We start from the raw sequence: 1,026,960 nt of genomic DNA on the forward strand, positions 1-1,026,960 counted from the left end.
TTTTGAGGATTATCCATGTTGTAGCATGTATCAATAGTTTATTCCTTTTTACTGCTGAATAATATTCAATTAAATTAATATACCACGTTTTTTTTTCCAATTTACCGGTTGATGGACATTTTGATTATTTTCACTTTTTGGTTGTTGTGAATAATACTGCTGTGAACATTCAAGTACAAGTCTTTATGTGTATATATATATGTTTCATTACTTCGGAGGAGATACCTAGGTGTAGAATTGCTGAGTTGTAAGGTAAACTTATATTTGACATTCTAAGAAACTGCTGAACTGTTTCCAAAGTGGCTATACCATTTCACATTCCCACTAGCAATGTAAAAGTGTTCTAATTTCCCCACATCTTTCCCAACATTTGCTGTTTTTCATTTTTTTTTTAATTATGGTGGGTGTGAAATGATACCTCATTGTGGTTTTAATTTTCACTTTCCTAGTAAATGATGAGTATCTCTTCACATGTTTATTGGTCATACCTACCTTGCATTGCATAATTTCTTTGGTGAAATGGCTACTTCAATCTTTTGCCCATTTGTAAAATGGGTTGTTTGTCTTCTAATTCCTTCATCTGTTCTGTATATGAGTCCTTTATAGGAAATTTGATTTTGGGGTTTTTTTGGGTTTTTTTTAAAGATTTATTATTTATTTGAGAGAGAGAGAGAGAGCGAGCACAAGCAGTGGGAAGAGGCAGAGGGAGAAGCAGGTCCCCCGCTGAGCAGGGAGCCCGATGCGGGGCTCCATCCCAGGACCCTGGGATCATGATCTGAGCCAAAGGCAGACGCTTAACGACTGAGCCACCCAGGCACCCCAGGAAATTTGATTTTGAAGTATTTTCTCTGAAGTCTGTGGCTTTTCTTTTCATTTTCTTTATAGCATATTTTGAAGGTTAAGTGTTGTTAATTTTTATGAAGTTTAATTAATCATTTTTCCCTTTTCTTGATTGTGCTTCTAGTGTCCTATCTTAGAATATTTTCCCTAACTCAGGCTTTGAAGATTTTCTCTTAAGTTTTTCTTAAAATTTTATAATTTTATCTCTTACTTTTAGTCAACAATCCACTGTGAGTTATTTTTAGCTGAGTGTGTACTTTATGAAGTTGGGTCTAAATTCATCTTTGTGTACGAATATCTAATTGTCCCAAGACTCTTTATTGAAAAGGCCATCTTCTTTTCATTAAATTCCCTTTGTTTCTTCATCAAAAATCAACTGATTATAAATGTAAAATTCTATATAGACAAGTCTATTCTATAGATTGAAATGCTTATGTTGATGGTAATACCACACTGTTTTGATCACTGTAGCTTTATAAATAAATTTTGAAACCAGGAAGTGTAAGTACTCTTTGTTCATTCTTTTCTTTAAAAAACTATTGTGGCTATACTGGGTCATTTCCCTTTCCATATAAATTTTAGGATTAACATGTCAGTTTCTGAAAAGTGTCTGTTGGAATTTTTATGGAGATCAGCATTCTCATCAATATTAAATCTTCCAATCCATGAACTTGTCTCAATTTATTTAAATCTTTAATGTCTCTCAGGGCACCTGGGTGGCTCAGTTGGTTAAGTGTCTGACTCATGATTTTGGCTCAGGTCATGATCCCAGGCTTGTGAGATCCAGCCCCATGTCAGGCTCTACACCAGGAATGGAGCCTGCTTAAAATTCTCTTTCTCCCTCTTCCTCTGCCCCCCCAATCAATCAATCAATCAATCTTTAATGTCTCTCAATGTTACATAGTTTTCAGTGTACAAATCTTGCACATATTTGTTAAATTTATTTCTATGCGTTTTACTTTTGATGCCAATATGTATTGAATTTTGAATGTCATTCTAATAATGTTCATTGCTAGTATATAGAAATGTAATTGATTTTTGTACATTGTTCTTATTGCCTATGAACTTGCTAAACTTGTTTATTAGCTCTAAAAGTGAATTTTTGGATTCCTTAGGACTTTCTACATATATAATCATGTCATCTATAAATAAAGACAGATTCGTTTTTCCCTTTGCAATATAGATGCCTTTAGTTTCTTTTTGTTCCCTTGTTGCACAGGTAGAACCCCAGTTCAAGGTTGAATAGGAGCGATAAGGTTAAATATATTTCCCTTGTTCCCAAACTTGAGGGGAAAGCATTCACTCTCTCCATAAGTATAATTTTAGCTATAGTTTTTTTCATAGATGCCCACTATCAGATTGAAAGGACTCACTTTTATTCCTAGTTTATTGATAGTTTTTATCAAAAATAGATTTCAAATATTGTCATTTTTTTTTATTTTTACTGAGATGATCATGTAGTTTTGTCCTTTATTCTACTAATATGGTGTACTCCATTAATTAATGTTCTGATGAAAAATCAATCTTGAATTACTGGGATAAATTCTAGGTGGTCATAGTATAGAACCTTTTTTATATGTTGCTGGATTTGGTTTACTGATATTTGGTTAAGAAATTTGAATCTATAGGCATGAGTGATGTTGGCTTCTAATTTTTTTATGATATCTTTGTCTGGCTTTGGCATTACTGGTTTCATAAAATAAGTTAAGAAGTGGTTTCTCTATTTTCTGGAAGATTTTATGAGGTACTGGTATTATATCTTCCTTAAGTATTTGATAGAATTGTTTTTCTTTTAATTCCTTTCAATATTGATGTTCCTCAGGGATTTGCTCCAATTCTGTTCTAGTATTGTTTCATCTCTCCTCCTTCAATTATCTAATCCACACCCATACTATCAGCCTGCAGTTTGTAGGCTAAGGACTTCCCAGTGTTTTCTCAATTCAAATTTCCCTCTTGAATTCTATATTTCTCTTTTCAACTGCGTATTGGCTATTTGTATCTAAATGTTGACTGGCAATTTAAATACCCAAATTGTCCTATCTGTGCTAATGGAGTAAAAGCCACCTATTTGCACTCAGAGTCACAGACTTACCCACACCTACTTTTTACCACTACGTATTTAATGAACACCAAATCTTGTAACACTACTTCCAAAATATCTCTTGAACTTTTCTTCTATTATTCTTCTCTGATAGAGTCATTATTTCTCACTTGGATTAAACTATTTACTAAACTGCTTTCTTTGTTCTTATTTTGGGGCCACTTTTGATTATGTGTTTCAACTGGAAGGCATCATTTGAATATGAGAGGTGAAAGCAAGATTGCCCATCAACTCCCAAGTGAAATCTCCAACAATAGAAAGGCAGATATCTGCCAAAGCAGCCTGGCTTTCATAGCCCCCAGCATCATAGTCATAAAGAAGAGTAGCATGTACCCTATTGGTATTTACTCTTTTTTTTTTTTCTTATGCCTTGATAATGTAAAAGCTCTGCCTAAGGTTAATACTATCCTTTTCTCCATTAAGAATGAATCCTCTCCTTAATTATTTCCTGCAATGATGGTGTAAAATTTAAGGCTTTTCATCCAAAGGCTTAGATCCACAAGGAAAATTATCAGGTGAATATTAACACCAGAAACATAAACTCTTAATAATCTTATTGTAACATATTTTTCTTCAATTTGTTCTTTTTAATGTCTGCTCATACCATATCCCTAAAATCTATAGTCTGCAAAAATAATTTTTTAAAAAAATGAAAAGCCAAGCACAAGTATATATGTGCAAAAGATAGATGATAGATAGATAGACAATAGATAGATAGATAGATAGATAGATAGATAGATAGATAGATAGATAGATGATAGATAGATAATAAAACTTGCTAGGGGTAGGCAAACATGACAAATAAGAAAAAGAAATTATTTTCATACCCCAACCCTTAGAAAGTTAAATGCAATACATTTGCTTGATAAATGGATATTGTAGTTAAAAATAATAAAAAGCAATTACAGTGACATTTTCAGCCATCTGCATGTACAATGCCAATTATGTTGAGATGTCCACAATTATATATTTAAACTAACTGCTGTTAATAAAAGTGCCTATTTAAAAAATCAGTTCACTTTACAAATGAAACAACAGTTAATACCAATTATGAGTTGTCAAGGTAACAGCTGAATACTAAAAGGTGGGTATTTTGCTCCTTTAGCTTATGCAGTCTGCTTCCTAGATGGGTGTGTAGGGTATAAAGTCAAACATCTATGAGATTACAATGTTTAGGTCAGACATTCTTCCTTTGACATTTAAACACTACCATTAAAGTTTTATTGAAACACTATTAATTATGCTTGATTGTATCCTTGTCTAGGCTTTAAAGCAAATAATTACAGAGTATTTATATCCCAAAACATTTCTATATTACTAGTTAGAAAAATATGCTTTAGAATATTGTGAGATTTTTCCTCCTTTTAAAAGAATCACTTTATGTAAAATTAAAAAGGTTTGTACATCCATTTCACTTTCACATAAATCATATACAAAAAAATTACATATGAGACTTTAAAAGAATCATTGATCATAATTTTTTCTGATTTACATTTTCTAAACTTTAAAAATATATTTCTAAGAGAATTTTTGTGCAATCTGCTTTTCATTGTCTGGTGTTATTTCTTCTGTAGAGTCTTAATTTTTAATTGTGTAAAGATTGCATAATTTGTAGCACTTGTAGATAAAAAAAGTAATATTTAACCTCAAATTTTCTCATATTAATTACAAGTTGAATACATTATATAAATTAGCTTTTAAAGTTTTGATGTTTAAAATGATATATCTTTTAAGGAATTAATATCCAAAATATATGACATACAACTCAACACCAATAATAATAATAATAATAACATTTCAATTAAATATGGGCAGAGGACGTGAATAGGCATTTTTCAAAAGAAGACATACAGATGGCTAACAGACACATGAAAAGATGCTCAACATCACTCATCATCAGAGAAATGCAAACTAAAACCACAATGAGATATAACTTACATCTGTCAGAATGGCTAAAATCAAAAACACAAGAAATAACAAATGGTGAGGATGTGGAGAAAAAGGAAGCGCTGTACACTGTTGGTGGGAATGCAAACTGGTGCAGCCACTGTGGAAAACAGTATGAAGTTTCCTCAAAAAGTTAAAAATAGAATTACCATATAATCCAGTAATCCACTACTGGATATTTACCCAAAGAAAATGAAAATACTAGTTCAAAAAGATTATGCACCTCTATATTTATTACAGTATTATTTATAATATACAAGATATGGAAGCAACCCAACTGTTCATTGATGGATAAATGAATAAAGATGTATGTGTATGTATACATATGTGTATATATGTGTGTATATACATAGGTATGTAATACACACACACACATATATATGTAACACATAATGGATATTGCTCAGACATTAAAAGGAATGAAATCTTGTCATTTAGAACAACATGGATAGGTCTAGAGGCTATAATACTAAGTGAAATAAGTAAGTCAGAAAAAGACAAATACCATATGATTTCATCATATATGGAATTTAAGAAACAAAACAAAAGAACAAACAAAAAAAAGAAACAAGCAAACAAAAAACCCAGACTTCTAAATACAGAGACCAAACTGGTGGTTGCCAGAGGAAAGATGGGTGGGCAGATGGGTGAAATAGGTAAAGGGAATTAAGAGTACACCTATCCTGATGAGCTGAAAATGTATAGAATTGTTGAATCATTATATTGTACATCTGAAACTAATGTAACACTGTATGTTAATTATACTTCAATAAAATTTTGATGTTTAGGGGCGCCTGGGTGGCTCAGTCATTAAGCGGCTGCCTTCGGCTCAGGTCATGATCCCAGGGTCCTAGAATCGAGCTCCTCATCAGGCTCCCTGCTGAGCAGGAAGCCTGCTTCTCCCTCTCCCACTTCCCCTGCTTGTGTTCCCTCTCTCATTGTGTCTCTCTCTGTCAAATAAATAAATAAAATCTTTAAAAAATGTTTTTGATATTTAAAATCTTTGGTAGGTGGAAAATATATATTTAGTCATAACAATTTCTTCTATGTCTCTGATTTGCTCATGATTAGTTATAAAAGAATCAGCACAATCATAAAAGTTAGCATACTGAGGATATTACAAATTATCAGGACCTGTGGTTTTGGAAGTGTAGTCCCTGGATAAGTAACATCAGCATCACCAGAGGACATATCAGACGTGAAAATTATCAGGCCTCAATCCAGCACTATGGAATCAAAGATTTTGTGGGTGGCCCCAGCAATCAATTCCATCTTGTCCTGCTGGTTATGCTGATGCATGCACAAGTTTGAGAACCACTGGACTAGACTACTGCTTCCCAAACACTTGTCCATAAACTGATGTTGATTAATGACAAAATCATACCACTTGGCATCAGGGAGAAAATTACAGCCAGCAGAAATTTCTTAGAAAAATGTTAAATTTTACTCTAAGATGACATCTTATTAGAGTATTTGCTGGTATTAAGCTGTATTTGCCTTAATAAAATGATGGTGATAATCTCTTTTAAAGGTTCTTTTCAGTAAAATTAAAAATTGGAAACTCTGTATCCATTCTTAATATTTTTCTTTTCTGATGTGGAGGAGGGGTGGCTATTGGGGTTTGTAATGAGTAAATTACTAATCAATGTCCACTCCCTTTATTCATCAATGTGAAAGTGACCCAGCAAAATTAAAACTTCTCTAAGTCAACTAATGAACTCTATGTAGAGCTAGACAAAACTCCAAATCTGTGACAATAAATTTTTTAAATAGCACATCATTCCTATGTGTTGTTAATCATTGCCTTTCCCAAATACTCCCACTAAAAATTCAATTTGGGGGTGGCCGGTTACCTCAGTTGGTTAGAGCGTGGTGCTGATAAAAATTCAATTTGTCCTAGATCTTAACCTATCACTATAGTAAGACTGTTCTTGATAGGTTACCTGTTGTCTTCCAACATCACCCAGATCAGCACAAGAGCACAATGATTCTGAATGTAGAAAAGGTGGAGTTTACTGAAGAAATACTGTTTGCTACAATATGGTCAGGGCTTGCCTTCTAGACATCTTTCTTGAGTTTTATGGAATTTGCTATCAACATCAAACCTTATGGGTTATAAATCCACCAAAATCAGGCTTCGCTTTTTCAACTTACAGAAAGTGCTTTTATTGAGGTCATTAATTACCTCTATCAAAATCCAATGGTAAGACACTGATCCTTTTTGTAGACCTATCCACAGCATTTAAGTAAGAAAAAATAATCTGATCATTTGTTTCAAACACTTCTTCACTTGATTTCCTAATTTTACTCCTACTCACTGATTACTTTTTTCCCTTTTCCCAGCCCTCTTAAATCTATTTGTATCAAGTCTCAATCTTTAAATATCTACTCCATACTAGAGCCCTTGATGAATGCATCAAGTTTTATGGTTGTAAATAAGATCTATACGCTGAGGTTTCCCAATACATATCTCCAATCTTGACCTTACATCAGAAACCAGCCGAGTTAATACAACACATTACTTCACCTCTACATTAAGGTCTAGCAGGATCTAACTCAATATATCAAAAAAAAAAAAAAAAAAAAAAATTGCAGCACTCATTCCCAAAATCAGCTCTCTCTATTTTTCCCGTATCAATTATTAGAAGTTAAATCCATCTCATCTTTTTTTCTCACATCTTAAATTTATCAGGAAATCAAGTTGGCTCTACCTTCAAATTCTAAATATCTCTCACTGTATTCATGCTATTTCCCTGGCTTATAGTATGACTGTTTTAACATTTTAGCATCCTGAGTACTCTACTTGCTTGCTCCCTTACCCTCTTTGGTCTATCATCAACCCAGTAATCAGTTATCCAGTCAGATCATGTCACCTCTCAGGCCAAAACCTCCATTGTCTTCTGATCCCTCCTCAAACAATAGCCAAAGGTCCTATTCTTGCCTACGAGTCCCTAGATGGGTTCACCAATCGTGTCCCCTTTCTATCTTATTACCTGCTACTTTTCCCTGTCTCCTCATCTGCATAAACACTAGCCTCCTATTTTTTTTTTTTTTCTTAAACTGCCAGGGACAGGGATGCCTGGGTGGCTCATTCAGCTAAGCGTCCGCCTTTGGCTCAGGTCATGATCCTGGGGCCCTAGGATGGAGCCCCATATTAGGCTCTCTGCTCAGCAGGGAGCCTGCTTCTCCCTCTCCCTCTGCTGCTCCCCCTGCTTGTGCTCTCTCTCTCTTTCTCTCTGTCAAATAAATAGATAAAAAATCTTAAAAAAAAAAATGCCAGCGACATTTTAAGTTTGGAAACTTTATGTTATTTTATTTATTTTTTTTTAAGTTTGGAAAATTTGACTTTATTCTTTCCTAAGGCTAAAACACATTTCTCTTAAATATCTTCATGGTATGGTCCTTCACCTTCTATAAGTCTTTGCCCAAAAGCCATTTTCTCTCCGTGAACCTAGTTTACCATGGCACTCCCTGTTTCCCTTCCCTACTGTTTATGCTGCTTATAGCATCTAACATTCTTTATATTTTAAAATTTATTTTATTGTTACTCTTCCTCTTTTGTATTTAACTTTGTCATAGTAGTGAGGTAGTGATTTTTGTCTGTTTTATTCACAGCTATAACCTTAGCACTCATAGCAAAGCCTGGCACAGAGGAAATAGCCAACAAATACTTTTCAATTAATTTTTTAGTAAATTATCAGGATGTTTTTGTAAAAGAATACTCTTCAGGCAGTTTGCCTTAGAAAGAACAGAGGAGGGAAAGTCCCTCTGCAGCTAGACTCAAAGGGTTAGAGTAAGGTCACATGTCTATGGTTTTCCTCTCACCCTATCACTCTATACTTCTTACTGTTTCGGCAATAAAAATATTTTGAAAAACACTATCAATAATTTCTTATCCTATGCAAAATTCATTTAAAATCTATCATATCTGGAATATCATTTTAGTTTTTTTCCAATAATAAGCAGTCTATAACATTATGTCCACTGCTTGCTTGATATATGCTGTATATAATATACACTCAACACTTTTTATCCCCCCAACTCTCCTCCATTTCCCCTTTTCTCTTTCTCTCACCTTATTGCATTTTTCTTTCCTTAGGGGTTCCTGCAACTTTGCAACAAGGTTAAACACACATACATATTAATTTATCTTTTCACTGATCCTTCTATTATGCAACAGTGTCTCACTTATCCTGAACTGCTTTTACTCAAGATTACATTGTGGTGATTCTTGCTTTGAGGACTCCTGCTGTATTTTAACTTAAAGCGTCTGAAATCTGTGACAGAATTATATCCCCATGTATAATTACTCCCAGCAGTCTCAAACAGCATCAGGCTTTCAGATGTCTGTGAGTGGGAATTCCTGAAGTTTCACCCTCATTTACTACTATCGCTTTGATTTGTAAGTGTAAACAATTCAAGATGAGTCATTTCTAGCAGGTGTCAAGATTTAGAGCTTTGAGTTGTATTTAATTTTCAATTGATTCTTCATGGACTGGTTTTGAAATAAAATGAACAGCTTTTTGTGGAGTTTGCAGAAGGATTTCTGTATTAGTCTGCTAAGAGCTATCATAACAAAATACCTCAGACTGGGTAACTTAACAGAAATTTATTTTCTCACGGGCGTGGAAACTAGAAGTCCAAGACCAAGGTAGCAGCAGGTTTTGTATCTTTTGAGGTCTCTCTCCTTGGTTTGCAGATGGCCTCTTGCTGCGTCCTCACATGACCTTTTTTCTGTGCATGCATTGTGGTATCTCTCTGTGTGTCCCAATCTCTTCATCTTATAATGACACCAGGCATATTGGATTAGGGTCCATCTAATGGTCTCAATTTAATCATCACTTTAAAGGCCCTATCTCCAAATACAGTCATATTCTGAGGTACTGGAGATTAGGATTTCAACATATGATTTTTGTAGAGACTGAATTCAGTCCACAACAATCCTTCAGAAGTCAGTGTCCTTGGTTTGAACTAATCTTTTACTCCACTTCCTCTATTCTGTCTCATACTTTCTCTCATATATGTAGTAAGAAATAATCTTTGCTTCAAATTAGAATTATGCTAATTCATTAACATAAACATAGAATTCACTACTTAGATTTTGAAATAGTACCACATATGCTGAGGAATCAAAGAATCACATACCAAAAATTAAATTAACTTATATCACATTTACATATTCATTCACTTGAAAATATGTATTCATTAATATGAGAATATCTATGGAACGTCTATTATTGCTCTAAAGATTATAAAACATATATGCTAAAGTTTATAAAATGTATGAAAATCCAGTGAGCAAAAATTATGATAAAACCTAAACTTATCCAAAGAGAAATCTGGATTTGTCTCAACTCCAGGGAGGTGGTCTTTATGCCTTTGGAATGTCCTGCCCAAGAGAGTATGTGGAGGCCTTGGACACTGAACAACCTATCAGTGTGATTTATGATAAGAGCTTTGTGCCATACAGTATATGCTGTTCCTCTGGAAGGGTTGGAGTCTAAATATCAGCTACACAACATCTGTTCTACCTTTGGAGGGGCTGGAGTCTGAAGATTAGCCACAGAATCTCTGTTCTATCTCAGGAGGGGCTGGAGATTGAAGGTCAGTTTTGCAGACAGTCCACAATAGATCTCTAATAAAATTTCTAGATAGCAAGGCTCAGGTGAGCTTTTCTGGTTAGCAATATTCCATGTGTATCAATACACACCAATAGCAGAAAATTAAGGCTGTCCATGACTCCACGGGGAAAGGACAACTGGAAGCTCCACATTTAGATCTTTCCTGTACTCTGCCCCATGCACCTTTTCCCTTGGCTGGTTTCAATATGTATCCTTTAGCTCTAATAAACCATACCTGTGAGTATAACAGCTTTCAGTGAATTTTGTGAGTCCTCCCAGCAAATTATCAAAACTGAAACTAATCTTGTGGACTATATTCTCTCTAACTTCACAATGGTGTGTATAGTAATTAAAGGAATATAAATGGTATTTACAAAAAATATAAAATATAACAGGTAAACACAGGGTGAGGATGTGTTATTTACCTAAGAGAATCAAAGTAGAGTTTCCCAGAAGAGATGAAAGCTAATTAGAAATTTGGTGAACAGGGCGCCTGGGTGGCTCAGTTGGTTGAGCGACTGCCTTCGGCTCAGGTCATGATCCTGGAGTCCCTGGATCGAGTCCCACATCGGGCTCCCTGCTTGGCGGGGAGCCTGCTTCTCCCTCTAACCCTCCCCCCTCTCATGTACTTTCTCGCTCTCTCAAATAAATAAATAAATCTTAAAAAAAAAAAAAAAGAATCTCTTTAAAAAAAAAAAGAAAGAAAGAAATTTGGTGAACAATGGAAAGGTCATTTCAAGCATATGGAATAGTATGCTAAAAGACAATGGCAAGAAGGTGAGAAACAGTGTGTTTTGAAGAATGGACAGTAGTATGTTGCACATGCTAAGAATCTGCTCATTTTTAGATGAATATAATTATAAGTGGCCACATGTCTTCAGTCTAGTGATATTAATTTTAGACTTCTAGCTTCCAAAACTGTGAGGGAATAAATTTTTGTTGTTTTAAGCCATCAAGTCTGTAGTAATTGTTACAGTCATAGGAAACTGAAGAGTCTAAGAAACGTATACAAGTTTCTTCTTAAGTCTTTGTCTGAAAACTGAACTGCACCGCATAGGATGAAAATCCACAAGATCAAGCAAAGAAAAGCGTACACAAGCTATCAGCTGAAAAATTCCTAGAGGTCAGACCCGGATAAGAGATGACCAATTTCCAACCTGCAAAGTAGAGAGATCTGGGTGAATATCTGGGTTATTTAGTAGATTCCTAATAGACTTACTCCCAAGATTGTTAAATTTGGAAAATAAAAATACAGGATACCTAGTCAATTTGAGTTTCAGATAAACAACATTTTTTATATAAATATGTCTCAAATATTGCAATTGAAGGTTCAGTTTTGAAGGTTCAGTTTATTTTATTTATAGTATTGCAGGGACATACTTATCCTGAAAAAAATGATTTGTTGATTATCTGGATTTCAAATTGACTGGGTTTCCTATACCTTAATCTGACAATTCTTCAGACCCATCCTAATAGGCTTAAGAAAAAGTCAGAAACAAACAGTTAAAATGCCTGCCAAATCAGGCCCAAAATTCTACAGAGAAAAAGAAAATATAGATATTCAACAAAATAAGGGGCGCCTGGGTGGCTCAGTTGGTTAAGCGACTGCCTTCGGCTCAGGTCATGATCCTGGAGTCCCGGGATCGAGTCCCGCATCGGGCTCCCTGCTCAGCGGGGAGTCTGCTTCTCCCTCTCCCGCTCCTCCCTCTTGTGCTCTCTCTCTCTCTCTGACTCTCTCTCAAATAAATAAATAAAATCTTAAAAAAAAAAAAAAGAAAAGTTTGATAAAATGTTGGGAATATTTTGAAGACTGGAGATTAAAGTATGATCAAAAGCAACTAATGGGGGCGCCTGGGTGGCTCAGTTGGTTGAGTGACTGCCTTCGGCTCGGGTCATGATCCTGGAGTCCCGGGATCGAGTCCCGCATCGGGCTCCCTGCTCAGCGGGGGGTCTGCTTCTCCCTCTGACCCTCCCCCCTCTCATGTACTCGCTCTCTCTCATTCTCTCTGTCTCAAATAAATAAATAAAATCTTAAAAAAAAAAAAAGATATTCAACAAAATAATACATACAATGCCAGTATCTAATGAAAAACTGTCATGCAATCTCTCTTGTCCCCCCAAAAAATGTACAAACAAAATGTGACCTATAAACTGGATAAAAATCAGTTAATAAAAACAGACCAAAAAATGATAGAAATATTAGAATTAGCCGTCAACTTCCTTAAAACAGTTATTGCAAAAATATCCAGGAAACTGAAACTAGTAATAAAAAGGAAAAAGGTAGGGGAAAAATACAAAACATATATATACAAACATACAGAAAAACAAACATGAAGATTATGAAATAAAAAACTCGCTGTTTGAGATGAAAAGCAAATTAAAGAAAGATCAGCGCACTTGAGGATATGCTAATAACTATACAAATTGAAGCACACAAAGAAACTATGGCAATTAACAAATAAAGTCTGAGTAGTTTATAGGATATCAACCTAGCAGACATGTAATTGAAGTTCCAGAAAGGAGGAGGAAAAAGTCAAGAACTAGAAAAAATATTTGAAGAAAAGTGGCAAACATTTTTCCAAATAACGTAAAAATTATTCAAAAATTTCAACAAACCCCGAGCAAAATAAATACAAAGAAAACATCAGGCATCATCAAGTTGTTGTGTCAGTAATAGTATATTACACAAAAACATTGCAAATACAATATTTACTATATATTTAAATATTTCAGACCTATGACAGTTAAAAAAATGAGACAAATCTGAAAGTCTCTCTACAAGAAAAATTAAATAAAAATTATGTATGAAGGGGCGCCTGGGTGGCTCAGTTGGTTAAGCGACTGCCTTCAGCTCGGGTCATGATCCTGGAGTCCCGGGATCGAGTCCCGCATCGGGCTCCCTGCTCGGCAGGGAGTCTGCTTCTCCCTCTGACCCTCCCCCCTCTCATGTGCTCTCTCTCATTCTCTCTGTCTCAAATAAATAAATAAAATCTTTAAAAAAAAAATTATGTATGAAGAAAATTTTTCCCTTCTGATGAAAGCATACCATGAATCAAGTGCTATTCTTCATTATTTGTCCTTTTCTATTTATTTTAGAATAGGTAGTGATCAAAAAAAAAAAAAAAAGAATAGGTAGTGATCAATAAACAAGAATGTCTTTTCCAGTTTGCAAAGTCAATCAATAGCAATTGCAAATCATCAATTTATAATATCACAACAATATCACAAATTTCAGCTTGGGAAATATTCAACATTCAGAGTAATTCAGGAGCAACATAAGAGATTTTCATGCAGAGTGTGTGTAGAAAAAATATACTGGATTTTTATCAAAATTGCATTCTTGTTTTATTGGTGTGTCCATTTAATTTCAACCAAATTAGTAGATGGTGAACGCCTGATATGTTTTCAACATTTTCTTCAAAGTTCTGAATTTAATGTGATTAAGAGGACCATTTTTACATTTTAAGTCTGTATTTTAATAAATGAAGATGATTTAATAAATGATGAGGGTATAAATTAATATGTATTAATTGTATTAAATGTATTAAATTGTATTAAATGTATACTTAAATAATAGAAATTCATGTTCCTAAGGACTTCCCAGAACAAAGGGTAAACCAAGGAGTAAATTAATAAGCAAAAAGTCAATTCAGGTTGATTACAATTCAAAGTAGCAGTCACATTATTTTCATGCAGAGAAAGATTGGTATTTTATTTCTTCCCTCAAGTCAATAGAATCCAAATTACACAACAGCCTCTTTCACTTCCTTAAAAATGGCTACGCTTTATTTAACAGTGATAATAATTTTAAAACCCATGAGTTTATCTTTAGCACAACCACATAGAGTAACTACGACAAGGCAGCTACCAGCATGAAGTTGGCCCTGTGTTTACATCAGTGCAATTTTCATACACATGCCTCTCAGTTTAACATAATTTTGCTCCATGGCCCAATGAAGAAAAACACATGGGAAAATGCTTTGCAAATAATAAGGTGCTATATGAAAACACATGTGGTAATAAAAAATATTATATTGAAATCTGGAAAGTTTATATTCTAAATCGGCTCTACAATTTATGACAGACTAAATAATGCTATATGATTATTTAAATAAAACTAAAGAGCCCACAATAAATAAATCAGCTAGATTGGTATTCAGTAATACATCATAAAAAGTTAGATAACTAAATTGAGAGATGTTATATTACTTGGACTAAAATGTGTCACCAGTAAGTGACTGGAATCATATAGGCCTCAGTGACAGGACTTTGATGAATAATAGTCTTGCTATTGATCACATCAAAGCCCTTCAGGAAATGGCTGGGATGTCTGGGTGAAACTGCAAATCATATGAGTAATGTAAACCTCTTGTGATCCATTTGCCCCCTTTTTCACAGGTCTTGGTTTGAGAGCCAAGGCAACTTTGTGAAAGCATAGCCAATTTCAAGCCTTCACTCTATTTTTCTCCTTTTCAGTTTTATTAAGGCATAATTGACATATAAAATTATAAGATACTGAAAGTGTATATTGTGGTGATTTGATATTTCTATACATTGTGAAAGGATATCCCCCCATTTAGTTAATTAACACACCCATCACCTCAGATATTTATCTTTGTGTGTGTGTGTGAGAATATTTAAATTCTACTCTTTGCAAATTTCAGTGATATAATACAGTGTTATAAACTAAAGTCACCATGTTATACATTAGATCCTCAGACTTTATTCATCTTATAGCTGAAAGTTTGTACCTTTTGCAAACCTCTATTTTCCCTTACTCCCAGGCCCTAGCAACCACTTTTCTCTGTTTCTGTGAGTTTGACTTATTTATTTATCTTTTTAATCTTTTCCACATAGAAGTGATACCATGGAGTATTTGTCTTTCTCTGTCTGGCTTATTTCACTTAGCATAATGTCTACAAGGTTCATCCATGTTGTCTCAAATGGAAGGATTTTCTTCTTTCTCATGACTGAATAATATTCCATTGTTTATATACAACACATCCTTATTCATTTATCCATTGGCAGACCCTTAGATTGTTTCCATATCTTGTCTATTTTCAGTAATGCTGCAATGAACATGTGAGTGCAGATTATCTCTTTGAGATCTTGTTTTCAGAATTGTCTCTGGATATATACACAGAAGTGAAATTGCTGAATCATATGATATTTCTATTTTTCATTTTTTGGGAAACCCTTATACTGTTTTCCATAGTGGCTGAACCTATTGACGTTCCCCAAACAGTGCACAAGGATTCTCTTTTCTCCACATCTTCACCACATTTGTTATTCTTCACTCTTAGTTTATAATATTACACCTACCCCTCTTCACTCATCCCAAAACAAATTTGTCTTTGGCCTAACCTCTAGTTCTCAAAGCCATAACACAATTTTTGTACCACCCTGTAATGGCCAAGTTAAGGATGAGAAGAAGGCTATGAGGAAAGATTCAACATCTGGAGAATAGTAGAAATTGGAAACAATGAGCAGATTCACTTGAATTATATAAATCCTACTCCTTCACAATTTATGGGAAGAACAATCATCCTTTAAAGCTGTGGTTCTCGGGGCACCTGGGTGGCTCAGTCATTAAGCGTCTGCCTTAGGCTCAGGTCATGATCCCAGGGTCCTGGGATGGAGCCCCGCATCGGGCTCCCTGCTCAGCGGGAAGCCTGCTTCTCCCTCTCCCACTCCCACTGCTTGTGTTCCCTCTCTCACGGTGTCTCTCTCTGTCAAATAAATAAATAAAATCTTTAAAAAAAAATAAAGCTGTGGTTCTCAAACTAGTATTTATCAGAATCATTTGCTTAAAACAATGATTGTAGGTTTCTTCCTCAGAACTTCTGATTCAGTAGGTCTGGGGTAGGACCAAAAAATTTGCATTTTTTACAGTTTTCTAAGAGAAATATCCCTGCTGGTCTAATAACCACTTTGGGGGAACCATTGCTTTAAGGTAATATTTACTTGTTAGTAATTTGTGTGCCTGTGATGCATTTTTAACAGAATTTAAATGTGCACTGGGCTAGACATAAATGCATTATTCTTACCTTTGCATGGCTGCTGTACATTTTCTATATTTTCTTGTGAAGATAGCTTCTAATAGACTTAGAAATTATTGAGGAAAAAGACTTGACCATATATTCATATTAATAAAAGTATTAATATTGTCCCTGTTGATCTACTTTAGGATAGCTTAATATCTTGACATCATTGGCCTTGTTTTATTTTTTTTATTTTTTGTAAAAGATTTTATTTATTTGATAGAGAGAGAGAGCACAAGCAAGGGGAGGGGCAGGCAGAAGCTTAACCAACTGAGCCATCCAGGAGCCCCTCATTGGCCTTGTTTTAAAAACATAAAGAACAGTGGGGTGCTTAGTGCTTAGTGGCTCAGTGGGTTAAACATCTGACTGATGGTTTTGGCTCAGGTCATGATCTCAGGGTCATGAGATCAAGCCCCATGTCAGGCTCTTTGCTGGGTGTGGGGCCTTCGCTCTCTGCCCCTCCACCCCCACTCCCTGCTTGCAGTCTCTTTTTCTAAAAAAAAAAAAAAAAGGAAGGAAGGAAGCAAGGAAGGAAAGAAGGAAGAAAGAAAAAAAAGAAAAGAAAGAAAGAAAGAAAAAGAGAGAAGAAAGAAGAAAGAAAGAGAAAGAAAAAGGAAGGAAGGAAGGAAGGAAGGAAGGAAGAACATTGCATTAAGCTAAACTTGCATAATAATGGATATAGCCTCAAGAAGTTAATCAAATTATAACAATTAACAATCATACATTTATAGCTCATCATATTAAAATAAATACATGAGAAAGTAATAATTTTATTGAGGAATAGAAGACAAAAACACCACTTTTTTATTTTAACAATTTACATAAACTTGGAGTTAGTTACTGGACTATGTCTATACACAAGTGAAAGTAGAAAATTAAGTAGTTAATAGGAAAGCTTTACATAGAATAAAAAACATGCCTAAAACTGAAAAATAATTGAGGTCTGGCTTACTGGGAGACTTGAACTGTCTGAGCCACTTTTCTTGTGAATCCTTTTGAAGTACAGACAGCTACTTGCTGTTTCTGATGTACTGCACCTGCAAGCAGCTGCAGGTAATAGTTCTAAGTGATCTACTTCAAGTAGCAGGTAGCTTCACTGTGTCCTGTGCTGAGATTAACCCATAAATCTGGTGAAAAGTTAAACAACAGCACAGATCAATGGAGCTTTGCAAGACCCCACATCTTCCTTACTCTCCTCTCCTGTGAGTTCATTGAAAGTTGAAATCCCAATTCAGTGTTTTAGAGTCTGCATACAATATTAAACCTCATTAATACACTTTTAATAATTCAATAATCATATAGAGCAATTCAGTTGTTTACTAGTAGCTGTTGGTTTTCGTGACTTTTGTCTTCTGACACTCTAAATGACTCTATAGTAGTTACAAAATACTACAGAAATGCTTCCAAGGACTTAGGGCTTAGTGTAGGCTTGCTGAGCCAGGATACTTGAGTTCAAATTCTTGTTTTATCCCCTATTAACTGAGTAAACTTTGGCCAGGCCTGGGTAAAAGAATTATTTTACAGCTGAAAAAAAGAACCTCTATGCTTATCTCTGGGGTCAACTGGAAGTCTGGAACTGACTCTTGATCAAAATAAGGGAAGTAAGTGTTATAATTAATAACATAATGTATTATTTAAAGTTCAAAAACTTCTCCCTGGTGGCACCAAACTGGTGAAGTTATTTATGGCTTACACTGGTATTTCCAGTTAGATGCCTTGATTAATTAAGTGATTAGGGGCATTAAAATTCCCACTGGAAACTTTTAGGGATGTCTCTCAAAACTAAGGTTTATCACACATATCATGATGGTTCAATCTGGACATGAAGTGTGTTGTGTGCAAATGAGAAACACTTTGAGAAGTTGCACCTGGAAATCTCTTCTGGATCTTGGCTCTTCCCCACAGTCTTTCTACTGCTCCACTGTCTTTATTAAAATCTTTCAGGTGTATGTTCTATGGATTCCTTGGAGTCCTTTCAATTATGTGACCCATTGCAATCTGTGCAGATGGCATAGTTTATAATTTAAGTAATAGTGAAAGCTCTATTTGGGAGAATAAAAAAATAAAGGGAAGGACGGTCAGGAACCATTGTTACCAGATGACTTCCCACCCACTCCTGGCATTAAATTGCACAAATGTTGCAATAATTTTTATAAGGAATATCTGCCAATGGATGTTGGAGAGATGGATCCCTGGCTAGGGCAAAGAGCTAAATAAATTTACAGAAGAAATTCAAAAAGAGGGCAAGTCAACCAAGCATATTGTACCTTGGTTGCTTTTGGCTTTTCTAGAGAAAAGTACAGTTAACAGAAACAGCTGGTGGCTTCTAGGGCCACAGACTTGCCACATGTGATTCAGCCAATAATGCCCAATGAGAATTTGGAAGGTGACTATTTTTGTCAAAATATAGTCCCTATATGAACAAAAATCACTAAAAGTTTACAAAGGTGGGAGAAAATCAAGAGACTACAGAAACACAAACATATTCAGTTCAATCATTAAGCTAACTTTACAGATTATCCCAAACTCATTTCTGAACTTCTACTGAAATCAACCATTGTCCTTCCAAAATCAAAGAGCTATCTCCCTTGTATCAGATACTGTTAAACGGACAAGCATGTTAGTTCTTACTCAGGACCCTCACTTACTGAAGCTTTTGCAGAAATATAGATGGAGGGGCAAACACTTAATTTGCTAAGCTCTATGAAGGTCAAAGTAAATAACACACATCTAAAAAGAATTGTCCAAATCTATCCTTAAATATTAAAGCATACTTCTTCTGAGGCCACTGAGATGTAGAGAGCATAAGTAACATTGATTAGCTGTAATAATTCTAAAATTTCTCCTAACTCTGCACTATTGGTCAAGATATGGTTGATGCTTTGATAGAAGATGCTCCAGCTGTTGAACTCCTGATATGACTAAATTGATGTAGGGGCAAGATGAAATGAGGGGAACTATGGGGGAACTCCTTGCCCAGTTACTGCAAATGGAAACTAATGATGGAAAAATAATTATAATTATTCAAAAGAAAGAAAATAAGCATAAAAGGACTTTAAAAAACTCAAAAAGTTTAAACTGAATGTTAAGTATTCAGAAGACTGATTTAATATAGCACTAAAAAGGAGACAATAGATGGTATAACTAAAATTTTAATGAATCACTATATAAAGATTAGGTGATCTGACTGCCTCACCAACTCTTCAAACTATGAAAAGACTGTGTCAGATTTACTCAATTTGCCCTAGCCTTAATAATTTTTGAAAACTCTGATTACTATAAAACAAGGAATTTATAATCCTTGAGTCAATGGCAGTTAAAATTGAGTGGAAAAAAAGTGAAGATTATGACTCTGGGTGACAGGAGGGCCAAAGTCACTTAGTTCAACCACCTAGCAAGTGATGTAAAGCTGTTAACATTAATATGAGTAAAATGTCCTGAGGGTGGTGAAGAAGCTTTACATTGCTGGACACTGGTGCCCAATATAATGTCATACTAAAACCTGGTAAGGAAATGTTAACAGGCAATATAAATACATCTGGGGAGATGTAATAAGCAACTGTAGAGGATACAGGTAAAATTGTGGCTTAAAATATAGGAATTTATTAACAAATTTTTATATGGTTGTCTTACCCTGCCAGAACGTATTATGGGAACAGATGTAATGTTCAAATGGAAGACTCTTACCTTACCCAAATTACTGGGAGGAAAAGTTGTCTTAAAAATATGTATTTCATTCTCTTCTAGTGGCACATGGTAGATGGAAACATTTAAAATTATCTAAGCCCAGTCAAGTAGCTAATTTAAAACAATTAGGATAGACTAGGGTTGGATATCTGAGGTGCATAAAGAAATTCTAATTTTAATTAAAGTTCTTTTAGAAGCAGATGTATCAATACCCACAATTCCTTATTTAATGACCTGTGAAAAGCTGATAAATCCTGGAGAGAGTCACTGTAGATTATAGAAATCTTAATAAATAACACCCCCCCATGCCACTAGTAGTACACAATATGATATTACATTCTCAAACTGTGCAATAAGGTAAGGGCAACTCTAATTTTGTGATCAGTTTAGCTAGTGCTTTCTTTTCTATTTCTACTCATAAATAAATTCAAGGCCAGGCGCCTGGGTGGCTCAATCGTTAAGCATCTGCCTTCGACTCAGGTCATGGTCCCAGGGTCCTGGGATCAAGTCCCGCATCAGGCTCCCTGCTCTGCGGGAAGCCTGCTTCTCCCTCTCCCACTCCCCCTGCTTGTGTTCCTTCTCTTGCTGTGTCTCTCTCTGTCAAATAAATAAAATCTTTTTTTTTAAAGATTTTATTTATTTATTTGAGACAGAGAGAATGAGAGAGAGAGAGCACATGAGAGGGGGGAGGGTCAGAGGCAGAAGCAGGCTCCCTGCCGAGCAGGGAGCCCAATGCGGGACTCGATCCAGGGACTCCAGAATCATGACCTGAGCGGAAGGCAGTCACTTAACCAACTGAGCCACCCAGGCGCCCCAAATAAATAAAATCTTAAAAAAAAAAAAAATTCAAGGCCAATTTGCATTCACGTGACATGGATGGAAAATATGCTTTTCCTGTGTTTTCAGAAACATATTTAAATTCTTCTGCTATTCCTATACCTAATGAAATACTTTTTTTTTTACTGTACATTAAATCCCCAAAACTTATTCATCATACCAGAAATATAAACCTTTTGACCAACAACTTCCCATTTCCCCTACCGTACCCCAGCCCCAGTAATCACCATCCTACTGTCTGTTCCTGTGACTTCAGCACAGAAGTCATATAAGTGAGATGATACAGGACAGTGTATTTGTTTTCTTCTGACTTATTTCACTTAGCATAATGTCCTCAAGGGCCATCCATATTGCCACAAATGGCAGAATTGCCTTTTTTCTCATGGCTGAAAAATATTTCATAGTATATATAAAACACATCTTCTATATCCATTCATACACTGACAAATACTTAGGTTGTTTCCATACTTTGGCTATTGTGAATAATGCTACAGTGAATATGGGAGGGCAGATAGCTCTTCAATATCTTGTTTTCATTTCCTTTAGATATATACCTGGAAGTGGAATTGTTAGGTAATATAGTAGTTCCATTTTTAATTTTTTGAGGAAACTCCATATCGTTTTCTATACTGGCTGCCTCAATCTACATTCCCACCAACAGTGAAGAATTCCCTTTCTCCACACCCTTGCCAAAACTTGTTATCTCCTGTTTTTTCGATGATAGCCATTCCAACAGGTTAGGTGATATCTCATGGATTTGGTTTGCATTTCCCTGATGAAGAGTGATACTGAGTACCTTTTCATGTACCTTGTGGCCATTTGTATAATAAGTTTTCTTTGGAAAAATGTCTATTCAGTTCCAATCCCCTTTTTTAATTGGATTGTTTTATTTGCTATTGAGTTGTATGTGTTCTTTATATATTGTGGGTATTAGAGATAAACTTGGACTTGATTCAATTGGAAAGTGCAGTTACTTATTATAATAATGATATATTATTTATGTATCAATTTGAACCCTAAGTTAAAACTTAATCATAAAAGCTTGTTAGTCATATGACCCCAGAGGATTAACTAAAGTACAGGGCTCAACAAAAATGGTAAACTGCCTAGAAATCTCTTGGACAGGAGTGACTAGGGCATTCCTCAGACAATGAAAAATAAGTTATTTTTCCTGTCAATTCCAAAAATCAAAGCAAAAGGTATTAAAATTGAATTAGTTGTTCAGTTTCTATAGAAATCGAATATCATATCTGAGAAATTTATTAGCCCCTATTCATAAAATTATAAGAAAGAAAGAAAGAAAGAAAGAAAGAAAGAAAGAAAGAAAGAAAGAAAGAAAGAAAGAAAGAGAAAAAGAAAAGAAAAGAAAAGAAAGCCCTAAATTTGAGTGGGGTTTTGAGAAAGAGTAGGGTTTATGCTAATGGACCCCAAAAGAAAGCTGGGGTGGCAATCCTTTATCAGACAAATTATATTTTAAACCAAAGACTGTAATAAGAGATGAGGAAGGACACTATATCATACTTAAAGGGTCTATCCAACAAGATCTAACAATTGTAAATACCTATGCCCCTAATATGGGAGCAGCCAATTATATAAGCCAATTAATAACAAAAGCAAAGAAACACATCAACAACAATACAATAATACTGGGGGATTTAAACCCCCCCCCCCCACTGAAATGGACAGATCATCTAAGCAAAAGATCAACAAGGAAATAAAGACTTTAAATGACACACTGGACCAAACGGACTTCACAAATATATTCAGAACATTCCATCCCAAAACAACAGAATACACATTCTTCTCCAGTGCCCATGGAACATTCTCCAGAATAGATCACATCCTAGGTCACAAATCAGGTCTCAACTGGTACCAAAAGATTGCAATCATTCCCTGCATATTTCCAGACCACAATGCTTTGAAACTAGAATTCAATCACAAGAGGAAAGTCAGAAAGAACTCAAATACATGGAGGCTAAAGAGCATCCCACTAAAGAATGAATGGGTCAACCCGGAAATTAAAGAAGAATTTAAAAATTCATGGAAACAAATGAAAATGAAAACACAACTGTTCAAAATCTTTGGGATACAGCAAAGTCAGTCCTAAGAGGAAAGTACATAGCAATACAAGCCTTTTTCAAGAAACAAGAAAGTTCTCAAATACACAACCTAACCCTACACCTAAAGGAGCTGGAGAAAGAACAGCAAATAAAGCCTAAACCCAGCAGAAGAGGAGAAATCATAAAGATCAGAGCAGAAATCAGTGAAATAGAAACCAAAAGAACAGTAGAACAGATCAACAAAGCTAGGAGCTGGTTCTTTGAAAGAATTAACAAGAATGATAAACCCCTGGCCAGACTTATCAAAAAGAAAAGAGAAAGGACCCAAATAAATAAAATCATGAATGAAAGAGGAGAGATCACAACCAACACCAAAGAAATACAAACAATTATAAGAACATATTATGAGCAACTCTATGCCAGCAAATTAGATAATCTGGAAGAAATGGATGTATTCCTAGAGATGTATCAACTACCAAAACTGAACCAGGAAGAAATAGAAAGCCTGAACAGACCTATAACCACTAAGGAAAATGAAGCAGTCATCAAAAATCTCCCAAAAAACAAGAGCCCAGGGCCAGATGGCTTCCCAGGGGAATTCTATCAAACATTTAAAGAATTAATACCTATTCTTCTGAAACTGTTCCAAAAAATAGAAATGGAAGGGAAACTTCCAAACTCGTTTTATGAGCCATCATTACCTTGATCCCAAAACCAGACAAAGACTCCATTAAAATGGAGAATTACTGACCAATATCCTTGATGAACATGGATGCAAAACTTCTCACCAATATACTAGCCAATAGGATCCAACAGTCCACTAAAAGGATTATTCACCACAACCAAGCAGGATTTATTCCTGGGCTGCAAGGTTGGTTCAACATCTGCAAATCAATCAATGTGATACAATACATTAATAAAAGAAAGAACAAGAACCATATGATCCTCTCAATGCAGAAAAAGCATTTGACAAAGTACAGCATCCTTTCTTGATCAAAACTCTTCAGGCTATAGGGATAGAGGGGACATACCTCAATATCATAAAAGCCATCTATGAAAAACCCACAGCAAATATCATTCTCAATGGGGAAAAACTGAGAGCTTTCCCTCTAAGGTCAGGAACACAGCAAGGATGTCCACTATCACCACTACACATTTAATGCAATCCCTTTCAAAATTATCCACTTTTTTCAAAGAAATAAAACAAATAATCCTAAAATTTGTATGGAACCAGAAAAGACCCTGAATAGCCAGACGAATGTTGAAAAAGAAAAGCAAAGCTGGTGGCATCACAATTCCAGACTTCAAGCTCTATTACAAAGCTGTCATCATCAAGACAGTATGGTACTGGCACAAAAACAGACACATAGATCAATGGAACAGAATAGAGAGCCCAGAAATAGACCCTCAACTCTATGGTCAACTCATCTTTGACAAAGCCGGAAAGAATGTCTACTGAAAAAAAGACAGTCTCTTCAACAAATGGTGTTGGGAAAATTAGACAGCCACATGCAGAAGAATGAAACTGGACCATTTCCTGACACCACACACAAAAATAGACTCCAAATGGTTGAAAGACCTCAATGTGAGACAGGAGTCCATCAAAATCCTAAAGGAGAACACAGGCAGCAACCTCTTCAACCTCAGCTGTAGCAACTTCTTCCTAGAAACATTGCCAAAGGCAAGGGAAGCAAGGGCAAAAATGAACTATTGGGATTTCATCAAGATAAAAAGCTTCTGCACAACAAAAGAAACAGTCAACAAAACCAAAAGACAACCGACAGAATGGGAGAAGATATTTGCAAATGACATATCAGATAAAGGGCTAGTATCCAAAATCTATAAGGAACTTATCAAACTCAACACCCAAATAACTACTAATCCAATCAAGAAATCGACAGAAGACATGAACAGACATTTTTCCAAAGAAGATATCTAAATGGCCAACAGACACATAAAAAAGTGCTCAACGTCGCTCGGCATCAGGGAAATCCAAATCAAAACCTCAATGAGATATCACCTCACACCAGTCAGAATGGATAGAATTAAGAAGTCAGGAAATGACAGATGTTGGCGGGGATGCAGAGAAAGGGGAACCCTCCTACACTGTTGGTGGGAAGGCAAGCTGGTGCAGCCACTCTGGAAAACAGTATGGAGGTTCCTCAAACAGTTGAAAATAGAGCTACCATATGATCCAGCCATTGCACTACTGGGTATTTACCCGAAAGATACAAATGTAGGGATCTGAAGGGGTACATGGACCCCAATGTTTATAGCAGCAACGTCCACAATAGCCAAACTGTGGAAAGAGCCAAGATGTCCATCGACAGATCAATGGATAAGGAAGAAGTGGTATATATATACAATGAAATATTATGCAGCCATCAAAAGGAATGGAATCTTGCCATTTGCAACAATGTGGGTGGAACTGGAGAGAATTATGTTGAGCGAAATAAGTCAATCAGAGAAAGACATGTATCATATGACCTCACTAATGTGAGGAACTCTTAATCTCAGGAAACACACTGAGGGTTGCTGGAGTGGTGGGGGGTGGGAGGGATGGGGTGGCTGGGTGATACACATTGGGGAGGGTATGTGCTATGGTGAGCACTGTGAATTGTGTAAGACTGTTGAATCACAGACCTGTACCTCTGAAACAAACAATACATTATATGTTAAAAAAAAAAAGAAGAAGAAGAAGAAGATAGCAGGAGGGGAAGAATGAAGGGGGGGAAATCGGAGGGGGAGACGAACCATGAGAGACTATGGACTCTAAAAAACAAACTGAGGGTTCTAGAGGGGAGGGCGGTGGGGGGATGGGTTAGCGTTGTGATAGGTATTAAAGAGGGCACGTATTGAATGGAGCACTGGGTGTTATACGCAAACAATGAATCATGAAACACTACATCAAAACCTAATGATGTAATGTATGGTGATTAACATAACATCATAATAAAAAAATATATATATATCTTAATATCCTAAAAAAAAAAAAGAATGAAAGAGTAGATTTTATTTCTTCTTTTGAGGGTCTAAAAAACATAGTAAAATCAATCCCTTTATAACGTTATTATCCCACACTTATCTTAAAACAACCCTCTCTCCCCCCATACTCACTTTATGCTGAAGGACATTAAAGATCCCACAAGAAACTTTCAGCAGGCTCTTACAAAGCAAGATACATTGCACAAATGATGGCTCAATCTGGAGATTAATTATAACCTTGCAAACAAGAAGGACCTTGATAAGCAGGCTCCTACTGTTTGCCTGAACTCCCTTTTTCCTGCCATATTATGCCCCTACCTTTATTAAAAACCTATACAAAGATGCCATGTGGCATTATCTGAATCTAATTTTCAATCTATTCTATCCTCATCTAGATTATGGAGCAATAATGCCTACTTCATAAGATTGTTTTGAGGAATAAATGAAATCACTTAAAGTGTTTACCACAAAGCTGTAACAGTAGTTGCTTAAAAATATTTTTATCACTGGAACAATGGCATCCTTAGCTTGGTCAAATGTATAATCTCCCAAGATAAAGGGGCATACATACTTGGATACATGAATTCTAATGTTTATTTTTTAATTACCTCATAGTCACACATCATAACAGAATCTGTTATTTTACCAAAAACATATTTATTTCAATGGAAAAGATTAGCATATGTATATGTTGGAAACAGAGTATTTTCATACTATGATATGAACTTTATTTTCTATTTCAAGAAAAGTTAAATCAAATTTAAGGCTCTACTTTTGCCACATTTGCTCTATAAGAACACGTTTCTCCCTATTACCAGGTTAAACATGTCAAAGATGAATAAGATGCATCATATCTTTTATTTCAAAACAAAAGAAAAAGCATTTATAAACCAAAAGTTAAATATGATCCAGAATATTTGATACTGCTTTTTAATATACTTTGCTTTTAATAATAATTTCAGACAAGACCAATTTAGCAGCACAAATATTTCTTCTTCATTAATGATAATGATTCTCTGACTTCTAATCTCTGTGAAATATATAAGAATTATTATTCCAGGAATATTAACTTTGTTTCAAATTAATATACATGACTAATGTGCTAGAATCTAATTTTCAAAGTGATGAAAATAATTTTATAGTATGTTACTTTTTTCCTCGACTTTAATTAAATTTCTTCTATAAGGATTTGGAGATCTGATTTGAAAAATAATTAAAAATGGGTTATTTTTATTCATGAATTCTATTGCTACAAAATGGAAAGGGTCAGTGCAAATTTCCAATTAGAGTGAAATTTAAATGGACTTTAGAATATCAGTATGTCCAAACTGCAGAGATAAAGATTATTTTTAAAATCACATTTTGTTCATTTATCCATGACATGGATATATGTTATTAATTATATGTGAATTTGTTTAAAAATTGCTTTAAATTTCAACATCAATTACCTTCATCAATTTATAAAAATTGACATGGCATTTTGAGTAGGACATGTGTGTATACTAAATAAAAATCTATTGTTATAAGTGATAAGCAATATAATTCAAGAAAGATAATTTTTGCTATTTTGCATCAGGAAGAACTTTGAAGTAAACAAAAAGTGAGATTATAGAGATTGCTAGCTAGGATGACCAATAATCATATTTTTAAAGTTCTAGGATGAGAAATTTTTTAAAAAAATAGTACATGGATTTGGATGACACATAATTTTGGTATTTAAACTAAAAGATAATTTGTATGTGCATTAGAGACTAAGAGAATTGTCATAGAGGATGGCCACCAGGGAAAGTCTAATGGCCCCACCAACATGATTAATGATCTTGCCCTCAGCTTTAAACTTTGAGAAAATCAAATTCATTAATTCAAAAAATATATTTAGGGTACTTTTTATATTTTATACACTTTTTTATGTACTTTGAGTACAGTAGTAAGACCAAGAAATTGTCCTCATAGAGCTTAATTAGTGGTAGAGACATATTTTTTTAATAAAGGAAAAAATATCATTTTCATTACAGAGGAGATGAAGGAAAAAAACAAAGGTAGAAATAGTGTTGTAAGTGGAAGGATCTATTAAAAACAGGTCAAGTAAGATATTTCTAAGGAGGCAATATTTAAGCAAAAGTCTAGAAAAGAGAAAGAGCCACCCTTGCCAAAACATGGAGATAGGGATCTACATAAATGAAAAGCAAGTTAAATGTAAATTGCTAAGGTTTTGAGTATGAGGCAAGCTTGGTGTCTACAAGACATCAAGAAGATGGCATTCAGTCTGTAGTAGATTGAGCCATCGGAGAAGTGGTTGGAGAAGAAGGCAAAAATACAGTCAGGGTTAGATCATGGAAGATCTTGTATGACTTGGGAAGAAGTATGGATTTTATTTGAAGGATTTTCAGAAGTCACTGAAGGATTTTGAAAAGATGAGTAACATATCTAATTTACTCTGTTTCCTGTGTGAAGAATGGACTCTATATAGTAAAGCAAGTTGTCAAAGAAGCTCTGTGAGGAGGATTTTGCAGTAGTCTCAGCTTGGATTAAGACAGTTGTGGTGGAAGGGATGAAAGTGAGTGATCATATTCAGGATATATGATAAAGATAGCATCAATAGGACTTGCTGATGCTTCAGGGTAGATAAAGGTAGTAAAAGATAAGACCTAGATTTTTGGCTAAAGCAACTCAGTGGATTGTAGTGGCATTGACATGGAAGAGCAAATTTGTGGTGTAAAGCAAAAATGTGAGCTTCTTTTAATATAGTTTTAGACATTTAAATGAAGGTGTTGAATCAATATTTTGGAGCTCAGAGACAAGACATGAAATTGAGATTCATAAATATATGGATAGTTTTAAAGCTCAGGGATTAAGTTTGATAATAAAGGGCAAGTGTTTACATAAAAACAGAAAAATATCAAAGACCAATCCCTGGAAATTTTCTAAATATGGAAATTCAGAAGAGGAATTTACAGTAAAGGAGATTGAGAAGTTGCAACCAATGAAGTCAAAGTAAAACCAGAAGAGAGTGGTGTTCCAAAAGCCAAGTGAACAACATGTATCAAAAAGGAGAGATAAGACAACTCTTCCAAATAAGATGAAAACAGAATAAGCCACTAGATTTACAAAGACTACCATCATTCATGACAAAAGCAGTTTCAGAGTAGTGAGGAAAACTTGACTGAAATGATCTGAAGCATGAATAGTTAAAGTAGAGAGAGGGAGTATAGGCAACTGTGTGAAGGACCTTTCCCTATGTAGAGGAAAAGAAAAATGGAGTTTTAGCTGGTGGAGAATGTAGAGTCAAGGGAATTTGGTCTCTGGTTATTTGGTTGCTTGCTTTTTAAAATGACAATTGCTATGACATATTTTGGGGCTAGTGGAAATATCAAAAGAATAAAATGATGATGAGAAGAAATGCGATGATTTCAAGATTAAAAATCTTATATAAGTTAAGAGAGAATGCATAAGTCAAGTGCTTGGACACAGATAGGAAAAGAGCCTAAGTTAGGAGGAATGACCATTATTACAGGGTTTGAGAAAGAATATAATTGTACAGATGTACATGACGGATGAAAACCTCATGATTTATATTAATGCATATTTCCTCAGTGAAACAATAAAAGAGGCATCTGCTATAAGTTAGAAGTGTGGAAGAGTGTGGGGGTTTGAGGTTCGCTGAAAATCAATATGTGAAATAGACCTTCAAGAGAATAGAAAAGATGAGCAGGATTTTCAGACCCAATTATCACATGCTTGATGTTTTCTGTCATATATTTAAATTGTACTCAATCTAATGTTTTTATTGTGTATATGTGTTCCTTATTCATTGTGATGTGACCATATATATTTCTCTTCTTCCATAAACATTTTGACTGCATACTTAGATTTAGATCAACCAACATAACACAAACATGTGCATTTTATAGTAAACAACTGACTTAGCAAGAATTATTAGTGTAATTTGTAAGCCCTGCACTTTTTAATGGTCCAATAGTTACTCACTTCATTAGTGTTAATGTTTGCAAAGTACACAAATCTACATTCTAAAAAGAACATCAACTTAACTATGGATATAGGACAAAATATCCTTCACTCCAGTCTGGAACAAGGGACTTTGGAAAACCATCATCATTTAAAATAAGAGTAATTACTTTTTCTCAGATATTTATTGCTGTTCTAACTCTGTCAAAGTCAAAATAATAGACTTAATTATTTTCAGACATGATATGAAATTATTAATATATCTTCTGTACATTTGACAAGTCTTTTCAAGGGACTTAAAGATAATTAAAAAATAAGAAAGAAAATTAAACATTAGCATAACTATATAGGTCTTTGTTACCAGGTAACAGAAAGTTTGACCAAAAATTTTCCTATTTATAGAGTTGCTTTTCCCCAGTTATGTTTAATTTTAACTATGACAACAAGCTGTATCTAAGAAAAGAATAAGAGCAAAACCAATAGTCATTTAAGAGGTCTTACTTTTCGGTGTATTTACTGGAAATTGAAATGAATGATTATTATGACTGAATAGCAAATCCTTCTGAACCAAATATGTTTGTCAACTAATAAACTGATATTTTGATAATAAATTACAACGTTCAAATCACTCAGAGCTTTACAGAATTGAGTTACATTATTTTTCTAAAGATTTATTTATTTATTTTAGAGAGACACAGAGAGAGCACACAGAGAGGGAGAAGCAGAGAGAGAGGAAGAGAGAGAATCTCAAGCAGACTACCCACTGAGCACAGAGCCCAATGTGGGGCTGGATCTTACAACCTTGAGATCATGACCTGAACCAAAAAATCAAGAGTTGGACACCTAACAAACTGAGCCACCCAGGTGCCCTGAGTTACATTCTTTTTTTTTTTTTTTTAATGTAGTATTCAATGATTCATTAGTGGTGTATAATACCCAGTGCTCATCACATCACGTGCTCTCCTAATGCCCATCACCCAGTTACCCCATCCCCCGACCCACCTGCTCTTCCACTACCCTCAGTTTGTTTCCCAGAGTCAAGAGTCTGTCATGGGTTGTCGCCCTCTCTGATTTCTTCCCATTCAGTTTTCCCTCCCTTCCCCTATGATCCTCTGTGCTATTTCTTATGTTCCACACATGAGTGAAACCATATGATAATTGTCTTTCTCTGATTGATTTATTTCACTTAACATAATACTCTCCAGTTCCATCCATGTCAATGGTAGATATTCCAAGTTACATTCTTGTAACAAAGTATTTACCAAAGTATTTATCTGAATACACTTTTCAGAGTTTACACCTATTAAAAAGGTAAAACTAGAATGTGTGTTATACTCTCTCTCATTCTGGCTGTAACATTCATCCCTGGATACATGTACTCATTGAGAAAGTAATTTATCTATTTCATTTATTACAATATATTTTAAAGACATTTATGGTTTTGGCAAAATGTGCACCATTACTCCAAGGAAATCTATCAAGAAGAAACAATTTTAACAATTAGAGGCTTATGTTTACAGGATTTTTTTAAGATTTATTTATTTTAGAGAGAAAGAGAGAGAGCACATAAGCAGGAGGGGGGAGGCAGAAGGAGAGGGAGAGAATCCTAACCAGGCACTGACCCTCTACTAAGTGCCAAGCGTGGTTCAGGGCTTGATCTCACCACCTGAGATCATCACATGAGCCAAAATCAAGAGTTGGCCACTTAACCAACTAAGCCACCCAGGTGCCCCAAATGTGCACAGGATTTTTTTTAAATTAAATTTCAATGTATAAAGTGAGAACTTCCAGTAATGGTGTCCAAGTGAAGTAGTTGTGTAAATTCAACCACTTTAGATAGATAATAATTATAATAGATGACAGTTTTAACAAATACATAAAATAAAAAGTCAACTATGTAAAGATACTAGAAGTGTTCAAAATCGGCCAGAAGCCATAGGAAATTTTACTCTCAAAAATCAGCTCTTAAAACAATAAGAAGTTTAAGTTTGAGAATTTGGGGCCTGAGTTTGTGGCTTTTGGATAACCAGTCCTCTCAAACCCGACAGCTACAATGATGCAAACAGGCAGGAAAAAACTATAATCTTAAATGGTTAGAGTACCAGAAGTGAGTTTAGGATTGGAAGAGGAGCTGACAATTTAAAACAAAAATATTAGACATTCAAAGAAATGGCCAAGTGTGACACGTATCTAGATTTTCAGCAGAAACTAATTCTAAGTGAGCTCACACATGGATTTAGAAGACCTCAAAGCCCCTATCATAAACATTTGGACATAAGAAGAAATGGAAACCTGAGTAGCTATTAACATTAAATCCATAATAGGAATAAACTTTACCAAGAAGAACTCTAGACAAGTTTGGCTTCACTAGTGAAATCACTCAAATACACAGAAAGAAATAATATTAATATTACACAAATTCCTTTAAAACTAGATGAAAAAGAAATATTTCATAACGAATTTTATGATGCCATGAGTCCCCTGATAACAAAGCTAGACAAATCTACCAATATCATATCCTTTGTGAAAATTAGATGTAATTTTTTTTAAAGATTTTATTTATTTATTTGAGACAGAGAGAATGAGAGAGAGAGAGCACATGAGAGGGGGGAGGGTCAGAGGGAGAAGCAGGCTCCCTGCCGAGCAGGGAGCCCAATGAGGGACTCGATCCAGGGACTCCAGGATCATGACCAGAGCCGAAGGCAGTCGCTTAACCAACTGAGCCACCCAGGCGCCCTAGATGTAATTTTTAAAGAAAATATTAGCAAACCAAATTCAACAATATATTAAAAATATAACACATAATGGCCAAGCAGTTTTTTCCAGGAATACAGGTTAACATTCAAAATAAATTAATATAACTCAACATATTGATAGAATAAAGGAAATAGGTCATTTAATTATCTTTTTAGTTCCAGAAAAAGAAGCTTTAAAAATCCACTAATCATTCATGATGAAAAAAAGAACCTCCTAGTAAAGTATGAATAGAAGATGTCCTCAAACTGAAAATATATCTTTTAAGGACCCATAGCTAATAATGTAATAATTTAAGAATGAAAAATTGAATACTCCCCTCTAGGATTCATAAAAGGCTAGGATGCCTGCATTCTCCCATTTATTCAAAACTCCCACTAAATTCCTAGCTAAGAAAATAAAGAAAAATAAATTTTAAAAAATACAGATTGGAAAGTAATGGGTAAAACTATCTTTTTTCTTCAAACTGGCCTATTTATGTGGAATATCCTAAAGATTTACAAAAGAGCTGCAAAAACTAACAAGTTAACCTAGCAAGGTCACAGAATACAATGCAAATATATACAAATCCATGGCATACCCATTTATTAGTACTAAATAACTATAAAATAAAACAGCAAATACAATATGATTTTTGGTAGAATCAGAAAATGTGAGGTATTTCAGATAAAATTAAAATTAATTCACTGAAAACAAAATATTCATGAAAAAGTAGACTTCAATGAATTGAGAAATACACTATGTTCATGAATCACAAGATAAATATTATAGAGAAGTCATCTCTCCTAAAAATGAACCTATGAACTCAGTACAATCCCAATTAAAAGAAACTGGCCAATTGTTTTAAAACTCAAAAAATAATAGAAATAACTCACAGGAGCCAAAGAAATTAAAAAAGGAGGAGACAGAGAAAGAGGAGGAATAGGAGGAAGAGAACATCACGTTTGAAAATTCACCTTACTTGATTTTCACACTTACTATAAAGCTACAGTTAGTAACTAAGACAGTGTAATACTGGTAAAAAGAAAGACATTTGGATCAAGGAAGAATAATTTAGAGTCCACTAATAGACCCATACATATATGATACAATAATTTTTGACTCAAGTGCCAGGGTAAGTTAATGGAGAAAAGAAAGTCTTTTAAACAAATGGTACTGTAAAACTGAGTTTTCCTGTGGGAAAAAAGTAAAACTGAGTTTTCCTATGGGGAAAAAAAGTCAAGCATGATTCTTACTTTATACCACACAAAATATGAGTATTGACCATATATCTTGTAAAAGAAACACTGACACTGGAGTAGGCAAAAATGTTTTAAAATACAAAGAACAGGAAGCTAAAAATTATTAAGTGGACTTTGTCCAATTATGAACTAAAAATAAACAAAAAAAAAGTTTCCCAATCATAGGACATCGTTTCAAAAATGAAAAGACAAGGCACACATCGAAAGATGGATTTGTAAATCAAAGATGATAAAGAATATGTGTCTAGAATGTACAAAGATCTCTTATAAATCAGTAATAAAACCATCAACTCAGTTGGAAAATGGATAAAAGATTTGAACAATTAACATAAGATGTAAAAATGGCCACTTAGTATATGAAAAGATACTCTGTATTCTTAGTCATAAGGAACTTGCAAATTAGAAGCATAATGTGAGAGGAAGGAGCAAGATGGCGGAGGAGCAGGAGAACTAACTTTCATTTAGTCCCAGGAATTCAGCTAGATAGGGATCAAACCATTCTGAACAACTACGAACTCAACAGGAGATCGAAGAAAAGAAGAGCAGCAACTCTCTGAACAGAAAAGTGACCATTTCTAGAAGGTAGGATGTGCGGAGAAGTGAATCCAAGGCTATATTCAGGAAGATAGATGGCGGGGGAGAGTGCTCCATCAGCCGCTACTGGTAAGTGATAGAGCCGCAGAGCACAAAGTGGAAACTTCTAGAAGTCAGCTCCACTGAGGGACGTTGCTCCAGTGGCTAAGTGGGGGGTGGAACCCTCACCGGACAGTGTGGTCTCAGGACCCTTGGGGTCACAGAAAGACTGGGGGTTCCTAAGTGCGGCAGAGCTCCCAGGTATCGGAGCGGGGAAGCCGGCTGCAGAGACGGTGCCAAGGCAAGGGCTCTCAGCTCGGGGTTGCCATAAACTGTGATCCAAGCCACACTCGGGCCCCTGCTCTTCCAGCAGGGATCTAACAAGCGGCAGATCCAGGGAAACTCCCCTTCCTCCCCCGGAAGGAGTGGCACGGAGCACACTGCAGGGATCTGCTGGGTTTGGAGACTCCACACAGGGTCATGTGCCAGAGATAGAAATGCTTGGTCACAGGCCAGGTGAGCATGGAGTGTGGGCTGGAGACCGGGGAGACGGGAGTGACTGACTGCTTTTCTCGGGGGCTCACTGAGGAGTGGGGCCCTGAGTTCTTGGCTCCTCCAGGGTGGAGATTGGGAGGCTGCCACTTTCACTCTTGGCCTCCAAAGCTGTACAGAAACCTTGCAGGGAAAAAAAGCTCCTGAGAGCAAACCCAAGCAGATTACTCAGCCCAGATCAGCAAGGGCGGGGCAATTCCACCTCCGGCAAAGACATTTGAGAACCACTGTGACAGGCCCTTCCCCCAGAAGATCAGCAAGGACAGCCAGCGAAGACCAAGTTTACTGATCAAAGAGAATGGCACAACTCCAGCATTAGGGGAATACTGCACATAGAATTCTTGGCTTTTTTCCCATGATTCTTTAGTCTTTCAAAGCTAATTTTTTTAACTGTCTTTTCCTTTTTTTTTTTTTTAAATTTTTCTTTTTCCCTTTTTCAACCAACATCTTATCAATCCCTTTTTTAAAAATATATTTTTTATTTTTAGAGCCATATCTATCCCTTCATAGTAGTCACCCTTATTTTTGGTATATATATATATATATATATATGTATATATATATATATGTTGTTCTCTCTTTAAAATTTTGGGATAAAGTTTCTTCTAACAGACCAAAATATACCCTAAATCTCTAGTGCATGGCTTTGTTCTAGTCTCCTGCCTGATCACATTCTCTCCCTTTTTGTTTTTTAAACCCTCTTCTTTCTTTTTTCAACCAACTTCTTATCAATTCCTTTTATAAAATGTTTTATAATTTTCATCTTTACAGTCATATTCTATCCCTTCATCATATTTACCCTTATTTTTGTATATAAGTTTTTATTTCTTTTAAAATTTTGGGAGGCACGTTCTTCTAACAGACCAAAACACGCTAAAAATCTAGTGTGTGGCACTGATCTTCGCACCAGCCTGCTCATATTTTCTCATATTCTAGGGTTTTTTTGTTTGTTTGTTTGTTTGATCTTTTTCTTTTTCTTTTTTCTTTCTTTCCCTTTCTTTTACCCCAGATTCAGGTCTATTCTGATATGTTTTGTGTATATTTTCCTGGGGTCATTGTTACCCTGTTAGCATTTTGTTCTCTCATTCATCTATTCTCCTCTGGACAAAATGACAAGATGGAAAAAATCACCTCAAAAAAAAGAACAAGAGGCAGTACCAACTGCCCAGGACCTAATCAATACAGACATTAATAAGATGTCAGAACTAGAGTTCAGAATGACGATTTTAAAGATACTAGCTGGGCTTGAAAAAAGCATGGAAGATACTAGAGAAACCCTTTATGGAGAAATGAAAGAACTGAAATCTAACCAAGTCAAAATCAAAAAGGCTATTAATGAGGTGCAATCAAAAAATGGAGGCTCTAACTGCTAGGATAAATGAGGCAGAAGAGAGAATTAGTGATATAGAAGACCAAATGATGGAAAATAAAGAAGCTGAGAAAAAGAGAGATAAACAACTACTGGATCACGAGGGCAGAATTCGAGAGATAAGTGATACCATAAGAACAAACAATATTAGAATAATTGGGATCCCAGAAGAAGAAGAAAGAGAGAGGGGGGTAGAAGATATATAGGAGCAAATTATAGCAGACAACTTCCCTAATCTGGGGAAGGAGACAGGCATGAAAATCCAGGAGGCACAGAGAACCCCCCTCAAAGTGAATAAAAATAGGTCAACACCCCAACATCTAATAGTAAAACTTATGAGTCTCAGAGACAAAGAGAAAATCCTGAAAGCAGCTTGGGACAAGAGATCTGTAACCTACAATGATAGAAACATTAGATTGGCAACAGACCTATCCATAGAGACCTGGCATGCCAGAAAGGACTGGCAGGATATATTCAGAGCACTAAATGAGAAAAATATGCAGCCAAGAATACTATATCCAGCTAGGCTGTCATTGAAAATAGGAGAGATAAAAAGCTTCCAGAACAAACAAAAACTAAAAGGAATTTGCAAACATGAAACCAACCCTACAAGAAATATTGAAAGGGGTCCTTTAAGCAAAGAGAGAGCCTAGAAGTAACATAGACCAGAAAGGAACACAGACAATATACAGTAACAGTCACCTTACAGGCAATACAATAGCACTAAATTCATACCTTTCCATAGTTACCCTGAATGTAAATGGGCTAAATGCCCCAATCAAAAGACACAGGGTATCAGATTGGATGAAAAAACAAGACCCATTGATATGCTGTCTGCAAGAGACTCATTTTAGACCCAAAGAAACCGGCAGATTGAAGGTGAGGGGGTGGAAAACCATTTACCATGCTAATGGACACCAAAAGAAAGCTGGGGTGGCAATCCTTATATCAGACAAATTAGATTTTAAACCAAAGACTATAATAAGAGATGAGGAAGGACACTATATCCTACTTAAAGGGTCTATCCAACAAGAAGATCTAACAATTGTAAATATCAATTCCCCTAACATGGGAGCAGCCAATTATATAAACCAATTAATAACAAAAGCAAAAAAACACATCAACAACAATACAATAATACTGGGAGACTTAAACCCCCCCCCCCATTGAAATGGACAGAACATCTAAGCAAAAGATCAACAAGGAAATAAAGACTTTAAATGACACACTGGACCAAATGGACTTCACAGATATATTCAGAACATTCCATCCCAAAGCGATGGAATACACATTCTTCTCCAGTGCCCATGGAACATTCTCCAGAATAGATCACATCCTAGGTCACAAATCAGGTCTCAACCAGTACCAAAAGATTGCGATCATTCCCTGCATATTTTCAGACCACAATGCTTTGAAACTAGAACTCAATCATAAGAGGAAAGTCAGAAAAAACTCAAATACATGGAGGCCAAAGAGCATCCTACTAAAGAATGAATGGGTCAACCAGGAAATTAAAAAAGAATTTTAAAAATTCATGGAAACCAGTGAAAATGAAAACACAACTGTTCAAAATCTTTGGGATGCAGCAAAGGTAGTCCTAAGAGGAAAGTATATAGCAATACAAGCCTTTCTCAAGAAACAAGAAAGGTCTCAAATACACAACCTAACCCTACACCTAAAGGAGCTGGAGAAAGAACAGCAAATAAAGCCTAAACCCAGCAGGAGAAGAGAAATCATAAAGATCAGAGCAGAAATCAATGAAATAGACACCAAAAGAACAGTAGAACAGATCAACAAAACTAGGAGCTGGTTCTTTGAAAGAATTAACAAGATTGATAAATCCCTGGCCAGACTTATCAAAAAGAAAAGAGAAATGACTCAAATAAATAAAATCATGAATGAAAGAGGAGAGATCACAACCAACACAAAGAAATACAAACAATTATAAAAACATATTATGATCAACTATACACCAGCAAATTAGATAATCTGGAAGAAATGGATGCATTCCTAGAGATGCATAAACTACCAAAACTGAACCAGAAGGAAATAGAAAACCTGAACAGACCTATAACCACTAAGGAAATTGAAGCAGTCATCAAAAATCTCCCAACAAACAAGGGCCCAGGGCCAGATGGCTTCCCAGGGGAATTCTACCAAACATTTAAAGAAGAATTAATTCCTATTCTTCTGAAACTCTTCCAAAAAATAGAAATGGAAGGGAAACTTCCAAACTCGTTTTATGAGCCATCATTACCTTGATCCCAAAACCAGACAAAGACCCCATCAAAAAGGAGAATTACAGACCAATATCCTTGATGAACATGGATGCAAAAATTCTCACCAAAATACTAGCCAATAGGATCCAACAGTACATTAAAAGGATTATTCACCATGATCAAGTGGGATTTATCCCTGGCTGCAAGGTTGGTTCAACATCTGCAAATCAATCAATGTGATACAATACATTAATAAAAGAAAAAACAAGAACCATATGATCCTCTCAATGCAGAAAAAGCATTTGACAAAGTACAGCATCCTTTCTTGATCAAAACTCTTCAGGCTATAGGGATAGAAGGGACATACCTCAATATCATAAAAGCCATCTATGAAAAACCCACAGCAAATATCATTCTCAATGGGGAAAAACTGAGAGCTTTCCCCCTAAGGTCAGGAACACGGCAGGGATGTCCACTATCACCACTGCTATTCAACATAGTACTAGAAGTCCTAGCCACAGCAATCAGACAACAAAAAGAAATCAAAGGCATCCAAATTGGCAAAGAAGAAGTCAAACTTTCACTCTTTGCAGATGATATGATACTTTATGTGGAAAACCCAAAAGACTCCACCCAAAAACTGCTAGAACTCATACAGGAATTCAGTCAAGTGGCAGGATATAAAATCAATGCACAGAAATCAGTGGCATTCCTATACACCAACAACAAGACAAAAGAAAGAGAAATTAAGGAGTCAATCCCACTTACAATTGTACCCAAAACCATAAGATACCTAGGACCAAAGAGGCAAAGAATCTGTACTCAGAAAACTATAAAATACTAAGGAACAAAATTGAGGAAGACACAAAGAAATGGAAAAACGTTCCATGCTCATGGATTGGAAGAACAAATATTGTGAAGATGTCAATGCTACCTAGAACAATCTACGCATTCAATGCAATCCCTATCCAAATACCATCCACTTTTTTCAAAGAAATGGAACAAATAATCCTAAAATTTGTATGGAACCAGAAAAGACCCTGAATAGCCAGACGAATGTTGAAAAAGAAAAGCAAAGCTAGTGGCATCACAATTCCAGACTTCAAGCTCTATTACAAATATATTCTGCAACTTGCTTATAGTACTTATCATTTCCCATCTTGTGTTCTATGAATTTTACCTATCTACCAAATATAAATACCTTTGAATCAAGAAATATGCTTTTAAATTTTGTTCTATGTATTTGTTGTCTTCTCTTACTTCTTAACAGAATACCTGCATAGCACAGAGATTGAGGTTGTAGGTTCTGATGCTGGACTACCTAGGCTCAAATTTCCACTGAAGCACTGCTTAGGGTATGATTTTAGGCAAGTTTCCTGACTACATAAGTACCTCAATATTCCCCTCATGGAAATATGGGTAATAGTACCTAGCCCATAGAGTTATTGTAAGAATTAAATTCACTTATATGGGTAAATTTGCTTGAAATAGTGCCTAATATAGAGTAAAAACTCAACTATTGTTAGCATTTCTTACTTTCCATATATTAGATACTCAAATCGTATTTAAATGAGTAAATAAGTTAAACTCAAACTTTAAAAAATTATTATGAAAATTTTCAAATATAAACAAAATTAGAATTATCTAATGGACTACCATCTCTTCAACAACTTCCAAGATTTTGCCATACTGGACTAATATGTACCACATCTTTTTTGCATGAAGTGTTATAAAGCAAATCCCAGACATCATAGTCTTAATTGAGTTTATTTTTTAAAAAGCTAAGTCATAAAGTAATGATGAGTAAAAATAATCATTGTCTGGAAGGAAATTAGGAAATATTACCGAATCTCTTTTCTCTCAATTATCTGATACTATTAGAGAAAATATGTTGGCCTCAAATATTTTGAAAATTTTCATTTCACATTAACACACTTAGTCTATAATTAGAGCCACAAATCACACAACTTTTGAAAATAATCATAAGAAATAAAATGGGAGAACCTGGGTGGATCAGTCAGTTAAGTGGCTGACTCTGGATTTTAGCTCAGGTCATGATCCCATATGGTCCTGGGATTGAGCCTCGTGTCAGGCTGCATGCTCAGCACAGAGTCTGCTTGAAGAGTCTCTCCCTCTCCCTGTGCCCCACCCCCTGCTAGTGCTCTCTCTCTCTCTAAAATAAATAATCTTTTTATTTTTTTAAAGATTTTATTTATTTTTTGACAGAGACACAGTGAGAGAGGGAACACAAGCAGGGAGAGTGGAAGAGGAAGAAGCAGGCTTCCCGCCGAGCAGGGAGCTCGATGTGGGGCTCGATCCCAGGACCCTGGGATCATGACCTGAGCCGAAGGCAGACGCTTAATGACTGAGCCACCCAGTCACCCTAAATAAATCTTTTTTAAAAAGAAAGAAAATGATACTTTTAGTTGAAAAACTCATTTTCCTTTGCTTTTAATTTTGAATCCTATACATACAAGTATAAAGTTATTTAGTAATTACTATATGCTTTTTAAATATACACAGAGAAAACATAAGACAAATACAGACACAGGCACAGATATACATACATACATGTGTATGCACACGTTTTGTAGAATGATTTATTAGATTATAACTTCTTCAAAAGCAGGCATAATGCTTCTTTACATGTTACATGGTACCAAGTATATTATTAATTTATTAATCAGAGTCTTATGAATTGATGCTGCAGGCATCAGATATTTTACATTACATTACACATTTACATTACATTTTATATTACACATTATATTAAGATATCCTGCTTAATGATTTTTATCCATATTTTAACATCAGATTGATTTTGGACAAAGTAGTTATGGATGCTGATCCACTGATACATATTGTAATTTTATGTTCTTTCAACCAAAAGTTATTTATCTGTAATTCACTTTCAAAATCTTTAAAAATTTTTTATAGACTAAATGAACACTGTGTTGTTCACTAAATGGCAGTAAAATGATATAATACACATTTATTTTGTGGTATCTGGAATAATGTATGAAACTTATGGGGATAGATATTTCCTAAAAATGTATTAGAATTTGAAGGTATTTTTTAAATTGTTTCCTTAAAATGTAATAAAACTAAATATTAAAATGAAAATATATATGAAGGGTGAAAATGATAGTGAATATATATGGTTTCTCCAAAGACTTATTGCTGGGTATTCAATTCTGACCTTGAATTAATAATGTAAAATATATGTAAAAAATAATGTAAAAAATACGTTATTTTTAAATTTATGACCAGATACACAGTAGTTAAAAATGCTACTGAATCAAGTATAGATGCACAAAGAACTTAGCAATTTGAAACATGAAGCTAGGGGCCAGAATACCTGAAAGAGTATCTAAAAATGATAGAGCAGAAAATAAATCATTAACTTTGTGGTTAATCAACTCTACCTTTCCATAAGTCATCTACTTTTTCTTAAGATTACACTTCTTTCATTGGTTGGCTAATGTATGTTTCTTAAATCAACACAGGACCAGTGTTTCTATTTATTTTATGCAACAATTCTACCTACGCACCTATGACTGATAGCTCAGTGTAAATACTGTATCTTGAGACATGCTGTATCCAGAATTGACCCTACCTTTTCCTTCCTGAGAAACTGAGGTGAACGGTAGACATATAAATTTGATTGAACAGTGAACTTCAATTCTTTCTAGCTACATAGGAAAACAAGCCTATGCAATTGAGCACTTACTAAAACTCTCTTGTTCTACTCTGAAGTTAACCACTATCATCAAAATGTTCTGTGGAGACTATGTAAGTATAATGACTATTTCTATAAAACTTTTCCAGTCTTTGGAGATTTGAACCTTATTTATAAAATTTCATGTGTGGTGCTTGACATTTTCATCAGGAAATATTGATGTTTTAATTTATTTTCATTAAATTTTTAATTAGTAGATGTTCAATATAACTATTAAGCAAAGTTATATTATTAAATCTCAAACCTATGCTAATTTTGAAGTAATTTATTATTCCAAAAAGGCAATTTAGACGCCATTACTTTCATAAGTAAACTGACTTCGAATTTTCACTAAAGTTATAAGATTTTTCCCCATATGTATTTCTGTAAGAAACCAAAAATAGGGGCACCTAGGTGGCTCAGTCAGTTGGACGTCTGCCTTCAGCTCAGGTCGTGATCCCAAGTCCTGGGATGGGAGCCCCGCATTAGGCTCTCTGCGCAGCAGGAAGCCTGCTTCTCCCTCTCCCTCTGCCTGCCACTTTGCCTACTTGTGGCTCTCTCTGTCAAATAAATAAAATCTTTTAAAAAAAAGAAACTAAAAATAAATGTGATTGTTAATTTTTATTTTAAATCTATGATCTCTTCAGAAAATAGTTTATTTTTGAATGATTATCTGTTGATTTTAAGCAATGTATAACTCAGTTTAGTATTTTTTCTTATCTGAATCATTTTGATCCAACTGCTCTAATAGTCCACAAACTTTCGAAGAGCTGACATATACACTGAGTTATCCAAATGTACATTTCAAAAAAGATAGCCATTTCACATGGTCTTAGAAATTATATGTAATTGTGTTCTGTGTTGATGACAATTTTTTGAATCTATATAATAAAAAATACTTCCAGGAAGCTTTTTATTTTTACTGCAATTTTTTATGCAGAAAAATCACAACAATTATTTGGTTAAACTTTGGCACAAAAATAATATTATTTACTCATTTAAAAAAGTATTAATTTCCAAGAAAATTTTATTTATTTTGTCTTTCAAATTAAATATCAAATGAGGATCAAAAAAAGGGCCAATTTTCATCACTGTTGCCTTAAGAAGCTTAATTTCATCTTGAGATTCTAGGATCTCATAGGCAGTTGAAACTTATCATTACTGTTTTTTTTTTTTTAATTTTTTATTTATTTGCGAGAGAGAGAATGAGAGACAGAGAGCATGAGAGGGAGGAGGGCCAGAGGGAGAAGCAGACTCCCCGCCGAGCAGGGAGCCCGATGCGGGACTCGATCCCGGGACTCCAGGATCATGACCTGAGCCGAAGGCAGTCGCCCAACCAACTGAGCCACCCAGGCGCCCCTCATTACTGTTTTATTAATTGTGCAGCAGTTACATTTCATCAAAGAGAAATGTGTCATGAGGTAATTCAGACCAGCATGGTAAATGATTTAATTTGTAAAAAGTTACTGTTTTCTCCCTTTCTATTCATTCAAGTATAATTATTTGGAAATAATATTATATCCTGTATGCTGTATATGCCAATTTATGAAAGGAACATTTAGAGAATATTTAAGTTATATTCCAAGGAATATTAAAAGTTATGACAATGACAAGATTTTTTAAAAATGCAATGATTGGCTATAGTTCTGGAGCTGATAAAGAATATGAGAGACTAAAGAGTTGGATTTGAACAAGCTTAAATATTCATTTTAAGTATTTTTGATCATTTAAGAGATAAATGTTAGGTTTTATGTATTACCTAAATACATAGATACTGATCTATGTATTTCAGATATCTATCGGATATCTATCCATATCTATCCAAAAGCACATTTTGATGATAAAATTGTTTTACATAATCAATGTTATTATATTTTAAGGCAATTATTTATTATCTTGAAATATATGGCCCAGGTGATTAGAATTTGGTATTAAAGAGACCAACAGTTGAGGTTAAGTTCATCTGTTTAATCTCCATTTTGAGTCTGGTGTTCTCAAGCAAAAGACAAACTCTTCCATAGGCAATACAGCAGAAGTTCTCATATCTATCTATCTATCTATCTATCTATCTATCTATCTATCATCTATCTATCTATCTATCTATCATCTATCTATCTATCTATCTATCTATCTATCTATCTATCTATCTATCTCTTTGATCCCCAAAGAGCACCAAAGCCAAACAACAGCAATTTAGGCAATGTCTAGTGTGGGCAATATAATGGTCTGCATTTTAGCCCAACTAATATGGAGTAAATGCATTGGTACTCATATTTTGGTGTGGATGATTACTGACTAGGTTGCTTCTTAAAAATATACTCGTAGGTCCTCTACTGAGAAGTTTCTATTCAATTATGACATCTGAACTTATATGCTTGATATAAATATGTGACCATTTTTGAAAGCCACTGAGGTAATTCATTAGAATCAATTAAAAATATAGAAAATTTAAATATAAGTCAAGCAAGAGGCAAAAGTGATAGAAAAGTAGTTGCATTTCTGAAAGAAATAATTATATGTAATCCTTTCAAATTACTTCCTATAATTATGGAGGTAGATAACCCTTAATGATTAAAGTAGTTTAAGTGGGTTAGTTACATTAAGAAGGTAAATTTACCTTTAATGCAATAAGTGTATTTTACCTATGTGCTTGACCATAAGACTGTCTATTGAAAGCAAGATTTAATTAAATGATTATGGCAAGCCTGGAATTGTTTTATTAATTAGTCAGATATAAATCACCTTTCAGGAAGATGCTATTACAATATGCCTCCTACATTGAGGGAAATTGCACTGTAGAATGTTAATTATATATAAATATATATTTTATATAATATATAAATTATTAAATTTATTAATATTATTATTCATTATATTTATAATTATTTAATCATATTTATATAATTATCAATTATAATAATAAGTGTACTTCTTTAATTATTAAATATTTAAATTATATATATAACTTATATATATATATATATATATATATATATAATGTGCCTCCATGTGCTTGAATCCCAAATATATATATATACATTTGCCAAAGCCAGGATCCAAACCCAGTCATCCCTATATCATTATAATTTGAGCTCTTAACCACTATAATATACTGCCTCATCCAAATATATTGGCCTGATTCTTCTAGTGAAATTGTTGGCTGTTTATGTCCTGTTTCATCATTAACCGATCCCCTTTTTTATATAGTAGCATTTTATTTACTATGGCTTGATTTATTTGATTATACTCTTCCTTTTTGACTCAAAGTAAACTTTAATCGTCTTCTTTTTCCAATCTTTTCAACAACTTTCCTATTTCTACCATATTTATTGATTGATAGAAAAATATTAATTGTAGGAGTATTACAAGCAATAAAACATACTGATATCATAGTCCATATCTGAATTAACATTATGCATTATACCTAAAGTAGAGAAACAATTATTAAAATTATCTGAATCTCTACTAGACATCAGGAGCTTTGCACACTTTGTCTAATTTAACTGTCACAGCAAATCTTTTCACAAAAATACCATTTAACATGCAAAAGTTTTAAAACTCCTTTTGGAAACACCAGATATTCTGTTTAGTGGTTTTATAATATAGTATTTTTAGTGTTCACAACCTTCAAGGAAAGTATTCCCATTTTCCACGTGAATATACTGAGGTTTAGAGAAGGTCATTACTTTCCTCCAAATGAAAAACCTCCAAGTGAAAAAGTAGTGATGCAGGATCCTGTCTAACGCCAAAACCATTTCTAACACACAAAAAAAGGGGAAAATGCCTAAGTGTGATTATCCTACATAATTACTGACTTTATGTTACAAAGCAAAAAGTAGGTCCTTTGGGAACCCAATTAAGAGGCAGAAAATTAACAGCAGTAACTTAACAAAGATGCTCTTACTCATAAATTTGTCCCTAGAATGGCTCCCCAAAGAGCACCAAAGCCAAACAACAGCAATTTAGGCAATGTCTAGTGTGGGCAACATAATGGTCTGCATTTTAGCCCAACTAATATGGAGTAAATGCATTGGTACTTAGCAGTGAAGGAAGAGCACTCAGTAAATCAGAAACAAATTCAGGGCATTCTATCCAAGAGTGATTGCAAGCTGAGAGGACCTCCCATGGGAGCAGAAGCTGTTGATTAGGCAAGATTATTTTTAAAGCAGCCTTTTCCTATTGAAGGGTATTCCTGAGAGAAAAACTTCCATCCAAGAAATCTGACTTTGATTATTTATCTGCAATATGACTTACTGAACAAATATTAATAAAAGGTTATTCATACTTTAGATTGCTTTCTACTATCACAAGACTACATTGTCTGAACTTTACACACTTTGATTCAACAAAAGTTATGAATCATGCTGGTTATGCTTCAACTTTTACTGAAGCCTCTGTTGAATTGGACTGGAAAAATTAAATGTAGTAACTTTTTCCTTAAAGTGATATATAATCACGCTGTTAATTATTTTAAGCCCTCTTATAATAGCTATAGATTGCTTTTAAATGTAAAGGCTGAGCAAATACAACTGTAGAATAGTAATGAAACCTAAAGTCTGAGCCAGCTTTACCCCATAGGATCTATATGACTGAGAACAATTTACTTAATCTTTCTGCATCTCGGTTTTCCTGTGAAATGGATGTGATAATAGCACCTATATTATAAGAACTTCTTGAGAATTAAGTGGTAGATAAAGCACTAAGGAGACTTGAAGCATAAACAGTACTCCAAAAAGGTATGCTGGTATTAGTGTTTATTTAGTAGCAGTTCCCACGCTTTAACCCTACTCTAACTCAAAAGCCCTGGCCTTTAGCAACCCAATGCACTACTTCTAGAAATGAAGTTAAGTTTGTTATTTAAGTTTACATATACACACATATATGTGGTCAATCATTCACACACACATATACACACAAACACACATATATGTATGCAACTATTCATAAAATTTATTAATAAATTTGAATAACATCAGAAGTTTCATTAATGGAAATATAGTTTCTTAAACTCAGCATAATCTTTATTTGTAAATAGCTTCTACCATGCTAAAATTTTCATAATCCCACTTTCCTCCCTCACCAGTTACTACCAGAATCGCCTTTTTATGGCAAAATTCCTCAAAAGTGCAATGCATTCATTGTATTCAATTCCTCTCCTCCAATTCTCTGAATCCACTTTAACTCGTTTTCACCCAAACCCACTTCACCTAAACTGTCCTTATGAACATAAGCAGTGACCTCCATGTGCCTGAACCCCATGCCCAGGTCTCATTTTTCATCTTATATGTGAGTGTTGTTTGACACAGTCTCCTTTGCCAAGAATGTTCCAGGTTTCAATTCTTGAAACTTTTCTTTTTCCTATTTATAGCCTCTCCTTTTGTCATTATATCCAATATAATGGTTTAACTGCAACGTATACACACAGTCTTCCTTGAATTTGTATCTCAACTCAGCATAAGTTATCTCTGATTCCTCTCTTTCTCTCGTATCTTAAAAACAGACTATTTATCAAAATCTTTTGGCTCTACATTCACAATATATTCATTATCTGACCACCTCTCACCACAACTACCCTGGTCCAAGCTACCATTATCATCACTTACCACTTTATGAAACAGCTTCCTACCTGGTCTCCCTACTTCCATCTCTGCACTCAATTCTAGGTACTAGGGATACAACAGTGAATATGATTGTCAAAACCTCTGCATTATTGAAATCTGTATTCCACTGATATGTAGGAACCATCATTATTCCAGGATTAAACAAAGTCATGAAATAGGAAGTAAAAACATTAAAGAGGCGATTGTGAGAAAGATTTTGGTCCTGGTTTACAAATTCTTAGAGCATTCACCATAATAACAAGAACAATAATAAAACTTAAATTTGTAGAATCATTTCCATTTTCAAAAGTGCTTACAGTATACAGAACATAGGGCCTGTGGAAGATATGATACCACTTTTTCCTCTCTAGATCTGTTGACTTCTCTTACATGCCAGAGTGTCCAGATGATTTAAAGTTATTCAGAAAGTTATTTTGGCATTATATTTCTACTATTAACATACTACTGTACACCCATTTAAATAAACATTAGGTTAAATCCAAACCCTCTTCAAGTTTAAACAACTTTGGAAGCTGTAAAAGCCACAACAGAAAAAATATGACTAACCGTATTTTTATTTTTTCTAAGTAATCAACCTATTTAACAAATGGCACAGGAAAAAAGTCATCGGATTATCACAAATCACTTTTAAAAACTATACTTCTTTTGTTAAATCACAAGATTAAAGTCAAGAAATTATGTTTGAGCAATAAGACTCATAGTTATTTTAATGAGTCATATATTTCTGGGACTAGGTGGAATGGAGAAAGCAAATAGAAAGACACTATTTAGAGGGCATTACTTACTGATTTTTCCTTTTGTATTACCACCTCTCAGACCAACACCCAGCCCACTATCCACCATAGATTTCTTCTATCAGCAGAAAGTCCCTGTAATCAGGAAAAGCCTAGCTTGATTCACCAAAAAAGAATGGATTGCAGGGTTTTTTTTAGAAAGTATTTCAGAGTTGATGCCATCAATCTCCCTGACTCAGCCTCTTTTGAATTGTCTCCAAAGATTCTTAAAACTCTGCTTATAGGGGCATCTCTGTGGCTCAGTCAGTTAAACGTCTGCCTTCGGCTCAGGTCATAATCCCAGAATCCTGGGATCAAGCCCCACATCAGGCCCCCTTCTCAGTGGGTAGTCTGCTTCTCCCTCTCCCTCTGCTGCTCCCCCTGCTTGTGCCCTCATTCTCTGTCAAATAAATAAAATCTTAAAAAAAAAAAAAACCTCTGCTTATAATTTGTGGGCATGTTTTTCTCATTCAGGCATTTAAAAAACTGCTTCTTAAGACCCATTTTTCTTTGTCAACATCCCACCTTATCACAACACATAATTATGAATATATTCTTTCTAAATTACTCTTCTATTTAGGTTCTTCAGAAATTCTGGTTATTATGCTAGAAAAAAAACAGGAAAAAAATGTTAAGGGCGCCTGGGTGGCTCAGTTGGTTAAGCGACTGCCTTCGGCTCAGGTCATGATCCTGGAGTCCCTGGATCAAGTCCCGCATCGGGCTCCCTGCTCAGCAGGGAGTCTGCTTCTCCCTCTGGCCTTCCTCCCTCTCATGCTCTCTGTCTCTCATTCTCTCTCTCTCAAATAAATAAATAAAATTAAAAAAAAATGTTAAGAGTATGATAAGTATCAAGTATAAAACATAAAAGTAATTATAGGCTATTTATACGTAAGATATGTTTCATGTACTATAAATATTATAGATAAAATGGGAATCAACTTTACTCAGAGGTTGCTTTGGATGGATTTTCCTCTTCATTTTGAGGCAATTTATAATAAAGCAACAAGATGGGGGCGCCTGGGTGGCTCAGTCGTTGAGCGTCTGCCTTCTGCTCAATTCATGATCCCAGGGTCCTGGGATTGAGCCCCGCATCGGGCTCCCTGCTCCGCGGGGAGCCTGCTTCTCCCTCTCCCACTCCCCCTGCTTGTGTTCCCTCTCTCACTGTGTCTCACTCTGTCAAAAAATAAAATCTTAAAAAAAAAAAAAAGCAACAAGATGTCTTAATGTATTTTATCATCGTATTTCTTAATTGCAACATTTGTGCTATTTTATTTTTAAATAAGCCAGAATTGAAAGCACTGTAGAAATATTTATTAAGTTAAAATAAAAGACACTTTAACCCCAGTAGACACATTGTTCTAAGTAATGTGTATTAGTAATGGTTTAAAAATATATATGAACCATTATATTTTATAGTTGAATGATTCTTATGTTGATGCCATCATTACAACAGTAATCTTCTTGAATTATTGTTCAATTCTTTAGAGATGTTGAATATATATACATATTCTTCTAGGCTGTCATTTAGCCGTCAATCTCAAAATGTCAGTGTTTTAAAGGATAAGTAAGAAAACAGACAGATGTCCTGTACGATAGAGGCATTGGTACCTGGAGGTACACACACCCTGTGTACTTTTCATCACCTGCTGTGTTTAATCATATAGCTTGTATATAGAAAAGTAAATATTCATAGTACAGTAGTCCCTTCAAAGCAAAAAAAAAAAAAAAAGGTCAGATTTATGAACCCTCAAGATAGGCGAATTATTGGCTTTGAAATGAGAATTTTTTTGTGCAACCAAGTTCACCACTGAACCTTCACAACTTAGTGTCCACTAGAAACTCTTCGAGATCTCACTTCCCTACAGTCCTTCTTTTGTTTCATCCCAGATATTGTGAATAGTAGGATGACAGTGTATGGATATGATACTCCTTCCTTCAAGATACTAAATGTCTTCTAATTTTACAATTTGGTGGACTTGGTCTTTTTCTTATGTAAAATACTGATTGGGACTAATTCGAACGCTTAAGAGATGGAAATGGTTTTAGAAAATGTTATTTAACTTATTTAGCAGAGGGAAGTAAATATTAAATAACACCTCTTCTCAGAATCACAGGGTTATCTATAACTTGTCTGCCAATAACAAGAAACAGGTGAGTCAGCTTCCCTTTCAAATATTATGCTTCATCCCCTCTCCTAAAAAAGACGCAAGAGTGCAGCTTTATGATCTAGGTTTATTTCCTTTTATTTCCTATTTAATTATCTTTGTATATTTAGAAAGTATTCAAAAGCAAATCCATGTAATCTAAAATCTGATGTAGGAACTAATTGCTAGAATAGATAAAATGTACACTAGTGTGCTAAATGGCCTACTGTACTTTTCCCTGCCCCAGTCCTGGAATTAATCACTCCTCCAAGGAGCCCTGATTCCCTTAGTTGAATAATAATATTTAAAAACTGAGATCTGGATGCTAGGTGTGCTCATTTCTACAGTGGAATCACTGTTTATAAGCTCTTTAACATGACAGAGCAGTGAAATAGGTGAAGATACTAACCCATATATCTGTACACATCTATATTTATGTCTGTACATATGTATATGTTTAGCTCCATCTACCTATCCACCTATCTATCCATCTATCCACTACCTACCTTTCTGTCTGTGTGTGTGTGTCTCTCTCTGGCTATTATCTATCTTCATATTGATAACTTCAGTCTAACCCTGCACCAAAATTTTATCCTCCTCTATTATTTATAACTTCTCAAGCAGTAAAAATCATGACTATCAATACCTAAAATGTGCTTATTTGTTGAACACTAGCATACATACGGTTTAAAATGTGCTAAGCCACAGCCCTGTGAGAAACAATTTTGCCAAAAACAGGACATTGTTTGGGTTCTTTTCATCTTTAGCTTTCCAGTATCCAGTTAAACCCTATTTGCCAAAGTTAAGACATGTCTCTTCTCCCAACCCACTTTACTGTGGTTAGAAGATTCATTTGTAATTTAGATTTGTTTGCTACGATCTGCATTCCTTGTTGGATTCCCTCTACATTATAGTTGATCTTGTTAAATTTAAATTTATGTGTGGCAGAATATGTTCTTTGTGGTATACAGTTGTATGAGTTTTGAATCATGTATCCAATACTACATTTCCTTATAGAAGACCTTCATCAACCAAAAATCCCTCCACAGTTTCCATTTATAGTCAACCACGTCCCCAAACCCTCAAATCCGGGCAAATATTCATCTGTTTTTCCATTCCTCTAGTTCCACCTTTTCCAGATTGTCATATAAATAGAATCAAAGACTATGAAATCTTATGAATATAGCTTCTTTGACTTAGTAGAATGCATTTAACACGTATCCAAATTTTGCTTGAATCAGTAGTTCTATCTTTCTATTGCTGAGTAGCAGTCTGTTGTATGAATGTACCACAATTTGTTTATTCATTCAGTTTGAAGGACATCTGCGTTGTTTCCAACCCTTACCAATTACAAAGAAAGCTTCTATGAAAACTCAAGTTAAGGTTTCTGTGTGAAGATAAGTTTCCATTTCTCTTAGAGAATTATCTAGGAGTGGGATTGCCAGGTTATATGGTAAGAGTATGTTTAACATTATAAGAAACTGACAAACTGTTTCTCCAAAATGGCTGTACAGTTTTGCATTGCAGTAACAATGTATTATAGCAGTATCTCATTGTAGTTTTACTTTGCATTTCTTTATGTATAATGGTATTAGTAGTTTTTCATATGCTTATTTACCATACCTTCACTGGGAGTATGTCTGTTTATAATGCTTACCTATTTTTTTAATTCAGTATTTTTTATTTCTTTTTTTTTAAGCTTTTATTTATTGATTTGACAGGGAGAGAGACAGCGAGAGAGGGAACACAAGCAGGGGGAGCGGGAGAGGGAGAAGCAGGCTTCCTGCCAAGCAGGGAGCCCGATGCGGGGCTCGATCCCAGGACCCTGGGATCATGACCTGAGCCGAAGGCAGACGCTTAACAACTGAGCCACTCAGGCGCCCCAGTATTTTTATTTCTTATTGTCCTTTATATATTTTGAATAAAAGGTCTTCATGAGAAATGTGATTTACAAATATTTTCTCTGATTCTGTGACTTTTTTCACAGATTGAAAGTTTTCAATTTTAACAAAGCCCAATTCATTTTTTCTTTACATATTATATTTTTATTATCATGTTTAAAAATTCTTTTACTAACCCAAAGTCATGCAAATTTTCTCCTACATTTTCTTCCAGATATTTTATACAATTACATTTCTCTTTAGGTCTATGATCAATTTGGGGTTAATTTTTGTGTAAGGTGTGAGTGTAGTTCAAGTTTAATTTTTTTTCATATGGACATCCAGCTTTTATAGCACTGTTTCTTGGGAAAACTGTTCTTTCTCCATTGAATTGCTTTACAACTTTGTCAAAAGCTATTAGTTTATATTTATGCAGCTCTATTGCCAGATTCCCTATTCGATTCCACTGATCTATTTTTTCTAGAACATTAATCAATAGCATACTATTCATTCATTCATTCATTCATTCATTCATTCATTCATTCATTCATTATTGTGGCTTCAAAACAATTCTTAAAATCAGTTAGCATTATTCTTCCAATTTTTTTTTTCCCAAATCTATTTCAGTTGTTCCAGGTCCATTGCATTTCCATGGGTATTTTAGAATCAGATTTTTCAAAGCTACATAAAATGCTGCTGGGGTTGTGATTGGGATTGAGTTAAATCCACAGATCAACTTGGGGAGAATTGACATCTTAACAATATTAAGTTTTTCAGCCATGAAAATGCTATATATATCCCCATTAAATTATGTCTTCTTTAACTATTGTCAAGAGTGCTTTGTTTCTTCTCTTCCAATATATATGCTTTTTAAAAAAATATTTTTATTCCATGGGGTTCCTGGGTGGCTCAGTCAAGCATCTGACTTGATTTTGGTTCAGGTTGTGATCTCAGGGTCCTGAGATTGAGCCCGTGATGGTCTCCCCACTCAATGGAGAGTCTGCTTTCCCTCTCTCTCCTTCTGCCCTCCCCCACCCCACTCATGCATTTTTTCTCTCTCTCTCTAAAATAAATAAATCTTTAAAAAATATTTTGATTCCTGTGTACTTAACATACAGTGTTATATTAGTTCCAGGTGTACAGTATGGTGATTTAGCAATTCCATATACTACTCAGTGTTCATCAAGATACGTGTACACTTAATCCCTTTATCTATTTCACCAGTCCCTTCACCCACCTCCCCACTGGTAACCATCAGTTTGTTCTCTATATTTAAGAGTCTGTTTTTTGGTTTGTCTCTTTTTCTTTCCTGTGTTCATTTCTTTTGTTTCTTAAATTCCACATATGAATGAAACCATATTGTATTTGTCTTTCTCTGACTGGCTTATTTTGCTTAGCATTATATTCTCTAGAGCCAACCATGTTGTTGCAAATAGCAAAATTTCGTTCTTTTTTTGGCTGAATAATATTCATATACCACATCTTCTTTATTCATTCATCTATTGATGGATACTTGGGCTGTTTCCATAATTTGGCTGTTGCATATAATGCTGCAATAAATATAGGGTGTGCATATGTCCCTTTGAATTAGTGTTTTTGTATTATTTGGGTAAATACCAATAGTCTGATGGCTGGATCATAGGGTAGTTCTATTTTTAATTTTTTAAGGAAACTTCATACTGTCTTCCACAGTGGCTGCACCAGTTTGCATCCCCACCAACATTGCATGAGGGTTCCTTTTTCTCCACATCCTGACCAACACTTGTTGTTTCTTGTGTTGATGATTTTAGCAGTTCTGACAGGTATGAGGTGATATCTCATATGGTTTTTTTATTTTCGGATGATGCGTGTTAAGTATCTTTTCATGTGACTGTTGGTCATCTGGACTTGTTCTTTGGAGAAATGTCTGTTCATGTCTTCTGCCCATTTTTTTAACTGGATTATTTGTGGGGTTTTTTTTTTTTTTTTTGGTGTTGACTTGTATAAGTTCTTTATATATTTTGGATACTAACCCTTTAGTGGATACGTATTTGCAAATTTCTTCTTCCATTCAGTAGGTTGTCTTTTAGTTTTGTTAGTTGTTTCCTTTCCTATGCAGAAGCTTTTTATTTTGATGTAGTCCCAATAATATATTTTTGCCTTTGTTTCCCTTGTTTCAGGAGTCATATATAAAAAGATACTGTTACAGCTGATGTCAGAGAAATTACTGCCTGTGCTCTCTTCTGGAATTTTTATGGTTTCAGGTCTCACATTTAGGTGTTTAAACCATTTTAAGTTTATTTTTGTGTATGGTTTCAGGAAGTGGTCCAGTATCATTCTTTTGCATGTAGTTGTCCAGTTTTCCCAACACAATTTGTTAAAGAGACTTTTTCTCATTGCATATTCTTGCTTCCTTTGTCAAAGATTAATTTACTATAAAATCCTGGGTTTATATCTGGGCTTTCTATTCTGTTCTATTGATCTATGTCTCTGTTTTTATGCCAGTACCAAACTGTTTTGATTATTATAGCTTTGCAATACAACTTGAAATCTGATATTATGATACCTCCAGCTTTGTTTCTTTTTCTTAAGATTGCTTTGGCTATTTGGGGTCTTTTGTGGTTCCATACAAATTTTAGAATTGTTTGTTCTATTTCTGTGAAATATGATCTTCGTATTTTGATAGGGATTGCATTAAATGTATAGATTGCTTTAGGTAGTATGGACATTTTAATATTTGTTCCTCTAATCTATGAGCATGGAATATCTTTCCATTTATTTGTGTTGTCTTCAATTTCTTTGATCAGTGTTTTATAGTTTTCACAGCTAACAACATAGTCAATGGTGAAAAACTGAGAGCTTTTCCCCTAAGGTCAGGAATAAGACAAGAATGTCCACTCTCACCATTTTTATTCAACGTATTACTGGAAGTCCTAGCCACAGCAATCAGACAAGATAAAGGAAAGAAGGCATCCAAATTGGTAAGGAAGAAGTAAAACTTTTACTATTTGCAGATGGCATGATAATATATATAGAAAACTCTAAAGAGTCTACCAAAAAATCACTAGAATATGTGAAATCAGTAAGGTTGCAGAATGCAAAATCAGTGTACAGAAATCCAATGCATTTCTATACACTAATAATGAAGCAGCAAAATGATAAATTAAGATAATAATTTAAATAATAATAATACCCAGGAATAAATTCAACCAAAAGGGTGAAAGACCTGTATAATATATATGCCTTTTTTTTTTTTAATTTTCTTATTGCACTATGATTTTGAGTAGGATGTTGAAGAAGTAATGAGAAAAGACATCCTTGCTTTGTTTCCAATATGGGCAGGGCCAAAAGGGTGAAGTATATCCATATTTCACAATTAAGTATAATGTTAGTTTGAAAAGTTTTTGTATATGTCATTAATCAGATTAAAGAAGTTGTCTTCTAAAAAATAATAATAAAATAAATAAAAATAACCCTAAATTTAAAAAAATAAGTTGCCTTCTCTTTCAAATCTGCTGAGATTTTTAAACATGAATGAATGCTATACTTGAGTTTTTTATATCATATTTTGATGATCATATGAGTTTTCTTCTTAATTAATATGACAAAATAAGTTGATTAATTTTTTAATGTAAAATCAGCTTTGCATACTTGGAATAAACCTCAGTCATGCTACATTATTCTTTTTATATATTTTTGCATTGGATTTTTTTATATTAGGTTGTGTGTGTTTGCATCTTTGTCCATAAGGATTACTGTTCTGTAAGTTTTGTTTCTTCTAATCTTGGTTTTGTTTTTGGTATTAGTGTAATTATGGCTCCATAAAATGAGTTAGAAAGTATTATCTTCTATTTTATTATTTTATTTTATTTTTTATGGTATTTTATTATTTTATTATTTATTCATTTTATTATTTTATTTTATTATGTTATGTTTTTGATGTAGTGTTCCATGATTCATTGTTTTTGTATAACACCCAGTGCTCCATGCAATACATGCCCTCTTTAATACTCATCACCGAGCTAACCCATCCCCCCACCCCCCTTCCCTCTAAAACCCTCAGTTTGTTTCTCAGAGTCCGTAGTCTCTCATGGTTCATCTCCCACTCCAATTTCACCCCCTTCATTTTTTCCTTCTCCTAATGTCCTCCATGCTATTCCTTATGTCCCACAAATAAGTGAAACCATAAGATAATTGACTTTCTCTGCTTGACTTATTTCACTTAGCATAATCTCCTCCAGTCCCATCCATGTTGGGTAAAAATTGGGTATTCATCCTTTCTGATGGCTGAGTAATATTCCATTGTATATATGGACCACATCTTCTTTATCCATTCGTCTGTTGAAGGGCATCTCAGCTCTTTCCAGTTTGGCTATTGTGGACATTGCTGCTATGAACATTGGGGTGCATATGGCCCTTCTTTTCAGTACATCTGTGTCTTTGGGGTAAATACACAGTAGTGCAATTGATGGGTCATAGGGTAGCTCTATTTTTAAATTTTTGAGGAACCGCCACACTGTTTTCCAAAGTGGCTGTACCAACTTGCATTCCCACCAACAGTGTAAGAGGTTTCCCCATTATCCACAGCCTCTCCAACATTTGTTGTTCCTTGCCTTGTCAAAGTTTGCCATTCTAACTGATGTAAGGTGGTATCTCAAAGTAGTTTTGATTTGAATTTCCCTGATGGCTAATGATGATGAACATTTTTTCATGTGTCTGTTAGCCATTTGTACATCTCCTTTTGAGAAATGTCTGTTCATGTCTTCTGCCCATTTTTTGACTTGATTATTATTTTTTGGGTGTTCAGTTTGAGAAGTTCTTTATAGATCTTGGATATCAGCCCTTTATCTGTAGTGTCATTTGCAAATATCTTCTCCCATTCTGTGGGTTGCCTCTTTGTTTTGTTGACTGTTTCATTTGCTGTGCAGAAACTATTTATCTTGATGAAGTCCCAAAAGCTCATTTTTGCTTTTGTTTCACTTGCCTTTGGAGAAGTATCTTGAAAGAAGTTGCTGTGGCCAATGTCAAAGAGATTACTGCCTATGTTCTCCTCTAGGATTTTGATGGATTACTGTCTCACAATGAGGTCTTTCATCCATTTTGAGTTTATCTTTGTGTATGGTGTTATAGAATGGTCGGGTTTCATTCTTCTGTATATAGCTGTCCAATTTTCCCACACCATTTATTGAAGAGACTGTCTTTTTTCCATTGGGCATTCTTTCTTGCTTTAGTGAAGATTATTTGACCATAGAGTTGAGGGTCCATATCTGGGTTATCTATTCTGTTCCATTGTTCTATATGTCTGTTTTTGTGCCAATACCATGTTGTCTTGATGATCATGGCTTTGTAATATAGCTTGAAATCAGGCAATGTGATGCCCCCAGCTTTGTTTTCCTTTTTCAACATTTCCTTGGTGATTCGGGGTCTTTTCTGATTCCATACAAATTTTAGGATTGTTTGTTCCAGCACTTTGAAAAATGTCATTGGAATTTTGATCGGGATGGCACTGAAGGTATAGATTGCTCTGGGCACTCTCGCCACTATTGTTTAACATAGTACTAGAAGTCCTAGCAACAGCAATCAGACAAGAAAAAGAAATAAAAGGTATTCAAATTGGTAAAGAAGAAGTCAAACTTTCTCTCTTTGCAGACGACATGATACTTCATGTGGAAAATCCAAAAGACTCCACCCTCAAATTACTAGAACTCATATAGCAATTCAGTAATGTGGCAGGATACAAAATCAATGCACAGAAATAAGTTGCTTTCTTATACACTAACAATGCAACTGTAGAAAGAGAAATTAGAGAATCAATTCCATTTACAATAGCACCAAAAACCATAAGATACCTTGGAATAAACCTAACCCAAGAGGTAAAGGATCTATACTCTAGGAACTATAGAACACTCATGAAAGAAATTGAAGAAGACACAAAAGATGGAAAAACATTCCATGCTCATGGATCGGAAGAATAAACATTGTTAAAATGTCTTTGCTTTGAGTATAATTTTCTATTATTTTTCTAATTTATTATGATAAAAGCTTAAATTTTTTATTTGGAAACTTTCTTTTGTTTTAACATATGCATTTATGCTATAAATTTTCCTTTAAGTACTGTAGACACCAAACTTGCATGATGAATGTAGATGGTTGATTTTGTTTCTCTTGTCTATTTTTTTTAAGATTTTATTTATTTATTTGAGAGAGAGAATGAGATAGAGAGAGAAAGCATGAGAGGGGGCAGGGTCAGAGGGAGAAGCAGACTCCCTGCTGAGCAGGGAGTCCAATGCGGGACTCGATCCAGGGACTCCAGGATCATGACCTGAGCCGAAGGCAGTCGCTTAACCAACTGAGCCACCCAGGTGCCCCACTCTTGTCTATTTTTGATCACAAAAAGTCCATTTGGTCTTGAAAGCTGCTAGGATCTGTGATCAAGTTCTTAATGTTGCACAGTATAAACAATTTTAGATCAATAATATTTTAGAGCATTTATTATGAATTTACAAATTTCTAAGGTACCTAAGAAATGGGAAAATACTATAAATATATATGTGGTATCTAAAAGACTGCAAGTTTTAATTTTACAACTCAATTATTATTTCTAATTTTGTATCTAAATGATTTTTGAAAATGATATTGTCCCATGGAACTCTCATAAGAACAATTAAAACCTAAGTGGGATTATAAATTGAAGCTAATGATAATTAGGAAGAGGAAGAGGAGGAATAGGATTAATAAAAACTATTACTGACTTGAATATATATCCCATTAGCCTCTAAACAACTCAAGTGTACAAAGTATCTATGACTGTAACTCCACAAAAGGTGAATCAGGAGAGTTTAGATAATGTGCTACATTGTCCAACAAGGGATAATGATTATTTGAAATCAAGCCAGCCTTATTCTAGTGAGATATATGTGTTCATCAACAAGGGAAATGGAGAGAAGGCCCTAAGTTTTACTGGCTACCCTTTATTTTTTTTATAATATCCAGAAAAGGTAATTATCAGATGTTTCCTAGCTATATGCTACATGATATTTGCTTCACTTTTTCACTTATTTGATAGATATATGTTTCTCTTTGCCCCACCTCCTCTACTCAGGAATATGATAAACCATAGAAAATAAAGATGCATTAGATATAGAGACAGAGGTATTTAAATTAGTGGCATAAAGCATTGACAACTTCATGCAGTTCTTAGTATAGTTAACACTCCACGTTAGGTGGGGGACCTCATAACTTTTCTCTGGAGAGTCATCTAAAGACCAAAATACACCATGAAATCATTGCCATATCAGTATTCTTTTCACATGGACCCCATTAGCAATGGTATCAGCAGACCAATTAAAAAGAGAGTGTGGATTTACTTGATAACAAACCAAAGATTGAATAATTCCATTTAAAAAAAAAACAGGACGGACAAAACTTTGTAATTTGTAGTCAAAATGGCTATTAATTGGTTTCACTTCTCACTGTTAAATATTTCTTTAGGAATGAAATAAATATAGACTGAAAGTCAATTAAGGGGGGTAATGGAGTGAAGCAGAACAAAGAATTTCAGTGAAAGATACAAAGCAAATTAAGCTTTAGAGTTTTTTAAAATGAGTATCTCTGACACATTGTTAATTTAATCTTCTGATGATATAAACTAATGCACTATTACATTATTTATCTTTTTTAACAGGTATTTTTGGAAAACAGCAAAATAATTTTTCAGGTAGTTAAGTTTGGGCTATTAATTAAAAACAAAAATATATGTGGCTTTTTTTTAATCCTACACTATCCATTTAAACTCTATAGGGCTAGTTTCCCAGAGGTCCTGTCTTAGCTCAGGTTGCTATAAGAAAATATAATAAATTTGGTAGCTTAACCAACAGACATTTATTTCTCACAGTTTAAAGCCTAGGAAGTTCAAGATGAAGGTGACAGTAGATTCTGTTTCTGGTGAGAGCCGTTTTTCCTGGTTTGCAGAAGGGTTTCTTCTCACTAGGTCTTCACATGACAGAGAGAGACTCTGTTCCGGTCTCTTCTTCTTCTTACAAGGATATGAATCCTGTCATGGGGGCCCCACACTTATTACCTTATCTAAATCTAATTACCTTTAAAGCCTTCACCTCCTAGTACCATTACATTGAGAATTAGGGCTTCATCATATGAATTTGGGAGACACAAACATTCAGTTAATTGGAGATACCATGACTTGATGACGCTCACCTAATTAAATATTAGTAAGTCACTTCTACTCACAAAAATTTATAGAAATTAAAAAATGTCTATGTTTGTGGAGTTAACATTCTGAACATTTCTTTTTAGTTAAATCTTCTTTCTCTCACCTGTTCCTGCCAGCTTCAAGCCAAACTCCTACATTAGAAAAGAGGGCAAGATTGACTTTGTTATCCTTCTTTGGGTCAGTCTTTCACACCTGAGAGCAGTCTGACAGGCTTTCAATGCCTCCAGGACTAGGGAAGCATGAGTATGTGGGAAAATGTTCAGGAATGTCTTTGGTCTTATTTAACAGGTATTTTAGTCCCATAGCACTGATGCTCTCTGGTCAAAGAAGATGTTTCTTTGGAACCACAGTAGGTTTTTGGGATACCTCTCATTGCCAGGAATCTTCTCCTCAAGTTTATCATTGTGCTCCTAACGTTCTTATCAGTCCTTCCGAAAGAAGATTTGGAGCCAGATCCTTCAAAATGACTTATGACTAACTCTTCCTATCTTGTGACTCTCAATTGGCCTATGATAAACATTCAAGAAATCCTATGTCCCAACAAACTCTGGGAATGTGACAAACTCTGGATGTACATAAATTCTTGGGAGTTCAGGCATTCATTGTGAAGCCACCCTTCTTCACGTAAAGCAGCTAGTTATCCATGCAGTCTCACCTTTAGCCTTTCCCATTGTGAGTCCACTGTGCTCCCCAAATTCCATGAACATGTATCGGGTTCTCTATGTGGTCTCCTTGATGATATTACCATCCTTCAGCTCACCTCACTTGCCATGGCACAGCAGAAAGGTCTCACAGAACACTATCATTTCTACCACAATAAATCCCACCTATAATTTTAAATAGACCGTCTTCAATCCTCTAGGTTGGGGAGCGGCTAAGAGTTAGAAAACTGGTTTCTAGAATTTTCTTTGCAAGTCCCACCCAGATGGTTTATCCTTCACTTTGGAATATGGGTGCACTTGGCAGCAGGTTAGAGCCTCAATGAAAACTGAATTTAAAGGGAGCAAAGTTAAAATACTGTTATAGTATTATATAAACATGTTGACTTTTTGCCCCTTCTTTTCTGGTATTTGTCTATCAAATGATATTTCCATCAACCCTCACTTTCCAAAAAGGAGATTAATATATGTCTTGTGTGGAGCAACCCATAACTGATTCGTATTCAACACACCATATTTATTTGGCAGAGATTTTCCCTTAAGATACCATACGAACATTGATGAATTTTAGCATATGCTCTCAATTTTTGTAAATTATCTAAATACTAGTACTGCTTTAGCTCTTACATTTAGCTATTACATTTTTTAAATGAAGAAAGGAATGTAAAAACATTCCAAATGCAATTTAGAACAGAAAAAGGGATTGTACTTGAGTACATATTACAAAAATTTTAGGTGCATTACCAATGCTTTTAAGTATAAAAATAACCAATTATTATTTTTAAAAATAAAATAACAAGATTGGATTCCCCCTTTATGTGGATGACTATCATTTCCTGAATCGATCCTGGTATCATTGTGTGGTTTGACAAATGGTTGACAGATTTCTTCAAAAATTAAAAAAACAGTTGGGGGGCACCTTACCATATAATTTAGTGATCATCAATATTTTCTGAATCATCTTTTACTTCCTAAACATTTGATGACTTCGGAGATGTATATTTCACAATGAAATCACTTATTGCTATTTATCAGAATATTGATGAACTTTTACAAGGAAAAGCATAATAAAATTTAAGTCCAATGTCCTTATAAAACCAGATACTTTTAAGAAATTCAAAATTACATTCAAATACTTTTAAAAGCCTTTAGCTATTAATAAAATTATGATATCTCACTTAGATTCTTTACTATAATGCCATCAAAGCATTTCATTAAAGTAGAAAGCTATGAACCAATTGACATAAAACCAATCAAGATATAATGTGTAATGTGCTCCTTTTGGTCTCTTTCATCCCTAGAGCAAATTATGGCTAGATGTACAACTAATGTCTATAAAGAAAACTTCTAGTAATGAATGCTTTCCCCCTTTATTATGATACCCTTTTTCTTCATTTTTTCTTTTTTCTTTTTCTCTTTTCTTTCTTTCTTTTTTTTTTTTTTTTTTGATATTTGTACATCTTCACTCACCAAACATAATAAAATGCCATGTAGGACATTTATTTTTAAAAGTTCAAAGCAAATAAGTCCAGCAGAGAAAGACAATTATCATATGGTTTCACTTATATGTGGAACATAAGGAATAGCACAGAGGACCATAGGAGAAGGAAAGGAAAACTGAAGGGGGAGAAATCAGAGCGGGAGATGAACCATGAGAGACTATGGACTCCAGGAAAAAAACAGAGTTTCAGAGCGGGGCAGGGTGGGGGGATGGGTTAGCTGGGTGATGGGTATTAAGGAGGGCACATGTTGTGATGAGCACTGGGTGTTATATGCAGCTAATGAATCATTGAACACTACATCAAAAACTAATGATGTACTATACAGTGGCTAACTGAACATAATAAAAAAATAATAATAAATAAAATAAGCAAATATTACCCTAAACAAACTGACCATTACTTTAATTCTGCAATATATATTAGTCATATGTGTATCAAGATTAATTTCAAAGTTCTAAAACTTGTTTGGGTTAAATTTCCTTTAATACAGAAATATAAAATTTCCTTATTATATAAAAGTTCCTTATTATATAGGTGACCACCTTATTTATGAATTACCCAGCCAAGATTTTATTTAGCTGCAAACTGGCTTTTCCTTAAAATCATATTCTCTTGCTTTAGTTAATACTAACTCAGAGAAAGGAAAAAATGTAAAACCGGCTAATACCAAGAATTATTATAAGGGTAAAATTGGGTGGAAACAGAACACCATATATTCCATAATTGTCTTACAGTGTCCTAAGAGTAAGTAAAATGGTAGGCAAAAGAGGCTATTTTTTTCTCATTACCATTTCAAAAACACACAGTTCACTAGAAAACATTATCTTTGATTTCTGTATTAAAAGCTAAACAAATTTTCATTACTAGGAGGCTGATTCTATTTTTGAAATAGATTACTGTGCTTTGAGAATACAGGTTAATAACGTCTCCAAAAATATCAAATTAGAGGAAAGTTGCTGAAATTTTAGAATCACTATTCATCTAATAATTGTAACAGCATTTTATAGAAATTGTTTTAATAAATCCATGAAATTCAATTCTTCACCCATTAAATAGCAGCATAAGTAGGAAATCCACCACTGCATATGTTCCATGAGTATGAGCAATCACTTAGAACCTCTACTGAATGCACTTCTCATTTAACCTTCCCAAAATTTTAAGTTATTATGTTTTACACCCTCTAGATTACATTATATGCATTAGAAAATTTTAACCACTTTATGAGACATAAGCAAATATGAAAGTAGCATTAATGTTTTGAAATATGAGAATAATAATCAACAAAGAATAAAGAATGAATAGAATTGAAAGGTAAGATATACTGGAAAAGCACTGGGTTTAAAGTCAGAACTCTATTATTCTGAGTTGCCAATTATGAAACCAATGGGTTTGCATAAATACTGAGTCATCTTTATATGTAATACAGAAATAAGAACACTTATCTTGCCAGATCCAACCTTGTTGATAACTTCAAATTAAATAAAAAAAATAAAAGTACTATTTCAATTACAAAGTAGCTATACAAATAGTAAGAAGCAAAATGTCTCCTTCACCTCTAGAATGCTATGGTTTGCAAAATACATTTACACATCATTTTATTTTGGGGCATGGATATGTTCATTAGACATAAATGTTATTTTAGTTCTTTTTAAATAATATATTATTAATGAAATTAAAAGAGTGTTATAAGAACTAATTATTAGACCATTCATAAGAGGTTAAGTAGTATTTTTAGATCTGCTCCATGATATTTTTATCTCCAAAGATAAGAAAAGAGCAGAATAGACTTTAATACCTGTGGAGTGTTACAAAATGAAAAGAAAAGACAGATTACCACATGATATGTAATATATGATCCCATTTGGCAAAATGTAGCTATAGGTAAAGATATGAAAAGCATAAGAAGAGTACTTGGCAGATGTTTCTGTTTATTACAACAATTAAAATAGTTAACAGTAATTTGTAGACAATAAGATGACAAATTATTTTTTAACCTTTTTCTGTCAGAGATTTCCTTATTTGCCAAATTGATTATATTGAGTGTATGTTAATTATTTAATGATAAAAATTTTCCATTTGTATTTCTTCTATATATGGAGTATAAGTCTAGCAATCAGACAGATCTGGGTCTGAATCTGAGAACAATTATTTACTAACCATGTAACCTAGAAACAGAAATTAACCTCTCAAAATCTCAGTTTCCCTATCTGTGGTAATAGTATCAACCTCACTTCTTGCATATTTGTTTGTTTAATTCCTAGGAGTTAAATAAGGTAACATAAATTATTTTACCACAATTCTTGGTATATACTGAAAATTCAATGAGGGTTGATAATTTTTGAATTGTGGTATTAATAGTATTAAACTACTTCTTTTGTTCACTTACTATGTTACACTGATTCAGATTTCACTGGGTTGTAATCATTCTTGAGTATTATAAGGACATTTAGGACATTTATGGTTTACCCAGGTAATCCAGGATAATCTCTCCATCTCAAAATCCTTAACTAAATTACACCCTCAAAATCTTTGTTGCCTAATAAGGTAACATTCACAAGCACCAGGGATTAGGAATTAGCTATCTTGAGCCTTAAAGAGTAAGTAGTCATTCAGTGCTATCGATTTTACTTTAATTAGGTTAACTGTAGTAGTCTTCTATTATCTATTATTAGGATAAAGTTAAAACTGTTATTCAGATAAGTTATTTTCAATCATACCTTCCTAGGAAATTGTTTTATAAAAAAGTGAAGTAATGTTAATGAAGAAACTCTCAGATCTTAGTTATAAGGGGCTGTGTGGGTGAATTCAATTCTCTCTTTCTTAAACCACTTGACATCTATTCACTAAGTTGTTAAGACTTTACAATGACTAATTTAGTAATTAGTTCATATTTATAAATACTTATGCATCAATTTGAAAAAATAGTGTAACTAGGACTATATTAATATCATTATCTGTATTAATCATCTGATCAAGTTTTGATTATATAATACATACAAATTCTTTGCAAGCATAACCCAGATATAAACTGAAGTCATACTGTCCTTTAAGATTCAAACTAAGTCCACAAAAATATTATCTCTGTGACTCTGTCTCCCTAAAGATGCTTGTCTGAGGCTAGAGGAACACAGGGAATAAAGATTTACAGGTCTCTCACTTCAAACTAGGTCTCTATTTTTTTTAATCTAGCCCATGCATTCTATCCCCTCTCCATGGTTGGTAACCCTATCACGGACACAACCCTAATTTTCACTTTTTCAAAATACCATCAACAAAAAGCCATCCCAACCAACCTTTATTGAAGATTCATGATTACAGATGTGTTATAATTGGGGTTCCACAAATACCTTGAATTTAAATATTAGGAATTCTGTTCTTAAATGCATTTTGGTGATCCAGCCAATGGAAATCTATTTTTGGATATCTTTTTCATATTCTCTCAATCCCTCCTTCTAACATATGCATGCACACACACACACACACACACACACACCTTTCTTTTTCTCTTAGGACTGACTTAAGAGTAAGAGCTTATGCTTTTAGAGTTTTGTTTTTACCTGCAAGATCCTTTGCAAATAGAATATTTTCTTGCAAAGATGAAAAAAAGGCCTTAATAGTACATGCTATTTTATTTTACATCAATTACAGCTATAATGGAAAGGGCAGCAGCCATGAAGTTAAATTTGGATTTGAGTGTTGGCTTCATGACACACTACTTCCATGGCTTTAAACAACTTACTCAGCCTCATAGTCTCATCATCTGTGAAAGAAGATTAGTATTATCAGTCTCACAAGACTGCTGAGGTGATTACCAAGGAAGTGAAAGTGAAAATACATAGAGCATAGCCTGCTTATATGAATAATGAATTTTAAAAACTACTGGGTAGGGGCGCCTGGGTGGCTCAGTCGTTAAGCGTCTGCCTTCGGCTCAGGTCATGATCCCAGGGTCCTGGGATCGAGCCCCACATCGGGCTCCCTGCTCCGCGGGAAGCCTGCTTCTCCCTCTCCCACTCCCCCTGCTTGTGTTCCCTCTCTCGCTGTGTCTCTCTCTGTCAAATAAATAAATACAATCTTAAAAAAAAAAAAAAAACTACTGGGTAAACTAAAGATGTCACTATGGTACGTGTATTTTTATACTTTGTAAACATTCCAAGAGCCTATATTATATCTAAGGCACTAGCTTAAATGCTTTGAAAAGCAAGAAAAAAAAAATGTACCTGCCCTCCAGAAGATTAAAATTTAGAGGAAAAGACAAATGCAAAAACTGCAAGGCCAAGTATAATAGAGATGTAAAGTAAATGATAAATAATACTTGATACAATCTGAAAAGACTTCACATAATCGGCAGAATTTGAGGTGACTCTAGCATTTGGGTGGGACATAATCCATGTAGATGGAGCAAGTGGAGAATTTTGTTTTTTAAATCTAAGTCTAAGAAGTATGTGGTCAATGAATATTAAACAGTCTACTGACAAGTATGAATGAAACCTAAAGACTGAGATTAGAGGTTGACTAGCTTGGAGATTTTGCACAAAATCATTTATTACAGCTTATTTTCCCTGCATCTATCCCTCTGAGTACAAATTATATTTTCAGTTTCCCTCCAAGCCAATTATATTACACATCATAAAAGGTCAGTGACCATTTACTTTCACAGAAGTGAAGGTGTGATGACAAAAAAAGAATTAGTACCTTCAACTATCCCAAAATAAAAGAAATAAAATAAATAAATTTCTGTGACTTAGCTACTAGATCAGATATGTCTGAGAGTAACTATAAGTTAACAAAGGGAACTATTTTTACATTTCATATGTTTATTATAAAGAGAGAAACTTTTTTGATTTGCAACTACAGAATATTCTAATAACTAAGAAAAGATTCTATTATGATAAAATGGTAGTGTTAGAAATTTGGGTCATTCCTCCTAGAGGATGACTACTGACCAGGACTCAGTAAGACAAATATTTTTCCAGAAGTTGGGATAGGTTTAAGCCAAATCCAGTCACATTTTTTAATCCATTATTTTTGTGACCTATCAGCTAAGTGAAGTTGTGTTTATTGAAGCATAGGGTAATGAAACACCATGCAACTTATTATCAAAATTTTATTTTTAACTTTAGTAATTGCCTCCAGGTTCACTAATTTCACAGTATATTTTTCACCAAAGGAAAAAAATGGGGAATTATCCAGCTATATTACTTTTCATATCATTAGTCCTGCCTTCAGCTAATTAGAAATATCAAATCCATCATTAACTGATAAATATTCAAATAGCTCTAAAAGCAATACTGAAATAGTTGCCCCCATAAGGATATTTGAACAACTGGAATAATAGTGTGTACTCCAAAATAACTTCTTTTAAAAATGTACCAGACTATTAATAAACACATGTTGTATTCTTTCAGTTTTAGCAGGAATAAATCCTATCACTTCAGGTTTCGTATAATCTTTGTCTTACCAACTAAGTACTAAGCTTCTGGTGAACAAGGGACCCACCTACATGTAGCTCTGCCGTTGTATTAAGGGTTGGGGAGTGTTGTGAAACTATAAAAGAAAAGGGGAAAGTACACATTTAGCCTTATTAGCATGGGACATTAAACAATAGAGCTTTCAAAAAGATCATATAAAAACACAAGTTCCTCTCTTTCAGCTGAAATAGTTACGTAGAGTACCATGTGATGATCAGTCTCACAGTGGTCCCAGCCATGTGTTTCTATCTGGTGGAGGAAGCTATTGTAACCCTGCAGGTTCTTCTTGTTCACTTTGATTTAATGCTGTGCTCTCAGGTCCTGAAAAATCCTTTAGACCAAACTGAGGGTAAAGTGATTGTAATGTAATTGCTCTCTCAGAGCAGGAGGGATTGCATGATGGTACCCATATTCTAGCTTTTCTAATAAGTCTTAATAATAAGTGGGGAGTTGTTGCCTAAATTATTCAGAATCCTTCCGGTGTTTCACTCAGAGAAAGATACTAAGCCTTATAGGTTATATTCTGCTCTACAGAGAATTTCTCCCTCAAAACCATTTCATGATGTGGAAGGAGGTTTTCAGAGATCTGCTTAAAAGAAAGAAAGAAAATATATATTAGGTGAGAAGAAAACAGTTCTGAAGATATTGTTGAAATGCATAATGATACCTTTATGGTATATTCTATTAACTTATGAGGTTTTTTTTTTAATTCTTTAAATTTCATACTATTAATTCTAAACTATCTGGCTAATACAGAATATTTGTGCAAATGATCAAAGATAATGAAAACTCTACTAGTTGAATACACTTAGTATCTATAATGCTTGTTTTATATTTAATTATGAATAGCTTCATTTTTATCTAACATTTTCCCTAGAAACATTATATATAATATAAATGTATGGTAAGATGTATATTTTTTCCATGATGTGTAAGAATATTTCATACGTCTTTTGTTCTGTTTCAAGCATTTAATATTGTTTATAATTGTGATGAGAAAATTAGGCTAGAAATAATATGAAATAGCAAAAAATGAATAATGTCAGCCCATAAAACTATCTAAGGAAATGAGATAGAACCTCATGAAAAAACATGAGACTTCCAAACAACACATTTCCACTTGTCAAAATCTAATCAAACATGAGATTTTTGCCTCAAAACTTCTTCAAGAAAACTTCCCTTATACTCTTTCCTATTTTCACAGATTATCTCTTCCTCCAAATTCTGTGGTATTTTATGAGATTTTTATAATATAAGTTATCATCTGCTTTGAATCAGTTGTGTATATGCATTTCATTTACAGTAGTAAACTAATGATAATATGTAATATGTAGCACAATCTATTACACATATTGTTGTTTAACTTTCCTCAAAGAATAACTGAACAAATTGACAGGGGATATGATAAGTTATCATATGTAAAGCTAAATAAATTAGTATTTAAAGTACCTTTAATTATGTAGTAAATAGCTACATAAAAATAAATTATTTTACCTATGAACACAAAATGATTTATCTAATTATTCAATATAAGACCTAGAACATTTAAATTCTGTAAGACTACAATAAGTATGAGCTACAATTATGTATATCAATATACACATTTCTTCAAGCTAATTGTCTCATTCTATCTTATGATAATATCAAAGTTAACTCCAAAATTTCATTAAAAACACATTACTGATATACTAAATACTTAGAGTTAAAAGTTGAGAACATTTGCTGTGCTACTCAACTAAACTCCAAGTTTAAATCTTTTAAGATATTAAAGATCACAGTCTTATATTCTAGAGTATACACTAAAAATATTTTTATTTCCCATATAATCTCAATTTTTCCCCTTGAATGTGTTTTTTATACAGATTCATTCTCTTTTAGTTGCTCAACTTTTTTATCCTCCATTTTCACCCTCTACTAATAAGACCCATTCTCTAAAGTCCATGTCAATTACAGTCTCTTGGATCAGTGACATCTTAACTTTGTTTCCAAACCTCCTAATCTCATTAGAAATATAAGGGTAAAGAGGAGGGAGAGGGTGATTCTGACTGAGAGAAGGTGATTAGGAAATAATTACCATTGGATTGGATTGCCAAGTAAGTAATTTTTTTTCAAGATTTATTTATTATTTTAGAGAGAGTGGGAGGGGGCAGAGGGAGAGGGAGGGAGAGAATCTCAAGCGGACTGCCCACTGAGCACAAAGCCCAATGTGGGGCTCAGTCTCACAACCCTGAGATCATGACCTGAGCCAAAATCAAGAGTCAGATGCTTAACCCCCTGAGCCACCCAGGACCCCTGCCTAGTAAACAATTTAACTGGGAATTTGCACATAAACTTGAAGTCCAGTCCATTACATTACATAGTGTAGAACTAAATTCCAATTGTGAATTTTAAATTCTGAGAGGCAATACTTAGAACTGATGGGAGTTATATCATATTTAGCTAAATTTTAAGTCAATTTGGTGAAATCAAAATTCTTACAGTCTATTGAGAACTTTGAAAAGGCTAAATCAGCAATGATGTCAAATCATATATAGTACCTCTAATAAAATAACACCCCACAATCTATGTTTTGGGGGACTTAAAAGTCTTGAAGGAGCAGGAAGACACATAAGCCAGAGTCTGTGTGGAGGGTGTACACATGAGACTGCCTTAAATACCCTGATTATGTGATGTAAAGTCTAAAGCCTTCTCTAGGCTTCAAATTTTTAGCATCTTATGTCGTCAAGATCTTTTTCCAGGGTGTCTGGGTGGCTCAGATGGTTAAGTGTTTGCCTTCGGCTCAGGTCATGATCCTGGAGTCCCGGGATCGAGTCCCACATCAGGATCGAGTCCCACATTGGGCTCCCTGCTCCCTGGGAGCCTGCTTCTCCCTCTGACTCTCTCTCTCTCTCTGTGTCTCTCATGAATAAATAAATAAAGTCTTTAAAAAAAACAAAGATCTTTTTCCATATGAACCTGTACAGCAACACATTATTTTTTTTCACCTGGACTGAACCCAAATAACTCATCCTTTTCCCTAGTCTGAAAAAAAATCCATATACAATACCTTTTAACAAATATTAATGAAAAATTGTATCAGGGAGAAATCACAGAAAGTAATTCTCCCTCACTGTCCATTCTTGTTACTCATCACAGCTCTTCCCAAATTGTTTCCTGGAAATCCAAATATTCTTCCTTTATTCATGAGAACAGTTCAATCTCCAAATTTGCACAACCACTCACATTAAGTTTCATTCTCAACAAAACAAAGGAAGGTAATTTGACTCATTATTCTTAGAAACCTGGTAAAATTAGAAATGAATATTTTCTGCCAATATACTACCAGTGCTCTAACAGGATATACTACAGCTCTGGTATAGGATAAATTGTAGGCACCAGGGTAGGAGCAGGCAACTCTACGAGAAGCATCAGGAAGGGCTCCCCATGAAGGATGACACTGGAGCCAAAGCTTGAAAGTTAAATCTTGAATAGATGTTTACCAGAATCATAAGATGGAGTCAGGAGATGAGTATGTGTGTTGTGGGAGGAAGGGGGGATATTCCACACATATAGAACAGAACAAATAATGATACAGATGTCCCTTTTAGCTGGAGTGTGTAGCTATGTGTGTATGGCATATGAGTTGAGAGGTTCAGGAGAGAGAAAATAAAACAGAAACCCACACAGTGAAGGACCAGGTCATAAAGAACATTGTTTATTGTTAAAATATTTGAATTGAATCCCACAAGTCATCTATTCTCAGCCATAGGAACGAGTTGCAGTAAGCACTGAAAATAAATATTGCCATTAATACTAATAAGCCAAAGTATGAATGTATTTTTCTATTCCTTACAATTCATGTTTTGCCCTATAATATGAGAGTCTCATTCAGCATTACAATATACCCTCTGTTGAGTAGGCAAAAATAAACTCTCATTAAGGCTAGCATACTGCTATGTGTTCATAACCCTAGATGTTCCTTTCATGTGAAAATCATCCATTCTGTGCACCACAGTAGAAAACAAATATTGAGAAGCTATGTTTTGCATATTAAGAATTTTAGGCATGGAAAGACAAATGATGTGTTAGATCTTTTAGAAGGATCATTCTATCAGTGAAAGGAAATTGGACCTACTTAGCAGCATATTGAAATAAACCCAAAAGAAAAGTGGTAAAGACTAAGGTAGTAGGAACAGAAATTTTAAAAAGGGGAAATACATGAAAGCTTTTGTGAGGATAGGGCTGACAGGACTGGACTGAAGGGCAGATTGGTTGTGGAAGGGTAAGAGAGAGGAACAATATGTTTGTTAACCCATCTTTTGGTGTTGTGTTTAAAGCCACTGAAACCCCATCAGCACAACTCTTGTCAGATAGAGTCAGAGATTAGGTGGCTGAAGACCTTCAGGAGAGTTTAAGGCATTTGGGACTGAGCCAATGGAGATCCAAGGACCAATGCCCCAAAGGTGAATAAATGTCTGGTTCAAGGAAGTGCTCTATAGAAAGGGAATCCTAAGATTCCTGTAGATTTTCCTTTCACGGCTCCAAAAATCCTAAATATCACTAGAGATCTAGTCATCTCAACAATACCAGAACCAAGGTATTTCAATGATGCTGAATTATTCATTGAAACCTGTACTCTGGGGCACTTGCATGGCTCAATCTGTGAAGCGTGTGCTTTGGCTCAGGCCATGATCCCAGGATCCTGATATCCAGTCCCCATAGGGCTCCCTGCTCAGCGAGGAGCCTGCTTCTCCCTCTCCCTGCTGCTCCCCCTGCTTGTACTCTCTCTGCCTCTGACAAATAAATAAATAAAATCTCAAAAAAAAGAAAAAAGAAAAAAACCTGTACTTTAACAAGCATCCAGTCAGTAAAACTGTCAACCTGCATGGCTAATAGTTCAAAGTCAAAAGTCTTGAGGCATTCAGATTCTCAATATGAGTGTAACTGAAAAGCCACATGAGAAAAAGGATTAAAATGTGGGTAGCTTATCAGTGTTGACTTTGGAGGGATATGGTTTTATGGACTCTAGCCCCTGGATTAGATGTGAATAAATGAAATATGATCTACTTTTTGATGTACCTATTGATATGAGATGATGCAAATAATTTTATCAACTTCATGAGCAAAATATATGTGAATTTTTTTTCAGTCTGTATTCAGTTCCAGATAATAATTTTAAAATTTTTCTGTCAGTTAAAGAAATCTATTCATTATTTATTCAGGGTAGATTCTAGAACCAACTTCAAATCTACAAATTACTCATGCTCTTCTGCTTAGTGAGTTTATGAAGCAGTTTATTCTGTCTTTCAGAAAGGGAGTATTTTGTATTCCTCTGTCAAAACCTAAATTCACAAATGACTAGAAGCAAAGATTATATTTTGATTACCTTGTGGTAAGAATTTAAATTGAAATGACAGGCATTAGAATTTATTTTGCCTTAGACAAGTGATACTATTTCTAAATCTGTCAATTTTCAGAGCAAGAAAAATAAAATAATTTTACCATATGCACATTATTTTTTGTGTCACAGCGGAAAGTGTCCAATTTTTCAAAATTTCCAATTTGCTCTAAGATATGAACAATTAGGAACATGTATATAAAAAATAACATTGCTTTAAAAGGCATATATGCTCAAAAACACCTGAAACAAAAGTCTCTGACTCTTTCAAAAGATTTAACTACTGCTACTGTGTTAAGTTAAAATAAATCTTAAAAATTAGTAAATTAAATTACATTCAGTTAACTAAGCAATCTATATTTATTAAGAACATGCTATTTGTCTCAGTTCAGGGGTGCACTGAATTTCAACTGGGTTTCCAAATTAGCTACCTCTGCCACCTGTATAACTTCTTTTTGTTTCATCCTTCACATTGCTATAGATTATAACAATATATTATAATAATACAGATTATTTTACTCTCACAAGAGAGTCTTGAGACACTGTGCTCCCATTTCCCAGATCACTTCAGTTCATACATATGGCTGGAAAAAATTGTGCCCTATCAAACTAGGAACATCTCTCTCCCCTGTACCCTCTTCTCCAGGGTAATTTTTGTTTGTCTGTCTCATTTATTTGTCTCTGTTCAGTTTTCCTAATACAAAGCAACAAATAGCAGGAGGGGAAGAATGAAGGGGGGGAAATCAGAGGGGTGGACGAACCATGAGAGACGATGGACTCTGAGAAACAAACTGAGGGTTCTAGAGGGGAGGGGGGTGGGAGGATGGGTTAGCCTGGTGGTGGGTATGGAGGAGGGCACATTCTGCATGGAGCACTGGGTGTTATGTACAAACAATGAATCATGGAACACTATATCTAAAACTAATGATGTAATGGATTAACATAACAATTAAAAAAATAAAGTAGGCATAATCTTGAAAAAAAAAGATCTCATTTTTTTTAAGAAATCATTTAACTTAAGTGACATCACCAGTAGATGAAAATATTTTATTTTTTTTTAAGATTTTATTTATTTGACAGACAGAGACACAGAGAGAGAGGGAACACAAGCAGGGGGAGTGGGAGAGGGAGAAGCAGGTTTCCCACCAAGCAGGGAGCCCAATGTAGAGCTCAATCCCAGGACCCTGGGATCATGATCTGAGCTGAAGGCAGACGCTTAACGACTGAGCCACCCAGGTGCCCCTAGATGAAAACATTTTAAAAAGAAGTCTCACTACATAGAAAATCATGGTATAGATTTGATATACTGTAATCAAGAGACATAAAATATAATTAGAGGGACAAGAAATGTAGCCAAAGAATAACTACTTGGTACAGCACTATGTTATAAAATAACATGTACTATGTATTACATAGCGAAATTCCCAGTTTTAAGAATAGGTAGCAAATGGGAAAACATAAGATACTGATTTTAAATACAAATGCAGTAAGTTCTAGGGAGTTAGTAAAAGAAGTGGTCAGAATAGATTCATTTCATCAGAGACTGACGTTGGCTATTAAGGAATGCATAGACTATGGTTGAGCACAAATTTTAGAAAAAAATATCCAAAGGAAAGATCAAATTACCTTAAAATAGATGAATATATATCTATAGGTATATCGTAGTCATTTGAAAAAGTTTTATGGCCCAAAACAATCTTTTTTTTTCAAATAACTGCTTAATTCAGGGAACAAAATTAAAACTGATAATTGACTGTTTCAATAGACTTAACTGGTCACTTTAGTCAAAATGATCATTAAAAGACTGGTGATAGCCAGGGGCTGCCTGGAGTGTCTGTGGGCAGGGGGGGGATTGGGAGATGTTGGTCACAGAGTACAAACCTCCAGTTATAAGGAAAATAAGTTTGAGGATCTAATGTACAGCATGGTGATTTTAGTTAACAATACTATATTGTATACTTGAAAGTTTCTAAGAGTAGCTCTTAAATGTTCTCATCAGAAAAAGAAAAGGCAACTGTGAGGTGATAAATATGTTAATCAATCTTATTGTGGTAATCATTTCATAACATATACATATATTAAATCATGTTATACAAATTAAATTTACACAATGTTATATATCAATGACCTCTTAATAAAGCTGGAAAAATATTGTCATTAAAAGACAAAATCAGTATTCCAATGACAAAATAAGTAAAAAGAACATTAAGTATGTACCTTATATGGAATAATGTTGCTGACCTGAGCTTAAATGAAACATAATAAATGGCATAAAAATAAATATAATGGTTTACTATATTTGAATAGTAAATATATTCAAATGGTTTACTATTATATTAAAAATAAATATAAAGGTTTACGATATAAGTGGGCATAAATGACAAATACTTACTAGAAAAATTGTGTTTTGTGAATTACTAAGCATTTATAATTTTCTTTACTTTGTCTTGAATTTTTTTCCAAAACATTTTTAGTGTATTATTTTAATGCCAGTTGACAAGGAAATAAGGATTTGAAATGACAAAGAAGATGAGAACTGTAATGAAAAAAGTAATTTTTACATTATATTGTAAAAATATGTTGCACTAGTAATCTGTACAAGGATTAACAACAAAAACTCCAAAGGAAAAAACTGTGGACTTTTTCTTTCACCTACAGATTGCATCTAACAAATCACTATTAACATTTACTACCTCTTTTATCTATAAATTTTAGAGGTTTTTTCTTCTTCCCTATAAAGGTATATGCTTTTATTTTATAACACTCCAATAGAAATTCTGGAAAATCCTAGTCTAGCCAGGAATAAAATGATTTGTAAACCTCTGCATACTCTGTGCTTTAAAACTGCCTAGATAACTTACACATATTTAACAATATGTCTTACTATTTTCAAAAACATTTTCTTTTATAGTTCATTTTTTTAGATTTTATTTTTTTATCTGAGAGAGAGACAGAGAGTACAGAGCGAGAGCGAGAGGGAGAAGCAGACTCCCTGCTGAGCAGGGAGCCCAGTATGGGGCTCCATCCCAGGACCCTGAGATCATGACCTGAGCCAAAGGCAAATGCTTAACTGACTGAGCCGCCCAGGCACCCCTCTTCTACAGTTTAAAACAGCCCTTTGGCTGATTAGCAGTCAGCAAAATTAAGGTCGCCAGGCAAAAAATGGTATTATCCACACAAAATTTGTCCAAACAAGTCTTCCAAGTCCTAAAATAGGGGAAATAAAGTATCTCTTTTTCCATGCCTCAAAAAAAACTTTATTTTCCCAACAGGGGAAAGAACTGAGAAAGAGATATATAGACAAAAAGTCAGTGACAAATAGCAGAAAATTTTCACATTCAATAGATTACTGTTCTTTCAAAAGTTTAAAGCATTCATTTTTTCTAGGATAAAAAGATTCAAAGGAAAATGCTTCAGGTGAGGAGACCTCAACCTAGGAATTTACACTAGAACCTGCTATCTAAACTTAATTTAATAAATAAAAGAAGAACCAAAGTCTATCTTCTTAATAGAGTCCCAGTGGAAAAGGTTAGTGGATAAAGGAGGTAACACTCATACTGTCTAATACATAGCTCGCAGAAGTGAGGATTGGCTCAAGAGAATTTAGTCTCTAGATCATCTCCAATAAACTTGAATATCCAAAGCAAACTGCATGCACTTTAGCAAGATGCTAACCCTACTCTGCAGACCATGCTCTTATTTTAATTACATATATCTATGTGTAGATGCAGACCATACTCTTATTTTAATTACATATATCTATCCATACAAGCATTTAAAAAGAATGTTTTATTAACATGGCTGTACTTAAGAAAACATGGATATATCACAATTATTATATGGTTTCCAGTCTACTTCAAATAGACAACTTCATCATCATTAATATTAATGAAATGAAATCCAAACTGAATTTTTTTTTTTAGTTTTAACTCAAGTGAACAATGTCCTTAGTCCCCCAAAATCTTTTCATAAATATTTTGGTATTAGCATACGTATATTTCTTGGACTAGACATTATGGTGCCATCTTCTTCTCATTAACTAATGTTCTACTGTAAGAAAATAGGCACTAGAAAACTTCATCTTCCGCTAAGAGACTATTCTTGTAGAAGAGCTTGGTGAATGCCTGAGTTCTCAAGGCCTAGTAGACCCATTTGCTATGGGAAGGCATTTTTTCCCAATGTTTCTGGGCACACTGACAACAAACAGGGGAGAGAGACCATTCTTTTTTTTTTTTTTAAAGATTTTTTTTTTTTCGAGAGAGAGAGAGAATGAGAGACAGAGAGCAGGAGAGGGAGGAGGGTCAGAGGGAGAAGCAGACTCCCTGCCGAGCAGGGAGCCCGATGCGGGACTCGATCCAGGGACTCCAGGATCATGACCTGAGCCGAAGGCAGTCGCTTAACCGACTGAGCCACCCAGGCGCCCGGGAGAGGGACCATTCTTAATAAATTTTGATTGATAGTTCTCTTGTGGTGAGTATGATGATATGGTGCCTAGTCCTGGCTGGCTCTGTGAAATAACAGACCACGTGAATTCAAAGTCTAACATAAATGTTCTGCTATTTTATTATTAGCAACAAAGAAAATTTAAATGGAATGTCAGTCAGGTTTTTATGTTTTCCTCTGCAGCTGCAAGCTTCAGCTAAAAAAATCTCTGCCCTATCTATATCGCCTAAATTTTTATGAATCTCACAACCCAAATTCAAATATTTCGATTTTTTTTTAGTATGATTTTAGGGCCCCAGGTGGGTGAAAAAGCTATGGTGGCAAGTGCCACTTCTAATCCATATAAATGTCATGAATTCCTGCAATAGATTTCTCCTTTCAGTTTCTTTAAATAGCCACAAATTCCTAAGAAAATGTTTACAGTTTATTACCAAGATTTGTATTTATTTGATTCTCACATTTTCTACTATTGGTTCTAGTATCTCAAATTCCTAGATGAACAATAGAGGCCACTGGATTAAAAGAAATTCAACCAAATTTGCTCCATACAATTAACACACAATTAACGCACTTGTTTAATAAATTTGTATGTATGTCTTAGAGTAATTTAAACACATAGAATGTTTTTGTTTTCATTTATCTGCAAAAAAATGTTGAAATCTTTCTTATAAAATACTACAGTCTCTTTCTCATTGACTATTCCCACCAGGTGCAAGGAACCATTTTCCCAGCTCCCAATTTCAATCCCATAATGGATGCCCAAATGCTAGGGGGAGCACTCCAAGGATTTGGTAAGCCTGATTATTTCTATTATTTTTTGTTATAATTTTTTTTTCACTTTACCTTGTTTTAAGATTGTAATATGGGTGTAAATAGCTGATGTCTAACAGAAGGCAAACATGGATTAAAACAAAAAGCTGGGCAAAGAAATAGAATAAGAAGAAAAATAATAGAAAAGGACAATAATGGTAAACCAATTTGCTCTCTCAATTGCAACTGTGATCTTGACACGTTTTTGCCTTAAATCCTTAAATGTCTCATCACTAACTACATTAAATGAAATCCCAAACCAAAAATCATCCTAGGAAAAAACATCCTTCTTTGACCTTGTTTGTTTACTAGCCTTTTTTTTTTTTTTTTTTGCTACTTCCATTTCCAGCCAAATCAAACATTCTGCTATTCCCCAAATTGGATCTGTTTTTCCACATCTCTATAAACTAGTCCAATAATCCCCTGCGTGGAATGCTATTTTCTTCTCCTGTTATTTTGCATCCAAATTCTTTTCAAGATTCTCGTCAAATAATTCTTCCTCTTTGAATCATACTTTGGGCACTCCAAACTCAACCAGCCATGCCAACCCCCAGGGCACCCTCTTCTGCACTCTTGTGTCACTGATCTCATATTCATTGTACTTGTCCTTTTGTGTCACCAGAGCTCCCAGAGTGTGGTGTCTGGTGTGCAGGTGCTTAATAAATGGATGTTCAATGAATGAAACTAGAGTTTAGAAAAGGACTGTAGAGATAAGGGAGGAAAACTGTTGAGTTCTTTAAAAAAAAGATTTAATCTTTAAGAAATGAAATGGAGCTGGTAAACATCCATATATTTTCCTTAACTAAAACCTGTTTTAAGACTTGTGATGAGCATGAAGATAAACATTGAAATTTTGCATAAAACATGCAAAGCCTTTCATAAGAAACAAGCTCTTAACTTTAAAGACAAAGTCGCCTTTATGATAACTATGTTCTGTGTGTGTGTGCGTGTGTATGTGTACGTGAGCATGAACACATGCATGCATGCTCATTTTTGTGTTTTATTCACCAGCAGAATCTCACAGGAAAACAATAAAGGACTTTAAATATGCTCTCTAAAGCTGACTTGAGGAGTTTGCAATGCTTTCATGCCTTTTAAAATATCAGTCATCACTAGAAAAATAGAGACAAGTTAACAAAAAGTTATGGATTAACTTTGTCTTCAGGAAAGTAATTTTTGCTTTAAAACTATACATCAATATATTCATTGAAAAAATTTTTCTTTGCTCCAGTTTCAATTCTCCTGTCATAGCAACTTTAGGGTCAGAATGCAGGTTCAATTTGACCATTGTAATTTTTTGCTTGTCAGTGTTTTAGACTGAAGAATTCCAGGAGGTTTAGGATTTGATCGCATACTGTCCACTCCAGCATGCCACAGCAAGAATGCACCTCAAAATGCTTTAAAGTCTATCCAACCTGATGGCCCTGGCAAAGTGTAATATAAAGATAATTGTTCATGTTTTCCTTGGCTACTGTGGGGTTTTTTTTCCAGTTTTACAGAGATATAATTGATATCTAACATTGTATAAGTTTAAGATGTACAATGTGATGATCTGACAGGTATATATATATATTGTGAAATTATTACACAATAAGGCTAGTAACCTCTCTTTACCTGACAAAATGATAATTGTTGTTGTTGTTGTTGTTGTTATGGTGAGAACATTTAAGATTTACTCTCTTAGGAACTTTCAAGTATACAACACAGTATTGTTAACTATAGTCACCACACTGTATATTAGATTCCCAGAACTTATTCCTCTTATAATTGAAAGCTTGTACCCTTTGACCAGCATCTCCCCATTTCCCCACCCTTCAACCCCAGCTGTTTCTGAGTTCAGCTGTTTTAAATACTGCATAAAAGTGATATCATACAGTATTTGTCTTTCTCTGACTCATTTCACTTAGCATAATACCCTTGGGATTTATCCATGTTTTCTCAAACAGCAGGATTTTCTTCTTTTTATGACTAAATAATATTCCACTATATATATATGTGTGTGTGTGTGAGAGAGAGAGAGACAGAGAGAATCACATTTTCTTTATCCTTTCATCTGTTGATGGAACTTCAGTAGTTTGCACTACAGTGAATATGGAGGTGCAGATATCTTTATGAGATAATGATTTCATTTACTTTAGATAAACACCCAGAAGCAGGATTGCTGTATCATTGTTTTTAATTTTTTGAGGAACTTCCACACTGTTTTCCATTGTGGCTATACCAATTTACATTCCTACCAATGGGAATTCCCTTTTCTCCACATTTCTTCTTGTCTTTTTGATAATAGTCATTCTAACAGGTGTGAAGTGATATTTCATTATAGTTTTGATTTGCATTTCCTTGATGATTAGTGATATTGAGTAGCTTTTCATATACTTATGGGCCATTTTTATGTCTTCTTTAGAAAAATATCTATTCAGGTTCTTTGCCCATTTTTAATTAGATTATTTGGTTTTTGCTATTGAGTTGTATGAGATTCTTATGTATTTTAGATATTAATCCCTTATCAGGTATATGGTTTGTAAATATTTTCTCCCTTTCTGTAGATTGCTTTTTCATTCTGTTGTTTCTTTTGCTCTTCAGAAGCTTTCTAGTTTGATGATGTAGTTCCACTTGATTTTTGACTTGGCTACTGTGTTTTACTTAGAAAAATCAGAAAGCAAAAAAATACTCTAAAGCAAATGAAAATGAGTAGTTTTAACAAAAATTGTCTTAAATTGTATAAAAATTCACTAATCACACTAAAAAGGAATAACTCTCAGTTAATATTCCTTAATAGTGCAGTCCAGTATCCTTTCCATTAGAAGCTACTTTCCCAAGCTGTGCAGTCTTAGAATAACTGTGTTCATTTTGTCTCAATTAACATATGTAATTCCCAAATCATCCCTATGAGATGCTAGACAACTGGAACTATTTTTAACTTACATGCCTAATTCTTGACAAAGCTACATCAAGTCAAAATCTTTTTTGAAACAGTCAGTGCTATTTAGAGTGGACGTTCTTGCTTTGTTCCTTATCTTTGTCCCCATTAAGTATGTGTTCCCTATAGGTTCTGCTGAGAGTTTTCATCTTAAACAGGTGTTAGATTTTGTCAAAGGCTTTTTCTTCATTTGTGATACAGTCAACAGTTTCTATTCTTTATTCTATTGATGTAATAAATTATGTTAATTGATTTTCAAATGTTGAGATAAGACTTGCATACCTGAAAGAAACACCACTTGGTCATAATGCACAATTCTTTTTGTACAATATTGAATTCAATTTGCCAATTTTTTTTGAAGAATTTTTACATCTGTGTTCATGACAGATATTGGTCTGTAGTTTTCCTCTCTTGTAATGCTTTCTCTGGTTTTGGTAGTAGGGTAATGCTGACCTCATAGGATGATTTAGGAAGTATTCCCTCTGCTTATATCTTCCGGAAGAGACCATAAACAAACAAAAGAATCATATAATTTTATTCTTTAAAAGTTTGGTAGAGTTCACCAGTGAACCCATCAGGGCCAGGTGCTTTCTGTCTTGACAAGTTATTTAATATGTGTTTAACTTCTTTAATAGATATAGGCCTATTCATACCATCTACTTCTCTTTGTGTAAGTTTGGGTAGATCGTGTCTTTGAAGAAATTGATGCATTTCATCTACAGTATCAAATTTATGCGCACAGAGTTGTTCTTAGTATTCCTTTCTTATCCTTTTCATATCCATAGTATCTGTAGTAATGTACCCTCTTTCATTTCTGATATCAGTAATTGTATCTTCTCTCTCTTTTTTCTTAGTTAACCTGGCTAGGGGCTTATCAATTTTATTGATTTTTTCAAAGAATGAGCTTTCAGGTTAATTGATTTTCTCTAGCAATTTCCCGTTTTCAATTGAATTTATTTCTACTCTAATTTTCATTGTTTATTTGCTTTGGCTTACTTTAGACTTAATTCATTCTTTTATTCAATTTCCTAAGGTGGAAGTTTATATTCGTGATTTTAGGTATTTATTTCCCACATATTTATTCAAGGCCATAAATTTTCCTCTAAGCATTTCATTTCCTGCATCTCACAAATTTTAATAGTTTATATTTTCATTTTCATTTAGTTTGAATTTTTTAAATTCTCTTGAGTCTTTTTTGTGTTATTTGCAAGTGTGTTGTTTAATCTCCAAGAATTTTAGGTTTTCCATCTATCTTTCTGTTATTGATTTCTGGTTTAATGCCACTGTGGTCTGAGAGCTTATTTTGTATGGTTTCTATTATTTTAAACTGATTAAGGTATATTTTATGTAGTCTATCTTAGTATTACGTGTGAGCTTGAGAACAACAACAATCTGTTGTTGTTGGATGAAGTATTCTATAGATATCAATTATATCAAATTGATTGATGATGTTATTGATTTCAAACATGTGCTTTTAAGTTTTCTGCCTGCTGGATCTGTCCATTTATGATAAAGAGGTCCTAAACTACTGATAAAATAGTGGATTCATCTGTTTCTTCTAGCAGTTCTATCAGTTTTTGCCTCATGTATTTTGATGCTCTTTTATTGGGCTCACACATATGAAGATTTATAATATCATCTTGGAGAAGTGGCCCCTTTATCATTATGTAATGGTTCTTTTTATCCCTGATAATTTTCCTTCTTCTGAAGTTTTTTGTGTTAAAATTAATATAGCTACTCCAGCTTTTTTTTTCCAATATGTTAGCATAGTATATCTTCCTCTACTCCATTATAATCTATCTCTTGTGGACCACTCAGTGCTATTTAGATATAATTTGAAATTTTAGTAATAATTATTTTCTTGCTTAGTAGACCACTTTTACCTATTTGACCATATAATCAATGTTTATTATTCACAGATTCCACATATGCTAATTTGTCTACTCGTAAAATTCATTCATAACACCAAAATCAACATTTGCAGTACTTTCATGGTCATTAACAGGCATATGCAGAGAGGTGTAAACTTTGAGTCATCAGAGTGCATATTCCAGCTGAGATTAGACAAGATGATGCTTTCCCTTCTTGTTTCAGCTCTTACACTATTAACAAGTGTCCTTTTTGTGGCTTATTTAATGCTACAATTTTTTTGTATCTTTATGCTTTTTGTTGGTGATTGTGTTCTTTAAAATGCCCCGCAAATGTTGTGATGAATGTTCCCAAGCACAAGAAGAAATATTACAGAGAAAATATCTGCATCAATAAGCTTCATTCAGACATGAGTTCTAATGCTGCTGGCCATGAGATTAATGTTAATAAATCACTAATATAGCGCATCCAGAAAAAAAAGATAAAATTCACTGTCTATGCATGAAGCTGCCCAGAAAAATGTTAAAGTAAAATCTGTTCTAAGTTATAAAGCTATGGAAAAGCAGCTAAATTTGTGAGTTCATGAGAAAAAAGCTAATAATATAAAAAGTGTAGTGATCAGCTTTCTCTTGAAAGTAGTGAGAGATGCCTTGCATGTTTCAAAAGGTGATACGGGGGGGGAGGAGCAAGATGATGGGGGAGTAGGAGACCTAAATTTCATCTGGTCCCAGGAATTCAGCTAGATAGTTATCAAACCATTCAGAACACCTACGAACACAACAGGAGATCGTAGAAAAGAATAGCAGCAACCCTCTGAACAGAAAAGCGACCACTTTCTGGAAGGTAGGACGTGCGGAGAAGTGAATCTGAGGCAATATTCGGGAAGATAGACGGCGGGGGAGGGGGCCTCCGTCAGCCGCTACGGACAAGTGATAGAGCAGTGGAGCACAAAATCAGAACTTTTAGAAGTCTGCTCCGCTGAGGGACGTCGCTCCAATGGCTAAGCGGGGGGTGGAACCCTCACTGGGACAGTGTGGTCTCAGGACCCTCGGGGTCACAGAAAGACCAGGGGTGCCTGAGTGCGACAGAGCTCCCAGGTATTGGGGCAAGGAAGCTGGCTGCAAAGACAGAGCAGAGGAGTGGGCTCTCAGCTTGGGGTTATCATAAACAGTGATCCACGGCACAGTCAGGCCACTGCTCTTCCAGCAGAGACCCAAGAAGCTGCAGATCCAGGGAGATTCCCCTTCCTCCCCCGGGAAGAGCGGTGCAAGAGTGCACCGCAGGAATCTGCTGGTTTTGGAGACTCCACACAGGGTCATGAGCCAGAGATAGGAACGCTCGGTCACAATCCAGGTGAACACGGAGTGTGGCCGTGGACCGGGGAGACAGGAGTGATTGACTGCTTTTTTCTGGGGGCACACTGAGGAGCAGGGCCCTGAGTTCTCGGCTCCTCCAGAGTGGAGATTGGGAGGTGGCCATTTTCACTCTCATCCCCAAAGATGTACGGAAAGCTTGCAGGAAACAAAAGCTCCGGAGAGCAAACCCGAGCAGATTACTTAGCCCGGACCGGCAAGAGCGGGGCAATTCCCCCTCTGGCAAAGACATTTGAGAACCACAGCGACAGGCCCCTCCACCAGAAGATCAGCAAGCATAGCCAGCCAAGACCAAGTTTGCCGATCAATGAGAATGACAAAACTCCAGGACTAGGGGAATATAGCACATAGAATTCATGGCTTCTTTCCCCCCCTGATTCTTTAGTCTTTCAAAGTTAATATTTTTAATTTTCTTTTTTTTCTTTTTCTATTTCTTTTTTAAATTTTTCTTTTCCCTTTTTCAACCAACATCTTATCACTCCCTTTTTTAAAAATCTTTTTTATTTTTCGTTTTTAGAGTCATATTCTATCCCTTCATAGTAGTTAACCTTATTTTTGGTATATATATAAGTTGCTCTCTCTTTAAAATATGGGATACATTTTCTTCAAACAGACCAAAATATACCCTAAATCTCTAGTGTATGGCTTTGTTCTAGTCTCCTGCCTGATCACATTCTCTCCCTTTTTTTTTTCTCTTCTTTCTTTTTTCAACCAACTTCTTATCTTATCAATTCCTTTTATAAAATCTTTTATAAATTTCATCTTTACAGTCACATTCCATCCCTTCATCATATTTACCCTTATTTTTGTATATATATAAGTTTTTCTTTCTTTAAAATTTTGGGAGACACTTTCTTCTAACAGACCAAAATACAATCAAAATCTAGTGTGTGGCACTGATCTATTCACCAGCCTGATCATATTTGATCATATTCTTTATTTTTTTATCTTTTTCTTTTTCATTTTTTTCTTTCTTTTTTCTTTCTTTCCCTTTCTTTTCCCCCATTTCAAGTCTCTTCTGATTTGTTTAGTGTATATTTTTCTGGGGTCCTTTATACCCTGTTAGCATTTTGTTCTCTCATTCATCTATTCTCCTCTGGACAAAATGACAAGATGGAGAAAATTACCTCAAAAAAAAAAGAACAAGAGGCAATATCGACTGCCACGGAACTAACCAATACACCTTAGTAAGATGTCGGAACTAGAGTTCAGAATGACGATTATAAAGATACAAGCTGGGTTTGAAAAAAGCATGGAAGACACTAGAGAAACCCTTTCTGGAAAATAAATGAAATAAAATCTAACCAAGTCAAAATCAAAAAGGCTATTAATGAGGTGCAATCAAAAATGGAGGCTCTAACTGCTAGGATAAATGAAGTAGGAAAGAATTAGTGATATAGAAGACCAAATGATGGAAAATAACAAGCTGAGAAAAAGAGAGATAAACAACTCCTGGATCATGAAGGCAGAATTCAGGAGATAAGTGATACCATAAGATGAAACAATATTAGAATAATTGGGATCCCAGAAGAAGAAGAAAGAGAGAGAGGGGAAGAAGGTATATTAGAGCAAATTATAGCAGAGAACTTCCCTAATTTGGAGAAGGAAACAGGCATCAAAATCCAAGAGGCACAGAGAAGCCCCCTCAAAATCAATAACATCTACCCTGACATCTATGGGTAAAACTTACCAGTCTCAGAGACTAAGAGAAAATCCTGAAAGCAATCGGGACAAGAGATCTGTAACCTACAATGGTAGAAACATTAAATTGGCAACAGACCTATCCACAGAGACCTGGCAGGCCAGAAAGGACTAGCATGATATATTCAGAGCACTAAATGAGAAAAATATGCAGCCAAAAATACTATATCCAGCTAGGCTGTCATTGAAAAAGTTTCCAGGACAAACAAAAACTAAAGGAATTTGCAAACACGAAAACAGCTCTACAAGAAATATTGAAAGGGGTACTCTAAGCAAAGAGAGAGCCTATAAGTAATATAGACCAGAAAGGAACAGACAATATACAGTAACAGTCACCTTACAGGCAATATAATGGCACTAAATTCATATCTTTCAATAGGTACCCTGAATGTAAATGGGCTAAGTGCCCCAATCAAAAGACACAAGGTATCAGATTGGATGAAAAACAAGACCCATCAATACGCTGTCTGCAAGAGACTCATTTTAGACCCAAAGACACCTCCAGATTGAAAGTGAGGGGGTGGAAAACTATTTACCATGCTAATTGACACCAAAAGAAAGCTGGGGTGGCAATCCCTATATCAGACAAATTAGATTTTAAACCAAAGACTATAATAAAAGATGAGGAAGGACACTATATCCTACTTAAAGGATCTATCCAACAAGAAGATTTAACAATTGTAAATATCGATTCCCCTAACACGGGAGCAGCCAATTATATAAGGCAATTAATAACAAAAGCAAAGAAACATATTGACAACAATACAATAATAGTAGGGGACTTTAACACCCCCTCACTGAAATGGGCAGATCATCTAAGCAAAAGATCAACAAGGAAATAAAGGCTTTAAATGACACACTGGATCAAACAGACTTCACAGATATATTCAGAACAGTTCATCCCAAAGCAACAGAATACACATTCTTCTCTAGTGCCCATGGAACATTCTCCAGAATAGATCACATCCTAGGTCACAAATCAGGTCTCAACCAGTACCAAAAGATTGGGATCATTCCCTGCTTATTTTCAGACCACAATGCTTTGAAACTAGAACTCAATCACAGGAAGAAAGTTGGAAAGAACTCAAATACATGGAGGCCAAAGAGCATCCTATTAAAGAATGAATTGGTCAACCAGGAAATTAAAGAAGAATTTAAAAAATTCACGGAAACTAATGAAAATGAAAACACAACTGTTCAAAATCTTTGGGATGCAGCAAAGGTAGTCCTAAGAGGAAAGTGTATAGCAATACAAGGCTTTCCCAAGAAATAAGAAAGGTCTCAAATACACAACCTAACCCTACACCTAAAGGAGCTGGAGAAAGAACAGCAAATAAAGCCTAAACCCAGCAGGAGAAGAGAACTAATAAAGATCAGAGCAGAAATCAATGAAATAGAAACCAAAAGAACAGTAGAACAGATCAACAAAGCTAGGAGCTGGTTCTTTGAAAGAATTAATAAGATTGATAAACCCCTGGCCAGACTTATCAAAAAGAAAAAAAACCCAAATAAATAAAATCATGAATGAAAGAGGAGAGATCACAACCAACACCAAAGAAATACAAACAATTATAAAAACATATTACGAACAACTATATGCAGGCAAATTAGATAATCTAGAAGAAACGGATGCATTCCTAGAGATGTATAAACTACCAAGACTGAAACTGGAAGAAATAGAAAATATGAGCAGACCCATACCACTAAGGAAATTGAAGCAGTCATCAAAAATCTCCCAAAAAACAAAAGCCCAGGGCCAGATGGCTTCCCAGGGGAATTCTACCAAACATTTAAAGAAGAATTAATACCTATACTTCTGAAACTGTTCCAAAAAATAGAAATGGAAGGAAAATTTCCGAACTCATTTTATGAGGCCACCATTACCTTGATCCCAAAACCAGACAAAGACCCCATCAAAAAGGAGAATTACAGACCAATATCCCTGATGAACATGGATGCAAAAATTCTCACAAAACTACTAGCCAATAGGATCCAACAGTACATTAAAAGGATTATTCACCATGACCAAGTGGGATTTATCACTGGGCTGCAAGCTTGGTTCAACATCCACAAATCAATCAATGTGATACAATATATTAATAAAAGAACAAGAATCATATGATCCTCTCAATAGATGCAGAAAAAGCACTTGACAAAGTACAGCATCCCTTCTTGATCAAAACTCTACAGAGTATAGGGATAGAGGGGACATACCTCAATCTCATAAAAGCCATCTATGAAAAATCCACAGCGAATATCATTCTCAATGGGGAAAAACTGAGAGCTTTCCCCCTAAGGTCAGGAACACGGCAGGGATGTCCACTATCACCACTGCTATTCAACATAGTATTAGAAGTCCTAGCCACAGCAATCAGACAACAAAAAGAAATCAAAGGCATCCGAATCAGCAAAGAAGAAGTCAAACTCACTCTTTGCAGACGATATGACACTTTATGTGGAAAATCCAAAAGACTCCACCCCAAAACTGCTAAAACTCATACAGGAATTCAGTAAAGTGGCAGGATATAAAAATAATGCACAGAAATCAGTGGCATTTCTATACACCAACAACGAAACAGAAGAAAGAGAAATTAAGGAGTTGATCCCATTTACAATTGCACCCAAAACCATAAGATATCTAGGAATAAATCTAACCAAAAAGGCAAAGGATCTGTATTCAGAAAACTATAAAATACTCATGAAAGAAATTGAGGAAGACACAAAGAAATGGAAAAGCTTTTCATGCTCATGGATTGGAGGAACAAACACTGTGAGGATGTCTATGCTACCTAGAGAAATCTACACATTTAATGCAATCCCTATCCAAATACCATCCACTTTTTTTCAAAGAAATGGAACAAATAATACTAAAATTTATATGGAACCAGAAAAGACCCCAAATAGCCACAGGAATGTTGAAAAAGAAAAGCAAAGCTGGTGGCATCACAATTCCAGACTTCAAGCTCTATTACAAAGCTGTCATCATCAAGACAGCATGGTACTGGCACAAAAACAGACACATAGATCAGTGGAACAGAATAGAGAGCCCAGAAATGGACCCTCAACTCTATGGTCAACTAATCTTTGACAAAGCCGGAAAGAATGTCCACTGAAAAAAAGACAGTCTCTTCAACAAATGGTGTTGGGAAAATTAGACAGCCACATGCAGAAGAATGAAACTGGACCATTTCCTGACACCACACACAAAAATAGACTCAAAATGGTTGAAAGACCTCAATGTGAGACAGGAGTCCATCAAAATCCTAGAGGAGAACACAGTCAGCAACCTCTTTGACCTCAGCCGCAGCAACTTCTTCCTAGAAATATCGCCAAAGGCAAGGGAAGCAAGGGCAAAAATGAACTATTGGTACTTCATCCAGATAAAAAGCTTTTGCACAGCAAAAGAAACAGTCAACAAAACCAAAAGGCAATCGACAGAATGGGAGAAGATATTTGCAAATGACATATCAGATAAAGGGCTAGTATCCAAAATCTATAAAGAACTCATCAAACTCAACACCCAAAGAACTACTAATCTAATCAAGAAATGGGCAGAAGACATGAACAGACATTTTTCCAAAGAAGACATCCAAATGGCCAACAGACACATGAAAAAATGCTCAACATCGCTTGGCATCAGAGAAATCCAAATCAAAACCTCCATGGGATACCACCTCACACCAGTCAGAATGGCTAGAATTAACCAGTCAGGAATGACAGATGTTGGCGGGGATGCGGAGAAAGGGGAACCCTCCTACACTGTTGGTGGGAATGCAAGTTGGTACAGCCACTTTGGAAAACAGTATGGAGGTTCCTCAAAAAGTTGAAAATGGAGCTACCATACAACCCAGCAATTGCACTACTGGGTATTTACCCCGAAGATACAAATATAGTGACCCAAAAGGGTACGTGCACCCCAATGTTTATAGCGGCAATGTTTACAATAGCCAAACTATGGAAAGAGCCAAGGTGTCCAGCAACAGATGAATAGATAAAGAAGATGTGGTATATATACACAATGGAATATTATGCAGCCATCAAAAAAAAAAAAACACACGAAATCTTGCCATTTGGAAAGACATAGATGGAACTAGAGGGTATTATGCTAAGTGAAATAAATCAATCAGAGAAAAACATGTATCATATGATCTCATTGATATGAGGAATTCTTAATCTCAGGAAACAAACTGAGGGTTGCTGGAGTGGTGCGGGGTGGGAGGCATGGGGTAACTGGGTGATAGACATTGGGCAGGGTATGGGCTATGGTGAGCTCTGTGAATTGTGTAAGACTGTTGAATCACAGATCTGTACCTCTGAAACAAATAATACGTTATATGTTTAAAAAAAAAAGATAGGAAGGGAAAAATGAAGGGGGGTTTCAGAGGGCGAGACAAACCATGAGAGACTACAGACTCTGAGAAACAAACTGAGGGTTCTAGAGGGGAAGGGGGTGGGGGGATGGGTTAGCCTGGTGATGGGTATTAAAGAGGGCACATATTGAATGGAGCACTGGGTGTTATACGCAAACAATGAATCATGGAACACTACATCAAAAACTAATGATGTAATGTATGGTGATTAACATAAAATAAAATAAAATTTTTTTTAAAAAGTGATACAGCCTAAAAACTGTTAAACTTTCAGGTGAACAAGTTCTGTAGATCAGTAGGCTATAGAAGAATACCTCCTTAAGATATTCTTTAAAATCACCTCCTAAATTTTATACAGGAAAGCATATGAGAAAAAAAGGATTTCAATGCTGATGAGACAGGCTTATTTTTTTAAGGACATTGGCAAACAAACATATATGTTGTAAATGGCATTTCTGTTGACAAAAATATTGTGATCAGAGGTTGTAGAAATCTGTATTTCCCCTCAGAGCAATAGTTCAGCATCTATTAATTCAGTGTTCATAACAACTTTGTAGAAAACTACCACAAATAACAAGAATCACTGTGTATCATAGAAGCCTATAAAATTGCCATGGTTTGTTATGCCAGGCTTTTAGTTAAGCCAGAAATAAAAGAATTACCTAGAAATTCTTGTCAGAATGCAATAGAATAAGAAAAACTTAAAATGACCGTAAAGGAGAAATCAAACATTTTATTATGCGCAGAGTATATTGTTTGTATCTCAAAATCTAAGCTAATCAATGAAAAAGTTATTAAAAATAATGAGAGTTCAGTAATTTTTTTGAATACAAGGTAATTTTATGTTTATAAAATTCAATGTCACTTATTTAATTAAGCAATTATGTGTTAGGAAACAAAATAAAAATAAAGTAACTTTAATGTCAATATAAATGCAAATATGAGTATTTTTTAACAAAATAAAGTCTCTTGCCATTTATAAAAACTCCACAAACCTTTACTAAATCTTTTAGAAAAGAAAAACTGAAATAATTCAGCAGATATAGTGACAAAAAGACAACTTTTCAAAATGGATTCCTAAATTTACAGTTATTTAATTAAAAACTTTTAATAAAGTTTGGAGATTCATATAAAATTAATCTGAAATATCCTGGTAGAATAAATGAGCAAGAATTGCTATGAACACTTTGAAAAATGGAGATTCAGTCAGAGAGGTAGGTTGTAGATAATCTCAACAGAACAACACAAAAAAACAGAAGAGTATAATAATAATATAAATATGAAGACAGTAAAAATAGCAATAGATATAACTGAAAAAATCTTCTCTTTATTATTAAAAATTTGTCCCCTTTGGAATTCCCATCATGCAGTTAACAGACTCCTACAGAACTCCTTAGTGTCCTTTGAGTCCAGGGCATTAACAAGCCAGCCCCAGGGCGATATGTTGCTCTATGCCTCTCACAAACCAGAAATTTCAGTGTTTGGAGCTGATTCTATGCCTCCCTCCTTCCGTTTTACACATCCTATCATTTCTCTCACCTGCATAAAACACCCTGCTCTTTCTTTTGTTTCACAGGGCATAGTTAATCTATGTAAATCCTAGTCACTAGCCCTCATTCACTAGATATTTCAGCACCTGACAGCTTTCCTAAGAACCAAGGGCATCCAGGATGACTTTAATTTCCAAAAAGATGATCTGCTTAACATCCTAGCCTTTCAATTCCTTTTTCTCCTTTTCTCCATTAAATATCTACTTTTGTCAAAGAAAATTTGTAACACAGAATTAAAGAGGCAAGGAAGACTTTATTCAAGACTATTGCAACAGAAATCAAGACTTTAGCAACAGAGGAAAGAACTCAATTCCTCTGAAACAAAGGGCAAGAGAGTTTTTAAGCACACAGGGGGAGGTGAGAGACTAGTTGAAAAGTACTGGAAACACTGGGAGTTGGGGGTGTTTGTCAATGCAATTAGGTCATCTGTTTTTGCTAATCAGTTCTTAAGAAAGTTAGGTTCCTATCTACCCACAGAGACTAGGAGATAGGGATTCTATCTTTCTTGATGATTATATTTCAAAGAGATGGCTCCCAATATTTTGGGAAAGACATTTCTGGACTGTAAAACTGGCAAGTGATTGGCAGATTTATATCTCAAAGGAGTAAAGAAGAATTTATAATACAAGTTTTCCAAAGTAAGTGCTCTCAGAAAAGGGGGATCAAGGCACACAGTCACAAAGAAACCTATCTAAATTTTAGTCAAGCTGAGGGAAATGTTCAGGCCTTTTTGGTCACTCTACTATGACTATAGTTAGAGCTAAATTTGTCTAAACTAGTTGTGCATTCAGGTGTTACAGCAGTGCAGTGAGTTGGCATATAAGGAAACAAAGGCCTCATACAGCCCAGAAACAACCTCAGTTCCAGGAGAAAGAGGCCATATTCCATGCCAACCATAAGAGGTTCACACAGTCCCTCAGAAGGTTACACAGCCCTTGCTCGTACTTTCATACTTTCCTTGTCCATTACTCTTCCTTCTTCTGGAGGTTTTGAACTGTAGCTGTTATTTTTGTCTTAATGTATGTTCATTATAAATTCTATCTCCTTAACTGTAAAATGAGAAAGATGTTGTACCCGTTTAAATACTAATCAGCTTGAAGGTCAAGGAAGCCTTTTTTGGTGGGTAGGAAAGGTGACTGAAGAAAGACCATATTTTTATTCTTCTGTATTTTTTCATTGGATCTTTTTAAAGGAAAATCTGTAGGCATACAGGCACCAAAATGAGAGATAGGAAGAACCTAGCCTTCATCAAGTGTTGCTCTGTGATTTCCAATTTTAGTTAAAATTGCAAACTGCTTTAAAGTACCATCAGGTACTTTATGCCTGCACCATAGTTTTTGATCCTTAGATAATGGCTTCTTCCAAACTACAGAATAGCAACTTTACTAATCTTCCAATATTATTCTTTTCCAGGCTGTGACAAAGACATGCTGATCAACATTCTAACTCAACGTTGTAATGCACAAAGGCTGATGATTGCGGAGGCATACCAGAGTGTGTATGGCCGGGTAGGGTCTCTTCATCTTGACCTGTTTCTAGGGCAAACTCCTGGGAAATCACAACCCTTTCAGAAAACAGATACTGTTATTCTTTTCAGTCTCACAGATTACAAAGATCTCAGACTCTACTGTATGTCAGAAACAGTTCCTATGCCTCTACCATGTTTCAAGGAATGTAAGAAAGATGTATCTATGTGTGAGGTATGTTCACACTTACAGTGACTCCATCAGTCCTCTCTCAAAAATCATTCAGCTCCATAAAATGAAAGTTCTGATAGTCTTACACTGCTAGTTGGTCCAATTAGGCTAAAATGTTACGCTGGAAACACCCCTGTGTCAAGCTTTAGGGAAGGCATAGAAAGGGCTAATGATCACTGGGTCAAAAAAATAAGATCTTTCCTGCAATTCTCCACAGGTCTTCACCTAACTCTCAACCAAAGTGAATTCTGACTAGCTTTTCTTCTCACAGCATGCAGTTGTAGAGACCATTAAAAAAGAATGGCAGTTAAAAATAGTTTAAGGCAATAAAACTATCCACAGTGCTTTAAAGTAATCACATTCTAATTTCAAAGCAAGTACCATTAAAGATTCCTTTCTTTTGTTATGCATTTAAACCACAGATTCAGAACAAAAACTCTTCAGGCCAAAGGGCCTGAAATGCAATTACTTTGTCAACTGAGCATTACTGATGAAACACTATCATAAAACTTTCTCTATAGAGTTAGCTCTTATAAATTCACTCCATCTCTAAACCTCAGTCTTTGAACAGCTATAATACATAAAATGAAGGATAGCTCTCTGTTGTAAAATAAATTAATAATCGAAGAAGCTACCACTACTAGTTATATTAGTTGAATTTAGCCATAAAAGGAAACCAGTTACGCTTTTTTTTTTCCAGGTAAAACTGCTATCGTAGCTTATATTCCTATGATACCAGTGCTAGTTTTCTTTTGAAAGAGAACATAAAAACTATAAAAGTTCTAGCATCACTAATCTAATATTGTTTTAATAGGCATATGTCATAAGAATGGTCATTTTTCAGTGTTTTTTTAACCCAAAGGTTTGCATACATCTTTGCATTTTATACATCAAGTTAATTTAGGTTGAAGGCATTACTTTACTATATTCTACAAAATTACACTAAAACAGATTAAAACATTAAGAAATGAGATACTCAAGGAATGTAAAATACATTGAACAATTTATACTCTCAAAGGTCTCAAAGTTTGTTAAACTCTACCTTCTGTTGAACAATCTGTATTGCATGGAAATCTTGGCTAACAACACAATCTCACCAGTGGAAGACAATGAGTCATGCTGGCCCCTTTCCTCCAAAATATCCTTGTCATACAGTCAGTTATCAAGCCTTGAAAATTATTTTTCCTCTCACATTTCTCTCTTCTTCTCTCACTTACGCAGTCTTGATTCATTTGGTACCCAGACTAATGTGAAACTTATAACTGGTACCTGCTACCTTCGTGCCTCCAACTCTGGTCTAGCCTCCACAGTGAAGCCAGAATGTTTCCAAATCTAGATTTCTGCCTCCCTCATTCCATCCCTGAATGTTTATCTTATTTCTGCCTCACAAATATCCACAGGTCCATGGAATAAACCAATACCTACCCAGGGCATACAAAGCCTTGCTTACCTTGTTTCTGTTCTCCGTTTTATTCCCTCTCCCCCTTCACACACCACTGACTGCAGCGAAACTGAACTAGTTGTACTTCTACAAATTAACTGTGCCTGCTCCCTTACCTGTAATCAGGGTGTTTTATCTATTTCAATGGCCTGACTCCCCCCCTCCACAAGCTGCACACCTGCCCATCGTCCCAGACACCGCACACTTCCTCACACCACTAACCCTAAACAGAGTGGAATGGACTCGTGCTGCTACTGCATTCTTTACAAAATTTCCCCCCGCCCCCGCCCCAGTACCTAATGACACATTAGTGAGCTTGTTTATATGTGTTTCCCTTTACCCAAGTCTAAATCCTCAAAAGTTGGAATGCATTTCATCCAGAAAGTTTAGCACAAGTGTCTATTTAACATGCCAAGATTGCTTAATTATGTTTATTGAAAGAGTGGGAAGGCATAGTTTTGGCTGCTCTTATAAACCTTTTCTGCCTGTCACACTCACCCTCTGCCCTGGGCTAGGTGCTTCCTGCTGGGGTCCCAGAATTCCCTGGACATACTGCTACCATGGCCTTGACACACTGGGTTGTGTTGGTTTACTTTTTTCTCTTGATGACTAGACTGTAATCCCCTAGAAAATCAGGGACCAGGTTATTTGCTACTATCCCTCCAGAGCTCAGCCCAGGCTCTAACATAGAAGATGAATTTCATTTACAGAATAAGGGAATCTAAGAAATTATATTTTGCTTATTTACATTTTTGTTTAAAAAAAAGGAGGGGCTATCCCTGTGTTATCCACTTTATACTTTTGTTATCTTCTGCTATCTTTCCCTTGCTGTGGTGAGAGTTTATAGATTTCCTGTATGTTAGTCTTTGATATTTTTATTTTTTATTAATATGGATAATTAAGATTTGACAGAATTATTTTTTTAGCTGCTGAGCAAAGTGCAAGTCTAAGCATGCTTCATAAATACTTATTACTTGATATTTTACATTAGTGAAGAGCCGCTGAATTTCATCAACCACTTTTCTTCACCCAAAGCACACTAATCCCTACTCTCAAATGAAAAGCCTTTTGGAATGCCTCTGACAGACATATTTATCAACATAATTTTTTTAAAGATTTTATTTATTTATTTGACGGAGAGACATAGTGAGAGCAGAAACACAAGCAGGGGGAGTGGGAGAGGGAGAAGCAGGCTTCCCACTGAGCAGGGAGCCCGATGCGGGGCTCGATCGCAGGACCCTGGGATCATGACCTGAGTCGAAGGCAGACGCTTAACGACTGAGCCACCCAGGCGCCCTTTTTTATTTACTTATTTATCAACATAATTAATGAGGTCACTCCTATCTTCCACACCAAAGTAAGTACTAGGCTATAGCCAGGCAGTGAAACCAAGGGAACAATAAAACACCTCTGGGGCTAGGCAGAGAAACTATACATAGCTGATAAGTTTAGCAATTAGACAGGGATTCCTGAATGGGGTTCAAATTCAACCTTGCAGTAATTTATTCTCTCAATGTTCATCTGAAACAGGGATAATCAGCTCTGAAATATCCTGGCATCTGGAATTCATTAAAATTGTGGTGTTGGTTATATAATTTAGTGCAGAGGCTAAGTTGCCCTGAGTCACACAAAGTTAGAACTTAAACCAAGGTTATCTGGCTCTAAATCGTGTCTTTCAAAGTTTCTCAATAACACCTGCTGTTTTCAACTGAATAAATACCAGATTTAACAAGAGCAGATATCTATACCGTTAACTCCCTCATATTCTTCAAGGCTTTGCTCAATGTCCACTACTCAAGAGGGCCTAATCTGATTGCCCTTTTTAAAACTGGCACCTACCCCAAAGCCTATGCCAGCACCCCAGATCCCTTCCACCTGTTGTTTTGGGTTTTTTTCTATAACACTCACTGCCTTCTAATATTCTACATAATTTATTTACATATAATTATTATTTATTGTTTGCCACCTCTCCCTAATATAAGCCCCACAAGGAGAGGAATCTTTGTTTGGTTCACTAATGTGTCCAAAGCACTTATGACAGTGGCACATAGCTGGTATTGCAGACTCAACAGCAGCCCCTCAAAATTTAAATGCTGAAGCCCTAATCTCCCAAAGTAACTGTGTTTAAAGATAGGGCATTTTGGGTGCCTGGGTGGCTCAGTTGGTTAAGCGACGGCCTTCGGCTCAGGTCATGATCCTGGAGTCCCTGGATCGAGTCCCACATCGGGCTCCCTGCTCGGCAGGGAGTCTGCTTCTCCCTCTGACCCTCCCGACCCTCCCCCCTTTCATGCTCTCTCTCTCTCTCAGTCTCTCTCTCAAATAAATAAATAAAATCTTTAAAAAAAACATAAATAAAAATAAAAATAAATAAATAAATAAAATAAAATAAAATAAAATAAAATAAAAATATAGGGCATTTAAGGAGATGATTAAGGTTAAATGAGGTCATAAGGGGGGGGTGGCTAATTCTATAGGACTGCTGTTCTTAAAAGAAGAGACAGAGATACCAGCAGTGCATGCACAAAGGAAAGATCATGTGAGGACACGACAAGAAGGCAGTCATATGTAAGCCAAAAAAAGATGCCTCACTAGAAACCAGCCCTACCAGTACGTTGATCTGGGACTCCCAGACTTCAGACTGTAAGAAAATAAATTTCTTTGGTTTAAACCACCCACTTATGGTTAGCTGTTAGGGCAACCTGAGCAGACTAATGCAATTGATACTCAATAGAGTGATGTGGGGAGAAGTTTAGATGACAGAAGAGTAGGGGTATTCTAAGCTTGCCTCATCCCTCAAACACAGCTAGTTAAATATCAAATCATCTTGAACACCCAAGAAATTTATCTGAGGACTGAGAGATCAAAACTGCACAACTAGAGATAGAAAATCAGCCACATTGTGGAAGACAGGAGCTGTGGAGAGTTGATTTGGGGAGGAAAGAATCACAGGTGCTATGAAGGGGAAGGAACCCTGATCACAGAGAAGCGAGAGAGAGAGAGAGAGAAAGAGAGAGAGAAAGCACACACACGGGATTGCACAAGAAAAATTCTTCCCCAAAACCACTGACCGGAAAAAGGAGAGGGACTGTCTACCACAAGATTTTATAAAGAGTGGAGCACAAAGTCTGAAGTTTTGGTGGTCCACACCATCGCCAGGGTCATGCCTGATGGGCTTGGCAATGCTCCGGTGGGAGAGGAAGGTGGAAATCTGGGAGTGGGCAGCATGGTCAGAGGATACCCTGGGCCACACAGGGAGAAACATTTCCCCTGCTTGGAGTGCATTTGGGAATGGTAGCACAGCCTCTCTAGGGACAAAAATACTGGTGGTGCCAACATGCTGCCCTGTTCCCTAGCATAGGAACAAAAAGACCGGCTGGGGACAGCAAACCTTGGTGCCGGCTTTTTGGCCGCACTTTACCATAAACTTAGAATGGTTGAGGGGCGCCTGGGTGGCTCAGTTGGTTAAGCATCTGCCTTTGGCTCAGGTCATGATCCCAGGGTCCCGGGATTGAGCCCCACTTCAGGCTCACTGCTCACTGGGGAGTCTGTTTCTCCCTCTGCCCCTCCCACTCCCACTGGTGTTCTCTCTCTCTCTCTCAAATAAATAAATAAAATATTAAAAAAAAAAAAACTTTGAACAGTTGCATGGTCACACAACCAATTTCTGGGACAAACCAGCACCAGCTACAGTGCAGCAAGACCCTCCCCTATAGGATCAGCATGGATCCTTACCCCACAGATCTCTAAAATTTGGAGTTGTGAAACTCACTGTGTGCCTAAGATAAAACACAGAAGTATTGTGCCACTTGGCAAGTGGACAGCTCCGATGCAGGCAGGGATCTGACAGAAGCCAGGGACACAAGAGAGGTGCTTGTTTGTTCTTCTTGGAGGGCTTCCTGAAGAGCAGCAGATGCGAACTCCCTGCTCTGTGGACAAGAGAGAAAGAGACAGGCAACTTCATTTCCCACTATCTCCCCAGCACTGACTGACTTCAGTGAGCAAAACAGCATCACCCAATGGATGCTGGAGCCACTTACATCAGCCCCGCCCCCTCTGTGCCCTTCAGGTGTATCTCCATAGGGCAAGTCCACCTGAGAATCAGCACAACAGGCCCCAACCCCAAAAGAGTAGCACAAACCCCTTGTAAGCACCAAGTCTACTGATCATAGAGTGCTGCAAAACTTCAGCTTTAGGGGAAACAGGATCTAGCTTCCTTTTTTTTTTTTTTTTTTTTTTGATATAGCTTTTTAACAAGCAGACCAAAACACACCTAGGATCTAGCTTTTTTTTGGACCTCTTTATATAGCCATTACTCTCAGGAGCAGGTATACAACAGGCTTTCCTAACAATCACACACACACCCACACACACACACAGACAAAGTGACCCAGACAGAATGACAAGATGGAGGAATTCACCCCAAAAGAAAGAACAGGAAGTCATGGCCGGGGATTTAATCAATACAGATACAAGTAAGATGTCTGAACCAGAAATTAAAACAATAATTATAAGGATACTACCTGGGCTTGAAAAAAGCAAAAGAGACCCTAGATAATCCCTTATTGAAAAGATAAGAGAACTAAAAACTAGTCAGGCCAAAATAAAAAATGTTATAACCGAGGGGGTGCCTGAGTGGCTCAGTCGTTAAGCGTCTACCTTTGGCTCAGGTCATGATCCCAGGGTCCTGGGATTGAGCCCCGTGTCGGGCTCCCTGCTCTATGGGAAGCCTGCTTCTCCCTCTCCCACTCCCTCTGCTTGTGTTCCTTCTTTTGCTGTGTCTCTCTCTGTCAAATAAATAAATAAAATCTTCAAAAAAAAAATGTTATAACCGAGATGCAAAACTGAATGGATGTAATTATAAGGATGGACGAATCAGAGGAATGAATCAGTGATGAAGATTAAATTATGAAAAATAATGAAGCTGAAAAAAAGAGGAAAGAAAGGTAGTGGGTCACAAATCTAGACTTAGGGAACTCAGTGACTCTTTAAAGCACATTAACATTTATATTATAGGAGTCCCAGAAGAAGAAGAGAAAGAAAAAGGAGCATAAGGTTTATTTAAGCAAATTATAGCTGAAAATTTCCCTAATCTTGGGAAGGAAACAGACATTGAAATCCAAGAAGCATGGAGAACTCCCATTAAATTCAACAAAAGCCAGCCATCACCAAGACATATTACAGTCAAATTCACAAAATTCACAGACAAGGAAAGAATCCTGAAAGCAGCAAGGGAAAAAAAGCCCTTAACCTATAACAGAAGACAGACTAGGTTTGCAGCAGATCTGTCCACAGAAACTTAGCAGGCCAGAAGAGAGAGTATCATGATATATTCAATGTGCTGAATGGGAAAACTACACAGCCAAGAATACTTTATGCAGAAAGGCTATCATTCAGAATAGAGGGAGAGATAAAGAGTCTCCTAGACAAACAGAAACTAAAAGAGTTCATGACCACTAAACGAATCCTGCAAGAAATATTAAAGGAGACTCTTTGAGTGGGGGCGGAAAAAAGACCAAAGGAACAAAGACTAGAAAGGAACAGAGAACATCACCAGAAACACCAACTTTACAGTTAACACAATGGCACTACATTCATATCTTCCAATAATCACTCTGAATGTAAATGGACTAAATGCTCCAATCAAAAACATAGGGTATCAGAATGGATAAAAAAACATGACCCGGGGCGCCTGGGTGGCTCAGTCGTTAAGCGTCTGCCTTCGGCTCAGGTCATGATCCCAGGGTCCTGGGATCGAGCCCTGCATCGGGCTCCCTGCTCCGTGGGAGGCCTGCTTCTCCCTTTCCCACACCCCCTGCTTGTGTTCCCTCTCTCACTGTGTCTCTCTCTGTCAAATAAATAAAATCTTTAAGAAAAAAAAAAAAAAACACGACCCATCTATATGCTACCTAGAAGAGATTCATTTTAGCTTAAAGACATCTGCAGATTGAAAACGAGGGGATGGAGAACCATCTATCATGCTAATGGACAACAAAAGAAAGCCAGAGTAGCCATACTTATTTTGGACAAACTAGATTTTAAACCAAAGACTATAACAAGAGATGAAGAAGGACATTACATCATAATTAAGGGGTCTATCTATCAAGGAAATCTAACAATTGTGAATATTTATGCCCCCAACTTGGGAGCATCCAAATATATAAATCAATTTAATAACAAATATAAAGAAACTCATTGAAAACACTACGATAACATTAGCGGACTTTAACACCCCACTTACAGCAATGGACAGATCATCTAAGCAGAAAATCAACAAAGAAATATGGCTTTGGATAACATAGTGGACCAGATGAATTTAACAGATCTATTCAGAACATTTCATCCTAAAGCAGCAGAATACCCTTTTTTTTTTTTTTTTGAGTGCACATGGAACATTCTCCAGAACAGATCACATACTGGGTCACCAATCAGTCCTCAACAAGCCCTCAAAAAGATTGAGATCATACCATGCATATTTTCAGACCACAATGCTATGAAACTTGAAGTCAATCACAAGAAAAAATTTGAAAGGACCAGAAATACATGGAAATTAAAGAATATCCTACTGAAGAATGAATGGCCTAACCAGGAAATGAAAAAAGAAATTTAAAAATACATTGAAGCAAATGAAAATGAAAACACAACAGTCCAAAACCTTTGAGATACAGCAAAGGCAGTCTTAAGAGGGAAGTATATTGTAATACAGGCCTACTTCAATAAGCAAGAAAAGTCTCAAATATACAACCTGACCTTATCCCTTAAGGAGCTAGAAAAGGAACAGCAAATAAAGCCTAAAGCCAGCAGAAGAAAGGAAATAATAAAGATTAGAGAAGAAATAAATATATAGAAACAAACAAACAAACAAAAAAAAACAGAACAGATCAATGAAACTAAGAGCTGGTTCTTTGAAAGAATTAATAAAATTGATGACCCCTAGCCAGACTTATCAAAAGGAAGAGAGAAAGGAGGCAAATAAAATCATGAATGAAAGAGGAGAGATCACAACCAACACCAAAAAAACACAAACAATTACAAGAGAATATTATGAAAAATTATACGCCAACAAACTAGGCAATCTGGAAGAAATAGACAAATTCCTAGAAACATACAAACTACCAAAACTGAAACAGGAAGAAATAGAAAACCTGAACAGACCCATAATCAGCAGAGAAATTGAATCAGTAATCAAAAATCTACCAACAAACAAAATTCCAAGGCCAGATGGTTTCCCAGGGGGATTCTACCAAACATTTAAAAAAAGAGCTAATATCTATTCTTCTCAAACTGTTCCAAAAAAATTGAAATGGAAGGAAAACTTCCAAACTCATTCTATGAGACCAGCATTACCTTGATTCCAAAACCAGATAAAGACCCCACTAAAAAGGAGAATTACAGACCAATATCCCTGATGAAAATGGATGCAAAAATTCTCAATAAGATACTAGCAAGTCAAATCCCACAGTATATTAAAAGGATTACTCACCATGACCAAATGGGATTGATTCCTGGGCTGAAGGGGTAGTTCAATATTCACAAGTCAATCAATGTGATACATCACATTAATAAAAGAAAGGTAAGAACCATATGGTCCTTCAATAGATGAAGAAAAAGTATTTGCCCAAATACAGTATCCTTTCTTTTTTTTTTTTTTAAGATTTTATTTATTTATTTGAGAGAGAGAGAGAAACAGCATGAGAGGGGAGAGTTTCAGAGGGAGAAGAAGGCTCCCCGCCGAGCCGGGAGCCTGATGTGGGCCTCGATCCCAGGACTCTGGGATCATGACCTAAGCCGAAACCAGTCGCTTAATCAGTTGAGCCACCCAGGTGTCCCTACAGTATCCTTTCTTGATAAAAACCCTCAAGTAGATATAGATGGAACACACCTCAACATCATAAAAGCCATATCAAAAGACCCATAGCTAATATCATCTTCAATGGGTAAAAACTGAAGGCTTTTCCTCTATGGTCAGGAACAAAACAGGGATATCCATTCTCACCATTACTATTTAACATAATACTGGAAGTCCTAGCCTCAGCAATCAGAAAACACAAAGAAATAAAAGGCATTCAAATCAGCACGGAAGAAGTCAAACTTTTGCTATTTACAGATGACATGATACTCTATGTAGAAAACCCAGAAGACTCCACCAAAAAATCGCTAGAACTAAAACATGAATTTGGCAAATTCACAGGATAAAATCAATGTACAGATATTTGTTGCATTTCTACACACCAATAATGAAGCAGCAGAAAAAGAAATCAAGGAATCAATCCCATTTACAATTGCACCAAAAACAATATACCTAGAAATAAACCTAACTAAAGAGGTAAAAGATCTCTACTCTGAAACCATAAAACACTTATGAAAGAAATTGAGGAAGACACAAAGAAATGGGAAAACATTCCATGCTCATGGATTGGAAGAACAAACATTGTAAAATGTCTATATTACCCAAAGCAATCTATACATTTAAAGCAATCCCCATCAAAATACCAACGGTATTTTTCACAGAGCTAGAACAAACAATCCTAAAATTTGTGTGGAACCACAAAAGACCCTAAATAGTCAAAACAGTCCTGAAAAAGAAAAGCAAAGCTGGAGGCATCAGAATTCCCAGACTTCAAGGTACAGACTACAGAGCTGTAGTGATCAAGACAGGTATGGTACTGGCACAAAAACGGACACATAGATCAGTGGAACAGAACAGAAAACCCAGAAATGGACACACAACTATATGGTCAACTAATCTTTGACAAAGCAGGAAAGAATATCCAATGGAAAAAAACAGACTTGTGAATGTGTGCAGAGTTCAAGTTCACTCTTCAGACCCATCTTGTTCTCATAACACTTTTTTCTTTTCCTATTACGTCTTAGCTTCATGGTTAAAAATATAGATCTTGAGGGCGCCTGGGTGGCTCAGTTGGTTAAGCGACTGCCTTCGGCTCAGGTCATGAGACTGGAGTCCCTGGATCGAGTCCCGCATTGGGCTCCCTGCTTGGCAGGGAGTCTGCTTCTCCCTCTGCCCTCTTCCCTCTCGTGCTGTCTCTAATTCTCTCTCTCTCTCAAATAAATAAATAAAATCTTTAAAAAATATATATAGATAGATAGATAGATAGATCTTGAACTATCAACATACCTAGGAAGTAGCTGGCTAGAAAATTACCTTAGCTACTTTAGAGGTAGTATTATCATGTCACTAGCACAAGTAACAGGTGTGGCATCTTTTCCTCTATCCTCACTTTTACTTTAGAAGTGAGGGGTAGATGTAGTTTTAGCCTCAAAAGCTTAAATTCATTACACAATTTATCACAGATCAATTATATAAGCATGAATTAAGTAATTTAAAATGGTCCAACTACCTTATCTTCCAAATATATAATGGATTAGATATACTCCTTTTGGTGAAACTTAACTACCAGGAAAATAATTTATAATTTCAAGATAATTTTCTATAAAAGCAATCAAAATTTTGTAAGTTTAGAAAAACCTCTATATATGCTTGTTACAGCCTGAGCAATTGTTTGCCTTTAAAATAACATACAATCTGCCAGGGAGGAATGGAGGAACAGAGAGCTGGAGGGAGGAAAGAAGAGAAGAAAGGAGGGAAAGAGGGAGGACAGGAAGTAAAAAGAAAGGAGACAGAAAATTAGATACTCCTAAAGCCAGGCCTAATTAGGCTTCAAAACACTCTCTAAAACAGTTCTGTAAATTTGCACTCCCACCTACAATAAATATATAATGGTTCTCATTTCCCTTAAATCTTCATAAAACTTCTGAAGTTGTGACCAATTTTATGGATATAAATGGGATCTCATTATGGTTTTAACTTGCCTTTTTCCCTGATAAAATGTAATGTTGAGATCTTTTCATATTTTTTAACCTCCTGTTTTCTTCCTCTTTTAAATTAACTCTAGATTCTCTTATTTTTCTTTCAGTAGCTTGTCATTTATTGATTTGTAGTTATTTATATAATTTGGACATCAGTTATTTCTTGTGTATGTAGACTATAAATATTTTCTCCAAGTATATGGATTAATTTCAAATTATGTTGTACAAACTTCTGTCAAAAACGTGAAAGGTAATGAGACTCTGACATACAAGATAGCAAGCTAACGAGCCAAGATAACATAGATACTGGTAGAAGACAGGAGACTCTGAGTCAAAGACAAAATACAGTTCATCACTCATGGTCATAGTAGTTGCCAAAGCGTCAGAATTTTTGCAAGAGTTCCCTGAGCCTCAATCCCAAAAGTCAAGGCAAAGATGACCAAGTAACACCTGCACATGCAGTGGGTTGCACTGCAGAAGAGAAACCATAAGATAAGAAACTTAAATCAGAATGCATGGCTGCCCATTGCTCGTAAGGGAAACACTATATCTTATGATACTATTCGCTATATAAACATCTTTGGAAAGCTAGTCTAGAACAAAGGGCTGTCAGTGCTTCACTCTGTGTAATATTCAGAAACATGAGATCTACAGAAAATGGTCTTCCAACAACATCACAACTCATTTCATTTCACTACATGCCATTTTCACTACTGGCTTTTTTTCCTACGAGCACACCAATCCCCGAGCCATTCCTATCATTCTGGCTAACAAAGGCTGAGACTAAATCCATCAATTTGTCTTATACGGCATTTAATTATCAAAGGATTCCAAGCAGCAGGGGGAGGTCAATTGGCAGTATTGATTCCAACCATGCCCCCATAGGGGGTCTAGACCCAATGAACTCAACAAATTCCATAAATCATCAAGGCCTATCTTAAAAAGCTGAGTGGCTTGTTCTTAAGTTTTAGTAATGACCTTTCTACTTGGTTTGAAGTTTTCATTTAGATACAGCAAGAGGTATTTACTGATGGCAAGGACTTCACCTTTGCCCACAAGGAAGAAGTCTAGAACAAGTCTATCATCCATAACAACGTTGGCCAGTGAGTTGAGGTCGTCCTAAATACCTTCTAGAGCCAAAGTGGTGTGATTAGGTATTCCTTCCCCAGGTGCCAAGATTGTTGTTCTTACTCCACCATTATAAAATTGTCACTTTTCTAGTAGTTATAACTTCATCATTTTTCTTATTTTTTCTAACTCACACCCAAAACTTTCTTTTGGAAGGGTCAGATGCAGGAGGGACACTTTTTCTTAGACTGCCACCCACAGAGTAGACCAACCAGTACACCCTGAGGTTGACAATGTTGGAGAAAGAAAAGGATCATCATGCCCAGGAATGGTCAGGATAGAATCCCAATTTTTCAAAATAGATCTACATAATTATAAGAAAACTCCTGTTTCTCTCTGCACTATTCAACACTTCATTTCTGACACCAAATGTGTGGATTATTTTCCTCAAGCTAAACAATTCTCATACTAACTACCCAGAGTTACCACAGATCCTACAGGTTAAAGGCTGTCTCACGAAATTATCTCCCACTTCAGACATCCTAGATTGTCACCTGTATTTCTGACTGACTGGCTGTAAATTGGAGGTTCCCAGATCTTCTTCCTTGAGTTCGATAATTTGCTAGAATGGCTCACAGAACTCAAGAAAGTGCTATGCTTATGATTATTAGTTTATTATAAAGGATACAACTCAAGAACAGCAAAATAGCAGGGATGTACAGGGCAACGTATGTGGGACAGGATGAGGGATTTCCATGCCCTCTCTGGGCATGGCACTTTCCCAGAACTTTGATGTGTTCACCAACCTGAAAGCTTCAACTTTAAACCTGTATAGTTAGAGTTCTTATAGAGGCTTCATTGTATAAGCACAATGGATTGAATCACTGGTTACTGGTGAATAAGTCAGTCTCCAGCCCTTCTCTCTTCCCTAGAGATCAGTAGGGCTGAGGATTCCAACCCAATCCTCTGGCAATCAGCTCCCTTCCTCTAAGATCACCTTATTGGCATAAACTCAGATATGACTGAAAGGGGGTTATAATGAATAACAAAAGATTATCCTCTCACTCCTATCAGAAAAGGACAAGGTTTTAGGAGCTCTGTGCCAGGCATGGGGGTTGAAGACCAAATATATATATATATATATATATATACTTCATTATGATTATTATCCAGGAGTGAAAACTGCATTCAGTGACCAACTGCCCTGCTAAGCTGTGTACATCAGAAGGAGGTAAAGAAGACAAAGTCAGAAATTTTACTGAGTCAATCAATTATCACCAATACCAGAAGCCTATGGATGGTGGAGACTATGGAAGATCCATCAGATAGCTTAACTATCAGTCTATTGTTGAGTGATTTTTGTAATAAACACTGAACCATGGTGAGACTGCAAATAGTCTGGAAAGTCAAACACATGACACAGATTAGGTTCAAGGACCATATTTGTATCCAGAGTCAGCTGACTGAACAGGAACAGCAGTGCTATAGTTTGAAAAAGTGTTAACAATTCCCATGGCTTCTAGTAACCTCAAGAGGGGACCAAGTCTGATGCATTCCATCTGCCAAGGCTGTGCAGGAGCAATGCCCTCTGAATGATGATTTCCCTCACAACGAGTGAGGCAGGTCAAGTTCTGACTAGACTCACAAAGCTGGCAAGAAATGCTAACCTTGGCATCAGACACATAAGATACTTTACTACATGTCCAGTTTATGATGGCATATGTGTTATGATGTCCAGTATGATAATGGATCCAGGTAGCAACAGTATAATCTGGGCAATGCAGGCTTGATCAGGGTCTCATCAGGAAATAAGCCTTTAGTATGGACATCTGTGAGAGTGACACCAAAGTTCCTATCAGCAGCCACAGTTTGTTTCGACAGACTACTGCCCCAGAGAAACTCCTTTTTCATATGGAATCTGTACTTTTCTAAGTGTTAAACCAAAGAGAAAGGTCTAACAGTCCAAGAGTGAATAAAAAAATGAAAAAGTTTATCAAGGGGGATACTGGCCAGAACTATGAAAACAGCCTTGATCTCTGCCCATTGAACAAAAATGGCCCATTTTCGGTTTTTCACAGCTATCACTGAGTTGAACAACCACAGCAGCCCAGTGGACATCATTTGGTTTTAGCATATCTGAACCATCAATAAACCAAGTCAAGGCATTTAGGGCAACTGACTGAAGTCTCCATTGATTCAGCAGCTTGTTTCAAGAAGCAGAATGGGGTTAAAGTTTCCCCAAATGAAGAGCTGCCACTTTTTCATGTAAAATCATGATATTTCTGGGGCCAGGCCAGCTGTTTTCTTCGGTGTGCCATTTCCATTTGATGAGACTTGTTGATTTCTTCCCACCTTGCTGGTCATTGAGTCCCAGTTGACCCACCAAAATGAGACTATCAGGCATTCAATTTCTGAGTCCAGCAGCAAGCCGATAGCTGCTTTTCAAAAGTGGCGTACCAGAAGTTGTATCAGGAAGGCAATTAAGTTTAAGACACCAAGAGGCACCTCCGAGATGCTGCCTCTTCTTGCCAGAGGTTCCAATCAACAAACCCGTCTGTCACAGAGATGGGTAGCAGATAGTAATCACTGCAGTTATGGGACCTTCCCCATTTGTGCTATAGGCAGAAGCACTTCCCTATATGTGTCTCATTTCTTATCAAGAGCATCTCCTTTGGTACTTATAAGCATTCTCAGGAGAGACAAACATAAGTTCATCACTGCTGATGAACTTGGTGCACTCTTTTTTTTTTTTAAGATTTTATTTATTTATTTCACAGAGAGACACAGCGAGAGAGGGAACACAAGCAGGGGAGTGGGAGAGGGAGAAGCAGGCTTCCCGCGGAGCAGGGAGCCCCATGTGGGGCTCGATCCCAGGACCCTGGGATCATGACCTGAGCCAAAGGCAGATGCTTAACGACTGAGCCACCCAGGTGCCCCAACTTGGTGCACTCTTGACTCAGTAGCCAGAGCCGCATTTTGTTCTGGCCACAGGCACAGGGTTTGGTCCTTTTGACTGATTTGGAGTTGGCTAACATTTGAAAAGGTTTTTAGTGAGTCCATCTTTGAAATGGATTCTGTAGCAGTGCGGCTGTTGTCTCTGTGATGACACCTTGTGTTTGACTGGTATTAACATAAGAGCTAGGAGACTTTTCCAGGCAGGATACTATTATTGTTGAGTATTTTTATTCTACCTTGTTTTATACTCCCCCAAATTAATCCTTATTATGCTTTTGATAAGTTAATGCTTATTAACTTTTATTCATAATTTTCTATTTCTTTGTTCATTTTTCTTCTAATATCCAACTCCATGTCTCTGATCTCAATGTCATTTTTCCAAAGGACATTTCTTAGCATTTTTTTTCCAGAAATAACAAATGATTGTTAAATTACTCCAGTCTTCTCCTTAAGAATACCTTTATCCTTTTTTTTTTCAGTGTTGAATATTAGTTTAGATGGCTATAGCATTCTTGGCTGAATTCCAGTTACTTATCCTTAGGTCTTTGCAGATATAATTTTAATTTTTTTTCCTGGCCTTCACTGGTAACTTTTGAGAAATCCCTTCTCTCATTAAGAGTTTTCCTTTGTAGATTACCTTTTATTCTCTGTTTGCTTTTAAGTTTTTTTTTTTTATCTTTGGTATTCTGCAGTTTTACATTATTAGTCAATAGGTTCATGTACTTTTATCTACATAACTGAGGATTCACATATTATATGACAGTTGAAATAATGTCTCCCTGGTATTGTCCACATTCTCTCCTGCTGTAAATCCTATCCAACAAAAGTTTGTTCTTGCCATTCAGTCTCCCAAGTCTCTTAACCTTATATTCATATAATCTATTTCTTGTCTGTTTCTGTGGGATTTTTAATAATTTTTTTCAGGTAGTTTTCCAATTTACTAATTCCAGTGCAGTTGTTTATTAGCTACTCTTTAAAGAATATATTGTGTTTTTAAATTCTAAAAGTTTTTCATTTCTAGAATTTAATTTGTCTTTTTTTTTTTTTTAAGATTTTATTTATTTTTTAGAGAGCGAGCGAGAGAGAAACAGCATGAGAAGGGAGAGGGTCAGAGGGAGAAGCAGGCTCCCCGCTGAGCCGGGAGCCCGATGTGGGACTCAATCCCAGGACCCCGGGATCATGACCTGAGCCGAAGGCAGACACTTAACCATCTGAGCCACCCAGGCGCCCAATTTGTCTTCTTTTTAAGTGTCTTTTTTTTTCATAGTGTTCTTTCCTATTGTTATCAATTGTCTCAAATTGAGGTTTTAATTCAGTTGTTTGTAGAGTCCACGGTCTATCCACTAGAAAAATTGATTCTAAGTGCATACCATATTTTTATTGTGAGAACTTTTAAAGTGATGCTCATTTTTTTCAGTGAGAATTTTTTTTTTCCTGGAGAGTCAGAGAATCTCTCTAGATTTGTTTGGCATTTGCTTCTTCCTGGTGTCCCAGGAGAATCACCAGCCCTGGATCAATTTTCATGATGATTTCTCCTCATAGAGGTCTCAGTTCATATGGGTACAGTAGAATAAATTTAAAAGTTAAGTCCAAGGGAGATACAGCTGCATTATTCTGAATTCTCAGGGAAAATATCCTTCTACTTAAAACCCAGACAATGAAAGGTTAGCTTTCTGCTCATCTTCCAATGCTGAATGGTATTTTTTTTTCCTAGTTCATACTTTTACTGAGGGTATAATTCTTTGAGGTTCCCAACCTCATAGAGGTTTCAGACTTAGTTCCTTGTATTACACTAGCCCCATAAATGCTCTCTTGTCCTCATATAATGCCCCACACTGGGCACTAAAACCCAAAACAAATAGTTCTCAAAACCAACCCCTACTCTCCCCAGTCACCTGCAAGGTCATCTCCAAGATCAGCTCCTTTGCTTATCCTCTGATTTTCATTTATCCCTTGGTTTTTACACCCAGACGTTTCTCTTTATTCTGAAATCAAGCATACTTTTAAAAGAATGTTATTGTTATTATGGTGTTTACAGGGGAGGACTTCAGTTTTAATATACTATGTCTCTCCAGGAGACCAAAGTATTATCATCATTACCAGACAAAAATTAGCTCAAATTTCCACTGAAAACTGAATCATTAAGTAAACTGTGAAAACATCTACAAAGTGGAGCTGTTCAAAAGAATATTCACTTACCACTGTGAGATGACAATGCAGCTTGCACGAGTGTTTTTATGATAGAATAAATAAAATCATGTGAGTATTTATACAATGAATATTGGGGAAGGTAGAATTAAGAGAAATTCTAAGGCACACTTTATATGGGCCTACATCACCGAGTGTTTAAAGAGCAAATATCATTTTTTACGGTAATAGAAAAAGGCATATAAGTTAAAAGCATATAAAAATGTTCCCCTGAGCATATTCAGACAAGCAAAATGTTAGTCATATGTCTACTTCTTGCCCCTGATTACACATAATTATATAAAGGTAAGAGGAACAAGGAAGAAGAAACTACCATTTTACTTTTAGTTTAAATGGAGTGGTCAGAAGAGCTGCACCATGGGTAATCTACAGTTTCATCAGCAGCATAGAGCAGCTCAATTTGAAGAGCAAGTACTCATTAGCTTAATGCAAGGCCAAGCTGTGATTCCTACAGAGTTCCTTTAGGGCAAATTTTTGGCGAACAAGAAAGTAGAGGCAGTCAGGCTGGGGAAAGTAACACTCCAAAGGTTGTATCTGCAAAGTTATTTATATAAATTTTCACTCCCAGTGAAAATTTAAGGCTTTAATTAGAGCACCTATTTGAAGGCTCCTCTTTGAACATGCAGAGATTAGCTATTTAAACATATTATTCAATATTTATCTTCCCCACAGAAAGTAATATCTCCTTCCAGATGTCCTGATAATATCATACTATTTCTACTACGATAGCGCTTAGCACATTTTGCATTGCAAGGTAATTATAATTCCTGTGTTTCTGCCCCCTCCACTAAATAAAACTGCTTGGGGATAGGGACCTTCACTTGTTCATCTTTGAATAGCCAAGAATGACTCCAAATAAATAACTGTTGAACTATAAGTAGTCTTCATTCATTTATTTATCGTATACCAATTTTGTAAGTGCTTACTATGTAGCAGGCACAGTGCTATGGGCTGGTGAAATAGCCATGAATAAAACAGACCAAAAGCCCTGCCATGATGGAACTTATATTCCACCTGGGTGAGACAGATAAAAAAAAAAAAAAAATTAGTAAAATGTGTCTTGTTAGAAAGTAACAGTGCTATGGAAAAAAGATAAAGGCTGGTAAGTTCCTAGCAAGTACTAGGGAACCAGGTATAATTTAAAATAGTGTGACAAAGGCAAGCTTTATTAAAAAGACAGGGAGGGGGCGATCCCTGTGAATATCTAGAGAAAGAACACTCAAGGAAGAGTGAAAGGCAAAAGCAAAGGCCCTGAGGTGGAAATAGGTCTGCTATTCCAGGATCAGTAAGAAGCCGGCTTAAGTGGGAGAGGAATCAGGAGCATGGAGAAGAGGAGTAGGAGATGAGGGCAGAGAAGTGACCAAGAACATACTGTGTACCTTGTGAGTCACTGTAAAGACATTGGCATTTGCATGGAATAAAATACCTGGCTCATTTGCTTAATGTGAGCTCAACTACATGAAAACAGTTGTAGTTTATCCTGAAGTGTAGAGTGAGAAAGGACATTTCGAGCAGAGGAGTGACTGATCTGATTTGTATTTTTACAGGATCGCACTGTCAGGGTGTGTTGAGGGGAGACTGTAAGGTGCAAAGACAGAAGGGAAACTCATTTGGAGGCTATTACCTTAACATAGGGGAGTGACGGTAGTGGCCTGGATGAGGGTTGTAGCAGTGAAAGTGGTAAGAAATCCTCAGTTTCTGGATATATTTCTAAGTTAGAGACAACAGAATTTACTGACAATTGAATAATACAAAAGTTGTGAGAAATACAATATAATAGATACAATTCTGATGTGGAGAGCAAAGAGAGATAGAGAGGAGAGCAAGGGAGACAGTCCGGTATCAGCCATTTTTGATCTGTAGCAAATTATTTAGGAGTTTTTGAAGAAAATAAAAAGACATTTTTGAGTACCTAATATGTGCCAGAAAATATTTTAAGACTTTCACTTGAATTAAATATTTTTATACTTACATCAACCCGCGAAGTAGACGCTGTTGTTATGTTCACTCTGCAGATAGGGAAGCAGATACAAAGAGATTAAGCAACCTGCCTGCAATCTCATAGCTGCCACTTCACACACCCAGGATACAAACCTAAATACTTTACCTCCACAACCTGTACACTCTAATGGCATTAGCCGATATCTGATACTGCTTCTTTCCCAGAAATCACATAATTTCATTGACATCTTTTATAAAATCGGTTTACCATAGCCGTGCACAGGCGCACGCACGCACACCTGAGTTACAAAACAAAGATATACCAGCGCCATCTAGTGGCATTACTAATCTCGGTCTGCGGTGGAATACACAGATCCGTGTTCAGCGTTACGACGCATAGGATGACATAATATGCAGAGTAACTGAAGATGTTGTTACAAATATTTGGGAGGAATGGTCATCACAGATACTGTAGACAAGTAAATGACTTGCAATGCCCAAGTGACTGTCAGCTTGAACACTGACTTTATCCTTTACATATAATCAGTAAAATAGGGTTTTTTCTCTGAATGAATGAACATTCATTCATTTATTCTTACATTTGTTTATATATTCACTTATAAATTATATATATATATATATATATATATATATATATATATATATCCTCTGCACATTCTATACTCAGCACTGTGCTAGAGATCGATGGTGAATTTAGTAAAATTTACGTGAAAGTCTGTGTCCTGATAGACTTTGGGGGGAAATAAATGCATATAATATAGTCAGGAAAATCTAGTGTAATAAATGCAAAGATAGAGCAATGGTGGCAAAGAAATAATCAACTTCGGTTAGAGTTAGAGGAAAGCTCATAAGAAATGATAATTCTAATATTTCTACCTTTCCATCAGCTGCCAGCTACCATTATCTTCTAAAAGTATATTACATTGGTCTGTCTGCATTTAAATCTTCAATGCACTGCCACTAGATTTAAAAGTTCATAAACACTACATTCACCACCTATATGTTTTGTTATTAACTTGCTTATATATCACTCGTGGCTTTCTATGGCATATATAACATGAAAAAAGAGACCAGAAGGCCAGAATCCCGGCTCTGTCACTTACTTGTTTAGTTATACGGAACTTGCTACTTAAGCTCTATGTGCCACAATTTTCTCACCTATATCATGGGATGTTTATAGTTCCGTGTTGTAAAGAACTATTACTGTTATTCTAACATGCAGAATCCTGTCTAACAGATAGTAAACATTAAATCTTAGTGGTTAATATAATCAGCACATTCCTCTGCTTAAATCTCCACTATTAGGACCTTTTCTCTCTGAACTAGAAGGGACACTGGAATAACTGGCATCCAAGTCTCTTTCAAAACATTCAGATTTCCAAATCAATTCAATGTTCATTTAGAGCTAGAGTTAACTGCATATGTCCTGTTTTTCTCCATTTCAGTAATGTTCAGTTGGAATGAAAGAACAAGCATCCTACCTCCAAACAGGATATTATATTACTCATCTGAATAAATTTACAAACTCTTCCTCTCACCTAAGATTCTCATATGGCCCCCACCCCAGCCTAATTAAAGAATCATTGCTTTATCACACCAGTGTTATGATGGGTGTATAATTCTAGTGTGGAAAAAAAATGCTAAAAACTACTAAATTAGATGATACTTTGAAACTAGGTATTAACTAGTACAGCATATAAATAAAGTAACTCTATTTGAAAGAGTTAAATAAATTGAAGACCTAGAAAATATTCACTTTGTAGATACCAAAATAACATGTTAAAATAAAATTTAAAATCCACAATATTGAGGTACAATTTATATAAAACATTCATTTCAGTACAACCTGATGAGTTTTCACAAATATGATAGTTCCAGATGATCCACATCCTTGCTAATGCCTGATATGATCAGTCTTTGTAATTTTAGCCATTCAAAAGAATGTGTAGTGCTACCTCATTGTGGCTTTACTTCCTATTATTTTAATGACTAATGGTAAGTATCATTTTGTGGGCTTATTTCCCATTTGCTTATTTTCTCAGGTTAACTATCAGTTCAAATCCTTTGTATTTTTAATCAGGTTGTTGTCTTATTACTGAGTTTTAAGAAATTTTTATACCTTCCGGGCAAAGTCTATTGTCAGACATGTGAAACAACACCCGTGGTTTCCTTAGAAGAACTGAAGTTTTTATTTTGATGAAGTCAAAGTCATCATTTATTTTTTCATTTATGGATGTTACTTTTATGTACTATCCAAGAATTCTTTGCTACACCAAGACTCAAAGATTTGTTCCTATGCTTTCTTCTACAAGATTTACAGTTTTAGCTTTGCTTTTTAGGTGTATACCTCTCACATAATGTTAAATACAAACAGTAGGAGCAGATATCTTTGCCTTGTTCCCAATCTTAGGGCATGAGTATTCAATTTTCACTCCTAGGTATCATCTCAACTCTAAAGTTTTTATAAATGCCCTCCATCAACATGAAGGAAATTCCTTCTATTCATTCTTTCCTAAGAGTTTTTACTATGTTTATGTGTTAAACTTTTTTCAAATGCTTTTGCTATATCTACTGATATCATGCAGCTTTTCTCCTTTATTGCTAAAATGAGGAATTGTATTTATTGATTTTCAAGTGTAAATTGACCCTGCATTCCTCATCATTACATGTCATTCTTTTGACATATTTTATATATTGATGGTTTTGATTTATAAATATTTGGGCACACATTGTTTTTTTGCATCTGCATTCATAAGGAATATCAATGTGCAATTTTCTTTGCATGGAAGTTTTTTTGATTTTGTTATTAGGGCAATACTGGCCACATAAAATAGATTGAGAAGTCATCTTTCATCTATAGTTTTTTTTTTTTTAAGATTTTATTTATTTATTTGACAGAGAGAGACACCGCGAGAGAGGGAACACAAGCAGGGGCAGTGGAAGAGGGAGAAGCAGGCTTCCCACAGAGCAGGGAGCCTGATGCGGGGCTTGATCCCAGGACCCTGGGATCATGACCTGAGCCGAAGGCAGACGCCTAATGACTGAGCCACCCAGGCGCCCCTTTCATCTACAGTTTTCTAGAAGATTTTGTATAGAGTTGACTTTATTTCTACCTTAAATGTTTGATGGATTTTATCAGTGATTGCACCGGGGTCTAGAGATGGGTAAGGTGGGGTTAATTATGAATTCAATTTCTTTAATATAAGGATATTCAGATTGAGTGTAAAATTCTGCTTGAGTTTTCTTTGATAATTTCTATCTTTCAAGAAATTGGCCCATTTCAACTAAATTTTAAAACTTAGTGGCATTAATGTGTTCATAATATTTCTTCTTCCTTTAATGTCTGTAGTATTTGTACATGCCACTCTTACATTCCCAATATTGATATTTTGTATTTTCTCTCTTTTTTCTTGATCAATCTAATTAGAATTTTATTAACATTACCAATTTTAGAGAACTAGATTTTTACTTTATTGACAGTTTCTAGTATTTATCAATTTTCTATTTTATTGGTTTCTGATCCTGTTATTTTCTTCCTTCTTATTCTGAATTTAATTTTCTTTCTAGTTTTTTTGATGTGGAACCTTAGGTAATTTATTTCATATGTTTTTCTTATAATATAAATATTTTAAAGCTAAAAATTTATCTTCAAACACTGTCTTAGCTGCATCCCACAAATTTTAACATGTTGCATTTTCACCTTCAGTAAATTGAAAGTACTTTCTAACTTCCTTGTGATTTATAATTTTATCCTTGGATCATGCAGAAATACATTTTTTAACTTCCAAATATTTGGGATTCTCCAGATACATTTTTATCATTAGTTTTGAAGTTAATTGTGTTGTAGTGAGAGAACAAATTCACAAAGAGGCACATTACAAGCCATATTGAAGGAAACATCTCAAGGAGCTACAGGTGGGCATGGGAAAGAGTGAATGGGCAGAGGATTGAGAAAGCAAAGAAAGCCCAGTCAGGACAGCATAGCTGGGGAGTTAATCTTCTATTTTCATGTCTAAGACAGAAAGCATGATCCTAAGGACAAAGTTGAAGTTTGAGTGTAGGTTGTCAAGAGCCAAGTACCACACCTACTCGACTTCACCCTCAAAACACCTATGCAAGGTAGAATTGACTTAGAGATGAGGAAGAGTAAGGGAGATTAAAATTACTTTGTAATTTTTTAATAAAAGGTAGTATTAGGTCAATTGCAGACTTTGATAGAGTCCCTACATGAATTTGTGAGTCCATTTAAAAAAGTATTTTCTTAAAATTTTATCTGAGAGAGACCATTAAGAAAAAAAGTAAGCATTGTATCCTAGATGTTTAAAACAACTAAATAATGGGAAATTATTCGTGGAAATAATTCCAAGGGCACAGGTTTGGTATTTTGTTGTTTTGGGGGGTTTTTTTGTTGTTGTTTTTTTTACATAAAAGATACTATGTTGAAAATTTTTAAGGAGTAGAAATTAAAGTTAAAATAGTAATATTAATCAAGATTTATATCTCTTGATAATGCATACTGAGAAAAAAAAATCATCACTTTTGGGGCACCTCTGTGGCTCAGTCAGTTAAGCCTCTGCCTTCACCTTAGGTCATGACCTCAGGGGCTGGAACCGCACATTGGGCTCTCTGCTCAACAGGGAGCCTGCTTCTCCCTCTCCCTCTGTCCCTCCCCCTGCTCATGAGTTCTCTCTCTCTCTCAAATAAATAAATAAAATCTTTTTTCAAAAAATCATCATTTTAAGAAGCATAATTATTTGGTGAATTAAAGGAACATAAGCTTAGAGTTCCTTTGTCACCAAAAGCTGCCCCGCTTCCTGAGTTCCCACAGGAGCAAAGATCCAGTCATCACATAATTCTGTGCTATAAGTCTAATTTAATACTCATCTTCTCCTCAAGTGGATCTTTCAGTCCCTTCAGATTGACTTATTCACAACCACATACGAAAACACACATACGCAGACACAAGGACTACCCACCAGCTGCGCACTGCTCTTTTACTGACTTACCTTTTCGAATGTGGATTAGTCAGGGTTCTCCAGAGAAACAGAACCAACATAATATGAATATATGTGCACATCTGCTTGATAGGTGGCGTGGGCCAGACTCCTTACGGACGAGCCTGGGAAAGGGGTCTCTGGCACCTGCGCCACGCAGGTGTTTCTCATCACAGGAATCCCCTGCCGGCGCTGGGCTCAGGTGGAGGAGCTCCGAGATCCCGCGAGATGGGGCTCCCTCTGGGGAGAGTTGTTCACCTGCGCAGTCCTCAGGCCTGGTTCAGCCGTCCTCTGAGCCACCTCTGATGCTCAGCACATCCCAGCCCATCCTGGCCCTGCCCTGCCGTCCAGACCCACACCTACTCCTACATATCAAATTAAAGGGAAAAAAAATCTCTCTCTCTCTCTCTCTCTCTCTCTCTCTCTCTCTCTCCCCCCCCCTCAATCCCTCTCCCTCACTCGCTCTCTCCCTTTCCAAGTCATGTAAGACCTTATAGCAAGGATATAATAAGGAGCTCAAAATTTCCTGTAAGAGCAATGGAAAACAGTTCAAGGAGAGTGACATGATCTATCTCTGTCTAGCTAGAGAGAGAGAGAGAGAGATTTTCAGGAATTAGCTCATGTGGTCATGGTGACTGGCAAACTCAGAAATCCATAGGTAGGCCTGCAAGCTGGAGTCTCAGGGAAGAGCGGCAATTGAATTCCAAGGGTGATCTCTTGGCAGACTTCTCTCTTCTTCAAGGGAGGTTAGCCTTTTTCTATTAAAGATGTTAACTGACTGGATGAGGACCACCCATATTTTGGAGAATAATGCTTTACTCAAAGCCTACTGATGTAAAAATCTCATCTACAAAATACCTTCACAAAAACATCTAGAATCATGTGTGATCTGATATCTGGGTACTGTGACCCAACAAGGCTGACACATAAAATTAACCATACAAATGGCTTCTGCAACTCCTGTCACAGTGTTACTTGTCCCTTCTGGTCTAAAAGTGACCTAGTTCCCTAATCCTATAAATCTATTCTGATCTTTTATCTGAATTCTTCTGTTTTGTACTACTACTTTAGGATCTTATGCTGTGAAAAATGACATTTGAAAGCCTTAGAAAGTGTATTAGCTCACATTTTTACTTGTTATCTCTGGGTTTGTGGAATGTGAATCTCCTTGAAAACAGAGACTCTGTTGCATTTCTCCAGCACCTAACACTATGTCTTGGAAACAGTATTAAATCAAACAGTATTGAATAACTGTGATCTTTCATTCAAAAAAATTTTTATGCTCCTGCATGAGAATGCATAAGAATATGTTTCACAGGCTCATATGTATATATATGATATATATGTTTTATTCATTGATATAGCCCCAGTACCTAGAAGAGTGCCTGGCTCATATCACCTTAACAACCATTTGGTAAAGAAATTAGAAATAGTCAATGGTGCATAAGGAGGGAATTAAATACAATATAAGTTCTATGGAAGAGGGGATCTTGTGCTTCTGGTATATACTCCAAGCACCTGACACAACTCTAGACATGTATTAATTGCTCATTAAATGAACTGTACTGACCCTAGCAAAAATTCAACAGATTCTCCGTATTACCAGTTACCACCTTATGGATAAGTGCTTTTATTTGCTAAAAAGAAAATCCACAATATAGGAATGGTGTTGTCAGATTATAGTAAATAAAATGAAAATAATGACTATTTCATTTTTTTATTCCAATAGAGCTTATTATGCCTCATTGGCATCTTTAACTTGAATTCTATTATTGAATCACCTCCAAACTAAAATATTGCATATTTTTAAAGTAAAACTGAATATACTCTATATATTTTAGCAAGAAATGTTAAGTTTTAAACATCTTTCAGATATCTTTGTAACCTTACAAAAAATACAACTAACATATATATTTTTTAAGATTTTATTTATTTGAGAGAAAGAGCATGAGCAGGGAGGGGGAAGAGGGAGAAGGAGAGGGGTGGAGGGAGAGGGAGAAGTAGCTTCCCTGATGAGCAGGGAGCCTGAATTGAGGTTCCAACCCAGGTTCCATTCCAGGACCCCAAGACTATGACCTGAGCCGAAGGCAGAAGCTTAACCGACTGAGCCACTTAGGCACCCATAACATATGTTTTTTAAATATCCATTCTACGCTAGTAAAATAAAAGTCAAAATTAAAATGATCAATTTCATACTTTTATAATATGTATTCCAAGAACAAACATTCAGCATGCTTCTTTTTCTCCTTAAGTGTTTAACTTTCAATATTTAAAAAATGTATGTATTAATGTGGCTATTTGATGAAAGTTCTTAGATTACTTAATTCATTTACACAAGCTTTTTGGCAATAGGATAACCAGAAACTCCTGCTAAAAGACACTGCTGCAATGATAAGATAAAATGTATATTTTATTTAAGGTCTAATGTTTCATTAATTCCACACAAGAAAACTAAGAACTAAAAACACAATGTTTTTAGGTTTCAATTTTTACTTATTTTCATAATGAGATCAACAGAGAAGTTGGTGTTAGAATTGGGGAAAGAAGATCATTTTATATTTACATGACTAAAATGTCCATGTAGATGACCTCTCATGCAGAGATGTGATTACATCAGTCATCTCCAAACCCTCAAGTCCATCGTTCCTATAATCCCTGTATGTGCATATTTTTATGTGCATGTGTGTGCATATATGTGCATCAAAACCAGGCTTTTTACTACATGAAATGAACATAGAAAAGGAAGTCCGAGTAGATTACTTTCTGTAATTATCTCATTTCTCTTGTAAAATTGGTAACTAATGTAATAAAAGTATTTACTTTTCCATCCATAGGACCTAATTGGTGACCTGAAGGAGAAGCTTTCAGATCACTTCAAAGATGTCATGGTTGGCCTCATGTACCCACCGCCATCTTACGATGCTCATGAACTCTGGCATGCCATGAAGGTAGTGGTCTGACACAAAAATATACCTATAATAGGGGTGCCTGGGTGGCTCAGTCCTTAAGCATCTGCCTTCGGCTCAGGTCATGATCCCAGGGTCCTGGGATGGAGCCCCACATCGGGCTCCCTGCTCAGCGGGAAGCCTGCTTCTCCCTCTCCCACTTCTCCTGCTTATGTTCCCTCTCTCACTGTGTCTCTTTCTGTCAAATAAATAAAATCTTTAAATATATATATATATATATATATATATATATATATATATATATATATATATATATCTGTAATAAGTACAAGGCAGTATTTCAGTAGAGAGGAAACTACCCTGTGATGTTGCTGTATGTGATCAGGGGTTGGGGAGGGAATATCTGAGCAAAAATAAAACAACGAAAATGTTGTGCTCAGGAGAAGTGACCCTATTAAGAAGAGGGGCTTCTATACCTTAGTAGCTGGGATCAGCCTGTTCTTTTGCTGTACAAACTCAGATCCACTGACCCAGCTCTATGCCAAACTACCAAAAGAAAAAACTAAATAAGCTTCCAGGGTTGTTCATATTCATCTCTTCCTAGTATGTATTCATAAATTAAGCAAAAATGTTCTAAGTCATGTGAACCTCTTTAAATTATTTGTAAAAATTGGACTCACTAAGTAAAAATGGGAAACTGAGTCAGAGACAAAATATAAATGACATCTTTATTTTTGTGACCCTAAGAGTCCTTTACAAAAACCATTGCTCAAGTGTATAAAAATTTTACTTCTGAAGAATTAAAAATAATGTCCTTACAGGAAAGTCATTTCCATGAAATAAATTGACTACAGATTTGTTAGAGACTTTGTTGGCTATGGATGGGGTACAAAAGGCTTTTTACATCTTTCCAAATACTGATATTAAACACCTGTAGAACTGTTGCAATCATTCCAATACCATGCCTGCCAATGACCAGATTACTCAATCTGTGAACAATGTGTGACAGGAAAGAGGAAAGGGGAACAAATTAAGGGAACCTGGATTTTGGCCATCATATTTGCAGATGAGAATAGACATTGTATAAAATTCATATGCATTTCAACCAATCGCTTTTTTATAAGTTGCATATGGCAATTCCTACCTCTTGCAAAATGATGTGACTACAAACTATAAGAAGGAAGTCTCAGGTTACTGTTTAGATAAACTGTTATATTTTATCAGTATCACATGGAATGGTAAGGATTTATGAAACTTCCTGGAAGAGGTGTTGTCTTTATGATCACTAGCACAGAAAAATAGATGCATATAGCTATAAGAGACCGTAGAAAGTACCCAGTCCAATGCTTAGACAGATGGTACAAAAATCCACATTTAGGGAGAGGCAGGGAGCCAGACCTGAAACATCTTTAGGAAACTAGGAGACCCTGGTTCTAATTTCAGCTTTCCAAAGACTGATATTCTAGTAGCAAAAAAAATCAGTGTCATGAGCCTTGTTCAAACATCTTTTTCCACATCATTTAGAAATGCCTATGTTGTTTTATTCTAAATGAAGGAACAGGGTTTCAGAAAATAGTATCCTCCCAGGGTCAAGTGGCTAGTAAATAGCAGAGCCAGAACTGAATTGGGCCTATCTTTATCCCAAACATGCTTTCTTTCTCCTCCGCCACCTCTCAGAATACCAGGAATGTTGTAAATCCTTATTATACATAAGATGCACTATTATTCCCAATACAAATGCCTTTATATTTCTCCCTTTCTCTGTATTACAGGGAGCAGGCACTGAAGAAAATTGCCTCATTGATATTTTAGCTTCAAGAACAGATGGAGAAATTTTCCAGATGCGAGAAGCCTACTGTTTGCGTAAGGAAGTATACATATGTACATATATTTTACACACATATAAGCTTTATATTTTTCAAATAGCACACAAAATATTCCAGTTTATGTGTTTTTAAAAATTTTCTAAGACACCCTTATATTTGAAATATCACTCACTCAAGACCAATTAACTCACTAAGTAAAATTGATGATTAGGTTCTCAAAACTGAACCAATTCTCTAGACAATCAAGTTAAGCAAAGTTTCCAGGAAAATAATTGCAAGTTTCTATGAGGTGAGTGTTTACATTAATTCAGGCAAGTGCCCAGCACCATGTGTAAGGACCATTTTATTTCTTACCCAGGAGAAACCAGGTATCTAGACAAAATAGAGCAAAGAACAATAACTGCTTAGCAAATTTGACAAATATGGTTAACTACTTCACTTCATGTAAATCTCGTAATCACTGTGATCTATCTCAAAATCAGATTTTTACACATTTTAAAAGTAGAAAAGTTAACTATTTTCATTTTCAAAAAGTTTAATGCCTTAAGTTGCATCGCATCATGTATTACCTCTCACTGAATGTCAAGAAACTATTCTAGACAGTTACCTCTGCTGCATTTGAGCAAGAACAAGGGGAATTTCCCAAAGGGAATGAAGTAAGAACCTTTATTTAAAATATTAAAGGAAACAAAGCACTTGGGGCAAGTGCTGGGCTGCGTAGCAGTCTATGGAAATAGAATGCAGAATTCCGAATTTTGAGAATTAGAGAATGTGCGATGACTCTCGTGTTGTTTTTCAATTTTGGAATAAAGATAATAGCTTTTTAAGAAAACAGACTTGTGCCTATGTTACTGTTAGGTGTCCACATTTCCTTGGTGGACTCTTTAGGAGATTGACTTCATCTGAGTAGAAGGCAGTAAAAGACAAAGAAATGTCAACGGATTGATTGTATTTCCTGTACTTTCCCCTCACAACTGAGGAAATAATATTAACTTACTCAAAGTATGTTGATATGTGGTTCTATAATAAATCACACCTTTAACATGGAAGTTTTTTCCTAGAATATAGCAGCAACCTTCAAGAAGACATTTACTCAGAGACCTCAGGACACTTCAGAGATACGCTCATGAACCTGGTCCAGGTATGAAATTCAAAAATTCACACCATTTTGCACTAGTAAAAAATATGTATGTTTCATTTTCAAAAACTAGGACAGAAAACTCCAGTTTAAAAGTAAATTCTGTATAATAATATTTACTGAATACCAGCTAAATTCAAAGCACTATAATAGAAACTTGGCTTGGATATAGAAACAAATGAATATGAATAATACACCACTTCTATTCTAAAAAAATCTACTATATATAAGACAATTATGATTATAGACACATACATAAATAATTAGGTTCTAGCTCTCTGTCTAAAGAGCTAATAAGTAGAAATCCAGAATTTGAATTGAATCCTTTAGACTCCCAAGTGCCAGCATAAGATCCTCAGCACTGCCTCTGAAAATTCTGTGCTACCATTCATCACCACAAAAGAACACTACTTCAAATTAAAATTAAAATTTGACACTTATTTTGTTTTTCTGCATTGACAAGATGGTACGTAATTATTTCATTCAATTAGTATTTCTTGAAAACATCCCACATACTAACATTGTAATAATATTTTTAGATATAATTAATCTTTGTTTTATGCATATTCTTAAATATGCCTGTCATCCAATTCAGCAAAGACATTCAGGAATGTAAAAAGAATCAATGTGCAGTTCTTTACTATCAAAAAAAAAATCTACTATCTTTTTTTTAACATATAATGTATTATTTGTTTCAGAGGTACAGGTCTGTGATTCATCAGTCTTACACAATTCACAGCAAACAATCAATCATGGAACACTACATCAAAAACTAATGATGTAATGTATGGTGATTAACATAACATAATAAAATAAAATTTTAAAAAAAAAGAAAGAAAATCTAAAAGTTCATAGCTGGGAAAAATGTCTCAAGAACCAGTATTTTGGTTTGGTTTATGTTGTATGAGTGTGTGTGTGTGTGTGTAATGAAAGAAGCACTTCTAAATCCCCCAAACTTGGGATGCTTGGGTGGCTCTGTTGGTTAAGTGTCTGCCTTCCGGTCAGGTCATGATCCCAGGGTCCTGGGATCAAGTCCTGCATCGGGCTCCCTGCTCCGCGGGGAGCCTGCTACTCCCTCGACCTGCTCTTCCCCCCTGCTTGTGTATTCTTTCTCTCTCTCTCTCTCTGACAAATAAATAAATAAAATTTAAAAAAATAAATCCCCCAAACTTTTCTCTTTATGTCAAGAACATAACCAAGTAGTTGGTAGTTAGCACAAAATTTCACTCAGAAACATTAAGTAGATAGAATTTTATACATGGGGATGTAAAATTAAGAAAAGACTTCATTGCCTTTAAAGAAAAAAGAATAAATGATAGCCCTTTTAGGGAATAAAGGTGGAAGAGCAATACCTAGAAAGAGAGCAAAAGACCAAGAAGGAGGAGACTAGGGTGAGAATGCTGCCAGAGGACCTGGGAAACCAGGGCCCCACACGTTCAGGAGGGGAGTCCAAATCACCAGATGAAAACATGGGATAGAACATGGAATGTTCTTTCTTCCTTTTCCCTGAGCCACTCCTGTACCAACTGCCTCTATGAGTCGCTAGATTTTTTTTAACCTAAACATTTCTATGGCCACTATTGCCAAACTCTATATATTCTTGCTTGTCCTGTATCCTCTTCTGGTTTATCTGAAGTGGTACTGTGCACTCTGTGAGGGTTGTATCTCTTTCACAGCTCGATTGTGGCAAATTTAGAGATCTAGCAGTTTGTTTGCAGCTTGAGTAGCCCACTTTCCTTTAATCTGGATTCATGATGTCCTTGAAAATGTAAATATCTAAGAAACTTAGAAGAATTCTAAGGTAATTGCTTCCAGGGAATACTGTATACCACTTAGCCATACCCAAACTTCTCTCCTAGACATATTTCTCTGCATCCTTTCACTCTCCCTGACCATATTTCTTGTTTTTCACGACTTAAAGCCAGTTCCTTGAAAGTCCTCTCAGATAATAAATTTAGTCAGATACTTGCTGCAGGGGTGAGTCTTAAAAGATGTTTGCTTTTCAAATCTTCGTCAAGATTGCTTAGAGTCAGTGGTTTCCCCTTTGAACTGTTAGAGACACCAAATACCTGGACTTTCTCTCTACTCTCTTTTATTTCTGCTTGCAAACCGGCCAATTATTTACTGAGCTCATCTCTTTCTGGTAATACATGGCCCAAAACATAAAGTAAATGCCATTTCTCAAGCTCACATGGAGACCAGAACAGGTGCTACTGATCAGAATACGGCACTCCTCCAAGAAGTGATTCAGAGACTCAGTCTCTTTCCATCTAGTGGCTAATCTAGCTTTCCACCTTCCCTCTAATTTCATCATGCCTGTCCTCAATCTACAAAAACAGAAAGACACTGGAGGATTGTTCCTGGGAATTTTTATGGGCCTCGCTGTGATGTCTATCACTTTTGCTCACATTTCATTGGCTAGACCTCCATCAGATAACTCCCCTTAATATCAAGGGTCGCTATGGGGTGCCTGGGTGGCTCAGTTGGTTAAGCGACTGCCTTCGGCTCAGGTCATGATCCTGGAGTCCTGGGATCGAGTCCCGCGTCGGGCTCCCTGCTCAGCGGGGAGTCTGCTTCTCCCTCTGACCCTCCTTCCTCTCATGCTCTCTGTCTCTCATTGTCTCTCTCTCAAATAAATAAAATCTTTAAAAAAAAAATATCAAGGGTCGCTGTAAAATATATCCAGTTGTTTGTCCTCAAAGATGAAACAAGTTTGGAGATCAGCTATCAATGTGAAAATGAGAATTAAAAAGCTGCAACCAAAACAGGCCAGTGAGCAACAGAAGATGGAAGAATGAAAATATTTATGGCAATAAACAGGAAATCTATGAGGATGACTATTTTGGGCACAAAAATAGAGAATGTCCCAAGGGATAGCAATGAATTAAAAAAGGAACAAATAAAATGTCCTGCATTATTTCTTAAAAGTACTTTAAAGGGCAAATGTCTTTGCATTTTTATTCATGCTTTAAGTTTTTTGACATAACCTTATTGTGTCACCATTTTTGATCTTTAAAAGATGACTGTTTGAAAGTTTCTTGGTCCTACTTCTAATCTTACCTGTAGAATGATGATGTTCATCATACTATATACTATGTAATAGTATACAATTTTAATCTGAATATATTAGCTATATTTTAAATTTCTATATAACTAATCCTATCATGGATAATTAATTCATATGAGATGAAAAAAACCAACTCCATTTTAATCTTTTATTCCTTCTGTTTTGTTTTCAGCCTTGATAAACTATGTATGTGTAAAAAAATATCAGTCCAACATTTACCTGTATTTGATTGATTCCTGAGTTATTCCAACAAGCAAATTTCAGAAAAGCTAATACGAAAGCTAGTATGGGAGTAATCAGTTCCCATCAAGCTTCTGATTGACCCTGCTCTTCAAAGCCTCCTTCTGCTCCATGGGAATTGCTCTCCTCCGAGCCTGTTTTATGTATTTCTAGTCTATCTTACCATATAATGTGGGATGTGTATACATACCCACCTATCCCAGTAGCTTCAGTTTCCCAATCATGAGAACTATGTCCTATTCAACTTTATAGTCTTAGAACAAGGGTCTGTGTATGATACGTGGAAAGCAAGTCAGATTTTTTGGGAATAAATGCTGCAAAGAACAAATTCTTTAAAAAGTCTGAGTGAATAAAGAATAACAAGGAAACAAGGAAGCATTCAGTATGGGAAAGAAAATACAGAATATTCCCCAGCTATTCAGGAAAACACACCCATAGCCATATGCTGATTTTTTCCCGAAATTACAAATTCAAATATTTACCTTACAGAGATTTCTATTTTTTTAATTCTACAAAGCTTAGTTTTTTAAAAAACAAAGTTTTTTAAAACTTTTCTGAAGTTAAAGTATTGTATTACTGTACACAAGAAAGATAAATATTAAGAATTATTTCTACCTTGTCTAAAACTAGTCTGTATACAAAAATAGTTAAAGTGAGAGCATGACTATTATTAATGAATTTTTCTTCTAAGATATCAATGGCAGTGAATTACTACTTCATTTTCCTTCTTTTCTTACTTATGTTATTTTGCTGTCTTCTTCATTTGGGGTGGATTAACATGTCCAATCAAACACAGGTGGTATGGTTTCCCTTAATATATGTTTGTTATGATTAAAAACTTCATGTTGGGGCACCTGAGTGGCTCAGTCATTGAGCGTCTGCCTTCGGCTCAGGTCATGATCCCAGGGTCCTGGGATCAAGCCCCGCATCGGGCTCCCTGCTCCGTGGGAGGCCTGCTTCTCCCTCTCCCACTCCCTCTGCTTGTGTTCCCTCTTTCTCTGTGTCTTTCTCTGTCAAATAAATAAAGAAAATCTTTTTTAAAAAAAAACTTCATGTTGTACTTCACACATATTTTGTATGATTGAATTCAAGAATTAATAAATATATTAGATTGGAGCACTAACTCTCCATTCATTACCAGACAACATGGATTTTACTTCTTTTTTATCCTTTTTATGCGGTATGGGTGTGTGTGCCCAAGTTATTCTCAGTTTTGAATTAGGAATAAAAATTCCTAAGGAAAACATTGTTGAGGAAGCCAAGTATTAACTGCACCAGATCAAGGAGAGATTGGTAATTTGGACTGACTGGATTTCTTCAAATTGTTCACTTGAAAAAGGTGATATAGTACTAAGCAAATCCACTGACTTTCAGTTAAATTAAAAATTTTCAGGAGCTCCTGGAGGGCTCACTCGGTTAAGTGTCTGCCTTCAGCTTCTGTCATGGTCCCAGAGTCCTTGTGATGAGCACCCAATGTCTTATGGAAGTGTTGTGTACCTGAAACTAATATTATACTGTATATTAACTAACTGGAATTTAAACAAAAACTTTAAAAAAATTCTCTCAATTTAAAAAGGTCATAATTTGTTAATTTTCAACTAATGATGCTACAAAATATAAATTAAAACAACAGTTTCCCAGTCAGAAATTCATATCGGCATAGACATTGCCCCTAATAAAGGAAAGCCAATGGTCCCATTGTAAATCTATGAGTTGCATCCTAGTATCAAACAAGTTTTTATTTTCTTAATATCCAAATAGAAATTTATTTCAATTTATTGATGAAAAATATACATTCTCTGGTAGGAAACAAAATGTATTTTATTAGGATAACTTTGCATTCCATTAAAGCTATGTCACAGTCCAGCTTCTGCTCCCGAATCCTGCTTCCTTCCTCTCCCTTCCGTAAGTGTTTCTCCCAAGCCCACTCCATAATAAATAAGACACATGCTGACCTCCATCTCGGAGTCAGCTTTCCAAGGAACCCAAAGGCTATATCCCCTCCTTGTAGAGACAAGGATACCCAGACTTAGAGGGATTACCATTACACATCTACTGAATGAGAGGGCCGATATGAAAAGACGCCTAAGTACACTATCACCCCATTGTTTAAATCTAATTTCTCCTGTCTTCAACCCCATTTGACTCCACTCCAGTTCTACTTCTATTTTGTAAAATGTCAATGACCAGTATGCAAATAACCTCTTAATATCTCTGTGCCTCTTAAATGGTTGAGCTATAAACCACTTAAAAGTACTGACATCTCAGAATCAAGATTGCAGTGGATTTTTTTAAAGCAAAGATTCTTATATTCCAGAAGAAAAAAAAAAAAAACCACACAGTTCTGAAAATTATGCATGACAGAAAATAAGTCAGGGGGGAAATAATCAGTGAACAATGTTTTCTCAGTGTAATAGGGCAATCAATCGTATTCCTAATTGTAGTTCCTTTTCTGTGAAATTAAACAATAATGCTTTATTATTGATAAAGTCTATATGTGAGCATGTGCATTTGTATATAAAGTAATATTATCTATATAGATATACATATTTTAAAACAACGCACTAATTTACGTCATCATGGGGTTTTATCTAATTTGGATTATGATTTTATAGTATAAATTATTATTTATTAATTTCAATTTCTAGGGTTGGAACATTAAATTGTGTTTGTGTGTTTAACTTAGAAATAGCTTTTCAATGTAGTAAAGTTTTCCTTCCAATAGAGGATATCAAAAAATGAGGGTGAACAGAGACCTAGATTTTATAAGAAGCCAAGGAAAATTAATAAAGTTTACTTAAAAATTAAAAACTTATAAGGTTTCACACTTTTTTTTCTTTTAAGATTTTATTTATTTGATAGAGAGAGACACAGAGAGAGAGGGAACACAAGCAGGGGGAGTGGGAGAGGGAGAAGCAGGCTTCCCGCTGAGCGGGGAGCCCGATGCAGTGCTCGACTCCAGGACCCTGGGATCATGAACTGAGCCGAAGGCAGGCACTTAACAATTGAGCCACCCAGGCGCCCACAGTACGTTTCTCTTAAAATGTAAAACACACTCTACAAGTATAAAATAATATGCATTTCATAGAAAATACTTAAATTATAATAGAAAATGGAAGTAAAAAGAGGTATCTCAGTATAATCTCCTTTAATAGTCTTTTTGAAGATCAGAAGTCTCATGGTAATTCATAATGCTTATGTATAAATAATTATATATATAATTAAATGTATAATTTCTTTCAGATTTTTTTAATATTTTGAAGATTTCCCATTGACTCCCAACTTCTACATTAGTGGCTCTTCAGTTTTGAGCCTCTGATTTAACCTTTGGATTAGTAAATCTAGAAAGTTGGGAAAAGATAAAAAGTGAATTAGGGAACTGAAAAAGTTTATCACTTCCCCTGACCACTGTCTGTGGTATACACCACTTGAGAGAGAATCTGTCTAGACATTTTACAAAAAGGAAATGGAATTCCTTCCTAAAGGTTGTGCAATTTAGACTGATGAGTTCCAACCAGATAACTGAGGGCTACTTCAGTGTAAACAAGTCTCTTCTACCCTATAGTTGGGATCATTATTCTCTCTCTCAATCTCTGTCTCTTTCTCTCTCTATTTCTGTCTGTCTCTGTCTTTCTCTTTCTCAATGTCCCATATATATATACACACACACAGATGATAGATATTCTCTGTGTAAAACAAGGTATATATCTACATATCTTTTCCTCTTAACCATATTATAAGTCAGTTGTATGTTCTTTATTATTTTACCTTCTTGAGATTCAGATTAGGGAGATTTACTTTGTAAATTAAGGAATATGAACCCATTATTCTCTCAATTCCCTCTCAATACAAATATCCTAAAATTCTTCAATTATTGTAATTACATCCACTACTTCCCTCTGCATTTTATTTGATTTTCAGAATCAAAGTAAAGACTGTCTTTGGCTTTCATCTTTTTAAGATCATAAAAATCAGGCACACCTCTTTTGTGAATTAATAGAGATTAAGGGAATTGGAGCATAGGAGCCTTAAGATATTCATGAAATGGAAAGTGTTGAAAATTATTGTCATATTTTCTGGGAGAGAAGATTTTTTACTTAATCTTTAAAGTATTTTCCAAAAAGGATATTTCTAATAAGGAAACAACTCAGCCAGAACACCTTCTTGAAAACTAATGCCAATCATTAAACGTGCTTACAACACTTCGTGCATGCTTTTATTAACTAGATTTACACTAGATCTAATTATCTGTCAAATAATAAAAAATTAATCATTTGGAGACTAATTAATCAGTATGTGCAAATCACACTGGAGATGATAAATGTTTTCACAGAAGGAGAGGAAACGACCCAATTGGATGCTTACTCTTCATCTTAGCTGTTAGGATTTTCCTTACAATGGTTTCTCAAACTTGTACAGTGAGATTTCTGGGGATGTTATTACCATCAGATTTCAGTGATCATCTGTAGTCAACTTACCTGTTTCAAATATTTTCAGCTGGATTTTCATTCCCTTAATTTCTTCTTTCCACAGTTTTATTTTGCCCCAACCCAAATTCTGTACTCATTTATGCTATTTCTCTAGTATTTACATCAGCTGCACACACCATGCTGCTCTCTTAGGCTTTTTACATGACAAACCAGCTTGACTCTGCCTCGGTGGAAAAAGCTAAATCACAATTTACTTATTCACATTTTTTAATCCACCAGTCTGCTTAAAGTGCTTCTGGTAATTAACTGCACAAAGAAATGAACAGACAAGCACCATTTCAAGTTCAATGTCAAAACTTTTGTTTCAAAAAATATTTCAGATACAGAGAACTTCAGAAAATTCTTAAATATTTCTCACAAACTTTGTAAGGGTAGGTGTTTACTTAGCTATGTAGTTTAATTGGAAATCACTCAAAATTTCAATGATCCATAAAATTTTCCTACATCTACTAACTGATTTTTTTTTATTATTTATTTTAATTCCAGTGTAGTTAACATATGGTGGTATATTAGTTTCAGCTCTCAATATAGTGATTCAACAATTTCATATATTGACTCAATACTCCTCAAGATAAGTGTATTCCTTGTTGGCTAACTGAACATAATAATAAAAAAAAAATAAGTGTACTCTTAATCCCCTTCACCTATTTCACCCATCCCCCACCCCCACATCTCCTCTGGTAACCATCCATTAGTTCTCTATAGTTAAGAGTCTGGTTTTTTTTATTTGTCCCTTTTTTTTTTTTTGCCTTTGTTCATTTGTTTTGTTTCTTAAATTCCATGTGTGGGTGCAATCATGTGGTATTTGTCTTTCTCTGTCTGGCTTAGCATTATACTCTCTAGCTCCATTCATGTCATTGCAAACAGTAAGATCTCATTCTTTTTTATGCCTGAGTTAATATTCCATTGTGTATATACACCACATCTTCTTTATCCATTCATCTATTGATGGATACTTGGACTGCTTCCATAGTTTGGCTGTTGCAAATAATGTTGCAATAAACATAAGAGTGCACATATCCCTCGAAATTAGTGTTTTCATATCCTTTAGCTAAATACCCAGTAGTGTGATTAATGGATTGTAGGGTAGCTCTATTTTTAATTTCTTGAGGAACCACTATGCTATTACACAGTGGCTGCACCAGTTGGCATTCCTACCAACAGTGCATCAGGGTTCCTTTTTCTCCACGTCCATTCCAACACTTGTTTATTGAGGTTTTTATTTTAGCCATTCTGACAGGTGTGAAGTGATATGTAATTATGGTTTTGATTTGCATTTCCCTGATGATGAGTGATGTTGAGCATCTTTTCATGCATCTATTGGTCATGTGGATGTCTTCTTGGGAAAAGTGTCTGTTCAGGTCTTCTGCCCATTTTTTAATTAGATTACTTGGGTTTTTTGGTGTTGGGTTGTATAAGTTCTTTATGTCTTGGACACTAACCCTTTATTGGATATGTCATTTGGAAATATCTTCTCCCATTCAGTAGGTTGTCTTTTAGTTTAGTTGGTTGTTTCCTTTGGTGTGCAGAAGCATTTTATTTTGATGTAGTCCCAATACTTTATTTTTTGCTTTTGTTTCCCTTGCCTCAGGAGACATATCTGGAAGGATGTTGTTATGGCCAATATCAGAGAAATTACTGCCTGTGCTCTCTTCTGGAATGTTTATGGTTTCATGTCTCACATTTATGTCCTTAACTCATTGAGTTTATTTTTGTATATGGTGCAAGAAAGTGGTCCAGTTTCATTCTTTCACATGCAGCTGTCCAGTTTTCCCAATACCATTTGTTGAAGAGACTGTCTTTTTTCCACTGGATATTCTTTCCTGCTTTGTTGAAGTTTAATTGACCAAATAATTGTGGATTTATTTCTGGGCTTTCTATTCTGTTCCTTTGATCTACAGAAATCTGTTGCATTTCTATTACACAGCAGAGAGAGCAGCAGAAAGAGAAATTAAGAAAACAATGACATTCACAATTGCACAAAAAATAATAAGATACCTAGGAATAAACTTAACCAAGGAAGTGAAAGACCTATACTCTGAAAAATGTGAAACGTTGATGAAAGAAATTGAAGAAAACACAAAGAAATGGAAAGACATTCCATGCTTATGGATTGCAAATATTGTTAAAATATCTATACTACCCAAAGCAATCTACAGATTTAATGCAATCCCTATCAAAATACCAACCACATTTTTTCATAGAACTAGAACAAACAATCTTAAAATTTATATGGAACCACAAAGGACCCCAAATAGTGAAAACACTCTTGAAAAAGAAAAACAAAAGTGGAAGTATCATAATTCTAGACTTCAAGTTATATTACAAAGCTGGAGTAATACAACTGATCTTTGAATTCCGCTATCTAAAAGTCATTTCTTTAGCTTTCCTACATTTATTTAGTATTGATTCAATTAGTATTTGTCAAGTGCCTGCAATGTGCCAACCATGATTCTAGGCAATAGGGAATTGTGAATGAACAAAAGAGACAAGGACCTCATCAGTGTTTAAGAAGCTTACAATCTAATGGGGGAATAGGAACAATTCAAGAGAAATCTAATGAACAGTTACATTATATAGAATGTTAGAAGGCAGTGAAAGATATGGCAGAGCAGGATAATGGGGATAGAAATTGTTGGACTGGGCATAGTAGGTAGATTGCAATATTACATAGGTTGGTCAGGGAAATCTCATTGAGTAGATGAGATATGAGCAAACATTTGGAAAGAATGTGTCAGCAAATGAATGGTAATGATAGGGCATTCCAGGCAAAGGGAAAGTTAGGGGAAAGTTCTAAGGCAAGGGAGTGGCTGACAGTTGTGAAGAATAGCAAGAAGGCCAGCTGGTGCCTTCTGAGCAAGCCAAGAAAATGTTCTATAGTAGTGGTGAGTAATGTCAGAAAGTTCAAATCTGTGCCTTGTAAGGACTTTTGCTTCTGTTCTGAATGAAATGGAGAGAGGAGAATCATTACTGGATTTTGAGAAAAGGAATGATATGATTTTTTTTAATATGTACAGTTTGTTGCAAGGCATTTATACCTCAATAAACCTGTTCATTAAGAAAACCAAACTTAATAACAAACCAAAGACTCTAATAACAAGAAAAAAGATATTTGAACATACATTTCACCAAAGATAAATGGATGACTAGTATGTGAAAAGATGTTCAACATCATTGGTCTTTAAAACTATTGGTCTACTTTGAGAAAAGACATACACACAGAGACAACTCATTTAAATAAAAAAAATATTCATACTAGATGCAATGTTGAGGGAAAAGTAGGGAGACAGGATAGAAACAAGCCTGTAAGGATGCTATTTCAGCAAAAAAAAAAAAAGTCAAAATACAATATTAATTTGGACCTATAGGAAAGCTCTGGTAGTGATGAAAAATGCCCAGATTCTGCATGTATTTTGAAGGTAGTGTCTATATTATTTCCTGAGGAACTGGATGTAGGATATAAAGTAAAAAAGAAGAAATAAAATGTTACTCAGTTTTTTAGTCTGAGCAGTAGGAACAGTGGAGTTGTCATAAACTGAAATGTGGAGAGTTATGGATATAAGAGGTTTTTAAGTTGGAGGGAGATCAGGAGATAGATTTTGAACATGTTGTGTCTAATATGTATATTAGAAATCCAAGTGAGAGTGTTTGGTTGGCAATTGGAATATATGCCCCTGACATTCAGATGGTAGATCTAAGCTAGTGATGTAAAATTGGGTATCATTACAACATAGATGGAATGTAAAGCTACATGAACAGTAAAGATTAACAAGGGAAGGATTGTACATGCAGACAAGAGCAGTACTAAAAACTGAGTACTACAACTTTCCAGTATTAAGAGATTGAAAAGTAAAAGGGGGACCAGTACACAAGATGGAGAATGAGTAACCAGGGAAGTAGAAAGAAGGAAAATGAGAGTGCAGAATCCTGGAAGCCCAGTGATGAAGGCATAGCAAGGAGGAGAGAGTGAGCAATTGCATCAAATCCTACTGATATAGGTCAAATAAGATGAAGAGTATGAATTGCCATACTAATGTTTTTGATACTAATATTCAGAAGAGTTCAAAGGAGAAGAAAAATGCCACGCCTTTAAGTTTTAAGGTTGGAATAGGCAAAGTCATCAGAAGATGGGATGAACTCTTGACTATGAGTAAAAGAGAAAAGGCTCAACTAGAGATGGAATGAGAGTGGGCCTATGGAACTAAAGGACAGCCTGATGTCAAAATTTCACCAAAGCAAAACCATTTCTGAAGTGGAATTATGGCTATTGATTGAAATAGCAATGCTTCAGACATAAAGAAATCAGCAACAGTAAAACATGGCCTTGAAGAAACTTATGTAACTAATTAGAACTGGTTACTGTTGTAAAGGAAGAGTCAACAGGAAAATTCAAGAAGTTGGATATTGTTTATTCAATCCCCAACTTTTAAGACACGTAATCCATTATGATTCCCTAAAATTTGAAATATTTTACTACATTTGTGTAAAATATTGGTTAAGGAGAACTGGCTTTCCTTTTACCTCATGTTTTAAACTAAAAGGTTCAATAAAAATGTATCCAGTGTCTTGAAAAAAAAAATTGTATCAACTTTTTCTTAGGGGGACACCTCTAAGTGATACACAACTTCTAATTTATAATTAAAACATATTAAATTTTCCAGGGGTACAAATTTACTCACAAAAGTATGTAGTTTATTTATTTCTCTATGAATAAATTGATCTTTCTCATATGCTTCCAGCTTTGGGTTAGCAAGGAAGAAAGCCTAATATTTAATTTAATAAACAAATTTAATCCATACAATACTTTGAATAGTCAATGTGAGTACCTGTTCAATATCATTTACACAGTTATTGAGTTAAATACTCAACTCTCAGATTTCTGGCCCTGTTGGTGGAGAGGCATTTGTGTGTGGTTTAGGAGATATCTTTATGAGAGTGATAGTGCCTCAGATCGTGAAGATATTTTCGGCATCCTTGCTCATCTTGACTATGGAATGGTAGTTCTGAACAACTCTGGACATGCAGCTGATGAAATATAGATGTCCAGGGTATGAACATTTCTCATTATCAGCTTCTAAACCATGCAGCTTGTTAACTTATGATCCTTTTTCTGTCTCAATTTGGTCAGAGCCGAGTAACCTTCTATGATGGTTTAGCCTCATCTTTACTCTCACTGGAGCTGAAGAATCCCCTAAGTTCTAGGTCCCACACAGTCTACCAATGTGGTCTACTTTATAGCTCTTGGCTACTGGAACAGTCTCTCCCTGCCATGGTCATAAACGACTCCATCTGTCAAGCTCCCCAGCCAGGTTCTCAGCTAGCATGCAAGTTCCTCCATCAGGAGCAGATAAGGAATTTGGGACCCATTAATGCTACTTAGGGATTGAGGTCAATTCAAAAAAGTTGTATTTAGGACTTTCCTCAGCCTGATCTTGCTATATCACTGAGTTCCTTGCAATGTGGGGCTATTTCCGAGTCCAAAATGATGATGGGAGCAGAAGCCACTGTATTCTCAGTGTTCTCTCAGCATAGAAAAGAAAGAAGAAAGAAAAAGAAGAAAGAAGAAAAGAAAGAAAGAAAGAAAGAAAGAAAGAAAGAAAGAAAGAAAGAAAGAAAGAAAGAAAGAAAGAAAGAAAGAAAGGAGGAAAGAAAGAAAAGGGAAGGGGAGAGGAGAGGAGAAGGGAAGAGAAGAGAACAGAAGAGAAAGAAGAGGAGAGGACAGGAGAGGAGAGGGGAAGAGAAAGGAGAAGAGAAGAGAAACAAAGAAGAAAAGAGAAGAGAACAGAAGAGAAGAGAAGAGAAAGAAGAGAAGAGAAAGAAGAGAGAGAGAGAAGAGAAGAGAAGAGAGAGAGAGAAGAGAGAGAAGAGAAGAGAAGAGAAGAGAAGAGAAGAGAAGAGAAGAGAAGAGAAGAAGAGAAAAAAACATTCCCTCCAGATCTCAACCCAAAGGAACATTAAATGAACTGTCTGATCACATATCTCTCCTAACTCTTCCCTCCACCCCTTATAGTCATAATCCTTGGAGACCAGAAGCTCCTGCACTGGCTAGCCCTCCTTCCATCCTGTTTGCAATGGACATCTCTGATCAACTTGACCATGTCTGTTCTTTATATGATAAATGGGTGGGAGCAGTGGGCATGATACAAATTTGTAAAATATTCTTACTCCACAAAATCTGGATTTCATTATTATTTTACTGTTGCATGTATCCTATTTGACAAGTCAGAAACTAAATATTAACTCATTCTTTCTCTCTGAATTTTCACTCTAAAATGTTAAATCCATTTGTACTACCCACTGCCAGGCCTTGGATGCTCAGTTTGATGGGAAGAAGAAACTGCACAGAAGAGTGAAAAACATTTCAACATCTTTGAAAGATGACCACTGGTGCAAAGAAAGATAAAACCCACATTTTTAAAAAAGTCCTATGTTTCATATAGTATTCAACAAATATAAACTCCAAATAATGATAGAATTCTCTTAGGAATTACCAAGGTATTTGGTGGTTCAAAGATTTTTGTCCCAATAATCCTATATGGGTTGTTAATTAAGAAAATTTATAAAGGAAAACCTGTGCTTATTTTACAGGGAACCAGAGAGGAAGGATATACAGACCCTGCTCTGGCTGCTCAGGATGCAATGGTAACAAGAACCAGATCTCAAAGTGACTATGAAAACCCTTTGTTAAAATGGTCTGGGGTGGTTATGGGGCTACTTCCTAGCGGTATGATGTTTCAGGTCCTGTGGGAAGCCTGTCAGCAGAAGACAGGGGAACACAAAACCATGCTGCAAATGATCCTGTGCAACAAAAGTTATCAACAACTGTGGCTGGGTAATTATTAATCAGGTTTCTTTTCAGCTACTTAACTGATAGTATAATAGGAAGCAGGTAGTTAATTAGAAGGGAGAAAAAGGGAAATATTACATATAGAGGAAAGCCAGTCATCACAAAGGTACTTATTTTGAATTACATTTATACAGACGTGTCTCATCTAATGACATTACTAAGGAATAAAATTTTCTTATAATTTTATTTTTTCCAAAAACTGAATTATATAAACTTTAAATACTGAGTCTTTTAAAATCATCTCTGTTTCTGATGGAGAACTTACTCAAAAAAATTAGCTATTTTCTATTAGGCATATTGTATGTTTTCTTGAAGAGAATATAGTAAACATGGATTAATTAGTCCATTACAAGTCAAGGAGATTATTATTAATGTCATGATTTGTGTAAAGCTGCCATATTTGTCTTAGAGGTGCACTCATATTAGTTTGCCCATTGTTTGACCTCTATACTTTTCTGTTTCTTTTAGTTAAAAAAATTGTTTTGTTTTTTTTCTACATAAATAAAACGCTATAAAAAATTGTAAAAGACAGCCTACTCCAACTCAACCTGTACCCCTATATTTTATTTACTTTCACTATTTGTAGCAATCTAATCAATATTTATATTTTAAATTTATAATATTTATATTTTAAATTTATAATATGTACAAAATCTCCTTTGAATTATATCAATTTGTTGAAGTTTTCCAGGAATTTCAAAATATTTCTGGGCAAGACATGGTAGATGCCATTAATGAATGCTATGATGGATACTTCCAAGAGTTGCTAGTTGCAATTGGTAAGTAATAATTTACTTGGTGCACAGCAGACCTTTGCTGTATAGCAGACCTTTCATTCCACAATAAATGCCGATTAGCTTGATTGAATTAAAGATGCATGACTTTGCTCTTGATTGAGTCACTTTCCCCTGAAGTTAATTATTTAGTAAGGATGTTAACTCTATAGAGGAAAGTACATTAACTCCTAATACAATGCACTAAACTGGCAACTTGATAACTTTAATGAACAAATACCCTTCTCTAATAGCTGGTTCAACTTTCATACTGGGAAACTGAATTCTCAGATATTCTCTCAGGTAACTGGGATCTCATACCTTTAAATTCATTTTATATGTACTGATTTCCATTCTCTTGTTAAAGAGCAGATAAATGCTAGAAATATGGCTCCCTTTTCTCCAAGAGGAAGAGTTGGGTTTTTTTTTTCATCATCTTTAATATTTTGCCTTTAGGGGTAAGTTCTACCATAAAAATTTACCAAGTTGTTACTCGGTAGTGATTTCTGCAGGCTACTGTGAGAGAGACATACCTCCATCTCTTTCCTAAGGAAAGATATCTTCCCATAGAGAGGAAAACAGTGGGAGCTATCCATAATGACTACTATTAAACTACCCATGCTGTACCTTGTGCTGTGCTGGGACTTGACAGCATACATTGTAGGAACTACAAATGAAGGGTCTTTATGAAATATCCCCAGAGAGAACACACATCAAGTAATCACTTACATTTGTTGGATAAATGTACGTTATGATTTTCCATTTCTAGAATGGCACAAACATACATGGGCATTGGAGATAGTAGGGAACAGAATTTTTATAGCTTAGTTTGTAAAGGAGTTTTAAGCGAGGGTTCCATTAAAAAGGCTTGGTGGGTTCTATGAAATCCTTAAAACAGTATACAATATATGAATATGTGTGTGTGTTTCTGAGAATATGGTGCATTTATTGTGGCTAATTCTCAACATAATTTAATAACCACGTATCACATCACAACTCATTTAACAACAAAGACCCAAGGAGGTTAATTGACTACTTCAAAGTCTATCAACTAATGAACAATAAAGTTATGAAAAGAACTCATGTCATCTGAATTTCAAGATAGCTCTTTCCGCTATAGACCATACCACAAACAAAGCAGTGGGTGAGAGGAAATAAGGAAATGAGAAATACCAGAAAACAATTTAACTGATTCATTCATTTATTCCATAAACATTTATTGAGTCATCTACTATTCTCTCTATTGATTCAGGCCCTGAAAATGGAACAGTAAAACAACAAAAACAACAAAACTCCTTCTCCTCAAAGTGCGCCACATTCTAGCAGTGACTCAAGAGTGCTATGAGGTTCACAGTTACAAATAAAAGTAAAAGATGAAGGCATGGTCTTACAATCTAAAATTATCATTTGAACTATAGAGAAAGCACTGTTGTGATGACTTTATTTTGCCCAAAAGTTATAGCCCCACATATGTTACTCGTTTATTTATTAACTTATTTACTTATTCAAATAAGCATTATTGAATGTCAATAATCATCAACTGACCTCCATCAAGGACAACAGTTCACTAGGCTGTAAGTGGTTCTAATGCCATAATGCTTTTGATAAGATGACTCCTAACACTGGTCCAGGCCTCTTATCGCCCATCCATTCTTCTTTTTTTTAAGAGACCTCAGATTTGGGGTGCCTGGGTTGCTCAACTGGTTGAGCATCCAACACTTGGTTTCGGCTCAGGTCATGATCTCAGGGTCGTGAGATCCAGCCCCATGCAGCAGGCTCCACATTCAGTGGGGAATCTGCTTGAGATTCTCTCCCTCTGTCCCTTCCCCCACCCACTCTCTGTCTCTGTCTCTCTTTCTCTCTTTCAAATAAATTTAAAAATCTTTAAAAAGAAGAGAGAAAGACGTCAGATCTATTCATAAGTCTACAAGGGATTAAAAATAGTGTTTGCACACTCTGGTTTCTCTTCAGATCGCATAAATCTTTCGCCTTTTAAAAATAGCGTTTGGGAAAATGAATCAATTGCATATTGAATTCTATAATAATAAAAATCTATAATAGTGGTGATAACCTGGGTCTCTTTGAAGCTTTATTTAACTTTCAGATAAAAGGGAAACATTTTTCTTCATTAGACACTGTGAAGGAACTAAGAGATCTCTAAGAGATAGAGATAGACTAAATGAAAATCTGAATGAGTCATTATAATATTGTTACTTTACATTTTTCTATAGGTTATGGTTTTACCACCATTCTAAATATTGAAATTTTACTACAATGTACAATGAGGGATCCCACATAGGACTCAAAAAGTTTCACTTTCCAGGATTTTAACAGAAAAAAAGAAGTGTTTTCATTGTTTCCCAAATTCTAAAGAAAATATATATCGTCACTCACAAACGTTCTTTTTTTTCTCTGATTTTTCCTAGTTCTCTGCGTTCGAGACAAACCAGCCTATTTTGCTTATAGACTGTATAGTGCAATCCATGTAAGTATGACCCACATATTTTTTAAATTTCCCCAGAAAATCATGTCTACTTTCTCAAAGCACTAGGTTTACTTTTATTATTTAAACATTTTTGAACTTGTATGCAAATATATTCATTTCAAACAAAATATGCTCAAGTGGAAAAAAAATGTATTATACACCAAACGAGAACCACCAAATAAATAATGTTCTGCTTTCTGCATCAAATTGAGTTACCTGAGAAGTATGACTCTGTGGGGCCTATCTCCCCCATGTCCTTTAGCTCTTCTTAGCATATGAAGAAACTGGCAAATCCAAAAGCTTTTGTATTGCACCAAAGGCCCTACTTCATACTTAATTAAGTACAAAACATAAACTATCAAGCAGGAAATGTCAAAACATTATAAACCCTTAGTAAGAAATTACTACATTTCTGAAATTTAAAAATATGAAATAATGGCAGTGGTTATTTTTAAACCTAAAGTGTTATTTTAAAAAGTACTTTAAAAAGAGATGGCTGACAACAACAAACTCTAAATCTATTTTGTAATTAAATGAGAATGTTGTTCATAGTTTAGTGTGATAGGCAATCACACATCCTTTGGTACATTTATTTTTAAAGAAACAAACACTTAAATGCATGAAACAATGCACATTTTATCCATAATGTGCATAACACATTTTTAGAAAAAGGTCTGATACAAATCATTATACATATATCATACCTTCAAAAACTCAGTGAAAATTATTTTTTTAAAAAGTCAGTAATACAGTAGTTTTAAGAGTCAGTGTTTTATCCTCAAAGTAATTTTTCCAGACCAACTTATTAAAAGTAGCTAGCATGCTGGGATAATATGATAATAGTCGAGAATATTTCTATTACATATCTTGTGTAAAGAGTATTTTTTATTTATGTACAAGAACCAACTTATGTATCCTCAAAACACATGTATCCTATGCTCACAGACTTCACTTCTATTTTTTTCTATTTCCAGGCAGAAAAAGCTGACTTGATTTAAAAATTTTTTAAATAATATATTGGACAATGTTATGGAATGATTTTAACAGTGTCCTTCTCCAAAAATAAAATGAAGTTTCACTTGTGAATGACCATGGAGAAATAAGCATAATTAGTCTGATTCTAAATCTGTCCAAATTGAGGGCTACTTATTCTAATAATAAATAAAAATTCTATTCCTTCTGTGTGTGTTTCAATGCAAAAATGAATATACATGTGCTCACAAGAGGAGGATTGTATATTTAAATAGTTGAATTTTTGATATATGATGACCTCAAATGTAAAATATTGCTCAAAGCTGTTTATATTACCCTTAACCAAAGAAAACTACAGGTATTTTTCTCTAGTGCACTTTAAGTGAATGATATACAACTTAAATATGGAAACTTGGGTAAATCATTTAATTTAATCACATCAAATTGTGAAAAGATTGCTTAGAGGTCTATATCCAAAACATTCAGACATCAAAAATTTTATTATCTTCAAAAATATATATATATACATATATTTATATTATGCTCACCGGCCACTGGATGTCCCCATTACTCCATTTGAAAAGACAAATTGAAATTGGTTTATAAAGCAATATTCTTTTGGGGAGCTAGTATACAAAAATTGATTTTTGGGGCGCCTGGGTGGCTCAGTTGGTTAAGCGACTGCCTTCGGCTCAGGTCATGATCCTGGAGTCCCTGGATCGAGTCCCGCATCGGGCTCCCTGCTCGGCGGGGAGTCTGCTTCTCCCTCTCCCACTCCCCGTTTGTGTTCCCTCTCTCGCTGTGTCTTTCTCTGTCAAATAAATAAATAAAATCTTTAAAAAAAAAAAAAAAAAAACAGAAATTTTAAAAAAAATTGATTTTTGTATTTTTCAGTATTTGAGTTTAAATCCAAAAATATTTCAAATACCTGGAATTTTTATTTTTACAATTTTTAGTAATAGACTGTAAAATAAAAATGTAATTGCTGTCTCACTCAGACATATCAAAGTTCATCTAACATAATTCAAAACCCACCTCCCTCCCCGGCCTAGAATTTTTACTAGAAAGAGCACATGATCAGATTTGTATTTTATAATGCAGTGTGAGGGACACTAGGCTAAAAGGAAGGAACTGTTGCAGAATCAGGAAGGAGAGAGTGTGAGGGTTGGCCAGGTAGTAAAAGGAAGGAACTGTTACAGAATCAGGGTGAAAGGATAAGGGCCAGCATCAAGGCAGTGACACTGGAAATAGATATGGGACATTTAAGAAGTAACATCGAAAGGGGGTGTAGGAAGACCCTGAACTCACCTCCTCCCACCGACACACCAAATCTACACCTACATATAGAGCAATTCCGCCTGAAGAACTGAAAGCTGAACAGCTTCTGCACAACAAATAATGAAGGGTCCACATAGAGAAGGATAAGAGCTGGAGACGTAGTAACCTCTACACAAAGACCTATAGTAGGGAGGGATATCACTGAGGTGCCCATGCACAGACTCACCTGCCCTGGGCACAGTGAAGACACAGCAGTTTAAAGGGCAACTAGACTATAAGTAAAGGAAATCCATTCATTAACCTTAAAACATCCACCAAATGGGTGAGGAACTGTGGGAAGCCTCCCTAGGGCCATAGGTGTGAATGAGCACCAATTTTCACATTCCCCCTCCACCTTGATAGCAGAGACAGAAACAGGGTCCAGATGCTCTACCCGGCTTGCTAGGGTGGCCCCAGCATGCCCTGGGCCCCTGACCCACACCAGCTTCAGCAGCCCCACCACAGGCAACATACAGATGGCCAACTGGCCAACAGGCCCATGAAAAGATGCTCAACATCACTCATCATCAGGGCCATGCAAATCAAAACCACAGTGAGATATCACACCTGCCAGACTGGCTATTATCAAAAAGACAAAAAATAACATGTGTTGGCAAGAATGTGGAGAAAAGAGAATCCTCATACACTGTTGGTGTGAATGTAAATTGGTGCAGTCAATATGAAAACCAGTATTGAGTTTCCTGAAAAACTTAAAAATAGAACCACCATACAATCCAGCAATTGCACTTCTAAGTATTTACTCAAAGAAAACAAAAACCAGTTTGAAGAGAGATAAGTGCCTCTATGTTCATTGTAGTATTATGTACAATAGCCAAGAAATAACCTATGTGTCCATCAATAAAGACTGTGTCTCACACACACACACACACACAGAGAGACACTGGAATATTACTCAGCCATTAAAAAGAATGAAATCGTGCCATTTGCAACAACATGGATGGACCTAGAAGGTATTATGCTAAGTGAAATAAGTCAGAGAAAGACAAATACCATATTATTTCATTTATGCGTAGAATCGAAAAAACAAAACAAATGAATAAACAAAGTGGAAACAGACTTACAGATACAGGAAACAAACTATTGGTCACTGAGGGAGAGGGGTGGAGAAACAGGCAAAACAGCTAAAGGGGATTAAGAGGTACAAACTTCCAGTTATAAGATAAATAAATCATGGTGATATAACATACAGCATAGGGAATGTAGTCAATAATATTGTAATAAATGTTTGGTGAAAAACTGTATGGTAAGAAATTAGATCGATGGGGATCATTTTGTAATGTATAAAAATACTGCATCACTATGAGGTACATCTGGAACTAAGAGGCAATCGTATGTCAATTATACTTGAACAAAATACATAAGCAAAGCAAGGGAAAGAAGTCAAATAGATAGAATACTTCACCGTATGTACCCCGTATGAGAGAAGGAGAAGTCATGCCCGTGTTTGAGGAGTACAGGATGAATAAGTGGCCACAGAAAAGAGGATGAGTCTGTATTAGATAGATTAACTTTAAACCACAGTTTTCTAATTTTTTTCTCTCCTATTCTGTGTCTTTCAGGACTTCGGTTTCCATAACAAAACCGTAATCAGGATTCTAATCGCCAGAAGTGAAATAGATCTGATGACCATCAGGAAACGATACAAAGAAAGATACGGAAAATCCCTGTTTCATGACATCAAAGTAAGTCTCCTACACGTGATTTATTTTGTCCCAGATTCTATCCTTTTTGAAACTGAAATAAGAGCTTTAATTTAAGTAACTTCGTGTTGGAATCTAAAAAGCGAACTGTTCTGACAAAGGTGATGCACTTTGGTACATCAGACAGACTTTAGTGCGTCAACCGGGGGCTACGTTAGGGAGCCCCTTCACCTCAGTAACAGAATTTGTTTCTCTTTGATGTGTTTCAAACAAAAATTGTTGATGGAGTCGTGTAAAACATTCCTCCCCTAATTGTGTAATTGTGCTTCGTGAGTTAAGCTTTGAAGCGTGATCAGTATCAGGAAAAATCACGTTGGGCACCAGTCGTGAAGGGGCTTCTTAGGTCAGTTCAGCTCTCGTACTGTCGCAGAACGCAGGGAAGCAGGTCGCATCCCATAAACTGGTAACTTGGAGGGATCTAACCCTGATAGTTATGTAAAATTCTATGCACCCCTATCCCTTTAGCCCTTGAAGGGCAAAGCAGCAATGATTCAGAAGTAAACAAACCAACTTACTCATTCTGATATGTCTACATTTTATTCTGGATTTTGGTAAAACCTGGCAAAGCATTGGGGCTACATATGTAATTTTTGGCACCCAATCTAAAATTAAAATATCTGACCTCTCGTTCAAAAATTTATAAAGAATTTAGGGATGGCATCAGCAGAGCATTAAACCAAGCACAGGGCCCTGAGAATAAATCTTGCCTTATAATTTGCACATAGCTAAGTGCTGTTACCTGTTCACATGGCTTTACACTGAAATTTTCAATCGCATAAAATAGCTTTTTAGTTTATTAAAAGTGATCCAGAAGCAACTTGACAACCTAAGGACAAAAGGACCATAAAAAAACAGAAGACCCTATAAGCCTTTGCATAGCCAAAGTGTTTTCTAAAAAGAGGCATTGCAGCAGTTAGGAGAAATTTTATTCCTTTGTTTTGATAAAACTCTCCTTGCACCTACCTTCAAAACCCTAAACTTTTAGTGGCAATAAACATTTCTCATTGAGAAATACATGTCATAGCTCATTTTCTAAATAAATAAACTAATTCTAACATATACACTGCAATTAACCAAGCCACTTCAAAGTCTACATGCAATTAATGTAACTTTACGATATGGATTTAAAACAGTGAATTGTAAATTGCATGACTTTGTGTGAGAGAACATTAATATGATAGTTGATTTTTAACATAGGTTTTATAATTCCATTTATTTCTTACTATTATTGTTTTGAAAAACTTAGAAACTACAGAAGACCATAAAAAGAAGATAAAAATTGCCCTTTTTCTCCACCATAGACAATCAGTAATGAAATGTTATTGTAGGTGCTTTTTAAAAATATATGTAAACATTAGTATGTTTTACTACATAAAGGAATACTTTTATTGAATCATGGTATTCCACTGCATAAGTTATAAAATACATGAACTACCCCACATTATTAAATACTGCTTTTTACTTTTTCACTATTATATATAATGGTGTCTGTATTTTTGAGTGTAAATTTTTGTGCTCTTCAATAATTGATCATTATCTCCTTAGGATATATTTCTTGAAGTAGAATTACTGCACTAGGAAGTATAAACATTTTTAAATCTTTGGAGGCATATTGTCAATTTGCCCTCCAGATTTATAACAATAAACTCAACTGATTTATAACAATAATATTAAGACACTGCTTTTAAAGTGGAGGAGATTTAATTCTACTGTGAGTTATTCTTCTCATAAATACACATTAGGGTTCAATCAACTTTATATAAACCCTATTCTATTGACTATAACCACGGTATTATTTTTCAATAACTTCCCCTAGGAATAGTTCTCCGAACATATTAAATCTTAGATGAAAAGAGTCAACAATTTCAGAAACGCTAATGGCCCATGGATCTTTCTCATTATAATTCAGAGGAATCAGGCTTCTTTTTAGAAATACTATGACATTTTATTTCAAAGACATTGTTTGTTTGTTTCAGAATTTTGCTTCAGGGCATTATGAGAAAGCTCTGCTTGCCATCTGTGCCGGGGATGCTGAAGACTACTAAGTCAAAAGAAGGATGTGGAGGACACAGCACTCCTATTTACAGACATGTCAAAATACAGAGTTTGTGATACGTTTGCCTTGTTAGATGCATTATAGCAAAATGACAGAATCATATTTTCTCTTCTATCTTTAAAATCATTCTAAGCCAAAAAAAAAATCTATTGATAAAAGTATGTGAGACTGGATTTGTACTTATCATTCAAATCAACAATTTACTAAATGGAATAATGAAACAATGGAATAATAAAAACAATTTCATTGAAATATATTTTATTTAAATGTGTATTGTCAATTCCCCACAACAAGAAAATCTGCTTACAGCTGTCCTTAGCATGCTTGGGAAGAGGAAAACATGGTGTGTGACCAACCCCCTTAGAGAAATTTTCAAGATTTTTGTACAAATGCAATAAAGCTAAAGTGAACATCTAAAGCTGCCTTTATTTAAAAGAAAATGAAGATATAAAACAGCAAAGTGCAGCCATATAGATGCTTGTCAGGCTTCGATATGTAAGAGACCTGGATGTAAAAATAGGTGTATGGATCTGTGTGTGAGTGCAGACATGTGTTTGAGGTGGGGCTGTGTGTATTTGACAACCATTCTGGTAAAGGCAGTTTATCCCTAGCTATTTTTTTTTAATGTGAGTGCCTAACCAACCCAATATTTGTCCATGCAGTGTCAGAAAAGTCATTGCTCCTTGTTTTTGTCTTCCCTTCTTAACATCAGCATCAAAGCCATTTGGAAGTTATTATGTGCTTTGTACCATCCAGAAAGCCTGGCCTGGAGATTCAGAAAATTAGGAAGAGCAAAGGAAAAATGCTGAGGTCAGATTTGGAAGAGAATCTAGATTGATGCCACAAACTAGCCAAGAATAAAGGCAGACACAGAGATGGGTGAGTCCACAACAGAGGGCTCCCAATATATGCAAGGGAAAACACAAAACCCAAGATCACAGAAAGCAGCAGTTAATGAAGTCAAGCTAGGAAAATGAGGACATATGCAATAAATCTAGATGACCTGGTGAAGTTGAGAGGAGTGCTCTGTTCCACGTGGAATGTTTTTTTTTTTTTTTTTTCAATAGCCTGTAGCCCAGTCCCTGTAGATCTGTCTTCACCAGTCTCAGGAGAAGTGAAAACTGTATTCAGAACCTGTTTTCTTACAGGTGAAATGATTCAGGACATTTAGAACACAGTGATTGGACACAATATGAAACATTTAAGAATAATTAGACTTCTCAAATCACTTTCAAGATTTCAACTTACTGCTATGATGTATGATGTCATATCATTTTTAATTGACTTTAATTTTTATCTTTAAAAAAATCTTTAACATTTCAGTCAAAGATAGTAATTATTTGAGATATTTAACATAGCTATTCTTCCAGATAATTTTTTTAAGATAAGAGTTTTAATACAAGAAAATTATTAGAATTCCTACTGAGAATTTAGGTATTTAAATAAAAATTTTCCTTGCTAGGACATTTTTGTGTAAATAGTTCAATAAATTGTGAAATTTATACTTTTGCTAGGTAATACCTTTTATTTCTTTGGTAAGGCATGCTGTTGTCAAATCAAAAACAAATCTGGACTTATATAAGAAGGGATTTTATTCAAAAAGTCTATTGCAATAAGTGGGGATAGGGGCTGCAATAGGTAAAGAAGGGCTACTGCAACAAAGAGAATGTGGGTTTACAGGATCTCAAGGGTCAGCCAGAAAAGGATTTTTAATTTATAGGGATGAATAAATAAGGCTAGGAAGAATCAGGTGTGGGGGAATGGGATGAATTTCTGGTATGATTGGACAATTCTTCTGGGAATGTCTTGGTTAACATTGCCAGTCATTGATCTGAGATTGGACAGTTGATCGGGGACAGTTGATCTGGAAATGCCTCTAGTTAGTTTCAGCAGGAGCAAAAAGGGTGGATTAAAGTCCAGGGACCTGTGGTGAAGGAAGAAACCTGAGTAAAGTTTAGTCAAGTTAGCATGCATTTTGTCCAGATTGGTCAGTAGGGGAAAACAGTTCAACTAATCATTTATGAGGCAAAGAACAGGAATTTGAAAGGTGTGTTGAGGACTGCTATTGGTAACAGGGGGTCATCTGCAAGTCTTATCTGAGTCATATAAGAAAGAATGGTTCTGTGTTATAAGCCATTTTCTGAAACACAAATGGGTGGAAAAATTTCTTGATCATCTCTATTTTCCAGGATCACAGTACTTGGGTAAAGATCAACATTGTCAATGTCTTTTTTTCCAAAGTTTTTTCTTGAATGCTTCACTTAGTTGTTTAAATGTCAATACAACATTATCATCTTCACCATTACATAATTCACTTAGTGAAGTCCTGTAAAAAATTAAGTGTCTAAATTATTATCATTGTTATTTGTGTTTAATGTTATTTAGCTGTTTATATCATCTTCAAATGTTTACTATACCTGATGGACTGAATAACAAGTGAAATATCTCTGATTAAATTAAAAAACATCTCCCATATTTAACCTATAGGGAAAAAAAAACAGTTAAAGGAATAAATTTGCTTTTGGTGTGTTACCAATCTACAGTAAAGGAAAGTAAATTACCAATGAATTGCTGGCCATTCCAGAGACAAAATAAAATCAGATATGGAAAGGCTGCAGAGAGGTGTTTATGTCCATTGTATTCAGTATTTTACTATGCTCAGTTTAGCCCTAAATAGGTTAAATTTGTAAAAAGGCTAATAATTTAGCTAAGAAAATATGACTTTTAGTGTTCTTATATAATAGCATATTATTAACACCAAAGTTAAACATTTCACATATGTTAACAACAGTGCCAAATATGTGATGTCGCTGAAAATGGCAGAGTAGGTTGCTGTAAGGGCCCATCCCTCCACAGAAGCATCAAAAATAATCACTAAATGGAATAATGAAACAATGGAATAATAAGGTGGACCTCTGGTTCCTTGTTCTAGAAGGAGCAGATCTGGCTTATTAACAAAGAATATGTTTATCTGTCTGTTCTGTCTGGGAGCTCCTTAAAGGACCAAGTTGAGGCACTTGTCTTTGTTTTGTCCAACTCAGAATTCACTCAAGGAGGAAAAATCATAAGATAAATGAACCACTTGCAGCTGTCTAGGGCAAAAGATTACAGTTGAAGGAGTAATTAAGTAATTAAGTAATGAAAACCTGTGAAGAAAATTTGGGAAATCTATACATGCCCCATACATAAGGGGATTTAGAAAGCCATGCACATGCCTAAGACAGGACACATGGCTAAAAACACTTGAGAAGATCCTAAGCTTTCAATTGACTGGTCTCTAGGATTAGTCCAAGCAGAAAGTTAAGGGCAAGGCAGAATTGTAAATTATCTAAATATTGAAAGGGTATCCCAGCACAAAGCCAAGCTACAAAATGTGGGAGAAATATTTTTCTTAATTCCTCCTTCTCCCCCTCTTCTTCTCTCATTCTTGTTCATTCCTGTGTTCAAAGAAATCTGTCAAAACAGTGGCAGAATACAAGCTAAAGAAACAAGGACTTCAGAGACCACACATGATGAAGAATATAGACATTAAAAAATTGTTTAGAAAAGTCACTAAACTACAGCTACAGTGAACAGCTAGAAACAAAAACAAATGTTAAGAAGAAAAAAAAATTCTAGAATTACTGCATCATAATATTCAAAACATACAATTCTCAAAAATATGTATGAAGCATGAAAAAACATAGAAGTATACTCATTAACAGATGAAATTACTGGAAACTATCCCTAAGAAACAAACAAGACAAAGGCATAAAACTTATAAAAAGCAAATATTAAAACAACAAAAGTAAGTTCTTCATTATCAGTAATTATTTTATATATAAAATAGATTAAATGTAAATAGATCAAAAGATAAAGATTGCAGAATAGATTAAAAAAAAACATGATTTAACTATATACTGACTGTAAGAGACTCACTTCAGATCCAAAGACACAAAGATGTTAAAAGTGAAATGATGGAAAAACATATTCCATACGAATAGCAAATAAAAGAGAACTGAGTAGCTTACACTAGTATCAGACAAAATAGATTTTAAGTCAAAAACTGTTACAAGAGGGGGTGCCTAGGTGGCTCAGTCAGTTAAGCGTCCAATTCTTGATTTTGGCTCAGGTCATGATTGTGAGATCAAGCCCCACGTTGGGCTCTACAGTCAGCAGGGAGTCTGTTTGGGACTCTCTCTGTCCCTCTCCCTCTGTTTTTTGCCCCCGTCCCACTCTCTCTCTCTCTGGAATAAATAAATAAATCTTTAAAAAAACTGTTACAAGAGATTTTAAAAAGACATTATATACTGATAAAAGGTTTAATTCAGCTAGAAGATATAACAATTAAAAATATATAAACCCCCCAAAAAAGAAACCTCAGATATATGAAGTAAACATTAACAGAATGGAAGGAAGAAACTGACAGTTCTAAAATAATAAAGACTTCAATACCCTACTTCCAATAATAGATAGAATGTTTAGATAGAATATCAGTAAGGAAATAACTAACTTAAACAACACCGTAACCAACTAGACCCAATGGACAACATACCCAACAACAGCAGAACATGTACAAACATTATCCAGAAGACACCATATGTTAGCCCACAAAACAAGTTTCAATATATTTAAAAATACTTAAGTCATAGAAAGTATCTTTTCAGGCCATAAAGGAGTGGAGCTAAAAATCATTAACAGAAGGGGCATTGGAGAATTGACAAATATATGGAAATTAAACAGCACACAAACAATGGATCAGAGAAAAAATCCCAGGAAAATTAGAAAACACTCAGAAATAAATGACATTAAAGCACAACATACCAAAACTTATCTGACACAGAGAAAACAGTGCTCAGAGGAAATTTATGCCAGTTAATGCCTTTTTCATTGAAAAGGATGAAAGATCTCAACAACCTAATTTTATACCCTAAAAAACTAGAAAAAGGAGAGTAATCTAAAATCTAAGCTATCAGAAAGAAGGACATAAAAAAGATTAGTTGGTGATAAAACAGAGAACAGGAAAACAATAGAGAGCTCAATAAAACAAAATTTGGATCTCAGAAAAAAATCAACAAAATTGACAAACATAGCTAGATTGACAGAGAAAATAAAAGAGATGTAAATAAATAAAATCAGAAATGAACATGGGGACATTACTACTGATGCTGCAGGAATACAAAGGATTATACGGAGTACTATGAACAACTAACAGTACACCAAAAAAAATTATATAATCCAGGATAAATGGATAAATTCCTAGAAATACATAAATTATCAAAGCCAACTCGAAATAGAAAATCTAATAAAACTTATAATAAGTAAAGAAATTGAATCAGTTATCAAAAACCTCCCAACAGAGAAAAATCCAGACCAGCTGGCTTCACTGGCAAATTCTACTAAACATTTAAAGAAGAATTAGTACCAATCTTTTTCAAATTCTTCCAAAAAACATAAGAGTAATAAATATGTCCTAACTCATTATTCTATGAGCCCTGTATTGCCTGATACTAAATTCAGACTGAGACATCACAAGAAAAGTACACACCAATATCCCTTATAAATATAGATGCAAAATCCTCAACAAAATACCAGCAAAGAGTCCAACAGCATGTTTAAAAGATTATACACTATAACTCAGTGGGATTTATCCAAGAATGCATGAGTGATTCAACATAAGACAATCCATCAATGTAATATACTACATAATAAATGAAGGTAAAAAAAAAAAAAAGCTACATGATCACCTGAGTAATACAGGATAACATTGGAAAAAAGTCTTTTTCACGATAAAAACACTCAGCATACTAGGAAAACAAGAGGACTTCCTCAACACAAGAAAGAACATTTATGAAGAACTCACAGCTAACATAGTGATAAAAGACTGAAAGCTTTTTCCTAAAATCAGCAACAAAACAAGAATGTCTACTTTCACCATTGCTATTCAACATTTTACAGGTAGTACTAGCCAGAGCAATTAGGTAAGAAGAATAAAAAAAAAGGCATCCAAATTGGAAAGGAGAAAGCTAAACATCTTACAGATGACATGATCCCTTATATAGAAAACCCTGAAGAATCCACAAAATAAGCATTAGAGCTAATAAATTTTGTAGTTGTAGAGTTCAATAATAACACTCAAAACTCAGTTGTGTTTCTATACACAAGCAAGGTATTTCCTGAAAAGTATATTAAAGAAAAAAATCCCATTACAATAGCATCAAAAAAAAAAAAAAAACTTAAATTTATCCAAGGCTAAATAAAGACTTGTACACTGAAAACTACAACATTGCTGAAAGAAATTAAAGAAGAGTTAAAAAATGGAAGTACACATTTTGTTTATGATTTGGGAGAGTTAATATTGATAAAATGACAATGCTACCCAAAGTGATCTATAGATTCATTGCAATCCCTATCAGAATTCCCATAGCCCCTTTTGTAGAAGTAGAAAAGACAATCCTTGAATTAAATGGAACCGCAAAGGACATTGAATACCCAAAACAATATTGAATACAAAGAACAAATTTGTAAGAGACACTTCCCTGGTTTAAGAGCCATATATAGGGGTGCCTGGGTGGCTCAGTTGTTAAGTGTCTGCCTTCAGCTCAGGTCATGATCCCAGGGTCCTGGGATCGAGCCCTGCATTGGGCTCCCTGATAGCAGGAAGCCTGCTTCTCCCTCTCCCACTCCCCCTGCTTGTGTTCCTGCTCTTGCTAACTCTCTCTCTCTGTCAAATAAATAAATAAATTTTTTTAAAAGCCATATATATATGGCTAACAGTGCTAACAGGTGTATATATATATACACCAAAATTTATTCAAAATGTATCAGTGATATATATCAAAACTTATTCAAATGGATTCGACAGCTAAACCTTAACATTCCTATAAGAAAACATAGGTGGAGGGGTGTCTGGGTGGCTCAGTTGGTTAAGGGTCCAACTCTTGATTTCAGCTCAGGTCATGATCTCAGGGTCGTGAGATTGAGCCCTGTTTCAGGCTTTGTACTCTGCAGGGAATCTGCTTGAGATTCTCCCTCTCTGTCTCTTCCCCCATCTGCCGCTCCCCCCCCCACTATCCCTCTCTTTCTCTCTTTCTCTCAAAATAAATAAATCTTAAAAAAAAAAAAAAGGAAAGAAAACATAGGGATAAATCTTCATTAATTTGGATTTGTAAATGAATTCTTAGATATAACACCAAAAGCATGAACAACAAAAGAAAAAATAGACTGGGCTTCATCAAAATTAAAAACTTTTGTGTACCAAAGAACATTATCAAGAAAAGGAAAAGATACCTTATAGGAGAAAATATTTGCAAATCATGTATCTGGTAAGGGTTTATATCTAAAATATACAAAGAATATCTACAAATCAAGAACAAAAAGAACAACATAATTAGAATTGGGTAAAGGACTTCAGTAGGCACTTTTCCAAAGAGCATATATACATTGTGTCATAACATGAAAAGGTGCTCAACATCATTAGTTTTTAGATAAATGCAAACCAAAACCACAATGAGATATATATCACTTCATACCACCTAGAATGGCTATAATTTTTTTTAAAAAAAGGAAAATTACAGATGTGAGATTTCTCAAAAAGTTAAACATATGGTTACTATGTGACCCAGCCATTCTAGTCCTAGGCATATACCCAAGGAATTGAAAGCAGGTACTCAAATAAATATATGTACATGTATGTTCATAGAAGTACTATTCACTATAACCCAAAATTGAAACAACCCAAATATCCATCAACTAGGTAAGCAAATTGTATATAACATACAAAAGAATAGTATTCAGGTATAAAAAGAAGTGCAGTACTGTTAATGCTATAACAGGTATGAACCTTGAAATACTATAGTGAAAGAAGTCAGACACAAAAGGTTACCTATATTGTGTGATTCCATTCATATTAAATATCCAGAGTAAGTCAATCCATACAGACAGAACAGATTGGTAGTTGCCAGAGGTTGCGGGAATGAAGGAATGAATGAGAGATTGGGAGTTATCACTTAATGGGCACAAAATTTCCCTTTGGGTTAATGAAAATGTTTAGTAACTAGATAGAGTTAATTGTTGCACAACTATGAAGGTACCAAATGTTGTTAAATAATTCTCTTCAGAGTGGTTTATTTTATTTAATGTTATGTAAACTTCACCACAATAATAACAATGGTAAATCGTATTTTAAAAATAGTCTAAAATAATTTGGATCTTAATGACCTCTAAAATTATTGCATCTTAAAATTATTCTCATGTCATAATGTCACACCACATTAAACATTAAGCAAATATGTCTATAAAGAGTGTTAAAATAGAAAAGGTCATAAAAATTAACCTCAGTCAGTGCTAACAGGGAACCATGTTTGTAGAAGTCCAGTATGTAAGCATTCAGTGGACACATTGTTTACATTCACATCAACTGTTTGTAATATGGCCTGTGGATATGCAGAAATTTTAGCTTGGTTAGCATTTTTCTTTGCTTACATGTAGCAAACTAAAGCAATAAGCCAATACATTTTAATGAAATATTGTCAAATGTTCAGTATATTAAGATGCTCCAAACTTTAAATGACCAAATAAAATCAGTAAAAATGCCAGTACTTAAAATACTAAAACTATTTTTGAAATCAGAGAAAATATGTCTCTAATTTATTCAAAATTTGAAGCTACATAGTTATTTTTATAGCCTCAGAAATATACTGCATTTTTAATCCATTTTTCCTGAAAAAATATTTGTGAGCCCACAAACTTATATTGGTATCAGATACACATAACAGTAATAGTGCTTGTTCTTCCCCTTTCCATACACCCCTATTTTTTCTTAAACTGTTTTTCAGGATGTAATTGTCTGATTTGGGCAAATGATATAAGTAGTCATTAGAATTTATTTCCTATCAGAGTGCTATGGATATGCTGTCAGGAGTCCAGCGAGGGCTGGCTGTGTCATTGTTCTCAATCACGTGGGGCAGTAAACAAAGTGGTTCTTACATTAGTTTAAAAAATTAAAGTATTTTATATATGTTTATTGAGTTTCTACTCTGTACCATACACCATTTTTAGGTGCAAGGATCATAAAAATAAACAAACACAAACTGCCCTCAAAAGACTTATAGCAGGTCATGACTGCCTCGAGAGACTAGTACGAGTTAGCACCTGTGGTGGGAAGGGTCCAAAGCCCACACCCGGGAACCTAGCGAGTCACCATTACTTTAAGTACTGCAAAATCTCAGCATTGGCTCTACTGAAATGATGATGCATGCCAGATCAGGAGGCAACTTGGAAGTGATGGGCTTAATGCTGGGAAAGGTGGATGGTGAGACCATGATCATTATGGACAGTTTTGCTTTGCCTATAGAGGGCACTGAACCCCGAGTCAACGCTCAGGCTGCTGCATATGAGTACATGGCTGCGTATATAGAAAATGCTAAACAGGTTGGCCGCCTTGAAAATGCAATTGGCTGGTATCACAGCCATCCTGGCTACGGCTGCTGGCTTTCTGGGATTGATGTTAGTACCCAGATGCTCAATCAGCAGATCCAGGCACCATTCGTAGCAGTAGTAATTGACCCAACAAGAACAATATCTGAAGGAAAAGTGAATCCTGAAGCCTTTAGGACATATCCAAAGGGCTACAAACCCCCTGATAAAGGACCTTCTGAGTACCAGACTATCCCACTTAATAAAATAGAAGACTTTGGTGTACATTGCAAATAATACTATGCCTTAGAAGTCTCATATTTCAAATCCTCATTGGACAGCAAATTGCTTGAGCTTTTGTGGAATAAATACTGATTGAATATACTGAGTTCCTCTAGTTTGCTTACTAATGCAGACTATACCACTGGTCAGGTCTTTGAGTTGTCTGAAAAATTAGAACAGTCAGAAGCCCAGCTGGGACAAGGGAGTTTCATGTTGGGTTTAGAAACACATGACAGAAAGTCAGAAGACAAACTTGCCAAAGCTACAAGAGACAGCTATAAAACTACCACAGAAGCTATCCATGGATTGATGTCTCAGGTTATTAAGGATAAACTGTTTAATCAAATTAACATCTCTTAAACAATCACTAAGTAGTATTTTTGACTGAAAGCCAGTATGAGAAAAATACTCAAGTAACACTTTAAAATCAGTTACCAAATATCTGATTAGAAGTATAAGGTGCTCTGAAGTGTCCTGAATATTAACATCGTGTAATAAAACTCTTTAAAATGGAAAAAAAAAAGACTTATAGCAGGGCTTCTCAAACGTTTGTGTATTTTGGACTCACTAGGTTTGAGGTGGCTTCCAAGATTCATCATTTCTAGCAGGGGACACGGACGTTGTTGGTCTTTGGTTCACACCTGGAGAGGCAAGGGCTTACGGTACAGTGATTCACATAGTAAGACATAATTCATACATGATGATTAATTGAGAAACTAACATTCTTTTCTTTATCTATATCAATTCCTTTTTTTTAAAGATTTTATCTATTTACTTGACAGAGAAAGAGAGAGCACAAGCTGGTGGAGCAGCAGCAGAGGGAGAAGCAGGCTCCCCACTGAGCAGAGAACCCGACATGGGAATCAATCCCAGGACCCTGGGATCATGACCTGAGCTGAAGGCAGATGCTTAACCAACTGAGCCACCCAGGTGTCCCTATATCAATTATTTTTATTCTAAAACTACTCAAGTAGTTTATTTGTTTATTTTTTTTAAAGATTTTATTTATTTGAGAGAGAGAGAACACCTGAGAGGGGATAGGGTCAGAGGACGAAGCAGACCCCCTGCCGAGCAGGAAGCCCCATGCGGGACTCAATCCAGGGACTCCAGGATCATGACCTGAGCCGAAGGCAGTCGCTTAACCAACTGAGCCACCCAGGCGCCCCTACTCAAGTAGTTTAAAAAAAAAATTTTTTTTTCCACTTCAGTACAAAGTACTACTATTCTGGAATAAGAGTAAGATGGCTTTGTTTTACTAGACACTTTGCTAATATTACCATGACATAAAAATTATTTCCCTTAAATGAATAAACAGGATAAAATAAAGTTACACACCAAAATTCATATACATCATTTATCACATTCATATCAAATAAATCTTGATCAGTTATATTGGACAGGCAAACAAATGGGAAGACAATCATTCTATTTTCAGTCCCAGGCAGCAAATAAGAAACGAGTTCAGAGTCTTTACATTCTTTACCTAAAAAGTCTAATAAGAAATTAATTAGAAAATCAAATAAATGAATTGAAAACAGTTCTATTAAACACATTATTTAAAACAAGTTATACTTTTGGGCGCCTGGGTGGCTCAGTTGGTTAAGCAACTGCCTTCGACTCAGGTCATGATCCTGGAGTCCCTGGATCGAGTCCCACATCGGGCTCCCTGCTCGGCAGGGAGTCTGCTTCTCCCTCTCATGCTCTCTGTCTCTCATTCTCTCTGTCTCAAATAAATAAATAAAATCTTTAAAAAAAAAAAAAACAAGTTATACTTTTTTATGCCACTATTACTAGGTGAATTATTGACTTTTTTTTTAAAAAAGGAAAATAATTAAGATGAAAATTTAAGAATTATATTTCTGGATTATCGCTGGGAAAACTTTTTTCCCTACACTATACTCATTCTGGCAAGTGCTAGTGGCATTATTATTTATAGTCATCAGTGGTCCAGTTGGATAATTCCATGTCTATCCACTCAGAAATTAGATAGACACCATTTGTAATATAAGAAACATGCTTCATTGGACACTAGTGGATCTCAGGATCTCAGGTCAAGAACCAGCACCATCCACTTGTCCTCTAAAATATGATTCATTGTCAGCTAATTCTTCTCAAGATGCTATGAAGCTACAAAAACTGCAAATTTTCTCATAATAGAGTTAAAACTGACATCATCACCCACTTTCTTATGTTAAGTCTCATATTGTAACAGAAAGGAAGAAATTCCTGCTAGTCACCAGGAGGCAAAAACAATAGAGGAATATTTCTAGCCCTTGTCAAACTCACTCCTGTCACCCCAGGCCTGAGTGGTGAGTTTGGGAGAAGAAGCTATTGTCTTTTGACTCAAATCCTTCTCTATGTCTTCCCCCTCTCTTCCTCCCTCCAGTTCCTCCTTCCTTTCTCTTCTCTGACTTCTTTCTCTGACAATAACACACTTGGCTCTGTGTGTTTCATTGTTTCTCTTTGAATGACCTGCCACCTCTCTTCTGTTGCCCTCTCTGCCTCTTGGTCATGGTTGTTCCTCTTTACTCCTCTCCTTTGTACTGTGTCTCTCTTTTTTCTGTCTCATTGTCTTTATCTTTTTCTGTTAATCTCTATGTCTGTCTCACTCAGTCTGTCTTTTTTGCCCATATGTTCCTCTCTATTTCTATTTCTGTCCATCTCTGTCTTTCTGTGTTTGTGTCTCATTTCTTTTTTTTTTTTAATATTTTATTTATTTATTTGTCAGAGTGGGGAAGGCACAAGCAGGGGGAGTGGCAGGCAGAGGGAGAAGCAGGCTCTGTGCTGAGCAAGGAGCCACATGAAGGACTTGATCCCAGGACCCTGGGATCCATGACCTGAGCAAAAGGCAGAAGCTTAACCGACGGAGCCACCCAGGCATCCCACTGTGTCTCATTTCTTTATCTCTCCCTACTTCTTTCTCCGATTGTCTGTCTCTATATCTGTCTTTGTTTCTCTCTCCTTATGTGGCTCTGCCTTTCCTACACAGACTTCTTTGTGTCTTCCTCTGCCAGTCTTTCTGTCTGTCCCTTTCTCTTTGTCTTTCTCTCTATTTCAGACCCCCCTCCTACTAAGAAGATACACCTTTGTATTCTCCCTATTATGTAGGGAAATACATAATGTAGTATTATGTAGTAACGTAGAAGACAGAATCTAAGGAGGGGGATATTGCTGTTTTATTTAGGGGACAGGTAATTGCAGTTTCACTTGGGACTATGTTTTATAAACCACATTTGACTGAGAATGCGACTCATGCTAATTCAGTTTCATCCATATCACTTCCACATTAATTGTTCTGTTAATCCCAACTTTAGAGGAAAAACACAAGGGTTTAATGCTTGACCCTTAAGCCCCCAAAATTAAATGCATGACTTGGATTTATTAATAGAAACTCTAAATAGTTTCTATTTAACAGTTACAATCATCTGATCCTGTTAACCAGCTGGAATTAAAAGAAAAACTAAAAAAAAGAAAACCTAATTGTCTGATTGTATTTTTTTAATTAGATAGAAGTGGTGGTCACACAACATTTTTACCATACCAAATGCCCACAGGACTATATACTTTAAAATGATTAATTGTATGTTATATGAATTTTACCTCAATTAACAGAAACTTAAGAAAAAATATCGCTTATTATTTGTCATTCTTTTTTATGTACTTGTCCACTTTCTCAGAAGCTGTATTAGTTTCCTAATGCTGATGTAACAAATTACCACAAACTTTTGGCTTAACACAACCTAAGTTGGTTATGAAAGTTCTGGACCAAAGTGTAGTCAGAGCTGTGTTGGTTCCTTCCTTGCCTTTCCCAGCTTCTACAGGCTGCTGCACAGTCCTTTGCTCACAGTCCTTGAGCCCTTCCACATTCAAAGCAGGCAAGGATCAGTTAAATCTCTCTCATATCACATCTCTCTGACTCTCCTGCCCCTCTCCTTCACTTACAAGGACCCTTGTGATTACGTTGGATCAATCCAGAAAATCCAGTCTGCAATGTTAGTTCTCCCAATGACAAGGAAAAATCTGTGTCCTAAAATGGCCGACCGAGCCAACGAGGGAGTCCCAGCACCTGTCCCGGGGTTCTTCTGGGTTCTTCTCTCTCTGCTCTGCTTCCCACGCATGGCCAATCCGGGTTCCTCTCCCTGCCCCACTTCATGCACACACCAAGAGTGCCCAGTATGTAGAAGTGTATAAATTACCCCCTTTGTTTGTGCTCGGGGCTCAGACCTTTGGAGATCACTCTCCTCTGAGCTCACCAGCGTTAAATAAACCTCCTATTCAAGATCTCTGAGTGCCGTTTGGTTCTTCCGTCGGGCAATCCAGTCCAGGTTCTGTAACTTTTGGTTCCCTGACCAGGAAACCCAACCATGCTGGCCCATTGTTGCCACCGGTTTGGGGGCAACAGCGGGGCAGTGACAGAATGAGAGATCATAAGGCAGAAGGCACACCCTGCCTAATTTTCGGCAGCCTCCTACCCTGGTCACCTCAGGCCAGCCCCGCTCCGCTGTTCCCACTGGACTCCAGGAGACTTGGCAGGTGAGGACCTGGTCCTGACGTCAGATTACAGTAAGACCTGGGGCCCCAGGACCCAGATAGGCCCACCCATGGGAGTGAAAGGGAGCCTGATCACCTCCCAGAGACCTTAGAGGTCTCACAAGTAGGGATTCCCAGAGAGGGAATGTAATAACTTCTGGAGTGAATGTGTGAGTGAATGTGCACTCTGACCTGGCTTGCTCAAGCAGACTGATTCTGTGACTCCACGGGTGGGCACCCTTAAGGTCCCCAGAAGCCTACAGAGTCTGAGTGGGCCCATCTGCAATTCCGTGGTGAATGGCATGCAGTCTATGGCAGCATCAGAATTGTTTCAGATCATCAGTCACAACACTGAGACCGCTATGGCTAAGCCTCACCTAAGCTCCTTTGGGACATGGCCAGATGGGCATCTGACTGGTCTCCTCACCTCAGGAGGCACCCCCACCTTTGTCTCTGCACCACCACACACAGGGACATCACCATGGGGTCAGGGCAGAGAAAACCTATGGTTCTAGAGACTATGGGAATTTTGGGGAGACTATGGAGTCAGGATGAACCCTGGCAAGTTGAGAACCCTATGTGAATTGGAATGGCCCACCTTTGATGTCGCATGGCCTTCAGAAGGGACACTGGATGTCCCAATGATTTGTCGAGTATGGTGAGTCTTAACAGAAGAACCAGGACACCCTGACCAGTTTTTGTACATTGACTCCTGGCTAGGAATTGCCTAGACCTTCCCCCCCTGGGTGCGATTCGCTTGCAATAGGCAGGGACAGGCCAGGGTCTTAATCACCTCATCCAAGTGACCTAAAGAAAATCAGCAAAAGCCCCAGTCTCCACAAATCCTAGCCGGAGATCCCAAGTGGGAACCGATCCCACCCCCACCATACATACCTCCAAGACCATCTACACCTGGCCCTTCAGTTCCAGACACTCTGCAGCCTTCAGTCTCACCTGCGCCCCCAGGCCCAGAGGATCCACTGGTGCCCCCAGGCCGAGGATCCCCACCACCCCCAGACCCAGAGGCCAACCTGGGAAGACTGTCAACAGTTACTCTGCACCCTATTTAACACAGAGGAAAGGAGGAGAATAATAAAAGGTGCACGGCAGTACCAGGAAGACCAGTGGGAGTAATTGACCCTGCTGCCTGGGCTAATACGGCCTCACCCAAAGAGCACCCAGCATGGGACTTCACCACAACCGAGGGATAAGCCCACATCCACCGGCACAGGAAGGCCCTCCTCTGGGGAATCCGGGCAGGAGCTAAGAAACCCATGAACATGACTAAGGTATCCTCAGTCACTCAACAACCAGGGAAGTCCCCCAGGGACTACTACGAAAGACTACGTGAAGCCTACAGGATATACACTCCATTTGACCCCAAGGCACAGGAAAGCCAACAGATGGTAAACACCTGCTTCGTGGCTCAGGCCACCCAGACATCAGAAAAAAACTTCAGAAACTAGAGGGTTTCGCCAGGATGAATATCACCCAGCTAATAGAGACTGCCAATAAGGTCTACATGAACAAGGAGGTCACAGCCGAACGGGAAGCCAACAAAAAGATGAAAAAGAAAGTCAGCCTCCTCGCCGCCACCCTGAAAGAAAAGGACAACACAAAGGTGGGGAGACCCCGACCACCAAAAGGGGGGAGACCCAGGACCCCCTTGGCAAGGGATCAATGTGCCTACTGTAAGGTGAAAGGTCACTGGAAAAATGAATGTCCCAACCGGGGAAAGGCTCAGAAGCCCAGCCACTACAATGAAGAACCCCGAGAGGAGGACCTCACCTTCAATGAGACCCCACCGACTGATGGACACCGGCTCACCATGGTCCCTGGCTCTCATCGGTGTGATTTCCTTCATCTTGGGAGTCAAACTCTACACTGTTGCCCCTCCTGATGGACTTTCCCCCAGAGGCTTACTATTGTCATTGCTTATTGGGTGACCCTAGGGTGTATTACTGCACTCACTTGTCCAGGTTTCATCTGCTGCCAGGTTAGGCACGATGGCTCCCTCTACCTAAGGTTGTAGACCCCACTTTTACTGGCCCTCTGTGGTCTACCCTTGAGCACATTTCACCATGGTCTTCCTGGCCCCAGTCAGTCCTGGTCTTCTGCTACCTGGTGTGCTGTTCCTCCTCACTGCCTCTAGTTTGCCCGGCCTGGCAAGGGGGGCAAACTCTCGTATCACCATTACTAGCAAAGGGACTCTCCAGCTTATCCCCCTCAACCCCGCACCAGCACCCCCACTGACTTCTTCCAACTGGGATGGGCACACACCAAAGTTTGACCTCCATTTTGATGGATGCCAGCTTCTTGATACCGCCTGGGAACCTCATAGACTCTGTTGCTACCATGGCCCTCACAGAGGTTACTGGCTGGTAGATATCTACATCTGTGGGGGCCCTATGCAACAGCCAAACACCTGCCCCCAGTTCTGCCCACAAGCCTGGGGATGCAAGTCCTGGGTGGCAACTTGGCCGGGAATGGAACAATGGTCCAAGGGGTGGTGGATCCTCATACAGCACAGTGACATCCAGATTTCCTTGTCACACAACATCTTCTTGCCCTAACAATCACTGTATACCACTCACTTTCTCAGTCCTAGAACCCAGTGCCACATCATGGGCCACAAGAATCACTCTCCTGTTGGGCCAATATCACTCTATAGGGACCGACCCCATGACCAAGTTTATGATTAAGTCCATGTTCACCCCAAGCCTTGCAGTCAACCCTCAGAGTCAGACAGAAAATAACTCACCCTGTCATATGCCTGGGTCCCCCATCCACACACAGCAAGCATCTATACTGCAACTGTTAGGTATGATTAACACCTCCCACCAAGCACTTAACCACTCAAAACCACCCCCAGCATCTGACTGCTGGATCTGTATGAAACCCAGTCCCGTCCAATACCTAAGTGTCATCCTCAACCAGTCCACCATGTCACCTCCCACCTTGGCACCGGAGACCTCAGATTATCCCTTTCTGGTTCTGGTACCACTGTACGGAAACCTTCCTCTCCTGTCATAGGTCACAGTCGGGTCTGTGTGCCTAACAACAATTTTCTGTCTTGTGATCAAGGTGTATATATTTGCATCACCCCACGCGATCAATCATGCACACTTGTCAGTCTCTTACCTGATCTTTCAGTCCTCCCCGGGAGCGATGCCCCACTTATATGGAGACCTCCTAGCTGCGTTCCCCCGCAGCCATCCCTCTTATTGTGAGCGTGCTGGCCACGTCAGGTGTTGCCCTCAGCACCACCAGCATTGGGATGCCTCAAGTTCAGTACCAGGGGCTAACTCAACAACTCATGGCAGATTTTTCCACCCTCATTCAATCAGCCCTGGCCCTGCAGTGCCAACTCGATTCACTGGCCTCAGTGGTCCTCCAAAACAGGCATGGGCTCAACTTGCTCATGACCATGCAAGGGGGACTCTGCCTCTTCTTACAGGAGAAATGTTGTTTCTATGCTAATGAGTTGGGGGTGGTCCAAGAAACTCTGAACCAATTACAGGAATGAGTGAATCACTGGTGGGAAGCACTCCAGCAGACGACTTGGTAGGATTCCCTCTCACAATGGTTCCCTTGGTTTGCCCCCCTCATCGGCCCCCTCCTAATGCTCCTCCTCACAGCAGCATTTGGTCCTTGTGAGCCCTTACTAGGTTTATCACTGCTCAAATTGCTAAGATCAGACTACATTTGCTCCTTACTCACTATCGCCCCTTAGAGAATGAAAATGATGCCCTCTAAACTAGGTGTTTAAAGGGGCATCAAAGCGGGGGGAATAATAAGGAAAAATCTGTGTCCTAAGATGGCCAACCGAGCCAACAAGGGAGTCCCAGCCCCTGCCCCAGGGCTCTTCTGGGTTCTTCTCTCTCCGCTCTGCTTCCCACACGCGCCAATCCAGGTTCCTCTCCCCGCCCTGCTTTGCGCACGCACCAAGATTGCCCAGTGTGTGGAAGTAGAAGTGTATAAATTACCCCCTTTGTTTGTGCTTGGGTCTCAGACCTTTGGAGATCACTCTCCTCTGAGCCCACTGGCATTAAATAAACCTCCTATCCTCCAAGATCTCTGAATGCCGCTTGGTTCTTCCATCGGGCGATCCAGTCCAGGTTCTGTAACACCTTGGCTACATAACATATTCACAGGTTCCCAAGATTAGCATCCAGGCATTTTTTTTTTTTTTTTAGGGGAGGGGCATTATTTCGCCTACCACAGAAATCATCCCAGAGGAAAACAGAGAGGAAAAATAAATGTACTCACCCCTCTAAGTCCCAAATGCAGGTAATTGCCCTGAAACACTTAAGTTCTTTTCTGTGAAGTTGATTAGTTAACTTCTTATTCCATGATTGAATAAACTGACCATTTTCTCTTGTCCTTCACAAGCCTCTACATTCCAACCTAATAGTCTATCCAGAAATACGAATAAACCAAAGCAACCCTTACTGCTCCATTTTTTTCTCCTTGCTTATGGAAATGAAGGAAGGGAAATTCTGCCACCTTTCATTTTCCTCTGAGTGCCCTCTCCTTCTCTCCTTTTCATCTTGGGGTGCTAAGTATATCCTCTACTTCTAACGCCTTTACTCTACCTGGCATACATTACAGAATTTTCCCTATATTTTTGTTATTTTCTTTTTCTTTTATTCTATCCTTTCCTCAAAGACATGGGAAACACCTTCTTTGCTGCCCCCCATAGTACTCAAGGAAATATAAGACACTTATGACCCTTAATAAATATGCCAAAATTTCTTTTCGTATATTTTCAACATTATCCAGATTTGAAAGTTTAACTAGTTAAGAATGCCAGTATCTACTAAAAGGCAAACAGCATCAATAGGAGAGGAGATATTCTAGAATAAATTTAGCCCATGCAATGGTCTGTTAGTTTATAATGACACTAGAAAAATATAGACATATTTTACACATTTAGTGTCAAGTCAAATCCAGGGTGGTTTAACTAATCCCAAATAATATGAGACCTTTCTGGTATAAAATTCTAGAGCATAGATCTGAAAGATTGTTTCTGGTATATTTTATTTGCAATAATTTTGTCCTCATTTTCTAAAGTTTAGCTTTATCTCAAAATATTTACATTCATTTTCTTTTATTGACTTTGCGTTATGTTCATGTACATTCCACAATCTTACCAATTTTTGACAGAGGTAGTTGGTATGCTTTTTTCATGTCATCCAACTTAGAAATCATTAAGAGGGAGAAACCAAAATTCTTTTGAATTTTGTCATTGTGTTTCTCAACCACTGTAGCAAAGTCCTTGAGAAGATCATCTAGAATTACCTGGGAACAATGAAATGGATGAATGTAAATATCCAAAATAAAGACAGAGGATTACCAAAGTCTGTGAGACACAGAGTCAAAATATTTTTTAAAGTCTGGATGGAAATATATTTCTAAGTATGAATTCTATTATTTATAGGGAAGTATAAATATAAAAATTAAAGGGATAGAGGGCCATGGAGATTTTGGTATATAGTATTCCCTTCCAGTCTTGTATATACAAATTTATGATGTAGTATTCAGTTTTACAGTCTAATATTAATGCTTAACATTATATCTGGAGCATTTGCTGTGTTACAGAATATTATTTGCGAACATGAATTTTAGTGGCTGTATAATATAGCCACATTTAGGCATGTTAAAATTTATCTAACCTTTCCTTTATTGTTGGATATATAGGTAGCACCAATTTTTATTTATATGTAAGTATGATATGTTATGGACTGAAATGTGCTCCTCAAAAAATCATGTTGAAATCCTAAGCTCCAGTATCTCAGAATGTAACCTTATTAGGAAATAGGGCATTGCAGTTATAGTCAAGATGAGGTCATATTAGAGTAGGATGGACCCCTAATCTGATAGACTTGGACACAGAGACATGCACACAGGGAGAACACCATGAATATGAAGGCAGATATTGGGCTGATTTGACTACAAGCCAAGGAATTGCCAGCAAACCATCAGCAGCTAGGAGAGAGGCAAGGAATATTATCCCTCAGTCTTCAGAGGGAACCAATGCTGCCTGAACTTTTGGCCTCCAGTACTGAGAGCTTACAAATTTTTGTTGTTTAAGCCACCCGGTCTGTGGTGCTTTGTTACAGCAGCCTTGGGAAACTAATAAAATAAATTTTTACATCATTTTTCTATCTTTGATTATATAATTATTATAAATTCTAAGAAGTAGAATTACTATATTAAAGAATATTTTTGTCATAAAACTATTTATAGCCCTGTCAACATAACTAGTAATTGCAATCTTTGCCAAATTAACAAATGAACTATAGTATCTTGATAATTTCCATTTTTTGCTGTTAGATTATTTTACATTTTATTTTCTCTGTAACTTTAGAATGTGGGAAAACTATACATTTTATTAAACCTCTTTTGCATTTGAAGACTTATTAAACTGTCATTAATTGCAATCATTTTTTTCTGTTGATTCTTTTGGCTTTTCCAGTGGCCAGTCATTTCATCTGAAAATAACACTAGCTATGAAATTAAGAGCTAACAGTGCCAATTACATATATTAATTATTTTAATCTTCATAGCAATCCTTTGAAGTAGATACTATTATGATTCCCAATTTACAGATAAGAAACAGCCCTGGATACTACATGCTAAGTGGCAGAGCTGGAGTCCATGAATCTGGCTTTTTTTTTTACTTTTTCTTTCAGCTTCTCCTTTTTTTTTTTTTTTAATTTAAATTCATGTTAGTTAACATATAGTGTATTACCAGTTCAGGGGTAGAATTTAGTGATTCATCAGTTGCATATAACACCCAGTGCTCATTACATCATGTGCCCTTCTTAACGCCCATCACCCAATTTCCCCATCCCCCCACCTCCCTCCTCTCCAGCACCCTTAGTTTGTTTCTAGTGAGGAGTCTTTTATGGTTTGCCTCTCTCTGTGTTTTATGTTATGTTATTTTTCCTTCCCTTTCCCTATGCTCAGTTTTGTTTCTTGAATTCCACATATGAGTGAAATCATATGGTATTTGTCTCTCTGACTGACTTATTTCACTTAGTATAATATATTCTAGTTCTAGTTATCCACGTCATTGTAAATGGCAAGATTTCATTCTTTTTGATGGTTGAGTAATATTCCATTATATAAAAATGATTAAAATAATATTATATCACATTCCTTAGTAACTACTAGATCACACCATAAAGCTTTTAATCTATATGAGTCTATATTTTTCCATCAAAGGATCATAGAAAGTAATCATCATTGAATTATACTTATTTCATAAATATTGTGTGTATTGTACTACAACATTAAAGGAATAGAAAACTGAAAACAGTTTGCTATAATTCTATCGGTGTAAGCACACTATCTAATGAGTGGAAGTTTGAGAAAGGAAAACTTGTTTACCATCTATGTTTCAGAATACACAACCTGTGAAAAAACCTTGACTAGCAAGCTTACTAAAACAAAATTCACAGGTTCATGGTAGTGCAAATGGGACACAAGTCTAGAATATCCAATGGGAATACATTCCTGATGCACATACTCCTAGAAATCAATTTTAACATGTTAACCTTAGTCTCTTGATCTCAGAAATATCAAACAAATAAGAACTATCAAACACACTAACAAGGGAGATGTTAGAACAGTAGAGGTACATACATGTACTAACACCTTGACTTAGTGAAAAACAGGTTTAAATCTTACCTCTGTGACCCAGAATTGCAAAGAATATATAAAATAAAATTTTACCATGCACTTGATCTTCAGTTGCTTGGAGAATATCAATGACTGTTGGAGAACTGATAATGTCTATAGAGACATATATCAAAATATCAAGTTAGATATTAAGCAAATTTTGTAGTAGGTCCTCCAAAGGTAATACCCAAAAGGACAATTAAACATTTCTATCATGGAACATGTTACTATATATATTTATGTACTATATACAATGTATGGTACATTTTTACATTTTAAATTAGGCATTGCATATTGCTTTATTATATTATTTATTATATTATTATAATACTTATTATAATTAGGTATTTCATAATGTTTTATACTAAATACATGTATGTATAAACAGAAAATGGTAAAAAATTCAGAGGGAGAGAGGAATAATCACAATTGCATGACAGGTGAGAAGTAAACATAAAAATTTAGAACCAAGAATTATGAACATTTCAGGATTTTGTACATTTTTTGAACCATTAATTATTTCTTTGAAATTTGACTTTTAAAATGTTTTAGCCCATATATATTTACAGAAAAAAGTTTCTATTTTAACATATGCAGAGCCCAGGGATAATTATAACAGAAAAAGCATGGGCTTAATTCTCCATATGTTTGAAAGCATGAAAGTTAAAAACATGCTTTTGTGTTAAATAAGGGTAATGTAAAATAGAAGCAAATGTTACAGTGAGTTTATTTACAGCACATTGTCATTTTATTCCCTTCATGTTTTGTAACTTATTATAAAGTTGAGCTGAAATAATTAAATTCATTAAAGTAATTTAAATAATATGAAACAGTTTACCTTTGCTTTGGCATCCTCTTTGTCGTTTGCTTTAGCAACTAATAAGTCAGAGAACCAAAGATATTCTTAGAGGAAATTGACCCTTCTGTATGGATGGACACATTAGACTTTAAGTGCCTGTCATAGGTAATGGAATATCATAGAAGAACCCATTTCCTAAAAGATCTTTTCCACATCTTCCTGCACGACCAGACATCTAAAGAGATGATCACATAACTTTTAAAATAATTTCATGTTTTGTCTCTGTAATCGGTTAATGTCTAACTTACCTATATCATGTGAAATACTAAACTTTCAAAAACCTTGAAAGAGTTCTTTGTTGGTTGGTATGTTAATTTCAGAGAAGTTTAAAATATTTTATTTTACAAATATATTCCTAAAATGTGGTTGCTTTTTTAGTAATCACTGTTCGAAGATCATGATTTTTAAGCAAGACAATTTTCATCTTATTTACCAATGTATTTCTAGAAATTAGTCTGAACTGAGAACATTGTAGACAGCCCATTTATAATCACTGGTGCCTGGAACCAATCGGGTACTCCAGAGATGTGGTTACCTCTCCTTCATACTATTTTTGTTCAAGTTCAATAATATTTACCAAAGCAAGAATATTATCAAGAAAACTAATCTGTTTAGCCAGTCAATGATTGCTTAAAACATCTCTAAATATAATCATATTCATGTCATATATCTAGAACCGATTTTCAAGTATTTTATGTAATCTCTAAATGTTTCACAATAAATGTGATTTATCTTGGCTTACTGAATGGATGTTCCAGATCCCTGTGTATACAAATGTAACAAAAGGCATGTAGCATAAATAGCTGTCAAAAGTTCAAGGCATCCAGATAAACAGAATCTTTTTTAAAAACAACAGGTTTACATGGCATATTAATTCCCAAAGCAAGGGTTGAGGTAGCTGTTATTACCTATGGGTGGAAGGTAGAAAAAAATCAGAAAAACAAATTTAACATACAAATACATAGGTGTATACATAGGCACTAAATATTGACTTAATTAGACCCCCTGAAATTATGAGTAAAATCCAATGGGAAGCCAGTGTCACCAAAAAGGCAAACTACATTTTCATTTGGAATAAATAATTGTGAGTCTCCTAGAGATCTGCATTCACTTTAATGTTTTTCCTTAATATTACATTTCCAGATTACAAAATAATGTGAAATCCAGATTACAAAATAATGTGAATTCAGTAAGCATTCTTTTTTTGTATTAATAAAAGCAATAGGTTATAAAAGGAGTATTACTTTTATATTAAAATATTTCTAAGAGAAAAGAATAGGGAATAAAATCGGAGGCAAAGCAAGAACCCCAATGCGTTTAATATAATTGATATATTTGATGATGTAGCTACCATTTTATATGTGCTTTCTATTTGTGTTTTAAATCTTTTTGTCTGCTTTCTTGATTACTTTTTGATTTATTTAGATGTTTCTCATGCTATTTATTTTTCCTCTGCAGTTGGGATATTATACACTCAAATTCTGTTCTCTCGGTGAGTACTGACAAATTTACATAATCTGTATTTATCCTATAAAAGTCCAAAACTGGGGTGCCTGCATGACTCAGTCAGTTAAGCTCAGGTCCTGATCTCATGGGTCCTGGCAGTGATCTCATGGGTCATGGCACTGATCCCCGAGTCAGGCTCTGTGCTCAGCATGGAGTCTGCTTGAGTTTTTCTCTCCCTCTTCCTCTATTCCTTCCCGCCGCTCTCTCTCTCCGAAATAAATAAATAAATCTTTTAAAAAAAAAGTCCAAAATTTATCAATAATTTTATCCTCCTTTTGAAATATTACCTCAAACAACTCCCATTTTTGAAACAAATTTTATCTCTTTATTTATTTTAAGATGTTATTTAAAATTTTTTTATTTAGGGCACCTGCCTTCGGCTCAGGTCATGATCCCAGGGTCCTGAGATGAGTCCCGCATTGGGCTCCCTGCTCTGTGGGAAGCCTGCTTCTCCTCTCCCACTCCACCTGCTTGTGCTCTCTCTCTCTGCTCTCTGTCAAATAAATAAATAAAATCTTTTAAAAAATAAAAATAAAATAATTTTTTATTTAGATAATAATAGTTTTAATTTACTCCCACTTACCATTTTCTAGAATCTTTTGTGTATGTTTGACCATCTTTTATTTTCCTGAAATCATCTTTATTTTGCCTGAATTGTTTAGTTTCATTTTGGTGATCAGGTGAGATGATAAACTTTCTCAGTTTTTATTAGTCCAAAATTTTCCACTTGCCCTCATTCTTGAAGGATAGCTTTGCTTTGTATAAACATCTAATTGGATGATTATTTTCTTCCAGTTTTTATAGGTAAATTTTTACTTATCTGGATTTAATTTTTCCTTTCAGGAAGTCAGTTACAGTAATCTCTCTATTTTCCTCAGGGAGCTTTCTGTGTGTTTTGTCCTTAAGGCTATATCTTTATACAATATAGTTTATGTTAAAACATATGAACTAAAACTTGCAGAACTACAAAAAGAAATAAAAAATTTTACAGTAAGAGTGAGAGATTTTAACACTTTCTACTCTCAATAATTCCACTCTCAGTAATTGATAGAAGACAAAAAAAATTATAACTAATACAGATTTAAATTAAGAACCCTTACAGGACACTACAGCCATACCTGTAGAATACATCTTTTAATTCATGTATGAAACATATTTTCAAATAAACTCTATTTTTAGAACCTTTTTAGATTTACAAAGATAGCACAGAGTTCCTAAATTCTCTGCATCCAGTTTCCCCTATTACTAACATTTTAAATTTGTACTCACATTTGTTACAATTAATGAAAAAATATTGGATTATTAACAAAAGTTCATACTTTTTCAGATTTTCTTAGTTTTTACCTAGTGTCCTTTTCCTGGATCCATCCAGGGCATCACTTTATATTTAGTAGACATGTGTAACTAGGCTCTTCTCAATTGTAATAGTTTCTCAGACTTGCACCACCCCCCCCAAAAAATTAGGTCTCTTTGGAGAAATGACTGATTCTAAGACTGGGACAAGAAATATACAAGGTGAGCTTGCAACATCTTATTTTGCTGGAAAGTAAGAAAGTGTTCAACAACAATGACAACAACAACACACAATATGGAAGCATGCCGAAGGAATGCAAGTAGGTGAAAGAGCTCTCAATGGTCAAAACTGGAACAATTTGAGCAATAAAAAAAATAAAGTAGCACTGAACTATAATCCAAAGCATAAAATAAATGCCCATGTGTCCATACTGATATAAATAAATGTTGGATACATAAGTAAATGGAGGAGAAATAGCATATCACCTGTGTAAAAGAATTTCAAATAATTTATGTAGATACTCCAACTATAAAGAAGTGGGACTACCTATTCCTTAACTGTTGGCCACACAGAGTGACTTCCTTTCAAAGAAAACAGTATGGAAAGCAGGAAGAAAAGGTAACTTTATAGTGGAAAAATATAACTAATACTATCTTTGCCAGGTGCCCCAAATTAACATCAATAGTGGTAAGTCATGTCAGTAGTCTTATCCTTGATTTGATATTGTAAGAGTGGGAAATTACCTCTGTGGTCTTCCTTCAAGAAATACATAACCCTAGTCTAATGATGAGAAAAACACCAGAGAAATTCCAATGGAGGCATGTTCTACAAAACACCTAGCCAGTAATCCATAAAACCACCAAGATCTTCAAGAACAAGGCAAATCTGAGAAAGTGTCACAGCTAAGAGGCACTCAGGGGATCCAACAACTAAATGTAAAGTGGTCTCCTGGATGGGATCTTGGAACTTTTAGACAAAAGACATTAGGGGGAATAACAGGAAATCGGAATAAAGAATGGACTTTAAGTTAAAACATAATTTACCTGTATTAATTCATTAATTGTAATGAATATACCCATACTAATGTAAGATATTTATAATATGGGAAATTGGGTGTGTGGTATATAGGATACTCCCTGTACTATATATACAACTCCACTTTCTAACCATAATACTCAAAATTTGTCAAGGTGAAGCAAACAGAGTCATTCTGGAAAGAAATTTGACAATATATTCTCAGAGACTTAAAATCACTTTTGCCCTCTGAACTGTTACTTCACTTTTCAGAATCAATTGATTTCCAAGTCAAAAATCAGAAATGCTGATACATGTTTATAGGCAAAAAGTTTCAACAATTAGCAGAATATTTAAGTAAATTATATATGTGTATATCCTGATGCAGTCATAAAATGTTTATTATGTAATGCCAATTAATATTCTTAATTATTTACTATTAGGCAACTAGACAGAATACCAAATTGTGTACACATTATATATTAACCATGTACAAATGTATTTAAAAGAATGGAATAAAATATGCTAAAACCTTAGCAGAGCATCCCTCTAAGTGGATTATGGAGAAGGTAGATAGGGTGACTTTCTTATAAGCTGTCAGGGTACATTTCTTTCCCCTACTTAGTCTAAAGGAATGAAGGCAGTGTTTTTAGGAAAATGATCAACAAACTTTACCAACCTTGATGTGCCTCAGTCTGAAAAGCATCTCTACAATTTTTGTTTCTACTCCATTGATCTGTGATGATATCCAATGCCCCACTGTAACAGACAATGTAGTTTATAGCATTGTCTTGTTCCTCTCAGTCTGTGTAAGATCTTCCTTAAAGTCTGAAATACCCAAAGAGTACACAGTATCAAATTAAAGCATTTATTCTTCAACTTCACAATTGTGTCATATGTTAGGGATGGGCTAATTGAGTGATGGGCATTAAAGAGGACACTTGAAGTAATGAGCACTGGGTGTTGTATGCAACTGATGAATCACTAAATTCTACCTCAGAAACTAATAATACAGTATATGTTAATTAAACTGAATTTAAATAAAATTTTTTTTAAATGTTTAGAAATCAGTGCAGAGTTAAACACACTTCTAAAAAGAGTGATTGTGTTTTAGTCTAGAACCCAAAGCCTATTTAACCTATAAAATATCTGATACCTGGTATTTAAGCAGAATAGTTCCACAGTACCCAACATTCAAACTTGAAATCTGATACCAATGAAGAGACACAAACACAAAACGGGGACATGATGTGAAGATAGAGAAAAAAGACAGCTATCTACAAGCCAGAAAAGAGACTTGGAATAGATTCTTCTTTCACGACTCTCAGAAAGCACCAACCCTGCTGACCCCTCCATCTCAGAATTCTACCCTCCAGAACTATGAGAAAATAAATTTCTATTGTTGAAGCCTTCAGTCTGTGGTACTTTGTTACAACAGTGTTAGCAAACTAAATGTATCCCCATTTTTTTTCTCTTACCTGATTATCCACAACTGCAGTCAGTATAAGTACAGGCCAGAGAAATTTCATAATGCTTCTTAAGGTTTTTCTTCATTTTTTTTTATTTCAGCCAGCCACAAAATTATTCTTTGAACTCAAGCAGTTGAAACTAATTTTAAAAACTGAATATAAAGTTATGTTCAGAAAAATTAGTAAATATATTGATTACAATGTGTTCCTTTATTTTTTAACTTTAAGGTTATGTCTATGCAACCCAGGTCAAAAGAATGCCAGGTAATTCAAGCCCAAAACATAACTGCCCCTATTAGAGGATATTCATCAGGCATTAACTATGTTGTCTGTTTATCAGCTTACCATTTAATTAATTTTCATGAATTTGTATTAATATATATTTAACAAGAAATTTAAAAACTCTGTACCTCTCTCACTTTTCATACCCACCAAATTTTTATTTATTTTCTATATCCAGTGGAATTGCATTTTTAACATTAAATTTGATGAAAAAAATTTAATTATCCTAACAATTGCGTACAAATTCAAGTACTTTATAGCTGGATAAGTAGAGAAAAATTTTATCTGTCAGAATCTTTTTCTAACACACACTGTAATTGACTTTCTATTGGTGCCAAAATTAGCCTTGAGATATGTTGGGGTATTCCTCAATTAATAATTCATTGTTTGGGTGGAATGATGTAGAGAAGAAGGGAGAAGAGGCTCCTTGGTCATTAGAACAGGCCTGTATCAGCCATCCTGTAAGATACCAACTGGCCTCTGCGCCACTAAAACCTGGGTCACAGATGTGTGCAATCTCACTCTTTCCAGACCCAAGTCTATTCTGTACGAACATCCCCATCTCAGAAATACACCCAAAACAGTCAGAAGAGAATAATTTATTTATGGTCATTTCTTTCAACAGTAGGTAAGGACAAATACCAGGAAAGAATCATGAATGAGGGTGGGTATTTGTAACTATTATCATAAATAATTTTATTTCCCAGGTAAATTTAAACATTAGAATGAAACAAAGAGGAATTTCTTTACACATTTGTGTGTTTTACATTAAGACATTACAATAAAAACCTAAAAATATATTTCTTGAAAGTTATACTAAAAGGTAAATATGTTAGATAGCTTGCTCTAATTAGATGTTTGGTATTTTAATGGCTATCCTTTATAAGTGAAACTTGCAAATTAAAAAGATAAAAGAAAATCTTGAAAGCAACTAGGGACAAGAGTTCCTTAACTTATAAGGATAGACAAATAAGGCTGGCAGCAGATCTGTCCAGAGAACTGGCAGACCAGAAAGGACTGCCATGATATGTTCAACATGCTAAATGGGAAAAATATGCAGCCAAGAATACATTATCCAGCAAGGTTATCATTCAGAGTAGAAGGAGAGATAAAGAGTTTCCAAGAAAAACAAAAATTCAAGGAATTCATGAACACTAAACCAACCCTGCAAGAGATATTAAGGGGACCCTTTGAGAGTAAATAGAGACCAAAAGTAACAAAGACCAGAAAGGAATGGAGACAATCTACAGGAACGATGGTACCTTACAGGTAATACAATGGCACTAAATTCGTATCTTTTAAAAATTACTCTGAATGTAAATGGACTAAATGCTCCCATCAAAAGATTTAGGGTATCAGAATGGATTAAAAAAAAAAAAAAAAACTAGGTCCATTGATATGCTGCTTACAAGAAACTCATTCTAGACCCAAAGACACCTCCAGATTGAAACTGAGGGAATGGAGGACCATTTATCATTCTACTGGGCATCAAAACAAAGCTGGAGTAGCCATCCTTTTATCAGACAAACTAGATTTTAAACTAAAGTCTATAATAAAAGATGAAGAAGGACACTATATCATAATAAAGGGGTCTATCCAACAAGAAGATCTAACAATTGTAAATATTTATACTCCTAACTTAGGAACAGCCAAATATATAAATCAATTAAAAACAAACTTAAAGAAACTCATGTATAATAATAAAATAATAGAAGGGGACTCTAATACCCAATCACAGCAATGGTCAGATCATCTAAACAGAAGATCAACAAGGAAACAAGGGCTTTGAATGACACACTGGACCAGATGGACTTAACATATATATTCAGAGCATTTCATCCTAAAGCAGCAGAATACACATTCTTTTCGAGTGCACATGGAACATTTTCCAGAATAGATCATGTACTTGGTCACAAATCAGCCCTCAACAAGTACAAAAAGATTGAGATCATACCATGCCTATTTTCAGACCACAATGCTATGAAATTTGAAGTCAACCACAAGAAAAAATTTGGAAGGACCAAAAATACACGGAGGTTAAAGAACATCCTACTAAAGAATGAATGGGTGAACTAGGAAATTAAAGAAGAATTTTAAAAATACATGGAAACAAATGAAAATTAAAATATGACAGTTCAAAACCTTTGGGGTACAATAAAGGCACTCCTAGGAGGAAAGTATATAGGCCTTCCTCAAAAAACAAGAAAAGGCTCAAATATGCAACCTAACCTTACACCTAAAGGAGCTGGAAAAAAAACAGCAAATAAAGCCTAAATCCAGCAGAAGAAAGGAAATAATAAAGATGAGAGCAGAGGGATGCCTGGGTGGCTCAGCGTCTGCCTTCGGCTCAGGTCATGATCTCAGGGTCCTGGGATTGAGTCCCACATCAGGCTCCTTGCTCAGCAGGAAGCCTGCTTCTCCCTCTGCCTCTCTCCTTCTCTCCCCCCACCCTTGCAAATAAATAAATAAAATCTTAAAAAAAAAGATGAGAGCAGAAATAAATGACATAGAAATTAAGCACACACACACACACACACAGTAGAACAGATCAACAAAACTAGAAGATGGTTTTTTGAAGGAATTGAAAAGTTTGATAAACCCCTAGCCAGACTTATCCAAATGAAAAAAGAAAGGACCCAAATAAATAAAATCATGAATAAAAGAGGAGGGATCACAACCAATGATTTCCTCAAGCCCAGCTAGTCTCTTTAAAATCATCATTCTGAACTCTAGTTCCAACATCGTACTAATGTCCATATTGATTAGGTCCCTGGCAGTCATTAGTGCCTCTTGTTCTTTCTTTTGAGGTGATTTTTTCCATCTTGTCATTTTGTCCAGAGGAGAATAGATGAATGAGAGAACAAAATGCTAACAAGGTAACAACGTCCCCAGAAAATATACAGTAAACAAATCAGAAAAGACTGAAACCGGGGGAAAAGAAAGGGAAAGAAAGAAAAAAGAAAAAAAGAGAAAAAGAGAAAAACAAACAAACAAAAACAAAACAAAACAAAAAAAAACAGAATATGATCAAATATGATCAGGCTGGTGCAAAGATCAGTGCCACACACTAGATTTTAGACGTCTGTTAGAGGAAAGTGCCTCCCAGAATTTTAAAGAAAGAAAAACTTATAATGTACAAAAGTAAGGGTTAATATGATGAAGGGATGGAATATGACTGTAAAGATGAAAATTATAAAAGATTTTATAAAAGGAATTGATAAGATAAGAAGTTGGTTGAAAAAAGAAAGAAGAGGATTAAAAAAAAAGGGGGGGGGAGAGAATGTGATCAGGCAGGAGACTAGAACAAAGCCATACAGTAGAGATCTAGGGTATATTTTGATGTGTTAGAAGAAACTGTGTCCCAAAATTTCAAGGGAGAACAACATATATATATATATATATATATATATATATATATATATATATATATATATATATATATATATATATATATCTCCCCAAAAAAGGTTAACTACTATGAAGGGATAGAATATGACTCTAAAAATGAAAAATCAAGAAGATTTTTTTTTAAAGATTTTATTTATTTATTTGAGAGAGAGAGAATGAGAGAGAGAAAGCACATGAGAGGGGGGAGGGTCAGAGGGAGAAGCAGACTCCCCGCCGAGCAGGGAGCCCGATGCGGGACTCGATCCCGGGACTCCAGGATCATGACCTGAGCCGAAGGCAGTTGCTTAACCAACTGAGCCACCCAGGCGCCCTCAAAAAGATTTTTTTTAAAAGGGATTGATAAGATGTTGGTTGAAAAGGGGAAAAAGAGAAATTCAAAAGAAAAAAAAAAGTTAAAAAAAATTAACTTTGAAAGACTAAAGAATCAGGGGGAAAAAGCCATGGATACTATGTGCAGTATTCCCCTAGAGCTGGAGTTCTGCCAGTCTCATTGATCAGTAAACTTGGTCCTGGCTGGCTGTTCTTGCTGATCTCCTGGGGGAGGGGCCTGTTGCCGTGGTGCCCAAATGTCTTTGCCGGAGGCGGAATTGCCCCACCCTTGCCTGTCCGGGCTAAGTAATTGGCTCCGGTTTGCTCCCGGAAGCTTTTGTTCCCTGCAAGCTTTCCGTACAGCTTTGGAGGATGAGAGTGAAATGGCAGCCTCCCAATACCCCCCACCCTGGAGGAGCGGAGAACTCCGGGCCCCACTCCTCAGTGAGCCCCCAGTGAAAAGCAGTCAATCACTCCCGTCTCCCCCATCTCTGGCCACACTCCGTGCTCACCCAGCCTGTGACCGAGCATTTCTATCTCCAGCACCCGACCGCATGTGGAGTCTCCAAACCCAGCAGATCCCTGCAGTGTGCTCCCATGCCACTCCTCCCAGGGGAGGAAGGGGAGTCTCCCTGGATCTGCCGCTTGTTGGGTCCCTGCTGGAAGAGCAGTGGCCCGACTGTGCTGCGGATCATGGTTTACGGCAACCTTGAGCTGAGAGCCCGCTCCTCGGCTCCGTCTCTGCAGCTGGCTTCCATGTTGTGATACCTGGGAGCTCTGCTGCTCTCAGGCACCCCCAGTCTTTCTGTGAGGGTCTTGAGACCACATTGTCCCGTGAGGGTTCCATCCCCCACTTAGCCACTGGAGCAACATCCCTCAGCGGAGCCAATTTTGTGGTCCGCTGCTCTATCACTTGCCAGAAGCAGTGGGCGGAGGCCCGCTCCTCTGCCATCTATCCTCCCGAATATCACCTCAGATTCACTTCTCTGCACATCCTACCTTCCAGAAAGTGGTCGCTTTTCTCTTCAGAGAGTTGTTGCTATTCTTTTCTTCAATCTCCTGTTGAATTTGTAGGTATTTAGAATGGTTTGATCCCTAACTAGCTGAATTCCTGGAACCTGATGAAATTTAGGTCTCCTACGTCTCTGCCATCTTTCTCTTCCCCCTTATCATTAACAGTTTCTTATGGTTTGCTTGCCTCTGTCTCTCTCTCTTTTTTTCCCTCTGTTCCCCCTCCCATATGTTTATCTGTTTTGTTTCTTAAATTCTACATGAGTGAAATCGTATGGTGTTTGTCTTTTAAATTCATTAATTTTAATTGGAAGTTTGGTTATAAACATTACCTTTTCCCAAACATTTTACTAGATAATCCTGCAATCATTTTGCTTTTTAGTTACTTCATTTCTTTGTGGTTTGATATGGCTTTGACTTATGTTACAATTTTACATGATCAGGATGTCAACACACTTTCCAATTATGAATTAGGTACCTCTCAGCAAATATTTAACTAGTTCAAGTTGACATACTTTAGTATTAGGGTTACTAACCTTTTTTCATGCATCGGCATCTATAATGATCCTTTGTTTTTCTGTGGTTCATGGAAGGCAATTCCTTCTGAAAGTCTAGTTTTACTATGTTCAAGAAGAATTTGCATTGTAAGTCCCTTTTTTCAAACTTTCTTTTCTTTTTCTTTTTTCTTTTTTGGAATTTTTTCCCCTCACTTTTCTAGTTCATTTTCTTACCCATATCCCTCCTCATTCTCTTCCTTTGGCACTGAATCTACTTATTTATATTTTCCAAGGGTTCTTATTCTGGGATTATTGTTCTGCTTCTAAATCCTCATCAGATTTTTCCAAACATTGTACTGGATCTGTGTTTATTTTCTTCTTGAGAAGGGGTAATATTTATAGGTTAGTTATTTTGGGGTTGTCTTCTGAGCAGTGTGAATGTTCTGTTGTGGGAATTCTGTATTCTGTTATAGTCCTCTGAAGAGTACTATTTTATTATATTTTATTATTTTATTATTTTATTTCATGAGGCAGTTAAACTCAAATTAAAAACCCTCTCTTCTGAGGAACAGCTAAAATCTACATCCTTTCATCCTTAGTTGGGATGCTTAGAGTTTCCTTTGCAGGTGTGTGGGTCAGTAATTAGATAAATTTGAGCCTACATTATTCACAGATTTTAGGGATTTCCTTTTTTATTTCTTTCCTTTCTGGGATTCTCCCCTCACTTCTTAATGGCTACTCTTGTTCTGAGCTCTGTTTTCTCTTTCTTCAGACAAAAAGATTCTGGGATGTACGGGAGGGAGAGTTTATCAACACTTTGGCTTCTCTACATGTCCCCAGGCTAAAAGCCATGGAACTGGGGTTTTCCACTTCTGTTGTCCTCTTTTCCTGTTCCTCCTCCAGAACTTCTCTGCTTTTGTTCACTCTTCAGTGACTTCAGGTTACTGTTTTTTATTTTTCTCAGAGGTTACAGTTGTACCTGCAGGAGGGTAGGGTACATAGGAACTTATTCAGCTGTAACAAAAGCAGAACCAATTTTCTTTTTGTTTTTAGAGAATTTCTGTCATACCCCTGAAGGGTCAGATATATATTCTAAAGGATTGCCATAATTTTCAGGAAATTCTGCTTTATTTTTCACATATGCTGGCATTTTTCACATATATCTTTCTGTTCTGTTTACCTATAAAATAAACTGACCACTGATAAATGCACATCTATTTTTTTTCTCAAAATATTGAGCAATAGTATCACAAAACCCCCCTCATTTAAAGGCAAAGCAACATTCACACAGCAATTTTTCTTTAACTTTCTGTCTCCCCTATTAAAGCTAGAGATATTGGAGGCTTGGTGGGGTCATTTCAAAGGCCCACACCAGGAAAGGGTGAGTCACCAGTTTCTTGTGGACTGGACTAACCGCTACTTTATAATCTCTGCAGATAGCTCTGAGAAGTGCTTCTTCAGGATGAGTTAGCTAATGAAGTACAAGTAATGAGAAGATGGAACACAGCTTGTTTGAAATTTTTATGATGTACTTCTTTATTATGTATACATTGAATTATTAAAAAGGTAAGGAAACAGGGTACATATAGTTTGGAATACAGGAACAGTTCCCCTAGTGTCCCATTCCTCCTTGAGCTTATATTGAGCTGCACACTGCTCTAATTCTAACATTTGTAGATTATCTAGATCAATAACTGATTTGTTGTGTCTCTCAGGACTGGGTTCCTAAATATTTGGAAAATTAGCTGAGTTCTGCTTTAACATAATTCCATTTGTTCAAGTTTCCTAATTTTGCAGGACAAACCAGGTTTGTATCTGTTGTTTTAACTTAATTGATAGTATCTTCCTCAATCTTTACTCTCCATATTGTTTAGGGTGATAAATTGGAAGAATAATCTCTGATTTGTCCTTGGAGAGTTTTGAACAATTTTAACTCTATTTATGTTAAAATTATACATATTGTATCCTGTATTTACCCTGTTAATAACCAACATTAATTTGTGACAGTCTTTATCCTCTTCCATAATCATAGTGCCATAGAATTACCTACACTTGATTACAATATTGTAGAAATACATAATTCAAGTTTTCTGAGATTTTAGTTTTATTTTTAAATATTTAGTGCTTGATTTAGATATAATTCCTGATTCCTCCATAAAAATTCACTGTCTTGCAAATTTGATTTTCAATCTCAAATGCCAGCTGATTTTATTAGTTTTTCTTCACAAACACAAATATTTTATGATCTTTTTACTTATAATTTTGTTCAGGTGAATCAGTTACTGAAATACCTCAAACCTCAAACTTTTGACAATGCAGATATTGAAAAGTAAAGAATATTTCCCTGTTTTGTGGAAAAATGTGAAATTGATAGGCTGCCTGCAGGAGGGTTGGGCAATATTGTATGAATTTGGAGGAGAAGCAAGTTGGTGGAGGAGTAGGAGACCTAAATTTTGTCTGGTCCCAGGAATTCAGCTAGATAGGGATCAAACCATTCTGAACACCTATGAACTCAACAGGAGATCAAAGAAAAGAATAGCAACAACTCTCTGAACAGAAAAGCGACCACTTTCTGGAAGGTAGGATGTGTGGAGAAGTGAATCCGAGGTGATATTTGGGAGGATAGACAGTGGGGGAAGGGGCCTCCATTGCCACTTCTGGCAAGTGATAGCGCCTCCGAGCACAAAATCAGAACTTTTAGAAGTAGGCTCTGCTGAGGGACGTTGCTCCGGTGACTAAGTGGGGAGTGGAACCCTCCCTGGGACAGTGTGGTCTCAAGACCCTCGGGGTCACAGAAAGACTGGGGGTGCCTGAGTGTGGCAGAGCTCCCAGGTATCAGAGTGGGAAGCTGGCTACAGAGATGGAGCCGAGGAGCGGGGTCTCAGCTCGGGGTTGCCATAAACTGTGATCCACGGCACAGTTGGGCCACTGCTCCTCCAGCAGGGACCCAACAAGCAGCAGATCTGGGGAGAATCCCCTCCCTCCCCCAGGAGGAGTGGCACGGGAGTGCACTGCAGGGATCTGCTGGGTTTGGAGACTGTGTACAGGGTCATGTGCCAGAGATAGAAATGCTCGGTCACAGGCCGGGTGAGCACGGAGTGCAGCCAGAGACCAGGGAGACGGGGGTGATTGCTTTTCTCTGGGGGCTCACTGAGGAGTGGGGCCCCAGGTTCTTGGCTCCTCTGGGGCAGAGATTGGGAGGTCGCCATTTTCACTCTTGTGCTTCAAAGCTGTACGGAAAGCTTTCAGAGAACAAAAGCTTCCGAGAGCAAACCCGAGCTGATTACTTAGCCCTGACCCAGCAAAGGTGGGGCATTTCCCCCTCTGGCAAAGACATTTGGGCACCACAGCAACAGGCCCCTCCCCCAGAAGATCAGCAAGAACAGCCAGCCAAGACCAAGTTTACCGATCAATGAGAACAGCAGAATTCCAGTGCTAGGGGAATACAACACAAAGAATTCATGGCTTTTTCCCCCTGATTCTTTTGTCTTTCAAAGTTAATTTTTTTAATTTTTTTTCTTTTTCTATTTTTTTTTAAATTTTTCTTTTTTCCTTTTTCAACCAACATTTTATCAATCCCTTTTTTAAAAAATCTTTTTCATTTTTCATTTTTAGAGTCATATTCTATCCCTTCATTGTAGTTAATCTTGTTTTTGGTATATATATATAGTTCTCTCATTAAAATTTTGGGATACAGTTTCTTCTAACAGACAAAAATATACCCTAAATCTCTAGTGTATGGCTTTGTTCTAGTCTCCTGCCTGATCACATTCTCTCCTTTTTTTTTAACCATCTTCTCAACTTATCAATTCCTTTTATAAAATCTTTTATAATTTTCATATTTACAGTCATATTCCATCCCTTCATCGTATTTACCCTTATTTTTGTACATATATAAGTATTCTGTCTTTAAAATTTTGCAGTTTCTTCTAACAAACCAAAATATGCCCAAAATCTAGTATATGGCACTGATCTATTCATCAGCCTGATCATATTTGATCATATTTGATCATATTCTTTTTTTTAATCTTTTTAATCTTTGTCTTTTTCTTTTTCTTTCTTTTTTCATTCTTCTTTCTTTCTTTTCCTGGGGTTTCAGGTCTCTTCTGATTTGTTTAGTGTATATTTTTCTGGGGTCGTTTTTATCCTGTTATCATTTTGTTCTCTCATTCATCTATTCTCCTCTGGACAACATGACAAGATGGAAAAAATCACCTCAAAAAAAAAGGAATAAGAGGCAATATCGACTGCCAGGGACCTAATCAATACAGACCTTAGTAAGATGTCGGAACTAGAGTTCAGAATGACGATTATAAAGAGACTAGTTGGGGTTGAAAAAAACATGGAAGATACTAGAGAAACCTTTTCTGGAGAAATAAAAGAACTAAAATCTAACCAAGTTGAAATAAAAAAGGGTATTAATGAGGTGCAATAAAAAATGGAGGCTCTACTGCTAGGATAAATGAGGCAGAAGAGAGAATTAGTGATATAGAAGACCAAATGATGGAAAATAAAGAAGCTGAGAAAAAGAGAGATAACCAACTACTGAATCACGACGGCACAATTCGAGAGAGAAGTGATACCATAAGAAGAAACTTTAGAATAATTGGGATCCCAGAAGAAGAAGAAGAGAGAGAGGGGCAGAAGGTATATTGGAGCAAATTATAACAGAGAACTTCCCTAATTTGGGGAAGGAAACAGGCATCAAATCCAGGAGGCACAGAGAACCCCCCTCAAAATCAATAAAAATAGGTCACACCTGAACATCTAATAGTAAAACTTATGAGTCTCAGAGACAAAGAGAAAATCCTGAAAGCAGCTCGGGAGAAGAGATCTGTAACCTACAATGGTAGAAACATTAGACTGGCAACAGACCTATCCACAGAGACCTGGCAGGCCAGAAAGGACTGGCATGATATACTCAGAGCACTAAATGAGAAAAATATGCAGCCAATAACACTATATCCAGCTAGGCTGTCACTGAAAATAGAATGAGAGATCAAAAGCTTCAAGGACAAACAAAAACTAAAGGAATTTGCAAACACGAAACCAGCCTTACCAGAAATATTGAAAGGGGTCCTCTAAGCAAAGAGAGAGCCTAAAAGTAACATAGACCAGAAAGGAACACAGACAATATACAGTAACAGTCACCTTACAGGCAATAAAATGACACTAAATTCATATATTTCCATAGTTACCCTGAATGTAAATGGCTAAATGCCCCAATCAAAAGACACAGGCTACCAGATTAGATAAAAAAACAAGATCCATTGATATGCTGTCTGCAAGATATTCATTTTAGACCCAAAGACACCCCTAAATTTAAAGGGAAGGGGTAGAAAACCATTTACCATGCTAATGGACACCAAAAGAAAGCTGGGGTGGCAATCCTTATATCAGACAAATTAGATTTTAAACCAAAGACTGTAGTAAGAGATGAGGAAGAACATTATATCCTACTTAAAGGGTCTATCCAACAAGACGATCTCACAATTGTAAATATCTATGCCCCTAACATGGAAGCAGCCAAATATATAAGCCAATTAATAACAAAAGCAAAGAAACACATCAACAACAATACAAGAATAGTAGGGGACTTTAACAGCCCCCTCACTGAAATGGACAGATCATCTAAGCAAAAGATCAACAAGGAAATAAAGACTTTAAATGACACTATGGACCAAATGGATTTCACAGACATATTCAGAACATTCCATCCCAAAGCAACAGAATACACATTCTTCTCTAGTGCCCATGGAACATTTTCTGGAATCGATCACATCCTAGGTCACAAATCAGGTCTAAACCCATACCAAAAGATTGGGATCATTCCCTGCATATTTTCAGACCACAGTGCTTTGAAACTAGAACTCAATCACAAGAGGAGAGTCAGAAAGAACTCAAATACATGGAGGCTAAAAAGCATCCTACTAAGAATGAATGGGTCAACCAGCAAATTAAAGAAGAATTTTAAAAATTCATGGAAACAAATGAAAATGAAAACACAACTGTTCAAAATCTTTGGGATGCAGCAAAGGCTCCTAAGAGGAAAGTATAGCAATACAAGCCTTTCTCAAGAAACAAGAAAGGTCTCAAGTATACCACCTAACCCTACACCTAAAGGAGCTGGAGAAAGAACAGCAAATAAAGCCTAAACCCAGAAGGAGAAGAGAAATCATAAAGATCAGAGCAGAAATAAATAAAATAGAAACCAAAAGAACAGTAGAACAAGTCAAGGAAACTAGAAGCTAGTTATTTGAAAAGAATTAAGATTGATCATCCCCTCGCCAGATGTATCAAAAAAAAAAAAGAGGGAAAGGACCCAAATAAGTAAAATCATGAATGAAAGAGAAGAGATCACAACCAACACCAAAGAAATACAAACAATTATGAGAACTATTATGAGCAACTATATGACCGCAAATTAGATAATCTGGAAGAAATGGATGTATTCCTAGAGATGTGTCAACTACCAAAACTGAACCAGAAAAAATAGAAAACCTGAACAGACCTATAACCACTAAGGAAATTGAAGCAGTCATCAAAAATCTCCCAACAAAAGCCCAGGGTCAGATGGCTTCCCAGGGGAATTCTGCCAAATATTTAAAGAAAAATTAATACCTATTCTTCTGAAACTGTTCCAAAAAATAGAAATGGAAGGAAAACTTCCAAACTTATTCTATGAGGCCAGCATTACCTTGATCCCAAAATCAGACAAAGACCCCATCAAAAAATAGAATTACAGACCAATATCCTTGATGAACATGGATGCAAAAAATCTCATCAAAATACTAGCCAATAGGATCCAACAATCCATTTAAAGGATTATTCACCACGACCAAGTGGGATTTATCCCTGGGCTGCAAGCTTGGTTCAATATCCACAAATCAATCAATGTGATACAATACATTAATAAAAGAAAGAACAAGAACTGTAGGATGCTCTCAATACATGCAGAAAAAGCATTTGACAAAGTACAGCATCCTCTCTTGATCAAAACTCTTCAGAGTATAGGGATAGAGGGTATATACCTCAATGTCATAAAAGCCATCTATGAAAAACCCACAGCAAATATCATTCTCAATGGGGAAAAACTGAGAGCTTTCCCCCTAAGGTCAGGAACACGGCAGGGATGTCCACTATCACCACTGCTATTCAACATAGTATTAGAAGTCCTAGCTACACAAGCAGACAACAAAAAGAAATAAAAAGCATCCAAATTGGCAAAGAAGAAGTCAAACTCTCACTCTTTGCAGATGATATGATACTTTATGTGGAAAACCCCAAAGATTCCACCCAAAACTGCTAGAACTCAGACAGGAATTCAGTAAAGTGGCAGGATGTAAAATCAATGCACAGAAATCAGTGGCATTCCTATACACCAACAATAAAACAGAAGAAAGAGAAATTAAGGAGTTGATCCCATTACAATTGCACCCAAAACCATAAATTACCTAGGAATAAATCTAACCAAAAAGGCAAAGAATCTGTACTCAGAAAATTATAAAATACTCATGAAAGAAATTGAGGAAGACACAAAGGAATGGAAAAACATTTCATGCTCATGGATTGGAAGAACAAATATTGTGAAGATGTCAATGCTACCTAGAGCAATCTACACATTCAATGCAATCCCCATCAAAATACCATCCACTTTTTTCAAAGAAATGGAACAAATAATCTTAAAATTTGTATGGAACCAGAAAAGATCCTGAATAGCCAGGGGAATGTTGAAAAAGAAAAGCAAAGCATCACAGTTCCAGACTTCAGTCTCTATTACAAAGCTCTCATCATCAAGACAGTATGGTGCTGGCACAAAAACAGACACATAGATCAATGGAACAGAATAGAGAGCCCAGAAATGGGCCCTCAACTCTATGGTCAACCAATCTTTGACAAAGCAGGAAAGAATGTCCAATGGAAAAAAGTCTCTTCAACAAATGGTGTCAGGAAAATTGGACAGCCACATGCAGAAGAATGAAAATGGACCATTTCCTTACACCACACACAAAAATAGACTCCAAATGGTGGAAAGACCTAAATGTGAGACAGGAGTCCATCAAAATCCTAAATGAGAACACATGCAGCAACCTCTTTGACCTCAGCTGCAGCAACTTCTTCCTAGAGACATCGCCAAAGGCAAGGGAAGCAAGGGCAAAAATGAACTATTGGGACTTCATCAAGATAAAAAGCTTTTGCACAGCAAAAGAAACAGTCAACAAAACCAAAAGGCAATCGACAGAATGGGAGAAGATATTTGCAAATGACATATCAGATAAAGGGCTAGTATCCAAAATCTATAAAGAATTTATCAAACTCAACACCCAAAGAACAAATGATCCAATCAAGAAATGGGCAGAAGACATGTACAGACATTTTTCCAAAGAAGACATCCAAATGGCCAACAGACACATCAAAAAGTGCTCAACGTCGCTTGGCACCAGGGAAATCCAAATCAAAACCTCCATGAGATATCACCTCACACCAGTCAGAATGGCTAAAATTAACAAGTCTGAAAGGAAAGATGTCAGCGGGGATGCGGAGAAAGGGGAACCCTCCTACACTGTTGGTGGGAAGGCAAGCTGGTGCAGCCACTCTGAAAAACAGTATGGAGGTTTCTCAAAAAGTTGAAAATAGAACTACCCTACGACCCAGCCATTGCACTACTGGGTATTTACCCCAAAGATACAAATGTAGGGATCCGAAGAGATACGAGCACCCCGATGTTTATAGCAGCAATGTCCACAATAGCCAAACTATGGAAAGAGCCAAGATGTCCATGGACAGATAATGGATGAAGAAGTGGTATATATATACAATGGAATATTATGCAGCCATCAAAAGGAATGAAATCTTGCCATTTGCAATGACGTGGATAGAACTGGAGGGTATTATGCTGAACGAAATAAGTCAATCAGAGAAAAACATGTATCATATGACCTCACTGATATGAGGAATTCTTAATCTCAGGAAACAACCTGAGGGTTGCTAGAGTGGTGGGGGGTGGGAGGGATGGGGTGGCTGGGTGATAGACATTGGAGAGGGTATGTGCTATGGTGAGCACTGTGAATTGTGCAAGACTATTGTATCACAGATCTGTACCTCTTAAACAAATAATACATTATATGTTAAAAAAAAAAAAAAGAAGAAGAAGATAGCAGGAGCGGAAGAATGAAGGGGGGGAATCGGAGGGGGAGACGAACCATGAGAGATGATGGACTCTGAAAAACAAACTGAGGGTTCTAGAGGGGAGGGGCTGGGAGGATGGGTTAGCCTGGGGATGGGTATTAAAGAGGGCACGTTCTGCATGGAGCACTGGGTGTTATATGCGAACAATGAATCATGGAACACTACATCAAAAACTAATATTGTAATGTATGGTGATTAACATAACATAATAAAATAAAGAAAAAAAACAGATATTATAAAAAAACTAATGATGTAATGTATGGTGATTAACATAACATAATAAAGAAAAAAAACAGATATTATAAAAAAACTAATAATGTAATGTATGGTGATTAACATAACATAATAAAATTTAAAAAAAAGACACCACGATATAGATCAAAGCAAATATATATACTTAATATATTATATAAATAATAGTGTCTACTTAAATGTATATATTTTAAATGTCTAGCATTTTTCCAAGAAAATATAGCATATAAAAATGCTTATAATAGGCAGTACAAAATGTCATAATGTAGGGCATACTATGGCACTTGAACTGAGAGAATCAAGGTAGTATTTGAGCTGTGCCTGTAGACAATATTTTTTAAATAATGAATAATTAGGATTTGCTCAAGTGTGGAGGAAAAGTCATTCCAGATAAAGGAATTGAAAGGCAATGCAAGATTTAGAGAAACATGAATAATCCAGATATCAAGAAAATACATGAAAAATGAGATTCCTATGGTGTGAAACAGGAATGACAGCATAGCACTAGACCACAAGTGAAATAAAGTATTTCAAAGCAATTATTTTTCTGTAAGCCCAAACTGCCCTCCATATATGTTTTTTACTTTGATTTTGTTCTTATAAAATAAGGTGTAAAACACCCTAGCTACATTATGCTTAGTCACACTAAAATTTGCAGTAAATCACATTATTTCAAAATAGATAATCTTTGGGAAAGAGCTTCATCTTCAAGTTTAACAGGTTTACCATTAGCTATGTGGACTTCATCATGTTACTTAATCTCTTAGAACTAAGTTTCTTTTTTATTTCCTCTGTAAATTAAAATAAAATAAAATAAGAGTTACATAAGGACCAATTATTTTAAATGTATAAGAGACCCTAATCTGTCACAAGCACATAGAGTATGCTCAATAATTCTGAGCTCCCCCACCTCGGTTGACATAGTCATACCTAGTCTAACTCTGTACAATGGCTTTTCTATTCTTTTTCATTGTTGTTTCTTTTAGCTTTTTTGTGATGAGCCAGAATTTTCCATTGTGCTCCCAAGACGTTGCCAGTATCTTTTAGTTAACACCAACCATCTAGTTTTAACAAAAAAAAAAGAAAGAAAGAAAGAAGAAAGAAGAAAGAAAGAAAGAAAGAAAGAAAGAAAGAAAGAAAGAAAGAAAGAAAGAAAGAAAGAAAGAAAGAAAGAAAGAAAGAAAGAAAGAAAGAAAGAAAGAAGAAAGTCAGAAGAAAGAAAGAAAGCTGTTATTGTCACAGAAAAACAATTCTATAGTATCATTTGTTTTCTAATAAAAATCATTAAAAAGTTATTTTTAATAGTTTTTTTTTTAAGTAGGCTCTACACACAATATGGGGCTTGAACTCATGACCCCAAGATCAAGAACATCATACTCTACTGACTGAGCCAGCCAGGTGCCCCTAAAAAGTGATTTTTAAGAGAATAAAAATCTTCTCTAATTTTGAACACATTAAAAACTATATTTATGTTCACATAGTTTAGTCAGTTGTTACTTTTTATACCAAGAACTAATACTTTGAATTTCCTCAAGAAATGCATTGACTAAATATATTGGTAATATCCATTTGCACTGTACATGTCCCATTTTGAAAACATTTTTTTGGTGTTTTGCATAAGAAAGTAGTAAAAAAGTGTACTGGAAGGATCATTCTAAATTAACTGCCTTTGCCTGTTCTCTGAGAATCTAAATATCAAACTACAAACAGGAAAATTAAATCACTCTCATACAAAGTTCTTAAGGGATCAGGTGAGTATGTAAATCACATCTAGTCAAAGGATGAGAGAAAATGCTTTCTAGTTAAATGCAACCAAATTCAAAGAAAATAAGTTTTGAAGAGAGGTTTGGTTTGGTTTGGTTTGGTTTGGTTTGGTTTGGTTTGGTTTTGTCTTAGAGGTTATTTTAAATAACCTATGACCAGATAGAATTAGCTATCTATTAATTGTGACAATAATGAATGTAAAACTCAGGCTTACTCAGTGAGATGTTCAGGATTACTTACGCTAGCAGAAAGTGCAGGAAGGGACACCAAATCATAACAAGATGTTTCCAAACTTCTGCTCCAATTTCTGCCCCCAGACAGTAAACCTGGCAGTGTGGTTAAATAGACACAACATAAAAATCAGTTACAATTTTTTTCCAAAATGCTAATTATTATGCTACCAGAACTTATTATTCCCTTCTCGCTCCACATTCAGTAATTCATTCACCAACTGACAAAGTTAGTCAAAGAATCCAACATTATTTTGAGAAGAATAAAAGTGGATTTGAGACTTTAACAATATATATTAAAAAATAAATTGCTCTACCATGCATTATGATAGCTAAACTATAATAAAGATTTCTACATGCCATGGTAATAATTCATAAATAAGAACAAATGAACAACCCTCCCCACCACACACACACACAAATTTTGTAACTTTTATTTACAAATGAAATTTTGGTTAAAATATAGATTGTCATGAAAAGAAAATATATGAAAAAACTACAAAATAAAACATTTATTTACGTGCCACAATCCCACCACTGAAATACAGACAAAAATGTCTATAAAATAAATTAATTTATAACTCCAGTCCTTAGCCTGTAAATGTACATAGAGCATTTATTTTATACCAATTGGAAATCTAAAGAAAACTTGAGTCCTGTGACTGTAAATGGAGGCAAGATAAATGAAGGATTTGTTATAACTTTGCCACAGTGATACGTGCAAGTAGAGAGGGAGACAAACCATGAAAGACTCTGGATTCTGGGAAATAAACTGAGGGTTGCAGAAAGGCAGGTGGGTTGTGGGATGGGGTAAGTGGGTGATGGGCATCTGGAGGAGGGCATGTGATGTGATAAGCCCTGGGTGTTATATGCAACTAATGAATCATTGAACACTACATCAAAAACTAATGATGTACTCTATGTTGGCTAACTGAAAAATAAATATATAAAATAGTGCAATTAATAATAATATGTGAAAGTAGGAACAACTTTATGACACTTGATTTTTTTTAAAAAATTTTTTTAACTTTATTTATTTATTTGACAGAGAGAGAGCACAAGCAAGGAGAGCAGCAGGCAGAGGGAGATGGAGAAGCAGGCTCCCCGCTGAGCAAGTAACCCAATACAGGGCTCGATCCTAGGAACCTGGGATCATGACCTGAGCTGAAGGCAGCTGCTTAACTGACTGAGCCATCCAGGAATTCCTTAAAAATTTTCTATAAAATTCTCAACTAATAATAAAATTTTATTTAGTAAAATTAGATCCATATATATATTATGCCTTATATCTAATAGAATAAGAAAATGAGAAGGAAAAAACAAACAAATAATTCCGTTTCAAAAGTCCTATGTGTATGCTTTATTTCTGATTTTTACTAAAACAGTTATCCTTTAAAGGTCGCTATGTAACAGGAACTGTGAAGAAGTAAAGAAGTAAAGAGAAGGTTTCAAAGGACTTTTCTTCAAAATAGGAAGAAAAAAGGAAAAGAAAAGCATGTAAAGGACATCAAAAATACAATATTGTTTGCAATGTCACTCCTTCCTTAAATAAATTATCTATATGAGGTTCTGTTTCTGGGTTCTCTGGCACATTTTGCTACTGTGTTTATCCCTAAATGGACACTGTCTTGATTATCATAGGTCTAATAAACTCTGACTCCTGATAGAGCAAGTTTGCTCACCTTGATCTTTTTCAAGTGTATCTTGGCTACTTTTGTCCTTTTGCATCTTCATGTAAATTTCAGAATCAGATAATCAATTGCTCATTCCTCCTATCAAGCATACCCACTCCCACCCCAAAATGGAAACACAAGGAAAAAAAATCTGGAAGATTTGTTGTCATTATACTGAATTTACAGAACAATTTAGGGACCTAATAATATGTGTGTCTAAACTGATCTACAGATTCAGGCAATTATAATCATAATATTGAATATTCCAATACAAAAACATGGACTATTTCTCTATGTATCTCTATTTAAATAGTTTTATTCTTTTTTAAAAAATTCTATTTAAATATCACTTGGTAAAGTTTAAAGATGTCTTTATAAAACTCTTGCACATCTTTTTAAAGATTTATTCCAAAGTACTTCATATGTTTTGTGCTATTATAAATGCTACTAAGATTTTTGCTTATCTCATTTCCCCAACATATGTTGCCACCATGAAAATTACTTACTTCAAAGGATGAAAAATATAATATAGAATATGATAATAAAATATAGTATTATATATTATATATAATATAATACAGAATATAATAATAAAATATATTCTTGACCTAAATGTAACTATGCTAGAAATATGAAACAAAAAGATAGTTTAAAAAATAGTAATTTTGGAAATTAAGAAATACAGTTCTAAATACTCAGTGGACCAAAAAATAAATCATAATGAAAATTAAAAGACACTTTAAACTGAATGATTGAAAAATTAAATATTTCAAGTGTGGCTAAAACAGTACTTTAAGATTAATATATAACCTTCAAATGCCTGTATTACAAAAGACCTGAGAAGTAATGTTCAAAGTACATTTCATCTTCCTAAATTTATAACTTGCTTGTTCTGTTTGTTTGTTTTAGTCTGTTTACCTTTTTTGTTTGCTTGTTTCTATTTTGTTTTTTAATTAATTCCTAGTAAAATTCATTGAACTAATGCTAGCTAGAAGTACAAAGCATTTTTAAGATTTATTTATTTATTTATTAGAGAGAGAGAGCATGAGAGGGGGGAAGGGCAGAGGGAGAAGCAGACTCCCCGCCGAGCAAGGAGCCCGATGTGGGACTCGATCCCGGGACTCCAGGATCACGACCTGAGCCAAAGGCAGGCGCTTAACCAACTGAGCCACCCAGGCGCCCCAAAGCATTTTTAAACTGGCAATAGAGAAAACATGTCTAATTTTAGCCATCAATGTACCTGGTACTAAGTAAATAGGAAGTAACCCTTAAAAGATAGTTGGTTCAAAGGAGAGTTCAAGATGACGGAGGAGTAGGAGACCTAAATTTCATCTGGTCCCAGGAATTCAGCTATATAGCTATCAAACCATTCTTTTTTTTTTTTTTTTAGATTTTATTTATTTATTTGAGACAGAGAGAATGAGAGACAGAGAGCATGAGAGGGAAGAGGGTCAGAGGGAGAAGCAGACTCCCTGCCGAGCAGGGAGCCCGATGCGGGACTCGATCCCGGGACTCCAGGATCATGACCTGAGGCGAAGGCAGTCGCTTAACCAACTGAGCCACACAGGCGCCCGCTATCAAACCATTCTTAACACCTATGAATTCAACTGTAGATAAAAGAAAAGAATAGCTGAAATTCTATAAACAGAAAAGTGACCAATTTCTGCAAGAATGACAAGACGGAAAAATTCACCTCAAAAAAGAGGACAAGAGGCAATACCGACTGCCAGGGACCTAATCAATATGGACATTACTAAGATGTTGGAACTAGAGTTCAGAATGATGATTTTAAAGATACTAGCTGGGCTTGAAAAAAACAAGGAAGTTATTAGAGAAACCCTTTCTGGAGAAATAAAAGAACTAAAATCTAACCAAGTCGAAATCAAAAAGGGTATTAATGAGGTGCAATCAAAAATGGAGGCTCTAACTGCTAGGATAATGAGGCAGAAGAGAGAATCAATGATATAGAAGACCAAATGATGGAAAATAAAGAAGCTGAGAAAAAGAGAGATAACCAACTACTGGATCACGATGGCACAATTCGAGACATAAGTGATACCATAAGATGAAACAACATTAGAATAATTGGGATCCCAGAAGAAGAAGAAGAGAGAGAGGGGCAGAAGGTATATTGGAGCAAATTATACCATAGAACTTCTCTAATTTGAGGAAGGAAACAGGCATCAAAATCTAGGAGGTACAGAGAGCCCCTCTCAAAATCAATAAAAATAGGTCAACACCCTGACATCTAATAGTAAAACTTACAAATCTCAGAGACAAAGAGAAAATCCTGAAAGCATCTTGGGACAAGAGGTCTGTAACCTACAATGGTAGAAACATTAGATTGGCAGCAGACCTATCCAAGAGACCTGGTAGGACAGAAAGGACTGGCAGGATATAGTCAGGGTACTAAATGAGAAAAATATGCAGCCAAGAATACTACATCTAGCTAGGCTGTCATTGAAAATAGGAGAGATCAAAAGCTTCCAGGACAAACAAAAACTAAAAGAATTTGCAATCACCAAATCAGCCCTACAAGAAATATTGAAAGGTGTCCTCTAAGGAAAGAGAGAGCCTGGAAGTAACATAGACCAGAAAGGAACACAGACAATATGCAGTAACAGTCACCTTACAAGCAATACAATGACACTAAATTCATATCTTTCCATAGTTACCCTGAATGTAAATGGGCTAAATGCCCCAATCAAAAGACACAGGCTACCAGATTAGATAAAAAAACAAGACCCATCGATATGCTGCCTGCAAAATATTCATTTTAGACCCAAAGACACCCCCAGATTAAAAGTGAGGGGCTGGAAAACCATTTACCATGCTAATGGACACCAAAAGAAAGCTGGGGTGGCAATCCTTATATCAGACAAATTACATTTTAAACCAAAGACTGTAGTAAGAGATGAGGAAGGACACTATATCCTACTTAAAGGGTCTATCCAACAAGAAGATCTCACAATTGTAAATATCTATGCCCCTAACATGGAAGCAGCCAATTATATAAGCCAATTAATAACAAAATCAAACAAACACATGGACAATAATACAATAATAGTAGAGGACTTTAACATCCCCCTCATTGAAATGGACAGATCATCTAAGCAAAAGATCAACAAGGAAATAAAGACTTTAAATGACACACTGGACCAAATGGACTTCACAGATCTCTTCAGAACATTCCACCCCAAAGCAACAGAATACACATTCTTCTCTAGGGCCCATGGAACATTCTCCAGAATAGATAAATCTTGGGTCACAAATCAGGTCTCAACCCATACCAAAAGATTGGGATCATTCCCTGCATATTTTCAGACCACAGTGCTTTGAAACTGGAACTCAGTCACAAGATGAAAGTTGGAAAGAACTCAAGTACATGGAGGCTAAAGAGCATCCTACTAAAGAATGAATGGGTCAACCAGGAAATTAAAGAAGAATTAAAAAAATACATGGAAACCAATGAAAAGGAAAACACAACTGTTCAAAACCTTTGGGATGCAGCAAAGGCAGTCCTAAGAGGAAAGTATAAACTAATACAAGCCTTTCTCAAGAAACAAGAAAGGTCTTAAATACACAACCTAACCCTACACCTAAAGGAGGTGGAGAAAGAACAGCAAATAAAGCCTAAACCCAGTGGGAGAAGAGAAGTAATAAAGATCAGAGCAGAAATAAATAAAATAGAAACCAAAAGAACAGTAGAACAGATCAACAAAACTAGGAGCAGGTTCTTTGAAAGAATTAATAAGATTGATAAACCCCTGGCCAGACTTATCAAAAAGAAAAGAGAAATAACTCAAATAAATAAAATCATGAATGAAAGAGAAGAGATCACAACCAACACCAAAGAAATACAAACAACTATAAGAACATATTATGAGCAACTACATGCCAGCAAATTAGACAATCTGGAAGAAATGAATGCATTGCTAGAGACATATAAACTATCAAAACTGAGCCAGAAAGAAATAGAATACCTGAACAGACCCATAACCAGCAAGGAAATTGAAGAAGTAATCAAAAATCTCCCAACAAGCAAGAGCCCAGGGTCAGATGGCTTCCCAGGGGAATTCTACCAAACATTTAAAGAAGAATTAATACCTATTCTTCTGAAACTGTTCCAAAAATAGAAATGGAAGGAAAACTTCCAAACTTATACTATGAGGCCAGCCTTACCTTGATCCCAAAACCAGACGAAGACCCCATCAAGACAGAGAATTACAGACCAATATCCTTGATGAACATGGATTCAAAAATCCTCATGAAAATACTAGCCAATAGGATCCAACAGTACATTAAAAGGATTATTCACCACGACCAAGTGGGATTTATTCCTGGGCTGCAAGGTTGGTTCAACATCCACAAATCAATCAGTGTGATACACTACATAAATAAAAGCAAGGACAAGAACTATACGATCCTCTCAATAGATGCAGAAAATGCATTTGACAAAGTACAGCATCCTTTCTTGATCAAAACTCTTCAGAGTATAAGGATAGAGGGTACATACCTCAATCTCATAAAAGCCATCTATGTAAAACCCACAGTGAATATCATTCTCAATGGGGAAAAACTGAGAGCTTTCCCCCTAAGGTCAGGAACATGGCAGGGATGTCTACTATCACCACTGCTATTCAACATAGTATTAGAAGTCCAAGCCACAGCAATCAGACAACACAAAGAAATAAAAGGCATCCAAACTGTCAAAGAAGAAGTCAAACTCTCACTCTGCAGATGATATGATAGTTTATGTGGAAAACCCAAAAGACTCCACCCCAAAACTGCTAGAACTCATACAGGAATTCAGTAAAGTGGCAGGATAGAAAACCAATACACAGGGTGCCTGGGTGGCTCAGTCATTAAGCGTCTGCCTTCGGCTCAGGTCATGATCCCAGGGTCCTGGGATCGAGTCCCACATCGGGCTTCCTGCTCAGTGGGAAGCCTGCTTCTCCCTCTCCCACTCCCCCTGCTTGTGTTCCTGCTCTCGCTGTCTCTCTCTCTGTCAAATAAATAAATAAAATCTTAAAAAAAAAAAAAAAGAAAGAAAGAAAACCAATACACATAGATCAGTTGCATTTCTATACACCAATAATGAGACAGAAGAAAGACAAATTAAGGAGTCAATCCCATTTACAATTGCACCACAAACAACAGGATACCTAGGAATAAATCTAAGCAAAGAGGCAAAGGATCTGTACTCAGGAAACTATAGAATACTCATGAAAAAAATTGAGGAAGACACAAAGAAATGGAAAACATCCCCTGCTCATGGATTGGAAGAAAAAATACTGTGAAAATGTCTACGTTACCTAGAGCAATCTACACATTTATAGCAAGCCCTATCAAAATGCCATCAACTTTTTTTCAAAGAAATGGAACAAATAATCCTAAAATTTGTATGGAACCAAAAAAGACCCCGAATAGCTAGAGGAATATTGAAAAAGAAAAGCAAAGCTGGTGGCATCACAATTCCGGACTTCAAGCTGTATTACAAAGTTGTAATCATCAAGACAGTATGGTACTGGCACAAAAACAGACACATAGATCAATGAAACAGAATAGAGAGCCCAGAAATGGACCCTCAACTCTATGGTCAACTAGTCTTGGACAAAGCAGGAAAGAATGTCCAATGGAAACAAGACAGTCTCTTCAACAAATGGTGTTGGGAAAACTGAACAACAACATGCAGAAGAATGAAACTGGGACACTTTCTTACACCATACACAAAAGGAAATTCAAAATGGATGAAAGACCTAAATGGGAGACAGGAATCCATCAAAATCCTAGAGGAGAACACAGGCAGCAACCTCTCTGACCTCGGCCATAGTAGCTTCTTACTAAACACATTGCCAGAGGCAAGGGAAACAAAAGCAAAATGAACTATTGGGATTTCATCAAGATAAAACTTCTGCACAGCAAAGGAAATAATCAAAACAACTCCCCATGGACTGGGAGAAGATATTTGCAAATGACATAACTGATAAAGGGTTAGTATCCAAAATCTATAAAGAACTTGTCAAACTCAACACCCAAAAAACAAATAATCAAGTCAAGAAATGGGCAGAAGACATGAACAGACATTTCTGCAAAGAATCCATACAAATGGTTAACAGACACATGAAAAAATGCTCAACATCACCCAGCTTCAGGGAAATATAAATGAAAATCACAATGAGATACTAGCTCACACCTGTCAGAATGGCTAAAATTAACAACACAGGAAACAACATATATTGGCAAGGATGCAGAAAAAGGGGAAACCTCTTTCACTGTTGGTGGGAATGCAAACTGGTGCAGCCACTCTGGAAAACAGTGTGGAGGTTCCTCAAAAAGTTAAAAAATAGAGCTACCCTACAGCCTAGCAATTGCACTACTAGGTATTTACCCAAAGGATACAAAAATAGATTCAAAAGAGTATGTGCATCCTGATGTTCATAGCAGCATTATCAACAATAGCCAAACTACGGAAACAGACCAAACGTCCATCAACTGAAGAACATATAAAAAAGATGTGGTATATATATCCTATGGAATATTAGTCATCAAAAAGAATGGAATCTTGCCATTCACAACTACATGGGTAGAACTAGAGTGTATTACGCTAAGCAAAATAAGTCAGTCAGAGAAAGACAAATACCATACGATTTCACTCATATATGGAATTGAAGAAACAATACAGATGAACATATGGGAGGAGGACAAAAAAAAAAGAGAGAGAGAGGGAAACAAACCATAAGAGACTCTTAAAGATAGAGAAAAAAAACTGAGGCTTAATGAAGGGAGGTGGGTAGGGAATGGGCTAGATGGTTGATGGGTGTTAAGAAGGGCACTTGTGATGAGCACTGGGTGTTATAAGTGATGAATCACTGGATTCTCCTCCTGCAACCAATATTGCACTGCATTTTAACTAACTAGAATTTAAATAAAAATTTGAAGAAATTTTTTTAATTAAATTTAAAAAATAGAGAAACATTGACTTGATGCTTAAAAAAAGTTCAAGCTTTAGGGCGCCTGGGTGGCTCAGTTGGTTAAGCGACTGCCTTCGGCTCAGGTCATGATCCTGGAGTCATGGGATCGAGTCCCGCATCGGGCTCCCTGCTCGGCAGGGAGTCTGCTTCTCCCTCTGACCCTCCTCCCTCTCCTGCTCTCTGTCTCTCATTCTCTCTCTCTCAAAAAATAAATAAATAAAATCTTAAAAAAAAAAAAAAAAAAGTTCAAGCTTTAACTTTTAAACATTAGCACATCCAGGTGAACAAAGCCCCCAAGATGCGACGTAGAACGTACAGGGCTCATGGTCAGATTAACCAATACATGAGCTCTCCCTGCCACATTGAGATGATCCTTACTGAAAAAGAGCAGATTGTTCCTAAACCAGAAGAAGAGGTTGCACAGAAGAAAAAGATATCCCAGAAGAAACTGAAGAAACAAAAACAAAAACAAAAATTTATTCTGCAGAATAAATGCAAATAAAAATAAAAAGAGAAAAAAAACCTTAATAACATATTTTAGATGGCACAGTGTGTGCACATTGACATTTCCATTAAAACAACAATCTCATTTGGGGAAAAATGAAATGAATTTGTGTAACAGATGTATGTTGTGGTTGATGCATTCAAAAGGACTTAAGCTTATTTCATTAAAAAACACTCTCTCACATAATACATTGGGAATATGAAATCATTACAGTTTGAAACCATCACCACTAAAGGAAGCTACTTACTCATGTTAAAATGTCAGATAAGGAAAGCATTCTACTTTGTATAGAAAATATAATTCTTTGAACATTGACCAAACTATTAAATAAGAAAAATCACATAAATAATCCATTCAAATGTATTTGTCAAGGTAATTGTGAATTTAATTTATCCTCACATTAAAACCTTCAACTGCATAATGGAGTGCCATAATATGTGTTAATATCCATTACATGTGTAGATCTTCGAAGTACCTGATCATTCAAGGTGTCATGACAGTAATCTCTTGTAAAAACTCTACACATCACTAGTCCTTTTGGCAGTGCTTTGGTGAATAAATTGCGGAGAGTTCCTACCATTTGACTAACAAGAACCTTAAATCGTAAAAGACATAATCTGCTATTCAGTAATTATTGACTAGACTGCAAAAAATTATTTAAAGTAAACCAATGTCTGGAACAATTTACGTGCAAAAAAGTGCAGTACCAATTTTATATAACTCTTTCTTAATAAAAGAATTACAGGTGACCTTTGAACAACATAGGTTTGAACTGTGCAGGTTCACTTCTATGCAGATTTTTTTCAATAAATAAAGTACAATACTGTGAATGTATTATCTCTTCCTTATGATTTTCTTAATAACATTTTTTCTCCAGCTTACTTTATTATGAGAATACATTTTTTAGTAAATTTAACATACAAAATATGTTAATGAATTGTTTATGTTATCAGGAAGGCTTCCGGTCAATGGTAGGCTATTAGCAGTTAAGGTTTGGGGGAGTCAAAATTTATATTCAGATTTTTGACTGTGACAGTGCCCCAACCCTGGGTTCAAGAGTCAACTGTACTTTATATCTAAATGGTTCCCACTGGTCCATTTTAAAGTTTTTCCTAATGTATAATATATCACACAATGTTTATTGATGTGACAGCTAGAAACTATAAACAACAATCTATGCCACATAAATGTGATCTACATCTGTACAGGTGAAATCAGATGATTTTTTATTAAAAAATTGAGTTAGCTATCCAATGATAGATGCATTACTTAATTTCACCAAACCTCAGTTTCCCCATCTCTAAAGTGAGAGGACTGGGTCATACAATACAGATGATCCTTCGCAACATAAACATTCTGAATCTCTTCTCTCAGTGCAACTTTAAGGCTTGCAATTAAGGTTTCTCCTAGGGAAAGAGAGAGGAAGGAACACCCTGAGTCCCTTCTGGGTGAAGAGAAAAGTTCTGATTTAGCCAAGAGCTTCTTGACTGCTTTATACAGTTGCGGGGAAGGAAGAAGCCTGCAGTCATCAGTGGCTATTCCACGGAGCATTTATCCGACCACAGCACAATTGAGAATAGCTGCCTCTCCCTCTCCCTCCCTCTCTCTCGTGAACTTGTCCATGCTCTCTCTCTCTCTGTTTTTTTTTTTTTTTAATATTTTATTTATTTGAGAAAGAGATAGCGAGAGAGAGCATGAGCAGGGACGGGGGAGAGGGAGAAGCAGGCTCCCAGTTGAGCAGGCACCATCCCAGGACCCTGAGATCATGTCCTGAGCTGAAGGCAGACACTTAACCAACTGAGCCACTCAAAAGTGTCAAATCTTGTCTTAATAACTGCTGGACCTAGAGAGTTTTAAGCAATAAAATGAATAAAAATCAAGTGTGGACAGTACCAATTATTGATCATTGTTTACATCCAGACAATATATTAGATGCTTTACATACATCATTTCACTTAATGCTTAGAACAGTAGCAGTTAAGGTGGGCTCTTAAGTTAAAGGAGTAATACCCGCTTTTGCAAATAAAAATATAGAAGACCCAGTTTGGGATAAATATTATTGCATGACACAAACTTATATTTTAAAAATTAATTGTTTATCTGAACTTCAAATTTAACTTGCCTGTGCTTGATTTAGGAAGTTGGAAAGTTACATCTCCAACCCTATTTTCTTTATATGTATAATGAGGATACTAATAAGTCTCACCTCATGTGGCTATTATACGATTTAAGCAAATTAATCCACATAAAATGATACCATAATGGCAGGAGTTATTATTAATTATAAGGATTAATATAGAGTATGGGCTGCACTGACATTTTTTAAGAAGAGGGTCTTTCCATGTTTTACGCTTTTAATATTTACTTTCCCGTGACCATAATTAAGAGATAAATGTCTTTCATCTTCCCTCCAATCAAAAATGTTCATTTTCTGGCCCTAATTCACAACATGGTTGTGCCCCAATTTGCCGATTATTTAATTTGTGCATATTCCTTGGATAAAGAGTATTATATTAAAATCCTTGCTCTTCCACTGACATTTGGGTATAATTTGTTTTCCTGGAAACTTGATTTCTTACATGTAATATCAGGGTATTGGAACCTACCTCAAAGAATTGTGAGAAATAAATAAGAATTTATACATATATAATATATTAATATAATATATATTATTTTATATTATAATAAATGATAATTTATAAAAATAAATCATATTGACTAAAACTCTTTATAATTTACATATAAATTATTATGATGATTCCATAAATGTGTAAAAATTATATAAATATATATATATATGGTTGTGGTTACTGCATTTTGTTGCAGTTAGCTCAGCATGTGCCTGAGTCCCTTGAGATACTGATTATTAACCACCTTCAGAGCACAGCAAGTGCTATTCTCTTCAGAAGCCCCGTGGGTACTTAACAAGATACTTAGCTCATGATTGATCTTGAAGAACTGTTTCCTGAATTGAAATTCAAACTGAATCCATCCACCAAGACCTATCACATACACAAATAGTCATGATGTTATTACTGGATTAAACAAGAGAAAATCTTATTCTTTAGACATCAAAAAGTTTCCCAAAGTCATACAGGACAGAAGAATAAGAATTATGTGGCCAATACCAATTCTTTTGACCTTTTATTTCAAAAACACTTCTAAAATTAACATACTTATATACCTGGTTTTGAACAGTATTCTATCCATAATTTGAAGCAGGCATCTAATCCTACTATTTCTGCAGTAAATTTTGTAGCTTTAACAAAGCATGTTTGGAGAAAATCTTCTAGTCTTTTTATTCCAGAACTGTGATTTTCTTTAATTTCCTTTTCAATATACAGGGACAAATTATTCCATCTTTCTTCTTCTCTTTTCTCTAGTTTAGCTGTCTCCTTTGATTTTCTTCAATAAGTCCTTCTGCATTTGCCTTCTAAGAGACAAAGAAATAGAACAAAAATTGACAATAAAACAAATGTTTTTAGGATAATACATTTGATATTTTTGAAAGAAATCTTGAAAATCTCAGGCCATTAGTTTACCATTTAGGACATTCAAGTAGCACATCAAATTGGATCTTGAAGTTCCTAAATAAAGTGCAAATGTCTATACTTTATACAAGTATGATACTTTGTCATTCCCTTGTCTGTCTCTTCAGCTATTATTTCCTTAATCCCTTATGCTGAAAATCAGTGTTCTGGCATTCCAAGTCTGTGCGGTTGAGTTTAAGAAAAAGTCTATTTCAAACTAATATTCAATTGAGATAGATATCATTTATAAGACTAGACAAATTGTGGTATAATCACAAAAACTGCCCAGGCCTGTTGCATGCTGCACTTCATAGAAGAAGAAATAAAGCCTTTGCCCAGTGATTCCCAGAAGAAATCTAATCAGTCTGAATGGGGTACAGTAGAAGCAATTGTATGGTCTAATATCTTAATATCTAGATTACCATATGCAATAGAGAATGCTGCCATAGACAATCTGTGACAAACTTTTCTTTCCAGAACTCAGGGCATGTCCTTCTTCAGATCTCCTTCACCCTCTACCTCCTCTATATGGAAACAATAGGATCAAGGACTCCTGAGTACCAGTGAAGTAATGTTAGCTCCTGAGGAGGAGCACATACCTAACCAGGGGTAAAAGGATATCTTTGGAGAGTGTGGTAGCACCCAGAAACATGATCTTCCTTAAGCACAAAAGAGAATGGAGACTAAGGAAATATTTTCATCCTATACGACAAGGAATATTATTTTTTAAATATGTGTAGCTGCAAGGGCGCCTGGGTGGCTCAGTCCTTAAGCATCTGCCTTTGGCTCAGGTCATGATCCCAGGGTCCTGGGATCGAGCCCCGCATCGGGCTCCCTGCTCTGCGGGAAGCCTGCTTCTCCCTCTCCCACTCCACTTGCTTGTTTTCCCTCTCTCACTATGTCTCTCTCTGTCAAATAAATAAATAAAAATCTTAAAAATATATATATGTGTAGCTGCAAGCAATGAATAAGCAAAAAGAAAATACTATAGCGATAGTACATAAAGGACATGGAAGAAAAATTAATAAGGAAGAGACACAAAAGAACTCCAAATTTTGAAAAGATACTCATGTCACTGGTGTTCAAAGAATTGAGATTAAAATCCCTGAGAGGATTCCGGGAAGAAAAAGCAGGGACTCTCATATACTCATGATGCTAATTATAGCTGAATGGTCAAAAGGGCAGGTTCTCGAGTCCAACCTGGGTCAGTGACTCACTGTGTAACTTAGCACACTGTTTTTCACATAAGAGTTTGATAAATTGATAACACTATTATTATTACATGTATTAGTATTAAAATAAGCATAAAAATTTTTATAGTTTTTTAAATAAGAATGTATCAGTATATATGAGAAATCTTAAAATTTTTCATAGTCTTTGATCCAACAATTACTTCTTTAAGTAATTAGAAACAGGTAGAAAGATTCATAGCACAGGCTATCACAGTAATGAAAATATAATGAACAATAATATAAATAAATACATTATAGAAAATAATGCAAATACTAAAAGGAAAATTTTATTTCTAGCTCATTGAAACAGAAGGCTCTCCAAAATACACTGTGTAAGGGAGAAAATAATAAAACCACATGTACATTTTAAAATTTTGTGTATATTTTTAAATATGTACAGATTGAAATATTTGGAAGGGCAGTCACCCGAAAGTTGATAGATGTAACTTTGAGAGGGTTAAAATTTTAATGATTTCTCACTCTTTTGATACTTTTCCAGATAACCTAAATTTACTAGCTGTGTTTGGCCTGTATAATCATTTTTTTTAAAGCTATTTAAAATTTGGGAGACAATGTGCTATTATGGAAGTATAGTTAATAACACAGAAAAATGTCCATTATATGTTGATAGGTGGGGAAATATGTTAAAAATATAGAAAGGGGTTTTTCTTGTAAATAAATACACTACATGAACAAAAATGACTGAAAGGTTATATGTCAAAATGATAATAGTGGTTATCTGTGAGATAACTTTTTTTTTCTTATCTATTTTTCCATATTTCAAAAGGAAATAAGCAAATAATAGCATGGCCATATTACAAAGTATACAGCTACAAAATTGTGTTTCAAAAAATTTTTAAAAATATGAAAGGGAAAATGACTACAAAGAAATGCACATGCGAACAGCACTTAACTCTGTATGAAGATCCTATTAGGATGTTTTTCTTCATTACACGTTTCTTCATTTTACAATTATTCCAAAAGGAGAATAAATTATTTTATCTTTTGTAATTCATGGTTAGTATTTAGAGTATACTTGATTTGCAGCTATTTCTTTTTTTTAGAAAAATGAGTTTTTTCTTCTCTAATAACACAAGATTATCAATCTGTACAATGCTGGATATTGTTAATGAGGATCTCACATGGAAAGAGTAGAGCCTTAGGACCCCCACATGACAAAGTCCTACTAGTCAAGAATGTACTTGGTATTTTCTTTCCTTCTGCACAGAAGAATTTTCTGGAGGTGACAGAGATATTTCTCTTAAAATCCTTACTGATTTGTTACATCCTACCAAAGTTTCCAAAGATGTGATAAAAATTATGTAATTTCTGTATTTTTCTTCTTTCTTTGGCATGTTTGGATTTAGCAGTAGGAAATAAATTATTAAAATATGCTGACAATGTTATTTATGAGTCTCATTAATGAAAAAGACTTTGACAGATACCCTTACAACTCACATTAAACTAATGATAAACATGTTAGAGATGGAGATATGGGAACTCAAATTATTTGAGCCATATTTAAATATCTTGGAGGGATCTAAATCAGCATCTGGTATTTGCATTTTCACTTTATTACAATCTACTAGGCATTATGGGTATATCCCATAGAATAAGTTGATGGTGAGCTTATGCCCTTCTTTTCTTCTGGGCCATCAAAACCACAGGAGAAAACACCAGCTCTTTGGCATTGTTGTGCAATAGCGCAAGCTCAAGAACAAAGCATGCGAACACTCCATAAGAGCATTGGATTTGGAAACAGAGTCTCCGAGAACTACCCCAGAATTAAGTCAGAAATAACTGGCTAAAACCATTTAATCAAATTCCAGGTGATATCACAGAGTAGACTTGAAAACAAGATATTATCAATTTTCAGACTACTCTTAGTCTGCAGCAGTATTACATACAACTAAAAGGAGTGTATCCTGGGTGCCTGGGTGGCTCAGTTGGTTAAGCGACTGCCTTCAGCTCAGGTCATGATCCCAGGGTCCTGGGATCGAGTCCCGCATCGGGCTCCCTGCTCTGCAGGGAGCCTGCTTCTCCCTCTCCCACTCCCCCTGCTTGTGTTCCCTCTCTCGCTGTGTCTCTCTCTGTCAAATAAATAAATAAAATCTTTTAAAAAATAAATAAATAAAAAATAAAAAAATAAAAGGAGTGTATCCTTTTTCCATACTGAAGCCAAAGCAAATCTTCTAAAATGTAAACCTGATCATGTCTCTCATGTGGTTTGAACATTTCAATGCCTTCCTGTGGCTCTTCTATTATTCAATATCTCCATTAAGGCTTACAGAAGTCTGCGTGATCCAGACTCATCTCACATCACTCTCTGTACTTCCAGCTCATTAGCCACTTCCTGTCATGGCGTCCCTCTACTGACTATGTCCTCCCTCGCCCCCACTACCACACACCCAGCTAATCACCTTCATCTTTCAGATTTGGCTTGAAAATTCCCCAATCCTTGTAGCCTACCCTCTTCATACCCTTTACCTAGTTGTAGTATTCATAGTTTTAAAGAAGTATCTCTGTAATGGTTTGTCCAATATCTGCCTTGCTAGACTGTGAAGCATTACAAGAGCAGAAATATCTTTCACGTTCCCTGTTGTATTCCCAGAACCTGACACAAAGCTGTGCACATAGTAGGTCTCAATTCATAGGATAGATGTTGAATGAATGTGTCAGAGATCTGCAGTACCAATCTGGCTGCCACTTTCCAAGCTATAAGAAATCCTAATTGTGTGCAACTGATTTTTAATTTTTCCTACACTGATTTTCTTGTACCAGTTTGAAATCCAAGAAGAGAACAAGATTACAAAACTATACTGGCCCGTGATATCTTATTGCCCAAATAATTATTAGGTTATTTGAACATTTAAACCTTATTTCACTTAATAAATACAATTACCAAACAATATTTTAGAGCAAATAACTAATGTAGTTAGTAATTTTGGAAACAATGACCATATAACCTGATTAATGAAGGCATTGGGCCTTACAAGATAATACAACAGGAATTTTTGGGCGCTTGGGTGGCTCAGTTGGTTAAGCGACTGCCTTCGGCTCAGGTCATGATCCTGGAGTCCCGGGATCGAGTCCCGCATCAGGCTCCCTGCTCGGCAGGGAGTCTGCTTCTCCCTCTGACCCTCCTCCCTCTGATTCTCTCTGTCTCAAATAAATAAAATAAAATAAAAATCTTAAAAAAAAAAACAAAACAGGAATTTTTAACAAAGAGGAACAAAGAACTAAAGAAACTTTAATAATAATATGTAAATATGTTGTTGCAACCTAAGAAAAATAAAAAGCTAAAGATCCTGTCTAGACAAAACAGCTTTTTACCCCAATAGATCAATTGAAATATCATTTTTCATACTATAGAAACTAGCTTCTTTCCAGTTCTGCTGCAAAAGGTTGGGAGTTTGTATGGTGGCAAAGAGAGTAAAGAGGAGTATAAATTCATTCATCTCAGATGAGTCTTTTATTTTTCTGATATATATGATATAATTCTTTAATAAATAAGAATGTTGAAAATGTTTACTAGATACTAGTTATATTTACCATTACTGTTGCACCCAGTCCTTTCAAAATTATCACTGAGGGGTCTAAAAGAATGCCAGTGTGTGAGTTCATCACATTCTCCCCTCTTTTTTTTTTTTTTTTTACATTTTAGCAGTTTCTTTTTTAAAGATTTTTATTTATTCATTTGAGACACAGAGATACAGAGAGAGAGAGAGAGAAAGCATGAGCAGGGAGAGAGGCAGAGGGAGAAGCAGGCTCCTCGCTGAGCCAGGAGCCCGATGTGGGGCTCGATCCCAGGACTCTGGGATCATGACCTGAGCCAAAGGCAGACACTTACTTGACTGAGCCACCCAGGTGCCCCTACATTCTCTCCTCTTAAAAAGAGATAAAATAGCTGGATCATCACTGGGGGGAAAAAAAATGAAAAGCATACAGTATAATATGCATGATTTTGGTTTATTTTCTACTTTAAAAAGTTCTAGCTATGAACTTATTTAATGGGTCTCCATCTTTAATTTTATAACTATGAATAAGCAAAATAGGTTTTAAAAAACTTAATGTATTTCTTGAAGAAATAGTTAAGAAGGGGGCAGGAATTCTGTAAAATTGTCTCTATGGTGATAAAAAGAACATGTTAAGAATTTATTTGTATGTGGGATTGAATTAAGTAACAAATAATGTTGAAGGAGATGTGGCCTCACTGATAAAACATGATATTTCTGAAATGGAAAGACCCTTCTGGATTATTTTAGCTTGTTTATTTGTGGGGGTATGTGTGAATTTGTAAAATATTTCAAACATGGAGAAAAGATTAGAGAAAAAAGACACCTGTGAACGTATTATTCATTCCTTCCAAACTATTTGCTGAATGCCTGCTATGTGCCAGGTAGTCTTCCAGATTCTGAGACTACATCAGTGAATAACACAGACTTTAAAAAGTCAAAAAAACATCTCTATGAGTTTATATACTAATAGAAGTCTACAGAAAATAAAGAAATATAAAGACAGAATATATACTATGCCAGATGATTAAAAAAAGCATGAAGGAAAAAAATAAAGCAGGGAGACAGAATAGTGAGTTCTGGGAGGAAGAGATGGTGTGATTCTAAGCAAGATGGTCAGGAAAAGCCTTGCTGAGAAGGTATTTGAGCAATGGGTTAAAGGTTGTTTGAGTCAGAAAAATTTGACCAAATAGAACAAACAGCAAGAAGGTTGAGAGGTGGGAGAGCAACTGTTGCTTTCAAGAAACACAGTGGCCAAGACATGGAAACAACTTAGATGTCCATCAATAGATGAATGAATAAAGAAAATGTGGTGCACATATACAGAATATTACTCAGTCATAAAAAAGAAGGAAATCCTGCTATTTATGACAACATAGTTAGACCTTGAGGGTATTATGCTAAGTGAAAAGAGCCAGACCAAGAAAAAAAAAAAAAAAACTAAACAAAAAGCAAGCTTATAGAAACAGAGTAGTTTGGTGGTAGCCAGGGGCTAAGGGATGGAGAAAATGGAAAGATGTTGGTCAAAGGATACAAACTTCCAGTTTTAAGATGAATAAGTCCTGAAGATCTAATATATGTCATTCTAAGTACAGTTAATAATACTGTTTTATATACTTGAAAGTTGCTAAAAGTGTAGGTCTTTTTTTTTTTAAGATTTTATTTATTTGAGAGAGAGAGAATGAGAGAGAGAGAGAGCATGGGAAGGGAGGGTCAGAGGGAGAAGCAGAGTCCCCACTGAGCAGGGAGCCCGATGAGGGACTCAATCCGGGGACTCCCAGAATAATGACCTAAGCCAAAGGCAGCCGCTCAACCAACTGAGCCACCCAGGCACCCCAAGAGAGTAGGTCTTAAATGTTCTTACAACAAAAGGCAATTATGTAAGGTGATGGATGTGTTAATCTAACCTAATTATAGTGACCATTTTGCAATATATACATGTATCACAACATCATACTTTATACCTAAAACTTACACAATGTTATATGTCAATTATATCTTAAGAAGCCGGGCGGGGGGATGGGGTGAGTAGGAGGGGTTGTGAGTAGAAACAGAAAGGAGGCCAACATGGACAGGGCCAGAGATCTTGGGAGAGATTAGTAGGAAATTAGGTCAAAGAGATAAGAAAGAGGGACTCCTGGATGGCTCAGTCGGTTGAACGTCTGCCTTTGGATCAGGTCATGATCCTCGGGTCCTGAGATCGAGTCCCACATGAGGCTCCTTGCTCAGCAGGGAACCTGCTTCTCCCTCTGCCTACCACTCCCCCCTGCTTGTGCTCGCTCTCTCTCTCTGACAAATAAGTAAAATCTTAAAAAAAAAAAGAAGTGAGGGAGTAGTTTTTGGAGGATAGAGAGCAGTAGATCCCAGTCCTTTTAATCTGAGTGAGTTGAAACTCCTTGGAAGGCTTTGAGCAAAGGAGAGAAATAATCTGATTTTCCCCCCATAACATCACTCTGGCTGCTGTGTTGAGAGCATAGTGAAAGAGGCAAAGGCAGAAGCAAGAGACCAGTAAGGGGCTATTGCAATAATCAGGAGATGATGGTAGATTGTATAGGATATGCAGGATAGGCAGAAGCAAGAAAAGGAAATACTCTCCATGGATTTTGAAGGAGGAGAAATGAGGTTGACTGATAGACTGGATGGGATATGAGAAATACAAAAAGAAGTCAAGGATGATTCCAAGAATTCCAGCCTGAGAAACTGGAAAAAAAGAGAAGGTGGAGATAGAAAACACTGAGGGAAGACCAGGTTCCCATGAGATCAGGAGTTGGCATTTCCACAGAGTTTGGGATGTCTATGAGACATCCAATTAGAATCAGGAGTTTAGAGACTTGAATCAAGGTACAATTTTGGGAATTTATAGCAAAAATGCTGGAGATATGAATTCAAGATTTGCTGATATTATAGCAAAAAAAAAAAAATGGTATTTAAAACCATGACACTAGGTGACCAAAGGAATGATCACTTACTTAGTCAAATGTTAATGGTTTTCTAGGTTGGCTTCAGATCTTATTTGTTTTTTAAAAAAAAGCATTGCAGATATATTTTAAACCTCCTAGTTACCTCTGAGAAACCCTTCATCTCTCTCCCAAAAGTAACTGCTACCTTGTATTCATCATGCCCAGGCATATTTACATACCATTGCTAAACAGACTGCACATAAATCAAATCATAACAGGTATATCATTCTCTAACTTTCTGTGTTGCATTAACAATATGCTTTTGAGGGGCGCCTGGGTGGCTCAGTTGTTGGGCGTCTGCCTTCGGCTCAGGTCAGGATCCCAGGGTCCTGGGATCGAGACCCGCATCGGGCTTCCTGCTCTGCGGGAAGCCTGCTTCTCCCTCTCCCACTCCCCCTGCTTGTGTTGTCTTTCTCTCTGTCAAATAAAATCTTTAAAAAACAACAACAACAACAACAACAACAATACGCTTTTGAGATTCATGCATGTTGATATGTGTGTGTTTGTGTGCAGTTATTTCTTTTTATTGTGAAGTGTTGCATTATATTAATTTCCCAAAATTTACTTCTCATTATCCTACTGCTGGATATTTAGCTTACTGCAACAAACAATGCTACAGTGATAATTAAAGCAATTTTTCCTTATGCAAATATACAAGAGTTCCTCTCATTAAACTGCAGTTTGTAGAGAATGTACATCTTGAATTTCACTAGGTTTTACCAACTTCTATTTCTAGGTCAATGTTTAAACAATGTTTCCAGGGGCGCCTGGGTGGCTCAGTTGGTTAAGCAACTGCCTTCCACTCAGGTCATGATCCCGGAGTCCCGGGATCGAGTCCCGCATCGGACTCCCGGCTCAGCAGGGAGCCTGCTTCTCCCTCTGACCCTCACCCCTCTCATGCTGTTTCTCTTTCTCCCGCTCTCTAATAAATATATAAATAAAATCTTTAAAAAATAATAAAAAATAAAATAAATAAACAATGTTTCCAGTGCTTCCCTAGATTGTTTCCATTGCCACACATCTTCGGCATCTCTCTGTCTTGTAAATCTTACCAAAACGAAGGGTGTTGAATAACGGCCAATTGTAGTTTTAATTCTTTTTTTTTTTTAAGATTTTTTTTAATTTTTTTTTTTAGAGAGCGAGCGAGAGGGAAACAGCATGAGAGGGGAGAGGGTCAGAGGGAGAAGCAGGCTCCCCGCTGAGCCGGGAGCCCGATGTGGGACTCGATCCCAGGACCCTGGGATCATGACCTGAGCCGAAGGCAGACGCTTAACCATCTGAGCCACCCAGGCGCCCTGTAGTTTTAATTCTAATTAAATCTTCATTTCCTTGATTAACAGTGAAGTTAAACATCTTTTCACAGTTTTATTGGCTATTATCACACTTGCTCTTCTATTAAATAACTGCTTCTCTTCTTTTGTTCTTTTTCTTCTTCCTCATTCATCATTTTCTTATGAATTTTAGGAATTCTTTATACTAAATCCTTTATATTAATTCTATGCTGGTTATATACATTTTAAATATCTCCACAATTTTTGTCTTACAGTATTTAATTTCAATATTGTCAAATGTATCGCATGTTTCTTAATGATGTAAGTTTTATATAGCATTTGAATGCTCTGAATACCTCTACCCTCAGGTCATAAAAATATTTTCCTATATTTTCTTCTACAAGTGCAACTGTTGTCTTTCACATTTAGATTTCTACCAACTTAAAACTTATTTTGTTGCATAGTGTCATCTAGGGATAGACTTTCATTTTTTAAAAAAACATAATATTTACAGAATAATTTGTTATTTTCACCATGATTTGTTTTGTCATACCTGCCATATATGCAATAGGTCAGATCACCTTTGCTTCCAAATGCACCAATCTTCTTGTGAGACCACTAATGTTCACATTCTCCCCACCATACACATTTCAGCATTCCTTGTCTCATCACCATTAACTGCCTAAAAGACCCATCCCTAGAATGATGGTTAATATTTGGACTACCTAAACCACATTTAAAACTAGTTTCTATAACCTCAACAAACCTTTTCACTGTATCTTCTAGACCTTAGGGACTGTGATCAATAATTCCCTATATCCATAAACTCTGAATATTCCTTTTACCCAACTGTTCCTGACTAACACCTGACTCTTTCCTGAGGATTTTTCTGCTTCCTTTGCTTCTTCTTCAAGTCTGGCTAATTTTTCTTCATTTTCTTCATCCCTTACTATTGGGCCCAGAGGCAATTTAATACAGTCCTTGTTCTTCTTTGCTGTTTCAAGACCTCTTTTTCCCTTTCTACTCCATTGAAATACATGTTTCTGATAAAAGACCGATAGATTTGGCAAATAAAAATGTAGGACAAATTTGAATTTCAGATAAAAAATGGATACATTTCAGCATTAATATCCCTCATGCAGCCTTACTTCAGTGTCAATTTCAAAAACCCTTCCCTGATCAGTTATCCTCCTTGCTATGCCCTTTCTTTCACTGAAGATATAAAAATGTCTTTCCCTTAATTATCTTCTTCTCTCATTTGTTCCTGATGATTTCAAAATCCACACTGATGATTCATTTCACATCTGGCCTTTAAATTCTGTATCTTGGCTACCACAACACCTCAGCCACTCACTCCCTTTAATTATACCCTTAACTTATCATGCCCATTATAGAGAATAAAGGTAAAAGAGGTATCTTTACATGCAAAGGATGAAGGAAAGTTGTTTGAAGAAATTTTTTAATGTTTTTAAAATCATAATCAATTTTGTATAAAGAAAATTCACTAAAATTCTCATTAAAATTTATTTCCCAGTATGAATTTTAATCATGTATGTACAGCATATACAACAGTAAATCCAGCTCATTATACCTAGTAACACAGAAAATAAATACCACAAACAAGGCAAAGTTTTTCTATAAGTACTTTCTTAGAAAAGGTAGTTCTGACAAAATATCTCCAGCATAATCTTCTATAATCTCAATTTTCAGGGGAATGAGTCCTGATTTATAATTTTCTTGATTTGATTCTGGTAGTATTTAGGAATACACTTAATATTTGAACACAGAACTCTAAAGAATTTACCATTGTGATGCAAGTGTTTCTAAAAGAACAAAGCTAAACATTTTCAGTATTTATTGCAAAATAAATAATACTTCAATAGAATTGTTGCAAATCAGGATGTTTAAATAAAATTTATATTACACCTATTAAATCACAATGTAAAAATATATTGAGTGGGCAGAGCAAGATGGCAGAGGAGTAGGAGACCTAGATTTTGTCTCCTCTCAGGAATTCAGCTGGATAGGGGTCAAACCATTCTGAACATCTACGAACTCAACAGGAGATCAAAGAAAAGAAGAGCAACAACTCTCTGAACAGAAAAGTGACCACTTTCTGGAAGGTAGGACGTGCGGAGAAGTGAATCCGAGGCGATATTCAGGAGGATAGACGGCGGGGGAGGGGCCCTCCATCGGCCGCTTCTGGCAAGTGATAGAACCACGGAGCACAAAATCGGAACTTTTAGAGTCTGCTCGGCTGAGGGACGTCACTCCAGTGGCTAAGCGGGGGGTGGAACCCTCCGGGACAGTGTGGTCTCAGGACTCTCGGGGTCACAGAAAGACCGGGGGTGCCTGAGTGCGGCAGAGCTCCCAGGTACCGGAGCAGGGAAGCCGGCTGCAGAGACGGAGCCGAGGCGTGGGCTCTCAGCTCGGGGTTGTCATAAACCATGATCCACAGCACAGTCAGGCCTCTGCTCCTCCAGCAGGGACCCAACAAGTGGCAGATCCGGGGAGACTCACCTTCCTCCCCTGGGAGGAGCCGCGCGGGAGTGCACCGCAGGGATCTGCTGGATTTGGAGACTCCACATGGGGTCAAGTGCCAGAGATAGAAACGCGCAGTCACAGGCCGGGTGAGCATGGAGTGCGGCTGGAGACGGGGGGAGACGGGAGTGACTGACAGCTTCTCTCTGGGGGCTCACTGAGGAGCGGGGCCGAGTTCTCGGCTCCTCCGAGGCGGAGATTGGAAGGCCACCATTTTCACTCTCTGCCTCCAAAGCTGTACGGAAAGCTTGCAGGGAACAAAAGCTCCTGAGAGCAAACCCGAGCAGATTACTTAGCCAGGACCGGCAAGGGCGGGGCAATTCCGCCTCCGGCAAAGACATTTGGGAACCACGGCACAGGCCCCTCCCCCAGAAGGTCAGCGAGAACAGCCAGCCAAGACCAAGTTTACCGATCAATGAGAACGGCAGAACTCCAGCGCTAGGGGAATACTGCACATAGAATTCATGGCTTTTTTACAATGATTCTTTAGTCTTTCAAAGTTAATTTTTTTTAACTGTCTTTTTCTTTTTTTGAATTTTTCTTTTCCCTTTTTCAACCAACATCTTACCAATCCCTTTTTAAAAAAAAAAATTTTATTTTTCACTTTTATTTTTCATTTTTAGAGTCATATTCTATCCCTTCAGAGTAGTTACCCGTATTTTTGGCATATATATAAGTTTTTTTCTCTTTAAAATTTTAAGATAGTTTCTTCTAACAGATCAAAATATACCCTAAATCTCTAGTGTATGGTTTTCTTTCTACTCCACTGCCTGATCATATTCTCTCCCTTTTTTTTCCTTTTTTTTTAAATCCTCTTCTTTCTTTTTTCAAACAACTTCCTATCAATTCCTTTTATAAAATTTTTTATAATTTCCATCTTTACAGTCATATTCCATCCCTTCATCATATCAACCCTTATTTTTGTACATATATAAGTTTTTCTTCCTTTATAATTTTGGGAGGCACTTTCTTCTAACAGACAAAAATACACCCAAAATCTAGTGTGTGGTACTGATCTATATACCAGCCTGATCATATTTGATCACCTTCTATTTTTTTTTGTTTTGTTCTGTTTTTGTTTGTTTTTATCTTTATCTTTTTCTTTTTCTTTTTCTTTTTTCTCTCTTTCCCTTTCTTTTCCCACTGCTTCAGGTCTTTTCTGATTTGTTTAGAGTATATTTTCTGGGAACATTGTTACCCTGTTAGCTTTTTGTTCTCTCAATAATCTATTCTCCTCTGGATAAAATGACAAGACAGAAAAAAATCACCTCAACAAAAAGAACAAGAGGCAATCCCGTCTGCCAGGGACCTAATCAATACGGACATTAGTACGATGTCAGATCTAGAGTTCAGAATCATCACTTTAAAGATACTAGCTGGGCTTGAAAAAAGCATGGAAGTTATTAGAGAAACCCTTTCTGTAGAAGTAAAAGAACTAAAATCTAACCAAGTAGAAATCAAAAAGGCTTTTAATGAGGTGCAATCAAATATGGGGGCACTAACTGCTAGGTTAAATGAGGCAGAAGAGAGAATCAGTGATATAGAAGACCAAATGATGGAAAATAAAGAAACTGAAAAAAAGAGAGATAAACAACTACTGGATCACGAGGGCAGAATTCGAGAGATAAGCGATACCATAAGACAAAACAACATTAGAATAACTGGGATCCCAGAAGAAGAAGAAAGAGAGAGATGGGCAGAAGGTATAATGGAGTAAATTATAGCAGAGAACTTCCCTAATTTGGGGAAGGAAACAGGCATCAAATCCAGGAGGCACAGAGAACCCCTCTCAAAATCAATAAAAATAGGTCAACACCCCGACATCTAATAGTAAAACTTACAAATCTCAGAGACAAAGAGAAAATCCTGAAAGCAGCTCGAGAGAAGAAATATGTAACCTACAATGGTAGAAACATTAGATTGGCAACAGACCTATCCACAGAGACCTGGCAGGCCAGAAAGGACTGGCAGGATATATTCAGAGCACTAAATGAGAAAAATATGCAGCCAAGAATACTATATCTAGCTAGGCTGCTATTGAAAATTGAAGGAGAGATAAAAAGCTTCCAGGACAAACAAAAACTAAAGGAATTTGCAAACACGAAGCCAGCCCTACAAGAAATATTGAAAGGTGTCCTCTAAGGAAAGAGAGAGCCTGGAAGTAACATAGACCAGAAAGGAACACAGACAATATGCAGTAACAGTCACCTTACAAGCAATACAATGACACTAAATTCATATCTTTCCATAGTTACCCTGAATGTAAATGGGCTAAATGCCCCAATCAAAAGACACAGGCTATCAGATTGGATTAAAAAACAAGACCCATTGGTATGCTGTCTGCAAGAGACTCATTTTAACCCAAAGACACCCCAGATTAAAAGTGAGGGGCTGGAAAACCATTTACCATGCTAATGGACACCAAAAGAAAGCTAGGGTGGCAATCCTTATATCAGACAAATTAGATTTTAAACCAAAGACTGTAGTAAGAGATGAGGAAGGACACTATATCCTACTTAAAGGGTCTATCCAACAAGAAGATCTCACAATTGTAAATATCTATGCCCCTAACATGGAAGCAGCCAATTATATAAGCCAATTAATAACAAAAGCAAAGAAACACATTGACAACAATACAATAATAGTGGGGGACTTTAACACCCCCCTCACTGAAATGGACAGATCATCTAAGCAAAAGATCAACAAGGAAATAAAGACTTTAAATGACACACTGGACCAAATGGACTTCACAGATCTCTTCAGAACATTCCATCCCAAAGCAATGGAATACACATTCTTCTCTAGTGCCCATGGAACATTCTCCAGAATCGATCACATCCTAGGTCATAAATCAGGTCTCAACCAGTACCAAAAGACTGGGATCATTCCCTGCCTATTTTCAGACCACAATGCTTTGAAACTAGAACTCAATCACAAGAGGAAAGTCAGAAAGAACTCATATACATGGAGGCTAAAGAGCATCCTACTAAAGAATGAATGGGTCAACCAGGAGGTTAAAGAAAAATTTAAAAAATTCATGGAAACCAATGAAAAGGAAAACACAACTGTTCAAAATCTTTGGGATGCAGCAAAGGCAGTCCTAGGAGGAAAGTATATAGCATTACAAGCCTTTTCAAGAAACAAGAAAGGTATCAAGTACACAACCTAACCCTACACCTAAAGGAGGTGGAGAAAGAACAGCAAATAAAGCCTAAACCCAGCAGGAGAAGAGAAATAATAAAGATCAGAGCAGAAATCAATGAAATAGAAACTAAAAGAACAGTAGAACAGATCAACGAAACTAGGAACTGGTTCTTTGAAAGAATTAACAAGATTGTAAACCCCTGGCCAGACTTATCAAAAAGAAAAGAGAAATGACTCAAATCAACAAAATCATGAATGAAAGAGGAGAGATCACAACCAACACCAAAGAAATACAAACAATTATAAGAACATAGTATGAGCAACTCTATGCCAGCAAATTAGATAATCTGGAAGAAATGGAGGCATTCCTAGAGATGTATCAACTACCAAAACTGAACCAGGAAGAAATAGAAAACCTGAACAGACCTATAACCACGAAGGAAATTGAAGCAGTCGTCAAAAATCTCCCAAAAAACAAAAGCCTAGGGCCAGATGGCTTCCCAGGGGAATTCTACCAAACATGTAAAGAAGAATTAATACCTATTCTTCTGAAACTGTTCCAAAAAATAGAAATGGAAGGAAAACTTCCAAACTCGTTTTATGAGGCCATCATTATCTTGAACCCAAAACCAGACAAAGACCCCATTAAAAAGGAGAACTACAGACCAATATCCCTGATGAACATGGATGCAAAAATTCTCACCACAATACTAGCCAATAGGATCCAACAGTCCATTAAAAGGATTATTCACCATGACCAAGTGGGATTTATCCCTGGGCTGCAAAGTTGGTTCAACATCCGCAAATCAATCAACGTGATACAATACATTAACAAAAGAAAGAACAAGAATCATAGGATCCTCTCAATAGATGCAGAAAAAGCTTTTGACAAAGTACAGCATCCTTTCTTGATCAAAACTCTTCAGAGTATAGGGATAGAGGGTACATACCTCAATCTCATAAAAGCCATCTATGAAAAACCCACAGCAAATATCATTCTCAATGGGGAAAAACTGATAGCTTTCCCCCTAAGGTCAGGAACACGGCAGGGATGTCCGCTATCACCACTGCTATTCAACATAGTATTAGAAGTAGTAGCCACAGCAATCAGACAACAAAAAGAAATCAAAGGCATCCAAACTGGCAAAGAAGAAGTCAAACTCTCACTCTTTGCAGATTATATGATACTTTATGTGGAAAACCCCAAAGACTCCACCCCCAAACTGCTAGAACTCATACAGGAATTCAGTAAAGTGGCAGGATGTAAAATCAATGCACAGAACTCAGTGGCATTGCTATACACCAACAACAAGTCAGAAAAAAGAGAAATGAAGGAGTCGATCCCATTTACAATTGCACTCAAAACCATAAGATACCTAGGAATAAATCTAACGAGAGTCAAAAGATCTTTACTCAGAAAACTATAAAATACTCATGAAAGAAATTGAGGAAGACACAAAGAAATGAAAAAACGTTCCATGCTCATGGATTGGAAGAACAAATATTGTGAAAATGTCAATGCTACCTAGAGCAATCTACACATTCAATGCAATCCCCATCAAAATACCATCCACTTTTTTCAAAGAAATGGAACAAATAATCCTAAAATTTGTATGGAACCAGAAAAGATGCCAAATAGCCAGACGAATGTTGAAAAAGAAAAGCAAAGCTGGCGGCATCACAATTCCGTACTTCCAGCTCTATTACAAAGCTGTCATCATCAAAACAGTATGGTACTGGCACAAAAACAGACACATAGATCAATGGAACAGAATAGAGAGCCCAGAAATGGGCCCTCAACTCTATGGTCAACTCATCTTTGACAAAGCAGGAAAGAATGTCCAATGGAAAAAAGACAGTCTCTTCAACAAATGGTGTTGGGAAAATTGGACAGCCACATGCAGCAGAATGAAACTGGACAATTTCCTTATACCACACACAAAAATAGACTCCAAATTGTTGAAAGACCTCAATGTGAGACAGGAGCCCATCAAAATCCTAAAGGAGAACACAGGCCGCAACCTCTTCGACCTCAGCTGCAGCAACTTCTTCCTAGAAACATCACCAAAGGCAAGGGAAGCAAGGGCAAAAATGAACTATTGGGACTTCATCAAGATTAAAAGCTTTTGCACAGCAAAGAAAACAGTCAACAAAACCAAAAGACAACCGACAGAATGGGAGAAGGTATTTGCAAATGACATATCAGATAAAGGGCTAGTATCCAAAATCTATAAAGAACTCATCAAACTCAACACCCAAAGAACAAAGGATCCAATCAAGAAATGGGCAGAAGACATGAACAGACATTTCTGCAAAGAAGACATCCAAATGGCCAACAGACACATGAAAAAGTGCTCAATATCGCTCGGCATCAGGGAAATCCAAATCAAAACCTCAATGAGATACCACCTCACACCAGTCAGAATGGCCAAAATTAACAAGTCAGAAAGGACAGATGTTGGCGGGATGCGGAGAAAGGGGAACCCTCCTCCACTGTTGGTGGGAAGGCGAGCTGGTGCAGCCACTCTGGAAAACAGTATGGAGGTTCCTCAAACAGTTGAAAATAGAGCTACCATATGACCCAGCAATTGTACTACTGGGTATTTACCCCATAGATACAAAAGTAGGGATCCGAAAGGGTACGTGCACCCCGGTGTTTATAGCAGCAATGTCCACAATAGCCAAACTGTGGAAAGAGCCAAGATGTCCATTGACAGATGAATGGATAAAGAAGAAGTGGTATATATATACAATGGAATATTATGCAGCCATCAAAAGGAATGAGATCTTGCCATTTGCAACGATGTGGATGGAACTGGAGGGTATTATGCTGAGCGAAATAAGTCAAACAGAGAAAGACATGTATCATATGACCTCACTGATATGAGGAATTCCTAATCTCAGGAAACAAACTGAGGGTTGCTGGAGTGGTGGGGGGTGGGAGGGATGGGGTGGCTGGGTGATAGACACTGGGGAGGGTATGTGCTGTGGTAAGCGCTTTGAATTGTGCAAGACTGTTGAATCTCAGATCTGTACCTCTGAAACAAATAATGCAATAACAATAAAAAATTTAAAAAAAAAAAAGAAAAGTAAAAAATGGAAAATATATTGAGTGAACTGATGTAGAATTTCCTTTCAACTGCAGTTGAACACATTTGAGAAATGTCAAAAGATCACCATGCAAGCTGGAAAAGTCAAGTATTTATTCTGAGCCACAGTAAGAAATATACCTATTTTTTCCATAGACCAAAGGAAGCAAGTTGTAAAGTTTATAAAAATTTTCTAAATTTAATCATCAGTATTAATAAGATGAAAAGTAATAAAGTTAATTCTGTATCTCTGAATAGTTGAAACTTAAAGAACCTTTATATATTTCATTTAAATCCCAAATACAGTTTTTCTACATAAACAGCCTGGTCTAATCTCTCAATCACAATCCCCTGAGATCTATTTAAATACAAGCTGGTTTCTGCAAATATGCTTTAGCAAAACTATTACTTTTTATAGAAAATACACAAAAGATAGTACTACAAGATATCTTCCTTGTCTGGCTGTGGAGACAGACAGACTTGCATCCAAATCTTCTCTCTACCATGAATTTGCTCTGTGATTTAAGACAACTTCCCAAAATCTTATCTGTTAAATGAGAATGAGACTAATATGAGTGGGGCTGTTTTGAAAACCAAATTCAAATATCATGTGAAGGGCAAAGCACAATACCTGACAGAATGGGTGCTTAATAAATATTAGCTCCCTTTCTCATGTTCTCACTCAAATAAACAAAGAAAACAAGAGGAAGACAAAGAAGGTGCTATAGGTATGGCAGCTAATCAGCAGGACCAATGCTGCAAAAAGAAAAAACTTTAATGGGCAAGATTTATTTTCTATACAAGGATTATACAGCTAATCTTTTTCTGTCCTGAATGAGATCAACTTGAAAACATTGTCAGCACTTCTTGGTGACATGGGTCTTCCTGTGTAAGAAATGGTCTGGATGTTGTCCTCAAGGGCATGAGTCTCCCAAAGTTATCACCCCCTGATAGTGTTAAGACTGCGTTCCACAGCTTCTGATATTCCTGCATCAAATTGTCACTCAATCCTAAATTTAGCCCTGTGTGGAAAAAGAAAATATATTCAAACTATAATTAAAGTCTGAGTGATAGTCACCATGTTTTTTGTTTTATGAGTATATAAATTATTTCATAAGTTTATGTCTGTATCTCATTTGGGATGCTTAAAAGAAAATAGAATAGGTCCTGGCATATTTTTCATGTTGGAACTAATGTTATAAGACAGTAAAGTATCTTTGAACTTGTTACTGGTGTTGCTATATTTTTCTCTCACTCAGAAAACAAAACCAGATAGGTCAATGAGAAGGCAGCCCATGGCTCCAATATGGTAAGTGAAGGAGTCAGGAATCAATATCATGCTGAAGGTCATGCTGGGTGAAGTGGGACAGGGCTCTTGAACTGTGCATCCTCCTCCTTCAGATACTACTACTCTAATCTGACACTCCTCTTCAGTTTTCATAGAAACAACACCTTTTTTAAAAATGATCAACAGCAAATTTTATTATGTATGCAAAATATCTGATTTAGGAAAGATAACACAATGAACGGTAACAACTGTCTAGTATTCTAGGGGTAGCTCCTATAGTTTCCTTCAATTTAACCTCCTTTTTCTTTTTTCTCAAATAGCTCACATTATCTCATAGTTAGTTACTAGACCTTCAATAGAACCACTAACCCCTTGTGAAAATACAGATTTTCCACAGAAAATATCTGTGAAGAAAGCTTCCCACCCAATTGTAGTTAAGTGATGAATAGTCAACTGTAATTATTTGTCAAATACAATTCTGACCCATTCACCAAAAAAATGAATAAAAGACTTAATTATACAGTTATTTAAAACATACCTCTACTGTATTAAATATGATAATAATAAGCAATATTCTTCCACAAAATATTACCAGTTAAGTCAGGCAGGCCAGTGAAATTCACATTCCAATTATGTCTAGCCTCTAATTGTTTTAGGATGAAAAATTCACATTTCTTTAACTGAGAAAAATAAAACAAAATGGTAACCTGCTAAATGGGAGAAGATATTTGGAAATGATATATCAGGTAAGAGGTTAATACCCAAAATATATAAAGAACTTATTCAACTCAACACCAAAGAAACAAATCTGCTTTAAAAATGGGAAGTGAACAGGGGCGCCTGGGTGGCTCAGTTGGTTGAGCGACTGCCTTCGGCTCAGGTCATGATCCTGGAGTCCCGGGATCGAGTCCCACATCAGGCTCCCTGCTGAGCAGGGAGTCTGCTTCTCCCTCTGACCCTCCCCCCTCTCATGTGCTCTCTCTCTCTCATTCTCTCTCTCAAATAAATAAATAAATAAAATCTTTAAAAAAAAATGGGAAGTGAACCTGAATAGACATTTATCCAAAGAAGATATACATTCCAACAGACAGGTGAAAAGACACTCAACATCACTAATCACCAGGGAAATGCATATCAAAACCAAAATGAGATATCACCTCATATCAGTCAGCATTACTAGTATCAAAAAGACAAGAAATAACAAGTGTTGGTGAGGATAAAGAGAAAAAGGAACAGTCAATGCACTGTTGGTGGGAATGTAAAGTGGTGCAGCCACTATGGAAAACAACATGGAGGTTCCTCAAAAAATTAAAAATAGAAATACCATATGATTCAGTAATTCCATTGCTGAGTATTTACCCCAAGAAAATCAAAACACTAACTCAAAAAGGTATATAGATCCCTATGTTTATTTCAGCATTATTTGCAACAGCCAAGATATAGAAGCAGCCCAAGCATTCATCAGTTGATGAACGGATAAAGAAGATGTGGTATATATCTACAACAAAGTACTACAAAGCCATAAAAAAAAATAAAATCTTGCCATTTGCGATGATGTGAATGGAGTTAGAGAGTATTGTGCTAAGCGAAATAAGTCAGTCAGAGAAAGACAAATACCATGTGATTTCACTCATATGTGGAATTTAAGAAACAAAATAAATGAATATTGGAAGGGGGAGAAAGGAAAACCAAGAAACAGACTCTTAATATTGGAGAATAAACATGGTTATGGGAGAGGAGGTGGGTGAGGAATGGGTTAAACAGGTGATGGGGATAAAGGAGGGCACTTGTTGTATGTAAGTGATGAATTACTAAATTCTACCCCTGTAACTAAAATCGCACTGTATATTAACTAACTGGAATTTAAATAAAATTGGAAAGAAAAAAAAAGAAGTCAGACAGACAAAGACAAATACCATATGATTTCACTTATTTGTGAAATCTAAAAAACAAAACAAAAAAACAAAAACAGACATAAATACAGAGAACAAACTGGTGATTGCTGGAATGGGGCAAGAGAATAGGTGAAATAGGTGAAGGGAAATAAGAGGTACAAACTTCCAGCTATAAAGTGAACAAGTCATGGGGATGAAAAGTACAGCATAGGGAATATAGCCAATAGTATTGTAATAGCATCATATGATGACGGATGGTAACTACACTTATCATAATGAGCACTGAGTAATGTACAAAACTGTTGATTCACTATGGCATACACCTAAAACTAACATAACATTGTATGTCAACTATATATCAAGAAAGAAATAATAAAATTTTAAAAATAAATGAATTATTTTAAAAATGTTTATGGCATCATTTCATTGGTTAGACCTAAATAAAACACAAGTACATACCAGACGGGATTTCTTAAGTATACAATGGAATGTCATCTGCATGCACAGTGATACTGTGCTGACAGCAACTAGATAATAAAATCAACAATGTAGTTTTACAACTACACAGCCATGCTTTAATGTATTGTATTATATGGGTTTCTCAATATTTCACAAAGACATTGCTTTAGCTTCATGTAACTTAGTATCCCTTTATCTTATACTGTGCTAAGGCAATGGGAATAATTCTCTTAGTAGGCTTAAGTTATTATAACAACATATTACATGATGTTTGAATAAGGGACAGGCAGGGACTAGGTAGGGAGAGATAGGTATGGGGCTATGGGATCAGGCTTACAAAAATCCCAAAAATGTGGATGTGTAAGGAAACCAGAGATAAGGAAACAAACCAGACCATCCTGTCCTAGGTGTCAGAGGTGGGGTCTTGTTATAACAGCTACTTGTGACCAACAGAGAATTACTGGACCTTAAAAAGGAAGTAAGCCATTGAAGGTGTTATCACTAGTCCTTACTCCAAGGTGCTATCAATAGAGATGTTAAAATGATTTAAGTTCCCTGGTTAGCTTTCTATAAAAGACCAACCTTAAAAGCCCTCAGTGGCAACCCTCTCGGGACCCCTCTCACTCCTGAGAGCTTTTTCTGTATCTTCACTTAATAAAATTCTATCGATTTACTCACTCTCCTTTGTCTGTGAGATTCATTCTTCAACTCCATGAGACAACAACCTCATGTTCTTTGGTTAAAATCCACTCCAAAATGTATCCTTTTTCTTGAGCTAAAGTGTCAATCCAAAATGAGATTGCAATAAACTATACAAAAATAATATCAACCTGGGAAACACTATGCTAAATATGGAAACCAAGATTCTTTAGTTTCACAATAGCTGACAAATGACTTTTACATTCCTTTTTCTCTGTTTTAATTAACAAAGTATAAGCACACAATTTATGTAAATTATTACCTTAATGTAAATGTATATCAATAGTATTGTTTCTTCAAAAAAATTATACTATTATCTGGAATTCTTAGGAATATGTATCATTTTATATGTGGCTGAAATACTTTCTCTGTTGAGTACTTTTATATATGATGGAACTATTTTTCCTAGAAACATTCATTGTTTGCTGGTAGCAATTTTTAAGATGCATATTAAAAAAAAACAGTATCTAGAAAAGCAAAGTATTATGCCTTTAAACTTTTGCTTTATTGAATTTAAAATGTTTGTGAATTTCCATGTAGTTGACTTACCATTTTTAGAAATGGTATAAGTGTTCTGTCCCAAATAGAAGTAATAATTTTATTCTTAGCTCTTTGAAACAGAGGTAAGTATTGAAGGAAAATCTCACTAAGGCAGTTCATTCTGCAAAGATCTGCTGCTTTATTTAGTGTTGGTGATTCCTCGAGTCCTAGAAAAACATGAATTTAGAAAGTATCAACCTACAGATAGACAATGTAAAAATTCAGATATGCAATAACAGTATCTTAAATTATCTTATCCATAGCTTTCCCATATGATAGATTTATTTTTTCAGAATCATTTTAAGAAAAAATTTAATAAGCATATAATTTATTTTTCTAAGCAGTATAACTAGTCATTTTGCCTGAGTGAAGATTTTTTAAAATAAATAGAGCCTAGCATTCACTGTATCTAATACTTGCATTTTTTTAAATTAATTAATTTATTTATTTGACAGAGAGAGACACAGTGAGAGAAGGAACACAAGCAGGGGGAGTGGGAGAGGGAGAAGCGGGCTTCCCGCTGAGCAGGGAGCCCAATGCGGGGCTCCATCCCAGGACTCTGGGATCATGACCTGGGCCAAAGGCAGATGCCTAATGACTGGCCACCCAGGTGCCCCTAATACTTGCATTTTTTAAAATGGTGGAGGATGGTCACCCATTAGAGGTATGTCTACTATGTATTTATTTACAATCTCAAAGCAGCAATACAAGAAAAGTGATAAGCTTTATATTGTCATACATGTTCCTATGTGGAAGACCAGGGCTGAGTAGGAGATAAGATCTCTATACCAGCAGAAACAAACAAAAAAAACTTGGGTTTGTATCCCAACTCTGCCCATCAATTAGCTGTTTCACTCTTATTCACCTATAAAGCAGGATAACAAGAATATCTAATGTGCCAAATGGCTGTAAAAATTAATGATACTGTGAATAATGAACCTGGTATGAGCATATAATAAAGACTCAATAAAAGTTAACTGCTATTAATAGTAATATCACCATTATTATTGGTCTTCCTAACAGAAAATGTGCCTTCTAAGCAACAGAGTAGATGGCTAGATATCTTGATCACCACCATAATCATTGCCACCAGTAACACCTTTCCTAAGAGCTTTTATAAAAGCTAAATCTCCTGTGTGATATTACCACCTATGCCTTGAAATTGGCCTATGAAATTTGAGCAGCAGTGAGGATCAGCCGAGTCAAGAATAAATAGATATTTATTCTTTGGTCAGGGAAGAAAGAGGTGACAAGCTCACCATAAGGGAATAAAATCTTAACTTGTTTTGAAAAGAGTCCTATATGCTTTCATAAAAATATGATCAATACACTTATACCAATGTTTATTAAGCAAACACATAACAAACACATATTTTCTGTTTGATGAGGTGTTTACACCTTTGGCTACTACTCATAAGCACTGTCACATCTTTAAAAGTAAAATTAAATATTAATTTTTGAAGGAATCTCACCTGTGTGTTATGATTTTTGGTGCATGTATTTAGGCTTTCACAGTCTTGTGCATCATGTAACTTTTTTTACAGAGTTTTAGTATCACAGAGCCTGAAACAGAGCAAAGGACACTTCAGCTGTCAGCTCCTTCCAGCCACAGATTCTGAAGCAAGGACAAGGTTTGATGCACCTACAATAAAATTTGTTTTTAAAGCCTAGTGATTACAAGAGACAATATTCAAAGCCTAGGTGATATTTAACCCTAGAAAAAGGAGTTTCTTTTTTTTTCCATTAATAATATCAATATTAAAATTTAATCTTTAAAAAAATTAAAGAAAAATTATCAAAGAAATGCCTAAGAAGTGAAAAGAACAGTTGGAATATGTCTAATGGAAAATGAGAATGCACTGTATCTCACTAGGTTCTAAGCGCCATTTTAATATTAACAACTATTTCTCCTCTGGATCTGTATACTTACTAATAAGTCTACATAAGCCATGACTAATTTGCAAGTCTCTGAATAATTAATCTGTAAATTCCTTAGTGCTGTCAGGTCAGACATTTTTCAGTGGCCACAAATGAGATAAATACTGTGTATTTATCTGATGTTCAACAGCTATCTTCTCATAGGTTAGTAATTATGAACTACTACTACTAAACAATATTATCACTACAATGTCTGTATTTGGGAAAGGTTGGAAAAGTGCAAAAAATTGAAAAGTTCAGCAAGATAAATAAATAAGAGCAGGAGGTAGCTATACAGATTTAAGAAATCTTGCTCTTTGGCAGGGTATCATGGTCTCAAAAAACTTAGCTTCTCCTAAAAACTTACAATGTTAATTAGACAAGTCACTGAACCTCATTCATTCATTTCAAGATGTTTGTTTAGTGTCTACATATTATGTAGGGTTTATAGGAATTTTATTCTAAGATTGATTAACACACTTCCACAGAGTTATGAGTACAGTGATAACATGACATCATATTTATATTTTTAAAAGATCACTCTGATTACTGTGTAGAAAGTAAATCATATGAGATCAAGAACAGAAGGAGAAATATAAGTAGGTTAATGTATGCTAGCCCACTGCATTTGTCCATGGAAGAGATGATAGTCTTAAATTAATGTCATAGTGATGGAGATGGTGAGAAATTGGTGAATAGTGACAGGATGACTGGTGAATGACATGTGGGGAATAAGGAAAAGAGTGAAGTCAAGGACACCTCCCAGGTTTTTGTCCTAAACAACTGTAAGAAGAGAGATGCCATTAACTGACATGGGGAATACTCCAATGGAGTGGGTTTGGGGTAAGGATCTGTTTAAGCCATGTTAAGTTTGCAGTGCCTATTAAAAATTAATGTGGAGATGCCTAATAAGTTGCTAGATACAGGAGAAACTAAATATCTTGCTTGTAAGCATATTTAATCCAGAGTCATAGGACCCTGATTACATCATCACATCATATCTACTCTTCCAAAAAGAATGATCTGTTGAAGGGAAAACAATGTCAGATGATGTGTTTCAAGAAACCAAAAGGGTAGAATAACCATTGACTTAGGTCATATTCTTCATGAGAGATTACCACAGAATCGATTACTTAGCTTCCATTGATTAGCTCTATAGATATCTTTCCTCTCCAAAATACTGAAAAATTCTTATCTTCTTAGAATAAAATTCCTCAGTGGTCCTTCGTATATTTTAAAAATAAAAATTTGATATCTTAAAATTAACACAGTAATTGTCTTCAATTTTAGTGTATATTTTATACAAAGTTGGGTTTTTGTTTTGTTTTGTTTTTTTCTTTTTAGAAAATGACTAGGGTTTGGGCTCCTGGCTCAGTGGGGAGCCTGCTTCTCCCTTTGCCTCTCCCCCTGCTCATGCTCTCTCTCTCTCAAATGAATAAATAAAATTTAAAAAGAAAGAAAAGAAAATGACTAGGGTTTTGTAATCAATAAATTTAGCAAGGCTCTTCCTGCTTCAGTGCTATGCATCTTGATGGAGAATACATCCTAAAGATGTAAGTCTATCTAATCAGTAAGAACATGGATGCTGTGAAAGGAAATGTTTGTCTTCCAGAAGCAACAAATCATTAAAACTATATTTCCTAGATGCTGAACTTTAGTTTCCAAATAAATGTGTTGTTACCTTTCTGCATGTCTCCCAAGTTTAGTTTCAAATAACCATATTTCTGTTTCCTGTGACTTCTGGTAATCAATTATGTAGGCAGGCAAGGCATGCCGTAAATGTTTTTCATTCTAAAAAACAAAACACACAAGTAAATATTCTGGATCAAATAAAAATGCATATTACAAACCTCTAATGAAATAAAATACAAGGTGGAAAATAATGTTCATGATCATTCAGCTACAGAAAAAAAATCAGTTCAAGAGAAATAAATTTTCACTCTTTTGGCTTGGACTGTTCATTGTTGGGTTATTCGAATATAAGAAGAAAATTTTAAATGCATTTATTTCTAATAAACCAGCCATTAAGAAATTACTGGTCTTAGTAGTAGTATAATTGGTTTGTATTTCCCCACACTGGTCTCTTATTAAGAGAAAGAAAGAGGGGCGCCTGGGTGGCTCAGTCATTAAGCATGCTCCCTGCTCTGCGGGAAGCCTGCTTCTCTCTCTCCCATTCCCCCTGCTTGTGTTCCCTCTCTCCCTGTGTCTCTCTCTGTCAAACAAATAAAATCTTTAAAAAAAAAAAAAAAGGAAGGAAGGAAGGAAGGAGAGAGGAAGGAAGAGAACCGAAGAAAGAAGAGGAAGGAAGAGAGAAAAAGGAAAGGAAGGAAGGAAGGAAGGAAGGAAGGAAGGAAGGAAGGAAGGAAGGAAGGAAGGAAGGAAGGAAGGAAGGGAGGAAGGAAGGAAGGGGAGAGAAAGGAGGAGGAAGAAATAAGTGATATTCTCAACCCTTAATATTCATAGCTATCTATTTTTAATGGACATAACCATTCAAAATAGCTACAAAAAAAGTACTAACAAATAAGATAATAAAATACTTTCCTTATCATGTTTCTTAATTTTTTAATTTTTATCTTTTTATCTTAATTTTAAAAGAATACAAAGATCACAGATCATAATATATATGCACTTATATATACAAAATATATACACAAAAAGTATACATATGTAATACATAGGAGTATATAAGTGAGTATGTGAATGTGTGTATGTGTATTTACACATTTATTTACAAGACACTGACTGAGAATTTCCCACTGTGATCCTCAGATGTCCTTGGCCTCTCTGAGTTTTTTCTCCCCATTGCCTCTTGTATGTGAACTTTGTGCATAGTTTTCCTCCCATCTCTCAAAATTGCTCATACAAAGGCTTAATCCACAAGAACTTCAACTAACCTCTGTTGCTAAAGCCATATAAAAATATCTTTGCCCTCCTTCCCTGTGTTAGAATGCTCCTTCGGAGTCTTTTTATGCTCAGAATTTTCAAATGAAGACTTATGCTATTGGTTCTCTAGTTAATTTTTCCCATATTATATCATTCATTTCTTCTGAGCAGTTTAACCTAACTTACCATTTCAAAAAACCATTTGTGAACATAGCAACTTGAGGCACAGTATCCACAAATTGCAAGGACATCTGACTATTCCCAAAGGCTGCCGAATATTGATTTTCTTCTAAAGAATATGAATGATAAAAATGTTTGAACATAAAAAAAAGTCTCTTTGATGAGGTGTTATTCCCCTTTCTGAGATAATTAGGAAATACGGTTAACATTCTGTAAGAAATACCTCCCATTCTGTTGACAGGCAATTGCAAAATTCTGTATGATAGTGACATCACATTGTGTCCTAAATGTTGAATCAATGTAATACAAAGTGCCAGAAGTTCAAGTAATTAAAATACATATTTTCTGTGTCCTGTAGAGAAAGGAAACCAGTATTAATATTCAAGATAAAAGTAGAGTAACTAGTGATTTTTCTAAAGATTGGAATTATGTACAAGTTATCATATTAAGACAATATGAAGTGTTAAGAATTTTAAGATGATTAAAATATATTTTTCTGTGATATATTTTTCTATAGAAATGTTAAATAAAGGGGCACCTGGGTGGCTCAGTCAGTTAAGCATCTGCCTTCAGCTCAGGTCATGATCCCAGAGTCCTGGGATGGAGACTGCATTGGGCTCCCTGCTCAGCAGAGAGTCTGCTTCTCCCTCTCCCTCTGCTCTCCCTGCTTGTACACGCTCTCTCTCTCTCTCTGTCAAATAAATAATAAAATCTTTTTAAAAAAAAAAGAAATGTTAAAAAAAATACTCATTAGCTATTTTCCTATTGATAATACTTCATATTATTCCTATTAGTAGAGATTTTAATTACAATCTAAAGAAGCAAAATATATAAAAAAGCAATGATTGATCAAATTTTAAAATTATTGAATATTTTTTCCCAGGCTCTATGAGATGAGAATTTCATAGGCTCTATAAAATAAATTTGTTACCTTAAAAAAAAAACTATTACAGGGGCGCCTGGGTGGCTCAGTCGTTAAGCGTCTGCCTTCGGCTCAGGTCATGATCCCAGGGTCCTGGGATCGAGCCCCGCATCGGGCTCCCTGCTCAGCGGGAAGCCTGCTTCTCCCTCTTCCACTCCCCCTGCTTGTATTCCCTCTCTCGCTGTGTCTCTCTCTGTCAAATAAATAAATAAAATCTTTAAAAAAAAAAAAACTATTACAAATTTGGCTTCCTTTTGAATGAAATCATGCCAAAATTGTTCTACAGTATAGAACTGGTCCTTTCCTGAAGTTCACATTGAAAGCACAAGTGATGAATAATGAATCATCAATCAAAAAACATTCAGACTCAACAGTTTTTAAGTTAAGCTTACCATGCTGAATAAAAATACAAAGTACATAACACAAAGATTATAAAAAATAATAGCAGCTTGAGAGAAAATTCCACAGTTCAACTGGTTACTCAAATTTTGCCCTTGCGCTGTTTCCAAAACTCATCTCCCTACCCTCCCCTCAGAGGTAACTGCTGCCTTGAATTTAGTTTTTATCATCCTCTTGCTTAATTTTTTTAAGTTTTTATGATACTATACATATGCCTAATTTTGAGTCTTTATTAAAAGGACAAAATCTTAATTGTGTTTTCTGGAATTTGTTTGGTAGACTTAATTGCCAATTACTGTTAAAATTCTGGCATAAGGTTACAGGAAGCTATACTTAAATAAATTTAATGCTACATAATATGCAATTATATATCTACATCACAATTCATTCTACATCCTCTTCTTTCTTTTTTTTTTTTTTTAAAGATTTTATTTATTTATTTGACAGAGACACAATGAGAGAGGGAACACAAGCAGGGGGAGTGGGAGAGGGAGAAGCAGGCTTCCCGCGGATCGGGGAGCCCGATGCAGGGCTCGATCCCAGGACCCTGCGATCATGACCTGAGCCGAAGGCAGTCGCTTAACGACTGAGCCACCCAGGCGCCCCCATCCTCTTCTTTCAAAAGGCATTCAGATGGGTTTTTTTGTTGTTGTTTTGTTCTGTTTTGGTTTTTGCTAGTACAAACTATGCTGCAATGATCATTCTTGTGGGTATTTCCTAACGTACAGATAAAACACCAAAATACATTCATAGACAATTACTAATCTGTACATTTTAAGGTAATAACAAATTGTTTTCCAAAGCAATTTTACAGAGTTATACCTGCATTAATAGACGTTAGAAATTCAATTCAATTTCTAATACCTGGTATTATATAAAACATGAACTATGTACTTTCTCTTGTTTCAAATTCTTTAATCTTCTAATTTTTAATTTTTTGGCTTTTTGGCTAGGATGTGGGAAACCACTACATGCTACTTTAAAAAAATTAAAACACTGCAGAAACATGTTAATTCTGCTGCATATTCTTTTAAAATTTACCCTTTGCATATTTTAACACATAATATAGTGGATCAGATTCTGCAGTCAGACTGCCTCGATTAGAATCCTGGATATATGACTTATAAGCTCTGAGACTTTATATTAGTTGCTTGCCTATTCTGTGCTTCAGTTTCTCGACTTGTGGGAATTAAAAGCAGCTAATCATGTGGTTGCAGTGAGGATTAGTAAAATGAGTATCTATAAAATGATTATAAGCAAACTATGCTTAGGTCATAATGTGTGCTTAAAATATAATTATAAATGATGTTTTGGGTATTTTATTTTGTAATTGTATATGGTTGATTTTACAGTATACTTATTCTAAATTATTTTAGAAAATTTGAATATGGAGATAAACACCGTAAGATTAGACTCAATCCATCACCCATGACAGGATATTTGAGATCTATCCACGTTGACACACATAGATAGCACATTCTTTTAGCAACTGATAATTCTCCACCATATGAGTATATCACTATAAATAGCCAAGTTCCATACCGATAGACACTTAAGTTGTTTTCTTGTCTTTGTCTCACAAATAATGGCACATTGTACATTTCAAATATTTTAATTTGAGAAGTGTGAAATGGTGTCTCGTAGTTCTAATTTATATTACTACCAAAGGTATCTTGTAGAATATATATCTCTCTATTTTTTTCTAACATTCAAATTTCCCTTTTGTGATTTACTTATTGGTAACTTTTGTCCATTTTTCTTTTAGATTCTTTCTCCTGTTAATTTGTACAGGCTCTAGTTTTCCTAGATAAATAATTCTTATACTTACATGTGGATTTATTGTCTTGTTCCAATCTGTCCCTTATACTTTAACTTTGGTTGGAAATTTTGTTACACAGAAATTTCTTTTTTTATTATTATTATGGCAAAATTTACCAGACTTTTTATTTACTTGAATTTTACCTTTTTTTATTTAAAAAATTCAGCCCTACCCCAGGATTCTTCAGATATTCTACTGCACTTTTTTTTTTTGTAGAGGAAAGATGAAAGAATAGAATGAGATTAAATATATATTGAATTTGAACATCAGTTTGGGGAGAATTTATGTATTTATGATATTAAGTGAAAACAAGCAAAAACCTAGTATATTTCTACATTTATTAAGTATAATTAAGTTCTGTAATCTCTCATAATTATTTTCTCCTTAGCATGTTTTGTTAGATTTATTCCTGAGTATATTTTAGTTTGTACTGCTACTTTGATACTTTCCTTTATTTTGTTTTTTGGGTTTTTTTTTTAATTTTTTAAATTTATTTATTTTATTTTATTATGTTATGTTAATCACCATACATGACATCATTAGTTTTTGATATAGTGTTCCATGATTCATTGTTTGCATATAACACCCAGTGCTCCATTCAGTACATGCCCTCTTTAATACCCATCACCAGGCTAACCCATCCCCCCACAGCTCCAGAACCCTCAGTTTGTTTCACAGAGTCCATAGTTTCTCATGGTTCATCTCCCCCTCCGATTTCCCGCCCTTCATTTTTCCCTTCCTACTGTCTTCTTTTCTTTAAACATATAATGTATTATTTGTTTCAGAGGTACAGTGATTCAACAGTCTTACACAGTTCACAGCACTCAGCAATGCACATACTTCCCCCAATGTCTATGACCCAGGCACCCCTACCTTCCCAACCCCCACCACTCCAGCAACCCTCAGTTTGTTTCCTGAGATTAAGAATTCCTCATTATCAGTGAGCTCATATGATACATGTCTTTCTCTGATTGACTTATTTAGCTCAGCATAATACCATCCAGTTCCACCCACGTCATTGCAAATGGCAAGATTTCATTCCTTTTGATGGCTGCATAATATTCCTGTGTGTGTGTGTGTGTGTGTGTGTGTGTGTGTGTGTGTGTGTACCACATCTTCATTATCCATTCATCTGTGAATGGACATTTTGGTTCTTCCCATAGTTTGGCTATTGTGGACATTGCTGCTATAAACATCGGGGTACACATACCCCTTCGGATCCTACATTTGTATCTTTGGGGTAAATACCCAGTAGTGCAATTGCTGGGTCATAGGATAGCTCTATTTTCAACTTTTTGAGGAACCTCCATACTGTTTTCCAGAGTGGCTGCACCAGCTTGCATTCCCACCAACAGTGGAGGAGGGTTCCCCTTTCTCCACATCCCCGCCAACATCTGTCGTTTCCTGACTTGTTAATTTTAGCCATTCTGACTGGTGTGAGGTGGTATCTCATGGAGGTTTTGATTTGGATTTCCCTGATGCTGAGCAATGTTGAGCACTTTTTCATGTGTCTGTTGGCCATTTGGATGTCTTCTTTGGAAAAATGTCCATTCATGTCTTCTGCCCATTTCTTGATTGGATCATTTGTTCTTTGGGTGTTGAATTTGGTAAGTTATTTATAGATTTTGGATACTGATACTTTATGTGGAAAACCCAAAAGACTCCACCCCCAAACTGCTAGAACTCATACAGGAATTCACTAAAGTGGCAGGATATAAAATCAATGCACAGAAATCAGTGGCATTCCTATACATGAACAACAAGACAGAAGAAAGAGAAATTAAGGAGTCGATTCCATTTACAATTGCACCCAAAACCATAAGATACCTAGGGATAAATCTAACCAAAGAGGCAAAGAATCTCAGAAAACTATAAAATACTCATGAAAGAAAATTGAGGAAGACACAAAGAAATGGAAAAACGTTCCATGCTCATGGATTGGAAGAACAAATATTGTGAAGATGTCAATGCTACCTAGAGCAATCTACACATTTAAAGCAATCCCTTTCAAAATACCATCCACTTTTTTCAAAGAAATAGAACAAATAATCCTAAAATTTGTATGGAACCAGAAAAGACCCCGAATAGCCAGAGGAATGTTGAAAAAGAAAAGCAAAGCTGGCGGCATCACAATTCCAGACTTCAAGCTCTATTACCAAGTTGTAATCATCAAGACAGTATGGTACTGGCACAAAAACAGACACATAGATCAATGGAACAGAATAGAGAGCCCAGAAATGGACCCTTCAACAAAGCAGGAAAGAATGTCCAATGGAAAAAAGACAGTCTTTTCAACAAATGGTGTTGGCAAAATTGGACAGCCACATGCAGAAGAATGAAACTGGACCATTTCCTTACACCACACACAAAAATAGACTCCAAATGGTTGAAAGACCTCAATGTGAGACAGAAGTCCATCAAAATCCTAAAGGAGAACACAGGCCGCAACCTCTTCGACCTCAGCTGCAGCAACTTCTCCCTAGAAACATCGCCAAAGGCAAGGGAAGCAAGGGCAAAAATGAACTATTGGGACTTCATCAAGATAAAAAGCTTTTGCACAGCAAAAGAAACAGTCAACAAAACCAAAAGACAACTGACAGACTGGGAGATGATATTTGCAAATGACATATCAGATAAAAGGCTAGTATCCAAAATCTATAAAGAACTTTCCTTTATTTTGATACATTTTCCAATTAGTCACTTTTGGTACTTAGAATTGGTATTAGATTTCATCCCTATGGACATTTCCATACTGATGGTGATTAGAATAAGTATTTTTTTAAATATCAGTATTATATTCCAGAAGAGATTTCTCTTATTTATCAGTTGTGTTTAGATTCTCTTGAACATTTTAGGTAGATTTTCTTGGTTGTTTGGGGTAGAGTATAATAACAATTATTTTCTCTCTTTTTTCCCTATCCTCACATTTTTTACTTATTTTTCTGGTGTTATTTCATTTACTAGAACTTTCAATATACTCCTAAGTAGTGGTGATGATAGCAAATATTTTTCCTTATTCCTCATTTTAGTGGCAAAGAAGATAAGGTTTTATCATTACTTCAATGTTTGATGTAGATTTTTAGCAGGCTATTTTAATAGTTTAGGAAATTATATTTCTTTCCTAGTTGGTGAAAATGTCTGATCATTAGTGAGTACTGAACTTTATTAAATGTTTCCATGGATCTATTGAAATAATAGTATTTTCCTTTTGTCTGTTAAAATACAGAATTTTATTTTTTAAAAAATTACATTGAGACTTACACTAAAACTCAACAAGATCTTATTTTTTGGGGACACCTGGGTGGCTCAGTCACTTAAGCATCTGCCTTGGGCTTAAGCCATTATCTCAGTGTCCTGGGATTGAGCCCCCTGTTGGGCTCCGTGCTCAGAAGGGAGTCTGTTTATGCTTCTCCCTCACCCGCACTTGTGCTCTCTCTCTCCTGCTCTTTCTCTCTCAAATAAATAATATCTTTTTTAAAGAGTTTCTTTTAATTTTAAGTATAATTATATTTTATGTGCAATATTGAATTTAAGAATTTGTGATTAACAGACTACTTTTCAACCTCTTGAGTAAAGCAGAATCATTTGGACCTGCTTTCAAATTTATTGTCCTATGATCAGAATCATGTGTGAACCTTCTTAAATTTTTGATTCCCAGTCCCTATCCTGAAAGAATTGTTGATTCTATAGGACTGATGAAAAGTCTAATAATCTATGCTAGAATGGAATATAACAGATCCATATTTAGCTTAAATAAAATCAACTACCTACTCTCATAAAATTTCCAAATCCACATTTTTGTTTTTGTTTTTTAAACAATATAGGTTCCAGTAAAAGCAAACTCTTCAAACCAGGTGGTCAAATAAAGAATAACAACAAGAGGGGAGGAGCAAGATGGTGGAGGAATAGGAGACCTAAATTTCATCTGGTCCCAGGAATTCAGCTAGATAGTTACCAAACCATTCAGAACACTTACAAACTCAACAGGAGATCAAAGAAAAGAATAGCAGCAATTCTATGAATAGAAAAGCGACCACTTTCTGAAAGGTAGGATGTGTGGAGAAGTGAATCTGAGGTGATATTTGGGAAGATAGACCGCATGAGGGGGAAGGGAGCCTCCGTCAGCCAGCTACCAGCAAGTGATAGAGCAGCGGAGCACAAAATCAGAACTTTTAGAAGTCTGCTCCGCTGAGGAACGTCACTCCAGTGGCCAAGCAGGGGGTGGAAACTTCGCTGGGACAGTGTGGTCACAGGACCCTCGGGGTCCCAGAAAGACCAGGGGTGCCTAAGCGTGGCAGAGCTCCCAGGTATCAGAGCAGGGAAGCTGGCTGCAAAGACAGAGACGAGGAGTGGGCCCTCAGCTCGGGGTTGCCATAAACTGTGATCTGTGGCACAGTTGGGCCACTGCTCTTTGAGGAGGGACCCAAAAAGAGGCAGATCCAGGGAGACTCCCCTTCCACCCCTGGGAGGAGTGGCGTGGGAGCACACCACAAGAATCTGCTGCGTTTGGAGACTCCGAACGGGGTCATGTGCCAGAGACTGATCACAGGCCGGGTGAACATGAAGTGCGGCTGGAGACCAGGGAGACAGGACTGATTGACTTCTTTTCTCTCGGGGCTCACTGAGAAGTGGGGCCCCGAGTTCTCAGCTCCTCCAGGGCCAGAGATTGGGAGGCCACCATTTGCATTCTTATCCTCCAAAGCTGTAAGGAAAGCTTTCAGGGATCAAAAACTCCTGAGAGCAAACCCAAGCAGATTACCTAGCCTGGCCCCTGGCAAGGACAGTGCAATTCCACCTCCAGCAAAGACATTTGAGAATCACTGCAACAGGTCCCTCCCCCCAGAAGGTCAGCAAGAACATCCAGCCAAGACCAAGTTTATAGTCAATGAAAACCACAAAACCCCAGCACTAAGAGAATACAGCACATTGAATTCATGTTTTTTTCCCACGATTCTTTAGTCTTTCAAAGTTAATTTTTTAGATTTTTTTCTTTTTCTTTTTCTTTTTTTGTTGTTGTTGATTATTCTTCTTTCCCTTTTCAAAGAACATCTTATCAATTCCTTTCTTAAAAACTTTTAACTTTCATTTTTACAGCCATATTCTATCCCTTCATTGTATTTCACCTTATTTTTGGTATATATAAGTTTTTCTTTCTTTAAAATTTTGAAATACAGTTTCTTCTAACAGACCAAAATATACCCTAAATCTAGTGTATGACCTTGTCCTAGTCTCCCGCCTGATAACAATCTCTCCTTTTTTTCCCCATTCTTTTTTCAACCAACTTCTTACCTTATCAATTCCTTTTCTAAAATCTTTTTTTAATTTCCATCTTTACAGTCATATCCCATCCCTTCATCATATTTACCTTTATTTTTGTGTATATATGTTTTTCTTTCTTTAAAATTTTGAGAGGCAATTTCTTTTAACAGACCAAAATACACCCAAAATCTAGTGTGTGGCTTTGTTCTATTTGCCAGCCTGATCATATTCTTTGTTTTGTTTTGTTTCCCTTTCTTTTCCCCCTGGTTTCAGGTTTCTTCTGATTGTTTAGTGTATATTTTTCTGGGGTCATTGTTACCCTGTTATCATTTTATTCTCTCATTCATCTATTCTCTGGACAAAATGACAACATGGTAAAACTCACCTTAAAAAAAAAAGAAAAAGAGGCAGTACCGACTGCCAGGGACCTAATCAATATGGACATTAGTAAGATGTCGGAACTAGAGTTCAGAAAGATGATTCTAAAGATACTATCTGGGCTTGAAAAAAGCATAGAAGATACTGGAGAATCCCTTTCAATAGATGTAAAAGAACTAAAATCTAACCAAGTTGAAATGAAAAAGGCTTTTAATGAGGTGCAATCCAAAAGGGAGGCTCTAACTGCTAGGATAAATGGGGCAGAAGAGAGAATTAGTGATATAGAAGACCAAATGATGGAAAATAAAGAAGCTGAGAAAAAGAGAGATAAACAACTACTGGATCATGAGGGCAGAATTTGAGAGATAAGTGATACCATAAGACAAAACAATATAATAATTGGGATCCCAGAAGAAGAAGAAAGAGAGAGAGGGGCAGAAGGTATATTGGAGCAAATTATAGCAGAGAACTTCCCTAATTTGGGGAAGGAAACAGGCATCAAAATCCAGGAGGTACAGAGAACACCCCTCAAATTCAATAAAAATAGGTCAACACTCCGACATCTAATAGTAAAATATTTAAGTCTAAGAGACAAAGAAAATCCTGAAAGCAGCTCGGGACAAGAAGTCTGTAACCTACAATGGTAGAAACATTAGATTGGCAGTAGACCTATCCACAGAGACCTGGCAGGCTAGAAAGGACTGGCATGATATATTCAGAGCACTGAATGAGAAAAATATGCAGCCAAGAATACTATATCCAGCTAGGCTGTCACTGGAAATAGAAGGAGAGATAAAAAAAACTTCCAGGACAAACAGAAACTAAAAGAATTTGCGAACACCAAACCAGCCTTACAAGAAATATTGAAAGGGGTCCTCTGAGCAAAGAGAGAGCCTAAAGGTAACATAGACTAGAAAGGAACACAGACAATATACAGTAACAGTCACCTTACAAGCAATACAATGACACTAAATTCGTATCTTTCCATAGTTACCCTGAATGTAAATGGGCTAAATGCACCAATCAAAAAACACAGGGTATTAGATTGGATAAAAAAACAAGACCTACCAATATGCTGTCTGCAAGAGACTTATTTTAGACCCAAAGACACCCCCAGATTGAAAGTGAGGGGGTGGAAAACCATTTCCCATGCTAATGGACATCAAAAGAAAGCTGGGGTGGCAATCCTTATGTCAGACGAATTAGATTTTAAACCAAAGACTGTAATAAGAGATGAAGAAGGACACTATATCCTAATTAAAGGGTCTATCCAACAAGAAGGTCTAACAATTTTAAATATCTATGCCCCTAACATGGGAACAGCCAATTATATAAGCCAATTAATAACAAAATCAAAGAAACTCATCGACAACAAGTAATAATAGTAGGGGACTTTAACATCCCATCACTGAAATGTACAGATCATCTAAGCAAAAGATCAACAAGGAAATAAAGGCTTTAAATTACACAGGAAAAAATGGACTTCACAGATATATTCAAAACATCCCATCCCAAAGCAACAGAATACACATTCTTCTCTAGTGCCCATGGAACATTCTCCAGAATAGATCACATCCTGAGTCACAAATCAGGTCTCAACCAGTACCAAAAGATTGGGATCATTCCCTGCATATTTTTGGACCATAATGCTTTGAAACTAGAACTTAATCACAAGATGAAAGTTGGAAAGAACTCAAGTACATGGAGGCTAAAGAGCATCCTACTAAAGAATAAATGGGTCAACATGGAAATTAAAGAAGAATTTTAAAAATTCATGGAAACAAATGAAAATGAAAACACAACTGTTCAAAATCTTTGGGATGCAGCAGAGTCAGTCCTAAGTATATAGCAATACAAGGCTTTCTCAAGAAACAAGAAAGGTCTCAAATACACAACCTAACCCTACACCTAAAGGAGCTGGAGAAAGAACAGCAAATAAAGCCTAAACCCAGCAGGAGAAGAGAAATGATAAAGATCAGAGCAGAAATCAATGAAATAGAAACTAAAAGAACAGTAGAACAGATCAACGAAACTAGGAGCTGGTTCTTTGAAAGAATTAATAAGATTGATAAACGCCTGGCCAGACTTATCAAAAAGAAAAGAGAAAGGACCCAAATAAATAAAATCATGAATGAAAGGAGAGATCACAACCAACCCCAAAGAAATACGAACAATTATAAGAACATATTATGAGCAACTACATGCCAGCAAATTAGACAATCTGGAAGAATTGGATGCATTCCTAGAGATGTATAAACTACCAAAACTGAACCAGAAAAAAAGAGAAAACCTGAACAGACCTATAACCACTAAGGAAATTGAAGCAGTAACAAAAATCTCCCAACAAACAAGAGCCCAGGGCCAGATGGCTTCCCAGGCGAATTCTACCAAACATTTAAAGAAAAATTAATACCTATTCTTCTGAAACTGTTCCAAAAAAATAGAAATGGAAGAAAAACTTCCAAACTCATTTTATGAGGCCAGCATTACCTTGATCCCAAAACCAGACAAAGACCCCATCAAAAAGGAGAATTAAAGACCAATATCCTTGATGAACATGGATGCAAAAATTCTCACCAAAATACTAGCCAATAGGATCCAACAGTACATTAAAAGGATTATTCACCATGACCAACTGGGTTTATTCCTGGGCTGCAACATTGGTTCAACATCCACAAATCAAACAATGTGACACACTACACATAAATAAAAGAAAGAGGAAGAACCATATGACCCTCTCAATAGATGCAGAAAAAGCATTTGACAAAGTACAGCATCCTTTCTTGATTAAAACTCTACAGAGTATAGGGATAGAGGGTGTACACCTCAATTTCACAAAAGCCATGTATGAAAAACCCACAGCAAATATGATTCTCAATGGGAAAAACTGAGAGCTTTCCCCCTAAGGTCAGGAACACGGCAGGGATGTTCACTATCACCACTGCTATTCAACATAGTACTAGAAGTCCTAGCCACAGCAATCAGACAACAAAAAGAAATCAAAGGCATCCAAATCGGCAAAGAAGTCAAACTCTCACTCTTTGCAGATGATATGATACTTTATGTGGAAAACCCCAAAGACTCCACCCAAAACTGCTAGAACTCAGACAGGAATTCAGTAAAGTGGCAGGATATAAAATCAATGCACAGAAATCAGTGGCATTTCTATACATCAACAAGTCAGAAGAAAGAGAAATTAAGGAGTCGATTCCATTTACAATTGCACCCCAAACCATAAGATACCTAGGAATAAATCTAACCAAAGAGGCAAAGGATCTGTACACAGAAAACTATAAAATACTCATGAAAGAAATGGAGGAAGACACAAAGAAATGGAAAAAAACATTCCATGCTCATGGATTGGAAAAACAAATATCATGAGGATGTCTATGCTACCTAGAGAAATCTACACATTCAATGCAATCCTTATCCAAATACCATCCAGTTTTTCAAAGAAATGGAACAAATAATCCTAAAATTTGTATGGAACCAGAAAAGACCTGAATAGCCTGAGGAAGGTTGAAAAAGAAAAGCAAAGCTGGAGGCATCACAATTCCGGACTTCAAGCTGTATTACAAAGTTGTAATCATCAAGACAGTATGGTACTGGCACAAAAACAGACACATAGATCAATGGAACAGAATAGAGAGCCCAGAAATGGACCCTCAATTCTATGGTCAACTCATCTTTGACAAAGCAGGAAAGAATGTCCAATGGAAAAAAGACAGTCTCTTCAACAAATGGTGTTGGCAAAATTGGACAGCCACATGCAGAAGAATGAAACTGGACCATTTCCTTACACCACACACAAAAATAGACTCCAAATGGTTGAAAGACCTCAGTGTGAGACAGGAGTCCATCAAAATCCTAAAGGAGAACACAGGCAGCAACCTCTTTGACTTCAGCTGCAGCAAATTCTTCCTAGACACTTTACCAAAGGCAAGGGAAACAAGGACAAAAATGAACTATTGGTACCTCATCAAGATAAAAAGCTTTTGCACAGCAAAAGAAACAGTCAACAAAACCAAAAGACAACCGACAGAATGGGAGAAGATATTTGCAAATGACATATCAGATAAAGGGCTAGTACCCAAAATCTATAAAGAACTTACCAAACTCAACATCCAAAGAACAAATAATCCAATCAAGAATTGGGCAGAAGACATGAACAGACATTCTGCAAAGAAGAAATCCAAATTGCCAACAGACATATGAAAAATTGTTCAACATCACTCAGCATCAGGGAAATCCAAATCAAAACCTCAATGAGATATCACCTCACACCAGTCAGAATGGCTAAAAATAACAAGTCAGGAAACAACAGATATTGGCAAGCATGTGGAGAAAGGGGAACCCTCCTACACTGTTGGTGAGAAGGCAAGCTGGTGCAGCCACTCTGGAAAACAGTATGGAGGTTCCTCAAACAGTTGAAAATAGAGCTACCCTATGACCCAGCAATTGAACTACTGGGCATTTACCCCAAAGATACAAATGTAGGGATCCAAAGGGGTACGTGCACCCCAATTTTATAGCAGCAATGTCCACAATAGCCAAACTATGGAAAGAGCCAAGATGTCCATCGACAGATGAATGGATAAAGAAGATGTGGAGTATATATACAATGGAATATTATGTAGCCATCAAAAAAAACAAACTAAATACTGCCATTTGCAATGACATAGATGGAACTAGAAGGTATTATGCTAAGCGAAATAAGTCCATCAGGAAAGACAAGTATCATATGATCTCCCTGATATGAGAAATTTAAGAGACAAGACAGAGGATCATAGGGGAAGGGAGGAAAAAATGAAACCAGTGAGGGCTACAAACCATAAGAGGCTCTTAATCTCAGGAAACAAACTGAGGGTCGCTGGAGTGGTGGGAGGCTGGGCGATGGACATTGGGGAGGGTATGTTCTATGTTCAGCTCTGTGAATTGTGTAAGACTGATGAATCACAGACCTGTACCTCTGAAGCAAATAACACATTATATGTTTAAAAAAACAAGAAGAAGAAGAAGATAGTAGGAGGGGAAAATGAAGGGGGTGAATCAGAGGGGGAGTCAAACCATGAGAGACTATGGACTCTGAGAAACAAACAGGGTTTTGGAGTGGGGGGATGTGTTAGCCCAGTGATAGGTATTAAGGAGGGCACGTAATGCATGGAGCACTGGGTATTATATGCAAACAATGAATCATGGAATACTACATCAAAAACTAATGATGTAATTTATGGTAATGTATAGTGACTACATAACATATAATAAAATTAATAAACTAATTTTAAAAAATAATTTTTTTAAAAAACTTGGATTAGAAGACACTGATGCTGATACCAAGATCAAGCTGATGTCAAAATTAAATTATAAGGATTTTAAAGTATCTGTCATTAAAATATTTCAACAAGCAAATACACATTCTCTTCTTTTTTAAGATTTATTTCTTTATTTTAGAGAGAGAGCACAAGTGGGAGCAGTAGAGGGAGAGGGAGAGAGAATCTCAAGCAGACTCTGAGCTGAGTGTGGATCCTGACAGGGGGCTGATCTCAGAACCCTGAGATCCCAACCTGAGCCAAAACCAAAAGTCAAATGCTTAACCAACTGCACCACCAGGTGTCCCACAAATGCACATTCTCTTGATAGAAAATCCCAGCAAAGACATAGAAGTTACAAAAATATGAAATGGGGATTATAGAATGGAAAAATACAATAACAGAAATTTTTTAAATTGCTGGATTAGGTCAATGGTAGAGTGGAGATAACATATGATGGAATCAGTGAACTTTACAATAAATCAATAGAATTTGCCAATCTAAGTAACAGAAAGTAGACTGAAAAAGAAATAACAGAGTTCTAGAGACGTGTGAGGCAAACAAAAAAGCCAGCATTCATATAGTTGGAGTCTCAGAGGAGAGGAAAACTGAGTGGGGCTGAATATATACTCAAAGAAATAATGGCTGAAAACTTCCCAAATTTAGAAAAAAAACTACACTTATAGAATGAAAAAGGTAAGTGGACCCCAAATTAAAAAAAAAAATACATGCAAAGCAAACATTATAATTAAATTTCTGGAAACTAAAGACAAAGAAAAGATCTTCAAAGTAGACAGAAAAACAACACACAACCAATAGCAGAATACTAATTCAATTAACATTGGGTTTCTCATCTGAAACCATGAAGGCCAGAAGTGGCACACTTTTCAAGAACTGAAATTTTTAAAAACCTGCCAATCATAAATTCTATAGCCATTGGAAATATTTTTTTAGAAATGAAGAGAAAACAAAAACTGTCCACTGAAAGAAAATGGAGATAATTTTCACTAGCGAACCTATCCTTCCAGAATAGGTAAAAGAAGTTCTTTAAACAGAGGGGAAGGATTACAAAAGAAAGCTTGCACCTTCAAGAAAGAAAAAAGAAAATGAGAATGGGTAAAAATAGGATTAAATATAATATTCTTCTCATGAACTTCTTAAATTATATTTGATGATTAAAATAAAAATTGTGAAGTTCTGATGTGATGTTCAATGTATGTAGAGAAATATTAAGATAATTATATTCAAAAAGGAGGGAGAGTAAAGGGATTTAAGTAAAAGTAAGGTAGTAAAATTCGATGCCAGTAGACTATGATAAGTCATACAGGTATATTGCAACCACTAAAAAAACTATACAAAGTGATATAGAAACACTATAAATAAATCAAGATGGAATCCAAAAAATTTTAGGTAATTCACAGGAAGGCAAGAAAAGAGAAACAGAATAAGAAACAATAGAAACATAAATATTAATAGCAGCTTTACTTGTAATAGCCAAAAGCTGGAAACAACCCAAATGTCCTTCAGTGGGTTGAATGTTTAAACAAACTGTGGTACAACCATACTACTATGGAATACTATTCAGCAATAAAAAGGGACACACTACTGATACATGTAACAACCTGGATTAATCTCAAGGGAATTATGCTGAGTGAAAAAAGAGAATCTCAAAAGGTTACGTACTGTATGACTCCATTTATATAGGTCTTGAAATAACAAAATTATAGAAATAGAGAACATCTAGATGTTGGTGGAGGTTAAAGTTGGGGGAAGGGGTGTGGAATCAGATGGGACTCAGAAAGGGAGAAGCAGGAGGGAGTGAGAGGGAAGTGGTTGTAATAATAAAAGGAGAAGGTTCTTTGTGGTAATGGAACTGTTCTGTATCTTGACTGTAATGGTGAAAACACAAAACTACACATGCAATAAAATATACACAAATGAGCATGTAAAATTGATGAAATCTGAATAATGGTTTATATTTATACCAATTTCCTGATTCTGATATTGTACTATACAATAATTATGCAAAATATTACCATTTGGGAAACTGTGTAAAGGCTGTATAGGATGTCTCTGTATTATTTCTTTTTTTGTTGAGAATAATTGATATAATATCATATTAGTTTTAGGTGTATAACATAATGTTTTGATATTTGTATATTTTGTGAAATGATCACCACAAACAGTCTAGTTAACATCCATCACCACACATAATTACAAATTTTTTTCTTGTGATAAGAACTCTTAAGACTTACTCTCTTAGCAACTTTCAAATATACAATACAGCATTATTAACTATAATCACCACGTTTTACATTACATCCTATGACTTACTTATTCTACAAGTGAAAGTTTGCTCCTTTTTACCCCTTTTACCCATTTTGCCCACCCCCACCTCCCGTCCTCTGGCAACCACCAATCTCTTTTCTGCTATGAGTTCAATTTTTGTTTTGTTTTATTTTATAGATTCCATATATAAGTGAGATCATATGATCTTTGTCTTTCTCTGTCTGATTTGACTTAGCATAATACCCTCAAGTTCCATTCATGTTGTGACCAATGACAAGATCTCATTCCTTTTTATAGCTAAATAATATTCATATATATATATCCTATTTTATTTATCCATTCAGCCATCAATAGACACAGGTTTATCCCATGTCTTGGTTATTGTAAACAATGCTTCGATGAATATGGGGGTGCATATATCTTTTTGAGTTAGTGTTTTCATTTCCTTCAGATAAATATTCAGAAGTGGGATTGATGGATCATATGGTAGTTCTATATTTTATTTTCTGATGGACTCCCATACTATTTTCCATAGTGGCTGCATGCTTCCCAAAATAGGGCTCAAGGGTTTCTTTTTTTCTCCACGTCTCTGTCCACACTTGAATAGTCATTCTTCTAAGAGATGTGAAGTGATACCTCATTGTGGTGTTGTTTGCATTTCCCTGATGATTAGTGAGCACGTTTTCTTGTGTCTGTTGACCATTTGTATGTGTTCTTTGAATAAATGTCTATTCAGGTCCTCTGTCCATTTTAATTGGGTTATTTGTGGGGTTTTTTTTTTTTTTTTTTTGGTGTTGACTTGTATGAATTCTTTATATATTTTGGATATTAACCCCTTATCTGATCTATCATTTGCAAATATTTTTCCCCATTTGGCGTTTTGCTTTTTTATTTTGTTGATGGTCTCCTTTGCTGTGCAGAAGCTTTTTAGTTTGATGTAGTCCACCCTGTTTCTTTTGCTTTTGTTGCCTTTGCTTTTGGTGTCAAATCCAAAATATCATTGCCAACATCGATGTCAGGGAACTTACCTAGTTTTCTTCAAGGATTTTTATGGATTCAGGTCTTATGTTCATGTCTTTAATCTATTTTGAATTAATTTTTGGGTATGGTGTAAGAGTGATCCAGTTTCATTCTTTTTCATATGACTGTCCATTTTTCCCAACACCATTTATTGAAGAGATGATCCCTTCACCATTGTATATTCTTGGCTCCTTTGTCATATATTAATTAACCATATATGCATGAGTATATTATTTCTCTTTTCTTTTTTAAATATGGAACATTCACAAATTTGCATGTCCTCCTTATACAGGGGCAATGTTAACCTTCTCTGTATCATTCCAATTTTAGTATATGCAGTGCTGAAGCAAGCACAGTATATTATTTCTTATGCCAGCATTTGCATCTATAATTTTCCCAAAATACAAATTTTTAATAAATGGCTCTTCCAGAAGACCATTTATAGGCCTAGTGCCAATATGATTTTCTCCTCTCGTAGGAAAAAGATAGGAATAAATTATGGTGGTAATAATGATTCTCCAGTAAATCTCACCAGGGTCTCTGTACATTTCTCAGAAAGAAAAATTTCACATTATTACAACAAATGGAACATAAAATGCTTTCAGAGTTTCTATATAAACTCTCTTTGCATAAGCTATTCCAAATTACTTTTTTTCTTACAAATTGAAGAGGTTTTAATTGTTATGTTAATCACCATACATTACATCATTAGTTTTTGATGTAGTGTTCCATGATTCATTGTTTGCATATAACACCCAGTACTCCATTCAATATGTGACCTCTTTAATACCCATCACCAGGCTAACCCATCCCTTCCTCTCCCCTCCCCTCTAGAACCCTTCAGTTTGTTTCTCAGAGTCCATAGTCTCTCATGGTTCATCTCCCCCTCCGACTTTCCCCCCTTCAAATTATTTTTTTTAAGTCGTTGCTAAAAGTCAAAAAGGAAGCAAAGGAAGCTGCCCATTAGACCCACCTCAAAGAGGTTAGGTATAACTCCCTATTTTAATAGAATACCAGATTATAGGAAATAATCTTATTCTACCTCTAAAAATTAGGAAACCAGATTGGCTCAGTCACACGGAAAAAAAAATTTTCATGTCTCCATGAGACAAGTAAGAGGTGAAAACCAACCTGACAATTTATAATATTGTGTATCAATGTTTTGAGTAGAGATTAAGAGGTCAGCAGAAACCACTTTGGTTTCTAAGTATTTTGGTGTCCAGAAATTGTTGCAGTGCATATTTTAAAATAATATAAATGGATTTAGTCTGAAGAAACTAGAGTCCCCTAACATGGCACATGCAATAATGGGTCAGTTCCAGGTAACAATATTCTTTTATCTCCAGACAAATTGAACCATGAGTGTTTTGTTTGTTTGTTTGTTTTAAAGATTTTATTTATTTATTTCACAGAGAGAGAGAGACAGCGAGAGAGGAAACACCAGCAGGGGCAGTGGGAGAGGGAGAAGCAGGCTTCCCTCGGAGCTGGGAGCCTGATGCGGGGCTCGATCCCAGGATCCTGGGATCATGACCTGAGTCGAAGGCAGACGCTTAATGACTGAGCCACCCAGGCACCCAAGAACCATGGGTGTTTTTCTAAGCCAATGTAATATATGTATAAATAATGTCATACAAAAGATCATCTTCAGTAAGGCAACCTGGATAGAAGGAGAGAGCAGTCCTTTTGCTCTGAGGATAAAATGTTCTGTTCAAGATTAGGGTCTAAAATGGATTCCAAAACTGTGATCTGAGACTTAAACTAGAGAGGGAGAGTGATTAGACATAAACTATTTATTATATATAAAATGCATATGTATGTGTAAATGGATTGAAAGATATATAGACTTTACACAAAGAGACCAATAGAAAATTGGTTAAACCCATTTTATTTCTTTGCGTTTTTTCAATCATTTATATACAATTAAAATCAAGTCAAATCACCAGCTATATTTTATCTTAAAGCATCACAGGATTTATGCCAAAACTCTCATTTATATTTTTTAAAAAATAATTCAAGTTTACTAGAAGTTGTCATTTTAAAAAACCATTTATCTAAGTCATATAATCACATTTAAGTTAATTAGAGAAAATATTTCTCTAAACTTCAGGGTACTGTAATAGTTTATTATAGCCTTGATAGAGCTTTATAAATTATAACATCCAGAAGAAAAATGCTGAGAATGTAATATTTGTTTAGGCTTCACAGAGTAAAAATTGTTCTTCAGTCACATACAAAATCTTTACATTTTCTCAATCAGTCCACAAACTAACTGAAACATAGGCATTATGATTCAACTATATACAGAAGCTAAGATTCCAAAGATATTAAATAACTTGTCCAAGAGTACTCATGAGAGAACATAGAAGTTACATGGATCACAATTGATCACAATTCTGACTCCAAAGTGTTTGCTCTTTCCACTTCATCATATATGTATTTCTGACAAAAAGTATGAGGATCATAAAATATGACTTTAAAAATGCCCATGGCAACATTTTAAGTGGTCTGGATAATCTTTATTTTTAAACTCCATTAAGTTTTTCAAAAAAGGTGTTACTCAATTGTTCAAATGCTAAGACCACGTTGTCGTCTTCATTTTCACATAGTTCACGCAAGGAAACACTGTAAATGGAAATACACACACACACACACACAGAGCACACATTTTAGTGAGAGTCAGCATTATAAGAAGGACTTTCCCCAGGAAGGAGGAACTAAGTAAATTCCACTAAATGATGAAATGATGAAATGTTAGCAAAATATGAAGAATACTGATAAGAAATATATTTATCTTAAAAAGAGTGTATAAAAAAAACAAAACAAAATAAAGATAACAAAAAAATTCCCATGCAGCTCCTCTTCACGTCAATTGCCAAGAGGATTTTAAAGGCCACCAAATTCCATGTAACTTTATCCCTTCTCCCTTCAATAGCAGCAACACAAAGTCCCTTCCTTCTTGCCACACATCTCTTTGGAGGCTATTTTGTGTTTTTTTGGCTATCGTGTCCAGTATATACTGAAATCCACAAGCAAGTACCTCTATGAAGAGCAATATATTGCTTCCTTTAACTAGATATGTGAGAAAATTTTTAAAAACAGGGTGTAAGAAACAGAATAGTGGCCTTTGTGTTCTAATCACCAGAAATCTAGGACTATGTTAGTTTATATAGCAAAGAGAATTAAGGTTGCAGATGGAATTGAAGTTGCTGATCAGCTGACTTTGTGATAGAAAAATTATCCTGGATTATCTGGGTGGACCCAATATAGTCTCAAAGACTTTTGTGAGAGAGGAGGCAGGAGAGAGTTCATCTCAGAGTAATGCAATATAAGACTTTCCCCACCATTGCTGGCCTTAAAGATGAAGGGGGATGATAATCAAAATAATGCCAGCAACATCTAGAAGCTGGACAAGAGAATAAAGCAGATTGTCCTAAAGTCTCCAGAAAGAAATGAGCTTTGCCAACATCTTGATTTTAACCCAGTTAGACCTGTTTGGGACTTCAGGCTTCCAGAACTGTAAGATAATAAATTTGTGTTGGTTTAAACCACTAAGTTTGTGGTAATTTGTTACAGCAGCAACAAGAATGAATATGCAAGTGAAAAGAAAGGAGAGAGGAAATTCAATAATGAACAGTGCGGCTGGGTTGATAAAGTACTGACCACAATCAGGATCTGACATTTTATCAGCCTTTTGTAATTCCTTATCTACCTTGGTTGCACTAGAGTTCCAGAATTTTTCCTAGTGTCTTCATTGACCTACCACAAAGAATGACTAGATCTGTATCTATAACACTGAATATACTCCTAGTCATAGACCTATAATTATGACACTGACCCTTTCCTCTTGAATTATTTCCCACAGATATTATGTGACATGTATAAATTCTAACTCACTATTTTTGGTTCTTAGTCCTCAAACTTCATCCTCACTTCTAATGTATCATTAACTAAAATAGAAACTTCATTATCATCACCAACCACATGAACTTTATTGACAATTTCTCTGAATTCTATCCCATAACTATTTCTTTAACCACTCTTTTCCACCATTACTTCTATTTCAGACTCACACTCACTCTCACCTGCATGGCTCTTATAACCTTTGAGTCTCTGTCACATATATAAACCATACACATGTCTGTCACACATATAAACCACAGACCCATATCATACTCATACCTATACACTGTCTACACATTATTCAGAACACTAAGCCTAACCTCCATAATATGAGAATTAAGACTCTTTCCAATACGTATCCAAATTGCTGTAAAGCTGCTTTAAGCAACTCAGTATCTTCCCCCATCCCTATCACAACTCCCATATTCCCCATGCCACTAGAGTAAGATTGAAGCCTATCCCTGACATACCAGACCCTTTCTCATTTCTGTACTTTGAAAACACTGTTTCCTCTGCCCCATCCCTTAAGATCCTTTAAGATTTAGTGATAAAATTACTTCATTTGAAAATCCTTCTCTAGTGCTCACTTTGGCAGCACATATACTGAAAATCCTTCTCTAAATCCAAGGCTGCCCCATTATCTGTCATCCTAGCACTTACTGCCTTTGTAATAGCTACAAGTCAGTTTCCTCACACTACACTGTGAGATTGTGTTTAAAGCAAGGATAGATTTACTGATTCTCTATATCTCAACTGCTTAGAAGTATGTCTCAAACCAGTAATATTTCAATACTTTTCAGATTAATGAATGATATTTCTAGGATCAGATTTTGAGATGGCTCCAAAGTCTCTGGGGTTTCCTGGTATACTCTTGAATAATTATGAGCCACTCAAGAAATACACTATCTAAAGATACTCAAGAAACTATATAGAGCAGTTCCCTCTGTTCTAGCATCCCCATAGTTTCATTCTCTGTGTAAAACATCCAAACAGGTCTGATTAATCTCAAATCAAAAAATTAAAAATCAATGACCTGATTAGCAAGAAATTCATGAAGAGATTCATGGCAATTGTATGCATGTATGTGAAGATATATAATTTTTAAAGTAAGTGTTAGAAAAGGGAAAACCCATAAAGTATTGAAGGGCATGCAGACTGGAATTTAACCAGGCAACACTAGATGTGCCTAAGGATGGACCATATAATAAAGCCTTAGGATGGGTTTATCTATATAAAGTTTAGAGTTGTTTGGGTCCCCACTGAATTCTGCTAAAGATGAAAACAGGAAGCCAATATGAGAGAACAGAGTCAGATAAACCCTGGGAAAAAAAAACATTATATAAAGCAAGAGAATCCAGATTATGTAAGTTGATATAAACCTGATGGAGCCCTAAGGGGCCTTCTGAAGTATCACGTATCTGACAAACACTGGTTGTGAAAACTGAGAATACTAGGATTTAGGAATTCTTGAGGCTTTGGAATATTATCCTGTTATTATGCAGTGCCTGAGGCTGAGGCTCTGGTCTGAATAAAACATTATGTCAAATGGGCTTTGGGATTAATTCTATTATAGAACCAGTGCAACAGGGTGTTGAAGAGAAGCTCTGCAAAGTGGGGAGTTAAAATGTGTGACACCTAAGAAGCTCAATGGCATTTTTAAGTATGAGGTCAACATTTTTCAAATTACCCTTGAATTTTTGGAAAATCTCAAATCAATACTTAAAATATATAACATACCTGATAGATCTAATGGTGAGTGCAAAATCTTTCAACAAGTAATAAGCAGTTCCTTCATTTATCCTAAACAAAATATCATTTTGAAAATTAATAGTATAAAAACATTAAAGAACTTACTTCATACTGAAATGCTGGACTTGTCAATAATAAATTACTTTTGTCTGTCAAGACATATTTACTAAAACCTTTCACCACAAATCCTAGATGATGATTCAATCAAGAGGAATAATGATTATGAATTCAAAAGTCACAATTATCACAACCACACATAATCAATACACACAGAAGACTGACCATCTCAGGAGAAAAACAAAATAGGAAAATTAAGCTCAGGAGAGTGAATGGGAGCTGGAGAATCAAAGAGGAAGAATCAAATGGATTATTTACTAATGTCACAACTTAATTCACAATAATGAGTCATATTTTAAAAAATGATCAGGAATACATCCAAGAGGGAAAATGATGGTGGAGTAGAAAGACCCTAGGCTTGCTTCATCCCATGAACACAACTAGATAACTATCAAAACATCCTAAATACCCCAGAAATCAACCTGAAGACTGACAGAACAAACTCCACAACTGAAGGTAGAAAAGCAATTACATTGAAGAAGGTAGGAAGTGCGGAGATGTGGTTTGGGAGAGAACCTGGATCATGCCCATTGCAGTGGGGTGGCAGCCATGGAGGTGGAGCAGGGCAAGAGTGGAGCATAAAGGGAAGATGATTCTCCATAGCAACCGGCTTGGAAAATCAGAGGGGCTGAATATCATGAGTTCTTGCAACCAATGAGGCTTAAAGCCTAGAATTTTAAAGGTCAGTGGGTTTGGCTCAGATATAGCCCAGGGGTATTGGGGCTGCTTTTGGAGAAAAGGCAGGGCAAACAATCCCTGGATGTAGAGTGTGGAAACAGCAATTGAAGAGTGCTTGTGGCATACAGTGGGGAGGTTATTTGCTCTTCTCAGAGCATGTCCCATAGAGGCAGTGTTCACAAGAGACCCCTCTGTGAGAAAAGAAACTGATCAGCACCACTTCCTTCCCCCACCCCTTGGAATAAGCACAGGGCTACCTGTAGGAACCAGTAGCATGCCAACACTCACTACCTAACTTGCTTCTGCCAAGCTCTGTACCTGCCATGCTCTGGTGGATCCACCCTCCCAAGTCATGCTTGGCTCAGTCCCAGCACTGTGGGCCCCTTTCCCCAGAAGACCAGCCCAAACCCCTGCCTACACTGCATCTCCTGACACAGAAGTTCTACATAAGGCCATTACCCTCAAAAACAGAAGTAGCTGACTTTCCTAACACATGGTAGCTGACACAGAGACAGACAAAATGAGAAGACAGAGGAATTTGTCCCAAATGAAATAACAGGTTAAGGCCATGGCCAGAGATCTATGTGAAAAAGAGAATTTAAAGTAATGATCATAAAGATATTCACTGGACTTAAGAATGGAAGACATGAGTGAGAACCTTAATACAGAGATAAGGAATAACATACCAGAAATAAGGGCTCAATAAATGAAGTGACAAACATGCTTGATGGAATGAACAGCAGGACGGAAAAGCAGAGGAACAAATTAATGACCTAGAAAACACAGTAACAGAAAGTAGTCAAGCTGAACAAAAGAGAAAAAGGAATGGTTGTCAAAAGAAAGCCAGACTAGCAATACTTATATCGGACAAACTAAACTTTAAAGCAGACTGTAACAAGAGACAGAGAAGGGCACTATGTAATCATAAAGAGGATAATCCAACAAGAAGATATAACAATTGTAAATATTTATGCACCCAACATGGGAGCACCTAAATACATAAAGCAGTTAATAACAATCATAAAGGAACTAACTGATAATAACACAATAATAGTAGGGGACTTTAACATCCCACTTACATCAATGGACAGATCATCTAAACAGAAAATCAACAAGGAAACAGTGGCTTTGAATGACACACTGGACCAGATGAACTTAACAGATATATTCAGAACATTCCACCTTAAAACAGCAGAAAACACATTCTTTTCAAGTGCAGATGAAACACTCTCCAGAATAGATCACATGTTAGGCCACAAAACAAGCCTCAAAAATTCAAAAGGATCAAAATCATACCATATATCCTTTCTAACCACAACCCTAAGAAACTAGAAGTCAATCACAAGAAAAAATCCGGAAGAACCACAAATACATGAAAGTTAAATAACATGGTACAACACAATGAATGGGTCACCTAGGAAATCAAAGAATAAATAAAAAAGATACATGGAAACAAATGAAAATGAAAACACAAGGGTCCAAAACCTTTGGGATGCAGCAAAAGTGGTTCTAAGAGGGACGTTTATAGCAATACAGTCCCACCTCAATAAGTAAGACAACTCTCAAATAAAAAACCTAACCTTACACCCAAAAATGTTAGAAAAAGAACAAACAAAACCTAAAACCAGCAGAAGGAAGGAAAGAATGAAGATTATAGCAGAAATAAATGATACAGAAACTAAAACAAACAAACAATAGGCTAGATTAATGTAACCAGAAGGTGGATCTTTGAAAAAATCAATAAAACTGATAAACCTCTAATCATAAATGAGAGGGAGAAATAGCTATCAACACCAACAGAAATACAAACAATTATAAGAGAATATTATGAAAAACTATATGCCAACAAATTAAACCTGGAAGAAATGATTAAATTCCTAGAAACATGAAACCTACCAAAACTTAAACAGGAAGAAATAGAAAATTTGAACAGACTGAACACCAGTAAAGAAATTGAATTAGTAATCAAAAAACTCCCCACAAACAAAAGTCCAAGACCAGATGGCTTCACAGGTAAATTGTACCAAACATTTACAAAAGAGTTAATTCCTATTCTTCTCAAACTATTCCAAAACATAGAAGAGGAAGGAAAACTTCCAAATTCATTCTGAGGCAAGCATTACCCTAATACCAAAACTAGATAAAGACACCACAAAAAAAGAGAACTACAGGCCAATATCTCTGACGAACATTGATGCAAATATCTTCAACAAAATATGAGCAAACCACATCCAACAAGACATTAAAAAAAAATCATTTACCATGATCAAGTGGGATTTATTCCTGAGTTGCAAGGGTGGTTCAATATTCACAAAGCAACCAACATGATACATCACATAAATAAAAGAAAGGGTAAGAACCATATGATCATTTTAATAAATGCAGAAAAAGGCATTTGATAAAGTACAACATCCATTCATGACAAAAACCCTCAACAAAGCAGGTTTAGAGGGAACAAACCTCAACATAATAAAGGCCATACATGAAAAACCCACAGCTAGTATCATCCTCAGTGGGGACAAACCGAGAGCTTTCCCCTAACATCAGGAACAAGATAAGGATGTCCATTCTCACCACTCTTCTTCAACATAGTACTGGAAGTCCTAGCCTCAGCAATCAGACAACAAAACAAATAAAAGGCATCTAAATTGGTAAGGAAGAGGTAAAACTCACTCTTTACAGATGATATGATACTATATAGAGAAAACCAGAAAGACTCCACTAAAAATCTGCTAGAACTGATAAATGAATTCAGTACAGTCACAGGATACAAAATCAATGTACAGAAATCTGCTGCATTTCTATACACCAATAATGAAGCAGCAGAAAGAGAAATTAAGGAATCAATCCCATTTACAATTGCACCAAAAACAAAAGATACCTAGGAATAAACCTAAACAAAGAGGTGAAAGACCTGTAACCTGAAAACTATAAAATGCTGATGAAAGAAATGAAAGATGACACAAAGAAATGGAGAGACATTCCATGCTCATAGATTAGAAGAACAAATATTGTTAAAATGTTTATACTACACAAAGCAATCTACAGATTCAATGCAATCCCTATCAAAATACCACCAGCATTTTTAACAGAACTACAACAATACGAAAATTTGTATGGAACCACAAGAGACCCCGAATAGCCAAAGCAACCTTGAAAAAGAAAAGCGAAGCTGGAGGCATCACAGTTCCAGACTTCAAGTTATATTACAAAGCTATAATGATCAAGACAGTATGGTACTGACATAAAATAAATACATAGGTCAATAGAACAGAATAGAAAACCCAGCAATAAACCCACAATTATATGATCAATTAATCTTTGACAAAGCAGGAAAGAATATCCAATAGAAAAAAGACAGTCTCTTCAACAAATGATGTTGAGAAAACTGAACAGCAACATGCAAAAGAATGAAACTGGAAGGGGCACCTGGGTGGCTCAGTCAGGTAAGTGTCTGCCTTCAGCTCAGGTCATGATCCCAGAGTCCTGGGATTGAGCCCCACATCAGGTTCCCTGCTCAGTGGGGAGTCTGCTTCACCCTCTTCCTTTGCCCCTCCCCCTCTTCTCTCTCTCTCTCTCTCTCTCTCACTCTCACTCTCTCTCAAAATAAATAAAATCTTTTAAAAAAAAAAAGAGTGAAACTGGAAAACTTTCTTACACCATATATAAAAGTAAATTAAAAATGGATTAAAGACCTAAATGTGAGACCTGAAACCATAAAAATGCTAGAAGAGAACACAGCAATGATTTATTTGACATTGAATATAGCAACTTTTTTCTAGATAGCTCCCCTGAGGCAAGGGAAACAAAAGCAAACAAACTATTAGGACTAGAAATAAGTAGCTTCAGGGGCACCTGGCTGGCTCAGCTGGTAGAATGTGGGACTCTTAATCTCAGGGTTGTGAGTTCAAGCTTCATGTTGGGCGTGGAGCCTACTTAAAAAAAAAAAGGTAGGGGCACCTGGGTGGCTGAATCATTAAGCATCTGCCTTTGGCTCAGGTCATGATCCCAGGGTCCTGGGATACAGCCCCGCATCAGGCTCCCTGCTTAGCAGGAAGCCTGCTTCTCCCTCTCCCACTCCCCCTGCTTGTGTTCCCTCTCTCGCTGTGTCTCTCTCTGTCAAATAAATAAATAAAATCTTAAAAAAAAAAAGGACCTTGGGCGCCTGGGTGGCTCAGTTGGTTAAGCGACTGCCTTCGGCTCAGGTCATGATCCTGGAGTCCCAGGATCGAGTCCCGCATCGGGCTCCCTGCTCAGCAGGGAGTCTGCTTCTCCCTCTCCCACTCCCCGTTTGTGTTCCCTCTCTCGCTGTGTCTTTCTCTGTCAAATAAATAAATAAAATCTTTAAAAAAAAAAAAAAAAAAGGACCTTCTGCAGTGAAGGAAACCATCAACAAAACTAAAAGACAACCTAGGGAATAGAAGAAGATATTTGCAAATGACATACCTGATAAAGGATTGTATCCACAATATATAAAGAATTTATAAAACTCAACATCCAAATACAGATAGTCCAATTAAAAAATGGCAGAAGACCCAAATGGACATTTCTCCAAGGAGGACATACAGATGGCCCACAGACACATGAGGAGATGCTCATCATTACTTGCCATCAGGGAAATGCAAATCAAAACTACAATGAGATATCACCTCACACCTGTCAGAATGGCTAAAATAAAAATAAAAAAAAAACCACAAGAACCAATAGGTTTTGGTGAGGACATGGATAAAGGGTAACCCTCTTGCAGTGTTGGTGGAGTGCAGACTGGATCAGCCACTATGAAAAACTGTACAGAGTTTCCTCAAAAAGTTAAAGTTAAAACTACCCTACTATCCATCAATCACACTATTGGGTATTTATCCAAAGAATACAAAAACACTAATTCAAAGGGATATATGCACCCTTATGTTATAGCAGTATTATTTACAAAAGCCAAGATATAGAAGCAGCCCATTATCAAGTGTCCATCAATTGACAGATGGAATATTATTCAGCCATTAAAAAGAATGAAATCTTGCCATTTGCAATGAAATGGATGGAGCAGGACAGTATAATGCTAAGTGAAATAAGTCAGCCAGAGAAAGACAAATACTAAAGGATTTCACTCATCTGCATAATTTAAGAACAAAACAAATAAGCAAAGAGAAAGAGAGAGAGGCGAACCAAGAACTGGGCTCTTACCTATAGAGAACAAGCAGGTGTTTACCAGATGGGAGGGGGGCCGAGGGATGGGTGAAATAGGTGATGGGGATTAAGGAGCACACTTGTCATAATGAACACAAGGTGATTAAAATTAAAATTTTTAAAAAGAATAAAACACATTTGCGTGAGTGAGCTATGAAATAAAAAAAAAAAAATCAACATTTCTCTAGTGTCCCAAGTTTTAAATCCTTTAATTCAATAAAGATTGTTCAAAATTTTATGTAAATTGTCTACTGAATTACTGATTAGTGTGACAGAATGCCCCTCCCACAACTATGTGCTCAGTGCCTGGGCCAATTTCTCTATTCCCAGGTAAATCCAAGAGGGTTTACCCTTCCTTACTGTTTTTGAAAATGATTTCCCTGCCAAAGAGCTAAAACAATTGTCCTATGCTCAGTCCTCAGATGTGTGAGTTATATACCTTTTTATATACTTCTCTCATAATGGTGGGTATGGCAATGTTACTGTTTTTCAGTTTTAAATATCTTATAATGAATAGATAGTATGGTAATAAATAAAAACATATCTGTGAGTGTACGTGAATATATCTGTAGGGTACACCTTTAGGTCAAGTGAGTCAGCCTAAGTCCCAAGATTTTGCCAGTAAACCACAAACAAAAATAACACAAAGTTTGTTATTCTCTCTCACCATTAATCTGCAGGAAAAAATTCCAGTATATTTAGCATGATTCACCTACACTTAAAATTGTAAAAAGCTTTGGGGCGCCTGGGTGGCTCAGTCGTTGGGCATCTGCCTTCAGCTCAGGTCATGATCCCAGGGTCCTGGGATCGAGCCCCGCATCGGGCTCCCTGCTCCATGGGGGACCTGCTTCTCCCTCTCCCACTCCCCCTGCTTGTGTTCCTGCTCTCGCTATCTCTCTGTCAAATAAATAAATAAACTCTTTAAAAAAAATTGTAAAAAGCTTTGCCCTAGAATTCATTAGGTTCATCCATTAGATACAGATGTATAGGTAGATACAGAAATAGGGCTAGAAGTAGAGGTAGAAATGAAAGAGAAAGATGGAGACACAGACAGGAATGCAGACATGGACACAGAAAGGTAGAAGTAGAAAGATTAGAGGGGGACAGATAGGTGAAGATGGATAAAACATACCTGTTGTCCTGGACTAGTCCTGTCAAGGAACCATGTTTATAGAAATCAAGTGCATAAGCATTAAGTGGCATTCTTCTTCCTTGGTCATCCAAGATCTCTGACCACAGCACAGGAGCCTGAGTGTGATTGATACCAATTGTGCGTAGAACGACCTGAAGAAACACAACTCTTTTCGTTATTTATGTGTAAAGAAAGTTTTTGGTTTCTTGCATTGTGCTTTGTGGTTCCTTTCTTTATTCAACTTTTCTGAAGCACACTCTTCGTGATGAAGGAAGAGGGTGTCTTTCATACACACTGGGTTGGTGCTGTCCTAAGAAAGTCTGGAGGATGACTTGGTACCACCTATGAGCATTATTGCCTCTTAGCATACTCTTGGCAATTTCAACCGTCCAGCCATGAGAAAAATAACAAGAGTCACTAGGAAAGAAAAGTTAACTTTAATTATTTTTCATTATCCTAATTGGTATAGGAGATACCTTGTAAACAGAGCATCAGAGAGCTTGTGCCTTGTACATCTCAAGAGAAGAGTTCAACTGAGCAACTCTAACCATTGCAAGAACCCAATCACCAGAATAAAAAGGGAAGGGAGAGAGATATAGGGGGAAAGAGAAGGAAAGTAAGAATAGGAAGTTAACAAGTCAATAGCTTTTGATGTCTGCTCATTTTATGAAAACTATACAGGGTCAATAGGAACTACTCTAACACACTAATTGGTACAACTACTTTCTCAAATGATTTGGTAGTAGTGTGGAAAGCTCTTTTATTACTATAAGTTCTTGGAATATTCTTATTCCGTTATGATCCAGAAAACTGTTTTGACCTCAAAAGTCCAGAAGATTTACATTCAAGGGAAACTGTTGCACATGTGCACTAGACATTTGTAGCAGGCCTGTTTGTAACAGTAAAGACTAAAAACAAACACAGTTTAAGAGGAAACTAGATCAATGGCTTGTTTTATATCCACATTCTGAAATAATATGAAGTAGTAAAAATAAAATACAGCTTCATGTGACAACATGAATGAATCTTGGGAGCAGAGTATTGAGTGCAAAAAGCAAAACAAAACAAAAGCAAAAAACAACACAAAAGCAAAAAACAACATCCAGGAGACTACAGTAAGTGTTCTTTTACTTTTTATAAAAATCAAAAGCAGCAAATATAAAAAGTGACTTTGGAATATGATGTTTTTTAAAGGTGAATTAAAAACACAAAATTCAGGGTAATTGATATCCTGGGGAAAGAGGAGAGACAAGGGAATAAAATAGAGGAGGGTCCTGAGTCCATGGGTGTTCATTTTAGTTTTATGCTTTATAGCTTATCTGTATGTTATTTAAAGATAATATGAATGCTTATTTAGCATTACATTAAAATGTAACAAATAATAAAAGCAAAATAAGTTTTGAGAGGTTATAACTTACACTAGTAACGTAAAATTGTATAAAGTGATTTGGGTAAGACAAAGGGCATATTGCCATCAAGGCATACTTTAGAAATACTCGTCAGTGCAGGATGCTACAAAATGAATGAAATAGAACCAGCCTCTTCTCTCTAGCACACCAGCAGGAACAATGAAAAGCCTGTATTAGGTCATGCCCTGTACCTAGAGATATCTTCTAATTGATGGTCACTGTGTGGCAATAAGACGCAGACATTATATCCTATTATAACTATATCAGTGTCCCTCGAAAACCCCATGGAAAATTTTGCATGTGGAAAGGAAACAAAAGTTAATGGTACCTACTAACCATAAGTTGAATTAATTGTAAAATAGAGAAAAATAAATTATAATACTTAATTAATATGTCTTGTCTTCAATGTGATTACCTACAAACTTCTTACATAAGTAATTAATTGCAATTATAGAAATAAAATACAGGAAAAAAAGCTTCATAAAATTATTGATCTTATAAGCTAAAGTTCAGTCCTCTATTATTTCTATGCCAGAATTTGACATTCTTCCACATTCTGTAAGACACCACTCACATGAGAGTAAAGAACTAGCCTTAGAGAGCTTCACATAAGACCTGGAGCAGTTATCTATAAGTAATTTTTAAGCCATGTACGTTATCAGTAAAAAAAAAAAAAAAAAAAATCCGTTCTCATTTCTTCTTTCATGAATGCTTTTCTCTCCTTTTATAAAACAAAAAGCTTCCTCAAACTTACTTGGGGTTTGAAAATGTACAAAGTAGCAACAAAAAGCCATACTGCTTTCCTATTAAGAAAGTGGATGACTTTAAAGATTATGTAAAAAAACAATTTTTTTCTTTTAAGTTAGGTTGTTTCCAATTACTTGAATTCAACAAAATTAAAGTGCATCTAATTAAGTTGCTAATTAAGAGAACATTAAAAATATATTTGTGATAATAGTCTGGTAGGTGATTTGGGGCAAACAGTTCAGAAGAAATTAGAAGAATTGTGTATCACTGTTAGAAAAGTTGTTCCGTTCTGAACTACTTATCTATTTGAATAAAGTTTCTCAACATTCAAATTAAAATTTAAAGTGGAACTCTGTCTCATTCTAAAAATAAGTAAATATTCATTCTTAGTTATATGAACTAATTTAAAAATAAATAGCTTCATCCATCCCATTAATGTATACATTTCTAATACAAAATTAATTTTATTTTAGTCATTACTTCTCAAAATTTGTATTATAAGGTTTTGTAATTAGCAGGAAATAACCTGTTGCATACTATTGAAATTGCATACTATTTAAATTGAAATTGCATACTATCTAAGCTAAGAAATGTGATAGATAGGGTGGCTTCATGTTTAAAAATATATTACATTGAGGTCAAATTATGTGGGGGAGTGTATAATCTAAATACAAGAGAAAAGAACAGTGCCAAATTTTAAATCATTGGAAATTTTATTCTTGACTGTTTTAACTTCATAATTATGGGTATTCAAGTGTTTCGGTATTCATATTCCATTTTATACATTAAAAATGATATGATGGCTTTATTTTAAAATATCAACATTTATCTGAAGCTGGAAATTATATCATCAGAAATTATTTGAATTTGTGATAAAAATGTATGTGTCCATTCAAAATGCACAAGGGTCTAATATTTAGTTTTTCAAAACTCTTTTAAGTGATACTGGACTATTTTATATAATAGAGGACTGTCTGATTTTGGACTAGAATAGAGTTGAAACTCTAGTGTCAAACCATAATATCAAATATAACAAAACTTATTTTCTTTCTCAAACTTTGTGTTAAAATATAAATTAAATTTCTATAAGTTTATTACAACATTCAGTGAATTATCCAGCATATTCCCAATGTGTCTAGGTCTTTGTACTCCATTTTGGACATCAGTGATCCAGAACATATATGGGATTTACAGCATTTATGGCAATACCAGGAAAGCCTGAAGATAGTTGTATGCTCTTTCCATAGCAAACTTGCATCAAACTACAAAGATGGAAGAAAAGTGGTGGTACTTGGGAATTCTGTGGAGCAGAATGGAGCAGGGTCCCTCAGGTCAACACTGAAAAACTGAAACCATACTGGCCTCAAGAGTACCATTTCCTGGATATTTCTGTTCATACACCTGGAATTTTGTTTTCAATTTGAGAAATTTGAAATCCTTTCTAAACAGCCTAGAAGCATAAATCCAATTCTTTCTTAAAGATCTTTTATTTATAAACCCCATTTCCACTTACATGGTTCGGAGTATTTGGTAGAAGCAAATCACCATCAGAGTTTCCGGAGAGACAAACAAATGGAGAAATAGCTGCTCTTCCTTCTTTGCAGTTCATCAAATGAGAAACCAGTTCAGAGCCCTCACATTCTTTTCCTGTGAAATCTGTCCATAATAGGTTGGGATAGATTAGTTTTTAAAAATCAGCCAAATTGTTACGCTTTATGCACAGACTCTAGACCATGCTACAAATGAAGTCATTCAAATTTCCAGGACCTATATCAGACCAGATGAGATATATCACATAAAGTGCATAGCATGGGGCGCCTGGGTGGCTCAGTTGGTTAGGTGACTGCCTTCGGCTCAGGTCATGATCCTGGAGTCCCGGGATCGAGTCCCGCATCAGGCTCCCTGCTCGGCAGGGAGTCTGCTTCTCCCTCTGACCCTCCCCCCTCTCATGTGCTCTCTCTCATTCTCTCTCTCAAATAAATAAATAAAATCTTAAAAAAAAAAAAAGTGCATAGCATGGGACACCTGGGTGGCTCAGTGGGTTAAGCATCTGCCTTCTGCTCAGGTCATGATCTCAGGGTCCTGGGATCAAGTCCCACGTCGGGCTCCCACTCAGCGGGGAGCCTGCTTCTCCCTCTGCCTGTAGCTCCCCCTGCTTGTACTCTCTCTCTCTCTCTGACAAATAAATAACTAAAATCTTTAAAAAAAAAAAAAGTGAGTAGCACATCTTGGCACAGAATACATTCAATAAATGTTAGCTATTAATATTATCAGTATTATAAAATTTTGTATGATGTTTTAGTTCCTTGATCAACAGGTAATAAAAGACTACATCTAGATTGCATGCTTTTAACATAGAATTATTGTTATTACCTTGGTGCTTTTCCCACTGACTTCAGATCTGGCCTCACAATCCTTCCAGACAGGGTATTCTAAGAGGCCACTATCAGTAGGTTTGGAAATGGCATACAAGAAGAAATATTTTTTTCCATTCCTACTTTTTTTTTAATATTTTATTTATTTGAGAGAGAGGGAGAGAGAGCACAAGCAGGGGGAGGGGCAGAGGGAGAAGCAGACTCCCACTGAGCAGGGAGCCCAACATGGGGCGCCATCCCTGGACTCCGGGATCATGATCTGAGCGAAAGGCAGACACTTAACCGACTGAGCCACCCAGGGGCCCCCTCCATTCCTACTCTTAAAAAGCACCAGATTGTGCATTCAAAGGTGGCTCTAATTTGTAATGAAGGCACTCCTATTTTGCCTCCTCTGGGATGCTCACAATGCTCTACTGTTACTGTTTGCTTTTGTTCATGCTGTTTCCCACTTTAATAGGGCCCAGGAAGTAAGAGGCTCTGCTTCCTTAACTTTTTCCAATTGAGGATGTTGGGGTATAATGAAATTAGGAAATTACTACCCATGGCTCAACCCTTTCCTTTTATCCCAGTCAGTTTTTCCTGTTTACTTTTCCCTAGAAGATTTCTATCCAATACCTTACGAAAAATAAGAGCAAAGTTAATGTGTTTACTATGTGCTAGGTACTGTTTTAAGATATTCACATATATTAACTGAATTATTTAAAGCTCACCCAAACTAGGTTTGTAATGCTATTCTCTTTTTTATACATCTTTTGAGAAAATTGAGGCATGAGTAAGGAATATTGCCCAAGGTCTCACTTCTAAGAATAGCAGAACCAGAGTTTGGGCCCCGGTAATCTTCCAAGAGTCTATACATATTTCCTCTCAAGAAAATGAGTGATAGAATGGTCTCTCATTTATCTTCACTCCATAAATGCCCTTCCTGCACTTGCCAGGCTTGCCCCAAAAGCAACCTTTAATCAAGATGGTTTATAAATGACTCTCTTTAGTTTTATTCTCCATTGCCCTTTTGACTTCTAAAAACCAAGAGTTTCTTTCTTTGAAAGCAGAAGGAATTCTCCTTTTTTAAGGCAGACTGATCTTTCCCAGGCTCTACTCTTCCTCTGGGAAAAATATTCTTAGATTATTTTTTCTTTAAATCGTTCCACAGTGGAGTTAAGATATACTTACTTATTTTTGACAATGGGAGTTGATATTCCTGTTTCATATCAGCCAATTTGGCAACATTTAGTAGGAAGGAGGCAAAGTCCTTTGTAACGTCCATGTTATACTCACGTAAAGCATCATTAAAATCCTTAGGGAGATCGTCAAGGAACACCTAAATCATCAGAGAGATCATTAAGAACTCCGGAAAGCCAAATATTTTTTTAGAGACATCTGTATACCTTCTTTGAAAACTGAAACTTTGGAAGAATGGCAAAGAACACTGCACTATAATTCTGTAGTTACCTATTTATTCAATAATGTAATTGTTTCATTCCTTCATCCGTGAAATTGAAGTAAAGTTCATTTTTTGTTTCTATGTGCATTTATAAAAAATAGTATCCTCACTCTTAAAAATTTGCTTTCAGGGCGCCTGGGTGGCTCAGTTGGTTAAGCGACTGCCTTCGGCTCAGGTCATGATCCTGGAGTCCCGGGATCGAGTCCCACATCGGGCTCCCTGCTCAGCGGGGAGTCTGCTTCTCCCTCTGGCCCTCCCCCCTCTCATGTGCTCTCTCTCTCTCATTCTCTCTGTCTCAAATAAATAAAATCTTAAAAAAAAAAGAGCCTTTTAAAAAAAAAAATTTGCTTTCACATTACTTAACCAACACCATCTTTTTTCTTTTTTAATGTTTTTATTTAAATTCCAGTATAGTTAACATCCTGTGTAATGTTAGTGTCAAGTGTACAGTATAGTGATTCAACACTTCCATACAACACTGAGTGCTCATCATAAGTGCACTTTTTCCTTTTTTGTGGGAAAGTTTTTAAAATAACTGACCACAATTCTTTAATAGATACCAGACACAGGACTTTTTATATCTTCCTTGGTTAGTTTGGAAGGTTGCATTTTCTAGGAATTTTCCCATTTTGTCCAAATAACCAAGTGTATTGGCATAAATCATTCATAATATCCTCTTTTGTTCTTTTCAATAGTCGTTAATTAACGACTGAGCCACCCAGGTGTCCCTTATGTTAGATTTTCTATTTGTTTTGTTTTCCTAGCTTCTTAGGCTGAAAAATTAAATCATTGATTTTTTTCAGCTTGTATTCTTTTCTAAGATATGATTATAAGGCTATAAATTTTGCTCTAATCATTGTATGAATTACATCTTGTATTTGTATATTTATTATTGTTTAATTAAAATATTTTATAATTCCATTTTATTTTCATCCTATATGTATTTTTCCTAATTTTTTAATTTTCTTTTTTAAGAATTCTATTTATATTCAAAAGGTATTTTATTACAGTGAGCACTACAAGTACAAATTTAAAAAAAAAATCAGTGTTACAAGGCTTACAACGACTAATCAGGGCTCTCTTACCACCCATGCCCTTAGTCCCAGAACCATGTTAAAGTCTTTTGCTATTTCTTCTGGTGACCTATATGTATTTAGAAATGAAGCTACCTAATTTTCAGGCAAGTATTTCCGGTAAGTATTTAGCTGGCATATCTCTTTTTCTATCATTTTACTTTCAACCTTTCTGGGACCTTATGGCTAAGATGTGATTTGTACAAACAGCATATAATTGTGGGTTTTTTCTTAATAATATCTAAAAATGTTAGTATTTTACCTGAAGTATTTAGTACATATATATTCAATGCAGTTACTTATACAGTTGAGTTTATATATACTATTTTAGTATTCAGTTTCTATCCCAACCATATATTATATATTATTTTCTATGTTCTTGTATTTTATCAGTTTTTCTTCTATTAACACTTATTTGTGCACTATTTTGCTAGTCTTTATCCCAGAGAATACAAAATACATCTTTAATTTTTACAACTCTTAATAGTGTAAGAACCTTAAAATATTCAAATATATTTACCCTTCCCAACACTTGCATTATGACCATCATGCATTTTAGTTATGTATATATATTATAGATTTCATAATACACTATAATTATTTTTAGATACAGTAGATATTTATTTATATCTACCCACATTATCCTTTCTAGTATACTTCTTGCCCTGTTACATTTTCAATTCTCCCAAGTTTAGAATTTTTTTGTCTGCCTACAATATATGATATTCCCTTTAGCACATACACAAGAAACTGTCAGAACAATATCAGCAAAGTTGGAGGATACAAAATCAACATAAAAAAATAGTTGGTTTCTATACATTAAATAAGTATCTGAAAAGAATATTAGGACAATCTCATTTGTAATAGCATCAAAAAGAATAGAATATTTAGCTATAACTTAACCAAGGAGGTGAAAGATCTCTATATTAAAAAGTATAAAACACTCATGAACGAAATTATAGCAGACACAAATAATGCAAAGGCATGCCATACTATTAAGATGTCAAAACTATCCAAATGGATCTACATGTTCTTTGCAATTCCTATCAAAATCTCATGGCATTTTTTACAGAAACATAAAAATCAATCCCAAAATTCATATGGAATCACAAAAGACCCTGAATAGTCAAAATAATCTTGAGGGGGGAAAAAGAAACAAATCCAGAGGCATTACATTTCTTAATTTTAAAATATATTACAAAGTTACACTAATTAAAACAGTATTGTACCAGTATCATGAAAGACATATAGACTAATGGAACAAAAGAGAGTCCAGAAATAAATCCAAGTATATATGGTCAAAAGATCTTTGACAAGGGTGCCAAGAACACACAGTGGGGAAAGGATAATCTCTTCAACAAATGGTGTTGGCAAAATTTGATATACACATGTAAAAGAATGATATTGACCCTTACCACACACTGCACATAAAAATAAACTCAAATGCATTAAAGACTTAAATGTAAGACCTGAAACTGTAAAATTCATAAAAGAAAATATAAAGACATTGATCTTGGAAATTATTTTTTTTTATATGACACCAGAAGCACAGGCAACAAAAATGAAAATAAACAAGTAGGACTAAATCAACCTAAAAAGCTTCTGCACAGCAAAGGAAATAATAAAGTGAAAAGGCATTTCCAGAATGAGAGAAAATATTTCTAAGCCACCTATCTGGTAAGGGGATAATATCCAAATATATATAAGAATCTTCTACAACTCAATAGCAAAAAATCAAAAAAATGGGCAAAGGACTTGATTAGACATTTCTCCAAAGAAGTCATGCAAATGGCCACCATGTGTATTAAAAGTTGCTCAACTGCACTAATCATTCGGGAAATGCAGATGAAGGCCACATGAGATATTGTCTCCTACCTGTTAGTATGGGTATTATCAAAAAATCAAAAAGGTAAGTGTTGAGGAGAATATAGAAAAATTAGAATCCCTATGCACTTTTGGTGGAAACGTACACTGGTGCAGCTACTATGGAAAACATGTGGAGTTTTTTCAAAAAATTAAAAATAGAACTACTATATGATGCAGCAATCCCATTCTGATGTATATATCCAAAAGAATTGAAATAAGGATCTTGAAGAGATATCTGTCCCCCCATGTTCACTGCAAAATTGTTCACAATAAGCAAGATATGGAAACAAACCAAATGTCCATCAACAGATGAACGGATAAGGTAATGTGGTATATACATACAACAGAATATTATTCCATCTTGAAAAGGAAGAAAATCTTTCCATTTGCAACAACATGGATGAACCTAGAGGATATTATGCTAAGTAAAATAAGCCAGTCACAGAAGGAGAAGTAATTCATGATTTCATGTAATGGAATTTATATCTTATAAATTCTACTTATATTCCACTCATATCTTAAATAGTCAAACTCATAGAAGCAGAGACTAGAATGATGACTGCCAGGGCCTGGGTGGAGGAAGAAATGGGGAATTGTTTTTCATTGGATATAAAGTTTCTGTTATGCAAGATAAATAAATTCTAGAGACCTACTGTACAACAAAGTACCTATAGTTAACAATACAATATTGTAAACTTTAAAATACATAAAGAGGATAAATCTCATGTTAAGTGTTCCGACCAAAAAAAAAAAAAAAAAAAGGAAAAAGCCACCTCACACACAAGGAATATGGGATGTGATAAATATGTTTAGTACCTTGGTTGTAGTGATGATATCATGGGTATATGCATATGTCCAAACTCATTAAGACATATACATTAAATGTGTGCAATTCCTTGTATATCAATTACACCTCAATAACAATAAAGCTAAAAAAGGTAGATATATGCATACCCTCCTGATATGTTATTAAATCAATCATAATATATTTATTCTATTTTAAATTATGTTTAAAACATATTCAAAATATACGTAACATATTTATGTACGAAAATAGAGTAGGATGAAATTATTGCCCATTTTTTTCTAGCTTCAGTTATTTTGGTTAAAAAGTCAGCTATCAATATTACTGCTTTTTTTTCAAGGAAATGCCTGTTTCAGCTCTAGCTGGTTTATGATTTTCTCTTTGTTTTTGACTTTCAGTAGTTTTAGTTTAATGTTCATATTTATCCATTTATTTATTTTATATTTGGGGGTTTTTTCACCATAAATTGTTTACAAAAGGACCTGATGAGCTTCAAATGATGTTATCTTCCACCAGAGTGAGTTCTCCCATTTTTTTGTTTGGTTACATGATTGAAGATGTGATCACTTCAGTCCAAGTAGAGACTAAAGTGGTACTGTTGGTATTGCTGGTATTGTTTTCCAGTTTTATTAAGTTCCAGTCTATACCTGATATAACTCTATTCCTGGGTCATGACCCTTTTGGACTTTGAGTATGAGACTGGTGGGTCTCGTTTTCTCAGTCCTAAAAGACTTCCAAAGATCTTCCTTTTTCCTACAGAGCTTTCTAAACCTTCTACATCTTCCAGCTCTAAAGCTTTCAAAAATGTCTTCAGGGGCATAAATAAATGCAGAACCTTCCTTCTAATGGCTTTTTACTTAATAATTGCCACAAGACTGCAAAAAATTTGGTGTGGTACTCCAACATTGCATGCAGATCTGGTACTCAGTAAACATCCTCAGTAAACTCATAGAAACACTATGCCTCCCAAGTTTCTGTCACTCTAGTCCCATGTGGTCACTAAAAGCTTTAATAATTTTTTTAATCTCATAGAAGAGGCTCTCTGTATATGCTAAGTACAATTTTCAAACCATGTCCAGAATCAACAAATTCTTTGTGAGGAAACCACGATTAAAGATTCCCATCACACCATTAGTAAGTTCTTGCCATTTTACAATTTTAGCCAGCCAAATCCCCATTGTTTCCACAGCTTTCTGTTGCAATACGAATGATAACCACTTACTATATCCATCTGGAAGCACACAAATTTCCAATAACCTTTAAAAAAGAGAGAGAGAAAGAAACTGACAGAGAGGGGCACCTGGGTGGCTCAGTTGGTTAAGCGACTGCCTTCGGCTCAGGTCATGATCCTGGAGTCCCGGGATCGAGTCCCGCATCGGGCTCCCTGCTCGGCAGGGAGCCTGCTTCTGCCTCTGACCCTCCCCCCTCTCATGTGCTCTCTCTCTCTCATTCTCTCTGTCTCAAATAAATAAATAAATAAATCTTTAAAAAAAAAAAAAAAGAAACTGACAGAGAGTAAGAAAGACAGGAGGCCCCCACACAAAACCTTCCTTTACTGTATATTTTTATGATGTCTTTCTTTGTGAGAATTTAGATACTGACTTTTCTAAGTTAAATATAAATTATTTAAAAAAACAAATAATACTTCAAGAATTTACATGTAATGAAAAAATGTGAAGATGATAGGTCAATGACTAAAGTTGTGTTCACTGGTCAAGAGAACATTCTGTGAGGGCTAAGATTTGTAATTTGACATTGTGGAGTTAACAATATAGATTAACTCATCTCTTTTTGTTCCTTGTCACATTTTACTAAGGTTATTTAGTATAACCTGCCTATCCCATTTTCTCAGATTCTAGTGGGGTATATTAGTAACAGTATTGATGTTGATTTAATAATAGCAAATCCTGATCAAAGAATATGTTGCAAATAAAATTGGAAAAGAGTTTTCCTGCTTTTATTCTATGTGGGTCAAGGAATTATTTCTTCAATGACTATTCTAATATTTTTTCAGTGAGGACATTATAGTTCACAACATATGCTTTTTGCCTGTAGCCCTACCTCAAGGTAAAAAGACCCTAAGGGAACTACATATTCAATGATAGGAACTATTAGTTCATTTATTGTATAAATATCTACATTTTTTTCTCTAGCCACTGAATACTATAATTTGATAGAGTCATACAATCAAATGGAAAACATGAGCAAAATTCTTATTTTTCCTCAAGAAATTTAATCTCTTGATATATTTATATGGAGAGGCTTATGAATTAGAGGTTAAATATAACAGCGATTACAGAAAGAACAAACTATTATTCTATAAAACAAATGAACCCTATATTGATAAAATCCTACTGCCACTGAATCATTTATGGTAGGATCTACTTAATTACATTGATTAATGTTATTAGAAGCATAAATTTTACCTTTGATTGATAAAACTTGACAGTAGTCTCCTGGAACTTTGCTGGAAGAGGTCTTCTTCCAAACAGATTTGCCAAGACTAACAACAGCTTTTCCATAACATCTTGAGAAAAATGTTTTGAGCCTATACAAAACAAAGTGCCTTGTTTAAATGTAAAAAAGTGTGTCAATCCCATTTTCAACATTTAAATTGAATGTTATACTGCATTTCATTTCATGGAAACTGAAAATATGTGACAAATACAGCAACCAAGGAATGACTATATCTGCTGACAGTTTACATCTGTGCCTTCTTTTTCATTCTTGCTACTCCCACGCTAGTTCGGACCAAAATCATTCCAACCACAAATTGCCTCATCTCCTTACTGGATTCTACCCCCCCCCCCACGCCCCTCCAACTTCAGGCTATGACCAGTTTTCCTAAAGCATTTTATGATCATATCTTTCACCCATTCAAAAATCTCTGATTGCATCTCAATGCCTCATAAACAAAATCCAATCTCCCCAGCCCAGCATTTAAGGCTTTCCAAAATTCAGCCCACAAATAACCTCCCAGCCTTATCTCCCTGTCTTACCTTCTTGTCACTCATATTAAGATACCATCAACTTGACTTATTTTCTGTCTTTCACAACACATGAGCATTACACTGCAGTGATTAAAAAGGTCACACCTTTTATAACTTGGGCTCTAGAGTCAGACTACTTATATTTGAATCTTGGCTCTGACACTTATTAAAATTGTGTGACCATGGCAATTTATTTAACTTCTCTGTGTCTGAGTTTCCTTACTTACAAAAGAGTGATAGTCCATATTATGTGCCTCATAAAGTTATCAAATTTTCTATATCCATGATTATAATAGCTTACACCCTCCCACCCCACCCACACCCATACAGCAATGAACATAACTGTACTTCCTGTTGCAGGAAATTATTTCTCCTCTTACAGAGTTTTTAGGGGGACAGAATTTCCTGAGTATTCTTGTTTCACAGAACAATGCATGTTCAGAGCATAGTGACTGGACCTATTGCACAAAGTAAAGTGTTGCTGCTATCAGTTCATGACAGAAGATAAAGAAATGCTGTGAAAGGCACTGTATTTGCCAGGCAGTAGGAAATATAACAAATTTAAGCACCAAAAGGAAAACATTTCTTATGGGGACACTGTTTAAGGGTCTATGGTTTAATTATAAAAATCAAAGTTTTTAATTTTAAAAATGTATTAAACGGAATATTAGGCAGGCATTTAAAAGGAATTCACAAAAAGTTTACATGATATTGGCAAAACTATATTTCAGGGAAAACAAGATTCTAGATTATGCAATTAATGTATCAGTTATTTAAAAATACTATATAGTTATATTCTAAGAAAATATGATTGGAAGAAAATACTCACAAATACTAATGGTGAACATTATATTTAACATAATGCCTTCCTATATCCCTTTTCTATGATGAGCACATATTACATATAATTAAGAAAAAATATTTATTAAAAAATCATATATTTTTTAATTATGTTCTGAGTCCTGGAGTCCATAGATCACTAAAGTTCATAAGAAACTGACATTTTAAAATAGGTGTCACAAAATACGGTTGTCTCCCATATGATCTATATTAATAGGTATACAAAACTTTATTTTATCCAATTTCGTATCTCTAAATTATCTAAATATTAACTTGTGTTTTCTTTGTAGAAAAAATTTTCCTAAGTGCTAGCTTCACTATAGTCTCTGTTACTCTTTTAAGATTATACACACAAACATCAAGCTTACCTTCCCTAGTTGGCTGACAGAGATTATGGAAAAGGCCTTTTACAAGAAAACTGACAAAAACAAGATTAGAAGGCTCATGATAATGCAAATGTGATACAAGTCCAGCAAACCCCATTGGTTTACCTTCTTGATCTAAATAGCCCTAAAAAACAAAAATAATTTATTAGTTTGACTCAATACATCCATTAATTAATAACTCACTTATTAAGAGCTAGTTTAAAACAGTATTTAATGCCAGTATAAGAGAGATTGGTAATCGTTACCTGGCCCAGTTGCGATAATTATATCAAGTAAAGAAATATTCATCATTGAATATAACCTTCTAAAGACCACAATTAATTCAGCATGATAAAAAATAAAGATAGTACCATTCCTATTTCACAAAAAGACAAAGGACAATCATACCTGTTTCACAAGGAATTGCAAAGAAAACAAGAAATAAAGTTTTAATATCTTCATGACTCTGGGTTTTTTGAAGGACAGCAATGAATGCTTTAGCACTGACAGCACCTTTAAAGAAGAATAATTCACATCATGTTAGTTTTATGAAATATATTTTTAAATAATAATATAGGTATATTATAATTTTAAATTTTTTCTTATGATGTTTTGACATCTTAAAAAAACCTTTTTGAGAAAAACAAACAAACAAAAAACTTTTCTGGTTGGGAAGAGACTGTCCCTTCCCAGGCTAGCTAAATCCTAAAGATAACAACAACTTGCCTAAAAGCATGCCTATCATATACAAACCAACCAATCCCAAGTTTATACCCCCAACTACTTCCTTCCCTAATTCTCACACATCTAGCCAATACTTCTTGTGTCCTAAATCATCCCAGAGCAAGGTCCCAGGCAACAAGAGGCCACCTGCACAGCCCAAAACCCAGCAGAATTATTCAAACTAGCCCGTCCGGGGCGCCTGGGTGGCTCAGTCATTAAGCATCTGCCTTTGGCTCAGGTCATGATCCCAGGATCCTGGGATCGAGCCCTGCATCAGGCTCCCTGCTCAGCGGGAAGCCTGCTTCTCCCTCTCCCGGTCCCCCTGCTTGTGTTCCCTCTCTCGCTGCGTCTCTCTCTGTCAAATAAATAAATAATCTTTAAAAAAAATAAAAAATAAATAAACAAACTAGCCCATTCTTAACTGCTTACTCTGCCCTGTCTTGCCTTTTCCATAGAAACTATAATAAAGGCAGGTCACCTAAACCTTCCTACAGCTCCTATCTTTCTCCTGCTGACCAGCCTGGTACCCTTCACATATAGTCCCACATAGTGTGCCCTGACTCCTGTCTCTGAGGCTTATACTTTATTCTCCTGAAATTTACCTCTGTCTCCTCCCGTCGCTGCACCTATCACATAAAAGAATATAAAACAATAGGATAGATATTACCCATATCTATTATACCACACAGATTCCTGCAATATATAAGATTCAGTTAAATTTCAAATTATTTGCTTTACCATCTTCTTACATGGCACAACCTTCCTTTAACAAATAGAACATATAAAACAGAATCATCAGAAATGAAACATATTGCCAAAAATTCTGATAATGAATGTGAACCCAGTTTAAGAGCTTACAGCTCTAGGTTTATTCTAGAGAAAAACAAGATATGCTATTGCATTCCCTGCAGTGTTGTGGCAAAAATAATAGAACTAGGTTGATTAAAACAAGAGTAATAAAAATATTGCTTGGTTGCGGCACCTGGGTGGCTCAGTCATTAAGCATCTGCCTTCGGCTCAGGTCATGATCTCAGGGTCCTGGGATCAATCCCTGTGTCAGGCTCCATGCTTAGTGGGGAGTCTGTTTGAGGATTTCTGTCCCTCTCCTTCCGCCCCTCCCCCGCTCATGCGCTCTCTCTCTCTCTCTCTCTCTCTCTCTAAAATAGATAAGTCTTTAAAAAGAGAAAAAGAGGGGCGCCTGGGTGGCTCAGTCGTTAAGCGTCTGCCTTCAGCTCAGGTCATGATCCCAGGGTCCTGGGATCGAGCCCCACATCGGGCTCCCTGCTCTGTGGGAAGCCTGCTTCTCCTTCTCTCACTCCCCCTGCTTGTGTTCCCTCTCTCGCTGTGTCTCTCTCTGTCAAATAAATAAGTAATCTTTTAAAAAAATATTGCTTGGTTTTTGGGGTAAAACAGCACTGAGATAGCAGTTCAGATAACCTTTTAGCTGCCCACTAAAACATCTATGAGGTTCTAATAAAAGGAAAATTTCCTGACATCACCAAATTTAAGCCTGGCTACCATTAGGCCTGAGAGTTTGTAGAACCTGGGAAGAGTCTGTACTCATTGTAAGGCCAATGGACAATGTAAAAAGAAGGTGGGAGGATACAGATGAGAAAAAGAAGGGAGATAGGAAGGGGGACATGGTGTACCTCACCTTTACTCTAGGATGATTCTTTTTGAGAGTGCCAAAAATGCCCTTTCCTACTACCTCTCTCTCTCTCTGTTGCTCTACATTTAGTCATAGATGGCAACAGCAAGAAAACAGCTGAGTAGTAAGAGGGTGAGCAACTCATGGTGGTTCACTGTAATCTTAGAGATGTAAACACATAACTAAAGTCATATTAAGATGGTAAGGACCCTGATAGCAATGCATACCATAGTTTTTAGTGATGAATGACATCCACATGATCAATGTGGCAGTGAGACTGGCAAAAGTGGATCAATAAACTTTCAGTCCAGAAAATCTACATAAGTTTAAAATCTACTAAACACTAACATTTGGGCCAAAAGCTATTCATCTAGCCTCACATTTAATAGGGTATTTGAATAGCACTTAGGTAGCCAGGGAGAAGCCAGAGTGAAATCATACATCCTATTCTTTGGCAATCCATCAGACTTAGAAAAATGTACCTATATTCAAAAGTGAGAAAATAGAAAAACCCACAATAGATCAACTCTTTATAAGAAAATTGATCACCTTCCTAAAATACTAAAATATGCTAAAAATATTTATTAAATGTCTATACCAGGAACTAAGACGACCATCTTTGGCCACAGAGTGCTTATATTCCAGTGGAAAATATAGAGAAAATAAATAAAAACATGATAGATAGATAGATGATAGATAGATAGATAGATAGATAGATAGATAGATAGATAGATAGATAAAAAGACAGATAGATGATAGATGATAGATATTTGATGTTATGTAAGGAGTGATACATGCTATATATAAATGAATACGGATCATAGTGCAGCAGACAGGATATACATTTACAATTTAGAAAGCATAGTGGACAGTAGGCTTCACTGAGAATAATGTTAGAGCAAAAACTGGAATGAGATAAAAGAGTGAGGTTATGTAATGTGCCTGAAATATCCATGGAGCAGGGAGTGGGCTCATGTGGGAGAGCAGGAACAGGTTAGTTCAACAAGATAATCAGGGATCAGGTTCTGCAGAACCACCATAAAAACATTGGCTTTTACTCTTAAACAAAAGAAAAGGGGGGGAGCTGACCTATAAAAATTATTTTCTTTATGCAGCAAAAAGTTTTTTGAAAAATTATTTGGCATCCTCAATGGATACCATAAGATATGACCTCTACAAGACAAGGCAAAACAGCATAAGGTAAATGGACAATTATAAATTGACATTAAAAATACTTTATTTCATCTAAAACTAATGATGTAATGTATGGGGATTAACATAACAATAAAAAATAATAATTTTTAAAAATACTTTATTAATATGTAAAAGAGTGATATAAGAAATAGTGAAGAATTTCAGGAAATTAAAATTCCACATGTGTATTACTAAAGAGCAGAACTGAAACTCTGGAGAGCAGCATCAGCAATGTGAAAGATAAACTTCACATGTTTTCTCATAATGAAGAAAAACATAGCATTGGAGTACAGAAAAAGAATTTTTGATTTAAAAATTATAACACTTCCTGAAAAGAAATTGAACAAATTAAAACAGAAGCAAATATCAAAGATTTAATTTAAGATATCTCTTCTTAGTTCCAAAACTACTTGAGCATTATTCAATGCAAATGTATTTAGCAGTACTGAATCGTACACTCAAAAATGGTTAAGATGGTAAATTTCATGTTATTTTTATTTTACCACAATTTTAAAAACTGAGCATGAAGCTTCCTATGAGCATGCTTCATGTAAGCATGGAAATTCAAAGTTCTTAGCATATAACTAAAACATCAATTTAAAAAATGACCCACAAAACAAGAAATCCTGAGGAAAAGAATTTTAAATATAAGGATTTTTTTTAAAAGATTCATATAAATACATAGGCAGAAAAAAATCAAATTAACTACAAGAAAGCAGGAATTACATAGTTCCACAGGGGAGACTAAAAGAGTCTACTCCACTGTAACAGTACATGCCGGAGGTAATGAAACTGTCTTAGTTTGATGTGATGAGTAAAGAGAATATTCTAAGAATTTTATGTCCATATTTGAGCCTTTTATGTGTGAAGATTGCAGATAGATCTTCTCAAACATGCCATCAAACATGCCAAGGCAAAGAAAATAAACCACTCCAATAAACTTTCTTTAAAAATCTTTAAACACTTGCTAAAAGATGTATTCTTCTCTCCAACACAGAAGTAAAAATTAAGTATGCAGAAATGGGGAAGTTTGGGTCTAAAATGATATGTGCCTGCTCTGTAGGACCATCAGCAACACAAGAGCCAACTCATCACGAAAGTCCTGAAAGAGTCCTCACATCAACAAACAGTATCTGATTTAATTGGGCATACTAATCAATATACAAAAACAATGCATCTTCATAAGGATGAAAACCAAATTGTTTCATTATGAATTTTAAATCTTTCATTGTGTGATTAGACACAAAATATTTATCTCAGGAAAAACTTCAGGAAAAGTTTACAGTCATACCAATCAATATCTAATCAAATATATCAGTGTTTGAAAACCAAATGTACACCTATGCCAAAATACCAAAATGATAATATGACTGTCTTTGGATGATGAAACCTGGTATGGTTTTTGCTTTCTTTCAACCTTTTGCACTATGGTGAATTTGGATTACTTTGTTTTTTACAAAAAATAAACTCTTTTCTTACAAAATGATCACAACAAATCGTGTTCCTTTTGAAAATGGAATCTAATCCAGATCTTTTAAAATCTATAGCCAGGGGTGCCTAGGTGGCTCAGTGGGTTGAACATCTGACTCTTGATTTCACCTCAAGTCATGATCTCAGGGTCATGATCTCCAGGATTATGAGATCAAGCCCCGCATCAGGCTCTGTGCTCATCAGGGAGTCTGCTTAAGACTTCCTTTCCCTCTCCCTCTGCCCCTTCTCTCACTCATGCTCTCGGTTTCTCTCTCTCTCTCTGAGTAAATAAATAAAATCTTTAAAATATAAAATAATATACAATCGATAGCCAGCACCCTTAACTACTATAGGACAATATCAATCACACATGAAAAAAGTAATCTTTAATTCCAAATGCCCATCCAGCACAAATTCTATGACTGATAGAGGAGACAAACAAAACTAATTATTATTCTCCCACTCTGCCCCAACCCTATACTATGCAAGACATTGCAAAGCATAAAAAACTGATGAAACTGAAGTTATTGCTACAGATTTCTAAAGAAGAGCAAACCTAACCACAGCCAAGCCAGTAGTGAAGACTCTACCTCAGAAAATGTCAAGCACAGTACCTTCGCTTTAGCATCCTCTGGGTCATCTCCTTTGGAAGCCAGCAGCATGAGTCGCAGGACCAGGGTAATGCCGAGAGGGAATTGTCCTCTCAGTTCAGGAACATTGGATTTAATGAGTTTTTCTATTTTGGGCAATGGAATATCAAAGAAATATACATCTCCCAGCAGGTCTTGACCTCGTCTTCCAGCACGTCCAGACATCTGGAAACAGAAGAGAATCACAAAGTAAAACTTCCCTAAATATTTTCTCCATCACAGTATAAGAATTGAGCCTTTTACATGGAGTTGTAGCAAGTAAATTGTGCATATGTCCAACCATTATATAAACTGAAACTAAAATCCAATGGTGTAGCACTTAGGAAATTTACCATGGCTAAGACAGAGCTGAGAATGAGGCATTTATCATTATTATACACTTATTTCATGCCAAAAATTGTGCTATATATTTATATCATAATATATAGATGAAACAAAGCACAAGAAGACTAGACCCTAATTACAAATTCACTTATCGCTGAACTAATTACACCAATTCTCTCCTTTCCCACTTCCTCTCCCTTGTTCCTTTCTCACACACCAGTGTGTTGCATTACAAATCACCATAAAAACTGTGCACAAATTGAGGAATACATGAGTAAGATAAAATTCTGAAATTCTACTTGTAGCAAACAAACTCTTTATAGAAGTTGTATTAGTTCTCATGTATTAAGTGCTTAGAAGGTGTTAAATTCTTTGAACTGTCTTTATACAGACCTCACAACAACAACCATATAAGGTAAATATAATCATTATCTCCATTTTATAATGTAGAAATAGGACCATGAGGGATAGAAGAAACTTGTTTGTAGTCAAACACCAGAAAATGGAGAATCCAACTCACACCCTGGCATTTTGACTCCCAAGTTTATCATCTGAAACATCATAACACATAGGGTTCTGGAGAACCCTACTATGGGATTCCCAAAGATGATATGGGAGAGGAGAGCTCATGCAGAACACAGCCCCAGGAAGAGAGATCAGAAGGACAGGGGTTGGTAAAGTGGTGGGAAATAAGAGGGGTGTTATATTGGATAGGAACAAGGCCTACAAGAATAAGAAGTAAGTGTTTAGAGAGAAAGAGAGGGGGGCATTTTGATAAAAACTTGAATATTGGCTGATACCTAAAAATGATGCTGCTAGCAGAAATATTCATCAAATATTCCTGAGCAGGGAAGCCATATGAAGACACACTGTACTGTGTATAGGACATAGCAAAGTAAGGAGAATTGAAAATCAAAAGAACCATTTTAATAATACAAGGCCAAGAATGTATGATGAGAGATAGTGAAGACAGAAATTGCAAGGCAAAATCAAATACATGTAAGAGAATAATGAAGTGGGCTTGGTAATAGATTGTGTATTGGGAGCAAAGAAGAGAGAAGTATTAACTCCAGAGTGCAAAATCATGTGCACAGGAAATGAATGAGTAAACATCCATCTAGCACCTTTGATATGTATCTTTCTTACAAATAACTTCATTTAATTCTTGCAAATGTTGTGGGGTAGTAACTGTCACCCCTATTCTGGAGATAGGAAAAAAAGGATCAGGCAGTTCAGTTGTCTCACCCAAAGTCACATATCTGGTTGGTGAGGGCCACATAATTCTGCGCTCATGTGCCTACCACTAGACTACAGCTAATCAAGAGAGTCAGGCACGAATGAATGCCAAGGTGTGCTAGCACATGAATTGCAATATATTCGTAAACTAACAGCTCACATTTTTTACCATTTTATGGCCGTACTTTCATAATGAAATAGTGAGTGTATGCATATTGCAATACCTGTCTGTAATTTAAAGCATCCAGATAGATTGAGTTTTGAGCAAAAACCACAGATTTACAAGGCATGTTGATTCCTAAAGCAAGTGTCCCAGTAGCTGTCACCACCTAGAAAGAGAATAAATCAATTCTTCATGAAAGAGCATTTCAGTAGAATGCCATATAGTTACTGAAACTCTCTGCACTTCCATTGAACCGCAGTGGGAAAGCCACAGATGCCCTATTTGATATTGGATCTCCACACTGACAAGAGTACCTGGCACATGACAGGTGTTCAGTAACTATTTCTTAATGAATGACTAAAAAAGGGAATTTCCTCATGGCAGGGTAATAATACTTTTACAAACCACCTTCTGGGATATTGCCTACTTCATCCACTACAATTTATTTGTGAAGGTTATTTCTATGGGGATAACATATCTTGTAATAAGGGCAAAACAAAGTTTCATTTTTCCCCCTTGAATTGCCTTGACAACTGACCAAAAATGGGAGTAGGGCAAACTTTAAGTTTCTTAAATGATCCAACTTTTGCTCATTCTCTCATATAATGTTGGGTATTTCCAATGGCCCTCTCTTTCTCTTTACATTGATTGTCATATATGCCATGGCTTAATGTTAATGTTTAAGTATATGGAATAATTCTCTCTAATTATTCTGTAACTGAGACCTATACATCTGTGAAAATGAAACACACCATTTATTAACTATTTTTCTAAAGTTCTTTAATAAAAACAAAAATGGGAAAAGTAAGAACATTAAATTTATACTATAAGTAGAATAAATACCTTTTTAAAAATGTGCTCTCTATAACAAAGCTATCACTATTTCCATATTGCCTTCTCTAGAGTGATCTAATTATTCATTCATTAAATCAATAGTAATTAAGCCACTACTATTTAACATATACTATTTTAGACACAAGATATGCCGATCAAAATAGGTGTGCCTCTTTTCCTCAATTTATAAGCATGTAGAAAATTTTGTCTCTAGTTATTGACCTTTTTTTTTAAAGACTGTATTTATTTATTTGAGAGATAGAGAGCTTGAGTGGAAAGGAGGGGCAGAAGGAGAGGGAGAAGCAGACTCCCTGTCAAGCAGGGAGCATGACTCAGGGCTCAATTCCAGGACCCTGGGATCAGGACCTGAGCTGAAGGCAAAATATTGAGGAAAGTTAAAAGATAATTTTTTAATCTGGATAAAAACCAAAATATATTATTAACAACTTTGCTTAGCTTTTCTCTTAACTAATAACAAGTTTTTTATTTACTTTAAAAGTCAATAATTAGAGGGGTGTCTGGGTGGCTCAGTCATTAAGCGTCTGTCTTCGGCTCAAGTCATGATCCCAGCGTCCTGGGATCAAGCCCCGCATCGGGCTCTCTTCTCAGTGAGAAGTCTGCTTCCCCCACTCCCTCTCCCTCTGTGCTCTCTCTCTCTCTCTCTCTCAAATAAATAAAATCTTTAAAAAATACTACCTAGTGTATTATCCTCTTACTCTCTCCTCTCTCCATCCCCCTGCTTTTGAGCTCTCTCTCTCTCTCTCACATACACAGATATAATATACATCATACAAAAAATTTTATATGGATAATTTAAAAAACTCAGAGGCTATTCTTAAATATTACTCAAGATCTAAACTAAGAAATTATGTTAATCCTCCATGTAGATTTATCGAGACTATCCCCATGCATCCTCATGTAAGATAATAAATAAAACATAATAAGGGTTGGTTTTCAAGCTATTTAAGGTAATCTTCCTCTTGTCCACTATGAGTGATGAGAGAGAGAGCATTTAGGAATGACTCATCTAAAAACTGCCAAAATACGCAGTGAGCCCTGAGGAAGTGATACATTCTTGCTCTTACTTCAGCTATTATACTGAGAACAGATTTGACCAAAACCTATTATAAGTGCCCTCTAAGCCCGTGAAAGAATGTTTGTAACCAAAATTATATGAACAGCTGACAAAATTCCCTAGATATTATAAATGAAAAAGAAATGGATTGTTGTTCCAAGATCATAATAGGTATACTTCATTACAGAAATATCTGTATCTGTTTAGGGAATATTTTAATTCTTGAAAAAGACATAAACTACATGATAAACTTCAAACCCCCTCCCTCAATTAAATGAGATGGAAGGATATGCAGTGATATCATGAGTTGTAAAAAAAAATAAATAAAAGATAAAATAATAAAATAATGAATAAAAATATAATTAGATGAGAAAAAAGTTACTATTTTCTCCTTTCACGGACATTCACTTTCATACAGACACAGCTTCAACTTTTAGAATGAAAAAATTTACCTACCCTAATAAAACCTTTCCTAAAAAGAATCTCAACTAACTGCTTTTCTTTGAAGTTTAAAGAGCTGTGATGATATCCAATACCCCTTCTTGCCAAAGCCTTCAGTTCTGCACCCTTTCTTGTGAATTTTACTCGATCAAACACCATCTGCAAAGTCTGAAAGAAACAACAGTATTAGGGATTTTGATCATTTTAAGTTTAATTTAAATCAGAATAAAATATTTAAAGAAAGTAGCAGTCATACTGTGTAATAGTTTGACTAAACAAAGCAACTACTTGAAATTGACTTTACATGAGTACAAAGAAAAATTTATGGCAGCAACAGTAACTATAGGAAATATTCCCAAATTTTTGAACAGACTGTCTCTCACTGTTTCACCCCACTTCAGGGGTGAATAGTACTGACAAAACAGTAGACAAAACACCCAGAGGAGGTGTGAGTGTATTACCTGCTCTTGCCTGAGGGAAGTCAGTTCTCTACTGGAGCCTTACAAGTTCTCCCTAGGGACAGAGACAGAGAGAGAGAGAGAGAGAGAGAGAGAGAGAGAGAGAGACTTCTCCAGGAAGGCAGAGTGGGCTCCTTACCCCATATCGTCTGGGAGTGCTTACTTCTCACTGTAAATCAGTCACAAATGGCCTAAAAAATAACCATTCCCTAGGGGGGAAATCCACTTGTGTAGAGAGTTATACGTACAAAAACAAACACTGCTTATGAGAGGGAGAAAAAAAAGAAAGAAAAAAAACCCCTAAGCATCCAAAAGCAAAAGACACTTCGGTTGTGTAGTCATCCACGCAATGGAATATTGAGGAGCCATTCAAATGATGATATAAATTCATAGTTATTAAAAAGGAAGAAACTATGAAGTTTACAAAAAAAAAAAAATACAATAGAACTGTGTGTGAGTGTGTGTGTGTGTGTGTGTAGTCACAAATGAAAAACATATAAAGGGTTCATCCAGAAGGGCAGTGTTTACTTCTGATTGATGACATTGTTTTTATTGTTACTAATTTGTATTTTCAAATTCATCTACCATAAGCATGAATTGTTTGCCTTAAAAAAAATTTACAGAAAAAATGGCATAGCGCTTTTATATTTCAATGTCTTTTGGTAGAATGTTTTAACTATAATATAGACAGCTTCTGATTTTGACAAATTCTGTGTACATTATTTAAGTGGTATTGAACCACATGTACCCAAATATTCAAATGAGGTGTATGGGATTTAAGTCTAGAATTCAGGCTGTGAAAAAGCCTTTCTGTGAAAGAAAAAATAATAAAAGGACAGACCCTCTCAGGAGTTAATTGTTAACAAGCAAGAGATAACCTATAAAACTTTTCCTGTCCTTTTTAGACATGCTCTGCAGAGCCCTCAAGACTTATGTGTAAGTAGAAGGTCACAGAGAGAGAATTCTATTCTATTAGAGATTGCATTTAGTTATTACATTCAGCACTGTCTATAACTGAGAAATAATGGTTGATGAGTGAAGTCATTTCCTGGAGGAGTATTTTATTCCAAGCACTGACCTCAGTGTCTATAGCTTTTTGATTAGCATATGTGCACTCCTGAGGGATTTCCAGGTTCTTCTCTAAAGTCTTGAGTAGATTATTATGTTCAGCTTCATGTATTAGGATTTGATCCATTTTTCTGGGATTTTTCTGGCTTTTTTCATCTCTGTTTGTAAAAATAAATTTTAAATAATGAATAGTCAGATTTGGCTATCATCATGAGCCCAAGACTTCCTAGATCCCCTCATCACCCAGACATTCACTCCTATATACATCTGTACTATTTTGACTCAGACTTCCTCTTCTAATGCTCTTCCTCATTAGCCTCTGGGACTTGGGGTCCTTCAGTAAACATTTCCCTATGTACCCATATCTTCCCTGAATGTTCCCTCCCCTCCTTGCTGCAAGTAGCCTTCTTACCAAATCCAGTTCTCCCGACATGACCTTGTTTCCCCTTGCTAAAGTGATAATCATTTTCTCTTTTTCAGCCTTTAGGACACCAGGCTTGGAGGTAAGGTAAGTGTCCCCCCCTTGTTCCACATTGCCAATTTCAGGCCATTGTCCTTTCCTTGTGGTAGAGGCTACAACAGCTCTGAGCTTGGTTGCTAAGGAAGGGCTCTCAGCTACACTGTTCCCTGGAGAATTGTCCTCAACCTACAAGAGCTTCCTAGAAATGCCTGTGAGGTTACAACCTCTCTTGGGAGAGAGGAAGAAGCCTAAGGCCAGTAACTAATATGAGGTACAAAAATCAGCCACCTGGACCCAAGCTGGGACAATTCGTGATGCTCCCAGATCTCTCTATTGGACGAGGCTTAGGCATGCACATCCATGCATATTTTCTTTACTTTCTCCCCCTCCCCTTTTATTTTTGCTTCCTTCACTTTCCCACAGGTCCCTCATAAGCACAACCTTTCAATAAATCACCAACACAGATATCCCCATCTCAGAGGGTGCTAGTAAGGAATCTTACCTCAGACATGGTTGCATAAACCCTGGCTATGTCATCAGACCATATTATCCATTATCCCTCAATGTAACGGCCTTTTATAGATACCCAGATCACTTACCCTTTCTTTAATTTTTTTCACTTTGTCTCTTAGCTGTGAATTTAAGACAACTCCAAATATGAGAAGTATCTCATCGCTAAGAGTTCCCACCTCCAACTACCATTACCCTTAATTCAAGGGAGAATGATATGACCATGGAAAGGCTTGGCCCTAATGTTTGCAAAGCAGGGGGCAGGGTACTAATGGAGGCCCACATATTGTTGTTTAACTATAAGTTTTGAATCAAGGTAACAAACTGCCAAATAAAATATATTCTCTCCTTCTACCTTAATAAATATAGCTCCATAATAATGTGGAATTTAAAAGGGTGAGAATGAGGGGCACCTGGGTGGCTCAGTCGTTAAGCGTCTGCCTTCAGCTCAGGTCATGATCCCAGGGTCCTGGGATAGAGCCCCGCATCGGGCTCCCTGCTCTGCAGGGAAGCCTGCTTCTCCCTCTCCTACTCCCCCTGCTTGTGTTCCCTCTCTCGCTGTCTCTCTCTCTGTTAAATAAATAAATAAAATATTTTATAAATAAATAAATAAATAAATAAAAGGGTGAGAATGAGCTCCGGGTGGCCACGCCTCTTAATATCCACTGACTCCTAACATTATAGGAACAGATGCAGATAGAAGAGGGTCAGAGTGGTACTCTCCAAAACACAGGGCCCCCTCTTACTCTCCATATAATGATGGTACTGAACAAGGTATTAAAACATCTTTTATATTTTTATAGTTTGAATTGTTGGTCACTAATCCAATTTGAAATGATGCCCTGAAGAAAAGTTGTCTAAAGATCAGTTACTGAAAAGGCTCATACTTCCTATGCTGTCCCTATCTGGGCTCTTCACCTCCCACTACTTCCAAGGAAACAGCACAACAGGCAGAGGGAAGATAAGACGAAAGGTCAGCAGCAAATTATACCTTGCTCTAAAATTTGAGAAATCTGAATCAGAGAAGCTCTGAAAACTGTGTCTACTTTGAAGAAATATCTGAGTTTTTTGATTGCTCAGATTCATTTAAAATATTTATGAAATGACTATTACCTACCAAACAATGTGCTGAGCACTGCAGATAAAAAGAGGAAAATACTAATAATGTAGAAAAAAGAAAGACAAATGAAAATAACAATAATGCATTATAATAACTGATCTACTAAATACTGAAAATGTAACAAGGACACAGGAAAAAAAAAAAGAGTACTAAATTTAACTGGGAATTACAGCAAGATTCAGAGAAGAGATAGCAAAATTACGAGTATAAGCTTTGGGGGCAATCAGAAAGGAGTGTACCTAAGGCAGATGGATCAGATCATGGAAAAACATAGAGGTAGAAGAACAGGTCATGTAAGGAGGACCATAAATGTTGATTATTATTAGAAGGGAGTGGTAGGAAGTAAAACTGGAAAAGTTAGGGCAAACCCCAAAACCTATTGACATACCAACAACATCCAAAAAATTTAGACTTTATCATCAAAGCAAGGAAGAAGGAAGAAAGAACATTGAACATTGGATAATTTAATTAATTTGAATGTTAGCAAGACCAATTGTTAGCTACACTGGAGAGTAGGGAACCCTAAGGTTCTGGAGTCTAAAAAAAGACCCTTGCAATCATTCAAGGAAGACATAATAAGCATCTACATCAGGCAGCAAATAAGATAGAATAATAGGGAAACAATAAACATCTTGAAGTAGAGTTGTCAGGATTAGACATGAGAACAAGGAAGAGGAGTCAAAAGCAAAGTTCTATCAAGCATAAAACTGGCATTTCAATCAATTCTCAAATTCATTCGATGTTCACGTATGTGACTGTGATGATAAATCAGTGACACCTCCATATTGTGACCCAAGACAACGTGTTTTGACTTTGTTCTGAGGACTGACAGAGAGTTGGAGTCACATATGCTTATTTTGAGGGATGATTATGTCAGGTACATAATCCACCAATACCGATAAGCTGTGGTCCTGCCTCTCTGAAGTCCTAAATGAGACTCATCTATGCAACTAAAGAATATGTATATAAATATTATGACCACTTATCTTTATCCCATTCTCCCACCCAAATTTACACAATTTGCAAATAAGTTCAAGCAATAACTAGAACTTCTTTGTAGCACATTCAATCTATGTTTCCGATTCAACTTGTGGAGTATTTTAATCCTTTAACCACTAATTTGTTTAATTAAATACTTACATTGTCTTTTGTTTCTCAATGGATTTTTTAACTTTTCGAAGTTTGTTAGTCATGTCATAGGCTTCTTTATCAGCTTTAGGAGGTCTTTGTCTCTTTTGCTTTTGCTCCAGGAAACTTCTCACACATATAGCTGTTTGTTCTACATCTCTTAAGTTGAATCTACAAGCAAATGAAAAGACCACTTGCCTTGAAAACAGTGTCATAAATAAAATTCAAATCATATTTCCATCTACTGTTAACATCCTGACATATACCTGTTGAGATTTTAATATCCATCTTTCTGAGTTTTATCCTGAATAGGCATACAAGGTATTCTGGGTCAGCAGATTCCTTATTAACTACATTATAGTAAACAGTAAGTTCCTCTCCTTGTTGAGACCTTACCCCTGAGGCAACAATGAGAGCCCATGAAAATTTTTCCTGTAAGAGTAGGTAAAATACTCCACAGGTAATGGACAGAGAACAATGGATTTTCTCTATTTATATACAGAAAAGGGATTGCCCCCCCAAAACAAGATGAGAAAAAAAAGTTTAAAAACAAAAAAGAATTATGCTCTTTTATTGGTATTGTTGATGTAGTTGCTCTTGTATTTAATTCCACTCAAATTTAGGCCTTTCTCCTAATAGAATCAAAGGCCCTTAGCATTATATAAATATGTGTAAGTTCAGATTACACAAATCTTTTGTGAATTTTAGAGACTCCTTTGGTTTTTTTCCATTTTTATTGAAATATAATTGACATGTAACATTGTGTAAGTTTAAGGTGTACAGCATGATGATATGATACATCTGCATATCACAAAGTGATTACCATAATAAGGTCAGTTAACACATCTATCACCTCTGGTGGCTGCCTTTTGTGTTAGTCTGAAAAGATTTAAGATCTACTCTTTTAGCAACATTGAAGTATACAATACAGTATTATTAGCTATAGTCAACATGCTATACATTATATCCCCAGAACTTATTCATCTTATAACAGGAAGTTTGTACCCTTTGACCAACATCTCTCCATTTCTCTCACTCCTACCCCCCTGAGAACCTGGCAACCACCAATCTACCCTCTGTTTCTATGAGTTCAGCTTTTTTAGATTCTATATATGTAAGTGAGATCATACAGTAAAATTTTGCTCTTAGGCAGGAATGGTATACTGATGAAGTAAGGATTAAATAAATGGCAGTCTATGACACATGGCAAGAAATTTTATATAGTAGACAATAAAAAAATAAAGTTAGTAAACACTTAAACATGCTATTTTTCAGACACTAAGTATCATAAATCTATTAATCCATTTTGTACTCACAATCACCCTATGAGGAAAGCACCATTATTTTCCCAATATCATAGATGAGAAAATGGATATATAAAGAGATTAAGTGATCTGTCCAGGATTCCACAGCTTGTATGTGGAGAGTCTGGCCTCCAAAGCCCATGTTCTTAGTCATGAAATCATGTTACTTCTTTTTTTATTTTAATGCAATTTACTTCATCTAGGTGTACATTCTGTATGAAATGGCATCATTTTCATCATAGAACCTCATGTTTTAAAATCTAGATCACTTGGGGGAGGGAGGAGCAAGATGGCGGAGGAGTAGGAGACCTAAATTTCCTCTGGTTCCAGGAATTCAGCTACATAGGGATCAAACCATTCTGAACACCTACGAACTCAACAGGAGATCGAAGAAAAGAAAAGTAACAACTCTCTGAACAGAAAAGCGACCACTCTCTGGAAGGTAGGACGAAAGGAGAAGTGAATCCAAAGTGATATTCAGGAAGATAGACGGCAGGGGAGGGGGCCTCAGTCAGCCACTACCAGCAAGTGATAGAGCCACGGAGCATAAAATCAGAACTTTTAGAAGTCGGCTTCGCTGAGGGACATGGCTCCAGTGGCTAAAGGGGGGATGGAACCCTCACTGAGACAGTGTGGTCTCAGGACCCTCAGGGTCACAGAAAGACCAGGGGTGCCTGAGTGCGGCAGAGCTCCCAGGTATCAGAGCGGGGAAGCAGCTGCAAAGAAAGAGCAGAGGAGTGGGCTCTCAGCTCGGGGCTGCCATAAACCGTGATCCGCGGCACAGTCAGGCCACTGCTCCTCCAGCAGGGACACAACAAGCTGCAGATCCGGGGAGACTCCCCTTCCTCCCCGGGGAACAGTGGTGTGGGAGTGCACCACAGGGATCTGCTGGGTTTGGAGACTCCACACGGGCGTCGGGTACCAAAAATAGAAACGCTTGGTAGCAGGCCGGGTGAGCATGGAGTTCAGCCAGAGACCAGGGAGATGGGAGTGATTGACTGCTTTTCTCTGGGGGCTCACTGAGGAGTGGGGCCCTGAGTTCTCAGCTCCTCCGGGGTGGAGATTAGGAAGCCTCCATTTCACTCTCATCCTCCAAAGCTGTATAGAAAGCTTACAGGGAACAAAAGCTAGGGAGAGCTAACCAAGCCGATTGCTTAGCTCAGACCCGCAAGGGCAGGGCAATTCCGCCTCCAGCAAAGACATTTGGGAACCATGGCAACAGGCCCCTCCCCCAGAAGATCGGCAAAAACAGCCAGCCAAGACCAAGTTTACCGATCATGAAAACGGCAGAACTCCAGCGCTAAGGAAATACTGCACATAGAATTCACGGCTTTTTTCCCATGATTCTTTAGTCTTTCAAAGTTTTTTTCTTTAACTTTCTTTTTCTTTTTCTTTTTTTTTGAATTTTTCTTTTTCCCTTTTTCAACCAACATCTTATCAGTCCCTTTTTTAAAAATCTTTTTTATTTTTCATTTTTAGAGTCATATTCTATCCCTTCATAGTAGTTAACCTTATTTTTGGTGTATATATATATATGGTTCTCTCTTTAAATTTTTGGGATACAGTTTCTTCTAACAGACCAAAATATACCTTAAATCTCTAATGTATGGCTTTGTTCTAGTCACCTGCCTGATCACATTCTCTTCCTTTTTCTTTTTTTAAATCCTCTTCTTTCTTTTTTCAACCAACTTCTTATCAATTCCTTTTATAAAGTCTTTTACAATTTTCATCTTTACAGTCATATTCCATCCCTTCATTGTATTTACCCTATTTTTCTACATATATAGGTTTTTCTTTCTTTAAAATTTTGGGAGGCACTTTCTTCTAACAATCCAAAATATGCCCAAAATCTAGTGTGTGGCACTGATCTATGCACCAAACTGAACATATTTGATCATATTCTGTTTTTTTTTGGGGGGGGGGGGTTGTTTGTTTGTTTTATCTTTTTCTTTTTCTTTTTTCTTTCTTTCCCTTTCCTTTCCCCCGGTTACAGGTCTCTTCCGATTTGTTTAGTGTATATTTTTCTGGGGCCATTGTTACCCTGTTAGCATTTTGTTCTCTCATTCATCTATTCTCCTCTGGACAAAATGACAAGATGGAAAAAATCACCTCAAAAGAAAGAACAAGAGGCACTAATGACTGCCAGGGACCTAATCAATATGGACATTAGTAAGATGTCGGAACTAGAGTTCAGAATGACAATTTTAAAGATACTAGCTGGGCTTGAAAAAAGCGTGGAAGATATTAAAGAAACTCTTTCTGGAGAAATAAAAGAACTAAAATCTACCAAGTTGAAATCAAAAAGGCTATTAATGAGGTGCAATCAAAAATGGAAGCTCTAACTGCTAGGATAAATGAGGCAGAAGAGAGAATTGGTGATATAGAAGACCAAATGATGGAAAATAAAGAAGCTGAGAAAAAGAGAGAGATAAACAACTACTGGATCATGAGGGCAGAATTCGAGAGATAAATGAAACCATAAGATGAAACAATATTAGAATAATTGGGATCCCAGAAGAAGAAGAAAGAGAGAGAGGGGCAGAAGGTATATTGGAGTAAATTATAGCAAAGAACTTCCCTAATTTGGGGAAGGAAACAGGCATCAAAATCCAGGAGGCACAGAGAATCCCCCCTCAAAATCAATAAAAATAGGTCAACACCCCAACATCTAATAGTAAAACTTACAAGTCTCAGAGACAAAGAGAAAAATCCTGAAAGCAGCTCGGGACAAAAAGTCTGTAACCTACAATGGTAGAAACATTAGATTGGCAACAGACCTATCCACAGAGACCTGGCAGGCCAGAAAGGACTGGCAGGATATATTCAGAGCACTAAATGAGAAAAATATGCAGCCAAGAATACTATATCTAGCTAGGCTGCTATTGAAAATTGAAGGAGAGATAAAAAGCTTCCAGGACAAACAAAAACTAAAGAAATTTGCAAACATGAAACCAGCCTTACAAGAAATCTTGAAAGGGGTCCTCTAAGCAAAGAGAGAGCCTAAAAGTAACATAGACCAGAAAGGAACAGAGACCATATACAGTAACAGTCACCTTACAGGCAATACAATGACACTAAATTCATATCTTTCCATAGTTACCCTGAATGTAAATGGGCTAAATGCCCCAATCAAAATACACAGGGTAACAGATTGGATAAAAAAACAAGACTCATCGATATGCTGTGTGCAAGAGATTCATTTTAGACCCAAAGACACCTCCAGATTGAAAGTGAGGGGGTGGAAAACCATTTCCCATGCTAATGGACACCAAAAGAAGGCTGGGGTGGCAATCCTTATATCAGACAAATTAGATTTGTCTAAAGACTATAAATGAGGAAGGACACTATATCCTAATTAAAGGGTCTATCCAACAAAAAGATCCAACAATTGTAAATATCTATGCCCCTAAATGGGAGCAGCCAATTATATAAGGCAATTAATAACAAAAGCAAAGAAACACATTGACAACAATACAATAATAGTGGGGGACTTTAACACCCCCCTCACTGAAATGGACAGATCATCTAAGCAAAAGATCAACAAGGAAATAAAGACTTTAAATGACACACTGGACCAAATGGACTTCACAGATCTCTTCAGAACATTCCATCCCAAAGCAACGGAATACACATTCTTCTCTAGTGCCCATGGAACATTCTCCAGAATAGATCACATCCTAGGTCACAAATCAGGTCTCAACCAGTATCAAAAGATTGAGATCATTCCCTGCGTATCTTCAGACCACAGTGCTTTGAAACTAGAACTCAATCACAAAAGGAAAGTCGGAAAGAACTCAAATACATGGAGGCTAAAGAGCACCCTACTAAAGAATGAATGGGTCAACCAGGAAATTAAAGAAGAATTAAAAAAATTCATGGAAACAAATGAAAATGAAAACACAACTGTTCAAAATCTTTGGGATGCAACAAAGGCAGTCCTAAGAGGAAAGTATATAGCAATACAAGCCTTTCTCAAGAAACAAGAAAGATCTCAAATACACAACCTAACCCTACACCTAAAGGAGCTGGAGAAAGAACAGCAAATAAAGCCTAAACCCAGCAGAAGAAGAGAAATCATAAAGATCAGAGCAGAAATCAAAATGAACTAGAAACCAAAAGAACAGTAGAACAGATCAATGAAACTGGGAGCTGATTCTTTGAAGGAATTAACAAGGTTGATAAACCCCTGGCCAGACTTATCAAAAAGAAAAGAGAAATGACCCAAATAAATAAAATCATGAATGAAAGAGGAGAGATCACAACCAACACCAAAGAAATACAAACAATTATAAGAACATAGTATGAGCAACTATATGCCAGCAAATTAGATAATCTGGAAGAAATGGATGATTCCTAGAGATGTATCAACTACCAAAACTGAACCAGGAAGAAATAGAAAACCTGAACAGACCTATAACCACAAAGGAAATTGAAGCAGTCATCAAAAATCTCCCAAAAAACAAAAGCCCAGGGCCAGATGGCTTCCCAGGGGAATTGTACCAAACATTTAAAGAAGAATTAATACCTATTCTTCTGAAACTGTTCCAAAAAATAGAAATGGAAGGAAAACTTCCAAACTCGTTTTATGAGGCCACCATTACCTTGATCCCAAAACCAGACAAAGATCCCATCAAAAAGAATTAAAGACCAATATCCTTGATGAACATGGATGCAAAAATTCTCACCAAAATACTAGCCAATAGGATCCAACAGTACATTAAAAGGATTATTCACCACAACCAAGTGGGATTTATCCCTGGGCTGCAAGGTTGGTTCAACATCCACAAATCAATCAATGTGATACAATACATTAACAAAAGAAAGAACAAGAACCATAGGATCCTCTCAATAGATGCAGAAAAAGCATTTGACAAAGTACAGCATCCTTTCTTGATCAAAACTCTTCGGAGTATAGGGATCGAGGGTATACCTCAATATCATAAAAGCCATCTATGAAAAACCTACAGTGAATATCACTCTCAATGGGGAAAAACTGAGAGCTTTCCCCCTAAGGTCAGGAAAACGGCAGGGATGTCCACTATCACCACTGCTATTCAACATAGTATTAGAAGTCCTAGCCACAGCAATCAGACAACAAAAAGAAATAAAAGGCATCCAAATTGGCAAAGAAGAGTCAAACTCTCACTCTTTGCAGATGATATGATACTTTATGTGGAAAACCCCAAAGACTCCACCCAAAACTGCTAGAACTCATACAGGAATTCAGTAAAGTGGCAGGATATAAAATCAATCCACAGAAATCAGTGGCATTTCTATACACCAACAACAAGTCAGAAGAAAGAGAAATTAAGGAGTCGATCCCATTTACAATTGCACTCAAAACCACAAGATACCTAGGAATAAATCTAACCAAAGAGGCAAAGAATCTGTACTCAGAAAACTATAGGATACTCATGAAAGAAATTGAGGAAGACACAAAGAAATGGAAAAACGTTTCATGCTCATGGATTGGAAGAACAAATATTATGAAGATGTCAATGCTACCTGGAGCAATCTATACATTTAATGCATCCCTATCAAAATACCATCCACTTTTTTCAAAGAAATGGAACAAATAATCCTAAAATTTGTATGGAACCAGAAAAGATGCCAAATAGCCAGACGAATGTTGAAAAAGAAAAGCAAAGCTGGCGGCATCACAATTCCGGACTTCCAGGTCTATTACAAAGCTGTCATCATCAAGACAGTATGGTACTGGCAAAAAAAATGGACACACAGATCAATGGAACAGAATAGAGAGCCCAGAAATGGACCCTCAGCTCTATGGTCAACTAATCTTCGACAAAGCAGGAAAGAATGTCCAACGGAAAAAAGACAGTCTCTTCAACAAATGGTGTTGGCAAAATTGGACAGCCACATGCAGAAGAATGAAACTGGACCATTTCCTTACACCACACACAAAAATAGACTCCAAATGGTTGAAAGACCTCAATGTGAGACAGGAGTCCATCAAAATCCTAATGGAGAACACAGGCAGCAACCTCTTCGACCTCAGCTGCAGCAACTTCTTCCTAGAAACATCTCCAAAGGCAAGGGAAGCAAGGGCAAAAATGAACTATTGGGACTTCATCAAGATAAAACTTTTGCACAGCAAAAGAAACAGGCAACAAAACCAAAAGACAACCGACAGAATGGGACACAATATTTGCAAATGACATATCAGATAAAGGGCTAGTATCCAAAATCTATAAAGAACTTATCAAACTCAACACCCAAAGAACAAATGATCCAATCAAGAAATGGGCAGAAGACATGAACAGACATTTTTCCAAAGAAGACATCCAAATGGCCAACAGACGCATGAAAAAGTGCTCAACATTGCTCGGCATCAGAGAAATCCAAATCAAAACCTCAATGAGATATCACTTCACACCAGTCAGAATGGCTAAAATTAACAAGTCAGGAAACGACAGACGTTGGCTGGTATGCGGAGAAAGGAGAACCCTCCTACACTGTTGGTGGGAAGGCAAGCTGGTGCAGCCACTCTGGAAAACAGTAAGGAGGTTCCTCAAAAAGTTGAAAATAGGGCACCTGGGTAGCTCAGTTGGTTAAGTGACTGCCTTCAGCTCAGGTATGATCCTGGAGTCCCAGGATCGAGTCCCGCATCGGGCTCCCTGCTCAGCGGGGAGTCTGCTTCTCCCTCTGACCCTCCCCTGTTTCATGCTCTCTCTATCTCATTCTCTCTCTCAAATAAATAAATAAAATCTTTAAAAAAAAAAGTTGAAAATAGAGCTACCATACGATCCAGCAATTGCACTACTGGGTATTTACCCCAAAGATACAAATGTAGGGATCCGAAGGGGTACGTGCACCCGATGTTTATAGCAGCAATGTCCACAATAGCCGAACTATGGAAAGAGCCAAGATGTCCATCGACAGATGAATGGATAAAGAAGATGTGGTGTATACACACACACACACACACACACACACACACACTGGAATATTATGCAGCCATCAAAAGGAATGAAATCTTGCCATTTGCAACAACATGGATGGAACTGGAGGGTATTATGCTGAGCAAAATAAGTCAATCAGAGAAAGACATGTATCATATGATCTCACGGATATGAGGAATTCTTAATCTCAGGAAACAAACTGAGAGTTGCTGGAGTGGTGGGGATGGGAGGGATGGGGTGGCTGGGTGATAGACATTGGGGAGGGTATGTGCTATGGTGAGTGCTGTGAATTGTGTAAGACTGTTGAATCACAGACCTGTACCTCTGAAACAATAATACATTAAATGTTAAAAAAAAAAAAAAAAGAAGATAGCAGGAAGGGAAAAATGAAAGGGGGGAAATCGGAGGGGGAGACGAACCATGAGAGACTATGGACTCTGAGAAACAAACTGAGGGTCTAGGGGCGAGAAGGGTGGGTGGCTGGGTTAGCCTGGTGATGGGTATTAAAGAGGGCATGTACTTCATGGAGCACTGGGTGTTATACGCAAACAATGAATCATGGAACACTACATCAAAAACTAATGATGTAATGTATGGTGATTAATATAACATAATAAAAAAATTGTGAAAAAAATCTAGATCACTTGTAAATAATTTTTTTTCTTAAATCCTCTGATAACCTATTTAGAATGAATGTGATCAAGATTGGGCTTCTGTCAATATCATTTATGCAATACTGCACCTAAGGGCTTTCATAATTTATTTGTATTTAATTCTCACCCAACCCTACGCATTACTATTTTTATCACCTCATTTTTCAAATAAGGAAACTAAGGCTCAAAGCCATTGATTAGCTGTCTAGAAGTGCCATACTAATTGAGAGCAGAGGTATGATCCAAACTTGGGCTTGACCATGAAATGTGTGTTCTTAAGCACACACTGATATTGTCACTAAACATTAAACATGCTCCTCACATTTTTTTCTAGAGACCAAACTGGAGAAGGTTGACAGGGACAACTATTATTTGATAAGCTCTCAGTTGTACAGATTGAACCCTAAAAAACCCTGATTTATTGATGATCTGGGGCTACTTAGGATTAAATCAAACTTCATAAGACCAAGGATTTTCACAGTATGTTTTGCACAGAGCCCAAAACTCCATAGACATGCCAAGATTCAATTCCTCAAACAAAATTAAATCTATGATGCTTTTGTGAAACATTTTCCTTTTTTGAGTGTTGATGAATTTTAATGCATCAAAATTAAACATAACTGTTTAACAAAAGATAGTGTAGACAAACTTAAAGGACAGGTGCTTGACTCAGAGAAGATAATTGCCAAATTAATAACTGACAAAGAATTAAAATTCCTGAAAAACAGCAAAAAAAAAAAGCTGTGAAATCCAAAAGAAATATTATTTGAATAGCACATGAGGAAAAAGTTAAAAGACTACTTACTTGAAAGAAATGCTCAACTGATCAGAGTAATGCAAATTACAACAGTTAGCGAGACATGATTTTACACAATCAGAATGACAACATTTAGAAAAACCAATCCCATAAGCTTGTGATGATAGGTCAAAATGGGAACCTCATGAACTACTGATGGGACATAAGTTAAGCCACGTTAGAAAAATTCATGTTCCATTTATCCCATTAGTTTGCCCATACTACAAAATATAGTGATTGTGCTCCTAGGTATAGTTTCCAAAGAAGCTTTTACAGGTGCACAAAACACTATGTATTCTATTGTACTCCACCCTTTATTTTTTTTAATTGCAGTACAATTAACAAACAACATTATATTAATTTTAGGCATACAACATAATGATTCAATATTTGCATATGTTGTGAAATGATCACAACAATCAGTCTAATGAACATCTGTTACCACACATAGTTACAGAATTTATTTTCTTGTGATAAGAACTTTTAAGAACTAATCTCTTAGCAACCTTCAAATATGCAATATAGTATTATTAACTATAGTAGCTATGCTGTACATTACATACCCATGACTTACTTATTTTTTACCTGGAAGTTTGTAACTCTTGACTTCCTTCAAACATTGGGTGAAAATATTTTACTTCTTAAATGTTTTAAGAATGTATGTGTGCATGAACAATAAATACAGTTATTTTTAGATTTCTATTTTGCAGTTAAGCTTTCACGAATATCTCAGATGCACAAAACTGTGTTTGTTTCTAACTAAAATCTGTACCATGTTCTAAAGTAAAGTAGGTGAGCTGTGTTACTTCTTGGTAGTTCAGAAATTTATTTTCCTTGTCCCAACAACACAGGTAAAAGGAACAATTGTATTGCAATCTCCAAAAGTTCCAAACACAACCATACATTTAATTATCATCATTATTTTAAATATATATCACCAATAATGATTCATTACTATATGTCTACTTATGTGTAAACAAATTTCATCAAACTCTGCCAGCTGAACAAGATTATGTAGCTTTGGGCGCCTGGGTGGCTCAGTTGGTTAAGCGACTGCCTTCGGCTCAGGTCATGATCCTGGAGTCCCGGGATCGAGTCCCGCATCGGGCTCCCTGCTCGGCAGGGAGCCTGCTTCTGCCTCTGACCCTCTCCCCTCTCATGTGCTCTCTCTCTCTCATTCTCTGTCTCAAATAAATAAATAAAATAAAATCTTTAAAAAAAAAAAAGATTATGTAGCTTTATTTATGTGTTTGTTTGTTTATATCTGTGCCCTACTTAAACTTCCATGGCTAAGTGTTGTTTGAAATTGTCTAAAGTAAAGAAAGCATTTTACTCTAATTCCAAACTATGTGATCAAAGTTAATCCAGATAAAGAGTATTATCCATTGAATGAATATATTTTGGTATAACTTATACCTCACCAAAACTGGATGATTATATTCAATTTTAAGCTATTTTCATTCTATAGTATATAAACTCTAGCAAGATGGCAGTGTCTCTAAGTTACAATTCTCATAACTGTAAATTAAAAACAATAAAACACCCCACCAATAAATATGCTAACATGTTGTAAGGATACTTTAATTTTATGTGGGATACTTGTGTGTGTAAGCATTCAATTTATTTTGCAAAGAACCTCGGTATTTACTGGAAATTTATAAGACCTAAATAAAAATATAATAGTTTACAGTAAAAAGATAACAAAAAATGGAGTAGGAAACTATTCAAAGATGGTAATTTGTAATAGCACAAGTAAAAATATTTTTTAAGAACTGATATTTTTAGAAACTAAATTTCTTTTAACTAGAAAGGTGTATTTTTTAAATATGTATTCTGATAATTAGCACCAAAAATAGTTATGAATACTTTATTACAACAGTGAAGTTTGTGTAATTTTCCACAATTTAAAAGAATAAGCCTGATACAAATTACAAACAAAAACTAATTAAATTAAATGACTTACAAAAAAAATAATGCCGGTAACTTTTCCATTTTCCTTAGCTTTTCAACGAGAAGTGGAAACATTCTTTTCATGTTTTCTGAACTAAAAACTGAATCAGGACTAAGATTCCTCAGAACCACTTTGGCCTGTAGCAATGAATAAAAAATTATTAGTTTTAAATTCTGCATAATAAAGGAAGGAATTAATACTTTTGGCTAAAATATTTTAATAGTTGTCTAATCTATATTTCTGTGCTTCTTTCAAATAAAATATAATAAAATAATTACGAAAATATAACATTGTGTAAAGAACCATCAAAGAAATATACAAATCAATGCACCAAAGAACAACGACAACAAAATGACTAATATATATACATGCATACATACATGCAATTTAACATGCAATTATGTAAGGCAACACAAATCAGTCAGAAAGAGGTTGTTCTGTAAATGATGCTGGTATCTCTATGGCAGAAGGTGGGGTAAATCAGTTCCTCTCCATATCATGGATAAAAAGCACTTTCAAATACCTTTTGAATGTTTTTAAATGACAAAATAAATGGAAGAAAATGTAAATTAATTGTGTTTCTGAATGGGAGGAGGTTACCTAAGTTAAAATGTAATGGAGAGGCACCTGGGTGGCTCACTCGTTAAGGGTCTGCCTTCCGCTCAGGTCATGATCCCGGGGTCCTGGAATCGAGCCCCGCATCGGACTCCCTGTTTGGCGGGAAGCCTGCTTCAGCCTGCTTCTCCCTCTCCCACTCCCCCTGCTTGTGTTCCCTCTCTCACTGTCTCTCTCTCTCTGTCAAATAAATAAATAAAATCTTTAAAAATTTAAAAAAAGTAATAATGTAATGGAAAAAACTCAAATGGGAAAAGTCTAATATATGTCACTCACCAAAAATGAGAAACCTCAATGTGTGACAATAAAACGAACTTCAAAATATAAAGACCATCATCAACTTATTTAATGTAAATATGCAAAACTTACATGACCCCAGGTGAAGGTTTTAATATATAAATAGTTCCTACAAACTGAAATAAAAATCATAAAAGAAAAAAATCCAAAGATAAAAATGATAAAGGAGTAAAGAATTCTTCTGAGCTACTGTTACTATGATTTCAATCTCTGCTGCCACGGAATCAAGAACACTGACTGTGGATAATGACAACTCTGTTCTTGTCTACTGTAACACTGAACAGGAACTGGTGGGCTTCTGGGATATGTTTTAGGAAGCACAAAGGATTAAAAAAAGAGCAATGTCCTTTTCCTCTTTCTATTCTATCTCAGAATCACTAGATTTCCAGGTTAGCCTAAAATCCTAAAATGAAAATTGAAGACTAAAATAATAAAGTAATAATAATGATGATGATGATGACAACAATGTAAGTCAAGAAAACAAGGAACATAGGGTTTTGCCAAAAACATGTGAAAATTACCTCCTCGGCATGGCCATTTTTGATCCAACTTGTTAGTTCTGCCTTTAAGCTCTCTTCATATTTTCTAGCATCCAACTTTTTAATGACTATTTTATTCTTAAAATGAATGAATTTCTCTGGATCGAACTCCTTGAAAAGAAATGTCACAAAATTAAATAAAATCATGCAAGAAAATCCAAAGATGTTTCTCAATTATGCATTTCATTTAACAGAATTACAAGCTTCTTGAGAGTACAGATTATTGACGTCTTTTTATCCCCCCAATGTTTCCAGTACATAAACCTAATAGGATGGATGAACTCTTCGAAAAAAGAATGCAGAGCAAAACCACATAGAAGATGAAAACAGACAGCAATTAGGGTGTAAGGAGAAAAGGAGAGTACAATGAGAAAATGAAGGAATATGAATCCAAGATGTAAAAGGAGACTAAAATATCCTAGCATCCCAGAAACTGAAAGAAGAAATATCTTCCGGAATTCAATGGCATTACACACCATTAAAGTAAAACACAATATGTTAGCAAGAAGAATGTCTTAGAAGGGGTGATTTTATTTTGGAAACAGTCTATAATTTTAAAAGATTAGATGCACATGATCAGAAAAGGTGAGACTTTGTCTTTCTGAACAGCAATGTTACCATCCACTATAATAAAATTAATTCAAGTTAAATGTGTAATTATTTCTTACCTGGGCCCTGGGCCATCTTTCCCAGATCTGAAACATGGTATCATAAAGCTGGATGGTTTCTCGAGGGGAAAGGGTAAGATCAGAAGGAAATCCATACTTTTCAATCTACATTTAAGATAAAATTAAAATTTTTAATATTCTTTCATTTTATCTATGGTCTGTCCTTTGCCCTGCAAACCTGTGTAAAATCTCTGAACATGAGACTGCATTATGTCAACAGAGTCCATGTCAACATAGTAACTGAATACGTTATTTTTGGAATGTAAGCATTGTGTGCTCTTATTAATACTACTTGAAAGTGGTAAATTATTTTGCCTCACTAAAAAACATATATGTAAGATAAATCCAAAAATTATCACAATTTTTAAGATATAAATCTTATTTCTGTCACTAGAATGCTTGTGATTTCTTAAGTCTCTTAGCCTTTTAGGGGAAGGCTGAGTTTCTTTGTTTCTAAAATGGACAATTCTGCCTGTGCCATAGATTTGTTGCAAGAATTAAGTTAGATAATGTATGTAATAAGTCTAGTGAAGTACCTGTCACGTGGTTGATGCCTCAACTGTCAATGATCAACTCACAAGTCTTAATTTTTTTTGTATTTTCTCTTAAGATTTTTTTTTTAAGATTTTATTTATTTATTTGAGAGAGAGACAGACAGAGATTGACACAGAGAACATGAGCGGGGAGGAGAGGGAAAAGCAGGCTCCCCGCTGAGCAGGGAGCCCAATGCGGGACTCAATCACAGGACCCTGGGATCATGACCTGAGCCAAAGGCAGACACTTAACCGGCTGAGTCACCCAGGCACCCCTTCTCTTATGATTTTTTTCTTTTTTTTTTTATTAACATATGATGTATTATTTGTTTCAGGGGTACGGGTCTATGATTCATCAGTCTTACACAGTTCACAGAGTTCACCATAGCACATACCCTCCCCAATGTCCATCACCCAGCCACCCCATCCCTCCCACCCCCCACCACTCCAGCAACCCTCAGTTTTTTTGTTTTTTTTGTTTTTTTTAATTAAATATTTTTTTATTCTTATGTTAATCCCCATACATTACATCATTAGTTTTAGATGAAGTGTTCCATGATTCATTGTTTGTGCATAACACCCAGTGCTCCATGCAGAATGCAGCAACCCTCAGTTTGTTTCTCAGAGCCCATAGTCTCTCATGGTTCATCTCCCCCTCCAATTTCCCCCCCTTTATTTTTCCCTTCCTACTATCTTATTTTTTTTTTAACATATAATGTATTATTTGTTTCAGAGGTACAGGTCTGTGATTCATCAGTCTTACACAATTCACAGTGCTCACCATAGCACATACCCTCCCCAGTGTCTATCACCCAGCCACCCCATCCCTCCCATCCCCACCACTCCAGACCCTCAGTTTGTTTCCTGCGATTAAGAGTCCCTTATGGTTTGTCTCCCTCTCGGGTTTCATCTTGTTTCATTGTTCCCTCCCTTCCCCTATAATCCTCTGTCTTGTTTCTCAAATTCCTCATACCAGCGAGATCATACGATAACTGTCTTTCTCTGATTGACAAGTCTTAATTTTTAAAATCAGTTTAATAACTCTGTGGCTAGAAGCTGGGAATTCAATTCAGTTGTTCTCCACTACACAGCAACTAATGAACTGGCATAACCTGAGCCAGCCTACGTAAAGAAGGAAGAGAAATAAAAGGTCATAAATGTGTACCATCCTTCATTTGTAAACACAACAGTATTATATTACGATGCTGTTTTGTGAACCACATTGTCCCTAATGCCCCAAGTGATGGTGAGAATTGATCTGTGCTTGAGCAGAAAGAGGCAACAGTTCTTTCAAGGACTTCCTGGGGCTGACAACTCCAGCAGTGAGCAGCTGCTCCTTTGTGGCATGGTAATTGGTCGCAAAGGCCAAGCTCGGCTTTTTTTTTTTGCCAGAAATAAGCCTCATATGGATTGAAGGGCAATCCTTCACCTCAGTTGGATGAAGGCCAGCTTACTCATCCTGTTCCACCCCTTCCCTTCTCAAACTATTTCTATGACGAAGCTGTAGGGACAATGATCAGGGAGGATGGTTCTTCTCTTTCGGTTGCCACAATTTATTATGCTTTTTCTTGCCACTGAGTTCTTTCATATTAATCTGAAGTATACTACACAACATCAGGAATAATTTACTCATTCAGAAAGGTCTGCTTGCTTTGTATTGCTGCTACGATAGGAAACACACTGTATCAACACATGTTACACACACAGCTATCAAAACACATTTAATAATGCCCAAGCCTTTGAGTTTATCCTCCATTCCTGATGCAAAAGTCCAGAAGTCTTTTTTTTTTTTAAAGATTTTATTTATTTATTTGAGAGAGAGAATGAGATAGAGAGAGAGCATGAGAGGGGGGAGGGTCAGAGAGAGAAGCAGACTCCCTGCTTCTGGACCCAAAGTCCAGAAGTCTTAAGAAGACTCATACAACAGTGTGACCTTTGCAGAAGTCATACCAGGTCAGAGCATACTGTAGCAGTTCTGTTGCTTTCCAGTTACTCCATTCATAGCTACTGAAAAGAGAGGAAAGGCACTTGGACCAAAATGCCAATCTTGCTAGGTACTCCAAACTGCACTCATTGCTACTTAAAGATAACCTGTCTGGAACCGTCCTACACAAAATAAGTAATTTTTTAAATACTATGCTGTTTTAAAAATGCCAGGTGACAATGGGGGGGAAAAAGCAGACAGAGAGAAAGACAGAGACAGAAAAAGAAGTCTATTAATTATTTGTGTGGGTTATCATCTATATTCTAAGTCTGGGGTGTGAGGTCACAGGAATTTTGTCCATATTTTAGTTTTATTTAGGGTTCAGATTAGGCCATTGCCACACAAAAGAGAAACTTCTGTGATAAAATCTTATTAGAAAATTACCATGATTAGGATTCATTCAGTTGCTTTTAGAAGCCATTGTATCATAGCTGAAAGGCTAAAAGTGATTCTCATTCATTCACTCACTCAGTATCTGTTCAATAGATCATTCAGAATACTGTGATGATAGGGCAAGCTCTGGAGTCTATCTTGGTTGCATCCTGGCCCCACCACTTATTTGCGGTGCAATAATGAGTTAGTTAAATGCTCTATGCCTCACCATCCTCATTTGTAAATTGGGAATATTAACAAGACATCCATCCTAAAACTGTTGTGATAGTTGAAAGGGACAAAATACATAAAATTCTTAGAACACAAAGTAAATGCTCAATTTAAGTTGGCCATCTTTACTTAACATACATTTATTAAGCATCTTTTATATACACAGTTTTTTAGGAACTCATAAGGACATAAAATTTGTCTTCAAGGAGTTATTCTAATAAGATAAAGGAGACATGCATATAAGCAACTTTAGTAGTAAGCTGATCATGACTGATGTCATACAAGAAGGTGCTATGGACCGAAGATTACATCCAGCTAAGGAAGTCACAGAAGGACTCTGAAGATGTTTCGCGTTAGAGGACTCATAAAAAATATAAAGGATCTGAACAACTGGCATTTGGCATCTGTGGTGAAATACTCCAGGAACAATATAAATCATGAGGACCTCCAGGTAAGATACATCAGATTTTGGGGCCAGGTCAGAGAAGACCTAGGAAGCCAAGCCAAGGAGTTGTGGATTTAATCACTTCCAAAGGAAAGCCATTAAAGCTTGGCAAGATCATAATTATGTTTTAGGGGTTTTACCTGACAACAGAATTTGGACTATAGTCTACTTGCTAGGTTTTGAAAGGAAGGCAAACTAATGACTAATTATCATTTTGAGAGGCACTAAGAGTTTGAATGGGCTGTTACTAAGAATAGGATAAGAAAGGAAGAGAATTGGGCGCCTGGGTGGCTCAGTTGGTTAAGCGACTGCCTTCGGCTCAGGTCATGATCCTGGAGTCCCTGGATCGAGTCCCGCATCGGGCTCCCTGCTCGGCAAGGAGCCTGCTTCTCCCTCTGACCCTCCCCCCTCTCATGTGCTCTCTCTCTCATTCTCTCTGTCTCAAATAAATAAAATCTTTAAAAAAAAAAAAGAAAAGGAAGAGAATTGTGCAAGGAAAATTAAGAAGTCTTCCTTCACAGACACCTCGATGTCCCAAATGATATCCTAAGACTTCCACTTTATTGATTCACCACCAAAAAATCATGTTATGACTGTTATGTTAGTGAAATGTCTTTTCCTTATTTAACCTAACTCGCAGTGATCAGTTGCTCACATGTTCTAGGAGCTGTCCACATATAGTTGTGCACTAAGGGTTAGTGTCACAAAGGTTGACAGAGAGACATGGGTACTGAGAAGAAGGAAGATGGGCAAAGATAATGTCCAAGAACAAATAAAATTAACCAAAAAAAACTTCAGGTTAATATTCTTAGTCATTTTCAAGCTTTGTGGATCCAGACACCACTGAGGGTTCATTGAAGACTACAAAGTTATTTTTGTTACTTTTAAAAAACTAATGTTAATAAATATTCTTCAACGCTGAGAAAGGAGGATATCCTGCCATTTGAAACACCATGAATGCACCTTGAGCACATTATGCTAAGTTATACAGAGGTAAGTCGGACAGAGAAAGAAAAGTAACAGCATAATATCACTTATATGTGGAATCTAAAAAAGTCAAACTCGTAAAAAACACAGTAAAATGATGGTTACCAGGGAATGTGAGGTGGGGGAGTAAAGATCAGTGTTCTTTAAGGGTACAAATTTGTGATGAGTAAATACGACATAGGGATTTAATGCACAGTATAATAAATATGGACAATAATATTATATTATAATCATATAACATGATAGAGGTGCTAAATATTGCTATCACAATTATTTTACAATATATAAATATACCAAATTAACATGTTATACACCTTAAATTTATATTATGTTACATGTCAAATATATTCAATAAACAAAAAATAAAACTAAGGTTAAATATCTGTTATAAAGTATCTATTCTACAATTCTAAGAATCAACTAGGCAGCTATTCAATTATAACATATATACAAGTAATTTATATTACTCAGAACAAATATGTCTAAAGTATTACTTACATGATCTGTTGTTAGTGCGGCACATGGGTGAAAATGATCAAAATAGATGTCATTATGTTTTATCGAACATATATGCTTCTCTAAATCATTGTATCTCTCTCCATAGAGCACTAACAATGAAGAGCAAGAATTTCCAAATCAGTGGCCAGCTAAGGACTGCAATGATTTTAAAGTAAAAGAAAAATGCCAAACGTACCAAGTCTAACTTTATACGATTCCTTTATTCGGAAGTAATCTTTGGGAGAAGTGGCACAACGGCCAGCATCTCTTTTAAAAGCAATATTTTTTCCCATTGTATGGTCTTCTTGTTTCCAGTAGTGTTTTACTGATTGTAGCCACCTTAAAAAATAAATTCACAAATAATTTTACTGTAGGCAGTAATAGAGTACTACTTCCTGTGACATTAAATAATTCAAATAAAAAAAATTTCGCATGCCTTAAAAATTGTAATTAAAAGAATAGGCCCTGGAGGCAGACTACCTGAGACTGAATCCCAGCCTCCTTACTGCTGTCTGTGGCTCTTGGTCAAATCACTTACATTCTTTGTGCCTCATTTTCCACATTCTACATTCCACAAAAATGGAAATAATAATAGTAGTAGTAGACATATGATTTAATAGTAGTAATTGAAATAGTAAATCATAAGGGTTGTTGGGTATTTAAAATAAATTAATATTTGCAAAACACTTAGAATAGTGCCTGGCACATAGTAGCCTTTGCTATAATTGTTATTAACAATGAGGCAAAAATCTAGCCCAATGACAAAATGATATGGGCCTTTCAATTAGTAAGGTTTTCCTATCTTTCTAAGCATCTACAAAGTGGGACAATAGAAGAAATCTCAAAGTCTGTGGCAGGGGATGTCATTATATTATTTCATTTTTTATTTCTTGCTAAAAGACAGGAAAAAAAAGGAACATAGATCTATCGCTGCTGGTGGACTTTTTTTGACATATGGAAGAAATTTTCTACTCAATAGCAGATCTGGCTGGGACAGTCCTTGATTTTCCTTTATTGAGTGTGGGCTTTCTCAGCACCTGCCAGGAGGTGCTCTAGATGCTCTGTTGCTTGAATAGCCAGAGATAAGTTAATAAACCCACCAGAAAGTTATGAAACGCTTCAGAACCTATAGAGAAAGTATAAAATTTAAAATAGAAAAGCATTTATCCAAACTGAACCGAACATAATGCCTACTCAGTGAGATGCTGAGGGTTACTTATGGTTGCTGAAAGAGCCAAAAAGGGACATCGGATCATGACAAGGAGATGCTCCCAGACTTCTGCTCCAATTTCTCCACCAAGACAATGGACCTATTAAAAGAAAAAAATTTCTCCTTTAAAAAGATGATTTAAAAATAGCAAATGAAAATAAGACACAGAAGCTCAAATCACTATACATAGTTTCATGTTACCTTTAATTGACCATGCCAAGTTTATATAAATATCCACAAATCAGGTAATAGAAAATCTTGACACAAATTTTCTTCAATTTCCATAACCAATCCATCAATAACTCCTCTTTCTCTTACTTTCAAAAATTTCTTTCAAATGTATGCATTTCTTTCCATGTCTAATGCCACCCGAGCCACAATCTCATCTCAGCTACACTGCTGCAATATCCTCCCGACTACCACCTAGCTTCCCTCGGTGCCCCCTATGTTCTTCCAATCACAGCCAAAATGATATATCTAAAAGACAAACTAGATCAGTCCATGTCCCTAATTAAATTCCTTCAATATCTTCCTTTGCACATGGAACAGAATGTTAACTCCTTAACAGGGTGTACATTATACCTGGCATAATTTGGCCCCCTCTTGTCTCTCTAGCTTTGTATCAAGCCATTCTGTCCCATACTGCTCCCCCTCTGCTTAAGACATACTGGACTTCTCTGTGTTACTTAAACACACCTTTCCTACCTCAGAGCTTTCACATGTATCATTCCCTCTGCTTAACATGCTTTTCAGCTTACAGAGTTCAGGCTAATGTCACTCCGTTAGAAGGACTTTGCTGACTGCCCACTCCAAAGTTTCCTCCTACCGCTTTCCTGCCATTTTCAGTCATGCCAGCCTGCTCTTTCTCTTTACAGTATGTACCAGTGTGGGCGGGCACAATCACATGTGTACTTGCTCGTGTGCTTACTTGTTTAATTCTCTGGTTTTCAATTACTCTGTGACCTTAGACCTGGGCATTCCTAGTACCAACAGTGCCTGGAATGGCAGAGGCACCCCTTAAATATTTGCTGAATTAATGAATGAATGTCTTTTAAATCAAATAAGGCAAACTGAACTCGATTTAGAGAAGATTCTCAAATGTAGTCTTCTTTAAACAGATTAAATTATGAAGCCTGGCAACTAGCTGGAAAGGACCATCTGAGTCAGAGGATTAAAATAATCTTTTCCACAGCCCATTTGGTTTTGGCCTGGTCAGGTAGTATACAACTCTCCTGAATGCTTCATAAAAGCAGATAGTTCTTTTCTCTGGCCCTGCCAGAATAGGCATTAGCCTTCAAAATCCTTCAGCTTTACTTTATATCAAAGTGGGGAAATTAAGGTACCCAATGTCATACCAGTCAGAGTTTTGAAATTAGAGTACAACTCCAGTTCTTGATTACAGAGAATTGTCGAATTTTTATTTTGAACAGGAATATTCAAGGCCTTCAAGATGTAATATATACAGAGTAACCAAAAATAAACACAAAAAATCAGTATCAAACAAATAAAATATATAGCCTGCTTAGTAGCTCCAAGTTTACAACAGGAATAATTAAGTTAAATACAAGCTTATCATCTTCTTCCACTTTAGGCTGAAAATTCTTTGGAGCAAAAGAATATATCCTTTTATAATACTTTAAATCTTTTTCAATAAATATCTTTGATAAAATATGATGATAAAATGTTATAAATATCATTTATAAATACTACAAAATAAAATATAATATATAAAATATGTATATTTTATATATCATACATAAAATTATATTATATATATATAACATACATAAATGAATATATAAATATACTAAATATTTCATAAATATATATTTTATATGCATTATATAAATATATAAATATAATATATATAATTAAGTATTATATAAATACATGCTATATATAAAGTACATATTATATAAATATATATTATATAAATAAACTATATAATATATAATATACTATATAATACAAAAATAAAATATATAAATATAATAAATGTTTAATAGATATACATATAACATTTAATAAATATATTTATATATTTAATATATAATATATTAAACACATATTTTATATTATAGAAGTATATTTTTAAGTATATATTAAAATATATTTATAGGGGCGCCTGGGTGGCTCAGTCATTAAGCTTCTGCCTTCAGCTCAGGTCATGGTCCCAGGGTCCTGGGATCGAGCCCGCATCAGGCTCCCTGCTCAGTGGGAAGCCTGCTTCTCCCTCTCCCACTCCCCCTGCTTGTGTTCCCTCTCTCCCTGTGTTTCTGTCAAATAAATAAATAAAATCTTTAAAAAATAAAAAATAAAATATATTTATAAAAATATAAAAGGATAAAATGTCATAACTATCATTTATAAATATTATAAAATTTTATAACATTTATAAGTATGACAAAAATGTTATAAATATCTTCCATTTGTCCCTATAAATCTCCATTATTTTCCATCCTGCTCTCTTTGGCCAGGGAAACGGACTTATAGAGATTACTTTAAAGGGACTCCAATGCTCTCTGGTTCCCCTGGACTTAGCCAATGGAGAGCCTTGTCAAGGGATCAGGAGAAGGGAGGAGAATGAGAATGAGGTCTTTATTTCACTGGATCCCCCTTCCTGAAAGGTTACCTTGAACTAGTTATGTCCCTTAACCAAGGTAAGTACTCACAATGTGGCTACCTTAATCAGAATCTTTTGCATCTCGGTAACTGCTTCTTTGCCTTGTCCCTTTAAGCATAAGGGTAAGTTACTAGCTCTGGATTACTGTACTAACCTTTATAGTTTCCCTCACACACACTTTTGGAAAACTCTCCTTTTTTTTTTTTTTTTTTAAGATTTTATTTATTTATTTATGTGAGAGAGAGCGCACATGAGAGGGGGTAGGATCAGAGGGAGAAGCAGACTCCCTGCCGAGCAGGGAGCCCGATGCGGGACTCGATCCCGGGACTCCAGGATCATGACCTGAGCCGAAGGCAGTCGCTTAACCAACTGAGCCACCCAGGCGTCCTGGAAAACTCTCTTCTTAAATTGTGTTTTGACTGTGCCATTTGTTTTCTATTGTGTCGATGACTGATAAAATAACCCACATAACTGCTACCATTGTGAGAGACCAAAAAGCTTTGCTTTAGAGGTCAAAGATTGGATTTTGAAATCTCTACCAGGAAAACTTAACGCCCTGGTGGTTAACTCTGCCTTGCTACGCAGACCTCTACAGCATATACCGACATCCCCTGTTGAGTCTCAACAGGAAAACGGAACCAAAAGACTGAGTATGATTCACTGAGGAAACCATTCAGAAGGAAGTACCCCCCACAACCTGAACTCTATACAAAGGGACAAATGTCTTGAAGCACCAAAAATCTTCATTATAGCACTTACGTACACTAGGAAATCAACCTAGAGAAATAATACCAAACCTACCTCATCAAATATAACATATCTGATCCTTTTCACCCATGTTTGGCGATGAGGAGCTAATAGCAGAATTTCAAAGCAGGCAGGCACTGTAATAAGTACCTAAAATAACATTGTATAAACAAAAAGTTTGAGTACTTTACTATGTACAGACTTTGTTATAAGAATATGAAAGAGTTATAACTCCTGAATGTACCTGCTAATAATTATGATATAATATCACTTCTGAGAATATTTCATTAAAATTGTGATATATTAGGTTAAACCTTATGAAACTGTAATTCTTATGAGTCAAAATGGTAAAATATCAGATTTGAAGTTTAAATTCTTATTTATAAACATCCAAAGTAATACAAATAGAAAGAGTTAATCATCACAGGTTTATTTCTTCAATCTGACCCTGAGATAGTTTTGCTTAAAAAATGTCTATTTAGGATCAACAACTATGGATGTGGGGAGAAGCAGAATTGTGTTGAGGGAGAAGCTATATTTCAAAAGAGGCCTGATGAAACCTTGGCCAACCTGGCTTAGAACTCTGGAGTGAATACTGGCTGTCAGAGCTATTCCACAGCAGGCATTTATACCCCTGTGTTTATGTCCCAGCGTTTATATCCCCGCCTAGCTCAGCCACAGGACATGGACTGTGGAACTGACAGCTGGCATTTGTCTTGACCCCTCTCCCCACATCTGGGCAGCAAGTCCATCCTTGAAAGGCAATCTGGGTAACACATCTTCATGTCTGCTCTGCAATGTTCTAGAATCATCATTTCACTTTTTGTTCAGTCTTAATTATGTATTTATGAATTTGTTAAGGAGGAAAACTATCCATGGCTTACTTAGCATCAGGTATTCTATCAATAATACATTTTTAAAATTGTGATGAGTATCCTACTCATCAAGAAAAGTGACAGTATCTTAATTATCAAGAAAAAGTCATTCTGATTAGAAATTGGTGTTTGTTAATTTTTTATAGCATTGGGTTCTTCAGATCATTTTGAATCCATTTATAAACCAAAAGGATGCAATAAACTATTAGTGAAACCTGAAGTCAAAACGTAAGTGTCCTTAGAGAAAGATGAGTGCTATTTCTCAACTCTTTGGAATATTAACAATATTAAACTTTCTGTAAAGCCATTTCATCTTGTAAATTCAAAAAAATTATTTCTGTGAGGCTTTGTGAAGATGTTGAATTTCTACTGAAAGAGACATATATTAGTGCTATTATATAATTTGGTAACAAATGCATTAATTAATATATCCTACCTGACAGTTTAGGGCATCGTGACGATAGTCCCTTGTAAAAACACCACATAGAGCTTCACCATTTGGCAGACTTTTGGTAAAACGGTTCTGAACAGTTGCTGCCACTTGATTAACAAGGGCCTGATTGACAAGGGAAGAAATTCAATAATCACATAATAAAACACAGATGAAACCTCAGAGAATGACAGAAACTGTCTAAAAATATGTACGGTTGTAAGTGCAGAAAGCTTAACAGCCCCTTTCTTATACCCATCTACTCTAAATACACTAACATGCTCTCTTTGAGATATTTGACCTAAGTATGTGAACCTCATTGATAAACCTCAACTTAAAGTAAAATGGGGGAAAAAATGGCTTAATCAGAAGGAAAAAAAAAAAAACAGGAAATGTTGCTCACATATCAGGAAAAAAATAGCTGAATACCTGGATGACCAAGGCTTAGAAAGAAGCTGTGAGTCTACTATAGAAGGAAGATCAAGTTAAGGATTATCAGATAGATTTGTGGTTCTTATATTTGGGGACTTCCTTCAGACATCTGGAGTTTGAATATATACATGAGTACTTTGGATCAGGTGGGTAGCCTGGCTAGTGGAATCTGAGTATAGGGAAATCTATGAACATCTATTTCACACTTTATGCACCCCCCCAAAAAAGATACATATAGATTAAAACATAAATTTTAAAACATAAGCATAAAGACACTAAAAAGTGAACACTTTCCCATTTCTGAGCACACACATGGAAACACTAAATGAAAATACTGATAGACCTGAGTACACAAAGATATGAACAAAATATTATCGTTAATATGACCCAATATAGTAGTAAAAAGATAAAGTGACAAATAAAGGTATATTTGTTATGATATATAAAGAGTAATGTACTTAGTATACAAAACTCTGACAAATCAATGAAAAGACAATGCCACTACCCCCAAAGTAAAAGACAAATGGGCAAATGCATCCACAAGTAGTTCATGAATAAAAAAATGTCAGTGCCCAAATTCACATAAAGATACCCAAATGACTAGTGATCACAGAAAAGCAAATTTAAATATGAGATAGAAGTTTTCTCCTATCAGTATGGCAAAAACATTTTAAGTGATAATAGAAATGTTAGAGAAGATAAGAGAATATACACTGCCATATCTTTTAAAAGAGTAATTTGGCAAAATCTACTGTGTTGTTACTAAAATTCCACTTCTGGCCAGGTTAATTTTTTTTATATATACTACTAATTTCCTGCAATGAGCACATATTAATGGCCATGAAAAACAAAAAAAAAGCTACAATAAAAAATAAAGTGCTCATTTCAATTAATCATACAGATCAATCTGGTTCTAAGGCTGACCACAAGTCACTAAACTTTTTCTAGAAGCTAAAATGGAGTCTGAATTCATTTTAATCTATAGAATTAAAGTTATCTCAACTAAATTTGCCTTTCCTAAGAGTAATCACATTACAAGCAAAGAGTTATGAGTGAGGATATGCAAACTTCTACTTTCTGTAAGTCAAACTTTCTCCTTAATGCAAAGATCATACTTTTTGTTTTTAAGTTCAACATTAAGCAGTAATAGACATAAAAGAAACATGGCAAAACAGCCTAGCTTGAGAAACAGGCCAGTCACGAATGCCCAGCAGCAGATCAGATAAACTCTGCAAAAGCAGTATTAGATTCCTAAGTGACCAACATGGCTCAGCAAAGTGTGAATGCTTCTCTCAATGTAAGCATAATGCTGAATGACAAAATCACAAGACCAGGCTTTTTCCTCACAATGGTTCTCAGAAAAGTGTTATGTTGGCCTCTGAAACTGGAAGGAGAAAATACAGGTCACAAAATAAAGTGAAAGCTATGGAAACAGAGAACAGATTGATGGGTGCCAGAGGTAGGGGTTGGAGACAGTGGGTGAAATAGGTGAAGGTGGACAAAAGGTACAAACTTCCAGTTATAATATAAATAAGTAGTAGATATGTAATGTACAGCATGGCAACTATAGTTAACAATACTGCACTGCGTATTTGAAAGTTGCTAAGAGTATAGATCTTAAAAGTTCTCATCATAAGAAAAAAAGTTTGTAGCTATATGAGGTGATGGATGTTAACTAAACTTATTATGGCAATAATTTCACAATATATACATATATCAAATTATGTGTGGTACACCTTAATTAATACAATGTTATATGCCAGTTATAGATCAATAAAACTGGAAAATAAATAAATAATAAAATAGATTCACTTGCATGACTACATGTATTATTTTAAAAGAGGAGGTTTAGGAATGAAAGAGAAAGTTTGAGTCACTTGAGGGCTACCTTTGTTGGTGCAACATACACAACCACCCCTTCACTGCTCTCCTTCAGCACCTTCTCCATGCAATAGTAGGAAGCATAGGTTTTGCCTGAGGACGTTGGGGCGACAATCACTGCTGACTCATTATTATCCACAACATCAAGGAGCTCTCGCTGCAGGGTTCAGAGCACCATATGAGTTAATAATATGAACAGCATGTTATCAAAACAAATCTATTAATACACTTCTAATATAATTTTCTGAACTTCAAGTGGAATGATGGGGAGTTAAAAACACTGATGAAACACATAGGAAAATCTGAAGAACTCATGGCATTCTCTCAGAAGACAGAATTGCTATGCTTTTGACTATCTGGAGGTGAGTTTGTGTGTGAAAAATGGAAAATAAGCCTGAATAAAATATCTTTTCATTGGGAAGATTTCTTTTTTCCTAAGTATTTGTCATTGATTAAGTCCAGCCCTTCTCCAAAATGGAAAGTGAGCCTGAATAAAATATCTTGTCATTGGGAAGATTTCTTTTTTTCTAAGTATTTGTCATTAAGTACAGTGCTTCTCCAAAGGCTTTGAGAAATTAAGTTCTAAGAAGCAGCCAATGGTGAAATGGTAGCTAAGGAGAAAAAAAATCAATCATTCATAATTTTACTACTTACCTTTTACTTTACATACGGAAGAATGTCAGGTACCTACTTTGAAGGGCATGAAAAACTTCATCCCTTCAGTTTATGCTTTTAATCATCAAAATGATGACTAATCAAAGAATCATAAATTTCTATGATGGGCAGAAGATGGAAAAACATCCCCAAACCTCAGTCTGCACACTCTTAATCTAGGTCCACTCTGAGCCACACCTCAAAATAAAGTGGACATTAGAAGAATTGAAATGTGTGTAGAACTAATAGAGAGCACTTGGCTGCTTTGTGTCCTGCACTTAAGTAAGGAACTGATCCTCCTGTTCCTGAAAAGGAGGCAGGAATTTTTAAAGATATTCCACTATCATCAATATAAGAAAGATAAAGGCATATTCTGAATTGGAAGTCTAGTAGATTGAACCTATGAAATTGTACTTTTGTAGGTAAACATATTCAATTTATCAGCGATTTTATATGGTTCAATCTATGCAGAAACACACCATTTTATTCCAAATTTTATATCCATCAATTTTACATTTATTTATAGAAGAATGGCTACGATGGTGACAGGTATAGCATGTAAATATCTAAACAATTGCTATCTTGTTTAGACTACCAAAATTGCTCTGGGCACATTTACATATAAAATCCTACTGACAGGGGCGCCTGGGTGACTCAGTTGGTTAAGCGACTGCCTTCGGCTCAGGTCATGATCCTGGAGTCCCGGGATCGAGTCCCACATCGGGCTCCCTGCTCAGCGGGGGGTCTGCTTTCCCCTCTGCCCTCTTCCCTCTCATGCTCTCTGTCTCTCATTCTCTCTCTCAAATAAATAAATAAAATCTTAAAAAAAAAAAAATCCTACTGACACAGGGAAAACATGGAGGTTGCTCCACAATGATACAACTGGATGACCCAAACATAACTTTAAAAATATGTATTTGTGAATTCATCAAAGTACCTCCAAGGAGATGGTCTATTTATAAATAATAAACAAAATGAAAATTTCACTTTCTTTAAATGGAAAAGAATTTCCATTTTGTCATTTCTAATGATAAAATAATTTTAAATGACATGACTCAATATTAAGTTCATGCCAAATATAATATGTAAAGCCACAATAATGAGAAGCTCCTGAGATCACATTTAATCATAAAATACAAATAAAATAAAATTTTTGTTTCATTCAATTATTACCTGCCATGTGTCAGGAATAAAATCCTGAACCCTGGGATCTGGATCTTTTCTCTCATCTCGTATCAAATAATGGCCCATGTATTGTAGTTGAAACCGAACTGGCCCAATGCCAATTGAGTATTTATCTGTTTTCTTCATGTCATCTCTTGCAACCTACATTATTTGAAAAGTCCATTTGGAAAGTGATTTTAAACTACATTATTTAAATAATTAAAATATATATTACTGAGTACTTTTTATGAGAAAAGGATTTCACCACCTTTTCAATTTTGTAATATTTATTGAAGAAGTTCTTTACCATTTAAATCATTATCTTAACTGTGAGTATATTGATAGACATCAAGATTTTCAAATATCCATTATGGTATCTGTAGCTACAATCTAATACATTTAAAAACAACTGAACAATCACAACATAGCTTTTAAATTGTTTGCTAGAATTAAACACAGTATTAATTTTAAGGGTCTGCAGAAATTATCCAGCATTTAACCTGTTTGTTCAGACAAGCATTTGTATCAGTTTTCTAATTTCAAGTTTGGGCAGCTGAATTACTAGTAATGACTTTGAACGTAGAAGTAAATATTGTCAGTTGAAAAAAAGAAAAAATCTAGAAGAGGTGACTGTATTTGCAAGACACTTTATGTACACCCCATAATTATTCTATTAAAATGGAGCTATTCTGAAAATTACCTGGGTTGGATATAAAGAACTTGCCAATTCATCAAATCCTAAATACTTCAGGCATCTGGCTATAAGTTGCTGATCTGCCTCCTGCAAAAGTTCTGGGTATTTTTCCATCAAGGAGTGGATCCTTTTCATCATTTGAACAGCTATATTTAAATCTTTTGTGGTTTCACCTTGGCAAATAATAAACAATATAATTTTTATAAAGACCATGAAAAATAATGTTAGATTACCCAAGATTAATCATCCAATCAATCTGACCTAATTAAATTCACTATCTTATTTAACATTAATAAAGGTTTTAGGATACAGAGGACTAGGTAAAATATAATTAAAGTGCAACTATACGCACTTCATCATTTCCATGGATAACTGGAAAGTAGCTGTGCAAATAATGGAGACAAAGAAAAGCCTTATAGTTCATGATAGAAATAAGATTGTTAGAGCTCAAGGTTGTATAAGTGTTCTGGGGAACAACAAATCTTTTCTCCACCTATTATTTTCATATCTCCTCTACTATGGTCAAAGAAAAATATTTAGATGACTTTAAATATCTGGTTAAAATCTTTGCAAAATTTATTGAGTCCTACTGTTGACAATAGATAACTATTTGGTGTAATCATTGGAGGTTGCCAATTCAATCAGTCTATTACAACTGCCAAATACAGACTTTGCTAATTATTCTTCATTTCTGTATAGTTATATACATTCTTTTTATTCCTCCTCACTGCTAATCTTTCCATACTTGCCATGTTAGGGCTGTTTTTAATTCCAACTTTCTTCCAATAAACCTGTATTTTAGCTATCTAAAAAATATTACCAAACACCCACTGAATGCTATAAGAGGCGACAAAAAAAATTTAATGTAGAATTCTTCCCCTCAGGAGAGTAAGCCACTTAATTCTGATCTTTCTTAGTAGCAGTCAACTGCAAATTCTGATACAACATCTTGTTTGGGGAGAAATATATAAGCCAAATCTTATGCTTCTCACTGTGACAGAATCCACAGTGAAAGGCTGACTGCTTTAGAGCAGACTGAAGTAAACAGAATGAGAGTGGGGAGGGGGGAGAAAAGAAGAACCTGGTGACCATGTGTTAAATGGATTTCAAGTGTGGGGATGCTCAAGACAGACAGATCAACTAGGTTTACTAGGAAGAACTGTCAGTTTGGAGCTCTTATGGCACATGATCATTTCACCTGTTATCAATTTACATATCTCTACCCAGGTTTATTTCCCCTTATCTTCCTCTTCCTGTCTCTTCTTTTTTATCCTACTATGTGTTATAGAAATTGCAAAGTAGAGCACACGGGAGCCACAGCAACATTTAGAAGAACTCAACATGGTCAGCGAACATAATCTTTAGTTTTACCCAGAAAGAAAATGTTTGCACTTCAGATCTCAAAAATGAGTGACAGATTCTCCCAGAGTGCCTCCCCGGCTTTGCTGGTTCCCTTGACTATGCCCACAGTTTTATAAGTAGTTATCCTTAAGCCTATCTTTGACTGATTTGATTTGAATTTGCTTAAGAATGTGCTGTATATTTGCTATTTTGAGATTTCATTGCTCACCAATAAATGAAGTAATCCTTAGAGGAATTTTGTAAGGATAAAATCACATAATGCATCTAAGGCTTCTAACACAAACTTCCAGTTAATAAATGACAGTTATCATCATTACATCCTTTTATTAAGTCTCCAATTCATCAAAACAAAAAATACAGAATCACACAACTTTACCTCTGCAATGTTCTTTCCATGCTTTCAAGCAGGCAGTTAAGGCTACCATTTCAACTCGAAATTTCACTGAGTTACTTTTACATGATTTCAAAAACTCTTCCAGGTTCTTTATTCCAGAGTTTAAGTTTTCTTTCATTTCCTCCTCAATAGAAAATGACAGAACACTCCATTTTTTCTCCTCTTTCTCTTCTTCCTTAGCAAATAACCTCTTTTTATTCTCTCTAGTAATTATTTCAGCCTTGGTCTCCTGCCCAAAAAGGGGGGGGGGAGCGAAAGCATATCATAAAACAAGTTGGAAATATTCCAAGATTAAATTTCATATATGAGACAATATTTTTAAGTGTATATTGGTTATTTTGACCATCATCCCATTCTTGAATAGGAACAATTTTTAGGTTCAGTATTTATTTCTTAAAATTAAAGCCTCTGTTAATTGAAAACTTATTACAATTAAATTTAATCACTATAAAGCCTCCGCAGATAATTCTGTAGATTTCTGAGTTGTATAGATTATAAATCAAAGAGTAAATTAATAAAATTGGAAACACCAGGCCACTGTTTTCTCATGTCTCCTGCATTGGTTCTTGCTGCTCTCTCTAGAATGGATTTTCCTCTTCCATTCTTCCATGGTCACCTCCCTGTCTCCTACTTATCCTTCAAGATATTTCTTCCATGAAGCCTTTCCTAACTCCCAAGCCTAACTCATATATTCCTTCTCTGCCAGGGCATCTCTCTATCAAAGTACTCACTACACATACTGTAGTTATGATTTTACTTGTCATACCTCCGATCTAGATTAACTTCCTTGAAACAGAAATATGCTATAGTTGTCTGTATGTCTTAAGCACAAAACATTTAGCTTGTAATATTTGATAAGTGAATCAGGAAAAGTGAAAGCAGATGAAGGAAAGGAGTGGATAGAAAGGAACAACATAAATACAACTGATTTGCTTTATCTAGATAAGCTTTTCCAATGGACTTAAACTCAATATGGACCCTCTTTACTATACTTTTACCAATCTGATTTATTAATCTGCAAAAACAAATTAAAGAATTGTATTCACAAGAGAATTCTATAAACCTTCCACTATTCTGGTTAGTCATGAAATTAATATATAAATTTTGTCTACAATGAAGTCAATATTAGTTGTCTGCACTTTCTCAGTACTTAATTCTAATCAACATTATTTGAGGTTTCCCAATGTTTTAATCTGCCAAATGTACTGTTCTATGTTAACTCAGCATGGTTCTTTCTCAATAAGACAAGGGTGACCTTGGCGCTTTGCCATGCACAATGCTTATTATATCCTGAATATGCAGACTTATTAAACGGTTGCTAGAAGAGCACATTTATGTAGTACTGAGAGTGTTTAACTCTAATGAGATAATTTATTTAATTTCTAATAATGTAAAAGAAAAAATGGGATTTTTTCAGTCTTCATACCTTATACTATGTAATGAGAATTTTTGCTGCAAACTTTCTATTTTATAACATCGCCCTAAAAAAAAAATAGAAACTTCTTTGTAGCCCTAAATGAAAATGGAAAAGTTGTAATTGGATGATTTCACCAACAATAAAATTGACTATGAAAATAAAAAGGAGGTTGTCACTACAAGGAGAAAAACAATGACCACCTACCTGGGCTCAGAAAGGCTGCTTTTTAGCTACTAAAGCAAAAGTGCCCATTTCTGCTTGGACTTTTTAAAAAATGTCAGCTTTACTGAGTTATTATGGAAAAATATAATTGTAAAATATTTAAAGTGCACATCATGGTGATTTGATATATGAATACATGTAGTTGAATTTCCCCCATTGGGTTAAGTAACCCACCCATTACCTCACACATTTATCTTCTTGGGGGAGAAAACATTTAAAATCTACTCTATTAGCAAATTTCAATGATGCATTAGAGTGTTATCAACTACAGTCACTATATTTTACATTAGCTTCTCAGACACTATTCATAGCTGAAAGTTTGTATCTTTTTACCAACCTCTACCTATTGCCCCACCCACCCAGTCTGTGGCAACCATTTTTCTACCCTCTGCTTCTATGAATTTGACTTTTTTTTAATTCCACATGTAAGTGATAACATGCAGTATTTATCTTTGTCTGGTTTACTTCACTCAGCATTGCCAGGTTATCCATGTTGTCACAAATGGCAGGAATTCCTTCTTATGGATAAATAATATTCCATTGTATATGTATATATCATATCATCTTTATTCATTCATCCATTGATAAATGTTTACACTGTTTCCCTATCTTGACTATTATAAATAATGCTGCCATGAACATGGGAGTGCAGATAATCTCTTCCATAGCCTATTTTCATTTCCTTTGATAAATCCCGAGAAGTGGATTGCTAGCTCCTATGGTAGTTCTATTTTTAATTTTTTGAGTAATCTCCATATTGTTTTCATAGTAGCTGCACATTTACATTTCCACACACAGTACATAAGGGTTCCCTTTTCTCCAAATCCTTGCCAACACTTGTTACATCCTGTCTTTTTCATGACAGCCATTCTGACAGGTCTGAGATAATATCTCATTGTGGTTTTGACTTGTATTTCCCTGATGACTGATGATGTTGAGTACCTTTCCATGTACCTGTTGGCCATTCATATATCTTCTTTGAAAAAAATTCTATTCAGTACTCAGTCCATTTTTAAAATCAGATTGTTTGGTTTTGGGGGTTTTTTTGCTATTAAGTAATATGACTTCTTTAAATATTTTAGATATTAATCCCTTATCAGGTGTATGATTTGCAAATATCTTCTCCCATAGAGTAGACTGCTTTTTCATTTCATTGATGGTTTCCTTTGCTGTATAGAAGCTTTTTAGTTTGACGTAGTCTCACTTATTTATTTTTGCTTTTGTTAGCTTTGCTTTTGATGTCAAATCCAAAAAAAAAAAAAAATTTCATAGCTAAGACCAATGCCAAGGTCCTTACCCCTGTTTTCTTCTAGGAGTTCTGTGGTTTCAGGTCTTTTATTCAAGTCTTTATTTTGAGTTGATTTTTGTGTATGCTGTAAGGTAGGGTCTAGTTTCATTCTTTTGCAGGTGGCTGTCCAATTTTCCCAACACCATTTATTAAACTGTCTTTCCCCCCCATTGCATATTCTTGCCTTTTTCTTGAATTAAGTGTATATGTGTGTTTCTGGGCTCTTTATTCTGTTCCATTGATCTGTATATCTGTTTTTGTGCCAGTACCATACTGTTTTGATTACTACAGCTTTGTAGCATATCTTGAAATCTGAGATTATGATACTTCCAGTTTTGTTCATCTTTTTCAAGATTGCTTTGGCTATTCAGGGTATTTTGTGGTTCCATACAAATTTTAGGATTATTTGTTCTAGTTCTGTGAAAAATGTTGTTGGTAGTTTGATAGGGATTGCATTAAGATTGTAGATTGCTTTGGGTAGCATGGACATTTTGAGCACAGAATATCTTTCCATTTTTTTGTGTCACCTTCAATTTTTTTGTGTCACCTCCAATCCATGAGCACAGAATATCTTTCCATTTTTTTGTGTCACCTTCACTTTCTTTCATTGATGTTTTATAGTTTTCACAGTACAGGTCTTTCACTTCATTGGTAAAATTTATTTCTAGGCATTTTGATGCAATTATAAATAGAATTGTTATCTTAATTTCTCTTTCTGCCAGTGTGTTATTTGTGGATAGAAGCACAACAGATTTCTGTACATTAATTTTATATCCTGCAACTTTACTGAATTCATTTATTAGTTCTAACATTTTTTTGGTGAAGTCTTTAGAGTTTTTTTTATATATAATGTCATGTCAACAGCGAATAGTGAAAGTTTTACTACTTCCTTACCAATTTGGAGGCCGTGTATTTCTTTTTCTTGCCTAATTGCTCTGACTAGGGCTTCCAGTACCATTTTGAATATCAGTGGTGAGAGTGGGCATCCTTTTCTTCCTGATCTTAGACAAAATGCTTTAAGATTCTCACCTTTATCATTATATAATAACTTTCCTTATCTCTTAATACAGTCTTTGCCCTAAACTCTATTTTCTCTAATATAAATATAGCTACCCCTGCATTTTTTGGCTTCCATTTGCATGGAATATCTTTTTCCATCCCTTTACTTTCAGTCAGTGTGTGTCCTTAAAGCTGAATAAAGCTGAAGTGAATCTCTTTTAGACAGCATATAGTAGGGTATTTTATTATTATTATTATTATTATTATTATTATTATTCACTCATCCCCTCTATGTCTTTTGATTGGAGAATTTAGTCCATTTACATTTAATGTAATTATTAATAGGTATTGACTTACTATGGCCATTAACTTTTTTCTGACTGATTTACAATTCCTTTGTTCTTCTCTTTTTCTCCTCCTTTGTGATTTGATAGCTTTCTGTAGTGGTACACTTAGATTCCTTTTGCTGCTTTTAGTGTATGCAGATCAGTCTCTTTTAGGGAAAGACTGGGAATAAGCATTTCAGTCTGCTGCCTCTGTGCCCTGGGGGGGATAGTCAGGATATAGTCTTGTGGGTCCTGTGGATGCAAGTTTTGTTGGCATTCAAAGCTAGATGTTATGAGGGGCCCTTTCTTCAGGTGGAACTCAAAAGTTGGGGTGCCAAACCAAAAATCTGGTCCCAATCCTTTCCTCCTGAGAGGAAAACTGAGGCTTGTGAGTTTTCTCCCAATTGTAGGTCTCTGCACCAGGGATGGGGTTTATAGGGAGTGTATGTCTCAGCCTCTTCTACCTGTTTCATTGTGGGATTTTTCTCATTTGTCCAATGTATAGGAGTTATTTCTCTAGTTTCTGGATTGCTTTCAGAGAGAATTTTTCTATATTTATCTGTAAATTCTGTATGTCTATGGGAGAAGATGAGTTCAGGAACCTCTTATATTGCCATCTTAAACCAGAATTCAAAAGAACTATATTTTTAATTTTATTTCAACATTTCTAAATCTAAGCCTTTAGTAACCTATTGTCTTATATTCTTTTTCAAATACATATACATTTTATTATGTATACAGGACCATATATAACCTTGTATATGCAGGTTAGACTTTCTTACCAAGTAAATAAAATAATCTAAGTGATCATATATAAAAAGAAAAAGCATAGCATGGAAAGAAACTACCAGAGGAACTGAACAAATAGCAACTTAAGAAAAGTCAATAAACAGTTTTAAAATTTGATAGAATTAATAGAACCTACATGTGCCTTTTTGTTCTTGGGTGCAATGACCTTATTCTTTGGCTTGACAGCTTGAGTTACAACAACTTTTGGAGAGACTGATTCTAATGATTTCCCATAAAATCGTTGAAAAACATGATACTTCTGCACAGACCTAAGACAATGAGGATCTCTAGATTTTTCTGAAAAAGAAAGACTTAAAATGTAAAACTACTATATTTTTTCAACAGCATTCTCATTAATTCTTCATACCATCCCACCCACACATGTACTTTTTAGTTTGAAATAGTAATTTAGTAATTTAGGTTTACCTTTGTTAAAGAGGGAATCAAGTCAGGCAAATTCTTGTCTATGGAGTAATTCCTTACCTTATTTAAAAGACGGAAGTGACAAAACACTCTTTCACTGCCTACCTCCTAAAGCAAATATCAGGATGCTACAAAGAATAACAGATTCTGCATATTACCTCTGTTATTTGCCCTATGAATGAGTTTAAGAAGATAGAGGCAAAATCAAGAAGATATCCATCTTGGATATCCTGGCTTCTGGCACTGCTTGACAGAAAAATCCTTACTCTAAACCATAACCACAGAGCCAAGAGCTTGGCAACTGAAAAACACTTTCACTATGGAAAAATCCAAAGACATAGGAAATCCCAACAATCAAGGTCTGATTTACTTCCATACCCAAAGAAAACTACAATTAAGGGGATAATTAAGCTGGTTGATTTTTCTATGTCTGTATCTACATATATCAAATTAAACCATTTTGAGGGATATTAATGGTTAATCTAAAAGATCCCCTCACATCTTGCAGGATCTTAGTAGCTGTTTATGTAAGCAGGCTGATAAGTATGAGCGAGCTTACTATGCACAGTCCTAGATTCTTCTGAAAGTAAGTTTTGTCAACTTGAAGAAGGGTGGAGGTGAGATAGGGGTAGACAAATATGGATGAAGACAAAGGATTAACTAAGGAGACAAGATCCCTAAATCAATCTCTGTTGATCTACTTTTAGTGGTTTCCTGGGCCTCCTTTTGCAGTTCCAACCATCCTGAGAATGAAGGTATATAAAATACTGGCACTCGTTACACGTAATCAACTGGGTAGTGCGAAAGTAGCTGAAATTACTTGAAAGACTATTGCCTCAGTATTATGAACTTCAAGGAATACACAAATATCTTAAACTACACACCATATTTATTTAAAACAGTTTCATATTTTGTGCTGACAAATGCAGTATTGCTGCACTTCCTAGGACATCAGCATTTGTGCTCCTACGACTCAGTAAACAGAGTGGGACTTTTTCATTACCATCTTTACTGACATACATCCAAATATCTTGTAGACTATTATTATTCAAGAAATATAACCTGCAGCTCATGATATGATGATTTTTTATTACAAAATAAAAAGAATGAAACTGATTTTAATTTATTTCACCAGAGTCACATAACTCACCATCAAATTGACACTTCGTCCTGTCATAATCATCACTAAGGGGTCTGTGAGAATGCCAATGCACAAGTTCATCAAATTCCTTTTGTTTAACTAGTGAAGTTACAATAGGATCATCACTATGAGACAAAAAGAAACATATGCATATTTTAAATTTCATGCCTCTAAATAGAACACAGCACAGATTTCATTTTTTTAATATTTTAAAAAATCATAGCCACCTTTCCTCTTTCTGTAATATGATGTGGGTGTTAGAATCCAAAAAGCAGTTTATTAGGTGCTTAAGAACCCAGAATCTACCCCACATCTCTAACAGTCCCATCAACACCAACAAATATTCATTCATTAAGCCACGAATTAACAACATCCAGCGGGAGTTATTTTACTCTAAGATTAAAACCATGTTGATTTTAACCTAGTTAAGATCAAAGACATTGATAAATTTGTTATTAAACTCATTATTTGTTACAAACACATATTGCATCTAATATACTCCATTTAATTTGTTGCATTTCATAGAATCTTTAATGAGTAAGTCATCCATTCCACCCATTTACTGAGACATTTTTGGTCTTATACCTCTTTAAGAAAGGCAAATCTGTCAAAAGGTCACCAACAAACTTATCAACCACTTCACATGACATTGAAATAAATCCCAAATTAGGAATGTTTTCCTTGGCGGTATCTGTAAACAAGTAAAAAAAAAATTAAGACAGTGTCAAATGTGAAACTTTCACATAGAAACATTACACATCATGTTCTAAAACCTTACATTAAAAAACATTTTTCATTGATTTTAATTACATTTATCAATTCCAGACCTTCCCATAAAGCTATTGCCCACATTAAAACATTTTGGAACATAGCAGAGTATGAAGAAATAGGCAGCATTTAGGGATGTTGATAGGTAGGTAGAAAAATAACTGTTTCCTATTTTTAAATGTTTATTTCCTTCATTGTCCCTTATTACAAGGAATTTGAATATGGAACTCTCACTCAGAGACCTCCTACATAAATACTTTTATGGAAATGAAATGTTAAAAAAGTAGGGGAAAATATATGGATAATAATGAAATAATTTGATATCATCACAGTATTTTCTTACATCCTCTTTGATATTATATGTATGTATATATATATGTATCTGCACATATACACATACATGTGATAGATACAATACATATCACACATATATCCTATATATAATAGTGGCTAATGAATGCCTTTTTATTTATATCTGGTTCATAATTCTAGGTAAGCTGCCATTGCTCTGCCCATTATCCCCTTGGTGTTCACTGTTCCTGTGTTTGCCTGACACCTTCTTACTACAGGTCTCTGCAACTCTCTGCCTGAGCACTTTTCTTCTTACAGCCATGTGAAGAAGGCCAGAAGTGCTAAGGATTTAATGCCCCAGAGATAGCCTCAGCCAAAAGTATGACAGGAGTTGCAGGTTAAATGCCCCATCTATCTTGCTCTTCAGGTAAGACATCTCTGAGGTGGTTTGTACAACATTCTAATATTCCCAGTAAAATCTACCTGTAGTTGCCCACAGTGGAAACCTACTCATTAACATGTCCTACATTGGTTTTATTCTCTTCCTGATCTTACCTAACCACTCCCTTATTTGATCTTCAAACCCCTTATTTGATCTTCCTCAAGAGTTTTTGTCTGGTAGAACTTATCTGGACATAAGAGTATATATATTCTTCCCCATATTCTGAAAAATATACTTATATTGATACATCCCAAATTCCCATTAGATTTCCTTCTCACGTTCCTTAGGGGGATATTTTATTCTTCCTGAAATTCATCAAATGGATGATACTATGATGATGGATAAATCAGTTTCTGTATTTCTTTTCTTAAGATTTTATTTTTATTTATTTATTTGTCAGAGAGAGAGAGCACAAGCAGCGGGGGGAGCAGCAGGCAGAGGGAGAAGCAGACTCCCTGCTGAGCAAGGAGCCTGATGTGGGACTCAATCCCTGGGATCATGACCTGAGCTGAAGGCAGACGCTTAACCAACTGAACCACCCAGGAGTCCCAGTTTTTGTATTTCTAAAAATGTTTATATTACTTCTTCATTCTTAAATATTTTAAGAAACATATAATTTCACTATATTGATTTCTATCATTGTTATAGAGGAAGTCTATTATAGACTAATTTTTGTTCCTTTCTAGGTAACTTGTTAAGATACTCATTTTCTATATTCTATAATTATACTATATTGTATCCAGTGTGTGTATTTATCTGTGAGTGTGTATGTTCATATGTTTCATTTATCCCACTTGGGATTCATCATATATCCTAAATGTGCAAATTCTTGTCTTTCCTCAATCCAGGCAAATACCCAGCCATGATCTCTTCAAATATTGTCTAACCCGCATTGGCTCATTCTTTCCTTCTGAATCTCCAAATGAATAAAAGGCATTATATCTTGTTTTTTGACATATCTTTTATATTGCTTCAGCTCTTATTTCTTTTGTTTGTTTTTTTAGGTTTTTTTTGCAGATTTATTGAGATGTAATTGACACATAAGCTTAGGGTGTATAACATGGTTATACACCTCATCTCTACTTTTAAGTATAATTCTTTTGATGAATTTCTAGTTCACACATTCTCTTTAGCAATATCCAATCAGCTTTTTAACCTATCCATTGGCAATATTTTCATTTCTACAACTTTGATTACTTTAAAATATGAATGGTGTTTTATAGAACTTTGTAATTTTCTCATGTTTCAAATTTCATATTTTATTTCTTTGAGCATTTTAAATACACATATAGTATATTCTACTTTTGATAATTACAAAATATGAAGTTCTAGCTCTATAGCTTACAGTTTCTCTTAGATTATTTCCTCTACTGCTTTATAAATTCATATTTGTACTCCTATTTGGCAGAATATGAGTAAAACCTGTATCTTGTAAAACCAGGGTTTATGATATTTTTAATTTTTATTTATTTATTTGTCAGAGAGAAAAAGAGAGAGCACAAGCAGGGGGAGTGGCAGGCAGGGGGAGAAGCAGGCTCCCTGCTGAGCAAGGAGCCCAATGTGGGACTCAATTCCAGGACCCAGGGATCATGACCTGAGCTGAAGGCAGACGCTTAACTGACTGAGCCACCCAGGCGTTCCCAGGGTTTATGATGTTTTTCCTCTACAAAGAATGTACTAGATTCTTCTGATCACTTTAAGCTAATTTTCTGGCTTAGAGTTGTCTTGACACTACTAAGAATAACTGAAACCCCAGATTCTTGGGAGGATGGGCCTATAATTGGAAATCATCAGAGTAATTCATTTTGTATTAGCCAGAGATCCATCTCTCCCTTTATTTTTGGCTCCTGGAATTGCACTTCTATTGTTTTGAGCTTAGCTATGATAATACAAAAAGATGTTTGGTGTGTCTTAGCAGCATTTCAATTGTTTCCCAAAAGAGATTTTTCCCCTAACCTATACTGCCATATTGATAGAAATTGATAGAAACAGAAGTCACATATATCTGGCTTTTTTTTTTTAATTGGCAACAACATTAGCTACAAGCAAAACATATAACTCTTCAAAATTATAGTCATAGCATATTCTCCCAATGATATAGCAAAAGGTAATCTTATTTTTATTTATTATTTATTTATTATTATTATTTAAATGCATAGTGCCAGAAAATTATTTAGATATACAGCATTTAATTAGTAGTGTTTTCAAAAAAATTTCCAGAGATCTGAACTTTATTTCAAATTAATTTAGAGATTTATTACCTTTGATTGGTGATGGATTCTTTTCAAGAAAAGAAAGTTTTGTTGTTCTCAGAGGAAATGGCTTTCCAACAGCAAACTTTCTGACCAACTTTGACACAGTATTCCAGAGATGTTCATAATCTTTCATAATGACATCTCCCAAATTCAAATGTAGGCCTATATAATAGTTAAATGTACTAAATATTAAAAGTCATTCCTATATATACAGAAGCATGCACTTTGACTAAATTCATAGAGTTCTGAAATATTTGTCAGAGTGAAATTTTCAGTGAGTTCCACTCTGCACCTAAAGGAATAAATTACAGCTATCATAACAGTATAATAGATTATGAATATCTATTTTATAAAGTAAAAAAAGGTTATGACACATATAATTTTACAACCAATAAAACTGAATATAACTTATTTTTCAGAGATAAGAAAATTTGTAGAGAGTTGCTAAATTTATATGTAGCTAACTCATTCCTATATTTGCAATGTGTAGGAACCAAATTCTAGAGGTCAAAGAAGCTTCAAGAATACTCAATGAGTTATAGCTCTCTTAAAACATGTGTTTTTTTTTCTTTGACTATTAAGAAACAGCAGAAAATTTATTCTAACAAAATAATTCAAAGAAAGAAAAACAAATTACATATAACATATAAATCAGCTTTGTCTTTGGAAAAAAATTAAAATTTCCTAAATATCTCATAGTAGTAGGATGATTACCTTGATTAGAGTAAATATTTTTAAAAATGTAATGCACATATTTTTTTTTTATATTTTTATTTATTTATTTGAGAGAGAGAATGAGAGAGAGAGAGCATGAGAGGGGGGAGGGTCAGAGGGAGAAGCAGACTCCCTGCCAAGCAGGGAGCCCAATGTGGGACTTGATCCCGGGACTCCAGGATCATGACCTGAGCCGAAGGCAGTTGCTTAACCAACTGAGCCACCCAGGAGTCCCAAGTAATGCATATATTTAAATGAAAATTTCAACTATTAAAATTATCTAGAAATGCCAAATACCCAAACACATATTTTTCGAGAATACTTGAGTATATTAAGTTAAAAATGTTTTAAAATATAACACTCACTCTGACTGCAACTAAATAAAACTTATATACATGTATAAACAAAGATTGAAAGGAAAATAATTGCTATGTTATATGTTGGACATAGAAAAATGATTTTGAAGTTTTAAAGACTGTATAATGTTTATCTCTGGATAAAAGTACAATTATTATAATATACTAAGGTGGTACCTTCAACATTTTCATTTTCATAGTAAAAAGCAATATTCTTCAACAAAAGTTCATCACTTAAGTCCGAAAGGTGAATTAAATTCAGATTCCAAAACTCACAAATGTTTATATTACTTAGGATGAAATATTCACACCACTTTTCCTGAAAATTAGATATAAAACCAAGTCATTGACAATTGTTATATTAACAATAAACTATAATACAACTTCAAATGCATCAATAAACCAATGAAAGACAAGGTGGCAAGGCTATTCCAATTCTTATTAATATAAGTCCTTTCAGGCTGGATAATGATGAATGCTTTATTTCGTAAAAGGTTAGATCATAAAATAAAACCAAACTGGCCAAAAAATTAATTCAGCATAATTCTTTATTCTGAATCATAGAAATCTGTGTTTGACTCAATACAATTTTTTTCTCACACAAATTCACAGATGTAGTCCCAATGCTACAGAAATACTATTGTTTTCTAATGTGCCTCTGTTCTTTACTGAGGTTTTAATGTTTTCCGAGTCTACTTTCAGGTCAAAAGAGGATTTAAGAAATAGCATTTGATTGTTTAGGGGTCTAGAAGATGCTGAATCCTTCAAACTCAAAGATTCCCTTCCATCTACATTGGTGTGCACCTTCTGAGTTTATAATAGTGAGGCTACGTTCATGCCTAACACAGAATGTCTTCATGCCTAACACAGACAGAATGTCTTCACTGGCCACACTTAGTTCAGAGTTGAGTAGACATGAGTAAACAACCTTAGTGAGTGAGAGCTTAGTCATCTTTTCCGTCAATGATAGTGTTTGGGGAATTAGGTTCAGTGGGGGAAAACCGAGGCTTCTCTGCTCCACACTCCCTCGATGATAAAACCAAATGCTTTCCAAATGTGAACAATTTATTTATCTATATTGATGTGGAAATAGAACCCAGAATTATCCAACACAAATATAACATGAGTAAGCTGCATATTTTATTCTAAACTTCCAGAAGTCACATTTTTTTAAAAACAAGCAAAATTTTATCTTATTTAACTCAACATATCCAAAGTATTATCATTTCAATGTGTAATCAATATAAAAATTTTAACAGAGTAGTTTACATGTTTTTCATACTAGTTTTTTTTTAAATCTGGTGTTTGTTTTAAGTTTAGAACATATCTCATTTCAGACTACTACATTCCACTTGTGGCTATGGGCTACTGCTTTGGACAACATAGCTCTAAACAGATGTTAGGGAGATTGCCCAAGGTTCATGAAAAGTCGTAAATATCAAGGTAGGATCCTCCTACCTACAGTGTAGTTTTAACTACAATAAAATACTAAAGAGCTCTCCACAGAGCCATAGAACAGTGGTTCTCCAACTTCAGCAGGAGCCTCACCTGGAAAGATTGTCAAATAAAACACAGATTGCTAGGTATCATCCCAAGATTGATTCAGTAGCTATGCGATGGAGCCTAAGAATTTGCATTTCTAACAAGCTCCCAGGTGATGCTGATGCTGTTGGTCAAGAGAACCATACTTGGAGAACCACTGCCATGTAAGGATCTCCCCACCCAATCCTTTCCCATAATACCACTGAGTAAACAAATGGTAATATGTGAATATAGTACAGCAAATATTCCTCATTTTATTAACTTCAATTAAGAAGTGCCTCCATATGGTCTCCAAGTGTCACTATTTGAGTAAACATGAAACTCTCCTTTCAAAGTTTGCTTAGTTGCTTTCTCCAGAGACCTCAGAATATGCCTTTTATTGTAAAAATTTCAGAGGCTACCTGAATTTACACTTCCAGCTACTGGGTGCTACCAAAATGAAGCATGGAGGATAGAAAAGACCAGAGGGGTGCTTGACTATGGGATAATCAGCTGTTTCCCCTTATCAAGGGAGCAGAGGATGGTGGGAAGGGCACAGATTTGGAAGCTGGACAGAAATGCAGTTATCTCCCACCTTGATCATTTATTAGTTGTGCTAATGGGCCACTTAGGCTTTCTGAACCCAAGTTTTTCAACTATAAAATGAAGACATAAGAGGAGTATTGTTATATCTTTATGAGGTAATATAGGTAAAGTACACACATAAAACTGGTGCAAAATAACTAGCAGCTATTTCTATCATGTCCGCAATCCATGCCATCCTAATTGAAGAATGATGTTTTCTATCAGCTAAAACCACAATGTCTTGCAGAACCATCTTAGAACACTCCATAATTTAGAAAAACTTTGTAATATCCTTTCACCTAACTACTACTGTCCATAAAAATTGTTTATAAAACTCTTTATAAATGAAAGTTTTCATTTATATGAAACTTACATACAGAGCATTCATCTAAAACTGTAAATCAATACCACATTACATTCATACCATTCAGTAACTGAGTATATGTAATTCAACCTACAAAAAGTTGACAAAAAATCAAATATTATCTGAGAAATAACTTTACAACAAAACTCGTAGCACAATAATATTGATGTTATAATGCATTATTTCAATATCTGACATGTCATATCAATAGGTTTAATGTATTAGTCTGACATGACTTTTATTGAAATGTCTAAAGTAAATTAGGGGTGCCTAGGTGGCTTAGTCCGTTAAGCATCTGCCTTTGGCTCAGGTCATGATCTCAGGGTCCTGGGATCAAGCCTTGTCTCCAGCTACCCTGCTCAGCAGGGAGTCTGTGTCTCCCTCTCCCCTCTCTCATTGTCCCTCTCCCCGCTCATGCATGCACTCTCTCTCTTTCTCTCTCAAATAAATAAATAAAATCTTCAAAATTAAATAAATAAAGTAAACTAAAAGGAGCTGGAAATACAGTCTTCCTATTCCTTTAATTAACCATAGTCAGCCTCTTCCTAACAGACTATCAAAATGCCTAGAGGAAAGTTCCCCAATGGGATTTGAGATATAGGAAAATATTTTCTCCCCCAAGCATCAGCAGAACCACATGGTATTTTGTATACCACATCATAAAACCTTTTACACTTCTGTTAGAGCAGTTGTAAATGCTCACAAATATAAACCTAGATACACAATCAATGTATTTTTCTGTTTCTGAACTTTGTTGATCCTATGTACACATTATGCTATTTCAGTAAATATAATGTAAGCACTACAAAGTAAAATCAGTCCAATTCAATTACTTCCTAGTCACACTCAGATCAAGTCTCTTCATGAGTCCCCCATGCCAGGCTTTGACAAGAGTGTTTATACACTTCTGGTAAAAAAAAAAAAAAAAAAAAGAAAAGAAAGAAAAAAGAAAAAAGTGTGTATAAAAAGATTTATACATTTTGGTAAAAAACGGTGCCCACCATTCAGTATGGCTGTCTCCATTTATACCTCACTCTTCAGTATTCTACACGGGCAATAAACCCAGGTCCCTTGAATAGAGATTAAATGGTCAGTGGCTGTGGAGTGGCTTCCATTTGGTTCCATGGAGCTCATAGTCTACTGAAATACAGTCCTCAGATTTAAAGGGGTCTTTTTCATGTAATTTCCCACTTATCCCCTCATCTGGCTTTTGAGAATTCTGTAAAGACTAGCAGCTTCCCCTTCCCTCTCAATCAACTAGCATGACTCCTTTAGAGCCTACAAGAACTTTCAGACCCTCATTCAGGAAGTACAGGGACCGTTTCCCACATTTTCATGGATAGACACAACATTGCATTTTCCAGTCCAATTCCCTGGCACATATAGCCACAGGTATCCTACATGAGACTAGCTATCTCCCAGTCTGTGTCCTGAAAACTAAATCACAGGTTCTCTCTATGCACAGACCTCTGAAACTTTAGGGGGATTCTATCATGCCCTTCCCACCCCACTCATGGTGACTTCATTTATTCTCCAATTCTCTCCCCTCCTCAATTCACGGACACTTTATGAGGAAGGTGCAATGTGGACAGAAAAAGGTGATTGTCTTTTTCAATAATGTTTGTTATATATAGATCAATATTATTCTTTCAAAGGGCAGGAAATTTGACTTTTTTCCCCAATCCTTAAAGTAAGGGCACATGCCAGTCCAACCAGAAGTTGGGGTTGTAAGGAGGGAGGTCATGCAGAAAAGATCTTATCACAGGAGTTTTTTACCTGATAGAATTTAGGGAGTTCATGAACTAGATCAGAAAATTATATTTTTATTTTTGCTAACTTGTAGCAAAAATGTATATTTTCAATAATAAACCCAGATGATATGTCATATTCCTATGCCATAGCTGGGATTTGGCACCAGTAGAAATAACATATTTTCACATTACATTGCAAGTGCTACAAACATCTAGAGATACTGTTTATACTTATCATACATTGAAAGTATGATAGTTATTTGATTGTCTAATGTAGTAATGAGGTAATACATATATTACCACATCACAAATGTATGTTTTAATATTTTAATAACTATTTCAATATAACTGATACCCTTGTAATCATAAGTATCTTATTTTATGCATTTATATTATCCTGAAGAAGGGAGAATTCCCTTCATAGAATTCATCAGACAGCCATAGGGGACCCTAGGGAAAAAAAGGGTAAGAAACCCTAAATGATTCTTCTCAGGTCATTCTGACACACTTGTTTGCTGAGAATGGGAAAGTGAGCAAATAGAGACTTGGATGCAATTTCTGATTCTGCCCCGATAACATTACTTCCCTTGCAATTTTAACAGCTAAAAGCTGTTCATCCTTCCACACAGTTTTACCTCAGGATTATGAAGTAGAGGTGGTAGCCTCATCAATCACCAACTCATCATTTCCAAACTATTTTTTACACTATTCTATAAAATTCAGCCTTCCATCTGTCTGTAGTATTCAAAAGTCCTCCCTATCATGTTCATTTAGCAAATTCCTTGCTCACTTCCCCTCACTTAATGATTTTTTTCACGCCTGGCTCACATTCTTCCTCTGCCTGTCTTAACAACACCATGTATAGCTTTAACCTCCAAGCAGACAATTATTGCAACATTTCTTGAATTTCTTATATCCAGTGACTCCCTCACCACTCTATCCATTTCACATTCTCATGGACACACCCATGACCTTGTCATCACCAAAACTTACCTTCCCTCTCTGTCCTGGTTTGCACTTCCCCTAGAAGCAGACCTTGAGACTCAACTTCAAGTAATAGAGTTTATTTGGGAATGATCACAAGAAACACCAGCCAGGGAATGCAGAAGTAAGACAGGAAAGAAAAGAAACCAATAAAGGATACATTATCCAATCCATGACCACTGGGGACAACTGGAACTTAATTCCACTGGGGAATTCTAGGAGACAGTGTAGAATACATTTCAGTATTTATTTCAACTTACATACAAGGAAGCTGGGGTCTTCATCCACCAATTCTGCATCTATCATTGGTGGGGGGCACGAGAATTAACACCCAGCATTTCAGATCAAGCAAATAAATCCTTCAGGTGGAGAGTTGCAGACATTTATAGTAAGATGGAAAAATAAGTGAATGGGAGACATAGACAAGGAAATAATAAGTGTATGCCACCCTCCCTGATGAATAATTCCTTACTCCCACCTGTTGACCCATCCCTCTAACTTTGTATAATGATCATTCACACCTCTTTATTGATCATATCAGGACCTCAGTTCTGGATAGGACCTATCCAGTAGAGTCTACTTGGTTTATCTCCATGAAACTTTGTTTTCTAGTCTATCATTTTTACCATCTTCTTGCAAGGATACTAAAATCTCTTTTCCTTTTTTCCTTTTTTCTTTTCCATAAAGCTATATAGATCCACTAATAGCTTTTCTGTGCCTAAATTATCTTGTCCCTTTTTTTATACCATCCAATCAGTTGCTTCCCTTGTGCTTATGGCCATGTTGCTGAGACTACTAGAAAAAGAAAATCATACAATAACACATATTGATGCCACTATAATTGTTTTGTCAAAAACTTCAAATTAGCTTTCAAAAGTGCTGGGCAGGACAGCATTATTGTTTCTCAATATAGTTTACTCCCCTAAGATCCCCAATAAATATTTCCAAAATATTTCATTGTTCTTAAACTTCTGGGCTTGTTTCCTCGCCACAACATTCAGCATGACTTTGTCTCCTACTTGACAAAGAAAATTAAACTAGCACATAGGAACAAAGTTATCTTACAACTTCCATAACAGCCAATGTTGCACTATTCTTTCCTTATTCTTTCCTGTAAGAATGGCAATATCACTCCCTCTATATAAGAACATACTCTAGACCCCAGCCCTCTCACCTTACCTTCCCTGTATTTTCATCCTATCCTCTCTCTTAATTTAAACATGCTCAGTCTTTGCCATTTTAAAAATATTCCTAATTGACCCACTTTCCTATCCCATTTTATCCTGAGTCACTTCCCTTATTCGCAACTCCTTACATATAAACTTCTCCTCACCTTTATTTTCTCTCTTCCACTCACTACTGAATCCACTCTACCATAGATTTTTGCTTCTAGCCTCTCCATTAATATTTTTCTTTTTTAAAAAATATTTTTTAAATATTTCTCTTAATTACAATCAACAGTGAGTCCTATGCCATTAAACCCAAAGTACTATTTTCAGTCCTCAGCTTCCTATAGTTCTCCATGGCATTTGGTACTATTAACCCACCTTTTGAAAAGCCCAGTTCCTTTGACCTTCACAATAATCCATTCTCTTAGCTTTACACTCTATTCATCTAAGTAGCTCCTTCTCAGTGTCCTTTGCCAGTGTCTCAATCTATTCCTAACCATTTAATATTGGAGGATCTCAGGTCTCTGTCCTTGGCCCTCTTGTCTTTCCCAAAATAATTTTATCCACTGCCATGGCATCAATTAACATCCATAGGCTAGTGATTCCCAAATCTTGATCCCCAATGCATTCTACTCTGCTAAGTTCCAAACCAGTATTTCAAATTGCTTAATAGATATCTCCATTTGGGTATCTCATTGGCATCTCAAACTCAGTATTTCCAAAACTGAACTTGTGATCTTCCTCTGCAATTACAGTTCATACAATGACATCAACCCTACAAATGCTCCAGCCAGAGACCTAGAGTCAGTTGACTCCTCCTTTTCCCTCATGCCCACACTTAACTTGTTAAATGATTGTTGAAATTGCCTATTGCCATGCATCCTTACTTACCATTTCCTTAGTCCCTAATATAACTAACACATGAACTGAGGTAACAGTCACCTAACTGGTTTCCCTAAATCCAGTTTTGTCTCTACAATGCACTCTCTGCATTGCAAGGCAAAGAAAAAAAAAATTTAATGAAAGTGCCATTCATCTGCCTGAAATCATTCAGTTGGTTCTCATTGTACTTATGATCAAGTTAAATCTCCATTCTCTTTACAGGATTTATATGGTCCTATATGATTTGTCTCTTATCCATCTCTTCAGCTTTATCACTTTCCCATATTCTTTCTATTCCAGTTACACAAGTTGTATTCCAGTTCCTTGATCATGTCATTCTCATGGTGACCCCACATGCTGTTTCATCTCCTAGCATCCAGTGTTCATCCTTTCTCCAACTTGCAAATCCTTCAAGATTTACATTACTTCACTTCTCTTCATCTCTTAAAAGAAGCCACCTTTTTCTAACTGAATTGGATCTTTTTATTAGCAGACTCTAAAGTATCCTGTAGTTCCTCCTTAATATTAATTTTAAAAATTCAACACCTATCTTCCTGCAAAATGTAGCTCTATGAATGTGGTGGGGTGAGATGGGTAAATATATTTTCTCACTGTATCCCCAGTGACTCATACAATGCATATACATTAGATAAATATTTGTGGACTAGCTTACTAATTGATTGGTTCTAAAATACTTTCCTTGAACATCTTGACTGCAAGTATCAAGATTTTTAAAATTTTTCCATTTAAATTGATCCACTAATCCCACTTCTGGGCATGAAGTCTAAGTCAATATCCCCAAATTAAAGGAAAAGGCTTCCTTTAAAAAAAAAAAAAAAGGAAAAGGCTTACACTCAAAGAACCTGGAAAATAACAGCATTTATAATACAATAATTAAAACCTCTTAATATCCTATAATAGAAGAATGGATGAGTAAACCATGGTACATCCATTAAAAAATAGTAGCCATTAAAAAATGAGGTTAACCACGAGTATGAAAGAAAATTTTAAAATACATGAAAAGAAAAATATTTATATATATTCATACACGAATATATATTCATTCCATTGTAATATATGAATTTATTTGAATAGTGTGGGTCGCTTGGTGTTTCTTTTGTTTTTGCTATTTTCCTAAAGTCTACAAATTTTCTCTAACTAACATCTATAATGGACAAAAATAACCATTACATTTATATCTTCAATTCCTCTCAAGAGCAGAACACAATGGTCACCAATCTCTTGTAATTAATGACAAAAAAACCTGATCTTGACAGAAATTAGAAGGAAAATAGAGAGGCTTTTTTTTTATCCTTAGATTGGGTATATATCATGCTGTTTGTTATTATTACCACAGTTGTTGAAATTAGGAAGAAATTGACTTAAGACATTAAATCTTTAAGGTTCCCAAAGGGCTGACAATATTCCCTTATAAATCTTTTTTTTTTTTAAATTAGGCTCCGTGCCAAGAGTGGAGCCCAACATGAGGCTTGAACTCACAACCTTGAGGTCATGACCTGAGCCGAAACCAAGAGTCAGACGCCTAACCAATTGAGCTACCCAGGCACACCCTTATAAATCTACTTTTGAAGGTGACTGTGGTTTCTTTATATCAAACAATGGAAACAAAAAAAATAAATAAACTAACAAAGATCATATTTACCATTTCTAAGAAAGTGTGAATGTTCTTAGTCCAGTGGGAAGTGATGAATCTAGTGCAGGCTCTTTGAGAAAGAGGTAAGTGGAGTAGGAAAACCACACTGAGACAATGCAGTTTACACAAATCTTCCATCTCTTGCAGGGCTAAGCACTTACTTTCCCCCTGAGTAAAATAAAGAAGGTAAAATAGAGATCAGCAGGCCATGAAATTGCGTGATACACATGCAGCACCACAAAGGTCGGCAGCCACATTCTGCTTTATTACACTCTTCATTGTATAGGTTTTTGAGTTTTTTTCTTCGTGCATAAATTTGGCTGCATATAAAATATAGATGTCAGGTAAGGGGGCAGGGAACTGCCAGCTCAATAACAGTTTACATAAAGCATTTTCTAAGTATTTTTAGTTAAGCTTAACTTCACATGAGCTGTCCCAGCAGCTAATGAAGTCATGATCCCACAGGACCTTGCAAGGATGGAGCCATCCTTTAAATGCCCTATTCTGTCCAAGGAATCATATTTTAAAAGTTACACTAAATAGTATCAGAGTGAAGAAACCAGGACACATCTAAAAAAAAACTTACCCAATTAGAAAAAGGGTAAAGAAATGGGCATATTTAACATGACGGGACAAGGACCTCTTCACCATCCTCAAATGTTTGCAGGGTTGTCACTGGAACAAAACTAAGACTTATTTTGGAGTGCCTCAAGTAGGGCCAAATTGGGTCTAATGACTAGAAATTCCAAAGAGATACACTTGGTTCGGTATCATTTTGTGATAATAATGTAAAATGGCACGCATAGTGACATAAAAGATATTTTACTTAGAATATATTTAAGTAGATATTGGAAAACCAAATATAAAGAATGCTAGGTAAAAGGTAGTAAGTTTTGTTCATTTCGGAGTGTGTACAAAAGTTACAGAAAGCTTCATTTACTTTAATAAAAATTCAGGCAAGAATCCCCAGCAGTCAGATTATATACAAAATGGTATGTGTACACATGTGTGTGTGTGAGTGTGTGTACGTGTGCATATGTACACATATCTATAGGGATGACTATTTAGCTGGACAACAAACGATACTGGCCAACAGATTCTTAATGAACTCTATCAACCATAAAGAAGGTTAACAGCGGGCGCCTGGGTGGCTCAGATGGTTAAGCGTCTGCCTTTGGCTCAGGTCATGATCTCAGGGTCCTGGGATCGAGTCCCACATCGGGTTCCCTGCTCAGTGCAGATCCTGCTTCTCCCTCTCCCTCTGCCACTCCCTCTGCTTGTGCTCTTCTATCTCTCTGTCAAATAAATAAATAAAATCTTTAAAAAAAAAAAAAAAAAGGTTAACAGCTTTAGTACTTTTCCAGCTAGGATGGCACTAAGACACTACAGCAAGAATGTACAATGGATCGTGGATCACCACATCAAAAACTAATGATGTATTGTATGGTGACTAACATAACATAATAAAATAAAATTTAAAAAAATATATATTAAAAAAAAAAGAATGTTCGGGGAAAATTGGAGGGGGAGATGAAGCATGAGAGACTATGGACTCTGAGAAACAAACTGAGGGTTCTAGAGGGGAGGGGGTGGGGGGATGGGTTAGCCTGGTGATGGGTATTAAAGAGGGCAGTACTGCATGGAGCACTGGGTCTTATATGCAAACAATGAATCATGGAACACTACATCAAAACTAATGATGTAATGTATGGTGATTAACATAAGAAAATAAAAAAATTTTTAAAAACTAATGATTTAATGTATGGTGATTAACATAACATAATAAAATTAAAAAAAAAAAAAAGAATGTTCCTCCTAAAGACAGTCTGGTATTATGGAATTTGAACAAGACAGATACAGGTTCATTCCTCATTCCACACTGCTATTTAATTAAGGAATGTTACCCGGACTATCTGAACCTCAGGGATTTGCATATGTGAAATGGGAATAAATACCTCCCTTAAAATGCTGTTGTGAGGATATAAAGACACAAGGCATATAAAGAACCCGCAATATTATAATGTAAGCTCTCACCAAGCACTAATTTCCTTTCTTATTACCCCTTCTTCTAGATAATTGGACAAATGTGATTAAATGTGTACTAAGGGGAAATGTCTGTATAGTAAAACACTAAATCATATAACAGCATCATAAATATTTCTGATAAACAAATTCCAGTTTTTCCCTCTTTTGGGAGAAATTTATATAATTAAATTGGGGAAATAAATAAAATACCAAATGGAAGAAAAGGTAGATGAAAATCAGTAAAATTTCAAAAGTGGAAAGCAATGATGTTTCACAGTAAAGTTATAACAATCACACCTCTTGGATGTTAGTTTTCTCAACAGAGGTAGTCTTCTTTCTATTTTCTAAAAAGTGATGGTACATTCTCAAAGACAATGAGCATGAAGTAACACAAAGAACACGCCGAATGTCAGATCCTTCTGGCCAGAGTTGCTTAAGCTGAGAAATAGTTTCACATGCCTGTCACAGAAGAAAACTGTAAATGTCATGATATTTAAAAAATATTTTTATTCATAAGTAATCTTACTAGAAGAAATCATACAAAGATATGACTATATAAAATTACAAATATTTCTGTTAAAAATGATAAAGAAAATTTTAAGATGGGAAAATACATATTTTTGTAAAATCATTAAAATTTAACTATGTAAAGAGCTCCTATAAATCAATAATAAAACATCTCAGCCTTTAATAAGACATGAGCAGATAATTCACAAAAGAAGTACAAATATTAACGAAATAGAAAAAATGTTCAACCTCTCTAGTAATAAATGAACAAATAGCATATTTTATTTATAATATATAATATACATATAAATAAAAATATAAATAAGTATAAATTAAAAATAAATATAAATTTAAAATACAAATATAAATAAAAAATATATAATAGTAGCATATTATTTACAAATTAACAAATATTAGAATATTCTAATGATAAAAGACAGCACTGTAAATCATGTGATGTGTCATTTCTCTTATGCTTTGCTAATAAGAGTACAGATAGGTACATAATTACTGCAAAGCTATTTAGCAATACATATGATTACCATTAAATATATTGATACTTTGTGACTGGCTATTCAAGTTCTAGGTATCCAGGCTAGGTAAATAACACAAAATGTGTACCAAGATTTATGCACCAAGATGTTCATACAGAATTATTTGTAGAAACCAATTCTCAAATAATTTAGGTGTTTAGCATTAGGGAAATATTATGCATCCAATAAAAATAAAATATGTGAAGAATTTTTAATAACTCAAATACATGTGGTATGCAAGAAACACAACTTAAATAAAGTGACTCAGAAGGACTAAAAATAAAGGGATGGATAAAAGTATATGAGGCAAATGGTGGGGAAAAAAAGGAGGGAAGAGAGGCTAGCAATTTTTACAGCAGTCTAGGGAGAATTCAAGCTCAAATGCATTAAATGTGAAAAAAAAGCATTAAGTGTGAAAAAGAAACGCACTCTTTTACTCTAAAAGCCACAATTTATAATGGAGATGTAACCTTTATGAATGATTCATCTCATATGAATAATTATGAATAATTATGCAACATATAATGTCACAACCAAATTTACGATGCAAAAATTACAGGAGATTAAAGCAACTATATTCAGAAACACACTAATAATAACAAAATTTAATATACTACTTTCAGTACAAGAGAAATCAAGTGGACAAAAAACAAGCAAGAAGATAGATGACTTAAACAGCATAATCAATAGTGTAGATCCTATGAATTAAACTCTGGTGATAGAGAATATGTATTCCTCTTAAGTGCCCCAGCACATCCATAAAAATTGGTCATATGTTAAGTCACAAAGAAAATATCAGTAACTTCCATAGTGTAGAAACACTACAAACTGCTCTCTGATCAAAACACACTACAGGTAGAATTTAGTTTTAAAAATAAAAAGGCACAAAGACCCTTCAATCTAAGCTTAAAAACATTTTCTATAAAGCTACTCCTGGTGAAAGGGAAATACAAACAGAATTTATAAAAATGATAATAAAAACACTACATATCATAATTTATGGGATAAATTTAAAGCAGTGGCCAAAGGAAAATTCATTGCATTAAACATATTTAACAATAAAAATGACAGAATAAAAAAATGGATTAAATTCTTAGCTCCAAAAAGAAAATCTAAAAAGGAACGACAAACTGAACTAAAGGAAAGCAAATGGAGGTGAAAAATAAAGATAAAAGTATGCAAAAATTAAGAGAAAATTGGTAGATAGATCTAATTAATAAATCAAAATTCTAGGGATTTTTGAAAAACTTTAAAAAACAGACAAGCCGGGCGCCTGGGTGGCTCAGTTGGTTAAGCGACTGCCTTCGGCTCAGGTCATGATCCTGGAGTCCCTGGATCGAGTCCCGCAATGGGCTCCCTGCTCGGCAGAGAGTCTGCTTCTCCCTCTGACCCTCCCCCCTCTCATGTGCTCTCTCTCATTCTCTCTCTCTCAAATAAATAAATAAAATCTTTAAAAAAAAAAAACAGACAAGCCACTAGCAAATTTGATCATTAATAAATGGGAGAAATAAAAAATGTACAGAATAAAAATGTAAAGATAAAATTACTGAAACAATTTTTAAAAAGTCATATAGCCTACTTTGCAAACTTCTATGCAAATAAATTTGAAATGTAAATGAATGGATAATTTCCTCATAAGGATTAATTATAAAAATTGACCCCATTGGAGTTACTAAGCTTAAATAAACCAATTTCCATAGGACAAATAGAGAAAACTAAGAAATTATCCCACAAAAAAGTACCAGTCCCATATGGCTTTATAGGGAAATTCTATTTTAATCTTCAAAAACCAGATAATCCCAGTGATCCATAAATTATTTTGGAATACTGAAAAGAAAAAGAAAATATTCTAATCTTTTTTTTACGAAGCATGCATGACACTGATACCCAACCAAATAATTACAGTGTACTGAAAGAAAACTACAGAAAAGTATCACTCATGCATACTGATGCAAAAATTCTAAATAACATATTAGCAAGCAGAACCCAACACCATATTAAGAAAATAATACCATGATCCAATAGGATTTATTCCAGAAATAGAGTTGCTTCAATATTTAAAAATCCATTTATATCGAAATACCATATTAATAAAACTAATTATTTAAATATCATAATTGTATCCACAATTTCAATACACATTCACGATAAAAACACTCAAAAAAATATAAGTTGAGGGATACAGTCTTAACATCAGAATGAATCTATATATACGTGTGTGTGTATAACGGGGAAACACTAGAGACATTTCTACTAAGATCAGGAACAAGGCTCACTATATCTGTTACTATCCACCACTGTACCAGGTTTGTTACCTAATGCATCTAGACAAGAAAAGGTAATTTCAGGCATAAGAATGGGTAAAGAAGATATAAAACTATCACTGCTCACAAATGATGTGATAGTATATATGGATAACCCCAAAGAATAATTAAACTAATTCAAAACTTAAAATGTCAATGAGACATCAGCACAAAGAATTGCAACAAAAATCAGGTTTCATATGTATAAACAACAAAGAGCCAAAGAACACAATGGTAGATAAAATCTTGGAATAACAGCAAAATTTACTTAATAACAACAAAACATTAAATACTTAGGAAAAAATTTAACAAGAAATATACAAAACATATATAAGGAATTTTTTTAACTCACAAAAATAGACTAGAACAGATGCACCCCCTCTTCTTGCATGGAATAATTCAACATTATAAAGACGCCAATTCTCTCCAGTTTAATTTATAAATTCAATATACTCCAACAAAAATAACAAGATTTTTTTTAACTTAGACAAGTTGATAACAAAATTTCATATGGAAAAATAAAAATGCAAAATGGCTGTAAGAGAAAAACTATACATGGAAAACCTAGCTAAACAATACATTAAAAATACTATTAAGTCTCTATAATCAAGAGTGTAAAATTTGCAAATAAACCAGAGGAACAGAGTAGAAAGTCCAGATTTATTTCCAAATACATATAGAAATTTAATAAATGATGTGGCATCTAAAATCACTGGGATAAAAGTGGACTTTTTAATAAATGCCACTGAACATCCCTTTGAAAAAATAAAAATTATATCCATATCTCACACTCTCTACAAGAATGAATTGCAAATAGATTAGGAATCTAAACTTTAAAAAATTGTAATATAAGAAGAAACCACAGGCAAATCTTCTTTTTAACCTTGATGTATGTAGGGAAAGGCTTTCTAACTGTGACTCAAAATCTAGAGGCAACAACACTTAACAAAAAGATTAATAAATTTGACAGTAAAAATTTTACATTGGGAGGGTATGTGCTATGGTGAGCTCTGTGAATTGTGTAAGACTGATGAATCACAGACCTGTACCCCTGAAACAAATAATACACTATATGTTAATTAATAAATAAATAAATAAAAAGAAGGAAAAAAATTTTTTTAAATGTACACAAAAAAATCATAAACAAAGTCAAAAGACAACTGACAAGTTGGAAGAAAATATTCATAAAATATATCACAAAGTGCTAATATCTGTAATATAGAGAAAACATTTAAAATTGAAAGAAAATAATGATATAATCCTTCTAGAAAGAAAATTGACAAAACCTAAGTAAGCAACATATACACTTATCTTTTGACTCGATTCCATTTTTAAAATCTACTCTGTGGCTATACCTCCAATAATACAAAATTGCATATACTACAGATGATTATTTATTATAGCATTGATTATAATTGCAAAATGTTGAAAACAAATATAAATTCTGTAGTAAGAAATTGGTTAAACAAGTTATAGTACATCTATATGAGGCAGTGCTATGCAGCTATATAACATAATGAGGAAGATATCTATAAATTGCTTTAAAATGATTTCTAAACATGCTGTTAAGTGTTAAAGGAAAGGTACTGAAAAATATCTATAATATGTGATCATTTATTTAAGAAAGATGATATAAGAAAATACACACATCTGCTTTTTTGTGCAAAAAATAGTAATAATAATGCAAGAAGGATAACTCTGAAACTAAAGAGAAAAATTACCTACAGAAAGTATTTGGGAAAGGGGTAACTGTAGAGGAGAATGGGATCAGAGTAGCAGGGATAAGAACAAAGCGTCACTTCTTTGAGCATATCTTTTTTTATATCTGATTCTTAGAATCCTAAGTATGCTTCCTATACATTTCATATACCCTCCAAAATAAACAGGTAATTAAAAACAACCTAGAAATGGGTTGCAGGAACCCAAAGTGAAATGCAAATACTAACCAATGAACCTAACTATATTAGTAATGAATAACAACCAAACTAAATGGGGTGTGCAAGAAAAGAACTAACCTAAATAACTTTGGAAAGCAGTGTTTTACATATTCTACGACTAAAGATAAAAAGAACTGCACATAAATCCTGTAATCCAGTTAGTAAATGTGTTTCTCACAAGATACGGTTAGCAATTCTAAAACCACTTCATGTATATACTAGAATTGAAAAAATAAGTAAATATATTGTATGTCATGAGAGCTGACTTTCTCATAATTGGAGAAAGAAATTACAAATAAAGAAAGGGGAGGTGTAAAATGAAGGATATGAAGTTGGATTGGAGTATAAGTTATTGGTATGAATGCATGATATTTGAGATAGATGATAGATTAAAAAATAGACAGGCGTATATGCATGGCTTAGCATACATACATGTATTTCCTAGCTGTGTCTGCTAAAAAGTCCTCATAGCAATGACACCCCAGTAGAAATGAACAAACATAATTCCCAGATCTTGGCTTCTAAATGCTGTTTTCCAACAACAGCAACCGGAACTCCTTGGAGAAGTGGTAAATTTCAAGGTTGAGGCAGAGAAAATACAAGATGAGAACGGAACATCTTGTGGTTTCAAAAAGCAAAACTGCTCAAAAAGATGGGGCCTGATGAATTTGAAGATAAATGTACATCTGTGTAACCATCACCACAAGGTATGTCATCAAACCTCAATAAAGGGTTTTAGAAGAGAAAAAAGATGGGGAGGGGGGTTGGGCATGCAAAAGAGTGCAAACCTGAATGAGTCTCTAATGTTCAAACCTAGAACAATTTGAGCACCAAAACAACTGTAATATTGGACTTTAATCTATAACATAAAATATCCACTAGTCCATGCTGATATAAATAAATAAACAAGTAAAGGTCAGAGATACAAGGGCTCTCCCTTACAGGAGAATTCCAAGTAAGAAAAGTAGAAGGAAAAAGTGAAATAGAAAACAACCATTAGGGGGCGCCTGGTGGCTCAGTTGGTTAAGCGACTGCCTTCGGCTCAGGTCATGATCCCAGGATCCTGGGATTGAGCCCCGCATCGGGCTCCCGGCTCAGCGGAAAGCCTGCTTCTCCCTCTCCCACTCCCCCTGCTTGTGTTCCTGCTCTCTCTGTCTCTGTCAAATAAATAAATAAATAAAATCTTTAAAAAAAAAAAAGAAAGAAAACAACCATTAGGCAAACAGATCTAGCAATAACTGTCGCAGACAAGATCCATTGATGGGTTCTAAAATTAATTGGCAAACGTCTGAGAAAAAACAGGATTTGCAGAGTCAGGAAAGATAGTAACTTTATGGTGGAGAAGGCCGGAAGGCACCAGCTTAATCAGTGTTAAGACATCAACATCATGAACCCTTTGATATATTGTAAACACCAACTCACTGGCATTCTTGCCAAAAATACATAATAACCTCATTCCAATCATTAGCAAACATGAGACAAGCCCAAAAAAATAAATAACTGATCATTACCTTTCAAAAACATCAAGGTCACAAAAGACAAGGAAACATTGAGAAACTACTACAGATTGGAGGAAACTAGAGAAAAATAACTAAATGGATGTGGGACCCTGGACAGAATCCTGGAACAGAAAAAGGACATTCGTGGAAAAGTAAGTGAAACTCAAATAATGTCTGAATCTTGGTTAATAGTATTATACTGATGTTCATTTCCTGGTTTTGAACAATGTACCGTGGTTACATCGGATGCTAATATTAGGGGAAACTGGGTGAGAAATCTATGGGAAATCAGTACTATTTTTGCAACTTTTTTATAATCAAAAAATTAGTTCAAATAAAAAGGTTTTCTTTTAAAGTTTCAGTACCTCTTCCATCATATTCTTCCATTTTAAATTTCCAAAAAGAGATTCTAGTGCTGAAATTCTACATTCTTCCAATTGTTTAATCAGGGTTTTATAAGCACTCTCAATCTTCTTTTTATTCTGTAAAAGGATGGCAAGTCACATAAATTGTCACAAATAAAATAACTAATCACTTTCCAGCTACAGAAAATCATATATTGAAGATATAATTGTTAAAATATATTTCCCAGTTAAAAAAATTACACTAATGTAATTACAGATCATCAACAATGCTTTTAAAGCCTGTCAAGCAGCACTATTTTGTTCTTGCTGAATTAATTTTTGTTTGGGAATTTAGTGCATTTTTTTTAACAACTTTATAAAAAGTATACTTAACATAATATAAAATTCACTCACTTTTTAAGGGGACAATTCAATGGTTTTTGGTAAAGTTACAGAGTTGTGCAGCCACCACTATAATTTAATTTTAGAACATTCCCAACATCTCAAAAAGAAAGAGTGTGTCATTTAATACATTATATTTTATTATGAAAAATTTCAAACACACACATAAATAAGGAATAGCATAATCTCCCCCCAGGTACCTATCATCCTGCAACAACCATTATCAACATATACTACATTTTTATTTTCATCTCATATAGTCCTCAAAGAGATAAATGAAATAACCTCTTTAAAATGAGTGTTCAATAAACTGGGAACTATATTAATATACTAGAAATAAAATCTAACACTTAAAAAAAATCTTCTTAAGGAGAGATTGAGAAAGATGTTTGTTTGTAAGGCACCCTTCAAACTCAGATTCAGAAATTGCTCTAACAGAATAAAATGAGATCAAGTGATTATAGTACCTCTTCCCAAATTAAAAATCAATCCCAGGGCTGTTCCTACTCACAGTAGGCAACTAGAGTTGGAAATAGTTTAATGACTGGAGTTCTAACTAAAGCAAAATAAATTATCTTATCAGATTTCATGACAACCATCTGGATGTCTCCAAATACCATGAGGGTATTACTATTCTCAGAGTAAAGAATGTTAACTGACTCAAAAATCATTTTGATGAAATACAGCATTATCTTGGGGCGCCTGGGTGGCTCAGTCGGTTAAGCAGCTGCCTTCGGCTCAGGTCATGATCCCAGGGTCCTAGGATCGAGCCCCGCATCGGGCTCCCTGCTCAGTGGAGAGTCTGCTTTTCCCTCTCCCTCTACCTGCCTCTCTGCCTATTTGTGCTCTCTCTCTATCTCTCTGTCAAATAAATAAATAAAATCTTTAAAAAAAATAAAAAAGAAATCAATAAAAAGAAATACAGCGTTATCTTCATATTTAGAATTCACTATAAATAGTGAAATTTGAACAGAAACTAGATTTATTTATAATATCAGTATGCATTTTTAACTCCCAAAAGTTCAATAGAGTAATTGACAAATATATCAATCCAGTAAGAGTAAGATCAAGCAAGGAATTAAATTCTAAATACTTCAAAAGTTCTATTAATGGTTTAATATTATGAAATAAACATTTCACTTATTTTCCTTCCTCATCACCCTTCTCCATTGTTTTATTAAAACTACCATATTAATGACCTCACTGATATGAGGAATTCTTAATCTCAGGAAACAAACTGAGGGTTGCTGGAGTGGGGGGTGGGGTGGGAAGGATGGGGTGGCTGGGTGAGAGACACTGGGGAGGGTATATGCTATGATGAGCACTGTGAATTGTGCAAGACTGTTGAATCACAGACCTGTACCTCTGAAACAAATAACACATTATATGTTAAAAAAAGATAGCAGGAAGGGAAAAATGAAGGGGGGGAATCAGAGGGGGAGATGAACCATGAGAGACTATGGACTCTGAGAAATAAACTGAGGGTTCTAGATGGGAGGGGGATGGGAGGGTGGGTTAGCTTGATGATGGGTATTAAAGAGGGCACGTTCTGCATGGAGCACTGGGTGTTATAGGCAAACAATGAATCATGGAACAGTACATCAAAACTAATGATGCTATGTATGGTGATTAACATAATAAAAAAAATTTTTAAAACTACCATATTAAAGATCATTTCAGTAGTATGTCTCAGCAGTAGAGGCATGAGTTTTTCCCTCCAATTTAATGCATTTCTGGCCTTCATTAACTTGGAGGCAGTATACCATATAGTAGTCAAGTAAGGGCTGGAGTCAGACTACTTTTCAAATCCATGCTCTATTATTCATTTAATGTTGATGATGAGCAAATTGCTTATTCAAGTATCTATTTCCTCACCTGCAAAACACAGGTGATACTAACACCTAACTTAAAGGGCTGTTGTAAAGTTTTTAAAAAATGACTCATGAGAAGTACCAATCACTGTTGTTATTACAAGTTCTGAACCTACGACTGCATTTGTATTATCCTTACCAATTTTCTAGATTTCTCTGTTAAGCTTATGATAATTTCCATAGAAGTGGCAGAAATAAAACTAAGTCAAGTAACATGGAAAATTTTGTAAAATTCTAAAAGAAATTTATCTTTAGATGTCAATTACCTCTTTGAAAAATTGTTGGTTTTTATACATGCTTGGCATAAGGTATGCATAAAGTCGAAGAATATCAGATGTTTGCCCTGAGGAAAGCACAATGTTGACCTTCATTGCCCAAGACTGAGTAATTAAAAAGTTGAAAAGGTATGTTTGTAGATGGTTCAGGCCTTCATCGGCAACTATCAGGTAATATGGGTAACTGTCTTCCAAGAAAATCTCCCACTCCTGTGACAGGCATCCAGAAAATTTTGTTCGAACATCAATGCTGGTATTATGCTGAAGATGAAGAATTAAAGCAGTTCTCAAAGGAAGAAGTTCAGGGAAGTTGAAATATGCATACTCAGCATCCTGTGGGGATGGGATAAAGTATATTCTTTTGAAATTATCATTTAATTGGTTTATATATATCATTAGTCATTAAAGGAATATGTTCCAACACAGTTTTGTTCTGCTTTATAGTCAGGGAATAGACCCTTAAGCCTTGACCGTCATTTCACAAATACATGCCATAAATCACAATTTGGATTTAAATACATACATCCCCTTTAAGCAGGCACATAATAGTCAAGATTTATCATACTTTTCCTTCCTATTCTTTTCCTCTCCAATATCACCTCAAAAAGAAAAAGGACAGAAAAATATGCAAAAGCAAATGGTGGATATAAATTATCCAGAACAGGAAACCAAGGTGAATCACTTTGAGAGGATTGTTCCAATTTAGTATGATCCTCCTGAATTGGCAGAGGTTTTTCTCAACAGATCAGAATTAGTGCAGCAAACTAGACTATAAACATTAGAATCATGGCTCTTTATTCAAAACATTGCTTGCAAGAAGTTAGCAATGTTTAAAAATCTAGCAATATTGTAGATTGCAAAGTGAACAGACACACGCCAAAATCCTTAAGAGTAACACACTGGTTACGTTCAGGACAGGATAAGGAAGAGGTGGTAGTGGTTATACCTATCTGTAGTTGAAACTGTTAATATTTTACTAATTATATTCATAATTGGAAAAGGAAGACAAAATATACTCCCTCAGAAGTATTTACTATAGAGCAAATAATAAACAAAGTAGTATTAATGAGTCTGACATTTTTCTGGGTTCAAATAAATTGACTGCTGAGTTCTGAAGACAGAAGCAGTTCTCAGAGTTGGAAAAGCAGAATCCAGAGATCAACTGAGCTTCCGTTGAGAGGATTTCTCATCCTCCTTCATGACCCTGTGTGTCCTTATATGAAGTTTAGTTATTGAGAATAAAATATGCTCTTTTTTTAAAGATTTTATTTATTTATTTGTCAGAGAGAAAGAGAGCAAAAGCAGGGGGAGCCACAGGCAGAGGGAGAGGGAGAAGCAGAAGCAGACTCCCCGCTGAGCAGGGAGCCTGATGCGGGATTTGATCTCAGGACCCTGGGATCATGACTGGAGCCGAAGGCAGATGCTTAACCAACTGAGCCACCCAGGCATCCCTAAAATATAATCTCAAATATGGTAATTTCTGAATACTCGGATTATGAGTATTTTTTTATCTGTTCTTCCCTTTAAATTTTCTGAATTCTTATAGATATATTTAACTTGGTAATAAGGAAAAAAATATAAAACAGTAAGGAATTTTAGTTTTAGTTCTTAAATCATAATAAAGAACTCTACTGTTACATGTTACCTTGAAGAAAACTATGGCAAATTGTCCTCCTTTACTGATAAGATCCGTAAGATAGCATTCAACCAGATAGAAGAAGTGGAGCTGCTGCCCTGGCTTTAATGATTTCTCACATATGCATGTAGCAAGTAATGAATCTCCATCAATCAGAAAAAATTCAGATTCAACAAAATCATTGAATAAACTGGAATATCTAAAATGAAAGCAGTTAAAACAAAAATTACATATCGACTCAATAAGGCCCAAAAAAGGCAGTAGCGTTGTTATTATTATCCATTATCACTATCACCAGCAAGTAATTTGTTGAGTAATTATTTTATGTCAGGCTCTATGATAAGACTTTTCAAGTATATCCATATGCATGACTGTCCTTCATAGGAAGATCATTCCTATTCTATAGATACAGAAACTGAGGCTCAAAGAGATAGAGCAAATTATGTAAGACCACGTGTCAGAATCTGGATTGGAATCAGGAATTTGACACCTCTATTCTGCATACAGAACTGTATTAAATGCTTCCCACTTAATCAATCTTATTTCTTTATAAAACAATAGGTTCATTGACAGCTGTGTACAAATAAAGCAAGAGAAAACTGTGTCCATTCACCATCAAACAGCTTGAAAAGTTCTGTGTTAAAAATCATACATATAAAGACTGTTGAATCTCAGATCTGTACCTCTGAAACAAATAATGCAATATATGTTAAGAAAAAAAAAAGAAGAAGAAGAAGGTAGCGGGAGGGGAAGAATGAAGCGGGGGAAATCGGAGGGGTAGACGAACCATGAGAGACGATGGACTCTGAAAAACAAACAGGGTTCTAGAGGGGAGGGGGGTGGGAGGATGGGTTAGCCTGGTGGTGGGTATTGAGGAGGGCACATTCTGCATGGAGCACTGGGTGTTATGCACAAACAATGAATCATGGAACACTACATCTAAAACTAATGATGTAATGTATGGGGATTAACATAAGAATAAAAAAAAGAAGAAGAAGAAGGTAGCGGGAGGGGAAGAATGAAGCGGGGTAAATCGGAGGGGTGGACGAACCATGAGAGACGATGGACTCTGGAAAACAAACTGAGGGTTCTAGAGGGGAGGGGGGTGGGAGGATGGGTTAGCCTGGTGGTGGGTATTGAGGGGGGCACATTCTGCATGGAGCACTGGGTGTTGTGCACAAACAATGAATCATGGAACACGTCATCTAAAACTAATGATGTAATGTATGGGGATTAACATAAGAATAAAAAAATTAATTTAAAAAAATCATACATGTATATATAATTATAGATATAATATACTATAATATATACTGAGATGATAGACTTCACTTTTTTTAGACAGACATTACTTTAATGTCAAACAGATATACAGGAGATATGATACTGAACTGTACATCTCTTCATTTCTTACTACAATACTCACTCAGCTTTTGGCACTGCACTCAAAATCAGCTGTGACATTCTCTCTAAAACCATCGCGTGTTCTTCTAAATCTGTAAAAAAAGATTGTTTACTTATTATTTGAAAAAGAAATAACAATAAAGTTATTTTAATTCTATTAAATTGTGTAGCTTAAAGAATCATTATTCTATAATTTATAAAAATTTTACATTGAAAATTACCCATTCTTGCTGCTCAACCTGGGCCTCGAACCTGAACTGGAAAATATTAAATATAGCAAATATCCTTTACTTTGGTACCTCTAAGCAGCAGTTATTAATGAAAATGACAGACCTACAAAGAAAGAAGAAAAATTAGAAATTCATTTATTCCATCAACAGATAGTATTGAATAACTACTGTATATTAAGCAAAACATCAGGCAGTGAGAATACAAGAATGAACAAAAGACAACATGCGGTCAGTTATGGAGCTTAACCTCCACCAGAAAGACAAATATTAATTGGATAATTATATAAACAATGGAAAATTACAAATGTGACAAAGTCAAAGGGAACAGAGGAAGCTTCCCTAATGAAGTAATGCTTGAGCTGATTTCTGAAGAATGAAACAAGAATTAATTAAACAAAGGAGTAGAGGAGAGTAGCATTCCAGGCAGAGGGAACATCAACATACCATGTACAAAAGTCTTATGGCATGAAGGAATGTGGGTGCTACTAGATCCAAAATGGAAGCCAGCAAGGCTGGAATGGAGAGAGTGAGGAAAGAGCTAGCTGTGCTAGAGAGTTCCAGAAATATAAGAGCATGCAGAGCCTTTGAGGGCATGTTTTCATCCTAGAAGCCATTGATGGATTTTAAGCAGGTAGTGCTATGAATGGCTTGACAATTTCAAAGATTACTCTGGCTATAGTAGAGAGAATAGATAGGATGGGAGCAAAGTTCTGTTACTGGAGCAGAGAGAAAAACCATTGTCCAGAAGGGTAATGATCACAGTTTGATGTAATATAGTTTGTTGATAGTTTGGGGAACTTACGGATATTATATACTTAGAAGGTAAGTTTGACATAATTTGGTAATGGATCTGATATGGATGGAGAAGAGGGGGTACTGAGTGAGGGTTGTCAAGGATGATTCTTAGGATTCTACCTGATGCAACAGGATGGAGGACGAGGCCATTCCCTGGGCAGGAAAACTTGGAACAAGCCCACATTTCAGGGAAAGATCATGAATGCAAATTTGTGGTCAGCCTGAGTTTGACTTGATTTCAAGATCTATCATAGGATATGTCACAGGAGTAATGAAATATACAGGTCAATGGGACACCTGGGTGGCTCAGTCGTTAAGTGTCTGCCTTCGGCTCAGGTCATGATCCCAGGGTCCTGGGATTGAGTCCCACATTGGGCTCCTTGCTCAGCAGGGAACCTGCTTCTCCCTCTGCCTGCTGTTCCCCCTGCTTGTGCTCTCTCTCTCTCTCTCTGACATAATAAATAAATAAAATCTTTCAAAAATATACAGGTCTAGAGGTCAAACACAAGGTCTGGGCTAGACCTGAATATGCAAGTAATGTTAATATTATTGCAAACAAAGCCATTGATATAAATGAGCTTGCTTGGACAGAGAGACACAGTATCATGGAAGAAGAAAAAAGGACTGAAAATCCAGTTTTGCAGATCACTAATATATAATAAATGTCAACAGAGAAGAGGAAGCATCTGCAAAGGTAACTGAGAAAGAACTGTCAAAGTGGCAGAAGAGAATGCACTTGAGCATTCTGTCAGAAAAAACAAATATTGAGACATTCCTCAAATATGCCATACAGTGTGTTAGGGCAGTGAAACTTGATAGATGGATAGATAGATAGATAGATAGATAGATAGATAGATAGATAGTCATATTATATGACATTAAGGAAAATATAATGGTGAGGCATACATTGATATTAAATATTAAAATAACAATGCAAGGAAGTTTATGACTGTAAAAATGAGTAAGCTTAAAGAAAGAAGAAATTACTGTGGGCTGAAATGGAATGTTTAGGAAACACTTAATGGAGACAAGGGTAAAAGCATGGTCTCTCACTTACTTAGTTATTCCTCCTTTTTTCAGATATATAGAACATCTACTCCTCACCAAGCACTGTACTTGCTGCAACATATGCAAATATGCATAAAACACGGCCCTTACAATCTGGTAATGGTTTAAAGAGAATTAAATCAAAAACTATAATGTGCTGAGTGATCCAGCAGAAATGGTACAGGAAACTATTAGAGAATTGAAAGAGTTCTTCAATCAACTGGAGAGGTTCTCTGTTCTGAGGTTTTAAGGACACATTGAAAAAATGTGGAAGAATTATGGAAGCATTTTGGAGAAGGTAAGAGATATAGAGGATCCCATTTCAGACAACAAAATAGCACTGGTTTAATGCACAGAGATATGAAACCACATAACAAGTTTGATGCCACAGACTGTTCCACATGGTATAAAACAGAATGACTTGGTTGGAAATGAGACAGGAAAAGTAGGTGTAGCCCAGGTTATAAGGGGCTTTTGCCCAGGCAAGTTTAGAGAATTTCCTGAAAACCCTCTGCCATCCAATTCATGCAATCCTCAACCTCACTAATTGCACATTAGCCATATTGTCTTCCTTCAGTTCTCCAAATTGTACCAAGCTCAAAGAGAAAAGATGAGTCAGTGAGAACTGAGTAAACAGGAGAAAATTAACCCCAAGTATCTTATAGAAGGAAGAGCTCCAGAAAAGGTAGGGTCAGACTGAATGAAATAAGATGAAACAAGGTAATTCATAGATTCCCAGATGTTCACAATGCCCTTAATGTCTCAGAAAATTTTTTATGGTACTCCTAGGACAAAATAAATACCTAATAGTTTATTTATTAAGTAGTTCGCTCCAAACAAATTAATAAGTCCTAACAAAATCATTTGAAAATAGAATACACATAAATTGAAAGAAAGAACACCATTTTTAAATTAAATAACAACAATTACTAATGAGGGCGCCTGGGTGGCTCAGTCGTTAATTGTCTACCTTCGACTCAGGTCATGATCCCAGGGTCCTGGGATTGAGCCCCGCATCGGGCTCTCTGTTGCGCAGGAAGCCTGCTTCTCCTTCTCCCACTCCCCCTGCTCGTGTTCCCTCTCTGGCTGTGTTTCTCTCTGTCAAATAAATAAATAAAATCTTTAAAAAAAAAAAACAATTACTAATGAGACATATGTGCCTATTATTGGACACTACAACTTTTCAACAAGAGCCATGGTGGCAGAATAAAACCCTTCTCAATTTGACAACTAAGGGATTCCACAGCCTGCCTGCCTATCTCCTCTCACATATCTTACAGGAAACTCCTTATGAAATTTCACCCTGAATTCATGCCTCATTTAACATTTACACAGAATTTATATCACTATGCCCAGTTCTTTCTTATTTAAGGGAGAGGCACATTAGAGAAAATAAAACCAACTACCCATCATAATAACCACTGAATAAATGTAAATGAAAAAATTAGAATCATTAGATATTGGGGGGGGGGGCTATTAAGAAGAAGCCAGATGAATAAACATGATTCAAGGACAGAATAGTCCTTTAAAAAGTTCAAATTAGCATCCCAATAATTACAATATTATCTAATACAACAATAACAGACTGCTACAGAAAAAAAAGTAAATGCTCATAAAAATTTTAAATATAATTTCAGGAAAAAATCATGTGCAGAATAATAAAATGGACATGCTGAAATCTTAAGTTGGAGATCTAAAATCCAGGAAGTTTCTTTTTTTTTTAAGATTTATTTATCTATTTATTTGAGAGACAGAGAGAGCACGAGTGGGGGGAGGGGCAGAGGGAGAGGGACAAGCAGACTCCCCTCTGATTGGGGAGCCCGATGCAGGGTTCAATCCCAGGACCCTGAGATCATGACCTAAGCCGAAGTCAGACACTTAACCAACTGAGTCTCCCAGGCAACCCCAGGAAATTTATAAGACAGAAGTAAAAAACAAAGAGATGGAAAACAGAAAACAATATTAAGAAATACAGAGGATAGATTTAAAAGTTTTAAATTCATCCCACAGTAATTCCAGAGGGAAAAAACTAAGATTCTAAAATGAGTGGAGATAAAAATAACCAAAGATATAATATTTAAAGTCATACAATAATATTGGAGCACAGTTAAAGTACACATTTTTAGACTGAAAAGTTATTCCAAGTACTATGAAGAAATAATGACAAAAAAGAAACACACACTTAGAAATAGCACCTTCAAATTGCAGAGCTCCAAGAGCAAAGAGAAAGATGAAGATATGCTGCAAAGAAATGTAAGTAAAGTGGTTAAAGGCATAAGCATTATTGGCAGAATGCCTAGGTTTTAATCCTAGTTCTGAAACATACTATAGTTTTATAATCTTAGGCAAGTTATTTCCTTTCTCTATATCTCAGTCTACTCCTCTATAAAACTGGGACAGACAATAATGTTATTTTCCTCTGGCTGTGTTTTCTAGCTTTTTAAATGTATGAGCTGATGTATACAAATTGATGAAAATAGTACCTGGCACACAGAACTGAATAAAATGAGGAGCATCTTTGGATGTTTTGATAAAAGAAAACAATGTTTGCAAATTTCCCAGGGGAAAATATTTTGAACTTAGAATTCCGTATCTAGTCATTCAATCCATTAAGAGGGCAGAAAGACAGTATCACCAGACATTAGAGAAGTCAGAAATGTCACCAACCACCTATCCTAAACGATAATTTTATTTAAAGAGATGATAACAGAAAATTAGCCGGGGCGGGGGGGTGGATTAAGCATATGACAGTCAAGAAACAGTGAAACTACATATGATCCAGAAAAATTAAAGGAAGCTATAAAGAAAAATAGGAGGATCCATGATACTTTGAATTTAGAAAAGTATCAATTTCAAACAGTATCTAAATGATAACTACATTTCCAAGCCAAACATATAGATTGCTTCTACAATGAATAACATAATAAATAATTTTATAACTTGTTTACTTGGCTTTCCATTTTTGATTCAGCTAGAAACAAATCACAAGAATTAAAGTTTTAAAATATTGTAAACTATGATAAACCTTGACAATATAAAAATAATGTAATAACCAAATTGGGAGATTCAGAAAGGGATGAATAGAAGAAAAAGAAGAGTGTATATTAAGTCCCTTGTTTTTCATAGAAGAAAGCCCAGAGATAGCATCTAAAGATAATACATCAAAAATTAAGGGTTTCTGCAATCAAGAAGTTAAATTGCCTTTCTTATATAGGTACTGAACCAATGGGGTACCAAATACTATAAATGGAGAAATTTTATTTATATTTCTATTACAATTTCTAATGAATTAATAGATATTGCTATTTTGAGATGATAGCACAACAAAAATACAGGCAAATATCTACTTCCATGTAGAACTACACCATTCTTGAAATACTCCAATCAAAAAAAATTTTTTAACTTTAATTTGATCAAAACTCTAGTAGCAACAAGTAATTAACAAGACATTTATAAGCTAGAGGAACCTGTTAAGTGATACCAGGAAGACTAAGAGAATCTCTACAAGATGGAAAAAGAGAAAGGGAAAGGGAAGGGAAAAGGAAGGGAAAGGACCCCAATTTATTAATAAATAAATTACAAGAGGAAAAAAGAGATTAAGACAAACTTAAAGACATATCACCCAATCATAGTAGTGCCAGAACTCTATTTGGATTCTGATTTAAACAATCTTTAAAAGGAAGAAGAGAAGGGTAAAAAAGAGAAATCATAGATTATTGGAGTAGATACAGTCCAATTCAGAGAATAAGGCCCAGGGAATGATGCAACCACTTGATAGAAAGACTCAAGTTCCTGAAACACTGTCTGGAGAAGAGCAGACCAGCAATGGACAGAATTCTAGACAGCCTTCAGAACTCCAGCCACCCAGGTGCATTGCCCTGTACAATATCCTCCCCTTGAGTGTGGTTAGGATCAGTGTATTGAATGGGATAGTCTCTCCCATGATTAGGTCTCATTATGTAAGACTCTAACATAGCAGAAGACAGATTCTCCTTCTAGCTTTGAAGACAAAAGCTGCCACAGCCAAGAGCCAATTTATTAAACAGGGAACCTCAGCAGGAGGGGAAGAATGAAGGGGGGGAAATCGGAGGGGTAGACGAACCATGAGAGACAATGGACTCTGAAAAACAAACTGAGGGTTCTAGAGGGGAGGGGGGTGGGAGGATGGGTTAGCCTGGTGATGGGTATTGAGGAGGGCACATACAGCATGGAGCACTGGGTGTTATGCACAAACAATGAATCATGGAACACTACATCTAAAACTAATGATGTAATGTATGGGGATTAACATAAGAATAAAAAATTAAAAAAAAAAAAAAGAAAACAGGGAACCTTCATTTCAGTAGGATGAGATGCTGAGTAAAAGGATTCCATTAATCGGTGCCTGGACTTCTGATTCGTGGAAACTTAAAAATAATAAATTTTTATTAACTTATGCCACTAAATTTGCAATAATAGGTTATGCAGCACTAGAAAACTAATGCATGCCCCTTCACCATGAATACATTCTTTTAACTGCTTTTAAGAAATAAATTATTGCATGAAGCCACTGAAATGTAGGGGTACGTAGGAATCTGCGAGATACTAAAATGCAGATTCCAGTTCTGCAAGTTTGTAGTTGGGCATAGGATTCTGCGTGGAGTAGGAAGCTGCTTGCTGCTGTCAACGTCTAGATTTTATTGTCCGTGCTCAGCTCTGACCTCTCTTAGTCTCTCCTCAAGGCCCCAGATCCCCAGCACCCTTTCTTTCAAGAGGACCCCTTAAATGCTGAACACTCGGCCCTCTCCAGACTTTAGACCCCGGCGCTCCTCACCAGCATCTCTTTCCTTGCCTCTCCCCAAGCCTTGCCTCCCGCGGCCAACGAAGAGATCCGTCCACCACCACCCTTTCCGGGGGGCGTGGTGGCGCCCGCAGCAACCCGCACCACCAGCCCCGCGCGCCCAGAAAGGCTCCCGGGCCGCCTCCCGCTCCGACCAGAGAGCTTGAACCCGCGCGGGACATCTCCACTCCAAGTCTCTCCCTTAGTTGTACCTGTCCTCTCGGAGCCCGCTCCGCACACCCAGCCCCCGCTCCCCGCTCCCCGCCCCCAGCTGGGGTCCTGCGTCCGAGCACCTCCCACTCCCCACCCCAGACCTCCCGCGGAGTCGGGCCCCGACCTGCTGCGCCTGAGGCGCCGCTGACGGGCGCCTGCCGCCCGCCGGGGAGAAGAGACCCAGAGGGGACGAACCTGGAGCGCGAGAGGAAGCTGGGCGGAGGGTCTGAACCCGGGCTTCTGACTAGCGGAGCCGCCGCAGCCAGTCTTTTATACCCTGGAAGGGAGTTTTGGTTTCATTTCTCCTCCCAGGGACGTCTCAGTTTCGTTTTCCTTCTGGAAGTAGGTAAGACAGTTTTCCAGAAAAGTGAGTTTTAGCCTCCTGCTCTTCAATCCGAACCTTAAGAGATAGCAAGAACAATAATAGCTTTGGAATTTGGACATAAGATAGAGGAAAGTGAGGCAGAGACATCTGGGACCTCTAAACATAAAATCAAGAAGAGCTGTTTAGAAATAGATGAAATGTAAGGGTGTGGAATCTGAAGTTCTGCCGTGAGAGGTGGAGTCTTGCAGTTCCATCTTAAGGCAAAAAGAAAAACAAAAACAGTATAGAAGAATACATGAACTCGGAGTTTCCATTATGAGAAGCTAATGATTACTGTTCTGTGTGAACTGTATTTGGAGCTTTCCTGGGTCAAGAAACACCATTAAAAATTAAATTGAAAATGCAACATGCTCACGTTTATTTCTGCCTGAATGTTATTTTCACTAAATATCTGCCTGTTGATATCTGCAGTTTGGGTTTTGACACTAGCCTCTCTTTCTTTTTAGTCTCTTAGTGTGCTTAATTTCATGTGCAAATATATTGGAATTCTAGGAGGAGGCAAGCAGAGGTGGCAGTGGATTTGGGTAATCTTAGCAACAGGAAGCCACAACTGCTTTGTCTTCAAGGAGAGTAAAGAACAGATGTGCAGACACTGTTCCACAGAGAAAACAGAACAGACAGAGCAGTGAATGACATATTTTCTGGTCATAAATTGGAGAGTCAAGATGTTAAAGAAAAAGGTAGGGATGGAGAGGGTGAGCATTTCTCACATCCATCAGGTGTCCATTCATTCATTCACTTAATTGCAAATTTGTGATGGTGTTTGTTGATGATGAAACTGAGAAAGAAAATTTAAAAGTTTGGAACTTGACACATGACTGGTCTAAAGTTATACTATATTCATATTTGTCCTTCACTAACATCTCTAATAATAGTAATATAATACTCTTCCTTCCTCCTGCCAAGAAGCCAGTGTTCTAATTCCTATAACCTGTGAACATGCTAAATTCTCTAGCAAAAGGTACTTTGCAAAATAAACTAAATAAAGGATTGTGAGTTGAGGAATTATGCAGAATAAACCTGGTGGGCTCAAAGGGTCCTTAAAAGAGGGAGTCAGGAGCAAAGTGTCAGAGAAGGCAAAGTGATAGCTCTACACTGCTGGCTTTGAAGATGGAAGAAGGGCCCACAGTTTAAGAAGTCAGGTGATCTCTAGAAGCTGGGTAAAGGCAAGGAAATAGATTCTCTTGTTGAGCCTCTAGAAGGAACCAGTGCTATCGACACCTTGACTTTAACTTCATGAGACTGATTCTGGACTCTGACCTTCAGAACTGTGAGACTAAATTGTGTTGTGTCAAGCCACTGAGTTTGTTCTAATCTGTTACAGCACCAATAGGAAACTGATACACTATTGTAAACTCATATAATAAGAAACTGATAGCAAAAAAAAAAGAAAGAGCAAGAGAGAGAGAAGAAGAAAGAAAGAAAGAGAGAAAGAGAAAAGAAAGAAGAAAGAAAAAAGACAGAAAAAGAAAAGAGAAAGAAAGAGAAAGAAGAAAGAAGAAAGAAAGAAAGAAAGAAAGAGAGAGAGAGAGAAAGAAAAAGAAAGAAAAAAGAAAAAGAAAGAAAACATATTTTGCTAGGAGCAGAAATAATGGATTTTGTTTTAAGAGGCAGCATTAACTGAGGAGGCTACTGTGTGCTAAGCAATATGCTAATATCTTTATATTTATTCTTACATTAATTCTCACAACAATTTCATGAGCTGTGTACTATTTTGTCATTTTATAGATGAAATAAATAATCCTTAGAGGGATAACACAGCTAGTAAATGGTGCCAAGATTTAAAATCTGGTCTAACCAAAAGGTCTACCTACAGTCTTCTCCATTACATGATCTCAGACAAATTCTTCACATTCTACAGCTGAAAGCCTTTCACTAATAGACAAATGATTTCATTTTGCTTTCTGTTTTGGTTAAATTATTGAGATAAGTTTTTTAGTGTACATAATATTTTATGATTGTTTTGATTTTTATTGACTTTAAATTTATCAAGTGAAAACTCAGTAAATCATGACCCAATCATTTTCAATTTTCCACCCCTCTGTATTTAGACAACACACAAAAACTCCAGTTTTTCTTTTCCACTTCAACAACCTACTGACACCTACTCCCATGCACACCCTGGATTTTGTCCAGAATCGTAATCATCACAGAATCACAAACTACATTTCTACTTTTCAGACCCCTCCCTTTTACTTCCTGCATTTAAGCTTTTGAGACTCCTGAACTTTTGTCTTATCAGGATGACCCTGTAAGTAAACATTTCAACCTTCCCCTGAGTAACATGTACAACCGCTTGAGCTTATTGATTTTCCTCTACACTTGTGCCTGCAATTGAATAATCTGGAATAATTCGAAAATTTGTTTGTTTCTGGATACTGAAGAAAATGACCAAGTTTGTACCCCATCAAACTGTTCACAAACACAGCTGATGTCTTTTACTTTTACCCCCAAGCCTTTTGCCTATTTTACAATGATGGTTACAATCATATAGCACTTTATATTCTCCTCAAGTTCTTTCTGATGACAGAGTATCTCTTTTTTTCGATTCTCTCTCAACCTTAGGATAATTCCATATACCATCCCAGCTTAGAGTCTGAGAAGAATACACCAGGCACCACCCATACCCAACATAACTAACCCTCTATGATCTGGATTTGGTTCCCTCCTCAAGCATCTCAGTCCATTTTTCTTCAGACTGATGTACCCACAACTTCACCCAATCAACTAAAATGTACTGTTCATTCCACTAATAGACTCAGGTCTATTTTAAAATAGTAACAAAAATGATCTCCTGCTCCATCTCATACCTTCCCTTTTTGGCACAGTACCCTTTAGTGATGTACACTTTAGTGGTCTATACTTCACCCTCTTCCAAATCCTCAGGCCCCTTTAGTCCAGATGTGCTCTGAAATTGCTGTCAAAGATCACCAATGATGATCCAATCATTGAGAAATCTAAAGCTAAACAATGCTTGCTTAATCCCATTTACTTCTCTCTCTCTCTCTGAAATACTTGAAAGATTTTTAACCAAGCTCTCTTTTCCATAGAGCCTCTTTTCTTTTAGTTTACAGTATTCTTCAAATCTCTTTCTCTTCCTACCTTCTCTATCAAAATTGGTGGAATTATCACCTAACAACTGTTCAAGTGAGAAGCCTGGGAATCATTGCTGCATCTTCACCTTCCTCAAATCTTAGTGAACTGGAACCCTGCTAACACTTACAGAATCTGAGATTTCTTCTCTCTCTCATTTTCCAAAGGCTAGAATAAGCAACACCATTTCTCATCTGGGTAACTGGAAGAGCCTATTTCCTTCCTGACTCTTGTCTGTCCCTCCGTTAAATAATTTTGCTGGCTGGGGCACCTGAGTGGCTCAGTCAGTTAAGCATCTGACTCGATTTTGGCTCAGGTCATGATCTCAGGGTCTTGAGATCAAGCCCCCACATCAGGTTCTGTGCTGAGCATAGAGTCTGCTTGAGGCTCTCTCTCTCCCTCTCCCTCTGCCCCCTGCCACACTCTCTCTCTCTCAAATAAATAAATCTTAAAAAGGGGATAAATAAATAAAATAATTTTGCTGGCTGACAAGGAAGTGAATCTGTTATGCAAGTGCAGCTATTCTGGCTGATAAAGGAACTATCCAAGTAGGGAACCCTTCTCACCAGATATGGCCACAAGAGAGGAGATACGTCCCAGGGGCAGAACTCATGGAGCCCGGGGAGGTACAAAGAAGTCAAGATAGTGATGAGGTTCAGGACATGATGCACAAAGATATGGCACCCTGGCATACTGAATATGTTAGCTGAAAGAGTTAAGAGCACAGTAGAAGCAAGCAGATCACTCTGACCTCCCCCACACCCCTCTTCCCTGAAAGCAGGAGATAAATCTCCTGTGAAAGGTACTTTCCCCCATCTCCCAGTACCAGGAAGAAAGAAGATATCCTTATTATCAGACACAAGAAATTTAGGGCCAGAAAGGCTGTATAACCAACTTTGTTATTTTTTCACCATTTATTACCCATAGCCCAAACACCTTTGACTTGTCAATTCTTGACATATTTATTGTTTGTTTGTCTAAAATGTATAAAAGCTTCCTGCTCTGGTCCCTTCTTTGGGTCTTTATACTCTTGTGAAGGTTTCCATGTACATGTAAAAATTCAGTAAGATTTGTATGCTTCCCTCCTGTTAATCTGTCTTATGTCAGTTTAATTCTTAGGCGCAGCCAGAGACCCAAAGAGGGTAGAAGAGAATTTTTCCTCCCTTACAACAACACATGAAAATTTAGGCCTTACAATAAAATGCCTTGACATCAATTGAAGCTGTGGTGATGACTGAGACTTTAAGGAAAAGGAGAAATGCATCCCTAGGAAGCAAAGTAGGTACCTGACCATGAGGGAGAAAACCAAACAGAGAGGTGATTGTTGAAAACATAAATTTTAGAGGTGCCCCTCTTTATGGCCAACAAAGGCAGCTGAGGAATCTGTGTGGCACTGATGGAGGGAGCGCATGTCCCCAGGAGGTATGAATTTAGTTTAATAAATGACTGTGGCAAAGGACCCCACTGGGAAATCCATTTGCTACTGTTTCATTAAATAAGAGCTCTTTGAAGAGTTCATTGGGCTTCTGAATTAAACCAATTAAATTGACTGCAAATGGCATATAAGGAAGGTAGAAGTTCCATTGAATGTTTTTTTAAAGAGCCCAGCACTATGCTTTCTAAGAAGTGAAATGAGTCTTCACTCACTATCAGTAATGTCTGGAACTCCAAATGTATAATGAATGTTCTATTGAGGTGTTGTATTGTGGCTTTAGTATATGCAGAGATACCTGTTACATTAATTTATATTTTGGGTATCTGTGAAGCAAGAGATTTCCGGAGTTCTCTACCAAAGGGAGAAACTCTTAGGTCACCACCCAAGAATATGTAAAAATGTATAGCTGGGGCCAGTTATTACTCTGAGCATCCATGATGAGATAACTGTCTAAAGTTTGGCCAATTATGCTGACTCTTGGGTCTTCTCCTTTAGCAGCGACAACTTGGTTAAGACATGGGAAAGCAGCAGCACTCCACTGAGCTCCATCACATACAGTAGGGGAGTCCCTCTATAAAACCTGCAAATTCCCAATTCTGTTCACTCAATTTTGTTCTCCAGGTAGCCAGCGTGTCTGGGATAGGGGCGACCTCCTCCAATACAATGGCATCTGGCAAGGGATTAAGAAAAAGAGATAAGGAGGACTTGTAAAAGGGGGATGTGCCAGAAAGCCCATGTTTGGCTCCATCCTATAGCAAGGAGGCCTTGGTTGCAATTGCAAGCTTGTGAGGTATTGCTTCCATGACCCAAAGCATAATGGGCAACTGAGTACACAAGGTCATATGCTCAGGGTCTATAAAAGTCTCTATTTCCAGAAGATCCCAGTGTGTAGCCAGTGAATGCCACTCTAATAGTATATAGTACAGAGCTAAGGAAGGGCAGTATTTTGTATCAGAAGTCCATGGGCAACTTATGGACATAGGTGGCCCAAAGACTCTGGGAGTCATAAGAGGAGATTGTTAAAGCATCTACAGTAGGGTTCTCTGAAGACACTTATGAGGGTGCCTCCTGATCTCAATTTAGACAGATTTCATAACATTCTGTTGGAGGGGACCCCATTTAAGGTGGACTGACTTGCAAGTTAAAGTATCGGTGAGATTTAAAAAATAAATAAATACAGAATATGCTGTCTCCAGACCCCCCAAAAAACTAAAAGTTGTTAGACTTGTATTAATATTGTAGGTGCAAAGAGGGACAATAGCTGGGTCATGACATTGCCTGAGATAGAGCTGCCCTCAAAGTTCACAAAATAATTTTCAAGAATTTCATCTGGGTAGCAGGACCTTGCACTATGTGTGGAGCAGTCGCCTATCCCCTTTTTTGTAAAGCACACTGTTAGTATTTGTATGTCCTGAATGAGCATTTCAAATGAATAAATTAATCTCCTCATAGCTGGACATAGTTAAGATCTTACCTTCAAAGATTGCGTGCAATGGCAAGGTTGCTGAGGCACCCCATGGGTAGCCTGGTAGAGGTGTATTGAGACTGAGAGGCTTTTGAAATAGGCACTGAACAGACCATAATTAACTATTTCTATAATGCCAAATTATTTAGTGGCTGCTGATTGGATGGAAGCAGTAATTTTAACAATACTGAGTATTGGGTATGAGGGCCTTAATGAGGTGGACCTTAATGCTGTGGACCTCACTAAAGCTGTAGTGACCCACCGTGAGGAGCCATTCCTTCTTTTCAGGATTAGGAACATGCCAAACTAGGCTGTTAAATGGAGAAGCAGTGAGGATGATCATTCCTTCATTCATTAGGTCACATATAATTATGTCTTATGCTTAAATTCCTGAGAATTATTTGTCAAGGGTATAGCAATTTAATACTATATTGTTTTGTTTTTAATTTTTTCTCTGATAATGATGTGATTGTTGTTTCTGAAGCTTACCTGACATGTGGCTTTGTAAGAAATTTCAATATTATTTTTCCAGATATAATAGATTTTTTTTTAAAGTCAAGATTGTTGCATGCTTTCTTAAAATCGTAATGCCAGCATCTTTCATTACAAAGAGAATTCATTCTCTACTATATTTGTTTAGGTTTGAATTGTGTGATCATACCCTCGATGTTAAATTTACAAATCATAAATAAACATATCGTATTAATAAATTCATATGTATACCTATGGAAAGACAGTCATGTCAACAATAATTTATTTGCCTCTTTATTCTACAGAAACAAAACATTCCAACAAAATCAGAGATGCAGGTATGAAATTAAAATGAGCTTACTGGGTCTGTGATATTTCTGCCATAGGCTTTTTCAACACCTGTTGATGAGTCGATGAGAGGAAACACGGGGCTGAAGATATGCCAGCTCTGTAGAAATTCTTTCCCAAAATAGTGGTGAGCAAATTGTTAGTTCAACAGAAGTAGACAATGAACATACCTCAGGATTTTGTGTGGTAGAGCAACTGTCTTCAATGATTGGAATTTTTTTAATATGGGATTCCTTCTTTGGTCCAACAGCTGATTTCCTCCTTTACCATATTTTTCCTTCCTTTCCGTTTTCCCAAGGATTGACAGCCACATCCTTCCACATTAGACTTTCTTTGGTAAACAGCTCCATAAATTGTTTTACAGCTGTCCCTAGTTGTCTGACAGTGACAACTCTACTTGCAAGTTTGATATTTCCTTGCTAAGTAACTCCATGAGGCACGTACAATGCAAATTTTAAGAGAAAATGAAGCCTATTAGTTTTTATTTAGATCAAATAAGTTTGAAAGCCATTTTTAAATAGTCAATTCCTTTGGTAGATTTGCCTTTCTCCTCTAGTGAAGAAAAAAAAATCAAAATGCTTCATCCAGTCAAGCCTTTGTTTCTCTTTATATCAACTCAATTTAAAACATTAAAATCAGCCATAAAAAAGTCTACGTTTTTAATAATGTGTTCATATTGTAAGTACATGTGATTTTCTTCTTCTTCTTTCCATTAGTATTCTATGAGTTCTTTCTATGCTATTATAAACATTTCATAAATATCACTTTCTATGACCACTTTAAAATTCCATGAGTTTATTTAACCATTCCATAAATGAGAGATTTAGGTTGTTACCCATTTTTGCTATTATAAATAATGTTGGGATAAACATGATATCATATAGGTCCTCAAAATAGAGTAGGGTGGGATGAATCAAAGGATATAAACTTTTAAAAGTGGGAACACTTAAAGTTTACAGAAGCTAATCTCTTTATAAAAGGATCTAGGGGCATCTGGGTGGCTCAGTTGGTTAAACGACTGCCTTTGGTTTGGGTCATGATCTTGGAGTCCCAAGATTGAGTCCCATATCAGGCTCCCTGCTCGGCGGGGAGTCTGCTTCTCCTTCTGACCTTCCCCCCTCTCATGCTCTCTCTCTCTCTCAAATAAATAAAATAAAATCTTTTTTAAAAAAGGATCTAAAGATTTGCAATTCCACAGACAAAAACTGGCATAGGGTAGAGGACATTTTCTTTCAGGGGTTTAAAATCAATGAGGGTCATTTTTAATGCTCTAGATAAAAACATACTAAGTTCATGTGAATTGCTTTAAGCCTCTAAGTTTTAGAGTAATTTGTTATCCAGCAAGACACAGATATACATTTTGATTTAGGATTTTAGACATGAAGCACAACCAAGTGTGGCTACAGAACCAAGGGGTTGAAGATAAATAGAGGTGAACATCAGCAGATATAAGCAGGCCAAACAATAAATATGAGGCAATATGCCAAAGGTGTGGAATAAATAGACAAATGGGTATTGATGTCACCCAAGATAATGCAGGTCTTAGTGTGAGGAAAAGAATTAAGAGCCCAACTGGATCCAAAATCTTAATTAAATAAGATAGAGTGGATGATGATCAACTCAAAAGACAAGAGCTTCAAAAAAGCAGGGCTTTAAAAAAAAAAAGATTTTATTTATTAGAGAGAGCATGGGGTTGAGGGGAGGAGGGCAGAGGGAGAGGAAAAGCAGACATCCCACTGAACAGGAAGCCCAGTGATGGTGAGCCATAGGCAGCCACTTAACCAACTGAGCCACCCAGGCACCCTCAAAGCAGGGCTTTTTATAAGAAGTAATCATTTGGAAACTGTACTGGGGCCCACCAAAAAGGCCACTGATCTCACTTCCCAACCTCAAATGCACATGGAAATGGGCTCTGGTGGTAAATGTGAAAGTGCATGGGAAACTTGCTTCAACCATAATACCTTCAGTGAGATATGATGAGACCAAATTCAGATCAAGAAAGAGAGACCAGAAAGAGTTTGATAGTTTTGCTATTCACAGATCCCTGAGTAAAGCATACTGTGCAGATCCCTGAGTAAAGCATACTGTGCATACTTCCACTCAAAGGAAGCACCAGTTAAGAGGTAGAAGAAGAGGGAGAACTGTGGGCAAGCATTTTTTTAATTTATTTTTTACTGAGGTATAACTACTTACACAACTTAATATCAAAAAAACAAACAATATGGTTTAAAAATGAGCAAAGGACTTGAATAGACATTTTTCCAAAGAAGATATAGAGATGGCCAAAAGACACATAAAAAGATGCCCAACATCACTAATCAGGGAAATGCAAATCAAAACCACCATGAGATATCATTTCACACCTGTCAGATTAGCTATTATAAAAAAGACAAAAAGTAACAAGTGTTGGCAAGGATGTGGAGAAAAGGGAACCCCCATACACTATTGGTGGGAATGTACATTGGCACAGCCACTATGGAAAACAGTATGGAGGTTCGTCAAAAAATTAAAAATAGAAATGCCATACAATCCAGCAATTCCACTTCTGGGTTTTTATCCAAAGAAGACAAAACTCCAATTCAAAGAGATATGCATCCCTATATTCATTGCAGCATTTTTTACAATAGCCAAGATATGGAAGCAACCCAAGTGTCCATCAATAGATGAAGGGATAAAAAAGATGTGACAAGCATATTTATTGTGCTTTCCCTGGGAAGGAATTGGTGAGGCAGGGTAAGCAGCCTTAGGATTGGTTGATTTGAATAATTTCAAATTAGTGGGCTCTGAGGCACAAGGACTATTTCTGGTTGTCTGGTACTGAGCTCTAGGGTGATTAGGGTGGGTATAGTGGCCTAGAGTGTGAAAGCCCTATATCAGAGGTGGTTGGGGGTGTAGACTTAAAGGACTGCTCAAGAAGGGGAACGAACCAGCTTCTAGTCAGGACCTCAAAACTGGGTCAAAAAAACATTTTAAAAACTTTATTACAAAACCTTATTACTTTCCATGCACTATTCCATCCTTAATAAATCAGTGGAACCTTATTATAATAACTTGAGTTTTCGCCAAACTACTTTGTGTAAATTTTCTAATTAAAGAAATTTTGCATTTCATGTTCTTATAATACTTTTATAACAAGTATGTTTTTCTTCATTATGGATAGACAAAAGAAATGTCATATATCTTTTTGAATGAAAGAATGTCCAGCTCTACGACCTCTCTCAGAAGCATAAGCTTTTTCTTCCTTTTCTCCTTCTCTCCTCCTTCTCTTCTTCCTTCCTCCCCTTCTCCTCCTTCTTCTGGATTTCTTCCTTCCATGGCATTACATCAGGATTTAGGAATTAGGTATTCTAAAGAAATGTGGGATAGGTCTCCCTCTGGTTAGTCCGGCATCCTCACCACTGAGATTCATTGTGAGATTTATTGCTCCAGCCCCCATGGCTGTTAAAAAGTAAAGTCATCCAACCTATCACTGCAGCCCCCAAGGCCATGATTCTTAATGCTCAGTGCCCAAGAGTCTTCACTCAGACTCTGCTATAAAAGGGTTCTTTTCCTACCATGTATGAGTACCATGGCCAATCACAGAGCCCACCATCATTCTGTCCTTCTAGGTTCTGAGAACCCAACTCTCTCCCAGGCTGGAACCAGCATCTTACCCTAGAAACACCAGCAGATTATCCAACATGTTTGTTCCAAATCAATGTCACTTTGGGGGGGTAAAGGTTATACCTGCATTTGCAACTTTTTTATTCTTATGATTCAGAAATACAAAAAGTTGTGAATTTCCCTCTGGGATTAAAAGAATTCTAAATTTAAAAGACTTGGCTAGACTTCCTGGGAGATAGAAGGGGGAACTTATACTTTTTTATACATCTTGGAGGAAGGGGAACTTTTACATTCATTTGCAAATAGTCCACAGCAACAAAAAGAAAAGAGCATTATTTTATTGAGGAAAATATTAAAATGGGCACACATATCCTCAGCACACATTGAGATGGGGTTGTAAAGTTTACATGGGATTTCCAAAAGTTATATCCTGATATAGTTTAGTCTGGGGAGAAAAAGTGGAGGGACTCTGAACAACGTACTATTAATTCAACAATAAAACATTTAAAAACATTGATATGATTTATTATGATATGATATGATTTATTTTGTTATAGTTCTGTTAAGAAAAAATTAGCAATTAATTTTATTTGAAAATAATACATTGTACATATGGTATTATTCACCATTTACCTAGTTAATCCCTAACACAACACCACCATGATTTTTCAAATGTTAACATTTTTATATATTTAAATCATATCTTGTTTGAAGAAATAAAATTACAGGTACGGTTGAAGCTCTTATTTCCCCCTCTATAAATAATCCAATTCCCCAGACATATTCTAGTGATTCATCTGCTGTCTTCTGGGTTTGTGTTCTTAGATGGAAGCCTTTCTGGTTTATTTTTTGTGAAAAAAGTGGGGATGGGAAGGTGTACTCTATGTGCCCCTTAGACATTCTTTCAACCCTGTTTTCAGCTCCTGTCTCATTCCCACATATATCCATAGTTTGCCAATTAAAGTACTTACAAAGAAGTGCCTGATGCCTTCAATTTCTGGATTTCTCTGGGGCTCTGTAGACAACTCATTTGCTTCTCATCAGCATCTCTTTCCACAGGGCTTTAGGATTTCCCTTCTCTGCTCTCTGATTGATTGATTGATCAGTTGACTGATTTTCTGCTCTCTAATTAGACCACTGCTTCATCTATTTATCATTTCCAACAATTTTGTTGATTTCTGGAATCTTCTACTATCTCTTACTCCCAACTTTATCCTTATAGGTTTGTATTACTATATGTGGGGGTTTAGGAGGGAAAATCATGTGTTCAACCAGCCAAGCTCACCAAGAAACTCCTTTACATAAAAAATTCAAATGTGAGTATGAAGTATCATTTAAATAAAGAAAACCTCTGTAATTCAATTCTAAGTTAACATAACACAGAGTTTTTTTTAACACACAAATACCTTGGAGACACTGCAGGTTTAGTTTCAGACCACTACAATAAAGCAAATATTGCAATAAAATGAGTCAAATAATTTTTTTGTTTTCCTAGTACATAAAAAAGTTATGTTTACACTATGTTGTAGTGTATTAAGTGTGCAAGAGCATTATGTCTTAAAAAAACAAAGTATATGCTTTATTTTAAAAATACCTTATTGCTAAAAAATTGCTAACCATCCTCTGAGCTTTCAGTGAGTTGTAATATTTTTGCTGGTGGAGGGTCTTGCCTAGCATTGATGGCTGCTGACTAATCAGAGTGGTGGTTGTTGAAGGCTGAGGTAGTTGCAGCAGTTTCTTTAAAAAGAAACAACAACAATGAAGTTTCCTGCATCAATTGATTCTTCCTTTCATGAATGATTTCTTCCAAAATTGGGGTCAATCCTCTCAAACCTTGCTGCTGCTTTATGAACTAAACTTATGAAATATTATAAATTCTTTGTTGTCATTTCAACAATCTTCATAGCATCTTCACCAGGAGTAGATTCCTTCTCAAGAAACTACCTTCTTTGTTCATACATAATAAGCAACTCCTCATCTCCTCAGGTTTTATTATGAGATTGCAACAATTTAGCCACATCTTAAGGCTCTACTTTTAATTCTAGTTCTCCTGCTTTTTCCACCACATCTGCAGTTACTTTCTCCACTGAAGTCTTGAAACCCTCAAAGTCATCCATAAGGGTTGGAATCTTCTTCCAAATTCCTGTGAATATTGACATTTTGACCTCTTTCCATTAATCATGAATATTCTTAATGGCATCTAAAATGGTGAATCATTTTCAAAAGGTTTTCAATTTACTTTGCCCAGATCTATCAGAGGAATCACTGTCTATGGCAGCTATCACCTTACCAAATGTACTTCTTAAGTAATAAGACTTGAGAGTCAAAAGGACTCCTTGATTCATAAACTGTAGAATGAATGTTGTGTTAGCAGGCATGAAAATAACATTAGTCTCACTGTCCATCTCCATCAGAGTTCTTAGGTGACCAGGTACATTATCAATGAGCAGTCATATTTTGAAAGCAATCTTTTTTCTGAATATTAGGTCTCAACAGTGGGATTAAAATATTCAGTGAGGGGCGCCTGGGTGGCTCAGTCGTTAAGCGTCTGCCTTCGGCTCAGGTCATGATCCCGGGGTCCTGGGATCGAGCCCCGCATCGGGCCCCCTGCTCAGCGGGGAGGCCTGCTTCTCCCTCTCCCACTCCCCCTGCTTGTGTTCCCTCTCTCGCTGTGTCTCTCTGTCAAATAAATAAAAAATAAAAATCTAAAAAAAAAAAAAAAATTCAGTGAACCATGCTGACAACAGATGTGCTATCATCCAGGCCTTATTATTCCATTTATAGAGCATAAGTAGAGTAGATTTAGTATAATTTAGTATAATTCTTAAGGGCCATTTTGAAATGGTTAATGAGCATTTGCTTCAACTTAACGTCACCAGCTGCATTAGCCCCTAACAACAGAATCAACCTGTGCTTTGAAGCTTTGCAGCCAGTGTTTATTTCTCCTCTCTAGCTAGGAAAGTCCTAGATGGCATCTTCTCCCAACAAAAGGCTATTTCATCTACATTGAAAATCTGTTTTTCAGTGTAGCCACCTTCATTATTTATCTGAGCTAGATCTTCTGGTTAACTAGCTGCAACTTCTACATCAGCATTTTGCTGCTTCACCTTGTGCTTTTATGTTATGGAGACAGCTTCTTTCCTTAAACCTCATGAACCAACCTCTGCTAGCTTCCAGCTTTTCTTCTACAGCCTCCTCACCTCTCCCAGCCTTCAGGGAATTGAAGAGTCAGGGTCTTGTTCAGGATTAAGTTTTGGCTTTAGTAAATAAATATTGTGGGACTCCTGGGTGGCTCAGTCGGTTAAGTGTCTGCCTTGGGCTCAGGTCATGATCCCAGAGTTCTGGGATCAGGTCCTGCATCAGGCTCCTTGCCCAGTGGGGTAGCCTGCTTCTCCCTTTGCCTGCCACTCTCCCTGCCTGTGTTTGCTCTCTCTCTCCCTCTCTCTCTCTCTCTGACAAATAAATAAATAAAATCTTTTTAAAAATAATATAAATAGGGCACCTGCGTGGCTCAGTCGTTAAGGGGCTGCCTTTGGCTCAGGTCATGATCCCAGGGTCCTGAGATCAAGTCCCACATTGGGCTCCCTGCTCAGCGGGAAGCCTGCTTCTCCCTCTCCCACTTCCCCTGCTTGTGTTCCTGCTCTCACCGTCTCTGTCTCTATCAAAGAAATAAATAAAATCTTAAAATAATAATAATAATAATATAAATAAATAAATACATACATACATACATACATACTGTGGCTGATTTGATCTTCTATCCAGACCACTAAAACTTCCTCCATGTCAACAATAAAGCTGTTTCACTTTCTTATCATTTGTATGTTCACTGAAGTAGTACCTTTAATTTCCTTCAAGAACTTTTTTCTTTGCATTCACAACTTGGATGTTCGGTTGAAGAGACCTAGCTTTGAGCCTATCTTGGCTTTGGACATGCCTTTCTCACTAAGCTTAATTGTTTCTAGGTTTTGTGGGGGTTTTTTCTTTATTTTTTTTTTATTTTATTATGTTATGTTAATCACCATACATTACATCATTAGTTTTTGATGTAGTGTTCCATGATTCATTGTTTGCATATAACACCCAGTGCTCCATTCAATACGTGCCCTCTTTAATACCCATCAGACACATGACTTTTCCTTTCATTTAAACACCTAAGGACCATTGTAGGGTTATTAATTTGCTTAATTTTGATATTGTTGTATCACAGAGAAAGGGAGAGCCAGAGAGAGAGAGAAAAAGAGAGATGGGGAATGGCTGATCAGTGAGACAGAACACACACACTTATTAAGTTTGCCATCTTATATGGGAAGGGTTCATGGTGCCCCAAAACAATTATAATAGTAACACCAAAGATCACTGGTCACAGATCACCATAACAAATATAATAATAATGAAAAAGTTTGAAATATTGCAAAGAATTACCAAAACGTGACACAGGGCGCTATCGGGAAAAATGGCACCAATAGACTGGCATGATCCAAGGTTGCTATAGCCCTTCAATTTGACCTTTTATATAGAATAATTTTTACATAGAATCTTAGAAAGCCAATTTAAAGGGTAAATAGTTTCCAAAAAAAATATGCAAGTTGGGTTTATCTACTCCTTCAATCATTGATTCTTTCAACAAACATTATTTGGATGCTGTTGATGTGCAGGCACTGAACTCAATGTAGCAAAATGGTTTCAGTTCCATGCCTCTATGATTCCTATTTCATCTTCTTGCTATAGACTATGTCCATAATATTCATTGTCATTGTATGATCATTTTTATGTAGATATGGGTAAAATGGGTAGCTATTTTTAAGTAGCTACTGAATTACCATTTTAAGATAATCTGCCACTTGAGTAAAATTTATATGCACATAGCAGTAGATTATAAGAGCATTCCTTGTAAGGGTCACTTTTTCTACTTGAAATTACCCATTGTACTTTTACTTGTTTAAGAACAGGTTAGAAGTTTAGAAGGGCAGCTGATGACTTACAGCTACAAGGTTATGAGGTATATGAGGCCAATAGAAATGATTTCAGGCTCATATTATTTTTTGACATTTGCTAAAATTGGCTAACTGCCTACTAGTATAATTTTACAAATTACTTATAAAAGACAAATTTCCACCAATATAAAACCATTAAAAATTTATTCAATCATTTTTTAAAAGAAATCAAAACCAATTATATGATAAATATCCTTTCCCATAATTTTATCTTTGTGGCTATGACTAAGAGTTTAAGAAAATAGCCCAAGAGGGCGCCTGGGTGGCTCAGTTGGTTAAGCGACTGCCTTCGGCTCAGGTCATGATCCTGGAGTCCCGGGATCGAGTCCCACATCGGGCTCCCTGCTCGGCAGGGAGTCTGCTTCTCCCTCTGACCTTCCCCCTCTCATGTGCTCTCTCTCTCACTCTCTCAAATAAATGAATAAATAAAATCTTTAAAAAAAAATAAAAAAAAGAAAAAAAAAAAAAAAAAAAAAAAAAAGAAAATAGCCCAAGAAATTAAAGAAAGAGCTCTACTGTTCAGCTGACTTATCCAGAATGATAAAATTAAGTACTACTCATCAAATTATTGGCAATTATAGACAAGAGCTGAGAGATTTATTTGGCCAACCAGCTAATATATTATTCATATTTTCTAGAAACTCAAAACAATCAAACAATTGTTTTTTGGAAAATTTGAAAAAGAAGAAATTTTCTCTGCAGAAAACTTTACTTAAAAATATTGTATCAAATACAAATTTAAATAACCACCTTATAAATTAAACAGGAATGCCTTGGTTGCAAATGACAGAAGCCCTGCTCAAAGTAGGTTAGACATAAAAGGAAAATTTATTAAGATTCTGCAGTGTCTCACAGAATCCAGGGACTGGAATTTATCTACGCTTCAAGAGCAAATAGTACCATTTTCCCACTAGCAAATATATCAGACTATCAGCATCAGTACCTAAGACACTGTTACAAAGAGTAAAATATTTTCATTCCTATTCGTACCTAAACTCTCTCAATGGCCAGGGACATTGCTCCTGGAATCATCCCCTCTCTCCTGTTGTGACAGATTGAATAATGAGCCCTAAATGTGTCCATGTCTTAATCCCTAGAAATTGTGAATATTGTCTTATATGGTAAAAGTGACTTCCCAGATGTAATTGCATTAAACTCTTAATACAAAGAAATTATCCTGGGTTATCTAGGTGAACCCTAAATACAATCAGAGTATCCTTATAAGAGGGAAACAGAGAAAGATTTGACTTCAGAAGAAGGTGATGTGACCACCTCTGCTTCAGAAGAAACAGAGAAAGATTTGAAGATGGTACACTGCTGGCTTTGAAGATGGAAACAGGGGCCATGAGCCAAGGAATGCAAGGAAAGCAACTAAAAAGCTGGAAAATGCAAGGAAACACTTGCCCTTAGAGTTCAGAGACAGCAGAGCTAGCTGGCACCTTGATTTGGACTCAGTGTTACTCATTTCAGACAACTGGCCTCCAGAATTATAAAACACATTCTGTTGTTTTAAGCCACCAAACTTGGGGTGAGTTGTTATAGCTGCCATAGTAAACTAATACCCTGTGCTTCATTGATTTCTCCCTCTAATCTAATAAGTAACTAATAAATTAACAGCATTCAAACATGTTGTTAATTTTGCCATTAAAAAAATATTCACTTAATCTCATAAATGACCCTATTATGGATCGAATGTGTCCCCCCAAATTCATATGTTGAAATCTTACCTCCCTCAATGTGATCTGGTGTTAGGAGGTAGGGCCTTTGGGAATTAATTAGAATCAAATGAGGTCATGAAGGGGGAGCCCTCATGAATAGGATTAGTGTTCTTATATAGAGAGAGCTTGCTTCTTCACTCTGCTCTCCGCTATTTGAGGATATAAGAAGTCAGCAGTCTGTAAACCAGAAGAGAGCTCTCACCAGAACCCAAGCATGCTGACGCCTAGCTCTAGGACTTCAAGCCTCCAGAACTGTGAGAAATAAATTTCTGTGGCTTATAAGCCACCCAATCTATGGTACTTTGTTATAGTATCCCAAACAGACTAAGACAGACGCCAAATATCACTCCATATCTCTGCTTCCTTTTATGTAGAAGCCGAAAGTTGTCTTTATTTGCCTTCTCTACTCCCTTGCTTCTAGTCTCTCCTTAACTTCATCACACTTCTTTCTTGATCATTCTCTTATTAAACTGTTTATCAAGGGAAACAACCTCCACTTGCTAAATCCATCCTCATCCTACTCAAAGGTCTACATGGTTGATTATTCCCTCCTTCTGAAACACTTTCTTCACTTGACAGAGGACATCACCCTCTCCTCATTTCTCTCCCACCTCACTGCCACCCCTTAGTCACTATTTCCAGGTCCTCCACTGATTTCTGACTTTACAGTGTTGGACTGAACCAAGTCTCATCTCTCTTCTATTCATACTCACTCATGGTGGTCTAACCCACTCCTGTGGCTTTATATATTATTTAATTACTCCCATATTTTTACCTCAAGCTCCAATCTCTGAGTTCAAGACATGTTCGTTTGAATACTTAATAGGCTTCTCAAACTAAATAGTTCCAAAACAGAACTCTTCATCCTTCCATATCCTCATATCTGCTCTTCTCTATCTTACTAAATAGTACCCACCTCAACACAAGGCAAAAATCCTACAGGTCACCTTTGTTTCCCCTCTTAATCTCATACCCCTTGTATGACCTATCAGCAAATTCTTTGCTTTACTTAAATTTGGCCAATTATCTGAAAATGCATCCATACTTAAGCTACATACTGATGGCTAAATACTGTACCCTTCCAATCGCATCCAACCTAATCTAAGCCCCATGACTATCACAGTAATATGCCTCCCTTCTTATCCCCACTTTTTGCCTATTTTCATAATCACCAGAACCATCTTTTATAAATGCAAATCAGATTATTTCTATATACTGGCCAAAATATTCCAATGGTTTTCTTTAATATTTAGATTCTACAACCTACAAGTCCTACATTCTGTGGTCTTCCTACCCCTCCACATTCATCTCTTACTATATTCTTTGTTTGCTATGCTGCAGCTATGCTGGCCTTCTTTCTGTATCTTGAATGCAAGTTAATATTTTCCTTAGGGCTACTGAACTCCTGTTACTTATGCCTGGAATTTTTTTTTCCCCAAATGATTGCATGACTTCTTTCTTCTCCCATGTTTGCTTGTTTATTATCTGCCTACCCCATTAGAATACAAACTCCTTAAAAGTAAGGAGTTTTTTCCTATATAAGTTACTTACTTATGCCCAGATTCTGGATCAATGTCTGATGCATAGGAGGTGCTCAATATATACTCATGAAAAAAGGAATGAACTAGGGACTCAAATGCTGTCAATACTCTCTCTATGAAGGATTTGTTTTACTATTTTTCTTCTTTGTGCCAACCAACCAACTCTACTTCTCTGATACAGAGCAGAGAGCCTTTCATTTCACAGCTTCTTCCATCAAAGAAATATTATCCAGTTTGGTATTTCTGTGTCCAAAAAATCCCAGAGAAGGATCTTAAGAGAGAACTTTCACATTATTAAAATATTTCACAATATTAAAATAAATGGAATATACAATGCTGTGAGTCCCCTGTGAAATTTCTGTGTTAGATTGCTCTTTAAAGTTCCTACTTCAAAACAAAACAAAACAGAAAGGAGCCTGCCTATTGAACTTATCTCAAATGAAGAAATGTAATTATGACTGGACACAATTACTGCCAATAATATCCTCCCAAGGAGAGGTCTGGAAAAAGGTTAGGAAGAGTCCCCCTCTGAAACAGATCCTGTACCTGCTATTATTCTTCCAAAAGAAAAGTCAACATTAGCTCAGGCATCTGAAAAAAAGGGCTTTGTCTCTCAAGCAAAGGCCAGAACTAAGAAGTTAAAAGCTACCATGGTAAAATATTGTTCATTTTGTGTACATGATTAAAAACACACACACACACACACAGAGAAACCCCTATGGTTTCCAGGTGTCTGTTTTTCTAAAACTGCTGTCTCTGTGCTAATTTTTTGTGGGGGTTTTTTTGCTTTAACTTTTAGGGCAGTTTTAGATTCGCAGAAAAACTGAGCAGAAGGGACAGAGATTTCTCATATAGTCTGGTCACTATATACACACACCCTCTCCAACTATCAAAATTTCCACACCAGAGTATATTTGTTACAATCAATGAGCTTACACTGACACACCATTATCACCCAAAGTCCATAATTTACATTAAGGTCCACTCTTAGTGTTAACGTGTTGCACGGATTTAAACAAATGTAAAATGATACTTATCTACCCCTATAGTATCATACAGAGTATTTCATTGCACTAAAAATCCCCTGTGCTCTGTCCATTCATCCTTTCCCCCTCTCTATCCTCTGGCAATCAATGATTCTTCCATTGTCTCCACAGTTTTGCCTTTTCCAGAATGTCATATAGTTGGGATCATACAGTTCGCTCCTACTCTGATTGGCTTCTTTCACTCAGTAATATGCATTTAAGTTTCCTCCTTGTCTTCATAGCTCATTTCTTTTTAGTGCTAAGAATATTCAATTGTCTAGCTATACCACAGATTATTTATCCATTCATCTACTGAAAGAAGAAACATCTTGGTTGTTTCCAAGTTTTGACAGTCATGAAAAAGCTGGGGCGCCCGGGTGGCTCAGTCATTAAGTGTCTGCCTTTGGTTCAGTTCATGATCCCAGGGTCCTGGGATCGAGCCCCGCATCGGGCTCCCTGTTCTGCAGGAAGCCTGCTTCTCCCTCTACCACTCCCCCTGCTTGTGTTCCCTCTCTCGCTGTGTCTCTCTCTGTCAAATAAATAAATAAAATCTTTAAAAAAAAAAAAGCTGCTATAAACATCCATGTGCAGGTTTTTATGTATGTATAAGTTTTCATCTCCTTTGGGTAAATACCAAGGAGTGTGATGGTGGGATCTTTTGCTAAGAGTATTTTTAGTTTTATAAGAAATTGCCAAACTGGGTGACTAAGTTGGCTAAGCATCAGATTCTTGATTTTGGCTCAGGTCATGATCCCGAGGTCATGAGATTGAGTCCCAGGTTGAGCTCCATGCTGAACGCTGAATGTGGAGTCTGCTTGTGATTCTCTCTCTTCCTCTCCCTTCACCCCTCCCCCTGCTCATGTTCACTCAATCTCTAAAAATAAATAAATAAATAAATAAATAAATAAATAAATAAATAAAATCTAAAAAAAAAAGGAAGTTGTCAAACTGTCTTCTAAAGTGGATATACCATTTTGCATTTCCACTAGAAAAAAATGAGAGTTCCTGTTGCTCTGCATATTTGTCAGCATTTGTCATTCTTAGCATTCAGGATTTGAGCCATTCCAATGTGTGTTTAGTTATATCTCATTATTGTTTTAATTTGCAATTCTTTCATGTCATATGATGTTTAGCATCTTTTCATATGCTTACTTACCATTTGGATATCTTTGTTAGTGTGTTTTCTGTTCAGATCTCTTCTTAATTTATTTTTTAAAGATTTATTTATCTGAGAGAGAGAGAGAGAAAGAGAGAGAGCATGTGTGTGGGAGGGACAGAGGGAGAAGGAGAGGCAGAGAATCCTCAAGCAGACTCCAAGCTGAGTGCAGAGCCCAAAGCAGGGCTTGATCCCAAGACCCTGAGACCATGAACTGAGCCAAAATCCAGAGTTGGGCACTCAACTGACTAAGCCATCCAGACACCCTTTTTCTTCATTTAAAGATTTTTATTTTGAAGAAACAAATCATCATTAAAATTACACTGGCTTTTTCATTTAAAAACTTACTACAAATACTGATTATAATATTATAAGCAACAGAAGAAAAACTAAAATCAATATGGATAATTGTCATTTAAACTCTTAAATTCAGAATTTGTCAATGTCAAAAATATTTTAGGCAATATATTAGGTCAGACTAAAGGTGGTGGAATTATTTATCTGATCATTAGCTTTAGCAAAGCTCCCATTACTTCATTCTATTTATTTCTTTTTAAAATTTATGTAGCATCTTTGTAGAAAAACAATTTATAGATATTTTAGAACTTTACTGAATATACCATGCCATTCATTTTAACACATTTTTGGGCTCTAATTCTTTAGAGAAATCAAATCTCAGAAGGAATGTATAAATCTGCTAACAGAACTAACATTATCACTACTCAACAAATTAATATTTGTTTAATCAAATATTTCTGTGTCTAGAATCACTAACATTTAATTTATATTTTACTACATGAAGTTGACAATTGATAAATGTGATAGAAATGCCATGAAATAAGGATCAAATTTTTCCATTAATGGACATTTCTGTAATGTATTTATTTCTATGATTTTTTTGTGGTAAAAACACAAGAGATATATACACTTAATAAATTTTACATGTGCAGTACAGTATGTTAACTATAAGCACAAAGTTGTACAGAAGATCTCTAGAACTCTTTCATCATTCATGACTGAAATTTAATTTCCATTTTCTATTGTTCTTTTGCCCATTTTTTAATTGGGTTATTTTCTTATTGTTGAGTTTTAAGAGGCTTTTTTTGGGGTGGGGGGCTATGGTTTAGCAGATGCATCTTTTTGCAAAATTTTTCTCCCAGGCTATGGTTTCTATGCCTTTTCATTCTCTTGATGGTGTCTTTCACAAAGCATAAGTTTTTAATTTTAATGAAGTCCCATTTACTAAGTATTTCTTTCACAGACTGTGCTGTTAATACCGTATCTTAAAAGTCATCACCAAAACCAAGGTTATCCAGATTTTCTGTTATGTTATTTTCTAGCAATTTTATAGTTTTGGGGTTTACATTTAGGTCTATAATCTATTTTGAGTTAATTTTGTGAAGGGCACAAGATTAATTTTTTACATGTGGATTCCAGCTGTTCCAGCACCACTTGTTGAAAAGACTTTCTTTGCTCATTGTATTTCCTTTGCTCCTTTGTCAAAAATCAGTAACTATATTTGTGGGTATTTTTTTATGGGCATGCTATTAGGTTCCAATAATCTATTTGTCTATTCTTTTGTCAATACCACATCTTAATTAGAATACCTATATAGTAAGTCTTGAAGATAAGTAGTGTCTGTCCTCCAATTTTATTTTTCTTCTTCAATATATTAATTGCTATTCTGGGTCTTTTACTCTCCTTATATAAACTTAAGAATCAGTTTGTCAAGATGAATGGATAAAGAAGATGTGGTATATATATACAATGGAATATTATGCAGCCATCAAAAGGAATGAGATCTTGCCATTTGCAACGACGTGGATGGAACTGGAGGGTATTATGTTGAGTGAAATAAGTCAAACAGAGAAAGACATGTATCATATGATCTCACTGATATGAGGAGTTCTTAATTGCAGGAAACAAACTGAGGGTTGCTGGAATGGGGGGGGAGGGGTGGGGTGACTGGGTGATAGACACTGGGGAGGGTATGTGCTCTGGTAAGCACTGTGAATTGTGCAAGACTGTTGAATCTCAGATCTGTACCTCTGAAACAAATAATGCAATATATGTTAAGAAAAAAAAAAAAGAAGAAGAAGAAGGTAGCGGGAGGGGAAGAATGAAGCGGGGGAAATCGGAGGGGTAGACGAACCATGAGAGACGATGGACTCTGAAAAACAAACAGGGTTCTAGAGGGGAGGGCGGTGGGAGGATGGGTTAGCCTGGTGGTGGGTATTGAGGAGGGCACATTCTGCATGGAGCACTGGGTGTTATGCACAAACAATGAATCATGGAACACTTCATCTAAAACTAATGATGTAATGTATGGGGATTAACATAAGAATAAAAAAAAAAAAGAAATAGAGGATGGCGATTAAAGAGTACACTTATCATGATTTAAAAATAATAAAAATGGGCGCCTGGGTGGCTCAGTTGGTTAAGCAACTGCCTTCGGCTCAGGTCATGATCCTGGAGTCCCGGGATCGAGTCCTGCATCGGGCTCCCTGCTCAGCAGGGAGTCTGCTTCTCCCTCTGACCCTCCCCCCACTCATGTGCTCTCTCTCATTCTCTCTCTCAAATAAATAAATAAAATCTTTAAAAAAAAAAGAATCAGTTTGTCAAAATCCACAAACTTGCTGGGATTTTGACTGGGATAGTGTTGAATCTATAGATCAAGTTGGGAAGAATTGACATCTTAATAATATTGAGTCTTCTTATCTATGACCATGGATTACCTCTCCATTTATTTATTCTTTCATTTCTTTCAATAGAGTGTTGTAGTTTTTTCACTGCAGATCTTGTGCATATTTTGTTAGATTTATACCTAAGCATTCAATTTTGAGGGGCACTGATGTAAATGGTATCATGGTTTTCATTTCAAATTCCACTTGTTTTTTGCAAGTATATAGGAATTAGATTGACTTTTTTTAGACTGACTTTTTATATTAACCTTATATCCTGCAAGCTTGTTATAATTGCTCATTAGTTCTAGGAGTTTTCAGTTGACTCATGTTTTCTATGTAGACAATCATGTCATCTTTGAACAGAAACTATTTTAGGTTTTCCTTCTCAATCAGTATACATTTTATTTTATTTTATTGTCTTATTTTATTGGATAGGACTTCCAGTATGATGTTGGAAAAGAGTGGTGAGACATACTTTCTCTGCACCTATTGAGATAATCAAGGGTTTGTCTTTTAAGCCTGCTGATGTGATGAAGTACATCAATTGATTTTCAAATGCTGAACCAGCCTTGTATAATGGGATAAAATCCATTTGATCATAGTATATAATTTTTTATACCTTGTTGAATTTCCTAATATTTTGTTGAAGATTCTGCCATCTATGTTCATGAGAGATATTAATCTGTAGTTTTCTTTTCTTATAATATTCTGGCCTGTTTGGTATTAGAGTAACATTGGCCTCACTGAAGGAGTCAGGAAGTATTCCCCCTTCTCTATCCTCTGACAAGGATTTTAAAAAAGAATTGGTATAGTTTTTAAGTGTTTGTTAGAATTCACCAGTGAACCCATCTGGATCTGGGGCTTGCTGTTTTGGAAAGTTATTAATTATAAATTCAATTTCTTTGATATAAGCCTGTTCAGGTATCTATTTCTTCTTGTGAAAATTTTGGAAGATGGTGTCTTTCAAGAGATTGGTCCATTTTATCTAGGTTATCAAATATATGGGATAGAACTGTTCATAGTAATCCTTTATTATCCTTTTAATGTTCATAAGATCTAGGGCAAGGTCCCCTCTTTCATTTTTTTAAGATTTATTTATTTATTTTATAAAGAAAGAGAGAGAGAGCAGGGCAAGGGGCAGAGGGAGAGGGAGAGAATCTCAAGCAGACTCCCCATTGAGCACAGAGCCTGATGAAGGGTTCGACCTCACGACCCTGACATCATGACCTGAGCCAAAATCAAGAGCTGAACAGCCAACCAACGGAGCCACCAAGGCGTCCCTCTTTCATTTCTAATTTTAGTAATTTTTCCTCTCTTCATTTTTACTTAGCCTGGCTAGCAGCTTATTGAATTCATTGAACTTTTGAGAGAACTAGCTTTTGATTTCATTGATTTTCTTCATTAATTTCCTGCTTTCAATTTCACTGGTTTCTGTTCTAATTTTTATTGTTTCTTTTCTACTGCTTTCTTTGGATTAAATTTGTTCTTGCTTTTTATAATTTCCTAAGGTAGAACCTTAGAAAATTGATTTTAGAAATTTATTTTGGAAAGTCTAGAGAGGTTAATTTCACTCACTTGACTGATGGTGTTGATGAGTTCACATATGTCCTTACTTATTTTCTGCCTGCTGGATCTATCCATTTCTAATAGAGGGGTGTTGAAGTCTCACTATGGAATGGATTTTCTATTTCTCCTTACAGTTCTATCAGTGTTTGCCTCACATGTTTTGATTATCTGTTGGTAGACACATACACATTATTTTTTTTTAAAGATTTTATTTATTTATTTGAGAGAGAGAGAATGAGAGACAGAGAGCATGAGAGGGAAGAGGGTCAGAGGGAGAAGCAGACCACCAGCTGAGCAGGGAGCCCGATGCAGGACTTGATCCTGGGACTCCAGGATCATGACCTGAGCTGAAGGCAGTCACTTAACCAATTGAGCCACCCAGGCGCCCGACACATACACATTAAAGATTGTTATATCTCCTTGAAAAATTGACGCCTTTATCATTATGTCATGCTCTTCCTTATCCCTGATGACTTTCCTTGCTTTAAAGTTCACTTTATATGAAATTAATATGGCTACTCTTGCTTTCTTTTAATTAATGTTAGCGAGGTACATATTTCTCCATCCCCTTACTTTTAATCTATGTGTCTTTATATTTAAATTAGTTTTTGCAGGGGAGGAGGAAGATGGCAGAAGAGTAGGAGACCTATATTTCATCTGGTCCCAGGAATTCAGCTAGATAGGGATCAAATCATTCTGAACACCCATGAACTCAACAGGAGATCGAAGAAAAGAATAGCAGCAACTCTCCGAACAGAAAAGTGACCACTTTCTGGAAGGTAGGATGTGCGGAGAAGTGATTCTGAGGCGATATACAGGAAGATAGACGGCAGGGAGAGGGAGCCTCCATCAGCTGCTACCAGCAAGTGATAGAGCAGTGGAACACAAAATCAGAACTTTTAGAAGTCAGCTCCGCTGAGAGACATCGCTCTGGTGGCTAAGCAGGGGGTGAAACCCTCGCTGGGACAGTGTGGTCTCAGGACCTTCAGGGTCACAGGAAGACCAGGGGTGCCTGCGTGTGGCAGAGCTCACAGGTATTGGAGCAGGGAAGCTGCTGCAAAGACGGAGCCAAGGAGTGGGCTCTCACTTCGGGGTTCCCATAAACCATGATCTGCAGCACAGTCGGGCCACTGCTCTTCCAGCAGGGACCCAACAAGTGGCAGATCCAGGGAGACTCCCTTCCTCCCCAGGGAGGAGCGGCGTGGGAGTGCACCGCAGGAATCTGCTAGGTTTGGAGACTCCAAATGGGGACGACTTCCAAAGCTGTACAGAAAGCTTGCAGGGAACAAAAGCTCCTGAGAGCAAATCTGAGCAGATTACTTAGCCTGGACCCAGCATGGGTGGGGCAATTCCCCCTCCGGCAAAGACATTTGAGAACCACAGTGACAGGCCTCTCCCCCAGAAGATCAGCAAGAACAGCCAGCCAAGACCAAGTTTACTGATCAATGAGAACAGCAGACTCCACCACTAGGGGAATACAGCACATAGAATTCATGGCTTTTTCCCCCCTGATTCTTTAGTCTTTCAAAGTTAATTTTTGTAATTTTCTTTTTTTTCTTTTTCTTTGAATTTTTCTTTCTCCCTTTTTCAACCAACATCTTATCAATCCCTTTTTTAAAAATCATTTTTATTTTTCATTTTTAGAGTCATATTCTATCCCATCATAGTACTTAACCTTATTTTTGGTATATATATAAGTTGTTCTCCCTTTAAAATTTTGGGATACAGTTCCTACGAACAGACCAAAATATACCCTAAATCTCTAGTGGATGGCTTTGTTCTAGTCTCCTGCCTGATCACATTCTCTCCCTTTTTTTTTTAATTTCTTTTCTTTCTTTTTTCAACCAACTCCTTCCAATTCCTTTTATAAAATCTTTTATAATTTTCATCTTTACAGTCATATTCCATCCCTTCATTGTATTTACCCTTATTTTTGTACATATATAAGCATGTCTTTCTTTAAAAATTTGGGAGGCAGTTTCTTCTAACAGAACAAAATACACCCAAAATCTAGTGTGTGGCACTGATCTAGTCACCAGCCTGATCATATTTGATCATATTCTTTCCTTTTTCTTTTTCTATTATTTTTTTCTTTTTTCTTTCTTTACCTTTCTTTCTCCCTGGTTTCAGATCTCTTCTGATTTGTTTAGTGTATATTTTTCTGGGGTCATTGTTACCCTGTTAGCATTTTGTTCTCTCATTCATCTATTCTCCTCTGGACAAAATGACAAGATGGAAAAAATGACCTCAAAAAAAAGAACAAGAGGCATTACTGACTGCCAGGGACCTAATCAATATGGACATTATTAGTAAGACGTTAGAACTGGAGTTCAGAATAACGATTATAAAGATACTAGCTGGGCATGTAAAAAGCATGAAGACACTAGAGAATCCCTTCTGGAGAAATAAAAGAACTAAAATCTACCAAGTAAAATAAAAAATGCCAATAATGAGGTGCAATCAAAAATGGAAGCTCTAACTGCTAGGATAAATGAGGCAGAAGAGAGAATTGGTGATATAGAAGACCAAATGATGGAAAATAAAGAAGCTGAGAAAAAGAGAGATAAACAACTACTGGATCACGAGGGCAGAATTCGAGAGATAAGCGATACCATAAGACAAAACAATATTAGAATAATTGGGATCCCAGAAGAAGAAGAAAGAGAGAGAGGGGCAGAAGGTATATTGGAGCAAATTATAGCAGAGAACTTCCCTAATTTGGGGAAGGAATCAGGCATCAAAATCCAGGAGGCACAGAGAACCCCCCCTCAAAATCAATAAAAATAGGTCAACACCCCGATATCTCATAGTAAACTTACGAGTCTCAGACTCAAAAATAAAATCCTGAAAGCAACTCGGGACAAGAAGTCTGTAACCTACAATGGTAGAAACATTAGACTGACAACAGACCTATCCACAGAGACCTGACAGGCCAGAAAGGACTGGCAGGATATATTCAGAGTACTAAATGAGAAAAATATGCAGCCAAGAATACTATATCCAGCTAGGCTGTCACTGAAAATAGAAGGAGAGATCAAAAGCTTCCAGGACAAACAAAAACTAAAGGAATTTGCAAACACGAAACTAGCCCTACAAGAAATATTGAAAAGAGTCCTCTAAGCAAAGAGAGAGCCTAAAAGTAACATAGACCAGAAAGGAACACAGACAATATGCAGTAACAATCACCTTACAGTCAATACAATGGCCCTAAATTCATCTCTCCATAGTTACCCTGAATGTAAATGGGCTAAATGCCCCAATCAAAAGACACAGGGTATGAGATTGGATTAAAAAACAAGACCCATTAATATACTGTCTGCAAGAGACACATTTTAGACCCAAAGACACCTCCAGATTGAAAGTGAGGGGGTGGAAAAGCATTTCCCATGCTAATGGACACCAAAAGAAAGCTGGGGTGGCAATCCTTATATCAGACAAATTAGATTTTAAACCAAAGACTATAATAGGAGATGAGGAAGGACACTATATCATACTTAAAGGGTCTATCCAACAAGAAGATCTAACAATTGTAAATATCTATGCCCATAACATGGGAGCAGCCAATTATATAAGGCAATTAATAACAAAAGCAAAGAAACACATCAACAGCAATACAATAATAGTAGGGGACTTTAACACCCCTCCTCACTGAAATGGACAGATCATCTAAGCAAAAGATCAACAAGAAAATAAAGACTTTAAATGACACACTGGACCAAATAGACTTCACAGATATACTCAGAACATTCCATCCCAAAGCAACAGAATACACATTCTTCTCTAGTGCCCATGGAACATTCTCCAGAATAGATCACACCCTAGGTCACAAATCAGGTCTCAACTGGTACCAAAAGTTTGGAATCATTCCCTGCATATTTTTGGACCACACTGCTGTGAAACTAGAACTCAATCACAAGGGGAAAGTCGGAAAGAACTCAAATAAATGGAGGCTAAAGAGCATCCTACTAAAGAATGAATGGGTCAACCAGGAAATTAAAGAAGAATTTAAAAAATTCATGGAAACCAATGAAAATGAAAACACAACTGTTCAAAATCTTTGGGATGCAGCAAAGGCAGTCTTAAGAGGAAAGTATATAGCAATACAAGCCTTTCTCAAGAAACAGAAAGGTCTCAAATACACAACCTAACCCTACACCTAAAGGAGCTGGAGAAACAACAGCAAATAAAGCCTAAACCCAGCAGGAGAAGAGAAATGATAAAGATCAGAGCAGAAATCAATGAAATACACACCAAAAGAACAGTAGAACAGATCAACAACACTGGGAGCTGTTCTTTGAAAGAATTAATAAGACTGATAAACCCCTGGCCAGACTTATCAAAAAGAAAAGAGAAATAACTCAAATAAATAAAATCATGAATGATAGAGGAGAGATCACAACCAACACCAAAGAAATACAAACAATTATAAGAACATATTATGAGCAACTATAGCCAGCAAATTCGATAACCTGGAAGAAATGGATGTATTCCTAGAGATGTATCAACTACCAAAACTGAACCAGGAAGAAATAGAAAACCTGAACAGACCTATAACCACTAAGGAAATTGAAGCAGTCATCAAAAATCTCCCAACAAACAAAAGTCCAGGGCCAGATGGCTTCCCAAGGGAATTCTACCAAACATTTAAAGAAGAATTAATACCTATTCTTCTGAAACTGTTCCAAAAAATAGAAATGGAAGGAAAACTTCCAAACTCATTACCTTGATCCCAAAACCAGACAAAGACCCCATCAAAAAGGAGAATTACAGACCAATATCCTTGATGAACATGGATGCAAAAATTCTCATCAAAATACTAGCCAATGGGATCCAACAGTACATTAAAAGGATTATTCACCATGACCAACTGGGATTTATCCCTGGGCTGCAAGCTTGGTTCAATATCGGCAAATCAATCAATGTGATACAATACATCAACAAAAGAAAGAACAAGAACCATAGGATCCTCTCAATAGATGCAGAAAAAGCTTTTGACAAAGTACAGCATCCTTTCTTGATCAAAACCCTTCAGAGTATAGGGATAGAGGGTACATACCTCAATATCATAAAAGCCATCTATGAAAAACCCAAGGCGAATATCATTCTCATTGGGGAAAAACTGAGAGGTTTCCCCCTAAGGTCAGGAACACGGCAGGGATGTCCACCATCACCACTGCTATTCAACATAGTATTAGAAGTCCTAGCCACAGCAATCAGACAACAAAAAGAAATAAAAAGCATCCAAATTGGCAAAGAAGAAGTCAAACTCTCACTCTTTGCAGATGATATGATACACTATGTGGAAAACCCCAAAGACTCCACCCCAAAACTGCTAGAACTCATACAGGAATTCAGTCAAGTGGCAGGATATAAAATCAATGCACAGAAGTCAGTGGCATTCCTATACACCAACAACAACACAGAAGAAAGAGAAATTAAGGAGTCAATCCCATTTACAATTGCATCCAAAACCATAAGATCCCTAGGAATAAATCTAACCAAAGAGGCAAAGGATCTGTACTCAGAAAACTATAAAATATTCATGAAAAAATTTGAGGAAGACACAAAGAAATGGAAAAACATTCCACGCTTATGGATTGGAAGAATAAATATTGTGAAGATGTCAATGCTACCCAGAGCAATCTACACATTCAGTGCAATCCCTATCAAAATACCACCAACTTTTTTCAAAGAAATGGAACAAATAATCCTAAAATTTGTATGGAACCTGAAAAGACCCCGAATAGCCAGAGGAATGTTGAAAAAGGTGGCATCACAATTCCAGACTTCCAGCTCTATTACAAAGCTGTCATCATCAAGTAAGTATGGTACTGGCACAAAAACAGACACATAGATCAATGAAACAGATTAGAGAGCCATGAAATGGACCCTCAACTCTAGGGTCAACTCGTCTTTGACAAAGCAGGAAAGAATGTCCAATGGAAAAAAGACAGTCTCTTCAACAAATGGTGTGGCAAAATTGGAGAGCCACATGCAGAAGAATGAAACTGGACCATTTCCTTACACCACACACAAAAATAGATTCCAAATGGTTGAAAGACCTCAATGTGAGACAGGAGTCCATCAAAATCCTAAAGGAGAACACAGGCAGCAACCTCATTGACCTCAGCTGCAGCAACTTCTTCCTAGAAACATTGCCAAAGGCAAGGGAAGCAAGGGCAAAAATGAACTATTGGGACTTCATCAAGATAAAAAGCTTTTGCACAGCATAAGAAACAGTCAACAAAATCAAAAGACAACCAACAGAATGGGAGAAGATATTTGCAAATGACATATCAAATAAAGGGCTAGTATCCAAAATCTATAAAGAACTTATCAAACTCAACACCCAAAGAACAAAGAATCTAATCAAGAAATGGGCAGAAGACATGAACAGACATTTTTCCAAAGAAGACATCCAAATGGCCAAGAGACACATGAAAAAGTGCTCAACATTGCTCGGCATCAGGGAAATCCAAATCAAAACCTCCATGAGATACCACCTCACACCAGTCAGAATGGCTAAAATTAACCAGTCAGGAAACGACAGACGTTGGCTGGTATGCAGAGAAAGGGGAACCCTCCTACACTGTTGGTGGGAATGCAAGCTGGTGAAGCCACTCTAGAAAACAGTATGGAGTGTCCTCAAAAAGTTGAAAATAGAGCTACCATACAACCCAGCAATTGCACTACTGGGTATTTACCCCAAAGATACAAATGTAGGGATATAGCAGCAATGTCCACAATAGCCAAACTGTGGAAAGAGCCAAGATGTCCATCGACAGATGAATGGATAAAGAAGATGTGGTATATATATACCATGGAATATTATGCAGCCATCAAAAGAATGAGATCTTGCCATTTGCAATGACGTGGATGGAACTGGTGGGTATTATACTGAGTAAAATAAGTCAATCAGAGAAAGACATGTATCATATGATCTCACAGATAATGAGGAATTCTTAATCTCAGGGAACAAATTGAGAGTGCTGGAGTGGTGGGGGGTTGGGAGGGATGGGGTTGCTGGGTGATAGACATTGTGGAGGGTATGTGCTATGGTGAGTGCTGTGAATTGTGTAAGACTGTTGAATCCCAGACCTGTACCTCTGAAACAAATAATACACTATATGTTAAAAAAAAAAAAAAAGATAGTAGGAAGGGAGAAATGAAGAGGGGGAATTCGGAGGAGGAGACGAACCATGAGAGACTATGGGCTCTGAGAAACAAACTGAGGTGTGGGGGAATGGGTTAGCCTGGTGATGGGTATTAAAGAGGGCATGTACTGAATGGAGCACTGGGTGTTATACACAAATAATGAATCATGGAACACTACATCAAAAACTAATGATGTAATGTATGGTGATTAACATAACATAATAAAAAAATTAGCATAGAGTATTGCTGTTGAGGGAAGTTTTATTCAGATCAAGTATATCTTTGATATTTGTAATTTAAGTCCTATTTAAGAGCATTTAGATTAATGAAACTGGAAAAGCTTATGCTCTACATTTTGCTTAGTCTTAATTGTTTACTTCTAAGTTCAGTAGGGAAAAAAACATGATTTACGTAACAACAGAAACACAATTATTTTTAATCAAGTTTATTATGAATATTCTTAAATATTATTTATGAGAACAAGAATTTTGAATGGAAAAAAGAACTTGGGTAGTCATTTTATAATGTTTCAGGTTTGTTAAATCTACTTGAATCCCTTTACAAATTAGAATGAGATATAATAACCTATCAGTTGAAATTTCATGTAAGTGTCCTTAGGGAATGATGATCCTAGTTCTCACTCTTTAGAGTAGAACAACCTTAACTTTTCCCTATAACAATTACATTTCTTATAAATTCAATGAAAGTATTTCCACAAGGATTTGTAACTCTGCAGATTCCCAATAAAAGAGATATATACAAGTACTGTTGTATAATTTAATTATAAATTCATTAATATGCCATACCTGACAGTTTAGGGTGTTATAATGGTAATCTCTTGTGAAAACACCACACAGAGCTCTGCTACATGGTTAACTTTTTGGTAAAATGATTCTCAACAGTGCTGCCAAGGGTCTGACTGACAAGAAAAAAGACCCACTAGTCACTTAAGAGAGAATAGACGTAAAAACCTCAAAGTACAATAGACTTTGTCTGCCAGTGTATTATTCGATGAGCCTAGAAAGCTTAATGCCTTTCCTATCCCTCAGTATTAAATAGCTATATTTGTGTTACTTGACTAAACAAATAGGATTAAGTGATAACATTTAGTTAACAGTAAAATGAAGATAAACATGGCTTCATCCAAAGGAAAATCCAGGAAAAGATCCCCACCCATCAGAAAAAACTTCCCACATGATCAAGCATAAAGAGAAGGTGTGAGTCAGTAAAGGCAGATGCTTCTCTGAATCTAAGCATAAAGCCTAATCTGAGAGCAGACCTCAAGATCTGAAGGCTTTTTCTTATCCCTAGTTCTAAGGAAAGTGATATTACAGCCTTTGAAACTGAAAGAGAAAATGCAACTTAAAAAATAAAGTGAACTAAATCTACCACGTGGCCATGTGCATTATTTTTAAAGGAGAGATTCAGGAATGAAAGAGAATTCAAGTCACTTGAGTGTTAACTTTGTTGGTGCAACATACACAACCACCCCTTCATTGCTCTCCTTCAGCACTTTCTCCATGCACTGGTAGGAAGCATTGGTTTTGCCAAGACTTGAGGCAACAATCACTGCTGCTGACTCATTATTACCCACATCAGGGAGCTCACTGCAGGATTCAGAGCACCATCTTTTGTCAAGAGAGTGAAGACCTGTTACCAAAACAAAGAGGATATTATTTGTATTCTTTCTCTTCTTCGCCTAGATTATGCTACACCCAGAACTTTGAATCTCTGAAGATTAGGTATGGTAAACATTCAGAGGAATGATTCGGGAGAATGCCTGATTACTGAAGTCATTACTTCAGAAAAGAAATTTTGTTTTATATTTTGGCTTGGAGGGAGGGTTTTCTTTCTGAAAAATGGAAAGTAAGGCTGAGTAAAACATCCTTTTTAGTTTTCTAATTATTTGGTATTTCATAAGTACAGAAAAAGTTTTGCATAACTGAATTCCAAGAAGTTAGTAACGCCGTGTCAGCCTACCTTCACATATAGATATTAATATATTTTTTCCTGACGATGAAAATAAAAAGGCCAAGAAGGAAAAAAGTCAATGATTCATCATTCTCTAGTTACATTCTTTGGACACAGGAGAAAACCATCTACTACCTTTGAGGACATGTGAGAATGTCTCACACACATTCATCGCTAGGACCCATGCTTATATCACATCAAAATGATGATGACTAGTCAAAGAATTTTAATACTATCTGCTTGCTATATGATAGGCAGGAGATAGGAAAACATACCTACCTATCCACCTTCTTTGCTCAGGTCCCCTTCCAGAGACATGCTAGAGTGAACTGATTAGAAGAATTATAACTTACGTAGGAATAATGAAGAATATGTGTGTCTTGTGATCCATAGTGAAGTGAGGAACTGCTCCTCCTGCTTTAGGAAAAACAGAAAATCAGGTTCTGACTTCCTACATGGATATATTTTATTCTCATTTGTTAAGCAATATTTTTCAATTTTAAATAAATTTGTTTAAGAACAACTAAGATAGTGGGAGTCCAGCACACAACTGTCTATGGATTCTGCACATCTTTCTCTTCGGTTTAAATGTTTTAGCCCATTTTCCCACAACTCTTCCATGTAAATCCAAGACAAAATTGACTGATCACTTTAGAAAAAGTTAACTTTCAAAAAATGCCTAAATTGGATGGTGACTGTATTACCAGCAATCAAAGAACAAAGAATGCACAATCAGTATTATCTTTCTTATCCAGTCATATCCACCTAGATATGAACTCCCAGTTTAGACCACCAAATTTCCCTGTACATATATACACCTACATACAAGTTTTTCTGTTATCATAGGCAATATCTGGAAGCTCCTCTAGGCTAATGCAACTCAAAGATGTCTATGTGACTCAATCAAAGTAACCACAGTTTTTTTTTTTCTTAAAGCCTTTACTTTGAGACATGATGGAAAAATCTTACATATACACATGGAAAAGACATGATCACAGTTAAAAGTGAAAACAATCTAGGGGCGCCTGGGTAGTTCAGTCAGTTAAGTGGCCAACTCTTGATTTTGGCTTGGTCATGATCTCAGGGTCCTGGGATCAAGCCCCACGTTGGGCTCCATACTCACCAGGGAGTCTGCCTGGGGATTCTCTCTAACCCTCTCCCTCTGCCCCTCTCCCCACTTATGCGTGATGAAGACAATCTAACCAGAAAGCTTCAATGCCTGTCAGCTAATGTTAAAGCTAAAGTTCTGAGTGTCACATGCTGCAAGGCTGAAAGGAATAGTAATTAGTATTCCTCTCCTTCTTCTACATGCTCTTCTTCAACAGAATCCACACCAACCTCTTCGTAGTCCTTCTCAAGGGTAGCCATGTCCTCCCAGGTCTCAGAAAACACTTCTTCCTCCATACACTCACCCACATACAAGTGAACAAAGGCACACCTGGCATATGCAGGTCAAACTTATGGTCCAGGTGAGCCCAGTCCCCAGCAGTGGCTGAGGTGGTGTTCAGCATGCACCCAGCTCACTGTACTTTGGCCAGGTCTCCACAAGATACCATAGTGGGAGGCTGGTAATTAGTGCCAACTTTGAAGCTAGTAGGGTACCAGTCCATAAACTGGATGCTGTACTTGGTTTTGATGGTAGCAATGGTGGCACTGACAGCTTTGAGAACAACATCGCCACAGTACAACAGGCAACAAGCCATGTATTTACCATGGCGAGAGTCACATTTCACCATCTGGTTGACTGGCTCAAAGCATGCGTTGGTGATCTCTGTTACAAAAAGCTGTTCATGGTAGGCTTTCTCAGCAGAGATGATGGGCATATATGAGCAGAGGGAAGTGAATGTGGGGATAGGACACCAGCTTGATCTGGAATTTTGTCAGGGCTCCATCAAATCTGAGGGAGGCAGTGATGGTTTATATGTTAGATAAAAAGTCACAGGGCACCTGGGTGGCTCAGTCAGTTAAGTGTCTGCCTTCAGCTCAGGTCATGATCCCAGGGTCTTGGGATCGAGCCCCACATCAGACTCTCTGCTCTAAGTGGGGAGTCTGCTTCTCCCTCTCCCTTTGCCCCTCCTTCCCCAGTTCATGCTCTGTCTCATTCACTTTCTCTCAAATAAATAAATAAAATCTTAAAAAAATAAAGAAAGAAAAAGAAAGGGCACATTCCACAAGCTTGTAGTTGACCTTTTTGATGAAACAGTTTCAAATGACATTATACAAAATCTAAAATTTTATGTAAATACAACATGTAAAGACACAGTAAAAAGAAGCTGCAAAATCACACTAATTTGAAAAATACAATGATTGTTGTCATTACTTGCCACGTGTCAGAAATAAAATCCTGGACCTTGGAATCTGGGTCTTTTCTCTCATCTCATATCAAGTAATGGCCCATGTATCATAGTGGAAACCAAGCTGGTCTGGTATCACTACAATATGTATTCTTTATCTTATCATCTCTTGTTATCTGCTATTATTTTAATATAGAGTTTTATCTGAAATCACCTCAAACACAAAACTGAATAAACATTTAATAAATATTTACTGAGCATATCCACGCCTAAGGCATTTTTACCATGTTGTTAAATAGTGTAATATTTAAGTAAGATGAGTTTTATCACCTAAAACATCATTTTGGGATAAATAAAAAGGTAGATATTAATGTTAAAAACAAAGTACATCCTGGAATTGGAAGTTAGTAGCCTATTAAAGACTATTCTTAGCTCTCACTACAATTTATAGATATGCATAGTACCAGAATCAAGTAGAGGATTAATTCTTGTTACTAAGAGGCTTCGAAGTGTCATCTGGAAATCATTTGATATTTAATCTCTGCTTCCAGAAAGTGTCCATACAAATTTTCTAATTCTAATATACTTCAAATTTTGGTAACAGGTTACCAATAACTAGTCTCAAATCTGTTATATTATAAATTAGAATCAGTAAATACGTTCAGTTGATAACTCTATATATGAGATACTTCATTAACACCAATTAATTTTTCTACTATATTAAAATTGATTAAAAGTAATGAGACATTACATTTACCCTCAGGGTTGGATCTAAAGAGTCTGCCAAAGCATTAAAACCTAAATTTTTGTTTTTAAAGATTTTATTTATTTATTTGACAGAGAGAGACACAGCGAGAGAGGGAACACAAGCAGGGGGAGTGGGAAAGAGAGAAGCAGGCTTCCCTCTGAGCAGGGAGCCTGATGTGGGGCTCAATCCCAGGACCCTGAGATCATGACCCGAGCTGAAGGCAGCCGCTTAACCAACTGAGCCACCCAGGCGCCCCTAAAACCTAAATTTTTAAGGTTTTGGCTATACATTGATTATCTTCCTCTTCTAAAATCTCTGGGTATTTCTCCAGGAGCTAACAGATCCTTTTTATCATTTAAACAGCTAGAGTTAATCTTTTGAAATTTTGCCTTGTTAAAGAAACAATAAAATTGTTACAGAGAGCATCAGAAATAATTGCTCTATCACTTATGTCAATAATCTAGTCCAATTAACTTAATCTGATTAAATTCAATTCTGCTTGCCTTTAGCAGAGGTTTGAGAGCATTAAAAAACAACAACAACAAACTTGGGGTGCTTAGGTGGCTCAGTCGGTTAGGCATCCAAATCTTGATCTCAGCTCAGGTCTTGATCTCAGGGTGGTGAGCTCAGGCCTACCATGGAGCCCATTAAAAAAAAAAAAAAAAGCTCATGATTAAATAAAATTAATATTCCATCTATCCACACTTCCCCATCATCTTAAATAACTCTGAAATAGCTGTGTAAATGTAGGCAAAAAAAATTTAAAAAGGAACAAATTTTGTAATTCATAGCAGAAGTAAGAATCACTTACACTCAGCTCTGAACAAGTTTCTACAGGAAAATAACATAATAACCTGCACATAATAGGCATACCTTCTTTTCTATATGCATAGAAAAAAAATTCTATGACTTTAGTTATCTGGTCAAAACAGAGCAACATTTTCCAAGGCCTATTCTTGGCCATATACGGTATTTGCATTTATGAAACAATCAGCAGAAATTCTGAATCATGGAAGGCTAAGATAGAAACTCACCACATCCCAATCATTCTATACAAACTCTCATGTTCCCATATAGCCTCTTAATATAAAGTCAGGGCTATTGTAATGCCCTCTTTCTTCAACAAGTGTTCCTGAACATCTGCTTATGCAGAAGGTGGATGTATGCTTTAAGAAGGTACAAAGGCATTTAACACAGTTCCTATGTCCAGGGACTTTCAGTCTGGTGGGTGAAACAAGGGTTTGCTCTTGACCTAGATAATTATGAAATAAATTTATAATTCAGACTCCAACAGGAGATAAAGGTAGAGTTACACAACTGAAGTAGTTGAGAAGCCTTCATGAAAAGATGGACCATAAACTGAATTTGGAGGACAGATAGAATTTAGGCAGATGAAGACAAGGAAGAAGGTATCTGTAGAGGAGACTGTTAATTGCCACCTCCATATCCATTAACTCATTCTTCCTTATCACTGCCTGTATTAAAGGACAGTGCAATGTGCCCAACTAAAAGCCTGTATTTTCTAACAACCCTGTGGGTAGGCATGGCTTTGTAACAAGTTTGGCCATTGAGAAATAAGCAGAAGTTGGTAGAATTTCTACGAAGGCTCCTTAGATGGAGGAAATACAACTGAAATGGTACATATTTGCCCTTTTTTCCTCTTCTTACTTTATTCCGGAATATGGCCATGATGGCTAGAGCCATTAGCAGCCAATGAAATAACTTTAAGAATGAAGGTTCATCCACTCTGGAAAACAGTATAGAGGTTCCTCAAAAAGTTGAAAATAGAGCTACCATATGATCCAGCAATTGCACTACTGGGTATTTACCCCAAAGATACAAATGTAGGGATCCGAAGGGATACGTGCACTCCGATGTTTATAGCAGCAATGTCCACAATAGCTAAACTGTGGAAAGAGCCAAGATGGCCATTGACAGATGAATGGATAAAGAAGATGTGGTATATATATACCATGGAATATTATGCAGCCATCAAAAGGAATGAGATCTTGCCATTTGCAATGACGTGGATGGAACTGGAAGCTGAGTGAAATAAGTCAATCAGAGAAAGACATGTATCATATGACCTCACTGATATGAGGAATTCTTAATCTCAGGAAACAAACTGAGGGTTGCTGGAGTGGGGGGTGGGGTGGGAGGGATGGGTGGCTGGGTGATAGACACTGGGGAGGGTAGGTGCTATGGTGAGCGCTGTGAATTGTGCAAGACTGTTGAATCACAGATCTGTACCTCTGAAACAAATAATGCAATATATGTTAAGAAAAAAAAAAAAGAAGATAGCAGGAGGGGATGAATGAAGGGGGGGAAATCGGAAGGGGAGACGAACCATGAGAGATGATGGACTTTGAAAAACAAACTGAGGGTTCTAGAGGGGAGGGGGTGGGAGGATGGGTTAGCCTGGTGATGGGTATTAAAGAGGGCACGTTCTGCATGGAGCACTGGGTGTTATGCACAAACAATGAATCATGGAACACTACATCCAAAACTAATGATGTAATGTATGGTGATTAACATAACAATAAAAATTTTAAAAAAAAAGAATGAAGTTTCATCTATGAAATAACCTTAAGAATATAAGCCACACACCAGCTATGGTGGAACATGATAGAGGGGTCTATGTCCCTCGTGACACAAAAGAGTAGCCACAGCAGGAATAAACTCCCTATCTCTGGACTTCCTTTACATAAGGGAGAAAAAAAATTTCTCTCTTTAAAGCCATTGTCAACTCTCTGTTAGTTGCAGTCAATGGCAATTTCTGATATAATATTATGGACAAGTAAAAATACATAAGTTAAGGCTTAGAGATGGAAATGAGCATGGTACACGTGGGCTAAGGGACTGGTTTTGTTGGATAACAAAATAATGAGATATGAAGGTGAATACCAAGAAGAGTCATATGCATCCTTGCCGAAGTATGAACTACTCAAGTAGGAACTACTCAAGACAGGATGATTAAGTAGAATTACTTGAAAAAGAATTGTCAGTTTGGAAATGTAATGACATGTGGTAGTTTCATCTAGGATCAAAATTACATCTCTATTCAGTCCCATTTTTCTCTAATTTTTCCCTTAGCTGTCACTTTCATGTTTCAATCTTCAGGAAAATAAAGAATAAAAACACAGACTATCTGAGTCACATGAGTAAATAATACCTGAAAATAGTACGCACACAACACTTCTCATATATATTTCACAAAGATGACTCTACTACCTGTTGAAGACATTGATAAATAAATGATCATGGGGAGCCACAGAAACTTTAGGGAGCACTTAGAACACTAAGCAGGCAGGACCCAATTCCTTCTCTGCTAGACCATAGTTTATAAGTAGTTGCTATTGGACATCTACTGCCCAGTAGCTACAGCTCTCAAAGTATTCTGAAAACCACTCTCTTTCCTTATTCCCATCAAGAACTATATTGAGATTTCATCCTATCTGCAAGCTAACCATTTACTCTGACTTAGCATCATGGATGCTAGAAAAAGACATGAGATGCTCAGGTTAGGAACAAAGAACTAACAATGAATCATGGATCACCACATCAAAAACTAATGATGTATGGTGACTAACATAACATAATAAAATAAAATTTAAAAAAAAGAAACAAAGAACTTTATTATTCACTCTATAACTAGCATAGCATAAACATCGTGTGTGTTAATTCCCTAGGTCCATGTTCCACAAGGGAGATACAGGGCCCAGGTACAAGCTATACATAGAGTGGGTTTATGTCACAACTAAGGAACCCTCAACTTAAAAAACACAAGTCTTTTATAATGGGCTGCAAGAAAACCTGCCCCTTTGCCCTGGAGAAAGACATTATCTTTATCACACTGGAGAGTAAACAAACCTGGTCTTTACTCTAGAAGACAAAATTTCTATTCCCCAAGGCTGCTCACTGTACAACATCCTTAAAATCATAATCTAAAACAAAAGCTGTCGGTGCTTTTGCTCTCAAGGCATGCATAACAGTAAGAAACACATGGAGAATCACCTCTCAACAGCAAATTTCACATCTCCCAGGTAGTAATGGCTTCCGTTCATTGATGCGACCTGTTGTCATTGTTGCACCTCACCTGTTTTGATGATCCCCTGAATTCTGTCCACAACCTTGGAAAGAGTCCTTTTTTTTTCACACTTACTTCAATTTCTTTTTTCCCTGTTGAGGCCCTCTGTGCAATTCTATTTCTCATCTGCAAAACAGGGATAATAATATCTTAGAGGTTAGTACTGAGAATAAAATCAGATAATGTATGTGAAGGTTTTAGCATAACCTTGCATTCAATAAATATACCAGAGTCATTTTTTAAAATTTTTTCCCTTTGAGTCAGACTCTGCATTTTGTTTTGTGATTTTATCTTTTTTTAATTTTAATTCCCATATAATTAACATATGTGTTATATTATTTTCAGGTGTACAATATAGTGATTCAACAATTCTCTACATTAGTCAGTACTCATCACAATAAGTGTGCTTTTAATCTCCTTCACCTGTTTAACGCACCCACCTACCTACCTACAGCCATCAGTGTGTTCTCTGTATTTAAGGGTCTGTTTTCCAGTTTGTCTGTTTTTCCTTTGTCCATTTCTTTTGTTTTGTAAATTCTACATGTGAGTGAAATCATATGGTATTTTTCTTTCTCTATTTCACTTAGCATTATACCCTCTATATCCAACCATGTTGTTGCAAATGGTAAGATCTCATTCTTTTTATGGCTGAGTAATATTCCACTGTATATATACCACATCTTCTTTATCCATTCACCTATGGATGGACACTTGGGTTGCTTCCATAATTTGGCTATTATAAATAATGCTGCAGTAAACATAGGGTGCACAGATCTTTTCAAATTAATGTTTTTGTTTTCTTTGAGTAAAAATCCACTAGTGGGATGCTTGAGTCATATGGTAATTTTAATTTTAATATTTTGAGAAACCTCCATACTGTTTTCCAGTGACTGCACCAATTCACACTCCCACCAGCAGTGCATGAGTGTTCCCTTTTCTCCACATTTTCACCAACACTTGTTTCTTGTGTTTTTGATTTTAGCCATTCTAACAGGTATGAGGTAATATCTCATTGTGGTTTTGATTTGCATTTCCCTGACAATGAGTGATGTTGAGTATCTTTTCATGTGTCTCTTGGTCTTCTGCATGTCTTCTTTGGAAAAATGTTCGGTCATGTCTTCTGCCCATTTTTCAATTGGATTATTTGGGATTTAGGGGTGTTGACTTTTATAAATTCCTTATATATTTTGGATACTAACCCTTTATCAGATATGCCATTTGCAAATACCTTACCCCATTCAGCAGCTTGTCTTTTAGTTTTGTTGATTACTTCCTTTGTTAAGCAGAAGCTTTTTATTTTGATGTAGTCACAATAGCTTATTTTTGCTTTTGTTTCCCTTGCCTCAGGAGACATATCTAGAAAAAAACTGCCAAAGTCAGAGAAATTACTGCCTATGCTCTCTTCTAGGATTTTTATAGATTCAAATCTTCCCTTAAGGTCTTTAATTATTTTGAGTTTATTTTTGTGTATGGTGTAAAAAAGTGGCACAATTTCATTCTTTTGCATGTAGCTGTCCAGTTTTCCCAACACCATTTGTTGAAGACACTGTCTTCTTCCCATTGCATAATCATTCCTACTCTGTCAAAGATTAACTGACCATATAATCATGGGATTATTTCTGGGCCCTCTATTCTGTTCCATTACTCTGTGTCTATTTTTGTGCCAATACCACACTGTTTTGATTACTACAACTTTGTAGTATAATTTGAAATATGAGATTGGGATACCTCCAGCTTTGTTCATTTTCAAGATTGCTTTGATTATTTGGGGTCTTTTGTGGTTCCATGCAAATTTGAGGACTGTTTGTTCTAGTTCTGTGAAAAATGCTGTTGGTATTTTGAGATTGCATTAAATCTGTAGAGTGCTTTGGGTAAGGATATTATAACAACATGTGTACTCCCGATCAAGAAGCATGCAAAACCTTTCCATTTGCTTATGTAATCTTCAATTTCTTTCATCACTGTTTTATAGTTTTCACATATCTAGTTTTCACATATGTCCCTTCATCTCCTTGATTAAGTTTATTCCTAAGTATTTTATTATTTTTGGTGCAAATGTAAATGGAACTGTTTTCTTAATTTCTCTTTCTGCTACTTCATTATTAGTGTATAGAAATGCAACATATTTCTGTACATTGATTTTGAATCCTATGACCTTACTGAATTCGTTCATCAGTTCTAGTATTTTTTTGGTGTAGTCTTTATGGTTTTCTATATATAGATCATGTCATCTGCAAATAGTGGAAGTTTTACTTCTTCCTTCCAATTTGGATGCATTTTTTTAAAGATTTTATTTATTTGACAGAGAGAAAGAACACAAGCAGGGGGAGCAGCAGGTAGAGGGAGAGGGAGAAGCAGGCTCCCTGTTGAGCAAGGATCCCCATGTAGGGCTCAATCCCAGAACCCTGGGATCATGACCTGAGCTGAAGGCAGATGCTTAACCGACTGAGCCACCCAGGTGCCCTGCACTTTCTTTTTCTTGTCTGATTGCTGTGGCTAAGATTTCCAGTTCTATGTTGAATAAAAGGGTGAGAGTGGACATCCTTGTCTTACTCCTGATATTAGGGAAAAAGTTCTCAGTTTTTCACCATTGAGTATGATGTTAGTTGGCTTTTTCATATTTGGTCTTTATTATGTCGAGGCATATTCCCTCTAAACTTACTTTGTTGAGGGTTTTTATCATGACTAGATGTTGTACTTTGTCAAATGCTTTTTCTCCATCTATTGAAGTGATCTTACAGTGTTTATCCTTTCTCTTGTTGATGTGATGTATCACGTTGATTGATCTGTGAATATTGAATACCCTTGCATCCCCGGAATAAACCCCACCTGTTCACAGTGAATGATTTTTTTTTTAATGTATTGTTGGATTCAGTTTGCTAGTATTCTGTTGAAGATCTTTGCATCTATATTCATCAGAGATACTGGCCTGTGGTTCCCTTTTTTTTTGAGTGTCTTTATCTGCTTTTGGTTTCAGGGTAATGCTGGCTTCATGGATTATATTTGGAGGCTTTCCTTCCCCTTCTAGTTTTTGGAAGAGTTTGAGAAGAACAGGTATTAATTTTTCTTTAAATGTTTGATAGAATTCACCTGTGAAGCCATCTGGTCCTGGACTTTTATTTGTTCTGAGTTTTTTTATTACTGATTCATATTCATTGATGGTAATTGGTCCGTTCAAATTTTCTATTTCTTCCTGATCAGTTTTGGGAAGTTATATGTTTCTAGGAATTTTTCCATTTCTTCTAGGTTGTCCAATTTGTTAGCATACAATTTTTCATAATATTCTCTCATATCCTTTGTATTTCTGTGGTCAGTTGTTATTTCTCCTCTTTCATTTCTTATTTTGTATTTGAGTCCTCTCTCTTTCTCTCTCCCCCTCTCCCTCTCTCTTCTCTCGTATGAATCTGGCTAAAGGTTTATCAATTTTGTTGATCTTTTCAGAGAAACAGCTCCTGTTTCCTTGATTTGTTCTAGCGGTTTGTTTTTTTTTTTAAGATTTTATTTATTTATTTGACAGAGACAGAGATAGCAAGAGCAGGAACACAAGCAGCGGGAGGGGGAGAGGGAGAAGCAGGCCTCCCCCCAAGGAGGGAGCCCGATGCGGGACTTGATCCCAGGATCCTGGGATCATGACCTGAGCCGAAGGCAGACGCTTAACGACTGAGCCACCCAGGTGCCCTGTTCTAGCGGTTTTGGTTTTTTTTTTTTAAGTTTCTCTTTCATTTACTTCCGCTCTAATCTTCATTATTTCCTTCCTTCTACTAGTTTTGTTTTTTGTTCTTTTTCTAGCTCCTTTAGGTGTAAGATTAGGTTGTTTATTAGAGATTTTTCTTGATTCTTAAGGTAGGCTTGTATTGCTATAAACTTTCCTCTTAGAACCACTTTTGCTATATCCCAAAGATTTTGGTCCATTGTGTTCTCATTTTCACTTGTCTCCACATATTTTTTTATTTCCTCTTTGATTTCTTGGTTAGCCCATTCATTGTTTAGTAGCACGTTATGTAACCTCCATGTGTTTGTGTTCTTTCCAGACTTTTTCTTGTGATTGATTTCTAGTTTCATAGCATTGTGATCAGAAAAAAATGCATGGTATGACATTGATCTTTTTTAATTTGTTGAGACTTGCTTTGTGGCCTAATATGTGATCTCTTTTGGAGAATATTCCACGTGTACTCAAAAAGAATGGCTTTTCTGCTGTTTTAGGATTGAATGTTCCAAACATATCTGTTAGATTCATGTGGTCCAATGTTTCATTCAAAGTCACTGTTTCCTTCTTGATTATCTGTTCAGATGATCTGTCCATTGATGTGAGATGTCAAAAGTCCCCTACTGTTCTTGAAATTCTTTCAATTACTTCCTTTGTTTGGTATTAGCTGCTTTATGTTTTTGGGTGCTCCCATAGTGGGTGCATAAATATTTACAATCATTATATCTCCTTGTTAGATCATTCCCTTTATGATTATATAATGCCCTTCTTTGTCTCTTTGTTTTATTTTCTCTAAGTATTGCTACCCCCACTTTCTATGCATTTCCTTTCTTCTCTTGCTCTCCTCTCTCAGTTTACTGGCTTTCTTTAATGATATACTTGGATTCTTTTCTATTTATTTTTTTGCATATCTATTACCAGTTTTTGATTTGTGGTTACTATTATGTTTATATATGACATTTTATGCATATAGAGGTCTATATTAAGTTGATGGCCACTTATGTTTGAATCCACTCTAAAAGCATTAAATTTTTACTATTCTCCTCCCGCCATGTTTTAGGTATATGGTGTCACACTTTACATCCTTTTATTTTATGAATTCCTTGACTGATTTTTATAGACATACTTACTGCTTTTGTGCTTCCTACTTTTCTTACTCCTCCTTATGGTATTTCCTTTCCACTCAAAGAGTCCCCTTGGTCAACATTTCTTGTAAGGCTGATCATGAACTCCTTTACCTTTCTCTCTCCTATTCTGAATAATAGCCTTGCTAAATAGAATATTCTTGGGTGCAGGTTTTTTTTTTCCTTTCAGCACTTTGAATATATCATGCCACTCCCTTCTGGCCTGTAAAGTTTCTGTTGAGAAATCCACTGATCACCTTATGGAGTTTCCCCCTTGTATGTAACTGTTTTCTTTTCTCTTTCTGTGTTTAAAATTCTCCCTTAATACCATCTTTTGCCATTTTAATTACTATGTGTCTTGGTGTAGACCTCCTTGGGGTTTTTTAGTGGGTGCTCTCTGTGCCTCCTGGATCTGGATTTGTTTTCTTCCTCAGATTCAGGAAATTTTCAGCTATTATATCTTCAAATACATTTTCGGACCCCTCCCCTTCTCTTCCCCTTCTGGGATCCTTATAATGTGAATGTTATTGCACTTGATGGTGTTATTGAGTTCCCTTAATCTACTTCCATTTTTAATTATTCCTTTTTTTTCTCTCTCCTTTTCAGCTCAATGCTTTCCAATACTCTGTCCTCACTGATCCATTTTTCTTCTTCTTCCTTTAGTCTACTATTTATTTCCTCTAGAGTATTTTTAATTTTAGTTATTCAGTTCTTCATCTCTAACTAGTTCTTTTTTATGTGTTCTCTTTGTGAAGTGTCTCACTGAAGTCTTCCACTCTTTTCTCAAGTCCAGTGAGTATCTTTATGACCATTACTGTAAATTCTCTACCAGGCATATTATTTATCTCCATTTCATTTAGCTCTCTTGCTGTGATTTGTCTTGTCTTTCATTTGGGACATAGTCTTCTGTCTTTTCATTTTGACTAGCTCTCTATGTCTGTTTCCATGTTAGGAAAGTTAGCTCATCTCCTGCTCTTGAAAGTAGTGGTCTTATGATCATAAGAGGTCTTGTAGTGTCCTACAGTGCAATGTTCTCTGTTCATCAGAACCTCATAAGCATCTCCTATGTGTGTTGTGTGCACTCTAGTGTTGTGACTGAGCCATATTTGCCTTCAGCCTAGTTGTCTGCAGTGGCTCTCTTTGCCTGTAGTGGCAGGGTTTGGTCCCTGTGCTGTTAGTGGGCCAGTATGGGGCTGCCCTGGGCTTGAGTTGAGTCAAACCAGGCATTTGCAAGAGCTGCAAGAGCACTGAACTGCAGGGTGCTCTCTCTGTGTTGTCCTCTTAGAAGCTTTCATTGGTGGGCAGGGCCTGTAGTCAGACCAGATGTCTGCCCCCAGCCCACTGTTGGGGCTGCAGTCAGACTGGTATGTGTGGTTATCTTACTGTCTCCCTGGGACAGGAGTTACTTTGGAGTGGTACTGGCCTATTGGGGCTGCTTATACACTGGTAGGCTTATGGTGCCACTTTGGATTGACTTCTGCTGAAGGCAGGTCTGCAAGAGAACACAGGGGCAGGCACACAGTGTTAGCAAGGTTTGCATTGGTCTGCTGCAGGCGGGGACTTGCAACAGCTTTAGAAAACTCCTGCCACTGGACTGGATGGGGTGCGTCTGGAGGAGAATATGGGGGCTAAGCACAAGGTGCCAACAAGGTCCACTGCGGGAGAGGAGCTGCAGCTGCCCAGGAAAACTGCCAAGGCCAGCTGGGTTGGAGGGGGCAGATCCACAGAAGTGTTCAGGGGTGGAGCATGCTGTTAACAAGCTAGATGGAGAGTGTTCCTGCAGTGCTGGTTCCCACAGGTGTCCATGCATACAGTCTGGGAAGAAGGGAAAGGACATGGTGCCTGCCAGCTCTTTTCTTATTGGGAAAGTCTCCCAAAGATCTCTGCCCCTCCAGCACATGCGCTCAGATTAGTAAACAAATCTCCATCCATATACCCCAGGTGTTTTTCAAACTGCTGCTTCTATGCTGTATCTCAGTGGGGCTGTTTGTTGTGCTATCTCTTCAAGGACAGAGACTCAGTTTCCTCTCTCCCTCCAGCTCTCCCAGAGCTGAGCCCTCTGAATTTTAAAATTCCAGTTGTTAAGCCCTGCTGATTTTAAGAACTTACAAAATTAGGGCCCTCTGGTTCCAAACCCAAATGTTATGGAGATTTGTCTTCCCAATGTAGGTTCCCCACGTCTGGGATGCCCGGTATGGGATCTGCTCCTCTCTTCTCTCTGTACACACGGTATCCCTCCCTTCTGCAGATAGTCCTGCAGATCAGTTTGTCTCCTGACCACATCTCCATCTTTCCCTATCCTCTTCAATGTGAACTATTTGCCAAATTTAGCTGTGGAAAGGCTGTTCTGCTAGTCTCCAGGTCATTTTCTGGGTTATTTACATTGATGTGGGTGTTTTCTAGTTGCATCCATGAAGCAAGATGAGCTTAGGGTCCTCCTACTTTGCCATCATCCCCAGAAGTCTTTTAATTTTTAATTGAAGCTTAGTTGACCTATATATAATATTATATTGGTTTCAGGTGTACAATATAGTGATTTGACATTTATATACATTATAAAATGCCCACCACAGTAAGTGTAGTTACCATCTGTCAGCATACAAAATTATTACAATATTATTGACTATATTCTCTATGCTGTACTGAGTCAATAATGTTTTTTATCATTACTCTTTACCCATAGAATATAGAATCACATATTTTTACCTCAACAATGTTCTTTCCATGCTTTAAAGGAGGCAATGAACCCTACCATTTCAACTTGGAATTTCACTGAGTTACTTTTACATGATTTTTTAAAAATCTTCCAGGTTCTTTATTCCAAAGTTTAAATTCCTCTTAACTGCTTCTCAATAGAAAATAGTAGATCATCCCATTGTTATTCTTTCTGATCTTCTTTGAAAACTGACCTTTTTCTTTTCCTTTCTAATAATTTTATCAGGTTCAGCATCCTGCTCAGTAAGAAAAGGAACATAACATGAAAGAAGTGGAAATATTCCAAGATGATATTTCATTAGTGAGAAAGTAGTTTTCATGTATTTACTGATGATTTTGACTATCATCCTATTCTTGAACTGGCATATTTCCAATGCACTTTTCTTAAAATTAAAGTCTTTGTGCTACTCAGACCTACTTAAACTTCATTATAAAAGTAAATAGTGGGGAAGCCTGGGTGGCTCAGTTGTTAAGCGGCTGCCTTTGGCTCAGGTCATGATCCCAGGGTTCTGGGTTCAAGCCCCACATCGGGCTCCCTGCTCAGTGGGGAGCCTGCTTCTCTCTCTCCCTCTGCCTGCTGCTCTCTCTGCTTGTGCTTTTTCTCTGTGTCAGATAAATAAATAAAATCTTTAAAAAAAAAAAAAGTAAAGAGTGCTCTCACAGAAAATTTTCTAGATTTCTGAGTGGTATAGATTATTAATAAAGGACTAAATGTAATAAAATGAAGAGAAAGAAATGTCATTGAACTTAACCATAGGAAAGTTTCTTATGGATTTATTTATTAATTTATTCACTCTCCCCCTCCCTCCAAAGCATTTTGAGCCCTTCATCCCCTGGTGATGGAGATGCAACACCAACAGTCTCTAAGCAGACATCAGACAAAGGGAGTGGGGGGATAAAATTTCCTATTTAAGAAACAGAAATCCCTCACTAGACGTGGAATTTAAGAAACAAAACAAACAAGCAAAGGAGAAAAAAAGAGAAAGAGGCAAAACAAGAAACACTCTTAACTACAGAGAACAAACTGATGGTTACTAGAAGGGAGGTGGGTGGGGAATGGGTTAAGTAGGTGATGGGGATTAAGGAGTGCACTTGTGATGAGCACCAGCTAATGTATGGAATGTTAAATCACTATATTATACACCTGGAACTGATACTGCATTGTAAGTTCACTAATTGGAATTTAAATACTTAAAAAAAAAATGGCCTCACTCAACATTCCAAAAAAGAAAAAGAGAAAGAGAGAGAGAGAGAGAGAGAGAGAAAAGAAAGAAAGGAAAGAAAGAAAGAAAGAAAGAAAGAAAGAAAGAAAGAAAGAAAGAAAGAAAGAAAAAGAAAGAAAGATCCCATTAGGCAATAGAGGACCCACATACTCTTGGAGGAGTTGTAATTTATCCCATCTCCCCAAAAGTTGGATCTAACATTTAATTCCCATTTTGCCTGAATTGCAGTGCACACAGCACTTCATGAGAAGGTGTGGAGGCATAGTGGCCTGGGCCCTCAAACCACGTGTCAGGAGCTAGCCTCAGGGGTAGGGGGAAGCTAAGCAAGGCCTGTTTTCCCTCTGGTCCTTGTGCTTAAAGCAAAGCCTGAACCTCCTCCCCAGAGTGCCCCATCTGGCCACCCTCAGCCAGGGGAAGAGGTGAAATCTGTGGGATGAGGTAGAGCCTCTACAGCCAAAAAAGCAGGTGTTCTGGGGAGACAGCTTGATGGACCTTTGAAAAAGTTCTAGGAGACAGACCTCATAGCAGTGCCAAGAACCTCTTAGGGTAATTGGTGGATGACTTACTAATGTTATCTGGAAAACCTTTTGCAAAACTCCTCTCTCTAAATGACATGCATTTCCTTGGAGTCTTTTTGCTTTCAGTCTAATCTGTTAGTTTCAGATCTGGTAAGGAAAAGGAAAAGTCTACTTCTCCATTAAGAATTTCCTGAAATTGAGGTGCCTGGGTGGCTCAGTCAGTTAAGCGTCTGCCTTTGGCTCAGGTCATGATCCCAGACATAATCCCAGTGTCCTGGAATCGAGTCCCACATTGGGCTCCCTGCTCAGCAGGGAGTCTGTTTCTCCCTCTACCATTCCCCCTGCTCGTGATCTCTCTCTCTCTCAAATAAATAAAATTTTTTTTTTAATTCCTGAAATTGGTGGGAAGGGGAAATATTTTCATATTTGGGGGGTTCTCCTCTGAAGACTTTATTTTTCATTCCCCAAAATATTTCCATACCCATTCAAATTTGGTAAGGCAGCTGTGATGAATGCCTTTAGTCATCCGTTTGGTATGTGCTCTCTCAAATATTTAGCACTGCCAACCTCAGAAGGGAGTTTTAATGAAACAAATGACTTTCTTTAGTTCCCAACCATGAGGCCAGGAAAGATGTACTGAAACCCAATGAAATCCTGTCAATGAATGATCACCAAGTGGTATTTTTGCAAGCAATGTAATATAATGATTTGTTCAGTTATAAACATAGTTACATTACCTGATCCTTTTCTGTATGATCTTTTACAAATTTTTTTTAAATTACAGGGATTTATGTATGTCCATAAGTATAGCCCTGGGTAGAGGACAGAAAGAATATTCCCTTAAAAAGGAAGAAAATAGGTATGGATGAGACCCACCCTTACAGAAAGGAGACTGTTCTTATCTTCAATCCAAAACAAATCCCCAATAGATTAATGGCATAAATAATTTATAAATGTTCAGACACTTTTCAAAATTCATGCAAAATAACAAAGCTGATGAGTTCATTAGACCAATTTTTACCAACTATATGTAAAAAGACTTTCATTGAGACGGCTTGCGTGCCCTTGTCAAGCGGTGCAGACCTACGGCAAAGCGGAGCCCTAGGAAATTTGTACCATTCTCACCCTCGTGGTACAGTGAAGGAAGCTTAGGCTAATAGAGCCCCTCCTCCGCAGGTGCAGGCCTGGTGTACTCTTCTGTCTGGTCAGAGTGAAAGAGAACAATGCAGAGGGACTCTGGCCCACTAGTACCTTTACATTGGATTGGCTTTGGCTATGCAGCTTCTGGTGGGATCATTGGCTATGCAAAAGCAGGTAGTGTCCCATCACTGGCTGCTGGGCTGCTTTTTGGTAGTTTAGCAGGCCTGGGTGCTTATCAGCTGTCTCAGGATCCGAGGAACATCTGGGTATTTCTAGCTACATCTGGAACGTTAGCTGGCATTATGGGAATGAGATGCTACCACTCTGGAAAATTTATGCCTGCAGGCTTAATCGCTGGTGCCAGTTTGCTGATGGTCGCCAAACTTGGAATTAGTGTGTTGAATAGACCCCATCAATAGTAGTCATGTCCCGCTTGGACTCATGAAGAATTTAAAAACTTCCACTATTTTTAGTGTATTAAGAGAAACAAGTGCAGCATTTTCACATATTCTGACATTTTACTTAACAAAACAGAACAAAAATAACATTGAACTTTCCAGAAGAAATCAGTCATTATCATTACAGCCTTAAAGAGGTGGGTGGTATGTAACCCATGAGCTTCTTATATATTTTCATACAGTTTGATTCTTGTACGTGATGTTCTCTCTTCTTTCTGTATCTATGGGTAAAGTCTCAAGGGGTAAAATGTTAGGTATCAACATTGAGGGCCTTGAAACCCCATGCCCTACTCAGAACAGTGTGAAAAAAGTCTCTTAGGAACTTTAGGATTTTTCTTTGGCTTATCCTAGAGCACAGACCTACTTTGAAATTATGTCAAATGAAATATATAAATAAAGTTTACTGTAAGTAAAAAAAAAAAAAGACTTTCATTGAAATAAATAAATGTTTCTTTTAACTTAAATTCAACATTTCTTACTAATTTTTTTAGATTATTTATTTACTTATTTGATAGAGGGAAAGAGAGAGCACAAGCAGGAGTGGCAGGCAGAGAGAGAGAGAGAAGCAGACTCTCTGCTGAGCAGGGAGGCTGATGCGGGGCTCGATCTCAGTCATGACCTGAGCCAAAGGCAGATGCTTAACCAACTGAGCCACCCAGGTGCCCCAAAATTCAACATTTCTATTTCTTTAAAGATTTTTATTTATTTATTTGCCGGGGGGGTGGACAGAGAGAGAGCACAAGCAGGGGGAGAGGCAGGCAGAGGGAGAAGTAGGCTCCGACTGAGAAAGGAGCCCGATGTGGGACTCATCCCAGGTCCCTGGGATCATGACCTGAGCAGAAGGCAGATGCTTAGCAGACTGAGCCACCCAGGTGTCCCTCAACATTTCTAAATCCACACTCCCAATCCTCTCATGCCTTAGATTCTTTACCAGATAAATCTATCTTCTATTATCAGAAAGAGGATAAAATACTAAATTCCATTTAATTTTCTTAGAATTTCTAATGTCAAATAAGTAAAATAAAAACTGATTTATAAGCAAACGTAAGAAAGAAAAGCAGGGAAAAAAATCTCCAAGGAGACAAACATGCATCAGGTTAAGGAAAGCAAAAGAATTTTTAAAAATTAGGTAAAATATACAGAAACTATAATATTTCAGTTAGCTCTACTGGAATCCTCTTTTCACTGGGTAGTTTGAGTTACAATGATTTTTGAAGAAATTGATTCTAATAATTTCCCATAAAATTGTTCACAAGTCTGATTCTTTTTCACAAAATCAAGAATGTGTGGGTCTCTAGATTTTTCTGAAATAGAAAGACTTAAAATATAAAAAGTACTTAAAATCATTACTATATGTGGATATAATGTCTTCACTACCCCACATCAAATCACCCATGCATTCTTTTTATTATTAATATCACCATCATTATTATAACTCCAAAACAGTAATTTAGTCTACCTTTGCTAATGAAGTCAGATTATAACATGCTAAAAAATAATTCTTTATCTAAGAAATGGAAAGGTCTGCTCTGCTAAAGTCTCACTCCAAGAATACAAGGACATGCAAGTTTGCTGAGCTGAAGGAAAAGACAGATCGTCATTCTGGAAAAAAGCTGGAAGATGGTCCCAAGTTCTTGAAATCTGGTGATGCTGCCATCATTGATATGGTTCCTGGCAAGCTTATGTGTGTTGACAGCTTCGCTGACTATCCTCTGGGCCGTTTTTGCTGTTCATGATATGAGACAGACGGTTGCTGTGGGTGTCATCAAAGCAGTAGACAAGAAGGCAGCTGGAACTGGCAAGTTCACCAAGTCTGCCCAGAAAGCTAAGAAGGCTAAATAAATATTATCCCCAGTCTTATCAGTGGTGGAAGAACAATCTCAGAACTGTTTGTGTCAATTGGCCATTTAAGTTAATAGTAAAAAATTGGTTAATGATAACAATACATCATAAAACCTTCAGAAGGAAAGGAGAATGTTTTGTGGACCATTTGGTTTTTGTATGTGTGTGGCAGTTTTATTAGTTTTTAAAATCAGCACTTTTTAATGGAAACGACCAAAAATCTGCCACAGAATTTTGAGATCCATTAAAACAAAAGTTTAATGAGAAAAAAAAAAGAATACCTGGTCATTACCTCTATCATTTGGCAGGAGAAGAAGCAGGTAGGGCAGAATCAAATAATTTACCCATTTAACAGAGATCAGTAAACTACGACCCACAGAGTCAGGATTTCAAAAACACTTATTGTGGGGGGTTTTTCCCCCTCTTTGGCTTCCCAGCTAAGCATGTTTTATACATTTTTAAATGGTTACATCTTAGATGGTTACATACGTACCTATATCATGGTCTCAATTCTGTCTCTTGGCCTGCAAAGCCTAAAATACTATAACTACCTTGCCCTTAGAAAAAGTTTGTCAACCCTTGATCTAGAATATTCTGATTATCAGCATTCCCAAAAAGAAAAACCACTACTCTGGACACAGCCAAAGGTTTAGGAGCTTACAGCTAAGAGAAGCTACTAGCAATTATCTTTCACCATGTAGAAATTCAAATGGCACAGAAAATTCCAGCAAGCAAGATTAAACTCACTCTAGACATAAGAAACACTTTTTACAAACAAAAGATACAAATGAGCTAGAGGTGTTTTTTTTTTTTTTTCTGTACCTATATGACCACAAGTCAAAACTGTTAGGAAACATATCATATAAAATCTTGATAACTAGTTATATAAGTAGGTATTTATATATTTAATTGGCATGCTTACTATATATATTTCTAGATTTTTCTGGAAAGAGGTTGTATCAGTCCTGAGAAAGGTGGGAATAAACATGGGGTTGGAGAAAGACACACTAAAGATAAAGAATAAACTAGAAAGAAAAGATTACCTAATCTATTTCTAAAGGCCTATTTTTAATGGCTTCATGGGCTTCTTTTTTGCAGTTTAAGTCCCTCCTCATTATTGAGTTTCTGCAGGCACAATTATGCTGGTATTTATCAGCACCCTATCAACTAGACAACTGTTAGCATGAAAAGAGCTAAAATGTCTAGGAAGGCTATGGTTGTATCAGCATATTTACTTCTGGAAATAGAGAGACTCCTAAAAGCATAAATTATCTTTCCTGCTTATAACAACATCTGATATCTTTAGTGGAAATACCATGTATGTGTACTTCCTAATAAGATGAATACCTCCCTATTTGAAATAATAGATAGATCTTCATGCAGACATACTTACACATACACACTAGGCAATACAGTGTGATTTTTTTCAGATCGTATACTTTCCGAAGTACTTCTATTATATATATACTAATCTCATTCAAAATATAATTTTTATTTGTAATATAATACTTTTTCATTGTTCAATGAAGAGCTGAAAAGGCAATTCATTTAAGCTCAATTTTAATATGGTCACAGAACTTACCATCAAAAAGACACAGTCATAGTCATTGTCATAGTCATCACTAAGGGGCCTGTGAGCAAGCCAGGTCAAAAGTCCATCACATTCCTTTTGTATAACCAGTGAAGTAAAAACTGGATCATCACAAAAGATGTATGTATGTAATACATATATATATTATTAACTCTATTAACTCTAACCTATTTCTCTAACAGTCCCATCAGTATTAAGTATTTATGAAACTATATATAGGTGGAGTATTTTTTTTTAAAGATTTTTTTTTTTTTATTTATTTGACAGAGAGAGAGAGAGCGAGAGCAGGAACACAAGCAGGGGGAGTGGGAGAGGGAGAAGCAGGCTTCCTGCAGAGCAAGGAGCCCGATGTGGGGCTCGATCCCAGGACCTTGGGAGCACGACCTGAGCCGAAGGCAGACGCTTAACGACTGAGCCACCCAGGCGCCCCTAGGTGGAGTATTTTTATTATAAGTTGGAAACTATACAGACTTTTACCTGGTAATGTTCAAATCATATTGATATATTAGATATTATATTCACTTCAATATATTATATATTATAGTCACATTATTCTATCTAATTTGTTCTATCCAGATATGATATAATACACAGACATTCTGATGAGACATTCATTCCACAAGTTTAGAGTTTACAGCACTGAATTCGGCACTTTGTTAACTCTATCTCTTAAGAAAAGGCAAATCCTTCATCATGTCTCCAATAAACTTAACTATAGCAGACATCATGGAATAAAACCCAAATCAGGCATCTTTTCCAAGAAGATTTCTGAAAACAAATATAAAATTAAATTGGGAGGAAATACACAACTATCCTATAAGAATTTTGAATGTTATTTTCAAATCTCACAAACAATATTTCACATGAATTTGATTCATGTTCACCAAGTTAGCTCTTCCCAATGATGTATTACTTACACCAAAAATTTTGGAGCAAGGCAGAATATAAAGAAATAGTATAAAGCCATACAGATAGGTATGTAGATGGTAGCAAATGGATCAACAGATAGACAGAAAAACACATGGGTTTTTCACTTCTAAATGCTTATTGTTTTTATTATTTCCTATGTCAAGTAAAGAAATAATAGCACTTGAAAAGAGTTGCTCAGAAGTGACCCATACACAGCCTCCAACAAAGTAAAATGACAAAATAAATAGTAAAAATTAATAATCAAATTGCTTCATCCATCATAGAATAATCTTCAGGGCCTCTTTGAATTTTTAGTTTCACATTTCCTATATATGGCTTACATGCTGAATATGATAATGGACTAATGGATTTTTTCTACATATCAAAATTACAAAGAAAAATTATAATCTTTCTCCTCCCTCATTCCTAAAATTCTGGACAATACCCTGTTCTATCAACACATCTAAAATTTCCACTTGCTTTTCTCTTACATCTCTGACATTCCTTTGGACCATTTACTTCCCTCTGAATTACAATCTATACAAATACGTTTAATGAGGGGGTGATGCTCATTAACTCAGTTATTGTGTGTCTGAAAATATCTATATTATCTCATCTTCTTAAATCGGACTTTTTCTGAGTACACTATCTGCCAATAACTGACTTTTGTTTCATTACTTAAAAAACATGACTTCATTATCTTCTTGCTTCTATTGTTGCTGTTAGGTCAACTAACAGTCTAACTTTTATTCCTTTATAGTAAATGTTTTCTGATTCTTTGAAGAACTTTATGTTTTGCTGCTGTTGCACAATGATGTGTCTTATTATATGTTTGTATGTTTGCATATTTAATGTGAGATTGACTAAGCATCTTGAATTCAAATATTCATGTCTTCCATTAATTCGAAAAAACTTTCAGTCATTATCTTTTTGAATATTGCTTACCCCAATACTGCCTCTATCTTCTGCTTCTGAAACTCCAATCAGACATGTGACTGACTCTAGGTATCCAAAGACTTAGGGATATTAGAATGTTAGAACTGATTTATCACATAAGATCTGCTCACCCTCCCATGAGGATGCAGAGGACACAACTTTCATCCCAACTGAGAAATAAAATTGTGAGGGGAGCCCCAGGTATTTTATAGCTACAGTTATTCTTGTCTGTAGGTCAGAAGTTACAATGGAAAATGCTTACTGGAGCTAGAATCCCTAAATGGAATGAGGATAATTGTATCCTGGATGGAAGGGGCTTATTGGCAGCATTTAATCCCCACAGACAAGGTAGTCATGGGTACCAAAACAGACAGTGGAGTCAAAGCAGTAATCTGAATAGTCTTATTCACAGAAACCTATGACATAGCTAGTTGATCATGGTGTTCCTGAAAAAGATGAGCAGTCTACTAAATTCTAAATTGATCTATGTAAGTTTCACCAGTTTCAGGATGCAACTTGGAACAGACTCAGCAACTGGCAGAATACCCCCCATTGGTTCCCTGACCTGTGGAATGAAGGCTATTATGAAGTCACTAAAAATGCCTATACTTAGAAAAACTGTAAACCAAAAACAATACCACATTCCGACAGAGATTGCAGAGATGAGTGCCACCATCAAAGACTTGAAAGATGCAGGGTGGTGATTTTCATCACATTCCCATTCAGCTTGACTATTTTGCCTATACAGAAAACAGATGGATTTTGAAGATTAATACTGCCTTATCATAAATTCATTCACGTGGTGACTTTGAATGCAGCTGCTGTTCCAGATGTGGCTTCACTACTTAAAGTAGTACATCCTTTGGTAACTTAATATGCACCTATTGAGCTGGCAAGTGATTTTTTTCTCAATCCTGTTAATAAAGACCACCAAAAGCAGTTTGCTTTCAGCTGGCAAAGCAGCAATACTCCTTCACTATCCTACCTCAGGGGTATATCAACCCTCCAGTTCTATGCCATAATTTACTCCCTAAGGAATTTGATCACTTCTCTTCTACAAGACTTCATACTGGTCCATTACATTGATGCTATTATGCAGACTGGACCTAAAGAGTAAGAGGTAGAAACTATATGACATATTGATAAGCTGTTTGCATGTCAAGAGTGGGAGATAAATCCAACAAAAATCTAGGGACTTTCCATCTCAGTGAAATTTCTATGTGTCCAGAGATGCAGGGGTTATCAAGATGTCCTTTCTAAGACGAAAGGTAAGTTGTTGCATCTAGCCTCTGCTACAACCCAAAAAGAGGCACAGTGCCTACTGAGCCTCTTTGGATTTGGGAGGCCACATATTTTTCATTTATGTGTGCTACAATGGTTCATTTATCAGGTGACCTGCAAAGCTGCTAGCTCTGATTGGGGTCCAGAATAAGAAAAGGCTCTGAAACATGTCCAAACTGCTATGCAAGCTGTTCTAACACTGAGACCATATGGTTCAATAGATCTGATGGCACGTGAAATATCAATGGGAGATACAGACGCTGTTTAAAGCCTTCAGCAGGTCTCTACAGGTAAATCACAGCACAGAACCTTAATATTTTGGAAGAAAGATTTGCTACTACACCTTACTAAAGATTAAGTACTTAACTATGGGCCACCAAGTTACCATGCAACTTGTGTTTCCCATCATGAACTAGCTGACCTGTGAAGCCACAAAATTGAGCATGCACAGCAGCACTTCATCAAACTGAAGAGGTATATACAAGATTAAGCTACAAAAGGACCTGAGGGTACAAGTAAAATACATTAAAAATTGGCTGAAATGGCCGCTACGAAAGCCCCTACTCCTGTTACATTGACTTCTCCCTGCCGGCCTGCAACAATGACCACATGGGACATTCCCTACAACCAGTTGGCTGAGGAAGACAGAAATCAGGTTTGGTTTAGAAATGGTCCTGCACAGTAAGCAGGCACTACCTGAAAGTGAACAGCTATAGCACCAAAGCCCCTTTCTGAAACATTCCTGAACGATAGTGGTGAAGGGGCATTCTCCCATCTGGCAAAACTCTGAGCAGTACACCTGGTTGTTCATTATGCTTAGAAAGAAAAATGGCTAAGAGGTACAAATCTATAATAAGATTTTGGCCAAATGGCCAGGGAATTTAAAAGGAATATGATTAGATAATTGAAGGTCTGTGGAAAAGGTATCTGGCCAGGCCTCTGCAAATGAACAAAAAACATGAAGATATTTGTGTCTCCTGTGAGTGTTCACCAACAGGTGACCTCAGCAGAGGAGGATTTTAAAAATCAGGTAGATAGAATGACCCATTTGTGGATCCCAGTCAGCCTCTTTCTTTTGCTACTTCTGTCATTGCCCGTTGAGCTCATTAACAACAGTGATGGCGGTTATATATAAACTCAGCAACACGGACTTCTACTAACCACAGCCACTTGGCTATAGCCACTGCTAAACGCCCTGTCTTCCAAAAGGAGAGACCAACACTGTGTCTCTGAAATGACATCGTTCCCTGATGGCAGGTAGCTGACTACACTGAACTGCTTCCATCATGGAAGTGGAAATTCTGTTCTCACTGGAATAGACACTTACTCTGGATATAGATTTACATTCCCTGCATATAAAGCTTTTTCCAAAACTACCATCCTTGGACCTACAAAATTTCTTATCCACCATTCTGGTATTTGACAGCATTGCTTCTGATCAAGGAACTCACTTTGCAGCAAATGAAGTGCAGCAATAAACCCATACTCATGGAATTCATTGGTCTTACTGTGTTCTCCATCATCCTGAGGCAGTTGGTTCAATAAAATGGTCAAATAGTCTTTTAAAACTCAGCTACAGCACCAGCTAGGTAACAATACCCTTCAAGTCTAGGGCAACGTTCTGCAGGAAGCTGTATATGCTCCAAATCAATGTCCAATATATGGTACTATTCTCCCATAAACAGGATTCACAAATTTAGAGTTGAAGGAGTGGAAAGAGAATAGCTCCACTAACTATTATCCCTAGTGATCCCCTAGCAAAACTTTTGCTTCCTATTTTGGCAGCCCTGTGCTCTGTTTGTCTAGAGGTTTTAGTTCCAAAGGGAGGAATACTTCTACCAGGAGAGACACAATGATTCCATTGACCTTGAAATTAAGACTGCTATCCTGCCACTTTGGGTTCCTTATACCTCTGAATTAACTGACAAAGGAGGAATTTATTTTGCTGGGTGCTGCAACTGATCCTTATTACAAAGGAAAAATTGGACTGCTACTACACAATAGAGGTAATAAAGAGTATGTCTGGAATATAAGAAATCCCTTAGAGTATCTCTTAATGCTACCATGCCATGTGATTAAAGTCAGTGGAAAACTCAAGACAGGTCTCTAATAATCCAAGCCCTTTGGGAATAAAGGTTTGGATTACCCCATGTTGTAGATTGACTTGTGTTCTCCAAAAAGACCTGTTAAGTCCTAACCCCCAGTACTTGTGAACATAATGTTATTTTGAAATAGGGTCTTTGCAGATATAATCAAGTTAAGATGAGGTCAATCTGGATTAGAGTGGCCCTAATCCAATGAGTATTGTCCTTTTAAGGAGTGAGAAGTTTGAACACAGACACACAGGAGTGATGCATCTATAGACCAAGAAAAGCCAAGGATGCTAGCAATAACCAGAAGCTAAGAGAAAGGTATAGAACAGTTTTTACTTTAGAGACTTCAGAAGGAACCAAACCTGCAGGTGCTTTGGTTTCAGACTTTTTCCTCCAGAACTGTAGAAAATAAACTCCTCTTGATTTAAGCCACCAAGTCTGTGGTATTTTGTTATAGTAGCCCTAGGAAACTAATACCTCCCACTGGGGCAAAGAATCTTAACCAGCTAAAGCACCTGCTGTGGCCAAAGGGAACATGGATTAGGTAGTGGAAGAAGGTAGTCATAAATATCAGCTATAATCATGTAACCAGTTACAGAAATGAGGAGTGTATAGTTATAAGTATTTCTTCCATATTTTGTTATGAATATGTATATATTAAGAAAATATATTTTTTTATTTTCTTATTGGTCTACATATGCTGTATTAATAATTATTAACTTTGTATCACAGTATTAAATTGTAGGATATCAAAGCAGAAGAGTAAAAATCCATTTACTACTATTAAATTTATTTCCATTTCTAAACCTACCTATAATAGGTTCCATAAAAAAAGATGGAAAATATTGAATGAAGTCACTTTGAGAATTAAAATTAAAAAACTAAGACAAAACAATAGGAATTATTAATGTTAATCAACTCCTTAAAAAACTTTTTGTTTCTGTCTATGCTTTGTATAATATATCCATAAAGTCTGAGAATATCAGATTCTTGCCCCAATGAAAGCATAAACTAGACTCCCATTCCCCAGGAACGTATGATTAAGAAGTTACAAAAGGACTGTTGATCATTCAGGCCTTCTTCTGAAACTATCAGAAAATATAGGTAATGCAAATAAAATCTATTAGCTAAAAAAAAAATATATATATATATAGGTAATGCTTTCCCAAGAATGATTTCCAGTCTAGTGATAAGCATCTAAAAAATCCTGAACACCAATGTTAGTATTGTGTTGAAGATGGAGAATTAAAGCAGTTCTCAATGAAAGTTCAGGAAAATCAAAATATGCACAGTCTCCTGTGGTGAGGAAAATAAGTACATTATTTTGAAATCATCATTTAGTGGTTAATTTTGTTAGTTGGAGAACAAGGGGATATAGGATCAAACCAAATGTGGCTCAATTGTTTTGCTCTGAATTCTAGATAAGGTCTAGGCTTCAATCCTTAAATATCAGTTCACAAGTTTATGTCATAGGTCAAAACTTGGACTTAAATCAAGTGTCTTCTATATTTAAGCAGGCACATACTACTTAGAGTACCCATCAATTTCACTTCTCACTTTCCAATTCTTTTACTCTCCAAATTCAAAAGATGATAAAAGTAGCAAGTGGATGAATATATTTTATTACAATTGGGAAGCTTTCTTTTCTGCATCAATGAGAACATTGCTTACACCTTCAAATAATGTTAAAACAAACCAATTGAAAAAAAAATCCTATAAATAAAAATTGAACAAATATACACCAGAATTTTTTTTTTTTTTAAGTAAGCTCTATGCCCAGTGTGGGACTTGAACTCACAACCCTGAGATCAAGAGTCGCATGCTTTCCCAACTGAGCCAACCAGGCGTCCCTACACCAGAATTCTTAAGAATAAAATAACAGTTGCTTCTGGGGAGTAGGATAGGAGAAATTCTGTATTTGGATTGAGATTTGCTAAAACTAGAATCCATTCAACTTGTAATTTTAAAAAGCTATATATATATTACCTGAATGGGGATATTTAACATAAAACAAATAACAAGAAGCCTCGTACCTCAGTTGAATTTTCCATTCTACTGAGCTGTAAATGAAACTCCTGCTGAGTTTTAAAGTCTAAAGTGCCTCCTAGAATTTAAGGGTAGGTGGCTAGAGAGCAAAAAGGCTATCGATAAAATTTCCCTCCTTTCTCATATTCCCGGAGGCTCTCAAAATAAACATCCATCATAACAAATAAAATTATATATGTTAATGTATATAATACATATGTATTATATACAATATATGTAAACACTGATGCATACCTATTATTTCCAAAATAACAAAACTAAAATACCACATTCTTTTTTAAGATTTTTTTTTTTTAAGTAATCTTTACACCCAACATGGGACTTGAACTTACAACCACAAGATCAAGTCACATGCTCTACTGACTGAGCTAGCCAGATGCCCCAAAATACCACATTCTAAATCTTTATAATGAAACCAAATATTAGCATATTCTTTAAAAAAAATAATTTTAGCTATCAACCACTTTGACTTAATGACACTTCCAGAACATGTTATCCAAGAACTGGAGAATACATAATCTTTTCAAGATTATATGGTACATGGGGCACCTGCATGGCTCAGTCAGACTCTTGATCTCAGCTCAAGTCTTAATCTCAGGGTCGTGAGTTCAAGCCCCACATTGGGCACCACACTCGGAATGGAGCTTACTTAAAAAAAAAAAAGATGGTACATTCACCAAAACATGCCATATATTGGGCCATTAAAAAATCCTAATATTTTTCCGAAGATTTTATTTATTTATTTATTTATTTATTTATTTATTTATTTATTTTAAAGAAAGAGAGTGTGTGTGCACAGAAGTGGGGGTGGGGACAGAGAGGGAGTGAGGGAGAGGGAAAGAATCTCAAGCAGACTCTGCTGAGCTCAGAGCCCAATGTGGGGCTCAATCCCATTACCCTGAGATCATGACCTGAGCTGAAACCAAGAGTCAGGCGTTTAACTGACAGAGCCACCCAGGCACCCCCATAAGTCCTAATATTTTTAAATAACTGAAATTTTACAGAAATATTTTTTCTGCCCACAATGGAATTACATTAGATATAATAACAATAAGATACCTAGAAAAAAAGTATAAATTAAAATAACACACTTCTAAATAATTCATTGTCAAAGAAAAATCACAAGAGATATCACAAAATATTTCTAATTAAATAGTAAAGAAAAAAACAATAGGTGCAAATTTGTGGTGTGCAGCTAAAGCAATGCTTAGAAAGAAATTTTAAATATTCATAATAGAAAAGAAGACAGGTTTTGACTTAAGTTTCCAATCTAATACGGTAGGGGGAAAAAAGAGTAAAGAAACTCCAACAGAAAGAAATAATAAAGGTAAGAGAGGAAATCAATAAAACTTTTCAAAAACCAGACAAACAATAGAGAAAATAACAAAGGCAAAGCTGGGTCTTTGAAGACATCAACAAAATTAACAAACCTCTAAGTAAATAAATCAATAAGAAAGAAGTCACAAATTAGTAATACAAAGAATGATGGGGCACCTGGGTGGCTCAGTCGGTTAAGCATCTGCCTTCAGCTCAGGTCATGATCCCAGGGTTCTGGGATTGAGCCCTGCATCGGGCTCCCTGCTCAGTGGGGAGCCTGCTTCTCCCTCTCCCTCTGTCCCCCCACCCCCGCTCATGCTCTCTCTCCCTCTCAAATAAGTAAACAAAATCTTAAAAAAAAAAAAAAAAGCTGAAAAAGGGAACATCACTAAAATCTTCAGACACTAAAAGGAAAGTATGACTATATTGTAGACCAATTCTGTGCCAAAATAATAGACAATTTAGATAAGATAAACAAATTTCTTGACATATGCAATTAGCAAAATGGACACAAGGTGAAAAAGAAAGTTTAAAGGGCCCTGAATCTATTAAAGAAATTGAATTTGTTATCAAAAATCTTCACACAAAGAAAATTCCAAACCCAGATGGATTCACAGGAAATTTTATCAAATTTATCTAAGGAGAAAATAATATCAATATTACAAAGACTCTTTAAGAAAACAGAAAAGGAGGAATGACTTCCCAATGTATTTTACTAGCTCAACATGATGCTGCTACCAAAACCAGACAAAGACACTTTAAAAAAAGAAAATTACAGATCAATGTCCCTCATGAATATATATATTAAAAAAATATTAGGGGGCACCTGGGTGGCTCAGTTGGTTAAGCGACCAACTCTTGATTTTGGCTCAGGTCATGATCTCAGGGTTGTAAGATCGGGCCCCACATGAGGTAGGCATGGAGCCTGCTTAAGACTCTCTCTCTCCCTCTCCCTCTGTCCCTCCTTCGCCTCTAAAAAATATATATATACTAACAAAATATTAGGAACCCTATTATTAACAAATTAGGAAATCAAATCTTAAACCATTATAAAAAATTCATGAACATATATACATATTAATATTAACAAAATATTAGGAATCCTAAAATTAACACAATATTAGGAAATCCAATTCAGCCACGTATTTAAAAAAAAAAAAGAATGTCATAACCAAGTAGGATTTTCTCAGGAATAAAAGGTTAAATCAATACTCAAAAATCAGTCAATGTAATTCACCAATTAAAAAAATAATAAAGGAAGAAAAACACAATAATTTCAGTACATGTAGAAAAATCATTTGAAAAAATTTAACACTTGTTTATGAAAAAACTCTCAGAAACCTAGCAATAGAAAAGGATTTCCTCGATCTGATAAATGATATCTACAAAATAACCACAGGTAACACAATACCTAATGGGGAAATAATGAATGCTTTCCCTTTAACGTCAAGAATAAAGGGGCGCCTGGGTGGCTCAGATGGTTGGGCGCCTGCCTTCGGCTCAGGTCACGATCCCGGTGTCCTGGGATCGAGCCCCACATCGGGCTCCCTGCTCCGCGGGGAGTCTGCTTCTTCTTCTCCCTCTAATGTTCCCCCTGCTTGTGTTCTCTCACCCTCTCTGTTAAATAAAATCATAAAAAAAAAAAAAAAAAAAAAAGAATGAAGCAAAGATGCCTACTCATTCTATATCAGCCTTTTGGAGGTGCCAGGCAGTGGAATAAGGTAAGAAAAAGGAATAAAAACATAAAATCAAAAAAGAAAAAATAAGAATATATTTGTTCACTGAAGACATGTAGAAAATCCTAAAGAATGTACAAATGAGTGACTAAAATTAATAAAGTGGATTAACAAAATTGCAGATGAGGCTAATAAACAAAAATCAACTATATTTCTATATATTAACAGCAAAAAAAGGAAAATTATTTTTAGAAATTTAACAGATAATAACATCAAGAACATTATTTATAATACATTTAACCAAAGATGTGCAAGACCTCCATCTCTCAAAACAATGAGGAAAATGAGAGATCTAATAAATGGAGATGTATAACTTGTTCATGAATTGAGAGGCTCTATATTGATCTAAGATTTAATGAATATCAATTATAATCCCATCAAACTTTCTTAAAAAGAGAAACTGGCATTTGATTCTAAAATTCATGTGAAAGTACACAGATATTAAAATAGCCACACCTGAACAAAGGAGTATAAAACTGATCTCAAAACTTAGTATAAAGTTACATTGATTAGGACATTGTAGTACTAGTAAAAATGTAATATCAAATCTTTTGTTGAAACAGAGTAGGGAGGCCAGAAATGTAGCTATTTGATTTTTGACAAAGAAACCAAAGAAATCCACTGAAGGGAGAACAGTGGTTCCAGTTGATGCTGGAATAGCTCAACCTCAATCTCTAACGAAACCACATTCAAAAAAAAAAAAATTAATTCGAAATATATCACAGATTCAAATGCAAAGCTAAAACTATATATTTCTAGAACCAAATATAAAAAATATCGTTATGATTAGGAAATAGGCAATGATTTCTTAAGCAGGATACAGGAGCAATAACTATTAAAGAATGCCAAATCAGATTTCATCAAAATAAAGATGTCTGATCATCTGAAGATAGCATTAATAAAATGAAGTGGCAAGCCACAGACTGGGCTATATGCACAACAAAAAAGGGACTGTATCCAGAATATATTAAGAACTACTCCTAAATTCCCAATAATAAAAATATAAGGTATTCAAAATGCATGAGCTTTACAGAGAAGCAAATCAACCACTATAGTACAATACATTGAACACTCTGACAGAATTAGTACAAAAAGTTACAGGAGCATCGAGCAGAAGTGTCATCATCACACTAGAAGCATGGGGTGGGGGCAGGTTTGGGATGCTAATTTTTAAAGGGAAAGTTGCAATGATGAGGGAAAGCTCCAAGAAAGTATTGGGAAGTTGGGGGAAGTTAGGGAATACCATAAAGGAGGAAGTTGTTGGTATTCTGTTGACCTAATTACCACTGAGGTTTTTTTACCATGGCATATCAAGTGACTATATGCAATGAGAGACACCCATCAAAGGCTGAATGTTATCAGATGTCCTAAATCACAGGCAGGCACTACAGTATCCACTGAATGATGGAAATGAAACATTAAAGATCATGGTCAGACATACCTAATGGGCATAAGTGGGTTACACAAACAGATACCACGTGTCACTTCTGTTGTTCTGATGCCTCTCTCTCAGCTCACACCTCTGGCCTCATATGGGGTCCCCTACTGCTAGTGGACAGAGGAGAAGGAAAAAAGCCTGAGCCTGCTTCTTGGTTTGTCAGCTCAGTATGATGTTGTAAACCAAAATGAACTGTTACTCCTCAAGTAGGAGTAACCATGACAGAAAGTGCTGAGGGGAAAGAATCCTGGTGGGCATGGCTCTGGCAGTATTTCTGGTCATCAATTGAGTATGTAAGGAAAAGTGGTTGGATATAAAGATATACACAAGCTTTTAAGCAGCAGCAAATAATTTGGCTGGTTGGTCAGGGCCCAGAGGAAGAAAGGTTAAAAAACTGGAGAAAAAACGATCTGGGAGAGAAGTTTGTGGCTCAAACTATGCAAGTGGATATAAACCATGCAGTTCTTTGTGTCTCAAGTCCACACCCATAAAAGATCATTCCCTAGTCAGGAGCCTAAACAACTGAGTAGACAGGATGATACATCCAGTAGATAGCAGCCAATCTCTGTCTTCTGCCTTCTAGATCTTGCACAATGGGCCATGAACAGAGTAGTTACAGTAGCAATGATGGAGGATATGCAGGTGCCCAACAGAATGGGTACCCTTCCACCACAGTGATTTGGTTACTCCTGTTGCTGAGTGTCAACCTCGCAGCAGCAGAGACCTAAGAGCCCTTGATAGCAGGGGAGTCTGCTCCTCCCTCTCCCTCTCCCTGCTCATGCTCTCTCTCTCACACAAATAAATAAAATCTTAAAAAAAAAAAATTAGATGGGATTATTAGGAAAGATACCTCCAAGAATATGACATTTCAGATGAGACCTGAAGAATGGAGCAGCCATGCAAAGGGCCAACGACAGAGCATTTCAGGAACTAAGTCAAAACAGCACCTAAGTAGGGAAAAGGCTTGGTACACTCTAGGAAATGACAGAAGTGGGCTGTGACTGGTGCAGAGGGAAACACATGAGCTGAAGTTGGAGAGTTAGGCCAGGGCTAACTCATCAGGACAAGACATGGAGTAGGAATTTCATTCTAAGTATAATCAGAGTTCAGTGTACAATGGAAGAAGTGACATGATCTGATTTACATCTTCAAAAGACGACTTTGGCTGTTCTTTGCAGGACAGTTATATGGAGGGCAAAACTGATAGTAAAAAAGAGAAGTTTTGAAGAGAAACAAGACAAAGATGGTAAACATAATCTACCTTTTCAAAAAGTTTGTTCCTTTTAGGAAAGTATAGAAATAGAAATGCAGGCAGAGGAGAGTACAAAATCCATGCTAGACTTTTTAACATGGAAAAGACTTGAGCGCATTTGAGGCTTGGGCAGACAGTGGAGAGAGGGAAGATCAAGGGGAGAACAGAAAACAGATGAAGACTTTCAGTTCAAGACAGTAGGATGAAGGACACTTCTGCCTCCCTTTCCTCCCACGATGTCACTGAAATTTCAGAAAATGTACTCATGTTAAATGTTGTGTATTCATAATTATATAGGAAATAAAGAATTCCTGGACTATAGAAATAAAATGGGATAAGACTGGTAGAGAAACAGAAGGAGAGAAAATTATAGCACCACAGTTCCCAAAAGTGGCAACACTCTACCAGGGACATTTTAGAAAATTCTGCAAGTGATACTGGCCTCTAATGCTAGGATACAGAAATACTAGATGTCCTACAAATCATAGATAGTTCCAATTGTGAAGAATATCCCTGTACCTTGTACAAATTTTGAATGCCATTCATGTAGACTACAAATACTTATAATTTTCTAAGCCTAGAATTAAAACCTATACTGCTTATAAATACAGTTTGCTTATACAATTTTGGTATAATGGAGTTTATACAACCCTGTGTACATCAAAGAAGAGTATCCTTTTTTAAGATTTATTTATTTATTCGCCAGACAGAGAAAGAGAGCATGAGGGACTGGGAGGGGCAGGGGAGAGAGAGGGAATCACAAGCAAATTCCCCTCTGAGCGTGGAGCCCAAAAGGGGGCTCTATCCCACGACCCGGACACCATGACCTGAGGCAAAACCAAGAGTCAAACACTTAAACAACTGAGCCACCCAGGCACCCCCATCCTTTGTTTTATTTGAAACAAGAGTTGTTCACCATTTCAAAATATTATGATGTCCGTATGAGTATGTACACAGTTATAATGTTATAGGTGTTTTTTACTGTTTTTTTAAGCTTTAGATTCAATATATAGGCAAATAACAATGAACTTATTCGGAGAATGCAATGTAAATATTTTAAACACTGACAATATAAAAAGACCAATATAACTAACCAATTTGGGAAACATAAAAAGAGAAGAATGGTGGGAAAAGAAGTAAGTATGCTATTTCTATCATTTTTTTTTTACAACAGGGAGTCCAGAAAGATGATGTGAAAGACTGAATGTTTATATCCCCCCAAATTCATATGTTGAAGCCCTAACCCCCACATGATGGTATTTGGAGATGGGGCTGATGGGAGAAAACAAAAGTTAGATGAGGTCATGAGGGTGGGGTCCTCATGATAGCATTAGTGGCCTTATAAGAAAGAGATAGCAGAAAGCTCTCCTCACCCCACAACCCCACCCCAACCCCACTCCCGTGAGGCACAGTAAGAAGGTGGCCATCTACAAGCCAGGAAAAGAACTTTCACCAGAAACTGAATCAGCTGGAGCCCTGATATAGACTTCTTAGACTTCTCAAGAGAAGTATATTTCTGTTGTTTAAGCCACATGGTCTATGGTATTTGTTACAGCAGCTCTAGTAGACTAAGACAAATGACAAATCAAAAAAATAAAGATTTAAAGAATCAAATATCTATCCCATATTTCCCATACAAATTGTACCTCTGATTAAGCAAATAGTATGAGGGGAAGTTTGTCTTTATAAAAATAACCCAGTTCAAAAAAAACCTATCAAGAAGGAATGAGGAATTTATATTATCCTCATTTTGAAATGCCTAGTGAATTAATAGACTTAGATATTGAGCACCAGCTACAATACCACAAAAATAGAGAAAGCACGACATCTGTCTCTGAATGGAACAAAACTCCATCTATAAGAATCATTGGGAAAAAAACTGATCAGACTTCTAATGACAAGAACAAGAGAAAGAGAGACAGAAAGGGAAAGAGAAGAGAGGAAACCTGCAGATTAAAAAACACTTAAGAGACCTATCCACTAATTGCAATGTGAGAACTTTATTTAGATTCTGATCGAAGTAAAAAGAAAAAATAGAAAAAAAAAAAATCTTTTGGGTAGTGAGTCCACCAAAATTCATGTTCCCCCTTCCACAGTTTAGAGCTGTCACTAAGAAGTAGCTGTCTGGCCAACAACTACATTTTCCAGACCCTTTTGCATCTGGAGGTGGCCATAAAATCAGTTCTTACTAATGGAATGTAAATTGAAATTATGGCAAGACTCCTGAAAAGTAGGTATGCCTTGTCTGTTGTCATTTCCCTTCTAAAAAGCTAACTGCAGAGAATATTAAGACTTAAGAGGATGGTGGAACCACAATATGGAAAGAGTGGAGTCAATGAATCACCATCATGGGCTGTCCACTAACTAGGAAACTCTGCTTTGAACTTTTAGAAGAACAAGATATAAATTTCTATTATGTTATGCCACTGAAATTTAGAGGTTCTAATTGTCACAGAAGTTAGTATTCCCTTAACTTATACAGAAATTGACACAGAAGTAGGGTGCTGCTATTATATAATTGCACAATACTATAGTTCTTCTAATCTAAGAAGCCATGAATTACAGGCACCTGGGTGGCTCAGTTGGTTAGGCGACTGCCTTCAGCTCGGGTCATGATCCTGGAGTCCCGGGATCGAGTCCCGCATCGGGCTCCCTGCTCGGCGGGGAGTCTGTTTTCCCTCTGACCCTCCCCCCCTCATGCTCTCTCTATCTCATTGTCTCTCTCAAATGAATAAATAAAATCTTAAAAAAAAAAAAAAGAAGCCATGAATTACAAGACATAGAATTATTTTATGTACCAGTAAATTGTAATACTGACAATTAAACTACAACATACCACAGAGTTGTATAGGCATCCTCATTTCAGAGATGTGTTAAAACAGATGAAGATGTGGATAACAAAAATCAATGAAACATGGTATATATCTTGGACCTCAGGGACAAATAACAGGCAGTGAGAAACCAGGCATCTCAGACTTTAAAGCTGAAACCCACATGATTCAAAGCAAAATACTTGGTAAAAGCTATCTCCTGTATAACTAGGAAAACAATCACATGCCAACTGAGCCTAACACTCTATAAAGAAAGAGATTGGGAAAGTTTGAGTATCCATTGCCTTTTATTTTCTGTTTTTAGAAAGCTAGCACCAAAGAAGAAAGGAAAAGAAAAATGTCTTAGGAAAGAACTGGCTAGTTGGAAAGCAGAATTAGAAGGAAGAGTTGAGAAATTTGGGATTTTTCAAGGCAACTATTTCTGTATCCCAAATAAATAGTGATAAGACTCAGGGGCTGGGGGGCCTTGCTCAACAAAGACCATAAACAGTGGGTTAAACCAAAGGACTTAGGCTTACTGCAGAGATCAATGAAGATGTTGTTTTCCCAGGCAAGCTATCATTTCAAATAAACTTAAGATAGACTCCACTAATTTGAGAGAGATGCATGGGAAATAAGAGCACAAATACAAGATCTCTGGATATAAAGAGAATTAACTACAGCAAATGAAATCAGAAGCCTGATACTTTTCTGAAAGAATTGTATTCCCAAATACAATGAAGATATATTTAGGAGATGACCTAAAAAGGGTTATGTCAGTAAAACAAACATCAGACCTCATACTCACAGGAGGGGGAAGTGAGCATGTGGCAGCCAGGAAGGTAGACTTCAACACCCTCATCAACGTAACTATGGAAGATAACTAACACACACATTGTTTAAAGTCATAAAGCTAACCATGGAAAGAATTTTTTAAATATAACTCATATTGGAAAACAGACTGGATAGCTGTTGTTTTTTTTTCACATCAGTAAGTCCATAGACTCTGCCCAAAGTCGATAAACCAAGAAACAGTTATAAGTACATAATTTTTAAGTAACCAAGCAATAGAGATATAAATATATCTTTATGGTGGTAGCCTTCAGGAGAATTAAACTGTGAGACTAAATATGGAGAGGCAAGTAGTAGAGAAGGGCATTTACTACTTGTTTTATGTCTTCTTCTGCTTGAAATAAAACTAATCAGGATACAGCATAAATGAGATATCATACAGCAACTACTAAATGAGACTAATATGTACCAATAAATCATTAAGTGAGAAAACCATGTGCACACCCGTATGACAGCCAAATATTTTTAAAAGTATACAGGTCTAGAAATGGACAGATGGAAGAAAACGAATGGATGGATGGATAGATAGATAAATAGATAGATAGATAAATAGATAGATAGATAGAAGCTGTAAACACATAAACTTGTTTCTGATAGAGTATTAGGAAGGATACACCCCATAATAGATAGATAGATAGATAAGATAGATAGATAGATAATAGATAGATAGATAGATAGATAGATAGATAGATAGATAGATAGGAGCTATAGACACATAAACTTGTTTCTGATAGAATATTAGGAAGGATACACCCCAAACGATTCCCAATAGCTTGGGATATAGGGGAGAGGCAGGGATCTTGAAGGCTGATAGAATTATTTTAGCAGGCTCAACTACCATCACCTATATTCTTTCACTAAACTTCAAACTGCAAACCTAAGATTCATTGAATGATATGCTACTGCTTTCAGGAAAACTACTCAAAACCATGAAGATCTGCGTTACCTCGATGTTATCTTTTGGACCTCTAATTCTGCCTTTGAAGGAACTGCTTCTGCCCGGTAATCTCCTTTGCCCTGTTCCTTCTAGAAGAGGTTGTCAGGATTCTCAAGGCCCCAACGCAGCTGATGTCACCTTCTTTGAGTATGGAAAACCTTGAGAAATTAAATATGAATTTATAAATGCAACTCGTAAACAAAAGAGAAGCGAGAGAGAGAACACAGGATAAAAGCTGATTTCCGCGATTAAAAGGGTCTACGTCCAGTACAGGAAGAGGAAGCTGCTTGCTGTGATCCAGGTCTAGATCTTACTGTTTGTGCTCAGATCCGGCCTCCCTTAGCTTCTCCTCAAGGCGCCAGATCCCCAGCACCCTTTCTTTGAAGAGGACCCCTTAAATGCCGGAACACTTGCCCCTCTCCTTCAGACTTCAGTCTGCCCCCACCCCCCCACCCCCGGCCCCAACTCCGGGCGCGCTCCTCACGGGTGTCCCTTTCCTCTGCCTCTCCCTATATCCCGCCTCCTGGGGCATTCAGTTGCCTACTGGGCGCCCCCAGCTCCCCACACCTCGCATCCTGAGGGCCCTGAGAGCAGCCCCAGGCACCTCCGTGTTCGACCTGTCCAGATGTCAAAAAAGACCTAGAACCCCCGCGGGACATCCCTGCTCCAGGCGCATCCCTAGGGACACCCTTCACCTTGACCTCCTCCCACCGCCCAGCTCACTGCGATCCCGGCAGCACCTCCCACTCCTCACCCACGATCCAGAGCCGAGCCTAACGTTGGGCGGCACCTGGAGAGCCGCTGCAGGGCGCCTTCCGGGGAGGAAGTGACGTAGGGGGGCCGGAAAGCCGAGCGCGAGCGGAGGCTCCAGGGAGAGCCTGAACCCGGGCTTCTGAGCCGCGGAGCCGCGCCGGCCAGTCTTTCGTACCTAGGAAAGGAGTTTCCGTTTTCTTTCTCCGTTCTGGAGCTTTTGGGGTTCCGTTTTCCTCAGGTTTCATGCCCAGAATATTGGTCCAGGGTCGATAGGTCAGCCCACCCTTCGGGTTACACTGAGAATTTCAAGGAGGTAATAGAGGCAATAGTGATCTTGGGGACATGGATGTAAACAGAAAAGGAATGTAGGCAGAAAAATCTGGAAATCTAAACAAGATTGGTCGAAGAAAATGAAGAGGCCGAGAAATTAAATGCTGGACACGGTGGACTGTGAAATCTCAAGGTAAGATGTGGCGTTTTCCTATTATGTGGGTGCTGGGCACTTAAAAAGGGGGTAAAAGAGGACACGGACTTTGAGTTTTTGTCGTAAGAATTTCATCTTTATGAAAAATTTCAAATTCTGTTACTGTCCACTGTGAACATTTGTAACGCCAGTAATACACCACAAAGAATTTAAATTGAGGGGGGAAATGCCCTTTATTTTTGTCAGGACACCTATCATGTTTGCATTTTGGGTTTCAACCCCAGCCTGGTTTTGCCTCGTAGTGCTCCAGACACTTAATTCCATGCTGCTGCGCACGTGCTGGGGTTCAAGGTGGTGGTGAGGGCCCCACTAGTAGAGTTGGGTAGTGAATGGAAAGAATTGGAAGCCAGCAATTTTATCTTCAAAGAAAAGGTAACTTGTCCACAATGGTAAGAGCCCAGAAAAACGTTTCTTCTCAGAAGCCTAAAGATCAAGTCATGTTTAAAGGAGGTGAGGCATTTGATCACTTCTGTTAGGTTTTGGGGTTTTTTTTTTATTGAAATAGTTATTTGTCAATGATGATGATATTGAGAAACAAAAGAATCTGGAATTTGACCAGTGATTTGACCAGGAGTTCATCTTATGTCAGTTCACTAGTATCTGATGCTTACTGGACTTATGGATCATATGAACACATTTGCTAGTAGAAAATTAGACTTTATTGTAAAAGCATTTACTGAACTCTTTTGAATACTAGACAATATGGTAAGCCCTTATTATGTGTTATTATCACATTTAATCATCACAAAAATAACCATGAGGTACACACTATTATTGTTTCCATTTAATGGATGAGGTAAATAAGGCTTAGAGAGGTTAAATTATAGATGCATGGTCCTAAAGCTGGTTAATGGTAGCCAAGATTTTGAAATTTGATCTAACTCTAAATATCTTTGCTTAAGCACAATATTCTCTGTTAAATTATCTCATAAAGTGCTTTAAATGCTACATTATTAGTGCTCCACCCCAAAGCACATAGGATTTAATTTTTCTTTTAATTTGATTTATTTTCTTCACTATTACTGAAATCAGCCCCACAAGTTCTTAATGTAAAAGATAGTCTCTTGTTTTGTCTTTTATGATACAAATTTATCAAGTGGGGATTCCATAAATGTTAGCTCCACTCTTTCTACTTTCCACCCCAAAATACATACACAAGACACATAAACATTGAGAATTTTGGCCTTATTTAAATTTTCTTATTATTGAAACTTTGAATGATTCATGTACATGTATTTCTTTTGCTCTGGATAAATTTTAAAGAAAAACCAAATGAAATTTAGTATAAAATGGTGTAACCAGGGTGGCTGGGTGGCTCAGTCAGTTAAGTGTCTGCCTTTGACTCAGGTCATGATCCCAGGGTGCTGGGATCGAGCCCCACATCCGGCTCCCTGCTGAGCAGGGAGCCTACTTCTCCCTCTCCTGCTCCTCGCGGCCCCCCCCCCCCCCCGCTCATGCTCTCTCTCTTTTGCTCTCTCTCTCTCAAATAAATAAATAAAATCTTAAAAAAAAGGTGTAACCAATTATATTCCTTAAGTGTTTGACAACATAGTACTTTATATATGCTTTTATTTTCTTTTTTTGTTGTTGTTTTTCCTGCTACGAATATGACCATTATTCTCATGGCTTTTCTGACAATTTGCTTGCAAGGCAAAATTAAGTCAAGATAGTTTAGTATTTTCTAGAATTATAATGTCTACAACATTTCTTTGAAAAGTTCATTGTAGGGGCACCTGAGTGGCTCAGTCGGTTAAGTGTCTGACTCTTGATTTCAGCTCAGGTCATGATATCAGTGTCGTAAGATGGAGCTATGCACTGGGCATGGAGCCTGCTTAAGATTCTGTCTCTCTCTGCCCCTCCCCCCCACCTTTCTTTCAGAAAAAAAAAAGAAAGAAAAGTTCATTCCTTATCATATTTATTTAGGTTTCAGTTGTATAATCATCAGTTCAATATTTAATTTATAAATTATAAATACATATGGTATTAACAAATGTATATGCTGTATCTATGGAAAAGCAATTACCTATAAATGTCATAAATAATTCGATTAGGTTTTCTCTTACAGGAAGGCTCCTTGATTATGAAATGATACTCAAGTAAAACTACAGTCACAGTTACAGAAGTCAAATGAGCACACTGGGTCTGTGATATTTCTGCCACAAGCTTTTTCAACACCTGTTGATCAGTCAATCAGAGGAAACCTCTGGGGCTGAAGATATGGCAGCTCAGTGGAAATTCCTTCCCAAAATAGCAATAGCTGAGCAAATTGCTAGGCCAACAGAAGTAGACCATGGACAGGCCTCAGGATTTTGTATGATAGAGCAACTGTCTTCAGTGGTTGGCATTTTTTCAATGTTTAAATCCTTCTTTGGGCTAACAGCTGATTTCCTCCTTTGTCATATTCTTCCTTCCTTTCTGTTTTCCCAGGGAATAATAGCCACACCCTTCCACATTAGACTTTCTTTGGTGAGCAGCCTCTGAAATTGTTATACAGCTGTCCCTAGTTGTCTGGCAGTGACCACTTTCAAGTTTAATATTCCCTCACTAAATATCTCCATGAGGCATTTAAAATGCAAACTTTAAGAGAAACAGAAGGCTGTCAGTTTTTATTTAGATCAAATGATCTCAAAGCCAGTTTTAAATAGCCAATTATTTTGGTAGCTTTGTCTTTCCCTTCTGATGGAGAAAAAAAACCAACATGACTTCATACAGTTTAGTGAAGTCTTCATTTTTTTTTTTTAAGATTTTATTTATTTGACAGAGGTAGAGAGTACAGGTAGGCAGAGCAGCAGGCAGAGGGAGAAGGAGAAGCAGACTCCTCGCTGAGCAGAGAGCTCGATGCAGGACTCGATCCCAGGACCCTGGGATCATGACCTGAGCTGAAGGCAGACGCTCAACCAACTGAGCCACCCAGGTGCCCCTTCATTTTTTTTTTAAATATCAAACCAACTCAATTTAAACCCTTAAAATTTTCAGCCATGCAAAGGTTCTTAAGTTTTTTTTAAGTTATGGTCAAACTATAAAAACTATTGGTTTTCTTTCTTTATCCCTTAGCATAATATAATGGGCATTTTCTATGTTAATATAAACACTTTAGAAAAATCTGTTTTTATGGCCACTTCAAAATTCCATGAGTTTACTAAGCTGTTCCATAAATTACATTTAAGTTGCTTCAGTCTTTTGCTATTATAAACAGTGCAAAGTTGACCGTGTTTTTACATAAAGCTTTTCCTGTAGTTAGAATTATGTTCTCAAAGCAGATCTAGGACAGAGTGGGTCAAAGGCTGTGACTTTTTTTTTTTAATTATGGTTGAAAGTCAATGTTACATTAGTTTGAGGTATACAATGTAGTGATTCAACAAGTTTATACTTTATGCTGTGCTCACCACAAGTATAGCTACCATCCAAAGGCTATGACATTTAAAGTTAGCCAGATGAAGATGAATGCTCATATATGCAGAATATGGCCCACTTAATAAGTGGATCTGTTGGTTTGCCAATCAGCAGGCAAAAGCTGACAAAGGTTAGAAGAAACCTTTTTATTTAAAATCAATGAAGTTTATTTTTAATTCCCTGAATTAAGACATACCGGATTCAAAACTTCTTTAGTTATGCTCTATTTTATGCAAAGGACTTCAAAAAATTTTACTCTGTAGTAGGTGCTCAGTCAAGAAAGGATTTTAAAACATTAAAATGACTTTAAGCTCATTATGTGGTTAATTTTTTTATCTTCATTTTTTTTAATGATACGTGTAATGCAAGCACATACAAATTTGAAATACTAAAGGAAAAAAGATAATTGAAAGTTTCCCTTAATTTTAAGTTCCAGATACAATAACTAATATGCAATATGCTTGTCTCACTTAATACTATGTTTAGGATATCTTTTCCATATCACTTCTTATTATACTGTATTAGAAAGTACATTTTAAAAATTATTATTAGTAGGGGCGCCTGGGTGGCTCAGTTGGTTAAGCGACTGCCTTTGGCTCAGGTCATGATCCTGGAGTCCTGTGATCGAGTCCCACATCGGGCTCCCTGCTCAGCAGGGAGTCTGCTCCTCCCTCTGACCCTCCACCCTCTCATGCTCTCTCTATCTCAGTCTCTCTCTCAAATAAATAAATAAAATCTTTAAAAAAAATAAAAATAAAAATTAGTAGTAGTAGTAAGGAAAAACATAAGGAGTAATACAGTAATGGTCAAGATTATCTGATGCCGTTTTTAAAAGTAGTAACACATGCACATTGGAGTAAAGTCTCCCCCAGAACCCCATTCACTATCCCAGTCAGAGTGCATTTACTCCTCCAGATTAAACACTGTTACCTTGCAGGAAAACTTTAAAATTGTTCATTCATATGCCAAGAAAGCAAGAGAGATTATAGACATAGATATAGATATATAGATATAATTATACATAGATTCATATGATGATGCTACACACAGATATGTATACTGTATTTATCCCAATTCTATCTCTAATATAGTCTCATAACTGCACACTTATTCATTCCACATTCTTTTTTTTCCAATTTGTGTGAGCCTGAACATTTGTTTTGCTGAATGAAGTGAAATAACAATCCAGTTTCTTAAGCTATAATGAGGAGCAGATCTATGGAATTGAACCAAGCCAAGAAATAGACATGTAGTTATTTAATATGCGCTATTTCAATGTAGTGTTCTTCCTATACAAGAATAAGATATGTCATTCCATTTAAACCATTGTCCCATTCCTTATTGTTCATCCATAAGGAATCTGTTAGTATTCCAGCAGTCTTGAAAGGTTCCTCCTCTAAAACTATTTCTTTTCTCACAATCATCCTGGATATTTCACCATGCTAATTCCTCTACATAAACTCTATATCTGTTTTTCTAGTTCGACACACACACAGACACACACACACAATGCTGTTTTAATTGAAATTATATGACATTTGTAGATTATTTTTATGGATTTTATTACAAAATCAATTCTTCCCATTCTTTTCCCATCCCACAGAGTTTTGTGGGGGTTTTTTTAATTGAGAGTGGATGTTAAATTTTGTCCAAAGACCCATTAGCAATCTATGGAGATGGTCATATAGTTTTTGTCTTTGATATAAAACCCAACTGGTCATGCTATATTCTTCTTTTAATATACTATTGACTTCTATTTACTAATAAGTTTTCCAGATTTTATATTGCTATTCAAAACATCAATCTGTATTTTTCCTTCTTTATTCATTTTGATATCCATGTTACTCTGTCTTTATAAAGAAATATTAAAATTATTTTGCTTAAGTTCAACAAAAGCTGCTTTTGAAATTAATGATACTGGCCTGCAAGCCCAGAAGAATAAAACTTTTATACTTAGACCCTATAAACCAAGTTGAAAATGAGATTATTTCAGATTAAGTGTCATATCTAACTGTGCCCAAATACCCATATATAAACATGGATTATGGAATCTATTCTTATACTTCAACTCTACTTTTATTACTGTTATGATAAAATTTATTTTTCTCTATTCATTTTTGTGCACACAGACAAATTGGCAAAATCTCCAGTAGCAGAAGCATGTGATCAAAAGACCACCCACAGGCTTGGGCCACACATGTGCAGCAGATTTAACCACAGTTTATAAAATAAAACTCATGAGAGGGCGCCTGGGTGGCTCAGTGGGTTAAGCGACTGCCTTCGGCTCAGGTCATGATCCTGGAGTCCCGGGATCGAGTCCCGCATCGGGCTCCCTGCTCGGCAGGGAGTCTGCTTCTCCCTCTCCCACTCCCCGTTTGTGTTCCCTCTCTCGCTGTGTCTTTCTCTGTCAAATAAATAAATAAAATCTTAAAAAAATAAAATAAAATAAAACTCATGAGGGACAAATCTGAAGTTTACTGCTGTAGAGGTGGAAATAATGTTTAATCAAACAAGTCTTTGGGGGCATACCTGATTCTGGGGCATGTATCCAAGCCAGATACGAAGTAAGAGAAGGAAGTAGGAAGACCCCACGGTTTGAAGCACCCTTGTTCCTAGGATCACCAGATAGGCCAACAAGTGGCTCATTAGGATAATTCCGTATTAAACTGAACATTTTCTGCCTCAATTTTTAGTTTTTTTTAAATATTTTTATTTATTTATTTGACAGAGAGCACAAGCAGGGAGAGCAGCAGCAGAGGGAAAGGGAGAAGCAGGCCCCCTGCAGAGCAGGGAGCCTGACGCGGGGCTCAATCCCAGGACCCTGGGATCATGACCTGAGCCGAAGGCAACCGCTTAACTGACTGAGCCACACAGGCGCCCCATAGTTTGTTTCTTGATCAGATTTCTCAGTTACTATTTTATTTGCTGCCCCGTGATCTCTGTTTGCTGGTAGAGAGTGCCAGGAATGAGGGGGAGTAAAATGTTCAGAAGTGGGGGTAAGTAGGCCAGCTCCTTGAAAGTTGAATTTTCAGAGCTTCTGGGGCCACCAGGAGAGAAAAGGTTAAGGAAGGATGCATAAGCAAGTCTGCACACTCCTTTTCACACCCCTTTCATCAAAGAAATTTTTTTATCTTCACCTATTGTTTGTCTGAACAACAAGGGTCTGCATCTTCTAAAAGGAAACTCGTAAACCAGTGTACGAAAATACACTATGTCCTTAATTAACCTGAAACTGTAAGGCAGACTGGTAGATAATATGAAAGTAGAGTGATCTATAGCCTGGAAGTCTCGGTAAAGAAGAAAAGTCAGTGTAGTCACTGAGTGAGAGATCTGGAGGATGGAAGTTTACAGTTTTGAAAATGGAGCATGTCCAAGGATAGCTAATGGAATAAAGGTGTGTTAGAGAGCCTCCCAAGATGACCCCCAGTGATCTCACCAGTTGGTATACCCCTGTGAAGTTCCTTCCATGTTGAATAGTGCTGACTTGTATAACCAAGGAATATTGCAGAAAAGATGGAATGTGATCTCCAAGGCTAGGTCATAAAAGACATTGTGCCTTATATCTTGCTCTTTGTTGAATCATTAACTCTAGAGGAATCTAGCTGTTAGGATATAAGGAAACTCCAGCTATGATATGGAGAAGTCCACAGGACTCCTGCCAACAACAGCATTAACTTTCTAGGCACATGAGTGAGCCACCTTGGAAGTAGATCTTCCAGGTCCAGTCACACTTTCAGACAAAAGTAGCTATGAGCAACATCTCGATTGCAATCTCTTGATACTCTGATCCAGAATCACCTAGCTAAGACCCTACTGGTTCCTGACGCACAGAAACTGTGTGAAACAAATATTTGTTGTTTTAGGACATGAATTTTTTCAACAATTTGTTATGAAACACTAGGTAACTAATACATGATTTTGGGAGATGGAGCAGGTCAATTTATGCCCTCTGTAAGTAGAAGAACAGAGCCAAAGATCTATGCCACTTGTGGAGTAAATAAACAAATAGATGCTAACATCATCCAGAATGATGGAAGCATTTGGAGTGAAGAGAATCAAGAGCCCAACTAGATCCAAAGTCTTAATTCAAAAAAAAAAAAAAAAAAAAAGTGGATGGAAAATACACTTCAAATCAAGCACTTCAAAAGAGTGGGAATTTTTATAAGAAAAAAAGGTAATCTTTGGAAAGCTGAACTGAGACCTACTAAAGGCACTGACCCCACTACCCCACCTTGGTACACATAGAAACAGGCTCTAGGGGTAAATAATAAAAGTGCATGAGAAACTGTATTACTGTTTATGCACTAATCTCGTCCATAATAATAATTAAACCTGTTATAATAACTTAAGAGCCTTTGCCAAGAGTCTTTCCTAAGGAAAAGAAGGGTTTGGTTTTCAGATTCTTACAATATGTTTAAAACAAGCATGGTTTGGGGCGCCTGGGTGGCTCAGTCGGTTAAGCGGCTGCCTTCGGCTCAGGTCATCATCCCAGGGTCCTGGGATCAAGCCCCACGTCAGGCTCCCTGCTTGGTGGAGAGCCTGCTTCTTCCTCTCCCTCTCCCTGCTGTTCTGCCTACTTATGCTCTCTCTCTCTCTGTCAAATAAATAAAATCTTTAAAAAAAAAAGCATGGTTTGCTACACTCCTCATGATATATAAGAAACACATTTCTGTACCTTTTTGAATAAAATCCTATCTAACTTGGAGGCCTCTCAGGACCACAAGCTACGTTTTTGTACTTTTTCCTTCTTATGACTTCATCACTTCTCTGGTGTTATAGCAGGATCTAAGAAACCAGGCAATCCAGCGACATGTGGGAGAGGCCTCCCTCTGGTCACTAGACCAACATGCTCACTGCTGAGATTCATCGTGAGATTTATTGTTCTAGCCTCCATTAGAAAGTAGAGACCTCTACCTATTTCATTGCAGCCCCCGAGGCCATGATTCTTTTTTTTTTATTTTTAAAATATTTTATTTGTCTGTTTATTTTTTTTTTTTCCGAGGCCATGATTCTTAATGCTCAGTGCCCATGTGTCTTCACTCGGTGCCTGCTATGAATGGGTGCTTGTCCCAACCAGCATGAGCATCATCACCGCCAATCAGAGCCCACCACCACTCTGCCCTTCTAGGTTCTGAAAAACCAACTCTCTTCCAGGCTGGAACCAGAATCTTTTCCTAGAAGCACCAGCCCCCATTTCCCTGCAGATAATCCAACAGGTTTTTTTTTTTAATAATACATGTAAATCAATATCACCTTGAGAGATTTTACACCTGCAAATTTTAACTTTTTATGTCTATAAAAAGTTTCCTGTGACAAAGGAACACTAAATATAATAAAATTTGGGTATACTTCCTTTAAAAAGGAAGGGGAAACTTACATTTTCTTTTATTTGTGAATGATTCCACAATAAAAAAGAATGAATCACTATTTATAACACATAATTTTTGTTCTGTGCACTGAACATTTAATGCATTGCATGCCCATCTCTTCTCTTTTTAGGAACTGCAAGAATGTTTATCTTTCTGGTATTATTTTTTTATTAAGATATAATTGACATATAACATTGTATTAGTTTTAAGGGTATAACCTAACAATTTGATGTATGTATATGTTGTGAAATGATCACCACAATAAATCTAGTTAACATTCATCATCACACACAATTCTAATTTTTTTCTTGTGATAAGAACTTTTAAAATCAACTTTCTTAGCAATTTTCAAATATACAGTCTTTCAATAAGAGAAAAATACTAGCATGAATGTGCCTGTCCTCAACATACACTTTAGGTGGGATTATAAAATTAACCTGGGATATATAAAAGTTATTGCTAGATACATCCTGGTGTAGAGAAAAAATATATGTGGTTGCTCCTGCATAGTTTACTATTAATACAACAATAAAATCTTTTAAAACACTGAGATGAAGGGTGAGTTATATGTCTAGCACCCATTTATCTTAAAATTAATAATAACATTATATATTCATTGTACATATGTCATTTTTAACAACTTGCCTAGTTAATTTCAGCAGTTCTTTCTATAACTAAGGTAACGTTGTAAGAGGTTACAAGATTTTGATTCCTATAATCTCTTTATATTCAGTTTGCCTTAGGACACAACAGAGATTTTTGTTTAATTTTTGATTAAACATAAAAAGTAGAGATATCAATGTAACTGACACCCACACCAAGATATATCAAATGTTACCATTTTTTCCTATTCCCATTGTTGCTATTTTTTAGAAATATACCACTAGATACAGTTGAAGCCTCTGTCCCTTCTCTAACCCAACCCCCAGAAATTTCTTCCAGTGCCTCATCCTTTTCATCTGTTTTGTGTTCCTGAGACTGGAGATGGTGTGTTTTAAATTTCCCAGAGAATATACCTCCAGGCATGGGCAAGGGTAGTCTCCTAGCTGCCTGAAGTGGAAATGAGACAATAGGGTCTAACTGCTTCTTGGGGATTCTTCGAACCAATTACCTGTTTTCAGCTCCTACCTCACTCCCAGAAATAGTCAAAATTGCCAATTAAAGTTCTTTTCAAGGAGGGGCCTGGTGCCTACAATTCCTGAGCCTTTCTGGGACTTTGTGGGGCTAATCATTGCTTCTCATAGGCATGTCCTTCTGCAGACATTTAAGTTTTCTAATGTAGTTAGATCATTCATTTTTATGTTAACCATCTGCCAACAATTTTGTCCATTTCCAGCATCTACTGTCTTCTCTACCAATTTCTGTCCTTTTGGATTTTTACTATTATCTTACGGGATTTTAGTAAAAAGAAGGCAAATTCATCAGAGGGTTTTTCCCCAGAAATATAAATTTTAAAAACACTTATTAATAAATATAATGGCTGAAACAGCCCACAAAAGTATACAGTTTCAAAAACCATTTATAAAGGACCAGTTTTGCCCATAAAGAAGAGTGTAAGAGCAGACCTTCATAAGTTTTCTGCCATCAGAAGAAAAAAAACTTATTTAGAAAAGAAACTGGATCAACTATGATGGTATTATTTAGACAAAGGAAGACTCAGAACTTCATTTCCAAATTAACTTAACTGGGAGGTTTGTGATTATTTTTCCCCTTAGATTTTGCTCTGCTACCTGACCTTGGAACAGAAACACATTCTGTTCTTCTTAGTCCTATTTGTTATTTGGAAGCTCAGAATATTAGAATATGTTACAATGAGATGCTATAGAATAAGTAATAAAGTGTGAAACATTTTATTAGAACTGTAAGAGGGTTCATATATGTGCTGAACGATATTCAACATTTATTTCTTCAACAAATATTTGTTGGATACTCATAATGTGCTAGGTATTGAGCTTAGAACTCAGTGTTGCAGTGTTTATAAGATTCAGTCCCTGCATGTTTATGCCTACTTAATCCTACTATGGACTATGTCTTTAATACACATGATAGTCCTATAGTAACTTTTAATTAACAACTTGAAGTAAGAGAATGGTGGGACTCTCCACTTAATTTGACAGATGGCTAAATTTTTAAATAGTTAACTGGATTTACTATGTTAGGATACTCTACCATATGACTAAAAGTTAAATGCACAGAGCAGAAGATTATAATTAAAAAAAGAGCATTTCTTATAAGTGTCCTTTTTCTCCTTGGAATCACATACTGTACTTTTAATTGATTAAGAATATGTTAAAAGGGCAGGTGGTGGTTTCCAGCCACAAGGTCAGAATGTAGAGGGATGTGTGTAAATCCTATGTTTATTAGATCTATAAATATAGTTCTTACTACACTAAGTGCATTTAATTTCTAAGAACCCAGCCCTCAGAACTAGGGTTGCTCTCCAGCCCACTGCTGGAATTCCTGATCGTGGCAGTCTGCTGAAACATGAGTTCAGTTACCAAATATAGTTGAGTGGAGTAAGAGGACAGATGCAAGTCCGAGGCCACAGTTGCCTCAAAGTGACCAAGGACCAAGCAGTCTTTAATGAACAGGCAAGACCAACCTCCGCTCTCCCAGAAAAGAAGAAATGCTCATCTGAAACCCATCATCTTTTCAGAGTCTTCAGAGTGACCAAGGATTGAAAAGGTTTGTAAGATATTTCTTAATATACTAACTACTAGGGCAACATTTTTTCAACTTTTTTTAAAGCTAAAAATAAAATAGTTTGCCTGAAATTATAATACTATTTAGAAGATGCCTTGATTTTTCTTTTGTTTGGAGAGAAAAACTAATGGGAATTTTGTAGTCTTTCCAGAAGCAGATAATACATAAGATTTACCTTTATTTCTACCTCTGCCGTCAAAGAACTGAATTTTCTCTTATAATCTTAATCATGCTAAATTGGTGCTATCTATTCCAAAAGGATTAAATGTAGTTATGGAAGGAACATTTGTCAAGATTGTATATGTGTTATGTTTTACAGAAAATATGAACGCAGTTAATTTGAACCTCACCCATACTTAGGCTAAATACTGATGGCTTAAAGTTATGTACTTAGGTTTTAGTAACATTTTAAGTTGTTAACTATACTTCCAAAGGATTTTTAAAATCAGTTGAGATAGTAATAGCAGATATTTTAAATTATATCTATACATAAAGATTGCATGCTTATTTATAAAAAATATAAAGCTTGCTAGGGGAAACTACAGTCAAATTTAAACATCACAGTATGATTTTATATCATGTTGTTTTAAGTTACACATGAAATTGTCTTGAATCCAGTATATGAGGTTGATACAGTATGATTTGAGGCTCATATTACTTTTTTAACATTTGCTAAAAATACAAATCACCTTCTAATATGAATAATGTGACCATATATCAAGTCCATTTACCTGACAGTACTATGAAAAATCTGTTTGATCATGTATGTATAGAAATTACATAATAAATATCCTTTCCAATATTTTTTTCTCAAAAGAGCATGAATGCGCACCTCGAATATTCAGATTTTAAAAATCAGAGTCGGGCACCTGGGTGTCTCAGATGGTTAAGCGTCTGCCTTCGGCTCAGGTCATGGTCCCAGGGTCCTGGGATCGAGGGCCGCATCGGGCTCCCTGCTCCTTGGGAGCCTGCCTCTCCCTCTGCCTCTCTCTCTCTCTGTCTCTCATGAATAAATAAATAAAATCTTTAAAAAAAAAAAATCAGAGTCTATTTGACAAATTATTGGTAACAATAAACAAGGTTTAAGAGATTTATCCAGCCAATAAATGCTCTGTAAATATGTGATTACACATTCCTAGAATACAAATTAGTCCTCTCACATTCTAGTGTCTAATATGGATTAGGGTCTGTATCTTAGGGGCCTTATGTCAGTTCTGTCTGAGCTTCTCTGTGTTACTGCTAAAACTGAACATTGAAGGGGTCCTATAGCATACTTCATAATAGAGTAAGTATTTAGATTATACTAGACAGTTACAGCCATTTTAATTTCTTTACTTCATTGAAAAAAATGTATAGGGAAAACATTAGTCATTTCAAAAAATATGATGTGTTCCTAAAGATATACCAACTGAAATATATAAGGACAAGACAAAAGACTCCACTTCATTATTAATATGTGTGTGGAGGATATCAAAGGGTATTGTGATAACTGAGTTCCAGTCAGGAATTTCAGCTATCTGGAGTTAATGGCTATGTCCCAGCTAAATTCTAGCAAAGAAAACAAATATTGAGCGAAGTAACCCTGACTATAATTTGTAACTGTTATATTAGAGAATAGAGAAACAAATTTGGTAAATAATATTTAACTTGCATACTTTTGATATTAAAACTCATTTATTTTTTTTTTAAGATTTATTTATTTGAGAGAGAGAGAGTGAGCAAGAGAGAGAGCATGAGCAGGGGGAGAAGCAGACTCCCCTGATGAGCAGGGAGCCCAACATAGGGCTCAATCCCAGGGTCCTGAGATCATGAGCCAAGCCAAAAGCAGTCACTCAACTGACTGAGCCCCCCAGGTGTCCATAAAACTCATTTTTTAAAAACTTAAGTAAATCCATTCCAACCTAAGCCAGCTTGACTACACAAAATTCCTTTCCCAAGATACCTTTCCACAAACCCACAACTTTTTATATTCATTCAGATTTTGTCCTTTTTTTCTTTCTTTCTTATTCTGAATCAGTTGTTTTACTTTAGGACAAAATTATTTTTTCCCTTTACAAAACAATCTGTATACATCATACCTTCTCTTACCAAATACACATCCTACTTTGCTTGCATAGAGATGGTTCCCTTAATATTTCTAGTGGCTTTAATGACATATGCTAATTAGAATTCTTAACCCTTAGAATCCTTAATTTCTAGTAAAAACTAAGAAGTAAGTAATTGTGGATTATCTATTACACTAGCATTCTGTGGGTTGGCAAATTTATAAATACATTTTATGATTTCTAGAAGTATATTCTTCGTCATAGTAAATTTTTCAGTGTGGCACAAAGCATGTTTACTAATAGACCCAAATATTTTTAGTTTCTCTGTAAAAGGAGGTCAAAAGTGGATAAACCTATGTTCAGTTATTAATGTTTCAGTATTTTATTTGGAAGTGATCTGATATTCAATGCATATTCATCATTTAATTTATCTCAGTGTAATTTTAAGGTTTTAAGTTACATTAAAAAGATTTTTTTTTAGAGAGGGGAGGGGAGGGAGAGGGAGAGAGAGAATCTTAAGCAGGCCCCACACCCAGCACTAGCCTAGTACACTGAGACAACCCTGAGATCATGACCTGAGCTGAAATCAAGAGCCAGATGCTTAACCAACTGAGCCACCCAGGCACCCCTTTGGAAACTATTTTTAAGTAGACATACCATAAAGCATAATTATTGTTTATATAAACTTTTATCTTATATATTATAATTATATAATACTAGTTATTGTTGACAATTATGATTCAACAAGTAAATTAAATTTTCTTTATTCTTATGTTAATCCCCATACATTACATCATTAGTTTTAGATGTAGTGTTCCATGATTCATTGTTTGTGCATAACACCCAGTGCTCCATGCAGAATGTGCCCTCCTCAATACCCATCACCAGGCTAACCCATCCTCCCACCCCCCTCCCCTCTAGAACCCTCAGTTTGTTTTTCAGAGTCCATCGTCTCTCATGGTTCATCTACCCCTCCAATATCCCCCCCTTCATTCTTCCCCTCCTACTACCTTCTTCTTCTTTTTTTTTCTTAACATATATTGCATTATTTGTTTCAGAGGTACAGATCTGAGATTCAACAGTCTTGCACAATTCACAGCGCTTACCAGAGCACATACCCTCCCCAGTGTCCACCACCCAGTCACCCCCTCCCTCCCACCCCACCCCCCACTCCAGCAACCCTCAGTTTCTTTCCTGAGATTAAGAATTCCTCATATCAGTGAGGTCATATGATACATGTCTTTCTCTGTTTGACTTATTTCATTAAGCATAACACCTTCCAGTTCCATCCACGTCGATGCAAAAGGCAAGATCTCATTCTTTTTGATGGCTGCATAATATTCCATTGTGTATATATACCACTTCTTCTTTATCCATTCATCTGTCGATGGACATCTTGGCTCTTTCCACAGTTTGGCTATTGTGGACATTGCTGCTATAAACATCGGGGTGCACATACCCTTTCAGATCCCTACTTTTGTATCTTTGGGGTAAATACCCAGTAGTGCAATTGCTGGGTCATATGGTAGCTCTATTTTCAACTTTTTGAGGAACCTTCATACTGTTTTCCAGAGTGGCTTCACCAGCTTGCATTCCCACCAACAGTGGAGGAGGGTTCCCCTTTCTCCGCGTCCCCACCAACATCTGTCTTTTCCTGACTTGTTAATTTTACCCATTCTGACTGGTGTGAGGTGGTATCTCATGGAGGTTTTGATTTGGATTTCCCTGACGCCGAGCGATATTGAGCACTTTTTCATGTGTCTGTTGGCCATATGGATGTCCTCTTTGCAGAAATGTCTGTTCATGTCTTCTGCCCATTTCTTGATTGGATCCTTTGTTCTTTGGGTGTTGAGTTTGATGAGTTCTTTATAGATTTTGGATACTAGCCCTTTATCTGATATGTCATTTGCAAATATCTTCTCCCATTCTGTCAGTTGTCTTTTGGTTTTGTTGACTGTTTCCTTTGCTGTGCAAAAGCTTTTTATCTTGATGAAATCCCAATAGTTCATTTTTGCCCTTGCTTCCCTGGCCTTTGGCGATGTTTCTAGGAAGCAGTTGCTGCGGCTGAGGTCGAAGAGGTTGCTGCCTGTGTTCTCCTTTAGGATTTGGATGGACTCCTGTCTCACATTGAGGTCTTTCAACCATTTGGAGTCTATTTTTGTGTGTGGTGTAAGGAAATGGTCCAGTTTCATTCTTCTGCATGTGGCTGTCCGATTTTCCCAACACCATTTGTTGAAGAGACTGTCTTTGTTCCATTGGACATTCTTTCCTGCTTTGTCAAAAATTAGTTGACCCTAGAGTTGAGAGTCCATTTCATGGCTCTCTATTCTGTTCCATTGATCTATGTGCCTGTTTTTGTGCCAGTACCATACTGTCTTGATGATGACAGCTTTGTAATAGAGCTGGAAGTCCAGAATTGTGATGCCACCAGCTTTGCTTTTCTTTTTCAACATCCCACTGGCTATGCGGGGTCTTTTCTGGTTCCAGACGAATTTTAGGATTATTTGTTCCATTTCTTTGAAAAAAGTGGATGGTATTTTGATGGGGATTGCATTGAATGTGTAGATTGCTCTGTAGCATTGACATCTTCACAATATTTGTTCTTCCAATCCATGAGCATGGAACATTTTTCCATTTCTTTGTGTCTTCCTCAATTTCTTTCATGAGTATTTTACAATTTTCTGAGTACAGATCCTTTGCCTCTTTGGTTAGATTTATTCCTAGGTATCTTATGGTTTTGGGTGCGATTGTAAATGGGATCGACTCCTTAATTTCTCTTTCTTCTGTCTTGTTGTTGGTGTATAGAAATGCCACTGATTTCTGTGGATTGATTTTATATCCTGCCACTTTACTGAATTCCTGTATGAGTTCTAGCAGTTTTGGGTGGAGTCTTTGGGGTTTTCCACATAAAGTATCATATCATCAGCAAAGAGTGAGAGTTTGACTTCTTCTTTGCCGATTTGGATGCCTTTGATTTCTTTTTGTTGTCTGGTTGCTGTGGCTAGGACTTCCAATACTATGTTGAATAGCAGTGGTGATAGTGGACATCCCTGCCGTGTTCCTGACCTTAGGGGGAATGCTCTCAGTTTTTCCCCATTGAGAATGATATTTGCTGTAGTTTTTTTATATATGGCTTTTATGATATTGAGGTATGTACCCTCTATGCCTATACCCTCAAGAGTTTTGATCAAGAAAGGTTGCTATACTTTGTCAAATGCTTTTTCTACATCTATGTACATATGATTCTTGTTCTTTCTTTTGTTAATGTATTGTATCACGTTCATTGATTTGCGGATGTTGAACCAACCTTGCAGCCCACGGATAAATCCCACTTGGTCGTGGTGAATAATCCTTTTAATGTACTGTTGGATCCTATTGGCTAGTATTTTGGTGAGAATTTTTGCATCCATGTTCATCAGGGATATTGGTCTGTAATTCTCCTTTTTGATGGGGTCTTTGGTTTTGGGATCAAGGTAATGGTGGCCTCATAAAATGACTTTGGAAGTTTTCCTTCCATTTCTATTTTTTGGAACAGTTTCAGAAGAATAGGTATTAATTCTTCTTTAAATGTTTGGTAGAATTCCCCTGGGAAGCCATCTGGCCCTGGGCTTTTGTTTTTTGGGAGATTTTTGATGACTGCTTCAATTTCCTTAGTGGTTATAGGTCTGTTCAGGTTTTCTATTTCTTCCTGGTTCAGTTTTGGTAGTTGATACATCTCTAGGAATGCATCCATTTCTTCCAGGTTATCTAATTTGCTGGCATAGAGTTGCTCGTACTATGTTCTTATAATTGTTTGTATTTCTTTGGTGTTGGTTGTGATCTCTCCTCTTTCATTCATGATTTTGTTGATTTGTGTCATTTCTCTTTTCTTTTTTTTTTTTTAAAGATTTTATTTATTTATTTGACAGAGAGAATGAGAGAGAGAGCACATGAGAGGGGGGAGGGTCAGAGGGAGAAGCAGACTCCCTGCCGAGCAGGGAGCCCGATGCGGGACTCGATCCAGGGACTCCAGGATCATGACCTGAGCCGAAGGCAGTCGCTTAACCAACTGAGCCACCCAGGCGCCCTCTCTTTTCTTCTTGATAAGTCTGGCCAGGGGTTTATCAATCTTGTTAATTCTTTCAAAGAACCAGCTCCTAGTTTCATTGATCTGTTCTATTGTTCTTTTGGTTTCTATTTCATTGATTTCTGCTCTGATCTTTATGATTTCTCTTCTCCTGCTGGGTTTAGGCTTTATTTGCTGTTCTTTCTCCAGCTCCTTTAGGTGTAGGGTTAGGTTGTGTACTTGAGACCTTTCCTGTTTCTTGAGAAAGGCTTGTATTGCTATATACTTTCCTCTTAGGACTGCCTTTGCTGCATCCCAAAGATTTTGAATAGTTGTGTTTTCATTATCATTGGTTTCCATGAATTTTTTTAATTCTTCTTTAATTTCCATGTTGACCCATTCATTCTTCAGTAGGATGCTCTTTAGCCTCCATGTATTTGAGTTCTTTCCAACTTTCCTCTTGTGATTGAGTTCTAGTTTCAAAGCATTGTGGTCTGAAAATAGGCAGGGAATAATCCCAATCTTTTGGTACCAGTTGAGACCTGATTTATGACCTAGGATGTGATCTATTCTGGAGAATGTTCCATGGGCACTAGAGAAGAATGTGTATTCCGTTGCTTTGGGATGGAATGTTCTGAATATGTCTGTGAAGTCCATTTGGTCCAGTGTGTCATTTAAAGTCTTTATTTCCTTGTTGATCTTTTGCCTAGACAATCTGTCCATTTTAGTGAGGGGGGTGTTAAAATCCCCCACTATTATTGTATTGTGGTCGATGTGTTTCTTTGCTTTTGTTATTAATTGCCTTATATAATTGGCTGCTCCCATGTTAGTGGCATAGATATTTATAATTGTTAGATCTTCTTGTTGGATAGACCTTTTAAGTAGGATATAGTGTCCTTCCTCATCTCTTATTACAGTCTTTGGTTTAAAATCTAATTTGTCTGATAGAAGGATTGCCACCCAAGCTTTCTTTTGGTGTCCATTAGCATGGTAAATCGTTTTCCATCCCCTCACTTTCAATCTGGGGGTGTCTTTGGTTCTAAAATGAGTCTCTTGCAGACAGCATATTGATAGGTCTTGTTTTTTAATCCAATCTGATAGCCTGTGTCTTTTGATTGGGGCATTTAGCCCATTTACATTCAGGGTAACTATTGAAAGATAGGAATTTAGTGCCATTGTATTGTCTGTAAGTTGACTGTTACTGTATATTGTCTGTGTTCCTTTCTGGTCTATGTTGCTTTTAGGCTCTCTCTTTGCTTAGAGGACCCCTTTTAAGATTTCCTGTAGGGCTGGTTTTGTGTTTGCAAATTCCTTTAGTTTTTGTTTGTCCTGGAAGCTTTTTATCTCTCCTTCAATTTTCAATGACAGCCTAGCTGGATATAGTATTCTTGGCTGCATATTTTTCTCATTTAGTGCTCTGAATATATCCTGCCAGTCCTTTTTGGCCTGCCAGGTCTCTGTGGATAGGTCTGTTGCCAATCTAATGTTTCTACCATTGTAGGTTACATATTTCTTCTCCCGAGCTGCTTTCAGGATTTTCTCTTTGTCTATGAGACTCGTAAGTTTTACTATTAGATGTCGGGGTGTTGACCTATTTTTATTGATTTTGAGAGGGGTTCTCTGTGCTTCCTGGATTTTGATGCCTGTTTCCTTCCCCAAATTAGGGAAGTTCTCTGCTATAATTTGCTCCAATATACCTTCTGCCTCTCTCTCTCTTTCTTCTTCTTCTGGGATCCCAATTATTCTAATGTTGTTTCGTCTTATGGTATCGCTTATCTCTTGAATTCTGCCCTCGTGATCCAGTAGTTGTTATCTCTCTGTTTCTCAGCTTCTTTATTTTCCATCATTTGGTCTTCTATATCACTGATTCTCTCTTCTGCCTCATTTATCCTAGCAGTTAGTGCCCCCATATTTGATTGCACCTCATTAATAGCCTTTTTGATTTCAACTTGGTTAGATTTTAGTTCTTTTACTTCTCCAGAAAGGGTTTCTCTAATAACTTCCATGCTTTTCTCAAGCCCAGCTAGTATCTTTAAAATGATGATTCTGAACTCTAGATCTGACATCGTACTAATGTCCATATTGAGTAGGTCCCTGGCAGTCTGTACTACCTCTTGTTCTTTTTGTTGAGGTGATTTTTTCTGTCTTGTCATTTTGTGCAGAGGAGAATAGATTAATGAGAGAACAAAATGCTAGCAGATAACAACGGCCCCAGAAAAGATACTCTAAACAAATCAGAAAAGGCCTGAAACAGTGGGAAAAGAAAAGGAATGAGAGAAAAAAGAAAAAGATAAAGATAAAGATAAAAACAAACAAAAACAGAGCAAAACGAAACAACAACAACAACAACAAAAAAACAGAATGTGATCAAATATGATCAGGCTGGTACATAGATCAGTGCCACACACTAGATTTTGGGTGTATTTTGGTCTGTTAGAAGAAAATGCCTTCCAAAATTTTAAAGGAAGAAAAACTTATATATGTACAAAAATAAGGGTTGATATGATGAAGGGATGGAATATGACTGTAAAGATGGAAATTATAAAAAATTTTATAAAAGAAATTGATAAGAAGTTGTTTGAAAAAAGAAAGAAGAGGATTTAAAAAAAGAAAAAAAGAAAAAAAAAGGGAGAGAATGTGATCAGGCAGGGGAGTAGGAAAAAACCATATACTAGAGATTTAGGGTATATTTTGATCTGTTAGAAGAAACTATCTCAAAATTTTAAAGAGAGAACAATTTCTATATATATGCCAAAAATATGGGTAACTACTATGAAGGGATAGAATATGACCCTAAAAATGAAAAATAAAAATGTTTTTTTAAAAAAGGGATTGATAAGATTTTGGTTGAAAAAGGGAAAAAGAAAAATTCAAAAAAAGAAAAAGAAAAAAAGACAGTTAAAAAAAAAATTAACTTTGAAAGACTAAAGAATCGTGGTAAAAAAGCCATGAATTCTATGTGTAGTATTCCCCTAGCGCTGGAGTTCTGCCGTTCTCATTGATTGGTAAACTTGGTCTTGGCTGGCTGTTCTCGCTGATCTTCTGGGGGAGGGGCCTGTTGCCGTGGTTCCCAAATGTCTTTGCCAGAGGTGGAATTGCCCCGCCCTTGCCCGGTCCGGGCTAAGTAATCTGCTGGGGTTGCTCTCCAGAGCTTTTGTTCCCTGTGAGCTTTCTGTACAGCTTTGGAGGCGGAGAGTAAAAATGGCGGCCTCCCAATCTCCGCCCCAGAGGAGCCGAGAACTTGGGGTCCCGCTCCTCAGTGAGCCCCCAGAGAAAAGCAGTCAGTCACTCCCGGCTCCCTGGTTTCCGGCTGCACCCCGTGCTCACCCAGCCTGTGACCGCGCATTTCTATCTCTGGCACCCGACCCTGATGGAGTCTCCAAACCCAGCAGATCCCTGCGGTGCACTACCGCGCCACTCCTCCCGGGGGAGGAAGGTGAGTCTGGAGGAGCAGTGGCCCAACTGTGCCGCGGATCACGGTTTATGACAACCCCGAGCTGAGAGCCGGCGCCTGGGCTCTGCCTCTGCAGCCGGCTTCCCTGCTCCATTACCTGGGAGCTCTGCCACACTCAGGCACCCCCAGTCTTTCTGTGACCCCGAGGGTCCTGAGAGCACACTGTTCCGCGAAGGTTTCACCCGCCGCTTAGCCACCGGAGTGACGTCCCTCAGCAGAGCCGACTTCTAAAAGTTCTGATTTTGTGCTCCGCGGCTCTATCACTTGCCAGAAGCGGCTGACGGAGGCCCCTCCCCGCCGTCTATCCTCCCGAATATCGCCTCTGATTCACTTCTCCGCACGTCCTACCTTCCAGAAAGTGGTCGCTTTTCTGTTCAGAGAGTTGTTGCTATTCTTTTCTTCGATCTCCTGTTGAGTTTGTAGGTGTTCAGAATGGTTTGATCCCTATCCAGCTGAATTCCTGATAGGAGATGAAATCCAGATCTCCTACTCCTCCGCCATCTTGCTCCATCCCCCACAAACTAACAAGTAAATTAAATTTATTTAGACTTAGATTATTCATGAAAATTCCATGAGACATTAAATAGCTAACCACGTTATCTTTCTTGCTTTCAAATTATGTAACAGATAACATGAGATTATTTGACTTTTTTGTAAATCTAGGTGAAATAAAAGTTGTATATCCCATTACATTTAATGCTGATAATCCTAAAGACATTCTTATTTTGATTAAACCAACAAACTTAAACTAGCTTTTTTTTTTCTGAAGATTATCCTCAATCATGTGAACTTGAAAAACATTTGGGTTAGTTTCTATATTTCTTAGAATTTACTTGATTTATATAAAAACTTAATTTTCTTTAAGCCAGTTAAATAGAGCTCTTTACAAATTAATTTTGGCAATACTACCTAGAGGTAAAAAAATTTCATTCATCTGCGAACATACATACAAGGACATACAGAAACACAGAGACATATGCAAACAGAGCTCTTAATAGCTTTTGTTTTAAAATTTTAGCTATGAGACGGGTACAGTAATGCAAAACTCACTAGTTTATAAAAGAACAATTTGGATCTAAATCCAAGATCAAATAAATTAAAGTTACCTGCTCAGGTGGCTGAAACTTTTTACTAATATTTGTGGAGAAAGCTCTTAAGATTTTTAATTTGCCTCCTTTCCAAATAGACGTTCCCTTTTTTGTTTGTTTGTTTGTTTGTTTTTCCCTTCTGATAAGAACTACCTCCCTGAATTTTGCATTTCACTGAGATGGCCTCAGTTCCGAGAGAAGATCAGAACATTTACATCTCAAAGGCACAGAGAAAGAATACAAGTTCCTCAAAGAAGGACTTTTGTTTCCTAAGGCCAGAATTTTTATAATATCTACAAGGCTTTTGAGATGAATAGGGGAGGTTTGGGATAAGTGGGCTTTTTTCTGTTCTTGTAAAGACTCAGTTGTAAGACCAGTTGTACAAGTTGCCCTCAATTGGTAGTACAGCTATTTTTAATTCCTCAAAGAATTGGGCTGCAATCTGAATATATCAAGGCACTGATTCACCCATCCAATTACATTGTCCTCAGTTTGCTTCTTTATATCAGGGAGATCTTTAAGATAAAAATCAGAAGTTTCTCATGTTCTGGATTTAGAGCTGTTTGTCTTTGGAATGTTTTTCTTTCCCTCTGGGTACATAGTTTTATTTATCTTAGGAGAAAAGGCCTTTGAAAAAGTTCTTGTCAGGCTCTGAGTATCAGCTTTCAATTTGGCCAACTTTTGACCTTAGAACTACTTAAAAAATCCTTCCAGATATCTTGTTGGGTTTCAGCTGGGACAAACAGTAAATATATCTGGCAGTATTGAACAACCTTATGGACCCAAGAGGTGTCCTCAAAGAGGATGCAAAAGATGTGATCATCCCAAGATCCACAGCCACTCCTAAAGATAGCCCAAAGAAATAAGACTTAGATGTTGGCTACAGTCATTAAGGCCCCTGCTGCAAAATGGAGTGCAACCCACATTTCTGTCTGACCATATTTTTGATGCCCCCAAATTGACAGTTGCGAAGCCAAATTCTCAGAAGACAAACAAGAAGACAATAGTTGTCCCTGGAAGAGAAAGGATCAATAACCAGTGGGTCTGGATTTGGAAATAAGAAACAGTGACATTTCACCTTCCTCTCTGACTGGCACTACAGAGATCCAGGGAAGCTGATTTTGGTAATATTTTCACCCTTCACCAGCTTCTGCCAGTTTTCTCAGAATCCTTTCTGTGAGCTCCAGAGTGAGTATGTTTACAGTGGAAAGTGTAGCCCGGTATCTACCAGAATTTTGCAAGATTTTCTATTAATTTTAGTTTTAGTTTCCCCTTGGCTGTTTAAAGGATAACTGGTGGCAGTTGACTGGAAAATCTCTTAGAGTCTATCAACTTTGGGGAGACCCATATGGAGGCCCTCTTTTGAGGGTAAACATGGGGGTGTTTGAGTTGGTGTCAAGAATTTGACAAAACCTTCAGGGACAGCATTTTTCCAGAGTGCTGGTTGATTGCAAGTGAGACACCAATTTCTAGACCAGAGTTTTGATTATGGTGAAAATGCAACAGGAAAGGCCCAAGTCTATTAGGTTTCTAGCTTTGGGGCTATTGCACTTATAAGGCCAATAATTTGGACTTTTGCTTATAGTCTTGTGGTCTCTTCAGAGACTGTGAGTACTCTGGTTAAGTAGGATAATTTTTCATTAGCCTTTTGCAATGAATCTTTCAATGAAACCGTTTGGAATCTTGAGCCATTTTGAAGACTTCTGCATGCCAATTAAAATAGGTATCTTATTCTGTTTGTTGATTTGGGGGCCCGTACACTCAAGGACACTTCTTAAACGAATGATCTTGTCTAATTGGAATGTTCCCCATAATGGCCATTGTAATTCTAAGTTGTTTTAGTAAGATTTTGCCTTTTTTTTTTTTTTTTAAGATATCTACAGTTTCCAGGACCGTAGTTCTTAGACATTAAATAAGCAGGTGTGCCAAAATGTGGTGTGCTCAATTCTTTGAATCTTGAGAATCCTGTTTCTTTAGCTAAGCCTTGGTTTCTCTCAGAGCCAAATTAAAACCTAAGAGGGATATGCCACTGGATTGGGGGTTTTGTGGTGTTTTCAAATTGCCTAATTTCACAAAATTTTCTTGAGGTTGGTGGGTGAACTAGTATCAATCTAACTCATTCCATGACCAACTTATCCTAGCCTGGGAGTCTTAGAATTGGGTGATAAGTGCTGATAACAGCTTTTAAGTGCTCTACCCCTGCCCACCACTTTTGTGGCTTTGGCTTCCAAGGTTCCCATTAGCAACAGATCTCTTATTCATTTCACAAGCTATCTTTATAATGGCAGATAACCTAATGGCTTTTACTTGTGCCTACTGAGATTTTGGTTTTGATGTTCTAAACAGTCTGAATTTCTTAACTTATTTTCTCAAGAACCTCAGTAATTTATGCTGTGGACTCACCTCCGGCTTTGTGAGTCTCCTAATGACTGCCACCCATTGCAGACTCCCAATATAACTGTAATAGAACCTTTACAGGATTCGCAGAAACTTTCTGGAACTTGTTTGTTTGTTTATATATACTTTTTCTGTGTGTGTGTGTGTGTGTGTGTAGACTTTTTTTAAATAAACTTTTAAAAAATAAAGTTTGCTTGGATCAGAGAGCTGACCACAAGGGAGTAGAGTTCAAATCTGACAGTGACTTACCACAGCCTTCAGTAACAATGAGAGGAACAGAGAATTCAAAGGGTTCAGAAGGCACCTTAACTATGCAGCATCTTTTTGTTCTATAGGCCATTACCTTCACATTCAGATTCCATCCTTGTCACAAAAACTGTTAAAAAATTATAAAGCTAGATAATTTAGGTGATAAAAATAAATTTTAACACTTCATTAAGTGGGCAGTTTCCTTTTGGAGAATGGGAAAATGGGTGGAAAACAGGAAACTTTTATAGGATAAAAAATGAAGAACAAGGAAGAGAAAAATAGAAAATATCTTGGCAGGGGCCACTTAGTCATACTTGTTTGAGTAAGAAAGAGCAAAGAAATACATATAGAGCTCAGAGTTGGTTTGGCATTTGGGGATTGACTGATTGTGTTTCTGGTCAAGTGGAGCTTTTACAAGTCTCAAAAGTTATCTAAGTTTCAATTTGCTACCGGGGAACCCCAGGCAGGAGTGACTCCATCTTGGGCCTAGAAAGTTATTTTAATAAAAGGAAGAAATTATCAATAATAACTTTGAATGCAAATGGATTAAATGCTCCAATCAAAAGACATAGGGTGACTAGATAGATAAAAGAGCAAGACCCAACTATATGCTGCCTATAAGAGACTCAATTCAGACCTAAAGACACACACAGATTGAAAGTGAGGCATGGAAAAATATTTATCATGCAAATGGAAGCAAAGAGAAAGCTGGGATGACAGCACTTAGACAAAATAGACTTTAAAACAAAGACTTGAACAAAACACAAAAAGGGACAGAAAATCAACAAAGAAACAGTGGTTTAGGTTTTGAATGACACTTTGAACCAGATGGATCTAACATATATATATTCAGAACATTCCACCCAAAAACAGGAATACAAATTCTTTTCAAGTGCATGTGGAAAATTCTCCAGAATAAATCACATACAGGCCACAAAGCACGTCTCAACAAATTCGGAAAAGACTAAAGTCATATCATGCATCTCTTCCAATCACAATGCTATGAAACTAGAAAACAAGTCCAAAAAGAAAAAATTTGGAAAGACCACAAATACAAGGAGGTTACATAATATGCTACTAAACAATGAATGGGGAATGGGCTAACCAGGAAATCAAAAAGTACAAGAAGACAAATGAAAATGAAAACACAATGGTCCAAAATCTTTGGGCTGCAGCAAAAGCTGTTCTAGGAGGGAGCATTATGGCAATATAAGCTTACCTCAAGAACCAAGAAAAATCTCAAATAAACAACCTAACCATACACCTAAAGTTAGTAAAAAAAAAGGAGAACAAACAAAACTCAAAGCCAGTAGAAGGAAGGAAATAATAAAGATTGGAGCAGAAATAAATGAAATAGAGACCGAAAAACATTAGAAAAGATCAATGAAACCAGGAGCTGTTTCTTTGAAAAGATCAACAAAATTGATAAACCTTTAGTCAGATTCATCAAAAAAGAAAAAAAGAGAAACAGACAGAAAGAGGACTCAAATAAATAAAATCAGAAATGAAAGGCGAAATAAAAACCAGCATCATAGAAATACAATCATAAGAGAATATTATGAAAAATTATATACCAACAAATTGGACAACCTAGAAAGAATGGAGAAATTCCTAGAAATATATAACCTCCCAAAACTGAACCAGGAAGAAATAGAAAATTTGAGCAGACCAATTACTAGCAATGAAATTGAATAAGTAATGAAAAAATTCCCAACAAACAAAAGTCCAGGACCAAATGACTTCACAAGTGAATTCTACCAAACACTTAAGAATAGTTATTGGGGCACCTGCGTGGCCAAGTCAGTTAAGCGTCTGGCTCTTGATTTTGACTCAGGTCATGATCTCAGGGTCATGAGCTTGAGCCCCGAGTCAGCCTCCATGCTCAGCAGGGAGTCTGCTTGAGGATTCTCTCTCCCTATCTTCCCCTGCCCCTACCCCCTGTTCATGTGCTCTCTCTCTCTCTCTCAAATAAATCTTAAAAAACAAAAAGAATAGTTAATACCTATTCTTCTCAAACTATTTCAAAAAATAGTAGAGGAAGGAAAGCTTCCAAATTCATTCTATGAGGCCAGCATTACCCTGATATCAAAAGCATATAAAGACACTACAAAAAAAAAGCTATAGGCCAATATTTCTAATGAACATAGATGCAAAAATCTTCAACAAAATATAAGCAAACTGCATTCAACAATACATTAAAAAAAAAATTATCACAGTCAAGTGGGATTTATTCCAGGGATGTAAGGATGGTTCAATATTCACAAATCAATCAACACGATACATCATATGAGCAAGAGAAAGAACAAAAACCATATGGTGCAAAAGAAATATTTTTAAAAGTACAACATCCATTCATGATAAAAACCCTCAACAAAGTAGATTTAGAGGGAATATACCTCAACTTAATAAAGGCCATATATAAAAAACCCACAGTTAACATCATACTCGATGGTGGAAAACTGAGAGCTTTTCCTCTAGGATCAGGACCAAGACAAGGATGTCCACTCTCACTACTTTTATTCAACATAGTTCTGGTAAGTCCTAGCCACAGCAATCACACAACAAAAAGAAATAAAAGGCACCCAAATTGATAAGGAAGAAGTAAAACTTTCACTATTTGCAGAGGACCTAATTATATAGAAAACCCAAAAATTGGACCAAAAAACTACTAGAACTGTTAAATGAATTCAGTAAGGCCATGGGATATAAAATCAATATACAGTAATCTGTTGGATTTCTATACACTAATAATGAAATAGCAAGAAGACAAATTAAGAAAACAATTCCATTTACAATTGCAACAAAAATAATAAAATACTTAGGAATAAACCTAACCAGGGAGGTGAAAGACCTGTACTCTGAGAACTATAAAACACTGATGAAAGAAATTGAAGATGACACAAACAAATGGTAAAATAGTCCATGCTCATGGATTGGAAGTACAAGTGTTGTTAAAATATACATGCTACCCACAGCAATCTACAGTTTTAATGCAATCCCTACCAAAATACCAACAGCAGTTTTCACAGAACTAGAACCAATAATCCTCAAATTTGTATAGAACCACAAGAGACCCCAAATAGTCAAAGCAATCTTGAAAAAGAACAAAACTGGAGGTATCTCAATCTCAGATTTTTAGTTGTACTACAAAGCTGTAGTAATCAAAACAGTATGATCTGGCACAAAAATAGACACATAGATGAAAAGAACAGAATAGAGAGCCCAAAAATAATCCCATGATTATATGGTCAATTATCTACAACAAAGGAGGCAGGAATATATAATGGGAGAAAGTCTCTTCAACAAATAGTTTTGAGAAAACTGGACAACTATATCCAAAACAGTGAAATGTGAGACATGAATCATAAAATTCCTAGGAGAAAACATAGGCAGTAATCTCTTTGATGTCAGCCATAGGAATATTTTTCTAGATATGTTTCCTTTGGCAAGGGAAACAAAAGCAAAATTAAACTATTGGGACTATATCAAATTAAAAGGCTTTTGCACAGTGAAGGAAATCATCAACAAAACAAAAAGATAATCCACCAAATGGGAGAAGATATTTGCAAATGATATATCTGATCAGTGGTTAATATCAAAATGTATAAAGAACTTCTATTAGTACCAAAAAACAGATTCAAAACAATTCAAAAATGATCCGAAGACATGAATGGACATTTTTCCAAAGAAGACCTACAGATAGCCAACAGACACATGAAAAGATGTTCAACATCACTAATCATCACAGAAATGCAAATTAAAACCATAGTATCACCTCACTCCTGTCAGAATACCTAAAATCAAAAGCACAGTAAACAAGAAGTGTTGGTGAGGATGTGGAGAAAAGGGAACCTTTATGCACTGTTGGTGGGATAGCAAATTGGTGCACCCACTGTGGAAAACATCACAAAGCGTTTCTCAAAGAATTACAAATAGAACTACCATATGATCCAGTAATTCCACTACTAGGTAGTTATCCAAAGAAAACAAAAATATTTCAAAAAGATATATTCCCCCCTATGTTTATTGCAGCATTATTTACAATAGCCAAATTATGGAAGCCACCCAAGTGTCCATCCATATATGAACAGATGAAGATGTGGTATATATATACAATGAACTACTCAACCATAAAAAAAGGAATGAAATCTTGCCATTTGCAACAACATGAATGGATCTAGACAGTATAATGCTAAGTGAAATAATTTAGTGAGAGAAAGACAAATATCATATGATTTAACTCATATGTGGAATTTAAGAAACAAAGAAAAAACCGAAAAAAACAGACTTTTATTGTTTGTTTGTTGGAGTTCTTTCTCTCTTTTTTAAAAATTTTTTTTGAGTCTGGCTAGAGGTTTATCAATTTTGTTATCTTTTCAAAGAAACAGCTCCTCATTTCACTGATCTGTTCTATTGTTTTTTTTAGTTTCTATATCATTTATTTCTGCTCTAACCTTTATTTCTTTATTTCTGCTGGTTTGGGGTGGGGTTTTGTTTTGTTTTGTTTTTTCTTTTCTAGCTCCTTTAGGGTAAGATTAGGTTGTTTATTTGAGATTTTTCTTGCTTCTTGGTAGACCAATGTTGCTATAAACTTCCCTCTTAGAACCACTTCTGCTGCATCCCAAAGATTTTGGACCATTGTGTTTTCATTTCTCTCCATGTATTTTTGATTTCTTTTGATTTCTTGCTTGGCCCATTCATTGTTTAGTAGCATGTTATGTAACCTCCATGTATTTGTGGTCTTTCCAGATTGTGTGTATATGTGTGTGTGTGTGTGTTTTGTGTGTGGTTGTTTTCTAGTTTCATAACATTGTGGTCAGAAAAGATGCATGTTATGACTTCAATCTTTTTGAATTTGTTGAGACTTGCTTTGTGGCCTAATATGTGATCTGTTCTGGAGAAGGGTCCATGTGCACTTGAAAAGAATGTGTATTCTGCTGTTTTAGGATGGAATGTTCTGAATATATCTGTTAAATCTATCTGTTCTAGTCCATCATTCAAAGTCACTGTTTCCTTGCTGGTTTTCTGTTTGGTGTTCTGTCCATCAGTGTAAGTGAGGGGTTAAAGTCCCCTACTATTTTACTACTATCAAGTAGTTCCTTTATGTTTGTTAGTAGTTTTATGTATTCGGGTGCTCCCATGTGGGTGCATAAATATTTACAATTGTTATATCTTTTTGTGGGATTGTCCTCTTCACTATTTAGTATTTACTAAATAATATTTCTTATTTAGTCTTTTTAGTCTTTGTTTTAAAGTCTGTTTTGTATGATACAATTGTTGCTTCTCTGGGCTTTCTTTTGACACCATTTGCATGATAAATGTTTCTCTATACCTTCACTTTCAATCTGCAGGTGTCTTTAGGTCTGAAATGAGTCTCTTGTAGGCAGCATATAAATGGATCTTGTTTTTTATCCATTATATCACCCTGTGTCTTTTGAGTGGAGCGTTTAGTCCATTTATATTCAAAGTAATATTCATAGATATTTATTTATTGCCATTTTCTTACTGGTTTTGTGGTTGTATATGTAGTTTTTCCAAAAAACCCAGACTCTTAACTATAGAGAACAAACTGATGGTTACCAGTGGGGAGGTGGTGAGGGGATGGGTGAAATAAGTGATGGGGATTAAGAGTACACTTACTGTGATGAGCACTGAGAAATGCTTAATGACTGACCCACCCAGGCGCCCCTCCTCAACCTTATTTCTGCCCAAGCCCTACCACAAGATAATCAACACTATCTGGTGCATGTTCTTCCAACCTTTTTCATGTATTTATTCCTAACTACATATGCATTTTTAACAGCTTTATTGAGGTATAATTGATATACAAAAACCTTCACCTATTTAATGTAAACAACTTCATGAGTTTGGACATATGCATGCACCTGTGAAACCATCACCACAATTAAGGTAACAGACATATCTATCACCTCTAAAGTTTCCTTATGCCTCTTTAATAGGGTCAGATATTAGCTGATTAATAATTTACTTTAACATAAAAATAAGGCAGAGCTAAATGCTTATGTCAAATTTCAAGGTCAAGCACAAAAATTTCCTCCACTAGGCAGCTGCTCTCCAAAACCCTTTATGATAAACTATAAATTCTTTAATATTACATTTATGTTTTTATTTTTTTAACTAACATATGTATTATTTGTTTCAGGTGTACAGGTCTGTGATTCATCAGTCTTACACAACACACAGCGCTCACCACCACACACCCTCCCCAATGTCCATCACTCAGCCACTCCATCCCCCCACCTCCCACCCCTCCAGCAACCCTCAGTTTGTTTCCTAAGATTAAGAGTCTTTTATGGTTTGTTTCCCTCTCTGGTTTTGTCTTATTTCATTTTTTCCTCTCTTCCCCTATGATCCTCTGCCTTGTTTCTCAAATTCTCCATATCAGTGAGATCATATGATACTTGCCTTTCTCTGACTGACTTATTTCACTTGGCATAATACCCTCTAGTTCCATCCCGTTGCAAATGGCAAAATTTCATTTTTTTAATGGCTGCGTAATATTCCTGTGTGTGTGTGTGTGTGTGTATACCACATCTTTTTCCGTTCATCTGTCAGTGAACATTGCTGCTATAAACATTGGGGTGCAGGTGCCCCTTCGGATCACTACATTTGTATTTTTGGGGTAATACATATACATTTTTAAATGCCTATTGAAATGTTACTACATCTAGGTGCCACAGTGGCTCAGTCAGTTAAGCACCTGACTCTTGATTTCAGTTCAGGTCATGATCTCAGGGTCGTGAGATCTAGCCCATCCCCCCCCCACCCCCATCAGGCTCCCCGCTGAGCATAGAGCCTGCTTAAGATTCTCTCTCTCCAAAAAAAAAAAAGATTCTCTCTCTCCCTCTGACCTTTTCTGCCTCCACCCCACACACACACTCTCTCCCTAAATAAATAAATAAATAAATAAATAAATAAATAAATAAATAAATAAAGTACCTGGCTCATGTGGTATGGGATACTCAGTGACCCTGGTGCCTGTCAGCCTTTTTCCAGCATCAAACACTTTTTCTTTCAAAATCATGGTAGCTTGTCAATGTCTCTACAAGGAATTGCATAAACAGATTGCAAAGGTTCTCCCCTTATCTAAATTCTTAAAGTAAATACCCATAATATCCCCAACGGAAAAAGAAAACTTCATGGTTAAATGCAGGTTTCAACCCTAAATCTGCCATTTCCTGACAGTTCATCTTTAGCCAAATAATTGAATGTTTTTATGCTGAAGTTTTGGGTACAAAAATAATAAAAATAATAAAAAGAAAAATAATGACGACCCCATCAATTACTGTCAGGATCAAATAGTTCGTTCTGTAAAAGCAGGCAATGTGCAACGCTCGGAAGCTGTTGTGTAGGAAATTCTCAGAGAGGACTGGCTTGTATTGTTTGTAATTGAATTGTTTCTACTAGACTCTGCTATTTCTCATGGATATGCCTTTTCTTCCTCCTCCGTAGTCAGGGAGATCTTTACTGTCAACAGCCTAGAGTGCCTTGCCTCACAGGCATTGTGCAGGGGGTGTCCCACAAGAATTGTTTTGCTGACAAAATAGAGGATTATCCTGGTTATCATAGATCTGGCTTTCACAGAAATATCCCCAAAAGTCAGCAACACAAAAAACAAATGTTATTCATAATTTCTAAACTTGTCTCTCTTTCTCTTTTCTAGTATTTATACATTCATGTATGTTGTAAATCATATATATTTATATTTATACTCAGGAACTCAACAATAAATATTTTCCCAAATAGTAGGATAGTAATTCCAAGACAATTTAAGATAATAAAATTGCTTATGTTAGAACATGTGACAGGCATACGAAATTTAAAAAGTTCAGTGAAAACTTACACACATGTTCTAAATTTCATAGTAGATCATGAATCCAACAGAATTCAAACTATATTAACTCAGGGAAAAGTTGTAAACCATAAAATTACATTTAGGGGCGCCTGGGTGGCTCAGTCAGTTAAGCGTCTGCCTTCAGCTCAGGTCATGATCTCAGGGTCCTGGGATCGAGTCCCGCATCGGGGTCCCTGCTCAGTGGGGAGCCTGCTTCTCCCTCTCCCTCTCCCTGCCACTCCCCCCGTTTGTACTCTCTCTCTGTCAAATAAATATATAGGGGCGCCTGGGTGGCTCAGTTGGTTAAGCGACTGCCTTCGGCTCAGGTCCTGATCCTGGAGTCCCTGGATCGAGTCCCGCATCGGGCTCCCTGCTCGGCGGGGAGTCTGCTTCTCCCTCTGATCCTCCCCCTCTCATGCTTTCTGTCTCCCATTCTCTCTCAGATAAATAAATAAAATCTTTTAAAAAATAAATAAATATATAAAAAATCTTTTTAAAAAATTACATTTAGAAATAATCTATAAATTAAGTGGCATCAAATTCCTTAGAATGAATGAAATACGCCAGGGGGTTTAACAAAATAGGTGACCTTGGAAGTTTACAATTGAAAGCAATATTTGCTTGGGAAAGTCAAGATGCTGATAAGCTGTCACTGAAGTTCAAGGTGGAAGGAAATCTATAATGCCTCATAGTATTTGCTGATCTTCCTAAACCTTGCTTCACCAAATATTTGCTTAAGTTTGGCATAAATGTCATGCATAAATGTCAGAGTTCACCTGGAAGAATTTGCCTTCAGAGCACCATGAGGATACCTGCAGCTGCCTGCATGGTACAAATTGAGAGAACCTAAAGCATCGCTAGCCTGAGAGTATCCTCCTACTGTGACTGTCACCACCCTCCCACCAACAGCATGCCTTCCAAAACAGCCATGGTCTGCAAACACCAATATTAACATACAACTATGCGTTTTATTGTATTTATTTGTTTTATTTTGTTTTGTTTCATTTGTAGCTTAACAACTTTTAAAGATAATTTGAGGCTGTATGCAATAAAAGCACAATGCAGTTGCCCAAAATCAATTAAAAGATTTAAGACCAAACCAAGTGTAAGAAATTCAGAACCTGACATTATCTCAATTTCCTACTTTTGCCTTTTCTCCTTTAGAATGTTAACTCCTGGGACGCCTGGGTGGCTCAGTTGGTTAAGCGACTGCCTTCGGCTCAGGTCATGATCCTGGAGTTCCGGGATGGAGTCCCGCATCGGGCTCCCTGCTCGGCAGGGAGTCTGCTGCTCCCTCTGACCCTCCCCCCTCTCATGCTCTCTCTCTATCTCATTCTCTCTCAAATAAACAAATAAAATCTTTAGAATGTTAACTCCTTAGGGCAGAGGATTCTGTCTTACAGCTATGTCTCCAGCCTGTAGAAGAGGAGCCTAATACAGTAGGCACTCAACAAAAATATGCTGACTGAATAAGTAAACAGAGAAAGTGAGCAAAAAAAAAAAAAAAAAAAAGAGGACTAAAAATATTCGTATTTCTATGATTCAAAATTTAACTCTGAGCTTGCTAGCATCCATGCCAAAGAGCAGCATCAAAGGTTACAGAACTGTGATTGTCTAGTAGTAGGAATGCCAAAAAAACAAATGTTTTTCTGGTTCTGAATTTTTTTCATGAGAAACTTTCTTGGCAGGTACCAAGAAACATAAAAATCAATGTCTTTATAGATAAGGTTTTTATTAATGCAGTGTCAGGCCTACTACTGTCTTGTGTTAGTGAAATGAGCATGTAATGTGTATTTTATATTTTCACATTAACAGCTACTAACATATAGCACTGATTACTTTATCAAGTTCTTACTAGAAAACAGAGCCCAGGGGATGAGTAACTATAGGCAAGACAGATGAAACAGCAGGGTAAAGAGCAGAACATTCACTGAGGACAGCAGGGCCCAGAGAAATGCTGCTGTGAGGTCTGGATGGCTGAGAGCAAGGGGGGAATGAAACATTTCTGCCTCGTGTCTTTGTTTGTATGGCTCTGTTTCCCATCAAATCCTAGTTAGGGTTCAATCCACATTTTAAGTACTAGGTATTTCTTAGTTTCTCTCCATCATCTGCCATGACCCAGACACTATGCCACGCATTAGCCATTCAAAGACTGTCAGTTACATCTCCTCTTTCAAGCTGTTCACAGTCTAATGGACGAAGAGTTCTCTAACTCATATTGGTAATTCAATAAGATGAATGTTATAATAAAATACTATGCAAAGGGTCATGTTTGGAAGAAAGAGAATTACACTGACTGAGGAATCAGAAAGCACCAAAAGGAAGTGAAATTAAGAAACGTTTTTAAGGATAAACCGGAATTTGAAACAGAAAAACAGAAAGGAAGGGCAAAAGGAACAGCAGGTGCAAAGCATGAAGACATGAGAGAACATGGAATGTTCGAGGAATGGAAAATAGGCCAGTGAGGCATGATTGCCACATGTGTCAGAGTGAAGATGGAGGAGGTTGAGGCTGGAGAGTTTTCCTCAGAGCATGCTGTCCAGAGGCACATAGATAATCTGCATATCATGTTTTAGACCTTCTCTTACCCACTGGAGGAGTACCATTGGAAAACAAATACCAAAAGAATGACATGGCCAAATTTGTAAATAGGTTCTCTCCCACCATCTTCGATCTCTTACTATAATATGTTTAAACTATTTTAATAGCAATTATCATGTTTCTCCTTGTATTTATTTTTTACTCTTGCCTTATCCCTTTAATCCCACCTATTAGATTATAGGATCGCTAAAGGAGAGAAACTATGCCTGGTTCATCTTTGCCCTCCTTGAAGCTTCCCTGGCGCATATTAAGTGATAAATAAACAGTCATTCGATTGATTTCATGTTCAACTTACCTTTCTAGGAAAGGGAAGTAGAAGAAAGGAAGAGTAACTATAAAACACACAGAGCCAACAAAGAGCCATTTCTCCCATGGGCTAGAAGCTAGACTTATACAAATTCCAAGAAATTAGAAAATGGCTATGGCTTATCAGAGTTTTAAGCTAAATTATTAATAATGGATGAAGAATGTATGAAAGGGAAAAAGATGAAGAGAAGAATTTCCAAGCAATTCAAATTCCTTAAGAGGACAGAGACAGGGGGCAGAGAAAATGTAAAGATGTAGGAAAATGCTTTATTCCTCAAAATTTCAAAAATCTTTCAATTCTACCTGCTAAATTGGAACTTGTTAATGTTTTTGGCATTTATCTCACTTCTTTACTCATTAAAGACAGTATAATTAGTTCTTTTCACTGTTTTTCATTTTCTGTGTCTATTATGCCAGCACAGAATTACCAAAAGCCCTGTTTGAAATAAAACATAAAATCTCAGGGAAATAATGGAGATGTTTGCAGTTTTATTTCTTTTGATTACAACCTTTTAACTGTGGGGTGTTGACTGACATGAAAATCTCTGAAGCATGATTTTCCTGTGAGTTTGGGCCACCTGGAAACCTCCCTTGTTCATCCACATTGAATGAGCATTTTCCCTAGACCATGTGCATGTTCTAGCAGCAATAACTGGGCTGCAAATTAAACCCAAACCATATATGCTATAGAGCTATTATTTTCTTTTTCACTGTGCAAGCAGTTTTTAAGCTACACCTAATCCTCACAACTGGTTCCTGTCAGAAGGCGCCTCTTTAAAACCAAAATATAAGTTAATAAGCAGGTGATTTAATCTGCCTCCAGCAAATACTCCCTATTTTAAAAAATGAACTAAAAAGTGTTTCATCATTCAGAAGTTTAAGCTTCCTCATATAATGTTTTTTATGAAGGTTTAAAGTTTATCCTATTATGTTCACTTTGCACTAAGTATAGTTAATAGCAGAACTCTGATATTAGCAGAAATAGCAGAAAACTGATCCTCAGTTTTATTAATCTGATACATTGCTCAGGATTCTTGGTTGTGGAAACTATAATATATGGGTAGTTAAGTGTATGGTTAAGGTAATAAGTTCTGAAGTCATTGGGTTTAAATCTTTGCTCTTCTATTCACATTTTCTGCCTCAGTTTCCTTCTTTGTAAACTGGGGCCTGTTGTGAGATTTTTAAATGAAATAATCTACATAATGGCACTTGACACAATGCCAACCTCATGGTGAGCAGTACATTGTTAGCCATTATCATTATCAGGATTATTATTAGTAGTAGATAATTACTATTAGTAGTAGTAACTTCATGCTAGGTGAAGTTATTAGGTAGCTGATGTTCTATAGCAGGGTTGGGAAATTTTCCTATAAAAGTCTGGATAAATATTTTAGGTTTTGTCAATCATAAAGCCTCTGTTGCAACTACTAAACTCTGGCATTGTTCTTCAAAGACAGTCAAAGACATTCACATGGCCACACTCTAAATGCATCAGGAGTCAAAAGGCTCTGCCTCTGAAATGATCAATTCAGACATTTCACTATCTCGATATATCCTTCCAGATCTCTCATTCAGTCATTCCCACTACACCCTCCCTTTACTTTCATTGGGCCTTCAGCCCCTAAGCTCTTTATGATCAAACTCCTACCCATGAATCCAAATCCAGCATAGATTTTAGAATCCACCCCCCATCTTGCTGATATTCTCAACAACTTGTCCATTTCCCTTTCATCTTACCTGTGTGTCAAAACCTGGAGCATCTTATCTCCACATCTTCACTTGGATTGCTGAGCTCTAGTGAAGAGAAGTGTGGGATCACACTGATTAATGACACTATAAATACATCACATTTAACTTCAGCTAAGTCCTCACCTCTGCCCATAAATCCTTTTTTTTTTTTTTTAAGATTTTACTTATTTGAGAGAGAGTGTGCGCGCACAAGTTGGAGGGGAGTGTGGCAGAAGGAGAGGGTGAAGCAGACTCCCCGCTGAGCAGGGAGCCCAATGTAGGGTTCGATCCCAGAACCCTGAGATGATAACCTGAGCTGAAGGCAGACGCTTAACCGACTAAGCCACCCAAGCGCCCCTGCCCGTAAATCGTTCTTAAGGAAATTTTTTCGTTTCTCTACATCAGCTATTTCAAATTGTCTCCTGTCCTCATAAATTTCCAGATCCTCAGAAATCTCAAGATAGGAGCTCCCCTTTCTTTCAATTACAAATTTATCCAGATTCCCCCTTGCCCCTTCTTTCACACACACACATACACACACACGCACGCATACTTAAGTTATTTCTTTCCTCTGACAATGGAAGAACTGTTCCCTTCCAACCTGAAGTCATTTGTACCATAATAACTCATTTCATCTCACATCCTGGAAGACCCAGTCTATTCATCATCATCACTTTCTTAACATGGATCTTCCGCTTCTCCCTCTCTACTGTCTAATTCCATTAGCCCTGAAACACATTCCTGAGCCACATCTTAAACAAATAAACCCACCAGATTTTCATACATTTGTCCACCTACTACCTCTGTCTGTCCGTCTCTTTATAAACTTCTCAAAATAGTCAACGGCACATACAATCTATATTTCCTTTCCTTCCATAATTTCTCAACATATTTGGAATCTGGCTTAAATCTCTGTCACATACACCAAAACTGCTGTTGCCAATGGTATTAAATGTTCCTAGTTGCTAAGTCAAAAGGATACTTCCTCCTTCATGGACATTTTCTTGCCCAGCTTCCATGACACCCCAGTCTCCTGGTTTTCCCCGAACTCTCTGGAGGATTGTTTTTTTTTTTTCTCTTTCTTTCTTGATGATCTTATCCACCCCCATGTCTTACATTGCCACCCATTGGCTAATAATTCCCAATCAAGTTTTGCTCTCTTTTCTCATGTACTCTGGACCAGTATCTCAAATTGCCTTCCAGACATCAATACCAGAGTTCCCAGTTGCAAAAGGTGCAAATCAAAATTAAGATTTTTTTTTTCTCAAAACTTGTCCCCCCATTTGTGTCATGTGAGTTAATGGCGCCATCCATCCCATTGTTTGAATAAGAAATCTATAATCCTGTCTCTGCATCATCTGTTCATTTAATCAATCACAGATTTCTGTCCTATCTTCTATCTGTTGTCCATCCCAATGTCACTTACTCAGGCCTCTGTCATGTTTTTTTATCTACTATCAGTTGTTCTCCTTAGTGGCAAGTGACAGAAATATTCTTTGGTCAACTTGAGTGCAAAGCGAATTATTGAAAGGAGTTGTGCCCATTCACAGAATGAGGCCCAGAGTGTATGCTGGAGGCAAGACCAAAAGGCCAGGAAAAAGCTCGTGTGTGGCTACCACACTGTGGCAGCTCAACAGTCCACACCACAGCTTCCAGCTCTCACCTCTGCACAGTCACTACTTCTGCCTCTCATACCCCATGTTGCTGCATCTGCTGCTACAACCAGAAACCAGAATCCTTCCTCCATGGAACCTGCCTCAAAGTCCAAGATGGATGCATATAACTGCCATGTGCCAAGACTTGTGCCCAGGCTCCAAGGGGCTGGGAAAGCAAATATTTGGAGATTCCATATTCCATTATGATGAGTGAGCTTAGCTTCTCACCGAGGCTTATAACATGAGGAATTATCCAAAACTAATAAGGAGGCTCAGATGATGGACAACCAAAGATAAAGCAATGATAAATATACACAACCCCAAGAATAGGACACAAGCCTTCCCACTGACTTTCTTCTTCCCCTCAGTCCCTGAGCTAAGCTACAATCAGTTATCTTTCTAAAATGCAACTCTTGGGGTGCCTGGGTGGCTCAGTTGGTTAAGCATCTGCCTTCGGCTCAGGTCGTCATCTCAGGGTCCTGGGATCGAGCCCCGTGTCGGGCTCCCTGCTCAGTGAATAGTCTGTTTGTCCCTCTCCCTCTGCCCCTCCCCCTGCTTGTGCGGGCTCTTTCTCTCACTCTCTCTCTCAAATAAATAAATAAAATCTTTTAAAAAAAGGTAAAAATAAAATGCAACTCTATTGATGTTTCTCACATACTTAACAGTCTTCTTTGTCCTCTAGCTCACCTAAGATAAAATTCAAGTTCTTCACACAGATTTCTGTTTCAGTGAACCTCTCTGAGTTACCTGAATCTGCCATACTTTCCCTGGGATCCAAGACTTTGTCTATGCTTCTGCCAGTGTCCTCTTTACCTGCCTAACTCTTCCTCCTCCTTCACATACCATCCTATAGGCTTCATCTTCCATAAAGCTTTTCTTGATCCTAATCCTGTTATCCCTTCTAGGTGCTAACATAGCTCTTTGTTCTCTCATCATGGCACTTGACACACTAAATTATATATGCTTATTACTTATTTATATCCCTGATAGACTAAGTTCCATGAGGACAGAAACCTGTCTTTTTCAAAACTATATTTCCCAGGCGCCTGGGTGGCTCAGTCAGTTAAGCATCTGCCTTCGGCTCAGGTCATGATTCCAGGATTCTGGAATTGAGCCCCACATTGGGCTCCCTGCTCAGTCTGCTTCTCCCTCTGCTCCTCCCCTCCTCCCCCCACTTTTGTGCTCTCTCTCACTTGCTCCCTCTCTCTCTCACAAAAATAAATAAATAAAATCTTTTTTAAAATTATATTTTCCAATCTCTCTCTCTCACATTGAGTTCAATACAAAAAATTAATTTCTCTAAGGCCAAAAATAAACAGACCAATAGCTTCTCTTCCAAAAAATACATTTTGCAAGAAATGGAAATATGGTCTGTTTTGCCTTCAGTATATAAACATACTTTTGGCCTAAGCATCTTTCTCTTCCAATTTTCATGTCTTCTGGGTTAATGTTGCCTGGTGACTTATATCCTCACACATTTTAAGAGTTGACCTTGACCTTGACTTCTCCTAAACCACTACCATATTTGCTGACTGAAGGGCCAAATGTAGTTAAGGGCTCTCTTCTGGGAGAAACCCATCTGCCTTCTCAGGACAAAGTATGAAAGGCTTTGAAATAAGCAATAGGAAACTGGTGTCTTTTCAGTGGAATACTGGGTGGGGTCTGGTAGACCTTCCAGGGTCATCTGATTCTATTGTGGTGTATGCCTTTTCTGCCTTTAAGTAGGCAATTCTATAACTTTGTAAACTGTAGAAATCTAATAGCAATGCAAATTATACTTGAACATGAATATACAAATAAATTTTTTCCAGTAGAAATACTATTAGTTTGTACTCCATAGAAATGACTCCAAACATTACATTTTACTGCTCTCTCTATATTAACCAGTTTCAAATTTATTAGTAAATTCATTTCAGCATTCTTGATTGTCTGCATATATACTTATATATGTACACATATACTTATGTACATATATATTCATATACTTTAGAGTCTGCTTTGAAATAGTTGTATATCTTACCAGTTTCCTCATTAATTAGTTAAATAAAACCTTGCATAAATGTTTATTATGATACTTGTTATATTTGCCATGATTTTGCTGGGTTTTTTTTCCTTTTTGTGGCCAGAAACAAGCTCCAAGCTTTTGACTACCGGTCCCCAGATTTGGCTTCCCACTGAGAACCACAACTACTAGAACACTAGTATGTGGTCTCTCCTTCCACCTTCATAAACTTCCAAGCTCCCACCCACATTTCTGGATTTTGAGCCTCAGTGAGCCTTGACCTTGAGGGAAAGTGGCACACAAACTGAAACAGAATTTTCTACTTCCTGATACTTAAGTTTTGGGAGAAGGCTATGTCGGAAGGTAAAAGCTAATGGGTACTTAGATGAAGGGTATGCGAAAAAACTGAAAATCAGGCTATATATTTTCATATTTAATTTTGCATTTTCTGTATTATATATTCTATACATAATAGTTTCTGTGTTTGATTGTGCCTTTTCAAAATCATGTGCTAACTGCCTGTTTCTCATGAACAAAACATACTAAAATATACAAAATACACTGAATACAACTTTTCTCCATATATGGGCTAATTTAAAGAATCGGTGAGGAATCAGAATGATTCCATTCTGGAGTACAGACAGGACAAAGGAATTAGAATGTTATAAAGAGGGAGACGGTGACAATACCACTCCAATGGATTTGTAAGATTTACTAGGAGAATACAGGGTAATATGGCTTAGTAGGTAGGAAAAGACTAGAATGTGGAGAATCTCATAATTCAGGTATAACAGAGTAATCTTTCTAAGAGGACATCTAAGACTCAAGTACAACTTTCAACTAAAGAAGACACAGTAGGTTAATATTGAGCTTTAGGATCTGATTACATATCTTCTGTTGAATTGACAGGTTCTATGAATCACTGCATCCTATGTGGTAGTAAGTCCTCGAGGTAGATTTCTGGAACCCCTCTACATAATACTCTTTGAGATTGGAGACTTGCCGGAGTCAAAAATGCAAGCTGGCTCTTTTTTGGTCATAGAGAAAATGACATTTCACTTAATAGAACAAAATCTCATCACTCTAAGCAGAATCTCTAGATGGGAAACTGATTCTGGACAAGCAGCCCAATTCTATCCTCATGAGGAACACTGACCTTATGGAGAATGAATTTCTCACTAAGTTTACTCCTGACCCAGCCTATAAAGTTGAGTTCCACCACATCCAACAAGGTTCCTTTATTGACTTTTAGACTCAATCTTAAGGCAAGTTTCCCTTCTGAAGTTTTCTAGATCTTCCCTCTATCATTCTATGAACAATATATAGAAAAAGAATAGCATACTTAGAGTAACAGAAAAGTCATTGCCTCATAATATTTGCAGTGGAAATTTCAGCTCCTGCCCAATTGTTTTGCAGGTCATGAAACTGGTGGTGGTATTTCTATATAATGAACATGGAAATACTGATGGTATTTCCATATAAATGTCCTGTGCAAGGCACAGAGTTCTCTCACATGTCCTTAAAAGATTTAAGTTAGGTTCTCACAGCAACAAAGCTCTTTTCATTTTCCTTTGACACTCTATCCAAATTTCATATTAATTGTTTAATGTCTTTTCCACCTCCCCCCTTTATAACCCCACATGATTTTTAATTCCTTGAACATAGGGACTATGTCCTCAGTCTAGATCAAGAGTCAGCAAACTTTAGCCCCTGGGCCAAATCCATCCCACCACCTGTTTCTGTATGGCCTGCAAACTAACTCTTAGTGCCTACTACAGATATTTTCTGTTTGAATTATTCAGTGCTTGTTAGTAAGATACTTAATATTCACTCACAGGGAAAACAGTAAATTAAAATGATAAATATTAAACACAAGTATACTTGATGTTTCTTCCAACTTGAAGAATAGAGAAAAACAATTTTTACAAAAGTTCATTTGTTCACTTTAATGTTTCTCCCAACTTGTAAATTAGTAATTTTATGATAACCACACACAAACACACCCACACTACTAATGGCAATTCTCTCTATGTTGTCTTTCAGAACACAAGAGGTAAACTGGTTTCCAGTGCCTCTGGCCTTCCTGTTGAGAGCAAACAAAAAGTGTGTGAAGACTACTGAAATATGTCAGAGACTTCCTCCCATGACTCGTTCTATGATTCCCTATCAGACATGCACGAAGAAAGCAAGAATGCTGACTTCTTCCCTGAGCTATCTGCTTTTCTCAGCCAGGAAGAGATAAACAAGAGTCTTGACCTGGCCCGGAGAGCTATAGCCAACTCTGAAACAGAAGATTTTGACTCAGAAAAGGAGATCTCACAGATTTTCAACGCTTCTCCTGTAGGTGTCTGTGAAAATCCTTCCCATAAGGAGACCAAATTTGGTGAGCCAACCTCCTCAGGAAGACCTCATGATAACAAGCCAACACCTGTCCAATCTCCGTCAGAACAAACTGACCGTATCTCTTCACCTGCTTCAAAGAGGAAACCTGCCAAATCACCCCTGCTTGCCAGCCCCAGCTATATCCGGAGCCTCCGAAAGGCTGAAAAACGGGGTGCAAAAACTCCCAACACAAGTGTAAAGCCCAAACCAGCATATCAAGGTAAGACTGGCCCCCAGAGCCAGCTATGTGACAAGGCGGCTAATTTCATCGAGGAGCTGACATCCATATTTAGAGAAGCAGCAAAGCCAAGAAATAGAAGCCCAAACGGGGAGTCCTCATCCCCAGACAGTGGGTACTTGTCTCCTAAAAATCCACGGTCAGCCCTGATGAGTGCCTCAGCCAGCCAAAGCCCCACTGGAGACCAACAGGAGATGGAAGCTGAGGTCAAGTTACCCGAAGCCAGGCATTGCTACCAGGCAGACCAGGACAAGGCAGTGCCATGCAATAACATCTCTCACCCACAGACCCAGAATGCACTCCACTTCCCCTCAGCTCCGCGATTCATCCAGAAGCTTCGGAGCCAAGAAGTGGCAGAAGGAAGTAGAGTTTACTTGGAGTGTAGAGTCACTGGAAACCCAATTCCTCGAGTCAGGTAAGAACTTTTTATTATGAATAGCAAATGATTTGTGTTGACTTTTGGTTTTACTTTAATGTGGGATGAGAAGAGATTTCCTGTAGAGTTAGCCCTCTGGAGCCTGAAGTGGTGTTTTCAAATACCTGCAAGGCAAAAGCGTCCCAGAATTGCAAATACTAGTTGTTCTAGTTAACCCTGGTGGGATGTGTCTGTTACCATGAACCATGTGCTACTAAGGGGAAGGCAAAGGACCAGACAGTCATAGAGGGGTACAAATAGGTACCTATTTAATAATAGGACTCTGGGATTAACAGCATCCAAGGAAACTTAAAATGGGCAACTGATTCATTCAAAGTACTGTGAAAGTGTGTGCATCATTTGAATAAGAGGTGCTGAAGACAGTTGAAAGTGTGGCTAAACCTGGAAGTCGTCTGGCAGTACAGAGATGAAAGGCACGGGTATGCAGAGGCCAACCACAAGATTAACCCCCAAATATATATTCTGATCTAAGGCCTGGGCTAAGTGGCCACATAGTCACTTAAAAAAGCACACCCACACACCTTGAATGTGATGCAACCAAGGAAACACAGAAAGATAAACCAAACTGAAAGAAATACAGGTCTGGGGTGCCTGGGTGGCTCGGTTGGTTAAGCGACTGCCTTCGGCTCAGGTCATGATCCTGGAGTCCCGGGATCGAGTCCCGCATCGGGCTCCCTGCTCGGCGGGGGGTCTGCTTCTCCCTCTGCCCTCTTCCCTCTCGTGCTCTCTGTCTCTCATTCTCTCTCTCTCAAATAAATAAATAAAATCTTTAAAAAAAAAAAAAAAGAAATACAGGTCTGTTGCTTATACACAGGCTCTGGCCACTACAGCATGGGTATAGCAAAAAATGATGAAAATAATAATAATTACATGAGTGCATGGTTAGTTGGAGTCAATATGCTCCTACACCACCACGACCAGTCTAATTTCTGGAGTTCTTCCTCAACTGCAGAGTTCATACTTTCTGTGCGAAAAGGTTAAGAGGAGGGACTCAGGAGTCAGACTGCAGGGTTTCCAATCGTGGCTCCACCTTTTACCAATTGTGTCACGGAGGCAAGTTGCTTTGTGACTTAGTTTCTTCATCTGTGAAATGGGAATTAAAATAAAGCCTACTTCATTCTATTTTATGATGACTATGTAAAATAATATGTGAAAAAATAAAACCGTGCCTTGCACCTCGTGACTGCAGCACTAGTATTACCTATTACTTTTATTATTTCTCATTTCTTAATTTTATATGCCAAAATGAAAATAACATTGCAAGCTGGATTATACTATAAAAATAAGCCATACATTCATTCATTTTCAAAGTTTTGCTTTTATTAATGAAGGATGTTTTACCTGGGTTATATAAATATTAAAAAGTAAATTCAAAATTGTGAAATTTGGCAAAATGGTAAAGTAGACATCATTGTCTAAAAATTGTAACACTGGTACATTCTTATTAGTATAGCATTTCACAAACCATGAACTTGACCTCTCACCCTACATCCACTAATACACACTTTGCTAGAGTTGGTCTCTTAGTTTGACAGATTATTGCTCACAAACATGGAGTAAGCATTAGCATTACTGGCTAAAAAGTGGTGTAATTAAAGGCAGGGAATTTTTGTTCAAGGCAGCGCCTTAATTCCTCTTGAGTCAGTTTTTACAGTTATTTTGCTATATTTCTTTTAGAAACTGACAGCAGGGGGCAGTAAAAAACTTCTTAATGGGTTCATTTCATTAGAGATGTCCTAAATTCTGCATTTATGTATCTTTTCCATAAAGAATTTTTCCTGTTATTTTGCCTATGATGGAAATGAAATTATTTGATTCTTTTGGATTCTATTTAGATTGTTTTTAACCTACTAATCTTGGGAACAAATAATCATCTATGAGTAATACTTTCACATGTTATTCAAAACAGTTCCACAGATTCTCATACAACATCTGACTCCACTTACATTTACCTTCAAAATAATACCCTTTCAAATGTATTACCATGGCAAGTAAATATATCATATCCCTTCAAAAATGACAAAAACAATCCATTTAACATCAAAGGATTAATTTAGGTGAGCAGACCATAATTACTACATTAAGTTTCACTTAAACATTTAGTAATTTGGGGTACATCAAATTCATGCTTCTGCCTCCTTTCTTTTTACTGGGGTTGGAGGAGCATTATTAATTTAGTTAGTAACTACAGAATTAGTAACTAGTTTTCTCTTGTCATCTCCTGGTCTACCAAAGTCCATGACCAATGTCCATCAGACATTACAAATTATGCCCTTCTAGAGTAATTAAGTCTTTGATGAAATGTTCCATTGTTTAAAGTTAGCTGGTCATTTTTTTATCCTTTTGGAGTTTTTGTCTGTTTTTTATTTTGTATTTTGAGAGGGGAGTGTGCTGGATTTTCTTAATTTCTGTTCCAAAGATCTTGGTACTCTTTTTCATGCATTTGTAGGTATAACAAATGCCTAAGAACACTGAGTTCCTTTTCCACATGAGACATGAGAGTCTAAAGAGATCATCTTCTTTGAAGAAAATTTCATATGAAGAAGAATGCCTTTAGTAAAATGTACCCTGCACTGGGGCATTTTAGAAACTGGCTTGACTCAGTCAGTACAGGAGACTCTAAACCCAGAGACTGCACAGACCTATTGATTACTAGGCTACCTCCTAAGATCCCAGAAGCAGATCTCTAGCAGAATCCATAGAGAGCAAGGAGATGTCAGAGGAACCTGAAGCAAGCAATAAGCAGAGGCCCCAAAGAGCTGACTGATAAGCATAGAGACATTCAGTTATTGAGAAGTCAGCAGCTATAGGGCAGATGAGTGAGATGTGGTGCAATTGCCAATGGTAAGGTCCAGACTTACTTAAATGGCATACATCACAGGAAAATATGGCAGCAGGTATCAGCATCCAGATACAGGGTCTGGAGCACAGGGAGAAAGTTCTACCCTTCAGGAGTTTAGTTAAGGAAAAGACAAGGCTACTGCTCCAAAGGACAATAGAACAGGGACAGTTCAGGAAATAGAGACTCAGGTATGATTAAATGAGGTGGGACTTTAGTGCTGGGTCCAGATTAGGGAAACAAATTGTTAGACTGACAAGGCTGGGCTACTAAGTTGCTGGCCTGGAGCTTCTTAAATTTGGCCTAAATAGAAACCATTTGGTCTGAGAACCTGGACATAGTGAAACTTAGATAAAATGGCCCTTGCTAAAGGCAGGGCTGGTGGAAACAGTATGATCGAAGCCAGGCCAGTCATTTCAAGGCTCTTCTACTTCATCCTCCCACAAATATAACTGGCACAAATACCAGTTACAACCACAAAGAAGACTGAAAAAAAAAAATCTGTTTTCTTTCGTTATTCTTACATAGTTCCAACAAAAGAGAGAAATGCTGATGGAAGAAAGCTTATGTATAGTAATTGAGGTCATATATAATTTAGATACTACTCAAATTACGCACAAATTATTTGTTAACAATTTGAATTATTACATTAAATAAAATCAAGTCAGAATTCACAAATTTTTCTGATTATGTCCCAGTGTTTCATATTTCACATGCACTACTTTATAACAGTATAAAAACATGTTCCCTTACATCACTCACCTTGCCTGTTCCCTCAACTCTCAACTTCTGTGAGTTGGAGAAAAATTCATGAAGGATTTTAGTTCAAATGTACCTCCAGTACTATAAAAATGAGACCTCACATTTTCACTTTATATTTTTAAAAATATTATGGCAACCATATATTTCAAACCATTTAAATATTAGGAAACTAAGACAACTAGGAAATTATTTGCCAAGGAACAGAAAAATAATTAATTAACCATAGAGACTAGAATATAACTCAGGTCTTCTGATTCCTGATCAGGTACTGAGTGACTCACGAGAAGATTTAGCCACCATCACTGCTGTTTTGCTTGTTGTGCATGGCTTACTGACAAGCTCCAGAAATGGAAATGAGCAGAACTACCATCTGGAATTCATATTCCAAATATCTTTTAAAAAAATGGTATTCTGATAATTTCCACAATATTTTTCTATGTTAAACACACACACACACACAGCCATTCACGGTTGTTCTCTCTCTTTTTTTTTTTTTTTGCAGTAAGTTAATACTGCAAAGTAAGTCAATCAACATAAGCCAAAAAATGTTTGGCCATGGGGAAAGCAGATAGTCTACATCAAGTAACTACAAACAAAATAAATTATTCCCACTTTATGAGAAGAAGTCTAAACCATCCTCATATTCAAGCTGTATTGTAAGGTAAATCTGTACATACTCTTAAGGAGGAAAAACACTTTTTTTTTTTTTATAGGTTTTTATTTATTTGACAGAGAGATAGAGAGCACAAGTAGGCAGAGTGGCAGTCAGAGGGAGAGAGAGAAGCAGGCTTCCCGCTGAGCGGGGAGCCCGATGTAGGGCTCGATCCCAGGACCCTGGGATCATGACCTGAGCTGAAGGCAGCTGCTTAACCAACTGAGCCACCCAGGCGCCCCTAGGAAAAACACTTTTAAACATATTGCAATAAAAGTGAACCCAGCAATAGTCCAAGCATAGTTAATATTCTAAGTACAACTACTCACATCTGATCATAAGATGCCTATTAGGTCATCACTATTAGCCTAATAAAGTTTCAATCAATATATGTAATTAAAAGTAATTAAATTATTTCTTTTTAAAATCAAAACCCAGTATCTCCAATGCTTCCAATTAGTTTGCATCAGTGAGACTTTGATCATCATCAAAAGCCAAAACAAGAGAATTATACATATCAAATCTATGCAATGCGGTCTGTAAATTTTCCATCTCCTCAAAAGAAAATAGAAACAAACCACTGATTCACTTTTCTTACAAAGGGTATCAGTATATCCCGATTATTGACTACTTTGGTTTGGGAAAATGTGGCAACAGCACCATTAGCCAGTAGGTTATGAACATGTGGTGCTTGTTAGGATCCAGATGGCTTGGGGCACCTGGGTGTTTCAGTCTGTTAAAGTGTCTGCCTTCAGCTCAGGTCATGATCCCAGGATCCAAGGATGGATCCCCACATCATTGGGCTCCTGCTCAGTGGGGAGTCTGCTTCTCTGGCTCCCTTTGCCCCTCCCCCCGCTTGTGCATTCTCTCTTTCTCTCTCTCTCTCAAATTAAAAAAAAAAAAAAATCCAGATGGCTTAGTTCCAGAGTATTATTTGTTTTTGTTAAAGAATATTGTCACAATACAACACCAGATAATACCATTAGATTATCAGTATGAAAAATCGACCATACAGGTATTGTTACAGCAACATGAAATGTAATTAGGTACAAATAATTTGGGGAACAATTTTGTGATACACAGTAAAGTTGAAGGTGTACATACCCTAAACTTTTATGTAATAACCAATTGCCTACTGGACATCTCTACTTGGATATCTAATAGGTTTATCAAATTTAATATATCCAGACTGAACTTCTGGTTCTCCTCTCCTCCAAAAACCTTCTCTTTCTAAATCTTTTCCATATCAACAAGTGACAGTCCTCCTTCCAGCTGTTCAAGGGAAAAACCTTGAAGTCATCCTTGGCTCCTCTTTTTCTAACATCTCACATCATCCAATCCATCCAGCAAATCCAGTTGGCTCAACCTTTAATATATCTAGAATCTGACCACTTCATACCACCTCCACTAATCAGGCTCTCATCATTGGCTGGGCCAAGCTACCATCATCTTCCCCTGGGATATTTGCATTACCTTCCTAATCTGTCTCCTAGTGTCCATCCTTGCTCATTACACTCTATATTGCACCTAGCATGATTCTTTTTAATGAAATTGTGATCAAACACAACACAAAGCTCTCCAGTACCTTCTATCTCATTCAGAGTAAAATCTGTAGGCCCTATAAACATTAATAAGGCACCATCTCTCTGATGCTCTACTATGCTCCTGTTTGGTCCATTCCAGCCATAATGGTGTTCTTGCTGCACTCTAACATGCCAGGTGTGTTCCTGTCTCAGGCCTGTATACATGCTGTTCCCCCTATGTAAAGTACTCTTCCCCCAGATATAGGCAGGATTAGATCCTTCATCTCCTTAATATCTCTCCTTAAATGTCACCTTCAGAGTATGGCCTTCCATAACTACTCGATGTAAAAGAACAGGTCCTCCCCACCTTACTCTCTACTCCAGTCATTTTGTTTTTCTCCACAGAACTTATCCGATATACTCTGCATTTTACTTGTTTAATTTTTCTCATTGTCTGTCTTCCTAAGTAGAATATAAAACCCTTGAATATAGGGGCTGCCATCTGATTCTTGTTGTGTCCCTAGAGCCTAGAATGGTGCCTGGTACATAAAAGGTATTCAATAAATATGAATTAAATAAATAAATGAATGAATTTCACTCCTAGCTATATATCTGGAAAGAACTTTTGCTCCTGTGTACAAGGATACATATATAAGAACGTTCATAGCAGCATTGTTTCAAAATATTGTAAAGAACCTAAATATTTGTCAAAAAGAAAATGGGGGGTGCCTGGGTGGCTCAGTCATTGAGTGTCTGCCTTCAGCTCAGGTCATGATCCTGGGGTCCAGGGATCGACCCCGCATCGAGCTCCCTGCTCAGTGGGGAGCCTGCTTCTCCCTCTCCCGCTCCCCCTGCTTGTGTTCCCTCTCTCGCTGTCTCTCTCTCTCTGTCAAATAAATAAATAAAATCTTGAAAAAAAAAGAAAAGAAAATGGATACCTCTTCAACATAATGATTTTATTGCCTTAGGATATATATCCAGAGTGGGATTGCTGGATCCTAGGGTAGTTCTATTTTTAATTTTTTGAGGAACCTCTATACTATTTTCCATAGTGGTTGTACCAACTTACATTCCCACCAACATGTACAAGGGTTCCCTTTCTGTACATCCTCACCAGTGCTCATTATCTCTTGTCTTTTTGATAATAGCTATTTTAAAACAACCTATGTGTCCATTGTTTACATATGAATAAAGAGTATGTGGCATGTATATACAAGGGAATATTGTTCAACCATAAAAAAGAAGGAAATCCTGCCACTTACAACATGGATGGACGTTGAGGGCATTTTCCTAAGTGAAATAAGCCAGAGAAAGACAAACATTGTATGATCTCATTTATATGTTGAATCTTAAAAAAGGCAAACTCACAGAAACAGAGCATAAAATGGTAGTTGCCAGGGGCTTGGGGGGTTGGGGAAATGGGGAGATGTTGGTCAAAGGATACAAACTTCCAGTTACAAGTGAATAAGTTCTAGGGAACTGATGTATATCATGGTAATTACAGTGAGCAATACTGTATTATATACTTCAAAATTGCTAAGAGAATAGATCTTAAATGTTCTTACTGTACACAAAAAAAACTTGTAATCATGTGAGATGATGGATATGTTAACTAATTTTATTGTGTTAATCATTTCACAATATATAGATGTATCAAATCATCACATTGCACGCTTCAAACTTACACAGTGTTATATGTCAGTTATGTCTCAATAAGGCTGAAAAAAAGGAAAGAAAATGGATAAGTTGTGATTTATATTCATACAGGGAATGAACTAGAGTTTCCTGAATCAGTATGTCTGAAACTCACAAACATAACAGCAATCTAAAAAAAAGTTGCAAAAACATGCATACAGATTGCATTAATAAATTTATCCATATGAAGTTAAAATTGCAGAACAGTCCTATTTCAGGCTTAAGGATATGATAAAAGTATAGAAAAATGCAGGGGAATGACAAATACTAAATCCCAGACAGCAATCACTGTAGAGATAAAGAAGAATGTGATTAGTAAGGGGTACACAGAGGGCATCCACTGTGCTTGCAACATTTCATATCTTAAGATGGGTAGTAGAGACACAGATGTAAAATAACACTAATTTTATACTCATTGAAAAGTAATGACTTTTTATTTTACTCTACTATCCCAGTTATGTATTTGGTATATTCCGCAGCAGTGTTTCCAATGAATGGCATGATTTATTCTATAAACACCATCTAGAAAATGGGTGTAAGCAATGCAAATTGGATAAATTGGCTCTTAGGTATTTGCCCTCATGAGTTGTAAGTTAATTTTCTGAGTTGTCTTAGTTATGTTTTAGAGCTTTAAAAAAATTTCTCATTTTAAATTTATGGTGTTCTTAATAGAATGGTATATGTACTCAGTCTTCTACCAAAGATTTTTTATGGTGTAGTCTACCCAATTTATTGACTGCAGAGGATAGAAAAATGTGTTTATGAGTCTCTCATTCCTAGGACAAAATGCCTGCATTTAGACACACACACACGCACACACACGTGGCACCTTTTTAGAAGTAGTGAAAATCTGAAGATTAGTAAGAGTTGCATATTGTCATTTCACCAACCCAAATACCTCCCCCATATCATCATATTTGGTAAATAGGAGCAAGCAAAATGGGGCAGAATCCAAAGGAAACAATACCAATTAACGTTATAAGTTTCTGTTTTTCTTATTCTTTTATCACTTCCTTTGATTTATTTCCTTTTTTATTATTATGTTCAATTAGCCAGCATATAGTACTTTTTTTCTTTTTCTGTACATTTGCATTGACTTGAAAAACTAAGTCTGTTGTATTTTACAGAGGATAATAAGTGTTCCCTAGAACATCAAATTACCATTGAACTAGAAACCGAAGGAGATTAAACAACAGAGTAGTACCTTTATTTTCACTGAAATGAAGAAATAACCTTACGTCTGATTCCCCCTCACAGGTGCTTTCTGTGAGTTAATAAATTAAGGTGGTATGACCTATCAGGCTATTTTTGTCCTCTTTCCTATCCTTTCCATTCTTTCTCAACCCCTGTTTCCATCCAGTATCTACCCACTTACAATCCCCACATGAAAAATGACCTCTACCTCTACAATGCTTTAACTGCCAAAGGACCATCATTAATGCGAACGTTGAATCTGTTTCTGTAGACCAGTGAGTGAAATGGGATAACTCCGTATCAGTGAACCCTGGAAATAATGCCTCTGTTTGGTGGAGTTGTTGCTTACTGAATTGAACATTACAGAGTGACAGCAACTGCCCTATCATCTGTTCTTGGTCAACCCATGACACCGTGATGCTGCGCTAGGCCAGTTCCACTGTACATAATGCTGCTCAGATGGATAGCTCAATGAATCAAGAAGCAAACTGAGGGGCGCCTGGGTGGCTCAGTTGGTTAAGCAACTGCCTTCAGCTCAGGTCATGATCCTGGAGTCCCGGGATCGAGTCCCGCATTGGGCTCCCTGCTCAACAGGGGGGTCTGCTTCTCCCCCTGACCCTCCTCCCTCTCATGCTCTCTGTCTCTTATTCTCTCTCTCAAATAAATAAATAAAATCTTTTTAAAAAAAAGAAAGCAAACAGATATTCAAGGCAAACGTGGAGTATTACTAGAGTTAGGAATTTGAATCGGTCCTAACAGTCATTGGTATATAGCCACGAAGCAGCAGCCGCCAAATCAGACAGTAGCATTTGTTCTGAAGAACTGATTCCATCATTTCAGTTTACACTTCCATGGCCAAGTTTCGGGATTTAACAAGAAAACCAATCAATAAACAAACTTCAGCATAAATTTTCCTAGGAAATAAAGGTGGTCAGAGAATCCCTTTAGAATTAAAAAATATGCTTGTGTATTACGGGAAAAAAAAAAAAAAGATGCTTATAGAACAAACAGCAAAAGGGTTTAGTGACTGACCATACAGATTCTGAAGCAAGAGTGTGAATCTTGCCTCCATCACATATCAGTCCAGCCACTTTGACAAGTTATTTCACCTTTCTATGCCTCAGTTTCCTTGTCGGTAAAATGAGAATAATAAAACTACCTACCTCTACTGTTGTTATGAGTGTTAAGTCAATTAACACAAGGAAAGAGTTTAGAACTCTGCTAGCACATAGTAATAACTTAATAAATATTAAGGTATTATTTTAAAGTTACTTATTATTATTATAAATTGTTCACCTTTGGGGCGCCTGGGTGGCTCAGTTGGTTAAGTGACTGCCTTCAGCTCAGGTCATCTGGAGTCCCGGGATCGAGTCCCACATCGGGCTCCCTGCTTGGCAGGGAGTCTGCTTCTCCCTCTGACCCTCCTCCCTCTCATGCTCTCTCTCTCTCATTCTCTCTCTCTCAAATAAATAAATAAAATCTTTAAAAATAAATAAATAAATAAAAACATAAGAAACAATGCTATATATTTTTTTTAAAAAAATTGTTCACCTTTATTGTTTATTGTCATTGATTTGGTATAGGCTCCCTATACTCTACCTTCTCAAAAATCTTTGAATCTGTTCCTTTTCTTTAAAATCTTCATGCTACAACTCTCTTTTTGTACTGCTAAGTATTCCCAATGGTATAGGGTCTATAGAGAGGGAACCGTTGAGCTTTATAGGCTAAACATAATTTATAAGGAATACAAAATACCTCTAAAGGTGTTTCTGATCCTGTTTGGATAGTTAGTCTTAGACTTGTATCTCAAGGTCAGAATCAATACCCAGGCTGCCATGGAGTGTTGGGGATATTGTCCTCTGGTCTCTGTCTATTGTCATTGTCTAGTAACTTTTACCTCACTCGGCCTTCTGTTCCTTCGCTGCCTCAGGGGATGGGATCTAAGTCAAAATTTTCTTTCTATTTCTACCCCCCTCCTACAACTAATTATCTCCCCATCCTCTCTTCCTAAACCTTAAAGCTGTGAAGGTCAGCCTTATTGTGGACTACTGACTACTTGCAAAGCCTTCTAAAAATCAAGCCTCTGACTATTGTTTTCTTGCTGCTTTTTAAATTGTTTAGCAATTTTCCTGAGTTAACTTCATGGCTCCTTGTTAAATATTTGCTAAAGCCAATTGAAAGTGTTTCCCCAACACTTTAACCACTCCCTGTTTTTGTATTCCAATAATTTCAGCAGGAAGAAAACTCTAAAAATAATTGGAGTAACAAATGCAGGCTTTTCCCCCAGCTAGATAAATTGGCTTTGATTTTGTATTTTCTTCCTACTAAGTATTATACCATACAGCAAAGCTCTCAAAAGGAAAAGAATGTGCTTTTTGGAAGTTTAATTTACTATTATGCAAACTACTGTGAAACAGTTGTTTTGAAAGAATTTGACTCTGAAGTTTGGGATGGATGCTTTCACAGTCAAAACTACTCAATGTCTCAAGTCTTTTCTGTATAGTTGCTTAAAGAACTTCTTGACATGTTTCTTCATTTGCCTTGGGGCAGTGCTGCATCATGGATCACTGAACCTGTTTAGGCATAATTACAACAATTCAAGAACTCCACTTTGATGGTGCATTCTTTTGAGGGTTAAAAGGAGTTACTTTATAAATACAACTGTAGCAAATACAATTATAAGTCTGAAACTTGATGCAGCTTACTATGCTGACCCAGATGCAATATTTTCTACCAGTTGATGTGTCCACGTGATGTGTAGCAATTGAACTGATTCTTTCCTCTTTAATTTTAATTTCTTTGAGCCAAGAAATAGGGTCATATTTAATATCTGCTGGAATAGGAGTAAAGTGCTAGTCACGTGAGCACTGATAGTGAAACCCAATCAAAAGCCTGTCCTGGCAGAAACATTACTAACTCCAAGTGGAAACTTTGTGCTCTTGATCATGAGTTCTAACAGTGAAGTCTAGCTCTATATAATAGCATAGGGGAAATTAGTCCACAGAAGCAAGTTTCCAATCAGTGGTTATATAGTCCACATGTAGGCTAGAAAACTTAAATAAAAATACCCTAGGGAATAGGATTTTTTTTCCTAAGGTGGCAGCTCTTAGCCTTGGTTGCTGGAATTGAGTAAGTATTTTCTAATGGAAAAACAGAAAACAAGTCTGGTGAAAAGGATTTCCAAGTATTGGAGGAGAATCTTTGAAGAAGGAGGAGGAGGAGAGTAAGGAGAGGGGGGAGGAAGAGAAAGATGAAAATGGGAAGAAGGAAGGAAGGAAGAGAAGGAGGGAGGGAGGGAGGAAGTAGGGATGGAGAGAAAGAAAATTTACATTTGAAGTTAATTGGTTCTTTCTTTAAAAGCCAGAGAGATCTTCAAAATCACTTTTGCGATCATATTCTACATCCAGGTTTAAGATTACACACACACACACACACACACACACTTTTTTTTTTTTTTTTTAAGTAGGCTTCACACCCAGTGTGGAGCCCATTGCAGGGCTTGGACACATGACCCTGAGATCAAGATCTGAGCTGAGATCAAGAGTCAGACGCCTAACAAACTGAGCCACCCAGATGCCCGAGCAAACATTTATATCTTAATGAAAAAAGATATTACTTGAAACCTTGAAAGATGGTCGATACACAGTGTAGTCAATGAGTTAAGCATAGGACTTTTCCCATATACTTCTACATATAAGTTTACAAACATTTATATATTAATGAAACAAGATGTTACTTGAAAGACTCATTATATACAGTGTAGTAAAAAAATCATTCTTACCATCACAGAAGTTATCACAGGCCAATTTCATTAGCAGAGAATATTCCAGTTGTGCTTATGCATATAGAGGGCAATAGATATATAGTTGATGAACGCTAGGGAGAGGAGATAGAAAATATTTGTTTCAGTTCTGGATTTTGAACCACCACAGACAAAGATTAAGAATTTTCTACATCATTGGAGCACCTGGGTAGCTCAGTTGGTTAAGTGTCTAACTCTTGATTTCAGCTCAGATCATGATCTCAGGGTCATGAGTTCAAGCCCCACATTGGGCTCCCTGCTGGGCATGGAGCCTACTTAAAAAAAAAAAAAAAGATGCAAGAATTTTCTGCATTGTTATATGAATTCGATTACAATGAAGGAAACACCATGGACCAATAAGCTTTCTTTAATAATAATACTGAAAATGTATTACTCACAAATAAGAGGATTTGGTCAAGGGTAAGGACTTAGTGAGGCCTAGTCACTCCTATTTAGAGACTTTGTCATGCCCTCATGAGGAGACTTTTAAAGTTAACACCAGAAACTTACTATAGCATTCAATTACATCAGACATGTCTGTGCAGTCATTGTGCAAAATTACATATGCCAGTAGATTGTAGAAAGCTTATGTTGTAATGTCATTTCCATTCTTCTCAAACTCTTTGTTAATCATTCTAAAGTCACAATAATTTCTCTTTTCCTTAGAGCTAAAGAAATTGAAACCTCATTACTGTTGTTGTCATTCTCCTAGTAATGATAATAGATATTGGGGTGCCTGGGTGGCTCAGTCACTTGAGCGTCTGACTCCTGATTTTGGCTCAGGTCATAATCTCAGGGTGGTGAGATCAGGCCGTGTGGGGCTCCATGCTGGGCAGGGAGCCTACTTGGGATTCTCTCTCTCACTCTCCCTCTGCCCCTCCCACCGCCCCCCCCCCACTTACTCAATCTCTGTCTCTCTCAAAAATAATAATAATAGTAATAATAATAATAATAGATATAATAATATTGATAGCCAACATTTCTTGAGTACTTAGCACATGCCAGACATTCTTTTCATATATAAACTCACTATTCCTACAAGGTAGATCCTACCATATTTCTTGGGTACTAAGACATATATTTTGTCACATTTTAACATGTCTATAATCAGAATGCATCTTGCAAAAGAGAGTATTTTACAATCACTTTCAGACTGTAGTCATGATATGTTTGCCTGTACACACACAAATTTGGTCAGAACTGTTTATTTTGTCACTTTAATTGAAGTCATTGCCTTTTGGCATGCTGGTTTTTTTCTTTCTTAATGGCTCATAAAATAATGGTGTCTTATAATGAGTGGCATATTAAGTTCAGTGAGCTATAATATTATTATCTCCATTTTAAAAACAAGAAACAAAAGTCTAAATAGCTTATGAAAATTGTCCAATTGCCCAGAGTCTTTACTTTTTTACCATTACACTACACTGTCCAAAAAATGAGAGTGGAACACACAGTCCTTCTTACAGAATGGTGCCCCAACAAAGTTTGGGTGAGCCCCAGCTTACCATTAGAAAAACCTAACACAGTAATCATTATTTCTTGAAAAGTGAAATATCCATGAATTGCTTCCTTCCATTGCTCCAGATGGAAAACTTGGAAAAGAAAGGAGGCATGACCAATGATTTCCTGGTCCTCATGAGAAAACCTTCCTTAGCCACTCTGTAGTGTCGCTGTGAGGGAGACTCAGCATCCTGATTAGTAGGAACAGTCTCCATTGCTGCAGCTTGTGAGGCCATGGGTTATAACTTCTATCAAAGCCAGTTAGCCAAGGCCTCTCTCTTTCTCTCGTGAACAGAGCAGTAACCCCGAACAGAACAGAACAGATATGACTTGTAATCCGGTGTGGTACTCTTTAATTCGTAAGGGTAGTGGCTAGCATTTTAATTAAGAATGTGTTGGCATATGTTGGCCAGAATCCTGATACATGGAGTCATTCTGTGCTCCGAGAACAAGGACAAATTATCACTGCCTGAAATAAAGAAGGAACGGGCCCCAACAACCCCAACAACATGTAAGCTCAACTGGTTTCTGATAGACCTTTTCTACAAAAGGCCATTGTAAAATACAATACCATAAGGTAATTTTTTTACAGAATAAATAGCTTCAACTTTGAACAGGCAGCAATTAAGAGGGAAGTATCAGTATTGAAGAAATCAAATGGACATTTAGACCATATATAGGATGAGTGTTGTTACAGCATTAAAAGTCAGTGTGCACATCAAAATGACAGATATTCCTCAGCTCACTATAAAATTCCTCAGGGGCCATGTGGTGTGGTGATTATAGAGGGGTGGTTGTTATGTGTGTTATCAGGGGAGTTCTCTAGGAAAGCACCATCTTACCTCCGGGGGGGTCAGTTCCACTTATAGGAAATATGTGTACTCACTCAGTTCTGCAAATATCTTGACCAATTCATTTCTATCCTAGGTCCTAATATTTGGGAAAAAATTTTTAATTGGAGGGAGTATGTTTTAAGTACCCATTTGTTTAACTATTGGTTAATGGAACTTGCCAATGTGCTCCCTCAAATTAGAGATGCCATCACTCTCTGCTAAATAGCAGATAGTCCACAGAAAAACAACAAGTAAAGTCACTCTAGTATGAGACTTGTGTTTGGATTGTATTTTTTTTTTCCAATTCCTAACAGGCCAATGCAGGTAGAATGATGAATCCATTAACAAGGTGTGTCTATCCTACTCCAAATTAAAGTAACTTTACTACCACTGTATAATAGATAATGTATACCTGTAACTTACATTGCCAATTAAAAACTTTCATACTTACCTAGTCCCTTTCATCTGTAAATCTTAAAATCTTAACAGTTATTCATCTAGGATACTATGTAAAATGGCTTTAGCTCTTTGGAATTTAAAGGTGTGTCTTCTAACAAGACCTAGAAACAGCCCGTTGCCTTCCAGCACAGAGTTCAGCTTCCCACACATACCTCAAGAGCTCACAAAGCCATATTTTTCTCAGGACCCAAGACTAGCTCTTAGCCTCCTCCAATTCAGAATGCATGATGTGGTCTTAGCAGTTTCTTGAGTCCATGGGGTCATCCTCAAGTCCTCAACTGCCCATATGTGTTTCTTCTCTTCTTTTGATGGTTTTCTGGCTTTTGCATTTTGACAACTCAGAGAAAGATCAAACCCAGCCAAAACCTGTCTTTCATTACAGTTTGCTCTAGTTAAAATGTTAAATTTTCTCACTTCCATGGAATTAAAGGAAATTTTATCCAAACTTAAAGATGAGTTGGGTTCATCTTCTCTCTCACTCCTCTACACAATTGCAAATAACTCCTTTTTCACTTTCCTCACCTAATGTATCTTTGGCCCTGTTGCCTCACCTTCGTCTAGGTGGACTGCTCACCCCTCAGGTGGATTTATAGAAACACAACTTAGTTTGCCTTCCAGCATTCACAAAAAATGCCATACTTGCACTAATCACCTCTACTTAATGTCCATGGGATAATGGGTGACAACTATTAGAAATTACCTAAAGCTGTTGGCATGTATTTCTCAAACCCTCACCTGCATGGCTATGTTTGATCAGCCAAACACAGTAAGCAGATCTTAGACTATCAAAGCAGTCAGCAAGCTTGAAGTTAGGGGTTACAACATTAGAGAGAGGCAAATGAAGGTTCAACAGAGAGAATTGGAGAAAGAGGAAAGGTTGAAGGATTTTAAGCAGATGATGTCCGAGAAACTGTTCCAAGAAGAAATGAGAAAAGGCAAAGCTGGAGGTGGTTGAGTGCTAGAGACCATAAAGACAGCCATATATGAAACATTTCTAGATCAAACCTCCAAGAAAAATAAATTAATAAGCAAGAGTCCCCTGCTTTGCTGGCCAGTTGTGGCATTCATCTCAGTTGTTTGTGAACAAATAGCTGTTTGCTCACTTAGCTGACAGCAATCCTGAAGTGACATGAGTCATTGCTGAAAAGAGTAACACTCACAGATTGCTTCCTAATGACTTAGAGTGTTAGGTATAGAAGGAAATGAAGACAATACTTCCTTTGGGTTCCTTAGGTCTTCTTAATGGATCAGAAGAAAAATTCGAAAATATTCCTTTGGTCCAAGCTGCCACAAAATTTTATTAAGGTTATGAAAATACAAGTATTTAAATGTGAGGATTCATTAGTCTGCTCTTGCCACTTTATCCCCCAGTATCCTCTGACAGGTTATCTTTCATAAGCCCCTACAGATTCTCTTTCCACTCTCCTCCACCCCACTCTTGCCCAGGAAGCTGACCTGGGTGGACTACAACAGATTCCTGCAGGCTCTGTTTGGGTTCAGCCCTAGGGAGCCAAGGCAGGTCAGAGGAATTCAAGGTACTTAGTCCCCTGGCTTCCTCCCTGTGGACTTATGTTGGCTCTCCCCATCCAAAGAAGGTCTTCATTCAAAATGATGCTCTCTTCTATGTTCAGGAATCTTCTGCCTCCCTTCTGCCTCTAATTCTGCAGGATCAAGAGTGGAAACACGGCTTTATAGCTCCAGGGTGATGCACTATACTTTGTGGTTTCTTATACCTTGACACCTTTGGATCTAGTCCTTTCATGAAACCTTCCTTGAGTCATCTGGGATTTAGTTATCTTCTCTTCCTATTTGGCACCATGACTGATAACTTCTCCTGATTTGCCCATAGCTTCGTTATAAGATGACCCATAATCCTTATAATCTAGATAAAGGAACATGACCAATTCCTGAAATGTTTTACCCTGAAATTGCTAAGGTAAATTCTAGATTACTCACTGGCAAATTATCTGGCTGGGAAGTTATTTTTCCAGCTCTATCTTCCCTTTTACTCCTCATTGTTTTAGGATTTTTAAGTGAGCCAGTTCCTAGTCTGTAAATTTCATAAAAGAATCACATCGATGGGAAGGTACAAAAACACATTTCATGTCATCAGTAGAATTTCCTTATTTATGTATTATCTGTCAGTGAGAAAAGTAATGACTGACACTTCATAGAGTGTTCTATATGCCTGGCATTTTTCTATGGGTTTTGTTTTTTTTTTTAAAGATTTTATTTATTTATTTGAGAGAGAGAGAATGAGAGACAGAGAGCATGAGAGGAAGGAGGGTCAGAGGGAGAAGCAGACTCCCTGCCGAGCAGGGAGCCCGATGTGGGATTCGATCCCGGGACACCAGGATCATGACCTGAGCCGAAGGCAGTTGCTTAACCAACTGAGCCACCCAGGCGCCCCTTTCTATGGGTTTTATATCCATTCTCTCATCCAATCCTTGCAAGAGCTCTAAAGGGTAGGGCTCTATTATTATTGTATCACCATTTACATGTGAGAAACTGAGGCTCATGGAGGTAAGTCAAATACCCAAGGACATACCACTGGTTAGTTGTGTATATAGGATTACTAACTGCAGAAGTTGGCTATTTGGCAGACTTCCTAATTGTTCATGGTTTGTGTATTTGAAGTGGTGCTTTATGTATTTAATGGTGCATAACAAACCACTCCAAAACTTCGTGACTTAAAACAACAATCTATTATTTCCTTCCACTCACTAGTCTATCTGAAAAGTGGCTACCACAGGTGTACTCTCAGGCATTTTTTTGTGTGTCTATTATCCTGAACTGAGTAAACTATAATGAGAGTACAGAACATAGCATACTGTGGGGGAAGGGTGAGGAGGGTGGTTGGTACAACAGGGTTACAGTTTGAATTAGGACTCAAGATTGGAGGTAGAAAGAGGAGTCCAGATTTGGTAAGGAGGAAGTGCCCAGCATAAGAATCAGGATGCCATTAAGAATTGTTCTCTGCCCTTGGAGCCCAGACTGCCTTCTTCCGTCATGCAGTCTGCAGCACAGTATGAACACAAGTGTGCGACCCAGAGGAAGAAGGAGAGCAGAACATCACGCAGTTAAAAAAGACATGGCCTCCTCAGACTCTCACTGGACTCCTTACCTAGATATAGATGGAAAAGCCATAGGTAGTTTTCCCCTCCAAAAAATTAAACTTCTAAATTTCTGTGGTGAAGTTGTATCTGCTTTATGAAAACTTGAGAATGATCATTTAATATAAAAAAAATATTTTGAGATGTTTCATTTTCAAAAATCATCTAAGATCCAGTTCAACCACAGCTTCTCTAGTGGGAGGTCTTAGGCGACAGTAGAAGACACAAAATCAAATAATGGAGGTGCAATTTTAAATCAAATAATTACATACAAAATTATTGAGTGTTGATATTTTTGTTTTTCAAAATAAAAACCAGATTAAATAAGTGAAAATAATGTTTAGAGAAATATGTACTTTCTTCACCTAAAATATTGCCTTAAATGTTTATTTTGGTTTTAATGAAAACTTCAAGCCGATTTTGTGTTTTTCAATCAGGTTTCCCACCTGTCTAGATGGCATGCATTTTAACAATATTTTATTTCATCAATTTGCTGTGGTCCTCAGGTTCTGTGTAAGAATAATTATACTGCCAAGAATTGGGAAAAATCCTTGATGACAATTTATTCTCTGGAATAGTGAATGTATATAATTTGACAGAAACAGAGTAGCAATAGCTAACTCTAGTTTATTCACTGTAATTGGCAACAAAAGAAGATAGTTAATTAAGATCTCAAAGACTAGAAGTCCAGTATTTTAATCAATAATCTCAACCTTCTCACTAAACAAAATATTTCATTGGAAGTAGGTCCTCTGCCCTTTTATTCCCTGTTGTCATTGAATATCTATTGCATGAATTTGAAATATATTGTTTATGTGATGAACATTTATGGAATACTCCCTGAGGGCAAAGCTCTGTCAGGTGTCAGGGTACCACAGTTTGGTCTATCACTTCAGTAAACCCAGAATTTGGGGAGGAAGACAGACAATGCAGAGATGTAAATGGAAGTTTCTGCCTCTCAAGATACAGATATAATTGTCTTCTGCTCTTGCCAAGCTTATGGTCTGTGAAAGTGTAAAATGTACTCTAGATTTCTTCCATTTCCTTCCTCACCAACTGGGCTCCTGTTTCTGCACATGTTGCTTCTGTGATGCACTGAGTGGACTCAGATGTGAAAATTCAGCATCTCTTTAAGTCCCACGTTTAAAATGTTTTCATTCACATTCATTAGCCTAATAAAACTTCACAGAAAATGGCATGAAAGGAGACAGGTGAGCAATCACAGGAATGTCCACAATATATATATAAGGGAGCTAAGAGGGTAGATCATCTGGCAAGCTTACTGTCATCTTAAGACATTCATGTTCACCAGTAACCATCAGTGACCACCAGGCCTAGTCCCTCTCCCCATCTTGCTCTCACCTCTCTCCCTAGTCATCTCCACTTCTCAACCTTCCCTTATCTTCTGCATTGCAATAGAAGCTCCAAATTATTTTTCCTCTACTAGACAGGGCATTGTTCCCCTCCTCTGAAGTCTTGGCATCATCTGGCACCTAGATATTTTCAACAGAGAATTTTCTCCCTGGAAATTCTTGTGCGAACTATAAATCAGATTTTTAAATTTTTCTCTCTCTTATCACATATTCTAATTTAATGCAAAGGAAAATAATACGTTATATTATTAGTGATTGCTTATAGAAGTGAAATTTATATATCTATATATAGATATATAGAAATGAATATGTATAGTTGTGGGACTATATGATGATTTTTTTTCTTTTTCTACCATTTGTCAGAATATTGGGTAATAAGACTGCTTTGAAGTAACAAAAAACATCACTTAAAAAGACTAGATTTAGGGGCACCTGGGTGGCTCAGTCATTAAGCGTCTGCCTTCGGCTCAGGTCATGATCCCAGGGTTCTGGGATGGAGTCCTACATCAGGCTCCCTGCTCCACGGGAAGCCTGCTTCTCCCTCTTCTACTCCCCCTGCTTGTGTTCTTTCTCTCGCTGTCTCTCTTTCTCTGTCAAAAAAATAAACTAAATCTTTTTTAAAAAAAAATTAAAAGACTAGATATAGGGGCTCCTGGGTGGCTTAGTCTGTTAAGCATCTGACTCTTGACTTCAGCTCAGGTCATGATCTCAGAGTCATGAGATCGCTCCCCATATCAGGCTCCCCGCTCAGCAGGGAGTCTGCTTGAGATTCTTGGATTCTCTCTCTCCCTCTCCCTCTGCCCCTCCCCACGGCACATTCTCTCTCCCTCAAATAAATAAATCGATCTTAAAAAAAAGACTAGATATAATTTTTAAGCTGATGATTATAAATCTGAAATCAGTGATCAGAACCTTATTATTATATTGCTTGAACAAATTACAGGGACTAAAGTCTGTCTCCAAATCTCTGGAGAAAATGACCCAGGTATGGATGCAATTCATCTTAAAGTAGAGGAATGATAAAGTGCCAAGGTTCTGATCTGGAGCAGAGCTGCAAGTTCAGAAGGAGTGAATGACTTGATGTGACAATGGATGATGCCACATATCACTTATCTTCTGTCTCGGTTCCAATGAACTTGACCTAAGAAACTTAGGATATGAAGCTTATAAGTGAACCAAAAATCCAGGCCACACTTAGGAAACACCTACCAAAAAAATTATAAATGCTGATAGAAATCCTAATACAATGCAAATACAAGGCAGATAGGAACACTGGTGCTGGCCATCAGGTCAACAGAAACAGCTGCCCTACTGAAGCATGTGTAACAGAAAAGCACTCCATCACTGGAGTAAATCTTTTCCTGACTTGACAATTTGGGCATAGGGGTTAGGTGTCTTACAGGGGAATCTTCCCATTCATAAGCCATACTCTTATTACAAAGAACCCACAAGGCAATAAGATCTTTACTACTCAGAAGAAACATAGCACATTACTTATACCAGTCATCCTAAGTCTTTATTCATAAATAGTATCTAACCACCAAGAATCACCAGGTGTTACAGGAAAATAAATAGCATGAAAGAACGTTCCTTCTCTCTTTTCATCAAGATGAACAAATAGGACTAACCCCAAGAAGAAGCCAAGGTATTTAAAGAAAAATCTAAAGACAGATTTTTTTTACTTCTAATTAACAGTGGGGAATATAGTACTGATAAAATAAAAATGTGTTATTTTGGAAAAAGAAAAAAGAATAAGACAGTGAAATTTAAAATAGAATGGCAAAGGAGTGCCTAGCTGGCTCAGTTGGTACAGCATGGGACTCTTGATCTTGGGGTTATGAATTTGAACCCACATTTGATGTAGAGATTACTTAAAAATAAAATCTTTAGATAGATAGATAAAGATAAAACAAAATAAAATAAATAAAAACTTCAGTGGATACCCTGAAAAATCAAAATATAGGACTAATTATATAGAAGGAAAAGTTACAAAGTTTCTTAGAATTCAGATCACACACACAAAAAAAGAGATTATAAATATGAGAAAAAGGGTAGAGACTGGAGGGAGACTCACGAGGCCAATGTCTCCCCAGTAGAATTCCCATCAAGAGAAAGAGATAATGGAGGGGAAGGAAATTATTAAAGGAAATAAGAGGGAAAAATTAGTCTTAGCTGAAGAAATACAGGCATCTTTATGTTGGGAGACACATCAAGGAAGCATTGGGTAGAATATATGTTAAAAGACTTACAGAACTCTTGATGAAATCTCGAGATGAAAGAGAAAATTCTAAAAGCTTCTAAAGAATCAAAATAGATTACCCACAGTGAAGAATCTGACCAACACCTGACATTTCACCAGAGGCACTGAACCCTTGAGGTCAATAACATAAATCCTATTAGTGTGCATATGTTTTAGAATGATGTCTGGAAGAATATACATCAAACCTTTGGGAGTTGAGGGAAGTAGAGAGGAAAGACTCACTTTTTCCTTTCTACCCCGCTGTTGTTTTAATTTTTAGAATTATCTTTTCTTACTTTCATAATTAAATTAATTTAAAAGAAAATATTAACTCTGTATCAGGGAATAAAATTGTTAGGGAAAGAGACTAGAGGCTATTAATTCAATTAGATGGTTGTTATGATAGTTGCCAGCAAGAAACTGAGGGAGAAAAAAGCTACAACAATAGAAACCAGAGGCCAGATTCAAGGAGCATTTTGAAGATATTTCTAATGATTTGGTCAGTTATTGAAATTAAGAAGAAAGAAGAAAGAACCGATGAAGATGATTCTTAAAATTCTTAGCTCGAATGACTAAATGAATGACGATTCAGTTAGGAAAGACAAAGGAGGAAGGGATTTATATTGGATATTAAGGAAAAGTTGATCATATGTTTGAGTTTGAGCTATATAAAAGGTCTTGCCTGTAGTCTGAAATGGAGGCTAAAGCTAGGGAGGAATGTCAGGTGTGGAGATAGCTGGGCCATGGGATATATAGACAAGAGAGACAAAGACTGATGATAGAGCCTTGTGGGAAGCCTTGCACTTAGGGTAGCTGAGGGAAAAAAGCCAGTGCCACCTGAGAAGGAGCATTCAGAAAGAAAGAAGAATCTGGAGACTTTAATGTCACAGGTAAAGAAGGACATTTTCAACAAAGAGGGGAAGGGTTTGCCACATCAAAGAATAAAGAAGGAAGAGTAGAAATGCAAGTTTTGGCAATTGACAATGTCATTTGAGAAATTTCAGGTTAATAAGTATTTGAATAGTCAAATAATCTCGTAAATTAAATGCTTCATCAGGTTGTCCCAATATGGGTAACTCTTTACCCATTTTAACATCTTAGCAAGACAAGGGTGCATATTAACTAGATTTCAAGAGGACACCTGAAGTCAAAGAGTCAACCCCTCAGAGATGGGTTTCCAGGATTCCAAGCTAAAGTCAAACAACATATCTAGGAATGCCAAGTCCAAGGAGAAGGCTGGGACTGATTCCAGGGCAGAGATCAAAGCCAAAGCAAGACTAGAGCCACAGGAAGGACAGAGAATACAAGGACACCAAGAGCAACAAGATGGTCTAAAAGTCAGTCAGATGGCATTTTATCTGTTGCCCTATGTGTTTAAGACTAACATATTTCCTCTCTTCAGCCATTCCTGCTCTGTTTTATTAAAGTTGACAGGCAAATTAGTTATCTAGTAGTATTTCCCTTAGAAGAAAGTTTTAATCATTTATATCCTCAAGATCTACAACCTATACAAATATCCATATGGAGAATATGGATACTTTCCTAATGTATATTATGATGAAAGAGATCATACATCTCCATTGTTTTAATAGGGAAGGTAGTTCCTTCACAATTTTCAGCTTTTTACATCTTTCACTGAACATGTTTTGTCCTAAACTTCTCTAGTACATTTTGCTAAACATATGTCTGGCTCTACCTTTGTATTATCATCTTTTTAACCATATACATTCTATCTTCCCCCTTGGTAGTGTAAGAGATACACACATGACATATGCTTTATTCTCTTTTAATTCTGTACATTCCCAGAGCAATGTCTAAAACAATGTCTAAAACATTATATGTTAATTATGTAAGTTTATTACCCAAAGATAATGACTGCTGAGGATTATTCAGATATTTCCCTATATAGATTTTTATACTTTTAAAAGTGTTTTAATGTACATAAGATCTCTTGCTTTTTACAAGAATTTGTTAAAATAGGAAAGTTCATTACCATTTAAGAGATAGACAAACTGAGGTTCAAGGAATTCAATGATTTTCCAAAAGATTCAGTATTAAAACTAGAATCCAGATTTCTTGATTTTTAATTGGGTTTTCCTCTACTATCAGAGCTGATATTAATTGTCTATAATAATTGAGATTAGAAGAATTAAACCTATCCTATGCCAGTGGTTTTTACGTGGTGGTGGCAGGAAGATTGGGGTGGGGGGAGCAGGTGCTGGAGTGTGTATGCATATATTACTCTTCAAGAACAGTTGGAAATGTATGGTGTCATCATACTGCACATTATCACAATGGGTGGAAAATGTGGCATTTAATGAGATGGGATGTTAAGCATCTTGCAATACTGGCTAGCACAATGAGAATTAACCCATCTGAATACCAATTGCTCTCCTATTGAGAAACTCAGCAAGTTTAGGCAAACAAAGTGAATTATAGTCACCTCTTCAAATTATAATCTTCCCTTATGATAACCATATCAAAAATCTACAAAATAAAGGTCAAAACTTTTAGACATTATTCTTTTTTTTTTTTTTTTAAGATTTTATTTATTTGAGAGAGAGAGAATGAGAGACAGAGAGCACGAGATGGAAGAGGGTCAGAGGGAGAAGCAGACCCCCTGCTGAGCAGAGAGCCCGATGCGGGACTCGATCCCGGGACTCCAGGATCATGACCGGAGCCGAAGGCAGTCGTTTAACCAACTGAGCCACCCAGGCGCCCTCTTCTTTTTTTTTTTTTTTTAATGTTTTATTTATTTATTCATGAAAGTCAGAGAGAGAGAGAGAGAGAGGCAGAGGCAGAGGGAGAAGCAGGCTCCCCGCCTAGCAGGGAGCCCAATGCGGGACTCGATCCCAGAATCCTGGGATCATGACCTGAGCCGAAGGCAGACGCTTAACCATCTGAGCCACCCAGGCGCCCCTTAGACATTATTCTTAAAACAAAAGAAGGTGAACAAACATAGGAATGTCAAATGTCCAAAAATTAGTCTTTCAGGAGGTAACTAAGTAAAAGCAGGAATTCAGTACACTATCCAGGCTCATATTCTTTCTACATAAAAATACAACTACTACAGGGGCTCCTGGGTGGCTCAGTCATTAAGCATCTGCCTTGGGCTCAGGTCATGGTCCCAGGGTCCTGGGATGGAGCCCCGCATCAGGCTCCCTGCTCTGCGGGGAGCCTGCTTCTCCCTCTCCCACTGCCCCTGCTTTGTTCCCTCTCTCGTTGTGTCTCTCTCTGTCAAATAAATAAATAAAATCTTTAAAAAAAAAAAAAATACAACTACTACATCATCGCATAAATAATCACATAAGCAGCATGGTGTGTAATTTACAGCAAGATTTAAAGAACTCTTAATCACCAACATGCCAGTTAGAGGCTTCACTGAAATTGTAACTTGTCGATCACCGTTTACTTGTCTTAATAGAAAAGAGAGTTAAGTAGAACTGTCCTGAACCTTTTCTTAAAGTTAGAAGCTTTCTGCTCCTCTTCCTTTGAGCATTAGCTTTAATAATTGAATTACCTCAGACTTAAGACTCTCTCCAGCTCGGGGCTTTCACAGAAGGCACCTGATTTCTGATGCTTCACAGAACATTTTCCCCCTCCCCCGCTCATGTGCAGGCTCTCTCTCCCTCTCTAAAATAAATAATAAATCTTTAAAAAAATATATTTAGTATTGAAAAAAGTTTCCTATACTTTAACATTTACAGACACATTTCTTAAAAGGATATGCCTTTGGGATGTTTGTTATGGTGTTTAGGGGGAGATTGTAGGTCTGAAGGAACATTTTAGGTACAAAAATAAATGGCCTCACTTATAGCCCTTTAAAGTGTAAATTGTGACAACAAACAAATGTTTTAGTCAATCAATACATAATAAAATCTTTCCAAAGATTGGAGTGGTGTTATTACTGTACATAATTGTCGCTTAGTTCTAAGAAACGTGTTAATTTGTTTTCTGTTCATCTGGTATACTGGAGCAAATTGTTTCACTGTGATGCTTTATAAACTAACATGTATCACTTTGTATTTCTAATTAAATTTCAATTAAGAAACCCTATAATTATCTTATATCAACGAGCCAAGAACAGAAATACCTCATATTGGATCATACTTACACTAATAATGAGACCTTCAAGGTTTGGCATTTATGTTTACCTCAGATAGGCATCCAAAAATTGTGATGATTATCCAAACTCTCCAAACATCTTGAGTCTGCAAATTTTGGCTGGCAATCTTGTGGGAACAAGCTTTTTCGCAAGAGCCCAGTATGTCTACTTCAAGTTCTGGCTCAAAGTCAGACTAAAAAGGCAGATGAAAATGAGAGAGAAAAGTTTATCTAAATATTTCAAAGCTTCAAATGGGTGAAGGTTCACGGGAAGGAACAGTTTATTTTCTCTAAAACCAGTTTAACATAATTTATACCTATTGCCACATTCTTGTTTAACTTGTTACTATAGTCATAAATTGGACTTCTGTTCCTTAAAGTGAGAATGGGAGAGAATAACCATTCAAGAAACTTTATGTAAGATATTTTATATTCTTGGATCCTTTTCCTGTTTTAACGCACAAGAGTGACAATACCCAAATAAGATGTTTTTATTTGAACTGTCCTAACATATAGACATAGTAAGTATTTTTTGAAGTATTTACTTAAGCAAGTAGGGTATTAAGTATGATAAAGAAAAAAACTATGAGTCGAAAAAAATGGGAGTGAATATATTGATACTGTGTATAATTATAAAATGTGCCTCATAACTGAAGGTATAGAACCAGTCAATTATTCTAAGGTAACAATCCACTCCCTTTTTTCTATCGGGAATATGGTAAGATGTTTTAAAGCCCTACCTTTCAAATGAAAAGGTAAGCATAAACAGAGAATCTAAAAGAATGAGAAACTGCTAAAATCATGACATTTCAAGTTCAGGCCAAATTTGTTCTAAATTTAAATAAAATTATGAAATGAAATGAAATTTAAAAAAAAAAAAGAAATGAAATGAAATTTAGCCTTTGACACTGTTTTTCAAATTACTTTGTTTCAGTTCTACTTGTACTCATTCTGCTACAGCTCATTCTCATTCTCCAGAACAGAGGCAATTGCATAGAGTTGAACATAAAATAAAACTTGGTTTCCTGTTGAATTTCAAATTACACGGGAAATACTTTTGGAATAATTCCAGACCTTTGGGGAAGATCTTCCCAGCTCTGAAGTCTCTCCTCTGTCTTCACAACAATCTCCCAAGTTTGGGATGCTATGATTTCATGCTCACATTGTTCAGAATTTAGCCCTCCCTCCGCCCCCTCCAAAAAGACTCATCTTATGGACTGTTAAAAAAAAAAAAAGACATTTCACAAATACAGATAAATCTATAATGTGCAATAATGCTAGCTTCCAGAATTGTAATTTGGGATTTGTCTTTTTAAAATCTTGAGTACCAAGGTGCCTGGGTGTCTCAGTCGTTAAGTGTCTGCCTTCAGCTCAGGTCATGATCCCAGGGTCCTGGGATCGAGCCCTGTGTGGGGCTGCCTGCTCCGCGGGAAGTCTGCTTCTCCGTCTCCCACTCCCCCTGCTTGTGTTCCCTCTCTCGCTGTGTCTCTCTCTGTCAAATAAATAAATAAAATCTTTTTTAAAAATAAAAAAATAAACATCTTGAGTACCTACTACATGGAGGATGGGTTTTAATACTTTATTTCATTTAATTCTCACAACTGTGCTATCCCATTTTACAGATGAGGAAAACTGAAGCTTAGAGAAATAAGGTAACTTTTCCACAGTTTGTCAGCTAGAAAATAAGAAAATCTGAGTTCAAATGTAAGTCTTCAGACCCCGAGTCAAGTTGTTTCACTGTTCCAGTTTAAATTAGGAATCACTGGGGTGCACCTGGCTGGCTCAGTTGGTAGAACATGTGACTTTTTTTTTTTTTAAGATTTTATTGGTTTATTTGACAGACAGGAGAGAGGGAACACAAGCAGGGGAAGTGGGAGAGGGAGAAGCAGGCTTCCTGCTGAGCAGGGAGCCCGATGTGGGGCTCGATCCCGGGACCCTGGGGTCATGACCCGAGCTGAAGGCAGACGCTTAATGACTGAGCCACCCAGTCACCCCGAACATTTGACTCTTGATCTCAGGGTTGTACGTTCGAGTTCCATGTTGGGTGTAGAGATTCCTTTTAAAAATCAATCAATCGATAATTAATTAAAATTTTAAAAATCAGGATTCATTGAGAAAACTAAAGGTTCCACCAAGGTCACCATTTCTTTTCACAGCTAATTTATGTGACATGCAGCACTCAGTCTCATCAACTAAGGGCTCGAAATTACCTTTGTCATTCTTGTTGATTCCCTGTTGATTCTTCTGAACTAAAACACAGCTGCATATATTCAGATCTGGCAGACTTTTTATGAAGGAAACCATGTTGTACTCCAAGAACCTTAAAGGCTTAACCTGAAGCTTAAAAAGAACATTAATTGTGACACTGTATTAGGACCAGGTCGTTCGAGTCTTTGTGCAGGAACATGAGCCCTTATGCTTTTCTCTTTAGCAGACGCTTTCGCTGGTTTCCATGAAGCCTTTCCGCAGTTACTGACCTTAATAGGCTGCTGCTATCAGGTTCCTTCTCAACTTTTCACTTTCATAGACAGAGACTCCAAGGATAAATTACAGGCGAGCTTAAAAGATCAGAAAGGCTTTCACATTATATGAGTGGGTGATTAAGTTTGATTTGTGTCTGTTACAGTAATTTTGCCCTTCTCCAGGCTTCCTCCTCTGCTTCTGAAACACAAAACTGCAGAAAGCACCCCACACTCTTCATATGCTTAAAGATGGCCCTAATGATGTTCTCACCCTGAAACAGGCTGTAAGAGTGAAGGGCCATGTCAAATGATGACAATTTTACTTCAGTTAGCCAAGAGCCTGAGTTCTGGCTAAAGTGAAGATGCATTTCAGTTTTTACTTAGGGTATGCATTTTTGACAAAAAAAAAAAAAACAGTACAAGGTATGTTTGTGTTTGTTTTTGTAGTCTTCAATCTCTTTTTGTCTTCTTGTGCGACCTTGTTATGACTCAGTAACATTGAAAGATGATAAATTCCTTCCTGGCCAAGAAACACTGTGGGTATCACACATTCTCCTATATCTCTAATGCCTCTCCCTGAACGGAAAGTTTCCAGCAGGTTGGAAGAGAAAATCACTTGCTGCTGAAATGATAAAGGGTCATTTTGTACCATAATATTATTGGATTAACCACTAGGAGCTGGAGTTTTTCTTTGGCATTTCTCCCCCAACCCCCCAACCCCCGCCCCCACCTCAGCTTCATGTCCCAGTAGTTTTTGTGAAAGGTCGATAGATGTACTCTAAATTGTCTACTGATCTGGAGACTGTAGTTTGTCTCAGAATTCCCTAGGGACAAAGTTGATTGCACAGTCTCCGCTAATGAGTACAGTTCATTTCAATGAAATTTATACTTGAAAGAAAACAATGGAAAATGTGGTACAAACACACTGCAGTGTTTATGCAAATACGTTGACTCACTGTTACTTAGGAGTCAATGACCTGAGCACTTCAGTCCTGAATGCAGCAGGACTTAAGATGGGGATAAATAGTCAGGAAGGCAAATGCATTCCTTCTTCATCCATTTGTCTGTTACTTAGGTTTTTACTCTTTTTCTTTATTTTTGCTTTTCTCTCATATATATGTGAATTGTTCAGATGACAGCATTTCCAGCAACAAAATCCAGACTCCTATTGTAGAAAAATGTCCTCTCTTCATTGTCTTATTAGTTGTGATATAAATTTTCTTGTAAATTAAAAATATCTAGGAATTGGATTTTTATTTTACTCTTTTTCTCACGTTTTATGGTAAGATACAGTTTTTGGAAAACTATAAACTGTTTGATTACCCAATTCATTTGCTGCAAAAATGTTGAAAAGTGACCCTTCTAATCAACAGATATTTACTGAGCAACTACTATGTGTAGACACTGTGCAAGGGGCCTAGAATACAGCAGTGAACAAAAGAGACAAAAATTTCTGCCCCTGGATCTGACATTTTAGTTGCAGGGGTAGGGGGGAGATGGTGGTAGATAGAACACTTAACACATCTGTGTCATTACTGTATGCTCAAACTCTTCAGCTCATTGAATCATTCTGCACACACATGCACACACATACACACCGTTAAAATTATACTATAATTATCCACATTTTACAAATGAGAAAACTGAGGCACAGAGAGGGGAAGTAATGTGTCCAACATCACACAGGTAGTGAGTGACAAGGCCAGGATTCCAGCCCAACAGTTTAACTCCGTAGCCTGTGTTCTTACATTAAATAAAACTGCCCGTCCCCCAATTAATCACTACTGCGGCAGATTTTTAGTGGCATAGAATTCTGAGGCAGTTTGTTAAGTGCTATCACCTGGGAAACCAGTCTTTTACCTACCTGGACACCTAACATCAAACACAATCCAGTAGTTTCTATAAATAAAGGAATTAAACCCGTGACTATGTAAAGCTAATTCTTTTTACTTATATAAGAAAAACTTAAGCAGACACCAACTTTGGGTGAGAATCTCTCACATTCTTAGAAAAGTCAGGACCTATATAACAGCTTCCCAAACTTGCATCATTGCCCACCCCCCACCCCCGCCTCAGGACATGACCTGACCCAGACTCAGGCCACAACCTTGGTACTTCTGGAAACAAAGGGAAGCCTTTTTTTTTTTTTTTCTCATCTGGAAAACACAGAGATAATACCTCTTGGAGTTCTTTTGCATATCAAATGACATTTCAAATTTTTATTTGCATGAAAATTTTACTTTAATGAAATGATAAAGCAGAGGCACTCTGTACTCCGCATAAGGGGAGGTAAATGCCTTCGATGCATCCAGAACACATTCCCCAAATCAGGTGGCCAAAATGCAGCTTTACCCTTCCTTCTTCAGGACGGAGAGCAAGGACCAGTTCCATGAAGCTTCTTCACCAGCCCACCTTCCTTCACCAGTCTCCTCAGACCTCTTGCTTCTTTCTGTCCCACATAATTATATGCTGTCTTTTGTTATGCTAAGACTTTGTGCCACTTCTACTGAAATAAACCTTAAATCCTTATGAGCCGGCCCTATGTCAACTCCTTCTAAAAGAAAGAATAACAGCAGTTAAAAGCACAGCCTCTGAAACCTGTCAGCTAGGACTCATTTCCCAGCTCCAGCATTTACTAGCCCTGTGACACTGGAAAATCACTTGTCCTGTCTGTGCCTCATTTTCCTCATTTGCAAATTGGATATGATGTGGGGCGACCTGCTTGGGTGGAGGTCGGGGGTGCAGTGTGGCCATGAAAGAATTCCCCCGAGGCAGAACAAAGGAGTTGGAAGTGCAAGGGAACAGCGGGTAGGACAGCAGAGGAGAGACTGTCTGGGGGGAGGCAAAAGGGAGGGGCTGTAGTTAAGGGGGGAAGGTGAGGAAGTACGGGAACGAATGGAATTTTCGTTTTCTGGTGCCTGTGCCAGTTCTAAGTAGCCCGTTGGTCAGTTAGGGTTTATGGATATTCTGAGGTGGGTGGCCTGATCAGCATGTTTGCATTCAACCCGGTGGGCTGGGTGCTGTGGGCCCTCCTACTTTACTGCTTCCAGTGCTCAAGTTGGTTGCCTACAAGCAGCCTCTACAGATGATGATATTGTTGAGAGGAATAAATGGGTTAATAGATGAAAGCTTTTTAGGATGAAACCTAATTCACAGTATGTGCTATGTAAATCATCTTCATTCTTCTCCTTTTTTAGGTCTTCCTTCTCCATATAGTCTTGCCTCCACTGTCCAGGGGCTGTGGTTGGACTGGGCAAGATGTGCTACCAAGTGGAACATCTAGTTTAATGTAGAAAAAAATGATTTCAGGAACTTTCCTTATTCTGCCTCTGCTGCGGTTATAAGGAACAAGCATTACCACCAACATAATGAGGTAGATGAGGTGAGCTAAAGCATTAATTGTATTAGTCATTGTATATGGTACTTATTATACTCCGTCCCAAGAGACTGAGTCATTATTTGAAGGGTGTCTTCCCACACCCAGCTGAGCTGGGGAAAGTTGCCCTGCCTTACAGACACCACTGATCTCCTCTAATCTTTCAAGTAGTCTCAACAAATACTAAATCTGCAGATCATATTTCATTGCTAAAGTCTCACAAACATGTAGTTCTCATCAGGTATGTTAGCATCTTTGGAAAAAAATCCACCATCTTTAGAGAGAAAGCAAGGTCCATGAAGGACCTTCATGTTTACTCATTAAAAATGTGGTAAATAAATGAATGAATTTGGTATATACATGTATTTAAATAGAGATATATTCAGGTATAGACATATATTTGGAATTTTAACAATATTTTAGCGATAATTGCTTTATATATATAACCTTTCTAGTTTTACTGCTTGAATATTGGAAACAAGTCCTTGATTTATTTCTATAACAAGACAAAGACCACATAACCTGCTATTCCAAATGTCATTGACAGATATGTCCTCCATCTGTACAACTACTGCACTATTATTTTCCCAACCTAAAGTTGATATTGTCCTAACTACCAGTATTCATTTATAATGACAAAACAACTGAGTTTACATAATATGTATTTTCTATGGTCAAAAAGAAGAATAGTTTCTAATCATATATGATTATGATGGGGAAGGTGGAATAATCCCTCAAACAGCAATTTTAAATGAGTTAATTATTTTAAATTAGTTAAAATAAGTGCTAGGAAGCTACTATTTTCATACCCTTCATTTTCTTGATTTAACAGAGGAATAAAATGCTACTTAACTGCACAATTCTATTTTAGATAGAATGGCTTCTGTTAGGGAAGAAATCTTGGAGTGGCCCTTTTATTTGAGCATCATAGTAGTCTTTGTATATGCCCAGGTTGGCTGGAACTTAATTTAAGAGTAAGAAATGGAGAAAGGTGAATTGGTGCATGTAGTAATCTGAGAAACATATGCAATTCCTGCAGGAAATCTGAGAGGAAGTGAATGAAGGACAAAAATGAAAGGGAGTGAAAACAGCCAGTAAGATCAGAGTACTAAGAACATATCAGCAGATAGTAAGAAATTTCCAGAAGCAGGATGACAACGGAGGGAGGGAAGGAAGGAAGGAAGGAAGGAAGGAAGGAAGGAAGGAAGGAAGGAAGGAAGGAAGGAAGGACTTTTAACAAAGGGAATGTTTGCTTTTCAATCTAGAATTTTTATTGTTCCTGCTCCATACACCTTCCTTGTCTCCCCAAATTACCAGTAAATCTCTTAGCACCCAAAAACCTTGCGTGAGTGGGGTTCTGTGGAAATGAAAAAAAGAAGCTGAGTTAGCTGGGTCCACAAGGAAGAGAGTAGGGGTAGTCCAGGCAAAATAATGTCATTTATATTTCAAGAATCGGGAACTTAGAACCAGAAGTTACCAAGAAAAGTTAAGCCCTTGTGAATTCATAGACATTTCTTTTCTTTGTTTTTTTCTTTTTTCTTTTAAGAGTTTAATTTATTTGTCAGAGAGAGAGAGAGAGAGCACAAGCAGGGGGATCGGCAGGCAGAGGGAGAAGGAGAAGCAGGCTCCCCGCTGAGCAGGGAGCCCGATGTGGGACTCAATCCCAGGACCCTGAGATCATGACCTTAGCCGAAGGCAGACGCTTAACCAACTGAGTCACCGGGGTGCCCCCTCATAGACGTTTCTTAAGGTCATTACTGCCCAAAATCCTGGAATGGAAGGGGGTGGTCCTGTATGATCTATATGTTGAGGATGCCAGCTGATGTGTGGGTGGCAGTGGTCACCTTTCTCCAAATAAACATCAGTTTGTCACTGTTTTACTTAAAATGTGGTGGCTAAAACAAGTACAAAATTCTAAATGGTTTATTTCCAGCACAGAGAGGAACATGGGACCCGTCTCATTTCGTGGAATATACTATACTTCTGATGTGCTATAAAAGCAACCTAACTTTGTATTATGCATTTCAGTCCACCACGGGCTTATCTCATAATCATAGTTTTTTTTCCACATGAACAAGCTAGGGCCCCCACTCTTCTCCCAAATCTGCACAATTTCCTTTTATAATCTAAACTTAAGACCTTATATTTTTCCCTATTAAATTTCATCTTTTGGGTTTTCTTGGCCTGCAGTCTAACCTGTTGAAGTATTTTAGAGTTCTGATTCTATCATCCTTGGGCCAGCTACAGATTTGATCCATATGCCTTCACCCTGCAAGGGGTTGTAAGGTGTTATGGGGAAAGAAAAGGAATAGTAATCTCAATCCCTTAATTGTCAACCTGTTTATTATTTACCACTAGCTGGGTGTTGCTTGCACTGGGCTAGTTACTTAACCTTTCAGAACCTCAGTTTCCCCACTTATAAAACAGAAAAGCCAATCTCTGGCAAATTTGCCTCAGATTATTATGAAAATCAAGTGATATGTGCGGGTGTGCATAAAAATATACACACATACTTGCAAAATCAGCTTTTTCAATTAATTGTCATGTAAATGTATGTATTTTTAACATGTTTATCATCCCTGTATTCTGTTAAGACAACACTGTCAAAGTCTAGGAAGAATTTAGAGCCCTCTGGGATACCTATAAATGTCTCCTTTCGTGGCACCTGGCTGGCTCAGTCAGAAGAGCATGTGACTCTTGATCTTGGGATCTAGAGTTTGAGCCCCACATTGGGTGTAGAGATTACTTAAAATAAATAAATAATTTTTTTAAAAAATCTTCTTCCAGGTGAATGCTTGATACACATAATTATCCAGCATTTGCTTGTTAGGTATCTACTATATACCAAACTAAATGCACCACCAGCTGCTTGACATGCAAAAAGTAGCAAGACACAAGTGCTTAGCTAAAACCAGTGATAAGAAATTCTAAAAGATTGGGGCACCTGGGTGGCTCAGTCGGTTAAGCATCTGTCTCTTGGTTTAAGCTCAGGTCATGATCTCCCAGTTGTGGAATCAAACCACATGTTGGGCTCCGTGCTCAGTGTGGAGTCGGCTTCAGATTCTCTCTCCATCTCCTTCTCCATGCACTCTCTCTCTCTCAAAATAGATAAATGAAATCTTTAAAAAAAAAAAAAAAAAAATTCTAAAAGATGAAAGAGGAGGGGAGAATTCAGCCACGAAGAGCTAATGTTTACTATTATTGCTCATTAAAGAGGGGAAAGGTTGTTTCTCTGCTCTTACCAGATAAAAAAGGAAAAAGGGATCATTTCCTTCAGACTCAGGAAAAAAAAAAAAAAAAACGGAAAAACTCTAATGCTCTGAGTAGATCTTATAACTTCTAAACTATCTTTACACTTCTTTGGGTTTTTTTGATGTATACCAAAAAAAAATGATCACTTGAGATGATTTTTGAAGACTAAGCTCTTCCTACCCAGTGATTAGTTTGATCTAAAGAGTTTCCCTGAGGCTGAGTCTCAGAAGAGGCAAATAAAATACTGATGCAGGATTCCCACCCCCCGGATACTCTGAATGAAACAACCTGGTGTGGGGCCTGGGCATCAGCAGGGAAATCTAATGTGAGGTCCCAGCTGAGAATCACTGCAGAAGAGATAAAGCCCTAGCAAAAGTTTAAGTTGGAAGCTCTATGGAGGTGAGTCCTATGATGTGAGCTAATAAAGATATAATAAAATTCTTACAAAACATGGTCTTACATGTTGGTTTCTTTTATAGGTTCTTTAAAATTATTACCTTGAATATTTTTATTATTGGAGTTAACTGTTTAAATACAATTTGGGGAAGGTGGTAAGTAAAATGAAAGTTACTGTTAAAGCTTGAGAAAATATCCCACAAAAAACACCCACCTGATGATTTAAACCACATGAATATTTCCTACTCTGTTTAATTAAACTGCCATGTAGTAAACTTCTTGAGTCATGAATTTTCCTCTTTCACAAAGATATTACTATAATAATTAAAATTGTCAAGTGATTGCAATGTCACACCTCTTTAAAAAAAAAAAAGTCAGTGTTACAGCATCTAAACCAAAAGCATAAGGGCAGTTAATGGAAAACAGATGTTCATCCTGGTGGGTGTTCAAAACAATTTTTTTAAGTCAGATGTCTGCGTAAGTGTTTGTACAGTCTCAAAACACAGACTCTAACTAACAGTTTATATATTTAAATGCTCACTTGTTTGATATGAGAATGTTAATTAGGTAAGCAACATATTGTTAAAATCAACTACTTGATGATCTTTTCCACCCTTTGTTCCTATGGATTTTTCAAAAATCTAGTACCACAGAATCTTGATGTTTTTAGCCGGACCAGCCAATCCCTCCCTCTTATTAAGACTTCACCCAACTATTTTCGAAAAAAAGGGAGTATCCTGTTTCTAGGGAAAAATATATCCCACAATTTATTCCAATATTCTGGTGAGAGATGTAAAACCAAGATATCCATCAAATGGTTATTCAGTTTTAGAGAAGGTAACTATTAGACATTTGTGGCCATTCGTTCAAGGAAAAAAATGAGACTTGGAATTTAAAAAACAACTCTCTAATCCACAGAAAACCAAGAGATTTTTAAATATCTTATTTTATAGTGGCACTTGGCAAAAGACAATGAAATTCTATCCCCTAAATGAAGTTGATGATGCTGATAATAATCCATTTATGTAGAATTATATTATTTACAAAACACTTTCATACATTTATTCTTCCCAACATCCTTGTGTAATCATTTCATGGATAGAGAAATAAACCTGAGTAATTAAATAACATATCCATTAGCCACAGAGAATATAAAACATTGGAGATTAAAATTCAAGTTCCTTTCTCTCAAAACACAGTACCATTTCTCTGGTATCAAGACATATTATTAAATGCCTAGGATGGGGCGCCTGGGTAGCTCAGTCATTAAGCAACTGCCTTTGGCTCCCGTCATGGTCCCAGGGTCCTGGGATGGAGTCCCACATCAGGCTCCCTGCTCCACGGGAAGCCTGCTTCCCCCTCTCCCACATCCCCTGCTTGTGTTCCCTCTCACTGTGTCTCTCTGTGTCAAATAAATAAATAAAATCTTTTTTAAAAATAAATAAATAAATAAATAAATGCCTAGGATGAATGAGGGCCTAGGATTCCAGAAAGATTGAGAAAAGGGTTTAGATGATAAAAGGGAAAGAAGAGGTCCTCAGAGATAATCTTAATTTTAAAAGAATGACTTTCCTTTGTGTGAGACAGTATGAAATCACAGTATCTTCATCAGAATAGAAAATGAAAACAAAGAAAAACATTAAGTACTTCAATCACACCATCCGATGGGGAGAATTACCATAACCAAGTCATCTGAACTCCCAAAAGCCTACAAATATTTCAGTTATTGTAGTTCTCTGTTCCTCTGGGATGAAATAGAATAAAACCTTGCAAGATTCCCAGGGAAAAACCAAATGTGGAACTGAAGCAAAACTGGCTTCTTTGGCAAAATGACAAAACACAGTAAGTCCCTAGAATCAATATGGACTTCAAGCTAGAGATTATTTATGAGTTTCTGTAGAGCCGCTAGAAGAGTCTCTCTGGGTCAGACACTCACTTGGACTTCTGAGTTTACATTCATCATTTACTATGTGGGTATATACTCTTTTGTAACTTTACTAATCACGCTGGACTCTCAGAATCAAATTTTGCTCTGCAAACAAATTATTCTCATTTATAGCAAGAGGGCAGTATTTAGTTAGCTTAAGGGCACATGGCATGAATTCTTCAATTATTAATTTAGTTTTGTTTTTCAGTTGGATATTCTGTTTCCAGTTCATGTTCTTTCACTGAACTGTAATGTTACACCTACATGCCACCATTATTTTGTGGGGAAGAAATGGCTTCTAACTATATATCTTGCTACTAGCGTTAATGTGCAATTTTAAATTAATGGAGCATTCGCCAACACTGGTATGGAGCTCTTATAAAGTCCCTAAATGCTTCAGGAAATTTTACGTTTTGTAAGTCCAGTGACAAAGGTGTGGAGTTACCTCTGCACTGTAACTTGTGTCTTTGTAACATATTACAAATGTTCGTAACTATTGCAAACATCGTCTTCCAAAAGGTTATTCAAATGTGTTCTTACACAGCCTTAGTAAGAGAAAGTATAGTCGGTGCATTAAGAGAAAGTGTAATCATTGCATTTTTGCCTGAATTGAATGATCTATTTTTTTCAATCTCTATTAATTTGACAGATAAAACACAAATCTATTTTTATTTTCATTCTTTGAATATTAATTATATTTTAAATTTGTATCAATCTTTTGATTATTCTCTACTGTGAATTGCCTGTTCACATATTCTGCCCATCACTTCAGTAATTTAAAGAAACTCAAGGCCAAAATTAGGAAGCTGTTAATCACATTTTTTTAACTTGCTTAAGAACTGGCAATGTGACCTCATTCCTAAGAAGGATTCCAAGAGTATACCTCATAACGACAAACTCGGGAGTCACAATGTTTTATGTGCATGTAGTAAAATTCTTGAGTACTTCATATATTAGTTATTAAGAGAAATACAGTAAAATTTCAAAAATAGGAACTATGACTAATTTATTACCTACTCTTTGCGGGAGGAGATATGCATGCGGATGAAAGTAAAACTGAAGATAAATTTATTAAGACTTTCAAAGCCTTTGACAACAGTTCAGAATAGAAATGATTTGGTTTTGTTTTTTATTGCCTTGTTTTCTTTTCTTTTAATTGGATCAGGCAGTTGTGAGCTACACTGTGTAACTTGCTGAGAAAGAGGCAACATGAATCACGGATTTCAAGCAGCCTTTCCACAGATAGTGAACTGATTAAAGGTAGGAAGCCAAGGACAAATGAAGTAGTGTTTTTATGACCACTGCTAGAAACATAGGATTTAATATTGTAATAATGATTTGGAAGAAGAAGTACGCAGTGACATTTCCAATTTACAGCTGACATTAAGGTCCCATGAGCTTTCTTTTCGAGTGGGGGAGATATGAGAAGTTTGGTTTGTTTGGTTTTTTGAGCTGGCAGAACAGAGGCAGGTGGATATAAATGTGGCCAAGTATAAGATTACATGTTTAAGGAAGGTTAATACTGCAAAACAATAACTCCCTTATACCTACGAGCTATCTCAAACCACCCAGTAGGTGCATGAGCTCTGAATACCAACTGGCCAGCAAAAATCTGTGCAGTTTATTAGCTAAGTTTTCCTTTTGGAAACCCAATGGCACATAATATCCTAGCCAATACAAAATTACAACACATCTGTAGTAAGAGAGCCGTGGAAATCCTAAGGGAAATTTTTTAAGCTAATAATCATTAGGTATTTAATATGTATTAGAAATCATGCTAACAATCTTGCATTTGTGTGGAATTATTAAAGCCATACAACATCCTTCTGAGGTAAGTCTCTAGTATCATTGATCCATTTTAAAGATGGGAAAACTGAGGCTCAGAGATATCAGGTAAGCCACCAAGCTTACCCAGACAGTAAGTGAGGAGTTTGGAATCGAAACCAGACTGAGTCTATCCTTTACTGTGCTCGTATGTGATAAAAGGAAGAACCACATTCATGAAGGGACTTGAAGGGACTATGATGAAGAGGGCAAGTCAGTCTGGAAAGAGAAAGCCTCACCAGGGCTCTTGTAAAAAACTACAAAAGGTAGAGATGGATAAAGCTAGGCAAATAAAGTGCACTAACTCCAGAAGAAGGTGATGCCTTTATGAGAGTCATTAATACAGGTGATACAACAATTAAAAATATTTAAAATGTAAAATGTTCAGATAAATTAATAAGTGACATACTTGAAGTCAAGGGATTAAGGAAAACCAGATTACTTGAGAGAATATTTTGTTTGGGCTGGCAGTAAAGAAAGGTAACTATGTCTGCCCACAACAGAACCCTTGGTGTTGCTGTCAGGAAGAGGACTAGGGTGAATAAAACTAAGTTTCTGTATGATGATTCTTAATCTATACTTAAAAAAATATATCACTGGGTATGTTTACCCAACTTTTTCCACCTGGCTTTATTTCTCAGGTTTGCTTCCCCCACCCCTTATATTTAACTTAAATTTCTATATACACAAAACTAGCTCCCCAGCTGGATGCCTTGGAATATGCATTTCCATCTGCCCAGAACGCCCTCCCCTCTTCCTCCTCCTCCCCCACCCCCACTATCATTCAATGGAGAGGTCTTCTGGGTAGGGTAGGGCGTCCTATATTTTCATTTGTGAAATCAGGCAACCCTAAATTCTGGGAAGAATCTCTCTTGAGTGTATTTCTCCTTCTGGTTATTTATGACAATGGTGATTTTTAAAAACTATTCATTTCACGTGACTCTGCATATGAGTCCTCATGACAACACAGCCCATGCTTAGCACAGCACCTGGGACACAGTGTGCTGTCATTAAAACCTTGCTAAGTGCAAGAAACCCTCCAGCTTGCAGAAGAAGGCCATCAGCTCATTTTATGAGGATGGGTAACATTAAGTCAGGATCCTTCATAAAATATCTGATACTTGAAAACCCGTTTTGAGGTCATTCCTTGTTCTTTGCTTTATTTTTGTGACTTCCTTCTCTATATTAAGAAAATGTTGCTTCTTGTAACTCCTTATTGGCAAGGAAAGCTGGCTCACTTTTTCCGTTTTCCAGTACCTTTTCAGTGTCTCTTATTCTGCAAGTCACTAACAATTAGTGAGGAAATCCACCAACATTGCAACCAAGACCTTCTTCCCAAGTCCATGTGGAGAAATCTGTATTATAAAGCCCACAGCAAAAGACTTAAAGACCTCTGTGTCTCCCACTCCATTGTCAGCACAGATACTCATGGCCTCATAGTAATGAGTGTTACCTATGAGATATCTTTAGAATTTAAAAAAAATAAAAGTAACCAGAGGTGCCTGGGTGGCTCAGTCAGTTAAGCGTCTGCCTTCGGCTCAGGTCATGATCTCAGCATTCTGTGATGGAGCCCCGAATCAGGCTCCCTGCTCAGAGGGGAGTCTGTTTCTCCCTCTGCCTGCCGCTCCCCCTGCTTGTGCGCACTCTCTCTCTCTCTCTCTCCCTGTCAAGTAAATAAAAAATCTTTACAATAAAATAAAAGTAACCATTATCATTTAACAAATCATAATACAGACTCAATGATCTATTATTACATCTCTGTTGCAAAATATTTTCTAACTTTGTCAGGAGGTGGGGAGTGTATAAGTAGATTTAAATCTTTAAGCCTAAGTAAGCCCTTAATAAATTTTTTTTAAAAGATTGGTATTATGTAGCAATTTGAGAGTCCTCAATATTCTATATGTAAGGAAATTTTTTTTATTTCGCTTTTATATCTTTTTAATAATATCCTGATTCCAGAAAGTACCAGAATTTAATCCTTGAGCTTCTCAAAATAAATCATCAGCTTTCAGATTATCTCAAGAGCTTCAGTGTGATTTAAAGGACAAGCATCAACCCATCTCCTTTTTATGCAGTATGATTTCTATTAAGTAAGATATAAATGGTAAACACTGGAAGAAAATACATCAAAATGAAAACAATGTTTGCCCCTAGGTAGCATGATTTTCAGTGATTTTTCTGCAAATGTGTTTTGTTTCTTTGTTTTTAAGCAAGCTTTATGCCCAATGTGGGGCTTGAACTCACCGACCCTGAGATCAAAAGTGACATGCTCTCCCAACTGAGCCAACCAGGCACCCCTCTGCATATGTTTTTATATTTTTTAACTACATGCAATAAGATACATTTATCATGAAAAACACATATAAAAATATTTATTTTATTTTACTGGGGTCCAGCCTTCTTCTAATCAGGTGCAAAAGATAAGGGAGAAAATATAGATCTCCCATTATTAAGGATTTCACCCATATTTTTTCCCAATGAATCGAACTTGTTGATAAGCTCTAAATACCTGCAGTAATTGCTATTTGGAGACATGTTAGGGCCTGGAGACTGACACCCGTCCAGAGGTCTGAGGCCTGAGAAAAACCCTCACCGGTGTGCAGCCTTTCCCTAACTGCGAAGGAAGAAGATGCTATTATCTGCCTAGTGGGCAGGGGGATCTCCTGCCGGGTTTGGAGCCCCTTTCTTCAGGCTGGTGCACTGCAACCAGCCTTCTGTTGACTATGCTTGCTGCGAAATCTTGCTGCTCTCTGGGTTTCTTCAGAGCAGACGCAAGGCTATGTTCAAAGTGTTTTTAGATGTCTGGGTATGAGTATTAGAAGGAAGGACTCGATATTAACAGATCAATCATCTCTTTCTCTGCTTTCTGTTATACAATTAAACCAGGGGGTGAGGCAGGTCACCACAAGAGTAAGTAGGACATCTGTTCCATTTCTGGTACTCTTGCCAAGTATAACAGATTTGGAAACAAAATGCAGCTCATTCCAAGGCAGTTGATTTAATCCCTCATTATCCATCTATGTATTCAGCATCATGGCCTGTCTTGACACCTTATTAATAATTTATTCAAAAGCTTAGCTCTGTATAACATACAGAGCTGTTAAGAGCTGGGAATCCAGTCAAAAAGACAGGATCAATTCCAGGCTCAGATGCAAACAAGTCCTGTGACTGAGGACACATGGTTTAACCTTCTTAAACCTCCATTTCCTCCTTTGTAAAATGTAGCCAGAACAACCTTAAAGATCCCATCAGAGAGGAAGTGCTTAAAACCCCTTAGCACAGTTCCTAACACATATTATGTGCTTATAGATGGTAGCTCATATTAATACTTCTCAAAATAGGGAATTTCTAAGAAGGCGAAGTACTTTCCCTCTCCTATGTACACATAGTTTCCATTTCTTAAAAGTGGGCTTTCTGAAAGTAAAATTCCTGAGAGTGAGCAGAGCACAGCAGGATGCTTTCAAGGTGTGCAAATTAACCTCTTGGTAGCCTGAATTTAAAAAGCCAAAAATATCCAGTACCCTCCACCTGCCAAACAAGCCTGAAACTTTTACCCTGTATAACAGGGTCATGTAAGTCATATCTAAGAGGAACATCACCGTTAATATCTGTCTTCACATCCTAATCCAAAGTACTAAAAAAAAAAAAAAAAAAAGACTAAGAAAATAGAGAAGTACAGAAATTCATGCTGGAGAAAAAGGTGTGAGGAAAAGTTTCAAAGCTTGAGGCACTCTTGCTCTTAAAGTTTAGGGTGTCCATACTCTTTTGTGACTGAGGTGTAAAGTCTAGAGAAATGAGCCACTCCTGCCTATAATTTATAGCCCTGTTCTATTCTAAAGGCACCTACCATATGCACACATTAGAAGGCAGCAGGGCAGGTATTTCTGCAACCATCCTCTCTAGGAAGCATCAATATTCAGTGGGCTCTCAACTCACAGTTGCACTTGCTATCTGTTTAATAAATGTTGCCCTAAAGTGTTCCATGCATCTGATGATGTTTCAATAGATCTGAGTCCATTCCAAACAGAATCTCTATTGAACTCTCTCTTTTATGTTTCTCTATGTGCGTGCTAACTTTGAAACCATAGCCATTCAATTATATCCATATTCATTCTAGACACAACCAATATGTTGAGCTAGCACAACAGAGGACATAAGCTTATCACAGTTTATTCTTCTCTTACACTGTCCCTTTAAGTTATTCCATTGTACTGAAGTAATCTTCCCTTGTCCCTGGATGAAAACTCCAAAGACACTATCCACTCTTAGGTAAGACCCCTCACATTTGCTTGAAGTCACAAGCACAGTTGCCATTGGTAACAAGAAGACCTAATCTGATGTAATTATCAAACCTCTGAGCTTGACACAGTGTGACATTGTCTCCCCTCCCCCATTTAGGAGCTAGTCCAGGCCATAAACAGGCAGTGGGGAAGGAGACTCCCACCTGCTCTTTAACCTCTTCCCTCCTGCAGATCATATTTCCCACCAGGGCGGAAGTGGGAAAGGCAGGAGTGGTGAGGGGACGGGATAGTCCTTACTTGGCTGGGTTTCTTTGCTCTCCCTGGACCTGCAGATGGAAAAGTCAGTTGTTTTCTCACTGGGGAGTTGTGTGAACTCCAGAGTTTTCCTGATGAACGTCTCTCCTCCAGTTTCAACAGCCAGGCAGATGCAGTCTCATGCCCAGTGGCCATATGTGACTCCTTCCTTATCTCCTGCAAACCAGTTCCTCATCTCCAGCCCCTTTCTGATGAGGTTTCCTCTCACCCCTCCAGGCAAAGGCGGGACCTACCACAGCTCCATTCTATGTGTCCCACAAGCACACGCCCTGCATCCCTAAGCCCACAGACTGGGAGTGAAGACCTTAGCAGCTCTTCCCTGGCTCCTCCGTAAACAGAAACTTGGACCTCCTCTCTCCATTAACATTTTCCAGGACACAATAGGCCCCCGTCCACAGTATACTTCAGCTTCCTCAGGCGGAAGTCAGGCAGCAGTCCTCTGTGTATCCCAAATGTAAGGAGACATTTCAGACTTCTAGAGGTGGCACTTTCCCCCATCCCTAGGTTCAAACCCTGACCATTGTTTATATTTTTCATTACTTGAAGGGTCTAAGAGTCTTGAAACTAGTTCTTGGGGCACCTAGGTGGCTCAGTTGGTTAAGCGTCTGCTTTCGGCTCAGGTCATGATCCCGGGGTCCTGGGATCAAGCCCCACATGGGGCTCTCTGCTCAGTGGGAAGCCTGCTTCTCCCTCTGCCTCTGCCCCTCTCCTTGCTTGTGCTTCTCTCTCACTCCCTCTCTCAAAATCTTCTTAAAAAAAAAACTAGTTCTCAATTATTTTAAATAATAATTTAAGTAAATATAAATGCTTACTATTTTAAATATATATTAATTTAAATATAATTTATTATAAATGTATTTTAATTATTATTTTAAAATATTTACATATGTAGGTTTATCTCATATACACATGGGTATCTGATATCTACCACATTTGTGCTTAAGTTGAGGTAGAGGCCGGAAGAGCCCCATTCTGACATCCTATTACATAAGTGAACATGGAATTTCTTTGGAATGGCATTTATTGTCACGTTGCCAAAAGTTCATCATAATCAGCGTTACAAAGGAAATAGCAAAGGAAGCAATAATGATCTGCCATTTATTGTAAAACATGACCTAGGTGTGCCTTCTCTCTGTGTTTATAAAACCAGGTTCACGTTGTAATGTAACTTTCCACATCGCAATCGAAATCACAGGCTAAGAGGTTACTACAGGACTAGGTTAGAGTGGATGGACTCTCTATGCGACTGATTTACTCTAAAATAGCTCCTTAGAGTTCTGACATGATGCCAGAAATTCCCCCTTTAACTCACTCTCAATCACAAATGTCTTTGACAACAAATGCAGAAGTATTTTCTCCGGAAGAATGCAGTCAAGGACAAAAGGAACCCTGGATGTTTAGCTATAACAAGTTTTTCACAGCACTTTCTAGTTGCCCATAGAGTATCTGCCTTAAGGTTCTTTTCATACTGAGTTTTAAATCTCTAAACCTCAAATTAGTTTGACAAGTTAACCAGCCAATACCATACATAGCAAGACTACAAGAAAATGGAGATGTTCAGGAGAGTTTTGCTGAAAAGAAGGGTCATTAAGGGAACAGAGCATGGGGTATTGGCCCAACCCTTCTGATGAATGACGCAAAAACTATTTGCTTTCCAACTGGGTAAACTATGGCCCTATCTTGACACTGGGTTTTGATCACGAGAAAATAGAATTATATCAAATTTCAAACATAGCTGAAATATTTTAAGATAGCGTGTTTAAATATGCATGTTTCTAACAGGGGAACATTACCGCAATGGTAATATAAGAGCTAGTTGTAGAGAACTAATAAGAGTCTTGAAGAAAGTGATCTATAAACCAGTGACTTTTATCTGACACTTACTAAAATTATATTTGAGTTCATATTAAATTTAAATAGCATCTTTTACAAACTTCAACATACATTTCACGTATAAAAGTTGTCCTCAAAATACAGTGTCAAGTGGAATATGGAGGAGTGTGACTAGTAACTAGACATGCAGTAACTTCATGATAGGCATGAACTGAAACAGGTTACAGAGTGTTCCTTCTGAAGACCAATAACTAGATTTGTAGCTTGCTTTGTTAGGTATCCTAAAAGAAATACCTGATCTCTAAAAACTTCCCCTCTCATTCTATAAAGCCATGCACTTGCTCTCCACAATGACACCCATCACCTTACATAATCCTTTAAGAATGAAGTCCTTCTCATCAAGTAAAACTACAGCTGGAAAGCAGGCAGACAGTAGAAAGTACTAGAGCTGTACACAGTGTTGACAGTGTAATCTGAAACTACTCAGCGGTTTCTAGTATCGGGTTCACACATAATTTGTAACAGATTTCTTTTGAAACTTTCTCTAAAGGGTTTTACTTGAACTGGAAGACAAAGAGTGCAATTATCAGGAAAGAAATTATTCTTCTTAATCAAAATGAATTAAATGATACTAAAATGAGTTAAGGGATTCATAGTACCTCCCCAAGTTGTGTCTGTCCCCAAGTACCTGCTTCTGTGATCAAGGCATCAGGGGATCGGAGAAAGAAGCTCATTAAACCATTTAGACATCCATTCAATCACCATTTATTGAGTTCCTAATAAGGGCCAGGTACTTTGTGAAGAACCAGGCATATTAGCACTGTGGAAGGCAGACCCAAACTATCCTAATGGAACTTTAATGCTTGAGTGCATTTCCACAGAAAGCTGATTTGCCATTTGGATATCCATCTAGAAATAGACAAAGATTTTATTCTATTGAAAAAAAGTGTATATACACACAAAAATATTGTAACATAACTAGGCTGTTGGATAATATGATGATTAATTGTGTCAGCTTGACTAGGCTAAGGGATACCCATTTAGCTGGTAAAACTTTGCTTCTGGCTGTGTCTCCTGAAGGTGTTGCCAGAAGAGACTAGCATTTGAATCAGGAGACTGAATAAAGAGGACCTGCCCTCACCAATGTGGGCTAGAATCATCCAATCCATTAAATCTCCTCTTATATATCTATATCTCTCTCTATCTATATATCCTATTCGCTCTGTTTCTCTGGAGAACCCTGACGGATACATACAGAATGCTATGGTCTGAACGTTTGTGTCCCCCCAAAATTCAGATGCTGAAAACCAAATGCCCAAGATGATGGTATTAGAAAGTGGGGCCTTTAGGAGGTGATAGGGTCATAAGGGTGGAACCCTGATGAATGGGATTAGTGCACTTGTAAGAGAGACCCCAGAGAGATCCCTTGCCCTTCCACCATGTGAAGACAGCAAGAAATCTGCAACCTGGAAGAAGGCTTTCACCAGAACCTGACCACAAGTGGCACACTGATCTTGGACTTCCAGCTTCTGGAACTGTAAGAAATAAATGTGTTTATAAGCTACCCAGTGTAGAGTAACTTGTTATAGCAGCCCAAACTGACTAAGACACTTATGATTCATTTGCTTTGGAAAGCAGATCTACCTACAATGACAGAGGAAGCACATCTACCTTCTAGAAGGAAGTATTTCAAGTACTTGCTATTCCGTCCAGGAGCCAGGAAGATGACAGTGAGACCCATGCAGGCCCTGTTGTGCAACCTGTCCTTCAGAGTCCTGTGCACCCTAGGTCTCCCTGGATGTAATCAAGGATGAGCCAGTGAAGCCCAAATCACCTCCAGGACCCCTTTTCCCAAAGTTGCCACAGACAGGTGCTGACTACTCATAAATAAGCAGACCACCCACTATGGGCTGATAAGCAAATGACAAATTTCAAAAATCTTTTTTAAGTTAGAAAAAGGAAGTTCAAAACACATTCATAAACTTTTTCTTAACTTACTCAAACCTTTCATTCATGCTACAACTCACAGATCACTCAAACTTTTATTATTTTTCCAGCCCCTTAAAGGGGATTACCAAAACTTCCCTTTATTTGAATTAGACAAGATTCCATCCATTGGTTTTTGGATGGACTAGTTCATCAGAAATGGGATCAGTTTTGAGATTCAACATAGACACACTTACTTATTTCAAGAGAAATGTCATTGGAAAGAATAAAGGCTACTACAACTCCTTCCTTCCATTAATCTATAGATATTTCCCCATAATAATACTTAAATTGCATGTCTTTACTCAACTCTTTACAGTTTATAAACCACTTTTATAGGTGCTGCTTAAGCACTTATCCTCATTACAACTAGGTTATTATTTCACAGATGAAAAGAATGAGACTTGGAAAAGTTAACAGATTGGCTCAAAGGTCACATAGACAATAAAATAAAATAAAATAAACAGGAATTTAAACCTAATACTTCCTCCAAGTACATTTAAAAATTTTTATTTAAATTCAGTTTAATTAACATATAGTGTACTATTAGTTTCAGAGGTAGAATTTAGAGATTTATCAGTTGCACATAATACCCAGTGTTCATTCCATCAAGTGCCCTCCTTAATGCCCATCACCTAGTTGCCCCATCTTCTCACCCACTTCCCCTCCAGCAATCCTCAGTTTGTTTTTTGGGGGTTTTTTGTTTTGTTTTGTTTATTTGTTTTTTAAGAGAGAAAGCAGAGCTGAGGGAGAGAGAGAATCTCAAGCAGACTCCCTGCTGAGCACAGAGCCTGACGCGGGGCTCCATCTCATGACCCTGAGATCATGACCTGAGCTAAAGTCAAGAGTTGGACACTTAACTGACTTACTACGCAGGCACCCCCTCAGTTTGTTTCCTATAGTTAAGAGCCTCTTATGGTTGTCTCCTTCTCTGTTGCCATCTTATTTATTTTTCCTTCCCTTCCCCTACGTTCATCAGTTTTGTTTCTTAAATTACACATATGAGTGAAATCATATGGTATTTGTCTTTCTCTGACTGACTTACTTCACTTAGCATAATACCCTCTAGTTCCACATCTTCTTTATCTATTCATCTGTTGGTGGACATCTGGGCTCTTTCCATAGTTTGGCTATTGTGGACATTGCTGCTATAAACATTGGGGTGCAGGTGCCCCTTCAGATCACTACATTTGTATCTTGGGGTAAATATCTAGTAGTGCAGTTGCTGGGTCCTAGGGTAGTTTGATTTTTAACTTTTTGAGGAACCTCCATACTGTTTTCCAGAGTGGCTACACCAGTTTGCATTTCCACCAACAGTGTAAGATGATTCCCCTTTCTCCGCCTCCTCACCAACATCTGTTGTTTCCTGACTTGTTAATTTTAGCCTTTCTGACTGGTGTGAGGTGGTAGCTCATTGTGGATTTGATTTGTATTTCCCTGATGCCGAATGATGTTGAACATTTTTTCATGCGTCTGTTGGCCATTTGGATGTCTCTTTGCAGAAATGTCTGTTCGTGTCTTCTGCTCTTTCCTTTCTTTTTCTTTCTTTCTTTCTTTCTTTCTTTCTTTCTTTCTTTCTTTCTTTCTTTCTTTCTTTCTTTCTTTCTTTCTTTTCTTTCTTTCTTTCTTTCTTTTCTTTCTTTCTTTGACAGAGACAGAGATAGCAAGAACAGGAGCACAAGCAGCGGGAGTGGGAGAGGGAGAAGCAGGCTTTCCACGGAGCAGGGAGCCCGATGCGGGACTCGATCCTAGGACTCTGGGATCATGACCTGAGCCGAAGGCAGATGCTTAATGACTGAGCCATCCAGGCGCCCTCTTCTGCCCTTTTCTTGACTGGATTTTTTTTGTGGAAGGTGTTGAATTTGATAAGTTCTTTATAGATTTTGGATACCAGCCCTTTATCTGATAAGACATTTGCAAATATCTTCTACCATTCCATAGGTTGCCTTTTAGTTTTGTCAACTATTTCCTTTGCTGTGAAAAAGCTTTTTATCTTGATGAAGTCCCAATAGGTCCTTTTTTTTTTCTTTTGTTTCTCTTGCCTTTGAAGACCTGTCTAGTAAGAAGTTGCTGCAGCCAAGGTCAGAGAGCATGCTGCCTGTGTTCTCCTCAAGGATTTTGATGGATTCCTGTCTCACATTTAGGTCTTTCATCCATTTTGAGTCTATTTTTGTGTGTGGTGTAAGAAGGTGGTCCAGTGTCATTTTTCTGCATCTGGCTGTCCAATTTTCCCAACACCATTTGTTGAAGAGACTGTCTTTTTCCTATTGGACATTCTTTCCTGCTTTGTCAAAGATTAGTTGACCATAGAGTTGAGGGTCCATTTCTGGGTTTTCTGTTCTGTTCCATTGATCTATGTGTCTGTTTTTGTGCCAGAACCATACTGTCTTGATGATTACAGCTTTGTAATATAGCTTGAAGTCCGGAATTGTGATGCCACCAGCTTTGCTTTTCCTTTTCAACATTCTTCTGGCTATTCGGGGTCTTTCCTGGTTCCATACAAATTTTAGGATTACTTGTTCCAGCTCTGTGAAACATGTTGATGGTATTTTTTTTTTTCTAAGATTTTATTTATGGGCGCCTGGGTGGCTCAGTCATTAAGCATCTGCCTTCAGCTCAGGTCATGATCCCAGGTTCCTGGGAGGGAGTCCCCCATCGGGCTCCCTGCTCAGTGGGAAGCCTGCTTCTCCCTCTCCCACTCCCCCTGCTTGTGTGCCCTCTCTCACTGTCTCTCTCTCTGTTGAAAAATAAATAAAATCTTAAAAAAAAAAGATTTTATTTATTTGAGGGAGTGCATGCAAGGGAGCACAAGCAGGGGATCGGCAGATGGAGAGGGAGAAGCAGACTCCCCACTGAGCAGGGAACCCGATTTGGGGCTCAATCCCAGGACCCCAGGATCATGACCCAAGCTGAAGGCAGATGCTTAAACGACTGAGCCACCCAGGCACCCCAAAAAATGTTGATGGTGTTTTGATAGGGATTGCTTTGAATGTGTAGATTGCTTTGGGTAGCATAGACATTTTAACAATATTTGTTCTTCCAATCCATGAGCATGGAATGTTTTTCCATTTATTTGTGTCTTCCTCAATTTCTTTCAAAAGTGTTCTATATTTTTCAGAGTACAGATCCTTTACCTCTTTGGTTAGGTGTATTCCTAGGTTATCATCTTATGGGTTTCTTCTGCCTCATTGTTAGTGTATGGAAATGAAACTGACTTCTTTTTGTTGTTGTTGTTGATTTTATATCCTGTGACTTTGCTGAATGCTTATATCAGTTCTAGAATTTTTGGGTGGAGTCTTTGGGCCTTCTACATAGAGTATCATGTCATCTGCAAAGAGTGAGAGTTTGACTTCTTCTTTGCCAATTTGGATGCCTTTTATTTCTTTGTGCTGTCTGATTGCTGAGGGTAGGACTTCTAGTACTATGTTGAACAACAGTGGTGAGAGTGGACATCCCTGCTGTGTTCCTGACCTTAGGAGAAAAGCTCTCAGTTTTACCCCATTGAGGATGATATTTGCTGTGGGTTTTTTGTATATGGCTTTTATGATACTGAAGTATGTTCCTTCTAGCCCTACACTGCAGAGAGTTTTGATCAAGAAAGGATGCTGTATTTTGTCAAATGCCTTTTCTGCATCTATTGAGAGGATCATATGGTTCTTGTCCTTTCTTTTATTATTGTGGTGTATCCCATTGATTGATTTGCAGATGTTGAACCACCGTCCAAGTGTCTCTTTCACCTGCCAACTTACCTCCCAGTATGTGCTAAGTATTACGGGAAAAGCACTCTTTACTATAGTCACCAAATATCTGTTCAGGGTCTTTTATGTTCCTGGCACTGTACTAGGTGATTTATAGACATTATTTCTAAAATTTACAATACTTAAAGTAGGAAACAGATGCACAGAGGACACAAGTAATGCCTGAGATTCATCCATTCATTATTAAAGGAGGTTTAGGAATGGGCACTGGGGATATCGTTACTAACAAGATGGGTGAAGCTCCTGCCTTCAAGGAGCTTATGCTCTGGCAAGAAAAAGAAGGTAGCAAATAAATAAATACGTAAATTATATCATTTTAAATGGTATTAAGTGCTTGAGGAAGATAAAAGTGTACACTGGAGAGTAACGAGGGATGCAGGGTTACTTTAGATGGTGTGGTCAGGAGAGATCTCCTGAGAACAATTTAGCAGAAGAAAGCTTTATGGAAGAGGAAGCCAGGGGAGAAAGGTCCTGAGGTGGGAATGAGAGTTGCATGTTTGAAGAGAGGAAAGGCCAGTGGCACTAGAGCATGGAGTGAACCAAACCATGTGGGGCCCTAAACCATGGAAAAGGAGTGGGACTCTTATCTTAATAGCAACAGGAAGCCATTAGATGATTCTGAGAAGAAAGTGATCTGAGTTTTGCTTCCAGAAGATGCCTGTTGTTCCATACTCCGTGTATGGACTATATAGAGGAGAGTAGGTGAAGGAAGAGAGCTGAGTGAGTTCAAAGGGAAAATAGAATGGCCTGTTGTAGCTGTGGAGATGGTGAACAGAAGTGGAATTTACAACATATTTTTGGAGGTACAGCTGGAAGAACTTTCTGCCAGGTTGATTGACAGATGAAAGAATAAAAGAGAATTTGGGGCCTGCACAATTGAGTGAATAGTGGACCTACTAACTGAAATGGGAACAACTGGTGGGTGGGTAGGCATCACAAGTGAATGACCAAGAAGAGAGTTGGCATCAAGATTTCTGCTTCAGATACGTTAAATCGGAGATACAGATCATTTTTCTGACCAGTGATCTCAGAGCAGTTGAACATAAGAATCTGGAGCTCAGTGGAAAGAATAAAGCCAGAAATAAAAGATTGGGAGGTGGCATATAAAGGCATTTAAAGTCATAGCATCCCATGAATCCGATCTGCTAGAAAATTAAATTAGAGCTTTGAGGGTCTCTATCATTTAGGGGCACAGAGAAAAAATCTGAGGCATCATGAAATTATTCATGTATCTTCCACCACCCACCTCAAGGATTAAAGCCAAATCTCAATGTAACTGAGCATATTGAGAAACTCGCAAAGTATTACAAAAAATGATTAATTTTCCCCCTCAGCTTTTCTTTATGTTAGTAGTTTTAATACATGTATCTTTTAAATGAATGGAGATTTTGCGGTGTGACATTTTAGCAAGAAAAACTATTGTATATGTGTACAATGGTACATATACTGTGAGGCAGTGGAAGTGTTCCCTATTTATAGATACAATACATTAAAAAAAATATTGCCTAGTGTGATGTGGATTACAAACTAAGATCGTCCAGAAACTGGGCAGCTCCCCTCATGGCATCTCTTTCATTCTGTGTTCCATGGAGGCAAAAGAATTGTGAAGCAATTCTAGAAGCACTGTGAAAGAAAATTTATCTGAGCTTCACCAAAGTGGAGAGGATGAAAGCTCCATTCTAAGCCTAGCTGTCCTTACTAGGACATTATCATAGTTCACGCTATTCAAATGTGACTCACAGGGAATTCACTCAAGGTTTACTGAGATACCTGAATTAGCATTTCCAGGTCTCTTGTTCAAATGTTAATAGAGCCAGTGTTTCTTATGCAGGTGAGATTAGATAAAGCCATGTAGATTCCAATATAACCAGCGTCCCAGGTGAGGTGACCTACTCCCCCTCGGTCTACTGTGAGTTTCAGCATTTCACCTCTTTATATCTAGACAAATATAACTGCTTACTGTGCATTCATTTGTCTATTTAGCAAGAATCTGCGGAATATCTATAGAATAACACTGTGTTAGGCACACATAGAAATGCAAATGAAACACACCGCTCTTCAAGAGCTTATTTGAAAAGATGAAAGAATCTAAAATTATGGGTAAACACAACGAGATATTAGGCCAAGGAGGGAATATACCTTGCCTATTAAAATCCATGACTGAGATTAATGACAGAAATCCATGGAGGAATTCGAAGTTTGGGGGGCTGACCCTAGAAATGGAAATAAATGAAAACAGTAGCCTAGATAATGATATATGTATTCCATGTACAAAATTAATCTCCCCAAGATCCCAAGGGGACTTGCATAATTATTAACTTTAGGTCTGTATCTTAATGTTTTTAGAGAAAATCACTGCAGATTAAGATTAAGTCATAGATATCCAGATGGATCAAAAGCAGATCCACCCTCATCATCTTTGCTCCCAATAAGAAGCCATGCATTTTTCTAAAGTCAATATAATATTACCCTTGAGAAAACTTTAGTCCTTTACTTTTTTCCCTGCCCAGTGCTACCAAAATAAGCATCCATTCCTGTTCAAACTCATGGTCATTAAACAAATATTTATTGAGTGTTTACTGTATACTAGTAGGCATTATAGTAGGCTCTGAGAATATGGAAGGGGATGTTTAGAGCCAATTCCTTTGTGCACAAGTAATTACTACACATGAGCTGTGCTACAAAAAGGAAAACCTGAGTGCCATGGCAATATAGAACAAGGGAAAAATACATCACCCAAACTCAGATCTTGGGAAGCTTAGAGATAAGTCAAGAAAAAAGCAGGGAAGGAAGATGTTTCAGGTCAAGAGAATCTAGGTGTGAAAGCTGGAGGTGAGGAAGTATGCCACATGTTTGTTCATCCAAAACCATTTCAGCTTGACTGAAGCAGGGTGAGCTCCATAGAAAAGGATAGAATAAGACTTGGAAAAATAGGGTGGCCAATTCGAATGTCATCTGGAGGGCTAGGGAAAGCCATGAGGGCCTCAAGAAAAAAGCTCACAGTCAGACTTATGCTCTGAAAAGACCTTTCCTATATGCAAAATGCCATTGTTTCACATCATTTCTTATTTGTTATTGAATAATATATATTTACCTTGTCACCATCAGCCCACCTTATGGAAGAAAAAACAAAAGCTCATAGAAGAAAACCTGTTTTGAATTGAAAGGAAAAGCTCTCATAATCAAGAAGCTGATTCCTCGGGCGCCTGGGTGGCTCAGACAGTTAAGCGTCTGCCTTCGGCTCAGGTCATGATCCTAGGGTCCTGGGATCGAGTCCCGCATCGGGCTCCCTGCTCCTTGGGAGCCTGCTTCTCCCTCTGCTTCTCTCTCTCTCTCTCTCTCTGTCTCTCATGAATAAATAAATATATAAAATCTTTAAAAAAAAAAAAAAGAAGCTGATTCCTCTTTATATATTTTTTATGTTCCATGAAACCTTATAGCCTTGAGAAAATTTTGTCTTCTAAACTAGCCAAATAATGCTGGTGTCTGTTGCAGAATTAGTGTGCTTTGTGTTGTATGGTGCTTTTTTTTTCTTCTTCCTCAAAATACCCATAGAACTTTTGACCTATCCTGTGACCAAATTCTGGACACAAAGGGAGTATTTTGATTATAATAGTGTGAAATAGATCAGAGATAATGTAAGAGAAAGGATATGGTCTCTTAGCTTTTAGCTAATCTCTTTGGCCATCATCCAACAGAAAATTTTCTCTGGGAGTACTAGAGTATCAGTTACTAAAAACTAATATATTTTTAAAGACACCAGCTTCAGTTTACCCTCTTCTCTAGATTTAGACCTTACTATAAAGAATAAAATTCTTCGTTTTTAGAGGAAGACTCTTACCTATAATTACCAATTCTAGGTACCTATATTTTAGAAATTGTATTGATTTATGAGTCCATGAAGATATAAACATGTTCTGGTTCATAAACATATTGCTTCTTACTATGTTTCTTCCCACAGTGACATGAGGATTATCAATCTCAGTCTTTTCTTCTAGCTTTAGTCTTCACCAGATATTGCAGTAAAGTGCTAAGCAAAAGAAATTGATATATTAATATAAACATTGGGATCATTTACGTATGTGTTTTTCATGCACACAAAATGAAGGGTCTCCACATAGAGACCGTATGGATTGGCCAGGCTCAGCAGAGACCAGCAAATGCACTGAGCCCAGGGATTCACCAGATTGTTCCTTCGGAACATCTTGTCTTCATTGGGGAGGCAACTCAGGAAAACAACTGGAACACGCTTTCTAGCTATGAGCATATCCTCTCACTGCCTTGTCAGTTGTCCCTGGAGCTCCATCTTAGAAATGAATTTTAGTAGTATCACATGATCTTCGTATGTTGAGTTCAAGAAACTATTTTTTTTAGATGCCAGAAACCTGTTGAATTGTCCTTGAGGTTATTTTCAGTTATCTAGATTTTTTTATTTTAATTTTGAAAAATACTCAAGATGAAAGTTGAAATTCCTCAGTATCGTAATGCAGAATTTAAAGTACCATGGTCCCTTCTTGTTCTATGAAAAATTTTGTTAATCTGTTATTATGAATCTATTATTTTATTTGTTTTTATTTCTGTTAATAATAAGCAAATATATAGCAAAAAATCCATTGTGCCTTACTTAATGATAAAGAGCAAATTAGAGGGACATAGAGAATTTCCATCATAGTTAATAATATTCTTGAGAAATTCTACAACAGAACACTAGAAAACATCTTGTTTGTTTTTGTTTGGTTTTTTAAGGGTTTTATTTTTTTAAGTAATCGCTCCAACCGACGTGGGGCTTGAACTCACAACCCTGAGATCAAGAGTTGCATGCTCTACCGGCTGAACCCACCAGGTGCCCCAAATATCTTACCTGCTAAGATAAATTATTTATTCCATTTTTCTCTTAGTATTTGGCACACTAAAATCATTACTAAAAATTATTTCTTAAAGGGGTATCTAGTATGCTTGTTTTCATGAACTTCTGTTCATTACATGAAGTTAAATTCAGAGTCTAAATGGTCTTGACACAATCTCACAAAAAATGCACTTACACTCAATATATATTAAAAAAATAATAGGGTATTTCTTTAAAATCAAAAAGAAAATCCTCTGCCTTGGAATTTTTATCTAAACCCTACCTAAATTGGCATGTGCTCTACCTTAGTCCTGTGCTGTTCAAACTCGCATACATATTATGTATGCTCACAGTTCAGTGATGGGGGGTGTGTGCATATCTGCCAAATCCAAACTGCTTCACCTGAAATTTGGGGAAATTTACCTAATGTAAACCTCCACTAAAAATAATAATTATTATATATATATATACACACACACACACACATATACACAAAGGCAACATGGAATACTTTATATTTTAATGGGTTCTTAGAGTTGGAGTGGGTGAGTTATTCTCATATATTTCAGGTATAGTGACCTTTTAAAGAAAATATTTAAATGTGATCTTTTTAGATGTACGTTCCTGAAAGGGGCAAGTCTAATTTAAAAAAAAACAAAACACATAAATCATCTCTGCTGATTTGCTTTTTGCAACAGCTGTTAGAATTCAGAGAGTAGCGGAGAAATGTCTGTAGTAGTTCTGCAGTTTGCCACAAAGAAAAATATCTCTTTTACCTTCATTGGTGAGCATCTTATCAGCAAACACATCAACTCAAACAATAACCACTCTTATCTGAAAAGGCCAGGTTCAGGCTTATTAGTGAAGTGAATTGGCAGCCGCCCCTCTCTACATAGCAACTGGGCAAATATTGTTCCAGGCCACTGAGTGACCAATGAGAACCAAGACGGTGCCGTCGAATCTTTTCAATACAAGTAGTGTTAGTGTGAACAACCTCTCTTTCACTCTCGTTCTCCTCTCATTTAATCTTTACCGTTGCGAGAGTATGATCTCATCTACAGACTGTAAATACTTGGGGAGTTTTATGAAGGGAAAATATTACAGAGTGCTGAAGTTTGCTTCAAGAACAACTTAGGTAGGCACTTCAGTTTGATTACTAGCAATTTGTGTATGTTGTGGTATCCGAAAAGTATTGTAGTGTTAGTATATTCATTCTGAATACAACTGTTAGTGTATGAATCAGTAAGAATGATGATTTTTATTATCCTAGAAAGATCTAGAATAACTGAAATTAAGCAGACTGCATGTTTTCTAATCACTTAATGAATGAGCCAGGCACAGTACATATTCTGGAGCAGGTTAGAGGGTTAGAGTGCCATATGGTGAATCATGATCAGACTTGATCACCCCTGTAATTGTAATTGAAATTTTGTATAAATTGACCACACCCTTCATTAACTCTTCTGCTGCCAAGCCTTTATATTACAGAAGAGAAAAATTAATAGCGATTATGAAGTGAGAGTCACTGCAGAGATGAGCTTTTAAAAAACACAGCTGGGAGCTGGTTTTTCTTTGCAATCCTAGAGGCAATGTCACTGGATTTAAGTCCATGCAGTGTAATATTGACCATATTTCCTGTGTCTTTCCTACTGCTTGTGCTTTTTGCTTTGTTTTTATGACACTGGCAAGCGTTGGAAGCTTCTACCTCCTGTGTAAATGAATATTGTTAGACCTCAGCAGGGAATCAGGGCTTCAAATTACCTCCTCGGGGTGCAATAACCTTGGTTATTTACTGAGTGCAAAGTAAACAATTTGCTTTAATGTTAAAGGTTTTAATGCAACATGTCGCAGTGTTTCCTAGTAGGAAAAAAATTCAGTAATTGTCTCTCTATTCAACTGATGAGTTTTATTTCAACCAAATTGATACTATCTTTGTAAATGCTGAGATGTTTGGGTTTTTAGTCCAGCAGAAACTTCCCACAAATGCAAACTCATTCTGGCCACCTAAGAATTTTGTCATAGAAGTAGCATGCTTTCTTTCCCTTGTGGGTTTTGAAACTTGGCCACATGGTATTTTTGAGTTGGCAGGGTAATACCTTTTAGACAGGGCTTTAGGATTCTGCTTAATTGAGTACAGCAGGTTAACAAAAGTGCCAATGTTTCTTAAAAACAAAAACCAAAATGCTCTGTGGACCTAAAGCTAATGCTAAATATTAGAGTAAATTGCCAATTGCATTTTTCCATGTTTATCTTCTGAGATAGGAATAAAATTAAAGTGTGTTACCATAGCAGCATCTGTAACATTTTATGAGACAAAAGATCCTTTTTTCCACACAAAGATCCAAGCCAGAAGCATTATCCATTAAGGAAAGCAAATAAGGCTGGAGGGACATATTTTTTACAGTCATATTATGGAAATACTAAAGGTCCAATGTCCTGAGGTCAGATTGTGGAACACAGCTGTTCACATTCATTTTTGTCCTGGATTGACACTCTCAGTTAATTCCTGAATATTGATCAGTTCTTACTCTCCAACATACCTAAAATTAGATGCTTTTTCTCTAATCTACATTTCTTCTCAAATCACATTTTAGGGATAACAAAGAGGTGAATATAAATGTATGCCTTGTGATGCATTAAATAAATGCCTCAGGCTTTTTGCCTGACTCACTTTTGCAATCTTCATTTTTTATTCTCTGGAGCTTATTTCTTTGGCTCTATTCTTTGAAAATGATCGCAGGATTCTCATTCGAAGAAAGAAGCATAGAGATCTTAAAACCTTTTGGGCCATGAATTGACTTTGCAGTTCATCCTATCCACCCTTCCTGTCTTTACCATTTCCCTCTCATTTCTCCTTCTGTTTATTACCACTGCTATCTTTCTTTCCTTCTACTTCATTTTCTGGTTTTGTGGGGCAGAATGCAAGATTCTTTGAGGCAAATTTCATGCCATGCACAGCATCAGTCTTCAAAAATTGCTTGCTGAGTGGATTGCCAAACCAAAAGATCTTAAAGTTTCCTCTGCAGTTTTTAAACATGGAGATAAATTAATGTTCTGAATAATTCTATTGCCTCTCGAGAATACTGCAAACAACTAACTGAATTATAGCTCTTAGTTACAGCACACAGAAGTATCATCAGTGCCAGCCTCGGTAAGCATTCAGGAAAGTTGGTGAGGGAGAAAATGAGTAAATGAATTAATAAGTAACTCCATATTTATACTGCCTCGTAAACCCGCCTGTATAGTACACCCATATTCATAAGAGCATTACTCACAATAACCAAAAGGTGCAAGTAACCCAAGTGTCCACTGAAAAATGAATGGATAAACATAATGGGATATATACACACAGTGCAATATTATTTGGCCATAAACAAGGAAATTCTGACATGTGCTATGACATGGATGAACCTGGAAGAGCTGATGCTAAGTGAAATAAGCCAGTCACAAAAGGACAAATACTGTAAGATTCCATTGATATCAGGTACCTGGAGTAGTCAATTCATAGAAACGCAAAGTATTTAGTGGTTGCAGGGGGACTGGGAGAGGCAAGAATGGGGAGTTACTACTAAATGGCTAGAGTTTCAGCTTGGGAAGATCAAATGAGCTCTGGAGACAGATACCGGTGACGGCGGAGCAACCATGTGTGCGTAATGCCACTGAGGTATCCACTTACATATGGTTAAAGTGGTATAGTTTGTGTTAAGTGTATTTTAGTAAAATTTTTTAAAATCTGGCATACAAAAAGAAATATTTTATTCATGGCCAGAGAACACATTATACATAGAGCATGGTGACTAGGGGGAATCGGTGCAGTCCTCCTAAGAACGGAAATCAGAGAAACTTAAAGCATGAGGGAAAAGGCCCTGCTTACTGACAAATAAACTTCCCGTCCTTCCTCATGCCAGTCACAGTGGGGCGGACACAAGTCTCTCTCTACTTGCCGACGAAGTCCCCCCACTGTGCTTGTCTCTTTAGCCAGTTCATCATCACCATGATTATAATCACCAGTTTGGGGTATCACTGTTGAACACTTGCTATGATCCAAGCATTCCACTAAGCATTTTATGTACACAATCTAATTTAATCCTCACAGCAACCCCCTGAGGTAGATATTTGCCAGATATGAAAACCAAGCCTCAAAAAAGCTGATTATCCAAGACGGCATATTTGATTTTTTTTTAAGATTTTATTTATTTATTTGAGAGAGAGACAGAGAGACAGAGAGCACAAGCAGGAGGGAGGGGCAGAGAGAGAAGCAGACTCCCCGCTGAGCTGGGAGCCTGACGACATGGGGCTCCATCCCAGGACCCGGAAATCATGACCTGAGCCGAAGGCAGACGCTTAACCACCTGAGCCACCCAGGCGCCCCGGCATATTTGATTTAATAGGAAAACTGGGGTACAGATTCAGGTCTGTTTCCCTTCAAAGCTCAGGATCTTAACCACTTTTCTGTAGGGATAGAAAAGTACAAAGGGGACTGTGCGCATTTGATTTGCCCTGGGTTCTGGAATCCTTTCAGAAGATATGGGTGTCGGGACGCCTGGGTGGCCCAGTCAGTTAAGCGTCTGCCTTCGGCTCAGGTCATGATCCTGGGGTCCTGGGATTGAGTCCCGTATTGGGTTCCCTGCTCAGCAGGGAGCCTGCTTCTCCCTCTGTCTGCCACCCCCCTGCTTGTACTCCACTCTCTCTCTCTCTCACTCTCTCTCTCTGAAAAATAAAATCTTAAAAAAAAAAAAAAAAGATATGGGTATCTAACAGCCCTCTCAAACTCAATTTGTCCAAAAATGAACACTTGAGTTGCCATCCACATCCCAATCCCTTCCTCATACAGTCTCATTAAGTAGCACCACCATCTGCCTAGATGCTTAACCAAAGCCTGGGACTCAGGCAGTCCCTCCTCCACAGTCCACTCCATCAGCAAGGCTTACGGTCATAACCTCCAAATCTGAACACTCCACTGCCTCAACCCTGATCCAAGTCATCATCTCTTCCCAGGACCTCAGCAGCCACCTCCCAAATTATAGCCCTCCTTTTGTCTTCCATAAACAGTCAGAGTGGTCTTCTAAATATATAAATCTGATCATGACATTCCCCTGCTTGGAACCCACGAGAAGCTTTTTATTACTTTTAGCACAAAACCCACTCTCCTCAATATGATCTACAGGTAAAGCCAGCTAGAGCCTATCCACCTCTCCAAACTCATCTAACACCCTTTTCCCCATCTTAACTCCTATAGCTATGCTCTGAGTAAATTGCCTTTCTTTCCATTTCCAAGCATGGGAAATCTTGGGACCTGCACATTTACAGTTTCTTTTGCCGGGAATGTTCTTTAAAGCCCTTACCTTCTCATGATTGAAAGTCTCTACTCAAGAGCCACCAACTCAGGAAGCCCTGCTCCGAACACTCTAGCTAAAGGATCCCTCTTCCAGCCCATTTCTTTTCATCCTGTTGCCTTATTCTATTTATCATGTATCACTCATCACCATTTAGAATTACTTATTTACTTCCCTGTGTATGTGTTTATCTCCCTCCACTAGACCTTTAGCTCCTTAAGAACTGGTACTTTGTCTTTTCCTATGCTATACCCCCAGTACCTAAAACAGCACCTAAAATATAGAATGAATGAATGAATGAATGAATGAATGAATGAATGAATGATGGTCATGTAAGTAAATATAACCCAAATACCCTTCTGGCTTTTATCTGTGGGGAAAAGGACAATAGATCAGTAACTATAGTTCAGTAGGATGATTGCAATGATGGAGTGATACAAAGAGTTCTAAGAGCAAATGGCAGGTTGGGGAAGAAGTGCCTCAGACTGGAATAGTCTGCACTCTCTGGACAAAGTAGTGAGTATAGGAGGCCCTCTTTCCTGAGGTCTGTTCATTTTGTAACCAGAAAGCATAAGCGTATCTTTAAAATGTATGAAGCAGCATAACATCATTGGTGTGGAATATAAACCTTGATACTATGTTTCTAAATGCTGGAGACTACCAGCATAATCATGATCACTATGCTCAATTATCCTTGGCATATAACCTCTTATTTTTGGATCTTTTAGTTAAAGGGAAAATAATTTCTGGGAAGCATCTCCCTTTTTTGTAAGGTTTATCCTTAGCTTGCCAGGATAACTGCATTTTTGGATGGTCTGTGTCGCATCTTGCTTTCTGACTCTATCGATAGTGTCGTGGTGCTTAATTAAGCATAATACTGGCATAAACAATATAGTCACGGAGTGCTGGAGATAATAAAAAGAACATGTTGAGAAGCATCAGACATTTGTTGGATAGTTTAAAATATGATTTTTATAAAACTTTACAAAGTCAGAGATTTAAAAAAAATTTTTTTGAATCACCTGAGTCACTTAGTTCCTACCCCTCATGAATGAAATGGATCAATAGCTGATTGTAAGTCATTGTGTTTTAGAAGACGCTTATACGGATGTTCCTTCTACATTTTGCCACTGCTCGGCCTCCTGCTTAAACTCATACAGTAGCTTCTTACTGATCTCTCTCACCTTGTTATTCTCACCTTCCTCAAATCCATCTTCAAACTGCTCTTAGGCCAGTGCTTATAATAAATGATCACTCCATGCCTCCATTACACCACGCATCATATTGCAACAAAATTCTTTAGTTCCTGTGTCTGTCTGCCTAATAGACTGTATGCTCCTTGAGGGAAGGAACTGCCTTTTTATCTTTGAATTCTTAGTATCCGATATCATCTGTCTTATGGTGGGCATTCAATAATCAGTTGAATGATGAATTATTCCCAAAAGCCTTCTTATCGTCAACTCTCCCCTTTATGTAAGTGGGAAATATTCAGTATTTGATCTTTTCCCCCGAATTTGAGTAGAAGGCTTGCAGCATTTGAAAGCAGAACTTATTAGATACAACAGAGAACTTATAATATGATGGCTTTGTTAATAGAAGCTCCGAAGTGTCAAGGGAAAAAATGATGAAGTAAAAGATTAAAGCTAGAAAAATTTCTCAGGCTTAGAATGTGTTTATCATTCTCTGACTCACTTAAAAATGAGAGCTTGAGGAGCGCCTGGGTGGCTCAGTCGTTAAGCGTCTGCCTTCAGCTCAGGTCATGGTCCCAGAGTCCTGGGATCGAGCCCCACATTGGGCTCCCTCTCCCTCTCCCTCGCTCCCCCTGCTTGTGTTCCTGCTCTCGCTGTCTCTCCCTCTGTCAAATAAATGAATAAAATCTTTAAAAAAAAAAAAAAATGAGAGCTTGACATTCATCAGTATTTTATTACCTGGCTTTTCCCAATTGTTATATCTGCTATTATATCTGCTATTATTTTAACATTTGGGATTAATGGCTTACTTAGCCCTTGAGACACTAGTTAATGTCTCTTAATCACCATGACTGCAAAACAGGTATCTGCCCCCAGCTGAAACTCTGTGCCTTGAGTTAACAGGATGAGCACTTGCCATTAGGTGTGTTTAAGAAAAGAATAGGTTGTAGCTTTAGCTACAACTTTAGCATAGATCAGAATCACCTAGAGGCTTATTAAAACACAGATAACTTGAGTTCCACCCCACCCCATTCCCCACATTTCTGATTGACTAAATCCAGGTTGAGGCTTATGAATTTGCATTTTAAACAAGTTTCTAGGTGATAATACTGCTGCTGATCCAGAAATCACACTTTGAGAAACACTGGTGTACAATGCCTCTCTAACATTAATGTAACAATAATGAATCACTTGGGCATCTAGTCAATATGCAGATTTTGCTTCAGTGGGACAGAAGATTGGGGTGGGATTTGAGATTCTGCATTTCTAAGAAGCATTCAAGTGATGTCATTGCTATTAGTCCGGGGACTTTTGAGAAGTTCTCTTCTCTGGCTACATACTAAAATCATCTGAATAGCTTAAAATATATTGCAGCCCAGGTGCTGTCACAAGATTCTGTTTCAATAGACCTGACCTGGAGCCCAGTTTTTTTAATGAGCAACCCCAGGTGATTCTATTACAGTTAATCCATGGTCTATATATGGAAGAAAACTGGTCTAGAAGGAATAAAATCACTTGTGGAATTTTTATACAAATACAACTGTCTGAATAATATATAAACTACTTATGGAATATATAAGGAAATACTATGATATTTAATTATTTTTAAGACACATTTTTTTCAGGGGTGCCTGGGTGGCTCAGTCAGTTAAGTGTCTGACTCTTTAATTTCAACTCAGTTCATGATCTCAGGATCCTGAGCTTGAGCCCTGCATCGGGCTCTGTGCTGAGTGTGGAGCCTGCTTAAGATTCTCTCTCTTGGGCGCCTGGGTGGCTCAGTTGGTTAAGCAACTGCCTTCGGCTCAGGTCATGATCCTGGAGTCCCGGGATGGAGTCCCGCATCGGGCTCCCTGCTCGGCAAGGAGCCTGCTTCTCCCTCTGACCCTGCCCCCTCTCATGTACTCTCTCTCATTCTCACTCTCTCAAATGAATAAATAAATTAAAAAAAAAAAATTCTCTCTCTCCCTTTTCCTCTGCGCCCACCCCCCCACTCTCTCTAAAAAAAAAAAAAACCAAAAAACGCTTTTTTTCATATTTTAATATCTTTAAAATTGTAAGACCTCTTACAATCAGTAGTGCTTACAAAACTTGGCAGCAATTATTTCTCTGTGGTAGAAGAAATGGTTGGTAGATAAAATACAGGAGCTCTTTCTACGAAATTCAGTAGTTTTAAATGAAGAAACACAAATAAGCAGGTCTTACACATAATACAGCAACATCTTTTAGTATAGTTAAATTCAGATTTTCCTTCTTTGAGAAAGTTTAAAAATACATCAACAGCATTTGCAATTCTCCTCTTTCTATGGAAGAAGGTATTTGTGGTGTTAGGGACAGGTGAGAAGGGTAAAGAGGCAGTTTGGAAAAAGAGAGGTGACACTGATCTTTATAAAAGAGGGACATTCAGTTCCAGGAGTTCCTGAAGGAACCTTGACCTAGAGAGGAGAAGGGAAGTAAAAGGAGGAAGCCAGCTGGAGGCTATGGGCAGTAGGGAAGCAGAGTCACAGCTGCCTGGGAAGGGGAAGAGGGGGGCTGTGAATGAGGAAGTTCAGGAATGCGTGTGAGACGCTTGAGGCACAGTGAATCCCCTCGCTTCCTGGACGATCTCATCAAAGACCCACGGTTTTCAAAGCTCTTTGAACTTCGTGTGTGCTTCCTTTAGATGCAGCACATACTGAGACAAGGTGGTCTGGAATATTCACAAACCAACTTGTTAATTGACAATTTAAAAATAACATTTTTTTCCTCTGCAATCATGCTTCTAGGGTAAGCAGTGTCCCTGGACTTACCCCTCTGTTAATTCAGAGCACCAGAAAATGCAATTCTGGATCTAATAGCCTTTACAAATGCTTCCCAAATCTGTGTTCTAGATAGTTAGAGCATGGACAATGTTTGTGGATATGAGGAAAAATTGCATACATAGCTAATAGATGATTGACAGAGAGATGACAGAGATGGATAGATAGGTACAGATTCCTAGTGTTAAGAAAAAAAGAAAAAACACACATATAGTAGAGAAAGTTCTTTATGTTTTCAAACCCAGAATTTCCCAAACATTTAAGCAGAGAATACTGAGGCACACTCATTAAATTCAGTGAAAAACAGTTTACAGCTCCAGTTGGGGCCCTCTGTATATCTGCATATCCAGTTCTAACTATCTCCTAGCAGTATTCTATTTGTCAATTTAAGGAAAGGGTTTTTATTGGAAAAGAAGAGCATATGGCGACCAGAGAAAGGGATAAAGGGGGGGGGGGGGGATCTAAAAATAAGCTGCAGCTCTATACTTTTGCCTGAGGCAGACCTTGCTTTCAGTTCCTTGGAAGTCCCATTAAGTCTCCCACAGCGGGAGGTCAAAATAGTTTAACAAGAAAGTTAGTAACACAGCTTTGGTCATACCATGTAAAGTCCAGCTGTTTGAGAATTACTTAATCTCCTGAAACCTCAGTTTTTATTTTCGTATAATGTAGGTAAGAATGATGACTCTCCCAAAGGGACACTGTGAAAATTAACTGAAATGCCATATTGAAGCACAGAGTAAGTAATCATGACTGTCAGCTTTCACTGTCAAATGTAACCAATGGCTAAGTTTCAATCTATGAAAATTTGAGAAACTGAATCTGAAAAACATGGGAATACCTCAGATATTGCAGCAATCCCTTTTACATGACACAATATGTATATGCACAAGCAGATATAAATCAATGTATATCAAGGTAGGTAGACATGAACATAATACTGGATACTTAAAGATAGTTCATTGTTCCTGAACTAAATACCAAAAAAACCAACACATTTGTTTAAAACACCAGAATTATGTTTATACCCCTACTGTGAAAAGAACCTTTGGTAGCTTAAGGAGGCATTTTTTTGTATTACATAGAAAATTATTTCAAAATACTTTTACTTGTTTAAAACATATGTTATACTCATTGCTGCCTCCAACCCAAGCCATTTGCCTATACATGGAAGATTTCCACTCTGGAGTGATTTCATTCTACTTGGTTCCAGTATTTTACCATTCATTGAAAGCCAGAATGGACTGGAACAAATAAATGCCTAGAGTTGATAATAAAACAGTATTCATTAGTGAACTTTCTCTTTTTTCCTCTCTGTTAGGATTTGAGCTCTCTCTGTATATTTCAACCCTAATGTACTTATCAACTAGCCTAAGGAACAAGAGAAAAGTAGGATATGTCCAAAACTAAAATAAATAGAAACTTATTTCTTTGCGTTATTTTAGGAAAAGGCAGGAGGATGAGAAGCAGTGAAGTCTAAGACTTTATTCCTTGGGTATTTTGCTCAATGTATGCAGTGGATGAGTCAAATGAGGTTTCACTTAAAGTTATAAAAAAATGTGAAAGTGAATAGATGATGCTGAAACTAAAAAATTATCTCCTAGATCAGTGCTTCTCCAAACTTAATGTGCATACAAATCATCCGAGGATCTTGTCAAAGCAGAGTCTGACTCAGTAGGTCTGCGCTGGGGACTGAGATTCCGTATTCCTGATGATACCGATGCTGCTGGTCGGCCGACCACACGTTGAGTAGTGAGGCCCTAAACCACACAAGCTGCTGTCTTTTGCTGACTGGTTATTTCCTAGTCTGGGTTTATCTAGTAAGATCTACAATCTACTGATCAGTTTGACTAAGCTGGGTAAAGGAGAGTCTAGATTGTACATGTACATTTTGGCCCTAGCTTAGGTAGTACCTTAAGACCATCATTTTTTATACCTCTTTTCTTCAATTTTAATGAATATCAATTAATATTATTAAAGTCTGCTTTCCACACCTTATAAGCATCTATCTCTGTGCTGAGCCACTATATAATGTTATAGTCTAAATTGATTTGGAACACGAGCAGACATGGATCTAATGTCAAATAACAGAGGTGATACCTTTCCTGGGTCTCTCACATTAAACAAATATAATTTTAAAGAAGCATGATCATGAATCATTTATTTGGGATCTCAACCAAAAAGAATTATTTTGTATTTTGTCATCTTTTCATTTAGATTGCAACTTAATCCTTCATTAGAATATGTGTTAACATTCTTAATTTGTATGATTTGCTTAATGAAAAGTGGGATATATAAAATAAAGTCACTTTTAAGGCATGTAAAGAATTGTTTTCTATCTTAATCACCAAAGCATGTCAGGGACATTGTTTAAATGTCTTCTATTTCAATCTGTGGTTTGTCTCTGCCATCCAAAAATGAGTAAACTTAAAAAACACCCAGCTGTGTTCTGAATATGAACATTCAAATGTGGACCATGTGTGATGGAAAATTCTCTGATGGCTGAGAATATGGATAGACTTGAGGGGGATTGTTTGATGGAAAGTTATTGTGCATTTTCATTCATTTATTTAATATTTATTCTGGCTCAGGTACTAGGCGTATGGTGATGAGCAAAATATTCCCTCAACAAAGTACCACACACACATAGACATACACACAAAGTACATTTATTTAGAATGTCTACTGGAGTTTTTTCCCTCTCTATTATAGTTATTTTTTTTTTTTTATTTTTTTTTTAATTTTTGTGTCGAGGGCTGACTTTCAATAGATAGCAGCGAGGGAGCTGCTCTGCTACGTACAAAACCCCGACCCAGAAGCAGGTCGTCTACGAATGGTTTAGCACCAGGTTCCCCACGAACGTGCGTTGCGTGACGGGCGAGGGGGCGGCCCCCTTTCTATTATAGTTATTTTATATCAGTTCCAATATAAAAACTGTAAGGCTTTTTATGATGAAGATTCAAATTAGCTAATATGGCAGAAATTCTAACTGACAAGAAGACAGACATTCATGTTTTCAATAACAAATGTAACAGCAACCCCAATGTGTTGAGAAGCCTCCAAAAGACATAAGGAGTGCAGGATATACGATCCATTATGCATAATAGATATAATACTGAGTTTATAGCACATTGCAGTTCTCCAAGTGGTTTCATGACCAGTATCTAGTTCATTTTTCACAACATCCTGGTGAGTGGTCTGTGTTATCAGTATAAGTAGAATATGTGAGGGTGTGTGAATGCGTGAGGATGTGTTCTGTCACGTGCATGTGTGCAGGAGAAGGAAGGGTGGGGGGAACAAGGCATTATTAACCCATTTCATAGATGAGAGGTCACACCACATGAGAGGTGTGACCAACAATGTAACTTCGGTAGTATTGGTAGGTCCCAGAAAAAAGATTTGAAATCGGTCTTGCATTTCCACCCTCACTTTTCTCCACTAACCCAACAGCTCTAAGATTCTTTATAAGGTAGGGATTAAAGCCATCCCACAGGTCACCTACCCACATGACTACACATGCAAGCACCCTTCCATAGAAGAGGAAAGGGAGAGGAACTGAGAATCCAGTCCCAAGTGCAGGGACCATGTGTACCCCTGACCTGAGCATTTTAACTCCAAGAGCTCAGGGCCTGTCTGATGAACAGCCTGTTGTTTTCTGAGACACCAGCTGAGGGAGCATTGTGGACACAGTAACTGATGGAAAGCTCCCCAGCAGAGGGTGGAACCAAGCGCCCTACCCACTCACTACCTAAAAGAGCAGAGTTTTCAGAACAATTTCAGAGTCAGCTTGGGGAATCCTCTTAGTACTCTTAGGAGATCAGATTTGTGATTTTCACACAATGACATACTATTTGAAGATCCTGGATCCACAGTCCTTTATTAGGCAAAAATGTCAAGAAAACAGCATTGGCTCGATAAACTACTTTCCCTGAAGCCCAACTGGGTAATGTTGCTAACTATTGTAGGTCTGTTGCATTAAAGCTGTGTTTAGATGTTACCAATTGGCTTATATTTTGGTAATTTTGAGGTTGGGAAGAAATATCTTTGGAATTTTTTGGTTTAGCCAGAGTGTTTGAGCATTTTAAGATACTGAGAGTACACCACATCATCTCTCTGGGTTCTCAAGAGACCTGAAAGAAAAGATGGCTTTCTATCCAAGCAGTGCCGATGAGGAGTCCAAACCCCAGGACAAAGAAAGCTGAGATTCTCCACTTCCTGATACCAGTATTCCCCACACTCATGGCAAACCAATCATTAAGGACTGGAAGCACCCCAAATTTATGTAACCACTCCCTTTTTAGAATATAGGGCACATTTTTTATACACCTTGCTAGACTTCTCAACTAGAGATTTTTCCACCCAGCACAGCTCAGAATTGACTATTATCTGGTTGCTGGCCCCAATATCTTAGCAATAGTTGATCATTAATTTAGGAATTGTGAGGAGGAGAGGAGAGGGGCACCTCTCTACCTTTACTTCAGAACTGGTAAAACTGAGGTAGCCAGAAATTCATAGACTTACCAAGCTAAAATGTAAGTTGAGTCAATGTCCAAGTATAGATTAGAATCCAGAATTGGGTTCTAATCATAAACCCAGTTTCTGATCATCAGCCAGCTCAGTGGTCCAAGCAGCAGAGTTTATTGCTTCCTGGGTTCAAACGGGTCATGCTTCTGAGGGCAACTCAGGTATCTGTGAAATGGGCCTAATGTTAAAACGCCAGGAGTCTTTAAAACCCTAATGTACCAGGGGCGCCTGGGTGGCTCAGTTGGTTAAGCAACTGCCTTCGGCTCAGGTCATGATCCTGGAGTCCCGAGATCAAGTCCCGCATTGGGCTCCCTGCTCAGCAGGAAGTCTGCTTCTCCCTCTGACCCTCCTCCCTCTCATGCTCTCTGTCTCTCATTCTCTCTCTCGCAAATAAATAAAATCTTAAAAAAAAAAAATTAAAAAAATAAAAATAAAAATAAAACCCTAATGTACCAAATCATCAGTTCTGTCTCTTAATTCTCCATTAAGTCTCTTGTAAATTTTAAGGATATTTTCTCCTGGATTTCCTTTTGAAAAATCAAATGTTTCCTCCAGGCAAGGAGACATGGCCAGGAACACCTTGTGGCAAGAGGGTAGGTGAAAAGACCAAGTGCCTGGATGGTACCTGTAGAGAGCAGTGCTTCTCGGTGGCAGGGAGATTCTGTTTCCCAGGAAACGTTTGTCAATGTCCAGAGACATCCTTGGTTGTCGCAACTGGGAAAGGAGGCTGCTATTGGCACCTAGAGGGTAGAGGCCGGACATGCTGCTAAATATCTGCCAATGCACTGGGAAGTCCCCCACAATGAAGAATTTTCTACCCCAAAATGTCAATTGTGCTGAACTTGAGAAACCCTGGTGTGTAGATAAAAACAACATTCTGCTCATCTTTCAAGTGGTGGCAGCTGGAGTGGTCTTCAAGAGTCTAGGAAATTTGGAAAATTCTAGAGTCATGATAATGTATCACCAAAGGAAACAGTTTTTGGAGGCTGTATAGGTGGCATCTGGTCAAGTGATTGCGTAAAAATTAAAATAGTTTTCACCTTTTACTTAGTTTGCTAGAACACACCCTTTGCCCTTGAAGAACAGGAACTGCTTACATCATCCAGCAGTAGCCCTGCTTGGCTGAAGCAGCAGACAGCTCACCAGATTTCCCAGGCCAAGACTGCCCAGCACAGGCTCTGCCAGGGCCTCCAAAGAGCAGGAAGGCTTTGGCGCTGGGGAGGGTGGAGGTGAAGGTGATTGCCAGAGACGGTTTTGCCAATTCCTCCCAACTCAGGTTGCCTAGCATGGCTTAGGTTAACCCTCACTGCTGCCTTCTTACCTATTCTTCTCTCCTAAGTGTGCCATTTCTCTATCCAGCACCACTGAGGAGTAGGAATTTCACTGCCTCTCCTCTTTCCCTCCTCAGGGGAATCTACTATATTGAGTTGGGGGAACTCTCCTGCCATTCTCCATAGCCAAAGAACAGTCACTACTTGGCCTAATTGTATGCCCAAAGACTCCTTGCAAGGCAGTGGAGAGCATAGAGAGGGTGTGGTGTGTGAGAGGAGATTCAAATGAGATGGGGAGATTGAAGGGGGGAGGAGATAACACTCTGAGGATTGTCATAGGAAGTTGGTTTCCTGCTGCTCATCTCCAGAGCCAAATTCATTTATTCGGAAACTTGGTTGAGTCATTCTTAAGATTAATCTGGTGCTCACTGTTGGATTTGGGTCAGTCTTGAGTATGGTCTGAAAATGCTGTGGAGTGTCCATTCCTAACAGCGGTGATCTCATTCGTTTGTGCAATTCTGAGTCACTGATTTGCTTTTTTCTCCCCTGACCCCATTCCCAGTTTCCTACCAGGATCATTGGTCGCCCTGGGAGTTTGGGAATTTGTATTTGTGAAAAACCCCTGGAGCCAAACCCCATAAGCTATAAAACTGCCCCATTATTCTGAAAATCTTCAAAGGTTAAAGAAATATTAGACAAGGGAAGACAGGAGCTTCTTAAAGTCTATTTGCCCACCTCATCAACCCCAGATGGGTTGTCCACAGATTTTTATGAAGAAAAGGAAATAGTTTCAGATCTTTTTTTTCTTTTCTTTTTTTTTTTTTAGCAGACTCTGGTTAATAATCCCTCTCAGGTTACTTTACTAAATTAAAACTTTTTAATGTAGGAAGAACAAAATATATTAAGGAATAGCCTGTTCAATCTCTATCAAATACCCCTTCAAGTAAAATTATTTTCCTCCAACCAATTTCTTCTTTCAAGTATTTCCTATGAAAGACTTGATTTATAATCTTACATAAAATTTCTTAGTTTGTGGAACTTTCATTTTCTCTCGACAGTGAGTTTTCATATTTGGATCAAAATTTGAACTTGAAACAAGGGTTTCTGTAAAACTCTAGATAATAGGACAGCTATTAGACAGAGTAAAGCTAACTACTGTCAAACACAAACTTAACTGAGCTCCCTAAACAGGGAAAGTACATCATTTTTTTTTCTTTTTAAAGCACTTTAATGTGCCTTTATTTGTCATTCATGATTGAAATAGATGGTAAATTATGCTTCTAGAAAAGTTATCACTCTGATCCATGTCTGATCAAATGGAAGCAGCTGCATCGTACTTCGGGCAGGGTTCTTGTCAGCTTGTTCCCTCAGGGCCAAACAGGTGTGGCCTAAGCCCCAGTCTAGGTAAGAGACCTCCAAGGAAAGCCCAGGTGCTTTAGGAAGCTCCACGATGAGATCAGAAATTGGCCTAAACCTCTCTGAGTCAGAATTCTCAGTCATTTTTTAAAGGCAATTCCTTATTCATTTCCTCCTGCGACTACGTGTGTCCATGCTTTGCAGTCAATTGTTCTATAGCAATGAGATCTTCTTTCCTGGGATAACCCAGTCCACTGTTCCCCCTCCCCTCACTCCTGTTACCAAAAAAAAAAAAGTGTTGCTGAGCCAATCCATTCATATTTGAAAGCTCAAGACTGAGGAGAACAAGTTGAAAATTCTGTTAAGAACTGACATTCCATATTAAAGATAGGAAAGAGAGGTTGAGGGGGTTATTGAGGATGACAGATTTAGTTGTTAAATTATACTGAAATCCAGACATTAGCTGAGCCTTCTTGCAACTGAGAGAATCCAGCCTAATGAGCTCCTTTGCACAGTGCCATGCCTGGGAAAGACTTAAACCCCTGAAAGTCTCTGAGAATTCCTGATTGCTTTTTCTCTCGTGATTTCCTTTGTTTCTGTTCTGCATACATGTGTGCTGCCTCTGTTTGGCCCCAGGTCAACCTAAGTGTAAAACTCAGTCCTTCACCAGTTTTTACAAGGAAGTCGCTTTGCACCAAATTTCACATGGTGATAGAAATTGCTGAAGTCCCCAGGACTGGCATACTTAGCCCCAAGGTTTTTCCCCAGGTTGACCAGAAGTCTTAAGCCCTCTGCAGAGGTCTTAATGTCAGCTAACTTATAGTATATGTCTCAAATTTTTTCCAGCATATAGCTCTCTTCCTCAGAGATATTTTGAGACAAGCTAGTATCACTCTTGTTACAATATCAATAGGAATTCACAAGGATAGCACTGGGGCTTTCCATACAACAATGATACAATGCTAATTCACATCATCTATTTAACAGTCAAATATTTAGTCCTTCTAAGTATCAGGACATATGGTTTTGAATTTTATTTTTTTTAATAGGAGTAAGGAATGCTTTCTGATGACTACCCTAGACCACTAGGAAGAGGATGTGCAAGGGACTGATTGAGCTTATAGGGGATGTTTATAGCACATTGTAGTCTTGGTAATAACTGATCTAATTGATGACTAAGCAAACCTATGCTTCAGTGCGGAAGGACAGAACATGGAATAAAGAGGGGGATGAAATATGTGATGAAGAACATTCTCTTCACTCAGAAGGGATCTAGGAAGCATATACTTTCCATCCTATCATTGTTTAAGCACCTGCCAGCTTCTTGCCAGCAGAGTTACTGCAACATCTCCTCCTACATAGTGAACGACATTAGAGAAGATTTAGTAATACTGGGAGTCTGTATCAAGATGGGCTTCTAGGGTGCCTGGGTGGCTCAGTTGGTTAAGCGACTGCCTTTGGCTCAGGTCATGATCCCAGGGTCCTGGGATCGAGTCCCGCATCGGGCTCCCTGCTAGGTGGGGAGCCTGCTTCTCCCTCTGCCTCTGCCTCTCTCTCTCTCTCTCTCTCTCTCTCTCTCTCTCTCTGACTTTCATGAATAAATAAATAAAAAACATAAAAAAAAAAAGATGGGCTTCTATACAAAAAGGATGGGGTCTATAGTCAGGTGATGGGTTCAAAACTCAGTGATCCAGATACCTACCATTTAATTCTTAGTGGGTCCTTGTGCTCCCTAAGCTTGGATTTCTCCATTTATGAGGAGATCATGATATCTCCCTACAAAATTGGTATGAGAATTAGAGATGGAGGTGTATAAAATAGCATAGGATATAGCAGACACTCCATAAAAGATCATCACAATTTTTACTACTACAGATTCTTTCTCATCAACAGTACAAATAACCTTTCTGGAAAATCTCACCTCCAACCCTAAGTGTACCCTGGGAAATTCACTCAATAAAATCAACTCTACATTTATGTATGATTACTTCTATTTCAATGTAATGTTAGTATATCTTTTTAAACTGCGTTTTGAGAAAACAAAATTGTATGACTTTGGTGTAAAACTCCTGGCCAAAAACGTTATTACATCTTCTTTCCTAAAAAAAAAAAATTTAATTAAAACTTCTTTTTATGTTAGTGACAGAAAATACTATTCTTCATTTAGCCTTAAAGAGATGTTGAATGTTTTCCTTCAAGAATGAGAAGGGGGTAAGAGACAAGGCTTTACAGTAATAAGTATATAATCCTAAGAAGTTATTTGTTTATTTGAGAGGTAATTTCTAAAATATGGATGAATGAAATAAGCCATGGAAATACTACTCTTGGTGATATTATTATGGATTATTATGAACTTGAAGAGAGTAGTCCAAAAATACCACAGGAAATGTATATAAGAGAGCTAAGTTCACAGGGGGGAGGAAACAGTACTATCTAAAAACAAGAGAAACCTTATTTAGAACCTAAAGTACTTGGAAGTGTTTTTATTTTGACCCCTCAACTGGTTGGGTCATGCTAAGATGTGCCTCAAAAACCAATTGTTAGAAAAGGAGTACACAATTTAATAAATTGATCTGTTCCAAAAATTCAGGAACTGTACTGCATGGAGATCACCACACTGCAGCAAAAATTCAGGTTAAAATCTCTTATTTGATTTTGCCATTTGACACTTCTTCTTCTTCTATTGTAGTTAATTCCTTAGACATCAAATCACTATTGTAGAGGTAGCAATTTGAGGTATTTCTTTTAAGTTCATCTTTATCTACAACACGTCTTTACTAACTTCGTCTGATCTGTCTAGAAGCCAAGGTACAAAGAATAGTGCTATTATACTGCATGACGCAATGAGCCCTACAGGACAAAACTTGAAGAGGAATCTAGGTCATTGTCCTGACAGATCTGAGCTTTAAATTTAAAGACACCTACAGGTCTAGAACTCTGCCAAATAGTCATGTGATTTGAGGCTTTGCTTCTGAGATTTACAGTTGAATAAAATGCAGTGTAATTGACCCCTTCCTTTAAAAAATAGTCAACTATGCAAAGATTACTAGAAGAGGTTTAATGAAGTGTAACAACACAGTGAAATTACTGATTCCCAAATAATGTTCTCTATAAGTTTTATTTTATAGACGCCTGGATTGTTTAAATCATGATATGCATTTTAAAAATGTTTATGTTAATTTAATCTAATATATTCCTAAGATTTTCCCTCTCCACTCTTAACAAATTCCCATCTCTTTTCCTAAGCTTTGTTTTCAACTACAGTTAAAGGTTCTTGGATTCTTTCGAACATAGTGGGACATTCACTCCAGCTTCTCTCTGCTGGGTCTGCTCTAATTAAAGGGAGTAAGAGAAATCCCTCAGTTTACTCTTCCTACTCAGTATATGTCTAGTCAGCCAAGAAAAGTTCTTTGTTTAATAAAGAGATTACCAATTACCAAGCAAAAGGAAGGGGAAGATGGTACAGACAAAACCGTGGATAATCAAAAGTTTAGATTTGAAATGCACACCAAAAGCACATGTGCTCTTCCATATGCAAGCTCACCTTTCCCAGCTGGGTCCCTTTTGTCAAATTATCATCTACTCAGAGACTGGGAGAGGAGAAGCCCAGAAGACAGGAGGATCCTGAAAGCAACTTGGTCATCCACAGATAATCAAAATGGAAATATGCAAGTCTAATGAAAGAGAATACAAGGAGTCCCCATTTTTAAAAATAACATATTACAGTTTACTTGTCAGTCATTTGTTTGGAATCAGAATATATTTTCCATCAGAAATAATGTTACAAAGCAGGCATACCCCCAAATCCCATCTAATTTGTTTTGTTGAGTAGTCTGTAGACATCCAAGTTTGAAATAAAAAAATAGAACAAAACAGTGCTGTGGCAGTAATAATCATTAAAAAATTTTAAGACATAAAAGTGGTTTTTTAAAATTTTTATTTTTCAGAAGTGCTGTGCTTGTGGAAAGACACTGGGTTAGATAAGTTTATTGGAAGCTTGCAGGAAGGGGCCATCTGGGTAGTTTCAGAGTGTTGGACATTAACAGCCCCCTGGTTTTAGGTGTATTGTTATTGGCTCTCCTACATTTGCCAGTCACAGTTAGGAAAACTCGTGAAGTAACAAGTTAATTAATACAAAGTAGCGGTTACAGGAAAAGGGGTTGTTTGATTATTTTTAAAGAACTAGGCAAGCTTTGAAAAAAAGAGGGAAGGTATGAAGTGAAAGAGACTGAGGTGGAATTCACCTATGGCTTCCTAGTGAAAGGCTGAAGAAAAGCACGCGAGTGTAGGCAAGGCGAGGCACGTTAAGAGTTAGGAAAAAGAGGACAATTCCTTACCCAGTTTCCCAGGTGACACCTGGGAATCATGATCAATCCAGGATCATTCCTGACTGTTGAGTTCCTAAAAAGAATAAGCAGGATGGCATTTAAGGAGTAACCTTAAATGTGTAGAGGTGTGTAAGGGGAAACAATGTCCTATACAATATTCACAAATCAGACGTTTGTAACACAGGAAGTGAATTTTTTTCTTTTTCTTTTTGACAAACTTATATACAACTTAATGCATAGTGGAAAGGTCGTGTATTTGCAGTCAAACCAACTTGGTTTTGACTTCTGGCTCTGTTATGTGATCTTGAACCAAAGGTCTAACCTCTATGGTCCTCAGTTGGGATATATTACAGATCAGTATACAGTGTTATTGTGAGGATTTTATGTCAGCTGGTGTCAACTAGATGTTCAGTAATTGACACATAAGCTTTCTGAAATTTGCCAGTAATGCCTGACAGGTTATATATTCAGTGATATACCTGTGGTGTTTGAACCTGCACCGAATTCAGTATATCTTTATCCTGTAATATATTTAAATAGATAGTAGATCAAGAACAGGATAAACATAATTAATTTTCTGTGGAATTGTCAGAGTTGCTATGGAAACTTTGCTGGGCTTATGACTTTCAAAAGGAATCCCAATTAATAGAATCTTCTTGGAGAGTTATCTCTTCCAAGTAAATGAATTATCTCTTTTACAGCTAAAGGTCAAATGCATTTGAACTGGTCATTGTGAGACTCATTTTCCCAAGTGAATGATAAATGAGCAAAAGTCTGTGGATTAGATAAATTGACTAGATGTCATTAAAGACCCAAAATGAGTCTGCATCTGTCCTTGACCTCCATAAGGATGAATTCTGGTGGGGCCTGAGGTTATTTGCTCTCTATTGAATCAATAATTTGGGTCCGTTAACAATACCTGTCAGTGTGCACGTCTAGAACCAATTAAATACCAGGCTGTTATAACTTTCCCAATTCTGCTGTACTTTGGCAAGTGTGGAAGAATAAATGAGAAACTTACATTTCCAAAGCACAATGATTTATTGAGAAGATCTGTACTACATAATAAACAGATGGGATGACGCCAGAAGCACATGGTATGGTGGTCCCCCAGAGACCTTCTTTCCTCTATAGATCACATCATTTGCTACAAATGCTTAAAAGGCTTTGAAGCCTTTGTCCAAGACATTATGTATAATTAAATAAATGCATATTTATTAAAGTAAGTGTGCCGTCGTTTTAATGCCAAAATCATGCCTCTATAAATGTTAGCAGTTTTCACTTAATGTAAAGTGTGGTTATATTGGAGTAAATGTGTTAACCCATTTATAGTGAAGAAAGATGGTGTCTCCAGATTCCTGTGGACATGTCCTCGGAGCTTGAGACTAAATATAGATTTGTACTCAGTCATGAGGGTGCAGGATCTGAGAAACCTAGGAATAAAAATCTGCCCTGCTGTGCATGATTTTTTTTTTTTTTTTTTTTTTTTGGTGCATGATTTTTGCCTACTCAACAGAGTATCATACTTTTGCTTATCACCAGAGCAATCCGTGCTACACTTCTGTTGTTATAAATGTATCTGCAATAAGATTTTTTGGTGGTTTGGGTATATATTATTTCATCCTCCATTGAAATCATACTTGTAGATTTCACGTACATTCCACAAAAATGTCTTAAGTACCTATTATGTGCCAAATCCCGTGCTGGGTTCCATGAATTTAAAGATGAATGAGACACACTCCTACCTACAAAAATTTCATGGTCTGATGGAGAAAAAATATGCATAATATGAATTACATTGTAACACAGCTTACATGCTACAGCTATTCAACCAAATCCTATGAAAACATCAATGAGAGAGGGATTAATTTGTCCTTGGGGATCCAGAAAAATTTTATTGAGGTGGCATTTGAAGTGGGCCTTAAGGGTGAGAAGTAGCTTGCAAGTCAGGTGAGCAACGAACATTTGACATCCATGCGGGGCATTCTTGTCTTTTCTGTGAGTTTGGCATTGTTCATTCATCAAAATTCATACAGAGCTAAGAGCCTGGGGAAGTAACCTCTAGACATTTCAGCCCAGGGAGAGTAAAGGCAGGGATACTTCCTCTGGAGGATGGCAGCATGAGTAGCTTAGGTCTGTATTTTTAGGGTCCCCTCTTAGCAGTGAAAATGCAAGTCCTATAGGTTGGGTCTATTCTCTGAGCCATTCCAAGTATAGAGTAATTGACCTTGTAGAGAAAGGAAGGTGAGGAAATACGTAGAATCCTTGATTTCTAAGGATATACATTTAACCATCTCTCTACCTGGAGAAAGTAAGCCAAAGTACCAAGGTTTTTGAGGTTTCTTGAATTATACTTACCTCATTTAACAATAAAGGTATTTAACTGAGTCAACCCCTATCTGAGCCTCAACATGTTAAATGCAGCCCTTACATTATTTTCAAATGCTGCTGTCAATTGGTATGTCTAATAAAAATGAAATGTTTTTGAATGAGAGAATAAAATTACACCATAAGCAAAGATAAAAGACCAACAAATAACTGGGGAAAGGATCTGCAATATGATTGACAGAGTGCGGAACTGTGTTATACCCAGAGTTCTCACAGATAACATTAAAAAAAAAAAAAATACAGACAAGTGATAGGCAAAGATAATGAACAGGAAATTCTAGAGAAAATAAATAATCATACAAAAAAAATTCTCAGTTTAACTCATAATTAAATATAAATTAGAACAATAACCATACATTGGGTATATACCATATATTACTTAGATTGGCAAGTACAAAAATTTTAATACCATCTAATATTGGCAAGAACATGGGGAAACAGTAGCTCTCATAAACTCAGAGGCAGAACCAACATTCATGCCTAAAGTTCATGCAATTTTGGAGGCCTCTTTAAGAAAAATAATACACAACTAAGTACAACCTTGAAATTGAACTTAGAATGAGAAAAATTCCAATGAAGTATAACCTTTCAAAAGATGACAAAAACCACAAACATTGCAAAATCTAGAAAAATAACAATGATTGTATTAATTTACAGCTTGGTATGTCTCTATAATACCTTTTTACCTGCATTTTTTATTGCATACTTTCTGATTGTCATTTCGTGTGACAATTTTACAATTTACATAGAGAAAATAGAAATAGAAGTCATGGTTGATCAAAAATTTTTTCATTTTTGATAGTTCAGAAAAGTTTCTTTCAGACTCACAACTTATTGGAAATGTCATATAAATTTTTAGGATACCTACATTTGGAAATTTGGAAAAGTTCTAAAAGTTTCTTTCACATAAGATCTGTAATACTTCAGGGAATTTCAAATGTTGTTCCATAGTGACTAATCACCCTTAATGACTTTTTGAATTGATGGCACTCCCTTGATAGTTGATATACTTGTCTTGGTGGCATACTATGAACTTTATGTCCATGTCCATGCAACATTTCCTATCAAAGCAAAAAGAAACTGAATCATTGGGGTGCCTGGGTGGCTCAGTTGGTTAAGCGAATGCCTTCGGCTCAGGTCATGATCCTGGAGTCCTGGGATCGAGTCCCGCATCAGGCTCCCTGCTCAGTAGGGAGTCTGCTTCTTCCTCTGACCGCCCCCCATGTGCATTCTCTCTCTCAAATAAATAAAATCTTTAAAAAAAAAATTTAAAAAAAAGAAACTGAATCATTTTTAATGTATTTGTATGATTCCCTGCTCTTCATAAATTCAATGATCAAATAAGCCAATAGTCTATTCACTACTCCTAATTAAAATTTATTGTATCCTTTTAATGAATTACTGCTTTTGGAGTGATTCGAACATCTCTTTTTTTTTTTTTAACAATTCACTTTTTATTTCAAAATAACTTTTATTGGTTTCACCACTCATCTTTATTGCTTTGGTTTCATATTCCATTAATTTTTAATCTGAATTTAATTTTATTTCTTTAACAAATAACTTTAAAGATGACCAAAATAAGGACTTTTCCTATCAAAATCAGGAGTCTATAATTTATCATTTATTATACTGAAAGCTTCTAAAAGGTCTTTATAACTTGCAGTTAAAATGGTGTATTCCCAGGAGTGCCTGGGTAGCTCAGTCGGTTGAGAATCTACTCTTGATCTCAGTTAGGTCTTGATCTCAGGGTCATGAGTTAAAGCCCCACATTGAGCTCCATGCTGGGCATGGAGCCTACTTAAACAACAACAAAAAAATCATTTAAAATGGTGTATTCCCAACTCAATCTTCCCTAAGCCTGATCCCCAAAATATACAAGAGTCAATCTAACTCCAACTAGCTTGTGAGGGGTATGACAGCAGGGAAGTCAAAGTAAAAAGACAGTAGTCATAAGCAATTATAGTTAAAATATCTTACTTTTGCTTATTTTATAAAAATACTAGAAACATCTGCACATTTCAAGTTCCCAGGCCTTGGAAGAAGCCTATGGAAGTGAGGGATCTGGAGCTGAAGATTATTTAGCTCGCTGTAAATACTTCTCAGCACACCCTTATGGTGAAAGTAGAAATTCTAATCATATATTTATAGAACAATTTAGCAGTATTGCCAAAATTTAGAATCACATATCCTTTGATCCCACACTTCCATGTCTAATAACTCATTCTACATAGACTCTCACAAATGAACAAAATTTTATGTTACAAAAATATTCCTTGAAGGATTGCTTGTAACAGAGGGAGAAATTGGAAATACTCTAAGTATTAATAGATCAGCAAAATTAATTATAGATGTCTATGCTATGATATACTGTATAGTTATTAAATGAATAAGTTAAGAATAAGTTATATATACATACTATATATTACATATATATGGATATCCAAATTATATTTTAAATGAAAAAAGTAAATTATAAAATGGTATATATAGTTCAGCCCCAACTGAGTTCCTATGTAATTACATTTATGTAGAAAATTTCTGGACAGGGACGCCTAGGTGGCTCAGTCATTAAGCGTCTGCCTTCAGCCCAGGTCATGATCCCAAGGGTCCTGGGATCGAGCCCCGCATTGGGCTCCCTGCTTGGTGGGAAGCCTGCTTCTCCCTCTCCCACTCCCCCTGCTTGTGTTCCCTCTTTCGCTGTGTCTCTCTCTGTCAAATAAATAAATAAAATCTTAAAAAAAAAAAAAAATTTCTGGATATGCATATATCCTACTATTATAATGGCTACTTCTAGGGATTGAACTAAGGGGACAGAGAGCTCTAATTATAAAACTTTGTATATTTTAATACTATTCCCACTCTTTTTAAACAAAATGTTTTGTTTTTATAATAAAAAATATTTACAACTGCTGCTCGTGCATCAATTACTACTTTCTCTCTTTATACTCATCTTTTTTAGGGCACCTGGGTGGCTCAGTCAGTTAAGCGTCTGCCTTTGGCTCAGGTCATGATCTCTGGGTCCTGGGATCAAGCCCCGGGCTCTCTGCTCAGCAGGGAGTCTGCCTCTCCCTCTCCCACTGTGCTTGCTCTCTCTCCCTCTCAAATAAATAAATAAAATCTTAAAAAAACAAAAAAGAAAATAAATAAACTCATATTTTTTAAAACATTAAATAAAAGGGTACCCCTTAGAGATTCCCTGCTGTGAAATGACCTAACCGAGTTTTAGCTATTCTCTTTTATTTTAGGTTTTGTTTCTGATTGCTCTGTATTCTTTTTTTTTTTTTTAAAGATTTTATTTATTTATTCATGAGAGATAGAGAGAGAGAGAGGCAGAGGCAGAGGGAGAAGCAGGCTCCCCGCGGAGCAGGGAGCCTGATGCGGGACTCGATCCCAGGACCCTGGGATCACGACCTGAGCCGAAGGCAGACGCTTAACCGACTGAGCCACCCAGGCGTCCCTGCTCTGTATTCTTAATCTCAATCTTGCAACCAGAACTTTAGGACAAATATAAACCCAGATTTTGTCAAGATTTCTTAAATAATGAGGGGCACTTGAGTGGCTCAGTCATTGGGCGTCTGCCTTCGGCTGAGGTCATGATCCCAGGGTCCTGGGATCGAGCCCTGCATCGGGCTCCCCGCTCCACGGGAAGCCTGCTTCTCCCTCTCCCACTCCCCCTGCTTGAGTTCCCTCTCTCACTGTGTCTCTCTCTGTCAAATAAATAAATAAAATCTTTAAAAAATATATATATTTCTTAAATAATGACTTAGCAGGATAAAATATAATGATTGGGTGAACAGAACTACTTAAGGTATTTTGTTCTGAAACCAGAATAGTTATTATATGGAGGAGAAGGCATCATGATCAAATAGAGGGTATAAAGAAATTCTAGCCTTCAAGTGGTTGCTAAGGGAGTACAAGAGAACCGAAGACTTCTAGTCATCTCAGGAAAGAGTGATGATTATATTCAAGAACATTTGCAAGAGTGTTTGCCTTAAATAGAAAAAGGCAACTCCTAAAGAAGGATATAATATCTATAACACTAGAACATAATGTCAACTTTGCCTGGGGAGAGAGGGGAACGTGCAGGCTTGCCTGTGAGCCGTCTTTAGCATACTTTACTAAATGACGCAAGTATATTAAGAAATCGGTGATTTATCACTATTTCCTTATGTCTCAATGTTTTCTCTTCTGCGAGTCTGGATTTGCCATAGACCTTTTTTCCCCTTATTCTTAGCTAGTTACAACATAGGTCCCAAAAATTCTAGCTTTTTGACAAATTATTTACTTAAAAAAATCCAATACATAACAGGTCTGTAGCTTGACAGAATAAAAGAGACTGAACAGCTCGTTTCAGAGGCGAATTGTTTGGGCATGAATGGCTCTCCAGGGGAACAAGACTAGTTGTTGGTTACTTTGGTCCAGGAAACCCCTGGGGCATCAGCTCAATCCGTATGTCATTAGAGAGCAGTGATTCTTAAACTTCATGTGTTGTAAGAATGCCACACAGAACTTGTTAGAAACACCACCACCACATGATTCAGGACCACACTGAGAAATGTGCCTTAAAGGGGCGCCTGGGTGGCTCAGTTGGTTGAGGGTCTGACTCTTGATTTCAGCTCAGGTCATGATTTCAGGGTCCTGGGATGGAGCCCCACGTTGGGCTCTGTACTCACACTCAGTGGTGGGAAGTCTGCTTGAGGATTCTCTGTCTCCCTCTCCCTCTGTTCCTCCGCCCCCTCCCCGCCCTGCTTGCATTTTCTCTCTCTCTAAAATAAATAAATAAATCTAAAAAAAAACCAAGAAATGTGCCTTAGAGCTTTAGGTGTACCCCAGGGAAAGGCAATACACACAAAGCCATGTCTCACTCTTGCTCCCTGATCTGTAAAAATAGGAATGAAAATGCATTGTCTGGTAACCTAGAGTGCTTAAGTCAGCTTAAATGATAGAAATGTAAACCAGGAACACAAAGGGATGGAAAAGAAAGCAAAGTTTCGGCTGTTGCACAACCCAGTTTGGAGAAGCGGGAATTCATTCCTTGCTGGAAAAGAACACATGGGGGGTTATTGGGACCAGCAATAGCTCTCTTTAGTGTCCCGCGGCATAACTTCTGCCCTCCAGGGGCCATCTTTCAGAGCCTCTCCAATTCTGCCTCTCTGCCCTTTGGACTCTCTGTGTGCCTCCCACTGAATCAAACCAAGACAAGAGGGGGACAAATGGATAAGAAGGGCACAATTCAGAATAGAGCATTCTTGCAGCTACTGGCAAGACTGCAGAGGTCAATGTTTGGGTCAGAGAGTTGGTCTAGCCAGTGGGGCAAGAGTGGCAGAGTTATAAGATAAAAGTATGGCACCTAAGCATTGAAAACCCTTGGGAATGAGGTTTTGGGAAGAACAAGTATCTGTCAAAAGAGGACAATGTACTTGCCTGGTGAGCACACTACAGACCACTCATCCGCTCAGCCATTCAGTCTTGCCTTGAATGTTTACTAATTGTTAAGCACGAGGCTACATACTAGACATAAACACACATTAACACACAGCCTCTGACCTCAAGGAGCTTAGAGTCTAGTGATGGTGATAAGCAGGTGAATAAACAAGTATCATCCAGTGTGACAACTGCTAGAGAGAAATGTATTCAGGTTTGTGGGAACCCAGAGAAGCAAGGAATCCAGAAGACTTTCTGTAGGATGGGAGCTTTGAGCTACATTCCAATAATGAGACAGGATAAAGTGGGAAGGAAACCCACACAGCAGTGCTACCAGGTGTGAAGCACAAATGCACTTAGCCTTGTGTTGCCTGAAATCCAGCAATTTTCTCCCCACATCCTCACCTCTACTCTACTGTGTCCAGACTCCTTTCCAGCCATTTCAGAAGCTGTAAGGAAAATAAAAATATAAACTACCTTGAAAAATAAGGAACTATGATCATCCCTGGAACTGCCCCAAAAATGTGGTTCCTAGAGGGCAGCTTTGGGGAGAAATGTACCCGGTTGAGTGTATCAAAACTATGCAGTGATATCCCAGGCATGGATTAACCACTCTAAATAGAAATTCTGTTCCTATCAAGTCCACATTTATTTCTAACTTATGGACTCATTGTGGAGGATCTCTGACAGACCCTGTGCAACCCAGTGCCATCTGGAAACTTCCAGTGTTTATCAACATTTTAATAGGCCAGCTAAACATTCTTGACCCAAGTTACAATTCAAAATGTCTCAGAATTTATTTTCTCAAGGAAAAAAAAATACAGCTGTTTTTTTTTTCTTCATCTAAGAATATTTAATGGTAAACTTTATATCTTGAAGTATTTGTAAGGCTATGGATTTGCTTCTGACTAGACTTATAGAGAGTAATCAAATGAAAATGTGTCTAGTTAATTATGAATGCATAATTTTATCAATAACATCTTATTACATCTTATCAATAACTACAGGAAAGAACTATTTTTCAAAATACAAGAAAATCTTCATCCTAACTCTATTTAAGTTTGTTCATTATGTTTTGCTCAGGATGTTTCTTACTATTTTTATAGTAATCCTCAGGCTTGAAAGTGTTTTCACAAGCTGGTAGGGACAGGTATTATTTCTTTCTTTACAAATGAGGCAAGTAAGTTGGGGGGGATTTTTAGGGTTTTTTTTCCTAAAACTGGGGGGATAGTGTGGGTTGGCCTGATTTCAAATAATGCTGCAGCACATACATGGGGCCTCCCCAAAGAGGAAATCACCCTCTCGGTGGTTAGATAGGAGTCCCTCAGAGCGGTTCCTGTCCTCAGGGGAGTACACACTCTTGGTGGGAGGGTTCGTACCCTTAGCCTGGTGCCTTGGGATGAGTAGATGCAGGGCTCCTGGTACCACACGGAATCAGCGAGGTCAGGTCAGCTAACCGCGTCAGAACCACTAGGGCTGGGCCAAGGTGGCAGGGTTTTCCAAGATATGCAGTGAGGACTGGAGACCATGCTCAGTCAGAGGCTTAGCTAAAAACTAGCTGACTGTGTTAATGGGACTTAAAATGCACGCCTGGGTTCCAGAGAGGTTTTCATGTGTGTGTGTGTGTGTGTGCGTGTGGATCTCCGTGTGCCTGTATGCATACCCATGTACATACACACGCACACCTGCACACACAACCACACACATACACACTAGACATATGAGGCGAGTAAGTTTTAAAAAGTTTAGTGACTTGCTAATGTTGTGCATCTGGTAAAAGTTGACCTGGTCTGCTCATTCAGTATTTCCCAAAATGTCCACAGCATGCAAAAAAAGGGGGTAGGTTTTTACATTGCAGACATTTCAGAGAATGGATATAGGCTAATGTGCTTTGTAAATCTCCAAGAAGAGAGAGTCTGTAGCATTTTCAAACATGCTTGAGCATGAAATCTTTGATATCCAGAAGTAGCTTATGGGATTAATCAAGGAAGATAATCTGGTCATGCTACCCTACATTAGGCTCCTTATCTTATAGTAATTCAAGAAAATAATTGTAAACCCTCCGTTAAGAAATGAGTTTATGAGAGCTACAATGAGAAACAAGGAGAGAAAAGAAGGTAAGCAAGTCTGACTAATGCCATAGAAGCTGAGGCTCAGACAAGATCTTCAGGAATGCCACATAAACCAAGAAGAACAAAAAGACACTTGATCTCAAGCCAAATTTCTCTCTCGGTCAAGGACCGTCACAGGGACTGAGTGCAAACCATACATCCAGCCCCTGAGTTCTCATTTAGTTTAAACAAGGTAAGAAGCCAATCAAAGGAGGTGTCTCAATATACTGTGAGAAACAACCAACACCCAAAGAAATCTCCTGAAATCTTATAAATGGAAAACTTAACATGGCCAGTTTAACAATAAGCCCAACGACCAGAAAAAAATGATAAAATAGTGTCTGAATTCGAGCATCTCTAGACATAACAAATAAAGAAGAGTTACATTAGCAGACTAGCAATGCTTGATTAAGCACAGAGAAATTAGAGGAAATGAAGAGAATAGTTCTGTGAAGTATAAGTTTATTATGTTGCAATATGAATTTTAACAGCAAAAGGGTTGAATAAAGTGCATGCCTCTGAGAATTCCTGTTGTGAGAGACAAAAAGGACTTTGCTGGGGGAAATACTTGCTACCTAACAATGCCATTGGTGGTGACTCATCCGAAATTCAGACACAGGCCTAATGAGTCTCTGAGAGAATGCCTGGCAGACTCAGTCCTATTCGGCGAGGCAAAGAGAGGGTAAAAAACAAAAGTTCTCAGCTGATACAGTTTTCTGCAGTGCTGTGTTTTTCCTGCAAGTCAAGATATAGAATGCACTGGTCAAATGATGATTTGACTGCTGTCGACCATTTTGGTCATCAGAAGAGAGAAAAACACCACAAAGCGAGGAGCGGTTTTTGTTACTTTATCATTATTATTATTAAAATCCTTTCTTTGGACACTCCAAATGACTGAGTAAGCTCATCTGTGCTCGGACTTGGGCCCTGTGTTTTTAAGCCCTGCAGGGGAGGTTCTCAAGCCTGGCTGCTCATCATGTTCACCGGGGAGATTTTTTTTAAATTACCCATGCCTAGTCCCCCTTCTGGACCAGTGAGATAGACTCTCTGGGGATGGAATCTGTATCTGTCAAAAGTTCTTCAGGTGATTCTAAATAAAAGTCAAAAATCTCCAGAAACTGCGGTTACATTCATGACGAGTGACAAAGTAGGCTGTCTAGTCTCCAATGAATGATCCAAAAAAATTGAAAGAATTAAGCATGAAGAAAATGCAGCCAGCCAATGGTTGGTATACGGTCGGTTGCTTGGGAACCAGCACCAGGCCAGTGTTGAAGCAAGGGAACCTGAGGGCTATGATGAATGTTAGTCACTAGAATACAAGAAAATGATCCACAGACTAGACAATGGAGCCTGGATCAAGGATGGGCCCCACAGAGCTTTCTGGAGACTAGGCTTCACACATCCAGGGGACTGCAATGGGCATTTTTGTGCCCTCCCCCAATCTCTGTAGCTGCTACCAACTATATTCTTAGCACCATCATTACCCCCAAAAATGAAAGAGAATCTGTTGTCTTATGAACAATTTTAGATAGCATAAAATATATGAAACATGAATTCTTGCCACCAGAGGAATTTACTGTTCATACTTTGGTATTCAGACTTCCTGCTGTGCAAATGTAATATAGGTTTTTATACATTTTTTAAAGTTTGCCTAAGTTTCTTCTTAGAACAAATTTCTAGAAATGTAATTTTTTAAAACATTTTTTAAATTTGAATTCAATTAATTAACATATAATGTATTATTGGTTTCAGAGGTAGCAGTCATTGATTCATCAGTCTTACATAATACCCAGTGCTCATTACATCACGTGCCCTCCTTAATGTCCATCACCCAGTTACCCCATCCCATTATCTTCTTAGAACAAATTTCTAGAAATGTAATTTTTTTAACTAAAGGGCATATAGGTTCTAATTCCTATAGCAATGGCCAAAATGCCTTCCATAATCATCGTATTGGCTTATATTCCTGTCAGCACTGCTCTTTCTCCATGGTTTTGCCTATAAAGTAGAAGCTGTCTTAATCCTTACCAGTGTGAGAGGCAAAAATAAAAACCTGTTTCATTTGCAGTTCTTCGATTATCAGGGAAGTTGAGCATCCGTGAATGTCATTTGGGGCCGTTACTTGGATACTTGCCGGCTGGTGTCTCTTCCGAGTTCCAGTTTTGGTTTGCTGCCTTCAGAACCCAGCTACCCCCATGGCCATCTCAGCTGTGCCCTACTTGCTGTAGCTCAGCTGGAGTGGAAGAGGCTTCCCTCATTCAGATGTGGCCCCTCAAAGTCTCTCTTCTCACACAAACTATTTGTTCTAAGAAAAAGTTGAGAGCTTGGGGTTGAACATTTGGGGTTGAGCCTAGGTCCAGAGTATTGACTACAGATGCTGGAGAGACCCGGCACCCACCTGTAAAACCTACAATACTGGGGCCAGGGGAGAAGATTAAAGGAACCATCTTAGGGGAGAAGCTGAGATTTTTGCCTTGCTTATAACATTCAGTTCCAAAGATATAAATCAGGCACAGGAAGATGCTGAGATAGGAGCTGCTCCCAAGCTCGCATGTTATACCACTTAAAGAGTCGGCTCCTTCTTTGTGGGCCTTATTTCTACAGTTCCTGAGAGAAGACTCTGGTTGGTCCATCTCACCAGCTGCCCATCCCTCAACTAACGAGCTGTGGCCTTAAAGCAGGATCATGCTGTATCAGGAGCAGTGGGGTCTATCGCTATCACTCTGGGATCTAGAAGAAGCCCTTGAGCAAACAACTGGGGGGTCCATTACTGTAAGTAACTACATGGTTTATAACCAAAGTGGTCTGCAGTTTTTCATGGGCACAAATCTGAAGCATGCCTGTGGCAGGCCTCGCCACTCACCTGGTGAGCCCACATCTGCATCTCAACGTGGTTTAATCTTCTCCTCTCCAACGCTCTAATGTTCATGAAAGATTATACTGTTAATCTGCATGAGACTGAGACTTCATGACCTATATCAGCATGATATTGCTTCTCAAACACAAATCCATAACCCAAATCCTTGAAATAGAATTAAGCATTTACTGAACTTTCTTAGAGCAGCTAAGAGGAGGAATGCCATCATATTATATGCATAAAAACTTTCAAAAATCTTCATTAGATAGTTCTCTCTTTTTTTTCCCCCTCCCCCAACCTCCCTCTCTTCTCCTGGTCCTTCCACATCCAGAGCTGTTTGTTGCTGTTGTTGTTTTAGTTCCCCCTTTGTTTTTTTCTATGCCCCAATTTCTATGACTCACTCTGGCATTTTTGGTATCTTTCATTTTTCTCCGCCCACTGCTCTGATCAGTATAACAGGCATGGGATAGTAGAAGATGAGGAAGGGGAAAAGCTGGAAATACTTTGTGCCTTACCAAATTTTGTCTCGCTGAAATCAATGCAGTTTTCCACAAAGGAGCCATCCCCATGAGGCACCCAGAGTTTCTTCCAGTTCATGCCTCAACACCCGCCCCCTCTTCCTTCCTGTCTTCTGCTGAGCTGAGTAGAATTCTTTCCAAGACACTTGAAGAGTATTGCGGCTCCACAAAGCTGGGGAAGCAAGAATCATCCTGAACTTAAACACTCAGCAGCAGGGTCCAGCTTCCTCCACTCAGGCCTTCCCTGTGTCTCCGGTTAAATGTGTATTAGCTACCCTTGTGTTCACCTGTGAATAAGAAAACCCAATCCGCAGTGGCTTAAATCATTAGCGGTTTTGTTTTTTCAAGAAGAAGAAGTATGGCCCGAGGGAGCTCCTGGTGTTGGTTCCACAGCAGCTTGACTCAACAGTGACCCCAGAAAATAGGAGTGGAGCATTGGCGGGGAGCAAAAGCTGGTAGAAGGAAGGGTGTGCCAGTCGCATGACCGGGGCCTGTCCCCAGTGGGACCCCTTGAGGATATCTGAACATTCTCCTTCAGAGCTGTCCAACCAACAGGTGAAAGAAAGGTGCATTTATCCGTCAGTCCCCACTTACCCATCGGACAAAGGTTGCCCAGTGGGTGTGATCAGTACTTCCAGGTGCTGAGGAGGTTCCTGCACACCCTCAAGCCATGCATCAGAGCAACCCTGGAGCAGAAAGCAAGAGGTACTCAGGGCAGCTTAGAGAACATCCGTCCAGTTATACTTGCAGGGACCTACGAGCAATGGCTGGAGTAGAAAGTGGGCTGCGAGGTTGTGATGCAGGACCCAAGACCTGTCTCATGCAGCTCAGAACCTTCTCAATCTGAGATTTTTACATGCTTCCCTAAATCTGGGACATTCTCTGTTACTGTTTCTTTAAATGTGCCATCCCCTCGTTTATTCTCTTCTCTTCTTCTGGGATTGCTTCTGTAGCAGTGTGGTTTATCCTTTCCTGAATAATGCTTCATCGGGGGCAGAGGGAGAGGGAGAGAGAGAATCTTAAGCAGGCTCCATGCTCAGCGCAGAGCCTGAGGCGGGGCTCCATCTCAGGACCCTGAGATCATGACCTGAGCTGAAATCAAGAGTTGACACTTAACCGACTGAGTGACCCAGGCGCCCCTCATTTCTTTTATAGATTCTATTTCCTTAATCCTTTCCAGTTCCTTCGAACAAGCTCTGCATCCCAATCTTCCTGTACACTAATTCATTTTTTATCTATATCCAGTTTGTCATTGGATTCATTTACGATATTAATTTAAACCAGTATATTTTCCTATTTAATATCTCCAACTGGTTATGTGTAACTGCTTATTTCTGCTTCCTGTCTTCAATATCTTCCTTCACCTCTGACAATATTTGATGTGTCCTTATTTTATACTCTTTAATTTCTCCAGCCCATCAAGTATGCTTCATCTGGGATACTTCTCCCACTTGAGATTTTTCTTTTTATTTTCTTCAGCAGTCTCCACGTTTTTTCTGAGAGCGCTTATTCTCCTGAGGGCATTAATTTCCTTGGTGGATAAAAGTATCTCTGGGAAGAGGGGTGGAAGCTAGGGCTCAGAGAGCTGCCTGAGGGCTGGGAATTCCTAAATGTTACTCTCTGGGCACAGTCACTTTGGGTTTAGCATTCCCTCTTTCTCAAACAGGTGACCCTGTTCCCTGGGAACTCTCCTGACACTGTGGAAGCTTCTGTGTGGAGGGTGGTGGAGGAGGCGATGCCTAGAGCTGGCCAGATGGCCTGAACATTTAGTTATCAGCTTCCACCCCAGTCAGGTTTTCACATCACTGAGTGTTCTTTACCTGCCTGGCAGAGGCAATCCCAGCTACGCACAAGACTAAAAGGGGGCAAAGATAAAATTGCTCCCTGAACCTAAGCCCTCCTTAGGGGGGTCCAACCCTTCCTCCATATTGGGTCAGCATTTTCACACATACATTGCGATCCAACTACCTTCTGTCTCCTCAGGGTTTTCTCCCAGTTTTTATGTTAACTCTGGGTTCATCATCTTCCCTCCCACTTCTATGCACCTCCAGAGTGAGGTTCCAGAGTGACCATGAGCAGCCTAGATTAGTTTCTGCTCTGACAGGTCTGTAAGGAAAGGAAGATCATGTGTTACAGAGTTCTTTTATTCACGGGTACAGCATAAAACCTCCTGACCACAAGTAAGGTGGCTGTGTGTGTGATTCCATCTCCCCAGATCTTGTGCTTTATTGTCCTAGCTGTCTCCCACCTGCTAATTCCTAGAGTTCAGGCCCTGACCAGTTTGGAACCAATCCTGGGAGCTGTGACCAGGTGCAGATAACTCTGGCTGGCTCACTGGTCTTCAGTGACCAGGCTCTAGCTGGTCTAGATCTGATAACCAGCAAACTGAGTTCCATTTTAGTTCTCAAGTTTACTCCAAGAGCCTTCACCAAACTCTACCATTTGACCTTGTTTCCTGAGGGCTGCCACAGTCACTTCTTTCTCTTTCTTCCCTTTCATGAGCTTCACCAACAGTGAAAATTCAGGTCATTTTACCAATTGGTGGTGAAGTCCAAGCTTGTCCAGAAAGTCTTTGCTATAAATCACTCCCCACTGACCTGAACTGGGTATCTCTGATTCTATAAACTGTTCCATCATACCTTGCCAGGGGGCCACCCACCATAGGCCCTGAAATCCAAACGTGAAAGTAGGACCTCTCTCTCTCCTTCCTGTTAATCAGTGACAAAATGACAACAAAGCCAATAAACCAAAAAACCTTCAACATAGGAATCTCATCAACCCTTCAGCTTGATATGTATGTTTTGCAGGACTATTAAATTGCCAATAACCAAAATTGGGGCCTATTAAGTCTCATTCTATGCCCAAATCCTCCTGACAAATTCTATAGACTACATTTAATTTCTGGCATTTATCTATTTTGAGGTTTTGCCTTTCCAGCACCATTTTAATATATGATCACCAGGCACTTGGTCTGATACTCTTTGCAGATTTTTCTAGTTTCTGGTAGCATGTAGTCTTCAGCAGTGTTTTTGTTTTTGTTTTTGTTTTTTAAGATTTTATTTATTTGTCAGAGAGAGAGAGAGTGCACAAGCAGGGGAAGTGGCAGGCAGAGGGAGAAGCAGACTCCCTGCTGAGCAAGGAGCCCGATGTGGAGCTCTATCCCAGGACCCTAGGATCACGACCCGAGCCAAAGGCAGATGCTTAACCAACTGAGCCACCCAGGCGTCCCTTCACTAGTGGTTTCAAAGGCTGCTTGATTCTTTGTCCTACCAAAAGAATTCAGAAGATGCTGTCTCATTTCATGAAATCAGGTATACCAGTCTGAACGTATCTACCACAAACTTCTCCACTTCCTGAAATGGCTTGATTGTGTTAAGAAATAAGGGGTCTGTCTTAGTTCAGGATGCTATAACCACTTACCACGGACTGGGTGACTTAAACAGCAGACATTTCTTTCTCACGGTTCTTGAGGCTGAAGTCCACGATTAAGATGCCAGTGTAGTCAGTTCCTGGTAAGGGCACTCTTCCTGGTTTGCAGACAGCTGCCTTCTTGCTCTGTCCCCATATCGCATAGAGAGCATAGAGAAAGAGAGGAAGCAAGCTCTCTCCTGTCTCTTCTTAGAAGAGCGCGAATCCCTTCATGAAAGTTTCACCTTTGTGACCTCATCATTTCCCAAAGGTCCCATCTCATTATTGGGGATTAAGGTTTCTGTATATGAATTTTGGAGGGACACAAACATTCAGCCCCTAGCAGTGTCTTTGAAGTCTGGGGTTTTTGAAAAAACAAACTCAGCCTATAATTTCTCAAATCATCTCTTCAAGCCCTCCTAATCAAGGGAATTTATATGCCACCATCTACACGTGGCAGTTCCCGTGATCTCTCTAGCCTCAGCACACCATTTCCCCCATAGTGGTAACTGTGATCCCAGAGAAATCTCCATCGTTTTCTCTGATTTCAGGATTATACTCCAAGAACCATCACAGTTGGTGTCACATTGACCCTCCACTCCCTCGCGCCATATCTTCAACAACCGAACAATGTTGAAAGTATTCTTTGGCTACATTCTGGTGTAATGATTTTATGCAAGGTGCAGCTGTGCATTATGCTTTGGGTCCCAAATACAAGGCATTTGTTCCCAAATGTGAGCTGAATTAAACCAGACTGTCTTGCACCTGCTTCAAAGTCTGTCTCAACGTGGTGACCCATCCAAGAGAAAAAGAGGTGTGTCACCAAAGATACCTTAATGAAAAAATACATATTTTCTGATTTTACCAGAAGCTCTTTGGAGATGGAGTGAGGGGTTTGCACAGTGCCTCATAAAGATGAATTTTCTAGAAATCTTCTCCTTTAAGCCAAACAGCATAGCACAGAACTCTCCTTAAAAAGGGGGTTGTGGAGGGGCGCCTGGGTGGCTCAGTTGGTTGAGCATCTGCCTTTGGCTCAGGTCATGATCTCCAGGTCCTGGGATCAAGCCCCCCACTGGGCTTCCTGCTCTGCTTCTCTCTCTTGCTCTCTGCCTCTGCCCCTCCCCACTGCTCATTCTCTCTCTCAAATAAGTAAATAAAATGTTTTTTAAAAGGGGGGATGTGGACAATAATGCATGCTTATACTTTAGGATTGATGTCTCTGAAACCATGGAATTCAAAAACTCTCTGCTCTATTCTCTCATAATATACAGAACTACTGGGCTTAAGTCATAAAGAAGTCCGCCTTGCTAGTATAATGACTGTGAAGGTACTACCTCCTTTTTTTTTTTTTAAGGTTCTACTTCTTGAATGCCCCCTTCTTGCTAGCTTCCTTCAGTAAAAAGTGGAGAATAGTGAAAATATTCTGAGAGGTGGCATGACAGAAACAACTAATTTCTAATGTCATTCTGAAATGCATGGTATACACGTGCACCTCTCAAACACCTCTGTCTATGTTTCTTGCCGGGTAACCAATCGTCCCGGTTTTGACTAGGACTGTGAGCTTCCTTGGGATGTAGGATGTTCAGTGCTCAAGCCAACAGAGTCCAGAGCGAACTCAGATGAGCTGGTCAGCCTAGGTCCAAGCCCACTGAAATATTGCTAAGATAAATGTCTTGACAGAAGCGTCATATGTTTTTGATGGCCATGCTGCATCAAAGAGCATGTACCATAATTCTCTTCAGAACGCCCCCAGCCCTATATCCTGTCCCGGTCTTTACCTAGCCACATCATCTTTTCCTCATCTTTTGGTCATGTGTCAACACTCTTTGAGTTAATTGTGCTACATCCTGTATTCCAGATAACAATGCCAGAAATTGATGCAGGTTTTCAGTTTTGGCTGCAAGGTCTGGTTGTGAAACATACATATTTATAATTGAGAGGAAAGTGGTAGAGAAAAGAATCCCACCTCCTTTGGCTGGTTTGTGGAGTGAGCTCAGCCCTACACATTCAGATATGAAGTAATTAGAAATAATGAGCCCCTGGGATTACCCCCGAGTCTTCCAGGAGATAGAGAGCATGCCCAAGTCAAGCTGGCTATGAAGGCTAGAATTCATTATGGCTAAAAGCGGGAGAATTAGATTAAACTAATTCATGGGCATATGTCCAAAGATTATTTAAAAACATGGTAGTGGTGCCACATAAATAATACATGGATCCCACAAAGTCATGCCAATATTGTGAAAAGAAACCTGAGTCGTAGAGCTCCACTCCAGCTGCCCTGAAGACCTAACAGTGTTACTCTTCTGGTTTGTAGCTGGGAATTCATTTAGAGGCTGGAGAATTGGGTTTCGGCTGTTCTTTCTCTGCTTAAGTAATGTCATAAGTAATGTCCATCAGATGTAACTCTGTCTGTGTGGATGGCGCCTTTACTTTAGTGGAGAGTCTCCAGTCTCATGAAGAAAATGAAAAGTCTTTTTACGTCTTGGCTTGGTTTCTGCCTCTTGTCTTGTTTTCTATCATCTGAGCACTACACAGGTCTTAATCATTTTTTCTTAAAAGCCCTGGACTTTACTATTATTAAAAAAGACATTGTGCACTCTGTTACTCATATTTAAAAATTAATAATAGCAATAAATTAACGGGAGGCCCATGCTGCACTAGGGAGAACCCTGAAACCCCCCAAAACAGCCCTCAGACCAAGAGAGAAAGCAGCTTCCCTGGCTGACTGCTAGATGGTTTTTGGCAAAGATTTCTTCTCTGAAAATTGCTCATATGTGTATCATACATGTTTGAAATAGCTTTCTCCAATTTGGAAAACCATAAAGCAGCAATAAACAAATGGAACTCTGGTGAAAAACCCTTTATAAGTATTGTGCATGCTTTTACAAATGTTTATTAAATGGCCTCATTTCGCTTTTGCTTTTGAATAGTGAACTTTCATTGCTCATCTACACTTCCAGATGTGGTTGGGTCCCTATTATGTCCACTAATTTGGGTATATTTTTCATTAATAATTTTTTTTTTTTAATTCATAAAAACCTAGTGCTGAAAAAGGAGCCAAAAGTACAATGAAAATGAAATCAGTCCTAATAACAAACGCCTTTCTTCTTTCTAAAAGCATGTGTTCCTCCATAGCTCTGCAGGGTAAACTGCATCAGTGTGGGACGGTGCCATTTCAATGAGCTGTTTGAATTCTCCAAAACTGCATATATGAATAAAAACCAAAGCAGCGATATTGCTAATAGGCTGTGGGTCTTTAAAATACAATGGCAACAAGATTCCTCAAAGTGAGAGATGGCTGGTGCCATCTAATGCAAGGATGTTAAGAAGTTGATAGATAAGGGTTCCATGATTAAAGGAAAAGGCCAAGAGAATGAACTGTTATATATAGGGTCTGGCTCATATTTCTTTTCTTTTCTTTTTTTTTTTTTAAGATTTTATTTATTATTTATTTGACAGAGCAAGCACAAGCAGGGGGAGAAGCAGGCAGAGGAAGAAGCAGGCTTCCTGCTGAGCAGGGAGCCCGATGCAGGACTCCATCCCAGGACCCTGGGATCATGACCCGAGCCGAAGGCAGATGCTTAACCAACTGAGCCACCCAGGCGCCCCGATTGGCTCATATTTCTTGCAGTGTATATTTTGGATAGTTTTGCCCTAATTCCTAAGGAAGATGCTAAGTTAAAAAAAAAAACTTTTATAAGACATTACTTTTAAAAATTCATATAAAAGACATTGACAATACAAATCATATTCATGCTTTAGTTTCACACACTTCCGGTCCAATCATCATGGAAGTAAATGTACGATTTTTTTTTTTTAAGTTACATTGTGATCTATACTACAAAGGGCTTGGGTATAGCACAAGGAAAAAAATGATTGATCTTCATTACCACCTATCCACACATACTTTTGGCAATCATGAAGACATTCTTCTTACTGTTTCACAAAGAAAATAACAGAAATTGGGGTTAGAGTGTCAGTATCTGGCCCAAGTCCATTTAGTGGCAAAAATAAATTTTTTTAAGTACTGACCTTATGTTTCAACAGGGCAGGAGAAGACTGGATTTACATTCCTTCTTGTATTAGGTTTTGGTTTTTATATTCATTCTCTTTAGATAATCAAAAACACATGTAGCCACACCTTGCCACCTCCACCAATGGTAGATTGGACGCATGGCAATGGTAATGTTTGATCCTCGGGGCAAATCTCAGAGATGTCTGAGGTGACATCTGAAAGACCACGTTGCTGTGTCCCCAGCCAAAGGGGTGCTTGTGATTCTTCTCACATTGTCTTTGAGGTGTCCATCACCAAAGCAATGAATGTCAACTGTTCTCAATCCCACCAGTGACTTGCTCTGAAAAACATACCAGCAGGATCCTACAGTTTCAAATAATTACTGCTTTGTGGTCAAACAAGGGAAGAATATCCCAGTCAATTTATGAGATCTCTGCCTTCCAATAATGGATAAAAGAGTTTGTTGCTAGCTGGGGAAAGTTATTTATGATGTGATTGTAAAGGAAGGAATGATAGTGTTACAATTTTTTCTCAATCTTTTTTTTTTTTTTTTTTTTTTTGGAGAATTCTTGGGTTTTGATGACTGCCACAGTATTTTTTGCCTATTCTTTACATACTCCTTTTGGCTGTGAGTTTAAACTGGGTTGTGTTTCAAGGAGTCAACCTTAATTTTATGACCAAAGAATCTGTAACCGTAGATATCCTGTCTTTTTTATAACTTAAGTCATGTGGACTCTAATAGCTGCATGCATCTTTTGAGATGGTTAAACTTTTTCTCATTTCAAGCCTTAAGGATAAGGCCTTATCTACCTTAGATCATTTTTAAAGAATGAATCTTAAATTTGAAAAATATCCTAAATTAATTCAGAGTAGGGTAGTTCACAGAATCAAAAGAATATTTTATTGATTTCATCCTCTTTTTTTTATTTTTATTTTTATTTTTATTTTTTTTAAAGATTTTATTTATTTATTTGACAGAGAAAGACACAGCGAGAGAGGGAACACAAACGGGGAGTGGGAGAGGGAGAAGCAGACTCCCTGCCGAGCAGGGAGCCCGATGCGGGACTCAATCCTGGGACTCCAGGATCATGACCTGAGCCGAAGGCAGTCGCTTAACCTACTGAGCCACCCAGGCGCCCATCCTCTTTTCTTATAAGGGAGAATTCACTGGTATTTCTTTCAGTTTGGAAACTCCACTGCAGGGGTGCCTGGGTGGCTCAGTCGGTTAAGTGTCTGCCTTCGGCTCAGGTCATGATCCTGGAGTCCCTGGATCGAGTCCGGCATCGGGCTCCCTGCTGAGCAGGGAGCCTGCTTCTCCCTCTGACCCTCCCCCATCTTGTGCTCTATCTCTCTCATTCTCTCTCTCTCAAATAAATAAATAAATAAATATTTAAAAAAGAAACTCCACTGCAGCTACTAGAGAAGCAAGTTAGATAATGTGTATCATTTTAATACAGAGACAGAAATGGGGTTTATTTTCTTGACTGAGTTCACCAGATTCCGTCATACCCTCTATTCTCTATTTCTGGTTTCTAATTGAACCTCATGATATTTCTCAAGAGGCAGGTGCGTCCCTGACCCTTTGCATCAAGATCACCTGAATGAAGAGGTAGGTTACTTGAGGAAAATGAGGATTATTGGGCCCCATTCCAAATCTACTATTAGAATCTTTAACAGTGGATCCAAGAATCTGAATCGCAAGTTTCCCAGGCGATTCTACAGAGCCTAAGTTTTGGGAATGACTGCCATGGGATGTCATAAGGGATTTTAGAATGGAGACTGTGGCAGGATCCCTGGTTGCTTACCCTAGCAATACCTCAAATAATAGAACCCCTTTGTCTTAGCCAGGTGCATGGCACCATTACCACTAGATGTGACGATTTGAGTAAGTCCAGACCACCACAGAGATGGAAGCAGAAGTGCTAAGGGCACCTTGAAAAACAGCTCACACATGCCCTTACTGCTTCTTCCTTCTTCCTGGCTGGAATGGGAACATGACAATGGCACTCCAGCATCCACCCTTAGAAATGAGGCCACATACTAATAAGGGTGAAACAGTAAAATAGAAGGACACTCGAGTCCCTGAAAATCATGAGCAAATAATACTGCATGCATGAGCAGGGGGAGGAGAAGGGAGAGGGAGAAGCAGACACACCGCTGAGCAGGGAGCCTGATGCAGGGCTCGATCCCAGGACCCTGAGATCATGACCTGAGCCAAAGTCAGATGCTTAACTGACTGAGCCACCCAGGCGCCCCTTAAATCACTCATTTTTGTGTCTAGTTTTTGTTTTTAGTTGGGAGGTGGGGCAGGGTAGATATTGTATGTAGCTTAACCTAATCCTAAATGACGCAGACACCAAGAAAAATAGTTTTCTTCCCCCTCCACGGTCCTGAGCCTGACTAGTACCAAAAAGCTGATTTCTTTTCTTTTCTCTTCTTTTCTTTTCTTTTTTTTAAGAGAGGAAAAGTGGGAAGTGGCAGAGGGAGAGGGAGAGAGAGAATCTTAAGCAGGATACATGCCCAATGTGGGGCTCGACACAGGGCTCGATTTCAGAACCCTGAGATCATGACCTGAGCCAAGATTAAGAGTCCAACTATTAACCAACTGAGCCACCCAGGCACCCCAATAAACTGATTTCTTATAAGCAAGCCTCTGTTGCTGGAGAATGAGGTTTGGAGTTGGGTTCCCTCACTTGGGATTCACAGCTTTAGCAGCTACTGGGTCACAGAGCAGAAGTAAGGGCTGATCAAAGATTGCGGGGAGATCCGCACATTGTGCAAACCATCAGAGTCCAAGAAAGAGTATAATGAAGTGAAAGAGCAAAGCCTACAGGTCGAGTCAGACCGTCAGACTCCATGGGTCTGGGTCCAGGCCCCTCGGTAATTTTCCATGGGCTCTTCAGCAAGTGATCCAACTCCTCAGACTCGAATGTCCTGCACTATAAAATGAGAACATGTATAAAACCAACCTGGCAATATTATTATGACAATTAAATGATATATATACAGTCTGGCATATCAATAATAATTATTTCAATAAATATTATGGTTGTTTTTGAAACCGTAAGAAGAAGAAAAGTGAAACATCAGGAAGCATAGTTATGAAGTTATAAAGTTAAGTTCCCTCTACCACCCCACAGCCTGACTTTCTTCCAATTTGAGAAATAAATATTGTAAGGGGTTGAGTTTTGGAGGGAGAAAGAGATGTTTAAATAAGATTTTGAAGTCCCAACTATTGTAATGCAAAGAAATCATCAGTCAAGTTCTGGATTGCTCTTAGGGAAGAAAAGAAAGTAATTCTAATGAGAATAGGGGAGGGAAATGAGAGGCAGCTACAAAAAGAGAGGTGAGCACTCCACTTCTTTGACGGGCTGGGTGGTCTCAACCAAGTCACTTATACGCCAAGCCTCAGTTTCCTTTTCTGTAGGATGGAGATCACTAATCTGTCTCACAGGATGAGCCAATGAAATAACCATGTAAACATGCCTTGTAAATTATAAAGAGTGGTAGATATGTATGGTCTTAGGACACATTCAGACTCCGTGCTACATTCCTAGGATGGCAGGAACTCTTTAAAGTCTAAGTCTGGGGGGGCCTGGGTGGCTCAGTGGGTTAAGCATCTGCCTTTAGCTCACGTCATGATCCCAGGGTCCTGGGATCGAGCCCCACATCAGGCTCCCTGCCCCTCCCCCTGCTTGTGTATTCTCTCTTTGTCAAATAAATAAATAAAATCTTAAAAAAAAATAAAGTCTAAGTCTGCTCTGTGCAAACTAACCTGTGCTTCTGGCATAGGTAATTAACGGAGACTTTGGGCATCTCCAGCTGCTGGCTTCCCAAGGCTGTACTGGCCATACTCTTACAGATAACCTACCAGAATCATATGTCACTGCATCTCGAAAATCTTTCAGTGACACACTCATCTTAGTCACTATTTTACTTCTTTCATTGCACAGGAAGAGTTTTGAAAGGCCAGCCATATTCAAATATTAGGAGGAGATTCAGAAATCTCTTCTAAATATGGTAGAAGTACATGGCAGGGTGTTCACTCCATCATGATTGGAAGCTCTTAACATCAGGGCTCAAAAATGCTACCTGTCATCTCTGCCCAGCCATGAGAATGAGCTCTTTCCTCCAAGGTAAATACTGGCTGCCATGAAATACTTATTGGCTTCTTCATGAGCTTCACTCCTTCATTCCTCAGTTTCATTATCTATTAGGTCTCTCTAAATTTCTTGTACACATTTTTTTTCCACACGAATGTGTTCTCTTAGATTCATTTCCAAGTTTCTAGAAGGCAACAATAATTTTTATCATACTCTTAATTCCACATCCAACGTATCTGGATGTTTGGTATACTATTTGCAGTTTTTAATGAGGGGATGCCCATCCATGGCCATGCGCTGACCACCCCTTCCTTTGAGCTTCTCATATGTACCCCATCCACTGGGTGCTGAGCTACCGGCATGAACATGCTCATGGAGCCCACTCTTTTGCAGGAGAGCCACTTTATAGAGACAAAGTCACAAAATATCTTTGATAAGTGATGGAAAAGCAAAGTCTAATGATGGAGGAAGACTTTCTGAATGGATGACTTAAGAACTAAGACTTGAAGGGTGCACAGAAACTGGAGGAAAGGCTGTAAGTGTGAAAGCAGTTGCAATGGACCAGGAGCTGAAGGGAAACCAGCAGACTGCACTGTAGACGGGACGTGGAGGGGTTGGAGAAGTAGGCAGCAGCTGCATCCCGCATGTCCTCTGGAGCACTTAAATGACTTTTGTTTTATTGTAATCAAAACAGGCAGCCACTTAGTTGTTCTAAACAGGGAAATGACCTAACTCCATCTGCATGTTAAGGTGATATACTGGCTGTTGTGGGGGTAACCAATTAGGAGTCTCTCCAGTTGTCTGGGCTAGAAAGAATTGTGGCTTAGACTAGGCTGGCAACAGTAGAGTTGGAGAAGTCTGGGGTCTGCTATTTCTCACATTGCAGTGGGAGATCTTCCAGTAGAACCATCTCAATCTATGGTGCTTAATAGTAAGGGATGAGAATGATTAGGGAATGTGTATTTATTTATTTATTATTTTTTAAAGGTTTTATTTATATTATTTATTTGACAGAGAGGGACACAGCGAGAGAGGGAACACAAGCAGGGGGAGCGAGAGAGGGAGAAGCAGGCTTCCAGCTGAGCAGGAAGCCCCATGTGGGGCTCGATCCCAGGACCCTGGGATCATGACCTGAGCCAAAGGCAGACACTTAACAACTGAGCCACCCAGGTGCCCCGGGAATGTGTATTTATAAGAAGCTCCAGGGTTATCTCACACATACAATGTGTGAGAAGTCTGATTAGGTTGAACGGACACTTCTGAATCTCCTGTTGCTAATGGATTTCTTAAAAGAACAATAACAACAAAAAAGAACAGAATCCAGGGGTCCAGGGCCACCCCAGGCCTCAGCTTCTGCACTGCAAGTTTTCAAGAACATCGGATGTACCTGGAACCAAACTTAGTCTCAAACAAAAATATGTTGAAGTATAGTTCTAACCATGGGCAGATGATTTTGTGCAAATCCATCCACACATTTTCCTGACTCTAAGTATGAATGTTCAAGAAAGCTAGTGGATGAAACACACAGCCTGCTGCCCTGGAAGAGAGCAAAATTAACTGAATCTAAGACATAAACCACCCTAGTTCCATGTTAACAATGTAGTCAATAGACTTAATTAATGCTTCTAAATTTCTTTTTTACCCTAATGGCAGTTCCAAAAACTGTCCTCCAATGGGCCAAAATTCAGGGAACCCAACCAAAAAGATGTTTAATTATACTGCTCAATGAAAAAAGTAAACCACAGTGTAATAAAGATAGTGTAATGTTATGCCATGGCCAGATTTGCATTTGCTCGATCATGGGGGCCATTTGGAGGCCGGTTTAGAGGAGGCAGGCTGAGACAAGAAACACCACGCCCAGGCTATATAGGCCACCCCTGCACACCCTGACTTTCTCCCATCTGTGGAAGAGGCAACAACACACTTGCCAACAGAAGAGTCCAGACTGCAGATGCAGACCCAGACTAAATTCCTGACTAAACTGTCCTCACAGAACTTTTTGTCAGAATTCAATGATACAGTGTTTACAAAAACTACAGGTAGTAAAAACTCAACAAATGCTATTTTACTTCTCTTTTTTAATAAGGTAATACAGTATTCTAAACTAGCGATTCTCCAAGTAAGTTCTGATGTCCATTTGCGTCAAGTCACCGAGCATTCTGGTTTCAAATCCAAATCCTTGGTCCATGCCCTGACCTTCTGAATCCAAGCGGTGGAGCCAAGAATCTGCATTTTATCAAGACCCATTTGAGTCTGATCCACATAACTTGAGAGCCACATTCCAGACTAACAGATACAAGCATATTTAGTTTTACTATCCTTTCTCTATTGCACTTTTGCAGATACTGCATTTCTTACGAATTGAGGTTTTGTGGCAACCCTGCGTTGAGCAAACCTGTGGGTGCCATTTTCCCAACATCATTTGTCCATTCTGTATTTCTGTGTCACATTTTGGTAATTCTTACGATGTTTCAGATTATTTTCATTCTTACTTTACTTGAATTGCTGCAATCTCATGATAAAACTTTAATGGATGAGGAGTTGTTTCTTATGGATGAGCAAAGAAAGTGGCTTCTTGGGATGGAATCTTCTGGTGAAGATGCTATGAAGATTGTTGAAATGACAACAAAGGATTCAGAATATTACAAAAACTTAGTTGATAAAGCAGAGGCAGGGGTTGAGAGGATTGACTCCAATTTTCAAAGACGTTCTACTGTGGGTAAAATGCTATCAAACAGCATTGCGTGCTACAGAGAAATCATTCATGAAAGGAAGAGTCTGTCAGTGTGGCAAACTTCTTGCTGTCTTATTTTAAGAAATTGCTAAGCCACCCCTACCTTCAGTAACTACCACCCTGATCAGTCAGTAGCCATCAACACCAAGGCAAGACCCTCCACCCGCAAAAAGATCGTAACTTGCTAAAAGCTCAGATGATGGTAAGCTCTCTTTTAGCAATAAGAATTTTAAAATTAAGGTAGGTATATTGGTTTTTTTTAGACATAATGCTATTGCACACTTATTAGACTACAGTATAATGTAAACATAAATTTACATGCACTAGGAAACCAAACATTTCATTTGACTTGCTTTATTATGATATTCGCTTTATTGCAATGGTCTGGAACCGAATCCGAGGTATGTCTGTACATACTTAATTATACTGCAGCTGTTTCAAATGCATATGGGTTTGTTTTGTGTTTTTTTTTTTTTCCTCTTCCCCAGCCATTGATAAACCTCTGAAAGTTTAGCCCTGGGCCTTCCATCAGATAATCCAGCAGAGGCTGGGTTCAATAAACACTTGATTTATCTAATGGCATGCAAATAACATTGTTATGTGAAACTTCTCTCATCACTACCAACATTTTTCAAGACTTACAGTTTATTTGCTTTTGTAATTGTCCTATAAATCCTTATCCAAAGTGTATTTCTGGGGAAAGTGAGAAAACCCCTGGCCTCCAGGTAGAGAGCCTCCAAACTCCACTTGGTGGCAATGATAAAACACAAAGCAGAATGAGAAAGGCAGGATGCCTGGCTTCTATTTTCAACTTCTCAGCCTTCCAGCTTCCACCCTTCACCCCGGGCTTGATGTTTGGGTACTAGACGTTTTTCACTTGTTCATTTACCTTATCCTTTGCTGTTTATGGAAACACACCTTTTTATCTAGAACTGAGGTCCAATTTTAGCAATTATGCAAAGACTGTATTTCTTTATTCCCTTGTTTTGGTGTCTAAGTCCCTACCCCAAATGTATAAGAATCCCATGACAGTAGTGAAAGGGATGGCTCTTTTGCCACTTGCCAACCTCTCTCTTGGCAAGTGTGACCCAAGAGGTCCATCATTTTGTTCGGTGGCACATGAGCTGCCTGGACTGTGAATTGCAGTGACCTATGACCCACCTTTGCTTCTCAGAAGCTTATCATCTTGAATTAATGTAGGGATAAGATGCTGTGTAAATCTACCATGAAAGCCCTGTGCAGGCAAGGGAGGGTGATTCTTCAGGTCTGTGAACACATGCTTTATCCATTTGACTTATATGGGCACCCTAGGGCTTTTATTTGGGCCAACGTAGAAGCCAAGCTTTCATTGTAAACAGATGGTGCTGCTAACAAGGAAAGTAAAAAATTATTTCAGTCATTCTCCCGCACTAGAGACCTGAAGAAGATTCTGCTTTAAAAACAAACTAACTAAACTATCAAACATTCCCTCTCTCTGTACCCCATAGGCTCTAGGTCAAAACATACACCCTTGCAAACAGACAAAACCTGGTCTACATTCCTTACTTTTCTCCTACTTCCCCATCCTCTCCCCATGCCAAATTCCACATTCCTTTGGTGTGGATACTATAAATATAAAATGAACCAACTCAATCCCAAATCACGAGGGGGCTTTTCTTTGCATGACCACAACATAAGCATTTGTCCATCATTTTGGGATTTTTATGAAGCCTCTAAGAATGTTCAGAATTCCAGTCTTGCTCAAACAATGTCTCACTAGTCAGCATGATTCAGATGTTGAATCTTAGGACAACTTGGGGATTTCTGGTTAGAAGAAAAGGTAATCCTAAAATGTCTCAATGTGAAAGATTTTCGTGTATTTTCCTCCTTTACCATGTTTCTTTCAGTCCAGAAAAAGAAATGTGGAAATTCTTATGTTTCCTTTACCATAAGGCAATTTGAAGTTGATTGTAATCTCCTTGTCCCTAACCCCAAAAGAGAAGTGGCATTATTATGCTGTATTGGGTCCTTACTTAAATTTCTACATTAGGTAGCCTCTTGTTACATAAATGATTTGTGCTTTTAAATCTAAATATTATTGATAACAGTCTCCTGACAGATCATACTTCTGGGGCTTAAGTTTGAAAATGAATCATCCAGATCCCTGAGATATTCTTGGTGAGTGTTCTGGAGGAAGAAGACACCAGACGTTTGACTGGTACCAGTGCCTTTGGGCAGGGCCACACTCAAACTGTCCAAAAGAGATTTTTTTTTTTTAAAGATTTTATTTATTTGACAGAGAGAGACACAGTGAGAGAGGGACCACAAGCAGGGGGAGTGGGAGAGGGAGAAGCAGGCTTCCCGCCGAGCAGGGAGCCCGATGCGGAGCCCCGGATCATGACCTGAGCTGAGACTGAGCCACCCAGGCGCTCCTTCGTTATATTACCTTTTTTTTTTTTTTTTAAGATTTTATTTATTTGACAGAGAGAGACACAGCGAGAGCTGGAACACAAGCAGGGGGAGTGGGAGAGGGAGAAGCAGGCCTCCCGCGGAGCAGGGAGCCCGACGTGGGGCTCAATCCCAGGACCCTAGGATCATGACCTGAGCCGAAGGCAGACACTTAATGACTGAGCCACCCAGGCACCCCCCAAAAGAGATTATTTTTAAAGTTTTCCCAGAAAGGTAGATTCCATGACCTCCCTAAGTAAACCCTCCAGTGTTTCAACGTTAGCATTTTCAGAAGAGAATTAAACCTACCATCACTTTACTTATTATTAACTTGAAACTTTGTCCTTTGGGCACTAGGAAACATCCCTCCCACGTCAAGGTCTTTCAGTAGCGTCTCAGAAAGCTGAATTGTCTCCTTGTGTGAGAAATGATGAGGAGATAAAATTTTGAGAAACCTCATCTCAATATCTCCTATCTGTTTAATAAAGATACCTGCTCTTCCGAACTCAGTATTACTATGAATATCCAGAGATATCATGTGTCAGGCTGCCCAAGTAAGGAAGGTATTATTTGTATCACCACCAAAATAATCATTCTAAGGCTGAATCTGGAAGCAGTTGTTTAAATTTACTCTATTAGAGAAATAAAAGGAACTCTTAAAAAACTACTGTGACTGTAAGCCTAAATTAATGGATACAAACATTCTGTCCATGAACTAGCACTCATGTAAGCGAACTGGGTGTGGGGGGTCTCACAAAGCATCAAGAAAAATTCTCTCCCTAAAGATGAAGGGCTCACCTGGAGAACAGTGCCAGGCAGCTCTGTCACTGTTTGGCAATGCCTGGGGCAGGTCCAGCGCAAGCAAGAATAGAGGCAGTAGACTATGTCACAGAATGGAGCCCTGTACGTAAGGTACGCAGTACATCAAAGTGATTCAGGGTGTATGAGTATCAAAGAGTAAGGAAAGACACATGAGGCAAAGGGAACTGAAAATAAAGTACGGGTATGACCCTGTTCACAGATAGGGTAGAATTTGAGCCAGCAAATAAATAAGGAAATGGGCACTTGGTAATGCAAAGCAATAAAACTCAAAATGAAGCTGTAATAATTATGGATATAGAGTCACCAAATAACATAGAAACCATTGTACAAAGCAGAAATTACAGAAGATGTGAGGAAAAATATACAGAAATGTAAACTCAGTCTATGAGAAAGTCAAAATACCTGAAGTTCAAAGAAGATGTTAATATCAAAACTGATAATAAAATATGTTGTTTAACTCTGTATCCTGAAAACATAGACACCGGTATTTTTTTTAGGTGACTGAGGAACATTCATGAAAAATGTCTATAAATTAGACCACAAAGAAAAAGTCCATTGATTCCAAAAATAGAAATATTATGGACAATATTCTCTGATCATGATGCAATGAAACAAAAAATTGTTATCAAAATCTCACTTGGATATAAATGGAAAAATTATAAATAAAATATTAGCAAATAGCATCTACCCACACATTAGAAAAATCACCATGACAAAGTGGAGTTTATTACAGGAATGCAAGGATAATTCATTACTAAGGAATTCATTATAGTCCATCAAATTAATAGATCTAAGGAGAAAAGTTATAGGATCATTTCTAAAGAACCTAGAAAGAAACATTTGGACAAAAGCCAATAATCATACTTAACCCCAGAAAAAGGTCTCAATGAAATAAAGATAGATAAACACTTTCTTAGAGTAATAAAATATATCATTCCCAGCCCAAAGCCCATACCGTGCCTACTGGGAAAACACTGGAGGCGTTTCCATTAAAACCAACTATAAGGGCGCCTGGGTGGCTCAGTTGGTTAAGCGACTGCCTTCGGCTCAGGTCATGATCCTGGAGTCCCTGGATCGAGTCCCGCATCGGGCTCCCTGCTCGGCAGGGAGTCTGCTTCTCCCTCTGACCCTCTCCCCTCTCACGTGCTCTCTTTCTCATTCTCTCTCTCTCAAATAAATAAATAAATAAATAAATAAATCTTTAAAAAAAAAAATAAATTAAAAAAAAAAAAACCAACTATAAGACAAGAATGCCCACAATCATTACTGTTATTTAACATTGTACTAGATTTAATAGACAATGAAAGTAGAAAACAAGAGCATAAAAATTGGAAAGCAGAAAGTTAATCTTTATTTTTAGATGATATTATTATATAGTTAGAAATTATTATATAGTTAGAGAATTGAGAAATATTTACAAACAGTAAGAGAATTTAGTTAGATAAAATGGTACAAAGTGAATGTACTATAGTTAGTTAATTATATCCAGTAAGAAGATGTAAGGAGAGAAAAGACCCCATTTATAATAATAATAAAAGGATAAAGCACCTAAGAATAACTGTAACAATAAATGTTGCAGAACACATGTGAATAAAACCATAATACATTGCTGAAGGACACAAAATAAGTTTTGAACAAATAGAAAGATCTACCTTTTTCTTGGCTAGGAAAACTTGACAACATAAAGATGTTGATTCTCTCTGTTAATTATCTAAATGCAATTCTAGTAATAAAAATACTCATTGTTTGTTTACTCTGAAGTTCATGTGAAAAAATAAACAAAAAAGGAAAAACAGGAAACTCTGAGAGAGAAGAACAATGAGAGGATTAGGCTCACTAGATATTAAAATTAAAAGCCTCAATAATTAAAACGGTGTGGTAGTGGCACTGAAACTAAAAGATCAACCAAGGAAACAGAATAAAATGTCCAGAAATAGGCCCAACTATATATAGGAATTTAATACATGTTAAAAATATACATCTCAAAACAGTAGGTAGAAGATTACTATTATAAAGTGATAGTAAGGCAAAGCATAGGCAACAGAAATAAAAATAGACAAGTGGGAATACATCAAACTTAAAAACTTCTGTGCATCAAAGGACACAACCCACAGAGTGAAAAGCCAACCTATGGAATAGGAGAAATTACTTGCAAATCATATATCTGACAATGGGTTAATATCAGATATAAAAAAAATTCTTTTAAAAAATTTATTTATTTATTTTCAAGATTTTTATTTATTTATTTGTCAGAGAGAGAGAGCACAAGCAGGGGGAGCGGCAGAGGCAGAGGGAGAAGCAGACTCCCCCCACTGAGCAGGGAGCCCTACGTGGGGCTCAACCCCAGGACCCTGAGATCATGACCCAACCCGAAGGCAGACACTTAGCGACTGAGCCACCCAGGCGTCCCTATATAAAAAATTCTTACAATTCAACAAAAAACCCCACAAATAACCTGATTTTAAAATGCACAAAGGACTTGAATAGACATTTCTCCAAAGATGATATTCAAATGGCCAATAAGCATATGAAAAGATGTTCAACACCGTTAATAATTAGAGAAATTCATGGAGGGAGGTGGGGGGTGGACGGGCTAGATGGGTGATGGGTATTAAGGAGGGCACTTGTGATGAGCACTGGAGGTTGTATATAAGTGATGAATCACTAAATCCTACACCTGAAACTAATACTACACTGTATGTTAACTAACTAGAATTTTAATAAAAATCTGAAAACAAATTAGAGTAATTCAAATTAAAACCAAGAGATATCACCTCATACCCATTAGGAGAGACACTATCAAGAAGAAAAGAAAGAAAGAAAGAAAGAAAGAAAGAAAGAAAGAAAGAAAGAAAGAAAGAAAGAAAGAAAGAAAGGAAGGAAGGAAGGAAGGAAGGAAGGAAGGAAGGAAGGAAGGAAGGAAGGAAGGAAGGAAGGAAGGAAGAAAGAAGGAAAGAAAGAAGGAAGGAAGGAAGGAAGGAAGGAAGGAAGGAAGGAAGGAAGGAAGGAAGGAGGAAGGAAGGAAGGAAGGAAGAGAGAGGGGGAGGAAGGAAGGAAGGAAGAAGGAAAGAAAGAAAAGAGAGAGAAAGGGAGAAAGAAAGGGAGAGGGAGGGAGAGAGGAAAGGAGAGAGAGAAAATTAAAGAAAAGAAAGAAAAGAACATGTTAACAAAGTGTTGATGAGAATGTGGAAAAATTGGCATCTGCCTGCACTATTGGTGGGGATGTAAAATGGTGCAGCTTCTGTGGAAAACAGTATGGAAATTCCTCAAAAAATGACAAACAGACTTACCATATAATGCAGCAATTCCACTTTTGGATATATATCCAAAAGAACTGAAAGCAGGACCTCAAGTAGATATGTACTCACTGATGTTCATAGCAGCATTATTTACAATAACGAAGAGGTATAAGCAATCCAAATGCATCAACAAATGAAGGGATAAAGAAAATGTGCTTTATACATGCAGTGAAATATTATTTAGCCTTTCACAGCAAGGAAATCTTGTCACATGCCCCAACATGGATGAACTTTGAGGACATTATGCTAAGTGAAGTAAGCCAGTCACAAAAATGATTCCATTTATATGAGGTGTCTAAAGTAATCAAGTTCATAGAAACAGAAAGTAGAACAGTGATTGCCAGAGGCTGGGGAGAGGGGGAAATAGGGAGTTGTTGTTCAGTGGGTATAGAGTTTCAGGCTGTAAAATGAAAAGTTCTAGAAATCTCCTGCACAGCAACGTGAGTATACTTGATATCTCTGAACTGAACACTTAAAAATGATCGAGATGGTCAATTTTATGTTAGCTGCTTTTTATCACAGTTACATTTTTAAAAAATTATTGTTTTAAAAAGTGGTAGTGGGGTAAACTGGATCACTACCTGGAGCAAAATCAAGCAGGTTCCATATCTTAATACTTCGTAAATTAAACCAGGATAAAATACAAATCTGCCAAATATCTAAATGTAAAAAAATAAAATTATCAGAGTAGATGATATAGAAAAGGCCTTCCTATATACTTTTCTCCTACTACATAAAAATTAGAAACTTTTGCATGTCAAAGGGTACCATAAGCCAAGTCAAAAGCCAAATGACAAGAGAAAACAGTCTGCAGCTCAGAACCCAAAGAGATGATCTCCTTCATATGTATGAACTTTAAATAAGTCTGTCAAGAAAAAGGCCAAGAACCCCATAAAATATGGGCAAAGTATAACAGAGAGGCCACAACAAAGCAAACAGAATTGGCTCCTAAACATAAGAAAAAGTTGCTCAACCTCACTCAAAATCAGAGAAATGCAAGTCAAACTATCTTGAGACATAATTTTCACCTATCAGATTGGCAAATACCCAGAAGTTTGATTATACACTCTGTTGGCAAGGCTGTGGGAAAACAAAAACTAGTCAACATTGTTAGTGGGAGTGTCAATCGGTTTAGGCTTTTGGAGGGCAATTTGACTATATCTTTCAAAATTAGAAATACACAATTCAATAATCCCACTTGTGGAAGTCAATACCATAGATATACTTGCACAAGTGTAAAATATCATACGTGGAAGTTTAATAGGAAAATATTGGAACCAACCCAAATCTCTCTCAGTTGCGTCCTGATTGAATAAAATTACAATGTATTTATCCAAGGGAATACTATATAACATTAAACATGAGCATGTTTTCTGTGTGCGGATATGTACGTAAATTGTATCATGTTTCTCCTCCTCTTAAGACCCTCCAATGGCTGTCCATTGCTTTAAGAGTAAAAACCAAAATCCTTACACTGGCTTATAATATCCTATCCTATCCTGCCCCCCTCTTGCCTTTCTGACCCCCTATGACATTCTGCCTCACCTTCTCTGTTCCAGTCACACTGGCCTCTTTGCCTTAAATATGCTAGTCATACTCCCACCTCAGGGCCTTTGCACTAGCTGATCCCTGTCTGGATCACATACTCTGCACATAATTCCAAAGCTCACTCTCTCATTGACATCAGTCTTTGCTTACATGTCATTTTCTCAATAAGGCCACCTCTGACCACTCCATTTAAAATTAAAACCTGCTACCTGATATTCCCAATCCCTGCTGTCTTGCTCTAGTTTTTCAATTGCTCTAATTATATTCCAACACAATATATAATTTTCTTGTTATGTTTATTGTCTGCTTGATGCACCGTCTCCCAAGATATAAATGCTATGGGGTAGAAATGTTTGTCAGTTTTGTCCATATCTGTAACCACAGCATGACAGTACTTGGCATATAGTAGGTGCAAAATAAGGGTTTGTCTCTAAATGAATGAATAATTGAATGTATGATACAGAAAAAGATCCTAAAGTATATTTAAGTGAAGGAGCAAAGTAAAGGACAGCAACTGTTCTGCATGCAGTATTTTACAGTATTTTTAAGAAATAAAGGGGAAAAAAGTAAGAATTTATATTTGCAGATATGTGCATAAAGGAACCTGAAAGTTTACAGAAAAAAACTATTATCAGTGGTTGCCTTGGAGGAGCTGTATGGACTAGACATATGGGAAACAGTGGTAGGAAGGAGACTGCAGAGTATATACCTTTATTCAAATTATGTGAATATATTACTTATTCAAAACATTCAATCACACACACACGCACACACACTCACAGTAATGTCATAGCCCCCAGACCAAAAGATCCTAATTCAACGGCTCTGAGTAGGGCCCAGAGAATTTACATTTCCAACAAGCTCCCCTCCCCCACTTTTGAGACAGGTGCTCTATGGACCACACACAGTGAGAACGCTGTTACCACTCCCTCTCCTAACCCAAGAAACTCCACTGAACATTCAACACTGGAATATTTCTCACATTTGGGACACAAGCAAGTAGGCAGATCCTAGAAACAAAAAGCAATTTCCAGGAACATTTGGCACCACTAATAGGTGCAACCCAAAAGGTAGCCTCCTTTTGTATACTATGTGGAAGGACTGCAGAAAATTCATTTTCCCTTCGGGTCTCATCTGCACACAGAGCCACGAGAAAGGGATATCGTCTTTGACTAAGATATTTAAGCATGTTGGATACTTCAAGTAAATTTCAGACTTCAAAAATGTTCAGAGTTTTAGCAAAGGCAGTTGAAAGGGATGCTGAGGTCTTTGTGCTCATGGGGATCACATACTGAACCACCACCCCCACCCCCCCTCCGGGCCCCATTTTTCCTTCTGCTTTTGCCTTGGCATTTTTTTTTTTTTAAAGATTTTGTTTATTTATTTGACAGAGAGAGATACACAGCGAGAGAGAGAACACAAGCAGGGGGAGTGGGAGAGGGAGAAGCAGGCTTCCCGCAGAGCAGGGAGCCCGATGCGGGGCTCGATCCCAGGACTCTGGGATCACGACCTGAGCCGAAGGCAGACGCTTAACGACTGAGCCACCCAGGCGCCACCTTGCCTTGGCATTTTAATCAATAAAATGTTTCCCCTAATTCACAGAGGATTGTTCTAACACCACTTGCTGGAGAGGAGAAATGTGGTTAGGACTTGAAATGTATCTTAGAGACACCCACCCAATAAGGCCACCCTGCTTTACACTGATGCCTTTCAGACAAACAAAAGCATTTAATTGTTATTCAGTGACTCTAGCAGAACTCTATAAATGTAGTTAACAAATAAAAGGACCTAATGACACAAAAGAAGGGACTGAATCTGCCAAACCCAGAATATTTTCAGTTTGAAAAGCAAACTCATCCTTACTAACTTTACATGGATTCTCAAAGGAAGGAGGAAACTTAATAAGTGAGAAAAAAATTCAATATTTCATGACCCATCCCTTCCTCAGGATAATAAACTAAAGATATACACTAAACTCTCAACATTTTATTTCCATTTCAAAAAATATTTTTTGCACTATCTCTATTTTGGACCTCTCAAGATTATTCTATTTCTGGAACACACTTTCTGATGTTTTCTAATTGACTTCAAGAATCTGTCATGCCTTTGACATTTTACATGCTATGTTAAAATTAATAGTTTCACGAGTCCCTTATGAGTTTCTTCCTTAAATTTCCAAATACAGTCCTGGGTTTCTGTTTCCCAGACTGACCAGTGACAAGCAATGCTGTGATTCCAAGATGGGGAAACAATGGAAGTGGTGAAATAATCTTTAAAAATGTTTAAAATTTAGGCCCTGTCTGACAATCTGTTACAGTTGGCAAGTAGGTAAGTCTTTATTAAATAGTTGGTTTTGTTTCTCCTATTGTTTCTCCATTATGTCTGTCTGTGTGGTAACTGAGTCACTATGACATAATGCTGCAAAGAGAGACTGTAGAACAACCAGACATATGCACATGTTCATCTCTCAAGGAGTCGCAATCTTGGGTCTGTTCCCTAGATGTTGGTGGAAAGACTTGATTAATGGCAGCCTTGTTCAACATAAAAAAGAACAAAAACCAGATTCATTCTCAGCATTCCTTTTCCTAGGGGCTTCATGTGTAATGCAGTAATTAATTTATAGCTTTACAGTAAGGCAGCATCAGAGAAAGCAATTCAATTCACCAGAATGCAGATAGTGTAATTGAAAGATGCCTCCTGCGTGAAAGGGTATATGAGAAAGGGTAAGACGGAAATTGATTTCTTTTATAACGACTACAAATTCACTACTAGTTACCACCTGGATTCCCCCCGCCACCCCCCCCCCAAGGTGTCCTCAGAGACTGGATGCTGACTAAATGAACCGAGGTTTTTAGGAAATGCTTCAAACCACAGCTGAACGGGCGTTAGAAACCGTGGGTGGAACTTGCTTATTACCTTCTCCACGGGGGATTGCAATCCCCATCCCCGGCCAAAGTCAAAGCCTTCCTAAGTGTGAGAAGGGCTTGGAGCGAGGGGAGCTGCATCGCCCTTCATCCCCGCTCAGTGTTATTTGTGGAAGTTAGCGGCATTCCTCCCCAGGACACACCCTCTCCCCCTCCCCAGCAGCCCCCTCTCTGACACACGCGCACCGCGCACACGCGGCCCCTCGGCGAGACGCGGCGCACTCGGCGCGGCTGCAGTCGGGCCGCCTCGCACCGAGCCTGCTCGCGGGGCCTGGCCGCCTGGAGGCTTCCCCGGAGCCCCGGCACGCCAAGACGTCTTCCTCCCCGCCTGCGAGGGGCCGGGCTTTGGGGAGCTCGGCTGCCCGTTCGTTTTCTCCGTTGTAGTCTGCAAGCTAGACTGAATTCAGAGCTCCGAAGTTGCAAGCTGGGAATAGCTGAGATCTGAAAGACCCCAGAGGGGAACTTTTTTTTTTTTTTTTAGGGGCAGAGCGTGTATCCTGCTCAACTGGTAAGTGAGAGCATTAAATACATGCAGAGGGGCAGGAAAGATTGCTTGGCAGCGTTTCCCGGCAGTGGCATGCAGGTACTCCAGTGAAACGTACTGTGCTGGGTGTTTGCTTGTCTTGGGCTCGGAAGACCGTCTTCCGCCACGGTTTTCCTAATTCTTGCTCGGACCGCTCTTAGGGGGCGGGGGTGGTGGGTCCTGCTCCGCGCGACTTCTCTGTTGTAAGAGTTGGGGTGGGGGAGGGGCGGGAGGAGGGAGGTGGAATTCCCCTCCCCCCTTTTATCCATTAAAAAATGATACGTTGAGAGAAGCTTCTCTTTCGGGCGTTTATATGCCTGGAGCGGTTTGCGCCGAGTTTGTGTTCCTTCTAATTTCTTTGTAATCTGCTCCATCCCTGGTTGAAGTAGAAGGAAAACTTTTTTTTTTTACTGAGCGAGCAATCTCTGACAGCCTAATCGCTGATCAGTTGCTGAATGAATTTTAGCTGGAAACACTTTAACGGAAGGTTTTGGTGATTTTTCCCATGAGAAATCTGGGCGTTTTCACACCTGTTGCTTTTCAGCTGCCTGAACGTTTGTTTGTTTTGTTGGGTTTCACTTAATTGCAGTCCTTTGTCTAACAAAATCAAATGCTACATTCTCCTTCTCTTGTTCTCCTCGAAGCCCTTTGGATGGGGTCCCTGTCTTCGTTAGCATTCAGTTGGCTGTAATTCTCCGGGAACAAGTGGCAGGCAGAATACAATAGGGAAGAATGCATTCCTGATGACTCGTCTACCATGGAAAGACTAAAGTGGAAAACTGACATTCCCCATTAGGTTTTATGGAAAGCATTGCTGTTACGGTTTTATAAATACTCAGTTTTGGTGAAGTCTTGAAATGAGCGAATCTAGAGGTCACCAACCTTACTTTTACAAATAAGAGATTCCCCCCAGTCTACCTGCACTACAGACATAAGGACCCTGCCTGACACCTGTGCTTTCCAGGGATGCTAAAGTCCCCTCTCTCACTTGACCGGTAGGCTACTGATGAAAGAGAGGGGTGGGTGTGGTATGTGGCAGGGGCCAAGGAGGAGGACCACCTCAGAAGGGGGCTGAAGTTTGTTTTCAGCTTTCTGATTATGAAGAAAATCATCACAATACTGGAATACAGCTTAACGCCCTGGTCCGTTTAGTTGAATTCTTGTCCACCTGATGAAAAAGACTTTCAGTAGCCCTTCTCACACTTCGAAGTGGAGCTCAGTGGAATGCTTGTTTATTTCTTTTGCTGATAAATCCATGGGAAATCTCTGCTGAACCCAGCAATTTTGAAAAGCAAGTCCTAGCTTGTAATTGCCCACATAATGGCAAACAGGTTATTTTCAGTAACCCAAGAGCCTCGAATTTTCTCTGACCATTGTTTTAGAGGTTACATGAAGATATTCGGAGCATACATTTGAGCTTTCCTCTTACCCACAACTGAAACGGAAAGTTATCCTTGGGTGTCTGATGAAAAAGATTATTGCCAGATATGTTACCAGGCTATAAGAAAACATGTTTCTGAAAAGATTATGGCTATTAGATATTAGTGGCCACTAGCTACTGTGTAATTTTTCATTGTTCCTTTAGGTACGAAGACCTACCTTGATCACCGAAGTGTTTTCATTTGTTGTTTATTTGCTGTGTGGTTTTGCTGGGTCTTTTCTTTTTGCTATTGAAAATCTCCTTTCACTTAGGTGAAATCACAGACTAGAATTAGCAGCAGTGATAGCTCTCTGGGGCTAAAATTAGACAAGTCCACGAGACTTTTCAGGCATATCCCTCATGTCTCACACAGATTCTGCAGTCTCCTTTCAAACTCCTACTTTAGCGATTATTATAAGATGATGCTTAAGTACTCTTTTTAAAGCATTTTATTTGGACAGTTTTTTTTTTCTCTTGAGCTTTAATCATACTTTACTGGTGCATGCTGAACTTTGTTTCCCTGAGATGCCTGAAGGCACATTTACCAATCCCTTCAAAGTCCTTATACTTAACTCTTTGAACAGTTCTTTTTTAAAAACATAAACAAAAGTTCCAGTGGCACTTGAAAAAGACAAGACTGCGTCCTCTGATGTGATGGCAGATGGCAGTTGCTTGAGTTTTGTTTATGCCCTGGACAAGCTCAGTGTCTCTTAAATTAATCATGAATTGAATAATTGATTTCTCACACCTTGGGCTGCTCTTAATCTCCAGTTGTAAATTTAGAGAAAGGTTACTATTAAGGTCTAGTTCACTTGGAAACCCTTTCAAAGCCTATCAAACGATTTTACAGCTGGGTCAAATCTAGTCGTAATACACATTATGAAATGCAATGACATAAACTTCAAGCTCTCCTGGCTTTCTCATTTTGAAGACGGGCTCCAGCGACCTTCCCATTTGTTGGCCAGTTCCAAAGATGGTGGGGTTGACGGATGCAGTGGGTTTCTGTAAATGTAATTAAACGTGCCTCTGCCAGCTGCCTGGTATTCATGAATGTTTTCCTAAGAAAAGCTGTTCTTCGGCTTTATCTGCCCACTGTGGTTTGTGGCATGTTGTGCTATTCTGCAGCCGTTGCAGTTTTTTCCTGAATGATTGAGCTATGATGTCATGTGCTATCTCAGCGCGGAACCCTTTCAGGGCTTTGCTGGGGTCTGTGTGCCTGAGCAGAGGGAGTGGGAACTCCCTCTGAGCACCCTTGGTAGCGACTCCCCGTCTACTCCGGCACATTCCATTGCCTGGAGACCAAAGCCACCAAATGATTTGCGGTCAGAGTGATTTGGGACCGGTTAGAGATGATTTAAAAGGAAGGTTATGGGCACATGAAGTGTAGGGTAAAGAAAATATATTTTACTACTTTATTGAGACCACATGGCTCCAACTTGAACTTTTTTTTTTAACATGGAAATTGTTGGCTGAACTGGCCCACAGTGTTCCCCCGCCTTTTTCCCTTTTTTATTGCCTAGAGCAAAGAACTATACTTTACTTATTGTAGGCTTGATCTCACCGTTATTTCTGAAGGCTTGAAACATTTCTTATGCCTAAGAAAAGAGTGAAAAGTAGGCTTTCTCTGTTGTGCTCTTTAAGGGCCAAAGACCATTGTCCAAGAAGAGACTCAACTCTTCAATAACTGAAAGAAGGATATCCCATGTCAAGATTGGGGAGGCATCGGTTATGAAAGGCACAGGCCAGTCCACCCATTGGACCAGCATGCCACCAAATATCAGTACTGGCAGGGTGTGCCCATCTCTTGATGATTAAGACAGATGATTTTTATACCTGAGGACTCCTTATTCCCTGTGATTAATAATGGGGCCAAATAAAATGTAGTTGATCTTTTCCAATGCACTAATAGTGATGATCGAGCTCAGAGCCCAGTGGTCCTTGCCATTAGTAATCCGTAGGAACACATAACCCTTGGGCCCACACTTGGTTTGTGAAACTAAGCTGACATCTCCTGCCTCTTCTATGTGGACTACACAAATTGGCATAGCAAGTCACCTGTTAACCACTGAACAAGTTTCTGAATCTCTGTCCAGTGTGAACTTCAAGTATGTATTATCACTTTACTCTGTGGCTCACTCTTCTCCTACTTCAGCCTTCAGGGTACATGCTATAGCCTAATAGTCCATTACAAACCATCAGATAGCCATCTCCAGCACCCAATTTGGTGTTATGAAACTGGCTAGTAGAGCTACAGGGAAAGGTAGGTCATGAATGTCCCCAGTCCCTCGGAAACTATCAGTCCAGGGTCTGAGAGCCATAATTGTGAGGTCATGGAAGGCTGCTTGAGGCCTCCCCAACAAGGTTGCTGGTCTATAATCCATCTGAGCCAGCCTGGATTCCCACAGTTTGAGTCTGTGCATATCCAGGGGTTTAAAGGAAAGCATGTGGAGATCAAATTAGTGTGGTGGCCTATGAGAAAATCTTCTAACTGTAGAATTGGAAAAATGTCAAGAAAGCAGCATGGTATGAAGGATATTGAACTACATTGGAATCGAAGATCCTGGTTTTGGCACCTTGTGACCTTCAACAAGCTACTTAATAGTGCAACATATCGATAAAGCAGTTGGCTGCATTTATCGTGTCCTTCATAAGTGTGATGCCATAAGATGCTCAGAATGACACTCAGAAGCAGGTAGAGTAGGTAGCGTTCTTTCCATTTTTCAGCTGTGGGAACTAATCTCTAGAGGTTAATGACTTGGTCAAGGTCACACAGTATGTGACTGGTAAAGTTTGGCCTCATGTCCCAAACTTCTAACTTCAAATGTGTGCTTTTTCCACTGCAGCAGTCAGCCTCCACAACTCTTAACCTCTGTGGACCTCTCCTTATTTGCAAAAATGAGGCCTTTGGCCCAGGATATAATGGTCCATTCCAGCTTAAAATTCTATGTCTGATGAATCACTGGCTGGAAGGGACTTTAAGAAATCACTTAGTCACACTCCTTGCCTCCAGGAGGACACTGTCTAAACTATTTTGAGAAGAAAATGTCAGACCTTTGGTGTGTCTTTGTTTGTGTTGTTTTTTTGTTGTTGGTGGTGGTGTTGGTGGTGGTATGTATGTGTGTCTTAGACCAGGAACAGGCCCTGGAGGGTGTCTGAGTGCGTTCTGGGGTAGGAAAGGAAGGAGGAGCTAGTGTCAGTACCTGGTGGGGAGAGCCCTTCTCTCGGGCTCAAGAGCACCGCTTCTTGCCTCACTAGAAGTGAACGTCCAGTCCTGGGATCAATGTCTAAAGTAGGAGATGAGAGTCACAGGCGTGCTTTGCTGGTTGGAAAGGAATTCTGTAAGGAGAGATCAGAGAGATGGTTACTCCGCTAGGAGGAAGAAAGAGCTAAGTGACTCAGTAATGATCTTAAAGTTTATTAAGGGCTCCTGGAGACGGTGACTGCAGATCAGTGGTAATGATTCTATTTAAAGATACAAACAGAAGAATCCCCTTCGTTCAGTAAATGGGACCAACAGAAAGCTGTGTGGATCTAGTTCTGACTCCGCCGGTATTGCCAGGTTGGTGGCAGAATGAGGATGGGAGGAGAGGCTTCTCTGGGAAGTTGGTGCCTTGGAACCTGTGAGTCGAGAGCTGCACCTCAGTTTCTCCCTTTCCTCACAGCGCTGCTCTCTGCAGTCTGGAGCACCAGGGAGGGTCTGACAACCTTTCAAAGACAAAGGACTGTTAATGGACAACTACCAGCAATTAGACCAGATGATAAGTCCAGGCTCACATTACTCAGCTAACCTGATTATAATATTAAAATACTTACCAGTTTCTCAGTGTTCTTGTTTCTCTCCCATGAAACAGGAAAAAGAGCAATGACTTTGGAGCCAGAAGGCGTAAGTGACTACCACAGTTCTACAACTTACTGAGCTTGAACAGGCATTTTCTACTCTAAGCCTCAATGTCTTATCTTTGAAATGGGGTGGTAATAATACTTACTTTAAAGTTAATTATTCCTAAGGATCGATGGAGGAACATAGGTGAACAGGCTATGAAAGTTAGTCTGGATCATTCGTAGGTGGCAGCCCCTTTCTGTGAATCATGAGGTCACTGAAGTTTCTGGTTATTCTGCCTTAATTCCATTCCCAGGCCCAAGTCAGAATTAGAGAAGTTTTTCCCGTACCTGCTATGTGTCAGGCATATAATCGTGTATTTAATCTTCACCAAAATATATAAAGTCGATTTCTTATTCCTGTTTTATTATCTGGAAATTATGTTCTAACAAGAATAAACATATTGCCCAAGATCACATGGATAATAAATGGCAGAGGTAAAATGGAAACCAAGTCTGTTTGGCTCCAAAGCCTCTGTGCTTTCAGACCTTTAGAACTGGGGCCTTTCCTACCCAAATACAGACCCAGTGTTCTTGGTTTCAGGTTGCATTGATCTGGCAGTTGCTTGATTGGCCTCTGAGTTGACTCTAGACCAGGTCCTTGGGCTTGGCTGGGCCCGATAGCTAAGGCATCATCTTCATCAGCCTATCCTGATTTATACCCCAGTCTTCTGTCCTTTTCATGTTCTCCTTTCTTTCTTTTTTTTTTAAGATTTTATTTATTTGACACAGAGAGAGAGAGAGAGAGCACAAGCAGGGGGAGCGGCAGGCAGAGGGAGAGGGAGAAGCAGTCTCCCCAAGGAGCAGGGAGCCCGATGCGGGGCTCGATCCCAGGACCCTGGGATCATGACCTGAGCCGAAGGCAGACACTTAACCGACTGAGCCACCCAGACGCCCCTCATGTTCTTATTCCTAGGTGGCTTATAGGTATCCCTCATGCTCTCCTGCTTCAGGCATGTTCCTCCCCAGGAGTATCCTGCATTCTCTTCAGCTTTTCTTCAGAACCAGATAATCCCCCATAAGGACCTTGTAGCTCTCCACACTTTGCACCACCCCAACCTGTGACATAAGCCCATCAAGTCCAGATCAAATGCCTAACCCCTCAGCACGTTTACTGTTTTCACTTCACCGGAAGGAAACCTTTAACCTGTTAAATACACCTACCACATTACTCTAGAACATCATAGAATGTGAATTGTGAGCGCTGAGAAAGAAGGCAGCCGAGGTCATTTTATAAACGTGGAAACTGAGGCCCGGAGAATTGCCTGCCCCAAATCACAGCTCTGGGGCAGAGCCGGGGCTGATGCCAGATCTAGTCAATATTATCTCTTTCCAACTTTATAAAAATAGTGTAAATTAACATTTTGCCACCCCCACATACCGTTGTCTGGTGGGTTCCCTTGGTCAGTGTTTGGAAACGAGTCTTTGTCTTGCTACAGCAGCCTGTTCAGACCCTCAACATTCATCACAGGGAAGGTTTTCCTTTCCTTAACTTATATTCTTTCTGCTGAACTGAAGCCTCTTTACTCCTCAACAGGAGACAAAGAACAATCGGTCACTCTCAGCTATAATTCATAGATGGGAAGAGTTAAGTCTCCTCTTAGCTTTCTTTCCCTAGGTTAAATAATACCAGATCTTTTTGCTTTTTCTCATAGTTCTTGTTCTCCAACAATTTCATCATCTTTTTTTCTATCTGTTGAACTATGTCCAAGGACTCCATGCCTCTCAAACTGTGAAGTCCAGAACTGGACAAAGAGGTCTCATAAAGGTATGATAAAGTGACGATTACCTCACAGTTCCTTCAAACTGTGCTTCAGTCAGTGTGGCCAGCTTTCACGCTCATGTTTTAACTGGGACAGCCGGACCTCGCTGGATTGTGTTCAGCTTATTTTCCTCATTTGGCTGGGCATTGCTTCGCCTATGTTTGTGATCATAATCATTTCCTCCAAGTATCATTCGGAACATTACCTATTGAATGTTTTTTTCCTTTGTTATTGACTATTTCTCCAATTCATCAACTCATTTGGGACTCTAATCCTATTCTTCTACTTCTTAATTCTTAACCCAGCTACTGTCCCAAGTAGCTTAGCACATTAAACGTCCCTGGAATTCACCCATATAGTAGACCCCTGAGACGTCTGGCTCCTCAAAGCACTTCTCCCTCATGACTCCAGGATCTGAAAAGCAAGCAGTCTACCTCCTGACACCAGGCCCTCAAACTGTCCATCAGACAGTGTTATAAGTGCTGGCTATAGTAAGAGATCACTGGAGAGCCTTCCAGGAGACTCACAGCTAAGGCCAAAACACTGGCCAATTCTTAGATAGCTAACCAAGCCCAGATCTGTCTCACGTACAACGGTGGGGGTCTCCAAGATTTCACTTTGGCTCAGAAATGTGATAATTACAAACATTCACATTTACAGACCACTTTGATCTCCATTAGCTTAAGCAACTCCTCTGAAGAAATACATTATCTACATTTTACAGATGAAGGGACTAAGTCTCAGTAGAGTCAAATGACTCCCAAGATCATAAAGCCAAGATTGGAACTCAGGTTTCCTGTCTTTAAAGTCCTTACGCTTTACCATATTTTAGTGTTTTAAAAACCTTAGAATTCTTTTTTTTAAAGATTTTATTTATTTATTTGAGAGAGAGAGAATGAGAGACAGACAGCATGAGAGGGAGGAGGGTCAGAGGGAGAAGCAGACTCCCTGCCGAGCAGGGAGCCCGATGCGGGACTCGATCCCGGGACTCCAGGATCATGACCTGAGCCGAAGGCAGTCGCTAAACCAACTGAGCCACCCAGGCGCCCAAAACCCTTAGAATTCTTAAAAGTCCCATGAGTGGGTAGGGTGGAGGAAAGCTTATAAAATGCAGATTCTGGGGCCCTGGCTCCAAGTCCTCTTGATTCATGAAGCCTGAGTGGGGCCTCGGAATCTCCATTTTAACTAGCACCTCAGAGGGTCTTGAGGTGTCAGTAGATTATATTTGAGTAAACCCTCTCTTAAACTGTGCTTTCTAGAATAGACTATTTTCTATTTTTATTTTTTAGAGATTTTATTTATTTGACAGAGAGAGCACAAGTAGGCAGAGCAGCAGGCAGAGGGAGAGGGAGAAGCAGGCTCCCTGCTCCACAGGCAGACGCTTAGCCGACTGGGCCACCCACGCGCCACAGGCACAGGCTCTTTAAATGCATCAGGTTGGGCGCCTGGTGGCTCAGTCGGTTGGGCGACTGCCTTCGGGTCAGGTCACGATCCTGGAGTCCTGGGATCAAGTCCCGCATCGGGCTCCCTACTCAGCAGGAGTCTGCTTCTCCCTCTGACCCTCCCCCCTCTCATGTGCTATATCTCTCATTCTCTCTCTCTCAAATAAATAAATAAATATCAAAAACAAAATAAAAGGGGCGCCTGGGTGGCTCAGTCGGTTGGGCGACTGCCTTCGGCTCAGGTCATGATCCTGGAGTCCCGGGATCGAGTCCCGCATTGGGATGGAGTCCCACATCGGGATCCCTGCTCGGCAGGGAGTCTGCTTCTCCCTCTGACCCTCCCCCATCTCATGTGCTCTCTCTCTCATTCTCTCATTCTCAAATAAATAAATAAAATCTTAAAATAAATAAATAAATAAATACCAAAAACAAAATAAAAGGGGCGCCTGGGTGGCTCAGTCGGTTGGGCAACTGCCTTCGGCTCAGGTCATGATCCTGGAGTCCCGGGATCGAGTCCCGCATCGGGCTCCCTGCTCGGCAGGGAGTCTGCTTCTCCCTCTGACCCTCCTCCCTCTCATGTGCTCTCTCTCTCATTCTCTCTCTCTCAAATAAATAAATAAAATCTTAAATAAATAAATATCAAAAACAAAATAAAAGGGGCGCCTGGGTGGCTCAGTCGGTTAGGCGGCTGCCTTCGGCTCAGGTCATGATCCTGGAGTCCCGGGATCGAGTCCCGCATCGGGCTCCCTGCTTGGCGGGGAGTCTGTTTCTGCCTCTGACCCTCCTCCCTCTCATGCTCTCTGTCTCTCATTCTCTCTCTCGCAAATAAATAAAATCTTAAAAAAATAAATAAATGCATCAGGTCTGCCTTTGTTCTGTGACAAAGCTGGTGCATAAAAACCAACCACAGATCTCTCCTACTCCACATAGTGCCTCAAGAAGGCACCCTGTTTACCCTGGACCCATGGCTGTGGCTCTCAGAACCTGCCACCCAGCCCTGGTTCAGACCGGCTTTTGACCCCTTCATCTTGCCAGCCTGTTTACCTCCCCTCTTCCGAGTAATCTGCCTTGGCTTCCCACTCAGCTCTTGGTAATCTCTGGCCCCTGATTTTGTCAGTCTCTTCAGCTACAGATCAGAAAGCCTGTCTCCCCGAGGTCTTTCCAGTTGCGACCATATAAAGGGCCTGAGACTTGAATCACGAAAGGGAATCTGGTAACTCTCCAGGAGGTCTTTATCTGGGGAAACTTCTAATCACATGCACTGCAACTGGGCATCACTTACAAACTTTTCTAGGGGAAAGATTCACAGCCAGTTCTCTCAAAGAGAGACATTGTGGTTCTTGAAGATTAACCACTCAATAAAGCTCACAGTTCTTTGTTACTTGAAAACCGGGATACTCCAGTAGATTAATAGGTGATGAGGGGATGGGTGGCGATCACTGTTGTTTGAACGCCCCCATCACACCAGGCACTGTGTTCGCCCCTTTTCATGAGTTGTGTCTTATTACCTTTCACATCCAGGATGGTTATGCATGGTGCCATCTCCCAGTCTCAGGGGATTATGTGTTTGTTGAATTACCAGTACTGAGCCCTACTATGTACAAGTCACCTGAGTCTTTCAGCCTCACCAAATCTATGAGAGATTCCTGGCTAGATTCTTTAATGCGTTTTTTATTGAGGAGGAAGTACAGTCCTGCAGAAGAAAGTTTCTGGGGTCAAAGCAGACTAATAGTGGTTGAAATTTTATGTGGAACCCAATTGGACTCCTACTCTTGGCAGATATGTTCCACCCACTGCCTCTTCTGTATTCTCTTTCTCAAGTACAGGCGTCTTGAACATAATAGGCTTGACTCTCCCCACACTTCTTAAGAAACGTATCCAGATTTTGATAGTGGGACAGGAAAAAAAATAACATACTTCAACAGCAAATAACACGGTGAGAAGAAATGTGTTTTTCCTTCACCTCGGTCTCTGCTATCTTGTGACACCCTGAAGAGAAATTTCCAAACAGAAGTCTTCTGAGTGACTGTCAGATGTATACCTTGCCTTATCTTTAGCAGGTGTGAGAGCTCTTTGAGAACATAGCAAAATATTTGGGGAAAGGGATGTGTGGAGTCTTGTTAGAGCCCAGGCTTAGAGCCTTAGAAGATGGTCCACCATGAAAGCTGATGTTTTGCTGAAATAAACCATTACCTTGTATGTTATAACTTGGCAAGTTATGGAATAACGCTAATGTTAAATGAATTGTTAAAGGATCTCAGCGTATTATGGCAAAAATTCTACCCCCTTTCCTTAATTAGGTCAAGTTAAGTTCAAAAGGAAAGGCAGTCTGGTTTGCTAACCACCGTGGAAGTATTGCTTTCGGGTGGAATTCATATCCAGATTGCGTTGTCTGACTCAAGGATAATGCACAGGAAACAGTTTGGGGTTTTTCTTTCTTTTGGTTTTGATATTTAAGCTACAGGGAACTTGCAGTCCAGAAACTGGCATTTGTAGCATTAGCAGTTATCACAATGCACTTGCCAGAATGTCTCCGTTTAAGATCTTGCTGCTGTTTCTTGTATTGGGAGTGTACAATATGCCACATACGATTTCCAATACACCCGTGCTAGTTATTACCACCAATATGAATACCGGCTGAGCCATTGATCAAGGGGCCAACATGTCCTGCCATTGCACCCTGAAACTTTATCTGGTAAAAAAGCAAAATTTCTCTCCACTAATGAACACTTTTAGGAGAGCAGACTGGTTACAAGTGTCTGAAGCAGCAGGATGACAACGTAAGTGAACTCCCATTTCTAGATTGCAAAAACTGGCGGGGGGGAAAGGCAGAGTTTTACATTGTAGTTTCTCATGAAGATCTTCACTTTAATAATAATAGCAGTCAGCCTTTACTAGGGTCTGATTGGGAGACTCTTTACATTTATTCTCTCCTTTAATCTAACAATTCCATGTCATAGGTACCATTATTGTGCCCATTTTCCAGATTGGGAAACAGGTTCAGAAAGCCTAAGTAGCTCACAGAAAGTCAAGGAGGAATGACAGAGCCATGGTTGTAACCTAGATATGACTGATTGCCAGAGCCTGTGCTACCTGGGGGCCATTCTTTCAAAACCGTTTGGTGCTTCCCGAGAGGGAAACAATTAAGTAGTTACTCCCATTTGCTTCAAATGACAGACAGGAGCTCTTTGGGTGTTGATATCTTTTAAAGATCTGTTGAGCATTGACTTTGCCCCAACAGTTTACAAAGGCTGTATCATTGAATACCCCCAATAAACAAATAAGGTAGGTTCTGGTATCCCTGTTTTCTGGCACAAAACCTCTTGTTCTCTCCTGCCACCCAGCATTGCCTCTGTGGCCACAGGGGTTGACATTTTCAATTTAACTGTGGCGTATGAGTAGGGCCAAAAGAGATAGCCATTTGATAGTTGCAGGAAAGAGGATGCAGCAGTAGAAGTACAAAAGTGGAGCTCTAGTCCTGGATACCATCGCTCATGGTAGCTCTGTTGAGCTCTAGACCTCTATTTCTTATTCACATAGGTAGTTATTTCCTTTAATTAAATTGGGAGTGCCACCTGAAGTTCCACACAAATAGCATATGCATTAGAATGAGACACTTCAGGGTGTCTGTGTGGCTCAGTCAGTTAAGTGTCTGCCTTCGGCTCAGGTCATGATCCCAGGGTGCTGGGATCGAGTCCCGCTGCGGGTTCCCTGCTCGGCGGGGAGCCTCCTTCCCCCTCTCCTCTGCCGCTCCCCCCTGCTCCTGCTCACGTGCGCACGTGCGCACGCTCTCTTCCTCTCTCTCAAATAAACAAATCTTAAAAAAAGAAGCAGACATTTCTTTTCTAATACGGCTCTTCCAACTGAATAACACTATTCAAATTACTTAGTCTCTTTGACCCTCAGTGTCCTGAGCTGTAAAATGGAGGCAGTAGTACCTATCTCCCACTGTTGCTGTAAAGATTAAATGAGAACGCCTGTGGTGTGCATGGCACAGCACCTGAGGTGTATTGTTAGTACTACCCTTTAAATGTTAGCTGTGTCCCTTTCCTCAACTCCCTGCCTGGTACTCTGTATTACTAAGTTGTGTTTGATGTACTGATACGGCAAGGAACTTGAGTTCCGAGTTGTGCCATCCATGGTGTCGCTTATATGGAGGCAGTATTGAGTAGTGGTTAAGAGTATGATCCCCGTAAGCAGACTGATGAAGTTAAAATCCCTGTTCTTCGATTTCCTGTGTGACCTTGAGCGAGTTGCTTAACTACCCTAGGCCTCAGTTTCCTCTTCTTTAAAATGGGTGTAACAATGCGTACTTTTCTCAAGGAGTTTTTGGGAGAGCTGAATTAGTTAATATATAATAAGCAGATATAATATAGAAAATCACTGGTACGGAGTAAACACTCGTTCAATGTTTTTATTATTATTACGTGTTATCTTTGTGGCCTCTTGTAAGCTTTTCAAAATAATTGGTTATGGTTAGCTGTGCAGAGCAAGGCCGTGAAACAGATTTTCTCCCTGCAAATGGGGCTGCTCACAGGGGGCTCGTGAGAGGCTGAGTGCTGACCTTGGCCCCATTAGCACCGTTTTCTAACCAGCTCAGGCACGGGGCTGCAATGAGGATTACTGAAGTAACATATGGAAAACTCTTAGAGTTAGCTCTGGGGAGAGGAGAAGGCACTAAATAAATAGAAGGAATTATTAAAAACTAGGAGACGACCTCACAGGGATGCTGAGCCTTGTACATTATTTGCTCTTCTAAGAAGAAACTAAGAAGAAGAAGGTGGCAGGAAGCCACCTTCATCATCAGGTGACAAGGTGGTCGCCTGGCTGCTCTTCAAGGGACGGCAGCATGTAGCTTCACCTAAGCAGCTCCTAGGTCCTCCGCAACCTCTCCCTGACGGTAGCCACCTCAACCTTGCCACACAGACTTTGGAAGAAGGAAAAGGGCCAGGGTCCCGTGTCAGACGTTATGCCTGCACCCCGCCTGCCCCCACTGGATCTCCTAGTCGCCAAGGAGCTTCCTTGCCGAGAGCTGGGAGGTGGTACTCTAAGCTAGAGCCCACAGACCAGAATACTGATGCTGAATTCCCTTTGGTGCCACTGCAGATGACTCCGGGGCCACCAGCAGTCTGCTTCCACAGCAGGACTCCAGTCCCCATCTGGGCCAAGCCCAGGGCTCCACTGCCAAGCTTTGACAACTGTGCGGAGAGCACACAGCTCTGTAATTTTGGAGATAGCAGTCCATCAGTCCCTATTTACAACTTTACCACCCACCCCTGACACATTATTCTCTGCAGAACCAATGCTAACACCAAAATGAAATCTACTTAAAGTGGTCTCCAGGTATCACTTGTGAAATGGTGTACATGAGGCTTCCAAGAATGAATCAAGATCTGGCCTACCGCCACCACATAGTTTAAGGCCTCTGGTTTCCCCTTGATAGAAGTGGCAAAAGATTAATTTCCATGACTCCAAGCAATGATTATAGAAACAGCCCATTTCCCTTCGCCACAAAATAAATAGTATCTCAGCCGCAATGTCTGACGTTACGAAGTCTCAGAAGATCAGGATACCTACGTAAGTTTCACCAAGAATTCAGAGCACTGAACGACATGTAACTTTTATTCATACTTTTCTGGTAACAGTACAGTTTAAAAATAGAGATAACTTCTCCACCTAATGATATAAATATGCTAGGGCCTCAGTCTTTGACACTACTAAATTAAGGTATTTATGTTAATAACACATAAAACAATACTTATGCATAAAATATTGTGAAAACATAGCCCGCCCTCAATTTGCAGAGCAAGAACAGTTTGAGAAGAAAAAACAATGGAAAGGCCCACCGCTCAAAAGAAAAAATAGTATTCATTCTCTCATGCATTCCTTCACCCAGCTTCAAAGATGCCACGCTAATCATCAAATATGAAAAGAATTGAACTCCATAGCCTTTTAAACATAGAAGTCTTGAAAAGTAAAGATCAGAATTATTTTCTCTGACATTTAAGATTTTAGAAAGATCTGGTTAGGTTAGTTAAGTTCCTTAGAAAGTTTTGGCAGACTGCATTGACTACAGTGCAAAATATAATAAAAAAGGTACTCTGGCTCCGTTACTGTGGTGGAATATATTTTTCTCCTTTTTTCTTCAGAGATCAGGATTAGTTATTAAAATATTTAAAGACAAAGATGTTTCTAAGGCTGCTGTGGAGGCATATCATAACAGTAGATACCAATAACAATAAGCCTATGTGTGAAATGACCTCGCGAACATGGAGCGGGGGGATCGGGGTGGGGGGGGCACACGGCCTCAGAAGTAGTTGGGGAAAGAAAGCCCAGGCAGGGGGCGCCTGGGTGGCTCAGTTGGTTAAGCAACTGCCTTCGGCTCAGGTCATGATCCTGGAGTCCCTGGATCGAGTCCCGCATCGGGCTCCCTGCTCGGCAGGGAGTCTGCTTCTCCCTCTGACCCTCCCAACCCTCCCCCCTCTCATGTGCTCTCTCTCTCAGTCTCTCTCTCTCAAATAAATAAATAAAATCTTTAAAAAAAAAAAAAAGAGAAGTTTGATAAAATGTTGGGAATATTTTAAAGACTGGAGATTAAAGTATGATCAAAAGCAACTAATGGGGGCGCCTGGGTGGCTCAGTTGGTTAAGCGACTGCCTTCGGCTCAGGTCATGATCCTGGAGTCCCGGGATCGAGTCCTGCATCGGGCTCCCCGCTCGGCAGGGAGTCTGCTTCTCCCTCTGACCCTCCCCCCTCTCATGTGCTCTCTGTCTCTCTCATTCTGTCTCAGATAAATAAATAAAATCTTTAAAAAAAAAAAAAAAAAAAAAAGAAAGCCCAGGCAGGTTTTTGGAGCCCCCCCCGCCCCATGTAATCACTATTTCAGTGTGCTCCTCAGATTAAGGAACTTCCATGCATTTAGCACTTATTTTTTAAAATGGCATATTTTTCTTTTTCTTTTTTTTTTTTTAAGATTTTTTTTTTAAATTTATTTATTAGAGAGAGAGAGTGAGAGAGAGAGCGCAAGAGGGGGTAGGGTTAGAGGGAGAAGCAGACTCCCCGCTGAGCAGGGAGTCCGATGCGGGACTCGATCCCGGGACTCCAGGATCATGACCTGAGCCGAAGGCAGTCGCCCAACCAACTGAGCCACCCAGGCACCCTGGCATATTTTTCTTATTTATTCAAATCGTACACTTAGAACAAGGCATATCATTCCCTCTTTTGCTCGTCTCCCTTTCTGTCCATCCAGGTCCTTCTCTATGGTGTTGACAGCTTCTGAAGGTGACTTGACATGAATGCTCTCCTGTTTTTTGGTTTGTCTGCTGCTTATAAAGAGCTAATATGCTCCAGAGAGTACCAGAGGCTGTTCTTAACCAACAATCCTATAAGCTACTTCTCTTCTGCTTTTCTTATTCACCAGAGCCCCCCTGACATCTCAGATGAAGGCGAATGCTCAACAGTTTGTAAAAACTACTACAGAAATGCTCACAATGTAATAGCCGCTTAAACTTGAAATGTCCGTATGCATTAGAAGCAGCTGTTTTACAGCCTGAGAGAGAAAAATTAGAACTCTGTGGCATAACGGTGGGAGAAAATGGGCCATTTCACTGTAGAGAGAGACTTGAAATCTAAAGTAAGTCATAAGTGAAAATTTTTTTTGGTCTTTTGGGTATAAATTAATCTGAGAGAATGTGTTCAGGAAAGAAAGTGTAAATTCTCTCTGCCCAGAAGGTGAGAGATTTGCCAGTTAGTCCTAATAAATGCAACGCAGGAAAAGGAGCCCCTTTGGAGATAGGTGACATGATGCTCATTATTAGTGAATGTCTTGGCATGAACACTTTTGCATCGAGGATCTGCTTTCAAGGTCTCTTCGTGAATGTTCTTTTTACGTGCTGCTATCTTTTTTCTTACACAACCTTGGTGAAGAACACTGGACTGTTGTAGCATGAAATGACCTCACTCTCTTCCACAGCTACCCTACCTAACGTAGTTTGGATCGCTCTTGCTGTGTTTTGCTGCCTTCAATGTGCCACCCTCTCTGAAATTATTTTATTTATGTGGTAGTTTAAGTGGTTATTGTCCCTCTCCCCCGCTGGAGTAAACGCTGCACGTGTGTAGGCACATCGTCCTCTTCTCCTCCATAGCCAGGTCTTCATTTTGCTTCATAAAGCGAAGATTTTCAAGATCCAACTCAGAGGATGCTGAGGGGATGGAACTTAGGTTCATTTGACCTCTGCAAGCATCACTTCATGGTTAAAAGACATTTTGTTATTAGGACATTGACTCAGCAGAGCCAAGAACTTTCCTATAAGCTATTGCTTGGTCGTTAAGGAAACACAACAGAATACAACCTTAACATGTCACATTCTACAGATCCTCACTTATGATACACTGTGATATTTTTCACCCACTGTCTGAAGCAAGATGAGATAATCCCTGGCTGGTGTGAATTTTTTTTTTTTTTTAGCATCTTTTTTGCATTAATAGATTGAGTTTTAGGATTAAATACTTAAGTGTATAGGACAACATGCTAATATTTGTGTTCTTTAATTAAGTCCATTAAATTTTTAGTGTGACTATGATTTTAGAAAGTACACAGTGGCTCTCATAGCAGCGGAAAGAATAAGGGCAGGTGTTACAAACATATCTATAACCCAGATCAAGTGGAGGGACTCTCAAATAGGAACAAAAGGAACAAAAGTAGAAGACTAATATGCAGTTGCATACCTCCAGAGACGTTTTTTTTAAGATTTTATTTATTTATTTATTATTTATTTTTATTTATTTATTTTTTTAAAGATTTCATTTATTTATTTGTGAGAGAGAGAATGAGAGAGAGCACATGAGAGGGGGGAGGGTCAGAGGGAGAAGCAGACTCCCTGTGGAGCAGGGAGCCCGATGCAGGACTCGATCCAGGGACTCCGGGATCCTGACCTGAGCCGAAGGCAGTCATTTAACCAACTGAGCCACCCAGGCGCCCAAGATTTTATTTATTTGAGAGAGAGCACGGGGAGAGGGGTGCAGGGAGAGGGAGAGGGACAAGCAGACTCCCCGCTGAGCGCAGAGCCTGAGGCAAGGCTCCATCCCAGGACCCTGAGATCATGACCTGAGCGGAAACCAAGAGTCAGACACTTAACCTACTGCGCCACCCAGGTGCCCCCATCCAGAGACTTTTCTTAATTTGCTTTCTGTGCCCTCACAATGTACCCTTCCCTTAGCTTTTGTAAGAAATAACAGCTGGCTAACCTTTTTAAGTAAAATGAATCAAACCCCGAGCCAAAGGTTAGACATGCATCATTGTGTTTAATCCTCCTAACAACTTTATGAGGTGGTACAAATAAAATAGGGTTAAAAGACCCCAGTAGTTGATGAATGATGAAATGATAATGCAAGTATCTTTTAATAGAGCATAATTGCCCTAAAAAGCATATCTTTTTCTCCCCAGCTTTTAAAATGCTGCATAGATTGGGTATTCAAATATCGTGCTTTTCTGTAGGTTTCTTTTTTTGTACATTTTAGTAAGTGTAACATCTATAAAGTAATATTTGCATGTGGTTTTAAAAATCTACAGGAAGCTCCAAGATGAAAAGAGAAACTTCTCTATCTTCCCTCAGCTTCTGTCCCTCCACTCAATATAAGTTCAAAGTTCTAAGTTTCTTATGTAAGTAACTCTCCAGAAGGTTACTGTTCCATCAAACACTGTGGTGATATTACTGGACAACATAGTTTTTGACAGCCTCACCTAATGTTACTTTTAAGGCTGCATAGTATTTCCTTGTGTGGAATACCATAATTGAATTGCTGTTTTTATCCTCCTTGATGGGCATTTAGGGCAAAATGAGTGTTTTTCTATTACTTAAAAAGTGCAGAAATGAACATGCCTATACATACATGTTTCATGGGTCTTTGTGCCCTTGTGTGGACATAGCAAAGCGTAATTTCCCAGCGTAAAACTGCTGGGCCAAATGCATATGTATTCTAAATGTTAGTGGTGCCAGATCCTCTTCTTAAAAGGTCATTATCAGTTTATATGCCCCTATTAATTTCAACAGTTTTCAATTTATAGGAGTCTTATGTTTTAAATGCATTCGTTTTCCTTTTAGATGTTCATATAGCTCCCACTTGGAAAACTCCTTCACCCACTTCCACTAAGCAGCCTACAAACTGCATAATCATATGTGTCTAATAATGCTGTCTGCATATCCTTTTCTTTCCTCCTTTATGTAAAGTATATACATTTTGTTGGGGGTGAGTGTGGAGGAATGCCTTTTCAGGATCACTATTTATTTATTTTTTTATTATGTTATGTTAATCCCCATACATTACATCATTAGTTTTTGATGTAGTGTTCCATGATTCATTGTTTGCGTATAACACCCAGTGCTCCATTCAGTACGTGCCCTCTTTAATACCCATCACCAGGCTAACCCATCGCCCCACCCTCTCCCCTCTAGAACCCTCAGTTTGTTTCTCAGAGTCCATAGTCTCTCATGGTTCGTCTCTCCCTCCTCTTCCCCCCGCTCCCCCGCTTCATTTTTCCCTTTCAGGATCACTATTTAACTTAGCTAATTGCAATTCAAAGATTGATGCAAGAAGGCAAAGGGTTCAAGAGTGAAGTCAGTTTTTCCTGAAGTTAGGAATAAATCTATAAATTCTGGTTCTATGAACTGCTGAAGAATTATTGTGTAGGGATCAATAAATCACTTCTAAAGCAGTGTTAGAAGACCGTTCCTTCTCCTCAGTGTACTAGTTACAATTACATTATTAGACTCCAGGGTGCTGGGCAAACTCATTCTTGTAGCTTTTAACATTGCAGTAAATGACCTGGCAACAGATTTAACATTTTCTTTGTAATGTCCAGAATTAACTCTCTCGTTACTGGCCAGAAAATCTCTAATCCCACCAGAATCTTATGGCTATTTAGTACTTTAGTTCTTAGTCACTTAGAAATCCTAATGATGTTTCCTTTACAAGAAGAAGAGGTCGGAGAAAAGGGAGGAATGTCTACTCCTCCTCAGTGACATGAGGGCAAATTAAAGAAATGGGAGGTCATGATTATCGAATATCTGCATATTATGTATATTGACATCTTATCTAGGAGAGTTGCCTTTGAACAAAAGTAAACAGCTAAAAACAGTGATTCAGCACAACCAGTTCAAGGGCTGTTTTGTTGTTCTTTCTCAACACTGAGAATAGACAATACCTGATGGGATAGAGGCAGGTGAAACACCGGCCAGAAGCTGGAAGGCCAGCACCCCCTCCAGAGGCTTGGGTCTGAGGGTGGAAATGTTGAGGAAGCGGATGGAGCTTGTGAAGACTCATACACAGCATGAACATAGCAGGGAGTTCCTTCTGTAGAGAACAGTGCTTTTCTCTCCCAACAGATACTTTTATGTGTGTGCCAGCCCCATGCAGAAATCATGATTTTTCTTCACTCCTTGGTTGGTATGGGATTGTTTTCCAAGAAGAATGTTGAAAAATACGAAAGGATATCAAAAAATGGGAGAAAAGGGAGGATGTTCAGAAAACTGTCAAAACATACTTGCAAAATTTCATGAAAGTTATTCTTTAGTTCAATGACAGAATTTTAAAAATTTCTTTGAAAGTTCTCAATTGTGCTTTTGAAAACTTTAATGAATTAACATTGCAGTAAAAGACCTGGCATTTTGAATCAATTATCCATCCAGTTCTTGAATTCTCTCTACAAGGTTCCTGCCTATTTACCTCATTGGATTTGAATTTTAGTATGTGATTATCTAACAGACATTTTTAGAGGTTCTACAATCCATGAAATAAGGCTAAAATGTGAACTTGAGTGAAGAAAAAGTAGAAACTTCACTACAAAGCAAGTTAGTGATGAAGATGATTAAATTTAGAAAGTCTTTCTTTTAGAGGAAATACTCTAATGTCACCTCTTGACCCAGGTTTTTGTACAAAGTATGAATCAGTTTTTAAAAACATATTTTGTGGCGTCCCTGGTTGACACAGTCGGTTAAGTGTCCAGCTCTTAGTTTGGACTCAGGTCATGATCTCAGGGTCGTGGGATCGAGCTCTTCATTGGACTCTGCGCTGAGCGTGGAGTCTGCTTGAGATTCTCTCTCTCCCCCTCTGCTCACACTCTCTCTCTCTAAAATAAATAAATAAAAAATATACATATATCTTGTGACCATTTGCAAACATGGAAATGTAGCATTTTGTGTGCTGAACATAAGCTCCATTTAACAGCTAATAGATCCCCAGTAAACCATCCTAATTAAAAAGCCCATGGAAACCTCAAGAGTTATCTTGATTAAATTAGGCTAATCTAGTAAATGCATCATAATTAAGAGGATTATGCCATTCTTTAGTATTCAGCACACCGGGCATTAGATGTTTTGTCCCACTTTCATGCGTCAGCTGTCAGTTGCTTGCTAAAAGAAAGATCATGGCACCAGTGCTCATAGACTCTGAATCAATTATCCATCCAGTTCTTGAATTCTCTCTACAAGGTTCCTGCCTATTTGCCTCCATCTTCAGCATAGCTAGTGACGGGGAACTCACTTATTCCAATCTATTCCATCTTTGGGCATATGGAATAATTTTAGTCATAAGAAACCGCAGGGAATTTCTTTAGATCCTTCAAAATTGACCTAATACAGGGGTGCCTGGGTGGCTCAGTCGTTAAACGTCTGCCTTCGGCTCAGGTCATGATCCAGGGGTCCTGGGATCGAGCCCCGCATCGGGCTCCTCGCTCCACGGGAAGCCTGCTTCTCCCTCTCCCACTCCCTCTGCTTGTGTTCCCTCTCTCACTGTGTCTCTCTCTGTCAAATAAATAAAATCTTTAAAAAAAAAAAAAAAAGAATTGAGAAAAGGCATGAGTATGGAACAGCGTTTACATGTAGCCTGAACTCCTCCACCTTTTTCTAGCACAGAGTAGTTGTTTATTTTCCCAATATCTATAAATTGCCAAAACGTTAGGTAGGATAGAAAGGCTTTCTCCCAGTGTACACAGCCTGAAAGGAAAGAGTCAACTGTTGGCCAAAACTCTTCCTTGTCCCAAGAAATTCTTGAGGAGCCCCCAGGAGAGAAGTGGCTGAGGGAGAGATCATTTTCTCTAGATGTCCTGATATACATGTAGTGAGCTCTGAGACTGAAAATCCTCCACAAGACAAATTTTGGACATACTGTTGTTTCCGGCACAGCAAACACACGTAGCCATTATTATGGGTGACATTTTAAAATGACAGAAACACGTATTTTTACTGTGTAAGTATTTGCTGTGCAAGTAAAGGAACTATTAGAAATTCCTCTAAATAGCAAATATCCTGTGCTAAAGCCTCCCCACCCCCCATCGCATACCACATAATAGTTTTAGAGGTTAGTTTGGTTTTGTCTTTTGCCAAGTCTTTAAGTGCCTCTGAAGTCAATTTTTTAAAAGTTGTGTATTATGCCATCAAGGTAGCTTTGGGGCATGCAGGATATAAGCACTCACTGGTGGATTGTGGCCAGGTGGTGGGTGCTCTAATTCTAATCAGAAAAGAGAGCTTTTTTCCATCATGAAAAATCCCTATTTTTCAAAGAAAAAGATTTAAGCTGTATCCAATCATAACATTAATTTTAACACTTTAAAAAATCAAGTCTAACTGAAACGCAGTGCCAGCCTTAGGTAATTCGCTCTGAAAAAACCAACTGAAATGAAACATGCCCGTTTGTTTGTTATTCCAAATAGCCAAATAAAACAAGGTATAATTAGTCCTGACTTCCTGTTCTTGCTCATACACCTGAGGCCCCTCCCTCCTCCAGCTCCACAGACCCAGGATCTCAGGGGAAGCAGTGGAGACAGCTTTCTTGGAAAATGCCTCACTGTTCTACAAGCTCACAAGTATGTATTTGATCCAAATTGTTGGTAGGAGGAGAGATACTGCTTAGAGAATTAACCGGTGTGCATCAGAATCAGAAAGGCTGTTTGCAAAGCAGCACTTGCAGGGTGTTTGAGACTCTTTCAGTAAATTGATTCAAAGAGAGGTCAGATGTTTAATTCAGCGTTGTGTGTGTGTAGGTGCATGGTATGGTGGTGTGTGCGTGTGTGTGTACAAAATGTGACTCAACGTTTTGATGAAAACATTGGCTGTTTAGTTGATGGGATAGTCGGTGCAGGGCACATGAGCACTACCTGCTAACAGTAGGATTCATTCTATACCTAATTTCTCATTGTCTAATTCAAAGAGTTCCTTCCTTGCTGGATACTTCATTTATTACAGCTCTTCTTGGAAAGCTGGCCTCTAAGTGTGGACATGTAGAAGGAACACAACATAAGAACGAGGGAAAAGCATTGAGAAAGGGGGGTGGCTTTGATGTGAGTTAGCTGGGAAAATCTTGGAAAAGGAAAGCAAACAAGTTTCCATATGTTGTTACTGACTGACACGGCCAGTGTATGGTTGAACTTTGCTTGCACTCACACTCCGTTGTTCATGTTCATTCTGCGGTTCCTAGGGGACCAGACTAGCCACGCTTGAACATCGTTAGACTAGACTGGGGCCAGAACATTGTGTGAGGAGGCCACCAAGCTCCCCTATGCCTCAGTCAGATGGTCCACCAAATCTGATGAGCGGCTGAAGTGGCTACCCTTGCCTGCTGAGCTGCATTCAGCTGATGGGGCCTCATCAACCAGTGCAGTGTTAGCTGAAGGCTCCTTTGGAGAGGAGAGGGGAGGAGAGAAGAGAGAGGGGAGAGGGGAAAGAGGAGAGGAAAGAGAGGAGGGGAGTGGAGGGAAGGGGAGGGGAAAGCCCTTTGAATGCTGAAGTTGCAGCTTTTTCGGAAAGAAAGAAAGTCTCCCTTCATTTTCTATCCCCACTTTCATCTGTTTTCCCCTCCCTTACCTAATTGTGATTAGCCGGCAGCACAATTAAGGCAAGAAATTAAGGTACTAATAAACTAAGAAAAATTGTAGATGAAATCTTCTGTACTTTGATTTGGGAGAAAGCTGTTCCATGGCTGAGGAAAAAGTTGCATTCAATGTAATTGCTTGTCAAATGCAAAGAAATCACTACCGGGCTTGTTAGCAGTCCATACATAACCTGTTTCATGTGGGTTTCTGTATTTATGTAGAGTTGAAGACATCAAGAGGACTTGTTCCCTATCCCTACTTTGGTTTTAGTCCTCTTTGGGTTTTGTAATTCTCAGGTAATCGTTGTATCTCAGTGGACAAGTTCCAAAAGCCTAGGAGACTGACAGCATTGTCTAATAAAACATCTCCCATTTTATTTCCTTTGGAATGCACTCCAAGTTACAACAATAGCTAGTAATTACCTGCGTAACTGTAACAACAAAATAGCTGAATATGCACCTCTTGCTGTTTTATGTATGCAGTTTCTCCTTCTCAGGCTCTCTCTCTAATCCATTCTTTCCCTCAGCGCTTTGAAGGCTTGGAAACATGCAGTACAAATTTTCACAGTATAGATATCTTTGAAGTGTGACTTGTCAGGTCATGCTGACTTAGTTATGTGCCTGCATAGAGGGTTGGTAAGGATGAATCTATTTTTAACAGGTGTATCGGGAATCTGTGAATGAGTGACAGGAAGCTTGGGAACCTTTTTTCCCCTCAGACTGGGAAATTTACTTTTGTCTACTCCTGGGAATGAATCACATTTGCAGAGAGTCAAAATATCCACTAAAGCCAAAATCCTGTTTTCAAGGGGGCTCTTGCAGTGAAGTGTAAGTAGGACAATCATACATTTTGGCTTAACCTGGCACAGTCCCATTGGTTCCTGTAATTATGGCAGCTTGTTTCTTTCTCAGCAATGACCTGACTTGAACGTCATCTTAGACATTGACACAGCATTTTCCAACGGGGGGGAAGACCCCAGTAATTTCATGTGCCGTGGCATAATGGCTGCGTGTCCAAGAAAGGAAGAAAAACAGAAAATTCTTAAACAGTCAAGGATAGATGGGAGGTTTGCAATCAGCATTTCACATTGACTGCTGTGTAAGAAAATAATTCATAAACATAGACAATGAAATCAGGCATGGCAAATATGTTTCAGCTCAAGTGCCAGATCGGTCTGAACAGTAGCGGTTGCCCAGAGCACCACTGAGAAGGACTCTGAAACTAAGTCTGGGGCTAGTAGGAAAGAAGGTTTTGCCTTATTACTGATGTCTGTCATGAGCACTGGAAGAGGTGGTTGTAAAAGGTAGAAAATGTAGGCCAGGTATTAAATGTCACTATTTTGTAGAATTAGATGGGATCTTAGTGATAATTCAACCCAGTGTTTCCCAAAATGTGTCCCATGTAACATTAATACTTCAATATGATTCTCAAAACATGTGTTCCATAGTCAAATAAGATTGAGAATGATGCCTGCCATTTTTCTCTCTTGGAAATTTAGTGTACATCGGCATGGTCAAAGTTCTAGAAAGTTCTGTAGTAAAGGCAGATGTTTAACTTTGTTTAACCTGTTGCTCCATGAACCTATTGGGCCACAGAACCCTTTCTCAGTGGTATCTGTCAACTTGATGCAAAACTAGTTTCTCGGGACACATTTGAGGAAACACTGGTCTAGTTCATTCCTCACATTTCACAAATAAACTCAAGCCCCGAAAGAGAGAACAACTGGATTACATTCAGCTTAGCTGGTCTATTGACCAGGTAAAACCAGAACCCTGGGTGCTGATTCCCAGCCCCAATGTCCTTTCTACTACATCACCAGTGTGGAAAGTACTGAAAGCAATCTTAGGATTTTAACAGCTTCAGCAGCACAAATATTTAGTTGTAGATTCTACTTGCCTACTTCTATAGTTGTTTTTTAGGCATACTGATTAAATGCTACATGCTCCTGGTGTCTAGATATGAAGCTACCTCTTACGGCCAAAACTAGATAAAGTCATTTTAGAAGTTCCTTTTTATTTGGGCTACTTTTTCTCTCCCCACTCTGTTTTATCTTTTTTTCTTAGGACATAAAGTGATTATGAGAAGAAAGAATTGGTAGACATGAGTCTGGTTTTGGTTCAAAGGCTATTTTATCATTTCCTGGGCTTTGAATTTCAAAAAGTCAATCTATTTATTGGTCTCTTTTCGACTAGAAGGTTAAAGTACATCTGTTGTCCACACAAATTTAGCTATTGGCCTTCGAGCTAAGGAGTCATGAAATTATAGCCATAGTAAGTTTAGACGAGGACTAATTTCACTTTGGTCTGCCTATAAATCCACATGACAGAATAAACATGGTGTGTCTTGTGGTTAATGTGAACACATGTAAAAAATTAAGAAATACTTGGTGACAAGACAAAAAATACTCCATAAAAATTAACTGATGTTTAATTGAGGATGTATGAAATACAGTATTTACAGATGGCCTGACTTCAAGCTTAGGCATAAATAAAATTCATCTTGGGCATAAGTTACCAATTTTGGTGAATCTCCATTTCATGGCAGAGCACTGCCGTTCGTTTGGGAGAAAGGAACACCTGGAAAATACAACCCTTGCTGAACCACTGATGTCTCTGGGTTTTTGTTTTGTTTTGTTTTGTTTTGTTTTTCTTCCCTACCCTTGATTTCCATTGTAACAGCAGTTAAAAAACTAGTTCCTTCAGTTTCTTCAATCATGTGCTTCTGTGAAGTCATGTGGCTGCTTGCACTTAGGAAGAAGGGGGCAGCTGTGGGCTAAATTTGCCTTCCTGTAATCATTGATACTCCTTTGAAGATAAATGTTTCTAGGAAGTACAAATCAGTGGAGTTGGGAAGCAAACATGGAGCTACATCTTTCAATGTAACTTTGTTTCTCTGTGAGCATAAGGAAAGTGATATGTAGGAGAAAATGGAAACTCAGCTGTTTTTAAAAGTTTTATTTAATGAGCACCTCATTGTTCTATTAACGGACTCCCAAGATTTACCATTTTCCTTAGAGTTGGAAAATATTAGCCAAGATTCATTGATGAAGCTTTATAAATTTGATAAATCGATTTTTTTCATTTTAAAACTTGCTCTTGTTTAAAATACAGGGCACAGAAAACTTCCATGATACATGGTTGTGGTTCAAGAAGAGAAAGATACTGAAACCATCAGTCATAAAATCTGTATTTCTGTTTACATGACAGTATTAGAATAGATGGTACCAGTCAACCTTTAAACCAAGCGATGCCATATGTGATTTTTTTAAAACATAAAATATTCGTATACCATGCTGGGTAGTATATATTCTACTTTTTCAGTAGATTTGTTAGTTCCTTTCGTTTAGCAGTTGAATTTATTGTCCTAAAAATCAACAATCTTGGGGCGCCTGGGTGGCTCAGTTGGTTAAGCGACTGCCTTCGGCTCAGGTCATGATCCTGGAGTCCCTGGATCGAGTCCCGCATCGGGCTCCCTGCTCAGCAGGGAGTCTGCTTCTCCCTCTGGCCTTCCTCCCTCTCATGCTCTCTGTCTCTCATTCTCTCTCTCTCAAATAAATAAATAAAATTAAAAAAAAAAAATTTTTTTTAAAAATCAACAATCTTGCCCTGTCTTGGAGAACCAGAGTGTTCTGAGCTTTCCCAGATGTACATCCCGCTCCAAAATACAGTTCTGAGCCCCACGGCCAGTTGCCAGGGTCATAAGAGAAGGAAAAAAGGAAGGTCACATCAGGAGGTCAGTTTTAAAATTCTCTTACACTGCCCAAGAATGGAGGCGATTGTTGGTTTTCAAAGGCAGCCACTTTTTCAGAAGCAGCTGCGATCCCCCTGATTTGAGTTAGTTACCCTTGTGACCCCTTTTGATCCCCAACCAGGCTGTTGGTGTGACTGCAGTCAGATGGAGCCGCTCTCCTCCAGCAGTGGAGTTCTGACCAAATCAGAGGTTACGTTTAACCTCATCTTGAAATGTAGAAAGTGAACAATTAAATATTGAACTTTTCTATGTAAAACACCTTCTTGAATTTCAATCCTACTATGTCCTGCTGGTGCCATAATATGATCCTTGAATTTTTGGCACCATCTCATTTTTAGGCTGGAATGTTTGACAAATCCTGAGAAAAAGATATTATACAACAAGAAGAAATACATACATTAAAACAATGTAGATTTCAAAATCCCAGCACAGGGTAATATAAAGAAATGGGCCATCTTACAGAGCTTTAAATATGACAGTCCTTTTTTTCCCCTGTTATCTTTTGTGAATAAAAAAAATTTCAAGGCTTGTGAAGTTCATCAGTATTATCCCTTCTCCAACAAATTAAGTGCAACCTATGTATTTGATCCAAAGCAAGCTTAATCTGTAAGGATGAATTTATAACCAACTTTTAAAGATTTTTGAAAGCAGTACATGCTTCCATGTGATAGAAGAGCCTCCATTCATTGGATGAAGTGTATTCATCATTTCCTAGGTCTATAGTTGGGTTTTCTTCTCTACCTTGCCCCACTACTAGTCTCATAAAATAAGCCCAGTTTAGCCGACATCTGTACCCGCAGTCCATTTCTGAATTTGAGTCAAAGTGCAATAAGCCCCTTGATGAATGAATAAGTGATTGATTAATAAATGAATGCATGAATATGACTATCTCCTAACCCTTTTACATTTTATTTATAATTAATGCAAGATTATTTTCATGCCCTGTTTATGACCTTATAATCTGACAACCAGTCTCAACTGGCTTACTCCTATAAGAGCAACTCTTAAATTCTTTTGAATGAGGGTTTACTACACTGATTTTTAAGTGTTTGTGTCTCAGCTCCCCATTGTGTGGCAATCACATTGTTGCTTACCAGGTCCACCAGTTTAGAGAGCAAGAATCCGTAAACCTTGTTAAAATCTGTTTATATCCATAATCAAACGTTTGATGAAAGATGAAATTGTGAAATTATCTGGATTTAATTGTCCACGTTCTTTTTTTTTTTTGTATTTATACGTATTTATACGTAAATGAGAATAGCCTATATCTAAAGATAAAATGAAAACTATTTCACCAGGTTTTTGGGAAATAACGCCATATTTGCAAAGTACATGGCATATGATAGGCATTGAATATATATATTCACTCTCTCTTGTTTTGAATTTATAGAAGTCTTTATGACTGTCATAGTTCCCAGATACTGTGTCCTCATCCCAACTATGAGATTGTAGTTATATATTTTAACCATTTTTATAGTTAAAATGAAGTATGGTCAAGGTCTGCTTGAAGTTGAAATTCATTAGAAGTACAGAATGGAAATGTAGTTAATTGGATTTTGACTTTCCAATATACTAGGTAGTGTCTTACCCATTAGATCAATGGCTTCCAGGTATAATAAATGGAAAAAGAAAGTCCAGGGGTGTCCTCAAGTGGAATTTTACCTAAGTAGACTCTCTCAGCTCTATTACGTACTTCCACACATTCTCTCTCAACCAAACCCTTTCCCCACTCCTGTAATAGAAATAGCTTCCAGGATCTGGAGGAAAGGGAGGGTGTATCTTCCAAGAAGGGACCACATTGAGCATGGCAGATGTGTTTCATTAGACTTCAACTTCAGTTGCTTTGTACCCTGCCCAAACAGCCATGCTGAGAATTCTGAGACATCCGGTTTCACTAGCAAAGGATATTCACATCAACTAGTGATGTCTGCCGCAGGATATGCAAAGAGGACAGTGTCATTACTCGTTCCGTGCATTGACCAAGCCTGTGTTTTGTCCTATTTTGTAGGCCTAACATTGTAGCTTGTCACACCAGTATTGCTTTTCCTAAGCAGCACTGGCAACCAGAATTTATTTTTTATTTATTTAATTTAAATTTTAGTTAACATATAGTGCAATATTGGTTTCAGGAGTAGAATTCAGTGATTCATCACTTACATACAACACCCAGTGCTCATCACAACAAGTGCCCTCTGAATACCCATCACACACCTAGCCCACCCCCCCACCCACCAGAAACCCTCATTTTGTTCTCTTTTGTTAATAGTCTCTTACGGCTTGTTTCCCTCTCTCCTTTTTTTCTTTTCCCCCTTCCCATATGTTCATCTGTTTCTTTCTTAAATTCCACATGAGTAAGATCATATGGTATTTGTCTTTCTCTGACTTACTTCACTTAGCATAAAACACTCTAACTCCATCCACATCATTGCAAATGGCAAGATTTCTCTTTTTTGATGGCTGAGTAATATTCCAGTGTGTGTATGTGTGTGCGCGCGCGTGTGTGTGTGCGTGCGTGTGTGTGTGTACCATATCTTAAATTCATACAGAATTTAATACAGGAAAACTTCAGATCAAAATTTAATCAACAAACCTGAGGTTTACCTTTTCTTTGAAGAATACTAAATGTTTTGAATCCTTTCCAGGAAACTGATAGAAGTATGACCTTAAAGAAATCTAGCAAAACAAACATGCCCTGAGTACATCTTATCCATCTACTTCGTTGCATCAAAACTTTAAATCTCCAGAATTCTCTTAGGTTAGGCAAGAAAGTGATTTGTATTTGATCTGCTCCATAAAGAATGGACAAAGCTGATTTCCTCTTTTGAAGAAGATTATTTTGAGTTTAATTTTATGCTTTTTAAATGCACTTCAGTATGAGCAGGTGAGAGTAGATACACTTCTCTCTGTATACTCCTCAAGACAAAAACTATAATAGGTACTATTTAAACTGTTCAATCTTTTCTTCACTTGTAAGCTAATTCTTTGATTAGTTCAGTGCTTTAAAATGTAGGTTTTATTATTATTCAGGTATGATGAGGCCAACAGATTAGGACTGGACTGCCATTGAAAGATATTTTGTTATTCACAGTTTCCACACGTAAAGAGCATGCTATGCCATGGGGGACTACAGGGGGGTCACCAGGTGCCTCCTGCAAGGGGTCAGAGAGGTGGCGGGGGAGTGGGCATGGGCAAGAGCTTTACCGTAGTTTCCACAGGAAGGAGTGGGTGAAACAGGGTAAGCACATTTAAGATCGGCTGGTTTGAATAATTGCAGCAAACTCTGCGGCCTAGGGGCTACTGTCCCCTAGTGTTTTGCTCTCTGGTTCTGGGATGATAAGAGCAGGACAGTAGTGGCCCTGAGTGGGAGAGCCCAACAGAAGAGGTGGTGGGGATGTGGCTCCAGACTGATGAGCTTTCATATGAAAGGTGTGCCCAAAGGAGTCACTTACTCTCTTTAGGAATTGGCTAGCCCTGGGAAGGGCAGTCTTTCTGGGATCAGCAAGGCCCAGATGTCTATAGCCTCAGAATTACAGAAAATAAAAAGGCATAGTTAATATAGTCCATATACCAAACATTGTGCTGGGACATATAGCACACTTATTAACTTAGTGAATTAAGTTAAAAAGACCAGGTCTCTGCCCCAGAAGAAGTTACAGGATAGAGGGGCACATGAAGAACTGATCTCAGTAGAAGGTGGGAAGTTAAGTACATGGTAGTTATAAAGACAAGGTGCTGGGTCCACTGACACATTTAGGGACCCATCGTGGAATCCTTATAACCTTAGAAGCTCTATTATATTTAGTATATTTCATAGAAGAGAAGCCATTAGTTACTTGGATCTTTCATTGAAGAATTTTCTGTATCATTTCTGGAAATACTTTAAATGCAGTCCTGAATATAAAACCCTTCCATTTCACCAAGAACCCTAGAATAGTGAAACTTTACAGCAATAAAGTCTCATGTCCTCATATATGTGAGGAACCTGAACCAGGAAGGCTAGCTGACTTTCCTAAAGTCACAGTTGAGCCTCTTTGCTTGGCCATTGCTAGCTCCAGTGTGCAAATGGTTCCAATCATAAATTAAACACACATTTATCTAAATATTGGCCAGGAACCATGCTGCCCTTTTTGTTGCTACAGGGAGTCTGCCATCTAAATATTTGCAGTTTTTCCCCCTCTCAAGTCACACCCTGTCTTACCACATTTTAACAACATAGAACTGGTCACTTGACAGGTACTTATATCAGGAACAATCTGACTTCCCTGAGAGTGTCAATGCAATACAAATGACTCATAGTAATTTGACGTATTGCTGAATTTGGACAAATTTCATCTTTTCTCTGCACTATGTTACAATCTGAGATGCTTTTTAAATTTTATTCATGGAGCTGGAGAACAAATGGCATGAGTGCTTAGAAAGCAAAAACCAGATCAGTCTAATGGTTTGTAAGCACCAACCATTTCACCATATGCAATTGTTAAAGACCGGCTGAACCACTTCAGAAGACAAAAATAGGTGTTAGGCTGTCACAAAAAATGCAGTTGTTTCCTTAATCTTTATTGCTCAGATTATATTTGTCTTAATTCATTTTTAGAAAACTGCAGATTCTATGATAAGACTGCTAGAAAAGCATACACATGACTGAACAAAATGTTGGTAGATGCTAAATTAGAATCTCATGGTCAAATAAGTTGAGTAAATACTAGATTAGACAGTGTTAAATTTCTTCTCTGCAGGACTTTCAGGGCCTTTAATAAGAAAATGTGAATTGCAAACATCAAGAAGTGAGACATACAACATCTTCCAAATCTATTCGTCCATAGATCCCTCGCTATTAGGTTTTTCATGGGAAACATATTCTGAAGTAACGAGCAGCAGGTTGTATTTTTAAAGCATCAAGGATACAATACACTGTGGATCAGTAAAAAAAAAAAAAAAAGTTTAAAAGTTTTTTTCTGCAATGAAGAAGTCTATTTCCTAGGTGGGAAAATAAGGCATAGACACGGTAGGCCTCAAATAATGGTGTGAGGAAATAATACAGAAACTGTCATAAAGTGCTATGTGATCTAAGGTCAAATGAAAGATGTTAAGGGCGCCTGGGTGGCTCAGTTGGTTAAGCGACTGCCTTCGGCTCAGGTCATGATCCTGGAGTCCCGGGATCGAGTCCCGCATCGGGCTCCCTGCTCAGTGGGGGGTCTGCTTCTCCCTCTGACCCTCTTCCCTCTTGTGCTGTCTCTCACTCTCTCTCTCAAATAAATAAATAAAATCTTTAAAAAAAAATAAGTTAAAATTTGTTCAGTACAGAGGTAGGAGAAACAGAACATAATTTTACATGCACTTATGTGCAAGGGAGCAGAAGTACAAGACATATAAAATATGGTTGCTAGGTTAAAGAAGTGAATAACTTAGAGGGAGAGCCAGGACGCGGTGATGCAGGATGGTATGGTCCAAACCTCACAGACCCGAACTGCTTAACCTTTGTGTGCATGTGAGTCACCTGGAGGATCTGAACTGATTGAGTAGATTTGGGATGAGGATCAAGATTCTGCATTTCTGATAAACTCCCCAATGATGCCGATGCTGCTGGTCCAAGGATCACACTCTGAGGAGCAAGAAATTAGAGCAGGAGTTGGCAAACTTTTTCTATAAAGTGCAGATAGAAAATATTTTAGGATTTGTGGGCCATATACTCTGATGCAACTACCCACCTCTGTCACTATAATGCAGAAGCAGCTAGAGACAATATGTCAATGAGCATGGCAGGGTTCCAAAAAAAAAAAAAAAAACACTTGATAGATGCTGAAATTTGAACTTTTTGTAATTTCCATATCTCACAAATTCTTCTTCTTTTGACTTTTTTGCAAAAACTTAAAAATATGAAAACTGTTCTTGGCTCATGGGCCATATGAGAACAGATGATGGGGCTGCAAGCTGTGGGTTTGCTGACTCAGGAGTTAGAGGACAAGATGCCACACTCCCTTGGGTAGCTGACAGTGGTTTCCTTATGAAGCACATCTAACCAAAGCAAATTACTCTTGCCCTCTCTTAAACCTTCATTGTATTTTTCATGCTTAATTTTCCCTCCAAGTGTTGGTTTGTATCTTTTTCATGGAAGATAAAGACAGTCCTCAACTAGTTGCAGAGTTTACCAGACTTTATTCTATTACCTGTAATATGTAATGCAGTGCCTTCCACATAAAAGATGCCCAACAAGCATATGTTCAGTTGAATTTAATCTGTCGAAGGAGCCTTTAGCTTGGCTATAAGGAAGGGGCTTTAGTGAAGAGGGCAGGAGAAAATTCTAAGGAAGAGAAAGGATAGGCAAAGGAAGGTCAGCAAGTGCTACATGAGGACTAGGTAGGAAATAACAAATCCATGCAAATATTTAATAGAAACAGAGGATTAGTATAGGAAAATGATAAAATGGAAATAAAATCAGGGCCAGGTGTATGAATGGCTTCAATGACAGATCTAAAGTTTAGAGACTGATGTATGCGGGAAGAGCTTTAATCTGATACAGAATCGAGGAAGAATCTATAGTTCACTAGAGATGGCGAAATCCGTTAACTTAATCCAGTCAGTTCTCATGGGTGAAGATCTGGTCTGTGACTGTGTAAAGAGAACAGTAAAGAAGGAACTGGAAGATGACTCTAGGCTGAATGTTCTGTGCAGCTTTTTGAAGACAAAGGAAACAGGGCACCTGGGAGGCTCAGTCGGTTAAGCGTCTGCCTTTGGCTCAGGTCATGATCCCGGGGTTCTGGAATCGAGCCCCGCATTGGTCTCGTGCTCAATGGAGAGTCGGCTTCTCCTTTTCCCTCTGCCTCTCCCCCTGCTCCTCTCTCTCTCTCCCCCTCGCTCTCTCCCTCAAATAAATAAAATCTTAAAAAAGACAAAGGAAATTACAAAATGCTCCAGAGTCAAGAAATACTGCTCTTCTCAATCATCTCAGAAGTAGTAGGTGCTGTGTTGCAGAGGATGCTCTGTTGGCAAGGTGGCGGTGATAAATGTCTTTTAATTCCCAAAGTCTTCCCTGTTCTTCTATGAGTAACCCATATTTAATTTTTAATACAGTTTCTGGAGTTAATACCCAGAGTATTAGCAAACTGGTTTTATTTTCAGATTAAATATAGATAAATACCTAAACTATGCTACCTAAATACAGAAAAAACTTAGCCTTCGATGCCATATTTTTACAAAAGGATGCAAAGTCCAAAGAATTTTATAGAATATGAGACTCCGAGGAAATCTGAGTGCCGATCAAGAGGTAAATGGACAATATTGTCCCAGAGACCTCAGTGCTTTTGGTTGTAAGTGGCACATTCCTACATATTTCTTTAAAAATAAATCACATTTAGGGGAGGTTTTAGGGCAGCTTCATGTTTTTGTTTTTGTTTTTTTATAAAAATCCTGTTGAGAGTTTGAGGTGCTGGGGGAATAAGGCAAGTGTGAGAGAGAGCGTGCGTTAAAACGGTCTGGCAGCTTGCAGCCTCCTACACCGAGGTCCTGGTTGTTTGGGAAAGGCAAAGTGCTGACCAACAAGAATGAATTACAGCACAACCTACGTCTCCCTACCTTGTGGAGGCCAAGCGTTCGGCTAGAAAGTTTTGTAAATACCAGAAATGTGGAAAGCATTAAATCTGTTATTGCTCAGCTGATCACAAGTCTTAGGGTCAACAAAAATATTGCTGCCTGTAATTTTTTAACATGATGACTCGTTCCCCCTTGATACATTAGATATTTTGAGCATAATGTTTATATTTCCTATTTTTCTTAAGGTCAGAATAATCAAGTTATAAGGGGCATCTATGATAATAAAACATTCTATAAGACACTTTGAATTTCTGTTCCTTTTGTTTTGTTAACTAAAATGGTCTTTCCAAGTTTGACAATATCCCTTATTTCAAGGTTGATAAAACATACAAGATGCTTTACAAAGAAAACCTGGGGGAATTGTCTAGTCATTAATTTCATGGTCTAAAATGTAGCATTTCCCTCAGTAACATTGACATAGATCTTTTTTTTTTTTTTAATCAAATGGGCATCTTATTACAGGGCATTAGCCTTTTACTTCTGCTTTATTATTTTAAGCATCACCATTTCCTTTCTTTCTCTCCTGTCCTTTGACCTCCATTTGGCCTGCAGATGGTTCTGTGAGGGAAAAGAGCTCCACAGCACTCCTGATATTCAGATCCGCAGTGAGGGCGGGGACCTCCACACCCTGATCATAGCAGAGGCCTTTGAGGACGACACAGGTCGCTATACCTGCCTGGCTGCAAACCCCAGCGGCTCAGACACCACGTCTGCGGAGGTGTTCATTGAAGGTAAGGAGAGGCGCCTCTGACTTAAAGGGGTAGATACGGCCTGAGAGCTTGAGTCAAGCTTCACTGGGGAACATGCTTTTCCAACACAAACAACGTAATGGTGGTGTGACTCAAACCTCATATCTCCCGAAAATTTTATACGAATTGAACAGTTCTGACACTTGGGCATACATCAACTGTGTCTAAGGTCAACATTTGTTCCTTTTAATTGAAAACATTTCGGCTACATGAGCATGAATTTATTTAAAATGTAAAGTGTCTTATTTTTGGTTTCTCTAGTGAAGAGAGAATGGGAACAATACCATGTCTATCAGTCAGATAGAGTCTAACTATAGATGATTTAGGAAATCATTCATGGAAATGCTAAATGATCGAATATTTTTAAATGTTCTTATTTTTTTTCTGGAATTTTTCCTCTTTTGTTAAGATTCTGTCATTCCTCCTAAATGTACTTTGAACTTGGAATCACTAGGTAGAAAAAACCTCAAGAATCAGTGTTGTATTAAAAAGGGATAGGCAGAGAGTAGAATATTTCTTTTGTTTTTGACAAGACTCAGCCTGTGGGAAATTAGAAAACTTGATGTGAAAGTATATAGCTTTAAATTATTATTGCAGTTTGATCAATACCAATAATTTAAGTTGGAAATGTTTTAAGAGCCACAGTGCGCACATACTGTTTCTAAATCCATAAACTGATGAGTACTCTATTAATTGGTTGCTTTTCAAAGTAGTAGTTAAAATACAAAAAAAGATTAAAATCCTCGAGGTCTCCACTACCTTACTCTTCATCTTTTTATTTTTTTACTGTTTAATTCCACCAAATTTCTTTATTATTTAAGCTAAAAGCAAGATATGAATCATAATTCATAGCTCTTTCAAGAATTGACAAAAAATGTAGTTTTAGAGAAATTATTACCACTGACTGGAAGTATGAACCTTTATTTTTAATAAAAGGATCCTCTGCATTGTCTTTGAATGTAAACATCTGTAGCTCCTCAAGGGACTGTGTCCTGTTAATGAAAGCAAACGTTTTGTATAGAACAATAAGTAATACTTACATGACACTTATAAGTGTGCATATGCTCATGCATAATGATTTAAACTTCCATGTAAGCCTATGAGGTATTAATAGTATCTGCTTTCTATATGTGGGTAAACTGAGACCTAGAGAGGTTAAAGCAATTCTTTCAAAGTCACCCCAGGGATTTGAACCCAGGCAGTCTTGCTCCAAGGCGCATATTCTTAACCACTGTGTCATACATTTCAGAATGCTAAATGAATGACAAAAAGACTTTTAAAATTTAATAAGTTAGCAGGATTAGTCATGGGGTGGGGGGGCTGTTTTGCAAACTTCTTAAAGCAGTTTAGAATACAATGAAAGGAACTTAAACTTGCATAAGAAAACTGTTTGCTAATGATAATCAGATATGCCTCCGAAATCCAAGTTCAGATAGAGCCTCTTAAAATTAAATGCTTTATTTGCTTTCAGCATTGCTGGAAATGTGGTGAATTTTAGTGTGCATTGCTTTTATGCTACAGATGTTATGTGAAATCACATTCAATTTTTTTTTTATTTTTATTTTTTAAAGATTTTATTTATTTATTTGACAGAGAGGGACACAGGGAGAGAGGGAACACAAGCAGGGGGAGTGGGAGAGGGAGAAGCAGGCTTCCCGCCGAGGAGGGAGCCCGATGCGGGGCTCCATCCCAGGACCCTGGGATCCTGACCTGAGCCTAAGGCAGACGCTTAAGGACTGAGCCACCCAGGCACCCCTCACATTCAATTTAATAGGCTGCCAACTGATTTCAGCCTGTGTTTATTAAGGCCCTACTATGTGCCAGATAATAAAGACCCATTCCCTGGCATCTAGGAGTTCCCAGTCTAACAGCAGAGATGGACACATAGAAAACAAACAAACAAACAATGTAAGTGATGTTATAATAAGTGATAGAAATATAGAAAGTGTTACAAGGATACAAATTAACTTAAAAGGTTAACTAGAATATATATATATGAGATACACCTACTTTTATGTAATAAAAGAAAATATTTCTCTACCTCCTGTGAAACCAGTTTCGGTATCTAACTCTGGTAGACCTAAAACATTCACACCAGGTTTTTAATTTTATTTCAATAAATCTGTATCGAAGTTCCTGAACTACCAGTCCTCTTCTGCCTTTGAAATCCTCCAGATGAGATATCAGCAGGCAAAAAGTAATCACTGGTTCTTGGGACGACTGGGTGGCTCAGTCGCTGAAGTGCCTGACTCTTGATTTAGGCTCAGGTCATGATCTTGGGGTTCTGGGATTGAGCCCCATGTTAGGCTCTGTGCTCAGTGGGGAGTCTGCTTGGGGATTCTCTCTCTCTCCCTCTCCCCTAGTTGGTGCTCTCATGTACTCTCTAAAATAAATAAATAAATCTTTTTTTTTTTTTAATCACTGGTTCTATATACCATGCACATTTCATGCCAGAACCTCAAGAAAGATAATGAATTTTTTCCAGTGTACAGTTTTCCACGTGATAACACTGGATTTACTTCGATAGCCAGCCAGCCTTGGGGTATCTGTGAGTTCAGATAGATTGTGGAGAATGAGGGAACTGGGCAGAGTAAGAATAACCATTAAGAGTCAGTCTCTTATATTTTATTAAATCTTACTGTTAATATTCTATACACATATTAAAAAAAAAAAGTCTCCTAGGGTGCCTGGATGGCTCAATCAGTTAAGAGTCTGCCTTCTGCTCAGGGTCCTGTGATTGAGCCCCACTTTGGGCTCCCTGCTTAGCGGGGAGCCTGCTTCTCCCTCTCCCTCTGCCTCTCCCTGCCACTCGTGTTCTTGCTCACTCTGCTGTCTCTCTCAAATCAATCAATCAATCAATCAATCAATCTTTAAAAGAGTCTCCTAAGCCTGATATAAGGTGCTTTAGAAAACTGGCTCATTAGCCTTGTGAAGTATGGATCATAATTAAACAAACAAACAAACAGATTTTAGTGTATTTTTACCCAAAGAACAATTACAATTACATGTAATGGGAGAGAATTTCATGAATTCTTAGGCTCATGTTATAATCAAAAGTAAGAAATTTTTATTTTTACTTATTTTTTTTAGAGTGTGCGTGCGGGGGGTGGGGTGGGGAGGGGGTGCAGGGAGGAGTAGCAGAGGCAGAGGGAGAGAGATTCTACGCTCAGTGCAGAGCCTGACACAGGGCTCAATCTCACGACCCTGAGATTATGACCTGAGCCGAAATCAAGAGTCAGACACTTAACTGACTGAGCCACCCAGGTGCCCCAAGAAATTTTTATATTTTATTTTTTATATTTTTTATATTTTATATTTTTATATTACTCATTCCAGGACTGAATTAGACTCAAACATACCGCTACTGAATTGTATCCTAAACCATGTTGCTGTTATTGTGTCAGCATGCAGTCATTTGTGGGGTCTGTCGAGAGTAGGAAGTTTTTTATAGAACTTCAAAATCTCAACAAAACCTTAGCTAAAAAGTTAACCTGCTGGTTGAAAACTAAATTTCACTGTCCTACACATCAAGTTTTAGAAGGATACAAAATAAATTATAGCTTAAGAACAATAGCCAATGTTTATTTAGCATTAACCAGGAGCCAAGTACTGTTCTTGATTTTTGCATGGATTATCTCATTTAATCCTTACAAAAATCACCTCCATTTTCTGGTTGAGGAATCAGAAACTCACAGAGGCTAGGAAATGTCCATGATATCTCTCACACACAGCTGGGATTCAAGGATTGAAAGCCAGGTAGTCTGACTCCTGAGTCTGCCCTCTTAACCACAGAGTAAAATGCACATGATCTCATTAAGATGGGGGCAGCTAGGAACCTGTGTGTTCAAGGAGCAGAAGGAAGTCCAGGAAGGTAGTGGCTTGGAGAGTTCGGCTATGGCCAGCACACGTGCAACATAGAGCCCTGTGGTCACTGTTAGCAGTTTGGTCTTTATGCTAAATAGAATCACTAATTATGGAGAGTTTAAACTGAAAGGTCACATTATCTGATCTCTATTTTTTTTACGTTTTTTTTATTAACATATAATGTATTGTTTCAGGGGTACAGGTCTGTGATTCATCAGTCTTACATAATTCACAACACTCACCATAGCACATACCCTCCCCAATGTCCATCATCCAGACACCCCATCCCTCCCAACCCCCCCCACTCCAGCAACTCTCGTTTGTTTCCTGAGATTAAGAGTCTCTTATGGTTTGTCTCCCTCTTGGGTTTCATCTTGTTTCATTTTGCCCTCCCTTCCCCTATGATCCTCTGTCTTGTTTCTCAAATTCCTCATATCAGTGAGATCGTATGATACTTGTCTTTCTCTGATTGACTTACTTTGCTTAGCATAATACCCTCTAGTCCCATCCACTCCTTTGCAAATGGCAAGATTTCATTTTTTGATGGCTGCATAATGTTCCATTGTAAATATATACCACATCTTCTTTATCCAGTCATCTGTTGATGGACATCTAGGCTCTTTCCATAGTTTGGCTATTGTGGACATTGCTGCTATAAACATTGGGGTGCACGTGCCCTTTCAGATCACTGCATTTGTATATTTGGGGTAAATACCCAGTAGTGCAATTGCTGGGTCGTATGGTAGCTCTATTTTCAACTTTTTGAGGAACCTCCATACTGTTTTCCAGGGTGGCTTCACCAGCTTGCATTCCCACCATCAGTGTAGGAGGGGTCCCCTTTCTCTGCATCCTCGCCAACATCTGTCGTTTCCTGACTTGTTAATTTTAGCCATTCTGACTGGTGTGAGGTGGTATCTCATGGAGGTTTTGATTTGGATTTCCCTGATGCTGAGTGATGTTGAGCACTTTTTCATGTGTCTGTTGGCCATTTGGATGTCTTCTTTGCAGAAATGTCTGTTCATGTTTTCTGCCCATTTCTTGATTGGATTCTTTGTTCTTTGGGTGTTGAGTTTGGTAAGTTCTTTATAGATTTTGGATACTAGCCCTTTATCTGATATGTCATTTGCAAATATCTTCTCCCATTCTGTCGGTTGTCTTTTGATTTTGTTGACTGTTTCTTTTGCTGTGCAGAAACTTTTTATCTTGATGAGGTCCCAGTAGTTCATTTTTGCCCTTGCTTCCCTTGTCTTTGGCAATGTTTCTAGGAAGAAGTTGCTGCAGCTGAGGTCGAAGAGGTTGATGCCTGTGTTCTCCTTTAGGATTTTGATGGATTCCTGTCTCACATTTAGGTCTTTCAACCATTTGGAGTCTTATTTTTGTGTGTGGTGTAAGGAAATGGTCCAGTTTCATTCTTCTGCATGTGGCTATCCAATTTTCCCGACACCATTTGTTGAATAGGCTGTCTTTTTTCCACTGGACATTCTTTCCTGCTTTGTCGAAGATTAGTTAACCATAGAGCTGAGGGTCCATTTCTGGGCTCTCTATTCTGTTCCATTGATCTATGGGTCTGTTTTTGTGCCAGTACCATACTGTCTTGATGATGACAGCTTTGTAATAGAGCTTGAAGTCTGGAATTGTGATGCCGCCAGCTTTGCTTTTCTTTTTCAACATTCCTCTGGCTCTTCAGGGTCTTTTCTGATTCCATACAAATTTTAGGATTATTTGTTAACATTTCTTTGAAAAAAGTTGATGGTATTTTGTTGCTCTGGCATATCATCTGAGACCAGCTAGAAGCCTTTTGCAGGAGTATGGAGGAGAAGCAATGGGACTTCAGGAGAATAGGCATAATGGAGAGGGAGAGTCAGACTCGAGTTGTGAATTCAGAGGTAGGCTCCAGAAGCCATGCGGTGGACTAGATGTGGGGGTGACGGGGTGAAAGGGATCAGGGACAACTCTGTGGACTTCAGCTTTACCATTTGTGTGTACTGTGTTGCCAGTCTCTGAAAGGGGGAGGACCGGCGAGGAACAGGATTAGGGCCAGAGGGAAGTAAGGGCTTCGTTTTGAACATGCCAAGTTTGAAATCCCTATCTATCTATCTATCTATCTATCTATCTATCTATCTATCTATCTATCTATTTATTTATTTATTTTATTTATTTATTTTTTAAAGATTTTATTTATTTATTTGACAGAGACAGAGATAGCGAGAGCAGGAACACAAGCAGGGGGAACGGGAGAAGGAGAAGCAGGCTTCTTGCCAAGCAGGGAGCCCGATGTGGGACTCGATCCCAGGATCCTGGGATCATGACCTGAGCTGACGGCAGACACTTAACGACTGAGCCACCCAGGCGCCCTGAAATCCCTATTTAGATAAGTCAGTAAGTAGACATAAGAATATTGTCTAGCGCACAGGATGAGAAAAATATTTTTGGGAGCATCAGGATGTGGGTGGTACCGAAAGCTCTGGGACTAGGCATATTATTGGTCAGACCAATGAGGGAGAAAGATGTGATGGGGAAGAGTAAGGGGACTGAGTCTGAGCTGGGGATAATCCTTCCTGCATGTTGAACTTCCAAGAGGAGGAGATGCCAGCAAACGAGAGGAAGAAGAAGAAGCCCCTGGGATGGGAGACAACCAGTCAGAGCAGCGTAGGAGGGGGCAGGAGACAGTGTTTCAGGAAGGCGGGTGAGGCGAGCTCTGTCCACTGTTGCCTCAGAGTCCAGTCAGATGAGGACAGGGAGGAAACCACTGGGATTAGCAACTGTGGGTGTTGTTGGTGATTTTAACAAGAAGGGTTTGGGGAATCTGGAGAGCACCAACAATCACATGGAATGAGTTGAGAAAAGTTTGCAAAATATGGGAGGAGAAGCAACAAATAGTAGATGGTGTTGGGGAAGTTTTGTTCAGCCACCAGCAGAGATATGGGCCTGTATCTGGGAAGGAGGGTGGGGTCAAGAAAGATGGTATTTTTGCACTTTGTTTGCTTGTTTTCATACCAGAAGTACTAGAATATGTTTCTTTGCTAATGGAAATAATCCTTCTAGATCATGTAGAAGGGAGGGAGAGTAAGAATGAGACCAAAGTCTTGGAAAAGGAGAAAGGGGATGGAATCTGGCCCGCATGTGTGCTAGATGGAGAGGCGGTTACCCTCCAGGACTAGATGGCAAAGAGATAATCCTAAATTCATGATAGAAATAGGAAAGGTAAATGTAAGCATGTGAAATAAATACAGACATCTCAAGTTTCCACCACTGCCACCTTTTCCTGATTGTAAAATGGATTGTAAATTGGATTATTACAGCTTTAGGAGCTCCCAAGAGGGCAGGGCAGGATGATGATCCTGAAATATGGGATGAAGGAAGTGGGATTAAACCTGACCTTGTAGGAATCGGATGGAGAGGCGGACAGGGCAGCATGAAAAATGTGGAGAAGGGGCAGGAATACTTGAGCATGATTCACGTTGGCAGACCCTGTGCGACATTTATTTGTAGGTTCTCAGTGCTTTGAATAATCAGATAAAATATGTGCCCCTTTTAAGGGACATTTTGAAGCATGCGGAGATGTTGTAGAGCACCCCACCCGGGGAAAGCCCCTCTGAGTATATAATACTACGAGAAGCTCAAGGAGTCTAGACACAGCTTTGGGCATTCCTCACCTCATTTATTTTTAAATAACTTTTATAATATTTTCTGGCTAGCTTAGTTCTTAGCTCCATGACCCTGAATAGCTATTCAGCGGCTCTGTGCTTCGTTTTCTCCATCTCTGCATGGAGAAAATTAGATTATGGTAAGGATTGAGAGCAGTTCCTGACACACAGTGTGAGCTATGATTGCTGTTATAAAAATAGCACATTTTTTTATTTTTAGAAACTTAGAGCATACAGATAGAAGGAAGGTATAAAAATCATGTGTAATGCCACAACTCTGTGAAGGTTACTCTTAATATTTTGATCTTTGCAGTCTTTATCCTGTGTGTGTACGTTTTACTCTGCATACTCTTGTACCTTATTTTAAGTTTAACGTGTCACAACTACCCATGTCATTAATTTTTTTCTTTTTGAGGGAGCAAGTGCAGGGACGGGGGCAGGCGGAAAGAGAGGGAGAAAGAGAATCCCAAGCAGACTCCATGCCTAGTGGGGAGCCCCACTCAGACCTCAGTCCCACAACCCCAAGATCATGACCCAAGCAGAAACCAAGAGTCAGATGCTTAACTGACTGAGCCACCCAGGTGCCCCGTGTTAAACATTCTTTAAAACTCATTTTAGTGTCTTTATAGTCATTCATCATTTATAAAATTTTAAATCATTGGCATTGCTTTATTAGTCTCATTGGAGTCTTAAATGGTTATTGCTGCACTGGTGGTTATAGCAACTGAGAGAGAAGGGAGGGAGAGGATGAGTAGCTCGAATGGGGGCAGAGTGTATTTGCCCCTTAAATTTTGAAAAGCAAAGTATGCGCAAAGGATGAATGCCATAAAGTCCCTCAAGGTCTCCAATACCTATTTAATATATACATATATTTTTAAATGGTTGATACTTGCTCTCCTGAAGACTTCCTATTTCTCAAAGTTGAAGCTGTATGACTTATTTCCAGCTTGCTTGCACTCAGAAATATGCCTTTTTTTCCCTTTTATTAAGGAAGATACCAGATTGACAAAAATAATTAAAGCATAGTGTTTTTATGAGTGCAAGGGAAATGGGCATTTTGATGTATGGCTATTTTATACCCTTTCCTGGGGAAGTATTTTTTTTTTAAGGTTTTATTTATTTATTTGGCAGAGATAAACACAGCGAGAGAGGGAACACAAGCAGGGGGAGCGGGAGAGGGAGAAGCAGGCTTCCCCACGGAGCAGGGAGCCCGACGCGGGGCTCGATCCCGGGACTCCAGGATCATGACCTGAGCCGAAGGCAGTCGCTTAACCAACTGAGCCACCCAGGCGCCCTAAAGATTTTATTTATTTGACAGAGAGGGAACACAAGCGGGGGGAGCGGGAGAGGGAGAAGCAGGCTTCCCGCGGATCGGGGAGCCCGATGCGGGGCTCCATCCCAGGACCCCGGGATCATGACCCGAGCCGAAGGCAGACGCTTAACGACTGAGCCACCCAGGCGCCCCTGGGGAATTTAGAGATGGAAATACTATATCCACTCCTAGTGGAATGGTGAGATTATGGTAAAGCTGCACATATGTGTTTGAAGCAGCCATTAGAAAATTATTAAGTACATGTCTGATGTCATGGAAAGGCATTTCACAATGTATTGAGTGAGTAGGGGGAAAAGGCAATAATTTAACAATAGGCATAGCATCATCTTCTTAAAATATATTATTTATATAGGTACACAGGGATAAACTTTAGAAGGATATGCTCCAAAGTATCTTAGTGGTGGTATTCCAAATGATTTTTTTTCTTTAATTTTTGCTATTGAACATTTTCTGGGTCTTTTCCTACGAGGAAGTATTAAATGGGGTACGTATTTTAAATGAAAAGGGCACGCGCGCCTTTTAAAGGCAAGACAGCAGGCACATTTTTGTGACATTTCCACTGGCACTGAATTTCCAGAAAAGCACAGAGATCATGGGCATTTGATTCCTTCACTGTGTGTGGGGAGCGATATAGAAATAGCATTAGACGAACAGATAGATGGATAGTAATTGCAGGTTCTGGATCATATCCCTCCAGACTGGAGCCTCCATCAAAAACTGAAAGTGATGTTTTGATAATACAAAAATGGTAACCAGAGACAGGAATGTCCTTTCCTGACCAGCAGGTGCAGAGCAGATGACCAAAGGGAGGAGACAGAAGGAGAGAGGGAGGGGAGAGTCAGTCTTGAGTGGGGAGGGAGCTTGCTGGCACAGATAGGGAGATTTGATCTCCCACCGTCTGCAAGAGCTGCTCTGACACCTGAGACAGAAGGTGACATTGAGATTTACAAGGGTTGGACAGGTGTGCAAAAACTAGCCAATGTATTCTTATCCAGGGGTTACAAACCTTTTTTGGCCCTTTACCTTTCTCTAAAAACCAGCTGGAAAAAAATTGGGAAAAAAGAATTTTCAAAAAAAGGAAAATTCTAACTAGATAATCAGAGGGGATTTTATCTTTAAGAGTTAAAATGTTTGGCATCAGGGGCGCCTGGGTGGCTCAGTCATTAAGGGTCTGCCTTCGGCTCAGGTCATGATCCTGGGGTCCTGGGATCGAGCCCTGCAATGGGCTCCCTGCTCAGCAGGGAGCCTGCTTCTCCCTCTCCCACTCCCCCTGTTTGTGTTCCCTCTCTCGCGCTCTCTCTCTCTCTGTCAAATAAATAAATAAAAATCTTAAAAAAAAATACAAATAAAATGTTTGGCATCAGATGAAAGACAGCTATTTGTCTCCCCAATTTCTGGCCACTTTGAGAGCATCTGTGATAACTTCAGTAGGACTTTTGCTCCCCCTCCCTTTCTCTTTAATGCTCCTGTGATTCCAGTAAAACTGATCTGTCTCAAGTTACCCATGATTTTCTGGTAACTGAGTCTACTGATTCTTCCTCCTATTTCCCCTGCTCACGTCCCATACCTCCTCATCACGGTTAAAACTTTCTCCGTCTCTATCACCTATTTTTGATGGTTTGCTGGTTCTGCTGCTCTTTTGTTTTGCTACTCCCCCAGTTCATCCTGCATGGTTAATTTTCCCACCCACCACTCTGGATGCCTAGACAGAAAGTCCAAGCACTTTGGCCCTTGTATTCCGCATCCCACTGTACATTTCTCGACTTGCCTCCCACTGCTGTCCCCCAGCATGCTGCTCTTTTGTGGTTGCTCAGTTCACTTTCTGTCCCCATCCAAGCATTTGCAGTTCCCAAGGTTCCATTCATTCATCCTGCCACCAGTTGAAGGCCTGCCATTAGCAAGGCATGAAGCCGAGGCCTCGGAGGAATAGACATCCACAGCACATGAAGGTCATACCACATGGAGGATGTCACAGACCACAAGTTCAAAAATCCTCTCCCCACGGCTTTCTAGTTATGTGACCTTATGCAAATTACTTAATCTCTTGGTTCCTCAATTTTCTAATGTGTAATTGGACATAATTCACCTCTTAGGTGAGTTATTATAATAATTAAATGTTACACAGTGCCTAGCAGATTCCCAGGCAAAATAGTAAGTACTCAAAAATTGGTAGTTCCCTTCCTAACCCCACCTCAATTTTTCCAAAAACTTACAGTTTTCTAGCAGATACGATGTTTTAAGTGACCTGAGTAGTATAAGCGAGAACATGGGGAGTTCAGAGAAGACAGAGCACAGAAAACACTAATAGGCTGATCATATCTAGAAGACTAGGTAAGAGTTTCCTACGAGAGTGAATAATATAACTAAATGTACAAACATGGGAAAAGACCAAGAAAGGAAAGCCCCCACCTCCTTTGGGTCTTTACTCAAAGTCCCCAACTTGATGGAGCCTTCCTTGCCACCCCACTTCACATTGCATCCCACACAATGCCCATCCTTCCCTATACCCCTACTCTGATTTGCTTTCCCATTTCACTCACCGCCATGTCATGTGTTTATTTAGTCTGTGGTCTGTGTCTTCAAAAAAATGTAAACTCCACGGGGACAGGGGTGTGTGGGGTGTATGTGTATATTTCTTCACTGCTGCATTCCCATTACCTAGTGGAATGTACACCAGTGAGTATGTTCAACTCTCTGGCTTGGGGTTATAGGACATGGAAGTTCTGGCTGATAGAACTAGAAAATCTGGTTGGAAATCATGAAAGCCACTAAATAGCAGGAGTTTAGGTTTTTAAATTTACTGAGTTGAAATTCCTTATCTTAGGTTTTTTTTTGTTTTTTTTTTTAAACAGGAAGGGTGAGCTATAGTAAAAAATGACATCGGTTGAAGATTGACAGAGAGACAGAGGAAGACAAGATAAGAATCTATTTTGGTGGTCTAGGAACTAACTGAAGAAAGCCTATACTAAGCGGTAGTTAGAGAAGTAAATACGAAGGGACAGCAGACATTCCAGCAGAGTTACCTAAACCTGACTCTTAAAACATTAATAAAGGACAGGAGAAATAGAGTCATGGAACGGAACACTGGGCAGCCATCCAAGAAATTGAGGAAATGCATATATTCTAAATGTATTTATAAGCACCAATAATTGCAAAGATATTTTGCAATTTATTGCATTTATTGCATTTATTGCAATAATTTATTGCAATATTGCATTTATTGCAAAGATATCACACATATAGTGTGATTCTACTTGTAGAGATATGTACATAAATACATGTATGTTAATACATTAAATTTATCTGACATATAGATACCAGACTATTAACACGTGCAGAATGGCATTAAGGAAGGTACCCACTGGTCTTTAGTATTATGTCACATAATTCTATGCCGTTTGGTTACTTTTCTGTAAGCATGTATTATTTTATATTAAAGTGTCTTTAAATAATTTAACTCATTTTAAATACGTCTCATAAAAGAAATGTCAAGAGTATACTTCTAATCATCACAATTATTTTAAATCTATCACAGTTTGCATTTTGACTAAAAACCTGATAAGGTGACCCTTAATTCAAAAACCGTAATGAAGCAAATGAATTTGGGAAAGCATGATCCAAAATCAGAGACCTTCTTATTCAAGAATGAAGCCACTATTTTGTTCTAATTTATCAGAGTCAGAAAGCATCTCCTAATTAATGAGTAATGAAGTCATTAATAATCCACACAATGTAATCTCCTGGGAAAGGGTTAAAGTTTAAAATCATGAATGCTTTGCACACAGACACACACACACATTTATTTCATAGTTTATAAGCCACTTAAAAATATGGTTATGATGACCAAAGTGATAAAAATGAAACTAATAGTAAATCTGGCATTAAAACCATATTGCTTTGAAGAAAGCTTTTTATAGAAGATCTTTCTTTAAGTAGTTTTATGAAAAATAACAGTTCAAGTAAAAATGGTCTGAACCATTCCCTATTTCAGCATAAGACTTCGTATGTGATTATTTTAAAATGAGAAATATTACTCCTTGAAGCAGTTATAGATACTACTCAGATCTTAAATTTATCATTATTTTTCACTCACTCAGGTGCCAGTTCGACAGATTCTGAGAGTGAAAATTTAGCTTTCAAATCAAACCCTGGAGCCATGCCACAGTAAGTGCCTACGATCCCATCAATTATCTGTACAACGAAGAATGTGGACAGAATCACTGGGGTAAGAAGCAGTGCGCCTTGTGCTGCGAAGGAAGAGGTCAGCTGATGTCAGTCAAAGATCCAATATTTGAATGTGGAACACAATTTCTAACTTAGGAATTTAGACTTTGAAGTCTGTACTTCATCATTGAGATGCCAAAATCACACCGTAGACAATCTTAAGTTTCAAGGACAACTAACTGGTTATAAATATATGAAAACAACAGCAACATTGAGAGGAAATTAGTTAAATCATTACCAAAATGTAAATGAGGACGAATCTATTTATACAAATTGGAAAGTGTGCAATTAGCCCAGAAATACTTGAATAAAGACTATTACTAGTTAGGTCTTATCATGAAAATTGTAAAATTTAGTTCTTCTTACAAAGACAAATGGGTTATTTTCCAAAATAATTATTATGTAAATTGATGATAATAATTAAATTTTTGCAAAAATAAAATTAAACCTACCAGAATTTTGTAGAAAACTCCATGAGTGTTGAGACTGTGCTAATAAATTCCTTTGATCTACTAGCAGATACATAACAATTATATCTATTCAGCATCAAATAATCCCTGAGTATTAATGCTAAAGGAACCTTGTGAGATCATTTACTCTGCCACTCCTGATTTCAGATAAGGATCTTAACTCGCTTGAGATTGCACAGCCAGCCTCTTAGCAAAATTGGGCCTAGAAACCAACTCTTCTTAACCTTTTTCTACACCTCACTAACTTTTATGCAGTAAGAAAAGACAAAAATGCCAAGACATTCTCAACAAAATTAGAAACCAGAACAAAGAACAGCTGCTAAACTTAAAATAGACCACTAAAACTTTGAATTAAATACAGAACCCTAACCCTAAAGATTTCAAGTATCTGCTTATTGCTACAGATTGGGCCTTTTCCAGATATTTTCTTTTCTCTTAGGATTTCCAAGTTCAGTACTTTAGGTTCTCTGATAATAACTGAGTTATATATAGTTATTTTTTTTTACCCGTGTGTTTATTTTGCTAATATCTATAAGATCTATTCTATGCATATGTTGACCACAGCTATTCTAACTGTAGATTATGGCTTCCCATTTCTGAAGCACTTACAGTTGAAGTGGATTGAGTACACAAAAAGAAACTGAGCTCTTGTGGGGAAATCTTTCAAAGAGCAATTCCTGCTTTAAAAAAATTGATGGAACACACTTGCCTCCTTATTTTCCAGAGCTCAAAAGAAAACAACTTCTGTCTCCTTGACAATAGGATCCTCATCTCCAAAGACAGGAGTGACCACAGCTGTGATTCAACCATTGTCTGTCCCTGTTCAACAGGTAAGTGTGCCTTGGACCAGAGACCATAGTGAGTCAAATTCATTAGCAAACTTCTTGGTTTAAAGATTACATTTTTGATTCCAGCTAGTACACTCCCTGTAGTATTTTTTAAGTGGAAACACAACTGGGAGGAAAGAAAATGATAGGTAAAGTCCTCCCTTTCAACCCACTAAAAATCATCTTTTATCAAAAACACATCACCAATTAGTCAACGTCTGCATTTCCATTAGGAATGTCTCTAACAGCCCATAACCTGATAAAGTGGTATCTCTTTTAGCTATGACTATTTGATTTTTCTTCCACCTATATGTCCTCTTCTGTTTAGCCAAATTTATTAGCTCATTTAAAACAAATTAGAAGCAAGAAAAGTCCACATACCAACAAAAGTTCTTCTAAGAGATAAACAGATAATTTAAAAAAAATTCCAGTTCCTTGACTTAACCAAGCATTTTTATCCTGCCTTTTTTTCATTATAAGACTGCTATATCCAAGAAAGAACAACAATACACACTACTGGAAAATAATATTGAGTTTACTTTGTAAACATAACAGGAAATTTTTTTTAAAAACAGTAAAAATATAATTAGAATCTAAATGTTTTAATCAGATGTATGTTACTTTGCCTTTGTGCTATGATGTGTATATTTAAATAAGACACTCACAAAAGGCTTCCGCATCCTTGCTCTTGAAATGTAAATGAATTCCTAACTAGTCTGTTTTGTGAGCATCACCAGGCCCTCCATCTATTGAGCACTCAGGTGTTTTAGTAATTGTAGTATGTGACATATACTCTTGGATATGTGTAATATGGAAACAGTAAAGACATTTGAGTTTATAAACTTGAACCAACCAGTATAATTCATTCAAAGATAGCATAGATATTTCCTGTAAACCCCTAAACCAGAGTGGAACTTCTAAAAATATTTCTGATTAAATCAGTGGGTTTTTTTTGTTTAATATTTAAGTATTGATGAGTGATGAATGCTTATTGGCACCATGCTAGGAATTTCATTGGAAAAAAATACATCACCAGCTTCATTCCCAAACACTTTATAGAACTATGCATGGGAAACAGGAAATATACACATGAAACATTTCTTGAATGTGGCAGAATGTGTTAAAGTGTAACACAAAAGCCTAAGAGCAGAAAATATTTAAATATGTAAGCACCATGATAATGTAAATGGTACATTTTAAATTGTTTAAGTTCTCCAGGAACACTAAATGGAAGGTCATATATTCCAGTTGTATAGGAGGATGAGGGGCTCACAGAAACTCCATTGCTTTATTATTTTAAGCAACATCACATAAAGTTGAACACCCGGGAGCCCGATTGCCTGGGTGCAAATCCTAGGTCTACCACTTGTTGTAACCTCTCTATGCCTGGTCTTTTCATCATAAAATGAAGATAATACCATCTATCTCACAGGACTATCCTGATGATTCAGTGAATGAGTGAATCTCCCTATAACACTTAGAACAGTGCCTGGCACAGACTAAATACTATATAAGTGTTCAAATAGTCTTTGGACATATAAAGACAACAAAAAGTGAAACCCAGTCTGAAGCACAAGCCAATGAAAAGTCTTACAAGGATAATGAATAAGGCCCTTTACTATCCTAGCATCTCTACAGCTCTGCCAACATTCTCGATGATAACTTGTGACATATTTAGACACATGGTATCAGATCACCATCGTCTGGGGTTAAGAAGCTAACAGTTGCTTACATAGAAGGGAATAAATCCAAAGTGTTTGAAGATAAATGATTGGAGAAAGAGACATATTTTCCATTCACTACTCTGGAATCTTTATATTTCCCCAGAGACGAGTGCCATTCAGTAAGTATTTTAGCACCTTTGTTTTTTGCACATCAAGAAAAAAACAATATATTCCTTTTTAACTTGTTTCCTGTGATCCCTTACACAAAAAAGAGTGCAGGCTAAACATAAGGTAGATGGTTGATAATTTACCCTCCACTGCCAGCCACTTGTGCTTTTAATTCCATGAATCCAGACTGTATTTAAAAATAAAATATAATGTCTGTGAGAACTTTTGAAAAGACCCCTGTGGAAGTCCCACACACAGAAATCCATTTGGTAATAGCATTTACAAGCTCATGGATCCCCAAGGAACCAGGGAACTTTTACCTTGAATATCCTTTTGAATAGAGAAGTGTAACAGCTGTGAAAGGAGGACGTGGAACAATGTCTGTACTGTATGTGAGCCTAGACCAGCAAAATGACACATGGCGCTATTTGCATTCCCTCGTTCCATTCATGGGGAGTGACCCCAATAATGAAAGTTTTCTTTAGCCTGTCTTTTCAACAGTTTCTATATTCAGAATTTGATCCATGCGTCTCTGCGTTTTCAGGTCCACAGTCCAACCTCGTATCTCTGCCGACCTGATGGAGCTGCTTCTGCCTACTTTCCTCCTATTTTTACAAAGGTCTGATATCTGCAAGTCTCGTTCTCTGTGTTTGCTTTGGTCCTTAAGTTCCCTTCACATGGGGCTTCATGTAGCAGTCTTTAAAAATTAAAATGAGCAGATCCGCAGGCTCTCGTGGTTACCTTTGGGGCTAAATAGGTATTTACGGAACAACTGTTGTGTGAGTATCATCCTGTCAAGGGTCTGAATGATGTGGGCGTGGTCAGTGACCTGATAGAGCTTACAGTAGAGTGGGGAAAACCAAGACGGGTAGAAAAAAATGAGAGAAAGAGCTGTGTAGGAAATTGCTTGGGAGAACCAGCATGTTTTAGAGAGAGAGAAAAAAAAAGGACTAACATTCAGTTTGTTCTCCAAGTTTGTGTTTTGCATTGCCAAACTGAATGACATCCATTTCAGTAGTCAACTGCTCAACTCAGAAATGGCTCTAGGTGGCATTTTTTTTTTTTTTTTGAGAAAATTACAAACCTTGATTGAAAGACACCTAAAAAGTGGATATCTTTCCCAAATAAGTGGAGAGAGATTCCATGTCTGTGGACTGAAAAATGATAAAAGTCATGACTCCCAGATTAATGTATAAATTTAATACAGATCTAGCTGAAATTCCAAAGGGTTCCTTGTTTTATTTGTTTGATGTAGAACTTGGCAATTTGATTCTAAGAAAAAAACGTCTAAAAATAGCCAGGGTACTCCTGAAGAAGGAAAATCAGATGCTGGTAAGGAAGGCACAGGATTTGTCCTCGGAGATGTCAAGACTTTGTAAAGGTAGAGTAGTTAGGATAGTATGGTGCTGAACAAGACCAGACAAATTGGGAGGTGATCAGAGCCCACAGACACTCCAATATCTACAGAAACCTATAGATCGCTGGGTAAAGAATGACTTCTTCAGTAGAGATAAAAAAATATTAAATTGGACTCCTACCTCACACTTTTTACAAGAATCTAGGCCAAGTAAACAAAAGACATATGTGAAAAAGCAAATCCATAAAACTTGTGCAAGGCAGTAGGGAAGAGCATCTTGCTTGTCTTTTTGTAGGGAATGATTTTTTTCCTTCCAAGCCAGCCTGGATCCAACTTTATTAAAGGTCTTTTCGTAAGCAGGATATTTAGTGTAAGACACTGGCAACAAATGATTATATTTGACAACAACTTTGAAAGTACCAAAAAAACAAAACAAAACAAAAAAACCTGACCACTGAAAGCAATGCCACTGTAGTCATCCATAAAGTCGTCCTTTCATGCTGAGAATAGCAGATGTTCCCACGGTGTGGGTACTTCAGCTGCTATGTGGTTTTAGAGCTTTTCAAAAGCAGCTTCACCAGATCATCACCAGGAAGTCTGTGTTCCCTGATGTTGTTTTTTGGGGTCCCAGTGCATCTCTTGATTTAAGCAAATAGAGAGGACGTGAGATTTTGCTTTCCCTCCCTACAGGGCTGCCCCACCGTGGCCTGGCATAGTGTGATGGTACGGAACTCCTCCTGGGCACCAAGAGAAAGCCTCAAAAGCTAGACAAAAAACCTTGTTCCTCCATTGCATTCCAGCTCCTGAGGCATTGACATTATATTAGTGGTATATCCACTCCCCCAGAAGAAAACCGGGAAACATACTCTATGCTAACCACACAGCTTAGTAAAAAGAAAAGTGAAACATAATTCTGTATTTTTATAAAGGTTGATTTAAAAAAAAAATCACAAAACTGTAGAGTGAGTGGCAGCATGGAATACCTCATTGGGCATCTCCAGTGCCTTCTACCTTCTGTGTCTAGACCGTAGACCGTTTTCTGTTCTCTGCAGAATTGCTTCCTTCCTTCCTGACATTTGCTTTCCCCTTTGTCCCTTTGGGCATCTTCTCTCCCTGCTTCGCTGGCTCCTTTTGGGCCCGGGCTTTGGTTTTGGAGGGGCAGGTTTAGAAGATAAATCTGCTCATCTCCTTTGTAACTCAAAGTAGCCTCCCCTTTGCCACCCTTAGCATCTTTTTTTGGTCATTCTCTTGGGCGTGATGGTGACAGTGAATGTGAGGTGGGCTTTGCCGGTCTAATAGGCGCCCCATCTATTTCCTCATACTGCTGTGATAAGGATTTCCAGGTGTCACAGCTGCTCAGAGGCAGAGGCCGTGCTCCTGCCTGCAGGCCACCGGGCTTAGCTGGGACAGCAGAGCTGGTTTGGGACTATGGGACTGGGGACAGTAGAGACTCATGGGAGACAAGAGAGCAACTAGCCTTATGTTGCATTTCTTTCTAAATAGTTCGGCCCCTTCAAGGAATCACAGTATCAGGTGGGTTTGATATATGACAGGAGATACCTTATGTGGACCCTAAAACACTCAGGGGTCCCCATTTCTACCCTGAGTGGATGATGTAGATTGCCATGTGCAACCTCTGAAGGCTGGCTCTGAGTCTCCTTCAAGGCTCCCCCTTGTGTCGCTGAAGATTCTCCTAATGGCTCACTCTGCTTAGCTGTGGCTTTTCTCAAGATAACAAAGTTTGCTCCAGGTAGAGTGGTATTGTAATCCTGGAATAACTGTGGAGTTTTGACTGCTTCGGGTCCTTGGCGTCTACCCGTTTTCTCTATCTCTGACTTTCCAATGTTTGAACAAAACACACAATCCTAGAAATCAGAGTCTCCTCTGGTGCCCGAAAGCTCAGTCATGAAAAATATTTGTGTACCATTTGAAATCTACCATGAGCAACTTCCTGGACAAGCCAGGAAGTGTTTAATAATTAATCCACACAACCTGGGCCCTGTTAGCAACACTTTTCCTGCTGTGATCCTATAAATTAGCTCTTTTCTGGACCCAGTCACAAAGTAAAAAAAAATCAATTTAAAACCAGAGATTTCCTATATTTAAAAATAAGGAGACAGAATGCAATCAGAAGTAGTTAATAATCTTAACCTTTTCACTAAAAAAAAAAAAAAAGCATTCTTGTTAACCACCCAGATTATTATCAAATGCCTTCTCAGACTTAACATTAGCCTTTTTTTATAGTTCTTCTGCCAACAGCGTCGACTCTGAGAATTTCCTTAGGGCTCTACCACACTCACTGCAGCCCATTTGCTGCAACATTTGTTTTTTCCCAGCACTCCATTTGTTGTCCCTTCAGATAATCTTAAATAAACAAAACCAGAAAAGACCACACACTTCTTAATGGGGATTTGTTTGCTTTTGGTTGACGTGTAGGTGAATTACTGTCATATCTGAATTATTTTAAGAGTTCTACATCACCTATGTAAGATCTCATACTCTCAAGTCAGCAGTTGCAAAAGTCAAAAAGTTGAAGTAGGCCCCATTGCTAAGTAATCCTGGAGGAGGAAGGCAGGGGGAGGACATCTGTGAGGGGACTATTCATGCTTTGATATTTAATAACAAGTATAAAAGCTTTACCTCTTTGCATCTGTGCAGCCGAATTAATTTCTAATCTGTTGCACTGTAGAAATTTACTGGCCTGGACTTGGAGTGGGGTTAGGGGCAACAAGCATAATTGCAAGGGAAGAGGAAATAAGGGTCATGAATGGAGAAGTACTGCAGGTTTTATTATTTTACTCAGAACTCCAAAATGAGAAAATCCCCAAGCCCCTTATCTTAATAAACCTGACATAGGAAGCTCCAGAGATGGTGGTGGTGGTGGGGGAGTACATGAAAAGGTTGGGGCATGTAAAAACAAATTATGCCTTTTTCTCTTCTTGTCTGGTTTTCCCAGGAATCTACATTCATATGGAATATAATTGTTTTAGGAAGTCTGCATTCCACCAGCTAACTCTTCAGTGTAGATAGAGAAAGGTAACAGGCATTGCCATAAAATTCCATAAATATGAAAGTGTCAATAAATTTGCAGACAGACCCAAAATGTCCACGGCCCCAGTGGTAGACCTTACTAATCTCATTACACGGAGATTATAGAAAGCTAATGATTGATGGATTTCAAGGTGCCTACTTTTACCTGAGTTAGTGGTAATTATTTTATAATGCAAGTTTTACATATTTTTCCCCTCTAAGATTTGGAAGCTTTATTTTCTGTTTTGAAATTGTGTAAGAGTGCACCAAAGTCTTATGGGGAGTGTCTTCCTTGAATTTTTAGGAACTGCAAAACATAGCAGCATCTGAGGGTCAGGTGGTGGTTCTGGAGTGCCGGGTCCGAGGAGCACCCCCTTTGCAGGTCAAGTGGTTCCGACAAGGGAGTGAAATTCAAGACTCTCCAGATTTCAGAATTCTACAGAAAAGTAAGGAGAGGTGCCCATTCTCCCACATCCATCCATTTTCTTCTCTCAAGCTTCAGGAAAACCAAGAAGTGTTTAGTCATTCAAGATGAATTGATTTCTATTTTCGAAGAGTAGTGAGGCCAGATAATCTGCAGATATGCGGGGTCCAGTAAATTAAAGTCGTGGTGGTCACTGTGTACCCCTTTGAAAGTCTAATAAAAGTTGTATGTTCTTCAGAAAAAATGTTACATACATTTGAACTCAAAGTTGGCCAAATAATTTTAGGAGGTTTACAAGCCTCCTATAAGCCCTTCTATGAACTGTGGTTTAAAAAACCTCCTAGTGTAAACTGTTACTGGAATTTGGGTTTCTGTATTTATAGAAATATAAATAGATCTATTATCACTTTATCTTTACTATTATGGAGTTCCCTATATCCTACAGACATGTCCTGGACAAAGTAATAGAGAAAGATAGGTAGGTTTCTTATTAACGGAACCCCATTCTAATACTATGTTTTGATTTTTTTTTTTTTCCTCGTGTGACAAACAGAACCTAGATCTACAGCTGAACCTGGTAAGAAGCTCTTTTTTCTTTGGTAATGTATCTTTTGGGTTTCAATAGTTCTTTGTTTCAGTTTTAAAGCCATAAGCAGAACAATGTTTTTGCAGTTCCCTGGAAATACGAAACCCCCTTAAAGACAATATCTTCTTTATCATGGGGTCTGTACACTGCATTTTTACATCAGCTTCTTTATTAGTAAAACATTAAGTTCCATTCAGACAAGAAGGTGAAGCTCTGACTTACGGCTTTTTAAAATATAGTCTTTTATATTCAGAAAGCAAACTAAGCTCATGATGAAAAAACATCCGCCTAAAATTCCAGTAGAAAAGAACCATCTGCTGCATACTTCTATGGACCAAAACCTACTAATGGCTCGACCCTCCAGCTTAGAACTGTCTCACATGAGAGCAGCCCAAAGATGTAAGCAAAGCTGACCACTGGCATTTCTCATTTATGTCCCCTGAGCCGTAAACTTTTACTGTTCTACAAGCATGAAGAAAGTCATCTTGCCCTAGGACCTCTCTTAATTACCAGGTCATTTGACCTCAGCAGAGTGCTGTGTTATCCAGAAGCGCCAGGTCTGACTGTTTCCCTGCTCCAGACTTCTTGTATATTTATGACTCCCCATGAACTACAACAATGTTTGCAAAAGAAACGAAAATTTTTGTCTGTGCATTTCATAGGACACCCTCCTTGAGACTACTTTCTTTTGTGTTTCTCCCATCAGCAAAATTACCAGTTTTGCTGACTCCTTGGCTAACGGTAGAAAAACTGATTTGTGCTTCTGCCTCAGGGTCGAGCAGACTCTGCCATTATGTCCCTTAGGAGCCAAGGCTTTGCTCTGTCCGTTCTTGGGGAACTTGAAGGTTCTCTATGGGCTACTGCAGGTCAGATAACTGTGGTTTGTCCTGAACCTTTCACGGCTGAGCACTGGGCCATTAAAAGTAGGGTGTGATCCTTTTAGGATCCCAAGGTTAAAAGATGCTGAGTAGCATCCTCAGAGAACAATGGGGATTGATCTGCTGCCTTCTTGTCATGATTACAGCTAGAACATGTTGTCCCACCTAATGTGTCAGTCACCACATTGAATACTGTAGTCACTTTTCAAAATGTGGAAATGCACAACTGCATATTTTGTCTGTGATAGGTCTTCATATAAAATTGCATCATGCTGGTTCCCTGATACATGGAACTTCTGAAACTCAGTCTATTGCATGAGCTAAGATGTTAGGGCACATCTTTTGGGTTTACTGTTCTAAATAGACTTATCGATAGATATAAAAGTAGGAGCCAGATACCTCTTTTTCTACAGAAAAGTTTATGTGAAAAACCTATTGGCGGTTTATGCCTTTCGATACTTTATGTACAAATAAAACTAACATTTTGGGCCACAAATTCTAAAAGCATTACTACTGGAATAGATTAGGACTGCTTTTGATGTTGTGTTTTGGATTCTGTGCAAATTTATGCAACTCTTTTTCATCGTGTCATTGCCATCGTCATCCCCTACAGGGGTGACGATGATTTATGAAATATCTCTGATGATCTCTGTTGGAAAATCCTAAACTAACCATCATCCGAAAATTCACAACACTGGTTAGAAGCTGCATAGTTTAGTTTCTGAGTATGTACATGTTTGAAAATTGAAAATGCTCAGTATATTGGCCCAGAAGGAATAAATTTGGGTGGGGACGGAGAATAGAAACATCTACCACCCCCCTCTTCCATCCTCTTCCTCTTTACCCCTCATACCACACACTCTTTTTCAATTATGATTTGCTGTTTTGCTTCTAGAATATAGTTTTGATCAGGATTACTTAGTAAAATTAGTTCTAGGCAGCTTCCTGGAATAAAATGACCTCTAGAATGATTTTTTTTTTTTTTTTTTTAGATTTTATTTATTTATTTGACAGAGAGAGAGACAGCGAGAGCAGGAACACAAGCAGGGGGAGTGGGAGAGGGAGAAGCAGGCTCCCTGCCGAGCAGGGAGCCTGATGTGGGGCTCGATCCCGGGACCCCGGGATCATGACCCGTACCGAAGGCAGATGCCCAACGACTGAGCCACCCAGGCGCCCCTAGAATGATTTTTAACAGGCAAAGTCATGAAGAAAAGAGCAAGATATGGGAGGCCTTCCTTTTAAGCTGCATATCCTAGCAATATAAAAGTTTCTCCTCCCCGTGTTCGCTGAATTTTCTTATTTTTTTTCTCCTTCAGTTCTATCTTAAAGCATTTAATAAAACAGTCTCCTCCGTTCCAACTATAATAGAATTTGCTGAAAACAAATATTTCTTGGTACAGAACTATGTCAACCAAATCTGTCAATATAGGGGGAAAAAAACCTTGTAGATGGGCAGGAGCTATTAAAAATAAAACATGGGGGCGCCTGGGTGGCTCAGTCGTTAAGCGCCTGCCTTTGGCTCAGGTCATGATCCCAGGGTCCTGGGATTGAGTCCCACATCAGGCTCCCTGCTCAGCGGGGAGCCTGCTTCTCCCTCTCCCACTCCCCCGCTTGTGTTCCCTCTCTCGCTGTGTCTCTGTCAAATAAATAAATAAATAAATAATCTTAAAAAAAAAAAGGCTAGTTTTCTCTGATCTTTGATAATTTCTCCATAATTATATTTACTATAGTACTGGAATTGTTCCCTGGTTTTTTTAAATTGAGCATCAAAATTGTCTCCTTTCAGAAATCTACAGTTGGTGTGTAGTGTTAAATAAAATTCTTGATCGTATTTCTTTTTAAAACAAAACTTTAAACACATGAATGGCTATTCCAGTGACTGCTCATGTGAGCTGTTATGAGTGAGAACTTCAGAACAAGCAAATGTTAAAACATATTTGTATTTAAACAATGTTTTGGCATGCTTGATTATTATTAGACTAGGTATGATGATGATTCTTTTATTAGTAGCTGGATGTATTCCTTACATTGACCTTGAAGTTGACTGTTGACATGGTTGGGGGAAAAAACAAAATATATATTGAACTGTGTACTTTCCTTAAATGACCTGATTGACTTTTTTATCCATTAGGCCATTGAACTTATTCAGCCATATAAAATGGATGTAAGAACTGGCTTCCCAGATAGCTGTTTTTTTAGCCACTGTTAAGTGGAAAGAAGAAAAACAGACATGACTATAATACATCTGAGGAAAGAGATAAATTTTATAGGACTAGGCCAAGTGATGTTTTCCAAATGCTAAAACATAAATAGCCTTTGAAATTCAGGAATGTATTTAAGCATTCGGATTTTATTACCCTCTCTTCCTACTCTCTTCCAGTCCTCTGACACATTCACTCTTGTTCTCTCCTCACTGGTGCTCCCTCGCTTCTCTCCTCCTCCCCCTCTTCCTCTCTCTCTTAATCTCTCTTTTCACCTATCCTTTTTCCTCCTTCGTTCTTTGTATCTCTTTACTCTTCTTTTTAAAATCATGTGTAAGATGTGTTGAAGCTCTAGAAGTAAAATTGAAATTCACTAGTACCTAGCTATAGCCCCATTAGGGATTAGATATTGAGATAAAGAAGGAACTAGCAGATTCTCTCCAAATGCATTGAGAGACTGAAACAGGTTTTTCTTGTCATTACTGTGTTGTATCTGTCTAATGTGTTTTACACTCCCTTCTCTGTCTAGACAGAAGTCAGCTTGCATCACAAATCTTTTCAGACTGTTTTGTGAATTAATAGCTAGTCAGCTTACTTAAGACCAACATCCGTTTGTCATATTACCTGCTCTGGCCTCTTTCTTTGACATTCTGACTTTATACTGATTGAATCCTTCAAAGGCTAGTCTGGGGCGGGGGTGGTATGGAGGGCACAGAACACTCATTTGACAGCTCTTAATACTCAGGCCCTTACTCAGCTGTCTGGAAGCAGCCACAAACTGTATTGAGTTACTTCTACAGCATTGTCTAATGGCATGCAAAATTAAAAATACTGGGTCTTGCTGGCTGGGAAATTATACACATAAAAATACGGTGCCTTGTATACTTTCAATATGAATCTCTGCTAACCAGTGCCACCCATCATCTTAGATCATAGAGTTCATGTTCTGATTCTGTGATTCAGAATGTGAAGTTAATTATACTTGTTAAGTGTACTGTAGTGCTGAGTTGTAGGAGAGCAATGGTAAGGAGGTTTGAGATCCCAGTAGATTGTCCATAGTTCAACGCTTAATGCAAGTCCAGGTTCAGATGGTAGGTTGAACAAAAGTGGGTTGTGTGAAGCCTGTGGTTCTCGAACCTGGGGCACCACACCAATTGACAGAGGTGCTGTCGTGTTTGACATTTTTGATGCAAACACAATGATACTCAACATCTGATAGATATAGCTACCAGCTTGAAATGGTTCAGAGTTTCAACATTAGAGCACCCCACATTCTTCTCTATGACATCATATCTTTTTGAAACTCAGTTTTTGATGTGTATGTGTCGATAAAAAGCAAGTGCCACATGAAAGTCAATGTGGAACGTGAAATGAGGCTGGCTGTGCCCCATCTGATCTCAAGAGTTCTGCAGTATGCAACAGATGCGTGCATTCATTAGTTAGTAATTGTGGTTATTTAAGAACAAAATCATACTTTTCTTTCAATTTATATGAATTTGTTTTTTCAAACAGTAACTAAATTGTTAAGACCTAAATACTTACATGTCCTTTCAAAATAACTAAATAAATGAAGCTGTTAGGGATATCTCTTGGCTTAGGAGCATCATAAACTATTACTGAGACACTAAGGGTCCCACGGACCAAGAAAGTTTGGTTTAATCTCTGGGGAGAGAGGGAAAGCTTTGAGGCACATTTGAGAGTGCACCAAAAAGAAAATTGAGTGACTCTTAGAATTCTAAATTCTCAGTGCTCCTATTCCAAGTCTTCTGAACTGACCTTCTAGAATGCTGGCCTCAGAGCCTTTCCTTTCCTGGCAGAGCCTAAAGGACTCCTTTCTGGGCAATCTGAACATCCCATGAGAAAGGAAAATTGATACATGTGATACGGAAGTTTCTCCAACGAAGAGGCCATCCACATCACCATAGTGGTAGGGCCAAAGTTGGCAAGCTCCTCTGTCTTGCTCAGAGCTTCTAATTAACTCAGAACCATGTCAGACAAGAAGAGAGAAAAGACCTCTGAAGAAACATCTGTCATGGATGATACAGAAGAAAAGAAGCCGCCCTGAAAAGCAACTTGGATAAAACAGACTTGCAGAGAGAAGAAAATGTAAAAACAAAACAGCACTCCTCTCAGATAAGAGAATCAGTGCATCCAAGAAGTAAAAATTAAAAAGCTTTTAGAAGAGGGGAGGAATATTTGGAAAACAAAAAGTTCTTGGAATGAAAAATTGGTAGCAGAAATAAAAGTTGAGGATATATCCCACAAAGTAGGGCAGAAAGACAAAAAAGAATATAAGAGAACAAAGGTAAAAAAAAATTAGAATATGCTGGAGAACTTGCTTAAGTAGACTACACATGTATAATTGGGATTCCAGGAGAGAGAACAAAGGAGGGGAAGAGATTATCAATGAAATAATTTTTTTTAATTCCCCAAATTGAAAGATACCAGTTTCCAGATCGAAAGGACTCATTGCATGCACAGTGGATGCAAATAAATTCACAGCAGTGTGCATCGTGAAATTCAGAATATCCAGGATGAGGAGATGATTCTGCCAGTGTCCAGAGAGAAAACATCAAGTCACATAAAACTAACAAGATCAGAATGACTTAGGACTTCTCAGTAGTCAGGCTAGACACAAAGAGACAAACAAAGCCTTCAAAATTCTAACGTGAAATTACCTCCAACTTAGAATTCTATACCCTGCCACACCTTCGATTCCATATGAAGATGTAGTCAAGAGTTTCCAGACTTGCAAGGTCTCAAAGGTTTTCCTCCACAACTCTTTATTTGGGTTGTGCTCTACCACAGCAAGAGAATTCACCTAGAAAGCAGGAGATCAAATGCAGGCAAGAGCCAAAGGGAGCCCGCCGGAGGGTAACAGCTGTGTGTCAGGAATGGAGGCCAAGTCCAGATTGGAGTAGTGTGATGCAAGAGACAGACTCATGGACGTTTTCATCACGAAGAGCTCTTTGCCACTGCTTCGACCTTTACCCTGATGACAGAATGGCAGGGTAGTTCTCTTTTCTCTTGGCCTTTCGTGCTTTCCCCTCCCTGCCCTGCCTCCTGGTTCAGCTAAGAACATTCATTTCGTCCCTCCACCCGCACCATTCTGACTTGATCTGGTGCTGAGATTTGGAAGCTGGCCACATTGAACTTAAAAACAGAAAGCGTGGGGACGCTTACTCCATCAACTATTCATGCTGGCGCTCCAGTTCCTGCCCACACTTAGCCCCGCCAGACTTCCCCACCGAGGTGAGCCGTAGGTTTCCCAGGACTCACTCATGACCTTGTCTGCTGATGACTTCTGTGGGGGCTTTTGTAAACTCACAGGGATGTTGAAGCCAGTTTATACCCAAAGATAGTTCCTGTGAACTTTCTTGAACAGTGACAAGTTTTTTTATTTACGCTTATGACTCAATTTTTTAAAACTAAACACATTTTTTGAAGGATACATATGTGATAAACATAATGAAAATCAGAAGACTGATTATGCTCCTCAAAAGGAGAAGAAGAAGAAAGATTAAATTGGGGAGCACATAGGGGGCATTTCTAAAGTATTGGTAATATTTTATTTCTTAGACTTGATGGGTGCACAGGGGTCCGTTTTATCATTACTCCTTAAACTGTGCATTTAAATTAGCCCCCCCCAAATAAAAATACCCTCTATATAAGATATGGTTTGCAACTGTAAAACAATCCTTTAAAAAATTTATGCAAACATTATATTTACCCACACGGAATCTCATTTTGTTGATTTTAGTTCAGGTTCTTTTTTATCAGTTGTCTTAGACAAACCATGTAGTTTGGGAGGTAAAAGCTGGATTTCTTTTTAGTTAGGCTGGACCCCAAAGAGGAAAACAAGTAAGGGCTGTGAAGGAAAGCATTTATAAAAATGTTCCCTTATTACCCAAAGGACCTAGTAATATTATCCTTGCTGCCTCATCATTTTATGACGTTTGGCAAACAAAACTATTTGTATTTAACCAAGTGTTAAGTACATCAAAACTTTGAATGAAACTCAAGGTTGAATTCTGAGAGATATTTATATGATTAAGTAATTTTTAGGTAACCATAAAAAAAATTTATCATCAGTAAAAATGGTCTCTAATTTAGTAATTTATTCCATTCCATCAAAACTTTTCACTTAGGAAAAATGGATTAAAATGTATCATAGAGTTATTGGTAACTTTAAAAATTTCCATTTTTTAAAATGGACAGTTTTTAAATATAGATAAGTAAGCCTCTAACTGCCTTTATTTGACATAAGCAGTCATTCCTTGATTTCTGTTTCTCACCAAAATGTATTTTACAGATGTCTTAAAGGTCTTTTTGTTCAAGTAAGATGCTACTGGATAAAAATGCAATATAACAACCTAGCTCATCTCATTTCCTCATGGCTTTCTTCATTTTTATAATGTCAGAACCATATGAGCCATCATGCTCTTTCAACAAAGTGGGAGCCTACTCTCAGTTTGTTCTGAAATTTTCTAAGAGAAGAAAAGCTGAACAACCTTTGGGGCATTTTATCTAGTACACATTTTATCTAGTACAAGTCACTGGGACATAGCAATGCATGAAGATCACTAGAACATCTCAATGCTTTTCTTTTGTTGTTGTTGTTGTTCTGTCAGTTTGTGGCCTTTTCTAGATGTTTCGTCGGCCATCGACTCTGTACAGGACTAGGCTTTTATGCACTAGAAGTATTCCTGAAAACCCCATATAAAATAAGTATTGCTCAATCAAATTTGAAACAGTCTTTTTGTGAAACAACTGTTTACTTTTTTCCTGCAATCTAAATTTCATCCATACATGTATTCAAAAATATTTACGGAGAGCCAGTCAGAGATGCTGAACAAAACAAATGCTTTCTGCTTTCACAGAGGCCTGAATCAAGGGAGCAGAAGTGGACAGACATTTCACAATAAATTATTTATAGGTGTGAGCGCTGTCTCCAAGAAAAGTCTGCCATCTTAAGATTACAATACAGATGGTGGATCTGACCAAGTCCAATCAAAAAAGGCTTCTCTGAGAAAGTCATGTTGAGGTGGAAACGTCAGGCAGAGGGCTCAGAGACGTAAAGGTCTGTGGCTTTGCAAGGAGCAGCCCAAGAGCCAGAGTGCCCAAAGCTCAGAATGAAAGAAGGGGAGAGGCACAAAAGGAACCTGGAGAGTAGCCACCTGATCATTTAGGGTTCTGTGACCACGTCGAGGTTTTGTAATCTATCCTCAAAGTCATGGAAGTATGCGGTGATGATAAAATTTCATTCTTAAAGGGGCCCTCTGGTTTAGAAGGGGCAACTGTATATATAAGCTCAGGGTTTTTAAAAATGGCATAACTAAAAATCACAAAATCATAGATAACATAAGAAGGAACTTTAAAATTGTCAAGATCATCACTCCAAAACCACTTTACGTCATGCCTGCTAGATAAGAGTTTATCCTGTTCTGAATGTAGGTTTCAAGGCACAGAATTTGGTCTGTGTTTACAGTTAGGGCATTCTCAGCTACTGAACTGGTGATGGGTATTTCTCCAAGTGTCTCCAGAAACTCCATCTTTTCAGGTATGAATAATCCAAGGTTGAGAGAGGCCCTTTCCAGCGAGCGCCGAATGCTGGGGAGATAGTGCAGGGACTCAGTGGTGCCCCAGGCAGGAAGCACCTAGGTGCTGCTGAAAGCCGGGAAGGCTTCCTGGTTCCCCCCAGCATCTGCTACAGGGAACAAAGGTGACCTGCCTCTGCCTGAAGCCCATCTCTCAGAGGACAGCCAGTCCGTGACGGTCTTTTTCCCCAAATCTCAAAAGATTAGGCTGTTCATTCCTTCTGATACCAGCATGTCCACATTTCAAGCCCTATTCCAGTATATCTGTGTCTCTGAGGACACACAGCACATCTCCTTCTGCAGATGAATTTCCTATTAAATTACTTGGATAGTGAGAGTAATTAAAAGTTTCAGATTCAGGAAATTTGTTTCCCATCTTAAATCTTTCCTTACCTCACTCATTTTACACTGAGTTCCTTGTGCCCTGAACTAGAAAAAAAATGCAGAACAACTAGAGAGGCTTTGTTCTGTAGGGAGAAAAAAAAAAAAGCTTGCTCATGGGAGGCAGGATGACTATTTCAGCATTTTGACTTTATCATTAATTAACGATGACCTTAAGAGAATCACTTTGGACCTCACCTGAAGAAATGAGAGATTTGGACTAGTCAGTCTCTAAAATCCCTTACAGCGGTGATATTCTAAGTTTTATCCTTCTCTGGTTAAATACACTTTTAACTCCTCCTGTAACCATATGTATTCAGTTAAAAAAAATTCCAGTCCCTTGTCCCTTTCCAGATGCACCTCGCTTTCCAAACTGTTAATCTTATGTGATGCTCCAACTTGAATTATTTCCACACTTTTTATCTTCCTCCATTTGGAAGGCTAAGAACTCTGTATAGTACCTTCAAAAACACATAGGATTACCTCGTGCTCTCTCTTGTCCTATTGTTTTTTTCTGGTCGGTGAACTTTTTCATCACATAATAATTGTGTACTTCAAATGTATCCGTGTCTCTCAAACCTTCACTGATTGAGACGAAGGTGAGCAGAGGTGAGCATGCCTGAATTTATACCTTCCTACCCATTACACCACAGCTTGTTTTATAGGATGTAGTCATAATTTGAGTATCATTTATAGAAATACCTTATTGAAATTATAAAACAGTATAGAGCCTAGGTACAGAATTTGAATAAATAAATGTTTCTTTGTGCTATTATCAACACTATAGCATTGGAAGTAAATATTCTGCTAATATTGAACCCAATTGGCTTTGTTTTCACCTGGGTAAAAATTGAGAAAGCCAGAAAATTATGTAGTGTTATCCATATAAATCTACATTTGCACTGGGTATACCAAATGGGTCTTTTAAAGGTCTGTTTTGATCGCAGAATTTCAAAAACCTATATTACTCAGTGGTGAGACGTGAAATGAGCAATCAAAGTCAGCTCGTCTTAAGTCTTATGAGGCCCAATGTCACCATATATAAAGCTACCTGATACAGTATAACCCAGTGTGGTCAAGTTGTATTGCTCCCAAAAGTATTCCAGTGAATTGTGGAAAAGCTAGAGTCAAATATGAGCCATTATTTTTCACAATTTCTAACCCAGGAAGTCTTCAGGGATCCCATCATCTCAAAAAGAGAAAATAATGTTATTTGAAACAAAGCAATGACATTATTAAGAACTTAAAATAACTTGTAATTAAATAAACGCCAATGAATGGAATTCATGAATGGAATATAAAGGAAGACTTTTCACTTTATACTTTGTAGTTTGTTTACATTTGTTACTTTTATTTGTATTTAAAAGAGATATTTAAAGATCCTTTTAATAGGTAAAAGTGTTTTTATTTTATAAGGTAGCACTTTTTTTTATTCCCTCATTCCATCTTTTTCCCCAAATACTACTTTCATTAATTTAATGTGTATCATTTCAGTTTGTATTTTTATATTTTTATTATATATTTAGCTAATATCCAAAAAATATTTAATACCACGTTATTTTATTTTTTTATTATGTTATGTTAATCCCCATACATTACATCATTAGTTTTTGATGCAATGTTTCCATGATTCATTGTTTGTGGATAACACCCAGTGCTCCATGCAGAATGTGCCCTCCTCAATAACCACCACCAGGCTAACCCATCCTCCCACCCCCCTCCCCTCTAGAACCCTCAGTTTGTTTCTCAGAGCCCATAGTCTCTCATGGTTGATCTACCCCTCCGATTTCCCCCCCTTCGTTTTTAGGAAGGGAAAAATAAGGTAGCACTTTTAACCCGCCCTGGTACTTTTTCTTCCAGTGTCTAAAACATAATATATGCGTTGAGACAAATTTACTAATTTTTATTCATGATCATTGAATTGAAGGAAGACCCATTATTCTACAAGTCTGAGAAGTTTGCCCTTAGCGGTCTGTCAGAGAAGGAGGTTGGTAGAGAAGCATTTTCTCTTCTCCACTTACATCAGCTATGGCTGCACAGTACACATTCCCAAATGAGTGTCTTAAAGCAGTACCCGTTTGTTTAGTTCATAATTCTGTGGGTCAGCCATTTGGCTTGGCCTCAGCTGGGCAGTTCTGTGGCCTGTGTCAGGCTTTGCCAACCTCAGTTGGACTACCAGTGTGGCTGTGGCCAGCTTCCAGTTTGGCTGGGAATGAGTTAGTCTAGGTTGCTGTCTGTTGGAATGGTTGATCTCTGCTCTGTGTAGCCCTTCTTCCAGTGACCAGCACAGACTTACACACCTCGGAGCTCAGCAGGATTCCAAGAGATAGAACAGAAGTGAGCGAGGTCCCTTGAAGACCCCTGACCAGCATCACTTCTGCATTCTAGGTTAAAGCAACTTACAAGGCCAGCCAGCCGAAATTCAGGGATTGGGGAAATAGATCGTACCACTTGATGGAGTTGCAGTCACGTTACACACATCTGTACTCTGCGTGGATGTAGAGAGGAAAATAATTGAAGCCATTTTTGCAAAAAGTCTATAATACAGAGTCTTAGACTGCCCACATAATATGGGAATAATCAATACAGTCTCTTTTTTGTGGGAATCAGAAATGTATCCCTTCTCTTAACATTTACTGATATAATCTTTTTATTGGTATAATATAGATAATTATTCAATGTAAAAATAGTCAATACACTCTAGATCTAGCTTTTTAATGCTAACAGGTTCTATTTACTGGCAGCAAAGCATTTACTATGTGCCAGGCAGTGTCCCAAACACAATGTCTAGCCTGTCACAAGAAGAGGTGGTTGTTAGGAGTATGGAATCTGGAACCTGACTTGGCTTGGATTCTGATTTTACCACTTGTCAGCTATGTCACCTTGGCAAACTAATTAGCCTTATTGTGCTGCAGTTTCCTATCAATAAAATGGGCTAATAATATTACATCTAATTATAAGGTTAATAAAAGGATTAAATCTATTTTCAGTGCTGGTAACTGTACCTAGCACCGGATGAGAGCTTTGTAACAGTCGGTGATTGTCACGGTCATGCTCATCATCCCCCACAGTAACCCTGTGATGGTTAATTCTATGAGGCATGATTAATCCAAACCCTATAGGTAGTTTCTGTTATTATCTCCATTTTACAGAGGAGAACACTGAAGTTTGGGGAGCTTGACTAAAGTCACAGAGGCAAGATATGGCAGGACCCTTACTCAAGCCCCAGTAGCAGGTTTGAGTCTGGGCTTTTCATGCTTCACAGCACAACACCGTCACACTGTAACGGTAGCTTCCAGAGTAGTTGTCGGCAGGCCCAGCACTGACATATTTGTTTTTTCTCCCCATTGTCAGCATTTCAGAGAAGGTTGATTTTCCCTGCTAATTGCATTTCAGTTGAGCTGACATAAAAGGCAGCCGCATTGAAGTTGAAGGAACTTCCGCATATACTTAACTAAACTGGGCAGGAGGAGAATGGAGCTGGTGTCTACTGAGCATCTTTCACATACCAGGTGCAGGGATACACCCTTGGCAAATACCTTAATTTATCTTCACAGATACCCCATTAGGTATATATTGTCCTCATTTTATAGGTGAGGAAACCAAGGCTGATCTTGCCTCAGGCACAAAGGATGAGTCTGATGTCAAAGCTTTGGCCCCTGTGCTGAACTGCTAAATTCAATGTAGGGAAACTCTGTTGTGAGTACTTTGTAAAGAGACTGTATAGTACTTGTTACCTGATTTGCTTGTTTTAGAAAGGCAGAGGCTCTGACCTCTTCAAGATGATCTTGTGGTTTCACGCAAATGAGTTATTCTGTTCTCTTCCCTTCCAGAGGAGATCTGTACCCTAGTTATCGCTGAAACTTTCCCCGAAGATGCAGGGATTTTTACGTGCTCGGCAAGAAATGACTACGGATCAGTAACCAGTACTGCCCAGCTGATTGTCACCTCAGGTATGCGAGGAGTGAAAAATGGACTGGGTTCTGTTCCCTAGCACTTAGTGTGTGGTTCACCACAGCACAAAGAACTACCCCAGAGGAGAGCTCAGCCTGTAGGAATGCTTGCTGCCCCTCCAGGAGTTATCCTAACAACCAGTGTCTCATCATGAAACAAAGGCTTTGGGGGAGGGGGAATGGAAGTGGAGATGAAAAACAGAAAGATAATGACAGTGTAGCAACTGAACACACAAGGAGCTATTTTCTAAGTCATGCAACTTGGTCTTGGAAACAGTGGATCCGGTTTCCTAACATCCTCATGCTAACCCAGAATCATGCTGACAGCAGAAAGCCACCTCTGAATCAGAGGTGCGGTCGCTGTTCTCGGCAATGCCAACCAAAGAGCTGGGACTTGTACAAACAAATCATTGTTTAAGCCACGATGGAAACTTCTGAAAAAGTAACACAAGATAAACCTAATGTAACTTGGAGAAGCCGTAAAGACCTTAGAAATCACATTTCATTGAAAATGGGATGTAATTCTGATACGAAAAACTAAAGCAGTGTAAGCAGTGTATTATAGTGTTAAGGCCAATATTCAGAACTATCTGGATTTTTTTTTTTTAAGATTTATTTATTTATTTGAGAGAGCAAGACAGAGCCTGAGTGCGGGCGGAGGGGCAGAGGGAGAGAATCTCAAGCAGACTCCCCGCTGAGCAGGGAGCCTGATCTCACGACCCCGAGATCATGACCTGAACCGAAACCAAGAGTGGGACACTTAACTGACTGAGCCACCCAGGCGCCCCGGATATATATTTTTTTTTAACTCAGAAATGTACCACTAACAAGGGCAACCTGAAACAGCTTTTTCCGTTATTTTCTTATAACTTTAGTTGACTATTTTCTGCTGTTACTAATTAGCTTTACTTCAGCTTACTTTTATTGTCTCATCACTGTTATTTACTTTACCGTAGTTTTTAAAATAGTGCTTCCACCAAGCCTGGCACATAGTACATACAGTAGGGAATCAAGAAATGGGCCGTGGCTGCTGAGACAGACTTGGGGAGAAGGACCGAGCTGCACTTTGATCTCTCTGGAAGAGTGAAAAGTTGGTGCTAGGTGGCAGCAGAAGCACAAACCAGACTGGCTTAAGGATATTAGAAGGGAAACTGTAAATGCTTTTTCATCTTAATTAAGAAAAGAAAGGTAATGTTCACCAGATGGGTGATGGAGCAGATCTGAATCAGTACTTTAAATGGGAAACAGACCACAGTTGGAGCTGCAGAGCAGGGAGGATCCCAGTGTTCAATTCAGAGGTGGCTTGAGACTGTCCCATCAAACAGGCATTGCGGGAGTGCGGTGTTCCAACAACATGGCTGAAACTCTGGGCTCTAAACATCGATGTCGCGAAGATTGGTGTGCAGTATTGCCCATTTTCATCTGGGGTGCATCTGCTGTAGGCCGAATGTAATCAAATATTTTTTGAGCTTTCAGTTGACCTCAGTAAGCATTTTTTGAGTACATTCCAGGAGCTCTGCTGGGCTCTGGGCAAGGTGAGGAATCCAAGGATGACACGATCTTATCTCAAGATGCTTTCAGTTTGTTGAGAGTTAACGAGTCCGTTTCTTTTGTACTGGATTACAGCCGTGACAGTCATCTGAATTGGAAAAACATTATAAATGAGATCATAAGACATTTTACTTAAATTCAGAATTCTACTTTACTTAGATTTAAATAGAATGAATATCTGTTGCCTACCACATAAAGCCTGTATCGTTTGGGCTAATGTCCGTGAGGCATAGGTGGGATGTTCATTCGGATCCACGGGCTGCAGTGTGAGCCAACAAAACATTATTAGTTGATATTATTTGTGTTGTCATTTTTTTTTTTACCAACTTCTGTGTTTAGATGTTGTTTGAAATTTGTTAATGAGTTGGTAGCTGGTCTCCCCACTTGTGGGCTCAATCAGGAAATGAAACAGGTAGCAGTCCCTGAAAACCAGTTTGGAAGAACCAGATCCCCAAGTTGGCTTTGCTTGTGCATCGTATGAGAGAGCAGGGGAGCTACCTTTTCTTTAACAACTTAGTGGGGCACAAGGGATTCTCAGGTAGTCTCTGACAGCATGAAAATAACCGTTGAACTATAACATCTTATTATTTTTTCCTCTCTCCCCCCTTCTTTAGCCAACACTGAAAACTGTAACTATGACTCAGTGGGAGAATCCAACAATGATCACTTCCAACACTTTCCACCTCCCCCTCCAATCCTGGAGACAAGTTCCTTTGAGTTGGCTTCAAAGAACCCGTCTGAGATCCAGCAGGTGAACAGCCCTGAGTTAGGACTCGGCATGGCAGCCCTTCAAATGCAGTTCAATTCTGTTGAGCGGGAAACAAACGGAGTCCATCCCAGCCATGGAGTAAACGGATTGATTAACGGCAAAGCGAACAGTAATAAATCTCTTCCAACACCAGCTGTCCTACTTTCACCCACTAAGGAGCCACCACCTCTGCTTGCCAAACCAAAACTGTGAGTATTTCTGCATGGTTTTTATAATACTTTCCATACCCCTGCTGGATTGCCTTTCTGGCCAGGGAAAGCATTTTGCCTGGACTCAGCTATATGGCAAGTTGCCTTTTCTGCAGGCAAGTCGTCCCTGGCTGATGTGACCTTGCTAACAAGGTGGGGGGGGGGGGGTGTCCTTCAAAAATATAAAAGATGCCTAAAAATGAAGAAGGTAAATGAGAAGCTTGGTTAAATGTACCCTTTGCTAAAAGTCATAACTGGTTTCAGCTGTAAAAATATCCGTTCATGGCGTGGCCTTCCAATGTATAGCAAGGATGTAGCCACTCCCCAGAGGTGATGGGAAAGGAGACCTACTTTGAGCCCGCTATTTTAAAAACATTTCCAAATGTTTTAAATTTAAGAATCAGTAAGGAAATCTGATAGAGATAATCCTGGGAAGACTGAAAGCTGAGGATGGAAATTCAGTGTGCAGAACCTGAGGAGGGGAGTGAACCCAGAGATAACCAGGGCCCTCAGGAAGAAGAGTGCCCCTTACCACACAGCCTCCTTGGCTTTGGAATTCCATAGAACTGTTTATTTCCATGAATGCCACCTTCATATTTGACATCCATTATTTCCTTAGGATGGTAAACCTTACATGAGCTGTCTTATTGGCACCACACATCAGAGAGTTGTTACGAATAGAGCCATTACAATGTCAGAGAGCGGCAGAAATCAATGAACTCAATAGGTTCTATCATAGCACAACAGACCTTGAATTACTGCCCTGATAGAGGTCAGTGGAGATGTCATATGTAACATATACATACCTATGAGGTCACGTTTCCATGAGAATGAATTTGCCAGAATCTAGGAATTACTGTTTCCCTAGGATTGAACAGCCTACTCTCGTCTCCCTGTCATCAGCTCGTTTGTTAGAAATGTTAGAATGCATACGATATTTTGAATTAGAATGTCTTACATTTGTACATCACTTTGTTTACTCAGTGATTTCATGAGCCTTGTTAGACTAATCAAATAAATCAGCCACAGAATGTCTTAAGTTAGCAAATGGGCAGACAGTTTTAGAAGAATAAACTTCTGAACAATCTTGTGTTGCAGTTTCCAAAATCTGTCTATTACTACCCTGCACTTCATTTTGCATTTAGGCCAAGCTCGTTTTTCAGGCAGTGGGGCTCCTAGGTGTGTATAGAGCGGTGTGAAAAATAGCAGCTGAACACTGAATACCTGTGCCCCAGCTCCCCTGAGATGATGAGCAGGTAGAATGAACTGAGAAGTGGCAGCCTTACAAGAGAATTATACCCTGGTAGCTCCAACCCATAAAATTAATTGCCACTGCTGACTCCTTTTACCTTTGGGTTTTGAATATGTATTTGTAGTGCTTTTAATGAAACGAGGGACCTGCTCTCCTGAGGAAGATTTTTAATGATGAGGACTTGACTGTGCTCTTGATTAAATGAAATGTATCTACCATAATGGCTGTCATAAATTGGATATAAATCACAGGAAAGCAAACATGAGGAGCTGTCAACAGGCGTTTACAGCCCTTCTTATCTCGGGACTTTCAGCAGCTCGTCAGCTCATGGCTCTGCTTTACAGAGATGCCAGTGTGTGTGGTGAGGGGGGTGTGTGTCTACAAAAGAGAACAATTCTGTGTTTAATGAGAAGAGGAGTAACATAGGGGCACCTGGGTGGCTCAGGCGGTTGAGCTTCTGACTCTTGATTTCGGCTCAGATCATGATCTCAGGGTTGCGAAATCGAGTCCTGCGTTGGGCTCCTTGCTCAGTAGGGAGTCTGCTTGAGATTCTCTCTCTCCTCCCTTTGCCCCTCCCCCCAGTCATGCTCACGCTCTCTCTCTCAAATAAATCAGTCTTTTAAAAAAAAAAGATGAGTAACTTAAGTACAAGTTTAAGAGTGACACCGTGATTTGCTTATTAGTCAGATATTCAATACAACATAAGGTAGAGGAAAAATGGACTTTAGTGTTTAATATCCATATAAAGGGGTTACTCCCTGCTTCATGAGGAAATTTAGGGAAAGGCAGAGAGCGCCTAATCACAAAACCTGGTAGCTTAGAAATAACGTTACTTGTACCAAGTTTTACCACTGTTTTTTTTTCTCCCAAATCTTTATGTGCTTAAGTATATCCTTAGAGTATCACTTAATTCTTTTCATATTGTATTATTACCTGCAGTTTACTAGGTAGAAAATAAAATATGTGATGACACCTTCAAAATACATATTTTAAAGTTTTCTTTAATACTTTTTTGGATTTGTTTTAATTACAAAGTAAATGCATGCTCGATGTGCCAATTCAAACAATATGGAAGTAATTAAAGAAAAAGTGAACACTATTTGCTTTTCTTCTTCCATCCTGCCTTTTTGAAGTTACCAGTGTTACTTGTTTGGTCTGGTCTTTCACTCCTTTTGTATTCTCATGGTCTTTTCTGAAAAGGTTTCTCATTGTTTTAAAAGTGGTATCCATTGATAGAGGAGTGCTCTATCATTCCATGGAATGACATCTGCAATAATTCAGAATGGCATTGAAGTTATTGACGAGGACCACAGGTAACTGCCAAGTACAATTCTTACACATGTCTATTTCTTTTTGGACACTGGGGAGAAAATGAAATTTTGCCTCATTGTTGGCAGTGAAAAAGTATGCATTGCTCTAATCTTTTTCCATTAGCCTGTGATTTTATGCCCTTTCATGAAAGGAGAGGCTTATATTTTGGGAATTCATGGTGTTTCATTCTTCTGAATCATTTGTAATCAAATAGGAAACAATTAGGAGGGGGGCAAATAATAGGAATTAAAACATTTACTCTTGGAATAAATTAACCTGAAAATCGTGTTTGACTTGTTAGATTCCTGAGGAAAGATCATTTTCAAAAAGAAAATCTCTTTGCGTTTTTTCTCTCAGTAGTTCCAATACTGATCATGAGAAGAAAAAAAAAAAATCAAAGACTAAAGTGGAAAGATAGATATGTCATGAATTCTTTTCTTTAGCAAGGTCCAGCCCTGATCCCTTCTAACCCAACTGAAGTCCTCACCAATAGCTTTGCAACCCTCCCAGACTTGCAGCTGAATCTGCCCTACCTGCCTGAGGGTGAGTTTCCCTGCTTAGTGTCCTGTTGATATCCACTTCAGTTTCTGCATCTCTCAGTGTCTTTGTCTCAGATACTGTCCCTCAGGTGTAAGTTTAACACGATTCAATATAGGCCGTTCAGTAAGTTCCAGATGCTATGCACACTGGATTTGTGGCATAACTTTACCACTTGCTGTGGGAACAGAAGTGCACTTAGAACACTACACAGGAAAAAATTCATAAATGAGAGTTACTTATGTGGCTTAATGTCTGATACTCAAAATCTTCTATCACAGTGCGAAGAAAAGAAGCAAGGTGCTTAAGTCATATTTCTTCTCACAGAAAAAGAGAAAGGAATAAATATAAACTTAACTTATGAGCTATTTGTTACATTATTTTCCTTGTTAGGAGTGCACCATATAAGTTTATTGCCTCCCACTCTCTGCAAATTATGTCTGAAGATTCAAAATAAACATAGGGCTCAGTTTGTTAATAGGAAACAAAATCCCTGTTTCTCTTTTATTCCTGCCAAAACACAGTTCTTCAAAGGCATGGATATGCATGGGATCCCCAGGAATAAACCCTAGAGGAAAACTTGGGAATGCCAAATTTAGTAGGTGATTTGCAAAGCATATAGAAAAGCATGGTCATGTTTTTCCACTGAGCTCACCTCCTGAATTAGACCAAACAATATCTAAATAACATGCTGCTTTCAGATCCCATTTGCTTCTTTGTTTTTAATATTCTTCCTGTCTTGTGCGAGGGAAGTAGAATATAAACTTGTGTAAGAAGCAAAATGAGAAGTCCAAAGGGAGATTTCTAAAGGGTGAATCAACAGGCAAGTCCTTGCACCCAGAAACAGGACAAGTCAGCAGATAAGATGATACATGTTCATCACCCTGGTGCTGGTAATATACACCTTAGCCTGAAAGTCCATGCCTTTGACTGGAAGAATGATAATGAAATGTTTTTCAGAATTTTTAACACGCTTAATTAACAGCTAAGCTAGGTATGGATTTAACTCTCTTTGCTCCTATTTTTACTGCTTTCTCTTCTGCTGGCCTCTAAAGAGAAAACAGCATCATCATTTCCTATCTGAAAAGGGTAAAATGAATCAGGCTTTTTGAGAGTGGCATTTCACTACCTTCGGTTCTGTCTTTGCCCTTTCTTTCAGTCCTACCCTTAGACACCTACTTGCTCCTGCAGTTCTTGCCTCAAGAGAGGGGGGGCGTGTTCTATAAACCCCTTCATACTAAGGTCCTTGGGATCTTGTGCATCATGACAGTGCAGTTGCGGACTGACAAAGCAAAGCTGCATCTTCATGCTAATAAGCGATAATAAGCAGCGTGTGTAGTCAGAGACCCGTCCTTTTCACTGCGTGTGCAGGGACGAGAATGCTGTGTTGGAGAGATCCAAGAGGAGGAAATAGCAGCCTGTATCCCTCTCTTTATCAGTGATTGAACTGCACCCGGCTTGCTATATTTGGAAGTTCCTTAAGGTTTCCTCCACACTTCAAGCACAAGTTGTTCCCTTGCCTGGAATGTTCTACTCCCCAGAATGTTCTGCTACTAATAGCTGGCTCCTTCTTGCTTTTGACTCCCAGCTTAATGTCACCACCTCCCCTGACCACCCAACCTAAAGCTAATTCTCCAGCTATTCAACCCAGCTATTCTCCAATAAATCATCCTCTTTCATGACCGCAGAGCATGTAACTCTTTCTGATAGCTTCCTATTGACTTCTTGTTAGTGTGTGTCCTGCTTTTGCCCCACTATTATAAGGTAAGCTTTTTGAGAGTAGAAACCTTAACCATTTTTCACCAGGACCTAGATCAGGGCCTGACATGCTCAAAAACATTTCTGAATGAATGAAGCAAGAACAGACCAACAAAAAGGAAGAGCAGGGCCTCCCGTGATTAGAGCAGGCCTGTTTGTTCTATTTAACTTCACACCTAGGTGTGCTGTGAGACTTTGTTTTCAAATCTTACCAGTTCCAGAATTTTCCCACTTAATCATACTTTTCCAGCTGACCTCATTCACTTTATACACAGAATGATATGAAGAACTAAATAAGAATCCTCTGGACTAAAATACATTGGAAAAGTTTGTCCAGCCAAGTTACTCAATTTAGGGACCCTTTCAACTCCTCCCCCTTTTCTCCTGTGTTCTCATTTCATTAACATCTTACTTTAAAACATCCTGGAGGAAGTGAGACATTTGGAAGGTCTAAGAGGACATTTTCCTTCTCGAGTACATACTTACAGCATCAGCTGGCCACAACACAATCAAACTGCCGAGTTCAAGGTGTGTGTGCTTGACATGTTAACACCCCCAGCAGATGCCAGACTTTTGATGAAAGGCTGAGAGCTTCTGTGCTACTCCCTTCCTGTCCTGTTGATGTTGGACTGCTGCTCAAACTCCAATGTGTGGCTTCGTCAGTATGACTTAGAAAGTTGAACATTTTTCCATCCTTTAACCTCTGCTAATTGGGATGCAAGAACTCACTATATCACTGACATTAGAATATAAATGGTTTCCTAGGTTCTATTCTATAAGCATTACCTTCTAGGTTTAACACACAGGCACACACACAGGCAAGGAGAAGATCAACACAACAGTTTGGGGCAAAATAAGCAACAAAGGTCAAAGAGATGCAATCATCAAGCAATTGTGAAGAGGTCCTTAAATGTACATAAATGTATTTAAGAATCTAGCACTTTGCATTCTCTCACTGTTAATTGAGCATCTGCAAAGTGTTGGATAATGCTGGGTGCTGAGGACACAAAGATGAGAAAGACAAAAGCATTGCTTTTGAATATAATTTAGTGATCTCGAAGATCATATTGGCAAGAATGCATACAAGAATTCTACACATCTTTTAACATTATGTAAATCTTGTAGACCAATGACTGATTCCTAAATTAATTTCAGTGCAATGCAATTACCTTCTCTTCCCAATTTGAGGTTTGGAAGATAAGCCATTCTGCTTTTGATCCTGAAAACTTAATAGGCACCAGCTTCCATTTCTGGTTAAATGTTTTTTTTTTATCTGCTGAGTCTAGTCAAATAACAAAGCAGTTTAGTAGTAGTGAAGGTGCAAACTATGGAACCAGAAGGACCTTCAAAATAATATTAGGGCCAAAAAAAAAAATAGGGCAGAAAGTAGCATTTTCAATTTGTTATAAAATGACATGTGCATGCGTGCGCGCGCGCGCACACACACACACGCACACACACATTCACCAGGCACATTGGAGAATGGTGAATAAGGAACGTAGGCAAGATCATGGCCCCAGTCCTGTAGCACCTGGCTATGCATGCAGATATGGGCTCATCAATATAATGATGACTTTGCATGAACAGTGTTGGTGTTGGATCACTTTAAAAACAACCCCTCCCTGAAATGGAAAATTCAATCAAGGAACTTCCTGAAGTGTGAAACCTTTAACTTCCTGAAGTGTGAAGGAATAACATTATGATGTATTCTTCCTCATGATTTTTTTCATGTAAAAATTGGCTCTGACACAGTGTCACATTCTTAGATATTAGAATAACAGTTCTTTGCCATGCTAGTGTTTTGGTGAATGTAGTGTTTTAATTACATTTCCAAAAGGAGGTTGAGTCCTTATTTTTATGGCTAGTTGTCTTACTTGGTGTCTAAAATATAGTTGGAAATACTTCCAGATACCCTGTGTACATTCAAAGTGGTACTCAACCACCCGTAAGAAATACTATATGTATATCTCAAATATTAGATGCCTTCCAAGAAAGAGCACCATGATAGTGCAATATTTCTTCAACATTTCCATCTCATCTTGCTTCAGTATGTATGAGAGTTCCTTTAGTGATTACAAAGTAAGTTGAAAAAAGTCCCTGCCAGGTAGGGGCCTTTTTGAAGGGAGAGGGCTCAGCTCAGAGATCAGACGGAGCCACATATGAACAGCATGCTCAGAGATGATACCTTGGATCTCCTGTTGAAATAACAATGTAGTGTTAAGCCCCCCCCAAATAGAAACAGTTATATATGCAGCTTAATATTAATTTTATGAGAAATAAAATCTTAAACCAACTAAAATGTGTATTTTTATTAGAAGGAAATAGATCAAAATAATGCTATTGGTTCTCTGGTGGAGTTTTGAGCAGATTATATTTTCTTGTTAGTTGATCTTGGGTTTCCAACTTCTTTTTTAAGATTTTATTTGAGAGAGAGAGAGACAGACAGAGATAGCGAGAGAGAGCAAGAGCAGGGAGGAGACAGAGAAGCAGGCTCCCCACTGAGCAGGGAGCCCGATGCGGGGCTCCATCCCAGGACTCTGGGATCATGACCTGAGCCGAAGGCAGATGCTTAACCGATCGAGCCACCCAGGTGCCCCAGATGCTCCAGGTTTTCAACAATAAAGTTTATTACATTTGTAATTATAGAGTATTTTTTTGAAGGAAATAAACACTTCCAATTCTGTCTCCTCCATCCTCCCTTCTGCGTTTAACATCAGCTCATTCTTCTCTTCATCATAGATGCTCCCTGCTCAGTAAGAATAACCAAGCTCAATTTTGAGCACAGTTGGAAGCAGAATGTTCTGGCACTGAATGCTCTCACTTTCCCTCTTGGAGCTCCTCTCTTCTAGGAGCCAACGGCTTCAGGATTCCATCTGGGTTTCTAGAACCCACCTTAGGAAGCCCTCCCCAGAAAATGTCCTAAACTCCAAAATGACTTTGCTTTTCCATGAACACTTTCTCTAACACCCCCACACCAACCAAAACTCCCATTCTTTCAGTTGTACATCTGAAAAGTGACAGGAATAAGATAATTTTTCACCTTAAAGCCAAAAATAAGCCAACTGTTTTGAAAACCATCATTTAACATATAGTCCATAGAAGGCCTTCCACAGAAAGGAGGATGAAAACTTTTCCCTCAGAAGTAGCAGTGAAGGGGAAAAGATGTGGGAATGGAAAACTGAGGTTCCAAGTCAAATAACACTATTACCAGTAAAATAGGTGATGAAGGCATTTGCTGAACTAGGAAGGATAATTGTGGTAAATGTGAAATTAAGAACAGTGAAAAAGGCTGAAGACAACTCTGAGAAGTGATCAGGAGTACCGAAAAAGGAGTCACACATTTCCTAGCAAGAGTGAGAAACCTATATTAGACTCAGCATGTTTTGTGACTTTATTTCAATCATAATCTGTACTCTGAAGGGAGGAACTGGCAAGATGCAGAAGTATAATATTTAAAGTCATGGTCCTCAAGAAGTGTCATTGAAATCCTCATTCAAGCAGTATGTGGCATCAGAAAGGAAATGGTAAGCCAAATCAGGACTTAAGGGGGGAAGAGCTATGACTTAAGAAAATGGAAGTAACAACAAGAGGGAAAATGACTCAAAGGGAGAGTGAGATGGGAAGATAGGGAAAGGGACCAGTGTTTGTGATCAGAGGACTCTGAAAGGTCAAAATCTTAAGAAAGAACGAACCTCCAAGTGATGAAGGAATTTAAGAGATTATCTGTGTGCGTGGCTAGTTGAGGTAGAAGTTAAGGTCATCACAGTAGAGGAGGTGGTCGAGGAACCATGAAGTCAAGATGTTAGAAGGAACTGAACATGGATGATGGCCAAAGGTGATGGCGGGAAATGAAAGGCTAACAGTAAAGTCATTGAGAAAAGAGGAAATGGCTGAGGTTGTTGGTGACAGGCAAGGAAGAGAGAGATTGTAGGTGGAGCACAGACTTCAAAAGAGAAGCAGATGTTGGGTGATAATGGCAAAACTGTTGTAAGAAAAGCGTTGGGAGGGGCACCTGGGTGGCTCAGTCGGTCAAACGTCTGCCTTTCAGCTCAGGTCATGATCCCGGGGTCCTGGGATGGAGCCCCACAGCGGGCTCCTTGCTCAGTGGGGAATCTGCTTCTCCCTCTACCTCTGCCGCTCCCCCTGCTTGTGCGTGCTTTGTCTCTCTGTCAAATAAATAAATATAAATCTTTAATAATAATAAAAAAGAATAGCATTGGAAAACAGGGAGCATATGGGGCCCTCCATGCTCAAAGAAGATCATGATAAAGTTAGTAACATCATCAAGGAAAGAAATTTCAGTTAAGACAAAAGCATTTCTGATGAGAATGGAAAGTGAGGATGTTGGTTAGAAACAGTCAAAGAATCTCATAGATAATAGAAGGAATCTGGAGAAGGATCTAAGGGACAACTAGAGAATGAAGAACAAGGAGACAGCTGTAGGGGAGAGGTTTGCATCTCAGGAGGTAAGCTGAGAGAATAAGAGAACAAGAATATCCTGGGGGATCACTTGCTGTTATTTCATGAAGATTATTTGTAGTTGGAAGCTGATAGAGCAATTTCCAGTATAATTCATACTTCTTTTTGGTGCCCTATGTCAGTTACATTTCAGCACCATGATCCATTTTATGGTTCCTAACCTTTTCTATCCAAGGCAGACCTTGAGTTGGGTTTTTATTGAACAAGCCTATTTCCTATATTTGGATATTTTGAAACAATTGTTCTCAATTAACGAGTCTCTCATCCATATAAATCGGATTTCACTTTGTGTCTTCAACTTTTACTACTGGAGAATTTATTTCTGTATACTTCGGGCTAAAATACGGTAGGTTGCCAATTTTTTACCATTGATTTATTTTTTTTGCGAATGTGTAAGTTTTTCATTAAAACTAATACATCACCTAATGGTGAGAACATTAGTAACAGGGAGGTTTATTTTAGTTGGTTTCTGTTACATATGTAAAAGCAGACAGTTCATTTTCTCAACAAACCTAAGAATGACTACTTCCTTACTTGACTAAAGTTATGATTATACAGACCTTATGGATAACACTGGAACCTATGTAGATTTTTGAAAACCTTTTCCATATGTGGCAAGGAATTAGATATTCTTTCATTTGGTTTTAAGAATAATTCATATATTAAGCTAATTCAATAAACTATGCAGATTTTCATGAAACGAGTTGGCTGGAAAAATCACATGTAAGTTGAACACATAAATTTGCTTCATGATTCAAAAGGGAACTGTAAATTAATTGCAGAGTCTCAAACTTTGCTATACTAGGTTCGTGTCTTCTGACCTCGGGATGTGACGGTTCCCACAGATATAATACCGCCTGCTCTGTTTCTGAAGGCTTCTGTGAGTATGCACATTGATTGTAAAGGTTTTTAATCCTGCTCAGAGGAAATGCCCCAGCAAATCTATCCATATACTTAATTTCTACATCCACATTCCCACTGTGTTTGCTCTACCCCATCACTGTGTTTGCTCTACCCCATCTCAACCTTGAAAATGTATTTGCTCTGTGCCCTGCTCCATTTCACAGTGTTCTTTAAGTCTGTTTTTTTTTTTTTGTTTTTTTTTTAATTTAAGTGGAATGATGGAGGTATCTACAGTGGGTAGCATTTGAAGAACTCCAGATGAGAGCCTCCTGATATGAAGCTAGTAAACCCATGGAATCACCAATGTACTATCCAAATATTTTTACTTTACTATGTATGTCAGGAACCAAAAAGAGTTAGGTGCAGTTATCTGCTATTCCTTTTCCTCAGAAGAGTTTATAAATAGGTCAGATATGGGTAATTATATGCCTCAGCTATAATTTTAAACTTGCTGCTTTCCTAGTAATTGGCATTAAATGTGAAGGTTGTGAAAGATTTCTGGAAAGACCACAAAATATTTTCTTGTCCTCAATTCTTTCTTTGTTCAAATAGTTCATATGCCATATGGTTTCAGGAATGTATCATTATATTTAATGTTTGTAGCAAAAAAAAAAAAAAAAAGCCATAAAAGATGGCCCGAGTTCAGCGCAGTGCAAAGTAAAAAAGTCTTTTGTTCTCTGTACTTTCTAAAATCAAGTTTATAGTTTGGACTTCCATATAGTTCTAGCCACGGGGTAAATCCTCGCTCTGGATGATTGTGTTTTCATGACTCGTGCCTTCCGCTCCTTCATAGCTCTTGCTTTCTTCAAAGGGCATCCTTTAAAACAAATGTGAAATGATCACACTTATTTGTATTCTACCACAAAGCAATTTTACACAGAGAGGAGAGGATTATTCATGATGAAGCGTTCTAGAATAACATCAAGAGTTCCACTGCATGTTTTTGTTCTAATTATTCTACCATTAAAGAGCAGAATTATATTTGGTTGTGTCATTATTAAAATTTCTGATACTAAACAGCTGCCTTACTAGAGAAAAGTATAATAAAGAATTTTTTGTTTTTACCAAAACTTGGCAGAGGGAGGTTTCTAAAAGCAATTGCATGGCTCCAGAGCATCCTTTTGCTTGAAAAGTTGATTTACACTGAAGACCCTTGTCCCCATTTCACCACGATAGCAGCTAGAGAGAAATTTGCATTTTGTTATTTTGCATTATAACCAATGAACAAAAGCTGCCTTTGTTGACTCTGAAGTTCTGCCTGGTGCTATACCATGAGCAACCGTTCTGCTTTTGCTTTGTAGCTGGTGCCGTATCTAATCTGCTGTCTTCTCAGACTGGAAGGTCTTAGAGTAGATGAAATGCAGGCAGGCAAATATGCAGACTTGAACCTGCCCCAAACATAGAACTATGGATTTGGATGGAATGAGGAGAATGCGAAGGGTCCATGCTAGCAGGAGGTATCTAAGACATCTGCCAATTTGGAGTGTTTTGGGGAGCCCATCCTGTGACTCTACATGTACTGTGTCATGGGGCTGAGTGGGAGGTTGGTTTGAGTTAAGTTGACATTTTCATAAGTGCATAACCTCTGAAAAGTGACCAGAAGTTACTCCAACTTTGTTGATGTCTGCAGATATATAAATGAAAGTTTTGAATCCATGTCCTTCTCCCAGATCAGTCAGAACTGTACACTCCGAGTAGACTAGAATAAAGTAGTTTTAGATGATTTGAGAAAATAACCATGCTCCTCTTGCTAACTGCATTCCACCTGGTTATGAGCAATCTGTGAGATACAATCCCAGATCAATAGGTCTTTTTTTCTCCTCGTGTCAGATTTCCCCCATGATCTAGTTTCATATGAAATTTATAAATTCATAAACATCAACATTTCTTATTCTAGGAAAGTATTCATTTCTGGGGTCATGGTGAATTTAGCATGTACTGCAGTTTACTGTCTAAAGGTAAAACAGGATTATCATGGAATTCATAAAAATTGAAAAACCACCAAATACATTCATAAGCCAAGAGACTTCCATCTTGCACCAGACACTCCACCCCTAATAAAGGCAAGTAATAGTTCGGATATTTATTCTGACAGAAGCCATTGTTGTCATCCTGTACTTAGAACAAGGAGACATTTTTGACATTTGTTCCTCCAGAAACTTCTTGCTACTACTTATGTAACCTGGACATGTTTCATAGTGATATGACATTTCAAAACAAAGAATTATTCCACCACAAAAAATTGTGTAAGAGACTTTGTACAAATATGAGCAATCAGTATTAATTACTGAAATATTTGGAAAATGACCCTGTGGTACATTTGCACTTTATTTTTCCAGTCTTGGTCATGGATTTTTTTTTCCACACTGAACCATTTTTTTTGTCTCATTGGGACCATCAGTGCAGCTAGTCAGTATCTTTTTTGTTTTTCTCATGACATCTTTCTGCTGCAAAAGTAGTGCCCCTGAAATGCAGCACACCTCCCTCCTGGACTTCCCCATCCTCTGCTCCATTCTTGACTAGCTCTCAAATCCTGATGCACAGCCATTCCCCTAAAACCTCCTTCAACATCATCCTGGAAGTGCTTTTCACCTTTTTCCTGTGCTGGCTCCCTCAGTTCCTAAGGCTCTCTGTTTCATTTTTTTGTTCTCTTATTTACCAGAAGCGCACCCTCTGGCAGCTCTCAAAGAAAGAGTGTAGGACAAATTGTTTCTAGACCCTACTTCTCTGATATCCTCACACTGAATTGATAGTTGGGCCGGGTTTAGAATTGTAGACTTTACCTAAGATTTTTGAAAGAATTTCTTCAGATCCTTCTAGTTTCTTGTGTTAGTGTAGAGGAATCCTATGGGAATCTGCCTCTGGTCCTTTGTGTGTGACTTTTTTTCATTCTAGAATACATAGATTTTTCTCTTTATCCCTAGTACTCTGAAACTTCTTTGATGATATACAGTATTTTTCAGACACTGTAGAGGATATTCAGTGGCCCTTTCAATCTTAAAACTCATGGAAAATTTTCCTGTATTTATTTTTATATTCTCTTCACGTTCTCTGTTCTCTTTCTGAAACTTGTATTAACGTGATGTTAGAACTCCTAAATGGATGTTCTAATTTTCTTGCCAGTTTTCACTGAACTTTCTGTAGATCTTTTCACCTTTGTCTTCCAAATGTTCTGCTGAACTTATTTCTGTCATATTTTTATTTCTCAAGACTTTTTTTCCGTTCTCTAATTTTTTATGGCATCCGATTCTGTTTCATGGATGCCATGATGTCCTTTATCTTTTTACAGATATTAATCATTGGAGTTTCCTTTTGGGGCATAGGGTGACTGTTGTTATAAATTAGCTTCCCTGCATTTTCACTATTCCTTCATGTTCCTTTTCTTCTCCGTGTTTACTTGGACTGAATTTCATGTTTGAGGGTTTTGTTAAATGTCTCTTTGGCACCAACAAGTTGACTGGAATCTGTGATTGGTTGGGATTTGTCACCTGGTCGGCATTACGCTAGGATTGAGCAAGGACCCCAGTTGCCAGTATCTACAGGTCTTTTCTCATAGGTTAATCAATTTCTCCAGAAAGAAAGGTACTCAGTTTCCTTCCTGGAGCAAGGGTGGATAGGACTGGTATTTGCTTGGCAGACAGAATTTGGGAGCTGAACAGCGGAAAGGGGATGCCTTTCATCATTTATTAGATACATTCATTTAATTCCATATCTCCATCTTCAGCCTCTTGTCTTGCTCTTTCATTCTGCTGTTCCAGGTGTTTCTGGATCTGTTTCATACTGATTCTGTGTCCCAGTAATGGAAATCTTCTGTCTCCTGAGATGGTGGAGGAGGAATGGTTTACTAGCTACAAGAGCAGTAGAGTGGGCACGGCTGGTCTCCTACAGATTTTCAACCGATCCTCTTTTTTTTTTTTTTTTAAAGATTTATTTATTTATTTATTTGAGAGAGAGAGAATGAGAGACAGAGAGCACGAGAGGGAAGAGGGCAGAGGGAGAAGCGGACTCCCTGCTGAGCAGGGAGCCCGATGCGGGGCTCGATCCCGGGACTCCAGGATCACGACCTGAGCCGAAGGCAGTCGCTTAACCAACTGAGCCACCCAGGCGCCCCTCAACCGATCCTCTTATAGCCCCATCCCTCTCTCCTACCTTCTGAGGATTCTAGTGGTCAAGTTTTCTGTTGCTCAAATTAGCTTCCTTCTTGTTTACTTCACCTTCTATAGCACTTAGATTTCCACTTTCCTATCCTGCTAACTTGGTGACACCTCATCCATTCACTTTTCATTCCAACGAACTTAAAATATTTTACTTTTCTCTCTCTTCGCCTCCCTCACCCTCTCCCTGACTTCTTTCCTTTCCCATTCCCCCCTCCTTCTCTCCCTTTTTTCAGGATTTAGGGGAAGGAGCAAAAATAAATGTATCTATTCAGTCCACTCTGTTTAAATAAATGCCAATTTATGGCTTTGGACCTTTTTTATTATTTTAATTCTAGTATAGTTAACACACAGTATTATATTAAGTTCAGGTGTACAATATAGTGATTCAACAATTCTGTGTATCATCCAGTGCTTATCATGACAAGTGCACTCCTTAATCCCCATCACTTGTTTCACCCATCCCACTTTCGCTGTGGTAATAAGCATCAGTTTGTTCTCTCTAGTCAAGAGTGTGTTGCTTGGTTTATCTCTCTATCTCTCTCACTCGCCCTCTCTCTTTTCCCTTGCTCATTTGTTTCTTAAATTCCACATATGAGTGAAATCATATGGTATTTGTCTTTCTGTGACTTACTTTGTTTAGCATTATATTCTCTAACCTCATCCACATCATTGCAAATGAAAAAGTTTCATTCTTTTTTTACGGCTCAATAATGCTGCTATAAACATAGGGGTGCATGTATCCCTTTGAATTAATCTTTGTAATCTTTGGATAAATACCCAGTGGTGTGATTGCTGGATCATAAGGTAGTTTATTTTTAACTTTTTTTTTTTTTTTAAGAGAGAGAGTATGAGCATGGGAGTGGGCAGAGGGAGAGGAAGAGAGAAACTTTAGCAAACTCCTTGCTGAGCTCGGAGCCTGATGCAGGGCTTGATCTCATGACCCTGAGATTATGACCTGAACCAAAATCAAAAGTTGGACACAGCCAGCTGAGCCATCCAGGTGCCCCTAATTTTTTTTTTAACTTTTTGAGAAACCTCCCTACTATTTCTGGAGCAACTGCACCAGTTTGCAGTCCCACTAACAGTGCAAGAGGGTTCCCCTTTCTCTGCATCCTTGCCAACATTTGTTGTTTCCTGAGTGGTTAATTTTAGCCATTCTGACAGATGTGAGGTGATATCTCTTCATAGTTTTGATTTGCATTTCCCTGATGTTAAGTGATGTTGAGCATCTTTTCATGTGTCTGTTAGTCATCCATACGTCTTTGGAGAAATGTCTGTTCATGTCTTATGCCCATTTTTAAATTGGATTATTTGATTTTTAGGTGTTGAGTTCTAGAAGTTTTTTATATATTTTGGATAGCAACCTCTTATGGGATATGTCATTTGCAAATATCTTCTCCCATTCCATAGGTTACCTTTTAGTTTTGTTGATTGTTTCCTTTGCTGTGCAGAATGGACCCTCTTTTTAAAGGAAGATTTTTTTTTTCCAACCTAAGAAGGCAGTATAGGACAGAGACAGAATTTCCACCACTGACAAACTAGGTGACCTTGGATAAGCATCCCACTGCCCCTAAGTCCAAGTTTCTTTTTCAGTAAAAGGGAATTATGATAGTACCTAATCAGTACCACAGGATTGTGGTCACATGAAATAATGTGTTGTCATAGAACATGCCACAGGACAAGTACTCAGCTGATACTGCCTGTCATTGTTTCTTATTATAAAAGAATGTTAATGATGAATACTTTGTTACTTGACTATACATACAGAAAGTTTCTGAAATAAGCAACTTGCAAAACTTGTTAAAAAAAAAACAACAAAAAACAAAAAAACCAAAACGGGCACCTGGGTGGCCCAGATGGTTAAGCGTCTGCCTTCAGCTCAGGTCATGATCCCAGGGTCCTGGGATCAAGCCCCGCATCAGGCTGGGAGCCTGCTTCTCCCTCTGCCTCTGCCTCTTCCCCTGCTCATGCTCTCGCTCTATCTCTGTGTCTCAAATGAATAAATAAAATCTTTGAAAACAAAACAAAACAAAAAACAAGTGAATTCTTTATTATGTTCCTTTTTCTTCCTCTACCTTGAAAATGTGGTGAGGAAAAAAATATATTAATAGAAAAATCACTGACCAATTAGAAGTCTTTGTTTTCATTCAAATCACCCTAGGGTTCCTAGAAATTATACATATTATATATGTACATATAGATATATGCATATTTCACAGTGGGCTGAATATCAGAAATGGGGGTAGTGATGATGGCAGGCTACAGATACTGGGCTACAAAACGTTGATAGACATCTTGTTCTTTTGTAGAAGCTTAGATATACAGTCATGCAGAAAACAGAGTTGACAGAACATTTTGTGTGACATGTTACACACCCCTGGCTAAAGGCTGAAAATTCATACTCACCATGCTTTCTGCTTTGAAATGTTGGAGCCTTCAAAACATTGTATTTTAATAACCAACTGAGATGTCATTAGGGAGATGTTTCTAAATTTGCCAAGGCCTGGAGACATCTCCTATGACAAAGAACTGTGCAAAATAAAATATACCTAGACCTTCCATCCAAGTCTCTGGCATCCAAGAAATCCCTGTTCTACAATATCATCTATACAAAATTTCCCAAGAACTTCTGACACTTTTCTTCCTCGTTCTCTTAAAGTTCCCTCTTTTCCTTTTCCCCTCCTATTACCATGTAATTGACTGGCTTAGAGTCAGAGATAACCAGTCAGTAACTTGACGATCAAATCTAGAGATGGTCTAGAGAAGACTTGAATCATTATATGCAAAAAGAAAATGAGTATGTATTGTTTGGGATAAGTCCAGAACAACCTGAATTGACAATGAAAGAACCCAGTAGGCTTTTCTAGGAAAAAGCCAAGCACTTCTCCACTCTTCTCTGCTCCAAAGCCAAACAGCATCACTGGAAGTTTAGAATCATGCAGGGTCTATCAGAAAGGTTACTTAAGGCCAGGGATCCTGACCAGAAAATTTAAAAAGTATAGGGTGTTTAAGAACGGTTCTAAAAGTAAACATGAGCACAAAGTGCAATTCTTCCCTTTTGTTAATCTTAAACGAATTCGTTTCTTTTTTTAAAAAAGATTTTATTTATTTATTTGACAGAGAGAGACACAGCGAGAGAGGGAACACAAGCAGGGGGGAGTGGGGGTGGGAGAAGCAGGCTTCCTGCCGAGCAGGGAGCCCGATGCGGGGCTCGATCCCAGGACCCTGAGATCATGACCTGAGCCGAAGGCAGACGCTTAACGACTGAGCCACCCAAGCGCCCCAAACGAATTCGTTTCTTAAGCAGAAACTATCTAAAGGCAAATCAAAGTGTTAGATGGATTTAGAATGTAATTCATCAGAACCTTAAATGCCTATTATATAGATTTGTTTATCCTAATCCGACAGTACAGGCATACCCTGGAGATATTGTGGGTTCGGTTCCAGGACCACTGCAATAAAGCAAATACCACAAGTAAAACAACTCAAATTAATTTTTCTGTTTCCCAGTGCATATAAAATTATATTTACATTATAGTCTATTAAGAGTGAAATATCATGTCTAAAAAAAACCCCAATGTATATACCTTAATTAAAAAATATCTTATTGCTAAAAAATGCTAACCATCATCTGAGCTTTCAGAGTCATAATCCTTTTGCTTGTGGAGGGTCTTGCCTTGATGTTGATGGCTGCTGACTGATCAGGGTGGCTGTTGTTGAAGTTTGGGGTGGCAGTGGCCATTTCTTCAGAAAAGATAACGAAGTTTCTCATGAATTGACTCTTCCTTTCAGGAGCGATTTCTCTGTAGCATGTGATGCTGTTTGATAGCATTTTATCCACAGTAGAACTTCTCAAAATTGGAGTTAATCGTCTCAAACCTTGCCACTGCTTTATTAAGTTTATGTAATATTCTAAATTCTTTGTTATCATTTCAACAATCTTCACAGCATCTTCACCAGGAGTAGATTACATTTCAAGAACCACTTTTTTTGCTCAACCATAAGAAGCAACTCCTCATCCTTTCAAGTTTGATGATGAGATCGCAGCAATTCAGGCACATCTTCAGGCTCCACGGCTAACTCCAGTTCTCTTGCTTTGCCCACCACATTTATGCAGTTATTTCCTCCGTCAGACCCCTCAAAGTCATCCTGAGAGTTGGAATCAGTTTCTTCCAAACTCCTGTTAATGTTGATATTCTGACCTCTTCCCATGAATCAAGAATATTCTTTTTTTAAATTTTATTATGTTATATTAATCACCATACATTACATCATTAGTTTTTGATGTAGTGTTCCATGATCCATTGTTTGCATATAACACCCAGTACTCCATGCAGAACGTGCCCTCTTTAATACCCATCACCAGGCTAACCCATCCTCCCACCCCCCTCCCCTCTAGAACCCTCAGTTTGTTTCTCAGAGTCCATAGTCTCTCATGTTCATCTCCCCCTCCCGATTCCCCCCCTTCATTCTTCCCCTCCTATCGTCTTTTTTTTTTTTTTTTTTAACATATAATGTAGTATTTGTTTCAGAGGTACAGGTCGGTGATTCAACAGTCTTGCACAATTCACAGCGCTCACCATAGCACATACCCTCCCCAATGTCTATCACCCAGCCACCCCATCCCTTCCACCCCCCACCACTCCAGCAACCCTCAGTTTGTTTCCTGAGATTAAGAATTCCTCATATGGGGCGCCTGGGTGGCTCAGTTGGTTAAGCGACTGCCTTCGGCTCAGGTCATGATCCTGGAGTCCCTGGATCGAGTCCCGCATCAGGCTCCCTGCTCGGCAGCGAGCCTGCTTCTTCCTCTGACCCTCCCCCCTCTCATGTGCTCTCTCTTTCTCTCTCTCATTCTGTCTCAAATAAATAAATAAAATCTTAAAAAAAAAAAATTCCTCATATCAGTGAGGTCATATGATACATGTCTTTCTCTGATTGACTTATTTCACTCAGCATAACACCTTCCAGTTCCATCCATGTCGTTGCAAATGGCAAGATCTCATACCTTTTGATGGCTGCATAATATTCCATTGTGTGTGTGTGTATGTGTGTGTGTGTGTATATATATATATATATATATATATATATATATATATATATACCACATCTTCTTTATCCATTCTTCTGTTGATGGACATCTTGGCTCTTTCCATAGTTTGGCTATTATGGACATTGCTGCTATAAACATCGGGGTGCATGTACTCCTTCGGATCCCTCCATTTGTCTCTTTGGGGTAAATACCCAGTAGTGTAATTGCTGGGTCATATGGTAGCTCTATTTTCAACTTTTTGAGGAACCTCCATACTGTTTTCCAGAGTGGCTGCACCAGCTTGCATTCCCACCAACAGTGTAGAAGGGTTCCCCTTTCTTGGCATCCCCGCCAACATCTGTTGTTTCCTGACTTTTTAATTTTAGCCATTCTGACTGGTGTGAGGTGGTATCTCATTGAGGTTTTGATTTGGATTTCCCTGATGCCGAGCGATGTTGAGCATTTTTTCATGTGTCTGTTGGCCATTTGGATGTCTTCTTGGGCAAAATGTCTGTTCATGTCTTCTGCCCATTTCTTGATTGGATCATTTGTTCTTTGGGTGTTGAGTTTGGTAAGTTCTTTATAGATTTTGGATACTAGCCCTTTATCTGATATGTCATTTGCAAATACCGTCTCCCATTCTGTCGGTTGTCTTTTGGATTTGTTGACTGTTTCTTTTGCTGTGCAAAAGCTTTTTATCTTGATGAAGTATGGCATCTAGAATGGTGAATCCTTTCTAGGAGGTTTTCAGTTTACTTTGCCCGGATCCATCAGAGGAATCCTTATCTATCCATGGCAGCTATAGCTTTGTGAAGTGTATTTCTTGAATAACATGACTTGAAAGTAAAAAATACTCCTTGATCTATAAACTGCAAAGTGGATGTTATGTGAGCAGGCATGAAAACAGCGTTAGTCTCATTGTCCGTCTCCATCAGAGCTCGTGGTTGACCAGGTGCATTGTTAAAAAGCAGTCCTATTTTGAAAGGTGGTCATATTTGAAAGGCTCTTTTTTTCTGAGCAGGTCTCAGAATAAATATCAGCAGTGGACTTAAAATATTTAGTAATCCATGTTGTAAACAGGTGTGCCATCTTCTAGGCCTTGTTCCCTTTCTAGAGCACAGGGAGAGTAGATTTCCCATCATTCTTGAGAGCCCTGGGATTTCCTGAATGGTAATGAGCATTGGCTTCAACTTCACCAGCTGCATTCACCCCTAACAAGAAAGTCAGCTTGCCTTTTGAAGCTTTGAAAACAGGCATTGACTTCTCCTCTTTAGCTATGAAAGTCCTAGATGGCATCTTCCAATAGAAGGTTGTTTCATCTACACTGAAAGTCTGTTGTCGAGTGTAGCTACCTTCATGAAGTATCTGAGCTAGATCTTCTGGAAAGTTCACTCAGCTTCTCCATCAGCACTTGCTTCACCTTGCACTTTGATGTTTAGGAAATGGCTTCTTTCCTTAAACCTTATAAACCAACATCTGCAGGCTTCAAGCTTTTCTTCTGCAGCTTCCTCACCTCTCCCAGCCTTCCTAGAATTGAAGAAAGTTAGGGCCTTGCTCTGGATCAGGCTTTGGCTTAAGAGAATGTTATGGCTGGTTTGATCTTCTATCCAGACCAAACTTTCTCCACATCAGCAATAAGACTGTTTTGCTTTCTTATCATTGGTGTGTTCACTGGAGTAGCACTTTTGATTTCCTTCCAGGACTTTTCCTTTGCCTTCACAGTTTAGCTAACTATTTGGTACAGGAGACCTAGTTTTCAGCCTGTCTCAGCTTTTGACATGCCTTCCTACTAAGCTTAATCATTTCTAGCTTTTGATTTAAAGTGAGAGACGTGTGACTCTACCTTTCCCTTGAACACTTGGAGACCATTATAATGTGTTTATTGGTCTAATTTCGATATTGTTGTGTCTCAGGGAATAGGGAGGCCTGAAGAGAGGCAGAGAAATGGAGAAATGGCTGGTGGGTGAAGCAGTCAAAACACACACATTTATCGATAAAAGTTCACTGTCTTCTATGAGCATGGTTCGTGGCACCCTAAAACAGTTAACAGTAGTAACCTCAAAGATCACTGATCACAGATCACCATAAAAAATATGAAAATATATGAATATGTGATGAACACAAGTTTGAAATATTGCAAGAATTACCAAAATGTGACCCAGAGACATGAAGTGAACAGATGGTGTTGATAAAAATGGCACCAATAGACTTGCTCGACTTGGGGTTACCACAGATCTTCAAGTTGTAAAAAATGCAATACTGCAAAGTGCAAGAAAGCAAAGCATAAAAAAAACAAGGTGTACCCTATATTCTTTACAACTCATTGTTTGCTTTTTTAAGCTATTTCACAAAAAAGAAAAGTCCTAACTAGCACATTGTCATGTAACTAGATGTTCTAATTTCAGTGGTGGAATAGGTTAGAAAGCTTATATAGACATTCCTCAGTCTTAGAGAAAATGGTTTTCTGTGCATAAAACATAAAATAGAAACTACGGTTAAAAGAATTTTTAGAACCTCATATAGACATAGGTTCTTGGTATCCTTAGTTTAACTCTTTTTTTTTAATTGAGGTATAATTGACGTTTAACATATTAATTTCAGATGTGCAACATAATCAATATTAATGTTGCAAAATGATCACCACAATAAATCTAGTTAACGTCTGTCACCATACATAGTTACAAAAAATGTTTTTCTTGTGATAAAAGCTTCTAAGTCTAATTGTCTTAGAAAATTTCAAATACGCAATAGTATTATTAGCTATAGTCACAGTGCAGTATATTACATCCCCATTTACTTATATTATAACTGAAAGTTTGCATCTTTTGACCACCTTCACGCATTTTGTCCACCATCTAGATCCTGCCTCTGGCAACTACCAATCTGTTCTCTGTATCTATAAGCTCAATTTTGAGTTTTGGTTTTTCTTGCTTGTTTGTTTAGATTCCATGTGTAACTGGGATCATGTGGTATTTGTCTTTCTTTGTCTGATACATTTCATTTACAGTGATGTTGTCAAGATCCATCCATGTTATCGCAGATGGCAGAATTTCCTTCTTTATGGCTGAAAAATAGTCCATTGTGTATATATATCACATTTTCTTTATTTATTCATTGATTGGTGGACAGTTAAGTTGTTTACATATCTTGGCTATTGTAAATAATGCTACAATGAACGTGAGAGTGCATCTATCTTTTTTAGTTAGTGCTACCATTTTCTTCAGATAAATGCCCAGCAGTGGAATTGCTGGATCATGTGATTGTTCTATTTTAAATCTTGGGGGAGGGGGGGCTTCAAACTGTTCTCCATAGTGGCTGCACCAATTTGCATTTTCACCAACATTGTCCAAGGATTCTCTTTTCTCCACATCTTCACCAACACTTGTTACTTCTTGCCTTTTTGATAATGATCATTCTAACAGGTGTGAGGTGCTACTCACTGTGATTTTGATTTACATTTCCCTGATGATTAATGTTATTGAGCACTTTTTCAGGTACCTATTGGCTGTCTTTATATCATCTTTGAAAAAATGTCTGTTTAGATCCTCTGCCAGTTTTTTTTCTTTTTTCATCAGATTGGTTTTTTGCTATTGAGTGGTGTAAGTTCTTTATATATTTTGGATATTAAGCCCTTATCAGATACAAGATTTGAAAGCATTTAATCCCATTCAGTAGATTGCCTTTTCATTTGGTTGATGATTTCCTTTATTGTGCAGAAGCTTTTAGTTTGATGTAGTCCCACTTATTTTAGTTTTTGTTGCTTTAGCTTTTGATGTCAAATCCAAAAAAATCTCTGCCAGGATGTCAAGGAGCTCCCCACCTATATATTCTTCTCAGAGCCTCATGGTTCTAGATCATACAATCACATCGTTAATCCTGAGTTAATTTTTGTACATGGTATAAGGTAGTGGTCTAGTTTCACTCTTTTGCATGTGACTGTCCAGTTTTCCCAACACCACTTATTGAAGAGACTGTCTTTCCTCCATTCTATATTCTTGGCTTCTTTGTCATAAATTGTCCATATATGCATGGGTTTATTTCTGGGCTCTCTTTTCTGTGCCACTGATCTATGTGTCCTTTTTTATGCCAATAACATACTGCTTTGATGATAATAGCTTTGTAATACAATTTGAATCAGGGAGTATGGGTCTTCCAGCTTTGTTCTTCTTTCTCAAGATTGCTTTGGCTGTTTGGGGTCTTTTTTGGTTCTATAGAGCATTTTAGGATTAGTTGTTGAATTCCGTGAAGAATGCCATTGGAATTTTGACAGCAATTGCATTGAATCTGTAGACTGCTTTGAGTAACATGGACATTTTAAAAAATTTTTTATTGTTATGTTAATCACCATACATTACATCATTAGTTTTTGATGTAGTGTTCCATGATTCATTGTTTACATATGATACCCAGTGCTCCATGCAGTATGTGCCCTCTTTAATACTCATCACCAGGCTAACCCACCCCCACCCCAGCCCCCTCCCCTCTAGAACCTTCAGTTTGTTTCTCAGAGTTCATAGTCTCTCATGGTTCATCTCCCCCTCTGATTTCCCCCCTTCATTCTTCCCTTCTTGCTATCTTCTTTTTTTTTAAACATATAATGTATTACTTGTTTCAGAGGTACAGGTCTGTGATTCAACAGTCTTATACAATTCACAGCGCTCACCATAGCACATACCCTCCTCAGTGTCTATCACCCAGCCACCCCATCCCTCCTACCCCGCCCCCCCCTCCAGCAACCCTCAGTTTGTTTCCTGAGATTAAGAATTCCTCGTATCAATGAGGTCATATGATACATGTCTTTCTCTGATTGACTTATTTCGCTCAGCATAACACCCTCCAGTTCCATTCACGTCGTTGCAAATGGCAAGCTCTCATTCCTTTTGATGGCTGCATAATATTCCATTGTGTGTGTGTGTGTGTGTGTGTGTGTGTGTGTGTGTGTATATATATGCCACATCTTTATCCATTTCATCTGTCGATGGACATCTTGGCTCTTTCCACAGTTTGGCTATTGTGGACATTGCTGCTATAAACATCGGGGTGAGTAACATGGACATCTTAATGATATTTGTTCTTCCCACCCATGAGCATAGTATAGTTTTTCATTTATTTGTCTTCTTCCTCAGTTTTTTCATCAGTATCATACAGTTTTCAGTTTACAACCCTTTCACCTCCTTGGAAATTTATTCCTAGGTATTTTAGTCCTTTTGATGCACTTGTAAATGGGACTGTTTTCTTAATTTCTCTGACAGTTTGTTGTGGTGTATAGAAATGTAACAGAATTTTGTATACTGATTTTGTATCCTGCAGCTTTAATGAATTTATTAGTTCTGACACTTTTTTGTGGAATCTTTAGGGTTTTCTGTGTATAATAGCATGCCATCTGCAAATAGTGACAGTTTTAGTTTTTCTTCCCCAATTTGGATGCCTTTTTTTGTTTTTCTTGCCTAAATGCTCTAGCTAGGAATTCTAATACTATGTTGAATAAAAGTGGCAAGAGTGGGAATCTTGCTTTGACCCTGATTGTTCACCTGTGATTATGATGTTAGCTGTGGACTTGGCATATATGACTTTATTATGTTGAGGTACATTCTTCTCAACCACTTTGTTGAGAGTTTTTACCATAAATGGATGTTGAATTTTATCAAATGCTTTTTCTGCATCTGTTGAGATAATCATGTGAGTTTTATCCTTTATTTTGTTAATATGGTATATCACATTGATTTGTGGATGTTGAATTATCTTGCACCCCTGGAATGAATTCTACTTGATCATAGTGTATAATCCTTTTAAGGTATTGTTGAACTTGGTTTGCTAATTTTGTTGAGGATTTTCACATTTGTGTTCTTCAAGGATATTGGCCTGTGAAATTCTTTTCTTGGAGTGTCATTGTCTGGTTTCAGTATGAGGATAATGCTGGCCTCATAAAATAAGTTTGGAAGTCTTCCCTCCTTTCCGTTTTTTGGAAAAGTTCACAAAGGATTGGTATTAATTCTTCTTTAAGTGTTTAATAGAATTCACTAGCGAAACCATTTGATTCTGAACTTTTGTTTGTTGGGAGGTTTTTGATTACTGATTCAGTTTCCTTATTAGTAATTGGTCTATTCAAATTTTCTGTTTCTTCCTGATTCATTCTTGGTAGGTTGTGTGTTTCTAGGACTTAATCTATTTCTTCTAGATTGTCAAATTTTGTTGGTCATAGTAGTCTCTTGTGATCCTTTGTATTTTTGTGGTATCAGTTTTAATGTCTCCTCTTTTATTTCCTATTTGAATCTTCTCTTTTTGTTCCTGGTGAGTCTAGCTAAAAATTTATCTCATTTTATTTTTAAAAAATATTTATTTAGGGCTCCTGGGTGGCTCAGTCGTTAAGCGTCTGCCTTCGGCTCAGGTCATGATCCCAGGGTCCTGGGATCGAGTCCCACATCAGGCTCCCTGCTCGGCGGGAAGCCTGCTTCTCCCTCTCCCACTCCCCCTGCTTGTGTTCCTGCTCTCGCTATCTCTCTCTCTGTCAAATAAATAAATAAATTCTTTAAAAAAAAATTATTTATTTGACAGAGAGAGCACAAGCAGGGGGAGTGGCAGGCAGTGGGAGAGGGGGAAGCAGGCTCCCCGCTGAGCAGGGAACCCAATGCGGAACTCGATCCCAGGACCCTGGGATCATGACCTGAGCTGAACGCAAACACTTAACTGACTGAGCCACCCAGGCAGCCTTATCTCTTTTTATTTTCAAAGAATCTGCTCATAGTTTCATAGATATTTTTTTACTGTCATTGTATTCTTTATATCATTTATTTCCTCTTTTTGCTTTGTTACTTCCTTTCATCATTAACTGCGGCTTCATTTGTTCTTTTTTTTTTTAGTTCCTTGAGATGTAAAGTTAGGCAATTTGAGATTTTTTGTTTCTTAACGTAGGTATTTATTTCTATGAACTTCTGTCTTAGAACTGCTTTTGCTGCATCCCATAAATTTTGGTGTGGTGTTTTTTGTTTTTTGTTTTCACTTGTCTCTAAGTATTTTTTTATTTCTTTTATGACACAGTGGTTGTTCACTAGCATTGTATTTAATCTCCACATATTTGTGAATTTTCAAGTTTTCTTGTAATTTATTTCTAGTTTTATACCCTTATGATTGGAAAAGATGCTTGATTTCAGTCTTCTTGAATTAAAACTAGTTTTATTGCCTAACATATTATTAGTTGAGGAGAATGTTTCATGTGTATTTGAAAAAAATGTTTTTTCTGTTGCTTTTGAGTGGAATATTCTGTATGTATCTGTTAAGTCTATCGGGTCTAATATGTCATGTGAGGCTGATGTTCACTTACTCATTTTCTGTCTAGACCTATCCACTGATGTAAGTGAGGTATTAAAGTCCCCTACTATTATTGTATTGTTGTTCATTTCTCCCTTTAGGTCTGTTAGTATTTGTTTTATATATTAGTTTCTCCTATGTTGGATACATAAATATTTACAGATGTTATATCTTCTTGTTGGATTGGCCCTTTTGTTATTATGAATGCCCTTCTTTTTCTCTTATTACAGTCTTTGTTTTAAAGCCTATTTTTTCTTATATAAGTATAGCCTCTCCAGGTATCTTTTGGTTTCCATTTTCCATGGTTTTCATTTTTTTTTTTAAAGATTTATTTATTTGCCAGAGAGAGAGCACGGGAGAGAGAGAGCAAGAGTACAAGCAGGGGGAGTGGCAGGCAGAAGGCGAATCAGGCTACCCGCTGAGCAAGGAGCCCGATGTTGGACTTGATCCCAGGACCCTGGGATCATGACCTGAGCCAAAGGCAGACGCTTAACTGACCTGAACCACCCAGGCATCCCTGGTTTTCACTTTCAGTATCTTTTTCCATCCCTTCACTTTGAGTCTGTGTGTGTCCGTGCACTTGAAGTTAATCTCTTGTAGGCAGCATATAGATAGGTCTTGTTTTTTAGCTACCCTGTGTCTTTTTGGACAATTTAGTCCATTTACATTTAATTAGTTATTGATATGTATGTACTTATTGCCGTTTTGTTAATAGTTTTCTGGCTGTTTCATAGTTCTCAGTTCCTTTCTTATTCTGCTCCTTTATTATTTCATGATTTTCTGTAGTAGTATGCTTAAATCCCATTCTTTTTATCTTTTGTATACCTACTATAGGATTTTGCTTTGTGATTACCATGAGGCTTACATAAAATAATTTATATTTATAAAAGTCTATTTTAAGTTGATAAATTTGAATGCATTTTAAAGCTCCACATTTCTACTACCCCATGTTTTGGTTTTGGTTTTACATCTTTTGTATCCCTTAATTAATTATTGTAGTTATAGTTATTTTTACTAATTTTGTCTTTTAATCTTCATACTAGCTTTGTAAGTGATTAATCCATCACCTTTGGAACATTAAGTTATCTGAATTTTACTGTATATCTACCTTTACCAACTTGTATGCAACAAGCTGTTTATATAAGATTCTGTACTTTAAGTTTTGACAGTTAACTATAATGTGTCTTGGTGGGTTTCTTTGGGTTCTTCTTTTTCAGAACTCTCTGCGTTTCTTGAATCTGAGTATCTGTTTCCTTTCCCAGGTTAGGGAAGTTTTTAACCATTATTTCCTCAAGTAAATTTTCTTCTCCTTTCTCTTTTCTCCTTCTGGAATCCCTATAATGTGACTGTTGGTCCACTTAATGTTCCACTGGTCCCCTAAGCTATTTTCACCCTTTTTCATTATTTTTTCTTTTTGCTACTCTGATTGGCTGAGTTCCACTGCCCTATTTTTGAGTTCACTGATGCTGTCTTCTGCTTCATCTAGTCTGCTGTTGCACCCCTTTAGTGTATTTTTCAGTTCAGTTTTTGTATTCTTCAGCTCTGACTTCTATGTGGTACTTTCTTATATTTTCTCTTTGTTGAAGTTCTCACTGCATTCATCCATTCCTCTCCTGAGTTTGGTGAGTATCTTTATGACAGTTATTTTGAACTCTTTATCAGGTAAATCATTTATCTCCATTTCATTAAGGACTTTTTCTGAGGCTTTATCTTGTTCGTTTGTTTAGAAGTATTCTTCTGTTTCTTCATTTTCTTTGTCTCTCTGTAGGTTTTTATTCATTAGACAAAATAGGCACCATTCCCATTCTTGCAGGAGTGGCCTCATGTAGATGAACCTTATTATTAACCCTACCCTAGCTCTTGGTTGTCTCTCAAGCCTTTGTTTTTGTCCAAGCCTATTTTATTTTAGTGGCCGCCAGTAGTTGAGGGTATCCAAGACTGTCGGTGTCCCAAAAGGATGGATATTCGTCAGCACCTACATTCAGGCTGGTTAGAAGCCAAAACTTCAGGCAGCAACTTTTAAAGTAGGGAAATATATGTACAGTATTGCAGGACTTCAAGAGTAGGTCACTTCCGGCTGTGATAGCTAGATGTTCTAGAGGTGTCTTCTGGGCAGCAGTCACAGGAAACTCAGGATGCCAGATACGTGTATAAGCTCCTTTCCAGGAGATTCCAGTGAGCTGGTGTAAGACAGGGAGAGAACACAAAGAAGCATTCACAGCCTCTATCTCCTGAGTGTATCTCAGTAGCCCTTCGATGTGTACTAAACCATAAGTCCACCCCTCAGGCCAGGCTCCGGGGACAGGCAGATATATCTTTTTCACAGAAAGACCAGGGATGTTTTTTAGTCTTCTGGGTGTGCAGTAGCCTGGGAGTGGCAGCCGGCCAATAACTGTCTCTCCATTTGTTACAGTTCTGTGGGACTAAGGAACGCAGACTCTGTTGGCCACCAGAACTAGGCAGTCAAGGTGCATTCCCTGGTTGGCAGCCACAGAAACTAGAGCACCAGACACATATAAAGGTTCCCCTCTGGAGATACTGGCACTTTGGAGCATGGCGGAGGGAGAATGCCAAGATAGTAGCTGCCCTTTGAAGTCTCTATAGAGGATTATAGTAGGCCCTTAGTTGTGTGTTTAATGAGAAGCCTGCCCCTCAAGCTGCAGCTACGAAGATAAGCCAATCAGCTTCTTTCATAGAGACCCTGAGCTCCTCAGTCTGTTGCCTGTTGTTGTGCTTGGGGGTGGTGGCCAGTTAAGAACTCTCTTTCCATTGGTTACAGGTCTGTGGGAACCACAAACATAAGTCTCACTGGCCACCAGACTGGGTGATCAAGGGATCTCCCCTGGTGGCAGCCATAAAAAAGCACCAAAGAGTACAAGCTCCTTTTGGGGCGATCCTAGTAAGCTGGAATGAGGCAGAGGGAGACTTTAAAGATGGAGCCCACCAGCCTCCATCTCTGGAGAATATGGTAACAGGCCCCTAGAGGTGTGTCCCTGAGAGAGCCCTTTTAGTGTTGTTTCTCAGTTCTCTATAGCCTCGTAGATCTCATGGATGTGAATCCCACTGGTTTTCAAAACTAGCTTTTGGGGGCTCACTCAGGTGCAAGTTTTAAAGTTGGGGTCCTGACAAGGGGTTGAAGCTCTTGGCTCCTCAGGGAGAAGCTCCTGGTTTTGAGCTCCTTCCCAATTGCAGTCACTGCACTTAAGGCTGGGCAAGTGCAGTGAGATTGTATATCATCCTCTCCTACCTACTTCAGTGTGGGTTTTTTCTCATTTGTCTGATGTGTAGGAGTCGCTCAGCTAGTTTTTGGGTTTTTCTCAGAGGAAATTGTTCCATATGTAGCTGTGTGTCTGTGGGAGGATGTAAGTTCAGGATCTTCCTATATCACCGTCTTGAACCAGAGCCTGTTGATTTAACCTGTTAAATTATTTAACTCAAATACAAAATATTTTCATTCCTGATCCTAAAACTTGATAAATTTACTACTTATGGATGATTACTATATATTTTCCCTTCCTTTTAAGTAGGCAAGTGCTGAATATTAGCTGGCTTTTATTAACTATTTGACTAATTCATTTTTAAAAATTTTTGAGATTTGTTGAAAAATTCGACCAATGAGATGAGTACATTTAGTCATAATTTTAATTATAAAATATTAGTGTTCTTCAGTCATTAGCAATTAAGCAAAAGTGAAATGTTTTAGTCAGTGATACTGTTGTTGTTAGCAAAATCTTAAATCCTCATTCTCTGAGATACTAGTTTTATGCTTAGAAAATCATAAGCTCTGGAACATTTTTCAAAATTGTGGCTAGGATTTGAATTCAAATTTTAATGAGGAAGACCAACATGAACTATAGCAACTCACTTATTTCTAAAAACAGTATTTACTGTTTTAAGGTTAAATATTAAACAATGGTATAAGTCCTGGTGTTTGATTTATTTTTTAGCTGAGAAAGTTATCTGTGTTCAATAGGTGGAGGGAACCAACTGGACATCCTGCTTACAGAAGGCTAATCAGTAGCTTGACAGCCCCAATCAGATGTCCAACACAGAGTGTTTAGAGGTCATAATCTGTGTGTCTCCTGCATTGTTTTTGTTTTAAAAGGTTTTAGGGGATGAAGGAGGGATGGTACAGTTTTAAATTGTACATAGTTGCCAATTTTTTTTTTTTTTCTAGTTGAGCATCTTACTAATTTGACCTTCTTTCAGCTCAAAGGAACCACTTTCTCATATTATTTTATCTCTGTCTTCAAGCTCATTAGCCTTTATTATGGATAAGCTAATGTGGAGGTTTTTAAAAATCAGCCTCACAAAATATAATATTCTACAAAAGTGAACTTTCCAGAGAACTGACACTGTTCCTTTAAGCACCAAAATTAAATAGAAAAGGAAAGAAGAAGTGGGCAGGAGGGGGTGGAGAATAATAGTAGTAGTAATAGTGTAGTAATTATAGAAAAGTTCTGGAACACCTGAGTGGCTCAGTTGGTTAAGAGTCCGACTGGTGATTTCGGCTCAGGTCATGATCTTGGGGTCATGAGGTCAAGCCCTGCATTGGGCTCCACCCTGGGCGCAGAGTCTGCTTGAGATGCTCTCCCTTTCCCCCTCCCTCTGCCTCTCTCCCCACTTGTGCTCGCTCGCTCTTGGTCTCACTAAAATAAATAAATAAAATCTTAAAATAATAGAAAAATTCTGAAATGTCTACCTTTCTGTGTAACTGAAATTTTCCTTGGAGGCTCGTGTTCATTTTCATGAATATCAAAGATTAATCCTGTTATCTGTTGAAGAGCTCTGGCAATACAATATTTAGGTCTGTTGGCCCCTAAACAATATGTTACTCTTACACAATCAGCATACCCACTGAGTTCAAAAGATGGGTTGAAACAGTTATGTGCTTCTCTCATTAACAGACAAGCCATCCATTTCACATCAGGAAGCCCTCTTGTGCCTCCCTTATTGTCCTGCTCCCCTGCCCCGCTGCCCTTCTCCTCAGGGTCCTGGCTCTCACTTCCTCAGTTCCATTTAGTATTTCTCCTCAGGCTGCCAGTGAAAGGTAAGGAAGGTCCTTAGAAGAGTTCACTCACTTGCCTCTGAGAACAACCGAAGAAAAGAAGAGCTCTCTTACTCATACTAACCACCTATTATAGTAAAATTAAAATATGTTAGTATGCTGACTGAGTCTGGCTCTTTTCATCTAACCATTTCATTTCTATCATGTTCTGACCCGAGTTAGGGTGTCAGAGGCGGGGTCAGGCCAAATACCCATTCATACTTTATTATTTTTTTCAATTTTTATTCTTTTTTTTTTTTTTTTTTAAGAGAGAACATGTGAGTGGGGGGAGGGGCAGGGGGAGAGGGAGAGAATCCCAAGTAGGCTGCAGGCCCAGCATGGAGCCCAACTCAGGGCTAAATCTCATGACCCTGAGGTCATGTCTTGAGCCACAATCAAGACTCGGATGCTTCACTGACTGAGCCACCCAGGCACTCCTCCATTCAGACTTTAAAATTCCTTTTCTCTCATTATTAAAGTTCTCTGTCCCTCTTTCCATCGGGTACTGTTTTGGGATGCTTCTAGTAGACTGCCTCACTGTATACACAATCAGGAGTCATGTTGGTGAAAATATTTTTGGGAGGGCTAGAAACAGTAAATTTCAGCTTTAGGCCTTTGTTCCTTGTGGTTGCTGGAAGTATCTTCTAGAAAAGCAGGGGCTCATTGTTATCATTTTTGACTCTGATTTTCTTTCCCTTCGCCTTTATCACCCACATTTGTGATTAGTTTTATTGCTACTATGTGAAAAATAGTTATTCCTACTAACAGCTGTTCATTTGAGTAATACTCCGTAGATTAACATAAACTTTACTGAAAGGAAACAGCAGAGAATGACCCACAAACTCTCCAGCGATTTGGTATCAGTGGATGAGCTCTGCTGTGGAAAGTCTGCCTCTGACTACTTTTTAATTTGGCTCTATTCATTGCTGTAATTTTTCTATCCACCTTCCTCAAAAATAGCATCATTTTGTGAGCATGAAATTTTTGCCTTAATAATTATATGCCTTAGTTTTGCTATATATACACACTTGGGCATACATTACAGACACATACACACACACATAGAGTATATACATATTGGCAGCATAGGCCCATTGTAGAAGCTTTGAGTTGTCAGAGTGCATTTGGATTCTCGGCCTTTCCCTCATGGCTGTAAGATGGCTGCAGCTGCTCACATGCCATGTCCTCACACCATTCTCCAGGCCAGGAAGTATGGGGCAGAGGCAAGAAGTTTTGTGCATCTCTGTTTATTTTATTCTGAAGAAAATCCTTTCCAGCTGACTTTCCCTTGAGTGTCATTGAGACCACAACTATATCTTGTGTCCACTTTTGGTTCCAAGAAAGGATAGGAAAGTGAGTATATGGCAAAGGGAAATGGAATCACCATGGCTGGCTAAACCCGAGCCATTCTTGGGGCTTGAAGAGGGCCTGATATTCAAAGGATTCTCCATGTCCTGTCTGAAAACGTCGGAATTCAACTTGGGTGGAACAGGATGGCCATTAGGGAGCTAACAAACAGGGGAACATCATCTGCCACAACATGTTTAAGAACATTCACTGAGCTTGCCCTCAAGTTCATGCTTCCATTTGCCAGTGACCTTGGTGGTGTCAGGAATGTGCTGTCAGTTATGATGGAGAGACCAAGAGGGAAGAACAGACCATTAGAAGGAAGAGCGGTGGGGGGGATGGAACGGTTCGTAACACCAAATATGAAACATTCAAAGATAGGTAACAGGGAGTTTAATCTGACGGTGTTCAGTGGAGTAAAGAGCATTTTTATGTGTTGTGTTGTTCTAAACTTCATTCTTTCAGAAGGCAGCTTTATGTGCCTTTGGGAGCACAAGTGGAATATGCAAATTGATGACCAGGTTTCCTGTTTGTTATATAAGATACCGTGCATGCAGAATAGAATACCAGCTCTTATTCCCTTTTCTTTTGAATGCTTAATCTGACCTACAAAATGAATAGGGTTAAACATTGAGTGTATTTATCAATAGTCCTCAAACAGTGGAATGGAGACTAATTAACCAGATGCTCAAATCTCTAAGATAATTCAAAGATTGTTGATATAAAACATATTTGGGAATTTTTTAAAAATAAAGTTGTATGCAAGTAACAATATTTTTGAGTGCCAGATGGAGAAGACATCTGTAGAGTGAGAAACTAAAGAAAACACACTTGCAAGATTAAGGCACATTAGAAGAAAATTGTTGGCTCAGTTAGTAACGAGGAGTTTGGAAAATATTTTCTCTATGTACAGAAGGTTCAGTTTACTTGATGGATCACACAAATGGCAGATACCAACTTTTTTTTTCTAGGAATTTTCTTTACTAACAAGGTGCTCTATAGTAAAGCAAAAGCACACTACTTTATTTTCCCTGATCTCCTTTCTCCATTCCTCAGTGAGATGCTGGTTATTTCCACTCTTGTGGGGCAGTTTTGTCAATCTCTAGATATATGCCTAGCTTTACAAAGAACCTGTTTGGTAGAACTCTGTTTCCTGTGTCTGTAGTGACCCTCCCTTGGTGATAAAACAGACCAAGAAGACCAAGTAAGGGAAAGAAGGAATGATTCAGCCCATACGCGTAAGCCTTCAAAAGAGCATAGCTTATTGGAAGTTTATTAGTCTCACTTCAAAGACCAAGGACAGCATGATTTTCTGTGATGCTGTGGCAGTGGTTTGGGGCTGAGCAAAACACGCAGAGCATGCTGACCAGAGACAGCAACAGCTGTGTGGCTCATCTGTTTCCTAACACATTTCCTGACCATGAGGTCTGCTCGGAGGCGTAGTAGCATCAGTGAATTCCAGGCATGGAAAGAATCTGACCGTTCTTTCTCATTTTTAAACCACATTACCTTTGTCCTTTGCCTCAACTTACAAGGTCATTTCACTTTGCATTTTTCATTGATTTGTGGCCAGAAACTGATTAGGAAAAGGAAAACTTAGAACTTGCTATTAGTGAGGGTTTGGAATTAAGTATGCTTCAAGAATCCCTTGCTTATAACTAAGATCTCATTCTCAAAAGACACACACATAGAAAAATGACATGACCATGGGCGTTGGGAGGGCTACCTCAAGAATGCAGGATGACTGAAGGAACCTCTGTGGAGGACAGAGGACATTCATGAGATTTGTAGGTGACAAGTATCATGAACAGTCCACAGTGTTTGGTCATTTTAATTTTGCTTCTTTTTTTTAAAATTTTAAAAAAAATATTTATTTGTCAGAGAGAGAGAGAGAGAGAAACAGAGAGCGAGCACAAGCAGGGAGAGGGGCAGAGGGAGAAGCAGACTCCCCGCCGAGCAGGGAGTCCGATGCGGGGCTCGATCCCAGGACCCTGGGATCATGACCTGAGCTGAAGGCAGACGCTTAACTGACTGAACCACCCAGGCATCCCTAATTTTGCTTCTTTAATGTATGTTTTCCAGCAATTCCATTTCTGCTGCCCCCACATCTCATTTCCAAGTATTCCCATAACATCCAAACTGGTCTTTCTGCCTCCAGTCTCTCCCCATGTGGACCCTCCTTACCCCACATGCTGGCACCTACCCCAGCTAATTGCAGAGCAGTTACTTTAGCTTTCATTATTTACTCTTATTTTTTTGTAAATAATACTTAGGATATTGCAAGTTACTAATGACAACAGTAATGGGTATATTGTTTATTGAACAAATAGCTTGAATTACAGAGCTTTCTTAGAAAACAAGTAGAAGGCCTTCAAGCATAAAGTCCAGGCAGGCAAAATGGCCCGTTTTGAAGATAATTAATACAGAAGCTGCAAGCCTCCCCACCACACATGTGAAAGGCATCACCAGAAGCAAGCCCAAGATAAGCATCCCCACCTACTGTGTGAATTTTTGTTTCAGGTCTATGTTATTCCTGCAGTCATTAGAATTCTTCCCTGTCCTTTTGCTTCAGATTTGTAGCATTTATTGATGTCATCTCTTCCCTGATTTAGCAGAGAGCATTGTTTCAGTTTAAAACAACTGCTGGTTTGCAGTTGCATGAAGATGCTTATATAAACAGCAAGACAGCATAATAATTCATTGCTTCCTCATAATTACCATGTCTGTAGGAACTTTAAAAATGGTACGTGCCATTTACACTAGATGGGGCTTACTATATAAAAAGTATTTGTAAATTTTGTCATTCTACTGGGGACATATGTCAGTAATCATCAGATGGCCTCAAACCCTGGGAAACATCCCAAAAGATGTTTTAAAAGATAAATTAGAAGAAAAACAGTGACAAGACCCTCAAGAACCCCTATTTGGTCACTCTTACAGTTCTACATTTCCCTTTTATGAATGCACTTTTTAAGATCATAAACCTGCTTCATTTCTTCATCCTAATTTGAAATTTTACTTATTTCAAGAAAACTTTATAATTTTGAGTTTTGGATTATCATAATCTGAAGATATGTTGAAAGTCTAACCATGGGTGTCTGTACTTGAGTTAACTATGACTTCCATCTCAAAAAAATTCACCATGCTGTGGTTTTTCCCTGAGCTAGAATTGACAATATTAAGTTTCTTAGTTAACCTTGCAGGTGCTTTTAAGATAATTGAACATGAGACTACCGGAAAGGACCATAAAAAAAGCTAGAGTCAGAGCTGGTGGTATGGAAAGTTCTTTTGAAAGATGGAAAACATTAATTTAAAAGAGTTCAAGAGTTTAAGCCAAAAGAGCTGGTTAGGTTGTGTAGGGGGAAAAAAAAAAACCTCTGCAAGACTCCCCCAACCATATTTCTCTTTGAATCGCTTCTGTACTGCCATTTATATGAAATTGATATGAATCCTCCCATTCCAACAACTCATGAACTTTAAATACAGGGAATGATAGCAACTGCAAATGAGTTTAAGAAAACAGGCTGAATGTCATTAAAATCTTTTTAAAACGTCCTGTGACATCTGTTTTCCATTTTTGCTATGCTGTTTAATTAACTTCAGTCTTACAGAATTGCAGAAATCTTTTTTGCTCAAAATAGTATCTTGAAGGAAGTGACCTTTATTTAATACAGAAGAATGTCAAGTGTAATATGGGCCTGATTAACTTCATCCCAAGTTTCACGTTTTTCCCATTGGCTTCAAGATCTCTTCCCCTGCATGGCTCATTTCTGTTCAATCCAATCCAACTTCGGGTGGTGGATAGCTCTAATCTGATTGGTGCTAGTCCTATTTCTAAAAGAGCAAAAATGGAAGAAATTGTAAAGAGTATTAATAGGGACAGTTCAGAAACTATTCTTGTCTCTGTCTCTGGCTTCTGAGCTAGTGAGGGAGTCAAGTTCTGAAAAAGATTCCTTCCTTATAATGATGGTGTGTGTATGTGATCTTTTTGATAAGAATAATTATCTTGAGAGAGGAGGGGCAAAAAGGTCAGTACATCCTGTAAAAACCTGGAACAAGAGTACCTCTTTTGCTGAAGTTCAGTGGTCCTAGAAAGCTCATATTGGCCATGTCTTAGAGGGCGAATGGAACACTGTGGAACAGCAGCAGAATGGAGAGAACCAAACTGCATCAACAGCTGACTGTATTTTTCTGTTGGCCAGAGCACACAAAAGCCCAGTGCCCTGAGATGAGGACACAAAAAGAAATGGCTGCATTTCAACATGTCCTGGCTTCACTAGAGAAAGCCTACTGAGTTTCTGGCTTCCCAAAGTGGATAGAAACTGGCAAATCAGCTGCCTTTACTGTTATTATCCCACAGGCCAATGTGCTGAGCTATTCTAAGTCGTTTCCGAGAAAGCAATGTGGATTGTCCTAGATGTGATTTTTTTTTATTCAGAGGAATTAATGGGCTTTAATTAGCTACTTTTTACATGGCTTCTCTGCCTCAGCCTGACAGGTGTTGCTGGTTCCTTCATCCTCTTTGGGTTCCATACCCAGTGTCACTTGAACAAATCTGTCTTCTGTATCAGTCTGACCTAGACTGGTTCCAGTCCCCCAGCTCCTACTTAACCCTGAAACAAGGTGAGGATTTCTTAGCTCTCTGACCTCTGGCTCAGTACTGAGGCCAAAATTGTCCTGGAGAAGGAAAAAGTAAACTCAAAAGAAGTCACTTGGAGGAGAAGACAGCGTGTTTTAAAGAAAGGTTTGTTTAATGTATTATGGTAGTATGGAGCTGTTCCATTATCTTACAAATAATTCATTTGGCAAGAAGGCCACATGCGTGGCGTTTTGAGGACAAGAACACTTTCTGCTCAGTGAACATACCTGACCCATCATTCTGATGCTCCAGGCACTAACTTGTCAGGACAGTGTTTCCCAACTACGGTTCCAAAAAAAAAAAAAATCAGTGATAGTAGTTTTTATATAGTTTTAGTATTTCAGAACATCTGGTAAGTTGCACAGATCAACTGAAATGACTGATTTATTTCTATTTAGCTGTACTCACATTAATTCGTTATGGTAACCCAACATATGCTGATCATAAGCTCTGACTGGGAGTTGTATAGTCTCTGTTTAGCACTAAATGAGAAAATGAGTAATTTATTGAATGTAGTTGGACTTCCTTTAAACGATAAAGAATGCCTTGCCAATTTCATTCCCTCCTTTCTATTTTCATTGAATTCATTTTCTCTTTCTGGATTCCCAACTTTCCACCTACAACTTTCTCCTCTGTGCTTCATTTGCCCGACCATCTCCTTTCATGCCAACACCTTGCTCTGCCTTTCAGGAGGCACAGACTACATCAGGTCACCCTGTGAGTCCTCCCTTGGCAATGAGGACTTCTCCCATGCTAACCCACAGAGTATAGGATCTCTGACATCAGGCTTGTTCTTCACCTTGCTCTAGCCCCTACCCCAGTGCCTGGCACATAATAAACATTGAATAAATATTTGTGGGTCTAATGGGTAGATTATATTCATTGTCAAACTGAGCAGTGTTTATCTATTTGTATGCTTGACTGAATGCATCACTAGGCTATCATATTCTGCAAGAATATGATATCTGTGGAGGTATCAGTCACTTTTTAATCCCCAGCAACTACCACTGAAGCTAGGACAGAAATTTAATTTAATTCAGCTATAGTTCAGATTTTTAAAAATGGGGACACTGTAGATTTTGGTAAAGACGTTAATGATTATGTTTCTTGTCTTACCATTAGGCATTCCTATGAGAAGGCAATCCTTTGCTCAAAATTCCACTCAACTTAAAATGAAAGATTCTCTGGTTTTAATTTCTAGTAAGCGAGTAATACCATGGTTTTAAATTTGTAAGTAGCTTAAAGTTAAACTTTGGATTTTGATTGGAGATGGTCCTCCCAATCTGCTGTAGATAAAGAGTTTGAATGAGATTGCTGACTGGACCTTTTAACTTGCTGTTCTTGTTTATTTTCTGCTTGTTTTGTTTGTTCAGGTCTGGCATAGAGCCTAAAAATAAAAGCTTGCTTGCAGTTTGACTTTCGCTGTGATTCAGTTTTGCAATCTTGTCAAAACACCCTTCAGGAGACTTCCATATATCTGTGGACATCTCCTGGGTTTTCCAAAACAAACACAACATAAATGGGGGGAATTTGGAAATTTCCAAATTGTAACAGATGGGAACTTGCTTTCTTTGTCTGAGAAGTATTTGTTCCAGATAGAGGGGAATCCCAGAGGAAAACATAAGTCTGAAAGCTCCACAGGGTTCTCTGCTTTTGCTTTCCCTGGCTAAGGGGGAGTGTAGAGCCACCAGATGTCAGAAGCCAGCAAAGACCTCTCCATCCTGATAGCTCTCAACTCAGAGAATACAACTCTGGGGCAGCAACCTCAGTCACAGGATGTTTCCCTTTGAAATCAGCACTTCCCTTTTCAGATGACCAAGGAGAAAAATGAACTTCTCAGGTGAGAGTGGTGTCTAATGAAAGTTTGAGAATCCTTCGTGTCCAGGAAAAGAGTGCTGCTATGGGATGACTCCTGGAGGTCCTCTTTCCTTTCTGCTTCTGCTTACCTACTGGGTCAGCTTATGTAGGAGTACGGATCAGTGAGATGAAAGTAGCACCATCTCCGTTCCTCCATAGTCTACAGCACCAGCACAATGGCCACGACCATAAGATTATAGACCTACCACCCCCATTTCTCCAGAATATAGAACAGGATAAAACAGAAGCAAAATGAGGCTTTGGGAAATACAGAGCTCTAATCTCATGGTCTCACAACAGTGAAGCAAAGGACCCATAACATTTTAAAGCCAAAGGGAACCCCAGAGGTCACTTGGTCCAACCCCTCCATTTTTCTGGGAGACAAAAGGAGACCATAGAACTTCACTAGCTTGATAGATATAATCTATTGGTGGTAAAAAAAAAAAAAAAAAGGATAGTACAGACTTTGGGTCAGGCAGGAGCATGAATCCTGACTCTACCTCATTAGCCTGGCTATGACCTTGCATAAATCCCTGACACTCTCTAAGTTTCAGGTTTATCATCTATAAAATGATATCATAATAGGTTTTATAGGGTTGTTGAGATTACATGAGAGAAAAGGCCTTACAAGTGCATTAGGCCTCACAGTCAGTCAGTGACTACAAATCGGAAGCAACTATTTATCATTGTCATTGTTACCATCATTACTGGCATCAGAGCCAGAGCCCAGGACCCAAGTTTTCTGGTCCACCATTTCTATCACTACACGTCCTTGAATCATCTTCCTATATTGTTAATACTGTATTGGATGACCCCACTCTGTATTGGTTGAAACACAAATAGTGGTGATATCATTAGTTGAAGAGACTCTGAGATGCTGGGCAAATAATGATGTAATTCTTAAAAAAAAAAAAAAAAGATGTAGCTCTTAGAGAATTGGGATATCATAATAGATACCCTGAACTTTATTTTGAATTCTATTTCCATATTGTATTCTCATTATATTTTAATAATGTTTCCTTTTAAAAACACGTTCTCTAGTGTATTCGGAAGAGTTCTGTCCCACTTATTGTTTTCATTCCTTTCTCATTCTGACATTGTCACAGTAAACTTCTAAAATGGAATATATTCCACTAACCAAATTCCAAGTGATTGTTTTGGTATTGAAAAGCATCATCGGTGTAGGAACTACCCATGCTGTTCTGCACGTGATCTAAACAGTCCCAAGAAACTGGTTACTTTTGAGGAAATGCTAAGGACTGTGTGCAGGAAAGAGAAGGATGGTTGAATGAAACCTTTCCAGTTGTACATTTTTTACTGCCACATGTGCTCAGGAATGTTGACTCTTTGCCCTCAGATTTGTTCATTAAGTTTTGCTTTATCATATAAATGACACTAAGGTCAGGAAATCATGGGTCCAGGTAAAATCAGTTTTGAGGGCGCCTGGGTGGCTCAGTTGGTTAAGCGACTGCCTTCGGCTCAGGTCATGATCCTGGAGTCCCGGGATCGAGTCCCACATCGGGCTCCCTGCTCGGCAGGGAGTCTGCTTCTCCCTCTGACCCTCCTCCCTCTCATGCTCTCTGTCTCTCATTCTCTCTCTCTCAAAATAAATAAATAAAATCTTTAAAAAAAATAAATAAAAAATAAAATAAAATCAGTTTTGAGTCCCACCTTATTTTGGCCTGTTACATATCCCTGCTTTTATCCATTTTTGCTCCTCTTTCACCAGCTTGGATTAAGTCCCCTAGTCTGACACCGTTTCTTTTTTTCTTTCTTCTCCCTTTAAGTATAATGCATGCATATGTGATTCTAAAAAGCCTGCTTGGATTATCAGATTTTCCTAATCAAACTGTTCCCTTCATCAAGAGGAAGGACTTGAAAATCTAGCATTGGCAGTAAAACCTGAAAAGGAAAACCCCTGTGACATAAAACGTAAAGCTTTAAGGGCAAGAACAGTGTTTTATTTATTGACGTGTTTCCAGCACTAACACATAATACGTTTCAATAAATATTTGAATGAATAGCAAGCTGTTCTCGATTTCCAGTCAGTTTATGAATTGTAGCAGTTCTCTTCCCAGGACAGAAAAAATTATGAATCTGTGGATCTTGTGAAAGTTATTTTTTTTATTGAGGGAGAGTTGATATATATTAATTTTGGATGTATAGCATAATGATTCGGTATTTATATATTCTGCAAAATGATCACCACAATAAGCCTAGTTAACGTCATCACCGTGTGTAGTTACATTTTTCTGGTAATGAGAATGTCTAAGATATATTCTCATAGCAGCTTTTAGATATACAGTATGGTATTATTATTATTATTATTATTTTAGATTTTATTTATTTATTTGAGACAGAGAGAATGAGAGAGACAGAGAGCACATGAGAGGGGGGAGGGTCAGAGGGAGAAGCAGGCTCCCCGCCGAGCAGGGAGCCCGATGCGGGACTCGATCCCGGGACTCCAGGATCATGACCTGAGCCGAAGGCAGTCGCTTAACCAACTGAGCCACCCAGGCGCCCATACAGTATGGTATTATTAACTATAGTCACCATGCTGTACATTACATCCCCATGACTTATTTATTTTATAACTGGAAGTTTGTCCTTTTGACCCCCCCCTTATCTATTCCACATCTGCCCCCCCCACCTCCTGCCTCTGGCAGCCATCAGTCTGTTCTCTGTTTCTAAAAATTCAGTGTTCTGTTTTTGTTTTGTTTTGTTTTTTAATTTCACATATGAGTGATACATGGTATTTGTCTTTCTCTGACTTATTTTGCTTAGCATAGTGCCCTCAAGTTTCATCCATGTTGTTGCAAATGGCAAGATTTCGCTCCTTCTTATGGATGAAAAATAATACACTGTGTATATATATCACATTTTTTATTCATTCATCCATCGATGGACTCTTTAGGTTGCTTCCATTTTTGGCTATTGTAAATAATGCTGCAATGAATATAGGGGTGCAGATATATTTTTGAATTAGTATTTTCATTTTCTTTGAATAAATACCCAGAAGTGGAATTGCTGGATCATATGGTAGTTCTATTTTTAATTTTTTGAGGAACCTCCATACTGTTTTCCACAGTGGCTCTACCAGTTTGCATTCCCACCAACAGTGCATGAGGGTCCCTTTTTTCCACATCCTCACCAACACTTCTTAACTCCAGTGCTTTTGAGGATAGCCATTCTAAAAGGTGTGAGGTGATATGTCATTGTGGTTTGATTTGCATTTCCCTGATGATTAGTGATGTTGAATACCTTTTCATGTCCCTGTTGGTTATTTGTGTTTTCTTTGAAGAAGTGCCTGTTCAGTTCCTCTGACCATTTTTTAAAAATTTTTTATTGTTATGTTAATCACCATACATTACATCATTAGTTTTTGATGTAGTGTTCCAAGATTCATTGTTTGTGTATAACACCCAGTGCTCCATGCAGAACGTGTCTCTTTAATACCCATCACCAGGCTAACCCATCCTCCCACCCCCCTCCCCTCTAGAACCCTCAGTTTGCTTTTCAGACTCCATCGTCTCTCATGGTTCGTCTCCCCCTCCGATTTACCCCCCTTCATTCTTCCCCTCCTGCTACCTTCTTCTTCTTCTTCTTTTTTTTTTTTAATTCTTATGTTAATCCCCATACATTACATCATTGGTTTTAGATGAAGTGTTCCATGATTCATTGTGCATAACACCCAGTGCTCCATGCAGAACGTGCCCTCTTTAATGCCCATCACCAGGCTAACCCATCCTCCCACCCCCCTCCCCTCTAGAACCCTCAGTTTGTTTTTCAGAGTCCATCGTCTCTCATGGTTCGTCTGCCCCTCCGATTTCCCCCGCTTCATTCTTCCCCTCCGGCTACCTTCTTCTTCTTTTTTTTTTTCTTAACATATATTGCATTATTTGTTTCAGAGGTACAGATCTGAGATTCAACAGTCTTGCACAATTCACAGCGCTTACCAGAGCACACACCCTCCCCAGTGTCTATCACCCAGCCACCCCATCCCTCCCACCACCCCCCCCTCCAGCAGCCCTCAGTTTGTTTCCTGAGATTAAGAATTCCTCGTATCAGTGAGGTCATATGATACATGTCTTTCTCTGATTGACTTATTTCACTCAGCATAACACCCTCCAGTTCCATCCACGTCATTGCAAATGGCAAGATCTCATTCCTTTTGATGGCTGCATAATATTCCATTGTATATATATACCACATCTTCTTCATCCATTCATCTGTCGATGGATATCTTGGCTCTTTCCAGAGTTTGACTATTGTGGACATTGCTGCTATAAACATCGGGGTGCACGTATCCCTTCGGATCCCTACATTTGTATCTTTGGGGTAGATACCCAGTAGTGCAATTACTGCATCCTATGGTAGCTCTATTTTCAACTTTTTGAGGAACCTCCATACTGTTTTCCAGAGTGGCTGCATCAGCTTGCCTTCCCACCAACAGTGTAGGAGGGTTCCCCTTTCTTGGCATCCCCGCCAACATCTGTCATTTCCTGACTTGTTAATTTTAGCCATTCTGACTGGTGTGAGGTGGTATCTCATGGAGGTTTTGATTTGGAGTTCCCTGATGCTGAGCGATATTGAGCACTTTTTCATGTGTCTGTTGGCCATTTGGATGTCTTTGGAAAAATATCTGTTCATGTCTTCTGCCCATTTCTTGATTGGATTCTTTGTTCTTTGGGTGTTGAGTTTGGTAAGTTCTTTATAGATTTTGGATACTAGCCCTTTATCTGATATGTCATTTGCAAATATCTGCTCCCATTCTGTCGGTTGTCTTTTGGTTTTGTTGACTGTTTCTTTTGCTGTGCAAAAGCTTTTCATCTTGATGAAGTCCCAATAGTTCATTTTTGCCCTTGCTTCCCTGGCCTTTGGCGATGTTTCTAGGAAGCAGTTGCTGCGGCTGAGGTCGAAGAGGTTGCTGCCTGTGTTCTCCTTTAGGATTTTGATGGATTCCTGTCTCACATTGAGGTCTTTCAACCATTTGGAGTCTATTTTTGTGTGTGGTGTAAGGAAATGGTCCAGTTTCATTCTTCTGCATGTGGCTGTCCAATTTTCCCAACACCATTTGTTGAAGAGACTTTTTTCTACTGGACATTCTTTCCTGCTTTGTTGAAGATTAGTTGACCATAGAGTTGAGGGTCTATTTCTGGGCTCTCTATTCTGTTCCATTGATCTATGTGTCTGTTTTTGTGTCAGTACCATACTGTCTTGATGACAGCTTTGTAATAGAGCTGGAAGTCTGGAATTGTGATGCTGCCAGCTTTGCTTTTCTTTTTCAACATTCCTGTAGCTATTTGGGGTCTTTTCTGGTTCCATACAAATTTTAGGATTATTTGTTCCATTTCTTTGAAAAAAGTGGATGGTATTTTGATGGGGATTGCATTGAATGTGTAGATCGCTCTAGGTAGCATTGACATCTTCACAATATTTGTTCTTCCAATCCATGAGCATGGAACGTTTTTCCATTTCTTTGTGTCTTCCTCAATTTCTTTCATGAATATTTTATAGTTCTCTGAGTACAGATCCTTTGCCTCTTTGGTTAGATTTATTCCTAGGTATCTTATGGTTTTGGGTGTAATTGTAAATGGGATAGACTCCTTAATTTCTCTTTCTTCTGTCTTGTTGTTGGTGTATAGGAATGCCACTGACTTCTGTGCATTGATTTTATATCCTGCCACTTTACTGAATTCCTGTATGAGTTCTAGTAGTTTTGGGGTGGAGTCTTTTGGGTTTTCCACATAAAGTATCATATCAAGAGTTTGACTTCTTCTTTGCCGATTTGGATGCCTTTGATTTCTTTTTGTTGTCTGATTGCTGTGGCTAGGACTTCTAATACTATGTTGAATAGCAGTGGTGATAGTGGACATCCCTGCCGTGTTCCTGACCTTAGGGGGAAAGCTCTCAGTTTTTCCCCATCGAGAATGATATTCGTTGTAGGTTTTCATAGATGGCTTTTATGATATTGAGGTATGTACCCTGTATCCCTATATTCCGAAGAGTTTTGATCAAGAAAGGATGCTGTACTTTGTCAGATGTTTTTCCTGCATCTCTTGAGAGGATCCTATGATTCTTGTTCTTTCTTTTGTTAATGTATTGTATCACATTGATTGATTTGCGGATGTTGAACCAACTTTGCAGCCCACGGATAAATCCCACTTGGTCGTGGTGAATAATCCTTTTAATGTACTGTTGGATCCTATTGGCTAGTATTTTGGTGAGAATTTTTGCATCCATGTTCATCAAGGATATTCGTCTGTAATTCTCCTTTTTGATGGGGTCTTTGTCTGGTTTTAGGATCAAGGTAATGGTGGCCTCATAAAACGAGTTTGGAAGTTTTCCTTCCATTTCTATTTTTTGGAACAGTTTCAGAAGAATAGGTATTAATTCTTCTTGAAATGTTTGGTAGAATTCCCCTGGGAAGCCATCTGGCCCTGGGCTTTTGTTTTTTGGGAGATTTTTGATGACTGCTTCAATTTCCTTTGTGGTTATAGGTCTGTTCAGGGTTTCTATTTCTTCCTGGTTCGGTTTTGGTAGTTGATACATCTCTAGGAATGCATCCATTTCTTCCAGGTTATCAAATTTGCTGGCATAGAGTTGCTCATAATATGTTCTTATAGTTGTTTGTATTTCTTTGGTGTTGGTTGTGATCTCTCCTCTTTCATTCATGATTTTGTTGATTTGGGTCATTTCTCTTTTCTTTTTGGTAAGTCTGGCCAGGGGTTTATCAATCTTGTTAATTCTTTCAAAGAACCAGCTCCTAGTTTCGTTGATCTGTTCTACTGTTCTTTTAGTTTCTATTTCATTGATTTCTGCTCTGATCTTTATGATTTCTCTTCTCCTGCTGGGTTTAGGCTTTATTTGCTGTTTTTTCTCTAGCTCCTTTAGGTGTAGGGTTAGGTTGTATATTTGAGACCTTTCTTGTTCTTGAGAAAGGCTTGTATTGCTATGTACTTTCCTCTTAGGACTGCCTTTGCTGAATCCCAAAGATTTTGAACAGTTGTGTTTTCATTTTCATTGGTTTCCATGAATTTTTTAAATTCTTCTTTAATTTCCTGGTTGACCCATTCATTCTTTAGTAGGGTGTTCTTTAGCCTCCACGTATTTGAGTTCTTTCCGACTTTCCTCTTATGTTTGAGGTCTAGTTTCAAAGCATTGTGGTCTGAAAATAGGCAGGGAATAATCCTAATCTTTTGGTACCAGTTGAGACCTGATTTGTGACCTAGGATGTGATCGATTCTGGAGAATGTTCCATGGGTACTAGAGAAGAATGTGTATTCTGTTGCTTTGGGATGGAATGTTCTGAATATGTCTGTGAAGTCCATTTGGTCCAGTGTGTCATTTAAAGTCTTTATTTCCTTGTTGATCTTTTGCTTAGACAATCTGTCCATTTCAGTGAGGGGGGTGTTAAAGTCCCCCACTATTATTGTATTGTTGTCAATGTGTTTCTTTGCTTTTGTTATTAATTGCCTTATATAATTGGCTGCTCCCATGTTAGGGGCATAGATATTTATAATTGTTAGATCTTCTTGTTGGATAGACCCTTTAAGTAGGATGTAGTGTCCTTCCTCATCTCTTATTACAGTCTTTGGTTTAAAATCTAATTTGTCTGATATAAGGATTGCCACCCCAGCTTTCTTTTGGTGTCCATTAGCATGATAATTGGTTTTCCACCCCCTCACTTTCAATCTGGGGGTGTCTTTGGTTCTAAAATGAGTCTCTTGCAGACAGCATACCGATGGGTCTTGTTTTTTAATCCAGTCTGATAGCCTGTGTCTTTTGATTGGGGCATTTAGCACATTTACATTCAGGGTAACTATTGAAATTTATGAATTTAGTGCCATTGTATTGCCTGTAAGGTGACTGTTACTGTATATTGTCTGTGTTCCTTTCTGGTCTATGTTGCTTTTAGGCTCTCTCTTTGCTTAGAGTACCCCTTTCAATATTTCTTGTAGGGCTGGTTTTGTGTTTGCAAATTCCTTTAGTTTTTGTTTGTCCTGGAAGCTTTTTATCTCTCCTTCTATTTTCAATGACAGCCTAGCTGGATATAGTATTCTTGGCTGCATACTTTTCTCATTTAGTGCTCTGAATATATCCTGCCAGTCCTTTCTGGCCTGCCAGGTCTCTGTGGATAGGTCTGTTGCCCATCTAATGTTTCTACCATTGTACGTTACATATCTCTTCTCCCAAGCTGCTTTCAGGATTTTCTCTTTGTCTCTGAGACTTGTAAGTTTTACTATTAGATGTCGGTATGTTGACGTATTTTTATTGATTTTGAGAGGGGTTCTCTGTGCCTCCTGGATTTTGATGCCTGTTTCCTTCCCCAGATTAGGGAAGTTCTGTGCTATAATTTGCTCCAATATACCTTCTGCCCCTCTAGCTCTCTTTCTTCTTCTTCTGGGATCCCAATTATTCTAATGTTGTTTTGTCTTATGGTATCACTTATCTCTCGAATTCTGCCCTCATGATCCAGTAGTTGTTTATCTCTCTTTTTCTCAGCTTCTTTATTTTCCATCATTTGGTCTTCTATATCACTGATTCTCTCTTCTGCCTCATTTATCCTAGTAGTTAGCGCCCCCATTTTTTATTGCACCTCATTAATAGCCTTTTTACTTGGTTAGATTTTAATTCTTTTATTTCTCCAGAATGGGTTTCTCTAATAACTTCCATGCTTTTTCCAAGCCCACCTAGCATCTTTAAAATCATGATTCTTAACTCTAGGTCTGACATCGTACTAATGTCCGTATTGAGTAGGTCCCTGGCAGTCGGTACTACCTCTTGTTCTTTTTGTTGAGGTGATTTTTTCCATCTTGTCATTTTGTCCAGAGGAGAATAGATGAATGAGAGAAGAAAATGCTAACAGGGTAACAACGACCCCAGAAAATATACTCTAAACAAATCAGAAAAGACCTGAAACCGGGGTAAAAGAAAGGGAAAGAAAGAAAAAAAGAAAAAGAAAAAGATAAAAACAAAAACAGAACAAAACAAAAAAAACAGAATATGATCAAATATGATCAGGCTGGTGCATAGATCTGTGCCACACACTAGACTTTGGGTGTATATTGGTCTGTTAGAAGAAAGTGCCCCCCAAAATTTTAAAGAAAGAAAAACTTATATATGTACAAAAATAAGGGTTGATATGATGAATGGATGGAATATGACTGTAAAGATGAAAATTATAAAAAATTCTATAAGAGGAATTGATAAGAAGTTGTTTGAAAAAAGAAAAAAGAGGATTTTTAGAAAAAAGAAAAAAAGGATAGAATGTGATCAGGCAGGAGACTAGAACAAAGCCATACGCTAGAGATTTAGGGTATATTTTGATCTGTGAGAAGAAACTGTATCTCAAAATTTTAAAGAGAGAACAACTTATATATATATGCCAAAAATAAGGGTAACTACTATGAAGGGATAGAATATGACTCTAAAAATGAAAAAGAAAAATGTTTTTTAAAAAAGGGATTGATAAGATGTTGGTTGAAAAAGGGAAAAATAAAAATAAAAAAAAAAAGTTAAAAAAAGAAAACAATTGACTTTGAAAGACTAAAGAATCATGGGAAAAAAGCCATGGATTCTATGCACAGTGTTTCTCTAGTGCTGGAGTTCTGCCGTTGTCATTGATCGGTAAACTGGGTCTTGGCTGGCTGTTCTTGCTGATCTTCTTGGGGAGGGGCCTGTTGCCATGGTTCCCAAATGTCTTTGCCGGAGGCAGAATTGCCCCACCCTTGCCGTTGGGGCTAAATAATCTGCTGGGGTTTGCTCTCCAGAGCTTTTGTTGCCTGCAAGCTTTCCGTACAGCTTTGGAGGCCAAGAGTGAAAATGGTGGCCTCCCAATCTCCGCCCTGGAGGAGCCGAGAACTCGGGGCCCCACTCCTCAGTGCACCCCCAGAGAAAAGCAGTCAATCACTCCTGTCTCCCCATCTCCGGCCGCACTTCGTGCTCATCCGGCCTGTGACCAAGCGTTTCTATCTCTGGCACCCGATCCTGCGCGGAGTCTCCAAACCCAGCAGATCCCCACGGTGTGCTCCCGTGCCGCTCCTCCCAGGGGAGGAAGGAGAGTCTCCCCGGATCTGCCGCTTGTTGGGTCCCTGCTGGAGGAGCAGTGGCCCGACTGTGCCACGGATCACGGTTTATGGCAACCCCGAGCTGAGAGCCCACTCCTCAGCTCCATCTCTGCAGCCGGCTTCCCCACTCCGATACCTGGGAGCTCTGCCACTCTCAGGCACCCCCAGTCTTTCTGTGATCCCCAGGGTCCTGAGACCACACTGTCCTGCGGGGTTTCTACCGCCTGCTTAGCCACCAGAGTAACGTCCCTCAGTGGAGCCAACTTCTAAAATTTCCGATTTTGTGCTTTGCTGCTCTATCACTTGCCAGAAGCAGCCAATGGAGGCCCCCTCCCCCACTGTCTATCCTCCCAGATATCGCCTCGGATTCACTTCTCCGCACGTCCTACCTTCCAGAAAGTGGTCGCTTTTCTGTTCAGAGAGTTGTTGCTATTGTTTTCTTCGATCTCCTGTTGAGTTTGTAGGTGTTCAGAATGGTTTGATCCCTATCCAGCTGAATTCCTGAGACCAGATGAAATCCAGGTCTCCTACTCCTCTGCCATCTTGCTCCGCCCCCCTTCTCTGACCATTTTTTAATTTTTGCCATTGCGTTGTATAAGAATTTTTAAAAATATTTTAATGGTTTATATATTAGCTCCCAGAATTAATAAGTTATGGTGCATCCAGGCAATAGACTGTTATTCAGCACTAAGAAGAAGTGAGCCATCAAGCCATGAAAAGACATACAAGAACCTTAAATGCATATTACTAAGTGAGAGAAGACAGTCTGAAAGTCTATATACTGCATGATTTCACCTATATGACATTCTAGAAAAGGCAAAATATGGAGAAGATAAAAAGAACAGTGGCAGCCAGGATTTGGAAAAGGGAGAGAGATGAAATGGAGGATTTTTAGAGTGGTGAAGCTACTCTGTATAATACTCTAATGGTAGATACCCGTCATTATACATTTACCAGACTTATAGGACGTATAGCACCAAGAGTGAACACTAGTGTAAACCATGGACTCTGGGTGATAATGATGCATTCATGTAGGTTCATCAGTTGTAACAAATGTTGCACTCTGGTGAAAGATGAGGACAGTGGAGAAAGCTATGCATTTGTTGGGGTAGTGGGTATATGGGGCATTCTGTGCCTGCTGCTGTATTTCCCTATGAACTTAAAACTACTCTAAAAAATAGAGTTCATTAAAAAAAATAAGGAAGAGGCACCTGGGTGGCTCAGTAGGTTAAGCATCTTCCTTCGGCTCAGGTCATGATCTCGGGGTCCTGGGATCGAGCCCCACATTGGGCTCCCTGCTCAGCAGGAAGCCTGCTTTTCTCTCTCCCATTTTCCCTGCTTATGTTCCCTCTCTGGCTGTCTCTCTCTCTGTCAAAGAAATAAAATCTTTTAAAAAAAATAAGGAAGAAATTAGTTGTTATATCAAGAGGCCAAACAGTATGAATGGTAACAACTGGAAAATATTAAAAAGATCATACCTAGAAGAGGAAAACAGCCAAAAGACATAGACTTTCAATTGTAGACATAGACATTCAATTAATAATTGAATACCAGGGAAGCCGGTAATGAAAGTAATGTAGCAGTAGGCTCTATGAAACGGTACTTGCCATTTTTTAAGAAATCTGTATGATCTAGTAACCATACTCAGGTTGGAGTGTCTCCAGAGAAGACAACTTACATCTGGAAGCCAGCCGTAAAGTACCAAGGCTAAATTAGAATTTATCTGATAAGTAGAGACCTTAGAGCTAAAACTGAAATGAATCAGATTTTAGATCAACTTGGACTTCATTTATTATAAATTGCATCAACATATAAGTAGAGAGAGGCACACAGTAAATACTTATTAACAGGGAGCTGTTATTATTACTATTTATCTTTTGTATCCTGAGGCTTCTCCTACTTTCCTCTATAATAGTGCAAGTGTTCCACTCTAACCAGCCAGACAAATGAATAAGTAACAAATGGACAAGTGTTCAGAGGCCCATGGGAGAGGTCATGTCAGGACCCTACCCTGAAGTTGAGGCCTTGGGTGAGGATTCTTCACCTGCAATTTGAGGGTCAGTTCCCTCTCCTGTGTAAATGCATGGCCAACAGTCAGCAAAGGCATGGAAATTTAAAGAGGACCCTAAAGGCAGAGGATATGTAGCCTAGTTTTAACTGTAGTTATATTCTTCACAGTGAAAAAGTGTACAGATGATGGATGACCATATTTTCAAGTTAAAAATTCAGACACATGCTATGACAATGAGATAGCATATTTGAAACTATAACTATCTGAGAAAATTGAGGCTATATGGTCACCATATGTAGAAAAGACAGAAAAATTTAATTGTGTGTAGAAAAAGAGGCCAGTGTGTCCATTCTATTAAGCCAAGGGACAAAGAGTTGCAAAGGCATGCAGGTCATCTTATCTGTCCCCCTAGTTTTAGAGAGGCCAACTAACTTTCCCAAGCTAAATTTTAGCTTGCCATTAGATGCTTTCTAGAGAATATTGACATCTTGCAGTTGAGATACTATAAATATCATCAAAGGAACATTTTGGCAGATTATAACTGCTAGAATGAGAATAACTATTTTTGCCACAGATATTTTGCCCCTACTTTAGTGGTAATCTAGGATCTTTACTACCAGGTCGCAACTCAAATGTTGGAAAAGTTGGATCCCTTTTCTTATCAATTCCCATTTTGAGTTCCCATTGTGTTTTGTTTTCTGAATTTATTTATAATTGTTTCTTTAGAAGAGAAATATGGATGATGGATAGAGGGACAGGAGAAAATGTTAACATAATGTTGACACAAAGACTTCACTATTTTAGATTATATTTGAAAAGTACATACTGTAGTCCTTTTGCTTTAGAGGTGTAAATTGACACAAAAATGTTTAGAAAATAAACTGGTATAGATCAGTGGTTTTGAAAATGTGGTCCCCCCAAACCAGCAACATCAGTATCAGCTAGAAACTTGTGGGAAATGCAAATTTTGAGGCTCTAAGTCTCCTGAATCAGAAACTCTCGTTCAGGTGGGGCGGAGAGGGGAGAGGAAGCAAGCAGTCTATAATTTAACAAGCTTATCCGATGATTTTAACCGCTAGTACAGATGAATCATTCAGACAAGCACAGTTGCTTTAGAAGATAGTTCTAAGGGAGACCGGAGTGAATGCATCAAATCCTTCAAAAAATATTTCTTTTGTGGGTTTCTGCAGTTTATTAGTTTTCTGTTGCTATGTAACAAATTACCACAAAGTCAGTGGCTTAAAACAGCACGTTTTAATTAGCTCATGGTTTCCGTAGGTCAGATGTCCAAGTATAGGTCAACTGGGTCATCTGCTTGGGGTCTCACAGGGTTGTAATCAAGGTGGCAGCTGGGCTGCATTCTCATCCGAAGGCTCACCTGGGAAGAATTCGTTTCCAAACTCTTTCAGGTTGTTGCTAGAATTCATTTCTTTTCAGTAGTAGGAGTGAGGACCCTAATTTCTTACCATTGAGTGGAAGCTGCCTGAAATTTCTGCCATGCGGACGTCCTCAAATGCACTTCATGGTGTGACAGTTTGCTTCTTCAAAATCTTCAAGGCCAGCAGTGGAGTCTCTACCTGGTCTGCTAAGATGGAGTCACATATAAGGAAACATAATCATGGCAGCGGTAGCCCATCACCTTTGCCATAAACTGTAACCTAATCACCATCCTATCACCTTTTCCATATTCTGTTGGTTAGAAAGAAATTACAGTTTCTGCCTACACTCAAGGGCAGGGGTGTGTGACTTGTGGTTGACCTTTGGGTATATTCACCACCTGTAGAAATTATTTTATATATATATATATATATATATATATATATTTTTTTTTTTTTTTACAAAATTGAGCACCACATATACTGTACTTTTTATTTATAATAAAGCACATTTGAAAAAGTGTATCTTTTTTAAAAAAAAGTAATCTCATAACTCACTACAGTTTTAACAGGTTGAGGTCAAAGACTGATATTCTTCCAACTACAAGAAAAATTTAATGTGGGTAAAAAGAATCATCCACTTAACTGGCTTTACTATAAACACTGTTCCCCCTGGTTTCCTATGCCCATCTCCTGGTTGTTCTTCAGGGCCCCACTCAAATATCTTCTCTTCTCAAAGCCTTTTCTGATGCTTCTAACTGGAACTCTTCTTCATTTTAATCCCCACCATTTAATTGTACTTCTTTGGTTGACTGAACAGTTATTTGGGTAGGTGATTTCTCTCTGTCTTTGTTTTCTATGTCATTGAAGCCTCACTCAAAAAGTGGACATAAGGGAAATTCACCAAATAGATGTTACATTAATGAGGTCATATTTTACATCTTTGGAGCTCCTTAAGCAGCATAATTTATGCTACTATTAAGGTTTGCTAAATTAGAAAAGCAAATAATTAATTTTAGGTGTTTTGACTTACTAAAATCTATTAAGTGTAAATTACTACATTACAGGTAAGTATAATAATATGTAATAGCAACTTTGGAATCAGATACCCAGAGCTCCATTCCTGGCTTCTCCCGTTAATGGCTGTGTGTGGCCTTGGGCATGACGCTTAATGTCTCTAAACCTCAGTTTCCTTAGTATAGTCATTACTTTATAAATATCAAGCCATTATTAATATTAAATTGGAGGCCTTAAAATTTCTTGACAATAGCAACATGGTTCACGCAAGGGCAAAGACTCGAGAATTTCCGCTCAGCTCTGGAAAGATAGCACGCACACGTTATCATGTTCATTTGAGAGGATAGTGACTTTCTGGCAAACAGACTAAATAGACATTGTTTCATTCCTATGGTTATTTGTAAATATTCTCCATCTTTGGTGGTGATTTTAGTGGTTAGAATAATAGAGAAAAGAGTGGGGGTATGACAGGACATAGGAACTCTGTTTCATTCAGGAGCATGGGAAGGCTGGTTCTGTTCACAGAACTGAGGGAGATGAAATAAGCACTTTTTCCTAAATGGTGCTCTGAGGATTACACAGAACATTAGCAGCTGCTTCCAGTGAGTCAGGGCTGGAATGTTCGACAGATCAGTGCTCTGTTGAACGCTAAGTCCCACTGCCTTACCCAGCAGCCTTGCCAAACGTAGAAATTCACAAGGTCAGGCTCAGACTTAATAGTCCTTTGCTTGAGGATCATGCTGAAGTTATTTTCATTCTTTGCAGTAATCTAATCAGTTTCTGTAACTTTCTCAATGAAAAGGCGAAGGTCAGTGTGCTTTTCCTTAGCATGGAGGAATTGGAGGAATTGTTTTCTTGGCCAAATGGTATATGTGAGGGTGTGGGTCCTAAAAGGACTCTGAATTCTGTACCTTTTAAAAGTCTGTTCTACAGTTCTGTGCTCGTAGGTTGACAAGAATGTGCTCACCACCACTCCCCTGTTTTTTTTTCTGTTTTCACGTGACAGCCTATTTAGACCCTTGTAAATGATCCCTGCTAACTATTCAATAAATAAATTAGCATCAGCATCTATATGGTTTGAAAATAGGGATATATATATATATATATACACATATATATATATACATATATAAATTTTTCTGTCATTTGTATCTACTGGTGACCTCCATAAAACAGAAGTACTTTTTAGTGACTACAAAACTTACTTAAATTCCCAATGTATATTGGCTGTCTTTGCTTCTAGCATCTAAAATCTTCTAGGACTTAAGTGTAAATAATTACAGAATAATTTAGTGAGAAAAGAAGGAAGTGGAGAAGGTTCTTGAAAGAGGAAGTGGCCTAGACTTGTGACCAAAGCTTTTGTTGTGAGGATAAAAACCCCAAAATATATTAATAGTGCAGTTATGTAACAATGGGAAAAGTGAGCAAGCAAGAGAGTTTTGACAAATCTCAGTTGAGATTAAGAATATTTTTATCGGTTATCTCTGGAGGTCATATAGCAATCACTTGACTACTAAAAAGCAGCTAATGTTAGACTCTTCTGACTTCTCTCCTTAATATTAATAACTTAATTCTTTATTTATCATGACATTTTAAGTAGAAGGAGAAAGTACGGAGTATGCATAGAGTTAATTCTTTTAGCATTTGAAAGTCCATTTTGGTCCTAAAATTAGATACCACTAACCTTCTCCTTCCCTGCTACCCACCAGAGAAAGATCTCTGTTCCTGTATTCCTTACTTACTTTCCAATTGGAGGAAATTTGAGAGAAACGAGCTCTACGAACTCTGTTATAGCCAGCATTCAAGATGGACCCCCTATCAATTTTGCTTGTTGTTTTCTTACTCTTCTGTCATCTCCTCTCACATTGATTCAGAGTTGGTCTGTGTGACCAACAGCATTTAGTGGAGGTGACAATGCATCAGTTCCTGGCTTATAAAAAGGCGTCATGGCCTCCTGCTTTGCACCTCCATGTTAGCCTCCCATTTTGTGAGAACACGCACCAGCCCGGTTGGAGGGGCGCACATGGATAGGGACAGGGGCCTCCCTCCCACAACCAGCACCCATTGGCCAGCCATGTGAGTGAACCACTGGGGGAGTGTCTCCAGCAGCCCTGGCCAGCATGACTGCAACCTTGTAGAGAAGCTGAGCCAGAACCAACCAGCTAGAATGCTGCCAAATTCCTGCCCCACAGAAACAATGAGACAATAAATGTTTATTGTTGTTTTAAGTCAGTACATTCTGGGGAAATGTTATACAACAAATACATATTATATGACATGTATACTCAAATAAATAGTAATAAAAATACTTCAAAGGAAAGAAAAATTCAGCAACTTAAGGATTAAAAAGTCCAAAGCTTTTTTTGTTTGACAAGAATTTTATCCCCCTTGAATGTTTGGAGCCATAGTAATTGTCTTTGTATAAATTTAAGAAGACAGCATCAGTGTTTTTCTTCTTTGATGGTTAGAGGAAGCTGCAATGTGTACAAACCCTCTTAAGAAATCACAGCTCATCTGTGTCTGAGAAGCCTCTCCACTACTAACTTTTGTTTGGCAAGTTATCAGTGCTGATCTCGTCTCTGTTTTTAAAGTTTTAGTCATCCAAATTAGTTAAGATTATTATGAGTACACCGTTTAGCGTACTTCTTTTGTCATATTGCTTATTTCATCTGCCTCAGTAATTATTGCATTTATGTTTATTCAAATGAATTGATCTGAATGCACATTCCTCCATGCTCTGAAGTAAAATGACTATTAATGTCTTCCAGAACAAATCTGAGATAAGATCATAATTATGGTTTTCCAAATATTGCTTTCTAAATACTGTTAAATTATGCTGACTATTATTTTCCATTCTGGTGCTCCTTAAGCTTATTACATGGTGATGATTTTTATATGAGAACAGCCTGAAGAACAACAGTTGTATGATTTTAGACGTGATCAAAAATCAGGATTCAAACAAAATATGGAGTATCTCAGAGTAAAATGTGTTTATACTCACCTTACTGACTCACTCCCGTCATCCTAAACAATGTTTGGCTCAGAGTCATCCATGCTTTCTTTTACATACACTGTACAAATGTTTGGTGAGGACCCGATGTGCATGACTCACCACTCAGCTGCACTAAGCACTGTTCTGGGCATGGAGGGTAGAACCATGCACAAGACAGACAAAGCCTCTGCCCTAATGAAGCTTCCATTTTAGTTGGAGAGACAAGAGGTAAACAATCACTAAACAATATAATTTTGAGTATTGACAAGTACTGAGGAAAACAAGGCAGAGTAGAGGCATATAGAGAGAATGACACAGGGAGATTCATTTTAGGTGGAGGGTCAGGGAAGTAAACACTGAGCTAAGACTTGGGTGATGTGAAAAGAGTAGACCATGCAAGGATCTCGGGGAAGAACATTAGCAGCAGACAAAGACCAAGTTTAAAAGCTCTGGGGTGAAAAGGAGCCTGATGTGTGAGAGCTGAGAATAAGAGAGATGACAGAAAGACCATCGGAGTGGGTAGAGCATGTCGGGAAAGAGGCATGGATGTGGAAGATGAAATTGGAAAAATGAACAGGAAATTGGCAGGCCCGGGTAAGGAGGCGGGTGTTTATTCAAAGTACAATGGGAAGCTTCAGGAAAGTTTTAAGCAAGGAAGTTATATGATCTAACTTAATTTTTAAAATCTCTTTCTGACAGTTGCATGGAGAGCAGGCTGGACATAGCAAGGAAAAAAGCAAGACCACTTGATAGATTATTGTAGTTGGAGCAAACAATGATGCTGGCTTGTGAGGGTGATGATAGTCAGTGAGGGCGTAGACATGATGGGGGTTCAGGAGATAGGAGGATTTTCTGATGGATAACATTTGGTATGGAAGGGAAAGAAAAGAATCAAGGTTGACTCCTGGGTTTGGTTCTAAGAACGGGGTGAAAAGTGGTATTTCTGGATATGGTGAACAGTAAAGGGGGAACAGTTTGGAAGGTAGGAGGGAATCAAGAGTTCTGTTTCGGCCAGGTTAAGTTTGGGGCATTGTTACACATTTTCACATAGAAATGGGAAGTCAGCAGTTGGAAATAAAAATCACAGAGATGTGGAACTAGAGCTAAAAATCTGAGAGATACCACCAGAAAGGTAGCATTTAAGGCCATGAGACCACGTGTTGTCTTAGAAAGAAATGAATATATATGGAGAGGAGGTCTAAGACCTGAGCCTTGACATGCTCCACCATTTAGAGGTCTGGAAGGAAATGTGAAGAAACACTAAGACAGGAGAAACTCCCACAGGAGAGTGGGGTGTCAAATGAGGAAAATGTTTCAAGAAGAAAATAAATGAATGATCAGCTCTGTCAATGTGCTAAGTGGCTTGAACATACACACACACACACACACACAGAGGACTGAGAATTATCTTTTGGATTGGGCAAGATGGAGGTCTTTATTGACATTGGCAACTGAAACTTCCAAGGAGAGTGGAGACAAAAACCTGAGTGAAGTGTGTTGAGGAAAGAAAAGGGAAGGTAAGAAGCTAGAGACAGTGAGCCTAAACAAGTCTCTTACAGGATGTGCAGTGAAGACACACAGGAAAATAGTGTAATACCTACCTGGAAAGGTTGACTTCCCCAGATTTCTTATCTGCATGGTGAGACCTTTGAACTCCAATGCACTATGTTTCCAAGTTAGAGAAATATCTTGGAATAAAAGCCTGAAAGGCTTAAATGGCCTTTCAGTTTACCGAGTTCTTCAGTGAATCTATGATGGCCCGGATTCAACGGCATCATCATTGCCAAGGGGTTGCGTTAGCATCATTTGCATCGATGCTCATGTAATGATTTGGAATAATAATACCAACCTTAAGAAATTATTTGAGGGGCGCCTGGGTGACTCATTTAGTTAAGCATCTGACTCTTGATTTTGGCTCAGGTCATGATCTCAGGGTCATGAGATCGAGCCCTGCGTTGGGCTCTGAGCTGAGCATGGAGTCTGCTTGGGATTCTCTCTCTCCCTCTGCCCCTCTCCCATGCGCATGCACATGCTCTCTCTCTCTCTCAACAAAAAAGAAACAAAAGACATGATTTGAATATTCTATTAGGAGATCACCTTACAGCCATTACTTTACTTACAGCCATTTCTGTGCTTCAAGTATCTTGCCATTTTCCAATAGAAAGAAAGGCTCAGCACAGCCGTGTATTAGTAATTAGACCTCAAAGCCCGCCCCCCCCCCCCGCCCCACATTCCCCGCTGGCCAGATGGACCACAGCAGGTGGATGTGTGACCAATGATCTCTGGCCTCTTGTAGCTGCTGATGACTGAAAGTGAAAATAATAGCAATAGTAACTGATAACATCATATCACTTTGTGAAATAATTTTCACAAAATTACTTCTGCAATCATGTGGACCATTTTTTTTTTTTTAAGATTTTATTTATTTATTTGAGAGAGAGAGAATGAGAGAGAGAACATGAGAGGGGGGAGGGTCAGAGGGAGAAGCAGACTCCCTGCCGAGCAGGGAGCCCGATGCGGGACTCGATCCCCGGACTCCAGGATCATGACCTGAGCGGAAGGCAGTCGCTTAACCGACTGAGCCACCCAGGCGCCCCCAATTACATTGCTTTTAAAAGAGTATTTCACTTTTTTTTTTTTTTAAAGCAGGGTCTTTTTTTTTTTAAAGATTTTATTTATTTATTTGAGACAGAGAGAATGAGAGAGACAGAGAGCACATGAGAGGGGGGAGGGTCAGAGGGAGAAGCAGGCTCCCCACCGAGCAGGGAGCCTGATGCGGGACTCGATCCTGGGACTCCAGGATCATGACCCGAGCCGAAGGCAGTCGCTTAACCAACTGAGCCACCCAGGCGCCCATCATATGGACCATTTAAAATGCTTTTCCACATACATTATATTCTCTAACTCTGACAGATTTGAGCATGGCTCCGCTATCCTGATGCCTTTTCCCTAACTTTACCTTATTGGAAAACAAGTTTGCAACTCATGTTTTCAGCCTCAAGAACTGTTGCTTCGGAGAGGATGTGAATAAGCATCTGAAATTGTGGGCCCTGAGATTGACCTCACTCTTGGATTCCTGAAGCAGCCACCAGGATGCTTTTCTCATGCAGATCAAAAGTGAATGTGAAATAGTGCCCATTCTCTTGCTCTTGCCTGCCTTTCAAAAGTGACTCCACTTTCTCAACAGGGACCCCCCCCCAAGTCAGGCAGCCTTTGTAAAGAACCCTGGGCTGTGGTATGTGTTCCATACATTGCATTCAGAAGGCCCATCATGCATCTCAGGCATGTAAGCTCTTCAGCATGAATCACGCAACCTTGGTGAACCATAAACCTCTCCCCGTGGATATGAATTTGTTGGTATTTTAGTCTGCTTGGAAACAGTCTGAGAAACATTAAACCCAGCTTTTTTGAGGTTGGTCCAAATTATTTTTTTAGATGAGAGAAAAAAAATATTATGTCTCCTAAGGAAACTTGTAACCACGAACAGTAAATTTAAAAGGTTTTAAAATGTTTTTTTTCCCCTCCCACATACCCCACTTGTGCATAGTTTAAATCCCTAGTTCCTCTCACCAAAAAATAAATGCTAGACTGCAGATCAATGGGTTAGGCCCATGCAAATGGATTCCTTAGATTAAAAATCTAAAAACAATGTGTGCTGGTTCTGCTGACCCCACCAATCCTATCCTTTCTCCAATTCTCCAGTTCAGTAACCCACTAAATAATCATATGTAGTAGGTTTTTAAAATCTACAGCCATCCATTCGTAGAAAAGCACCTTTATTTATACATATGAATGAACCCGACTTGCTCTGCTTGACTAAAGGGACTTAGACCAGAGTTCACCTATTCAAAGAGTCCCTTCCTGTTTCAAATGTAGGCTTTTCCAGGTTAACTCGATCTCTCTGAGGTAAATACTCTGTCTCAAAGGATCCCACCCATCCATCGTGTCCTCTTTTCTTTGGAGCTGGAGGAACCTGTGACGAGAGGAGAGCCGTACAGTATTGTGGCTGCAGGGAAAGACCCTTCTGGTCTGACCTGGCCTTCACTCAGATGGCCTTTCCCTCCGTGTGTGTTCTTTGGGCCTTAGCCTCTGTCCCTGTTGGAAACCTACTCTGCCTTCCAGCCTCAGACTATGCATCCTTTGTCCTCATCTTGACTCCAGGACCTTTAGGATCTTTGGCCTTCTCATCTCATATCCACTGGAGCATCTGGAAACTTCTGACTCTCCTTCATGCCATGCTCTGGCCCTGAGCACTGGGGGAGCAGGTGGAGAGCCTAAACACACCCATCCCTTTCGCTCCTTGACTGTGACTAATTCCTTTTGGCCTGTCTGATTTTGGACTTCTCCTCAACCTGAGATTTTTTTTTTTTTTTTTAAGATTTTATTTATTTATTTGACAGAGAAAAGAGACTGCGAGAGAGGGAACACAAGCATGGGGAGTGGGAGAGGGAGAATCAAGCCTCCTGCCGAGCAGGATCCTGATGCGGGGCTCTATCCCAGGACTCTCGGATCAGGACCTGAGCCGAAGGCAGACATGTAACGACTGAGCCACCCAGGCACCCCCAACCTGAGATTTTTATATCTCTTTCCTGCTCCTCCTCCCCTCTCACATGAGGCCTAGGGAAGCAGGGGGTATGGAGTATGTGCAAAGGGATCCAAGTAGCGAATTAACCTTAGTCTGATCCCCTTGAAATTTCTTCAGAAACATATTCCCTCTGCCCAGGAGGGACTTTTACCACCTCCCTCTGAGGAGAGAAGCTACTCCCTGTGCCAGGTCAAACACCTGCCTCACTCGTGAGCATACTGGAAAGTACTCCATCCTCGGTGTCCCAAGACTGAGTCTGCATATTCATTGCCTAGCTATGGGAGACCAAGAAAAGACTTCTGTTTTCTCCCTCAGGTGCCTTGGTTCTTGAACCTGAAATCCAGAACACTCATGCCTATTGTTTTTCTTGTAACTTTAAAAATCTCGAAAAGTCAGAGCTGAGCCATCATTTTCTTGTCATCCCCTGAGTTCTGCTTTTCTTTAGAAGTGTGCGTGATTCAACCTCAATAGGGCAATAGGAATTACCAAGGAGGGAAAATGTGCCACATGATCTTTAGAATAATATCTGATGCACTTTTAATGCTCGGACGTTCTTTCAACCAAAGAACAAATTAGAAGTCCAAGGGTTCACAAAAGTCAAGCTTGGACCTAAACGTAAAATCTCTCGGTAGTTCTTTCCTCTCATTCTTAAGCTATTTATGCATTAGATCATTTCTGGGTAAGAAGGAATACTTTTTCATACGGAAAAGTTTTAGGACACACATTTCCATGGAATATGTTTTTCCCACAGTGTTTTCCAAAGACTTTGTCTTTGGCTTTCAAGCAACAGCATTTCTCCAACTGGAAGTTTTACCAACGAGTCCCCTGGGTTCCTATGCTTCTCCATAGGGACACTCTTGAGTCTCCGCTTTATCCTCACATAAAACTTTGAGATTCTTTCTCTCCAGTTAGAATCATATTCACTTGATTTATATGAATTGCAGTATCTAACGAGGCACCTTTCTTTGTAAGATAGCTAGTAAATAGCCTAAGGAAATATTCTGCCCTAGTGTCAGGAGAGGGATATGGTATTCTTTTTGTTTCTCTCATCATGCTGAACCTGCAAAGGATTAGAATTCTAGGCATTCTTTCTTAATGAACCATGTTTAGGCTTTATTACTTTGTAATGCTCTCTTAATCCATTCTCTAAACTAGAAGTCTTATTTTCCCCATGATTTTTATTTAGAGGGAAGGAGAGAGAGGGGGGGGGATAGAAAGACAAATCTATTTTAAGGATTCAGTAAAATTTTCATTTTATACTAATTGCAAGCACTGAGATAAGACTCACATACATATACTTACAAATTTTGATGATTTAAAATTGCTTCTTAATATAATAATCACTAATATTTATTGAGCATTTAAACATGATTTAATTTAAAACACATAAAAATGCCATTCTTCACGCAAAGGTTTTGACCTATTTTTAATCTTGGAGCTTAAAATCCATAGCTACATTGTTTTAATATATAAAATTAATTATTTCATTGTCTTTCCAGGAATTTAGACCCAATCTCCAGACACTGGATTCCTATTATGTGTGCCAGGTACTCTAAGTGGTATCCTTCATCAGTCAAATTCCCACAAGAACCTTGCAACTGGACACATTCTCTCCTTTCCACATATGAGGAGACTCAGGGTCAGAGCCATCACATGGCCCCAGGTCACACACACAGGATGGGGGCTTTCTTAAGCCTCACTACCTATAAAATATTTGAATACATGTGCAGTAGATGACGGACTTTATTTTTTCTTTCAACAATCACATGCTTACAGAAAAAATACTAGTAGATGAGCTAAAGATCTTGTTTCCCTGGGGGAGCTCTGTTGGTACCACATCAGTAAGTGCTGGGACAGGCCATGCTCGCCAGTGAGTCAAGATCCTGAGGACTACTCAGATTAGCGTGATTGCTGGCACAGGGAGTCATTATAGCCTGTGCAAAGTTTTTGTTTTAGGTCAGCACCTAATGCAGAACCAAAGAAATCAACTCAGCTCGGGTTCCTTCAGGTCAGGGCATGGTCAGGTTCTCGGAAGCTCTTTGCCATTCCCCTTTCCCTGAAGGCTAGCCCAGAGCCTCAGAGCTCTTTATCAGATTCACATCTCTGTTATGCTTTGATATCCTCGGCTGACAGCTATCCTACTGGGGGAAGGAAGGAGATACTACAGATTTTCCATTTAAGGGATATATTTACTTTATAAATAGTAAGATAGTATTCAATAAATATTTGTGAATAAATTAACAGAGGAGTGAGTGACTAATTCTTATTGCTTGACCCAGAACAACATGATTTATAATAAGACCAATTTTTTTCTGTGTTTTTTTCCCATAGGTAATTTATTTCTATAGTATACATGATATTTAATATAAGATATATTTTATAAATAGATCATCTCTAGGCTAGAAACCTATTTCTATACCTTGGCCCTTAGGAACATTTTGTGCTTTTTTTTTTTTCTGGATCAAAAAATTCCCCCTCAGAATATTACCTCAAACCCTTTCTAACTGACCTCCATGTGTCAGGCAAATATACTCCTTCCAGACCATACCATGTGGCCTGAATCAAACCATACCATCTCTAAACAAGTTCCCCTTTCTCTTAACCTGCTTCTGGGGTCCTCACATCTCTCCTATCCTCCACTATTAATAAACACCACCTTCTGTCAGATCTTCCCCTTGCCCTTCTCCTGGTCAGAGCAGGCTCCAAGTTTACTTCCTATCAAGACTCATTTTTTTCCTAAGATTTTATTTATTTATTTGTCAGAGAGAGAGAGAGCACAAACGGGGAGTGGCAGGCAGAGGGGGAGGGAGAAGCAGGCTTCCCGCGGAGCAGGGAGCCTGATGTGGGACTCGATCCCAGCACCCTGGGATCATGACCTGAGCCGAAGGCAGTCGCTTAACCGACTGAGCCACCCAGGCACCCTCAACATTTTTGCATCAAGCCTCACTTTTTCTCATTGGAACAGGGGTTTATACAATGTCTAATATACAGTTTCCAGTAGAAATCAGAGAAAAGACTATTCATCATGGTTGGCAGGCTTCTCTCCAAGTCCTCTAGTGCAGTGTGGGGGTTAACAGACTTGGGAGTCAGAAAAAGCTTGCTTGAATCCCACCTCCAGCACTTAATAGTTTTGACTTGGGTGAGTTGATTTCAGTGATCCGAAAGATGAGGATTTAAAAAGGTAATGAATTAGTGACATGATGCATGTAAAATACATAGCACAATATTTGACAACTAGAGGGTGTTCGATAAATAGAAGCAATTGATGATGGTGGTGATGAAGATGGAGGAGAACATTGATGTCAGTCCTTGGTGGCCATCATGGGAGGCCTACAGCATGGCCCTGATGACGTGAGATTAGGAATGGCTAAATCTTAGTAGAGAAAGGGAATGTACGGAAAGTCTCCAAAATGGGCTCAAGGTGATGCAAGTATGAATAGTTACTCCGGGGCACAGAGTGAACTCAGAGTGAAGATGGTATCTTATCGCAGTAGCATCTATTTAACAATTTTGTCTTAGATTAATTTAGTCACATGCTTATGGACATTACATTTGGAGCTTACACTGCAGAAGTGGGTTCCGGTTTTGTAGGCCAACTCACTGTGCGCCACAGATCTTAATCTCTTTCCCAAAGAACAGACGTACCAGGAGCCAGCAAATAGCTTTTAATTAATGAATTTGTCGTCTACAGTTCACTGGTAATGAGGGAAATCCTGTACTGAACATTCTTTTAAGTATAGATTCAGGATCTGGATATGCAACTAGTGAGGTAAGCAATTCAGCCCTTTTCCTATGATTGTGAGCCAAATAAATGGCTGAGTTACTAATGGGTATGTGGATTTGTTTTAAGTGTGGTGGGTGGAGGTGGGGAGCAGAAGAGGGTGAGTCTTTTCTTGGCATAGGTCAAAATGAATGAAAATGCTTTGAGTGTTTTTATAGTCTGTTCTGTGACGATTTCCAGGTGGCATTCTGCCATTACTCAGGGCACACCCATATGGACTCAATCCCTTTCTGTAGGGATATCACACTTTCTAGTTGGCAGGGTAGGGACCAAAGCAAAAAGATAGTTTTCTCCCCACTCAGCACACCCCTGGCTCCTGCCAGATGTGGGGTGTGGGAGTGATGTACCAATGCCATGAGAGTAATAATAACCATGACGGGCCCTGCTAAGAAACTGGAAAACTACTAAGAAGTTTCTTTCACCTTCGTTTTCCAGCTGCTCTTCCAGAGTTCCTAGACTTCTCTTTATTGAATGTTAGAGCTCCTTTTCACACAACCCTAATCTTCAGGTTATTTCCCCAAATGGAAATTATAGCAGCTTAAACTGGAGAGCAGTCTTAGAGATTATCCATTCCAGTATCCCTGGGAGCAGCCGAAACAGGTGGTCATCCAGCCTGTGCTCAGATATATCTAGAGCCTGGGAGCCCACTTCCTGGGAAAGCCTAACCATTACTGGGTGTCTGCTGTGACTGGGAGGCAGCATGATGGGGGGGAGCGGCGTAGCTGGGGGAGAGTATCGGACTTGGAGGTATGTGAGTCAGTCTGGCCCTTGTTCTTCCACTGACCAGCTGAAGGGTCTTGGGGATAAGTCATTGTGCCTCAAAATGAGTCACTTGTGTCAACTATGAGGCTGTTGGATAGATCTTGGTCACTTCTAGCCATAATGCTGTGATTGAAAATTGTTTTTTCTATGTCCAGTCGAAACTGGCCTTCCTGTAACTTCCGGCTATTGGTATCAGTTCTGGCTTTGAGAACTCTAGAGGATGTGTTACCTCTCATTGACATGGCAGCTCATCAAGTATTTGAAGATGGTGTCAGTGACCCCCATAAGTTACCCCTCCTTCAGTATAAACATCTCAAGATACCATAAACCTTTCTTTTATGACTTGCCTTTCAGACATCCCTCTCATTCTGACAGCCCTCTTCCGGACGAACTCAATTTCAGCTCTTTAAACTGTGGTCCCCAGAACTGGATGTAATATTTCAGAACTATGCTAATAAACACAGGAAGTATTAGGACTGTAACAACCGTCTCGTCTGTGTCCTTAATGGAGACCCTGTGCTGCTTTAAGTCTGCATTTAACGCAGGTGTTAGAGCACCAGAGCCATTGCCTAGTACACACTGTGTGTGTGGTCAGCTGAAGAAAGCCAGTGGGTTCTTTCCACAGGACTACCCTTCAGCCAGTTCTTCTCCCCTATTCTGCACCTGTACACTGCATGATTTCCCCCCTTTTTGTTACACAGGTAATATATACTCCTAGCAATGTTAAAAAAATTGAGAAATAGCCTCTGAAATTGCAATACTCAGATAACATTGTGAACTTTTCTTATGTTAATATACATAAGTTATTTTTTACAAAAATATCAGCACTTAACTGTTTTCCTTACATGCTGATGTTTGTATCACTCCTTGTGTCTGATTTTGTCATAGCATTCTGCTTCTGAATTTTCCCGTATCCCAATGAGCAAACGACCTCAATCTAAAGCTGGTTTTTACCCTACTGCTGTAGCTTTCTAGCCTTGTCTCCAGCCATTGCCCAGCTGTCACCCATCCCCACCATGGTTCAGACTTTTGTATGCACTGTAATCTAGAATCTCCCCCACCCCTTTTGTCCTTTAGGAAAATGCCTATTCATCCTTTAAGACACAGCTCAAATATTACCTCCTCCGTGAAGTTTACCTGACTTCCTCTCCCGTCCCCATTTCATGAGAACTCCCTGTTCCCTTATCTGTATCTCTGTTGATCTTTGACACGACTCTTTCACAACACATGAGAGTGTGTAGTTGGATATCCCTGACTGAGATCATGTCCTACCCTGGGAGCACATATAAATTGTCTAAACCATAGTGTCTGGAAACTGTGTCAAAAGAGGAAGGGCTAAGACAGCCCCTCGGCCTGTGATGGCTCCTCTTTTGATGTTCACATTAATGACCCTATCCCTGGGGCACTTTGCTCTCAGACGTGGCAGATTAGATATTGGAATAAAGGTCAAGGTTAAAATTAGAGGAAAGAGAGAAAGACATGTTCTATGTAATAGACTCGAAACAATGGGTTTCAAAAAATTGCTTCTTACAAACATTTATACTCTTGTATGTTCACGATTCACATGCACATAGTCTGTTTATTAAAATTGTTTTCATTAGGAATGTGTAACATAGACTATTTTTGGAGGCTAAATTAATATAAAAATAAGTTCAGCCAAGGCAGCTAATTTGAATGGCATGTGTTTTGTTTGAGTGTGCCTTGGTGACTTTTCCAGTGAGGAACATCTATTTTAACCCAGTCAGTTATTAAAAACGAGCTGTTCTCCTTGCTTATATAAATCAGATTTTCAAGCACACTTAATCTTAGAAGAGTGTGCATGTGCACACATCTGTCCACGAGCATGAATCCGGAGACATTCATTAAAACTGTCCTCACAGTGACATTAAAAAATTGGCTTTGTCTGTGTAAGTTCCCATCTTTAGGGAGAGGAAAAATGATTGGGAATCACAGGCTTGAATCCCTCAAAGGGCAAAACTTGTAAGGTGAAGATTGAGTGTGGAGTCTGGGAACTCTCCCTCCATCTGTGAGAGACGGGGCCGACTGGTCTCAAAGCTGCTGCCTCGAATTTGACTGCGGGCCGGCATTGCCCTTTTGAACTCCCCCTGCCTGCTACAATTCTGGTGTCTACTCTATCATGGGTCCCAAGACAGTTTCTGCTCCAGACTGTCTGAGGAGCCTAGGGAACTCTGAGAGGAAACCTTTCAAGTCTGCTTTTTCTGGAGAATGCGAGACCTGCAAAACTTGGCCAGACATCGCGTTGGGTCTCCCTCTGTGGTGACTCAGAAATCTCAAGGAGAGCAGGAAAATCTAGAGGAACACTAACAGCATTGAGAGGGCCAGAGGGCAAAAGGGATGAAATTTGTGTTTCCATTGAGTGGGTGATATTTTTCATTTCAAAGCCTGATGTAAAATCTTGCCGGTTTTTGGTTATCTACAGACTGAGAACATAAACACTGCTATTAAAATATTTCATCTCTCCCAAATGAGGCCCTGCACAAGCTTCCTTCTATGTGCAAAGCTTTCAGCAACATCCATACCAAGCACCGGCAGGCGTCCAGAATCTACTCTTGCTTTATTTGTAGTTAAACGGCACTATCTCTGTGGGAGAGGGCGGGGGTCGGGGAGGAGGGTCCTAAAAGAAGGTCAAGAATGAGTCCGGGGAGAGGGAGATGTTAATGCATTGGCAAACCAACCACATGGTTCCTTTCTATAACTAATAGTGTAGACTCCTAGACGGGTTGTTTAAAGTTAGGCCCTTTCTGGCAGTATTCAAACTTGGATTACCCACAAGCTCAGTTCAAGGATTTGGTATGATTTCAAAACAGTTGATTGCTGGTTAGAACAGAGGAGTCTGTATCCCTTCAGGTGGGGGCCATGCCCTCTGCTTCCTGTGAGCACTCCTCAGCTCTGACAGCTAAGCTGTAGCGGGCTCGCAGTCAATAATCACTGAGCCGCACACCCCAGCCTTTCTGCACTGCCTACTGACTTGACAAGTCCTTACAGAAATGAGCAAGCATCGATGCGCTGTGTGGATCTCCAGAGCTAATCCACTTAAGACCAAGTGTTCAGCTTGGCCGGTGAGAAAGTATCTCTGTCTATCATGGAGCGCTAAGTCTTCCCTGTACTTTTTTTTTTTTTTTAAGGATTTTATTTATTTATTTATTTGACAGAGAGAGACACAGCGAGAGAGGGAACACAAGCAGGGGGAGTGGGGGAGGGAGAAGCAGGCCCCCCCGCGGAGCAGGGAGCCCGATGTGGGGCTCGATCCCAGGACTCCAGGACCATGACCCGAGCCGAAGGCAGACGCTTAACGACTGAGCCACCCAGGCGCCCCTTCCCTGTACTTTTATGTCTTCTCTGTCTGTTGAAGCAGATCTGCTGTTTCCTAAATCAGGCGGTTCTCCATGACTTTAGATAAACATCTCCAAAGTGCTACAAAAGCCCATTTTTTTAATAAACTCAGATCTAGCCAGGACATCAGGAACCAATTGACAAGCACCTAAGAATCAAAATTTAGTCTCTGAAACCAATAGTGCAAATCTATACTCCTCCAAAGGTCTCAGAATTCTTACTTCAAAAATACATGTTTTATTTCAGACTCATGATTTGCGTATCCCTTTGGCATGCATTTGCATGAATCTCTAGACAAAAGTATGTAAAATACAATAAATGGAAAAATGTCTGAGGACCCCCCTGCTGCAGAGGTAGTTAAGCCTAATATTCAAAGCATGACGCATTCGATATTATGACATATTTTAGAGGCAGAATTAGAACATGGAGACACACAGAGTCTCTTGCCTGAACTTCAAAAACTTACGTTTGCCCAGAGTCTGGAGGAGACCTTCGAGAGCTGGGCTGAACTAGCCTTGCCATTGTGTGGTCCTGCTGACCTAATTGTTGCTCAACAGCGTCTGTTCCCAGGACAGACACTGTTTACCTAAACGGCACGCACACATACATTCACACCCAACAAATACCACCCCATCCTCCAAAGATCACCAAGCCCAGCATTGGCCTTCCGTGCGTCAGTATAGTGCAGTCCAGTTCTTTGCAGTGGGATTGTTCCTAACTCTGGGTGCGCTTGTTCTCACCTGCCACCTGACCACCCCCCCATCAAAGACTCCAGCTGGGATTCTTTACCATCTGGTGCCAGAAGGCTACCCTCCTTCCCTCTGCTAATTCCCCTTGGTTGTAGGTTCAGTGGCCTCTGCCCAGAAGCACGTCCCTGGACGCTTTGAAGTTTCATCTGTCATCCAGTCTCTGGTATCCACTCGGCGTCCCCTGGAAGCTAAGGAAGGCGGCAGCATGCCATTGTCACTTGCTGATCAAGAGCAACCCTCTGAAAAGTGGTATTTAGGATTTTGGAGGGGGCCAGGCAGGGTGGGGGCAGTATATATTTTTATGAATAGAAATCTGTTTCCCATTTACAAACCATTGTGCTGATAGCAGAAATATTGGCACAGGCATAACTGTCAGTTTGTGGTTGATTGACATATAGAATCTCTTCTTCTGAACTGTATTACGAATCATAGTGTGTGCCTAGCATTCAGCCCTCACGGAAGCCCTAGGGGTCAGGCCTGTTTTTAATAGCCATTTTACAGATAAGGAAACAATGACACAGAGTAATACCATACTTAAGGCTACCGAGTTAGCAAGCGACAGAGCTGGGATTTGAAGGCAGGCTCTGGTGCTTCAGAGTCTAGGCTCCTAACTCCACGTAGCACTGCCAGGTCAGCGCCGAAGTCATCCCCTACAAATGACACTCACCACTTTCTCCCTCTTGCCGTTTTCCTCTTATCTCTGCTCTTTCATCTTTGTTGCACACCTCCTCTTACATGTCTTTTTCAAGTCTCTCACTTTGCAAAATAGAGCTGATAATTATGAAACATTCTCAAAACACAAACAGTAGTAGCCTTCTGCTGCCCCAGGCCAAAAGGACCACACTCAGAGTTTGGGGGCTGGGATTTGATCTTATCTCTAGAAGCTTTTAAGTTGAAAGTATATAAATAGAGAGTTCCTGTATTCCGTGAATGATACACGCACATGGTTCAGATTATATTGTCCACAGCCTGTCTGTGTCCTCATTGTATAAATAGGCTTGACACCCCAATGGTGGCAGGCTTCTTAAAAGCAGGAAATGTGCATCCCATTTATCTTTGTCTTTCCAGGGCTTAGCACTAGAAGGTGCTCAATAAATATACTGGATGAATGAATAAAAGAACTAACAAAAGACCAATAGGTATCATACCCCCACAAAAAAAGAAGAGAAAAATAAAGGGGGGAGAGGGAGGGAAGGAGAGAAGGTGGGATGGAGGGCGAGTCTCCTTAGTTGGAGGGCGCATTCGAGTGTCGAGTCTGTCACTGGCTGCGCATGGGATGGGCTTACATTATTCCTTAACAGTCATTGTTTCAAAATGAGGCATCCCGTCTCTGAGAGCTCCATGGTGGCTTGGCTGACATTCTCCTAAGAATTTAGAGTATGAGTATCATTTGGAAATATGGCAGTGACAAATGAAATTAGTATGTTCAGGATCCAAGCACCGGAAATTATTGCCTTGAAGTGAATAGCTGTTTATAAAGCCATATGTGATGTGGACACCTCAGCCTGCCTACTGTCTCTCAAAGTCCTAGTGTCTGAGGAAGCCCAAAAAATGAAACATACTTTAAATGGATTTCCTGGCAGGAGCTTCTCGCAGGTTTTTATCATGGCAAGCCCTAGCAATAACCTGAATGCAATAAGGTCTTCTCAAAATCATGTTCCTTTACTTAACTACTACGATTTGATGTGTGTAGGTTTAAAAATCCTGTTGTAACAATAGGTAACATGTTTACTGCGTGTCAGACACTATTTCTAAGTGCTGTGCACGCATTATCTCATGTAAATTCCACCACATTTCACATCCTTGTCACTACTTTAGAAATGAGGAAAGGAAGGCAGACAGCAGGCAGGTTACTGGTCTCAGTGGTAGAATGAAAATAGGAACCCAAGCATTCTGACTCTAGAGCCTGCATGATGAGCCATGGTCATATACTGCCCCGTGATGAATTTCATCTAGAATGTGCCAAGACCTGCTGATCTCTTGCCCCTTGCCTTTCTTACTAACGTCTGTTCCTTAGCTTCCACGGCATCTGCTGAGCCCCACCCTGCCGCCCTGCCCACCTCCCTGCCTGTTCTCCCACTCAGGTCGGAAAGGTCACAGGTACACACCCAACCTCAGATAGCATTTAGCTGGCTTCCCCTCTAACATTTAGGAAATGTTCGTTAAATGGTCCAGCCATTTAACAAGTCTATTTAACTGCATTTTCAATTTAACCACGTATCATTTCAATTTCCTTTTCCTCAGTATTGTATAGCCCTGGGAATAAAAGTTGGAAATGTGCCTATCGTCCGCTGAGTCATATTTTATGTGTCTCTTCCTCTCAAGCCACTATTTCCTTAACTTTTTTTTTAGGATTAAAAAAAAAATTTATTGTAAAATATAACAGATACAGAATATATGGCACACAAAACAAATATGTGGCTTAGTAATTATTTAGAAAAATAGTTTATTATATAACTTGTATATGTAATGAGTTCATATATAATGTCTATAAAGCGCACCCTGATATCACATCACCACCCAGGTCAAGAAATAGAACTTTGCCACTTGCCCAGGAACCCCTTTGCATGTGATCTACCCAATTCCTACCACCCCACAAGGTTATTGCTCTAGTCTAACTTACAGTATCACATTCCAGTTGACTTTTTCATTCCATATAATTTTTAACATTTTTTAGGCTTAACTGACAGTAAATAGCACATAATTAATGGGTAAAATTTTATAAGTTTTAACATATGTCTATATATCCATACAACAAAGATAACGAATATGTCCATCATTCTCAAAAGTTTCTTGCTACCCCCTTGGAACTACCCTCCCTGCTACTCACTCCTTTCTCACTCCTTTGAGGTAACCACTGATCTTCTTCCCGTCACTATGCATTTATTTGCATTTTCTAGAGATTTATGTAAATGGACTCATACAATATGTACTTTTTTTTTTTGACCTGACTTCTTTCACTCAGCATTATTAAAAACCTACCCATGTTGCATCGCATAAATAATAGCTTATTTCTTTTTATTGATGAATAGGATTCCATTACATATATATGTGTATATATGCACGCATATACACGTATATATGACACATATCTATAGATATGTGCACTATAGATGGCATATCTATACCTGTGATAAATATATTTAAATTGTTTCCAGTTTTTTATTACAGAGCTGCTTGTGTACAAGTCTTTGGATGGATTTATACTTTTCTCTTAAATAAAAAACTAGGAACAGAATGACCAGATTATATGCTCCTTGTTCAGCAGGGAGCCTGCTTCTCCCTCTGCCTACCGGCCTCTCTCTTTCTCTGATAAACTCTTTTAAATAAAGTGAGAAAAAGATTTTAAGAGAAAGTGAGAAATATTAGAGAAAGATGAAAAATATAAATAGTAGAAGTTCCTGAAATAGACTTAAGGAACAGAAAACTAGAAAAACTATTAATTCAATAACACTTTCCTAAAATTGGGGTAGGGGGAAGACTGGAGACCACATATTAAAAAGGCACGCTATGATAAGAAGAACTACAAAACTCTAATGAAAAAAATCAAAGAAGAATTAAGTAAAGAGATATTCCATGTTCATGGATAGGAAGACTCAATACTGTCAAGATGTCAGTCCTTCTCAATTTGATCTATGGATTCAATGCAATCCCAGTCAAAATCCCAAGCAAGTTATTTTGCAGATATCAACAAACTGATTCTAAAAGTTTACGTGAAGAGACAGAAGACCCAGAGAAGCCAACACAGCATTGAAGGAGAACACAGTTCAAGGAATGATACTACCCAGCTCCAAGACTTAGTATAAAGCTATAGTAGTCAAGACAGTATGCTAATGGTTAAAGAACAAATAGATCAATGAAACAGAACATAGCTCAGAAATAGACCCATATAAATACAGTCAACTGATCTTTAACAAAAAAGCAAAGGCAATTCAATGGAGAAAAGACACTCTCTACAATAAATGGTACTGGAACATCTGGACATCCCAGCCCTCCCTTCCCCCAAAACTTATCTAGACACAGACCTAACACCATTCACAAAAATGAACTCAAAATCGAACACAGACCTAGATGTAAAATGCAAAATTATTAAAATGTTTAGCTTTTAAAAAAGCTACCAAATTGCTTTCCAAGGTGGTATATCATTTTACTTTCCCACTATCCGTGTACAAGGGTTCTAGGACTTCTGCATTCTAGCCAGTATTTGGTATCACCAGTTTTTCTTAATTTTAACCGTTTTAATATGTGTATAGTGGTATTCATTATGATTTTAATTTGCATTTCCCTAATGACTAATGAGTAGAGCATCTTTTCATGCACTTATTTGCCATCTATATATCTTCCTTAATGAACTCTCTGTTAAAATCTTTGGCCCACAGGGGCGCCTGGGTGACTCAGATGGTTAAGCGTCTGCCTTCGGCTTAGGTCATGATCCCAGGGTCCTGGGATCGAGCCCCGCATCGGGCTCCCTGCTCTGCAGGAAGCCTGCTTCTCCCTCCTCCACTCCCCCTGCTTGTGTTCCCTCTATCGCTGTGTCTCTCTCTGTCATAAAAAAAAAAAAAAAAAAAAAAAAAAAATCTTTGGCCCATTTTCTTAAATTGGATTGTTTCCTTATTATTTTCTTATTATTGAGCTTATTATATTATTTATATATTCTAGATACAAGACCTTTATCAGATACATGCTTTGCAAACATTTTCTCCTTATCTGTGGATTGTCTTTTAATTCTCTCAACAGCAACAGCTGAAGTTTTTAATTTTCATGAAGTCAGATCTATCGGCTTCTTTAATGGATCATACTTGTAATGTTATATGTAAGGAATTCTTGCCTGATTCAAGCTCACAAAGATTTTCTCCTGTTTTCTTCTAGGCATACATATTATAGTTTTATGTTATGGGTTCAGACCTATGATCTATTTTGGGTTTTGTGTTTTTTTTAAGATTTTATTATTTTTTTTATTAAGTAAGCTCTGTGCCCCACATGGGGCTCAAACCCACAACCCTCAGATCAAGAGTTGCATGCTCTGGGGCACCTGGATGACTCAGTCAGTTAAGGGTCTGCCTTTAGTTCAGGTCATGATCTCAGGGTCTTGGGATTGAGCCCGTTGTCAGACTCTCAGATCAGTGGGGAGTCTGCTTCTCCTTCTCCCTCTCCTTCCCCCTCCCCACTCATGCATGTATACATGCATGTGGACGTGAGCAGTGTCTCTCACAAAAAAAAAAAAAAAAAGAGTCACATGATCTACAGCTGAGCCAGCCAGGCACTCCCTTATGATCTATTTTGAATTAATTTTTATATATGGTGTAAGGTATAGATTGAGTTCCTTCCTTCCTTCCTTCCTTCTTTCCTTCCTTCCTTCCTTCTTTCCCTCTCTTTCTTTCTTTCTCTTTCTTTCTTTCCTTCTTTCTTTCTTTTCTTTCTTTTCTTTCTTTCTTTCCATATGGATATCCAGGTGTTTCAGCACCGTTTGTTAAAAAAATTATCCTTTCTCCACTAAATTGCCTGTGTAACTTGGTCAAAAATTGGTTGTCTGTATATGAATAGGTCTCTTTCTGAACTGTATGCCAGTACTACACTGTTTTGACTACTCTAGCTTTATAGTACATCTGAAACCAGATCATATTAGTCCTTTACTTTTGTTGTTTCACCATTGTTTTGGCTGTTCTGGTCCTTTGCATTTCTATATGAATTTTAGAATCAGTTTGTCATTTCTATCAAAAAGCCTGCTGGGATTTGAATTGAGATTGTGTTGAATCAATAGATCAGTTTCAGAGAATTGATAGCTTTGAGTCTTCTGACTGATAAGCAAAGTATATCTGTCCATTTCCTAGGTCTTCTTTAATTTCTCTGAGCCATGTTTATAGTTTTCAGTAGATAGGTCTTGTGTATCTTTTGTTGGATTTATTCCTAAGTGGTTTATATTTTTATTATAAATTGTTTTTAAATTTCAATTTCTGATTCATTTTTGATCTATAGAAATAAAACTGACTTTTGTATATTGATCCTATAAGCTGCAATCTTCCTAAACTTATTCTAGTAGCTTTTTTGTGAATTTCCTAAGATTTTCTACATGAGGGACGCCTGGGTGGCTCAGTCGGTTAAGCATCTCCCTTCGGCTGGATTCATGATCCCAGGTTCCTGGGATCGAGTCCAGCATCAGGCTCCCTGCTCAGTGGGGAGTCTGCTTCTCCCTCTCCACCTGCCACTGCCCCTGCTTTATGCTCTCTCTCTCTCGCTGACAAATAAATAAATAAATAAATCTTAAAAAAAAAATTTTTCTACATGGACTCTAGTGTGTTTTTGTTTGTTTTTTTAAAGATTTTATTTATTTATTTGACAGAGAGAGACAACTAGAGAGGGAACACTCTCTAGCAGGGGGAGTGGGAGAGGGAGAAGCAGGCTTCCCGCCGAGGAGGGAGCCTGATGCGGGGCTCGATCCCAGGACTCTGGGATCATGACCTGAGCCGAAGGCAGAGGCTGAATGACTGAGCCACCCAGGCGCCCCATACATGGACTCTAGTGTTTTTTTTAAAAAGACAGGTTTATTTCTCCTTACAAACTAGATGCCTGTTATTTTTTTTTCTTGCCATATTGCGGTGGCAGAGCTTTTAATAAAATGCTGAATAGAAGTGGTGAGAACGGACATTTTTGCCTTGTTCTTGATGTTAAGGAGAAGGCAATTCAGTCTTTCACTCCTAAGTGTGATGTTAGCTGTGATTTTTCATAGATATCCTTTATCAGGTTGCCGAAGTTCCCTCCTTTTTCTAGTTTACTGAGAATTTTTGTCAGGATGTTGGATTTTGTAAATTACTTTCTCTGCCTTTCCTGAGATGATCATATAGTTTTCTAAAATACAATGAATCACACTGATTGATTTTCAAATGCTGAACTACCCCACTTCATCATGATATATAATCCTTTATATATATGATTGGATTTGATTTGCTAAACACTTTGCTTAGTTTCTTTATGTTTTAAATATTCCCATATACTGATAATTTGGCTTGTTAGTTTTAGTCTGTGTACACTAAACACCAGCTAAGCCAGCCAGAGCTTATTTACTGGCATAAGTAACAGTTTTTTCTTCCACTTTAAATATTTATGTGCTTTTGACTGAGGACCATTGAAAATCAAGGGGGAGACACCCCCCCACACACACATATACACACACATAGTTTCTGCAGTCTCACATAGAGGGTCTGATTGAGTTTCACCAAGAAAATAGTAGAAGAGAAAGGAGATAGGCCAAGGGTCTTTTCAACCTTCCTGAGTAAAGTTAACATAAGACTAAGCCTACTGAGTAAGTCTCAGTGTGGCCCACAGAAGATGGATATGGAAGAGAAGCTGTAAATATTTGGGGAAGCACTGTAAATACTAGGTATTTGGGGGAGCACTGTAAATACTATGCTATCCCATTTATTGCTCTAAAGGTGAGCCTTGACATAAGGCTTCCTGCTGCCTTGGACTGAAATAGAGTCCCTGTCCTAAGATAAATGTGATGGGGGAGACAGGGCTTCGGAAAAATATAAAAATGCTACCTTGACCAGAGGGATGCCCTCTGGCAGCCTTCTTTAGCATATCAACAAACAGTGTATTTCAGTATGATTTAGGCTCTGACTGTAGGGGAACTAGACTCAAGGTTTATAGATTTAAGTAGGAGTGGTAAGTGATAAGATATCTGTGCGACAGTAGAAGTTATAGGGCGAAAATAAGAAGACCAGGAGGACACAAACTCAGTGGGTTCCAGTAGGTTTTATGCATAGATTCAGAGAGCATCAGTGGAACAAGGACTATGGAGACCTTCAAGGCTACGCCACTCAGTTCACAGATGAGATTGTTAATCCCAGAACATCCTTTTCTTTTTTCCTCTTGATATGATCAGAAAATACTCCCTCCCACCCAAGTTTAGCAAAAATTTATTTCCTTGGGAAACAGTGCCTCATCACATATGTTCAGGCCTTAGGTTAGTACGCACTGTGGCACTTCGCACTTCCTGGGACTTCCATCACCTTGTTCGTTCAACACTAATTCACCCTCACCTGTCCTTTGAATCAGCAGTACTGCACCATCAGTCAGGGAGCCAGCTGGCTTGCAGAAAAGAAGATACCTCTGCCAACAGCTCATAATAATCTCAGACGATTTTATAATCAGCCCCAAAGAACCCAGAGGGGGTACCAGATTCACCTCAACCTGAGACTGTCCTTTTGCATCCATTTTTCTCCCTCCTGGATGTACTTCATGTGTTTGAGGGAGGGCACGGGGAGGGATGAACAAGGAAAAGGAAATGAGTAGGAAAGCCATAGTCAAGAGAACTCTTCCTTCCTCTTACCTCTTTTGTATTTTTTTTTTTTTTTTCCTCTAGAGAGGTCTATAAATGCTCTGGTCTCTGCTTTTTAAAAGAATGATTAGTAGGATCTTTTTGTTTCTAACTCACAGAATCTTAGCGTTGGAAGACAGTAGGAGGCTGGACACATTTTAGCAGATATGCATCACTGAGCCATCTCCTAAAGAACATCCCAGTCTCTAAGGAAGTGACCCAAATTGTTCATATGCTATGGTTTAAGATAGATAAGGTACCTTATGTAACCACTGTATTCAATGTATATGGCACATTTATGGGAACTAGAATATAAATTTTAAAAATCAAAGTAGACACTTATCTTTGTGTGGCTTGTAACTATGATTGAGCTGTTCAATCCTTTTAGGGCAGTAGATACTCAATAAGTGTTTACATAATAAGCCTTCACATAGTACTGATTATATACTAAACACTGCTCTAAATATCTCAAAAATATAAGTTCATTTGTTCCTCACTCATTGTAAGAAAGATGCCATTATTACCTTCATTTTACAGATGAGAAAATGGCATTCAGAGAGATGAGACAATTTGAGGTCACCCAAGTAGTAAAGGGAGGAGCTAGCATTTGGTCCCAAGCAGACGGACTCGTAACACTTGCTAAGAATATACTGATTCTGAATTTTTAAGTATTTAGTATTTTTGATGCTTATGAGATTGTGTGATATGATTCAGCAGGAGAAATGAAGACTGTATGAAGTTTTCATTGATCTAAAAGAATTAAGCATCAGATGTCAGAATATGTCTTCTCTTCCAAAATTACCTGCCGACCATCGGTTCCATATGCGTTGATCCATAGTAGTTGTATGTTTATTGCTGTGTAACCCTTACCCCAAATTACCTTTTGAGTTAAAAGAGCATCATTGCTTTTCTTACTATATGGAAGTAAGAGAATCCTATAGCCATTTTGTCTTTTCACTTTTTGTATATTTCATTACAGAGCTGCAATCACTCATTTTTCTTCAGAAACAGTTAATTTTGAACTTTCCTATGTAAAGAATGTTGGAGAAAACATTCTTTTATTTTCATAGTGGAATGCTGTCTGGTTTTAAAGTTTGCAGGTGTAAACTCAGTTTGAATATCTCATACACACACTTCATTTCATCGAACTTAACGGATTCTGGAATAGCCATGAACACACATTATTAGATTGTGTGCTTTATTTGGATTTTAAACACCATGCAGGAAAACCCTTGCTACTCTGTCATGTTTTTCTAGTTCCTGTCCACTTAACAGAGCCGCTGCAGCATTCTTCACCAAGACCTGGATTCCAGTAGCTCCCCATAATATTCTGTGTGTAATGACTTGACTCTGAGTAGATTTGTTTTCTCTTTTAATGCACTTGTCACTTTATGTTCACATTTCTCCTGTAATTCTTTATTTTGCTATACATTTTGCTCTTCTTCCTCTTCGTCATTTCTAATGTGCTGTAAATTCTTGATATGGTTTTGTTAGTTGGTCTGTCAGAGCAGAACCTTTTCATACTAACCGTCTTCCCTGATCGACCAGGTTGTCACTGAAGAGCTGCAGTCCCTCACTAGTAGTTTCACTCTCTGAAGCTCTTAATCCAATTCTACTATTGCTTATGTACCTTTAAGGACTATTAGAAACTAGATAAATACTTGCTATTTCTTGTTAAGGTTTATAGTATTCATAGTTAACCTGTTTTATTACTCCGGGATTTTTTTCCTTCACACAAAATTGTGCAGTATTCTCTCTTACCCTACCTCATCCTTTTCCTTTCTGTAGCCAGTTCTTAAGCAAGGAGTGGCCATGGATGAACCCAGTGGTTAGCTCTAATAATCCTCCCCAGGCTAATGCCAAAGATTATGTGTATGATGTGCTGTACACACGTATGTATACATTGTTTTAAAAAGAGCCACAGACAGTAGTCTGTATATGAAACCATTCAAAATGAACATTTTAAAGATGCCAACATAGGGGCACCTGGGTGGCTCAGTCCATTAAGCGTCTGCCTTTGGCTCAGGTTGTGATCTCAGGATCTTGGAATCGAGCCCCAAGTTAGGCTCTCTGCTCAGTGGGGAGCCTGCTTCTCCGTCCCCCTCTGCGTGTGCGTGCGCTCTCTCAAATAAATATATAAAATCTTTTTTAAAAATGCTTAAAGATGCCAACATAGCCACACATATTTATTGGCTTGTTTCTAGCCTTTGTGATGAGAAAATTGTTGGATGTCATTTCTGAGTGGTAAGTTTATCCTTAGGGCCTCTAATAACACCAGTGTGGAATAAAAATTAGGAAAATTACTGGACTCTGGCTATATATGCAGCAGGTTTGTGATTGTTGAACAGTGCGGTATTTGAGAAGACTTATGAGGGTTTGGAACTATCTTGCTTCCCTTCATCTTGTCCAGTCTTCAGTCAGCACTAGGTGGAACCCAGTCGGGTGCAGGCAGATGGGGAGTGGCCAGGTGGAGAGCCCTGCTGTGCGCTGGGCAGAGATGGTCGCAGGTGCTGAGCATGGCTGGTGCAGCAGTCAGGATAAGCACAGCATGGTGCAGGGCCAAAGGCAGAGGCCAGGTGGCCCATCACAGCGCACCGTGGTGACATGATGACAGGAAGTCTGGGAGCAGATGCCGCTTGGAGGTTTGAGGGAGTTGAGCAGGCTGTCAGCATTGAAGAAACCTGTCAGCAGGCTGTAGAGACCCAGCCCCTGGGGCTGCTAGTCAGTCAGAACTCCCAAGGACTATTAGAATCACACAATCAAAGGAGCAGTGGTAACTAGGCAAGTTCCTAGGAGAGAGAGTCAGGAATGAGGCGCAAGACACAGTTCAGTCCTACAGGCAGAGTTCCCGGAGGCCAAGAATGAGGCTAGACCAACAGAAATTCAAGTAAAAATTTAGGGGCGCCTGGGAGGCTCAGATGGTTAAGCATCTGCCTTTGGCTCAGGTCATGATCCCAGCGTCCTGGGATTGAGCCCCGTATCAGGCTCCCTGCTCAGCGGGGAGTCTGTTTCTCCCTCTCCTTCTGCCTGCCGTGCTCTCTCTCTGACAAATAAATAAATAAAATCTTTAGAAAAAAAACTTTTTTGGTGGGAAAAAATGTCATTCTATCACTAGATTGAAAATATGTGATTTTAATTCATCAACTGACTGCTTTGCATTATTGTTTATGAATAGTGGGAAGGCCCACTCTTCCTGTCATTGCTTTGATTTAAAAAATAAAACAAACAAAAACAAACAAACAAAAAACCCCTGGCACCCATTAGAGCTAAATGCTGTCTGTCTCTACCTGCCTTCTGAAACCAGGTAAAGGTGGCTTTGAGATTATCTGCTTTTATTACACACGTCTCTTTTTGCCTCCACCAGTGTGGAAAATCTAGGTAACAACAAGCAAACGACCAGACTGCTAACAATCAGTGAGATTTAATGTTTTCCTACAAATGTGTGAAACATTCAAAGGTGTGGATTACAGCAGAACGCTGAGGGTCAAGAGAAACTTTGGAAAAGGGGAAGAAGCTTTTCAGGGCACACTACCTTGGAAAACTCTTTTTTCAATGTACTTGCAACTGTATTGTGATACAGAGCAAATTATTTTGCTTACTCTGATTTTGATCCCAAACCACAGGTAGATGCTTAATTTGAAAAGTATACAGATAGTGTCAGGAAAATAGGGAAAAGTACATTCAAATTAAAAACAGCAGAAGCGTTTCCTATTCAGATGCTTCGTTTCATTTTTGTCTAAAACAAGGGCCAGCAAACTTTTTTGGTAAGGGGCCAAATAATAAATATTTGGGATTTCATAGGCCATATGGTCTCTATGGCAAAATATTCAGTTACATTCTTGAGCTGTGAAAGTACCAACAGACAGTCCATAAAGGGCATGGCATTGTGCCACTAACACTTTGTCTTCAGAAAGAGGCAGTGAGACAGATTTGGACACCGGGCCATAGTTTGTTGACCCCTGTTCTAATAAAAACAAGAAAACAGCGTTTCTACCCACAAATGTGTGTACTATACTATTCTCTTTGAACAGTGAAGAATGTGTGTTTTACAGCAACTACAAAAAACAAAAGACACCTTTAGGTAATTTGTATTTTTCTTAGTGGCAATATTTATCATTGTGGCAATATTTACCATTTTGATATAGTTAAATAATAAATACTGAGTACCAGTTATATTTTTACGCAGCACTAGACAAAAATAAAAGCATATCTTTTTTTTTTTTTTTTTTTTAAGATTTTATGTATTTGACAGAGAGAGATACAGCGAGAGAGGGAACACAGCAGGGGGAGTGGGAGAGGGAGAAGCAGGCTTCCCGCGGAGCAGGGAGCCCGATGCGGGGCTCGATTAGGACCCTGGGATCATGACCTGAGCCAAAGGCAGACGAAAATAAAAGCATATCCTGATGACCTGTGATTCCAGGCGCTTTTAGTGTGCTTGGGAAATGAGACAACTAGTTTTGCAGCACAAACATCCTCCAGAGAAGACGTGGAGGAGACCGTCAGAGGGGACAGGACTAACATGAACTGGAACAGATGGGTCTTCACGAGGAGGTGTGGCTCTTAGTAAGTCCTGGAGGGCAGCACATATTTGTACAAAATGGAAAGAGAATAGCATTTTGGGGAAGAGGTGAGGAGACCAGGAGGAGCTTGAACAAAGGCTATGTACGTGTTCAGAAAAAAAATAATAGTTAAAGTAAAGCAAGGTAAGCCAGGCTAGCCAAGGCGAGGTGATTGTGCTGTCTGTGCTTTTTATAAACTTCATCCATAAGATAGGGATAACAGTCATAGATTCCTAATAGGACTGCCAGGAAGATTTCAGACGTGAAGAGTAAATGTTATAGGAGTATTTGTCCAATAAATAAATACTAGAGCTAATGATTGGTTAATAAGATATGGTAAGATGCTGTATGATCGAAACAGAATAATTTTCCAAAAAGACATTTATCATGCAGTCACACAGGCAAGCATCTGCAGTGTCCACTACTTTCTGGACATGCCCAAGCTCCTCCGCTGGGCATCTGTGATTGTTCTCTGATCCCAAATGACGCTGAGTAAGTGAGGGATGTAAAGGGTAACTCACAGTTTCCAGCCTCCAGTGCCACTGAAGTTGTAAGGAAGCCAAGCAAGAGAGTTGCTTCATGGGAGAAACTGGGGAACGATTTTGCACACGTTGTATTAGAAGTGCTGGTGAAAACACCCAAGTGGAGACAGCCTGGCGGCAGCAGGTTACTAAACTTCAACCTGGAGAACCATCAGCCTGAGGTGGCCACCGAGGTCTTGAAACAAGGAAACCAAGTCAAGGGGAAGATCAGGGCATTGACCCTCGAACTGACACCTTCATTTATTTGGAAGAAATAAGCTGCTGCTGTTAACTCAGATTTGTGGGGGAGGAAGAACGGATACAGCACTCCCTGCCTCCCCTGGACTTTGTGTGAGTCAAATGTGAGCTTCATAGTAGGATGGGGTGTGAAGTTGTAAAGTGCACAGTAGTCTATGTGAACAGATTTTTCCCATCTCGAGCAGACCCTGCAGAGCCGCAAACAATGCTGCCTTATGAGCTCTGGTCAGTCTGGTCATGGGATACCTGTGGGGATTTCTTTCCTGCCTCAGAGAAACGGCTTCCCCACGACTTGGCAGGGAGACGGGTCTGAGGAATGCTTCTGGCTGTGGGTGCATTCCAGCTCAGGATGATGTCCCAGACGTTTTCCTTTTAATGAAGCACCAGAGCTTTACTCCCTCTTATTTTTACTTTTTTTTAAAGAAAGGTTGTTACAAGTGAAATATAATGGAGTCCTGACTGTGTTTCATTAACTTTTAATTTAAGCTGTTAGTATGGAATTAGTTAGCAGACTTGTGAATCTATTAGCTAGCCAGTGGGATTCCATTTTAACAAGGGGAGTACTGTATGTTTTCAAATGATTGCTGTGTGTGTGAATGTGCAGGACAAGGAACTTTGTTGTTTGTCCAGAAGATGAAAGTGAATCTCAGTCCTTGCTCCTGCCTTCCGGTTCCAAGTTGGTGACTTGGCTAGAACAAATTATGCATCATCAAACCCTTATCTTCTATGCAAATTTGGGTGGGTTACTGAATAAATCTAGTAGAACTCATTTTTCATGCTGATATACTCAAAAGACTTTCAGAGTCAGATCGAAAAAATTCACCATGAACGATAGTGAGCATTTTGAACATTGACTCTTTGATGCAGAGATTCCTCATACCCTGGGAAGAAGTAACTCCTTGGAAATTTTGAAGGAGTTTTATCAAAGTTCCCATATATGCTCCAGGGATGAAACTGTTTTCCTCCTCATTCCCAAATCCCACCTCTAGATTGGGAAATCTGACAGCCGACGTTCTAGATCTTGCTTACCACCCCTCTGCTGGTAGGGAGAAAACCCCGTTAGCAATTTCAGATTCAAGTCTGAAGTCCTGTCATCTCAAAGGAACATGGTAACCTAACTGGGGAATCTAGGGGGAGAGGGTAGAGTCAATTCCAATGAATTGTAGAGAATTATGTAGAGTTTTAAAACCAATTTGGATAGACAAAGTTGTTGAAGTAGCATCAGAAAAACCACATAGAAAAATGTGTAGAGGGAAGATAGGATCATGATTCACATTAAGATTTTGGCAGTGGAATACTGTACAGACATTAAAATTGATTAAAATAGTATACTGACTGGCATAGAAATATGTTCACCAGTATTAGAACATTTGAAAAACAAGTTAAATATACTACTATTAAGTACAGTCCAGTTTTTATTTTAGAATATTAATGCACATGTACATATAGTCAGCAAAGAAAAAAAACGATGGATAGACAACCAATTATAACCATTGTTATCTCTGGGTCCTGATAGTGCAGGTGGTTTTATTTTCCTTTTGAGGGCTTTAAAAATTAACTTGTATAATTTTAAAATTTTTATGTAAAATGGACTCCTTTCTCCTGAAGCAGAATTAGGGGTTGAAAGAACATGAAAAAGCTTGGCTTGCAGTCTTTAATTGGGTCCAAAAGCAAGACGGAGACATCCCAGTGGGAGTTTCAACATTTAAAAATCATTTACTAAGGTCCATATATCAAACTAATTAACTATCAGTCTATCTAGCTAACTTTCCGTCCATCCAACTCTATTACCACTGAACTAATTTTTTAAAAGATGAGAGATAATGACTCTAAATTTCAAAGAAATGCTTACCCTTTGCCATAAGCTTTCCCATTCCCCAGTCAAGGAGTGCAGTAAGTTGCCTACCAATTCATTCATGAACTTACTTATTCATTTTCTCACAAAGATTCATTAAGAACTTACTATTACACTGCATGATAATAATCCTAAGGTGAAACAGCTAGAATACTTTTCATTGTTCAAGTTTTCTGATTGGGATCATCTTTTTTTGTGTTCCTCTAGAGTACAAGATGTCAAGAGAAACTACCTACAGTCTTGATTTATGATACTTGCGGTTTCTTCAGAAGTATTATAGAAGTCATTTAAAATTTAGTATTTTTTCAGTAGAGGAACGGCACACTTGTGCTAACCCAGGAGCTACTAACTACATGAAGCTATTTATTTATTTATTTATTTATTTATTTATTTATTTATTTATTTTTTATTTTAATATTTATTTGAGAGAGAGAGAGATGTCATGAGCAGGGGGGAAAGGTAGAAGGAGAAGTAGACTTCCCAATGAGCAGGGAGCCTGACACAGGACTCAATCCCAGAACCCTGGGGTCTGCATGCAGCTATTTAAATCTAAATTAATTTAAATTAAATTAAATTAGAAATTCAGTTCTTCAGTCAGTCTAGCCACACTGCGAATGCTGAATAGCCACATGTGAATGAAACGTGGCTGCCATATTGGGTAGTACAAATATAAAACACGCACACCATCTCAGAACGTTCTCTCCGACAGCGCCAGTCTAAACTTAATTGGTGAGACCCTTATGTATATGGAGTCATTTTTCACCATTTTTCTCCTCATTTATTAAGAATTCAGATGTTTATTTGTAGTTAGCTACTTTTGTTTATTCCTTTTTTCTCTGTGCTCTTGCTCTAAGCTCTCTAAGCAGTAAGCATTTGAGAATTTCAGCATTTGTTAGAACTTGTATCCGAGAGCAGGCATCAAAAGCCAAATCGGTCCATTTACACATGTATGTGTGTGGATATACTTTGGATTAAATATTAACTTGAAATGATTGTAAATGACATTTGAGGCTTGAAAGAACAACAACAGAAAAGTTTGTATAACTTTAAGTTAAAACATGTTCAGTGATGTTAACACTGTTCAGCTGTAATCTGGCATCTTTGTTGAGTAGCTAGCTTTCACTGGGTTTTGCTGTGTAGCAAACAATTTTTTAGATTTCACTGACTTACAACAAATAGTGCTTATTCCCATAGATAGAAGATGAAAAATGACCTAATTCCTACTTTTTATTTGTGTAGTAGCTTAAAGATTAAATAACAGCCTAGGAATTTTCACAAGTTCCTTACAATTACATCGAACTGGATCTTTCTTAGGAAAATGGTAGAAAAGCAGAATATATAACAGTTATTACTTTGTGCTTAAACGCAGCATATTCTTTGTGCTTAAACAGAGCATGACTTTTTTAAGTAGAAAATTTGTTTACTTTTTTCCATGTGAAAAAATCATGTCTGCAAAATGCAGGAAACATAAATGTTCAGTTTAATGAGTCATTATAAAGTGAAGACCCAGAGTGTTTTTTTTAATGTAGGTGTTGTTATTATCCAGGTGTAGTGAGGCCAACAGATCAGGAGATCAGGAGATGACCACCACTGGAAAGGGAGTTTGTTATATACTGTTCCAGAGGGGAGGGCCATGCCACGCCACTCCGTGCTGGGCCACAGCAGGCAGCACCAGGGTTGGTCGGGGGGCAGAGGGAGCAAGGGGGAAGCATGGGCAAGAGCTTTTATCCTGGTTTCCACATGAAGGAACGAATGGAGCAGGGTCAGCTGATTTAGGATTGTCCAGTCTGAATAATTTCAGCAAGCTCTGGGGTCTACGTTGCTATCTGTCACCTGGCTCTGGGGCGGTTAGAGTAGGGGAATTGTGCCCTGATTGCGAAAGCCCAATCCAGAAGGTGGTGTTGGTGTGGTTCTGGACTGGGTAGTCTTCGTATGAAAGGTGTGCCGAAAAGAGAGTCATCCACTATCTCTAGAAATTGGCTGGCCCTGGGGGGCAGGGACAGTCTCTCCAGGATCAGCAAGGTCCAGATGTCAAAGCATCAGAAATACAGAAATTGAAAAGGCATGATTATCTTACCAAAGAAGATATACAGATGACAGATAAGCATAGGAGAAGATGCCCAACATCATGGGTCATTAGGACTTGCAAATTATGCAATAAGGACACACAAACTGCACACCTATGAGAATGACCCAAATCCAAAACACTGACAACAACAAATGCTGGAGAGAATATAGATTAGCAGGAACTTTCTTCATTGCTGGTGGTTTTTCTTTTTCCTTTTGAGGGTTTAAAAAATTAACTTGCATAATTTTTTAATTGTTATGTAAAATGCACTGTCTTCTCATAAGTAAACGCTATCTGTCCTTGAAGAGGTATGATTTTTGAAATATGTAAATTTGATAAATTTAAATATTTAAATATCATATTATGATGGGTGGCTTCTGGCTAAGGGTATAAAAAGATTTTTGGAAAATAACCCAAGGCTTGGCTCTCTCCAGTTTTGTGTGGACCAGGAATGTGAAAGCCTCAAAATTATGCTACTGCTCTAAACTGAGCTTTGGTGGTTAAATTTTTTTGGAACTTAAGAATTTAAACCTTCTGGAATTTATGTTGTCTTAGAGTGTGAGGTACGGATTGAAATTTATTATTTCCTGTGGTTTATTGAATAATCCGTACTTTCTCACTAATCTGAAACGGCAGCTTTATCATTCTCTAAATTCTGAGTGCTTGTGGATGTTTCTGGTTTTCTCTTCCATTCCACTGACCTCTGTCTACAGTTGAGCCAGTATCACCCTCTTAATTACTGTGCCTTTAAAATCTGTTTGCACCTGTTCGTACTAATATTTCAACATGCCTACACACACATACACTGAGTACTCCTCTCTCTCTGTCTGTTCTCAGATAAACTTTTGCGCACACATGTCAGTTTCAGAAAAGAATTCTGTTATGATTCTGAGGTATTGACTTAAAATTTAAAATTGACTTTTGTGGAGAACTGACATCTTTAGGTCACTGAATCTTACCATCCATGAAGACCCTCCCCATTAATTCTAACTCCCTCTGCGATGCCTGGGTGGCTCAGTCAGTTAAACATCTGCCTTCAGCTCAGGTCTTGATCCCAGGGGCCTGGGATCAAGACCCGCATCGGGCTCCCTGCTCAGTGGGGAGCCTGCTTCTCCCTCTGCCTGCCACTCCCCCTGCTTGTGCTCTCTCTCTCTCTGGCAAATAAATAAATAAAATCTAAAAAAAAAAAAAAGAAGAAAGAAAAAAATTCTTCAGAACAGGGTTGCTAAAAAAAATTGTAAGAGTAGTTTTACATGATAATCATTTAATGAGTTAAGGAAAATTATTAGAACTAAGGAATATTTCCAATGAAAGAAATTTATTTTCAATTGATATCTACCCCCCACCCCACCAGTTTCTGAGTCTTTCTGGTGGTCCTTCTTTTTCCTCTCACCTACCCCAAATTTTGGTATTCATAAGGCACACCTATGTTCTCTCTGCTCCAAGAAGCTTTCCTTCATCCTTTAATTTAAACTTGTCAGTTATCATATTTTCCCGAAAAACTAACCCAAACAGAGGGGAGGGGTAAGCCCTTATACCTCAGGACGGGGGACAGAGTTTAAAATAGTCTGCCACAATCAGGGAATTCTACTCCAAGATCTGAATACATTGAGATTGTGTGTATCCAGCAGAAAAAAAGTATATATTTGATCTTATTATTCTAAACTTTATAATGGAGGAGGGCATATTTTTAAATGTACGTAATAGGGCAGTAGATATATATATATATAATTTATAAGTAAAAAAATAGAGTGGGCACTGTAGTACTTTCACTGTATACTAATTAAAATTTTTAACTTTCCCTTCCTGCTCCTTCCCACCCTACCCCACCCATATTGCTGCAGAAAGAAGGGTCAAGGAGTATTTAAGTGACCCTGCCTGGGTTAGAATCCTGGCAGAGGAATGAACCTGCTGCTCATTAGTCAGAAACTATGGCTAGAGATTGTTACACCTCTCTCTGAGCATCAGTTTCCCTACTCACAGAAAGTGGGTGGCAAAGTACTTCTATCATGGAGTTGTTGGAAGGATTAAAAGTATAATGTGTTTGATAAGCATTGAACATGTAGAATACAGGGAGGGTCTGTTCAGTAAGGACAGAAGTAATCTTTCCCCTCCTCAATTGTAAGCTCTGTTTTTCTGTTCTTCCCTTCCCTGGATGGAATCCTGGAAGATCCCGTAGCTTTATAGTAGCTTTTAGATACAAGTTTTCTCATCAGGAACTAGAACGTTCTCGTTATAGTAATTAATTATTAATTCTTGTCTGTTACAATAATCCAAGGCTGCGTCGAGGCCTACATAAATGTCTCCCACCCCCACCGTCTCCCAAGAACGGCCCAGCTGCCGACGGACACCGGCAGTCAGGGAGGCGCAGGGTTGCTCTCCCCTCTCTGAGTCTACCTCTTTTACCTGCTCCCTAACTTTCTAGGGGCTGTTGCTCCTCCAAACACAGGAGGCCCCTCTTCTCCAGGCCTCATCCTCTGGGCCTCTAGAGGCCCACTGCACCCAGCTGCCTTCTCAGTTAGGTCCCTTCACTCTGCCCAACCGTCCTCTTGAGGGGGGTTCTTTTTATAATGATTTAGCAGGCTCCCTCCCAGGCTCCCTTGGACCAAGAGGGGACTCAGACATGCGTGTGCAGCGGTCAGGGGGTGTGACACCCTCTCCCACCACAGTCTGAAATCCCAAGGGACCTATTCAAGCCCTTCTAGAGGACCTCTTGAGGCCCCTCTCATTTACCTGAAGGTGAGGGGAATGTGACCCTCCCCTCTCTCAGGATGGAGTCTGAAGACCCCTCCCCCACACCACACACACACACACACACACACACACACACACACACACTCTGTTCTTTGGCAGCCTTGATCCTGGTCTTTCATTGGCTGGAGGGGGCAATCAATGGCTAAGGGTGGCAGAACTGGTTTTTCATACTCAGGCCTTTGGTCTCCCAGCTGGTGGTTTAGCACTTTCCTTCAGGGTGTGGGGCATCTCCCTGGCATCTGTTGTTCAGAACCTGTGAGGCCTCAATCAAAAGGTGAGGCTCACAGATTTGCCATCCTGTAATAAATGTGAAGGCACTTAATCCCCAGGGTTTGACGGTTTGATATATAGTAAGTACTCAATAAATGTTAGCTGTCGTTATTATTAGCGGTAGTAGAATGTTTCTCTTTTGGTCTTGTGAAATCTCTACTATATATACACATACATACATATATGGGTTTACCATAGTTTGAGAAGTATAGTCTATGGTAGTGTTTTATATAACCACTGTTGTGAAATCAATTTAAACGTTCTTAAATGGCAATTTTGGAATGAAATCAAAGAGTAGGAAAAAGAATAGAAAAATCAGGACTACATATGTCCAAACAGGCATAATTTTGTGAAATTCTTGTTTTTACATAAACAAATGTGTTTTATTCATATGTATGTATATATGTGTACATATACATACTCGTATATATATGTTGTAATTAAAAATGTATTTGTTATAGGTGTCCATCAGAAACGTTTGAGAGGGCGCCTGGGTGGCTCAGTTGGTTAAGCGACTGCCTTCGGCTCAGGTCATGATCCTGGAGTCCCTGGATCGAGTCCTGCATCGGGCTCCCTGCTCGGCAGGGAGTCTGCTTCTCCCTCTGACCCTCCCCCCTCTCATGTGCTCTCTCTCATTCTCTCTCTCTCAAATAAATAAATAAAATCTTTTAAAAAAAAGAAAAAAGAAACGTTTGAGAGCTCTCAGCTTGTAGGACAGCATCTGAAGTTTTCCTCCACAATAATTAACATGAGAGAATCAATATGGTCTTAAACAAGTTTGTGTGTTGATGAACTCTAAGGAATATAGAGCATTTTGTTCCTCACATTTCTCTGTAGTGAGTATAGTTAATCTGTGGATAATATTGAATCGTTTTACTGTTCTAATCGCTTAAGACCAAGTGTTGTATCCCCCAAAACAGGAGGAGCAGAGTACATGTTTTATATTTCTGATGGGTTCCTCACAGGGCCCAGCAAAGGAGAGTATCAGTCAGTGTTGACTAATGTCTGACATTCAATTTGGCTATTTTACTTGTCCTCTGGTAGTTTTTGAAGGAGTTAACTTATTTTGCTGCTTTGGCGTATATGATTTCCGCTGTTAATAGTTCTTAAGATACACCAGGTTAGAAGGAACTCCGGGGGCCTGAACCATAGCCTCTGCTCAATAAATATTTGTAGAATGAGTAGAGATTCCATCTTTGAGATGAAAACCACTGGTGGCTGATAAGTTTTCAAATGGTGTATCTTCCGTAAATTTCAAATAATTTCAATACAGTTTGGAACTTGAAGTTTCAAAACATTCATAGGCCAGGAATGAGAGATCACAGAATTTCTCATAAAAATGCAATGTGACCAAGTTGAGGGGACACCCATTCACCTTTTGGTAGTAATAGTAAATTTACTGTAGAAAATACATTTTGCTTTCCTTGTCTTAAAATTCAAGGTCATGTGAAGCTGAGCTACAGACAAAATAAATTTTGTTCTACATGAGGTGTCTCTAGTGAATAAGTACAGTTAACCTGGACTTAATTACAAATACCTGGCCTATTCTGCAAAATCAAAGGATATCACTTTTGGGGAAAAAGCTTTACATCCCAGGGAACTCACTAAAATAAGTTTGGGTTGTCTTCACATTTCTTACAAAATGTAAATTAATTACAGTAGTAATGTCAGTTTGCTTGTGATTTTGACTTATTCGAACCTGGGAATATTTTGAGCATTTTTATCTCTGTAAAAAAATCACATATACTGAAAAAGACATAGGCGAATGAGCAAAGAAAAAAGAAATAATTAGATGACTTTCACATACATACTTCTGAATAAGTGTATGTTTGTTTTGAAATCTCTGTGTCTGCACCACACCAATCCTGTCTTTGAGTTATAATCTTCTTTACCAAATGCTGTGTAGCAAGACTTTTTGTGACTCACCCCAAAATCTAGTATATTTGGACCACCTGGCCAATCTAAGAGGATAAACAGAACTGCTCATCTGCCTGTTCATTGTCATCCTTTCTAGGAAATGGTTTGGTTCCTTATAAAGGAGTTTATCAGATCCACCCCGAATTCTGTTTCTTTGGGATAACTTCCTAACCCAAGGAAATTTTAGGCATTTTTACCTTGGGATAGAGTGGGTGCCCTTTTTTTTTTTTTTTTAACATCTTATTTATTTATTTGACAGAGACACAGCGAGAGAGGGAACACAAGCCGGGAGTGGGAGAGGGAGAAGCAGGCTTCCCGCCGAGCAGGGAGGCCGATGCGGGGCTCGATCCCAAGACCCCTGGATCATGACCTGAGCTGAAGGCAGACCCTTAAAGACTGAGCTACCTAGGCGCCCCTAGAGTGGGTGCCTTAAGGAAAGAAAAGAATATTTGTGAGAATTGGAGTGGCACTTCAAATTTATGCTCCCAGCTTCACACTGAGGAGGTAGAGAAATGGCAATAATACAGACAGAATTGCCAGTTTCCGTGGTGAGGTAAAACTACTCCTCACGTTAGCTCACCCAAAAAATGTTCATTTAAAAGAAAATCAGAGACCATATTAACAACTGAACACACAACCGAATTCCAGATTTAGGGGCAATCAGATTTTTGTTTTGTGTTGTTTTACTGAGAACTGTATTTGCCACCCTTCCCCCCACACCCTCTCACACAGCTGCACGCGTGCAAATTACAGAGTGTAGTCCCCATATATATTAAGCACACATTCAGTAAATCTCTCATGGGATTTTACAACATAACGAGTTAGGGAACTTATCTTCTGATCCTCATCTAGCTATTTTAATTTAGTTCAGTGTCATAACATCAGAGCTGAAGACTTTTGTTAAGGGCATCAAATTTAAACAAAAAAATTTACACACAAAAAAAGTCTACCTTATTTTTATGAAACGGCTACCTAGTCACCTATTCTCTCACTATCCTAATTAGGGTCAAAGGTGAAGGATTTGAAGTTTAAGGCACTGTGGGGTACATTCCAGAATATGAAATCTGTCCTTCCTCAGGCAGGGAGCCTTTTTTTGACATCTAAGTGGTCCCCCCATATAAAAGATAAGGATACTATTTGGTAAACTCCTCTGAATAAAAATGCCATTAGAAGAAATGTAACTTAGGGGTGCCTGGGTGGTTCAGTTGGTTAAGCGACTGCCTTCGGCTCAGGTCATGATCCCAGGGTCCTGGGATCGAGCCCCGCATCGGGCTCCCTGCTCAGCTGGAAGCCTGCTTCTCCCTCGCCCACTCCCCCTACTTGTGTTCCCCCTCATGCTGTCTCTCTCTCTCTCTGTCAATTAAATAAATAAATAAAATCTTTAAAAAAAAAAAAGAAGAAATGTAACTTATATTTAAAGGAGTGAAAGGTTAAAAATGAAGGTTTTTTTTTTTTTAAAGTTAGTTTAGAACTTACAAATTCGCAATGCCATCTTCTAAATGGCCAAAATACAATTCATTCACATCTTATAAAAATATTAGAAACAAGAGCTTTGACTATAACTAAGGCATTTGTTAAAATTTTCATATTGCTTTTACCATAATACCTATCAATAGAGAGAATATAGGTATAAATTTGCAGAAACTGAAAAGTACTAAAAAAAGAAAAACAGAGAAAATTGTAAATTTCCTGTAACCTACCTCTATAGAGGTAATCACTGTTAACTTTTTAAATGCATAATTTTACATATTTTTAATGGGACCATATTATATACACTGATTTTATCCTACTAAATCATGTAGTAAATATCTGCTAAAATGTATAAAGCTTTTAAAAAGTATGTATATTCTGACTTATTTACTACAGTTATAAAATAGTTAAGTAACTCATTGCTTTCTATGGTTTACCAGACTTGAAGTAAATGGGCTTATTTCTTAAAGGATGAAAAAAATCATAGTTCCCTGGTACAGCTAAATTTTAGTTCAGAAAATGTAGACAGAAGGAAAAGAGAAAGCCCCTACTCTTCATCCAGAGTAGTCAGTTGATTGAAAGATTATCATAGTCCCTTAACCTTAAAAAATTCTAACAAATTCTTTAAACCATAGTATTCCTACTCACCTTGAACGTATAGGCAAATTCCTTGTCACTGGCACTAGCCTATCTTATTTAGATAATGAATTTGGGAATAGTGTTTGGAATTCAAGTTCTGTCTCTTAAGGGACATGTACTTCAGTGTAGTTCTGTACTTGTTAAGTAAGCAGTATTTTGTGTGTGTGGAAAGAGCACATGTGAAATAATTGAAAATCAACATGTCTGTTTGATAGATGAATTCCTGAGAGAGCATATGTAAATAAATTTGGCATATCTGATGCAATTTTCCTATTAAATTACCCAGGCAATTTATCTTAAACATCATATTATTTTCCCCCAAGCACAGGATTTAAAAATACATCCCCCACAGGTAGCTGCCATTACTGTTTCCTGTGCATCTTTCCAAAATTTGTGAATTTACAAGCATTTGTGTAGTGTGTATGTGTGTGTATTAATGCATTTCTATAGAGTACCCTTGGGTACATTCCCTACATGGAGCCTAGGACACATATATATCTACTTCTTAAGGGAATTAGCAGACTGACCCTTTGTTGTCCCTAAACAAGATACATGATCTCTTTGCCTCTTATCAGAGTCAGGTTGCATGTCTGTGATAAAGGAAGAAAATATAAAGCATTTGCTTTAAAAGTTCCTCTTTTTATAAATATTAGCTGCTAACTTTTGTGCTTCTATTTTTAAGATGAATTTCTTCCTTGTATCATATACAGAAATTAATTCCAGATTGATTGAACAAGACTTAAAAGGAAAAGTTTGATAAATTCAAATACATTAAAATAAAAAACTTCTGATCATCAAGAGACATCGTAGAGTAAAAAGACAAGCCACGGAGAGGAAAATACTTTCAACTCCTCTAAACAATACCGGACCTCTACCACAATGTGTAGATTACAAAATAAAGAATTCCTGCAAATAAAGAACTCCTACAAAAGGAAGAGGCAGTCAGGCAATTAAACAAAACAAAACAAAACAAAAGGCAAAAGATGTGAACAGCCACTTCCCCAAAGAGGGAATGGGAGTTCAAATCACCAATAAACATGAAAGGATGTTCAACCTCATTCGTAATAAGGAAAATATGAATTAAAGCAACAATGATATATCATTACACTCCCACCTGATTGGCAAAAAATTCAAAAGTCTGACAATACCAAGTTCTGGCAAGGATGTGAAGTAACAGGATATTTCATACACTGCCGGTGGGAGTATAAATTGGTAAAAACCACATCGGAAAAGAGTTTGGCATCATTTGATTAACCCAATGTTATACAAACCCTGTGACCTAGCAGTTCTACCGTTAAGTATATTCCTCCAAGAAATGCTCACATGTGTGCACCCAGGGACTTGTACCAAAATGCTCAGAGTAGCTTTGTTCATAATAGTCAGAAGCTGGCAATGTCCCAGATGTCCATCAACAGTAGAACAAATAAGGAAATTGTGGTAGAGTCATTCAGCTCAATATTATTCAGTGATTCAAATAAATTACCTATTGCTAAACAAAACAACATGGATCAATCTTACCAACATAAAACAGAACAAAAGAAGCAAGACAATGCATACAGTATGACTCCACTTAAATATTAAGCTCAAAAGGGGGAGGGACAAAATATATTGTGTAGAGATGCATACGTGGAATAGTGAAACTATAAAGAAAACCAAATATAAGGAAAATCTTGCCAGTCAGGATTGTAGGTACCCTGGAAGGCCAAGGATGTGATGGGGACCGCACACACAGGACATTTTTCAGTGTCTGAGTGCGTATCTTGTTCTATTTTTTGACTTGGACAAAGGTTACCTGAGGGTTTTGCTTTATAAATCATTAAGCTGTAAATGGTTTTTTAAAAGACATGTCGATAGAAAAAAAAAATGTTTTTAATTACTTAAAAGACGGAGAGAGAGAGCTGCCCCCAAATGCCCCAGGTAGATTAGGCTACGCTAAGTATCTGCACCCCGAGGAAAATCATCAAAGGAGTTAGAATCCCTCTCCCCTTGTTACTAGTAACTCCCAGTTGTGTTCGCAGAGGCTGGCTCTCTGGTGAACCCTCTGTTGCCGCTCCCATCGCTGTGCCAATAGCACCAGCTGTGAATGGGTCCATTTGAGCAAAGGAAGACTTTCTCCCGCAAGTAGAGGGCGTGCACAAGCAGCATGGCCAGGATCTAGAGAATGCCTGGCACCGCCTTTGTTGATCTGTAGGCGTGTAACTGTAGGAGAGGCTGGGGAAAGTCATCCAGCTCTGTGCCCATGAAGAAGGAGGAAACAGGGATTTTTGGCTCCCAGCCCGCCACCTCAGTACAATTCCTTCATTCCCCTCTGGGCTTGCCCCATCTAGGAAGTGCTGGGTAGCCTGCAGCAGTGGGGAGTCACCTGCTAGGCATTCTCCACGAATGGGAAAACTGCCTCCCTTCTCTGTAGAGTGAATATCCCAATGTCTGAATTCTAGATTCTCACCAAACAAGAGTGAATTATTCCAGCAACACAAACCAACAAACACGACTCAACAGTCAGGATCTATAAAAGGAATCTGTCTCCCCGACCCGTGCAGCTGCTTTCTGGCTCACCAGGTCACGTGGATTTCTTTACAGCAGTCGAGAACCGTCTCGGGAATTTTTTCAGTTTTCTTTTTAGAGCCCTCATGGGCTGTCACTGTGCGGGTTTAAAGAACAGCTTCAAGGCCCGAGTTAGAGAGAGAGGGAGCGCGAGAGAGCACTCTGCTGACTTTGGCTCAGTGTGTGCTGTCAGTGGAAGCGAATTTACACCCCGTGCGGGACGGAGGCCTGCTTGTTTGGAGTTGTTTTTCCCGTGCTTAAAGGATTCCTGGGAATGCCGTTCAGGCATGTCTCTGCTGGTGGCGTGCTGCCTTTTTCTTTTCCATTTACAGTATGTAGCTCTTACAGTTGTAAACAGCCTCGGCTTTTTAAATTATTACTCACTGTGTGTGGGAACAGTGTACGTTAATGACATTACATGTTGCTCTGGTGAGGATTGCTGAAAACAGCACCAGGGAGAAAATTTATCCTTGAAGATTGTCTTTTTCTGATAGAAGTAAAGGAGGAAGCGTGTGACTTCTTAGTGAAGCCAGCTGGAAATATATTAACTCAGAGACTAACATGCTGTACTTGAAGGCTCAGTAGTGAGGTTCCTGGGATAGTTCCCCACATATTTGCCCGGAAGTTGCAGGAACTTGTTGGTTTATGATCACAGATCTGGTAACATCTAGAAGCAAACTGAGGGTCAACAAACAGATGTGTTTCAGGACAGTCTTCAGAATTTCAAAACCACTATCTTTCAGTATGTAGTAGCTTAAAAAATCTACAGTAATCATTAAAGTCCCTTCTCCTTGTAAGATTCTATGGCTCTGGGCACGTGTGATCTAGTTCATGCTGACGACAAAGGTGGATACAGAGCCACATCACCAAGTATCACCGCTTAAACTTCAATCGGGGCAGCCTTCCTGGGCAGCAGTGGATAAACAGTCACAAATACCTGTTTTTAGAGACATATACCCACACCTCCCCGACTATTAAATAAGCATATGTTAGTTTTTCCGTTGGTTGTAAATAGGTAAATATTCTATTTGATGGTCCACAATATCAAATCTTTGTCGATGTCTTAAAATGAGTTGTGTTTTCACTGCAGGAGTTACATAGTCAGAATAAATGTGAGTAAATGCACGTTTTCTCTGTGAAGAAAAAGGACCAGGAGTTGCTCGTTTCCAAAACGAGAACATTAGCCGACAGTGAGGTGGGAGGCTAGCATCACTCTGCTGCGCATTTTTAAGGGTTAGTGTTCAGGAGGTCACCAAGGCTTTCCTAGGCTGTAGGCGGAGTCTCTGATAGGATGGGTAGCAAATACCCTCTCTTCTAAAGAATGTGAGATTGGAGGAAAGCTTTGCATGAAGGGAGGGGGGCTTGAGCATGGGCACTGTTTGGAAGGAAACACAAAGATGGGAGTAAGAAAAATAAAAATATTTAGGGAATTTTTTTTTCCCCTCCCATTTTAGGCCTGAAGCACTCTTTCCTTTCCTCTGTCCAATCCAATGCTTAAACTTGCCCACATTTCCTTTAGGGTTATGTTCAAACTGATTTTTCACAGTTCTAAGCATGCAGGCTCTTGCACAACATCGTGCCTCTGTACATAGTTCTTCTACAAGTTGGAATGCCCTTGCCCCCACCCACCCCCTGAAACTCCTACTTACTCATCCTTTTCGGGTAGCTCAAAAGAGACCTTTGGGAACTGGGAGCCTCCCCCTGCTAACCCCTACAGAGGCAATTGCTTTGACCTTATCTGTTTCACCTCCTGGTGAGTTAGAGCATTTAGCACCTTGTAATTCTAGGTCATAGTTTATCTCTGTTTCCCTATTAGAATGTGAGATCTTTGAAGGCACAGATTTTATCTCCTTTATTATATTTGTACTTGCATCTGGCCCAGTGTCTTAACACAACATAATAGATACTCAATAAATGTTGTTTAGTCCTTTGAGATCTAATCACCTATCATTTTTGATTACAGGATCAGGCTGCTTTTCACTGATTATCACTTGCTCCTGAGTAAAAATACAATGTAAATGGTCTCCTTCCAACTGGGAGAACTGGTCATCGAACATGGATAATTTTTATCAAGAAGCAAGCAGTTATATTTGAGGAATAAAAAAAAAATTAACTGGTTGTTATTTTCCTGGAGCTTACAGCTTATTTAAGTTGACAACACGTGTATGTGTGTATGTGGTGCGTGCGGGGCTACATACACACATAGATACAGTTTTGCTTACTCTTTCAGCAAGGGCATGTTGAGTGCTAACCATGGGCCTGGAGTTGTGCCTGGCCCTGGAGAGCCACACGCACACGCCATAGGGCCTGACCTCAACAGTTAAACACCAGTGCAGTGCAGGATGTGATCCAGAAACAAAATCAATAACAACGTTCTGATAAACAGGCAGAAGGGGAGGAGCTTAACAAGAGGGGAAAACAGCGTAAACCTTACAAGTTAAAAAACGAGCATGGAATTTACGAAGGGTAGTGAGGAATCTGATAAGATTGAAGGTTTTATAGAGATATTTAAGGGCCAATAAAAAGCTGTAAATAGCAAAATTCTACTTTGTGCTGCAAGAATTTGAGAGCTGTGAGGGACTGTTCAGCAAAGTGAGTGGTATTTAACCGAATCTAATTCAGCAAAGGCGTGTCGATTTCTGACTGTATAGAAAGTACTGTGCACATACTTCCTGTGACACATTCAGAAAAAAATTGGGGGGTGCACCTGGGTGGCTCAGTTGGTTAAGCACTGGACTCTTAATTTTGGCTCAGGTCATGATCTCAGGGTCGTGAGATCAAGCCCCACATTGACTCTGTGCTCAGCATGGAGTCTGGTTGAAATTCTCTCTCCCCCTTTGCCTCTGCCACGTGTGCTCTCACTCTCTCTCTCTCTCAAAATAAATAAAATATTTCTTAAAAAAAACTTTTTGAGTAGGTCTTCAAGAGCTTATAGCCCGTTGAGAAAAGCAGAACATATCTGTAATAAGATTACTGTGCACTTCAGTAAGCCCATGAGACTATCAGGGGAATTCCTTCAGGGAAAATCTGAGAAGACTACATGGAAGAGGTGGGATTCTTTTTTTTTTAAGGTTTTATTCATTTATTTGACAGAGACACAGGGAGAAAGGGAACACAAGCAGGGGGAGTGGGAGAGGGAGAAGCAGGCCTCCCGCTGAGCAGGGAGCCCAACGCAGGGCTCGATCCCAAGACCCCAGGATCATGACCTGAGCCGAAGGCAGAGGCTTAACTGACTGAGCCACCCCGGTGCCCCAAGAGGTGGGATTCTGAACTAAGGGTTGAAAATTGAGTAGATGCCTAGAAGGAAGCGCATCCAGATAAGTTTAACATAGAGCATTTAAGCAGGCTGAGTATTTTAAGCATTTGCAATGGGGAGCAACTAAGGGATTTTTTTTTTTTTTTTTTATGTTCAGTTAGCCAACATAAAGGGCTTTTGAATGAGGAAATGAAGATCTGTTTCATTTCTTTACACATAGTATTTTTATATACCCTATATCTAATGAGTCCAAAACTGGAAGTGTTTGTGGGTCTGTTACTTCTACTATTTCTGCTGGTTCTTGCTCATGGTACTGTATTTCCATGTGTCCTTGGTGATTACATATATATATATATATATATATATACACACACACACATATATATATTATATAAAATATATATATATGTTTTTACTGTAAGCCACTGGTGTCCCTTAGGAAATTGTGAGAATTCCTGGAGGCCTGTGATGAAGGTTTCTTCTTCCAGAAAGAATTTGTTCTGCCAGGTGTCTAAAGAAATCACCAGTCTGGGACTGTTTTACGCTAAATACAAGGCCTGAGGGTGTTTTTTTCTTTTAAATCATCCTGATGGTGGCAATCTGAGTTGTATATCCTCAAGGAAAAAAAAAAATGGCCACTTGTAATTTCACTTTCTCAGGACTGTTTCTCTTTCCTGCACTTCTGAATACCAAGGTAGCTTCCTTTGTATTGCCCTGACCTTACATGTGTGGGTAGGTCGTTTTAACTTCTGGTATACCGTTCAACTGAGGGTCTTTTGGTGAGGGGTTTCAACTTTATGTGAAAGAGTCTATGGTTATTAGGACAGACTTGGGTTTTTTCCTTCTGTCTCTTGTTTATATGAGGCCATGAAAACTGAAGCTCATTTTCTATCTTCTGGAAAATTCCCCCGGGGTAAAGCAGCTTTACCACTCTGTGTTCCCACCTTTATTTAAGTTTCCCTTATAAATTCTTACTTCTTGATAGCGTTTCAGTGTTTTAAGAAAATGGTTTTTGTAATTTATCATGTATTTTGTTATTGTTTTCAGTGAAGGGTCAAGATACTTAGCCAGCTGTATTATATGAAACAAATTCTAAAATAAGATTTGCATTTTAGTAAATTAGCTATGTAGAGGATATATGGAGGGGAAATTAGGAGATGGTTATAATAGTACAAATGACAATGGGATCTGAACCAAGGCAGTTGGAGTAGAATCAAGGGATGATAGGTTCAGTTTTGGACTTGTGTTTGAGGTGCTGGTGGGCATCCTGATGGACATATCTAATACGTGGTTAGAAAGATATTCCTTGGAAAGATGTTTCTGGAACTCAGAAGAGAGGTTGAGACTGAAGACATATTTTAGTCATCCACCTAGACAGAGTGATTAAAGCTTATGGAATTGGACAGATATCCTTGTGAGAGTCTGTAAAGTAGAAAAGAGGAAGGCTGAGGCAGACACTTGAGAAATGCCTACACTTAAGGATCAGATGCAGGAAAAAGTGAAGTCAGTGAACAAAACTAAGAAGGAGTGGTCAGAGAAGTCGAAAAAGAGAACTGGGAAAACAGGGTGTTGTAGCAAACAGTGGTGGTCAGCGTCAGCCTCTGAGGAGGGTGGGGCTCATTCTGAGGGTGGGTAAAGATTAAGCAGGGGAGCCGTGGGCAGAGGCTAATGGATTTGGTGCTTCAGTGACTCCTGAGGACCTCCTTAAAAGGCCTTTTTTTTTTTTTTTTAAAGATTTTATTTATTTATTTGAGAGAGAGAGAATGAGAGAGAGAACATGAGAGGGGGGAGGGTCAGAGGGAGAAGCAGACTCCCTGCCGAGCAGAGAGCCCGATGCGGGACTCGATCCAGGGACTCCAGGATCATGACCCAAGCTGAAGGCAGTCGCTTAACCAACTGAGCCACCCAGGCGCCCCAAGGCCATTTTGACTACAGTGCAAAGGGAAGAAGCAAGATTGTAAAGGTTGAGAAGAAAATGAAAAAGGGATATGTGAAGACAGCAAGTGTGGAGATTGTGCTTTTAAAACATTTGGTGATGGACTGAAAGAGAAAAAAAAAGGAATCTCAGTGATCCACAAAGGTCATTGGAAGGTGGTTTTAGGATAAGAAAAGTTTTGTAAGGAGCCCATTGACAAGAGGAAGAGATTTGAAGATTGAAAGTTTAAGTAAGTACGGTAGCTGGATGTGGGCCCTGGAGACTGGAAGGAATGGGACCTTGAACACCAGTTGGGGCTTGGATAGTATTTCAAGGGAATGGAGGTAGTTCCCCTCCAAAGTTAGAGGTTGAGGGGGGAGATAATTAAGTGATCTCCTAGATGGAATAAGTGTTGAGAGACTGGGAGAGATTCAGTGACTTGAGGAGAATGACGTATATTACAGTAAATCTTTTAAGGAATCAGCTTTGTACCAGGAAAAGTAGAAGATTGTAGAGCAACCAAAAGAGACAGAATTGATTGGATTCATGGCTCAGCTAACAAAATGTAATGTGACTTCCCGCACATATTCTCCAGGATATCTTTCAGATCTTCCTGCGTGGTCTTTCCCCACTATTCCTGCAGCAGCTGTGCTGGGTTCAACACATTCTCATCCCTTCTCTTCTAGGTGAGCACTCATCTGAGTGGAATTGTATACGTGTCTACTTGGAAGGGAAGGCAAATATCTTGATCCACTCTTGTCATCAGTAGATAGGGAAGTATTTTTTAACCAATAGGTATTCAAAAAATGTTTATTGAAGAGAAACAGGAAATTTAGAATGTTAGAATGTTAGAATTAGAATATCTTTTTAAAGATCTTTAAGGGGGAATGGGTATTTCAGCTTTGGGTGTTAGGGGTTTGGAGCAGAAGTATGAAAACCAAATAGAAAGAGGGGATGAAGGCAACAGTCCTATCCCAATCTACTTGCTAAAAGATCTGTTGAATAAGATAAGAAAGGTGGTTGCTGTAAAGCTGTTTCCGGAAGTTTGTTAGACAACATGGAAAAGGCCAAAGGCATGAAGTGGGACATCAGAGTGGAAAAGTGTATTTCAGTAAACGGAAAGGGAAGAGCATGAGGTGAACACGGTTATGACAGATGAGATACACGTCTATGAATGACTTCCTGCAACTCTCCTTGTTCTGTTAGATTGGTGAGACAAAGACCAGACTTAGGTTCACAGAACACTAACCTCAAACTGTGGCTTGAAACCAATTAAGAGCCAAGCAAGAATTACTCTTGACCCTCTTTGTCCGAATCTCACTTCCTTAGAAATATGTCAGCACAGACCATTAGTAAGGGGTATCCAGCACGTGCTGAGATTCCCTGCTTTTGGCCATTTCACAAAGGTGGTTAGCTTAAGTTCGTTTGTCAGGGCACTGTGTCCATAAGAATCTCCCTCTTGGGCCTCTTGTGGTTGATCACAGAATGTGTCAGATAGAGAGCTGATCTGCCTGGATAGACAAGGAGAGCAGGGTCTGTGGAACAGAGTTTGGCAGAAATTTCAACAAGAAAGCATCCAGGATGGCAGTGTGAGTCATGGCCAGATGTAAGGGGAGACTACATTTCCAACACACTGCTGGTAACAATTTAAGTTACACTCTGTGTCCTGCCTCCTAGTTCGCAAAGATTTTCCAATTCAGGGGAGATCTCTGCAGCTCTTCCTAATGTGAAGACATTATGTTATGAGCATGTTGTATTCACAGTTAGGCCTCCTTGATGAGTATTGAGGTTCAGAGTCAATCAGCTTCCAATTATACTCATTTGCTTGAAGTATTTGTATAATGAAGAGTTACGCATGTATTTCTTTTTGCATTTGAGACAAATGTGGGGAAGCATATGGCAACCATTTTCCTTCTTCCCCCATCAAAACCTGGAGTATAAATATGGGTGTGGAAATTAGAACAGGCCTAAAAACTGCACTGATTCCCAACCTCCCACATCCACTTGTGGGCTTGAATGCCAGGCTCTCTGGGTGAAAGCCGGGCCTCGCAGAGAGGGACCTCCCTAAAGGCAAATAGGTGGTTGGAATGCTAGTGTGGAAAGGCTCATTGTCTCTGGAGCGTTTTCAGTGTTGATGTCTTTTCTTTTGTGAACGGTAACCATTTCGAAGAAACCTAAATGGTAATCTATTTCCTGCCTCATGGTTGAAGGTCCAAATGATGCATTTTTTTTCCTTCAAAATAATAACTCCAAGAAAATATTCAAGCCTGTGGGAGTTACAGAGGGGATGGTATGATGCAGATATTGTTGATTTTATTGGAATCCTAGAATTGTTTTCTCCCTTCCAGATTAGTGCTCTTCTTGCTACAACATGCCATCATGGTGCACAGGGAACATAAAAGAAGGACATGTTCTGAGAATCCTCCCCTGCTTTAGAGCAAGTTGGTTATAATCAATTTAGGATGAAAAATTAAAAGTAGGGGGCACCTGGGTGGCTCAGTTGGTTAAGTGTCTGCCTTCGGCTCAGGTCATGATCCCAGAGTCCTGGGATCAAGCCCCACGGGCTCCCTGCTCAGCAAAGGAGTCTGCTTCTCCCTCTCCCTCCCTCCCCGTTTGTGCTCTCTCTCTCTCAAATAAATAAATAAAATCTTTAAAAGAAAAATTTAAAGCATAATCAGATATGTATTTATTTATTATATGAATCAGAAAAGATTCATTTATTTTTTTGAGAGAGTGAGAGCATGAGCGGGAGGAACAGAGGGAGAGGACGAGAGAGAATCCCAAGCAGACTGAGCTCAGTGCAGAGCCTGATGTGGGGCTCAATCTCATGACCTGAGATTACGACTTGGGCCGAAACCAAGAGGTGGCCAGTCAACGGACTGGGCCACCTGAGGGCCCCAGTCAGATATATTTTAAATGGTAAAGTTGATATATAATATTTTGACTCCCCTATAAAAAAAAAATTATTTTTGGCTTTTTAAAACCTGTTGGTATGATCAAATAATGAGTGCATCAGAAACCTTCTCTCCCACCTCTGAGCTCCCCTTCATGGTGTCCCCTGAGCCCAGCGGTAAGATGAGAGGTGGGATATAGAAAGAACCAAGCTAAAGTGAACTCTGAATCCAGTAGGGAATGTGTGGGATGAAGCAACAACAAAAAAATGTATTGACAGCCTGTCAATAATAGGTTTTGCCAGCATTTTTTAGATGTCCCAAACCAGTCTCAGAGAATACATGATCCCAAGAACACAAAGAGAAAGGTCAGTCTAAGCCCAAATTTATGGCTGAATTTGGGAATCACTAATGTGCAGACCACAAACCAAAAATATAAGAACCAATAAGCTTGGAGTTTAGAAATTATTTGAAATTATTTTAATCTAGTAATTCCTGATATTTTTTTTTCACTTAAGAACTCACATTTCAAATCTCTCAACTAATGTACCAAATGTGTCTCCCAGCAAAGCACGGGCAATACAGGTGGAAATTCATTAAGTAATATCTTAAATGGTCGGTCTTGAGCAAATATGCAATTTCTACTACGCCTTTGGGGATGGTTGAACTCTCACCACATTGGGAATTCTGATTTAAAATGACGTCTGCCGAACCATGAGAGACGATGGACTCTGAGAAACAAACTGAGGGTTCTAGAGGGGAGGGGGGTGAGAGGATGGGTTAGCCTGGTGATGGGTATTGAGGAGGGCACATTCTGCATGGAACACTGGGTGTTATGCACAAACAATGCATCATGGAACACTACATCTAAAACTAATGATGTAATGTATGGGGATTAACATTAGAATAAAAAAATAAAAATAAAAAATAAAATGATGTCTGCATTTTAGGAGTGCCTGGGTGGCTCAGTCGGTTAAGTGTCCGACTCTTGATCTCAGCTCAGGTCTTGATCTCAGGGTCATGAGTTCAAGCCCCGTGCTGGGCTCTGTGGTAGGCAAGGAGCCTACTTCAAAAAATACAAAATAAAAATAAAATAAAAAGTTGTCTGCATTTTAAAGATGTGGAAAGTAAGATTCATAGGGTGACGTACTCAAAAGTAATACAGCTGCTTTGCAACAAAATTGGCAAGAGAACCACAGGTCTCCAAGCGCAGTCTTGGGCTCGTTTCTGGATGCCAGTGTTCTCCATGATGCTTTGCAGAACACGGGGCTGAAAGAGAGCAACCGTGGATTTTTCCAAATCGTGGCGGAATGTTCTCAATTTAAAATTCTTCTCCCATAAAACAACGCATTTTTTGAAGTTTTAGGGACTGCTACCACTTTTCTTCTTAATGACAGCAAGATGAATGTGCAAATGTAAACAATCATTTTAAAAACTCAGAAACAGACTTTCATAGATTTCTTTTCCACGGACGTGTGCCATTGACCGTGCTTCAGTATGGCAGGCATGCAGAGGCATTTTCCTTTTTGCACAATCGCCAGGTGTTCCTATTAAATAGAAGAGTGTGCAGAATGTCACGGCTTCCATGTGCTGTCAAACCTGAGCCAGTCTGAATTCACAAGCCGTGTTGTCAGGCACATCCAGCTTCCTTAAGGTTACAACCAGTGGGAATGACTGAAAGCAGGTTTATAACTTACACCCTGCTTATATCCAAGAAGGATTTAGGACTTCTATCAACAGGAATTCATCCAAGTCAGTCTGAAACTGTTCTAAATAGGAGGGTAATACACTTTGGGAATTTGGTAAGCTGAATGTTATTTCCACATTGGTCACCATGGTGAACACAAATAAGCAAAATTGACGGAATGGCAACAAGGCAGGGAGAAAATGTGCTTTCTATAGAATGTGATCTGTTCCTTGTAATGATCAGTGGTGACTATAAAGGCTGGTTGCAGCATCTCGTCCAATGCCTGATAAATAACAGGGCTTCAGTAATTAGCACAATGGACGAGGGAAAAGTACTATTTTCAGTGGCTAAATGAGAAATAATATTCAGCGATAGGATATCCTGTATGTTTATATGACTTACCTTTGGAAACAAGCTCCAGTTCTTTTTTAGGGCAAGTGTTGGGAACAAACTGGCTATTGAATCACTTAAGGGTACTTCTGGAAAAATAGCTCATTCTTAATTTCTCAGTCAAGTTAGACAAGAGCTAATTGCAAAGGGATTAAAACCTTGAAAACTGCTTTGTTCAGCTTATTGTTTCAGGTTTCCCTTTGGAGTGTGGATGATGTGTTTATTTGACATAATAAATACCACCATCCGCTTTGTTCCATGAACCAAAAGGCTATGTGCTTGCCCAAGGAATTTCTCAATTGTTTATATGTAAGGAAACACTGCTCTGTTTTATTGGATGGGGCCATTGCAACTTCTTTCTTAAATAGGGAATGCAGAGAGCTCTACTTTCCCCCACACACATCTGAGCAGAGAAACCAGAAAATATCCTTCCACGCTCCAAATGCCTGGCTGTTTTCAACTCCAGAGAGCAAAGTGAATTAACAGTTGCTGAAAAGGGGTGTGTGCTTCACTTAGGAACCCAGAGCTCCACTTGGGCCTATGTCCTATATTTCTTAAAATATTAGATTGGAGTATTTGGCATATACTATATAGAGATTCGAGAAAGTTGAAAACAAAACAGAACCACTCTAACAGCCAAACTTAAAAGCCAGAATGCAGAGGAATAAAATAATCACAAATTAGGCAGCCTGGAGTTTTGGGGGGGTTTTGTTTCTTTTTAAATACATACCCTGCCATATGAGGAGGGCAGTTGTGTGAAATGCATGCTTTGCGGTGACTTCGAGTATATGCAACAGAGCAGCAGCCTTTCCAAACAGCTGAGAGCTCTCTGGTCTCTTATGATTTCCAAAAGGTACTCCTTAAATGGGCATAACTGATGGGTGATTGGCGAGTGAACAACAGAGAAGGCTGAGTCACAGTGACCTGCTGAGGCCAGCCGTGTGTGTGTATGTGTGTGTATGTGTGTGTGTGTAGGAAAGGGGGAGCAGTGGGCAAGGGGCGGGGGTGAAGGGAGGCTGCAAGCTTAGCAGAATGTTTGAACAAGACAAAGAGCAGTTCCAGCAACCAAATAAGGAAGTCAGCGCTGAAGGATTTCAGAATAGAAGTGTGTCAGAGACTCAAGGCAATCTGGGAGAGTAAAAATAAGCAAAGAAAAATGTCAAAGGATTTTTGTTTCACTTACACAAGATATAGTGGGAAAATAGTATCTCCTCTTTAAGCAGGGAGAGAGGGGAAAATAGTATCTCCTCTTTAAGCAGGGAGAGAAACACAAAGTGTATCTTTCCCCTTCTGGTGGCTTTTTGTAGACATGTGTCTGAAGAGATGTTTAGAAACTCTTTGAGCAGCTGAAATAATAAGCATTTTCTTGTTAAACGTGGGGGGGAAATGCAAGTTGTACATTAGAAGCACTGTAGTATTCTTTTTATGTATAATTGATGAAACTTTTAGCCAGAGATGATGAAAGTTTCCAAGAAGCCACAAAAATACCTTGAATCCCAGTTTCAGACATGCCCTGAACACTGAGTTACAATTGTATCCATTGAGAAGAAGCTTACCTCTTAACAAGTTAGTTAAATAGCCAGTAGACATATTGTCTAATTAAATATGTTGACAGTTACTGAAGATGTCAGAGGAGGCAATTATGCAGAGAAACTGGCAGTGCCTCTTTGAATCTTCTGTTTCATCTCCCAAACTTTCCAGAGTGGCAAATAATATTTGTTACCAATAATATGAACTGACATTGATTTTATTTTGACACTTTTGTAGCATGGGTGGAGAAGAACTGAGATGTGGAAGAATTATTTCAGACATTCCTAAACATAGTTAGAAACACCTTTGTGTGCCACAGAACCAACAGAGAGAAATTGTTTCTCTTAACCAAGAAATCTATTTATTTATGTTCCTAGCCAGAAATAGAGGGCATTAATCTTGTATCGGAATTTGTTTAAAACTTCTAATTGTTCGCAACTTTAAGAAAGGAGACTAGTGCATGAACCTACCCTTCTGATCCCCAGATATACAATTGGCCAGCCCTCAGTTGAATCAGAAAGTATCAGAACACTGGGTGCCTGGGTGGCTCAGTTGGTTAAGCGACTGCCTTCGGCTCAGGTCATGATCCTGGAGTCCCGGGATCGAGTCCCGCATCGGGCTCCCTGCTCGGCAGGGAGTCTGCTTCTCCCTCTGACCCTCCTCCTCCCTCTCATGCTCTCTGTCTCTCATTCGCTCTGTCTCAAATAAATAATAAATAAATAAATAAATAAATAAATAAATAAATAAGAAAGTATCAGAACACTGCTTAAGAGGAAATAGAGGAATTTGATAGCTGACCAGAGGGCAGAAATGGGGAACACCACAGCACACAGACTGACCACTGTATCAAGGTGATCTTAGAATGCAGTACAACCTGGTTCCAAAAATAGCCACTCCTTTTAAATTTAGATATAAACCCTATTTAATAAGCCACCGTTATTATCACCCTCTTCAGGAAGATGTCATCATCCCAAGAAAATGTTTATCATCACTAACAAAGAATTGAATTCTTAAAAAAAAAAAAAAAAAGGCAATTTAGCAATAAACGTCAAGAGTTATACAAACAACATTTGACCCCAAAGTTATATTTTTCAGCATTTGCCCTGAGGAAATAATTCAAAGAGGAAAAATGTATAAGCCTGAAAATGTTCACTATGGCATTTTTAAAAAGGTTTATTTACTTATTTATTTTAGACAGAGAGAGCACGGTAGGGAGGAGCCGGAGGGATAGGGAGAGGGAGAGAGAGAGAGAATCTCAAGCAGATCCTCTCTGAACACGGAGCCCCACGTGGGGCTGGATCTCACAACCCTGAGATCGTGACCTGAGCTGAAACCAAGAGTTGGACACTCAGCTGAGCCACCCAGGCACCCCACTGTAGCATTTCTTTTTACAATGTCAAAAGAAAGAAACTTAAGAGCCAAAGAACACAGAATGTTGGTCCTCTTGTCTTAATGAAATATTATGCAGCCTCTAAAACTAGTAATGATAAGGCTGTGAAAACAAAAACATTAATGATAGTATAGTGATGCTGAAAATTTAGCTTATAAAATTATACACTCCTTGTGTAGCTATGCTTTGAAGACTGGAAAAGACTGTGGAAAAAATAATAGTGCTGGTGATTATGATTATGGATACATTTTCTGTTGCTTTTGTTAGTTGTATGTTTCCATAATAAACACTTTTTTTAAAAAAATGAGAAAAAAAACTAAGAGGCAGCTTCCAGGGTGAAAAAGAACTGAGCCTTCAGAGTTTATCTATGTAGCAAATGTAAATCACGGAGTTCAGTTTGCATAATGATACTGTACCAAAGTTGGTGATTTAGGGAACTGCTTTATTTACTGACTTGATATGTCAGTTATTTGCAACATAGCAAAGCCAGCTGTATTTCTCTGAGAGAGAAGCAGATACAATATAACTGCAGAGGCTGCTGGGCCATTTCTCCCCGATCTCTCCAGAATAGCTCTGATTAATATGAAGTAACCAGAAGCTGGCAGAGTTAGTCCAGGATTCAGAAGTGTCACCAGCAGGGCTCCATTTGAAAGAGGAAAAGATACTGGATCCACCCACACAGGGATCTCCTTTTCAAAGCGCTCAATGGCACCTGGTAGCAAACGTTGGCATTGAGAGCTCAGAATTCTCATCTCTGCCCTCAGAGCAGTTCGTTTCATCTTTCAGTGCTTCACTTTTGATCCCTCTGCTACTGAAAATAATTATAAAGACTTCCAAGTGTCTAGGAAGTACTTTACATAAAGCAGCTCATTTGAATTATTTACAGGAAAAAGTTAATTGAGACTTAGAACAATGCACAAATTATTTATATACCCAGGTGTCAAAAAGCAGAGAAGCAAAGAAATGTCTTTGTAGAATTTCCTGTGATGATTTATAATAACTGTATAATAATTATAGATGTTAGCTGTAATCTCATCCAACTCCCTATAGTGCAGATTTGAAAATTGAAAATACAGGACTTGAAGTGAATTGTGCAAGATCTAAGTGAGTTATGATGGAGCCAACTCGTTTGTGGAATATAGTATTTAAGTCCCTAATGGCTGTTTTTCTGTCAAGTCTCTATTGCCCTTCCCTTCTTGTTCTTTTCCTGTGGTGAACTTAAGTGGCACTTCCATCAGTCTTGTTTTGATAGACTAAGAGTTTAAAAGAGCTTTAATCGGGCGCCTGGGTGGCTCAGTTGGTTAAGCGACTGCCTTCGGCTCAGGTCATGATCCTGGAGTCCCGGGATCGAGTCCCGCATCGGGCTCCCTGCTCAGCAGGGAGTCTGCTTCTCCCTCTCCTGCTCCCCCCTCTTGTGCTCTTTCTCTCTCTCACTCTCTCTCTCAAATAAATAAATAAAATCTTAAAAAAATAAAAAAAAATAAAATAAAATAAAATAAAAGAGCTTTAATCTATATTCCTGACTTAGTCAAGGTGGTACCTTAACAGTTTGCTTCATCTGGTTACTTATTTGGAATATAAACTCCTTGATGGCTCCATGTGGCCATGTTGCTCAGTAATGACAATAGAAATTGCTAAACTGTTGGCAACAATACCACATGCACTGGGCCACATAATTTACAACAGCTCGGTGAACCCTCACAGCAACTCCATGAGGTGTGTAGCATTATTTCCATTTTACAGAGGAGGAAACTGAGGCACAGAGAGATTGAATAAGTTATCCAAAAACATCCACCTAGCAGGTGACAAAGTTGGGATTCAGACCCAAAGCATGAGCTCTTAAATATGAAATCGTATGACTTCAGTGAAAGTTTTTGAGGATACACTTAAAGACCCACAAGCAGGTTACAGTTATCTTCAAAATATCCAAAGGCTCAGTTGGTTAAGCTTCTGCCTTCGGCTCAGGTCATGATCTCCTGGTCCTGGGATTGAGCCCCGCATCCGGCTCCCTGCTCACTGGGGAGTCTGCTTCTCCCTCTGCCTACCCGCCCCCCTCCACCCCGCTCATGCTTGCATGCTCTCTCTCTCAAATAAAGAAATAAAATATTTTTTAAAAAAATATCCAAAGGTATGAGAAGGAACTTCCACTTTAATTCAGAAAATAAAACTCTGGGCTTCCAGAAGCCAGGTATTGAAGTGGCAATTTGTCAGTTTGAATATGATAGTTACAGAGCTCCAGAAATTACCTGCATGAATAAAACTTTGGAAGTAGACATATAAAATTTGAAATATTTGAAATCAGTGAAGGAATCTAATGATACTGATCTTATATATTAAGTGAGGATCTCAATTTAAATTGTTAAACAGAACTGAATGTCTCTTCCTTTTCTTGGGTTATGGGTCCTGCCACATCAATGGGAAGAAAGATTGGGCAGGTCAAATGCTCTGCTTGTGTACAACATCCAGACTCCAAGAATAGCAGACATAAAGCTACACCCAGAATAATCTATTCTGTAACTTACAGGATGGGAGTGGGGATCCACGTGGGGGGAGCTCCAGCCCTCTGCTGTGGCTTTCTCAAGTCTTCAACTGTCTGGAGTATTTCATTGAATCTGTTATAGAAGGAATAATTCAAAGGAGTTACCTTGACTCATTCTATACCCCTCCCCAAATTAGTGTAAAATGGACCAGAAAGCTTCATCTTAAATTAAATTTGCGTGTTTGAAGCCATATATCTAGAAACATACAGTGCTAAAGGTAAAGCTGGAGATGGAAATCCTAAAGCAGACCCTCAGCCAGACATCATCTGGTGAATTGAGTTGATTACCTAATTTGTTCTCGACCCCTTTCTAACTTAGCTTAAAACCATGACATACAAAGTTTTTTGGTCATTTATCCTTGTTAGAAAGATATTTTGTATGCATGTATGTGTGTGAGTGTATATGTTGTATATATACACAAATATGTATGTATATGTATATTTCACATATACAAACATGAAATATATACATGTATTATGACATATTATAAAATATACACAAAGAAAAGTTTAAAGAAAAGGTTTTAGTATTTTTCTCACTTTTCAATGGATTATCATTGAAAACCACTGCTCTGTGTGATACCCCAATACCCATTTGAAGAGTTGCCACCAAAGTCCTACACCCCCAGGTCGGGTGGGTTGGCCTTAGGTCTGATCTTAGAACCGTCTAGCTGAAGAGAACATTAGTGATCATGCAGTTCAGCCTCTTCAGTGAACAGATGAAGAGACCATGAGACTAAGGGACTTTTGTCCAAATGCCTCATTTCCAAGGAGTTAGGACCTGATGAGATAATTTATTCTATTGAAAGTCTGGTATACTTGAAATTTGTTAAAATGATAGATCTTAAGTGGTCTTACCTCCTCCCCCCCGCCACACACACATACATACAAATAGTACCTGTGTGAGGTGATGTTCATTAGTTTGAGTGTGGTAATCATTACACAAGGTATACTTCTGTCAAAACACTATATTGTAATCCAATAAGGGGCTAATACCCAAAATATATAAAGAGTGAATACAACTCAGCACCAAAAAAACAATCCAATTGAAAAATAGGTAGAAGACCTGACTAGATATTTTTCCAGGGACGACATACAGAGGGCCCACAGACACATGAAAAGATGCTCAACATCACTAAACATCAGAGAAATGCAAATCAAAACCACAGTGAGATATCACCTACACCTGTCAGAATGGCCAAAATAAAAAAGGCAAGAAATAACAAGTGTTGAGGATGTGGAGAAAAAGGATCCCTCATGCACTGGTGGTAGAAATGTAAATTGGTGCAGCCACTGTGGAAAACAGTGCGACGTTCCTCAAAAAGTAAAAATAGAAATACCATATGATCCAATAATTCCACTACTGAGTATTTACCCAGAGAAAACAAAAACACTAATTCAAAAAGATATATGTACCCCTATGTTTATTACAGTATTGTTTATAATAGCCAAGATAAGGAAGCAAACCCAAGTGTCCATCAATAGACAAATGGATAAGGACTGGATAGGGAGGATGAATGTGGACACACACACGATGGAATATTATGGTGCTGTTAAAAAAAGACGAGGTTGTGCCATTTGTGACAACATGGATGGACCTAGAGGGTATTATGCTAAGTGAACTAAGTCAGACAAAGAAAAATACCATATGATTTCGCTTATATGTGGAATCTAAAAAAACAAAACAAATAAAACCAGAAATAGGCTTATAAATACAGAGAACAAACTGATGGTTGCCAGAGGGGAAGGGGTGGGGGATGGGCAAAATGGGTGAAGGGGAGTGGGAGATACAGGCTTCCCGTTATGGAATGAATAAGTCACAGGAATAAAAGGCACAGCATAGGGAATACAATCAGTGGTATTGTAATAGCACTGTATGATGACACATGGGAGCTACACTTGGGGTGAGCATAGCATAACATATAGAGAAGTTGAATCTCTATGTTGTACATCTGAAACTAATGTAACATTGTGTCAACTATACAACTCAAATTTGAATTTTTTTAAAAATCACCGTGTTGTATACCTTAAATATATAGAATTATTTGTTTATCAATCATAGGTCAGTGAAGCTGGGAAAAAAAAAAATCCGTTTTCAAAAAGTAAGTCTGAGTAGATACATAATAACAACGAACTGAGTTTAGCCATTGTTTTACCAAATAGCGGAGCTTTTTTGGTAGCAAAAGAACTCTTTTCTTACCATGAACAAGTTGAAATTGTAAAAGAACTCCTTAGGAACTTAAGAAGTGAAAGGTAGAACATTTTGCAGAGGATAGCTGAGTGACACCAGATCAACAGAAGCTCTGGGCAAAGGGGCTGTATAAATGGGGGCGTGGGTAACCCAGGGAAGTATTAGGAGCTACTTGCTAGCTTGGAATCACGTCCTGTGTGATCCTGAGTTAGCATCATGATCAACCTGATGCTAACTTATTCTTCAGACACAAGTCCAACTTCTAAGCGCTTGAGGGATTTTTGTTAAGCCTTTTAAGGGTATCCAAATGAATTAACTATTGTGCTTCACCTACGCTCCAGTAATTCACGTTCAGTGGGCAGTTTTATTTTCCCAGATGTGCAGTTTGTTCACAGGGGAGTTATGAGTAATTAACTCGTAAAAGAAATGTCCAAGTGAGTGAACAACTGCAAAGCACCTGTTGTTAACAGCTGATTTTGTCTCCTCGCTTAGATTATAAAGAGCTTGAGAATGTGAGACTGTGTTCTTTTAAAACCTGGTGACACCTACTGATGTAGGTTCACACAGAAGACACCGTGAATAGAGACTAAGTGGTAGAGTTTGTCTTTATGGCTCATGAAAGCAAAGTGTCAAGGGTTCAGACAAACATCAGCTACCTAAGATTAGAGCTACATTATGACCTTCATGGGCCCTAGGCATTTTTGCCTTTGTGTGTCCCTTTCTCCATTAAAAAAAAAAAGTTAGAATTATATTTTATAACTGCATTGGTATAGAGATGCATATAATCCCGGTTAGATTCATTATTATACAGTCATCATTATAATATTTATTCACTTTTTCCTTCTGAGTATAAAAATGTTTCAAATAAAAAGTTTTTTTCTGGGCTGCCCAAAGTATTGTGGGCACTAGCCACTGTACCTACAGTGCCTAGTGACAAATTGGCCCCTCCAAGGATTATGGACACAGGCACTGCATAAATCACAAATGGCCTCATCTATTTTTACCCTCATTGTAATAAAGAACATTGCTAATCCCTTTTAACTTCCTCTCTTTTTCTTGATGCTTCTCTCTGAGCAACAGGTGGTTCAAGGATCAGCAATCCCCTGCTCCTTAAGTAACACCACGTGGCCTCGAATAGCTGGTGGGGTGCGGGCCCTTCCCGCCCCCGCCCCCAGCATGCTAGGGCTGTTCATGCAGGGTCTTTTGGCCATATTGTGTTGACTCTGGGGCAGGTAACTGAATCCAAAATTAATTCCTCTGTGATGCCAAAAGACTGTGCCTTTGTTCTCCAAAATGGAGTCAACTTGAGAGGATAATTTTTGTCAGACCAGTTTATCCATTGCCAGGACAGAAGCTTTCGTTAAGTGTCATACAAACAAACAAGGGAACAATGACACCAAAGTTATGTCAGGCTTCTCCTTGTGCCACCCACAAGTGAAGACTGAATAATGTTACCACCTATAAACTAATGAACTAAATGCAACTGTGGCGCTAAAACGTGTATATACCTGTTGCTAATAAATTAATCTCTAATGAAGCTTTTTAAAAATTGAGATAACGATTTGCAGAGGGTTTGGTTTTCAGCGAGTAAGACTGAATTTAGTCTTTACGATTACTGTCTTTCTTGAATTAAAAACTTTACTTTCTGAATCTTAACTTTGTCCGCTTTGCACAGAAATTACACTTTTTAAACTGGGGCTCAAAGCTCCGATTTCCCTCAGTTCAGTTTTTTCTCTTTGAACTTTATTCATGTGCCATTTTTCATTAAAATTCGTTACATATAATAAAAGACGTGGCCATTTGAAAACATTTATAGGCCACTGGCTTTTCTGAATATAGCAGATTGAACCAAAGTTTAATTCGAAAAGGCCCTTGATTTTCATCCCAATCAAGTGGCCAAATTGCCTCCGAATCATTTAACTTTGTCTTAGGTTACTAAAAACAAATAGACAAATATGATATGCTGATATAAGAATAATGATCTCAGTTCTTTGGGACAATAGGACTCTTATTCACGTCTAATGAACTCATGCATAAAAATCTTGATTTTTATCTCTTGAAATCTAGTGCTTCATTGTGTCAGGGGTGACATAGTATAACTTATTTAATGGGCCCATCACAGGCAGTACCAATATTGCTAAGTCAGTTGTTTTAACTGTCAATCATATAAGCTGTATGTCAGATAAATTAATTCTTTTAATTACTGTTACCAAATATTTCCTCTTACGAGTTTTAGGATCTACATTCAGGGAATTTTCCATTGTGAAATGCATCTATTAAGTTTCTGTTTTAAAAGAAAATTTAATTAGAATATTGTCTCATTCCCTTTCCATACTAGAGTCTTGGTTAGCACATTTGACTGTGTCAAAGACATACACTATGAAATAATCTCCACAATTCTCTTAGTAGGTGGATATCTCTGCTAGCAAACTTTTCATCACTGCACCCAAGCAAATCCCTGTGTATTTCCCTAATGAGAGAAATTAAGTAATTTAGAGAACGTAATCCTATTAATTTGAACCAGAGGATTAGTTTATTACTTCAAGGGAATGGATGCTTAAGTTCAGGATGTAAAGGATTTGGTAGAGGGAAGATTTCAGAGTTAGGGAAAATAGGCTGAAATCCCTCCTCCTTGTAAATGCGGTCTCCTCTCTGTATCCATCCTGTTGGAGTCCACCGTTTCCTGTGCATTTAAATCCTCATTCTGAGAAAGGCACTGCAAACCCATGGCAGCTCCAGTACCGAGGTGAGGTAGTTTCACTTCCTGTATTTCTGGGCGTGACAATGGAATGATGGCTGGTCTGTGTGTTTTGGAAGCGTCCAGAGCCGTCTATATGAAGTGCAACACAGGATTCCTTATTCTGGTGTCATCAGAGGCAATAGTATTAAGAGAATCCACGGACAAAGTTCTGTCACCTCACCCATAACCTCATGAATTGCCATTGCGATTAATCTAAAATATTGAAAATGTGTAATCCTAAACTGATGGTGTCATATTTATCTATTATCAGTCACTATATTTGTAAGACACAGCTGAAGGTTTTTCTTAGGCAGGATGAAGTTAAACTAACCAGTCAACTGATAACAGTATTTCCCCATTTACTCAGGAGAATTGCATAAAAGGCAAATTCCTCCTTTTAACTATGCCTTTTCAGTAATCCACGTGGAATCTGTGGATGATTCCATCAGAGCCAGCATAACTCATTTGATTTGGAAAAGGATACTCAATAATGAGTCAGATTCTTCTGTGGATGAAGCAGGACATGTTCAGAAACTGCCTTAACTATTTCAGGTCAAACAGACACTGTGTAGAATAAAACTTGCAATAATAAATTACTGATTTATTGATGGATATCTTAGTGTCCTGAGACTGTTAATAGACTTAGCATAAATATATCCTTTTCAGTCCAAATTTATAGTCTCTGGACTTTGGGTCCTGGAGTTAACAATGTATGTCATTGTTCCTCCACTTGCCCTCTCTGTGTCCTCGGATAAGTTGCCTAACCTCTCTGTGCCCATCTTCCTCCTCCATGAAGGGGGGCAGGGCAGTAACAACCATACTTCCCCATGGGTCGTCGAGGAAGATAAACTAGGAGAATGCATGTGAAGTAATGGACATAGTGTCAGCACAAAGTAAAGTACAGATTACTGTTTTTTACTCTGTTCCTAACTAAATACTGTATTGTGTAAAACACATTCCTGAGATACTATAAGGTTATAAATGCACACGTTAAAAGGGGAAGAAAACCAGCCTCCGCCTTCTCCATATCCAACACCACGTGAGGCACTGCACAGGCAGCCTCTCCCTTCATCGGCTCAGCGGTAATCCCAGCTAAATTCCTTGACCTCCATTTTACAGATGAGAAAACAGAAGCTCTAGGAGTTTAAGATCATGGCGACAGCCTTTGATTGACCCCAGTCTGTGTGGCTCTAAAGCCTCCCTTTTCAGGATACCCGGCTGCTAGCTGATCTCGGAAGGCCCCTGATGGCTCCGACTCCGTGATTCCTCTGGAGCGGCACGGAGGCTCAAGGCTTACTCTGCTCTCACGAACGCCGTCTGTTCTGTTGTTTGCAAGTTCGTGATCTTTTTCTACGTTCCACAACCGCAGACCCTCTGGGTGTCATGTTCCCTCTCATGTACTATTTTATGTCCATTGGGTTCTAGTCACATTTAACACAAGCACAAGCAGTCCATTTCTTTCCTCCTTAGCCTTTCTCCCTGCTCTTAATAAAAAGTTATGTACAAAGGGCGCCTGGGTGGCTCAGTCGGTTAAGCGACTGCCTTCGGCTCAGGTCATGATCCTGGAGTCACGGGATCGAGTCCCGCATCGAGTCCCGCATCGGGCTCCCTGCTCGGCGGGGAGGCTGCTTCTCCCTCTTTCCCCCCTCCCCCCCGTGTTCTCTCTAGCGGGCTCTCTCTCAAATACATAAATAAAAAAAATCTTTTAAAAAATAAAATAAAGGGCGCCTGGGTGGCTCAGTTGGTTAAGCGACTGCCTTCGGCTCAGGTCATGATCCTGGAGTCCCGGGATCGAGTCCCGCGTCGGGCTCCCTGCTCGGCAGGGAGTCTGCTTCTCCCTCTGACCCTCCTCCCTCTCGTGTTCTCTCTCTCTCATTCTCTCTCTCAAATAAATAAATAAATAAATAAAATCTTAAAAAAAAAAAAAAGTTATGTACAAACCAAAGAGCCAGAAAGTTATCTTGGCCAGTGGAATACATTAATTTGTTTTTATGTTGAAACTATGAATTGTCCTTGGAGGTTTGCCCTGTACCTCCTCCCCTAATAGTCTGTATTCATGATCACATAATGCACAGTGTTTAGCCTCTTGAGAAGACACACATTTTCATTTTTAAAAATTTCTTATTTTGTTAAAATAATTTGGTAGTTAATATGGAAACAAATGTGTGTCCTAGAAAATGCTGCAATTAATTAGAAAGGGTCCACATTCAAAGTGGTCCAAGATTTTTTTAAAGGGCTCATTTTTAAAATGAATAGAATAAAAAGTTGATCTTAAGCATTCTCCCAGAAACATTTTCCCAATAATATTAATTGGAACCAATATCAGATAAAATCTGTAATTGCTGTACTATTTTCCTAGTCTCGTTCTTAGAGCTGGCTGAATGGAGTTGGGAACCCTTGCAAAAGTAGTATCTATAAGAAAGAAATGGTCCATTCAGCCAAGATTTTTACCTTTTAAAAATATAGCAAGAGCTACATCAACAAATTTTTAAAAATCGTATCAAAGCACCGGAAATGAATGGAATATTCATTCCCTTATTCCCATATTCCCTTATACTGAATTGATATCAGAACATATTGTACACACTATTGATCACTCCGGGAGAATGTGTAACAAAAGCCACCTTATAGAAAATGTGCCAACCCCAAAGCCAAGAGTTAAGAAAATCTCAAGTTTTTGGTAATTTTCATTAAAATACTATTTTAAGCAAAATGCCTGAAGATTTACTAACATTCTTTTATTGCTACATGTAAATGAAAGGAACGAGAATACAGAATTTGGCCTTAATTTATAGGTTAGACAAGCATGACTGAACCATGTAGAGCTGTGGTGGTAGTGTTTTGAATGGACATTTGGTGCGAGGTTATTGCTTTGCTAATACTATCCATTTATAAAGTATTGTTCCCTCTGCTGAGCACATCTGAGATAAGTGCTGTGTAGTACCTGTCAGCAGTTATATCTGTAGATCTCTATATAATCTATGATTTGGCTGCACTGCCAAGATCTTGTTTGCTCAGTGAACACCATTTGTTTTTAGTTGTCTTTTGTTCTTTTTAGTTTTTAACCACCTATGTCTCACCTTTTTCACTTGAGAGAAGATGCAAAACATGTAAAGGAATGGCTTTAAGGATTACCTTCACCCATTCCACCTGTCTTCCCAAACAACCAGACCCTTGAGCAAGCTATTTCATCTCCAATTAAATTTGTATGTCGGAAGCCATAGGTCTGTGAGCCAAAGTGTGCCAAAAGTGAAGCTAGAGTCAAGAGTCCTAAAACAAAACACTTTAAGTCCTAAATGCCAAACACTCCCAGGGAGGCCAGAGGGAATCCCAAAAGTGCAGCCCCTGGTCAAGTAAAAGTCGATTGCATGTTTGTTCTCTACCCCTTTCATCTTCCCTTAAAACCATAGAACTCTTTTAAGTTTCAGCTAAGGGAGAATGAAGGAAAAAAAATCTAAAGAGGAGGTTGTTGATCAGAATCCTCAGTGAGTATGAGAGGATGAAGTGTTCTTTTCAGGCTTGGCAGAAATTCCTATCAGTGCTTCTACTGATAATAGTTTTCACAATTCTGGAACTTGCCAAAGTGATAGCTAAGATGTATCCACGCCTCCCACACTTCATGCATAAAAAGTTTAAAAGTTGAAAGCATTGGCATATTCAGTGTTTTGTACCAGTTCCTTAAATCCTCCTGGATTTGCGCTCGGAGAAAGGAAAACTGATCCACACAAATGCTGCTTTCTGGGCTCCTATAGACAGAATAAGGCAGAGATGGCAGATCCTAAGGGGTCATCCTTCTTTTGCTGCCTCTTGAGAGTGAAGGAATTGGATGTTTTCTTGCAGATAATCAACCCATCTGTTCCACCCTACGAACCCTCCCACGGTGAGTAAACATGTACGTTGTTAGGAACCCATGCTTATCTAATTTATTCCTTCTGTGTTCATGTTGAGAATGGACTCCGAAATCATAAAATTACAAAATTTAAGAACCGAAACATTAAAATTCATCAAAGTAATCCCATTATTGTGGAAATAAGAAAACCCTAGAGTTCCACAGTTAAGGACACAGATTCCTAAATTCTAACTCTCATTTTAGAATTCTTTCTTCACTTCACACTGCAGCCTGCAAGAAAATCCTGTGATACGCCAAGTGATGTCATTGCTGCTGCCCTAATGGCCATTTGACATGGGGATGAGCAAACTAAAAAGTCAAAGGCAAAGTTTAACAGTGAAATACTGAGTTTTTTACCTGCTTGTCCTCTTGTGTTATGCCTAGAAAGATGACTACAGTGTATTACAGGTTTAAAAAAAAAGTGGGCTAGAGAATCATTGTAAATGATGATCTAATCTCTGTTTTATTATGTGTTTAAATACACACACGAAAGTCTGGAAGGGAAGACTGTAGGCTGTTAACAATGTTTATCTCTGGTAAAGTTACAGGGAAACATCCACTTTGGGTTTATTTGAATATTTTATAGACATCATTTTACATTTACAAATAAAGATATTTCAGAGAGAGAGTATCTGGTTCAGGGCTGTGAACCTAGAAACGCTATTGTTCAGTATTAATTAAGGTAGGGATAAAATTGCTAAATAATTTAAACATGTCCACTGGCTATTCAAATCTAGTTGGCATTATTGGCATTTACTTGAAAGGGCCCTGGCACAACAGATGTTCTGTAAATGTTAGGTAACATTCATTCATTGATTTTATTGACAGTTTATTGTGTGTAAAAGAAATTTGGTCTCAGTGGTCAAGGAGCATACACTCCAGTAGTAACAGGACAGAAATAACCGTGGTAGTGTGCTAACCTAACCACAGGATTATGGACTCAAGGATTATGCAGAGTGAAGGTGTCCTTAGCTGAGCTGGTGCAAGGAAAAATTGCTGGTCTGGCTTTAGGGTTAGGCCCACAATAAATCACAAATTTTACATAGGAAATTAATTCAGGAATCAAAACGTCCATTTCCTACTCTAAAACACTCTACAGACATCCCCAGGTAGTAGGTTAAAACAAGTGACTCAGAGCCTCTTGTAGTTTATGACCAAAGAAAAAGACAAGATAGGGACCACGTTCCTAAAATGTTGCTACATCAGAACGAGTTACACTTCTTACCCTAAGGGCTCCTAAATTTAGTTATGCATTGATAGGCATAACAGAGTAAGCTAATTAATGGAAATCTAGAAATTATCCTCTTACTTTAAAAAAGGAGTGTACCGCAGGGTTTGCTGCACTTCCTTATTTAAATGCTGCGCATTCTGCATGTACCTGCAAATCCGGAGCACCCCAGTTAAATGTGAGTAGCCCGCAGGAACTGGACCCTCCCCCACCCAAGCCTCAGCTCCGCAGTTTCAGGCCTTCAGGGCTGCTACCATTCCACCGCCGGCTTCCATTCCAGGCCCCAAGAATGTTGCCCTGGAGTCAGAGTCATTGAACGTTTCTTTTTAGTCTATAAAGGAAAAACACAGTCAAAAACGGGGGAGATCATGCTGCCCTGCAGCCAACATCTCCACAGGCCTAGAAATAAAAAGTTAAATTCTTTCCCACTACCAGTTCTTTCTAAAAGTTCCGAGAAAGCCCGCCTCATCACTTGCTGCCCCACGAAGGGGCAGCGGAAAGATGCAAAGGGCGGAGCGCCGCACGAAGGAGGGGGCGGGAAGCCTTGGCTAACCTGGGGGCCGCTCGCTGCGGCTCGCACCACGCCTCCTTTGAGGACTCTTATTTTGAAGCACCGCGGACAGAAGCGTTTCAGAGACTCACTGAGTCACGGAGCGGAGCGGCGCGGCTGGGTATATAGCGGCGGTACCTGCCTGTGGCCACAGCCCACTGAGTCCACAGGTCTGGGAGTTAGAGAGCAGCGGGGGCGCGGCCTTGAGACCCGAGGTAGGCGCGGGGGAGTCGGCCCCTAGGCTGGTAGAAATGTATGAATTAAAGGGAGCGAAGGGTGTGGGGTGGGAGGCGAGCTGGGGGTGGGAGGGCATTAGAAGAGGATGAGGGGGTGGGGAGCGGGGAGGCCGAACAACTAAATGCAGAGTTTCTACCGGTGGAGGGTCCTCTCGCAGAGCCCCCTCCCTCCCCTTTGCCAGATCAGAGCAGGAACCGCTGAAAACAGTTCCAGATGGGAATTTTGTTTCATCTTAACAGGGTCGGGACTGGGGATGCTTTGCTGCCATGGATGATCCCTCCCTCTCTTGCAAACTTTTCTGACCCCATCCCTCACTTATGCGTGGCCCTGCTCACACGGGGATCAAACCTGTTGTGGAAGGGCAGAAAAAAACGAGGCTGGCAGAGATTTAAGGGATGAGGGGATGACTTCATTCCCTGGCAGGGGGTTGGGGGGAAGGGCCCATAGGGTCCATCCATCTGGAGCCAAACCAGGGCACTGCGCCCTTGCCTCTCCCCAACATCATCCTCCTTTCTTTGGGAGAATTTACCCCACTTTGGCGCCATTCAGAGAATGTTTGCTTGTCACTTGGGGGCTTTCCCCCACCAGGGTGCCGTGGTAGGCAGTTGTTAGGCTCATCTTGCAGGGCTTGCTGGTGAAGAGTTGGCGGGGGGGAGGGGGGGGTTCCTGCAGCTTCGTCCCCGCTGTCCCCCGGCGGTAGCTGCTTTGTTAGGCAGAGCGCGGGGAGCGGGCCCCTGGACGTGGCTGCAGACCTAGCGGCATGCACCCGCCACGGCGGAGCCAACGAGAAAGGATTGTGCGAACGGTCAGGCTGGCCCTCTGGTATGCTGTGTGTTCAGAAATCGGGGGCGCAGAGCTGGGGGCTGGACCCTGTAAGAAACGGACCCCACCCTGGGGCTGGGGGCTTCTCCCCTGCGTGCCTTATTTAACATTCGGGGAGGTTCTGTCCCGAATGGTAAGTGGTTCTCCAGAATGGAGAGTTTGGCCACTGGGGTCTGGCGTGAGGCTTGGGACTATTGCACTTGTCGGGGACTGCAGGGGGTGCACAGGCATCTTTCCACCCAGCAGAGCTGGGTCTTGCTCCAGTAGCAGGCCTGGACGAGCCTAGCCCAGTTGCTGGTCTGCAGGCGAAACACAGGATGGGTGTGCATTCTTCAGACTGGGGAGTCGCTAGAGCCCTGCGCTAGCTGGATCTACATTGTGATTTGCAGTCACAGAGAACTAGTATGAGAAAGGCAGAAGTGGACAGACCCAAGTTTCTGAGGCATGAAATAAAACACACTTCGGTTAACCAGCATTTGCGAAGCTTCCCGTCACCCCCTCTCCCGCCCCTCCCCCATCCTCTAGGCCCAGCATCGGTCTTACCAACTTTGGAAACTGCCAAGTTTTGCCTTTGAGGACACGTTCTTAGTTGTGTTATGAAGGCTCCTGTCAGAACTGTATCAACAATGGCCACTGAGGAAAAATTGTCCAGCTAATTGCCCAGGGGTTTTGGTTTGGTTTGCTTATGGAGCTCACAGTACAAAGGCATGTGCTATTTTTACATCCGCAAGGAAAGGGGATATTATTTTCAAGATCTGGCAGACTGCGAATTATTGATAAGGGGTTTGTTTCTATTGATTGATAAAAGAGACGGTGTGAAGTATATGCACCCTTATGCCTTAGGGTGATTGCCTTATTGTACCTTGAACAATAAATGTATGATGATTAGGCAAGAGTTATATAATCAACAGATATTTCAACTAATTCCTAAGCTTTATTTTTATTCTATTTTATATAAAATAAGATTTATTGGCTACTTTTCTTTTTTTGTCTTTAGAATAAGGAGTGAGGTGGGTTGCCCAGTGCCCACACCACATCCATTAATAAGAAGCTAGGCAAGTACAGCAAATAACAAAACATGCCAGCATTCTAACCATCTCTTCAGCTGTGTGAAAACTTGATGATCTGAGTGAAGAGCATGGGTAGATGGTTGATAATAACATAGCTTTATTTGGGGGGACTGCTGGAATCCATGAATCATAATTTTGACAGCTGGTATGGCAAAGTAGCTCGCCTGCTTTAAATGGCGTAATAACTGCATATCCAGTCTGCCCCGGGTGAGGACGTTGACTGAGTAAACAACAGATAGATAAATGTCCTAGTTAGGGTAGCCCTGGTATGCTTCAGTATGTCTTTGTGGGCTCTAGAGTTTAGTTGACTTTTAAAACTTTTTAAGATAACAGACTGAAAGTTGAATGCCACTTACCACCATTGCACTGTGGTTGATCTCAAATACTTTATAGTATTGTCATCTCTGTAGAAGAGCTGTAGGGTTTGTACTACTTTGACAATAGTTGCTTCTTTTTATCCCCCAAAATACTATTTTCCCTAGACTATAATAATTCTTACACTCTACTATATTTGAAACAACTATGTATGACTGAAATACAAAGTATTTCCTGGAAATTATCAAGAGTCCACACTGCTCAAGGTGCTAAAGACATTATTTCAAGAGGAAGTTATTAATTTGTTTGAACAATTGTTTGATTGTTACTCCCACTTTCCACAGTTTTTTCACAATCATTGGGTACTGTAAAAATGTGTATTAGACGCTATCTTTCTTTCTGTATATATTTCAACACATTTTTGCATCAAGACATATTGTGTTTTTTCAGTATTTATTTCAGAAGATCCAGGTAAACATTGGGTAATCAAAGTTCACTATGCTTCTCAAGTTGCCTACTATGCAGTATCTTGCAAAATAATTCTCTTTAAGGAGATGGGGAGTGGGGTAGACAGACACTAAATATACACTTTAAAAATTAAAGATATGTTGGAAGAGCACTAAACTCTTTGAAAGTGTTCCCAACGCATTAAATGTACTGGCTCATCCAAATAATATTCTTTTGAGACAGAACAAGAAATGGAACTCTACCAGATTTTAAAGAAAGGTGTAGGGAAGATAGGAGTCTTCATACAACGATCATACAAACATAAAATTGAAGCACTCAGTTCTCCCTAGTTCTGTGCCCCAGGTTTTTGGTTCTAGAAAATCCCTGTGAAATTGCACAAATTCAAGAGATTTTTTTGTTTTAACAGGAGGAGAGTTTTGTCTCAGATTTTGTCAAAGGATAAAGAATCGGAGGTGGTAGACTAGAAAGGTTTCATCCAAGGAGATTTGATGAACAGAGAGCAGTAGCCCATTCTCCCGGGAAAGGCATGGAGAGAAGATGGAAGTAAGGAGGGCCTGAGGGGTAAGGGAGGGAGAAACATTCTGAAAAAACGAGTGGCCTCGACAGCTCTCTGCCCAACCCTATTGACTACTGAAGGCACAGACTTCTTCCTGAGCAGGAGGTCTTAGCTGTCTTACTGGTTACGTGCGTTAGGGTTACTGTGATATGGAACATAAGCCGTCCCAGTTAGGCGAGCCTGTCTCACGTGTGTATTTGGGATAAGGACTACAAGGAAACAAACTGAAAACGTGGGATGGTTAGTTAACGTCTGTCCTCGGTCTCCCACTGAATGTGCGTTGGCCCAACTGCCAAAGCTTCACCACTATGGTAAGCTAAGATGGTGATTTTTGCAGTTTGGCATGGACTTTTGGAAGGCGTAAAGGCTTATTTGATGGAAAAGATTTCCTCCTGACGGAGAAGCTGCCATTCGCAGACAAGGTGTGTCAGCCAGAAGAAATGAGCAAATAACCATTTTCTGGTTTCTGTTGGCAGAATGTTGCATTTTCCCCCTATGTAAGTGTTAAAAATAGATTCATAGGAAGAGACACAAAACCAAGTAAAAAGAATAAGACACTGAAGTTTCACCAGTGGGAGGGGAGAGAACTAACTTATGTTAAATAGCTCTCACTAACCAGGCTCTCCTGGATGTGTTGCATTCTTTTACCACACTTCGTTCTCACAGAATTCTCTGAGCTAGACCCAACACATTTCCTGGTATTCTAGAACTGGGATCAGGAATGCCATCCAAATAGAAATGAAGTACCGCTCGACCACCGTACTCTTCAGCTTGCTTCGACTCTTCACGACATTTGTGGTATCTTTGTGCAAGTGTCAACCTTACTGAGAATTAGCAGCCCTCACCTTTCAGATGGGTTGGATTCTGAATGTGGGTGCGTAAATTGGTTGCTGGGAACTCTGAACATACTTTTTCATTGAAATTAGGTCCCACTTTGTGGTTAGGTTCCCAGGACAGCCCAGAAATCATAGCTGAAATATTCTGCTTTATTAATAGTACCATAGAACCCAGCCACTATATATAACATGGTTTTTGTGGGAAAATGCACTCAGAGCTCCAACTTGATTTTTTTTTTAAGGCTTTTAATACCAGCAACAATGGCTAAAAGGACCCCACCTTCTCTTTTTTCCATTTAAACCCTGAAGGGAAAATAAAGGTACAGAGAGGTACATTTCCTTTCATACTCCCCTTATGCTAACAGAGACCCCACCCTGGAACTACAGAGCTATGGAAAGAGGGGATCCCAGCAGTAGCTGGCTTTGTGACAGCAGAGGGGGAAGAGAAGAAAGCAGAAAGGACCCAGGTAATAGGGCAGAAGTGAGGCCCCCACTTGTCAGCTGTGGGATCTATTTTGGATGGCCAGTCAGAGCAAACTGCCTGTTGGTGATATTACTTTCTTACTAAACATAATTTTTACCATAGAACCTAGATGTAGACATCAGCACTGCCTCCTTGGATGTTCATTATTGTTAAAGTCAGGGTTAGGTTTTGAATGAAATCTTTAATAATAGGAGGAAAGCATATTTATAGACCTTTTATTTTTCTTCTTGATGCCAGTCCACTAAATTCCCAAATAAGTACCTCTTAGGGACTAAATAAACTTAGGGTAAACTTGAATGCTAATGTATAATTATTATATTCTAAATAACCATATAATAAATGCCATTTGTTGGGCACTTCATACAGAAAATGTGCTAAAATGTTGATTTTTTTTTTTTAAAGACTATTTGAGAGAGAGAGAGAGAGAGCATGTGCATGCAAGCACAAGCAGGGGGTAGGGGCAGTGGGAGAGGGACAAGCAGACTCCACGGGGGCTCGATCCCAGGACCCTGGGATCATGAGCTGAGCCGAAGGCAGACGCTTAACCAACTGGAACCCCCCCAGGCACCCCTAAAATGTTTAACACACATTGTCATTTGATCCCCACCACAATCCCATGTAGTAAGTACTGTCAGCACCACCATCTTAGAAATGATGAAAGGGAGACTTCAAGAGGATCATTTGCCTGTAGTCACACAGATCAGAAATGGCAGGACTGGAACCTCGTTAACTCAGATATTCTTGAGCAAGTGCCCTGGGTACTGGCTAGACTCTGGGAATAAAGCAGTGGACAAATATGCAAAAATCCCTGGCCCTGTAAAGCTTATATTCCAGTGGTTAGGAGACACACCAAAATAAATTGGACATCCAGTGCTTCTGGGGGAGTAATGTGTTATGGGGGAAAATAAAGCCAGGGAGGAGACAAGGAATGCCAGGTGGGGGTTGCAGTTCGGGGAGACAGAAATACGGCAGAAGAATGGCTCAAAGTCAACAAAATGAGTCCAGGAGTACTTATGTTATTGTTTCTCACAGCAAACCGTTTTATTTTGCAACACTGAATGTTTGAGTATGTGCCATCTTCATCGGTCACTGTAAATACCCCAGCAAGTGACTGGGGAGCAAGCCAAGAGCAATAGATGGAGGCCTTGACCTTGTGTATCCGAAGGCCAGTGGGATCTGGTGCACAGGCAGAGCCCCTGGCCTTGGCAGAGCGCACAGAGATGGCGCTGCAGTTGCGCTGGGGAGGAGGCAGAGTCTGCGGGCCAGGACAGAAGGAGTGGGCAGAAGCGGCAGTGGGAGTTTGTGGCCATTCTCTACCACGTGTTTCTGTTTTGCTGGTGAAATAGGAACCGTGGTCACCAGCGGAGGGCCAGACGGGGGGAGCATTTGAGGGAAGCGTGAGGACAGAGGAAGGTGTAAAACAGACACCTGGGAGAGGAGGAGCCTGAATTTGGCTGGAGAAATGGACACGCAGGGTCTGCCCAAGGTCGAATTCTGACTCAACATCCGCAGTGTGTTGGACCTCAGAATCCTGCAGTCTTGAGGAGGACTGTCTTTTCTTTATCCGTCACTTCCATGGACCAGAGCCCTACACTTAGATGGGTGGCTAGTGTTGGTGAGTGGCTGCTGTAGTAAACCTCCTAGGCACGTATCCAGAAATTTCCGTTAAAATTTCCTATCCTAATCATCACATTAATCTCACTCTACGCTGAAGTGCTCAGACACTTGCAATTCCTAAAATAACACTTGTACACCAGTTTATTCCTAATTATTTCACTGAGTTAATCTCATCTCTCTAACGTTAAGACAGAGTTTTAGGGACGCCTGGGTGGCTCAGTCGGTTAAGCGTCTGCCTTCAGCTCAGGTCATGATCCCAGGGTCCTGGGATCGAGTCCCGCATCGGGCTCCCTGCTCCACGGGGAGCCTGCTTCTCCCTCTGCCTCTGCCTCTCTCTCTCTCTCTATCTCTCATGAATAAATAAATAAAAACTTAAAAAAAAAAAAGACAGTTTTAGACTCTGAGGGAACTCTTAATGGTATGCTTTTTTTTTCTCTTTCTTTTCTTTTTTCATATTACTCTCTAATGGCTACCTAAATCAAGCCTCATTCCTACCAGATTATGCCTTTCTTGAGGGCAACAGAGATGCCTTCTTCTCTTTTATCACTGGTGAGTGGTTAACACACCACTAGGGCACTCTATAGGTAGTCAGCTGGGAAACAGGAAAACCAATTGCAATGGTTAGAATAACACAGGAAATAGATATTGGTGGTCTGAGCTAAGTTAGTGGTAAAGCAAGTGATTGAAGTAATTGGATCCGGGCATGGTTAGAAGACAGAATTGACTATACTTGGTACTGATGGCAGGTGAAAGGTAAGGGAGCAGGATGCACCCAGGATTACTCCCAGGCTCCTGCCAGGTGGTGGGTGGATAGGACTGTCATTTAGAAAGGATGGGACAGGGTGGGGGCAGCTCTGAAGGAAGGACAAGTTTGGTTTTGAACATATCACGCCATGGAGGTGTCCAGGAGGCAATTAGATACCCAGATCTGACATTCTGGGAGATCACACTGGGGACAGTGATTAATTAAAGCCTTGGAAGAAGATGACTTTGCTCCAAAAGAGTGTGGAAAGTGAGAAAATTTGACTCTCATTATTTGAAGGTGGAGTAAAGGCCCCGTCATTTGACAAAGCTGTAGTCTGCAAAATCTGCCCAGTAACAGAGTATCGAAGTAAAGCATATCCCGGTAAAACCACAAATGAACCAATTCAACACTGGAGTTGGAAAACTGTAGTTTTTCTTGGTAAAGTCTCATTTCCTACTTGCCTTCATAACTATAAATGGATGCATTTATATGGAAGGTGATATGTGGATTTTTTTTAAAACTCTATTTTAGGCACTTATTAATAAAGTGAATCCACATGTGCTCCATACTTTTCTTACATATGACTTCATTGTTCTGTATCACAGAATGTTGGAGCACATAGTGTCCACATCAGCAACCGCAGATCCATCCAGGGAAGTGACTGTGGATACCCAGGGATGGTAGATAAGGAGCTGGACCTCACTCTCCAAGGGGAAGCTTTTATTTGCAAGACAGAGTGGCCCATAAGAACTTGCAGATCTCTTTGAAAGGCAGAGAAATGATCTAGGGATAAGATAGCCGTAGTCCAAGTCCAGGCATTCCGTGGCCCTTCTCAGTGGACAACCAACAAGAGTTGTCAGTTTGCAAACACACAGAATCATACTGCTTAATGTCAGTGCCTCTTCTACTTTTCCACAACTCATCAACAAGGTTGTAGATGCTCCGTGAGACCACCAGGTGGGCGAAGCTGCCAGACCTTTTCTCAGGTTGACTTCCTTGCTGCAGGGGACAAATGAACGCTAAAATCTGGCAGGTGCACTTGAGGAAGTTCCTTGGAATTCTTTTATATTGAGAGATTTAGAAAACCCTAAATCCAGGCCCATCACAAGCAAATCAAGGTTGAGACTTCTGAAATCCATGGCCATCTCTGAGGGCCAAGTTCTCATTCATTTAAAAATACCAGGACTTTTGCTTCATCCCAGTAGCAGAGCTAGGGAGGGCAGGTGGCCTTGCTTCCACTCTACAGATTAAAAAGTGTAAAGTGTATAATTGGTTGACTTTCCGAATTTGCATCTATAGCAGGACTTGCATCTCCTGCCTCCCAGCTCTGTTTTTCTTTTCAGCACACCAAGCATCCCGAGATGCAGGGTGATATTACCACTAGAAAATGTGCCCTGTGGGCAACTGCAGAATTTTCCGGAAGCCTAAGCACAGATGGCAAATCTGGCAAAGTCAAATTAAGAACACTGATTACAAGTTCAGGAGGAAAGTTTTTAAGGGGAAATGCGAAATGTTTAAAATCCTAAAGCCCGGTTGACTTGGGAAAGGAATCCCAATGGAGGAGTCCGATTGGTTACCGAGGGAACCACACAATGGCACTTTCTGCAGCTTGGCCACCTGGCCGGCAGCTGAGGAGACAAAGTAGCAGTGGTGTTGAGTAGACAGCTCAGCCGTTGACTGGCAGTCAGTGTGTACCAGGCACTCTGGCCTCCGTGTGTCTGTCCCTTCTGTGGCGCTGTAATGTCGGGACCTCCCAGGCAGGCTCTGTGACCTCTACATCGGTGCTTAGAGCTCGGCCTACCTTGTGTTTATGCTTTGATTTTGTCTACTTAGTAAGCCAAATGCAAATCTGATCATGAAACTGAAGGTTTATCAAACTGGACTTGTAAATATCTGCTCAATGTTACTGTGGCTCCAGTTCATTTTACTGTAATGCTCTACTTACATCTACAGTTAGGTCATATTTCCGAATTATATTGATAATGAATGATTTCGTAGTCTAGTACAACAGTGATTGGTTTACTGTGTTTTAAGTAAGCACAATAATTAGCATTCACAGAGTAGTATAGTACATTAGTCATTTAGAAGAATTAGCAAAGAATATGAAGACTGAATATCTTGAAACAAAGTTTGCTGGGACAGTTGGCTCTGCTCTGAAACTTGAGTATAACTCTCTCTTTTACATAATGGCTTTTATGGATTCTCTTCTGACTTTGAGCTAATCAGCTCATCCTTCATCACTGCTTTAGGTCTGGCTTCAAATACCATATCCCTTCCGCAACTTTCATTTAAAAAAAAAATCACTTTTGTTGGCAAGAGGCGTTCAACTAAAATTAAACAGAAAAATTTGGCATTCTAGCTCTCGGCAGTCGGATTAAAGGTTAAAGTATTATGAAACCACAGGATCTGACTGAACCTGTGGGTGATATTCTGGCAAGGGTAACATACACCTGGTGCTCTTGACCACCCAGAGATCTGTGTGTTACCTTAATGGCGAAGTGAGGTTTCGAAATGTGTCCGTGACTTGTAGGCCTACTGCTTTCATGCTGCCTTCTTTTATTTTCTGAACTAGTTGAGGAAATGGCTGTCATCCCAAGTCTGTCTTCCCATGTGCTGATAGTTCTCACTCAGGCTCTTCACAGCCAGCTGTCTTTTGCCAAACAACCCCTGTTGCCCCTGGTCATCTAGAGACTAGATGAGACGGGCTTCAGTATCCTTCTCAGCTTTACTGTCCCGGTGCCATGTAAGGAGAGAAACGAAAGGCATTCCTGTCCAACTCTGCCTCTTTCCTCTTTGTTTTCTCCCATGATCTCACAGAGTGTTTGGTTAAAACACTTAAGAAGTTGATGGCTTTGTGGTATACAATTCCCTAGTCTTGGAGAAGGAGAAAGATGTACCTCAGACATCAGTAAATGCCACATTCTAGTTCAAATCATAAGCCTGAGTGTGATCAGTAAACCCATATTAGATGTCAGAGCTTCACAAAAATCACAAGTGGCGATTACCCAAAAAATAATGATAGAGGTGTTGAAGCAAATGTGTGGTGGTGTATGTATCATAGTATTCAAAGACCAGGGACATCTATAACATCATCTGACCTCGCTCTGGATTCTAAGCATGACCACTGTGGCTTTGCCAGAAAGGAATTCAAAGGGCAGTACCATTAGGGGGCCACTTAGCATAAATAAAAGACTTCCTTGCAAAGTTTTTGGAATTTTCTATGCTAATTTATATTTCAGGACATAATAATACCCTTTGGGTATACTGTAATTTGGGAAACAGGAGAATTAATGAGCTCAACCCCTGAGCTAGGGTAACAGAAAGTTTAGCTTAGAAAAATCACAGGTTCCACCTGGTCAGTTTCTCTTCTGTTAAGCTCAAGTTAGAGAAAAGTTTACATAGTTTAAAAAGAGCATTTTTAAAGTTTACATTTGATTTTCAGTGATCTCAGTTCTTAGACCTCAGGATAAACAAATTTAATATAGTACTTATGTGCTGTGTGAGTTACGTTGACCTAAGGCTGCAGTCATGGCCCATTATTCTCAGTAATAATGATGCTATAATCAGAAAATCTTCCTATTGTATAATGGTTTTGAAGTGTACATTAGTAAATGCTTTTGCTATTTTAATAGTCAGGTAGGTTCATCACATGAATTAGAGGTCTTTCCATATTAGGCTTTTGGAGACACAGCCATCCTGAGGATCATATGAGGTCTTGGAGAAAAATGGAGACCAAGTGAATGCAGAGGCTTCTGTGGGGCAAGCAGAGTAAAGAATTCAGTCAAATGATGTCATCCGAGAGAAGCAAGCCCATGCCTGAAAAACTGGCAGCAGCTTACCCATACCAAGCTACCTGAGACATTTCCTGGGCTGGAAACAATGTTACGGAAATTGAACTTCCTTGCCAGATTTACCACTCCTTGCCAAAGCCTGGGTACCTCTCATATCGCCTCAAGAATAGTTGCAGCTTTATAAAAGCACCTTTACCAAGCACTTCCGTGAAAGCGAGGAAGGCATCAGTAACGCTTGTATTTTAGCCGACTAGAGAAGGACCGTGTAGACGTGCTTCCTCTGCCCATTAGAACTGAAGCTTTTCTAGTGTGCATTTACCGTGAATTATTACCCATGAGGAAAGTAGTGTATCTGGCTGTGTGAATCAAAAAGCTTTGGCAAAAAGCTTTGTTTTTTGTTTTGTTTCAGGCCACAGTCCTCTAGAAAACAATGACTAGATTACCTCTAAAAATTAACAACCATGATCAAATGTGCCCAGAAGGAAAGAAAGATTGCTTTCGATGGATCTTTCTCTTCTGCCTAAATCCAAATGAATAGCTTTTATTCATTTATTCAGTAAACATTTAATGGTACTGTTAGTTTTCAAAGTGTTTTTATATACCATCTATATAATGTTTTATATACATTCTTACAGCAATCCTGTGAAATCATTTTTATCCTTTAAAAATTTCATATATATATATGAAGTGTATATATATATGTTATATATATATATAGAATATCTTCTTTTCTCCTTTTTCAGATATAGTCATAAGATCTCACTCACTCTGGACTTCTCTCGCTCTGTCCTAGTCTCCACTCAAAACCACATGCCCTCAATGTACAAGACCCTGGGATTGCTGTGGTATTCTTTAACCTATAGGAGTCTAATTTTATCTAAGATTTATTAGAATAGATGAGTTGAAAAAAGCTGTGCAACAGGAAATTGAATTAAAAGATCCTACAGCAAATCTTCCCTGCCATCCTCCTAATGAATAAAGGATGAATTCCAAATACTAAAAAGTTACTGTTGGAGTAGGACATGCTTTAAAATCTTTCCAAATCCTTTAAAAGGTAGCAAACAAATCCAGTGTTACTCATTCACTCAGCAAACACCGACTCAGTGTGTCTTGTGCTCAGCAGTTCCCTGAATGAGCAGGGGAACGGGGGCCAGGCCCTTTTTTAGGTCAGGGGAGAGACAAGCCCAGCAGCAGGATGGATTGGCGAGGCCTGCAGTCAAAGTGGATCAGTAGATGCAGAGCCCTCGGAGGAAGGGGCGCCCATTCTGCCCAGGGGGCAGGGGTGCCAGGGGGAGATTCTGGAGACAACTGAGAGCTGACAGCAGACAAGTGTGATAGAGGTTGAGGCCAGGTGGAAGAGGCAGCTCGGCTCCATGACCAAAGGCTCAGAGGTGGAGAGAAGGCTGTGTGTCCGGAGGGTGGTGGGCGCTTGTATGGCAGAACAGGATCATGCACGGACAGCCAGACTATGAGGAGCCTTGCTTGACGCACTGAAGTGTCACGGAAAACACGCCAGTCGCTTTCTCCATGAAGGGATACGTTCACTGATTGATCAAAATAGATCTTGTGTGTCTGTATAACTGGAGAAATCTTCCCAGATACTTTATAAAGGAATTTTCAAACCTATTTATGACTTGTTCCTAACCCCTTTGTTCTTTTTTCAGTAACATTATCTGATTTTGCTTACCCATAAGACAGGTGGTTATGAGTTTAAGAGACTCCAAAATCATAATTTAAAAAAACAAAATAAAGATTTCTTCATATAAAGGATTCGACAAATGTTGGTGGGAAGTGGAGGCATGGTTTTAAACAGTAACGTGATGTATTCTTCCGAAGGGCTTGGGAGGAGCCTGCCCTAAACAGCCCTTTCTGCCAATCTGTATACCTGATTTATTTAACAAGCCCACTTCAGAGGTGTCTGTGAAAAAATCTCAGAGGTATCACGAAATCCAAATAAATGTAGTCTGAATGAGTGAGGCTTGCTCTTCCTGCAGTTTGAGATAGCATCTAGTTGTTCCAGGATCACTGTTCCTGCTCATCTTTCTTCTTTTCCTTCCCAACGGGCCCTTTGGCCAGTTCATTACTAAATCATCCTCTCTAACATGAATTCAGTATTAATGCAATGACTTCACTCTGAAAACACGCCATGAACCAGGTCTATCACAACTGGTGAAAAAGCCTCTAGTCTGACAGTGCATCCTGACAAATGTGGCTGTAGCTCTTCTATGAACAGTAGTTCCTATAACCTCCCTCCTTCCCCTCTCCAACAAAATTCACTTTCACTCCCTTGTCATGAATATGTAAATCTTCGCTTGTACATTTGTTCAATTCTACACCTCTACACACTTGACTGTTTTCATGCTTAGATGTAAGATCTAGAACAGAAACTCCATTGGAAGTGCTCTGTAGATCCGCTGCATACAAAGTGAAGGTTCAAGTTCACGTGCCGTTCATTTTCTCATGTTTGCCTTTATAACTCAGGTCACTTGAGAGCTAAATTTGTCTTTTACTGTGTGTAACGTAAGTGACGAAAAGCACCTGGTGATTATCTTAAACTGAAGGCCTTAAATAACCTAAGTATCCATACCTGTAACATCTGATCAACAAAGAGTTTCCTTTGTAAGAGGGAGAAAGAGGTGCAGTTATTTTGTAGTTGTCTTATATGAATTTTAAGTACCAGTTCTGTGGGGAGAGTAGGTCTAGGGCAGAAGAGGTAACTCTGGGGAGCAATCCGCTTGGAATTTGCAGTTTGCTCCTTGCACGTGACTGTTAAAAGAGCTCATATGTCATGGTAGTGAGGTGGAACAGAAAGAAGATTTATTATAGTAATTGAGGTGACTGGCATTCAAACTCCTATAAATCGCAGTCTACCCAGAGTAAGATAGTGGTCCTCTCATCGCAAGTTTATGCCCAGTAATCAAAGAACATTCTGAAAAGAAGTGATTCTGGAAAAGTGGTCTCCACACCGACAGTATCAGCATCACCCAGGAAATTGTTAGAAATTTAAATTCTTGGGCCGCATCCCAGACCTGCTGAATCAGGAACTCTTGAGGGTAGAGCCCAGCAATCTGGGTTTTCAAGCTTTCTAGATAATTCTGATGCCTACTAAAGTTTGAGAACCAGTCCTGTAAAGGAGTATGTTGTCCCTTAAATAAGTATGATTTGAAAGTGATGATGTATCGATTGCCAGGACATCCATTTCTTATCCACAGCAGGACCTTCATTTATGGCCAGCAATATTAGGAGGGGAAAAAAATGTTAGTTTGGCAACTAAGACCAAAGCAAAACAAAGTTTTAATACTTGCTAGTGAAGAAAAAGCTTGAAATTAGTGGCATAACTAAAAGCAGACTGGATCTCAGGGCTGCGCCATCTTCCATTCTGGTTTTAAAAGCTTCTTCATTGAATTGAGTTGAAAGTTCAGTTGGAAAAAGACTGGAAAATGATCATCTATTCTTTCCTCCTTTTTCAGATATAGTCATAAGATCTTTTTGAGGGCAGTTTGGCTGTAATCATTAAAATATAAAATTCACATACCCTTTGACCTGACAATTTCTAGAAATTTTTTCCACAGAAAACTCAAAACAAATATGCAAGTTCAAGGATCTTCATTGCTACGCTGTTTGTCTCCAGAGAGGCTAAGTGATGGAGAGGGGCCCCTGAGATTGTGGCTGAGGGAGAAGCAAGTAGAGGCCCTTCCCTACCCCCCTGGAGATGGGAAAGTGAACTGAAGTGAAATCAAGCTTCATGCTTGAAATTCATGGTCACTTCTTGTGAATATGAACCTGCCATTTTGCCTCCTCTTAGCCTTCCATTTTGTCTCCTCTTAGGGTTGATGGGTTCCAAGACTAATAACAAAAGCTGTAAATTTGTGTAATTTAGAGATTGAACTATACTTATTATCTTGTTGGACAGTGACTTGAAACCAGGGCTACTGAGCAAGAACCGTTATTCACTGCCTTTTCAACCCCGCAAGTGTGCCATATAGAAGGACCTCACTTGCAACTTCTCTCTCTCCCCCTCTCCCTCTCATCTCAAAAGAAGGCTTCTCATATCATTACAGGTGATACAATAATATGAAAAAAATGTGAGCACACACAGTATATGAAAGAGACAATATTGAAAGCAAAGAGTCCAGGTCAGATTTAGAATTATGCTCATGTGAGTTCTGAGCTCTAAGGACTGGTGGAATTCAAACCTTCAGTGCTGAATATGCTTCCATTCTATGCCTTCAATAGTAGAAAGGAAAGGCTCAGATTCACAAACTGTGTTTCGCACTGAATCATTATCCTGAATCATAGTCTTTAGCAAAGTAATGAGAAGATTCAACTCTTATGACTTGTTTCATTTTTGAACTCTGTCAATGTCAGAGCCTCTTGGAGCTCTTATTTCAGGAAAGAAACAAATAAATTCAAGATATTTGTTCTCCACACAGTTCGGTGGTGTGATTAACTTCTGAGGTCACTGCAGACACAAATGAACTTTCCCTTAAAATGCAACATAAGAGTACTAATTACACTCTGTAGAGAGGGGATAGGTTATTTTGCAACTCTTCCTGCAGGGTGTAAGAAGTGTTTTCCTTAAAGCAGAACATAGGATTCAGTCCTCAGTATTAGAGCCACTAACATCTGAATGTGAATTAGTCCTAGCCTGTTGCGACATTCTCTCGGGCCCAGCCCAGCCCCTATTGCAGTATTCCTGAACACATTCCCACTCCGACTGGGTACAGGGGTTGACTTTTTGTCTTTATCTTTCCTTGGCAACTGATAGTGTCCGAGAAGGAGATAAGCTGCCCCTGGAAAACTGAGCTGTAATGGGTCCCAGACCTCTGCCGCAGTGCAAGCGTTTCTTTTGAAGACTCAAGGTTATGTTAAGTGTTTGGGACGTGTGGTGGTTTGCTTTTTGCGCAGCCAGATCAGATTTTGCTCGCTGTATAAACTCCAGCCAGAGAACAGGTATAGATTGTTAAGGGGCTCTCTGCCGCACTGGCATACTTAGCTGTGGAAGGAAAAGGAGAGAGGAGGAGATGGCATATTTTGGCAGGTGACAGTTTCTGTAGTGACAAACCTGCCGACAATCTGATGTCTGCTCTTAAAAGTCTGAATTGAATTCTCCACTAGATTCTGAGACCTCAGAAGGGATTTCAGTACAAACCAAACTTAATATTGTATTTTTATCAATGTTAAAGGAAAGTGAAAAGAAACTAAAATTCTGTGAAAGCCAGGTTTGGCAATACACTTTTACATTCATGACATCACTTAAACTTACTTTTTTTTCTTTTCTTTCTTTTTTTTTTTTAGAGAGAGAGTGCATACAGGTGGGGAGGTTGGGAGGGTTGAGTGGAAGGGGCAGAGAGAGAGGAAGAGAGAGAATCTCAAGCAAACTCCACGCCTAGCATGGAGTCCAATGCAGGGCTTGGTCTCAACGATCTTGACATCGTGACCTGAGCCGAAATCAAGAGTCAGACGCTTAACCGACAGAGCCACCCAGGCGCCCCTCACTCAAACTTTATAAGAAATCTCAGGAGTAGGTATTATCATCCCCATTCTTGAAGAAGGGACCACTGAAGCATGGAGAGCTTAAGAAACTGGCAGTAGTGAGGTTCAGAGCACGTGGCTGACTGATCACACTGTACATAGTAAGAGAAGCATAGAGTGTGAACCGAGCCCTCAGTTCCATTCCCTCATCTCACCCCCACTTCCCCCCGCAAAAAGAGATCCTGGGGCATATTCATTCTCTTTTATTATGTACACTTATGAATGTATTTGCTAAAATTTGGTGTCATAAAATACAAGGAGTAAACCTCTGACCAGTTGTTCAATGTATTTGTTTAATTTAAAATTTTTTTAAAGATTTTATTTATTAGAGAGAGAGCACAGGCAGCGGTGGCAGGAGGGGGAGAGGGAGAGGGAGAAGCAGATTCCCCGCTGAGCGGGGAGCCTGACTCAGGACTCCCATCCCAGAACCCCGGAATCATGACCTGAGCTGAAGGCAGATGCCTAACCGACTGAGCCACCCAGGTGCCCCTATTTGTTTAATTTTAAAAAGCAAGAAACCCCCTTAATCCTCCCTCATCCTTGAAGAATACTAAGAAATGAGGATGTGACGACAAGCAGAAAAAGTTGTGTCTGACTACAGAGCCAAGAAACTTAATTTGTCTAGTTCCTGACATGTTAAGTGTTTGCTGGAACCCGAGTGTGGGGTAGCTTGTGAGGCCTGCAGCCTTCCGGCCGCCTGAGTGAGAGGCCTTCCTGCTGTCACCTGGCTCCCGGGGGAAGGAATGCTCTCCCTTCGCCCCACCCACCCCCAACCAAGAATTCAAAAGAGGAAAACATTCCCCTGACCATAAAATGGTTTGTTTTTAATGTGCTGTACCTAGGCCTACAGTATTAAACTTCCTTATAAAAGTCCTAAATGATGACAATTCTTCACATTCCAAAGCTATTGGAAAAGCCTAGGAAATCCAGTCCACCATTGGGGAAAGTCGATCGCTTTTGTCACTTCTGTGGTTTCTAGTGGTATAATTTCGAGTTCTGTCGTTTGTAATATGCTGTCCTGGCTCTCGCTCAAAAGTAGCCAGGTCTTGCACAAAATCAGCACTTTTAACTCCCGCTTAGCATGCATGTCCCCAGACGTGATTGCAGGACCTGGCTACCATGGGTGGGCAGGGCGCATGTGCTGCCCGAGTGGGCGTGGCCCGGGCACTGAGAGGCAGGGGAGCCCGCGGGGCGCCCTGTGCCAGGCCAGCAGCGCATGCGCCATCTCCTGCTGCGGGTAGTCTCATTCATTGCTTTGTCTCTGCCGTCACACCCTCTCTGCCCCCACTCTCTGTCGTTTCATGCTGGCCTGCCAGTCACACCAGCATTTATTCTCTACTTCGGAGACTGTTGACCTTTCTCCATCTCCGGGATATGTCTTTCCCTCACACTCCCCTAAATTAGAAGTAACCTGCATATGGGGGCGCCTGGCTGGCTCAGTCGATACAGCAGGCGACTCTTGATCTCAGGGTCCTGAGTTCAAGTCCCACGTTGGGCATGGAGCCTACTTAACAAAACAAAACAGGAGAATGTAGCAGGGTAAAACCGTTAACAGAACAGTTGTTCAGTCTCGTGAATTGAATTGAAAGATCTCTGTGGATTTTTTTGTTTTCCTCCAGAACCTCTTTCTGTTGAAAGGCTTATACCTTAGCACTTCAGTAAGTAATTTATCAAAAGCCATTAATGCCAGATGTTTTAAAAAAAAAAAAAAAGCCAGCTATGACTCCTTTATGCCCACTGAATAAGCACATGGGTGACACTAAGGGAACCTAAATGGTAGCCCTGTCTAGCAAAATAATCAGCGTTGAGCCCTTCTGCCACATTTCATGTCTCCCGGAAAGGCGCCCTGGTCTCCTGGGAGATGGGGGCAACAAGTTGCTGTTCAGAGCAGAGAAAGGTGGTCAGTAAGCGAGGTCTTGCAAAGCCAACAGCAGCTTTATGGCCAGAGTCTAGCTCCTGCTGACATGGGAGTTGATTTGGAAATCACCTGCTCCCCAGAGTTAGATATACAAAAGCTCCCCGGCAAGGCTGGTAAGATGCAGGGGCCAAAGATGTAAGCCGCCCTGCCTCAGCAAGCCACCTGACTGGGAATGCCTAAGGTATTTACATCAGACGTCCGGAGGATGAGTGGGGGGCCGGATAGGCATTAAGGTGGAAGGAATGGCACCTGGAAGGGTAGGGCTGAAACTCCGAGAATGGGGGCAGTGAGAAGAGGCTAGAGCCAGGCGACCAGGCCTGGTGGGTCCGGTTAAAGAATTTAGAATTCACAGAGCTACTGACTGGGGGCCCGGTAAGTGAGAGAGTTGCAAGACTAGATGCACAACTTGAAAAAAATTTCTGCGCTGCATGACGAGAACGCCCGGTGGGAGATGTTAAGAGAGGGAAAGGCAGGACCTGGTGGTGGGTTTAGACATCGTAGGTGAGAATCAGGTAGGGATGACTACTGGGGTTCTGCCTTGTGAGACAGGCTCAGCGAGGATGCCATTCACTCAGGAGGAAAAGAGGATTATCACAACAACCAACGAGCACATCTCTGTGCCAAGCACGGGTCTCATGTAATCTTTACAATAGCCTTATGACATAGGTCCTGTTATGATCCCATTACACGGATGAGAAAACTGAGGTACAGAGAGGTTAAGTTGTCCCAGATCATACAGCTAGCAGGTACTAGAGAGAAAATAAATGTATATGAGAGACAGAGGAAGCATATAGATAAAGCGGACGGTGTCTGGCATTTATTCAATATTCACTAAACATTTAGATACTACTGCCTCTTCCATTCATTGATTCATAGGTTCATTCACAGACTGTGTGCTAAGCTTTAGAAAATACACCGAGGAATGTAATAGATGGGGACCCTGCCCTTATAGAGATTGCAGCCTAGTGGAAGAAACAGACAATAAATAAACAACCATTGTCTTGCTCGGACAGCCTGGTAGGGATGGTAGGATGGTCCAGGACCCGTAGACTAAGAAGTCAGAATTCTAGCTCTGGCATAAATCTTGGAGGGACATACAGGGGAAAAAAATACACATTGTTGACTAAGCCAAAATAATGTTTCCCAGATGTTCTCGGAGGTTCCACAGGCACCCCCAGAGAGTTAGGTCAGAAATAGGCCTTGTGCCAGTCGTATAGGTGGGGAGCTGAAGCTCCAAGAAGAGGCAGCAACAGGGCAGTAGCAGAGGCCACACGAGCCTGGGTTTCTGCGTCCTGGCCGCTCCAGATGAAACTCCGGACCAGCTGCCCTTGGGCACGAGGGAGAAGGAAGTGGCCCGAGTCTGACTGCCTCTGAACAGGTCACATCACAGCTCCCCATTCTCAACTATATATAGTAAAGAACTTACATAAGAGTGCTATTAAAACAAGACGACAGAGAGGAAAAGAGAATGCCAGCTGAATTTTTTCCACTAAAGCTCATATTTAACAGATGTGTTTTCTCTGTTTCTACAATGACAGTGGGCAGGGGGACAGTTCCCTAGGTCAGAAGGGAAGCAACCCACTCACTTGTGGAACTGCAGTTGGGTCTGTCTTTGTGCTGAGCACGGACTGGATCCATGGCAAAGACAATTACACTGTTGTTTATCTTTTTACTTCATGTTACTCTCTTCTCCTGCTCCCAGATTCCCTGATGTCTACGAAAAGGGGCTGTGAGGAAGAATGAAAACATTGCTGAAATGAGTTAGACTCAAGTTTACAATATATTTGGAATATGGGGCACCTGGGTGGCTCAGTCCATTGAGCATCCGACTCTTGAGTTCGGCCAGGTCATGATCCCAGGGTCTTGGGATCGAGCCCTGCGTCGGGCTTCACACTCAGCAGAGTCTGCTTGAGATTCTCTCTCTCCCTCTACTCATCTCCCTTACCACACACTTTCTCTCTCTCTCTCTCCCCCCACCCCAACTCTTATCTCTAAAATAAATAAATAAATCTTTGGGGGGGAAATGCGTTAATAAAAATCACTAAATGTAATTTAAAAAAAATTTTTTTTAAGATTTTTTTCTTTATTAGAGAGCATGGGGGTGGGCAGAGGGAGAGAAAGAAAGAGAGTCTTAAAGAGACTGTGCGCTGAGCTCGGAGCCCAATGTGGGGTTCGACGGGGGCATCGGGCTTGATCTCACAACCCCTAGATCATGACCTGAGCCAAAACCAAGAGTCTGCCACTTAACCGACTGCGCCACCCAGGCGCCCCGTAAGGCATTCTTATTCCATCTAATCTTGTACTGTCTAGTACCCACTGATGCACAGATTCTTGTTAAATTTATAAATTAGTCTGTCTCTACATTATGTGACCTTGACATGAGGTAACATTACTGGGATGACTACAAGTTCTGATTCTCCCAGTACTGTCAGTTGACCCGTTGTCCGAGAGCCAAGGGTCCACATTTGGACACTGAATTATGTGGTCATCCTGAATAGTAATTACTAGCAGTTCTTGAGGGTTTGCTCAAGTTTACTCAAAACACTTCATGTGTAAATAAGTCATTTCATCTTCACAGGCTGGGAGGTAAGTGCTATCATAACTCCCATGGAAGGAAGAGGAAATGGACTCAGAAAGGTTAAGTGATCAGGGACACTCAGGCACTAACGTAAATACAGGCAATTTAACTCCAGAGTTTACACTCCTGAGAAGTACACCACTACCTTTAATTCCTAAATCAGTAAGAAGTGTGTGGATAAAACTCCCAGAAGATGGCAGGGCCTGTTAGACTGGAAAGTTCTTTGAGTTCCTAAATGGAATCGGTTTCCCAGTCTGCCAGTGCTGGGAAACAATGAGGACCATCCCCAGTCCAATTTAAATTTTATGGAGCGCAAGAGACTCCGGTGTACTTGTTTTTCTTTCCTTTGAAAAAATAAAAAAGTCCTGTAATAGGGCTGGATTTAGGAGTATAAACTTGGAAGTGTTAGAACCATCCTCCCTTCTATTCTAGGCCAGCCTGCCTTCCCTCCTGCCTGCCCTCCTCTGAAAGCCATTCCTCACCCTCCACATTTTCGTGAACGTGTGAGGAATCGGATTCTGTTAGTGAACCAAAGTGAAAATGAAAAATAAGTGAGCGATTTGTGATTTACTGCCTGCCGAAAGGAGCGCACTATAAAAGAAGGCTTCGTGTTCACTCTAGCACGTTACCTTCACGATCCGTTGCATCTCAGGGTTGTTTATATATAAATTGATCATTTTATACTGTGATATGAGCTCTGTCAGCCCCATTGCACCATTATGTACTTCAGATTTAGAACCCTTTTTTTCAACTCTCTCATATTTCTCATAAAAATAGTCCTTAACATCAAGATGAAAGAAAGGTCAAATATCAGGTAGAATTGGCAAACTGATGAACTATCCTATTTATATTCATGGAAAGGTAATTGTTTAAGGAAGGGTTTGCTCTGATCGGTTTTTATTGTACACATCTTAATCAATCTTACCTTGCATACCAATAAGTCTAGATCCATTGACATGATTTTTGTTTTTGCAAAGAAGTTATTATGTAACATTAAAATATAATTTCTTTTCCAGTTTTATTGAGATATAATTGACGTATAGCATTGTATTAGTTTAAGGTAGACAACATAATGATTGATATATGTAGTATTGCAAAATGATCACCTCAGTATGTTTAGTTAACATCCATCACCTCACATGGTTACATTTTCTTGTGATGAAAACTTTTAAGATCTATTCTCTTAGCAACTTTTAAATATACAATACAGTACTGTTAACTATAGTCACCATGCTGTACATTATATCCCTAGATTTACTTCTAACTGAAAGTTTGCACCCCCTTTACACATTCCCCACTCCTACCCTTAGCAACCACCAATATGCTCTCTATTTCCGTGAGTTCAGTTTTTTAAGATTCCACATGTAAATAAGATCATTTGTGATAAATTCGACTTCTCTCTCTGTTCACCACAACATATGCATATATCAGAAAATATATGGAAAGCAAAAATTTGAGGAACATGAAATGTGCTTTCTTAAATGTACCTTCTTTGGGGAACATTAAACGTTCCTCTTTAATGCTTTCCATAATGGTGCTACTGTTTAGAGAATTAAAATACCATTGTTAAAATGAGCCTATATGTCACCCACATTTCTCCTGACATATAACAGCCCTCTGATTAGAGCGGTTCTCCCTCTAGAGTTGCTCATTGAGGATTAAACACTAATTGTTTAGAGCAAAATGTCAGGTTTGAAGAAGTTTTCCTAATAAGGAAGAATGATGTAATGTTCATGGAGGGGGGCCAGGTTCCCTCCATTTGTTTTATTTATATTAGCTGAATTCCAGGGGAAAATGTGCTACGAAGCATGAGGGCTGCTAACTATATTTAGCCAAACTCAGTAAGTAATACCAGAAAGCTTTTTTTAAGTTATATACTCATCAGTGTACTATAAGCTGTTTTTCCAGGCATCTTGTTTTTATAAAGTTTGATCAAGCATAAATTAATACTTTGATTGACATTTCATCTTCTCCTTTGAGGATGAAGACAGTATCTGTTGCAGTCTCTCTTTAACTTGGCAGGTTTTCTGTGAGATGCTGTTTTTTGAGTCAAAAGATAGATACTTAATGATAATACTATGGTTGAGAAGACTGTTGACTTTCCAGAATAGACTTTAACAAGGAGGCAATAGAAGGTGACTGTAGTCTTTTAGAAATAACATAATACTTGTTCGAGAGCCGTGTCCTGCCCACTGTCTGGCCATTTTCAATCTAGACTCCCTCCCATCTACTAAGCGTACTCTAAATATAATCATAATCTGTGCATTTTAAGACAGTAGGCTATTGTTTTTGTACTTGGGCATTAAGACTTTTATTTAAACATTTTTATAAACTGAAGAAAAAAATCTGCAGCCTTGCTTAAGCATAAAACCTTGGCTCGTAACTTGGTCATTCCCCTCTTTTGTTGACATGTTCTATCATTTTTGCTTTTGCCTAGAACTTTTTTTTAATTTTATTATGTTATGTTAATCACCATACAGTACATCATTAGTTTTTGATGTAGTGTTCCATGATTCATTGTTTGCATATAACACCCAGTGCTCCATTCAATACGTGCCCTGTTTAATACCCATCACCAGGTTAAACCATCCCCCCACCCCCCTCCCCTCTAGAACCCTCAGTTTGTTTCTCAGAGTCCATAGTCTCTCATGGTTCATCTCCCCCCCTATTTCCCCCCCTTCATTTTCCCCTTCCTACTATCTTCTTTTTTTTTTTTTATCATATAATGTATTATTTGTTTCAGAGGTACAGGTCTGTGATTCATCAGTCTTACACAATTCACAGGAGCACAAAATTGCCTGGAACTTTTAGAACCAGGCCTGTGGGGAGTGCTGTCTAGTAGCAATACAATATGAACTATAGATACAGACCACATACGCAGTTTTAGTTTATTGGTAGTCGTATTAAAAAGAAAGAAGAAATAAGTGAGGTTAATTTTAATATGTTTTATTTTACCCAATATATGAAAAATATTGTTTCAACATGTAAGTAATATATACATGTTAATGAGATCATTTTTACACTCTTTTTGAACTAAATCAGAATCTGGTGTGTTTTTTAAACATTGAGCACATCTCAGTTTGGACCAGCCACGTTCCCAGTGTTCAGTAGCCACGTGTGGCTCATGGCTACCCTTTTGAGACAGCACAGGTCTAGCGGGAATAAATTAGGTATGCACAAACCTTTCCAAATCGTGTGAAGTATTCTAAAGGGTCATCTCCCATCTTTTCACAGCTGGAGATGAATTTACAAACTATAGGACAGGAATAAGCTAATCCCAGTAATAGAAATGGAGTTCATTCAGTGGAGAAGTATCTGTTGAGTACCTAGTGTGCGTCAGGGCCCACTTCAGCTCCTGAACCACAGCCACGTACAACTGGACAGAACAAGTGCCCCCTCCCTCAAGGCCCTGACCTCCCAGGGCTGGAGGGCTGGGCGTTTAGGCGGCAAGTATAAAAAGAGATATGTGAATGTAGTAATTTCATGGTAAATGCTGTGAAGAAATAAAACAGGATAATGAATTAGAGCGAGGTGGGAGTCCTTTTCTTGCTCACTTGAGTATTACATGAGTCATTTAGGAAGTGAATTGGGCTGTGTAGTGTGAAAAATGTTTTTAGTTCGGCCTAGGCAGATACTTCCTCTAATTATCAAAGTGACTCAAGAGATTCTCATTTTTCTTTAAAAGAGAATTTCATTATTGAAAAACACCAGTACCCAAAGAAATGGAAACAGCTGAAGAAACTGGTTTCTATGTACTTCAAATAATATTTTAGGACCAGGCCCCAGATGACAACATCTCTCCCCCAGGATATAACAGCTGACATAGCTAAAATATGAAGTATGGCTAAAGAATACACAGAGAGACCGATAATTTAGGAAATATTTTTGTGTTTGTTTTAACTGAGGCAAGCAAATTAATTTTTTTTATCTGTTCCCTTTCCATATTTGCTCAAGTAAACTTCAAAACTAATTACTTCCAAATAATTTGGTCTCAGCTATTTGTGCATGACCTGTGAATGTTGTCAAGAGTATGGGACTAACTGAATAATAAATGTGTTGAATATGAGAGTTTTCTGTTTTTTAAAAAAATCTTGTTATGAAGAGTAACATAACTACCATATAGTGTATACCTATGTGTTTTTTTGTATAGCCTACCTTGGGAGGGAACACAAGGCATGGTTAACAGTATTTAGTTGATGCTGGGGCTGAAAACTGAATTGGGAGGAAGAAGGTATAGAATGAAGCCATACTTTTTATGGTGTCATTTTGTATCTTTTGCTTTTTGAAGGGTATGAGTTTTTAATTTGAAGAAGTCCAACTTAGCAGGTTTTTTCCCTTTATGGAACACACTTTTGGTGTCATACCTAAGAAATCTTTGCCTTACATATATGGTCACAGAGATTTTCCTATGTTTTCTTCTTGAAATTTTATAGTTTAGGTTCATAGTCAACTTGAAGATTCATATGAGTTACTTTTCATATAAGGTAGGAGTTGTGGGTCAAGTTTCTTTTTTCTTTGCATATGGAAATGAAGTAGGATTTGTTTTTGCATTTTTATCATGTGCACTTTAAAGAATTTAATTCCAAAAGAGATAAAAAGGAATATTGTATAGAAAGGTCTGCAGTTACTGGTTATAATTACAAGTTCAATTTTAAAAAGAAAAAATTTTGTTATGACTACTCTACTGATTTTTCAGAAGCTATCATTATCCTTGTACTTTAATTCTCTAAGCCAAAAAAGTTAAATTCTGTTGGTCAAAAAGATAATGCCGTTGCCTTGTTTTTCCAACCAATTTCATAATCAAAACTTGATGGCAGTATTTTGTTATGGGTAAGAAACTAAAACTGTTATAGGCCGTTTTTCAGGGTAAATTTAAACTGAGTATTAGATCAGCTGAATGAAAAGGGGCTATAAAGACAAACTTTCTATCTTCAGGAGAAGGTGGGGATACTAAAACTTCACTGGAAATGAAAGGTTATGGATAAATTGGCAATTACCAGAATTCCTTAGGGAAAGCACGATGCATAGGCGCTCTGCCAAATCCCTCAGTAAGGAGTGACATCCTGCCACCAAATTGCCTTCCCAGGGGGAGTGGGTCTATTTAATGCTTTTATTTGGGTGCTGTGAGTCAATCTGAGGTCACCCACACCTTCTCTGTCCTGTACCAGAGCTGGGGCTAGCCTCTCTAGGTAAGTGCTGAAGCAATAATGACTAATGGTTTGAAAATGCACTAATTAGCAAGGGAGCCCATATGTCTAAGGTTCTTTCAGACCATTGAAGTGCATGAATGACTTATATATGAGGGGTGCTATTCCTTCTTCCTTTTCAAGTTTGGGACCATTTGAGGGATGATCTGAGGAGTCAGAAAGAGAGATCCAAACCTCAGATTTGTACTGGAGAGAACTACAGGAGAAAAGAGATGGGTGGCTGAGCCAGGTGAGGTTGCTAAGGAGTAAAAGTGTAATTATTCTATAATTTTTACATAGGACTGTTGTCCTTAGACAATAATTTTATCACATTTAAACTTGAAAATGCACATTATGCTGGTACTATGTCTAGTCCGATGTATGGGTCTATGCACACATACACACACATGGATGTTGTAACTGTGTGAGGACATAAAACTGTTGGACAAACAGCTCCACGTGATTCTTAAGCAAGGGCTCACTCCTTCCTTTTCCGGGAAGAAGGAGCCCTTGTTGGAACCTGACTGATTTACAGCATATCTTTCCTTTGTTCTTTGGACTATTTATCTGTATTCTTGTTAGAAATGACTTTTTGGTTTAATTGTTAGTGAAAGCCTTTTAGTGAAAGAGGTTTGTACCTTGGTGTCTTCACTTGAGAGGCTTAAAGGAAAAACCCTAGTTACTAACTGGAGCTCTGTCAGTGGTCTCCTGTGGGATACTTAGACAGATTTACTTGTTACTCTGTCGTTCAGGATGATCCAGGTTCCTTCCATCGATTGTTCTGTGAAATCTCCTGTTTACATCATTATACAGATATTTATACTCAAGTAGCTTTTTCCATTATTTGTTTTAAATTTTAAAAAGAATAATCACATCCAGGTTTATATACGACTTACCTAAATGAAGGACCACCTAATGTATAAAATTTGTTTTTAAAATCTAATCATAAAACCCAGCGTCATGTGCAGTAAGCTTCATTATTTACATGTTTTGGAAAAGATTAATGAAGTATAGTAAAACAAGCTCAGTACTATAGGTGTATATACTATAAAGTTTTCTTCTTTCAAAAGGCATTTCAAGATGTTGCAGGGTTTTTATCATACTGAGATGTCATAAGTATCATATTATAGAACACTCCATTCAATAGAATGGTAGATAAATGCCTCTCGACTATATACAGTCATATATAACCACGTTGAAACTTCATGTAGCTATGATACATTTCTCTCATTTTTTTAAAGAGTAATTACATTCAGGAATTGGGCTGTTCTATCTAAGAATTATTTTAGTGGTTTTAGTAGGGAGGGAACCTCATTTATTATGGTTCTTCCCAAGACACATTTGGGTAAACTTCAGTTTCTGCTGCAAGGACTAGATCTGCCTCCTGAGCAGGAACATCAGTCATTGTTGCAGCTCATCCTACGGCTTCTAAGGAATGTCAAGGTCAGTTGGTCATAAGCTAAGGAAGGTCAAAGCCATTTAAAATTTAACAGTTCTTTTCCCTGGTCACAAGTCCTTTAGTGCAGGCTGCTAAGCCACATCTCTTGAGCTTGCCAAAATGCATTTTTGACTTTTTTCAAGAATCTTCATATAAGACGTTGGAATCGGTGCCTTATATGCACAAGGTTAAAAAATAGTCAAACGAGTGGCTCAGTCGTTAAGCGTCTGCCTTCGGCTTGGGTCATGGTCCCAGGGTCCTGGGATCGAGCCCCGCATCGGGCTCCCTGCTCAGCGGGAAGCCTGCTTCTCCCTCTCCCACTCCCCCTGCTTGTGTTCCCTCTCTCACTGTGTCTCTCTGTCAAATAAATAAAATCTTTAAAAAAAAAAAATAGTCAAACTACTAGTATAGGAGACTATGAAATGCAAAAATAAAAGACTTCCTCTACTTCGTTCTAGTCACACTCTCCAGAGATCAATACTTTTAGCCATGTTTTTAGACCTTCTAATGGTTTCTTTCACAATTTAATGAACAAGATATGTATTCATTACTTACTGATTCATCAACTTTAGGTAATGCTATTAATTTTTTTAAAAATTTTATTTGAGGGCGCCCGGGTGGCTCAGTCATTAAGCGTCTGCCTTCGGCTCAGGTCATGATCCTGGGGTCGTGGGATCGAGCCCCACATCGGGCTCCCTGCTCGACGGGAAGCCTGCTTCTTCCTCCCCCACTCCCCCTGCTTGTGTTCCCTCTCTCACTGTGTCTCTCTCTGTCAAATAAATAAATAAAATCTTTAAACAAATAAATAAATAAATAAAGATTTTATTTGAGAGAGAGAGAGAGTGGGGGGAGGGGCAGAGGGAGAAGAAGAGACTCTCAAGTAGACTCTCTGCTGAGCGTGAAGCCGGACGCACAGCTCAGTCTCATGACCCTGAGATCACGGCCTGAGCTGAAATCCAGAGTCGGTTGCTTAACCAACTGAGCCACCCAGGCGCCCCGCTATTAATTTTTAATATTATTCTTACCAGCAAGATGCTGTTGTCAGGCCTTTGGCACTGACCAGCTGATAACTTTGTGTAGTTAATCTCTCTATGTTTCTATTTCCATATCTGTAAAATAAGGAAATTGGACTGGTTGGTCTCCAAGGTTACTTCTTTTAAAGTGTTAGAGCATTGAACTAACTTAAGCAAAAAAAAAAGGGGGGGGGTGGGCGGAGAGGAGCAGTTATTTTGTACATGGAATTCACAGATAAAATTGATCTGAGGGCTATCTGGATCTAGGTGCTAAGATAGATAGCATCCCAGTTTTACCTCTCCTGTCTTTTATCTCCCAGTGTGGCTTCTTTTTATATATTGGCTTCCTTTCTGTAGGCTCTTCCATGGCAGCCAGCACCTCTGAGGGATTCTGTCCTTTTGGTTGTCTGTCAAAGGACAAAGAGACACATTTCCCTCTCGTCTTCAGTATGAAAAATCCTGATTGGCCGGGCCTGACCTAGATCATATATTTATCTTGGAATGATTTGGTGAAGCCAACAATGATTGGCCAGTCCTGGGTCACATGCTCACCCTGTGACCAAGGGTTGGGGGATTATGACTGGCAGACCCACAAGGAATAGAGTAGAAGCTGGTCTGTAAAGGAAGGGATGAATTGCTTTTATCAGATGAAGGGAAGAATGGTAGATAATAATAAAAGCAGATGTCCACTCCTCTTGGAGTTTCAGGAAACTGATTTTAAGAAGGAACTTACCCCAGGGCGCCTAGGTGGCTCAGTCAGTTAAGCATCTGACTCTTGATTTTGGCTCAGGTCATGACCTCAGAGTCGTGAGATAGAGAGCCCCACATCGGGCTCCGTGCTCAGTGCAGTCTGCTTAAGATTCTCTCTCTTTCTCTCCCTCTGCCCCTCCCGCTCTGGCTCTGTCAAAAAAAAAGAAAAAAAAAAAAAGGAAGAAGAGGGAACTCATCCAATTCTCCACCAGCTAGTGAGTCATAACTTGCTTTTATGAATGCTTACCACCATGTCACCAACCAAGGGCCTCATTCTCCTTCCAGAAAGAAAGCATGGCCTCTACCTACACATTCTTTAACTTAGGATCAGCCAGCAGCAGCTCCCCGCAGTCCTTCCACAACACTTGAAAAACAAGTCCAGATATCAGCGTGAAGTTGTGGGCAGATAGCATCAGTGCCTCAGATTCCAGCCCCAGCACGGTCGTCCAGTGCAGTTTTGTTCGCACTGCGCTATTAGGTCTTTATGACCTGCTACACAATGGACACACAGGGAGCCATTTCCTCTTTCTGTACAGGGACCGACTTCGTTATCTCAGGATCTAATCTATGCTTTGAAAAAGAACATGGCAGCAATGGGCAGAATGGGCCCTTCTAAAGAAAAGAAATGCCTAGAGATGACTAAAGTTCTCACCAAGTTCTGCAAATATCCCTGAGACCCTTTTCCTCAAGGTAAACATGAACTCGAGGCGCTTCTCACTGATAACCAAATAAAATGGAAAATGGGCACTGGTACAGGCTTCCGCTGCCTGGAACATGATGGAGTGCGCATAGATGCCAAATGGAGAACTGTGCTGCCAGCTTCACGAACACTGCCTTTTGGGGGATGGGAGTTTCGTATTTTGGATACTAAAAAACCAGAGTGTAAGGCCTGTTGTCCTCGTAAGAGCTCTGATTGTTTCACCTTTCCCATATTCCGCCCAGAACGATGCCTGGTGAGCTCCTCACGGGTAGCGACATCTACAAGCCAAACATTGCAGTAATCACCAGGAGAGCACAGAGAAGCCACACCTGGTTCTAGAAGATCTGGCTCGTGGGTGTGGGTGGAGGATGTGACCGCCAAGCCCTGACAGTGCCGTACCAGCCTTGAGGACTGGTGGCGGCTTGCAGGAGAAAGGAAGAACTGCTAGATGTTACTGGGGAGGACTCCAAGGAAAGAGAGACCTTGAAAGGAGCACAAAAGGCTGAAGACAGCCTCGGGGGATGGAGAGAAATTGGTGGCGGTGGGCCTTCCCAGAGAGGGCAGGACATGCAAGAAGGCTAAGGAGGAAAACCCAGCGTGAGTCTGGGGGACAATGAGACTAACGAAAGGATGAAGATGTGGAGATAGAGCAGGAGTTAGAAGAAGTTAGGGCTGCTTGGGGCCAAATTGTGGGAATCTGAATTATCATGTGTTATTAGGGGAGAGGGGCACCCTGTCTTAGGTGTGATGAGTTTATGTTCTATGAACTGGGCAACAGAACTGGAATTCAGGACCGGGGTCTGGGTCAGAGATGGAGTAGGGGGTGATCGGGAAGTTCTGATGTTGGGGGGACACCCATAGTTAGAAGGCCAGAGAAGAAGCTGTGAGGCAAGGGCACAGTATCAGAGGCAGGAGAACAAGGACAGTGGTGGCAGTAAGATGATGGCAGCGAGAAGAGTGTTTCAAGAAGGAGGGGTTGGGTACTTGCATTGTCTCATTCTTCCAGAGGGAGCAAGAGTGAGGAGGAGACAGGACTGACACTCCCAAATTACAGATCCAGAGTATGATGTAACCGGCTCTTTATGGTCAAGGAAACACCTTAATTTGTAGGAGGTTTACAAAATCAGGCCAAAGGACAAAAAGGTGTTGTGGTGGAAAGAGGGTAAAGGCCTATTAACAGAAGGGTGAGTGGTTCCACAGCCACTGAATTAGTTCACGGTACTGTAAGGGGAACATTCTAGCAGAACCGCATCCAACCCAATTCCCACAGGAGCTGTTCTGAGACACACAAAACCCCAAAGCTATTTTTCTTAACTTATGGACAGGATTGATCTGTAGAATTTATCTACATTAAGAAAAAAAATGCAATTAATGTTAACTGATGAGGTGATGATTGTTTACATGATAAAAGTATCCTTCCTTTTATGAGATTTTATAAGAGTCATTTGTGGAATGATTTTAGTTTGCTTCTCTAACGCCTTCAAAATCTATTTCTGTTTACCAGGAAATAACATACTCATTTTTGAAAAACAGTTTCAATGGATGTGAAAACAGCATATGCATAGGATTGATATATGTATACGAATAAACACCTTGGACTTGTTTAGTTGTTCATGAGTTCCTTTTACAGTCAGTTTCTTTATAATGTTTGCATGTAACTGGACTAAAGAGTAAGGTTCATAAAATCTGAAAGTTTATTAGGACCTTACACATACTACATTATAAATTCCCATTTTCAAGTTGAGGAACTGGGTCCCTGATAGGATAAGCCAATTACCCAAAGTCATAAATAGCTGGTGGCTGAATTGGAGTTGAACTATTTGACCATTTCTCCGGTTGACTCTGTGTTCTTGCTTGTAAACAGCCTGTGTGATAGCGGGTTTATCTGCAAGGTGCCCCTCCTCCCTCAGAACAACGCAGTGGTGTGTGTCTGCGTGCTGTATCGCGTGACGGAACAGCTAGTTTGTACGTTCGAGAAATCTGAGGATTTTACTTAAATTCAGCAAACACTTACTGAGCTTCTCACATGCGAGCACAAACAGATGTTGAAGATAAAACGTTTGGAAGGGGTAGAGAAGTGAGAATCGCTGTTTTGTTCTCCGAGTATATTAAAGCCATTTGGTGAGTAGGTACAGAATTTGAGGAAAGATTAACCGTATGAAACCTTAAAATATGCCATAAATTTTTTGTCTCGTTATAAGACCTACAGTTAAGTATTTGTCCACCTTTTATTCCCCCAATTCCTTAAAAGCTCAGAAAAATTTAATGCTTAAGACCTGAAAGTTCCTCAGCATCTGTCTCCAAGGGAGATTTTTCTTTGGTGTTTCAATGATATCACTGATGTTGCCTCATAAAATAAAAAAAAAAATTTAAAAATAAGTAATACCAAACATTTTCAATTGGGAACAGTCCACATTAATTTCTGTTAATGTCCGCTATGTTCACTCAATTTTTCTACGAATCAGCAGCTGATATCTTCCTGCTGTTTCCACTAGCCTGTGCAGCAACAGAAATGAAAATTATTTAAGGCATTTAACTGCGATGTGGAATTGATGCTTTTAGAACCTGACCTCACATTCCTCCCTTAAAAACGGCTGAGGGCTGAGGACGCCAGTGTTCGACCTCATTCGGATTCATCAGGCTTACTCATTAGGATTGCAAACACCATCAGAGTCTGTGCCTTATCACATACAGTTTAGTCGGGGTACAGTCCTTTCGGTAGGACTATAAATGCTTTGGACCACATCCTGCAGCCTTCACAAAGCCAAACGACCATTTATGTACCCCATTATGCCACAGAGAGTTGCACCTCCACAAACCTCTTAAAGGAGAATCCTCTGTATCCAGGAAGCCGGCTGCAGAATTCACGTTCTGAGGAACAGCTCAGGTCAGTGTTGGCCCTTGTTAGGACACCAGCCCGGCCTCTCGGTCCTTATTCCCTGAGCTACATGAGAGACACAGCCATCCTCTAATAGTCCAGAGACGCTCCCAGGAGGATTATGAATTGGTTAGCAGTTGCTCTCTCTCTTTCTCATGGTACATGAGATGACTTCAAATAGACATCAACTTTATATATGAAGACATAAAGAGCTCCTGTTTTTCTGTAGCAGAGCCAAATGCAGTTCTTATTCTAAGTGGAAAGGACGAGTCTTTTCTAAAAGAGACCCAAGTCGTGTGCTGATTTCACTCAGGTCACTTCTTCCCTGAACCCTTCTATGTAATTAATTGTGTTTCATCCTGGCTCTATCCAGAGAGTCGGGATGATTTACAAGAGGCTCAGAATAAATTAAAGATCAAAGAATGTGGTTTTTATAAAGAAACCTATGTCATTTTGTAATATATGTTAAACACACATTCCTAAGCAGTGGTCAATTTTAATTTGATTTTCACATTCTCTTGTTGATGGTACTTTGTAGAAAATCCAAATCTTTTATCCCTGTCCTCTCCCCCAACCTTAGGGAGAATGTATTTAAATTCTTAGCTATTTTTGCACTTACCACCTCCCCAAAACCCAGTGTAGTACATTCTCATTTGGCTTACATTAACTCAGTTTAATTGTGTAAATGATTGTTCTCGAGATTGTGATTTATGTACCTTTTACCAAGGGGGCCGGAATAAGTTAGTGCTAAACAGAGCAAGTTGTTAGATACTGACCCTCACCAGGTGGACCTAGTTTATGTGATACGAAGACATAAAGTATGAGTAATAGAAACAAGAACAAGACAGTTGAAGTACTAATATAATAAAGTAGATGGAACATAATCAGCACTCCCTGAACTGAAGCCCTTGTAGGAGTTTTATATTCTATTTTATAAGTTCCCAGAGTTAATATACTGAGTTCTCGAATACATCTGATACTGAGCTAATCCCAGCCAATGTTGTGGAAACACCCAGTTTATTCCCTAATTCACTTATCTACCTTCATTTGAAAATGCTTAAAATTCCCCAGTCCAGTATGGGGCCCTCCTATCGTAGGCCTACCCTACTTGAATGTACCTGATGGACTGAGACGGGTATAGAAATTGCAGCCAGAAATTAACCCGGTTTCTGTCACTGACAGTGTGTGTCCTCCAGTGTGGTGTTTGGTTGTGTGTTGTGAGGATGTCGGGTTAGGGGTTAGTATTGTGAGGATGCTGGAGGTCATCGTCCTTGCCTTCAAAGTGCTTATAAATAGGACCAGCAGAGCTCTTGGTTCAGAGGGTGCTGTCTTGCACCTCTTCATCATACAGTGGCTTCTGTATCACACAATAAAAAATGAAAGAAAATATATAAATCAACAGCATATTTATTCTGAAAGCACAAATGTTTTCCAGCTTCAAGATCCCAAGAGTTTCTCCAGACAATTATAAATACTCAATCTTTATTAATAGGAGCAAAGGATAAATTACTTCTTGCAATCCAGACATTGCTCCAGAGAGACGTACTGGGAATTTCCAATTTACATAAAAGTTGTTTTCCGGAAGTTTACTTTCACATCATTTATTTTGAGCTTGGGCTGCAGTTCCCCAGAGAAAAAGTGATATGTAGTAATAATAAGCTAACATTTTAATAACCCTTTTTTTTCTCTTGTTTATTGAGCACTTTGGAGAGAATGAGTGCAAGGCTTTCGAGCCAACCAGCCCTTCACATCCAGGTTCTGCCCTTAGACAAATTACTTGATCTCACTGATCTATGGGGAGTTTTTTAAATGGGGATGAAAATACCAACCTCCCAGGATTGTTGAAAATGAGACAAGCCAGTGCCAGGTGCATGACTCATGCTGTCTCTCATCTCCTGCCCCTGCTGTGGTTTTATGAGTACAAGAAGGACCACCACTTGCGGTGGGAACAGATAAAGAGGAAAATCCCCTTGCACTAAGTAGGACATTATCTCCATTTTTTTAGGGTTCATTTTGTACAGTAACCCTAGCTGATGTGGTGCTTCTCTCCTGCCGTGGAATGTTTCTTGAGCTCACGATGTGAACCAGGCACTGTTAATCACTGTTAGTGACCCCACAGTTAGTAGCTGGTGGAGCTCGGTTCCCAGTCAGTGCCATCCAACTTGAGTCTAGCCTTACTCTCCTGTACCACACTGTCCCTTGGTTGGTTACGTTTTTCCAAGGCAGCTTTAATCTAGTGGCAAGACAGATTACTGACATGGAAAATAAACTGGGTTCTGCATCTGTCTCTATCCCTGTCAGATCTAAACCTTTGCCCCATCCAATTGTCTGTAAAATAGTTCTAGTTAAAATCTGTGTCCAAACCATTGGTGTGGGGGGAGGAAGGCTCTTGATTTTCTGTAACATAAGGTTAGTATATTCCCTTTCTGAGCTGCCAAGATCTCATCTTTGTACCATTTCACCGTAAAAAGAATCAAGTTTGAAGTCAGATATTCTTAAATGTATTCTTAAATATGTAAAAATTTAAAACTTTGATGATTCCGATCCTTAAGGCCCTCATGCTCTGGCTGTGTGGAGGCATGAGTGGAGAAAGTTCTTGGAAAGATGACCACAGAATTTTTTTTTTTTTTTAAATCACATTGGAGGTGGTGAGGGTTCTTCCATGTTGACATGCCTGGTGCGGTTAAAGAAACCAGACACAAACACAGATCTAACCTGGCTCAGCAGGTAACGTGCTCTGTGACCTTGAGCGTGTTGCTTGAAGTTTCCCCATTTGTAAATGGGCTGTGACAGGTGTGTAACAAAAAGTCCAGACATCTCATTTCCTTAAGTATTGAAGCCTTTAGAATTGAAGGAGGGGTGGGGCGCATGGGTGGCTCAGATGGTTAAGCGTCTGCCTTCGGCTCAGGTCATGATCCCAGGGTCCTGGGATCGAGTCCCGCATCGGGCTCCCTGCTCCTTGGGAGCCTGCTTCTCCCTCTGCCTCTCTCTCTCTGTCTCTCATGAATAAATAAATAAAATCTTAAAAAAAAAAATAGAATTGAAGGAGGGGTAAGAGTAGGAAATTTCTTAAGACTTTTTGAATTGGGGTTGTGGTGGAGGGAGTAGTTGTGCAAAACCAGAGACTTTAATATGCCGATCAAAGTGTCGTCCTTGCAACTAGGGCTGTCCAGACGCCTTAACTTTTCAGCCTTGACACAGTATTTCCAAGAGGTTCAATGCAGTTTCATTTCCAGAAAAAAGACAGCCGGAAAAAATGGGGAAACCAGAAAAGTGAGGAATTTTTATAACATTTAAGTAATTTCCAAAGGCTCTTCTGGTACCTTTCATTCCCTTTGCCTTTTTATCTCTGTGAAAATGAACTTTTATAAAAATGATGTAACGAGGATGGAGAAAATGACTTAGAATTGTGCATTTCATCATCTCAGAATCCAGGTGTCAGATCCATTTAACTCAAGTATTCTTTAAAATATTATGATCTGCCAGAAATCAAGCCAGACACTTCATGATTCAAAATAACTGTTTTACTCTCCCTTCCCACCTCTCCAGTTCTCTGTGTATTTCATTCTTCACCCAGTGCAAAATGGGTGAGTAGAAACCCTAGCAAAGTTCTTCACTGCAGTATCTACTAGTAACTAAATCACTAGAATGCCTGTTCATTTCTTGTGAAATGCTACATTAAGACTTTCTTGAATTGTCACTTATTATGAAAAGTAGCATCTCAGCAGCTTTAAGCCCACATGGGTTAACAAACTTGGTGGTGGTTCTTAATGGCCAGATGAGTAGGCTTGACCCCCGGGAAAGTTAGAATACAGTGGTGGTCTGGGCTTGCCTGCCCTGGCTTCTTTGAAGACTGGCTTCTCAGGAGCCACTCCCTAATCATGGGGCAGAGGAGTCCTCGCCACACATCTAGGGAATGATAGGAGTCTGCAGCAACCTCGCCAGAGCCACTAAACATGGCTATTTGCTGATGCCAGGCCTAGCTCAAAATACCTTAAAACACAGCTGAGGCCATGGTGAACCCAGCTGGCCAGGGTAGGGGAGCAGTGCCTCTGAGGAGGGCCACCCAGACCACTCCCAACCCAGGTGCACGGGTGCCCTGAATGTTCATGATGAACATTCGAGGACTAGGATGCATTAGGTAGGAAGTAAGGTGATAGAACAGGCAGGAAGCTCGGAAAGGAGCATTTGGGAATTCAGGATGAAAGTGCTAGATGATGGGTTTTAGAGCTGTGTTGGGTGGTTTTTATGAATTCTATTCCGGGGCCAGTTCTAAGTACACGAATGCAGGAGCACATGTGCTGGACAGTGGACCCAAACCACACTGACATCTGGAACTTCAGCATCTGGTGAAGCCTAGCAGTGGCATGGCTGCTTTTAAAACGCTCCAATTGAGTCCCATAGGACTGACCCCACAAAGTTCTTTGTTGAAATCTTTGATGCTCTGCACAGATTAAGCATATAGAGCCATCTGCATACTTTATATACATACTAGAACCATCTAATTTATACTTTTCGGTTCCCAAGAAGCATTTCTTGTTCTTTTTGTGGATTTAAGTGTAATTACTTTACTGGATAATGACAGAAGGGGATGGAAGACACAGGATGTTCCTACATACTTGCTAAGAGAGCTAAATCTTTTTGGTGTTTTTTGTTTTTTACTTTGATCAGCAGCTTCAATTCCTTTCATTGCTTTGAGTTTCTGAAAGCTTGATTTTGAAAATTAAATAGGGATAAGGAAGTTTTTGGGTTTTTATTTTTGAGTTTTAAAAGGGTTAAAGTTAGTAGGGCTTTGCCTATCCATGGCTGATCTAGCTGCTTGTTATACTGCCACCTTCTGTTGAAGTTTCTTTTGACAGGCATTGGTGACTGAATAAAGGAAAGTATCTTGGATGTAAAATTCAGCTAACCAGGAAAGTTTGATTGAATAAAACAGTAAGCAGCTAGCAATTAGCTAAAAACTAACTCAACTTTTGCAAAAATTAAAATTCAAACTATCTCTTCTCAATGGAAAGTACTTGAGGAATTAAAACTGCATTATTATTTTAAAATTGTTATTGCTTATTGAACACCTACATACTAAAGATAGGTGTCATTTGTGTATTTTAGACATGGTACAAAATATCGGTGTGTATTAAGGTTTGTATAAATAATTGGCAATTCAGGGTTTACTAAAATTTTGGTGACAGTAAATTCTGCATAGGTTTTTGTAGGCAACAAATGCAGAAATTAAAGTAGATATTCCCCCCCAAATCACCCTGTGATATTTACTGAATGCAGAGTTGACAGCCCGAAAGTAGGCCAATTGGACTAACCTAGATCTTCCAAAAGTAACTTGACTTCTCTTTTAACTTTCTCATTATGATAGACTTCTCTTCCAAAAATTTGACAAATGAGAGGACTGAGAACTCATGTCAAAAGTTTTTCTCTTCATATTTCTGGTTCTGTTAAAATGAAATATGGTTCCTGGAAGTGAGACAAAATTTCCATCACTGGATTTTATAAACTGCTTTGGATCATCTTAGGTAAAACTTAAATTAGAGCTTGCGGTAAGTGATTATACTTAATTGGCTTAGCGCTTGGTCCGGAATTAATAACGGGCAGCACAACTTGTGCCCTACTCAGACCAGGTCGTAGTCTGGAGCTGGCGTGCACCGGGAGTTCCGTCCGCAGGTCAACCTCACCGCCCCAAACAAACATTCCTTCTAGTTCCCTCTCTGAAGGTGTCGCTTTTCTCCCCCCCACCCCCCCGCTCTCTCCAGGGACCCTCTGAAAATCCAGCAACTCCAGAACCAAATCCGACTCGAGCAGGAGGCCGGTGCGCGGCCCGCCCCGCCCGCCGGCGCCCCGCGCAGCGCGCCCCCCTCGCCGCCCTTCCCGCCGCCGCCCGCCTCCCCCGAGCTCGCGGCCTGCGCGTCGCCCGCCTCCGCGGAGCCCATGAGCGCCCTCGCCTCCCGCTCCGCGCCCGCCATGCAGTCCTCCGGCTCCTTCAACTACGCGCGCCCCAAGCAGTTCATCGCGGCCCAGAACCTCGGCCCCGCGTCGGGCCACGGCACGCCGGCCTCCAGCCCCAGCTCCTCCAGCCTCCCGTCGCCCCTGTCCCCGACCCTGAAGCAGTTCGGCCGCGCGCCCGCGCCGCCCTTCGCGCAGCCCTTCGGCGCCGAGGCCGAGGCCCCGTGGTGTGCGTCCTCGCCGTCGCCCCCGCCGCCGCCGCCCCCCGTCTTCAGCCCCACGACGGCCGTCCCGGTGCCCGACGTGTTCCCGCTGCCGCCGCCGCCGCCGCCACCGCTGCCCAGCGCGGCCCCGGCCGCCCTGTGCGCCTCGCCCACGGCCCGCTTCGGCCCCAGCCAGACGCCCGCCGCCTTCCTCAGCGCCCTGCTGCCCTCGCAGCCGCCGTCGGTGGCCGTCAACGCCCTGGGCCTGCCCAAGGGCGTCACCCCCGCGTGAGTGACGGCTGCCCGCCCCCCCCGCTTGCCCGCCCCCCCCGCCCCCCGCTTGCCCGCCCCCCGCTTGCCCGCCCCCCACGCCCCCCCCGCCCCCCGCTTGCCCGCCCCCCACGCCCCCCCCCCGCCCCCCGCTTGCCCGCCCCCCACGCCCCCCGCTTGCCCGCCCCCCCACCCCCGCCCCACGCCCCCCCCGCCCCCCGCTTGCCCGCCCCCCACGCCCCCCACGCCCCCTGCTTGCCCGCCCCCCACGCCCCCCCCCCGCCCCCCGCTTGCCCGCCCCCCACGCCCCCCGCTTGCCCGCCCCCCCCGCCCCCCCCGCCCCCCCGCCCCCCGCTTGCCCGCCCCCCACACCCCTAGCCTGGTGCGCCCGCGAATCCACAGCCCAGTGGTAGCGCTACCGTTTTCGCGTCTTTCCTTCCGTCCAGGGTTTAGATTCTTGTCACGGCAGCTTTACCAAACTATTTTTGCTCAGCTCCTTTACCGTTACCAAGATCAGTACTTAATCTTCTGCGTTAAACAGTAGAAGACTCGTCAGAAACTACCCAAAATCTATGCAGGGCTCTCAGCAGTTTTGCTGATAGTGGCGTTAGCTACCACATAGAGCATCGTGCTACGCAATTCATGTATGTGACCTCATTTGATACACTCCTAAGAGGTATCACTGCCCCACTTACAGCTGAGGATTCCAGTAGGTAAAGAATTTGCTCAGGGTCACAGTACCACTCAACGGAGATTGAATTCATGCCTGACTCCAAATCCATGCTCTTTACCAACGAACCACGTATCTTAATCTCTCAGCTCAGTATTAGAATTTTATAACTGTGGCGGGGCTTGGTTATTAAGTAAACACCTTATGTTTTCGAAATATCTAAATTAACAGAACTAAAAAGTAAGCCTTTACATATATGTAGTAACTGAGCAGAAGGAAAAAAGACACGTAAATGTCTTCGTGTTATCCATACAAGTAAGTGAGGACGGGTGCAATCTAGTGAAGAAATGATGTACCAGTTCTGTCCCTGTAATCTCTAGGTAAACTACCTGGATCCTCGGTCTCAGTTTTTCTGTTTGCAGATTATCTAAGTACTTGTCTTTCCTTATGTCACAACGATGATGTGGCAGCTGTCTGAAGTCTTTAAATAGAAAAATCTATGAGGATACATAAGATGACATCTACAAAAGTGCATTAAAGCCTTCAAAAGAAATCTATCATATAGGTGTTTGGCACATATTATTGATGACTAAAAGCTAGCACATACTCATTTTCCTGAAGAGTTCAAAAACAAGGACGCATCAGCAAGAGTCAAGCCAAATTCCTGTATCTCTGAAATAAACTCTGAAACCCTACTTCAGAGTCTCCCAGAATCCAAATATTGTTCAGAGAGAAAAGAAAGAAATTCTACTAAAGAATAAAATGAAAAGACCTAAGAATTTAGGTTCTTTTCATTCATATGAAAAGATTTCCCACTTGGGGATGTACTATACTACCTTAGAGATGAGCATTGCTATGCTTGACTTTGACAAGATGTATTGAGCTTCTGTTAGCAATGTCTTGTTTCAATAGGCACTTTCTAAATGTTGATTACATGAATTCTATATTTGAATCTGGCTTCTTCTCAAATCTTTATTGGAAAAAGCTTAAATGAATACATAAATAAGTAGAATAAAGGAGGTGAGTTTATATAGTAATGTAATAACGGGCTTCTACTGGAAGTTGAGTGACTCAACTTGGCTGAGAAAACTTTTTTCTCCCCTATTTGTTGGTTTTCTTTATTTGGCTGCTAGGAAGTGAAGTATTCTCTTGCCACAAAGAAGCTAACTGTTAGATTCAAGAGGTGGGAGTTTACTGCATGACACTGTTTTGTCCCTCTTACTGGGAAATGGTACCAAATCTTGCCTCCCAGGAAGATAAGCACTTATCTGTAATATTTCTCCTACTGAACAAAGACTAGACTATCAAAGGTGTTGGGTCGTCATGCCTTTTATTATCTTAAGTAGAAAGTTTTTTCTGATCTTTGAAATTCTCTTAAGAATATATGCAGTTCTAAGAGCTTACCTCAAGTAATAGAAGCATTTGTCTCTTACCTATCATAGTTATTAATTTTATGGAGTAAAATACTTTAAAATTGTTACCACTAAAGAATCTAGCAGCTCCTGCCATTTCTTAAAAATGAATGAAGTCATGCTAGTTTTGTGGAAACTGTGGAAAACTGTACCCAAAGAGAGACACTGTGACACCAAAGGTAAATGGCCATATAGGCTGCAGATTTTTATCTCTATGCCAGTCCAATAGGCCATCATTATATGGTTACCCTTTTGTCTCCAAGGAATTTTCCATTTGCTAAATCACACATACTTCAAGAATTCATTCTTCTGGTTTGATACATGTGATTTTTGGAACATGTTTCTCCTCTGGTATATTATGGGATCCCTCATTTGCGTTCTGAATTAAAAATGAAAAGATAGCTATTTTTTCCATCATAGTAATCCAAATGATTTGCCAAAGAGCGAATGTCCCTGTTTGGGATGCCATGACTACAAATTACGGCATCCTTGAACTTGTAGGCACTGGCAAACTGTTGTCAAATGAATCTTTTAAATTACTTTCATTTATATTTCACTGAATTTGTGATTATGATAGCAGATTCATTCCACTTATATGTGTAATTTATCTGGTTGAATGGTTTTGCCATATTTGTCAAGTACCAGTAAATAGATTGATTACACATGACTCAGTAAGTAGAAATATGGTAAGTTGTTTTTTGGGTGTTTTTTTTGTTTTTTGCCTGCCTTGTTCTATCAAAATCTTAAATATAAATGTCACTTATCTCAGTTTTCTTAATCATCAGTGGCATACTAGTTGTTTTATTCTGTTTGTATGTTTAGCATTGTCCTCGTTTTAATCCGGAAAAGGGTAGGCTGGTCATGCACTAAGTTTTTAAATAGTCCATGAAGGTAAGGTTCTATTTCTCACATGTCTGGGTAGCAGAAGTCAGACAGTCAGGGAACAAAGGCCATGGATGCCAGGGTTATAGCACAAGGCCAAGAAGGCCAATGACAGTGGGCCGCACTCAGACTCACAGCAACACTATTTGGTTGTTGGTTGATTGTGGTTTGGGGAACTTCCGCACATCCAGTTCCTCCAGTGCCTTGCTTCCTTCAGGCAGCTACATTCTTCCCCAGCGTGACCGGGGTCACTAGCAGCATCTTAAAGCTGTGGACAGACACGAATGTGAAGCTGACTAAATCTTTCAGATGGGGCCAGTGAGGAGATAATGTGCCTTAGAAAGAAGCCTGTTTGCATTTCAATAAAATTCATGTATCGGGCTCGCCTCACAATTGCTGATAGTTAGGTTTACAGCTTCCGTTTCGGTCACCTTGTTCCTCTACGCAGTAGATCTCCTCCGAGATGGTGGGAATCCAGGGGATTTGGGAGTGCCCCCTAGAAGAGTGCAGCAGTAGTGTGTCTGGCTGAATCAGATCAGAACTATCCCTGAGAACCAGATGGGCGCTGGTTGGCACTATAGTATTTGTCCACCTTCACATTCTTAGACTCTGTTCTCATAAGGGAGTGCCACCGAACCACAGTGCTGCAATGTTTTATACTCTTAATTGCCTCTTCTGTATAAGTAGGCCTTTGGTTTGAAATGTTATCCCATGTTTGTCAAAAGAAAAAGCATGTGTCAATAAGAGCTTTTATATAGATGTATTCATGAGAGCTTTTATTCTGTAGGCACTCAGCTCTTCACAGACATTATCTCATTGTCCCTCTCTTTCTCCCTGATTTATAAGAAACAGGTAGGTGGGGACACTTATCATCTCTCTGCATTCAAGGTGAGCATGGCAAGAGGCAAAGGGATTTCCCAGGGTTCTGGAATAAGCCTGAGCAAAAAGGGAGTCACGTGCTTAGCCTGGGTGTATTACCCAGGTTGATCTCCGACAAATCTGTCTGCTGTTTCTTGATGAAAGAAAACAGCTGCAAACCAACAAAACAGACTCCTCTAAATCTTAAGGAGAAGTTCTTAAAGATTTATTTGTACTTTAGCCAGTTCTCAAGTCAAGACAGTGGTTAGATAGTAACTAACAGAAAAGACAAAAGCTGCATTGGACTGTGCAGACATTATCTCAGTATTCCTGTCTTTCTCCCATCTTGCAGGAAATAGGTAGGTGGGGGGCCTCGTCGTTCCTCATCAGAGGCAGAGGCCTGAAGGGGTTTCGGGCCTCCCCAGGGTCTTGTTATTGGGTTCACTAGGATCTTAGAGGATTGCCCAGAATGTTGCATCCAATCCCAGGCAGCTATTTTCTGACAAATTAGCAAGTGAGCTCTCGGGGTCTGCTGTGACTGATGATGATTCCGTTGAAACGTCTACCCCCGGAACAGGTCAGAATCAGACCTGCTCATCTTGGATGGCTCTGTACCAAGTAGTGGTACGGTGCACACACGTGTGTGAGTTTATTCTCTAGAGAAGCCAAAGGATAAGGTGAGAACTGAATGTATTTATAAAGGCATCTATTTTCCTTTAGGTATGAGCTCAGGTTATCCAGTTGTACTCTAACAGCTTTGGCTTCAGTTAGAAAAAATAGAATTGATATACAAAAACTCAGTTTGTGTATCTTGGGCTCTTTTATGTATTAATTCACATATTACATTCTTGAATAGGAGAAATGCCAACATGTTAATGATTCTGCTTACTGTGAAATTTTGTGGAATTTGGTTACTATTAGCTATCACTGAATATGAGAGGAGAATAAGAGGACTTTTAGTAGTTAGAAAAATTCTTTGGTTGCTAGATAGGCTATCTCTTAAATCAGTGTTGTACTCTGGAGATCTGAGTTTCTGGAATACACTGATAAAATTGACCTAGAATAGTATATCAAGGGCAGGATACTTTCAAGATTATTCAGTAGCCAAGAAAAAAAGAAAACCTTCTAGGATTTGGTGGTGGTGGAAGATAAAATCTTTCAGATGCATGTGTATATGTTTAAGATGTTTTTACCCCCCAACCACATGAATATTATTTTAAAATGGTAAGTGACTTATGGTTGAAGCTAGAGTAAACAGATCAGTAATATTTTTTGCAGAGTTGGGCTCACCTGTGTTTACACTGAAGTATTTATATTCAGTGGGAGGTTTGTATGAACTGTTTACTAGTTAAGATCTGCTTCTGAGTATGGGTTTTTGTGAAGAGTTCTGGTTTTAGTAACAGTTTACTTTGAATAAGCATTTAAGCATTTTTATTTTTAATTGTACAAACCATCACGAAAGGAGATCATCTCTTTGTCACCAAGTACTCTTTTTAAAATTTCCTAATGAGTTGTTGCTCTTCATTTATCAAAAGTGATGCCATTTGGGAGAACCAGCCACAGCCATTTTACATTAAATTCCAACAAAGAATTAGTTTTATAGGAAAACAAACTCAATTGCCAAAACTTTGTCTCGAAAACTTACAACTGTTTTTCTTTTCTGTTGCCTCCACCACGAAAGAATACTCCACTTTGGTTTCTACTTTAACGTTATATACATTATATACAAACTCTAAACTCTTTGCTCAGTTTTAACACAGTTGCTTAAAGTGGTTTTTTTTTTTTTTAAAGATTTTATTTATTTATTTGAGACAGAGAGAATGAGAGAGAGAGAGCACATGAGAGGGGGGAGGGTCAGAGGGAGAAGCAGACTCCCTGCTGAGCAGGGAGCCTGATGTGGGACTCTATCCCGGGACTCCAGGATCATGACCTGAGCCGAAGGCAGTCGCTTAACCAACTGAGCCACCCAGGCACCCACTTAAAGTGTTTTTTGAATTATGTTAATCCAAATGAGATACTCTCTGAAAAAAAAGATTCCATATTAAAACAAGGGTGAAAAGTACTGTATCCTATACCTCTTTCCTCAGGGATCACAATGCCCTGGTGACCCTGCCAGATTCATTCAGACCGAGTGACCTTTGCACCGCCTAGCTGTCCCTGTAGGTCTTCATACTGTCACTTGGGCCTCAGAGGTAATGTCACTTCCTCAGACTTGTGATTGACCACACTGTGTAATATAGTCATCCCCTCACACTCCCGTCCCTTCATAGCACTTACCACCCTCCTGCTATGTCCCTCCTTCCACCCTTTTATTTCCTGTCTCTATCATCCCCACCATAGAATATATTTTTTCTAAATACAGTCACTTAGTTTTGTTCAACATTGTATTCCGAGCACCTAGAACAGAGTTGAACACTGAGAAGCCAATCAATAAAGGTTATTTGCACCCTTTTGGAAACCAGTCAAGAGTTCTTCGCTTCTTTTTAAACTCCTTTCCCGCTTTCATTCTGTTCCCCTCAGCCAGTTTCGTCTCCCTGATTCACTTCCATACTGGACAGTTCCCATTGGCCTCTCCAGAGCCACCCTTAGTATGCCAGGCATGGATCCAAGTGCTTAATATGTCTTAGCTCGTGTCATTTTCCTAATAATCCTATGAGGTATATGCTATTAATACCCACATTTTACACTTTACAGAGGAGGTAATAGAGGCATGTAGCCATTAGTAACTAGCCCAAAACACAGTGTTTTAAGCAATAAAAAATAAGAGATTATCCCTTCTGCACCTTTATAACTGCTGAGTCTGAATTCCTTCCTCTCCCATCTCTACTCGTCTGCATCCTCATCATCTTCCAGGATCCCAGATTCTACCTCTTTCTTGGAGTCTTCTGCAGTCATGCTAGCCAGCACTCTCTTCGACTTCTTTAGCTCCCATTGCACCTAGAATTACTACAACATGGCTTGTTCCTTCATTTATTCTCCAACTGGATTATCAACCCCTCCGAAATCAAAGACCACCCTGCAGGATTTGACTATCTTCTCCTTGTCACGTAGAATACTTTTTAGGCTACAGTGATAACACTTTTGTTGTATTACTGTTTTTAACTTTTATGCACAGAATTTCTACTGCACAGAATTCCAAGAAGTCATCAGGTGACACAGTCACTCATCTTACAAACCAACTGTGGAGTTACAGGCTTAACAGAATTTGTATTGATGTGTTTGCCCAGCACTGTGCCATACTAGATACTCAATTAGTATTTGTGCAGTGACTGTTAGACATTTAAAAATCTTTCAACTGATTGATTTGATTTCAGTGTTAATTGTTCAGAACCAAGTAAATGTGTACCTTAAATTCTGTAAGAGAAAATAATGTCTTTAAAGTAGCAGGAAATATGGGGCGCCTGGGTGGCTCAGTTGGTTAAGCGACTGCCTTCGGCTCAGGTCATGATCCTGGAGTCCCTGGATCGAGTCCTGCATCAGGCTCCCTGCTCGGCAGGGAGCCTGCTTCTCCCTCTGACCCTCCCCCTCTCATGTGCTCTCTCTCTCTCTCTCTCTCTTTCTCTCTGTCTCAAATAAATAAATAAAATTTGAAAAAAAAAAATAAAATAAAAATTAAAAATAAAATAAAATAGCAGGAAACAGAGATGAAGTAAATGCTCCTCTAATGCTTGGGATCTTGCTGTGTTTAGGGAATCCCCTTGCTAAAAGAAACATAGAATGATCAGGGTTTTTATTTGGGTCAAAGAGTAATTTTAATTGTACTCTCTGAAACAAAATACCTGGGTGGCAAGAATCCAAACCAAGGTGAATGGCCTCTCTATGAAATGTCCCAGAGCAGTCATGCCTAAGTTCCCTACAGAGTCCGGTATACTGAGAAATGCTTTGTAAGCCCCAGGACTTACTCTGTCGTGAACAGACAGGTGTGTACTTGTTCAAGACGACTTGTGGCTGTCTTTTAAAAGACCAGTTCTCTGTTTCTGTTGTTTAGGTGATCTGTTCGGGCCTTGATAGCCACGCTTTGCCCCTTTCTTTCTTATCTGTGCAGAGAACACAGCTCTCAGTGTATTGTGCCCGCAGGGACACAGTGAAGCTTCTGTCATCAGTGCTGCATGTCATCACATAGTTGTGCAGCTCATTTATGTTGTCAAGTTTAAAATAATAATGGGAACCTGTGTGTTCCCAATAATATGTGATGTAACACAGAGCTGGCTTTCATTTTACCTTTTAGGTGACTTCAGAACGTACCTCTTCTAGTTTGCAGATGTTAAGGCTTTAGTCAAAAGCAGCACAGAACTTTATTTCCAAAACTGTGTAATTTGTATGTGTTCTGAGCCTGACTTTTTACATGTGGTTTGAATATAGATGGCTTTGGGACAATTTTTCTTGCCTGAGGGGGGAAGGTAGAGAGAGATCAGAAGTGAAGATAGAGGGGCACCTGGGTGGCTCAGTCAGTTGAGTATCTGCCTTCAGCTCAGGTCATGATCCCAGGGTCCTGGGATCACCCTGAGTCGGCTCCCTGTTCAGTGGGGAGTCTGTTTCTCCCTCTGCCTTTTTCCCTCCCCGACCACCCTTCCCAGCCCTGCTCTTCCCAGCCCTGCTCTTCCTCTCTCAAGTAAAATTTTTAAAAAGATTTTTTAAAAATTTAATTTTTTAATTAATAAAATTAATTATTTATTTTAATAATTTAAATAATAATTAAATTAAATAATTAATTATTAATAAAATAAAAAGATTTAAAAAATTTTTTTTAAATCTTTTAAAAAAAGATTTTATTTACTTACTTATTTGGAGAAAGAGAGAGCCCAAGCAGGGGGAAAGGGGCAGAGGAGAGGGAGAAGCAAACTCCCCGCTGAGCAGGGAGCCCGACTCGGGGCCTGGTCCCAGGACCTGGAGATCATGACCTGAGCCAAAGGCAGATGTTAAACCAACTGAGCCACCCAGGTGTCCCCAGTAAATAAAATCTTTAAAAAAAAAAAAAGGAAGTGAAGATAGATAGTACATCCATTCACTTACTCCATGAATATTATTTTCGGGTCTGCTGTTTGACAAGCACTGCGATTAACCAGAGAGGCAGGGTGCGAGAGAGGCCATTAACAAGAACATATATTAATAAAGTTTGATGAGTGCTATGAAGAAAAGAAACATGATATAAGTAACTAATGGGTAGACTTGGTCAGGGTCCTCCTTTCCGAGGGGACATTAAACTGAAGCCTGCAGGCTGACCACATCTGTCCTAAGGGCCAGAGGCGCTGGGCCCAGAAAGGCTGGCACAGAATACACATTTTCATTGAAGGATTGTATGGTTCTAAAAATTGAGGTTAGAGGTCATGATTCCTGTGGCTCTTGCTGTTCATGTGTCACAGCTTCACTGCCCCATGCCTTAAAAACCAAGATCAATTCCCAGGCAGTAAGATACGATATCACAATCTTTTCTTTAATACCAGTGTTTAACCCCCTCCATTTGCCCTACGACTAGAAAAGGAAGAACCTGGAAAAGCTGTCAGGGTATTTTCTGCGATAGGCATCAGAAGACTCGACTACCAATAGATTAAATGCTCCTGGTTTATTGATCTACATAACAAGTGTGGGGGCAGGTGACTCCACGGATAGGTCACCCGTGTCCCAGAAACATCATCAGGGCTCCGGGGTCTCTGTCTTTCCAAGCTGCCACCATCAGCATGTTGGCGGGTTCTCCCTTGTGCTCGGTGTGAGTGGGGCAGTTTGGGGCATTTTGACACAGTGGTAGCCAGTAAAAGGGCGGGGGGCATTTCTTCCTGTGTGTTGCTTGTAGAGGTGAGAAATGTTTAACTAGAGCCCCTCCCCATTGCCCCCATCTCAGCAGCCAGGCTCCATCACATGCCTCTAGCCACATAAACCACTGTCCACAGGATTGACACCACTCACCTTAGGTCAGTCACCCCTGAGTTTGGGGAGGGGGTCACCTTCTCTAAGCACATTGGAGGGTGAACACCCCACAAAATCAGGGGAGGTTCAGCAAGGAAACGGGAACGGACGGGAGGGGCACAGGCCTCAGGACTCCACGGTATTACTGCTGAGGGCGGAGTGCACCACGGTTACAGGATACTCTGTTTTCTCTTGCCAATGTAGTGACTGTCTTGTTCCGGGCATTTTTGGGTGAAATGGTGAGCAGAGAGTTTGGTGAACCTTGGTGTTAATTTACATCCTCAGCCTTACTAGGGCTTTCTACCTTATCAGTGACATGGTATCCAGCACATGGTGCCTTGACATATTTGCAGTAAACCTTTCTTTTAACTTAAAAATGTCTTATTATAAAACATATAAATAAGGAAGCATATACAAGGTATATGTATAGTTTAAAAGAATAATAATAAAAATCATGCCTGTTTCTAGTACCTTTGAGGGCTCCCTATGTCACCCTCCCCAGTCACATCCACAACTGCCCCCCCGAGAGATAACCACTACCCTGAATATCTGAGTTAATCCTTCTCTTGTCTTAGTGGTTTATATATGTATGTTTCCCTAAGTTTATTTCTCAAACTTTTTTTATATATCAGAATCACCTAGAGGACTTGTTAAAACACAGATTGCTGGACCCTAACCCGAGTTTCTGATTCAGTAGGTCAGGAGTGAGTCCAAAAATCTGCATTCCTAACAGTTTCTCAGGTGATGTGGGTGCCGCTGGTCCAAGGACCACCCTTTGAGAACCCCTACCCTGGCAGAAGACTGCTTAGCTTTTGTCTGTTGATAAATGGAAGCATGTTTTATGTATTCTTTAACTTGGCTTTTTTAAACTCGACATTACATCTTTGAAATTCAACTTGGGCGATATGAGTAGCTACAGGTCATTCATTTTCACTACCGTTTAGTATATTCTATTTCTCTTGAATCTTTACCCACAGCCCTATGAGGGAAAAGGAAAGGAAGTAGGAAGCAAATTGCTTAAGGCACCAACAAAAGTGATTGCCCACCCATCAAGCATCCGGTACCCAGTGACCCCTGGCTCACATGGCCCAGGGCATTGTTGCTGCCCTGGGAAAGAAAAGTTCTGAGGTGTCACTTACTTAAGAGCCCCAGGCTCTCCAGGAGGTTTAGGAGGCTTGGGGTGTTGGGGGGTACCAGGCATAGCAGGACCTGCAGACCTTCTAGGACCCTTTAGCATAAACTAGACCTTTTATAACATTGGCCTCCTCCTCTAATCAAATCAGGATAGAAGGGAAGATAACAAACAATATTTGCTTAGAATGAGCTAGACACTGTTGTTGAATAAATTGATTGCAAAGGATCAGAAGGACTGAACTTATGAAAGTATGAAAGAAATATGTTCTCTCTCAAATCTTCTCAATAGCCATCTATGGTATATATGTTTATACTTATTTATAGGAAATGTTGAGAAACTTGCCCAAAGTCACAAACCTAATACCAGGCAGAGCCAGATTTTAAACCCAGCTGTGATTACAAATCACATTGTGTTTTCACTTTACATTGCTGCCTCCCTGGGACTAAAACACAAGCCTTCCCTATTCTTGGCATTTCTCTAACCACTGAGACACACTCCCTAAAGTATGTCCACTTTCTCTGAAAACTGGTTCGAGTTAGTGTTACCCAAACAGCGAAACCGGCTTCCATGGTTCTTTCCATAATTAACTGGAATAGACAAAGCATTAGAGAAGAGTGGGCACTGACATTGACACATTGTACTGTCTTTGCTGGACTTGAATGTTTGACTTGGATTTATGTGCCTGACAAGTGACTCCACTGCCTTGTGCTTTTGTCCTGCAGGGGATTTCCAAAGAAGGCCAATAGAACTGCTAGAATAGCTTCTGATGAGGAGATTCAAGGCACAAAGGATGCTGTCATTCAAGACCTGGAACGAAAACTTCGCTTCAAGGAGGACCTCCTGAACAATGGCCAGCCGGTACACAGAGATGGATTTGGGGCCTGAACTTGGAATATTAGCTGCCCACGTCAGAGAGCTCTTCCTTCACTTTGGTTCTTGTACTTTGTCCACAAAGTTGATTTCATTACCCCTAAATCTGTGTTCTTCTTAGCATTATGGCCTGAATCTGGGGAAAAGGGAGAAAAGTGGAAAGGCTTCCCTCTACTTGGCCTCCACTCTTTCCTGCAGTCTTGGAGTGAAGTTAGCAAGTTGGAGATAAAGAGGAAGGGCTGATTTTAAGGTGGGGAGTAAAACAAATGAGGAATTGCAGCATTACAAAGAAAAGGGAACAAATCTGGGCTGGGTAGGAGGGGGAAGGTATGCTCTGGAATGATCTATATCTACCACAAGTACCAAAAGGAGAATGTGGATTCTCTGGCATGTACTCCTTCTACACGAAGACTATCTTTACTGAGGAAATGACCCCTGAAGTCCAGTACTGTTCTAGTAGACCATTACTAGATACTGATTCAGTAATCTGAAAGAGTAATGCTTGTTTCACAGTATTGTTCTGCTATCTGTACAGATCTGGTAAACAATATATGTGTAGAAGATGTTTTCACCATTGGACTTAAATGTTTCCTCACCAGTTGTTTCTCATTTTTTACTAACCCTTCCTCTTACTACATCCGAGTATTTTTAAGGGGACAGGAAGAACAAGTCTCACAAATAAGATTTCCCAGGTGAAGAAAAGGAGCCTTTGGTGGCTTTATTTTGGAATTATCACCAGAAAAATTGGTCCGGCTCTTAAGTAGAAGAAGAAAAGGGCCTCTTTGTATAAAAGCTTCCTCTCAGATATCTTTTTCAGAGTAGAAAGCACTCTATGTTAAATGTTTTCTAGGAATTTTAATTCTCACACATTGATAAATGAAAATGTGAGAACAGAGCATGTTTGATTGGAAAGGTGGAGGGTAGAGGAGGGGTGCTGAATGCTGCTTTTAATTATTAGGGCATCCTAATCTGAGTTCAGGAAGATTAAAATTCTAATGAGATCTTGTGTTGGTCATTCATTTCACTGAGAATAGAAGATTTTAACAAAGGGAAAATATTTTTCTCCCTGAAATAAGTAATTGCATGTGTAAATGTGCATACTCTGGAAGTTTCCCCTGGCTCTGTCAACTAAAGCCTTTGAAAGATTAAAACAAATACTTATGGGAACGCCAGCCAAGTAGAGGCATTTCTCCAGTTTTTTGGGGTTTTTTGGGTCTCTGTTTAAATATTCCTTATGGACTAAGATTCTCTTGGTTAAAGAGACTTAAGAAGTTGTTATAGCATACTATGTATATTATATGTTTATCGATCTGTTTAGCAGCAAACGACATTCACAACAAGTTCCATAGATTTCCACATTTGAGTTTAAAAGGACAACTTTTTCCTAGTGTTGCATATTATTCTGTTACTTATTTTTGGCTTCTGTGGACAGGGCTTGGACATCCACATGGCCTAGGGGTTTAGAAACAAAACTGAAGTAAATTTGGCTTTTACTGGTAGCAGGTGCATTCTGGCAAAGGACTAGGTATCAAATTGATATTTCTGCTTATAAGGAAAAGGGTGGACATTACTCCAGTCCTACCTTTGATGTTGATGCAGTTCTCCATGAAAACATTAGGAAGGCTTTTAAGAGAGCAGGTATTTAAAACTCTTTTTGAAAATGGAATTCAGTGATTCTTTAACAGATGTGAGAAAATTAATTTAAATAATAACATACTTGGACTGAGACAGTCCATGCACCAAACACCTACCTCGTCTTATCCCCACCCCTTCTTTAGTAAATGAAATAATACGAACTTTAGGACTGTTTGTCATTTGGCACTGACTTGTTTCACTTCCCGGTTTCAGCTGGGACTAGAACCAGCAATTACTGGAAATTGTAAATTTATTCAACATATTTTCCTGATTAGAGAGTTTCCAATAGAATTTGCATCTATGTTCAGAAGTTGGGAAGTTTACGGAAATAACTTCTGTATTTTTTTAAGATTCTGCCTTACTAATTATTCTCTATTTTGAATCAAACACTTGTTTATGGGACAGAGGGTCTCTGAAAGTTCTTCCCAGACCTGTAATTCTAAGGCATTTTAGAACCAAAACTCAAAGGCAGGAAACAGCCCAACAGACAGAACAAAAACACTGGCATTTCTTCTGTGTAAGAATGGCTCCACAAATATGTTTTGGCCAAATCTAGAGTCCTGGCTGCTAGATGCAAAAACGTTGCCACTTTGCCTGATGGGCAAGCAAGCAGTCCGCCTCTGAGCAGAATCTCAAATTATGGATATTAGCTTTGGCAAGTATCTTTAGCAGTCCTTTTGCTAATTCAGCCATGTGCGACCATTCTTTGTGGACCCTTACATTGGCCTACATTCACCTGCTACACAGCAGCCTAGGAAATGTCCGTAGAGCTGAGAACCCCAAGCAGAGGGGACCCCCGCTGCCCGCTGGTCTAAAACTTCCCTTACCAGAGGCTGGGAGCCCATTAGGCTGGTTTGAAGCTTGTGGATGGCTATGGAAAGAACATTTCCTTTTTTAAAAAAAAATTTTGCTATTTGAATATCTTTTTTCTCTGTATGTGTCATGAAGGATGAGGATATGACAGCTATTTTCTGTGTGGCTTCTGCCTTGTTTGGTTATTATATTCACCTTGAATTTGGGCTGTACCAGTTGGTGGCCCCCAACACTGGATTAAGCCACTAAGACCAGAAGGGGAGGTGACAGAACACCAGAAGGAAGGGAAAGAAACAGACCCCTTTTACATACAGGCATCTGAAGGTTGAGAGAAAATAGTTACAGAAAACACCAAAACTCATTTTTTAAAATTCCTTATCGTGAGGCAGTATGTAATTGTGAATTTTCTAACTTTGTAATTTTTGTGACTGCTTTGCTTAGAGGCTCACCTATGAAGAGAGAATGGCTCGTCGACTGCTAGGTGCTGACAGTGCAGCTGTCTTTAATATTCAGGAGCCAGAAGAGGAAACAGCTAATCAGGTACTGTGTTCCTCTGGACTAATTAGAAAAATATTAATTATTCTGTCCCCTCTCCCCATCCTCTTTATGGACACTGTTCTTGGGCTCAGTTCTGTGGGAAGTAGAGGGCAAGTCAAAGAAAAGCAGTATTAATATCACCAGTCAAGCTCATAGCTAATAATTAGTGAGCACATAGCGTGTGCCAGACAGGTGTGTTACGTGACTGGTAAGAGTTATTTCAGTCAGTGATACCTGTTCTTTTTATTTTCTTACTGATCAGTTTAGTCTCCTTTCAAGTATCGTTCTGATTTTCCCATCCTGTGCTTTAATGCAAAACCGTCTCTGGGGAGAAACATATTTTCACTGAAACTGTGTGAAATAGGTAGTGAATATTTCCAGTTATGTTCTTAACATCTAGTCAAAGTAAAATATCTGTGTATAGAAAAAATGATGTCTTTCTTTTCCTTCACATATACAGTTAGAAATCACTAATCAGCAGAAAACCTAAATTGCTATTTTTGTTCCCCCGCTGCCGCAAAAAAAAAGTCCCTTCACGGATTTGATGTAAGCTGTTTTATAATCTCCACTGCTTCTGCTTGGAGTTTCCAGATGTAGTCTCCAGATTAAAGAAAGCTTTTTAAAACGCTTAAAGGATCAAGTAAACTCTCATAGATGTTGAGAAATAGCTCTGCCTTCAGTATCTGAAGATTTTTCGGTGTTAAATATTGCTACCACAAAAATTTCACTTAAAACTAGAAATCTTGCTAGGTTCTTATTTCTATTATTAGTCTTCACTTCTTTTTTTCTACCATTACAGGAAATTGGGTCTCCTCATGCTTCTGTAGGGAGTCCTCTGGACGGTCAAAAGGTTAAGCTTTTCACCTTTCTTCTCCTTCCGGTCTTTCACTGTGTCTGTTTCTTGTGTTCTTCCTTGTTTACCTGTGTATCTATCTTGACTGCCACGTATTAATTACAAATACTATGACCAGTGTCTGTTTTAATATCAGATGAACAGAATTACTGTAGTGTGCTTTTTGTCATATATTACAAACTTGAATTTGATTCTGTCACCATTGAATACTCTGAACTGTAAATTGTTAAAAGTTTCTCATTTGTTACACCTTTCTGGGGGAAAACGCGCTGATTCTTAAACTGATTAATTTGATAGTAATTAAAACAAAACAACTGTATTTTTTGCAATTTTACTCATACTCTTATATTTCTTCCCTCAAGACAACAGTTTTTCAAAGGTGGGGTAGCTTCTTTATGAGAAAACCTAGTTAAAACATCTTTTATTTGTTACTAAAGACAGTATTTTATAATGGGCTGCCTTGTTTCCATTGTGCTTTTTGTAAGCAAGTGAACTGTAGGATCCCCCTTCATCACCATAGGATGTTGATGGCTACTCTGCTTTTGTCTTTTTAATCAGAATTTTGACTGGACTGTCAATTCCATTTTTCTTTTAAAGAGGGTGGAGAGTAGTTCCTACTAGCTGCAAAGCTGAGGAGGAGTTCAGAGGCTATGTGGCTGAGGATTATTAGGAGTGAAAAAAAATGCCATGTTTTCCGTTACCCGCTTGATGAAATGCTCTGTAACCCTGCAGCTGCTAGCCACGCACACTGTCACCTTTCTGAAGCGTGGCACTGCCCTGCACAGCTTTCACCTACAGAAAGAAACCGGTGTTCCATCGTGTTTTATTTTTATGAACAGTTTAGGAATACAAAGCTGTTGCCTTTTTCTTTCTTTCCCCACACCCCCCAAGAGAAGAGAGAAAGAAATTCATCTTCATAGTTTTTTGGGGGGAGGAGGATGATAAGACCTGAAGACAATTTGAAATATCATATATACTTACTTCCAGATGTTTTTTGTTTTATATGGAATTCAGTTGGGTTCAGACTTGTTTTTAAGTCTCTGGTAAAAAGATCACTGTCTTCTGAGTGCCTCATTGGAGAGGAGAATAAGACTCCTGAGACACGTGGGACCACACGGGACTGAGGTTGCTAACATGACCTTTTTCCGCCTGATACAGGAATACAAAGTCTCCAGCTGTGAACAGAGACTCATCAGTGAAATCGAGTACAGGCTAGAGAGGTCTCCTGTGGATGAATCGGGTGATGACATTCAGTATGGGGACGTGCCTGTGGAAAATGGAGTGGCACCGTTCTTTGAGATGAAGCTAAAACATTACAAGATCTTTGAGGGAATGCCTGTAACTTTCACATGCAGGGTGACTGGGAATCCAAAGCCAAAGGTAAGCTGAAAACATAGCTTTTTAAGAGTTCTGTTTTCTGTGGAAGTTTGGCTTCCAAAATACAGTGTGTATAATAGGAGGAAGAGATACAGACTACCTTTCTCAGGACCCATGATGTAAAATGTTCGAAGTACTATTTAAGTTCAGGGCCTTCCTCAGGAGGCATTAGAAACCAAAAAGAGTAGAAGAGTAGAGTTTGGGTTTGAAGAATAGAATAAGAGAATAACAATCGACAAGAGCTTTTCGTATACCTACAGCATTTACTCACGTGATGTTATCAGTGTCACTCCCAAATTGCAGGTGACAGAACTGAGCTCAGTGAGGTTTGATTAACTTGTCCAAGGTCAGGGAGCTGGTGAGCGGCCAGGCTTGAACACAAACCCCATGCTGTGTATCATAGAGAGAAGCAGTGCTTACCATGGATTATAAAAACTTCAGATCTTTCATCTACAAAACCAAAGCTTCCTGTATTTACAAAGGGGCTAGGGGCCAGAATACTGTTGAGAAAGGATATTCAGAGGAACTTCTGATACTCAAGAGGACTAGGCTGACCTAGATGGAAGCCCTCTTCCTACAGACACATGGAAACAGCTGGATAAAGAGTTGCCCAGTCTGTAAAGGGAGGCGAGAATAATTGCTCACTAGTCCAGAAAGCAATAAACAGAATTACACTTTTCCCTGGAACTTGGAAGAAAAGAATAAAAAAGATGCCCATGAGAAATGGAAACTCCACATTTAGACTTTCACATGATATGAAGCCAAAAGCTGCAAAATTAATATGAAATTTAGTCCAGGATGATTAAAATCCTTGTTTCTGGCAGACTCAAGCAAAAACTGCCCTAGAGAACACTCTCACAATTTGGGGCATATCAAACTTCGGTAGGTTAAGAGGGAGGAAGAAGAAATTCACAGTAAAAACTTACAAACCATATGGGAAACAACGATAAGGAGAATCAATAGCAAAAGAAACAAGAAAATAGAAACTCAAGTATTGCACACTATTGAACAGCCTTAAGCAAACTATAAAATAACTATGTTTAAAATGATTGAAACAATTTTAAAAGAAAGAGAATCTGGGGGCATCTGGGTGGCTCCGTGGGTTAAGTGTCTGCCTTCAGCTCAGGTCATGATCCCAGAATCCTACGATCGAATCCTGCGGCAGGCTTCCTGCTCAGTGGGGATTCTGCTTCTCCCTCTGCCCCTCACCCCACTCATGCTTGCTCACTCTCTCTCTCTCTCTCAAATAAATAAAATCTTTTTAAAAAATAAAAATAAAGAAATAAAAGAACTAGAAACTTAACAGGACAGTACCAAAGCCCAAGCAAATTCGTAAAATAAGCATATCGAAATGAAAAATACACTCACTGAAATTAAAAGCTTAACAGTGGTATCACAGAGAAAAAGCAAAGAAAACAGCCTTAAGTTTTCAAATGCATATCTACCTTCTAATAAGATGAGACTTTTATAATAATTGAGAAAACTTCTTTATTCTTGGCATAATTTGGATAATTGCTCTGTATTCACAAACATAACAAATTCATGTACTAAAAATAAATGTGCAGCTTATGAATGAAACTCAACAAGAAATTGTATGTTAAGCTTCCAAAATCTTCACAAAGATCCCTTGTTATTTTTAAATCTTACTCAAGGCTTAAGGTCATTAAGTTCTAAGATCACTAATTCTTGTTTTAAAGAACGCTATGTTCACCTGAAAGATGAGCTGTTGTGTTTAACATAACTCTGCTTTTCTAGTAGGAATTTAAATGTTTCACAACTTTAAGAGGCTTAATTTTTTAAGAATTTTTATTGTCTTCTTTCACCTTTGCTTCCTTCTTCCCCTTCCTCCCTCCTGTCCTCACTGTGGTTCTTTTTCTTCCACACATGGTATACAAATTACGTTAGGACTATTAAAGTACGGGATATTCATCATGTTTAAAAAAATACATCCTTTTTTTTGGTTATTTTTTTTTAATTGTATTCTGCCCTTGACATGCTTGTTCCATATGAAAACATGAGAAGATGGGAAAGAATTTCTAATTCACCCTGTTTTCATCTCTTGTACTCTCCCCTTCCCTCTGATTAGCAGTCTTGGTAAAATTGTTGGAACTACTTCCTAATTCTCATTTGAAAGTCGTATTCCAAGTACAATGAAGGTGAGAAGTATGATTAAAGGAAAGAAACAAGTCTGAAGACCTGGCATAGTGGCAAGAATGCAAAAGGAAGAAATTGTATACTAATCACAGCTTCTTTGTTCCATCAGAAAACATAAAACCACCAAGAAGAGAATGATAGTTATGAAGTATCATGCTTTATCTAATTTTTAGAACTGAGAGTTATGAGTCTAGTTGATCCATTTTTAGATTCTGGAGATTAATAATATAGTCTCTAAATTCAGAGCTAATTGAAAAAATAGGGGTTGGAAAAGTTTCAGCAGTCAGATCCCAATTATTCATGTGCTTATTTAGTGCTATACACTTCTAGCTGTTCCTTTCTTAAAATATAAGTTTCAAAGAGATTTTTCAGATTCAGAGGCTTTCATAGAGAGCTGAATTTGAGTGCCAGTTGTGGTCTCAATTTGCATATGGATTTACATTAAGGAAGAAGTTCATTTTAAAACCTGAAGGTTCTAAAGTAGGTTTCTTCTGTTAGGAATGAGCTAGGAATGCTTTAGGATGCCAGGAACAACAGCTGACAACAAAGAACTTGTTGCGGCTTTAGAAAGGGGGATTTGTTTAGTTCCCTAACCATTAAGTCTGGAGGTGGGTTGATGCAGGCATTGGTTCAGCATCTCAGTCATGTGAGGGCCGGTGGCCCTGTGATTCATCATTATGGCCCCATGTCTCCACTGTCAGAAATAATAACTAAATCATAGGGGATCCGCGGACCAGTGATTTTATTTAAAGATCAGGGAAGGTGGTAGGACCTGCGAAAGAGGTAGTTTGACCATTTTAAAATGTGTTATTTAGTCCAGATTTATTTTTAATTTATTCTTCACATTTAATTTTCTATCAAACCAAGTTAAAATATTATGGAAAATTATTGTAAGTTTAAATACTACTGTGTTTTCTTTAACAGTGGGGAGAGTGGACAAACTTTTTTTAAATTTTTTTTAAAGACTTTATTTATTTGACACAGAGAGAGAGAGCACAAGCAGAGGGAGAAGCAGGCTCCCTGCAGAGGAGGGAGCCCGATGCGGGACTCAATCCCAGGACCCCGGGATCCTGACCTGAGCCAAAGGCATCTGCTTAACCAGCTGAGCCACCTAGGTGCCCCCTTTGAGCATCTGCTCCTTGGCCCAGAGTTAAAGCAGTAGAGCTCACCCATCACCAATCCCTAACTGTTGCTCCTTCCTCACTGCCGTTTGGTCTAACACAATTCAGCGGAATGGTTAGAGTTCAACTGTTATTCTCTAAAATAACCTTTTTACCTTCTTCCCTTTGCTTTACAAGTAACACATTTTCCTTCAGTGCATTTCATTCAGTACATGTGAAAATAGAAGCAAAAAGAAAAATGCCTGTAGAGCCACCCCAGAACTAACCACTGTCCACGTTCAATATAGATCAGTCCATATAAATAATATGTAAAAAATATGTGAATAATGTGAATATTTATATACATTTTAAAATTTTTAAAAGATACATAATTTTTAAAAACTAAAATAGAACTAAACCTGTTTGTTACCTAGTTTTTTCACTCAAAAGTCAATTTCCTATTAAGATGTTCTGTTTAACATTTTAACATGGAAACTCCGATCAGCTCTGCAGGCCACACAGTTCGTATTTACCAATTCCCCTAATAGAGTAGTACTACACACATCCTTAATCTTCCGTCACTGTTTCCTCTCACAGATCTATTGGTTTAAAGATGGGAAGCAGATCTCTCCAAAGAATGATCACTACACCATTCAAAGAGATCTTGACGGGACCTGCTCTCTCCACACCACGGCCTCCACCCTAGATGATGACGGCAATTACACAATTATGGCTGCAAACCCTCAGGTAAAGATTAAGGGTATAGGTCTGGCTTCAGTTCTGTGCGTAGCACTTACAGGCATTTACTTGGAGAAAGGAACTGTTTAATTAAAAGGTGGAATCATTTCTTTGACTTGAAACTATCTCCCCAAATTCTACATCCATTTTGGTTCGGAGGATAGAAAAATTCTTTATTTCATTAGTATTTACTTATTCCATCAGGTGTTTTTCACATGAATAATTCCAGTGCAGATGTGTATTCGTCCTACAAATCTTAACCAGTGCCTGAAAGGTACATTTCTTATGCTGGTGGTGGGGTTGCAGTGGTGGCCAGAACAAAGTCCTGAGGTAGAAAATAAGCCAGTAAACACATACATAAATAATATCATTTCAGATAGGATTAAGTTCTTGAAGAAAAAAAAAGGAGAAAAGGATAGTGAGTGGCATACATAAATATGCTGTAGTAAAAAAATCCTCAAAAAGTAAAATATTTCAATTTAAAGAAATACATACACTTACTTAATTCAATGGAATTTAAGTATATAAATGTAGACAAATTATAATTTTGATAGCATCTATGTATGGCATTCAGGATTAGTTTCCATCCAAATGTGTTCTCTTGTTTTTGCCCTTAGATTTAGGGTCAAAAAATCAGCTGACTATTTAGAATTTAATAGGCAGCTACTGGGTATCAGGTTCCTAAGTCAAGCCTGCAAGTTCTTTTCTGAGTGTCAGGTATGTTTTAGGCACTGTGCTGGGTAGGAAGGATGCAAAAATGAGTAAGAAGTGATTTTGTACCTTCAGAGCTCAATGTATGACGGGGTAATTTTACAAAGTCAGCAGAAGTCACAGTTTCCATATTAAATATGCATTTTCTTGAGGTTCTAATTTTTCAATCAGTGAATAACATGACCGTCACCTTGAAAAAAGTCAAAAGCACAACTTTAACTAAAAGTTACATTGTAATACTTTGTGTTCATGTTTGGAGGATTTGAGGGGAAAAAAGTGGAACTTGCTTTTTTCTTATTATAATTTAAGTATGTTTCCTTGACTATTAACAAATTTCAATTTTCTGCCTATTAAAATAATAGTGGAGAACTCAGAAAAAATCCAGAATTTTTCTTCATGCTAGGTCCATTTATCCCTCTCTCCCCTAGAAAGGTTGAAATGTCTTATAAGAGGTTGAATTAACTGTGTTCCTTAAGCACTTGCCAGTCCTGGTCCTGATGTTAATTTTGAGGCATTTTTCCTAGTGAATGTTTTAAACCGTTATTGGAGTCTGTGGTTTTCTAGAACAAAGAACATAAATGTAAAATTGCAATTATGAGTCTGCTTCTAGTCTTCTTCAAATTACACTAATGTAGTTTTACATGTGGAAAATCGAAACGGGGAGGGACTCTCCTGGCCATGAGCAGAGTTGGAGACTACATGCCAGCCTCCAAGCATTAAACTACTGACAGGTTATGATGAAGTCACTAGATGAAGGAGGGCTGCTGAAGATCCCCTTGGGAACACAGAAGAGGAGGAAGGGAAAGAAATAAAAAAAATGAAATGACACAACAAAGACCAGAAATGCAGAATAGAATAGTGCTGGTGCTACTGAAAAGCCTAAGTGTACACGTGGAGTTCAGGGGTTAAGAGCATGAACTTTGGCATCAGACAGATCTGAGTTGAATTTCTGCCTCTGCCCCTCACCACTCATGTGACCTTTAGCAAGTCACCTAACCTCTCTTTCCTCTTCTATGAAACGAGAATAATCGTATGGATTTAAGTCATGCATTCCGTCTACGTGGCACGGAACAGGCTTTCAGTAAAAGCTCGTTATTGTCATTATTTTAATTCAGAGACACTAATAACCCTGTCTTAAAGCAGCAGCCCTGAAAGTGGGCGGAAGCCTGTGGAATTAGGGTGTAAAGGATGGTTCTGTTTCTAGATATTCCAGTCCTACTGCTGGAGCAAGCAAGTCAGTTTGGGATGGAGTTTCTCCCCAACATGTTGACGGTGTGTGGTCCTCTGACCTCCCGGCTTTTCCTTTTTACCACCCCCATGGGAAAGGAGTGCGCCAGGCAGCGGATGTGGCTTTGCCACAACTGCCACAGCTGTGGGCCTGGGCAGGGGGCGCCGTGGGGAGCCGTGGGCTCGCGACGGGCCGCACCCCCAGCACAGCTGACAGGAGCCACACATGAAGCTGGGAAGTTGCTCTGCTCCCAGCACACTTGGGGCCAAAGGAAGGCCCAAAAGAGAGCTGCCAAGGCCCTCGTTCCAGTCCCCAGTGAATTCAGGACACGTCCTGGATCCCAGGACACGTCCCAAAGTTAACCCTCTCCCATTCTTGGCCTCTACCCTTTGAAGAGAAGACAAAGAAAGAGAAGTGGACCAGTTTATGTCAGGTAGCCAAGAGCCCGGCCCAGAACAGAATATCCCATGTGATTTCAGCAAACAGGAGTATGACTGCTCTGGTCTGTCAGAGGCAGCAAAAGAGTCCAAGAACTCCAGAGGGCACAGAAACCAAAGCAGTTCCAAAACCTAGAATTCCAGCTGCCCCTCAAGGTTAGCTGATCCAGCCTGTATTCTAATTAAAGGGGGTAAGACTAAATTATGTCTCCTTTTCTACCTAAATGAGCAAAGGCAGGCACAGGAGGGGAAACTTGTGAAGAGAATCTGAGGAAATCCTAAAAGTGGGCATGTAGACCTCAGATGGAAATTGCTGTGAAAGAATTTTTATATTTAGGGTACTTGGTATTAATTGCTATTCCAAGTCTCAGCATGTTGCCTGGTTGATTTTAATTTCAAGAATAGAACTCCCGCTCTCTCCTGGCGTCTTCAGTAGCAGGTATGTGCAGATATACCAGATGTACGTTTTGTGAGCTATCACCTAGGAACTGGACAGACTTCACTACCCATTAGAAAGACAAAGAGGTATTTAAACCATGACAAACAGCAGACCATTTTTTTACTTAATCCTTGATATAGGTTATCCTTTGTTGCTTATAGGAATACCATAACAGAAATGTTTAACAGTTTTAATCTCTACTTTATGTTATTATATGTTAAGGTATTTTGCCATTCTTGTAATTTGTGAATTAAAACATGATTTGAGGAGCACCTGGATGGCTCAGGTCATGATCTCAGGGTCCTGGGATTGAGCCCCACATTGGGCTCCCTGCTCAGCGGGGAGCCTGCTTCTCCCCCCTTTGCCCCTCCCCCCACTAGTACTCGCTCATGCGCATGCGCGCCCTCTCCCTCTCTCATAAATAAAATCTTTAAAAAAAAACATGATTTAAAAGAAGCATGATATAAGGCACTGAGAAAATTTTGAAAAGTCAAAGCTGAATTTTTTTTTTTTAAAGTTTTATTTATTTTGACAGAGACACAGCGAGAGAGGGAACACAAGCAGGGGGAGTGGGAGAGGGAGAAGCAGGCTTCCCGCCGAGCAGGGAGCATGATGCGGGGCTCGATCCCAGGACCCTGGGATCATGACCTGCGCCGAAGGCAGACGCTTAAGGACTGAACCACCCAGACACCCCGAAAGCTGAATTTTTTAGGATACATTAATCCCAAAAGCATATAGTCAAAACTTAAGTTGATTCCCTGATTCCTCGATACCGTCTGGTTACCTTAAACTTTTTTCACACTTTAAATATATTTGGTTGAAAGGGAGACAACGACATCTGATTTTTCTGGTACACTGTAGTATACATGATGTGAAATAACCAAGGGAAAGAGGAAAAGGCTGGGGTGGAAAAATGAGCTCAGTAATGAAACACAGACGGCAGAGCTTCCCGGAGCAGTGGAAAGTAATCACAGAGAGCAGCCAAGGGAAAGGGTGAGAACCAAGGAAAGAGAGAAATACTAAAGTTCAGCAAAATATTTCATAGAATATTTTTCCACCTGGGTTCATCTTTGGGGAATAAGAAACACGTTAGATATTGTTGACTGCATCCAACTTCTACTTGGGATGAACACACAGCCCTAAACATCTACTGGACACTGTGTATCACACTCAGCGTGTGCTGCTCGGGCAATTCATGAGAGACCAAAGCAATCACATAGTTGAGTGAAACAATGAGTGATTATGCAGTGCTACACCAAACATGATGCCAAATGCGGATCACAAATGCAGTTTTAGACTCTAATCCTATCTTTAAGACACAACTAAATCTAAACATGAATGTTTCACTTTGTTTTGTTGTGTTGCTAAGTTACTCTGTGCTGCACTTGGAGTTTGGAAGGGCTGTTTTGCAACTTGATGTTTCCTCAATTGCATTATGTGTACAAGTGGCAAGCTTTTATAAAGACCCGTGTGCCACAGTTAAATTTCATAAGCTAGGAAATATAAATGTTATTTCCATATTATATATATATATATTTCCATATTATAATTTCCAATTATATTCCAAATATAATTGTTATTTCCATATAAATAATTGGCCTTGTGTGAGGCATAAATAATCTTTACAAGCTGGATGTTTAATACATAATCGCATTAAGAATTCAAACTTATTACTTGTTCTGTAGCTTTAAACTCTGTGGATTTGTTTGGAATAGAAAAGTAACACACAGCTGAATTAAATTTAAGAAGTGGGTTTGCTTGTGTTTTGTTTTAGCATTAGAAGGTTTCCTGGCTCATTTAAACATTCACTTCCATTATTCCTTCATGTGTTAATAATAAAGTCGATAGAAATGAGAAAGTTAAAAGCAAAGGCAACAAACAGCACTAATGTGCATCAGAGCCTAGAAGTCACGACGATTACTAGGGTTAACTGGCATATTAGTATGATTAAAATTTTGTATGACCTTCATAAATAAGACGTCCAAACTTAAAAATCTGAACTTTGAATTGTGTGTATGTTTTCAAAAGTGTTTCACTGAATTCTGGGGTTTTTTCCCCAAATAAAAATGTCAAAATTATACAACTTGTTAGTTTGGTTGCTTTCTAAATGCTCCTGGTCATTTATTGGTTAGTAATATATATATTTGGCCAATATCACTGTATTATCAAACTCATAATTCTGCCTCCTGAAGATCATGCCATTCCCTTTTATGTTCAGAAGTGAAACATGGTGTAGGAGTTAAAAAGGTGACAAATGGTGACATTCCTTTTTCTTAAATTTGGGTAAAGATATTCTGCGGCAGTATTTGTGTATATGTTTCTAAGCAGTAGCAGTAAAAATCTTGAAAACATTGTAGAAATGTGTAATCTTTAGAGAGTAGTATGCTAACCTCTTGACACTATTTTTTGGAGAGGGAAGAGGAGTCAGGGTTTATCTAAACTAAGCAGAGTCAAATGGTTAGAGTTGAGTAGGACATCTTTTATCTTACACCTCAAATGCAGCCATTACATAAATGAACATGTTGAATATACCAGTGTGCCTGGCACCTTTCAAGCAATAGCATACATTTTTCCTTTGGAGTAAATTATATCCTAATACAAAAGGAAAGAAAGAGAGGGACGGAGGGAGGAAGGAAAAAGGAAGGAAAGAAGGAAAGAAAACCCCACTGTATATGAAAAAAAATTGTTTTTAAAATAATTCTAAGGGATGCTTCATATCCATCTGGTCATTATTATAATTATATCCATATTCAGTGCTATAATGACTTAACATTTTGAGTGTTTACTATGTGCAAAACACAAGACTAAGTGCTTTACACCTATTAACTCATTTAATCTTCGTAAGAACCCACCATGCAAGATTGATTAACTATATGGTTCTATTTTATAGATAAGGAAGCTCACTTAGGAGGTTAAGTTACCTGTCTAATGTCACTCATTTATAAGGGACAGGCCTGGTTTATAAACCTAGACTGACTCCAGAGCTAAGGAGGGTCATACAAAGGTAACTAGGGCTCATTCCAGTGTTAAGAGCACTGAGGGAAGAAGTTGCTGCGGCTGAGGTCAAAGAGGTTGCTGCCTGTGTTCTCCTTTAGGATTTTGATGGACTCCTGTCTCACATTTAGGTCTTCCAACCATGAGGCATGGGGTGGCTGGGTGATAGACATTGGGGAGGCTATGTGCTACGGTGAGCACTGTGAATTGTGTAAGACTGATGAATCACAGACCTGTACCTCTGAAACAAATAATACATTATATGTTAAAAAAAGATAGTAGGAAGGGAAAAATGAAGGGGGGGAAATCAGAGGGGGAGACGAACCATGAGAGACTATGGACTCTGAGAAACAAACTGAGGGTTCTAGAGGGGAGGGGGATGGGAGGGTGGGTTAGCTTGATGATGGGTATTAAAGAGGCACGTTCTGCATGGAGCACTGGGTGTTATAGGCAAACAATGAATCATGGAACAGTACATCAAAACTAATGATGCTATGTATGGTGATTAACATAATTAAAAAATTAAAATTAAAAAAGGACTGAGAGGCAGGGGAGACCATCGTTAAAAGAGGCATTTGAAGGAATCAAAAAAAGGAGGTAAGGGCGTACTCACGCAAAGTATAACCACTTGGAGAAATTTATTGGAGTCTTTGAACAAAGGTGTCGGGACCCCTAAATATCATCTTGATGCATGTCTGTGCATACATAATGTCTAGAAAAACAATACCCGCAATGACTAATAGTGATAATTTATGATATCAAGATCTATTTGATATTTGGAAGATAAAGATCATCTTAGGTTGTGTCATTTAATCTTTACATCTGTGTGAGACAGATATATCGTGCCCTGGTTTTTACAGAAGAAGAAACAAAGCCTTGAACAAATATGGTTATTTGCCCAGTGTTAGGAAAGTCAAAACTCAAATCCAGGTTAGAGAAAATTTTTTTATCTGCTTCCCCAAATTCAAGGTTAAAGGCTGAATTTAACTTACATCTTTTTCTAACCACATAAATGATTAGTTGATGTTAACCTCCCTTGTGGATCCTCTGGGTTTTAAACCACAAGGAAGAGTCTATCCAAATTATATAGATCTATTTTAATCTATCCAGATTAAAATGATTTGCTTAAGTAGTGCAGCAAATAGTAAGGAAGCCATATCCCATATCACTACAATTTTGAAGCTGTGTAAAACAAAACATAAAATTCCCCTGCCTTTGGCCCCCAAAAGAATCATGGATCTAACATGTTCACTTGTTAAAGCAGCTGCGATGATGCATTAGTTGGGTAATTTTAACGGGGGTCTCCTAAGCAAGTCATGTCTAGATTTTTTGTAGCAGACATAGATTTGGAGGGGTTAGATGAAATTCATTTTCAGATTTCAGGCTAGCTTAGGGGGACTTCCAAGTTGTTTGCCAAGAGCTTAGCATGAGAGAATTTCCATCGTGTGGCCTGAACTTTAAATAGAACAAATCTGAGTTAGAAATAATCCCCCTCATAATGTTATCCACTTCATGTCTCCTTGGAAATTTTCAAGAAAGGCAGTGTTTAAATATCTCAATAGAAAATACTGTGACTGCTAGAGGAGGTTACATATCTAATGGGATAAGACTACTTCAGTTTTGTTTCTTTACGGCCCCCTCTTTCTATTTGATAGTTACCATCTGTCTGCATTACAGTACTATGTGTCTTTGCCTTTTCGGAGTGATCAAGGCCCCAAAGAAGTCCCGTCTGGGGGAGACCTGGATGGTCCCGCTGACTGGATTCCTGCCCTTCACCGAATCCTGCTATGGGAGTTTCTCTGTGTCCCCTCCACCACCGTGCTCCCTCACCCCAGTTCATTCTCAGGTGGAACTCAGCAGTTCCTCCAAACATATAGAACACTTGTGCTTCTGTTACCTGTCTATACTGGCAACTTGGCAAAATGAGGGTCAGTGGTAAATTTGGACTACGAAGTGCACCTGAGGGCGGCTCATCCACTGTGAGCTAGAAATCCCTAAGTCTAATCATTCATTATCTGCTTCTCATTTTTCCTCTCGCTGTTCCCTCGCCATCATCAGAATTTAGAAGTACAACTGCTCACATTCTCCTGGGATATAAGAGGAGAAAATCATCTATTTTGCTACTCTAGATGTAATAGGGGAAAAAAAAGGGGCTAAAACAAAAAACCAAAGTAACAATGGTGATTTATTCATGTCATCTGAGTCCTCTAAGTATTACTTTTGTCTGTCCTAGGACAGCACTTATATCAGTTTTTCAATTTGAGAGATAAATTTAAGAGATAAAACTTGAGAGATTAAAAGATAGCTTTTCATTAGATAGGCCCATATCATACAACCCACATATTTTAGGTATCTCACTGCTTCTGGTTTTTAAATCACAATTATGCTCATTTCATGGGAACATGGTAACCTATAGTCACTCTCCTTGTCATCCCCGTGCGTACCTCTCATATAATGCTCATTTCATCATGCTGGTATCCCTTTTAATATATGGTTTTTAGAAGGAATACTACTAACATTTAATATATATCTATTCCTAAAAAGATCTGTCAGAAAACTAAAATCATCTTGTTTGATTTCAGAATTAGCTACAACGAATAGATATTTGAGCATGAAAATGGAATTCTCGCAAGACAATGTCCTTCTGCTGTGTCTTACAATTCAACATCATGTGTTAGGGAGACCATAGCAGATTATAATTAATTCAGTCAGGATTGTCATTTTAAATACCATTCTAGATAAAACAGTAAAGCTTTTTGAGTAGTTCAAAGGAAGACCTAGTCACCCAGTTCCTTAATTAATACAGAGTTTAGCGAGGAGTTTAACTCAGGGAAAGTACATTTCTGAGAGGGACTGGTGTCAACACTAATATGGCATGTTGGTCTGTTAAATAATGTCTTACGGAGAACAGGACAATAAACATGGTGCTTAATGGTTAGCTGTTTTGCATGGAAAATCACGTCTTTTCCTGATGTCTCTGCCAGGGCCGCATCAGTTGTACTGGACGCCTAATGGTACAGGCTGTCAACCAGAGAGGTCGCAGTCCCCGCTCTCCCTCAGGCCATCCTCATGTCAGAAGGTATTTCACATGTTCCTTCCTGTAGGTGTTACTATTTTCAGTTATTACTATAAATTCAACACTGTTAGAATCATGGTGTGACCACAAAACGGTGAACATAGTCGGAAGACCGAAGAATGCGAATACGGTCTCAAGGCGTATACATTGCCTGGCTCCTTGATTATTCTGCTCCGTTGCAATTCAGAAAAGGGAAAGGAACAGTCGCTAAGGTCGCTAAGCCCAGTTAGATACACTATCACTAATTTGTTAAATAGGGCCCAGTTTGTATCTGAAGAAATCAAGACGCAGCACCTTTAAATGGCAGGCACGTTAACATGAAAATCTAGTGAATGGTACAGAAAGATTCAAAACCAAACTTCTCCAACCAGCAGCTGTCTAGACTAGCCATGACAGATTACTGCCACTACATTTCTTAAAATCAGCTAGTTTGCTAATGTTCACTTTTCAGTCACTTAGTTCAAAACAGTTTAGATGACAATTTTGTAGGTAAGATGTGCCCTCCTTGAAATGTTCACAGCAAGTACTTGCTAACAGTAGAGTGTGCTTTCTCTTCTTAGTCGTCCTGAGCTTATGCAAGGATGTTGACGAGATAATAGTAGGCAGGGACGAGGAAAGGATATCCTTCCTAGTAACTTATTTGCACTTAAGAAAATATGGTAAGTCACCCAGCCTGTCATCCTGGGTTCCTATTTAGATATTTTACAGAGCCTGCTCCAATAGCCCTGACTGCAAACTGCAGGCCACAGATGCAAACACTGGTGGTGAAGAGAATGTATGCTAAGTTAGGCTCAGCCAGGAACACTGAGGAAGGTCAGCCAGGAACACTGAGGAAGACACCAAACAAGTGCTCTGTCTACACCTCATGTGACTGGATGCACAGAGCCCTCTGCTCAAGACTGTGGAAGACAATTCTGATACCTAAACACATGGGGGTTTAATACTCTTAACTTGTTTGTTCACAAGAACCTAGGCCTGTGTGTATGGCTATAAACAACGTATTGAGTAGCAGATCCAGTCTCTTGCATTATTTTCTTCTGCTTTTCTTGTGTCTTCAATACATTCAAGCTTTTCCATGTGTCAGTGTCTCCTAGAAAAGCATTCTGCTCAGAAATTAGATCTGTACTTGAACAGTAAGCTACATAAAAAAGCTGGCAATTACTAGCCTGTTAGACTGATCTTTCATTTGTTCTACTCTTTTTCTAGTTAAATGTTTTTAAACTTCTCTTCTAGTGATTAGTGACAGAATTTATGTTCAATACCTTGTTCCTTCCTTACATCTTCCCTGCAATTACTTTAAATTGGTGTTGCTCTGAAAGGTGCCTCCAGCAACATACTCAAAAGCAAGAGAGATGCACAAAATCTGGGAGATTTGCACAATTTTAATTTAAAGCTAAAAAATATAATTTATTTTCCTCATTTATATAAAAGGAATTTTGATTAGAAAGATGAAATTTTTACAAAATAAGAAATTTTAATTTCCTATAAATTTCAAATCACAGTGGAAAGTTACACTTTCTGTTGGAAAAGATTTGGTAATAAATGAGCAACAGCCACTGCTACTTCTCATACAGCTTTCAAAAATACTTATTTAGGAAAAAAACAGGTTAATATAGAGTACTTCATTTTTTCCCATTTCCCTTTTATGATTTATATTAGCTTTAAGGAGTAGGATAGCAGAATTATTTAAGTTCTGAAATAAGCAGACTATTAAATTCATAATAAACTTTTCAAATGAAACAAGATTTTGCTGACTTTTCTGACTTTATGTGTAAACTTTAGGAGTCGTAATCATGTAAACAAATTATATTATTACTCCATGTATTATTAAAAAAATCAAGAGCCTGAAAATAACTTCTATCTTCCTCCCTCCTCCTACCCCTTTGTTCTTGCCTTTCCTTCCATCTTTCTATCTGTTTATTATCTGTCTTGTCCTAAGGCCTCGTTCTAGATCAAGGGACAGTGGAGATGAAAATGAACCAATTCAAGAGCGATTCTTTAGACCTCACTTCTTGCAGGCTCCTGGAGATCTAACCGTTCAAGAAGGAAAACTCTGCAGAATGGATTGTAAAGTAAGAGTTTGTTACTGCCTGCAAATCTCTTGCCTCCCTTCCCCCCCCTTACTGCCATTTCTCTTGAGTTCCTTTTAGGGAAATTATGTAAGGTGTACATCTTTAAAATGTTTCCAGCCTACAGGAAAAAAAAAAGGAGTGACATATACTGGATGTTTATATACTGTTCTGTCATTCTTTTCCTTTTAAATTTTTATTAAATGTGTTCTTTATTTAGAACCCCACATACCATACTGTATACAGTCACTGGGAGGTTTTTTCCCTTTAAGTTTCCCATTTTGTTGAAGTGATAAATGTGTTAAATCTGTCATGTCCTAATAATTCATTTATCTTCATTCTTTTTTCATATAAATGTTGTAGCCATGTATCTACTCTTTCATTCCTCCCCTTTCTAAGAGCAGTTAGAGTGACATCCTTCTCTTACCCATTTCACAGCAGGGCTGCTTAACCCAGGGCCTCTGGGTGGTAGGCAGGTTTCATTAGGTGTGAGTTCTGAAATTGCATACAAAATTATGTGTATGATATAGCTTTCATCAATTTCTAAAAGGAGCTTGAGGCCAGAAATGTTTAATAACCACTGCTGTGAAATTTTTTTTGATTGTTTTGTTTTTTTGCCCCATTATTTATTGATCATAAATTTTAGTTAGTTCTTAAATATGGATATGGTTTTTAAAATTTGAGCTCCCTCTGCTGTTTCTCTCTGGGATTGCAGAACACAAATAGACACTTGGGAGGATTAAATCTGGGTTTATAGAAATGTATTTTAAAAAAGTACTCTTGGGGGGCGCCTGGGTGGCTCAGTCGTTAAGCGTCTGCCTTCAGCTCAGGGGGTCCTGGGATCGAACCCCGCATCAGGCTCCCTGCTCAGCCAGGAGCCTGCTTCTCCCTCTCCCACTCCCCCTGCTTGTGTTCCCTCTCTAGCTGTCTCTGTCAAAAAAAAAAAAAAAAAAAAAGTACTCTTGGGGTGCCTGGGTGGCTCAGTTGGTTAAGCAGCTGCCTTTGGCTTGGGTCATGATCCCGGGGTCCTGGGATCAAGCCCCGGGTCAGGTTCCTTGCTCAGCGGGGAGCCTGCTTCTCGCTCTCCCACTCCCCCTGCTTGTGTTCCCTCTCTCGCTGTGTCTCTCTCTGTCAAATCAAATCAATATTTATTTGACAGAGACACAGCGAGAGAGGGAACACAAGAAGGGAACACATTTAAGCTTTAAGAAGAAAAAAAATCATGAAAATAAGCCTATCACTAAAGCAACAGACAGATTTTCCCCAAAAAAAGCACTCCCCTGCCTTTTAAACCCTTTAGGTATCCCAGATGCTCACTACCCTTGACTTGGTACTAAGTGCTAAGGGAAAATAACTAATCCAACTCCACTAGTAACAAATCTGCTTATCTGCCTCCTCCCATTTCCATATCAGCTGAGAGCATGCTTCTGTTCAAGTTATGACCTGCTTACAATGACCTTAGATTGCTGAAATCGGACTTTTCTTTACACAACCAGAAGGGCTGGGATTCAAATAGGGGTAGAAGAACCGGGCGTTTTCCCTTTGCCTTAATGTGATTAACTCTGTCCATGGCATAGATGCACTGTGAATTAGGGGGGCTGAGTGATGCTCCTACTACACACACCATGGCCTTGTTCAGGGTCTAACCGAGCAAGATGGCAACAAGCAGTGCCACTTTACTTCCAAACCTGGGGAAGGCCTGGAGCCCGACCAGAGGTGTGCATTCCCTCTTCCTCCATACCACCTCTAGGGGTCTCCAAGCAGGGAGAGCAGTGAATGTGGGGCTGGGGGGAAGCCAGTACACAGAGAGGAGGACAGAGAGGCAGACCGTCCCAATAGCCAAGCCAACTACTGCTGTCTTCCAAAGTTTCCTTATTTTTTCTCCCTTAAATTCTCTAGACCTTTGTTATATGTATGGAGAGAGGCATCTTGTAGGTAATATAAATGAATATCACACAGCAAGAATGGAATTTGGCAGAGTGAGGTTTTCAAAAGAATTACTTTACAGTCCAACCGACATCTTTTTGTATGCAATTCCCACTAGTAAATTTGGGATGGCGGTAAGAAAAAAGCTATCCTTAACCATGCTTTTCTTCCCTTTCACAATCAAAGGCAAAACTATAAAGAGCTGACAGATGGCAACCATCCCTACCCTTCACAGCACAACGTGCTATTAGCAATTAAATGTGCTTTTATCTGATCTCTGGTCAACACAACTGTCCTGGTCTCAGGATTTTATGTTTCCATTGGGATGCTGATTTGTAGAGATGGCTTCTAGGTAATTTCCTATTGGTCTTGTTACTTCGTTTCAAGGATTATAAGATAGTAGTAATAGCTCCGTGTGCTGATGGATGCATTAACTGATGTCTCCAGAGCTACGGCAACCCTTTGAAAACAAGCTTTATAGTGTATACATGCCAGCTGAGTATGTGCTATTGTTACTGCGTTTGGATACCTTTTCAAAGAGCTCAGAGCCCTGTGCCAACATCAGCCCAGTCGTCTTTAGGACCCTGGTGAGGTAAGACAAGAAGAGAAATTTTTAAAATCCCCACTTTACTTTTCTCTAGGTTGCTCTACAAGAGATGTTTAGAAGTGAGGCCATGCTTGCTTAGGAAGCCATTGAAAGGTTGAAGCAAAAGAGCAACATGAGCTGACACCAAAAGCCATCTCTTGTACTACCAAAGGAGGAATTCATGGTGGTTTCCTAGCTGTTACTGATTTCGTCTTGTTTCAGTATTACAGAAATTTATATGCTCCTTTCTGGTTTAGGTCAGTGGGTTACCAACCCCAGATCTAAGCTGGCAACTAGATGGAAAACCTATACGCCCCAACAGTGCTCACAAGATGCTTGTGCGTGAGAACGGGGTGCACTCGCTGATCATAGAGCCAGTCACCTCACGAGATGCCGGCATCTACACGTGTATAGCCACCAACCGAGCAGGACAAAACTCATTCAGCCTGGAGCTTGTGGTTGCTGGTAAGCAAGTCTGTGAAATTTTTCTCTCAGAATGAATTATCAGATTCAAAAATGTAAAGTAATCCTGCATTACTAACCAATATGGAAAATAAATCAAACTGCTGAAGAAATAGATTGTATCATCAAAATAGCCAATTAGGACATAAGGCTTATTAGCAAATCAGGGACATAAATTTTTTTCAGTGTAGCTGTCATTATTTATGTTTCCTGTCTCCCATTAGCCTGGCCAAGAGGGGAGTTTAGCAGCTGTTCTGGGTCATTCTATTCCTCATGTGTGTGTTGGCCTCCAGTGATACAGAGAGGAAGAGCAATGGTATCATAGATTCCAGAACCAAACTTGATATATAAGAATTTGCTCATACATTTAAGAACTTGCTCATGCCCAGAAGTTCTACCCACTTTTTAAAGTAATGTGCACTGGTGTCAAAATTCAGAAATTTGAAACATTATCATCTACCTCCAATGTCATGGTCCAATTCAGATTTGCTTTTTTTTAATGAATTACACTTTTAGGTAAATTTCGTAAAATTACATAATATTATATAAAGTCTTACCCTTAGATAAGGAAGGTTTATAATATCCTTAGGAGCTGAGCATAAGTAAGAGTCTGTTATCTGTTCTCTTTTTAAAAAGAATGTTTATTTCTCATACCCCTGTTTGCAAAGTGCTTCATTTACATTATCTCAGCTGGTCCTCACAAACACTCTCAAAGATAATTGGAGCAAATTTTCTTCATTTTACAGGTGTGGAAGTTAGAGTAAGTGACTTTCCCAGGGCCCTATTTAGTGAACTGAGGGCCAGAGGCCAGACTCACATAGTCTGTTGACTCGGAGTGCTCTTCCCCACACTGTAAGCCACTGAGCTCTTTCAAGAAATAGAGTAGCCGTGAGAATAAAGTCGAGGAGGTCCTGGCTAAAGTCCTGGATAATGATTCTAATAAAAGTACCAGGACATTTTTCACACAAAAATGTCAGAAATACCCAGGCTGTCATGCTGTGTGTTAACCATGCTTTCAAATTTTACATCAGGTATTTGACATTCCTACACAACTAGGATCAATTTCATCCAACCCTCTAAACATCCCTCCTCCAGCTAAAACTGTTCAGCATTCTGCTGTTGCATGTTCCCTTGGATCCTGTCTGCCCTTTCAGGAGTGAGACAGGAAGGTCTAAGAGACACAGGCATCTTGGTCTGTGCTCAGTCAGCACTCGCATGGGAAAGGTGGGCAGAGGGCACTGTAAGTAGAAGCCTCACATCTTTGGCATCAGCTCTCAGTTCCAAGCCAGCTGTCATGGATCAGCTACGTCCTTTGGCAAATATAGAACATGTCTGCAGCTCGCTTCCCTCATACATAAAATAGGGGCCGTAAGGCGTGACAGAGTCTTTCTAAGGACTGTCATTTTATAAGGATTAAATTGTATGAAGCTCTACATCACCACCAGTACCCTGCATAGCAGGGCTCCAAAATGGTGGATGTGATTCTACTGGAGATTGCTTTGACATTAAGGTTCATCTTACACCTTTTATGCTCTTCTCAAAACTGGGATCCAGAAAGAATATTAATTGAGGTCTGTTCCTACTTCCTCTGAAATAGCCTGGGTCAGGAAACCATGTGAAATACAATAAAAGTATAACCCTCAACATCATTCAAAGTCTTAGAGAGTCTTAGGTATTTGAAATTTTCAGGTACAGTTTTTATCCTCTTCACCTGTTTGTTTCTCCCTTGTTTTGCTTTGATATACCTGTCACTCCAAAGGAGAGGGTGGTGGATAGAGACATGTATTCTCAAATGCATTATTGGTAGCTTAGAAGAAAACAAACTTTATTCTTTCTCTGAAATTGTTTCCACCACAGATCTATGAAAACAATTTCCCATCAGATAGTAATATTCAGAGAGTTATTAACAAATAGTTCTGATTTTTTCAGACTAAGTAACAAAGTTGTCTCTTTTATGGCTTCCTTCCTTCAGGGTAATAAGTCATCTCTTTATAGCTTCCTTCAAAGAATACAAATTGGAATTCGTAATTTATAGGATGTACATTCCTAGTTTATAAGTAACAATTTAAAGCTGCCAAATTTAGATAAAGATATCCCCCCACTCTTTTCCTCCTTTAAATCCTATGGTATGTCTCACTTAAGCCAAGACTTACAAATCTTCAGAATCTCCACAGCAAACATTTCGGACAGCAAAGAGGGCATTTGAGTGGATCAGATTCCTAGAAATACTTGTTCTCCTCAGAGTCACTAGGTGGCAGTGGTTGGTAAAGGCTGTGAGTGCTTGGTGACATCATTGGTAGTGAAGCCATCCCAGATGCTAGCAATGACTTAGGAGTGTCACGCAGCCTGTCAGGCATTCTGTGGGGCAGATGGCCAGTGGACTGTGTAGGCCTGTCAGACTTGAATTAATTGACGAAATAAATGAGTGGAATGAAGCATAGGAACCTTTCTTGGGAGAGAGGACGAGCATCTTACCACCTGAAGTGAAAAATGGGATCATAAAATAAAAGATCCATTTAAACAATGTTTCTATAAAAGCTTCAGAATTCTTTATAGGGCTATCTTTGTATATATCACTGATCGATAATTCATCTGCTGTTTCCTTAGCTAAAGAAGCACACAAACCCCCCGTGTTTATCGAGAAGCTGCAAAACACAGGAGTTGCTGATGGGTACCCAGTGCGACTGGAATGCCGTGTTTCAGGAGTGCCACCGCCTCAGATATTTTGGAAGAAAGAAAATGAATCACTCACTCACAGCACTGACCGAGTGAGGTGAGAACGTACGATGACTTAGTCCACCTCTGTTCAATAGGTCCTAAGGATACATAAAAAGATGCACTTTATATAGCACATAAATTTGCGTAAGAGTCATGCTATTGATGGTGTTGAGGACAAAAATCACTCTTTACCCTCATGTATAATTAAGCCTCTGGAAGGAAGCTCTAATGGTATGTGATGAAGCACATTTTAACTTAATTTCATGGTGATTTTTTTTAAGTGTTTACATCTAGAAGAAAAGATGAATTCATTTGCTTCAGTGGTGATACAGAAATTATTCAGTGGGTTTTGTAAAGGCTGATCCTCCACTAAAAATTAAGCGCACACATTTATTCAACCTCTTGATGTCTCCTCTTCTCTCCCATTAACTTTAATGGGGCTAGCAGCCTTTCCAGAATAAGTATGACCCTATTATCCGCTACTTGCACAATTCTGTTTCTAATGATCTAATTAAAAATGATGCTTCATGTCCAAAGCCACTTTTTAAAAATTTAGAACCCTAATGACTTTATCCGTTTCTCCAGCATGCACCAGGATAATCATGGCTACATCTGCCTGCTCATTCAGGGGGCCACAAAAGAAGACGCTGGGTGGTATACAGTGTCAGCCAAGAATGAAGCCGGGATTGTGTCCTGTACTGCCAGGCTGGATGTTTACAGTGAGTGCCACTTCATCTCATCTCATTGCAGTTATTCATTAAATCATGAAAAAGTAGACATCTGGACAGCAAATCACATTACTTTTATATAAGCTTATAAACAACTGCAGTGTTTTATTTGCCCCAAATTTCATATTGCTCTTTCTCTTTCTATTTATAGTTTCTCAACATTAATAGTGAACTACACCAGGAGAACAAATACCCAAGTATCATTCAGGAACTTTGCATTATTAGCAAAATATGCATGTTGATTTCTCTTATGTTGGCTAGTCAGTTGTGGCTTCCTTACTCAAGCATCCCTTGGAGTTAACAGTAGGCAAAGGCATAACCACATTTTTCACATTTTCTTGTTACTGTGTTTTGCAAATGACTGCCTTTTAACATTTCTTGCTATATTATAATCCTATCACAGTGTCTTAATGCACTCTAAATGTGTGTACCATTGATCCTGGAATGCATCCTTTCTGTAGCTTAGCGCTTTTCTCTTTAATATCCCTTAAGCAGCTCAGCAATAGGTTTGTGTGTGTATGTATATTTGTGTACATGCATCTTAAATTTAAAGAAACTTCTTTCTGTTGAATTCACAGACTAGTACAGTAGCATTATGTGATCTATTGACATAAAAAAAACCACCAGAAAAAATTAAGAACTGATTTCAATTTCACCTCTTGCTGTATAGGAAATAATTTTGTAAGGTTCTTCAAGTATTGAGTGACCTCAACCTTCCCAACTGCCCACTTTTCAATTGATTACTGCTGAAACATCCATCCCAAATACCTAACAACTGTAATTATGACATGTGTACATTTTGTGCTTTGAAGATGTTTTTTAAAGAGAGGGAGAGGTGAGAATTAGGAAGCTGAGAGACTGTTTTGAAGGATTTCCTGTGCTGCAGTATTTGCTTTAAAAGAAACTACACTTCTTTACTACCTAGCTGTTTCAGTCCCACTACCCTGGACAGACAGTAAATCTGCAACACATAAGGAAAATGCAAAACTGTGCTTACATTTTAGGGTTTCTAACATGCCAAAGAACATGTGCCTGGTATATATATAACACATTCTCTATTTACTTGAAACATTTAAATGGTTTCCAGTGACATCTTGGGGTTTTTTTTAATCTTATTTTTATTTTTTTCCTTTTTTATTGTAGCCCAGTGGCATCAGCAGCCACAGAGCACCAAGCCAAAAAAAGTACGGCCCTCAGCCAGTCGCTACGCAGCACTTTCAGACCAGGGACTAGACATTAAAGCAGCGTTCCAACCTGAAGCCAGCCCATCGCACCTGACACTGAATGCCGGCTTGGTAGAAAGTGAGGACCTGTAATCCAACATTCTTGTTAATGCTCAAACACTGAAACAGCCATTGCCTTGACCAACATATTCCTTTTTCACATTATGTAATGGGAAAACATACCTTTGACTGTAAGAAATAAACACCAAAATAATATTTTTCTTACTTGATATACCAAACTTAGAGTTTAAGTAGGTGATGCTCATAGAAATGTACACATTGCACAGAAAATTTACATTCATCATCCAACTTAGAACTTGTGGAATTTCTGTGATGAAAGCGATCTGAAATGCCAAAATGCTAATGGAAATCAACTGTTCAAAGGTAACCAGAATTTGTATTCTCCAAAGTGCCTTAAACACTAGCTGTAGGTGCTACACGGCATGACAGTGTGGAATGCTTAACAGGAGGCAAATGTACCACAAATAATACTAAAACAATTCTAAGTGGGCAGTGTGTTCAGACAGCTACAGTGAACCAAGTGCAGTATATAGGGATGAAAAGGAAGAGGAAATGACAAATCCAAGTAAATGCCTTGTTTTTGCAAAATTGTTTTATATTAAATCACAAGGAAGGAATTACTTGCCTTAAATTTTATTAGTATCGAGAGTTATCTAACAAGGTTAATACCTTAGTTCTTAACCACCTTTTTCTATATGTGTAGTATTTTCTTTTCATGCTACCTTGGTAGGAAGCTTACTTACAAACCATATTAAAAGGCTAATTTAAATATAAATAATATAAAGTATTCCGAATAAAGCAAAACTGTATTACAGTCCATTCCACAGAAGACATCCAAATCACCCAAATGACCAAGGCGTATGGTATCCAGAGGAAAGAGGGGTCTGGAAGGAGTAGGAAGAATGAAGGAAAATGCTACCAGCACACTTGTACTCATTTAGATAAAAGTAGAAGGGGCAGGAGACGTGGCGAAGGCCAGGCTTTTCTTTGGTTTTCCTCAAAAGTAACCTAAAGTGTAGGTGAAAATACACTGCCATTCAAAAGTCAGGGGATCTAGGGTCAGCTGGGAGATTGGAGCACATGTGCTGTGGAAGTTTCAGTGTGTCTGAAGTCTGTGTAGTCGCTGAAGAGGTTAGCTGTGTCGAGCAAGTGGAAAATGGACTGAGACTGCAAGATTGGCATCAATGAGAAACTGCCTGTAGGAGCTAGTCTACTGGAGGGAAGTGGAGACTTGGTTGAGACAAAAACAGGTTTGTGCCATAATTTTTTTTCCAATGGCACCGTGATATGGTGAATGGAAAATATGAGTTCACTTCCGTGCTGCCATGCAACCTTGCCTTAAGAAGGTGCTGGGTTCCAGATAGTTTGTAAAGGCATCTCTGCAAAGACTGATTTTTGAATGCATATGATCTTGCAACAGCTAGACTGACATGAATTCTGACCAGACTTGATGGTTTTAAGTCGGAACTGATAAACTTTTAAAAAGGAGAAAAACAACAATTTGGCCAGATATTATGTTATAAAACATGAGGTTTTAATGGTACTTTGCTATGAAAAGAAAACACTGTATTCCTTATGCAAAACACATATATCTTTCATTATTTATAATAAAAATGTTGAACTGTCTTAGCTCAGTTAATTCAATACGTAGTATTTTTTAAAATAATTTTATATCTGTGTACCACCCCATATATTTCATATTACTACTTCACATGTACAGCTTTCTACTTCTTTCTAAGAACACCAACCAACCAAGTTTTAAATGATTAATAGGCTTGATCACTGGGTGGCAGATGTTCTTTGCAGAGTGGTGCAAGTTTCTTTGACCACACTTATATGCGTTGCTAATATGGAATTTAAGATACAATACAAAGTCTTTCGTGGACCTATCTATATCGTAGAATTATGACTTAACGTCGTATCTTACTTGCCAGATTTTTCTGAATGTGACTGTTTGCTAATTTGCTGGGTTTGGGATTAAGTAGCATTACTTGCCACCTTTTATGTTGTATTTATAAAAAAAGTACTATCATACTACTTTTTGGATTGTTGTGCTGGTGTAATGTGGATTTAACATCAATAAATATTTAACAAATAATAACTGCAATTTTGTGAAGCAAAATATTCCATTGTTTTAGTTTTCTATTGCTGCTGTCATAAATTAGTACGAACTTAGAAGCTTAAAATAATATTAGCTCACAGTTCTACACGTCAGAAGGGCTGGGTTCTCCACTCAAAGTCTTATAAGGCTAACATTAGCATACACATCCACTGGACTACAATCTCATCTGGAGCACTTCCAAGTTCAAGTAGTTGTGACAAAATTTATTTCCTTGCAGTTGTAGGATAGAGGCCTCAATGTAATCTGTCAGCTAGGGGCCACTCTCAACTCCTACAGGGCACCTGCAGTCCTTGCCATGTCCTCCCCTTCATCTTCAAAACCAACAAAGAGAATCTTCCTCAGAATGGATCCCTCTCATGCCTTGATCTTGTCAGAAGCCCAGGCCCTTCTAAGGGATCACCTGATTAGGTCAAGACCAAGTGAATACCCCTCTTTCTTAAAATCACCTGATTTTTTTATCTAATTAAAATCCCTCCAAAGCAACACCGAAATTTGTGTTTGGATAACAGAGAAGGTGTGTATACACCAGGAGGTGGGAATCCTGGGAGCCATCTCAGAATTCTGCCTATATGCATGTAAATAATGTTGGTTCCTGTGATGCCCCAGGGGGAAAGTATTCTGTGACCACAAACCATATGCCCTCTCTTGGCATCTATGAAATTAGAGAGGGTTCTGGTTCAAGATGGTGACACAGGATCCTGAACACACCTCCTCCCACAGACACACCAAATCAACAACATACCTAACAGTTTCTAAACCTACAATCAGGAGGGAACTCAAAACCCCGGGGTTCAGCCTCAGGACCAAAGGATTTGAATCCCACATGAGCACCCCAACTTTTAAGAATGCACCTGAGAGATAAGCCCCCAAAACATCTAGCTTCACAAGCCAATGGGACTTACATCCACAAGACCCACAAGGCTGTAGCAATCTGACAAATAGTTCTTAAAAGGCTCCCACGGGGTTGCCCACCCTAGAGACCAGTCTTTCTGTGAAAGAAGCCTATTTGCTTATCTTAAAGCTTCATCCTGAGGGTAGACACCTAATTTAACAAACATCTAGGGGTACACTGAAATAATCTCCGAAGACTGAGGCTGGTGAGTACCAACCTTCTCCATGCTCACCACCCCCCGCCTCACTCCGGGTCACCAGTATGTCCCGGAAAGAAGCTTGTGCAAATGTCTGGCACCCTGGTTTCTGCAGCTGCTGCCCAGGAGACGCCCATTGATTGCCTGGCTGGGGTGGCTCGTGGAGGCAGGTCCCCTGGGACTGTAACAGAGAAGCAGTTCTTAGCCACCTACTGCCCAAGGGCAGAGCGGGGGCAGAATGAAACAGTCTTTCTGCGAGAGAGGACTATTTGCTTATCCTTAGAGCTGGAGGCCGAGGGGCAGGCTTCTAATGAAACACGCATCTAAGGGCGAACTCGAATCCTCTCCAGAGGCCTCCAGGGCCAGTCCCTGTCTTCACACTCTCCCTCTGCCTCACTCCAGGTTGCTGCTATCTCCCCAAAGGGAGCTTGTGCACATGTCCGATGCCCTGGTTTTTGCAGGTGCTGCCCAGCAGACACCCCTTGACAGCCTGGCTCTGGGGCCAGAGGATTTATGTTCACGAGTCCCATTAAGACTGTAATGGAGAGGGGCGCCTGGGTGGCTCAGTTGGTTAAGCGGCTGCCTTCGGCTCAGGTTATGATCCCAGGGTCCTGGGATCGAGCCCCGCATCGGGCTCCCTGCTCAGCGGGGAGTCTGCTTCTCCCTCTCCCACTCCCCCTGCTTGTGTTCCTTCTCTCGCTGTGTGTGTCTCTGTCAATTAAATAAAATCTTTAAAAAAAAAAAAAGAAAAGACTGTAATGGAGAAACAGTTCTTAACCAGCTTTCCCCCACTCAAGACACAACAGAGAGGCAGCAGACTGAAAGGCATTGCCAGGTCTCTCTGTGAAAGAGGACGATTGGCTTGTCTTCATAGCTGTGCCCTGAGGGGAGGCTTGTCCATTAAATACACTTCTAGGGGCTGACTACAATCCCCTCCAGAGACCCGGAAGGCTAGCATCGCACCATCTTCAAGCTCTCCCTCCGCCCCACCTCAGTTCACCGGGATGTCCAAGAAAGGAGCTTGTATTTACATCTGGTACCCCTGCTTTCCTGGCTTCTTTCCGGCGGGCACATCCCTTGACAGCCTGGCCCTGGTGGCCAGCAGGGCTTGTGTTCGTGGGCTCAACAGAATGGTAGCAAACAAACAAACAGCTCTTAACTGGCTATAACCCCAGGTTTTGGTGCAGAGGCAGCAGATACACCCTCCTCCCGGTCTTCCCCTGAAAGAAGTATATTTGCATACTTTAAATGTTGCTAAGAATCTGGCGTCCAAACAGCCTGAATCTAGGTGCCGACTGAGGTTCTCCATTTGGCATAATGACAGGTCTTGGCACAGCCTCAACTACTAGGAGCCACTAAAGATGAAGTAGGCTGCTTGGACAATAACAAAAATTTGAGCTAGGGCTGGATTGGACAATAAAATTCATCTCCTACACAAGGCTACTCCCTCAAGACTGGGATAGGTGGATATTTGGATATTTTATCCAAAGCATAAAAACCAACAGAGTGTCAAGGAAAATGAACAAACACAGAAGTACATTCTAAAGGAAAGAACAAGATAAAACATCAGAAAAAAGACCTTATTGTAATGGAAATAAGTAACTTACCCATTAAGAGTTTAAAATAATACTCATAAAGATGCTCACCAAGCTCAGGAAAAGAATGAACAAAGTGTGAACTTCAAAGAGAAAGAAAATATAAGTCAGTACCAAACAGAAGTCACAGAGCTGAAGAACACAGTAACTGAACTGAAAAATACAATAGAGCGGCTCAACAGCAGACTAGAGGGAAAAAATTAGAGAAGATGATGGGAAAAAAGACTAGATGAAGGAAAAAGGATCAGTGAACTTGAGGATAGAGCACAGGAATTCATTCAATCACAGCAGCAAAAAGAAAAATGAAGAGAGTGAAGATAGCTTAAGGGACTCGTGAGACAACATCAAGCTGATCAACATTTGCAGTATAGGAGTCTCAGAGGCAAAAAGAGAAAGAGGCAGAAAATTTATTTCAAGAACTAAGGGCCGAAAATGGGAGGGAAACAGATATCCAAATCCAAGAAGCCCACAGAGTTCCAAAAAAGATGAACTCAAAGAGACCCACACCAAAACACATTATAATTAAAGTGTCAAAAGTTAAAGACAAAGAAAAAAAATCTTAAAAGCAGCAAGAGAAAAAGAACTTGTTACATACAAGGGAAGCACCATAAGACTATCAGCAGATTTTTCAGCAAAAACTTTGCAGAGGAACTGGCATGATATATTCAAAGCGTTGAAAGAAAAAAAAAAGTCCAATCAAAACTATACTACCCAGTTACCATTCAGAACTGAAGGAGAGATAAAAGAGTTTTCCAGACAAAAGTTAAAGTTTGTCACCATTAAACCAACCTTACAAGAAAGGTTAAAGGGACTTTCTTAAGGTAAAAAGAAAGGGCACTAATTAGTTTCAGGAAAACATACGAAAGTATGAATTTCATTGGCAGAGGTAAATATATAGTAAAGGTAGCTTTATAAAGCTAGAATGGAGGTTAAAAGACAAAAGGAATAAAATAACTGTAACAATAATTAATTAAGGGACACACAAGATAAAAAGGTATAAACTGTGACATGAAAAACATAAAAAGGGTGTGGTAAAGTAAAAAAGTCAGCTTTAGAATGTGTCAAATTTAAGTCATTATCAACTTAAAATAGACTTATCAACGTAAGTTGTTTTATGTAAGCCTGATGGTACCCACAAAGCAGAAACCCACAGTAGACACACAAAAGCTAAAGGAATCTAAACATACCACTACAGAAAATCACCAAATCACAAAGGAAAAGGGCAAGAGAAGGGAAAAAGAACTACTAAACAACCAGAACAAATTAACAAAATGACAATTAGTACATACTTATCAATAAATACTTTAAATGAAAAGGGACTAAATTATCCAATAAAAGACACAGAGTGGCTGAATAGATAAAAACCAAGACCTATCTGTATGCCTTCTACAAGAGACTTCAGAAGACGTAAGAACACACACACACTGAAAGTGAAGGGATAGAAAAAGACATTCCATGAAAATGGCAACCAAAGGAAAGGTGGGGTAGATAAAAGTCTTTTTTTTTCTGATATTAGTTAAGACAGTAATGAGACAAAAAAGGTCATTATAAATAATAAAGGGGTCAATCCAACAAGGGGATATAATATTTGCAAATATTTATGCACCCAACACAGGAGCACCTACAGATATAAAGCAAATATTAATGCAAATATAAAAGCAAATATTAGATCTAAAGGGTGAAATATATAGCAATATAATAATAGCAAAGGACTTTAATACCCCACTTTCATCAACGGATAAATCATCCAGATAGAAAATGAGGAAACAGTGGCCTTAAACAATACATTAGACCAGATGGACTTAAAAGACATATACAGAACATTCTATCCAAAAGTAACAGAACACATTCTCAAGCACACATGGAACATTTTCCAGGGCAGATCACAGGTTAGGCCACAAAACAAGTCTTAATAAATTTAAGAAGATTAAAATCATATCAAGCATCTTTTCTGACCACAATGGTAAGACACCAGAAATCAATTACAAAAAGGAAACTGGAAAATTCACAAGTATGTGGAGATTAAACAACATGATACTGAATAATGAGTCAAAGAGGAAATCAAAAGAAAAATTAAAAAATACCTTGATGAATGAAAATGGAAATATATCAAAACTTACAGAATGCAGCAAAAGCAGTTCTAAGAGGGAAATTCATAACAATAAATGACTACATTAACAAACAAGAAATATCTCAAACAACCTAATTTATACATCAAGGAACTAGAAAAAGAAGAACAGCCCAAAATTAGTAGGAGAGAAATAACAAAGAGCAGAGCAAAAATAAATACAGACCCAAAAAAAAGGCAATAGAAAAGATCAATGAAAAGAAGAGCTGGTTTTTTTGAAAAGATAAACAAAATAGACTTACCAGGAAAGCAAGAGGACTCAAATGAATAAAATAAGAAATGAAAGAGGAGAGAGACATCAGTGCTAATACCACAGAAATACAAAGGATCAGAAGAGACTACTATGAACAATTATATACTAACAAATTGGACAACCTAGAAGAAATAGGTATATTCTTAGAAACCTAAAACATACCAAGAATGAATCAAGAAGAAGTAGAAATCTAAACACAACAAAACTAATAAGGAGATTGAATCAGTAATCAAAAACCTCCCAACAAACAAAAGTGCAGGACCAGATGGCTTCACTGGTGAATACTACCAAACATTTAAAGAAAAATTAATACCAATCCTCTTCAAACTCTTCCAAAAATAGAAGGGGAGAATATATCTCCAAAGTCATTTTACAAGGCCAGCATGACCCAGTACCAAAACCAAACAAGGACATCACAAGAAAAGAAAATTACAGGTCTGTATTCCTAATGAATATAGATGCAAAAATCCTCAACAAAATATTAGCAAACCAAATTCAACAATACATTAAAAGGATTATACAACATGATCAAGTGGGATTTATTCCAGGGATGTAAGGACGGTTTAACATCCACAAATCAATGTGATATACCACATTAACAAAATGAAGAATAAAAATCATATGATTATCTCAATAGATGCAGAAAAAGCATATAACAAAATTCATTATTGATTTATGATTTTAAAAACTCTCAAAAAAGGGGGTATAGAGGGAATGTACCTCAACATAATAAAGGCTATCCATGATAAGCCCATAGCTAACCTCATACTCAATGATGAAAAGCTGAAAGCTTTTCCTCTAAAATTAGAACACGACAAGGATGCCAACTCTCACCACTTTTATTCAACATAATACTAGAAGACCTAGCCAGAGAAATTAGGCAAGAAAAAAAAAGCATCCAAGACGGAAAAGAAGTAAAATCATCACTATATATAGATGACATAATCCTATATATACAAAACCCTAAAGACTCCACCATAAGACTATTAGAATAAATGAATTCAGTGAAGTTTCAAGATACAAAATCAATATACGAGATCAGCTGTGTCTCTATATACTAATAACAAACTATATTAGAGAAATTAAGAAAACAGTCCCATTTATGATTGCATCAAACAGAATAAAATACCTAGGAATAAATTTAACCAAGGTGAAAGAATTATCCACTGAAAACTATTGATGAAAACACTGATGAAAGAAACTTTCATGAAAAAGACACAAATAAATGGAAAGCAATGTCTAGAATCAACACAATCTCCATCCAAATTCCAGTGGAATTTTTCACAGAAATAGAACAAATAATCCTAAAATTTGTATGGAATCACAAAGACCATGAATAGCCAAAGCAATCTTGAAAAAGAAGAACAAAACAGGATACGTCATGGTCTTATTTAAACCATATTACAAAGCTACAGTAATCAAAACAGTACATTGGCATAAAAACAGACACAGAGATCAATGAAACAGAATTCAGACCCCAGAAATAAATCCACACATATACGGTCAATTAATTTATGGCAAAGGTAACAAGAATATACAATGAGGAAAGGACAGTCTCTTCAATAAGTGGTGCTGGGAAAACTGGCCAGCCACATGCAAAAGAATGAAATTGGACCACTGTCTTAGATCATACATTAAAAAAATAACTCAAGATGGAATAAGCTTTGCACATAAGACCTAAAACCATAAGACTCCTAGAAGAAAACACAGCAGAAAGCTTCCTGACATCAATCTTAGTGATGATTTTTTGGAACTAACACCAAAAGCAAAGGCAACAAAACCAAAAATAAACAAATGGGACTACATCAAATTAAAAAGTTTCTTCACAGCAAAGGAAACCATCAACAAAACAAAAAGCAAACCCACTGAATGGTATTAAATATTTGCAAATGTTGTATCTGATAAAGGGTTTAAGGAAGGAACTCCTACAACTCAATAGCAAAAAAAAAAAAAAAAAAATCTTACTAAGAAATGGGCAGAGGATCCGAAAAGACATTTTTCCAAAGAAGACACACAGATGGCCAAGAAAAACACGAAAAGATGCTCAACATTATTAATCATTAAGGAAATGTAAATGAAAACCCCAATGAGGGGCGCCTGGGTGGCTCAGTTGTTAAGTGTCTGCCTTCAGCTCAGGTCATGATCCCAGGGTCCTGGAACTGAGCCCCACATCGGGCTCCCTGCTCAGCGGGAGGCCTGCTTCTCCCTCTCCCGCTCCCCCTGCTTGTGTTCCCTCTCTCGGTGTCTCTTTCTGTCAAATAAATAAATAAAATATTTTTTTTTTAAAAATCACAATGATACACCACCTCATACAGTCAGAATGGCTATTATCAAAAAGAGCAGAAATAACAAGGTTGGTAAGGATGTGGAGAAAAGGGAACACTTGTGCAGCTGGTGGGAATGTAAATAGATGCAGATGTTATAGAAAATAGTATGGAGGTTCCTCAAAAAAATAAAAACAGAACTATCATATGATCCAGCAATTCCACTTCTGGATACTTACCCAAAGGAAATGAAAACACTAATTCAAAAAGGTATATGCACCCCTACATTTCTTTTTTCTTTTTTTTTTTCTAAAGATTATTTATTTATTTGACAGAGAGAGAGACAGCGAGAGAGGGAACACAAGCAGGGGGAGTGGGAGAGGGAGAAGCAGGCTTCCCCCTGAGCAGGGAGCCCGATGCGGGGCTTGATCCCAGGACCCTGGGATCATGACCTGAGCCTAAGGCAGACATTTAACAACTGAGCCACCCAGGCGCCCGACCCCTACGTTTCTTGCAGCATTATTTATAATAGTCAAGACATGGAAGCAACCTAAGTGTGCACTAATGGATGAATGGATAAAGAAAATGTGGTATATATCACAATGGAATATTATTCAGCCATAAAAAAGGAAAATTTGCCATCTGTAACAACACAGATGGATATTGATGGCATTATACTAAGTGAAATAAGCAGACTGATAAAGGCAAATACTGTATGATCTTATGGAATTTAAAAAATAAAACCAAAACTAGTGGCAGGGGCTGGAGGTAAGCAAAATAGTGAAGGTGGTCAAAAGGTACACAGTTCCAGTTATAAAATAAATAAGTCCTGGGATGTAATATACAGCATGGTGATGCATATTTGAAAGTTGCTAAGAAACTCTCTTACACTGCTGGTAGGAATGCAAGCTGGTACAGCCACTCTAGAAAACAGTATGGAGATTCCTCAAGATGTTAAAAATAGAGCTACCCTACGACCCAGCAATTGCACTATTAGGTATTTACCCCAAAGATACAGATGTAGTGAAAAGAAGGGGCACCTGCACCACAATGTTCACAGTAGCAATGTCCACAATAGCCAAACTATGGAAGGAGCCAAGATGCCCTTCAACAGATAAATGGATAAAGAAGATGTGGTTCATATATACAATGGACTATTACTCAGCCATCAGAAAGGATGAACACCCACCATTTGCATCAACGTGGATGGAACTGGAAGGGATTATGCTAAATGAAATAAGTCAAGCAAAGAAAGACAATTATCATAGGGTTTCACTCATATGTAGAACATAAGGAATAGCACGGAGGACCACAGGGGAAGGGAGGGAAAACTGAATGGGAAGAAATCAGAGAGGGAGACAAACCATGAGAGACTATCGACTCAAGGAAATAAACTGAGGGTTACAGAAGGGAGGGGGTGGGGGATGGGTATTAAGGAGGGCGCGTGTGGTGATGAGCACTGGGTGTTACAGGCGACTAATGAACTGTTGAACACTACATCAAAAACCAATGATGTACCATACAGTGGCTAACCGAAAATAAAAAAAAAAAAATGAAAGTTGCTAAGAGAAGCAGGTCTTAGAAGTTCTCATCACAAGAAAAAAAAAATTTGTAACTGTGTGTGGTGATGGATGTTAACTAGATCTTACTGTGAACATTTTGCAATATATAATCATTATGTTGTACACCATAAACCAATATGACACTCAATTATGCCTCAATAACAAAAGATACAAAAAGAAATTAAATACACATATCAATACATTAAACATTATAAATATTGCAATAAAGAAATTTTTCAATCTAGAGGAATCCCAAAGAAATTGCTACAGTATGTTTTTCAAGAAGTCTGTCATAAAAGCCTTCTTTTTCTTCAGTCCCCATAAGACCATTAACATCCTGGGCAAAATGCTTGAAGAAGTAAGTGAGGTCATATAGGATAATTTTTCTTACAATAAAACTTCTGATTCTCAGGCTAGGAAAGCTCATCTTCTTCTTAGACTTCATTTCATCATAAGTACCATCAACAGACATTTCCCTAGGAAGGAGTGTTTCTATCACTGCAGAAAAGTTACTATCTACATGACAAGTAAAGAATAAAGAAGTTGTGGTGCTATGTGGGCACTGGGCCGGCTGCTGCTATCACTATTACTTAAGAAGCTACCACACCAGCCCGAGACATTTAATGACTCAAGTTAGTGCTCTGCCAAAAGTACAAATCACCACAGGTCATAAAGGTGACAATTCAAACTGTAATAAGCTCTTCTGAGAATGAAAGTACTTAGAAATAGAGCTCTAGGGGTATCAGTCAGTTAAGCATCTGCCTTGGGCTCCGGTCATGATCCTAGGGTCCTGGCATCGAGCCCCGCACCGGGCCCCCTGCTCAGCGGGGAGTCTGCTTCTCCCTCTCCCTCTGCAGCTCCCCCTGCTTGTGCTCTCTCTCTCTGTGTCAAATAAATAAAAATAAAATCTGTAAAAGAAAAGAAAAGAAACAGAGCTCTAAGGCCTGAAGCCTGGGGAATGGCTTGTTACAGGAATGTGAAAGCTAAGGGTTGTCCTAAGTGATAGGAAGTACAGCTACTGATTGATCTCTGAGCCACTTAGAAGGACTTTAGGTAATTTCTCAATCTCTCCACCTCAACCAAAAGTAGGATAACAATTATCTGTACAAGGAGATGTAACAATGGTCAAAGATTTTGAGAGCTTCAGAAAAAAGTTTATGTGGCCTAATACTTCAGTTTCTGACTATGGCAAAGTGGCTCGCTAAAGTAAATATGTAAGTAAAATTATGAAAACAGAACTCCACATCAGCTGTATATAAAAACAGAATTTATGGGGAAAGGGGAATAAAAACACTCAAAGGAGTCACACAAATAAATTGACTATAATTCAGAACAAACTCCCCTCCTTGATTGAAATGGATCTAAGTTGTTGACTATTTGGCTGACTGCACATTCTTCCCTTCAATGTGTAAAATAAGAAAAAAATGTGTCAGGAGGAACATGTTCTGTAGATGCAGTAAAACCTCCCCACCCATGAAATTCTTACTCTCCCCAGAGAACACCCATTATCCTTTCCTAAACCATGAAGATTTTAGCTTTCATAAGAAAGATGTTAAATCACTCCTGTAAAGGATAATTAGAAAAGGGGGTTTAAAATAAAAGCCTGGGTAAAAATAGAGAATTTGGCCATGCAGCCTTGTGAAAAATAAAAGAAACAGAAGGAGAATAAAACCTTGGAGCCACAGGAGGGAAGAAGTTGGAGAATGGTTGCCACCAGGTGTCAGGACTCTGCTCCTGCAGACTCTGCAGGCAGCTTTCCTAGTAGAGCTAGCTAAAGCCATACATAATTTGGTACACTCGAAGGGGGGCTTGAGAAAAGCCAGCCTGGCCATTGGTAAGCGGGCCAATGGAGGGTGGCCATACAAGCCACACAGAACTGAGTTTTAAAAGGTCACTAATAGGGACGCCTGGGTGGCTCAGTCGTTAAGCGTCTGCCCTCGGCTCAGGTCATGGCCCCAGGCTCCTGGGATCGAGTCCCGCATCGGGCTCCCTGCTCTGCAGGGAAGCCTGCTTCTCCCTCTCCCACTCCCCCTGATTGTGTTCCCTCTCTTGCTGTGTCTGTGTCAAATAAATAAAATCTTTAAAAAAATAAAAATAAAATAAAAGGTCACTAATAGCCTTTTTTATCAAAAGCATCACAGTATGCTTGGAGTCAACAACTTCAAGTCCTAACACCAGAGGGAAGGTGAACATGCAAATGGGGGACTAAACCATGCCTCTGAAAATGAGACACTATTACGATTTTAATACTCCCTTTTGAAGAACAGTCTCCATTTTTTTAGTAAATATAAAATTATTTATAGGACCTTCATGGGTTCACTCTCAATTTTAGTCTCTCGACCTTATATTTTAAATTCCCATGGTATTTTAAGTTCCTTAACCACAAGAGATAGTTTAATTATGAATTTGGACTATATGTATTTTTTTTCCCACAAATTGTTAATTATTCAAAAGAAAAAGGACACTGAAGAATTTAATAGGGGGCACCTGGGTGGCTCAGTTGGTTAAGCATCTGCCTTCGGCTCAGGTCAGGATCCCAAGGTCTTGGGATCGAGTCCCACATCGGGCTCCTTGCTCAGCAGGGAGCCTGCTTCTGCCTCTGCGTGCCGCTCCCCCTGCTTGTGCTCTCTCTCTCTCTCTCCATCTCTCTGTCAAATAAATAAATAAAATCTTAAAAAAAAAAATTTAATAGGAAAAAAACTGTTAGAGATCATTCTTTTGGTATTTATAAAATAAAGAATTGGACAGGGTGTTATTTAATGCCACTGTGCTTCTAACGTGCAATGGAGTTTATGTGTATTCATTTACATTCCTATATGGTGTAGCTCTCAAATGTTTGCTTACTAATTCTCATGAGTAGAGCCTGTCAGGCATATAAAACCAGAAAAATCCATTATAAATACCTGTGCTGTTCACAGCATGCAACACGTCAGATTTCACCTATAGCATGTGATACTGTTTTATTCATACTGATCTGTTTTTTTGTTTTGTTTTAAAAAAAAAAACCCAGTGTATTTATTTAATATATTCATCACAAGGGCTCAACCAGAGACTTAATTTAAAAAACAGAAACAAAACAAAAATGACACCACAGCTTAAGATACAGAGTCCTAGACAGAAATGAAGAAAATAAAAAGATAACACAAGAAGAGAGGCTGGACAGTCAGGGATCTTGGCTGGAGACCTGCTTTGAGTAGGTTTCTTGAAGATTCTTCTTAAACACTGTGGGGTTTTTCCAGAGCTCGGCAGCATGTGTGTTCAAAGGGCTAGCACTGTTGGGTTCTCCTAGCAGGCTCTGGACGAACAGCAGGATGGTCCTGACATCATACAGGAGAGACCACCTGTCCTTCAGGATGTCCAGGCAGATGTTCCCCTGGGTGTCCACGCTGGGGTGGTGGCAGGCTGTGAGGAACTTCACCGTGGGCACGTTATAAGGGTAGCCCCCTGGGGAACTCCAGGGAGAGCGTGTACCTAAGGTCTTTGTGAAATCGGGCCAGGGGCTCCATGGATGGCCCCACCCATGTGAAAAGCTTGATTCAGGGAAGGCAGAAATTCCTGTGTCATCAGACATCATGAGGGTCATCGGCTCCTGTAGCCTCTTGCCCTCGGGGCCCAGGCGGCACCCCCCGCTGGGCTCGGCTCCTTTGCGGGTCTGGGAGGCCATCTGGGCAGGCAGGCATCGTGGGGAGGGAGACAGGAACTCGGAGAGCAAGACTGCAACTGCCCATATTGATCTGTTCTTAATGTTAAAATCTTATCTAAAGATTTAGTTTGCCTACTTCATGAGAAACAACTCCATGTTAAATATTTAAATTAACATGCTTTCACTAAATTCCTTCTTTTGGGAAGTTTTTCTCAGAGCAGTAGTTCTCCACGTGCGATCCACAGACCATCAGAAACTTACTGGAAATGCAAATTCTTGAACCCTCCAACACACCCACTGAATCGGACTCTGAGGGAGGGGTCTAGCAATCTGAGACTGAGAAAACTCTCCTGATGATTCTGGCACAAAAGTGATTCTTAAGAACCACGGTCTCAGGAGGATCAGAAATCCTAATTCTCTTCCTGCTCAGTAGATTCTAAGAACTGTTCTTTGTTGCGTTCTCAAAGAATCTTTGTGAAGTTAGTAAATAAATAATTTTCCTTCAGAAAAGACAGTGGTATTTGCATGTGGTTCTTTATAGTACCTGATGAGAACAACAGACTAGTAAGATATCTGTTCTCTGCCAGTGAGACTATCCTTAAGAGAATTTAGGAACTTTGTCTTACTTTGCCGAAGTGTAGTTACTGCTTCCGTAGAGGCAGACGCACAGTATCTGCTCAGGCTCTCCAGGACGCTAGATAGTAAGCACCAGAACCCTTCCCAATGTGGGAAAGAGGATTATCTGATGAAGGAGGTAAACTCTCCCCACGAATGTCCATTCACCTCATGAAAATAATGTACTACCCCAAAATGTGAATAAGTTCTAGAGAAACATCCATCTAAATGGAACTGCTGGGATTTCCAATTCCAGATGGTACCTTAAACACACATTTTTAGCTCCACTATATCCTTAAACAACAAAAACAAAACCCTTCAAGAGTTATGTTTGTTTGTTCAGGCATAAATCCAAAGGGACAAAGAGAAAGGAGACTGAGACCAATGCAAAAACACTGTGACAGTAGAAAACAGATGGAACCTGGGCCCTAACTTACAGCAGATTCAAAACTAAATTCTGGCCAGAATGAGAAAACTGAACAACAACCCAATTTCTATGGCAGATGCCCAAAAAGACTCTAGAATTAGGAGTACATAGTACTTTTGGAAGTCAAGATGATGGCAGAGTTTAAAACAGCAAGACTGGTTGAAGATATGTTTTAGAAGCAACTGGACTCTCTGATCCTCTTGTATCCTTTGCACACAAGACTAGATGGCAAAACACAAGTTTTCTGGACTGGTCTGAGAGACAATCAGGCACCCATAGTGATAGAATACTAATAACTGAGTAATCAAGTGAAGGTTTACAGCCTTCTCCCCCTCTTTCAGTTCCAGAATGCTGAAAGCCAGTGGGCCAGACAGTAGACTCTTCCTGGAGAATCTGACCAGCTCAAGAGAAAACCAGCTAAAATACTGGTTCTCCAAGGTATGATCCAAGAACTCCTGAGATTCCCTAGATCCTCTCAGAGAGTAAGGTAACACTTCAATGTTATTTGCCCTTTTCACTCTCATCCTCTCAAAAGTGTCAAGTTTTCAAAGGCTACGCTATGTGTGATATTGCAAGATATTAAAAGCAGAAGTGAATGTGGGTCCATCTGTCTTCTATTAAGCTAGATATTGAAAAGATTTACAATAATGTCACTTCCAATTTTTTGGTTTTGAAAGTAACATTTCTCATAAAAATATTTATATTAACATGAAATGTGTTTACTTTTTTTTTTTTTTAAAGATTTTATTTATTTATTTGACAGAATAAATCTTGGGATCACGACCCAAGCCAAAGGCAGATGCTCAACAACTGAGCCACCCAGGCGCCCTTGTTTACTGTTATTTTTGATGGATAAATATTTTTAAAATTCAGTTTTAATTTCTATCATGGCAAATACTAATAGACGTAAGCCACATAAACAAGTACTTTGGGGTTCTTAATCTTTTTAGTATGTAAAGGGGTCCCTAAACCAAAATACTTGAGAACTGAGGAGTTAAAAAAAACTGACTTGGGGATTCTGCCAGTGAAAATGTCCACATCACCCCACAGTGAACCACAGCCAACAGTGCCCACCTACGTACATAAAGCTATTTATTTTAAAATTTTTTTAAAAAACTCTTTATTTTAAAATAAAACATAGATACAAAAACCCCACATAAAACAAATACATGGCTTAGTGATTTATTTTAAGGTTAACACTCTTAAAACCACCATCCAGGTCAAGAAATGGAATTTTATGGGGCGCCTGGGTGGCTCAGTCGTTTAGCGTCTGCCTTCGGCTCAGGTCATGATCCAGGGTCCTGGGATCGAGCCCCGCATCAGGCTCCCTGCTCGGCGGAGAGCCTGCTTCTTCCTCTCCCACTCCCCCTGCTTATGTTCCCTCTCTCGCTGTGTCTCTCTCTGTCAAATAAATAAAATCTTTAAAAAAAAAAGAAGAAATGGAATTTTGCCACATACACCAGAAGCCCCTCCACATGCCCTATAGATATTATAATTAGTCTTGCCCCTGTTGGTTTTTTTTTAATTGTGGTAAAGTAGACACAGCATAAAATTTACTGTTTTAACCATTTTTAAATGCAAAGTTCAGTCTGCCCTCTTTTTAAACTTAACATGTTTTTAAAGTCTCTCTTAATCTACAGTTTTCCTTCCTTGAGGAAATCAGGCAGTTGAGGCTGTAGAGTGTTTCATAGACTGGGTTTTGCCAAGTGCTACTCATGGTGCAATTCAACATGTTCTGTCCTCAGTATTTCCTGCAAATTAGCAACTGGATCTGGAGGTGGATCAGACCTGAGTTCAATCCATTCTGCTTTTTAATATCCCACTGTTAAGTATAAGAAAACTGCCAAAAATCACAAAAGGTTTGAGGACAGTATCTAATATAATAAGGATCCAAAAAGTAAAGCAACCTGGAGAAAGAGAGTACCTAGAGCAGAAAATTTCTATTGTTAATAAGCTCAGAGGAAGAGGGGAAAACACTGCATCCAGGAAACAAGCATAGGATGCTATTAATAAGGAATATTCAGAAAATGAAAAGAAAATCTTAGGAATTAAAAATAAGCTTCTAAAATTAAAATGTAGTTTCAATATAAAACTGGGGAATGCACACAGAAAGTAAGGCAAAAAGAGTGATATTGAAAGGGTCCACCAATGGATAAAAAAAGACCCATGCCAAAGCACACTATAACAAAATCTTACGACACTGTGCAAAGAGAAGGTCTTGACTTCCAGAGGGAAATATACACACCAAAGAAACAGGTTTTATTTAAAACTTCTTAATATCAACACCGTAAGACTTAGGACACTTGAGCAATTCCTTCAAAATTCTGAGGAAAAATTATTCCTAACCTAGTATACTACACTCAATTTAACAACTAGGAAGAATTAAAGACAAACAGTGAAGGTCTCAAAAATGTTATCTCCTATGCACCTTTTCTCAGGAAGTTACCTGAAGACATGTTCTACCAAAGACGTTATAAATCAAAAAAAGTAAGACATGAGATCCACAGGGGATCCAACAGATAGGTGAAGCAAAGGGAATTTACAAGATGTCACTGAGGGAAGATCCCAAGAAACAGCTAAGCAGCAAATCTAGAGGACAACCAGTGAAGACTGCAGCAGATCAGGAGACTAGAAAGATTTACTGAAAGCATAAAATTGATCAGTTACCCAGTGTTTCAGCATATACAGTTGGCCCTTGAACAGCACAAGTCTGAACTGTGCAGGTTCACTTACACACAGATTTTTTTGATAAATACAATAAGGTACTATAAATGTATTTCTCTTTTTATGATTTTCTTAATAACACTTTCTTTTCTAGCTTACTTTATTGTAAGAATACAGTATATAATACATATAACATACAAAATATGTGTTAATCAACTGCTTGTTATCAGTAAAGTTTCTGGTCAACCGCAGACTATTAGGAGCCAGGTTTTGGGGAAGTCAAAAGTTTTATGTGCATTTTTGACTGCATGGGTGGTGGGGGGAGGTCAGTGCCCCTAACCCCCATGTTGTTCAAGGGTCAACTCTGGGCGCCTGGGTGGCTCAGTTGGTTGAGCGACTGCCTTCGGCTCAGGTCATGATCCTGGAGTCCCTGGATCGAATCCCGCATCGGGCTCCCTGCTCAGCGAGGAGTCTGCTTCTTCCTCTGACCCTCTTCCCTCTCATGCTCTCTCTCAAATAAATAAATAAAATCTTAAAAAAAAAAAAAAAAAAGGGTCAACTCTACTAACAGGATATTTATACAGTTGGGAATGGTTTGGGATTAATGACTGTTGAGAACACAGAAAACTAAAACAAACAAGATTATCCATTCAAGGGAAAACAAAATATTGTGCAAGGAAAGTAGCCATCAAATACTAACACAGCTCAGGTATGAGTACTGTTTATGTAATTATAATATGATAACTGCTGATTATGATATAAGTATATTGGGAAATGGTGGAATGGGAAATGTGCTTGCATGCAGCAGCGGTAGAGGTGCTTGCTGCTCAAAGAGAGGAAATCCTCATCTTCTTAGTGGGAAGTTGATACATAATGCCTTATTCTGTAAAAAAAATATATATATGTTAATTACAAATAAGGAGGTTACTATCAAATGAATCAGAAATTAAAGTGATTCCCTCTGAGGAACAGAAAATGACTCTCGATGTGTGCTACATATAAAAACTAAATTTAAAGAATGAACTATAAAAATGGTATTGCTGGAGCTTTGGACAATAGGTACTCTTTCAAAGATGACAGAATATATTTTATGCTATTTTGGTTTTCTCTTTGATTGTTTTCAGTTTGGAGCTTAGGTCACATTTCTCTCTCACAAGACTGATATGCTGTGTTCCCAGTTGTGAAAAGCCGGAAAGCAAAGCAGGACCACTGTGGAAGTATTCTGTAGGAATATAGTCTCACTCCTAGCCCCAGCCCACTCTCACTATGAAGTTTAAGACCTGGGATACCCAGTTTTAGAAGTGACTTCATGTGCATATCAAGAGACTAGTCAAGGCAGACCACGGAGCCTGGGCCACGAGCACAAAAGCTGCCAGCTGTGGAACAGCATGTCCACAAGGATTAATCTGAGCTCAGTACAACAGAACCACAGGGAAAGGTATGATTAAAATGAATCAGACTCTGGGAAACCATGGGAAAGTTGCATGATGGCTTGCCAGTTCCCTGATGACCTAATGGCATAAATATTTACTTCTAACTGACCCCTTAACCAAAGGGAATAAAGTGATGTAAAGAATGCAAAAGACACAGAAGACACTGATTTCAGAATAAGCTTTTACTCTCTGAGATATGCTCAGAGACAGATATCAAGGTTAACATTTTGTGAATAAACCAAAAATCATATTGCTCATAACCCATATGTTTCAGATCAAGATGAATAGATAAATTTGAAAAACAGGACTTGAAAAATAAGGCTGAGAAGGTACATCAATAAAAGTGGAAAATACTGAAGTACAAAACATAATGCTTCTGGCACTGGAAGAACTCCAGATAAAATATACCAGAAGCACCAGAAGTACCAGAAATCCTATCAGGAGGAATGGAAATAACACTTACTAAGCACCTACTATGTGTCAGGTACTATACTAGTACATTTAATGCTATTAATCCTTACAGCAATTCTAAGAACTGTTAATCTCTTTTACAAGTGAGGAAACAGGCTGAAAGGAGGAATGTAATTTGCCAAAATCAGTCAACTATTTACAGTTAGAACATGAAGCCAGGGCTTTCTGGCCTCAAAAGCCTTATCTTTCCAATAATCTCAGTGTAAAAGATGTGAAACTCTCCCCTGGGGCAAGGGCTTAACATTTATGAAAAGGGACTAAGAATTAGTGACATAATACCCTTTTAGCAGATAAGAAGTTAGTATAAGACATCACTCAAAACACTAGTAAGATAATACACAAATGATTCCTATTATACTCCTGTAGGTATTAATTTCAAAAATACCCAAGATACTTAGATAAATATGTTAGCTAAAATAATTTAAAGATAGAGCATAGATTTCCATCACTCTCAGGAAGGAAGAAACTGCCTCTTCAAGATATATTCTAAACACCACATTAGCACCATTTATTTGAAGCCTTGATAGCCCATAAGCTTTCTGAGGAAGAAATACTAAAGACTTCTCTTCAGACTAAAATAAAAGTGCTTTCATTCACTGTTGAAAACAATTTAGAGGCTTCTAATTAAAAACTAAATAATCACTTTGGTTGTTTTGGCAAATGTCACAATAGATGACATACATGACATGGTACTACAGGACTATTAATTAAGAGAACATCGTGCCTCTAGTGCAAACGGAAGTAAATTCTATTCTCCAAAGAGTGTGCCCCAAGTTGTATTCTCACTCAAAATTCATACATATACTCCCCCCACTACTATCCTCCCTTTCTCTTTTATCAACTTTATTGAGGTATAGAATTCATTTATTTAAAGTGTATAATTTGATTAATTCTGAAAACATATATACCCATAAAACTGCCACCACAATCAAGACACGAAATATTTCCATCACCCTTAGAAGTTTTCCAGCGCCTCTCTGTAGTCCATCCCTCCATCTACCCTCAGGCCCAGGCAGCTACTCCTATGCTTTCTGTCATTTGAGATGAGTTTACATTTTCTAGGATTTTATATAACTAAAATCACACAGTATGTCCTCTTTGGGGTCTGCTGATTTCACTCAGCTTACTTTGCAATTCACCCATTGTACCAGTAGTTGGTTCTTTGCACTGCCGAGCAGTATTCCGTTCTATTGTATATACTACTTGTTTTTTATCCATTCTTTTATTAATGTATTTATAGTTGCTTACAATCTGGGTACTATAAATAAAGCTGCTATGAACAATAATGTACAAATCTGTGTGTGGACACATATTTTTAATTATATTGGAAAAGTATCTGGGAGTAAAATGGCTGAGTTGTACAGTATGTGTATGTTTAACTTTTTAAGATACTACTAACAGTTCTTCATTGGGTGCTTGGGTGTTTCAGTTGGTTGAGTGTCCAACTCTTGGTTTCGGCTCAGGTCATGGTCTTGTGGTTGTGGGATCCAGCCCCCAGCGAGATTCTCTCTCTCCCTCTCTCCCTCTGCCCCTTCCCCCGTGCTCATGCACTCTCTCTCTCCCTAGAATAAATAAATCTTTTTTAAAAAGTTAGGTAATACTGGGGCACCTGGGTGGCTCAGTCGGTTAAGCATCTGCCTTCGGCTCAGGTCATGATCCCAGAGTCGTGGGATCGAGGCCCATGTCAGGCTCCCTGCTCAGCGGGGAGCCTGCTTCTCACTCTCCCTCTGCCTGCCTTTCTGCCTACTTGTGCTGTCAAATAAATAAATAAAATCTTTAAAAAAAAATTAGGTAATACTAACAGTTTTTCAAAGGGCTTTTAACATTTTACATTCCCATTAGCCACATATGAGAGTTGTCGTTGCTCTGTATACTCAACAATAGGTATTATCAGTCTTTTTCATTTTACTGTTCTAATGCATATATAGTGGTATTATCTCATTGTGGTTCAATATGGTTTTAATCTGGATTTCCCTGATCACTTAAGCTACTGAGCAACTTTTCAGGTACTTACACTCATTCATAAAACTTCTTTTATGAAGTGTCTAATCAAAACTTTTGGCCATTTTTTATTTGGTTGTCTTCTTTTTAGTTGTAACAGCTTATTACATATTCTGAATACAAGTCCTTTTTCATATATATGTATTGCAAATAGTTTCTCCTAGTCTCTGGCCTTTCATTTTCCTAATAGTATCTTTCAAGGAGCAAAAATTCTTTATTTTGATAAAAGCCAATTTACCATTTTTTTGTTTGATTTTTGCCTTTTGTGTCCTAAGTAATTGCTGCCTACCTCAAGGTCACAAAGTTTTATTTCTGTATTTTCTTCTAGAAGTTTTATAATTTTAGTTTTTATATTTACATCTTATGCATTTCAAATTAATTTTTATGTATGGTGTGAAGTCAGGGTCAAGGTTCATTTTTCTATATGACTGACTATACAGTTGTTGCAACACCATTTCTGGAAGACTTTGCTTTCTTCATTCAATAGCCTAGGCAACTTTATCAAAAACCAACTGACCATTCTTGAGTGGTTCCACTCCTGGGTTCTCTCTTCAGTTCCACTGATCTGTATTATATATCCATCCTTTCAGTAATACCACACTGTCTTGATTACTGTTGCATTACAATTAGTCTGCAAGCAGGTAGTAATTTCTCCAAATTTGTTCACCTTACATAAAACTTTTGACTAATCTAGGTTGTTTACATTTCCCTATAAATTTTAAAAACAGCTTATCAGTTTCTATGTTTATAAAAAAAAAACCTATTGGAATTTTTATTGAGATTGGACTGGATCTATATATAGGTCAATTTAAGAAGACTAACATCTTAACTATACTGCATCTTTTAATCTAAGAACACAGTAAATCTCTCCATTTAGATCTTTATTTTCTCTCAATCAATATTCTGTAGCTTTAAATGTAGAGATCGATACTTCTGTTAAATTTATTTTTTTAAAGATTTTATTTATTTGACAGAGAGAGAGAGAGCACAAGCACGGGGAGCAACAGAGGTAGAGAGAGAAGCAGGCTAGCCGGATGCGGGACTCGATCTCAGGATCCTGGGATCATGACCTGAGCCAAAGGCAGACACTTAACTGACTGAACCACCCAGGCGCCCTGTTAAATTTATTTTTAAATATTTGAATACTTTGATACTACTGTAAATGGATTTTTCCCCCATTTTCCTATTGTTTGCTACAATACCATAACTTTTCCTTTCTTTTTTGTACAATGTATTTGGTCAAAAAAGGGAAGTTCTACAATGGAATCATTTCACGAACATGTTACAATATATTATATGAATCACTTGTGTTTTGGGGGGTTTCTTTTTTGTGTGTGTGTGTGTTTTTGTTTTTAATACAGTAATCATTTCTCCAATGTCTACTATTCTGTCAAATACCTAAACAAGAACACGCCTATCAAACAGCCTGATCAAACAAGCACGGATACTTTTGTGGCAAGGACAACTGAGCCATCATAGCACAATATTCTAACCATTAACACCATTCAATTCATTCCCCTTGTGTTCCATGATTAATCAACTGTATGACTGGAATTTAGGCTACTGTGGAAAACAAGCATCTGAGAGGATTTAAGCATATATATGTTCTCTCAAACACTTTTTATTTTTTTAAGATTTTATTTATTTATTTGACAGAGAGACACAGTGAGAGAGGGAACACAAGCAGGGCGAGTGGTAGAAGGAGAAGCAGGCTTCCCACTGAGCAGGGAGCCTGATGTGGGCTCGATCCCAGGACCCTGGGATCATGACCTGAGCCAAAGGTAGATGCTTAACGACTGAGCCACCCAGGCGCCCCTCAAACACTTTCCTTTAACCTCAACTTCACTGTGGCCCTTTTCAACATGTTTTTAATAATTTTCATTCATGGTTTTCAAAGCCGGTGATTTGAAAATTTTATTTCCCTCTCCAGAAAAACCTTCATTGATATTAATAGTTGTGAAGTTTTTGTTAATCTTCAATGACCTTTTCTTCCAGGAAATCAGTAACCTTAATTACTGAAGGTTCCCAATACTCATTTAATCCAATTATCACCCATACAATTCAATTTTGTCAAAATCAATCTGTCATCATGCCAGACAGGACAAAACAATGTGAAAAAATAAAGAAGACCCTCAATCTACACTTATAACCCAATGGAGACAAGTAAAGACTAAATTAATACAATATCAAGTATTTTTCTCCCTACAAGCCAGAGGACCTTCTCTTTATCAACTTTTTGTTGTAAGCAGTGCTAAAAATGTCACAGAACAGTACTTAATACCCTTCATATCAAAGCACTCCAGCCATTATAGCAAGCACACAGAGACCACTTATCAGTTATAACTCCTCAACTCGGGTATAGACTTTAATATAAGAAATAATCCTAGGGCGCCTGGGTGGCTCAGTTGGTTAAGCGACTGCCTTCGGCTCGGGTCATGATCCCAGGGTCCTGGGATCGAGTCCCACATCGGGCTCCCTGCTCCGCGGGAGAAAGAATCCTAATGGGGGAAGAGTGGGGACAAGGAAAACTTCTTGCAGGATATAGAGAGTAGGCTTGAATAGTAAGATTTCAATAAGCAGGAAAAACTGTCAAGAGATGACAAGGAACTGTCAAGGGGCTCCAAGGCTAGGCAACATATTGATTTAGTAAGTGAACAAATATTTACTGTGGATCTGGGTTGATCACTGTGTTAAGTACTACAGTTACAGTGAACCAAACACTTATGCTTCTATTTCACTGGTTAGAATTTAGTCACATGACTACACCTAGCTGCAAGGCAATTTGGGAGGTGTGGTTGGCCATATGTCAAACTAAAAATAAAAGGTTCTATTACTATGAAAGGAGGGGATGATGGACTTTAGAGAACCACCAACAATCTCTGCTAGGATAATAGATCATCCAAGACAGAAAAAAGCCAAAAGAAATTTCCAGGACAGTGGTAAGGGAAAGTCCTAGTTTGAAAATTGTGCAGCACACTAAAAAGCCTTCAGTCCAGACTGGAGTAGGTGGATAGGGAACAAGGCAGGGAGGCACTAGGAAGGTACCTCAAACAAACAAAGATCATGCTACAGAGAGGAGTTTTAGAGTTCTGTTAAAAAGTTTGGGGCATAGAATTTTGATGGATATATCTCAAACTAAACAAATATAAAACAAAGCAATTATTAACTCCAGAAAATCTCCAAAACTGAGAATGGGAAAAAACATAATTATAGAATACTGCATGCCTCAACTTTGTAGCAGATAATCTTCAAACATGGCCCTCAACACTATCTGGCAAATTATACTACCTTCCTCTAAACACCTCACTTTCTCTTTTTTCTTTTTTGTCTCATGACAAATTCAAACCTCCTCTATTCTCCTCAAACCCCAATGCCCCTCTTGGAGATGACTGTAGAGTGTCTCATGTTCTCTACAGAGAAAATAAAATCACCATCTGAGGTTGACAGTCATGAATTTCTCATAAAGCCAATTTTCCCTTTTACCTGACTTCCTAACACAGCCTTTAGCTCTTCCGCTGTTAGCACAGAGAAAGCCAAGAGCTGTTCATGTAAATTTATGATTTGCCAGACAGATGCAATAAAAATATAAGGGGGCGAGGGAATGTAGGACATTGTCAAAGAGTGTTATTAGCAAACATGATGTCATTAATATAGTGGATCATGATGTTTTGCTGAATTTCCAGACAATCAAGGTCCCTTTGGACTACCTTGTAACCGAGGGAAGTGGAGTTGATATAGCCCTAGGGCATGACCATAAATGTGTACTTCTGTCCATGCTAAGTATGTGTGAACTGCTTCTGATACCCCTTCCCGATAGTTAAAAAGGCATTCATTCTTCATTATCAATAGCTGCATATGAAGTGCCACAGATCGTGTTGCTCTACTCTAGTAAAGACATTTTATCTGATACAGCAACTATGGTCAGGAAATTGCTTGGTTAAATGTGTTCACCAATGTGTTCACCATCACCTACCATCTGTCCTTTGCAGGGAAAATCTCATTAAGTGCGAGTAGACAGGAATCACCACCCTCAACCATTAAGTCTTTAAGACTAACATTAATCTCTACCATTCAACTGGGCTATGTTATTTCTTCTGATTTACTTTTTTGTGCAACAGTCCCAGTAGTTTCCACCTGTCCTTTCCTACTACAAGGGCTCTTATTCCATAGGTTAAATATGATGGTGCTGCCAATTACTAAATATATCCATGCTGATTACACATTCAGGAACAGGGAAATGACTACACAGTGAGTCTAGAGATACAGTGAGCCCAGCTGTGAGACAGACTTGAGCCAGGACTCCATTTATCACCTGGCCTCCATATGCCCCCATATTCACATGAGAATCATTATGGGGTCTCATATCCCCTGGTAGCAATATTAGCTTGACCCAGTTCCCAATAATTCTTTAAGGATCTGGAGAGATCTCTCTCTCAGTGGACTATTAAAATGTCCACACTACCCAAAGCAATCTACAAATTCAACGCAATCCCTATTAAAATTCCAATGGCATTTTTTCCAGAAACAGAACAATCTTAAAATTAGTAAAGAACCATAAAAGACCCCAAATAGCCAAAGCAATCTTGAAAAAGAAGAACAAACCTAGAGGCCTCGTGCCCCCTAACTACAAAGGTATAGTAGTCAAAACAGTATGATATCAGGGGAAAAACAAAGTTCAATGGAACATTATCGAGAACCCAGAAATAAAAACACACAAATATGGTCAGTTAATTTATGACAAAGGAGCCAATAAATACAACGGGGAAAGGACAGTATCTTTAATAAATGGTGTTGAGGAAATCAGATAGCCACATGCAAAAAAATGAAACTGGATCACTACCTTACACAAAAATTAACTCAGGATTAGAGACCTGAATGTAAGACCTTAAACCATAAAACTGCTAGAAAAAAAACACAGGTGGTAAGCTCCTTGACATTTGTCTTTGATGAATTTTTGGATCTGACACCAAAATCAAAGGCAATAAAAGCAAAACTAGACAAGGAGGACTACTAAAAAGCTTCTGCACAGCAAAGGAAGCCATCAGCAAAATGATAAGGCAACCTACCAAATAGGAGGAAATATATGCAAATCATATTATCTGATAATGGGTTAATATAAAAAACTTATATTAAAGAAACCCATGCAACTCAATAGTTAGAAAAAACAAACAATCTGATTAAAAAATGGGCAGAGGACCTGAACACTTACCCAAAAAAGACATACAGATAGTCAACATGTACATGAAAAAGTGCTCAATATGACTAATCATGAGGGAAATGCAAATCAAACTAAAGGAGATACCACCTCACGCCTGTCCAAATGGCTATTATAAAAAACAAGAAATAATAAGTGTTGGTGAAGATATGGAGAAAGGAAAACCCTGTGCACTGCTGGTGGGAATACAAATTGGTGCAGCCACTATAGTAAACAGGAGGAGGTTCTTCAAAAAATTTTAAATAGCACTACAACATGATTCAGCAATTCCACCTCTGAGTATTTATCTGAACAAAATGGAAACACTAACTCCCTAGTGGACATAAGCCTAGGGAACATAAATTTCCAGGCACTTCTAACTTTTTGGGCACGCAGACAAAGAATGTTCTGGCAGTGTTAGGACAGCCTGTCAACCAAAAGAAAAAGGTGGTGGCTACTGGGAATGAAAGAGTACCAGGACCAACATGCACAAATATGGTCAAGGGTTCCAAAGTGATATGGATGGAGATCTGACATCTTCTGCTACATATATGTGTACATATGCAAGAGTTCCTCTTGGATCAACAACAGGGTTATAGTGTGTGTGTGTGTTCAACTTTACTAGTAATGTCTACCTAGTTCCCAAACTGTGTACCAATTAATACTCATTCAGCGTGTCATATTTAAGAGAGTCTGCTGACTTCTATCCTTGACAACCTTGCAAATGAAATTATGGTCCACAGAGCATCAGCACAGGCATCATTTAGAACTTTGTTAGAAAGCCAGTATATCTCAGGCCCCACTCCAGATCTGCTGAATCAGAATGTACATTTTTCAATGTTCTTTAAATGATTCAAGTTAAAGTTTGAGAAATCCTGCTATCAGTATTATCCGACTCATTAATTTTTGCCACTCAACTGTCAAATGAAGTCTCACTGTGGTCTTGATTTGTATATCCTTAATTAGTTTAAACATATGTTCAACATATGTTGACTATGTTTCCTCTTCCATAAAATGCCTGTTTTGTACCTTTGCACCTTTTCCTACTGGGTTATTCTTATTATTATTCATTTTATATTCTGGATACTGACTGTTCTGGAATTGATCTCTGCATTTAATGTGAAGTAAAGACCCAATTTCAATTTCCTTCCCCACTTGCTTTTGGATTCTGCGCCCATCAATCCACAAAAATAATTCTAAGTAACCAATCATTTCCATATAACTAATCCATCTTTCTGCCCCTTACTTAACATGTTCAACATACTGATACTCAGGACTCCCTCCTTCAAGAAAAATTTTTTTTCAATGGCTTCAGTGGCTTTCTACAGTCCTCTCATTTCCTACCTACCACTCTGACTAGTCCTTCTCAATACTCTCTTGAAGGCTCATCCATCTCTAACAGATGAGGAAATGCCAATGTTCCTCAAGTCTCTACCTTATGTTCACACTTAGAACAGTGTGTGGCACATAGCAAGTACTATCCAAGTATCTGGAAATATCATCACCATATTCTCACCCTAAACTCTCTACATGGGCAATCTCTTCCATTCCTTAGTGCTCAAGACTTTAATTACCATTTATACAGAGATGATTTACAGTGTATCTCTTGTCCACATTTCCCCTTGGAGTTCCTGATTTATACATATTTGAGGTCTCCTCTTAGATATCTCCAAGACACCTCAATTCAGCATGTTTAGAATTAAACTCATGATCGTCCCCCTTCTCCCTCCACAAAACTTGGTCTTAGTATTTTTTGCGAATGCCACCACTCATCCAGGTTTGTAAATCATAAATGCATCTGTTTCCTATATTCAATCCATTGCCAAGTATTGCTGATTTTCAACTCTGACCACTTACCTCCATTTCGATTCCCACTACCCCTAGATTCAACCTACTATTATTGCTCACTTGGACTACCCCTCCGGCACTATTTTCTTTTTCTTTTCTCCACACTAAAGCCAGCATGACCTTTTCAAAATGCATCATGATTCTCTCTAACTAAAATCCTTCAATGGCTCTTATGATAAAGTACAAAACATTTAACATGGGCTCAAAGATCTGTACAGACTAGATTTATGGCCTCTTCTCACACCAACCCCTCCCCTTTGCTCTGCATTCCAGGCATCATGGCCTTTCAATCCCTGATTCACCAAGCTCCCTCTCACCAAAAAGATTTTTACACATGCTGTTCCTTCTGAATGGAAGGCTTAATTTAAGTTCAACCATCCATGCCTCAGAGAAGCCATTCCTAAACTTTCAGAATAGGTCAAATTCCCCAGTAAGATGGTTCAGTAGTAATAAGAGCTTCTCATTCCTGCAGTGTTCCTCTCAGTTGCAATTTTATATGTGTGTGATTGTTTAAGGTATGTTTGCCCCCCACTCTAACCCCCCATTAGTCTGTGAGCTCCAGGAAGTCAGGACTCATTTCTGTTTGTTTTTCTCACCATTGTGCCTCCCATGACTAGTAGGATCTGGTACATAGTAGGAATGAATAAATACTTAATGAAGTAATGAACATTCTGTATCACTGAAAACTTTTCTTTCTGAAGTATCTCCACATTTTCTTCACTCTATTATACACATAACAAAATTTCCAGAAATGGGGTTCCTGACATATGTTTAAAATTTGGGGGGGGGGGGGGAAGAAGCTGATTCCAAGATGGCAATGTAGGAAGACGTTGAACTCACCTCCTCCACAGGCACAAATCTATACCTATATACAGAGCAATTCCTCCTGAAGAACTGAGGGCTGACTGAACAACTTCTGCATAACAAAAGATAGAGACCACATAAGAGAATGGCGAGAGGAGACACAGTAATAAAGTAATAAAGTAATCACCCCCCTCCAACACTGCAAACTCCAGTTGGGAGTGGAGGGTTGGGGGTGGATGGTACTAAGGAACTGTGAACAGACTCATCTGTCCTAGGGCACAGAATAAAAAAGCCACAGTTTAAAAGGGCAAGTAGAATATAAAGGAACTAGGCATAGAACCCTGCCAAATGGCGGGGGAGCTGTTGGAACTCTCTGTGGGTTAGAGGGGCTGGCAGGTGCCCCAGTTTACACAACCCCCCCACCTGATAGCACAGACTGGAGCAAGGTCCAGATGTCATAGCTAGCCTGCTGCCTCAGCAAGCCCTAGGCACAAAGCCCATACCAGCCCAAGATAACCTGGGGCACAGGAAAAGAAAAAAAAAAAAGCAAAAGCTGTGGTTTAAGAGGCCAGCTAGAATATGGAAGAACCTCCCTGGAACCCTGCCAAATGGCAGGGGAACTACTGCAACTCTCTCCAGGTCAGAAGGCCGGGCAAGCACTACAGTTTACTTTCCCCTCCACCTTGATAACATGGACATGAACAAGAGTCCATGCACCCTAGCCAGCCTACCACCTCAGCAAGCCCTGGGGCCCTAGCCCACACCAGCCCAAGCCATCCCACTAAGGCGGCCTCAGCACTGTGCACATCAGGACACTACTGGCCAGTACCCATCACAGCTCCAGGCATCTCACCAAGAAGACACAGGCCAAAGCGCCCTGGAACACTCCAGGCCCACGCCACTTTGGCTCCAGACAACTTGGCACAAGCAACCCTGGCACACAGCACTACTGGACACCCCAGTTCACACCTTGGCTCCAGCTGTCCCAAGAGCATCTTGGCCCAAGACCACTTCAGCTACAGATGTCCTACCAGGGCATCTCTGTGCAGGGCACCTCAGGACCTCTACCCATCCATGCCCCACCTCACATCCAGCAACCCTGCCAGATCATGTGCTATGCAGAGTGCCCCAGAACTCCCCAACCCATGTGCAATTCAGCTCCAGCTGCCCCACCAGGGTGCCACAGAAACCAAGTGCCCTGGGACCAACGTGTACCTTGCCTTGGCTCCAGCCACTTTGCCTGGGTGCCCCTGCACTGAGCACTCCAGGACACCCACTTCAGCTTCAGCTATCCTATCACAGTGCCCTCTATGAAGAGAGCCCCAGGACTCCCTGGCTTGTACTAACTTCAGCTTCAGCTGTCCTGCCAGGACAACCCCCACATGGATAACCTCAGAATCCCCTGGTTTGAACCACTTCAGCATCAGCTGTCCTGCTACAGCATCCTCTGTACAGAGGGCCCTGGGACCACCCTGGCCCACACCAACTTCAGCTCCAGCCATTTCACCAGGGCAGACCCAGCCCACACCAGTCACAGCTCCAGCCAACCAACCTAAGTCACCAGGCATCCACAGTCTACACAAAGGATGATATACAATAAGACCATTCCTTCAACTTTATGAGAAGTAGCTGTTCTGCCTAATTCACAGAAACAAACATAGAAAGTCAAGCAATACAAGGAGACAAAGGAATATGTTCCAAATGACAGAACAAGACAAAAAAGTTTAAAAAAAAAAAACAACGAAATAAAAAAAGTTAAGAAATATGCCTAATAAAGAGTTTAAAGAAATGATCATAAAGATCCTAACCAGACTAGACAGAAGAGTGGATGAACTCACTTATAACATCAACAAAGACACAGAAAATATTTTTTACAATCAGAACTGAAGAATATAACTAAAATGAAAAATATACTAAAGGGAATCAACACTAGATTAGAATATGCAGAAGAACAGATCAGCTATCTGGAAGACTGGGTAATGTAAAGCACCCAAACTAAACAGCAAAAAAGAAAAAAAGGAAGGAAAACAGGATAAAGGAACCTCTTAGACAATATCAAGTAAACAAAAACATTGGCATTATAGGGGTCCCAGAATAAGGAGAGAGAGACAAAGGGGCAGAAAAATTATTTGAAGAAATAATAGCTGAAAACGTCCCTAACCTGGGGAAGGAAACACACATCCAGATTCAGGAAGCACAGAGTTCCTAACAAGCTGAACCCAAGGAGTTCCACACCATGACATATAATAATTAAAATGTCAAAGATTAAAGAAAGAATTCTAAAAGCAGCAAGAGAGAAGCACATAGTTATGAACAATGGAAACCAAATAAGGCTTTCAGCTGATGTTTCAGCAAAAACTCAGCAGGCCAGAAGGGAGTGGCATGATATACACAAAGTGATGAAAAGAAAAAACCTACAACCAATAATACTCTACCCAGCAAAGTTATCATTCAGAATTGAAGGAGAAATAAAAGGTTTCCCAGAAAAATAGAAGTTAAAGGAATTCATCACCACTAACCCAGCCTTATAAGAAACGTTAAAGGCACTTCTTTAAATGAAAAAGAGAAGGTTATAATTAGAAGTAAGAAAACTGTGAATAAAAAGATGTAAAATATGATAACATATACATAAAACATGGAGGGGGTGTAAAATAAAATTTCTTTTAGAATGTGTTTGAACTTAATTGACCATCAACTTAATATAGACTACTATATATATTTAGGATGTTATAATATAAACCTCATGGTAACCACAAACCCAAAACCTATAATAGATACACAAAAAATAAAGATAAGAAAGCATAACACTGAAGAAAATCATCAATCACAAGGAAAGAGGGAAAGAAAAGAATGAACAGAGAAGAACCACAAAAATAAGAAAACAATTAACAAAACTGCAGTATACATACCTATCAATAATTACTTTAGGGACGCCTGGGTGGCTCAGTTGGTTAAACGTCTGCCTTCGGCTCAAGTCATGATCCCAGGGTCCTGGGATCGAGTCCCACATCGGGCTCCCTGCTCAGTGGAGAGCCTGCTTCTCCCTCTGCTGCTCCCCCTGCTTATGCTCGCTCTCTCCCTTTCTCTCTCTGTCAAATAAATAAATAAAATCTTAAAAAAAATAATAATAATTACTTTACGTGTAAATGGTCTAAACACTCAAATCAAAAGACACAGGATGGCAGAATGGATAAAAAAAAAAAGACCCATATATATGCTGCCTACAAGAGACTCACATCAGGTGTAAAGACACATACAAATTGCAAGTGAGAGGATGGAAAAGAATGCATGCAAAAGGAAGCAAAAAAAAAAAAAAAAAAAAAAAAAAAAGCCAGGGTAGTAATACTTGTATCAGACAAAACAGAATTTAAAACAAAGACTGTAACAAGACCCAAAGAATGTCCCATGCCCCTATAATGATAAAGGAATCAGTCCAACAAGAGAATATTACAATTGTAAATATCTATGAAACCAACATTAGAGCAACTAAATACATAAAGCAAATATTAACAGCCATAAAGAGAAAAACTAAAAGAAATACAAAGTAGTAGAGGACTTTAACATCCCATTTACATAAATGGACAGATCATTCAAGCAGAAAATCAATACAGAAACAGTGCCTTTGAACAACACATTAGACCAGATGAACTTAACATAATATAAATCTTGAATCCAAAAACAAGAGAAAACACATTCTCTTCAAATGCACATGGAATTCTCCAGAATCACATGTTAAGTAACAAAACAAGTCTTAATAAATTTAAGAAGACTGAGGTCAAAGCATGCATCTTTTCTAACCACAATGGTATGAAACTAGAAATCAATCGCAAGGAAAAACACTAACATGCAGAAGCTAAATAACATGCTACAAAACAATGAATGAGACAACAAATCAAAGAGGAAATAAAAAAATACATGGAGACAAATTAAAATAGAAACACTATGGTCCAAAATCTTCAGGATGCAGCAAAAGCAGTTCTAACAGGAAATTCATGATACAGGCCTACCTCAAGAAATAAGAAAAATATTAAACAATCTAACCTTACACCAAAGGAACTAGAAAAAGAGAAACAAAGCTCTAATTTAGTAGAAGGAAAGAAATAATAAAAACCAGAGAAGAAATAAATGAAATAGAGACCAAAAAAAAAAAAAAGAAAAGATCAATGAAACCAAGAGCTGCTTCTTTGAAAAGATAAAGAAAATTGATAAACCTTAAGCCAATGAAGGAAAAAAAGAGAGAGAACCTGAATAAATATAATCAAAAAGGAAAGAAAAGAAGTAACTACCAACACCACAGAAATACAGGGATTATAAGAGACTACTATAAAAAATTATATGCCAACAAACTGGATAATGGAGAAGAAATGGATAAATTCCTAGAATATTCTAAAATTGAATCAGGAAGAGATAGAAAACCTGAACATTCAAATTACTAGGAACAAAAATGAATCAGTAAGCAAAAACTCCAAAAAAACAAGAGCCCATGGCCAGATGGATTCACAGGTTAATTTTATCAATTCAAAAAGAGTTGGGGGGGAGGAGGGTTCTGGGTGGCTGAGTCAGTTAAGTGGTGGACTCTTGATTTTTAGCTCAGGTCATGATCTCAGGGTCCTGAGACTGAGCCCCACGTTGGGCTCCATGATCAGCAAGGAGTCTGCGTGAGGATTCTCTCTCCCTCTCCCTCTGCCCCTCCCCCTGCTTGAGCATTCTCTCCCTAAAATAAATAAAATAAACCTTTAAAAGAAAATAGAGTTAATACCTATTCTCCTCAAACTATTCTAAAAAGCAGAAAAGGAAGTTTCCAAATATATTCTATGAGGCCAGCATTACCCTGATGCCAAAACCAGACAAGAACACTGCAAAAAAGAAAACTACAGGCCAATATCCCTGATGAACATACATGCAAAAATCCTCAACAAAGTATTAGCAAATTGCATTCAACAATACATTAAAAGGATCATTCACCATGATCAAGTGGGATTTACTCCAGGGATGGAAGGCTGGTTCAATATTCACATATCAATTAATGTGATATGCCACATTAACAAAATGAAGGATAAAAATCATATGACCATCTCAAGTGGCTCCATGGAGTGGAAGATGGTGGCTGAATATGAGGACCCTAGGCTCACCTCATCCCACAAATACAACTAGATGACTTATCAAATCACCCAAAATTCCCCAGAAATTGATCTGAAGACCAGTAGAACAAACTCCACAACTAAAGGTAGAGAAGAGGCCACATCGAGGAGGCTAGGAGAGTGGAGATGCTAACTGGGGAAACATATAATGGCCACAGAGGTGGGGAGGGAATCATGGTCACAGAGGAGGGAAAGAGACAGACTAACATACAGGGGAGTGCAAAGGGAAGACAAATGCCCATAGCAATTGGCTTAGAAAGTGAGAGGGCCCGAATTTCATGAGTTCTTGCAACCAGCAGGGCTTAAAGTCAGGAATTTTAAAGGTCACCATGCTTGGCTATGGGAGAGCTTGCAGGCACTGGGGCTGCTCTTGGAGAAAAGGCAGGGCAAACAGCCTGTGAAGTACAGCATTAAAACAGTGATCTGAAGAGTGCCTGGGGCACACAATGAGGAGGTTACTTGCTCATCTCAGAAGCTTATCCCACAGAGTCAACATTCACAGAGACCCCTCTGGGAATAAAGGAATTGGCAGGCACCATTTCCCTTCCCCACCCCTTAGCATAAACACAGAGCCACCTGCAGGAACCAGAGAAGCACAAACACTTGCTACCTAACTTGCTTACACCAAACCCCACTCCCCATACTCTGGTGGAACTACCCTTCCCAGTCTCACTTGCCTCAGTCCCAGTGCAGCAGGCCCCACCCCCAAAAGACAGGCCCAAACCCCTGCCCACATCCTGTCTCCCAACCTGGGAGTTTTGCAAGGCCTTGGTCCTGATGGAGGAGGTGACAGGTCTCATTCCACAAAAGAACACCTAGTTAAAACACATCACATTCAGGCCAGGGTTCAAAACGCTGCCCACAGCAGGGAAAGAGAACCTCTGCAGATAACTGGCCTGAAGGATAAAGTGGTGACAACACAACAGCAGAGCATATGCAACACATACTGGAGACACTCACAGAAGTGCCAGGCCCTGGGGAACAGGGGACACTACACAGCAGGGCACTCCAGGATGTCTTCTTCATAAATCATTACACTCAAGAACCCTGACTTTCCTAACACAGAAACAGGCACAGAGACTTACACAAAATGAAAGGACAGAGGAATTTCTCCCAAATGAACAAAAGGACAAGGTCATGGCCAGATATACAAGCAAAACAGATATAAATAACATGCCTGATGGAGAATTTAAAGCAGTAATCATAAGGATATTCACTGGACTTGAGAAGAGTGGAGAACATCATGAGACCATTACATTAATACACAGATAAGTAATAACATAGAGGTAGAGGGCACATGAGAAACACACTTGATTGAATGAACAGCAGGCTGTTCATAAAAGAAGCAAAGGAATGAATTAATGACCTAGAAGACAGAGCAGTGGAAAGTAATCAAGGTGAACAAAAGAGAGAAAAAAGAATTACAAAAAAAACAAGAATAGAGTTAGGGAACTCAATGACTCTGTGAAACTTAATAACTTTAGTATTATAGGAGCCTCAGAAGAAGAGAGAGAAAAGAGGGCAGAGAATTTATTTGAAGAAATAATAGCTGAAAACTTCCCTAATCTGAAGAAGGAAACAGATATCCAGATCCAGGAGGCCCAGAGAACCCCCAACAAAATCAATAAAAGCAGATCCACATCAAGACATATTGTCATTAAAATGGCAAAATATGGTGATAAAAGGAAAAACATTAAAAGGAGCAAGAGAAGAGAAAACAGCTACACACAAAGGAAACCCCAATAGGTTATCGGGATTTTTCAGCAGAAACTTTCCAAGCCAGAAAGGAGTGGCATGATAAATTCAAAGTGCTGAATGGGAAAAACCTGCAGCCAAGAATACTCTATCCAGCAAGGCTAACATCTGGGAAGAGAAGGAGAGAGAAGAGTTTCCCAGACAAAAACTAAAGGAATTCATGACCAGTAAACCTGCCCTGCATAAAATATTACAGAGGACTCTTTAAGTGGAAAGGAGAGACCAAAAATCACGGTATGAAGGTTTCTGTAAAACATCAATCAAGGAACTCACAAAATGAAAGTATGTAAAATATGACACCATACACCTAAAATGTGGGGAGGAGATGAGTAAAGAATGGGTTCAAACTTAAATGACCATCAACTCAATATAGACTGTGATATGCAGAAAATATTATATACAAAACCAATGGTAACCACAAAGCAAAAACCATTAATAAATATACAAAAGATCCAAATATATCACTAAAGAAAACCAGCACACCATGAAAGACAGAAAGGCAAGAAAGCATCAGAGAAGATTTTTAGAAATAACCATAAAACAAGTCATAAAATGACAATAAATATATACTATCAATAATTACTATGAATGTAAGTGGACTAAACATTCCAATCAAAGACATGGGCTGACAGAATGGATGAAAAAAAACCAATACCCATCTATATGCTGCCTACAAAAGACTCATTTCAGACCTAAAGACACTTGCAGATTAAAAGTGAGGGGACGGAGAAACATCTAGCATGCAAATGGATGTCAAAAGAAAGACAAAGTAGGAACACGTATACGAGACAAAAGGAACATTAAAACAAAGACTGTAACAAGAGACAAAGGACACTATATAATAATAAAGGGGACAATCTAACAAGAAGATATAACAACTGTAAATATTTGTGCACCCAATGTGGGAACACCCAAAAAAATAAAAGTTAATAACAAACATAAAGGAAGTAATGGACAATAATAAAATAGTAGGGGACTTTAACACCCCACTTACAGTAATAGATCATCGAAACAGAAAATCAACAAGGAAAAAATGGCTTTGAAGAACACACTGGAACATATGGATTTAACAGACATATACAGAACATTCCATCTTAAAACAGCAGAAAACACATTCCTTTTCAAATGCACACAGAACATTTTTCAGAAGAGATCACATATTAGGCCACAAAAAAAGCCTCAACAAATTCAAGAAGATCGAAGTCATACCATGCATTTTTTCTGACCACAATGCAATGAAACTAGAAGTCAACCACAAGAAAAAACCTGGAAAGAACACAAATACATAGAGGTTAAGTAACATGCTACTAAACAATGAATGGATCAAAAAGTAAATAAAATAATAAAAAAAGTACATCAAAACAAATAAAAATGAAAACACAAAGGTTGGGATGCCTGGGTGCTCAGTCGGTTAAGTGTCTGCCTTCAGCTCAGGTCATGATCCCAGGGTCCTGGGATCGAGTCCCGCATTGGGTTCCTTCTTAGTGGGAGCCTGTTTCTCCCTCTGCCTGCCGCTCCCCCTGCTTGTGCTCTCGCACTTGCTCTCTCTCTCTCTCTAATTAAATAAATAAATAAATAAATAGACAATACCAGGCGGGAGGGCGGTAGGCGGTTTGTATCCGGGCTGTGAGGTGCTCGGCTCCTCAGCGGACCTTGCTGCCTCTGTCTCTTTAACGCGAGAGGAAGCGATGCAGAGGGGTGGAAAATGGCAGAGCTGCAGATGTTACTAGAGGAGGAGATCCCGTCTGGCAAGAGGGCGCTGATAGAGAGTTACCAGAATCTGACCCGGGTGGCGGACTACTGTGAAAACAACTACATCCAGAACAGCCCTCATGCTTGCTGTACATTATGATTCTGCAGATCTAGTCAGGGTTCTTCTTCAGCAAGGTATTAATATCTTTTCTGAAGATGCGTGTGGATGGACTGCAAAAGAATATTCTATTTTTAATGATCTTCAAGTCAGTCGCCAACTAATTGCCGAACATAGAGAAGAAAAACTTAACAATGATTTGCAAAGTAAGAATGCAGTGGCAGATAAGAATTCTGAAGAAGAGTCTTTAAGCAGTATTTCCATTAAACCAGGTACTGATGATTCATGGCCTACATCAGATGATGAAGACTTTAATTTTGATATCAAGACTGTCCCAAAACCAAACTTAAGAGCGCTAATGAATGCTTCTGAGCAATTCAAGAATGTGGGAACAAAATGTGGCCTTATAACACTAGGAGGTAGAACTTTATCTGAGCATGATAATTCTAATTATGAAGATGAAAATATAGTTGGACTTCTTTACAAACTACCATTCAAAGCCAATGACTTTTCTTGTCTTGCTTTTTCAAAACCTTCTGTCAAGTCGTTAGCAGGCCATGGTGTTACAAAGGAAGGAGAGGTGCAGCCGGCAACTGGAAAAAAGGACAATGGTATTAATATTACTGAAAGTGCTCCACAAGAGCAAACAGTTAATGACCATCTGACTTCTGCTGATAGAGCATACAAAGTAATAGTAGTGTTACGATGTCAGCATTGGGATTAGGAGAAGAGGAAGATGGAGAATCACCTTGGGATTCTGAGTATTTCTGAGAGTCTTCTAAAGAAAGACGTTAAACATTTATTTGGAGCTGCGGATCAGAAAGGACCACGTATATTAAATGAACAAGTAGAAGATTCTCCGAAAAGATATCCTTATGTGAAGCCTACCGTTGAAGTGAAAGATTCTGTTCCTAAGAAAACAGTAGAAGTCAAGGAAAAACAAACATCCAACTCAGATTGGCCAGCAGAATTAGACTTAGGAAGGACATCAGAGGAAGAGCATAAAAGACTTGATGAAAGTGAAAATAACCACCTAAAGGATAAAGGTATTTCACAAACATGTATCGTGGCAGAAAAGACATGTGAAAATCAAACCCAGCAAATTAACGTTCCACTTTTGCATCTGCAAAAAAAGTCTCGAGAACCAGAAATGAATAAGAAATGTGATAGAAAGGATAATATATCAGTATATTCAGAACATCCTTCTGTGCAAAAGCGTGAGGAAATCTCGATCAAACAAGGCAAATTAGTGTGGAAAAATAATCTAAAACACATCACCAGTGAGTTAAAGCGGACGTTTGGTGAAACTTGTGAAAAACATAAAATTGCTCCTTATCCTAAGGAAGAGTCACTACGTGGTAACTTTAAAGAAGGAGCAAACTTAATGGAAATACCTTCTAACTTGACAAATGATAGACTTGATTGTGAGAAAAAGGATATATTTGCAGTGCCTGTCCCTCTAGTAGTTCAGGCATTTCCTGAACAAAAAAATTCTAGTCTCAAATATGCTTGCCAGGCATCTTCTGATTTTTAAGTGAAAATAAATCAGACTGTGAAAATGATAACAAACCAGACACTGAGCATGTTTTTAACAAAGAGTTTTAAAAGTGATACAGAAACTAAAAAAGTAAGGAACCCACTCGCTACGTTTGAAGTGAAAGAAGACCAAGAGTTTGAGGTGCAAATGGCAAAAAGTATGAACCAAAATAGCACTAATTCTAAATTAGACATTGGACGTATACCTCAGTCTAGTGACTCAGAAAGCCGTTTCGACAAAAGGTTTTCCCGCTCCAATGAGATGAGACAAATGGCTCAAATAAAAAGGCACCATAGTTCTGCCGTTACAAACATTTACAAGAAAACAAAAGTCTTGTTCCAGAAGCCATTCTGTGCAGTTAATAACAGTACTAATAACTATAGAAGTATGGAACCCGAATTAGAAAATGTGAGTTCTTCTCCACCATGTAGTTACAGAACATCAGAAGTATGTCTAAAAGAAGAATTACAGCAAGATGTTCAAAAGTTTAAGAACGAGATAGGCATGTTACAGATAGACATCCTGGATGAGGAAAAAAAGAAAGTTCAACTTCAAAAAGAGATTAATGAAGAAAAGAAGAGAAACCAAAGTAATGAGACGGCAGTATTAGAAAACATATATGCTGTCGCTGCTGCTGCTGCTGCTGGACTAATTCAACAAAGAGAGAGCGGAAAAACTGAAAACCACCTCTTTCCTGTTGGGAAAAAGGAAGATTCTGATGGTAGTGATCCTGGTTTGCATATGAAGGAAGTAAGGAGAGATGAAAATGACAAATGGACATCAGAAGTATCTGTGATTACACCAGGGCTTGAGAAGGCTGATTCCCTACCTTCTCATCCACCACAAGTGAATGATGACAGCACTTCAAGTGAAATGGATCAGGATGAAGTAAGACCTGCAAAGAAAACGGCTCATGAAAAGAAAGAGGTCAAAAAGCAAATTAATTTTATGGATGACCTTGACTTAACTGAGTCATCTGGAACAGCTTCAGAGGATTCCAAGTTGCCTTGCTCTAAGTATATGAGTCGCTAATTGTACAAGTTGGCCAGGATCGTAAAGATTCTACTACTTTACTAAAAACCCAGGATGCGATTCTTTCGTATAAAAAATTAGAACTTAAAAAAAATCAGTGTAAACAACTTAAAAGAAAAAATAAAGAAATGGAAAATAAAGTTAATGGACTACAAAAGGAGCTATCAGAAACAAAAGAGTTGAAATTGCAACTGGAGCATCAAAAAGTGAAATGGGAACAAGAACTTAGCGATTTGAGATTTACCTTCAAACAAGAAGAAGAAAAAAGAAGAAATGCTGATAAATTATATGAAAAAATGAGGGAGCAATTCAAGAGAAAAAGAAGAGCAGTTTAATAAAGAAGTTGAAATGAAACAACAACTTGAACTTCATCTTGCAACAGTAGGTGCGAATTGAGGACTGTGAGAAATAATTTGGATCAGATGTCTAATAGTCATAAAGAAGAAAAAGATCTGTTGCCTAAAACCCACTTGTGGCAGGATGAAATTGCCATGCTAAGACTGGAAATAGACACAATAAACAATAAGAACCAGGAAATGGAAAGTAAATATTGTGAAGACATTGAAATTATAAAAGAAAAGAATGTCAGTCTTCTAAAGACCATAAAACTGAAGAAGGAAACATTAACAAAAATAATATTAGAATATAGTGGACAGATTAATGCCCTGACCACTGAGAATACAATGCTAAAGTCTAAACTGGAGAATGAAAAGCAAAACAAAGAAAGACGGGACACACAAGTTGGATCATATCGAGCTAGACTAGCTACTGCTCTAGAGGATTATGATCAAAGTCAGGCATCAAAAAGAGACCTAGAACTTGCTTTCCAGAGAGCAAAAGATGAATGGTTTCGTCTGCAGGACAAACTGAATTTTGATGTGTCTAACCTAAAAGAAAACAATGAGCTTCTTTCTCAAAACCTTTCTAAAGCTGAAACTAAATTCAATACTTTAGAAATTGAGCTCCATCACACAAGAGATGCTCTCAGGGAAAAGACTTTGGTTTTAGAATGTGTACAAAGAGACCTAAGTCAAACACAGTGTCAGAAAAAGGAAATGGAACACATGTATCAAAATGAACAAGATCAAGTGAATAAATACATTGGAAAGCAGGAATCCTTAGTGGAGAGATTATCTCAACTACAAAGTGAAAATATGCTGCTTCAACAGCAACTAGATGATGCTCACAACAAAGCTGCCAGTAAAGAAAATGTAGTAATTAATATCCAAGACCAGTTTCAGGATATCGTAAAAAAACTTCAAGCTGAAAGTGAAAAACACGGTCTTTGGCTGGAAGCAAGCAATAGAGAGCTAATTAATGAATGTAATCTTTTAAAAGAAAGAATGTATCAGTATGAAAAGGAGAAAGTAGAAAGAGAATTGCAAGAAGCACAAGATCGACATGCAGAGGCTGTAAGATGTATTGAGACGTCGAAAGATCACGTGCAAAAGCTTGAAGTTGAAAATGCCAAGTTAAAAGTTACAGTCAAAAACCAAGCGCACAAAAATGAACAACTTCAGGAAAACCTGTTAAGTACAAGTTCGTCTGATGAAAAGGGACAGATAAAGAAATTGATTGAGTTGAAACAATCTCTGGAATGTAGTTTGGATCAAGAAATGAAGAAAAATGGTGAATTAGAAAAAGAGATGACTAGATTTAAGAAACTCTTAAATGTGACAAGGAGAAAGTTAAGTGAATATGAAGATGGAGAGATTACTTCCCCTGGAAATTCAAAAACCAATCAAATTGAAATGGATAGTCAGATTAATATGCTAAAACAGAAGCAAAACTGGAAACTGCGTCTTCAAAATGTCTATACCTGGATGCAAACAACCAGCTTCTTACCCAGGAGTTATCATCTATGAAGGAAATGCAGAAGAAATACGAAAAACTAAAGAAGAATAAAAAGAAGTTGGAACAACAAGTAGTAAACCTCAGAAGTCATGTAGAATTCAGTATGATAGAATACAGTAAAATAGAACAATATAAACGGGAGTTTGAAGAAAGAACAAGATTGGACATAACAGAAAAATTAAAAGAAGCCAATCTGTTTTTCCAGACACAAGTAGCATCTCAAGAACGCTTAGGACAGTTAAGAGAAACTAATAATGTTTCAATAAGAAATCAAATGGAACTCAGAATTAAAGAACTGGAATTTGAATTATCCAGAATGAAAAGTTCTCAAGAAGATTTTAATAAAACAGAATTGGAAAAATACAAGCAACTCTACCTAGCAGAATTAAAAGTTCGAACGTCATTGACAAATGAACTGAACAAGACTAATGAGAAGCTGGCAGAGACCAGTACCAAACTTCTGGTGGAGACACAGCAAAAAGTCTTTGATTAATACTATTACTATGAGCCCTGTCCTAGAATTGCCTTCTGTTAGAAATATGAATAATAGTTCACTGTTCAATACATATGTTGCTCCAAGAGAAAACCTAGTGACTCCTACCTCAAGCTCATGGCCTACAAAGAATGGCGTTGAGACTTTCTTAACCAAGTCTCATGATCCTAGGACTGTTTCTGTTTCTGTAAGTGACTAGCCGATGTTAAGGTGCAAATGGTGAGATCCCAACCTCGGTTGTGTTTAAGATCCCAATCAAACCCTGATGATCCAGATGAACACTACACCTTGTGGTAATTCAGTGAATGTGACTCAAGAATGGTAATGACCATATCGACGAAGGTACTAAACAATTTGGGAGAGTTAGAGTCCATTAAAGTATTTCTGGGAACATGCAATCCATTCTTGCAGCAAGAGGGGAAACATTCTACTCTACGATGGCCTGGAAGTATCCCTTCCCTCTATACTTTGTGGAAGGCAATGAGGTGTACTGTTGCTAAGGTACCCTGCCTAGATCCTGTCCACCATTTCAGGACTGACGGACTCATTCCTCCAGCTGTTGGAAATGTTGGTGCTGACAACTCCCACAAATTGGAGCCAATTATTTCTGAGGATGTCCTTGTATGTGTGTGCTTCTGATACAACAGAAGGGGGTCGCCATGGCAACGGACGCCGGGTTCTGGACTCCCAACTGCCCCAAGCCTGCAGCTGTGCGGGAGGCGCCCGGCCACAGCGGCCAGCCCCTGGCTCTGATGGAGAGCGAGGAGGACACGTCGGAGAGCGAGGAGGACACGTCCAAGACCGAGGAATGCCGGAAGATCCTCGAGAACCTCGTGTCGACTCTGGAACAATTCCGGTTCAGCCCCAGAGAGAGAGACAGCGAGAGAGGGAACACAAGCAAGGGGAGTGTGAGAGGGAGAAGCAGGCTTCCCGCGGAGTGAGGAGCCCGATGCGGGGCTCGATCCCGGGACCCTGAGATCATGACCTGAGCCGAAGGCAGAGGCTTAACGACTGAGACACCCAGGCGCCCCTTTTGTGTTTGTTTTGATGCAAGTTCCATATACTGTTTTGGTGACTATAGCTTGGTAACAGTTTGAAAACAGGAAGTGTGATGCTTCCACCTTTGTTGTTCTTTCTCAGGACTGCTTTGGCGGTTTGGGGTTTTTTTTGTTCTATACAAATTTAAGGATTGTTTTTCCTATTTCTGTGAGAAATGTCACTGGAATTTTGACAGAGATTGCATTGAATCTGTAGATGGCTTTGAATAATGTGGATATGTAATGTTAATTTTTCCAATCCATAAACAACTAGATATCTTCCTAAATAAATAAATAAATAAATAAATAAATAAATAAATAAATATCTTTAGAAAACACAAAGGTTAAAAACCTTTGGGATGCAGCAGAAGCAATCCTAAGAGGGAAGTTTATGGCAATACAGGCCTACCTCAAGAAGCAAGAAAAATCTTGAACAACCTAATCTTCCACTTAAAGGAGCTAGAAAAAAAAAAAAAATCTAAAACCAGCAGAAAGAAGAAAATAATTAAGATTAGAGCAGAAATAAATGATACAGAAACTAAAACAAACAAACAAACAAACAAAAACCAACAGGTCAATGAAACCAGGAGTTGGTTCTGTGGGGGGAAAAAAAAAAAAAAACCACAATATAACTGATAAACTTGTAGCCAGAGTCATCAAGAAAAAAAAAAAGACCCAAATAAATAAAATCACAAATGAGAGAGGGGAAATAACACCACAGTAATACAATTATAAGAAAATATTATGAAAAATTATATGCCTGTAAGAAATGGGTAAATTCCTAGAAATATAACCTACCAAAACTGAAACAGGAAGAAATAGAAAAGTTGAACAGACCAATTACCAGAAAAAAAATTGAATCAATAATCAAAAAACTCCCAACAAACAAAAGTCCAATAGCAGATGGCTTCACAGGTGAATTCTATGAAAAAAAAAAATTTTTTTTTAAAGATTTTATTTATTTATTTGTGAGAGAGAGAATGAGAGAGAGCATGAGAGGGAGGAGGGTCAGAGGGAGAAGCAGACTCCCCGCTGAGCAGGGAGCCCGATGCGGGACTCGATCCTGGGACTCCAGGATCATGACCTGAGCTGAAGGCAGTCACTTAACTGACTGAGCCACCCAGGCGCCCTCTACCAAAAATTTAAATAAGAGTTAATACCTATTCCATTCTTCTCAAATTACTCCAAAAAATAGAAAAGGAAGAAAAACTTCCAAATTCATTCTATGAGGCCAGCATTACCCTGATACCAAAACCAGATAAAGACACCACAAAAAAGAGAACTATAGGCCAATATCTCTGATGAACATAAACATAAAAATCCTCAACAAAATACTAGCAAACCAAATCCAACAATACATTAAAAAAATCATTTACCACGATCAAGTGGGATTTATTCCTGGGTTGCAAGGGTGGTTCAATATTTGCAAATCAATCAATCTGATATATCACATGAATAAGAGAAAGGATAAGAACCATATGATCATTTCCATATATGCAGAAAAAGCATTTCACGGGGCGCCTGGGTGGCTCAGTCGTTAAGCGTCTGCCTTCGGCCTGGGTCATGATCCCAGGGTCCTGGGATCGAGCCCTGCATTGGCTCCCTGCTCCGCGGGAGGCCTGCTTCTCCCTCTCCCACTCCCCCTGCTTGTGTTCCCTCTCTGTCAAATAAATAAAATCTTTAGGGCGCCTGGGTGGCTCAGTTGGTTAAGCGACTGCCTTCAGCTCAGGTCATGATCCTGGAGTCCCGGGATCGAGTCCCACATCGGGCTCCCTGCTCGGCAGGGGGTCTGCTTCTCCCTCTGCCCTCTTCCCTCTCGTGCTCTCTGTCTCTCATTCTCTCTCTCTCAAATAAATAAAATCTTAAAAAAAAAAAAACCTTTAAAAAAAAGAAAAAGCATTTCACAAAGTATAACATCAATACATAATAAAAACCCTCAACAAAGTAGGTTTAAAGGGAACACACCTCAATATAATAAAGGCTATATATGAAAAACCCACAAATAATATCATCCTCAATGGGGAAAAACTGAAAGCCTTTCCCCTAAAGTCAGGAACAAGACAAAGATGTCCACTCTCACCACTTCTTTTAATTTAAATTCAATGAATTAACATATAATGTATTATTTGTTTCAGGGGGTAGAGGTCTGTGATTCATCAGTGTTACATAATACCCAGTGCTCATTACAACATATACCCTCCCCAATGTCCATCACCCAGTTACCCATCCCCCCAACCCTCTCCCCCCTCCAGCAACCTTCAGTTTGCTGAATCCCTCTCTGGATTCATCTTGTTTCATTTTTTCCTCTCTTCCCCTATGATCCTCTGCCTTGTTTCTTAAATCCCACATATCAGTGAGATCATATGATAATTGTCTTTCTCTGATTGACTTATTTTGCTTAGCATAATACCCTTCTAGTTCCATCCACGTTGTTACAAATGGCAAGATTTCAAATTTTTTGATGGCTGCATAATATTCCATTGTGTATATACACCAACATATTCTTTATCCATTCATCTGTCGATGGACATCTGGTCATTCTCACCACTTTTATAAAACATAGTACTGGAAGTCCTAGCCACAGCCATCAGACAACAAAAAGAAATAAAAGGCATCCAAATTGGTAAGGAAGAAGTAAAATTTTCACTTTTTGCAGATGACATACGGCTATACATAAAAAACCTTAGAATCTACCAAAAACTGCAAGAACTGATAAACAAATTCAGTAAAGTAGCAGGTCGCAAAATTAGTATACAGAAATCTGTTGCATTTCTATACACCAATAATGAAGCAGCAAAAAGACAAATTAAGAAAACAATCCCATTTACAACTACACCAAAAACAGTAAGATACCTAGGAATAAACCTAACCAAAGAGGTGAAAGACCTATATTCCGAAAACTACAAAACAGTGATGAAAGAAATTAAAGACAACATAAAGAAATGGAAAGACATTCCATGCTCATGGATTAAAAGGACAAATACTGTTAAAATGTTTAAACTACCCAAAGCAATCTACACATTTAATGCAAGCCCTATCAAAATACCACCAGCATTTTTCACAGAACTAGAACAATCCTAAAATTTGTATGGAACCACTAAAGAACCTGAATAGCCAAAGCAATCTTGAAAAAGAAAAGCAAAGCTGGAAGCATCACAATTCTGGATTTCAGGTTATATTACAAAGCTATAGTAATCAAAACAGTATGGTACTAGCACAAAAACAGACACATAGATCAACAGAACAAAATAGAAAATCCAGAAATAAACACACAATTATATGATTAATTAATCTTTGACAAAGCAGGAAAGAACATCCAATGGGAAAAAGACAGTCTCTTCAACAAATGGTGTTGGGAAAACCGGACAGCCACGCACAAAAAATAAATTGAAAATGGATTAAAGACCTAAATGCAAGACCTGAAACCATAAAACTCACAGAGGAGAGTACAAGCAGCAATTTCTCTGACACTGGCCGTAACAACTATTTTCTTGATAGGTTCCCTGAGGCAAGGGAAACAAAAGTAAAAATAAACTATTGGGGGAAAAAACTGAGAGCTTCCCTAAGGTCAGGAACACAACAAAGATGTCTGCTCTCACCACTTTTATTCAACATAGTACTGGAAGTCCTAGCCACAGCAATCAGACAACAAAAAGAAATAAAAGGCATCCAAATTGGTACAAAAGAAGTAAAATTTTCACTCTTTGCAGACATGAAGCTATACACAGAAAACCCTAAAGATTCTACTAAAAAAAAAAAAAAACAACTGCAAGAACTGATAAATCCAGTGAAGTAGCAGGATATAAAATCAATGCCCAGAAATCAGTTGCATTTCTATACACTAACAATGAAGCAGAAGAGAGAGAAATCAAGGAATCGATTCCATTTACAATTGCACCAAAAACCGTAAGATACCTAGGAATAAACCTAACCAAAGAGATAAAGGATCTGTACTCTGTAAACTAAGAACACCCATGAAAGAAATTGAGGAAGACACAAAGAAATGGAAAAACATTCCATGCTCATGGACTGAAGAATAAATATTAGTAAAATGGCTATGCTACTTAGAGCAAACTATACATTCAATGCAATCCCTATCAAAATACCAACAGCGTTTTTTAAAACAGAGCTGGAACAAATAATCCTAAAATTTGTATGGATCCAAAAAAGACCTCGAGTAGCCAAAGGAATGTTGAAGAGAAAAACAAAGCTGGCAGCATCACAATTCCAGACTTCAACCTCTATTACAAAGCTGTCATCATCAAGACAGTATGGTACTGGCACAAAAACAGACACATAGATCAATGGAAAAGAATAGAGAGCCCAGAAATGGATCAACTCTATCGTCAACTAATCTTTGACAAAGCAGGAAAGAGTATCCAATGGAAAAAAGACAGTCTCTTCAACAATTGGTGTTGGGAAAATTGGATAGCCACATGCAGAAGAATGAAGCTGGACCACTTCCTTACACCATATAAAAAAAAAACTCAAAATGGATGAAGGACTTCAATGTGAGACAGGAATCCATCAAAATCCTAGAGGAGAACACAGGCAGCAACCTCTGTGACCCTGGCTGCAGCAACTCCTTGCTAGACACATCTCAAAGGCAATGGAAACAAAAGCAAAAATGAACTAGTGGGACTACATCAAAGTAAAAAGCTTCTGGACAGGAAAAAAAAAATCAACAAAACCAAAGGCAACCTACTGTACTGAGTGGGAGAAGATATTTGCAAATAATATATCCAATAAGGGATTAATATCCAATATATATAAAGAACTTACATAACTCAACACCAAAAAACGCCCAAATAATCCCATTAAAAATGGGCAGAGGACCTGAATCAACATTTTCCCAAAAAAGACACACAGGTGGCCAACAGACATATGAAAAGATGCTTAACATCACTAATTATCAGGAAAATGCAAATCAAAGCCACAATGAAATAGCACCTTACACCCGTCAGATGGCTAAAATCAAAATGACAAGAAAAAACAAGGGTTGACAAGAACGTAGAGAAAAAGGAACCCTTGTACACTGTTGGTGGGCATGTAAATTGGTGCAGCCAATGTGAAAAACAGTATGGAGGTTCCTCAAAAAACTAAAAATTGAAATATCGTATTATCTAGTAATTCTACTACTGGGAGAAAATGAAAACATTAATTGAAAAAGATATATGCACCCCTGTTTATTGCAGCATTATTTGCAATAGCCAAAATATGAAAGCAACCCAAGTGCCCATCAAAAAGGAATGGAAAAATAAGATGTGGTATATATATACACAATGGAATATTACTCAGCCATAAAGAGAATGAGATCTTATCATTAGGGACACCATGGATGGACCTAGAGGGTATTATGCTAAGTGAAATAAGTCAGAGAAAGACAAATAACATAGGACTTCACTTATATGTGGAATCAAAAAAACACACACACAAAAAGCAAAAACATACCCCTAAATACAAAGATCAAACTGATGGGTGGAGGTAGGCAAAAATGGGTGAAAGGAGTGGGAGCTACAGGCTTCCAATTACCAAATGAATAAATTACAGGAATGAAAGGTACAGTATAGGGAATATAGTCAATGGTATTTATTATAATAGTGTTATATGGTGACAAATGGTAGCAACAGTTTTGGTGAGCACAGCATAACATATAAAGTTGTTGAATTACTGTTACTATGTTGAATTACTGAAACTAATTCAAAACTGTGTGTCAACCATACTTCAACTAAAAAAACTATTTTGGGAAACAAAAGTTCTACAGGTAATACTGATACCACCCCCATTTTGGATTATTAGCCCAAGAATTCTAAGTTAAATTTCTGGTAATTACTCGAACTAAGGTATCCTGCCTAAGAGAAAACAGCTGATTGGCTTAGGATTGCAAATTCAGTTTTAAATTGAAAGTAAGCATCAAAATTAGAGATAAATGACTAAAAAAGATAAATTACCAAAAAGATTAAATCATAGGGATTTGATCAAAAAATAATATTCCAGGATACATACTGAGAATCAGAACAGATATATCTCAATGACTACCACCAACTATAGCACAGAGTAATGGGCTGATGATCTTGAATCAGAAAATCATAGTGGCTTATCAGTGTATTTTTTTTTTTTTAAAGATTTTATTTATTTATTTGACAGAGAGAGACACAGCGAGAGAGGAAACACAAGCAGGGGGAGTGGGAAAGGGAGAAGCAGGCTCCCCGCAGAGCAGGGAGCCCGATGCGGGACTCGATCCCAGGACCCTGGGATCATGACCTGAGCCGAAGGCAGTCGCTTAACCAACTGAGCCACCCAGGCGCCCTTATCAGTGTATTTATGGAGTATATCCAATATACTCAGAGCTGAGTAGGCAAAGTGGGGGTATCAAAAGAAGTACCAGATATTTAGCAGGTATTCAACCAATATTTGAGTTCATAAGCTAAATGAATGAAAACACAGTATGGTCTCTACCCTCAGGAGCTTACAATGTAGTACAAAGATAAAACAGATATAAAAGAAACTTAATTATTAAATAATCTGAATACAGTTTACCCTTGAACAATGCAGGGGGTTAGGGGCACTGATCACCTGCACAGTCTAAAATCCACCTATTAACTCTGATGCCCAAGAACTTAACCATTAATAGCCTACTGTGGACTAGAAGCCTTACCAATAACATAAACAGTCAGTGAACACATTTTTTTGTAAGCTGTATATATTGTATTCTCACAATCAAGCTAGAGAAAATATTAAGAAAATCATAAAATACATTTTCAATACTGTACTGTAAAATACCCGCATATAAGTGGACCCACACAGCTCAAACCCATATTGTCCAAAGGTCAGCTGTATGTTTGTCAAGTTGTTAAGAAATCACTGAAGTTCTTGAGTGGCTGAACATACACAACAGCTGCCAACTGATTTGAGCAACAGGATGCAAGTATTAAATTGCAAATTCTACCAGGTCAGTGGGAGTAAGTGAATTTGCCAGCAGTGGAATAGTGAAGGCTTATTTACCTATTTCAAAATCTCTTCCCTATTCTACTACTTTGATATGGCCTGGGTGAGGGAGGTGTATCAGCTAAAAAGGTTTTATTTAAAGTATAAATATATACACGTAAAGGTTAAATCTATCTGTAGCTTAATGTCATTAATTCAGTGAAATATACTGCTTTCTTCCTAATCCCCAGTCAAATCACCCTCACTGATGATTTCAGAAGATGAGCTATCTGGAGAAGGAAAGTCAAACCTGAGGAGGATGTTATGAAGAAATGCAGGTAGCTGAAGCCGTGCAGGTGAGGCAGCATTAGAAAACGGCCTACTCTGTCTCCACAGACTCTCCTACCTCAAAAGCACGCCACAGCATTTTAAACCACCCCGACTGCTCCATTTCTTTTATGTGCCTGGAACTGCTAATGCCTAATAAATCCTATATATTACCATGCTTGCATTTAGTAAACAGCTTGATTAATAATACTCATTTTACTCACACTTAATAACTTTCTTTTTTTTTTTTTTAAAGATTTTATTTATTTATTTGAGAGAGAGAGAGCACAAGAGGGGGGAGGGTCAGAGGGAGAAGCAGACCCCCCCCTGAGCAGGGAGCCGGATGCGGGACTCGATCCCGGGACTCCAGGATCATGACCTGAGCCAAAGGCAGTCGCTTAACCAACTGAGCCACCCAGGCACTCACTTTCTCACTTCTTAAATAGACTTCTCTAAGATTATTTTGAAGATAAATTTAAAATAATTTTTTAAAAGATTTTATTTATTTGACAGAGAAAGAGATAGCAAGAGCAGGAACACAAGCAGGGGGAGTGGGAGAGGGAGAAGCAGGCTTCCCACGGAGCAGGGAGCCCTATGTGGGGCTTGATCCCAGGATCCTGGGATCATGACCTGAGCCGATGGCAGACACTTAACGATTGAGCCACCCAGCTGCCCTAAAATAACTTTTAAGGAATCAGAAAGCTTGATGTAGAATTTAGATCTGACTTTATTACCTTTTATTTTTTATTTTTACTACCTTTATCACATTGCATTTATTTAGTATCCTCTTCACACCTTTGCACTGACTTGCAATATAAAATTAAATCTGTTTACATAAAATAATGTTCAGCTCCAATAAAATTATAAAAAGACTACTTTTTAAGATGCAGTAAACATTTAAAACATATTTTGAAATGATAAATAAAAATCAACATGAATCCAGTGACATTATCCCCCACATTATGTAAAATATCACATTATTCCCCACAAAAGAGTTCAATGCAAAATAAATGTTGCCTGATATTTTACATTCAGTTTGTGTCTTTACCTCTCTATTCTCAGGCAGATATTTTCTCTTAAAAGTAATGCTTTAACTGTTCCTTATGAAGACATCTTACTCATTGTTACTGCATATTTATTTATCATTTATGACTGTTCATTACTAATTAAGTATTTCCGAAGTTTTAGGGTAAAAATCATATTATGTTCATTCATACAAAATAATCTTAATTTTTAAAATGTCATTATTTGTTATACTATTTTTAAGTAGTTTGCTAAACTGAGTGTTTTGTGGGTTAAACACACACAAAAAAACTACTTCTATTTCCTAAGTTGATAAGAACTCAGCTCATTCTTATACCTGATACTAAAACCTTAAGGGTTAATCTTCATCATCTTTGAGAATTTCTGAAGAATGGGTCAACTATACCACCCTTGCATTTGTAAATTATTTTGCCCAGAGGCTTAATCAGGAATAATGCACGCAAAGAAACCAGACTCTAAATTCATGCCAAATAAAATGATAATTTTTTTTCAACCTTTATAAAAATTGATCTTCTAAGGCATATGGAAAAGGAATACAATGTTTAACCAGCAGGACTGCTCAAGTACTGACAACTAAAATACTCCTTAGCAATGGCCCAAACATTAACTTCTAGAGAATTTTGACTGATAGAATAAAATAACTCATGCTAATTAGATTATATAATTTTGCCACTTTTGAGACAAAATATATAAATTAAAATAGTGTCGGTTTATATCACTTGCAAATGTCTATATACTAAAATTGCTACAGCCTATAAGGTACATACCACTTAGAAAACACAAATGGTCACACACTGCTCTTTTCAGGTATATTCACATAAAGATGAAAATCAGTATTTGTAGCATCAGTAGGTCTGATGAGCAAATGTCACCCATGTAGGTATGACTGTCAAATCAATAGCCAAAGTGTGCCCTTGATTATAATCACTATTATATCTGAATAATCTGTAAATTATATCATGAGTTGTAATCCCCCATCCACTACCAGAACATGCCCTGTAATATATGGTGATTCTAAAAGAAACACAACCGCATGCGCCACATCAATAGGTTCTCCAAACCTCCCAAGAGGGATATTTTTCTTTAGATGTTCTTCTTTCAAGTCTTTCGTCATATCTGTGTGAACAAATCCTAAAAGAGAAATGTTTACTTAGTTGAAAAGGGTAGACACTAAGCCATCTGCTCAATTTCAAGTAAATACAAATTTGCTCCTGAAAATTTGAGATTATTAACAAACTTGTTTAGGAAATACAGAGTTCTGCTAGCAATCAAGTAACCAAGTCTACATTTTTATTCAATTTAACTCAATGAACATTTACTGAACACCAAAACATTCGATTCCCAAATATCTGGCCCAACTCCTAGCACAATATAAGTGGGTAGATACAAACATGAATAAAAATTCCATTCCTTCAGGAACCTGTAGTTTATGGAAGAAACACTCACTTGTCCCACTAAATATAATAAAAGGTCATCTGGTGAATACCCTTACACACAAACTACCACAAAGAAGTAATTTTCACTTCATTGGGGGTAGAGGGGTAATAGGGTTAGAGGGAAGAAAGGTGGTCACATGAACTGATTTGGCAGGTCTGACAAAAATTAGTTTTGTTTGCTATAGCTAAGATAGCTGATGATCAGAAAGAACAGTATTCCCAATATTCATATAAGAAAAAAATCTTATGGAATGATCCTATTCTGGTGCAAGTATATACTTAAAATTCAAAATTTAACATGGCATTAGTAAATGAAATGAAGCTTAAAGAGAACATTTTCTAAAGTATATGGTTCTGTGGTATAAAGTACCACATATTATACTAAACAACCAATTCTAAATGACTCATATAATAGAAATATGCCAGACCTATAAATTTATTAAGAAAATTTAGTGAGATTAGTCTGAGACAAATACATATTTAAAATACTTAACTTACAAAATCAGTATACTATACATTACTCAATCATTTAAACTTTTAAAAAGAGAGCAAATAATCCTCATGAAAGAAAAAAGATTTAATTTTAAGGTCATGAAAAATACATGGACTAGAAGACATGTGAAGTGAAAGATTAATGTGCAACCTCAAGAACAGTTTTCAAAAAAAGAAAGAACAGTTTTCAGACTGGCTTGTACTAAAATTAAATCATTTGTAATTCAAACTGTAATTTAATCTAAAAACACTGCCATTTGAAGTATCAGGATAAATGTGAACTAAATACTGTATTAAGAATTAACCTAAGGTCATTGGTTTATTATGTAATATTATGTTACTATTTAACTTTTCTTTGCCTTAGGTTTCACTTACAAATATTTAAACAGTTTCTTAAAAGTCTTCTGAGAAATAATCATAAATTTTTCTATCATGAAGCCTACAACAGTGACAGCTTTCTTAGGGAAAAACTAGAAACAAGCTGAATGTCTTTCAAAAGCGAACTATTTGAAGAAATCATGGTATAGCCACACAGTAGAACAATATGCAGCTATTAAAAATGATGCTATGAAGTACATTTATATAAAAAAGGTTACAAATGCATTATAACCCCATTAAAAAGAAAACAAAATATATATACTAATGACTAAAACAACCACCAAAATATTAACAGTGACTATCACTAAATACTATTATTACAAGTGGTGATTTTTACTTTCTTCTCTGTACTTGTCTGTACTTTCCAAATTGTCTACAACATATGTATATTATTTTGGTATTCAAATAGTTATTGAAAAAGATGCACAGTACTAACTTCAAATTGTCTGAAATGAGGACCTGGAATAAAAAAACAATGTTTTTTTTGTGTATTTCATTGTGAAATATGACCTCCTCTGCCATTAAATCTTACATTTATTTAAAAAGTCCACCCCACTTACTTCAATCCCTTTCATCTTTAAGAACAATGAGATGGGCAGAAGGAATGCAAGAATATAGAGAAGTACATGCTGCAGATAATAACAACACTGGATGACCAGCCTCTGCAGAATTTCAAGTGAACTGTAAATGAAACCTCATCTACCGTGAAGAGTCATAATAATTAATAGGCAATCCAATTACCTTAAAAAGCACTATCATGGGACTTCCTGATAATCCAGTTTTATGTCTTTGGACACACTTATTTTCAAAAATACCTCAGAGTATATTAGGGGAAAAAAACTCATCTCACATATTCAAAAAACTGAATTAATTAAAATTATGAATGTAACATTAAAGATCACATTATCTTCTCAAGGAGTTCATGATACACTTACTTTATTCTAAGGTTGTTTTGAATTCTGGCAAAACTGGCATAAAATATTTCCCCACTAACTCTCAACACCCTCAGCAGAAAATCAATAATGTTTTTTAATCTTAAAGGAAAAAACTCGGGGTGCCTGGGTGGCTCAATCAGTTGAGTGTTCGACTCTTCATTTCAGGTCAGGTCTTGATCTTGGGGTCGTGGAATCAAGCCCCGCATTAGACTCCTCACTCAGCAGGGAGTCCCCTTGAGATTCTCTCTCTCCCTCTGCTCTTCCCCCAGCTCTTTCTCTCTCTCTCTAAAGTAAATAAAACTTTTTTAGAAAAAAATCCAAAAAAACTACAGTAAAAATGTTTTTGCTAGAAAGACCTTGTAACGATGAGTTAGCAAATTCCAGGCTCAACTTCCGGTGAGCTTTTTTGGTTCTGGTGACTTTTTCTCAAAAGCAGCATTTTGGGATAAGAAGACCACTGGATTAGGATACACTAAACTAGATTCTGGTTCCCTACTCTGCTAATACTATCAAAGCTATGACCTAAGCAAAGTCATGTACTACCTAAAACTGTATGACTGTTTCTGTATCATAAAATAAGTGAAGTAGATTGAAAATGATGGATCCCTGAGATGTCTTTTAGCTCTACAAAACTATGATTCAAAGATGAAAAGTATGCCTCATTAAATGACAACTTTCCTTGAAGATTAGGAAAGTGAGCTCCCCTAGAACAACCCTCAATCCCAGTTGGTAGCTGGGTGGATAATTAGAATAGCTCCAATTCAGGAAGCACTGATGCTAATCTAGGTTTTTATTCATTCTGTGCAGAAAGAAACAGATTTGCGTGGATGTCAGTCCCGGCATTTTGTCCTTTTGGAGACAAAGAGTAAGGCCACACAATCTGGGAGAGGCCATCTGAAGGCATTTCCACCTTGGAAAAAAAGGCAGGTCTAGAACAGAGCATGAGGTACAGAAAGGCAAACCTTGGACAGGAAGAGAGACTTAGACAGTGAGATACGTTTAAGAACAATTCCACTGAGATGGAAAGAAGTCTTATGCCACATAGATATAGGCCATGAGGACAGACTATATTCTTCCAAAGAACAACCAAATAAGCCAGAAACATGGAATAGATAAAGGCTAATATCTTGAAGCTTTTGATAAGGTCTTGTTCAACGTTACAGCCTAGATTCAGCCCTGCCATAGTCTGTGTCCACGTTAGGTCAAATTTGAGAAGGAGGGGTACCATCTGAATCCAGCAATGGAATCATGATGTTCAGATACCCACCTCACTTGAAGATTCTCCCTCCCCTGCTCAAGCTTGGAAGATAAGGGTGTTATTTCACAAGGGGAAGTCTGCCACAGATTCTCCCCAGGTCTATGAACGGATAATTATAATGACAATCCTCATGGGATAGCTGCTAGCCAACCTTGAATGCTAGACAGAAAGACTAAAATAAAGTGGGCATCAGAGGCCAAGTTAAAAGGAAGGGATTAATTCACCAATACTGGCTTTTCTTCTTTGATTATGATGTTTGATATGGAGACCGAGAACATACCCAAAGACCCAAGAGCAGCTTGGGTCTCAACATTATCAGCAGCTTTTTTTTTTTAATTAACAGACTTATTTTTAGAGCAGTTTTAGGTTTACAGAAAAACTGAGCATAAAATAGAGGGGGTTCCCATATACTCCCCTATCACATTACCCCTATTTTCCCCAATTATTTATAGCTTGCCTTAGGGTGGTACATTTGATGGTCCAATATTGATACGTTATTAAGTAAAGTCCATAGTTTACATTAGCGTTCACCCTTTGGCTGGTATAGTTCTATGTTTTGACAAACATAAAACGTAACATATCCACCATTACAGTATCATACAGAATAAATTTACTGCCCTAAAAATCTATCTGCAGCTTTTAAAAACTCATGTAAATCTTTACCAAATTTATCAGAAATCAGATAAAAAATGTGACGCTAATCTCAAATGACTCCAGGGTCTACCAGATTTCAATGTCATTTTATGCTATAGCTCATAAACCCTGTGATCCTCATTTATAAATACAATGGCAACCCAGGTCACTGCATATGAACAGTCTATTGGATTCTCTATCATATATCATAGGACCTGAGCAGAGATTTTAGCAGTCCTTAAACATTTCACATACTCATTTTTGTGCCTGTATTGCTCTCCAGTTTGTGCTCTCTCCTTGGTCTAATAGGACTCTCTTCCATATCATTCTGTCACTTTATTTATAAAGTTCTGGAAATTTTGCTCTCCTACTCACTTTACTATGTATGTATTTACAATGCCTTTCAAGCTGGGCTATGAAAATTATAAACTACCAGCAGGTGCCACTGACCAACAAATGATGTTACTGATCACTTGGACAAATTAGAGGTTTCCAGCTGGAAACAAACCTTAACCTTAAACCAACAAATAAATAACTGAAATGACATGCACTCAACTTAAAACAAGGATACTTCTACTTTAGTTCCACATACATGACAACACACTCAGTAGATCTTTTTTAAAAAGGTACAGATAGGAGCACCTGGATGGCTCAGTTGGTTAAGCGCCCGCCTCTTGGTTTTGGCTCAGGTCATGATCAAGCCCTGTGTCGGGCTGTGCAGTGGGTGTGGAGCCTGCTTAAGATTCTCTCTCTCCCTTTCCCTCTGCCCCACCCCTACTCCCTCCCTCCCTAAAAATAATAATAATAATAATAAATTAAAAGGTATAGATATACTCTTCCACGTAAAAGCAAGTACATGGTTCTTGTCCAATAAGAATTTATATTTGATAAATTCTAAAGAAAATGTATTTCTTTTATCCATTTTTTTGGCTAGCTATATAAATAAACAGCATTTCACTTCCATATTAGTTGATCACTATTTTAGTTTTGAAAGCTTTTATATACAACACAGACCATATATTTAAATAAGACACCAGGATTTTAGCCTATCACCAATATTAACATTTATAGGATGTATATTATTTGATACATCTACTGCCTCAGGTTTTGATTCTCTGGTATATAGAAAGAACTGAAATAACCCAGACACTTTTTTTTTTTTAAAGGAGAACAGGCTATTGCCAAAAACTAGACCAAAATTTTAACCCAGAACAAATTCATATATCTTAATATTGTGTTAGTAAAAGTGTACAGGGAAGCAGTGTGAAAAATCAACTCCGTACCAAATAGCACATAAAAGGACCTAGAATAACACCTGTTTTGAGTAGCTGCCAAGCTTACACAAACATTTGTCAACAAGATTTTCTCCAAGTAGTAAACATTAAAAGCTCTTCAACTTAAAAAAGGGGGGTGGGGGTATGGATACTAAGGTATCCTACAGAAATAAATGCAATGCTGTACTATTTGTCAAAATTTAAAATGCATATACCCTTTGAGTCTTGGCAGTTTTGTTCCCAGAATTACACTCATTATACTCATACATATACAAAATAAATTACACACAAGTACTGTCACCGCATTATTAATTGTAATGGCAAAAGATCAGAAGCAATCTAACTGCCCATCAAGAGGCAACAGTTATTAAATCCACTATGGTACAGCCATAAGACAGACATTACTGTCTTTTCATTCAGCCATTAAAAGTAACGCAGCAGTCACATAAGACCACATATTGTATGATTTGGTTTATATGAACTGTCCCAGAATAGGGGAATCTACAGAGACACAAAGGTTAGTGGTTGCCAGAAGCTGGGGAGATTGGAGGGAAATGGGGAGTGAATGCTAAAGGCTACAGGTTTCTTTTGGGTTGATGAAAATGTTCTAAAATGTACTGTGGTAATGATAGAACAATTCTGTAACTATACTAAAACCACTGATTTGTACACTTTAAATGGGTGAATTGTATGATATGTGAGTTGTATTTCCATAAAGCTGTTATTTTAAAAAGTAAAGTAGTTCTATACGGAATAATATGGAATCAACTCCAAAAAACTGTATTATGAATAAAGCAAGATACAGAACACTGAATAGTATGATACAACTTGTTTTCTTTTTACATATGTATTTATATATCCATATAAATAAACACAGATGTATATTTATATATTATATGCATACACACACACATTTTATTGGCTTGTATATGAAATACCAAAGACACTAATTAACAGTAATTGCTTTGGAGGAAAGAAACTAGATGACTAAGGGAGAAAAGACTCACTTTTCAATCTATGCCTTTTTGTACTTCTGAATTTAGTACCGTGTTTGTACTATCTATTGAGAACCCTTTTTTTTAAAGTAATGTATCCATTATAGTTTCAATTTTTTAAAGGTTACTGTAGTTTTTATTTATTTATTTGAGAGAGTGAGAGAGAGAGAGAGAGAAGGACCAGGGGTAGGGGCAGAGGGAGAGGGAAAAGCAGACTTCCTGCTAAGCAGGGAGCCTGATGTGGGGCTCAATCCCAGGACCCTGGGATCATGACCTGGGCCAAAGGCAGACACTTAACCGACTGAGCCACCCAAGCGCCCCTATAGTTTCAATTTATCAAATATTCTGTTTCTCATATTAAATATTTCCTAATCAGTAAGATTTATCCATGATGAGAAATTTTATATTTGAATACCAAAGCTTAGTAACTAACTGATCTTTAAAAAGTCAGTAACATTAGGCAGTAAATAACAGCAAGATACAGATATGATGCTATGGAAACAGTGAAGAAGGAATGCTTAATTTTGTCAGAGTTTATTATTTTATTATTTATTTATTATTTTTATTATATTTATTATTTATTTTTATTTATTATTTATTATTTATTATTTTCCCCATTTCTTGATCTTCCTGTTATGATTTGCTTCTTAACTGTTTTCCTTAACTGTAAACTCCATTTGAAGGTGACCAGGAAAACTGACATAAGAAGAAACATATTAGTTAATTCTGAGGCTTGTCAGTTCTAATTAAAAGATCTGGTGATGAAATGGTTTGAAATTACTACCAAAAATAAATAATCCATACAATCAATTTAATTCTTCTACTTCAAACTGCACTTTGCTTCTGACCAATAAAGCATATTCATACTATGCATGCTGCTAAATATATATGGCCAATAATAAAGGTCACCCTATGAAATGACCACATTTTTAGCAATAGGTTTTTTCCTGTAATCCAAATTGTACTAGAAAGTAAGATCTTTAAGAAAGGCTATACAACCACACTTCCATTAACACTCCTAAAAATTCCCATTGTATACAAACTGGATTCCCCACTACTTAGCCTGTTGCCTTGACAACTGATTCACTCTGACAAAATTAAGCATTCCTTCTTCACTGTTTCCATAGCATCATATATGTTCCTCTACTTTACATCCATCACACAGCATTGTAATTATTTGTTTATATGTCTGTCTTTCTCACTATGCTTAGCTCCTTGTAGCAGAATATCTTATGCATTTCTTATAATTTTGGAACCCTTATATAGAGGAGAGAGTCCAGAAAAATCTGCTGAGTTATTATGAGTTAGAAACATGTGCATTACCCTTAAATCATCTAGTTTTTAAATCATCATGAACTAGAATTAACTCTTCATCACCCACACTACTGCAATCCCTTAACAGAGGGAAGCAAATACATGCAGCCCCAAAACACAAATAATCTATTCTATATATGGCTAAACTAGGGTAACATTAAAATCAATCAGGTTGCATAAGCATATACAAAAGCAGTGTCAAAATGACAGTACAAGTTTTGGATTTTCTTTTTTTTCCCCTCTAAAATGGTTTTATCTAAACCAGAGTCATTTATCAAGTGTTCATGGATTTGGAATGCTTGAATTTAGCCAGCCTCTGTGACTGAACAATGAACTGAGATGAAGACACATAACAGAGCACAAAGGTTATCAGGACATTTTGACATTTCCCTAATCCCTGCTAGTTTAGCATCACTGCCAAATAAAAGACCAATCCCAGGGGTGCCTGGGTGGCTCAGTTGGTTAAGCGTCTGCCTTCAGCTCAGGTCATGATCCCAGGGTCCTGGGATCAAGCCCCACGTCAGGCTCCCTGCTCAGCAGGGAGTCTCCTCTCTCTCTCCCCCTGCCTGTGCTCTCTCTTGCGCTCTCTCTCTTTCAAATAAACCAACCAACCAACAAACCAATCCCAGCACGAAGCTGGAACCATCAGTGACTTGAAATGGAAAGGTGGCATAGGTCTACTCCAGCCTACTCTTACAAACAACCAATGAACCAAAAGGTCTTTTCTGTATAGATAATCAATTCTTCAATACCTACAGTAAAGTAGGACAAAGATTCCATGGCTAACTGGCAGAGGTGTATGAAAACAGTCATTTCATTCAAAAGTCAAGTAAATACCTAACCCAAATTTTTATCACACCAAAGGATACTGTAGATATGAGTTTTAGCATATTTTTATCACCCTCTTAACTAGTCCAGGTTTTGTGTATGTTTTGGGGTTTTTTTAATATCCATTTGGTCCAAAGACAGTTTCTACTTTTTATAATGCCACGGTCTCATGTCTTTAATAAGTTAAACTTTTGTTTATACTACCTACATTCTGCTGAACTGATGAAACACAAAGAACTCTAATTTCCAGATAAATGATTTTTGACGTTATTGTGGGACTTCTTGAGATTTTTTTAAATATTGAACTATAATGTTTTCTTAAAACTAGAATCTACTTTGTTACATGGTCTGCTTGTAAATCTGTGGAATCCCAGATACTTGAGGCAGCATACATAATTTTCATTTTGTATTTCTAACTGGATTAGTACTAATTTTATACATGTTAACTGATCTGTGTACTTTGGAATGCCACTTGGATAAGGTTTCTCACTAACCTGAAAGTCATCACAATTAATACTAGCACATTTGACATTTCTGGCCCTACTTTGGCTGAAGAATGATGTACAGTTATGAATATTTTGCATTTCATGAGGAGAACTTAATATGTTTTTATGTAGGTATTTTAAAGAAATTTTAACTGCTTTTATATCCTATGAACTAAACACACTGCATAGCACTGAGTCTTCTGATAGATGCCTATATGCTGCATTGTTTCAGTCACTTCTGGGAGGTCCCATAACGTTTGTAGATCATAACAGAGAAACATCTAAATCATGGCCCCTTTCTCACTTAGGTGGCTCAGTCGGTTAAGCATCCAACTCTTGATTTCAGCTTAGGTCATGATCTCACAGTCATGAGATTGAGCCCTGCATCGGACACCACACTCAGGGGGGAGTCTGCTTCTCTCCCTCTCCTACTCCTTCTCCCTCTGTGCACGCTCACTCTCTCTATATAAATAAATAAATCTTAAAAAACATTTAAAAATAAAATAAAAAATAAAACACGGCCCCCTTCTCAAACTGAGCAACAACCTTTTCAAGACAAGCTTTGGCAAAAGTTTTCCCTTATAATTCTGTATTCTTATTTTGGTCTAAGTGGAGGTTGGTTTTATTAACTCTGTCTTGAAGATTATATCAACACACTCACACTTCATCCTATTTTCCTCTGTCCTACAGATTACTTAGCACACTGTGAAAATGTAAGTTGAAGAAGGAAATTCTAAAAGTTAGTGATTTGTAGAATGCTTTGTGTTCATGAGTACAAACAGCTACTGAGTGGAACAGAACTTGTTTAAAATTTAAGGCAATTAATTAGGGTTTTTGGTTTTTTTTTTAAGATTTTATTTATTTATTTGACAGAGAGAGAGACAGTGAGAGAGGGAACATAAGCGGGGGAGTGGGAGAGGGAGAAGGAGGCCTCCCACCGAGCAGGGAGTCTGATGTGGGGCCCGATCCCAGGACCCCGAGATCATGACCCGAGCTGAAGGCAGTTGCTTAACCGAATGAGTCACCCAGGTGCCCCAAGGCAATTAATCTGAAGATCAACAAACCAGCTGTAAATTGTATATTTGAATTTATTTTAAAAGCCTTAGCATAAGTTAAGAATTGGAAAATTTCTTTAGCCTTTAGCAAGCTACACTGTAATTCTAATCATTGTTTTAATATTTTCCAATTATCTATAACTGACAGACCAAGTTAATTGGTTTTGCATCCCATTTAATCCATCAGTATTTTCAAGCCATGAGGAATGCCCAAAGTAAGCACAATAAAAGGAACACGTGCACAATAATGTCCTACTTGTCTTCTTGAGAAGTCTCTGATTTCTGTGTACTTAGCTCAAATCAAACTTGCTTTGTATTACAAGTGAATTGCATCTCTACTAGCTTGGTTTTTCCTACATCTTTAACAAGAAGTGTTCCTCATAGATTTTCTCCAGGAAGCTAGCTCTACTATAAGCTTCCCACTGTGACTTTGTTACTATTTTGAAAATTATTAAATTATTAAAAATTATTAAACAGCCACATCTATTAAACAGTCATCTTCATTGTTGGCCACTCCAACATATGTCTGGTTTTAGAAACCTTAGTTTCTCTAAGCAGTGCCTCGTGCATATGTAATAGTACTTTTTGGTGCCAGAGCATTCAGTCTTATTTCTGTTACCATGTCCTACCACTTTCTTCCTCCCATGCCATCACATAATGAGCCTCAAAGCCCCCATCCATTTGTTAGAGACAACTACAGATAAAATCACTGTTAAAATCTTGCTACTTCATAGACTGATTTTTATTGTTATGTTAACCACCATACATTACATCATTAGTTTTTGATGTAGGGTTCCATGATTCATTGTTTGTGTATAACACCCAGTGCTCCATGCAGAACGTGCCTTCTTTAATACCCATCACCAAGCTAACCCATCCTCCCACCCCTTTTTTAAAATTTATTGTTATGTTAATCACCATACATTACATCATTAGTTTTTGATGTAGTCATAGACTGATTTCTAAAAAGGTGTTTCTTCCTCCTGAGTCTGTGAAATTTTATCCTTCAAATTTTTCTTTGTGTTGAAATTCTAACATGAATCCTGGATAGCTCTCTAGGGTACAATGAGGCCCAGAGAAAGGCATTTTGTCTATTTTGAAAACAAACATGTGACCCCTGACAATTCTTTTTCTAAATACCGACTTTCTGGAGAAATCAGTATGTCAGTTATTGTACATGAATGGTTGGTGAAATATGCAAATGACATCACATATGCAGCCTTGTTTGATCATTTCCTCTGGTCTATACTGTTTTTTGTTTCTTTTTTTTAAAGATTTTATTTATTTGAGAGAGCGAGAGAGAGAAACAGCATGAGAGGGGAGAGGGTCAGAGGGAGAAGCAGGCTCCCCGCTGAGCCGGGAGCCCGATGTGGGACTCGATCCCAGGACTCCGGGACCATGACCTGAGCCAAAGGCAGTCGCTCAATCAACTGAGCCACCCAGGCACCCCCTCTGGTCTATACTGTTATTAAAAGCATACTATATTATAGGCCTATTCAAATATTTTAAATACAGATAAGTATTGTTTCCATAAGATAAACTTAAGAAATATATTTAGATAATATACGCATTACTTGGAAAACTCTGCTTTGACACTGACAAAGTCTAAATTAATTAACAAATGTATCCCAGTGAGCAATAAATCAATGGAACATTCCAAGAAGAGAGAAGGACACTTAAAATGGAAATAGTTCTCCAAAAGTATACAATTTGGAGTTCAACTAGTGGGTATGTTACCAATATCCAACCTTCTGACCTAATTTGAAATTCTTACATTCAACTTTTAAGAGTTCTTAATTTATAACTGATTTTTAAATGAGAAGTTTCTCTTGTGTTTGAGAGTTTGAGAGTAATCATTTACTAGAAAATGCAATGTGGGGGCCCCTGGGTGGCTCAGTTGGTTAACTTGATTTTGGCACAGGTCATGATCTCGGGGTCATGAGATCAAGCCCCACATCAGGCTCCACATTGGGTGTGGAGCCTGCTTAAGAGTCTCTCTCTCCCTCACTCCCCATCTCTCTAAAATAAAAAAATAAAAAATGCAATGTGGTTTATGCAAGCAAAACAGCCTGGTATTACTCTTGGCCGGCTCCTTGAGGGTAGTGCAGACTGGCAGTGTGGGCAGGTGTAGCCACTTAAGTCCTGTCAAGACATAGTCATGCCCTCACATATTTCACTACCCAAGAATTTAGTAACAGTGAAAATTCCATGTTCCTATTCTGATACTCAGAAGTGCCTGATGATGCTGATGTACTTACAAACACAGGAACAATCTCTGCTATTATTGTACAAAGCCATAAGAGTATATTAATTATGTTTAAAAAGAAAAAAGTAAAACTGTCACTATTTGCAAATGACATGATAGCACATATACACACACACATATATATATACACACACACACACACACGTATCACCCTAAAGAGTCCACCAAAAACCTACTAGCAGTAATAGATGAATTCAGTAAAGTTGCAGGATATGAATATAAAAATCTGTTGCATTTCTATAGACTAATAATGAACTAGAAGAAAGAAAAATGAAAAAACAATCCCATTTACAATTACACCAAAAAGGATAAAATACTTAGGAATAAACTTAACCAAGGAGGTGAAAGACCTATACTCTGAACCCTATAAGACACTGATGAAGAAACTGAAGATGACACAAAAAATGGAAAGATATTCCATGCTTGTGGATTAGAAGAACTGTTAAAATATCCACACTATCCACAGTAATCCCTATCAAAATACTAAATAGTAATTTTTCACAGAACTGGAACAAAGAATCCTAACATTTATATGGACTCACAAAAGACCCCAAATAGCCAAAACTATCTATCTATCTATCTATTATTTAAGTAATCTCTGCACCCAATGTGGGGCCTGAACTCATGACCCCACGATCAAGAGTCACACACTCTACCAGTTGAGCCAGGCCAGGCACCCTTAGCCAAGACAATCTTGAGAAAGAAGAATGAAGCTGGAGGTATCACAATGCCAGATTTCACACTCTATCATAAAGCTACAGTAATCAAAGCAGTATGGTACTGGCACAAAAACAGACATATATATCAATGGAACAGAATGGACAGCCCAGAAATAAACCCACTCTTACATGGTCAATTAATCTATGACAAAGGTGACAAGAATATACAATGAAGAAAAGACAGTCTCTTCAATAAATGATGTTAAGAAAACTGGACAGCAAAAGAATGAAACTGGCCCGCTTTCTTACATCATACATAAAAATAAACTAAAAATGGATTAAAGATGTACATGTGTATTCTGAAACCATAAAACTCTTAAAAGAAAACACAGACAATAATATCTTGGACATTAGTCTTAGAAATATTTTTCTGGATCTATCTCCTCAGGCAAGGAAAACAAAAGCAAAAAGAAAAACTATTAGGATTACATCAAACTAAAAAGCTTCTGCACAGGGAAAAAAAAAAAAAAATCAACAAAACCAAAAGCAATCTACTGAATGGGAGAAGATATTTACAAATGATATAGCCAATAAGGAGTTAATATCCAAAATATATAAAGAACTTACACAACACCAAAAAAACCCAAATAATCCCATTAAAAAATAGGCAAAAGACCTGAAATCAACATTTTTCCAAAGAAGACATACAGATGGCCAACAGATACATAAAAAGATACTCAACATCAATAATCATTGAGAAAATGCAAATTAAAATAACAATGAGATAGCACCTTACACCTGTCAGAAGGACTAGAGTCAAAAAGATAAGAAATAGGGGTGCCTGGGTGGCTCAGTCGTTAAGCGTCTGCCTTCAGCTCAGGTCATGATCCCAGGGTCCTGGGATCGAGCCCCGCATCGGGCTCCCTGCTCCGCGGGAAGCCTGCTTCTCCCTCTCCCATTCCCCCTGCTTGTATTCCCTCTCTCGCTGTGTCTCTGTCTGTCAAATAAATCAATAAAATCTTTAAAAAAAAAAAAAGAAATAACAAGTGTTAGCAAGAATGTGAAGAAAAGGAAACCCTTGGGCACCACTGGTGGGAAGGCAAACTGGAACAGCCACTATGGAAAACAGGACAGAAGATCCTCAATAAATTAAAAATACAAATACCATATAACCCAGTAATTCTACTTCTAGTTATCTGTACAGAGAAAACAAAAATACTAATTCATAAAATATATGCCCCCCTATGTTTAACATAGTATTATTTACAATAGCCAAGAAATGGAAATAACCTAAATGTGCATCCATGAGAGATGAATGGATAAAGAAGAGGTGATATATACACACAATGGAATATTACTCAACCATAAAAAAGAATGAAATCTTCTTGCCACTAAGTGGCAAGTATTATGCTAAGTGAGTAAGAGAGTGAAAAAGACAAATAACATGAGTTCACTTGTACATGGAATCTTAAAAACAAAATGAACCAACAAAAACAAACAGACTCGGGGCGCCTGGGTGGCTCAGTCATTAGGCGTCTGCCTTCGGCTCAGGTCATGATCCCAGGGTCTGGGATCGAGCCCCGCGTCGGGCTCCCTGCTCAGCGGGAAGCCTGCTTCTCCCTTTCCCACTCCCCCTGCTTGTGTTCCCTCTCTCACTGTGTCTTTCTCAAATAAATAAAATCTTTAAAAAAAAAAAAAAACAGAAACAGACTCATAAATACAGAGAACTAATGGTTACCAGAAGGGAGAGGGATGGAGGAACAGGCAAAATAGGTGAAGAGGATTAAGAGGTACAAGCTTCCAATCATAAATAAGTTGCAGGGATGGAAAGTACAGCATAAGGGATAGTCAGTAATATTGTAATAACTTTATATAGTGACAGATGGTAGCTATACCTATCATGGTAAACATTTCGTGATATATGTAACTTTTGAATCACTGTATTGTACACCTGAAACAACATAATATTGTATGTCAACTATACTTCAATTTTTAAAGAAAGAAAAAGTTTTCACTGACCTGGTGCAACTACATTCACTCTAATTTTCTTTCTTGCTACTTCTTTAGCAAGAGCGCGTGAAAATCCAACTACTCCTCCTTTACCTGCACTGTACACAGACTGGCCAGAATTGCCTTTTAAACCAGTAATACTTCCTAGAAAAAATAAAACAAAAGTAAATTCAAACCAACTAATGGGCTATTTGAATATTTAGATAATGTACAGTAAACAAACAAGGCACAAACCATTTTACCTTGTCCTTTACTAAAATTGGGAATTCTAACCACTATCATTTCAGTAGTAAGACTTAGGGTCTGAGTCTGCTCCAGATATAAACAGAAAACAGGTTCTGAAAGAAGCTTATGTAAAACCTCAAATGTCAGGCAGGGACTTGAGAACTGATCCATTAAATGAAAGAAACCCACTCTCATCTCTGAGTACGTCAGACATGGTTAAAGTCCTACAGTATTTATCAAGTCTTCTAGTAGGAAGAGGTTAAAACCAGAAAAAGTCAGATAAACGCTGATTAATTTTATGGTTCTACAACACAGAGATGAGGAGGTATTCATTTCCACCAAAAAAATAGTTCATCTGAAGATAAATCTCACTAAATTTGAACTACCATCAATCAAAATTAACAAAGGTTCAATTATAAACTTTTTGTAAAACTGCAATTTAGTAACTTCAATGATGTATCATAACTTGTACTGACTACTAAAGATTCTTGGGTGGTCTCATTTATATGAATATGAAAGAATAATTTCTAATTCAAGTATCAACTGTATGCAAATAAATTCTTGCAAAACAGAAATGGGGAAGTGATTTTCTGCACCAGTGATCTCTACTTACGATATAAAAATTAATCAAGAACTTCACAAAACCTTTGAAAAAGTAATTTTATTTTAGGAAAACATCCCAAACACTTTTTACATTATAGTCAACAAGTCCAATATTAAAATATCTGCCTTATATATTAAATGCCAGTGAATGACAGAGGAAGAGAACTGTGAAGCACAGAGAGAGAAAAGAAATATCAGACAGAGAAAACGCAGATAGACAGAAAAAGGGGAACCGGGGAGAAAGAGAAATCCAGAGAGACACAAAAAAGAAAGAAAAATATGGGCATGGAAGAAAGGCCAAATAGGAAGCTTTAGTTCATGCCACACACTATTGTCCATCTAGTCAATAACTGTTAACTTCTGAAATAATCAATGAACTTTCTAGCAGGTTAAAGTAGTCCTTTCTGTAAAAAGATTCTCTGGTTTTTAATTATTTTTATTTACTTTTAGCACAATTCTAAAAGCTTTGCATGTACACAAAGGACTGACGTGGGTTTTTAAAATATATCTAAAAAGGGGTATTTTAGAGTTAAACAAATATACCCACATTATCAGGTGATCTACAGAGGCCAGTATACCAGCTTCTGAGAACCCAAAATCATTACCTGGCTATGTTAGAAGGCAAAGGTCGACTAATCTTTTTTTTTTTAAGATTTTATTTATTTATTTGACAGAGAGTTAGCAAGACCAGGAACACATGCAGCGGGTGTGGGAGAGGGAGAAGCAGGCTTCCCACGGAGCAGGGAGCCTGATGCGGGGCGATCCCAGGACCCTGGGAACATGACCTGAGCCGAAAGCAGACGCTTAACGACTGAGCCACCCAGGTGCTCCTAATCTTTTACTTTTTAATCATTTACTAATCTTTTTTAAGAAAACTCATTTCTTACATTTTTAAGAGTAAATGTCAAAAATGTTCTAATTCTTATTAGCACAGTATTCTTTTCTCATTTTCAAAAGAGAAAAACACTACATTTGGCTTGGAAAGCCATTTCCTATATTAAACAACAGGGTCATTTACTTTAACAGAGCACCATTCCCCTTATGTGGCTTTTTAAAATATTACCATTTAAAATTAAAAGACAGATGATATGCTGCTATTTTCAAATTACCAAACTGAAATAGAATTGTAAGTCATTTTGCATTTTAAGGTCTACAAGCACATACTACATGGTTTATCTACCCCATGGGTCAGATGAACTGAAGACTAGGGGTTACTTACATTCATTCTAAAAAATTGAAAAGATTATTCCCTTAAGAAAACTTCCTCCTAAACCTCTGTATTAGATTTATTAGAGACACATGCAACAGCAGCTGTAGAGATCATTTAGTCCCCACCAAAAATTTTTCAATTCCTTATCCGTATTTTTTTTTTTAAGATTTTATTTATTTATCTGACAGAGAGAGACACAGCAAGAGAGGGAACAGAAGCAGGCTTCCCGCGGAGCAGGGAGCCTGATGCGGGGCTCGATCCCAGGACCCTGGGATCATGACCTGAGCCGAAGGCAGACGCCTAACGACTGAGCCACCCAGGTGCCCCCCTTATCCGTATTTTAAAAATCAGGTGTCACATGCAAATCAGGATGTCCAATTTCTCTTAAAATGTCAAATGGCTGGCAAAATGGAGACCAGATCTGTGCATAGCAGCAATCCACTGGATCCAAGCGGCGGCTGCCACTCCACATGGCTTCTGGACACCAAAGCTAGGCATCATTTGTCATATATCAAATTTTTCTAATACCTGGTGGTATCATTCAATTAACATCTGCTTGACCACTAGAGAGATGTGAATTTGTGATTCCTATTCTACCCAGTAATTGGTTAATCAAGTCATTTTTCCATAGATAGTAAAAAGACCCATTTCATGGGCGCCTGGGTGGCTCAGTTGGTTAAGCAACTGCCTTCGGCTCAGGTCATGATCCCGGAGTCCCTGGATCGAGTCCCGCATCAGGCTCCCTGCTTGGCAGTGAGTCTGCTTCTCCCTCTGACCCTCCTCCCTCTCATGTGCTCTCTCTCATTCTCTCTCTTTCAAATAAATAAATAAAATCTTAAAAAAAAAAAAGACCCATTTCATTTAAGTTTCACACATGAATAAACTCTAAATTAGTCAATTAAATATTTTTATGGCACTATGAGATAAGTCTAATTTCACAGGTGAAGACTCACCTACATTAACAATAGACCCTCTCTGCTGTTGAATCATAGTCTTCAAGGCAACTTTACAAGTCAGCATGGAACCCAAGAGGTTAGTATGAAGCTGAGATATCATATCTTCAGTTTTTGTTCTTACTAAAAGGCTATCCCTACAAAAAACCAAAAAACAGTAGCATATAAATAAAAAATGGGATAAAAACAAATTCAGAAAGTCAAGAAATATATAACATTTTAACTGAAAATAGAGTATTAGGAATAGAGGTGAGCTAGAATACCTACAGAGTCCCATTTTAAACTTGATTTGAGGGGCATTAAAATAACTGATAAACCAGAACAGATATACCCAGAAGCAGGGTTGAGGGGCAAATATTCCTAACTGCTAAAAGTAATGCTATGCAGCCAAAATAGCTTGAATGAACTGAGCAACTGCCATTACAGTAAGCCCTGTTTAGCAAGAAAATATACTATTCTAATTATTATCCTAAATTCATCTTTTAAAAAGAAAAGAATACCTACTCTAATACCATTAAGTTATGAACTTATACAATGGTGACAGAAGTCAGAATAGTGGTTACCTGTAAGGTAGTATTCACTGGGAAGAAACTGAAGAGAGCCTTCTGGAGTGCTAGAAAAGTTCTATAGCTCAATACGGGTGTGACTGCAATGTTAAAATTGATCGAACTGTACCCTTACTGATATCTCAATATAAAAGGAAAGAATGTATAGATAGATCAAATTTTAAAATATTTTTTTTAAATACATACTTTCTTCCAATTAGAAGTACAGCAAGTTAATAGATTTACTCATACCAATCAAAAACATATTAGAAAAAAAAAAATACGGGAAATGTACTTAAATTTGTGACCAACCTGTTAATTCCAGCTGCGTTTACCAAGAAATTAACTCGACCTAAATTTTTTTCCATCTCTTCAAATGTATTTTGAACATCACGTTCTTTGGCAACATCACAGCTAAATGCTAAATGATCTCCTATACAACAAAATTAAATTAGCATTACTTATAAATTATAACTTCAATTTAAAAATTATTCAATACACGTTTCTTAAGCATCTACTATGAGCTAAGCCTGTGATTATTAGAACCTAGAGATAAAAGATTATGTCACGGATTCTTGCTCTCAAGGAGTTCAGTCCAATAAAACTGAGATGGGGGTGGATGGGGAGTAAGAAGTAAAGTAATACTACAGAATTAAATCTTAAAACTTTTTTTTATCAAGAAAAAATGGGAGGAGGGCCTTTTCGTGTTCATAAGGCTTTGTAAGATTCATCCAATAATATTTCTGGCTTTGACGGTGATCCCATGCTACTCGATTCAACAGTGTTCTGGGTTTTATTTTTTTTTTTTGAATTTATGTCTAATTCTGTTAGGTTTTTGTTAAATTGGTTTCCTAGTCCTGAGAATAAACCCTAGGGGTCTTGTACTTTTTTTTTTTTTTTAACTATGGCACATATATTACAATAACTATTATTCAAGCCTGACCATTATAAAGCAGGAAGCTATAAAAAGAAAAAAAAATGCCAAAACTAAAAAACACACACAAAAAACCTTTACTAAAAACTTACTTCCCCTTTTTAAAATGCCCACTTTTTAAAGATGTTTAAATACCAAAAGAATACATGTCAAAGAAAGCATTTTCCATTCAGTAATACATCATTTTAATACTCTAAATGTAGATTTTTTTTTGAAAACTAAACAATTGCTTATTTTCTGGCTGACCTCGCCTAGTAGTTAACACTAAAATTACAACCTCATGCCTTTGGAAACAGTAAGCTTTCTGGGAAGTCACACTTTGTAGGTGAAAACCAATTGCTTATGGAACACATAATTCAAGGAAGTAAAAGGCCCAAAAGACTCCTCTGTGACCCACTGTCGATTTTCATCTGAAAACTTGTTGGGTTCACAATAACCCTCGAAGCTCAACCAAAAGTTTTAATCTACTCCAGCAAACACTAATGGCTTGGGATGACCCCCAAAAGGAAAATCACTTTCTCACTCCTTTGTGACAGTAACATAATCGAAGTGAATATGAGCAGGAAGCAGCATTCACTGAAATTCTCCCTGCTCTGTAACTCCTGTTTTTTTTCTCTCTAAACAGAGCCTAATATTTTCCCAACCCATGTGCACAATTAGAGTGAACCAATAAGTAACGTTGAAGGATACAGCTTCCAAATGCATATCCAGCCTCTTCCCAATGCCTCCTTGATAATGAAGTGCATTTGCGCCTTCCAGTAACTAAATTGCAGCATCTCAGCATTTTTCGTTCATCGTAATTCTCCCTACCATCAAGGGACTTAAATTTGCAAAATAATGCAAAACAATTACTAACCCATTATTAATAAACAAACAAAAAAAATTGGATTTTAAATGCAGTAAAAAGGAATCTGAAAATCTCAATTCTCCATTTGTAAAAGCCACCAAAACAATTTAATAACCTATTAAGTGGTTATGGATGTAGGAGAGCCAAAACAAGTGTATCTCAAAACCGGCTGGTACTCAAAAGAGTTTGTCTATGAAACACTGCTTTGTGCATTCGCACAGGGGCCAAAACAGCCCTCAAAAAAACTACAGCGAGCCTTTCAGGCCTGACACGCCTACCCTTCCTGCTTTTCCGCCCAGCCCTGTCTCCCGGCGGCGCCCCGGGACCTCGCGGCACAAGGGAACCCTTTACCCTGCATAAAAAGTTAACTGTTGTGTGTCTCCCTCCTTCCAGACACCAAAACAAAACAACGCAACATCGTTAGCACTAGCCTCAGGGGGGTAGGTGTTTAATTAATGGGGCCTCACAAGACTGCTAAGACTCAAAGAAAACCCCAAGCGTTCAGCTCTTGGCGGCAGGCAGCGTGGCAGGGGATGCTCTGCGGGGAACCGGGTGTTAAGGGGTTATCTGCCCAAACTGGTGTCCACACTCAGGACGGGGTGCTCCTAAACGCGGGTAGCTAAATTGCTAAACCTCAGAGCCGTAAAGGCCAGACCCTCTCGTTTTCAAACGAAGAAACTTGAGGCTCTCAGGACTGCAGCCACACAACTTGGACGACTCCAGTTCGGTACCTACCGCCGAGCTCACCGGCGGCGGCTTTGGCCACTTCCAGATTTCTGGCGATGATGGCCAGTCGGTAGCCTTTTTGGGCCATTAACTCGGCCACTGCCCTCCCAATGCCCCTGGAGCCTCCGAAAACAGCACAGACTTTGTCCATTTTGCCCCGGGGAGTCGCAAACTCGGGAGGAAAGAGGGCTAGGAGTGGTGGCTCCTTTCCAGATTCTCTCTGGCTTTTAAACCACAGAGTCTCCTAAAAAAACGCAAACCGCCGAAGGAAAAAAAAAAAAGAAAAAGAAAAAGAAAAAGAGAAAGAAGGAAAGCACCGCAACCTTCTGCCGCCGGACTTCAGCAACCCAGTAGGCGGGGAAGAGGCGCGAAGAGTACGACGTCTACGCAACGACGTCAACGCGCACAGACTACCAGGCCCAGCGCCTTACGGGAGACGAGGGCGTGAAAGAGCCCGGGCGGCCGAGGACTGGCCTAGAAGGGCTGCGCTGCATGCTGGGACTTGTAGTCTTCACGCGGGAGAGGAAGAGGCGTGGGCTCACTGCTCAGTGGGAAATGTACTCAAGGCAATGAAGGAGGGTCAAGGTGACCTCCATACCCCTTGGGACGTGAGAGTCAGAATTAGAGTTCAGATGACCTACCATTCCAGTGTCCCTGGAACTAATGGGGTTAAGACGGTGGGCTTAACGTTTTAAAATCGTAACAGTCCCGTCAACCGAGATAAATTGATTATGGTAGTTAAAACCCAGAATATACATTATTCAGAGTTCCATTGTCTGCCTTACATCCAGGAATTGTTTTTTGACTAAAGACTAAATGCCCTGCCTATTGAAGAAGTGATCCCCAAGTACCAGACTCACGCAAAAGCTATCCTACCTGTCCCTCCCCCAAGTTGCAACGGAAATAGACCTCACCCCATCTGGATATTACCATTCATCCCAAGTGTGTTGCAAAGGCAGCTGCCTATCAAGAACACCATATATAACAGGAACTCAAGAAACGTTAGTTGAGTGATTGAATTGTCTTGCAGGATCGATGAAACAAGCATGGATGCTGCAAACAAAAACAGGTTCCTACAGTTCTAAAGAGAACGTGCTCAGTATTCTGAGAGTTAAGCTAAAAGTTGAGCATTTGTTAACAAGGATACTATTAAAAGGAAGCATTTCTTGATAGAGTATAACTGCATTAGATGATTCAAAAAAGTAGAAGTTTCATGGGTCCTTCTACTAAAAAATATACAACCTGGGACAACAGGAGCAATACACACAAACACTAACAAGTAGTCTGAAACCCTAAAGTGAAAAATGATATTAACACAAGAGCTCAGAGAAAAGGGAGGGAGGTCAATGAAAAAAATACAGGAGTGCTTGGAAAAGCTGGATTGGAGGACTGGATGCAGTCTGAATAAAAGGAGAAGAGAAAGAAAGGAAGGAAGAAAGGAAAGGAAAGAAGGAAAGTAGGAAGGAAGGAAGGAAGGAAGGAGAAAAAGAAAGAGAAAGAAAATATAAGCAAATCGGCTGTTTTTAAATTATTTTTATTTCACCTAGATCCAAAGGGATTTGAAATGGCTTGCAAAGATAACACAAGTAAAACTTCACACTCTTTAGGATGGCTCCTATCAATAACAACAACAAAAAGAAAGACAATGACAAGTGTTAATGAGGACATGGAAAAACTGGCACCCTTCTGCACTTTTGGTGGGAATGTAAACTGGTACAATAGCTTTGGAAAACAGAATGGTGTTTCCGCAAAAGAATGAAAAATAGAATTACCATATAATCCAGTAATTCCATTTCGGGGTATATACGCAAAAGATTGAAGGCAGAAGCAGGAAATCAGGTGATATTTGTATACCCAGGTTCATAGCAGCATTATTCATAATAGCTAAAAGGTGGAAGCAACCCAAAGGACCTTCAACAGATGGTGGATAAGCAAAATGTGGTACCCACACACAATGGAATAATCTTCAGCCTTAAAAAGGGAAGAAATTCTACAATATGCTACCACATAGATGAACCTTGAGGATATTATGCTAAACGAAATAAACATGTTACAAAAAAACAAATACTGTATAATTTCACTTATTTGAGGAAGTTAGAATAGTCACAATCATAGAGACAGAAAGCCGAATGGTGATTGCCAGAAGCTGGGGGTGGGAGGGATGGAGAATTATTGTTTAAAGGGTATAATGTTTCAGTTTTGTAACATGAAAAGTTCCTGAGAGGTTTTGGTGGTGATGGTTGCATAATATGACTGTGCTTAATAGTACTGAGCTGTACAGCTAAAATGGTTAAGATAGTAAAATATATGTTGTGTGTATTTTACTGCAATTTCTAAAATTGGAAGAAAAAACCTCAGCAATACAAATATTAACAATGACAACAAGAACACTGAATGCAGTTTAAGATTTCTTAATGGAGTTTGTCCCTAAAGTATACAGCAATATTGTCAAAATACTGTGATTTAAGAGCTCTTTAAACATTTCTTCTCTGAAGAATTACATCAAAAACCTGGTACCAGATTGTTTACAATTTTTAGAAATTGTTATATTTTTATCATTTTTATTTAATTTGGTCTTTTAGTTATATAAAACATTTAATGGGTCTTAAGTATAAACCACAAAACAGGTACTTCAGAGAAGTATAACTTTCATCCTTGTTCCTACTCCTATAAACTGACATTTTTTTAAAGATTTTATATTTATTCATTTGAGAGAGAGAGCATGAGCAGGAGTGGGAGGATAGGGGAGACAGAGGGAGAGGAAGAAACAGACTCCCTGCAGAGCAGGGAGCCTATGTGGTACTCGATCCTAGGACCCTGGGATCATGACCTGAGCCAAAGGCAGACCCTTAACCGACTAAGCCACCCAGCACCCCTGTAAATTGACATTTTTTGTTCACTTTTTTTGTATCCTCCCATTCTTTCTTTTCAAAAATACTAGAAAATGCATATCTTTCCTATTTCACCCACTTTCTTAACAAAAGGTTGTACACTATAAATATTGTTCCACACCTTGGGTTTTTTGTTTGTTTTTCAGAATAATAGTATATCTTGGAGATCATTCCATAGCTGTGTACTGAGATCCTCCTTGTTCCTTTTCACAGTTGCATAGTCCACCATTATGGGGATTGTGATTGGCAGAATTCTACAGATGATCTCCCCCAAGGCCCTCCCCCTCCCACCCCAGCTGTTCAAACACTAATCTAGGAACCACCGGGAAAGGAATTTGAAGATGTAATTAAATCCCAATTCAATTAGCCTTAAAATATGTAGATTATCCAGGTGAGCCTAATTTCATCAGGTGAAACCATTAAAAGCACCGCATTTTTTTCCCTGCTGATGGCAGAAGGAAATCAAAGACATTTGAAGCATGACGGGGATTCAGGGCATGAAAGGCGTTGCTGCTGAACTCCAGATAGAAGGCAAACAGCCACATTGTGAACTGCTGGTGAAGAGGGACAGCCTCTAGAGGCTGAGAGCAAGCCACAGTTAAGAACCAGTAAGAAAATAAGGACCTTAGTCCCACAGGTGCAAGGAAGTGAATTCTGCCAACAATCAGTGAGCTTGGAAGAGAACCCCAGGCCCCAGCTGCGTATTGCAGTACGAGCCCACACCTTGATATCAAATCTGAGACGTGAGCAGAGGATCTAGCTACATGGTACCCAGACTCCTGACTCATGGAAAATGTCAGATTAATAAATTTGTGTTGTCCTTTTAAAAAGCAAAGCATGAGTAAATGATTCTATTGTTTTTAATTTTATATTTTGAGGAGTAAATGATTTTAAAAGATAGAGGACCACCCTCATCCCCCAAAGGCCAGAACGATAACATGAGGTCAGTTGAAAATTTAGACAAATAAAGTCATGCTCTAAGAATCTATTTAGTACTAAAGAGTTGCATATGTGATTCTGAGTTTCCTAGTGGTTAAAGCAACTAAGGGAACATGATTAGTTACAAGTAGTAATTTTTCTAAGAAATACACGGAAGTGCAGCAGAGAGGTTGAAACGAACTTTCCTCCTCATAGATCCACATAAAGGGCACACTAAATATTATAGTGGACTTTGTCATTATACATATATATATTATATATATATATACTAGAAAATGCATATATCTTTCCTATTTCACTCTCTTCCTTACACAAAAGGTTGTACACTATAAATATTGTTCCACGCCTTGACTGGTTTGTTTTTCTGTTGCTTTTGTTTTTGTTTTTTTCAGAATAATAGTATATCTTGGAGATCATTCCATAGCTGTGTACTGAGATCCTCCTTGTTCCTTTTCACAGCTGCATAGTTCACCATTATAGGGATTAGGGTGTGTGTATATATATATATATATATACATACACAAAAATATATAGTAAGTATATGGTAAGTATAGTATATGGTAATTATAGTATATGGTACACACACACACACACACACACGCTAAGGCTATTTTTATAGTATCTATTGTTATAAGCGGAGGACACAACTCCAAAGCAGACTTTTAAGAAAGTGAATACAATAGGAAGTTAAACGACATAAGCAAACATTCAGACACAAGAATGAGTCTTTGTATATCTGAAACAATGAAAAAATAAACCTGATTACCGGAAAATTGGGATGATGCTGGATTATAGCAGGATTTAAAGCCAGATGCAGGCATTAAAGGAGTCACTTTAGCCAGAAGTCACAAGAAAAAAGCTACACTTAAAAACAAATAGTCTAGCAATGATATCAGGATGGGTTGTCTGATTTGTCTAAGCCCTTCTCGCACTACACACTCATCATATGCAATCTTGGAAAGGAAAAGCTCTCTTAGATTACCAATATGTGGGACAGCCCAAATCCCAGCTGTATTCTTGGCATTCAGCATCATAGAGCAATCCACAGAGGCTCAATATTTGTGGACAGTTCTGTCAATTTCATAGGAAAAGGCTTATATTTTTTCCTACACATTGTTATTTCAGCAAAAAGCATGTTTTTACACCTATTCCATCAATGACAAAGATCATTAACACATAATGGGAGTTGACATTCAGAGTTCTCAAAACCTTCCAATTTTTCTCACTGCGCATATATGGTAATGCTTAGGTGGAACTTTCCTTTTCCCATTTACTTCAGTTGAAACCCCAAAACTATTATTTACTTTTTCCCCTCTGAATGGAATACCACTACTATGCTGGGTGAGAAAATACTTATCACAACATATCAGCCATTAGCCAGGTTGGTTGTTGGCAGAGGAAGTCTCTCCCTAACCCCTTGATAGTGACTGAGAGGCTGTAAATTAAACTGGGTCTCCTTGCCCAAGCAGGACACTGAAGAAAGCCATTAGGACAGTCTGCCTTTGGTCTTTTCTTCTCACTGCACCTGTCACTTTTGCAATAATATGTTGGCCACATTTTACACGTTTCTTTCACTTAAACCCCCATGAGAATATATGTTCTCTTGACTCCAATTATCAGAAGCACCTGAGAAAAAACTCCTTATGTGTAAGGACTGTTAGACAAATTTTAAATATACATACTTTGTATTCTTTCTTCTTGTTATGAAAGGAATACCACTTCACTGCAAAAATAATTTCTAAACAACAGCATTTTTGAAAGTAATTGGAAGTATTGTTCACATTTTATAGGAGAATTCTATGGTATATGCATTATATCTCAACAAAGCCATTTTTTAAAATGTTAATTGAAGGGGCTTGGGTGTCTCAATCGATTAAGCGTCCAAGTCTTGGTTTTCGCTCAGGTCATGATATTGTAGTCATGAGATGGAGCCCCGCATCGGGCTCAGGGCTTAGTTCAGATTCTTTCTCCCTCCCCCTCCTCCTCTGCCCCTCCCCCGCTCGTGTGCGCGCTCTCAAATAAATAAATAAAAATAAAATCTTTTAAAAAAAGTTAATTGGGACGCCTGAGTGGCTCAGCCACTCAGTGTCTGCCTTCTGCTCTGGTCGTGAACCCAGGGTCCTGGGATTGAGCCCTGCATTGGGCTCCCTGCTCAGAGGAAGCCTGCTTCTCCCTCTCCCACTCCCCCTGCTTGTGTTCCCTCTCTCGCTGTCTCTCTGTCAAATAAGTAAATAAAATCTTTAAAAAAAAGTTAATTGACAGCTCATTGTCCTACTACAGTGGCTCCTTGAGCAATGCAAGGCTTAGGGACACTGACTCCCATGCAGTCAAAAATCCACACGAAACTTTTGATTCCCCCACAACTACTAACAGCCTACTCTTGACCAGGAAGCATTGCCGATGACATTGACAGTCAATTAACACATATTTTGTATGTCATATGTATAATATACTGTCTTCTTACAATAAAGTAAACTAGAAAAAAGAAAATGTTATTTAAAAAATCATAAAGAAAATAGATTTACAGTACTGTACTGTATTTAGTGAAAAAATCTGCATATCAACGGACCCATGCAGTTCAAACCCTCTTTGTTCAAAGGTCAACCGCATATGAGGTTTGAAACTGCAGCTAATTTTAAGTGGACTGTAACTTTCACAGGTATTTTTATTACAGGTCAAGATTTATAATACTCAAGATTCCAAATTTATAGAAAAATTGTTTATAATTCAGAGTTAGGATTTAATATTAGCAGGAATCCTCTTTGTACAACACACTGGACTAAGTGCCTCCCATTTAGGGGGTCCATAAATGAACTGTCACCTTTCCCCCCAGAAGACTTCAGGCCGCGAGGAGGAGCTTGCCGGTGGCCAACCTGGCTTCCCCCCAACAGCTCTTGCTCTTATCTCAAGAAGAAAGATAAGAAAGCTGCCTCAGTGTGACTCCACAGATAGAACGTTTGTGATTAAAAAGCAGGGGTTAGTTTTCTCCTGACATTCTTCTATCCAATCTATTTAGGTAATCTAAATTGCAAGGAATGTACTTTTTATCATTGACAAAGGCCTATTTCATTTTGAATGGGAAAAAAAAATGTGTTCTGTGAGCACTTTTATTTTGTTGAATTGGCATTCATGACAAAAAGACTGCCAGGGAGCCAAGGCTGCCCATCATGCCCTCGATGAAGGCAAAAATGTAGAGTTTATTCCTACCTTCTCACCCACAGTCCCGTCCAATCTGTCACAAAATCCTGCTGATTCTCCTTCCTAAGTATCACTCCACCTGCACCCTCTCAGCAAACCCCATTGAGAGAATGACGAGGACAGCTGATCTACCAGCCTCAAGGACCTCAGACTTTGATCTGCCCTCAACACCACCACCAGAGGGCTCCTTCTAAAATACAACTCTGATCCTATCACTCCACGAATAAACCTTGCAATCTCTTCCCCATCAAGCACAGGATAGAGCAAAGTCCTCTCAGATCCCTGGTCCTCTCCTGACCACCCTCCTCACCCCTCACCCACCAAACTTCTTCCCAATCACACATTCTCTTCTATACAAGGTACTTGCAATTCCCTGAAATGATGCTCCTTCCCACTTCCACGTTTGTCTAAAAACTATCTTCGCAACCTCTAACGCTCTCACTTTTCCCAGTAAAATCATATTATCATTCAAGACATGGCTCTAGCATCTCCTCCAATGGAAACCTTCCTTGATCCATAGCAGGACAAGCCGCTACCCTCTTTTATTCCTCTCCTTACCTTGTATGTGTCTTCAAGTCTGTTTAATGAGGAGATCCTGACTTTGGAATTCAGGGAATTTTAGGAAGACAGTGAATAGACTCCCAGGAATCTGCGAACACAGCAAGATAAATACAAAGCCCATTTTAAATGTGTAGTTTCTGGGCAGAGGGACGACTCCTTTCAACAGGTTCTCAAGGAGAATTTTCGCCTACAGTGGTTAAGAACTTTCTGTACCAAATTGTGAACTCTTTGCAAGCAGACACTATCACATTAATTTCTGTTTCCCTGTTTGTAGCACAGATCCTAGGGCTTGTGAACACTCAATACATGAGCTAATGGATGAATAAATGAGTGAATGAAATAACTCATTTAAAAAGAATTTATTGCTATTGGCAAGAACCAGTGTTGGATACAGCCATGACTAAAATAGACCTAGTTCGTGGCGCCTGGGTGGCTCAGTCCTTAAGCGTCTGCCTTCGGCTCAGGTCACAATCCCAGGGTCCTGGGATCGAGCCCCGCATTGGGCTCCCTGCTTGGTGGGAAGCCTGCTTCTCCCTCTCCTACTCCCCCTGCTTGTGTTCCCTCTCTCTCTTCTCTCTCTCTGTCAAATAAATAAATAAAATCTTTAAAAAATAAAAAAAAAAATAAATAAATAAAATAGACCTGGTTCCTGCTTTCATTGGGGAAATAATTTGGCAAGACAGACAGACATTAAACAATTAATCATGCAATTACTATTTAATTGTAATAGTGGGAAGGCCAAAAAGAAGTACAGGCTGCTAAGAGAGGGCATAACTGAGGGCTTTGATCCCATGTGGGGGTCCAAGCTCAGAGAAGGCTTCTTTGAAGATGTAGTGTTCATAAATTAAAGGAATAACTAATAAATATTACAAGGAATGATAACTAGAGTTACTATCCACTAGTATATTACAAGGTTAACTAGAAGGTAGCATAATTCATACATAAATAAAAATCCTCATTAAAAAAAATTCACTTTTCATGATGAAAGAGATTGTTAGAGTAGGGTTAATATTACTCCTGGATGAGATCACTTAGCTTGGACATTTCACCAGGAAGTACCATGGAAGGGTATAATGCCTGAAACTTAATGAAACTGCTTTTCTTTATCTGCCAAAATTTTTCTAATGGTGTAAGGCCAACTCTAGATACTTAGGAACAAGCCCCCGATGCAGCATGTCTGCCAAGCCGCACGTAAGAGGAGGACTCAGTGTTCCCAAAATTAGTTCTGAGGCTGCCCTCAGCCCTCTGACCCCATCCTCCTATCATTCCATTCCCATCTCTTTGTTTCTTTGGCACGTTCCCTGCTCTGCCCTTCCGGCTGGAGAGTCTCACTTGCCTCTCAACTCACCTGCTGTGTTTCCCAGGTCTAAGTGAGCCTTGCCGCTCCCCAGGCTGATAGATCTGGATCAGAGGCCCTGGCGCAACTCTGGGACATCCCACCTCCTCCGTGGACTCCATCGGGCAGCCCTCACTGGAGTTGGACTCTGCATATTCTGACTCTTCCAAGTTCACCTGGGAAAACATGAATCTACACTGTGTGGTTTTTACATTTGAGGCTGACCTAAAACGTACTGGCTTCTGCATCTCCAGCCTGCACCTATGAGACTGCAGGGATCTCATTTTAATGATCACTTCTTTCGGTTACTCATCTATAGGCCAGAGAGACCCATCTCTCAGCTTTGATTTTGATTACAGAGTGATGCAGAATATAAAATGTGGGCCTCTCAGATACACACACTCAAACTCTTAATTAAAATAGGTTTCCAATTGGGATTAACATGTGTTATGGACGAAATGTGTCTTCCCCCCACCAAGATTCATATGCTGAAGCTCTAGCTCCCAATGGAATAGATTTTTAAAATAAAAAATTAAAAAATTTTTAATTAAGGTTAAATGAGGTCAGAAGAACTGCTATAACAAAATTTCACAGACTAGGTAGCTTATAAACAACAGAAATTTATTTCTCACAGTTGTGGAAATTGGGAAGTCCAAGATCAAGGCAGTGGCAGAAGCAGTGTCTGGTGAGAACCCGCCTTCTGGTTCGTAGGTGACCGTGGTCTCCCCATAACCTCACACAGCAATCGGGGCAAGGACGCTCTCGGCAGTCTCTTCTCTAACAGCACTAATCCCACCCACAAGAGCACTGCCTCAAAACCTGATCGCCTCTCAAAGGCCCCACCTCCTAATACCATCACACAGGGGGGTAGGATTTCAACGCAGGAGCTTTGGAAGCCAGACACTCAGTCTGTAGCAAAGATGAGGCCCTATTCTGATAGCACCGGTGTCCTTTTCAGAAGAGGAAGAGATACCAGAGAGTTCTCTTTTCCTTCTTCTCTCTCCCTCTGTGTGCACAGCGGAAAAGACACGTAAGGGCACAGCAGGAAGGCAACTCTGCAAGCCAGAAAGAGAGGCCTCCCCAGAAACCAACCGTGATGGCATCTTGATCTTAGACTTCTAGCCTCCAGTACTATGAGAAAATACAATGATGTTGTTTAAGCCACCAAGACTGCAGAAGTTTGTTACTGTAGCCCCAGCAAACTAATGAAATGTGACCGTTTACTTCCTTTGCTACAAGCAAGCTGAAAGCAGTGATGGATAATACCAGGCAGCCACTGCTGATCACGTATGTCGAGCAGGGAAGAGAAACTCTACCATGAGAACTATTCCAGAACAAAAGAATGAAGAACACGAATCTCACATGCTTCACTTGCCCATCACTCACAGACATCCAGAATCCTAAAATCTCTCGTCTGCACTTTTGCCAAAGCCCGCTTTTGGCAAGGACTTTGAAATTCATTTCCTCTACGTGGTAAATAATACTACAGCATCGAATGTTAAGTCACTTAGGGGCATGTGAATTTAACAGAGAGCCTAGTGTTAAGCTAAAGGGATGATAATCCAGTAGTGTATCATCTAGCATCCACCTATCCAACAACATAAATCTGCTGTGAACCCAGGAATATCCTCAGCACCAGACACAAAGCTCTGGGGGATAACAGAACAAAGAAGGTAATTACCTGAATTGTGAGGCTCACAGGTACTGAGAAAAATAATACATAAGTAGGTTGTAATGCACTGTGATGAAGCTTATAACATTTTTGTGAACAAAGTGCTGTAAGAGCACAGAGCTTCAGACTTGGGCTGGATAATGGGGGTGTGTGTGTGTGTGTGTATACATCTCTTCATATGCGTACGTATATACACACATATACATACATATAAGCTATATTTTATTATAGGTTTGTTTATATTATAGGCACGTGTACATTATCATGTTTGTATATATGTACATACATGTGCATATGTATGAGTGTGTGTGTGTGTGTAAAATCAAGTCCTCACTAAGATAACAGCTAATGCTCATTGGATACTTAAATACTACATGCAAGTACACTGTCTTCATGTGTTTCATCCTCACAATGAACTGTGATATAGAAAAATATTATCATCCTTGTGTTTGCAAATAAATAAGGAAACCGAAGCATAAAGAGGTTAAATTGTCCAAGATCACACAACCAGTAAGGCACAGAACTGGACTTTTTACTGGAGCAATATAGCTATAGAGCCCGCCCTCCCAACTACGATGTTACAGGGTCTCCACCTGATCCTCCCGGGAGCCCTGAAAATCTACCACATCCACATAATGCCAGATCTGGAAAGTCTTTAGGTAGTCATAATTGTATTCGAGATTTTCTGTTGCCGGAAAGAGAAACCCACTAAAGCAATTCAAATACTCAGGGATTATTGTATGGGACATTCCATCAGAAGGAAGCAAGCTGGGGCCCCAAAGGAACAGGCACTGGTCACTGGGAAGCCTCAGGGACCATCGTGGCACCTCTCTCTGCCACCTCCCTGCTCTCTGTGGTCACAAGATCTCCCTTCTTACCTCTCTCTTGTTCTAAATCTCCACTTCTTCCTGCAGACCCACTTTCTCTATTTATGCACAGAATTGGAATAGTCCACTCTAGCTCAATAGCACTTTTCAGTTCAAATGGCCAAAGTCTGTCTCACTTTGTTGAAGACAGGAAATTTGATTGGTCATTAGCCAGGTGATAGATTAGAAGTGGTGCTGTGTTAAGTGGGGTGCTCAGAGACTTAAGGTACAACCTTAGCCAAACCCCCCTGCCACAGAAGTTCAGAGTGGGAGGCTGTTATCAAAGTAGACAGGATGGGCAGTACTCCACTATAGGCCAGATAGACCCATACAAACACCATCCTCCTAGGTGATCTTGACTAAAATTAAGCACTTTTTAAAAATAGTCAACTTATTTAAACTAAAAACAAAAACAGGGGCACCTGGGTGACTCAGTCAGTTGACTGCCTTTGCCTCAGATTGTGATCTCCAGGTCCTGGGATCAAGCCCAGTCCAGTAGGGCTCCCTGCTCAGTGGGAAGTCTGCTTCTCCCTCTCCGTCAGTCCCTTCCCCAACCACGTGCGTGAGCGCGCTTGCTCTCTGTCTCTCTCTCTCTCTCAAATAAAATAAAATAAATAAATAAATAAACTAAAAACAAAATGAAAAATAGTTCACCCATTTCTCCTAGGCCCCCACCCTGGCAACCACCAATCTGGTCTTTGAACCTTGGTTTTACATATGTATATAATTTTAGATTCCACATATGAGTGAGATCATACAATACTTATCTTTCTCTGTCTTACTTCACTTAGCATAATACCCTCAAGGTCCGTCCATGCTGTCAAATGGCAAGATTTCTTTTTTTTTATAGCTAAGTATTATTCTACAGTGTGTGTGCATGTGTGTGTGTGTGTGTGTGTACTACAATTTCTTTATCCATTTATCTATCAGTGGACACGTAGTTTGCTTCCATGTCTTGGCTATCATAAATAATGCTGCCCCATGTTCATGGGGGTGCATATCTTTTTAAATTACTGTTTTTGTTTTCTTTGGATAAATACATAGAAATGGGATTGCTGGATCATATGGTAGTTCTATTTTTGATTTTTTGATAATTTTTTCTATAGTGGCTACACCAATTTGCATTCCCACCAGCAGTGCCCAAGGGTTCCCTTTTCTCCACATCCTCACCAACACTTGTTATTTCAAGTCTTTTTGATAATAGACACTTTAACAGATATAAGGTGATATCTCATTGTGGTTTGGGTTTACACTCCCCTGATGATTACTAAGGTAGAGCATCTTTTTTTTTTTTTTTAAGATTTTATTTATTTATTTGACAGCGAGAGGGAGACAGAGCGAGCACAAGTAGGGGGAGCAGCAGAGGGAAGGGGAGAAGCAGGCTCCCCGCTGAGCAAGGAGCCCAATGGGGGACTCGATCCCAGGACCCTGAGATCATGACCTGAGCCAAAGGCAGACGCTTAACTGACTGAGCCACCCAGGTGCCCCGGTAGAGCATCTTTTTATGTGCCTGTTGGCCATCTATACGTCTTCTTTGGAAAAATCTCTATTCAGATCTTCTGCCCAGTTTTTAATCCAATTTTTTATGCTTTTTTTCTTGCTATTGAGATGTATGAGTTCTTTACATATTTTGGATATTAGCCCCTTATCAGATCCATGATTTGCAAATATTTTCTTCCATGCAGTAGGTTGCCTTTTCATTTTGTTGATGGTTTCTTTTGCTGTGCAGAAGCTTTTTAGTTTGATGTGGTCCTACTTAATATATTTTTCCTTCTGTTGCCTTTGCTTTTAGCGTCAAATCCAAAAAATCATCACCAAGACCAACGTCAAGGAACTTACATGTTTTCTTCTAAGAGTTTTATGGTTTCAGGTCTTATGTTTAAGTCCTTAAACCATTCTGAGCTAGTTATGTGTATGGTTTAAGCTAGTGGTCCAGTTTCATTCTTTTGCATTTGGCTGTCCAGATTTCCCAACACCACTTATTGAAAAGACTGTCCTTCACCCATTATGTATTCCTGGCTTCTTTGTCATAAATAGGACCAAATATGCATGGGTTTATTTCTGGGGCCTTGATTCTGTTCCATTGAATGATGTCTCTGTTTTTATGCTGATACTATATGGTTTTGATGATCTCAGTGGTCGCTTCGGCAGCACATATACTAAAACTGTTTTGATCATCTCAGCTTTGAAATATAGTTTGAAATCAGGGAACATGATGCTTCCAAATTTCTTCCTTTTCCTCAAGATTACTTCGGCTGTGTAAGTCTTCCATGATTCCATATAAATTTTAGAATTGTTTGTCTTATTTCTGTGAAAATGCCATTGGAATTTTAATATGGATTGCAGTGAATTTGTAGATTGCTTTGGGCAGTGTGGACTTTTTAACAGTATTAATTCCTGCAATCTGTGAGCATGGAGTATCTTTCCATTTATTTGTTTCTTCCTCAATTTCTTTCATCAATGTCATAGTTTTCAGGATACAGGTCTTGGTTTAATTTACTTGTAGGTATTTTATTCTTTCTAAAGCTATGGTAAATGGGACTTTTTTTTTTTTTTAAGAAATATACTAGGAATTTATTTTAGTAAACATATAAAGTTTTTTTAAATTTCATTTTATTATGTTATGTTAATCACCATACATCATTCATTTTTGATGTAGTGTTCCATGATTCATTGTTTGCATATAACACCCAGTGCTCCATGCAATACGTGCCCTCTTTAATACCCATCACCAGGCTAACCCATCCTCCCACCCCCCTCCCCTCTAGAACCCTCAGTTTGTTTCTCAGAGTCCATAGTCTCTCATGGTTCGTCTCCCCCTCTGATTTTCTCCCTTCATTTTTCCCTTCCTACTATGTTCTTCTTCTTCTTTTTTTAAACATATAATGTATTATTTGTTTCAGAGGTACAGGTCTGTGATTCATCAGTCTTACACAATTCACAGCGCTCACCATAGCACGTACCCTCCCCAGTGTCTATCACCCAGCCACCCCATCCCTCCCACCCCCCACCACTCCAGCAACCCTCAGTTTGTTTCCTGAGATTAAGAATTCCTCATATCAGTGAGATCATATGATACATGTCTTTCTCTGATTGACTTATTTTGCTTAGCATAATACCCTCTAGTTCCATCCACGTCATTGTAAATGGCAAGATCTTGGGGTTTTTTCCACGTCTTCTTTATCCATTCATCTGTCGATGGACATCTTGGCTCTTTCCATAGTTTGGCTATTGTGGACATTGCTGCTATAAACATCGAGGTGTATGTACCCCTTCAGATCACTACATTTGTATCTTTGGGGTAAATACTCAGTAGTGCAATTGCTGGGTCATAGGGGAGCTCTATTTTCAACTTTTTGAGGAACCTCCATACTGTTTTCCAGAGTGGCTGCACCAGCTTGCCTTCCCACCAACAGTGTAGGAGGGTTCTCCTTTCTCCGCATACCAGCCAACATCTGTCATTTCCTGACTTGTTAATTTTAGCCATTCTGACTGGTGTGAGGTGGTATCTCATTGAGGTTTTGATTTGGATTTCCCTGATGCCGAGTGATATTGAGCACTTTTTCATGTGTCTGTTGGCCATTTGGATGTCTTCTTTGGAAAAATGTCTGTTCATGTCTTCTGCCTATTTCTTGATTGGATCATTTGTTCTTTGGGTATTGAGTTTAAGAAGTTCTTTATAGATTTTGGATACTAGCCCTTTATCTGATATGTCATTTGCAAATATCTTCTTCCATTCTGTCGGTTGCCTTTTGGTTTTTTGACTGTTTCTTTTGCTGTGCAAAAGCTTTTTATCTTGATGAAGTCCCAATAATTCTTTTTTGCCCTGCTTCCCTTGCCTTTGGCGATGTTTCTAGAAGAAATTGCTGTGGCCAAGGTCGAAGAGGTTGCTGCCTGTGTTCTCCTCTAGGATGTTGATGAACTCCTGTCTCACATTTAGGTCTTTCATCCATTTTGAGTCTATTTTTGTGTGTGGTGTAAGGAAATGGTCCACTTTCATTCTTCTGCATGTGGCTGTCCAATTTTCCCAACACCATTTGTTGAAGAGACTGTCTTTTTTCCATTGGACATTCTTTCCTGCTTTGTCGAAGATTAGTTGACCATAGAGTTGAGGGTCCATTTCTGGGCTCTCTATTCTGTTCCATTGATCTATGTGTCTGTTTTTGTGCCAGTACCATACTGTCTTGATGATGGACTGTTTTCTTAATTTCTCTTTCTTATAGACACCAGATGTCCATTGACAGATGAATGGATAAAGAAGATGTGTTATATATACATATATAATGGAATACTACTCAGCCATCAAAAAACCCCAAATCTTGCTATTTGCAACAACATGGATGGAACTAGAGGGTATTATGCTAAGTGAAATAAGTCAATCAGAGAAAGATAATTATCATATGATCTCACTCATATGTGGAATTTAATAAACAAGACAGAGGAGCATGGAGGAAGGGAGGGAAAAATAAAACAAGACGAAATCAGAGAGGGAGACAAACCATAAGAGAGTCTTAATCATAGGAAACGAACTGAGGGTTGCTGGAGGGGAGGTAGGTGGGGGATGGGGTCACTGAGTGATGGACATCAAGGAGGGCACGGGATGTAATGAGCACGGGGTGTTATGTAAGACTGATGAATCACTGACCTCTACTTCTGAAACCAATGATACATTATATGTTAATTAATTGAATTTAAATAAAAAAATAATAAACATTTTTTTAAAGCATAAAGGAACCAGAAAAAAAATTTCTGTTTCTTATAGTTTGTCATTAGTGTTTAGAAATACCAGATTTTTATATATTGGTTTTGTATCCTGCAATTTTACTGAATTCACTTATTAGTTCTAACAAGTTTTTTTGTGTGCCAGCTTTAGGGAAATATATATCATGTCATCTACAAATAGTGGACAGCTTTACTTCTTCCTTTCCAACCTGGATGCCTTTTATTTATTTTTCTTCCTTAATTGCTCTGGCCAGGACTTCCAATATTACGTTGAATAAAAGTGTCGAGAGTGAGCATCTTTACCTTGTTCCTGATCTTGGGAAAAAAATAATCACTTGAGGGTTTGTTTTGTTTTGTTTTGTTTCAAGATTTAATTTATTTTCTGGCAGAGAGCAAGAGAGGGAACACAAGCAGGGGGAGGGGAGAGGGAGAAGCAGATTCCCCGCGGAGCAGGGAGCCCGATGTGGGGCTCGATCCCAGGAGCCCGGGATCATGACCTGAGCCGAAGGCAGATGCCTGAGCCACCCAGGCGTTCCTAATCACTTGTTTTAAATGCAAAATTTACATAATTTAGTCTCCTTAACAGACTACTGTGTTTTTCTCTTTTTAAAGTAGCTGAACCCAATGCTCCATGAAATCTAGAAATACATTGTTCCAAGTAAGCAGTAGTGGGTCTCAGAAGAGCATGTAGCATATAATACGTAGAGAAATGGAAATGGAAGTGATGATATCTGAGGTGAGATATGAGAATTATTTAAAAAAGTGAAACAGGTGCCAATACTACAAGGGATAGTAATCAGTCCCCTCTGGGAAGCAGTACTCATAATTTGCTTAAGTTAGGGCATTAAGGAGCAAATATTTACAGGTCCCAACATAACCTATGAGTAGAAAAAAAATAGGCCAGAATTCATCTTCTTATTTTTAAGACTGACATATTAATTTATCTGGTTAATTTAATAGGCTAACCCCTAGACTATATTAATTTAAAATAAATGAGTATAAAGTTGATGGACCTTAACCAAAACTATAAAAAGTATCCTTTTTCCCTTCTGCAGAACAAAGATAGAATAAATCAGTTGAAAAAAATTTGCTTAGAAGGTGACAAACTAAAACGTGAATATTTTTCAAAGTGAATACTTAGTCTGATATTTTAGGCAAGACTCTAAAAATAAATAGGATATTGGCAATATAGCATCATGTTTAACTACAGTTAGACTGTTTTGGCTGTACCAACAACTGAGTGATCTTGAGTAAGTTATTAAACTCTCCAAGTTAAAATTTATTAGAAAAATGGGGAAAATAACATGCACGTGAGGTTATACATAAGCATGAGATGAGTCCATCCTACATAAAGCATACAGAACAATGCCATCACTTCATAATTTCTAATAATTACTAGTACTTTCTTTCAGTGGGCTCTCCGAGCATATGCACTGAGAGCCATGACTCAGTCATCACCACTCAGTCTTGTCTGACACCATTCTCCTGGTTTCTCAGGCTAAAAAGCATTCTTTTCTTCTGCTTGCTTTTTTTTTTTCTTCTGATATCTAGTACTTCTTGTATTTTACCAAACTATCAATCACATTTCTGGTTTCTAACTTCCACCCCTTTCATTCCTTTCAAGTCAATGAATAAAAAAATATGTTTGTTACCTGAGGGTTCAACTCAGACAAGATTTTTTATTTATAAAGGATTATCCTCAAATATGTTTCTAATTCCATTCCTCAGAATGCTACTGAAATACATGATAAAGTGTGCTTCCCTTTTAGCATCTATCATCTCCTCCTTTTCCTTTTTTGGCATAAGTCTGGACTAATATACAATTTGGGGAGCTGTTGTGAAGCTATTGATAAAGTGGGAGGAACCAAACAAAAATAGATAGATGCTTAAAGCAGTCTGCATCAGATACTGAATCACCACAGGGATGTCTCATCCTCATCTGCAAAGTAGAAATGTTAACACAAACCAGCTTCCCAGCAATAGTATAAATAGCACCTGAAAGACATGGAATTTTTGTGGAGCATCGCAAAACAGCAATGTATTTGATTGCATTACATAATCTAAGAATATTCTTAGTAGCAGAAAATATATATCACATATTATACATATTAATATTTTTAAAAATATATCATGAACACAGGTCCACATAAATGAGGGGAAGGCTAACTCTAAAACTATGTGTGATTAGCTATTTTCAAGTTTTCTTATTAACCTTTGAGTGATACTTCTTTGTTAATTTGGGGGGTGACCTAGGTATTTCTGAGGACTGGAGCCAAAGTTTTAAAATAAAAATCACAGAAAAAGTTAAATTGAGAAAAATTTACTTATTTACATAATATTTTCCAAGCACTAGGGAAAGACCTCTGTTTTCCAGGGCAGCAGAATAGCTGAGTGTGGCTCACTGGAGGCACGTGCCCACAGACACACAGTCAGAAGACATTCCATCATTGCATTCCCTTCACTGTGTCAGGGCCTCAGGAAATAGTGGTGAGCAACAGTTATTGCTCTTTTTTTTAAAGATTTTATTTGTTTATTTGACAGAGGGCACAAGCAGGGGGAGCGCCAGGCAAAGGGAGAGGGAGAAGCAGGCTTCCCGCGGGGCAGGGAGCCCGATGCGGGGCTCGATCCCAGGACCCTAGGATCATGACCTGAGCTGAAGGCAGATGCTTAACTGCCTGGGCCCCCCAGGTGCCCCCCAGTTATTGCTCTTATAAAGCTTATAGTCCAGCAGGTGAGGTAGACACTGGAACAAGTATTTATAGTTGACAAATGTTATGAAAGAAAAGTGCAAGTGGAAGGGCCATAGAAATGGACAGTGGGGGTAGCCTGGGCAATCAAGAGAAATTCCCTAAGGAAGTAACATTTCAACTAAGTCTTGGTGAGAAAAAGTGAGAAAGAGTGAGAAAGAGCTAATCAAGTGAAGAAGGCAGTAGGGCTGGGGTTAGTGTGGAGAAGACAGGTCTAAGCACCTGACTGTGTAATCATCTGACATGGAAACTATTCTAGAAGTTGAACATTGGGCCAATATGCAGAAGCTTGGGGGTAGGGACAGTAAAACAAAATGAAAAAAATGAATAAGCGTGAGCCGGCGTGGGCCCATTACTATCACACCCTAGAAGGAGCCCAGCTGTCCCAGCTGCCCCAGTCACCATAACTGCAACCATGACAGGCAAGGCCAGGACCCAGCAGCCGCCCACCCTCAGCGCTGCCAACACCAAGCCTGGCACTACCAGCACCACTGGAAGAGGCAGGGGCACAGGGAGCGGGCCCAGGCGACCTCACATCCATGGCGCCTGCCCGTGGGGACAAGGTCATTGCAACAAAGGTTTGGGAAACAGTTCAATATAAGACATGGATAAAGAAGATGTGAGATATATATATATATTTATAACCAACATAAATGACGGTTATCAGAGGGGACATGGGTGGGGGGTGGGGGAAACAGATGATGAGGATTAAGGAGGGCACTTGTTGTGATGAACACTGGGTGATGTATGGAAGTGCTGAATCACTATATTGTACACCTGAAACTAATATTACACTGCATGTTAACTATACTGGAATTTAAGTAAGAGCTTGAGGAAAAAAAAGAAATCAGTATGGTTTCATTAACAGGAACGACACCAAGGAGATGTATTTGTACACCAGACTGCCATAAACAAGAATAACCACAGGAAGACCTTTCTCAGTTTTTGAGATGGAGAGACTATGGAGTTTGACAATGTTGAAGGAGGAAAGGGAAATGTGACAGGACCCTGGTGGAGCCCCAGTGCAAGGCTATAAATACAAAGCAGCCGGTAACCATTAACCACATTATCCACGTCACAGGGGTCCTCCACGCAATTACCTGCAGAAGTACCAGAACAGTGAAGAGTGGGGAAAGAAGGAGGGCTGGGCTCGGTTCCCAACTTAGTACACACGGAGACCCTATGAGCGTCAACCCTCCTGTGCATGGACAAGTGGTGGAGGGAGCTGACAATCTGGGTGCAGAAGAACAAGGTAGACCAGTGAGACAGAATGTGTACAGGATTACAGACCACAATTCCACAGGGGTCCTCCTCGCCAAAGACAGCCTAAAGAGGACAGCAAGGAAGAAGATAAGAAAAATCAAGGAGATGAGATCCAAGGTCAGCACCCATCTCAACATTGGTACTAACACAACTTTAATAACCCACACGGACACCCAGAAAACCCTAAGCCACACGATGGCAAAGAGACAAAAGCAGCTGATCTACCAGCTGAAAATTCGTCTGCTCCCAAGAATGAACAGGGTAGGGCTCAGTAAATACTGGCTCATCAGCTATACTATCTCTATACTATCTTCTGGTTTACTCATCCAAGAAGAAGAAATGAATATGAAGTTCCAGCAATAAGAAATGCACAAAAGGTTGGAGCTGAAGACCTTAAGTGCTTGCTTTTTGCCCATTGACCAGATTAAAAGAACTATCTGTATTATCTATGCAGCATGCTGTTTCTATTATTTTTACCTAAAGTTTCTTTTTAGGATTGACAAACGTGATTTAAAAAAAAAAAAGCCTGGTTTTTCTCAATACCTTTAAAGGATTTTTAAATCAGTTCATATCTGATCACCTTAAGATTTTTAAGAACCACAGACACCCGGGTGGCTCAGTCGGTTAAGTGTCGGCCTTTGGCTCAGGTCATGATCCTGGAATCCTGGGATTGAGCCCCATATTGGGGGTCCCTGCTCAGCAGGGAGTCTGCTTCTCCCTCTGCTCCTCACACCGCACATGCTCTCTCAAATAAATAAAATCTGCAAACAACAACAAAAAAGATTTTTAAGAAACACATTTTTATTTTGTAATAAAAATTTACAACTTGGGGGTGCCTGGCTGGCTCAGCATGAAACTCTTGATCTCAGGGTTGTGAGTTTCAGCCCCACATTAGGTGTAGAGATTACCTGAAAAATAAAATCTTAAAAAAAAAAAAGTTTACAACTTGATTTTTACAAAAAAGTCAACAAACAGCAAGCACCTGTTAATAAAGGTCTTTAAGGAAAGAAAGAAAGAAAGAAAGAAAGAAAGAAAGAAAGAAAGAAAGAAAGAAAGAAAGAAAGAAAGAAAGAAAGAAAGAAAGAAAGAAAGAGGGAGGAAAAAAAATGTGGGCTAGACCTTTTTCTTTCTTTCTTTCTTTCTTTCTTTCTTTCTTTCTTTCTTTCTTTCTTTCTTTCTTTCTTTCTTTCTTTCTTTCTTTCTAGATTTTACTAGACCTCATAGGACACATTGCTGATTTTGAAGTTTATCTTAAAGAAAAGAGAAAGCCATAGAAAAGTCTTAAAAGATGACCTTGGATACACTAGGGAAGATGAATTGAGAGGGAATAAAGGATGATGTATGGGAACCAGATAGGAGGCCATTGTAGTAATCCAAACATGAGATTATGGTGGATTAGATTAAGTGGCTATAGTGAGGACAGAGAAAAGTCAATGAGTTTAAGAGATATTTCAGAGCAAAATCAACATGACATGGATTTTTAAAAAGTATTTGACAGAACAATTTAATATAGATTGTGGAAATATGAACTGACCAGAGAGACATGTAGGATTACTGGACTATATTGAGGGTCCATTTGAGCCTGATGACTGTCATTTTCCCAGGAGGTACTCTGTAGCCAGGTGCTCCTGGCTAACCCAGAGATGTTGATTTTTCCAGGCTAAGTGTGAAACATGAACAATTCAGGCAATTCAGTGATGGTCAAGAGAGTGACTGGAATGTTGGACCATGAAATCCAAGCTGTATAAAGAAGATGATAGGAAGAGATAATATGAGGTAAAATGCATACTGAGAGTAGTTGAGAAACAAGCTAGAAGGCTAGGAGTTTGCTGGCGATCAGAAAAAATGATGTATACATTGGTGATTTTCTAGACAATTTTGGGACCAAATGGCTGAGGTACAAATGGAGGGTAAGGTCACTGACAATGAAAAGTTAACAAAGTGAGAGCCTAGTATTGGAGAAGTGGCTGACCATACGGATGTGGAATTCAACCAAGCTGATGACAGGGTTCAGAGTCGAAAGGGAGACTATGAGCCAGATACCAAAGTCCTCATTGAATAATGGAAAGTGTCAAGGATGAGACAGAAGATAATCATGGGAAGGGGAGAAAAGAGTATAACAGTCTTAGCTTACCCACTGTTAGAAATACCAACTGTTAGAAACCATAATGTTAAACGCACGCACACACGCACACACACACACACACTGCAAGTTTTACATGAAGGTATAAGCAGAAAGGGTTTAAATGGATGACCAGGGCACCTGGGTGGCTCAGTGGGTTAAGCGTCCAACTCTTGATTTCAGCTCAGGCCATGATCTCAGGGCAGAGTCTGCTTGAGATTCTTTCCTCCTTCTTCCTCTCCTGCTCCTCCCCACCCTTGGGCCCTCTCTCTCTGAAATAAATAAATAAACAAAAGCTTTTAAAAAATAAAAATAAATAAATAAAGGGATAACCAAAAGGAAATGAACATTAACTGATCACCTACTATGTGCTGATATAGCGGAAATCTATGTTTTGTCTTCTCCAAATACCTTCCCTTTTTTCTTTCAGTAACAGTATCTCCCATTTTCTACAGAGAATGTGATTCCCACTTTCTTTATGGTTCCGCTGAGGCTGCCAATGACTTAACCCAACTCCGCAGACTTCATAAAATCAGGTGACCTAATCTAAAACAATAAGCATCCCTTTCCTGGGAATTTAAATCTTTTTTTTTTTTTTTAAGATTATTTATTTATTTATTTGACAGACAGAGACAGCGAGAGAGGGAACACAAGCAGGGGGAGTGGGAGAAACAGGCTTCCCGCGGAGCAGGGAACCTGATGTGGGACTCGATCCCAGTACCCTGGGATCATGACCTGAGCCGAAGGCAGACGCTTAACGACTGAGCCACCCAGGCGCCCGGGAATTTAAATCTTGACAGGAACCAAGACTGGTTGGAGATGACTCCATTCACCCTGAAAACGGCTGTACCCAGAAAATAGTCAGGACTTCCTGCTGCTGAGATGACAAGAGTCTCCCCATTCTGAAACTGGGTGTTTCATTTCTTCCTTGATTCTGCGAGGTATCCAGAATCATTCTAATAGATCTGCTTTTCTCTGTTAAGTTTGGCAATGTTGGTTTCTGTCACTTGGAACCCAAGAACTCTGACACCGCCAGGCAGGGTGCTGGGTGCTTTATATGTGAATTGTTTAATTTAATATTCACAACACTCTTAAAGGGAATATATCATAATCCCCATTCTATGCATAGGGAAAATGAGGCTGAACATGGTTAAAATAATTTACTTACAGGCACAGAGCCAACACATGGTGAAAGCTGACAAGGGGCTCAGGTCTTTGTCTTGGATGCCTAAGGCTATGCTCTTTCCATTCACAAATAATCAGAGATATTAACAAGTTTTCCTTTATTGCTACATAAGCTTAACATTTCAGATGCATTCTGCTTTAAATGATCTCTACTAAGTATCGGCAGATACACCAAATTAAAGTTCTGTGTATTGTTTTATTGTATATACGTGCACTTATTTCCCTACTTAAAATATCTCCTAATCATATAAAATCCATATCTTTTATTTTCTCTTCTTTTATGTTCCAAATTCTTTTGTATGCCATAATTAAGAACAATTGCATACAATCTCATAATGGTGGTAAGTGTAATTATGACTCCAAGAGCATGCTTAATAACCATGATTTTAAGCCAAACTAAGACACAAAAATCCATAAAGATGTTCTACAGAGGAAAGGAAATCTACTAGATGTCATAGGAGCAACAAAGTCTAAGAAGTGAAAATTCTCCTCAAGATACACTGTCTAATTGGGAAAACAAATAGCAATGATGTGGAAAGTAAAATAGTGGATAAAAATGAAATGCAAAAGTAGTTTGTGAATTACTGTGAAATGGGCATTTTAAGAGAGGTGACTATAAAGTCCTATGAAGGACCTAGACAGTCCCTCAGATCTAGGGAACTAGGAAACGAGGAACAATATTCTTGCTTTTGCCCACAAGAAAAAAATGTCTGATGCCTAAATAACAACCTAAAATAATAAAAGGTTTCCATGAGGAATGGCTGACACATCATATATCATCATCCCAAGGGAGAATTTCCAGAAGTTGATTTCTCTTATAGAACACAACTTCAGGGCACCTGGGTGGCTCAGTTGGTTAAGCGACTGCCTTCGGCTCAGGTCATGATCCTGGAGTCCCTGGATCGAGTCCCGCATCGGGCTCCCTGCTCAGCAGGGAGCCTGCTTCTGCCTCTGACCCTCCCCCCTCTCATGTGCTTTCTCTCTCTCATTCTGTCTCAAATTAAAAAAAAAAAAAAATCTTTAAAAAAAAAAAAGAACACAACTTCAGAGTGGTCACTGTAGCAAATAGGATATTTCCCTGTGTCTTCTGGCTGAACCAGTGACAAGTTACATCACTAATCCTGAGTTTATTAACAAGTGTCATCATCTTGTGTTAGAAACCTCTCTGGAGGGTTTGGTGCTGTTCTCTCATGTTGATTATTTGAGATTTATGTCCTGAAAAGCCAAACTGCATTTCTAATCTGTCATCAAAGTGGGTTATCAGAACCAGAAATGACAAAATTTAACACACAGTTTTTCATGCCTAAGACTAACAGCAAAAACGGCAATCTATTTCACCACATTCAAAGTAAACGTGATATATTAATGAGTGGTTTTTCCTCTCTCGCCAAATAATTATACGTTCCTTCTTCCCAAAAACAAATTATTTTTATTTCCCTTAAGAAGACTATGATTAATTGTACAAAATTACACTTGTCTTTAATTGAATAGATCTCCTTCTTTCCTCTGGATTAGTGGTATATTATATATTATTAAATAGCTTGGGAAAACCCAAAGAAGGAAATCTTCCTCTTCAGGTGGTTAGTGGCTGCTAGGGAACTACACACAAGGGTGGACAAGTTTCATTCCTTTGTTAACATGACCTCGGCAAACTGAGCGAATGGGGTGTTATAGTTTGGTCTCCATCTATTCATGCTGCTGTAACAAAATACCACACACTGGGTATCTTATTAGGAAAAGAAATTGATTTCTGGTAGTTCTGGAGGCTGGAAGTTTACGATCAAAGTGCCAGTAAGGTTGGATGACACCCTCTTCCAGGTTCCCAGCCAGTGGTTTCTTGCTGTTTCCTCACATAGTGGAAGGGGCAAGGGAGCTCAGTGAGGTCTTTTTGTGAGAGCATGAATCCTATTCGTGAGGGCTCCAATCTCATGATCTAAGCACCTCCCAAAGGTCCCACCTCCTAATATCATCACATCGGGCATTAGGATTTTAACGTATGAATTTGGGGTCCGGGGGGGTACACAAACGTGCAGACCACAGCAAGTTCCAATTCTAATTTATTGGACGCACACTGATATCACCCAAACCACACCTAAGAGGACACTAGTCTTAGACATTTTCTTATAAAAGCACAAATGAAAGCCAAGACATGGTTAACATGTGGTAGGCTAGGACTTTGTAAAGATCTATCCCAAAGGCAGGGTTTCTCAACCTCAGCACTGCTGACATTTTAGGTTGGATATTTTTTTGTTGGGGGGGCGGGGAATGCTGCCTTGTGCATTGTAGAATGTTTAGCAATATCTATCCACTAGATTCCAGTAGCACACACCAACCCAGTTAAGACAAACAATGATATCTCCAGAAATTGCCCCCAGTTGAGAACCACTGCCCTCAATTTTATAGCACTCCTTCTTGGCCCCAAAGCTAGAGGGCCTTGTATCTGATTTTGCTAGTTGTTCCCCAATAACTGTAATTCGTTCTGATAGTAGGAGCTCTAGCTAATCTGAAGACCACACTTCACAGTCTCCCTTATAGCTAAGTGGGGCAAAGATATTAAGGTCAGGTTAATAGGATTTAAGTTGAAATTATGTGGGTAACTTCCTGTCACGCCCATAAAAGGAAAGGAGTGTTTTCCTCCATTCCTCTTGCCCCTTCTCACCGGCTAGGTGTGAACATGATGGTGAGAGCTAGCTATGTTGGACACAGGGACTGAAGCTGCCTGTTGAGTATGGCAGAGCAATAAGATAAAAGGCAACCGGATGATAGAGATGCTGTAGCAGCTCCGAGCCCAGAGAGAAATAAACTTGTCTTGTGTACAGCACAGTTATACTGGAGTCTTTGTTAGAGCAATCAGCATTTGCATCTTAACTAACGCAAATCCCAAATACGTTTGTATGTATGAAGTCAAGAAGGTAGCAGTTAAGATAGGAGCTCTCTTTGACCCACAGGAATTGGGAAGGCTCTGAATCTCCACCCTTGACTGGAAAATAGTCCTTTTTTACTCCAACACTGTTACCTGGGGAACAAAGACTGAGTAGTGAGGGAGGACAGTGTTAGTGATCCAGCCAGGTAGACCAGCTGAACTAACACAGGGAATCAAAAGGAAGACAGTATGTACACATGGGTGGTCTTTTCTGGGCTTAAACTGAGATTCCCAGGCTGGCGGAGTCCCCTCCACAGTTGTCCATTTGCATGAGATGATTTGCCACAGAAAGAGCATGCTAGGATATGCTTTTGTGTGAATGTCAAGAATGAAAAACACCTCTCAGTGGAAAGGATAGCCAGTGTCTAGTCACCTGCCCAGGCCATGGGTGAGCTCAAAACAAATGGAGAGTGAAGGTCTGCAGTCCAAAGCAAAGAAATGCATTCAGGAAGGGCTTCATGAAATACAAGGCACAGAGCAGGGAGAATGAGTTCTTTCTCCACTTTGGCACAGAATGCAGTCCCAACTTCTATGAAGGTTCTAGTTCTTCGGTGACAGCAAGAAAACTATGGCAGGGGCCTAAGGGAGGGGAGGGCCCTATAGATACCATTGTACCTCACAGGGGCCTGCCAGAGCACAGTAATCCTGAGTGGGGACGGGACTTTGCTTATAAACACAAATAAGATACCCTTGCAATAACATCCAGAAATACTTGATGATGGGCCACGCATCATCAGGTGAAGACTTCAGCTGGCCAAAGTTGACCATTAACGTGGATTGTCCCTGTGGCAGACAATGGTAAATGCCTGACCCGACCAGCCTTTCCGACCTCACTCCCTACTACGTTCCAGACATGCGGGACTCAGGATAGTGTTCAGGGCCATCTGACCAAAACAGAAAACCTTAGCAATGTTCTTGGGAAAATGTTTTCCTTCCTGGTACAAACACTGCCCTATCTCCCTCTCTCTTCTTCCCAAAGGAATGTGGTCATGATTCCTGAAGCAGCAGCTACCATCATCTTTGAGTCTCTGCAACTGCTAGTTTCTGGACTTCTTGTTATGGGAGGAAAATAGCCCCATGTGCTTAACTAACTATAGCTGGGTTTGCAGCCATTGTTAACTGATACATGGCTACAGGCTGATAAGGCCTGCGGAACTTATATTACAACAAATTGTGCTGTCAACCCTCCTGAAAAAGTGACCTCAGGCTCAGATACAAGCCAAGTGTCTCTTTCCATGCACTTGGCTCAGTCTCTTTGTGGCCTCTGTGTGACTTCTTACAATGTTTTGATATTCATTTACCTATCTAAAAAAGATTGGTGCTGGCAAGGATGCAGAAAAAACTGGATTCCTCCTATACTGCTGGTAGAAATATAAAATGGTATAGCCACTCTGGAAAACTGTTCAACAGTTTTTTATAAACTAAACATGTACTTTCCATATAACGTAGCAATCATATACCCTTGGGCATTTATCCCAGAGAAATTAAAACTTATGTTCACACATACATACCTAAAAACCTGTACAGTTGATCCTTGAACAACATGGGTTTGAACTGCACCGGTCAACTTACATGGGAATTTTTTGCAGTAAAGTGCTAGAAACGTATTTTCTCTTCCTTATGATCTTCTTATAACATTTTTTGCTCTAGTTTACTTTATTGTAAGAATGCAGCATATAATACATATAATATACAAAATATGTGGTAATTGACTATGTTATCAGCAATCAGTAGGCCATCAGTAGTTAAGTTTTGGGGGAGTTGAATTTTACATGTGGATTTTCTACTGTGGGTGGGGGGGTCTGCTCCCCTACCCACCATGTTGTTCAAGGGTCAACTGTACATGAATGTTCATAGCAGCTTTGAAATGACAAAAACCTAGAAAAAACCCAATGTCTTTCAAAGAGTAATTGTTGAACAGACTCTGGAACATCTCTACAATGAAATACTACTCAGCAATAAAAGGGAATGAACTATTGATACATGCAACAACTTGGATGGACCTTGAGGACATGATGCTTAGTGAAAAAAGTCAATCTCTAAAGGTTACACACTGTGTGATTCCCATTATATAACAGCCTGGGAATGACAAAAGTACAGAGATGGAGAACAGGTTAGTGGGATAAGACACAAGAGGGAGGGAGGATGTGAATACAAAGGGGTAGAACAAGAGAGCTTCCTTTGTGGTGATAGAACAGTTCTCTGTACCTTAATTGTGGTGGTTGTTACACAGATCCATAACTGAGATCAAACTACATAGAACTATAAGCACACATGCATACATACGAATACACACATGTGCATGCACAACAGTGCACGAAGAAACTGGTGAAAATGGAATATAGTCTATAGCCCAGTTAATAGTTTACTGGTTTTGGGCGCCTGGGTGGCTCAGTTGGTTGGACGACTGCCTTCGGCTCAGGTCATGATCCTGGAGTCCCAGGATCAAGTCCTGCATCGGGCTCCCTGCTCGGCGGGGAGTCTGCTTCTCCCTCTGACCCTCCCCCCTCTCATGTGCTCTCTCTCTCTCATTCTCTCTCTCAAATAAATAAATAAAATCTTAAAAAAAAATAGTTTACTGGTTTTGACATTGTACTACAGTTATATAAGATGTCACCATTAGGGGAAGATAGGTAAAGAATACATGGAACTCTAGGTATCAGTTTCACAACTTTCTGTAGGTCTTATAATTATTTCAAAATAAAAGCTTTTTTTAAAAAAAAAAGTCAGTAATAAAAAAAAAAACTGTCTATCCAGAGTATCTTTTCTGGATGGAATCTATAATCATTTTCTTTAAAATTTCACATATAGGGGCACTTGGGTGGCTCAGTTGTTGAGCGCCTGCCTCCGGCTCAGGTCATGATCCCAGGGTCCTGGGATTGAGCCCCTCGTCGGGCTCCCTGCTCTGCGGGAGGCCTGCTTCTCCCTCTCCCACTCCCCCTGCTTGTGTTCCCTCTCTCGCTGTGTCTCTCTCTGTCAAATAAATAAATAAAATCTTAAAAAAATTTTTTCACATATAGTTTTAAGCATGATAGATATTTTGCCTTATTAAAATGAATGTGACATAACTACAGAAAGATAGAAAAAAGTCTGGGGTAGAGAGGAAGAAAGCAGGGAACAATACATATCATTTAAACTTAGAGATGAATGGTAATTAAATATTTTCAAATTTTTAGTTAGAAAATTGAACTTAAGAGCCTTATTCAAGCATGAATAGTAAGTCAAAAATCAGACAAATATAAATACAATGCAGAAGTGAATGTTTAAGTCAATGACACTGTTTTGGGAAACTTTTGATCCAGTTATCTTTTATGGGCCAAAGAATCACTGTCACCCACCACACAACTAATCATTTTTTCTACCTCTCTTGGGAAAAAAGGTGAAATTAACTAATTGTGACCATTAAACAGGTTACACAAAAGCTGTATGCACTTGTCTCAGAAAGATAAATTGTACATATTCACAAGTAAAATAAGAAATGCGTGGAGGGCGCCTGGGTGGCTCGGGCTCCTGGGTGGCTCAGTTGGTTAAGCGACTGCTTTCAGCTCAGGTCATGATCCTGGAGTCCCTGGATCGAGTCCCGCATCGGGCTCCCTGCTCGGCAGGGAGCCTGCTTCTCACTCTGACCCTCCCCCCTCTCATGTGCTCTCTCTCTCATTCTCTCTGTCTCAAATAAATAAATAAAATCTTTAGAAAAAAAAAAAAAAGAAATGCGTGGAAAGTTCTTACACCAACCCTGAGGAGAAAACAGAAGCCATCCATTGGGCCAACCTCTGTTGCCTCAAATGAGGTAGTGAGTTATGATCCAACTCTTGGTTTTGGTGCAAGTCATGATCTCAGAGTCCAGGAATCAAGCCCTGAATTGAGCCCCAGGTCAGGCTCTGTGCTCAGTGTGGAGTCTGCTTGGGATTCTCTTCCTCTCCCTCTGCCTCTCTCCCCACTTGCGCACACATGCGTGTGCGCGCGCTCTCTCTCTCTCAAATAAATAAATTAATTTAAAAAAAAAAAGAAGTAGCTGCAGATTAGGGACAAAACTCTCAAGATCAAGTAAAAGGGGGAGTCTAGATTGCTATAATTTTTGAAAAACTTACTCTCCCAAGCAGCTGAAACAGGCGTGGGTATTATGTGAACGCTGTGTAGCATTATCTTGGCTAGAACACAGAGGAGCCAGAAGAAAAACTAGGTTTCCATTGCCAGGTGTTCTGAAGCGTGAGACCCCTTGCTTATTAAAAAGAATTAAAGTTAGCCCCTTAGGGAAGGGGATCATCCCTGATTTTGTCAAAGCCCCCTTATATAATCATGAGACTTCATATTTTTTTAGTTTTACTTGTGACCTCTGGTAGTTTGCAAACATGTATAGACTTGAAATATAACCTGGGAGCAAATTACATAAATATAAAAAATCACATATATCTTTCTGAACACAGTTCACAGCAATGTCAGCCACATATTAAAATTGTGACAAATATTGGCTACAGAATGAATACCCGAGTAAATGAAATTTAACATAAACTTCTAATTTCCACTCTTGTTCAAAAATATCAGCTGGGGGGGCGACGCCTGTGTGGCTCAGTCTGTTGGGCATCCGACTCTTGGTTTCGGCTCAGGTCATTGCCTCATGGTTCGTGGGATCCAGCCCAGAGTGGGGCTCCACCCTCAGTGCCGAATCTGCTTGAAGATTCTCTCCCTCTGCCCCTCCTCTCCCCCGCCTCACATGCATGTGCATTCTCTCTCTCAAAATAAATAAATAAATCTTTTTAAAAAGTAAAAAAAAATAAAAATATCAAGTGGAGATTGCTATGTCATCAACTTAAATTTCAATGGTAATTTTCAGAAAATTTAAAAAATAAAATGCTAGAAGAAATGAAATGCTAGAAGAACCAACACAATTACTTGAAATTATCTATTAGGATTAAACCTTTTGGGAAAACGAGGGAGCCATTTGAAGGTTTCATTTATTTGGCATCACATCTGTGGAAGAAGCACGTTTAAAAAAAAAAAGCAAAAGGCTGAGATACAACACCAATTTAGGGGCCCAAGATATTCAACTGTTATGAGAGACTGGATCAGGAGAAGACTGTAATTGTGACCATAATTCACATTGTACAAACTAGTCAATTCCTCTATCTTTAACAGTGGCCGCAGAAAATGTCAAAACTCAATTTTTTTTTCCTCCCCCCACTTTCATATTTTGCTCTGTTACTCACGTCCTATAGTAACTCCTGGCTGACTTGAAAGGCTCCCTGGGACATCAATTCCCAGGACTCAATTTTCTCTATCAGATTGTTGCAAATAAATCTCATTTTATATCTCAGCTCATAACGGCAGTGAAAATGCTTTACTATGTCTCTGCTTTCTATTGCTGTGTTTAATGCCACAGCTGAGGGCTTGATCATCTCTCCATGAGACCCAGAGGATGGGAATGTTATTTCCCTTCCCCCACCCTTCAGCTCCCAGTAACAATTGAGCATTAAGGTAGTAAATCACCATCATAATTTTCTAGGTATATCCAGTCGACTAGCTTAATGAGACGGGAAGTAGGTTGCTGGGGAAGAGGAATGACATGTTAACAAGACAACTTGCATCAAACTGTAATTTATCCCTCACAATACATTTAACTTTTCTGGAAAGTTATCAGACGCAAAATCGCCATTTTGAAGATGCCAAACCCCGCTTAACCCTTCTGAATCACTTTATTAAATCAACATAAGTGTACAAAACATTCTTTAAATATTTGAAAAGATACGCTAGCAAAATGCTACCTACCTCATTTCTGGTGGTTCTGAGGCATTTGAGATTTAAAACATGCTATTTAAAAAAGATACTAGTTTGGGGTGCCTGGGTGGCTCAGTTGTTAGGCGTCTGCCTTCGGCTCAGGTCATGATCCCAGGGTCCTGGGATCGAGCCCCGCATTGGGCTCCCTGCTCCGCGGGAAGCCTGCTTCTCCCTCTCCCACTCCCCCTGCTTGTGCTCCCTCTCTTGCTGGGTCTCTCTCTGTCAAAATAAAATAAAATAAAATCTTTAAAAAATAAAAAATAAATAAAAATAAAAATAAAAAAGACAGTAGTTAACACAGTGTTCCTCCCCCTTATCCATGGGGGATACTTTTCAAGACTCCCCCAGTGGGTGCCCAAAACTGCGGATACTACCTGAACCCTATATACACTATGTTTTTTTCTGATACATACATACCTATAAAAAAGTTTAATTTATAAAGTATGCACAGTAGGAGATCAACAGTAGCTAATAATAAAATAGAACAATCAGAATATACTGTTATAAAAGTTATGTGAATGTGGTCCCTCTCTCAAAATATCTTATTGTACTGCACTCACCCTTCTTGTGATGATGTGTGATGACAAAATGCCTACCTTTTGAGAGGAAGGGAGGTGAATGACAGAGGCACTGTGACCTGGCGTTAGGCGAATACTAACTTTCTGACCCGTATGTGGTTGACACAGGTAAGGGGGACCACCTTACGGCATTTTTCATTCGGCAAGACTTGGCCAATCCCATTGGCATTTCTCCCTTGCCCTGATAAAGCAACTGACTGGACCCGAGCTTTCTGTTTACCATCTCCAAGCCTCATTAAATATCCCAAGTGCACGATGGCCCAGCACCCCAGAGGCTGCCTGGGGCTGTGTTCAGGTTCAGAAACAAAACTAAAGGCTTCTCAGGGGATCGTTGGTGCGGTAGTTTCTGCAGGCACAACTGGGGGTGGAGTGATCGTCTTCCCCACCCCGAGGGGAAGCACAGAGAGAGCCATGCAGTGTGAAAATATGGCCGCGGTCATGCAGAGCAGCTTTGTGTTGCCGTATTTCTGAGCTTGCTGTAGATTAGGACTACATAGGAAAAGAAAGAGAAATCACAGATGCTTCTCTTAGTTCTCTCTTTTTACTTTTTTGGTTGAAATGCTTGCCACATACTCTGTTTTAACCTGAACCACTTACAGCTGAGGCCCGCAATCTCCTCACCATTTCCTTCTTTTCCTTCATCCTAACCTATTCTTGTCTCTTTTTTTCCCTTTGTTCTTATTCCTCCTTTTCTCCCTCCTTCCCCCCCTCTTTCTCTCCTTTGCCTCTCCCTTCCTGCCTGCCTGCCTGCTTTCCCCCTCTAGGTATCTCAGCTTCACAGAGACCCTTCCTCTTGCTCTCCAAATTACCTCCTGGCCCTTCATTTAGGTGTGATTCAAAGTTGGGTACTTCATAGGGGTCTTTTTAGTTGGAATTTTGTTGATGCGTAAAGTCGGCGTTTTTGCTCTGCTTTTGAGGAGCTTTAAAGCACTGACTGCTCGTTGCCTGCGCTAAAACCCACATCTATCTCCCTGCAGACTTTGCTTTAAGTGAGAAGAAACCACTATGGTATAGCAGCTCCCTGCAGGGTCCTGAGTGGGGGTATTCTGTGAATGTGTGCTCAGCACACCTGCTCCCTAAGCTGGAAGTAGGTTTATATGCTCATGGTTTTGACTAACAACAACAAAAAATTCAAGCAATGCAAAAATAGCTAGACTCAATGGTGGCTGTATCAGGCTTATCCTCCCTGATTCACTCTTCACAACTGCTCTATATGTGCTATTACTATCCCCAACTTACCACTGTGGAAATGGAGGCACAGAGAGGCTAAGGTACTTGCCCAGTGATGCACAGCCTGTGCCAGAATTTGAAACAGGGAGGCTGACTCCAGGGCGCCCATGTATAACCATAACTCTACACTGCTTCTATCCATATGTGGGTACACAGGACATAGTTTGGAGGTTCTTAAAAACACAAATGGGATGAAACTGTATATACTATTCTGACATTTAAAAATCATTTCTCGCAGTAATGGGGAGTGACTGCTTAATGTGTATGGGGTCTCCTTTTGGAGAAAAGAAAATTCCTGGAATTAGAGGTGATGGTCGCATGACACCATGAATATAACAATTGCCACTGCATTGTACAATTTAAAGTGATTAATGGTTAATTTTACGTTGTGTGAATTTTACATCAATTAAAAAAATCAGTTCTTAGTACCTTGGAGATCTTTCCATATAATTGTACAATAATCAATCTAACCATGCCCCCATCTATGGACAATCAGGTTGTTTCCTAGTTTTGCTATTACAGATCATGCTTCAAAACAACTTCGTGGAGCTTACATATTTCTACACGTATGTTTCTACAAGGGCAGATTCTGTGAAGTGAAATTATTGAGGCAGAAGATGTGCCTGTTTTAAGTTTTGATAGATACTGCCCAATTTCCCTCCAAAAAGATGTGTGTCAGTGTATACACTTCGGTAAGAATCACCACTGGAAGTAGATTTCTATATTGCAAAGTGGTTCCAGGATTCTCTTCTCCTGGGGGAAGTCAGATGTGCTGTGTGTTGATCTCTGCAGTCACATTTTTTTTTTTTGAGAGTAAGCCCAGTTTTTTTAAATTAAATTCAATTAATTAACATATAATGTATTATTAGTTTGAGGTAGAGATCAGTGATTCATCAGTCTATATAACACCCAGTGCTCATTACATCACATGCCCTCCTTAATGTCTATCACCCAGTTACCCCCTCCTCTCCAGCAACCCTCAGTTTGTTTCTTATGATTAAGACTCTCTTATGGTTTGTCTCCCTCTCTGATTTTGTCTTGTTTTATTTTTCCCTCCCTTCCCCTATGCTCCTCTGTCTTGTTTCTTAAATTCCATGTATCAGTGAGATCATATAATTGTCTTTCTCTGACTGACTTATTTCACTTAGCATAATACCCTCTGGTTCCATGCATGTTGTTGTAAATGGCAAGATTTTGGGTTTTTTGATGGCTAATATCTCATTGTATATATATATACCACATCTTTATCCATTCATCTGTCGATAGACATCTTGGCTCCTTCCACAGTTTGGCTATTGTGGACATTGCTGCTATGAACATTGGGGTGCAGGTGCCCCTTTGGATCACTACTTTTGTATCTTTGGGGTAGTCTACAGCCAGTAGACTGTAGTCTACAGCCACATATTAAAATACAATATAGATCCTCTGAAAGCCGCTGATGTAAACCGCTTTACTCTGTGTCTCAGACATCAAGGTCCCTACCATAAACTTCCAGTTTTAAAGGCCCCTCTGCTTCCAGATCCCATGTCTACACATCTCATCTCTGTTCCACAGCTAAGTGACCACCTTCACTGGTTTTGAAAACAAAACAAAACAACACAAAACAAACAAAAATCCCTTCCCACCAACCATTTTGACAGTTGCAGCCTATTCTGAAGCCTTTCTGGGGCCTTCTTCCACCTCCTTCCTCTCCCTCAGGCACCATCCTCCATTAGACAAAGTTGCCTGACTGGCCTCTCAAAGCTGGGCCTTGGCCTGGCCAAACCCAGGAGCCTCAGCGACTCCCAGAGGGGTTGTAAGGGTAATTTTTCCAAAGATGGGTTTCTTCCTAGGAGGAATTTTCCTATCAGCTGCTAAAAATATACAATATTCTAAACCTCATTCCAAAATGTGTCAAGTCTTTCGCCCTGAAGAAAGAACGTGCTGACTCCTTTGTGCGGGAGAAGTATTCACCTCCCACTCTGATTTACCTTTCCCACACCGCCCTCCTCCCACACAGTCGGAGAGATACCTATTTCTCAGGCTCCTCCACTCGAGATCCCTCATTAACTCTCTGTCAGATTGGCCTCATCAGGTTAATAACACCCACCCTGGCATAAATACAGCTAATCATTCTCAGCAGGTAAAATGAGCAAATTGCTCTCCTTTGCCACATTGCTGTGAGCTCCCCTGCCTTCTCCAAATGCCTCACAACACTGCGTCGGCTCACTGGCTCACTCGAAGACCACAGTTCACTCTTCTCAGACACCTGTAAGATTGCGGCCTCGTCACCTTCTCCCATTGCTCACTTTGTGCTAACAGTGAAGTTAGGAAAGGGACCGAAAAAAAAAGTCTCTTTTCCATCACCCACTTTAGGAAGTACAGTATCTTAGTTCTTACCTTTTCTCAAAAGAAGAAGTCTTTTTTTTTTTTTTTTTACAGAAAACACCCCAGGAAGTACATCTGTGGCAGAGGCTTACAGAAGTAATGTCTTCCAAGAATCCAATTATTCAGACTCTCTGTGCCTCGAAATCTTTAACTTTCAAGGGTTTGGGTTTACCCCACAGGGGCAAGCATCCAAAAAATGAGAGGTTGGAAGGAGTGAATGATTTCCTAAGGGACAGGAGACACCTGTCACATCTGAATCCCCAGAAGCACAAAGGCTGTCCTCTAATTTTCTGAGAGCTAATTGTCCCAAGGCCCAGAGGGACCCCCCACCTAATCAATTTCTGCAGAGACTTCAGTCCCTGGCAAGAATAACCTTTTCCTTTATTGTTTTTTTTTCTGATGAGCTTAACCCATTTAATTCAGTGACTCATCAGTCTGTATAACACCCAGTGCTCATTACATCACATGCCCTCCTTAATGTCTATCACCCAGTTACCCCCTCCTCTCCAGTAACCCTCAGTTTGTTTCTTATGATTAAGACTCTCTTATGGTTTGTCTCCCTCTCTGATTTTGTCTTGTTTATTTTTCCATCTTTAATTCCATCTAATTCTTTAATGAGGCTCTGTTTTCCATATGGACTCTCACATTTTTAAATATATTGTCCACTTCTATTCTCTAAGCATTGACAAGATCGTCAGGTTTGCTTGAGCCATGCCTATGCCAAAGCCAAAACAAACAAACAGAAACAAAAAACCCAACCAAACAAGAGCACGTAATTGATTTGATTGTCAGCTGGACAATTAGTTAAGCTGATTGCATTACTGAACTAGCTAGTGATTTGGTCAATGTGATTAGTTGATTCCCTTGAAACTATCAAACCATTAGCCAAATTCCAGAAACTCTTCTAAGTAATTTCTGTGTTCTCTTCCTTTAAAAGCAGGCAGAAATAAGCCTCCTCTAAATTTTTTTGGGGGAAGGGGGATTTCTGCCAACTCTTGATGAATGTCATATGACTAAGAGTTGTGTAAAATGTAATGCAATGGTATGTCATCCAGAATCAAGAAACTCATCCAAGAGTACTGATAACTTAATACCACACCACAGAATCTCTAGAAATGTAAATATCCTGGATGCTGAAGAATGTTTAGTTTATCTTGTTGGGAATTCTGCAGACTCATCTCTGAATTCCAAATGGATTCAATATTCATGTTTTAGAAATGGCAAAGGGTAACAAGTTGATTTCTCAATATGGTCTCAGAGGGCCTCCTTAGTGGTCTACAGCATGACCCCTAAATGAAAAATTATTTATAAACTACCATTCTGGGCAGCAGTTGGACTGTATCAACTAGTAATCAGGTTTTCTCTTTAAATTCAAAAAGATTTCATTCCAAGTGTTCCCTGATCTGACAGAACTGTGAGTTCGACGCTTTTTCATCGTGTCATTCCAGCTCCAATCTCTGGCTGCCCCAAGCCCTCAGCTCACATGCTACAGCTTTCTGTGAAGGGCTGGTGCTCCAGGGTCAAGGGCTGAAATGGAATGCCCTTGCCTCCTGGCGTCTTTCCATTCTTACTATTGCCTGATCCCCAGATCAAGACATTCTCAAATATGTGTATGCACACACACAAACACACACACCTCACCTTCTTTGTCATAGCCTTCTATTAATTTCTCCCCTTTCTAGTGGATTTTCAAATACAAACAATTATCAGAGCTGTTGAGTAAGGGAGAGACATAGACATCTGTTGGGGATGATGATATATGAAACTTCAGACATCCTGTGAAGAACAGAAACATCTGGACCTCAGTTTCCCCTCCTATAAAATGAAGGCAACTGCATCACTGTATCTGCTAATGGTTTAAGAAAGATGAATAGGATCGTGTTTCCAAAGTCTCTTTAAGTTTCAATGTACAATGGTGCCAGCAAAGAACAAAGTGCCGTTTTCCTTTGGGCAGAATAATTAAAACAAAATCTCCTGAGTCTCATCTCTATGCATGTTGCTCAAATTGATCATGCAGTGATTTTTAAGAACAGAGCAGCTCTGTGTCGTTTATTTATAATAGCTTTTCATTGTTACAGTGGGGCATTCATACACATCACCTTCAGGCTCTGGGGAACTGTTCACATTCATTAGAGAAAGGAAACAGTCTTTCTTTCAAATAAGCAATTTGACTGCCTCAGCAATAGGTCTGTAATTACTGGAGCACTGGGATATGTTATTGTTCATAAGATGAAGAAACCAGGCTTTCTCCAAATCAGAGGGGGTTTGGCCTCTTCTTTCAGAGACTGTAATTAAAAGGGGGTCAGTGGTTCCTGGGGCCCCATGACAGGGCTGGCACCAGACTGGAGACACCAGGTCAGAGACACTTCCTCCCCTTCTTGTCTTCTGTGGAATCACTTAGCCCAAACTGAGCAGACCTTAGAATACTAAGGTGGTCATGGGGCACCTGGGTGGCTCAGTTGGTTAAGCGACAAACTCTTGATTTTGGCTCAGATCATGACCTTGGGGTTGTAGGATCAAGCCCCATGTCGGGCTCTGCGCTGGGTGTGGAGCCTGCTTGGGATTCTCTCTCTCTCTCCCTCTGCCCCTCCCTGCCTCTACAAAAAAGAATTTAGAAAATAAACAAATAAAAATAAAAAAAGAAGACTGAGGTGGTCAGGCAGAGAGGACTTCATGTCGTCTGCTCACACCTATGGCAGGAGGTCAGGTTGTGACTTCTTTCTACATTCAAAAGAGTGTAACAGCATTAACTGTGGGAGCCTGGCAAGCTTTAAGAATTTTACTTTTTGTATCTGGAGGCCACATCGGATTCTAACCAGAGTGGACAAATTCAGGAAGATTTAATACTTGAATTCAACAGAAACAAACTCATGTCCTACTAGCAGTGGGTAATCGTTTTCTGGCCTTCATTTTATCAAGCCTTTCAATCATTTGTTCATTCAATCAGTTAAGCCCTACTCATCATTCAGTTCCTGTTCTACCCCAGGTGAAGCACTTGGATCTGGAACAAGTGGTCCTAGCCTTTAAGAAACTCACTTGGAGAACTGCTCCCCAACCTCTGCTTCTTGTTATGCTATTTTGGGTTGTTGGCTTTTTTCTTTCCTTCATTCTTGCCTTTCACATTCATATTTAAAGTCTTTTGCCATTTTCTCCCCATATTTTTTCTTTTTGCCCAGCCTTATAAAGTTACCAGCTATAAACTAGAAGAGACATTATACTGAAATAAGAAGCCTCATTTTGCCCCCTTTTGCTAATCATTGGTAACACCAGAAATGACATCAGATAAAATGCAGTCTGGGAACACTGTACCTAGAACCAACTCTTGGAAAGCAGTTCTGTTTGGTTATACTACTCGGTGGAGACAGTTTCAGCCAAGGACAGTGCAAATAACTTAGGAGGACATTTCAGCCACGGATATCTGAGGACAACTTTTCATTTTAGTGAAGATCTGCTAGAGTGCGAGGATTTGAAATTGTTTTTCAAAGAGCAGATTCTTCTGTCGGTACCTCAGGGAAACTCTTTTCTATTAGAAAAAAGTCAATTTTGGAATAGCTTTCCATGCTCTGTAGGACTGATGCAACTGCCCCTTGTGTTCAAAGCTGATGCTGTTGGTATCATTCTAGAAGAGGAAGCTCTTAAATTGTCAACAAATTCATGCTTACCCACATAGTCTTTCCTGACCCTCATGACCAATGGTATTCTCTGGGGAGATGGTAGTCAAGGTTTTGAGGGGTAGCAGAATTAGCCACCCCCAAACATGCCACTTTGGTATATTGATTATTTTGAGTTGCAGGCATTTGAAAACCAGCAGATGCAGGGAGAGACTTTCTCTGCGCTGCCCTTATCTGCCAAAGGACAGATCCTCCAAAAGGAACCCCCATTTGCCATAAATCCCCTCCCTGGGAGTTTCACCACCCAGGAAGGATTGACTCTTGTCACAGGAGAGGAGACTAGAAGTCCACACCACATCCAGACAAACTTTGTCACAAACTATCATACCTTCCATCTAATCTTCTAAGGGCCCATTTATTTTTCAAAAAAACCGTGCACTCTTCCCTAAAAGGCCTATATCCCCCTTTCCTTTCCCTATTAAGATGGGATTTAATCCTAAATTCTAAGCCATTTAGGGGGAGTTACTCATTTTTCCCTGGGCATCTTCCATGTGTGCATGAGGTAAACATATGAATAAAGTTCTGTTTGTTTCTCTTTTGTTAATCTGTCTTATTACTGGAGACTCAGCTAAGAACTCAGAAGGGTAGAAGGAAAACTTTTTTCCTCTCCTACAGTTTACAGTTATGTTAGCTAAAATTTGGGGGGCAAGTAACAGAAACCAAAAGGACTCACCTTAAGCACAAAGGGGGAATTTGGCGTAAGGTACAGAAGTGTGCTAAAGAACTAAGTGTAGGAGTACAGTCAGGCCTTAGGAAGGGCTGGAATTAAGAAATGAAAAGCATCCATATTCCCAAGATATACTCTTAAACCATCTCTACTCTGCTTTTTCTTGCACATTTGCTTCATTCTCTAACATCAGAGTCCATCTTTCCCTGTTTTCCTTTCTGTAAGGCCAAATATGTCTGAACCACAGCTAATGACTTTATCTGTGACTGTTCCGGTTATTAGAAGAAACCAACTCTCTGTCTTTCCACTCTTACTCCTGGAAGAGAGAATCTGATTGGCCAAACTGGAATCAAGTGTTCACCCCTTGTTCAATCATCTGAGGTCAGCAAGGTGAGCCACACAAAAGGTACAGTCTCTAGGAGTCCACCTATGTGGATCAGCGGCACTTCTCAGGGAAGGTAGAATGGGCTGAGAACTGGAATGTTGAGTTTTGTTAAAGATATCCCCCAAAAGTGTCTCCAGGGTGGCCACTAAATTCTGGAAACACAGATAAATACTTAATAAATGGTTTATTAATATTACATGATAAAACAGTATTATTTGTGTTTCCAGGTATGGTGGCCACCTTGAACTACAAGTAATGGGGTCTATAGCCCTGGAATAGAAAGAAGCTACAGGGCATAAATTCATGATGTTGTCATGAGCCTGGACATCCATTTATCTGAGCTAACCAGTCACAAATGCCCATGTGGATCGTGTAAATAGATTCATACATAATAAAGAGATAATTACCTCAGCTTTCTAGTTGCAACCAAATATCCTCTAGTTACAGAGGATACTTAGCAGGCTAATTAGTAGCATTCATTATTCTCTCCCTAGTCCCCCAAGAATGATTCATGCTAATTCCTCAGTACTCTAAATCCTAGTGCTTCACATTCCAGCTATCTATCCCTAGCTCTAGTGTTTATTTACCATGCCCTTTGTTAGACTTTCAGCAGCTGTAGAATCAGGCTCACGTAAAAAAAAAAAAAAAAAAAAGTGGTTTCTGTAGTATGACAGCTTCAGTATAGCTGGACTTTTTATGTGTCAGCTATAGGTTCCCAAGGTTTGTGGTGAGAGAGAGATAGGAGCTGAATCACCTTTTTTGACTTAGTCTCAGCATCATGTTTGCTGTATTCTATTTGTTAGAAGCAACAAACTAAAGCTGGACCATAATTAAGGGGAGGGAAATTAGACTTTTCCTTCTGATGGGAAGAGGGTCAAAGAATTTATGGATATATTTTTAAATCACTATAAGAAGTTTCTTTTCTTTGCACAAGAAGAAATATAAAGATAGGTATCCCAAGGCTATTATAGTGACAGTGTTATCAAGATTCCAGGCTCTTTCAACCTTTCCTCTCAACATCTTTAAGGACTTCGCTTATATTTTGTTCATATAATGGCTGCTGCATCTCGCCGAATCACATCTGTATTCTAGGCAGGATGAAGGCAGAATCTTATTTGTCCTCCACCCCGCGCTCCCTTCCTGCCTAAGCAGGAAAATAACAGCTTTCTCATAAACCAGCCTGCCGTCTTCCTCTTAGATTTCATTGCCCACAGTTGTGTCACGTGGGTCTGTCAGGAGCTCCATTGAGCTGGAAGAGAAAGCTGAGCTGTCAGGTGTTGGAGTAGCCACTTAAAGCAATAAGGAACCAAAATGAAAATAATAGTGAAGCCTTTAATCATTTAGCACAGGCATGTGGGTGGCTCAGTCAGTTGAGTGTCTGCCTTCAGCTCAGGTCATGATCCCAGGGTCCTGGGCTCAAATCCAGTGATGGGCTCCCTGCTCTGCAGGGAGTCTGCTTCTCCCTCTGCCCCTCCTCCCACTCATTCTCTCACTCTCTCTCTCTCTCTGTGTCAAATAAATAAATAAAATCCTTAAAAAAATGAACTAAAGAAAATCTTTTTAAAAAATCACTTAGTGCAGTAGTATAAGCAAGAAGCTAAACTGAGAAAGCACCTACTCCCCCCTGATTTATTTCCCCCCATGAAATGATGTGCCCCCACCACTGGATGATAGGATGGATCAGCACAGATCCAGTAGGGTTATCTTAACTTCTGAAGGAGTCCTGAGCAAAAGGCTCCAGGCTTTTTCTGGCCCTGGGGGGAGGAAGGAGTGTGAAGGAGACAGGCCAGGAGTGGAAAAGTATTGAGAGCAGAGAAAGTATCTTCAAAGTCCCCAGTGAGGAGACCTCCAAATGGAGGTACCTGGACTAAGAATGCAGCTACACATGAGTACATGGCTGGCCAAGGGTCCCTGAGTCCTTGACTATAGCTCCCCTCAGAGGCTGCAATGCACCGGCTGCACACCCAGTCTGGTGTGGGGAGGGCAGTTTTCCCCTGCGAAGTCGGCCAGGTAAAGCCTTTGTAATTGCCAGTGGCCAGGCCTGGAAAATCACACATAGGTGTTGTGGGGTTTTTTTGTTTGTTTTTTAAAAGATTTTATTTATTTATCTGACAGAGAAAGAGACAGCGAGAGAGGGAACACAGGCAGGGGGAGTGGGAGAGGGAGAAGCAGGCTTCCTGCCGAGAAGGGAGCCCAATGTGGGACTCGATCCCAGGACCCCGGGATCATGACCTGAGCCGAAGGCAGACGCTTAACTACTGAGTCACCCAGGGGCCCCCACACATAGGTTTTTAACTAGGATCTGGACTATCTCAGGTTCCACCTAGCTGTAAGAGAAGCTGGAAAGTTGAAAATTTTTTCTTTCTAGCCTCTACAATAAGGGAAGACAAGGGCAAGGTGGCGGGGAATGCATGTTGAATAAACAGAACAACATTATCTGTCCAGCAGCACAAAGAGCCAGAAGGATGCTCAATTTTCATTACAGATATTTGTATGTTTGAGGATTCAACTGTGAATTTTTAAACATATTTTAATGTATGTATGTGATAGATATCAAGTAGTAGAAAGAGGAGATGTGTGAGTTTGAGGAGAGTAAAGTCAGGGGGAAATATCGGGGAAGGAGAAAAATGAGAGAGATGAGCAGGGACAAAACAAAGATGGAGCCTCTGAAACGCACAGGGACAGGAAGTGAGGTCAGAGACCTGGGAGTTCAGCTTCTCAAGCCAAAGGCAAGTTGGAGCTGCCTTCATTTGACATGTACCTTTGACGGGCCCTTTTATGCCTTGTCCTTTCAGCCTGTCTCACAGCATTACAAAATTGGTTTGGCCTGTTTTTGGCAGAAGCAGGATAACTCCCTTGTCAGCAAAAAAGATTTATAATCCAAAATACATCTTGTAGTTTTCAGACTCCTCTTTAAGCAGAAGTTCTGAAAATGAACACACCCTAGCTCCATATGTTTATTTACCATCCCCTCTGTTAGACTTTCAGCAGCTGCGCGATCATGCCTGTGTAAAAACAAAAACAAAAACAAAACAAAAAACAAACAAAAAAACACAACTTCCTTCTAAATTCATTTCTTTAACACTTAATTTTTTTCTGCCAAAGTCAGAGATGAATTAGCAATGATTTCGCAGCCAATTAAAATTCACAGTAAGCTGTGTTGTGACCCTTGGGTCAGAAACAAATTTCCTGCAAACCTTAGGAGAGTATCTCTCCTGGGTTTCTTCGGGGTGAGAAAAATACATACCCTCCTCTCAGTTCTCATCCCTCGTGCAGGGTGATGACCAGCTGTGTTCCTGAGACACTGTTTGTAAAACCTAGAGGCAACTCAATTCCCTCTTCAGTTATTTCTCTGAGATGTGAAGAGAGGATCTGTGGCCACAGCTGCCAGCAAGCGATGCTCAGCTGCAGTTCTGTGTAAGTTGTGCATCAAGAAGGGAAACAAAGAGAGGGTGAGAGCAAAGTTTGTCTGTGTTCCCCAGTTCTGAGATTTGATCATTCTACTGAGCTGAGATGAGAAAGGAGTAGAAGGATAGTATAGCCAGGTGTTTCGCAGGTGTGAACAACATGCTAAAGCTGAAGTGAGTCTTCTTTTCCATAAGTCAGTGACAGAACTGTATGGTGTAGGATCTGTGAGTGAATCTCGTTGGATGGAAAAGCCTATTTCACAATATTTAGAATTTCCCATTCCAGAAGGATTAGAAAACTCCCAAATTCCCAGTAGTTGACAAATCTTTTTTGCTGATGATCATACCACCGAGAAAAAAAAGCAATCTTTGTCCTTAAGTCATTAAAAGGATTTGATACATGCAACATGTCTCTTTATGTCTCTGTATTTATATAAGGAGTAAATGCTTCCCAACATGGAACATCTGTGAAGATAATATGAATTTCTGATACTGCGCTATCAAAAGGACAGGGATAAAAAAGACTTATATAAAAAGAAATGCAAATATAGCCAGCTAGCTAGCCAAGAGGGCAAAGGTAGGGGAGACTTACGTTAACCCAATCTTCACAGTTGCTAAACACCTGACAAGGGAAATACGAATTTTAACCAGCTGCCAAGCAATTGGTTATTCATGTGTGACACAAAATACAAGGGAAACTGTAATTTTCTCCTTGTCAGTTTTAAACAGAGAAGCTGTCAGTTCAGCAAGTACAGCTACTAAACATATTACAGCAGGGCACCGTCCTACCAACATCCAGTCTCAGCGTGGCATCAAGCACAAGACCTCTGCGCCATTACCCTTCCATCAGATTTCAACCAGCCCTGCCCCTGTTACGGACTATTTCTTTTTTGGGTAGCACCATGCTCCCTGGGCTTTGCCACAGCCCCCTGTTCCCAGTAAAGAAAATGTGGGCTGACATCCACTCTTTTAACAAGCAGCCATTATGAACTCGTCTTCTTGGACCACTGTCTGGTACCATCGATGGGATTTATTGGTCACATACGTTTTTACAGTCACCGGTCTGTTGTTAATTTAGTTCAAGTCAATTTAACAAAAAGCATTAAGCATTAGGTTAATACTAGGTGCTGGGGCTCTGAGTCATGTACCGTGCTTTCCAAAATGATTTCAAAGATGCTGTCAAACCACTGGCAGTCTGTTCACAGTCAGAGGCATCCCCAGAAAACCTGCAGGTGTTTAGGAAATGTGATACATACTAATTCATTAAACAAACATTTATTGAGTGCCAGTTACTCTCCTCCTCTCAAGGGACTTACATTCTAGTGGGGGGAGGTGGGTAATAATATGTAACCAAAAAGTAATAAGATTAATCACTTTAAGTTCCTGCCATGAATATGAAATATGCTAATGGAAGAAAGGGGGGCTGTGGGGAAGAGGATGGAGCTACTTAAGATAGGGTGGTCAGGAAGGAGCTCTCTTAGAAGATATTTGAACGGAGTCCTGAATAATGAGGAACCATAATCACAGGTAAGGTAGGAAAGAGTTTCAGGTCAAGTCTGAGGCCAGAATAGAGCAGGACATAAAGCAGGAGCTAGATCCTTAATAGGAGATCCTTGTAAGGAGACTGGATTTTATTCCAGTTGCAACAGGAAGCCACTGGAGGTTTTTCACCTAGGTCATGATAAAATACTTAGGCTGCTGTGTGGGAAATAGACTCTGCAGAGCAAGAGGGGAAGCAAGGACTCCAGTTAGGAGGTTTTGCAGCAGTCCAGGCAAGCCATGATATCATTCTTCACAAATGGATAGTCTGTCCTATCAGGCTCATACTGAAATTTTGATTGAGCCTTACATGAATCGAATGCTTAGTGTTTGTCTGACTGGTTGTCAATCATACATTGATTGATTTGTTATATCCTTATAATTTAGGGATTCCTAACCCATAGTTGAGAACTCCTAAAGAATTTACTCTGATCTACCTACTCTGAACGTACCCCGTTGAAAACAACAAACATCCAAGAAATATCTGACTAGGGCTTGAATCTGAGGCCATGAAACAGAGGAGTTCACTGATAAAAAATGGTCCTTAGTTCTTCTCCCCTTTCATGGCTATATTCTTAGCACCCAGCACAGAGGTTGACACATAAATATTTGCTGGAGGAGTTAATATATTAGCTTAGTAAAAGCCCAAGAAAAACTCCTATTAAACCTTGGTGGTATAGCACCCCAAACAGCTGAAGACTGTTTTTTGTGGGAGGGTAGGATAAATTCATATCTACACCAACCTTGGCATGTCAACATCCAAGGCTTATTGCTGCTCAAAGCTTCCTCAGCTGCCTTGCCATTCAGACAACTCTATGTCTAGCTCATCCCCCTGTCCTCCAAGTCTTCATCCTCCAGAGAGACACGTAGACCAATATCGCACTCACACACAGTGCCCTCCCTATGAACACCAGTCCCTCATCCGGCTTCCCAGATGCCTTCTCTGCCCTACTTCCCACTCTGCACCAAAAACAGGGGAGCCTTTTGTGGGAGCAATCAAGCTGTAAATCACTATTTATATTTCTTGGAGTAAACTTAAGGCTGGGAAAAGGTTCTGGAATGACTGCCCTGGGGACTAAAGCCCATCTGGAAACATGAATAATGTGAAATTTATCCCTCCATGGATCCCTCACAAGACCAATTATAATATCATCCTTCCCGAGAATTTCTGCCAATTTTTTATGGGGTCACCAGAAAGTTATGTCTTAAGTGCAAACTGCACAGATTTATACAGGGGGTAGTTATCTGGGGGGGAGGAGGTACATGGATGTAAACTACAGGAAACAAGGATACCCCACAGATGGAAATGTGTATAAATTTGCCTCTTCAGGAAGTGGAATGGATTTATTCATCCATCCACAGATATTTATTGAGTGACTACTGTGTGCCAGGCATTCTTTGAAGCACCAAAGAGAGAGCAATGAGCAATATTAACTTTGCCCTCATTTTAGTAGCATCAGAAGATGGCCCATAAAGGACTTGCTAAACATGGTGCCAAAAGTCAGTATGTGGCAAAGACGCACTGAGCAACGTGAAGAAACTACTTCATTACAGTTAAGAGTGAAATACATGTGCTGCCCTATTTCTTGAGAAAGTGGGATGGAATCACATTCATTGTTTGAAAACTCCTGGAATAATAAGAAATTTGACATTTATGTGTTCCCTCATACTTCTCTCCTTAAGCTGCGAAGTTTGACTGTGAGGTATTTGGCAAAAGGCCTCTTTTGCTGAAGCAATCACCTGACAATGTGAGTGGGGATCTGAGCCAGCCAGGTTCTAACTCAACTGGAGCAGTTTGATTAGGTGATGAGCACACATTATCATAAAATTGCAGAGAGGTTGTAATTCACCACATCATGGCTAGAAATTACCTGCCTCCAAGGAAAAATGTCAATGAGCGGTCATCTTCTTTAGTGTCAGTAGTTCTTGAATTTTAGTTTCTGAAGAAACACTCGATGAGTCTGTGACAGAAAGATCCCAGCTTCTCCCTAGAAATTCAGATTGAGAAAGTCTGGGAAAGGGTCCAGGAATTCGTATTTTACCACCGTCCCTGCTGATTCTGCTGCAGGTGGCGCCACACTTGGAGAACCACCACACTGTGTTAACCATAACAGAGAGAATAGGGACCTCCAGTTCCCCTCCCCCAAATGCAAAACAGCTTGGCCAGGATCTCCTTCTTGGAAGGGGAGGAGAAAGGGAAGGCAGTTGGAACAGTCCCTTAACTGACTATAGCTTAGTCCTGTCTCTCATGCATTCAGCGAATATTGTTTAACAACTACAGTGGACAAGGTATAGTCCTACCCACTGGAGGGAAGATGTAATGATGAATAGCATCAGTCACTGCTCCCCGGAGTATAAGAATATCTTTAAGGATGACAAAATGGAATTAACGGGGCCCGAGCTTGCCTCACTGCTCTGTGCCAGATGCTCTCTCAAACATTCTCGTATTAAGTCTTCCCAAGTTTTCTCCTCATCTCCTCTAAGTTCTCACTGAACTATCTCCCTTTCAGTGAACCCTCCTTCTTAGATCATTCTAAATCAAGCTCAACACATCAAAAGCTTAACTCCTAATATTTCCCCCAACCTGCTCCTCCCAGACTCTTCTCCATCTCAATAAAGAGTGATTCCATTCTTCCAGTTGCTCAAGCCAAAAATGGAATCAGTTTACTTCTACTGTACTGCGTATCTAATCCATCACAATTACCGTTGGTTCTGCCTTTAAAATGTATCCAGAACCCTACTGCTTCTTCCCACCTCTTTTGGTACCACTCTAATGCAAACTACTGTTACCCCTTGCCTAAATTATTACAGTAGCCTCCCAGATGCTCTCCCAGCTTCCGTCCTAGTTCTCCTCTGACTATTCTTGGCACAGCAGCCAGAGTGATGCTGTTAAAACTATAAGTCTGACAAAGTCACTTCCCTGCTCCAAACTGGCCTTCCATGTCACACTAAATGAAAGCCGAATCCTCACAATAACCCACGGGGCTTGACCTGCCTTACCACCCTTACCTATCCATCTGCTTTCCTTTTCTCCTCCTCACTCACTCCTTTCACCCCCATCAAAATGGTCCTATTTTGGCACCTTTGTACTTGCTGAATGCCTCTATTCATTTTTCTCATCCATTCTTCCTGTTTTCCACTAACATCTCCATATTTTCCTATTTTTATCTTGTTTCTTATCTCTCTCCCCTGCCAGAACATACATTCCATAAAGGCAGGAATTTCTGTCTATTGCTCTCTGCTGTATCCCCAGTGCCTGCCACATGGTGGGCTTTCAATACTATTTGTGTGAATAAATGAATGTGTTAAAATAAATGAATGAGTAAATAAAATTATAATCTCCCCATGCTCAGTCTCTCCTATTTTCTCCATAGAATTTGTCACCCCATAATATACTGTATAATTTACATATTTATTTTATTTACTGTCTACATTTCCTTACTAGAATGTGAATGCCATATATTACCAAGAAGAGTACCTGGCTCTTATGCTTAAGAAATATTTATAGAATGACTGAACTCTTGATGTAAGAGTTAGTATTTTTGCAGATTAGAAGATTGACTCTTAGTAAAATTAAGTTACTCTTGAGTAAGTTAAGCAAAGTACCACTAGTGTGTAGCAGAGTCAGGGTTAGAATTTGGGTGTGTGTAGCTCTGAATCTGTGCTCTCACAGTATCCCACTTATCTGGTCAAGAAGGCATTTAAGCTGGGTAGGAGTTTAGCAGAATGATTCCCTCTCCTGAAGAGTTCCTTCCCTCCTCTTCTCCCTCTTCTTCACCTAGCCAACCATCATCAAAAATAAATCATAATTTTTTATGTCCCTTCCTCTGGAAAGCCTGCTATGAATCCCCATGCCTGGGACTGGGGTGCTCGTCTTCCTTCGTCACAGTACTTCCTGCATAGCCTGGCACACCAATTGCCTATTTATCCTTTTGTTTTCTCCAGTAGGTTATAAAGTCTTCACAGGCAGGGGTTGTTTCTATCTTGTTCATTGTTGTACTTCAACCTACCACATGATCTGGTTCATAGTAGGTGACCAATGAAGATTGGTTTGCTGAATGAAGTGGGGGAGAGGGGTTCAGGCATAGGAAATAATTAAACAAGGAATCAGAGAGGGCAAGTAGTGCTGTGTGCCTGGGGCAGATGTTTCAGGGAGATATGATATGGGATACATATAGAAAGGTGGGAATAGAAAAGATTATGAAAAACACTGAAGGTGATGGATTAAAAAAAGACTGGTCTTTGCTAAACTATGGGAATCACCGAATTAATTTGAGCAGAATGGCACAAAATGCTTCTTCAGAAGATTCATCTGATACTGATAAGAGATTGAAAGAAGAAAGGGGAAAGGCAGAATCTGCTGCAATAGTCAAACCATAAAGGTGAACAATATCCCAATATGAATGGCAGCAGTGGGACTGGAATGGAATAAACAGATTCAAGAAATATATTGAGGAAAGATACCGGATGTTAAAGATTTTAAGGAGACATGGGATTGAGGCTGGTTGCAAGGCTTTGAATCAATGTGACTGGAAGAAGAATGGTGCCTTTCTTGGAAAAAAAATGGAGAAATTGGAAAGAGAACGTAATTAGATGGAAAGAGAATGAGTTTGGCTTCAGACATTTCAAGTTTGAAATGTTCTCAGGACATTCTGGTAGAAATGAATTGGATTGAAGATTCAGGACTAGAACTCAGGAGAGGTTTCTCTATAAAGCCTTACTCTAGCTTCTGTAATAGGTTAATTAAGGCTTAGCTTTCTAGGAGCTTGGCTAACGTGGACATGGGAAAGTTTTGAACAGTGTTCAAAAGGTTCATTCATTTTCTGAAAATATTTAGTAATCCTTTCTTATTAAATGGGGCAAAACTCTGAGTAGGTTAGGATGTATTGTTTTTATCCCTATAACCTTTGGAACCCGGGGGTTCTTGGCATTTGGCTGGGATGGGGAAATATATGCAATGTAGGTCTGAGAAAATTTTCTCCAGTATTGAGACAAACATTTACTGGCAATCTTTTTGGTGGGGGTAGATCACTGTGACTTCAGTGTGGTGCACAAAGGCACAGTTTCCATATCTGAAGACTCAAAGGACGCTGCTGTGTATAGCCGGCAACTTACTAGAATTAAACGTGTTTATGCTTTTCTATCTACTAAAAATAGATATTTGAGGTTTTAGTTCTACTGCAATTTTTAAAAATGTCTGATACAAATGGAGCAAAACATTAGTATTTGTTAAATCTGTATGGTGGATACTCAGATATCTATTGTATTACTTTCTGCACTCTTTTATATGCTTGAAACACTGTAGCTCATAATTTAAAAAAAAAAACACTTCAAAAAACAGATACGCAAAACAGAGCGGAAGCCCGAGATTCTGAAGCTTAGGCCAGTCTGGGAAGATGACCTACAGAAGCAATGGAGTGACCCCACTTCCCAAAGTTTCTATTCCCTCCAGGAACAAAAGGCCATGGTGGAGACCAGGCTGTTAGAGGTCATGGGATAGAAAGGGAGGTAGTATTTCTCTTCTCAGGCTGTAGGTCCCACAATGTATATAATGGTTCTTTTAAGGTCAGTGACCAGCTTGGGGAGTCACAGATCCACCACCGACGGTTAGAAGTCAACATGCTCCCATGTTGACAATTACTTGTAACCCAACCACAGCAACAGAGAAACTTCCTTTATATCTACACCCACATTGTGCCCCTAAGCTCAGGCTTAGGCAGGGTCACTATGTCACTTAAAGCCATGGTGCCTTTCTGAGTAAACACACCAAAGCATGCTATAAGTTGTAAGGGCCATTATTCTTCTTCCAGGGCTGTGTGTGAGCTGTGTGCCCTGAAAAGGGTAGGGAAAGAGCTCCCAGTGACAATTCCTTCAAGTCCTCAAAGGTTTCCAGCTTTCAGCTCCCTTCCTTGAAGTCAGCAAGAGCCTCCATGGGCCAGCTCAAGACAGTCTATCTAAGGCTTATGCTTTGGAAACTTTAGCATTTCCCAAAGCGGACAAACATCTCCTCCGACCTCAGCTGCTTCTTTCATTCAGGCCCACGTGAGAAACACTGTTGTCTGATAACATCAGCCACACCAACCACAGAGGAGGCCCAGTGTGGTGACTGCAATGTTCCAGTGAATCAGCTTTCAGACCAAATATGCTGTTAATCCCACTTGAAAGACACGTGTTCCTGGTGACAAGCTGTGAGCTTTAGACTCCTGCAAGGAGAGGGAATCTTGATAAAGGAGAAGGAGTGATATTTCTTTCACGTCAGAACCTAAGTGGAAATCCTCTCAATAAAGTGTCTTTCAACAAACTGAAGCAAACCCATCTCTGACTTTCAAGCCTTTGAAAACAGTTAGCATCTAGTTCATAGATCATCCCCCTGGAGCAGAGAAGCCCTTCCCACAGTTCCTGTGAAAGTTCCTCTGGGCCTCCCACCCAGCTCCCTGGGGTGGGGGGGATGGGGGAGATGCAATCCTGTTCTCTCAGGGCTCTGTGATCTGACGCACCTCCAGATTGCTGCCTCTTCTCTCGCTCACACAAGTCTATGCTCTTCCTGCCAGCCCTGCTAATCACTCTCCTCTTCCAGCCAATACGCCACTCTGCCAGGCAGTAGTCTCCTTTCTCTCAGCACAATTAGGAACAGTTTCAGTGTTCTCAGCTTTTCCTTCCTGTGCCTGTCATTTCCCCCACGAACACATGCTGCTTTGCAGTCCTCGTCACACGCACGGCACCGTTACTGAGACAGGTCGGGCGTATGGTGCTGATCAAATTTGCTGTACCAAGTTGCCAGGACTTTCTGGAACAAATAAAATTTAACATTCAGCTCTTGGAGCACCCCCGAAACCAGACTTCCTAAAGTCTGCTTCATTTCCATCAGAGCATTTGAGTCTCAAATTTTACTGTGGGAGATGAGTTGATCAAAGATTTTAAAAGTCATACTACCCATAGCCTTCATTTTTAGCTTCCTGGGACCACTGGAGTCACAATGCCTCCTTGGGTCTCAGGCTTTGAAGGTCACCACCACTGAATTCTCTTTCCAACTGAGGAAGCCTAGAAAATCATCAATACATCTCCACTCTTCCAGTGGCTCATATTTACTACTCTTTCCCTGTATTTTTCTTCCTGGACAATTTATAAGAATACATGGGTTCTCTTTCTCCCTGTGGCCAAGTTTGTGACCACCATCGCAGGCAGAATGATCTGGAATCTCATCACTGCTGTCGTTGGGGTTGTTAGAGCACAAAATCAACTCTACACACCTATAATGATTGTCAAGACAACAGAAGTAATCTCAGTGGTGTTGTTGCTTCTTAGTTTGGAAAGCAGGGTACAGGAACAGAGCCCAAGTCAGGCCTGGGTATGTTTGGCAGAAGAGGAAACAAGTACCCTTTGAGAAACTCCAAAGTCTTCCTTGGTGAAGGGAGGGTAAATGTACCTCCTGCAGCACCCTGCTTTCTGAGCCCAGAGGAAAATTCAAGAGATGTGTTCTACTAGCTAAATCAAAGCATTTAAAATCTTGGGCTTTCAGGTTGAAAAATACTTAATTTCATCATTACTGATACTGGATGAGGTTTATTAGGCCATATATACAAATGTTAGAGTGAAAAACCAAAGGTGACAGGTTGGTGAATAATCCAATTCAGCTTGACCATCCAAATTGCCTCTTGTCCCCAAAATATATGTTTTGGCAAATAGCATTTGAAGGACAAAAAAAGGGAAGCCAGATCAAAATTAATATTAGAACAAAACAATACAAAGAAGCAACCACAGGTAAAATACCCAAAGATTATTTACAGATGTTTCATGTTTTCAAAGCACCATCTTGGCATCTGTCTTTCATAGACCCTCTTATAGCATATTAAAAAATGCTGGTTAAATCTTGGGGTGTCACAGGACTTGTAAACTGCATGATTTGTTTAGAATCAAATAAAAACCAGAGCCTTTCTAAATTAAACCAACACTCCTCTCCTCGAGTTTTATCTTGCTTATATGGGGCACAGAAAGTTGCAGTCTTTCCAGTATAAACCTCTGCCAACACCAGCTAATATTAAGTATATGTGTAGGATCAACAACTGAGGGTTGTTCAAATTTTTAAAAGTCTCTTTCCCGTGCTTGGCTCATCAGGATCCAAACCTCTCTCCCTGAGCTCCTAGCTCTAAAATTCTATGATTCTGGTTGCTTTGGCAGCGATTCAGAGGAAAGAGAAAATAGAAAGAGGGGAGGAAAAAAGATAATTACTTAAGCATCACCCCCCAAATTCTGGCGGCACTGAACAGGAAGCATGTTTAGAAAATAGTCCAGATCACACCAGACAGACACGACAGTGATAGGACAGACAATGCTGAAGAACCACACATGTTCACTGTTCCATCCTGACTCTGTTGTCATCATCCTGGCCTTGGTGATTAAACAAAGACATTTCTTAAGTAAGGGGTCCCCACGGCCGTGTGGCTTTATCTTTTCCCTTCTGAATCAAAGGGAGAAAGGGCAGACCCACAACCAGTTCTGTGTATTTCTTATTATGTTCCTTAGTGGTTCCTAAGGTGGTCATAAAGTGAATGACTCTGCTACATAAGACAGTCATTGTTGAACCAAGATCTCCCAGGGCTTGCGTCCTTCCCTGGTAGCAACCGTGAAACACATTAACTTTTCCAGGCAGAGTCAAATACACCCTAATGAGTAACAACTGTAATTCCTCAGCTAAATGCTGCCTTTGTGGTCTCTAAGTCAATGTGCTCCCCCACCAAACGCCAGCACACTAGGATGGAAGAGTCACTGCTTTTTGGATGGATCGAAGCATGCCCTTTGTTCACAGCTCTGTCCCTAAACACCAAGTTTGACCAGCCATTTGCAGCACTAACAGCACAGAAGAAAAACAGAGTGATAGCAAAAGTCACATCACTTGCATGTCCCAAAAGTTCATGTAGCAAAGGCATGGCTTAAATCTCTCCAGAAACTTGTCAGAGCAGGGCTGTGCCCGTGGGGGAGGTCTGACTCCGCTGGTGGACCCTGGGGCAAGCAAATGCTCAAGAGCCTGCAGGACATCCACCCTTTGTCTGAGGGGCCACTCGGTGCTTTAATTTATCCCCCACCCTTCACCTCTTCTTCAAAATGACATGGTCAGCAAGTCACTGGACTGGGCATTGTGGTTCTGTGGCCTTTTGTGCTGGTCTTCTCAGCAAGGAGCTGATTTCTGTCCTTGTTCGGCATCCCCCACCTCATCAGATATGGCTATGCTGTGAAACAAATGAAATTGAAGCCTCCAAATCCCTCACCTGAACAGGCACCTTCCAGTGTCCTAGAAGGGCCCCCTAGCAATGTGTTTGCTTTTTTTTTTTTTTTTTAAGACTGTATTTATTTGTTTGAGAGAGAGAGAGAGAGAACAAGCTGGGGGGAGGGGCAGAGGGAGAGGTAGAAGCAGACTCCCCGCTGAGCAGGGAGTTCAACGTGGGGCTTGATCCCAGGACCCCAGGATCATGATCTAAGCCAAAGGCAGACACTTAACCAACTGAGCCACCCAGGTGCCCCTGTTTGTCTGCTTTTTAATAAATGTACTGATGTGAGATATTTAAACCTCAGATGGTTTTTTTTTTTTTTTAAAGATTTTATTTATTTGAGAGAGAGAATGAGAGCGAGCACATGAGAAGGGGGAGGGTCAGAGGGAGAAGCAGACTCCCGGCTGAGCAGGGAGCCCAACGCGGGACTCGATCCTGGGACTCCAGGATCATGACCTGAGCCGAAGGCAGTCGCTTAACCAACTGAGCCACCCAGGCGCCCTAAACCTCAGATGGTTAAGACCATTTGCATCCCACCCTATGCCCCCTTGTTGGAGGTGGTATAGAAGTGGCCATGAGCATTTTGAGAATCCAGCTAAGGAGAAGTTGAGTTACTGAAATACATTTAGTTGGACAGTTCGTTGGACTTGGTGGGATACGTTCATCTGGTTCACAGACATATCTGTGTATAGTTAAAATTACAGCTCGCCATCCTGATGTAGGCATGGCTTCCAGGAAAACTGCCACACATTGTGCCAACTCACCTGGCATCATGACAAGAACATGGAAGGCCAGAACTTGAATCGCAGTGTTCTGTGGCTTCTGGCACCCACCAAGTGTGTGGATCGTGAACCTAAAACGTAGTTTGAAACACATGGAGCCAGAAGCCAGTCTGGGAAAACTCTTCCAGATTTCACAGCCTATATATAAAGGGAACTTGATAGAGGTTAAGCCAAATTTAACATAACCCTAGAATTTTAAATGATATTACCAATAAGTATATTTTTAAACTATCAATAAACAAATTTCAATCAACTGTGCCAGAAGAAAGATTGAATTATTCTATTCTCTCTAGAGAAAATGAAATTATAAAATTCTTTTCTTTAAAAAGGTAACTAGAGAATATATAGCCAAAGAATATAGAGAGAAAAATATACAGAAGTATAAAATTAATAAAAATATTGTATTATTTTTCTGGGTTTTGTGATTTTGTACTGTTAACTTTTTAAAATATGTAATTTGTTGTGATTTCTTTATTCATTATGTCATAACTAATTTTTTTTTAAAGATTTTATTTATTTATTTGAGAGAGAGAATGAGAGAGAGAAAGAGCACAAGAGGGGGGAGCGGGAGAGGGAGAAGCAGACTCCCTGCCGAGCAGGGAGCCCGATGCGGGACTCGATCCCGGGACTCCAGGATCATGACCTGAGCCGAAGGCAGTCGCTTAACCAACTGAGCCACCCAGGAGCCCCAATGTCATAACTAATTTTGCATACATAATTTCCACATAACCAGGATCCTCCTCTATCCCCCACGGCACGTAGAAAACTATTGGGTAAAATGTTGGAAGTAGTATACACTAAATGTTCACTGTGTTAAATGCTAATGTTAAGTCATTTCCTCTGCTTTTTTTAATTCTCTCCCTTGCATAGCCAACAAGCCCAGCCTCAGCTACATCAAGCTCACACATTTCTGTGGGTCCCATAGAGCTGCCTCTTGACCACTTTCTCCCCCCTACCATCAGGATCATCCATCAAAAGCTCAACAACTCCATGGAGATTCCCACCAACACTCACAAGATCCAGGAAACTGGGGATGGACTGGGCACAGCGGAGGAGGAGAAGATGATCTCTGGACGTGAGGGGAGTACTGGTGATGCCTGCATTGGTGGAGGGCCCAGGGGGCCCAGCTACCCCAGGAATCACTGGTCATGGCCCTGCACGGCACCATCTTTCCCACAAGAGAAATTTACAAAACATACATCGGAGGCAACATAAAACTGGTCCAAGGCAGACCTAAAGAACAAAAACCTAGTTTTCCTCTAAAACAAAGTCTACACTAAGCTACAGAACAAATCATGACCACTGTGCTCATTTAAAAAAATCAATCAGGGGACGCCTGGGTGGCTCAGTCGGTTAAGCGTCTGCCTTCGGCTCAGGTCATGATCCCAGGGTCCTGGGATCGAGTCCCGCATCGGGCTCCCTGCTCCGTGGGGAGCCTGCTTCTCCCTCTGCCTCTGTCTCTCTCTCTGTCTCTCATGAATAAATAAATAATCAAAAAAAAATAATTAAAAAAAAATCAATCAGTTCTTTATAGATGAAAACAGGAATCCAGATGGTATAAGCCTCCACTAGTGAAGGTAGTGTGACCTACACATGATTTTTTTTGGGGGGGGAGGGGATGGTTTGAAACAGAAATCCTGACAAACTTGGTGAGTTTGAGCTAATACTAGGGAACACAAGTTGCCTTTCCTTCCTCAAGCTACATCAGGAGTGGAAAAAAACTAGATGTCATCTTGACTTTTATTCACATATTTTGATCTTCATTGATTTGGAATGGAGGCATATGGGTTATCAAAGATTAAAATAATATTTTAAAAATTTAAATTGAGGTTCTTTTCCTTCCCCAAATTATTGGCCCTCCACCCGCTGATTCAATGGCATCCATGACTTAAGGAGAAAGTGGAAACAGCCAGAACAAAGCAGTTGGTGGAGGTGCTGAGTGGATTTATAATTCACAACATCTGAAGTTGAAGAGACTTGAAAGAGCTAGTCCTGTGTGAGGGAGAGGTGGTCTTATTTTGGATCCCAAAAGGGCTCAGCTTGAAGATAACAGTAAAAGCTTGAAGGACCAGAGCATAGAGTTTACAGGTGTTACTCTCTAAAGGATGCAGGTCACAGTACAAGGTCGTTTCTCCATCACACACACACAAAAGCAACACACACACACACACACACACAAAAGCAATAAAAGTATTTCCTGACTCAGGACAGAGCGGTGGGGGCAGAGCCTAAACAGGTGGGGAGAGGAGAGAGAGTTATGCAAGAGTGCATACTGTGGTGGGGGGAGGGTAAGCAGGGCAGACTCGGACTGATGGTGGGCCTCAAACAACCACCCCACCTTGAGTCTCCCTCACTTCCTTTCTGTGTGGGGAAGCAAGAGAGGAGCCCGTCTCGGGAGGAGCGAGGAAGGCAATAGAGAATGGAGAGCTGGTGAGAGCAGCACCAGCCGCTGTAGAGCAGGGGGCAGCCACCACGTGCTGCCTGACGGATATGACAAGGTGGGTCAGTGGTAAAGTCAACAGGGACCAAGGTGGACACCCATGACCAAGGTAGCAAGATGTGTCCAAGGAGGCCAACTGGAGCCAGAGAACAGGAAGTGAGGAACTCAGACCCAGGACTTATCCAGGAGGACAGGATGAGGGGAAAACATTTGCCTTGCTGGAGTTAAAATCCTGAATTGACTGAGGAATTACCCAAAAGAGGCTTTGAAGCCGGAATGGGGTCAATTATCCTAACGTGCCAGGATTGAGTTTTCCACTACCTCATAAGCAAATTGAGTGCAGTTATAGAGAAATAAAGTTTCATTTTTGCATGTCTGAGATGTCACTATAAATTTGAAACCCAGTATACACGTTTGAAATCCCTGCCCTCCCTCTCTATGCCCCCAAAACGTTCCAATCACAAAGGCAGCCTTGTATGCTGAGACTTTGCCTACATTTTGCGGTGTGATTAACAGGACCTGAACCAGACATACAGGAATATTTTGAACTTCCAGAAATCTACTACTATCAAAGCACTCCTATGAGCTTCCAGATATCTAACTTGGGAAAGTATTTGAGAGACAGAAACAACTGGTCTCTTAGAGAGGTCACAAAAACATGAACATGGGTAGCCCCAGGGTCATCCTAACAATCATAATTACTAACATGACGTCCTAATCTAAGTAATACAGTGTCTACCTCTTCTCCCTCCGCTTTAACCTATTATCTTGGAAGCAGAAAATTATAACGTAAACATTTGCTACAACTTTTCTCTTTAAGTGATACCCACAATGATTAGGAATACCTTGCAGACACCACTCCTGTCTAGCTGGGTGCAATCTACCAGGTGTTCGACCAGTATGGCTACTATATTTCCCTTTGTTAGGCCTCTGAATTATTTCTCTCCTGATATGTGCTTGAGAGGCTCAGGCTGTTGTTCTGCAAGTGCCCTGGAGCTAAAGGTCTTTGTTTGCTTTGTCTGGAGTAATTTCACTCAATCCTGATCCCCTCTGTACAAGGAAGCTATGGCTCACAGGCCTATGTGCCTGTAATGATTCATGAGTAACTGAAATAAAAGCATTACAAGCCCTATAGATAAAATAAGGATGTTCGTTAAGTTCCATTATGAATGGTGTGTAGCCCAAGTATTCAATGGAGACAAAAATCAAAGAGATTACTGGTTGTCTGCTTTGGTTGTCCTCCAGGAATAGCTTGTTGGCCTGTGTGGGAAAACAGGGAGCTCCCTGGGCCTGCAGTCTCAGCACTGTTCTGAAACCTTCCTAAAAAGAGGAAATGAATTCCTGGTGATTTATTTTTGTTATTGTGGCCCATGTGCACAAAGCCCAAACCAAACAAGCCCAGGAAGATTTTTGCCGTTGGTCATTAATGAGCCCTACCACGCAGCATTTCTCTTCTCTGCCTTTGGAGCTTCCTATGTAATTCTGAAGCAATCTCTCTCAGGTCATCTACAAAACATCTTTATGCATTTTTTTATATTGAAAAACCTTATAAAATGCTCACACGTACATTAGAACTTGTTATATCACTCTTTGTAATGCCTTATAATTTTATAAACAATAGAATCTTGGAAGTCTAAGCAAAATTAAACAAGTGGGACTACATCAAACTAAAAAGCTTCAGCAGAGCAAAGGAAACCATCAACAAAATGAAAAGTCAGCCTACTGAAAGGGAGAAGATATTTGCAAATCATATCTTGGATAAGAGGTTAATATCCAAAATATATAAAGAATTCATGTAACTCAATAGCAAAAAAACCAAAAAATCCAATTAAAAATGGGCAGAGGAGAAAAATTAAGAGAAATTAAGAAAACAATTTCATTTACAATTGCTCCAAAAAGAATAAACTACTTAGGAATAAACCTAACCGAGGAGATAAAAGACCTATACTCTAAAAACTATAAAGCATGATGAAAGAAATTGAAGATGATACAAATAAAATGGAAAGATAGTCCAAGCTCATGGATTGGAAGAATTAATATTTTTAAAATATCCACACTACCCAAAGCAATTGATATATTCAATGCAATCCGTACCAGAATACCAATAGTATTTTTCACAGAACTAGAACAAACAATCCTAAAATCTGTATGGAGCCACAGAAGACCCCAAATAGCCAAAGCAAACTTGAGAAAGAAGAACAAAGCTAGAGGTATCAGAATCCCAGATTTCAAGATATACTGCAAAGCCATAATAATCAAAATATGGTACTGGTACAAAACACATATACGTCAATGGAACAGAATAGCCCAGAAGTGAATGCATGCATATATGGCCAATAAATCTATGACAAAGGAGGCAAGAATATATAATAGGGACAAGACAGTCTCTTCAATAAATGGTGCTCAGTAAACTGGACAGCTACATGCAAAGAGTAAAACTAGACCACTCTCTTACACCATATACAAAAACTCAAAAGGGATTAAAGACCTAAATGTGAGACCTGAAAATAAGAAAAAACATAGGCAGTAATTTTTTTGACATCGGCCTTGGCAAAATTTTTCTAGACAAGTCTCCTCAGGCAAGGGAAACAAAAGCAAAAATAAACTATTGAGACTGTATCAAAATAAAAGCTTTTTCACAGTGAAGGAAACCATCAACTAAACAAAAAAAGCAACCTACTGAATGAGAGAAGATATTTGCAAATGATAGATCTGATAAAGTGTTAATATCCCAAATATATAAAGAACATATACAACTCAACACCAGAACAATAAATAATCTACTCAAAAATTGGCCAGAGGAGGGGCACCAGACTGGCTCAGTCAGAAGAGCATGTGACTCTTGATCCCAGAATCATGAGTTTGAGCCCCACACTGGGTGCAGAGATTACCAAAAAAATAAATAACTTAGAAAAAAATGGGCAGAGGACCTGAATAGACATTTTTCCAAAAAAGACATACAGATGGCCAAGAGACACATGAAAAGATGCTCAACATCACTCATCATCAGGGAAATAGAAATCAAAAGCACAACGAGATATCACCTTACACCTGTTAGAATGGCTAAAATAAAAAAACACAAGAAATAACAAGTATGGGTGAGGATGTGGAGAAAAAGGAGCCCTTGCACTGTTGGTGGGAATGCAAATTAATACAGGTACTGCAGGAAATAGCATGGACTTTCCTCAAGAAGTTAAAAATAGAATTACCACATAATCTAGTAATTCCACTACTGGGTATTTACCCAAAGAAAATAAAAACACGAATTCAAAAAGATAATATGCACCCCTTTGTTTATTGCAGCATTATTTATAATAGCCAAGATTTAAAAGCAATCAGTTAAGCATCTGACTCTTGATTTCACCTCAGGTCATGATCTCAGGATGGTGAGATCAAACCCCGCACTGGGCTCCACGCTGGGCATGGAGTCTGCTTAAGATTCTTTCCCTCCCTCTCCCTCTGCCCCTCCCCCTTCTCTCTTGTGCTCTCTAAAAAAAATAGATGAATGGAGAAAGAAGATATGGTATTTTATATACAATGGAGTATTACTAAGCCATAAAAAACAATGGACTCTTGTCATTGGTGACAACCTAGAGAGTATTATGCTAACTGAAATAAGTCAGAGAAAGACAACTACCACATGATTTCACTTACCTGTGGAATCTAAAAAACAAAACGAACAAAGAAAAAGCAGAAAAAGATCCATAAATACAGAAAACAAACGGATAGTTGCCAGAGGGGAGGAGGTGAGGGGATGGGGAAAAAGGGGTGAGGGGTGTGGGAGGTACAAGCTTTCAGTTTTGAAATCAGTCAAAGGGATAAAAAGTACAGTATAGGGAATATAATCAGTGGTACTGTAATTGGGTTGTATGGTGACAGATGGTAGCTACACTTGTAATGAGCACAGCGTAATGTACAGAGCTGTGGAATCACTGTGTTGTACACCTGAAACTAATTTAACATTGTGTGTCACCTATCCTTCGATTGAAAACAAAGAGGAGAGAGGATCAGAATAGACATTTTTTCCAAAGAAGATATACAGATGGCCAATAGATACATGAAAATGTACTCAAAATCACTCATCATCAAGGAAATGCAAATCAACCAAAAATGATTTATCATGCCCATACCTGTTAGAATAGCTATTATCAAAAAGACAGAATAAATGTTGGCATCAATGTGGAGAAAAGGGAACCCTTGTGCACCATTGGTGGAATTGTAAATTGGTGCGGCCACTATGGAAAACAGCATGGAATTTCCTCAACAATTAAAATAGAACTTCCATATGATTTAGCAATTACACTCTGGGTATTTATTTAAAAAACCCAAAATGCTAACTTGAAAAGCTATCTGACCTTCATGTTTCATTGCAGCATTATTTACAGTAGTCAAGATATGGAAACAACCTAAGTGTCCTTTGTTGGATGAATCAGTGAGGAAATTGTCATATATATAGTGGAATATTATTGAGCTGTGAAAAAGAAGGAAGTCCTGCCATTTGTGACAACATGGATGAAACCTGAGAGCATTATGCTAAGTGAAATAAGCCAGACACAGAAAGACAAATACTGATGCTCTCACTTATATGTAGAATCTTAAACACACACACACACACGCACACAAATGAGCTCATAGATACAGAGAACAGATTGACTGCTAAAAGAGTAGATCTTAAAATTTCTCAAGAAAAAAAATTTCATAATCATGTACAGTGAGGGATGTTAACTATACTTATTATGGTGACCGTCTCACAATATATACAAATATCGAATCATTATGTTGTACCCCTAAAACTAATATGTCTATTCTATTTTAATAAATTTTTAAATATGAAAAATAAAAAGTTGAAAGTTCATTTGATCTAAACATAGCTTGAGGCCCCTCAACAGCACCTCTAAATGCTGGCCACCAATCTCTTACCTGACTATCTCCAGTGACAGGTTAACTTCCTACCTCCCAGCACAGGCTTCTCCACCTTTGGATTACTCAGAAAGTCTGTCTTTTTTTTTTTTTTTATAAAAGATTGCCTATAATTTGCACTTTGACCTTGGTTTCACCTCTTCACACCCTTTGGGATAAATCTTACCCCTCCTTCCCTCTTTTGAGTAATAAGTGGCCACTCCCTTCAAGGCCTCTCTTCACAGACCAAGCTCCTTGAGCTTCTGTTACCATTCTTCCTATACCAGGGGGTCTGAGATTGCTCACCATTCCGGTGCTCCCCCCGACCATCCTCCAACTTGTTGGCTCCTGGTAAACGATGGTGCTCATAGCTTGGCACAGTGCTCAGCTGTGGTTCATTTAGTGAAGAGTGAGGAGGGCTTTGTTCTAAATACTATGCATCTATTCATGTAGCCTGGGGTTTAATTAGCTTTCTTGGCAACCACATTAAACTGTGGCCTGCTTCTTAGCAGCAACTACATATTTGAGTAGCTGGATTTTTAAAACCCTAAAACAGAGCCTGCCATTTACTACTGATAGACTTTGTCTTGTAACATGGGCTGATTGGTTCAGACTTTTAGAGATCTTTTGCAATTCTGATTTTGCCCTTGCATGCATTAGCATTCCACTCTAGCTCTGTGTCACCTGCAAGTAAAATAAGCTTCTTTTCTGGCTTCAGCCAAGCCACTCATTGAAAAAAAAATCTTGTGTAGCACAAAAATGCAGAGTCCTGTGGTATGCCAATAAAAACCTTCTTTTAGATGAAAAAGGATTGATTAATTAACAAGCTTTAGCTATGGTCCTCCAGCCATTTATAAACATACCCAATTACCCTGGATCCCTCAGCCCCTGTGAGGACGTTAACCGATCTTTATGGCAGCCATCGTTGGAACCTCCTTTCTATTTGGGGCAATTTTGACAGAGACCACCTTTCCGGGATGAAAGGTGAAAAATGTAAGCTCCTGGCTTTCTCAGCTTCTTTTGCAACTGGAGTTCAGGCATGTGATCTACATTCCACCAATCAGAGGCATCATGCTGAACTGCAGACCTAGGAGCTAGAGATGTAAAGAAACTGGGACTTTAAGGATTCTATTCTGGCAGAAGGTGGGGACAGCTTTATACCCTTTTTGGGACATCAGGGTCAGTGTGTCAGAGTGCAAATGGTGGTGTTCATGCCAGTGTTGACAAGCTGTCATGCACTCACAGGACCAGCTCTGTGATTTTGGGTATGGTTCTGATTTGTGACATCCAAACCTGATTGTCTAGCCCTCCAGGAGAGCTCCTAAGTATCTTTGGTTAAAAACCCTTTTTTTCTTAAACTAGTTAGAATTTGTTTCTCTGGTTTACGACCTAAAAACAGCAAATGATTCCTTGCTTTTCCTTATGCCAAGAGTACTAGAGTGACCATGTCAGATTCCTTCCTGGAATGTAGACAGCTTGTATCAATCTCATTTATAAGCTTACCAGTCGAATAAGCCTATCAGAAAAGGAGATGAAAACATTCTGACACAATGTGTTTTTAGTGACCCTGTGCTGGTTCTTCATACTCACTGATTCCCCTTCTCTCCCCCGCCCCCGGCACCCCCCCCCCCCACCCAATTCCCTAAGAGCTCGGAAACCATCTTCTAGTATTGTTTAAGATTCTCACCAAGAATCATTATCAGCTCACTAAATCTACTGTTTATAGAATTTGCCTTCTTTCTCTTTTTGAGAATTGTAATTCCATTTTCCCCATCTCTTGTAGCTCTGTTATTTTTCGTGATTCCTCAGAGATTATCCAAAAGACTTCCCAGTCACATCTCTAAATTCTCTCAACATCCCGGGATCCAATTTTCCTTACCAGGAAAATTCTCTGTTATTTCTGAATACCACGCCATCCAGTTTACACTACAGAATTTCCTCAAAGTCCTTCCACATCCCAGAAGACCAAGACAAGGTGTAGCCATCTGTCTGTCTGCAATGTCAAGTGTCTGAACCAAAACCCACTGCCCTCAAGCCTATATACATCGTCTTTATACACAGTAAGTGCCTTACAAATAGTCGAGGAACAAAGCTAACAAATGACCTACAACCTGTCCCAGGCATACCTCCTTTGTCCTATGAACTTCACTGCTATCATTTATACCTAAGAGTCTACCACAGAAAAATATAAATGATCATGTAAGAGGTAGATTATATTATCCGGGGCTTAATTAATTTCATTAAACGTCACCTTTTAGTCTCACTTAATATACCTTATTTATCTTTGGCCAACAAAAGCAATGTAAGATTATTTCAAAATTTTTCTTAAAATCATTATATTAAATTCAATGAATTTATGCACAAATACCCACTATTCGGTTAATGAGATATTCAGACCATTAGAAATGGGGTTGGAGGTGAGAAAGGGAAAGTGCCAAAAAAGGAAGAGGAGAATGAGGAAGGTGAGATAATAAGAGTTGGGAGAGAGGTGGTTTTCAAGAAGAATGATTATATCTAGGATAATATAATTACATGCTCCAAATTTCTCTAAATTTTTTTATATCCATAATTCCTGCAAAACATGTTTAAGCTGCAAACTTGCAATTTGAACACAAAACTTCCTAAATTCCTTTAATTCCTAAAGAATAAAGTGCCCAGAGGGATTGAGGAAAGGAAGTTGAGAGAGTATTAGCACAGGGGGGGCTGAGAGAGGGAAGGAGGGGGAAGAGAGAGACAGGGAAAAGGAGGGGAAGGAGAGGAGGGGGAAGGGAGTGGAGAAGGGGGAAGGAGAGGAAGGCAGAACACCTGAGAGATGGGGAGGAAGAGGGGAGAGGAGGGGGTAGGAGAAGGGAAAGTGGGAAGGGGAAGGGAGGGGGGAAGGGAAGGGAGAGGGGAAAGAGCAGGAGAGGAGGGAAGAAGGGGAGAGGAGGGAAGAGCAGAATAGGAGGGAAGAGCAGGATAGGAGGGAAGAGGGGGAGAGGAGAGGAGGGGGGAGAGAAGGGAAGAGGGGGAGAGGAAGGAAGAGCAGGAGGGGAGGGAAAGGGGGAAGACGGGGAGAGGAGGATAAGGGGGAGAGGAGGGGGAGGGAGAGGATGCAGGAGAGAAGAGAGAAGAGAGAAACACATAATACCCTACCCAGCTCCTGACCTCCTACTGACAACCTACTATAGAAGATAGTTTTCTTTTTTTAGTTTTAAAACATATACATTCAGGGGGCACCTGGGTGGCTCAGTCAGTTGAGTGTCAGACTCTTGGTTTTGGCTCAGGTCATGGTCTTAGGGTCGTGAGATTGAGCCCCATGTCCTGCTCTGCACTCAACAGGGAGTCTGCTGGAGATTCTCTCTCTCTCTCTCTGTCCCTCCCCCTGCTCTCTCTCACTCTCTCTCTAAAATAAATCTTTTTTAAAAAGATACATTCAATACTCACTTGATTGCTTTAACTCAGTGTTTGGTTTTTCTATTTACTCAAACCCATTTCTCTGAGGTGGCTACTTCCTAGAAGGCACGCTCTCTCTCTAAATCCACTTCCCCCTCACAAGAGAGGCACCCTCACATAAAGGCTTTCTGAGAATTAAGTCATCAGTGTTGTCTAGTGTCTTAGAAATGGTAAATGATTCAAATATGGGCAATCAGACTATTTTACGTAATTCAAAACACCACACAGCCACCAGGGCTCCATGGTAGACTGAGATGTTTCTTCTGCGGGAAGCTGGGTTCCATAAAGCACTCCAGAAGAATTCTCAATACATTATGCCCAGAATGGCCCCTGTTCTTCAAGAAAACAGGATAGTAATACAGCTATACATACTCCTGATAGGTAAGTATAGTGCCATCCACATGCCAAAAACGTAGAGAAATTTCTTTAATGTGGATTGTGGCCAAGAGAAAAAGGAGGATCAACCAAGCCATTGCATTCAAGGGAAGAGTCCTGCCTGAGTGAAGGAAAGGTGTTCCCACTGGGAACCCACCAATCTCTCTGGTTCGGGTGAGGAGAGAGTAAGGCCTGAGGTGAAGCCACTGGGCAGTTGGAACAGGGCCAACTTGTTCCATGGATGCCTTTTAGAAGTTACCAGATGCTGGATCCCATGCCAGGGACATCTCCCTGTAGTGCTTGGCCCTTACAGTTAGCACAGATGGGATGATGAACAAGTCAGGTCCCTCTCCACTGCGGCTCCTAAGAGGGCAGCTGCGTCTTTGAAGAAGGTCACCACCCTAGATAACTTCAGATGGCCATGAGACACGTGTGGTTGGTGCCGTTTTAAAGTGGTGCCCTGCCGGAAATTAACTTTGTGTTATTTCCCCTATTTGGTGAGACAGAGAGAGAGGAGACCCTCCCTCAGGACAGTAAGAATGCATTAAGGACCCACATTACCTGGAGGAAAGGGGCAAACTCACAAGACACTTTGTGCTTTGAGGTTTTCAGTTGAAATCTGCCCCATCGCTTGGAGAGCAGATGCCTAAAGAACATGTTGGTCCAGAGTGGTGAGCGAGAAGTCACCCAACTCAGGGCTTCTGCATTGCCCAGCTCCAGAAGGCATCATTCATGCAGGCCATAATGGTGGTGCTCTCTGCAGTTGTACAAAGCTGGGGCCCACCTCCTGGGGTAGGTTTATGTTCCTGGGCTGAACGTGCTTATGAGGAAATAGTTGGTCATTAAGGGCTGTAACACCCCCTGGGCTTCGGTATGAGTTCCTTACAACTAAGCCTGTCCTAAGGAGTCAGTTTCCAGAACTGCTACAAAAGGGTTTTGCTGTAGCCTAGATGGAACGGCAGGGGCACAGGACACAAAATTCAGGAATAGATTCAATCCCTACTCCATTCCCTCCTACTGAGTAAACCCAACCATTCCCAACTCCTTAGCTGCTCTGTCCACCACTACCCTCTGCCACCCTATATCCACGAGCTGACATGGAATTGAAGGGGTTTGACCTGAAGATCCTTGGCCAGTAAGATTGAAAGAGACGGGGTACCAACTCGAATCAATTTCTACAGGAGATACTGAATACCCTTGGCCATTAGGTGAGTTCAGGGCTTTGTCCCACTCTGAGCTCTGGACATGACTTGCCAACACCAAGCTCTGTTCAACCATCAGTTCCTCTCCAACCTAATCACTTACTGACATGGGATCAAGCCCATCTGGACCCACCTCTACATCCAAGCTACTACTAGAAAACTCAGGGATGGATACGAAGGAAGGGGTTGAAGCATTTCAGGAAGACTGACATCTGGATTCTTTGACATTACATGAAGCTATTAAACACTTGCTCTCTGGGGATAGAATGGGTCATGTCATTTCTCCAAGAAATCTTTGGGCCCCAAAAATATTGCCTTTGGCACCAACTACCCTTCAGTCTTATCTGTAAGATATCAAAGAAAAACTACAATAAATCTAAACATTTCCCTTCTCCCAGAGGTTTGCAATTGAATCCACACCATTCTAAAAGAACACATCTTAATTCCCATTACCAGATACATGGAGACTCCCCTCTTTAAGGATAAACAAAATCACAACAGAAAAAAAATCACGAGACATATGAAAAGATTGCACTTTGCAGAGGAGACCAACCTGATACAGAGCAACTAGCCCCTCTCAAAGAATACTGCAAAAAACAGGAGAAATACTTAGAGAATATTTAACTTGTATTTTTTAAGTAATCTCTACACCCAACATGGGCTCAAACTCATGACCCTACCTTGAGATCAAGAGTCACATGCCCTACCGACTGAGCCAGCCAGGCACCACGTTTAACTTATTCTTAACGAGTAATCACCAAAGAGAGAGAGTTTCCATGTGGGCCTCTAAACTAGTTTCTGCCCCCAATTCCAAGGTGGGGGGTAGCGTGGTCCCCAGACAACACCAAGCAATTCTCAGACACCAGTAGGGCATCCAAGAATTCAACTCAATTCTGACACTATCTACCTGGAGAAGATCCCACAGCGTATCAGATCCTGGAGTATCAGATCCCACAGGTTAAGAGCTCAGTCCCCCTAGACTGCCCTCCATAGGCACCCCCCCTCCCCCTGCCCCGTGACTTCACATTCAGGCTGTTACCCATGCTTCTGGCTGGCTACAGATTGAGGGTTAAAACAACCTCCCTCTCATGTTTGATTAACTTCCTAGAGAGGCTCACAGAACTCCGAGAAACATTTTACTTAAAAGATCACCAGGTTATCATGAGAGGATATAACTCGGGAACAGCCAGATGGAAGAGATGTATGGGGCAAGGTATGGGGCAGGTCCTGTGGAACTTCCATGCCCCCCGAGGCATGCCACTCTCCCCCAGATAGTCACGTGTTCACCAATCCAGAAGCCCTCCTAACCCTGCCTTTTGGGTTTTTATGGAGGTTTCATTACACGATTAATTAACTCATTGGCCATTAGTGACTGCTTCAACCTCTAGCCCCTCTCCTCTCTCTGAAGGTTGGGTGGGGAGAGTGGGGTTCAAGTTCCAACCCTCTATGCACCTGGTTGGCTCCTCTGACGACGGACTCCCATCCTCAGGTGCTTTCAAAAGTCACTTCATTAACATAACAAGGAATTATGAATTAGGAAATTCCAAGTGTTTTAAGAGCTCTGTGCCAGAAACAGAGAGGAACACCAAATAGATACTTCTTATAAATCACGACATCACAGCCTCCTTCGGCAGCTTTCCACACAGACGGCTGGCAGGTCGTTACCGACGAGCAGAAAACAGAGCTGAGCCTGGGAGGGCTCGAGTCTGCAACAAGACTGGGCTTTCCAGCCCCGCTCGCCAAGCTGCCCAGAACCGCAGACACTGCTACCCTGTGACACCTGCCAGTCCCTTTGTCTTTCAGGCTTGTGCCTGATAACCCATCAACCCAGACAGAAGGATCAAGGCGAGTATGTACAAGCGGTGGTCGCTGGGGAGAATCTTGAGTCGTATCGGATGACTTCTCCTCCAGGTCTCACAGCCGGGCAGAAGCCAGCCCTGGGAGGGTAGCTTTGGTCCCACAGCACTGGTGAAGGGAACACACTTGGCAATTTGAGGAACTGGAATCCATGGTCTGGACTAGCTGTCTTTGAGGATCAGCAAAGACTCGTCTGGCTCCCATGATGTTTCCTTTCTGCCAGGAGGAAACAAACAATTCTGGATACTTCTCCTCCATTTTGTCCTATCACGAAGGAAACATTAAGTCACCCCATGTTCTTGATCTTGGGAAATCACCAGCAGAGTTAACAGACATCACAAGCACTCCAGAATCAACAACAATGTGTGTTTCTTCCCTCTCTGTGGCCATATGCCCAGAGTGAGCAGTGTAATATAAGAAGCAGAGAAAATGATTAGAGATGGAAAAAAAAATCACATAAAGGGAACGACCAGTCAAGATGTGAATCCAAATAGCAAATGGGAATGCTTGTAAGTGTTCACAGCAGCAAGCACTTGCCAAAGTTGTTACTCATACCAGGCATGTGGGTTCTCTGCACACAATTACATGAACAGCACAGTAGGCAAGGGGGATACGTGATTTCTCTCATAAATGATCTGTTCTCATTTTATACAAGAAAAAAGTCAATGTAAGGAAAACATGGTCATATTTATATATCAAATATCGTGCTGTGTATAATGAGATTTTTATATGATTTTAAAGACATCCTTTTTATATGTCAATCCCCATAGGATCTGCCAGCAGGATTTATACCTCATTGCACAATTACATTATAGCGAGAACACCGAAATTTTCTTTCAACTCTGATTGGGTCAACAAGATCCTTGCATTCTTTTCCTGAAGAGCAATAGCTTTTTAAGAAAAAAAAAAAATAAATAAAAATAATTTTTTTTTTTTTTTTTTTAACAGAGGAGGGAAAAGGGTCAGGACAGCTGCCAAGAGCTTCCTGGGTTGGTTCCAAAGCACTCTGAGCAGAATCTCTTAGAATGTCAAATGTGACATCCCATTCAGGGATTCAGTTGGGTTGTCAGTGATGTGAGAAGAGACTGGGAAATAGAAAGTTCTTTCTTTCTCCTCTGTCTGCTGCAGGAGATACTGCTTAACTCTACTTCTGGAAACTGCTCTCCTGCCTTCTGTGATGGGTGACTTATCCTGACCGTGTTACCAGAAGGAAATACTGTGCAATGTTCCTCTTCATGCAGTTACCTCCCTGTGTGTCTTTCCAAACGGCCCCCTTGGGTCCTGGCCTTGTCCACCACCCACACCGCTTTTCCCTGAAGGATTTCAAAATCACCCCATCGATATTTTTCTCACTGTCACCCCACAAGAACTTAAATTTCATGTTTTCAGCTGCCTACATGACATTTACAGTTGAAACTCCCGACATTATTTCAACTCAACATTCCCAAAATAAAACTTACCATTTTTACCTGGAAATGCTCTTCCTATTCAACCTCTGTGTCCCTTTCGAAGGCCACTGCCCAAGTGACTGTGATCTAAATCTTGGGTGTTTTTTTTTTTAATCTCCTCTGTTTCCTATATTCATTCAGCCATTAATTCCTATTGGCTCTCTTTTTCCAACATGTCTCTCCTGACTTTACTTTCCTCTTCATTCCCTCTGCCCTCCCCGCTCAAGGTATAGCTCCCTATCGCCTCATGTTCACCCTGACTCCCTGACCCCCCTGCTTATCTCCATAACCCTAATCTTACAGATGGTTGCTGGTCACATCTTTTTCCCACATCACTTCTGTATTAGGAAACCTCTAGCAGCATCAAGGTAAATACTTCTGCTTGAAGTATGTGGCCATGACTTGCCAGCATTTGGCCATGAGCGAACTACAGACTACACATTTTCTGTATTAGTCATGGGTTTTCCATCTCCCCACAAACATGCTGCCTGATGGTTGCTGCTGAGCCATTTTGCTTAAGGTCTGGTCCCCTGTATGTCCTTTGCTTTCCCTGATACCTAGTCAAAAATCTCTCCATTCTTCATTGTCCAGGTCCTCTCACCTTTTTATCTAAACCTTACTCCTGCCTTCTGTGGCCCCCCTCTCCTCTGAGCTCATATTGTATTTGTAGTCTTACCTCAAAGTTATTATAATGATGTACTATCTTCTCATATTTCATACAATTTTCAGGTTGTGTTTACTCCCCAGACTGTAATCTCCTTGAGGGCAAGGACAGTGTCTTTTATTTCTTCTAATTATCCCCTCTTCTTGATATCCTATCTGTTTTCCCCGATCACGCATTTTACCTATTTTTATCTTTGTCATTTTTATTGTATATGTTTTTGTAAGCTACCTCCAAACATTTGCAGTCTAAAAAAAGTATTTCTTCTGTTTCTGTGACAATACCTATGATTGTGCTAGGTAAACACACAGTGGGGTGTGAGAACCCACTCAATAAAATAATATAATTGGTTTTGAAATACAGTGGGGCATGTGTATGAATTTCAGGCAAATAAAAAATACATTTCAGTTCTTTAAGAATCTGAATCTAACTGGAATCATTTAAGTCTTCTTAACCCTCTGATTCAGCTGTGTTGTCTTTTATTATATCCCAGTACCTTGAAAATGATTTAATACAACTAAAACTAAGGAGAGAGAAAAGGCAAAACAAAACAACAAAAACCCTCAATGGATTTTCAGATGGGAATTTAAGAGGAGTCATTAAGGATATAAGCATTTCTAGATGAGGACACTCGTTTATGGAACATTCCACCAGACACCAAGCTCCATCACCCAACACCCACACTAAGGAGAGGGCAGGAGTGGGAGCTGGGGGGAGAGGGATAGCAGGCAGAGATGGAGACACAGAGACAGTGAGATAAGAGAGAAGTAATCCAAACCGTAGGATTTTTTTTTTTTTTTTAAGGAAAAAAATGCATTCTCTGGCATAAGGCATAGTTCAGGATCAAAGGGTAAGATTCTGATTTTAAAAGTTTTGAGTCTACTTTCTTCAGGCCTAAGCCACTGGGTGAATTTAGATGGTGGGGGAGATTATTACAGCTTTGCTTATGTGAAGCATTTCTTTTGAGATACCCTCTTGAAAGCTTCCCCCACTTCAGTTTTATTACAGGGGCTGACTGATAACATGCCAATCCCACACATCTGTCTCAGTGGGTAAAGACATCACAGGAAAGCACAGTTTAGCGTCAAGGGTAGAAATTCAAGCCCAGCTTTGATTTCTGCAACCGTCACCACATCAGAGCAATCCCACAATTGCTACTCCAGTAGAACAAGAACAAGCAGTGCCGGCTATATATGGAGACTGCCCCATTGCCATGGTGGCCGGGCAAGAGCGGCAGCTCGTCCTATCTCCTCATCTCTTCAGGAGCCCAGCTCTTCCTTTGCAGACAGGAATGGAGGAACGATTCCTTACTCCTTACCTTCGACTCGCGTCCCTGCAGGCGGCTGTTTGTGCAGACTTGGCTGCTTGAACACCGCGGGGCCAATATAATCCGTGAGCCTCCTCTGAGCACCCTGTCTCTTAAATCATCCTCTATGGCCATTCTTACTTACCGTCCACATGTGACAGATGGAGCACAGCCCCTGACTCAGGAAAGGAAGGGAAGCCCTGGGTGCGCTGCTGGGGACAGCGGCTCCCTCCTGGGAATCCCCAAGGGGCTTGGGCGAACGGAGAGCACAGCTCCTGGCTGGGTTGGCCAACGCTCTGCCGAACACACTCGTCGCTAGACAAGCCATTAACTCAAGAGGGGAGCCGTTGGAGAAGAGAAAGGGAGAGATTTAGCTGGGGTGCTGGCAGCTGGGGGCGGTGGCGGGCTCGAGCCTTAACAAGCCCCCTCTCTGTGCGCAACACGGACACCTAGAGCTTTGCAAGGAGGGACTGGGGGCGAGGGGTACGCGCGGCGGAGCGGGCCGAGGGCGTGTGAGCATGCGCGGGCGGGGGCGGAAGTCGGCGTGTGGCCCGCACGTGATCACGGGCCGCGGAAGAGGGTGTGTGGGCTGCGGTCTCACGGGCCTTCTGTTGTTAGTAGAGGGCTTTTCGGGCCTGGCAGAATGTTCCAGTCATGACAGGGCACCTTCGTGGACGCCTCAAGGAAAAGTGCAGTAAGAAGTAAGCACCGTGCGTTGCAGGGGCGCGTGAGGTCAGCGGTCTTGTCTGTCCGGGTTTAGCTGGGGGGGTTGTAGTTGAGCCACAGGGCTCGCTGACGCGCAGAGGGTTTCAGGAACCAAGGTGGTCTCAGTACGGAAGAGTGTGAAGCCAGCAGTTGTTTCACACCGAGGACCCGCGAGCCGCGGTGGCGCTGCCATCTGGTAGCCCCTGAAACACGGAAACGGTTTTTACCCACAGAATCCTCCCTCCCCGCCAAAACTACGGTTCTTGACCGGAATCCGCTCGGAACAGAGCCGCCTCCGAAACCTTTGTAAGAAAGGGGAAAAGGGGGGCGCCTGGGTGGCTCAGTTGGTTAAGCGACTGCCTTCGGCTCAGGTCATGATCCTGGAGTCCCGGGATCGAGTCCCGCATCGGGCTCCCCCTGCTCTGTGGGGAGCCTGCTTCTCCCTCTGACCCCTCTCCCCTCTCATGCTGTTTCTCTCCTGCTCACTCTCTAATAAATAAATAAATAAATAATCTTAAAAAAAAAAAAAAGGGAAAAAGGGAGAGGGGCTACCAACGAAGAGGGCAGGCGGTGGCTGGATTAGCTTGTGTGAAGGCGTGAGCTAGGCGTGAGGCCTCCGTCTTCACTTTGTCTCCGCCTTCAGGGAGTTTATTGAATGGGCTTTTGTGATATAATTTATAAGGAGATTGGTTTTACTCAAAAGGACGTTTTTGCTTTATGCCTTGTAGCACC

The 1,026,960-nt window shown here is 38.3% G+C and overlaps 7 protein-coding genes, 1 non-coding gene and 3 pseudogenes across 46 annotated transcripts; 6 read left to right on the forward strand and 5 right to left on the reverse strand.

The window, feature by feature from the left end:
• The first annotated feature begins 34,709 nt into the window (after positions 1 to 34,709).
• Positions 34,710 to 149,157, forward strand: ANXA10 (annexin A10). The gene is made up of 14 exons (XM_064584037.1): positions 34,710 to 34,743; positions 40,064 to 40,148; positions 42,486 to 42,585; positions 79,297 to 79,378; positions 94,594 to 94,688; positions 122,165 to 122,278; positions 124,009 to 124,099; positions 125,124 to 125,203; positions 139,586 to 139,639; positions 139,736 to 139,829; positions 140,528 to 140,623; positions 143,044 to 143,102; positions 146,972 to 147,094; positions 149,089 to 149,157. The coding sequence occupies exons 1-14, from the start codon at positions 34,710 to 34,712 to the stop codon at positions 149,155 to 149,157; spliced, it is 1,176 nt and encodes a 391-aa protein (XP_064440107.1).
• Positions 149,158 to 158,269: 9,112 nt separating this feature from the next.
• LOC123848809 (COP9 signalosome complex subunit 5-like) lies at positions 158,270 to 159,357 on the forward strand. Its single transcript, XM_054508694.2, has one exon. It carries the CDS (start codon positions 158,394 to 158,396, stop codon positions 158,859 to 158,861), a length of 468 nt encoding a protein of 155 aa, XP_054364669.1. The 5' UTR covers positions 158,270 to 158,393; the 3' UTR covers positions 158,862 to 159,357.
• Positions 159,358 to 163,836: 4,479 nt separating this feature from the next.
• On the reverse strand, positions 163,837 to 366,755 carry DDX60 (DExD/H-box helicase 60). Of its 25 annotated transcripts, XR_010409612.1 has the most exons (52): positions 366,645 to 366,720; positions 362,388 to 362,515; positions 359,567 to 359,678; positions 359,368 to 359,437; positions 357,951 to 358,140; positions 356,297 to 356,638; positions 353,779 to 353,895; positions 346,932 to 347,093; positions 344,619 to 344,777; positions 335,877 to 336,018; positions 334,636 to 334,791; positions 331,459 to 331,564; positions 330,883 to 330,998; positions 329,446 to 329,606; positions 324,251 to 324,497; positions 322,519 to 322,685; positions 321,828 to 321,980; positions 320,008 to 320,157; positions 317,694 to 317,813; positions 316,437 to 316,532; positions 312,997 to 313,112; positions 311,999 to 312,141; positions 311,803 to 311,912; positions 306,753 to 306,857; positions 306,067 to 306,195; positions 304,646 to 304,770; positions 293,022 to 293,180; positions 289,802 to 289,949; positions 288,281 to 288,433; positions 285,977 to 286,081; positions 284,157 to 284,357; positions 278,916 to 279,020; positions 278,511 to 278,652; positions 276,739 to 276,860; positions 270,298 to 270,445; positions 268,266 to 268,408; positions 264,597 to 264,748; positions 234,980 to 235,132; positions 234,665 to 234,793; positions 233,060 to 233,169; positions 230,934 to 231,103; positions 229,471 to 229,628; positions 206,483 to 206,731; positions 203,110 to 206,300; positions 194,157 to 194,242; positions 193,083 to 193,213; positions 177,214 to 177,356; positions 176,415 to 176,563; positions 173,802 to 173,920; positions 171,901 to 172,096; positions 171,117 to 171,176; positions 163,837 to 168,677 (listed from the first exon to the last, which is right to left on the reverse strand). XR_010409612.1 is itself a non-coding variant. In XM_064585250.1 (39 exons), exons 3-39 carry the CDS (start codon positions 359,568 to 359,570, stop codon positions 254,359 to 254,361), a joined length of 5,127 nt encoding a protein of 1,708 aa, XP_064441320.1. In that variant the 5' UTR covers positions 359,571 to 359,678; positions 362,388 to 362,515; positions 366,645 to 366,719; the 3' UTR covers positions 251,548 to 254,358. The 25 variants fall into 25 exon arrangements, 8 of the variants coding, with proteins under 8 accessions (XP_064441320.1, XP_064441321.1, XP_064441322.1 ...); XR_010409618.1 differs by lacking the exons at positions 163,837 to 168,677; positions 171,117 to 171,176; positions 171,901 to 172,096; positions 173,802 to 173,920; positions 176,415 to 176,563 and having other exon boundaries at positions 177,258 to 177,356; positions 203,172 to 203,241; positions 204,583 to 206,300; XR_010409617.1 differs by lacking the exons at positions 163,837 to 168,677; positions 171,117 to 171,176; positions 171,901 to 172,096; positions 173,802 to 173,920; positions 176,415 to 176,563 and having other exon boundaries at positions 177,258 to 177,356; positions 203,110 to 203,241; positions 204,583 to 206,300.
• On the reverse strand, positions 252,085 to 252,188 carry LOC123849112 (U6 spliceosomal RNA). The gene has a single exon (XR_006791951.1). It is a non-coding gene; the product is annotated as a U6 spliceosomal RNA (small nuclear RNA).
• Positions 366,756 to 402,346: 35,591 nt separating the features above from the next.
• On the reverse strand, positions 402,347 to 402,979 carry LOC123841573 (tubulin alpha chain-like; annotated as a pseudogene).
• A 15,658-nt stretch (positions 402,980 to 418,637) lies between these two features.
• Positions 418,638 to 419,486, forward strand: LOC123841156 (transmembrane protein 14C-like). Its single transcript, XM_045870825.3, has one exon. It carries the CDS (start codon positions 418,701 to 418,703, stop codon positions 419,034 to 419,036), a length of 336 nt encoding a protein of 111 aa, XP_045726781.1. The 5' UTR covers positions 418,638 to 418,700; the 3' UTR covers positions 419,037 to 419,486.
• Positions 419,487 to 452,664: 33,178 nt separating this feature from the next.
• Positions 452,665 to 878,779, forward strand: PALLD (palladin, cytoskeletal associated protein). 8 transcript variants are annotated; one of them, XM_045880159.3, is made up of 22 exons: positions 452,665 to 452,799; positions 484,286 to 485,277; positions 636,763 to 636,941; positions 649,901 to 649,967; positions 651,222 to 651,327; positions 653,701 to 653,775; positions 657,848 to 657,989; positions 658,521 to 658,544; positions 671,444 to 671,563; positions 673,729 to 674,071; positions 836,460 to 837,140; positions 848,706 to 848,841; positions 851,743 to 851,841; positions 852,638 to 852,688; positions 853,850 to 854,071; positions 857,920 to 858,069; positions 866,854 to 866,948; positions 868,885 to 869,017; positions 871,784 to 871,991; positions 874,596 to 874,761; positions 875,292 to 875,425; positions 876,578 to 878,779. In XM_045880159.3, exons 2-22 carry the CDS (start codon positions 484,367 to 484,369, stop codon positions 876,748 to 876,750), a joined length of 4,215 nt encoding a protein of 1,404 aa, XP_045736115.2. In that variant the 5' UTR covers positions 452,665 to 452,799; positions 484,286 to 484,366; the 3' UTR covers positions 876,751 to 878,779. The 8 variants fall into 8 exon arrangements, with proteins under 8 accessions (XP_045736115.2, XP_064441329.1, XP_045736116.2 ...); XM_064585259.1 differs by lacking the exon at positions 852,638 to 852,688 and adding an exon at positions 875,586 to 875,631 and having other exon boundaries at positions 876,578 to 876,798; XM_045880160.3 differs by lacking the exon at positions 852,638 to 852,688.
• On the reverse strand, positions 827,251 to 952,125 carry CBR4 (carbonyl reductase 4). Of its 8 annotated transcripts, none has more exons than XM_064585266.1 (6): positions 951,818 to 952,125; positions 949,614 to 949,734; positions 948,757 to 948,893; positions 945,775 to 945,909; positions 854,340 to 854,458; positions 827,251 to 827,269 (listed from the first exon to the last, which is right to left on the reverse strand). In XM_064585266.1, the coding sequence occupies exons 1-5, from the start codon at positions 951,957 to 951,959 to the stop codon at positions 854,355 to 854,357; spliced, it is 639 nt and encodes a 212-aa protein (XP_064441336.1). In that variant the 5' UTR covers positions 951,960 to 952,125; the 3' UTR covers positions 827,251 to 827,269; positions 854,340 to 854,354. The 8 variants fall into 8 exon arrangements, 7 of the variants coding, with proteins under 7 accessions (XP_064441336.1, XP_064441335.1, XP_064441337.1 ...); XR_010409628.1 differs by lacking the exon at positions 827,251 to 827,269 and adding an exon at positions 909,700 to 909,879 and having other exon boundaries at positions 854,184 to 854,458; XM_064585265.1 differs by lacking the exon at positions 827,251 to 827,269 and having other exon boundaries at positions 854,184 to 854,458.
• On the reverse strand, positions 890,634 to 909,686 carry LOC129045966 (ubiquitin-conjugating enzyme E2 C-like; annotated as a pseudogene).
• LOC123842686 (coiled-coil domain-containing protein 144A-like) lies at positions 915,392 to 920,629 on the forward strand. The gene is given in 11 exon segments (XM_064581725.1): positions 915,392 to 915,429; positions 915,509 to 916,182; positions 916,185 to 916,257; positions 916,259 to 917,025; positions 917,028 to 917,088; positions 917,090 to 918,057; positions 918,060 to 918,382; positions 918,384 to 918,447; positions 918,450 to 919,847; positions 919,850 to 920,396; positions 920,398 to 920,629. Coding segments are annotated over 11 exon segments (5,127 nt in total). The 3' UTR covers positions 920,612 to 920,629.
• Positions 952,126 to 971,344: 19,219 nt separating the features above from the next.
• On the forward strand, positions 971,345 to 972,278 carry LOC123848807 (Y-box-binding protein 1-like; annotated as a pseudogene).
• Positions 972,279 to 1,026,960: the final 54,682 nt, after the last annotated feature.

Source organism: Mirounga angustirostris, unplaced genomic scaffold (assembly GCF_029215605.1).
Source record: "Mirounga angustirostris isolate CCGP_5_RB_7025 unplaced genomic scaffold, mMirAng1.0.hap1 SCAF_2, whole genome shotgun sequence".
In the NCBI taxonomy this organism is placed as follows: Eukaryota; Metazoa; Chordata; class Mammalia; order Carnivora; family Phocidae; genus Mirounga; species Mirounga angustirostris.

Bases quoted from the DNA above. Each gene is read 5' to 3' on its own strand.
- ANXA10 (XM_064584037.1), top strand. From the start codon at position 34,710: ATGGCGGGGGAGAGTGCTCCATCAGCCGCTACTG. The intron at 139,830-140,527 runs GTAATTATTAAT...AATTTGTTGAAG, and splicing joins TTATCAACAACTGTGGCTGG to TTTTCCAGGAATTTCAAAAT. The intron at 140,624-143,043 runs GTAAGTAATAAT...GATTTTTCCTAG, and splicing joins AGAGTTGCTAGTTGCAATTG to TTCTCTGCGTTCGAGACAAA.
- LOC123848809 (XM_054508694.2), top strand. From the start codon at position 158,394: ATGATGATGCATGCCAGATCAGGAGGCAACTTGGAAGTGATGGGCTTA.
- DDX60 (XM_064585252.1), bottom strand. The intron at 331,565-334,635 runs GTAATAAATCTC...ACTTGTTTACAG, and splicing joins GAATCCATCACCAATCAAAG to ATACCGCCAAGGAAAACATT. The intron at 270,446-276,738 runs GTAAAATTTATG...CTGATGATTTAG, and splicing joins TCAAGTTTTATCAATCAAAG to GTGTTCCTTGACGATCTCCC.
- LOC123841156 (XM_045870825.3), top strand. From the start codon at position 418,701: ATGCAGAGGGACTCTGGCCCACTAGTACCTTTACATTGGATTGGCTTT.
- PALLD (XM_045880159.3), top strand. From the start codon at position 484,367: ATGTCAGAGACTTCCTCCCATGACTCGTTCTATGATTCCCTATCAGAC. The intron at 649,968-651,221 runs GTAAGTGCCTAC...CTTATTTTCCAG, and splicing joins AACCCTGGAGCCATGCCACA to AGCTCAAAAGAAAACAACTT. The intron at 674,072-836,459 runs GTGAGTATTTCT...CGCTCTCTCCAG, and splicing joins CTGCTTGCCAAACCAAAACT to GGACCCTCTGAAAATCCAGC.
- CBR4 (XM_045880166.3), bottom strand. From the start codon at position 951,959: ATGGACAAAGTCTGTGCTGTTTTCGGAGGCTCCAGGGGCATTGGGAGG. The intron at 949,735-951,817 runs GTAGGTACCGAA...TTTGTTGTATAG, and splicing joins CGCCGCCGGTGAGCTCGGCG to GAGATCATTTAGCATTTAGC. The intron at 921,255-945,774 runs GTCAGTGAAAAC...GAATTGTTCCAG, and splicing joins AGTGAATGTAGTTGCACCAG to AGTCGACACGAGGTTCTCGA.